General features: G+C 45.9%; 11 protein-coding genes and 5 pseudogenes across 46 annotated transcripts; 10 read left to right on the top strand and 6 right to left on the bottom strand.

Annotated features, from left to right (window-relative positions):
- The first annotated feature begins 84,455 nt into the window (after nucleotides 1-84,455).
- Nucleotides 84,456-103,778, top strand: LOC131748845 (spermatogenesis-associated protein 17-like; annotated as a pseudogene).
- Nucleotides 103,779-112,054: 8,276 nt separating this feature from the next.
- On the bottom strand, nucleotides 112,055-115,903 carry LOC136793456 (collagen alpha-2(I) chain-like). The gene is made up of 5 exons (XM_067023905.1): nucleotides 115,645-115,903; nucleotides 115,099-115,583; nucleotides 113,659-114,965; nucleotides 112,603-112,780; nucleotides 112,055-112,489 (listed from the first exon to the last, which is right to left on the bottom strand). Exons 1-5 carry the CDS (start codon nucleotides 115,901-115,903, stop codon nucleotides 112,055-112,057), a joined length of 2,664 nt encoding a protein of 887 aa, XP_066880006.1.
- MAMLD1 (mastermind like domain containing 1) lies at nucleotides 112,311-230,004 on the top strand. Of its 9 annotated transcripts, none has more exons than XM_059051089.2 (8): nucleotides 112,311-112,481; nucleotides 112,912-113,274; nucleotides 172,079-172,237; nucleotides 190,004-191,686; nucleotides 193,765-193,875; nucleotides 220,504-220,747; nucleotides 226,702-226,786; nucleotides 227,779-230,004. In XM_059051089.2, the coding sequence occupies exons 3-7, from the start codon at nucleotides 172,142-172,144 to the stop codon at nucleotides 226,740-226,742; spliced, it is 2,175 nt and encodes a 724-aa protein (XP_058907072.1). In that variant the 5' UTR covers nucleotides 112,311-112,481; nucleotides 112,912-113,274; nucleotides 172,079-172,141; the 3' UTR covers nucleotides 226,743-226,786; nucleotides 227,779-230,004. The 9 variants fall into 9 exon arrangements, with proteins under 9 accessions (XP_058907072.1, XP_066879557.1, XP_058907071.1 ...); XM_067023456.1 differs by lacking the exon at nucleotides 193,765-193,875 and adding an exon at nucleotides 218,159-218,281 and having other exon boundaries at nucleotides 189,998-191,686; XM_059051088.2 differs by having other exon boundaries at nucleotides 189,998-191,686.
- A 36,500-nt stretch (nucleotides 230,005-266,504) lies between these two features.
- Nucleotides 266,505-364,069, top strand: MTM1 (myotubularin 1). Of its 4 annotated transcripts, none has more exons than XM_059051108.2 (15): nucleotides 266,505-266,561; nucleotides 289,505-289,577; nucleotides 292,179-292,251; nucleotides 293,942-294,036; nucleotides 307,148-307,258; nucleotides 311,458-311,559; nucleotides 332,225-332,308; nucleotides 335,281-335,430; nucleotides 340,016-340,204; nucleotides 344,034-344,219; nucleotides 347,359-347,565; nucleotides 348,839-348,931; nucleotides 349,547-349,660; nucleotides 354,630-354,806; nucleotides 362,070-364,069. In XM_059051108.2, the coding sequence occupies exons 2-15, from the start codon at nucleotides 289,515-289,517 to the stop codon at nucleotides 362,235-362,237; spliced, it is 1,812 nt and encodes a 603-aa protein (XP_058907091.1). In that variant the 5' UTR covers nucleotides 266,505-266,561; nucleotides 289,505-289,514; the 3' UTR covers nucleotides 362,238-364,069. The 4 variants fall into 4 exon arrangements, with proteins under 4 accessions (XP_058907091.1, XP_066879177.1, XP_066879178.1 ...); XM_067023076.1 differs by having other exon boundaries at nucleotides 362,073-363,779; XM_067023077.1 differs by lacking the exon at nucleotides 293,942-294,036 and having other exon boundaries at nucleotides 362,070-363,790.
- Nucleotides 364,070-368,934: 4,865 nt separating this feature from the next.
- MTMR1 (myotubularin related protein 1) lies at nucleotides 368,935-889,332 on the top strand. Of its 16 annotated transcripts, none has more exons than XM_067023588.1 (18): nucleotides 369,125-369,221; nucleotides 375,148-375,253; nucleotides 387,175-387,198; nucleotides 387,837-387,863; nucleotides 389,383-389,433; nucleotides 393,167-393,242; nucleotides 395,611-395,705; nucleotides 396,504-396,611; nucleotides 402,390-402,491; nucleotides 402,809-402,892; nucleotides 403,892-404,041; nucleotides 404,855-405,043; nucleotides 414,345-414,530; nucleotides 414,988-415,194; nucleotides 426,264-426,356; nucleotides 431,008-431,121; nucleotides 435,040-435,216; nucleotides 439,292-441,327. In XM_067023588.1, the coding sequence occupies exons 6-18, from the start codon at nucleotides 393,197-393,199 to the stop codon at nucleotides 439,451-439,453; spliced, it is 1,713 nt and encodes a 570-aa protein (XP_066879689.1). In that variant the 5' UTR covers nucleotides 369,125-369,221; nucleotides 375,148-375,253; nucleotides 387,175-387,198; nucleotides 387,837-387,863; nucleotides 389,383-389,433; nucleotides 393,167-393,196; the 3' UTR covers nucleotides 439,454-441,327. The 16 variants fall into 16 exon arrangements, 15 of the variants coding, with proteins under 15 accessions (XP_058907089.1, XP_058907078.1, XP_058907079.1 ...); XM_067023587.1 differs by having other exon boundaries at nucleotides 389,383-389,436; XM_067023589.1 differs by lacking the exon at nucleotides 387,175-387,198 and having other exon boundaries at nucleotides 389,383-389,436.
- On the bottom strand, nucleotides 442,447-551,017 carry CD99L2 (CD99 molecule like 2). 4 transcript variants are annotated; one of them, XM_067023592.1, is made up of 12 exons: nucleotides 550,708-551,014; nucleotides 497,322-497,381; nucleotides 487,276-487,344; nucleotides 486,156-486,230; nucleotides 468,692-468,760; nucleotides 468,473-468,556; nucleotides 465,885-465,950; nucleotides 451,331-451,369; nucleotides 450,740-450,859; nucleotides 447,448-447,465; nucleotides 446,090-446,155; nucleotides 442,447-444,976 (listed from the first exon to the last, which is right to left on the bottom strand). In XM_067023592.1, the coding sequence occupies exons 1-12, from the start codon at nucleotides 550,772-550,774 to the stop codon at nucleotides 444,912-444,914; spliced, it is 798 nt and encodes a 265-aa protein (XP_066879693.1). In that variant the 5' UTR covers nucleotides 550,775-551,014; the 3' UTR covers nucleotides 442,447-444,911. The 4 variants fall into 4 exon arrangements, with proteins under 4 accessions (XP_066879693.1, XP_058907100.1, XP_066879695.1 ...); XM_059051117.2 differs by lacking the exon at nucleotides 447,448-447,465 and having other exon boundaries at nucleotides 550,708-551,017; XM_067023594.1 differs by lacking the exons at nucleotides 468,692-468,760; nucleotides 486,156-486,230 and having other exon boundaries at nucleotides 550,708-551,017.
- On the bottom strand, nucleotides 558,949-559,479 carry LOC131748789 (translationally-controlled tumor protein pseudogene; annotated as a pseudogene).
- HMGB3 (high mobility group box 3) lies at nucleotides 611,087-616,000 on the top strand. Of its 3 annotated transcripts, none has more exons than XM_059051122.2 (5): nucleotides 611,087-611,171; nucleotides 613,323-613,477; nucleotides 613,756-613,895; nucleotides 614,375-614,549; nucleotides 614,990-616,000. In XM_059051122.2, exons 2-5 carry the CDS (start codon nucleotides 613,328-613,330, stop codon nucleotides 615,125-615,127), a joined length of 603 nt encoding a protein of 200 aa, XP_058907105.1. In that variant the 5' UTR covers nucleotides 611,087-611,171; nucleotides 613,323-613,327; the 3' UTR covers nucleotides 615,128-616,000. The 3 variants fall into 3 exon arrangements, with proteins under 3 accessions (XP_058907105.1, XP_058907107.1, XP_058907104.1); XM_059051124.2 differs by lacking the exon at nucleotides 611,087-611,171 and adding an exon at nucleotides 611,196-611,371; XM_059051121.2 differs by lacking the exon at nucleotides 611,087-611,171 and adding an exon at nucleotides 612,357-612,379.
- Nucleotides 649,308-650,033, bottom strand: LOC131748844 (small ribosomal subunit protein eS4, X isoform-like; annotated as a pseudogene).
- Nucleotides 675,454-677,178, bottom strand: LOC131748843 (nondiscriminating glutamyl-tRNA synthetase EARS2, mitochondrial pseudogene; annotated as a pseudogene).
- On the top strand, nucleotides 712,679-717,195 carry GPR50 (G protein-coupled receptor 50). The gene is made up of 2 exons (XM_059051112.1): nucleotides 712,679-712,865; nucleotides 715,778-717,195. The coding sequence occupies exons 1-2, from the start codon at nucleotides 712,679-712,681 to the stop codon at nucleotides 717,193-717,195; spliced, it is 1,605 nt and encodes a 534-aa protein (XP_058907095.1).
- Nucleotides 883,708-894,664, top strand: VMA21 (vacuolar ATPase assembly factor VMA21). The gene is made up of 3 exons (XM_059051137.2): nucleotides 883,708-883,917; nucleotides 889,724-889,833; nucleotides 890,403-894,664. Exons 1-3 carry the CDS (start codon nucleotides 883,865-883,867, stop codon nucleotides 890,543-890,545), a joined length of 306 nt encoding a protein of 101 aa, XP_058907120.1. The 5' UTR covers nucleotides 883,708-883,864; the 3' UTR covers nucleotides 890,546-894,664.
- A 61,181-nt stretch (nucleotides 894,665-955,845) lies between these two features.
- Nucleotides 955,846-956,365, top strand: LOC136793455 (uncharacterized protein CXorf51A-like; annotated as a pseudogene).
- Nucleotides 956,366-993,570: 37,205 nt separating this feature from the next.
- On the top strand, nucleotides 993,571-1,101,460 carry PASD1 (PAS domain containing repressor 1). Its single transcript, XM_067023904.1, has 19 exons — nucleotides 993,571-993,719; nucleotides 993,947-994,074; nucleotides 1,000,110-1,000,276; nucleotides 1,000,916-1,001,001; nucleotides 1,034,314-1,034,459; nucleotides 1,037,820-1,037,908; nucleotides 1,040,045-1,040,134; nucleotides 1,047,971-1,048,070; nucleotides 1,048,448-1,048,558; nucleotides 1,050,502-1,050,629; nucleotides 1,052,864-1,052,946; nucleotides 1,077,188-1,077,257; nucleotides 1,086,418-1,086,544; nucleotides 1,089,200-1,089,345; nucleotides 1,096,861-1,097,040; nucleotides 1,097,393-1,097,590; nucleotides 1,097,939-1,098,201; nucleotides 1,099,412-1,099,622; nucleotides 1,101,335-1,101,460. Exons 1-19 carry the CDS (start codon nucleotides 993,571-993,573, stop codon nucleotides 1,101,458-1,101,460), a joined length of 2,598 nt encoding a protein of 865 aa, XP_066880005.1.
- Nucleotides 1,101,461-1,123,206: 21,746 nt separating this feature from the next.
- On the top strand, nucleotides 1,123,207-1,133,517 carry PRRG3 (proline rich and Gla domain 3). 5 transcript variants are annotated; one of them, XM_059050525.2, is made up of 4 exons: nucleotides 1,123,207-1,123,543; nucleotides 1,126,724-1,126,761; nucleotides 1,127,532-1,127,692; nucleotides 1,128,035-1,133,517. In XM_059050525.2, the coding sequence occupies exons 2-4, from the start codon at nucleotides 1,126,755-1,126,757 to the stop codon at nucleotides 1,128,560-1,128,562; spliced, it is 696 nt and encodes a 231-aa protein (XP_058906508.1). In that variant the 5' UTR covers nucleotides 1,123,207-1,123,543; nucleotides 1,126,724-1,126,754; the 3' UTR covers nucleotides 1,128,563-1,133,517. The 5 variants fall into 5 exon arrangements, with proteins under 5 accessions (XP_058906508.1, XP_058906507.1, XP_058906506.1 ...); XM_059050524.2 differs by lacking the exon at nucleotides 1,123,207-1,123,543 and adding an exon at nucleotides 1,124,022-1,124,077; XM_059050523.2 differs by lacking the exon at nucleotides 1,123,207-1,123,543 and adding an exon at nucleotides 1,124,277-1,124,351.
- An 18,743-nt stretch (nucleotides 1,133,518-1,152,260) lies between these two features.
- LOC136793454 (uncharacterized protein CXorf51A-like) lies at nucleotides 1,152,261-1,153,004 on the bottom strand. The gene is made up of 3 exons (XM_067023902.1): nucleotides 1,152,882-1,153,004; nucleotides 1,152,559-1,152,693; nucleotides 1,152,261-1,152,389 (listed from the first exon to the last, which is right to left on the bottom strand). The coding sequence occupies exons 1-3, from the start codon at nucleotides 1,153,002-1,153,004 to the stop codon at nucleotides 1,152,261-1,152,263; spliced, it is 387 nt and encodes a 128-aa protein (XP_066880003.1).
- Nucleotides 1,153,005-1,153,433: the final 429 nt, after the last annotated feature.

The following is a 1,153,433-nucleotide window of genomic DNA, read 5'->3' as shown; positions in this document are numbered from 1 at the left end:
GAGAGAGAGGGAGGGAGGGAGGGAGGGAGGGAGGGAGGGAGAGGGAGGGAGGGAGATGGGAGGGGAGAGAAGAGAATGAATGCCAGCGTTTCCTGATGCGTTTAATTTTCACATCACAAAGCACCCAGGGGCAGGCAACCATTACACGGCTCCCTGGAGCCACAGGGAGGGACCTGTGGGCGGGGAGGATGTGGAACTCATTCCTCCCTGCCCCAGCCAGATCCGCCTGCTGCTGTTTGGATGCGAAGGGGACAGAAGAGCCCGTGAAAGTTGCCAAGGGCCCCCTCGCTCCAACGGAGATGAGCGCTGCGGCACACTCCCCTCCCGGGCAGTGCTCACCTCAGTGCCAGGAGCCTGGAGCCAGACAGAGGCTGCCTCGGGTCTGCAGGGGCCCCGAGGAGTCAGGGAAGGAGGCGGTGCCGGAATCCAGACATCACCGGCCCAGGCTCGGTCCTCAGGATCCTCATCCGGTCAGCGATGGACTGACTGTCCTATAGCCTCTCCAGCCAAGGACAGGCCGCAGCCTCCATGTTCCTAGTCAATGAGCCTCAAGTAAGGGACTTGGAGCCGGTGGCTCCCAGCAGCTTCCTGCTCCTGAAGGGTCATCTTCTTTTCCTGAGGTCTTCCCATCCTGCAGCCCCCACCCATGCAGGCCCTGGGGAGGCTTCCACCTCTGTGTAGGTGACGAGAAGACTGGTTTCTGTCCAAGTTTTGCCACTAGTCAATTCTATTAGTTTCCTTTGACTGCTGTAACAAATCACCACCAAGTTGGTGGCTTCAAACGACTCTCTTATAGTTAAATCTCTCAATTTACTCACTTATACTTTTGGAAGGCGGAAGCCCAAAGTCACTTTCACTTGGCTAAAGTCAAGGTGTCAGCAGAGCTGGTTGCTGTTGGAAGCTCTGAGGGGAGAATCCAGGCTGATCTCTCCTTCCTGGGATCCCTAATTTAATCACATCTGCAAGGTCCCTTTGCCCAGGTTCTAGGCACTAGGGCATGAACATCTTTGGGGCCAGGATTCAGTCTCCCACACCAGGTATCCGTCTTTGGACGACTAAGTCGCCTCACTTCTCTGAACCTTAATTTCCTTATTTGTACAGAAGATATGAGGCTCCTCCTCTTCAGCGCTTGGGCTTAATGGGAGTTTCCAGGGAGACAATAGATGTCGTGGCATTTTGTAAACTGTCGGGTGAAAACCAGCATAAGCGCTTAGGCTGGTTCTTGTTTCCCTTCCTAAAAAGCTGAGGCCCCCTCCGTTTAGTCACCCACAGCCCACAAACTCTGCCTTCATAACCCTCTCCAGGCATGTCTCGATAAATGTTCTTGAAGTTGAACTTGTTCCTAAGCCGGCTTTGATCCCAGGCACTGGGAAGTGATCATTTCAATTGGCCAAAATTTCCCTTCCCACCCTGCTTCGCGCCGGTTCCAGTGAGATCCACGGGTGCAGAAATAGGATCCTGAGCGTGCAGCACCCTGCTTGGCACCCAGGAAGGGGCACGTGGTCACCGTCCTCCAAGTAGCAGCTAAGGCAGTCTGTGCCTCTCAGCTCTTTGCTGCCTCGGGAACCGTCCTGCAGCAGCAGGCGCGTGCGCCCCGCGGACGCACTGGAGCCGTCCCCGTCCTCTGCCAGTGGCTGTGTCCACAGTCACTGTGGCGCATCAGGTCCTGTTGGCAGGCTCAGCTGGCCAGCCTGCCTGAGGACAGGTCACAGTTTGTCCAGCAGCTGATAGGAGGTCGGCAAGGGACAGCAAAGGCTCCGAATACAGAGACTGGCAAAGCCTCCTGGGTGCACGGCCACGGCTGGTTCCCGGGCGGGGCAGAGAGCATGCAGATTACCAGCAACCTTTCAAAGGGGCACCGTTGTCTCTCTACCCTAAACCCAGGAAAGTCACATCTGCTACCACCCTGAGGGCGAGCAGGGAGTGGGGTTGCAGCCGAGTCAGTGAGAAACTGAGACCAGAAAGACCCTTTCTGAACATGGCCCTCCCTCCCCCACACATCGTGCCGGTGTGGAGACGGGGTGCACGGGGAGCAGTGGTCGGTGGAGCAGGAAACTGCTGGGGGTGCCTTGGCCATTATTCCCAGAGACAGCCAGGCTGGCAGCTTTCACTCTGGGTGCTGCCCTCCCCAGTCCGGGCCTGCGGCCTCTTCCCAAGGGCTCTGACAGCTTCAGAGCACATCACCTCTTCCCGGGGCATTCTCCAGACATTTCCACTCGCTGGGATGCCCTACAGCCCCGAAAAGGTACAGGGCACGGACACTCTTTCCATTTTACAGACTGAGGGAAGGAGCCAGGGGCAATGAACTCTCCCGGATCATACACACGTGGACCTGGCAGCAGACTCCCTGCTGCCCAAGCCCGAGTCTTTGTGTTATACTCCAGCGCTTATAAGTGCGCGCTGAGTGCTGGTCCACAGTGTACGTACGCATTGCCACTCGAAAGCAGGCCCACATTAGCAGTGGTGGTTCTCTTACAGGAAACTAAATATACTTTTGCACGCCTGTTTGCTTGTTTCTCTTGCTTTGGGGTTTGTTTGGTTGTGTGGACTGTATAAGGCAACTTGGCACCAGTTACTGACCCCAGGTTGATCGGTGGACACAGTCAGTCACCTCTGTGGCCAGACCCCAATGCAGATAAGGATTCTGGAAGCAAAAGGACTCCCCTCTCTCAGGATTTCGGGGTGGGGATGTTGCCCCCTCCTGATAAAAGCTGTAGCATCAGCGTGTAGACATCTTCTGGAGAACGGGACACCTGGTCCTGGATTTGATCTGGAGCATGTAGGAGGCGTGCTTCACACAGTGTGGTCCGGGGGCCCCCGAGGGTCCCGGAGACCCTTTCTGGGCCCCACAAGATCAAAACCTTTTTCACAATAATATCAAGATGTGGTTGCCTTTTCTGCTCTCCTTCTCTCACAGCTGCACAGTGAATTTTTCTACAGACAACACGACACGTGGTATCACAACAGATTGAACTCAGAAGCAGATACCAGAATCCAGCTGTCTTCTATTAAGCCTGACGTTAAAGAGATTTGCAAAACTGTAAAACAATGTCACTCTTCTCACTGATCACTTTTGTTCCGGAAAATATAGTTATTTATGTTAACACGCAACGCGTTTATTAGTGTTATTTTTAAATGAATTAATAAATAAATGGTTTAAAGTTTTCTTAGTTTAAATTCCTGAGACTGTAAATATCAGTAGATAGAGAATGCCTAGAGAACCAAAAACTCTTTTGGGGGTCTTTGATAACTTGTGTGGTCCCATCCATCTGGGGGACCCTCCCATTGGACATTTGGGAGCACTGTGGTTTATTGGCAGAAACAGGGCTTCAACCCCGGTCTTCTGAGGGTCGAAGCCTTGATTTCCAGAGTATTTTTGTTAAAAGCTTCAGTGACTGGGCTCTAGGGCAAAGGCCAAAATGAACCCACAGTGTCGTACTTTCCCCAGCTACCAAATCCTGGCACCTCCAGTGAGTCTCAGCTCTTTACCCACCAGGGGGTTTTACCCACCTACCACCTTAAAGAATTATGGTAAAGGAGAGAGACTCATTTGGACCAGGCAACAAGCCAGTGACCCAGTAGAACCAGGATCTGGACTTCCAAACCCCCTGTCAGTTGCTGTTGTACTGGGGACCCTGGCCAGGAGAAAAGCCCTCCCTGGGCCAATCAAAAGTATTAAAACTGGCCGGGGCTTGTCGACTCTTGAAAAGGCTGAGTGCCCCTCCATCAGCCCTCTCCCCAACTCTGTCCGCAGGAGATTCCCATCCCATCTTACCTCACTGCTCTGACACCCTCCTGCATCCGAGGAGTGGGAGTTTTTCAAAGGTCTGCACCTACACAGATTACCTCATGGCGCTGAGAGTGTCTGAAATCTGTAGACACCAGGCAGTTCCCTTAAACGCCTTTGTTCTTTCATCAGTTTCCACGCCACCACCAGGTACCTGTGTGTACAGATTGTTCATAAGTGCTGTCTCCGCGCTCTGTGGGCCCTTCCATCAAACCCCGCTTGATTTTAATAGCGCCGGTGCCCTTGTGTTATTCCAGACATCAGACAGTCTGAGCTGCAGAATTGACATGCGTTTTCTCTGTGAATTGTTACCGAAAGATGAGAGGGGAGGGATTGTGACTCGGGTACCACTGATGGTTCGTGTTAGTAATGAGACCCCAGCCGCGTACTCATTAAACACTGTGGCTTTTAAACAAGCTTGACATTGCAGCATCCTTGCTGGCTCTCTTCCAGCCCATTTGCAAGTTGCGAAAGGAGCTGTTGAATCTTGCTTTGCGATAGACTTCTGTGGCCTCCCGGCCTGGAGTTTTCAATTTCCCAGTCTTGGCGGTGGGTCAGGTAGAGCTCAGCGTTGCTGGGAGGGTTGCGCAGAAGGGAAAAGGGAGAGCACACTCTGGAGGAGGAGATACCCAATATCTCTCCACCCCCTGACATGTATCATTAAGTATTAATCGAGAATCATTCTTTTTGTGGATTTGTCACAATTGCCTTCTACAACTCGCTTCTTCGGTGCCGTGCTAATTATCCATATGTGCTCAGAGGCAATTTGTGAATGCCAATCATTTATTTCCAATTTACATAATCACGGAGGGCTGTTGATAACATGGAAATGCTTGAGAGTCAATGTATCAGCATTTGCCTCCAGATCATTTTATGCTCTGATTTGACAAGTCCATTCCTATCATAAAACAAGTTAACCTTTTGCAGCCCTGGACCCGGCAGGGAAACTGGCTGCATCTCTGCAAGGGTCATTTATCTCACACGATAGCTCAAGTTAGGTGCTCCCTTGTGCTTAGAGGTTTCTTTTTCTTATATCTAAAAAACAAAATAGATACAGCTTCCAAAGCTGACAGAAGAAGAAACAGAAATTTTGAGTAGTCCAATATCTATCAAAGAAATTGAATATTAGTTAAAAATCATCCCACAAAGAACCCCCAGGCCCAGATTGATTCATTTGTGAATGCTTCCAAACATGTAAAGAAGAAATAACCTTGACCTTACATAAGTTCTTGCAGAGAGTAGAAAAAGTGGGAACACTTCTCTTTGTGATGAGCCCACTCTAGCCTTGATTCCCGAACCTAACAAGGATATTACAAGAAAGGAACATTATAGACCAGTTTCTCTCATGAATGTAGGTTCACAAATCCTTAGCAAAATGTAACCAATCAAATCCTGTATATATATATATACACATATAATGTTTATTGATATATTTATTGATATAGGCATCACATATAAATATACACATATAGACATATCCCTGTTCAAATTCCATTCATATATATGCCCATTCATATATATATATATATTTGTGTGTGTGTTTAGAACGAGAAGGAAAAGAAGCACTTCACATTTCCTCTGGTGTTTTCAGGAATCACCTCCTTGTACTTCAATTCTTGACCCAGTATCTGCTTTAGGGGAAAACACAACCTAATTCAACAACTAACTGAGGTTTATTCCAGGCATGCAAGGGTGGTTTAATATTAGAAAATCAATTAATGTGATTAATCATATCAACAGAGGAAAAGGAGAAAATTATACAGTTATTTAAATAGTTGCAGAAAAGCATTTGACAACATTCAACAGCCACCCATGATACAACAAACAAACAAGAATCTCGTAGCACACTAGGAATAGAAGGTAAGTTTCTGCTCCGATAAAGGAAAGCTACAGAAAACTATAGCAGCCATCATAATCAACAATAAATCCTTTATTCAAAAACCACATGGTTGGGTACATAATAAATCCAAAAGAATCTACAAACTGTAAGGATTCATAAAGTAGCAAGATACAAAGTCGATATATAAGAACCAGTTATATTTTTATATATCAACAACAAATAAATAGAAAATAAAGTTAGAAAATATACCATTTATGGTATCAGAAAACATGAAATAACTAGAAATAAATGAAAGATGGAAGGCTCGATTGGAAGGCCAAATATATCCATCTTCCTCACACTAATCCATAGATTTGCCACAATCCCGATAAAAACCCAAGCAGGCTTAAAAAACCTTTTTTTTTACACTGGTAGATAGCTAGATATCAAGAATGCTATAATAAATAAGACATTGGTGCAAGGACAGTAAAAGTCAATTTGACAATGTAACAGCATAAAAAGTCCAGAAACAAAGCCACACATATATCATTACCTGATTTATGAAAAACATTACCTCTTCAGTAAATTACTATGGAACTTCCCTGGTGGCACGGTGGTTAGGATTCCGCCTACCAATGCAGGGGACACGGGTTCGAGCCCTGGTCCGGGAAGATCCCACATGCCTCAGAGCAACTAAGCCTGTGCACCACAACTACTGAGCCTGCACTCTAGAGCCCGCGAGCCACAACTACTGAAGCCCACGCACCTAGAGCCCGCGCTCCACAACAAGAGAAGCCACCGCAATGAGAAGCCCATGCACTGCCACGAAGAGTAGCCCCTGCTCGCCGCAACTAGAGAAAGCCCGCGAGCAGCAATGAAGACCAAATGCAGCGAAAAATAAATAAATAAATGAATAAAATGCATTTAAATAAATAAATAAATTACTATGGGTCAACTGAATATAATATGGAAAAAGATACACGGAGACTCCCACCTCATGTCATAGGTCAAGTTTAAAAGGTTGAATATATATATAAAATATATATATTTTAGGGGAACATAGGAGAACATCTTCATGACTTTAGAGTAGGCAAAGATAGCTTAGACGAGACACTAAATGCACTAATCATATTAAAAATATAATTAGACTACATTAAAATTAACAACTTTTGTTTATCAAAAGAAAAACCAGTAAGGCTAACACAACATTGTAAAGCAACTATACTCCAATAAAAATTAAATAAATAAATAAACAAACAGACAGGAAGAGTGTAAAAAGGCCAACCTCAGAGAGTGGAGAAGATATTTGCAATATATAATCTATTCAGGTCCTTTGTCACATTTTCTATTGGTGTATTTGTCTTTTTCCTATTGATTTGTAGGAATTCTTTATATGTTATATATCCTGGATGGTTCTTTGAGATTTATGTCCAGAATATAAATCCAAAGAACTATCTTGAATATATGAAGAATTCTTACCAATCAACAAGAAAAAGATAATAGAAAACTTGACAGAGGACCTGAATAAACATTTCATCAAAGAGGCTATCCAAATGGCCAAAGGATGTGCAACCTCAGGTGTCATCAGAAAAATGCACTACTGTAGTGGACTCTGTCGTGTGTTTCCCAGATTCCCCCTTCAGGGTTGAAACACCCATCTCCCCCCTTGCTGAGAGTGCTAGCTGACAGCCCACAGCTGAGTTCCCCCTCCTGGTGATTGCCCTTAGCTAGAAAGAGCCACCTCGCCTGAAGTCACCTCCTCTCCCCAGGGGAAGCCTGCATCCAATGACTGGTTGAAAGGAGGTGCAAAAGCTCAGTCCCCAGCCTTAATCTGGAACAATTCTGAAGGGTCATTCCAGCTCCAGAGTTCTCTGCGGGATTGCCTGAGGTCTTCGGTGTGACTGCATCTCAGCCCAACCTCTCCCCTGCCTAATCCTGTTTCCTTCACTCCCTCAAAGATCTTGTTCCTGAGAGCACACCTCAATATACTTCCTGCACAGTAACATGTGTCTTAGAGTCTGCCTCCCGAGGGAGCCAACCTGGGACAGCTACACACCCACCAGAATGGCTAAAATGGAAAAGACAGGTAATACGGTGTGTTGATGAGACTGTGGACCAACCAAAACTCTCGTAGACAGATGTAGGCCAATCAAATTGCTCATATACTGCTGGTGGGAGGGTAAATTGTGCAGCCACCTTGGAGAATGGCAACCTGGCAGTATCTACTACAGCAAAACATCCCCGCATAACCCAACTATTCTACCACTAAGTATTCTAACCGACAGAAATGTATGTATATGTTCACCAGCAGACATGAACATAAATGGTCATAACAGCATTGTTCATACTATCCCAACTGGAAACAACCCAAATATTCACCAAGTGTAGAGTGGGTAAATAAATTGTGGCAAATTCACATACAAATCTTACAAACATAATGTTGAGTAAAAGAGAAAAACTGGACACGAAAAGAGCAAGTTCTGTATGATTCCATTTAAGTAAAGTACTTACATAAGCAAACACTGGTAGAACTCAGGACACTGATTACCACTGGCTGGGAGATGAGTGACCATCAGGGTAATTAATATGGGGGTTTGGGGCCCCTAATGTTCTGTTTCTTGACTTGGGTGCTGGTTACACAAGTGCATTCACATTGTGAAATGTATCTGGTTGTACACACATGACCTGGGTGCTTTTCTGTATATACTTCTTCAGTAAAACAGTCTTGAAAAACTGAAAGGACACACGTACACACACATACATCCAGAAACTAGCGAATGTTCAGGCTCCCTGCTCTATGTACCCTGACTCCTGAGGCTTGGACGGGGATTTGGTAGAGGGGCGGCCTCACCGGTTGAGGGTTGGGAGATGCACTGGAACCAGATCAGATTTCATCCTCACCTGCCTTGGCCTATTGATGGGCAATATGTGGGTGGCAGCTTGGGAGGGGTGACAGTTCTCCCTGATGAGTCAATGGAGATACTGTACAAGCAGGGCACTTGGTGCTGATGAAAATAAAAAGCCTTCTTCCCTGTCTGTTGCAACGGTTCAGCAGGTACACTCTTTGATAAATGGTCACAGTAATGAAATTTACACTCTTTAATCACAAGGGCTATAACTTAATTAAAAGCACATCGAGGATTGATTTGGGTTGGAGAGCTCTCCTGGTTTCTGGGCTTTATTAAATTTTGTGTTTCTTTGCTCAGCCTCATCTGACAGGCTCAAGTGTGGAAGTCGGTGGCCGAGGAGCTGTCACTGTCCTGATGGGATGAACCCAGTGTGGGGTTCCGGGCAGACCAGGGTGAAGGAAGATGGGGGCCACGGTACCCAGAAAAGGGGGCCCAGGCCTGCAGCCTCTCACTGTTTTTGCCTGCAGTGTTTTCCAGGCAGCCTATAAGAAGTCAGAGTCTTCATGATTCTGAGTCGGAGGCAGGAATCTCTTTGAGCCACTGACTGGGGTCCCTCAGGAGAGATCTGATGCTGGGGAAGCTGATTTAATGCTCAAAGCCAACTTGTGAGATTGGAACCGTACCTGTTCCCATTTTCTACACGTGGAAACCTCAGAAGAAAGAGGGGTGATGAATTGCCCAGATGGCTGTGGAACATAAGTGCCCGGGCAGGTACCATCCATACAGCCCTTCCAAACAAACATACCTCCTCCACACACACACACAGACACACAGACACACAGACCCACACATGAACTGCCTTCCCATCTATACCTGAGCAGATAGAGCTAGATACAGATACACATCCACACGCCCATTTGCACTCTCAATGTACACTTACATACACACACACACACACACACCCCTGTGCAGATACACCAAGGCATAGACACACATCTGCACACTCAACTGTACTCCCAACACACATGGGTGCACGCACACATATTGATACACATACACCTACACGCAAATACGCGCACACACACCTATGACAAACGTACTTGTGCAGATACACCTGGATTTGGAGACACACCTGTACACTGGACTACACTCCCAACACACATGCACACATACATGAACAGAAAAGCATACGCCTAGTCAAAAATACATACACATACCTATACCTATAGACCTAGATACAGACACACACCCACGCACCCAAACATATGCCCTACAGCCACACGTGCAGATGCACCCAGTCACAGGCGTACATCTACACACCCATCCACACTCACCCCCCCACACACAGAGGGACACAAACATCAACACTTGTGCGGATACACTCAGATACATGAATATACTTACACATCTGCATCCAACACACACACCCAGGAAGACATACTTGATATAGACACACATTCATATACCCTTACACGTCCACTTCACACACACATCCACACCCGGACACACAGATGCGTCTCCTCCACACATCCACACCAGTGCAGGCACACCCAGATAGAGGGTCATACACATGCATAGCCATACATGTCCACATGGCCCACACTCATACACATGCACCTACACACACACAGACATACACACACACTCACTCACACCTGTGCAGATACACCCTGCTACAGACACATACCCATCGAACCGAAGCCATCTGCACCCCCAAACACACACTCATATGTAGCTACACGCACCTAAACACATACACACACATACATACACACCTGTGTGCATACACCATTTTTATAGACATCCACAATATACACACCCACCCACACACATCCATATATGTGCATGTGCACATGCCTATACACACATGAATACGCACACACATTTCTATACACATACACACCCATGGATATACACCATGCATACACATACGTCCACGCCCAGACATGAACACACACACGTACATAAACAAAGACACATATACATGCACATACACCCATACATGTCAATGCACTCAAAGATAAACACACACACGCATATATGCCAACACACCTACACGTGTACATGAACACACAACAAATATATGTGCATGTGGAGGGTGTGTGTACATATCCAAGCGTTGAATACACATAATCACACTCACACACCCGGACACACTCGGATAGTGAACACTACATACTCGTGAGCACGTACACAGTCACAGCCATTGACTCCCCAGGCCGTCTGTGAATGCCAAGGCACAGGGAGCACTTTCTGGAATCTGGGCTGAAGGATAGCGCTGAGAAGCCAGGTCTAAGTAGCGTGATCCGTGCTCCCCACCCTGACCTCAACCCTGGAGACCCTGGTGCCGGCCTGGCGGGGCCTCCCCTCCTCCCCGAGAAAGTAGCGGTGTCAGTGGCCCCTTGGCTACCCAGGCCCCCGCCACACCAGCACACCTCTGCTACCTCGGAAGAACCCAAGCCACCATTGCAGGGGACCCTGGCAGCTCTCCTAGATCAACGACAGCAAGTGGCAGGAGACTAGAAAACGACGGAGAGGATGACAGGGCTGCAGTCAGATGGCGCCCTGCGGCCTTGCCAGGGAGCCGGGCCTTCGTGCTCGGTGCCACCCACATGTTAGAAGTAGGCGGCGGACGCGGAGGATCCCTCCGGTGCCCCATAGAGAACGGCGAGAGGCGTGCGGTCTGGCAGCGGTGCGGCCAGCGCGGAAGCCAGCACAGCCATGCGGGCAGGGACAGGGGAGCTGAGGCTGGAGTGGGTGGCCGCGGGCGGTGAGCTGGCTGGAAGAGAGTCTGGCTGCACTTGGTCATGGGTTGTGTAGGGGCGTGGGGGGGAGGGAGGGAGGGAGGGAGGGAGGGAGGATGACATCCAGATTCCTGGAGCAGGTACGGCCATCGAGGGGGCAGGGTCCGGCCAGGCAGGCTCCGCTGGCGTGGGGGAGGGCTGGGGCTGGGGCTTTATCTGGGGGCTGTGAGGCGCCATCGAAGGGTTGGCAGCTGAGGAGGGACTTGGTTGCATTCATGGCATCAGAAGGTTACTGGGAGGGACCGATGGACGAAACAGAAAGGCAGGCAGGGCCCTCAGGAACGACGTGCGCCAGCTTCAGGGCGCATCGCGCTGTCAGCCCAGAGCCAGCAGAGCGGGTCCCCACCCGGCACCTCAGGGTGGTTCCCCCAGGAGGGTACAGGCGAGACGGCCCTGCAGGGCTCCACCCGGAGGCCAGAAGCCCGAAATCAAACACCTCATCTTAACTTGTTACCTCTGTAAAGACCTTATGTCCAAATGAGGTCACATGCCCAGGCTCTGGAGATTAGGACTTCAGCATCTTTGGGGGGGGACAAACCATAACACTCATCTAGGCTCAGATGTGAACAGGAGCGCATGGGGCCCCTCCTGGGTCGGGGCAGCAGGAGAGGAAGGGAAGCTAGCTGCTGGATCCGGACTGGGCCTGGGAAAGAGAGGAGCCCGGGTTCAGGGAGCATCGTGCTGCCTGGGACAGAGCTCGACCCGAGGCCGGAGGCCCCAGCGCACGGCAGGCCTCCCATGGGAGAGCGTGCGTGCGCGGCCCGGGCCGCCGGCTGCCTGCCTCCTCCGCCTGGGGAGGGGGACCCAGCAGCAGGGAGGGCTGAATGAGCGGCGGTGGGGCGTTGTGGGAGGCAGGAGAGAGGAAGCCTTTCGGACTCCCCAGCTCTGGGGCCCGCGTGATGCACTGACACCCCCTCCCTGGGTCTTTCCACAAGGGAATCAGGGCACTTGTGCTAGGAATGGGCATTTCTAGGCCAGTGGGCTAAGGGCTGCAGCAGAGGAGAGGCGCCTGGCACGGCTGGCCTTTGGGAGTGTGCACGTTGGTCTGTGTGTCCCTGTACGTGTGTGTGTGTGAGAGGGGCGTCTCGGCGCCTGGGTCTGCACGTGCATCACCACGTACAGAACCGCGCATGCCTGCGAGCGTGTCTGTGCGCGCATGAGTGCAGAGGGTGGTGGTAGGGGCGCAGGTGGTCAGGGAAACTCTACCGTGTAGCCGCTACCCGATCTGCAGCTAAGCTTGGCTTTAAACCCTCAGAAAATATCAGGTAGCCTCCTGTGCTGCCCCTCAGCCACCTTAATCCCTCTGCACCTGTCCCGGGCCCCTGCTCTCATCCCCCAGATGCATATGCCCTGCAGGGTCCCCTGACTGCCCGTGGGTGCGCTTGCTAAGCCTTCATAGGCCACATTTCAGTCGGGCACATGCTAGAAGCTTATTTGTTGTTTGTCTTCTCACAATCCAGAAAGAGTCTGGCTGTTCAACTGTACATGCTCATTGGGAAAAGAGGTTACCTGGGTCCAGCACGCCTTGGGTCCAGGTGAGAAATGGCCAGCGATCGAGCACTGCCGGAGCGGGCTGCAGGGCACCCCCAGTCCTCTAGCAGTGGGCGGCTGGCTGTCTCAGTGAAGTGAAGAAGATCCAGACCTGGGTGCAGACAGACAGCAGGAGTTTGTGAGACAGACCCCAGGCCTCTCTCCTCTGCTCATCCAGTCCCTGGACTAGGAGGGACGATGGGCTCCACCCCTCAGTAAAAGTCCTGTGTTAGCGATGAGGGCACGAGTGTCACAGGGGCTAAGAGGGGGCAGCCTGGGGGTAAATCCTTTCTCAGGGGCCTCCCTCCAGTCCTGGGACCTGGCTGTGTCTCTGTCCCCATCTGTGGATGGGGAGGTAACAGCTGAACCATCAAAGCCCCATGGTTGTTGGGAGGGCCAGTCGCCACGGAGGCTGGAGAGCACTTTTGGAGCCAACCGCTGAGCTCCGTGCAGCTGTGAGGGGTTTGTATCATTTGTAAAGGAAACGGCCATGTTGGAAAAGTAAGCACGAAGCCCAAAGAAGCAAATATTCCTACGTCTACAGCACGGCTTATATATGCCCAGGCACGGGGCCCCTCATGACGATTCTGTCTTTCAAGCAAATGAATGCCCAGGTACCACCTGCCTGTCTTAACCTCCTAAAGAGTGGGCTCCATTGTCAATTCCCGTCTCCAAAGTCTTTACACTTCAGTGACATCTCCCTTTGTCCAGTGACACTGGAAAGCCCCTTGAGGCGCTTGCTTTTCTGTCCACGTTGCATCTGGTGCAGTCATTTACCAGTTTGCTAACAAACCTGTAGCCCCCGCTGCACCACTGCAAATGATCACATCGCCGTCTCGGCTGGAAACAGATTATCCTCCTTCAAACTGTGTATATGCTTCATTGAAACGCTTCTTGTGGTTCTGGGTTCTGCCTGTGTATGTATAAGTATGTAACTGTATAGATACATATATATATATGGATACATATATACAATATACTATATATATATATTGAAAGAGAGAGTGAGAGAGTTGAGGAGATTGTTTGGTAGAAGCGATCATGATCCATTAGCAAGTAGAGCTCCCTTGGGCTGGAGTGCCGTGGGAGTGTCTTTTAGGTGCCCATGCTTTCCCCCCTTCTCTTCTCATTCCTCCTCCTATCTTGCCATCAAAAGTGTTAAGACAGAGCTATCTGCTCACAGAGAATCAGGCTATGTTTCTAGAGGTGAGATTGATGGGGAAGAAGCAAAGGTCATATTTAATATGTCACAATTAAAACTGAGACCATTTAAAAATATTTATCAATCCTTTAACAAATTTTTAAAAAATCTATTCGTTAATTCGTTGGGTGCCTGCCCATTCGGTCAAACATTATCCTGAGTGTTTCTGTGAGGGTAGTTTGGGATGAGATTGATGTTTCAATTGACAGACTGAGTAAAGCAGATTGCTCTCATCCACTCAGTTGAAGGTCTGAGGAGAACAAGAGGCTGACCCCTTCCCAAGTAAGAGAATTCCTCCTGCCTGATGTCTTCCCACTGGGAGAGAGGCTTTTTCCTGCCTTCAGACTTGAACTGAAACATTGGTAACCACTACTAACAATCTAGAGAGATATAACTACCAATTGACAAGGATGGAGGAGAGAGAAAAGGATAGTAAAAACAATTCATCTTAAAGAAGGCAAGAAAGACAGAGAGGACTTGTGAGACTTCTTTATATGTTTTAGATATGAATCCCTTATCAGACAAAGGATATGCAAATATTTTCTCCCAGTTCGTGACTTGTCTTTGCTTCTCTTAGCAGTGTCTTCTGAAAAATAGGACTTTTCATTTTGAGCCTGCTGGCCTTCAGACTAGAACCACACCATCATTTGGCCTATTTCTCAAGGCTTCAGACTCAGACTGGAACTCCACCTGGGTGTCCAGCTTGCCTACTCCCCCTGTAGACTTTGGGACTTGTTGGCTTACATAATCGTAAGATCGTGTGAGCCAATTCCTTATAATAAATCTCCCTGTCTCTGTCTCTCTGTCTCTGTCTCTGTCTCTCTCTCTCTCTCTATTGGTCCTGTTTCTCTGGAGAACCCTGACTAATACATGATTACATGTCAACACATTTGTCTTATGAAAACTAACTGTATTCTTCTAAACAAAAAAATGTAATGAGAAGAGTGGTATTGTTTTACATTTTTTCAAAACTCTTTAATGTCTGGCTGTTGTGTATTGATTTGATATGATTTCAAATCCACTTGTTTATGACCTAAGTGAAGTTTTTTTTATTGAAGTATAGCTGATTTACAATATTATGTTCATTTCAGGTGTACAGCATAGTGATTCAGCATTTTTGCAGATTATACTTCATTATGGGTTATTACAAGGTAATAGGTATAATTTCCTGTGCTATACAGTACATCCTTGTTGCTTATCTGGTTTATATAAGGTAGTTTGTATCTGTTAATCCCATATCCCTAATTTCCCCTCCCCTTTCCCTCTCCCTTTTGGTAACAAGTTTGTTTTCTATGTCTGTGAGTCTGTTTCTGTTTTGCACATCGATTCATGTGCATTATTTTTTAGATTCCACATATAAGTGATATTATGCAGTATTTGTCTTTCTCTGTCTGACTTATTTCACTTAGTACAATACCCTCCAAGTCCATCCATGTTGCTGCAAATGGCAGAATTTCAGTTTTTGTTTTATGGTTACTATTCCATTGTATATATGTACCCCATCTTAATCCAATAATCTGTTGATGGGAACTTGAGTTGCTTCCGTGTCTTGGCTATTGTATGGCCAACCAGGCACATGAAGAAAATGCTCAACATCGCTAATTATTAGAGAAATGCAAATCAAAAGTACAAGGAAATATCACCTCACACCTGTCAGAATGGCCATCACTAAAAAAGTCTACAAATAACCAATGTTAGTGGATATGGAGAAAAGGGAACCCTGGTACACTGTTGGTTGGAGTGTAAGTTGGTGCAGCCACTATGGAAAAACATATGGAGGGCCCTCAAAAAACTAAAAATAGAACTTCCCTGTGATCCAGCAATTCCACTCCTGAGTATATACCCGAAAAACACAAAAACTCTAATTTGAAAAGATACATGCACCCCAGTGTTCACAGCAGCACTGTTTACAATAGTCAAGACATGGAAGCAACCTAAGCGAAGCTGTTTTAATTCACTGACTATAACAAAGACACCCCCCCCCAAAAAAAAGTTGTTTTGATATCAGAAGGAAGTAAGCCGTGTCAGGATGTCATCATGTCATCTGTTGCCGTTGATAAGCACTCAGGAGCTCAGCTGCTGAGGGGCCCCGCTGGGGGCTCATCCCTAAGAACAGATGAATTGGCAACTATGGCTAGGGGGCATGTAGACTATAAATACAAGAGTTTGTGAGGACGAACCAGAGTTTCAGTCTGGGCAATGCTACCCTTTGCTAATCTACCTCTCCGAAGACCTTGGGACATTAGCTCCTGCCCTGGTAAAGCAACTACTTTCCTGAAGTGGTTACAAACCAAGCAGTGCCCCTGGAAAGAGATCAGCCTGCTGGTCAACACCACAACGTTGTTCCCTAGCAACATGCTCCAGCAACAAGCGACTTTTATTTTTGTTCAGGCAGCTGGATGTCAGCTCCCTTGGCAAAGCCACCTCTCCCAAGAAACCAAAACTTGTAGAAAAGGTACACCTCCACTGGATTTTGACTTTCTTCCTTTCACCTCCCCTTGCCTGGAACAATGGTGTGATTAATCTATCATTGGATTGGAGTATGTTATTTCTTTTTTGGCTTATTAGGAGACATTATCCTGTATGCTATTGGCTTGTGAAATTACAGTTCCCGCAGTGAATCTGTGTTGTCAAAGACAATCTCAGTCCCTGGGCATAATTTGCTGTCCCCAAAACGAAACACTGGCTTGATAGTAGAAAGCTGGATTCTCCTATCTGCTCCTGCATTCAATCTGTTGTGATCTCACTCATCACGTAGCCTCAGGAAAACTCCACTGTACAGGTGTGAGAGGAGAGTGGAAAAGGCAACTAACATCTTAGTATCACTATGAAAATAGTTTCAATTTTTCAGACCCACTGAAATGTTCTTGGAGACTCCAGGGGTCCCCAGACCCCATTTTGAAAACCATTGCCCTAGAGATTATAACACTCATCCTTGAATTATGAAAGATTAATGTTCATTTATACCTTTACTCTCTTCTCAGACAATGCAAGGACCTTAAAATGCTTTAATTCTACTTGCTCTCTTCCATTTCCTAGCGTACTTTAATTCTGTATATACTTTAAAGCCCCCATAATATTAAGATCTCATTCTTATTGCTTTATACAGCCTGTGTTCATTTACATTTGCCTATAAATTTACCCTTTTACCCACCTTTTCTAGTTGTTCTCGTTGAGAAGAAAGATCTAAATTACCTAGTCCACCATTATCAGAAACAGAAACCAAATAAAACTTTTGGTATATCGCGCCTTCCATCTGGAATGATGTTTGCTCCATTGACTCTAGCAAAGTCAGAGCCTTCCAAGTCCTTTTATCCATTCCACATTCAGAAGAGATCTATTCAGTGCCTACTGTGCTCCAGGCATTGTTCTAGAAACTTCTGTAACGAGACCCGTACAACTGAGGAACTAAATTCTTAATTTTGTTTAATTTCAATGAATTCAGATCCAGTAGCTACTGGATTGAGCAGCACAGTTTTAGATAGTAGAGAGTGAAAATGAGCAAAAGTGGCAAAGATGCTTGTCGTCCTGGGGCTTATATTCTAAGTGGAGGAAGATTACCACAAAGAAGTCCTAGTCTAAAGTTGCACCCCCCCGGACATCTGCCTGAACAGCAGCAGCTCAGGAAATGCAGCTTGACTGGAAGGTGTTAAATGGGTGCAGACTCCCAGAGGACCTTTGATAGGGAGGGTGTGAATTATCCACCCAGGAGTATTGGGTAGAGCGGTGGGAAGAGCACAGGCTTTTGAAGTTCACGGTCTGCGTTAGAATCCGGCCAATGGCCACTTACTAGCTCTGTGACTTTGGGCAAGTGGTTCAACCTCCGTGAGCTTCAGAAATTCCATTTGGGAAGAGGTGTTAACGATGCCCGCCTCTCAGAGTGGGCATGAGAACTGAATGCAGTGCTGGGCACTCCAAAGTGGTTCGAATGTCCATAGACCTTCCCCTCCCCCAAGCCCATTCTGCTACTTGTGGCCCCTGGACTGCCCAGGCCGCTGACCCCCCAAGGCCTTAAACCTGCAGGTCATTAACACCCCCAGGGAGACCCACATTAGCTGTTTCAAAGGCACAGGGACAAGTCAGAGAGGAGATTGGGCCACTCCGGGACAAAGGGTGCAAATGACAATGAGAGGAATGTGGGGGCTTCCCTGGTGGCGCAGTGGTTAAGAATCCATCTGCCAATGCGGGGGACACGGGTTCGAGCCCCGGTCCGGGAAGATCCCACATGCCGCGGAGCAACTAAGCCCGTGCGCCACAACTACTGAGCCTGCGCTCTAGAGCCCACGAGCCACAAGTACAGAGCCCGTGTGCCACAACTGCTGAAGCCCGTGTGCCTAGAGCCCGTGCACCGCAACGAAGAGTAGCCCCCGCTCGCCGCAACTAGAGAGAAAGGCCACACACGGCAACGAAGACCCAAAGCAAAGATAAGTAAATAAATAATTTTTTTAAAAAAAAGAATGTGTCTTTTTTCTGGCCTGAACTCTAGCGCTGGGCATTGGCCCCCTGACCCAGTCTCCCAACGCAGTGTGGAGACCACAGAGCAAGCCAGGAGGCAGCTGGGGGAGAGGCCAGCTCCTCCTCGCGTCGTCGGTGTGGAGGGCACGCAGGGTGGCCAGACCTTGGGGTGGACACTCCTTTCCTCACGTCTACAAAGTCGGATTTTCAGGGAAAGAAAAGTGTCAGCCTTTCTTGTGGGTGCAGCTTTGGGCCCAGGAACTTGCCTGTGATCTGGGGGTGCAGCTCCAGGTTAGTCCCTGCTCCTCTCTGAGGCCTTCCTCGGACTGGGGACCTGCTATCCCTAAGGATTCCCTGTGATAATCAGGCCAGGCCCAGGGGAAGGCTGGAGGGAGAGCAGCTGCTAAGCATGCTGGGAAGGGGATCAGCAAAAAAAAAAACAAAACAAACCAGGAGAGCTGGCTTCAAAATCTGAGTCCCAAGAACGAGAAGAATAGCTTGCATTTTGTGTGGGCCTGTGACCGTGACCTCCTCCTACCTCTGGGTCCCCCTCCTCCCTGTGACACTCAGAACATCTGGATCACCCACCCACCCCGCCACTGCCTCCATGGCCCTTCGTTGGCTGGCGGGCCCTCTGCTGGGCCTGTACTCCTGTCTGCTCCCCCCCTGCCCTGCTAGCTTGCCACCCGGCTGCGGACAAGGCACGGGCGCTCGCTGTGTTTTCCGTCTCTGGAAAACATCTGGAGCCCACATCTGGTGCCCAGCCCCGACTCTGCCAAGAGCAAGTGCTCAGCGGCTGCCTTCAAGGGCATCTGGTCTGTTCTGCCTCTCTCCACGGGAGTAGGTACCACTTCCCTCCAATTCCCCGGAGCAGTCAGAGCCCTGGGAGGACCCAGCAAGTGCCAAACAGATAGGCAAAGAGCTTGGCAATGCCTAGGGAGGGGGTGTGCAGTGAGATGGGTGGAGACGTTTGAGGGGGCCTAGCACCCACTCCTTCTTACTGCTCATCATTGGAGCTAGCTTTCTAGATGCTTCCTCAGTTAAGAAGCAAAGTAACCCCAAGCCTCTCCTCTCCTGGTAAATAATGAGGCTATGGGACCCCCTGGACTGCATTTTATTCCTGAAGTCCAGGGCGAGGTCCAGTTTGGAGCCAAGCATCGCGGGGTCACATACTGGGCAAAACAGGGAAGATGAAATCGTCGGGAGACAGAAAGCCGGGGTGTAAGTCCGGCTCCTCCTCCTCCTTGCACTGTGACCTTGAGTTTTTGGATGAGATCTTGAGTAGCTCCGGGTGCCTCTGCCAGCTCATCCGAGGGCTGCTGTGACTTGAATGTCCACATCTGCAGACAAACTAGCCCACTCACCACACCCGAAGCCACTGTCACCCACCGGCTCTGTAGTGAAGGCCAGGCAGCTTTGGATGTCTGAGGTACCGGCCCTCTGGTGACTGCCGTGCCCAGGACAAGGATGCTTCCGGCTGGCAGAACTTCCTGTGGGTGGAGTCTCCCCCCCTCCCCAGGGGTGCTCAGTGCGCAGGGCTTTCAAGAGGAGCAGAATTGGCGCCCCACAATATGCCTCGTTGGCATAAGGATTATCTTGAGCAGGTTATTTTTAAGAAACGGGGGACGTAGGAGAAACTCTGAAAATGAAGTCGACGTTACCCTTTTGTAAGACACATTCACATTGATAAGCGAAATCTCCATTTGTACGGGCATCTCCCCCTCTATACTGGGAAGAGAAGGAAAGCTCTCAAACTCTAAAAACCCTTATCAGTGGATTTAAGACTGAAATCTGCATAACAACCATACCCTTGTTTACTGAGCTTTGCCCGATAACCTCCCGTAACTGGCTCCCTCCCCTCACCCACGTCTTCTTTTGTCTTTAGCTGGAGATGATAGTTAAGGTGGCGGCTTGGGCCCTTTCGGGGAGTTACTCAGTTTTCCTGGGTCTCTCCCACGTATACAGGAGGAAAAGGAGATATTAAACTTCTGTTTGTTTTTCTTCTGTTACGGGGGCGTCTCAGCCAAGAACCTAGAAGGGTAGAGGGAAAATTACTTGTCCTCTCCCATGGCAGGCGCGAGAAGCGCTGGCAGCTTGGCTGTGAGGCCCAAGGCCTTCCCCAAGACGCCCATCTCCCCTCCTCCCCCATCCCCGGCTTCCACGATGCTCCCCCTGTGCTCAGCGCAAAACCTTGACTGAAATCGAGTTCTCCTGTCTGGTGTTGCGGCAATCTGGCTTTCCAGCCACTCATTGGATTTGTATTGCAAACGTCTCTTTTATGGAACCTGATATGTGGAGTTGGGATTGATGTGGGTGCAAGCTGACATTTGATGTATAGACAGGGAACAGACCACACCGGGTAAATAACTAACTGAAGCTACAGGGAACCCCTGGCTTAGGGTCCTGGGCTAGCTGTAGGGGGACAGCAGTCAGAGTGGGTTGCTTGTAGCCCACCGTCTCTAAGCAAAGGGTTTTTGTTTGTTTGTTTGTTCGTTTTTAATGAAGTATAGTTGATTTACAATGTTATGTTAGTTTCAGGTGCACGGCAAAGTGATTGTATATCTATTCCTTTGCAGATTCTTTTCCATTATAGGTTATCACCAGATATCGAATGCAGTTCCCTGTGCTATACAGTAAGTCCTTGTTGATTACTTTATATACAGTAGTGTGTATCTGTTAATCCCAAACTCCTAATGTATCTCCCTCCCCTCACCTTCCCCTTTGGTAACCATAAATTTGTCTTCTATGTCTGTGAGTCTGTTTCTGTTTTGTAACTAAGTTCATTTGTATCATGTTTTAGATTCCACATATCAGTGATATCATTTGGTATTTGTCTTTCCCTGTCTGTCTGACTTCACTTAGTAAAATAATCTCTAGGTCCATCCATGTTGCTGCAGGTGGCACTATTTCATTCTTTTTTATGGCTGAGTGATACTCCATTGTATATATGCACCACATCTTCTTTATGCATTCATCTGTCGGTGGACCTTAAGGGGCTGTTTTTTAAAAAGTGTCTAACGTATTGCACTTTCACGAGGCTTCTTCCTTTCGACTGTGGGATGATGAGTGTGTCTGTGCAGGAATTCAGCAAGCTGGGGGCCACTTCCACTGCCCTGTGTCTCATTACAGAAGGTCTACAGCGTGGACCAATGGGGATTTCTCCAAGCAGGGCAGTGCACTTCTTTGCTACCCTTGACTTTAATCAGTAAAGGGAAAACTATTGTAAAGCAATGAAAGTTAATTTACCGATGTGCATTGATTTCATGATCAGAATCTCCTGCTTCTGCAAGTAAGGGGTTAACTGTACAGGTCGGATGGGTTGGTCTGCAGCTCAGTGGTGCCGGGTGATAATCCAGAGTGTGTTTCATGCATCTCTGATCTGCACACATCGCCTTTGATGTCTCTACAGTTTGGACACGCAGTTGACCGGCCCGGAAGCCACAAGGCTGAAGTTCTTCTCATCAGTTCAGGAGATGAGCTGATGAGATGCCAAATACTTTTCACTTTTTGAAGGTCAGTGAAATGGCTTATACAGGACACAATTGTTGGGGACTTCCCTGGTGGCACAGTGGATAAGACTCCGCACTCTCAATGCAGGGAGTCCCGGTTCGATTCCTGGTCAAGGAACTAGATCCCACATGCATGCCGCAACTAAGAGTTCGCGTGCCACAACTAAGGAGTCCGCCTGCCACAACTAAGATCTGTTGCAACCAAATAAATAAATATTAAAACACACACACACACACACACACAATTGTTGCTTCTTTTGCTTGTCCCCGAGTTGCTTCATATAGCAAGTTAGTGCTCTCTATTGGCCTGGGATAAATGGTAACCGCAGGTATCTTGCAGATCCCCTCTCATTGTGGGCTGGGTGCAGAGACAAAGTAGGGTAGTGGCTCATGGACCTTCCCGACTGTTAACCGCAAATTGGACCTCGACCAAACCTTCCCTTGGGGTATCCACGCAAGGTAAGGAGGCATAGGGCTGCTCTTTGCTGTGGGATTCCCAGGAAGGTAGAGGCAGAGACAGGGTGGAACCAAAACCAACCCAAACTGGAGCAGGCAGCAGACTGCCAGCGCCCAGTACACATGCCCAGATGCCAGGGCCAACCAGGAGAAACCAAAGATGGGCTTTCAACGCAATGGGGAAAGGCAAGAGGTACAGCCTGGCGACCTCAGGTGCCAGGGGCATAGGCAGCATTGAAGAAGGAGAGAAGTGGCCGTTGTAGATCTAAGATCGAAGGTGAAGAAGTAAACCGCAGTCAAGAACTAGAGTGCTTTATTCTGTCTGAGGGATCCGTGCTCCCCTTTGGGTGTTGGACCCCAAGGCCCCCCAGGGTTTCTCATGTTACTTTGGTGGAAGTTGTGGAGCCAGTTTGTGATGCCACCTCTAGAGCCACCCATATTTCTGGGCATCCAAATGGTGTGTTCTGCTGGGGAGACAGGTTTGGGGGATGAGGGGCCACATGCGTGTGAGCAGTGCTAGAATTTTCTGAAGGAAATAAGAATGCCTTTCACATTCTGAGTGTGCCTGGCTGTGAAATCCATTTTCCCCACTTTCAATATAAACTTTGACAGAAAGATTTGTTTAGGCTTTCACCAGACTCAGTCTCAGTGAATGCCACCTGTCAAAGTGACTTTTTCAGCACAAGAGAGTTTGCTGTATTGTTGACACCTGTTCTGTAGGGGGACTGTCGTATGTAAATTGCTGGAAAAGCCAGTTAATAAAACAATATGATCAACGCTGTCTTTAAGGTGGCATTTGACCTTGTGGGCAGAGGGTTTCCTGGGAGGGCTGGAGATCGGATTCCCCCTACACCCTGTGCCGCCAGCCCCCCACTAGCTCTTCCAATGCTCCAGTCTCCTCGCTGGTCTCCGTGGGTCCAGACTGGCACTCAGCGAGCAAGGCTCCTTGAGCCCACAGCTGCCTGTGATGCTTCCCTGCCCGTAGCCCTTCCATTGTGTCCCACTGTCTGGGATACAGGCCAAACCTGCCACAAAGGCTCCTCCGTGCCCCAGTCCGGCCACACCTCGCTGCTTCCCCAAGTGAATGTCAATGGAGGTGGGTCTTACAGGTGCCTTGGCCGCACGCACTCTCAGAGCATCCCCTGTCACCATGCACCCCACAGGGGCAACAGGACCAGGACCATTCCTTCATCCCACCCTCCAGGGAGGCCTGAGGCCAGGAGCAAAGCTGCATGGTCCCTCTCAGCTCTTTCAGGATAGCCCCTCTGTTTGCCACTGCAAGTTTGTTTAGAAGTGTGTGACCGTCCCGAAGCAATGGGTATAGAGAAAAGAACTGTGGTGTAGAAGTCAGAAGTCCTGGGTTCTAATCCCCTCTCAGCAAGTAACTCCCGGGGAGTCAGGGTGGGGGGCGGCACTGGTCAGGTTAATTCCCTTCCCTGTGTCTCTGTTTCATCATCTATGAAATCGGGATACAGTAACAGTACTTAAGCTACAGGGGTAGTTGACCTCTCCTCTTCCCAGACCGATTGGGCGAAAAGTGCTGAGACTCGGGGCTTTTCTTTTTCATTCACTTTATACTCAATTTTTAATTCAGCTTCTGCCCGTGCACGTGGTCAGACCTTCTTGTTTCATTGCAAATCCTTCGAATTCATCACACCCTCCACTGGACCCTAGAGCATCATGGGCAGGAGAACTGGCTCTCTCTCCTGACCCAGCAATCTCTGGGCCACTAAGGAAGGTCCTTTCTTCAGGAGGTAACAGATGGCCTGCTCCACGGCGGGGGGCAGGGGTGGTGGTGGCTGGGGGGTGTGAGGTCTCCTGGGGCAAATGCAGGCACATGTGTGAATACGGCTCGCTCCCTTCCCTTTCCAAACCCTCTGGCACCCCTGGCAGGGAATTGTCCAGAAGACACTGAACTAAACTGGTGAGACGGACCCAGCCTGCTTGTTGGAACCTTCCCAAGCCAGGCTCACGGTCAATTGCTGCTGGGACCGTGGGCTCTGGGCCATTCCCCTTCCTGTCTTGCAGCCTGCCTCCTTGCTGCCCACTTCCTCTGCCCTCCTCAGGGGCCCCCCACTACCTTCCAGTATCTCCCTTGGTCCAGTGGTGGGAAGCCAGGTCAGGTGGAAACTGCAGCATTGGAAAGAGGAACCCAGGGAAGCCTTCACTGGTGGAATATATATGATGACACACACACACACACGTGCACATACATACACACACGTGCACATACATGCACACACACGCTCACACACACAGCCAGCCTTGTCTTTGCATCTCTGGTCCCCGCGGGCTGGCAGTGGCCCCCGTCCCCACCTCCAGTCCACCACCCCCCGCTGCAGCCCTGCAATCTGCAGGCAAGACTGCTGTGGTGGCCTCCTCCGCCTCTTGGCAGGTCCATTGCACAAGACCCTGACCTTGGGATTGACTCCCCCCTGCTTTCCCTTTGATAATTTGTGTTGTTCTCCTTCCGCCATCAAGTGGGGCCCCCTGGGCAAGATCAGGGGCTGCTTGGATGGGCTGACGTCCTCCCACAGCCTCACTGGCCACTGGACCCTGTCAGTTCCTCAGGCCACACCCCCAGCCTTGTCGCCTGTTGTCCGGGCAAATGGCTGGACATGGCGGCTGCTTCCCCCTCACTGCTGGCCACCCAGGGAAGCCAAAAAGAGGAAAACAATTCAGCCATTCCGAAACCATTGTGTCACTCTTGGAAACGTCGTCAACATGCCCATTTGAACCCTCCACTCTTGAGCTTTTCCTCTGCGTAGCTTGGAAAAACATTTCCGTTTCCAAGCCAAACATTTCTCCCCCAGCCCTCTTTGCAAAGCATATGTGGCGTTCGGTTTGGGGGTTTTGTTTTGATTACTTTGTTCTAGTTTGTTTTCCAATCTCACAGCAACATCCTCCACTTTTCTGGAGCTTTGGGGGCAATGTCGCCGGGAGCCTGAGCGCCATGAGGAGGACTGAGCTTGAGTCCTGACTGCCACGCGGCGTGTGCTCTTCGGCCAGCCAATGGCCAGACAGCGGCCACCCGCAGGTCGCCCGGAGGCCTGGGCCGCACACTCCAGGTGCAAGGGGGCTGCAAAATGTAAGGCACACCCAGGCTTTGGTGGCTGTAATTGTCCATCCTAACGCTCACCGTGTGGGGGGTCTGGCCTGCCGGGATCCATCACAATAAGGCTCCTCATGGAAACAGGGCACGTTTTGGGTTGGGGGGGGCGCAACTCGTCCTGGGCTACCGTCCAGGCACCCTGGCTTGGCTCAGAGGAACGTCCTGACATCCCAAACTCGAGGCCATTTTTGCAGGGTGCAGTGAGACGGTGAGTCTGCCGTACCGGTGGATGCTTACCTGCTTCCCATCCGCATACCGTGATCCTCATAGGGCTTTCAGGGGGATCTAGGACGCCCACCCTGAAGGCCCAGGCCAACCCAGCAGCCAACTGAGAAGACTGGCTTTGCCCAGAGTGGCTCTGACTCTAGGGGCTGAGCCCCTATCACGAGTTTTGTTTTATTCTCAGGCTCCTGCGCGCTAGTTTCTCCTAATCGTCAGCCCCAAACGCTGAGAGCCAGCAGGGCCCTGGCCAGGAGCGCTAGTGTCAGGCTCGTCACCCACAGAGGGGCGGTACCCCTTCCTTGTTTGCCTCGGTCTTCAGTCCGGCTTGCCGTGTACCTCGATGGATACACAGCTCTCATTTTTCCTTATTTCTTTTTTGAAAAAAAGTGGCAAATGGTTTCAGAGGTCTTTAAAAAGAGAATACAGGAGGAGAACTGGGTTTTACTATATTATGTACTTGAGAGGCATTTTGACATTTATTCCAGAAGAATCCTTCGGATGTTTAGTACCCATCGTCCGGCAAGGTAGCTGTATTGGTTTTGCCGGGGCTGTTGTAACAAAGTCCCGCAAGCTGGGAGGCTTAGAGCAACAGAAATGTATCGTCTTACAGTTCTGGAGGCCAGAAGTCCAGTATCAAGGTGTCAGCAGGGTTGGTTCCTTCTACGGACTGTCAGGATAGGACCAATTTCAGGCCTCTCTCCGTGGCGTGTAGATGGTCGTCTTCTCCCTGTGTCTTCGCATGGTCGTTCCTCTGTGTTTGCCCCAATCGACACCAGTCGTATTGGATTAGGCCCACCCTAATGACCTTACTTTGGATTTCCTCTGTAAAGACACTATCTCCAAGTAAGGTCACATTCTGAGGTACGGAGGGTTAGGACTCCAACAGATCTGTTTCGGGGGAAGAGGGGCCACAGTTGAGCCCCTAGAGGTGGAACTCGGAGCCTGGGCGCCCAGGGCTCAGGAGCGAGAGGCTCACTCCGTCCCCGGAGCTGCTGTGCTGCCGATCCGAGCGGTCACTCCAGAAAAGAGAAGGACATTACTGCCCTCTAGGCCCACGGGGAGGCTTGGGAGGTAGCCCTGAGGAAAGCGCAGAAGTTCAACAAGGGGCTGATGCCTCAGATGGCAGGGGCCTCTGTCTCTCCTCGTGGACTCGGGAGCAGCTCCGAGCGAGGACTAGGGGCAGGAACTCAGTCTGTGGGCAGCGCAAGAGGGGACCTGGGACCAGGAGAGAGATGGGGGACAGTGGTTCAAACGTGGGAATTGTGGAAAATCAAAACTGGGGACTCCACTGGTTTTCAGGGCACTGACTTTCCCAAGGTGAGACTACAGAGTGAGTTTGCATGTGATCCCTTCAGATCGAAACGCTTTGCATACATGGGCTTCTGTGCTCTGCGGCCATGGTGGATGGATTTGGCTTGAGTGAGAAATAGCCGGGCCGAGAGAACCGCTCAGTGCAGTGTCTCCCTGTTAGCACACTTGATCTTCAGCCTGCTTGAGGAGAAATAGTTGGCCAGAGCCAACTCTTGTTGGCCAAAGCCAACAAGAGCCAATGGTCCAGAGAAACGAGGAAACACATGCTCTCCGCGACGGGCCCCGGCACAGTTAGCCCTACTTCCTTGGAGAAAATGGCTTCCTTCTGGGACTTGAGCTCTTCTGAGTTAAGTTTATAGTGTTGCTAGATCATTCTGCCCATACGATAGGACCCAAACCCCAGAGGTAGCAACGGTGAAATGGGGTTTTTATTTACTGCGAACAAATTTGGAAAAAAATTGAAAATGCTTTTTCCGAACCATTCCGCAGTGGTCGAGGTGACAGTGCTTTGTATTTTCCCATTCACCAATAACAGTGCTGAGATCTCCTCGCTGGCGAGGATTTGATCTAAATTCAGAAGAGAGCCGGCCTCGGTAACAGCTTAGCTCGCACATTCCTGTGTCTCGTGGTTTTGGTGCTTCTCCTAGTGGGAGGGAGGCACGTGAGGAAGCGCTCCTTGTCCTCTCAGGGATGGGGCTGGATTTGCTCTGTCACTCTCACTCCTGACCAGTTCTGGCCATTCGGCACGGCACGGGGTGCGCAAGGCCCCTCCGTCACGTGTCCAAGCCAGACCAGCGCGTGTAGCCTCAAGGTGGCAAAGGGATGGCTCCGGAAGGCGGATCAACGGCACATCTTGGGCGCCACCCCAGCTGTGTTGTGTCTTCACATCTGGCTGAGATGGGGTGGCCCGACGACCCCCTCAGACCACAGACACCTACTTGGGCGCACACTCCAGGGGCGGAGCCAGGTCACAGCACGGTCTGTCATTTCCTACCAAGCAACCGAGTCCCCCTGTCCAGAGCAGCTCCCTACCACGGGGCCTGTTGGAATGAACTCTGGGTAGACACCCACCCAGCTGGAGCCTGACACTCTGTTTAAAGGGGCTGTAAGCTAATTTGTCGGGGCTTTGCTGTGATTGGACACGGACACGTGTGTTTTGCATGCGATTTGATTTAAATTTAAATCTCATTTGCAATGCCTCAGGGGTAAGGCTTTCCCAACTAAGGAGAAAAACAAGGCAGTTCTCACCCCTTGGGAGGAATGGAATTGCTGTTTTGAGTGCTGCTGACCTGGGTAGGTTGTTGGTTTGTTTGTTGAAGGCGGCTGTCTCTGGATGGTTCATTTGTCTGGTTTTAATCTATTTTACTTAGCAGATTGGAGAGAGGTTACTTTTTTAATTTTACGATTTTTTTTTAAAGAACACATTACTTTGGCCATCAGTCTGCGCCCTGCTTCCACCTGGTTGCCATGGCAGCAGCTGGGATTCTTGAAGGGCCATTCGGGTACAGGGGGATCCGGAGACCAAGTGACCCCAGCTCTGATGTTTCTGAACTGTATGAACCAAAGGTCAGTTAGTGGAGAAAATGTTTGCAAACCATATATTTGACAGGGTCTCATATCTAGAATATATAAAGAACTCAACAATGAAAAGGCAAATGACCCAATTAAAAACGGGCAGAAGACCTAAGTAGACCTCTCTCCAAAGATGATACGCGTGTGGCCAATGAGCACGTGAAAACATGTTCCACACCATTAGTCATGAGGAAAAAACAAGTGCAAATCAAAAGCACAATGAGAGGATACTTCACACCCACTAGGAAGGCTATAATTTTTTAAAAAGGAAAATAAGTGGTATGAGGATGTGGAGAAATGGAACCTTCACACCCCGTTGGTGGGAATGTAAAATGCTGCAGCCACTTTGGAAAGCAGTTTGGCAGCTCCTCACAAAGTCAAACACAGAGCTACCATATGACCCGGCAATTCCACTCCTAGGTGCAAACCCCAAATAACTGAAAACCCGCGGAACCAAGGGGGGCTGACTCTATCTGCGAATTTCTTCTTAGGGTGACAGAGATACTCTGAAATTAGATAGATACACTAAACACTGTACAATTTCAAAGGGTGAATTTTACGGTATGTGAATTCCTTCACAATTTTTTAAAATGCAATAAACAAAGTAAAAAAATAAATCAGTTAGGGGTCTTCACTGCCTATCAAAGAAATGCGTGTTTGGTATTAACTTCAGTGAGATCTGGAATCGGTACCTTTTGGTATCTGTTCTTTTCCAGCCTCTAAAGCTGCCTGACTTCACGGTTAAGAATGTATGTTCTGGAGCTAAACAGTCTGTGGTTGGAATGTCAGCGTCCCGCTTTATGGCTGTGTGACTTGGGCATGTCAGTGAACCTCTCTGAGCCACCATAGCCTCTTGTGTAAAATCAGGGTAATCCTAGCACCCACCTCCTCGGTATTGTTGTGAGGATTAAATACATATAAAAAACCTTCACACAGTGCCTGCTGTATGATTAATACTTAATAAATGGTCACCTCCAGATGACCGGGTTCTGGGGAGGGTACCACAGTGGGCAGTAAACCGGAGCCTTTGATTTGGGGTGGGGGGGTCAACTCATCTTGCCTTCCCACCTGTAATCAGCCTGCTTCTGGGGCCTTTTTAATGAGGAAAAAGCATCTGTCTAGACTGTCTAGTCTGGGATTTCTGTTTCAGAGAACTCGGTTCCACGTGTCTCAAAACGGCACCTCCTGGGCCAGCATCTGCCCCCTGTTCTAGCTCAACTCTGGTCCACTGGAGCCTGGCATGGCCCACGCGCCCAGGGAAGGGCTCTCTACCCAAGCAAGGCTGCCATCCTGGGGTGTAGACCAGGGTCCCGGTCCTGACTCTGCCACGGACCCTGTGGGGTGGGGCCTGGTCTCGACTCTCCTTTCTGGCCAGACAGGAGCTCGGGCTGGCCGCTGTCTCGGGCCCTTGCGGCTCCCCTCCCCTGGCCTTGCTGCTCGTTTTGGTCCCCAGCCCGTGCCGAGGAGCCCACTTGGGCAGCTCTCATCCGAGCACTCGCCATTTCACCCGGCTCCCCAAGTGCTGAAACCTCTACACCGGCTGTCAAAGAGTGCTTTGGGGCCCGGCTCAAAGCGCTTTCAGAAAACAGTGGCCCCTGGCTGAAGCGAGTGTGAATGGGGGCGTTGACCTAAATGTGACTGGCTTTGCGAGTCCCTCCTTGTTGCCTACAAGCCGATCCAAGTGGGGCTCTCGCTTGAAAATTGTTTATTGTGGTAAAATTACATACGATCACATTTAGCATTTTCACCATTGTCCAGCCATCACCACCATCCAGCTCCAGAATTCTTTTCATCTTGCACAACAAGACTCTGTCCCCATGAAACATTAACTCCCCTTTCCCCCTCCCCCAGCCCCTGGCAACCACCCTTCTGCTTTCTGTCTCTATGAATTTGACTACTTTAGGGACCTCATAGAAGTGGAATCATACAGTATTTGTCTTCTTGTGACTGACTCCTGTCACTTAACAGAATGTCTTCAAGGTTCATCCATGTTGTAGCCGGTGTCAGAATTTCCTTCCTTTTTTAAGGCCGAATAATACTCCGCTATAGGCACGGAGCACATCTGGTTTATCCATTCATCCAGCAATGGACATTTGGGTTGTTTCCCAAGTGGGGCTCTTTTAGATAAGGAGGCCAGTGGTGTGAGGAGAGAGGGCAAGGGAAAGGGCAGGAAGTAGGGTGTCAGCCTATCCCAGGCCTCATCTCTCTTCCATGCCTCTTGGTCACCTGGCAAAGGTTGGCTCTGGCTGAGGAGGAAAGAAGGCAAAGGAGCCCTTGTGAGAGAAGGAAGTTGTGCTAAGAGGCGAGGGGCCCTGTCCCATCTCTCCTCAGCCAGGCAGCAGTGACTGACGTGAGCAGCCTTCTAGGATCCTTACTGAAAGAGGGCTGCTGTGATCCTCCCTGTTCTGGAAGCACTTCCACCAACACCCACCCTTCAACCCTTGGTCTAGAAGCTTCCAGGGGAGTGGCGTGCCTGCCAATCAGAGAGCAACTTTGTGGGACAGGAAGGCTTGCGCCTGTCTGCAAAAGCCTTTAACGCTTAGCGTCTGCCAGGCTGACGCTGCGGCTAAAAAAATAAGAACAATGGTCCCCGGGTTGGCGCATGTTAAATATGTCACAGCCGCGACACAATTTGCAACGGACTTTGAGAGCCCATTGGCCAAATCTGAAATGTCTGCTTATATCCAGGATCTTGACTGTACACATACCTGTGGAGTCACAAAACGCCCCCTTCCTTCTTGTATCCCTGTCCATCTCCAGCATAAGACCCAGACCCCCACGTCCACATCCGCAATTGATGGGTTTTCTGAAGACTTGGCTGTCCGCTGTCCTATGGCCCCTGTCCCCATAGTCAAGACAGATGGGGGAGTGATGGCCCAAAGGTCCCAGAGTTACAGCCCGTGTTTCACAAAGCACGATTACTTCCCCTTGGGTATTTCAGTTGGTCTGGGAAGCCTTTCCATCACGGACCATCAGCGGCACGAGCGTTCCGCCCGACGCGTCCAAATCCAGATGCAAACTGCTCGTCTTCTGATGAAACTGACCACGTGGAGAGCTCTCTCTGCTCTCAGAGCCCCCACCTGGCGTTCTTCGAGCTAATCACGTTTGAAAAAGAGGGTTCAAGACACAAATTTGACCAGTTGAGGCTGGGCTGGGCCTCTGGGTATAAAAAGCAAAATGCTGCTCTTTTTCAGAGAAGATGTTTGATGGATGTGCCCATACGCTTCTCCCATGGCTAGCGGGTCCAGATGGCTCGGGCTCTTCTAGTCTAGAAGGACTAGAAGGTGGGCGATGCAGTCAAGGGTCAGAGAGCAGGGAGCCAGGTCTCCGGAAGTGCTCCATAAGGAGTGGGCCCTGGCAGTCAGTAACATTTCCTGAGATCCTCCTGCAGGCCCAGCGCCGGGATGGAATTGCGGGGGGCAAGGTGGCCGTGGAACAGACCAGGGCTGAGCGAGCGAGGCAGGCCTCCGGGGCTGTAACAGGCCAGGGACTCTGAACACAGCCCTGGGAGGCCCAAAGGTGGGACCAGGACGCCTGGAGATTTGATTCCAGCTTTCCTTTGAGGTCAGCCACTTTTATTTTTCCTGGCCCAGGGCCAGCCCAGGGACAAGGATGGCGACATGACTGTGCCCTCACCTTTTCTCTCCCCACCTCTCGCCTAGGGCCCTTTCTATAGGCGCCTGAGAGGCAAGTCTGCAAAGCGGCTTTTTCAGCTGGCCACTCTCCGGGGAGGCTGGCGGGGCGAGGGAACAGGAAACACAATTTCTAGGGCTCCACAGAGCCATAGACATTTAAAAACCTATTGAGAAGTGCTGGGAGGGGGCTAGCGGTTCAATGGGCCAGGCAGATAAGGGGACCCCTAAAAGGAGTAAAAAACACCCTGTTAGGTTAAAATGTAAATACAAGCTTTTGCATGAATAAAGCACTCAATGAAATGAATAATTTAGTCTAGCCGTGCCTTTTGTTTTGATCCTAAGTGGGAAGACGGTGGCAGCTCTTAGCAAATGGCCCCCGGGGACTTCCTCGGAGGCCAGGACACCGTGCCCAAGTGGGGGACCAGCCCCTACCCGAGCTTACTGCATTCCCAATTACCACTTTTCAAAATGAAATTTAGGCTGCTTTTTTTCGCCTTCTTCCTAATGAGGTTTCTTCCTTCCCCGCTGCCTTGCTACAAAGCTTGATGCTGTCTGAGTGTGTTCATATGGTGCTAGAGTGTGTTATCTGACCTTGATTGGTGTTTGGGGAGCCGGTTAAATAGATTACATGGGGGTTACCTTGGCAACGGGCTTCGCTGATTTAGCAATGCGGTTCATTCTTGGACACAGGGCTCTCGGCAACTCTGTGATCCCACCGCTGTGCGTTAATCATTAACACCAAGTTGGACATCGGCTCTGCCAGGCGGCGGCCAGGAGGAGGCTGGGGAAGGAAGGGCTGGACAGTCTTTTTAGCTACGGCTGAGGTGGTCACCTCTGGGGGCCCTAAATATGGTGCCACCGGGAAGAGGGGGGCCAGGAGCCATCCTGGGATCTGTCTGGCCCTTTGCCCACGGTCCACAAGGAGGTTGACAAACATCACATAGTTTGGTCCATTGGGCTACAGATGGGCTTGTCGTGCAGATGCTGCCCACGCCCACTTCCGCCCTAAGCTGGCAGGGCAGCCATGCTGGTGGTGACCGGTGGCCAGTTTGCCCCTCCGTCGTCCCCACGGTACAGCAGGAAAGCAGAGACTGAGGCTCTGTGGTGTGGACGTTCTGGTCCCGCTCTGCCACTTCATTCACGGTGTGACTTTGGGCAAGTCTCCTCGCCTCCCTCCTAGCACTAGCGGGGACACAGAAGGTGCCTGGCACCCAACCAATGCTAGTGATGATTATTACCTGGCTCCGTGGCTAGCAGAGTGCGTGCCTGTCATTGTATGTTGAGGTCATTTTCATTACTTACACTGAAGCCAAAACTCACTCTGGACCAAAATAATTCTTGTCTATTCGATGGGTGTGGCTGAGGCTCTGAGTGGCTAACCAGTCCGGGTGGCACAGCGGGTAAGCGACGGAGCTGGGAGCAGAACTCAGGGTAGGCTGACCCCATCTTGGGCTCTGGAGTGGTGGCCCCTCCCTGACCTGGTGGTTGGAGGCCCGGGGCAGAGAGCAAACCAGAGAAGGAGCCAGCTCTGTGGCTCTACGGGACCACTGCTGTCTACTCAGCAGCAACAGGAAAACAAGGGGATTCTGCCAAAACAACTAGGAAACCCACACACCCATGAAGCACTTCAGGGTTTGCAAAGCATGTTCATGTCCACCTTTATCCCTGACCGATGCAACAACCCGGGCAGGGAATGGAGCGTGGAATCATGTTTCCATTTCACTCCTGAGGAGGCTGAGGGCAAGAGAAGTAACCTTCTAGACTGTGGACTTTCCATACGTGCACTCAGGTTTAATTTTGAAAAGCTGATGCCTCAGTATTAGCGGAGTTGAAAATGGGCCTCAAGGAGGACAAATGGCCCCCAAGTCTTGGAGTTTGTGACTGTCCAAGCTGGGAGCCCCCTTGGAGCCCCCCATCTAAGCCCCGGGTTCTCTTCCTTGTTTACCTGCCCCCCCCAATCCATGTGGAATGGGGAAAGAGCATGGGTTTTATTTTCATTTCTTTCTTTCTTTCTTTGGCCACGTTGCACAGCTTGTGGGATCTTAGTTCCCCGACCAGGGATTGAACCCGGGCCCCGGCAGCGAGAACGCCGAGTCCTAACCACCGGACCGCCAAGGAATTCCCAAGAGCATGGGCTTTAGAGTCAAGCAAAGTTGAATTTAACCCCTGACTTTGCTTGTTTTCTCCCTGGGAATCCGTTTCCTGGGCTAACAGCTATTTTCACGGGTTGTTATAAAGACTGCAGATAATATATGCAAATTATTTGATCATGTAGGTAATGGAATATTCTGGAACTTTTTTTAAGCAAAAGTATTCAATAGCATGAGATCTGTGTTTTGAGAGTACGTGAACTTCTACGAAGAGGATAGAATGGGGGGGGGGCGGAGTTTAGAATAATCCAGGCAAAAATGATGATGGATTGGACCAGGGGAGTAGCAGTGGAGATGGAGAGAGCTGGGTGTATTCTGGACATTTTTAGGTTAGAGAATGGAAAAGCCCAGGTGAAGGAGGGATAGAAGTCAACAATGACTTGGCTTTCTGACTTGAGCCACTGGGGGTTGTTAGTGTGATGGTATCACGTGCTGAGATGGGCAGCGCTGGGGAAGAGGCAGGTTTGAGGAAAGGGAGAGGAGATGATGCGTTCCGTTTGGGGCAAGTTGGTTTGAAGACTCTGTAGCACGTTCAGGGATGACGTCTAGGGGACCACTGGTTCTACAGCCTCTGAGGCTTAGAGCTGGAGATAAAGATGGGGGACCGGGCTCCGCTGGTGGCGCAGTGGTTGAGAGCCCGCCTGCCGATGCAGGAGACGCGGGTTCGTTCGTGCCCCGGTCCGGGAGGATCTCACATGCCACGGAGCGGCTGGGCCCGTGAGCCGTGGCCGCTGAGCCCGCGCATCCGGAGCCTGGGCTCCGCAACGGGAGAGGCCACAGCAGAGAGAGGCCTGCGTACCGCAAAAAAAAAAAAAAAAAAACCAGATGTGGAGACCGTCAGTGAGCAGAGACATGTAAATTGAAATCATGGAACTGGATGAACTTGCTCAGGGAGATGAGGGCACCTGGGAGCCCCAGAAGAGTTGCAGGCCAGGGAGTAAAATGATTGTATATGTGCCATTTAGAAAGGTCATGTCATGAGATGTGGAGGACGAATTGGAGGGAGAGAGACCAGAGGCAGGGGACCACTCCAGAGTTCATTGCCTATAGAACTGGTCCCAGAGCCGGAACTCCTGCCTCCCGGTCTGATTCAGGTTCCACTTTCTCGTTTGGCCACAGGCAGTGGTGTGCTGGAAATGGTTTGTACTGGTCCTCAAAGATGATCGATCCATTTTCTGAAATTTTGGAGCCAGCTGACAGATGACATCATGTGGGTAGTTTGAATCAGCCATGATGGGAGTATTTACACCACGGAAATGAAACGTTATGCTCAACCACAAGCCCCAGGTCACTGCAGACACATCTTCCAGGACCTAAGGCTGTGCCCACTGCCGGGGGCTGTGACTTATGGTTTGGTAGCTGCGTGTGAAGAACATCCACTTTGGAATTAGACGTTAAAGGGATTTCGGGGTCAGCACTCAGGCCTGAGCCTTAAAAGAGTGTTTCTAGCACCTGCCCCAGGGATACCCAACTGGTTATGTTGATTTACTGCTGAGATCAATAACCCAAAGAGAATTTCTACTTCCCCCACTTGCCACACCAAGTCTTAAATTATGAGTTAGGGCAAAGGGGAACTCTGTGACATGGGGTCTCATTTCACCTCCGCTGTATTATTTTGGATATGGAAGACATCTGTCTCGGCCTTTTAACCTGGCTTAGATCATCATGGAAAAAGGAGAAACACTTCAACGCAAATCCCAAGGAGGAAGATTCGGGGCTGTGAGAATTCCAAGCAGTGAAAGACACCATTTAAGACGGAGAGCAGGGGGAATTCCCTGGCAGTCCAGTGGGTAGGATTCCGCACTTCCACTGCACGGGGCGCGGGGTCGAGCCCTGGTCGGGGAACTAAGATCCCACATGCCTCGTGGAGCAGCAGGAGGCAAAAAGAGAAAAAGAAAAAGAGAGAGAGAGAGAGCAGAGCTCCACAAAGAAAAGGTAGATTATTTGCCGTACATCATCTTATTTTGTATGTAAAAGCAAAATGAATTGGGAGGTTTGCAGCTTCTTGGAGTGAAAGGAGTTACAGAGAAGACAGTTTCTGCTGTTCACCCTTAAATAAATAGCTGCTGCTCTTGCTTGTTAAAATGTAAAATTTCCAGATCTAAATGTCAGAGAATTCTAGGAAAAAATGCAAAACCATTACTTCATAAACATGTAATTGTGCTATTACTGCTAAATGTGATGACATTCTATAAATATCACAGTTCAGCCCTCATGGTCTATAAATAGACCTAGTTAATCACCGGAAATACATTTTATTTTTTGAATTATAATGGAGTCAATAACAGTCTCCATTTTCCTGTGGCAGAGTCCACTCCCAGTCTTGGCGGTATCTTTCCCTCCGCTCGGGCTCCTCCGTGAGATATAAATATTCTCCAGTGAGTATTAGGACAAGGACGATGGGGGGAGGGGAATCAGTTCCACGGGCCAGAGCCTCAACCTAGAACACTGGGAAGTGTTTAGACTACGCCACTGAGGCCTGTCGCCCAACACTGGGATAGACGGGTGTTGGCACGGCTGACCGCCCTTCTCAGGGTGCCATCGTTAGGGGTGCGTGGACAGCTGATTAGATAAGCATGGGATGCTGCGGACTCAGAAGTGGATGGAAGGGCCATCTGGAATGCCTTCTATTCAGCGCCCAGCCAGGCCATTGAAACTGAGGGTCCTCAGTGTGTCGCTGATGCTTTCCCAGAATCCCCTGCTAGAAACACCTCACTAGGCCACAGACTTGGCTATTTCGTAGCTTCAGCCACGTCCCCACTTACGCAGTGAAGAACGGTGCACGGCTCACTGGAGAAAAGCATGATTCTCTCCTTCTCTCCTTGCAATACACACATCAGTCCCATCATGCAGTTAGATCAAGAAGTTGGATTGCGAATTCCCTGGTGGTCCAGTGGTTAAGACTCCGCGCTTTCACTGCCAAGGCCCACGTTCGATCCCTGGTCGGGGAACTAAGATCCCACAAGCCGTGCAGTGCAGCCCTGCCCCAAGCAAAGAAGCTGGGCATCTTTGGGGGGGTCTCAGGGATTCTGCGACCAAAGAGAGTTATCGGCTACTTGCTGTTTTCTGAGCCTCAGTTTCCCCATTTGTAATACTGGAGGGCAGGAGGGCCGTGGTAAGACAGAGCAGTAACTGAGACACGAGAGTTTCGTTCCAATTCTGCCATCACCTTGGGCCATGACCTTGTGCAAGTGTTCTCCTTTCTCTTGGGCTCAGTTTCCGCAACAAGGTTGGAGAAAGGAAGAGGGAAACTCTCAGCCCTTTGACCAATGCTTCAGGCTTGTCGGGTGGCTCGGTCAGTCAGCCACCTTTGCTAAGGGAGTCCCTGGAATCTCTCACACTCTGAACGCACGGATGAGTTATGATTATTGTTCTAGAAAGACTTTCCTTTGTATATGCTTACCCTTGACTCTATAAAGGATTGGGGGTAGGGCAGGCATTGTCCTATATTAATAAAAAAGGAATATTGAGAAAAAGTAAAGAATTGGAGGGAAAGGGAGAAGCAAACCTGATCATTCCAAGAAGTAACATAATTTGGGGACTAAACAGAAAATTTAGCCAGGAGCTTACTGGCAGCCAGAGTAAAAAGAGAGAAAACATGGAGAATTCCAGAATTTTCATTATCAGAAAAAAAGAAAGCATATTTTTCCCTTCAAAGGGACATCTTTTTGCCCAATAGCCCCAAACTCAGAAAGAAAAGCATTTTTTAAAGACCCAGGATTTAGAGTAAAGATACTGAGTGGAACGCTCGTCAAGAGTTTCATAATAAATACAGAAGACGTTCATGAGGCTGCTTTGAAGACCAATTTTTTTGTCCAGCCTAGGGCTCCGTATTCAAGCAGACCTTCACGGGTGCCGTCGCAGCGGGGGCTGAGCTGGTGGGGTCCCCTGCCTTTTTGGCTCAGGGTCAAAGGTGTTGAGATATGATTGTCTTTTCATGCTGCGCCCCAAGTAAGGTAATTATTTCCCCTTGACAAATATATCCCCTTCACTTTGGGTCGGTAATTGGAAGCAATTTGTTTCAATGACTGGAGTTAGTCTGCATTCAGAGGCTTCAGCCCTCAGCCAGGTCCTGTGGGTCTAGACGGGTAGGAGACACGGGGAGGGACTGTACTCAAGTAGAGAGAGAGAGGACTTCCTCCACGGAGCTGCCACATGGCGGCCCAGAGGCACCAGCCCTCTTGGAAGAAGGTCCTGCTCTCACTACCCAACGCTGACCAAAGTCAGAGGGGAGAGGAAAGGCCAGCAGAGGCGTCAACGGCGCTTAGCACTCCACCCAGTACGTAGGTGAGTGAGGACTCGGCAGAGGCTCCCATCTCAGTGTGGACACAGCTTCACTCGGGCCTTCAGGGCTGGCGCCATCCTGCGGGCCATGAGAGCCGGCCTCTTCCACGGGAGACTCACAGGGCCCGGGGAGTCCAGGCTCCAGGGGTCTGACATTCATGTGTCTCAATGAGGTCCTGAGCCCATTGGGTCGGGAGGCGGTGGGAGTTGCAGAGGCTCTTAGGGGTTTTGTGCCTGTGTCACTCAACCTGTGTCCACTCAGAAACATGGTCCCCGAGATCCATTCCACAAAGCTATTCTGAGTCCTTACTCCATGTCTGTGCCAGGCAAAGAGGGGCCCAGCTAGAAATGAAGCCAGTCCTCACCAAGAGTCCACAGCCTAATGGTGGGGGGGGGGAGGGGACAGCTCGGGAGCATATCATTCCAACAGGGTGGTGAGCAGCAGAGAAGAATCCTAAAGAAAGAGTGAGAACTAGATGACGAGGGGGACCTGGCGGCCCATGAGGGCCAAGCTGGTGCCGCGCCTTGCAGGCCATTCTAAGGGACTTGGGATTTACCTTGAGGACAATGGGAACCCAAGGAAAGGTCGGGAGCAGAGAAGGGCTAGGGTGGAATTCAAAGCAGAGGTCAAGGACCCGACCGAAGTCACACGGCTAGTCAGGACAGGGGAAGAGATGGAGGGGCCAGAGCTCACCTCCAGGTCCTTATGCCCCAGTCGGGTCTCTGGGCCACTTTGCCCTGACACTAGTTGACTGTGCCAGTGAACCTAGAAAAGCTGGGAAGGAATTATTTAGAAGATATTTAGAACATACACAGTTCTTAAAGGCAAGGAGCAAGGCACGCGGATTACTGAAGATGGCCTCCCCACCCCGCCGGTCCCCCGCCTCGCACCTCGCTCGTGGACGGCGACGCTGCGGCGAGGTTCCGTTGACTCTCATCCAACCTGATGCGCTCTTCAGTTAGAAAATATGAGGGTCCACGGAGGCCCAGCTGGCTCTTTGCTCTCTTTGTTTGGAAATTAGAGATATCAGCTAGCAGACTGAAAAGCCCATATCCGATCGACTAAAATCTCTTCCCTTCCAGATTTCATTTTTGCTCCTCAGGAAATTTCTGCTGTTCTTTTAGAATGATGGATTTTTCTTCCTTTTCGACTCTGGGACAAGGTGGTTCTTCTTACAGAGGCACCTGGTGGGCTCTGTGCTGGGGGGCGCTGAGGGGTTGCTGGCAGGACTCACCTTGCCCTCCAGGCCTGGGGCCCCGCAGGTCACATCTCTGAGGGGCTGTGGTCCCTCCCACCCTCTACCTCCCTTCTCTCCCAGCAAGGCTGTCCCTGTCTCCTCCCATCCTCCCTACCTGTGCCTACCTCGACCAAGCCCTCCAGGCACGGCACAGGGTCTCAGTGCCTTTCCCCTGGGAGATCTGGGAGGCAATCTGGACCTCTGCTGGGTCATTCACGGTGCCTGAAGCGGAAAGGATGAGCAGGCTGCAGGCTGCTGTCAATGCCGTTGAGCAAACTCACTTCAGGATGCCCCAGCACGCACTGGAGTGTCCCCGCCTCGGCTGATTTCTCGGGATGGCGGTGGAACAAGGCCTCACCGGCCACAGCTGCTTCTCCCATCAGCCACTCCCCTACCAAGCGCCTCCTCTGAGGTGTGGAGTTCGTAGTGGAGGGACGTCAATGCCTTCCAGTTGGCGGCCCTCTCTGAGAGCCACACGCAGGGCGCATAAGTGATTGACTCAGCGGTGAGGAGCACCCCTAATGCTGAGGAACAGAAAGGAGCTGCAGGTGAGTTTCCCTCCGGGACCGCAGGCGGGAATCACCTGGGAGACCAGCAACTACGGCACCAAACAGCTCAGGGGGCAGTGGGGAGGCGGGGCACCCAGAGGTGGTAAGTTCACCAAGGAAACTCTCTTCCAAGAAGGGCTGGAGGAGAGGACAGCAGGAGCTGGGGATCTTGTGGGCCAGCGGAGCGAGGTGCCCAAATGGAGAGCGCGTCACAGCTGGGCGGCAAGTGCCACTGGGCGAGCACATGAGCTACGAGTCAGGGGCTCAGCTGCACCCAGTCCAGCTCCTTCCTTCCCGCCGAGCAGTTTGGCTTCCTCATCTGTGGAGTGGGGCTAGAAAGCCTGCCTGGCAGGCTGCGGGGAGGATTTATGCCATCCGTGGCGATGCACGCTGCCACCTTGAAGGGCAGTTACCCAACCAGTCACTCAACGAGTCTATTTTTTTTTTTTTTTTTTTTTTTGGCGGTACGCGGGCCTCTCACTGTTGTGGCCTCTCCCGTTGCGGAGCACAGGCTCCGGACGCGCAGGCTCAGCAGTTGTGGCTCACGGGCCCAGCCTCTCCGCGGCACGTGGGGTCCTCCCGGACTGGGACACGAACCCGCGTCCCCTGCATCGGCAGGCGGGCTCTCAACCACGGCGCCACCGGGGAAGCCCCAACGAGTCTATTTTGAGCCCCTGCTACACACACTAGGCTGGGCTTTGGGGGGACTGGACACACCCAGCCTCGCTGCCCTTCACTGTCTCTGCAAAAGAAGATATACCCCTTGGCCAGAGAGGGAGAAGATTCTAGGCAGAGGTGAGAGCAGCTCATTCACTCTTTCTGAATTGAAAAGAAGCCTTTGCGTGGGACAGGGACTTTGGGGCCTTTGGAGGCTCTTTCTTCCTCTCCCTTGGAGTGACAGCATGTGAGGGATTGGAGCCGAGGTGGTGCTGAGGCCGGGCCTGCTCATGGGTGGGCTCTGAGTCGAGTAACCGGGATGTCCAGCCCACCAGCCGGCTTTGCAGTCCCTTTCACCATTCCTCCCTAGGGTACCATACCTTTCCCCATGTTTGGACCTGCTCTTTCATTAATCTGAAATTATCAGATCTGGTCAGAGGTTTAATATTATGTATCCAGGAACTACATTCTGCAGCTTAAACAAAATTGTACTTTTCTGAAGCCACAGGCAAGAAGAGAGGCATGCGGCTGCACACTGGACCATCTTGAGCTTGCATCTGACCGGGACGCATTGCTCTCTGCCCATGGGAATCCCACTTATCTCGTAAGGCCTAGTGTAGTGCCAACTCCTCTGGAAAGCCTTCCTTGATGGCATCTGACATGTAAACCATTGATACGGTGCTTGAGCGAGAGTGGATGCTCAAGTTGTGCTCATTGCCCTTGCTGAGTGCTGCTCTTTCCCCGGGAATTATTCATCTCACCTTCCCCTCTGTTCCCACTGCACTTTGCTTGTTCTTAGATCTAAGAAACCTTTCATCATTGAAGTTTATGACGGTGCTCAGGACTCACATAGCTCCGGGGTAACTTCTAGCTGTGTGACTTCAGGCAAGTCATTTCAACCCTGACACTCAGTTTTCTCATCTCTCAAATAGGAGTGCCAATAACCTGCTTCACAGCCTTGTTGGATGGATAGAGCAAGATGACAGACGGAAATCTTTTAGAAGACAGAGTGCCTGGTCTATAGTAAGCATTTAATATGGGTTTGTTGTTCTTATTAAAAATATAGGGACTTCTAGGTCTGGCCAGGATAGAATAGCCCCATCCCTCCCCGGTTATCTCTGCTCGGGCTGCTATAACAGAATACCATAGGTTGGGTGGCTTAAAGGACACAAATTTTTTTTAAAAAAACCCACATTTGTTAACTTATTTATTTTTGGCCGTGTTGGGTCTTCGTTGCTGTGCGAGGGCTTTCTCTAGTTGTGGCAAGCGGGGGCCGCTCTTCATCGCGGTGCGCGGGCCTCTCACTATCACAGCCTCTCTTGTTGCGGAGCACAGGCTCCAGACGTGCAGGCTCAGTAGTTGTGGCTCACGGGCCTATCCGCTCCGTGGCATGTGGGATCCTCCCGGACCAGGGCTCGAACCCGTGTCCCCTGCATTAGCAGGCGGATTCTCAACCACTGCGCCACCAGGGAAGCCCAAGGACACAAATTTATTTCTCATAGTTTTGGAGCCTTGGAAGTCCGAGATCAGGGTGCCAGCACTGTTGGGTTCTGGTAAGAGCCCTCTTCCTAGTTTGCAGATGGCTGTCTTCTGTCTTCTGTCTTCTCACGTGGTGAAGAGAGAGAGGATCTCTCTCGTGTCTCTTCTTATAAGGGCACTGATCCCATTTACGAAGGTTCCAACCTCATGACGTAATTACATCCCAAAGGCCCTGCCTCCAAATAACATCACATTGGGGATTAGGATTTCAACATATTAATCTGGGGGGCGGAGCATACAAGCATTCAGCCTGTAGCAAGAGTCAATCATCTGAATGACAGGGTATCTCTCTTCAGAAATCATAGAGATGGGAAGGAGGTGGCATAACATTTTTCAAATGCTAAAAGAAAAGAACTGTCAACCTAGAATTCCATACTCTGAGAAAATAACCTTAAGGAATAAAGGTGAACTGAACAAATTCTCAGATAAAAGAAAACTAAGAGAATATATCATCAGCACACTTACCCTATAAAAAAATGGCTAAAGGAAGTTCTCAAAACAGGAAGTAAATGATAAAATAAGAAAGCCTGGAACATCAGTAGTGAAGAAAAACAGAAAGAATAACAATACAGGTAATAATAATAATCTATTCCCCTCTTAAGTTTTCAAAATCATGTTAGATGATTGAATCAAAAGTTATGACACTGTCTGATGGGATTCTAAACACATATAGAGAAAATATCTAAGAGAACTATGCTATAAAGTGAGGGAAAGCAAAGGGACATAAACAGAGGTAGGGTTTCCAGATTTTACTCAGACAGGTAAAGTGTTAACAACCACTAAGAAAACTATATAAATAGATACTCTCAAAAACACTATAGAAAAATCAGAATAGAATTCTAAAAAGACAGATATTGACAGAGTGGATTGAAACTCATGACCCAACTATATGATGTCTATAAGAAACTCATTTCAATATAACAATATAGGCAGGTTGAAAACGAAAGGATGGAGAAACAATCTCGTACAAACACATATCAAAGGAAAGCAGGACTGACTATGTTAATATCAGATAAAGTAGACTTCAGAGCAAAGAAAATTACCAAAGACAGACAGGAAGATTATATAATAATAAAAGGGTCAATCCACCAAAAAGACATTTCGATCCTAAATGTGTACACACCAAACAATAGCACTGCAAAATATGTGAAGTAAAAACTGAGAAGAGAAATACATACATCCACAATTATAGTTGGAGATGTCAACAGCCCTCTCTCAGTAATTGATAGAACAACTAGACAGAGCATCAGCAAGGATGTAGAAGAACTCAACAGCACCATCACCCAACAAGATCTAATTGATGGTTATAGAACACTTCACCCAACAACAGCAGAATTCTTTTCTAGTGCCTACAGAATATTCACCAAGATAGACCATATTCTGGGCTATAAAGCAAATCTAAACAAATTTAAAAGAATTGAAAATATGCATAATATGTATCAAAGTAGAAATCAAAATACAACATATCAAAATTTGTGACACACAGCTAAATCAATGCACAGAAGGAAATTTATAGCACTAAATGCATATATTAGAGAAAAGGGAGAGTCTCAAATAGTCTAAGTTCCTACTTTAAGAACCTAAAAAAGGAGAGCAAAATAAACCCAAATAACAGAAATTAATGAAATTGGAAACAGAAAACAAGACAAAGTCAATGAAACAGAAAGCTAGTTTTCTGAAAAGATCATTAAGGTTAACAAATGTCTAGCAATACTGACAAAGAAAAAGACAAGACACAATTTACCAGTATCATGAATGAAACAGGGGCTATCATTACAGACCCTGTGTTTGTCAAAAGAATAACAAGGGAATACTATGAACAACCTACATACATAAATTTGACAACTTAGATATAAAGGACCAAGTCTTTGAAAAGCAGAAATTACCAAAAGTTACCCAGTATGAAAAAATAATATGAATAGCCATAAGACCATTGAATAAATTGAATCCATAGTTTAAAAAAAGACTCCTGAGAAAGAAATCTCCAGACCCAGATGGCTTAATTGGCATATTCTACCAAAGATTTAAAGAAGAATTAACATCAATTTTACAGTTTCTTCTAGAAAATAGAAGAGGAAAGAAACTGTAAACTTATTTTATGAGGCCAGTCTTAACCTCGATAGTAAAGCTAGACAAAGACAGTACAAAAAAAAAAGGAAACTATATACCGATATCCCTCATAAATATAGAAATAAACACTTTGAAAATATGTTAGCAATAGAATTCAGCAATATATGAACATATTTATGCACCAAGTGGGGTTGATTCCAGGTATACAAAGCTGGTTCAGTATTTGCAATCGAGGCAATCCATTATATCAACAGGCTAAAGAAGAAAAATCACATTGATCAATGCAGAAAAGCATGTGGCAAAATCCAGCAGCCTTCCTGATTTAAAAAAAAATCTCATTCATTTAAGAATAGAGGGTGTTATGGACTGAATTATGTCTCCCTAAAATTTGTATATTGAAGCTCTAACCCCCAGTGTGACTGTATTTGGAGAGAGGGCCTTTAAGGAGATAATGAAGTTTTAATGAAGTCATAAGGATGGGACCCCACTCCAATACGACTGGTGTCCTTATAAAAAGAGAGACACCAGAAATTCATCTCTCTCCCTCTCTCTGTCTCTCTCTCTGTCTCTCTCTCTTCCTCTCTGTCTCCTCTGCATATGCACAGAAGAAAGTGTATGTGAGGACACAGCGAGAAGGTGGCATCTACAACCCAAGAAGAGAGAGCTCTCACCAGACACCAGTCCTGCTGGCACTTTGGTCATGGACTTCTAGTCTCCAGAACTGTGAGAAATAAATTTCTGTTGTTAAACTCACCAAGTCTGTGGTATTCTGTTAGGGCAGCCCAAGCAGATTATGACAAAGGGGAACTTCCTCAACTTGATAAAGAGCATCTACAAAAAAACTTATAGCTAATATTATACTTAATGGTAAAAAAATGAATATTTTTCCTCTAAGATCAGAAAAAGGCTCTTATTCACCATAGGCCTGAAGTCCTAGCCAGCTCAATAAGGCAAGAAAAGGAGGTACCAGGAATATAGATTGCAAAGGAAGAACTAAAACTGTCTCTATTTGCAGATGGCATTGTTGTCCGTGTAAAAAAATTCGAAGGCATCTACAAAATGCGTAATGAGTGAGTTCAGCAATGTTGCAGAATACAAGACCAACAAATAAAAATCAATCCTATTTTTATATATTAGCAATAGGCATGTGGAAGCTATAATTAAACACACACAAAAAACAAAAACACAATAACCTTTACAATCACTCCTAAAAAAAATACTTAGCTATAAATGTAACAACACAAGTACAGTACTTTTATGCTGAAAACTACATTATGCTGATGACAGAAATCAAAGAGGATCTAAATAAATGGAGAAACATACCATGTTCAGAGAGTGGAAGACCTTTCATAGTAAAGATGTCAGTTCTTCCCAAATTCATTCACAGGTTAAATGCAATTTCTATCAAAATCCCAGCAGTAATTTTTTGATAAATATAGACCATATTATCCTTACATTTATATGGAAAAACAAAGGACCTAGAATAATTAAAACAATTTTGGAATATAAAAGATAAAGTAGGAGTAATTACTCTGTTCAGTATTAAGGCCTGTTGTATAACCGCAGTAATCAGGAGCGTGTGGCTTGGACAGAAGAATAGACACATAGATCAATATAAAAAAACAGGGAACCCTGAGATAGACCCACACAAATACATCCAACAGATTTTTGACGAAGTTGCAAGAGCAGTTCAAAGGAGGAAGGATTGTCTTTTCAAGAAATGGTGCTGGAACATCCCTAGGCAAAAAGGAAAAGAAAGAAAAAAGAAAAGAAAGAAATCTAGACCTAATCTCCATACCTTATCCAAAAATGAACTCCAATAGACATCAGTGTAAAGCATACAACTAAAAAACTTTCAAAAGAGAACATAGGAGAAAATCTTCAGGACCCAGGGTTTGGTGACAAATTCTTAGTCTTGATACCAAAACCACAATCAATAAAGAAAAAAATAGATTAATTGAATTGCATCAAAACTAAATATCTTGTTTGTGAAAGACCCAGCTAAGAGGATGAAAAGACAAGTTACAGACTGGGAGAAAATATTTACAAACCACATGGCTAACAAAAGGCATGTATCAAGAATATGTAAAGATTGGTGACTAATAAGAACCTGCTGTAAAAAATAAAATAAAATAAAATTTCTCGAAAAGAATATGTAAAGAGCTCTCAAATACAAACAATGGGGAGAAAACACTCCCATTAGAAAATAGTCAAAAGATATGAAAGACATTTCATGGAAGATAATCCACAGAGAGTAAATGAAAAGATGCTCGATATCATTATTCATCAGGGAATGCAAATTAAAACCCAAATAAAATATCACTGCAAACCTATTAAAATGGCTAAAATAAGAGCAGTGGCGACCCCAAATGCTGGAGTGAATTTTGAGAAATTAGATCACTCAGACATTATTGGTGAGAATTTAACATTGTATAGCCCCTCTGGAAAACAGTTTTGACAGTTTTTTATAAAACTAAACATGGAGCTAGGACGGAACCCAGCAATTGCTCTTTGGGGCACCTACCCCAGAGAAATGAAAACATTTTTCGCACACACACAAAAAACCTATACACAAATATTCAGAGCAGATCTATTTGTAATAGTTCCAAACTGGAGACAACCCAGCTATCCTTCATTGGGTGAATAGATAAACAAATTGTGGTCCATCCACATCACAGAATATACTGCTCAGCAATAACCAGAAATGAACTGACGATACGTGCAACAACTTGGATGGATCTCAAGGGCGCTATTCTGAGTGAAAAGCAAAACTATTTACATAGTATTCTCAAAATGAAAAAATTATGGAGATGGAGAAGAGATTAGTTGTTGCCAGGGGTTAGGGATGGTGGGAGGGAGGGAGAGAAGGTATAGCACAAGGAGGATCTTTGCAGGGTGAAATAGTTCTGCACCTGGACTGTAGTGGTGGTTACTGGAGTCTACACATGTGATAAAGTGACACAGAACTATACACAAGTTGTACCAATATCAATTTCCTGATTTTGTTATTGTACTGTAGTTACATGAAATGTAACAATTGGGGGAAACTGGGTGAAGGGTACACAGGATCTCTGTGTAGTATCTTTGCAACTTCCTGTGAGTTTATAATAATTTCAAAATTCAAAGTTAAAAAGAAGAAAGTAGGCTCTCAGTTATGCTATCTTGGGAAGAGAAAGCATGGGCTTTGAAGTTAACCAGGCCTGAGTTTGGAGCCTGTCTCAATTTCTCCCTGGTAGGGTGTGAACTTGAGCAAGGTACTTCGTTTCTCGGAGCCTTGGCTTCCTCCTTTGGAAAATGGGGCTAATAATAAGGCCCACTCCACAGGATTTGCGGGGAGATCCCAATGGATATGAAACAAGAGTGCTTGGCTCGGGGTCTGGCCCATTATGAATGCCCAATGCGACGAGCTACCTAATGGTAGCCTGATTTACTGTGACTTGTCACTTGTGTTGTTTGCCCTGGCGAGAAAGAGGTTGGATGGCAGGTGGGCCCTGTTCCCGTGGCCTGGTCCCCGCGTCCATGCGCCAGGGGCCCTGTAGCAGGGAGGCCTGGCGGGCTCTGAGATCTGGGCGGCCTAGCATGAAAGGTCTGCTGTCTCGAGCTCCCTTGGAACCTGCGCCCCACGACTTGGTTGGGCCCATTAATCATGGCAGGGCTTCAAATTGCTTGTCTGGAAATGCACAGTGATAACAGATGTTATCGAAGCGTTGTCACGAAGGTTGGTCGGGAGTAGAAAGTAATCGCACTGTTTGATTACTCTGGTGATGGTCCGCTCCCCTCCCCGCTTTTGCACAAAAATATGCCACTTCTCCTTCAAGAGCGCTTCCCCAGGCCTTGTCGGGCTCCTCCACTGAGGCTCCAGGCTCCCTCCCTCCCTCCATCTGCCACCGCTTCCCTTCTGACATGCCTACTCTCTACTCTGGACAGAAGCAACCGCTTCCCTCAGCCCTGCGCCCTGAGCCGGTGAGCTCCTGGGCACCTAGTGGCTTCTCAATCAATGTTTGTGGAACGAGAGCCCAATACCCCCGGCTCGCATACAATGAAGAGTGGCCCGAGCCCTGCCAGCGGGCAACTGTGCTTGCAGTGTCCCCGCTGACGCCGTGGAAGATGGAGACTTTCCAGTCAACGTGAAGGGGGAGCGAAGGCCAGAGAGTGTGAACTCTTGTCATTGGCTTGGCAGTTACCCAGCATGCCCCGGGCCAGGAGGTGGCTGGGCAACACTGGGCTCACAGACGGCCATTGAGCAAGCCTCATAAAGGGCGCCTGTGTCTCTAGGTCCGCCACATCTGGGCCGGGTGCGTACAAAGCCAGTTGATATGCTGCATGGCACAGGCAGTTTCCTGTGAGTTCTTGTAGCCAACGACCTCTCCCTACCCCCAGTCCTTTAAGCTTCAGGCGGACTCACAGATACTCTATTGGGCTTCTGTGGGCTGAGAGGCAGCAGATGGGAAAAGAGCACTAGACAGGGAGTCCAAAGATCTAGATTCAGTATGCAACTCTAACTGATAAAGACATTTGAGGAAGCGTACGTAGTTCACATATGCAAGTGCGGTGCAACAATCGCACGCTGGGACATTTATCCCGGAGGAATGAAAACGTATGTTCGTGAAGGCTCATAGCCTTTGATACAACAATTTGGATGCATCTTCAGAGAATTCTGCTGAATGGAAAGGTTAATCTGTAAAGGGGACATACTATACGATCCCACTTATATAACATTTTTGAAATGACCAAATTTTGGAAATGGAGGATAACTTGGTGGTCGCCAGAGGTTGAAGACCGGTGCAGGTGTGGGAAGAGGGGGTGTTTAGGTGAGGAATGCTCGTGGTGCCCTTAGAACAGTTCAGTATGTTGTCTGTGGTGGTGGATATGCCAACCTACACATGGGATACATTTGAATGCTACAGAAATAAATACACGTATACTCACAAATGAATACAGGTAACACTGGAGAGATGGAAATAAGATCTGTGGGCTGTTATCGGTGTCCAGCATTTCGTTGGGAGTTGCTAAGTGGGGATACTCGACTTCTTCCATTCCTTCGTCATGTATTAGCTGAAGTACTTTTATGAAAAGAAACTTCCCCTCACCAGCTCTTTGGTTATCCTGCAGTACAGTTTAAGGAAGAAAGGCCGGAGAAATGTTTCCCTCTCTCCCTTTATTTACCAGTTTTCCAAAGCAGGAGTTGGTTCCCCAGCATCTTCCAGAGATGAGGACCAAGGAAACCAATGTCTTTTAAAAAACCTTTTTGGTGTCATGAGGATCTTGTAGATTTCAACATAGTTGGTGTGTTCCTTGTTGTTGTGCAAATTGTCCTAGCTTTGGCCAGTGGGAGATTATGCAGATTGGTTCCTGGGTCCTTTTGCCATAACCCTTGACAGCTTCCTTGCTTTCTGGTGTGACGAGATGTTCTGGGATTGCCTGGTACATTTCCTGCCCCAGACCTGGAATCAGCTATTTCTCCAAGAAGTTCTGGCTCCTTTCAGTGGCGAGTGGTATTTAGAAATCAAGATCTGGGCACTTGAGGTAATATTGCCAGTGGGTTTGCCATTTGTTTCTAGGCCGTTTCAGAGACAAGTAGAACATATTTTTGAGAGAAAATGTTATAAATCCATATTAACAGTTCCAATCCAGATTCAGGACTACAGGGTTTTTATTTAACTTTGTCCCTCCGGTGAAACCTGCATACTTGGTTGATTTATCCCACAACTCATGCAACCACAGTCTCAGAATAACAAAACTAACACTACCACCACCCAGATGATTTCAGAAAACACTTTAAGATTTTTGAGGGTTTTTTTTTTTTTTTGCCCCTTCGGTTAAATCCAATTAGGGACGCTCAGTGAAATCACTGCATTTTAAAGTCACTTGGAATCATTCTTCTACCCAGTTGCATGTTACTTTCGATTTGTGTCTTTCATTTTACTTTTGATATTCAAGGACTGCTTTTTAGGTAGTTAAAGTCGTTTTCAAATAATGGACAAGATTTACCTGGCTCCGAAGTCAGTCTTTGGGAGTTTGGCCTCTTTGTGGTTATGGCCACAGTCCCGTCGTAAAGTCTGATTCTCTGGGTTTATTATAATTTCTTGCTCACTCGTCAGTCTCTCGCCTGCTTTTGCACCCTGCCACCTGACTTACAGCCTGGCATGTGGAATGGTGCTCAGTGAAGAACCTTGGAGTGAATGTCCCAGCATTTGGAAGAGAAATGATCTCAGTGACACCGCCTCGGGTCTCCTTGCCAATATCCCAGAAAAGGCACATGGCCCTCAGCCCTCTCTTCACTGAGGGAGCATTTCAGCCCGCTCTGCTTAATCCTCCCAACCTCCAACCAGGTTCTCAATGCTTCTAAATGCCCGTGTAACAGGAACCCAAATGCCGGTCTTGGTGTTTCTCTCAAGAGACCTCGAGGTTGTTGTTTCTATAGAGAACATGTTCTAGAGATGGCTAAAGTTTGTCCCACACATTTTCCATGTTGATACACAGCATTACATGGGGATATGGAATGAAGACCGTCTTGATTTTCCAGCTGTGTGGATTTTAGATTTATTTTGTTTCACATACTAAAGTAGGAAGCCATGAATAGGTGTCCCCGAGCTGGAGCATGGAGCCAAGGTTCTGGTTCTGTTCCCAGGATAGAAGCAGCATGAAGACTGAAGGATTAGCAGCCAGGAGCCCTGGGGTTCGGGGCTGCCCCCGGTTCAGTGGTCCCACCTCTGCCCCATGGAGGGCGAACGCGGTGGTTTCCAGGGAGTCTTTGGCTGGGCATGGCTTGGGCAGCCTGGCATGGGGCTAAGCCATCTCTAAGTTTCTCAAGATCCACACGCTACCTCCAATGCCTTGAATTACTAAATTCAACTGCTATCCCCCCCACCCCCGCAAAAGATATTATTTATCCTGAAAAGTATTCTCTTTCCTCCCATAGGGACGGCCCACAAGGTATGGAGCTGTAGTCAGGGAAATTAAAATATGCAAATGCAAATGCAAATGCAAAAAGCTAGGCATTGCTCGCCATGGTGTTCCCAGGGTTTTCCTGAATAGCAACAAATTGAAGAAATGCTATGTGATCAAAGCTTATATCAAAAGCCTTAAGAAAGAAAAACTCCATTATCTCTAAATATAGCAACACGGTTCAACGTGTGCCTTTGCCATCTTGAAATTGCGTATGCCTGGCTGAGCCAGTGCACACACAGAGCGTCGGGTTTCCTTGGAATATGGGGGTGAGAGCGTCTCCTTTCTCTACCTCTTTTTCCGAATGTAATTAACAGATTACAATTAGCAGAGAAATGTAATTTGCACTAGAAACCCTTTTGGCCCAGATTTGGTCCCAGTTTTTGTCCTGTGCAGCTCGGTTTGCCAATTCCCAGTTTAAGTTCCAATCTGAGGGAGGGGCTGGGACAAGAGCAGGGGGAGAGGGTCTCCACAAACCGGCCCCCCTTTACTTGGTCCTTGCTTGGCAGGAGTGGGTTTAAATGCCACCCTCCCGGGACCACCCGGGCTACTTGGACTTCCCTGGGATTTGCTCATCGTCACATGGGGTTTGGAATCGGCAGGCGTTGCACTGAATAAGTCTTGCAGTTCACCTCACACCATGGAGTCAAGCTAGCCAAGATCTTCACCTCCAGTATCTTGATAAGAGATGGAGTGCTTATCGAGGAACCTGGGCCCTGAAGGCTGAGAGGCAGCATAGCTTACCAATGAGCTCACCAGCTTCACTTGAGGTAAGCATTCGCCACGGGCATTTGGTAACTCCTGATACAAAAAAGACGGATGTTTTGACCAGGGCTGGAAACACCAGCAGCATAGCAGAGGACTTTCAATACTGCCCTGTTGGGGGTAGCTTTGGACACCAGGGGATGGAGAGGGACCCCGTGCTTAGGAGGCAGGAAAAGAGCTGGCAACAACATTCCTGCTTCTAAACCAAAGGAAGTCTGAAAAACAGGGCCAGTTTACGAGTGTCTTTCCATTTGCCTTAAATGGACAACACAACCTCTCTGAAAGGTTTTATACAGCTTTCTGGGTTTCAGACCCAACTCGGGTGATCTGTCTGCTAATCAGGAAGGCAAATATTTTTGCTACTTCTACAAATCCAAGGTAGAATCCTCAACCCATGCATCTATATTTTACTTAATCAACATGTATATAGCGTTCAGTGCATGTACAGTACTGCTCTCAGCCCTTTCCAAATATTAACTCATTTGATCCTCACAACAATCCTAGGAAGAAAGCGCGAGTATCCGCTAGATCTGGAGGAGAAAACTGAAGCACGCGGGGACTGAGTGAATGGATACAATTGTGGTACATCCATCCCATGGAATACTACTCAGTAATTTAAAAGGTACGAACTTTTGATACTCACGACCTGCATGGATTTCCAGAAAATCATGCTGAACGAAAAAAGCCAATCCTTACATGTTACCTGCTGTACGAGTCCATTTATATAATCTTGAGATGGCAAAATTATAGAAATGGAGAACAGACTAGTGGCTGCCAGGGCTTAAGGATAGGGTGAGGGGGGCAGGAGAAGTAAGTGGGGCTCTGGCAGGGCAACAAGACGATCGATCCTTGTGGTGACGGGACTATTGTGTGTCTTGACTGTATCAGCGTTGATATCCTGATGGTGGTATTGCACTCTAGTTTTGTGAGATGTTACCATTACAGCAAACTGGGTAAAGAGAAGGCAGGTTCTCTCTTACAATTGCATGTGAATCTATAATGATCTCAAAATGAAAAGCTTAATTAAAAAAATTCATCTCGTGTGTTGTCTCTTCCACAAACCTATCCATGAATGTTTGCCCCACCTTCACCCCTTATTTAAACCTTACTTAACCCCTCTGTGCCTCAGTGGCCATATCTGCAAAATGGGTACATTACTAGGATCCACCTCCGAGGGATGGCTGTGGAGCCTCTGTGGGATATGGCTTCTTCCGTGAGTGCCGAGAGATTGTGACGGGGCTGTGGTCACAAAGAGGTTGAGAGCAAAGAAGGCTAGAAAGGCAGCCGAACAGATTCCACCCTGGCTCTGCCATGCTTGCAACGGGACCACGGATAAGCCATTTCCTTTCTCTAGGGCACAGATTCTTTCCATGTAACAGGAACACAAGGGGATCGGGAGACCCAATACCATGGAAAAGAAACTGCTTTGCACAGAGCCAAAGCCTGTCCAGTACTCATACAAGTTACTTTGTTATTCTACCATCTTGCCCCTGACATTCAAGGGTCGGTTAAGTCTATGCACTTGAATTGCTCATCTGGCTAAAGTGACTCTTGTTGAGATTACTTATCAAAGTAATACTTGTAAATAGTTTAAAAAGTCAAATAGGAGCTTCCCTGGTGGCGCAGTGGTTGAGAGTCCGCCTGCCGATGCAGGGGACACGGGTTCGTGCCCCGGTCCGGGAGGATCCCACGTGCCGCGGAGCGGCTGGGCCTGTGAGCCGTGACCGCTGAGCCTGTGCGTCCGGAGCCTGTGCTCCGCAACGGGAGAGGCCACGGCAGTGAGAGGCCCTCGTACCGCTAAAAAAAAAAAAAAAAGAAATAAATAAAAAGATAAGTCAAATAAACTACCAGGCACATATAAAAAAATGGCGTCCGTTGCACTGGCCCCGTCCCCAATGCCTACCCCATAGAGACAGCCACTTTCAGCTCTCGTAGCTCTTAATATTCTAAAATGTACTTCCTACCGTGGAAAATAAGGCTTTCTCTCTTGGATCATCCCTCTTCTACCCCAAACTCCCAGTAAAACCATATCACCATTTTTACTTAAATCAGGGTTCACCGTTTCCATTACTGGGCTGGCCAGGTCCCTCACAGAGAGGTGTCCTTCCATCTTTTGCCTGGAGGAGTATAAAGCTGGCTGTTGGCATTCTGGAGGCCAAGCAGAGGAGAAGGCCAAGGGTCTTCTCACCATCAGTTATGAGGCTTCCAAATAACCCCTGTTATTTGCTCACCTGGGTACCTCTCCAGCCAGTCAACCTCCTGTCTTCTGTGAGGGCGGTCGTGCCCTGTTCACGGAAGAGATGAGAGGGTGACTGCTCTGGACACACATCCTGAACCAGTGCTCTTGTCCTCAGCCGCCACTGCCTCCACTTCCTGCATCTGCCCAGTTGCTGTCTTCCAGTTCGCTAGTTTCTTCCGTTCACTTTCCAGAAGCATCTCTTTCTTGTAGTTGCTTCCTTTCCCCCTTTTTTGCCCCTTTTTTGGGGGAGAGGTATAGGCTTTTCTTTATTTCTTTACCATCATCTGAGTGGGGTTTGGGACGGGAGCAGAGAGAAACTTGGGCATTCAAACCACTGTGTTTACCCCGCAATCGTCAGGAGTCTCTTGAGGCCAAGAGTTTTCCTAAAAGGGGGGAAAAAAAAGTACCTTTTGGTCTCAACAGCTGGGGCGGTCCCCACAGAGCACCGCTTCCAGGCCAGCACCTTCTCTTGGTTGAATGCAACACATCCGGGCCAGGTTGGTCAATGAAGGGTGTCCAGGGCCTTCCAGACCACAAATCTGACTGATCACAGCAGAATCACCAGACCAGGGAGTCACCAGCAGTGGCAGCCACTGAGCGGCTTTCAATTAGGAAAAACAATGGTTTCCCTCAAGGGATATTGATTCTCTTTCATTTCTAAGAAATAACTTTGACCTCAGTGGCTATGGAAGACACAGGCCACAGGGGAACACGGGAAGAGGTATCACATTGTGGTAACACCGTTTTCTTCCCCGCAGAAAAATGCCAGCCCTCTTGTCTGGGGTCACGGCACCTTTGGGGACCAGAGCCACCGCTACCATAGCAATGAAAACACAGACCCATCTGGCATTTTTGGTAGGTTCCCTCTGCAACAAAAGTCTGTCCCTGAGCCCCAGGTGGCATCCCCGCCTGGCTGGGACTTGTGTTGCTTCTCTTCTGATGGAGGAACAAGGGCAGCCAAGGATAGAGGGGGCTCCAGCTGGGGTGTCAGGGCTCCAAACGAGCGAGAAGAGCTGTATCGGCTCCTCGCCTTACCTTCTCCACTTCCCAGACGGCCCTGAAGGCAGGTACACAGAGGCGCGCAGAGCCTGCTCAGCTGGCCAGTCCGGGGCCTCGTTTCCACAACACTGGGCTCCAGCAGGAGGGGACCCTGGGGGCCAGGCAGCCCACCCTGTGTCACAGCTGCAGGCGGCAAGCCAGAAACACAAAACCGCGAGCCAGTGAGCCGGCCCCACGCCACGGGGCGGAAGCACGGCTGGCCAGCCGGGCCACCCAAGTGCCCCCTTGCCTTGGGGGCCAGGGACACGGCCGGAGAGAGCACAGGGCTGGCAAATGGGGCTCCAGAGGCCCAGCAGAGCCCAAGAGCCGGCCCAGAGCCCAGAGGCTTCGTTGGAGGACAGCTATCCAGCAGAATGCCCGTGCGGTTCTGGTCCCCAGCTCCTCGCAAGCACCCACTCCTGACCCGAGGGCCCAGCCGAGAGGAGACCACTAGGGGCTCTGTGGCCCGGGTCCCAGTGGGAGCTTGCGCCCAGCCCAGGGCCGGGCCCAGGAGAAGCCCCACGGGCCTCCGCTGCTCGGGGCTCCGTGCCCTCAGGAATCCCGTCAGTTCAGCCTCTTCCAGAGGAATCAGACCCGAAGAGGAAAGCAATTGTCATCTGGTCAGGCAGGACTCCAGCTTGGGGAAAGTGAGGAGGGCAGAGGACTCCAGTTTCTTCTCCATTTCCTGTATATTCTGCACCGCTTTCCATGTTTTAATTGATTCCCTTAACCATGCTCATTTCCCTGCACAAATCGGTCTTTACACAGAAGAAGCAATTACCTGGGCCTGTTCCCATCCCAGTCAGCAGAGCAGGCAGGAGCCTCTCTGGGGCCACACAAGATTATATTATCTAAAAAGACTCTGAGATTCAAAATGAGGGCAATTATTTCAGCCTTATAACCTTTTTTGTTTGCCTAAAAATATCTGGCACCGGTGTGGGTCCTACAGGACAAGAGAAACAGTGGCCTAAGTCTACCTGAAGGCCTGAGCTCAAGAGGCTGTGCCTGGTGGCTGTGGGCAATGTGGTAAAGAGCAGATTGGGGGAGGAGAGGGATGGAGAAGGAAGAAATACAGCAGACTGAAGGGCTGGGTTCACTTTGCAGCTCTGCCACCTCTAGGCTGTGTGGCCTCGGACAAGCTGCTAACCCTCTCTGAGCGTCAGCTGACCAATCCAGGACAAGTTGCTTAGATTCTCTGCCTTGGCTCCCTGAAAGGAAGGCTGCAGGACCCCACAAGATCATGGATGTCGATGCATTTTGTCAACTCTCCATGCTCTGCCCTTGCGACGACAGCCTCGGTGCTCAGAGGCCCCAGCTTTGATGGAGGAACCCTCAGGACCAATGTGGAAGCCGCTGAAATTTGGGTGCGGGGTGGGGACTAGGGTGAGGCCAATGAGACATCTAAGGAGAACTCCGTTCAGGGTAGCGCACAGCGCCAGGTCAGCACCCGAGAGTGAGCGCCTCAAGACAGTCTGTACCCTTCACACCTCACCGGGTGGCCTAAACAGCAGATGTTTATTTCCCACAGTTCTGAATGCCAGAAGTCTGAGAACCCAGTGTGGTTGGGTTCTGGTGAGAGCCCGCTTCCAGGCTTGTAGATGACTTTCTTGCGTCCTCACATGGTGAAGAGCAGAAAGGGAGCAAAGCTCTCACGTCTCTTCTTACAAGGGTACTAATCCCATTCACGGGGGCCCCACCCTCACAACCTAATCACCTCCCAAAGGCCCCACCTCCAATACCATCCCATTGAGGGGTAGCGTTCAGAATACAAAACTGGAGGATAGACATTCAGCCCATAAGAGTCACACAGCAAGTAAGAGGTCTCACCTCGTGCCCACGCTGTGAGGCTCAAGCCTCTCACCCAGGGTCTCCCGGTCGATCGGCCCAGAGGCATGGGATGCTGTGGGACCACTCATATGGGAAACGAGGGGCGATTAAAGGCCCTGTGAGGTGAGCCCTTGACCAATGGGAGATGGGGGCATGTAGATACATTCTTCCCCTTTCTCCCCCGAGACACAGTGTATGCAGGGTCGAGCGGTCAGTCAGAAACAGCAGCAATCAACTCGGCAGGGCATCTTGCACCGGCCTTCCCTCCGTCCCTTCACTCCCGCTCCCTGGATCACGCTGCTTCTAGGAAACCCAGACGGAGGCACTCTGGCATCTGGCACAGAGCCTGGCACGTGGTAGGTGCTCACTAAACATCAGGAGGGGGTCAGGTGCACTAGAAAGAAGACCTTCTGGAAATCCCAGCCTGGCGTCCCCGTGCAGGCCTGGCTGGGGGCTCAGCCAGAGATCTGGGCAGCGTTTGTACACGGACCCTGGGACTCCCCCCTGCTGCTCTCCCGTGTGGCAGTTCCCATCACTTTGCAGCAGCTGTGAGTGCCTTGGCCTCGGTCCTCTTGTTGTTCAGACCAGAAACACTGCGGGGTTTCCCTCAGAGTCGTGCACCCTGAAAAGTGCAGAGCGGGGCAGCCCCAGGCTGAAAGTGGCCGCCAGCTTCGGGGGGCCCTCCAGGGCCTTCAGGTATGAGTTTGGTTTGGTTTGGATTTGTCCAGAGCCTGTAATCGTTGTCTGTAGGACGGTTGGCCCCAAAGGAGCTTACTCACCACTGCCAGAAGCGGAACGTGCCCTGCAGGAATTGGAGCCCGTCCTCCCTGGGCCCAGGCCCAAGGCAGGCTAGGGGGGCGTCCCCAGGAGGAAGGCACAGCCAGGAGCGGCTCTGTGCCAGGGGCTCCATCTGAGACGCTGCCCCGGGCCCTCTCCTCCTGATCGGCTGCTCCACAGCAGACAATGCCCCCATGCCCTGCGCTGGCCCAGCCAGGACCACGAAGCCAGCCAAGCCTCCCTGGCCTCCGGCCCCTTCTTGGTGAGAGCTGATGGCCACCGGCTGGCTGAGCACTAGCCCCCTGCAGTTCTCTGAGGCGTGGAGAGCACCCTTGTGCTGCCTGCTGAGTGACCTCGTCTTGCCTTCCTTTGGTGACCATAGGCATCAGTCCTCATCCCGTTTCTAGAAAAATCTCCCTTCTTCCCCTGGGCGCTGCACCCCTTCTTGGGAGGATGTTCTTCTCCGCCAAGGTCCCTGGCTTGTCAGCAGAGTGGGGTGTGAGGGTCGGTGGCTGGGACCTTCCCCCCCACCCCCGGCCTTTGCAGCAGAGGAAGGCCAGGGTCACAGGGTGGAGACAGAGCTGGCAGACTTCCCTGCGCCAGCTGGGGAGAGCTTGGGGCAAAGCTGAGTCAATTGCTGAGCAGGGGACAGAGTGTGACGCTGTCTCAGGAAGGAGGGGCTGGTATAATAAATTACCACAACCCGAGTGGCTTCAAACAATGCAGATTTCTTCCCTTACAGCTCTGGAGGTCAGAAGTCTCAAATCAAGATGTCAGCAGGGCTGATTTCTCCTGGAGGCTCTGAGGGAGAATCTGTTTCTTGGCCTTTTGCAGCTTCTAGAGGCGCCCGCATTCCTTGGCTCATGGTCCCTTCCTTCACCTTCAAAGCCAGCAGCATAGTGTCTTCAAATCTTTCTTTTCTACCTGCCTCTTCTGCTTAGAATTACCTTTGTGATTATTTTGAGCCCAGTCAGTTAATTTAGGATAATCTTCCCCTGTCAGGATCCTTAATCACATCTGCAAAGTCCCTTTTGCCGTTTTAGGTAGAATTCGCAGATTTCAGGGATTAGGACATGGACATCATTGGGGGAAAGGGGTATTATTCAGCCTATCGTAGGCTGGGAAAGGCTTGGGCCATAGAATGGATAGGCTCGCTCTCTTAGTCTTCTTGGGCTACCGTAACAAAACACCATAGACTGGGTGGTTTAAATAACAGAACTGTATTTTTCACAGTTCTGGAGGATGGGAGTCTGAGATCAAGGTGCCAGTATTGTCAGGTTCTGGTGAAAGCCCTCTTCTTCTCCCTGTGACCTCACATGGCAGAGAGCAAGAGTAAGCTCTCCGGTGTCTCTCCTTAGAAGAGCACTAATCCCATCATGAGGGCCCCACCCTCATCACCTTATCTAACCCGAATTACTTCCCAAAGGCCTCATCTTCAAATACCATCTCGTTGAGAGTTAGGGCTTCAACATACGAATTTGAGGAGGCATAATTCAGTCCATAGCAACCCCCAAGCAAGCCAGAAGCAGCTCCAGGGAGGACCAGTAGGGTAGGAGCAAAAGCCGAGCCCTTTGCAATAGGCAGGTAAACAGAGGCCAGCAGCAGCTCATAAGCAGGCCACACACCAGGATCTGGAGATCAGTCAGCAGGGGCCAGAGCTCCAACGCCTAGGCTGAGATGGAATGAACTGGGTTGGGCTTTAAGGATGGCTCCAGGCATGGAGGCTCTCGGGTTCCTGGGGCTGAGCCTGTAAGTTGGGGGCAAACTGCCCCAGAAGTGGGGCGAGGAGGGAAGCAGGGGCTGGGAGCCAGGCAGAGCCTGACCCCAAGCCTTGTCCTCATTCCAAGAGAGCTACAGCTGTGTTTAATTCGGGCATGATTAGATTTGAGAAAGGTCACTCTATCCCTCAGTCAAGTCCATTTTGCCATCATTTATTGAATACCTCTGCCTTCCAGGCCCTGAGCTGGCTGGAGGGGGCCGCAGCGAGGAGCGAGACACACACACACACACACACACGCACAATAACTAAATAACCACGGAAGGGGCAAAATGAATTAAAACAGGTTCTAAAGCAATCAGGAAAGGCTTCCTGGACAGGGCAGCTCCCAGAACGACTGGGAAAAGATTTGACTTGGCAGAAGGTGACCTGTGTGAGAGGACAAGAGGCACGAGGGCGCAGGGCTGGGCCAGTCTGGCCAGCGTGGAAGACTAGGGTGTCGACGGATCAAGGAAAGTCAGACGGATTAGCTGAAGCAGGCAGGGCTTGCAATTCCCCCGCGAGGACTCCGGACTCCATCCTTCACCCAGCGCCTCCCCAGCAGGTCCCCTGAGTGTCTGCAGACACACTCGGTGGCCAACTGGTCTACCCACACGGCCTTGCCAGCCAGCGTCCTGTTCAACGGATGGGCCAGGCCACTCCTCCCGGTTTGAGTAGCCTCAGGTGCTGGACAGCTACGATCACTTGCAAGGTGATCCACAACATATGAGAGGATGGGAAGGACCACTTTTCACAGCAAAGCAATAGGCTACATTTTCCTTAGTCTGCTGACAGTGGGGAGGGCTGAGGACACCTGACAGAAGGATCTTCTACCGATCCAGGGCGAGGCATATGAGTGAACGTTCAGAGTAGCTGGCTTGGCAACGGAGGGAAAGACAAGACCAGAGCCTTGTTTCCTTGCCTGTCTAATGGGAGAGTCCAACGGGAAGCAACCCCCTATAGGCCAAGCTCAGTGCCTTCTCTATCTGAAGAGTTACATGACTTCATGTGCTGTGTGGACTCTTATTATCGCCCCCAGTTGTGGGGTCTGATGCTTTGGGACAACACATAGAATGTATTGTCTGTTCTGCTGCTCCATCACTTTTCAGCCCCCTGTGGCATGTTTCTCTTTCTCTCAGGGTTTACGTGTCCATGAGTAAACCCATGTTGTTTTCCAGCCCTAGGTCCGTTGTCACTTAAAGATGGACAGTCGCTAATGCACACCCTTCCTCAGACAGGCATCCTCCCCTTGGCTGCAGGGACCTACACCCCAACTCCTTCTGGCCCGTCCATCTGGCCACCCGGCAGTTGCCCACCCGCCCGCGGCAGTGTCGTGCTATAGCCTCAGCTTGTAAAGCAGATGGGGAGCCTTGAACATAGGAAGTGGAATCAGGGCCTTCCCAGCATGGCGGCCAGAATCTGGGGCTACTGGGAGATCCTAGAGCTATGTAGTGGGTTGAATGGTAGCCCCCCAGATATGTCCATGTACTTGTCACCAGAACTTGTAAATATTGCCTTATATGGCAAAAGATGTGAGTTAGTTAAGAATTTTGAGACGAAGAGACTATCCTGGATTATCTGAATAGGCCCTAAATGTCATCACATGTATCTTTATCAAACAGACACGCAAGGGGAGACAGCCATGTGGAGACGGAGGCAGAGTCTGGAGTGATGCGGCCACAAGCCAAGGAATGCCTGGGTGCACCAGAAGCTGGAAGAGGCCAGGAAGCATTTCTCTCTAAGGACATCCAGAAGGAACGCGGCCATGTCGACACCTTGATTTCAGACTTCTGGCCTCCAGAACTGTGAGGGAAGACATTTCTGTCGTTCTAAGCTACCCAGCTTATGGTACTTTGCTCCAGGAGCTGCAGAAAAATCATAAAAACTCTAGGAAGTTCATGCTACGGGGACACGACTCTGGCCCTGGTCCCAGCACAAGATTCCCCCTGGGACGAGACCCCACCATAACCCAATCCTGACCAAAAGACTTTTAGTTCAGACAACTAGAAGGCATCTTTTCTGCCCTAGAAAAACCTAATGGCAATCCATGAAAGAGTGAACCCTGTTCCACAGGGCTGCACTTGGCAGGCTCCTTTGCTGGAATAGATCCGTTCCTCGGGGTGGGCGGGGACCCCTGCGTCCCTTCAGCATTCTCACCGAGCAGGTAGGCTTGGGGGGCTTGGGACTCCCATAATTGTTTAGGAGAGGGGCACCTGACTCCAGAAGACGAGAGAGGAAATATGAGCATCAAATGTGGGTGATGCTGAGATGAGGAGGGCACAACCAAGGTGTCTAACCCCAGTCCCAGGGGCCCCAAGGGGTCCGGGCCAAACAGAACACAGTCAGAGGGAGGGATATGAGATTCTGAAATGAGAGGCCCTAGGGGGCAGGCGCCCCAGAACTTGGCAATGGAAGTGGGCCTTGGCAGCAGGGACCCCTGGCAGCCGGACAAGCCGTGGTGTGCGTTAATAGAGATGGAGCCCCCAGAACCAAGGAGGTGAAAGTCCTGCTACCTTTCTGTCCCTTGATGGCTCAGCTCACTCTGGGTCTCGTGCAGTAAGAGGCCTGGTGACAAACAATAGTGTTCTGGGGGAACAGGCCCCAGATGGGAAGGGGACACGGGCCCACAGCGTCCGAGGAGGGCATGAGGGCTGTGAAAGATGTCCTCAGCTCTCCAGGGGGCTGGCCTGGGACTGAGAGCAAGCTTGCACTCTGAGGCTTCTGCTGTGGAAGCATCCAGAAGCAGATCGGCATTCCCCACAAGGAAGGGCTGGATGGCAGCAGAGCTACGAAAGGTGAAAGGTTCTGCCATAGCGCGAGTCATCATTTTCAAGGCCAAGTTGAGCATGGGCTTAATCACAATGTGATGCTTTAAGAGGTGGAAAGCAACACCCCGGGAAACCAACGTCGCCTCTATAGAGCAGTGAGTGGGACAGCTGCTGTGTCACCTGCAGAGGCCTCCTCAGGGAGGCTGGGTGTCGGCCGACAGTGTGCGTTTTGAACATTTAGGAGCCTCAGCCGAAGATTTCAAAGCGGGTTCGTGAGAGTCACTTTGTGCGTGAAGACAAGGTGAAGGTCGTCTTTGTAATCCAGAGTCTGGCCTTTGCTTTCTTAGGGATTTACAAATAAAATTGTGATGCTTGAAAAAAAAACTAAAATAAAATAAAATCCAGAGAGACAGGACAGTTGGTATCTTCCTCGGGAAATGGCATTTATTTTTAAATGAGCAGCGGTACCCTTTCCATCTATTCCCGGGGATAAATATAGCAAGGCTGGCTGACACGGTGCTGGTGTGGTGGCAGCCGCGGGGGCAGCGCTCAGGACCAGGCGGCCAGACCGCGGTGTAGGTGAAGCAGGGGACTGGCGGGGTCCGGCCCAGGATGCCCAGCGGCCACTGTCTGCTGAGCGCCCACCACGTGGCGTGCTGCATGCGAGCTAGGTAGGCTGCCTGCCTGCCAGCTCGCTCTCTCAGCATGGGAGCTGGGCAATCCTAGAAAGACTGAAGCCTACAAAACAGGATGAGGGGAGCCTGGCCCCAGTATCAGCTGGCTAAGGAGAACACACCCCTTGAAGCTGCAGACGGGAAGCATCTTTTGTACATTCGGTGTTAATGCTATGTTATTTAAGTGTGTTCTGGTGGCAGGTGAGAGATTGCCTTGAGGCAGCACACAGCTATAGCTAGAAGACACATTGTCTGTGGCCAGGAGGGCTGGCCAGGGGAGCCGAACCACAGAGTCTGAGGGAGCAAGCCCCGCCCACGGGAAGCTGGAGGCCCAGACGAGAGGCCCTTCCCCTCTCTGGGTCTCAGTTTCCCCATCATCAAGTAGCCTGATCCAGATTGTTCCAGACCATTCCAGCATAGCCAATTCATGATCTTCCCTCCTTTTCTCAGAGGCTCCAGAGTAGGTTCGGGGCCTTGCCTCTTCCCATCTCTGGTGGCTGCTGATACTCCTTGGATTGTGGCCACATCCCTCCAATCTCTGCCACCATCTTCACTCGGCCGTCTCCTCTGTGTGTCTGTGTCTCTGCCTCTCTCTTCTAAGGACAATTGTGACTGCATTTAGGGCCTATTCAGATGATAATTCAGAGTAATTTCTTATCTCATGATTCTTAATCCCATCTGCAAAGTTGTTTTGGTTTTTTTTTTTTGTCATATAAGGTAACATTCACAGTTTCAAGGGATTACAACTTGGATATCTTTGGGGAACATTTTTCAGCCTACCATACCACCGTTTGGGCTTTTCTTGGTTATTTCTGTAGCATTCTCATGTTGAGTCAAATCTTTCCACAGAGTTCACTTGTTCTCAGCTGTCGAAAGTTGGTGGAAAAACACCCAGAGGTCCTTCTCTGTATCCAACATAGCCACGTCCTAGCAGATTAAGGCAAAATTCCCTTGCGGACCACTCGAGACGTCACCCGGTGGACTCTATCCTTCAATTGGAACCCAGCTGCATCTGTCACAGAATCCAAGCCCAAACACTCTGAAGGCCTCAGAACATTCTTTATAGCATTTGGCAAGGCTACCGTGTGTGTGGTGTGTGTGTTTGTCTGGGCTGGGTAGGGGGCAGTGACCTGCAGAGAACGTTTTGATAACCCTGAGGTTCTGGATGTCAACTGACCTCTTGACCTGTGAGGAGCCCTTCACATCTGAGATCTGGAACTGAGGCTGACACGTTTTGAAGCCGAGCAAGGCCACATCACAAGGCGGGAGTGCTAATGGTCTGTGGTAAAGAGCTGCACCAAAGGGAATGGATGAACACAACGTGTGTTAGCAAGGGCAGGAGGCTGAGAGATGTGGGACTGTGTCTACAGTTAGGGGGCAAAAGGGGGTTGCCAGGGGGGAAAATACAGAGAGCCTCAGAGCCCAACTCCCTTGTCTGTCTGTCCTGTGCCCCCCATTCCACCATGTAGAGACAACACGCTCAGGAAGATGGATTTTAACATGTGAACGGGAATTCAGCCTCCAGCTTCTGCCTACCTTGTGTGGATGTGACTTGAAGGCCACCAAAGATGCTGTCACCATCTCAGTTCTGAAGAGCAGAACCTAGGCTCCTGGGATTGGCTTCTCCGATCACAGAGCTGGCCCTGACTGAAGGCTGAGGGCAGCTGGGGACGTTGTAAAGTGGCCAAAGTCAGGAAGCATGTGATGGTTACTTATATGTGACACCATGGCTAGGCCACAGTGCCCAGATGTTTGGTCCAACACCAGACTGGATGCTGCTGTGAAGGAATTTCTTAGATGTGATTAAAATTTAAATCACCTGACTTTGAGCAAAGCAGATTATCCTCCATAATGTGCGTGGGCCTCTTCCAATCAGTTGATGGCCTGAAGAGCAAAGACTGAGAAAGGAATTTGGTCTCCAGACTGTGGCTTAGAAAGCCTGCCTGAGTGTCCAGCCTTCAGCCCCAAGACTGTGACATCAACTTTCACCTGAGTGTCCAGCCTGCTGGTCTGTCCTGCAAATTCAGACTTGCCAGCCCCCAGAAAACATGTGAGCCAATTTCTTAAGATGATAGTTAGAGAGAGAGAGAGAGAGAGAGAGAGAGAGAGAGAGAGAGAGAGATGGATGGATGATCTCCTTTGGGGTCTGTTCCTTGGGAGAATTCTGACTAAGGCAAGGCCTAGGTGGTCTTGGAGGGCTTCTGAGTTCTGAGGAGGGAGGGAGTGGGCCATGGACACAGTCTACCCTTCAGAACCCTCCTCCCTCTCAGCCCTCCAAGCAACCCACCTGCTCCCAGACTCAGCCCCGCCCTGTGAACACATCTGTCCTCCCTTGCAAGCCCTCCTCCTCGTGCATGTTCACATCTGCATTGGGACTTGTCCTCCACAGCCACTCCCAACTCTCCCTGGTGGGCCCAGCCCTGAAGAGGTCACCCCCCTGGCTCACTTTGAAGAGCGGGGGTTCAAGTTCTAGCCACACCCCCATCACCTCCCACAGAGGAGGACAGAGGAGGCCCCTGCATTCCCTGATGGGCATTAACCCATTCAGTTCCCCCAATAACCCTAGAAGGTTGGGACCACTGCACCTTCACTTTCAGACGGGGGATACAGGGGCTCAGAAAGTTTCCGTGGCAGCCTAAAGTCACACAGCTGGGCACTGAGCCAAGCGCCTATCTGTGACTCAAGAGTCCATGTTCTTTCTACTATATCCACCACCCAAGATCGCTCTTCTTTGTAGAGTGGCTTAAAAATAAGGTTCAGACTCACAGAAGGGCTGCTCTGGAAACGTGCTCTGCCTTCCAAAGGCACACGGGGCTCAGGCTCAGGCGCAAGGGGTGTAACTGACCAGCAGTGGTCACCTACGTTTGGCCGAAGGATGTGGCCGTCAGGATGTAGCTGTCAGGAGCTTGAGGCTCTTGAAAGGCAGATGTCACTTTGGAAGTAGATTCTGCAGCAGCGACAAATTCCCAGACTCATTTGACCAAGTTGGGGAGGAGTCTAAAGAGAACGGAGCATCTGGGAAAGAGAGAGAGAGACTTTCTTCCAATGACAGTGTTGTCATTGAGCTTGGATTCAATAGAGGTGGTGAGGACTCCATGGAGACTGGGACACGCTCTCTGGGGAAGAAAAGCCCGAATTCAGCTCCGGCCAGGACAGCATCCACACTTGAAGGAAATTCAAGAGAGACACGGAGAGGTCTCCTGCCAGGGTTCCAGCCATCCCTTCAGGGCCTGGCGAGGGAAGGGGAGAGGAGGGCCCGTGAAGCTGGTCCTGGGGCTGCGTGGAGAGAGGCTCACAGCCACCCAGCTGGCACCTGATCTCCATGTTGCTGGGCCAGTGAGCTTCACCGCAGAGACTATCGGTTGTACTTCCAAAGGCATTTCAGCTCTGAATCAGAATCAACGAGCAGAGCAAGTGAGAAACATTGGATGGAGGGGAAGAATGACCTTGGCTGGGGGAGAAAACACACTCCAGGGAGACACGCAGGGATCCTGATGACGGGGAAATGCAGGCAGAAAGGATGAGGAGCTCAGGGCAGGCTGGTGGGTCCAGCTGTCCAACCATTGTCCACGTATCCACTCGTCCTCCTCTGGTCTATGCGCTCATCCTTCCATCCTCCGTTCGATGCCTCCCTCCAAGCCTGTCTGAGCCCTGATTCTGGGTGTGGCCCTGGGCTGAACTCTTTGGTGAGAGGCACGGCGAGGAATCTGACACAGACCCCCTGTCTCTCTGCACCTTTGTCCTGGCCCGGCAAGTGCTCACAACCCTCTCACGCCCCTGCCAGGGAGGCCAGATGAGGGGACCTCATCTCCCTGGAGAACTGACGGTAACACCCCCGTGGGGCTGGTGGAAACATTGCCCAAAGACATCAGGCGCTAATCCCCAGAATCTGGGAACGTTCCTTTATATGGCCAAAAACTGAGATTAGTTTTAGGATCTTGAGATGGGAAAATGATCCTGGATTATCCAGAGGAACCATACATGGAATCCCAAGTGTCCTTCTGAGAGGGAGATTTGACACACAAAGAAATTTAGTTCTTTCACAGTCTGGCGTACAGAAGTCCAAACTCAGTATCACTGGGCTAAGTCAAGGTGTCAGCGGGCTCACAGGCCCTGGGGAAGCTCCAGGGCAGAAATGTGTTCCTCGCTCGCACCAGCTGCTGGTGGCTCCCGGCGTTCCTTGACTTGTGGCCACATCATAGCCCTTGGCCTGGCACTTTCTGTTGATGCTCATCTGAGTCACCCTTCGCTGAGCACATGCCAGAGCCTGCATATCGAGATAGGCTCTTCTTGAATCTTGACAACCCACCTGCCAGGGTGTATTGGTTTCCTGTGACAAATGGCCACAACTTGGTAGTATTATTGTCGGGTGTTGCAAACTCTCTGGCCCCACAGGCCTGATTAGATGAAAAGCCTCATTGATCTCTGAGGAGAAATAAGAAACATGAAGTTGATTTGACTCATCAGTAGAAGTCTTTGTTCTTTCTGAGTAGACCTTTGCCACACCAAAGCCACCCTGAGCCCCGCCACCCAACAGTCACCCTCCAATGCTGCAAAATAGCCCCCATCCGGCCTGAGGGAGAAAAACAACTGCAGAGAATTGCTGCATGTGCGTGTGCGTGTGTGCGCGCGTGCGTGTGTGCGCGTGTGTGTGCGTGGCCACGCACAGCAAATTGCTGGGTTTATTAGATGTTACCAAGAGCGTCACTGTGGATGAATCCTCTTCCCCCGTCTCCTGAGCCACTCCCCACTCTGAGCAAGGAGCAGTTTATTATGAATCTTATCCGATAGCAATATTTCTATTTAGCAGTACATATATAAGCTTGGCTTGCTCCAAAAAGATGTAACGTGAGATATGTTTGCCTTAGCCACTGTCTGGGGCCCTGTAATTGGAGCCTTGTAATTAGCATGAAGTCACCAGCTCCGTCCCGCTGGAAGGGCCCTGGGTGAGGTGCGAAGGAGGGGTGGCAAAGGGCCCAGCCACAAGAACCATTTCCCAAACACTGGGGAGAAGGCAGCCAAAGAGCCCGCCCCCTTTGCCTGGGGACCCCACTGCTACGCCACTGTGCCCCTTTGGGCTAATGCCTAGCCTTGGGCCATCCATCCCCTGGTCCCTCTGCAACAGGAGACCTTGTGTCAACAAGCCCCAAGGTCAGATGGGCTGCGGTATTTGCCCCTCATTTTTGCCAGTTCCCCCGACCCCATCCCCAACTGAGCCAGCGTAGGAGGCAAACACAAAGCAAATTCTCCTTCACTTCTATGCCAGGCACTGAACTAGATGCTGGCGACTCATCTGAATCAGGTAGAGTACCTCCCACCCATGGGTCTTCTCAATCACTGGGGGCGCCAGATACACAGGCATTTAAAACCTGCAGAACTTTTATCAAGTCACTTCACCTCTCTGGGCCTCAATGTCGTCACCTGTAAACTGGGGCTAACAAGAATAACAGAAGGTGAGTTTCTAATGAGATGAGACATACGCAAGTGCTTCCGAGGACGTAAAAAGGCAGCGAGTGTCATAGGTGAGCCCTGCCATCCTCCACCACGCCCACCAGCGCCCAAGGAGCAAGAGAAGGGCCTGCTGGACTTTGGCTTGGGTCTCAACCTGATGCTTTCCTGGCCTGCCCGCCACTGTCCTTCAGTTTGTGAACCAGGACCCTCTGCTGAGAAATCCAGATAGGAGCCACACTGTCCGGGAAGGTGGGCCTCGGAGAGGTTCCCATTCCCTTCCCTGAGAGGGCATGGAAAACAGAGCCACTGACGACTCCAAATTGGGCCCGAAAGCCACCATGTCTGGGACAAAGCTCCTCTGATTTGAAACTCTACACCCGCTGCCCACCCTGTGCCCAGTCTCTGATACCAAGCCCTCGAGTTACCTGCTGATAAGCTGAACTCCTCTTGCTAGGCCCTGCCTGAGTGTTATTGGGTATCAAGAAAATATGGGACATACGGAGACGTGCCTCGTGTCACAGGGCACACTCTATGCCAGGAGTTAAGAGCCCTGGGTTCTAGCCTGGCTCTAGTACGTGGTATTTGAGTGACCTCCTTCGGTCTCAGTTGCCTCATCCCTAAAATGGACATAACATTAATACCTGCCTTACAAGCTCATTATGAGGCTCAAAAAAGATCAGTTTCAGCTGGGATGAGATGGATACTTCTTCCTATCCCTCTCACTAAATACGGCAACAACCCCTAGACATTACATATAAAACAAATATATGAAGACTCTGAAAGGTGGAGAGAAGAAGTAGACCAGCTAGAAACTGGGGGACTTGGGGGAACAACACGGTGGTGAGTTCGCTGGGTTTTGGGGGTGTTTTTTTGCTTCATATGTCCCAGACTTGGAGTTGAAGAAACCAGCAACCCAGAAATATCAATGCGAGCAGATTTTTTAAAAGCCCCAACAAAAGCCTGCTCTCTCTGGCCAAAGGACCAGGAAAGGGAAAGAATAAAAAGGCAGAAAACTTTTAGGAAATAGCTGCTCTAATCTAACCACACATCACAGAAAAAACTGTGACCCTCACCACCCCAAACTCCCCGATCTGCAAAGGCTGAGTGGAAAGCCTATACTTCCACCCTCAAGAGTGGTATCAGAGAAGGCCAAGTAGGGAGGTGGGGTCTTACTTCCCCCACCAGCACTAAAGAGACCTCCACCCATCATGTCATGGAGGCCACAGGGGGAGCAGTAAGGAGGAGTCCCTGCCCCTTTTCAGCCAGGAAGGAGTCTTTGGAGGCCTAATGGAGAACCTGAGTTCCCATTCACACCCAGTAGTGACAAGGTGTCCATCCTCACCCACCCACCCCCGGGGTGTCAAAGGAAATTGAGTGGAAAACCTGAACGTCTAACCCCCTGGCAATAACAAGGCAGCACTCCCCTTCACCCAATGAGCAGTGTCAGATAAGGCCTGCTATAAGAGAAGGTTTAAATAACACCCAGAGCCTCACAACATAATACCTTAAATGTTCAGGCTAGAATCAAAATCAATTGTCACACCAAGAACTAGGAAAATCACAACTTGAATGAGCAAAGAAAATCAACAGACATCAACACTGAGAAAAGCAGATGTTGGAATTATCTGACAAGAATGTGAAAGCAGCTGTCATAAAAAGGCTTCAACGATGACAAACATGCTTGAAACAAATAACAATATGAAAAGCTTAGCCAAGAAATAGAAGATATAAAGAAGAACTAGATGCAATTTTAGACCTGAAAACTGTGATAAATGAAATGAACATGTCTCTGGATGGACTCAATAGTAGGTTTGAGATAACAGAGGATTTTCAGTGAACTTGAAGATAGAACAATAGAATTTATAGAAAATTGACTGGAAGAAAATGAACAGAGCCCTCGGGGACCTGCGGGACTATAATGAAAGGTCGTTAAAAATTCATGTCCTCAAAGTCCCAGGAGGAGAGGAAAAAGAATGTGGGTCTGATAAAGTATTAAAAAATAATGACTGAAAAATTTTCAGATTTGTCCAAAGATACAAACCTACAGATTCAAGAAGCTGAGTGAACCCCAAATAGGATAAATTCAAAGAAATATATGCCAAGACACACCACAGTCCTGAAAAATAAAGGCAAAGGACAATTCTTGAAAGGAGTGAAGGAAAATACTTTCCTTATCGGGGAAAAACAATCTGAATGACACCGGATTTCTCACTGGAAACCATGAAGGCCAGAAGGAAGGGACACAACCTATTTCAAGAACTGTCGATCTAGAAATCTAAATCCAGAATACACATCTTTAGAGAGAAAACGAAGAGAATTTGTCACCAGTAGACCTACCTTAAAAGAATGGCTAAAGAAAGGTCTCTAAATAGAAAAGAAATGATAGAAGAGGGAATCTTGGAGCATTAGGAGGAAAAAAGTACGACAGAAAGAGTAAAAATATGGGTAAATACATTAGATTTTCCTCCTCTTGAGTTTTCTGAATTATGCTGATGGCTGCAGCAAAAAATGATAACCTGAAGAGTTCTCTGCTTCAGGATACCAATTTGTATATACAGCAAGGAAACTGTGTATGGAAGTAAAACTGGAAAGAAATATGGCAAAATCTTAACAGTAGTTGTTTCTAGGAGGGGGAATTATGGGTTGTTTTCTCCCTTGGCTTTTTTGTTGATGATTTTCCGTTTTGCCTGATGGTCTCCATAAGCATGCTTGGGTCGTTAGAAAATATGAAACACACAGCAGAACAATGAAGAGTTAAATTAGATAAAAGCAAATTGCTCTTGGAGAATAGAGAGGGAAGCGATTCATTACCCTCAGGGGAATTTAGGAGGACTTCATGAAACAGGTGGCATTTGATTTACCACCTAGAAGGATAGATGGGATGGAGAGGGCTGAGGGAGAAATTCCAAGCTGGCAAAATGACAGGGTTGAGAAAATAGAGGATACTCCAGCAAGGATGTGAGGCGAGCCTGGAGGGGTTACGAAGGACACAGGTGAGTCAACTACAATTACTGGAAGGGTCCCCAAAGGGCCTTCTGTCCTCGGCAGGCCCCAGACTAAAAGGCAAATCATGTGTGAGGTTTGTGGACTGAGAGGCCTTCTGGTAAATATGGTGCCTCCTGCTTGGGCCCAAGCTTGAAGTGGATGGATGCTAAGCAAAAGCACACTCACCGGGCTTCCCTGGTGGCGCAGTGGTTGAGAATCCGCCTGCAGATGCAGGGGTCACGGGTTCGTGCCCTGGTCCGGGAAGATCCCACATGCCGCGGAGCAACTAAGCCTGTGAGCCATGGCCGCTGGGCCTGCGCGTCCGGAGCCTGTGCTCCGCAACGGGAGAGGCCACAGCAGTGAGAGGCCCGCATACAGCAAAAAAAAAAAAAAAAAAAGCACACTCACCTAGCCACCTTCTTTCACAAAGGAAACCCAGAGGCTTTAGTCCTAGCCCTTCTCTCCCATACTGTGTCTCTCAGTGTGTGTGTGTATGTCTCTCGCTGTGTGTCTCTGTCTCTCTCTCTGCCTCTGTCTCTCTGTCTGTGTCTCTCTCTCATCCTCTTTCTCAGAGGAGGCAGTTACCAGAGCGAGTCTAAAGAATGTGAAAAAGAGTGAGATTGGAGAAAAAACATTAGAGGTGCCCATCCGGCCAGTCAGAAGGTAGAAAGAGTTGGGACTTTGGGACCAAAATCAAAGTGAAGGTGGCGGCGTGCCCTTGCCCTTGGAAGAAAGCGGGAAGTGTCTTTGCTGGAGGTTTGCTTTGTGACAGGATGTCTGACAGCACATGACAAAGAGAGGTTTCTGTGGAGCTGGGCTAGTTCACACCTGGCAAAAGGCTGCTCTGTTCTGCCCTGAAACAGAAAGCAGATGCCCAGACAAGCCGGCCAACTGAGCTGGATTTGCAGGGAATCAAGCCCAGCCTCCTCTGTGGAGAGGCTGTGAGTAGTGGCCCAGAGACCAGGGTAGGAGCTGAAGTTGTCAGTCAGCCCAGGAGGTGAGCTGTGACACCAGAGCCACAGGAAAGCTGGGGGAGAGAGGTAAGCAGAAGGGAGCCTGTGGTAGCCGTGAGAATGCACTTCACAGGCCCCCGCCTGCCAGGGCATCCCTGGCCTGGGCCCGACCCTGCGCCCTGCACTGCGTGGAGACTGAGCCAGAGTGCTGAGACGGGCTCGTTCCTGGGAGGCACGGCCTCCTCTGGCGGTTGACTTTTGGTTGAGGGCTCCGTGATGATCTTGCCGAGACTTCCTTAGACGGCAGGCCAGTCTCGACGTTTCCACACCACCCTCCTTCCCAATCTCCTTCACTCGGGGTCAGACCTGCTCTGTGCTCTGATGGCTCTTCAGACCTCTCCGCCCCTCCCCGTATTCTCTCACAGGCGTTTCCTCTGATAAAATCCTCACATGATGATGCCATCTTGGCCTCTGCTGCTTGAAGGATCACAGCTAACACAGCATGAGGATGTCTGATGTCCCATCAGCTGGGCTCAGGGCGGGGCCCAGGCTGTGGTCCTTCCCTGCTCCGGCTTGGCCTGTCTGTCCAGGATGGACTTTTAGGAGAAACAGGCCAGTGACGGATGAGAACCATGGGAAAAGCCTGAACCCTCAGGTCGGCACGAGCTCCCCAGTCCAGAGTGATCACCAGTGCCGATGCCTCTCCATCCTGCCCGAGATCTCCAGAGCTTGCCTCAAAATCTAGTCTCTCCCACTCTCCTTTCTTCCCACTAACTTCCTCCTTCCTCCTGCCTTCTCCCCCTAGTAACCTCAGCCCCTCACCAAGGGACCTAGGGCACACAATGACATGACGCAGAGACTGGCTTCCAGTGTAAGGCCAATCGGGCTTCAATTACAGGATCTACCCCTTATAGGCTGTGTGACCTAGACCTGATTTGCCTGAATGTGCTAAACATCAGTTTCCCAATTTGTAGATTGTGGATCATAATAAGATTGTTGGAAGATCATCCACACAAAAGGCTCCAAATGAGCTGCCATTATTATTACTAGAAACATCAACATCATCATTCTCACTCAGCAGACAAAGAAAGTGCAAGTCAGAGAAGTTGAGACTTGCTGAGGCGGGCAGACCGTTTCATTCATTCATTCATTCATTCATTCGACATTCACTGAGCACCACCTCTGGCCAGACCCCAGACTCAATGCTGGGCATCCAACAGCACAAAAGGAAGAGCTCTGGCCGTATGGTTTAAAGTCTATGGGGGCAAACAGCACACTATCCCACAGTGCTCCTCTCCACCCACAATGCTTTGCAAAGCATTTCCACCACCAGTAGCTGATTGGACCCTTGCAACAGTCCTATGGGGTGAGAATGTTTACTGTCCCCATTTTAGAGTTAAGGCCACTGAGGCTCACAGAGAGCTAGTGAGTAGCCTACAGTCACACAGCTAACAAGAGGCAGAACAGAGGCTGGCATCCAGGCTGCTGATGCCACAGCCTGGCATCCTCTCCTGAGCACTAGGCTGCCCTCTGTGTGGTCAGGGCTGGCTTCATCAATGCTCTCCTAATAGCCAGAAATGTTCTAGGGAGCTTTTATCCTTGCCACCCTCTGAAGGTTTTTGTTTTGTTTTTTTTGTTTGTTTGTTTTTTGCTTTTTTTTTTTGCGGTACGCGGGCCTCTCACCGTTGTGGCCCCTCCCGTTGCGGAGCACGGGCTCCGGACGTGCAGGCTCAGCGGCCATGGCTCACGGGCCCAGCCGCTCCGCGGCACGTGGGATCTTCCCGGACCGGGGCACGAACCCGCGTCCCCTGCATCGGCAGGCGGACTCTCAACCTCTGCGCCACCAGGGAAGCCCAGGGTTGTATTTTTTTTTTCAGTAGAATAGCTGTCTCTCTCTCTCTCTCTGTGTGTGTGTCTCTCTCTCTCTGTGTCTCAATTCTTAGATCCACAACTAAATCTGGTCCCGGGTGGTACAGCGTAATGAATGCCGTTTTTCTTTAGGCGCTGGGGTTTCCAGGGTTGTCGCCCCTGACTAACCCTTCACCGCAGGCAGGATTCTGGCCCTGAAGCCAGGTTGAGGCTGTCCACGGTGGTGATAGTGTGTGAGGCTCCTTGGGGGGCGGTGGGGGTGGCCTGAAGCCCAGCCCCCTTCCAGGGCAGCTCTGGAGCTGGCTCCTCCAGTAAGCTTCCCTGGACAGCAGTCTTCCCAGACTTGCGAGTGCAGTTGTCACCTAGGGGATCTGGGCAGGGCTTCCTGTTTGCAGCCATCGTCAGGGGCACACGAGGCTGCATGGAAGGGGCGGCTCCTCTCGCCTCCCAAATCCCACGTCCTCAGCCGCTCAGGTCGGAGCAGCCGACCCTTCCCCACCCCCCTCCAGCCCCTTCTCAGCCTGGCAGTTTGTATACTTAATAGTATGACTAAGTGACAATTACATAACTCTCCCGCCTGAAGTTGAGATGGAAAGTGTTGCGGCTGAGAGATTTTTTTGTTTCTTGCTTTTCCAAGCTTGCCAGGACAGCCGCATGTTAGCGCTCTCACTCTGCTTTGTGAATAAAACAGGCTACTTTGCCAAATTCAGGGCACACCTTCTGTCGTGTACTTGGACGTCAGGTGGACTTGCCCATCCCCTCCCCCGCCCCCCCCGAAGTCATCAGCACACCAGCCCTGACCCAGGGGGAGAGGAAGACCCTGAACTCAGCAACTGGCTTCACGGCTCCTGAATTCCCCTGCGGTGAGGGCACAGAACACACTTCCTTCGATGACAGGCCACCTGAATGCTGATAACAGGGCCTTCCTGCCCACTTGGCCTCCAGCCGTCTCCTTGGGCGCCGAGCAGGCAGTGGAGCCCGCGCTCTTGGGTGGTGCCCGCAGCCCCCTCTCCTGCCAGCCAGGGGGCCAGGGGGCCAAGTCAGAGGCCTGGGGGAGCTCTGCCACAAGATAGATGTGTGGCTTTGGACAAAATCCTTCACCCCTCTTGCCCCCATCTGCTGTCTGTTAAAGGGAAGAAGCGCGGAGCTCGCAGGCTCCTATGGAATAACAAGGAGACCCAGTGGCCCCATGGACACCAATCTGCATCTGCATCTCCAAGCTGTAACGCTCCGTATTGCTTAGTTCCATCTCCGTAAACCCGGAGCCGAGACGTGAGCGTTCTTGTACGCTAAGGTCAGCCCTCGTTGGGATTCTTTGTTGTGCGTCTCTGCCTCGAGACGTTGGGGGTCATTGCCCACGTCCATCTGGCTTTGCCAAGTTTGGGCTCCAGCAAAAGTCCTCTGCCAAACACTCTCCCTCAGCTTGGGAAACAAGTTACGTTGGAGGGGACGTTTCATCTCCATGCATTTGCCTTATCGACTCTGAAATCCTCGACGTTGGGCCTCAGGGTGAAGCCCTTTCAGTGAAGTGCTGGAGAGGACCTTTCCCTTTCTGCACCCACAGCCCCTCTTTGCAAAGGGTCCAGCGCACACAGATCAGCCATCCAGCCCTGGGGGCAGGTTGCAGGTGTGGAGCCTCCTCCCAGAGGTGACAGTGGAGGCCAGCACGGCCCTCCCATGGGACAGGGCACTCACTGCTCCAACCCAGATCCCCTTTCCTTGCTGCTGGAAGGTCTCAGGCTCCCTCTGGAAACACTGAGCTCCATCATGAGGACGGAAATTGGCATGAGGGGTGTGCTGTATTTTTCTTGGCTGCAGGCGAAGGGCGCAAGGTACTGTTAAAGGCTAGGGTAGCTGTGGGTGAGAACAGAAAAGAAGACGACATGATTCTGTAGAGAGGTGGACATGTCTATGAAACCTCAGCACAGATAAACTAGGGGTTCATTAAGGGGTGCTGTCAAGATGAGGTTTGACCGGGCTTCCCTGGTGGCGCAGTGGTTGAGAGTCCGCCTGCCGATGCGGGGGACGCGGGTACGAGCCCTGGTCCGGGAAGATCCCACGTGCCTCGGAGCAGCTAGGCCCGTGAGCCACAACTACTGAGCCTGCGCATCTGGAGCCCGTGCTCCGCAACAAGAGAGGCCGCGATAGTGAGAGGCCCGCGCACCGCGATGAAGAGTGACCCCCACTCGCCGCAGCTAGAGAAAGCCCTCGCACAGAAACGAACACCCAACACAGCCAAAAAATAGATTAATTAATTAAAAAAAAAAAAGATGAGGTTTGACCAATTCTTATGGGGGCCAGAGATGTTTTCAGTTCCTGAGTCCACAGAAGGCAGACATGGGTCTGCAAACCGCTGCCCCCGCCAGACGCACACTGTTCTGTTTCCTGCAGAGAGACCTCGAGGTGCCCGTGGCCTTCAGAGCCCCATCCCCCGGGTCTAGAGAAAAGCCAACAGGGGTTCATGGATAAAGGAGTTCTGAAGTCCAAGCAGTTGAAAACCCTGCCTATTCTATCCTCATCTTAGAGAATATCCCAATGCACAGAGCACAGGAAAGGCCCTGAGAAGTCCTGCAGTTGAACTTTGAAGAATGTAGCATTTCTCACGTGTAACTGAGTGGGAACATTTTGGTGGGTCACCCCTACTAACGAGGTGTCCATGGAGTGTGATGTGGGAAACGGGTGGACACCAGTTGCACGGGAGCCAGGAAGAGCCTTGAGCTCGGAGTCAGGAGACTTGCTGGGTGGCCTGGAGCGAGTCCTTCTCCTGCCTGGGCCTCGGTTGGAGCTCACAGCTCCGAGAGTCTCAGCTAAAGAGGGAAAGGAAGGAGACAGTCGGCTGTGGAGCGGGTGTGGGAGTCCAGAGTACCTGGTCCCAGGCCTCACTGCCACTTCCTTGTTCTCTGACCCCCGGACAGGCCCTTTGTCTTCTCTGGGCCTCGGCCTCCTCTCTGAGAAATGAGGGATGAGCTGGCTGGGTGCGATCTGTGGGTCCTCTGATCTTGCCGGGGGTCATGCATTGGAGAGGACTTGCGCTGGCCTGGTGGCTGGAGGACCTTGGCTCAGGGCATTGTGTGTGATTTGGGACAAGCTCCACTCCACATCCACTTCCAGACGGGAACCATGGCTCTCTCGGACCTATAGCTTCCCAAGTGCTTCTGGGGCTGTGGTTTGAAGGAGGGCCCTTGCCTGGTTCCCGTCGATTCCCATGGAGGTGCAGAGCCCCAGGTAGGGCCTCTTGTGTGGGCTATGACCACATTGTTTTGTCCCTTGAAAATGCACACGTCCTAACCCCCAGTACCTCAGAATGTGACCTTATTTAGAAATCGGGTCATTGCAGATGTAATTAGTTAAGGTGAGGTCCTACAGGAATACGGTGGGTCCATAATCCAATATGAAAGGAGTCCTTATATAAAGGGGAAATTTGGACACATCATACTACAGAAGAATGTCGTGTGAACATGAAGGTTGGCATTGGGTTGATGTTTCTGCAAAGCCAAGGAAAGCCACAGATTGCTAGAAAACCATGAGAACTAGGAGAAAATCATGGAACAGATTCTCCCTCACGGCCTTCAGAGGAATCAACTCTGCCAACATCTTAATCTCAGACTTCCAGCTTCTAGAAGTGCGAGACCATAAATTTCTGCTGTTTAAGCCATGCGGTCTGTGGTACTTTCTTTTTTTTTTTTTAATTTTTTTTTGCAGTACGCGGGCCTCTCACTGTCGCGGCCTCTCCCGTTGCAGATCACAGGCTCCGGAGGCGCAGGCTCAGCGGCCACGGCTCACGGGCCCAGCCGCTCCGCGGCACGTGGGATCTTCCTGAACCGGGGCACGAACCCGCGTCCCCTGCATCGGCAGGCGGACTCTCAACCGCCGCGCCACCAGGGAAGCCCTGTGGTACTATCTTATGGCAGGCACAGCAAACTAATACACCTATGTTCCCATCTCCTGCCTCTGACTTCTCCCTGCCACTTCGGCTCAGTGGATGGTGTGAGAACTGTGCCCAGGCCATACTTCCCACACCTTCAGGCCAGGAAAGTTGGGCTAAGAGGCCTTCTATCAGTCAAGTGCAGCTGGCCCGACCAGCCAGAGGCTGACTTGTTCTCCTTTAGATAGTGCAGGATTGAGAGCCTAAACAATGCTCCACATTTTGACCCATGAATTCTATCTCTTGGATTCTGTCCTGGGAAATTCACTTGTGTACAGGAAAGTTTCACACCCAGAGAGATCCACCTTGGTATAAAATTGAGAAGAACCAGGAACCAGCCAAGTGCCTACAAATGAGAGTGGGTAAGACTCCGTGCTCCCAATGCAGGGGGCCCAGATTCGATCCCTGGTCGGGGAACTAGAACCCACATGCATGCCGTGTGCCGCAACTAAGACCCGGCACCGCCAAATAAATAAAGATATATATATATATATATTTAAAGACAATAAAGCTCTACCCGCTGAATTGGAAGAATATTATCTTAGCTTGCATTCCCCCCAGAAAGAGAGTCTGCCACAAGTTGCTTTTGAGAAGTGGTCCCAGGGGATAGGAGGGAGGGGCTGGAGAGAATGAAACAAGGTGTGTTATTGCACTGGTCACTGCTATGGGCAACTGGGGCTCAGCCCAGCTGGGGCCATTCCGAAGACCCAATAGAATGTGTCTTGAATTGTCTTCCCAAGACATGGAAGAGAAGAATATTGCTCTGTTTATCAAAGAATGCCCCAGAGAGTGTTGACTCGTTTCCAGATTTTTACACGTGCTGAGAGTGGTTAAATTAGCTCTGGGACAGAAAGTAGGGGATGATGTCTGGTGCAGCTGAGGTGAACGCAGACCACCGCAAAGGAGCAAAAACGTGGGAGGAGAGGACACGAGGGTAATAGGTGGCCAACACAGGTACTTAGGCACTACAAGTGATATTTACAACAAAGACGTGATGACACAGAAAATGCTTCTGAGCGCATGTTAGTGAGGAGAAAAGGGTATGCCCTTGAATGTTCAGTGGGAGCACATGTGCATACAAAAATCCAAAACCTGTGCTTGGAAAAAAGACAGGAAGGAAATATGATGAGGAGTTTACAGTTGATTGTCTCTGGGGTATGAGATCATTTCTGGTTCTTACTTCTTACTTTTCTTCTTTGCATCTTTCTGTATTTCCTAAATTTTCTTTAACGGGTATTACTTTTCAAAGGAATAGAATCACTACAGCAGCAGTCCTCACTCGTGAGCCTGCACCAGGATGACTTGAAGGGCTTAGGAAAACACCCTGGGCCGAAGGCAGCTTCATGGGTGTGGACCTGTGCTTGGTTGAATGCTCTGCTGGCACCTTCCTGAAATTCGTATGGATCTTTGAAGTAGGGGTCCAGCATTTACTTTTTGCACTCAGCCCCACCAATGATGTAGCCAGTCCTGGCTGGGCCCTAATCCTAGAGTCTCTGCTTCAGTCAGTTTGGGGCTGGAGCAAGGCCGGAGAACTTGCATTTCTAAGGAGCTCTAGGTAATGCTATTACTACTGGTTGGCCAACCACACTTCGAGGACCACTGTATTAGAATAATAAAAAAGATTGCATTGACTAAATAGCCCCCGGGTGCATTTAAGAATGTGTTTACCGACCATTAGCCACTTCGGAATAGAGAAAATATATTGAAGATTAATCAGAAATGAAGATACAGCAGCTCCCAAGTGAGGATGCACGTCAATGAGAAATCCCAGCCTGTGGTGAAGGGGCAATGGGGGGCCCCGGAGGGCCTGCCCGGCACACGGCTTACCATTGGCCCACCCGCTCTCTGTGGGGTCCCATCTCTGGTCAGCTCCTTTCTTACTGGCAACAGTCTCCGTCGAACTTTTACCATTCGTGAAATGGCATAAGCTCCGTCTCACAGAGTTTGGGGTGATGGTTGAAGGCCTTGAGGCCCTTACGCATGATTCTTGGGGACGTGTGCTCTGGGGGGACCTCAGGTCCCGGTTTGTCCTCCCCTAGATTGTGAGTTTTCCCTGGGAGCAGGGCTCCCGCTCTGACCTTCTGGGATCTGCTGACCTGGGGTTGCTCAGAGGCTCCTGAGGATGGAACTAGGACCCTGGAAGGGAGGCGGGGGACCGGGGGTACAGATCTACTTTCTGCAACACCAGTTAGAAACTGCAGGAGAGCCCGTGGCATCCCCAGTGAGCCGGAGCCCGGAAAAGGGAACCCTGCCCACCTTTTGGTTTTACCGTCCCAGGTGCTGCTAGAAGTCTATCTCTGGCATTGTCCCGAGGGAGGGTCCTGGCAGCAAGAGGAAAGTGCAGGACACAGATGCAGGACGCAGATGTTGAGAGGGCCTGTCCCCACCCCTCTCCCTGGCCCGCGCCCCCCTCACCCATCCCCTCCCAGACTTGAGTCTGGTGAGATGGAAGCCTGCGCAACTCTCCTCTGCTCTGGCTGTTTTCCCCACGGAAAACAGTGCCGCTGTCACAAGCTGGACAATCGTCAGTGCTAATCCAAGCAGCTGGGAAGTGAGCCCTCCCAGATCAACGCTAATACCTTCTTGTGTTATTCAAACAGGTCTTGTAAGGGCCAGTGAAGAAATTCACTTTGCCACGCCCGGCAACCACGCCAGCCAGCCGGCTAATTGGGTGTGGCTTGTGCCTGCTATTGAATCAGGCCTCTTGGGCCCGTAAATCAGGGTCAGTGATCTCAGCCAACACAAAGAGTGAGGTGCTGGCAGTCGGGAGCCTCAGGCCCTGCGGGGATGTGACGCTGACCCAACTGGGTGAACTTTGGCAAAGGCCCTTGCCCCCTCTGAGGCTCAGCGTTCTGTCTGCCAGGCCTCAGAGCACAGGTGTACAAGACCCCCTTGGTCGAGGCAGAACGAGGCCGCCCAGCCATGGCAGTGGCTGCCCCTGGAGACATTCTGGCTGAAGTTGGAGGTCAATGCCCAGACTTGGTACTAGAGAGGGGCATCACTGCTTCCGGGGGAGCTGGTGACGGAACTCGAGTCCAGCCAGATCCAGAGCAGCCCCTTCCTGCCCCGGTGCTGGATGACCCGGGAATCTACCCTCCAGTCTTGCTGGTCCCTTTCCCCTGCAGCTCAGACAGCAGAGGACCCAGAGCCCAGCAGGCCCGGGGCCGGTCCTCGTGCTACCACATCTTTGCTGGGTGACCATGGACAAGCCGTTCCCCCCATGAGCCCCCTCTGTCACATAGGTATTGGAATGGGAGTCCCCTATACGCACAGGGACCATTCTACGAGTCAAACGAGACCACGGGGGTTCACTCCTTTCTGTATGAGTGTCCTGTGACTGCTGTAGCGAATTGCCCCCAACTTGGTGGCTTAAAACAGCGCACATTTATGCTCTTACTGTGCCAGAGGTCAGGAGACTGAAATGGGTGTCAGCGGGCTAAAATCAGGGAGTCAGCAGGCTGCGTGCCTCTTGGAGGCTCTACGGGAGTCCGTTCCCTGCGGCTTCCAGCCTCTGGAGGCGGCCACGCTCCTTGCCTCCTGACCCTTTCTCACATCACTCCAACCTCTTGCTTCCTTTGTCACACGTCTTAATTCTTCCTCTGACCCTCTTATAAGGACCCTTATGATTACATTTGGGGTCCACGCAGATAATCCAGGAAATCTCCCCATCTCAAGATCCTTGATTTCATCGCATCTGCAAAGTCCCTTTTGCCGTGGAAGGTAACATATTCCCGGGTTCTGGAAATTAGGGTGCTGACATCTTTGGGGGACCGTTGTTCTGCTGACCACGTGTTCTCTTCCTCTGTCCAGGGCCCTCAGAAGCCAACTCAGGGGCCTCAGAGCCAGGAGGGTCCTTAGAAACCACCCATTGTCTCCAGCTCTGTCTATTCCACCTCCATGAAGGCAGAGACACAAGCTGGTCAAGTTCACTGCCAAACGTGACCGCGAACACGTTCCCTGCCCAAGCACAGAGCCTACACGGAGTTGGCCATTGGTCCATCTGTGTTGGTTGTATGTTGTGAGATGAACTTGCAGACACTACGGGTAGAGGCCTCGTGACCCCCCCCAAATTCACTTTTCCCCCTTTAACAAGGGGAGCAACTGTTTTACTTATTTCTTTCTAGCAAGTTCCCAAGATGTGTTGACTAAGGCCAGAGGAGGGAATGGATTTGCTCACAAGCACACAGGGACGGAGCTGGCATTCAGCCTGAGCGAGCAGTGTCCCAGGTCAAGCTGTGCTTCCCATCGGCCCCTTGGGAGCAGGTCTGGGAGCTGACCAAGGGGACTTGGAAACCGCTCTGGAGAAGGTCCTGCCCCCTGAGGAAAAGGGCTCAGGGCAGCTTGCCAGGGACCCCCCCTCTACCTCCCAGCAGCCCCCGCCTGCTGGCCGCGAGCCCCTGCCCCAACTCCAGCCCCTCTGATGGGTTCTGAGGTCCCAGGCCAAGTTCATGGCTCCCCTGGGGCTGCTCACACCCGTTAGCCTGAACCCAGGGGGCAGGTTCCGGTGACTCGGCATTTCCAAGGGGGCCCAGCAAGGGCTGCTGCCTGCCGTTCAGACGCACTCTCACACCCGTGCACATTTACACACACGCGTATCATATACACTCACGCTCGCATACTCTCACACACTTGCACACGCACAGACCCACACGCACACAAGGCCACAGGCCTCTCGCATGGGCCAGAGTCACGGCTGCCCGCCCGCCCTCCCCTCCCCCCAGAGCTGCAGTCGCTGCCTCGTCTGGCTCCACCCTGGGCCTTCCCATTACGAGCACCGTCCCATCTAGGGGTCCCAGGACAGGACTTTCCATGTCTTTCTGAAAGGGCAACTCAGGGTCTCGGCCCGTGGGATGAATGGGACACTGCGGGTCTGTCCAGACTTGGCTTCCGTTCCCAGAGGGGAGTCTTTTGACTGGATGCCCAGGAGCAGAGAGGTCTGGGGTACCCGAGAGGGAAAAGGGGGTCGACGTGCATGCATTTGTGTGGGCACCAGAGAAGCATCTGGTGTGCAAGTGTGTGCAGGTGCACCTGTAGGTTTCGTGCAGTGTGTGTGTGTGTGTGTGTGTGCGCGCACGCGCGCACGTGTTCACGTGCATGCGTGTGCCCGTGTGCGCATGTGTGACTCAGCTCAGTCCGGCCGCTTATAACGAAATACCATAGACAGGGGCTTAAACAAAAGACATTTATTTCTCTCAGTTCTGGAGGCTGGAAGTCCAAGATCAAGGCGCTGGCAGATTTGGTTCCCGGTCGTCACCTCTCTTCCTGGTTTATAGCTAGACGCCTTCCCACTGTGTCCTTACACGGTGGAGAGAGCACGCTGGTGTCTTCTTCTCATGAGGACACTAATCCTATCAGGTAAGCTCGACCCTCACGACCTCATCTAAACCTAATCACCTCCCAAAGTCCCCGCGTCCTAATGCCATCGCACTGGGGCTTAGGGCTCCAACGTAAACATCTGAGTGGGGCCACCGACATTCAGTCCACAGTGGTGCCTGTGTGCACATGTGTGTGCCTGCCTGATGCCCACGTCCGCCTGTGTCTGCGTGTGTGGACACGTGTGCATGTGTATGTGTCAGACAGTTGGCAGCTCTGCTGGGCAGCCTCCACCGCTGCCCCCTCTAGCTTTCCTGAGTGAGATCGCCTCCTGCCTTCTCCAGACAGGGATCTGGGGCTGTGTACTCGTCCAGCCCTAATCACAAGCCTACAATCTCCCCCCTCGTGTGGGTGCGGGCATGGTGAACACAGGCAAGGCCAAAGGCCCCCCAGAGCCCACTGGGGGCTTCCATGCCCTTTCCGCCTCCACGCTCATCACCCTCTCTGCCTCTCCTCCTGGTAAATCCCTATTTCTCCTTTCAAGCCCAGTCTGGCAACTTACACCCCAGAAGGCTTAGTCACTCCCTCGCCTGAGTTCCCACAGTGCTTTTCAAGCATCACTCTTACAGCTCTTGCCAAGTGGTACTTTAGATATTTCTGTCTCCACAGCTACCGAGGCAGGGCCTGGCGCCGAGTTGCTTCATCATTGCGCAGCACCCATTTGCTGAGTGACTGAGAGGATTATTACCCCATGGAGACCCAGGGGCCACGCCCAGGGGGACACACTTACAAGCCCCTGAGGACACAGAGTCATGGGAGGCGGGGCCGGGGCGACACACTGAGCCACGGTCTCTCCATCAAAGCCGCTGGCCCACCCTGGACTGATGGGGACACCAAGGCCGAGAGGGACGGCACCTGACCAGAGTCTCTCCAATTCGGGGTGAACGCACGTCCCGTGTGGCATAAGAAAGGCCGTCCCACAAGCCCTGTCCCACCGCCAGGGAGCCGAGGCTCCGGGAGCTGACTTTCCTGCCAGACACGTGGGCAGCCAACGGACAGGGCAGCCAGGTCTGAGGTTCTGGAAATGCCGCCACAGCTCAGGGCGCCGCGGCCACCAAGGAGATGAGGCTAAGGGGTTACCCTGGCCGTGAGCGCTGGTTTCTGCAAAGGGAATCGTAAAGAAAGAGCCACACAGCATATTGCTCGTGCCGGGCAGTAGCCTCCCTGCCCATCCCGGGCTGCAGGCCCTGTGAACTTGGTGAGCCTACAAACTGCTCATTTCAGCAGACACAGGGACTTCTAAACCCCCACCTCTGGACAGGGACCCGAGACAGAGCCTGGCCAGAAATGGCAAGGTGGGGGTGAGGGCGGGGGAAGGAGTCTTTGGCGGTTTTATTACTTTTTGCTTTGTGATGAGTGGCTCTGAGCCCACACATTTCTTGAATACATAATAGGGAGCTGGGCAAGACCGAAGAAATAAATTGTATTAACACACAATCACTGCAGTCTCAGACAGGGCCTTCTTTCCCCGGGTTGGGTCAATTAGCAGAATAATGCCGGGCAGGTTTTCGTTTTAAAGGGTTTAATTAAAGTTTGGGTACAAGGAACATGCAAGCCACCGATCTGTCTTTCAAGGCATGTATTATCTGGAAATTGATTGTAAATTATGCTTATTTCTAGAAGTGTAATTCCTTGGAAGAAATTGAAGGCATCCCTCCCCACCTCTCCCTACCGGCCCCGCCCTGCCCCCTCCTGCCAGAATTTAGTCAGCAGGGCCTTGCAGTTCCGGGGTTCTAGGGTTCCTTTGGGAGAGACCGTAGCCCTTGGGATCTCATATGCAATCAGACTGACGCTGGGAGCCCACCTGGTCTTCTTCCTTCACTCAGAAAGCTGGAGGCCACCGAGGCCGCTCTCCACACCCTGCGACCAGCCCGTGCTGCCTGGGGTGGCAAGGGACAGCCCCTCTGCAGAAACAGGCCAGCCCGCCGCGGACCCTGTGGGTCAGGACAGGCCTAGATAGGGCAATGCTCCCGATCTAGCTGGCTGGGAGTCTCCTGTAGCCAGACGATCCGTCAAGAAGTGCCAGCTGGATGTCTGCCACATGCTGGGCGCTGGGTGGGCTGGGTGTCCAGACGGGGTCAGCTCCCAAGGACCTTAGAGTACAGTCTGGGTTGGAACACTGGCTGCTGGTACCAACCCCCGCTGGGCACTGTGTGGCCTTGGGTCACTGTTTTCTTATCTGTACAGTGGCAACAGCAAGAAACTGCCTCCCAGGGCTGCTACGGGGGTTCCAGAAGGTGGTGGCCTGGGGGAGTTTCAGCGCTGGCCTGAGGGAGGCCGGCCAGCATTTGTCCTGCTGCACCCTCCGCATCAGCGGCTTCAGGTAATCATCCCCCGCAGAACGCTGCTTGCCCTGGGAGGCCCCCCAGGACCAGCACTGTCCACAGTGGGGAGGACGGCTCTGCAGAGTGGGAGGCAGCACCCCGTCCCTAGAGCTGTGACGGGGCCGGGGCAGGGGCACGCAGAGGGGCGCAAGGCTGGCGCGGCGTCCCGTCCCGGGGCAGCAGGCAGCCACAGCGGACCCAGGGTGGCCCAGGGGACAGGCCCTGGCACAGCCGGAGCCCTGGGCACGTCGGTCGGGTCCCCGGGGGCCTATGGGAGGGACAGGCAGGGCCCTTCCGCTGGGCCAGCCGCCCCCCCCCCCCCCCGCAAGCTGCGGACAGGTGGGAAGGCCAGGCCCACAGGGGCCAGGGCTGTGCCCAAGGTCACCTGCAAGCGAGTCAGGGCCACCACGCGGCCCCTGTGTCCCGGGCCAGGGCCTCGGCAGGGGCCCCCCAGGTGCCCGTGGGCTCCGGAAGCTTCGGCAGGCAGCCCCAGCCCCGGCAGGAGCTCGTCTAACAAACACTGGGGCCCGGCGGGGCTCTTCTCCGCGGAGACTCTGTCGGCCGGGTCTGGGCAACTCTGGTCACCTGCTGCAGGTGGCATCCGCCGAGCACTGCGTCCCTAAAGGCACAGGGTGCGTCTCCGAAGCAGCGCCCTGGCCCCGCTTTGGTCGTGGGGCTGCCTGAGGGGCCTTCCCAGGGGCGCCCGCCCCACGGCACGGAGACGGCTGGCTTCCCGTGCCCACGAGGCGGAGCGGGACCCCGTGACACAGCCTGCAGAGGCCGCCTCTCCTCCCCGCGGGCTCCCACCGGGCCATCCAGAGGGGCCAGCGCGAGTGGCAGCCACGGGGCCGAGGACAGGCTTTTGGGGGCGCGGGACACGCCCCCCAGGACAAGCATGAGGATGAAGGCGTGAGGGCGGAGAGAGAGGCCAGCCGGGCACGGGCCCTGGGCCCCCCGGGGCCGGCGGCTGAGGCCCCCAGAGAAGCCCCACCCGGGGCAGCGAGGGACCCGAAGGACCCGGCACGGGGCTCCAGGGATCCAGAGAGGTCGCGCTGAACCGGAACCCCGGCTGTGGGAACCTGGTGGCCACGGTGACGAGGGAGAAGGTGAGGGTGGGCTAGGGCACCGTCACCCCGTCGGGCTTCCCGCCCTCCCCCTCCCCTCTGCGCCAGGGTTGGGGCTGAGGATACAGTTTCATAGTTTCCACCCCTTCTTTCCTCAACCCCAAAATAAAAAGGTGGAATCTGAGAGCCTAAAGAATTCCTTGGATTCCTCCCCTGCCAAATTTAGCCCTGGAATGGGCTGGATTCCTCACGATGGAGCTGCTGAGATTGTCTGGGTAATGACAACGAGCCATCCTTTCCGGGAGGGGCTGGCTTTCTGGCCCCAAACCGTAGGATTTAGCAGAGCAAAAGTAGGCCTGAGTGCCGCGGTCTGGGGCCTGCCTGTTAGCTGCCCCCTGAGTGGGGAGGAAGGCTGATGGGTCTGGTCATAGCGCTGGGGGCAGGGCTTCGTGCTCCTGGTGGACCTTGGACAGCAGGGCAAGCTGCTGGGAGAATGAAATCCATGCAGCAGCAAAGGGAACCAGTACTTTAGAGGGAGAGGGCTGTCCCAGAGTTCCAGATTCTTCTGGAAAATTCTGGGAAAACTGGCTCAGCTGGTGTGAGCCAAGCCCCCACTCTGCAGAAAGGCAGAGGCACAGACACCTCAGCACGGGGCAGAGAGGCACGAGAAGGTGGTGCGGAGCCAGTTGGCCTTGAGAATGTCCTTTCCACTCGGCCACGGGGTCTCTATTCAAATGGGACTGCCAGCCGGACCTTCCTCACAGGGCAGTCGTAAGCATGACCTCCGACAACCTGGCCAGTGCGAAGCAAGAGAAGACGACAGTGGCTGTGATCCCTAAAGCAGCCGCAGCGGGCACCCCCTCTCTGCCAAGCCATCTAAGCCAGGGCTGGAAGCCCACCCTGCCACCCAGACCGCCGTGCCCTCCCGCCCCTTTCTGATACTCTTTGATGCCCTCCGAGCTCCCTTACGCTGGGGACAGTCGACACCAGGCCCTCTTCCCTTCAAAACCCTCCGAAGCAGTATGGCACGGTGCAAATAAAAATGACTGTGGGGGCTTCCCTGGTGGTGCAGTGGTTAGGAATCCGCCTACCAATGCAGGGGACACGGGTTCAATCCCTGGTCCGGGAAGACCCCACGGGCCGCGGAGCCACTAAGCCTGTGCGCCACAACTACGGAGCCTGCGCTCTAGAGCTCACGAGCCACAGCTACTGAGCCCACGTGCCACAACTACTGAAGCCCACATGCCTAGAACCCGTGCTCCACAACAAGAGTAGCCACCGCAATGAGAAGCCCAGGCACCGCAACAAAGAGTAGACCCCGCTCACCGCACCTAGAGAAAGCCCGCGCACAGCAACGAAGATCCAACACAGCCAAAAATAAATATATATTTTTTAAAAAATGACCGTGGGGGCCCAATGAAGTGGAGTCTGCTCTCAGCTTGGGCAAGTCACATTCCTACCCATTCTAAGTCTCAGCTTCTTTACCTGCAGCATGCAAGCTTCTTGCACACGGGAGGGGCCCAGAGTTGGCTGTTTCCCCCTACATGCTAAACACACCCACATCCACAGCATCCACCACTGAGGCAGGTCACTCTGTCCCCAGCCCCGGCCCAAAAGGCCAGCCCTTCGGGTCCCTCTAACCCTGTCCCACTCCCAAGTGTCAGGAGTTCCGGGCCTGAACCTGGCCCTGCCGGCAAGCACGGATGCCAAGGGAAGGTTGATAAGCGGTCTTGGTCGCCCATGGCTTGGCCTTCTCTCGACCTCGCCAAGGGGAGGCCAGCTTTGTCATCTGGTTTGCCACGAGGAAGCCAATGCAGGACCTTGTCATTGGCTGAGTTCATTGGATGAATGAGGCAGGACATGAGGGACCCAATGCTCCAGCCTACCTCATTCTAACGACACGGTCTTGACCGTGGCAATCCCCAACCCTTTCAGAACTGCTGTAGAACTTCATAGTCTTTGAAACATGTAACGCTCTTGGAAATTTTTGTTCTTCTTCTTTCTTCCCTGCAGGATGGAAAGCATCAGGAGGGCAGTGATGAGGCAGATCTTGTCATCACTTCACCTCCGATGCGCCCAAGTTAAGAGTCAACAGATGAATGGATGAATGGAATGGGCGAGAACGTGTCTGGTAATCTGTCAAGAACTGTGCACACCTGAGGGAGGCCTCTTATGGAAACCCAGTGGGCCAAAGGCAGGAGCAAGAACTCAGGCTTCTAGACTGTTCTTCCTGAGACAGCCCAGCAGAGGATGCCTCCCCGGAGTGCCTTGGCTGAGCCAGCTCTTCCTTCTAAATTTGGTGTTGGTCAGGGCTGCCTGCCAGGGTGTCTCCTGCATTCCCCGTGATCAGAGTCGAGGCCCGAGGATCAGCCACCCTGGGGCCCAGAAGCAAAGAGTGAGGGCACACGGCACACTGGAGGCTTCCGCTCTGAGGAAAAGCTGCTACCACGGCTCTGGGGCTCCAAGGTCAACGCACATTTGTACTGCTTCCTGGAATCCTGGCATTTTTTCTTTCAGAATAATGGGGGAGTGTGTGCTCCCTGTGAGGGGAGGGCAAGGGACCAATGTTGCTGTTCAGCCCCCTCCCCAGACAATCCAAGAGGACATGCCTGCCATCCTTGTTCAGCTGTTCGAGTTGACCCGTGCCTGGGGTCCAATGACAGAGGCAAGGGAGGGAGGGAAGGGAGAAGGAAGACGGGGAGGACAGGATGGAGGAATATTAGAGGCTGCGTGTCCTGAAATTCTTGATTCCTCCCAAGTTTGGTCTCAACACTACCATCCCTTGCTTCTAGAATGGCGAGCCCTACTTTGAGGTTTTGTTTATTTGTTTTCCACAAGTGTGCAAACAAGCTGTGCTTAGCCACTAGCCGTCTACAGCCAGCTCCTGAGACCCAACTCCAGAAGAAGAGTCCTCAATAGAGCTCTCTGGAACGCCTCTCTCCATACGAAGGGTCCTCAATAGAGCTCTCTGGAACGCCTCTCTCCATACCTGGGAAAGAGAGGGCTTCGAACTGCCGTTAAGACCAGTTTTAAGACGGAGAGCGCCCGAAGGATCGTTCTAGTCTTCCCCTCTCATCATACAGATGGGATCGCTGAGGCCAGAGAGGGGACAGGCCGCTTCTGAGGTTGCCAGGACAGGCCCAATCCAAGGGACATGCCCTCATCAGCCCCCAGCCCAAGCCCGAGCTGAACTCAGATCCTCATCAGAGCCCGAGGCCTGCATTCTAGCCCAAGGGCCAGCATGGAAGGCACTTTGGGGCATTTCCCTGAAACATGTCCATTTGGGATATGTGTAGCCCACGGTCCTAGCTTGGGGTTCAGGCTCAAGGCCGTTGGAATGGCTGGCTCATGAGCAGTGCTGGACGCAGGGGGATATGACCACTCCACAGCCCAACCAGGCAGGAGGCCTGCACGCGCCCCACCACGGGCCTGAGCACACCTGGCCGGGAAATACCACCTGGAGATGCTTCCAAACAAATAAGGCCCTGGAGGCCGGGCCCAGGCATAGTGCCAAGTTTCTGCTGCCTCTGTAGGAGCAACTCCTGTTGGTGGAGAAATCTTGGGGAGGGGGTGCATAACAGCCCCGTTGGGCTGAGACTGTGGCTGGCCTTGAGCTTCGGCCCCAAAGCCTGACCTGAGAGCCAGAGGGCTGCTGCCCTGAGACCCGTTACTTTCGGTCGGCAGGCTGCTTTGAGCGGTCACTGTGCCCCGTGAACTTGGCTATTCCACCTTGGTCACTGGCTAGCCGCCTGCCCTAATCAGCTGAAATTGCACCTCAAGACTGCAGCATCAACCCTGCCTGCTTTTGCAGCCTGCTGGCCTGTCCTGCAAATCTGGGACTTGCCAGCCCCCAGAATCCCATGAGCCAATTCCTTGATATAGCCCTTGTATGTTTAGAGCCTACAGGCACGGCTTCTCTGGAGAGCCCTGCCGGCTACGGTGAGTAACTGTAGAGTGCTTGGGGTGGTGTCTGGGACGGAGGTCAGCCTACACGAGGGCTGGCTGGATAAGCTCCAGCAGCTGGGCGGGGACAGGACCTGGAGAGTGACGGTGCATGGTCCCCGAACCCCACACATCTGCCCGCAACCCTCCACTCATCCCCAAGGAAGCTCCAATTAAATAGGGAGTGAACGGAACTTCCCGAATCTCAGGAAATGGTTTCCGAAGCAAACCTGGTCAACAGAAGAGACTGTGATTCTGCCAGATACTCTGCAAAGGCATTTCACGGTACTTTACATTTGGGAGCCACTCTATCTCCCTCCTGCAATTCAAAGCCTCCATTACCTGATGATGACTGAGAAATCGTACTGGAAAGAGAGCCATTTAACGTTGTTTAAACCAGTGTCTCCTGCACTTTTTAAATTTCAGACTCCTTCTCTCTGAGAGCAGCTATTCTAGTCACATCTGGTAAAACGCGTGTCGCATAGAGCACGTTGCTAAAAATATTGAACTTAGTGTCCTTTAACAGCCTTTCAGCTCCAACAGGTTAGTATTTTTTAAATTTCTATTAGACTCATAAACCTGGTTGGGTCTCTATTATCGTCATTGTCATTCATTCATTGGGATATGGGGGGATGTTATGACCGGCTTCTGGCTGAGTGCAAATATCTGGGCTGTTTGGGGGTGGTAGATGTTTTCAAAGAGCTGAGAAAAGTTATGGAACTTCTCCCCAGAAAACCACACAGAAGCACACATGCGTGCATCCATTTGCGCACAAAATATCCTGCCTCCAAATCCAAGGGTCTCGTGTATGAACTGAAGCCCTTCCTGGGCTTCCTAGGGGCATCTGGGCTTGGCTTGAGAGCCCTTGGAATAGCCTTGGCCTCCTGGATGGGGCTCATCTCCAAACACCTTTGACCGCCCTCCCCCCAACAGAAGTCTGGAGACTTCTTTCCTGTCTAGGTGGGAGGTGGGGTGCAGGAGACTCGACCCCTGCCCTTCAGAGCTCACATTCTAACATGGGCCCAGAGATGGGCCCTGGCTAAATTCAGAAAGCAACGGGAATTATACGAGTGCATGGGACAAGAGGGCCGGTCTGGGGCTTCTGCTGAGGGGTTCCAGAATGGTCGGTATTAATCACAAAGATAGCTTCTTAGAGGTGGGGCTTTGAGCTGCGATTTGAAGAATGTGGGCTGTGGCTTACGGAGATCTAAGACCAGTTGTTGCCTGCACGAGGAACAACTCAGGCCAAGGCTGCGGGGATGGGAAAAGGGGGGCATTTGGGAGAGCGGTAGGGGCAGGAAGAAGGAGGACCCGATAGGGGTCAAGAGGAGGGTAAGCGAGAACTCGCAGCAACTCAGGCCGCAAATGGCGAGCCCTCTACGTTCAGCAGACATCCCATGGCCCTGCTCTACGCAAAGTCCCCGCCGGCCTGGCAGGCAGGTAGGGCGGGGCGCGCCCTCCATCCACTGGATCCCTCTGGAATCCCCCACGGCAGCTGCCCTGAACCATCACCACCAGCCTGCCCGGGCCCGCCCGGACTCCGCCAGCAGCGGCTCGCCTTGGACTTTGCAGAGGCCACTTCAAAGTCACCGCACCCTCCCTGGCCTCCCTTCCTTCTTCCTCTTCAACCTCAGAGGGAAAAGGGCTGCTCCTTCCCCTGTGGACGGGGACCCTTTCCTGTGGGTCCTGAACCCCATCCTGCCCCGTCTCCTCCAGGGCTTCACTCCTTCCAGCTGTTTCTCTTCTCACCCAAACCACCCTTGCTTCTAAGGCTGAAACATCCAGCAACCTTGGATGCATCCCCAACCCCTCTGCCCCTGAAAAAAACACTCCCCTCAAAGCGGCAGCCCTTTCTCCTGATGAAACCTCTACTCATGCTGCAGGTATCACAATTTAAGGAAGCCCCCCAAGCCTCCCCGCCAGATTACCTAAGGCTGCTGTACCCGCACTGCCGCCGTACCGGGTACAGCCCCCGAATGGGACACGTGACACCAGGTACATAAATGTCCTGTGTTTGTCTCCCAGCCAGTCTGGAAGCGCAGTGAGGGCAGGCATGTGCTTTTGCCCTTAGCCTGCACTCCTCAGAAAGTCGAAACTGAGACAAAGCCTTATGTGCGAGTCTTCTGGGGAGAGAGTGACCCCAGGCAACAGAAGTGAAGGGCAGGGCAACCGCGCCACGTCGGAAGGAACGTCCACACTGGAGCGTGTTGCTCGAGTTGGCCGCTGTGAAAGGCGACTGGCTTCAAGAAGCCAGTATGAAGTGCATCTCGAGCTCATCCGCAGTGGAAGAAAAAGGGAAGCAGTTATGTCAGGGGGTGTTAACTCCCCAAACACCAGGGTGCGCATGCGTGGGCACTGAGTTCCCACAGTGACTCATCCCTTGGCACCGGAGAAGCCCAAGGAAGGAGGGGAGAAGCTTCACAGAACCAGTTACCACAGCAGTGGCCGGAATAAGAGATGGGCGAGGCCAAGAGGATCGAAGTGGGGCGTGAAAGGCGTCTGATGCAGCCTTCTCCTTGGACCACTCAGATCGCCCCATATCCTCCGTTACACCCAGCTCCCACATTACCAGATGGGGCTTCCATTTTTTCGAGACATTCAAAATCTGAGACCACTCTACCCAGAGGCCCCTTCAGGGTTCTGGTCAGCTGCGATCTCTGCAGAGATTTAATGCAAGAGGGTTTGTGGAAAAGTGACAGTCCCCAGTGCCACAGGGGATGCCTGGGCCATAACTGCTTAGTCCGCATCGCCCTCCTCCACTCTCTGTCCCTTTGACTGCTCTGTGTCGCTTGCTTTGTGAGGCAACTCAGACCTGTACCTCCCGGGAGTCTAGCCCGTAGCTGCCTTGACCTTGGTGGGCCATGGTTCCTGCAGTTACCCGTTCACACCTTTATTACTGGACACAGAAGCACCAAGCAAACACCTCCATCGAATTCCTTGGGCTGTGAACACATTCCTCCCCGCCGCCACTGTATGACAGCAGCCCTAACCCCTCCTTTCTTTTCCTGCTGGCTTGCGGGCACGAGAAACCCACACTGACAAGACGGTCAATGCAGCTTCAAGTTCAATGGAATCCTTACTGTGACCCCTGGGGGAAACATTCTGTCCCATCAAACGAGAACTTCTAATCTTCCTGAGACTAAGGCTTCGGGAACGGGAAGCACAAATTCCACAAATGGGTCACCGGGAGTGATGGTGAGAGGGTCCACTCCTCGGTCTGTCCAGCCCTTTGTTTCCAGATCTGTGGGTTCTAGCTATTGGGGACCATGTATCAGCCATTGGATCCATGTACTTACTGTGTCCTGGAGGACAGCGCCTCGACCCCCGTGTGTTGGCCCCACACTGGCATCTTAGATAGGCCCATTGCTGCGCCTTCTTTGCCATGAACATGATTTTCCAAGCATGTTCTCTCCAGACCCCTAGCCATCTAGTATGTTAATTCGCCAAGGCTGCCATAACAAAGTGGCTTAAAGGGTTCTTCCTGAGGGCCCTGAAGGAAGGATCTGTCCCAGGCCTCTTTCCTTGGCTTGCAGATGGCCGTCTCTCCCTGTGTCTCTTCATCCCATCTTCCCTCTATGTGTGTCTCTGTGTCCAGATTTCCCCTTTTTATAAGGACACCAGTCATATTGGACTAGGGCCCATCCTACTGCAGTCTGACCTCATCTTAACTAATTACATCTGCAATGACCCTGTTTCCAAATAAGGTCATAATCTGAGGTACCAGGGTTAGCACTTCAACATATGAATTTGGAAGGTGGATAAAATTCAATCCATGATCACAAGATATGTCCATCGCTACCATCCAGGGGTCTGACCTTTATGAACTACTTCTCCCTCCACATCAAGCTGATGACCAACTCTGTCACTTGCAACTCTACCCACTAGGAGTATTTCCCTTTACCACTCCTCTTTATGTCATCACTGAGTAGGGTTAGAATGTGCCATTTACTTGAGTCTGTGGGCCTTCTTGGATCCAAAGTCCAATTGCAATAGCTTTCATCATACAAAGGATGTACTTGCCTGACCTTATAACTTATTGGATCTAAAAATACCTAGCTCATGAAGGGCAACTGCAGACTTATAGTTACTTGGAGTTCCATGGTCAAATACTAAGTCTCTACCAAGGCCCAATAGCACTCGAAGAGCCCTTTTATAAAAGGAGAAAAATCCTCTGCCACAGAAAGCATGACCTTTCTCCAAAACCTTAGGAGTCTGCACTTAGGTGTCACTGCTATTAGAGCTTGCCAAGGACTCCATCCAGCATTCTCATCCACCCCAGATACCTCTAGCACCATCAGACCTGAGTCATTAGGCCCAAGAGGTAGAGTACTTCAAACTTCAGCCTCAGCCCACTGCAGAGCCCTCCCCCGTTCTAAATTCCACTCAAAACTGGCAACCTCTGAACAACCCAATAAATATCTTAGAGCAAAATTCCCAACTGCATTCTCTGCAGCTTCCAAAATCCAAAAAGACCCATTAAGTGTTGTGTCTCTTTTATAGCGTAGGTGATTCAAGGTAAAAATAATTTGTCCTTTGTCTTTTTCATGGCATGTTTTAGAGGATTAGAACCCTAAAGATTTCCCTGACATTGCAGGCCCATGCGTCTTCTTGGGTTCTACCTCCCACCCTCTTATTTGCATGTGTCTTACAAGGACATCTGAGGTACCTGTCACTTGATGCTCACCAGGTCCAATTAGCCTGATGTCAGCAATTTCATCAATATGATGCTCTGTGAAATGTCAAGAAGATCAAGGCCCCTACAGACTACGCTGGGACAGAGCTGAGAGCAGAGATTCGCCTAACCATGGGGTAAAATAGTGAATATGTACTGCTGGCCTTCTTGTATGAGGGCAATCTGCTTTTAATCCCACTTACGGATGGGGATTAAAATACAGTAAGTCCCCTACATAGGAACCTTCAAGTTGCGGACTTTCAAAGATGCGCACGTGCGTTCCATCAACGTGCGGTGTGAGTGGAATTGCAGCTCGCCCTCCGTCTCCTGTTGCTGACGATCCTTCAGCTCTGCCACCTCCCACCTCCTCTGCCTCCTCCAGTCAGTAACTCTTCTTGCCTGTTCCCACGATGCCAGCCCCTGGATGCCAGCTGTTGTGCTGTACTACTGTATTTTTCAAGGAAATGTACTGTAAGATTAAAAATATTTTCGTTATTTTTTGTGCTTGTTTTTTATGTATTTTTTGTGTGAAAAGTATCATAAACCTATTACAGTACAGTCCTAGATAGCCGATCGTGTTAGCTGGATACCTGGGCTAACTTTGTTGGACTGACGAACAAATTGGACTTGCGAACGCACTCTTGGAACGGAACTCGTTCGTATGTAGGGGACTTACTGTAATGCATTTTCCAGACCTATAGCCACACACCGAGCACCAAAGGATGTTCTGGTCTGCTTTAGTAAAGATGGCACGTCCAGCAGTTCAGCCACATCTAGAACAACCACCTAGTTAAGTTTACAGTAAGCAGTCCACAATCATCTTCCACAATTCATCTGGTTTTTGCTGGAGCCACATTGGTGAATTGAACAAGGATGTGATGGCAATTCCTCCTCTGTTGCTTCTGATTTACTATCTTGGTTGAGGGAGCAACCAGTTTCAGCATTTTCTTCTATCAAAATAATTCTCACTCCACAAGTCAGGTACCCATGTGAGGGTTCCTCTAGCTGCTAAAGGTATCTATCCCGATTATATACTTGGGAGCCAGGGAAATGACATGGGATGGATGGGTCCACAGACCCATTAGACCATTGGGCCAGAATTCCACTTATCATCTGACTTCAGTAAGTCCCCACTCTAACAAGAAAACCATGATGGCATTTTGGGTTTCCTGATGTTGATGTAAGTTCATACCCTGTATTCAGCAGCTCTCAAAAAGTGTAAGTAGGTCCCTTTTCCTAGCGCAGTTACCATCACAAATGTCCTTAGGTCCCTTTGGGGAAGGATTGGGAGAACATTTGTCCTACGGAACTGTGGTGGCACTGTAGGGTTCTTCCACAAGGAAACCAGTCTCCCCTTCAATCTGGGTTCTGGGTTTGGAAAGTGATGTAGGTCTGGAAACTGAACAAGAAACTGAGGTTTTCACTGTGGTGGCTGACACCCACCTTCTGCTCATAAGCTTTAGATTTTGTTTAAAATTACACTAATCAAGTGACACCCTAGTTATCGATCCACCTATCTGTCCTAGGAACACGTAGTCTGCTGGTCATTGTACAGATCCCAGCAGGCATGGCACCCCAGTTGCTAGTCTGACCTTGCTTCCCATTACGATAATGGCTAAGTGTTGCCACCTGGCCTCTGCCAGTCTATCAAGAGAATCTCATGATCTCCACTGATGCAAAGGAACCCAGTTCCATCGTGGTATCTCCTACTGTAGCACCGAACCTAGAGAAGACAGCTACCTACAAAGATTCTCAAATATGCCAGTGCCCCTCTCATATACTGCCTTGATGACAGAAGTGTTCTTTGCCCTACGCAAGGAACACAGTCAAATGGTAGGTTTTCTGGTATCACATAATGTATCTGTTCTAACACGTCTCTGAACATTATGCTACCGTACCGAGAACGTTAGGGCAACTCCATCTCATTTATTATAGGCTATTGTCTTGTCCAAGTTTCAAGGAGCATCCCAGGAGAGTATTAGGACCCTTTCCCAATGTTTTTGTCTGAACATTGAATCCCTGGGCACAAGTGAGTGCCACTATTGTCAGTGCAATTCTCATGCAAGCTACTTTCTTTCAGAACAAGAACTGTGCTTCCAAGCTTCGGCTACACTGAGAGCTAACCCTGCTTAGCACCCTGAAGGCAATGAGAGGCAGTGAAGGTTTCCAGAGAGTATGGGGGTTCAACAGTCTCAGGCTTATCCACCCAAATGTCCCCATTCAAGGTCTCCAAGTCCCACTGTGTTCCCATTGAGACCTTGATACAGAAAACGATTGAGGCTCTATTTAATCTCCTTTGCCACATTGTATTTTTACAATTTGATATTGGGTCGGATTTCCGTCACGGTCTGATCTACTGCTGTAGGACACAAGGACCCCTTTAAATGCTCCTCCCTCTAGTTTTCACAGGCTGTTTTGAATTGATGGTTGGCTGACCCAAGTCCGCCATTTTCTCTACGGCAAGTTTCTCAAAGTAACAGAAGCCAGACAGCCCCCAGACCCTTATGAGCCCTGTCGTCCCCACGCTTCCGGGGGCTACAGCTACCGCAGAGCCACGCGCCTCACGGGTGAAAATCGGAATTACTGTGATGCCACTGCACGTCCCCTTTTCCACCAGAAAGGGGGTCCTCATTGCCAACGACTAGTTAGAGGTCCAGCTCCCAAATCCTATCCTCAGGATTTCTAAGGCCCTTCACAGTACCAACTACTCAGTTCCCCAGAAAGCAGAACCTAAGACAAAGGGTTACATGCATGTATCTTTGTTGGGAAACGGGGGCCTGGAGGGCAGGGGTGGGGGTGAGCAGGGGGGCAAACTCGGGAAGGAGGCGGAGCCAGAACAAGGATACGATATCTCATTATGCACCGTGGTGGGTGACTGGTTGTCGGATGCCGTATAAGCCTCCGAGAGGCCAAATGAAATATGTGTCGGAACCAGGGGGAGGAAGGGGAGCAGTTACCTCTCATCTCCTCTCCCCAGTGGCCAGTTTCCCTCCGTGGGAGCGTAACCGCCCATCACGTGGCACGTGCGCAGGGCAAACAAGCCGCCCTGGACCTCCATGCCATAGCGGCAGAGGAGGCCAGGATAGAGGCGTGCAGCTAAGCACCTGGGGTGAGGTGCTCTCGAGCTGTACCCGCATGAAGTCTGTTGAACCTCCACACAGAAAGAACGAGAGTAAGAGACAGACCCAGGAAGCTGCTGGTAAGAAGGACCAAGGCCACGAGCAGTACAGACTCCCGGCCCAGGGGCTTCTGCTTACTTCCCGCCACCCCGGACAGGAACAATGGGACAGTCACAAGAAGTAAGAATCCTTTAAGGGAGAATAAAGGAGGGAGGCCTCTGGGGAAAAAGGGGGCAGAGCCGGTCCTGAGAGGTGGGAACTGGATCCAGTCAGGGCCATGGAAAGAAATCATCAGAGCCGCCACTTAAAGTCCTGGCTGCTCCCATCTGTAGCTTGGGCTGTGGAGGAAGAGGGAGGGAGGGTTCTTCAGGAGACAGTGAGGGGAAGGAAACTGAGCAGCAGGGAGTGACCCTTCGGGCCATGGATGAGCTGCTCGCAACCGAGCCCGCGGCCTGAAGCAAATGGATGGAGATCCAGAGGCAGGATGCCTCTTGGGACGTCCCAAGAAACCACAATTGAAAATCAATAACCAGGGGCTTCCCTGGGGGCGCAGTGGTTAAGAATCCACCTGCCAGTGCAGGGGACATGGGTTCGAGCCCCGGTCCGGGAGGATCCCACGTGCCGCAGAGCAACTGAGCCCGTGTGCCATGGCCGCTGGGCCTGCGCTCTAGAGCCCGCGAGCCAGAACTCCTGAAGCCCGCGCGCCTAGAGCCCGTGCTCCGCAACAAGAGAAGCCACCGCAGTGAGAAGCCCGCGCACCGAAACGAAGAGTAGCCCCCGCTCGCCGCAACTAGAGAAAGCCCACGCACAGCAACAAAGACCCAACACAGCCAAAACATAAGTAAACAAATTTTTTTAAAAAAAAAAAATCAATAATCACTAATAAATCACTAATGTTACACAGGCAAAATGGCCATTTCATTATCAGGAACAAGCCCTGAGCAGAGAGCAAGAGAGGTTGGCATGGAGTTTGGCTGGGACGGCAGGTTCTTGCCTCCATCGGGGGCAGGAAATGTTCTGCTTGCTGTTGACCCTACTATACAGAAACGCGGTCCCTCGTGGCCACACTACAGAATCTACAGTCCAGAACTTTCTTGAGGGTTCTGCTCTGATTCCACCAGCCTCACTGAGCCCACAGAGGGGCATGGCGGGGCGGGCCCATGGTATGGTACACTGCCACGTTTGCTCTTCAAGAATGAGGAGCCAGTGTGTGGCTATGGCTTCACAGACAAGGCCAGGACCCCGGAATGGACAATGACATATACTGGGAAGGAAGGCTTCCGTGGGACAGGCCTGGGGACAGGGGCAGGACGGGGAAGAAGCTGAGCCCTCCTCAAGGCTCAGTGTGGCACCATGTCTGGCTTGCTTAGAACCCCACATCTCTAAAGTAATCACTGTGGCCCTCCCAGCCAGCCAGGCATCTGCCACCGCATCCAGGGGACTTGATTACTAAAGCTGCTTGTTTTGCCGCTGATGCAACGTGACACCAGCCTGTGTGATCTGGCTCTGGGCATCACGTTGCCGGCACACAGCAATGAGATGGAAATTTGGCTGCTGCAAAAGGCACTGATTTTGCCTTCTTCTCTGAATCTCCTTTCTCTGAACAGCAGGGACATTTCAGTCCCATGTAAAGCACACACTCTCTTCCTCCTGGCAAATGCCCAGTACCGTAATTCCCCATATAGTGCCACCTTGGAGGAGCCCCGGGCAGCATGTCAGGGACAAGAAGACTGCACTGCATCTTAGGCCCTGAGGTGCTGGGGCAGTGATGAGGTGCCCGGAGAGAAGACGCTTGGGTACTGAAGCATCTTCTGGGCTTTGCTTTGCCTCTGTGCTCGGGAGAAAGGGCTGGGGAGACAAATGGCCCAGCTCACAGGAAGAGCGGCAGGCCACTGCCTTGCCCTTTGGTTTCGTTACTCGAATCGCACCAGGTGGCCTCTCTACTCATTCCGCAAGGCAGCAGTGCTTCCCTGCTGGCCGACACACTGTCCAGCCAGGGGGCAGGATGGGAAGGCATAGCTACAGCTACAGCACAACTGGTGACCGCCTGCAACCTAGGATGGGTCTCTCAACCACCAAGGCAAGTGGGGGGACTTTCTGGAAAATGCTGCAGATGGGAGGTCCAAGCCTGTGGGGAGCCAGAAGTGAAGCCCAGAGACTGAAGGGAGCTTGCCCGACGTCCCACACTGGGTCAGGCCAGGCCTCTTAGCATTTGAAGGAGCTGCCACCCACAGACATCCAGTGTCACTGTCCCCCTCCCTACATACACACATTTATTTGTCCATGTTGTCTGTCGGTGCACTATAGTCATTTCATATACAGGACTCGCGTTTCCCAGCCCTGCCCCTGGGTCGATGAGCATGCTTTGTACCGGCAAGCATTTTGCAGCAGCAGCTAGAAACTGGCTGTAGCTGAGTGACAGCTGACACTTGACAGATATGAAGTCACTGAATCCCCGCTCCAACCCCATGTGGTAGGTACCCCCAATTAGCCCCATTTTACAGAAGAGGAAACAGAGGCACAGAGAGGGAGGCACAAACTGCCCAAAGTCACACAGCTTCTAAGTGGCAAAGCCTGGATTGAGAGCAGGCTGGCCCCTGGTTGCTTGCCTTTACACTGTGCTACTTAATCTCTCACAGGGTCGCAGGGTCGCAGGGTTGGCTTGAGGATCTGATGAGTTAATACGTGTCAGGTGCCAGCCTGCTGCCAAAGGCCCCTCCAGCTCTGCAGGGCGATACATCTGTTGTCTCTAATGATGAGTGTGAGATGGTCCCTCCTCGCCCTCTCAGGAGTGTCCAGCCCAAGTCCAACGCTCTGCACACAGTAGGTGTTCAGAAAAGGCTCCTTTGTGCAGTTGGTCACTCAGACACACAGGCATTCACATATCCCACAGCAGCCCTGCGCCCGGCTAAAACCTGATACACAACAGGTGGTGCCTGAAATCCAGCGGCACCCAGTCTAGGGGGGAGGTGGGCGGATCCGCAGTTACAGGCCAGGGCTGTAAGGACCCACCGGAGCGGCAGCTCACCTGCCAGAGGTGCTCTCTGTAAAGAGGCAGCCCCTTCTCCTGACCTTGGGGAGGAGGGGCCGTGGTCCTTGAAGGTCACACAGGAGAGAACGAAGGCTTCAGCCGAGGCCTGATGGCTGAGAGGAGTGGCCCAAGTGAGCAGGGAAAAGAGGGCCCTCCGGTCCGCAGGGAACACGGAGTGCACGGCACGGAGGTGTGAAAGAACAATGTGTTTTGGAACAGCCAGTTGTTGGCTGTGTCCACTGCCTGAGTTGTGTTTGCAAAAAGCCTTAAAATCAAAAGGCATTTGCCCTGCTAGGTTTCAGACTTTCCTGGGACCCGTGGTCCCTATTTTCCTTCCAGTCTCTCCCTTTTGGAATGGGAATAGCTATCCTCTGCCTGTCCCGCTGTAGTAGTCAGGGTTCTCCGGAGAAACAGAACCAAGAAGAGATGATAGATAGATACACAGGTAGGAGAAAGAAGAGGAGATTTATGATAGAAATTGGCTCACACAGGATGGAGGCCAAGAAGTCCCATCCCCCAGATCTGCTATCTGCAAGCTGGAGACCCAGGAAAACCAGCAGTGCAATTCAGTCCAAGTCCAGAGGCCTGAGAACCTGGGAAGCCAATGGGGTAAGTCCCAGAGTCTGAAGGTGGGAGAACCAAGAGCTCTGAAGTTCTAGGGCAGGAAAAGATGGGCATCTGGGCTCGAGAAGAGAGAGGGAATCCGCACTTCCTTCACCTGTTTCATTTGGGCTCCCTATGGATTGCATGATAGGGGAGATCTCTTTGTTTAGTCTACTAATTCAAATGCAAATATCTTCCACAAACACCCTCGCAGACACGCCCAGAAATAAGGCTTTAGCAGCTCTCTGGACCTCCCTTAGCCCAGTCAAGTTAGCACATAAAAATAACCTTGGCCAGTGTCCTTGTCCCCACAGCCGCCCCCCCCCCACCTCTGCGGGAGACCCTCCAACACTAGCAGATTCCAGGTATATACAACTCACCGTTCAGAAAAGGTCCTGATCCACGGGAGCTGTGGTTACAGAAGGCAAAGCTTTTAACGCACTGAAGACCTAAAGTGAAGCCGAAGCGCTCTGCCAGCCTTGGCAGCTGGCTGGCTTGCCGAGTGCCTGGTCCTTTCCTCCGTCCGGAATTCTGCCACCCATCGATAGGAAACGACGTCAGGGACCCTTCTGCGATGTCTCTGAAGTATGGGAACAGCGCTACAAGCCTCTGGAACTGACGCTGCAAGTGGCAGAACCGATCGATGGGCTAAATGGGGCCAGAGCACAGCTCCAGAGACAGGAATGGACTCGGAACGTGAATGACAATACGTTTTTGCCATTTTCTTTCTACCATAAAAATAAAAAGTACGTCCCGACAACGCATTTATCAAGCAAGTATGGTCCTGATGCTTACGGAAGTCAACATTTCCGAGATGAAAATCCTAAGAAATGGATCTGTGACAAGGATTTCCAAACTGTATTGCCATCATTTGAGCTCTTCTGAAAGTATGGAAAATTGTATTCAAAAGCTGGACAAATTGTATAGCGGTGTGCATTTTTGTTAAAAGGTACTTCAAAAAACGCTATAGTAAATAACATAAAAAATCAAATGAGATTGACTTAACTATCAAGCATTTTTTTAAAACCATGCTGTAATAATATTTATATGTAATACAGCTCCATATATTTCTTTCATTCGAGTCTAATGGTTTTCAACATTCAAAAATCATGGATTTTTGGGCTTCCCTGGTGGTGCAGTGGTTGAGAATCCACCTGCCAGTGCAGGGGACATGGGTTCGTGCCCTGATCCGGGAGGATCCCACATGCCGCGGAGCAACTGAGCCCGTGCGCCACAACTACTGAGCCCGTGCGCCACAACTACTGAGCCCGTGCGCCTAGAGCCCGTGCTCCGCAACAAGAGAAGCCACCGCAATGAGAAGCTCATGCACTGCAACGAAGAGTAGCCCCCGCTCGCCGCAGCTAGAGAAAGCCCGCGCACAGCAACGAAAATCCAACGCAGCCAAAAATAAATTTTAAAAAAATCCAAATCATGGATTTTGTATTTCAAATCTCTTCTCTAAAATGAACTCAAAGTAGAACTGAAAACTACCTGAAGTACCCTTTCTCTTTAAATTAATTAATACAGTAAATAAATGGTTTTACATAATATAATGAAAAAGTATTGATGGTGTCCAAAAGCTAAAATATTTCTCATTGCTGTATAGATACAGTATAGTTTAAAATACTATATTCAATATGTGTGTTATTTAAAGCGTGAGGTGCCTTTAGGGGATTCCAAATAAATAGCGTCTTGGGTCTCTGATGACCAGTTTACAGACTAGAGAAGAACAGAGATACCCACATAAAATTCAAGGTCGCAAAATAAACTCTCAGTGAATGCTGTATTTAATTGCTAAGGCGCTTTAGAGTAGAGAAGTTATTACGATCAAAGGGAGACTAATAGGAGGTATTCTGACATCAGCCAAATTTAAAGGAGATATTGAATGAAGACAGAAAAGTTCACTACAGTTGAAGGAAAAGAGGCAGGAATGAGAAATCAGGCTAGTTAATTCCCCAGGGATCCTCCCACACCAAGAACCCGGGGAAAGCTCTGGTCCGTTGGAAAGAACACAAAGTAGATGCAAGCAACTATGTTCCTTAGATTTAGTTAGTATTGCCTCTCCCGTGTTTATAACTTTGGATGCTTCAACTGGAAGTCAGTATGTTAAATGTAGATAGAAATGACCACCTTTTAACTCCTCCAAAGGAATACGTGAGGGGAAATATGAAATATTCTGAGCTAATGGAGAAACATACATATAATGCCGAGTGGAATTACAGTTTCAAAGGTTTAGAAAATAAGTACCATTACCCACTGGAGCATTTATCTAGTATTTGTGACTCACAGAATGAAGTAGTCTAAATAAAATTTTTCATATTTGTGTGTGATTGCAGATTTTAATTCAAAGATACATCCTGTTCATAATGGCCAAAGGTTGAAAACAACTTGAATACTCATTAGTATATGTTAAGTTAAATAAATGCTAAGACACATGAAATGCAATACTATGAAAACGTTAAAAATGTTAACATAGATCTTTACCTATTAATTTGAAAAAATGTCTCCAATATATTTCTGAGGAAAAAAAGCTGGATTCAAAGGAAAAACAAAATAACCTTTACACCCATCTTGGAAGCAGATAACTTGTTGCTTGGTTTCACAAGTTCACAAATGAAGAGACCCTGAGTCTCACCCATACCTGTTTTAGGTGACATGTGGATGAGATTTTGGACTGAGAGTTGATGCTGAATTGGGTTAAGACTTTTGCGGATGTTGGGATGGGATGTTGGATGTATTTTTTGTGTGAGAAAGACACAAACTTTGGGGGGGGGGCCAGAGGGCAGACTGTGATGGGTTGAATTGTGTCCCATAAAAATTCATATGTTGAAGTTCTAACTGCCAGTACTTCAGAATGTGACTTTATTTGGAACTAGGATCACTGCAGATGTAATTAATTAAGTTAAGGCGAGGTGATACTGCTGTAGGGTGGGACCCTAATCCAATACTGCCCGTGGCCTTATAAAAATGGGGAAATTTGGACACAGGGCGCGCAGTGAAAGAAGAAAATGTAAAGAGACACAGGGAGATGATAGCCATCTACAAGCCAAGGAGAGAAGCCTGGAACAAAGCCTTCCCTCACAGCATTCATAAAGAACCAAGCCTGCCCACACCTTGATCTCAGACATCTGGCCTCCAGAACTGGGAGATAATGAATTTCTGTTGTTTAAGCCCCCAGACTGTGGTAGTTTGTTACGGCAGCCCGAGCAGACTAAGAGATTTTGGTATTTTGGAGCAGCAACTTTTCCCTGAGGGTAATAGGGAGCCATAGAAATATTTTGAGCAAGGGAGGAATGAGGTAAAATCTGTATTCTAGAAATTTACCCTAGCATCTATGAGGAGGATGCACTGGAGTGTACAAGACCAGAGGCAGGGAGAATATTTACGACATGTTGCTGGACTCTAGATGAAAGTGGATGGCTGCCTAATATAATAATAATAGTAATGGCAGTAATTAGTAGTTGCGGTACACTTATTTTTACAACTAACACTAGCCCACCACTTCTATTGTGCCAGGTGCTTTTACATGGATTATTATGTTTAACTCTTGCAACAAGCCGATGAGACAGGCACTGTGGTATCTCCATATTGCAGACTAGGAAATTGCCCCAGGCCACACGGTAAGCAGTGGGCCCAGGATTTGAACCGAGCAGTCTGGCTGTAATGCCTGCATGCAATGGAATGTTGGTAAGTGTTTACAACCAGCCCTGATTTGCAGCATTTGCCCATTTCTGTGGTGTAGCTACTCCCACCACGGCCAATTTCAAGCTACCAAAGAGTCATCAACAAGTTCACAAAATTGCTAAAGATGTAGCAGTCCTTTCTCATGAGCTGGTGCAAGCCAGCCAACTAGCAAAGAGCCAAAGCGCCGGGCTCAGAGCTGGTAACAGGTGAAGAAGTGCGTGTTCCTTCCCAATCCCCTGGTGAGCTTTGTCTTAATGGGATTTTGTGGAGGCTGCTGGGTCCCAGGCCACCTAGGACATTCGAATCTCGGTTTCACCGGTGAGTAGCTGTGTGATCTCAGACAAGTTGCTGAACGTCTCTGAGCCTCAGTTTGCTCAACTCTGAAATTAGTTCTTACGAGGCTTCATTGAGCTCACGAGCACAGGGACTGGTGTACCCAGAGTTTGGGCTGCTTTTATTGTTAGGATGATTGTGTTTCCAAACGTAGAACAGCGGGAGCACGTTGTCCGTTTTTTGTCCGCCCCCCCCGCCCGCCCCCGCTGACGTCTGCCTGGATAGCATGCCTGCTCGATGCTGGGCTCCGGCTGGTTCCCTGGTGTTACGTCATATTAACCTTCTGAATTGTTGTAGTGATGGCGCAGCAGTAGCCTAGCTGGTTGCTAGGACAGCCACAGGCCTGGGTTTTGTTGTGTGTGTGTGTTTTTTTTCCTAATCACAAAATTGCAAATGGTCTGAAGGGTCCTAGAATAGTGGATGGAGCCTCTTCCCATGTGGGACCTGAGTCGTGCATGTGCTATTGGAAAACAATGTCATTGCATAGAGAGTAATAATTAGCAAGCCATCTGCATACTTTTTTCTATATAAAAGCTCTGACAATGTCTTTCAGTTGTATGTATGGTACAAGAGGAAAAGTGGCAGCCATCTGGATTTACGTTAATTCCCTAAATTATTTATCCATCTCTGTTTCAATAACCATTTCCCGTCTTTATCTATGCTTTGATGATATTACCTGTGGCATTCTGGGAGTGGCATTTATGGTAAGCAAGGAGCTGCAGGGGAAAAATTGACTTGTAGCCATGGCTTTCTGGTTTCATGGTGAAATCAATGCAAACCATTCTACAGCCCTTTAATTAACTCCTCGCTTGCTAATGAGCGCTTTTCTCTCAAAGGTTCCTATTTTTTAAACAGTGAAGTCACCAGGAAATTACAATCAATATTTTAACAATTTCCCATTTGTTTCCATTGTGAGTCTTAAAAATTCCTACCACCACCAACGTCCCTGAGAAAATTAAAACTGTTTCCGAACATGGTGAAAAGAAATAATTCGACTCGAAATAATACTTCAACTCAAAATGATCTCCCAGTGGCTCTCGTCCACCCCACCAGGGCAAAATGCCATGTGTGCTCCGCAAGTGCCCCAATCTGGCCCCTCACCTGGCACAGAAAGACCTTTTGCCAGACATGTCAAGACACTCACCGTTTGCCCGATGTCATACCGGGTTCCGACCCATGTGCAGGACCGAGCTTTCATCCTAACATGTTTCACCTTAAAGTCAACATGCTTCATTCAATACCTGCCTCCAGTCTTTGGGGGTATTTGGGGTACCTAACAGTAGCCTCTTCTCTGAGGACAGACAAGCTATGGGCCAGGCGCCCTGCCAAGGGTGGTCCCATACAGAGAGGGTGGCAACTCTGACTACACCCCAGTAAGGCAGGTCCCACTATGACCCCATCTGACAAAGGAGACACCTGAGGCTCAGGAGCTTATACGGCTGGGAGGTGGCAGGACCTGGGTCTACAGCACGGCCGCCAGCCTCCCAGGTCAAGTTGTACTTCCTCCGCGTGGGCCAGCCACCACCCTGGGCCCCCCGACGGGCATTTGTCTGTCCAGGTGCCTGTTGCTTGTGGCCTCCCGTCTGCTGGGGTCAGAAAACACTGGTCATCGGGCTTAGGACCCTACGCAGCGGAGGAGTTAAGAAGCCCTGAGCAGATGCTCCAGGAGCCTAGGGCTCAGAGCCTGGGCTGTGGGGTGTGGCCTCTGCATGGTGGGAAGGGGGGTGGGGCGCATAGCTGCAGGGGGCCAGGAGCCAAGGGAGAGGCTGGAGGAGCAGGTGGAGGGGTGCCCTCCAGGTGGGCACAGCCAACAGCCTCTGCACATGCGCAGCAGCTGGGGGAGGGGTGGGAAACGTCAGGTGTCGTGGTGAGAGCCCTGCAACGTGCATCACCCCATTTCTTCCCTCTGGGTCCAGAGTCCGTCATTTGGACGACACCCTGAACCCCCCTTTGCCCCAGCCACGGGTCAGCGGTGAGTTCATCAGGGAAGCTTTGGGGGAACCCCAAACGTCTCCGGTAAAATAGTGAAATGGGAAGAGCTTAGGGCAAAGGCCTGCAGAGTCAGAGAGGTACAGACAGGCTCGTGGCTGGCGGGGCGAGGGAGGGAGGGCACCAGTGCTGTGCTGCAACTTGGGCCAGGCTTCACAGAGGACGAGCCTTTTGAGATGATGAGCCCTGAAAGTCAGGTGGGCTTTTGACAGGAGAGCTGGCATTCTAGGCATGGGAAATACATAGGCAAAGGTAGAGAGGCCGGAAGAACCAGAGTTGTTCGGTGTCCAATCAATAGTCCAGCCGGGCAGGAGGCCCGGAAGCACGTGTGAAAACACCAGGAGATGAATCTGGACGTGGAGGCTGGGGCCACCTGTGGAACACCAGGCCGAGGAGTTGGGATTTCGAGCTGTGGGCAGTAGGGAGCCACAGGAGGCTTTGGAACAAGGGTGTACGCTGAACAGTGCAACTGGATGTGTGTTTCTTACGGGCACTCAGCATGCCTGTTCTCCACGGGCCCCTACCTGTGCAGGCCGCACACAGAATTCCAGAAGCTGCCCAGTTAAGGTCCCAACATCTGTCACATAAGCTTGGGAAAACTTCGTGTACGTTCACAGCACTGTGCCTATGAATGACAGGTGGCTGCTGATGGTTTTTAAATCTCTTGAGCTCCAGGTTTGGGTCAGACCAAAGGCAGGGCCCACACTGGCCTTGGCATGGTGCTCCTGGACCCCCATAGCCCAAGCCCAACCCTTTGCTTGGCAGCTTGGCGGCAACAGGGTCAGGAGATTCCCCCGGGAGAAGGGCAGGCCCTGGAGAACCTGTGGGATTCCTTTCCTTGCCTGGACCCGCTGGCCAGGGCTGCACATGCTAAACATGAGTGGCCACGTGGCACGCAGAAGCAGCCCAAGCGTTGAGGCCCAGCTGCTTGAGCCGGGACATGCCCCTGAGCCTCTCTGAGCCCCCCATTTCCTCATCGAGAACACGGAGATGACAAATGGCTAACACCGCAGTGGGTACATGGACTCATGCAGGTAAAGTACATGGTACGCCTTGATACATGGAGGGAGCTGTTAGCTCCAGACCTGGTCCACATTTGGAGTGACAAAAGGGTCTCACGGCCAGTCTACTCAATGAGAACAAAGCCCTCACCCTCACTGTCTCTGGCCTCCTCTCCCATTTCTCCATCAAACTTGGAATACCCAAGGCGACAACTAGAAGGGAACCTCTGTTTCCAACAGTAACTGAAAGAATCACACATCTGGGCCACAGTGCCCCTTGGTGACATGACCTGAGACTGGTTTCATCATGTGAAGGCAGAGCTCTTTGCCTGACCTCCATCCTTCTTAAGGACATCACGAACCTCCTGAAAATGTAATGACAGCTATGGGCCCCTTCCCCAGGGTATGTGTACAATCGTGTGGCCCCCAGAGTTTCCTGAAAAGTTCCAGGAAAATAGAATTCTACTAACATTCAGTGAGCAGATATTCCCTGCCAGGTACCGTGCCAGGAGCTAGGAATACAGCAGTGGGCAAAACAGACACTGATCCTGGCCCTCTTGGGATCTAACCTATAGCATTAAGTACTAAAGAGAAAACAAAGCAGGGAAGGGGAGAGGAAGTGCCAGAGATGGGTGTGGGGCTTTGAATTGTTACATAGGTTGGCCAGGTGACGTTTGTGTCAAGATGAAAGGAAATGAGGGAGCTGGCCCGGTGGATATCTGGGAAAGTGCATTCCAACCGAGGGAACAGCCAGTGCAAAGGCCCTAAGGAGGGATGTGCCTGGTGTGTTGAGGAAGAGTCAGGAGGCCTGGAGCGGGGTGAGAGCGAGGGCAAGAAGGAAGATGATGTCATCCAGGTGGGGGGATGGGGGCATGTCTGCCAGGCCAGCAGAAGCACTTTAGTTTACAGAAGAGCTGCTGCGGGTGCTCAGAGAACAGACACCATACTGGGGTGGGGAGGGGAGGATGAGGGAGGTAGGAAATGGCAACCTGTTAGGTGGCTACTGGAATAATCCAGGTGGGAGATGCTGGTGGCTGAGCCCAGAGGGTAGCAGTGGACCAGGGGGGCGGGGACAGAAGGCTGGGAGTGTGTGTGGATGCATCTTGAAGATGGAGACAACAGAACTGTCTGCTTCTCTGGATGTGGGGTGTGAGCAAAAGAGAAAAAAAAAATTTAGAAAAAATTTAGAAAAAAAATTGCAGCCTGGGCAATTTGCAGGATGGAGCCATCATGAACTTGGGTGGCAGAGCATGGGAGAAGCCGGTTTCAGAGATGACCAGGAGCTCCGCTCAGGCAGCGTGGAGCTCAAGACGCCCAGCAGCCATCCAGGTGGTGGTGCGAAACGGGCCGTTGATCCTCTGGCACAAGTGCAGCTGTGATCTCCCAGGACCCACGGGGGGAGGGGGCATCACCCGCTCCACTGGGGAAGCAGACGGGAAGGGACATGAGGGTGGAGTGAAGGTTTCTGGGACCAGATCCCCATTTTCCACCTCTGGGACCAGTGCACTTTGAGGCGGGTGGGAATCAAATTTTAAAAGCGCTGGGCCATGCTCGGTAATAGACACAGTTATCCCTGGTTCCGTTTTGTTTAATCCGATTCCCTTCAAGACACGAACTAGCCCTCGGCCCGGGGGAAGCCGGCCGACACGAACTCGCTCTAGGATGACCACCGCCCCTCCCCGCAGTCGCCCAACAGGCCGGGGACCCGGACTCCATCGCGGCCTTGTCGGGAATGAAGGTGAGGGCTGCGATCAGTTTAGTCACCGGGGGGGCAATACCCTCTCCTGGCCGCTGGCCTTCTCCAGGGCAGCCCCGGCTGGGCCCGGCCAAGGTGGATTCCTTCCCAGTAGCCCGGCTGAGCCGCGGATCCCCGCCGCGCCCGCTGGGCCGCGCTCGCCCCGCGACCAGGGCCGCGGAACAGGAGTCCGACACCTGTGCCCCGCGGTGGGGCCCGGACGCCGCTCCTCAGTCAGGAAACTTGGGGAAACGCTCAGAGGCAAGCGCCCGGCTCCGTCGCGCCTACGCAGCCCACGAAAAGGACTTCGCTCGGTTCTGGGAGGGGGCCCCGCGCTTCCCGCGGGCCGAGGGCGTGGGCGTGGAGGGAAGGAGGGGCCGCGTGGGCGGTTGGCCCACCCCTTTATTCCCGGCCCGCAGCTCGGCCGAGTGTGACCAGATGTGCTGGTGACAGGTCGCTCCTCAGAGGTGCAGGCGGGAGCCCGGAGCCCGCTCTGGGGCTGCGCTCGGCGCTGCTGCTGTCGGACCGGACGCGGCGTCCGCGAGCTGAGCTCGCTCCCTGCCGCCGCCCGGGAAGTGCAGGTTAGGAAACGCAGCCCGGTTGGGGACCCCGGAGGAGGGGCGCGGGCCAGCCCCCGGGGAGACGGGGAGAGGAGCCAGCGGCCTCGGCGCCCGGGCAGAGAGGGAGGACGGCGCGCTCCGGCTCGCCGCCGGGCAGCTCACGAGGAACCCGTGTTCCTGCAGAAGCCGCAGGTGTCTGCCCCGGGATAACCCCGCGCTGCGAGAGGCCAGGCCGGCCCAGCTCCCGCGGGGGCTCCGCCTGCCCGAGGCCTGAGAGGAGGGAGACTGGCTGGCGCGCCCGGGCTCCTCGGCGGGCGGCACAGACAGGGTCCGCACCTGGGCGGGGGCGGGGGGCGGGGGAGTGCACGGAGGACGAGGGGGCGGGGGCCCGGCGGGGGGAGGGGGCCGCTAGGCCAGGGGCGGGGCGGGTGCAGTTCGGCAGTCGCCACCTGAGAGCCCTGGTCCCCACTGCCGTCACAGCGGGTCGCCTTGGCCGTCTGGGCAGGAGCCAGCGGGCAGACGCGGCGGCCGTGAGACCGGCGCTCCTCTGCCCGCAGCCGCCCGCGGAAGGTGAGCACCCTTCCGGGGCGAGGGGGAGGAGGCCCGGCCGCTGCTCGAGGTCGGTCTCTGCCGAGGACGGGAAAAGGGGGAGGGGGGGATGGAACTGGCTACTTGACGCCGACACCCCGGTCCGGGTGACTATCGGGGGTCCTTCGGGGAGCTGCCATCTCTCTTATTCTCTTTCTCTCTCTCGCCAGGGCCTCTCGGGGATTCTGTCTCTCCCTGTCTCTCGTCTCCCTCGGTCTCGGTCCGTCTGGAGCGCTCTCCGGCCCTGTCGCCGGTGAGTGCTGGCTCTCCCGCTCTCCCTGCTCGTTCCGCGTCCGTCAGGGGCGCGCGCCGCCCACCAGCTCGCTCGGCCCAGAAGCGGGAAGTCTACCTGCCGTGAGCCGGCTTCCCGAGCGCGCGGGGCTCCGCCTGCAGCCCTCGGGCGAGCTCCATCCGCTCGTGCCCGGGGGCGCACGGTCACCCCGCTGTCGCCTCTCGCCAGCAGCGCACCGTCTAGGCGGGCCACCTGCCACCTAAGGCACCGACCGCCTCCTGCTGCGTGCGGAGCCACCGAGGTGAGTGCGCCCGTGCCCCTTCCTCCCCTCCCGCTGCCGCCCGGCTGCCCTGGCTTGAGTTGAGTGGAGAAACGAGGCAACCGCGGCGAAGCCAGCCTGCGGCCGCTTTCCCTTCTAAAGAGTGGCCGGAGGGCCCGGTAGGCCCCTCAGGCGGCCTCCGCGCTTCTGCTAACCCCGGCCCCCTCCGGGCCTGGAAACTCGGCGTTTCGGGGCTCGGGGCCGGCGGGGTCGCGGGCGGGGCGGCGTGGCTTCCCCTTTAAGGCCAGAGCCGCTCGTCGCCGCGAGTGTGAGGGTGTGTGAGTGTGCGGCGTGCGTGTCTCCTCCTCCCCGAGTGACACAGCAGTGAGAAATGCCTATCAGTAACTTAAACCCCCGAAACTCCACCTTCCGGGCGCGCGGCGCGGAGCCGGGCGGTGGGAATGGAGCGAGCAGATTGAGGCCGCCGCTGCAGCGCCGCCGGCATGAACTTGGCTGCGAGCTGAAGCGGCCGGAGGCGGGTGGGCGCGGGGGCACCGGCCGCTAGCCAGAGGTGATCTGCAACCGGGCCGGGCCGCTCGGCGGGCGCCGGAGGCCAGGCTGCCCGCGCCGGTGGCCGCCCGCCCCTCGGGCACTGCCCCCGCCGCCGCCGCGGGAGCTCCGCAGCACGGTAAGGCTGAGGGCGGGCGCGGGAGGTCCGACTGCTCTGGGGGCGCCGGGCTGCACTTGTGGCCCGCACTTGTGGTCCCCGTCGCGGAGAAGCGGGGGCCCTGGGATACTGAGAGCCGGGGGACCCCGAAGTTTGCTCCGAGCACACGGCCCACCTGGCGCTGCGCGTGGTCGCCCCCTTCTCGGACTGGCTGGGCCAAGCTGAGCGCAGCTCGCATCGCCCGGGACTGTGGCCTGTGCCTGCACCCCGGCGCCCGCCGGGCGTCTGGAATCGGGCAGGGGCAGTCGAGTACCGAGGAGGGAAGGCAGAGGGGCGCGGGCCACGAGGGCTCCCCGGGCCGCGCCGGGCTACCGGGAGGCTCCCGCTTCTGACCCGGCGCACCCCGGGCCGCTCGCAGCCCGGATGCCAGCGACGCCGCTGCCTTCGCATACCGGCTCCCAGAGCTCGGGCCAGTCGGCAGTGGGCGCTGGGCGCAGGATTTCCCCCAACCCCACCCGTACCCAGTTTGCCGCCACCGAGCGGGAGTGTGGAGTGTGCGCGCGCCGAGCCCGCCGCCTTTCGCTCCCTCCCCTGCCAAATTCTCCTCTGGAGAGCAGCCCCGAGCAGAGCTGGCGGCTCGAGGCAGCCCCGACTGGGCTCCTGCCCGGAGCTCCCGGCGCCCCCGCGCCCCGAGCTCCCAGGCCTTGGAGCGGCAGCGCAGCCCGGCGCCCGGCGCCAGCGAGGGCGGGCGGGAAGCCCCCCGGAGCGCCGCCAAATACTTTTCACGGCCAGTTGGCTCGGCCGGGCTCCGTCCCGATGCAGCGTGTCCGAAGCCGCTTGGAAAGCTGGCCATACGGTCTGATTTTGATCCGTGATTAAATTTGGACTGAGCAGACACTAATAGGATTAGCTTGCAGAAAACTGCCCTGAAGTCGTCGGAACCCGAGCAAACAGACGCACTTCGGGCCAGGGGCTTCGCCCCGCCGCGCTTCTGCAGCTGGGTGCGGCCGAGCGGGACACCCCGAGTGTGGGTGGGAGTGTGTGCGCAGGCGGGAGCACAGGATGGCTGAGGGAGGTGGAGAGAAGCGACTCCACTTGCTGGGGTGGCTTGTCGTTTTTTGGCAGCAGGAGGAATCCCCCCCCCCCCCCGCCCCAGGGCGCCGTCCCCACGGCGAACGTGCCCTTTGCGGGTAGCCAACCAAGGCCAGCTCCGGGACATTGTGAGGGCGAGCGAGCCGGGCGTACGAGAGGCGGCCGCGCTGGAACAAAGACGCAAAGTCTCCCCGAGCCTGAGCAATTTCGAAAGAGTTGGTTGGGAAGAGGGCCCGAGTCTCCCGGGGGAGACCCCCGCGGGGATCGCGCCGCCCCCGCCGGCCCGGGCCCCGCGGCCGGGCGATCCCGTTCCCAGACTGCGGCAAGCCGGAGGGCAGCATCGCAGCGGGGCAGCCCAGCCCTCCGCAGGCGCGGGCCGCCTCCCGGGTGCCCACGGGCCGGGTGGTGTCGGCCTCGCTCCCGCTGGGGCTTCCCGGCCGCCGCCGCCGCTCGGGGCTCCCGGAGGCCGCGCAGCTTCTTCCCCCACTCCACCTCTTCTTGTCTTTATAGATTCCCCCCTCTCTCCCACCCCCGCCGCCGCTGCTGCCGCCGACAATCCGCTTTATAAAAAGCCCCTTTGTTTCCCTGGAGGCTGGAGAGAGGGAAGGGGAAAGGGACGCAGAAGCAGGGGGCGGGGGCGAGCCGCCCGGGACAGGAGGGCAAGTGTAGGCGGTGGGGAGGAGGCTGCGTCTCGAAGCCCCTCCGCAGGAACCCCAGAAGGAGTGGGGAGCCCCCGGCTCCTGGAGCCTGCAGCGCGCCCGGCAGTGCCGGGCGGTGGACACCCGGGGCCCCCGCGACCCGGACGGCCGGGCGGGCGGCTCGGCTAGCGGGCCGGCGCGGAGGCCAGAGGCGGCGCACGCTCGGCGGGTTGGGCAGACGCCGCTCGCCGCTGCGCTCGCCGGGCGCGGGCATAGGGGGCGCTCTTTCCTCGGTTTCGCTTTGCAGCCCGCGCCCCTCGCCGCCTAGACTCAGGGCGGCTGTCGCACCTGCCGGTGGCCAAGACGACGGCCGAGACGACGGCGGCGACTCTGAGGCTAACGCCACCCCGCGGCTGCACTCCTCCCTCCTCCCGCGCCCTCCTGCCACCCCCAGCCCCCTACACAGGGGCTCAAACGCTCCGCGGGGCCTCTTTGTTTGCACGGAGGGAGAGCGTTGGAACTGCCACCTCCGAGGTTCGTGTAGCTCGGGCAAGCGGTAGGGACGAGCATGCACCTCCGGAACGTGCATCAGCCCACCGCCTCTGACGGAGCCAAGGCCCTGCACTTGGGGGTGTCCAGGACCCACGGGTTCACGGCATTAGCTAGAGTGAGGACTCAGCCGGCCCCTATCCCTTACACCTGCCCCGCCCCCCAAACTTGCGGGAACTCGGACTTGCGCGGAGGAATGTTAAACATAATGTTTGGAGTAACCTTTAGCCAGCCTGTCGGCCTGGCCGGCCCCGCCCCCGCCCCCCGGACCGGTCCGCCTCTCTACTTGTAAAGTTTGTTCGGAAGGGGAATACTGACAATAAGAAAAATTGACAAATAAGGAGAAGTGGGCGGGGCCCAAACTCGACTGGTAGGTCTCCTGAGCGAAGTCAAATTCCTCCCGGTCTCTCGCCAGCTCCACCCCCTCTTCCCATTTAATCTCCCGGCGACACAGTCTGTGTGCCTTTTCACATATCTTTCCCCTGCTCCGCTCTCCTCCGATCTCTGGAGGGTGTTCGTAAGTGCTGGTCGAACATTTGTTCTCTGGTCTTTGGAACAGAAGGGGAAGCGTTAACTCCCCCCCGCCTCGAAACACACACATCCCAACTGCATCTGAAACCACAAGAAAGTACTCAAAGGGTAAACTGTGGGCCCTACCTTCTCCTCCCCCTTTGTGCTTCCCTTCTGGAACAAGATCATTGGAAAATAAAGCTGCTGATGTGCGAGATGGAACATATGGTGCCTCCATAAGAGAGAAGCTGAAATGGCCTTGAACCTGCCGGACAGACCAGCTGTTTGCTGCCAGCCAGAGCAGCTAATCAGCGTCTTCCCCTTAAAGTAACAGCCCTCTTTTCTCTTGATGACCAGTTTGCATATTAAATAGGATATTCTCTAGAGGAGAAACGTGATGGACTCCTATACCGCTTTGTGCTTTGGTAGTTCTCCAAAGCTGGTGCCCTGCCCTGAGGGCTGCCTTGGCCTCACCCCACGCGTGCCTCCAGCGTTTGAGTGTGTTTCCTTCCACGCTGTTGTACGAAAGTTGCCCAAAGTGGAACTTGGGAAGGAGGCGGGAAAAGGGAAAGAGAGCCAGGCTGAGAGATTCCCAGATGCCCAGGAGGAAGTCTCTGTTTTGTTGGTACTGGCTTTAGAAAAACTAGCAGTTCTCTCCCCACCCCTTAAAAATATCACAAAGAGCTGCAGCTCTTCCTTATAAGATCTCCTTAAAAATCATCTTCTTCCGGCTGTGACCATTTTCAGTTTTCCTTCAGTACAGTGTGTTTGAGAAGGGGGAAAAAAAAAACAGTTTGGCATTGGAAGAAGAAAGGCTTGAGGAGATACGAGGAAATTCCATGTTAGGAAATCATTAGCAAAGGGTGACTTCGTCTGTTTTCCTGCCACTGACGCTGACAGTGACACAGATGTGTGGGTTGAAACAGGAACGTCATTGAATTTTTAAACTCAACCAGGAAATAGCCTGTTGCTTGGGTGGGAGCGGGGCCATACATTCACTGCATCTTAAGGTAGGAGATTTACTGTTGCTGATTCTTTTCACTAAGGAAAGGTGTTTTGTCAAGCTTGGCCAGCACATTTAATATCATTTTTTTTCCCCTTTGAAGTGGATCACCTAAAGGCTTAAAATGCACCTGTTAATAGATCATCCCTAGGAAACTCAATTGCTGTTAGGCTTCTGAAATGGGCAGAAACTGATCTTAGAAAAGTGGTCCTTCTGACAGTAGAACCACTCTCCTCCTTTAAGGGGGCTTCCTATCTGCAGTAAACTTTTTTACGATTCTGATTTTTTCTTTCTGCAACGCTGCATCGGAGAGATAATTAGCCTAGGAGCTGGGAAACTTGTGTTCTAGAACAGTCTCCCAACTAATTAGCACAGTGGTCTTGGGCAAGTCAATCCTCCCTCCTTGTCCCCCCTACCACCATGACCTCGGAGTCCGAGTCCCTTCCAGCTCTAACATACTGTGATTTGTGAATGAAATCGTCATTTTCTGGGAAACTGAAACGCTGTCGGGGAAAGCAGCTAGATAGACAAAGAAATGGGACTGAGATTTTGAGGGGCAGCGAGAAGAGGGAGGAGGAAAAAAGGACAGAAGGCCAATCCAAACAGCATAGAAGTCGGAATTGTTCCCTCTCTGTATCTTTCACCCATGTGAACATCTAACCCAGAAGGCTGCATGGTGGAGGCTGGGAAGCAACCCTGAGGGCTTCCTGTCCTGTACCCTTAATCCGGTGGTCTCAGGACCTACTGACGGCAGGCCTTCTCATCGTTGCGTTGGTTTCCAGATAACGGGATCCAAACTCTCTGAAATTAGACTGACTGGCATGTTTCCAAAGGACTCATCTAATATAGAACAGATTTGCTGCTTTGCAGTTATTCAGCAAAGGTTTCAAGGACAAAAAGGCCTTCCCTCTCCACACATGTGCCCCACTGGAGTATGGGCTCTGAACTCACTGCTGAACCTTTTCTTTCTAGTCCAACTTGGAGGATGCAGCAGCCATGCAAGAATCTGCCACTGTCCTGCTTGATGTTAATATTGATTTTTTTTTAAACGGATGGGGGGGGTAGACATTATGAAGGAGGACCTTTTATCCTCTGAGCTCTTTAGCAATTATCTTGCTGCCATAAATGTTGATACACATATAATGGATGTAACTAAAAAATCTCCTTATCCAAGCAGAAAAGGCTGAGTGTTTGTTGGAGCAGATAGAATGCTGAGAGTGTGAATAGACCGACCCAGATGTGCTGGGGAGGGAGATAAATGATGGGGGAACGGGAGTCAGTTACTATGGATCAGCACAATAAACCAGTTCCCATCATACACCTCTCACAACGCCAGCCACCGAGGTAACCTAGGCAGCAGCAGTCAACTGTACGGCAGGAAAGCAGCATCACGAAGCTCAGTTGGAACAGTCTGATTTTTCAGACATTGAGTCCTGAAACATGTTCCGGACTTTGAGGAGAGAAACTTCATAAATCTGTATGAACCTGGCGGGATTTTATGGCAGTGCTTATTACTTGTTTCTGTCATCACTGTGTGGTCATTTCATCTGCAAATGTAGCAAAGGAGGAACAGCGGGGAGCCCTCGGGCAGCGACTCTGGGGGCGGGTCCCTGTGGGGATGAGGGGAGTGGCTTGTGTTACACTGTTTACCTGGGAGGATTTCGACGTACAGTCCCAGTGGGGTCCTGCTCACAGATGGAAGCAAAAAGAGTTGGGTTCTCTCCCTCCCCCACCCCATTGCTTTCTTTTTTCTCCCCATTCACAGAACCTCTCCAGTTTCCTTAGGGCCTCAAGTCCCCCCCACCTAAAATCTGACCTCTTCATAATTTCCACAGCGATCAGATTTGTCACAGCCCAGAAAGCTCCCCCAGCGTGAGGCACAGTGAGGGGCTTTGCTGACTGTGGGCTCTGCAGAGGGAAGGCTTCCAGACACAGGGCTTAAGTCCCTCCCGCCCCGGCTGCCCTCTGACCCTGGCGCACACAGTGCCCCTTTACGTACAGCCCAGTCCCAGCCTCCAGGTGGGGTCCCAGACACCTTCCCCTCCCGGCGTGCCCTGCTGCTGGCTCCGCCCAGTAAATAACCATTAAGTGCGGTTTGGGAAATGCCACTTCCTTAAGGCTGAGGACTGTCCCACGAGGCCTAGAGGAGGAGGGGGCGGATCGTGGGATTTTGTCACGTGCTTCCCCCTTTCCTCCACCTGTGGAAGTACCTGGACTCGAGACGCTTCCTCACTGTCTGCCCCTCAAGCCTGTGAGAAATGGAATATTTCTTGCCACCTCAGTAAACAAAAGATGCCACAGTCATCCTCTCCAATGTGAGCGGGCAGGCCCTGAGGAGCTCAGGATATGCAAATACAGGATGCAGGCCCCAGAGAGCTGAGGTGCAAATCAAAGGAAGGAATTCGTGAGCCTGACTCCGGCGTCTTCGCATACAAAGGAAAGCTCTGCATTCCTCACCTTGGGAGAGCAGGTTCTCCTTAGCTGACAGTCACCTCTTTGGAGGGGAAGTGTGGGCCCTTGGGAACCGAAGACAGGACAAAAACCAAGTCAAGTCATCTTGAATGCTTCGGACAATCTCAGGTCCTCTGTCCAGTTGAGTCCCCCTCCCCCATCCTTAACAGTGCTCTTCTGTTTTGCCCAGCCTCTGAACCTGAAACCCCCATGTGAGATGGAGGGCGAGGGGGAGAAAATCCAGCTTTGCCTGCCTTTTCGCGGGCCCAGTAGCCAGCTGACCTGAGTTCCTGCACATAGTGGGTATAGATGAACCAAGGCACCTGCATACTCAGATGCTGAAAGAATTTTCAAGCTGCAGGAGTAAAGCCCTGTGACTTTACAAGAGAAAGCGTGGGGCCCAGAGAGGGGGCCCGGCTTTCCTGAGGAGACACAGTGAGGGGAGCCCTAAGGAGATAGAACTCCGGTCTCCTGCTCTCAGTCAAGTACTTGGGTCCGGAATGCCCACTTGGCACCCATGCTGTGGGCACACGGGCTTCCCTTTTTGAGGAAGAGCAGATATGACAGGAGATGTAGCGCGTGGCGAAGGACCATGTTTAATTGTGGGGTAACGTGATTTGCCCTGGATCGGTGTGTGCTTTGCTTTGCATTGTTAGGATGGTGGAGGCGCATGCTGGCATCAGAAGCCAAAGCTTAGAACCAGTTGAAATAGGAGGTTGTAAATGAAGGATCAGACTGGGGCCCAGGCTTTGGTGCCTCCGAAAGGCGTGTGTCATGTCTTGTTTTCAAGTTGCTGACAGAGAGTTGGGCCGCCAGCCCCTTGCAGGGCTTGGCTGGGTGGGCTCTGTTGGCAGTGGCGACGGTTGTTTGGGTTTTGCTCTTAATGAGATCTCAGTGTCAAGATCTGTCTCTGGAAGTTGCAGCGCCGACCTCGGAATTTTAAGTGGGAGAGTAGTTTCGGTGCAGTTGCCAGCGTCACATGCTTTGCGTGTCTAATTCTCAAAGACTGGCGTGCGTTATGCTGGGTTTGGGGCAGAGGGCGTTTCTAAGCCGCTTGTCTGTCAAGGATTAATTTAACCTCTAATTACTACATTTTCTTCGCAGTTTGCTGCACAAACATGTTGTAACAAAAGCTCAAAGAAGTATGCCATTTCGTTTCGCCGCCTCTCTCAAACTCGTCTGGGGGGGATACGGAGTCAAATCGGACACACTTGGTGTTAAAATAATGGTGCTGCCATTCGAATGAGAGTGAACAATCAGGTTGTTTCTAGTGATCCGCCAGCAATGGGGTACAGAGTATTATGGTTATGTGCTATGATTGTATATTATTATCGTGGTCCTCGCAGCCCTCAAAATGAGCCCTGAAAATATGGGAGAGTGTCACCACATCAATCCCACTGGGGCAGCCAGGGCTCCCGACACGTGGCCCGTGTGGTGCCTTTGGAGCGTGACTAATGCCCTGCACGGGAGCGCAGCCTGGAAGCACTTCCTGCCCGCTAATAGGGCAAGGTGGCGAGGTCTGGACCCTCCGTGGAGGTGAGGCCATTATCAAATTGGAGCCTCCCGAGGGCCTGCTCCCGAGGCAGAACCCGTTCAGAGTGCAGCGACAGTGAAATTGCAAGATTAAGCTCCAGGGATTCTCCAAGCAGGCTGCTCTCCCTCCTCCTCCCTGCGCCCCACCCCCGCCAGAGCAGCAGCCCTCCCCAAACAGCGGCAGCGACAGTGGCAGTCTGTGGCAGGCAGAGGCCCATTCCCCACCCCGGGGTGGCTGGCAAGTCTGGCTTCTCAGACCCGGGGCAGGAGGCCTTCGAGGCATCCTTTGCTTCCTCTTTCCAAGTGCACGGAAATAGACTTGTGCGATGAGAGTGCGCAGCGGGTGAGCCAGTTGTGGGGCTTTGCCTCCCGGCCCGGCGGTCGTGGAGAGCCAGACGCGTACACCCTCACACATGCACCCCTATCTCAGGAGCCGAGAAGCACGATCGCTCTTCATTTCCTCCCAGAAAGGAGAGGCACTGTGCCTTTTAGAGCACGTTTTGTCCCAGGAGTCCAGAACAAGATGCTGACGTTGTTTCTCTCGGTATCCTCAGCCCATCCTTTCTGGAAGGCGGGACCCAGATAGAAAGGGCTAGGTCTGCAGCCCTTGTTCCCCCCATGGCTGAGGACAGGCTGCCTGGCCTTTTCAGTCATGCCTTGGGGTTGGCCCTTTGCAAAATTCTGAGCAAACTCGTTGGGTTCAGCCCCCCCCCCCATTTTTCCCTTCCTGGGTCCTAGACCTGTCCCCTCGCCCTTAGCTGCAAAGGCACCATCCTCAGCCCTGTGTGCCCTAATGTGACTCCCTTACTTGGGAGAATCTGGAACCTCTGACTTGAATTACGGTATGTAAGGGTTGCCACGCCTTGGAGAGCATGTGCTCTTCAGTGCTCAGGTAGGAGGGGTTCAAGGGTTAGGGAGGGCCTCTGGGCCCCCCCAAGTGGCATCATGCCCACGTAAAGCTGGTTCTGTCCATGAGATTGGAACACGGCCAGGATCACCTGGCTGCCAAGCCTTTTCCGAGCTTGATTTCAGGAAAGCCGACCCTAGCTGGTCTCCTGAGCCCCAGATCATAACCAAACTGATTCCTGTCTCTCTGGAGCAGGGGCAGCTCTTTGCCTTTTGTGGGTCACGGACTTCTTTGCGAATTATATGCCATGTTGTGTCTAATTGCAGGGGCTCGTAGACCCTTCTGGAAGTCCATTCATGGTTCCCTCAGGGATCCTGAGAGACAGGTTAAGAACACCTCAGCATGGTGCCTTGGGCTGTGCCAGGTTGCGGGGTCACCGCTGGTTACCACACGGGCGGAAACGCTGTGCTGTGGTGGGAAGGACGGTGCGCTTCGCAGTTGGTGCCTGGCGTTGACCAGCTGCGGGATTTTAATCAAGTCCGTGAACCTGCCCTCAGCGTCCTCACTTGTCGGATGGGAAGATGAGAAGGCCGGCCCCGCCCAGTGCAATGGCATCGTGGGAGATTCCAGCTAGAGGGTGTTGGAGAGACCGTCATGCAAACGTCAAGCTCCGCCGCACTCTTGGGTTGCTGACTTACCATTTGGCCTGAGAAATTAAACAAAAGAAAGGCAGGTCTCTTTTGATGAGAACAGTCCTTTGGTTCCTTCTTTGACCATACGTAAGTTCCCCCCAAGCAAACTAGTATAAAAGAGTTTCTGGCTTGGGAGGGCACTGCAAGGGCATGTGTGTCTTGGGATCTGGACCGTTACCGAGGCCACAGCTGGTTAGGGGTCCTGCTTGCCCAGCCCTCCTTGGCTCTGGAGTGGGGCCTAGGGGGTGTGTCCCCGGCCTGGTGCCCTGGAGGAGCTCCGCGTCTGCCTGCCACGGAAGTTAGCAAACGGGATCTGAGAAGGCAAATGGTTGGGTTCGGTCTTCCACAGTCCAGTACTGTCACACCTGGAGGCCAGAGTGGATCCTTTGACTCTCCCCCGCAAATCACCAAAAAAGTCTGGCCAGCTCCTGGTGAAAGCTGGGTAGTGGACCTGCCTGGGATCTGTCCAGGGCCGTGTCCTGAGGGAGAAGAGCATCGTGTTCTCCTTGGAGAGAAGCCTCAGGAGGAGCCTGCAGGCACTTAAGCGGGATCTGCCTCGCAAGGCCAGGAGGGCCCGTAAATCACAGATGGCGAAACTGAGGCCCTGGGAGGGCTCAGTGGTTGCCCAAGGTCACATGACAAGCCAGGGGCCAGCCGAGAAGACATGTCCTTGGCCCCTGTGGGGCCTGTGCTCCCTCCAGGCTCTCTGGGTCCTCAGAATAGTGTCTTTCCCCTCTTAAAAATACAACCGTGTCATCGGACTCACCTGGGAATGCTCCAGTCATCAGGGTCAGCTCGAGAGTCAGTAGCAGGTTTGGAAAGCCCTTCGGAACCCTCAGAGGATGATCCTGGGTTTGTCCCCTCCCCACAGCCCCAGGTGTGTCGCTAGGAGCTTGGGCTTCCCCTCTCCTTTGTAAAGAGGAGTGCTGGTTGGCTTTGAACTGGCTTGCAGACAGATTGAGCTGTTCCCCCCACCCTTTCTTTCTTTCTTCCGTTAAAGCAGCCAGATTTGCCAGGGCTGGGTCAGCGGAGATGATGAACATGCATGTTTGGTACCGGCTCATCATGTGGCGTGGTGCCCATTCCTGTCCTTTGCTGGAGTGTCTCGGCCTTAGCTTCATTGTTAACCTGGAGGGGAAGCAATCGTGCAGGTCACTGGAAAGCAGATGCCACCCAGCAATTTCAGGCATCGTCACATAATCAACCGAAGCAACAGTGCTCCTTAAATCGGAAAGTATGGCAGTTGGTCCTTGCCCTTTGGAAGATTCCCTGTTTACATCCAAATTTCTGAGTCCGGGAGGGTCCCTAGTGCCGCAGTGTTCACCTGGGGGTTGACCTCTCGGTCAACTGTGCTGCAGGTCCAGCTGGGAGCCTCAGTTTCCCCATCCGCGCGGTGAAGGAATTGACTAGGGACGTCTGAAGGCTCCTCCCCCTCTGCCGTTTCATGATTGTCTGAGTTGCAAATCAAACTCTCAAGTTAATTACAGTATTTGAAAAGCATAAATCATAATTTGTTCTTTTTGAAATGACCTGAGGCTTGAAAGCGTGGGGTTTCATTTCACTTCGGTAGGTTGTGGCTATGACTGCTACAGAGACAAGAACACTTCCCGAAGTTTGGGTAAAGACAAAAAGTGGATATGGATTCATGTAGGGCCAAAGAATAGGACTCAGGCACTCGTGCTGTCAGCCCACCTGGGGGCTGTTTGCCCCACCCCGTAGGTCACAGACCCTTACAGAAGAAGAAGCATACATACAGTCTTCCAGCTGGGATGGGCCTGCAGTCAGCAGAATAAAGGACTGAGATTTTCATTTCTAGCAATCAGATAGTAGCTTACCAAAAAACGAATTTTTGTCCCCATTTCTGTCCCCAGCATCCTGAGTTGGTCTCAGCTAAAGTAAATACCTTTGTTGCCCTTAATTTTAAATAAACCAGATTTTTTTAAATAATTGGAGGGGTGGTCGTTGGCAGCTTATTATTTGAAATGATTTTAATTTAAAAGTATAGCATGTTTTCATTTTGACTTCATATTTGCTAATTTTCACTCTGAAAAAACAAGCCACCCCACCCTGATTTTTGTAATGAGTAACAGTTTGTCTTGTCTAGGAGAAGCTTTTGCACCGTAGTACTCGCCAAGTTTGACTATTTGTTTGTTTTCAAATCACAGAAATGTGTTGGCCACCTGTGGTTCATGGGGTGCTTATTACAAAAGCTGCCCAGCTCATCCCCACACGGCCACCAGCTCTGGGACTGTTTCTCTCGGTTCCGGCCCAACCACCTCTTGTCTGGGCCGGGCCACCACCCCCTCTGTCCTGGAATAGGACCAGTGTGGGGGTGCAGAGTCCAGGAGACCCTGGTCTGGGAGGGAGGCAGCCTGGGTGCCAGGCTCAGCTCTGCTGCCTCACTGTGTGGCCTTGGATGAGTCCCTTTCCCACTCTGGGCCCCATGGTTCCCTTGGCTACAATGAGGGGGGCTGGCTAGAGGGATGGTGGGCTCTCTGAGATTTTCCTCTTATTGGATTGGATTGTTCTATTTGGAGAGTGTGATTTGACCAGTGGAGAATATGACCTTTAAATCTTTTCTAGTGGTAAAATTCAGTGATTGTCTCAAAGAGGAAGGGAGACAAGTCCAAGAAAAAAAAAAAGAAATGCTCTGGCACTTTTAAGTATATGTGCTTGTCTGCCCACATAGTTCCTGATGACTGTCTGCCTTTTGGAAAAATGAATCTATTCCCTCCCCCTCACACAGATTAAAGAGCTTTGGCCTTGAAATCGAAGCAAAAAGGGGGGTCAGAAAGGAGGGCAGTACCCAGGACCCTTCTCTCTCCTGTGGACCTTCTCAGGTGGGCAGGGAGGAGGGCACACGAGGCTGCCTCTCCTCTGCCACTTGAACAGCAGGAAAGGTGGGCTCAGGATGAAACTAGAACTTGGATGCTGGTCAATTCAGGAAGTGGTCAGAAGTCATTCTGAAAAATTGATTCAGCAAAGATTGTATGTGTGCCTACTATGTGCCAGGCACTGTTGGAACATGGATGGATGGGGATAGATGGGTGGACAGATGGATGGAAGGAAGAATAAGCAGATACGTGAGAGTTAAGATGTAAAAGCCTACTAAATCCCCAAGGTGGGGCTTCCCCGGTGGCACAGTGGTTGGGAGTCCGCCTGCCGATGCAGGGGACACGGGTTCGATCCCTGGCCCGGGAAGATCCCACGTGCCACGGAGCAGCTAAGCCCGTACGCCATAGCTACTGAGCCTGCGCTCTAGAGCCCATGAGCCACAACAGCTGAAGCCTGTGCGCCTGGAGCCCACGCTCTGCGGCGGGAGAGGCCACGACAATGAGAAGCCCGCACACTGCTCACTGCAACTAGAGAAGGCCCGTGCACCGCAGTGAAGACCCAACACAGCCAAAAATAAAAACAAATAAATAAATCAATTGAAAACAAATACCCAAGGTGAAAGAACTTACGCCGATTAATGATGTGTCATGGATACAAGAGTGAACAAAACAGAAAAAAAACCTCATGGATGATAGTCTAGTGGGGGAGACCAACAATAGGCAAGATTAATAAGTACAAACTATAGTATGTTTGAGGTGATGTGTCTTGAAGCAAAAAAAATCAGGGAAGGGGGTTGGGGGATGTCACGTAAGGGTGCACATTTTTGTTTCTCCTTAGGAGGTGCTTTATTTGTTTTTCTATTAAAGTATAGTTGATTTACAATGTTGTGTTAGTTCCTGGTGTATAGCAACTATTCTTTTTCAGAGTCTTTTCCATTGTAGTTTATTACGAGATACTGAAGATAGTTCTCTGTGCTATACAGTAGAACTTTGTTGCTTGTCTGTGTTATATATGTTCGTTTATCTGCTTAATCCCATACTCCTAATTTATTCTTCCCCCACCCTTTTCCCCTTTGGTAACCATAAGTTTGTTTTCTATGTCTGTGAGTCTGTTTCTGCTTTCCAAATAAGTTCATCTGCATCATTTTTCTAGATTCCACATATAAGTGATATCACATGATATTTGTCTTTTTGTCTGACTTATTTAGTATGATAAGCTCTAGGTCCACGCATGTTGCTGCAAATGGCAATATTTCATTCTTTTTTAACGGCTGAGTAATATTCCATTGTGTATATATACCACATGTTTATTTATTCATTTGTCATTGGGCACTTAGGTTGTTTCCATGTCTTGACTATTGTAAACAGTACTGCTGTGAACATTGGGGTGCATGTATCTTTTCAAATTAGAGTTCTTGTCTTTTCCGGATATATGCCCAGGAGTGGGATTGCTGGATCATATGGCAACTCTATTTTTAGGTTTTTAATGAACCTCCATACTGTTCTCCATAGTGGCTGCACCAATTTACATTCCCACCAACGGTGTAGGAGGCTTCCCTTTTCTCCACACCTTCTCCAGCATTTATTATTTGTAGATTTCTTCTTTTTTTTTTTTTTTTTTTTTTTTGCGGTACGTGGGCCTCTTACTGTTGTGGCCTCTCCCATTGTGGAGCACAGGCTCCGGACGTGCAGGCTCAGCGGCCACGGCTCATGGGCCCAGCCACTCCGCGGCACGTGGGATCTTCCCGGACCGGGGCACGAACCCCTGTCCCCTGCATCGGCAGGCAGACTATCAACCACTGCGCCACCAGGGAAGCCCTGTAGATTTTTTGATCATGGCCATTCTAGCCGGTGTGAGGTGATACCTCATTGTACTTTTGATTTGCATTTTTCCAGTAATTAGCAATATTGAGCATCTTTTCATGTGCCTGTTTGCCATCTGTGTGTCTTCTTTGGAGAGATGTCTATTTAGGTCTTCTGTCCATTTTTTGATTTTTTTTTTTTTGATACTGAGCTGTATGAGCTGTTTGTATATTTTGGAGATTAATCCCTTGTTGGTCACATTGCTTACAAATATTATCTCCCATTCCAATTCATTTTGTTTGTAATTTGCTGTGCAAAAGCTTTTAAGTTTAATTAGGTCCCATTTGTTTATTTTTGCTTTTATTTCCATTACTCTAGGAGACAGATCCAAAAAAATATTGTTGCAATTTATGTCAGAGAGTGTTCTGCCTATGTTCTCTTCTAGGAGTCTTATGGTGTCATGTCTTATATTTAAGTTTTTAAGCTATTTTGAGAGTTTCTTTTTGTGTATGGTGTGAGGGTGTGTTCTAACTTCGTTGATTTACATGAGGCTGTCCAGCCTTCCCAACACCACTTGCTGAAGACACTGTCTTTTCTCCATTGCATAGTCTTGCCTCCTTTGTCTAAAATTAATTGACCATAGGTGTGTGCATTTATTTCTGGGCTCTATTCTGTTCCATTAATCTATGTGTTTGTTTTTGTGCCAATACCACACTGTTTTGATTACTGTTGCTTTGTAGTATTGTCTGAAGTCTGGGAGGGTTATGCCTCCAGCTTTGTTCTTTTTCCTCATGATTGCTTTGTCAATTCTGGGTCTTTTGCAGTTCCATATAAATTTTAGGATTATGTGTTCCAGTTCTGTGAGAAATGTCATGGGTAATTTGATAAGGATGGCATTAAGTCTGTAGATTGCTTTGGGTAGTATGGCCATTTTAACAATGTTAATTCTTCTAATCCAAGAGCATAGGATATCTTTCCATTTCTTTGAATCATCTTCCATTTCATTTATCAATGTTCTATAGTTCTCAGAGTATAAGACTTTTACCTCAAGGGTACACTTTTATATAGGGTGGCCAGCAAGGACCTTGAAGAGAAGGTAAGATCTGAGCAAAAACCTGCAAAACCATTTATCAACTAGGCCAGTTCTTCCCACTAGAAATATAATGCAAGCTATAAATACGAGCCACACATATACAATTTTAAATTTTCTAGTGGCCACATTAAAAAAGTAAAAAAGAAACATGAAATTAATTTGAATAATATGTTTTATTTAACCCAATCTATCTAAAATTATGATTTCAGCATGTAATCAGTCCAAAAATTATTGAGATATTGTACACAGTTTTTGTTTTATGATGCTAAGTCCTCACATTGCAGTGTATAGTTTGCACTTACAGCACATCTCAATTCAGACTAACCACATTGCAAGTGCTCAGTAGCCACATGTGGTTAGTGGCTACCATATTGGGAAGCACACAACTAGACTATTCAAGTTAAACGTTCTCATTTTAGCAGGTCATTGATGAACTGTACTTTATAGAGTGATTTCTTTGCTGTCTGGGCTGAAATTATTTAAAACAACTAATACTGCTAATCATCATTAACTTACATAAGTTTTTTCACCATGGGTATTTAGTAGCCTTTTATATCTTAAGTCTCATATGTCTACTGTCCATCCATCTATCCACCCATCCATCCACCCATCCATCCATCCATCCATTCTCCAAATTGGCTCTACCGGAAAGGAGCCCTCCAATTCTCAGTTTTTCTGCCTCGTGGTCTGGGTTCTGAATGCAGACCTAGAGGGAGTTCAGTGGACCAGCTGGTGTCCGCCACACTAAGCCGGGTTTGAGGGTCATTGGAGACAGGTCATTTGTTGGGAAGAGGCTCCAGTTTTGACTTGAAATTTATCAAAATATCAGTTAACATTCCCCAAATGCCTGTGTGTACCTGAGACTCCTGTCCTGTTGCCTCTTGTAAACCCATGCATCAACTGTGAATATTTTCTAACGGTTGGCCCTCAGGCCTCTAGTCTACACCATCTCTCTGGTGGGTTAACTGATCACTTCTAAGCTTTTTAAATTTAAGTTTTAGCTTGACATAAATTCAGACTTCAAGAAAAGTTGGGACTTCCGTGGTGGCACAGTGGTTAAGAATCCACCTGCCAATGCAGGGGACACGGGTTCGAGCCCTGGTCTGGGAAGATCCCACATGCCGCGGAGCAACTGAGCCCACGCGCCACAACTACTGAAGCCCACGCACCTAGAGCCCGTGCTCCGCAACAAGAGAAGCCACCGCAATGAGAAGCCCGTGCACTGCAAGGAAGAGTAGCCCCCGCTCACCGCAACTAGAGAAAGCCTGCGCGCAGCAGCGAAGACCCAATGCAGCCAAAAATAAATAAATAAATAAATATTTTAAAAAACAACAAAAAAGAAAAGCTGTAAGAATAATACAAATAATTTCTTTTTTCTTATTTTTTGAATTTTATTTTATTTACTTTTTTATGCAGCAGGTTATGAGTTATCTACTTTATACATATTAGTGTATACATGTCAATCCCAATCTCCCAATTCATCCCACCACCACCACCCACACCCCTGCTTTCCCCCGCTTGGTGTCCATACATTTGTTCTCTACATCTGTGTCTCTATTTCTGCTTTGCATACTGGTTGATCTGTACCATTTTTCTAGATGAGTTCAAATAATTTCTGAATATCTTTCTACTCAATTCCACAAATATTAACATTTTACCACATTTTCTCTGTTTATCTACTCTCCCCTCTAGATGTGCACACACACACACACACACACACGCACATACATTTCTTTTTCTAAATTGTGTGATAATACATTGCAGACACAATGCACTTTTATCTCAAAACACTTGAATGTATATTTCCTAAGAATAAAGATATTCTCTTGCATAAGCATAGAACGTTGATCAAAATCAGGAAGCTAACATTGGTACCAATCTAATCTAAAGACCTTCTTCGGATTTTAGTGATCGTCCCAATAATGTCCTTTATCACAAAAGAAAATTCAGGATCATACGGTGCATTCGGTCATTATGTCTCTTACGTCTCCTTTAAACTGGGACAGTTCTTCAGTTTATCTTTGTATCATTGATATTTGTGAAGAGTACAGGCCAGTCGTTTTGCAGAATGTCCCTTCTTTGGGGTTTGTCTGATGTTTCCTCATGATTACATTCAGGTTCTGCACTTGCTTAATGAGGTCGTTGGCCATTTTTCTCCACAATCAAATTACTATGTTTTCCTTGGTAATTAATAAGGATCTTATGGGAATATATTTTGAAAATATGTCGATAAATTGTTACTCTGCAAAGTTTCATTCCCTAGCTTAGCATCCATCAATGATCCTTGCTTGAGGCAAGTTTATCATTCTGGTTGCCAAATAATGAATTTCTAATTCCATTATCCCTTCTATATTTGGCTTTCTACGGGAAGAGAGTGTTCTTTCCGCCATCATGTATTTACTTATGTCTTTATTTATATCAAGTGAACTCATGGATTATGATTTTATTCAGTGAGCTATAATCCTTGACTATTGTTATTTATTTTGATGTTCAAATTGTCCCAGGTTTGGCCAGTGGGAGCCCCTTTATGTTGGCTCTTAGGTCTTTTTGACATGTCCCTAATCATTCCCTGAGCATGGCCTTAATTTCTGACACAACAAGATGCTCCAGGCTCATCTGTACATTTTCTGCTCCAGCCCTAAAAATCGGCCATTTTTCCCAGGATCCTTAGCTTCTTTTGGTGAAGAACAGTATTTAGAAATCAAAGTATGGGAACTAAATGTGCGCTCACTTCTACAGGAGTGCTATTGCTAGTAGACCCTCTCAGTCCACAAAGCTAGGAAATTAAGTAATTAATGATCTCCATCAATATTTCATTTTATTTTATTACTTTATTCATTTTTATTATTGTGGTAATCTATCACTGACCTACCTATCTATAAACCATGAGTTCACACTGTTACCTCAATTCCAGTCCAACACCGCAGTTCGTTGTCTCCACTTTCCATGTGTGTAACCCCTTCCATGACAGAAATCTCTCAGCTATTATCCCTAATAGATTTACTTACTTACTGAATTCTAGAATACACAGAAAGGAGTTTCAGAATTGCTAATCCATAAGTCTATGAAAAGAAGCCTACTAACTACAGCAAAATATTTGTTTAGAATTCTTTGTGTGTTTAGCTTAAGGGTGTGTCCTCCGAAGATTGTTACCAAAAGCACCTGGGCTACTTCTTCCTCCCTCTTGCCCCCGTGTACTCATTTGAATATGGTTCAGTTCACCTGTTTCTGTTTCTATTCCTTTGAGGATTTTTATTTCCCCATCTTTGTTCATTTTAATTTTTTTAGCATGTGAAATAACATAATTCCGAAGGTTAAAACTGCCTTCCATTCGTGCCCTCTAAGTAACCAACCTCATTCTTTTTCCTGGGTTTCTTTTTGCACAAATGAGCGGGTATCTGTGTATCTTCCTATACCCGTTTCATTCTCACATGAAGGTAGTGTACTATCGATACTCTTTTGGGCTTTGCTTAATGTGACAGTATGTCCTAGCAATCACTCCGTATCAATTCATAGAGATCTTCCTCATGCATTTCTTACAGCTGCATAGTATGGCATTGTGTTGATGGACTATAGCGAATTCGACCACCGTCCTATGTTTGAGCATGTATATGTTGTTTCCAGTATTTAGCGATTACAAGCAATGCTGTAAGGCAACCGCATGCAGATGTATTTTTCATTTTGTTGGAGGTGCATCTTCAGGGTAGATTCCTAGAAGTGAAATTTGTGTGTCAAAAAGTAAACACGTAGGTAGTTTTCTTAGGTATTGCCTAATTCCCCTTCTAAAAGGTTGTAGCGATTTGTATTCCTATCAGCAATGCGTGAGGGTGCCTTTTCCCCTAAAGCTTCGCCAACAAAATGTTTGCTATACTTTTAATTTTTTTGTAAATCTGATAGGTGAGAAATGGTATCTCAGTAATTGTAATTACCATTTTTCTAATTATGAGTGACTTGGAACATCTTTTTTTTTTTTTTTTACATACTTGTCCATTGTCTGATATGTTATTTGAAAATATTTTCTTCCAGTCTGTAGCTTGTCCTTTCATTCTTTTAACAGGTTCTTTCGCAGAGAACTTGTTTTATGGACCATACGTTTGTTGTTGAGTCTAAGAATTCTTCATAAAGCCCTACCTCACCAAGATTTCCTCATTTTTGAAAAAGTTTTATAGCCGTACATTTTACATTTAAGATTGTGATCTATTTCAAGTTAATTTTTGTATAAGGTGTGAGATTTAGATCGAGGTTCATTTTTTTTTTTTGCCCATGGATGCCAGTTGCTCCAGCACCATTTGTTGAAAAGGCTGTGCCTCTATTGAATTACTTTTGCATCTTTGTCAAAAATTAATGGGGCACATGTGCCCCACGCAGATGTGCCTATTCTTCTGCCAATATCACACACTCCTGATTAATGTTTTTTATATAATAAACATTGATATCAGGTACAGTGACTCCTATTTTATTCTTGTTTTTCAAAAGTGTTGTATTCTGGGACCTGAAGCCTTCCGTATAAGTTTTAGAATGAGCTTGTCTTGGCTACAAAAAACAAAGAATCTTGCTGAGATTTTTATGGGAATTGCATTAAAATCGTAGATCAATTTGAGGCCAATTAAAATACTTACTATGTTGAGTCTTCTAATCCATAAACACAGTGTGTCTCTTCATTATTTAGATCATTTCTTTCATAAGCAGTTTGTAATATTCTGGATACAGATTCGGTGCACATTTTCTTAGATTTACTTTGCATTTTCTTTGGAGCAGTTGTAAATGGTACTGTGTTTTTTGAACACAGCTTCATTGATATAGTTCACATACCACAAAATTCATTTAAAGTGTTCAATTCAGTGCTTTGTAGTATATTCACAGAGTTGTGCAACCCTCACCACCACCTAATTTCAGAACAGTTTAGTGAGTTACCCCCAAAGAAACCACATCCCCATCAGCAGCCATTCCCCATTTCTCCTCACCCTCAGCCCTTAGCAGCCAGTAATCTGCTTTAGGTGTCTATGGGTCTGACTTTTCTGTACATTCCTACAAATGGAGCCCTACGATAGGCAGCGTTTTGTGACCGATTTCTTTCCCTTACCATAATATTTTCAAGTTTCACCCGTGTTTTAGCATCGATTACTACTTCATTCTTTTTCATTGCCAAATAATCCATTGTATCATTCGCCAGTTGGTTGAAATGTGGATCGTTACCACTTTTTGACTATTATGAATAAAGGCGCTATGAACATCCGTGTACAATTTTTGTGTGTAGGGATAGCTTTCATTTCTCTTGCGTAGATACCTAGGAGTGGAATTTCTGGATCAGATGGTGGTACTGTGTTTAACATTTTGAGGAACTGCCAGACTGTTTTTCAAAGCACTTGTGCCATTTTACAATCTCACCAACAATATATAAGGGTTTCAATTTTTCCACATCCTCGCCAACACTTGTAATTTCCTGTCTTTTTCATTATAGCCACTGATGTCAATCCACTGTTCATGTGTTTATTGACCATTTGTATACCTTCTTTGGAGAAATATTTGTTCAGATCCTTTGCTCATTTTAAAATTGGGGTGTTTGTCTTTCTATTGTTGATTTTTAAGGGTTCTTTATATATCCTGAATACTAAACCTATAACTTACTATACGTTATACGAATTGCAGATCTTCTCTTCCACTCTCTGAGTCATTTTCCACTTTCTTGATGGTATTATTTGTAGCACAAAAGTTTTAATTTTGATGTAGTCTAATTTATCTGTTTTTTCTTTTATCATTTGTGCTTTTGATGCCAATTGTTGTTTGTATCATTTGCAAATATTTTCCCCCAGTCTGTACATCGTCTTTTCATTGTGTTTATGGTTTCCTTTGCTGTGCAAAAGCTTATAAATTTGATTAGGTCTTGGCCCTCATTTCTATGCCATTGATCTATATACATCTATCCTTATGCCAGTAGAGCATTGTGTTTTTAATTAAAAAAATTTTAATTTGGAATCAAACATTTCTAAATGTTTGTTGTTAGAATATAAATATGTGATTGTTTTTTGTTTGTGGATCTTATATCTTTCAACCTTGCTGAACTCACGTATTAGTTCTAGGAGTTATTTTGTCAAGTCTTTGGAATTTTCCATATGGGCAATCATGTCATCTGTAGATAGAGACAGATGTAGTTCCTCCTTTCTGATTTGTATGGTTTTTACTTCATGCTTGTAGCTTATTACACTAGCTAGAACTACAGGTACTTTGTTGAATAGCAGTGGTGAGAGCAGACATTCTTGCCTTGTTTCTGATCGTGGGGATAAAGCATCCAGTCTGTCTCCATTAAGTATAATGTTAGCTGTAGAGTTTGTAGATGCTTTACATCAAGTTGACGAAGGTTCTTCTTTATTTAGTCTTACTTTTATGGTAGTTTTTTTTTAATTGTGACTGGGCGTTGAATTTGTCAAATACTTTTTCCACATCACTGATATAATCATGTGGTTTTTCTTTTTTAGCCTGTTGATATTGTGGATAACATGGATTAAGTTTTTTCTTATTTCATTGTTTTTTAAAACTAAAGTATAGTTGATTTACAATATTGTGTTAGTTTCAGATGTACAGCAAAGTGATTTGGTGTATATTTATATATTCTTTTTTTCAGTTCTTTTCCATTATAGGTTATTATAAGATATTGAACATAGTTCCCTGTGCTATACAGTAAATCCTTGTTGTTTATCTAATTTATATATAGTAGTGTGTATCTTGTTAATCTCATACTCCTAATTTATCCCTTCCCCTTTCCCTGTTGGCAACCATAAGTCTTTTCTATGTCTGTGAGTCTGTTTCTGTATTGTAAATAATTTCATTTGTACTATTTTTTTAGATTCCACATACAAGTGATATCATATATTTGTCTTTCTCTGGATTAATTTTTTAAAAAGTGAAACAGCCTTGGAATCCTGGGATAAACCTCACTTAGTCATTGTGTATTATTCCTTTTATATATTCCTGGATTTGATTTGCTATTTTTTTTTAAATCTTTTTAATTTTTTTTTAAGTCTTTTAAATTGGCTTGTAATTTTCTTTTTCTGTGCTGTGATTGACTGGTTTTGGTATTAGAGTCATAAAATGAAATGGGGAGTTTTCCTGCTTTTTCTATTTTTCTGAAAGAGATTGTGTAAAAGCAGTACTGATTCTTCTTTAAACATCTGGTAAAATTCTCCCATGAAACCACCTAGGTTTGGAGATTTCCTTTCTGAGGATTTTTAAACTACAAATTAGTCTCCTTAATAGTTATAGGGTGACTTGGGATCTATAATTCATATTGTGTGAGTTGTGGTAGTTTGCTAATAATTTCTTGAGGATTTTTGCATCTATGTTCATAATGGGCCTTGGCCTCTAGTTTTCTTTTTCTGTACTGTCTTTATCTGGTTTTTATATCAGGGTAATACTAACCTCATGAAATGAATTGGAAAGTCTTCCCTTTAGTTTCTGGAAGAGAATGTATAGAATTGGTATTAACTTATCTTTAATGTTTGGTAGAATTCTATAATGAAACCATCTGGATCTGGTGTCTTGGGGGAAAGTTTTTAAACTATGAATTCATTTTCCTTAAGAGTGATAGTGATGGGGCTATTCAAATAGTCTATTTTGGTAGTTTGTGGTTTGCAAGGAATTGGTCCATTTCATCTAAGTTGTCAAATTTATGTGTATAGAGTTTTTCGTAGTATTCCCTTATTAATCCTTTTGATGTCTGCCAGGTCTTGTAAGTGTCATCCCCTTCATTTCTGATACTGGTCATTCTTCTCTTCTTTATTTTCAGTCTTGCTAGAGGTCAATTTTACTGATCTTTTCAAAGAACCGGCTTTTTGTACACGGATTTTTCTCTATTGTTTTTCTGTTTCCAGTTTCACTTCTTTTAAAAAAATTTTATCCTATCTTTATTTCTTACCTTCTGCTGCTTTGGGTTTACTTTGCACTTCTTTTCCAAGGTTCTTGAGGTGTAAGCTTAGATTATTGATTTAGGTTAGTTGCTAAATTGAGACCATTCCTCTTTTCTAATATACACATTTGGCGCTATACATTTCCCTCTTAACACTGCTTTAGCCATGTCCCACGTATTTTTATAAGTTGTGTTTTCATTTTCATTCAGTTCAGTGCCATTTTTTATTTCCTTTGAGACATCCTCTTTGACCCATGGATTACTTAGAAGTGTGTTGTTTAATTTTCAAGTGTTCGGAGATTTTCCGATTTCTTCCTGTTGTTGATGTCTAGTATGATTCCACTGTGATTAAAGAACATACTCTGTGTGATTTCCATTCTTTTAAATTTGTTGAGGTGTGTTTTAGGGCCCAAGATATGGTCTATCTTGGCATATGTTCTGTGGGCTCTTGAAACAAATGTGTAATCACCTGTTGTAGGTGGAGTGTTTTATAAATGAAATATTCTTGAGCTCATCTTTGTTGGTGCCAACTAGTGGTTGTATCTGTTGCTGAGAGTGGGGTGTTGAAGTCCCCAACTATAATGTGAATTTGTCTATGTGTCCTGTTAGCTCTCAGTTTTTGCTTTATGTGTTTTGAGACTCTTTTGTTTGGTACATCATGTCTTACTAGTGGATTGATTCTTTTATCATTATGTAATGTCTGTCTATTTCCAATAATTTGCTTTGCTCTGAAGTCTTTTTCTGATATTAACATAGCCACCGCTGCTTTTTAAAACATTAATGCTTGCACGGTATATCTTTTTTTCCATCCTTTTACTTTCAACCTACCTGTGCTATTGTATTTGGAGTTTTTTCTAGATAGAATATAGTAAGGTCCTTTTTTAAAAATATCTACTTTGTCACTGTCAGTCTTTTAATTGGTATATTTATACCACATAAATGTAAGGTGATTGTTGATATGCTCCAGCTTAAGTGTGCTATTTTATTATTTGTTTTCTGTTCGCTTCTTCTTGTTCTCTTTTCTTGCATTCCTGTGGGTTACTTAGACATATTTTAGGATTCCATCTTGATTTTTATTTACTGTTTTTGAGTATATCACATTGCATAGTTTTCTTAGTGGTTACTCTAATAACAGTGTGCATAAGTAATTTATCACAGTCCACAGTCTACATTTTATCACTTTAAGTATAGAAATATTAATTCCATCTAAATCCCTTTAACCTCCCCACTTTTAAAATAAAATTGTGTTAACCATTTCTTTTGTATACATTGAGTATCAGATGAGATGGTGTTATAATTTTTGCTTCACCCATCAAATGTGATTTAAGAAACTCATGAGAATCATTTATTATGCTTATCACTATTTTTTCCTGTTCTGAATTTCTTCATTCCTTTATGAAGTTTGAGATCTTTTTCTGTTATCATTTCCTTTCTGCTTAGAGAACTTCCTTTAGCCATCCTTTAATAGTGGGATTATTAGCAACAACATCTCTTAGTTTTCCTTCATCTGAAAACATCTTGATTTCCCTTTCATTCCTGAAGGATATTTTTGGCCAAATATATAATTTGGAGTGGACAGTTAGTTCTTTGATTTCAGCACTTGAAAAATGTTATGCTACTTCCTTCTGCACCCCATGGTTCCTGAAAATAAATCCCCTGTCATTGGACTTGATAGCTCTCTATACATAATGTGTCATTATTGGCTGGTCGTTCTCAAGATTTTTTTCTTTGTCTTTTAGTTTTCAGAAGTTTCATCCTGAAGTGTTTTGGCATGGATTTCTTTGGATTTTTCCTGTTTGGGATTATCTTGGATTCTGGAGTCTGTGGGTTTATGGTTTTGCCAAATTTTGAAAATTTTCAGCCATTATTTCTTTGACTAATTTTTCAATCTTTCTCCTCTTCTTCTGGGCCTCCAATGATGCAAATGTTTGAACTTTTGTCGCCCCATTTCCCTGAGGGCTACCTCCTCCTCCTCCTCCTCCTCCTTTTTTAGTTTATTTTCTCTCTGTCGTTCAGATTGGCCAAATTCTATTGCTATGTCCTCAAGTTCACCAGTTCTGTCTTCTCTCATCTCCACTCTACTCTAAGTCCATTCAGTGGGTCACTTTATTATTTTATTTTATTTTTCAGTTCTATAATTTCCACTTGGCTCTTTTTTTTTTTTTTTTTTTTGCGGTATGCGGGCCTCTCACTGTTGTGGCCTCTCCCGTTGCGGAGCACAGGCTCCGGAAGCGCAGGCCTAGCGGCCATGGCTCACGGGCTTAGTTGCTCTGCGGCATGTGGGATCTTCCCGGACCAGGGCACGAACCCGTGTCTCCTTCATCGGCAGGCGGATTCTCAACCACTGTGCCACCAGGGAAGCCCTCCACTTGGCTCTTTTTTATAACTTTTATTTATTTGCTGGAGATTTTCTATTTTGTTAATCTGACTCAAGAGTATTTGTCATTTCTTGTTGAGCATTTTTATGATAATTGCTTTAAAATTCTTGCTGAATAATTCCAAAATTTGAATAATGTTGGTGTTGGCATTTGTTGATCATCATTTGTTATTCACACTGTGATTTTTCTGGTTCTTGTTATGATGAGTGATTTTTTTAAAAAAATCATATCCTAGATATTTTGCATATTGTATTATGAGACCTTGGATGGTATTCCATCTCACTTTTAGGCAGGCAGTCCCCCTGTTGAGGTGTAATGTGAGGGCTTACTGGGTATGTATGTTTAATTTCTTGCTGGGCCCCGCTAACACCACCCTGGCAAAAGTAGAGAGCTGAACTGCCATAGCCTTATTGCTGATGGCTGGAGTAGATGCTTAGTTACCCCTGGGCTGTGCCGATACCTTCCTTGGCAAAGTGGAGCGTGGACTTGAGTTGCCTTGCCTCACGTAGCCTCTGAGTGGGGTGTAAGCTCAGCTCCCCACTAGGTCCTGCTGGGGAGGGGGTACGTGGAGGCCTGACCCACATTGTCATTTTGCTGCAGGTGAGAGCAGAATCTCAGATCCCTGCTGGGTCCAGCTGACATCAGGCCAGGAGGGGGGACAAGAGGGCAGTGTCGGCCTGCCTCACTCTGCTTCATTCAGTCTTGTTGTTGCAGGTGAGGGTGTGGACGTTCAGTTCCTCACTGGTCCTTTTTAACTCACACCAGTGGTCAGGTGGAAAGCAGAGTCCTGTCTAGCCCCGACTTGGAAGACCTTGTTCGGTTTCATCAATGCTGGCTGGGGGTGGATGTTAAGCGTCCCATATGATCTCACTGATACCTGGGGAGGGGAGGACTTGGTCAAGTCTAGTGCTGATGAGCTGCAACTCACAACACCTCCTAAAGCCTGCCAGGTGGGTGTGGAGGCTCAGCTCCCCTCTGGACCTTGCTGACACTACCAGGGTGAGGGATTGGGAGCGTGCTTAGACCCCTGACACCTCTGGGTGGAGGAATCAGAGTGGCGCAACCTGCTTACATGAGGGTGGGGCTGGGGTGTGATGGAACCCACTTTGCCTGGCGGAAACCATATGTTCAAGAAAGTTTTCTGTCACGTAGGCTACCTTCTTCACAGTCCTTTGACTGAAGGGAAAGGCTTTTACTAGAGGGTGTGTGGGGGTGTGGGGGGGTGTGTGGGTGTGCGCGCCCGCACGCACGTGTGCCTGTACCCGTTGGTGGTTCCGTGTTGGAGGCTTCTGCAGCAATTTGTCCAGGATGTTTGACAGTCAACGAGGCAACCCGGGAAACTCCCTGCTGTCCTGTTCCTCAAGCCTCTAGGTCCTTTGATTGACTGCCTTTTCCCTTTACCTCCTAGAATCTGCCTATGCTTGTTTGTTGTACTATGTCCAGGTTTTGCTTGTTTGTCTCTGCAATTTGCTTTTGAAAACATTTCTAATTGTGGTAAAATACACATAATGTGAAATTTATCATCTTAACCATTTGCAAGTGTACAGTTCAATATTATTAAGTATATTCGTGTTGTTTGTTAGACAATGTGCAAGGGTTTTTTGTTTTGTTTTTTTGATTATAGAGGGAGGACCTGGAAGGAATGGAGCTACTCCGTCTTGGTCAGAACCAGAAGAGTCCTATAGTATGCTTCCCTGGCTATTCTTGTATGTTTGCTTTGTTCGTATGAAATTTAGTATCGACTTGTCTAGCAGCGTTAAAAAGCTTGTTGGTATTTTTTATTGGGATTGCATTTGATATTTATAAATGAAGTAAGTGAGAACTGACATCTTTATGATGTTGAGTCACCCTATTCAAAAGCAAAAAGTGTCTTTCCATTTGTTCAGGTCTCCTTTCAAGTCTTCCCGGAGTGTTTTAGCATTTCCTTCAGAGAGGTTTTGTACATGCTCCTTACCTTTCTTCCTAAGGGTACCATTTTCTTTGTTGTTTTTGTAAATGGGTTTTCTTTCCTATCAGGTGTGTGTCCTCCCTAAGGTCAGTTGGGTACAGGAAGTGAACCTGTAACTCTCACGTCTGGATCTTCAGTGTGTCGTGTGGGCTCAAGACCCAGATTTCTCACAGTCCGTTCCGCCTGCTTACCTGGTAGCTCTGCTACACCCTCAGCTCCCTGCGTGCAAGGATCAGCTTCTCTTCCTCCCCTCACTCCAGTAATAGTAAACACTCACCAGAAACTGCGGCGTTACTTCCAGCTCGTCGTTTTTGTACCCCGTCACTAGCTAATTGGTCACGAAGTCCTGATTCTCCAGCATTTTAGAGGCTGTGATCGTGTAATCTCCGGGTCAGACAGGATCATAAAGTTTTCTAGCCTAACCATACTTCTGATGCCTAAATTCTCTATTCAGTGTCTCCATTCAGTGGTTTCCTGGCATACGCTTGAACATACATTTCCGGGGGCAGGAAGGTCACTCTTTTATGTGGCAGTCCATTTTATTTCGGGCCGTGTCTGACTCCACATACGTATATATTTCAGATCCATCACCTTCTTTCTAGAATCACCCCCTGTGTGCTTGTTCCGCACCCTCCCCACGTCCGTGCCCCTCGCCCGACCTGCCGCTCCAGCGTACTTCTCCTACCACGTGCTTCTGGCCATGGCTCTGCCAGGTCCTGGGGCACACAGGCGGAAGGGCGAATTTCCTTGGCCAACAGCCAGACCACTTTCTGGCCGCAGCCTTCCTCTCCCACATCATCTCCAACTACTCTGAGGTTGGGGGAAGGGAGAGGGAGAGGAAGAGAAGGGAGAGCAAAAAGGAGAAGGGGGAGGAGAAGGAGGAGGGGGAGGAGGAAGGATCGGATGGAGAAAACATTCGCTTTCCAAGGAGCCCTATGGACAGTGGTTGCGGATATTCCTTCCTTCTTCCTCTTATCCGTGGAGCTGAAGAGGATGGGCAGCAAGACAGTCAGTGATAGTTACGCTGCGGCCTTCATTTTATTTTATTTTATTTATTATTTCTTTTCCTGTTATTTATTTTATTTTTTTAACATCTTTATTGGAGTGTAATTGCTTTACAATGGTGTGTTGGTTTGTGCTTTACAACAAAGTGAATCAGTTGTACATATACATATGTCCCCATATCTCTTCCCTCTTGCGTCTCCCTCCCTCCCACCCTCCCTATCCCACCCCTCTAGGGGGTCACAAAGCACCGAGCTGGTCTCCCTGTGCCATGCGGCTGCTTCCCACTAGCTGTCTATTTTACGTTTGGGAGTGTATATATGTCCATGCCACTCTCTCACTAAAACACAGACCTAGGGCTTCCCTGGTGGCGCAGTGGTTGAGAGCCCGCCTGCCGATGCGGGGGACGCGGGTTCGTGCCCCGGTCCGGGAAGATCCCACGTGCCGCGGAGCGGCTGGGCCCGTGAGCCATGGCCGCTGAGCCTGCGCGTCCGGAGCCTGTGCTCCGCAACGGGAGAGGCCACAGCAGTGAGAGGCCCGCATACAGCAAAAAATAAAAAAAAAAATAAAAAAATAAATAAAACACAGACCTACTAGAGCATGAACTTGAGGATACGGGGAGGGGGAAGGGTAAGCTGTGGCATTCATTTTATTGACGTACAGTTGATTTACAATGTTGTGTTAATTTCTGCTGTACAGCAAAGTGATTCAGTTATACACACACACACACGTGTGTATATATATATATATATATATATATATATATATATATACACCCTTTTTCATGTTCTCTTCCATTCTGGTTTACCATAGGATATTGAATATAGTTCCCTGTGCTATACAGTAGGGCCTTGTGGTTTATCCATCCTATACATACTAGTTTGTATCTGCTAATCCCAAACTCCCAATCCTTCCCTCTCCACCTCTCTCCCCCTTGGCGGCCAGAAGTCTGTCTCTGTGTCTGTGAGTCCGTTTCTGTTTCATAGATAAGTCCATTTGTGTCATATTTTAGATTCCACAGATAAGTGCCATCATATGGTATTTGCCTGTCTCTGCCTGGCTTACTTCACTTCTTAGTACGATGATCTCTAGTTGCATCCATGTTGCTGCAGATACACTGGGGCATTTTTGATGTGGGCCCAATCATGGATGTTCAGCAGCCATTTCCTACTCCCTTGACACAGTTGGAGTGTGCGACACACATATGCTGCCATCAGGGAGCTTCCAGGCTAGTGGAAGAGACAGGCCAATAAATAAATGTATCAGTGGCCATAGTACAAAGCAAACTATAGAAGGAGGCCTCCTCTGTGGACCCCAGTAGCATATTTCTTTCTTCGGAAGGCATTGGTTATTTGCAGCCTTGTAGTGGAATTATTTCCAGAAGGTTCGTTCCTTTAAGGCATGGACTCTCTTGGCTCCACCTCTGGATCTTCCACTGTCTCTTTCCCCATCAGAATCCCATTCACTCGTTAGGCTCTCACTCATATGTCACTTCTTCTGGAAAGCTCTGTGTCATCTCCTGTGTCAGAATTCATTCCACGGCATTTCCTGAGCATGTGCTCTGGACCAGGCAAAGCGCTGTCTATGACATGCTGGGGAGGGATGCTTTCTGTCGTGCAGGAGCTTTGCCATCAGGCCGGGCTTTGTCACCCTCATGGCCTTCCATTTTGGTTTCCAGCACCATGTGATGTGTCATAGGTCAACCTCTCCCACTGAGCCCAATGCCCAGTGTGGAGTGAGCTCTCAGGGGGTCAGATGGATGGATGCTAGAAAGGTCCAAACCAAGTATTCACATTCAGGGAAAAGGAGGGGGACGGAAGGCTCAGAGGCCATGCTCAATGAGTAGCGGGGCATGCTGGGAGAAGGCATCCCCCAAGCAGCTTGGCCTTTGCTTAGGCTCTCAGGTGGCAAATTCGGGACCAGCAGGGGGTCCAGAGGCCCGAAGGCAGGCCCCTAAGGCAGGCCAGGGAGGGGCCGTGCTTTGGAACTTTCCCCAGAGGGAGTGTGGAGCCACCCAGATTTTTGAGCTGGGAAGGTGGTCAGATCAGTGTTTGGGAAAGATTGCTCTGACTGCAGCGTAGACGACAAAGCGGGAAGCAGAGACTGGAGGCAGGAGAGGTTCCCTGGGAGGAGTGTGGCAGGGTTCCAGGGGAAAGATGATGAGGTTAACCCAGGGCAGTGGAAGCAGACAGACCAGACAGACGCTTGAGAGGCACAATCAACAGGCTTCACGGATGTTTCACCCGCACAGAGATGTGGGCTAGAATCTGCGCTAGAACTACCGTTGTCAACAACTCAGAGACTTGAATGGTGTCGTGGGTTGAATTGTGTTCCTCCCGAAAGATATGTTCTGAAGTCCTAACCTCCACAACCTAAGCATGGGAAATAAGGTCTTTGCCGATGTAGTCAAGTCAAGATAAGGTCATTAGAATGGGCCCTAAGCCAGTATGACTGGTGTCCTTCTAAGAAGAGGGAAAGTTGGACACAGACACACAGAGAGAGGAAGGCCCCGTGAAGACGGAGACAGACATACAGTCATGTATCTAGAAGCCAAGGAACACCAGACTCTCCCTCATCGCCTCCAGAACGAAGCAACCCCGTTGACACGCTGATTTCTGACTCCCAGCTTCCCAAACTGTGAAAGAATCAATTTCTGTTGTTTTCAAGCCACCTGGTTTGTGGTGATTTGTTACGGCAACCACAGAAAACTAATATGAATGGTATGAAAGAACAGTTGAATGGGCTCTCAGGGACTCTTGAGGGGGTTTAGGAGGAGATATTCATGGTGTAGAAATCTGGCAGCGATTATATTGGCGGCTTGGGAAGAGATCGTCTTGTATTTGTAACACAGCTTGCCCCATTGCTCTCTAAAGAGATGCTCATTAGAACAAAAAAATACTGGGTGTTGCTCAGAACTTGTCACGTGCTATTGTCAGAGACACAAGATGGTAACCTAAGAGATCTACAAATCCCTTCTGCCTTGTGGCTTAAGTGGTAACCTCCTGGGCACAGACTGGAAGTTATAACTCAGAAAAGGAGTGACGTCCTGAGCCGTGCTCTGTGGATGGACCTCCACAACATGATGCCGAGGACCAGAAGCCAGACACTGATGATCACATATTGTAGGACCCCATTATAGGAAATGTCCAAAAGAGCCAGAAAGCAAACTAATGGTTGCCAGGGGTGAGGACTGGGGGATGGGGAGCGACAGCTCATGGGTACAAGGTTTCCTTTTGCCTCCGGAAGATATCTGGGGACCAGATAGACATGATGGCTGTACACTTTAAAATGGCTAACTTGACAGGGAGATGAGCTCGGTGCTCTGTGACCACCTAGACGGGTGAGATAGGGAGCGTGGGAGGGAGGGAGACGCAAGAGGGAAGAGATATGGGAACACGTGTATATGTATAAGTGATTCCCTTTGTTGTAAAGCAGAAACTGAGGGCTTCCCTGGTGGCGCAGTGGTTGAGAATCCGCCTGCCGATGCAGGAGACACGGGTTCGTGCCCTGGTCCGGGAAGATCCCATATGCCGCGGAGCAGCTAAGTCCGTGAGCCATGGCTGCTGGGCCTGCGCGTCCGGAGCCTGTGCTTCGCAACGGGAGAGGCCACAGCAGTGAGAGGCCCGCATACCGCAAAAAAAAAAAAAAAAAAAAAAAAAAAAAAAAAAAAAAAAATTAAAAAAAAAAATAAAAAAAAAAAAAAAAAAAAAAAAAAAAAGCAGAAACTGACACACCATTGTAAAGCAACTATACTCCAGTAAAGATGTTAAAAAATAGGTAAATAAAATAAAATGGCCAACTTGGTTATGTGATTTTTACCCCCCAAAAATTATTGAGGGCTTGAAACCAACCATATTTTATTATTTGGTTTCTGAAAATTTGGAGATCAGTAATCCTGTCTGTGGCCCTGAGGGGGGCCGGGCAGCCCAGAGGCCCTGAGTGAGCAGACACTGGCTCTCATTTGAAATGAAGGGCACGGTCGCCAGACCCTCCTGGGCATCACTTCTGGGTGGGTTGAGTGCCCCCTGTGGTGGACACGGGGTAGAAATTATACAGGAGACTCTCGCCCAGAAAGCTGGGAAAGCACAGGCTCAGCAAAGCGCATTGACACATCCTATGAAAGGCCAGAAATCGCGCACACTCCCCTACTCTGAGGCTCCGGAAACTGAGCTGCTGGTGGGATGGTGTCAGCGCTTTGTTGAGGTGTAATTGACAGACAATTACTATACATATTTGAAGCACCATTGGATTAGTTCTGTCACATGTATACACCACCACAGTCGATAATGCGGATACTCATCACTTCCCACGGTTTCCTTATGCCCGTTGGTAAGCCCTCCCTCTTGCCCCTCTCCACCACCTCCAGGTGACCAGTGACCTGTTTTCTGTCAATCCTGAGTAGCTTGCATTTTCTGGAGTTTTGTATAAATGGAATCAGAGAATAGGGATTCTTTTCTGGGGTCTGGCTTCTTTCATTCAGCTTAATGACTGAGATCCAACTCATGTTGTGATGTTGTATGTATCCACTGTTCATACTCTTTCGTTTCTCTTAGGTTAAATACCCAACAGTAGGATGCTTGGGTCACGAGGTGTATTTCTTATATTTTGAGGACATTCCCAGGTTTTTTTGAAGCAGTACCATATCACATTCCATGCTGGTGTGATTTTCTTTAAATCCATGGCTTTCTATGGGGTTGGCGGAAGTCCGTGGCTTTTCACAGGTTCTTCAGCAAATTAGACATTGGGCTTGATCCCGAAATAACCTTTGGTGTATTTTATGAAACAAGATGGGAAGGAGGGGCAAGTGGTGAAGAGAAAACTGGATGAGGGGGTCGGTCACAGGTTTCGGGAAGGGAGGGGCCCAGGAAGTGCTCAGAGCCTTGACCTAGCTGCCTGCTGAAGAAACGGAAACTTTCTGGAGAATGAGCGGACAGTTTTTCTGGGTGCCCACTTCTAGGCCCTGGAGCCCATCTGTGTGGCCATGTTATTGCCTGCTTTGGGGAACCCGTTGCAACAGGGCGGCATACACTTGGACTCTAACTTAGAATGAGTTTCTTAGAAAGAGAGGGCAGTTGTGCTGTTACCTGTTTTCCACCCTTGGAGCGTTGACTGTTTTGTAAAGCCTTCTTTTTCCTGCTATCTCTTTAAAGGCTGACTGGAGAGAGGCAGGGTGGAGAGGGGGCTTGGGTGACACCACGCCTTCTCCTAGAAGTCCCCTGCCGGAGGGACAGAGACTTTTGTGCCAGGCACTGCTCTGTGGCTCTCAGGGGTTGTGTTTGGTACTTGACTCTAAGGAGTAGAACTTGAGTCCAGCTCCAGGGCCTCATCCTAGTCCTTGACTTGCAGAAAGGAGTGTGCTGCAGACATTTCATATCAAAGCTCTCATCTCTGCATCTCTGAAATTTACACGACCCGCACTTCCCGGAGTCTATCCCTCGCTGGCGCAGTGTCCTCTGGCCACCCTAGGGTTGAAAGTGATGCGAAGAGGAGGAAGAGAAAGGGCTGAACATGTATTGGGCCTGCCCTTTAGCCAAGCATGTGTGCTGGGTGCCTTTCCCATCATGCTAAGAAGAGCAATGACAGCAGTTGATCCTCTGGAGCAGACCTGCTCCTAGGGTGGCTTTAAAAGAGCACCTGATGGGTAGATTCTATTATTACTGCTGTTTACAAAGGAGGGCGCTGAGGCCCGGAAAGGGTAAAGTCTTTGATCCCTGTCACATGGCCAGGGAGTGGCAGAGCTGCTCAGAAGAAAAAGAATTCGTGCAAAAGGACCTCCTTTTCCAGCAAGATGGAATCCAAACATGCAAGTCAGGAAGGAAAGGCACGCTGCCCTCGGACCTCCATCACCTCTCAGAGCCTGGGGAAAAATGAGCAAAAACAAGCGCCGCCCAAACTGAACTGCTCCAAAAATCCCAAACTGCAACTCTGCTTCCTTAGTCTGTTAAAATACAGGTGCCCCGGGATCCTCTGGGTGCCGACGGGATCCCTTGATGCTCAGCCAAGAGGAGCTGTGTCCCATTATTGCCTGGATGACCCACCTTGTTCATATCTTTCCACTAAACTAGTAGCACACTCGTTCTAGAATTTCTCTGTGGCAGACATTGCCCGGGTATGGGCCCCCACCAAGGGGATGCAGGCAGAGGAGCAGGACTCTCCCCTGCTTCTCCCTCAGCACCCTCTCCTCTCCAGTTTTCATCTCGGAAAGCTGCTTCTCAGCTATTTCCCAGGAAGGACTGACTCATAATCCCAAGCTGTCTCACTCGGGAAGAATGTTGGAGTGCCCGTCGATGATCCCAGGCCATGGGCACAGCCTCTGTCCGAATGGGCCCGGCCATTCTAAATAAACAAGTAGGCCTGTTTCTGGAAACCAGACGTGGAGCTCTCAGGAGAACCTCTAACTAGCCATCAAAAGGCTCATTATACCTGGGCATGGGGCACGGAGGGCTGTAGGTCATAGGATCCTTACAGCAATTGTGACGGGTGCCTTCTGAGCTCACTGGGGCCAAGCTGGTTCTCAAACCTGGAAGGGAAGATGCTTAGTCCTGGGTGCTGGTGAAATTCCTCTCAAAGGCTGGGATTCTTAACTCTTTTTGTGCTATGGTTGCCCTTGGCTTTCCGGTGAAACTTATGGACCTTTGTCAAAAAGAAAGAAAGAAATGTTTTTAAATGCTCGAAAGAAAACAATGCTATCACAAAGGATAGCAGTCAGGTCAAAATAGTATCAAAATCGTTATTAACAAAACAAATTTGTGACATATTTATAGACGTGTTTCTTAACACAGTAAATAAGATCTAGCAGTAGGTCTCATAATTACTGTAACTTCAAAGTAGTGATATTTGGAGATCCCTGCTATGACTGTAATGTGAAATAAAAATATCTGTGATTTCTCTTGGCGACACAGTCACAGGTTCTGTAAATATTACTGTGGTTTGTTGCCAACATTCATAATTGAAGGAAATGCTAAATTTCTGTTAGAGGTTAGTGAAAATAGAAATGCAATTTTTTTCCTCATTCGAGTTTACAGACTTGCTGGATTCTGTTTATGAGCCGTAGGTTAAGAGTCCCCTGCTAAGGCAACACTGAAACCTATTTAATTAGGTGGGATTTTTTCCCCTGATTCCTCAGCTGAGTGAAACTGTCGACCTTACACCTTTCTCTTGTACTGCACTTTCCTCTTACTGCCAAAGCACAAGCAGGGAACATAGATTCCAGTCCTAGCTCCCCCACTTATGAGCTGTGTGACTTTGGGTGAATTGCCGAACCTCTCTGAACGTCAGTCTTCTCCTCTGCGAAGCAGGGATGATAACAGGACCTATCTCCGAGTGTTGACGCAAGAATTAAATGAGATAATACTCGTCAAACGTCCTGGCACTGCGTTGGTCCTTCATAAACGTCAGCTATAATAATTATTATTATGGAAATAATTTATCAACCAAAAGGCAGCACGTGTGGACCATTATTGCAATCTGCCTTATTCTTTGGTGATTTATCTCTTTGCTGTCTCCGTGATCCCAGAATAGAACGCATAGGATACACAGACTGCGGAGGGGGCAGTGGTGCAGTGGCGTTGGCTCATACCGGCTCCCCAAAGCCAATTGTTTTCAGGAAATTTACCAGCTGGTTGATATCATGTTGGTAGCTCAAAATCAACCACAGTGAGAATATGAGAATAGTTTCAACAGAAATCATCAAGTGCTGTGACAGAGCTCTTGGTTTTTGCTTTTTTTTTAAATTGGGGTATTGTTGTTTTACAATGTTGTGTTAGTTTCTACGTACAGCGAAGTGGAGTTCCCTGTGCTATACAGCAGGTTCTTATAAGTTACCTATTTTATACATATTAGTGTATATATGTGTGACAGAGCTTTTAATCAGAGCTTTTTTTTTACTTGGAAAGCTGCTTGTTCAACGTTTACCCGCTCGCTACTCGGTGGGCAGGGGGAGCGATGGGAGGCCACTCTTATCACAGTGATGGTGGGACAACCTATACTGTGTCTGGGAAAAACGTAAAACATCAGATGGATTTGGGGGGAGAAAACTAAATGTTTCTTGTGGTCCAAGTTGATTTCATTTTCAGACTATTGGTTCTTCCACGTACATAGTTTTAGATTAAGGAAACAACAGGTTTTTCTTAATGAATGTTCTCAGTTCTTGATAATTACTTCCATTTCAGCAATTCTGTAAAAGGATCTATTCTCAGATGAGGAAAAAAGAAATCTCTGTTCTCTTTATCTGCAGAGTGCAATTTTTTTTTTAAACTTACAATCCGGTATTTCTATGTACTGGTCAACTCTTACGTGTAAGATTCCAGTGCGTCCTTCCCAGCAAGTTTTGTAAAGGCACACACAGCAGAAAAGTGACTTGGCTGATTATGCAGCCCTGTTAGCGTTCCTTGAGTCCAAATGTTGGCTTGCATAGTGTTTTCGGAACTCGTAAGTGGATGTTTATGTCTGCGAATGGCAACGCAGCATGAGCTGTTTTCAGATGCTTCTCTGCTAGCTTGCCACAGCCTATAAGCCACTTGTATATGCTGCTCTCCACTTGTGAAATGTGCTAACACATGATGGAGAAAGGAAATACGATGGGGGTGGCAAGCAAGAGAACTTAAAACTATGGAGACATAGAATCCGGCAGCCTCTCTTGTGGGGATGCTATGGGGTGCCCCAAAAGGGAAAGTGTACCCGTTTTCCAAAATGTCTTTTTTAAGTGTAAGTTTCACATTTAGGAATTGGGGGGAAGGGAAATGAGCATTTTATAAAGTAAGCCAGAGAAAATTGGCTCCTAGAGTTGACATAGAAGTGGTGTGTGGATGTGGCTGTCAGAAATTGAGCCTGACCTTGACCTTGACAGGAGTGAGCCTGAGCCTCGGAACTGGGTGTGTCCCTTCCCCTCTTGTTTGGCTAGTGCCCTGTGTGTTCTGGGCCCTGATGGGAAAGACTGGCTTGTAGTTCTGTCCCAGTAGAATGTCTGCAGCCCACATTGGTCTCTTTTGCTCTCTGTCACCCAAAAGTGTTTGCAGCCAAGTGAGTAATTTTTGAATGCTGAGACCCTTTTCAGGGTCATCCGCTGCAAGAGGGGGAGATTCCTGGCCCCTGCTCGCCACTGGTCGCTGTGTCCCTGCCCCATGCCCGGCTCTCTTCTAGGAACTGGCAGATAGCATGGGCTCGTATTCTAGTCAGGAGAGACTGGACAGAAAAAGAGTCAACGTGGCTGTCTGCGCCATGGCAACATTTCACCCCATCCAACAGCTATGGCCACCGTGGCCAGGTTCCCCTCTGCCAGGACCTGGAGGGGGGTCTAGAGGAAGACAGTGCCACTAGCTAATGTTTGGTGGGGCTTACCACACGTCAGCGACTGTTTAAAGCACATTACAGCTACTGGGCCTTTGATCTTCACCACAACCCTACGGGGCAGATGCTATTACTATCATCTCTTTTACTGATAAGGAAACAGATGCACAGAGAGGTTGAGTAACTTCCCCATAGCCACACAGCTAATGAGCAGCAGAGCTGAGATTCAAACCCAGGCCATTGGGCGCCAGAGTCCATGCTTTAACTGCTCGGCTACTGCACTCTCAGGATGGGACAGAATCTGAAGTCTGGATGGGGCACAATCTGAAGTCACCACGTTCAAGGAAGGCCCAGGCCAGGGTCCAGCCCTAGGTCCTCCCTACTATGGGTGAGTACCTTCATCCTGGAAGGAGCTCCGAGACAGCCAGGTGCTAGCTGGGTGTCACCGGGCCTGGCCAGTGCCCCGTTCCCCTTTCTCAGCCCAAACAGCTCCAACAGGGAAGGAAGCCCAGCCCTGTTTGCTTCACAGAATCACGATGAGGCTCTGAGGCACCAGCTCTGATCACACCAGCTCCCCACCCACTTTTGGGTTCCAAGCTGGGGCACCGGGTTTTGCAGAGAATGGTTTTACCACCACTGCCTGTACTAAGGAGCAGCCTAGCCAGCTGCAAGGCCATTTCAGCCTTTGGTGCGCACGGAGCCTCTTGGGTTTGGCCTCCAAGCAGGTGGGGAGGCTGTAGCCGAGGCCGCTGTGGTAAGCAGGGGCATTGTGGGCAACAAGTTGGCCCAGAGGCTGTTTGTCACTGTGTCTGGGAGGCTGTCACCACTTCCCACACTGCCCTGATCTCAAGCTTGCCCTACAGACCTGCCCAGTGGGACCCTTTGCTGCCAAGGTGGCTTTCTCTGGCCCATTTCCTTCTTTGCTGGGTCCCAGGAAGCCAGCTGTGGCCAGCTGTCAGAGCCCTGGGAGCAGAAACTGCCCTTCCCGACGGGAGAAGCAGGCGGGCCACAAGCGAGCTGAGTCCACTTGGTATGACTGGCCTGTTTCTTTGCACGTCACCTTGTTTAGAGTCAGATTTAGGGAATCAAAATTAAGTCATTAAAACCATATGATCGGACTTCCCTGGTGGCACAGTGGTTAAGAATCCACCTGCCAATGCAGGGGACACGGGTTCGAGCCCTGGTCCGGGAAGATCCCACATGCCACAGAGCAACTAAGCCCGTGCAGCACAACTACTGAGCCCACGAGCCACAACTACTGAGCCCACGTGCCACAAGTTCTGAGCCCACGAGCCACAACTACTGAGCCCACGAGCCACAACTACTGAGCCCACGTGCCACAACTACCGAAGCCCGCGCGCCAGGAGCCCGTGCTCCGCAACAAGAGAAGACACTGCAATGAGAAGCCCGCGCACCACAACAAAGAGTAGCCCCCGCTCGCCACAACTAGAGAAAGCCCGCGTGCAGCAACGAAGACCCAATGCAGCCAAAAATAAATAAATAAAATTAATCAATTAAAAAAACAAAAACACAAGATCTAGAACCCTATTAAAAGTCAAGGATTGAAAATGACCACACAAAATGTTCGAAAGCTAATGTGGTGTTAATGTGGCCATACCGATCTTCATAGAAGGAAACATAGTCACTCATAAGGCAGAGGAATTAGCAAATCAGCAGCCCTGGGATGCTATTTTGTGTGACCCTGAGGCCCATGACCCGACATCAGAACACTTCAAACAATCCTGACTGTGAAGGAAAGAAAATCCTCTTATTCACTGGGGAACAGCATGTGAAGCTCTCCCCTGTCCTAACACTGTGCCCTCAGCCGGCACCCTGCCCCTTCCAGGCTCTGGCTGACTCAACCATCCCCCAGGACAGAGACCCACTCCCCACCTCGCAGGGCCACCTCCAGACTCAGCCTTTCCCCTTCCTGCATCCCTCAAGGTGGCCTGTCCTTCTCGGCCAGCTCCCTGCCATTCTGCAGCCCTTTGTGTCCTGTGGCCAGGCCCTCCCCTGGTCCAGCTGTGCACCTTGTTGGCAACTAGAGCCCAGCCCAGTGGATGTGGCCTGGGTGGATGGCCTTTGCCTCAGGTCCATATGGAGCTGTGACAACCTCCGCCACTAATTTGATCTCTCCGTCTCTCATAAATAGCCTGACAAGTTTGTTTTTAATCGAACTGGATACTATTCATTTTATTCCAATTGCTATACTCCTTTAGCTACCTCAGGCATCACAAACCCAACTGTGGAATTTTTGAGGTATGCACTTGCTGGTCCCTATCTTTCTTTCTTTTTAAATTCTTTTATTGAAGTATAGTTAATTCACAATGTCGTTTTAGTTTCTGGTGTACAGCAAAGTGACTGTTATACATTTATATATATTCTTTTTCATATTCTTTTCCATTACACATTATTACAATATACTGAGTAGAGTTCCCTATGCTATACTGTAGGTCCTTGTTGTTTATCTATTTTATATATAATAGTGTGTATCTGTTAATCCCAGACTCCTCATTTATCCCTCCCACCGCCTTTCCCCTTTGGTAACCATAAGTTTGTTTTCTATGTCTGTGAGTCTGTTTCTGTTTTGTAAATAAGTTTGTTTGCATCATTTTTATTCGATTCCACATATAAGTGATATCATATGATATTTGTCTTTCTCTGTCTGACTTGCTTCACTTCATATGGTCATCTCTAGGTGCATCCATGTTGCTGCAAATGGCATTCTTTCATTCTTTTTTATGGCTGAGTAATATTCCAGTGTATATATAGACCACGTCTCCTTTCTAGTTACTGCAGAGGATCAGATCACCTCTCCTACTTATTCAGGGATCTTGAGAAATCATCTGAGATGTCTTTTTGTTCCCTTGCTTCCGCGTGGCTTCTCTTGCACAGTATTTCTCAGATTCCCTCCCTTCTGTGTAAGCATCACGTGCTTCCTGTTTTGGAAATGCAGCGATTGACACTCACTGGGCGGCTTTGAGCCCAGGGCAAGTCATCAGAAGCCTGCGCTGGCCACTTCGGAATCTGTTATGGAGGTGTGGCTCTCCCCTCCCCCCGGTTACACAAGAACACTGTTCTGAAGACAGAAGATAAAGTCAGGAAAGTGGAGACAGGGAAGAAGAGAAGGAACCCTGTTCCATGAGGAAGAAACAACCAGTTGTAAGCTCAAAGCTCCAGACCATCTGGAGAGGCAGCAGCATCGGGCAGAAGCAGCTGAGATGCGTCTATGAGTCAGAGCTGGAGCACACGGGGAATGTGGCCTTAGACAGAGTAGAAGGTAAAGAGACCCCATACCCAGGGAGTCCCGCGCTGGTGAAGAGACTCATTGCCACAGAAGGAGAACCCAAGCTCTTGGGAGAAAAGCTTCAGGCTTCTTTGTAGAAGAGAATGCCCTTCAACCTGGGCGTGATAGATCAGCTGGTGAGACGGTTCGGCTAGACTAGAAGATGGTGATCGATGAAGGAGGCTGCTGCTCACTGAGGGCCGGGGTGAATGACGGGCCTGGCCACAGCGGGAGGGAGAGCATTCTGGAATCACGCAGAACTGCCAGAAAGAACCATAAACCGCCAGATGGGCAGCTACTTCCAAATTTCCAGAAAAGAAATTCCTTAAACTGGATAGCTTATGTGGTTCTAGCTAGCTTGATGTGGCTCCCTGGGAAAATTGTAGAACACGCTTTTAAGGGCAATCGCGAGGGAGTGGGTAGTTAGACAAGAAGCCAGCAAAAAGAGGGTCCGAAACGAAAGCAGCGCGTCAGGTTAGACTCTTCTTTTCTGTTGGAGGAGCCCCCTGGGCAGGTAGGGCAAAGAAAAGCAGGCAAGTGGTTTTGGACCTCAGCAAAGCGTTTGGCAGCGGCGGTTGTGAAATCCTCGTTTACAGCCCAGTTATGTGATTGTGTAACCAATGAAATGAATGAATCCAAAGGCCGTGGATCATGGATTCGTGTCCCCCCTTAGAGAGGGAAGTCTCAAGGCAAGTGCCTCCTGGCCTGCTTCGCTTTTTCTCACTGCTCTTACCAGGTCTGGCCCTGACATAGTGCCAGAGGGTGATGAATTCTCCGTAGCGGGAAGTTAGAATCCAAAGAGATGTTGACGAGCTCAAGATTGACATGCGAGATTGAACACGGACAAATGGCAAAGGTCCTATATTTGGGTCCTGAATCCATCTACCCAAGAATAGGATGGGGGAACCGGGGTTTGAGAACAAAACAGGGAGCCTCTAGGTGACCGTGATCGTGATTCAGCAGTGAGCTGGGCCTGCCGTCAGGGTGACCATGGCCTCAGGCTGCAGCGTCTGCCGTGGCCCCCTGGGTGTGGGCCTGGCACTCCCCACTTCCCATCCCGCGATATACACAAGCAGAGGTCGTCAAGCTGGGGAAAGACAGGCTGATGAGCAGCTGAGTACAACCCCGCAGGCAGCATCGTAATCTGCCCCGAACCGAACCCCAAGCCTTGCGTTCGTTCATTTCGTTCTGATTCTTCTGACTATGTTGACGAATGCTTCGAGCGTTGGAAAACACTTTCATGGAAAGCAGAGACCCTATCGGCCTCTAACTTCCAGTGCCCAAGGGAAACTCAGCAGAGATCCTCTCTTCTTAACCATTAAAACAAAAGCGTTATTAAAACGGTACCTTTTGGATGCACCAAGGCTATAGAGGTAACAGGACTTTACTGAGCCTTAACTTCGCTGCAGTACAAAATGAAAAGTTTGTCTCTTTTCTTCTACCTTCTCTAGGACTCTCTCATACTTGCTTAGTGTAAGGAAAAAGGAAGGGTGAATCACTAGGACACAGGCAGCTTGATTGGATGAATAAACGGTTGGCTGATGGGATGAAAGAACTGCAAAGTCTTGGCACAGAAGTGTTTATTTGGAGCGTTTCTGAATTCCAGATCAACTCTGTGCACATTTGAGCATCAGGAATGGGTGACACTCCATCTGACTCTTGAGCTGTGGGTCTGTAATGGTCTTAGGAATATGCCTTTTAAGCGTTAGCTGTTGGAACCCTTACACCACAGAAATATACATACATTTGTATCTGACCCACGATGGAGCTAGGTGGTCCTGATCTGGGTTTTGAAGAAATCAGTTTAGAAGAATACAGTGGATAAAATCAAGGAGAAACCAGAACTTCATGTATCCTGGCTGCCTCCTCAGGTGCACAGAGCCTGAAGCAGGACTTGGCTCGTTTTCCCGAACCTTCTTCCTCCTGGTAAACTAGCACACTGCACAGGGCTCCTCCCCGAACCCCACCCCACCCCCAGTTTTAAGCTCCAGCCAAGGGCATCGTTTTTTTCTGACTCAGGGAAGACACTTTTGATGAAGCAAGAATGTCCATATATACACTACCAAACGTAAAATAGACAGCTAGTGGGAAGCAGCCGCATGGCACAGGGAGACCAGCTCGGTGCTCTGTGACCACCTAGAGGGGTGGGATAGGGAGGGTGGGAGGGAGGGAGACGCAAGACGGAGGAGATATGGGAACATGTGTATATGTACAACTGATTCACTTTGTTGTAAAGCAGAAACTAACACACCATTGTAAAGCAATTATACTCCAATTTAAAAAATGTCCTATTCGCCCTGGTATTAGCACTTGGGCTTCTGGTTGGAACAGTTTTTGCTTGATAAATAGGCTAACTTTGCATAGGGCTGGCCATAGACATCAACTTGTGTAGTTTGAACTGTGGAGATCCGCTCTTGCTCTCAACCCGAGTAGCCTACCAAAAGTATTCACGTCAGTGTTCCCCTCCAGCTCTTCTAGAAGCCAGAATCGGGCTGTGTGTTCAACATTGCTCTTGCCTATTAAATTGCATTTGTCTTTAATGCCTGCTTCTATGCATTTTGTTAACTGTGTTCTCGAAGGGAAGTGTCTGGGGACCATTACTGAAATGCACAGCCATTTTCCCACTTTCTTTAGTAACTGGAGCCATTGTTGTCAACTTGCAATAGATAAATATCTTTGAAATTAGGTTGTTTCCTCCAAAGCTGATGGTAGCAGCCTTGACTGTTTTCTTTCATTTATGAAATAATATATAAAATATTTGCAGAGAAGGATTTCCAAGAATGGAGAGAATTCATTGCGTCAGAGTAAGTACTGAAGGCACATTTCCTCCCATCAAATGGGATTTCACATGAAGTCTCTAAGTGCAACAGTAAGGTTTTTCTTATTATTCGAAATCCATCAGGAGAGTGGAATGTGTTCAGGAAGGCAATTTTTTTTTTTTTTTTTTTTTGGCTGCGTTGGGTCTTCGTTGCTGTGCGCAGGCTTTACTCTAGTTGCAGCGAGCTGGGGCTACTCTTCGTTACGCTGTGCAGGCTTCTTATTGCGGTGGCTTCTCTTGTTGCGGAGCACGGGCTCTAGGTGCGCGGGCTTCAGTAGCTGTGGCATGTGGGCTCAGTGGTTGTGGTTTGTGGCTCCAGAGCACAGTCTCAGTAGTTGTGGCGCATGGGCTTAGTTGCTCCACGGCATGTGGGATCTTCCCGGACCAGGGCTCGAACCCGTGTCCCCTGCATTGGCAGGCAGATTCTTAACCACTGCGCCACCAGGGAAGAGTCCCCAGGAAGGCAATTTAAACATGAACTCTTCACAAATCTTTTCTAGCCTAATGGTCTTTATTTAGAAAAAAAAAAAAAAGGCTGCTCTTTTATCTCACTGCTCCTTAGGCCACTTGTTACATACCCTCCCCTCCCCTGACATGCCTTCTTAGGTAATTTTCTCAGTTGGACCCACCACAGTGTGGATGGAGACAGAAGACTGGACCGTGGGTGCAGACCTTGGGGACACCTCCGTGCAATGTCCGGTGACAAGTGCCACTTTCTTTTTAGAGTGCTCTGGACTCTGAGGTTGCTGAATTCTTGAGCCTTGTCCTAATTCATGATGCAGGGCTCTGATCCCCAGATGGCCTTGTTTAGAATCTGGGGGCGGGGTCACACGAGTGTTTGGTTGAATGTGGAAAGAGGAGACCCCAAACTCTGCCCGGCCCCACTAGGGATCCAAAGGTAGCTGAGGGTCTTTCCAACAGCAGCTGAATACTCCGGCTGGGGACTCGTAGTAGGGGGATGCCCACTGAGGCGGCGCCAGCCGGCAGGGCTCATAGGGTCACCCAGGCCAGACTCTTTCATCTGTTGAAAGAAACTGAACCCCGGAGAGGTGAAACGGCGTGCTAGTCGGCCTTGGCAGCAGGAGGCAGCAACCTCAGTGCTGCCGACACTTTGAAGAGAGGCGGGGTCACTGGACGGCCTGGGAGGTGGCCTCAGATATTTATTAGGCTTCTTGGGTCAGTACCTTTTGGAATGTGGACCAGAGGGAGCATTAGATGGGGCGTCTGTGTCCAGCCCAGCCCACCGCAATCTCGGGAGTCAGTGAACCTGACATGTAGCGTCAACTCTCCCATCATTCCTTGCGAGCCTCATCCAAGGATCCGCCTCATTCCAGTCTCTGCCTTGATTTCCCTCTCTGCTCAAGAAGAGGGTTACCTTGCAATCTCTAGTTTGCCTCCCCAAATTAAGATTCTAGGACTCTAACCAAGCATCACTGTAAAGGGGCGGAGGACAAAAGGGACTGCTTCCTTTGGTTCAGTTCATTTGCTCAGAGGTGCAGAAAGGGGCTGCCTTTCCCCAGAGCCTCTGTGCCACGGGGACTTTCAGGTTCAAGTTATCATCTGACCCTCACACGGTACACGTGAAAGGCGAAGAGCAAAGGGCATCAGCCCTGCTTTGCAGATGAGGAGACTGAGGGTCAGAGAGTCAATGATTTGTTTAAGATATAAGTGCAAAGCCAGGTCTCCTGGCTCCAGCGTTCCACCCACAATTTCTCCTAGGTCACCAGCTACAAACACCTTGCAAACCTTCACTTGCCTGCTTCGGCCTGTTGTTTCGACACGCTGAAGCTATGGCGTGCCGAAATCGCCACAAAACCGAGCCACTTCCTCCCTAGCCCAGCATATCCCCAGTGATTGTACCCTGAGTCTAGGGACAGCATTGTCTAAAAAATCATCTCGAGGGGAAAAGAATCTTGCTCGCATATCTGCCTTCAGGGCTACAGCTGAGGGGAGAGCAGGGGCAGGAAGGGAGGCGAGCATCTTCGGTTGTCTCCCCTCTGCTGGCGGTGCCGGAGCCGCCCGAGGGCTGCTAATTAGAAGCCCAGCTGGATGGCAAGGTAGAGGGGCCAGGCACCCCCTGGGACTGATGGGGACATCCCCCACTTACAAAGGGAGCCTTTCTCCCTGGGCCCCTAGTGCTTGGGTACTTTCTAGGACAGAGAAAGAGAGAGAGAGAGAGAGAGAGAGAGAGAGAGAGTCTCTGTCTGTGCCTGCCTTTGTGTGTCTCTGTATGTGTGTGCCCGTGTGTATCTGTCTACATGCTTGTGTGTGTCTGTGTGTGCCTCTATATTTGTATGTCTTTGTGTCTGTGTGCATGTGTCTATCTGTGTGCACGCGTGTGTCTATTTGTATGTGCATTTGTGTGTATATGTGTGACTGTGTGCATCTGTGTCTGTGTGTGCACCACCATATGAGTGGCATGGTTTGGCCCTGCAGAGGTCACGGGGACAGCTTCCTGACGCCCACCCCCCCCCAGGCCAACCGCAACCTCGGTGATCAGCTGTGGGGAAGCTTAGGGGAACTCAGCTTGTGGGCATGCAGCACACAGGAAAGCCAGCACCTAGAAGGGCCGTCTGGACCACCACTTAAAATCCCAGGGCTCTTTCAATTTTCAAAGCACATGATGTCCGGAACAGAAAGAGATGATGCTGAACAAGTTCAGGGAGAAATGAGGTCTTGACGAAACTTGGCCTCACATCACCTTGAGGCTGTCTCTGCTGCAGTCGACCACGTGACAAGATCAGCATTGTTATCCTGCTGTAAGACTGTCTCAGCCTGCCCTCATTTCTGGGCGTCCCCAAGTTCCAGAAAACTCTGTTCTCTGCTTGTTGCCATGGACGGACACTGTGTACCGCTCGGTCTTAGAGTCGAGTCCGTTTCCGGGCAGGGCCAGCTGGAGACACAGTGATGCCAGCTGACTTGTTGGTTTGGGCAAGTCTTGTCTCCTTAAAGCAGGATTCTGCCGTCCGAGCCCACCGTATGGGATCATAGAACATTTGTACTTTTGCCAGGAAGCCCCGGCCCCAAGCTGATTCATCACTGAGAAGCATGAGACGGTCAGGGGTGTGTGTGGTGGACAGGCATTTGTAACCTCAGCGGCACGACATCCCAAATCCAAAAGGAGGGGGACTCGAGGGGTCCCTGGCAATGGCAGCAACGATGTGAAAATTCAAGTCAACCAGATCTTGAGGTATTATTTCCAAACCAACTTTGTAAGTTGTTTATCGATGACGTGGGTCACTGGGGAAAGGTCGCGGCACCACTGTGTCATTAAGGGAAGAAAAGGCCTGTTGACCCCCCATTTCAAAAGGAGCTAGTCCTGCTAAGAGTGCAGGATACAAACATTTTTGTCTCGCCAAACTTAAAAGATGTGGCTTCATCGTTTCTCTAAAAGGAACAACTTTCTAAAACCCCAAGTTAGATTAAGGAGTGATAATAATTTGGGCTTTATTGAAAAAGCTTAATCAGTATATAATTTACATACCATATAATTCACTCTTTGAAAGTATACAATTCAATGTGTTTTACTGTTTGGACTTGTCTATTCTGGACATTTCATATAAATGGATGAACCCTGACAACATCATGCCAAGTGAAAGATGCCAGCCACGAAATGTATGTGGTCTTTTTCATCCATGTTGTAGCGTGTACCAGTACTTCATGACTTTTTATGGCTGCATAATACTCCATTGTATGGAGAGACCACATTTTGCTTATCCAGTCACCAGTTGATGGACATTTGGGCTGTTTCCACGTCTTGGCTATCTGTGAACAGTCATGTACAAGCTTTGGTGTAGACATGTTTTCATTTCTCTTGGATATATACCCAAGAGTGGAATTGCTGGGCCATATGGCTATTCTATGTTTAACTTATTCTGGAACTGCCAAAGTGTTTTCCAGAATGGCTGCGCCATTTACATTCCCACCAGCAATATGTGACGATTCCAATTTCTCCACATCACTTTGGGCTTTTTCAAGTCAACTTTTACAAATGAAAAGTGGTGTGTTTTAGAATATTGTTGTATTTATTAACACAAGGCTATAATTATATGCCTTGTGGCTCTTGAATACTGTCAAAGCAGTCCTTTCAAACACACAGAAATATTGAACAACGTGTTATGCCTTCCGAAGGACACATGGGCTCCAACCCAATGAGTCACCAAGGCTCTAGGCTGAGGGGCTCCTTCAAATGGTTCTAGGGCAGCCGCCACCCAAGCTTGAATCCATTAACACGCAGTGGTAGCTGTTAGATTTCTGTACAAAACTTTGTGTTTTACACATGAAGAAACTCACTCTTCAAGGTTAAGCAGCTTTCCCAGAGCCCCATAACTCATGGCCTAGAAGCCAGCCTTCGGGCTTCACGGCCTCTCCTTGGGCTCCGAGGCCCTGACTCTCCTAACATCTAGAAGGCCGGCCTTCTTCACTCTCGACCCGCCTATCTCCAGCCTGGGCTCTGCCTGCCACTTCCAGGACTGGCTCCCGCTGGACCGGGGCGTCTCACTTGACTCGTTACACCTCCACACCAAGATTGCTCGTGGCACATCGGAATTAGCAGCAGCCAGTTCCTTTCGAGCGGGGTCACGTGCTGTGATTACAGCCCAAAGTGCCCGTGACTGATGGCGGTGAGTTTCTGGATCTGTTCCCCACGAGGCGTTCTCTGCTGGAGGTCTGGACGGTAGTAGTGGCCTTAGCCTCCTGGCCGGTATTCAGCCCACCATCAAGCCGTGGGACTCTTCACTAGAGGTCCCTCCTTCCCATTGCTTCCTCTAGCTTTCCACATGGCCCTGCACCCCAGTTTTGTCTACAAAAGTTTGTGATGCGTTTGCCACGAGCAGAGCCCTGGGATGCGGGCTCCACTTCAGAGCTGCCTGGCATCGGATGACTCCTGGCTGCACGTCCATGGGGCAGGCAGAGTAATAAGGATCCAGAACAGGGCGTTCTCTAAGTGCCGAGAGCCAAAGACAGCCCTGGGCTCAGAACGCTCTAGCTCCTACTCATCCAAACAAGAGAGGATCCTTCACAACCGAAGAGTAAACAAGCCCCAAAGCTCCCGGAGGGAGCCCTCTCTGGCACAGGCCAGCCCTCAGTGACATCCACGCCTTTGCTCTAGAAAGATTTTTATCCCCAGTGTATGAGTTCGCTAGGGCTGCCATGGGAAAGTTCCACCGACTGGTTGGCTTAAACCACAGACAGGAATTTTCTCACAGTCTTGGAAGGTAAAGTCTGAGATCAAAGTGTCAGGAGGACTGCACTCCCTCTGAAGGTGCCACGAAAGGATCCATTCCAGCTTTCTTCTAGCGCGTGATAGTTCCTTGGCTATGACAGCATAACTCCAGTCTCCACGTGGCCTTTGCCTGTGTGCGTGCCTCTGTGTCCAAATTTCTCCTTTTTATAAGGACACCCGGCATACCGAATTAGGGGCCCATCCCACTCCAGTATGACCTCATCTTAACCAGTCACATCTGCAATGACCCCATTTCCAAATAAGGTCTCATTCTGAAATACTGAAGGTTAGGGCTTCAACACATGAATGGGGAGGGGGAGACACAATTCAACGTTAACACCAATGAGCACGCCTGAAGACGGATTTGAATTCTTTTGCCATCCACATTACCTTCACCCAACTAGATGCGTTCCGTTCCTCTGTAAGCCCATTTGAAGTCCAGAGATCTTTTGGCTTTTTCTTTGGTTTGGAAGCTAAATTTCACCCTTGAAAAAATGAGGACTCTAATATCCAATGTCTTCTATCTTGACCAAAAATATGCCCAACAAGGGCTTCCCTGGTGGCGCAGGGGTTGAGGGTCCACCTGCCGATGCGGGGGACGCGGGTTCATGTCCCGGTCCGGGAGGATCCCACGTGCCGCGGAGCGGCTGGGCCCGTGAGCCGTGGCCGCTGCGCCTGCGCGTCCGGAGCCTGTGCTCCGCAACGGGAGAGGTCACAGCAGTGAGAGGCCCGCGTACCGGGAAAAAAAAAAAAAAAAATGCCCAACAAGCCAGAGACCCAGGATGGGACGTCATGGTCTCAGAGATTCCTTTGGGAGTGGCTGAGCAGGACCTGTCTCAACTAAGATGGGGGGCGCACTCGGGGATGTGGGGTGCGCCCAACTTGGCCTCCCAGTGCAGCTCACCTGTATACCTTCCAGTCTGAAGCCCGAGGCTTTCTGCTCCTTAGGTCCTGGGGGGCAGGGGACTGGGACTCCTTTGCACTTGGAAAGGTTTCAATCCTTCAGGCTGGCTCCATCCTCACGCTCGGCTTGCCTCCTTGCCAAGTGCCTCTGATCTGGTTCTTCGTTTCCTTCCTCTGTCATGTCCAGACTCGGGGCAACAACGTAGATCTGACCCCGACTGGCACTTTGACGTGGACATCAGGCATCTGGCAGAGTCCACAGGTCTGGGCAGCAAGAGGTCCAGTAGTAGAGGCCTTGGCTAAGATGGAGAAGGGTGAGCCCAGGCTGATGGGGAAAGAGAGATTGCCCTCAGACCTCTGCGCCGGACCTGAAGTGTGAGTACAGCCCTCACCCACTGTGCTCCCCACGTGAACAGGCTCCAGAGGCCCAGAGCGAAGCCTCTCCCTGGAGCATCGACTTACTTGATGATGGGGGGGGGGGGGCGGGCATCTTCTTTCTGTATTAAACCCGACACAGGTATAGAAAACTGAATTCACATGGATTTCTGAGGGTGAAATCCGAAGTGTGTATGGCAGATGGTTTGGGGGGTTCATCCACAGTCCTGGATTGTGCTTGGGGGAGAAACATTGCTGAGGATTGGTTGCTTTTGATGGCGGACATAGGCTTCCTGTACAGGTGTCCATGGATACTGCTGGGGGGGGGGGGTAGCATAGCCCTGCTGTGGCAGGAAGGTCTGCCCAGGGTCTGTTTCCCAGGCCCAGATTCATCTCCAGGGAAAGAGGAAACGATATCATGGCCACAGAGGCTGGCGTGCCAACGGCAGGAGACGCCTTCTGACTTGGACCAAACAAAGCCAATTTCCAGGCAAGGAACTCTCACCTGCGTCTCCTCTGTTGGCCACGCTCTCCAGCCCTGGGCCCAGCCGGTACCCAAACTCGGTGATGCGGTGCTGAGTCAGTAGGCCCCTCCTGCAGACCAGAGCATCAGGCCTTTATCCTCGGAGCTGTGGCCGCTACCTCTACCTGTCCTCTCTACATTGGCTGCTGGGAACCGCAAAGGGGTGGGTCAAGAAATCAGTAGAGTGGAGTCTTTAAGAGCCAAAGCGGTGTTTTCTTTTCTAAATGTTGCCTTTTTTTCCTTAGAGCTAAATGGGTAGCTTGCTTGGTATTGGTAGGTTTTGTGTTGCCAGTGCTAAAATGAGATCTGGACCTCCGTCCCTCACACAGGCTCGAGATGCGGGCCCGGGAGTTAGTGATGCTTCAGCAGTAAACGAGGTCTACTTTTTCCATTTTTATTTGGGTGCACTGTATATTACATGACATTTTGTCCTCGTTAGGGTGTCTCTAGACCCTAGTATTTGAGTGTGGTCACAGCTGAGGCCTTGGGCTTAGACCCTGAAACACTCAACAAAGATTTGGGTGGGACTTGTATTTTCAAGAATAAAAAGGTCTGGGCTTCCCTGGTGGCGTAGTGGTTGAGAGTCCGCCTGCCGATGCAGGGGACACGGGTTCGTGCCCCGGTCCGGGAGGATCCCACGTGCCGCGGAGCGGCTGGGCCCGTGAGCCATGGCCGCTGAGCCTGCGCGTCCGGAGCCTGTGCTCCGCAACGGGAGAGGCCACAGCAGTGAGAGGCCCGCGTACCGCAAAAAAAAAAAAAAGAATAAAAAGGTCTGCGCAAACTTCTGTACATTGCTTGAGAAAAGAATGCCACTTAGGGCCTTCCCTGGTGGTGCAGTGCTTAAGAATCCGCCTGCCGGTGCAGGGGACACAGGTTCGAGCCCTGGTCCGGGAAGATCCCACATGCCGCAGAGCAACTAAGCCCGTGCTCCACAGCTACTGAGCCTGTGCTTTAGAGCCCGAGAGCCACAACTACTGAAGCCCACGCACCTAGAACCCATGCTCTGCAACAAAAGAAGACACCTCAACGAGAAGCCCGTACACTGCAACGAAGAGTACCCCCCCACTCCCGTCAACTAGAGAAAACCCACGCATCAATGAAGACCCAAGGCAGCCAAAAATAAATACATAAGTAACTTTAAAAAAATGCTACCTTGGACGTGCCCCAGAAGCAAGAAAGAAGAATGTGCCCCCGTGGGTCTGGACACTGAAATCGTTTTTGAAGAGAAGTTAGCTTCTTTTATGAAATAATTATAGATTCACTGGAAGTTGCAAACAAACAGGGAGAGGGGCCCTGGATGGTTACATCTTATAAAATAGTTGTACGGTACCAAAACCAGAAAATTGGCATCGCTGCAGGTTTTTCTGAAGACATAAATTTTCATTTCTCTGCATGGTCCAGTTTCTCTACTTTCTGACCAGCTTTTGATGTTCCCACTGCTGTTTATTTTAGCCATTCTGATAGGTAAGTAGTGGTATCTCATTGTGGCTTTAATTTGCAATTCTCTAATGGTTAATGATATTGAACATCTTTGTATGTGCTTATTTGCCTTCCGTAGAAACTCTCCAGTGAAATGTCTTTTCATGTCTTTCTCCCATTTTCTAATTGGGTAGTTTGTTTTCCTACTGTTGAGTTTTTGAGATTCTTTATATATTCTGGATACTAGTCCTTTATCAGATAGGAGGTTTGCAGATATTTTCTCCTAGTCGTGTTTTTCATCCTATTCACAGGGTCTTTCACAGAGCAAAAGGTTTTACTTTTGATAAGGTCTAATTTATCAATATTTCCTTTTATGAGTCATGCTTTTGCTGTCAAGTCTAAGAAAGAACTTTTTGCCTAGCTCTACATCCCGAAGATTTTCTCCTACCTTTTTCTAAAACTTGTGTAATTTTACATCTTACATTTAACTATATGGTCCATTTGGAGTTAACTTTTGTGGAAGGTATGAGGTTGAGTTTGAAGTTCATTTTTTGCCTATAGATGTTCAGTTGTTCCAGAACCATGTGTTGAAAATGCTACCATTCCTGCACTGAATTGCTTTTGCATTTTTGTCAAAAATCAGTTGGGCATATTTGTGTGGCTCTATTTCTGGAATCTCTGTTCTGTTCCAGTAATCTATGTGTCTGTGCCTCTGCCAACACCACACCATCTTCTCTAATGCAGTCATATGATGTCTTGAAACCAGGTAGGTTGATTCCTTGCACTTGATTCTTCTTTGTCAAAATTGTTTCAGCTCTTCTACTTCCTTTGCAATTTCCATAAAAATTTTAGAATAATTTTGTCTATATCTGCAAAAAATTGTGCTGGGATTTTGATAGGAATTGGTTACAGCTGTGTGTATCAATTTGAGAAAAATTGACATCTTTAGAATGTTGAGCCTTCCATTCTGTGAACACGGAGTATCCCTCCATTCGTTTAGATCATCTTTGATCTTTCATGAGTGTTGCATAGCTTTTAGTATGCAAGTTCTATGCGTGTTTTGCTTGGTTTTCACCTAAGAAGTTTTTGAGCAATAGTAAGCGGCATCGTATTTTTAATGCCAGCGCCCATGCGTTAATTGCTGATATTTATAAGTGCAATTGATTTTTTAAATTTATTTATTTATTTTGGCTGCATGAGGGTTTTCACTGGTTGCAGCGAGCAGGGGCTACTCTTCGTGGCGGTGCGCGGCTTCCCACTGCAGTGGCTTCTCTTGTTGCGGAGCACGGGCTCTAGGTGCGTGGGCTTCAGTAGTTGCAGCACATGGGCTCAGTAGTTGTGGCTCGCGGGCTCTAGGACGGAGGCTCAGTAGTTGTGGCGCACGGGCTTAGTTGCTCTGCAGCATGTGGGATCTTCCCGGACCAAGGGATCGAACCTGTGTCCCTTGCATTGGCAGGCGGATTCTTAACCACTGCGCCACCAGGGAAGTCCCAGTGCAATTGATTTTTATATGTTGATCTTGTATCCTGAGAACTTCCTGAACTTACTTATTAGTTCTAGGAGTTACTTTGTAAATTTGTTAAGATTTCCATGTAGACAATCGTGTCACCTATAAATATAGTTTTGCTTCTAATATGTATGCCTTTTATTAGTTCTCTTGCCTTAATGAACTAGCTAGAACTTCCAGTGCTGTGTTTTTGTTTTATCGAGATATATTTGACACACAACATGGTGTAAGTTTAAGATATACAACATACTGATTTGATACAAGCAGTGAAGAGAGCAGATATCCTTGCCTTGTTATCAATCGTGGAGAGAAAGCATTCAGTCTTTAATCATTAAGTGTGATGTTAGCTGTAGATATATTGTAGATGTTCTTTATGAAGTTGAGGACGTTCCCCTCTAGTTCTGGTTTTCTGAGAGTTTTCATCGTGAATGGGTGTTGAATTTTGTGAAGTCCGTTTTCTGTATCACATAATACGGTCATATGATTTTAATTGAATTTGTGGTTTTGAGATAATTGTAGATTCACATGCGGGTGTAAGAAATAATGCAAATAGATCCCATGTACCCTTTAGCCAGCTTCGCCTAATGATAACATCTTGCAAAACTGTAGTATAACATCACAAGCAGGATGATGACATGGGTACAGTCAAGGTACAGAACATTTCCATCTCCACATGAATCCCTAATTTTGCCCGTTTATGGACACATCTACTTCCTTCCCACACCAACCTCCTCCCTACCCTTTGGCAACGTCTAATCAGTCCATTTCTATAGTTTTGTCATTTTAAGAATTATATAGGGCTTCCCTGGTGGCGCAGTGGTTGAGAGTCCGCCTGCCGATGCAGGGGACGTGGGTTCGTGCCCCGGTCCGGGAAGATCCCACGTGCCACGGAGCGGCTGGGCCCGTGAGCCGTGGCCGCTGAGCCTGCGCGTCCGGAGCCTGTGCTCCGCAACGGGAGAGGCCACAACAGGGAGAGGCCCGTGTACCGCAAAAAACAAACAAAGAAACAAAGAATTATATAAATGGAATCACACAGTATGTAAGTTTGGGAGTTGCCTTTTTTTGTTGTTTTCACTCAGCATAATTCTCTGCAGATTCATCCAGGTCATTATATATATATCAACAGTCGTGTCTTTTTTTTGCTGAGGAGTGTACCATGGTATACAGGTACCAGTTTGTTTAGTCCTTCGTTCATTGAAAGATTTCTGGGTTGTTCCTAGTTTGGGGCTATCATGAATAAATCTACGATAAACACTTGTTTACAAATTTTTGTATGACTACAAGTTTTCATTCCTGTGGGGTAAATACCCAGTAGTGCAATCGCTGGGTCATGTAGGAGTTGCATGTTCAGTTTTTAAGAAAGTGCTAGTTTTCATTCCCTCCAACAATGTATGAGTAATCCAGTTTCTCCCATTGTTGCATTTGGTGGTATTGATTTTTTAAAATAAAGGTGAAATTCACGTAACAATTCAGTGCCATCAGGACATTCACAATGAACTAAGCCATCATGTATTACTTCAACTTTTAAAAAATTTTGTGGATTGTTTTATAGTCCAGAATATGTCTATCTTGCTATATATTTCTTGGATGCTTGAAAAGAATGTAAATTTTCCTGTTTCTTGGTGGAGTGTTCTATAAATGTCAGTTAGATCCTGTTAGATGGTGGTGGTGTTGAGTTCTTCTGTACCTTGCTGATTTTCTGTCTAATTGTTCTGTCAACTATTGAGAGAGGACATTGAAGTCTCCACTATAAATGTAAATTTCTCCTTTCAGTTATGTTAATTTCTGCTCCATATATCATGTAGCTCTGTGGTTTGGTGCATACACATTTAGGATTACTTTTTCTTCTTGGTAGATTGACCCTTTTTCCATCACGTAATGCCCCTCCCTGTGCCTGGTAATTTTCTTTGTTCTGAAGTTACTTTATCAGGTATTACTAGAGCCACCCCTGCTCCTTTTTTTAATTTAATTTATTTTTTAAAAAATTTTATTTATTTATTTTTTTGCGGTACGCGGGCCTCTGTCTGTTGTGGCCTCTCCCGCTGCGGAGCACAGGCTCCGGACGTGCAGGCTCAGCGGCCACGGCTCACGGGCCCATCCTCCCAGACCGGGGCACGAACCCGCGTCCCCTGCATCGGCAGGCGGACTCCCAACCACTGCGCCACCAGGGAAGCCCTCCTTTTTTTTTTAAATTAACATTTGCATGTTTTTCATCCTTTTACTTTCTACATGCCCATATCATTATATTTGAGGTGAGCATCTTGCAGACACCCTATAGTTGGCTTATGTTTTTTTTTATTGACTCTGTCAGTTTCTGTCTTTTAATAGGTGTATTTAGGTCATTTTCACTTAATGTACTTATTGATGTTAGTGCTTAATTCTGCCAATTGATTTTTAATTTCTGTTTGCTCTCTATTTTTGTTTCTCTATTTTCTTTTTTCTGTCTTCCTGTGGGTGACTTGAATATTTTTTAGAATTCCATTTGATGATTCACGTACAGTGTTTTGCATGTTTCTTTTCGTATACCATTTTTCTTGGTGGCTCTAGGTATTACATTGTATATACATAACTTATAAGCGTCTACTGATGTCAACATTTTACCAGTTCAAGTGAAGTATAGAAACCTTACCTCTCTTTCCACTGCTTTACCACCCTCCTCTGTTTATAATGTAATCATTAAATATTTCTCCCACATACATTTAGAACCACAGCATGCTTCAGCCACAAAACATAATTTAGAAAACTTGGAAGGAAAAGGAAAGTCTATTCTATTTACCCATATTTTTTCTCTTTCCATTGTTCTTTCTTCCTTGGTGATGTCCAAAATTTCTTCTTTTATCATTTCCTTTCTGTTCAGAGAACTTCCTTTAGCCATTCTCTTAGGAGAGGTCTGTTGTTAACAAATTCTTTTAGTTTTCCTTTTTAGTTTTCCTTCATCTAAGAATGTCTTGATTCCCCTTCCATACCTGAAGCATATTTTTCAGCACTTATTTAGATCTTCTATTTTAGCTGACTTCCTCTAACAATGCTCTGGCAGGGAAAGGGGAGCACTCTCTCATTTCTGCCAGGTAGCTATAGAAATCCAGGTTCCCCTCTTAGCCTTCATTGACACCGGGGAGGTCGGGGCTTCTCGTTACTGCTGGGCAGTGGTGACAGTTCCAGCTCCCCACTGGGCTTCCACTAATGCCACCCTGGCTGGGATGGGTAGAGTGCCTCATTACTGTTCCCCATGTGATCTCCACTGACACTGGAAGAGATGGGATGTGGACCTATTACCACTGTGCCAGGGGCAAAGGTCCTGGCTCTCTATGAGGCCTCTTCTAACACCACCCTAGCAGGGACAGGGAGAGATGACTCATTACTGGGTGGGACCACCCTTTTTTCTATGGTGTTTAGCTGAATTAGAGTGGTTCTTGTATAAAAGTTTTCGGTCTTGGGAGGCTGCCCCTTTCCCAGTCCTTTGCCTTTTGCTGGAGCCTTTTTGTCTGTGTTCATTGGCTTCTTTAGGTCCTGGTCTGGGAGCTCTCGCCACTGCGTTGTTCTTTAGGTCCCAAGGTCCCTATCCAGCCTGTTTCCTTCTCTCTACCTTTCAGGGTCTTCTTATGTTTGTTTCATATGTAATGTCCAGAGGTTTCGGTTGTACTCAGTGGGAGAATGGGGAAAGTACTCCATTTTTCCAGAGCCAGGCATCTGGACATGGACATTTTAGACCTGGTTTTGTACTGCCAAGTAGATCTATGGGAAGGAGAGCTTCCCTCACATATGAATGTCTTAGCAGAGCTCTTATTCCACGTCTACATTGTGAGAACAAAAAGAAATGAAACAAAGCAAAACGAAAAATATCCGCTGTATCTGAGTTTGCACGTGTCCGCTCATCTGTCATGGAGGGCATAAATTGGGGCAGCCGTGATGGCAGCCGGCTCGGTTAGTTTTTTGTAAACCAGCGCACCAGGGTTTCAGGAGCCCCTTCCAACGTCCATTGCTTCTTTCCATTGACTCAGGTTATGACCTGTTAGCTCACTTGGTTGGGTGCTAACGGGCAGAGTGGGGAGTTGCTCCTTCCATGGGCCAAAGGCTTCAGTAGAGCTGAAGGGGCAATAAGCCATCACCTGACCCAACCACCATGGTTTTCATATTTAAAAAAAAAAAACAAACCTGTGTCAGAAAACAGAAAAGCCTTTCCCCAGATCTCACTGCGTACCACACAAGCAAAGCCAGACCCAGGAGCCCCATTCCCCGCCTTTAAGCCTGCTGTTATTTAAGGTACATTGGGCTGCTTTCCCACCCATCCCTCAGCTCTCCGGTGAACTTCACCCTGCCCCATGGCCAGGGACTGCAGTCTGGGCTTGCGGTCTCATCCCAGCCAAGTGCCTCCCAGAGGGGCCCTTCATCCCTAGAGGTGGGAGGGGCCCCATGAGGGGGGTGGGGTGGGAAGAGAGACAGGAAAATGAACGTGGCTGACTCCACCTAAACCTGTCCTCAGAATGCAAGTCTGTGATTCACGGGGTCAATGGTCTCATCTTCATATCTGAAAGACAGTGTACTTTTTGTCTCCCTAAGCCCTGTGTCTAGGTCGTTTGGGAAGCGCCTTGGAGAGTCAAGAATAAAATTGCAGGTCAAACAATGGATGACTGGAAAAGTCGGCTTGTAATCAAGAGCATGCTTCCCCATTTCGCCATGGTGGGAAATCGTCAGGAGCCCAGAAAGCTCCAGGAATCGGTCAGACAATGGGCTATCGGGGGGGAGGGGGGTTTTGAATGCTTCTAATCTTAAACTTGAACGTAAGATGTGTTATTGAAATTCTCTGTGCGAACTTGGTGGCAAGCAACCAACCCAAAATGTAAGGAACTGAAATCTGACCTAGAAGGATCTAGAAGATGAGCTGACCTTGCCCCTTGTGAGTTTTTGGAAGAGCAGGAAATAGAATCCAAGGTTCCATGTGGATTCCCGGTCCAGCTCTCTCTGCACTGCACCCGTTCAACTGGAAAGAGACGAAGGGTGAAAAGGGGAAAAGACCTACATTCTCCCTTAATAGAAACCAGGAATGTGGGGATGACAGGCACTAAATATATTATATTAGCTTCCTAGTACCACTGAGAACAGGAAGCCGGTGAGCAGGGCACAGAAAGATATTCCCATTCGATTCTCTGGCCGTGATGTCCTTTCAAAAACTCATTTGACAAATTTCTGCTTTCCTCCCTTGGAACTCAGATGTCATCCATGGGTCCGAAACTCAGGGTTAGGGATTCCAGAGAGCCATTTAGTTGGTTGAATGTGACAATAAAAGCCTGCAACCTCGCCAGTCTACCAGGGTTAGCTCAGTTAGTAGGAGGTGCCGCAAACACAATGGCTGTTATCTCAGTGTATTAGGTCCACAAAGGAGTGGCTCACTTAATCTCTGCAATTAATAGAGCAGAGAGGAAATGGCTCTTCTAGACCCGTGGGTCTGCTTCCTTCCTGTTCAGAGAACTGGGAGCTGGGGGCTCTGAGGTAATGTCATTTCACATAACTAGAGGGCCTGGCTTCTCCAATTCCAAGGGCAATCCACTTTCAGTAAGTCCGTTTTCTATTTAGTTGAGGATTCTGATCTGTGTACAAGTGTGCCGGGACATTGCTGAAGTCCTGTTGCCCTTTTTTGCCCTGGTTGTCTACCACCAACAATGTACTGAAAATGTGGTATCCAGTTGAGACATTTACAAAACTTTGTTTACTGGAGTGCCAGCTCTCACAGAGATGGCGGAACGGTGGGATGGCAGAGAGGGAGCAATTACTTCGGCCTGTCCTCCAAATTGCCAGCCCTCCTGTCCGGCATCTTTCCATGGCAATCTGTACCCTCCATCCGAATTACCCTTTTTAGTTCTTGCTTCTCTTTTATGGTCAAGAACTAAGTCAGTGAAGGAAAGCCTCTGGGTAATGCATCCAGAGTTCATGGTCAGTTTCAAGGAGACTTTTGTAGTTTCTCCTTTGTTTCATGCTTGTTTCCATCCCTAGGGGAAAAGAGTCGGTGGGTTGTGGAGGCAAGATCCTCTTCCCCTTCCCCCCATGTGCCTCACCAACACCCTTTTAAAAAGTGTGTGACTAGTAAGTAATTGATCAGTGTAGATCTCATTGCAGGATGGGTTTTTCCTAGAACAGGTTCTTGGAGCTGCCACCCGTGCCCCCACTCTGGAGAAGCGGCCATTTCCGGGCTAGGCTTCTCTTTGCAGGTGGCCTTTAGAGTCCTTTGTAAGTCTTGCCAAAAATTCACATTCATTGCTTTAGAGTCACACCTCGGTCTTGATCAAAATCACCCTTCTCCCTCCTCCGTGGCACACCTTATTCTCCGCCAGTGGCTCAGAGTGAGCTGTTTCTGAAAAGCCAGGCTGTCCTAGAAGACCATGGATTTGCCCCGGTGGAGGAGATCCAAAAACCAAGCCTTGGGCTCCAAAAGGTACAAATCACATTCATCTTCTTGGAAGCTGCACATGGCCTCTGAAGGAGATGACACTGAGGGCACCCGCTCCTTTGGCTGTGCCTGATGGGTATGCTTGGAGTCTGGCTTAGCCAGGCACTGCTGATGCAGCCAGTTCTGATTTGAGCAGTTCCTGGTTTGAGTACAGCTGACTTCTCGCAGCTGGTCAGTCCCTGCAGCTTCAGGAAGGTACCTGGTGCCCACACGGAGCTCTGCTCCACACGTTGAGTAGCTCAGCAGCCCCGTGTTCGTGGACAGAGACGGACAGATTCAAAGCAGAATGGCCAGTCAGTTCACCATGAAACCTGCTCTCCAGATAAGTTAATACAGGGCCCAGGATGGCAGCAGCAGAAAGCAGTCCTTTGTGGGAGTTGGACTGGCGCCTCCCAGGTGTGGCCTGGGCTGGATCTCGGCTGTTTCCAGTGCTTTCTCTCCCTCAGATGCTTTATAACATCCAGGGATACCAACCCACACCCCAGCCCCAGGAAGCATATCCCTGGCGCCACCCTCCCGTGTCCTGCCAGCCTCCTCAGCATAGAGGTCTCACACAGACATTCAGCTTACCTGGTTTTTTTGTCCTTTCCCAAGAAACAGACTAACAACAACAACAACAAGAACACATTTCAAGTCAAGTTCTGTTAATAAAATTATATCAGTCCCAAAGGAGAGTTCTTTGAAGCAGCCCTGGGATTTCCATGTGAATTTTTTTTAACATTTTTATTGGAGTAGAGTTGCTTTACAATGTTGTGTTAGTTTCTGCTGTGTAACAAAGCGGATCAGCTATATGTATACATATATCCCCATATCCGTCCCTCTTGGGTCTCCCTCCCACCCTCCCTATCCCGCCCCTGTAGGTGGACACAAAGCACCGAGCTGATCTCCTTGTGCTATGCAGCTGCTTCCCACTAGCTATCCACCCTACGTTTGGTAGTGTATATATGTCCATGCCACTCTCTCACTTCGTCCCAGCTTACCCTTCCCCCTCCCTGTGTCCTCACGTCCATTCTCTACATCTGTGTCTTTATTCCCGTCCTGCCCCTAGGTTCATTAGAAGCTTTTTTTTTAGATTCCATACATGTGTTAGCATACAGTATTTGTTTTTCTCTTTCTGACTTACTTCACTCTGTAGGACAGACTCCAGGCCCATCCACCTCACTACAAATAACTCAATTTCGTTTCTTTTTATGGCTGAGTAATATTCCATTGTATGTATGTGCCACATCTTCTTTATCCATTCATCCAATGATGGACACTTAGTTTGCTTCCATGTCCTGGCTGTTGTAAATAATGCTGCAGTGAACATTGTGGTACATGACTCTTTTTGAATTTTGGTTTTCTCAGGGTATATGCCCAGTAGCAGGATTGCTAGGTCGTATGGTAGTTCTATTTGTAGTTTTTTAAGGAACCTCCGTACTGTTTTCCATAGTGGCTGTATCAATTTACATTCCCACAAACAGTGCAAGAGGGTTTCCTTTTCTCCACACCCTCTCCAGCATTTATTGTTTGTAGATTTTCTGATGATGTCCATTCTGCCTGGTGTGAGGTGATACCAATGGCATTTTTCACAGAACTAGAACAAAAAATTTACAATTTGTATGGAAACACAAAAGACCCCAAATAGCCAAAGCAATCTTTAGAACGAAAAACAGAGCTGGAGGAATCAGGCTCCCAGACTTCAGACTATACTACAAAGCTACAGTAATCCAGGTAGTATGGTACTAGCACAAAAACAGAAACATAGATCAGTGCAACAGGATAGAAAGCCCAGAAATAAACCCATGCACATATGGTCACCTTATCTTTGACAAAGGAGGCAACAATATATAATGGAGAAAAGACAGCCTCTTCAATAAGTGGTACTGGGAAAACTGGAGAGCCACATGTAAAAGAATGAAATTAGAAAACTTCCTAACACCATACACAACAATAAACTCAAAATGGATTAAAGACCTAAATGTAAGGCCAGATACTATCAAACTCTTAGAGGAAAACATAGTCAGAACACTCTTTGACATAAATCACAGCAAGATCCTTTTTGACCCACCTCCTAGAGAAATGGAAATAAAAACAAAAATTATCAAATGGGACCTATTGCAAAGCAAAGGAAACCATAAACAAGATGAAAAGACAACCCTCAGAATGCGAGAAAATATTTGCAAATGAAGCAACTGACAAAGGATTAATCTCCAAAATTTACAAGCAGCTCATGCAGCTCAATATCAGAAAAACAAACAACCCAATCTAAAAGTGGGCAGAAGACCTAAATAGACATTTCTCCATGTGAATTATTGAGAGTCTCCTTGCAGGAAAACGTGTGTCTGATGTGATGATTTTTCTTGGCCTAAGATGAGGTCCCAGGACACCTGATTCCAGTCTTGCTTCTGATCCTAACTAGCTGTGGGGCTTTGTCCATCCTTTGCCCACCCTGAGGACAAAGATCAAATGAACCAGGAGTAAGAATAGCCACCTTTAGTTGAGCATTGACTAGGTGCTATGCACTGGCCAAGCACTTGGGGTGACTTATCTCCTGTAATCCTTAGGATAACCGTGAGATGAAGAGGTCAGCTCCAGGAAACTGAGGCTCAGAGAGGTTAAGCAACTTGACAAAGTCACAGAGGCAAGGCGCAGCAGAGCTCAGAGCCTGCTTTCTTCACCACTGTGCTCTGCTGCCTCTTGGATCTGAAGCATGTTGAAAACCACAAAGCTCCACGCACATATCAGGTGGGAGTAGTTGTCGTAAGAAAGTGCAGCACCGTCTCAGCATTTGTTCATTCATTCAGCAGCCTGATTGCTTAATGACTCGTGATCTGGAGTTCTACCTTTTGAACACTTGGGCATCCAGTCTCTGCAGTGAGTGTATGGATTTTCAACAGGAGGCAGAATGTTTGCTCCCTCCTTTTGAAGTTAAGATCTCCACTCCTCCCCCAGAGCGATGAGTGGATTGATTACTAGTGCACGAATCTCTAAAATACTAGCACTCCAGATGGGAGCACTTCAGAGCCCACATGGAATTGGAACCCAATCATCTCTGTCTCACTCTGCACCCAAAGTTGTGAAGATTCCCCAGCTCTGAGCAGCCGCCTATTCCGTTCATAAGGCAGCTGCAGAGGAAATGGAGGCATTAAGGGCATTAGACATACGATCGGAGAAGGAACACTTTCTGTGTGTCGTCATGTGACGATAATGAATGGCTGACTCTATAGTTACCATGAGTTGGCGTGCCCAATCTTCCTTCCGGCCTTCCCAGCCCTTGCCCCTCTTTATGGATGAGGACGCTAAGATCCAAGAAATCCAGTGACTTTTAGTAAGATGCTCATGGAGAAGGTGGGGAGCTCTATCAAGGGTCCCCATTTGGGTGGCCCCAAGTGCAGCCAGCTTTCCACCTGCAGTATGACCTAAACCAACGGCTCACCCCTTCTCCTTCTTGTCACCTCGAATGCAAATGGAGCTGAGGAAGGGGCAGAAAGGAGTCCTGGCTGTCCCTCTGCTTTAGACTGGTGACCTTAGATATGCCCGGTAGGAGGAGGGCCGTTCACCGGATGCCATGGCGTGTGGTCAGGTTGGGGGTTTGTACCCCTCATCCTCGGAAGCACACACTTTTCTTCGCAAAAAGCGCAGGGGACTCAGTAAGGAGACCTCAAATTTCATCCCAGGGCTCTAACTAGCACTTTGTGAGCCCTTGGGTAAGTCCCTTTGCTCCTGAGGTCAGAGGACCTGCATATCTCAGGCCTCCTGCCACATTTCCAGGGTTCCTGCTGTGTGCCCAGCCCTGTGCTAGACCATGGGCTACAGCAGCTCCCAGTCAAGGGGTAGATAGACTCTTCCCAGGCTTCCTGCACTGGGAACAGATGTGTCCGACTCGGGAGGAGAGGATAGCCAAGTGGCTCTCTTGTGCACGTTCCTTTGTAGACAATAGCTCATCTACTCGTGTGACACGGGGACTAATATTTCCACTTGACTGGGGAGGAGACCGAGGGACTTTCCCAGTGTTGCGCGGGCAGTAGATTGGAAATTCCGATCTCAAACCTAGGTGCCCTGACCATAGCATCGTCCACTGCCCAGCCTGTGAGCCAAGAGCCAAGCTAATTAAAACCCCACAGGGAGTAGGGACAGCCAGCCAGGACCTGGGCTGAGTTGTGTAAACAGCTCTCTTGGAAGCCTGGAGAGGCAGCCCTGTGTCCCTTGCTTCATGGCTGCTGTGGGCAGGGTGCACTGGCCCCAGGAGAGGAGAGCAGGGTGTGTGGCCCCGGCTTCCAGGAACCGGGGGGTCCAGGAATCAGCTCATCGGGGAGGCGGCTGTCCCCGACAGTTACTGGGATCCTGCATGAGGCTGTGTTCTCTGCCCACGTCAGATGACGATGAACAAGGTGTGGATATGAACGCAGGGTAAACCACACGGTATTACCGCTGTGAGCACTTTTTTTTTTTTTTTTAATGATCAGAGATTGGCATTGGCTCAGAAAGGCGATGAGAGACAAGTGTCCTTGGAGTTCAGGTAGAGACACAGGGCCCCTGAGGATATCTCAGGCTCATGAACAGCCCCGCTGCCCGAGGAGCGCTGGATTTATGGTGTAGCTCTGAGCATTCTGGGTCAAAGCCTGCAGTGCGTATGTGCCTTTCTATTTGGGGATCCTCCCCACGGAGCACGCAGCTGTTCGCTCCTTTTCCTCCCTCCCCCTCCTCCTGCAGTGAGGGCCCGGCCCTGTTCCAGACGCCCTGCCGGGCTGGGCCACCAGGCAGAGGCCTTGCCTTCAGCTCGGCTCTTCTGTGAAGGCTACCACTGGGCTCTGCATCCGGGTCCCACCTGGGTAGCCCCGTCCAGCAAAGCGGTGACCTGAAAATCGCAGTCTGTTTGCAGGGGGTGCTGCCGGGAGGCGGAGGTCTGTTTGGCAGCTGGCGCCCACTGGCATCTGGGCGCTCGGCACTGCCTATTTCTGAACTTCCAGGAGCCCACGTTAGCTGTGTCTGTGTTCCTGCGTGGCCTCTGCCCACAGCTTCCTTGATATCAGGCCCGAGGTGACAGGTGTCTGGAGCTTGAGCTGCCCGGGGGAGGGTGAGGGTGGACGCTCTTGAACCCCAGGTCAGGGTGTCAGGAGAGTCTGGCTGAGCTGACACTCAGGCACGACCCCCATCTAGGGTGTGTGCAAACCCGGGGGGGGGGGCAGCCCTGGGGCCCAGACCCAGGGCTTTTCAAACTCTGGCTTGGCCTGCGCAGCCTGAGGCCCCTTGCTTTCGTTGAAAATCCCCAGCTGGAGAACTCAACGTGGCTCTGATTGCAGACAGATATTTGGGTCATAAGCTGCCCCTGGGATACTCAGTTCTAGACCTCAGGTTGGGGAAGGGACAGGAAGCATGCTGATTTCTGCAGTTGTCATAGAAAAATTTGTCAAAACCCTGCCTCCTGCCCCTTGGCCTTTCCTTTCTCCTCCTCATCTACTACCTCCCCTGTCTCACCAGATCGCCAGCCCCAAAGCACCAAAGTTAGAAAGACAGGCAGGAGCCCAGGCCGGACTCGAGCCCTGAGGGCCCAGACCCCTCCCTCTCTGCCCCCTGCCCGCCGCCCTTCCTCCCAAACCCCCTTCGTGTGCCTCCCTCTGGTGCTGCATGGTGCGGTCCCTCTTCGGACTCCATCCAGAGCTGTTTCTCCAGGCCGGTCGGCCCTCTCCAAGGCTGTCAGCTGGCCGACAGGCTCTCTCGTGACCCTGAGTCAATGCTTGGTGGACAGTGGTTACCCTTCCTCTTGCCCAGAAGGTCCCTTAGAAATCGTCCAGGTCACCTCCTTTGTTGACCACAAGAGGCCCAGACACACGAAGGAGAAGGCGTGTCCTTCATGGGGCCAGTTAGTGAATTCATCACAATTTCTGAAAAGCGATTGCCTCTGGGCCTTGTGCTGGGAATGGGAGAGAACAGGATCATTGGTAGGAAACCTCAGGGCTAAATTCACATCCGCGGAGGCCAGCTGAGCCCTGTCACGACACTAGGTGCTCTGGGGGTACAGAGATGAGGAGGAAACAGCCCCAGTCTTCTGAGAGCTGCGTTGTGGAGGCCTGGGGTGGAAGGCATGGGACTCGAGGTCGGGTTTTCCTAGAGACCCTTGAAGGCCCGAGGGAGGAGGGTGTGCTTGCATCTACTGGACGAGGTGCGAATTGTTGGTGAGGATACCAAGGCTGGGAGAGCAAGCATCCGGCCAGGCGTTCTGGAGGAGGTGGTGTTCTCTTTCATGGAACCCGTGGAGCACCCATCGATGGGCAGTAATAATAACCATCGTTGGTGCAGGTTAAACGTGGCATCTGAGACCACTACATGCCTCACCCATTCAGAAATGCTCCCCTAACTTGTACGATGGTAGAAATGTGGAAACTTGTCAGCTCCGAAAACGTTGCCTGCCACTGTCTTGTGAACAGTAGGCCTACATGGCCCCCCGCAGTGTGAGGAGGGCAATTTGGAAATAACCTCTGTGCCTTGGGGAAGATGCTCAGCCTGTGTTGTAGGTCAGGGCTTGGCAAACTCCCACCCATGGGCTAAATCCAGCCCTCAGCCTGTTCTTGTAAATAAAGTTTTATTAGCACAAGCCACACCTAGTCATTAGCATATCGTCTGGAGTCGCAACAGGGACCACTTGGTCTGCAAAGCCTAAGATAGTTACTCTTTGGGCCTTTACAGAAAGTTTACGAGCCCCTGATTTGGTCACTGGGTTTTGGATCATATTTTCCGAGGCCATAGTTTCCTCCCATACGTGGGTGCTCGGCTCTGTGCCACTTGAGGGACAGTCACAGATCCTGGCACCTCTCCTGTGCCACAGCTGGCCTGACCCCCCTCTGGACCTATCCCTTTTCCAGAGGCCTGGCCTCTCTCTCTTCCTTGTCCTTCCCGCAACATCCCTTTCTCTCTCCCATCAGCATCCAGGCAGACCCTTTACAAACAGATGGAGCAGACCATTCCTCGGTATAACCCCCGCCCAGTGGTTTCCCACCGCAGACATCTGAAAGTCCACCCGCTTCCCAGGGCTGCAGGTCCCTCTGTGAGCCCTGGCTGTCCCCCTGGCTCGCTGTGCACCAAGCACAGTGGCCACCTGCCTGTCCTTGGAGCACGCCGAGAGCTTTTCCCCAGGGCCTGTCCCTTCCGCCCTCCTGCCTGGAGCGCTCTGCTCCCAGCCCTTGTCCTGGCCACTCTGTCACATCACTGCTCCCACTGTGTTCTCGTTCTTGCTGTTTTCGTGCCGTCTGTTCCACTAGAACTCCAGCTCCGTCTCATTCTGGGTCCCCACTCCCCCCGCCCCTGGCATGTGCTCATTCTGAGCGGATCTCTGTCCTGGGCCCCCTAGACAGCCCTGCTTTGTACAGTTAGAAGCCTCCGTCTCTGTAGTGGACGGGTGCTCAGTGCCACTCGCTAGCTGCCTCTTTTTCTAAAATAAACTTGAGGCAATAAAGTTGTCTAGTGAGGCAATAAAGTTGTCTAGAGTTAGGGCTGTCTGGGTGATGCTGTCAGAACATCTCAACATTTTCTTGCCTCTTTTTCTCCTCTAAGTCAATCCTTTGGGCTTTAGAACAATGAACTTGGCCGATATAAAATACCTCCATGAAGTCAGCCCCCAAACACCAACATCCAGCATCTGCTTTCTGAATATATGGCTTCAAAGAGCTAAGTGTATGGTAGCTAAGTGCTGTCCATCCTATGTTTTTAAGCCACATGACAGCTAAGGAACTTACAAATGCCTTGCTCTTTCCTGTAGTTAAATCTGACATAAAATTACTTTATTGGCAGCATTTTAACAAACAAAAATCTCCTGTGTTTTCACCGGTAATTCAGCTTCAATTTTCCAAGTGAGAAAAAAGTAATTATGAATGATGGCAAGGAGACAGTTTTGAGGTCTCTGTTAATAACACATTCAGTCTTCTTTCTCCGGCCCACTCAGGACAGCTTCTTACAGTGAGGTGGAGCAAGAAGGAATCACTCTGTAGGAACAGCCCCTTGACTGTCAGCACTCTGGCCACCACCAATACCAACGCCAACACCATCTCTACCATCAACACCATCTCCTCCACCAACACCATCTCCACCATCAGCACCTCCAACACCAACACCATCTCCACCAACACCAACACCATCTCTACCATCAACACCATCTCCTCCACCAACACCATCTCCACCATCACCACCTCCAACACCAACACCATCTCCACCATCACCACCTCCAATACCATCTCCTACACCAACACCATCTCCACCAACACCATCTCCACTACCACCATCACCACCAACACCATCACACACACACAGGCACACACACACGGGAAATTTTTCAGGTTCTATGACATGCTCCCTGATGTAATCACAGACACCTTCCACACACAGTGAAAGAAAGAAATATTTTAAGGTTTTCATTATTTTCATTCTGTAATGTACTCTTGCTGCTGTGGGCTTTGGGACTACGGAACATCAGCATGTGTTTGTGGCCAAAATTAAACTAGGATTCATTACAAGAAAGGCTAATATCTCCGAGTACTACACCTTTAAGACAGATAAGTTTGGATGAGAGATCTTCACTTCATAAAAGGATTTACTGAGGATTTCCTCTCAATGGCAGATTCTTGTTGCATTTTATTATGATTTGGTTGACAAAAGTTAGCCTTGCACACAGCTGTTCAGGAATGCAGCCAATGAGTAAAGGCAGATCTGCCTTGAATGGCAAATGCTGCTGAGTAACTATGTTACGGGCTATTTTAGGACCACCAAGAATGTGTTTGCATTTTCAAGAGTGGAAAGAAAGAGACTATTTATTTGGTATGAACACCATGCCAGGCACTACGCTCACTTTCCACCTCGAAGCTCACGTGATTCTGATAACAAATTTGTGAGGCGGCCTCAACTCTCCCCATCTTGGTTGCAGAGCACTGTGAATGTACCAAAAGCCACTGAATTGTACACTTGCAAAAGCTTAATTTCATGCTCTGCGAATTTTGCCTCAATTTCAAAAAAAGAGGACCTAAGTCATTTCACAGTGTATACATATGTTAAATCATCACGTTGCACACCTTTCAAAAAATCACATTGTACAACTTCAATACCTAGAATTTTTAGCTGTCGATCATACCTCAGTAAAGCTGGAAAAAAGAGAGGACCTAGACCATGGGGAGGGTCTCTGCACTGACCTGAAGCTCCTTAGCCCATGTCCCCTCCCAGCCGCTGCGTCTGTGGCATCAGAGCTCAAACAGCCTGGCTCAAAGATCTACTAACTAGGGTGCATACATTTGCAGGCCATTAGTATATTTTAGAGCCAGAAGTTGGCACCTAGCCACTATAATGTGCTTATTCAGTAGGCATGTGACCTCCAGAATACACCGGACTAACCGGGTGTCTCTGGATTCTTCCCCTACCTACACAGCTGTTGGGTTTCTCATGCAGGGAACTTCCTGCTATGGTCTAAAGCCTGTCGCCATTTTATTTAGCCCGTTGTTGGGACACAGGCAGAAGCAAAGTCCCCTTCTGCTTAAGCTTCAGGACTGGCCTTCGAACCTTACAAAGCCTGGGTCGTAATTTTGTTCTCTGAACCTGATGTTCCCTTTCATAAAGCTGGTGCCTCATATTGTATAAGCTTCAATCCCCACAAAGCAGAGGGCATGGAGAGCTATTTGGGGAAGATCATAATTCGACCCCAACTGGTCTGGAACTGGAGGTGATGTACACCTCCTGCCCATGGCAAGGACACTTGTGACCCACGAGGCTCTCCTTGGCCTATCTGCACCCTAGGGAGAGAGGCCCTCTTAGGTGGCGGAGAAGAACGTTCATCTTTTCCCTGCAGGAGCAGTCCAGATAGAAAGTCATAGCATCAGCTTACCAAAGCTGGGACCCATTCACTTTGTGGGTGGGGAAACTGAGGCTCAGAGTGGGGTAGGGACCTCTGAGAGGTCACACCACGAGGTATCAATACTTAGAAGCAGAGCCCTGGGAGAAGCGAGAAAGTTGGGCTTAAATGAACTCCGAGGGCCCTTCCGCCCTACCCAATGGCCCTGGTGGTCTCCAACCTCGGCTCTGCCTTCGCTTTCCCTCTTCCCTGCATGTTTCCGGGTGCATCAGCCTAATTCAGGTGAACCACAGATGACGCTTGCTAACCTGAGTCCTGCACAGACAGACTCATCTGGGCTGAGACAACGCCCTTGCCTTTGACCTTCAGCTTCTAGTCTGGCTCCACAGGCAGTACCTGCTGCTTGATCTCTAGGCCAACCTCATCAAATCCAGGTGCTTGAAACCAACTCCATCTTTCTCTTCTCCCCCCAAGTGGTCATCTTTACGCCACTAATGATGCTGCATGGGAAGCCTTTGGAGGAAACCGGGGCACATCTCTTCCTGGCTCTCCGGCCTGTCACTAAGGGCCTGGCAGTTCTGACAGCCTAGGAGTGCAAGGCTCGCACTCAAGAAACGCCTGGTCAGTGACGGAATACTTGGAGGCGTCTCAGGGCGTGGAACAGCTGAATTATGAGCCCATTACATCCACACGCATCTATCGGTTTGGGGCCAGTTCCTCCAGCTGGTATGTCTACACTACAGAAAGGGAGAACACAGTTCTCAAAACCCCCAGGTCTGCTCATGTCTGCATTTTGTTGGGGCCACTCAGGTTGAAGCTTGTTGAAGCCACAGCCCTCATGTTTGAGGGTGCAGACAGCGTGGTGGAGCCCAGAGTGGTGGGCGATGGCAAAAGCAGCAGGAGGTGGAATTTTACAGGCACCACTCTCACCCCATGTCCCGATTCTAGAGCATGTGTCCTTATTTGCCGGAGAGCAAGCCGAGGCCCACACTGGAGGGCACGGGGCCAGCCTGGGGACCCAGGGCCTGGAGAGTGACATCAGTGACAGTGACTGCTTCTGATGCACGCTCCTCAGAGGTGCTGTGAGGCACCCAGGGCAGGCCGAGGGCTCATTTTACAGAAGAAAAACTGAGGCTCAGAGAGGGGGAGTGACTTGCCCACAGTTACACAGCAAATGGAGGAGCTAGGACTTCCATCAGGTCTTTTGGTGCCTGCTCCAATGCTCCCCGCCTCTGCCTGCAGAGCGTGCAGTCTCTGTCACTTCGGGGCAAAAGCCCGGGGCGCCAATAGATCCCCTCTTTCTAGGGTGAGATTCTTTCTCCAAACCACCTGTCAGCAGAGATTCATTCCTGAGACAAACCGACTCCTCTTGAAGCCAGTCAAAATTCCCTGAAGCTCCCATCCACCCTGGAATTCTCCAGAGCCTCAGGTCTTGCAATTCTGGAAATGTGGGGACATCGTTCTGAAAAACAGCCACATGCAAATGATACATCAGCTCAGGTACAGGCAGTTATGGGTCCTCATCTGATCCCATGTCTACACGCAGGCAGATTCCCTCTCTCTCCCTCCTTCCCTCCTTGTCTCTCTTCCTGCAAACCCAGTCCTGCTGCATCGTGTCTTATCTATTCTCCTTTCTTCTGAGCAAGTCTACTGGGGAACACTCCTGTCTCAGAGGGCTTCAAATCCAAGCTAGCTGACCAGCGTGAGGTTCTTGGAAACTCCCCGGGCGCATAGGTAACAGTACTGAGGAAAGGTGTTGATGGAGCAGATTGGCCAGGGCTGCACCGCAGGAGGCGCTGATGAGAGAGGAAGGGGGAATAAATATGCCACAGGCGACTTCCAGCTTTTTGACAGTCTTGCCCGGGCTCTCTGGAGGGAAAAGCGAGGCTCCCTGAGCTGATCTCTCTTACACACCTTCGGCTTCCTGCCTTCTTACCCAGGAGGGACTGTGCATATTTTTGCTGGCCTTTTGTAGATGTCTGTGTTAAACCTCCAGCTAGAGTGTTCAAAATCAAGTGTTTATAGCAACCTGTCAGACTTCTTTGGAAAGAGTTTTATATATACATATATATATATAATATATATTATATATGTGTGTGTATATATATATATGTTCTTCTCCTTATGCCCATTTTCTGAGCCTGGACTATACTGTTATAATCTAGACCCTTTCCCAAGAAATCTTTGCCCTTTTTGCCATTCTGGACTAAAAAACCGTAGAAAGGGAAGAATTGCCATATGTCATTGTTCAGACAGAACCAGAAATAATGTTGACTTCAGAGCTGAACTTGGCCTCTATCAGAAGGGTTGCCTTTGTTTTCTCATTATTTAGGGGGTGGGGAAGGCATCACATGCTTTGAAATGCATTTTAATGAATGTTTATAAGGTCGTGGGGATCACATTGGTGGCTTTGTCTGCCCGATTATGAAATGGGACTCCGCCGGCACTGGTGGATGGAGATAAAGTCATTGCTTTCTAAAAGACACCAGGACACCGTCCCTCACTCCCCCTCCCCGCCCTACCACTGCCGGGACCTGTGAGGGCTGGGCCTCCTGGGGTCTAGTGTTGGTGTTGGCCCCTAACACTAGCCATGGGACCACAAGCAAATCACCACCCATTGTGTTTTCTGTAAAAAGTGAAGGTTGAGATGTGTTGTCTAGTAATCCTGCCAGCGGCTACTGATTCACTTATGGTAAAAAAAAAAAAAAAAAAAAGTTCTCCCAGTGAGTGGGCGGGGTCACGTGTAGTACAAGGCCTGAAGGAAGTAGGGGGGTGCTGGCTGGGAGCTGGCACCCACAGCTTGCCGTACAGAGTCCACAGAGACAGGCTGGAAAACGGCACATAGGTAAAGCTGTTTAGAAGGGTCTAGAAGTTTGGTGGGGACCTGCCACCCCCAACGTGACACTGAGAGGGGAAGTCATTCCAGGGTAGCAAGCTCTCTGCTGCACTTGATCTAGAAGGGTGGCCACGGGGTTCAGTCAAGCACAACAGCCCAGACAGGCTGACCTCGGTGGTGGCAGCAGCCTGGGTCTAGGGGCGAAATTAACTCGTAGTAGATGTCAACACAGCCGCCTCCCCTCGGCTTGTTTAGGCTTGGCTGGGGATCTGGCCATCCGGCCAAGGTGCTTTAGGCAATCTGTTGAAAGCTCTCCCCGTAAAATCCGAAATGCAGAGCTGCGGCCTCTAGCAAAGTGGAGTCTCCTTTAGTCCATTGAGAAAGGAGAGCTGGAAAGGGGCTCCCGCCTGCCCCGCCGCCGAGACTGCAGTGTCAACCAGCGCCCCCCATTGCACCCCCAGGGACAGCAAGGCCAGCCTGCCCGCCGACTAGGGAGCCTCCCAAAGCTTTCAGGGAAGCTGGCACCAGCGGCGTCCGGCTGCAGGTTTGGTACAGCAAGGGTAGCACCTGCTCCAGCAGATGGGATCCGCCAGCAGCACGGTGGCCCCCCAGCACCTTGCAGGGGTATCCTGGGGTCCGCTGTGGGGTTGAGGGCCTGACAAGTTGGGGGCACACACACTCTCAGTTCAGAGAAGCCGGAGACCCCTTTCCCTCGCCAGGGGTTCCCAGTATTAACTTCAGCATCTGGTGGTCATGTCCCCCCTCCCCCACCTCCTGCCACCTTAGTCCCAACAGGATAATGACAGACCAACAATGGAATGAAAGCCTCCTTTCCCTCCCATCCCCCAAGCCCATCCTTCCCCCGCCTGGTCCTATGCAGACTTCACTGGCCTTAAACTCGCCTTGAGTCCAAGACATCGCGAACAGTGCATCGGGCACAGCCGTCGCCAGCTCAGGCTCCCGGCAGGGGATGCTATGTAAAGGCCACACTGAGTCGTTCCGTACTGATCCAGTTTAGACCTTTCTGTTTTCAATATATCGGATTTGTTTGAAGTCTTTGGGAACATGTAGAAGAGACCAAATTTCAGCCTGAAATGCAGTGAATTGATTGACCGAACGGCCAGGAAAACCCGAGGCTGAGCTCGCTGGGCGCTGAGTCATTTGTGTTCATTGGTCCATGGATTCATTCAGCTTCTGTTTACTGAGCACCTGCCATGGGCCGAATACCTAGTGAGCACTCCTGGGTGGGAGAGTGGAGCAGATGACTGGAGAGGCGTCTTCCTGTGCCTACTCTACCTCACCCCCCAGCCCCTTCCTGCCTGCCCCGTGGTGGTCAGCCCTCAGATGAATCTGGTGGTGGACCTGCGCCTCAAAGTGCCCTTGTCCGGGCAAGAGAGGTAGGCAAGTCGCCTCGCTAAGAGAGGGGGAGCCCTTTCTGCGGGGATGGGGCGGTCAGTGTCCAGCCATGGGTGGGGGGGGGGATGGAGGCTGCCGGTCGGGGCACAGCTGAGTGACGGTGGCAGGCCCCGGTATCTGCCCGGGCCCTGGGGCCCTCTAGCTGAGCCGCTCGGGGCAAGCCTTGCCCACATCCCAGGGTCTCAGGGTGCCTCCCGGTCTTTAAAGGCCAGGGTTGGACTCCCAGAGCACTTCCAGATCTGCCCTCTGTAAGGCCAGCTACTAGTTAACGAGGGCCCACTAGGTGCCGTGGAATCTGTCCCGTTTCACATAATAGTCCGAGCAGAGAACCAAAATGACGCTCATTTTACAAATGAAGAAACAGAACTCGAGACGCTGTGTGGAGGCCAGTACGTAGTGGCTGCGTCTGCCTCGGGACCAGGGCCCTAGGCCATCCTGCCTCCACCCATAGAGTCAGCCAGGGAGCTGTAACAAACGTTGGGTGCCTGGGCCCCGCCCCGGAGGAGACTGAAGCAGTTCAGCTGTGGTAGGAGAGCCTGGGGACCTGGGCGTTTCTAAGCGCATCTGACGGGTGCCAAGGCTCCAGATGTGCAGCCCTGGGGCATCTCTTTTGATGTTCCCTCTGCTGTAAGAGTCATGACCACTGGCGTGCTAGTAGGTGGCCTCACGCACGCCTTGACCCTCCAGTGAGCCAAACGTAAGGGGGCGTCAGAGGATCAAAGCTGGAAGGAGGTTTCTTCGTGCAAAAGTGCTTCAGGGGAAACGTATCTGGTAGAGCGTTGGCCTTTAGGTGATTTCCAAGCCCATCTCTTCCCGCACATAATCCTCCACTCCACTCCCTTCCCCTTCACTGCGGGTCATGGTCATTTACAAGACAGCCACGGATGACTGTATGAAGCCTTGAAAGAGTAGGAAACACGGCATTAGTAACTTCTTTGATTTGTTCCCAAAGGCTAGGCTTTTATAAATGGCGGGCAGTTACCCCAAGTGCAGATCACAGATCGGGGCCTTTTCCTGTTGTTTCCTATCTCTCCAACCCGAGGATGCATCTGCACAGAGGCATTTCTTCATTAGATAGCTTTATACTCTTTTGCTGGAGGATCGTAAGTCATTCCATTAAAAAACAAGCAATAGAAAAATACAGAGAAAAGAAAGTGACTTTCCAGTCACCCCCAAAAGATGACTGCTCCGAAGAGTTGCACATACTTTCTTCCAAGGTGTTTTTTGCACTCATAGCAATGTGCATGTATGTGCACACACACGTGTGTGTCTGTGTGTATACAGATAAATGGAACCATGCTATAGTGATGGTTACGCAGTTGTGTTAATGCTCCAAACAGTGTCTCTCAGACAGCTGCCCAAAAGAACACACCAGATCTACTTCACTCCTCCAAAGCCTCTGCTTTATCCCATTTTCTCACCAGAGCCTGATGCATTTAACCAAGACAGGGAAGCAACCTAAAAGTTCAACGTCTACGTCACGCTTTTCCTTTTTAAAACTCAGGTTACCAGTAGACAGGTGGGAATTGCAAGCTTCTTAGCGATTCTCCTTTGCCCTCTAATGTCTGCCTGCAGCCCAGTGCACTCTGTGCCTTCTGCATAGTTTCGCTGAAAGCTCCTTTAAGTGGGCAGAGGATATCCTTCGCATGACTTTCTGTAGTGTTTGGTGTAGAGACAGCATAATGCTTTATTTGAACTGTAACACGACAGTCTAAATGAAAGACAGCAACAAAAAAACAAGCATCATGGTTCTAAAAATAGGCTGTATTGTATAGTTTTGACAACTCTTTCTAAGTCTTGAAACTGAGAGATCTGTTTTATCTTGCAAGTTTCCTGTTCAATAGCTTTAATGTGCCAAGCCTTTATAAACATTCCACTGTCTCCCCCCTGCCCTCTCCCTCCCTCCCTCCCTCCCCACTCCGTCCCTCCCTCCCTCCCTCCCTCTCTCCCCACCACTCTTTTCTCTTCCAGCCACAGGGAACCATTAAGAGGAGACAGGAAGGAGAAACTTTCCAGCTTTCAGGCATGGCCGAAGGAGGTTACCCTAATAAAATTAAGAGACCATGCCTTGAAGATGTCACCCTTTCGATGGGCCCCAGCGCCCATCCCAGCGCAGCCTGTGCAGAGCTGCAGGTTCCTGCGTTACCCATGAACCCTAGCTCTGCAGCGATGGGAGCGGCTGGCCATTCGTTACTACTCGAAAATAACCCCATGAACGGCAGCGTAGCGGGCTCACCGTTTGTGGTGCCACCAACTGCGGAAATGGGACTGAAAGGCCCCCCTCTTTCTTACTATGACAAGACCAACACTGTGCCTGCTGTGGACCAGGAACTTCAAGATCTGCTGGAGGAGCTAACAAAAATTCAAGAACCTTCTCCGAGTGAGCTCGACCTTGAAAAAATCCTGGGGAGCAAGCCGGAAGAACCGCTGGTCTTAGATCACCCACCGGCGACCCTAGGCGTGACTCCCAAGCCTGCGGTCCAGCTGCCACACTTGGAGAGCCTTGGTTCCAGCAAGGACTTCGCTTCGAGTTGCAGCCAGGTCCCTGGCGTGTCGCTTCAAATCCCGCCCTCCTCCGCGGGGCTCAGCTACGTCATTCCCTCCACCAGTAAGCAGATGGCCTCCCCCAGTTCTTCAACAGCACAGGCCAAGAGCCAGGCAGCCTTGCCTCTGCTCCAGGTGCCCCAGTGGCATCACGCCCACCAGCTGAAGGCGCTGGCGGCCAGCAAGCAGGGCTCTAGTACGAAGCAGCAGGGCCCCGCTCCCAGTTGGTCTGGCCTGCCTCTTCCCGGCCTCTCCCCGCCTTACCGCCCGATGCCCTCACCACAGCCGCTGCAGCCGTTCAGCCCTCAGGGCCTCATGGTGTCCTGCATGTCATCGAGCAGCCTGCCGGCGAGTGCTCTGCAGGGCTCTCCCAATGCCTTATTGTCCAGCGTGGCGCCCAGCAGCGGCGCTGCCCTGGGGCCGGCCATGACCTATGCCCCCGAGAAGCTCCCCAGCCCCGCCCTCCAGCAGCAGCCGCAGTTCAGCCCGCAGCCCTCCATCCTTGCCAACCTGGTGTCCTCCACCATCAAACACCCTCAAGGGCACCTGATATCCACCAGCAACCCGGGGCCCTCCACCCCCTACCGCCCAGAGAAGCTGTCCAGCCCTGGCCTGCCGCAGCAGTCCTTCACCCCACAGTGCCCCCTGATCCGGACCCTCACTCCCCCCAGCAATCCGCTCGGCCCGCAGCAGCCGCAGCTGCAGCTGCCGCCGCCGCCCCTGCCAGCCAATGCCATCCTCAAGCCCATGGCCACCAGCTCACCCAGAACCCTGAGCCTGATCATGCAGCAGGGGCTGGCGGGCCCCAGCCCGGGAACCCCGGAGCCTTTCACTTTCGGCCACACCAAGCCCTTGTCACATTTCGTCTCTGAGCCGGTCCCCCCGAAGATGCCCTCGGGGCCCGCCGCGTCTCGGCAGCCTGCCCTGCTCCACTACCTGCAGCAGCCGACGCTGACGCCGGCCTCTTCTGCCACGGCCTCGTCCACGGCCACAGCCAGCTTGCAGCTGCAGCAGCAGCCAGACGCTGCTTCGTTCCTTCTGCAGCACGTGACGCAGCAGCCGCAGCGTGTGCAGCGGTCGGTGGCCTCGGATTCCATGGCTTCTCTGCCCAGACAGGTAAGCCGATCTCATCTCTGGTTGCGTCCCTTGGTTTTGGACATAAGAACCATGTTTCATGGGATTGAGAGCCGGCTTTGGAGGCAGATCCAGGCTGTAGTCCTCTTTGAGAGTGGACTGCACTCTGGAAAAGTCTATTGAAGCCAACTTATTCCGCGCGGTCAAAGCGCAGTATTCATGAGGTCAAGGTTACGGTTTCAGTTCCTGTGCAGGTGGCTTAGCTTCCCTGGGAGAAAAGGTCACCCACAAGGTGCTGCCAGGAGAAGGAACCAGGGCAGATGAGTCAGAATCACACAGAACTGGGCCGTGAGGCACGTTCCCTCACCCAGGACCAGTGAAGCCTTCATAGGATGCAAGGAAATCGCACTGAAGCATTTAAATTTTCTCCCTGCTGGTGTAAGGCTGCACACCGAGCCTTCTAGAAGTGTCACAGCAAACGTCTGCTGGGCAGCGGCAGCATATGCCATTCACCCCTGCACCAGGTGCTGAGGCGGGTCCTAAATGAAAATGTCAGAGACGTGTCAGGTAGTTGCCCTTACCATCCCCATTTTACAGACGAAGTAACTGAGGCTCAGAGTGTTGAAATGACTCGCCCAGAGTCACACAGTTAGCAAGGGCCCAGCAGCAACTCCAAGGCAGGCGGGCTTGCTCCAGAGCCCGTGCTCTTCTCCAAATCCCCATGATGTCTCTCTCATCTCCCACAGTCTTGTCAATCGCTCAGTTCAGCTACTTCTCCCTGGGCGGTGTCTATCATAGTTCCCACTTTTCATTTGGTCTGACCCCTGCCTGTATTAGTTAACTATGGCCGCGTAACAAATTAGCCCATAACTACTGCCTAAAACAAGACACATACATACATAACTTCACAGTTTCTGGGGGCTGGGAATCCTGGCACAGCTTAGCAGGGCCTTCCGGCCCCAGGTCTCTCACAAGGTTGCAGTCATCTTAAGGCTCAACTGGGAAGGACTGGCTTCCAAACTCACTGCTGCGGTTGTTGGCGGGAAGCAGTTCCTTGCGGGTTGTTGTACTGAGGTCTCGGTCCCTCATGAGCTATTGGCCAGAGGCCTCCCTTGGTTCCTTGCCACGTGGACCTCTTCATAGAGCCTCTCACAACATGACAGCCAGCTTCATCAGAGCAAGCAGGAGAGAATGTGCCAGCAAGAGAGCAAGGGGGCGTGCCAGCAGGTCAGAAGTCACAGTCCGTATAACCTAGTCTGGGGAGTGACGTTGCATCACGTGTGCAGTATTCTGTTCATTAGATGCGAGCATGAAGATGTGAATACCAGCAGGGGATTACAGGCTGGGGAGGGTACCAGGAGGCAGGGATGCCTGGGAACCACGTCAGATGTCTCCCTGCCCCGAATACCATCGTTTGTGCTTCCTCTTTGCCCAAGTTCAGGCCCTCTTGATTCTTCATCCGAACTCATACAGTTGACTCTTAAACTGGTTGCTCCAGTGAACCATCCGTTTCTCTGAGAATTCCCTTTTGCTATAACACAGACCTGATCATGTTCACACTTGCTCGGAAGATTCTGGAGGCCCATAAGCTGGCTCCGTCTACCTCCTTAGACTCAGTGTCCATCGGGCCCCGAAGTGCTTGCAACTCCCGGCCCACTCTGCGTTCTTGGCCTTGACTCCCACTGTTGCCTGTGTCCGGCCTTCCCTGCCCACCTTTGCTCTCCTGTCCCACTCTTACAGCTCCTAAGGCTCAGTCACTGTCCCCCCCGCCCCCCAGGAAGCTTTTCCCCAACTGTCCTCTGGACTTCCCACTCTGTCTCCTTCTTCTGTAGAGAAGCCAAGGAGTAGGAGGCCGTAAAGTGCTTGGCTGGCAATGTGGCCCAAGGGAAGCTCCTGGTGGGGGCTGACCTCTTTGCTGAGGGCCCCGCATGACCATGGCCATGGTCGTCCCCAGAGGAGAGAGACCGTGTCCTTTTCATCCAGGTCTCACGAAGCATCGCCAAGCAGAGTGCTCCACACCAGGGATCGGTCCTTCGGCGGGAGCACCCGTGGGGGTGGCCAGGGTGAGCGGCCAGCCCTCGTCCACAGTTCAGGAGCACTTTGGTTTGATTTTGTTATAGGCCTGTTGCCAGCTGTTTTCGTGGACTTCTGCAGCTGGCTTGGGGGAGTGCCAGCATCAGCATCCTAGCAGGCAAGATCCTCAGCCTGGAGCCGTGTCGTCATCTAACATTGTGAGCCTTTTTGGTTTCTTTTGTGTTCAGTGGGGAACGTGTGTAACCTGACTGTGCTGCCTCGGAGCCAGACCAGCTGGCTCCCAGAGAGAATCCTTAACGATGAGGGTCGTGAGAATCACACCTGACTGATGCCCTAGGTGGGGCTGGAGAAAGTGTCCGGGAGAAGGCGCATGCAGCCGAGCTCCCCGGGGCCGGGAGGGGCTCGGGTGATCTCCGCCAGCAGAGGCAGGAGGCTGGGCTCCCCGATGGGATGCTCTTGCTGCCAAGAGCTACCTTCCCAGCTGGCGCCGGCCAGTGCTGAGGGGCCGAGAGTGCTACCCTGGTACCTCACCTGCCTTTTCTCGTCTTAGTCGTCAGAGGTAGGGGCTGTTATCATTCTCTTTAAAGCTGAGACACAGAGAAGGCCCCAGAGTTGCCCACGGTCACACAGCAAGTCGGGGCCAGAGCAGGGAGTCCGGCTGGAGAGCCCACACTTGTAATTGCACGCACGGGGCCCTGCCTCCGGAGCCCTGTTCCTTCCTTGACCTCCTAACTGTGGCCTCTTCTACAAAGTGGGTGTGATGGTAGGTTGCTCGAGGATTAAAAGCGTCGATTTAGTGCATCTAAAGCACCCCAAACAGAGCCTGGCGCAAAACCTGCCAACGAAAGCTTGCTCTCACTATGCCTGACTAGTCCTGAGTCTCCAGATCTGTTTCCTGGGGGCTAAGGTGGTTCTCAGACCTGGGGCTGTGTCTGGACAGAATATGAGCAGTGCTCTCTCCAGACCCCATGCCTGCCAGTGACCCATATGGACAGGAGTGGTGGGGCTCCCTAGCTTCGTGGGCTCCTCTTGTCCTAGGCCCTGCCCTGCCTAGACCACCGCAGGCCCGCTGGGCGAGGGCAAGGAGCCGCCTTTGTGCTTTCACACTGGCTCCGCCCCGCTTCCCAGCTCCCTGCTCTGTGCACGGCATTCTTTTAGCCAAAAGGCACTGGCGAGGCCTCCAAACGGGCACATCAGCAGCTCCGCTGTTCCTTCTCATGGCCTTTCCGCATTCCGTTTAAGGCCTAAGAACCCAGCTCTGGTCACTTGGCCAGGAGAAGGTGGAAGAAAGGAAGAGGCGAGTGTTTGAGGCCCCCGTGGCGAGGAAGTACACGCTTCTTGCTCCCAGCGGGGAGAACTTGCCGTGTTTTACTGATGGCCAAGCTGAGCCTCAGGAAACACTCATCACCTGCTGGATGGCGTCGATTAGCTCGTTGCACCTCCGTGGATGGTAGCGGTTGCCACAGAAGGACTGGGCGTTCATCTTAAACCAGAAATCCCAAATCCAGCTGTCGCAAGGAGCTCATTCTTATTTTCAGACTAGCCTTTCTCAGCTTGGGGGATTTCACTTTTCCAGTGACATGAGCGATCCAATTTCAGTGACCCGCTTGCTTGCACTGAAGGTAAAAGGTAAATGCCATCTGGCATCAGGGCAGCAGTTCAGCATGGCAAGGGCACTGGAGGCAGACAGACTGGGGTTCAAGTCCGGACACCAACTCTAAGTGGGCAATGTGCCAGGAGCAGTGTCTCTTAAGCCCCCTGAGCCCCAGCTATACCTGGGGAAAGGGATGGGCCCCGTCTCGTAGGGCCTTGAAAGACAGGAGGTGCTGAACCGATACCGCTCAGACCCCTGCCGGGCCCACACTCTGCGCCCAGGCACGGCAGGCGTGGGCTCCCAGACTTGGATCTGGAACCCCTGGGGTCAGATGCACGTGCATATACCAAATAAGACACAACCCTCCGGTGGGATCTGGGGCACGTTTTATTAGTTTTGCAGAGAAACATGAGTATTTAGCTAAGCCCAGGTCAAGTTTGGTTCCAAATAAATTTGAGCACCAAATTTACAAGAATAAAATAGGCTTTCAGAGCTTTTGGCCTTGACATTACAGGTAAGGGCTGCGGACCTAGAATTATTAAGGAAGGCACTGTGGAGTCGTGACCCCCAGCCCTGGTGTGTTGACTTTCAAGGCCCCCAAATCTCCTCACTGTATTCCCCACCCTACTCCCAAGGCTGGGGGACTGCTCTCTGTTTTTAGCCGAAGTGACGCAAAATGAATTTGGTTTCCATAATTGAATGCCCCTTGTCCCTGAAAACCATTGAGGATACGTTAGGGTATTGTGAACATCATCCGGGTTAGGCCTTCAGTTTGACTATCAGCCACTGGCAGACGAACTGACATTTACTCAAAGACAGAAACAGTTCCGTCCAGGAGCTGAGGCTTGTGCTCTGGGAGAGTCGGAGAAGCAAGAGGCAGCAAGAGCGCCCGGGGTGCGCGTGCGAGAGCAGAGCTGGGAGTGTAGCATGGCGGGAGGAGGAACAAGGACGGTGGCCAGTTGGAATAAGAACAAAAAAGCCTGAAATCTGGTCCTTGAGGCCGGCTGGGCTGGGGGCTGGGAGGGGCAGCTGCAGAGAAATAGACTAAAAAGAGTCGCTTGATATGGTTTGGAGAGATTTTGAGAGGGGCGAGAGAGGGGACCTGAGCCTGCCTCTGGGAAGGCTGGACGAGCCCTCGCCTGCGTCTGCCCCGTTTTCCGCCTTTAATGCCAGCCGCCCGCCTCCCATGCTTACTTAGGCAGCAGTGAGCCCCCAGCGATGGCGGAGGCGCGGGCTCATCGGGAGAACTTGCCATCCACCCTCCTGGAGGGCTGGGCCTAGGAGGGGCGTCTGGGCACCTCGGTCTGAAGTGGGACGGTGAGGAAGCCCTCTTGTCACCCTCACCCGTGGGGGCCTCTTGCCCCTGGGAACTGAGCCTCTGAAGCGCAGCACTCCCAGCACCCAGGGCCTGCAGGGAGACAGCACAGAGCCAGGGACCGCGGGGCCTTGGCCCTTGTGCCTGGCGGGGTGCGGGCCCCGGGACTGCGCTTGAGGCTTGGATCACTGACGTCCAAATCCTCTCTCTGTGCCTCAGTCTCTCCATCTGCAAAATGGAGATACTAGTATACCTATCAAATGGGGCCGCTGAGAGGATTCAATGAGATGAGGTAAAAGAAGTTCCTGGCCCAGGGCCTGGCACACGATAATGCTCCGCCGATGACAGCTCTACTGTTTCGAGAAAGCTTGTGAAACTCTGCGCTCAGTGGAATGCGTTTAGACTGCCAGGCTCCTCTCGGGCTCCCAGAGTTGGGTGGTGGCTTGCAGAGGAGGGGCGGGGCAGTGCCCTCCAGCCGTGGGGCGTCAGGGAGGCCAAGTGGCGGAGACAGACTGGTGACCCCCGAAAGGAGCGGAGCAGCCGGGCCCAGCTGCAGCTTCCCAAGCACCCTGGCCAGTGGGGAGGGGACAGTGCTGGCCATTCTCCCTGCAAGCACAGATGGCAGAGGTGCTGGGAGCCCCGCGTGTGTGCTGAGTAACAAAGGGCAGTAACAAATTCTGCCTGCATTCAGCTGGGCCCCAACCCCGCCGCTTGCAACAGGCTGAGGGCTGCCTAGGTTTCTAGATCCAGAGGGACTGCTGCTGACGGGCGGAGAGAAAGAATGGAGGGCAAGTGAGGGCCAGCCTTGCCGGCCACCCGGCACCAACGCCGCCAGGAACACTGGTTCATCGTGGTCACTTGGTTTGGACTTCCGAGGTTGGACTCAACTGCTCGGTAGAGCAGAACCTTGGATTACTGCTGTCTCGATTAACCCTGCAAATTAAAATCTCTCCCTTCACACCATGACCTCCCATTGAAAACCAAAATGATAAAACCACGTTAGTTAGACCGAGAGAATTCCCTATTCTTGTCAAAGTTATGCCGGCTCCATTTTCCACTGGAGGAAGAGAGTCTGCTCCTAGCCTCAACATCATTCATGACCCTCTAAAAGCAAGTGACCACTATCTTGCCAGAATACTAGACCCCCTTGGAATCAGATGCACCACACATTGTCAAGGAAGGGCCTGTGACCTTGGACTTGAAAGTCCTTTCACCAGCTTCCCTTAATTCTTCTGTTGTTTTGAGGCTAAGAGGCAGGGCAGGGCGGCACTGCTCCCTGCGTAATGAGGAAAGTTTCTTCGCCTTTGTCTTTTACGAATTCTGGTGAGAAGCATCACAGATTTCATTTCAAAGGTTAGTACTGCTGAAGTGCAAGAGCAGAGGCCTCTGGGGGAAGCTCTGGACCGCACTAAGGAAGAAGCGGGGCAGGAAAGTCAGATTTCAAAGAGCCCATGTGTCCGGCCTCGCCTCGCACACGTCTTCTCTACCAGACATGAGGACATTTTCCTGAATAAGCATCTTTATTTTGTTTTTTGTTTTTAAATTATTATTATTTTTAAAATTTATTCATTTATTCATTTTGGGCTGTGTTGGGTCTTAGTTGCGGCATGCCGGCTTCTCTCTAGTTGTGGCCCTCGGGCTCAGTAGTTGTGGCACGTGGGCTTAGTCGTCCTACAGCACGTGGGATCCCTGACCAGGGATCGAACCGGTGTCCCCTGCATTGCAAGATGGATTCTCAACCACTGGACCACCAAAGAAGTCCCTTAAGCATCTTTATTTTGTATTTAAGCACGATTGTACATACAAGCTTAGTTTTCCCTTTCTTTTTTAAAATTGGGCAGCAAAGAACTATTTAGTTTGGGGAAACATTTTTTAGCTGCTTTGGGAGGAAACATAATTAGACAAAGTTTACAATAAGTGCCCTACATACTAACCTCCAAGTTGTGAGCTTTCAAAGATGCACGCGTGCCCCTGTATGCCAGCTGTTGTACTGTACTACAGTACTGTTCAATGTACTGTACTGTAAAATTAAAAATGTTTTCTTGGGACTTGCCTGGTGGCACAGTGGTTAAGAATCCGCCTGCCAGGACTTCCCTGGTGGTTCAGTGGTTAAGAATCCACCTGCCAATGTGGGGGACATGGGTTCGATCCCTGGTCCGGGAAGATCCCACATGCCACGGAGCAACTAAGCCTGTGCGCCACAGCTACTGAGCCTGCCCTCTGGAGCCCGTGCTCCGCACAAGAGAAGCCACTGCAATGAGAAGCCTGCACGTCTCAACAAAGAGCAGTCCCCGCTCGCCACAACTAGAAAAGGCCTGCATGCAGCAACGAAGACCAAACGCAGCCCAAAGTAAATAAATTAGTTAATTTAAAAAAACAAATCCGCCTGCCAATGCAGGGGACACAAGTTCGATCCCTGGTCCGAGAAGATCCCACATGCCGCGGAGCAACTAAGCCCGTGCGCCACAACTACCGAGCCTGCGCTCCGGAGCCCGTGAGCCACAATTACTGAAGCCCACGCACCTAGAGCCCGTGCTCTGCAACAAGAGAAGCCACTACAATGAGAAGCCCTTGCACGGCAACCAAGAGTAGCCCCCGCTCGCAACTTGAGAAAGCCTGCGCACAGCAACGAAGACCCAACACAGCCAAAAATAAGTAAATTAATGAATTTTTTTAAAAATTTTCTTTATTTTTTGTCTTTGTTAGTTTTGTATGTATTGCTTGTGTGAAAAAATACTATAAAGCTATTACAGTACAGTCCTAGATAGCCGATCGTGTTAGCTGGATACCTGGGCTAACTTTGTTGGACTGACGAACAAATTGGACTTGCGAACGCACTCTTGGAACGGAACTCGTTCGTATGTAGGGGACTTACTGTAATATACATTTTGATAATTTAAGAGCGACAACTCTGTGTTGAATACGTTTTGTTTTAAGCACTCTGAATTGCCAGGAAATGAAAGTCTGTTTGGTAAAACTCAGGCTCAGAACTTGGTACTAATGTTACCAAGAATCAGATTTTTTTTTTTTCAGTTTCATTTTTGGTTTCTAAGTACCGTTAATGATCCTCCACCTCAAAGCTATGTCCCTTTTTCAAAAAGTGGAAATTTTAAATGAGCTGCCTATCAAATGCTAACTTTTTAAACATCAAGCTTTTTCTGTGTTGGAAGCTGAAGAATAAGTGAGACGTCGCGTTGCAATGAGGCAGCATTACTTTTTGCCCCTGGAGTAATGATCCATCACTTAGTAAGGTCAACACCAAAATGAATGGGGATGCACAAAGCCCCCCAGTTCAGATGCCTCCTTAATGGCGATCACTAGCCTTAATTTCTAATTGCTTGACAATTGACTCATGAAAGCTGGAAAGGCAGCCATTTTCAGAAACCTCCTGTGAAGTTTTTGTTTGGATTTTTGTTTGTTCCTTTTGTCTTTACATACCTGAAAAGGAACACTAAACTTTGCTGAAGTTGGGGTTCCCAAAATGAGACTTGTAAAAATGAAGTATATAAATTATTTTATACTAAGTTCTTTGAAACAAGCTGCATATTTGTCACTGTAAAGCAAGGAAAGGAATCTGATTTCAGTTTTCAAAGAGTCGAAGAGGACAGAAATAAATCATTGTGTTATGTTCCTTTAAACTGTAACTGCTTATGAATATCTACAAACCCAAAATGTAGACTACCTCAAGGAGAGGCCGTCCACTTCCACACGTAAAACAGGTTTGAAAGTGAAGTGGTCAGCTACTGTTGTGACCCCAAGTGAAAAGTTAGCAAAATAGAAAAAATGTCCAGGGCAGATGGAGGGTCACAGTGGATTTGCACCGTTCGGCTGTGACTCTAACCCCTACAGCCAGCTTTGTCGCTGAGTGCGGGATGGCGCCAGAGGAGCAATGCAGGTCAGAGATGCGACCCTCCGGGCGAGCAAGGGATGTGTCCTAAGGGGGCTCCACTGCATCCTGGCCCCTCCTTCCTGCACCCTCCCCAGCTTCCCTCTCTCAAATCCATTCATGGCCCCATAGCACAAATTTATGGAAACCTCTCCTGAGCCCGTTTGTACTTTCAGCCTCGTCTGTCCCTTGGGGGTTGTCACATCCCACAACCTGGGCCTGCCGGGCAAAGCAACAGTGTGCATATGCTCCGAACCGGTGGCTTGTGAGATTGAAGGGGGCAGCGAATGAAAGCAGCCCAGCCCACCCCTCCCCCAGAGAAAGAGTTTCTGCTTCTTCCTAAGGAGTTGAAAAAGTTTAGGTGTTGATTTGATCTCGTGAATTTTGCCCACAATGACGAGCGCTGCTTTGTCTGATTGTTCTTTGTTGTTGTTGGATGAGGGCTTATCATGTCAGCTTCTCCCAACAAAATCAGTGAGGTTGGGCTTCCCGGGTGGCACAGTGGTTGAGAGTCCGCCTGCCGATGCAGGGGACGCGGGTTCGTGCCCCGGTCTGGAAGATCCCACGTGCCGCGGAGCGGCTGGGCCCGTGAGCCGTGGCCGCTGAGCCTGCACGTCTAGAGCCTGTGCTCCGCAACGGGAGAGGCCACAACAGTGAGAGGCCCGTGTACCGAAAAAAAAAAAAAAAAAAAAAATCAGTGAGGTTGTTGAGAGCTAAAAGCAGCGTAAAGGTCAAAAGAGATCACACCTCCATCCCAGGCCCACGTGCGTGCGTGGTGGTCCTGAGAGCCCATGCAGTGCCCCGAGCTGAGCCTTCCCTGGCTCCTGACTCCCAGTGGAATAACAGCTTCTAAGACAGAGAGTGGAAGGAAGCAGCAGCATTTCTCCATTTCTTCCATCCTTCGGTCCTTCGCCCCATGTGAACCGAGTTTCATGTTAGAAAGTGGGCAGCATGGACTCACACGGAGCCCGTAGACCTTGACTCGGTGATGGAGAGCTAGGTGCACAGGAAAAGGGGAAGTGGGCGGTCCAGGAAATGATCACAAAGTCCTGGCCTAAATGTGACCTTGAAAGCCTGAAAGATGCATAGCCCTACTTCATCAGAAATTACTCCAACTCTTGTTTTGCTTTTGGGAGCTTTGGATTTGAAGCTAAATGCAGAGGTTCTATCTGGCCTTACCCCCTGCAGCATGCTACCATGCTTGGCCATTTTTGAGCAGAATTGTGGGGACCCAGACTTTTCTACAGGCCCATGTCTGGGTGGCACGTGAAAAGAATTTGCCAAGCCAGCTGACGCAGGAGGCCAGTAGATGAAGGTGGACTCCTTATTTACAATTTTGCATAATGATCATTTATTTCCATGTGACAAAGCTTTAAAAGATGTGGGAGGCCTCCAACCACCCTTGAGTGGCAGTAAGTGGGAACAAATCCATGACCTTTCCCTCTATCAGGCAACACTTTCAAAGATGAGCTCTAGACAATGTGAACAGGCAAAGCTCCCAAATATGGCTTTCCAGTTTCATGTCGTCAAAAAACAAAATCTTGACACCCATGAGGATGGCTATTATTTTTTTAAAAATAGAAAAAACTAGTGTTGGTGAGATGTGGAGAAACTGGAAACCATATGCACTGGTAGTAGGAATGTAAAATGGTACAGCTGCCGTGGAAAACAGCAGGGTGGTTCCTCAAAAAAATTAAACATGCAATTACCATATGGCCTAACAATTCCATTCTTGGGTATATACCCAAAAGAATTGAAAGCAGGTTCTTGAACAGATATCTGTTCATCAGTGTTCATAGCAGCATTTTCACAATGTCCAAAAGGTAGACGCAACCAAAATGTCCACAGAGAGGAAAATGGATGAACAAAATGTGATCCATCCACACAGTGGAATATTATTGAGCCTTTTTTTTTTTTTTTTTTTTTTTTTTTTTGTGGTATGCGGGCCTCTCACTGTTGTGGCCTCTCCCGTTGCGGAGCACAGGCTCCGGACGCGCAGGCCTAGCGGCCATGGCTCACGGGCTTAGTTGCTCCGCGGCATGTGGGATCTTCCTGGACCAGGGCACGAACCCGTGTCCCCTGCATCGGCAGGCGGATTCTCAACCACTGCGCCACCAGGGAAGCCCTATTGAGCCTTTAAAGGAAGGAAATCCCGATACCTGTTACAACATGGATGAACTTCGAAGACATGATGCTAAGTGAAATCAGCCAGTCACAAAAGGACAAATAAATACCATATTATTCTACTTACAACAGGGACCTAGGAGTCAGATTCATCGAGACAGAAAGCAGAGTGGTCCTTGCCTGGGGCTGGGACACTGGGGGTTAATGTCTAATGGGGACAGAGTTTCAGTTCGGGAAGATGAAAAAGTCCTGGAGATGGATGGCGGTGATGGCTGCACGACACTGTGAATGTACTTAATGCCACAGAACTAGGCACTTAAAATGGTCAGTTCAACGGCAAGAAAAAAAGAAAAGGAAAAACAAATTTTAAAACATGAGCTAATCCTCTCCTAGTCAAGGCAGTATTTAATTTTGATGATATTAACGCGTGATGTCGAGGTGGCAGCAGCTGAGCTGCCTGCCTTCCTTCATGGAGAGGAGAGTACTGACTGCACGGGTACCGTACCCGTGTTTCTGTGCAGGCCGGCTGCACTTCCTAGATGCCTTAGCGACATGCGTGCACTTCCCCTTTTCACTTAGTGCATGCGTGTTAACACGCATGGCGTAGGGTTCCTGGGCATAGCCAACGCTTAGAAAGAACTTTCCTGATACATTGATCACAACTTCTGTCCTTTTCTGGATGGGGGCACAAAGAAGTGATATAGACAGAATGGGGTAAGAAAGCCCACTGGCTTCATGGGTTCTCTGGTGCATCTGCAAGCCTAGAGATGCTAGGATGGCTCACAGTTTGCTGATTAATACAAGAGCCAACAGAACAATGCTAGGGACTCACTTTCTGTGCACAGTGCCCCTCTGGAGCAAGTGCTAGGCCCTGGGGTAGAGTTCTGGAAAAAGTGAAGGGTCTCAGCTGCAGTGAGAACCAGGCTTGACACTGACACACAGTAGGAAACAGGAGCCTCTAGTCATTGTCCAAATGACTTTTGGGAAGTTGACACACCCGGTCACCGTGTCCCCACTGACACCCCAGCTCTCAAGATCTTTGGTGTCTGCCTTCCAGGGCCTGGCAGTGTCCACTTTTTAATCCGAGACATTTGTGTCTTGCCTGTGCCCCCATTTGCTAGCAAATTCCTCAGACGCATGATGTCTTATCTAGGTCTGTAAACGTGAGCTCAAGGAGCCTTTGAACAAATGACTGGAAGACGCAGGAAGGAATGAACCTATAAATCAGTTGCCTCTGCTGGCCTCTGAGAATTAAGCTCCTGAGATTATTTTGAGTGTTTTCGAGTAATTATTGGTAGAAATCTGCAATCTTCGAAGCCCGGGAGGCTGATGAACTCAGATTCTTGTGTTGGACTGAAGGAAGAGCTCTGCCTCCGCATACAGGGTCCCTACCCCCTGACTGTGACTGTGAGACATTTTCTGGTCCAGTTGGGGCTCTTGTGTGCCAACAGCATGAGGACAGACACTTGCCTACAATTCTATGAGTGCACTATCTGAATACATTTGGTTTCTTCAAACTCTAACACATAACACAGTTTTGGACCTCCAGGGGTAATTTGCACTGGTTGTTCTGTTGCGGTGGTAGCGGTTGTTTCATGCATTTTAGAAGGACAAACGAGACCTCTGGCTGCTATTTCGCATACCACAATGATAGCAGCACATGATATAAGAAAAGAAAAAAAAAAGCTGGCTTAGAAATTCAGGCCACTCATTCCATTGCTTTTTTCCCCAGTTCAGATTCGCTTATGCCGCTCTGGGGCGGCACTGTTATTCCTAACGTAACCCAATCAATTTCAGTTTTGAAGGCTGCTCAGCGTATGTTCTTGTCCTGTCGGATTTAAATGTTAACTTATAAGAACAGTTGGTTGTATTTGAATAAGCTTTCCCCATTGGTTTAAATGAATTCAGAGGTTTTTTTTAGTAGTTCATGAGCATAGATTTTTATATCCTTTGTGGAAATGATCTTTGGGGGTTTCGTTTTGATTTGTTTGTTTTTGTCATTTTGACAGCTGTATTGTTAGCTTCTTCTATTTGCTTGATTCACTTTTCATTTGGAAGTGTCTTCTTTAGACGAATAATTACATCACAGAGATTCCTTCCTGGCACCCTCCAGAAAGATCTCCCGATGTCCCCTATTGCTATATCAGCTGTTATAGTTCGAGATTGGTACAGATCAAAGTAGCAGAATGGGGTTGAAAAGGGCAGCCTCAGGCAATGGCCTTGACCCTGTCGATTCCCTCTGAACTCATAGAGCTCCAGCATCACATAGATCTGTTCTGCCTGGCCCTTTCCTCAGCAGCCGGTGGGCAGTGTTGCTCTTCCAAGTGCTGTAGTTACCCCATCCTCACTGCAAAAGGCAGGATTGTAGTAGAGGCCCCATCCTTTGATGAAACTATGTCAGCCGACTATCAGAATGACCTCATGGCCTCAGGAACTGACCAGACTCCACTGCAAGCAACAAATATGCTTGTGACTTGTCAGAGCTAGATTGACATCCAGTTTCGAGTTTAGAATCCTTCTCCATATGCCCCGTTTTTGGAAACAAATTACAAAATCGTGAGGTTGATCAACATTGTGGTCCAGATTGACATACATACACTAATATGTATTCAATGGATAACTAATAAGAACCTGCCGTATAGAAAAATAAATAAAATTTTTAAAAATTTTTTTTAAAAAGACATTGTAGTCCAATATGCTCTCTGAGAATTCAGAGCCCTTCAGAGGTTTGAAGACAACTGGAATGTTCCCACTGAATCTTCCCTCCCACCCCCACTTCTTTGCCCGTTTCCTGGCTATTTCTCTCTGAACTGAGCACTGGGCATTGGCGTGAGGCCCTCTGGGTGGGTAAGGCTTTACTGGACTGACCCAAGGGCTCCAGGTGCATGAGCCCTGCACCGGGGAGAGCAGGAGGGTCCTTCATTCCTGCTTCTCGATCTCACCTGCCCTGCCCGCACTCATTGCCCAGGCAACTCCAACTTGTGACTCCACCTTCCCATGTCTATTTCCCACTCTTCAGTAGATAAAGGGTGTTTTTCTTTGGCACTCTTTTTTTTTTTTTTTTTTGGTAGTACAGTTGATTTACAATGTTCTGTTAGTTTCAGGTGTACAGCAAAGTGATTCATTTATACCTGTTTTTTCAGATTCTTTTCCGCTATAGGTTATTATGGGATATTGAGTATAGTTCCCTGTGCCATACAGTAGGTCCTTGTTGTTTATCTATTTTATATACCTTAGTGTATATCTGCTAATCGATAAAGTTTTGATATAATATTGGACTAGGGTTTGAGAAAGAGAATGAACCCTCCTAGAGCCATCAGCACCCGAGTCACCAACGCTTCTTACAGGCTATTAATTTTTTTGTTTACAGTTATTACCTCTGAAATCAAATCTCAACTTTCTGGTATGGTCTTGGACTTTTCAAGGGATTTAAAAATTTAGGAGTTTGGTGCCAGTAATTGCTTTTAGGAGCTAGCACTGCTAATTTGCTATAGATGAATTCCAGTTTGGATTGTCAATTATTTTCTTCACAGAAAGCCACAAAGTACATATTCGAGTTAGTGTCGGAATTGAATTTGATCCAGGAATTCATAATGTTGTTAAGCTAGATTATTGCTGCTAAAACGTGGATCACATTCAACTAATGCAAAATAGAGTATTTAAGAGCTTGAGTACCACACTTGAGATCTGAGCGAAGAACCCGAGATTGCAGTCTGGGATCCGCACTCGATGCGTTTGCTTGATCATGCTGTACAGACAGCTTAGGCGTGCTAGAATTCTCTTTAGGTGAACTGGTCTGTGGGTAAAGGAAGATGACTCAAGGCTGAGCAGGGTCCCACAGGCCCCAGGCTTCGTCATCAGAGATGGGCTGTCCTCCAGCGTGAGCCTGACGTCATGCAGGTTTGAGGGGCCAGGCTAGAGTCCTTGGCAGTTAGGATGTATTGAGTCGCAGGTAGCAGGAAATAATAAAGGGAACTAACTTCAACAATGAAGGGAACTGACTGAGTCCTGTAAGTGGAAGTCCGGCTCTTGGGCAAACTTCAGGTAGTGTCACCGAAAATGAAGCATCGGCTTCACCCTCGGGCCGGCTCCCCGCCACGGGCACACGATAGCCCTCAGCACCTCCAGGGGCTGCAGGCCTCCTCCTGCCCTCATCCAGGGGAGCAGAAGAGAGAGAGCTGCTTCGAGAAGCTCTGTCAGAAGAGCAAGGAAGCGTCTTTCCCAGAAAGCCTCTGGCACTTTGGGCACAGAGGCCTGAATTGATCACATGCCTACTATTCTGCTTCATGTAAGCGGAGCTCGGTGCCCGGCCTCTGCAAGCCCAGGTGGAGCCAGGTTTCCCCAAAGCACACGGGCACGTGGGGCAAGTGAGGCCACCTGAACGGAAGCTGTGGATGGGCGCTGAGAGCAGGAGGGCTAGGTGCCAGCTTAGCCATCAACTGTCTTTGCTGTAATCGACCTCTTTGGCCATCCATAGTCATACCCTCCCTCTTTCCCATGCGTATGCCTCCCGAAATGTTCACTCTTCCAGAAAACCTATGTACTCCCTCCCAGAGGGGTTCAGTTCCAATCCAGAGACTGCACATGTCGTGCCATCCCCTCAGTTTGGTCAGAGCACAGCCCCTCCTGTTCCTGGGACGCCTGGCCATCGCGCTCACCTTGGCAGAGAAAAAGCAGAAGTACGGGACAGGCAAAAAAAAGAAGCTCCCATTTGGAAAGGAGGAATTGGAAAGCATCCACGGGCTTAGGGGTTCCTTGCTTCTCCAGGCCTCAGTCTCCTCTTCCGTTGGATTAAAGCACTGGTTCTCTCTGGAGTGTGTCCTGGAGGGTTTGTGAAAGTGCAGAGTACTGGGCTCCACCTGCAGAGTTTCTGATTCAGTGGGTCTGGGTGGGACTCAGCCATGTGCATTTCTAACAAACAGCTGCTGCTGGCCCAGTGACTCCCACTTTGAGAACCTCTGGTGCAGATGAGTCCCACAGCCCCTGCTGATTCTGACATTCGGGACTCAGCTTTTTCTTAGCTATCTCTTCCGTTCTACATTGATTTACAACAGATTGTTTTATAAATGGGACACACCCTACTCTACCATGTGAATAGCTAAAAATATCTCAGCCCCCCAGCTTTGGTTTGTTATCTGATTTTCAGCAAGTGGGCTCGGGGCTTCAGGAAAACCAACAACTTTCTTGAATTTAATAAGTTAGGAATAGAAATAGGAAGATTGTGCATCCGTCTTCCCCGCCCCCATCCACTGCAGCACGATGTTCTTTGGGTTGGCTCTGTGTGACTCCAGAAAGCAGCCCTTTTTCCAGGGAGAACCCAGATCCTTAGGCCTCATTTTGAAAGCCTTCTCCCCACATAATCTGCATATCCATCAGATCTTGGGATAGCGGCGGCACTGGGTGAAGCTGTGATGTAGCTAAAGTTGATTTCAGAACTTGCCAGTTTTCTGCCCAGGACCCCCTCACCTGGACAACATCTCTTTGTCCTTCAGGTCTCAGCTTAAAGTTCAGTTCCCCCAAGAAGCCTCCTCTAACTAAGCCCTCACCCCAGCCAGGCTGGGTTCTCCTGTTGTTTGTTCTCCGCAGTGTTCCTGTATAGCACTTACCACCTTTGGTACAAATCCCCTTGAAGTGATCTCCATCACATGCACGTGCCCGCTCTGCTTTGTCCAGCAGTGTTATCACAGCACAGGGCCTGGACCCTGGTAGGTGCTCAGTAAATATGTGTTGCACGAATGCTATAAAAGGCAGACTGTGCGGCTTCCCTGGTGGCGCAGTGGTTGAGAGTCTGCCTGCCGACGCAAGAGACACGGGTTCATGCCCCGGTCCGGGAAGATCCCACGTGCCGCTGAGCGGCTGGGCCCGTGAGCCGTGGCCGTTGAGCCTGCGCGTCCGGAGCCTCTGCTCCGCAGCAGGAGAGGCCACAACAGTGAGAGGCCCGCGTACCGCAAAAAACAAAACAAACAAACAAACAAAACAGTCCTATAATCCACCCATTTGCTCGATTGCAAGGCCCTGATGAAGGAGAGACAGCAGTATGGTGGAGACGAGAACCTTCTCCACAGTACAAAGTGTGCTGTGTTTACTGAGAGTTGCTGGACTTGGGCAGGTGGAGACAGTCTAGAGCCCACCTAAAGCCCAAGTTAGCCAGGAACCCTGGAAAGCAGATTAGTCTGGGGTTTCCCCATTGTCTTTTTCAAACCCAACGAACTCATAAGTGGGGCAAGGAAGGAAAGTCACCAAAAAAGATATGTAGCCCAAAACATCTACAGAAACAATAATAAAGCTCCCACAAAAATTAACTCTCTGAGCTGTGAGCCAAGTGCTCGAGGAAGGAGACAGGTGAGCACTTCTCATTTTGCTCACTGCTCACCATGGTCATTCACTGGGGCAGTGTGGGAGGGTCAGAGGGTGAGGAAAAAGGCTTTCCTCTTATGTCTGGCAGAAAGAAGAACTAAGTAGCCAAGTGCTCCTTTGTGTCTGTTTGGATCTACCAAAAGGCAGACACCAGTATGACACTAGACATGCAAGAAATGTATGGGGCAGGGAGAGCCTGTGAAGGCTAAAGGATGAGAGAGCAAGGGAAGGTGGGGAGAGCCTCAAACCAGAATGCAGGTGGCCTGTGACGACTGTGGGACAGAGGAGGATTGGGTATGAGGTTCAGCCAGGCCAGTGGAGAATTCTTACATCATTTTACAGATGGGGACACTGAGGCCTTAAAAGGAGAAGGTAGACAAACAAATTTTATGCACAGAGATGCAGAAATTCTCAACAAGACCCTAGCAAACCGAACACAGTAACATACGAAAAGCATTATGCACCATAACCAAGTGGGATTTATCCCAGGAATGCAAGGCTGGTTCAACCTATGACAATCAATCAACGTGATAAACAATATGAACAGAACAAAGGACAAAACCAAAACCACATAATCATCTCAGTAGACACAAAAGGGAAAGGAACTTTCTTAAGCTCATAAAATGAATAGCAAAGCCCAGACTAAATTCAGGTCAACTGACTTCCAGGCCCGAGCTCTTAATAGTAGTCGGGGTGGGGATGGAGGGTGGAACTGGCCCTCGTCGCAACTGCATACACTGCACTGAGCCCCATATTGAGGACTTGCCCCTTGTCCTTTCATCCGGTCCTCACAACAGCCCCTGGCAGTGGGCACTGTGTCATCCCTACTTACTGCATAAGGAGGCTGAGGCTTAGAGAGATAAGATGACTTACCTGAGGCCACCCAGCTGCCAAGCACATGAAGGAGCTAAGCCTAGACCTCAGGTTTCCTGCCTCCCGCTCTGGAACTTTCCCTTGCCCTTCACTGCTCTCCTCGTTGATTGGTGCCGCTAGATTAACCCGGTTCCATTAGTTCTCAGCTCACCTACTGCCAAGTCAAGTAGATGGGTTTTTTGCTGGAAGCAGATGGGAGTGTCCTCCAAGTTCTCTGGGGAAAGAGCCCCCTCTCCTATGCCAGTACGTGACAAATCTCAGAGCCCAGACTGTTGACCTACATCGTGTAATCTGGGTTAAGTGGCCATTTATATATGTTAGTGACTCAAACATCTTTACGAGGACTGCAGAACCGTAAAGAAGCAAGCGGCACTGGGGAGGCCAGAGGCCAAATGGTTGGAAGGTGGAGGGCAGCTCAGAGGAGAGGGGAACGAGTCTGTCCTTTGCTCCTGGACATGCTGAGGACCAGGCTGGCTGGCCTCTGGTGGAGGCCATCCCAGTGAGAGCTCTTGCTTCGGGATGAAGCAAGAAAAAGAAGGCAGAGATTTCAGAGTCGGGTAGACAGAGTGATGCAGTTAACTGGGTCGGGACTCAGAAGGCACCTTGGACTGGGAATCTGGAGTGGTGAGTTCTGGTCTTCTCTGATTTGGGGCAAGGCTCTTCTCTACCATGAGCCTCAGGGTCTGTACCTACCAGGGTCCTCAGAGGGTGGCATTGCAGGGCTCCACGCTCAGAGACTGAGTCCCTGCAAAACAGTGCAGATAGATGCTCTCTGTAGGTCTCTCTGACTCTCGGCCTCTCTGTCTTTAACTTGCTCGGCGATCTCTCTTCCCCCAATATTTTAATTGTGGTAAAATATGCATAACGTCAAATTTACCATCTTAGCCAGTTTTAAGAGTACCGTTCAGTGATATTAAGTACATTCAGACTGTTGTGCCTTCATCACCATCAGCCATCCCTAGACCTCTTTTCGTCATGTACAGCTGAAACTCTGTCCCCATGAAACAATAACGCCCAATGACCCACTCCCCTCAGTCCCCGGCAACCACCAATACTCACCAGGCAGGGGAGAGAACATGATCAGGAAGATGGTTTTCCTAGGGTGAGGCTTAGCCATTGTTTGGTAATCTTGAGCAAACCATGGGCCCTCTCCTTCTTCTCTTGAGAATGCTGACTTGAGTGGCTAAGCTCTCATTTCTCCTCGAGTTGTGAGAAAAGCTAGGGTGGTAGGGAGAAGAGTTAGCCCCAGGGAGACAGAATGGGTCAGAAGAAGACAGAAGGTGCGGCCTTCAGTAAAAGGAAAACAGAGAATGATGCCCTGCTCCCATACCAGTGGGGAAGGAAGAAATCCCAGGCTGCTGTGTGAGAGAGGCGTAGCAGGAAAGCACAGGCTCATTTGTCATTGGAATACCTGCTTGTGTATCTATATGGACAAAATCTTGCGGGGAAGAAGGCAGACCCCAAATCCTGAGCCCTGGAAAGGTTGGCATTCCTGACAAAGAGTTCAGTGTCAACCCCAGGCCACCCGAAACCCCATGAAGGGTGTGCTGAGCTGGAGTCCTTACAGCCCTGATCCCGCCCTCTTTCCCAGCGACTGCAGCATCTCCAGAAAGCTCTGGGATCAGCAACAGAAAAGAAAAGAAGATCTAAATTCCAAAGTGACTGTTGTAACCTAAATGGTGATGATTTTACGTGAACTTGAGTTGTTCCTTTGACACACCATCATATTTTCTACTTACATGAGTCCTGGGTTTGTTTGTTTTTTAATCCATATGATACCTACAGAGGGGCATATAAAACAGAAAATAATAAAACCAACACCCGTGTACCCGCCAGGACAGATTAAGAAATAGGACACTCAAAATGTCCTAGAAGCCCTCCGTCTTCCCAGAGAGAGATAGTTATTTTCTGCAGAGATTCCTGCAGATGGCTTGTCCCATCTCTTTTGTGTTGATCCTTACCAGTTTCAAACTTCGATGGAGACCTTGTCTTTTTTTCAATATGTTTTAAGAGCTTCTGATTACAAGAATAATATATGCTCTTTGTAGTAAACTTTGAGATTGTAGAAAAGCGTAGCGAAAACACAAATCCCATGAGATAATAAAATACATAAATATACAATGTATACATTAGCCAGGGATAACCACTGTTGATGTGCTGGAATACACATTATTTTTTTTTCTGTGCCAAAATATGTATTTCACATGACTGGCGTTGAGCTGCGTATATAGCTTTTTCCTTTTATTGTGAAACGTGACATAGATACAGGAAAGTATGCAAGGCCTATATGAACAGTTTAAAGAAGTAGAAAGTGAAAACCTGTGTCGCTACTGGTTAGGTTGAGAAATAGAACATGGTCGACCCCCGCGTAGACCCCGCACCCCTGCTGCCATGTACCCCTTCTGGTAGAATTAACCACTATCTTGATTCCAGCGTTCTCTTGCTTTTTTATATATAGTTCCACTACTTATTCATGAGCTCTTCAACAAGCGATCGATTTGTTCTGAAGAACCAAATGGCAGGCACCATCTAGGTGCTTAAGGCCGCAAACGGTCACCGTGCCACCGTTCACTGGAGGCTTCCAGAAGAGAAGCTGCTCCCCTCTTAGGGAGGTCAGTGGCTAAAGGTACGATGGATCCGGCCATGTGTAAAGCCCACCGCCGCCGGCAGGGCTCCTGGCGGAGTCATGGGCATGGTACTGGGCAGGCAGAAGAAATCTGGCCCGAGGGCGTTTGCTGGCCACAGCCTGCCTCCAGGCCCTCCAGCTTCCAGGTGGAGGTCAACAGAGAACACCTCTGTGGGGTGAAGCAAATCTGGGCGGCAGGGTATGGAAGGCAGAGCAGGAAACTGAGCAGCAAATGGTCAAGGCCGATGTCTGCCGGGGGTGTGGAGGCAGGACGGCCATCCAGGCGTCTGCCTCACTGTGTTTACCCCCCACGTGCACTTCACCTGCCAGAGACCACCTGGGGCTGCTCCACCCGAGCCTGCCACCCACGTAGACCAAGCTGCTTTTCCCCTTTCCCCTCTGCCATTCTGTGATTCAGCTTCCCTGGGGCCGTGGAGTCAGCCCTGGTCTAGCTGCCTTTGAGCTTGGGATAATGCATTCGCCTTATCCTTGCAGGATTGTGTCTTTAAAAACCAAACCAGTGTGAGGTGATATCTCATTGTAGTTTTGACTTGCATTTCTCTAATGATTAATGATGTTGAGCATTCTTTCATGTGTTTGTTGGCAATCTGTTTATCTTCTTTAGAGTAGTGTCTATTTAGGTCTTCTGCCCATTTTTGGATTGGGTTGTTTGCATTTTTGATACTGAGCTGCATGAGCTGCGTGTAAATTTTGGAGATGAATCCTTTGTCAGTTGCTCATTTGCAACTATTTTCTCCCATTCTGAGGGTTGTCTTTTGGTCTTGTTTATGGTTTCCTTTGCTGTGCGGAAAGCTTGTGAGTTTCATTAGGTCCCATTTGTTTTTGTTTTTATTTCCATTTCTCTAGGAGGTGGGTCAAAAAGGATCTTGCTGTGATTTATGTCAAAGAGTGTTCTGCCTATGCTTTCCTCTAAGAGTTTGATAGTGTCTGGCCTTACATTTAGGTCTTTAACCCATTTTGAGTTTATAATTCAAAAAGAGTCATGTACCAAAATGTTCATTGCAGCTCTATTTACAATAGCCAGGACACGGAAGCAACCTAAGTGTCCATCTACAGATGAATGGATAAAGAAGATGTGGCACATATATACAATGGAATATTACTCAGCCATAAAAAGAAACGAAATTGAGTTATTTGTAGTGAGGTGGATGGACCTAGAGTCTGTCCTACAGAGGGAAGTAAGTCAGAAAGAGAAAAACAAATACCATAGGTTAACACATATATACGGAATCTAAAAAAAAAAAAAGAAATGGTTCGGGAGAACCTAGGGACATGACAGGAATAAAGACGCAGACGTAGAGAATGGACTTGAGGACACAGGGAGAGGGAAGGGTAAGCTGGGACAAAGTGAGAGAGTGGCGGGGACATATATGCACTACCAAATGTAAAATAGACAGCTAGTGGGAAGCAGCTGCATAGCACAGGGAGATCAGCTCGGTGCTTTGTGACCACCTAGAGGGGTGGGATAGGGAGGGTGGAGGGAGACACAAGAGGGAGGAGATATGGGGACCTATGTATATGTATAACTGATTTGTCATACAGCAGAAACTAACACACCACTGTATACTCCAATAAAGATAAGAAAAAACCAAAGCAGACCAACCCCTCACGGTACTTTTAGTGGGGCTTTGCAAGGGAGTGAATTTAGATGCATGCATTAGATCTGCTGTCTCGATCCGGAAGTCTCCAAAGGAAATCCTGCCGCTCCCTTCCTCGGTTGCCTGAACGTGATGGTTAGTCGGATGGCTTCTCTGGAACCCCGGGACCTGTCAGCAGTGCTTACTGCACCCAGCGGGGAGACGCTGGACGGCATGGGGGGAGGATTCGGTGCGCATGAGCAGATCGTCTCATGATGATGAGGGTGATGATGATGAGATGATAGGAGCCTTCCAGAAGCTGTCAGAGCCTGGCTCCAGAGGCTCTGGACTCTCCAGAGCTTTGGTACCCTTTGACCCAGTCCCTGACGCTCTTGACCTCACCTCGCTCGTAGGGTGATTCCCAGTGGCCCACGGAGCCTGACCAGACACGCAGTCCTCCTCCTCTATAACCCAGCGTTACCAGCGACGGGCACAGCCCTGGCCACTCTGCGCAAATGCCCCACGGAAAAGAGCTCCCGAAATTTAAACTTGGAAATACAAACATTCGATTATATTCATTTATAGAGGAAAAGTCCAGACAAGCTGAAAGGAAACTTTTACAAAATGCAAATTTACAGAAGAGAATCTCTCTAGTGACCCTCCCACTCCCTGCACCACATGTATCAGAACAGAAATCCCTCAGCTTGGGAGTTCTCCTCAGTTTAGGATACAGTTGTTATAAAAGGAAAACAACACCTGGGTCACACAGTAGCCCACCCAGCAGCCCTTGCACAGCTATGAGACCCTAGCAGCACCCCAGAATCTTCTTGCTGCTGGTCTGCTTATATATCACATTAGCAAGAGTTTCAGTTGGGCAATTGAATCAGGCCAGTCTCGGGGCCTGGGCTTTGTAGTCAGACAATGTCTGGGTTCTAGTCCAGGCCCTGGCACTTACTAATGAGTGACCTCGATCAAGCTAGTTGCTTAACCTTTCCCTTTGTGCCTCAGTTTCCTCATCTTTACAATGGGATCATAACAGTGCCTCCCCCTTCGGATTATTCTAAGAATTAATTAATTGAAATGACTCCAGGAAAGGGCTGAACCCAGTGCCTTAGATTGAGTTCTCAATAAATGTTTATAATATTATCATCGTCGTTTATTATTATTATTAGTCGATTTTACCAAGAGATAGGAAAAGTGATAGCTCTGCTGAGCTATGTTGGCCAGACCACGCCTTAGAGCATGTTCAGTTCCAGGAGGAACGGTCAAGATGGTGGACTAGAAGGACGTGCAGCTCACCTCCTCCCACAGGACAGTGCCTGGAACATTGTAAAAGTGCTTGATACATGGCAGAGGTATTATTGTTAATTAAGACTACCACTGGGCTTCCCTGGTGGCGCAGTGGTTGAGAGTCCGCCTGCCGATGCGGGGGACGTGGGTTCGTGCCCCGGTCCGGGAGGATCCCACGTGCCGCGGAGCGGCTGGACCCGTGAGCCGTGGCCACTGCGCCTGCGCGTCCGGAGCCTGTGCTCCGCAACGGGAGAGGCCGCAGCAGGGAGAGGCCCGCGTACCGCAAAAAAATTAAAAAATAAAGGCTACCACATAAACCTCCGCCACTCTATGAATGACGCACTTCTATCACTTCCCCTTTACAGATGAAGATATTAAGGCACAGCAAGGTTAAGTAGCTTCCCCCTTAGCTTACATAGCTAAGAAGTGGCAAATCCATGATTCAAGCCCAGACCCTCTCTCTCCAGAGCCTGCACTCTTAGCCAGTATGGTGGAGAGCTGTGCTCTCCATTACTGTCACCAGCATTCACAGGTGGCTATTTAAATTCATTAAAAGTGAATACAATTAAGAATTCAGTTCTTCATTTGCGCTAGACACATTTCAGGTGCTCTATTGTCGCATGTGGTCAGCGGCTACCATATCGGACAGCGCAGGCAGAGAGCGTTCTGTTCTTTCTGGGAGGATGATTCAGCATCATCTCAAAGTTCTGTGGAACTATGCTGCTTTGTTGAGCTTCTACGGTTCTATTTCTTACAAAATCTCAGGCTTGAGTTGTATAGCTTTCTTCTAGTGTTATTAATAGATGCATGCTTGTGATATATCGAAATCCCCTTTGCATTTGGCCAAGTAGTGTAATGGCAAGTAAGAGGCCAAGAAGTCTGACTCATATTACATTTTCCTGGTTTCCCATTTACGAAGTGGTCTCCTGTCACCTCTGTTTGACAAGTCGTCACATTCATCCATTTGCCCAGAGATCCAGCGTCTTCCGCAGCTCTGCCTTGCCCTCTGTGAGCTATCTGGATAGCATTTAGTACCCTAGCATGCTCATCTCACTCATGACTTGAACAGCTGGGGCTGGCTTCTGAAGTCAGCCCAGCCGTGAGTGACCTTGGCCTCTGAGAGTCTCTGGCACACGCACCAAGTCTCCAGTTCCTTCTTCTGGGCTCTCTCTGTTCGCCTCTGTTACACGGTTAGTAAAGGAAAGGGGGAGTTAAACAGGATTTGTTGCCTGAACTTTCAGGATGAGTAAGTCTAGAAATCAACAAGCTCCCAGAAGCCAGCGGAATTACAGTCCACAACTGTAACCTTGTGAACGCACGTCTATTTCCTTGCGACCTCCACGGCGAAGGAAGACTGGACCAAGATCTAATCCAGTCAGTAATTGATAAAGCCAGAGCAGTCATCGGCTTCTTGCAAAGCGTCTGAGTATCTGTGGAGGTTAGTCATAATCTGAGCTCACCTTACACCGGAGCCCATTTGTTCTACGGTGAGGTCACAGAATAGCCAACGACGTAGAGTTACTCCAGTGTGGAGTAACTTCTCTCTCCGTGTGCAGAGAAGGAGCCCTCTTCTCCCAAACCCAGCAGTTGCTTGGGGTTTCGTCACTCTGTAAATCAGGTCCAGGTCTGTACCCACCTTCCTGCTGTGCGTCCTGGGTAAACCTATCTCCACTTCCTTGTCTTGTAAACCGGGGACCGTCTCAAATATATGTGTGTGCGCACAGTTAGTGCAGTAAATGCTAGCTGATGTTATTTCCACGGTGTGATGATAATCTCTGTTCTACTGATGGGCTTTATTAACCCAACAGCGTTGAAAAGAGATGAGTAAATGTGCTTAACATGAGGGTCAACGCTCACTTCTATCATTAACATTCGTCCCACTGGACTCTCGTGTCCCGAGTGCCTGGGATATCATGCCAAGCTCGTAACAGATACAGTCAGTTGAATTTTCCAAATATTTGCGGAACCCTTTGCCTGTGCCAGGCACTGTCTGGGCACCAGAGGGAGTTAAAGATGATTAAGACTTGGCCCGACAAGGATGCTCCGTCAGCCAGAGGAGCTGGACCAAAGGAGAGGCCGAATTCCCAGGGTGGGTCTCCAAGGACATGCAGGGTTCCAGAGGGGAAGCTTGGAGAAAGGGCTCTCTGGGCTGGCGAAGCAAGGAGCGCGGGCACAGGGGACTGAACACAGGCGGCAGCCTGTCTGGGGAACTCCAAGGACATGGGTATGACTGCGGGGTAGTGTACCTGACACCATGGGACAGGAAACCTGCCTGCCAAGAAGGCAGGAGGCCAAGGGACAAAGAGCCCTAATTGCAAAGTTTAGCGGGATGTGCTTGGGGCTCTAAGTGGCTGCAAGCCGTCAGAGGGACCCAGGGACAACCTCGTTCCAGCAAGTTCTCTAGCAATCACGGGAACCCGGTGGATGTGAGCTCTGTGAAATCGGGCCCCAGCATCAGGCGCTATCCATCCCAGGGTCTGATTCTCTGAAATTTGGAATCACGCAGAGCCGGCCAGTCCGAGAGGTAGTAATCATGCCCACCAATTACGGACTGACTTGCTTTTCTGAGATTTTCAGTGACTCCAAAGAGAGAGATGGGTTTACCTTATGTGTAGAAACCTCGAGGCGTTGCAAAGTCCCAACCACTTTTTCTTTGGAAGCTGGACCTCCTCCCACTTACAGGGCGTGTGACAGCAGTTTCTTTTCCAAAGTAAATAAAACAAACGGATAAGACACACAAGCATCAGCTACAAAGCTCCTTGTCAGTCAGTCAAGATTGAATCTCATCTAGTTTATTTCTTTTCTTTCTTCACCGAGGATTACACCGGTCTGCGAAGCGCCTGCTCCCGTTTTGCCCCACTTGAATGGGCGGCTGCAGCCCCGTTCCCAACTGCTGCCGAAACAGAACTGCCCGCCCCGTCGGGGCATCTTCTGCTGCTGGTAATTTCCATGTGCCACCTGCAGGGCTCTTTCTGCCTGATGAACGACCAAGGCCCTCTGAGCATATTCTCATGCCAATGAGGGTTCTCTAATATCCTACAGGTCACATGAAGCTACCAGGGATTCCTGAGCAAAAGCTTCAAACGCTTCAGTTCCCTACAAATAAGCCCCACTCATTGCTTTCAGACTGTGTCGTCATGGGGTAGGCAAGGAATCAGACCTCTAGGAATAGTTGCAGATCGGGACTGTAAAAACTCCTATGTGGCTATAAAATAGTGTTTTGAATTATCAAGGCGCTAGCTATGCAGGCACAAAGAATAGTCCATTGTAGAGAGCAACGTTTCTGCTCACGTCCCAGATGACCTTGGTCCAAGGACAAATTGGAGCTTGACGAAGCGAAGCTTCAGGTGGCCAGTGAGCTCAAGCTCTGCACTAATGCACCAGCCCAAGGGGAGGGGCGCCGGGCCCTCTGTAGTTGGCTTCTCGTCAGAATGGCAAAGAAGTTTTCTTTCCCACGTGCAGTGAGTTCACTTGCTAAGCGTATTTCACGTGGTTATTTGGTTTTGTTTTTCTTTGGGGAGAGGGGTGTCATCTCTGAAACTCTCCGAGTAGTTTTAGATTTTCTTCCTAATCCCATCTTTAAGTATTTATAATGTGTTCTTAAAATTTTGCCTGGGGCTGCCTTGTAAAACCTGGCCTGTACTTTTCTTAATGACACACTTGAACAGTTCCTACATTTCAAAGCTTGTTTTCCATATGACAAGCTAATCACACACATGCACACACCATGCCAAACTTCCTGTGGACCTGGGAACCAGGCAAACCTGGATTTGCATCCTCCCCTGATACTAACTAGCTGTGTGACTTTGGGCAACTTCGTTAACCTCTCTGGGCCTCAGTGTCCTCAATTGTAAAATAAGGACAATAATCATTCCTGCCTCATAGACAGCTGTTTCAAGGATTGAGTGAGACCAAGTATTGAAAGCACTTGGCTTAGTGCCTGGTGCGTAGCAAATGCTCGATAAATTCAGCGGTGGCAGTTTTTATCGTTAATTCAAATACGGCATCCAAATACCTGCTGGCCTGTCATCCATCGCAGAGACTTGCCCACAGTAGGCGCTTAGTCGGGTTTATTGTCATGAATTGAATTGACTCCGACTGTTTAGCTTAGATTCGGAGGATAAATATTTCCCTTTCTACTGGGCTGTTTGATAGACACTGGTGATCACTCAAAGCTCAGGTGTTAAAAGCACGAGAGTGAAGAGGCTGCCTCACGTAGAAAGACCTTCTCCTCAAGGCAGGCCCCCCCGGTCCTCTTGGGCACCCCTGTGGCCGAGCGCTTGGGGTGCTCCGCAGGACGTCAGAGCTGTCTCGGCAGCCCCTTGGAGTCCTGAGGCTTCCTGTGACGTGGACATCAAGTGTGAGGGTTTTTAATTGCCTTTGGCTGAAAGAATTGGGTCAGATGTTCAATTCGGGCGAAATCCCTGCCTTCTAAAATACGACGGGAAGGGGAGGTGCCACTCACACGCGAGTCCTGAAACCTGGGGGCCCCCGCAAGGTGAAGTACAGTGAGGGCTGCCGCTCAGGGCTGGGCTGCTGTGAGGTTTCCACTTGACTGCTTGGTTTTGCACTCACCATTTGGTTTTGCAGATTCCTCCCCATGTGTCTACACACACGTAACCGGTTTAGAATGGTGTGCTCTGTGGGGGGGCGGGGCGTGGGGAGGGACCGGGATTGGTCAAGGTCATGGTGTGCTCTGTGGGGGGCGGGGCATGGGGAGGGATCGGGATTGGTCAAAGTCATGGTGTGCTCTGTGGGGGGCGGGGCGTGGGGAGGGACCGGGATTGGTCAAGGTCATTGCTGATGACCTAGCCTGACTCCCATTTCCAGCAAGACAGTGACTGATGGAGGCAGAGGCTCCTTAACTGAGACCCACGGATGGGTAGTAAGTGGTCCAGGAAACCCCTGAGATTAAATGTAAGATGTCGGTGGGCTGGGAAGGGGGAGACACCAGCGTAAGTGCTTTTTTTCTGTGGAGAGAGACCATAGCTTTTAACCGATCCTCAAAGGAGTCTGTGACCCAACACACCTAAGACCACAAATCTGTTGGTGTGTCTGACCAAGCACCCAGACGACCCCGCTAGGCGGTCAGGGCAGTGACAAGAGCAGTCAGAGGCATGTCGTGGCCACGCCGCTGATGGACTCTTCAATGGTTGTTGTAGACTCATGTAGACAAAGCCTGCAAGCTTGGGGAAGCCAGGCCCCCCCAGGTCAGCCTCGGGCGACAGCCCCCATCCTGCCAGGCCCTGGGGAGTGAGTCCTTCCTGCCCGGCAGCTCCTTTGCTCAGGAGCTGGCCCGAGTCACCTCCTCGTACAGCACCTCAGAGGCAGCGCCCTGGGGCGGCTGGGATCCGAAGGCCTGGAGGCAGGTGCCCGCTCCACTACTGCCTAGCTGCGACGCTGTCGGTAAGTCACTTCCCCCAGCCTCGCTTTCCTCATCTGTCAGCTGGGCACGGTCCCCTGCTCAGCCTGCCCGCCTGCCGCACCGGGTTGTTGGGAGGCCCAGAGGAGGTGACAGCCCGGCCCGTAAAGCTCTGTTCACCTAGGAGGGACTTCTAGCAGAGACACCACCCAAGCAAGCAGAGTGCTCGCAGCACCTCGGCCTCATCTCCGGGGCACTGAGTGGGGATCTCCCTGGGCACAGTTGCTCCCTCCCTGCTGTTGGCCTTCCAGCACCCCAGTTCATTCCCTGCCTGTCTGTCCCTGCGGCCAGGCTGTGAGTCCGTGGGGCACAGGGGCTGCGCTTCTGCACCTCCGAATTCACCCCCCACCCCCCGCCCCGACCCCGTGCCTGCCTGCTCCATAGCTGGTGGGCGCTCGGGAACTGCCTCTCCCTCCAGCGATCTGCTGTGGACTCCGCACCCCGAGGTGTTCTTTGACCCCACCTGGGACTCACGCACCCCAAGAAGTGGGAAGTTGGACCGCCCCACTGGAGGACTGGTAGCCCCGGGGGAGGGCAGGCAGATGGAAGCCGAGCCAAGCCTGTCCAAGACGGCTGTGAGTTTGCATCATCCTGCAGATGCTAAAAGAAGTGGCTCGACTTGCCCTAAAGAGTCACGTTAGTGGTCATGAGAGCAAGATGTGGACGCCAGCCAGAGCGGGCCTTTGCAGAGAAGTTCATTTGGCTCGTGGAGTTGTTGTTCTGGTGCATGAAATATCAGTGTGTACAGGATGTCAGACCTCTCTGCAGAGAAAGCTAGAGAAATGAGCATTGGCTGAGTAATAGTGATCAGAAGATGCTCGTCCAGCTGAAAGGACCTCCGGGATTCTGGCCTTTAATGGAAATGCTGCTTCGGTACGTGAGGCCTTGCTCTCCCCATCCCACCTGCCTCGGCCTGCAAGAACGAGCAGTGCTTTCCATTCAAGGGCTATCGATTTTTCTCTCTCTTTTTTTTTCCCCCTTTTCTCTGTGTGCTCTCAGAGCCACAGAGCTCTTTGGCTTGTCCAGCACAAAGCTGCCAGGGAAACAGAATTAACAAAATGGATGGGGACATCGTCCACTCAGGATGTCTCTGAGCGCCACCCTGGTCTGACCTGTTTTTCCCTGTCCCCAAAAGGCAAAAAAATGAGGGATCCAAGCTAGCTTGCCTCGAGAGAATTCATTTCCCCACCTATTATCTCTCTTCAAAGCGAAGCCGGGCCTTCCACCCTGCACTGGAGGGGGAGCGGAGGCTTGGCCCTCAGATCTTCCCTCCGAAGCTTTGGAAGTTGGGCCCACCTCGGGGGGCTTTGAGGGACAGGACCTCCAGCTCAGCCATGACTCAGGAAGACCAGACACAGTGTGAGACGGAGGATGCAGGCACCCCAGGGGAAGAAGAAAGGCGAGCTGCAAAGACATTTGTTTCCTTTGCGGCCGGATCAATCCCAGCATGTAGACCCAGCCCTTCCGGGACCAGGCAGCCCTGAAACCACCGAGATGGAGGTGGAGTCAGGAGAGAGTTCATATAGCTGGAGGTCAACTGCAAAGGCAGAAAATGGAAAAGAAAAAAGCTGAACTGCAGCTCTGGTCATTTTCGATGGCGTTGAGTTTCTCAAGTCCCCAGTGGCAGCTTCAGATCGGTTCAGATTCAAGGGCAGCATCGTGACGGTGGGGGTGGTCCCCGGCTCCTGCTCCAGAGGCCCCAAGGCTCAAAGAAAGACCCCAGCAGGCCTCTGGTGCCCCGGCCTCCGGGTGTGGCAGGTTCCCGTGTACCCTGAGGGCCCCACGGCCTGAGCCTGGGTTTCTGCAGTGCCCGCCCACCCCCCCCATCCCTTCACTCCGTTGTATTCTCTTTAGTAGCTGTGCCACCACCTATGGCAATGATTTTCTTTCATTGATTTGCTCGCGTCTTGTCAGTTGCCCCCTCCACTGTAAGCTTTGTGAGAGTAGAGACACACGGTGCCACCCCCGTGCCTGGGACAGAGCGTGGCCCATGGTAGACCCGTGAGAAATGTCCATCAGCTGACTGACAGAGGGGCCCACCGGGCTGCCAGGTAGACCCTCTATCTTCCCACCCGGAGTCAGGGAGGCTGCCCTCCGGGCAGGGAAAGGCATTGAGCAGAGGCCCGAGGAAAGGGCGGGTGTGCGGCCGCCCCTCCCCCCACCCTGGCCTTGGCCTCTGAGGTCCGCAGGGAAGAGTGGTGGCCTGATGACCCGCTCAGCACTCCTCTGGAGAAACTGAGTCACGGGCTCAGAGTTAGGAGCGCGGGTTAGGAAACACCGAAGCTGGCCTGCCATTCGCCGTGGGCAGCCCGTTTCTGAAGGACACCTGAGGACAGTTTTAGCCTAAGAGCATCCACGCCCCCTCAAACAGGGCTTCGGGTCTGAGGAGTCCCCATCCACGGGCGTGTGGGAGTCCCTAGAATTCAGATCTCCATGCAGAACGCTGTCTTCCAGTCATTTCAAAGGAAAAGTCACAAGAGTGGGTGAGTTGTTTCCAAATTTGGCTTCCCAAAACCACAAAAGAAGGTGCTTTTCCTATTGGAGGAAGAAACAAACCAACCAACCCACACACTAGAGCTCGCTAACCTTTGAACCTTTAACACAGAGGCGAGTGGCTTCTGCTGTGGCAGGCTGGCTCTGCGTGGGGCACCCAGGGCCTTGGCTACTGGGAAAGGAGCACGGAGCTGCCTGGTGCTGGAAAAAGAAAGCCCCTCCCTCTGGCCCTTTTCCTCCTCCTCCTCCTCCTCCTCCTCCTCCTCCTCCTCCCTCTCCTCCCCTTTTCTCCTCCTCTTCCTCCTCTCTGTCTCCCTCTCCCTCCTCCCCTCCCTCTCTCCCTTCTCTGTCCTCCCCTCTCTCTCCCTCCCCCCTCCTTCCCTCTCTTAACTGCGCTGCACAAAATAAGGCTGCAGATCCATCCCTGCAATTCCCCCAGAGCTATTCGCTTGGAGTCCCTTTGTCGATATTCTGCCTCTGCCTCGTCCCCTATCCAGATAGAGCGTCCCTGGGTCCTATGAAGTGGTTGAATCAGTCACGAGACCGTTCTTGGCCTGCAGTGGGGAGAGGGCGCAGCAGGTGCGTGCCCGGCCTCCCGAGGGGCCCAGTGTTGGGCTCTGCTGTGTTGGGGTTCGGGCCGGCCCTTTGCCTGTCTCTCCTGCGTGTGCCTGGCACCCGCAGGTGAACGCTAGCCCTCAAGTGAGCCCCCAGGACTTCCTGGATCACCATCCTGGCCGAGGCCTGTCTGTGAAGGTGGCCCCTTGGCCAGGTGGGAGGAGGGGCCAGGGCCCTCGTTCCTGGGGAGACTCCCTTCCGGGGACCACGTGGGGAAGCACACCTGGGGTCACACAGGGCCCACCTGACGCTGCCCCGCCGGCGTCACCTGGTACAGCAGCGCCCGGCTCCATGACAACCGAGCGCAGCCCTAGGAGAAGCAGTCCTTGTGTGAACGGTGCTGGTGAAAAGCCACAGGTGGCCTGGGCCACGCTTGCAGAGCGCCCACCACGAAGCAGCCACTTTCAGCCACTGCTTCCTCCTGGTCACTGAAAACATTTGTCATTTCCTGTTTTCTCCATTTTCCAACGATTCTAATTGTCAGTGGCGAAAGGCAACAACTGGTTTCTTGGGGCTTATCTTTGGAGCACATTGATTCAGAACAAAGGATGGGGGCCTCCGTCTGCAAAACAAAGGAAGCAGCCTCCTCGGGAGGCCTGGAGAGAATGCTCTGGCTGCTCTGCCAGGGACAACAGGACAGGCCGGGAGCAGAGGGCTGGCGGTGCCCCCGCCCCCGGACGCCCCAGCAGCGTGAAGAGACCCCCGCTTGATGGCGGCACCCCAGATGGCAGAGGCCCGTCCCCCAGGCCGGCGTCAGCCGTGCCCTTTGGACTCGGGAGTTTCTGTAGCCGTGCCGCTCACCAGACCTTCGCTTAAACTTTGGATGCTCTGGAGTTTTGTGCTTCCTTGGATGAACACTGGCCAACGTCCCGTTGTCCCTGTAACCGTGGACCGATCGAGAAGCACTCCCTTTCATCTGGCAGACACTGCCCACTTCCTCCACTCTGACCTCTGCCCCAGCCTCGCCTTCACTCTGGTTTCCCAGGCCCTGGGGGTGTCTCTCCTCTCTCCCTCCTTTCCTTTGGACTCTTCTGCCTGTCCCCTGCTTTGTCTGTGGTCGCACCCTGTGGCCTCCACCTGCCCTTCCCCCACTCTGTCCAACTTTCTGTTATTTGATGAACCTAAGGGAGCAGCTGGCAGGGATGGAGTTAGGGCTGGTGTAGACAGCAGGGCACAGGAGCCGGTTCCTGGAAAAGCAGCGGGCTGGGGAGGCAGAAGCACTGGATCGGCACTTAGGAGACGGCGCACTTCCCCAGCCGTGTCGCCTTGAGCAAGTCATTTACCCTCTGTGAGCCTCAGTTGTCACGTCAGTAAGCTGGGGCCATAGGTCTTGTGCCCAGATCTCCTAGGGCTGGTGGGAGGTTCGACGGGAAGAGCAGAGGTGAGAGGGCAAAGCACAGGGCTCCCCCGGCTCCCGATGGGGTGGGCTTGGGTGGTCATGTGACCCCTGTGCTCCTGAGGTCCTGTCTCCGCACCCACCCCACGCTTTAGCAAGAAGACGGCAGCTCCAGGGCTGAAGAACAGCATCCCTGACACCCACCTCCCAGCAGCCCCGGGAGAAGGGGGGGGGCAAGAGCTCGCACAGGAAGCAAGGCTGAGGGCCGGATGCTGAAATCGCTTGCGGTGTGGTCCACCCGCTGCCACGTGTTCGTCCTCTCTGCCTTGGCAGGAACCGAGGCCGAGAACTGCCCGACAGGCCTGGGCGCCGGGCACCCTCCGAGCGCAGAGAAGCAGGCCCCGGGCAGCCTGTGTTGTCGGGTCAAGTCTTCTGGCCTCTGGGTGGGGGCGGGGGGAAGCAGTTCCGAAAGTAAACTCAGGGAGGTGTGCTCCCCGACAGAGCTGCCTTGGTTGGAGGCTCACCACGAGGGAGCAGACTTCTTGAGAAGGGGACACAGGCGGCAGCGGGGGCGCACTGCACGGGGAGTGAGACCTGGGGCCCAGCCGCAGCCTGGCCCCGGATGGCTGAGGGGCTTGGGGCCAGTTGGGCCTTCTCCCGGCCCTCCGCTGGCCCGCGAGCGGCCCCCAGACTCAGGGCTGGGACTGCAGCCCGCAGGCGTGGCTCCGAGCCTGCCCACCCCGCTTGCAGATGGAGACCGGGAGGCCGTTCCCGTCGCCCACGTGCGGCCAGTCAGGCAAGCGAAGGGAAGCTGGGGCTGAGTGGCTACTCCGGGTGATCTGATCGCGTGATCATCCCGCCCTTCGTGCAGGACCCCCCGGAACAAGCCTTGGCCCTTTCCCCACGACAGCCCCGACAGCCCCGGTTTCGCTCAGCCATCCTTTGCCCTCGTGGCTGGCAGCCCCAAAGCCCTACCTCCATCACTTAGTGTCCTCCGAGGGCGGCCAGTTCGTCGGGGTCTCCCTGAGGCTGGCATGCCCAAACTCTTGTCGGCACCGTAGGCGTGGTCTGGCCAAGGCAGAGTAGTGTAGGACTGTCACCTCCCTCCTTCTACATACTCTGCTTCTATTAATGCAGCCTAACGTCACATTTGCTCTTTTGGTGACCACACCTCACTGCTGCCCCATGCTGAGCAGAACGGCATCCAGAATGCCTAAATCTTTTTTCTCCGTGCTCTTGCTGTTAAGCTCTGTGTCTCCCGCCCCATCCTACGCTGTCGCAGTTGGTTTTTTAACCCAGGTGCAGAATCCTACTTTCATTTATACCTGCGGAGTTTTGCTTGGGAGGGTGGGACATGCATGCGAGCGTGTGTTGGTGTGTTCACTCGTGCTTTCTGCTACACCAAAGCCAAGTCCTGAGTCCCCACGCAGAGATGCCAAGGCTAGCATTTCTGCGTAGCCCTAATCTAACACTTCTTTTCCGTCTTCTGTTTAGCGAGAGACGCCGAAATCAGGTCTTATGGCAATGACCCCTGAACAGCGGAGGGCGTATCTCGCCCAACAGATGAGTCAATTTCAAGGTAAGCGCTTAAAGTCCATGTTCTCGAAAGGGTGGGCCGGCGGGGGAGTGTGTGTGTGAGGTTGGGGGAGAATTCATTCCGGCACAAACAGTTACTGAGATGTTTCTGAAAAGCACTGTTGAGGGACAGGGAGGAGGTCTGCAAGGCACTTCCGGCGCAGCCTGGTTGGATCTGTCACACGGAAAGCTTAAGTAGAGTCCCAATTAAATGCCCAGTCTTAATGACTCTGAAATCACTGTTGGATTCAAGAGAGTGATTCAACCGTGGCATCTATGACTATAATCAACGTTGACTGGCCGCAGATACAGCTGTTAGCCCAAAACCAGACCTGGTCTCTGCCAGCCTAGCAGGGGAGACGTTCAGTGCTCCGCAGCCAGTAGTGACATGGGACCAGGCCAAGGGTATTCTTGCCTGGGGTTTGGGGGAAGCCGCTTGCCCTCCAACAGCTGTTTAGCAGCTTCGCTGTAGCCCAGTGGCCAGCAATGGCCCATGGCTCCTCCATTCTCTTGCAAAAACCCCTGTTCCTTTGGGCCTGATACCAGCCGAATGTCCCACCTGTCCAGGCTGGAGTGGCCTGTCAGGCACACTTCAGCTGCAGGGACAGGACGGACAAGTTCCAGAAAGGCCAGTGTCAAGGAGTGGACATCCTTCAGGGGGTGGGCGGTGCCGGGCCTGCATATGGATACTGCGTAGAAAAGTAGACCCAGACCCTGGCTTCATGGAGCTTACAACCTACTGGCATTTTCAGCCCAACACGACCTGCTCTCGGGTGGAGGCGGAGCCGTGAGCACAGACCCAGGGGGTCTAGGGGGGCTTCCCCCAAGAACTGCAGTCCGGGCTGAGGGTGGAGGAGCCAGGGGAGCGGGGGATGCTCGGGAGGAGCCCAGGGCGGAAGGTGAGAGGTCAGCGCTGGGCCGCTGGCTCCCCGCCGGCAGCTGCGGCCCAAGTTGAAGACGCCTTTGGAACTGACCCCCACTTCTCTCTTTCTGTAGCCGTCCAAGATCAAGTCACCTCCAAGTGTAGCCGGACCAAGGCGAGCTCCCCCCCCAGCCAACCCACGCTGCCACCTGGAGCTGCGCTCCTCCAGAGCAGTCTGAGTCCAGGAATGGTCCCACCACCCACCAGGCACCAGAGCCGGGAGGGCGTGGGCCTGACCTCACCAACTCCAGGCAAACAGCAAGGGATTTTCAGCTCCAGCCCCCCATTTCCCACACCCTTGCGCTTGAGCCACGACCCCGCGGGCAGCCTCGGGTCCACCTGCCGGCGCACGCGGATTCCCAAGGCCGCCCCCACGGGAGTGCCCCTGCCCGGCTTCTGTGCCAGCCCCCTGGGCAGCCAGCCCCTGAGTCCCCAGCAGCTCAGACGGCCCTGCGCGCCAGGAGTGCCCACCGTGCTCCACAACGCTGCCTGGGTGGCAGCAGCAGCAGCGGTGAGCACCGCGGTGTCGAGGGGGCCACCCCCGAGGCAAGCAGCCCATGGCATCCAGCAGCATTTCCATAGCAACGCCCTCTTTGCCAAGGCCCCCGTGAGCGTCCCCTCGGGGGCCCCAGCGTTTCCATCACAGCAGGCAGTTGTGTCCCCCAGGCAGGTGGCCCCGGGAGGCCGACCCGGCCAGAAGGTGGGTGCTGCCCCCGCCAGCCCCAGCTTCGGCCTGCCGGCCCACCAGAGCCTGAGACAGAGCCCGCTGTGGGGTCCTGTGCCTGTGCTGCACGCCACCAAGCCCCTCCAGCAAGGCATGGCCAGCTTCAGGCCCATGAGTCCCATCCAGGGCATCGAGCCACCAAGCTCCGTGACCGCCGCCGCCGCCGCCTCCTCCACCATCGCTGCCAGCCCGTCCCCTGGTCCCTTCAACAGCATGGGGAGCCCCCCTGAGTTGCCACCCTATGCCTTGTTGCCCCAGGCCTCGCTGAACGATCTCATTTCACCCCCTGACTGCACTGAGGTGGATTTCATCGAAGCTCTCTTGAAAGGCCCCGGCGTGAGCCCAGATGAAGACTGGGTGTGCAACCTGAGGCTGATCGATGACATTCTAGAACAGCACGCTGCTGCCCAGACCGCCGCAGCCCAGGGTGCCGGCCACGTCCCTGAGCAGGCCGGCCACACCCCCCAGAACGTCGGCGAGCTTTAAATGCCCAGAGAAAGCTCCACGTGGCCATCACTCCGGGGAGTGGTGCGAGTCCACAGCAAATTCGCAGCTGGTCCCACGTAGCCACACGCTTGTTGCCTCATTACAATTTGAGGGGCGTCAGCCCGCGCCCACCCCTCTCTCTGCCTGTGACAAAATGGAAAGCTGGTGATTTTTCAAGCTACCTGTACATATCAGAAAATTTTGTAAATGGTTTTCCTAAACACTCACGACAGAAGTATTTATACTTCGTTTTGTGACTTTGTAAATAAAGTGGCGGCTTTCCTTTCAGTAGAGTTGTGTCCGTTGCGCATTGTCTGTGTTTAGTCTACATTGTTGCAAACACGCAGGCTGTCTTGCACACTCCAGCCAGCCATACCTTATCAACCAGGTGGTGGAGTCATGTACACTTTCGATGCAGTGCTGGATGTGATCAAGAGGTGTTGTGCAAACTGACAAATACCAAATAGAAACTCACTTGGCCATTTATTCCCATTTCCACTAAAACTTCTGTCGCCCCGTGTGGTTCTTAACCTCTTTCGCAAACCCTTCAGTCTCTGCTAGCTCTTGCCTGGTGAGCATATTACAGCACAAGCCGTTTTATCGTTAAGTGCCCCTCAGAGGAATTCTTTGCCAGGAGGCCGGAGAGTTCTGTAGATTTGGGAGCAGCAAAGAGAGAATGTGTGAGCTGGGCACCCCCTCTGAGGATCTTGAGTACCCTCCTTTTATCCCTCAGACGGTCGACATTACTCCAGCAGCACCTTGCAGGGTGGAGGTGAGATGTTCCTGGTTTAAAGCCTTTGGGTATTTGTGTTGATGGAAGGCTCTGCGGTCTGGGGGAAAACGAGTCTGTAAACATTAATTGTTGATTCGGGCTTTGTCTTTGATGGTTTCTATCTGCAATTATCGTCATGTATATTTAAGTGTCTGTTATAGAAAACCCACACCCACTGTCCTGTAAACTTTTCTCAGTGTCCAGACTCTGTGTAATCACATTTTAATTGCCACCTCGTATTTCGCCTCTGCATTTGAAATCTGGCGTCTGTTTCAAACCAGTGCGTTTTTTCTTCGTACTGTAATAAACAGCCAGGAGAAAAGTGCCTCTATGTTTTCATTTCTCCAGGGAGCATTCAGTATCTACAAACCCCTGTCAGCTAAGCCCGCTAGTGTCTTCGGGCCTTTCCGAGGCCACTCCCTGTCTGAGGATGCTTGGGCACCGAGGGGAGAGGGGTGAGAAGTTTGTGTAGCGCCGCGATCCTTTCACATCACAGCATGGGAGCACATCATTTCTGACTCGAACGCCTCCTTCTACAGAGGACAAAACAGGGGAGCCGCTAAGGTGACTCTGCGCTGGGGGCAGGGGCCAGGGGCCAGGGGCCAGGGGGAGGCTTGCGCTGAGAATCTAGACTCTCCCACCACCATCCTCTTTCCACTGAGAGGGTGACAGACCCAACGAAAGATCCAGCTCCTCCCACGTAAGGGGGACCCACATAGGGCGGCTGGAGGTTGTCCATCACTTCACAGAGAGCGTCAGGAAGAGCCTGGTGATGGCGTGGTCCCGGGAGAGAAGGGTCTTCCCGCCTCCTTGTCCCCTAACCCTCCCCCAAAGTCTACGCTAAGGCCAGCCCTGTTCGTCCTTAGCTCTGGAGGGGGTAGAGCTCGGTGGCCAGAGGACGCAGGGGCTGTGCCGCCGTCCCGCCCCCTTCGAGCTCCAGTAGCCCCGCCCCTGAAGCCCCGCCCCGACCTGCTACCCAATCCCCGCTCGGCCTCCTCCTCTCCCCGCCCTCCCCGCCGGCAGTTGCAGCCAGCATCTTGGCTGCAGGCGGTTTCCAATTGAAACTGCACGGAAACAGCAGGGACTCCTGTCATCTCACACTCGGGCCCCTCCCTCACAGCAAGAAAGTGGCTTCCACAGAGCTTCATCGAAATGTGGCCTCATTCTGAAGGGGACCCTAAAGAGATGGGTGGGACCTGTGCCTTTCCCACGAGGTGGCCAGGATCTGGCGCGTCGGTAGGTGGCAGGGGCGTTGTAGATGGAACGTGTGCTGTAAGAGCGCAGCTGAAGCACCAGCTGGGATCAGGTGTGGTCCAGACTGAATACACACATTTAGTCCCCTAACTGGCAGGGAGAGTTTATATCCTCATCCTCAAGGTACAAAATGTTCCAACACATTTTGGAACTTTGGGGGCTGAGGAAGCCAGGTACACTGAGGCAGGCCTGTCCTGTCCTGTCCAGCAGAACCTGAAATGCTCTAAGAAGATGCCGCCACACGCCACTCTCAATGGCTGTGGCTGAGGGCAAAGATCCACAGGGGGAAGCAGGCGTCCCGAGTCCGTGGGCCAGAGGGGTGGTGGAGACAGTCACGGCCCCGAAGCCTGGGCAATTGGCCCACCTGCGCACAAGGCCCCTCCTGCTCCTTGCAGAGCGTTCCTCTTAGGTCTGGGGAATGGATATGTCCCGCGGGTGTCCCTCAGCGCTAATCACGACTCTGTGTCTCGGGCTTGACCTCTGTTCCCCCAGTGCTGACTGAAGCGCCCCAGGGGTGCCAGGCCCCAGGCAGGCCCTGGCTGCCCCTCAGGGCCACACCGGGGCATTTGGGCCCACTTCTCCTGTCCCTTCACCTCAGCGGGCCCAGGGGCAGGAAGGGTTGGACCCACCTGCCCAGAGACTGTTGCTGTTCACAGCCAGCCAGTTGGGGTGTTGAAAGCCAGCCCGTGAAGCGGGGCCTCCCCAGCCTGCCACAGGGCTTCAGGAGCCACAGCTGTCCCCACTCAGCTCTGCTAGCCCTCGGAGTCCCGAAATAAAAGCTGAGCTTGGCCTGCTGAACTGTCCCGCCTTCCTTTCCCAGAGGGTTCACGTCTCACCTCAACCACGTGGTGACCTCAAGGCTGAACCAGTGCGGGCAGCGCCCACGCGCAGCACTTGCTGCTACCTGACCCCAGCCTGGCCTCACTGCCCCAGCAGGCCTTTCCCTCCCTGTTGCCCTCTCTCCTGCACCGCCTGCACCGTCAGCCTCCCCTCTCCTGGATTCTTCCTAGGGCCTTTGACCTGGGCCACGCGAGCAAGGTCCTCACCACCTCAGGCCAGCCAGCGCCAGCTCTAACGCACTCACTCCTCAGCCCAGAGCCCTCTGGCTCCTGGCCCCGCTCCTCCCGGGGGACACTGGCCGAAGGACCAACTCCCTCCAGCCCTAAACCCAATGGAAGCTTCTCAGTTCTCAGTGGACTTGACCCTTTAGCAGCATAGGACTCTCCCTCCTTCCAGAACAGCACCGCCCCTGGGCTCCTGGGAGCCACGGTCCCCTGGGACGCTTCTTCCCCTCCGAGGTCCATTCCCCCCTGTCGCTCTGTAGCTCCCTCTCACCCAATAGGGCTTCTCCCTCTCTCCCTATTTTCCAGTTCCTTCCCCTGGGAGACGAGCAAGTCCCCGAGCCCTCATCCAGCACCCCAGCATCTCAGCATCTTCACAGTCCAGCCACAAAGAGCATAATATGTCTGGGCGGGACCCTAAGTTTCAGGCCCCAGGGGATCGCTGCCGGACCGGTCTGCACCTTGGGCTGAAGCCTTCTAGGCCACTTGAAGAAAAAAGTGAAAGAGTTTGGAGGCTGCTGGATGTGCCCCACCAAGAGGGTTCACCCTCAGCCTGCATCAGACAGCAGCCTTGATGGGAGCCCCTCCCAGGCCCCGGCCTGCACAGCTCCTTCACTGGGAGGGCTGGGAGGAGCTTGCAGGTGGGGCCTGAGGCCTCCCCGCAAAGACCCGCAGTCACCAGCTGGGAGTCCGGTGACTACATACCCTGTCCCATCACCCCGCTCCCCACCTCTGAGACCAGACCCGGGGTAAATGCCAGAAGCCCCCAGGGAGGTGTGTGAGACCCCCAGAGCCTCCGTCCTCCCTTAGAGCAGGCTCAGGTCCCTGGAGGTCTGTTTATCATCTGTCCCCCTTCACCCTAGAAAGTCAGGGGATCTGGCAGTGGACACGAGGCTGGAAAAAAGCACATGCTGTTGGCTTCTCCCGTGTGTGGCCATTCCGTGATTCAACAAGCATGTTTGTGCCAGGCACCGGGAGGCACACAGACATGGTCCCCAGCCTCTTGGAGTACACCAGGGGGTGCGTCTGTCAAGGTCAGGCACAGAAACAGAGCCAGGCGGAGATGGGGGGGCAGGGGAGGGGTGTGTGTGTGGGGGGGTGTTTTCTCCACAGCCACATGATCTGCCATCTGCAAGCCAGCGCCCCAGGAAAGCCAGGAGTGTCATTCCTAAGGCCGGAGAAGCAGGGGCGCCGGTGGTGTTAATCCCAGGCTGAGGTCTGAAACCCACAGGACAAGCTATCAGGAAGAACAGGCTGGAAACTCAGGCAGGAGTTGACACTGAAGTCCACAGAATTTTCTCTTCCTCGAGGAAATCTCAGTTTTGCCCTTAAGGCCTTTCAGCTGATGGGCTGCGGCCCACCCAGATTATTCAGGGTGGGGTCTCCTTCACCTTACGTGACTATAGCTGTTAACCCCAGCTACAGAATGCCTTCACAGCAGCAGATCAGTATTGGATTAAATAACTGGCCCATATGGCCAAGCCGAGTTGACAGCGGGGCAGATGACTGACACAGTAACAAAGAACATAGTAACACGTTGCATTAAGGTCTGCAAAGGAAACACAAAAGGGGCAGAGAGTGAGAGACTCCAGTGTGGTGACGCAGGTGGGGACACTTGGGAAAGACAACGCTCAGGGAGTGAAATTTGAGCTGAGATTAAAGGATGGGAGGGAGCGAGCCACGCAAAGAGCTCAGGCAGGGATATTCCAGGAATATCATGTACAAAAGCAGGGAGGAAGGGAAAAGAAGTCAGTGGGTGGGGCCAACGAGCAAGATGCAAGCTGCGGCGGGGGGTGGGGGGAAGCCTTGGGTCACTCCTGTACCCACGTGGAGGATGGACTCCAGAAAGAATGAGGGCGGCCGGTGTGGAAGGCCTCCTTCTCCATGAGGACTTCCCCTGGACATCTCCAGTTCTGGAGGTCTAAGCTGAACTCCTCATCGTGCCTGCAAGCCGGGGCATCCTCCTGCTCAGGGGAAAGCAGTCATCATAGCCTGCTAAGGGACCCAAATCCACTTGGTCCCCCAGTCCAGACCTGGGAGTCATCCCCGATGTTTGTCTTTCTCTCACCCCTCTGTATCCTGGGAAGATGGGATTTCTCCCCCACATCCATCTGCAAAATCTCTGTGATCACAATACAAATCCCAGCAGGATTACTTTCTGGAACATGACAAAATGATTCAAGGTGACTCATCCGGTGGGTCAACAAGGCAAGAATAGCCAGGAAGCTTCTAAAAAAGAAGACTCGAGAAAGGGTTCTAGCACTACCAGATATTAAAATGTATCGTGAAGCTACTATATTTAAAACAATGTGGCCCTGACACAGGAAAAGACAGATGAGTCAGTGGAAAGGAAATAGATAAAAAGCATATATGGGAATTGAGACAATGAGCAAGGTGGTATTTCAGATACACAGTGCTGGAAAAACTGACTGGCCATCTGCACAATAAATCTGGGTCTTCTACCTCACTCCTGACATCAAGATAAATTCAGATGATTCGAAGATTAAAATAGAAAAAAAAGAACCCAGAAAAGCACTATAAGGAAACAAGGGTGGGTATTTTTATAATATCAGGGTCGATCAACCTTCTCCTATCATGACATGAAATCCAGAAGCCATAAAGGAAAAAAAACTGACTAAATTGCCCACATAGAATTTTGAAACTTGCATACAGGAAAACACACCATGAAAGTCAGAAGATAAATGACAAATTTAGAAAACAAAGATTTGGAACACATGACAGACAAAGGGTGATTTACTCAATACTTAGAAATAAAAGTAGTAGAATGTCTCCAAAAAGACAAGTACGAGAATTCATGACACTTTCATTCACAGCAACCAAAACCTGCAAACAGCCCGGGTGTCTATCAGTAGGAGAAGGGATAAACCAACTCCAGTGTAGCCATGCAATGCAATACCAGCATCAACACAGAGTGATACTCGTCGGCCACGTGTCAAATGCGTTATGCTGCCAGGAAGAAGCCAGACACAAAAACACATGTCCTGTATGATTCCATTTACTTAAAGTGGTAAAATAGACAAAAGTCATCTGTGGTTGAAAAAAAATCAGAACAAGCATGGGGGTTGACTGAAAAGGGGCACAAGGGAACTTTCTGGAGTGATGGTCAATTCTCTGTCTTGCTAAGGTTGTGGGTTACACGTGTGTATGCACTGCCAAAACTCAGAGAATGGTTCACTGAAGATCAGGACATCTTGTTGTTAAGTACCTTTTGCCTAAAATAGAAAAATCTGAAATATTGAACTCTAGTTAATGATCTGCTGGATTGCTTAGGGGTGAAGTATACTCATGTCGGCGACTGACTTCAAAACACATAAAAAAAGATGCTTGATGGATGGGTAGAGAGAGAGAGTGATCAAGCAAGTAGAAAAATGTGTTAATCTTAGAATCTAGGAGGTGGGTCTATAAGGATTCAATATACATTTCTTCGCACTCTTCTGATGACTTAAAATTTCTCATAATCAAATATTGGGGGAAAATAATTTTTAAAAGTACAAGGGTGAGGGCTTCCCTGGTGGCGCAGTGGTGACAATTCCTTTTAATACACGCACACTCTCTCTCCCTCTTTCTCTGTCTCTGTCTCTCTCTCTCTCTTACGTGCTAGAGGTGCAGAAACTCCAGAGAAGATGAAAAAGAGGCGGTAAGGGCTCCCCTCCCCCACCGCCCCGACTCCACTTCAGGCCAAAGGGATGGTGGGAAAAGGAAGAAAGAGCCAGAAGTAGACAAGCAAGTCTCACCTCCCCACTTGGGGCTAGAGTCCCGTGCAGGCTGCGTGTGGGCTGGGGCCACACTGGAAGGTGCTCCAGGGAAGCTGAAAGCTAAGCGAGCTCCCCACTTCCCATCTGAGAGCCGTCTGCGAGCATTTTGTTCAACGCCTTTGCTGAAGGGCGTCCCGGTTGGACAGAAATGAGGCCCGTACGCATGGCCAGTGTCGAGGGTTCTCGGATTCCTGTTCTAACTCTAGCAGGCAAACGCGACCAGGCCCCCACGCAGTCACAGTGCGGTGTGGGGCATGTGCTCATTAAAGTCGGCAGAACGCAAGTCTGTCATCAAAATGGCCTGCTACAAACCCAGAAGAGGCAGGCAGCGCTAGAACATCAGAAAGGCCCCAGGCGGTCTCCCAAAATGTTCCTTGACGAAGCAGAGCTTCAATTCACCCATAAAGTCAACTGGACACCTCTGTGATTCTCCTGGCTTCCACGGATGCCTTCAAGACATGCGGCCGTATTCTCGCATCCACCAAAGAGGCTCGCGTCCCGCGGGATGCAGCTACGACAAGGACGGGAGTGCGGGGCACTCAGTGTCATGTTCTGATTTGAGTTCATTGCCAACGTTTTTACAAACGGAAGATTTCCCCCAAAAAATTCTGATGAGAGATTTTGTCTTTGGCTTCAAATATCTTTGCCTCTAAAGTTCTTTTCAGTACCGATCATAGCGCTTTGCTGTGTTTTCTCTGTGAGCGCCCGGCACTGGGCTGAGTGTTTTTAATGGGTGCCTGGTGAGGTGGAAGCTTGACCCTCTTCCAGTCTCTTCAAAGTCCTTGGAGAAGCTTTTTGTTTGTTTGTTTTGGGGGTGGTATTTTTGGGTTTTTGTGCTTTTTTTTTTTTTTTTTTGATCATCAGAGAGTCCCAGGCCTCACCCCTCGTAGTTCTGGGAAAATGAGGGAAGGATCCCACAGAGCCTGACAAAGGCTGTCTCTCTTCAAGACTGTGGATGCACAGAGCTGAGCCGGGCTGGGCTGGGCTCCAGGCCCCAAGAGAGGGGCTCGGAGGTGCCAGACACAAGCTGCCCAAGGACTGGGGAGAGGAAAGAAGCAGAGCCTGGGAACCTGGCAGGGACAGCCCAGGGGGCGTTCCCGAGTCTCTCAAACCCAGGCTGGAAGAACCAGAAATGAACATGAGGCAAAGTGCAGGGCCCCCAAAGGCATGTTTTCCCAAACAATAACTTAACGGCAGAAGCACGTTGGCTGTTTCTTGGTATTTGACATTTTCTCTGGTGAATAGAGGCCACGTGGCCCGGGGGGAAGGCTGCATGCAGGCTCTGGGTTTGAGTCACAGCTCAGTCCCTTTCTGGTGGTGTGATCCCGGGCAACTCAAGTGCCTCAGTCAAGGTTCCCCAGGCAGGAAGGGCTAATGCAAGATGCAGACGCCCAGTAGTGATGCCAGGAGATGCTGTTATCTGTCTTCCTAATTAGAATAAGAACAATCCACACCATCTGAGCCGTCCACGCCGTCCATTTTCCAACTACACTCCCCAAGTACATGTGTTTTTCCACTTCCCTAAACAAGTATTTCACATTTTCCCCTCCCTCCCACCCACAAGTGGAAACAATCAGACCAGAACTGTCTCCTCTTCTGGTCGCCATACTTACCAAGGACTCATAACTGTAACCACTCACCTGCCTTCCCCGCTGTAAGCACAGGCGACCTGGCCCCGTGCCCCTCCCCAGGATCCTGGATCCCAGTCCTGTCACCTTCGAAAGAGCTTTGCTCCTACGGTTTTGCTCTTTCACGGCTGCCCTGTCAATTTCTCCCTTCTCTAGATGGTTCTCTAGTATCTCCCTCCCCCAACTCCTTAACTCGCTTGAGCCAACTGCCTGGCTTCCCCTCTTCCTTTCACAGCCTGCGGCCATTCTTCATTCCCACTGTCTCCCAGTCCACTCCAGTCCGGCTCCCAGTGCCATCAGTCCACCACGTCAGCTCTTATAAAAGTCACCAGTCGAGGTTCTGCGGATGAGAAGCTCGGCAGGTCCTGAGTGGTCCCTGCAAGGCTCCGGGCGTGAAGACTTCAGGGGGCTTCCTCAGGTGCCTAGTTCAGGCTTCACGAAGTTTGAGGAGAGGGTCCAGCGTCTGTCGTCCTTCAGGCAGACCTCCCGGATGGCTAAGAACTCTTCCTGTGGGCATCAGGAGCTCAGGCTCTGGTTGCAAATGATACCCGAGAGGACTTGGGGGAAAACCGAGGTTTGCCCATGGCAGGAAGGGGACAGCTGGTCCCGTGCCGCTGGTGGGAAGTCACCACCTGCCAGGGCCGGCCAGAAGCTGACCTCTGCCAGAGACCACATTCCTCCTCTGTTCTGTGGTACAACTGCCCACCGCCTCTGGCAGCCGCGCCCCTGCAAGGTGTCCCTGAAGGGGCAGCAGCGAGTGGACCTCACCTCACCTAAACCCGCCACCAGTGCCCTTCGACTCACCCCCCCCACCCACCCACCGTGGGGACGTGTGACATCACACTTGCTCTGTGAACTTGGGCAGGTTCCCCTCCCTCCCTGGGCATCAGTTTCCTCAGCTAGAGACGAAGGGGGTTGATCAAATCCTCAAGTTCTTTCTAGCACCAACACTCAGCTCTGCAGGGTGATTCTCTTCTGGGGCCCTGGAGCCAGACAATCTGGGTTTAAATCTGCCCGCTGCCACTTCCTAACTATCTTATCCCAAAGCTACTTACGTCCTCTGAACCTCAGTCTACTCATTGGTAAAATGGGCGTCATAATGAGACCTGCCCTGAAGAATGCTTGCAAGGATCGAGTGAGATTCCTCACGCCGGGAAAGCAGCTGTCCTGCTCCAGGAGGGTGAGCGAGTCACATCTTGTTATCACACACTCCTGATTGTCCTTTCATTTTTCACAGTGGCAGGACCTGGGGACTGGGGGGCCCACCACGCACGGCTCTCCGGAGGTCTGGGGTAGGTGGCTGGGAGGAGAGGTCTGTTTACTCCGCATCTGGGCACTTGGCTGGATTCTGCATTCCCGGGGAGGCTGTTTCTCGGTACAGAATTGATTATTCTAATCAAGGCACTTCAGAGCTCCAACTGTTAAACAGAAATAGGGTAGAGCAGTGTAACAGTGTGGCTGGAAGGAATGAAATCGCAGGTGCCTTCCCGAGAGGAGTCGCGAATAAATGAGCGGTTAGCATGCAGCAGACGTAATCATAGAAACCTTAGGCTCTGACTGACACAGCCCGCACAAACGAGGAGGCACGTTTCCAGGGAAGGGCTCCACGTGCCCCCCGCCACCCCCACCCAGCAGTGGCTCTCCAAGGCGCAGTCTGGAGGCTTCCAACAGACACGGAAGCCTGGGCCAGAATGATGTCTCTCCCAGTCTAGGGAAAGCCAGAGATGGGGGGGACGACGAAATGCAGGAAGGGCGCCCATAGAAACCGAACCCAAGCACCACTAGGGATGCTCTGGGGCTCTGGGTAGTAGACCAATGGGAATCCTCTCTGCGGGAGGGCTCCCAGTCCTCCCTTCTGGAAGAAAGGCTGGGATATCAAAATTAGGACTCACTCTAGAACAAACTGGGGAGCTGAAACCTACCCTGGACTTGGCCTGGGCTGGGGGTGGGCTGGGACATGGGAGACCAAGGCATGTGAAGCAGCAGGAGGTGGCCCTGAGCAAAGGCACCCTGGAAGGGTGGTACTGGGCTCGCTCACTCCAAGTCCTCCAGTGGAGGCCCAGGGAACGCAGTTCCTTCTCTTCAGTTGTTAGGGAGACAAAATTTGAGCAAGCACCAGCATATTGGGGTCAAAGGCGGCCTTTGGTATCGGACGAATTGAAATTTCCACTCACTTCTGTTATGGGTTGAATTGCATACCCCACCTCCACCCCAAAAGCCACATGTTACAATCCTAACCCCCAGGACCTCGGAATGTAAACTTCTTTGGAAATAGGGTCGTTGCAGATGTGATTAGGTAAGATGAGGTCTGGCTGGAGTGGGGTGGGGCCCTCACCCAATACAACTGGCGCCCTTAAAAGAAGGGGAAATTTGGACACAGACAAGCACACAGGGAGAAGACAGTCAAGTGAAGATGAAGGCCAGCAAAATACTAGATGCTGGGAGAGAGGCCTGGAACAGACTCTCCCTCACAGCCCTTAGAAAACACCAACCCTGCCTCGAGAACTGGGAGACGATACATTTCTGTTGTTTACAGTTTGTGGGACTTTGTTATTGCAGCCCCAGAAAACCAATACAACCTCCCTCCGCAATTTGACTTCACCCTTGAGCAGACCGTTGGGCCCTTGAGCAGGTGATGTTAATACTCGGGGATGATGACACCTGCTCCAGGACTGGTGTGAGGACGAGAGACTGCGGAAGGACAGCGGCCCCTGCCAGAGTCCTGCCTGGGCCCGGGAACCAGACCACTGCCCCACGTGGAGGCCCAGGTGTCACTGTGGCCAAGCGAGCAGAACAGGCTATCAGGCTGAGTCAGTCTATGGCTTGGGGTCATGTCGAGTCCAGACTGGGGAAGGCTGACCCAGAAGCTGGGGTGGCCAGAGAGGAGGGAGGGAGGGCGCTTCTCCAAGGGTGGGAGCAGCCAATCGATACTCAGTGTCCAAACTAGAGCCCTCCTGGTGGGTGCATTCCAGGACTGCCATCCTTCCTTAGTCTCTCATCCTGCGCCCATCTCAAAGGTAGGCATCGTTCCCAAGTATTAGAATTGCCTGCTCAATAATACATATATATATGTCATATGTATGTGTATAACTGAATCACTTTGCTGTACACCTGAAACTAGCACAACATTGTAAATCAACTATAATCCAATATAAAATAACAATTAATTTTTTTTTTTAAAAAAAGAATTGCCTGCTCAAGCTCCCAGAGGTCTCATCCATGGGGAGGGAGGTCAAGCTATGGAGGGAAGGGAGATGGAGATTCAAGCCCATCTGACGCTGAAGGTCACCTTCCCCAGGCCCCCGCAACATGCCAGCACCCCTCATGTTTTTCAGCTGTGTCTCCCTAACAACTGAACACAGTGAGATGCAGCCCCCGAGGATGGGCTGGGTCATAGCCCAAAGTTGCCATTTTGATACCTTATGTTATAGCTCAAAAATCCCTATGGAGTTTGCATTCGAAGGCATACTACATCCATGGCAGTTCAAACAGAAAAGCCTAATCTTTACATTACTGACCAGTTAAAGTAACTATTTCGCCCCAGTTTTGGAGCCAAATTTACACTCCAGGAAGACAGGGCATGGGCTGGAGGGATCCCAGCTGGAGAAAGCTGGCATTGCTCCAGGCTGCCTTTCAGTACTAACAAGTGCTCACCACTTCCCCTTCCCCACGGGGCAGAGGTCCTCCTGACAGTGCTCACTTCCCCCCCCCGCCCCAGCACTGGCACCTGTTCCTCCTGGTGGCCTCGTGCCGCCCCTGGCTGGCCGTCTGTGCTCCTGGCCCCTGTGAGGGCTCAAGGTCTTGCATACCTCAGCCAGGTAGCGACCCAGGGCCCCGACATGCCCCCAGGCCTGGCAATGGGCCCTGCATCCCACCACTTGAGATGCCAGGGCTGTGCTTGGGCGATCAGAGGCATTTGGTGGGCTCCGTATGGCTCATCTCTCACTGTGGAATGCTCACTCATCCATGCTCGGGAGCATTTACTCTATGCCAGGCCCTTGGCCAGGAGCTGGGGTGTAAGGAAGTGATCACAGGGTCATGGTGGAAAAAGACATGATAGTACAGGATGGTAGGCTGGTAGGTGTCTTGGCCAAGGCAAGCTCCAGAGACTGTGAAAGCGCAAGGGAGGAGGCCAGGACTGGCCAGGGCCGGGGGGGCCGGGGGAGGGGTCACGCCTGGAGGAAGTGATGTGTACGATGAGGCAAGAAGGACCCCTAAGAGTCTGGGGAAGGAAAAGCGTTCCAGGTGAAACCAACAGGACGTGCTCCTGCCAGTGTGCTGACTTTTCAATAATCAGAGAACCGACCACCCTTTTCAGCTAAGGATCTCCAAGTACCTCCATGTGTGTGCTATGAGAACCAGGCTGGCAGGCCACATTAGCACCCGTGAGCACATGAGCGGCTCGTGCACCCACCTGGCATCCCAGCTTGCCAAAGTAGGGCCCCATTGGCCCAGTTCAGGGATGGGGGGGGGGAGAAGGGAGGGTGTGGCTGTCTCATTGGAGGGCCACCCCCCTAACCCGCCACGCCCATGCCTATGGCAGGGGAAGGGGGCTGCTATGGACTGAATGTGTCCTCCCAAAATTCACACATTAAAGCCCTTCCCTCCAATGTGATGGTATTTGGAGTTGAAGCCTTTGGGAGGTAATTAGGATTAGATGAGGTCATGAGGGTGGGGTGGGGCCTCATGAATGGGATTATTGCCCTTATAAGGGTCACTCGAGACAGCTTGTTTCCTCTCTGCTCTCTTGCACGTGAGGACACGACGAAAAGTCAGCTGTCTGCAACCTGGAAGAGGGCTGTCACCAGAACTCGGCCATGCTGGCACCCTGATCTCAGCTTCCAGGCTCCGAAACAGTGAGAAATAAGTTTCTGTTGTTTATAAGCCACCCAGTCTGTGCTCCTTTGTTATAGCAGCCCAAACGGACTAGGAGAATATGGCAAACCACAGAGCGCCCAGACAGTCACTCAAGGCTGCTGGACATATATGCACAGGATTTTCGTAAATCAAATGCCGTCTTCCCCTCCACAGTGACTGTGATTTCAAGGGATTTTAGCTTCCCAGCGGAGGGAGGGGTTCTCCAGCTGCCTGGGCTCAGGACCGTCCGGCACATGCGCACGGCTGAGGGCCCCAGCAGAACCGTGGCAAAGCCTGGCCAAGGGAGGTGGGGGGGCGGGAGGCTGGCCTAGCATCATCTGCCTTCTCCCAGCGCCATCAAGACGCACCCCAGAGCCTCCCCTGCAGCAAGCGCGGGGGCCATGGGGAGATGTGAACGGGTTGGTTCTGTGGCAAGGGCTGGAGGCTGGAGAGGGACGCCTTCCTAGTCCAACTCTCCCGACACTGAATGATCACAAGTGCGCTATGAGGGCAGAGACCTGGCGGGGTCTCCACGCCCAGCTCGATGCCTGGCACGCAGTTGGTGCCTGACAGAGATTTGTCACGTGAATAAGTGGATGGGTGGATGCAGGGGTGGGGAGGGAACACGGGCGATGCAGGGCAGGCTTTCACTCTGAAGGGGTCCTTGGAATGCAGGGGCGTGTGCTGGGTGAAGACTCTCCCGGCTCTCCCCCTCCCTCTCTCATTACGGATGGTCCACCAGAGGCTCAGGGAGCTAAGGCCACTTGCTCAGGGCACCAAGCTACTAAGTGGCAGAGATGAGATTCGAGCACAGGCTGAGCCTCAGGGTCCACTGAGCACGAAATGGGGAGCTGAAGAGGCGGGGCTCCTGTCCCCAACTCCCAGCAGGTCCATTGTCGCCCATCTTTCTACAGGGACACACCTATGTTTTCCCTGGAAAGAGGGCTCTGCAGCTTTTGCACTGCGCTGCACCCTGACTTCGGCTTCAACTGAGCTTTGTTCTCTCCGGGCACAGCCGCAGAGTCGCCACCCCTCAGGCGGCACCCCTCTTCCTGCGCCCCCAACCCAGTGCCCTCTGGGAATCAGGGTGATGACTCCCACGTCACTGCGTGTCTGGAAGGAGATCCAGCGCCTGGTGCAGCCCCTGGCGCAGGGCCCGGCGTTGAGAAAGTTCTCCGAGAACAGCCACTGGTAGCATGACCCTGGAGTATTATTAATAACCAGAGGGCACCAGTGTGTGTCAAATCCAGAGGGTGAGACAGGACAGGCAGGCGAAGGAGGAGTGAGGTCAGCGGCCAGGACAGGCCGGTATGAGGGAGGGAGGATGGGTCAGACCTGGTGCGGGCCCAGCTGCTTAAAGGAGCCACAGCAGGCTGGCCTCTGGTCACCCAGGGCTCCCTGTGGCTGCAGCTCAGGACTTCCAGACGGGAGGAGAATTCAGGGGACTTCAAGCCGCTCCAGGAGCTCACATGCAGGCACACCCCGCTTCATCTCTGGCCTCTACACGCCAGGACCTGCCGGTAGCAATGGCCTGCCCTCACACCCACTCCTTCCTATCCCTGGCATTCTTACCCACCCAACTACTTGCTCACTCATCCTCTCCTTCATTCAACAAGTAACGCAAAGCAGCTCTTCTGGGACGGTCCCTAGGGCCACAGAGCATCCAAGACAGCCGCCCCGCCACCCCCCATCTTCCCAGAGATCATAGTGAAAAAAAACCCCTCCATGAACACACAGTGGCAGCGCTGCTGTGACAAGGAGGCTCAGGGGCTGCGGGAGCCCCGAGAAGGGAAGGCCGGACTCAGCCTGGGGTGAGGGGGCGGGAACCGGGTGGGTCCTGGCCACACATGCAGTTCCGAGGTTCAAGGTGAAAAGCGGGAACCTAGGTTTAAGCCAAAGGCACATGGCATTGCCTTCCGTGACAGTCACTGCTCCACGGGTGAGCCTGTGAGCGAAGCAGGCCCATCGAAACCTTTACTGGCTCTTTCATCCATGGGTGCAAAGAAGAAGTCACGGAGCCAGAATTGCTATCTATCTGCTGTCATGTTAGGGACCCCAGGGGAGTCGGCCTTTGGATGAGTGCTATGGCTGACAGCAAAGAGGGACAGAAAAACCTGAGTGCTGGATGATGTTGTGGGGCCTGCCCTACCTTTGGACTTCCTGTTACGAGTTAATAACTTTCCTTCTTGTTTAAATTTTGTAAAGTGGGCATAGTGACGTTGCGAGTTGAGGTGATGGACAAAGGCCAGGAAGCCGCGGTCGGGGAGGCTCCGTGCGCCTGAGCTGTTAGCAGGGTGACAGGGCCTGAGCGGACGCTTATGCCAAAGTCTGGTGACTCAGGGCTTGCAATCCTGAGGCTAAAGGGGCATTGGGTAGAGAAGACTGCTTTTTTTTTTTTTAATAGAGGCGAAATTCATATGACATAAAATTAACCATTTAAAATAAATCAATGGGACTTCCCTGGCGGTCCGGTGGTTAAGACTCCACGCTTCCACTGCAGGGGGCGTGGGTTCGATCCCTGGTCCGGGAGCTAAGATCCTATCAGAATATGCAGCGTGGCGCAGCCAAAAAAAAAAAAAAAATTCAGTGGCGTTTAGTATATTCACAATGTTGTTCAACTAACATCTCTACCTATTTTTAAAACATTGTTTCCAAAAGGAAACCCTGTGCCCATTAAGCCATTACTCCCCATCCTACCCCCAGGCCTTGGCAACCAGTAATCTACTTTCTGTCCCTGTATATTTGCCTATTTTGGACATTTCATTTAAATGGAATCAGACATTAAGTGGCCTTTTATATCTGATTTCTTTTACTTAGCCTAATGCTTTCAAGGTTCATCCATGATGTAGCATGGATCAATACTGTATTACTTCTTTTAAAATTTAGATATAATTGACATATTAGTTTCAGGTGTACAACATACTGACTTGATAGTTCATGTTTTAATAGTTTAATGAAATACCACATTTTATACATTCATACATTGACGGACATTGGGGTTGTTTCTGCCTTTTGGCTATTGTGAATAATGGTGTTATGAACATTTGTGCACAAGTTTTTGCTTGAACGTCTATCTTCAGCTCTTTTGGGTATAAAACTAGGAGTGGAATTGCTGAGTCACAGGGTAACTCTATGTGCTTAACTTTTGGAGAAACTGCTACCGAGTCCAAGCTTAAACTACTCACCGCACAACAGGCCAATAAATCAAGAGACGAGTTGCTGGGGCAAAGAATATCGTCTTTATTTGGAAAGCCAGCAGACCGAGAAGATGGTGGACTCGCATCCCAAAGAACCATCTTCCCCAAGTTAGAATTCAGGCTTCTTCTATATTAAAAGGAGAGGGGGTATGGTTGGTTGCTGCAAACTTCTTGGTGTCAGAATCCTTTGTTCTTGCAGCTGTCCAAGTAGGTCAGGTCATGATGTTCCTGCAAACCTCCAGCAAGACAAATGGTATTCTCTGTTCTGCAACTTTTTATCTCTATATGAATGGAAAAGGTCAGAGCCTTGAGAATGGTCTATGCTGTATATTTCAGGCTAGAGGCAACATTCTTAACTTGTACCAAAAGCAATAGAAGAAGAAGGTTAAAGTAGGAAACCGATTGAATATGGAGTCAGATTTGTTCTTCCCTATTACACTTCTCCCACCAGGCAGTGAGAGGAGCCCCCCATCCCTGTGGTTGCAGCCGAGAGATAATTACTGGGAGTTGCATCTGAAGAGGTTCAGTCCCCGCAGGCTGATAGCCCAGAGCCTGGTCTCCAAATCCCAAAGGGCAACATGAGATGGGGAGGCCAGGCTAGAAGGAACTTCCCAAGGGGCTGCTACAGGATGAGTTATGAAGGAGGACTGCCAAGGAGCCGTCAGCTTGTGAGCCAGAGTTCCTGGGGTGCCGCGGCCTTGCTTACTCACCTCCTTGCAAACCCTCACTTGCAACAGGGATCCTTGACATGGGCTGAGCCCCAGCTCCAGTCCCTGCCTTGTTACTCCAGGTCCCATGGAGGCAGGACCACTTCTCTGAGCCACAAACCACATGGCTGGGGTCTTTCCCTTTGGGTGGTCCTTGGAAGCCCCTTCCCCTGGGGGCCAGACCACATCTTGGGACCACTGGGTCAGGACACGCAACACACAGCCACTACTGCCCTTCTCTGTGCCAGGCCCTGGGCTGTGAGCCGAGGATTCAGCAAGAACAATTTCACTCATGCATTGACTTGACCTCCATGTGTTGAGAACCTTCCACGTGCCAGGGGTAGGATCTGGATATAGGAAAGGCCAGGCCAGGCATGACCCCTGACCTCATGAATCCCACATTCGGGAGGGAAGGACAAGAAGAAATTTAAAAATACCACAGTGGGCTTCCCTGGTGGCGCAGTGGTGGAGAGTCCGCCTGCCGATGCAGGGGACGCGGGTTCATGCCCCGGTCCGGGAGGATCCCGCGTGCCGCGGAGCGGCTGGGCCCGTGAGCCGTGGCCGCTGAGCCCGTGCGTCCGGAGCCCGTGCTCCGCAACGGGAGAGGCCACAGCGGTGAGAGGCCCGCGTACCACACACACACAAAAATGACAAATGATAACAATTGTTGGCAAGGATGTGGAGAAATTGCAGACCTTGTGCATTTCTGGTGGGAAGGTGAAAAGGTGCAGCCACTTTGGAAAACAGTTTGGCAGTTGTTCAAAAAGTTAAACATTGAATAGTGATCGTTTGAGCCAGCAATTCTACTCCTAGCTATAGACCTAAAATAACTGAAAACAGATGTTCACACCAAAACCTGTGCACCAATGTTCATAGCAGCGTATTTCACAATAGCCAAAGGTGAAAACAATCCCAAAGTCCATCCGCTGTGTTAGATACATACAATGGAGTATAATTCAGCCATGAAAAGGAATGAAGTACTAACACCTGCTACAACATGGAGGAACCCTGAAAACGTTATGCTGAGTGAGAGTAGCCAGACCCAGAAGGCCATGTGTTGCATGATGCCATTTATGTGTAATGTCCAGAATAGGCAAATCCATAGAGACAGCAGATAGTGATTGCCAGGGGCTGGGGGAGGCGGTATTGGAGAGTGACTGCTAATGGCGATTGGGTTTCCTTTCGGGGTGATGAGGATATTTTGGAACTAGGTAGAGGTGACACTTGCACAGCACTGTGAATATACTAACCGCCACTGAACTGTACAGGTTCAGATGGTTACGGGAATTTCACCCCCATGAAAACCAAATACATGACTTGATTTCAGTAGCGATGAGTGCTGCGTAGACATTGAAAAAAGAACAACCAGGGTGGGGTGGGCTTTAGCCAGGGAGGTCAATGAAGGCCTCTCAGAGGACATGACATTTAAGCTAAGACTTGAAAGTCATAAGCCTGTCACACTAAGAGCTGGGAGAAGGCCACTCCAGGAAAACAAGATGAGAAAGACGTGGATTCCACCTTCGCAGCCCTGTGGGGGAGACGCGCTGAGTGACAGTGAAATCACCCCGAGAGCAACAGGCACGGAGACGATTCCTGAGCTGGCCCTTGAAGAACGGGGCAAGAGTCAGCCAGGGCAAGAAGAAGGGGTGTTAACAGAATGCAAATTCGTGTGCTGGACGCAGTGAGGCCAAGCAAACTGAAATGCCAGAGTTTGGAGCAGAGAAAGGTTTATTACAGGGTCATGCAAGAAGACAGGTGGCTCCTGCCCCCAAACCACCCCCAATTCTCAAAGGGGTTCGGCAGAGCAGTTTAAAAGGCAAGGTGAGGGAGGGGCGAGGTTGGTTGCGGCAGACTTCTTGGTGCTGGAATCCTTCATTCCTGCCGCTATCCACATAGGTCAGGTCACGATGTTCCTGTAAACCTCCAACAGAACAAATGTTATTCTCTGTTCTACAACTTTTTATCTCTATATGAATGGACTCTTAAAGGTCAGAGTCCTGAGAATGGTCTACCCCGTATATTTCAGGCTCTGGGCAACATTCTTGTACAAAAGCTGCAGGGCCAGCCTGACTCTGCACGGGCAACAGAGCACAAAGGGTTAAAGTGAAAGGAACGGATCTCATATGGAGTCAGACGTGCTCTTCCCTGTTAGAAGGGAAAGCCTTGAAGTCCCGAGACCACAACGCTGCCCCCACTGAGAAAGAGTGTCGCTTCCTGGTCCCCAGCCCCAGCCAAGTCCAGTCACGCTGCTGAACAGCCGCCCACTGGCAGGCGCTTTGGCAGCGTCTATGAGGCATCTTGGCCACTTGCTGGGCCAGAGCGGGTCTGGGAGGGGAGGGCAGAGCCAGTCTTCTCAGACCTGCTTTTTCCCGTGTCCTCATGATGTTTGGGGCAGTGGAGTCCAGGTGAAGAGGCCGGGCCCATGCTTCATGACTTACGTGGGGGTTATGTGCACAGTATTTTGGGCACATAGCTATAACCCTACTGCCCCATTCCTACTCAGGCCTGAAGTCCAAGGGTTTTCCGCAGTGGCCTGCAGCCTGCATACGAAGCGCTGTGAGCCCTTGACCTTCAGTGTGTTTATGTAGCCACCAGGCCCATGCTGTGGGGGACGGGGTGTTACTGGCCAAGTTTTGCAATATGAATGTTGGTCAGTCTTCTTGCTCTGAGACAAAGGCCAATATCCGGAGAAGTCTCTTTCCTGCCGCTAGCGAATGCATGAAAACGGTGAGTGAGAAGACGATCTTTGCACAGACCTCAGGGATCACCTCGTCTATCCCCCCCTCATTTACCAAATGGGGAAGCTGAGGCCTGGAGCAGGGATGGAGCAAGCTGGCAGGCAGAAGGGTCACAGGGCAGGGGCCTGTATGACACCACACAAGGCTTTTCCCGGTCTGGGCCTCAGTTTCCCCATCTGTAAAATGGGAATAATGGCATGGCCTCTCAGAGTTGCTGTGAAGAAATTACGTGGCATAAAAGGCCCGATGCTTCTTTGTTTTTCAGTATCTGTTCCATAGTCCGCCGCTCAAGCCACTTGACTAACTGGCCCTTGTGCTTGGAGCATCCAAAGAGCCCAGCAGAACAGGGACCTCTGGAGAGGCAAATGGCCACCGTGCATCCCATCCCGAGTGTGTTTCAAACAGGCCACGGGGTGGTGGGCACCAACCATGAGAAGGCGTGGTGCAGAGAAAGATGAAAAAGCCACTTGTCTAAGAGTCAATATCCCTTTCAGAATCCAGGCATGTTCCGGGTCAACATCAGCCGAGCAAGGCAGAGCTGCAATCCACCGCTCTGTTTTCTTTTGAGTGACATGGAATGCTCTTTTTCTATGCAAAGAAAAACAGAACAACCCATGCCATTGTTCTGACATCAATTCAAAGTGCCTTGGGTGGGAGCAGTCCCCTCCCTCTCCACTCCTCCAAGGTTGAGTCCCTTCCAATCCCCAGCGGCTGGACAAGCTCCAGCTAGGTTTGCCAGGGAAAATGCAGGGAGTCCAGTTACATGGGATTTTCAGAGGAACAATAAATAGTGTTGTAGTGTAAGTATGTCCCAAAGATGGCATGGAACATACTTATACTACAAAATTATTCATTGTTTATCTGACACTTAAATTTAACTGTGCATCCTGTATTTTTATTTGCTAAAACTGGAAACCCTGGCTCCAGCCAAACCAGCTGGGAGTTAGACCGGCTCCTGGCCACAAATCTGGGTCACTAGGCAAATTGCAGTGGGGTTTCAAGGCTGCCTGAGCTCCAGCCCCGGCTGCCCAGCCCTCCAGAAGCAGCCATCTTGTCTATGCCACTGAACTAGGGGGACGGCCAAGCACGCTGATTCCTGTCTGTGGGTTCAGCTCCCAGGAAGGCAGTTCTCCACACCCAGCTCTAAAAGAGACCCAACTAGTCTCGGTGGTGGGGACTTTTGAGCTACTACCCCACACTGGTCAGCCTCCCTCCCTCCCCCAGCAGCAGCCTGCAAGCCCAGCCCTGCCCAGCTCACTCAGCGCCTTTCCTTGGAGTGCGTACTCGCACCAGGCTGTCTGAGAGGCTTCGGAGCTCGATGGGGTGGTGAGCAAAGAAGATCCAGCCCCTGCCCTCCAGCAGCCCCAGGACTACCATTTGTCAAGGCCCACTTCTGGGCCAGACACTTTATAGGAATCATTGCGTTCAGGCCTCATAATGATCCTAGTGCTATTATGACCATCCAGTTTTATAGATGCAGATAAAGAGGCTCAAAGACAGAAGCTAGGGGGTGGGGATGCCACGATTTCAACCCAGGTTTCCCAGACTCCAGGACACTGGACCTGCCTGGAGGGTGGAACTATGACACAAAGTGAAGGAGGTCCAGGGGAGGGAGGGGTCCGTGCCTCTGGTGGAAGAAGGAGGTCCAGCAGCTGGCTTTGCTGAACTGGAGGGCCCTTAAAGTGTGGCAGTGTGGACCCCACGAGGGTCCCTGCCTGAGGACAGCGGTGCTGGAAGGAGTGGACATTGGGACAAGAAGGAGACTTGTATTATCATATTGTTCAGACTTCCGCTATCCCCCCCACCGAAGGGACACTGTGGTTATTTGGCTTGAGGTCACCCCTTTGGGGAACAAGAGAACAGCAGCAAAAGTCACACTTCCCTGGAGAATGCTCACAGCCCCTCAGATGGAGACACCCACGATGATGATCGGGAAGCATCCCCCAAGAGGCCAGTCCTCAGCCTCTGCAGCACTTGCCGAGGCCTCATGCATTCATTCATTCATTCAACCGTTCACGTGTTTCTTCAGCAGCAAATACTTGGGAAGCACCTACTGGGTGCGAGCTGTGAGGTGCGGGCTGAGTGATCCAGCGCCGCCTAGCTGATCGTGAACGACAATATGGGGTTCCCTCACTAACCGTCCCCTAGGCTTTGGGTACCTCTCTGCCCCTCTTTCAGGCTCCAGGTGTGTGGAACAGGTAGGAGGGGGCCTCCGAAGCTGTCCCCGGCACATCAGAGGGCGGCTCCCCGGGAGGGAGGGCAGGCCGGCTGCTGAGGGGCCGCCTCCCCTTCCCCCGGCGGACTCGGCTAGAGGGGGAGCCCCAGCCGGTTCCGGGCAGCCCGTCCCCTCCTCCCCCCAGCGCCCCGGAAAAGCACGGCCCTCCCAGGGCCTCGGCGGCCACCCGTGCCCTTGCCCGCGGGCCTCGCCTCCTCCCTATTGGCCACCGGGTCACGTGCGCGGCCGCCCCTTCGGGCCCCCGCCTCGCTGGCCGCCGGCTCGCTGCTCGCTCCCCCACTACGTGCGCCCCTTCCGCAGCCCTCCGGCCGCGGACGTACAGCCGGGCCCTGTCGGCCCAGCTCAGCTCCTCCATGGGAGCTGGGGACCCGGCAGCTCCGAAGTGTTAGTGGAGGTGGGTAGCCGACACGGGGGGGGGGGCAGTCGCCGTGAACGCAACCGCCGATTCAAGCCAAAGTGTGTTTACTGAGCACCTGCTGGGTGAGCGGAAACGGGTCAGATTCCTGCCCTTAGGGACCCGCCATTCTAGTGGCCCAGCCCTTTGTATTTAGATGCCATCAGAGGCTCATTCATCTCTGTGGGCGTTCCTCTGGGCTCTCCCCACCCTGGGTCCCGACTTCTGCTGGGCATTTTACGGAGGGCTGGCTGGAGAGAGAGGGGGACAAGAGTCAAGGTGAATCACCCCAGCCCACAAGAAGCTCCCAAAGCCCGGTGGAGAGCAAGACGAGAAAACCCCGAATTAGACTGGAAGCCAGGAAGTGCTGTGCCCAAGGCCTGGCTCTGTGCGCCCAGAGGATGCAGTGTGAGTGGCCCGGGCTTCCCGCTGACACAGTCATTTCGGGCTCCAGCGCGGGCTGCGGGCGGGACTTGCTGCCCCGTGCAAACACCAAGGTGGGGTGTGAATCATGGGGCTGCAGGGTGCGAGGTATGGGGTTAAATACAGGACGCCCAGGTACGTTTGAATTCCAGAGAAGCAAACGAACAAACCGGGGGTGAGGGCATCGCTTTGGTATAAGTATATCGCAAATATTGCATGGGATGTACTTACGCTCAAAATAGTCGTTGTTTACATGAGATTCAAATGTAACTGGGCAACCTGTATTTTTATTTTCTGAATCTGGGAACTTTGGGGAGTGCCCTGTGGGAACGGCCCAAAGGGACGTCGTCTGGGAAGAGCAGGGGGGGGGGGTGGGGGGCATTGACTAGAGCCCCCAGTCTGGCGCTCTCCCCTAGAATGAAACTGTCTCTACAGCGACTCGGAGCCCTGGAACGGGTGGCAACTGTTGTCCAGTAGTGCCCTGGACCCTGTGTGATAAAGGAGGGGCAGCCCCCAGTGGGAGAGGGGAGGAGGAGAGGAATTAGGATGAGTCCCACGCACGGAATGAAGGCCTGAAGGAGTAGAGGCTTCCTGGAGAGGATTTCTAGAAGGGGCTCCCGAGCTCCATGCCAGCGGTGCCCTGAGAACTCCGGGAGGCTGTGGAATTCGTCATTTTCCCCAGCATGGCTTGGGGTCGAGTTGGGGAAGGGAACGTGAGTGCCTTTGGTCCTGACAGCAACTCGGGGCTCCCGGGGTGCAGGTGTGGCCCCCAGGAACTGCAGCAGCTCTCTAAATCCCGAGAAGCACTGAAAATGGAGAAAAGGGGGTATCAGGGCACGGATGTTGTCTGGAAGTGGGTTATACAGGGCCCAGGACACACAAAGTGTACATGGCCCACATAAAAGCAGAACTTAATTTGGCCTGTAATAAAAGATGCGAACAGGAAGAAATTGCAAACTAATGATGATTTTGTTTGCTTTTGCACAAGTTAGAAGCATTTTAGAGGGGGACAGTATTTTAAAGGTCTAGATCGCTCCACTCCTGAGACAGACACACACACACACACACACACACACACACACACACACACACACACACACACACACACACACACACACACACACACCTGCCCCTAGGAATTGGAGGCCTTGGGAAGTAGCCCATCCGTGTTAGAAGTGACAAGCAGACGAGGCACCAAGCTCACCCTCTCCACAGTGGAGGGCACACGCGTGGGCTGTGGACAGGATTGGCCTGGCTTCAATGTGCTTTGGGTGCCACTTAAGAGCCACGTGACCTTAGGATGGCCCCCGACCCTCTCTGAACTTCTGTTTCCTTATCTCTGAAATGGGTCTAATGATCATTCTGACCTTGCAGGGCAGTTGTGAGGATTTCATAAGATACTATATGGGAAGCTATGTTCAGGGCTCCAGAAATGGACCCTCTTGTCAGAGTCAGAGCAAATAAATGGCCCACAGACCGGAAGCTGTGGGCGTCAGGCTGGGGGCATTTTGTTCGCACGGTTACCACTCTTCGCTCCGCACTCTTCACTGAGTGAAGACCCACCTGGCGCAGGCTTGACTGCACCCCACTTCCTGTTGGCCTAGTGGGTGCCGCGAGGTGGAGGGTGCAGCATTGATGGCTCTGTGTGGGGAGAGGGGAGTGGGGCTGTGCTGGTTAATGTTTATACACCAAGGTTGCGCTGGCCAGCCTGGGTTGGTTAGGCGGGGGTGTGCAGAGGGCTGGAGCTGCTGCTGAGATCACCGTGTGCAAAGCATGTTTGCCGTGAGGCAGGAGGCGTGGGGGGGGGGGGCGGGGGGCGGAAGTGATCCAGACTTGTCCGCCCCACCTCTTGTTTAGATTCTCCCAGTGGCCTTCTGGAGCAGAGGGGCCCCAGCACTCATGCTCTCAGTGAGCAGGTGAGGAAAAGGCCGAGAAGCAAGAAGCAGCAGCCCATTTCTCTGCTCGAGCAGGGCTGCTGCTGCACCATGTCATGCCGTGTGTGGGTGGAAACGGCTGTGGTCTGTCCCTCTTTTAGTGAGAGAAGGCTAAGTAAGGGGTCTGCAGAGACTTGCTGGAAGGCCTTTGTAGAGCTGCTGGAACAAGCTACCACAAACTGGGCGGCTCAAAACAGCAGAAACTTATTGTCTCCGTTCTAGAGGCTAGAATTTCAAAATCAAGGAGACAGCAGGCTCGTGCTGTGTCTGAAGGCTCTAGAGGATGATCCTTCCCTGTCTCTTCCAGCTTCTGGTGGCCTCAGGTGTTCCTTAGCTTGGGGCTGAATCACTCCAATCTCTTCCTCCATCTCCACGTGGCCTTCTTTTCTGTGTCTCTGCGTCCTCTCCCCTTCTTACAAGAACACCCGCCACTGGATGCAGGGCCCACACAAAAGCCAGGACGATTTCACCTCGAGATCCTTAGCTAGCTACGGCTGCAAAGACCCTATTTCCAAATAAGGTCACATTCTGAGGTTCTGGCTGGACATGAATGGGGGGGCGGGCGGATACTATTCAACCAACTACATACTCCTAACTGAAATTTGTGCCAAAGTAAGCATTTCAGATTTAATCTTTATTAGCTATTATTTATGAGAATATTGTTAATTGACAAAAATGTGCTTCTGTATGCCAGTCCCCAGAACAGTACGAGGTATATAGTAGGTGCTCAATAAACATTTGCCAGATGAATAAATATAATGAAATCCATTTAATGGCCCAAAGGACTTGCCCTTCGAGTGAGAGAAGCCGGTCATGGGCACAAAGTCCCAGGTTTTCCCAGCTATTAACAAAACAGTACAGGGCATTTTTTCAGACAAATCTGACGAGTGTAAAAGCTGTCCAGGCTGAGCCCTTCCCGTCTGCCCTGCCCACCCTCTGGGCAGTCACCAGGGTACTTCCTGGGGCACCAGGAGCCATGTGGAAACCCGGGTCGTGTAAGTCAGGAATCAGAGGCAAATGAGATTTTTTTCAGTGCTGGTTGTACATCATACACAGCACCAAGGCATTGACAACCACCCCTAAAGTTCACCCTGTAAAATGACACAGCTTTTTATTCTACTCCGCCCAAAGCATTCACTGAGAGTCAGCCTACATGGTGTACTTTAACAGATTAACAATTGTTATCTTGCAAGACAGGTGGTGAAAACGGTTTTCAAGCGAGGAACTACCCTTTCTATTAAAGGGATCCCATTGTTTTCAGGATGCATATTTTGCTTTCTTTGATTTCCCAAAGGGAAGTGCAATACGAAGAAAAGATATTTTTGTAAATGTGAGGAGGAAGAAAAGGCCCCCCGAAGCGCTGTCCATCTCTGATTGGACTAAATTGAAGGTCTGGGCTGCCAGGGTGACTGTTTTGAAACAGATCGTGCTACGTGCCAGCCTACCAACCGGTAGTAATGCCCCATGACCTTCAGGATGGTCTAGACTCTTTAGCTTGTCATTCTTTCACAGCTGTCTCCATCTTCTGCCTCACTGTTCAGGACTGAATTGTGTTGTGTCCCCCTCAAAAGATGTTGAAGTCCTAACCCCTAGTACCTGTGAATGTGACCGTCTTTGGAAATAGGGTCTTTACAGAGGTAACAAGTTAAGATGAGGTCTTCAGAGTGGGCCCTCGTCCAATGACTGGTGTCCTCATAAAAAAGGGTGCTCTTGGGCTTCCCTGGTGGCGCAGTGGTTGAGAGTCCGCCTGCCGATGCGGGGGACGCGGGGTCGTGCCCCGGTCCGGGAGGATCCCACGTGCCGCAGAGCGGCCGGGCCCGTGAGCCGTGGCCGCTGCGCCTGCGCGTCCGGAGCCTGTGCTCCGCAGCGGGAGAGGCCACAGCAGCGATAGGGCCGCGTACCGCAAAAAAAAAAAAAAAAAAAAAAAAAAAGGGACATCTGAACACAGAGACAGACGCACATAGAAAGCCATGTGACGATCCATGTGATACTGCCACAAACAAGCCAAGGGACCCCCCCCCCCAGAAGCTGGGAGAAAGGCCAGCTTGATCTCAGGCTTCTGGCCTCCAGAACCGAGAGGATACATTTCTGTTGCTTAAGCCGCTCGGTTTGTTGTACTTTGTTCCCGAAGCCCTAATGCACTCACCTTCCGCGGGTTCCTCCCCCACCCCCAAAGCTCACACTCTAACTGCTCTGTTCCCCACACGCTCCCAGCAGCCTCGCCACTTCCATCGTGTGCTTTGGCTCGGAGGAATCACACATCCGGGTTTCCAGGAACGGTCCCGGCTTATGCCCGTCGTCGCAGCAGAACGGTGAAGAGTGCCCCTGGTAAAGTTTACCTGGTAAACTTCTACTCGTTGGTCAAAGCCCGTTTTGAACATCACTGCTTCTGTGAAACATACCCAGCCTCGGGCAGGTTCTCATCAATCTGTCCTCTGGGTCCCCAGGGCAGTTGATACATTTCCAGCTCACAACGCTTGTCACTACGTCATGTCAGCTCAAATAAGCTCTTCTCACGATGACTCCCTGATGTCCTGACTGGCCCAGAGCCCTGGCCATTGCTTTCATGGTACCATGGACTCCACTCCCTTCATGGTCTGTAGCCCGAGCTGTAATGACCTATTTGGGGGAGTCTTATCATGACGGTAATCCAGTACTTGCTCCCACCCACTGGTGGCAGGCACCAGGTCTGTGTCCTGGCACACAATTTGAATGAAGAAACATCACAAGCGATTAAGTTCTTGTCCTCCCTGTAAAGCTGTCATGTCTTGCCGATATTGGCTGTGTCTTCATCCTCTCTCTCCCCTTTAGCACCTGCTACTGTGTCTACAACATCCAAGGGCTCGATGCCCGTTTACTGAGATCGTGTTTTATTTCAGAATGTAACTCAGTGGCTGAACAATACTAAGAGTCAAAAAGGGATATCGTATGTTCTTCCCTCCCTGCATCTGGGACAATCGTAGGTCTCGGAGTGACTGTTCTGCTGGGATGGAGCAGTGATACAGTGACAGTAGTCTGCTGTCTAGCAATAGTTGCAGGGCGGGGGAAGGTGTGGGAAATGGCCCATTTCAGCCCCTGATCCAGATGATTTCAGGCAAGAGCCACTGTAGAAACACAGGACTAGTGACTCCTCATGTGTATTTTAGTCCTTGAGAGTTTATAAAACGTTTTCACTTAAATGAACTATGTTGAATCTCACACTTCTATAAGCTAACGAGGGCAGGGAAAGGCGCAACAACGGAAGCGGCCTTTATTTCAAAGGGTCGAATAGCATGTCTTCAGAGTCCTGCCGTTTAAAGAGAGCTGGGCTGTCCAGGAGGGAGCTTGAGCTACCTGTAGCCTCTCTGAGGCTTGGTTTCTTCATCTGTAAAAGAGGTATTATCACCTTATTAATTCATCTTTGAGTGCTGTTGTGTGGACCAGAGAAGAAGAGGGATTGAGAGGGCCTGGGGAATTTGAAAGCACTGGGTATATTCGGAGCCCTCCAAGGTGGCCTTCCTGATGAACCCAGAGAGAAAAGAGAAAGAAAGAAGTATGGTACTGGCGTTAGGCTAGACATGGATCAATGGACTAGAATTAAGGGTCCAGAAAGAAACACATACACATACGGTCATTGATTGTCAACAAGGTGCCAAGACCATTCAGTGGGAAAGAATAATCTTTTCGACCAGTGGTGCCGAAACCCAGCAATTGTTACTTTTTAAAATTGTTTTTTATTTTATCTTTCTGGAAAATAAGAGACGTTTAAAAACAATCACACAGGGCTTCCCTGGTGGCGCAGTGGTTGAGAATCCGCCTGCCGATGCAGGAGACATGGGTTCGTGCCCTGGTCCGGGAAGATCCCACATGCCGCGGAGCAACTAAGTCCGTGAGCCATGGCCGCTGGGCCTGCGTGTCCGGAGCCTGTGCCCCGCAACGGGAGAGGCCACGGCAGTGAGAGGCCCGCATACCGCAAAAAAAAAAAAAAAAATAAAATAAAAATAAAAAATAAAAAAAAATAAAAATAAAAATAAAAACAATCACACAGGGGCTTCCCTGGTGGCACAGTGGTTAAGAATCCACCTGCCAATGCAGGGGACATGGGTTCGAGCCCTGGTCCGGGAAGATCCCACATGCCGCAGAGCAACTAAGCCCATGCGCCACAACTGCTGAGCCCACGTGCCACAAATACTGAAGGCTGCGCACCTAGAGCCTGTGCTCTGCAACAAGAGAAGCCACCGTAATGAGAAGCCCGTGCCCTGCAACGAAGAGTAGCCCCAGCTCAATGCAACTAGAGAAAGCCCATGCGCAGCAATGAAGACCTAATGCAACCTCAATAAATAAATAAAATTTTAAAAAAGAAATGAAGTACATGCCTGAAACTAATATAATATTGTAAATCAACTATACTTCAATTAAAAAAAAGAACTGAAATACTGATTTATGTTACAACATGGATGAACCTTAAAAACACTATACTAGGTCAAAGAAGCCAGACACAAAGGGTCACACATTGTATGATTTCATTTCTATGAAATGTCCAGAACAGGCAGATCCATAGAGAAAGAAAATTCACTGGTGGTTTCCAGTGGGTAGGGGGGAGGGCGAAATGCGGAGTGACCGCTCACGGATATGGGGGTTCTTTTGGGGGTGATGAAATATTCTGGACTTAGTGGTGGTGGTTGGAGAGCTCCGTGACTACACTAAAAACCATTGGATTGTACCTTTTACGTGGGTGACTTTTATCGTGTAGAACTTGTATCTCAATAAAACTGTTAACAGAGAGCATGCTCCAGGTTCTGTGTTGGGGGCAGGGGCAAGGATTTGGGAGGGGGAGCTTAGCCCAAGCAGGTTCCCACGTGTAGCACTGAGGCCCGGGCTCTGCTGGTGCTCTCATTCCCCAGCATTTCGGCTTTGTTCCCATAAGCCCCATGGTGTGAGGAAGGGCAGGTGGGTGGTCTGCAGCTGTCACTAGAAAACACCCGTATTTTACTCCCTAGAGGCCCCACAGGGGCAGCGGTAGGGCTGAGATGGCTGAGGCTCCACCCTGCTCACAAATAGCTACCCACGGAGGCCCCCACTTGAAGACTCATAGGGTTAACAAGCTCCTTTTGGGGGGTGCCCATCCCCCCCCCCATTGGCCGAGAACTTCTTTGAAGTGATCCCTGGAAGCTCTAACTGGGAATGGAGCGCCTCGCTCAGACTCTCTCTGGGGCACTTTCCCAAAGAACTCCCCCCAGCTCCCCACCCCTGATAGGTGTGACCCTTAGGAGGCCGCTTCTAGGGCAATTCCATTGCATCCTGCTCCTCTGCACACCCCAGCCTTCTCCCTGGTGTTTTTCCTCCGGATTGGAGAGGAAGGGTCTAGAAGACATTCTGGGAAAGGATCTCCCTCCACAACTCCTGTGAGATTTTGGCAGTGACACAAAGAAGAGGTGGTAGTATTTATTTTGGAAAGGACCTGTGTTCTTGCTTCCCTCATCCTTCTAGTTGCCTGGGACTGGGGCTCTTGGTTAATTCTGGCTCCCTGTGGGAGGGTTTGTTTCCGAAGCAGGACACGGGACCTCCAGTCCTGGGTGGAAGCTGACCTTGTCAGTGTACAATCACATCTGAAATGGACCATGAAGGACCTTGTCAACGAGTCTAGGTTTTTGATCCCCTTAGGTCAGACTACTGTGGAGGCTTAATTAATCTTTTTAAAAAATAGTGGTGTTGGGCTTCCCTGGTGGCGCAGTGGTTGAGAGTCCGCCTGCCGATGCAGGGGACGCGGGTTCATGCCCCGGTCCGGGAGGATCCCACATGCTGCAGAGCGGCTGGGCCCGTGAGCCATGGCCGCAGAGCCTGCGCGTCCGGAGCCTGTGCTCCGCAACGGGAGAGGCCACAGCAGTGAGAGGCCCGCGTACTGCAAAAAAAAAAAAAAAAAAAAATTAGCGGTGTAATGCTCACAAGCATCAAATTTACCATTCAACCATTTTTAAGTGTACAGTTCAGTAATGTTAAGTACATTCACATTGTTGTGCAATTGTGAAGGGTTCTAACTTCTTCTTGAAAAACTGAAACCCTGTACCCATTAAGCAATAACTCCCCGTCCCTCTCCCCCCAGCTCCTGGTAATCACCATTTAACTCTCTGTTCATAGTGACAGAGGTACCTAGGTACCTCACATAACTAACTGGAATCGTACAATACTTGTCCTTTTGGGCCTGGCTTCTTTCACTTAGCATAATGTTTTCAAGGTTCATCCGTGTTGTAGCAAGTGTCAGAGTTTCCTTCCTTTTTAAGGTTGAATAATATTCCATCGTGTGGGTAGCCCACATTTTGCTTGTCCATTCATCCATGCATGGGCACTTGAGTCGCTTCCACCTTCTGGCTATTGTGAATATTGTTGCTATGAACATGGGTATACAAAAATCTCTTTGTAACTCTGCTTTCAATTCTTTTGGGTAGATACCCAGAATGGAATTGTTGCATCATATAGCAATTCTATGTTTAACTTTTCGAGGAGCCACTGTACACTTTTCCATAGTGGCTGCACCACTTTACATTCCTACTGACAGTGCCCAAGGTTTCCGTTCCTCCACATCCTCGCCAACACTTGTCACTGTCTGGGGTTTTGTTTGTTTGTTTGTTTTTATAGTAGCCTAATGGGTGTGATGTGGTATCCCATTGTGGTTTTGATTTGCATTTCCCTAATGATTAGCAATGTCGAGCATCTTTTCCTTTGCCTTTGGCCTTCTGTATATATTCTTTGGAGAAATGTCAATTCAAGTCCTTTGCCTATTTTTTAAGTGGGTTATTTGATTTTTTTCTTGTTGAGTTGTAGGAGTCCTTTATGCATTCAGGATATTAATCCTTCACCAGATATGCAATTTGCAAAACTTTCTCCCATACCATAGATTACCTTTTCACTCTGTTGATTGTGTCCTTTGATGCACAGAAGTTTTCAATTTTGATGTAATCTAATTTATCTATTTTTACTTTCATTGCCTGTGCTTTTGGTGTCATATCTAAGAAATCCATGTCAAGATTTCTCTGTGTTTTCTTCTAAGAGTTTTATAGTTTTAACTCTAACATTTAAGCCTTTGATCCATTTTGAGTTAATTTTTGTGTATGGTGTAAGATAAGGGTCCAACTTCATTATTTTGCCTGTGGATATCCAGTTTTCCCTCCACCATTTATTGAAAAGATTGTCCTTTCTCCACTGAATGGTCTTGGAGACCTTGTTAATAATAATTTGACCCTATATATGAGGATTTGTTTCTGGGCTTTCTATTCTATCCCTTGGTCTATATGTGTCTCTTTCTGCCAATACTACACACTGTTTTGCTTACTGTAGCTTTGTAGTATTCTTTAAAATCAGGAACTGTGAGCCTCCAACTTTGTTCTACTTTTTCAAGATTGTTTTGGCTATTCGGGGGTCCCTTGAAATTCCATATGAATTTTAGGATGGATTTTTCTACTTCTGCAAAAATAAAATATCGGGATTTTGATAGCGATTGCATTAAATCTGTATATCGCTTTGGGTACTATTGATATCTTAATAATATTAAATCTTTGAATCCATGAACACAGGTGTCTTTCCATTTATTTGCCTTTAGTTTTTTCAGCAATGTTTTGTAGTTTTCTGTGTACAAGTCTCTCACCTCCTTGGTTAAGTTTATTCTTAAGTATTTTATTCTTTTTGATTAATTAATCTTAAATAACAAAATTTGATTCAGGTTCAGCAAATATTTGCTGAGATTCATGTTCTTCCCCTTTCATTTCTCCCCTTCTCATATATTCTTGTTCAGTTTCAATCTTGGGTCTCCAAATCTCTCAGTGTTTGAAAATAGCATACTGTTTACCTCAACATGAATCAGGCCAGCCCCTTTAAATAAAAAGATAAAGCTCTTTTTAAAAATCTGTTTTGAATAAAACACACTTGAATGTATCATGAAATAGTTCCTCATGGGGCTTACTTCCTCAAAAACAATTTAGTGTAAGAAACTGAGATTTTTAAATAAAACTCATAATTGGGGGCAGAGGAAGGGTATCTTGTGAGTTGGCCTTCCTTCCAAGTGGCTTTGTTTTGATGTGTGATCTGACTGGGGCCTGGGGCAATTTTCTCACCAGGCCGCTTGTGGACTAAACCTCAAAGCCATCCCTGAACACCCTCTATTTGCCTAGTGATGATGAGGGAGACAAATGGAGGTGGCCCTTGGAAACACTGTGATGTCATAACAATAATCCCCTCATGTCTGGTCCCTGTGTCTAAGAGGCCCTGAGACAAGAAAATCTGGGTTTCTCTCTGTGTGTAAGTGTTTTCATGTCCCATTCCTTGGCTCAGACTTCTACCCAGCACCTGGGAAAATAGACCCTGCTGACCAGCGGGGCCCCTCCGAGGAGGCCCTGACTCAACACTGAGTTTCACAGGGAACTGGAAGGGAAACGGCAGCAACAGTACCCTGATCTACAGATAAACACAGGGTCCAGGTGGACCCCCACAGTATCCTGGAGTCCCTCCGTGTATGCCACAGGTCACTGGCAATTCCCAGAGAGGAGGGGGAAACTTCTTGTCCCCGGGGCCCACAAGTGTCACGCTCCATCCAGGTAAGCACTCCTTATCCCACCCCTACGGGGCTGGGCCACCATCTTCTCCCGGTGGTGGCTGTTCCCCAGCCTCACCCAAGCTTTTGCCTTACAGCACACCTTTGGTATGTTTAGGGCAAAGCATCACCACCCTCTACACTTCAAGGCCCTGGGCCTCTTAAAAACAACCAACCAACCAAACCAACCAAACAAACAGAAACATATGAACAACTGTGGGCAGCCTCAGGAACCTTCACTGAGGCTACTTCCTCCCGCCCTTTAAACCTCAACTTTACTGAAGTATAATTTCTCTACAGTGAAATGCACCTATTTTGTGTTTAGAGTTTAATGAGTTTGGGGCATTGGTATACAGTCATGTAATCACCATCACAATCAAAGCACAGAACGTTTCCGTCACCTCCCAAACTCCCTTCTTTGTCCCTTGGCGGTCAATCCCCTTCCCACACCTCTGGCCCCACAAATCTGCTTTCTGTCAGCATAGTTTTGCCTTTCCCCAAATGTAATATACATGGAATCATACAGTATATGACGTTTTATATATTATGTATTCTCCTTAGCATAACATTTTTTTTTTTTTTTTTTTTTTTTTTGTGGTATGCGGGCCTCTCACTGTTGTGGCCTCTCCCGTTGCGGGGCACAGGCTCCGGATGCGCAGGCTCAGCGGCCATGGCTCACGGGCCCAGCCGCTCCGCGGCATGTGGGATCTTCCCGGACCGGGGCACGAACCCGTATCCCCTGCATCGGCAGGCGGATTCTCAACCACTGCGCCACCAGGGAAGCCCCAGCATAACATTTTTGAGATTCATTCCTGGTGTAGCACGTTTCAGCGGTTCTTCCTTTTTATTGCTGAGTAGTATTCCACTGTGTGGACCTATCTCCGTTTAGCCATTCATCAGCTGATGGGAATCTGAGATGTTTCCCTTTTTGACTATTATTTTTAAAAGGCTACTATGAATATTTGAATACAACTCTTTTGAGGAACGTAAGTTTCCTTGTGTCTTACATAAGTACCTAGGAGCGGTATTGCTTGGTTGTGTGTGCATTTAACTTTATAATTCACTGCCAAACTCTTTTCCAAAGTGGCTGCGCCATTCTGCTGAGGCTCCTTTTTAAATAGAGGGCGGGGTGGGGAGGAGGCAACAGAAGGGCTTTGCGGTTCTTTTAGAAGCAGAAGTTAGTCCTAGGCATTCGTGTGTTGATTCTGCACAAGAAGCTTATGAAGTAGATATTAATATCCCCATTTCACAGATGAGGAAATCCAGGTTCCGAGAGATGTACTTGCCCAAAGTCACACACCCAACAAATGGAAGAGCTAGAACGAGCCCAGGGGCCTTCGTGCCAGTGCCCAGGGGCCTGCCCCCACCCTCTCCCACCTCTCTTCCCATCAGCCACCTGGCAGCTTGGGCACACTGCTGCCTTGACACCCTACCGCCTTGACACTCTACCGCACACTCACCTCTACCCCTGCTGTGCTAGGACACAGCAACCCTGCGAAGTGGCCTTCGACTCCTTTTTTCAGAGGAAGCAGCTAATGATCAGAGCGGTGACGTGACATTCCCAAGGCTGACAGCTTGTCTATAGAATTGCTGGGACTGGCATCCAGGTTTCCTGATTCCAAGCACTTTCTGCCAGAGCCCAGTTCCCTGTAGCTACATCGAAAAGTTTTCATTTCTGACCACTTCCGTCTTCAGCTTTCTCCTTCATAAGGACGCCCTTCCCTTTCCTCCAACTTCCTGCACTTCAGGCCCCACGGAGGGAACCTGGTGGAATAAGGTGATCGCAGCCCCCAGCCTGCATCAAGCCGAGGCAGGCTGGGGGCTGCGGGGGTCAGAGTATCATCACCAGGGCCCTTGAGCTGAGTGTGCTGAGGGAGAGAAGTAGGAAACAGGCCTGGTTCTGCCTGCTTTACTTCCCCCAACTTGGGGGAACAGGATGGAGCCCAGAACCTAGGAGGCACCTCTAGTCTGTGCCTTGTGGCAAAAGCAGGCGGCCATGGGTGGGGATGGGCGCAGGATGCCCTACCCAGAAAGCTTATCGGAGAAGCAGCCTCTGTCAAGTCTACTGCTGTCCCCTCTCTGTTGTGCAGAAGCCCCTGACTGGGAAGCCAACACAAGGAAGCCTGAAGAACCCCCAACACACACACAGACACTCACACATATACTTTGAACTGTGAGCTGCAGCCCCAGCCTGAGGGAGAGCAGGACTTGGTCAAGACTACCGCCAGCTCGCCAAGGGCAAGGTGGGAACTCCTCTGCAGGGTTCAGCCTTTACAGTTTTCCAAGTGCTTTCACTTCTCTTCCCTACGTGATCCTGTGATCCCGCACCTACGCTGCGAGGCAGGCAGGCAGGGGTCTCGCCCTCCACTTCACAGGCCAGAAGACTGGTCTTCTCTCCCGGCCCTTTCTGCTTGGGCTGCCTCCTTCTGGAGCTGGGCTGGGCCGGGGCCGGACCCAGGTTGGAGGTGATGGAGAAATCTTCTTCAGTAACTACCTCCTTAGGACGAGGAGTGTCCTTGCTCTGTGCCCTGCCCCTCTCCCCCGACTCCCATTGAGTAAAGGGCTTCAGCCTCATCCGTGAACGCAGTGCCTAGGGTAGGCAAGGCCTCCCACCCAGCAGCCATCCTCTCCCTCCATCCAACCACAGGTCCCTCTCTCCCTCTGCTCCAAGACTCACAGGTTCGGGAATCCGATCACTGACGCAATGCATGCAGTCAAGAAGCTTTGACTGAGCACTCTTTGAAATCGGGTACAAAAGTGATGTGCTTCAAAGAAGTTCCCGGTCTGGGGAGGGGAGTTGACACGGCAGAAGGGTAAGCACTTCTCATCAGTGCTATAATAAGAAGGGCTCTGGGGGAGGGGGGAGCTTCTAATTCTGCCTGGCCCGAGCGAGGGCTATTCTGCTGCCTTTCTAGGAGTCTGGTCAATCCAGGAGAAAGAAGGAACAAGCGTAAGGGGCTGGAGGGAGGAAAGAACAGTGGTGCATCCAGAGAATAGAAAGAAGTTCCCTGTGATTAGACCAGAACTTGGAGTGAAGAGAGAGGGAAGAGGCACATTGGGAGAAGTGGCTGAAGAGTAGGTGGGGTTCGCGTCTGAAGGGCCTTGTTACTCAGATGAGAAATCTTGACTCTTCAATAGCGTTAATATGTGTGTGTATATACATAATGATATATGGTTATTTACACACACAGACACACATATAGTGGTATTGTGTTTTTAGATGCTGGAGTACATAGAATAGAATAGAAGAGGCAAAAACCGGCATGTTAAAGTAATCCTATTTACTGTCATCTACCTGAGCTGCTTATGTATAATTATAATGTAGCACAAGGACTATTACAGATATTCTATGAGTATTTTTTTCTAATTACACACTGAATTATCTTCCTGAAATTGTCCTTTTTTTCTTTTCCTTTCTTTTTCCTGGGTTAATGGTCGCCTGTCCCAAACCTCAAAAAAGTAGAAGGAACTTTGTCCTGAAATGTTTCCTTTCACTAAGTCTCAAGAGAGTTCTTGTAAAGGTGCTGACGTAGCATGAAAGACACCAGAGTCAGTGCAATTATTTTCCCTTACGGTATCTCAACTTCACGCAGCCAACCCTATGAGCCCCCAAATAGCTCAATTTAGCGACAGCCGCTAAAGTTTTATCTAGAGACGTTTTCCCTCTGGGTTTCCCCCTTACTGGCGAAAAACAGTGAGACGCAAAGAATAATTCTCCGACTACACTTCCCAGCGGCCTCCGCTCGGCGCCTAGTCCAACTTCTCTTAACAGGGGTGGCCCCTAGCATCTTGGTCCCGCCCATTCCCGGCACCGTATTTAGAACTACAACTCCTAGCTGTCTCCACGCGCCGGGCCCCTGAAACAGGGTTTCCCAGCAGCCTCCAGGGCGAAGAGCCCCGCCCCTCAGAGCTGCTCCCCAGGCTTGGCCGGCGCCCTCTACCCTCCCCGCCCCCGGCACGTGACGCACCCCCACCAACCGGCGCGCGGAGGAGGGCGGCGGGCGGTGGCCGAGGGCGGGGAGGCCGCAGGGGGCGGGCCCTGGAGGGGGCGGAGCGGGGCCCGGGAGCCGAGCAGCCTGGCAACGGCGGTGGCGCCCGGACCCCGAGGTGGGTGCGCGGTCGCGGCTTCCCTGGCTGCGAGCCGGGCGCTGCGGGGACCCGTGGTGGTGGTGGGGCCGGGAGGAGGAAGTTGGGACTCCCGGGGCCGGCAAGTCCCACGGGGCCTCGCAGCACCCGCGGGGGTGGGCGGGGGGAGGGGGTTAGCCCGAGTGCCTTCGCTGTCCCGGCCGGCTAGGGCTGAGGCCGGGGAGCAGCAGGCAGGTGCCTCCGGCTTCCCTCGTTCTCCCCGCCCAAGGTCCCGGGCCGGCGGCGGGCGAAGGTAGGGACAGGAATCGGGCCGGGAGGCTGGGAGAGTGGGGGCGTCGCGGCCGCTGCCCGGACTTTCCTTCCCCGTCCCGGGGCGGCGAGCGGGCCGAGCGGCCGCCCTGCCTCCCCGGCGACGCGCCGCGGCTGGTCTTCACCCTGACCCTCCGGGCGGGGCGGGTGCCTGCCGCATCCCCCGTGGGTCCTGCGGAGGGGCCGTAGCCCGGCACTGTCCGCGAAGACTCGATCGGCGCTCCTGGACAGTGTTTCTGTGCCATGCACGGGAGGTTTATCTGCTTTTGCAACAGTTGAGGGAAGATCTGAGGAGGGAATGCTTAGTTCCCTGATACGCAGTCGGAAGTATGCACAGGCACGAGCAAGCGCCCTTTGCCGGGTTGCCTCCCTTAACTGTCTTGCTGCGCTCAGGAAGTGAAAACTAATTTTAGTTTTTGCCTAAGCAAATATGAAATCAATCTGCTGAAAAACCTATATCACGGGCTTTATAGACGCCTGCAAAGTGTGAAGCGAAGTGGATTGGGACGGGTTTTTAAACAGACATAGACCTTCACAAGAATGGAATCATGCCGTATTAGAATTGACTGGGACCTTTAAGTTTATATAGTTCACTTGTTTCCCCGACAGGGAAGCTAAGGCCCAGAGAGGTTAACTAATGTGACAACTTAATGGCAACTTAAAGGCAAAGCTAATATCACAAGTCAGGTTTCTGGGGGCATCTCAGCATCTGTGTAGCCTGGGTAGTTTTTATCACAGCTCAGTTTTGTTCCTTGTAAAGTATCCACCGTAGAGTCTAGAGACCGAGCCAGCGATTTTATTGTAGTCCAAACCATGTTTGAATTACCTTCAAAACCAGTTTACCAACCAAATAAGACTCTTGGGCTTGTTCCTTTATAGACCGCTTTCCCTTTCATCCAACGTATATATTGGGCACGATCACTTGTTCACCAGATTTGACTCTGAATGACTTTTGGCTGTTTCACAAAACCCAGTATACCCTTGAGAGATTCCACAGCATGGAGTAGGTTCAAACCAGAGGTCCTGCCACTGTGCAGTAGCTTCCCGAGGTACTTGAAAGTAGAGAGCATCCGTAGGGGCTTTTATAGTCTAGTATGGTTATTCGACGATTGGTCTCCTTACCTTAAAATTCTAACTTGTATTTATTAAGTTGTCAGTGGTTTCATTCATTAAATGCAGAATGCCCATGCTGTGCCCGCAGTGTCCTGAGTGCTGGGAAGACAGCAGACAGCACCACTGACGAGGTCCCTGCCTTAACAGAGCTTCTGTGTGGGGAAGCGGACAATAAAAAAATAAACAATGATAGATTTTCCGGCGGAGATGAGCTCTATGAGGAAGAATAGAGCTCTGAAACTGACATGACCATCCAGCGGGCCAGCATGATTGAGAGGGGGTTGGGCATCCCTTAGCATCGCTAGTGTTAGATGGTCAGCGGCGGCTCCATTAAAGCAAATCGCCAAATCCAAAAGTAAATCTGTCTGAATCCGGGAGATCCTACGGGGGTCATCACTTCTCCAGCCATTGCCTCTTGGATGATAAGTTTGTCACAGCCTCATTTTTACTTGCATCTTCCCCTCCCATGCAAACAGTAAGTGGTTTCAAACACCCAGGGAGGTGCCCTTCAAATCCCTCGCAGTCTCAGTAGCTGCCTCACTCCAGCTACGGAAGGAAGGCCCTGCTGACTGAGGTCAGGGTTGGGTATTGACTCCATGCCAGTGTCTGCTGGTTGTGAGCTACCTGACACAAGGATTTCTCTTCCCGCATATTGGTTTGTACTGGGAACCTATCGTGTGAAGGGATCCTCATTCCTTGTGTTGTGTGCTTTGTAAAGAAACTAGTTCAATTTTTTTTTTTTTTTTTTTTTTTTTTGTGATATGCGGGCCTCTCACTGTTGTGGCCTCTCCCGTTGCGAAGCACAGGCTCCGGACGCGCAGGCGCAGCGGCCACGGCTCACGGGCCCAGCCGCTCCGCGGCACGTGGGATCCTCCCGGACCGGGGCACGAACCCGCGTCCCCTGCATCGGCAGGCGGACTCCCAACCACTGCACCACCAGGGAAGCCCCAAAACTAGTTCAATTTGAAATGAGCTTTAGAGTCAAGAAGCACCCAACTTCCCCAGAAGAGTGCCAATGAAATATAACTTACCATAGAATTTCATCTGCTTAGTACCTTTTCAGTTCTTTCCTATACTGTATGTTCAGTGGCTCCAAAGCAAATGTTTTCATTTTTATAGGTTCCGAAAAATCATTAAAGTTACCCCCCAGATACGCCAATATTCTTTGTTCCAAAATGAAAGGAGGATGAACAGAATGTAGTTACTTTAAAAACCACTGAAAGAACATGGGGTTCTTGCTCTTACTGGGGGCTCCAAATAAGGAGAAAAGCAGAGCCTCTTCAAGGCTTCGGTGACATTTTGAACTGGTGGCCAAGGATTTCAAAAGGCCAGAGTTTCTCTCATTTCCAAAGTTTTTTCAATTTTATCAAAGAATAAGAGGTTGTTTTCATTACTTGCTAGTAATTTCCCTTCCCTGTTTCTGACCTCTTTGAAGTTCTGCTTTCTTTATTTTCCAGTTTCTCTGTTCATTATTCCTTTTTGGCAGATGGAGGGGCGGGGGCTGTCATTCACCTTTAAGGTGTTTACTCAGGATTTGAATCCTATCTGCCGTTGGGTGAGTTCCTTAGCTGTGCCTCGGCTTCCTTAGCTGTAAAATGAAGCTACTAACCACCGCACCTTCCAGTGTTGTTGGCCTGCCTGCTCGATAAGGTAGGTTAGTTGCTCGCAATAGCATCTTACACACAGTAGGCACTCGAGAAATGTTAGCTGTTATTGACTTGAGCTACACGGAACTCCTTTCTTTTAAAGAAAAATAAATGATTCTAACCATGTCCCAATAAACTTTTGGAAATCCAGTAAGCATGATTTTCTAGACATTTCCCTGCATTTCATTGTTGACCCGAGCTTTGAGTTTCAGGTGACATTGGCAGCAGCTCACACAGTTCCTGCACGGCTAAGTTCTCTTGACTGTTTGGACTCAGAAATCACTCGAGCCCATATTTTGTTTGTTGCTACAGACAGGAATAGAGCAAGAGAGGCTTTCTTCCAGTTCCTCTCCCTTGAGAGCCAGAGAGGACCAGGAGACCCAGTTGGGGTTAGTCGAGTGACATCCAGTAGCCATCCTGTAGTCAGAGGATGGTTTCTCATGTTAAATGTTTACAACGGATTTATCCACAGGACCACCAGGAGAGTTGCATCCTTTTCTTTTTAAGAATGTAGCAGGCATCTCTAGAAAATTGGCATCATGCACTAGTGCTTTCTATTTCTACCCGGAGGAACAAAGAGTGGTAAAGGAGTCTTGTGTCTGTGGGAGGTGGTAGAAAGCCCCTTCTTAACTCCATGACACTGGACGAGTCATTTTGCCTCGCTGCTGGTGGTTCCTCCGTTTGTAACATAGACCTAAGACAGCCTGCACCTCCAGGCTCCCAGAGCTCTTCGGAGAATCCAGCGTGCATCAGCGTCCTTTGCAGACTGTACGGCGTTATTATTACTGCATCTGTGCATTATATAAGCCGTCGCTATTTGGAGAGCTGGTGTGAGCGGGTAGCATCCTTCCTGTTCTTGGCCCATCTGCCCCTGAGCTGTGGGTGTGGCCTCTCTGACCCCCACCCCCAGCTTCTGTCAGCATTGAAAGATGCAAGTGTTTTGTTGCCTCTCTCAGACCTGAAGCCATTGGTACACCTTGTGAGCTTCCATTTTGTGTACTCCTAAGATGATAGTACTGTGTAGCCAACAGTCCCAGGGCGATAACAGGCGATCTCTGCACCAAGGACTATTGCCTGCCTTTCCTGTCTCAGAATGGAAGCCTTTCCTTTTTTATTTATTTATTATTATTTTATTTTATTTTATTTTTTTTGCGGTACGCGGGCCTCTCACCACTGCGGCCTCTCCCGTTGCGGAGCACAGGCTCCGGACGCGCAGGCGCAGCGGCCACGGCTCACGGGCCCAGCCGCTCCGCGGCACGTGGGATCCTCCCGGACCGGGGCACGAACCCGTGTCCCCCGCATCGGCAGGCGGATGCTCAAGCACTGCGCCACCAGGGATCCTTTTTTAAATCAACACTTTACCTTAGCTCCACAGTGCAGCTTGAGGCCCTGCCGAGTTCCTCTACCCCTGGGGGCGGGATGGCAAGAAATCCAGGGACTTGATTGCTCTCCAGGTCCACAGCACCTTCCCTGTTCGAACAGGATGGGTGCCGAGTGAGTGCTCTTTTCTTGTTACTTGGATTTGTTCTTCAGGATCTTGAAATGACTCCATAAGTAGCTTTGAAATTTCATGTACGTTTAGTATTGCTCTTCCTTGACTCTCTTGTGATATGTAATAACACCTGTGTATTTCAGCAGTAATTTTTGTCATCTTCCAAGCTTGTAATAAAGAAGGCTGCGGTTGATGACGTTTTTTCTGGGCAGGTGAAACCTAACATGGCCCTGTACACGCAGTGGACATTTAGTAAATGTTCTTTGTCTTGAACTGGACAAGGGGGCATAGCTTAGAATTATTGGGATGTGTTCATTTCAACAAATTCTGTTATCTATCTAGAGATCAGAGTACCCGACGAAAGGGAGCTCATGCTTAGTCTTTCTTTCCGTGGTCAATCAGCAAATGAATGAGAAAGCACTGAGTCCTGGGGCGGAGAGGTCCCACACGTTGCTTTCCTACCTTTTTCTTCCCAGCTTCTGGATTTTTAGACTACTGTCACCAGTAGTTTGAGTTTAGGTTTGTTTTTTGCTTTGCTTGTTGGTATGTTTGGGGGTGGGAAGGGGTAAGGGAAGTTGAAGGTAATAATTGAAAGTAAAAATAGAAGTAACTTGTTTGTAACTCATTCACCTCTTATTCCCTTGCCTACAGACCTCGGCAACACCGCGAAGCCCTTTCTTTACCTTGTGATAATTGTTACATATTGCTGTCTTGTCCTTGGGCATTTTGTGAGAAGGAAGCGCTGTGCGTTTCCCAGAGCCTCTTCCAGTGGAATGGGCTGCTCTGCCAGGGTGTCCTGCTTTCACCTTCACAGGAGCTCTTGAGGCGGAGGTGGGTCATAAAGGGGATTCTTAGCATCAGGTGGTGTTGCTGGAAATGCCCTTGTATGACCCTCAAGTTCCTTTATGGCCCTGGGACGACTTAGGCGGGGACTGAGCTGTCAGGGTTCATTCCAGCAGGCCTGGAATCCGCCCGAGCTGTTTTACTGGAAGAGGAAACGTACCTGCGCAGCAGTGACCAGCTGCGACCTGGCAGTACTATCCGTGCGTCACAGTGAGAAGGGTGATTGCACTCGGTTTCAGTGAGACCCCAGGAGGGTGCGGCCGTTGACACTGGTTGTGTGGCAGGCAGGATAGAAGAACCCCCAATCAAGATTCCATTTTGAGCTTCCTGGTCCTGAGATGTTCTTGCACACGTCGGTGCTCCTGGATCGGTCAGAGAGAGTGGGAGTCCCTGCCGCCCTCCCAGGTGGAGGAGAGTCGGAGCTGGCCCTCACCTCTCTGTAGCCCTTGCTGCAAGACATACTAACTGATTTTTTTAAAGTTGAGGCTGAATGTAACCCTGCTGCCATTTCCTTTTCTTATCAACTCTGAAATGATATGATCCTTTCTCCAGAGCTTCCCATCCTGTCTGCCACAAAACAGTTTTTCCTTGTTGATAAAATTGTTCTGATGCCCCTGGCTCCTGGGAGCTTAGGAGAAGTGCAGAATCTTAGGCCCCCGTAGACCTACACAACCAGAACCTGCAGGCAAACAAGACCCCCAGGTGATCTGTATGGAAATTAAAGTTTGAGAAAGTTGGTCTAAGTAGCAGTTCACATCCCGGCTTCCGGGTCCTTTGGGACCACGCTGTTCATTAGAAAAATAATTCAAGCCACATGTGTAATCCCGTTTTCCTAGTAGCCGCATTAAAAAAGACAGATGAAATCAATTTTTATAATATATATTATTCAACCCAGTATGTCCAAAATATTAATCATTTCAACATGTAATCAGTATGATAATTAGTGAGATGTTCCCCTCCCGTTATTTGCACTAAGTTGTCGAAGTCCAGCAGGTATTTTACATCTACAGCACGCCTGTTTGGACTGGCCGTATTTCAGGCTCCAGATACTAGGAGCTCCAAGTGTTGGACTGTATAGCTTTGAGAGATACATTTTGGCCTTGATTTGATGATGATGTCATCAGATTTGCTGTCCATGTTCGAGCAGTTAGAGCCTCTGCTGCCTGGGTAATAACTTGCATTAACGTTCGGTGTAATCGGTGCGGAGCGGAACCCTTTGCCCGGTGCTACCGCGTACATTCTCATTTGAACCCTCACAACTTTGTTTCAGAGAGTTCTTCTCTGGGTTTCAGCGTGGTAACCTGTATTGAGAAATCGTCATCGGTAGACGCGTGGAATGCAAGCTTCTTTCTCGGGGGCATCTTCAAAGGACTCAAGGGACGCCTCTCCTCTGGCTCAGGGCAGAAATGGAAGCTTCCTTGCGCGCTGCGGACCCGCAGACCCGCGGTTGGCCACGCTGGCTGCTCATTAGAATCACCTGGGGAGCCTTAACGACCTGCTGCCCCAGCCCCACCCAGACATTCAGATTTATTTGATGGGGTGGGAGGGAAGAGATCAGACATCTGCATTTTAAAGAAGCGCTCTGGGTGATTCTGGCGTGCCGCCCAGCTCGAGAGCAGCTGTCCGCAGCTTTGCTGCGCCGAGAACCACCCGGACTTGGGGTTGAAGGGCAGATCCTGACTCAGGGGTACGGGGGACGGGCGGAGAGCCCTCCTCCCGCATGGGACGCGGATGCTGGAGCCGCGGCCCGAGCTCTGACTCCGAGGAGCCTGCGCTCCAGAATCACCTGAGGGCGGTTCCCAAGCTCCAAGTTCCCTGGCAGCTAGCCTGGAGTTTCTGATTCAGGAGGTTTGGGGTGGGGCCCAGGATCTGTACTTGAGAAGGCGCGATGTTTTCCATATTTCACCACAAAGTATTATGTTGACTTTAGGGTTTGCGTAGGCGCATTTCTAGTTCACTTTTTTGGGGGGCGGGGTGGTGCAAATGGATGTTGAGTTTTATCAACCCCCGTTTCTGCCTTTATGGAGATTTGTCCCTCACCCTTTAAACCTGTTAACGCGATGGGCTATTTTAAGGGATTTTCTAGTATAACTTGGTAGCATTAACCAGGTTTGCATTGCTGGCATGGACGCGTTTCTTACTGCTGGGTTTGTTTGGTAATATTTTCTTCAGGATCTTTACATCTGTATTTGTGAGTGAGATTGGGCTTTAATTTTACTTTCCTCTACTGTCTTTGTCTAGCTTAGTATCGTTTTGCTAGATTTATACAGTGAGTGAGAGCATTCCCTTTTTCTGGTCTCTGGAAGATTGTATAAAACTGGAGTTATTTGTTCCTTGAATATTTAGTAGAACTTGCCCCCGAGCCAGCTGTGCCTGGTGCTTTTGGTGTGGGAAGGTTTTAAACTACCAGTTAATATCTGCCATATCTGTACTTACGTCGGTCTTTTCATTCTTAAATCTTCATATTGTTTGTTTGTGCCTTCTCTCTCTTTCTCTTGATGCGTCTTACCAAAGGTTTGTCAATTTGTGGTTATGCACTATGAGGTTTGTCACTGTGTAGAAAGGAATGAGCAGAATTATATTCTCCAGCGTCTTTTTGATTAACTTTAATGAAACGATATGATTTGAAAGTCAAATTTTTATCAAGGTAGATTCTGAAAAGCTTTACTTTCACTCCTGTCTCCTGCCAGGCATGCTGCTTCTCCCAGCCACTCCAATCAATATTATTAGTTTTTAGTTCATTCTTCTGTGTTTCTTCTTTTGCACATTTGAGCTAGTATGCACGTGCACGCGCCCCCCACCCACACTCTCACACACTTACTGCATTTCCTCCCTTTTCTTACACCAAAAAAGCATACTGCATACACTATTCAGCCTCTTGCTTTCTTTTTTTAAAAAAATAAACTTGTTTATTTTATTTATTTAGTTTTGGTTGCATTGGGTCTTCATTGCTGCGCACGGGCTTTCTCAAGTTGCAAGGAGCGGGGGGGGGGGGGCTCTTTGTTGCGGTGCGCGGGCTTCTCATTGCGGTGGCTTCTCTTGTTGCGGAGCACGGGCCCTAGGTGCATGGACTTCAGTAGTTGTGGCCTGTGGGCTCAGTAGTTATGGCACACGGGCTTAGTTGCTCCGTGTCATGTGGGATCCTCCCGGACCAGGGCTCGAACCCGTGTCCCCTGCCTTAGCAGGTGGGTTCTTAACCACTGTACCGCCAAGGAAGTCCCAGCCTCTTACTGTCTTCACTTAAAATATACCCTTGAAATCTTTTTGTCTTCATTTTCTCTTCTTTCTTTGGATTTATTTTGTTGCTTGGATGTTTCAAAACACAGTATTTTTATTATTTAGTTCTAATATATTCTGATTTTCATTGTGATTATTTCATTCACAGTGGAGTTGTTTAGAAGTTTATTTTTAAATTTACAAATATGTTTTCTAGGTATTTAAAAAACTGATTTCTAAGTTAACTGCATGATGGTCAGAGAATGTGGTCTGAATACTGGTAGCTCTTTGAAGTGATTTGACGGTAGGTTTATATAGATAGTATTTTGTGGTTGGCTTCTTTCATTTAGTGTAAAGCTTTTTATATTCATCCATGTTTTGTCATTCATCATGTATCAGCAGTTGGTGACTTTCTTTTGCTAAGTACTACACAGTTTGGCTGTAACAATATGTGCATACACTAGTTGATGAACATTTGAGTTAATTCAGTATTTTGGCCATTATGAATAAAGCTGCTATGAACATTTGCTTACAAGTCTTTGTGTGGACTCATTTTCATTTGCCTTGTGTAAATACTTAGGTGTGGCATTGCTGGGCCATATGCTTAGTGTATGTCTAACTTTACAAGAGAGCTGTCACGCTATTCTCCAGTGTCTGTGCCATTTTGCGTTCCCATCCCACTGGCAAAGTAAAGTATGAGAGTTCTGCATGGGCCACATTCTCACGAACATTTGTTATTGTCTGTCCTGTTAAATTGTAGCCATTCCAGTGGGTGTGTAATAGTAGTTCATTGTGGTTTTAATTTTCATGTTCCTAATGACTAATGATGGTGAGTATGTCTTCTTGTGCTTATTGAGCATTTGTATATCTTCTTTGATGAAGTGTCCACTCAGATCTTTTGCCTGTTTCTTATTGGATTGTCTGTCAGTTCTTTATATATTGATATTTTGGATACAGGCCTCTATTAGATAGGTAATTTGCAAGTACTTTCTCCTGAACTGTGATTTACTGTTTCATTTTCTAAACTGTGCCTTTGAAAGAGCAAAGGTTTTTAACTTTGATGAAGTCCAGTTTATTGGTTTTTTCTCTTATGGTTTATGCTTTTTGTGCTCTAAAAAGACTTTGCCTAAGTTCACAAAGATTTCCCCCTGTGTCTCCCTCTAGACTTTTGCAGTTTTAGCTCTTTGTTTAGACCTATTTTGGCAGATAGACCCTAGGGTGGCACCCCTGATTTCTGCCCCCCACCCCCATGTTCATACCCTGTGTAAGCCCTTCCCTTGAGTATACAGCTTTCTGAGACCTCGAGCAGAGGATCCCGGTAAGGCATGCCCAGACTCCTGACCCACGACCCACACAAACTGTGAGATAGTTAACATGTGTTGTTTACAGCTATTAAGTTTGCTATACAACAGTATAAAACTAATACTTATGTGCTTCATTTCAAGTTAATTTTGCATATTGTGTGAAGTAAGGGGGTCAAGATTCACTTATTTCCTTATGGATATCAAATTGTTCCAGCATCATTTGTGGAAAAGACTGTCCTTTTCCCATTGAATAACCTTGTTACCTTTGTTGGAAGTCAATTAACCATTGCTAGGACCTCCAAAAGATGGGCCTAATTCTGCAGTCTGTTCTGTTCCATTGATCTATATGTCTAATCTTATGATGCCAGAACCACACAGTCTTGCTTACTGAGGCATTATAGTAAGTTTGGAAATTGGGTAGTGGAAGTACTCCAACTTTGTTCTTTTTTATCCCCCCTCCCCCCGCAAGATTATTTTGGCTATTCTTGGTCCTTTGCTTTTCCATATAAGTTTCAGAATCATCTTGTCAATTTCTATGACAAAGCCTACTGGGATTTGATAGAGATTTCATTGAATCTATGGATCAATATTGACATCATAACAATGTTGAGTGTTCTGATCCTTGAGCATGATGTGTTTCTCCATGTATTTAGGTCATCTTTAATTTTTCTCAGCAGTGTTGTACAGTTTTCAGTGTATGGATCTTGTACACATTTTTGTTAAATGTATCCCTAAATATTTCATTTTTTAAATTATGCAGATGATATTCTTATACTTCAGTGTTCGTTTGTCCATTGCTAATGATATAAATACAATTTTTTATATTGATATTGTATATCATGCTGACTTACTAAATTTATTTACTAGTTCTAGTAGTTTTTCTCTAGTATTCTTAGGACTTTTTACACAAGTGACCATGTTGTCTGCAAGTACAATTTTAAGTCTTCCTTTCAATATGTTATATCTATTATTTCTTTTTCTTGTCTTGTTAAAGTTGCTAGGATCTCTAAAATATATCAAATGCAAGCAATAAGAACAACCATCCTTGCCTTATTTCCACACTTGGTGGGAAAGCATTACATCTTTCACCATTAAGTAGATGTTAGTTATAGGTTTTCCATAGGTTACCTTATCTATTCCTAGTTTGCTGAGATTTAAAAAAAATCATTATTAGATGTTGAATTATGTTTGTAGAAGCTATGTCTCAGATATAATCTTCAGGAAGATAGTATACCTCATGAATAGCCCTGTTGACTCTACATATCACCACATTCATACTATTATCAACCACCACTACCCAGCTTTCCCTCCTAGTGTTGATAACAGAATTTCCATCTGGAGCTTAGGAATTCTTTTATTTTTCTATGGAGCAGCATATACAATCATCCCTCAGTATCCATGGAGGATTGGTTCCAGGACCCGTTGTGGATACCAGAATCCATGGATGCTCAAGTGCCATAGTCAGCCCTCTGTATCTGTGGGTTCTGCATCCGTAGATATGGAGGGCCGACTGTATTGCTCCTTCAAAAGCCATGGCAATTCTGTGTTGGATTCATGTGTCATTGTTATGCTACTGGAATTTCTTCATCTTCTTTCTTTGCCATTCTTTTGACACTGGTTTTGGTTCCTCTTCATCTCCTTGCCCTTTTTATTTCTGCCTTTTTTTCTTTGATTATTTCTTCCGCATCTATGAAAACTTCCTCCCTGCCAATAGTGCCAAGTTCTTGAAGTGTGTGCGTGTGTGTGTGTGTGTGTGTGTGTGTGTGTGTGTGTGTGTCTGTAGCAGGGATGGGTGGCCACTTGTATTTGTGGCTAGAATAATAGATAACTGCCCCAAGTAGGAAGATAACCATTGTCCATACTCTGGGTCAATGCAAGGCTCTCTTTCTGAAACTACAAGGCTTCTAGTGAAGCCAGTCCTTGGAGATTCCCTTTAGACACTCCTTTAACTACTGTGGCAAAGTGCCTGTTGGCACAGGCTATGAGTCCTGCCGCTGATCTCTGTTAACCTTCAAGGCCGTTCTGCTCTTGTAAATTAGGACTAATTAAGAAGTATTAAGCCCAGCTTTTTTAACAATTGGGAGATCCTAGGCAACATTCAAAAACCTCACCTGCTGCTTTTTCTTCTAGCCCATGTAGAGAAGGGACAGGTAGCTCCAAATCAAAATTTTCCAGCCCAGTTTTTGGAACTCTTCTTTGGAATTGCCTTCAGAGACCATGACCATGACAACTTTTACAAAATATCCTCAATGGAGTCAAATCTCTGAGTAAAGACTTGGCATTTGGCGTCAGCCCCAAATCATTTTTAGGCCCATCTATTAAATAAAGAGAGTGGGCACTCATGGGAAGCATTGTTTTTTGTTTAAAAATTGAGATATGGTAAAAGTCATGAGATGGTGTCTTATCTAGCTTTAAGCTCTAAAAGCATTTTCAAAAGAATTGGAAGAATACTTTGCATAGTGACAGTGTCCCTGGAATAAGTATACACCATCAAAAGGGATGACTTTGTAGAATAACTCATCTAGCTACATGTGCTCTGATAGACATTTTTAACCCTCATTAAATTTTGTCCTTCTTTTTAATATAGTTTGAAAAGACTCTTCCACAATACAAAGTACTACTGCAGTCAAACAAGAAGGAATATACTGGCTCAGGGCCTCACAGACATGGATTTGGAGGGGAAAGTCACTATTTGGTTAATCATATTTAAAATGAAGTCTAGTGTTCTTTTTTGTGACCAGATTTTACTACATAGAGATGGAATTCCAAAAAAAAAATTTTTATTCAGCTGTATAAGCAGGAGGCATAACGTTTTCTTTTTTAGATTTGATCATCAATTAGAGAATTTAGAGCAACAGACATCTGTTAGTGGGTATAGTGGGTAAGAGAACCAGACTGCCTGGGTTTGAATTCTAGTTTTGAAAGTTCTTAGTGGACATGTTTAACCTTCCTATTCTCAGGGTTGTGTGTTTTCATATGAAGGAGTATTAGTAGTTGCCTTATGAGGTTGTTGGCAGTATTGAAGGAGTTCATCTGTGCTTAGAACAATGCCTAGCACATAGCAGAAAATCAGTAAATGGAAGCCAATTTGCTTTAATTGTCTATTTAACTTACACCTGTTCGTTGTCTTTATTGCTGTTTAACTTGTTTTATATTTATTCAGCTCCCCAACTCCATTGCTAGCTCCTTGAAGACCTATCTCAATTTTTTTTTAGAATTTCTCACCGTGCTCCAGAGTAGTTGCCTAGTATGCATTTGTTGACTGATATTTGACCTCTTTGGAAACAGGATTAAATAATTGTATATGCCGAGTCAGGAGTATCTCAGAAATGATTAGCCTGGTGTCATTTCATTACTTCTTCTAAGAAGCTATATTAATATTTCAGTGCTGGTTAACTTAGTAGGTGTTCACTGAACGTTTATATATGGATTGACAAGCTAAATTGTTCTGGTAACCGTATGTCGACCATTTGTAGACTGTTAATTTCTGAAGCTAACCTCTTGCTTGCTCTGCTTTGGATTGTGTCCCCATAGAAGATATGTTGGTAGGCCTAGCCCCCCGTAACTCAGAATGTCACCTTATTTGGAGATGGGGTCATTGCAGATATAACTAGTTGAGGTCATACTGGAGTAGGGTGGATCCTTAATCCAGTATGGCTGGTGTCCTTATAAGAAAGGAGAACACCATGTGAAGACACACACACACACACACACACACACACACACACACACACACACAGGGACGACACCACGTGACAGCAGAGGCAGAGATTTGGAGTGATGCAGCTGCAAGCCAAGGAATGCCAGCAACCCACAGAAGCTAGGGGGAGGCAAGAAAGGTTCCTCCCCGAGAACCTTCACAGGAGCATGGCCCTACCAACGTCCTGATTGCGAACTTGTAGCCTCCAGAACTGTGAGGGAGGAAGTTTCTGTTGTAAGCCATCCAGTTTGTGGTACTTTGTTTCAGCAGCCCCAAGAAACTCAGACTCCCGTCCATTATTTTGCCTCCATTTCCATCCATTATCCATCTTCTCCGTATATTTTGAAATTTAAAAAAAAATGTTTCCCGCAAGGTCAGACAAAGGTGTTGGAAAACCTGGCACACAAATGCCATCGCAGTTCTGACACGTGTGCCAGAAGCTGTTCGGAATGTAGTAGCGGAGTCTGGAGCCAGTTCGCGGGACGGCTGAGTAGAGCGTGGGAAGCAGCGTGTTGGCCAGTGGACCGCTCTGCAGCGGGGGAGAGGAGCAGAGCCCAGCGCCTCACATCCGCATCCACGGCTCTCACAACAGTGCCGTGCGGGAAGAGCCAGGGCCCGCAGAACGTGTAACCATTCCGCCTACGTATAAAAGTTCAAAGCCACGCACACTCAACGTATTATTTGGTGATATATCCATATGTAGAAAATGATACAGGTATGCAAGGGAGTTACCAACACAAAGATCAGCCCTAGGGAGGGAGGTTAGAGCACCTTTAATGCCCAAAGACTGTCTCCACGATCACGCAGGTTTCTGAGGGTGGAAGTGTATTCACTGCCTCATCAACTGAGGGCCCAGGCCGCTCCGCACGGCATCGCAGTGGGAACCAGCCCTTGGCCTTAGGAAGCTCTGATCTAACAGAGAGACGTAAAACGTCGATGGATAGGTAAGTGCAGTACAGCATGAGAAGTGAAATGTTAGAAATTTCTACCACAGAGAAACGAAGCGGGTGCGTTGTGTGCGCGCGTGTGTACATGGGCAGAAGCCTCCTCCAACCTTCTCTCCTCTCTTTGTTTTTCTAGAAACTGCGCATCTGCTCTTCAGTTTCTTTCCAATCCTTCCCCCCCCAGCGCTAATTCCAGTTGGATGTTTCATTGTTAGTAGTGAAACAGTCTGGGAAGGTCTGTGGCAAGTTCGATGTTCTGAGCCAGCACCTTCGTCGCTATTATAGCTGTGACTCTTATGTGTTTACTCTTTACCTTCAACAATTACCGTTTTAACTTCTGTGTAAGAAGGTACTTTTCACTTATAAATTGAAAATACACTTTTGGGGAATAGTTTCTCCCCGGGGAAAATAGTTGTGTCATGGAGCAGATCAGCTGGGTTCATGAGTTTGGGAATTGGCAGGTGGATGGGGAACTTGATCTTGTTCCTATTTTAAAACTTTGTTTACTGGCAGGTATTTGGTGGTTACAAAATCATTGGTGAAGTTAGTGATCTGTTTTAGTGTATATAAAATTGCTAGGTAGCCTTTTTACATTAAAAAAAGTTAACCTGATGGTAGCTGGCTTTTCTAATAGTTGCTTTAGCATACCAATTTTAAGTTATGAAGCATTTCTAAAGTTACCCTGTTCCATGGCCACAGCGCATGCCGCTGGAGCCAATCAGCTGTCTTGAAGATGTGCCATTTGTCATGAGGAGACCAAGGACTAGGCTGAATGGATCAGCTCAAATCCATCACTAACCACGGAAAAAATGATTCAAAATGCATTCTTCACTGAATCTGAATTATAGTGTTTTTAGCCAAAAGGTCTTGGCAACATTTAAAGAAGTGGAAGTAAGTGTATTGTGATCTTTAAAATGAATAGTAAATATCAAAATGATACAACGAGTGAGTTTCTAAATGAAATACTGTTTAAGATTTTATAATTTCCAAAGAAGAGTCATCAAAACAATGTCCCTTGAGCCCTGAGATTTGATTTGGCTGAGTTAAATCAAGAGGCTCTAACACATGTGTTGGAGGTATCTTTTGGGCCAGTAAGCCGCTTACATTGACAGGGAGTACTCTTTTGGAATAACTACAGTTAGATCTCCTCTGCGACCTCTAGTGTATATCTATATCCTGGAGTCAGAACAGAAGGCAAAGAGGCAAGATCTCCATGTTAGGGATCCCATGGAAAATTTTCCTGGGCTAGGAGTCGAGTGTTGTCTTTTTTTTTTTTTTTAATGGAACTAGGCATGCTTTGAGAATAACCTGCTTTAAGGCTGTCTAGAGCTTTGCCGAGATTAGGTGGATTATCTCAGAAAATGTGTGCAGAATGGTTAGGCAGTGTTAGATATTGTATATTTTATGGGAAATCCGGCCTAGTGTGTCAGCGCCACTTTGAGGAGTGACTTCAAAGCATCTCTTGTAAGAGGAGGGGACCTGGTATTTGAGTGCCTCTGTTTTGCCCTCTGCCGTGCCAGCATTTTACACGTTACTTATCACCGCCCCATGAAGTAGGTAGTATCATGCCCATTTCACAGACAGAGAACTGCAGTCTGTCCAAGGTCGAATGACTATTATTAACCAAGTGACAAAATTGGGATTTGAAAGCCAAACTGGTCCGAATACAGATTCCCTTCCTCTTTTCAACTATGTCACACAATTTTGCAGCCGGTCATCGTGCGTTTTTACAAGGTATAAGCTACGAATGGTGGGGTTAATGGCTTATATATCAGTTTAAAAGTCTGTCATAAAGAGTGAGGTAAGTCAGAAAGAGAAAAACAAATACCATATGCTAACACATATATGTGGAATCTAAAAAAAAATGGTCATGAAGAACGTAGGGGCAGGACGGGAATAAAGATGCAGACCTATTAGAGAATGAACTTGAGGATGTGGGGAGGGGGAAGGGTGGGCTGTGAAGATGTGAGAGAGTGGCAGGGACATATATACACTACCAAATGTAAAACAGATAGCTAGTGGGAAGCGGCCGCATAGCACAGGGAGATGAGCTCGGTGCTCTGTGACCACCTAGAGGGGTGGGATAGGGAGGGTGGGAGGGAGGGAGACGCAAGAGGGAGGAGATATGGAGATATATGTATACGCATAGCTGATTCACGTTGTTATACAGCAGAAACTAACACAACAATGTAAAGCAATTATACTCCAATAAAGATATATTTTTTAAAAGTGCACATAGACTGCTGGTAGAAGTATTAATAAAACAATATAAAAGATTTTTTAAAAGGACATGATTATTATTTACTTTGGCTGAAGAAATTTCACTCGGAAATAACTTTATTTTGATAGTTTAAGGCAGAGGGTGGCAGCCCGTTTTTGTAAATAAAATCGTGCTGGAATACAGCCACACCCCTGTATTTCCGTATTGCCTGTAGCTGCCACAAGGCCTAAAATAGTTACTCTCTGGCCCTTCACAGAAAAAGTTTGCAACCCTTGTTCAAAGAAAAATGTGTAAAGATGAAATAAACTCCTACTTTTGTAGTTCATTGTTTGTGTTCACGTGCGATGAGCAAGTGTAGAGGTTGACTTGATTGTTCCTGGTCTCTAAATGGCTCTCTTTGGTGCAGGGTGGTTTGGCTGAGCGCATCTTAACACATCTTTTTTAGTTCTTGCCTCCAAGGTGGCCTACGGTCAGAGCAACTTTAACGCAAAAGTCAGCACAGGTTAGTCTTGTAAATCCCGTGTGGTTCTCACTGGGGGCGAAACTCCCCCTACAGGCCAAATTGGAAACGGGGGGTGTTTTTGTTTTTAGTATAATTTGTATTGAAAAATACGTTATTATAAATCACTGTCCTTTTATTATATTTCTCCTTTATCCTGGAGCTCAGGCATTATATTGATGATTTTTAAAATCGTGGTTGGTTTTATAATATCCCTGACTTTAATTGCAGGCTAGCCAAAGGGGCTTTGCACAACTTTGTTTTATAGCAAGGGGAGCATTGGGTCTGGGGGTACTGAGCAGCTCTGCCCTGAGTATTTGGCATTTTTTTGAAAACAGACTTCCAAGTAAAGAAAGCTCCCTTCGAAAGACCTGGAATTCTGGACTCAGAGGCTGCTTGTGCAGGACTTCTTGCTCGCTGGCAGCCTTTCGAAGTCGGTTTGCAGCCTGGGTAGGTTCCCGCAGCTCTCAAGGGAGCCTCCAGAGAGAGATCACCCGTAAACTTCATTTAAACAGCAACACAGAGTAAGAAAGCACAGCGAGTAAAATCCAAAGAGGAAGGCCTGTGTGCCTTTCCTCACTGTACACGGAAAGTGTGGGAAAACCCCTAATCAGGGGCCATCGATTGCAAATCGGTGACCATGGCAACTGAGCTCCCCTTGGAGTTTAGATTTTGCTTGCAGAGGCCCAATGAGGTGGAGGTCAAATTTATTTTCTAATTCTACTGCTTTTAGATGTTTCCAGTAAGGGTAAAAATGGTCCTTATTTATTTATTTGAGAGCATTTATAGTTACGTCTGCCACAGGTGTTTTGTGAAATCCTATTTTTCATATGCAGCGGAGAGGGGAGCGGTTTCTCAGTCTGGAAGAAGGGCGTGGGGGAAGAGGTCTTTGTACCTTAATTTGCAATATGTGTGCCATTGTAACGTCTGTAGTGCAGGATGGTAGTTCTTTTTGGTGCAAGTTCCTTATGGTGCTTCAAGGCGCCAGAAGTTAATGCCATTCTGCTGAGCAGAGCCATGGTGCCTGGAGCATCTTGATGAGCCAAGGATTGGTTTTACCCCTTTTTAAAGCTTGCATAAATTTCTGGCTTAAGTGAAATATCGGGCAAACAACAGTTAAGTTTTTCGGCCGAGGCTTTATTAAAGCCCAGTTCATTCATTCATTTAATGAATACCTATTAAGTACCAACTGGGTGCCAGGCACTGTACCAGGTGCTGTAACTGCAACATTAAGTAAAACAGACCAGAATCCTCATCTGCTGGGGGCTCGCATTCTGGTCGGGAGCTTGTATTCTGGTGTGGAGAGTAGACAGTAACAACAGGTTATCTGAAAGGTGGTAAGTGGTGGAGAAAGGAGACAGAGGGAGAGAGGGGGGCAGAGAGAGAAAGAGAGGAGAGAGACAGAGGAAGAGGGGGAAGAGAGGTGGAGGGACACAGAGGGAGGGACACAGGGAGATACCATGAGACCACTGAGGTTAGTAGGCTTGAATTTAAAGAGAGACACAATTGAGGCCATGCTGTAACTTTGCAATTTGATTTTTTAAATAATGCCACCTTTATTTGAAGGGGTTGGTGGGGTTGTCTCAGAGATTGCTTGCCTAGATGAGTTTTCCTAACTATATTTCTTACTCTAAAACTCCTTCTCTACTGAGACTGGGACCAGTCTCATCCAACCTGGTTTCTTGAAAAATAGAGATCACTCGGACGCACTTTTCCCTGGGTGGAAAGGATACTGCCGTGTTAGATGTCAGCTAGAGCTGGTCCTGCCACTGACTCACTCTGGGGTCTTGTCATACCCTCTCTAGGCTTTCCTGTCATCTTCTCTGTAATAGGAGAAGACTGGGCTTAAATCGTCACAAAAGTTTTTTTCGGGATCAAGAAAGATAGAGGTCTACCTTTGGTTAGATTCCTGAACTTAGCATATATGTAGGGAATTAAGTTTCAATTTTCACTTTAAAGCCAAGGTAGCCCAAATTTAATGTTTTTTAAGATAAAAAGGATTGAAGCTTGATCTTTAGGAGTTTGGGGAAAAATACACTATAACCAAAAGGGTAGCTGACTTTTGTAAACTTTACTATAGCTTCTAATTATTATTGAACCCCATTTAGACCAACAGAGATATTTTATAGATGAAGATATGGATATTAGAGACAGCTCAGGGCCTGCACTCACCCATCTATACAGCTCTGCACTGCTTCCCAGGGTCCAAATGACACAGTATTTCCATGTACTTAAAAAATATACATATAAATTTATTTATTTATTTTTGGCTGCGTTGGGTCTTCGCTGCTCTGCGCGGGCTTTCTCTAGTTGTGGCGGAGTGGGGGCTACTCTATTGTGGTGTGCAGATTTCTCACTGCGGTGGCTTCTCTTGTTGCGGAACACGGGCTCTAGGTGCGTGGGCTTCAGTAGTTGTGGCACACGGGCTCAGTAGTTGTGGCTTGTGGGCTCTGGAGTGCAGGCTCAGTCAGTAGTTGTGGTGCACGGGCTTAGTTGCTCCACGGCATGTGGGATCTTCCCGGACCAGGGATCGAACCCCTGTCCCCTTGCATTGGTAGGCGGATTCTTAACCACTGTGCCACCAAGGAAGTCCCTCCATGTACTTTTTCCAGAGAAGCTTTATAGCTAGATCACCACTGGCCATGCACTGTCCCTGTGTTAGTTAGCTTTCTTCCTAGTATTTCTAGGGTCAGACCTAATTTGTAGAAGAATTGGTTGTGGCATCAGCATTCCGTTATTATCCTTTCATGATTGAAAAGGATGCTAATAATTTGTTAGCAAATGTATCATGTACTGTTCTAAGCCCTTCACGTGTATTACTTCGTTTTGCCCAACTATGCTGTAGTAAGATAGAGATAATAGCAACTGAAGCCCGGAGAAGTGAAGTAGTCTTCCCAAGGTCAAATAGTGAATTGCACAGTCGGGATTTGAATGGAGTCGGCTCAGCACCTGTGCTGTTCGGTGTCAGGCTGCTCCAGCTCCTGTACATTTCAAGGGTCTGTTGCAACCTTTCAACAAAGAGAGGCTCACTGATGACATCTGAAAGCAAACCTCATCATGGAACTAACCCATGTTACCCAGACCCTTGGATTTCTCAGCTTTGTACTCAATCCAGCTTTTAATAGTAGTGTTTTCTAGGGTAACTCTAAAAATGAGGGCTTTAGACATAAATAAAGACTGCATATTATTTGATTATGTTTATATGAAATGTCCAGAATGGGCAAATCTATAGAGGTAGAAAGCCAAATATGTGACAGGGGCTGCGGGAATGGGGAGTGATAAGTGACTACTAATGGGTATGGGGTTTTTTGGGGGGAAGTGATGAAAATGTTCTAAAACCGATCGTGGTGATGGTTGTACAATTCTGCAGATATACTTAAAACTGTTCAATTGTTCACTTGAAAGGGGTGTGTTATATAATATGTGAGTTATAGTTCAATCAGATAGTTAAAAATAAGGGGAAAAGGAGGACTCCCCTCTGTTATATTTAGTTCATGTTATCTATTTTTTAAAAATATTTATTTATTTGGCTGTGCCAGCTCTTAGTTGCGGTGTGCGGGATCTTTAATCGCAGCATGTGAACTCTTAGTTGTGGCATGCGGGTTGTAGTTCCCTGACCAGGGATTGAACCCAGGCCCCCTGTACTGGGAGCATGGAGTCCTAGCCACTGGACCACCAGGGAAGTCCCTATTTAGTTCATTTTAAATTGAAGTTTTTTTTTTTTTTGCGGCGCGGGCCTCTCACCGCTGGGGCCTCTCCCATTGCGGAGCACAGGCTCCGGACGCGCAGGCGCAGCGGCCACGGCTCACGGGCTCAGTCGCTCCGCGGCACGTGGGATCCTCCCGGACCGGGGCAGGAACCCGTGTCCCCCGCATCGGCAGGCGGACTCTCAACCACTGCGCCACCACGGAAGCCCTAAATTGAAGTTTTTAAATGAGGGTTGATGAAAACAGGAAGACGCATCTTTCTTTTATGGTTTATAAACAGGACCGTGAAGACTGAGTTGATTATGTAACCCAGCATGTGAAATGTCTTACGTTGACTTGACAGTAATAATTTAACATGTGTTTGAAGACATTGACTTACATGATAAAAATGTTTTAAATATTATAGCATCTGATAACTAAAAGTAATTTTATATCCGTTCCTGATAAAAATCCCCCAAATATGTACTATTGTTTAGTCAGTAGAATAATTTCAGGGCAGAAGCATCTGACTTGCTCTATCCAGTCCATCTCATCCATCCTGCTGTCTCAGAGAATAATGGGTTATTTGACTGGATTTGAATTTACTATTAGAGAGGTTTTTCAAGGCTATATTGTCTGAACTATTTTGTCTGTGTTTAATTCACTCTAGAGTTATTCATTAATCTGTTTTAAAAAGTTATTTCTAATTTTAGGTCGTGCTACCTCTTAATAGTTTCAGTTCTTTTAAGTTTAGTATTCCTTTCTATAAAGAAGTATTTTATTTTGCCCTAAGTGTTGATGTTTAAGCCTCTGCAGTAGTTTCCTAGTTCCAGTGTTCTGGGATTTGGTGAACTGATATTCACAATAGTGTGTGTTTTGCACATAATCAGTCACTCGTTCTTCAAATAGTTATGAGTGTCATCATGTGCCAGGGGATAGCCGTGACCCAAATGGACCCCCAGCCTTGCCCTTGGAGAGCTGAGCTCTGGTGGAGGAAGCGTGGCGGTGCTAATCTTATAAGATTGTTTTCACCTGGCCATCTTGCTGCCTCTTTGTCCTGATGGGTACCCTCATCTGCATCTTTTGTCACCTCTCAGGCCTTACTTAAGGACATGGAGCAGCAGTGCACAGCTATCAAATCACTAGGCTTTGTGCCAAGGGGTGGTAATGTTCTCCATGCCAGATTTTGTTAGTGAGTGGTTGGTCTTTTAATGAGCCTGGCAAAAAAGATCCTATAAATATCCACAATCACCTTGCTGAATTGGATATGGTTTAACCTCCAGTGACTTCATATGTCTCTCTCTGTGTCATTCACTTTGATAAATAAAATAACCAAAGCACTACTTAGTTTCCTGTTGTGGCTGTCATCTTCAAAAGTCTAAATAAACCCCTGGGTTACCAAGGTATCGTATGTATTCTGAATATGATGGTTTCATTTATGTCTGAATTGTGATGAATATGCCTTATTTAAATGAAGTATATACTTTCCCTAGAAAATGCTGAGTAAATCAAATCTTACTAATTTGATTTCCAGCAAATCCATGCCACTTTAACTTGCCTTAATTTAGAGAAAACAGAATTATTAAAGGGGAAAGAAGTGTGAGGTCAGCAGTCTCCCCTTTCTATCACTCTGCCTGGCTGCCTCGTAACTCTTTAAAAATTAAGAAATGTGGAAATTTGAAGCCTGTTGCACAATTAGTAAACACTAAGTTTTCTCCCATGACAGTTTGAAGGCTAGGAGTCAAAATTCCGGGGACAAGTGTGGTGTCTTCTGCTGAGCTCCCCCTTCTCGGTTCCTCCACGGTTCCCTGCACCTTCGTCGGAGCTCTTTCCCACGAGCTGTGCTGTGGTTGATCCTTCGTGCGTCTCATTCCCACTGGAGACTACGAGGGAAATAGGGCCTGTCAAGCGTACTCCTGTTTGTTGTCAATTGCAATATGTTTGAAATGGCATGCAATGCCATTGATATTGAATGTTGTCTTTCTTGGTAGAGTTTCCAGTATGGCCTCTGCACCGACTTCTAAATATAATTCACACTCCTTGGAGAATGAGTCTATTAAGAGGGTAAGTTGAGTTTTCAGATTTATCTGTACCTCTTTCTCTCATTTCTCCTTTCGTATTTGAATATTAGGTGCTCATTCTGGGTTTCTTGAATTACTAATTTCATTATTTATTCACATAATGTAAATTCTGTGATACGTGTGGTTTTATTAACCCACCTTGTTCAGTAAAAGACTGATTACCTTATGTGTCTTCAGTGAGTTTTGTTTGTAAATCCTTTCACATAACTTCATTTTTGAGAACCTCTGACTTGTGGACTACTTCCAGTGTTACATTTAAGATACTAGGCAATCTCTTGCCCCTGAAAGCTTTCTGGAGGAGAGATTGGAAGCCAGGGCCCGCTGAACAGGCTGTTAACACCTTCTTAGATATTGGTGTTATTTTCTAATTATGAGGATAAAAGAGTTATAGGACCAAAACAAATACAACATTAACAGAAAATGGTTCCAAGTGTCAAGGAGAAATTGTGTAATTAGAGGGAGATATTGGAACAACTATTGGAAAGAAGGAATTTTAAATAAGCTTTAGTCATGGCCCTTTAAGGCTTTTGATACATATTAGCGATTATCCACCAGAGAGATTCATTTACACATCCACAAGCAGTGTAGAGAGATACCCAAGCAATCAGAAGGGAGCCAACTAGTGTCTTTTAATTTGTATTTCCCTGAGTACTAACAAGGGTACCTTTTTGTTTTTTGGTTTTTTGTAAAGGCGTATTTCTTGTCCATTTGTAATTCTTTCGTGAAGTGGCTGTCTGTGTCCTTTGCCTATTTGTGTTTTGGGGTGTTTGGAGGATCCTTTTCTGTTGATTTATAAGTGTTCTTTATAAATTATGATCAACTCTTTATAATATATATTATTCTTTATAATACATATAATAATAATAAGACTTTTTCCTAGTTTACTATTAGCCTTTTAATTATATTTATGTGTTTGGATTTTGAAATACAGAGGTTTAAATTTTTATGTAACCACATCATCCGTCTTTTCTTATATTTTCTGCTTTGGGTGTCATGTTTGTAAGGACCTTTTCATCCCCAAATTATGAAAGTCTTTATTGTATTTTAGTATTGTTATGGTACAAGGATCAGTTCTAAACACAAGAGTAACTTCAAGAAGGTAATTGTAAGTCCTTGTGTAACGTTACTCTACTGTGAAAGTACATCTTCTGTTAATCCTATGTTTTCCTGTGTTCATCAGACATTTGTTTCCCTTATGTTGTGTCTGAATTACGCTTTCTTCTCCTGACCCCGAACTGTGGTATTTAAAGGCTGTATGAACGTTAAATTTGCTCGTTATACTTTTTAGTTTGAGGCAGTGTTAAAGGAGGATGATAATTTCTTTCTAGTTTTATCGTTTATATAAAACATGTGCTTTTTGTTCCTCATTGAAGAAGGCATTCCTGGCTGGGAACAGTTTGCCTTACCCTCCGATTTATAAAATGCTTAGCTTACAAGCACTAAAACATATTGAAAATTAGCTAGGAATTTTCATTTTGTACCTGAATAAAAAGACTAAAACCATTAAAAATCCAACAGAGCCCCCCTCTTTGACAGCTTATCTCTCACCTAAATACACAAGCTGCATTTCTCTTGTTTCAGAATACGTTACATTTGCATAGCCCTTGGTAATTCTCAGAAGTGTGTTTGTGCACTTTGTTTCACTTAATATTCACGAAACTCCTTTGAGGCAGGGATTACTAGCTTCATACATGAAATAATTGCAGCGTGACTTTGGAAAACAACTAGAAAAAAATGAATGAAAAACAGCGATGAGAAAACCTTTTGCCCAAACAGATGTTAGTGATGTGCCTGGCACTGATCCGCTGGGGCGGCTGAATAGATCGAAAGACTCCTTTCCCAGGCATCCAAGTCACATGGCAAATGAGCCTCTCAGAGCTCACCTTCGCTTTTAGTGGCTAATACTTTGCCTGCCTGGCAGAGCGGCTGCGGTGATTGAACGAGGACCACGCATGGGGAGCCAGGAGGCCTAGAGATGTAGTAAAGTCACAGGAAGAATTTGTGTGTAGATGGTTCCCAAGGCCCCTGTTGGCTCAAAAGTTCAATGACAGGCCACCCCGTCCTCTTATCTAGTCATCTACATGAAGAAAGATCTTAATAAAATAGGAAACCCCGTGTGTAGTAACTGTTATTTTCTGGTGTCGTGAGAAGTTGCTGTAATTACTGTTGCTCAGTTAAGGCCCCATTGAAATCAAGTTTTCATTCCTTCTCTCAACAAAATAGGACTAAATATTTAATATGAAAAAAAAGCTGCCACAGTATATGTGTATCTATAGAATATACACTTAATGTCTACTTTTTATCACTTCCCTGAGCACTGTTAACTGTAAAGTGCTTGGCACGGGCGTTTAATTAATGTCATTGAAAAGCGTGCTGATGTTATTTACAGGCTGAAAGTTAACACAGCTAATGAATGTTGAATGCTAAGTTGTATTTTTTAGTCGTTTTGATTTTCTGTGCCAATTTTCTATAACGGTCACTATTTCTCTAATTTTTTTCTTTGAAAACGATATTTCTGTTTGGTTGCTTAAAATCCTGTGCAAATGTAATGTCATTACTCCTGATGGCACCATTTTGTTTCCAGACTTCTAGGGATGGAGTTAATCGGGATATCGGTGAGGCTCTTCCTCGACTTCCAGGAGAAACCCGCATCACTGGTAAGGAGCCTGTGAAGTTAGGATTTTCGTACATTGATGAGAAGTCCAGCAGGATCAGGTGGCTTCAATCCCACTGACTCTTTAGAAGTTAACATTTCTTGATCAAAGAGTTCTCTCAAGAGCTTCATGCTCTCCAGGATAGTGATATTTTTTTTCTCTGTACCAAAGACAGAATTATTTCGGAAAAAAAAAATGTGGATTATCTCTTGAAAGTCTCTTATTGGAGCTATAAGCTCTTATGGTTTGAGGTGATAAGAACAAAATGGTATTAAGGTTTTCCAGTCTATGATGTGTGCTTTAAAATGCCTCAACTTAGAGGCTTAAAGTCCAAGTGTTCTCTTCTTTGAAATACAGGAGACCATAGTGGTTTAAAATATCTTTCATTTGCCAGCCAGCCGAAGTTAGTTATGTTGATGTAACATTCTGACTGTTGCCTTATTTTCTTCATTATAAATTCATATTACGAGGAAGGTATCTACTTTGGAAAGACTAGATCGTTCTGGCTTAAGAATCCAGAAGCACCTGACAGCTTCTAAGCGAAGTGCTCATGTTGTGGGCATTCACATTTTTTATTAGAGTCGACATCCCCCTCTCAGATTCCCATTTGGTGATGATACAGTTACCATCGTTTCGGAGAACCTTTCGTTTTATCGACTAAGATCTGGGTTGTTTAGCTTAAATGGCCGAAAGCATGGTGCTAATCAGCTTAAGGTCATAGACCTGGTGCCTGTGTGAATGAGCTAGCCATGCACCATGAGAAACTATTCCATGTCCACGGACTTGCACACGTGATCCTAGCCTTGAAAAGGAAACCGGTGGCGTGTGTCCATCCCAATTTCTGGATAAGGACAAAGAGGATAGCTTACTTTTGATGGTCTTCATATATAAAGTTTTGGTGCCCTGTATCAGTGCCAGAACCTTCACTGAGGTAGTAACTGACTGAATGAGCATGAAGTCGCCTTACTGGGTATTCTTCATTTAGCACCTGAGGAAGAAAGGGATTTCAAAATTACTATGAATAAATAAATAGATAAATAAACAGATAAACAAATGCCATTAACACATTCGAGGACATCCTTGAAAGATAAGACAAAGATATATTTTATTATAAGAACTCAACTCTCCTGATTTAGTTTCTCCTTATGTTTGATTCTACCAAAGATGTACTAATTTCTTGGCCATCTGTTTCATCTCACTTAATATGTGAAATGAATCTAGCTCCACTCTTCTCTGGCTTATTAAAAGAGAAAGAATAGACCAGCTAAACATTTCTACTGCTGACATTCATTTATTAAAAACATGCTGATGTTCTGTGTGATTAGAGGTTTGGCAGACCTCAAAGCCGATCTGGTGGTGAGTCCGTGAGACTGTCCTACATGAATTGCCATCCTCTGGTTGAAGTCTGCAGTTCACCAGTTACCTTGGCAACCACCTGAGGGTAGCAGCGTCAGTACCCTCTTTCACTTCTGCTCTCCAGCTGTTATCACCTTGTCCCTAGGTAGTGGCAGCCGCATTCCACCTAGCATGGTAATGTAGAAGCACTGCCAGTGCTTGCTTTAGACCTTTTCAGTGACTTTCTTTTTTAATTGTAGTTATTCTTAGCCAAATAGTTTATATTAAATTAGTGCCATTTGTTGTGTATCTTGGTATATATTTCCATTATTTTAGGGTACTTTTTTTATCTTAATAGACAAAGAAGTTATTTACATATGTCCTTTCAATGGCCCCATTAAGGGAAGAGTTTACATCACAAATTATCGTCTTTATTTAAGAAGTTTGGAAACGGTAAGTAGAATCTAAGACCATAAAGATGACCCTAACTGTTAAAGATAATGCTAAACTGTTTCTCTTCTACCTTGCAAGATTGACTGTGGGTCAGATTAACATGGGGGTATATTTGCTTCTCAACTCTTAATTTTTGGCTTATGCAAAGCTCATTTAACACTAACACCTGTATATGTAGGAATAGAGTGAGTTAAAATAAGTTTTGTCCTTGATAATCTGGGGAGGGGAGTTTTGTAACTGTACCCGTTGGCTGGTTTGGAGATGTGAATCCCTTGTTAAGGCCCACTGCTCTAGAACTTTCCAAGCGTTCAATTACAGTTTAGAACTAGGATGACTATGCTGTGGCTTAGTGCCACTCTGCCTTTTCATTCCACGGCCGTAAGATGCTGGCCATGGTATTTCAAGGAATGTTCCATTGATGGAACAATGTGATGGAGACGAGATGCTCCAGAAGGGAAAGAATGAATGAACAGCTGCTGAGGCTGTCCCAGAAGGGCCTGTGGTGGATGTGGTGGGTTGCTGTGGCCCAGGCCAGCCTGAAGGCGCAGCTGTATTTAGATGGGCTGGATCGAGGAGGGGTAAATAGGTCCGGGGCACATGGAAGAGGAGCCCAACATCCGCTTAAACGCAGGAGATGTTCAGAGTGTTGGGGGAATCTAGCTTTTGTTTTACTGCTTTTACCTCAGAATTTCTTCAGGACAGTTCTAATCTAGATTAGTTTGCACCTTTTGATTTTTTTAAAAAATTATGTTCATCTTTGTGTCCAAATTCTGAAAAATGCTGTTTATTACTCTTATTGCCTTAGCTGTGGGAGCCCACTTCTGTCGTGTTCCTAGACCCCCATGGGCCTGAGATTGGGCATTTTATTTATGTGACTCTCTTCAGGCTTCTAAGCAAGACTGGAGCTGAACAAATGTTTTAGTTTTCCAGAATGTGAAAGAAGATTCTGGAAATTAACAGAGCAGTGAGCTGGATGTCAACCCTTGGCAACAGTTGGCAACAATTGTAGAATTTATCATTTGAACAGATGATACCGTACCCAGGAAAGAACGAAACCCGTTGGGAGTATTATTGACAGACTGTGTAGCTGGGTATCAAGCCTTTAACTTGGAAGGGGGTTAAAGGGAAGGGGAAGGGGTTTGAAGTAGTCTTAATCGGCTAAGATATTGGAGTGAAACTGCTAATGTGAAATTTAGCATAGATAACATTTACTTCATAAAAACCAGTTGTATTGGTGAAGGATGGAAGAGGTCTGTCTTTACAGGGGCTCAAGCTTATTTGATTCAGTAATTGGATGGGATTGGTTAAAAAGTTAACATACCTGTAGGCTGAACTAACAAAAGTATAATATAACGTTACATAATATTATATTATACTGTAGTGTACTATACAATACAGTATGGCCAGCCAAAGGGACACTCATTCTGTACAGCTTCCAAGTGTTGAATTGGGACACACTGAGAGATTTTATGCTAATATATGCAAGAATCGTCAAAAATCGAATTAGAGCAAGTTGTTGACCAGCCACACATGCCCGGTTCCATTTCGTGCTGTCACTGGTGATGAACTGGGGAAATTATTGAAACGACAAGATTGTGTCTGTTCTGTGATCTCAGCTGTGGAAACCAAACAAAAACTATCTTGTCGAAAAGAGACCAGAAAGAAATACACCAAAAGGTTTAGTACTTGCGATAGTTGGACGGTGGAATTACGTATGCTTTTGTTTTCCTCCTCCCACTTGGCGTGAGCGTACGTTATTACTTTTGTAATTGGGCGACACTTGGCCAGCTTTATTTATTTCGTTTTCATACAGCACTCCAGAGGCCAGGGATTAGCACGGAGTGGGTGAATAACATGCCCGTTTGACACTGACTGCTAATCTTTTTCTTCTTCTACCAAGTTTTACATAAATATTTTGACCAATTGGCCACATCGTTTAGTCCAAATTTAAAAACAAGCAGGTAACGGCAGAAAACATCATATGAAGCAAGCCAATTGGGTGGTTATGCAGAAGCCTCAAAACATAGTCATCATAGTGTATCTCAAAGTCCTAAATAAGAACATTAATTGTGGATTCTGCTGCAAAATGTGAATGTTTCTCATGTGTTTGACAAAGAGCCGCCATCTCACTGGCCTTTGAAGCGGACACCTGTGTGGTTCAGGTATGTAAACACTGCAGTGGGAGCACGGCCTGCCTCGGGAGCCAGCTGTCCTGTTTCGTCAGGTGTCAAGGGCAGGTTCCCTGCCCCCGATGTCCCGGGCAGTAGACGCACCGTGGTCTTTGGACTGTCACGCGGCCTCCTTACCCTGGGTGTCCTTTGGGGTCTCCCCCTCCAACCTGAGCCGCATACTTCGCAGTCTGAAAACTCTTGTTGGATCCCCATTGCCCGCAGCATAAAATCCACTCTCCTTCGTGTGGCAGAAAAACCCTTCTGACTTCCCTTGCCTCGACTCACACCGCTTCTCCCTGTGCTGTTGTGCAGCTGCACAAAGCCCCGGCCCTCTTCCCAGCACCCGAGGCCCTTCTGGGCTGTTTTCACTGTGCCTGGATGCCCCCTCGTCCCTCAGAACCCACCTCAAAAATCACGTCCTCCCTGGAGGCTTCGCCAGCTTCCGCCGAAGCCCTCACTCCTTCTCTGTGTTCACGTCCCCGTGTTCACACTTATTGCTGGGAAACGTCCCCTGCCCACCGGCTCTAAAGGTCCCAAACCCCTCCCCTTCCTCCTCTCCCCCGTTCCTGTTCGTTTGTTTTTTTTTTTTTTTTTTTTTTTTTGTGGTACGCGGGCCTCTCACTGTTGTGGCCGCTCCCGTTGCGGAGCACAGGCTCCGGACGCGCAGGCTCAGCGGCCACGGCTCACGGGCCCAGCCGCTCCGCAGTATGTGGGATCTTCCCAGATCGGGGCACGAACCCGCGTCCCCTGCATCGGCAGGCGGACTCTCAACCACTGCGCCACCAGGGAAGCCCCTGTTCGTTTGTTTGTTTCTCCTCTTTTGTATATTTCACTGCTTTGCCTCGTTCCCATCCCTCCGAGGCCGGGGATGCTCTGTGTCTGTTCGCCGCCGAGCCGGGAGGCCTAGGATGCAGTGTGGCGCGTGGCAGGGAAGGAATTCAGCCGTATTTATTCGTCACGCTCTCTGGCCTTCACTAGTGGCGAGACCTGGTGGTCCCGAACACCACCGTTGCGTTTGGCGTTGAGAAGTCCCATAGCCGCCTTTTGACCTTGAAGGGTTTGGCTTGCGTTCGATCTCGTGACTCCAGTGGGGCTATTTAGGCCTGTAATACTCTGTCATCTGTGGACTCCCCGGGGGCAAAAGACCACTTCCAGTTTCCCTCGCAGGAATACTTGGGGCTCAGGCGCTGTGGTGGGCGAGAAAGACAGATTAACCCTTTGTTCATTCATGCGGCCGTATCCTTATGCCAGAAACACTCACTGAGCGCCCGGGTGAGTCTGCCACGGTGCCGGGTGCGCGACACGGAGACGAGCAGGTGTGGTGCCGTGTGGCAGAGCCCACGGCGGGTGCATCGTTCCGTGAGGTTACAAGGGAGAGGTGGGTTGACTAGACGCTGAGTCACAGAAGGCCTTGTTAGAGGAGGTGATGTTCCAACCAAATCTCGAAGAATGGGGACCATTTCCCGGACAGGAGGGCGCTTTTGCATGTTGCTACGGAGGGGCCCTGTACACCGCGGCGGTGGCGGAGGGATGTGCTGGAGCGGGAGTGGGGAGGGGAAGGGCGGAGACGAGGCTGGAAGCCTAGCCAGGCTCTAGCGAGTCATCAGTCACCATTCAGCGGTGTGCGTGGCACGCGGGGAGCGACACGTGCACTTCAGGAAGGGAAGTCGGGTCGCAGCGAGTGTGGCGGATTGGGGGAGGGGGAGACTGGAGGCAGGGAGACCACCCAGGAAGTTATCTCCGTTTTCCAGCCCACGCTGCAGTGGAAAGGGGGGAGCAGCCGTGAGCCAGGCAGGAGGATCCGGGTCCTCACTGGGCCCTCACTCGGGTCCACAGTGATCCTTGTGGTTTGGGGCTTGAGTGGTTGCAGCTGCTCCCATTCGCGGAAATAGACATCACGGGAGAAGGGGTGGGTTGGAGCTGAGCCCCCGGGAGACAAGTCTGGATGTGCAGACTTACAGCTGCGTGAGTGTGAAGTGGAAATGGCTCAGGAGCCATTGGAAACACGAGTCTGAAGGTGCTGAAGTGATGAGCGTACGGGTGTCCGTAACAGTTGGGTCTAGCCACAGGGTTACCTGAGGGGACCAAACGACCAACAGAGATGCGGCTGTGGAGGGAGCCTCGGGGGGCCCGGCTCTCCGGGGCGGGGAGAGGAGGAAGCCGCAGTCAGAGCAGGGGACAGGCTTGTAAGACAAGGCTTTGGTGGAAGTGGGGAGAAGAGCAAAATCTCTAGAAGGAAGGGGGTGGACAAGGGAGTGAAATGTTGGAAGGTTCAGTGAAATAAAGGAGGAACGGAGGCCCCAGAGGATGGCTGTGGGGAGGTCGCTGGGAGCCCCCGGTGGAAGCTCCTCCAGCTCCCAGGCCCTCAGCACACTTCTCTCTATTCATTCTCCCCACAGCTTCCTCCACTTCCGTCTGCGCTCGCTCCTCTCCAGTTAGCATTGTGTGTCAGCAAAGCTCCTTAGAGCGTGCCGAGCTCTTGCCCACGCACTCAGCCCGTCTGACGGCAGCTGCCGGGCAAAGCAGCCACCGCCCGGCCCCTTCCCTAGTCCGCCCAGCTGGGTCCTGGTTTTCCAGCACCGACCTTTCTTCGGGCCCCAGCTTCTCCTTTCTCACTACCTGCTGGAGACCCCTTGACTTTCCACCCGGCATCCCAGGTGCACGGCCGAACCAAAACTCGCCTGCTCTTTCTCCTTGCCACTTCCTTCTCTGCGTGTTCTTGCTTCTCTTGATGGTGCTACTCTTCTTCTAGTCACCGTGGAGCCACCTCCTCACCCCTCCTCCGTTCTCCTCTGCAGCCTTCATTGTCCCCTCCCTGCCGGCATCTTCTCCCCACTGAGTTCTCTCTGGCTCCCACAGACATTCTTACAGACATTCTCCCCGCCCCCCCCAGTTGGAAGCTGTCAGGGGCTCCTTTCCTCCCTCGTTTCAGATTCCTCAGTGTTCTTGGTCCTCTGCAGCTCAGCCCTGAGTCGCCTCTGCACCTCTCTCCTTTGTACGCCCCGCATGCTGGCCCTCAACTGTTTTCTCCACTAGAACTCATACATATTCATTCCCTCCCATCTCTCCCATTCACACCCCCACTTTTAAAAAAATTAGTTTGAAATATTTAGCATAGAAAGTTTGTAAAGAATAACGTAAACATCTGGGGATCTACACCCCAGCTGAAGAAGTCCGTTTCCCACTCCCCGTCAGTGGTAGATACCATCTGCAAGTTCCTCGGTCTCACTCCCGGTCATCCCACAAACCCCTCTAAAAATAGGCTGGAGTTCCGGAGATGCACACGTGAGCGGCGGATAACCCTTAGGGCTGCCGGCAGGGTGGGCAGCGCGTCATGTATACGCTTTTCATCAGCTGACAGTCGGAAACAGTACGTTCTTCCTGCATGAAATTGAAGGAGAAATTTGTCATTAGGCTTTTCCTCTAAGAGATAGGACCATAGCGATTTCATTCTTTAGGCAGAGTATTACCCAAAGACTCTTGAGTACCATTCAAGACCCTCTTTAAGGACAGAACACATGTTAACTTTTACCGGGTAAAGGTATTTCTGGGAGGGAGTAGCGGCATGGGGTCTGTTGACTTCGCTTTTTGATGATTTTCCAGTGCGGAGACGGGACTTGGAGAATCAAGGTGGATGCCTGGCCCTCGTATCTGCCTTTCAAATATCTGGTTCTGAAATGCGCATTGAGCAGGTGCGAGGTATCGTGCCGCCTAAGAGCTGGACATCTGACACGAGTGGCAGGCCTGTGTCGCCTCCCACTTTGTTACAAGCATGAGCAAAAAGGGTTCCTATAGTATTTTTCTTTTCAAAAAAATACGTTGGAAACTTTTCAACGTTGTCCTTTTTTAGCTCCTTCTGTCTAATGGAGTTAGCACCTTTTTTCGTTTTAAAAGAGGGGAAATAATGCCAAAAAGACGGTAATAATAAACCTTCCTAGAGTGTCTGTAAGCAGGAGCCTCGGTGGGAACGTAGGATCCGTACTATAGGTTTTCTTTTAAATTTCAGTCTTAAATCGTCTCTTTATTTTGCTGCTGCAAAGCGACTGAGATCTTCAGGTTAAAACAGTCCCTGCTGATACCCCAGGTCCCCTCGCCCCCTGTTGCCATCCATTCCCAGTTTGCCAGTCACCAAGCTCGAGAGGCTGTGCGCTGCCGAGCCGTCCTGTTCAAAGTCACACAGTGCATTTAAGTAATTGTTTAGCTCCACTACAGGTTCGGGCTTTCAGACCTCAGAAAGGGGCTCGTGGCTGCTTTGGCAATTCTCTCCATCTCAGATCGACTTCTCATCACATTCCACACCACACCAGTGACAGACCCGTGTGAGCTCCTTTGCAGACCTCATCTCTTGCTTTGTTGCAAAGTTAAAAGTCATCCTCGCTGAGCTCCCATAAATTCCTTTCCTCCTCCTCTGCCATCTCAGAGGAAGGAACGAGACGTCTTCTTTTACAAAGGGGGCCTTTCTGCTTCTCGTCCCTCTGGAGCCCTAGTGCCCCACCAGGTACTCGGAGTCTTACGTGTGTGGTTTTCATTGGCTCCCCAGCCCGCAGACCTGCTCAAGTCTCTTTAACGTAAAACATCTTCTTGCATCCCTGCTACCCTGCTACTGCAGTACTATCCTCTTTCTTCCCCTTCCTTGCTAGACTTTTAAAAACATGAGTCCATACACGCTGCTTCTGCCTCCGGACTGTTAACTCCCTGTTAAAGCTCCTCTTTGCCTGCTCAATTCTGTAGACCTCGGTAGACCCTCAGCTCTTTACCTTCTCTGCAGTGATCAGTCGGTATTGCTGGTTACTCCTGCTTTCTTTGTCCTTTTCTCCATGCGTCCTTTTGCTGTTATTGCAGTTTCATTTCTCCTTCCCACCCCCTAAATGTCTATTTGCCCTGTCCTTACCCTCTTCTTTCTCACCTGTCAGTTGCTTTCCAACTCTATAGCGCCAGACCTGATCGTTCATTCTTTATTCACTATTTGAGAGCCTGCTGTGTGCCAAGCACCATGCCAGGCACTGGGATAGAGTGGCGTGCACAGCAGACACGGTGTCGCCCTCATGAAGCTTTAGGTTCCGGTGGGACTGACGGACATGAATCAGATAATCACACCAGGGTGTAACAACAGGCAGTCGTTTGAGGAGCCTGGGAAATTGTCCTGAGAAAATGATGCTTGACCCATGGTCTGAAGAATGAACAGCAGTTCCCTAGATGCTTGGCGTGGACCGGGTCGGAAACAGTAAGCTGAGAGAACGGCACAGGAGAGGACCTGGGACCAAAGGGAACATGAAAAAGTGATGGTGTAGCTGGGTTGGGGGTTGGGAGAACGGCAAGGGATGAGCAGGAGATGTGGGTAGTGGCCCAATGACCTAGGCCTTGTAGACCCCGTTAAGGATTTAGGGTTTTAGAGTTGAGCAATGAGGAGCTTTGGAAATGGTTTGAGCAGAGGGATGGTAGCATCAGATTTACTTCTGTAGAAGACGGCCTGGGCTGCTGTGTGCTGGGCAGACTGTAAGGGCGCGGGAGTGGACGCAAAGAGACCCCTGCGTCTATTCCAGTGGCCCAGACAAGTTGCTGGTAGAACTGGAGAGAGGCGGACAGATTCAAGGTGGATTTAAGAAGTAAACATGGAGATTGGATTAAGGCTAGTGGAAAAGGGAATGTCAAGGATGACTTGTAGGTTTCCAGCTTTTGTCACCGGACAGATGGAGTGCTAGCCACTGAGATAGGAAGGTGTAGTTTGGACAGAGAAGCGTCATGCACTTAGTTCTGGGCATTTCGAGTTTGAGGGGCCTTTGGGATCTTCCACTTCTGCATTTCCAGCTGCCTCCTGGATATCTGTACTTGGTTATCAGTGAAACCTAGGGTGTTTATTTTTTTTTCACTTTATTTTATTATTCTTTTTCTTTTTTTTAAACACCTTTATTGGAGTATAATTGCTTTACAATGGTGTGTTAGTTGCTGTTGTATAACAAAGTGAATCAGCTATACATATACATATGTCCCCATATCTCCTCCCTCTTGCGCCTCCCTCCCTCCCACCGTCCCTATCCCACCCCTCTAGGTGGTCACAGAGCACGGAGCTGATCTCCCTGTGCTATGCGGCTGCTTCCCACTAGCCGTCTATTTTACGTTTGGTAGTGTGTATATGTCCATGCCACTCTCTCACTTCGTCACAGCTTACCCTTCCCCCTCCCCGTGTCCTCAAGTCCATGCTCTAGTAGGTCTGCGTCTTTATTCCCGTCCTGCCCCTACGTTCTTCATGACCATTTTTTTTTTTTAAGATTCCAAACCCAGGGTGTCTAGACACTCAAACCCAGTGTGTCTAAAATTCACAATGTTAATCTTTCTCCAAAACCCCCTCTCTTGGTGGGCCCACCATTGCCCCAGACACTCGGGCCGGCCTCGGTGATTCTGCCCCGTGGCTCACCTCCTTCTTTTGCTTTCCACCTCGGCCACTCTCCGCTTTCAGATCCTCATGGTGATCCTCTCGCTTGCGCTGAAACATTAGCTTCCAGGGCTGCAGGGAATGGGTGGACCCTCCGTGTGCTGGTGCGGAGAGCTCAGCGCTGCTGGGTGCATCTGCGTACAGCAACATTACCTCATTGCGGTCCTCTGCCCACGACACATTTCCCCGTCACCCCGATTCAAGCCCTGGGGATTCCCTTGCCACCTGATCTTAAACCTGCCCCATTTGGTTTTGTTTTTGTTGTTTTAAAATAAAATTCCCATGCTTTCCCACACGTGTAGCCACGTCGCTGTTACCTGTTTTTGGAAGGCCAGTCTCCAGCTGCTGTTTTTCCACCCTTTAAGGATCGTCTTTAACATTGCCATCACAGCAGAACCGTCCTGTCACCCCATCAGTAAGAAATCATCCTTCCCTCTCTGACCTCCCGTTCCACTTCATCTGCATTTTTTTTTAATGGCTCTTGGCACTTAGAACCTAGCATTGTGGCTGTTTGGGTACATGTGTCTCATTTCCCCGACTGGGCCTTGAGCTCTTTGAAGGCAGCACCTACATCTTATTTCTCTCCATGGTCCCTAGCATCCAGTAGTTTCTGTTACTCAGTATGCACTCCAGAGAGAAGGCAAATGATTGCATCTTTTAAGCTGTTACATTTACTTCTCAGCTATTTTAGATACGTACAGGTACAGAGGAATAGATTTTGAGTTAGATTGGACCTTTGGGAATCCTTAAATATTTAATGATACTTAGATAATGACGACTCAGGTTTCTAGAGAGTAAAGCTAATTTTCCTATTCCTAGATCTTCCAGTTGGGCTTGCTGGGTTATCTGATCTTGAACCTGTCATTCGGGGAGAACGTGGCAGGTTAGCCTCATTAGACTGTGGGTGCCTTTGGTCAGGAGCTGGCTGGTTCTCCTCGGTGTCCCATTTTCTGGTTTGTGTTGGGTCAGGGTAATCAGAGCTATAGGAATTTTCTCGCTGCTGGGACAAAGAACAGTAAGGTCTCACTCACTTCTAACCCTTCTGCTTTTTAAATTTGCATTCTTGCTTCCATCTTGTTATTAGGATATCAGACTTTTTTTGTTTGTTTTTGCGGTATGCGGGCCTCTCACTGTTGTGGCCTCTCCCGTTGCGGAGCACAGGCTCCGGACACGCAGGCTCAGCGGCCATGGCTCACGGACGGGCCCAGCCACTCCGCGGCATTTGGGATCCTCCCGGACCGGGGCACGAACCCGTGTCCCCTGCATCGGCAGGCGGACTCTCAACCACTGCGCCACCAGGGAAGCCCCAGACTTTTATTGTCTACTCTATGTATTTTTAGGTACAAGTTTGATATTTAGGAGTACAGTTGAATAGACACTCGTAAATTTCAATATAATCTAAGCATAGTAACAGACTGATAGTATTTTTAAATTATTATTATTATTTTTATTTCTTTTTGGCGTCATTGGGCCTTTGTTACTGTGCGCGGGCTTTCTCTAGCTGTGGTGAGCGGGGGCTACTCTTCGTTGCAGTACGTGGGCTTCTTATTGCAGTGGCTTCTCTTGTTGCAGAGCACGGGCTCTAGGCATGCGGGCTTCAGTAGTTGTGGCTCGCAGGCTCGGCAGTTGTGATGCACGGACTTAGTTGCTCCATGGCATGTGGGATCCTCCCAGACCAGGGCTCGAACCCGTGTCCCCTGCATTGGCAGGCGGATTCTTAACCACTGCGCCACCAGGGAAGCCTGATAGTATTTTTTAAATATCTTTTTAAAAAAATTTTGTCTGCACTGGGTCTTCATTGTGGCCTGTGGGCTTCTGTAGTTGTGGCACGCGGGCTCTAGAGTGCGCAAGCTTAGTAGTTGCAGCACGCAGGCTTAGTTGCCCTGCAGCATGTGGGATCTTACCCAGGGATCGAACCTGCGTCTCCTGCGTTGGAAGGTGGATTCTTAACCATTGGACCACCAGGGAAGTCCCTTGATAGTATATTTTTAATAACTGGATTATATTGAGAAGTAAATACATTATAATACGCAGCTACATATGTACGTGGTCACTGAGTAGTGTCTTTAATCTCTAAGCATTTGGAATTCAGTCATGGAGTGAGGGGTCTCACCCCATGGCGCCAGCTAAAAGATGCCTCCTTACAGGTACAAACAGAAAGCCCTGTAACTGCTTGCTGCAGTATATACTGATCCACTATATTTGCAGAGCACAGTAATGTCTTTCACATACTAAGATATTCTTTGCTATAATAATAATAATAACTTGCATTGTTATCTAGCTACCATGTACCGGGCACGACGCCAGTTACTTTAAGTCCATTATCTCTAATCATGCCTATTTTACAGGTAAATGTGGCTGAGAGATATAGTAACTTGCCAAAGTCATCCAGTTAATAAATGTCAGAACTCAGATTGGAAGCAATTTTGTCCAACTTTAGAGTTTGTGCTCTTTTCTCCACACCACGGTAGCCATATTCTCACACTTTTTAAACTTTATTTTGAAGTAATTATGTACTCTCAAGAACTTAGAAAGATAGTCCAGAGAGTTCCTGGGTACCCATCACCCCGCTTCTCCAATAACTGCACTGCGTTATCAAAACCAGGACATTGAATGGCACAGTATAGTTAACTAAGACTCTGTACTTGATTTTCACCGGTTTTTGCATGCACTCATTTTTGGCATGTTTTTGCGCACAGTTCAGTGACATCTGATGCCATGTGTAAATTCATGTCACCACCACCAGCAGTCAAAATATGCGACTCTTCTGTTGCTACAGAACTCCCTTTGTAGCCTTTATGCTTCCCCTATAGCCACGCCCTCCTTCCGTTCAGCCCCGGCAGCCACTTCTGTGTTCTCCAGCTCTAAAACTTTGTCATTTCAAGAATGATATAAATGGAACCATACAGCACCTTTTGAGATTGGCTTTATCCACTCAGCATGATGCCCTAAAGATTCTTCTGGATCGTTGCGTGTCTCCATAGTTCATTCATTTTTGTGGCTGAGCAGTATCCCATGGCATGGATACACCACAGTCTTATACTTTTTAAATTTCTAGAACACCCATGAGCTATATTTATATTTTGTGAAGAGATGCTTAGTTTGTTGTATTGTGTTTTAAAGAGAAAGATTTAAAGTAAAAGAAGAAATTAACATAGGACATCTTTTAAAGAACAAAAACTCAATAAGCAGCTTTTAAAATATTTGTTAGCAAAGTCATCTAACAGAGCATTAAAGAAGATCATTGGCTTAAAAAATTTGTGTAGCCCTTTCTATCTCTGTCCATACGAATATATATTTTACATTATTGTAGTCACAGTGTATTTTGTATGCTGCTTTTTTGCACTTAAACTTATTTTTCCATGTACCATAATTATTTTAGTAGTTGTGTGCTTATTCCATCAAGTTCACTGACTAATTTTCTTCGCCCCAGTGACCACCTCTGGCTCTCTCAAGCATCTTCACGCATGTAGCTTTTCCTCCTGTTGCTCCACAGCTGTAAGATAAGGTCTTAGGAGTGCAATTATGGAGTCAAAGGGTAGGACCATTTTTATGGCTCTTTTGATGTGTGTTCCCAGACCTTGGCTTGAATCTCAACCCTTCCCTGTAGTTACTAAGCCAGTTGCTGAAGCTTTTTAAAGCTTTGGTTGCAACATCAGGAAATGGGAATACTTCACCCGTGTCCAGAACGGTTGTGAGGACGATACACGCGTTGGCCGTTTGTGGTACCCGGCACAGACGATGTATTCCGAACGCAGCAGCTGCCGTTATCTTGGTGTGATGATCTCGGTACGACTTTACTGGCGTTATTCTGTCCTTCGTGCCAACAGCCCTCTGGACCCCTCGAGTCCAGCGTTGGCTAAGGAGCTACGGAGAAGCATTGTATGCCCTCAGGCCCTTCCTTTGGGAAGAGCGCCCATGCCTAAGATAGGCACCGCTTCCCGACGTTTGGCTCCCAGTGGGGGAATACGGGTGTGGAAGTTCACGGCAACGAGACTTGAAGCACGTGGTGTAATGCCAGTCCATACCGAGTGCTGCAGAGGAGGGAGTGGTCCACTCTGACCTAATGGGAAGCGGGGCGTCGTTGGAGAATGTTGGTAGTTGGGAAAGTCAGATCATCCTAGGCCTGAGTGTAGACAAAATGTTTGGAGAACGGTGAAGGCATCTACTTAGTTGGAGCGTAGAACGATGTGGGACAGCAGCCCACAGAGACAGGTTGGGAGCCACATCCCAGGGCCCTCGAGTTGTGTACCTAGGAGTTCAGGCTTTATTCTGCAGGCAAGTGCAGAATGGCACACACATTTGGGGATGGATTTGGGTTGCATAACTGACTGTTTTCATGCTTGCTTCTTTCATGTGTGATCGCTACCATGTTCTTCTTCATAAAAGGTGGTAAAAGGGCCAAGGTAAAAATGCCCTGAAAGCACATGGGTTTTTAAAAAATATGTTTTTGATGTTTTAATTGTACTGACAGAAATATTGACTTGTGTCTTTTTGTCCATTACAGGATTCTGCTCTAATACTTGATGTTCCTCTGGGTGTGATCTCAAGAATTGAAAAAATGGGAGGCGCCACAAGTAGAGGAGAGAATTCCTATGGGCTAGATATTACTTGTAAAGTAAGAGATTCAGTACTTTCTTACGGGAAAATAGGCACGTTAGCGTTGAATGATAAGTAAAAAGTGAATGTGGGTTTAAAAGAAAAATCAAAGACCCTTGTTTATCTGGGGCCCTGGTGTGGTTCCCCCTTCATGATCAGGCGTTCCAGAACCTCCTGGGGAAAGAGTTCCTATGAAGGGGACCTGCTGTCGTCCTTAAGTGTGAGAGCAGCCCGAGCCAGTCAATTGGTTTGCTTGACTGACTAGGAAGAAAACTTCATAAATCACATTTCACACTTTTTTGTTTTTGCACAAGTCTGCTCCTGGTGTTCCTTCGTGTGATGTGTTTCCAGCCAGACACCTTCACATCGTAACAGGAAGGAGAAATACAGGAGATTTTTCCCTCTGTGAAGAGTCTGTGTTCTTACCTCTCACAGCCCCTCCCACTTTTGCTTAGATGGTGTTCAGAGACGGTGGCCTCCTGTTATGTGTCGGCATGGGGAACAGCAGAGATTTAGTGACAATAACGTTCAGCCAGTTATAATAGTAACTATTTATGGAGCATCTCTGTCGGTCCAAACAGGTACTAGGGGCTTTGCATTAAATCCTCAGGGCAGTCCCCTGAGACGGACAGTGGTGTCCCCATTGTATAGACGGGGAGCCTGAGGCCAAGAAGAGTTCGGTCACGTAGCTAAGATTACCCAACAGATGGCAGAGTTGGAATCCAAATCCGGTGAGATAATCATTTTGCAAACGACAGAATAAACCTTCTTGCAAGAGAACTTCCTTCTCAGGTATTCTGTACTGGAAGACTACAGTGCCCAGTCCTAGAAAGAGCTAGAAGGGGTTTGGAGCTCATCTGTCCCAGTGGTTCCCACAGCTAAATATGCATGAAGGGAATCTGGGAAGCCCTCTATGGGTTGACAAAGGTAAAGCTTTGAGTTCTACCCCAAATCCCCAGATAATCTCTGAAGGCAGGGTCCCAGAGGCTGGGACTCTTTGAAGTATCTGACCATCAATCTAGTGCAGGGGTCAGCAGACTTTTCCTGTCAAGGGCCAGAAAGCAAATATTTTAGGCTTTGTGGGCCAGCAGGATCTCTGTCATATGTTCTCCTTTGCGTTTTGTTTTTTTCTCAACCCTTTTAAAGTATAAAAAACAATCTTAGCTCGAAGACCACACCAAGACTGACCTGGGCTGAAATTTGCTGACCCCTGGCCAATCCGAGTCCTTCATTCTGTGGACGGGAAATGAGGCATTTGCTCAATGGGCTTCCTTACCAATGGGTCCCCGAGGAGCTGATGCAGGAGTCCGAATCCCAACCCAACTCTCCTTTTCCTGGTCTTGTGCACTGTGATTTCTTAAAGCCAATCTCCTGTACTTTTGTTTGGATTATGAAGATAATACTTATTTGTCTCCAGTTTGTACAAGGTCAACACTAGTACACTCTATTAGAAAGCAGAGGATTTTGTCACGATGAGACTTGAACTGGAATTCTCCCTCACTCCCCACCTTGGCTTGTTTTTGTTGTTTTTGGTTGAATCCAAGCTCCCTTAATGCCTTATCTATAAACCTAGCTACTGTCTACCCTTTTGGGCCTAGAAATGTGGGGATTTACTTTTAAGGAAGGTTTTTGCCTTTTGCATAAAAGAATCCACGGGAGGAGAGTGTTATATTATAGTACTCCAGGGAAAATGAGGTTTTGATGATTTCAAAGTGACTTTCATTCTAAGCAAGTTGAAAAAAATCCTGTTTGTTGCCTTATCGATGGGAAAAACTTGTATTTAAATGTTAGGCCCGGCAAATTAATAGGACAAAGCACACTCTTACCCTTTGACTGTTTACTCTAAGAACAAAGGTCTTGGGAACATAATTCTCAAATGTTACATATGTATGTTTCTTGGAATTAATGTCAAGCCCAAAGACAATGGCCTAGAACAGTGTTGTAGCACAACCTTTTACCTCAGTTATCTTCCTGGAAACAGGGATGTTGAGGCTTGAATTCCGTTTTCTCAGGAACAGACCTGAAAGTGACAGAAAGAGAATCTGCTGCAGTGGGGCAGAGACTCGCCTCCTGTCCCCCGTAGGTCCCCTTTCATCTGCAGGCAGTAACCACAGTACAACTGTGCTGCTTCACCGAAACAAGAACGTAGAACCCCTACAAATTCGGCTCCACCAGGTCCGTGCATGGGGATTTCTGCATGCCAGTGGCAACTTGCATGTGATGGATAGAAGTTCCAGTGGTTGTCATCTAGCAACTGAGGAGAAGGTAGCTCCGAATATATGAATTCTTACCCGCCAGGCCCCATGCCACCACCCACTGCTGACAACTCAGAGCTTAAAAAAAAAAAAAAAAAAAAAAAAAGCAGAGCCAAGCCTTCCCACCAGGGCTGTTGCAACAGGGGTGTGTTTACTCATTTGTTATCACGAGGCTTGGCTCAGCGCCAAGTGCCCCAATCACTAAACACCAGGGGTCTGACTGCGAGATTCTTCTACCAAGAGGCTCTTTCCCAGCTGTCCTTCCTTCCCCGATGGGTCAGGCTCTAGGAGACCAGGTGCAACTTACCCCTCAGTATATGCTCAGATTGCTGTTACAGATTCGGTGATCTGCCACCTGTGAGTCATTTGCCTTTTTTTCCACTTCATTTTTCTTGTTGGCAAGACAAGGTAGTGATTCTTTCTGTCCTTTAATTACAACTGAATCAGACGGCTACACGAAGTCGCTTGAATCACTTGTACTTTGGCACATCGAAAGTAGTGGTTTGAATCACTGATGGACCAGAATAAATATTTATCTAGAGATGGTCTAGTTTCTGGTTGAGTTGTTAAGAGCGTGATGTTGCAGAATTATCATCGGAACCAAGGCTGGTCGGAAGCAAATCCTTCATACGTCTGTGAGCCTTGGGGATACTCAGCTAGCCGGTGCTGTACTTGGGGTTCATTGCAAACCCCTTGAAAGCACGTCATCTGATTGAAATGATTTTTTTTTCCTTCTACTTGACTAGTGCTTTGCATCATGAGACAACAACTGGTATCCCAGTGTTCTTGGAACATGTCGTGAATCAGTTTTTGGATGTTATTAAGTTGCGTGCTTTTAAAAAAGAAAGCATGGAATCCTGGAGCTGGCGAGGCCCAGTAGATGCCGTCTGTGTACAGAGAGATCGGTTTTGGGTCGTTGATGAGAGGCCTGAGAGCCTGTTGCCTTACACTACCTTTACTCCCCTTTGCATTTTGGGATGTGTATGGCAAGGCCTTTGCCGCTCCTACATGTTGAAGACTTAGGAAGCTTCAAGAATGCTGTTGAGATAACAAATGAAAAAGCACTTGGAGAAATATGAAGATGGTGACATCCGAGAGGGCAGGGGCCGGATCTGTCTCACTCCTGAGGTGTTGAAAGTGCAATGCAGAAGGTAACAGCCATCACTCAGCCACAGCACCATGAGTGATCTAAGAGACAACCTCAAAAACTGCCAGCTTTGAAAATAAGTTAGAATGTTACATCTTTTGCTGTGTAATACAAATTGATATTTAAGGGAGCTTATTTTATTTGAATTCAGTTGAAAGGAAGGGTTTCCTGCTTATTAAAGAGATATGTATTGGAAACTATCCTTAAAATCTGATTTGGAGCATTAATTCTTAGTTCCTAGAAGCATAGCCACTCCTACTATGAAAGTAAAATTGTTCAGTAAAAAACGTATCACATTACTTGTATTAGAGCTTAAAATGCGAGTCATTTCCTAAGTTTTAAAAGGGAGACTTTAAAGTTAAAAGCACGAGGGGAGAGGGAGAGAGAGCTTCTGTATTTTAATGACACGCTTGACAATTTTGAAATGATACTTTATGGCAGATACACATTTGAAAAGTCCTAAGAATGAAATACTGTTTTATAATTAAAATACCCCGGAAACCAGTCTGAGTAGACAGACACAGATGTGAGGCGCAAGGCAAGGTTTGATTTTTCTTTTTATCAAGTGAACTTTAGCTCTGTCTTCTCTTTAACACAAGTTGTCTTGTCTTTACCATCATGACTATGATGGGAATACTTTCAGGTGTTCTTAAACCGGATGTTTCAAAATATTGTACAAAACAAAGTAATTTTCTTAGTAGTCTAGATTTATTGCTCATTCAGGTAAGTCGATCTCCTACCTGAATAGAAGGTTTTTTGCTGACAAATGTGACTCGATTTGCAGACTGAACTGGCACGTTTCTCCTCTGCCCCCAGGACATGAGAAACCTGAGGTTCGCGCTGAAACAGGAGGGTCACAGCAGAAGAGATATGTTTGAGATCCTCACGAGATATGCCTTTCCTCTGGCCCACAGTCTGGTAAATTCCAGGGTTCTCCTGGGTGGCATCAGAGGGTTTCTGGGTGTCCCCTCCTTCCTCTCTGTGCTGCACTCCCCAGTGTGATGTGTGGACGAGGCTGTGTTTATTACAGAAGGTTGACGCGTTCCCCGAGGGAGCGGGCCTCTCCTCCGCCAGTCTGTGTGGGGTGGCTGAGCCCAGGTGACCCCTGCCAGCCCCAAGCCTGCCTTCCTCCTCGGCCAGCCCTCTTCCAAAGGCAGAAGGTGGCGAGGTGACCACGAGCATGTCAGTGTAGTGCTGTGACGTCGCATCCCAGAGCCCGTTGCCCCCTACTTGGGAACCAAGAGTGAGCCTAAGTGCCATATAAGCCAATGTGCTTCTCGAATGCAGATTCGTGGCTTAGGTGCTGCAGGCCATCACTGGACAGGGGAGGTTTATTTATTTATTTTTAAGGAATGACACTTTAAATGTCATTTGATAGCGTTTACTATATATTTGGCAGGACAGACTTATTATGCATTTAATTACTTACAACCTATGACTTAGTCCGTAGCAAGTTTTGGGCTGTGTATACCTAGAACTTTTCCTTCCTAGTTAGTAGACTGAGTAATCTCACTTTGTTTTACCACGGGACTAAAATCAAGCTTTCCACGTGTCTTGCTCTTCAAACCGTCTTTCTTCATATTCTGCCTTCATCTTGCCTTCTTTTTTTTCTGTCCTCTTACCCCCTCCTTCTCCTCTGCTTGACTTTGTTGTTTTTTTTCTTTTTTGAAATGTAAATTTAAAAAGATTTATTGGGCTTCCCTGGTGGCGCAGTGGTTGAGAGTCCGCCTGCCGATTCAGGGGACGCGGGTTCGTGCCCCGGTCCGGGAGGATCCCACGTGCCGCGGAGCGGCTGGGCCCGTGAGCCGTGGCAGCTGACCTTGTGCGCCCGGAGCCTGTGCTCCTCGACGGGAGAGGCCACAACAGCGAGAGGCCCGCGTACCGCAAAAAAAAAAAAAAAAAAAAAAAAGATTTATTGATTTTATTTTTGATAGTGTTCTTAACATTTTCCCCAAATGGTTGTTTTAAAATTTTATTGAAGTATAGTTGGTTCATAGTGCTGTGTTAATTTCTGCTGTACAACAAAGTGACTCAGCTATGCATATATATATATATATTCTTTTTCGTATTCTTTTCCATTATGGTTTATCACAGGATTCTCTGCTTGACTTTAAACAAATGTGGAAGCAGACATCTGCTAAGGGGAGAGCAGGGGAATAATTCTTTAAAGATAATTCTTTAAATAAATAAATAAATAAATAAACGTATGCCTTTATTTTAAGTATGGAGTAAGTATGCCTCCAGCTAGACTGAAGGTGATGAAAGAGATCATTAAATAGAAGAGCTGCTTTGTAATGGAGCTCTTCTTCCTATGCCTGTCTTTTATTTATCTATCTGTCTGTTTATTTATTTATTTATTTGGGGGCAATGAGGGCCTAAATTTTTTTCTAGCAAGACAAGGCTTCTCTCTTCCCAAATTTCATCAGCAGTTGTTTCCATCAAAGGAAATTCATGGTTGATGGAAAAGGACAATTATACAAAGACTGTGGTGGTCTAGAAGGATCTGGAGTACTCGTCATGAGTCATGTGTTGATTGTAGATTCAAATGTGATGCTTCCAGGAAATGCAATGATATCATAGAGTTGAATACATTCTTAGCCTTTTCTCAGTTTTTGGTTAAATATGTGATTTAAAAGATATTTCAATATTAAAAATTTTAAACTATTAGGATAAAAAGACTTTAATGGGAACACACCCTTGGAATTACTATGAAAGTGAGAATGTACATCTAATCCACGAAAATCCAGTGAGGGAATGGGTTATGTCTTGGGTGTTGCATATCTGGCCTGAAATGATCAGAGATTTAAAGATGGTTCACATAGCAGGGTTTTTATTTATTTATTTATTTATTTATTTATTTTTGGCTGCGTTGGGTCTTTGTTGCTGTGTGTGGGCTTTCTCTAGTTGTGGCGAGTGGGGGCTACTCTTCGTTGCAGTGCACGGGCTTCTCATTGCGGTGGCTTCTCTTGCTGTGGAGCACGGGCTCTAGGCTTATAGGCTTCAGTAGTTGTGGCACGTGGGTTTCAGTAGTTGTGGCTCACGGGCTCTAGAGCACAGGCTCAGTAGTTGTGGCGCACGGGCTTAGGTACTCTGCGGCATGTGGGATCCTCCCGGACCAGGGCTCGAACCCGTGTCCCCTGCATTGGCAGGCAATTTCTTAACCACTGTGCCACCGGTGAAGCCCCACGTAGCAGGTTTCTTCAAACCTCCTTCGAGCTGAGGCCCCAGTCTGTCCGTCTCCTACACAATCTTGCTCCATCAGTTATCCCCTTTCTCTGGTATCTTCTGTCTCCTTGAGAGTTTACTCCCCTACAAAGAGGTCAAGTGTTGGACCAGCTTTCCTCTAAACTACTGCCCCATCTCTCACTTCAATCTGAACTTCTGGAAAGAATATTCTAGGCTGTCCATGTCTCCGGTTCACTCATTCCTCCAGCCCATTCTAGTATCCAGTTTTATCGCAAGTACCTTCTTGGAACTCAGACCTCCTCTTACTGGCCAAATCTAGTGACTCACTTCAATCTTCATTCGGTTTGATCTCCCCCCAGCATTCAGTAATTTTGACCACCCTCTTCTTGCAAGTCTTGGTTTCTGTGTTTCTGTACCATCTTGACTGTTCCTTCCCAGTCTCCACTGCCTCTGTCTTTTCCTTAAAGGTAGACATCTTGGTGGTGGTTCCCTGTCAGCCCTCTTCTCATGTTACTCACTTTGCCTTGATGAGTTCATTTAATCCATAGCTTAAGCTGTCATTGCTGTATGGGTGATTTCTAAATCTAGCCCTGACATTGGCCTTGAGTGAATCTTAATGAGCCTCTCAAACAGCTTCCTCTGGAAGTCTGTGAGAATCATAGGCTCACCATCTCCCTGACCTCTTTGCAGTTCACCAGACCTACTCTTCAGCCTACATATCCCTCAATTTGGATGATCCTCATTTGCTCAGATTCGAGAACTTGAAGTCAATTTCCCACCCCAATCAGGCATAAAATTTATGTATTTCATTGAAGTATAGTTGATTTACAATGTTATATTAGTTTCAGGTGTACAACATAGTGATTCAGTATTTTTACAGATTATACTCCATTTAACGTTATTATTCTAAAATATTGGTTATATTCCCTGTGCTGTACATTACAACCTTGTGTCTTATGTACGAAGTCAACTTTCTCATTCCCCTGCCTTACTTCTCCTCTAGCCACATCAGTTCCAAATCCCGTAGGTTTTGCTTATTAGTAACTCTCAAATATTTCTTCCCATTTCTACCTGTGCTTCCCAACTCACTTCCCTTCATTCAGTTTCCTTCCCTTCCAACTTATCCTACACAATGCTGTTGTCTGGTTTTTTTTTGTTTTTAGGTATGATCATGTCACTCTATGTCCCACTCTCCACACACAAAAAATTCTCAGTGACTTCCCATGGCTTATACCCTAGACTCCAACCACACAGGACAACTTTCTCAACTCAGGGAAACTTTGGTTTTCCTGTCCCCTTTACCTGTGCTCCCCTCATCTCTTTAGAGCCTATCCTCCACCATCTTGCTCAGTCCTAGGTCCTTTCCCACGCCCTGTGCGTTCCCTGATGGGAGTTCATCTTACCTCTGAACCTGTTAGACTTTGCAGGTTCTTCTGCTAGAGCACTTATCTCCCTCAGTCTGCCTTATGTCATAATTATGGGGTAATTACCCACCCCCCTCCTATACTGTAAGCTTATCAAGGCGGGGATCAGGCTTTATCTCTCTAACCTCAGCATAATGACTTCTGCATGGCAGTTGTACAATGACGGCTTTTTTTTATTGAACACAGGTTTAGTAGAAAGTGAAGGAAAAGTCCATTCCATGGAATGGAAACAGGTGGGCTGGATTTCTGGATATTGTGGATCTAGTACCAGAGCATAGGATTCTGGGTTGCTGTCATTGGAGTGGTCCACAGAGGGGTTGATTTCTCAAGTCTTTGGTGCTTTGCCTTACTTTTCGTGTCTGTGCTAGGAATCCCTACTTTTTTCTTTAGGAAGTCAGTAAAGTGAGAAACTGGAGAAAAAAATGGGAACTGAGTTGCTTATACAAAGTTTTGGAAAATTACATTCTCGAAGTTTTTTTTTTTTTTTTTTTTTTTTTGCGGTACGCGGGCCTCTCACTGTTGTGGCCTCTCCCGTTGCGGAGCACAGGCTCCGGACGCACAGGCTCAGCGGCCATGGCTCACGGGCTTAGTTGCTCTGCGGCATGTGGGATCTTCCCGGACCAGGGCACGAACCCGTGTCTCCTGCATCGGCAGGCGGATTCTCAACCACTGCGCCACCAGGGAAGCCCCATTCTCGAAGTTTTAACCAGTAAAAGTCATCTTAAAAAACAGAACAGAACTAGTCGCCAAAACAATACAAGATACAGATAAAAACAGATCAGCTATTGACATGGCCCTTGGAATATCAGCCCCTGCTAGTCCATTCAATGTGTGCAGCTATTTCATCAGTTAGGTTCATTTCAGAGTAGTGTGTTGGGTGGTGTTGGGGAGCCATGAAGGCAGTTGAGAAGTCGCAGTCGGATGAATGATACCTGCTCCCATTTGGGGATGTGACAGAAGTGATGTGACAGATGTGTATGGTTCCGATAGAGGGTGGTTGATAAGAGAAAGGCCGAGGAAGCCTTGTGGGCACTCCCGGGGGAAAGGGAACAGGTCCAGCCTAGACTGGAAAAGCTTGCATGGAATCGATAGTCATTTGTGTTGGGCCTTGCAAGGATGATCCTTGCAAGGATGGCGGAGGAGGTGGCATTTCAGGCAGAGACAAGACCCTGACCCTCAGCACAAGGGAAGGAAAGCTGGAAGTGTTGAGAGCTTGCGAGGGTCACCAGGGATGTTTGGCTGGGGTGCGGCGGGGAGGAGGAAAGCTGGCGCACCTGGTGGACGGCCCTGCCGGGGTCAGGTGCTTGTACCCTGGGAAGTAGCAGAGACCTCCTGAAGGTTTGGAAGTAAGTGGTGGGACTGAATACAACGTCACGAAGAACAGATAGGAGAGGAGAGCTCATGAAGCTGGGAGGGGAGTCAGAGGGAGGGCCAGGCGAGACGGCGGTGATGCGGGCGGAGACCACACGCTGGCGTGGTAGTTTGGTCCCGGAGAACAGCGTGTGGTGACAGAGCAGGGAAGTGAGAAAAGGATTTCATCTGGGGAAGCAGGTGGAAGAGGGGGTGAGGAGGGAGGAAGGGGGAGTTCTGTTTTGTCTGCAGGGCAGTTGGCATCTTTTGGCAGCATTTCCAGCAGCACTCGCGGGCCTGCCCCTCGGAAGAGAGCCCAGGGGTGTGGATCTGGAGTCGTGCCTCTCAGTCTGTTTGGAGTCGTAGATTCCTTGGTTGATACGGTGTAAGTTAGGGTGTCTCATCCCCTGACAGATGCGCTATGTATAAAACTTGACATAAAATTTTAGGGGACTCGCAGCCCCTTGGAAGCTCACCTGTGGGTCCCAGGTGAGGAACCCTGGTGTGTAACAGAGGAGCCAGCAAGGTGAATGAGGACGGTCAGAGGAGAGCCTGCAAGGTGGGGTCTGCAGAGGCCGAAGGCAGACGGAGGTCTGAGAAGCTAGTGATGGGTATGTGAGGCTGCGGGGACGAAGACGAGGCTCAGGAAGAGTCCTTTACACGCTGAGACCTTCTTTCCTCATCTTGTTCCCCAGCCTGGAGTTCAGTGCCTGGCATACACTTACCGAACTTTTTTAAATCACAAAGGATGGTCTGGGTAGAGGGGACCAGAGCCAGTTGGTAGAGGTTTAAAGAGAGAGTAGGTGGTGTTTAAAAAGAAAAATAGTGGTAGCGGCCAGGTTGAGGGAAGACGTGTTTCCCTGAGAATCCGAAAAAGGTGAATGAAGATTTGGGGGCAAGAGAGAGAAGGGTTCCTTTCCTGAGCGGGATCCTGGGGAAGGCAGAGGGGGATGGGATTAAGGCCAGGTCGTAGGGCAGTTTGGGAAAGGAGAAGGGACAATTATTCCTCTGAGACAGGAGGGGAAGAAAAGTTTCCAAACTGCCACTGTGGGGAATGCGAGAGTGTGCCAGAAAGGGAGTTCCTGGAAGCGTAATCTAAGCCCGATTGCATCCACCAATACAGAGGGCCCCTGCTTGAAAAATATCACTTTGTTAATATTATTGAAACTGTTAGAGCAGCTGCAGATTATCTCAGTGATTGTTATTGACATTGGAAGCCAGAAGTAAACTTGCTGTTGCCTCCTGAAATGTTGTCCGGAGGCCAGGAGAGCTGGGTTCGAAATGGCAGCCGTGCAGCGAGCGCTGTGTGAGTGAGCTTTTGTTCTTTCATAGCAGCCCGGGCTCTCTTGCCTCCTTCCCTGTTAGTATTTTCACCACTCAGTGTGTTCAGTTGGAGACTTACACTTTGAATTGAACTTGAATTAAACTTAGCCACACACACAGTGGACCCCAAACCATTCCCTTGATTGTTTCTGCATTATGTCAATCCATTAAGACTTGAAAATTATTTAGATTACATCTTCTATTTCCACCAAAGCATTTATTTTCTTGTTTTATTTTTGCTTTGGTTTTCAAACAGTAGAAATTGCATGCTATCTTCTCAACTGCATTGTAACTCAATACTAATAAGTAAATGCTACATTTTTATGATAAGAAATGTGGCAGTGCCTCTGATATGATGGTAATTGTTTTCAAAAGCAGGAACAAAAATTGTGTACATATGTACAGAGCCTGATAGCGCTACAGAAAAATAAAGAGTTTAATTGTTGGAGTGGTATGTTCAATATCAAAGTTCCTCTTTCATTGATTTCCTTTACTGTTTGCTCAGTTTTTACTCAGATGGGATCGTCGGAGATAATTCAAATTTTAGATGGGAGGTTTTTTTTAAACTCTGAATCCCATTGTATTATTGAGTCATGAAATCAGTTGACTAGGTTGTAACCAGCATTTTTTAATGAAATAGAAAACATTAAGAGCATAACACATAATACAGATAAGTATGGTTTCATGAAAGATTTCTTTCGGTTATGTGTGTGTTTGTGTGTGTTTGTGTGTGTGTGTGTGTGTCTGTGTTTGTGTGTGTGTCTGGGTCATAATGTGAAGTGTATGGCTTTCTGTTAATCATAGTCTAGAAAGTTTGACAAACAGTCTTTTAGATACTGCTAGAATATGTAGAATACAATGCATTTTAAGTTAATGTAGGCACCAGTACAGTCACTTAAATCTTTACAGCTATAGGGCTGCGTGGATTTTCTTGACTTTTGTTTAAGTGAAGGGCTTGAGTGTACGACTAAACGCATGGCCTGCAGACTCACATAAGGGAAACGTAGCACTTGACGAAACGGAGCCGGAGACCTGGCTGCCAGACTCGCGGCGGCCCAGACCCTGCTCGGCGACTTTGAAAATCATGTAATATTTCTGCGCTTCAGCATATTCTCATTTGTAATGGGGATAATAACACTCTCCGCTTCACAGGGGTTTTGCGAGGATTAAACGGAAAGTGCTCACAAAAGTGCGGGGCACGCAGTAAGTGCCCAATAAATGTCAGCACTGCTGTTCTTAGCACCCCGTTCTTCCCAGCAGGTGGAGAGAGTTACGGATGATTACCACAGCCCAGTCTTCCCAAGAATGGGAATAAAGTAATTGTGATCGTATGTGGGACACTTTGAGCCCTTTAAAAGAGAGATGCTCTACAGATGATGGTCAGTATTCTTATTAAAAAACCTTTGCCGGGCTTCCCTGGTGGCGCAGTGGTTGAGAGTCCGCCTGCCGATGCAGGAGACACGGGTTCGTGCCCCGGTCCGGGAGGATCCCACGTGCCGCGGAGCAACTGAGCCCGTGAGCCATGGCCGCTGAGCCTGCGCGTCCGGAGCCTGTGCTCCGCAACGGGAGAGGCCACAGCAGTGAGAGGCCCGCATACCGCAAAAAAAAAAAAAAAAAAAAAAAAAAAAACCTTTGCCTGTACGTTGCTAAAGGATTAGTCGAAAGTCTTCAGTTTCAGAGCATTAAACCCAGAAAGCATCTTAGGTAGAAATGGGAAATACGGGCAGCGATGCTATGCAATACACAGGATTCTTCAGAAATTGTCTTCCCTTTCTTTTCTTTCCACCGGTGAGTCTGCGTGTGGGGTAACCTAGCTCTCTCGGGCTTCAGCCCTTCAGCATTGCAGTGTTTCTTACTGTTTGTTATTCTGTGAGCTAATCTGCAGTCAGAGTTTCAGGGTTTTCTGGTATTTGTTTGTTTTGATCAATTTGACCATCTTATGGGCGGTGGAGATGGGCACAGGAGAGAAGACCCGCTGCCTCTAATCTCGAGAGAAGCCACAGGCTCGCAAGGCCTTTCTGTGGCGACCAGCGAGCAGGGCCCTTCCCTTTTTCCCCGGGCTTCACTGAACCCTGACACGCCCTGCCATGTGGCATAAGCAGTGCCGTTTCCCCTTGTGCCCTCTCTGGCTCTACTCCCATGGCGCTTGCCTACAAAAATAATTCCATAAAGGTTACTACACTGGGCTATGGGGCTGTGCATCTTTTTTGACCACTTGAATGAGGCGTATAGATGACCCTACGAAGAGAAAGTGAAGAGCATAGGATACTTTTTCCTGTGCCTTCGTTTTTCAGTTCAGAAGGGGGGAACGTTTTTATAAACTGCTTTGAGATTGTAAACCAGACTGAAATGGAGCACTCTTACCTTCTAGGCTGATTACAGAATTAATGGCTAAAAGCAAAAAGCTCATTTTCAGCTGGGAATTGAACGAGAAGCCACACTTCTCTGCCTGGATGCGGCCTGAGACTGAAGTGTGGCTTCCTTCTCCGTTTCCTTTGTTTTTCTTGAATAGACAGTAAACTTGGCTAATTGAGGGTCTAATCATGCTTTGAAATCTCCTCCCTTCGTGCCTCCTCCAAGACTTGGCCCTGGGTTCTCTTCGTGTGGCTCTCTCTCCGCTGCCCTCTCCCCGTGGCCTCGGGAGGTGCCCGGCCGTCCTCCCCGCACCCGCGTGCAGGGCCCGTGGTCCCGGCTGGACCACCCCGCATGCTGCCCTCCGTGCCCAGGAGCACAGCGCTCGTGGCCCGCCCGCACGTCCTACCTTATTGCCCCACTGCCCGCCCTGCTACTTGGGAGGACTTGGCCTCTTCCACTGCACCACCATTCGAAGGTTTTTTAAAAATACTGAGTAACGGCAAGAGAATGTTGGTAAAATGCCCATCCAATGTCCAGAGTCAGGACCTTCAGAGCATCCCTTTGTCTCGGGGCTGCTATGTCTTCTACTTCCTTTACCCCCTCTCTCTTGAGCCGGGCCTGGCCTGCTGCCATCTTATCTGCTGGCTCGCGGGGCCTGCTTTCTTGGGCTGTTTTGTGATGATTTTGCCTGTGGCCTCATTCCTTGGACCTTTATCTATGTACGGGAAGACTCCGAGGCTGGGATTGAAGGCAGTTTTACGTTTTCTTCTGCCAGGCACTTGGGGGGCACTCCCAACCTGGGACAGTCACAGATTAACTTCTCTGCTTGATGTTTTTCGGACCATCCAAGCATTTCTGAGTTTTGGCTGCCTTGTGCTGCAGGCTCCGTTACTCAGCACGGATCGTCTGGACGGGTAAGTTCCCTCGGAGTCTCAGGTGCTTGTTTCCTGTTGGTCCTCAGGGCGCAGTGTTATTGAAGGAAGTTTCCAGTTTGACACCCATCTTGGCATCTTGGGGCAGGCCCGGGGCATTACGTTCTCTCTCCTAGAGCCCAAGAGGCCACAAAAACCGGTCCTGCCCTGGGGGAGGCCGGCACGCTCCTCTTGCTCTCTGCATTCTGTTCGCAGTTTGCCTTGGCCTTCTGAGTATTTCTTCTTCCCTAGTTGACTCATAAATGCATTTTTTAAAAGGGTTTCCGTTTTATCCAGCAGTTTCAGATGTTGTCAGCAGGAGTAAGTCTCAGTTCGAGCAACTAGGCCCTCATGCTGCCGGACACCTACCTGTCCTGTTGCTTCTGAGGTCTTGCTCTCTTGGTCTTCCTTTTCTTTTCTAGTTCCTCGGCTTCCTTGTGTCACCGAACTATGGGTTTTCTAAAGAAGTCCACCCTTGCCCTCCTCCTTGCTCCGGGCCGTCCCCTCAGCTGCATTTCTCGCTCTCACTCTGGCCAGCATTGCCTCCTTAGCTTCATGTTTCCCATCAGCTGCTCCGTAACTTCAGCTGATGCCTAGGCCTTTGTTGAAAATTAATCTCTCATCTTTCCCTCAAGGCCTCCTTCGAGCTCCCAGTCTCTCTAGTGCTGTCACTTCTTTCTCCACCTCTTCCTCCTCCTCCAAAATCAAGGTCATTGTGAGATTTCCCTTTTCCATAACATTTACTGAATCCAGGGGGTGCTTCCTCCCCAGCCCAACTAGGTCCAGGTTTCCATCTCTTCTTTTCTAAACTGTGGGGATGGTGCTTTTGCTGGTTTTCCTACTTCTGTTCTGTTTCTGATCCAGCGCACTTCTACACGTGCCTCCTGTCCCTGGGATGATGCCGCTCAGCTTATCTCATCCCTTCGCCTCCAAAACTGCAACCATTCGTCCCTCCCTGTCAGTGTAAACGCGAACCTCCGTCTCCTCCACTGTGCGGCTGCATCTCTCCGTGGTCTCCTGGCTTTCTACCTGTCTGTGCTCTGGCTGCCAGACCAAGGTGTTTGCTGATGGCCACGTGCTTTTTCTGAGTTTGGCTCCCATTTGTGACTTTGGGGCCATCGTCGTCGTTACCCTGTCCAAAGATGTCTTACCCTTCCAGGGGAGCTCACATGCCATCACTACTCCTCCAGGCCCATCTGTCCAGAAGTAACCCTGGCATCCCCTGGCGCCTCACGGCACTTTATCTGTACCTCTCATGGCACTTACCGTTCTCCTCTTTACGTGAGCAGTAGTTGCTCTCTCCTCATCTCTCTCCTTCGGAGGATTTCTAACTCCTTAAAGACAGTGGTGGTGTCTTATCTTTTTCTCTTCTTAATACCTTGTTCATAAGTGGGCCCTCAGTAAATGTTTGTTAAGTGAATCTAGTAATGGCAGTGGGGTGAATGAATAGGAGCTAGCGGCAACCAAGTGACCAATAAGAATATTCTGCTGTTTAGAAACTAGGACATTTATGCAGCGAGCATTTATTGGGTTGGCCAAAAAGTTCATCCGGTTTTTTTCCCAAAAAGCCTTTCCATCTTACGGAAAAAGCTGGACAAACTTTTTGGCCAACCCAATACTTTAAACTTTTCAAAAATGGCTAATGTATGCCCATGATTGAAAAGTCAGGAAGGATAAAAGGACTGAACGTTTGTGTCCCTCCCCAAAATCATGTGCTGAAGCTCTAACCCTCAGTGCGATGGTATTTGGAGGCGGGGCCTTTGGGAGGTGATTAGCTTTAGATGCGGTCATGGGGGTGGGGCCCCACTATGGGATTAGTGCCCTTAAGAGAAGAGGAAGGCACCAGAACTCGCATTCCCCACCACGTGAGGTACAGCACGAAGGCCATCTAGGAACTGGACCTCACCAGAACCAGGCCATGCTGGCTACTTGACCTCAGACTTCTCAGCCTCCAGAACTGTGAGAAATAGTTTCTTGTTCTAAGCCACACAGTCTGTGGTATCTTGTTATATTGTAGTAGGCCCAACTAACCACAACAGTAAAAATATTAAAAATAACTCCCTCCCAGCACCCTTCAGCCATGCCATTCCCCTCCTCACAGACAACTAGTGACATTTAGGCATATTCAGGCAAGTTGTTATTTATATTCCTTCCTCCTTGGACCCTAATGGAGCATGCTACATATGCTCTTCCATACCTTGCTTTTTAAATTTACCAATACATATTGCCTACCCGATGGGCTTCTTCACTCTGTTAATGACTGTACAATATTCTGTTGACTGTGTCATACTTTATTTAATCCTCTGTTGATGAATATTGACATCATTTCCAATCATTTTCTATTATACAAACTACTGCAATGAATAACCTAGCATAAACATCATTTTGTATATATTCATGTATGTTGTACGATAAATTCTTAGAAGTGGAATTACTGATATTGCCAAGTTCCCCTTTATGGAAGAGGTATTGGCTTTCGCTCCCACATGCGGTGTGTTGGAGTACCTGTTTCCAGACATCCTCTCCAACTGTCTTAGTTTACTATAGCTGCTGTAACAAATTATCACAAATGTAGTGACTTCTAAAAACATGAGTCTGTCATCTTACAGTTCTGGAGTTCAGAAATCCAAAATGGGTCTCAGGGGCTAAAATCAAGGTCTCAGCGTGGCTGTGTTCCTTCTGGAGACTCTTGATTTTAGCCCGTGAGACCCATTTTTCAGCTTTTAGAAGCCACCGCGTTCCTTGGCTCATGGCCTCTCCCTCCGACTTCAGAGCCTATATCTTAAAGTCAGTCGATTAGAAATGTTAATTCCACCTGCAACCTAATTCCTGTTTGCTGTGTAGGATAACATAACACAGGTCCCAGGGATTAGGACACGGACATCTTTGGGAGACCATTATTCTTTGCTAATCTAATACGTGAAAATGTAGATTCCTAGTTTTATTTTGTATTTATCCTATTTGAGTGAAATTGAGTATCTTTTGGTTTGAGCTATTTGTATTTCTGTTTCTTCATTCTCTCTGACTTCTGCCCATTTTCTTTTGGGATTTTGGTCTTTCTTTTTGTTGGTAGTTGTCGGAACTCCTTATGAGTTGTAAATATTTTTCCCATTTATCTTTTGACTTTTCTTATGGTGGCTTTTGCTGTGGAGAATTTTAAAAATACTTATTTGGTAGAATTTATCGATTTTATGTGTGTGTGTGTGTGTGAGAGAGAGAGAGAGAGAGATGGGGGTCCCTAAGCCCACTCCCAAGTTCAGATTCCTTAGGAGAATTCACAGGACTCAACATATAGTCATATTCACAAGTATGATTTAATACAGAGAAGGGATACAGAGCAAAAGCAGCAAAAGGAAAAGGTGTGTAGGGCAATGTCGGGGGGAAACTAGGACACACTTAAATCCTACAGTAGCAAGTTGTGACAACCCATGGGAAATGTTACCAACCAAGGGGCTGGTCACGTAGACACCCTCTGCCTAGCACATACCAAATGCAGGGGTTCGACTTAAAGCACGTTGTTGGTATAAACATTTTAGGTGCCGTAAACTTAAACTCTTATCAGTTAAGGAGTGGTGGGCACTCTCCCCAAATCCAGGTTCCCCGATGCCAGCCAGGGGCCAACCATGCCACAGGCCTCTGTAAGGACAGCAGTCTCGGATCTGCTAGGTTAACTCTTTCCTGCACACTACTCTTTTATAGCTTCTGGGTTTTACATCCCAGGTAGGAAGGTCTTCCCCACTCAGAGTTATGAAAGAATTATCCCATGTTCCTCTAATACTTTAATTTCCTTTCAAACTTGTAAATGTTTGAGCAATTTGGAATTTATCCAGGGTTGCCTTGTAAGATAGGTATCCAACTCTTTCTCCCCCCTTTTATTGCAACATCATTTGAAGACCAATCCACTGGTTTGAAATACCACCTTTATCACACACCAAATTCCTCTCTGTATTTGGTTTTATTTCTGAATGTTTCATTTCACGCCTCAGTCACTCTTCATGCACAAGTAACAGTCTTGTGACTGTCAAGGCTTTGTAAGAGGTAGTGTCTGGTAGGGCAAGCCCCTTTTTGTTCCTTCTCTTTTTCATTCCTTTCATCCCTAATCTTGGTCAGCACACATTTAGACAATGCCTACATTACAGCCGCGCGCTGGAGCCGGAGCTGGAGCTGATGCCCACTCCCTGTCCCCAGGGAGCACAGTTTTCCTGGGTGATGTGGATGAACAAATGCATACAACACAGATACAGATACACAGGGTGTCAGGAGAGGGGAAAGTCAGGGGGTTGGTGTCGAGGAGGGCTTCCTAGAGGGGGCCAATCCTGAAAGCTGAGCGTGCTGGGGTGGTATGTGCAGGTGTCCAGGGGCTGGACACAGGCTGACCCCCCAAGCAGATTAGAGTCCGGGAGTTGGTGTCCGTGTGAGGGTGGCAGCGAGAGATGGCACTGGAGTGCCAGGCGGGGCCAGAGCGTGCAGAGCCTAATGTGCCCCACCAAGAAGTTTCATTGTTTGATTTGAAGGTGAGGGGAGCCGGGAAAGGGGTTTAGGCAGGAAAGTGACATGATTAGATTTCTGTTTCAAAAAGATTCCTTGGACTGCAGCTTGCCAGATAGATAGATAGAGGGGCAGTAGTCCATTTCTGGGGATGTTTGTTAGTTGCCTTGGTGTATGATCTTGAGTCCCTGAAATGGGGCAGTAGACAGGGACAGGAGAGAACAGATTTGAGAATGTTCCTAGAAGATAAGATCAGTAGAATTTGTTGATTGACTGGTTATAGTTATGAGGTGGGGAGGGGATTGATAAAGAGGCAAGAACCCAGCCTGGATAAACAGGTCGATGGTGGGACCAGTGGTCAAGATGGGGAACATAGGGGGGGAGTGAGGCAGAGAGGGAAAGTTCCATTTTGGCGATGCTGAGTTGCAGGTGTCTGCGGGACAACCAGGTATGGGTATCTGGGGGGCCAGTGGCTACGAAGCCCTGGAGCTCAGGCCTGGGGAGAGGTTTATTTGGGAGACCGGCTGTGATCATTGGCGTTTTCATGGATGCAACCAAAATTGCCAGGAGAGAGAATTACAGTGAGAATCGGGGTGCAGTGGATGAACCCTGAGAAATGTCAGCCTTAAATGATTATGACTGTGGCCAAGTAGTAAAGAATGTCCTTTTTCTAAAATGCTTTCAAATGACATTTCAAATGTCCTTTTGTAGTCCTTTCCTGAAAAAAATGAATATGTACATTTATATATGAAGGTAAGGGTGACTCAAGAATATTAAAGCCATTTTCTCCAGGGAGAGTGGTAGAAATAGGACTAGGAGAATTCTTTATGCAAACAAAAATAGCAATGGTAATTCATGTGCAAGTTGCTTTTTGACCTATGAGACTTTTGTCAGATTTTTGGATGAAATTACTTTTGATGCAGTTGTATGAATTAACTATGTCAAGTCGTGTGAAAAGAGGCTGAAATCCCTATCTAGCATGAAGCTGTTACTTAGAATTACAAACTCTGCTAAGTTTCAGCGCCTCCTATGGTTCTTCCTTAAAATTTTAGACTTTTTCTCCTAACCTGAATGAAAGAGTTATTTTTCTTGGACGAAGGGGTCTTATTTCTTAAGTGTAATCTAAAAGATGAAAATGGGATAATTTTACATTGCTGCTTCCTTCAGTGGTAGATGGAAGCTTTGAAAAAGGCGAGTGTCTTCAATTTCAGGAATCAAATTAGAAAAAAAATGCTCACTTAGATTCCTGTTCAAACATTCCAAAATTCTATCAGGAAAGAGTTAGTGACCAATTTCCTGAATTTTTAAGGCTAGGTCTTCAGAGATGTAGTAAATTGTGTCCACTGATGACCATGCCTTTGTGTGCTGGCAGCATCATTTGAAAGCACTATTGCATCTACATAGCTTATCAATTTATTTTCCTCAATACTGTGAGAATTGTTTTCTTCTGTAACTGTCTCCCTATTGAATGATCTTTAATTTCTATAGATCTAACTCTCAAACATCCAGTTGTGAGACACGACACTTTTGACAAGCCTTTGGGAGAAGGGGCTGTCCATGAGGGGCCGTCGTGAGATCAGGGAGTCCTAATTCCTTCCTCAAAGAAGGAAACTCATGAATCACTCATTATTTATAGATTCTACTCAGTAAGAATAAATCCAATCTAGATGTTTAAAGCAAGTCAGTGCATCTTTATATAAGTGCCATTTAAAAATAAGGACTAATTAAGTGAAAGCTAAAATCTGCTGTCATTTCAGATGTTTGCTCCCACAAGACATAACAGTGATAAATGTAGCTAAGTTAAAAAGACAAGTTACATTCTCTTTGTCAGAGCTGTTTTTATCCCTAGTGTGAAATTGGAGATTTTCATCTCAACTTTGTCCTTTAACATTTTTTAAATGTTACATTGTGCTATTTTTAATCCTGGAAAAAATGCACAGGATTGCTTTTTTTTTTTTTTTTTTTTTTTTTTTTTCCTCTCAAGTCTCCATGCACTCCATGCATGGTATCTCTTGACTACTAGGAATCTGAATTGGTGAAATGCCCAAATATTCATACAGAGCCAAATAAAGGAAGACCTGCTCACTTGAAGCCAGGGGTGAGCACTTGAGTATGTCTGTTTTCTGATGTCGGTTTCCCAGCTTTGATGCTGGGCTCCGGTTATGCAAGATGCTCACATTGGGGAGGCTGTACCTTCCTCTGCAACTTCTCATATCTATAATTATTTCAAAATCACTTAAAGAAAGTAACGCAGCCCCCCAAAGCCCGGCCACACAGAGCCCTCGGGCAAGAGTCCCACGTGTTCTGGAGAATTCCGTATGGCCCTTGAGGATCAGGGCCTCGCCCCCTGGAGGTTCTGGTTCAGCGGGGCGAGCTGGGGCACAGGCAGTGCCTGACACGCTGGGGAAGCGCCCCCCACCCCAGGGTCCCGAGGCGGAGGCGAGGCAGGGCCCAGGCCCCGGGAGAAAGCCGGGAGGGCTTCTGGAAGTGGCCGCTGAACGCTGACCTTCGGCAAACCGTCCTCTGCCCCGAGGCTTTGCTGAGCTGGGACGGAATCCTTCTCGGGTCCTGCACAGGCCGGGAAGCAAAATGGGTGCGGGGACGGGGTCGCCGAGGGCACGTCACCACCCACTTGGCGAACCTGACTCCCTGCGTGCCCTCGGGAGGACGAGTCTCTAGAAGCACCTCCCTCTGTGGGACTTGTGTTTCCCAAGCAGGGTCCCAACGGACCCAGGGGTGTCGTTAGGCACAACTGGAAAACGTCAACCCGCGGATCAAGTTCTAAAAGACTTAAAAACTGCGAGTCTATAAGGAAATAAAGGACAGCCAAAAACCTCAAGACACGTAACCTGCTAACTTCAGGTTTTAACAATTTCCAGGCAAGAGCTGTAATTAGCCTTGTAACAAGTAACCACTTGTGGGGAATTTTGTACTTTTTAATAATGAGGTACAGATGAATGGGTTCTGTTGTCCTTCCTTTAACGCTAGGTAGTTTTAATTTTTTTGTAATAATCCACCTTTATGTTAGTCTATTGAGAGCTTGTGTTTTAAAAGTCTCGCTTTGTTCTCTTATCTGAATCTTTAAGGGAAATAAGGTAAAAATTGAAATATCTGGGAAGTAAGTCCTGTACATTCAACTTTAGAAACTGTCAGTGTTGGTTCTTGTAGAACGCTTGCTTCAATAGAGCCAAGGAGTTAATGACAACTTAGTGTTTGCATTGTGCTTTCCTTTAAAAACTAACAAGTAATGCTCTTTAAAAAAAATGTTTTCTTGTAATTGTAAGCTGATTTATTTGGATGATTAAAAGATTGGTTTGAGCACCTGGTCTTTTCCACCTTAAGCTCCAGTTCAATGTTAGATGTGTTGATATGTATTTCATGGCAAGAAATATCTGGCTGTTATTTGATTCATAAACTTGCCTGAAATATTTGAGGTCCAAGTCTGGCTCTTAGCATCAAGAGTCTCCTGGAAGCTCTGTCCGTCACAGAGTTCCCATAGGCGCGTTTCCCGGGTAGAGGATGCGAGTCGTGCACTCGTCCTATGTATCTGGACATCCCTCAGTGTCACTGCAGACTGATTTCATGAGAAAGGCCACCTGCTAGGTCGCTACCTTGAGGACACTATCATTCCCATATTAGAATTTTTTTTTTTTTTTTTTTTTTTTTTGCGGTACGCGGGCCTCTCACTGCCGTGGCCCCTCCCGCCGCGGAGCACAGGCTCCGGACGCGCAGGCGCAGCGGCCACGGCTCACGGGCCCAGGCGCTCCGCGGCACGTGGGATCCTCCCGGACCGGGGCACGAACCCGCGTCCCCTGCATCGGCAGGCGGACTCACAACCGCTGCGCCACCAGGGAAGCCCCATTCCCATATTAATGATAATTCTTTTATATGACTTATTTTCAGACATCAAAGAAACTATGGGGATAATTTTGGTTTGGGCTATAGAACTTTAGCTTCTGATGATAACAGTTTTGTATACTTAGATTACACTTACTGGTAATTTTAATGTAAGACGCAAGAGGACAGATATTTGAAGCAAAGAAGGAGTTGCTTTATTAGTGATTGAGAAATAGAAAGTTACATTGAAAATGCTGCTGGTAAGTCAGAGGACACTCTGGGCATTAATACACATGATGGTTTTTCTAGAGAGCAAGCTTTATCTGGCCTCTGAGTGAACAATTTTATTCTTTCTTCTTAAAAGGCCACCGTATTTGCTTGAGTTTCATGGGAAGGATGCAAATAGCTAAAAACCGAAAAATGAACAAAACTCACGTTGAGATCAGGAACTTACTTCAAGAAAGCAGATTCTAGGTTTTCTTCTAAAGTGAGTGACAGTACAGCCTTACGTCATCTACAAGTATGTCACCAGCACAAGGTTCAGCGGTATTGAGCATTTCCCCAGGCCGGGTACTGACCAGGGCAGTATCCCGTGCTCAGATGTCACCAGGAGGATGCTTGGACATGTTCTGTAGATTCCGTGTATGGATAAAGAGGCATGCTATACATTTTAGTGCTCTTTGCACCAGAAGTCCCTCTGTCTCTGAGTTGAACTTCAGTGAACAGAAATCACTTGTTTTCCCCGGGAGTACTGAATAATGAAGTATTCCTGTGGATGCACTGTCAGCCTAAAGCCTCAACTGCATAGCGAGGGCAGCGTCATTGCTAAGGTGCAGTCACAGGATACACAGCACTTGGGCCTAGTGCTGCCAGAGTTGAGACCTGCTGAGGGTGCCACATGCTTTGGAAGTTCAAGAAGACAGTCTGGAGAGCATGATCTCGATCAGTTCTCACCTTAAACCTCTTTCCACTTAAGTACAGAAAACCGTTGCCACTAACTGATGCTTTACCAGAAATTCTCTGTAACGTTGGGGTCAGGGGAACACTAGCATTGGAGGCCACAGGCTGATAACAGGAAAATGGGTGGAAGGAAGATACTTAGAGGAAAAGTGCCTCCAGAGAAAGCGCTTGAGCAGGGACTGTATAAGGCTTCCCGTCCTCATTGGGTCAACAAATATGTATTCCACCTACACAGGCCAGACACCGTTCCACTTACTGGGGATCAAAAAAGCAAGTGTCTGCCTTCATGGAGCCCATGTTCTAGGAGGGAGGACGGTAGGGGTCCAACAGTAACAAATAAGTAAATATAGGTCAAATGGTCATAAGTGATGGAAATAAAATGGGAAGGAGAATGGGTGGTCCTGTTGTGGGGGAACATGTGTCAGAGAAAGGCTCACTGATTGAGGTTACATTTGAGCAGAGGTGTGAAAGAAGTAAGGGAGGAAACCACGAGGGCAAAGGATTCCAGACAAGTGGAACAGCAGGTGCAAAGGCCCTGAGATTGGTGCGTGCTTGTTGCTTTCCAGGAGCGGCACTGAAAGTGTGGCTGGTGTGGGTTGAGCAAGAGGAAGGGCAGAGGTACTTCCACTTTTACCCAAAGTGAGATGGAAAGCCACAGGAGGATTTGCGGCAAGGGAAGGATTTGACCTGACTTAGGTTGTGACACAATTACTCTGACTTCAGAGGTACAGATGAAAGCAGAGGACCAAGTGGAGATGGCAGAGCCTTACACCAGGGTGGTAGCAGTGAGGTGATGAGGAGAATGCCAAGGTTTGGGGTTCAATCAGTGTGAAGGATGGGGCTGTCATCTGCTGAAATGGGGAGACTGGGAGGAGTGGGGCTGGAGGGCGATAGATATTTAGATATTTAGATATTTAGGAGTTCCAGGGTATGGATGGTATTCAAAGCCATGAAATTCATCAGTATCACCTTGAGAGAGCATGGAGAAGAGGTGAGAGGCCTAAGGCCTGTTGTTTCAGAGATCAGGGCATTGATTCCTAATTCACAGAGAACAGTTAATTAACAATTTTCTTAATGTTCTGTCACTTTCTTAATAGATTAACACACCACTGGTCCCTTTTGAGACAGTTGCGCTATTTAATAATCATTGCTGAATTTTCTTTTTCTTTTATATTTTAGTGTCTTTTACCCGTTGATTGCTAATACTGCTTAAAACTAATAGGCATTTTGGGGTCTGGAAATCTGAGTTTTGTGCAACAGCATTTAAAAAAACACCAAAAGAGATGTTTGTAGCCATAGAAAATTACGGTCTCAAAAGTATACAATTGTTAATCAAGATAGAAGATAGTGTAAGTCTAGTCTAAATTTTTCACTGTTTTTTTTTTTTTTTTTGCGGTACGCGGGCCTCTCACTGTTGCAGCCTCTCCCGTTGCGGAGCACAGGCCCCCGACGCGCAGGCTCAGCAGCCATGGCTCACGGGCCCAGCCGCTCCGCGGCACGCGGGATCTTCCTGGACCGGGGCACGAACCCGCGTCCCCTGCATCGGCAGGCAGACTCTCAACCACTGCGCCACCAGGGAAGCCCTTCATTGTTATTTCTTGCTTAAAAGTCTCAGTTGGGGTTGTAATTTCATGGTAGGCAAATCTGGTAAAAAAAAAAAAAATCAAAGGATGTAGTATTAATAGAGTATTAGTTCCTTTACACTGAACTTGAAATTCTTTCTTTCTTTTTTTTTTTTGCCTTTTCTAGCCAATATTTGCATTTTTAAATGAAGAAAAGTTTGACGTGGATGGATGGATGGTTTATAATCCAGTTGAAGAATACAGAAGGCAGGTAAGTCAGTTGATACTGTAGATGTGGGGAATCTCAAACCTGCCTGGTGATGATATGCCATCAGTCATGCTATTTGAGTATCAGTAACACCTTTGCTAAATACATTTTTCCTGGCAGTGGTATAATATGGCTCATTCTAGTAGTGTGGAGCCTACAGGCTCATCCCAGGGCCATGTTCAAGCTGCATTGAAGGCTGCATGGTTAAGTTCTCTTTCCTTCTGCTATGCAAAGAATGTCCGTTATATGTTGTCCATGAAATGAATCAAATACTCAGAGTCTAGAAGAGCCAGACTTCTGTACCTTACTACTGAGGAGTTGATGTCATGATGTATGTATGTATTTGGGAGCTTAACTATTACTGGCAGTTAGATTTCTGTTATATTCATTTCAGTTTAAAGATTCAAATGAATTAGAACTGTTTTCCTGTAATGACTTTTCCAAGGATGCTTTGATGAATGTGTATGAGAATTGCCTTTACTGCTCTCTTAGTAAACTTCACCCACATGCATGTTTATTTGCAATAATAAAGCGGGAGGCTTCGTGTATTGTTGCTGTTCGGGGCAAAGGTCTCTCTGCATTTTAAAGAAGATTTCCATGCCTGTTATGGAACAAGAGCTACACTTTGACCTCTGCTATAACCAAATCATAGGACAGTTAGGAGTTTTGTGATGAGGTTTTTCAGAATTCTCATTCTACAAAGCTCATAAAGTAATTGGGAAGTTTTGTTGAATGAGGTTTGAGAATCAAATCAAGCCCAGCGAATGTAAAGTAAAATCGCAGAACCCTAGACTTGAGAAGAACCTTCTAGCCACCACGTCCACTACCGGGCACCTGGGTTGACTTCCCGGTTTAGTCTTTTTTTTTTTTAAATGAAGTTTTATTGGAGTATAGTTATTTTACAATGTTGTGTTAGTTTCTGCTGTACAGCAAAGTGAATCAGCTGTAGCACAGGGAACTCTACTCAGTGCTCTGTGGTGACCTGTTTAGTCTTGATCAGTGGTTGGCCTCTGTTCATAAGAAGATTCGATGCTCAGGGATGTGGGTGTGGGAATTCATCTCTAGAGCACATGTATGCGGTAGTATGTCCTGTTGCTTCCAGAAATCATCTTTAGTTGGTTGAGTTTTCGAAGGCTGTGTGTACCTCTCATTTTAATAACCTCTATTCTAGGTCAGTTGTGGAGGCAGAAGAGGGACCATTAAAACATCTTGCATGTTTTGGAGACCTCTGTAGCGTTACGTATTGAAATATTCGCACCTTAGTTTTTTGGTTTGTTTTTTTTTTGTTTTTTTGTTTTTTTGGTTTTTTGGGGTTTTTTTTGCGGCACACAGGCCTCTCACTGCTGTGGCCTCTCCCGTTGCGGAGCACAGGCTCCGGACGTGCAGGCTCAGCGGCCACGGCTCACGGGCCCAGACACTCCGCGGCACGTGGGATCTTCCCGGACCGGGGCACGAACCCGCGTCCCCTGCATCGTCAGGCAGACTCTCAACCACTGCGCCACCAGGGAAGCCCTGCACCTTAGTTTTTGAGTGTTATTGACAATATTAAGACTTACTTTTTAGGGCTTCTAGCTTCAAACAAAACAGTTCCTGTTTTTAAGCTTGCATACATATATGAACTCTTGAAGGTATTTAGTTCTAGAATGCCATTATATTCCATCTTTTTTTTTTCTTATACCTTTCCGACGGGACTTGTAACTCTCTAATTGGACTCGACATCAGACTCATGAGGCACAATTTGCGTCCCCAGAGCAAGCACCCGCATGGCTGACTTTTGTGCGTGTACTTGTGTGTTTGTGAGCGTGGGGAGAGAGTTACTCCACCGCCTCTGGACCTTGTCCACTGTAGCTACAATTTTGTGGGTAGGCGATAGGATGGGAGGTGTCTTCCGTGTCACACTAGAATGCAGATGAGTGTATTTCTCACACAGTCCATAGAGCAATCGCCCGTCCCAAACCACTTGATTGAAGAAACTCTTAGGAGGTGGCGAAATGAGCCTCGCCAGAGGGCTTTTCCTTACTTCCCTTCTGTGAATTTCTTCGTAAGCTTAGCCTCTTTCTACTTTGGAGCAGGTTGAAGCATTCCCTCTGTTTTGAGTGGGGAGTGGAATTTGCCTGATTTCTTTTTTACCCTCAATCAGACACAGATGAAGATTACACAGCGGGGCTTCCCTGGTGGCGCAGTGGTTGAGAGCCCGCCTGCCGATGCAGGGGACGCGGGTTCGTGCCCCGGTCCCAGAAGATCCCACATGCCGCGGAGCAACTAAGCCCGTGAGCCATGGCCGCTGCGCCTGCGCGTCCGGAGCCTGGGCTCCGCAACGGGAGAGGACACAACAGTGAGAGGCCCGCGTACCGCAAAAAAAAAAAAAAAAAAAAAGATTACACAGCGTACTTTTTCTTTAGGGTGTGGGGGGCGGTTTGCACGGGTCGGGGAGGAACTGGATTTCTCTTTATTTTTTTTTTTTTTTTTTTTTTGGTGCTAGGCGGGCCTCTCACTGTTGTGGCCTCTCCCATTGCGGAGCACAGGCTCCGGACGCGCAGGCTCAGCGGCCATGGCTCACGGGCCCAGCCGCTCCGCGGCATGTGGGATCTTCCCAGACCGGGGCACGAACCCGTGTCCCCTGCATCGGCAGGCGGATTCTCAACCACTGCGCCACCAGGGAAGCCCTGGATTTCTCTTTATTGTACAAGTAGTAGAGAAAAGTTTGACACAAAATCAAGGAAGATCTCAAGTTCAAGAGAATTTGTATTTACCAATGACAGTTTAGAATTCTGGAACCCGCCAGTGTTTTGTCTTGTGTTCTTACGTTGTCTGGATTATCGATCTGGCTCCCTTGCTCTAAATCAGTACACCGTTACTCCCCTGCTGTCAGAGGCACGTGCACACTCTGCTCCAAAGAAGAAAGGAGACCCATCCAAGGCCAGATCCAGAGATGAAATCATCAGTGCTAACGTGGACTTCCTTTCTTCCTGCAGGGCTTGCCCAACCACCACTGGAGAATCACTTTTATTAATAAGTGCTATGAGCTGTGCGACACTTACCCGGCTCTCTTGGTGGTTCCATATCGAGCCTCAGATGATGATCTCAGGAGAGTTGCAACTTTTAGATCCCGAAATCGAATTCCAGTGAGTACTGCAATTAATGTTTTCTGTAAGGAGTGCCTTTTCTTCCATGAGAACAGTAGTCAAGTAATTCAGAGAAACACTCTTTTGGAATTTCAGTCACACAAATAATTACCAAGGGTCCTCTGCGTGCAGAGCAGCAGGCCAAATGGGGAAAGAAGTAAGACGTCACCTGCCTTCCAGGAGCTCGCAGTCAAGGACAGAGAATGAACTCAAGTAATTTTTATACAGGAGAAGGTACAGGTAACACCAGGTGGAAAGGAAGAAGGAAGGACAAGGTCTCTGTAGCTTGTGTCTTTGTAGCACAATAACTGACAGGCATTAGGCTCTGGGTAATGTCGGTTGAGTTACGCTGGAAACCATGCACTAGCCTATGTTATGGAGCCTATGAGTATAGGCTTTTACGTACCACCTTTATTAGGATTCATCTATCCTCATCACATTTGTAAACTGCCTTCATACCATTAGCAACCTGGGGTCAGGTGCAGACTATCCCAAACTATATTTATGGTATCACTGGACCTAGTTCATAAATTAGTCTTTGGTTCTGAAATATTTATGTATGAGTCACCCTGTCTACTCTGTGTCCATAAATCTTGTTGGTCAAAAATTTAGAGAATTTTTCCCCTCTGTTAATTTCCCGGGCATGTCATAATAAGTACATTGTCTTATTTTGTTTTGGTTTGATTTTGCAAAACAAGGGTTGAAAAATTAAGATTTAATGTCACGTTGCCTTTAACTTCCAAGTCTAGACATTTTTGTCCCTAAAAGGACATTTGTGTGAAACTTTTGTTATGCCATCAATATAATATGAATTGTAACTTTTTTAATGCACTTGCTTCGCTAAGCACGAGTGTCTATTCATATCTTCATGATATATATTATACTTGAAAGTAGGTTCTTTAGCTCATTTTGCTAGAATTACCATTTTGCTCCTCTTGTGCTCCACCCGTGCCCTGGCTAGCTGTCTTGCTAATCCATGCCTCACCCACAGGAGAACTGGGCTAGGAGAGTGTGAAATGATTTTGTTCACTCCTTCATTCAATTAGTGTTTATTGAGCATCTACTGTGTGTGCGTGTGCACGTGTGTGTGTGTGCGTGTGTGTGTGTGAATTTCGCGGGATTGGGGGTAGGAGAGGAAATGAAACAACTGAACCCAGTCCACTGTGCTCAGGCTGCCATGTTGATCCAGTTGTTCCCCCTGTTCTGAGTGAATGGGAGCCCACCGTAGAGCAAATAGAATGCTTAGCTTTTTACTTAGCCATTTTATTGATCCTTCTTACTTTGTGATGGCCACCAATTTGCATTTATTTTTCCTAAAAAAAACTAAGGCTAAGCTCTCCATCACCTCTCTATCTTTATAGATTACCATGCTTAATAATATCTAATGATAGATAATGTACTCTTTCTGATATACCTTCTAACAACCTGACTCTTGATTATAACCCAGGAAATGTATTTGCTTTTGATATGAAATCATTAATATTTGATATTAAGTTCTTGTTTTTTAAAAAAACATATAGGGCTTCCCTGGTGGCGCAGTGTTTGAGCGTCCGCCTGCCGATGCAGGGGACGCGGGTTCGTGCCCCGGTCCGGGAAGATCCCACGTGCCGCGGAGCGGCTGGGCCCGTGAGCCGTGGCCGCTGGGCCTGCGCGTCCGGAGCCTGAGCTCCATAACGGGAGAGGCCACAACAGTGAGAGGCCCGTGTACCAAAAACAACAACAACAACAACAACAAAAAAAAAACAAACAAAAAAAACCATATAAAGATACAAAAAGCATTGATGAGAAAGCAGTCTTGTTATGTTGTCCATAAATAAGACGCAGAGTATTATAAAATATCACTGAATATAATCCACATGTATTAGTGTTCCCATTAATGGATACATACTCCTTTGTTCTCAAACAGGTTGGTCTTAATGTTATCGAATTCTTTAACATATAAGTAATACATGTTTATTTTAGACATTTATAAAAATACTGGTGAGGCTAAAGGAGACTGCCACCTAGTGAGAAGCACAGTTATGTGCTTCCAGACTTCCTTCTATGCATACATATTTTTATTTGAAAAAAAGGAAATTATTCTGTGGCTTATATCTCAATCTGCTTTTTCTACACCGATGACTGTCTGTTCATGTGCCAGTGTGTAGCTGTACCGTGTAGATTGACAGAAAACTGTCAATCAGTTTTCTGTTCCTATTATAAACAGTGCTGTGATTAACATCTTCTGGTGGCTAAATATTTGTGTACATCCTTAATTATTTATGGCTTCTACATATTAACTTCAAGAGGAATAACCTGATATAGTAGCATATGCTTTAAAAGCACTCACGGTAGTTGATGTTGTGAAATTTGCATTACTTGTACCTGGTCAGCTATATGGCAAGCATCCTTTTTTAAAGGCAGTTGAGATCCCAAAAGAAAAAGCAGGTAAGAGGTGAAACAACGCGTAAGAATAGCGTTTCTTAACATGGCCTGGTGATTTCAGCCTTAAATCTCCCAAGCAGAGAGAAGAGGGCAGAAGAATGGAGGGCACGGAGGGAACAGGGCCGTTTCTTGCCGATGACCTGATTTCAATTTAAAACGTGATGAGGGTCTTTATCAAATAATAACTGTCTTGTGTGTGCAGTGATTTGCTCTTTTAAAAGTGATCTCATGTTGGGAATTCCCTGGAGGTCAAGTGGTTATGACTCCACGCTTGCACTGCCGAGGGCCCAGGTTCCAGCCCTGTGTTGGGGAACTAAGATCCCACAAGCTGCCCAGTGCGGCCCCCCCCAAAAAAGAGTGGGGACTTCCCTGGTGGCACAGTGGTTAAGAATCCACCTGCCGATGCAGGGGACACAGGTTCGAGCCCTGGTCTGGGAAGATCCCACATGCCGCGGAGCAACTAAGCCCCTGTGCCAGAACTACTGAGCCTGCGCTCTAGAGCCCGCGAGCCACAACTTCCTAAGACTGCATGCCACAACTGCTGAAGCCCGCATGCCACAGCTGCTGAAGCCCACATGCCCAGAGCCCGTGCTCCGCAACAAGAGAAACCACCACAGTGAGAAGCCTATGCAGAGCAACGAAGAGTAGCCCCCGCTCGCCACAACTAGAGAAAGCCTGCATGCAGCGACGAAGACCCAACACAGCCATAAATAAATAAATAAATAAATAAAGTTTTAAAGGAAGAGTGATCTTGTATCAAATCAACATGTTGTAGACCTTAAATTTACATAGTGTCATAGGTCAAGTATATGTCAATAAACCTGAAAAAAATTAAAAATACATAGATACTTAAAAGCGATCTCACATCTTTTCCCTCTTGGAGGCAAAGCCATAGGAGGTGGGCAGGGCAGGTCTCACCTCCACGTTGTAGATTAGAAAATGTAGGTTGAGGGAGGCCAGCGCTTGTGTCCAGGCCTCCCAGTCCTGAGCCTTTGGAGTCTTAGTTGGGGGCCACGGTGGTGTTTTGACTGGGCCCTGGCAGGCACAGAGACTCAATTGAATGAGTATTCATTCGTATTATCATATAATCTTTTCTCCCTGACGTGTCGTCATTATTATACACAGCGATTTTTATGAACATCAGTGCTCGTCATTTGCCATAGTGGGGAGGTGACTTCAAAGACGACAGCGTACTTGGCCTTGTATTAAGTGAGCTCGAACACTTGTGCTTCTGGGGTTCTTGTGTCTGCTCTTCATGGGTTTCTGTACCCTGTGCTGGGTACATGCGCTCTCCATTCATCCTCCCAGCAGCGTCATGCTGTCATGTGGCTCCGCATTGGATGAAAGAGGGAAAGGACACTACAGAGGCTGTGAACTCAGCCACCACACTTACCTTCCAGCTTCCGTTTATTTTATTTTTCTCTTCTAACAGCTTTATTGAGATAGAATCCATCTGTGAAACCGTTCATTCATTGAAAGCGGACAGTTCTGTAGCTTTTGCTGTATTACATTTTTAGCTTCCTTTTACAGGTCTTGTTTCTCAGGTGCTATGAACTGAGAGACCGGGTAGCATGTGTGGTGGGCTTGCGTGTAAAATTGGAGAAGGTTGATTCTGAGTAAAGGCTCAGAGCTCTCCCAGGAGGCGGGTGTCCAAGCTTCATTGTGGAGACTCTGGCAGCTCTTTGGCTGTCCTGAGATCCTGTTTGCTTCCTTTGGGTTTTCAAGCCCCTGTGTTAGATTCTAGAGCTGAGACTGTTGGGAAAATGACCTGCAGGTGTGAGGTACCAGGGGTGGTTTTCTTTACCTCTCATCTTTTGCTGAAGCTGTTTCTGGGTGATAACAAACCCAGTGCAAAGCTACAGGACTGAAATTAAATAGCTGAAGCTTGCCGTTTCCTTTAAGTGATAAAACTATTTTTCGGTAAGCATTTAATGTTTATCCATGTGGTGCGAATTAAGAAAAGACTAGTAAAGCAATTGGTTGTTCTCATTGGCTCTGAAGAGTCATCACTGTTAAATGTGTGTTTCTGGGCACACATGGAAATGGCAGGTGAACAGGCATCCCGTCATCATGATTGTTAGGGCTTTCTTTGTTTAACAGTTTTCATTGTTTTGACATTTGGTTCTTTCTCGATAGCTTAAAATTTCTGAACCAACCGTAGGTGCTGTCATGGATTCATCCAGAAAACAAGGCGGTCATCGCGCGTTGTAGTCAGCCTCTTGTTGGTATGAGTGGCAAACGAAATAAAGATGATGAGAAATATCTCGACGTCATCAGGGAGACGAATAGACAAATTAACAAACTCACGATCTATGATGCCAGACCCAGTGTAAATGCAGTGGCCAACAAGGTAAGTATATTTAATGACATGGTAGAGACTTGCCTTACGTACGGTGTGCAGCGTCTTACGTGAAGGTTGTTGCCATGGCGTAGCAACGTGTGGGTTTAAATTAAACTTCGCTTAAAGAGGAAAGCGAGTTCGCCGGAGGTAGAAAATAGTTTTAATCACAAAACGTATCCTAAAAGTTGATTACATTAAAACCAAATGAAAATAAGCTTTAGGTAAACTCGAAGTCTAGAGCTGTAGTGAACTTGGGAAAGAGTTAGAATCTCTTTGAAGCCCTTTAGGCTCTTGACAGTCATTCTCAGTGTATACGCTAGTGAGGCATCTGTGAGGATTGTGGGAAGCTGTAATTGTTAAAATCCTAAATTTGTAGCTTTATCTAAACATTCTCCTCACTATACTCAGAAATGTGTGTTCTCATTTATATGAGACAATCCAAGAAATGAGTAGATCCATGTATGTGAATTTTACAGTTACACACATAATGGTAATATTTTCAAAGAAGTCTGTCTCAGGGGTCTTCTTGGCCTTCTTAAGTAGAGTATGCAGACTGCCCCTAAAGTTGAATGACAAGGCAGTGTTGTCGGCAGGACTCTTCAGCAGATGCTCAAGGTGGAAGGCTGTTTGCCCCTGCACTCCAGGGCCCAAGATTCAGAAATACCTTTGACATTCAGTTTCACCTTTTTGTTTTTGGTTCTTTTTCCTTTCCTTCTCGCATTTTGCCAGCTGTCACTTCTAAGTATGCACAGTGGGCCTGCCCCATTCCGCCTTTCAGATGTATGGCTTCTTGTCAGATGTAGGCTTAAATTTCATCATCTTGAATATTTTGCTTATTCCAAGGTCATTTATCTGGCATCTTCAATTATTCAGAGCACAAGACAAGAACCTGAAAGCAAAACGAGTCCTCAAGCAGCTCAGATAGATTCAGTAGCTTCCTAAATGGACCCTGTGATGTCTGTCTACACAGGCGTGTGTGGGGGGCTCCACTCATAATTATTTGCACACAGATTGTGCACCTTACACATTTACTTTTGGACCCGGTATTTGTTACTGCGGTTGGTTTTGTTTTACATAACAAAAATGATATTGACATTATTTGTAAAGCAATCAGGTAGTGAAATCGACAAATAGGTTAGGAAATATAAGACAACATTTAGGAAATTAAGTCTAAATATGAATATCTTGTCGTATTATCCTTACCTTTATATTTCTGTTCCTGCTATCCTTCAGGTATAATCCAGAGTTGACTACGTGTATAAAATGAAGTATTAACATGTATACATTTAGCCTGAAACAGGTGTCATATAACATTAAAATGGGGTATTTAGAAAGAATATTTTAAAATATATAAAATGTATTAAAATGAATAACTTTATTATATTAACTCTAAAGCTCATTGTTGTAGCAGTAGAATTCTTGAATGTCTTTTTAACACTCGGGAAATATGCCTGTGTTTCTAGTGCATTTAGGAATGAAAGGAAGGAAAAAATTAAGAGAAAAAACCTAGGCTTGAAAGATCTGTGCATCATTCTCTAAAAAAACACACTCAGGTTCCCCTCCTCCCTTGGCTGTGTCTTCCTAATCATCTGTATCCATAGCAACAGGCTGTGTACGTGGTTGTACTAGGTAACATGGGTTGTTCTTTTTTGTTGAAGAGAACTGAAAAGAAAACTTCAAAACTAATCAGAGATGTGGAATTTGAACTTTTGGGAACTCAGTCGATGCTTGACTAATTGATTTTTACCCTTCTGAATTCTCTCCTCTTCGGACCTAATTGTTCTGCCCTTGTGGATATTTAGAAATTTACAACCCCATATGTAACAAGCAACATTGCACCATTTTAAATTAAACAAAAAAACAAAGGAAACCTAGAGGCAGATAAGATCCAGCAGCCTGTGATGAATTAAAGTGGGACTGTGTTAATGTCTGTTTTTGGCAGAAACTTTGGCAATGAATGATTACTTTTTCCTCGTGTCATCTTCAGTGATCTATGAAAGAAACTCCAGAGTTAGGAATGTCTTTGAAAATCGCTAACTGTTTACAAACCACATGTACGGAGAAACAGGTCACGTGTCCGTGGGAGGGTAACGCGTGTCCTCCTCGCGTGAGAGGCTTGCAGATCCAGTTCACAACAGTGACTGCCAGGGTGGATAGGTGCACCTCTGTTGTGACCTCTGATGGCAGCTGCAAGGTGTTATTCCCTGAGGTAGGGGTAACCAAGGAGAGGGGAATATGACCCATCTGTGTATGGATTCATTAGCTGGTAACTATTTAAAAACAACAAAGTGAACATTTATTGTCTACTTACTACTGATGCCATTTGTAGCAAGCTTTAAAAACACATTTCTGTCTAAATAAGATACAATTTCTTACCTAGAGTCTGTGGAGATCAAGGCCTCTGGCTTGTACATAGGTCTCCAGGTTTGAAGTTCAAGTGGTAGCCTTATTTCTACTGCAGGAAACCTTCTCTGTGACTAACCCTGGAAAAAAAAACCCATAGGATGTGTTGGCCCCTCTGTCCCGAGCTACAAGTTTATATTCCTTCTATTGTAAATTAAAAGAAAAGAGGTATTCCATGGCAATGGCAGGCATGTCGCTTGTCTGTCCGTTCCCTGCGGGCACTGCCAAGATAGTACAACTTGGCTTTTGACTGTTTACTTACCTTTACTGGTGAGTTTACATATTCATATGTTTTTATGATGTTAATTAGCATCCTTCCATTTCAGCTTGCTTTCTTGGCGGGTCCCTGAATAATTTAACTTTTTCTTAAAAGGCCAGAGGCCACATGTTCCGTGGCATTTTAAAGCATTAAGCAGAATGCAGCCAGGTTCCTAAACAAAGCCGGAGCATTTCTTTCTGTCTTCCTGGAAAACGGGCATCTTCACAACCCTGTGAAAGGGAAGCGACACCCACCCTAGTGGGTGGATGCTGGTAGGCGCCACGGCAGGTGGTAGCCATCTCCTCCCCGCTTGGCTTGAAACCTTTTGTCCCTCGAGGGCCCACCACGTGCAGCGCTGTCCCTGGTGTTTGCATAGCACACAGACAGTCATGGGGCACTAGAAAAGGTTCAGGCTGTGAAGTCAGGTGACTTAAATTCTGCTGCTTACCTCTGACTTTGGGGGTAAATAGCATCTCTTCTCATTTTCAAAATGGAGATAGTAATACCTGTCTTGCAGCATTGTTGTAAGAGTTAGATAAAATTATGTAAAGCAAGAATCACAGTATCCGGGATGTCAGAGGGGCTCATTAAATGGTGGCTGGTGTTAGCTGTCATAGAGCCTGGCTCCTTTTAATCTTAAGAGACCTAGATAGTATTATCCCCTGTTCTACAGGAGACCACGTTGAGGCACAGAGAGGTTAAGTGCCTTGCCCCAGATCACACAGCAAAGAGGGGCTGAAACTGAGCTATCGACCTGGGTCTGTCTGTCTCCAAAGCCCGTCGTTTTCCTCTAGGCCATCCAGTCCCATGGGAGCCTGCCCCTGAAGAGTACTGTTAAAATCCGATGGAGGACAACCGCCATTCAGAACCTGCTCTTGCCTTTCCAGATCCGGAAGAAGAGCTAGTAATTATAGAACATTTTGAAAATGATTTTTTCTCGCAAATACAGGTCCTCAGGAAATTGCCAGCTCGCCATCTTTTTCCCTAGCTCAAAGTGTGACTAATGTTGTTGAGGCCTAGTGTCAGATAGGAAGTCAGGTCGCATCAATTATTGGATCTAAGTTGCAAGTTTCTAGGTTGAGATTCGGAGGGCCAAAAACCTTTGAAATATTTGTGTAAGTTACTGAAGAAATAGAAAACCCAACTTACTGTTTTGTGTATCTTATTGTTTCTTAGGCAACAGGAGGAGGATATGAAAGTGATGATGCATATCATAACGCCGAACTTTTCTTCTTAGACATTCATAACATTCACGTCATGCGGGAATCTTTGAAAAAAGTCAAAGACATTGTTTATCCTAATGTGGAAGAATCTCACTGGTTGTCCAGTTTAGAATCTACTCACTGGTTGGAACATATCAAGGCAAGTATATTTTTTTGATAAAAGATACACATATATAAAAAAGAAAGTAATGGTTTAGTGGATCAGGAAATTGTTTTGATTCCTTAAATTAAAAAAAAAACTGAACAGTGAGAGAGAAAATATTTGTTGTATAAGGCTCTACATTTGACAGTTTTGTGTTTCTTTACAATTTGCTTACCTAAATTAAAGATTTCACAATATTATCTCCAGAATACTTTTTGGAGTTTGTAGAGATGTCACTTTCCAACTTGTCAATAGCAAATAGTTGAGCCTTTCATCCAGGTTTATTTAGGAGTAGATAATTTGTTATTGAGCCATTACTGGGTATGGCCCTCAAGAACCTAGAGCAATTGTTTTTATTGAAACTTACCTCAAATTGACTTTGTTTAAAGAATGAGTCTTGTGTTTTTATTATATTCAATCCTTCACCTTGATAGAGGCATCAAAAACCTCCATTCTTTTAAAAGTACTCGAATTTGGGACTTCCCTGGTGGCACAGTGGCTAAGAATCTGCCTGACAGTGCAGGGGACACAGGTTTGAGCCCTGGCCTGGGAAGATCCCACATACCGTGGAGCAACTAAGCCCGTGCGCCACGACTACTGAGCCTGCACTCTAGAACCCATGAGCCACAACTACTGAGCCCTTGTGCCACAACTACTGAAGCCTGCACGCCTAGAGCCCGTGCTCCATGACAAGAGAAGCCACCGCAATGAGAAGCCCATGCACCACAACGAAGAGTAGCCCCCACTCGCTGCAACTAGAGAAAGCCCGTGCGCAGCAACAAAGACCCAACACAGCCAAAAATAAATAGATAAAATAAATAATAATTTTTTTAAAAAAATACTTGACGTTATGTGAGGGAACTAACAATTTTAGAAGCCACCATTTAGTCTATAAACAAACAAAAAGCCAACCTTAAATAGGTGAATTATTAAGATAGAGTGTTTTCTAGTCAAAATTTATTTTCCAACTTGATAGGAGTTATAATTTTAGTTAGTCTCTCGAACTTTCGTTTTTTTTCCCATAATTTATCATCCTCAAAAATGAATTGCAGAAAATCTAATTGTGACAACTAAATGTGATATGGTATCCTGGGTAGGTAAAAACTAAGGAAATCTGAATAAAGCATGGCCTTAAAATTAAGTTTATTAAAATTAAGTTTATTAATAATTTAATAATATATCTATATTGGTTCATAGTTGTGACAGCTGTACCATACAATGCTAAGATGGCAATAACAGGGGAAATTGTGTCGAGTATATGGGAACCTTCTGTAGTACCTTTATAACTTTTCTGTAGATTTTGAGAATGGCTCTTCAAGGGCGTTTATAGACAAAGCAAAAAGATACAGTTTAGGTGGGTTTAAATTTTTTTATTATTATTAATTTACTTTTTGGCTGTGTTGGATCTTCATTGCTGCATGCGGACTTCCTCTAGTTGTGGCGAGCAGGGGCTGCTCTTCATTGCGGTGCACGGGCTTCTCATTGCGGTGGCTTCTCTTGTTGCGGAGCACGGGCTCCAGACACGGTGGCTTCAGTAGTTGTGGCACGTGGGCTCAGTAGTTGTGGCTCGCGGGCTCTAGAGCACAGCCTCAGCAGTTGTGGCGCACGGGCTTAGTTGCTCCGTGGCATGTGGGATCTTCCTGGACCAGGGCTCGAACCCGTGTCCCCTGCATTGGCAGGTGGATTCTTAACCACTGTGTAGGTGGGTTTAATTTTTTAAAGGGAATAACCACACAGGTCTGAAAAGGTGAATATACTGGTTGGGGGTACCATTCACCCCTCACTTGAGCAAGAAAAGAACCACAGTTATGTGATTGGCTCGACGAGAGACATGTTAAAAATGGAATGAGGTTTCAAACCCAGGCCTTTGGTCATGGAGCCTAACCAGCACAGGCTACAACATGAATGAACCTCGAAAACATTATGCTGAGTGAAAGGAGCCAGACATAAAAGACCACCTAATGTAGAATTCCGTTTCTATGGAATTTCTAGTAAAGGCAAAACTGTAGAGACAGGAAGCAAATCGGTGGTTGTCTGGGGCTGAGGGTGGGAGCAGATTGGCGCCCAGAACTGCTCTGCCACTGGATGGTGGTGATGGTCGCAAAGCTGTATACATTTATTAAACCTTATCGAAGTGTACACTTACAGATAAATTCTACTGTTTGTAAAGTACACTTCTGTAAAGACTTAAATCATCAAAAAATGACATCAGAGCAGTAGCTCTTTGTATGCATACATTTAGTCACTGCTAGGTCTCAAATTTCTACTAGAGGCTGTCAGTTTATCTGTAGGTAAGGATTCTGCTATTTATGAGCCACATAAGAGTTCATGTCTTGTCAATTTAAAGGCCAGAAGGTGATTTCCATTGTATCATGCCTTTAAGGTCTAGACTGGACCTCTTGGGCCAGTGATTTTTCTAATGTGATCACTGTTATTGGTTGCATTGTGTCCTCCCTGGGAAGTTTATATGTTGACGTCCTGACCCCCAGTTCCTTAGGGTGTGACCTTATTTGCAAATAGGGTCACTGCAGATGTGATTGGTTAAGATGAGGTGTGACTGGAGTAGGGTGGGCCCTTCATTCAATAAGGCTGGTGTCCTTATGAAAAGGGGAAGTTGGGACACAGATTCATGCTCAGGGAAAATACCATGTGAAGATTGGAGTTATGCTGCCAGAAGGCAAGGAACTACCAGAAGCTTCGAGATAGGCCTGGAACAGGTCTTTCCCTAGAGCCTTCAGAGGGAACATGACCCTGCCCACACCTTGATCTTGGACTTCCAGCCTCCAGAACTGGGAGATAATACATTTCTGTCATTTAAGCCACCCAGTCTGTGTGACTTTGTTACGACAGCCCTAGTGAACTCGTACAATCACATTTGTGAAACAAAGCTTGAAATGGCAGTTTGGCTTTTCGTGTATTTGTCTTGTTTTTTAATACCTACTTGCATTCGAAGGCAGTTTCTGTAGAAGAAAAGCAACAGACCCTGCAGCTTCTGGCCTTCCATTTTCAGAACTCTTTCCGTTCTAGACGTTAATAGTATTTTAAAACGAACTTTAACTAGGGCTAAAAAGCTATAAGTTCAAATGTAAGCAGTCCCTTCCAGCTAGCTGCTGACGCACATGTTTTTCTTTGGCAGCTCGTTTTGACGGGAGCCATCCAGGTCGCAGACAGGGTTTCTTCAGGGAAGAGCTCGGTGGTGGTGCACTGCAGCGACGGGTGGGACAGGACTGCCCAGCTGACGTCCCTGGCCATGCTGCTGTTGGACAGTTACTACCGGAGCATTGAGGGCTTTGAAATATTGGTCCAAAAAGAATGGATCAGTTTTGGACATAAATTTGCATCTGTAAGTAAACAACAATAAAGCTAGTTTTTTAAATGTCTGATCACCACCATCTGGGATTAAAAAAACTATTTGTGAAACCAGTGATTTCCTTTTAAAAAGAAAATCTGAGGAGTGTAATAAAAAACACTCTGCAGGTCTGAAAATGTGTGACGCCTTGGGTCTAGCCAGTCTTTTTAGGAGACATGTGTGTCCACCTGCGCTATTTACAGTTTCGCTTGAAAGTAATACAAAAAGTGTTTAAATTGAAATTGTGCAAAAGAAGGAAGATACTCCTTTCTCAACTAATATTATAACTATCAGAGCCAAATATTTTGTAGAAATGCTAGACTTTGTGTTGAGGCTTTTACTATTCTCTGATAGACATTTTGAAAACCAGAAGAACCTATTAAAATTCCTATTTCCTATTTTCTTAAAGAACCTATTAAAATTAAATTTCCTATTAAAAGGGTGTCTTGTTTCCAGACACCCTTTGAATAAGCATTTTTTTTTTTTTTTTTTTTTTTTTTTTTTTTTTTTTGCGGTACGCGGGCCTCTCACTGTTGTGGCCTCTCCCGTTGCGGAGCACAGGCTCCGGACGCACAGGCGCAGCGGCCACGGCTCACGGGCCCAGCCGCTCCGCAGCACGTGGGATCTTCCCGGACCGGGGCACGAACCCGCGTCCCCCGCATCGGCAGGCGGACTCTCAACCACTGCGCCACCAGGGAAGGCCCATGAATAAGCATTTTGAACAAGTTCCCCACATGGTTCCCATGAAGAGAATCCATAGACAACACAAGTAGTGTGAATAGCGTCGTCAAGTAGAAAGAGTCATTGTTTAGGAAATGAATAAATGGTGAGGTTTTTGTCTTGTTTTTGAGAAAGAACCTTTTTTTAAAGAACTTTTAATTATAATAATCACACCCTTTTGGACACGGTTTCAAGACTTGAAACTTTGGGATTGGTCCCTTAGCAACTGGTAACTTAACTCTACCTGCAGCTGCCCATGACTTGTACAAAATTCCAATCAGATAAAGAAGTTGTCATGTTCACATAGCATCATGATGCTTTCTCAGTTTGTATTGATATATTATAGAAGTTTATATACTTAATTTCCATTATTTTGAAACCATACGTTATTTTCTGTATTGCCACGGGGGAAAAAAATACTAGTCACTCTCTGAGAAGCTTGGCGTTTGGAAATCCGATTGCTGAGTTGTGATTGTCACATTTTGTGAGTTATATGCTTCCTTAGTTTTGTACCCAGAGATTAAAACAAATCATCACTTCCTTTCAGAGAATAGGTCATGGCGATAAAAACCATGCCGACGCCGACCGATCTCCTATTTTTCTCCAGTTTATTGATTGTGTATGGCAGATGTCAAAACAGGTAAGAGATATTAGGATGAAAATACGTCTGACTTAATGTTTAAATATTTTGATATAATATCTGGGATTTGCCTCAGAGTAACACAGGGTAGAGATAGAGATGCAACAAGTTTGGCCATGTGCAAATAATTGTTGAAGCCGGGTGATGGGTACACGGGGTTCACTTTTTTTATTCTCACTACTATTTATGTTGACTGGGATTTTTCATAATAAAGTTTTTAAATTTTAATACTTAACTGTACTCTCTCTGCTAGTGGAGGAGCAGCGTAATTGACAATAATAGCAAGTCGTCTTTTCCAGTTTATCCTACGCTGGCATTTGTACATAGCTGTGTCTGCTACCTTACACTACCATAAATAATTAAACCATCCTGTGTGTCCTATACACTCAGGAGAGCCCAGAAAATGGGCTTATTTTCCCTTTTTTCCTCTTTATTCCTTTCCTTGACGCTCAGTTAAGCTCTTCAGCCCTGTGCAAAGCACCAACAGGTGAGCTGTAGCATGCCGCAGACCACAGCCTCAGCTGTCCTCCTGGAACATTTATGCGCCTCTTCTCAGCTCTATGCGAGATCAGCCCCAAGTTTTCATGCATTGTTTGCTTGTTTGTTTTTGTCTAGTTTCCTACAGCTTTTGAATTCAATGAACGGTTTTTGATTACAATTTTGGATCATCTGTATAGTTGCCGTTTTGGTACTTTCTTATACAACTGTGAATCTGCCCGAGAGAAACAGGTGAGTGTGTAACATCTTTTTAGTTAGAGACTCACCAAAATGTGTTTAGTCTGCTGTGAAATAACAAAGAATTTGATAGCTTGGTTTGTGGTTAATGCAAAGTTTCTTATTCTGTACCCCAAGCTTGGGCGTTTTCACTTCAACCAGGGGTTATTGAGTGTGTGGTGTTTATTTCAGGGGTAAGACATTGACTTTGCCTTCAGGGAGTAGGAGTGACTTTTTTGTTGAGGTATAGATGATTTACAATTTTGTATAAGTTTCAGGTATACAACACAGTGATTCAATAGTTTTATAGATTATACTCCATTTAAAGTTATTACAAAATAACAGCTATATTTCCCTGTGCTACATATCCTTATAGCTTATCTATTTCATACCTAATAGTTTGTACGTCTTAATCCCCCACCCCTATCTTGCTCCTCCCACCTTCCCGCTACCGCTAGTAACCACTAGTTCGTTCTCTATATTGGTGAGTCTGTTTCTGTTTTGTTACATTTGCTCACTTTGGTTTTATAGGTTCTTCATATAAGTGGACACATGCAGTATTTGTCGTTCTCTGTCTGACTTATTTCACTTAGCATAATACCCTCCAGGTCCATCCGTGTTGCTGCAAATGGCATTATTTCATTCTTTAATGGCTGAGTAATATTCCATTGTATATACATAGCACATCATCTTCTTCTTTTTTTAAAATTTATTTTTACTTTATTTATTTTATTTTTGGCTGCATTGGGTCTTCGTTGCTGCATGCAGGCTTTTCTCTAGTTGTGGCGAGCGGGGGCTACTCTTCATTGCAGTGTGTGGGCTTCTCATTGCGGTGGCTTCTCTTGTTGCAGAGCACAGGCTCTAGGCGCGCGGGCTTCAGTAGTTGTGGCACGCAGACTCAGTAGTTGTGGCTCGCGGGCTCTAGAGCGCAGGCTCAGTAGTTGTGGCGCACGGGCTTAGTTGCTGCGTGGCACGTGGGGTCCTCCCGGGCCGGGGCTCGAACCCGTGTCCCCTGCACTGGCAGGCAGATTCTTAACCACTGCGCCACCAGGGAAGCCCCTAGCCCGTCTTCTTTATCCAGTCATCTGTTGATGGACAGTTAGGTTGCTTCCATATCTTGGCTATTGGAGTAGGAATGGCTGTTAAAGGCATGCAAGGTCACCCTCCCAAAATGCCATAAAAATGTCAGTAAGGAAAATTTTTTTGAAAGGCATAAACCCACAAGAACAGGGGGAAATAAGGAAGGAGACACAGCAACAAACTTGGAAGCTGGAAACTTAGTAGATAAGTGGGAAATAACTTTACTTGAGAAAAGTGACTCGCAAACGAGCAGCGGGGAAGCCAAGAACCAGGCCACTTTGCATCGCAGCAACCGCATGTGCCTCAGGGGTTCTGGGGCAAAAGAGGGAAGGGTAAGCTGATAACCGGAGGGTCTGGTTAGAATAAGCACGTAGCTTCCCCAGATCACCTCCACTTGTCTCCGGAGTTAAGGACAGAGGTTTCTTCTCAAGAGAGGGTGAGAGCAGGTATCCGGGCTGGGGACCTGAGTGTCCTCAGGGGATGAGGTGAATGGAAAGAGCTGGTCTGTGAGACACCCAGCCCATGTCCCCTGCTCACTCCCAGCATTCTGGCGGCACGTCCTTATCCTTCAGGTGAGAGCCTGTTGGCAAGGATGGGGAGAAAATGGAACCCTTTGATGTTGCTAGTGGTATGTACCCAAGAGGAATGAAAACGGGTTGAAACAAAAACGTAGACACAGATGTTCCTGGAACATGAACCACCCCACTGCCCACCAGCCGACAACTAGATGAACGAAATGTGGTCTATCCATTCAGCGGAGTATTATTCAGCCATCAAAAGGACGGCATTCTGACCCATGCCACAAACGGATGAACCTTGAAAACATGCTAAGTGAAAGGAGCCAGACACAAAAGGCACATACTGTATGATTTCACTTATATGAAAAGTCCAGAAAAACGAGTCCATAGAGACAGAAAGCAGATTTGTGGTTGCCAAGGGCTGGAGGGCGGGGAGGATGGGGAGTGGCCTCTTCATGTGCACAGGATCTCCTTTGGGGGTGATGAAAATGTCTTAGAACTTCATAGAGGTGGCAGCTGGACAACATTGGGGAAGTACTGAAAGCCAGTGAATTGTAGACTTTAAAATGGTGAATTTTATGGTATGTGAACTACACTTCAATTTGGGGGAAAAAAAAAGAAGGAATCATCTCTAGAGAAACTGACTAACCCAAGAAGAAGGACCTAAAGATTACCAACAGCTAGGGTTCCCCGTGGTGAAGCTCAAATTGACAAGCCTCATGACTTCAGAGCTTACATAATAGCAACAAGCAGGAGAGAAATAAAACATTTTGGAGAAAATAGTTACCATGTAGGGTGGGAAGAAACCTAGACAGGAAGCTATCAGTTAATATCCCAAGAAAGATAGGAAAATATTGGTACCATGAAATAATAACAGGATATTATTTAGAAAGAACATTTAGAGATAAGAAAACTTGAAATTAAAAACGTGCTATCAGGGACTTCCCTGGTGGCACAGTGGTTAAGAATCCGCCCGCCAATGCAGGGGACACGGGTTCGAGCCTGGTCCGGGAAGATCCCACATGCCACGGAGCAACTAAACCACTGCGCCACAACTACTGAAGCCCTTGTGCCTAGAGCCCGTGCTCCGCAACAAGAGAAGCCACCGCGATGAGAAGCCCGCGCACCGCAACGAAGAGTAGCCCCGCTCGCCGCAGCTTAGAGAAAGCTCACATACAGCAGTGAAGACCCAACGCAGCCAAAAAATAATTAATTAATTTTTTTAAATGTGCTATCAATAGAAGTTTAAAATTCAGCAGAAGAGTTGGAAGATTAGGTTGAAGTCTCCCAAAAAGTAGGGCATAGAGACAGGTAGGAAATGGAGATAAGAAAACTAGAAGATCAGTTCTGGAGTCCAATATCCAAATCATAGGAGTTCTAGAAAGAGAAAATAGGGAAAGAAGAGCAGGAAATCACCGGAATAATGTGAGAATATTTCCCAGAATTGAGTTGTATGAGTTTCCACATTGAAAGGCCTACCAAGTGCCCGGGCACAGTGGACAAGAAGAGACCCACAGTAAAGCACATCTTTGTGAAGTCTCAGAACACCAGGGAGAAAGGAAAGACCCTTCAGGCTTCTAAAGAGAAGAAGAGTGGGTTATTTGCAAAGAAACAGAAATAAGGAAGACTTTGAGTTCTTCAGCAGCAATATTGGAAAGTAGAAGTCAGCGGAGCATTGCCTTCCAAATTTTAAAGGAAAACGGTTTCAACCTAGAATCCTCTCGCCACCCAGCTGTCAACCAGATGTGAAGTAGACCAAACATATCCTCAGACACACGTGGCATCAAGAAAGAAGACTGCATGGAGTTCAGGAAGCCAGGAGCTCCAGCACAGAGAGGCCAGAGGGAAGCCTCAGAGGGCGAAACAGAAGAGACTTCCCGAATGAGAGCTGGGTGCATGGCGCAGGGGTGGCCGGGGCAGCTCCTTCCTCCCAGGATGCACCTGGGGACTGCAGATGTGCTCAGTGTCCTGATCAGAGTTGCAAAGACATTGGAGGAAGAGTTTGGGGTTGAATGAGTGATAGATGCCAGGAGAAGTAAGCAAGCAGAATAGACAGCTGTTAAATTAAAGGAAAACAAAACCAAAAATTGTACAGGAAAAGAAATCGGAGTAGAGAAGACCTGACTTACCTGGGAATAGCATTTGCTGAGTCATAGCAATCTAAACCCTAAACATGGATGTAACCAAAGCAACGCTGTGAACTGGGGGTGTGAGGCAGAGGGTAGAAGGTGTGAGCGCAGCGGAGTGGGGAGGAGCCAGTGTCAGGAGTTAATGCCTGTAACTTTATAGTCAACAAGTAGCAAGAAAAGGGTGTTTCTCACACGTGCGGAGGTAAGTACCAAATAACCAAATCAATTTTAAAAATCAAACACAGTTGCTTGGGGGAGAAAGGTGAGAGACTACTTTTTTCATAACAAACCTTGTCAAGCTGTTTGACTTTAAATCAACTGTGTGTATGTATAAAAATAAAAACAAGCATGCAAATAAACACAAGGCAGCGTAGACTGTGGCATCAGAAAGGGACAAACGACGTTTTAGGTGGATCCCAAGGAAGGCAAAATTATGCTGCTATTATTACCGTTCACATTCACAAAATGTGTATGTTCAAAAACTTTCTTCAGGCACTTATTTCAAGCTGTTCTTTTCAGCTCCCAGTTTTAGCTTACTGGTCCTTTCTTCTTGACGTCATTACTAGGAAGAGTTTCCAGTTCTGCCTTCAGTAATTTTAATATTTGTATTTTGATTTCTCAAGTTTTGATTTTCCTCTACTTATGATCAAAATGGGTAAAAATGTATGATTAAAAAACAATGAAGATGTGAATATCTGTATGAGATGATGGACACCAGACTGAAAATTGAAGATTCAGTGAAGTCAGTTATCCACGTGTTTCAAATATCTGGATACCGGCATACGATGCATTAAACATCTGGATGTTTGGTTACCATAACGCTTTGTCTAGATGCCTACTGTCAAGTAGACACAGGTTGAGATTTCGTAGTTCTAACAAACACAAAAATGGAAGAAGTCAGCGAGATCTTATGGTAATTTTTCTTGCTGCTGAATTCAAAAGAGCGTACTGCCCATCTGTTCATAAATGTTTTCCCTAGCCAGGAATAGTCTTCTGAGGTCAGCGAGTTGCATTTAATGTTAGAGCATCCTTCCCCTCTCTCTTCAGGCAGAAACAGTGGCTTTCAAGCCATTAGCTATGCAAATATTGGGAAGTGGCGCTCAGCACTCGCAGGCGCAAAAGGCTTTTTGAGCTATTATGGGGATAACGTACATGTGTGATTTAAGTTGATGCTCCGCTGTATTGCCGCAGCCTGCAAAATGGTTTGTGTACCGGGGTGTGTTTTTACTTAGGCTTTCCACTTTCTCTTTCCTCTAGAAAGTTACAGAAAGAACTGTTTCTTTATGGTCGCTGATAAACAGTAATAAAGACAAGTTCAAAAATCCCTTCTACACTAAAGAAATCAATCGAGTTTTATATCCAGTTGCCAGTATGCGTCACTTGGAACTTTGGGTGAATTACTACATTAGATGGAACCCCAGAATCAAGCAACAAGTAAGTGAAGTAGCATTGTGAAATACAGTGATGTCGACTGAGTACTGCTTCTGGACTTAAATAATGTTATGTAGTACGTTTTTTAAAATTTTTATTTTATTTTAAATTTTTATTGGGGTATAGTTGATCTACAATGTAGTGTTAGTTTCAGGTGTACAGCAAAGTGAATCTGTTATACATATACCTATATCCACTCTTGTTTAGATTCTTTTCCCATATAGGCCATTACAGAGTATTGACTTAGAGTTCCCTGTGCTCTACAGTAGGTCCTTATTAGTAATCTATTTTATATATAATAGTGTGTATATGTCACTCCCAGTCTCCCAATTTATCCCTCCCTCCACCTTTCCCCTTTGGTAGCCATAAGTTTATTTTCTACATCTGTGACTCTACTTCTGTTTTGTAACTAAATTCGTTTATACCCTTTTTAAAGATTCCACTTACAAGCGATACCATACGATATTTGTCTTTTTTTTTTTTTTTGCGGTACGCGGGCCTCTCACCGTTGTGGCCTCTCCCGTTGCGGAGCACAGGCTCCGGACTGCGGCGCAGGCTCAGCGGCCACGGCTCACGGGCCCAGCCGCTCCGCGGCACGTGGGATCCTCCCGGACCGGGGCACGAACCCGCGTCCCCTGCATCGGCAGGCGGACTCTCAACCGCTGCGCCACCAGGGAAGCCCCACTAAACCATTTATTTTGATTGGTGTTAAACTTACATTTTTCCTGATAACATGAATAATACATTTTTTTTTTTTTTTACTAAGATGTAAACTAATTTAAAGCTCTGGAAAATTTCTGAGTTTTGATTGTCAAGGATTTTCTTTAATCATTATAAGTTGTTAGACATCATAAGACGGTTCTTTCCAGCGACTAGACTGAGATGATCCTTTAAGGAAAAGGAACATTTTCTACTCTCTGTTCAGGTGTATGTACTTGTCAGCTAATACCAGAGTGCTCTTTACTGAAGGTCTTTACTTCTAAAGTAAAGATAATTGATCTGTCAAAGGATAGTACAGTCATTTGGCCACTTCTCGGTCCAACATGGCAATGGTGATTTTGGAAGCGAAAGACTGCACATATTATTAAAGGCACAGTCAGGCCTTCCCTTCTCCCAGCCTCACCGCATCTAAGATCAGAAGGAAAGTCCAGCCTGTTTGTGAGGGCTTAGAAGTATGTCCACTGAGCCATTTGTTCTAAGTGCTCTAAATAGTCAATATTTGCGATTGCTCTCTGTAAAGGTTTGCACGTTTCCCTGCAGTCCCAGGCCAGTCTTGCGTAAGCAGCAGCTTTAATCCCGCTACAAATCGTCGGGCAACAGCAGGGCCCGGTGCGCAGTCTGTCCTTCGGTTTGTTTATTCCACTCTGGCAGCTGGCCGCACGCCAGCGTGTGTGCGCTCTCTCTTCCCACTGGTGAAATGCACGTTTAAGCTGGCCCTCTTGTTTCAAGGTCTCTGCTTGCTTGCATGAAAGCCTTTTGCAATTTCATAATGGTTGAAATGTGTAGTCTTTTGGAAAGTCACAGATTCCAGGGCTTGAGAACATTCACTTGTTTAGTTTGGGATTTGAGAAGCACACAGAGGGAATGCCTTTAGCGTAGCTCCAGCAGTTGGAATATCAAGTAAAGAGGAAATGGGAATTTTTACAGGGTTCTAAGCAGCGTTACATGGGGCGTGTTCCTTTTCTGATTAAAAAATATAGATGAGCACTGTTTGTCCTATAAATTTCACCTTTTCTATATTTATCATGGCTTTTTAAAAAACTATTGTTTTTTAGAAAATGTTGACAATTTCCGTACAGATTCTGTAATCTCCCGTCACCCATTTGTACTTGGAGAAATTCTTGAAATTGCAGGCATTTAGAGCAGTTCATGGGCTTCCCTGGTGGCGCAGTGGTTGAGAGTCCGCCTGCTGATGCAGGGGACGCGGGTTCGAGCCCCGGTCCGGGAGGTTCCCACGTGCCGCGGAGCGGCCGGGCCCGCAAGCCATGGCCACTGAGCCTGCGTGTCTGGAGCCTGTGCTCCACAACGGGAGAGGCCACAACAGTGAGAGGCCCGCGTACCGCAAACAAACAAACAAAACAAAACAAACAAAAAAAACCCAATTCATTTATGATATACAAAGGTAATAACAATTGTGTGACAAGTCAAGTTTGCAGGGACATCACTGGTAGAACTTACTGTGATGTGTTTCTCCCCCTTATTCTCCGAGAGCTTAGCAAAATGGAACTGGGCCAGGTAGGAATGCATATTTGTTTGATTGAGGTTTTTATTTTGAGACACTGATTGGTGTGTTTTAGGATCTGTGACCTTTACCCCAAGAAAATAACTTACCCTTTCTATATAGATTTTCTGAACGTCAAGGGTCCTACACGTGTCTTTATTGTTGCTCGGCACCTTGTGTTTTCGTCTACCAAATACTGAGCGTTCCCATGCGTCAGGCACTGGGGGGACCCAGAAATTAAGAAGAGGTGGTCTGTGCCCACAAGGAGCTCCCAGACTGGCAGGGGCGCCCAGGAACATAAGCCGATGATGATAAACACTTTAAGAAATGTGGAAACAGAAGTGTGAATGAAGTGCATCAGGTTTCCCGAAAGATATTATGCAGGACATTATTTCATACAGAAATAGATTACAGTCCAGTCACATAGGACTTTGCAAATTATATAGCGTAGACCTAAAAGAATATACTTAACCAGTCAGTTAAAAATCATTAGTCAGTTGTGCGGTCCAGTTGGTCTACAGGCAGTTACGGTGGTAAAACTATCAGACCGATGCTTACATTTGACAAGCTATGATTAAGCAAACTTGGTACTTTTATGTAATATGAGGAAGTTGCTCATGCCGAAAGCCAAAGGATAATTTAGTCACGTAAACGTGCGTGGGACCTCCGGCTGCTGGTGACTCACGTATTGTCCTTTGGGGACCTCTGCACTCCACGTGGCTGTGAACCAGAGCTGCCCCGGGCAGTTCCCGTTTTGCTTAGGATGACAATGAGGACAGACATTCACAGGCTTACCTGGGTGGGGTTTAAGTCATTTCTGATAGAAACGTTAGAACTTCATGCTTCATTCCCCAAGGGAAACGTCGAGGTGTGGGATTTATGGTCACTTGACTACAAATTTCATTTCTCATCATTGTGTCCTTTGATACACTGTCACAAATGCACTCTTTCTTTCTATTACATCCTCTAAATTGGTTTTGTTTGTTTATAGACTAAGGACTTCTATATATTTTGTACCCATTACTAGATCGAACTGTCTTTTTATTTCTAATAGTTTTCTAACCCTATAGCCTCGTCATCGGCAAAAATGATTGTTTTACCTCTCATTTCTTTTTTTTTTTTTTTTTTTTTTGTGGTACGCGGGCCTCTCACCGTTGTGGCCTCTCCCGCTGCGGAGCACAGGCTCCGCACGCGCAAGCCCAGCGGCCACGGCTCACGGGCTCAGTCGCTCCGCGGCACGTGGGATCCTCCCGGACCAGGGCACGAACCCGCGTCCCCTGCATCGGCAGGCGGACTCCCAACCGCTGCGCCACCAGGGAAGCCCACCTCTCATTTCTTTGTCTTGTCTTAATTGTACTTGCTGGTACAATAACAAACGGGTTCTAACAGTCATACGGGAAAGAAATGTTTTCAAAATAGCCAAGACCAGAAACAGAGCATGGAGGTTCGGAGACTGGGGAGGGTGAGAAGGTGGCGGAGGGGAAAGAATAGACTGTTGATGGTAAATGTTTACTGGTAAGTGGTCCTGGCACAGCAAATGTCACACGTCCACAAAGACCTCCCGTTCCCCAGACCTGCTCCTGCCGCTGGCTCGCAGCGCTCGGCAGCTCCATCCTGCACGCCCTGCTCAGAAACCTGACATCCTTACATCCTCCCGCCCGCCCACTTTAAAAAAACAGCTTCGGGCTTCCCTGGTGGCGCAGTGGTTGAGAGTCCACCTGCCGATGCGGGGGACGCGGGTTCGTGCCCCGGTCCGGGAGGATCCCACGTGCCGCGGGGCGGCTGGGCCCGTGAGCCGTGGCCGCTGCGCCTGCGCGTCCGGAGCCTGTGCCCCGCAACGGGAGAGGCCGCAGCGGTGAGAGGCCTGCGTACCGCAAAAAAACAAACCGCTTCATTGAGGTATAATTGACATATAGTAATCTGTACACATTCAAAGTGTGCAGTGCGGTCGGCTTTCACGTGTGTCTATACCTGTGACACTATGAGCACAGTCGAGATTGTCACTACAGGTGAGCTTGTGTTTTCCAGACAGTCATCCTTATCTCCCCTGCTCTCTCATCGCAGGCTGTCAGGAGAGCCTGCTGGGCTTGGCCTTCAGAAACCCATGCGGCCTCCGAGCCTGGGGCTGTGCGTTGCTGCAGAGCCTTGCAGCTGGACTCTGATTCTCAGCTTGCTTCCTTCTAGTCTGTCCTCAACATGGCAGCCAAAGTGCTCCTTGTGAAATATACCCCCCAGATGCCAGCACTCCTCTCCTCAGCACTGTCCAGGCAGCCGCTCGCCTCCCCCGGGGCCAAAGCCCAAGGCCCAAAGCCTCAGACCTCTGAAGCCTTGTGTGGCCCCCGCCCCAGGCCTGACCTCTGACCTCCTGGCCTCCTCGCCGACGACTCCCGCTCACACACCCTGATGTGGCCACACCGGGCTCCTTGCTCAGCCTCCAGACGCTCAAGCATCTGCTTGGTCGCCCCCCTGTTGAGAGTGTAACCAGCATGTCCCCAGCCCTCTCCAGCCTGCCTCCTTTGCCCTATAGTCCTCGCCACCGTCCGCATCCTGTGTACCTCACAGCATTGTCTTCGTTGTCCGTCTGTCTCCCCCTGCTGGAAGACAGACACCATAAACGGGGGCATTTGGGCCTCCTTTGTCCACTGATGGGTCGTGAGCACCTAGAGCAGTGTCCGGCCCTCGGTGGAGCACATGCAGAGAAGACTGGGCAAAGGGTGTAACGGGCGGCGCACAGCACTTACTGGGCGTCAGGTGCTCTACCGCACCCTCCTGCTCTCACGCCAACACGCATTTTGGGAAACACCTTACATTCTGCAAAGTCATGCAGTAAAAAGAACAGGGACTTACAGGAGGGATGGGAGTAGGAGGTAGGAGGAGACCCCTGCAAACCTGTGCACCTCTGGAACCAGGGTGCTGATGAAAGCAGCAATCAGGCCTTGGCAGCCCGTAGTGGTGTGAATGGTGGCCTCCGAAAGACACATCCACTTGGAACCTGTCAATGTGACCTTATTTGGGAAAAGGGTCTTTATGGATATAATTAAGTTCAGGATCTCAAAATGAGATCCTCCTGGATTTAGTCAGGCCCTAAATCCAATGATACGCGTCCTCATAAGGGAAGAGAGGAAGATTTGAGAGACAGACAGGATGAGGCCATGTAAAAACAGAGAATGATTGGAGTGATGTGGCCACAAGCCAAGGAAACCTAGAGCTGCCAGAAGCTAGAAGAGGCAAGGAAGGCTCCTCCCCTAGAACCTGCAAAGGGAGTGTGGCCCTGCTGACAGCCTGATTTGGGGCAGAACTGTGAGAAAATAAATTTCTGTTGTTCTAAACCATCAAGTTGATGTTCATTTGTTACGGCAACCACAGGAAACTCATACACAGTCTTAAACCTCAGGGCTCCTGGCCGCTTCTCTGAGATGCAGGTCCTGGAGAGCATCTGCTTCTGATACAGACCATTCTCCTGACCAGTACAAGTCAGCTCCAGGGTATAGCCTCCTTCATCAGCGTGGCGTCTTTGCAGCTTGTTGGCACTCACAGCTTCAGCAGGTAGCTTAATGCAGTGGAAAGCAGGACGGTTCTAGAAGCCACTAGCCATAAAGGAAGGCACTTGTGTAGACTTTCAGCTTTTTTCTTAACGTCCTCATATACTGCTCAAGCTTTCTAGAAGCTTGCCCTTGATCGCTTCAGAACCTTAACATGTTGGCAAGGGAGTCTAGGGTCTGTTCTGTTGCATATTTTGGCCTGGGTGGTGATTACCTTAGTGTATATGTATACAAAGATTCATTGAGCTGAACATTTTTGAAAGATTTGTGTTCATGACTGTATGTGATTTCTATCTCAGTACAAAAGTTTAAACAATTAACATCCCAGGGGTGTTAAATCAAAGTACCAAGTATTAAATTGGTACTTAAATTGGTACCAGGGAGAATCTCCTTGTGTTTTGGTGTAACTTCTACTTTGTACCGCCATCAGTCCCCTATTTATCGATCAAAGACATCAGTGTTGTACCAGAACAGACTGTATTGACTAACTTCAGTCTCATAGCAACCCTGTGGTCTGGGCTGGTTTAATTCCCATTTGACAGATAGGGAAATGGAGGCACCCAGAGAGTTGTCACACAGCTGTTAAGAGGCAGACTGGAGATTCGCACTGGGCTGCCCGTCAGAGCCACTGCTTTCAGCCATGCACGTGAAAAGATGTGCAAATTAAAGCTACCATGAGATACCATGTGATACTCATCAAATTGGCAAAAACTCTTTCTCTTACGTTGCTAAGTTCTAGTGAGGATGTAGAGCGACAGGAATCACCAGATGCCACTAGTGGGAGCATAAGGTCATCTCCCCACCTCAGAGAACAATTGGGCAGCATCTAGTAAAGTTGAAAAGACCATGCTGTCCTCTCCGGCAATTCCTTCCCCACCCACCAGGAAAATTCCTTCGAGAAACATTCACATACAAGTCTGAGGAGATGTGTCCAAAGATGGCCCAGCGTCGCTTATAATAGTGGGGAATATCCCACTACTGGGAATGGATAGATCAGCTGTGGTTTATTCATTCAACGAATTCAACTGGGATCCGCTTGAGAAAAATAGATCACAATGTCGGTTGATAAGTACAGACTACCACCACTGATGTAAATCGTCACCAAATAGAGAAGAATGGTGTATCTTGTTGCTGGATATTCATCGAGAGGAAAAGTGTCACAAGTCCGCTCGGGAAGGAAGGCTGCGTGCCAACCTGAGAAGAGTTGTTGCCTCTGGGAGTGAAAGCGGGCGGCAGGGCTAGGTGACACAGGAGCCTGGAGCGGTGCCTGGGCTGATGCATTTTAAAAAGATGCTGACGCATGTGTGTGGATATGTGTACGTGAGTTATTTCTTGGTGGCAAATAGCTGGGTGTTTTGTTTATGAATCTGTGCGCTTTTCTGTATTTTTAAATGATGCAGCATTGAAGGAAGCGATGTGTGTTAACCCACAACGAGCGGGTTTGTTCAGAAAGGTGTGTCGTGGTGGCGGAAGGCGGGAACTCACACCTGTGCTTCTTTCCAGCAGCCAAATCCGGTGGAGCAGCGTTACATGGAGCTCTTGGCCTTGCGCGACGAGTACATAAAGCGACTTGAGGAGCTGCAGCTCGCCAACTCTCCCAAGCTTTCCGATTCCTCGACCTCACCTTCTAGTCCTTCGCAAATGATGCCCCACGTGCAGACTCACTTCTAATAAAGGAAATAGCTGACTTTCATTCGGGGCCTCTGTACAGAGTAGGTTAAAATATTTGCCTCCATGTAGAACTCGAACTAACATAATCTTAAACTCTTGAACATGTGCCTTCTAGAATACATATTGCAAGAAAACGACAGTGTCTACACGGCAGTTGGAAGAAAGGAGCCCAGATGGGGTTTTGGAAAATCCTGATACCTTCCAAAAGCAGTTTTTGAAAGATAATATTTAAATTATATTTACCTCTTCAGAAATACTATGTGTACAATATGTATTTTGTGGGCCTCATCGGAACATTTTTAACTAAAGGGGAGAAAATATATGTTTGTGAAATGGCTTTACCTCGAACTGCTTACAGTAGTTGCTTAGGGTGAATCTAAAAGGAACCCGAATGTGCAAGATGTGTGTTCCTGCCAAAACCAAATTGAGCTCAGCTTCCAAGGCATAATCCACAAGCAAGGGGTTTAAATAATTGCCAAATTTCATACCATCGTAAGTGTGATGACTTGAGGACAAATAGCTGTGTAGATGAGCTTTCCATTATTTTGAAATTTTGGAATATGAAGTATTTTCCCCAAGAGAAGCATATTTTTATATTAAAAAAACTGATAGGGCCCAGTTAAGTATGATTTGATTGTTTTTAACATTGCCAGTTCTGTTTCCTAAGTTCTTTCATGAGCTTGCCTAGAATTCTGACCTATTTTCAGGTGGTGGAAACCCCTTCTATAGCACTGTTTGAAGATGTTGGATGCGTTATGCTGCTTACGTGAATGTTTTCGCAAACGTTGCTCTAGTCAAACTAGCTGATCTGCCAAAGTGTCGGGTTGACCATCTTGGATGTGTGAGCTAGATGTGTGAGCATCTAGATGTGTCACTAGAGCAGCATCCTTTGAAATAAAAGCCGCAGATGTACATTTGTTGAGCGTATTCTTGAAAGTATGGTGTTTATGCATTTCAATTTCAGTGGTGTTCGACACCCCTCCCCACCCAGGCGTGCATAAAAACTGGTTCTACAAATTTTTACTTGAAGTACCAGCGGTTTGCTTTTTCAGGTTTTTTTTTTTTTTTTTTTTGTAGTATTAAATGCAATTTCAGATGCAGTTCTATTTGATATCTGAACTAATTCATTTAGTCAGTATATTTGTAAAAGTTAAGGCTACAGTTAAAAGACAATGTGTTCTACAATGATTTGTAAAGGACTATTTATAGCTAATATGGTTTTGTTTTCAGTGAATTAAGAGAGATTAAATATATCTTTGTAAATTATTTTATGTCCTAGCTTAATGGTCTACCAAGTAAGACATCTCAAATGCAGTAGTATAAATGTATAAATTTTGTATGTATAAGAAATTTTTTAGACAGTCTCTTGCTTTTTGTAAACGCTGTAAATATTTCATAAATTAACAAAGTGTCACTCCATGAAAAGAAAAAAAGCTAATACTAATAGCTGAAAGGATTTTGTGAAATTTCATGACAAATGTTTCATGGCAATAATGACTAAAGACCTGCTGTAATAAATATATTAACTAAACATTGCACTCTATTCCCAGGGCTGTAACTGTGTATGTGTCTTAAATGTGCATGTTGCTCATCTTACTTGCTTTTCCTGGGTCTACTTCACATGCGCTTTATCTTACTAGCAACCTTGTATAGGGCTCTCCCCAAATCCCAACAATATTGGAAATTTAGGTACATTAACAATGCAGAGTTTAAGCCACAGCTACCTTTATTTTTTTTAATGTATTTTATTGAAGTCTAGTTGATTTACAATGTTGTGTTAATTTCTGCTGTACAGCAAAGTGATTCAGTTATAAATATATATTTTATTTTTCATATCCTTTTCCATTATGGTTTATCACAGGATATTGAGTAGAGTTCCCTGTGCTCTACAGTAGGGCCTTGCTTTTTACCCATTCTATATGTAATAGTTGGAATCTGCTGACCCCAAACTCCCAATCCTTCCCTCCCCCACCCCCCCTCCCCCTCGGCAACCACAAGCCTGTTCTCTATGTCAGGCCCCAGCTGTCTTTATTAAAGTAGGGATAGCTTTCACAAAAGTGCTGGGCTGCAGAGACGCAAGACTTTCAGACTCCGGAGGGAGAACACAGCAGTTGACATTAAGGGAGATTAAGAGACTGGTTGAAACAAGTCATACTCGATGTCTCTTTAGGTAAAAGAATTATTAAAATTCTTCAAATGCGGCCAACTGGAAATTATCTACGCGTGTCTTAAGAACGCTAAATAGTTACACTAGTAAGCTTACCATTAAAAAAAAAATCCAAATAGGACTCTTAAAAGAGTAAGTATCTCTTTTAAAACTATGAGTGTTTGAAATGCTCTCCAAGGTTCTTCTTCAGACACGGCTGTGTTTCACCCTCACTGCGCCCTCGTGGCCACGTGGTGTTCTATTATCATTGCTTTTCAACCGTGGAGAGCACTGTTGCCCAAAGTCCCAGAGCATTGAAACAAATGTATGCAGGCATCGAACTGAATTCTGCCTCTCTTGCGTTCCCACTGAATAGCCTTAGCTTTGCCTTCTGGAATGAAATAGAATAATCTCTTCCTGGGACAGCCCTTCAGGTAAATTGGAATCATATCTATTTTTGATAATATAACAGGTTTTTCCTAACTATAGTCATAGTACTTTCTGATCTATTTTTGATACTGCAGCAAAGCTCCTCCTTACAGTTTTGGGGAAGGAATAATACTCAAAAGGTTGCCAATCGGTTGACCAGTATCTCATCACCTGCAGCCCTCTCTACAGAATGCAGCTGTCAGTCACGTGGACAGCTCATGTGGCATTTCGGAGCATTAGGCAAGGGCAGGACTATATAAAGGGAATGCTCTTAAAATACAGGAACTTATTACAGAGTATACACACCTCTGACTGGAGGACATAGCCATTGGTGGCCATTAAAGTAAAATCTGGGGACACCCCAAGGAAATAAATACATGCAGCATGCAGCACGAACAAGCACGAGGATTAGCACATCTGCAGGAAAACCTAATCGTTGAAATAGCAGTCGAATTCTTTTAGGTTCACAGAATCACTAAAGCATGCTGCCGGAATACCAATTTTTGAAATGAGTCTGATACTCTGGCATCTGTTGGTAGATTTATAACTTAGTTAAGGAATTATTAGTAAAGTCTTTTGTATTAAACATATCTGGAAGATGAAAGATCAGCAAAACAAGGTATTCTCATTTCCTTATGAGGCTCAGATTCAGATATGGTTTATTCCTTATTTGCAATAATTCGTCATTTAAAAGCAAAGCTGCTAATGTATTTAAACCATGTAGGGTAGCTAAATGCTTAGTATTTAAACCATGTAAGGTAGCTAAAATGTTTAGACATGACCATTAAGATTTAGTTTGTTTTTCTAGTAGTTACGGAGAACACGGCTTATTCATTTATAGCGGTTAATACGTATGTGCTTCTGAAATGGACTGTTCCGCAGCGCGGTCCACATAAATTACAAAAGAAAGTTGTTCATCTCATTTCGGGAGCTTTAATGTCACAAACCTGTATTAGAAAGAACCCTAGTCGGGACGTGTGGGGACCTGGGTTCCCGTCTGGGCTCTGGACCTGCTTCCTGGATGGAAGATGTGAGGCCCTCCCAGCACCCGCTCGAGAGGCCCGGGAGGAGGCTTTCGTGTCCGCCTGCTCAGTGAGGGTATGGACTGCACGTTCTCGAAGATTCCTTACAAGTCAGACAGCCCTTGTCAGACACACATTTTCATCGCTTACGCACATACAATATTTATGGTAGAAGGTGGCATTGGCCCTGTGTATTAGTTTCCTGTTCCTGCTGTGAGAAACCACCACAAACAGTGGTAATTTATTATCTTCCCCACACATTTATTCTCTTACAGTTCTGGAGGTCAGAAGTCTGAAATTAGCCTCCCTGGCCTAAAGTCAAGGTGTCAGCAGGGCTGCATTCCTTCTGGCAGCTCTAGGGGAGAATCCTTTCCTTGCCTTTTCCAGCCTCTAGTGGCCGCCTGCTTTCGCGGAGTCCTGGCCGCTTCCCCTGTGTCTAAAGCCAGCAGCACAGCACCTTCGAATCTCTCAACTCTGACTCTTCCGCCTCCCTTGTTGACATTTAAAGGACCCTAGCAGACTCCCCTGGCGGTCCGGTGGTTATGACTCCACGCTTCCGCTGCAGTGGGCACAGCTTTGATCCCTGGTCGGGGAACTAAGATTATTCCCCACGTGGCCAAAATAAGAAAAAGGAAAAAAGGACCCCTTGGTGATCATATTGGGGCCCTCTGGATAACCTAGGCTGCTCTCCCCACCTCAGAGTCAGAGAATCAGCAACCTTAACGCCCCCTTGCTGTGTAAGGTAACACAGAACAGGTTCCAGGCATTAGGATGTGGACATCTGGGGAGGCTATGATGCTGCTACCACACCTCAGTCCGTGTTGGCATATGATGGTGGGCCTGCAAGCTGAAAGGTCAGACACACTCTCCTGTTACCAGCTCTACAGTGACTCACAATTAGGGAAGCAACTAGCTCAATTCATTTTGTTACATCTCAGGCGATATTTAGACTTCGAGTTGCCTCTGACATTCCCTACTTCTATCCTCGCATCTATCTAAAGCCAGACCATGTACTTTCAAGCCCCTTGGTCCCTGTATGGAAGAAAAGGGAGCTATTTATTGGGGGCATATGTGCCAAACTCTGTACTATTTAGCCTCCCACAACCTTATAAAATTGATAGGCTTGTTTTTTTAGGGTTTTTTTTGGTTTTTTTTGGGGGGGGGTTGTTTTATAGATGAGACTAAGAACCAGAAGTGGTTTTTTTTTTAGACAATATTTTCAATAGTATTTTTTTAGACAGTATTTATCAACAAATACTGTCTACTATGACCCAGACCTGTGTCAGCTGATCTTTGTTGGGAAACAAAACTGAGTAAAACAGTGGCCTCCTTTGAGTGTCTGGCCTATTAGGAAGACAGTTCAGTTAACTGGTAATTCCCATGCAGGGTGCACCGTGCTCTAATAGAGGCAGATTGGGTGGCTTTGGGGCCAAGACAGGGGGTCAAGGAGGAACTTCTTGGGAATGCAGTCAGAACTGAGTCTTCTTAGTTACATAGGAGTTCGGTGATATCCTATCAGGGGAATGTACATGTGAACCACAGTGGGATACCACCCCACACCCACATATTGGCAAACCTTTTAAAAGTCTGGCAGGGCTTCCCTGGTGGTGCAGTGGTTAAGAATCCACCTGCCAATGCAGGGGACACGGGTTCGAGCCCTGGTCCAGGAAGATCCCACCTGCCGCAGAGCAACTGAGCCCGTGCGCCACAACTACTGAGCCCGCATGCCGCAACTACTGAAGCCCGCACGCCTAGAGCCCTTGCTCTGCAACAAGAGAAGCCACCACAATGAAGAGTAGACCTGGCTCGCTGCAACTAGAGAAAGCCCAGGCACAGTAACAAAGACCCAACACAGACAAAAAAAAAAAAAGGCACTAATCCCATCATTTCAGGGCCCTAGCCTTATGACCTTATGACCTAATCACCTCCCAAAGGCCTCATCTCCAAATACCTCAATACCAATTTGAGGGTTAGGGCTTCAATATAAATGGTGGAGGCAGGGGGAGAGACACAAACATTCAGTCTGTAATAGTGGGTTAAATATTTGATTTAGTAATTTTGGAAAACCAGAAGCCTGCAAGAGGTGGGTCTCCAGTGTATCTGGAGATCTTTCCTTCCTTCCTCCCAGCTCTCCTCACCTTGTCACCCTTTCACCCCAGGCTCATCCCCTCGTGGGTGTTAGGATGGCTGCTGGGGTTTCAGGCATCCCATGCTCACAGTTCAGTTGGAAGTTATTAAGCTGGGAGGGTGGGATGGGTTTGGGATGGGAACTAGTAACTCCTTGTCTACAGGTCTGCCTTTTATCAGGATGGGAAGTATTCCCTTTATATTTCACTGGCCAGACGTGGGTCATAGGTCATACCCAGGGCAATCACAGGCAAAGGGGCTTAGCCATGATTCCCGTCCCCCATCCCCAACTAAATCAGGGGTGGGTTGAGAGGGGATGAGCCCATTGGATATGCAAACCGTAACAAAATGAGTAGGGAAAATAAATACTGAACAGGAATCAAATGTCCCAGATGCCTTTATCATCAGATACTGCCTTGATTTTCACAAGCGGTGATTTAGCTGACAGAAGTTAAATGCTACTGTTAATGTAAAGCAAGGGCGGAAGTTCCGAGGGCGCTATCAGAACACTTGGGTGCCCTACAGACGGCTGGGTAAGAACGGAGTGAGGAGGGGTTGCTAAAATGTGTGGGATTGCTCGGGGTTGGAGACGTCAAGACCAGGGAGGCCCAGGGGGCCTGGGCTTCTCCCACCGCCAAACTTTTCTGGGAAGGAAAACTGAGGGAAAACAAATCACGCTGAGTAGCTGAATTTCCCTAAACTTGTTCTTTTTTTTAACCCTGCATCTCTAATGTCAGTCTGGTAGTTTCCTGAGCAGAGCACGTTCTTTCTGCATAATCCATTGGTGGATTTCGACCCCAAGTGGCTGGGGACGTGCCCAGTCGCCCGGGCCCTACCTCGCCGGCTCGCGGGCTGGTCGCCCAGGTGGGGTTCGGGCGGGGCGGGGGGCGGGACCCGGCTCCCGGCCGCGCACCGCCCTCCCCGCCCCCTACCCCACGCGCGAGGCCTTGTGGGTAACGCGGGGCGCCAGGTGACAGCTAATGGCGGCGGCCGCCTGAGCCGGGCGGGCGGCATATCGGGGCCGCCAGAGGCGCGCGGCTGGACCTTCCGGGGCGCCGCTCCCCTCCCGAGGGCGGCTTCCCCGCGGCGGCGGGCTCGGCGCGCCATGGACAGGCCGGCGGCGGCGGCGGCGGCGGCGGCGGGGGGCGGCGAGGGCGGCGGGGGCCTGGGCCCGGGGCCAGCGGGCGGCAGGAGGCCCCCTCGGGTCGCGGGGGCCCCCGCCGCCGGCTCCCGGCAGCCCAGCGTGGAGACCCTGGACAGGTAAGCGGGGCCCGGCCGCCGCGGCCTCCCGCTCCCCGACTCCCGAGGGCCCCGCGAGGCCCGGCTGCCCCTTCCCCGCGCGCCGGGCCGAGGCCGAGCTGGGGCGTCCCTCTCCCGCGTCCCCTCCGGAGCCCCGGGAACCCCCGCCTGGTCCCTGGGGCCCGCACCTGGCTCACTTCCGCTTCGCGTCGGAGCTCCCCGCACCCCGAGGGGCTTCACAGCTGTCAAACCGCGTCCCAGGCCGCCTCCTACTGTACCTTGGAGCCACCTCGGCAGCCCTTGCCCCGGCCACGAATCGTTTGGGAGGAAATTTCACCCCGGCGCCCCTTTTTTTAGCGTGACCTTGCCTCGTGTGGTCTGAAGACCCAAATCCCGCCGCCGCTGCTTGCGGTCTTTGATGCTGGGGTTGGTAGGGGGCAGTTGGGGGGCGGAACCCCGTGGGTGTCCGGCTGGCGCAGATAGAGGCAAAGATACCCTCATTTGAAAAGCTGGGATGGAAAACTTCCAAACTGCTCCCGATTGGAGAACACATCATCGTTTACTTTCAGTTCTTCACACTTTGAAGGAACCAGTTAATTGTTTTCACAAACACGCAAGGCTACTGCTTCTTAGGCAGTCCGAGAACCAAGATGAATCAGTTAGAAGCACAAACCGACCAGATCCAACTGGGAGGGCCACCCTGACACTCGGGACAAGGGGTGGGTGATCCCATAGCCTGGAATATGCAGCTTTTCCACATCTTGGCCATTTCGCTGACGCTAAAGTGCAATTAGGCGAGACATACTGTTGTGACGCCACTGGGTCAGTTTCAGATGCTGGTTCCTGCCTGTCTTAGTCACACCCCTGAGCTGAACTTTTGGGAGTTTCCAAAGGCAGAGGAACAATGAGAAACATTCCCTTCGTTTCTACCTCAGTGTAATTACAATGTATTTTAATAAAGTAATTACCCGAGTGGTCAGCTTCACTGGAAACTAATCACAGCCAAGACAGTAAGTGGGATGGTCTGGGTTTCCCTCATCTGCACATACTCTGCAATGTATGAGGGCTTGGAGAGTCAGAGAATAATGCCCGACGGCTTTCGCTCTCTGGCTTACCATCTAGTGGAGAATACAAACAAGCCAGCTATTGAAACCGAGTGTGATAAGTGCCAGGGCGGAGGTACGCTTGGAAGTGCTCTGGATGTGGTGTGCATGGGAATCATCTGAGAAGCTTTTTAAGAACTCCAGGTGGCCAGACCCCAGTCCTGAGGCTTCTGATTTAGGAGGTTTGGGTGAGGCCCAGGAGTTGGAATTTTTCAAAAAGGCTCCACAGCCTCAGTTGTGATCCACTGCACTGTGGTACACGGAGGTGGGATATTTGCTTTAGTTTTTAGTGGCGGGACGGGGGCAGGGGACGCTTTTTGGCCACAGGAGTGGAGCATGCAGCCATGTGGGCTGGATGCTGGATGTGGGGAACTGGTAATTGGGAAGACTTGCGGGAAGGCAGGAGTTAGATCCTGAAGGGGTCTGTGTGCCTTCCAAGGAATTGTACCTCTGTCTTCTGGGCCGATGCTTCTCTGTTCAGTTCTGTATAACCTGAGTCAGGATCACTTCTAGTGCTTGATTGAAATGCAGACTCTTGGATCCCACCCTAAATCTAATCCACCATCTCCTGGGTGGAGCCTGAAGTTCTGCATTTTTAATAACCACCTTAGCTACAAGTAGGGTGGGCTTTGTGGTCTCTTTGGCGCCAGATGGTACAGGGCACTGGTCGAGCCAGTGTAATTATCAGTAGCACCCTTCTGCAACTCACAGGAGTGTCTTGGCTTGGATGAGAAAGTATATGGTCACCCTAGTTATGGGGGGCACAAAAGGATTTCCATCAGGGGAGCTACAGGATGGGGTAGGCTTTTGAGAACAATTGCTGTGCAGTAGTGTTGTGAATGGACTGCACGTGGGCCATCTCCCTGAGTTGGGTTAAGTTGGTTCTGGAAGTGCTAATCTCTCAGTCATTTATTCTGCAAATATGAGTGCCTGCTCAGTGTCTGGCACTGTGTTAGGCCTGAGGATACAGCAGGGAACACACACACACAAATCCCTGCCCTCGTGGAGCATCTTTTTAGTGCACGCGCGCGCGAGAGAGAGAGAGAGAGAGAGAGAGACAGACAGAGACAGAGAGAGAGAGACAAAAGAACACGTCAAATGTGTTCTGTTAGGTGCTGGGGGGGTAGGAAGTGGTGGGGCTGTGCACTCTGGGGAGTGGTTGGAATTTTGTGCCGAGTGGCCAGGGAGAGCCTAGTTGAGAAAGGTGGCCTTTGAGTCACACCCCAGAAGAGGTGAGGGGCCTAGTCATGCACATATCCAGGTGGCAGCACAGGCCTGCGCTCCCTGAGGCGGGAGGGTGAGCCAAGGGTTCAAGGGTCAGCCAGGAGACCAGTGTCACCAGCAGGGAGGGAGCTAGCAGTAGAGGACAAGCTCAGAGAGGTCACAGGGACAGATGGTGTGGATTTCAGGACGCTCTCAATGGCTGCTGTGTGGACAACACACCGGAAGGGGAAGGAGTAGAATCAGAGTCTAGCAGGTGGAAGGCTGTCGCAGTTGTCAAGGCGAGAGGGGATGGCGGCAGCGGCCGGGGCCGTGGGCTGGAGGAAGGGAGAAGTGATCCGATTCAAGATATCATTTGAAGAAAATCTGCAGGGTAGAGCCAGTAGGGTTTGCGAAGATTGGTTGTCGGGTAGGAGAGAAGAAGAAGCAAGGACGATCCCAGTGTCTTTGGCTTGTGGAAAACGACGATGCTGAGATGGAGGAGCCTCTCCGTGGAGCGGGGCTAGGAAGTGAGCAGGCTCTCAGCCCTGGATAGAACAGTGATGAGACGCCAGTTGGATTTCCCAGAGCAGATGTCAAAGAGGCAGTTGGTTTATTTAAGCCTGGAGTTCAGGGGTGGTGTCTGGGCTGGAGTCACCAGCATAGAGGTGGGGCTTAAATTCACAAGGTGGGAGAACACTGACAGATGATGGGCGTGTGGAAAAGGTAATTGGAATAGGGGTGGGCAAGGTGCGCTCTTATGATACTTAGCAGAAAAGAGTGACAGACGCGGTGAGCATTCAGATGTGAGGGCGAAGTGGGGCATGCGCTCCAAGGTACACCCCCAAGCTTTGGGGCCTGGGGCCCCTGGATGAGGCTGTGCCTTTCCCTGACTTAGGAAACGTGAGGGCTGGAGGAGCAGTTTGCAGGCTGGGCCGCTGATGCTGGTCTAGACACGTGGAGCCGGCAGGGTCTCTGGGACCGACTAGTGGAGCTGTCTCGTGGGATCCTCAGCGTCCAGATCAGGGGGGTCCAGGCTGGAGAAACAAAGCTGGGAGCCCCCAGACTGCAAGTGATTGTTGCCAGCAGGAGTGTGGAGGGAGACTGCACTGACTAAAGAGCACAGAGGGGAGGGGAGACGTGGCCTTCCTCCTCAGTCCCGTCGTTGTGACTGGCTCTGGTTCACGTTCTTCTTTTAAGAGACCCCCAGAGTAGACCCGGGCTCTGCAGCTGTGGCTCAGGCGTGGACCGTGGGCCCTCCCCTCTCTTCTGAATACCGTACGTCTCTTAATGCTGACGGAGCTGTGGGCCTGCGAGAGGATGTGGCTCGCTCAAGGTCACGGAGCTAGCTGGTGACAGAGACAGGACGCGGAGCCAGGCCTCCTGTCTACCAGCCCACCATGCCACACTGCTTATAACTCTGTTGACCAGGATGCTTCTGGTTGCAGGTACCAAAAACACAGATCATTCTAGCTCCAGCCAAAAAGGAAGTGTGTTGGCTCCCATCACTGCTGCAGCCAGGGTGAAAGATGGCCGCAGGCACGTTCAGAGCCAGAGTTGCAAACATTGTGGACGAGGCTTCCCATCTCTGTGGGTTCGTCGAGGTGGTGGACGTGGGGAGTGGCCTCCGCCAGGGCTGGGGGCAGGCCTACACAGCTCCGGATCCAAGAGGAAAGCTTGGGGTTTCTCCCCTCCAAGTGGAGCAGGAGGGGCAAGGGTCCCCCTCCCCCTCCCGCAGAACCCTATGAAGTGCGGAGGGCGACTCCCTACCGTAGATGGAAGTGTCCTCATTAGAAGGAAGGGCAGAGGAAGGTACAGGATAACAGCACCCCTCCCGTCCGTGGTGGGTGAACAGGTGGGTTCCTGCTGTTAGATTTGTGCTCAGGCCCAGGTGCTGGCAGAGGAAAAGGCAGCTTGGCAAGACGAGTATGGGAGAACCGGACAATAAAGGTGCCTTAGCCTTTAAGAGGAAACTAATATCCCTCCCTTTCCCCTCCTTCTTCCTCTTACTTATTAATTGTGGCAACTAGAGTCTAGGCGTATGACGGGAATGTCTGCGCAGTCAGCGAATGTTTTGGCTTATGTTTTTGGCCCCACAGATAACTACTAGGCCGTCCCAGCCAGAGCGTGCAGTTTAGATCCGCTCGCAGAGCCCGTCACATGTCTTCATTTCACTAGTTACGTTAGTTTACACACTGCCTAGGGATTCCGGGTTTTGTTTATCCTTCCAATACACGAGTGTGGATTTAATTAGTGATGAGATTTTCAAAGGTCTGGAACAGTGTTTACAGTGAAAGCTACCTGCAAGGTAAACTTTCAGAAGTATCTTTTGCCCTTTTACTTGATTTCTTCAGTGCTTTCATGAGTCGAGAGAAGAGCCTGGCCTCTGGAGGCAATTTTTAATTCCCTCAGTGCTTACTTTGCTTACGTGGTCCTTTAAGTCAGATGAGCACAGCCCGACCACTTACCAGCCGTGTGACCTTAGTCAAACGCTAGAGCCTTAGTTTTCTCCTCTGTAAGGTGGGTCACTGTGAGGCTCGGGTGAGGCTGTGTGCAGAAATGTGTTGAACATTTGAGAGCAGCACACAAGCGCGAGATGCCGTTTTCTCTGCGTCCTTGTGTTCTCGTATAAGGCAGTGGCTAGCATCTGTGGCGCTGGCCTCTGTTTTGCCCTGTGGTTCGGTGAGTTGGTCACCGTTGGTGGTACCATATCCTGGAAGGACAGCCCCACCACTTTCTCACGGGCCATGTCGCCACTGCACCTCAATGTTCTCATCCCAGAAACCTGTTGGCTAGTCCCCGTTCTGCCTTCTTATCACATGTGGTTGTCAGGCTCTGATATCATAATGGACTGGAAGAGCCTTTTGTAAGTTGTCAGAGCACTTACAGAAATGTAAGGTCGCATTATTACTACACACAGGGCATAACTTTTCTAGTCTGTTCTTTTTCAAATCATACAATCAGCTTTGCTCCATTAAGAGTCACTTTGAGGGCTTCCCTGGTGGTGCAGTGGTTGAGAGTCCGCCTGCCGATGCCGGGGACACGGGTTCGTGCCCCGGTCCGGGAGGATCCCACGTGCCGCGGAGCGGCTGGGCCCGTGAGCCGTGGCCGCTGAGCCTGCGCGTCCGGAGCCTGTGCTCCGCAACGGGAGAGGCCGCGACAGTGAGAGGCCCGCGTACTGCAAAAAAAAAAAAAGTCACTTTGATTCACTTGAAATTACATCGTTTTCTACATTTAAAACCACCAGCATGAAAGTGATTGCATTTTTGAAAAGCATATGCTGTAAGACAAATATTTCACTTTAGAATTAATTTTCTACTTACATTAAGAATATTCACTCTATATAATTGTAATTGAGTGATATTTTATTAAATGCTAGAAAATAACATACTTAACTGTCTGAGGCCTAGAATCTTAACCTTAACATAAATTGGTTGATTCATTTCAAATCAACCTGGAACTTAATCTTACTTCCTAGTGGTCAGTCGATATTTCAGTTCTTACATTAAATGTAAAGGTAACCAAATAGTCTAATTAAAGTTCATTCTCTAAAAAAAGAAATGTACATATATCCCTAGTCAGTGCTCATTTTTCTCACTCAGAGCCTATGTCTTAAAATATTTTAATTGCACTATTTCTTTTAGTCCTACAGGATCACATGTTGAATGGTGTAAACAGCTTATAGCTGCTACAATTTCTAGTCAGATTTCAGGTTCAGTGACATCAGAAAATGTATCCAGAGATTACAAGGTAAGCGGAATTGAGTCCTTAATTCCTTTTCAATATGCTAAGTAGCCAAGAAGCATTGCAGTTTTAATCTGAGTGAGACTTTGGCCCCTTGATGCTCACCGGCCATTTGCTTGGGAACAAGGGTGAAAGGTTCTCTGTTGTTAGAGATCTGAACTTTAGAAGAGACATTTTTAGCAGGATCTAGTATATGTGATCATAGTTTTATAATTGAGAGGAAAAGCTGACTTTCGATTATGATCATTCTTTTAAAACTCCAGATCCATTTTATTATTTGATTATATATTATATTTTTAGATTTGATTATAATAAATGCCTATATTTTCTTTATTAGTATTCTGAATTTCAGAAAATGTCTGATAGATAGTATTTCCCTAACTTCACAATTTGTTTCTGTATTTATGTACTACCTATGGGTTTTCAGCATTAATATGTGATACTAGAATGCAAAAAACATGCAAATTCTCAAGAATGTTGTATGGGCAGCCTCATTTTTTAGTCCTTATTGAATTGAGAAATCTCTTCTTGTTTATTTTAAAAGTTGGATTCCCTGCTTATTCTAAAGTTAAGAGTGATAAGCTCCTTGTCAGCAGAGACTGGGGCTCTTTTTCTCACCACTGCTCCCCCAGCACGATCCCGGAACATAACAGGTGCTCAATAAATTCTTGTTGAATCAATTAACAAATAAAATGCTTGCGTGCTCCATCTTTGTTAAGGCTAAAGACTAACTTTGTTTTAATGTCAAGAAACTATTAACAGGTACATTAAGTGAAACCATGTTTACATTTCAGTAGTACAGTTTGCTTGAATTGAGGAATCAGTTTATTATAGTCATTTTTGCCCACTAGTAAGAGAGAATAGATTTTCACAAGTATGTATGAATTACATTTTAGTATCCTGTCCTAGGTCAATGGCTCTCAAAATCATAGTCCTTGCCAGGCATCAAATCTTACAAAGAGTTCAAGAGCTACGATAACGATCTTAAGTCATTCTTAATAGCTGTGTTGAAGGGCTCTAGCCTCACTTCCTCTTTAGCCCATCCTGTAACAAGTGCAGAAACTGACTCCAGAGGCTGTGTGTAATTGAGATTTGGCTATGGTGCTGGACTTGCTTCGTCTAAGCCACTGATGCTGATGCTTATGCTTCCCCGAGGAAAGCGTGGCTGGAGATGAACAGAAATTGGATAATATGGCCAGCCAGAAGAGTGGCAGTATAGTTCTTGATAAGTTTCTCGGCTATCTGCTTTTCACGTTTGCCCACGTAGGAGGAGCTGGGGCTCCTGTTCCTCAGAACCTGACTGGGCAAAACGTGACTGCTGTTTCCAGGTGGGAGAAGCATTTGCTGCATCGCCTATGCCTGAGTGGCTGGTCACTGGGCAGCTGCTGACCCCACTGGTCCCAGGCGCCCTCTTGCCCCATGTCAGCAGAGAAACTGCACTACTGAGTGGAGAGGCTCAAGGACCCATATTGGCAGAGAATAGCTCTTAGACCTCAGATTGATTTTCTTTATGGACAATTATGTGTTAACTGTAAGGTTTTCATTATGGTTGAATAGTTGTTAGTGCTGTGTGGGTTCTAGAAAAGGATGGTGACTGTGTGCATAGCTGTCTAACCTCTACATTAATAGATCAGACCGAATCTATACTTCAACATGAAGCAACTTAGGTTTTTTAAAAAAATTTTTTAGTTTATTTATGAATTTTGTATAGCAGAATTAGCTCGTGTTGGAATGGTTTAACAGATGGTATTGAGAGAAAAAGAAGGCTTTTCTATATTTTGTAAATTGAATTTTAAGTACCTACATCAGATCATTGCTAAAGCTTTAGATGAATTATTGTAAGAGAGCATTTTTTAATCATTGTCTTTGTTAGATTCGCCCTGTAACCAAGTGTGCAAATTTGGTGTTAAATTTATAATTCAGGAGTTGTTATGTTTTCTTCAAGGAGAGAGTTCTTTTAAATAATAAAAGCATAAAATGTTTCTAAACCACAGATAATTTTACATGCTATGTGTAAAGTAGCTCTTAGAATCAGGGTAACCAGCGTGGGCCTTTGGGACACCTCTGGCATGGGAGCCGTGCATGGGGTTGGTCCTGAAGGTCCAGATACAATTCCTTGAGGATTTAATGTGCAGTCATCCGTTGATAATATTTGAAATGACATATTGTGCAAATATCTTATTTGAAATACACACTCAATTTGGGGGTTAATTTATTATAGGTTAAACTCAGTGTCAGTAATGAAATGGGAGCAGATGTTTCTGCAGAGCAGAGCACTTGCACCTCGATTCGGAGAGCTGACCGTGTTCTCAGTTGTAGGCTGCGGCAGCAGCCTCATCAGCCCTCTAGCATGTGCAGTGCTCTGTGGTTTTGTAATACTCTTTTGACATATCATCCATTTACTTCTTAAAACAACCCAGTGAGATGGCTTTTATTATAATCATCATTTAACAGATGAGGAAAGCAAGGCTCAGAGAGGTTAAGTGACTTGCTTAGTATCATGCAGTTAGACTTGGGGTTTGAATCCAAGTCATCCTATTGAAAGGCTAGAGTGATTTTTAAAATTTTCTACTGCCTTCCTGTTCACTGTTTTTCAAACTGTGGCCCTTGGGTGTTCCCACACAAGCGCTCCCTGGGGTGCATGCAGAAATGCGGCTTCCATGGTCCCTGTCCCCTCAGTGAATCAGAATCTCTGCAGGTGGGGAACAGTGTGTCTCATGTGTTTCTTTCTTTCTTTTCTTTTGATGGTTGTTACTTATTGTTACTTATTTTTACAAGATTGGGATTATATCCTACACATTATTGTTAAATTTGCTTTTTTTAAATTGGAGTGTAATTGTTTTACAATGTTGTGTTGGTTTCTGCTGTACAATGAAGTGAATCAGCTATGTGTATACATATATCCCCTCCCTCTTGGACCTCCCTCCCACCCCACACCCCATGCTGCCCATCTAAGTCATCACAGAGCACCGAGCTGAGCTCCCTGTGCTATACCACAGATTTCCACTAGCTACCTATTTTACACGTGGTAGTATATTTATGTTAAACCTAATCTCCCAATTCATCCCCTTCCACCCCGGTGTCCACACGTCCATTCTCTACATCTGCGTCTCTATTCCTGCCCTGGAAATAGGTTGATCTGTACCTTTTTTCTAGATTCCACATATATGCATTAATATACGATATTTGTTTTTCTCTTTCTGACTTACTTCACTCTGTATGACAGACTCTAGGTCCATCCACATCTCTACAGATGACCCAATTTCGTTCCTTTTTATGGCTGAGTAATATTCCATTGTATATATGCACCACATCTTCTTTATGCATTCATCTGTTGATGAACATTTAGGTTGTTTCCATGTCCTGGCTATTGTAAATAGAGCTGCAATGAACATTTTGGTGCATGACTCTTTTTGAATTATGGTTTTCTCAGGGTATATGCCCAGTAGTGGGATTGCTGGGTCATATGTTAGTTCTATTTGTAGTTTTTTAAGGAACCTCCATACTGTTCTCCACAGTGGCTGTATCACTTTACATTCCTACCAATGGTGTAAGAGAGTTCCCTTTTTTCCACACCCTCTCCAGCATTTATTGTTTGTAGGTTTTTTGATGATGGCCATTCTGACCTGTGTGAGGTGATATCTCATGGTAGTTTTGATTTGTATTTCTCTAAAGATTAGTGATGTTCAGCATCCTTTCATGTGTTTGTTGGCAATCTGTATATCTTCTTTGGAGAAATGTCTATTTAGGTCTTCCATCCTCATGTATTTCATTCATTTATTTATTTAATTTTATTTCATTTCTGGCTGTGTTGGGTCTTAGTTGCAGCCCATGGGATCTTCGTTGCGGCATGTGGGATCCTCCACTGTGGTGCGCAGGCTCCTCATTGCAGCACGCGGGTTCCTGAGCCCGTGGGCTCTGTAGTTGTGGCACGCGGACTCTCTAGTTGTGGCCTGCGTGCTCAGTTGTTGTGGCGGGTGGGCTTAGTTGCCCCGCAGCATGTGGGATCTTAGTTCCCCAACCAGGGATCAAACCTGCGTCCCCTGAATTGGAAGGCAGACTCTTAACCACTGGACCACCAGGGAAGTCCCTATTTGTTTTGTACAATAAATTGTAAAAAGTTCAGCTTCCCTAGGTTTGTATCTGTTGAAATTGGTGATGAGATCATACATTTCTGGTACATTCCCACACACCTGAATAATTAGCAACTCATGTTAGATTTTAGAGTATAGTTGTTTTATTATTTACCCGTGTCATAAATTGACAGCTTAAGGTGAGATCACCCAAGGTGTGGTAAGAATATCACTGGCATCATATGAGATGAGTTTAGATGATATGCCCATGGACATGTTTTAACAGTTATGTAATTATTTTAGTGTGTAGTAGAAAACCTGGCACATCAGACTTGTGATTTAATGGGTATTATTGCTTAAAGCCAGGCGAAAGATGAAAAAAGAGTGGATTTAAAGTCAACATAAAGGGTTTCCCTGGTGGCGCAGTGGTTGAAAATCCACCTGCCAGTGCAGGGGACACGGGTTCGAGCCCTGGTCTGGGAAGATCCCACGTGCCGCGGAGCAACTAAGCCCACACGCTGCAATGAAGAGTAGCCCCTGCTCGCCGCAACCAGAGAAAAGCCTGTGCGCAGCAATGAAGACCCAACACAGCCAAAAATAAATTTAAAATAAATAAATAAATAAAGTCAACATAAAGATAAATACTAATATTAGTACAGGTGATATGCATATAGCAAACCAGACTTGTAGAGGTGGTATATAAGATGACAGAAGTTTGGGAAACATTGTCCCTGTTGAAAGAGTAGATAGCTGTTATGTGGATTATGGATTAACTAAATTAATAAATGTATGCCTTAATGCCAAGTCATCCTGAAGATTTACCTGATAATTAAGACTACTAGAAGAAATGTAATAAAATGTTTTGTTTGCCCACCCCGCCAACTACTAACTCAGTTGCTTCCATTTTTAACAGGCTAAGAAAGAGTACAAATCTCTCTCTTGAATTTGTCAAAACATTTAAGAACAAGATCTGAATGTAATGTTCAAAAGATTAGATGAAAAAATACAGTTATAACTTGTAATGAAACATTTTTAGGAACTATTAGCAGAAGTGACACAGTTGATCAGCTTCCATTGTTTGCAAAGCAGAACTAGGGCAAGCAGAGGGAACATAGTGGAGTAGTACAGACGGTACTGGTTAGCTTTGTGACCTTGTATAACCTCTGAGTGTCTGTTTCCTTTTGTGTAAAGTTAAGAGAATTTGGATTAGATTTGAATTCTCTAAATTCCTTTCTTTCTAGAACATTCTTCAATTCTGTTTTGTCCAAAAGGATTTGATTCTGGCCAGCCTTCAGGAAATTAGGACACTATAGTTTTAATGTGATCATACTCTTTCCTGTGGCTCCAACATCGTCGTCATCATCATCATCATCACCATCGCCATCGCCATCACCATCACCACCAGCCCTCTGTCCCTCTCCTCCTGTTTCTCCTACTCTCATCCCTGCAGACACATTAGCTAGATCTCTTCCATAAACATTCTGAAGAAAAAGGAGAAAGTGGAGAGAGTCCTATACTAAATTTAATCATTTAATAGGTTAGTACAATGATTAAACTCTGGATCCTAAACAGAAATTTCCAGAAGGGTTTTGGAGGGAAGTGGGATGCAGTGTGTGGGAAAGGCTTCATTATTGCTCGGGCTCGGTCTTAGTTAATACTTCTTAAACTGAGTACTAGTCTAGAAGGAGGGAAGCTTGAGCACGATCTTTTCGAATCCATGACCATAGTCCACTGTTAATAGCTTGGCCTTGTGATCTGTTTATTAAATCAGACTTTGCAAACACAGATGTTTACAGGGTATAGCTAACAAGCGAAACAGACATGGCTGTGGAGAACTGGAGACTGCAGCATGTCCCCCTAAAAACATTAAATTACAAAAACAACCCTGTTACTGCCTGTTTGAGCAATAGGCCTCCAGTTTGTAACCACTGTAATGTCAAAGTACTGTCCTATCTCTCAGGATTACTTGTGGAGTAGAATTATTTCTTAAAAATATCAAGATTTGGGCTTCTGCTTCTGGAAAGATGGAGCAGATGTACTTTTTTCTTATTTTTCACACTCAGTACAAATAAAAACCCTGGACATTATCTATAAAATAGACATAAGAATGCCTTGAAAGGTAGCGAGAAGAAGGCAGACCGGTTAGGGACCCCAGGACCTAAGGAACGACAGGGTGGTGCTATCCCTGGGTTATGTTTTTGCCATATATAACCCAGACTTGTTGCTGAAGAAGCCAGCAACCCAGAAAGGCCAGCGGCTGCAGACAAGAAAAGCCTAGTCTCTCTAGCCGAAGGACAGGAAGGGGGCAGCTGAGTAGAAAGAAAACTTTTAGAAACTAACCACTGTGCTCCGGCCCCACACCCAAACCAGCAGCAAGGCCAAGCGGGGAGCCTAGATTCCACCATTGCCAGGCTGTAGCAACGCACAGTGACCCCTGCAGCTGTGGTGTCGGAGGCCTGGTGGAGAGTCAGGGCTTTCACTACCACCCACTGGCAAGGAGGCCGCACGTCCACTGTGGTTACAGTGCTGTCAGTCATGAGTGCTCCTGCCACTCCCAGCTGGGCAGGCATGGGCGGAAGCCTGACTGGGAGCTAGAGCTCTCACCCTGACCCAGAAGTAACTAGGAGACCCCTGTCCTTTGGTGGCAGCATTGGCCGAGAGGGGAACCTGGACTTGTACCCGCACCTGGCTGTATGAGGCAGTGCTCACCGCCGCCCCTCCTCTCGTGGAGCAGCGGCAGAGAAAGCAGCTGCAACAGGAGGGTTACGTAAGACCCGCACTCGCATAGTATTCAAAATGGCCAGGTTTCCACTGCAAGTCACTCATCATACCAAGAGCCAGAAAGATCTCAAACTGAATGCAAAAAGAGAATCCGTAGATGCCAGAACCGAGATGACAGATGGTAGAATTATGTGAAAAAGATTTTAAAGAAGCCATCATAAAACTGCTTCAATAAACAATTACAGATATGCTTGAAACAATGAAGACATAGAAAGTGAGAGACAAGAAACAGGAAAGTTTCAGCAAGAAAATGAGATAAGAACCAAATGTAAATTTAAAAACGGAAAAATATGATAAAAAAAGAAAAAACAAAACCAAACCACCAAACCCTCAGTGGATGGGTTCAACAGCAGAATAAAGAGGACAGAGACAGAATTGGCTAAATCTCAAGGGAATTACACTGAGTAGGAAATGCCACTCCCAAGAGATCACATACTGTATGATTTCATTTGTGTTAACAGTCTTCAAGCGACAAAATTAGAGAAATAGAGAACAGATTAGTGATTGCCAGGGGCTAAGAAGGGGAGGGGCTGGGAGGGAAGTGGATGTGGCTATAAAAGGGCAGCATTAGGTGGTGAGGAAATTGTTCTGCATCTTGGCTGTGTCAGTGTCAGGGTCCTTGTTCTGGTATTGTTCTATAGTTTTATAATATGCCACCATCAGGGAAATTTGGTGACATGGTACACTGTACATGGAATCTCTCATTCTCACAACCGCTTGTGAATCAACAGTTATCTCAACATTAGAAATTTAATTTTTAAAAAGTCAAGATTTTTACAGACTGCTCAGTGACTCTATATTGCATGTAGAATAAATTTTGATTAATGTTTCTAACAACTCATGATATATCAGAAGTATTATTTAAATGGAGCATATAGTTATGCGAATAAAGATGTTAGAATCTGGTTAGTGAAAAGGGTATCAGCAATTATCCTGTACTAGTTCAATTGCAAGTCTGCTCATCCCTTTTGTACATGGCAGTTGGGGCCAGCATGCTTCATTGAATGGCTCATTGGTCACATTTCCTGGAGGGCTTCAGAGAGTGGAGAATGATTGTTTCAGGCTAGGGTTTGACAAAAGAGTCAGGCCAGGTTCAGGTGTGCCTTGTTTCCCAAAGACGAGGGTTGTATTTGGATGACTGGTTGAGATTTGTATTGGCCTGTCTTTGGCCTCTGGCTGCAGCCGGTAGTGAGGAGTAAGTTGTGCGGACTCCTGCTTACTGAGGCTCCTGCAGCAAGTGGAGCGATCTCCTGACCCAACAGGTCAAACTCTTTAATTCATTTTGTAGTGGTCTGATTGCTAAAGCAGAATTACTTTATAGACTTTAAGCCTAAAACAGAGAACAGTGGTGTTTTTACTCCACTATTACAATCTTTTCGTGAAAAGAAGCCTCTTAGAGGCGTAAGCTCAAAGATAACTCATTTATTAAAAAAAAACCACAAAACTGATATTTATTTCACTTAGAATCATATGGTTTATCAAAAAGATCATAAAATTTGGAGTCGGGGCACTTTGCCTTGAGTCCAGCCCTGTACCTGACTAGCTGCCCAAGAAGTTACTTTACCTTGCTGAGCCTCAAGTGTCCTCATCTGTGTAGTGCGTGTTACAGCAGAGGTTTAATGTATTAAAAAGGGCACCATATGTATGAAATGCATACAGTGCTCATTTACTGTATGCTGTTACTCTATGAAAATGTATATGATATGTAAAAATGACTACAGGAGGAGTGTATTGTCATTGCTGAGTGCCAGCCCACTTCCATAAATGTGATGTGAGCGCCTAACATGCGCAGGAGCGGGGCTGGGCTGGGCTGCGTGGGGTTCATAGAAAAGAGACTCCAAAAAATACAGGACAGGCCATTCTGGGCATTGAGCCTTGAGGGCATTTGTCAGCCTCCTCAGAAAGGGAACAGGTTTAGGTAGGGCTGTATGGAGATTAAGAGCCTGGGCACTGACACCAGTCAGCTTGGGTTTGCATCCCCACCCTCTTAGAACTCTTGTGACACCAGATGTGTGGGGTTTTCCCCCACACTGATGAATTCTGCAAAACCAGCTGAGTGTGCTACAATTCAACTCGATTCTGATACTAACCAGAGTTAGTGCAGACCCCACAGGTTAAGGGTTCAGTCCCACAGAAGTTCTCACTTCAGATGCCAGTTTCAAGTAGTGGGTACCCAGGTTACCCACAACTTCTGCTTAGCTTGGCTACAAATCAGGGGTTCCCACAAGTCCCTCCTTGAGTCCCATCATTTGCTAGGAAAACTGACAGAACTCAGGTAAACACTGAGGTTTACCAGTTCATTGTATAATAAAGAATATAAAGAATGATACAGCCTGTGCGGCTGTCTGAGTTCTCGAGGGCTGTCAGCACTGGAGGCCGATTTGCCCCCCACCAAGTTTAGGTTGGGGAGATGCTTTCTGAAGTCTTCCAATGAAGCTTAAATGACTCCTAGGGTTTGAGGGCTGGTCAGGACCTCGCAGCCATTCGTAGACTTGTTTCCTTTCGTACATGTAGAAACTGAGGCCGAATGCAGGCACACGGAGGCCCTGTGAGTCAGCCAGTGAGAGCTGGCCCCAGGCCGCCTGACTTCAAACCACCGCTCTCTGGCTTCAATCAGCTTCAGATTCAAGAAAAAGGAAATGAACCTCCCTGTGCGCCCGAAATGGCTTATTTTAGGAGAGATGAAAACTATAAAGCAGAAACACGTGGGTATCAACTCAGGTGACCTCCATTGACCTTTCCGGCCTCCGACCAAGGGTAGCAAGGACTTAACATAAAGCAGGTGAAGAATTGTGTGGGTGGCAAAGCAGACGAGCATCCCGCCCCTTTCCTTTTGATTTAGCTTCTCCTTCCAGTAGCAAAAGGCTTGTTGATAGCGGTATATCTCCTGCATCTAAGGCCAGTTATGCTGCTTGTGAATGCTGCTTTCCAGCTGTCAATTGTTACTATCACTTTATAGACAAAACGTTACAAAATTAATTGCAGTTATAGAACAAAAGTGAAAATAATAACCTGTTGTTGCAGAGGTTTGGAGGGAGCAAGGAGAAGCGAGGGAAGAGGTCCTGGTATTGCTTTCTTCATCCACCCTTGAGCGAGTTAAGAGAAAGCAGATGAACATTTGAAGGCTTTAGTTAATGTGGCTTAATTACAGCGGCGCTAGGCTGAGGCGGTGTAGTAGTACTTGGCTGTAAGTACTTGCTCTGAAACCTTGAACTTGGCCAGGTTACTTAACTGTGCCTTCGGTTCCTCATCAAAAAATGGGGCCAATAATAATTTTTATCTCACAAGGTTGTTCTGAGAATGAAATGAGTTAGTACATACAAGGTTCTTAGAAGAGTGTCTGCCCCGAAAAAGTATTTCATGAGCTTTTTTTAAAATGATGCAGCTGCTGCAGAAGGACAACGATAAAAAACTAAAAATTATCATTTCAGTCAGCAGAGATGGGGAAGAGGGAGGGCGCAGTGTGAGAGAGCGTGCTTTCCCACCCAGCCAGGCCGCCGGGCGCTGCTTACGGCCGACGCGTCCAGAAGTAGTGGTGTGAGCGTGCTCAGGGTTACGGAGGCCCCCCTCAGGCTTAAAACAAAGCCTCGCCAAACGTGCTTATCACTGACACATGAAGCTTGGGAGGGGAGACTATTTTGACTTCTTATTACCATGTATGTCTCATTTTGAGGTTTTTTTATTAACATAAGCATGCATTTTATTTATTTTGTACTAACTTTCCTGTTGTAATTATCATTAACAAATGATAAACTTCACATATTTCAAGTATACAGATTGATGCGTTTTGATAGGTGCCCACTTGTGAAACAAGCACCACAATTAATTAAGATGATAAACATATTCATCACCACCACCCCCTCAAAAAAAAAGAGCCAGGTTTAAGCTTCTTCGTCTAAGTAGTCTATATTTAGGAACTCCTGGGCTTTAATTCCCTTTGAGCTACAGCATCCCTTAATTCAGATACCTTTTTTACTTCAAAGAGTATTTTCTTCTACTGGTAACAATGATGAACTCTATATTCTCGTGTTCATGTGATCTTCTTATCTTTCCTGAGTAAAACCTATAAAGCTAATAAGAACCTACAGTGATTTCTTTTAAAGTGATCTGTTTTCCATAGAACCTCCAGTGTTTATCGTATGTAACAATGATCAGATTTCAGACTCGAGAGTGGGGAACAGATGATTCATGTCTTCCTCAGACTGTTGGCACTATTCGCTTTTCAAAAGTTCGATCCATCCTCTGGGCTCTTTCCCGGAACGCTCATTCTGCACGTTCGAGTAGGAGTCACAGGAATAACCTCTCTACAATCAGTGTCCCGATTTAGTAAAGCTCGGCTTTCCCTGCACGGAGGCTGCCCTCCCCGGCCCTCCCCTCCCCGCCAGGTACCCTTTCCCAGCTGAGGCCCCCCCTTCCGTATGCAGCGGGGCTGGGCTGGTGTAAAGGGGTGGGCACCTTCTCCCTGTGGAGCGGCCGCGTCGGGGAGTTTAATTCTGGATCCCAAGTGCGAAATGGAAATAGATTCCTCTAGAAACCAGATTAAGATTTGTGCTGAACTAGGCTTCGTGATCCCATTAACACTGCAGCTGAGCTGTGCTCTGCGCCAGCTGTGGGCGCTTTTGTGGTTTCTTGGTTCGGTTTTGTTTTGTTTCTGTGGGCTGGTTTGGGAGCAGAACCGCCCTTTTATATCATTGTTTCTATGTGGAAAATGCGTTCAGTATTCCAAACAGACACACAAATGAACTTTTCACACACGGCCTGTTCACACTGTCTTGTAATAGCCCTTGACAGAAGGGGTTTGTGTTTAAATAAAGTAATGTAGTTTGTCTTAGCCTAAGGGCAATAAGTTTCTCCAAGTCATAGACTTGCCTGCAAATTATAGGACAAACGTGTTACGATTGATTGGCTATCGAATGGAGCTTACAGGGCAAATGTGTTAGGATCGATCTGCTCGGTTTTATTTGGAGTATATTATGATGTTTCTTAGGGCAGGGCCTGGTGAGCTTAATGGCATCTTTCACAGGTCAATAGTGACGCATCCGTGATGATGATGTTCTGTGTTTTAACTGACAGGTTTGCAGGAGGCCTGACATAAGGGTAAGGATATTTGGCTTTCAGCACATGGGCCTCCTCCTTGTGTGTTTCTGTGCTTGATCGAACACTTAGTCTATTTAGCGTTCTTTGCCTTCTCACTGATTTTATGAGTCACTCAGATCAGTTTGCTCTGCTGTGTCATAGCTTTCAGTGTTCACTAGAAATGCTTTATTTGTTACAATGTTTCTATGTGCAGAAAAAGCCAATGTGTGTGAGGGCAGGGTGCTAAAATTGTTACCACTGTGCGATACTGACTTCTGTTGTGTTGCGTGAATTCTGACCGAATGGGCATTCATGGCACCGGGTTTATAAGGCTAGGCCTACAGAGTCCTCTTACTTTAACCTCGTTGGTCACGTAATTCATGCTGAAGTATTTAATAACAACAACAAGAACAACAACAAAGGGGTCAGTTGTCCTCCTTCCTGAGTAAGGAGATCTAAGTAGGATTTCAAGTCTTGATTACAAGATCAAGGAGGATTTCCTGTTTGCATGCTGAATCCCAAAAGCAGAAGTGCTAATCTTGAAGATAAATTTAGCAAAATCAGCCCCATTTAGTATTTCTTAAAATATAGAGGTAGCTGTTACAGCTAGTAGATTATAGTTTATAGTTTCCTCATGATTTTCCTTCCCTTTATTTCAGAATATTCATAAAGCAAGACAAAGATTGGTAACGTGCATGCATTTAAACCTGAGTATCAGATGTTGAAAATTAACCTGTTTCCATTAAATGAGAACAATGTGGATTTTGACAGAATCATTTCATGACTTCAGTTTTAAAGTTTTAATCTTATTGAAGCCAATGAAGTAGTACAAAAATAAGCAGGTTAAATCAAATTCTTGTTATTCTAGTTGGCTTTTCTTTGTTTAATTTTGTTTTTATCATGTTTTCTTTCGCTCATGGGAATCATTTTCTTTCACTGATTCACATTGTTAAATATTAGTGTTTGGCTTTACACTTGCATGGACTGTGAAATGCTGTGGCGTTTTTGTTGTTGTTGTTGTTTAGTCATTCATTCTTCTGTTTAAAAATTTTTTTATCAAAGAATGATTCCGTTTTCTTTGTATTTAAAAAAGGAATGTAAATTTTAAAAACCTGGCTGCATTTAAAAAATTGTCCTGCTCTGAGGGGTAGCAGTACCAACTGTTTACTAAATTCAATCTGATGATAAAGTATAAAAATATTTTAAGTAGCTATTTTATTGTATTGACACAAATGAAAGGTGGGAAAGAGTAAATTCTTTTAAAGCTTTGCTACTTCTTCACTGCCTCTTAAAGAAATGTAGTCATTAGAACCAAAGTTTCTTGAAGGAAAAATATATTGATGCTAAATTCTAATATTTTCAGCCTCAGAGACTTGATACAACTTTTAAAAGGTGTTATAATCTTGTCATCTTCAATATTCATGCTCATTATACCACCTGCTAAACTAAAAGTCCAAGTTTTTAGAGTTTTAAAAACTGATTCCATAAAGAAATTAAATTAAGAAGAGTATACATGTAAAGGGATTGGAAAACATTTAGATAAAGATATGTGACGCTTTTCTTCGAAGCACATTGATACTGTAATTAGAAAGATTTAATATGGTTTTGAGTCATAAATCACAATATTTAATTAGCAATAAGTAACAGAGTATATGTATGTACCTGCGTATGTGTGACCCCAGCATGTGATATGCGCATGCTCATGTGTGCGGAAATGTTGTTAATTCCAGTGGTGCTGACCCCTGGACAGCATAATAGTTCCTTTTTAAAACACTGATCTCTGAACTGCCTTTGTATTTTGGCTTGATTTTGTTCCTTGCCCTCTGTGGTATGTTTTATTTTCTATGAGCATGTTATGCGTCTGTTATTTTGTTTCTTGGCTGTATGCTGCAGTATTGCTTGATTTTAAAAAGACAGTACATTCTTTGAAACCCGTGATGTTTGTTTGCTTTTCATTTTTGTACCCCAACGCAAACACAGAATAGATACTCCATTTTAGGGTGAGAATGCTCTAGATGGCCTACACGTTCTTTCCTTAACTCCAAGGGGGAAATGTTGGGATGTGCAAAGCCATGAAAGGTGTGTCGAATGTTACATGCTTACTGTCTCTTTAAAAAAGAACTTCGGTCCTTTCACCTGTCTGTTTGCACGTGTTTCTCTTTCCCCTCTTTGCCTTTTCTTGTCCATGCACCTGGTGCTGTGCAGGAGATTCAGGAAGAACACAAGGGCTACCCTTCTGAAGCTGAAGCTGATCAGGTGGCAAGTTCTACGTGTTCATCTGTTTGTAGTTACAGATCGTGTATTTAGAAGCCATTTCATACTAGATTTCTAGACAATCAGCAAATGCTTTTTCCACTACAGTAGTACTCTCCTGTCCAAGTTTGGTAGATTCCATCATGACATTATTTGCAAAAATTGGTTTATCCAACATTTTGTCAACCAGAAATTTGTTCATCTCTGCCTCTTGGTTTTCCCAGGTAGATTTACTGATGAGGTTAATGCGCCTCAGTCAGGACAGGATTCTGAAGTGCCTTCACGAAGACTTAGAGGGGACAGATGCATATGCTAAGGGTGCCCCTCGAGGGTGCAAACTTTGCTTTATTCAAATTTGCAAGGTCTGTACCCAGCACAGCGCCTGGCACGCTGTAGGTGTTTGTGGAATGAGTCCATGTATTTTACAGAAGAAAAAAAATCATTCATCGAGGTTTCCTGAGTGCTTACTCTTTGCTCAGTACCTCTGGGCTCTCAGGAGTGTTTAAAGCAGCAGAATTTCCCCAAAGCTTATGTGTGAAACCTCTAGAAGAGCTGCTCTAGGGAAGCACGGCAAGCTCTCTGTGCTCAGTTGTGCCTTTGCCTGGCCCACCCTCCTTCGGTGACCGTGGGAGCGCCCTGAAGAGCCAGTTTGAAAAGCACTGCTTTCGGCAGGCGGCTGTTACAGACACTGTCCACCCAGCAGCCTTAGGTTCAGGAGGAGGAGAGAGTAGTGGAGAGGCCAGGAAGTTGATGGGCCTTCAGCTGGGCCTTCCTTCCGGGTCTCCGGCACAGGGTTGGGATGAGGTCATCAGAGAGAATTCCTCAACTGGGCAACACCTTGAGCAAAAGCACCAAGAGGGCTGGGTGTGTTCACGAGACACATTTTATCCATAAGGACATTCCTTCTTTGATTATGCTGTACACGGGTTGGATAAATCAAGGGTCAAATCATGTCCTGTGCAACTTGGAAGTTGCAGTTAAAGCTTAATATAGCACAAGTGTGAGTGCTATCTCTTAACACCAGCTTATAGAGGGAATCTACTATACTCGCAAAACAGTGAGCCTGGAAGAGCCGTTCTCCTCGCAAACTCCTATGCTAAAGCTGAGTGTCTTTCCCGTACACAGCCAACCTTTTATGGGGATACCTGAAGCAGTAGGATCAATTGATTTGTTTTATTCTGATAGTTGCTTTTTCATCACTTAACGAAGCATGTCCCAGGTTTAATTATCAGTGAGAGGTTTGTCTCACTCTGTCTCACCAGCACGTTCATGCTTCATATAAACGCACAAGTATTTCAAGCCAGATTTAACGTGATGATCAGAAGAGAAGAGAAACCTTTGATCTCCACCCTCTATCTTGAGAGCCTGGTACCTTCTCAAAGTGGTCCCAATCGCTGCCCCTCCCACCCATCACTGACACTTTATTAGTTAGTCCTGGGTTGAGGACTTTAAAGTGTTTGACATGACTTGCTATCAAGCTTAAAGTAATCAGACTTCCCCTCACCTCTTCCAGATTCAATTGATTAGAACAGCTTGCTTTAGTAAATATATTTCAAAATAACCTATTCCCATTTATTTTTAAATATCAGTTAAGGAATTTAAGTCTGCATGATAATATTTACCCATTAAAATAAGCTTTAACAGTGTAACACTCGAAGTTATTTAAAACTTGAATATTGATTAAAATAGCTTTCTGACTTTGTAACTATATTATAAAAATAGTCACTAGTTTAGGCAATAAATTAAAGAAAGCAGACTCTCAAAAAAACGCTTCTATTACGATTGGTGATTTTTTTAGTGTTTCTAAAACTGGACATTTAGAAGTATAAATATTGGTTTATGCTTTATTGTGTCAAAGATGTGTTTCCAAATCAGGTGTGGGTATAAATGCATCCACAAACACTTCTCTGTGTCCCCTTTAACAGTTCTCTATGTCCCTAAAAGTGTTGATTGAGAAGTGTCTGAAAAACCAACCTGAAAACTAACACACCATTGTAAAGCAATTGTTTAAAACATTGAAAAAAAAACCCAATCTGGGCTAAACATTTAAACTGAATAAAATTGCTTAGGGGAACCGTGAACACTAATCTGTCCGATTTTAACCGTGTATCTTGAGGAGGAGGGTGGACTGTGTCATTCTGTGCCCTCCCCGGATGGACATACCTTGACCAACATTTAGCATTGAGTTTGCTCTTTATATTTTGACAGTTTCCCTTCTTTATTTTATAAAATTGGATGAACCTACTATATATAGTGTTTTTAAATGGACCTTTAAGTCCCTTTATAAGATATATTGAAATATTCTTATAACGGTGAAAAATAGTTATTTTGAATTTCCAATAATTTTGATTAGAATTATAAAAGATATCAATTTTTAATATTTTGCTTCACAAAATCATGCTGAAAACTTAGCATTGTCTAATCTGTTTTCTGCCGGACACTAGTGACCTCCTGATGTTAACAGGTATTTTTGGAGAAAGCCCCTGACGGACTAGGTAGGGGAAATGCACCATATACTCCAGCGCCCTCTGGCCGGCTCGGCATGCATTAACACGCTGAAGCCTTGCCTCACAAGCAACAACAAACAACAACAACAACAACCCCAGCTAAACTCGTTCCCTTTAACCCAGCATTTCCCCAACTTTTCCCAAAAAGTCCTATTCACATCTCTTGGGAATTTAATGCTCTATGAAACACAGCTTGGGAATTGCTGGGGTTTTGAACACCTTATTCTTATTCGTGACACGTTATGTCAGAGATGCCCAGGAGAAAGTGACCAGTTTCCTTGGCAGCATCTCCCAGTGCGGCAGTACCTTGGAATTGGCACCGAGCTCAGGCTCTGGTCCCCAGCACTGTAGTTCAAGAACACCATTTTCTCAGCTCCCTTGAGTTAGCTGGTACTATCCAACCGAGCTTGCAAGAGACTAGCTACCGGGCAACAGTGCAGATCTGGACATTTAGAAATGTGGGCATGTATCCTTCCAGCCATCCAAGACATCCTTTTCCTAGTGGCATTGTAGCAGGAACCCCGATACCTCATTAGCAATTTGCTTGGTGAGATGGAATCAGCGCAGAGTGAACTGACTTGGGGGAAGCCTGATGAACACACCCTGCTCCACAGGAGGGAGTGGGTGACATACTCTTGTCTGCCAGATGAGGGCGCATTCTTGTGGCCTCGATGGGATACACACTGACAGGCCCACTCGCCCGTCCCACCTGTATGCTTTGTGCAGACGCAGGTAGCTGGGCTGCAGTACAGAAGCCTAGGGCTTTCCTTAGTAAGAGACCCCTCCCTGGTTTCTTGTTAATTAGACTTTGGGGTTTCCCACGCACTCTCATAGCTGGGCCATTTCTACAGCTAACTAAGCATCTGCATCTAACGTTGATTTTGTCTGTATTAGTTTCCTGCTCAGAAGGTAACCTTTTTTGACCTTATTTCCAAATTCTGGAGGCACCTTGTAATAGCTGTCTGTGTCATGATCACAGTATCTATCTGTCACGTCAAGCCATTTCTGTATTAATGCTTTCTAACTGTGAACTTTAAATATGTGTAACAATTTGCTAGACTATGCAGCATGGTGTCCTGTGATGCTGAGCTTTGAAACTGTCTTGTACGGGGAGGGGAGCATACATTTTGCACGCTTCTGTAGCCTCGTAGCAAGAGCGCAGAACACTACCATTCTTCCCAGGTCTACAGTTGGAAAGTGAGATTTACTCCTGTTTGGTTTCTTGCCAGGCTCTAAGGGATGGAAATAAGCTGGCACAGATGGAAGAGGCGCCTCTTTTCCCAGGAGAATCAATCAAGGCCATTGGTAAGTTTAACAAGTGCACTTTGCTTATAGAGATCCATAAAATGGCATGGCGCTTTACTCGCAGGCACAGATGATGTATGTGCTGGAGATCAGCCAGGCCAATTTAATTAGGGGACAGATGGACTAGACCTAGTCATTCTTATTAATGTCATCGTGACCTCAAGAGATAAGGGACTGTAGAGGATACGTTTAAGCTCCGAGCGAGTCTTAGGTAGCAGTACCAACAGAAGAGGGTCCCGCTTTTCCCCGTGAACTGAAGGCGGATGAGACTCTCACGGTAACGTCAGTTCGCTGCTTTGTTGGATGGCTTCACTATAAGGAAAACGTATCGACAGACGATCCGTATCATACTTTTAATGATAGTTTTGAGAACTTGGCAAAGACATTTTGGTGGCTTATAAGAGTCCAGAAGGGACAATTTTAGTGCAGGAAAAGGGCATGTGTCGCCACCCTGGATTGTGAGGGCGACGGCCTGAGGCAGATTGCCGGGGCTGGAGGGGTGCGGGCAGCCGGCTGTGGGCTCTTTACCTCACGATCGCCGGGGTTAGGTCGGACGGCCTGGTTTGCGAGGCCGAGTGTCACCTTCTTCCCTCATGGCTCTCTCCCAAAGGCGCGTGGCCGGGTCTCAGAGCATGGTCATCTTGTGTTGGAGCAGCTGGGCTCTCCTATCCGGACCTCCAAACAGCTACCCCTGCTGGGCAGCCTCGTCTGTGGCTCAGGACTCTGTTCAGCCCGACCTGAGTTTCGAAACTGTTTTTCTCTTTGGCTTCTGGAACTTCATTCACTCCTGGTGCTCCTCTGGCCTCTCTGGGCTTTCCTCCTCTGGGAGCGTTTCCAGCCCTGCCTCTGTGCTGCTCTGGGAACAGTCTGACTACAATGCAGAGCTAATTATGTCATGCCTCTTCTTCTCCGGACAACAGACTGCACAGATTTAAAGTGAACCTGAACAGTTTTGACACATTTATACACCTGGGAAATGATCATCACAGCCCAGATAATGAACATATCCATCAGCCCCCAGGAGTTTCCTTGGGCCCCTTTATATCCCTCTCTCCCATGCCTTCTCCCCCTTCCCCAGGCACTATAGGCTAGTTGCTGTTTTCTAGAGTTTTGTAGAAATGGAATCATTGAGTATGTTCTTCTGTCTACTTATCCCATTCTGCATAATTATTGTGATAGTCTTCCGCATTGTGAGTGCCATGGGCCAGCAGTCATGCCTTTTCATTGCTGCGTAGTACTCCACCGTGTGGCTACACCACAGTGTGCTTATCCATTCATCTATTGATGGACGCTTGGGTTGTTTCTGCTGTTTGGCTCTTACAAATAAAACTGCCATGAACACTCATGAACAAGTCTTCTCTGGCCTCGTGTCCCATCATCCTCGTGCACCCTTTGACCCAGCCACACTAACCTCTGGCAGCTCACTGATCTCTCCTCCCTCCCCTCCCCCGCTTCCCTGCTGAGTTAAGTCATTCCTTTTCTGAGCTCTTATCACATTGAGTCCACATGGCTCTGATAGCATTTCTCAGGCTATATGGTAATTTTCTGTGTAGTATCTCTCACGGGTCACCTGGTGGGCAGGAACCTTGTCCAGTTATACCCAGAACCCCAACGATGGGAGCCGCTTGGTATATAATGAGCTACAGGAAAGTTTATGCAAGTGTTTTGAGAATTTGGCTGAATGGCATCTTTAGTACCATTATTCATCCCCTCGGACTCACCTGGAGCTGTGTCCATTCCTGCCATTTCAATGGAACAGCACTTTGGGAAGATGTGGTATCTTTGTGATAGGTGTGAGCTTCTTAACATTCATAGGAGTCACGTATGTTGTTGATTTTGACGTGAAAGATACTGATATTGATATTAACATTAAGAAAATAAAATTGATAACGGAAGCTGATGAAGAATTTGAAGCACTCTTTTCCCACTTCATTGATGTGGTTTTGGTTTTTGTCTTCCGTAAAGCAGTTTCTTTGGAGGTGCATCAGGGGACAGTGTTTAGCTTTAGTTAGTTTTCATTAGCAGTGATTTATGAAATGGTAGCCCAGGTTCTTCAGAGTTTAATTAATGTGTTTTTGAATGTGAGTAATTTATCACTCAGGGAAAATGTGAACCACTTGGAAAAAAATGACAAAATGTAACTTATTATGAGGCCTTTTACTTAAAACCTTGAGTCGCAAATCAAAATTTTGTTTTAAAAAATGGAATTTTATTAGAAGACTATCCATCTATGCCTTTATTTAAAGTAATGAAAGAATTTAAATTCCTAGAAAACTGGAATCACAAATTTATATATTTGGAAACTCATGTTAAGGTTTATTGACACAAGTCAATGGCAGTAGATGATGTTTGGGGTTTTTTCTTTCAGTGAAAGATGTCATGTATATCTGCCCATTTGTGGGAGCAGTGAGTGGCACCCTGACAGTGACAGACTTTAAGATGTACTTCAAGAGTGTAGAGAGGGTGAGTATTGAAAAGCGTGTTTTACTGTTTTAAAAACTGCAGAAGAAAGTGAACAATAAAGAAGACAGTAAATAGTATCCCGAAATCCCATCACCCTGAGAGAAACAGAGGTTCACTTTTAATATGTGCGCATTTGCAGGCAGATTTTGTATCTTTTTTTTTCTTTTTTAACATCTTTATTGGAGTATAACTGCTTTACAGTGCTGTGTTAGTTTCTGCTTTACAACAAAGTGAATCAGTTACACATATACACGTGTCCCCATATCTCTTCCCTCTTGCGTCTCCCTCCCTCCCACCCTCCCTATCCCACCCCTCTAGGTGGTCACAGAGCACCGAGCTGATCTCCCTGTGCCACGTGGCTGCTTCCCACTAGCTATCTGTTTTACACTGGGTGGTGTATATATGTCCCTGCCACTCTCTCACTTTGTCCCAGCTTACCCTTCCCCCTCCCCGTATCCTCAAGTCCATGCTCTAGTAGGTCTGTGTTTTATTCCCATCTTACCCCTAGGTTCTTCATGACCTTTTTTTCCCTTAGATTCCATATATTTGTGTTAGCATACGGTATTTGTTTTTCTCCTTCTGACTTGCACTTAAACCTGCGCTGGGGGTGAGGGGGTTGTTTAATTGTAGTCTCGACGTCTACTTCACAAAACAGGTTATAAATCAGACTTCGGTGTCTTAACCTGGACCGAGAGGAAATCCGAAGTAAGCAAACATGTTTTAAGCCAGCGAAGACTTAGAATGGGAAAGCTCTGTTAGCCGACACTGATTGACATTCGTGTTAATTTGTGAATCCAGGACCCGCATTTCGTCCTCGATGTCCCCCTGGGAGTGATCAGCAGAGTTGAGAAGATTGGAGCGCAGAGCCATGGAGACAACTCTTGTGGCATAGAGATAATGTGCAAGGTACGGTCCAGACACGAGAGAAACTTAGAGGGGGCGGCTAGCTTGGAACTTCTTCACAGCCTTTGGACAGTAAGAGGGATTCGGACATTAGTGACTCAGATGTTTTCAGGACCCAGAGACCTCTTCAACCTTTCATCAGCCATTTCAGACCATTATATAAGCCGTTGAAGCAAACCGCTTCTTTTCCATTGAAGTGTTCTAATTAACATGGACCTGTAACCTAGGCGGTGACGATATTTGTTACATTTCAGAGAAATCAAGTGGAAGGCAGAGATCAATAATTTTTCCAGTTTGTCGTGATAAGACTAGTTTTCAGTCAGAGACTTCCTAAAGGGACAACAATATTCATAAATTCTGTGATTAGAAACACTTAAGTTTCTTGGCTATGTTGGAATTTGCACCTGAGCCATGCTTATTTTTGGTTTTCGCCCCTTCCTCCAAGGGGTTAAGTAAAATTTGTGTGACAGCTTTGATGAGGACTAGTCATTTAAGAAGCGCCTTAACTGATGTTTTATTCCCAATGACTTTGCCTCGTGGAATACAGTTTATTAACAAACCCACCTAAAATACCAGGCAAGGGATCCTGCCTTCAGCATCATCAAGGTCCCTTCCCAACTTGGGGTTTGGATTAGATTCCTGCCAGTCTGTTTGCTTTGATCAAATCTCTGAGGAGATCTTCCTCTGGTTGGCCCTAGACTGCAGTTGAATCCACTCTTTCAAATAACGCTTTACTGTGCCAGGTCGGGAATCTGCTGGCTTACTAGGGCTCACCTTGGGCACCGCACGGCAGTCCTCCCCTGGGACCAATCACTGTTGTCCTGATTCTCAGTCCAGGGCGCCGTACGCAGAGCAGTGCGAAGCCGTTGCAGAACTGAAACCAGAGGGGGGGGTTGATCCGTTCTGCAATTCTGGAACAGGTCATTTCCTTACTCAGAGCTCTTCGCTAGCTGCCCATTACCCTTGGGCTGGAGGAAAAACTTACGGAGACCCCGCAGTGTGAGCCGGACTTCCTTTCCTCGGCAGCTCCCTCTCCAGCCACCCTCCCCTTGTTCTTGCTATCCAGGTTCCCAGAGTTGCTCACACTTGCCTTGTACCCCCCAATCCCCACCCCACACAAACTCCTGGGCCTTCACACAGGCTGTTTCCTTTGCTTGTGACGCCTTTCCCTCTGAGCAATCCTAAATAGCAAGTCAGCTCAGTCAGTGAGCTGGCACGTGTGTAGCCACAGTAGCTTGGAGGGAGGGCACAGCAGGAACTTAATGTCACCTAGGCAGATATCCTGTGGCTGTTTTCCTATGGTATTTCTTGTGGCTGGGGTGAGTTTTGGCTAATAGCAGCTTTAAAATGTTTTCCAGCCTAGAATTACCAGGGCCGTGCTTAAACAGGTGATATGCAATTCAAAAAGTACAAAAACTGTGTGTAGTAAAAAGTAAGTTTCCCTCCGCCCAACACCCAGCAACCCTGATCTGTTCCCTGCAGGCACCCACTGTTACCAGTTTCCACAGATGGCCTGTGCACACAAGTATGTATTTGAAAATGTGAATGGTTGTATATTATATACACTGACCTGCCCCTTTTTTTCCCTCCTTAACCATATATCTTGTGTCTCCATAAGAGCAGTATATAACGAGCTGCTTCTTGTTTGTAACGGCTCTGTAGTATTCCATTAGTGGTACTGTAGTACATTTAGCCAGACCCTGTTTATTATTTATTTATATATTTATTTATCTTAACATCTTTATTGGAGTATAATGGCCTTACAATGGTGTGTTGGTTTCTGCTGTATGACAAAGTGAATCAGTTATACGTATACATGTGTTCCCATATCTCTTCCCTCTTGCGTCTCCCTCCCACCCTCCCTATCTTACCCCTCTAGGTGGTCACAAAGCACCAAGCTGATCTCCCTGTGCCATGCGGCTGCTTCCCACTAGCTATCTATTCTACGTTTGGTAGTGTATATATGTCCATGCCACTCTCTCACTTTGTCACAGCTTACCCTTCCCCCTCCACATATCCTCAAGTCCATGCTCTAGTAAGTCTGTGTCTTTATTCCCATCCTACCCCTAGTCTCTTCATGGCATTTTTTTTCTTAGATTCCATATATATGGGTTAGCATATGGTATTTGTTTTTCTCCTTCTGACTTACTTCACTCTGTATGACAGTCTCTAGGTCCATCCACCTCACTACAAATAACTCAGTTTCGTTTCTTTTTATGGCTGAGTAATATGCCATTGTATATATGTGCCACATCTTCCTTATCCATTCATCTGTCGATGGACACTTAAGTTGTTTCCATGTCCTGGCTATTGTAAATAGAGCTGCAATGAACATTGTGGTCCATGACTCTTTTTGAATTATGGTTTTCTCAGGGTATATGCCCAGCAGTGGGATTGCTGAGTCTTATGGTAGTTCTATTTGTAGTTTTTTAAGGAAGCTCCATACTGTTCTCCATAGTGGCGGTATCAATTTACATTCCCACCAGCAGTGCAAGAGGGTCCCCTTTTCTCCACACCCTCTCCAGCATTTATTGTTTGTAGATTTTTTCATGATGGCCATTCTGACCAGTGTGAGATGATATCTTATTGTAGTTTTGATTGGCATTTCTCTAATGATTAATGATATGGAGCATTCTTTCATGTGTTTGTTGGCAATCTGTATATCTTCTTTGGAGAAATGTCTATTTAGGTCTTCTGCCCATTTTTGGATTGTGTTGTTTGTTTTTTTAATATTGAGCTGCATGAGCTATTTATATATTTTGGAGATGAATCCTTTGTCCGTTGATTCATTTGCAAATATTTTCTCCCATTCTGAGGGTTGTCTTTTGGTCTTGTTTATGGTTTCCTTTGCTATGCAAAAGCTTTTAAGTTTCATTAGGTCCCATTTGTTAATTTTTGTTTTTATTTCCATTTCTCTAGGGGGTGGGTCAAAAAGGATCTTGCTGTGATTTATGTCATAGAGTGTTCTGCCTATGTTTTCCTCTAAGAGTTTGACAGTGTCTGGCGTTACATTTAGGTCTTTAACCCATTTTGAGTTTATTTTTGTGTATGGTGTTAGGGAGTGTTCTCATTTCATACTTTTACATGTAGCTGTCCAGTTTTCCCAGCACCACTTATGGAAGAGGCTGTCTTGTCTCCACTGTATATCCTTCCCTCCTTTATCAAAGATAAGGTGACCATCTGTGTGTGGGTTTATCTCTGGGCTTTCTATCCTGTTCCATTGATCTATATTTCTGTTTTTGTGCCAGTACCATACTGTCTTGATTACTGTAGCTTTGTAGTATAGTCTGAAGTCAGGCAGCCTGATTCATTCAGCTCCATTTTTCCTTTTCAAGGTTGCTTTGGCTATTCGGGGTCTTTTGTGTTTCCATACAAGTTGTGAAATTTTGTTCTAGTTCTGTGAAAAATGCCAGTGGTAGTTTGATAGGGATTGCATTGAATCTGTAGATTGTTTTGGGTAGTAGAGTCATTTTCACAATATTGATTCTTCCAATTCAAGAACACGGTATATCTCTCCATCTATTTGTATCATCTTTAATTTCTTTCATCAGTGTCTTATAGTTTTCTGCATATGGGTCTTTTGTCTCCTTAGGTAGGTTTATTCCTAGATATTTTATTCTTTTTGTTGCAGTGGTAAATGGGAGTGTTTTCTTAATTTCACTTTCAAATTTTTCATCATTAGTGTATAGGAATGTGAGAGATTTCTGTGCATTAATTTTGTATCCTGCTGCTTTACCAGATTCATTGATTAGCTCTAGCAGTTCTCTGGTAGCATCATTAGGATTCTCTATGTAGAGTGTCATGTCATCTGCAAACAGTGACAGCTTTACTTCTTCTTTTCTGATTTGGATTCCTTTTATTTCTTTTTCTTCTCTGATTGCTGTGGCTAAAACTTCCAAAACTATGTTGAATAAGAGTGGTGAGAGTGGGCAACCTTGTCTTGTTCCTGATCTTAGTGGAAGTGGTTTTAGTTTTTCACCACTGAGGACGATGTTGGCTGTGGGTTTGTCATATATGGCCTTTATTTTGTTGAGGTAAGTTCCCTCTGTGTCTACTTTCTGGAGGGTTTTTTTTTTTTATCATAAATGGGTGTTGAATTTTGTCAGGAGGTTTTTCTGCATCTATTGAGATGATCATATGGTTTTCCTCCTTCAGTTTGTTGATATGGTGTATCACGTTGATTGATTTGCGTATATTGAAGAATCCTTGCATTCCTGGAATAAACCCCACTTGATCATGGTGTATGATCCTTTTAATGTGCTGTTGGATTCTGTTTGCTAGTATTTTGTTGAGGATTTTTGCATCTATGTTCATCAGTGATATTGGCCTGTAGTTTTCTTTCTTTGTGACGTCTTTGTCTGGTTTTGGTATCAGGGTGATGGTGGCCTCATAGAATGAGTTTGGGAATGTTCCCCCCTCTGCTATATTTGGAAGAGTTTGAGAGGGATAGGTGTTAGCTCTTCTCTAAATGTTTCATAGAATTCGGCTGGGAAGCCCCCTGGTCCTGGGCTTCTGTTTGTTGGAAGATTTTTAGTCACAGTTTCAATTTCAGTGCTTCTGATTGGTCTGTTCATATTTTCTGTTTCTTCCTGGTTCAGTCTTGGAAGGTTGTTCATTTCTAAGAATTTGTCCATTTCTTCCAGGTTGTCCATTTTATTGTCATACAGTTGCTTGTAGTAATGTCTAGCCAGACCCTGTTTATTGATGGACATTTAGTATTTCCATTCTTTTGCTGTTACAAATAATATCACAATAACTTCCTCACTTCCCCTACTGCTCTTGCTTTAATTTGTTTGCGGTCATATTTATTTTCAAATTTGATGTAAGGTTAAAGAAGAATGAGATTTTTGTGTTTAGCTAACGACGTAGGTTTAGAAAGGTCAGGGGGTAGTGCTCAGATCAGTCCCAGGAAGAAACTGCACCGTCAGAGCCACCTCGTTGGCATTGCTCTTGACAACGTCCACTTGAGCTTTGGGCTGGCAGCTCGCATGGCAGGGTGCTTTCAGAAACCAGTCTTGAGAAACAGCATTATAATTTCTGTAAGGAAGTCACTGAGGGCCCTACATGACACAGAGTCCTTGCTTTGAGTTCAGAGGAGAAACCTCTGTCACATTTCTATTTGATGGATGGTGTGAATTCCGTAATTGACTCTTTTAGCAGCTTAAAGCCCACAACTGATTGATTCTATGGCACACCTTTAGCAAGTAAGTACACAGGACTTGATGGCATGTCTTTTATGTACTACCCTTATTCTTGGTTCCATCTGATGAGGTTTTTCCCCAACATGTCCCCTTTGTTCCAGTTTCTTCACTTAATCTTTTATTATCTTGTTGGAGGTACTTTGCGAATTGCCTCGGTATCCACTGGTGATTGGTTATAGGACACACACACCCCCAGCAGATACCAAAATCTGGGGCGCTTAAGTCCCCTTATATAAAATGGCGTTTGTATTTGTATACAGCCTACGCACATCCTCCTGTGTACTTTAAATTATCTCTAGATTATTTATAATACCTAATACAATGTCAATGCTATGTAGGTAGTTGTTGGCACTCTGCTAATTCAAGTTTTGTGTTTTGGAACTTTCTGGAACTTTTTCCCCCAGCGTTTTCGATCCGTGCTTGGTTGAGTCTGTGGATGTGGAGCCTGCAGATAGGGAGGGCTGACTATATTTCATGAGAAATGAATAAAAATATTTTATTTATCTCTTCACAGGGTGGTGTCTACTTCGTAGGTACTCAATACATGTTGAATAAACGAGTTTTGCTAATTGTTTAACAGGATATGAGGAACTTGCGACTTGCTTATAAACAAGAAGAACAGAGTAAACTAGGGATATTTGAAAACCTCAACAAACATGCATTTCCTCTTTCCAATGGGCAGGTAAGTACACCAAAATAAATCTTCTTATGTGTGGGTCTAAATGCCTTCGTAGAGGTCTAAAAATTTCATGTTTAACTATTCTTTCTTCCAGAGGTTTCCTTTATCTTTTTTCTCTCTGTTGGTAACTAATATTAGAATATTTAAAATTTGTCAGTTCTGTGTAGGATGAAGAAAACTGCCAATTTGTTGCTTCAAAATTTACAGATTAAAGTAGGAATCTTAATACATTCAGCTCATAACTGAATGAAAAGCTTTAATAGTGGGCATATGACATAGCAAAGAATGCTGACATATGTATTTTGTGGTTTTGTATCCAGACATTGTTTGCATTCAACTATAAAGAAAAATTTCCAGTGAATGGATGGAAAGTTTATGATCCAGTATCTGAATATAAAAGACAGGTAAAGTGTGTTGCTTATCAATCAGAAAATAATAGGTTGAGCATCTTTTTCCTAAAAGGGTAGAAATGTAGTGGAGAAGAAACCTTCTGAAACAAGTTGTCTATGGGTGTAACTCACCTAGCTTGTGAGTTCTTCAGCTCTGGATGTCCGTTCTCCACATACCAAACCTTTGGTTATGGCACTGTTTGTTCTTCCTTTTTCCAGAGTGCAAGTGGAGTACAGGGACGGGGGTTGACAAACCAAACCAGCCAGATGGTTTTTATTAGATGTTCTGGTAGCAAATTGATGAGTAAGGATCAAAACCAATGGTTTAAATTAGATTTTAAGTATATGGCATGGCTACCTCAGTCCAGTGAGGTGTTCCTATACCTAGAAGCTCTTTAGTGCATTGTTAGTTTGAAGATATTCCAATAAGACATTATTTTCATGACATTTACTCTTTGCCTGCACCTTATATTTGGTATGGTGATTTTATATTCCTTATTTTAGACATTTTTAAGAACTTTCTGCTTCTCTAAATGACTTCCATGGGTATTTTTAAGAACAGCACTATGCTCATTTGTTATAGAAAACATGACAAGAAATTCATACGACTGGGATTCAAGTATACAATTTTCATGTTTTAGTATGTTTGGAAATTATTCTTCATTAGGTTTTTAAAAAAATGAGTTAGGTAGGAAATGGGTTATATTAAATAAATGTATATTTAAACTTTTAAGTAGCAATGAACAATGAATTACAAATGGATTTTAGTAGAAAATAAGAAATGGGGACTTCCCTAGTGGTCAAGTGGTTAAGACTCTGCGCTTCCACTGCAGGGGGCTCGGGTTTGATCCCTGGTCAGGGAACTAAGATCCCACGTGCCATGGCCAAAAAAATTAATAAATAAATAAATTTTTGAAAAAGAAGAAATGGATGTGGTTCATGCTTAGTACTTTTTGAAAGTGTAAAAGTGTGCTCCTCTCCCCCCGCCCCCGACTTTCCTCTGACACCCTGCAGGGCTTGCCAAATGAGAGTTGGAAAATATCCAAAGTAAACAGTAATTATGAGCTCTGTGATACCTACCCCGCCATCATTGTCGTGCCAACTAGTGTAAAAGATGACGACCTTTCCAAAGTGGCAGCGTTTCGAGCAAAAGGCAGAATCCCGGTAAGTAATAAACATTGTCATCTAGATATAAATGTATACTGTATTCGACCTAACATGGAAAAAAGCAAGACAGGAAAAATTTAGTGAATCATCCTCGAGAAAATGCATTCTTTCTTAGATCCTGAGTGCAAGACTCTACCTATACCGGAAGGGGCACCATTGCAAAAGTAGACAGCAGGCAGCAGGGGGTGAAGTTTTTTAAACAGCTTTGTTGATATATAAAAAAACCCCCTCCATGTGTTTAATGGATACAATCTGATGAGTTTGGATATATGTGTACACCCAGGATTCTATCACCACGGTGAAGCAGGGAGTGAATGTTTGTGAGCCCCGAGTTTGTGCTCTGGCATAACCCCGAGTCACTTGGCTGCTGGAGGAAAATGGGAGGTTTGGGGGCTTAGCTTTAGATTTCATGAAGAGACTGTATATTTACTTTGTCCTCATACGGCCATGTACGCCACTGTTGAGATCCAAAGGGGTTTTTAAATTAGGAGACAAAATAAAACTAGTCAATCAAATAGAAATGGGGCTTGATGTCATTCATAGTTTGACTTAGTCTCTGGTTTTCTTAGAATCCTAGAATTTTAAAGGTAGACGGGGATTCTTAGAGCTCATTTAGTCAGACTTCTTTCAGCCTGACCCAGACATTGAGTCCCAGGGCCACTCTCACGCTGTCCTCAGGCTGACTCGTCCCCTTTGAGGAAAATGTGCAGAAGCAGCCGTGCTTGAGAAGAGAACTTGTTTTCACTACCTGGTCATTAGAGCACGTATTAGTTTAGGACCGTACTGATATTTATGGCTTTCAAACACTAGGTGTTGTCATGGATTCATCCAGAAAGTCAGGCAACGATTACCCGTTGCAGCCAGCCACTTGTGGGTCCCAATGATAAACGTTGCAAGGAAGATGAGAAGTACTTGCAAACGATAATGGATGCTAATGCGCAGGCTCACAAACTCATCATCTTCGATGCCCGGCAAAACAAGGTCGCCAGCACTAACAAGGTACATTATCGATACTCTGCTGCAGAAGTTTTTCTCCTGTACTGTTTGTAAAGCATCGTGCCATTCAAATAGCCCAGTGAAGGTGGACTCCTGCGGGGTAGCCCACAGCTGGGCCTCCTGGGTCCCTAGCCCTCGGGAATCCTGTCGTCTCATTGCCCCTCCACAATCCTGTCTGCTGAACTAATTAAGTAAAGACCCAGAAAGAGAATGATCGCCTAGAGAATCTAGTAAGTATTTTAACGAAAGGATCATGAGGCCCTTGGAAGTCCCTTTAACCTGTGAACTACGGTGATTACTTGATTAATTCATATCTGCCTGAAGTTCTGTTAGAATGGAGTCATCTATGTGAAACAAGGCAGATACACAAAGTTGCCGTCTGCACCCAGCTCCCGTGTGATCCCCACCAGCCGGAGAGGCCCAGGCTGTGCCGTCAAGCCTCCAGTACCCGCTTTCCAACGGGAAGGGCTCTGAACGGCGTCATTTCTGTTTCCCACAAATGACTTGCTGAGAGTGTGGCCCTGCATGCAGGCCTCTGGCACTCAGAGTCCTGACGCCTCCACAAGGAATTTCAGGTATGAGGATGGTGGGGACAGCCCTTACCATCTCATGCCTACCTGTAAGGTGACGCTCGGGTAATAAACATGCAATGAGCATGTACTAGGGACAAGGTGCTGGGGGAAACACCGGGACAGACAAGGCTACATGCAGGAGGTGTCAGCTCAGTGTGCCGGGGGAGCCCGTGCCGCTGGGCGAGGCCTCACAGAGGAGGTGACATTTGAGCCGGCCCTGGATGGTCAGCGGGAAGGGACGGACAGGGCATTCTAGACAGCGCGGGACCCATGCAGCGGTGTGCCAGAGCATGTCATTCACGAGAATGGCAAGAAGGGGGGTGTCTGAGGGCTCCCCCGCCGTGTCCCCCTAAGCAGAGCTTGGGGGTCTTTGTTTCTCTTGGCAGCTTGTGCCCCTTCTTTGCTCACTGATGATTCCATCGTTGACCACAATCTCCAAAGAGCCAACGCCTTGCGTCCCCTGTCTCACTCTCGGGAGGATCCCTTCCCTCCTGTTCAAAGAGCAAACACGCCGTCGGGCGCGCCCACGGCCCTTGAGGCACGGGCCTGCCGTGGGCCAGGCGCACAAACCGCCAGGCGGCCCCCACCGTGAGGCGGGGGGGCGGGGGCGTCCAGCGTGCTCTGTGGGGGCGTAGAGGCAGCGTGGCTGTTTGTACCTGACCGTGGGCAGTTGCTGCATCTTTCTAGACCGCGATCGCCTCGTCTGAACTGGGAGTGGCGGCACACTGCGCTTGTGAAGGTTGCTTTCAGAGAAAGCTTCCGGGCCAAGTTCGCCGTCTCTGCTACTGACCGGAGGGGGCGGCCCCGTTCTCTTGACTCCCATGACATCTCTGCCCTGGACCACTCCCTCTCTGCACCGCGGCTGAGCCTCCTCCACTGCTTCCTCTCCCTCTTCCCAACTGGCACATGGCAGCGCGCCTGGAGCCCAGTCTGGGGTCCTCTTTTCTCCTCTGCCCAATCTCGCTGGGCCATCTCCTCCAGTGCCCTGATTCTCAACACTCCTATGTGTTCAGTTTGCCACCCAAGTTTCTATCCCGCTCTGATTCCTCCTGAGGTCCAGATGGGATTTCCGTCCCGTCGTCTGGTTGGCACCCCTCTTGGCTGTCTCCCAGGTAACAAAACGTCAGTGGATCCAGACCAGCCTGAGAGACGGGGTAGTGAGAACCCTCAGCTTTGTGTTCAGTTACTTGTGGGGTTTCCTCCCTGCTCTGCCACTTAGTGCTCGATAGAACCCTGAGCAAGTTACTTCACCTCTCCAGAAGCCTCTTCTGTAACAGGGGAGGTGACAGTGTCTCATGTAGAGGGCTGCGTAAGGATTGAAACTGGGTGAGGCGAATGCACAGTGCCGGTGTATCAGTATAGGATGCTGAGAGGCTAGCCCCACCCTGCCCTGGGGTCTGGCCGGGCAGTGAGGGGTGGTGTCAGCTGCTGAGTCGGGGAAGCTGGGAGAGGAGCAGCGTGGGGAGAAAGGTGGGCAGCACGTGAGTCTCCTGAGGCGCTGAACCAATGACCGCAAACTTGGTGGCTTAAAACAGCACACATTTATTCTCGCACGGTTCCGGGATCTGGCAGCACCGTGCTCCTTCTGAAGGCTTCCCGGGAGATCCATTCCTGCGTCTTGGGGCTTCTGGTGGCTCCTCTGTGCACATGGCAACCGCCCTCCAGTCCCTGTCCGGGTCTTCCCACGGCCACCCCCTTGTTGTGTCTCTGGGTCTTCTCCTCCTCTGTCTTCCAGAGGCACTTGGGATGGCATTTAGGGCCCACTCGAGATAACCCAGTATTCTCACCTCATCTCAAGAACCTTAATCACATCTGCAAAGTCCCTTTCTTTTTTTTTTTTTTTTTTCCAAAAAAAGTCACATTCACAGTTGCTGGGGATTTGGTGTGGATATCTTTGTGGGGAGGCGGGAAGGCGGCATTTTTCAGCCTACCACGGGGAGTCATCCTTAATTAGCTCCCCTTGTTCCCCATGCCTGGCGGATCAGTGACCCCTGTCAGTCTTTCTCCGTCTCTGCGTACTTCCTGTCACCACGGTAGTACTGTCCCCAGGAAATAAAGAAAGAAAAAAAAAAATGAGAAAGGCTACATTCACAGAGGCCATCTCTAAACATCCAATAGAGCAAGGGCAGTGCATTATATTTTATCCCGTGCAGAGGAGACAGGAGCAGGACACCAAACTGCACGTCTAGAATGATGTTAACCATAGCAGTGTGTGGGCCTAGGAACCAGACAAGGGTAGTTATCTGTCCAAGGCCCCCTTAGCTCTTCTATGTGTATCACGTCATCCGCAAGTAGAGAGAGTTTTACTTCTTACTTTCCAATCTGCATGTGTTTTATTGCTTCTTCTTGCCTAATTCCCTGGCAAGAACCTCAAGTACCATGTTTTGCTTTTTTTTTTTTGAAGATCTAATTGGCTTTATTAGGCAATTCATGAATCTGGCAGAATCCCATCTAGCAGCCAGCAGGGTACTTACTCTCTAGGACCGTGTTGAATAGAAGTGGTGAAAGCAGGAATCCTTGTTTTGTTCCTAATCTTAAGGGGAAAGCTTTCAGTCTTTCACCACTGGGTATATTAGCTGAGGGTTTTTCATACATGCCCTTATCAGGTTAAAAACATTTCCCTCTATTAGTTTGTTGAATGGTTTTATCATGAAGCGGTATTGGATTTTCAGAGGCCTTTTCTGTATCAATTGAGATGGTCTTGTGTTCTTTTTTCTCCCTTCATTCTGGTAATGTGGTGTATTACATTGGCTGATTTTTGTATGCAGACTACTGTAGTGGAATGAATAGCATCTCCCCCAAATTCATGATCATCTGGGACCTCAGAATGTGACCTTATTTGGAAATAGGGTCTTTGCAGATGTAATTAGTTAAGATGAGGTCAGACTGGATTAGGGTAGACTCTAAATCCAATGATTCGTGTCCTGATAAGAAGGTGATGTAGAGACACAGAGGAAAGGTGGCCATGTGAGGATGAAGGCCAAGATTGGAGTCATGCAGCTACAAGCTAAGCAGCCCCCAGGATTGCCGGCAGCCACCAGAAACCAGAGCCTCCGGAAGGAACCAACCCTGCCAATAACTCGATCTTGGACTTCCAGCCTCCAGAGCTGTGGGGGAATCAATCTCTGTCGTTTTAAGTCACCTGCTCTGTGGTACTTTGTTACTGCAGGCCTTGGAAACTCATATAACCCCCTTACGTTTCTGGGATAAATCCCACTTGGTCATGATGTATAATTTCCTTAATATGCTGCTGGATTCAGTTTGCTGGTACTTTGTAGAGGTTCTCTTCAGTCCTGTCTCCACATCATGGCCAGAGTGATTTTCTAAAGGTCCAGCTCTGTGCGCACCCTTAGTGCTTTTGAGGCAGTGACATCCAGTTCCTGAACAGGGCCTCTGAAGCCCTCCAAGCAGCGGGCTCTTTCCTTTCGGCCTCACCACACCTCCCAGGCCCACCTCCCAGCTATGACAGGTGTCTTTCAGCTCCTTAAGCATATCCCAGTGTCACCTCCCAGCCTCTGCCCACGTAGCTAACCACTACCCCGTCCTTCGGATGGCACTTCGAATGGCACTTCCCCAGGGCGGTCTCCCCAGATGAGCGGAAGTCTCCCGTGCTGTGGCGCTCTGCTCTTTCCTTTCTGTGGCCCTCAGCATGCGGCGGATGCCTCGTTCCGTGTGCGTCTTGCCCCTCAACCATAGGCCACGTGATAGCAGGGGCTGGAGGATCTTGAGCACAGCTGGATCCCCAGGACTGGGCCGTCACACAGTAGCTGCTCCCCGACTGGAACAAAGAGCTGCTGGCTGGTGGGCGGGGTCATCTCTCAATGGAGGACCCGATGGTGACAGTGGCATTGTATGTCAATTCAAATGTCCAGACTCATTATGGAGGTTTTCAAGTCAGCTTTCTTCTTGAGAAAGTGAACATGCAGGCAAGGAATTTCATTTTAACCTGTTGCAGTTGAGGAGCCTGTGTGGGGACGAGAAAGCTCTGGAGCTCAGAAAAAGGTCAGGTTGGAGGTCGAGTGGAGGTTGCAGCCTTGGAGGGGAGAGGATGAAGTTCCCTAAGGAGCCTAGGCCATGTGAGCGGGGCCAGGCACCAGACCACCTGAAATGCTGTCTGTAGAGGGTAAGAGAGGAACTCAGTGAAGGAAAGGGTGCTCCAGGTGGTCGGGGGGAGACCACAGAGAGGAAGGGAGAGGTCCCAGATGCCAGGAGAGGAGGAGTGTCCAGGAGACAACTAGGGGGATGGGTGTCTTGGCTTGGACAGCTGTAACTAAGTATCATAGGCTGGGTAGCGTATAAACAGCAACATTTATTTCTCAAAGCTCTGGAAGCTGGAAGTTTAAGGTCAAGGCACCAGCAGATTCAGTGTGTGGTGAGAGCCCGCTTCCTGGCTGTAGACAGCCCCGTTCTTGCTGTGTCCTCACACTGCCAGAGCAGAAAAGGGTGAGCCCGGTGCGTCTCTTCTGAGAACGGCACTAATGCCATCATGAGGCCTCCTCCTCCACCAGCTCATCTTTCCCAGAGGCCACACGCTCTAACACCAGCCCATCGGGAATTCGGGTTTCAACATGGGCTTTTGGGGGGATTCAAGCGCTCAGCCTGCCAGGGGGGCAGGTGTGTGGACTTCGGAGTCTGAGGGCGTGGGAAACCTGTCCTGCCACTTGCTGCCTTTGGCCTTTGGGAGTTGCCAGCCCTCTCTGAGGCTTTGCTTTTCTCACCTGGGAATCCTCCCTGCTGCCTAGGATCGGCATCCCGGCGGGCCTTCACCAGGCGCTGAGCAACTGGCTTGAAATCACGAGCCCCTGAGTCCATCCTTCAGCTGCCTCCATCCCAACGGGTGTTAGGCTTTCTTCTCCCTGAGGGTCGAGGATGGTCCTGCCGCCACTGCTGCTATGAGCTGATCCTTGGGGACTTGGGGGCCAGTGGGGAACAGTGTCCAAACATCGCTGGCTTCCCTCTGGAACCCTGCTTTGTCCCCATAGAGAGAAGCCTGGCCAGCAGGTTCAAGTCTTCCAGAACTTTCTGAGCCCCCTCCCCCTGTTCCTGCTGGGGTATAGGTGGGGCGCCTTCTCACCCTCCTTCCCCCTCTTCTGTCTCCAGACCTCCGGGTGCCTGCTCTGTGTCCTAGCACGGAGTAGGCACTCGTGCTCTTTTTCTCCCATGATCCCATTTTCTGATTGTTATTTGTATTGTTTGGAGCTTTTTAGTAATCAGTTTCCAGGCAACAAACTGGCTTTAACTACATTCTCCTGGTTAACACCAGCCCTGAGCAGCACACCCTCCATGCTGAAGTGCTATCTGGGCGTGAGGCCTCTGCCCCAGCCTCAGGTCTCCTTCAGGGGGACAGGGTCCCTGCCCAACTCGGGGCTTTTCGAGGTAGGTGCTGGGGAAGGTCATGATTCCTCAGTGCCCGAGTATGGGGGGCGTGCACCGAGCCTTGCACGGATTAGCGTTCATTAAGATCGTTTATTTAGTTAGTATTTAATCCCCACAGTGAGCCCCTGGAGTCTTTCCGGTGAGAAAGCTGGGTGCAGAGAGATGGTGAGGACCCATAGCTACTTGAGTGGCAGCCCTGGGATGACGAACCCACGCTCCGTGCCACCAAAGCCTGTGCCTTTAACCCCTCGGCCAGCAGCGTCTTCAGTGGGCGCCGAGGATATCGTTTATGAAAACATCATCCTGCCACGCAGGCAGGACCACGCTCTAGGGTGCTTTGGCCACAGTTTGTGTTCAGAGAGTGTTCTGTTGAGTGAGAGCGCCTCACGTCACCCTGTACCGGCCAGAGGACAGGCGCCTCCATACCCGATGACGACATTCTCTTCTTTCCCTCCAGTCGTGTTTGCGGCGCCTGAGCTCGAGCAGGTCCTCGGCCCCTGCTCCGCCCCCGGTGGCTGGGCTCCGGTCCCCCGGCATGGCTGTGGCACGGGCTCGGGGCACGCTCCCCTGGCCCCGCCTCCCTGCCCGCCCGCCCCAGGCCCACACCCGGGCCGCCGAGCAGGACCCCAGGCTCAGGTCCCGGGCCCCGGGCTCCTGCGGGGCTCCCTGCCTCCCCTGGGCCCTCCAGGGGCTGCGTCAGCCCTTTACAACTCTTTCTCTCCTGGATGGCCCTGCCACACGCCCTTTGTCCTCGACCCTTCTGCACAGAACACAGCCAGCCTCAGACGGGAACTGCCCCCCACCCCGTCCCTACCTCCACGCCCCAGAAACTAGGGTGGCCTCCCCGCTGCGTCCTCCCCCGACCCCCTGCCAGCTCAGCCCGCCCTGCTCCTGTGCCCACTCCTTCCCGTGAAGCCTGTCCCAGCTGTGCAGATAAGCCCTCCCCGGAGTCACCATCCCCGTCCCCTCGCAGCTGGCTCCACCGTTCCCCCGCCCCCGTGCCCGTCTTGGCCTGGACTCTTCACGGTAAGGCCACCGAGTACCTTCTTGTCACGACCTCGCAAGCTTTAGACACAGTGAGTACCCTCTCCTTTTTGAAAGACTCTCTTCCCTTTTCTCTTTATCTTCCAGTCTTTGGCTGCTCTCCTCAGTCTCTTTTGCTCTGCATTCCCGAAATGTCGGCCTTCCACAGGCTCTGGACGTGACTGCTCTCCTCACCACACACGCTGTCCCTGAGCCCTGGACACCGTCCCCAGAGCCGCCGCCCTGCCCCTCCTCCGTGCTCCAGAGCACTGGGCTTTGAGTGGCGGAGCTGCGTCGGGAGCGGGACGCACAGTTTACAGTTTACAGTCTCATTCCAGAACGCTTCCACAGCCCCAGACGGAAACCCTGTCCCCACTGGCAGTCGCCGCCCATCCTCCACTCTCTCCAACCCCTGTCCCCAGCACCTGTCAACCACTAATTTACTTTCCATGTAGATTTCCTTCTTCTGGACACTTCACATAAACAGAGTCACACACTGGGTGGTTTTATGTGCCTGGCTGCTCGCACTTGGCGTGATGTTTTTACGGTTCCTCCGTGTGGTAGCATGTATCAGTACCCCGTGCCTTTGTGTGGCTGAAAAATAGTCCATTGTATGGATATAGCATGGTTTACCCGCTCATTCGTTGATGGACATTTGGGTTGCTTCCACCTGATACCTGTTGTGGATATTCCTGCTATGATTTGTTGTGTACAAGTTTTCATGTGAATACCTGGTTTTAGCTGTGCGGGAGTTGGAATTTCTGGACCAGATGGTAGTTCCGTGTTTAACTTTTTGAGGAACCATCAAACTTTTTTCCACAGAGGCTGTACAATTTAAATTTCTACCAGCAGTGTATTAGGGTTTCAATTTCTCTATATTCTCATAACAGATGTGTTTTGGATGTTGACCTCTGCAAAATATCAGCTAATTGTAGACCAAGGGGTGAGCCGTATCCCCCTTTTTTGTTACATTTGCATTTTATTTTACTTAAATTACTTAAATAAATCTCACTGTTTGGGATTTACAAATTGTTTTATATAGAAGTTTTGTGGTAGTACAACTCTAGTTTTTTAAATTTTTATTTTTGGCTGCGTTGGGTCTTCGTTGCAGCGCACGGGCTTTCTCTAGTTGCGCTGAGCGGGGGCTACTCCGTTGCGGTGCGTGGGCTTCTCATTGCGGTGGCTGATGTTGTTGCGGAGCACAGGCTCTAAGCGTGTGGGCTTCAGTAATTGTGGTGCGTGGGTTTCAGTATCTGTGGCACATGGGCTCAGTAGTTGTGGCTCGCGGGCTCTAGAGCGCAGGCTCAGTAGTTGTGGCACACGGGCTTAGTCGCTCCGTGGCATGTGGGATCTTCCCAGACCAGGGCTCGAACCCGTGTCCCCTGCATTGGCAGGCGGATTCTTTTTCTTTTTTTTTTTTTTTTTTTTTGCGGTACGCGGGCCTCTCACTGTTGGGGCCCCTCCCGTTGTGGAGCACAGGCTCCGGACGTGCAGGCCCAGCGGCCATGGCTCACGGGCCCGGCCGCTCCGCAGCATGTGGGATCCCCCCGGACCGGGGCACGAACCTGTGTCCCCCACATCGGCAGGTGGACTCTCAACCACTGCGCCACCAGGGAAGCCTGGCAGGCAGATTCTTAACCACTGCATCACCAGGGAAGTCCACAGTACAACTTTTTTATTCAGATAGATGGTAGAACGTTTTAAAACCCAATTCGCCTTGTGTAAGATCCAGTTGTTAATCGTTTTTAAAACTGATGATGGGTGATGGAAGATTGTTGTGGGTTGAACTGTGTTTCCATTAAAAAAAATGTGTTTTAGTCCTAACTCCTGGCACCTGTGACTGTGGCCCTGATTCGAAATAGGGTCTTTGCAAATGTAATCAAGTTAAGACGAGGTCGTGTGGAATTAGGATGGGTCCTAATCCAGTCTTACTGGTGTCCTTATAAGAAGAGATACAGACACAAGGAGAAGGCCATGTGAAGATGGGGCAGAGATGAACGTATCTATAAACCAGAAACACCTGGGGCCACCAGACGCTGGAAGAGGCAAAGAAGGATCCTCCCCAAGAGGGTTCTGAGGGAACACGGCCCTGCCAGTACCTTGATTTTGGACTTCCAGCCTCTAGAACTGAGAGAGGAGAAATTTCTGTCACTTTAAGCCACTCAGATTGTGGTACTCTGTTCCAACAGCCATGGGAAACTCATACAAGGATGTAGGAGGCTTATTATAAACAGATGAGTTTGTCGCTTCTTTAATGGTCTCTATCTGGTTAACACTAGAAAGAACAGAAAAGTTAACTCAGATGAAGTGACGTATAGCTTTTGTTTTCACAGGCAAAGGGTGGGGGCTATGAAAGTGAAAGTGCATACCCAAACGCAGAACTCGTGTTCCTGGAGATCCACAACATTCACGTGATGAGAGAGTCGCTGCGAAAACTGAAGGAGATCGCGTATCCGGCCATCGACGAGGCGCGGTGGCTGTCCAACGTGGACGGGACACACTGGCTGGAGTACATTCGGGTACAGAGGGCGCCCGTCCTTTACGTGCTTTCTGCTTAAGATTTCTCTGCAGCTGGGCCATAAAGCTGTCTGTCTGTCTGTCTGTCTGGGTGGTTTCTTAGCATCTTTGCTGTGTGCTTGGGCTTTCATAGTTTCCATGGGCAGCATCCAAACTGTGGTCTTTGTTGGGGGGGGGCGGGCGGTTTGTGACATAACAGAAAGTGATAATGCTTGCCTCAGATCAGGTTTTCAAAGTACTCTGTGGCCCTTTGATAAAGGACCCTATTTACTACTGTAGTTTTTTCTTAGTGTAAGTTTCTCTTTTTACCCTCCGGACACTAACGTTTCCTAGTGATTCTTAAATTGATTGCATTCTTGTTTGGTTCATTGACCTGAACTTCCAGTGTTCTCCACAGAATTGTTTGTGCTGTAATAGAAATTAAATGTAGCCTGGTTTAATGTGCCTTCTTTTCTGAAGATGCTTCTTGCTGGGGCAGTAAGAATTGCTGATAAAATAGAATCTGGGAAAACGTCGGTGGTGGTGCACTGCAGCGACGGGTGGGACAGGACTGCCCAGCTGACGTCCCTGGCCATGCTGCTGTTGGACAGTTACTACCGCACCATTAAAGGGTTCGAGGCGCTCCTAGAAAAGGAGTGGATAAGCTTTGGACATAGGTTTGCACTGGTAAGTTGAGACAGTGAGGTGCACGCTTCATTATTTTTGCTATATCATATGCATATTCGTATCACACATCACACACACACACACACACAAGACACACACACACACACACAGACACACACACAGACACACACACACACACACACACACACACAGACACACACAGGAGACGGCTTTGTGCTCTGTGTGAGACCTGAATTACCATAAGAGAATGCCATGGACCTCAGCATTGTATGTTCCTGGCAGGGCAATCTTTTTTTTCCCCATGTAGGTATGCCTTTATTTTTGTAAAGAATTAAGGTAAAATTCATATAACACAGAATTAACCATCTTAAAGTATATAGTTCCGTGGCATTTAGTGCATTCAGTGTTGTGCAACCACCATCTGTATCTAGTTCCAGAACATTTCATCACCCCCGAAAGGACACCCTGTACACATTAAGTAGTCACGCCTCATTTCCCTCTTCCCTCCAGCCCCTGGCAACCACTAATGTGCTTTCCATCTCCCTGAACTCGCCTACTCTAGATAACCGACATAAGTGGACTCATACAATATTTGTCTTGCTGTGACAGGCTTATTTCACTAAGCACAATGTTTTCAAGGTTTATGCATGTTACAGAACCTATCCAATTTTATCAGGAATTCCTTTTCATGGCTGAGTGGTATTCCATTGTGTGGATATACTGCATGTTGTTTATCCATATTCACCTGTTGGTGGACACTTGGGTTATTTCCATCTGTTGGTGATTGTGAGTAATGCTGCTGTGAACATTGGTGTACCAGATTTTGCCATACACAGTACCATGAGACTGAGTGGCTTAAACAACAGAAATTTATTGTCTCATCATTCTGGAGGCTGGAAGCCCAAGATCAAGGTTCTGGCAGGGTTGGTTTCTCCTGATGGCTCTCTCCTTGGCTTGCAGATGGCTGCCTTCTTGCTGTGTCCTCACGTGGCCTTTCCTCTGTGCACACACATCCCTGGTGTCTCTCTGTGTCCAGACTTCCTCTTACAAGAGCATGAGGCAGAGACTGGAACAGCCTCAGTTCAACTTAGGGCCTTTAAGGATTTGATTCTCTCCCAATGCAGTCACATTCTGAGGTGCTGAGGGTTAGGACTTCAGCAGTGCTGGACACACAGTGGTGCTCAGTTATGTGTATCCTCCAGTTTTAATCTTCTAGTGACCTTGCGAGGCAGCTGCTACCATGGATAGATGGCGAAACTGAGTATGAGCTATCTGCCGAGGTCACCCAGCTATTGAGGGTACAGCCAGCCTGATTCAGGCAGGGGTTTCAAGCCTGCAGTCACTCACCCGCTGGGTCTGTCTACTATTCCTTCCCTTGAGTTTCTGTGGATGAGCTCCTAACTGAAGCCAATTTCTGTCCTTGCCCACCTGTCCCGTCATCCGGCTCATGGGCAGATCCTGCCTCCATCTACCCTCTCCCCTTGATCGTTTCCATTGATAGAAACGTGCTGTTACTTATCCCACCCGAAAACCCAACCCTCTTCACTGTACTTCCCCCTCCAGGTGTCACCCTGAACATCTGCTCCCCACTACAACAAATCTGCGTAAAACTAGTCTGTTCTGGCTCTCACTGTTTCTCTCCTTCTGGTCTCTCTTGAACCTGCTTCAGCCAGGCTTCCTCCTCACTGCTCTTGTCACGGTCACCAACGGCTGCCATTCTGCCAAGTGCTTCTCCTATTTGGCCTGAGCATTTGATACTGGTCATTGCTCCCTTCTTCTGCAAACATTTTCTTCCCTTGGCTTCTAGGGGGGCTACAACCTTCTGAATTTCCTCCTACCTTCTGGTCCTCCCTCTCTCCCCAACTTCTTCTTTTTATTTTTTTAACACCTTTATTGGAGTATAATTGCTTTACAAGGGTGTGTTAGTTTCCGCTGTATAACAAAGCGAATCAGTTATAAATATACATATGTTCCCATATCTCTTCCCTCTTGCGTCTCCCTCCCTCCAACCTGCCCTATCCCACCCCTCTAGGTGGTCACAAAGCACCGAGCTGATCTCCCTGTGCTATGCGGCTGCTTCCCACTAGCTAGCTACTTTACGTTTGGTACTTCGTCCCAGCTTACCCTTCCCCCTCTCCATATCCTCAAGTCCATTCTCTACCTCTGCGTCTTTATTCCTGTTCTGTCGTGAGGTTCTTCAGAAGCATTATTGTTATTTTTAGATTCCATATATATGTGTTAGCATACAGTATTTATTTTTCTCTTTCTGACTTACTTCACTCTGTATGACAGACTCTAGGTCCATCCACCTCACTACAAATAACTTAATTTCACTTCTTTTTATGGCTGAGTAATATTCCATTGTATATATGTGCCACATCATCTTTATCCATTCATCTGTCGATGGACACTTAGGTTGCTTCCATGTCCTGGCTATTGTAAATACAGCTGCAATGAACATTGCAGTACATGTCTCTTTTTGAATTATGGTTTTCTCAGGGTATATGCCCAGTAGTGGGATTGCTGGGTCGTATGGTAGTTCTATTTTTAGTTTTTTAAGGAACCTCCATACTGCTCTCTATAGTAGTTGTATCAATTTACATTCCCACCAACAGTGCAAGAGGGTTCCCTTTTCTCCACACCCTCTCCAGCATTTATTGTTTGTAGATTTTTTGATGATGGCCATTCTGACCAGTGTGAGGTGATACCTCATTGTAGTTTTTTTTTTTTTTTAACCCTTTTTTTTGTGTGTGGTACGCGGGCCTCTCACTGTTGTGGCCCCTCCCGTTGCGGAGCACAGGCTCAGCAGCCATGGCTCACGGGCCCAGCCGCTCCGCGGCATGTGTGATCTTCCAGGACCGGGGCATGAACCCATGTCCCCTGCATCGGCAGGCGGACTCTCAACCACTGCGCCACCAGGGAAGCCCCTCATTGTAGTTTTGATTTGCATTTCTCTAATGATTAGTGATGTTGAGCATCCTTTCATGTGTTTCTTGGCAATCTGTATATCTTCTTTGGAGAAATGTCTCTTTAGGTCTTCTGCCCATTTTTGGATTGGGTTGTTTGCAGTTTTGATACTGAGCTGCATGAGCTGCTTGTATATTTTGGAGATTAATCCTTTGTCAGTTGCTTCGTTTGCAGATAGTTTCTCCCATTCTGAAGGTTGTCTTTTGGTCTTGTTTATTGTTTCCTTTGCTGTGCAAAAGCTTTTAAGTTTCATTAGGTCCCATTTGTTAATTTTTGTTTTTATTTCCATTTCTCGAGGAGGTGGGTCAAAAAGGATCTTGCTGTGATTTATGTCAAAGAGTGTTCTGCCTATGTTTTCCTCTAAGAGTTTGATAGTGTCTGGCCTTACTTTTAGGTCTTTAATCCACTTTGAGCTTATTCTGTGTATGGTGTTAGGAAGTGTTTTAACTTCATCCTTTTACATGTAGCTGTCTAGTTTTCCCAGCACCACTTATGGAAGAGGCTGTCTTTTCTCCACTGTATATTCTTGCTTCCTTTATCAAAGATAAGGTGACCATACGTGCATGGGTTTATCTCTGAGCTTTCTGTCCTCTTCCATTGATCTATATTTCTGTTTTTGTGCCAGTAACATACTGTCTTGATTACTGTAGCTTTGTAGTATAGCCTGAAGTCAGAGAGCCTGATTCCTCCAGCTCTGTTTTTCTTTCTCAAGATTGCTTTGGCAATTCGGGGTCTTTTTGTGTGTGTGTGTGGTATGCGGGCTTCACTGTTGTGGCCTCTCCCATTGCGGAGCACAGGCTCTGGACGCGCAGGCTCAGCGGCCATGGCTCACGGGCCCAGCCGCTCTGCGGCATGTGGGATCCTCCCAGACCGGGGCACGAACCCGTGTCCCCTGCATCGGCAGGCGGACTCTCAACCACTGCGCCACCAGGGAAGCCCCGATTCGGGGTCTTTTGTGTTTCAATAGAAATTGTGAAATTTTTTGTTCTAGTTCGGTGAAAAATGCCATTGGTAGGATTTTTTAAAACAAATTTATTTATTTTATTTATATTTGGCTGCGTTGGGTCTTCATTGCTGCTCACGGGCTTTTTTTAGTTGCGGTGAGCGGGGGCTGCTGTTTGTTGTGGTTCGCAGGCTTCTCATTGCGGTGGCTTCTCTTGTTTCAGAGCATGGGCTCTAGGTGCACAGGCTCCAGTAGTTGTGGCTCACAGGCTCTAGAGTGCGGGCTCAGTAGTTGTGGCACACAGGCTTCCTTGCTCCGTGGCATGTGGGATCTTCCTGGACCAGGGCCCAAACCCGTGTCCCCTGCATTGGCAGGCGTATTCTTAACGACTGTATCACCAGGGAAGCCCACCATTGGTAATTTGATAGGGAGTGCATTGAACCTCAAAGTAGATTGCTTTGGGGAGTATAGTCATTTTCACAGTGTTTATTCTTCCAATCCAAGAACATGGACTATCTCTCCACCTGTTTGTATCATCTTTAATTTCTTTCATCACTGTCTTATCATTTTCTGCATACAGGTCTTTTGTCTCCTTAGGTAGGTTTATTCCTAGGTATTTTATTCTTTTTGTTGCAGTAGTAAATGGGAATGTTTCCTTAATTTCTCTTTCAGATTTTCATCATTAGTGTATAGGAATGCAAGAGATTTCTGTGCATTAATTTTGTATCCCGCTACTTTACCAAATTCATCGATTAGCTCTAGTAGTTTTCTGGTAGCACCTTTAGGATTCTCTATGTATAGTATCATGTCATCTGCTAACAGTGGCAGTTTTACTTTTCTGATTTGGATTCCATTTATTTCTTTTTCTTCTCTGATTGCTGTGGCTAAAACTTCCAAAACTACGTTGAGTAATAGTGGTGAGAGTGGGCAGCCTTGTCTTGTTCCTGATCTTAGTGGAAATGGTTTCAGTTTTTCACCACTGAGGACGATGTTGGCTGTGGGTTTGTCATATATGGCCTTTATTATGTTGAGGAAAGTTCCCTCTGTGCCTACTTTCTGGAGGGTTTTTATCATACATGGGTGTTGAATTTTGTCGAAAGCTTTTTCTGCATCTATTGAGATGATCATATGGTTTTTCTCCTTCAATTTGTGTTAATATAGTGTTTCATATTGATTTTGCATATATTGAAGAATCCTTGCATTCCTGGGATAAACCCCACTTGATCATGGTGTATGATCCTTTTAATGTGCTGTTGGATTCTGTTTGCTAGTATTTTGTTGAGGATTTTTGCATCTATGTTCATCAGTGATATTGGCCTGTAGTCTTCTATTTTTGTGATATCTTTGTCTGGTTTTGGTAGCAGGGTGATGGTGGCCTCGTAGAATGAGTTTGGGAGTGTTCCTCCCTCTGCTATCTTTTGGAAGAGTTTGGGAAGGATAAGCATTAGCTCTTCTCTAAATGTTTAATAGAATTCACCTGTGAAGCCATCTGGTCCTGGGCTTTTGTTTGTTGGAAGATTTTTAATCACAGTTTCAATTTCAGTGCTTGTGATTGTTCTGTTTATATTTTCTGTTTCTTCCTGGTTTGGTCTCGAGAGGTTGTGCTTTTCTAAGAATTTGTCCATTTCTTCCAGGTTGTCCATTTTATTGGCATAGAGTTGCTTCTAGTGACCTCTCATGATCCTTTATTTCTGCAGTGTCAGTTGTTACATCTCCTTTTTCATTTCTAATTCTATTGATTTGAGTCTTCTCCCTTTTTTTCTTGATGAGTCCAGCTAATGGTTTATCAATTTAGTTTATATTTCAAAAAACCAGCTTTTAGTTTTTTTTATCTTTGCTATCATTTCCTTCATTTCTTTTTCATTTATTTCTGATGTGATCTTTATGATTTCTTTCCTTCTGCTAACTTTGTGTTTTATTGGTTCTTTTTTCTGTAATTGCTTTAGGTGTAAGGTTAGGTTGTTTATTTGAGATGTTTTCTGTTTCTTGAGGTAGGATTGTATAGCTGTCAACTTCCCTCTTAGAACTGCTTTTGCTGCATCCCATAGGTTTTGGGTCATTGTGTTTTCTTTGTCATTTGTTTCTAGGTATTTTTTGATTTCCTCTTTGATTTCTTCAGTGATCTCTTGGTTATTTAGTAGTATATTGTTTAGCCTCCATGTGTTTGTATTTTTTACAGTTTTTTTCCTGTAATTGATATCTAGTCTTATAGCATTGTGGTTGGAAAAGATACCTGATACAATTTCAGTTTTCTTAAATTTACCAAGGCTTGATTTGTGTCCCAAGGTATGATCTTTCCTGGAGAATGTTCCATGAGCACTTGAGAAGAAAGTGTATTCTGTTGTTTTTTGGATGGAATGTCCTATAAATATCAATTAAGTCCATTTTGTTTAATGTGTCATTTAAAGCTTGTGTTTCCTTATTTTCATTTTGGATGATCTGTCCATTGGTGAAAGTGGGGTGTTAAAGCCCCCTACTATTATTGTGTTACCGTCGATTTCCCCTTTTGTAGCTATTAGCATTTGCCTTATGCATTGAGGTGCTCCTATGTTGGGTGCGTAAATATTTACAATTGTTATATCTTTGTCTTGGATTGATCCCTTGATCATTATGTAGTGTCCTTCCTTGTCTCTTGTGATAGTCTTTATTTTAAAGTCTATTTTGTCTGATATGAGAATTGCTACTCCAGCTTTCTTTTGATTTCCATTTGCATGGAATATCTTTTTCCATCCCCTCACTTTCAGTCTGTATGTGTCCCTAGGTCTGAAGTGGGTCTCTTATAGATAGCATATAGACGGGTCTTGTTTTTGTATCCATTCAGCCAGTCTGTGTCTTTTGGTGGGAACATTTAATCCATTTACATATAAGGTAATTATCGATATGTATGTTCCTGTTACCATTTCCTTAATTGTTTTGGGTTTGTTATTGTAGGTCTTTTCCTTCTCTTGTGTTTCCTGCCTAGCGAAATTCCTTTGGCATTCATTGTAAAGCTGGTTTGGTGGTGCTGAATTCTCTTAACTATTGCTTGTCTGTAAAGGTTTTAATTTCTCCATTGAATCTGAATGAGATCCTTGCTGCGTAGAGTAATCTTGGTTGTAGGTTTTTCCCTTTCATCACTTTAAATATGTCCTGCCACTCCCTTCTGGTTTGTAGAGTTTCTGCTGAAAGATCAGCTGTTAACCTTATGGGGATTCCCTTGAATGTTATTTGTTGCTTTTCCCTTGCTGCTTTTAATATTTTTTCTTTGTATTTAGTTTTTGATAGTTTGATTAATATGTGTCTTGGAGTGTTTCTCCTTGGATTTATCCTGTTTGGGGCTCTCTGCACTTCTTGGAGTTGATTGACTATTTCCTTTCCCATGTTAGGGAAGTTTTCAGCTATAATCTCTTCAAATATTTTCTCAGACCCTTTCTTTTTCTTTTCTTCTCCTGGGACCCCTATCATTTGAATGTTGGTGCATTTAATGTTGTCCCAGAGGTCTCTGAGACTGTCCTCAATTCTTTTCATTCTTTTCTCTTTATTCTGCTCTCCAGTAGTTATTTACACTATTTTATCTTCCAGGTAACTTATCTGTTCTTCTGCCTCATTTATTCTGCTATTGATTCCTTCTAGAGAATTTTTAATTTCATTTATTGGGGTGTTCATCGTTGTTTGTTTGCTCTTTAGTTCTTCTAGGTCCTTGTTAAATGTTTCTTGTATTTTCTCCATTCTATTTCCAAGATTTTGGATCATCTTTACTATCAGTACTCTGAATTCTTTTTCAGGTAGGCTGCCTATTTCCTCTTCATTTGTTAGGTCTGGTGGGTTTTTACCTTGCTCCTTCATCTGCTATGTATTTCTCTGTCTTCTCATTTTGTTTACCTTACTGTGTTTGGGGTCTCCTTTTTGCAGGCTACAGGTTCGTAGTTCCCGTTGTTTTTGGTGTCTGCCCCCAGTGGCTAAGGTTGCTTCAGGGGCTTGTGTAGGCTTCCTGGTAGAGGGGAGTGTGCCTGTGTTCTGGTAGCTGGGGCTGGATCTTGTCTTTCTGGTGGGCCAGGGCCATGTTCGGTAGTCTGTTTGGGGGCATCTGTGAAGTTAGTATGATTTTAGGCTGCTTCTGCTATTGGGTGGGGTTGTGTTCCTGTCTTGCTAGTTGTTTGACATAGGGTGTCCAGCACTGGAGCTTGCTGGCCGTTGAGTGGAGCTGGGTCTTAGCGTTGAGACAGAGATCTCTGGGAGACCTCTTGCTGATTGATATTATGTGGGGCCAGGAAGTCTCTGGTGGTCCAGTGTCCTGAACTCGGCTCTCCCACCTCAGAGGCCCAGTCCTGACAGCCAGCCAGAGCACCAAGACCCTGTCACATGGCTCAGAAGAAAAGGGAGAAAAAAAAAGAAAGAAAAAAGTTTAAAAATTAAAAAAAATATAAATAAAATTATTTTAAAAATTTAAGTAATAAAAAAAAGAGAGCAGCCAAACCAATAAACAAATCCACCAATGATATCAAGTGCTAAAAACTATACTAAGATAAACGTAAAAATCAGGGAGAAGTCAGTTGCATACAGCAAACTCCAAGTCTATGGTTGCTCCCGAAGTCCACTGCCTCAATTTTGGCATGAGTTGTCGTGTATTCAGGTATTCCACGGATGCAGGTACGTCAGGTTGACTGTGGGGACTTAATCCACTGCTCCTGAGGCTTCACTCTCCCCACCTTCTTAATGTTGGGGTGCCCTAGCGCTCAGTCCTCACATCGATTCTTTTCTTTCTGTATGCCTCATCGCTTACTCATCTCAGCCAGTCCCATGATTTTAAATGCATGTATTTCAAATCTGTCATCTCCTCCCCATTGCCACTCAGTCCCCCTTAGTTCAGGCCTGGCCAGCTCCCTCGGGGCTATTATGGCAGTCTCCCTGTCTCCTTCCAACCCACTGTCCCCACTGTAGCAGATGGGGCATTACATCAAGCAGATCTGGTGCCGACTCTCCCCAGCACAAACCCCTCCGAGTCTGCCCACGGCCTGCTGGGTTGTGGGCAAACACCTCAACGCCACGTTTGGGGCCCTTGGTGATCTGGCCCTGGCCCACATTTCCAGCCTCATCTCACCTCTCTCGCCTTGCCTCAGCCGTGCCCTGCTACTTATGGCACCCCCAGTGACCGCCACCAACCCCCCACCCCCTGAGCCTCCCCACTGCTTCTCATAGAATCTATCCCTGGCCAGCCAGAAGCAAGTTCCTCCCGGTCCTCAAGCTCTATCTCAAGTAAGACCTCCTCCATGACTGTGACTCGTGACTTTCCCGCCTCGCTTCCTCTTCTAGACCATCCTGGGATGGCTGCTTGCTCCTTTGCAGCCCCACCATACGCGTCTCAGACTCGGAAGCTCCGGCGCACTTTATCGCCTCTGTCATTTACAGACTAAACCGCAAGTGGATTATTCATTGAGCACAGATGCTGGGTCTCGCGTGTCTTGGTACCCCAGGTTCCTAGCCAGGGGCCTGGCCTCCACTGGACCCCCATGAAACCACCTGAAATCCTGAGGGCTGGGTGGGGGAACGCCTTGCACAAACTGTAAGAGTTCAGTGCGTGTCTATTAAAAGAAATAATGAATCTTAAACTGTAAACTGTCAGTGCAAAACTTCCCCTGCTGCCTTAAATACTGAGGAGTAGGTTCCACAAATTATTATACAAAGAAATACAGAAGTAATGCAGTGCATGCAGCCACTCTGGAAAACAGCATGGCAGTGCCTCAAAAAACTAAAAATAGAACTACCATATGATCCAGCAATTCTGCTTCTGAGTATATACCTCAAAGAAGTGAAAACAGAGACTCAAACACTTATTTGCACACCCATGTTCATAGCAGCATGATTCACAATAGCCCAAAGGTGGAAGTAACCCAGTGTCCATCAACAGATGAACGGTTAAATAGATTGTGGTCTATCCGTACAGTGGAATGTTATTCGGCTTTCGAAGGGAAGAAAATTCTGACACCTGCTACAACACGGATGAATTAAGAGGACATTACGCTAAATGAAAGAAGCCAGTTGCAAAAGGACAAATAAACTGCATGATTCCACGTGTATGAAGTATCTAGAGCAGTCGCATCTGTAGAGACAAAGGAGGATGGGGGTGCCAGGGGCTGGGGGAGGGGAATAGGGAGTTACTCTTTCAGTTTGGGAAGTTCTAGAGATGGATGTGCTGGTGATGGTTGTACAGCAGTGTGAATGTACTTAATGCCACGGAACTATACACTTCAAATGGTTATGATGGTACATTTGATATGGATATTTCACTACAATTAATTTTTTTTTAAAAAGAAGGCAGTATACTGTTCCTTTGAGGTGTTCACGTTGACTTGGTCATTTCTTTCTTTTTCTGTCTTTCTTGGTGGCGATTTCATAGGCCTAGTATCCTGTGTGGTGATCGCCTTGTATCTTCATAACTTTCTTTTTCATCCTTTTGCTTAGTCATCAAATTACTCGAAGTTTTTGTTAGAATGCTCACTCCTGAGCTGTTTTTAACTTGACATTTTCAGTGTTTTTGTCAGTTCTGTTTATGTGTCTGAAATTATCTTTTACCTTTTAATGTGAATCTATTAACATCTTGTAAAATATCAAAAGGTATGATATACAATACTGGATATCAGTTATGTCTTAAAACTGGAAAAAATCCTGGAGATGCAATCCCGGACGGCCTCGAAGACTCCCCATTACCATTTCAACAGTGAGCCTTTGAGGTTCTCTGACTCATGCAGAATTGGCTAAAACTTGTAGACTGTTAATTGTTGTTTTGATTCGCAGACTTCCTGACATTTCTGAAAAATGCAGGAAAAAAACTACACTTGTGGAGAAAATGGCAGTCATCGTGTGCTTTGTGAGCTGCTAACTGCGGGTCCCACACTGACACCGGGCACTCGGCGTGGTGGCTGGGGTGGACTGAAAGGTCGGCTGGCCTTTTGCTTGTGACTTCTCCATCTCCACTACACCAAAGGGCACTTATAAAGCAATCAACATGTAAAAACAGGACGCTGAAATTTTGTTTCCTAAGAGTAATGGCAGTCGGTTCAACTTGATGAACGTTTTTGAGTGCCTTTTATGTGCCGGGAATTCCGTTAGGCCTTGGGACATATCAATGAGACATGCTTCTTGCCACCAGGCAATTGAAAGTGACTTTTGAGAGGACCATGGCATACATTAAAGTGTTTAACCTCTTGCTTGTTTTCAGCGAGTGGGCCATGGCAATGACAACCATGCCGATGCTGACCGATCCCCTATATTTCTTCAGTTTATTGACTGTGTTTGGCAAATGACGAGACAGGTGAGAGATTTCAAGTCTATTTCTGACCTTTATAGTCTGATCCAAGTATATCTTAAAGTTGAAGACAAACTTTAATTTCAGGTTCGTTCAAAGTGAGGATGTGTGTGTGTGTGAAATAGGACCCCTTCTGTTATTTAACTCAGTTTGAGTCTAATTACTTAGAAATATAAGCAGAGAATTGGAAACAACCAACTTCACACCAAAAGGTGCTTTTCTCCTGCAAGTGGTTTTTGTCTGTCATGCTGTCCAGCAGCTGTGCAGACCCCTGCCCCTCAGTCCTTCTCTCTCTGTCAGGGTAAGCAAGCACAGCCCGCTGCTGGGCAGGTGCTGGAAGGTTCCCAGGTGTTAGAAATGGGGGTGTGACTGAACAAAGGGGATGGAGACCAGGGAATCCAGGATCCTCTACGCCCCGCTCCAGGCCACAGCCCCTCCCACCCCAAGGTGAGGAGGAAAAGGACTGGCCCAGGACCAGTGGCAGATAGGAAGCTGCTGAGTGTCTTGTCATTCCTTAGCCGGCAGTGCATGGGGCCCTGGTAAGCCAGGTGGCCACGCAGGGGTCTCCCTTTGCTAAGCCAGTTGGCCCGATGGTCAGCAGGCCAGAAGGCATGTGCTCTTTCTTCCCTCATCTCCAGCGTTGAAACCCGAGTTTGGGGTCTTACCCTCATGATAGGACATTGTGCCATACAAATGGACCTGGAATCAGAGCCAGAGAACAGGCCAGAGTGCCGGAGACAGCCAGAGGGACACAGACAGGAGGGAAACCAAAATAGAGGCAGAGATACAGTGAGAGGGACAGAGGTGAGGGAGAGGCGGGAAGAGCAAGCAAAATACGGAGCCCTTTCCAAAGCGCCTGCTTGGGCGGGATTATGGGGAAGAGAGGATAGACACGCGTGGCCTGGGCTCTCTCCTTCCTGTTGACCTGGAGGTCTGGCCTTGACCGCTTCAGGCACATGAAGGGGACCACAGCATATTAAAGATGCGCCTGCTTGGGCCCTGCCCCTGGAGACCCTTCTTCCCGTGGACCTAGGGAGAGGCCCAGGTGTGTGTAGTTCTTAAAAGCTCCCCAGGTGGTTCTGATATGAAAATGTTACAGGACAAGTGATTCAGACAAGTGGTTCCCGGTGCAGTCCTGGGGCCAGTAGCCTCAGCCTCCCTGGAACTGAGAGATGCAGATTCTCAGGCCCCGCCCCAGGCCTGCTGACCCCGGATCGGGGGCAGCACTCGGTTTCACAAGCCCTCCAGGGATTCTGCTCTACTGGGGTGCTGCTTAAACTTCACTGTGCACACACATACCCTGGGGGTCTTGTCAAAATGCAGTTCTGATTCACGGGTCTGGGGCAGAGCCCGAGAGTCTGCATTTTTAACAAGCTCCCAGGCTGTGCTACCGGCCCACAGATCACACTGGAGTAGCAAAAGGATCGTGAGACAATAGATAGATATACCTTCAGAAATTAGAAAAACATTGGGGTGGCGTGGGGTTCTAAGCAGCCAAAGTAGATTTCACAGAGTCCTCAGGCCCTCCCTTAGAACTTACTCGTACTTTTAGACCCAGCTTCCCCAAGCTGACTGGGCTCTTGCATCATCTGAGTGCTAGTTCATGGCTGATTCAAAGCAGCCAGTTAGGTAGAGGGGTGGCGGGTAGAGGAGGGGTGGTCCCAGCGGCAGGCACCCGATGGCATGAGTAACAGGGAACGAACGGCAAACACATACTCAAAAGGCGTGGACACTGGCCTGAAGCTTTACTGCTGTGGAGTGCCATGTACTCCCTATGTGTATTGATTCCGAGCCAGTAACCAGGTTAAATGATGGTTACATTCAGGTTAAGACAAGAAGGTATGAAATACATTTCAGAAAAATTACATAAAAAGGCTGAACACAGAAAATAATTCTGATGCTTCTGAAGGGATAAGCACCATTTTTGTGGATGTGAAGTAGCTTATTCCTCCCAAATGCCTAAAGCGTGTGTGTGCAAGAGCGTGTGTGTGTGTGTAACATCTTCAAACTGACTTCCCGTCTTCATGTTGCTCAGTGCCTATTTTCACGTCTAATTTATATAATTTTTGTAATGTTTACTTGATTTTTAAGAAAGAAAATGAGGGGTTTGTGTTAGAAGATTTCAGATGCCTCTTACAAGCTTTAAGATTCTGTCCATGAAATGTGTATAATTAATTTCTTTTAAAATACCATTGTTAATGCATTAGGAGACACACCAGTAATCGGTCTAACTATGAATTAAGTTACAAGTGACTGAGATATGTAGCTTGTCAGAAAAGATGCATTACTGTGACAAGATTAACTTATTTTTAGGTTTCCTCCTGCTAAATCAAATAAAAATAAGCTAAGTCAGTGTCACGCTGTTAGACATCTCAATGCAATGAACTAGTCAGCGTGCACAAATTGATATCAAAGGAACTGAGGGAAAAAGTCATTGAAGGGCTCCAGAGAAGAGTCTCAAAGACATTCTGTGATAACCCCAGTTTAACAGTTTTTACCCTTTTGGATCGGTTTAATAGTTGATGTTTTTGTCCATCAAGAGGTGCAGAATTTCATTATGGATTTCTATGGGGTTTTTGAGACCACACTTTTTAAAGTATATGGTATAATTTCCAGGAGAAAAGGCTAAAACAAACTGTGAATCACAGAGGCTTAATCTTTTATTTGTATCTAGCGGTTGCTACTTCCTCTGATGAAATGTTTCCTGAACTGAGTTTAATACCACAATGCCCTTCGGATGCGAATAGCAGCCCTGACCTAACGTGACTAGATGGAGCCTTTGTGTCCCCGTGTTGCGGGTGCCAGCCGGCTTGGGCCGAGCGCCCCTCACACCCTGACCTCCCATACCTGCTACCCACCTGGCCGGAGTAAGGCTTGTAGTCAGCAGCGATGCCCCCCTCCACGGCCCGCCCAGCCAAGCTCCCAGATCCGGAATGCGGGCTCAGGGTTACGACTAAAGGCTCATATGACTTCAAAAATATGTCAATAGAAGCTTTACTGTCCTGTTGATAAATGTGTATTTTTAAACGTTTGAAAATGAAATACAGACCTTCCATTTCTATCCTTGATTTAATTGCTTCAGTATATATGTAACTGTTATATTTTTGCTTAAAATTCATACATTTCTTGGTGCCAATAACTTAAAAATAGAGCATGACTAAGCTGCATAGAAAAATACTAGAAAAAATTGACATAATGTACTTGATTTAGTTCATCATTGATTTGGTTCATCATTGATTTAGTTCATCTGAGAACAAGATTTAAAATAAAAGGTATGTGTTTCTCTGAGAGCAGTCCTTAAGGTAGAGAGAGGCAAATCTTAATCTAGGGCAGCCGAGCAGAATTCCTTAGGTTGGCTAATGTCATAGCCTGGTGAGGAAAATAACAATTTCAGATGGAGTTTGGACAGTCCTGCATTGACCGTTGTTTCGAATTGAGAAGCTTGTCTCTGGTCTCGTAAAGTAATAAAGATAAGCTTAAAAAATAAACTTTTCATCAGTGACCCTGGCTGTCACTCTAGAGATGAGAGAATGAGTTGTGACAGTGTGCAAACGTCTCTGATTTAGGGAATAGATCTTTAAAATACACTGATGCACAAAAATATGCTGCGTAGTTCTATTTGGTTTTGTTCTCATTGGCTTTGCTCCATTGAATAGGTGATGAATGTTTCACTATGCTTTTTCATTAGAATTCTGGTACGTGGTAGGCTCCCAGTACATGCCTGCTGCTAGGATCATTACCATCATTTCCAGATCGTGTCTATCATGGCTGCTAAATGTCAGCTACTGGCTAGAACCTCACGGCAATGGTAATTCTTTGCCGGAATTCTGCTATAGCGCCGTCAAGAATTACCTGAAACAGCAATTGAGAGGGTCATGTGGTTTTCCTCCTGATTCTGTTAATATAGTGAATTACAATAATAGGTTTTTTTGTTTTTGGTAACCTTGATCTTCAAATCTTAAGCCAGCCTTGCATTCCTGAGACAAACCCCACTTGGTCATGTGGTGTTACCCCTTTTACATTATATATTGCCAGCTTCAGCGTGCTTACATATTGGTAAGAATCTGGGGATGTATGTCCATGGAGTTGTCTCTGTGGGAAGGTTTTTACTTTCGAGTTGTTTGTTTAACCGAAAAGGACTTTCTATTTCTTCTTCAGCCACTTACCTGGGAATCCCCCTCCCTTCTCCATGACTCAGAATGTGCTTCCACAAGGGAAGCTGGGACAATAGTAGGCCTCGTCTCGTTGGTTTCCATTCTGAGCTGGGGCTGGGTGTGGTCATCACAGTCCTGTGCTCCTGGCTGTTGCCAGTGTCTACAAACAGCTGGGTCATATCTTTTGTCCAGCTCTCTAGTTGTTTCTGGCAGGAGGGTGAATGTGTGCTGTTCTGTCATCGTGGCAAGAAGTGGAAGCTCCATAAGCTTTCTTAGGCACTGAAAAGTACAACAGCTTTTGTTGCTTCAGGTTGTTTCTCAGCCAGATCTATAAGCTTGGCCTGGAAACTAGACACAATTAAATTCTGCATGGCCTCAGTTTTCCTTCTAATCTTTGACTATATTCCAAGTTGTAGCTTAGCTGTCTTCCACAAAAAAATTAGTACCAGTTTGTTTTAGAAATTGAACTTTAAAACTAAACCTTATTTCTCTCTCCATTTAAGTTTCCTTCAGCATTCGAGTTTAATGAACTATTCTTGATTACAATTTTGGATCACCTTTATAGCTGTCTCTTTGGGACTTTCTTGTGCAATTGTGAACAGCAGCGACTGAAAGAGGTAAGTGTATCGTATCCTCTGGCTTTCCTGATTGCTTGAGTGCCTTTCCCATTAAGTGCCACTGCAGACGGGGGACTGAGTGGAGAGGGGACTTGGGTCTCGCCCTGCTGCTGTCTGTAAATGGAGGGGTTGCACGAAATGCCCTCCCAGGGTTCACCAGCCCCAGCGCATGTGTCTAAACTTCCAGCTGAGTTGACGAAAGCCCCTTCCTTTACGGGTGCCGGGGCCCAGGGAGCCCATAGCTCCCTGAGGTCTCTAGGGTCAGGACTAGACCCTGGACCCCCTAATCTCCAAAATGCTATGATCCTGCTCGTCCTTCTCTGTGCTCTTGGGCAGAAGGGTACTGGGAGACCGTGGACAAGGAGGTCTGTAGATGAGCCCAAACCTCTCCCGAGGTAGCAAGCTCAACTTTGTTTCCATCAAGCTGATAAAGGAGCAGTTACCAAGCTTCTCTGTTAGATTTACGTCTTCCTTTTCTCCTCACTTTGGGATAAAAGACAGAAATGATCAAAAGTGAGGAAGCACTGGGAGAAAGCAGCTTAAAGAGTGTCCTCTGGTTCATAGAAAAGAACTTCTGCCAGCGGGTTTAGTGTGCTAGAACATTCGAGAACTCAGGAGAAAACGGCAGGCCCCCAGGGCCCGCGTCCCTCTCTCTCAGCAGCAGCTGACCACTCCCTCTCCCCATGCCCTTTCTGGTTCTCCCCCACCTCACCGGCCTCCCCTGCTCGGTCTCTTTCCTTTTCACCCGTCTCTGAACTTGGAGTCGCCCGGGCCCGGGCCCTCTTCTTGTTCTCTCTCTAGGTACCTTCATCTGTCTCGGGGATCCAAATGCTGCTTTCCTCTCCCTCCGCCACCCTTTTGCATCCCACTCAGTGGCGCCTCTGCCCATCCAGATGCTAAGGCCACATACACGGGAGCCACATCTTCAGTCCCTCCCTCGCCCTCACCTCAGCTGCCACATTCAGCCCCTCAGTGAGTACTGCCAGCCCTGTCCCCAGGATGGGTTTGTAATCTGGCCACCCCTCACTACTCCGCCGTGACAAGCCTAGTGGAAGCCTACCCAGCCCGCAGTCTCGCATCTGGAACTAAGGCAGCTGCCCAGAAACGGGTATTTCTGACCTCCAGTGAATCCAAGCATAGCGACCAGGGCGGCACTCCCACATTTCAGGCCAGTCTCGTGCCCCTCCTCTGCTTGAAACCTCCCTGTGGCTACCCACTGTGAGCAGGGTCAAGTCCACATTCCTGAGGGCCCAGTGTGATGGGGCCCTGTTAACCTCCTAATGAAGAAAAAGAATTATTTAAATGAGTGAATTTTATGGTATGTGACTTATCTCAATAAAGCTGTTTTTAAAGAAAATGTTAACAGAACAATATGGTTCATATGTAGAATTTAAATCCTTATGGTCTTTTTTTAAAATCAAAATGTACTCTAAAAAAAATCAGCTCTCTTGAGATATAATTTACATACCATACAGTTAACACTTTTAATGTGGACTGTTCAGTGGTTTTTAGTATATTCAGGGTGCAACCATCCCCACCATCTAATTGCATAAAATTCTCATCACCCCAAAAAGAAATCCCATACCCGTTAGCGGTCACTCCTGATTCCTCCCTCCGCCCAGCCCCCCCAGCAACCGCTAATCTACTTTCCGTCCCTATGAATTCACCTCTTCTGAACATTTTGTATAAATAGAATCATATGGTATTTGTCCTCCTGTGTCTGGCTTATTTCACTAAGCATACTGTTTTCAAGGTTCATCCATGTTTAGCATGTACCAGTGTGTCATTCCTTTTTCATGACTGAATAATATTCCATTGTATGGACAGACCACAATTTGTTTATCCAGTTATCAGCAGATGGACATTTGGGTTGTTTCTACTTTGGGCTCGTATGAATACTGCTGCTATGAACATTCATGTTCAAGGTTTTGTGAGGACATATGCTTTCACTTCTCTTGGGGAGACACCTAGGAGTCGAATTGCTGAGTTCATATGGTAGCCCTATGTTTAACCCTTTGAGGAACGACCAGACTGGTTTCCAAAGCAGTTGCAGCATTTAACATTTTTACCAGCAATGTCTTAGGGTCCCATTTTCTTCACATCTTTGTAGACACTTGTTATTGTTTATCTTTTTGATTCTAGCCAAGCCAGTTGGGTGTGAAGTGGTATTTCACTGTGATTTTCGTGTGCATTTCTCTGATGACTAATGACGCTGAGCGTCTCTTCATGTGCTTATTGGCCAGCTGTATATGTCTGTGGACAAATGTTTATTCAGATCCTTTGCCCATTTTTATTTGCGTTATCTTGTTATTATTGAGTAGAAGAGTTCCTTATGTATTCTTTACATATATAAGTCCCTTATCAGATATGATTTGCAAATATTTTCTTCCATTCTGTGCGCTGTGTTTTCACGTTTTTGATGGTGTCATTTGAAACACACGTCTTTAATTTTGATGAAGTCCAACTTATCTGGGTTTTTTTTGTTGTTATTGTTGCTTGTGCTTTTTTTTTTTTTTTTTTTTTTTTTGGCGGTACGCGGGCCTCTCACTGTTGTGGCGTCTCCCGTTGCGGAGCACAGGCTCCGGACGCGCAGGCTCAGCGGCCATGGCTCACGGACCCAGCCGCTCCGCGGCACGTGGGATCTTCCCGGACCGGGGCACGAACCGGCGTCTCCCGCATCGGCAGGCAGACTCTCAACCACTGCGCCACCAGGGAAGCCCTGTTGCTTGTGCTTTTGTTGTCGTATCTAAGAAACCACTGCCTAACTCAAGGTCATGAAAGTTTAAGCCTATGTTTTCTTCTAAGAGTTTAGCTATTATGTTTAGGCCTATTGTCCATTTTGAGTTACTTTTTGTATGTGGTGTGAGGTAACGGTTCAACTTCATTTTTTTGCACGTGGTTATCTAGTTGTCTCAGCACTGTTTGTTGGAAATATTGTCTTTCTCCCATTGAATTTTCTTGGCATCCTTGTTGAAAATCAGTTGACCATAAATGTGAAGGTTCATTTCTGTACTCTCTATTCTATTTCACTGATGTATATGTCTATGTCTGTCCATCCTGTGCCAGTACCACCTGTATGGATTACTGCAACTTTGTAGTAAGTCCTGAAATTGGAAAGTGTGACACTTCCAAATTTGTTCTTTTTTCCCAAGATTGTTTTGGCTATTTGGGGTCCCTTGCATTATTGCTGGTGTTTCTCTTGTAAATATGAAATATAAAATATGAAAAGATCCCAATCTCTTGTGTCTAGATAACTTGGGGAGAAGTCAGCTGGCTTGGGAGCAGCAGGATGGTGGAAAACACTCCCGGCCTCACCGTTTTCTCCCTTTGGCCTTGTAGCTGCTCCACGTTTAGTGTCTGTCTGCCCCGTCATGCCTGTGGGTTGGGGCGCCTGCATTCCGATGGGCAGTGCAAAGTTACAGTGTACTGTGAAACTGCGAGGTGGGGATCTATAATTTAATGATATATTCTCTATATAAGGCTTCTTCAGCCTGTCCCCCCCCCAGGTTTCCCCCCAGATAGCCATGATTTTCCAGTGAAAGGAACCTTATCTGTAAATTCTACCTGTGGTCCTTAATATTAAGGGTCACACAAGCAAGGTGCAAAAAAGAATAAAAAAATGTATTTGTTAAATATGAGCCCCATCATCCTGGGATTGTTAGAAAGTTCTCATTCTGCCTTCAGACAGACACAGTCACCAGATGTCATCTAACTCAGCGATATGTCTTTCTAGGACAGTAACTAGTTTGTTTTGGGGTCATGTGTGCAGGGGGATGGGGTGGGACTTAGTAAATGTTTGTGATTTTTATCAGTTGAATCTGCTTCATTATTCAAGTCCTTTTCTCCACGTGGTACAAATTCTTGAGGCTGTGAAGGAAAGTTGAATTTATTTCAATGTATTCCTTTTTTGTTTTTCAGGATGTATATACAAAGACTATATCTTTATGGTCTTATATCAATAGCCAGCTGGATGAATTTTCTAATCCCTTCTTTGTGAATTATGAAAACCACGTCCTATATCCTGTTACTAGTCTGAGTCATTTGGAATTATGGGTAAACTATTACGTGCGATGGAATCCACGAATGAGGCCCCAGGTATCTTTTTGTTTTTCTTTTCAAAAAAAGTGTATCTCTCTGCTCAAGGAAAGATGGTGGTGTAGAAATAAGTGAAGGTACACAGCTGATGAAGTGTTGTAAATTACTGCATTTGCCAGTCCTTCCGATGACTCGACTCGGTCACAGCTTGCAGACTCTGGTAGCACAACAGAAAGAGAGGGCACGTGCCGAGTCACAGAGCGCGCACCCCGCGAGGAAGGGGTCGTTCCCCTCCCTTTCCACGGTAACATCTCCTGAGCCAGCGCAGTGCACAGGAGGGCCGGGCGGCTGGGTGGCCGGGGCATGGTGGGTGTGGGTGAGGACAAGGCAGCCAGCCTCACCTCCACACGCGGATAGGCGGCTTTCTACTGAGGGTTCTGGGCTTTTGTTTGTTTTTTAAGTTGAATTATCTTCGGGTTTACTGGCCGCGCACCAGGAGCACGTCTCCAGGGCCCGGTTTGACCTCATCACTTCTGCCGGCCCCCAGATGTGTGCATATGCCTTTCCCCCTCTGCCCTCCCCCTGCTTGATCCCTCCCTCTTGCTCTGTGCCTTCAGGGTCTCTCCAGGCACGTTTCTCATCTGTCTCCTTCTGCTTGGGCAGCCGTGACAAAGTCCCACAGAATGGGTGGGTCAAACAACAGAAATGGATTGTCCCCCGGTTCTGGAGGCCGGAAGTCCAAAATCAGGGTGTCTCAGGGTTGATTCCTTTGGGGGGCCGTGAGGGCAGGATCCATCCCAGGCCTCTCTCCTTGGCGTGTAGGCGGCCATCCACTCCCTGTGCGTCTGTGTCCAGATTTCCCCTTTTCATAGGGACACCAGTCATACTGGATTAGGGCCACCCTACTGGCCTCATTTTAACTTCATTACCTCTGCAAAGACTCTCTCTGCAAATAAGGTCACATTCTTTGGTACTGAGGGTTGGAATTCCAACTTATGAATTTAGTGGGGGGGACACCTGTAATAGTCCCCAAGCCCCACTAACCACGGGGAGGACTGACCTGCTCACGTCCCTCTCAGTTGTGGCCAGGGCAGTGGGCACGGCCACACCGGCGTGGACGTGCTGGGCGCCGGCAGGGCCAGAGCACGTGTCTACCTACCGAACACCAGGGTTCTGGATGTAATGTGTGTTTTGAGTTGCAAAAATGCCAACTTTTAGGAGTTGTAAAATGTTCCCTTTATTGAACAACATGTGAAGTTGGGGCACAGCCTCAGCTCTTTTCCCATGAAACCAAACAGTACACAGTTAGGCAACTTCTTTGGTCGCTGGTCAGTATTTGAAATACAGGTTTTCAGTTTCGTGGCCAGGAAGCCATCAGTCACTAAGTTCAGGCGTCCGCCGCTCACGCCTGTACCGACGAGCACCCCCTCCTGTTAGTTCCATGGCATCTGGACAGTTGACAGTCGGCCGTGGCCTTCAAAAGGCCACCTTACAAGCATGGTCCCCAAACCTGTCGCCTTCCCTCTTGTGAGTAACCCACGTGTCCTGGCTCGTGACTCTGGACTCGGGCAGCCAGAGTCAGTCCCACGACGGCCCCTTTGGCACCTGGCGGCCTCCTGTCACCCGCCCCGCCCCCCCCAGGCCTCTGGGTCTGTCATCCCAGCTCCCGGCTTCCCTTCTCCGGGCCACAGGGACGAGGTGGTGTTCATCGCCATTTCCCTCTCCTCTCAGATGTGGCATTCTGCAAGGCGGGCCCCCGACACCAGCGCCGTTAGGAGATGGAATCACCCCCAGGCGAGCTCCCGGCTCGGCGCTCCGCCCTGACCCGGTGCCCTGACCTGGCTCGTGGTCTTAGGCTGCCAAATCCAGGGCCCCTGGAGCGCTGCTTTCCACTCTTGAGAGTCGCTTAGGCACCCAAGCCTTCTGGCAGCTTCTTCCTAGGTGCTGGGTTGTTAGAAGTATGCCAGGGCTGAGGTCTCCTACCGCCCCGCCCCCTCAGCTGGCGCTACAGCAGGCACCGCTGCTCCGGGCTGAGGCTGTCGGGGGCACCCCGGTCAGGGCCAGACCCCAACTCTGGCGGTGAGTCGGTGCCCGCTGCAGGGAAGGTCCCCAGCCGCCTGAGACCTCGCGGGGCTGCGAGTGGCAGACAGATGCCGACAGGCCCGGCCCAGTGCTTGGAGGGCGGTCGGGGGCTGGTCCAGCTTTGTGCATCCCCCTGCGTGTTCAGGTGAGGCCTCGATGGCCGGGGCTGTGGGCCGCCGCCGCTTTGCAGGAGCTCATGGTAGCAGCACAGCACGGGCACGGGGAGGGCGGCAGCGGGGCCTGGCCAGGGGATCGCCGTGGAGGCCGGCGTCCGGTGACGGGGGACGGAGCCAGGCTGGGCCGAGCAGAGGCGGGGGGCAGAAAGGAAAGGCAGGGCCGCAGGGTGGCTGGTCTCCCTGAGGAGGAGGGGCTGGGACAGCTGCCTGGAGGGAGCCGCCTGGGCCTCCGTCAGAGGACGGCTGCGTGGGGCCTCTGGTGGCGTTCTGTGTCACACACGCTAGCGCTGGGCGACCGGCCCGAGATGGGCATTTTCTCAAACGAGCCCGCCTTTGCTCTATCGTAAATGGAGACAAGGTGTGAGAAAAGATAACGAAGGCTGCGTGGAGACTTGAGATGAGTTGGCCGCGTGGCCCGCCTCTCTCTGACCCCCGGGCCTGGCTGTTAGTAATGGGAGCCTGATCGCAAAGTAACTGGAATCAAGTCCCACAACACAGGGGAATACCCAGTAGGTCCACGGCTAAGAGGGGAGCTGTTCTCCACCTCCCAGCGGCCTCTGGAATCAGCTTTCCTTGTTTTGGGGGCCTTTGCCATCGGACTCCTACACGGCCGCCCTCTCTCTCCGTGGGGCCAAAGTCAGGAGTGTGTTCGGAGCCTCTTCTGTGCGGGTTACCGAACACCCCGGTGTGTTGCGGACACCGCCGCCCCGTCCCTCATCCCTCGCACGCGCTCACCTCTCTGGTCGCTCACTCTCGGGTCTCGGGTCTCTCTCACCTGTCTCCCACCTTTTCCCTCTTCGTCCGCTGGGGTGCTCACCACTGGCGCCCCGATGGGACGGCTCCCAGACTTCGTGGGGAGGTCACGATGAAACGCGCAGGTGTGGCACGAGTGCAGAGTCTCCAAAAGGCCCCCGCCCAGAGCACGTGTCCTTCCAACCCGTCCCTGTAGGATGAAGCCCAGCCTGTGGGTGAAAAGGGTCGGGGGATAGTGGCATCTTCCAAAACCTGGAAGGTTCGGGAATGCAGGAGGGGAGAAGAGGCAGGACTCGGTGAGGGGTGACCAGGGGAGGCGGGCTGGGGGTAGACCACACAGGGGCTTGAAGCCAGGGTCAGGATCTTACCTTCGGGCCGGCAGGAAGAAGCCACTGGGGGCTGTTCAGTGGTGTCCCGGAGCCCAGCTGGGGCTGAGGACCCAGGCTGGTGGCTGCTGTGAACAAGCTGGGTGGGGGCCCAGGGGAAGCAGGGGGAGCTCCCCAGACCCCACCCCACACCCCTTCGCCCCTCAGGTGGCGACTTCCCTGCCCGGTGTGCTGCGCTCCGCGAGGGCAATGCCGGGTCTGGGCTGCCCGGGCTGCGGCAGGGCAGGTTGGGAGCCGAGCGCGGGAGGGAGTGGGCGCTGTGGCTGGAAGAGTCAGGCTGGGAGGCCCCCCGGCCCGGGAGCAGCCTTCTCGTCTCTCTGCTCGGCGCATCGACGGGTGCGGGAATCGGCTGAGGCGGGGCGGGGCGGCGCGGCGTGGCCGGCAGAGGCTCTGTGAACAGGGACGGCAGCCAGTGGCCGGACCGCTCCCCTGGCAGCGCCCCCTCCAGGGCCTTCTGCCCGCGCCCGTCCTGGCTGATGAGCGCGCGTGGCTGCGAGGTGCTGGAAGTGCCGCTTTAACAGAAGGCTTTTCAGGCAGCAGCGCGACGTAACAGAGATGCGGGGGGTGTGCGGGGCCACGACCATCGATGCTGCTGGGTGGTGGCCTCGGCCGAGGCGCGCGGTGGGAGCACCCGCTGGGGAGGACGGCCAGGCCACGGCTCGCGGGGAGGGGCCCCCGTGCCCGCGGCGGTGAGGGCGAGGGGCGGGAGGCGGCGCTGACCCGTGTCTCTGCCCGCAGACGCCCATCCACCAGAACCTCAAGGAGCTGCTGGCCGTCCGCGCGGAGCTGCAGAAACGGGTGGAGGACCTGCAGCGGGAGGTGGCCGCGCGCGCCTCGGCCTCGCCTGAGCGGGGCTCCTCGCCGTCACACTCGGTCACACCCGTGCACACGTCGGTCTGATGCCGCTGTCCCTGCGGCCCGGGCGGGGCACCTGCGACTTGTCCGATTAAGGCCCGTGCCCGCCGCGTCTCGACGGCGCTTGCCACCAGTGACCGACCGTGTGCTAGGGGACAGCATAAGTGCTGTTGTGTCGTCAACACCCTTTTCCTTCCTGCCAGCGCTTTCCCAGGGCCGAGTGGGGGACACTCGAGCGAGCGGAACGCAGGGCTGAGGCACAAGGTGGGGAATCCTCGTGAAAAGCCACCCCGCTGCCCTAGAGGCCACGTGGCCAGCCCCACGGCTCCTTCTAGCTCTCTGCTCCCCCTCCAGGGTTTTTCAGCTAACTCTGTGCCGGGGAAGACAGGTCCTCCGGTACCACTTCCTGTTGTGTACATATAAGGTATTTTTAAAAAAGAGAAACATGCCTTTATTTTCCTATGTCCTTTTTTTTATGTTTAGACTAGTCACCCAAGGAGGCATCTGCTTGACAGGACTGGGTGAGGAATTTTCAAACCAAGCTCATGCTAACTTTTACATGGTACATTTGAAGCACAATTTGAATGTGGCCACTTAAGGCCACGTGTTCCGTCCTCACCCGACTCTGAGACCTGCCACTTCCTACTGCTGACAGCTCTCTGTCACAGCGGGTCTGCTCTGCCCGTTATCTGCTGTCTGAAATAATCGTTCTCGTTTTATCGAGATCCCTTCAGCTCGGCGGATCCCCGTCACTGCATGTCGGTGTTTTAAAGCAACCACTGCGCTGTGACTTCGGATGCCGAAAGCAGAGCAATTGCCTCCCTCCGTTCCCTCATCTCAGAGCCACCCGGGCCTCTCCTCCCCACCTCACACCTTCACTCACTGGCTGGGCTCTGGGACTCCATCAGCGTTGGGCAGGAATTAATTGACCGTCAGCCGGTCCATCCACTTAGAGCTCCGAGCTGCTCCGCGTGGCGCGTCACGCAGCATCTCGCACGGTTGCACCCCGCCCTCCTCCTCCTGGTGCCCAGGGCCGTGCCCATTCCTGCCAGCCCCGCCCGGGACCCCAGCGCTGCAGGAATTAAGCTTGCCCTTGAGTGGGGGGAGCTCATCGGGTCAGACCTGCACCCAACTGCCTTGTAGTATCTGGTTGGTTTCGAATTCCTGGATGCTACCCAAAGCGCTGCTACACAGCGACCTGATTTTTGAAAACATCATCCTTAAAGGTTTTTTACACTCCAATACTTAGAGAGTAGATGTTTTTTTTCAACTTGGAACCTTCTGATTCTTATAGAAAATTATCTGGTATCTATAAGGTATCAAATATTTATTCAAGGTAATTTGATAACCTAAAATCAATTCTCTCCATTTTTATCATCTGGGGGATTTGCTTCTAAACTGTGTTTTAATTGACGTAACTTTTGATTCATGCTTCCCACATAGCTGAAACCTTATTTATGAAGGGATAAACTGGATTATCCATTGACATACTGATTTTTTTTAAATGGGGACCCATTTTTTTCCCCCAGAAATAGCACATAATCCCCAGCTGCACTAAGACTGCCAACCTTGGTGTGGACTGGAGGATGCTTTTGACAGAGCCACAGAAGCCAAGTGGGTCATTCTTGCCAATGTCAACGTCCTGGGCCCTAGGAGGAACCCCTAGAAGCTCCCATTCTGTTTGAAAGCAGCACAACAGATCATTTCCCTTTGTGTGTTCCTAGCACAGAACTGTTTCTAAAACAACTTGAAGTGCAGTTTTGTTACCTAAGCACTTCTTTTTTTCGGTTTTATTTAAGTGTACTAGAATGTAAAACCTTTATGGTTCAGATTTTTAAAGACTGGTGCAGTATTGTATATGCGTCATCTGATGCACTGTATTTCAATCTGTAATTAAAATAATGTTTGCTCCGTGGTCTTATTTTTTGTTGTCCTTTTGAGTTTTGTTGTGTGATTTTTCCCTTGTGGAGAATCAGTAAACATTCAGTACACGTCAAGCACAGTTAGTACGTGGAAAGTACCCTTACATGATTTAATTCGCTTACTAAGTTGTAAGGGCAATTTATCGTAAGAGTTGAGTGTCTTGGCTGAAATGGGTAACTATTCTGATTTTAAACTCTGAAATGCCCCTGCTCCTTAACCTTGAGAAAATGCTGCGAGGAAAAGTTGTGAGGAAAGGACTGGACCCCCTGAGAGGCAGGTGTGGCCCCGAGGAAGCAAGGCCAGCTTTCCAGCCCATGAGTCCTAGATCTTAAGTGGGACAGACTTCTGAGAAGCCCTGGGGTCCCCCTCCCCCCACCCCGGAGTCTCCGGAGGGAATGCTGGCCTTTACGGGGCTGTAAGAGGCCTGGACGAAAGCACGCCAGCCCCTGCGGATCACCCTTCTCCTAAGGCCTGGTGTCCCTTTCCTTCTCCACGCAGCGGTCACTGCAGCCGTGGGCCCCGGCAGCGACGCCCGGGCGGCAAGGCCCGAGGGCCACAACTTCTGCACGGCAGAGTCACGTGGGGGCTGGGGTTGAGGACTGGGTGCTCTTTTACTACAAGGCCGCTGTGGCAGGAAGGCGCCACCCACCGCAGCGTGAAGCCCTGCCAGCGGCCCCCGCACCTTGCTCGCGCTCTCGGTTTGCAAGGCGCGCCGTGTGACAGGCGCATATGCCTCGTCCGCAGCAGAGCACGCTGCACGCGCGGCCCCGCTCCGCTTTCTCGGGCTCGAACAGCCACACACGTCACCCGCGTCGACCCCGGCTACTGGCTTTCTTTGAAGAAGGCAGAGCAGTGGGCTTAGGAGTCGCGAGTTGGGGGCCTGCCTCTGCCCCTCCCTACCCCCGTGACACGGGGCACGGCCTGAGCTCCTGTGCCACGCAGGGGACCGCCCCCGGGAAGCCCGACACGGAGCCGCACAGCAAGAGGGGAAGTGCAAGAGCCCTAACCCTCTTGAGAAAGGCCCTCGGCGGGCGGGGAGGGGAAGGAGGTCGCCTCCACATAATTAATTAGGAAAAGACAGCATCGCTTAACAGAGGGAGTGCCTTCACACACCATCAGAATACCGGGACCTGTTAGGTTCCGTTTTGTTTAATGCAGACACGAGAGAGCTTACAATTCACGATTAAACACGAGCACAGATAAAGTGCTGGGGATCCTGAGGTCAGCGTCTGCCTCTTCTTCCTCAGAGAACTGGTACTGACCCCCACCCACTCCAAGCAGCCGAGGCCCCGCTCGCTGGGTGCCACGCGGGGAGGGTGCCCAAGCCGGCTAGGCTGCCCTGCCTCCTTCCCCCAGGGGCGCGGAGTTGCAAACACAGCCCCCTCTCCCCGCCCCCTGTTAGGCTTACGGTGATCAGACACTGTCAGCTGGCCTTTCTAGCTCACTCACTGTCTCCACTACCACCCGGGCTGGGCCCAAGCCGGTCGATGCAGCCTCCAGGTGGACACACAGCTACAAGAGCCCCTGGGCATCAGCCAGCGTCGGTCCCCCACACCCCGTCCCCAGGATGTGAGCCCTGCAAACGGGTGGGTGAGCGACTTTCAAGGCCTCTCCGGTCAGTGGCATAGGGCTGCGTGCTGGGCCACAGAGGGCACCGAGATAGACGAGAAGAGCGCGACGGGTCTCTCTCAACCAAAGTCAGTGCTACTGAGAAAATGGATTTGCAGAGGGCGCCGACTTCACATCACACATAGGATTTCAGGACCTTCACCATCAGATGAACCTCACCGCAGAGCTAAGGTGGCCCACCGGGGGCACTGTGCCTGGCCACGCCCAGAATCCCATGGGCCACGTCACTTCCTAGTCATTGCCGTGACTCTTGACTTCTCTATCAATGTCCAAACGTCCCGGTGGCTAGGAGGGAAGCATCTTACCACACACAAGCGCTGCCTCGTCTCCTCCTTTAAAACGGCTGGGAACGTTGGTGAGCAGCCCTCCTAACGCGATGAGCTTCCGCGCTGCCCTGATCCCTCCCCAACTCCTGTTACTCAGGACACGGGCCCTCCCTGGGCCCTGAGGTCACCCCGTTTTGCATTCATAGCTTGCTGTCACCTAAAGTCCCTCAGAGCCACCACCAGCCCAGCAGCAAGGGGGTGGGGACATCAGCCCCGGCCAGCCTGGAGAGGGACGAGTCTGGCAAAGCTGACGACAGCCTGTCCCACGAGAGCAGGGCGAGGAGGTCCTGGAAACAGGCAGACCTCACCAGTGACCCCGCTGCTGCCCACTTCCTGGGGCTCGGGGCCGCACACGCTCCAGCCTGTATAACACGAACACACGAGGCCATCTAAGCTGCGGGGTCTGTTCAGATGGCAACTGTCTCCCTAAGAAGTCGGAGTGGCCTCATCCCAACCTAGCGGACGTGAAGGAGCTGACACAGCAGTCCTGCAGCACGTGAGGCTGGATTAACAGGACCCCGCCTTCCCGCTGACTCACACGATATTTCCAGAAGTGCTCTCTGACACCGCAAACTCATTATCCATAGACAGTGCCTCTGGACTCTAGCTCAGCCCGAGAGCAGCGCTCCCAGGATCAGGACCACACGTGGGCCTGACAAATGTTCCAGGAAGGCAGCTCTGCTCCAGCCAAACACGATGGCGGCGGCCGCCGGTCCGGGTGCCCGCGGGCCCCCACGCGCTGTCCGTCGGAGGACAGGCAGGATGACTAGAGACTCACCGAGTCAGGTGAGCTCCCACAGCAAAAGCCAACACCCCTCTCCCCTCCCCTCCCCTCCCCACCACGTACATCTTTAGGCAAACGACGGGCATGCTTCGGGCTCTGATGCTCATTCTTGACGTCTGTAGCTTTTGCTACGAAAGCAAGCACACACGCCCCCAGCCCCAGGAGAAAACTCACTGCCACAGCATAAATGATCCCTCAAACTAATCGTGTCAGCCTGGAGACCACGTCCAGTCCCACGGCATCATATGGGAATTAGGCCTGAGAGCCACAGCCTCCTACACATCCAGAAGATTCCTGAACTCTCAAGGCAGGGATACTGTGACATGCACGTTTTCACTTAAATGAAAAGCCACCACTTGCACCAGCTCTTGGGAAGCCCAGCGGCCTAAGGGCTGGAGCTGGAAAGAAGGACGGAAATAAAAACACCCCTGGGTATGGCACGTGAGCGGTGTCACCCGGCGCTCACCGGTGTGCTCCTTGCGGCTGGAAGCCGCCCAGCGAGGCAGTGCAGCGTGGAGGGGATGGCAGGGCCCCGGGTTCAGAGTCTTGCCCTGCAGCACGCGTGTCCTCTGGCCGCCCTCCGCTCGGCCTCCCCCTCCCCAGCTCGCTAAGGATTTCCGCAGCAAGGCTCTCCGGAGGCCCTGCGGCAGGGCGGGCGCACGAGCCAAACTCACGAACAACCAGGGCTCGTCCGGAAAACTGAGAACGACAAGAAGCCAATGACATCGAAGGAGCAGCGTGGCAGCCGTGGGTCCAAACGAAACAAGGAGCTGGGTCCCAAGCAGCGGCCCTATGTGCCCACAGCCTGCCTGGCGGAGCGGGGCCTCGCGTCCTCAGCCCCTCAGATCTGGGGCGGCTCCGGCGGCGGCGGCTCCACGGACTGCGTCTGCAGCGCTGAGTATTTCACTAGGGACAGGAGAAACCTGTCAGGATGGAGTCATGTCCACCCCACACGAAGACACAGAGACACCGTCGTGTCCTTCCCTGAGCACGGAAATCTGGTTCCCCGTGTGTATGTCCCAGACAACTGGCCCCTGGCACCCGCTGTGGCCCTGGAGACGAGCTCGGCCTCCACTTCCTCATCTGTAAAGTGGGAACGGTCCCGGCGCAGTGGCTGGGCGGAGTTCTTTCGATCTTTTTTTTTTTTGGCCACACCACGTGGCTTGTGGGATTCTCCGTTTCCTGACCAGGGAATGAACCCCGGGCCCCGGCAGTGAAAGCACGGAATCCTAACCACTGGATCACCAGGGAACTCCCAAGGAAGGAGTCCTTGAACTAAAGCACGTAACACAGCGCCTGGCCCGTGGTAGGTACCAACACCGTGGTGGCCAAGAGTTGAAAACACGAGTACAGTGACTGCAGGTGTAGAGGCCCTTTGCCCACGTCTGAAATCCCGGGCTAGCGAGTCCACCTGGCATCCTATCCTAAACGACCGGATGGGGCCCCGCACCCACGCAACCCCGGGCGGCCCCTCTGGCCGCAGCCTCAGTGCCCAGCGCAGCAAAGGCACGCCTGGGCTCCTGTCTCTCCCGCCCGCCCCGGCCTGGAAGCCCTTCCCCGGCCTCGGCTGACGACAAGCGGCCTGCTCCCCTCCTCCACGAAGCCTCTCCTGGTCGCCTCGTCGGCATTGTGGGGCCACAGGCTGCATCTGCCTCGGGAGGTTGGCCGCTCCAGGCCGCAGCCTGGCGTCGCGCAGCCTGTAATCACTGGTGGCTCAGCGCACCCGGCAAGGGCCTGACGACCACAGGACGGCAGTTTTCAGGTGGAAAGGGCCTGGGTCTAGATCTAAAGGACCCCCACAGCTTCCGTCGGCATCTGGCCGGCGCGAGTCTGTTTCCGCGAGCGGGGAACAGAGGCTGAGCCCGCACCGTGTCCCTGGCGTCACGTCCCCACCGTTCTGGCTGGAAGTTCTACAAACGGCCACCTCTGAGCGTCCCTGCTTTCCTAGCCCAGCTCTGCTCGGTGCCGGGCCCGGCCGCTAGGAGGCCTGCAGCGACACGGGGACCCGGAGGTCCTCACCTTGGGGCTCCTCACACACAACGGCCTCCAGGTTCTCCCCCTTCACGTAGTCCGCACTGAGGCCCTCTGCAAAAGGCAAAGGGCAGAGTCGGTGACTGACGCGGAAGCAAAGGGCCCCGGCCGTGAGGGAGGACTCCTGACCAGGCCCTCCATTATGGTGAGAAAGCCCAGCCCCCCCCTTGACGAACTCAGACCCCTGCAGCCTGGGCCACCCAAACGTCTCTGGCCCCTTATCTGAGCGGAGAGCGGCCGGGAACGTGTCACTCTGCCCTGGACTTCTCACCCTCCTCCTCAGATGCGGCCCCGACACCCATCCCCGTTGGCAGATGCCACCACGGTGTGAGACTGCGGGCCGCCCAGCAGCTCCGCCCAGCAGAGGGGCACCCGACGGCAGGGCTCAGCGCCACCCCTGGGTCCACGTGCTGGCCCAGGAGCCAGGGAGGCAAAGAGGGAGTGACTGATGGAGAGGGGGCGGGGCAGATGGCCGGATGGGCTCCCCCGGGCAGCAGGAAGAAGTCTGTCCCGCCCCCAGAGCGGAGGGCTCAGGACCCACGGACGGCTGCTCTGGTCTAATTGAGTTATTTGGGCTTCCTCCCCACCTGCATTGAAGAGGGACCTGGGGAGTCTACAAAGCACCCTCTGCAGGCCAGCACTCAGGCCACTGAGTGGACCCCAGCCCTGCCGCTGCTCGGGGACACTCAAGAGGCCATGTCTTATCCCTGGATAAGCCGGGGACTGGAAGCCTCATCAGAGCCCTGGGTCTGTGGGAAACTCGGGCCACAGTTCTAACCAACCGACTGAGCAGGCGGCAGCGTAAGTCACCCCGCCATCCCGGGCTGCATTCAGGCTCCTCACGTAGAAGGGACGCCTGCCTGCCCTGGTACTCGCTGGGCTCAAGGCGGGCACCAGATGGGCCCAGGAAAAATGCGGGTGTCGCTTGGCGGCAGGTGTGGGGCGGGATGGGTGACGGGGCCGGTGGAAGCTGTTCCCAGAGGACGGGCCAGGGCCAGGAGGTGCGCCCTGAGCCTCCCGATTTCTGCGCAGCTGCCAAGCCGGCATGCGCCAGACTGTCTTCTGCCTGCGGGCAGGGCTCTGGTTGCTCCACACGGATGACCGCCAGTGGGCATCTGAGTCCCGAACAGGACCTCCACGCCCGCCCCAGCACCCCAAAACGCACGTGGAAATTACAGATGGTCATGGTTTCAGCCAAGTCGGTGAGCACCAGGGAAGGGGACGGGCGTGGGGTGGAGAGTGGCGACAAGGAAGGAGAGCAGTGGGGAGGGGAGGGCAGGGGAGGACGATGAAGTGGAGAGGCCAAAGCAGAAGAGGAAGGTGAGTAAGTCAAAGCACGTCGTTACCTTGACCTTCTGCTGCATCTGAAGGCAAGACACAAAGCTTAGGACCCTGGAGCAAGAACTCAGCCCCCGGCAACAAGCCACGTGGGCTTTCCACGCGACACGCCGACCTTTGGCACTGAGGGCAGAGACGTGGGGGGCAGAGGGTCCCCAAGGCCGGGACCCCTTTGGTGGCAATCGATACCGTGAGCGCCTGCGCACCACTGTGGGATCAGGCCCTCCCAGCAGTCACGTGCCATCCCCCAAGGCGTCCCCGTGCACCGGGTGCAGAGCAGCTTCTGCTCGGCCTTCCCTGACTTACTTCCAAGGAGACGGCTGAGGCCACTCTGGACAGCCGCTTAACAGAAAGCGTGGGCATGGGAGGTCCTGTCCCCCAGCTTCTCAGGGGATTAACCACCCAACGGACGTCCATGGGGGCTCCTCCTGATGCCAGCCCAGCCTAGGTGCCAGGGACGCACCAGTGGCTAAAACACACACAGGCCCGCAGGGAGAGCGGCGGGCTGGGGGTGGGGCAGCGGCCGCGGACACAAGCCCGCCCGCCCCGGCGGCGGCACAGCGGGCCAGCAGGGGGCGCTGCGGCGGCGCGCAAGGCAGAGACACCTCGGCGGGCCCGCAGGCGGGGGGCGGGGGGGGCGAGGCCGCCTGGGAGGGTGGCCCGGGCCTGAGGGAAGCGGGCTGCTAGGGGAGCGGCTGTGGAGAGGCTTGCGGGGACGGGGCCACGGGCGGCGAAGACAAGGGATGCGGCTGGAGCCGAACCATGAAGGGCCGTGAACGTGAAGCTCAGGGCTGGGCCGGGAGGAAGTGTGCATCTGAAATGGATCCCGCCGGCTGCTCAGAGCGGGGAGAAGGGTGGGGGAGACCGGGGCAGGCGGGGCGCTGATGGAACCATCCAGATGGAAGACCAGGGCGGTGGCGGTGGAGAGGTGCGGCCTCAGAGCAGAGCTGCGCACGAGCCCCAGGGACGGGGACCCCGCTGATGTCACGTCAGGTGATGGAGGACCCAGGAGGCCCCGTGGGATTCATAGGGGAGGCGGGAGCGGATACAACGTACACACTCGGAAGGAAATGCTGGTAGCACAGCGGGGCGGACACAGAAGCGACGGGGGGCTTTTTCAAATGTGGGGATGCACAGCACTCAGTTCCCTTCTAAGGAAACTGGGGGGGATGGTGGTACTCTCACGAGTGTCCAGCTGAGGGGCTCAGGACAGTGTGGGTTTAGCAATGACGAGGACATCACCGACAGACTAAGGGGAAAGGACCACCCACCCTCAGAAGGAACGGGGGGCTGGGAGAGGCCCGCAGGTTCCTTGAGCTTCCTGGGAGCCCCCGTCATCCCTGCAAGCACGCTGGGCCCCCTGGCCTGCCCCCCCCCGCACCCAGCCCAGCAACATAACAACACCCTCACCTCCAGGCCAGCCCCCAGACAGAGAGGTCACATCAACATCCTCCAGCCCTGCTGCCACAGGGCTTTTCACTGTCAGCCACACCCCTTCTTTTTGGTTTGTTCTCTCCCAAACACCACATCCATCGCTCAACTCTATGTACCAAGGCCTTCATGTCCTCACATTTTATTGGGTTTTGCCCGCTAATCCAGTTTGCAAAACCTCACATCTGTCTGTTTCAGGAAACAAGTGTGAAAATAATATACTTTCACCTGAGTTGCCCCCACTGGGACAGACAGACACAATCCAGACATCTATTCTTGGCTTTGGACATCTACCTCTTTCTCCCTCCTTGTTCCCATCTACTGGCACCCCTTCCCTTCTAGATTCACCGCTTCCCGTCTTGAGTGAGTTCCTTCAACAATCCCCTCAGCCACTGTCTCCTCAGCTATAAAATGAGGGTGCCTGGCACGGCTGCCCCATCGGGCTGTGGGAGTGCCCACACCTAAATGACAAGTGCCCTTTAAGAGACAGAAGATGACACAGACACAGAGGAAAAGGCCACCTGAAGACAGACGCAGAGATTGGAGTGATGCAGCATAAGCCAAGGGATGCCTCCAGAAGGAGCCAGCAATGCCGCCACCTTGATCTTGGATTTCTGACCTCCAGAACCATGAGAGAATAGATGTGTTGTTTTAAGTCTTTTGAGCTGGGACAAGTGATAGCTGTAAGGCCAGCCCAGCCTCCAGCTGTGCACTCCCTCTCACTCTTCCTGCTCACATCACTCTACAGCCAAGCTTTTGGCATGACAGAAAGTGGGTGGGAACTCAAGCAGGGCAGCCAGGAACAGCTGTGCAGGTTGTGCACTGAGATGTGAACCCTGTCCCTGGAGCACTGCTCTGCACAATGCAGAGGGCAGCAAAACCCGCACACAAAGCATTCTGGGACCCAAGTCGTTTCCTGGGAAGCTCAGGTCCAGGCTAGAATTAAGTGCAGAGGCCCAGAGCAAGGGAAGGGGAAGCCTCACAGGGGATGGTCCTGAGCTGCAGGAAAGAGGAAAACTATGGCTGAGTCGGGGTCTCTCACTTGAACTAAAAATCACCTGTCTTCAACCAGAGACACTCTCGGCAAACAGCGACACATCGACACTGTGCTTATGAAACCATCGACAATGGCATCCCCACGGGGCTCCCCCCGACACGGGGCTCCCCCCGACACGGGGCTCCCCCTGACATGGGGCTCCCCCCAACACGGGGCCCCCGTGGGTGGGCTTCTCAGACACATTCCATCTGTAACTATTCAGTTCACACACCTCGGATAGAGTCACAGCTACAGCCTAAAATGAAAGCCGCCTGTGTTACGAAGCTGGTGTGTAAGGGGGGTGGACCACACTCTCCTCTTCCTTTAAAACAATTCATGATTCTCTGGCTCACGGGGAGGAGCGGGGGCACCCAGGCAGCGGGCAGTGGCTCCTTGGGCTCTGAGAGGGAGGGGAGGGCTGCCAGGACCTCCGAGGTCCCGGGGACGCCTGCCTTCTGCCTCCGAAGGGCCCACGTCCCCTTGGGTGAGGTCTGAAGCCACGTGGATATCCAGGGGCTCTCCTGTTCTACGAGAAGGCCAGGGCTCAGCCTTGGAAGATCAAGGTCATTGGGCCCAGCCCAGTCCTCTCTCCCAGGCCGCTTTACACTTCAGTTTGGCCGAGGTCTGTCCCCAAGGGTTTACAAACTGCAGCACCACCGCCACCTCAGCCCGGGGACGTCTGCTGAGGAGGTGTGTTGGGCAGGCTGTGGAAGGTTCCTGAATCTTAACTTGCTCGGGGCTCTGCCCCTTCCCCTCCAAAGCCCTGGCCCCCCTGTTCACATCGAGCAGCGGAAGGGTGTAGCTAGAGGCGGCCGCAGGGCAGGTCCACTTACGCTGAATGCTGAAGCAGAACTTCTTCTGCTGGTAGGAGATATAGCTGGAGACAGCGCCAATCAGGGCCATGGCCAGAGCACTGGCCACGCCGGCGATGGTGCTGGTCTCTGCCGACACGCCTGGGGGATGGAGAGAGGTGGGGTCAAGCCCACGACGCCGCAGGGATCGGCTCAGGCGCCTGGGTCTCCTCTAGCCAGCGAGCTAAGCTTGTTCTAGGGCCCGTGACCCCCCAGCCAGTGTACGGGGCTGCGCCACTTATACCGTAGGGCGTAAAATGACACAGCGTGCCCATGGGTCTACCGAGTACTTCCCGTTTTCCGTAAGGATTTCCATTTTGAGCGGCTTGAAAGGTGGCCGTGGAGGCGCTGCAGCCTCCACCCCGCCAGCTGAGGCCCAGATAGGCCATTGGGCTGCCCCTGGGGCCACTGCCCCGGGATGCAGACCTTCACGCTTAATTCCTTTAAATGGCTGCATTCCTCTGCCCGCGGCCTCATGGACGGGCCTCTAGCAGGAGCCGTCACGGGGGGGGGGGGGGGGGTCGCGAAGACCAGTTCTGAGATGAAAGCAGAAACCTCGGGACTCAGACTCACCGGATCCTGAGTCGTCCCCGCTGCCATCCTGGCCGGCACCTGCAGAAAGGACAAGGGCCGTCAGTGTCCTCCGTGACCACCAGCTCGGGGTCGGGAGGGACAGCCCCTCCCCGACTGGCTGAGCCTTCTGGGTCCACCTCTGCCCCAGGCCCCGCCAGCACAGCCCCTGTAGGCTCTGCCCTGTGACTGTAGCAAGACCTGCTTCCTTATGCCTGTCACCTGCCAAAGCCCAGGTGGGACGTTTTATTTTTCAAGTGACAGCGACTGTGCACCGAGAACGTGTTACATCGTGGCTCTTCGCACGCAGTCCGCTGGGGCAGGTGCACCCAGCAACCATCCCCAGCGATAGCGCAGGGAGCAGAGGCGCGCAGGTGGGGGACTTGCCGGCAGGTGGCAGAGCTGAGCCCACGCCAGGCGAGCCTGCCTCTGAAGGGTAACACCACATGGGTCCCATGCATCTGGTGTCCCCTGTAAAGTATATTTCTCGTTTACCCAATTATAGAAACACGGTTATGTTAAAGCTTTGTTTTAAAAAAGGCCGAAAGACTAGCATAAAAATATTTCATCATCCTACTACCCAGAGAGATTTACAGGTACCATTTCCACTTCTTTTCCTCCTGTCCTTTCGCCCTTTACCTTGGTGTCCTTCAAATGCAGACGCTTCCGCTCATGTAACTTAGGCACACATGCGGCACCGTTATGATAAGCTACAGGATTACGTGGTAACCAGGAGTGTTTTTAAGGGCCGTCCACCTCTGGCTTGGCTTATAGTTTGAGTTGTTCTTGCAACATAAACCAATGCAGGTGGACAGTCGCCTACCTAGGATTTTGAAATTCAAAAGGCTCTGAAATATCACGGAGATGGAGAACAGATCAGTGGTTGACAGGGGTTAGTTAGGGAGGGTGAAGACGGAGGGAGCTGGCTGTGATGAAAAGAGGAAAACGGGAAGGATCCTTGTGGTGACAGAAGTGTTCTTTTCTTGACTGCAGTGCTGGTCACACAAACCTACATGTGATAAAATGTCACAGAACAAAACGGACACGCACGCACACACACACACACACACACACACACAAACCTACATGTGATAAAATTTCACACACACACACCCTGCCCAGACAGCAGCTCCCTAACACACACACACACACACACACACACACACACGCACGCACACACGCACACACACAGCAGCTCCCTAACAAGCAACCGGTGCCATTTACGACATTACTTAGCCTTGAGCACTCCCTTCAGGGCGCCCTCTTCTTCGCAGACACAATGCTCATTCGTGGAGGGAGCCCAGGGTTCTGGGGGGCAACTGCTCTAGTAGCTGCTAATGGGGAGGCTGGGGGCGCAGGGACTCTCCGTACAATGTGCTCAATTTTGCTCTGAACCTAAGATTGCTCTAAAAAATAGAGTCTTTTTAAAAAAAAAAAAAAAAATAAGAGCCTTGGGGGAGAAAATGAGGTTTGCTATGTTCCCACCTGGGACTGAATCCTTGAGTTAAATGCATTTTCCAGACATCCGTGATTGGAAATGAATGGTTATTTACAAAACAAGGAGCGCTGGCATTTTCAAAAACACAATCACTGCTGTTGGAGGAAGCAGAGCAGAGAGGGGGGCATGAGTCGCCCTGCGCATTAACGTGTGAGCAGCGAGGTCACCTGTGAGGACTTGGAGTCCGGCTGCGCTGGCCCATCGCTGGTCCCTTCCGCTGCGCCGGAGGCGGCTGTCGTCAAGGGGAGCGGCTACCCCTCCCAGGCGTCCTCTGCTGACGCGTTCATGTCGCTAGATTTCCAGATAGGAATGAGCAATGCAATCCACTCTTTGGTTCACCTTGAGCTGCGATGAAGCTGCGTGTTGCCAAGTCTCCCTTTCCTGATTAATTCCTGATCATGAGGATTCACAACAACTTGAACCTCACAATCTGCATGGCCAGGAGCTATGAGGGTGTTACATGAAATGTAAACAGGAAGGCCGCCCCCCCCCCATCTCCAGGGGCATCTGGAGAGCTCTGGCTCCCCCTGGCTGTCGAAAATATTCAAATGCTCAATTCTTCGGCCTCTAAGAATCCCTGACTATCTGACCATCTGTGATTCGACAAAAGCGTTTTTCTAAGAAGATGACAAATAAATGTTACTCCCTCCTCAAAAAGAAATGTGATCCCATCCTGTGGGTCACTCACTGCTCAGATGGGCACGTGCGCCGAGATACTAAGAGGTTAAAGAACAATTGGAAAATAAGACCCCAGTCATTCTAGATCCTTCCATCCCTTCTAGTTGCATGAGCCTGAAGTAAAGTCGGCCACCAAGCCTTGCCATTGGAGTTAGCCAAGCCAATGGCGCGGTTTTGATCCCTATTTGGCCACTGAGCTCCATTCACTTCCCCTGAGCACAGGCTGAACCCAGTTCCTTTACGGAATGCATGCCATGCAAAAAGTGGTATCGGGACAACTGATGACCCACTGGCGTAACAAATTTATCCAAACCAACACCACCAGTGGAAGTAAGTTTCCAATAAATATAAAATGGATGAAGCCATAAAAGCACTACGAGAAAATGTAGGACAACATTTATATTGTCTTGGGGTGACGAATGGCTTTCTAAACCTGGCCCTCAAGCCAGGAGCCTGAAATGGAAAAGATTATATCAAAAGTCAAAACTTCCGTACTAAAAGCACAAGAAACGAAAGGGAAAAATGGGTAAATTGGACTCTGTCAAAATTAAAAACCTTTGTGCTTCATGGGACATCATCAAGAAAGTGGAAAGACAGCCCACAGAATGGAAGAAAACACTGGCAAATTCTATATCTGACAAGGGATGAGTATTGAGAATAAAGAACTTCTACTACTCAATAAAAAGGCAAATAATTCAATTTTAAAATGGACAAAGGATAAGAAGACAGTTCTCCAGAGAGATACACAAATGGCCAGGGAAATGCAAATCAAACCCACCGATGAGATACCACTTCACACGCATTAGGATGGCTGGAATCCACAAAAGGTAAACAGGTGTTAGTCAGGAGGTGAAGAAACTGGATCTTTCAGACAATGCTGATGAGAATGTAAAATGCTGCTATGGAAAACAGGTTGCTGGTTACTCCCAAAGGTAACCACACAGAGTTACCACAAGACTGAACAATTCCACTTCTAGATATATGTACCCGAGAGAATTGAAAACACCTGACCACACAAAAACTGGTACACCGATTTCATTGCAGCATTAGTCGTAAAAGCCAAAAAGTGGAAACCACCTAAAGGTTCATCAGTTGATGAATGGGTAAATAAAATGTCTGTGGAAGGTATGAAAAGAGATTAATAATCCCTAATGTAAACGGAGCCCTTACACATAAATGAGTAGCAAATGGGACAATGGGCATGAATAGGCAATTCACATAATATATTAAGAGTGTCTAAGAAGACAGAGGTGAAAAGTGTTTCACTTCTTGGATGCAAAGAAATGGAAAATTTAAACAGGATAGCATTTTGTACTGATCAAATCTGTGAAGATTACACAACTAAAATACCCAGTGAAGGTGAGTATATGAGCAAACAGGCAGGTGTTTCCTTCCTATTGGTGGAAATGGCGGCTGGTACAATTGTAATGGATGCCATGTGGCAGTACACTCGAAGAGCTGCATCTTAAAAAATTTACACCTCCTGTGACTCAGCAGCTCAAGTTCTAGGAATTTGTCTGACAGATAATTAAGGTTTTATACATTTGGCAATGAGGAAGTTCATCCCAGCACCGTGTAGAGTGGTAAAAAGCTGGAGGAGAAACCCTCTCTGTACAAATATAGGCCCTGGTTAAAGAAGTCACAGTGAAACATCATTATGCAGTGGTTGACGTGATTTTTTAAAGGACTCCCTAATACAGAAAAAGATATTCAGAGTATTATTGAATTTTAAAAACTGGTTTCAAAAAGGCAACACGATCCCATTTTTGTAAAAATATTTACGAATACATACTTTATGCATAGAAAAAGTACTGTGAGCATATACTCCCAATTATTACTAGTGATTCTCCCTAGATGGTAAAATAATAAACAACTATTTTTCGTAGAATTTTTCAAAGAATGTTTAAAATATGCAAGCCTCACACAAATCTATCCACATCAACTTCCCCACAACTGGAGAAATAGTTCAAAGAAGTTATTTCACAGGTCACTGGCAGGACCTGCATTTCCATGGACAATACGTTTTGTATCCTCACCTGCCTTCTGAGTTCACAATTATACATCGCAACTACACACCGAAGAGTCTAGAGTCGCCTTCTATTGTACTAGAAATTCCCCGGCACAGCATATCTCCGATTACAATTTGCTTTGAGTATAGACACCTATACATGTAGATAGTTATGGAATGCCAGAGCTCTAGGGACCACTGTCATAGCCACAGTGACCGCCATAGCTGTAGAGACTCTGCCACCACAGCTCAAGGGACCCCATAGCTAGAGTGCCCACCATAACTATAAGGGCTCCTACAGCTATAGTGACCACTATAGCTCCAGAGAACACTGTAGAACAGGAGGCATTACCCTGTTGTCAACAGAAATGTTACCTCAGCATCTTCCAACATAAAAGACAACAATGCACACATATTGACACATAGGTTGCGACATATCAACCTTGAGTCACAACAGCCGCATGCCTGTCAGACAGGGATGCAGTGCACCGACGTGTCCCTCACTGACAACAGTGCAATTCCAGGCTCACAGCCAGTGCCTGACACGTCTGATTTGCCACGGGCATGGGGAGCCACGTGACAGTGGTAGGTAATAGGTAGAACGGCCGAGGGGGGCCGTTCAAGTGTTTCAGGACCTTTGTAAGTATGCTAGACTTCCAGCAGCCACAGCTAGGAGTTTTAGATTTTTTAAAAAAATTATCTTCATTATTAAAAAAGTGGCAGCAGGAAGGCAAAGTAAAATTTTAAAAAACTGAAAAATGAATAAACCAAGAGGGACAAACACTTGCTTCAAATGACCCATGGTTACAAAGTCAAATCGAACTGAAGAGGCAGCCAGAACACGGCCCCCTAGGCTAACCGCTGGGGATGCCATTCCTCGCTGTTCCAGAAAGTCTCCAAGGCCCAGATCTCCTCCATCCCCCACCTCAGGGAAGAGAACGGTCACCCTACCCTCTAGATAACGTGACAGGTGCCCCAACCCAGCACTGAGCTGTACACCCCACCTACCTATGGCAAAAGCTCCCAAGACACCAGAAGTTATGTCAGAGACAAGCCCTGTGTTCACGCTGCACTCGTGTGTGCGTGCGTGCGTGTGTGTGTGTGTACGTGCATGTGTGTACATGCAGGGGCTGCACGTACAGCCCCTGGGGGCAGGGGCTCTGAGGGAGCATGTGGGTTTTTTCACATTCTAGAACACTAGAACCAGAGAGCTGTTCTTCACATCTGAAACATCCTATTTCTTCATGTCATGAAAGCTGAAAAAAAACCCAGAAATGGGTCCATAGAGAGACATGGAAAGGGCTGTCTGGCAGCGAGTCCCTAACTTTTTTCAGCTCCCAATAGAAGGCAATGTTTCTGGGGTAAGCCCTTCCACTTAAGCTCTTTTGCCATGATTACGTTCCCATCGAGACCCAATTCCCTGTTGCAGGAGATCAACTGAATGGCTTGGAAGGGACCATGACAGGGCCCAGATATTTCGAGATAGTGACTGTAAATACAGTAAACATGGGAGAGGAACGATTTCTTTAGACTCGGGAGGGAAAGTAGATAAACACAACATGGTATATCTATACAAGGGAATATTCTTCAGCCGTAAGAGGACATGAAGTAGTGAGCCATGCTGTAACGTGGATGAACCTTGAATACATGCCAAGTACAAGAGGCCAGACACGAAAGGGCAGATGCTATACGCTTCCACTTCGACGAGGTACCCAAAGTCGTGAAACTCACAGGGGCAGAAGGTAGACTGGTGGCTATTAGGGACCGTGGGGAGGGGTGAGTGGGGCACAACCGCTCAATAGGTGCACTTGCCCTACGGGAGGCTCTGGAGAGGGGTGGCCGGGCACTTTCAATGATTCAAATGGTACATGTTATGTATATCGTACTACAATTAAAAAACAATTTAAACCCAGTAAGGAACCCTGGGGGCCTGGAAGACTCTAGAAGACTGGAGGTTCCAGGCAGGGAGCAGCAGAGGCCTCAGCAAGGCTTCCCATGCATGGTATTAGAAGAGAAACAAATGGAATGGAAATTCAAAGGCAGGAAGCACTCTGCTGAGTGTGTCCAGGCGGGCGAGACGAGAGGGGAGAGCAGAGGAAGCTGTCTGTGCAAAGCCCTGGAAGGCAATCCAAGACCGAGGCTCCTGGGCACCAGAGGCTGCAGCTGGATGGAAGGAGCACTGCAAAGAGCTACGGTCAGTTACGTGGCCACAGCCGGAAACAGCTTCTCATTCAAGCCTGGGAAGTACAGGTGAGGGGTTCCCGCTTCACACAGCTGGAGGAGAACATCGACATCTCTCTAGAGGTATGGGTTTTGACTCTTGCCTCTGGTTTTAAGAACTACATGCTCTGGCCTCAGAAACTACCATCTAGGAGTAGAAAGAATGCTCAGTCTGGTTCTAATATGAAATTTTCTTTTTTGACTAAAACCAGTGATGCAGTATTTTCTGCTAATGACATCCCTGCTTCCGTCCACGCCGTTTCCTAGCTAAGGACAGACACCGGGAGCCAGAGGAAGATCAGGTAAGGCGTTCGCTTCATGAACGGGGCTTCCGAGTACTTCTCCGCTGCACCCCTGGCCCTCACAAAACCACCCGGGGGAGAGCTGGGTTCACAGAGCAGACGTCTAGAGTTCACCTCCCGTAAGAGCGCACACTTACCCACCAGTTACATGAGGGGCACAGCCTCCCTCACTGCTCCCTTTGGGGCCCCAAGGAAAGCATTTCATGCCGCGATGCCATCGCTCATGTGGCCCAGAGGGTCGTCGGCCTAGCCAATCAAACGTGTCGCTCTTCATGGGAAAGCGTGGGCGGGGGAGGGGGGAGCAAAGCCAGGTGTTTGGTTCATCCTGGTCCCCTTCACTTCAGGAAAATTATATTGGGGGTGTCAGGGATACACAAGGATAAAGGTACCTGCCTTCAGGTACCCAATATAGCAGGAGTGAAAAAGCTACACGTGACTCGGTGTGACTCAGTTATGACAGGGGCTGTGCTGTACCAGCAGGATGACAGAAGTTGTACGACAACCAAAGGGGCGAGATGGGCGCTGGGCCACAGGGCCACAGAGGGGAGGGGCCTCCAGAGAGGAGGGGATCCCCTTAAGGGATCAGTATCAGTGGCTGAGCATTTGCTGGACACGAGTGGGAATTCATCTGGTGGAAGGAAGGCACTTAAACAGAGGAACAGCACGTGAAGGCGCAAAGATAGGCACGGACCAGCTCGTTCACACGTTTGGAGGCGAAATGAAGCTGACGGTCTAGGGCAGAAAGATATGCCAGCAGGATAAGGGGCTTGAACTTATCTTAGGGGCATTAGGGAGCCACTAAAGAGACTTGTTGTTGTTGTTGTTTTGGCTTAAAAATTTTTTCCCAACAATTAAGAAAAAGTTCAAACGTTCAAAAAAGTTGAAAACGCTGCACAGTGAACACTCATATATCCACCATCTGGATTCTATAATTAACAGTTTACATTATTCACTTTATCATATGTCCATCCATCCCTCTATCCATCCAATCGTATTCTTGTGATGCATTTCCAAGTAAGTCTCAGACATCTGTATGCGTCACCCATACACATATTATAACCTAGAGTTCCATGTTTGCTCGTGATTCCTTTTTTAAGGTAAGATTTACATATAATAAAATACTAGTCTTACATGTACCACTTTGTAAGTTTTCACAGATGCATACACCTGTGAAACCCATACCCCCACTGAGATACAGAATTAACATCAGTCCAGAAAGTTCTCTCGTGTCCCTGGCCAATTAATCCCCATTCTCACCCCAATGCACAGCAGCCGTGGATCTCATTTGTACCATTAGAAATTAGTTTTACAAATATTAGAACTTCACATGACTGGGCTCATATAGTATGTACTGTTTTTTCCACTGGCTTCTTTGACTCAGCATAATATTTTTGACATTTATTCATGCTATTCTGTGTATCAGTAAGTCACTCCATTGTATGAACATATATCACAATTTGTCTGTACCCATTCTCCTATTGACAATTAGGCTGTTTACAGTTTCTTTTGTTGTTGTTTTGCTATTATAAATAAAGTCGCTTTTAGAATTCTGTTATAAGTCTTTTTTGGATATAAGCTCTCATTTTTCTTAAAAATAAGTGAAATTGCTGGGTTATTGGGGAGGTCTATGTTCAGTTGTGTAAGAAACTTTACATTCACATCAACAATGAACGAGCGTTCCAGTTGCTCCACTTACACACTAACATTCGGTATCTGTCAGTCTTTCTGATATTAACCATTCTGGTGGCTGTGTTGTGATGACTTATCATGGTTTTCATTCGCATTTCCCCAATAAAGATTTTGAGCATCTTCATTTTGAGCAACTTCATATAACTTCTTTTATGAAGTGTCTCTTAGGCTTGTTTTTTAATTGGGCTATTTGTCTTTTCATTATTACACAATAGTTTTAAACAGAGGACTGACAAGATCACGTTCCTGGTGATTCTCTCTGGCAGCTGCATGGAGGACAGGCTGGAGCCAGGAGACCAGTTAAGAGATTAAGGTGATGACCCAAGGGTAGGTGATATGGGCCTGGGCTTGAGGGGAGGCAAAGAAAAAGAATATTCCAAATTCAAAAGATACTAGCGGAGAGGATGTCTGGCACGAGGGGTTAAGGAGGTCAACAAATCCTCTTCTCAAAAAGCAACTATAGGGCTTCCCTGGTGGCGCAGTGGTTGCGAGTTCGCCTGCCAATGCAGAGGACACGGGTTCGTGCCCCGGTCTGGGAAGATCCCACATGCCGCAGAGCGGCTGGGCCCGTGAGCCATGGCCGCTGAGCCTGCGCATCCGGAGCCTGTGCTCCACAACGGGAGAGGCCACAACAGTGAGAGGCCCGCGTACCGCAAAAAAAAAAAAAAAAAAAAAGCAACTATAACCCTGGACAATCAAAGACAGCCATTTCAGGAAACAGATTTAGTTCCTGTGAGAACAGCTGGAATCTGAGGCCTTTTCCCCCAGGGTTGCTCTCATCTCCCCTTCTCCCAGGTCTTTCAGCAGCTAGTTTAACTGGGGAGACGTGGACAGGCCATGGAAATCAGCAACTGCACTGCAGCTGCCAAACGGGACCCACATGACTTGGAGAGCCAGCAGCTCCTTTAGCCTGAGCAAGCTAACCAGTCAACTAGTCAGGGATTTAACAGAGACGTGAGACAACCATAGGGGGCTTGATACACTCTCCACATAGCCTTGGCTGCCCCGAAGCTGAGGACATGCCCAGCAGAGACAGTACTGGTATTGGCTGAAGGCCAGCTACAGACAACAATGGAGCAGAATTGAGAGTCCAGAAACAAACTCTTACATCTATGGTCAATTGATTTTCCATAGGAGCCAAGACAGTTTAGTAGGGAACCGAAAGTCTTGTCAACAAGTGGTGCCAGGACAATCGTATATCCACATGCCAAAGAATAAAGTTGGACTCCTATTTCACACCATATACAGATGAACTAAAAGATGGAACAAAGGCATAAATGTAAAAGCGAAAACAATAAAATAAAATAAAATAAAAAGAGGATGTAAGAAAAAATCTTCATGAACTTAGTTGTTCTTAAAACACCAAAGCATGATCCGTAAAAGAAAAAAAATTGTTAAATCGAACTTTATAAAAAAATAAATTTTATTATTTGATAAACAGCACTATGAAGAAAAGGAAGAGACAAGCTACAGACTGGGAAAAAATATTTTTAAAATCATATACTTGAAAAAGGATTTGTATCCAAGTTAAAAATAGAATAAAAGCAAACTGAATTTTTCACATGGGCAAAAAATCTGAACAGACTTCAAAGAACAGTATAAAATAAGAATATAAAAAGATGCTCAACATCACTTCCCATTAGGAAAATACAATGAAAAAACAATTAGGTACCCCTACACAAGTATTAGAATGCCGAAAATGAAAAAAAAAAACCCAAAAAACAAACCCTGACAGAACCCTCTTACACTGTTGGTGGGAATGTAAATTGGTGCAGCCACTGTGGAGAACAGTGTGGAGGTTCCTCAGAAAACTAAAAATAGAACTATATGATCCAGCAATCCCGCCCCTGGACATATATCCAGACAAAACTACAATTCAAAAAGATACACGCACCCCAATTTTCACTGCAGCACTATTTACAAAAGCCAAGACTTGGAAGCAACCTAAGTGTTCACTGAAAGATGAATGGATAAAGAAGTTGTGGTACATATATACAATGGAGTATTACTCAGCCATAAAAAAGAATGAAATAATGCCATCTGCAGCTACATGGATGGACCTAGAGACTATCATACTAAGCAAAGTCAGTCAGACAGAGAAAGAAAAATACCATATGATAACACTTACATGTGGAATCTAAAATATGACACAAATGAACATATCTACAAAACAGACTCACAGACACAGAGAACAGACTTGTGGTTGCCAAGAGGGAGAGGGGTGGGGGAGGGAAGGATTGGGAGTCTGGGATTAGCAGATGCAAAATAGTATCTATAGGATGGATAAACAACAAGGTCCTACTGTTGTAGCATGGGCAACTATATTCAATATCCTGAGATAAACCATAATGGCAAAGTGTGTATATATATATATATATATATATATATATATATATATATATATATATATATATACACACATATATATATATATGTATATATAACTGAGTTACTTTGCTATACAGCAAAAATTAATACATTGTAAATCAAACATACTTCAAAAAATTTTTTTTAAAAACCCTGACAATATCAATTGCTGATAAGGATGTAGAGCAACTGGAACTCTCATTCATTGCTCATGGAAAAGTATTGGGTTGGCCAAAAAGTTCGTTCGGCTATTCCCATAAGATGTAAGAGGTTGGGTTTTCTCAAACGAACTTTTTGGCCAACCCAATGATAATGGTACAGCCACTTCAGAAGACAGCTGGGAAGTTTACTGTAAAGCTAAACATGGATTTACCATATGACCCAGAAATTATATACCTAGGTATTTACCCACGTGGATTGAAAATTTATGTCTGTACAAAAACCTGTATGTAAATATTTATACCAGCTTTATTTATAATCACCAAAAGCTAAATGCAACCAAGATGTCCTTCAACAGGTGAATGGACAAACTGTGGTCCATCTAGACAATGGAATATTATTATAAAGAAATGACTTACCAAGCCATAAAAAAATATATAGGAACCTTTAACGCACATTGCTAAGTGAAAGAAAGGCTGGAAAGGCTACATACTGTATGATTCTAACCATGTGACATTCTGCAAAAGGCAAAAGCAATAGAGATGATAAACAGATTAGTGGTTGCACTAAGAGAGAATGGATTACGGTTGAGGAAAGAGAGAGTGGCTGAGTACCAAAGGGTTATACAGAAGAACTTTTATGGTGACAGACTGTTCTGTACGGTACTTGGGTGGTGGACATATGACTATATGCATTTGTAAAAACCCATCCAAATGTATATCACAAGGAGTGACCTTTAATGTATGCAAGCAAAACATCAACCAGGTTGGTGGCGGGGGTTGTCCCAGGATGGAATGTGGACTGTGACAGATGAATGTATCTGCATTATAAATGTATGTCAGAACTGCACTGAATGGAGGGGTAATAAAGGAGCTATGCAAGTAACTTTAAGAAAATGGTATTTTGACTGAAACTGTAAGGTAAAGACAAAAGAAGAAAAACAAACACTGGGACTGTAGCTGGTAAAGCTGCGTCTCATAGGGGTATGGGTTAACAATTATGACTGCGCTATACACATATAATACCAGAATTGAGCAAGTAAGCAAACAGTTGATGGATGGCAGGTTTCTCATTGTCAGAGAGAGAAGTTAAAGATCAGCAAGAAAGGAATACTAAAATATGTCTCCAACTGTAATCTACTGCCAGAAGGCTTAAGTATGAACTCATGTTTAGGTTAATACAGATGCTGATGAATAGATACAGAAATAATTATAGATAGATACATATATATACACGGTTTATTAATAAAATACATCCATGTACTTCCTGTTTCCCAGTTCTGCCCACTTAAAGGGTTTAGAAGTAGCAACATCCCACTAATGAATACACCCAACACCCAGATCTTGGTTTCTAATACCCTTCCCTTTCAGTGGGGAAGAAAATGACATACCACTGGACGCTCAAGGAAAGAGACCCACCAGGCAACAGTGTTTGGGAAGAAGAAGTGAATGAGAACAAGAAAGTGGGAGAATGCCACGTAGGGCCCAGGAGGAAAGAATGTGAAGGAGGAGGTGGTCATCAAAGTGAAATGCTGCAGAGGTCACATGGGACAGAGGGCTGTGACCACCAAGAAATGAGTGGGGACCAACTAGCAATTCCAGGGGAATGGGAGTAGAGGCTTGCATACACTAAGGTGTAGACCACAGAGGGGTCAATGAGGAGATGAAACTGATGGGCTCAAGCTTCTCAGTCAGTGAAAATGCGGGAATGGAGGAGGCTGACGGGACCTGTTGATGACAGACAAGTCACTACTACCTACAGACAAAATATGGGGCACCTACAGGCCATTAGAAAGGTTTCCTTGAGAAAAAATATACAACAGATAACATACTATCTCAGAAATACACTCCAAAACTATAGTTGAGTCTGTGTGCCTAAAACCCACAGTTAGAAAATGCATTAATTAGGATTGTTTTTATGCTGCAGATCATCATTTATTTAAATGTGGTGTTTCATCTTCATACATGGCATTAGCACGTTTGCATAGAGAAGACTGTCTGAGAACTTCATCGTGTGCTTATCATAACCTATGTTTCAGTTTCACACTCGTATTTTTGGCCGGGACTCTCTACTTTCTTTTACTGACACCTAATGACAGAGAGTATATCTTATGCTAACAGTTGATTATTCTTTACAAGAAAAATTCAAATATGGGCCTAATTAAAGAATTTCCTAACACTTCTTCCTTGTTAAAACATGTACTTTTAATAAGGAAACCCCTCTCTTCTCACCATCTGGAAATACCATTTGTCAACTGGGAGTAATTGGCTAATTTGCTGGGTTTGCCCTTTAAATGTTCCATGTTCTCCTGACACCTGTGAGTTTCATTGAGAGGTTTTCAGAGCTTTTTACTCAAAATGACGCTGCTTGGCAAGGTGGTTTGAAGGACAGATTTGACTACAGTATCCTTTAATCAGAAGACAACACTGTTCCCATGCGAAAGGCACACAAGTCCTACAAGAAAGAAGCAGATGCTGATGCCACCGCCTAGACTGTGGGGAGCACAGCAGGCTGACACCGGATACAATCACGACATGTTACACTCAGAGCTTGTTGTTCCACTCATAACCACAAACCACAACCACAACAGAGAATCACCAAAACATGCTATACCCACAACTTACATCACAACAGGTTACCGTCACAATAGTTACAATCATAAGAACTTACCGCCAGAACTACAAGTTATAATCACAACAGACCACGAGAACAGGTTACAACCACAAGTACCAGCCACAAATTACAACCCGAACTTATTTTGCCACATCAAGTCTGGCTAACACTGTCTCCATACTAGGATCAGATCTTGCCAACATATTAAGATAAAAGGTTTAAATCTTTGGGTGATCTGCTGGGGAACTAAAACTACCTGCCTTGGGGGAGGGTGTGACTATGAAGGGCCGACACATCTGATACAATTTCACCAACCCAGACCGACGAGTGCATGTGTCCATGTGTACACACACACACACACACACAAGTGCATGCAAAATCTGATGAAATCTGAATAAGGTCTGTATGTGACTTAATAACAATATTGTACCAGTGTCAGCTTCCTGGTTTTGACAATGCAACTATAGTTTTGTTAAGACATCAGGGGAAGCTGGGTGAAGGGTACACAGGGATTTTCCTGAACAATTTATTTTAACCACTTCTTGTGACTCCAACTATTGCAAAATAAAAAGATATTTTAAAAGATACCTGACTTGCTACAAGTGTCTTAAAAAAGTTCCTGTCATGATGAGTTTTGCTCCCCCGATCCCAAGAGTGACAGGCTCCCCAGGTTGGGAAGGCTGTTCCGAATGAGTTGTCTGACCTTCAGTTACTATAACTGGTGCTGCCTTGGCAAACAGCTTCTGCTAGTATGGACACATTAACCCATGCAGCACCTTGGCTTAAGGAACATCAGGGAAAATGTGTGGCTTTTCCAAACTGGCTCATAAATCCCCCCCCCCCCCTTGAGCTGCACAGTCTCTGTATCATTCCAAGTCAACCCCAAACTGCAAGCAGGGATGTCTAGGAACTAACTACCTTTGATTTCCCAGAGTCTGAGTAAGAACAGCTCCAATCAACCTGGTTGCCGTATAATCCCGTCTTTAACAAGAATAAGGCATTTGGACAAATCGGTGCTCCTACCTTTACCCTTGTCAGGTTTGTATTCACCACCCCCTAATATGTCTTCAAGATCCTTGTCTGAAAAACCTGGAAAAAACAAAACACACACCTCAATGCCAAAAACATCTCTCAGAGACAAGAAATTTGTTACTTAATGTTGTCCAACATCCCCAGAAAGTGACCTCCACTTAAGAGGATCCCATAGGCAAAACTCTAAAGGGGCCCCCAACATTCCCTCCCACCAGTGTACACACCCGAGCATCCCATGACTGGGTGCGAGCAGAACCATGCATAGGATGGCTATCAACCCGTGATTAGGTTATATTACATATGCCGAGGTGAACGGACTTTGCAGATGTAACGAAGTTACCACATCAGTTTGACTTGGCATTAATCAAAAGGCAGATTTTCCTGGGTGAGCCTGAACACAATCAAGTGAGCCCTTTAAAACAGGGTTGAGGGCTTCCCTGGTGGCGCAGTGGTTGGGAGCCCGCCTGCCGATGCAGGGGACGCGGGTTCGTGCCCCGGTCCGGGAGGGTCCCACGTGCCGCGGAGCGGCTGGGCCCGTGAGCCGTGGCCGCTGGGCCTGTGCGTCCGGAGCCTGTGCTCCGCAATGGGAGAGGCCGCGGCAGTGAGAGGCCCGCGTACCACAGAAAAAAAAAAAAAAAAAAAAAAACGAGTCCGCCTGCCGATGCATGGGACACGGGTTCGAGCCCTGGTCCGGGATGATCCCACGTGCCGCGGAGCGGCTGGGCCCGTGAGCCGTGGCCGCTGCACCTGCGCGTCCGGAGCCTGTGCTCCGCAACGGGAGAGGCCACAGCACTGAGAGGCCTGCGTACCGCAAAACAAAACAAAACAAAAAAAAACAGGGTTGAGGCGAGGCCCTCCTGAGCTCAAACACTAGAAGCAACAGACTGAGCCTTCCTCTCCCCCTCCCTGCTGTTCTCTACTCCCCGCTCCCTCTCCCCCACCTCCTTTCTCTCCCCTTCCCTCTAGTCTCTGTTTTTCTCCGGGTGGTCTTAAAGAAGCAAGCAGCCACTTGTTCTAGAACTGCAAGGAAATGGTTCTCTGCCAACGAGCACACGAGCTTGGAAGACAACCCAACCTCAGCTGAGACCCCAGACCCGGATGACACTGTGACTGAAGGTATATGAGGTACTGAAGAGAAACACTCAGCTGAGCTGTTCCTGAACTCCTCACCAAAAGAAACAGCTTCTGATCATTCGTTATGGTGGCAACAGAACACGAATACAAGGAAACAGAAAAATTAATTTTATAATAGCTCAACCACTGAGTACACATCTTTTAATATTCTGTGATGAAATGGGAAGCACGCTTACAGCATTTCTGTCCCACTCCAAAGTCCTAGAGTTGACTCAAAAAAGCACACGTGTGTGATTGTTTCGATTCTGCTTTGTATTAGCTGCTTTCTGTCATGAAAGGCTACTTTTACTAGCCAGAAAGAATGATGGGCTAACCATGGTTATGGCAGCTTGAGTATCTGGCAGATGTTTTCTTGAAAATGAATGAAATGGGGCTGTCACTTTAAAGAAAACCACTGGCAGTTCTTGTTGCCAGTGATAATATTTCAAACGAAAAAGAGAATTTTGAAAAATCTGTATCTACCACTGCGAGCTTAACAACTTTCCAATACTTAAAGCCGTTTTCTAATGAGATGGTGGTGATATTAGCAAATGTGAATTGGGGGCACTGCGTAATAAAATATGGCATTATTTGGAAGGTCAAAAGACTTAAGAACATCAATATTTTCCAAATGACCAATGCGTAACGCACAAAACCATGAATGGGTAAAAGTTCCACTAAAAGTACATGAGAATCCCTGGGGAGTTTAATGAAATCAACTATGGAAAATTCATTGATATGGTTTCACATTCTACACTGCACTTAACCTACAAGAAACAACCAGTGGTCAAGTTTGGGTGTCTTACCAAAGAAAAATGATGTGAATCAATGATCTGAAAAGTCTATTAAAATATTCTTCCCCTTTTCAATCTCTTATAAGGCCAGATCTCCTTCGTACACATCAACTGTAACAACATATCACGACTTGAGCCCAGAAGGAGATGGAGATGTGAGAGTCTAGCTCTTCTTTTTTTTGGCCGCACCACAGCATGCGGGATCTTAGTTTCCCAACCAGGAAGTGTGGAGTCTTAACCACTGGACCGCCAGGGAAGTCCCCTAGCTTTCCTACTAAGACAGACAGTATACAAATTTGCAAAAATGTACAATGATACCACTTTTCTCACTAAACTGTCTTTATCTTGCCATAGTTATTTCTCATAAAATATGCTATTTGTTATTAACATGTGTGTGCTTACTGTTGTTCATTTTAATTTTTTTCCAGTTTTAGACTCAAAGATGATAAATATTGATAGACGTGACCAACACCTCAATAGAGATCCTCCCTAACTTGAGGAGTCCTGAGACCAAAACGTTTGAGAGCCACTGTGGTAGGGTTCTCCTGGGCCTTGAAGTGGCCCCAGCTCTGCCAGGCCAGGAGTGGCTCTGTGGGCTGCTGTAGTTAATGAGCCACACCCTGACCAGGGAGCTACAGCACTGGCCTGTGCCTTCAACCAGCTATGACTTACCTCCTCCTCCTGCAATCGGCTTCCTGTGGCCATGATCTTGATCATTTCGATCATCCAAGGCATCGGCCAAGTCAAATTCTTTTTCTTCAGGGGGCCATAAAACATAAAAACATAAAAGACAAAGTCAGTTGGTTAAATTACAGGTAGCTCATTTGGACATGGCCCCAGAGAGCTCCATGGGGTCCCTCCTTAGCGCCCTCCTCAGAACAGCCGTGTTACCTGCAGGCTTTGCTGGAGCTCTGGTTGCTCCCGGTCTCCTGGTTGTGGTGGTGACATGGTCCCATCTCTCTAAAAGGGGGAAGGGGGACAGCAAGGGGAGCATGATTAGTAACAACACACAGCAGCCACTGCAAGGCTCAGGCAAGTCACAGCATGAGAACGGCACTCCTGTCCTGCTCCTTGAGGCCCCTCTAATGCCTCTGAAGAATCACCTTGAGGACGACAAAGAGATGTAAGAAGGTTTAGATGAGACGAGTTCTGCTTGCTTTTCTTCACAGGATGGGTGCGGTGAGGTGGACATGATCCCACACTTGATCTGGTGATTAGCGGAGCTGAGCCTTGAGCCCAGGTCCACAGGAGGTGACCACATGCCTCGGGGGGTCCCAGAGCTTGAGCACAACCCCTGAGAGCGCCAAGCCTCGGCTGTCACCACTCGCAGCCTGGCACCGTAACCGCAGATAATACTGCCCAGGGATGAAGTGACGGTATGTTCCCAGTGGAGTATGGGAGCGTCTCATAAACGGAAAGTGGTTACAACACCAACGAAATAGTTTATATAAGTGTGGTTACTGCTGTTAATACTAGGTCTTTCAGCTCAACCGTAGTCCTTTAAAATTGTGGACTTCTTGCACGTCAATTACGTAGCATGCCACACATGAGTTTTCCAACAGTTTTTCTTGAACTTCAAGATTTCCATAACTGTTCCTATAATTGGAGATAGCAGAGGGACAGGAAATCTAAGGGAAGGGAAAGGCATAGACAGTGCCGTATACAGTAAGCACTTAGAATAGAAACAGCAATGTTTGTGGGGAAAAAAACCTCAATGACTTTTACAGATCAATAGTGTAATCCTCAAACTGCCCAGGTAATTTACAATGCATTACCTATCTTTTTTGGATAGAGTCTTGGGGTTGTCTATGGATCAAAGAATTATAAGTCTGAATCTTCTGGAAAGAGTGTTAAAAACAGTAAGACATGACCTGCCAGTTCTCACTAGCAATAAAGGGGGATGTCACATAATGATAAAGGATCAATCCACCAAGAACACATAATAATCGTAAATGTGTATGCACCAAACAACAGAGTCTCAAAACACATGAAGGTAAAACTCACAGAGCTGAGAAAAAAAATAAACAAATCCACAAGTATAATTTGGGACATGAATAGTCTACTCTCAGCAACTGAAAGAACTACTAGAATGAAAACCAGCAAGGATATAGAAGAACTAAACAACACAATCAACTAACAGGATGTAACTAGCATAATGGACACTACCCAATCACAGCAGAGTAAGTAACTGTTTAAGCAACCATGGAATATTCACCAACAGACCACACCCAGAACCAGAAAGCAAACCTCAACAAATTTAAAAGTACTGAAGTGATAGAGAGTGGTATCTCTGACTATAATGGAATCAAACTAGAAACAACCAAACCAAAAACAAATAAGAGAAAACAAGAAAATCTCTAAACACTTGGAAATAAACAACACACTTCTAAATAAAACAAGGGTCAATGAGAAAGTCTCAAAATGAAATTTTAAGAATAAATAGCCCTAATGAAAATGAAAATACAGCATATCAAAATATGGGAGATGTAGCTAAAGTAATGCTGAGAGGGAAGTTTATAGCACTAAATACTTAAATTAGAAACAAAGAAAGGTTCTCAAATCAATAATCCAAGTTCCTAACCCAAGATACTAGAAAATGAAGAGCTAGATACTAGAAAAACAAACCCAAAGCAAGCAGACAGAAGGAAATAATGTAAGAGCAGAAATCAATGAAATTGGAAATAGGAAAGTAAAATAGATCAACCAAACGGCTTGTTCTTTGAAAAAGTCAGTAAAATTCATACACCTCTAACCTTACTAACAAATATAATTGAAGAAAAAAACCCCAAAATACTAATATAAGGAATGAAACAGCAGATACCATTATAGATTCTGCACTATTAAAAGGATAATAAGAAAATGCTATGAACAAATTTATGTATTTCACAACTTAGAAGAAATGGACCAATTCCTCAAAACCCACAAACTATCACAACTCAACAGAATCCCGTGTTCATGTAACGTAAGACTAATATTGTTAAGATGACAATACTACCCAAAGTGATCTATGGATTCAGTGCAATCTCTACCAAAATCCAAAACAGTATTTTGGGCAGACTTAGAAAACCCCATCCTAAAACTCATATGGAGTCTCAAGAGACCCCAAATAGACAAAAGAATCTTGAAAAAGAAGAACGCACTTTCCTGATTTCAAAACTTACTACAAAGCTACAGTAATCAAAACAGTGTGGTACTGGCATAAGAACAGACATATAGACTAATGGAACAGAACAGAAGGCCCAGACATAACTCTATGGTCAATAGGTTCTTGACAAGGGTACCAAGAAACTGAATATCCACATGCCAAAGAATGAAGTTGGACTCTTACCTTACACCATATATAAAACTTAATTCAAAATGGATCAAAGTCCTAAACATAAGAGCTAAAACTATAAAACTCTTAGGAAAAAACATAGGGGAAAATCTTCATGATATTGGATTTGGTAATGACTTCTTGGATATGACACCAAAAGCATAGGCAACAAAAGGAATAATAGATAAATTGGCCCTCATCAAAAGTAAAGCCTTTGGGCTTCCCTGGTGGCGAAGTGGTTGAGAGTCCGCCTGCTGATGCAGGGGACACGGGTTCGTGCCCCGGTCTGGGAAGATCCCACATGCTGCGGAATGGCTAGGCCCGTGAGCCATGGCTGCTGAGCCTGCGCGTCCTGAGCCTGTGCTCCTCAACGGGAGAGGCCACAACAGTGAGAGGCCCACATACTGCAAAAAAAAAAAAAAAAGTAAAGCCTTTTGTGCAAAGGACACTATCAAGAGAATAAAAATACAACCCCAGAATGAGAGAATATATTCATAAATCATATATCCAGTAAGAGATTAAAATCCAGACTATATAAAGGACTCCTACAACAATTTAAAAAATGAGCTTTAAAGATGGGCAAAGAACTTGAATAGACATATCTTCAAAGAAGATATACAAATGGTCAATAAGCACATGAAAAATGCTCAAAGTCATTGGTCATTAGGGAAATACAAATCAAATCCACGAGGAGATACCACTTCACACTCATTAGGATGGCTATTATCAAAAGAAAAATGATAAATAACAAATGGTGAGAATGTGGAGAAACTGGAACCCTGGTATGCTGCTGGTGGGAATGTATAAAATGGTGCAGCTGCTGTGGAAAACACTTTGGTGATTACTCAAAAATTTAAACGTAGAATTACTACATGATCCTTTGATTCCACCTCTAGGTATAAGCCCCAAAGGACTGAAAGCAGGGACTCAAACGGATACTGCACAATGTTCAATACAGCACTATTCACAACAGACAAAAGGTAGAAGCAACTCAAACTTCTGCCAATTTATAAACAGATAAAATATGGTATATACACACAATGGAATATTACTCAGCCTTGTAAAGGAATGAAATTCTGATACATGCAACAACATGGATAAACTTTGAAAACATTATGCTAAGTGAAATAAGCCAGACACAGAAGGACATATCTTGTATGATTCCACTTATTTGAGGCACCTAGAATGGGAAAATTCTTAAGAGACAGAAAGTAGAACAGAGGTTAGCAGGGGTTCAGGGTAGAGGAAAATGAGGAGTTACTGTCTATTGGGTACAGAGTTTCTGTTTGGGATGAGGAGAAAGTTCGGGAAGTGGATAGTGGTGACGGTTGTACAACATTGGGAATATACTTAATGCCAATGAACTGTACATTTAAAATGGTTAAAATGGTAAATTCTATGTTAGTGTGTTTACCACAGTAAAAAAATAATTCAACCTAGATGAAAACACAATCTGAATATTTCTATAACCATTAATGAAACAGAATTTTTAATTTCAAAGCTCCTAAAAAAAAGAAATTTCCAGGCTTTCTGATGGTTTCACTGGTCAATTTTACCAAGCATTTAAAGAGGAATTAACACCAATTTTATAAAATCTCTTCCAGAAAATAAAGAGGAGGGATAGTTCCCAACTTATTTTATGAGGCCAGCATTAACCTGATAATAAACACAGAAAAAGGCTGTATTAAGAAAAAAAACTACAGCCCAATCTCTCTCAGGAACTAATATATAAAATCCTCAACAAAATAGTAGCAAACTAAACAGAATGTATAGAAAGAATTATACATCATGAACAAATGGGACTTGTTCTAGTTATGCAAGTCTGGATCAACATATGAAAAACAGTGTGCCCTACAATATCAGCAGCCTAAAGAAGAAAAAACTGATATACAGGCATACCTCTGAGATATTGTGGGGATGGTTCCAGACCACTGCAATGAAGCCAATATTAATAAAGCAAGTCACATGATTTTTTTTGGTTTCCCAATGCACATAAAATGTTTACACTATACTGTAGTCTATTAAAGTGCAACAGCATTATGTCCCCCCAAAATGTATGTACCTTAATTTAAAAATATTTTATTACTAAATAATGCTATCCATAATCTGAGCCTTCAGGGAGTAGTAATCTTTTTGCAACAGGAACATCAAAAATCACTTATCACAGACCACAGCAAACATACTAATAATGGAAAAGTTTCAAATCGTTTTGAATTACCAACATGTGACGCAGAGACACAAAGTAAGCAAAGGCTGTTGGAAAAATGGCACCGATAGACTAGCTCAACGCAGGGTCACCACAAAACTTCAATTTGTAAAAACGCAATATCTGCAAAGTGCAATAAAGTGAAGTGCAATAAAACTAGGTCTGCCTGTAATCTTATTAACATGGAAAATCCAATACCCATTTATGAAAAAATTTCAGCAAATTAGGAATAGAGGGAAGTACCTCAACTTCACAGAGAGCATCTAGAAAACACCCATAGCTATTGTCAGACTTAATGGTGAAAGACTGAACACTCTCTCCTGAAGATCAGGAACAGAACAAGGACATTGTTCTCACCACTCTTATTTAACATAGCATGGGAGGTTCAACACTGCAATGAGAAATAAAAGCCATACAGATTGGGAAGGAAGAAATAAACCTATCCCTATTTGCTGATGACATGATCATCTACATAGAAAATTCCAAGGAACCTACAAAAAACGATTCCTAGAATCAGTAAGTGACTTCAGCAAGGTCTCACGATATAGGAGCAACAAATATCAAAATCAATCATATAATAGCAATGAACATACAGAATCTAAAATTAAAACACATAACCATTTTAAATTGTTCCAAAGAAAATGAAATACTTAGCTGTAAACTTGAAAAACATGTACAGGACCTGCAGGCTGCAAATTACAATATGCTTATGAGCGAAATCAAAGAAGACACAAATAAATGGAGAGACATACTGTATTCATGGATTTGAAGACTCCCTTAAAGACATCAACTCTAGGGCTTCCCTGGTGGCGCAGTGGTTGAGAATCCGCCTGCCGATGCAGGGGACACGGGTTCGTGCCCTGGTCTGGGAGGATCCCACATGCCGCGGAGCGGCTGGGCCCGTGAGCCATGGCCGCTGAGCCTGCGCGTCTGCAGCCTGTGCTCCGCGATGGGAGAGGCCACAACAGTGAGAGGCCCGCATACCGCAAAAAAAAAAAAAAAAGACATCAACTCTCCCCAAATTCATCTACATATTTAACACAAGTCCTATCAAAATCCCAGCCAGGTTTCTCTAGACATAAATAAACTTATTCTAAAACTTGTATAGAAAAGCACAGGCCCTAGAATAGCTAAAACAACCTTGATAAAGAAGAATAAAGTGGGGGGAAATCAGCCTACCCAATATTAAGGCTTACTTTATAGTTACAGTAATCAAGACAGTGGCAGAAGGGTAGACACACAGAGCAGGACAACAGAATGAACTACCTAGAAAGACCTGCCCAAATATGCTCAAGAGATTTCTGTTAAAGGTGCAAAAGCAACTCAATGGAGGAAGGACAGCCTTTCCAACAAAAGGTGCTGGAGCAACCAGGCATCTATAGGCAAAAATAATGAACCTTGATCTAATCCTCACACACCTCATACAAACCCTAACTCAAAACTGATGACTTTTGGGGGTCTTAAATGTAAATCCATGGAACTTTCAGAAGGAATGATATGAGAAAAATCTTCAGGACTAAGGGCTTGGTGAAGAGTTCATAGACTTGACAATAAAACCATGATCCACAAAAGAAAAAAATGGATAAATCAGACATCATCACAATTAAAAATTTCCTTTTGTGAAAGACTCTATTAAGAAGATGAAAAGACAAGCTATAGAGTAAAAGAAAATATTTGCAAAACACATACCCATCTAAGGACTAGTGTCTAGAATATATGAAGAGCTCTCAAAATTGAATAGTAAAATCAAACAATCCGATTAAAATGGGCAAAAGACATGAAGAGACATTTCATTGAAGGGTTTACACGAATGGCCAATAAGCACATGCAATCGGGGAAATTTAAACTAAAACCACAAGGAGGTATCACTATACACCAATCAGAATGACTTAAAAAAATAGTGATAACACTAAGTGCTGACAGGGGTGCAGAGAAAGTGGATCACTCATTTATTGCTGGTGGGAATATAAAATGGTACAGCTAGTCTGGGACACAGGTTGGCAATATGCAAATGAAGCAACTGACAAAGGATTCATCTCCAAAATTTACAAGCAGCTCATGCAGCTCAATATCAAAAAAACAAACGACCCAATCCAAAAATGGGCAGAAGACCTAAAGAGACATTTCTCCAAAGAAGATATACAGATTGCCAAGAAACACATGAAAGGATGCTCAACATCACTAATCATTAGAGAAATGCAAATCAAAACTACCATGAGGTATCACCTCACACCGGTCGGAATGGCGTCATCAAAAAATCCACAAACAATAAATGGCTGGAGAGGGTGTGGAGCAAAGGGGACCCTCTTGCACTGTTGGTGGGAATGTAAATTGACACAGCCACTATGGAGAACAGTATGGAGGATCCTTAAAAAACTACAAATAGAACTACCATACGACCCAGCAATCCCACTCCTGGGCATATACCCCGAGAAAACCATAATACAAAAAGAGTCATGTACCACAATGTTCATTGCAGCTCTATTTACAATAGCCAGGACATGGAAGCCACCTAAGTGTCCATGGACAGATGAATGGATAAAGAAGATGTGGCACATATATACAATGGAATATTACTCAGCCATAAAAAGAAATGAAACTGAGTTATTTGTAGTGAGGTGGATGGACCTAGAGACTGTCATACAGAGTGAAGTAAGTCAGAAGGAGAAAAACAAATACCGTATGCTAACGCATATATATGGAATCTAAGAAAAAAAAAGGTTCATGAACCTAAGGGCAGGACAGGAATAAAGACGTAGACATAGAGAATGGACCTGAGGACATGGGGAGGGGGAAGGGTAAGCCGGGACGAAGTGAGAGAGTGGCATGGACGTATACACACTACCAAACGTAGGGTGGATAGCTAGTGGGAAGCTGCCGCATGGCACAGGGAGATCACCTCGGTGCTTTGTGACCACCTAGAGGGGTGGGATAGGGAGGGTGGCAGGGAGGGAGACGCGAGAGGGAAGAGATATGAGAACGTATGTATATGTATAACTGATTTACTTTGTTGTAAAGCAGAAACTGACACACCATTGTAAAGCAATTATACTCCAATAAAGATGTTAAAAAAAAACAACAACAAAACTAACCCTATGACTACCATAGAACCCAGCAATTACCCACCTGGGCATCTATCCCAGAGAAATGAAAACTCATGTTCATACAAAAACCTAGAGCCCCAATCTGGAAACAACCCAGGTGACATTCATAAATAAACTGTAGTACATCTACATCATGGAATACTATTCAGCAAGGAAAAGCAACAAACTATTGATACATGCAATGCCTTGGATGGACCTCAAGGGAATTATGCTGAGTGAAAAAAAGCCAATCCCCAAACATTACATACTACATGATTCCATTTACATAACATTTTCTAAATTGCCAAATTCTATAGATGGAGAAAAGAATAGCGCTTAGGGACAGGAAATGGGGGTGGGCACAGCAGAAGGGAGATAGTTGTTTTTATAAAGCACAGCAAGAGGGTCTTTGTGATCATGGAACTGTTCTCTGTCTGGACTACCATGGTGGATGTATGAACCTACACAGGTGATAAAACTGCATAGACATGAAGACACAGACACGAGTACAAGTAAAATGGAACATCTGAATAAGATCACTAGATTATATCAACGTCAATATCCTGGTGGTGACATTGTACTATAATTTTTCAGGAGTTACCACTGGGGAACTGGTATAGTGTGATGGGATCTCTCTGGAGTATTTCTTACACCTTCATGTGAATTTGACAGTTAGCTCCAAAGAAAATGTCAATCAAAAAATAGTTAAAGATTGATTTGAGCATCACAGTCATTTCTGATAGGGGAAAAAAGTCTGACACGTAAATGGCTGGTCGTCAGGGGTGCACAAATGTCTATTATCGACCTTAAAAACTAAGGAGCAAACCGCGTAGACCTCACTTTAGGGGAAAAGAGCAGTAGGTAAGAACATCTAGAAGGGAGGCGGTACGTGCAAGAACGTTTTCCAGACAAATGAAGCCGATTCCTTCCTGATCCCAGTGGTTCGTACAACACTGAAAATCTTCCAGAGAGAGTATCTTTGGAGAGCAAACAGCACAGCTCTTTTTCTCTTTGAAATGAAGACACGACATACACACTTCCTAGAGGGCCCGGGTCACCATTTTTCTCTTACCACACTGTGCTTACCTCTTAAAGACCAGTCCCCTTTTCAGCTTTCTAGATCACTGGAGCAAATCTTCCACGGACTAGGAAACCGCCCAACAGACCAGCGTGCACGACAAGCTGAAGCTCGGACTTCTGGTTCTGAGGGACCGTGACAGACCTCGGGGGCAGGCCGACCCGCGGATGAGGAGGCCTGTGCCAGCACCTCCGCGGCCCGGGGCGCGAGCTCACCGTACACTCACCTTCAGCTCGTCACCAGCTTCCTGGGCAAACACTTCTGAGCGCCACCCACACAGAGGAAGAGGCCCTTGGGGTGAAGCCACAATGCCGGGGCCCGGGCCAGCTATACTGCTGGCTTATTATAAACGTAATATATGCTCAGTAGGAAAGCGAATCCAATGGTGTAGAATCTTAAGAAAGAAAATATAAAAGGCAGCCAAATCTATCCCCACAGGTAGCTACTCTCAATCTTTTCGGATCTGTATGTGTCTGTCTCGCTCTCTCTCCATGTCTCTGTGTGTGTGTGCCCCTCTCTCTGTGTCTCTCTCTCTTTCATGTCTGTCTGTGTCTCCCTGTCTTTCTCTCCCCGTCTGTGTGTGTGTGTCCGTGTCTCTGTTCACATCTCTCTCTGTGTCTCTGTGTGTCTCTCTGTGCATGTCTCTTTCCGTGGCTCTCTCTGCCCATATGTCTCTCTGCATGTCCGTGTCTTTCTGCATGCATGTCTGTGTGCACGTACACTTAAATTTGATAGAAATCCATTCATACTATATATATCCTGTTCTGTAACTTGCTTTTCTCATGGCAGTTCCAGGGATCTACCTTATTCTTGGAAATGGCTGCAGACTATGAATGGTTTAGAATTTATGTATTCAACTGTGTTATTTAAGAGTGTTTTAATTTGGGGCTGATACAAAACACAAGAAAGCTGCAAACACCATTTCAAATGTACCTCTGCACGCATGCATAACTGCACCCAGATGGAAAATGCTTTGAAGTAGAACTGCTCAAAGATTTTATCAAATTGCCCTCTCAGAAGGTTGAACTAATTTATACAGCTGTCTAGAGAAGTGAAACTGTAAAGGTAAAGCTCAATACAACAGAAGACATATAAAGTGATCTTCCTGCTCTCGCCCCAACTCCACAAATACATGTTCACTGCACATTAACGTTGACGAGATCATGGATTCCAACGAAAACACACTGATGCCACATAAATATGTAAGGGCATCTTCTCAGTCAGTAGTTCACAAAGAGTGTTCCATGGACCCCAGGGATCTGTCAGGTCATAACTATTTTCATAATCACCCTCAAATGTCCTTCGCCCTTTTTACAGAGTTGACATTTGCACTGCGATACAAGCGCAATGGTGAGTAAACCTCCCGGCCCTTCGCCTGAACCAAGGAAGTAAGGAGCACCGAACGCTATGAGAAGTCATTAGATCCTTCGCTACACAGTAACAGTTGAAAGAGAAGGCCCGTTTCACTCGTGTTCCACATGAACACAGTAGGCAGAGCTCGAAGACAGCCGTCGAGACTCCCGCCCCCTGGCGTACACACCATGGATAATCCCAGCTTGCTGAGCATGGGAGGGACTCGGTTACTTGCATGACCAGGTTGAGACACGGCAGAGGTGAAGGGATTTTGCAGATACAATTAAGATGCCCGATCCGATGACTGCATTACTCAAAAGGCAGAATATTCTGGGTGATTTGGACATAATCAAGTGAGCCCTTGAAAAGAGGGCTGTAGGCCTTCCCTGAGCTAACATTAGAGGTAGCAGCCTCTCATTCTTTTGCTGACCTTGAAGAAGCAAGTGGCCATGAGCTCTACAGCTGCAAAGAATGGAACTCTGCCAACGGTCCCAACCTGTGCATATGGCACCTTATGTGGGAAAAGGGACTTGGCAGATGTGAGTAAGCACCTTGAGATGGGGAGACTGTTCTGGATCATCTAGACAGGCCCAATGGGATCACAGGAATACTAGTAAGAGAACGAGACCAGCAGGAGAGTCGAGGAAGGAGATGTGATGATGGAAGCAGAGAGAAATCTGAGGTTGCTATTCTGTTGGCTCTGAAGATGGAGGAGGTATCCAACAAGGCAAAAAACTGCAGGCAAAGGCGAGGAAAGAGGCTAGAGCTTCCAAAAGGAAGAGAGCCCTGCCCGTACCTTCACTGTGGCCCAGTGAAACCCAAATCATATTTCTCACCTCTAGAACTATAAGATAATCCATTTGTGCTGTTTTAAGCCAGCACATTGTTGTAATTTATTACAACACCAATAGGAAATACCTAAATAAATACCTGAAACGGTGGAAGCAACTTTGGAATCGAGTAATAGACAAAAGCTGGAAGAATTTTGAGAAGCATGATAGAGAGAGCCTGACTGCCTTGAGCTGACTTAGTTAACAACTAGTAACAGCTAGTGAGGATTCAGAAGGAGGTCAGGAACACGGCAGAGGAACCTATATCATACTAGGGAACACACCTAGATCAGCATGAACAGACTGTTGACAGAAATGTGGATGTTAAAGGCTTTGCCAGTGAGGTCTCAGATGGAACCAAGGAAAATGTTATTGGACGCTAGAGGAAAGAAGATCCTTACCATGTAGTGGCAGAAAACTTGGCTGAATTGTGCATCCTGTAGTTACGTGGAAAGCAGAACTTCTAAACAATGAACTTGGATGTTTTAGCTGAGGAGATTTTCAAGTAAAGTGTTAGGGGTATGGCCTACTTTCTTCTTGCTGCTCATAGTAAAATGCAAGAGGAAAGGAAGAGATTGAAGGAAGAACCCTTGAGCAAAAAGGAACCAGGACTCAATGATTTGGAAAATTTTCAACCTATCCTAATTGCCAAAAAATGCTAAAATTAGGGGACTCACTGTCAAGAAAGCACGCTCTGGGGAGAAAGTCAATGGTGTGGCTGGAAAACATTGTACGAATACCTTGGAAGGGTCAAAAGGTCAGATTAAACATAAGATTATTCATGGATCCCCTCTGCCGTCTCAGCAGAAGCCAGAAGTATAGATGGCATTATCCAAGCAAGCTCTGTGGAGGAGCCTCTTTCTCAGTGGGGTGATCACCACTATATACAGGGGAAACCCATAGAGTTCTTGAGAATTTTAGAAACAGCAGGAACACTGCCAGCCTGGAATTAAAAGGGACAGAGAGAGAGAAAAAAATGTAAGGAGGCTGTTAGACTCCCCAAATTCTACAGGCAGAAAACAGGGTGATATAACTACTCAGCTGCAAACATGTGCTATTTTTTCTGAAAAAGGGAGGCTGATTCTGAGGGCAGAGCTGCAAACTCAGAACGTAGAGCTGTGAAACACAGTGCATCATCCCCAGGCCTGGAACCTAGAGGACTTGGATTTGGGAATTTCTTGAGACAGGTGAAGTCTTTTTTTTTTTTTTTTCCTCACTTAAAGCTTGAAATCTTTTTGCCTGATGTTTTCTCACTTTTGTAAATGGAATGCCTATAACCGTTATTTTATGCCTGTCTGTTGTATTTTGGGGAGCAGATAACTTGTTTCTTGACTTTCATAGGTCTGCAGATGGAGAAATGTTATAGCCAAAGCTTCACCCATGCCTGACTCATATAATTTAGATGATGAGATTTGGGACGTTTCTGCTTATGAAATTACGATGCGACTTTGCAATCTGAGTTGACGATGTAATGGAATGAAACTTTTAAAGAAGTTGGAATGGACAATGTATTTTGCAGGTGGAAGGGACATGAAGATTTGTGAGCCAGACGGCGGATATGTTAGCATTAAAATGTCGCCCCCAAGATGTCAATGTCCTAATTGCCAGAACCTGTGAATGTTACCTTAGGTGACAAAAGGTTTTGCAGATGTTTTTAAATCAAGGACACTGAGACGGGGAGACTATCCTGGATTATCTGGGTGGGTCTGGTGTAATCACAACAGTCCTTAAAAGAGAAAGAGAGAAGCAGGAGGGTCACAGTCAAAGTAAAGGTGTGATGACAAAAGTAGGGGTGAGAGAAAGATCTGAAGATGCTGCCGTACACTGCTGGCTCTGAAGATGGGAGAGAGAGGACCATGAGCCAAAGAAGCTGGAAAAGACGAGGAAACAAGAGACTCTACAGACTCTACTAATTCTGTAGAGTCTCCAGAAAAAAAACCAGCCCTGCTGACACATGGATTTTAGCTCACTGTGATCCATTCTGGCTTTCAGACCTCAATAATTATAAGATAATAAATGTGTGTTTTTTAAGCCACCAAGTTGCCGGTAATTCATTAGAGCAGCAACAGGAAACTAACACAACCTCAAACCTCAGATGAGACTCTAGCCCCAGCTGACACCTGCATGGCAGCCTTATAGGAGATACAGAGCAGAGGACCCAGCTAAATAGAACCCAAACTCCTGACCCAGGGAAATAAGAGAATGAATGGAAATTGTTTTAACTCAATAATTTATGGTAACAACTGATTATGAGGCAATATAAAATTAATAGGAGGGAGTAGCAAAAATATTTCATTAGTGCTCAACCTTGAGTATATCAACTTTTTAACATTCTGTGTTATGAAATGGGAAGGATTGTTAAAGCATTTCTCTTGCACACCAAAGCAGCACAGGTGACTTGAGGAAGGTCACGTGTGTGACTGTTTCAGTTTTCAGCTGAATTAGCTGCTTTTCTCACGGGAGAGCAAATTTATTTCAAAGAGTAAATTACAGCAAACTGTGTCTATTCATATTTGAACATTTGCCAAAAATTTTTTTTGAAAATGAATTAAATGAGCCTGTCAATTCAAGGAAATCAACCGACAGTATTAGCTGACAATAAGAAAATTCAGCTTTCAAACAAATATACACAACTTTGGAAAATGTGTAACTGGTACCATGAGCCTGTCAGCTTCCCAATAAAGACTTTTCCTATCAGATCACTGGTGATATCAACAAATATGACTTTTGAATATTGCATAAGGAAAGGTGCCATCATTTAAAAGCTCAATGCAACTCAGGACACTAATGTTTCCCAGATAACGTATGTAGGATGTTACAAAATCATGAATGGGCAAAAGATGCATTCAAAGGGTAAGAAAGTCCAATGAGGTTCAACGGACACAAATAAGGAAAGTTTACTGATATGCCACTTAGCCTTAAGAAACCTCAGCTTCTCCAGTCCCGGTGTCTAAATGTGCAGGTGAGCATTAATATATTAAAAAAAAGAATAAGCTGGAGTGGCTATATTAATAGTGGATAAGGGAAATTTCAGAGCAAGGAAAGTGCTAGAGAAAAAAAAAAAGGGACATAATGATAAGAGGATAAACCTATCAGGACATAATGATCCTAAATCTGGATGCACCAAAAAATCAGACTCAAAATACATGAAGCAGAAACAGAGAGCTAAGAGGAGATACAAATCCACAACGACAGTTGGGGAATTCAACACCCTACGCACAGCAACTGACAGAACTACTAGACAAAAAAATCATCAAGGATGTAGAAGAACCAGTAAACACAACCAACCGTCAAGATCTAAGTGACATACAGAGAACAGTTCACCCAACAACAATAGTTATAACGATGGAAGTGTTCTGTGCCGGACTACCACGGCAAATACACAAACCTGCACGTGTGATAAAACTGCAAAAAACTAAGCACACACGCACGCAGAAGTGAGTACAAGTAAAAACTGGCAAATCGGAACAAAATGGTTGTGACAAACAAAAACAAACACATAGATACAGAGAACAGAACAGTCATTACCAGAGTGGGGGTGGGTGGGTGAAATGGGTAAAGAGGATCAACTATACGGTGATGGAGGAAACTAAACTTTTGGTGGTGAGCACCCTGTAGAGTATACAGAAGTAGAAATACAAGGTTGTACACATGAAACTTATATAATGTTATAAGCCAACGTTGCCTTAATAAAAACCAAATTCTTAAAAATACATATGAGTTTTTTTAACAAACAAACAAAAATGTTTATGATATTATAGTACAATTTGCAACATGTTACCACTGGGGAAAACTAGGTGAAGGGAATAACGGCTCTTTCTGTAGTATTTCCTACAACTACATGTAAGTCTGTAGTTATCTAAAAATAAATTGTTAAAAGTAGGCAAAGGGGACTTCCCTGGTGGCGCAGTGGTTAAGAATCCGCCTGCCAATGCAGGGGACACGGGTTCGAGCCCTGGTCCGGGAAGATCCCACATGCCGCGGAGCGGCTGGGCCCGTGAGCCATGGCCACTGAGCCTGCGCTCTAGAGCCCATGAGCCACGAATACTGGAGCCTGTGCCCCTGGAGCCCGTGCTCTACAACGAGAGAAGCCACCACAGTGAGGAGCCCACACACCACCATGAAGAGGAGCCCATGCTCACCACAACTAGAGAAAGCCCACGCGCAGCAACGAAGACCCAACACAGCCAAAGATAAATAAATAAAAAGAAATAAAGTACAAAAAATAAAAAATAAAAGTAGGCAAAGGGACAGTTGAGAATCAAGGTCATTTTGTCAAAAAAGGTTTGACAGTTAAACATCTGGACTTCAGCAGCACAGAGAAACTTAGAAAATACAGGGTTGGACTCTTGCACTGTTGGTGGGAATGTAAACTGATACCGCCACTATGGAGAACAGTACGGAGGTTCCTTACAAAACTGAAAATAGAACTACCATATGACCCCGCAATCCCACTACTAGGCATATGCCCTGAGAAAACCATAATTCAAAAAGAGACATGTATCGCAATGATGTTCATTGCAGCACTATTTACAATAGCCAGGAGATGGAACCAACCTAAGTGTCCATGGACAGATGAATGGATAAAGAAAATGTGGCACATATATACAATGGAATATTACTCGGCCATAAAAAGAAATGAAATTGAGTTATTTGTAGTGAGGTGGATGGACCTAGAGACTGTCATACAGAGTGAAGTAAGTCAGAAAGAGAAAAATAAATACCATATGCTAACACATATATATGGAATCTAAAAAAAAAAAAGGTTCTGAAGAACCTAGGGGCAGGACAGGAATAAAGATGCAGATGTAGAGAATGGACTTGAGGACACAGGGAGGGGGAAGGGTAAGCTGGGACAAAGTGAGAGAGTGGCATGGACATATATACGCTCCCAAATGTAAAATAGATAGCTAGTGGGAAGCAGCCGCATAGCACAGGGAGATCAGCTCGGTGCTTTGTGACCACCTAGAGGGGTGGGATAGGGAGAGTGGGAGGGAGACGCAAGAGGGAGGGGATATGGGGATGTATGTATATGTATAACTGATTCTCTTTGTTATAAAGCAGAAACTGAGACACCATTGTAAAGCAATTATACTCCAATAAAGATGCTTAAAAAAAAAAAAAAGAAAATATAGGATTGGCAAAAAAAACCAAAAACCCCGAACGAACTTTTCGGCCAACCCAATAACTGAAAATTGTTTTAAACCAGCAAGTTTGTGGTAATATGTTAGGCAGCACTGGGAAACAAATATGAGCAGAAAAATTATTACTTTTATGAAAGTGTGCCCTTTTAATATTCTGATAAAACGGCAAGTATGTTTAAAGCATTTCTGTGGCACCTCAAAATACAGAGGTTGACACAGGAAAAGCATTTGCACGACTGTATCAGTTCTAAGCAGTGCTAGCTACTTCTCTCATACAAGATTCTTCCTTGAAGGAGTCAGTAGTACGACTACGGTTACACTGACTTGAAGATCTCACAGACATTTTATTGAAAATGAATGAAGTGAACCCATCACTTCAAGGGAAACAACTAACAGTATTTTTTGCCAATGGTAAAATTTAAGATTTCAAGCAACGTTAAGAATTTTGAAAAACCACCACTGTGAACATGACAGCTTCCCAATAGATAAAGACTTTGCCCAATGGGATGGGTGGTGATAGTAAACACATGTGATGTTCTGATGTAGGATGGAATGCGTCAACACAGGGAAGGTCTGCGTAAGGCAGGGCACCGACATTCTCCCAGGGACCAGTGCACGATATGCTCCCAAACCGCGACCAGTAAAAGATCCATTCAAAGGATAAGAGAGGGGGGGTCACCGGGGTCAAGGATGGAAGATTCATTAATACGGTTTCATACTCCACACTGCACTTAACCTGTAAGAAACAACCAATGGCTGAATTTTTGTCTCGTATCGAAGAGTGTATAATTACATGAATAGTCAACTGAAATATTCCTTTTTCCAGCTGCATATTTATAGGAAGCCAGGTTTCCTTCATATACTTCAACCATAACAATATATCACAACAATTGAATCTAGAAGCAGATGTGAGTCCAGCTCTTCCACTAGGATAGAGATCACAGAAATTTTCAAAAATATACAAAAAAAATCTTCCCACTAAATTCTGTTTTTGTCTTGCAAAGCATAGTCATTTATCATAAAAATATGCTATTTATGTTAACAGATATGGCTGTATTATTGTTCATTTAAAATTAATAAAAATGTTAAAAAATTTTTTTTCAGTTTTAAGTTCAAAGATGATAAATATTGATAGACGTGACCAACACCTCAATAGAGATCCTCCCTAACTTGAGGAGTCCTGAGACCAAAACGTTTGAGAGCCACTGTGGTAGGGTTCTCCTGGGCCTTGAAGTGGCCCCAGCTCTGGCAGGCCAGGGGTGGCTCTGTGGGCTGCTGTAGTTAATGAGCCACACCCTGACCAGGGAGCTACAGCACTGGCCTGTGCCTTCAACCAGCTATGACTTACCTCCTCCTCCTGCAATCGGCTTCCTGTGGCCATGATCTTGATCGTCCAAGGCATCGGCCAAGTCAAATTTACTACCTTCAGTGAGCCCCAAAACATAAAAAAAAAACAGCCAACTGATTAAAAACTGGGTACAAGATTCCAAAAAAACAAGTCAACATTCATGGGCTCTGCTGATCAGCGAAATCAATGAGTTAAGACAAAGAAAACTTAAATTAAATTAACTTAAATTGGGGTCTGACTCCTTCTACAGACACTGATAATGAAAATACCAACAGGATGGAGCAAGTTACTGCTTTCTGCCTTTGCAATTTTCCACTACTTTATATTCCCACACATGCTTTGCTTAGGCCAGCAGTCAGACCATTTTAACAGTAAACTCACTGATTATAGGTATTAACCCAGGATTCAAAACCAGCTGCATAGAGTCAGAAACTGGACAATCAAGAGGGAGGCTACGTGGTCCCAATGCACCTCTTTGAGGATGCAGATGTGAAGACGTGAGGGCAAACTCGCTCTTTTGGGTCATGACTGTCTCTTCAGAAGAAAGGTAGCTGTGTCCACTTCAAGGAACATGGTAGCATATGCTCCTTAAGTACTAGTAACAAGCTGCCAGATGGAAGGAATGACTGCGCTCCCGACCCCAAGGCTACGTTTCTCTTTATATCAGTGAAGATATCTGAATAGTAAAATGGCCCATCTGGAGAAAAGTTAAAACAGCTCCAGGAAAGAGTCACAAAGAAGCAACAAGTTCCAAAATCCTTCAGTGAAAGATGACACTGTGAAGCAAATGCTCCATCTGCCTAAAGAAAATGTTTGATGGGCTTCATAAAACCTAAACAATTATATCTTCCCTGACTTTGGAGTGTAAAATGGTTGAAAAGGGGAGGAAGTCCAAATGCATTTTCCTCTTGAAATTCTCCCAAGCAGGACTTTTCATAAAACACACGGAAGTCACAGTGATTGGTCATACTCTATTAAGTTAAACCCAGTGTTCAGATGAAGGTCTTGGTTGGCATCGCACACACAGGACTTAAAACTATGGGTAGTTCAACTGGATACTACCCCAGAGGGAGCTCCACGGGGTCCCTCCTTAGCGCCCTCCTCAGAACAGCCGTGTTACCTGCAGGCTTTGCTGGAGCTCTGGTCGCTCCCGGTCTCCTGGTTGTGGTGGTGACATGGTCCCATCTCTCTAAAAGGGGGAAGGGGGACAGCAAGGGGAGCACGATTAGTAACAACACACAGCAGCCACTGCAAGGCTCAGGCAAGTCACAGCACGAGAACGGCACTCCTGTCCTGCTCCTTGAGGCCCCTCTAATGCCTCTGAAGAATCACCTTGAGGACGACAAAGAGATGTAAGAAGGTTTAGATGAGACGAGTTCTGCTTGCTTTTCTTCACAGGATGGGTGCGGTGAGGTGGACATGATCCCACACTTGATCTGGTGATTAGCGGAGCTGAGCCTTGAGCCCAGGTCCACAGGAGGTGACCACATGCCTCGGGGGGTCCCAGAGCTTGAGCACAACCCCTGAGAGCGCCAAGCCTCGGCTGTCACCACTCGCAGCCTGGCACCGTAACCGCAGATAATACTGCCCAGGGATGAAGTGACGGTATGTTCCCAGTGGAGTATGGGAGCGTCTCATAAACGGAAAGTGGTTACAACACCAACGAAATAGTTTATATAAGTGTGGTTACTGCTGTTAATACTAGGTCTTTCAGCTCAACCGTAGTCCTTTAAAATTGTGGACTTCTTGCACGTCAATTACGTAGCATGCCACACATGAGTTTTCCAACAGTTTCTTTCCTTAAACATCAATAGTATGTTGTTAAAAAAAATAAAAATAAAAATAATGAAGCTCCCCAAAAAAGACTATGCTGTAACTGTTCCTACAATTAGAGATGGAAGAGGGAAATGAAATTTAAGTAATGGGAGAGGCAGAGATGAAACAGGTTTGGCTTTATGCACAGCAACCATTCAATAATTAATCAACTACTCAGAAAAAGCAGCAAAAATAGAAATTGGCTGAAGTAAAAGGATGGATAAAGGTATACTATGCAAACAGCAACCGTAAGAGAGCTGGGGGAGCTACACTAGTATCAGATAAAATAGTCTTTAAGACAAAAATTGTCAGAGGAGTCAAAGAGTGACATTTTATAATAATAAAAGGATAAACCCAGCAATAAGATATAAAATTTTAAACATGTGCACTTAACAATAGAACCCTCAAAATATGTGAAGCAAAACATAACAAAAGTGAAGGGAAGGACAGACAATTCAACAATAGTTGGATATCTCAATACAATCCTTTCAATCATAAATAGAACAAAAGGGAAATACAAGATTTGAACAACACTATTAACCAACTAGATCTACCAGACATCTATAAAATGCATGCCCTCAAAATAGGAAACACATTCTACTCAATTACACATGGAACATTCTCCAAGACAGACCACATGCTAGGTTACAAAACATATCTCAATATATTTTAAAAGTCTGAAATCATACAAATTGTGTTCTCCAATCACCATGGAATGAAAATAGTACTCATTAACAGAAAGGCATTTGAAAAATTTCCAGCTATATGGCAATTACACAACACACTCCTAATAACCAATGGTTCAAGGAAGAAATCACAAGGGAAATCATAAAATACACTTGAGATGAATGCAAGTAAGAACACAACATATTAAAACTTCTGTCACAGCAGAGGAAACCACTGACAAAATGAAAAGACAACCTACTGGATGGGAGAAAATATTTGCAAATGATTGATCGATAAGGCATTAACATCCAACACATACAAACAGCTCATACACGGGCTTCCCTGGTGGCGCCGTGGTTGAGAGTCCACCTGCCAATGCAGGGGACGCGGGTTCGTGCCCCAGTCCGGGAGGATCCCACATGCCGCGGAGCAGCCGCGCCCGTGAGCCATGGCCGCTGAGCCTGCGCGTCCGGAGCCTGTGCTCCGCAACGGGAGACGCCACAACAGTGAGAGGCCCGCGTACCACTGAAAAAAAAAAAAAAAAAAAAACAGCTCATACAACTCAACATCAAAAAAAACCAAACAACCCGATTAAAAAATGGGAAGAACTGAAGAGACATTTTTCCAAAGAGGAAATGCAGATGGCCAACAGACACATGAAAAGAGGCTCAACATCACTTATCATCAGGGAAATGCCAATCAAAACCACAATGAGATATTACCTCACACCTGTCAGAATGGCTATCATCAAAAAGACCACACACAAAAAAATGCTGGCAACAATGTGGAGAAAATTTACATCCCTACACTGTTCGTAGGGATGTAAATTGGTCCAGCCACTGTGGAAAACAGTATGGAGGTTTCGTGGAAAACAGTATGGAGGTTTCGTAAAAAACTAAAAATAGAACTTCCACATGGCCCAACAATTGCACTCCTGGGTATATATCCAAAAAAAACCCAAAAACACTAATTCAAAAATATACATGCACCACAATGTTCACAGCAGCATTATTTACAATTGCCAAGATATGGAAGCAATATAAGTGTCCATCAACAGATGAATGGAAAAAGAAGTGATGTGTATATACACACACACACACATACACACACAATGGAATACTACTCAGCCATAAAAAAGAATGAAGTTTTGCCATCTGCAACAACATGGAAAGACTTGGAGGGCGTTATGCTAACTGAAAGACAAATACTGTATCATAGCACTTATATGTGGAATCTAAAAAATAAAACAAACTAGTGAATACTTAAAAAAGAAACAGGTTCACAGATATAGAAAATAAACTAGTAGTTACCAGTGGGGAGAAGGAAGGGAGGAGGGGCAAGATAGGGGTAGGGGACTAAGAGGTGCAAACTATTATATATAAAATGTGCTACAATGATATATTGTACAACACAGGGAATACAGCCAATATTCTATAATAACTATAAATGGAGTATAACCTTTACAAATTGTGAAGCGGGCTTCCCTGGTGGCGCAGTGGTGGAGAGTCCGCCTGCCGATGCGGGGGACGCGGGTTCGTGCCCCGGTCCGGGAGGATCCCACGTGCCGCGGAGCGGCTGGGCCCGTGAGCCACGGCCGCTGAGCCTGCGCGTCCGGAGCCTGTGCTCCGCAGCGGGAGGGGCCACAGCAGTGAGAGGCCCGCGTACCACAAAAAAAAAAAAAAAAAAATTGTGAAGCACTAAACTGTACACCTGTAATTTACATAATATTGTACATCAACTACTATACTTCAATTTTTAAAAATGGGCAATGGACTTAGACATTTCTCCAAAGAAAACATACAAATGGCCATCAGGTACATGAAAAGATGCTCAACATCACTAATCATCAGGGATATGCAAATCAAAACCACGATGAGACATCAGTAGTCATTCCAAAAGGTATGAGATATCAAAAAAACAAAAGATAATGCGTTGATGAGGCTGTGGAGAAAAAGGAGCTCCTCCTACACTGTCGGTGGGAATGTAAAATGGTACACCCACGATGGAAAACAGTATGGAGGTTCTTCAAAAAAAATGAAAAACGGAACTATCATTTGGGGACTTCCCTGGTGGCGCAGTGGTTAAGAATCTGCCTGCCAATGCAGGGGACATGGGTTCGAGCCCTGGTCCGGGAGGATCCCACGTGCCATGGAGCAACTAAGCCCGTGCCCCACAACTACTGAGCCTACGCTCTAGAGCCCATGAGCCACAACTACTGGAGCCCACGAGCCACAACTACTGAAGCACACATGCGTAGAGCCCGTGCTCTGCAAGAGAAGCCACAGCAATGAGAAGCCTGCGCACCGCAATGAAGAGTAGCCCCTGCTTGCCGCAACTAGAGAAACCCCGCGCAGCAATGAAGACCCAATGCAGCCAAAAATAAATAAATAAAAAATAAGTAAGTTTATTTTTTAAAAATTATTGTTTGATCCAGCAATCCTACTTTTGGGTACATATCCAAAAGAAATGAAATCAGGACCTCAGAGAGGTATTAACATGTCCAAGTTCACTGTAGCATTAATCTCAACAGCCACGATATGGAAACAACTCAAGTGTCCATTGATGGGTGACTGGATAATGAAAATGTGGAATATACATGCAATGGAATATTATTCATCCTTAAAAAATAAGAAAATCCTGCCCTTTGGGACAACATGGATGGACTTGGAGGACATCATGCTAAATGAAGTAAGCCAGACACAAAAGAACAAATGCTACATGACTCTACTTTTATGAGGAATCTAAAAGAGTCAAATTCATGGAGTAGAATGGTGGTCACCAGGGGCTTGGGGGAGAGGGAAATGGAGGAGGTGTCAGTCAAAGGGTACAAAAGTCTTGGTGGGGGAAAGGAAAATAAGCTGGTGAGGATGTGGAAAAATTGGAATCCGCATACACTGCTGGTAGGAATGTAAAATGGTACAGTGACTGTGGAAAACAGTTTGGCAGTTCCTCCAAAAGTCAAACACAGAATGACCATATGACCTTGTGATTCCACTCCCAGAGTATATACCCTAAAGAATTAAAAGCAGGTATTCAAACAAGAACACGTACATGCGAACAAAAACATGTACATGCATGTTCATAGCAGCATTCTTCGTAATAGCCAAAAGATGTAAAAACAGTCAAACGTCCATCAACTGATGAACAGATAAAACTGTGGTCTATCCATACAATGGAATATTACTCCGACATAAAAAGGAATGAAACACTGATACATGCTATAAGGTGGATGAACCTCCAAAACATTACGCTATGTGAGAGAAGCCAAAGACAAAAGGTCCCACATTATATGATGTTATTTATATGAAATATCTTGGAGAGATCCGGCAACTGATACAGAAAGTAGATTGATGATTGTCTGGGGCTGGCGGGAGGCAGAAATGAGAAGAAACTGCTTAAGGGGTAGGGGTTCTTACTCTGGAGTAACGGAAATGTTTTAGGACTGGATAGAGGTGGTGGCTGCACCACGGTGAACGTCTTAAAATGCTCCTGAATGGTTTGCTTTACAATGGCTAATTTTACGTTATGTGAATTTTACTTCAATAGATTATTTACAAAGAGGGAAGGGTGGGAAAGGAGAGCATCGTCACAACCGCATGTGCATTCTACCCCAATTCAGTTTTAGTAAAAGTATACAGGGAAGTTGAGAATATGGAAAGTCTTTCTCTTAAAATGATCATACTTCCTTCACTCTTTGTGAAGGCTTTGGGTACACGAATGCATACTTCAATGTGGAGGCCACACCAGTGGATGCATTTTTACCGTAAGGGAACCACAAGTGATAGATAATCTGTGGTCATTATGTATTTTTAAAATCTAGATCATCAGTTTAGAGATAGTTTTATATCTATAGTTTCCATGTGACTTTGCACCTATAATACGAAGAAGTACAGCTTACCGGTCTAAATGAGGCTCCTTATGTATACCTTATATTATGGTGCTATGTATAGTTAGGAAAGAGAAATGACATTACTGAAACCATTATTTGTGCAACTTTCAGAAAAGCAATTGCTACTTATATAATATTAGCTTAAAATCCGTATGCTTCACGCAGTGCTTGTATAAAAATATTTCTTTTTTCAGCTTAAAAAAAAAAATCAACTGAACGTAGATGTGAAGGGTTTCCTTGGGGGACTCTGATTTCTGTTCTATCCTTATGCTGTGCCACACGGTCTTGATCACGATAGCTTTGTGGAGCTCTGACCTACTACTCACAATTTCTGAGGAGCCTGGTTTCTCGGAATATCTGCAGGTGCCAGTTCAAGAGAATGTGCTCCTTACATGTCTAGGGACCCCGATGCTCTGCCAGAGCCTGAGCCTGCAGTGATACAGAGCATGACCTTGGATTTGTGTACTTTTCAGACACCGTTAACTACAGATTTTCTTGTTGTGAGTCTTTAAATGGGATTTATTATCATCCATAATTGAGATGAGCAAAGTCTAGCTACTTATCAAGGAATTCGAATAGGAGGTCACCGTCATCAAAGCAAAGAGCTCCTAAAATAAAGACATCTGTTCCTGTGAAGCCTTGCTCAAAATGACCACCTTAGGATTCTCTGATGCTCAGCAAATGCTGCCAGCAAGCCTGCACTCCCGCCCAGAGCGCCTCTTTGTAAGCTGTGCCGCACCCCTGGGTGTGGCTTAACGACAATGCCATGGCATTTGGAGAAAATCGGGGCACTCATAAGAAGCTTGATTCGGCAAAAACAGAAGTGGGTTCCCCCTATGAGATGACTGCACACAGAGAGAAAAAGGGAGAGATGAGGGGAGAGATGGAGGGAAGTGGGGAGTGAAGGCAGGGGAGAGGGAGGGGCAAAATTCTGAAAGCAACATGGTGAACCTTCAAAGTGTTATGCTAAGTGAAAGCAGCCAATAGTAAGTCCACATATTATATGACTCCACTGACATGTCCCAGAACAGGGAAATCCAGAGAGAAAGAAAGGAGATCAGTGGTTGCCAGCGGCTGGCGGGGCGGGGGGGGGAAGAATCAGGGGATCAGGGGATAATAAGTGAAGGGTACAATGTTTCTTTTAAGGTGATAGAAACGTTCTAAAATTGGCTATAGTGATGGTTGCACAACCGTGTGAATATACTAAAAGCCACTGAATTGTACATTTTAAATAGGTGAGTTGTATGGTATGGGAATTATCTCTAAATAAAGCTTTTAAACAAATATTGCAGGAGCTTCCCCTTGTACTTAGAATAAAGTGGTCACTATGTCCAATAACACCGTATATGATCCAGCCCCTGCCAACTTCTCCTTTTCTCCAACATTCTCCACACTCTGGCCACACAGGCCACCTTCCAGGCCTGAGAGTCAACCCAGTTCTTTTCTGCCTTAGGGCTCTTACACTTGATCCCTTGGCCTTGAAGGCTCTTTCCCTGCTTTTGCATGTCACCTTTCCTCAGAGAGGTCTCTACTGCTTGATCTAAAGTAGCCAACCCTTTCTGGGGCCCTCCCTGCCCCATCACCCTACTGTATCTGCTCCAGAGTACTCTATAATATCTGAAATTATTTTATGCACTGTCTTGTGTCCTTCTGCAGAGAATAGCTCTATGAGGGCAACGACCTAGTCCACGTGGTATATGCCCAGCAACTGGAGAAGGGTCTGGCAACAAGCACTCAATAAACACTGCTGAATGGATGAATGAATGTCATGTACAAATACCCTGACCAAGGTGTCAGGGACGTTTTCAACAAGAAGTGTACAATGTACAAAGTAGAATATTCTCCAACCAGAAAAACAACTGAGCCAAGGAGAGATGGATGGGCCTGTCTCTTTGAAACTTCAGTTGCATGAAATGCAAAAGCCAAGATAGAAAAAAAGGATGGCAGAGTGATGTGGTCTTGAAGGATGTCGTTCAACCGAAGACCCCACGTGCTCGTGGTCCTACAGGTCCCAGACACACTGGCTGATGGGTGCTGATGAATTGACAAAAGGATATAAATATTAAAAAGTCCTCCATCAGGAAATTAACAAATTTACTAGTTAGGGGTCTGTTTATACTTACTGTGTTTGCTTTGTTGTTTGGTCATGTTTGGTTTTGGAAATGTTAAACAATTTCATTAAAGCCGTCACTGCTAATAAATTAAGTATATTTATTTTCCTGGGAATCTAAAAGGCCACCTGCATGTACAGGACTGTGGACATGTTCAGGAAAGACCTGCGAATGCTCAAGGCTCTCACCTCACACCATACACAAAACTATAAAGCTCTTAGAAGTTCATTTTTCGGTATATGATTTATTTTGAGTTAATTTTTGTATAATGTATAAGGCAGGGATCCAAATTCGTTTTTGCGTGTGGATATCCAATTGTCTCAGCACCATTTATTGAAGACACCATTCTTTCCCCAACGAATAGGGTTGGCATCTTGGTCAAAAGTCAACTGGCCATAGATGTAATGGTTCATTTCTAGACTCTCAATTTTATTCTATTGAGTTCTATGTCTATCTTCATGATAAGTACCACACTATCTTGATTACTGAAGGCTTGTAGTAAGTTCTGAAATTTAGAAGTATGAGTCCTCCAACTTTTTCTTCTCTTTCAAGATTGTTTTGACTATTGTGGGTTCCATGAATTTCCGTATGTATTTTAGGATCAGCTTGTCTGCAAAAATTCTACCTGGAAGTTTGACAGGAATTATGTTGAATTTGTTGATCAATTCAAGCAGGTGAGCACTCCTCGTGTATGCCTGACTCTTACACCAGAGACCCACAGCCGCAGTAAGTCCTTCCAATGAAATCAGTTGAAGAACAATAATAATGGCTGACACTGAGCACTCACCTTGTACCGAATCCTCTGCTGAACACTCCATAGGGGCCATCTTATCTAAACCTTACAATTATTATTAATTTGTTATTATTAACCTCATACAACAGATGAGGAAACTGAGGTGCAAAGCAGTCAGATAACTCACCCAAGGTAACAGTTAATAAGTGACACAGGCAGCCTAACTCCAGAGCCCATGCCTTTCTCAGTCCTGAATATACAAAGAGACCTCTCAAACCCGTTAAAAAAAAAAAAAAAAAAAGACGAACGACCTGGCAGAAAAATGGGGAAAGGGTATGAACAGACAATTCGCCAAGAGGAAAATGCAAATGGCAAAAAAATATATGATTTTTTTGTCCATCATACTGGTAAAATGTTTTTGATTGGTAAAATCTAGTGATGGCACGGGTCTGGGGGAAAAACGTACTCTTGTAACAGCATCTGTGGGAGTACACGATGGCACATGCGTTTTGGAAACAATTGGTCAAAATCTATTAAAATACACCCTTTGGCCCGACAGTTTCATTATACTTGGACGCAAAGGAAATAGACAAGAATGTTCACTGAAGTCCCATTTGTAATTGTGCAAAACAGAAACAAACCATGTGCCTGCCGGTAAAAAGTGGCATCACTGGCCACGGCCAAAGCCACACCACTGGAATGCCAGCTCCGTGAAGCATATGTCTGTGAATGAGATATAGGTATAAAAATATAGATATCTAGATAATACAGTGCATTGAATAGCGGCCCCCCCAAATATATAGCCAAGTCCTAAGCTCCAGAACTTATGAATGTGACCTCATTTGGAAAAAGGGTCTCTGCAGATGTAATTAAGTAAAGATCTTGAGATGAGGTCATTCAAGATTTTCCAGATGGGCTGTAAAACCAACAAAAAGTGTCCTTATAAGAGACTGAAGAGGAGAAGTCACACACACAAGGAGAAGGCCAAGTGAAGACGGAGGCAGAGACGAGCCATGCAGCTGCAAGTCGAGGATCGCCTGGAGCCGCCAGAAGCATTCTTCCCCTAGAGCCTTCAAGTAGGCGTATGGTCCTACCGACACCTTGATTTTGGACTTCTGGCCTCAAGAACTGTGAGTGAGTAAATTTCTGTGGTTTTAAGCCACCCAGTCTGTGGTACTTTGTTACAGCTGCCTGTAAGAAAGGAAACTAACATAGATAGCTATATTCACTCAGGTCTTCAATACGTATTCAGTTTTTTTTTTTTAAGTTGTGAAATACATATAACTGAAGTGAAAAAAAGCCCTACACATGTTATGTAAAACAAAATCACTGGATAATCTATGAGTACAGATGTTCGCAACGGCAGAGAAAACTAGCTGGGACCAGCATACCTCAAACTGACGTACCTCTTGGGATGAGAGTGGGTGTTGTAGGATGGGGAGGGATCAATGCAAATATCAACTTTACTTTCTAAGCATTCATGCATGTTTTAAAAGAGTGGTTTAAATTTTTTTCTCAAAAAATTGTAAAGAGAAACTGATGACAAAGCTTAGCATTGGAGAGATTACCTGTAGATACAGTTCTAAGAATACCTGTTATAAAAAGATCTAAAAGGAGAAACAAATCCTTTTATTCATTTCCAAGTATCTTTTTCTGAGCTAGAAAAAGATAGTCCTTGGAGGCCACTGCTGAGGTGTCACACCAGTAAAGGCTATTACTTGAGCCAGAGAAAATCCTGTATCAGCTATTGCACATTTTTGGTATTCTCCACAAAGGAAACAAAGGGTTTTAAATATTCAGATTTTCTTTAAATAATGCAATTTATGGTAAACATGTTATGTCGGATCAAGTGAAATACAGGCTACCTATTGTTTTCCCTGAATGTGTATTCTGAATGGGTAGTGCATATTAAGCATTATTATTTGCTTTTAATAGTTGGATTTACTACTCACGCTTCACTGAAGACGTTTCTTCCAATGCATCCTCCAGACTGAAACCAACGTCCCCAGATCCTAAAAATTAAAAAAAAAATTTTTTGAATGTAACTATCTTTGCAAGACACAAAATAATACTGAAATACTCTTGTAATGGTCACTTCCGTTTAGACAGTGTCATGAAGATAATACCACAAAAGGAAATCAGTTGAAACCACCCAAAGATATTGAATTGATATCCTTTGACAAGCAACCTATTGCTACCAAAACGACGACGACAAAACAAACAGTCTTCAGTCTACTGGAAGGCTGAAGGCTCAAATGTATGAAACATGAAGTACAATCTTATTTAAAAAAACTTTATAGTATGACTTTTGCAACAGGGAGTATCAGAGCCCAAAAACTCCACTGATAATGGGCAAGTTCTTTCACCCCATCCCGGCTCTCACACAAAGGCTGCTCTGCATTTTGGCAACACAGGGCACCTTCCCCCCGATCCCAGCAACTACACCTAGACTAGTATCTCTGACTAATTACACATAACTAAAAAGGCACCGGGGAAGAGTTTTTCACAAGAGAATTTGTCCTCAGAAGTGGACCCATCTGCCCAACGCTGACTGCTACTGAACTTGACAGCTTTCATTCCCTCTAGATGGGCATGTAGCTTCCCACCGGGGTATATACATTAACTCTCAAGCAAACCACTATGCATGTATACTTAAGTTGAACAAATAAGTAAATGGACAGTGGATTATAGAAGCCAGGTTTCTCACTGTTGGAGAGGGAGGCTACAGATAAGGAGAGAAGGCTAGAATGATCCATGTGATAGTGGATCAGAGTTGGAGACCTCAGTATGAACCACATTTAGCTTAATATATATACAGATGGTTACATATAGAAATATTCATAAACATGTGTATATACATGGGTTAGTATGCAGATATATATTCCCTTGCTCTGTCAGGTGAAAAGACCTAGAAGCAAGAACACCCCAGTAGCAATGAACACACCAAGCACCCAGATCCTGGTTTCTAAATACCATTCTCCAATAAATGGAACCAGAGCTCCTTGGAGAAATGGCTGATTCTAGAATTGGGGCAGGAAATATCTAGATGAGTTTGGAGCATCTTACAGTGCCAGGAAGTACTTTAAAATATATTGATATTGGTTGGTATATGTCAAAGGACCACAGGACTGACTGAAAGAGTTCTAAATGGCTAAAGCTGGAACAATTTTAAGCAGCAAAATAAAGTGGTATTGGATTATGATCCTAAGTATAAAATAAATTTCCATGAGTCCAGGCTGATATAAATAATTGAACAAAAACATAAAAAGGAGAGAATAGAAGAATTCAAATTAATTTATGTAGATATTTCTCCTCTCCATAAGTGTTGACTTCCTTCCAAGATTACAGTATGAGAAGGTGGGGGGAAGAGATAGTAACTTTACAGTGGAGAAACCTGACAAACACTACATCCGCCAGGCAATCAAGGTTAACTTTAACAGTGATACGTCATATTGATACTACATTCCCTTGATATGATGTGATGAGAAGGGCACTATACCTGTGTGGTCTTCCTCTCAAGGAAGTGTAACTCTATAACCCCAGTATAATCATAAGGAAAACATCAGAGAAATTCCAATTGAGGGGCATCCTCAAAATACCTGACTAATACTCCTCAAAACTGTCAAGGTTGTCAAAAACAAAGTTTGAGAAACTGGCATAGCCTGAAAAGCCTAAGGAGATGTAATGATGGAAAGTCATGTGGTACCCTTGATTGGATCCTAGAACAAAAAAAGGACTTTAACTGAAAACTAAGGAAGTGTGAATAGAGTATGGATTTTAGTTAATAATAGTGTATCAATGTTGGTTCAGTAATTGTGACAAACGTACCATGCTAATATAAAATGTTCATAATGAGGGAAACTGGGTGTAGAGCACATCAGAACTCTTTGTACTAGCTTTGCATTGTAAATCTAAAACTGTTCTTAAAAAGTCTATTTTTAAAAATACATTTTATATAGCAAAAAAAAAAGGGTAATCACTAAAAGAAGAGTTATAGGATATATAACCTCTAACTTATTCAAGAAAAAAAAGAAAGGTCAACACCAACAACTAAAATTCAATCCAACAAAAGTCACCAAATGGAAAAAAGAAACAAAAACATGTTAAATAAAAAACATGGACTTTAACATAAGAATATGCACAATCATATCAGTAAAAAGTGAGTATAGAGTAAATCTCCTATCGAAAGATAAATGGGGACTTCCCTGGTGGCACAGCGGTTAAGAATCCGCCTGCCAATGCAGGGGACGCGGGTTCAAGCCCTGGTCTGGGAAGATCCCACATGCCGCGGAGCAACTAAGCCCGTGCACCACAACTACTGAGCCCGTGTGCCACAACTACTGAAGCCCACGTGCTGCAACTACTGAGCCCGTGCACCACAACGAAGAGTAGCCACCACAATGAGAAGCCCGTGCACTGCAATGAAGAGTAGCCTGCACACCACAACGAAGAGTAGCCCCTGCTCACCACAACTAGAGAAAGCCCACATGGGGCAAAGAAGACCCAACGCGGCCAAATAAATTTTTTTTAAATGATAAATGGGATAAAAAAATTACTATATGCTGTTGACAAATATACACCTAAAACAACACACATATATAAACATACATAAACATACATAAACATACATATAAACATACATATAAACATATATGTGTGTATATAAAATAGAGAAATATATCAGGCAAATGCTGACAGGAAGAAAACGATATTAATATAAGACAAATATAAAATTTAAGACCTAAACCTCCAGGAAAAGAGCAATATTTTATGGGAATAAAGCATATAATCCACCAATAAGAGTCTTACACTTAATAACCTAGCTTCTAAAATTCTAAAGTAGACTTTTGCTTCTTGCTATGATGAAATAATTGGTATCAAATTAGCTTTCCCATCATAAACAACCATAAAACAGACAAAACACAAAGCAACAGCTTTCAGCATTGAATAAGCACTGAGAGACTGCAGTCCCTGAGATCAGGGAAATCATGACAGCTAAATCCAACAGGTGTTCCTGGATTGGATCCTGAACCTATAAAGATCATCACTGGGACAATCAGTGAAATCTGAATGAGGTCTGTGGACTAGATGGTAATACGGGATCACTGTCAATTTCCTGATCTTGATGGATGTACTCTGGTTGTGGAGGAGGGTGTCCTTGTTTTTAAGAAATGCACACTGAAGTATCAAGAGGTAATGGGCATCATGTTTGGGACTGATTCTGAAATTATTCAGCAGAAAAGTATTTGGAGATACATATACACACCAGAGCAAATGTGGTAAAACTGGGAAATCTAGGTGAATAGTAAATGGGAATTCCTTGTATTAGATATTACTGGAATAACTGGTGAAACTTGAATGAAGTCTTAGGATTGACTAGGTAGTATTAATGGATCAGTGTTAATTTTCTGATTCAGATGGTTACACTGATGATATACAAAAGGATGTTTGTAGGAAATGGACTCTAAAGTATGCTGTGGGAGAAGGGATGCTAGGGCATGGTAACATATTCTTAAATTATTGGGGGGGGGAAAGTTCCATGTACTGTACTTGCAAGTTTCCTTCAGGTCTGTAATTGTTTAAACATTTAAAGAATTAAAATAATTTAAATACGCATATTTCTTAATCCAACAATTGTACTTCCAGGTACGTGTTACAGAAAAATACTTATACATGTGCCCAAAGAGTTATGTACAGGATGTTCATAGCAGTACTGCTTACAACAGCAAAAAGAAATGGAAACAGACCAAGTGTTCAAAGAAGAATAGTTGAATTAAATATGGTAAATATGGTTCTTCAATACAATGAAACGTTCTGTAGCTGTTTAAAAGAATGGGATACTCTCAGTAAACTAGGACTAGAAGGCAATTTCCTCAACTTGATAATGAATATCTACAAAAAACCTACAGCTAACATGATATTTAAGGGTAAGAAACCAAAGCTTTAGAAGATCAGGATCAAGGCAATGATGTCTCTTCTCATCACTGCTTTTCAACATCATACTGGCAGTCCCAGCTACTTCAATAAGAAAAGGAAAACAAAAGGTATAAAGATTGGGAAGGAAGAAATAAAACTGTCTTTGTTTGCAGAGGACATGATCATACAAAATAATCCAAAGCCCCCCAAAAAAAACCCAAAACAAAAAACTCCTGAAACTAATAAGTTACTACAGCAAGGGTGCAGGATATAAGGTTAATACAAAAGTCAATCAATTTCCAATGTACCAGCAATGAACAAATGGAATTTGAAATAAAAACACAACACCATTTACATTAGTGCCCCCCCCAAATAAACGCCTGATATAAATCTAACAAAATTTGCACAAGATCTATATAAAGAAAACTACAGAACTTTGATGAAAGAAATCAGAATAGAACTAAATAAATGGAGAGATATTCCATGGATAGGAAGACTCAATACTGTCAAGATTTCAGTTCTTCCTAATTTGATTTATAGATTCAGTGCAATCACAATCAACATGTCAGCAAATGATCTTGTGATTGACAAACTGATCAAGTTTATATGGAGAGGAAAAAAACCAGACTAGCCAATACAATATTGAATGAAAAGAACAAAGTTGGAGGACTGACAACTACACAACCTCAAGACTTACTATAAAGTTATAGTAATCAAGATAGTGTGGTATTAGCGACAAACAGATCAATGGAACAGAATACAGAGCCCAGAAGTAGACCGACATAAATATAGTCAACTGATCTTTGACAAAGGAGCAAAGGCAATACAATGGAGAAAAGATAGTCTTTTCAACAAATGGTGCTAGAACAACTAGATAACCACATGGAAAAAAATCTAGACACAGACCTTACACCCTTCACAAACATTAACTCAAAATGGATCATAGTACATTGTCTTTTTGTTTTGTTGATAAAAGCTTTTGCACAGCAAAGGGAACTAAGTTGAATTAGGTTCCATTTATTTTTGCTTTTATTTCCTTTACTTTAGTAGACAGATCCAAAAAAATACTTCTGCGATTTATGAGAAGGAGTGTTCTGTCTATGTTTTCCTCTAGGAGTTTTACAGTATATGGTCTTCCATTTAGGTCTTTAATCCACTTTGAGTTTATTTTTGTATATAGCATTAGAGAATGTTCTAATTTCATTCTTTTACATGCAGATGTCCAGTTTTCCCAGCACCACTTATTGAAGAGACTGTCTTTTCTTCATCATATATTCATGTTTCCTTTGCCAGAGATTAATTGACCATAAGTGTACGGGTTTATTTCTGTACTCTCTAGTCTCTTCCATTGATCTATGTGTCTGCTTTTGTGCCAGCACCATACTGTTTTTTTTTCTTTTTTTTTCTTTTTTTTTTTTTTGCGGTATGCGGGCCTCTCACTGTTGTGGCCTCTCCCGTTGCGGAGCACAGGCTCCGGACACGCAGGCCCAGCGGCCATGGCTCACGGGCTTAGTTGCTCCGCGGCATGTGGGATCTTCCCGGACCAGGGCACGAACCCGTGTCTCCTGCATCGGCAGGTGGATTCTCAACCACTGTGCCACCAGGGAAGCCCCACCATACTGTTTTGATTACTGTAGCTTTGTAGTATAGCCTGAGGTCAGGAAGCATGATTCCTCCAGCTGTATTCTTCTTTCTCAAGATTGTTTTGGCTACTTGGGGTCTTTTTTGTTTCCATACAAATTTTAAAATTATTTGTTCTAGTTCTGTGAAAAATGCCATTGGTATTTTGATAGGGATTGCACTGAATTGGTAGACTGCCTTGGGTAGTATCATCATTTTAATAATACTGTTAAACAGAATACTGATACCCAGAACACGGTGTATCTTTCCATCTCTTTGTGTAGTCTTCAATTTCTTGCATCAGTGTCAAAATGGATCACAGACCTAAATATAAAACACAAAGTGATAAAACTCCTAGAAGATTAACACAGCAGAAAATATAGATGACTTGGGTTTGGTGATGACTTGTTAGATACAACCAAAGGCACGATCCATGAAAGAAAAAAACTGATAAGCTGGATTTCATTTAAATTAAAAAATTATGCTCTGCAAAAGACATTGCCAAAAAATGAAAAGACAAGCCACAGACTGGGAGAAAATATTTACCAAAGGCACATCTAATAAAGAAAATATTTACCAAAGGCACATCTAATAAAGGCACATCTAATAACACAGCAGAAAATATAGATGACTTGGGTTTGGTGATGACTTGTTAGATACAACCAAAGGCACGATCCATGAAAGAAATAATTGATAAGCTGGATTTCATTTAAATTAAAAAATTATGCTCTGCAAAAGACACTGCCAAAGAATGAAAAGACAAGCCACAGACTGGGAGAAAATATTTACCAAAGGCACATCTAATAAAGGACTGTTATCCAAAATATACAGAGAACATTTAAAACTTAACAATAAGAAAACAAAGAACCCCATTAAAAATGGGCCACATCCCAAGGGTCCCTGGTGACTAGTCTTCTCCTGCAGACCTGGGATCCAGGTCCAGGTATATGAAAAGATGTTTTCCAGAGAAGATATACAAATGGCCAACAGGTATATGAAAAGATGCTCAACAACACTAATCATCAGGGACATGCATATTGAAACCACAACGAGTTATCACCTCACACCTGTCAGAATGGCTAGAGGGAAAAAAACAAGAGCTAAGTGTTGGTGAGGATGTGGAGAAAAAGGAATCCTTACACAGCGCTGGTGGGAGGTAAACTGGTTCAGCCACTATGGAAAACAGTGGGTCTTCAAAAAATGAAAAAGAGAATTATGATCCAGCAAATCCCACTTCTGGGTATACAGCCAAAGGAAATGAAATCACTATCACAAAGAGGTATCTGCACCCCCCCACACACACCATGCTCATTGCAGCATTATTCCCAATAGCCAAGACATGGAAACTAACATTGACAGATGAATGGATAAAATGTGGTATATAAATACACACCATAGAATCTTATTTGCCATTGAAAAGAAGGAGATTCTGCCTTTTCAACAACACGGATATATCTAAGAAGGTATTATGCTAAGTGAAATAAGTCAGACAGAGAAAGACAAATACTGTATGATCTCATCTGCATGTGGAGTCTAAAAAAGCCAAACTCATAGAAACAGAGTAGAATGGTGGTTGCCAGGGGCCGCAGGGGTGGGGGAAATGGGGAGATGTTGGTCATAGGGTATAAACTTCCAGTTATAAGATGAATCTTATTCTAGGGATCTAATGTAGTATTATTAGACAATAATATAGGTGACAATAATTAGCAATTTTCAGGTATATAACAGACTATTGCTAAGAGGGTAGATCTTAAATGTTCTCACCAGACACACACAAAAAATGGTAATTAGGTGAGGAGCTGTTAACTAATGTTATCATGGTAATCATGTCACAATATATACATGTACCAAATCATCACATCGTCAATTATATGTCAATAATGCTGGGGAAAAAAGAGATAAAGAAAAAATAAAGATATGAACCATGTGAGTCAGAGTTGGTGTATGCCTTGTTGGACTGTTTCTCTAAAACTATACACATAAACAAAAGCCGACCAAGAAAAAAACAACGGGCCAAAGACCTTAACAGACACATCACCAAAGAAGATAGACAGATGGCAAATAAGCATACGAAAACATGTTACACATCCTATCATTAGGGAAAATCGAATTAAAACATCCAAATGGCCAAAATTCCAGAACACAGACAACAGCAAGCACTGACAAGGATGTGGAACAAAAGGAAATCACATTACTGCTAGGAATGCAAAATGGTACAGTCACTTTGGAAGACAGTTCGGTGGTTTCTAACAAAACATAGATACCATATGATCCAACAATTCTGCTCCTTCGTGTTTACCCAAAGAAGTTAAAAACTTATGTCGAAACAAAAACTTACACAAGGATGTTTATAAGTTCTTCATTCATAATTGCCAAAGCTTGGAAGCAACCAAGATGTCCTTCAGTAAGTGAGTGGATAAATAAGCTGTGTTACATCCAAGACAAAGGAATATTATTCAGTGCTAAAAATAAATAAGCAATCAAGCCATGAAAAGACACAGAGGAACCTTCAATGCCCATACTCAGTGAAAGAAGCCAACTGTAACAGTAACACAGTATATGATTCCAACTATCTGACATTCTAGAAAGACAAACATTAAGACAGTAAAAGGATCAGTGGCTGCCACAGGCTGTACGGGGTGGAATGACTAGGTGGAACACAGAGGATTTTTAGGGCAGTGAAACTACTCTGTATGATACTCTGACGGTGGATGCATGTCATTATACATTTGTCTAAACCCACAGAACGTACACCACCAAAAGTGAACCGTAGTGTAAACTATGAACTTTGGGTGATAATAATATTGTCAATACAGGTTAATCAATTGTAACAAAGGTAGCATTCTCGTGGGGGGTTGTTGGTAATGAGGGAAGCTGTGCATGTGTGGGGGCAGGAGGTATATGAGAAAACTCTATACCTTCTGCTCAATATTGCTGTGAACCTAAAACTGATATAAAAAAAATCAAGTCTATTTTGAACCAAAGAATGGCATAAGCGTATATACTGACACGGGAGAAAGCTCCAAGATACAGTATTAAATAAATAAAGCAAAGTGCAGAGAAGTATTTTTCCATGAGTGTGTATCTACATTTATAGCTGTAAAAATCTTCTGGAAGGTAGCTTACACACAGTAATTGGTAACAGTGATTAATTAGGAAATAAGAAAAGTGGTTAGGGAGGAACACTGTACTATTAATTAAAACCCTTCTTTTTGTTTTTAATCATGTATAAGTATTTATATTAATATTATAAATAATTTTTAAAGTTCTATATCAACTCCTCCAAAATCATAAGCCAATCATCCTACAAAAGTCTATCCCTACTTTTTCACCCAAGAAGTGAGAGAGTAGGTTCTTCCAAATAACACCTTGTACAAGTAATAATGTTTTTAGCCTCAGCCATTCCCCTACTGTTTGCTGATATATCCTGCTATATGTCATTAAGAGTTAAGAGCAATACAACACACATTTTTCCAAAGAAGACATGCAGATAGCCAGTGGGCACATAAAAAGACACTCAACATCGTTAATCACAGGAAAATGCAAATTAAATCCATGATGAGATCACCTCACACCTGTCAGAATGGCTACCATCAACAAGAACACAAATAACAAACATTGGCGAGGGTGTGGAGAAAAGGGAACCCTCCTACACTGTTGGTGAGAATGTAAATTGGTGCAGCCACTATGGAGAACAGTATGGCAGTTCCTTAAAAAACTAAAAATAGAACTACCATATGACCCCGCAATCCTGCTACTGGGCATATACCCTGAGAAAACCATAATTCAAAAAGAGTCATGTAGCACAATGTTCATTGCAGCTCTATTTATATTAGCCAGGACATGGAAGCAACCTAAGTGTCCATCGACAGATGAATGTTAGAAAAGATGTGATACACACACACACACACACACACACACACACACACACACACTATGGAATACTACTCAGCCATAAAAAAGAATGACATTTTGCCATTTGCAACAACATGGAAGGACTTGGAGGGTATTATGCTAACTGAAATAAGTCAGACAGAGAAAGACAAATACTGTATGATATCACTTACATGTAGAATCTAAAAAATACAACAAACTAATGAATATAACAAAAAAAGAAATAGACTTGTAGATATAGAGAACAAAATCCTGGTTATCAGTGGGGGAAAAAAGAAACAGGGGAGGGGCCAGATATGGGTAGGGGATTAAGAGGTATGCACTAGTATGCATAAAATAAATAAGCTACAAGGATATACTGTACAACACCAAGAGTACAGCCAATATTTCATAGTACCTATAAAAAGAACATTAACAAATTCTGAATTACTATGTTGCACAGCTGAAACTTATAATGTTGTACATCAACTATACCTCAATTTTTAAAAAAGAGCAATAACACAATTTTGCAGTATTTATCAATCCCTCGTTGACCTTGGATTCAATGGATCCAAACCATCTGTGGACAAAACCATTCAAAATCTCAATCTACATCCTGAGCTATTAAGACTTCAGAGTCTACAACCAAGCACAGCTGCTAAAATCAAGATGGGAACAAATATTCTCGTGAGAAATACCACACCTCAAATGGTCTAAAATACGGTTGTATGGTGGTGATCATTTTGTAAGGTACAGAAATATCAAATTGCAGAATTGTAGGTCAGTTATACTTCAATAAAAAAATAAAACTGTACCAGGGAGATAGCTCCATATCAGAAAAAAAAGAAATAAAAAAGGGTTGTATCCCACAGCTCTTCTATGTAACCTATAACTCAACGACTCAGTTTGGGTGTAGGCAGACAGGAATCCTGTGCAGTAGGGACACGGATTCACCCTCTGGCACAAGGCACACCCTAGAAAGCAGCTGACTCATCGTAGGCTCAATTTACAAGGCCCAAATCACTGTACCTGGGAGGCCAATGCTCCGGCATCCAGTAGAAAAGTTATCTCGTTCCACTGCAGAGGGCTACAAATTTCTTTTAATGGGAAAAGCATGTAGTGAGCTGGTTACACCTATCTGAAAACATATGGCAGAACTTTGGAAATCGTACCCATGGGCTTGTGTGTGTCCTTGAGAAGCTACATCTAATAAGGAAAGTGCCGGTTCTATCCACAGATGCCCCGGCAGCCTGAGTGTGTCCTGAAGTGGATTGTGTCCCTTTGGGAGGGAACACAAACTTGACCTTATACTGCAACCTGACCCACCGTGCCTGGGTGACTGGTGTCTGAAGCTAAGGGCACATTTAATGAGGGCTATAAAACCAGGCACAGCAGGCCCTTGTTAGAGGTTTCTGCCATGAAACCCAGCACCGGCCCAAGCCTTGACTGAAACATCTGATCCACGAGCGAGCCCATCTGATGTGCCCCTTAAGTACCTTTCACATGGATTTGATCACTCCCTCCCTCCCCCGTCATCCCCCCACGCTTCTACTGAGCTCATCCTGAAAGCACACCCACCCATGTCAGGTGTTATGTTCATCCTCTCAGACCTGCCCTGTCCAACATGGTAGCTCCCAGGCACACGCTGCTATTTAAATTAATTAAAATTCAATTAAAATTTTAAAAATTGAGTTCCTTAGTCACACTAGCCACCTTCAGGTGCTCAAGAGCCACAAGCGGCGGACAGAGAACCACCCATCATCACTGCTCTAGACGGTGAGCTGCTGGAAGCAGGAGGAGGCCTGGCAGCGAGAACGCCCTCCCTCAGGGTGTGTTCCCTGTGATCATCCAAAATAAGCACTGTGTCCCCGTGCTGTGAGAGTGCTACCAGGAGATCGTACCTGATATTACTCTGTAACAGATCCATCTGGGTTTCATGCCAAGAACAAACTCATCTCTGCAGAGGGAGAGTGTGCTCCCTGCTGCTGGATTCAGAACTGCAGGGGCAGCCGGGATCTCTGCTTACTGAGGATTTCAGAGGCAAAGTCACAACCCAGCCAGGGAGATGGGTGCCTCTCAAGTGCCCAGTCACATCCATCGCCCTGCTCTCTAAGGATGGTTTCTTTTCCACCTTTTTTCTTTTGTACGTATAAGCAGTTTTCAATTTGGGGCGAATGAGTCCGGTACAAATCCTAAATGAATAAATATTCACCCAAACTGCTTTGGTTCTCGAATTTTCAAATCTTGTCCCTTTTCTGTGACTGAATAAGAAGCCAAGGAAGAGAGTGGCGTGGACATATAGACGCTACCAAAGTGGGAAGCAGCCACATGGCACAGGGAGATCAGCTCGGTGGTTTGTGACCACCTAGAGGGGTGGGTGGGATAGGGAGGTTGGGAGGGAGGGAGACGCAAGGGGGAGGGGATATGGGGATATATATGTAGGTATAGCTGATTCAGTTTGCTATACAGCAGAAACTAACACACCATTGTAAAGCAATTATACTCCAATAAAGGTGTTTAAAACAAAACAAAGAACCCAAGGGACGTCTGAGACTAGTAAATTGTAGATGCCTCATGTTAGGATTTCCCATTTGTCTGTCCCAGTGGAGCTTCCATAAATACTGAAGCTACATTTAAGTTTGTCCGAGAAAGCCAGGACAACACCCACGTGCCTGGCATTGGGGCTAGTGCCTGCATCTAGGCCACAACTGCAAAGGAATGGAGTTATCTATCCAAGAGGAAACTGACTCGGTCAACAGCGAGGCTGTTAAGAAGTACAGAGAAGATCCACACCGGAAGACAGGCCAAAATGAAATTCACGCTGGAGGGGTCAAACCATAACCCAGTAAATATAACCGCGGCACAAGCCCCTTGGTCAGCTGAGTTTGGGGAATAAGACTAAAATCAGCCCCAGAAGACTGAACCTACTGACGTAGGGGTGGGGGGGACAGCTTGACTGAACCCGAAATGAACCATGGAATAAGGATGTTCTACTTTAATATGATAAAGACCTCGGCTGACACGGCTGCTTGTAAAGCCATGCATTTCCCCAGCCCCTCTGGCCGGGGACCACTGGGCCGCGAGTAATAAAAAGCAAACCTTGGGCTTCCCTGGTGGCTCAGTGGGGACACGGGTTCGTGCCCCGGTCCGGGAGGATCCCACGTGCCGCCGAGCGGCCGGGCCCGTGAGCCATGGCTGCTGCGCCTGCGCGTCCGGAGCCTGTGCTCCGCAACGGGAGAGGCCACGACCGTGAGAGGTCCGCGTACCACCAAAAAAAAAAAAAAGCAAACCTGCAGGTCAGAAAAACAACTTGCCACCCCTCTGCTGCAGGGGCTCCCTGCCGACCACGGAGATGCTCGTGAAAACTGCCTGTGGGGAACCTCCACAACAAAGTCATCGGCACGCATGGTCAATTTTCCAAGCGTCTCTTTGAACACACTTTCTCTGTCTCCCGCTTCGTGCCAGAGAGGGTGGGAGCAAACTGAAAATGCTGTTAGGCTCGTCCCTGATTTCCCCGGAATTTCTGCACCGTTTTAACTCTTGGAGCCTCAACCTAGATTCAAACACACGTGTCTTGATAAATTTATGCTTTTATACCTCCAAGCATGCTGAGTAATTAATATCCTCTGGGTTAGCTAGACGCTGCAGCCTTGCAAAGGAACATGAAAATGGCTTTCCTCTGATTCCAATTACTAAACGGATTTAGCTACTGCCACCTGAGCTCCCACCAGTTTCATGAATAAATTTAAAGCACTCCCGGAGAGGACAATAACAACGCAAAGGCAGCAGTTCACCAGAAGGCAGGGATCAGCATTTCAGTCCCAAGCAGCCACCACTATCAACACATCTGCAGCGTCCCGCCCAGGCAGCTGGCTGCCCGTATTCACAGGGCACGCCTCTCGCCAGGCACCTGCTATGTAAAGGGGAACCTGGTAATGCAGGGACGGATGTAGATGCGGGCGACATGGCTAAAGGTCTTTTTACATGTTTCCAGGAAGCATCTAAGTGTCCTACATACATGGCAGGTAGCTTGATTTGCAATGTCGGGGGAGGATTTTTGTTTGTTTGTTTTACAAATTGCATAAGTCACTTCGCTGACTGAAAGGACAGTTTCAAAAAAAAAATAAGAAAAAGGAAAGGCCCGTTTCTTCCTTTCCACAAAGAAAGGTACACGCCTATGATTGCTGTTCAGAGGAAATTTCAAAGGTTCTTGGAAAGTCTGCAAGGATAACCTTTTCCACAGAAGTCATAGCCGACAGCTCGGGGACTCCTCAGCTAAAGGAAACTGCACTGGATACCAGGGGCTGGAGCAATGAGGACTGACTGCTAATAAGTATGGCGTTTCTTTCTGGGGTGACGGGAATATTCTAGAGGTAGATAGTAGTGACGGTTGCACAACCTAGTGAATATACTACAAACCACTGAACTGTAGACTTTCAGTGGGTGAATTTTACGTTATGCAAATTATATCTCCATTTTAAACTGCAGTAGCTGTCACCAGGTATCGTCTCCAGCATTCAGCTCTGCAAGGGGGTACCCTGGGACCTTAGAGATCAGGGTGGGGAGCCGAGGACCACAGCAGTTAATCATTCGGCAGCAGAAACAGGAGTGGTCCTGGAGCCAGCAGATACGACATCTCGTCACAGCTCTGCCACTGGGGGTCCTGCAGTGTTCACTTGACCTCGTAGAAGGGACCTGCCTCCCGTACGTAAACTGAAGCTACTACATCTGGTTGCTCAACCCCCAAAGCAATAAGGTAGATGGCATAGTGGAAACAAAGCCACCATGGACAAATAAATAAAGTGCCCAAGATGATGTACCAGGAGGCTAGGGGTCTCAGGATAGCCCTACTGATAGCGCACTGCTCTTGGGGTCACAGTTTCTGAGAAGCAATGCGAGATACTAAGTGCCCCCTGCTGGTGTCACATCAAAAACTGGAGCCTAAGGCTTCCCCGACTCTGGCCCAAGGCCATTTCAAGACAACTGCACGAGGATATCAGTGCTGATGACCAGCTTTGGAGTTAAAGAGCCTGGGGTCAGGCCCCTCTCTGCCACTCACCAGCAGAGACACCTTGGACAAGAGCCTCGACAGCTCTGTGCCTCAGTTTCCTCAACTGTAAAATGGAGATAACAAGAGGTTCTACTGCGGTGGGTTGAGGCGAGGAATAAATTGGTCATATTATATATAAAGCGATTAGCCCACTCTCTGACACATAGGAATCTCTCAATTATCAGCTACTATCATTACATTTGGTACTAAGTAGAAGGCCCTCAAAAAATACGTATGAGTAAATAGCTTACAGGAGAGTATTAAAATGTTCAAAAGCTTAACAGATGCAGACAAAACAAGTCACATTCTGATCTGAACTTACCCAGTGTCTGATGAACCTCTAGATCCTACTGATGTGATATAAGCCTGGGAAATCGAGGCACAAGAACGTCACAGGGCCATCCCGAAACACTTCTGAGCCACAGGCTCTTGACTAATCATCACCAATGCGCATGGCATTTCCTTCCCCTTTAGCCAACATAAACATAAACACAAGCGGATATTGGTGTAAGTAAAAATTTTTTTTAATCCTGTGTAATTCCTTAAGTGAGGAAGCTGTCTCTGGTTGATGCTGCATAGATGGAAATTTCCCAGTCAGAGCCAGGCAGCGTTGAACAAGACCTCAGAGATCGTCTGGTCCAGGCCACTCATTTCTGAGATAAACAGAATCCATGAAAAGGTGGAGAGTTGAGGGGGTGGGTTGTTTCAAGTTCGTTAAACAAAACCAGGAGAATCTCATTATAATACAGCTCATTATGTAGTACACATATGTTCTGATGAAGCCCAGGTTGCATCATGGGCCCTCAAAGAGCCCGCCTGGACCGAGAGCCTGATCTACCCAGTCAAGTTCAAGGGCAAAGCCAAGCAATCATGTCATGAGGTACGGCACTAAGTTGGGGGCTTCCCCGTCCATGTTCACGAGTAGGATCTGAGTCTACGCTTAAGAGACCCATCAAGATTTCGGCCTTACCACCTGGCCAGGCCAGCGCAAAGGGAGAGAGGCGCTGCCAGCCCAAGGCGGCTCCTGTACGTCCACAGCCCAGATCTTTCTCCCGAAGTCCAATCCTGCAGGTCACGCCACCCAGGGGAGATTTGCACAGCTCCAAAGAAACGTGCCCAAACTGGCCTCTGTCTTCCCTTGTCTTCCCAGCCTGGCTTCCCCCTTTTGCACAGAAGAGCTCAAGTGAACGCATCACCACCAGCTTAGGCACCAAGTCAGAAGCATGGCCATTCTTCTTCTTTTGTTGTTTTTGTTTTTTTTTTTTAGAATTTTATTTATTTTTTTACACAGCAGTTCTTATTAGTTATCCATTTTATACATATCAGTGTAGATATATTCTTGGCTCCGCCTTCCTCATTTATGAGTCATCCAAGACCAAATTTTATCTATTTTACCACCAAATACTTCTCATACCCATTCTATCACCTCCACTTCTGTCGTCACTCCCTTAACTTCTCACCTCAGTTATCACAACAGACCTCTAAGTGCCCTCCTTAGCTTGAGCCTTCTATTCTGCTGCCAGAAAAATATGCTACATCAAAAGATCTAGTTGGGTAACCCTTGTTACTCAGAAGTTACCAATTTCTCTCCATTCTTGCCTAAAGAACAAATCCAAACTCCTTGCATATCATTCAAAACCCAACCATTCTCTGCACTTTTCTACCTCCCCGCCCACTGCTCTCTTTTCCCAAACCCGTCAGCATCCTCAGAGGTGCCCGTTCCACGGAGCCCAAGTAAACCTTGTCACATGGGCCATCCATCTCTCACTCTAACTGTATCAGATACATCTAGGCCCGTCACCCTCACATTCAACTGTAAACTCTTTGAGGACAGGAGAACACAGCACAAGGACTTGTCCTAGAATATCACTCAGTTCTCACCGCCCCAAACCAACTCCCACTCTTCCAGCAGATGCTTAGACTGGAAACCCAAGACCATCTACGTTCGGGGAACCAACGCTTACAACTTATTCTTTAAATTAGTGAACAGACAGATCTTCTGCCAAGGAAATCCATAGTTTCTCCTGTGAGCACTGAAGTTTTGATAAATAGCTTTATAAAAAGCTGGTATCTGCAACTTAGGAAGACAATGAACATATAGGCCTCAAACTTCAATTTTTTTTGGGGGGGGGCTGTTTCTTTAAACGTTATCTTCCCCTTCTTGGTTATTGAAAACATTCTTTATTATTAAAGTTCAAAAATTTAAAATATTTATTCAGATTTCTTGTTTTAAATGATAATATCTGACAGGATCCTGGGAACACTTTTGAACTTCAGGCTCGGCTTATCTTTTGTCAAACCTCAATTCTGAAATGCTTCCTTACTAATCCATCCGTTCCTGATAATAAGTCTTTGAATCAAACGGCAACCTTTTGGATCAGTCAGAAAACAGAAGTCACTTTCAGGGAAAATACTCCCCTGATTAGTGGCCTAAAAGATGTGAAAACTTCTCTTACCAAAGAGTCCTCTATGCCATAGGGCTAGTGAGAAGAAAAGAGAAAAAGGTCCATGAAGAGAAATGTGTAGATTATTTTCCCATTTTTCAATCACGTTGTATTTTCTTGTTGAGTTGTAAGAGTTCTTTTATATAAATCTGGATACAAGTCTCTTACCAAATACGTGATTTGCAAAAGTTATATCCCATTGTGTGGTTTGTCTTTTCACTTTTTGGATGGTTTCTGGTGAAGCGCAAACGTTTTTTATTTTGAAGTCCAATTAATCTTTCTTTTATCACATGTGCTTTTGTGCCATATCTAAAAAGGCCTTGCCTAACCAAGGTAATGAAAGTTTACTCTTATATTTTCTTCTAAGAGTTTTATAGTTTTAGTTGTTACATTTAGACCTATGATCCATTTTGAGTTAATTTTGTGTATGGTGTGAGGTAGAGGTCTAACTTCACTTTTTTTTTTTTTTTGCATATGGAAATCCAGTTGCCCCTGAACCATTCATTAAAAAGATTCTTTCTCCCACTGAATTGTTTTGGCACTTCTGTCAAAGTTCTACTGATCGTAAATTTGAGGGTTTATATTCCAACTCTCAATTCTATTCCATTGATCTATATGGTTATTCTTGTGCCAGTACCATCCGGTCTTGAATTCTGCTGTGTTGTAATAAGTTTCGAAATCAGTAAGTGTGAATCCACCAACTTCATTCCTCCTTTTCAAGAGTATTTAGCTATTCTGGGCCCCTTGAATTTCCATATGAATTTTATGATCTACTTGTCATTTTCTGCAAAAGAGGCAGCTGGGATTTTGACTGGGATTGCCTTGGAGCTGGAAATCAACTTGGGAAGTATTATCCCATCTATTTCTAAACATGCTCAAATCTCTCTTTTGACTGTATATCCCTAGCCTGATACTGCCTTCTCTCTCCTCCTGTTCATAACCAAACTTATAAAATGGCTGTTTATACTCGATGCTTCCAACGCCCTCCCCTTTCGATCACTCCTCAATGTCTCACAGCCACCTCACACTCAGCAGGTGCAAAACCAAACTGCTGCCCTTGCCCCTCCGACCTAGACCCCCCTTTGTGGGTTCACCTGTTTCACTGAATGGCACAGCTACACGCTCCACTGTCCATGCCAGAAACCTGCACGTCATTCTGGACAGCTTCCTTCTCACGCTCCGCAGCCACACACCATGAAGCATGGTCAATTCTACCACACGCCCTCGGCCATCTGCATCCACTTCTCCACACTGCTGCTGCAGCCATCATCTCTTACCTAGACTACCACGGGAGCCACCTACCTGGTCCTCCCAGGCCGGCTCCCCATCCCAACCCATCCTCCGCACAGCAGCCAGGGAGACAACCTTTTTTTATTTTTTTAAACAAGTATCACAGCACATCATTTCCTTGCTCAAAACTCTCCAAGACCTCCTCACTACAAGGAGTATACACTCCACGTGCCTGATTACAGCCTGCGAGGCCCAGCGCGATGTGGCCCCTGCCTAACTCTCTCTGTAGGCCTCTCTTTGTACTATGCCTCTCACTGTTACGTAATTTTTGTTACTTGTTTTCAAGTAAGGTCTGTCCACTGTGGAAACATTAGAAAATGTAGAAAAGAAATAAAATACAAGCAAGTGATTATAACACAGATGAATCTTGAGGACATTATGCTAAGTGAAAGAAGCCAATCACAAAAGGACAGATACTGTATGATTCCACTTACACGAGGTACTTTAGATACATACAGACAGAAAGTAAAATGATGGCTGCCAGGGGCTGGGGTGGGGGAGGGGGAGTTGCTGTTTACTGGGAACAACATTAGTTGTTAGTTTTACAAGATGAAAAAGTTCTGGAGACTCCGGTTGCACAACAACGTGAGCATGCTTAACGCCACTGAGTTGTACCCTCAGAAGTGATTAAGATGGTAACTTCAGGTTATACAGGGTTTTTTTTTTTTTTTTTTTTTTTTTTTTACCACGTATAAAAATAAAGACATAACAGCAAGTGATGGTTTCTTAAGAAGCAACTTCACGAGACAAAGACAACCACCTCGGGCATATTAACTTTGGGCAGAATCTGTAATGTCATCTAATCAACCGTCCCTTAAAATACAGCGAACTCATCTCCCTGTACAGCTCGGAGGTTCTCAGCCAGGAGGGACAGGCTGACGAAGTTTAGGAACCTCTTCCCTCCCAGAATCACCTGGGTTGGGGGACCAGGCAGGTGCTGTTGAAGGTCATTTGTCGGAAGAGTCAGGTTGTTGGAAACTTTTTTTGTGTTCACCCCAAAACTGGCCCCGATCCCCTGGCATTATAAAGAATAAGCCCATCCCCTGTTGCCCACGACAGTCCTTCAGACATCTGAGTCCTGCTATACTCCTCACTTCTTCCTCAACACCTTCCCCCTTTGACTTGTACGACTTTTCTCCACGAACCTGTCCACCGTGCGTCATATTCGCAGGAACCGGCTTGCTCTAATTCTTTCCCTGATACACCCAACGGCAGATCGCTGCTTCTATCAACAGCCCTTGGCACTTGCGTGGTGCTCTGTAAAAACTGACTAAGCAATCCGAGGGGCGGTGTCAAAACACAGAACGAGTCAGCCTGTGGGTATAAATACCTCCCGCTCTGTAACCTCCTCTAGGGTTAGCTCACCACGGGAGCAGGCAATCAATCTGGCTCATCCTTCAACACAAATCCGCAGACGGAGTGACGGCCCCCACCCCCATGGCTGCCGTTTCTCACATCTGTGGAAAAAGAGAGACTGCTGTCCTGGGTCGCGCAGCAACTCCAAGGAACTTATCCAAGCCTGTGTTTGCTTGATTTGGCCAACCAAATCCCTAAATCAGCCAGTTCTATGGGGGAGTATACATCAAATAAGTGAATTAATAGTATGCAAAATAAAATCGCAGCTGTTCATCTGACCTTTCCCCTTTTTACCACTCTGTGCCTGTGCCTCTGCACACAAGCTGGCGGTGGGTGCTAGGAACACAGACGTGCACCACGGAGCAGAATCCAACTTATCCACTTTCTAAGCTTCTTTCCAGCCCAAGTGCATCCCTCGAAACATGAACCACCCAGGCTCAGCAGCAGGCACGCTCACCTTTCAGAACCTCAGCAACTTAGACCATGTTTACTCCCCAACTGCACGTGACACGGGTCGCCCACAGTTAGAAACGTACTTCGCATCCCCAACCGGTACAGGCGAGCAACCAGCTGACATCAGACACCTATGTAGCAACCAACGTTGCCACACAGTGCTACTGGTTGAACTGTCTTGGCAGCTTTGTCAAACGAAGGAACAGATTCAGCAAGCTGAATTCTCACTTTGTTCATGGCCATGTTCTCCACAGAAAGGGGGGTCTGGAAGGTCTGAGGAAAGGCTGGGCGTGGCACAGGTCCACTGGGTACTCAGCACATTTTTCACGAGGTCACCTAGCCTGTGTGTGTGTGTGTGTGTGTGTGTGTGTGTATGTATATATATATATATATATTAGTAACACCAAACCTTCAAAAAGGAGATTCGCCTCATTTGAGGGAGGAATAGGAATGAATGATACACATACCAACATGGATAAACTTCAGGATAATTATGCTGAGTGACAGAGCCAGGCCAAAAAGAAAGCGTAAGTGCTGTATGACCCCATTTCTATAAAACACTAGGAAATGGAAACCTGTGGTGACAGCAAGCAATACTTGGGCACAGAAGGATTACTAGGGGTACAAGGAAACTTCTGGAGCTGATGCAGACCGTCATGATCTCGACTGTACTGAAGGTTTCACAGGTGTACACATATGACAGAAGTGATCAAACTGTACACTTGAAATGTTAAAAACAATGAGATATACACCCCTTGTGAGGAAACATGTATATGCCTAAGTCCTCGCAATAAGCCTCTGCTTATGAACCTCTTCTGCTAGGTTTTTTCATTTCTTGTTTTCATGAAGTCTGGAAGAATATATACCAAAATGTTAACTGTAGTTATCCACAGGTGATGCCTATTTTCTGAGAATCTATTAATTCTACATTCAGACACAAAACTATTTGTTTAAAAGCAACGTAACATAATGCAAAGTGAATGTTATAACAACCAATGCCCTTTGTGGCAGGCGGGACCCCTCAAGGATGTCCACATCCTAAGCCCTGGAACGTGTGAATATGTCACCTTAGATGTCAAAAGGGGTGGAGGATACTGAGAAGAGGAGCTTATCCTGGAGTCTGGGTTGGCCCAAGGTAACCACACAGACCCCTATAAGTAAATAAGGCAGTCCATGTAGCCGCTCATCTTGAGCCCATACTGCAAGATCTACGTGGAAATGTGGGACAGGTACCCGTTGAATTCTCATTTCTTAACTTGCTGCCTTTGACTGGTTTGTGCTTTGGTCTCTTCTCACCTGAAAATAGTCAATGTGATGGGAGGGAGGAAACCATGAGAGAAGGGGTACAAGTGACTGACCTCCAGGTGCTGGAAAAGCCAAGGAAACAGACTCTCCCCCCAGAGCTTCCAGAAAGAACACAGCCCTGTCGACACATTCATCTTAGCCCAGCAGGACCCAAGCCAGCCTTCCAACCACCAGAACGTGAGAGAATATATCTGTGCTGCTTTAAGCCTCCAAGTTGCTGGTAAGTTGTTACAGCAGCTACAGGAGACTAACAGCCCCTTCCTTTCTTCTAAGTACAAGTTTATCTATTCTGCCAACACAACTTTGCTGAGCGTCTTCTACTTGGTGTCAGATATCATCCTAGGCCTGGGGAATAGCAAGGACAGTACATTACCTGCCCAGAGAAGTCACCAGAACAGCCGGCATCTGTTCAAAAGAAGCCAAGTGTCCACCTTTGTTCGTAACCATCATGCAGTATTCACTTGGAAATCTTTCCAGATCCTATTCTGCTAACCCTGTAATGTCATTATTTCAACAGGCAATTATTCTTTTTTTAAAAAAAAGCCCTACTTACAATTATGTATATTCTAATTGGGTAACATGACTGACAAAGGCCTTAATTATGGTCCATAATTCACAGTATATTATTAGAGCTTTGCTACAAGTTGGCATTGGTGAGCATTACACCATTGTTCTGTCATTTGTGCAGCTTTCTCCAATTTTTGTACTTGCAGGGCATTTGTGCAACACAAGGTGAAAAACAATGGACGGTGGTCCAACTACCAGAGCCTTTCATTTACCTGAGAAAGACATCTTTTGGTGACTCTAACCCAAAACACACAGGCTTTCAGTGGGGATCAACTATCCACAAGGAACTTGGTTTGCTAATCTTGTGAATTATCACAAGACTCGTGTAAAGGCAGGCTGACTATATTCCTATTTTCAGGTGAGAAGAGACCAAAGCACAAACCAGTCAAAGGCGGCAAGTTAAGAAATGAGAATTCAACGGGAACCTGTCTCACATTTCCACGTAGATCTTGCAGTATGGGCTCAAGATGAGCAGCTACATGGACTTTCTTTCCATCAGGACATGAACAGTCTTCTTTTGGTGGCTTTTGTATACAGTTGGCCCTTGAACGACATGGGTTTGAACTGTGTGGGTCCACTTATACATGAATATTTTCCAATAGTAAACAGTAAAGGGCTACATGATCCACAGGTGTGGAGGAACCACGATACCAAGGGCTGACTGTAAGTTATACTTTGATATTCAACTGCGAGGGAGGTCAGTGTCCCTAACCCCCCGTGTTGTTCAAGGGTCAACTTTACTTCTATTTGCTGTAATGAAATCTACCTGTAACACTGTACTGGGTTGAATAATGTCCCTCCAAAATTCATGTGAATGTGACCTTGCTTGGAAAAAGGGTCTTTGCAGATGTAATCAAGTTAAAATGAGGTCATACTAGATTAGAGTGGCCCTTAATCCCATGACTGGTATTGTTATAAGAAGAGAGAGATTTGGACACAGACACGGGGAGGAGCTCCGTATGAAGATGGAGGGAGAGACTGGAGTGGTGCAGCTGCAAGCCAAGGAATATGCCAAGGATTGCCAGCCACCAGGAGAAGCTAGGAAGAGACAGGATTCTACCCAGAGTCTGAGATGGAGCAAAGGAGCACAGTCTGGCCAACACCTTGATTCAGACCTCCAGAATTCTGAGAAAATAAACTGGTGGTGTTTTAAGTCATCCAGTTTGTGGTACTTTGTCAGAGCAGCCTCAGGAAAGCAACATAAGCACACATTACCTAAGCATTCTAGAATAATTCAGAGTCGGGAGTAGAAAAGGTAGGGTTAATCTGGTAAGACTTCCTGAAAGCTGTAACCTTAAGAGAAGCTTCTAACAGTAGGAAGAACATAGCCTGGGAAGGAGAAGGACAGGAGACAAAGGACATTCAACCAGAATACGGAATCCCTCCCCAGCCAGGAGATAACAAGACATCTGCACAGGCGTGCATGAAGCACCACGGGTAGCAGCACAGAGGTGAAATCTTTATCAGAGCTGCTCAGCACAATGAGATACCACTTTATCCCTACGGTGAAGGCAAGAGTGAGAAAGACGGATAAAGCCGAGATCTGGAAAGAATGTGGGAGCACGGGAACCTCTGGGTCCTGCCGGTAGGGGTATATGAACCGGCATAGCCATTGCAGAAACAAGCTGGCAGCACTTGGGCGAATCCGCATGTGTGTGCCCCACGACCCACAGCCCTACTCCTGGGCACGAGTCCCAGGGAGGGTTTGTGCACAGGGCCCACAGACACAGAGGAGGATGCTCGCTGCAGTGCTGAGTGCAAGCTGGGAAACTGGGCACAACTGGCAGAGCACCGAGGTACTGTACCAAAAAAAAATCCATACCCTAGGGCAGCTGGAAGCAATAAACCCAATGTAGCAACATGACGAGGTCTTGAGAACACCATACTGAATGCAAACAGGAAACGCAAGGGCACGGTACAGTTTATGCAAATCCCCCACTCTCTCTACATGTTTCAAAGGGACATGTGCATATTTAATGACACATATCAAGAACAAGTGCTTAATGAGGGGAGGAGAAAGAAAGTGGGGATGGGAGATGAAGGGGAATAGAAACTATGAACTGAAAGAGGGGCCTTGCAAGGCCCCCATGGTGACGGTGGGCCAGGACCCTGGAGCGAGATGAACTCCAATCTCCTCACCGGAGAGCCGAGAGAGAAAGACTAATAAGGAGGCAAAGATGACCTTGGCCCATCTCGGTGACTGGCGCACAGGAGGTCCTCCGGAAATGGCAACTCTCCCCCACTCCCCAGCAGCAATGCACTCTTCCACAGGCATACTTGGAAGCAGAATCACTGAGTAACCTTGAACTCCATCGATTGTAACAGCAACAAGAGAAAGAAGATGAAACCTACATTGAAGTTTGGGTAGTAGTGTTTTTAAAAACCCAATTTAGGAAACCTTCAACCGTTCAGACCGTGGAGGACCCAAAGGCATTGGGAAACTCCAATCTTGGACTTCTTGACTATTTGGCCCAGTAATTCTCAGAGGCAAAATGCCAGGTAGGGGATTAGACCCTGGAACAAAAAAAAGAGACATAAGGGAAAAACTAAGGAAATCTGAATAAAAGCTTGGACTTTAATAATAACGTACCAATACTGACTCATTAATTGTGACCAATGTGCCATACTAATGTAAGATGTCAATAATAGGGGAAACTGGGTGTGGGGCATGTGGGAGCTCTCCACGCTATCCTTGAAGTTTTTCTGTAAATCTAAAACTGGTCTAAAAAGTATTAAAAAAAAAAAAAAAAAGTCCAGACAGGGTCCTAGACTTACTTCAGCCCACTTCTCACCCCAACTTTAAAAGAGGACAGAAGTTCAAGGACGTAGCTGGCTTCCTATGGAGACTTCATTCCTTTGAATAGAGCCCATGGAAGCATATTTGCAAAGGTCTCATTACAGAAGATAATTAAAACTGAATCAATAAGTGGTTGGACTTCTATGATTTCTTTTGTAGTCTGCTGGCTTTTCCGTTCTTCTGTAGGCTCTGTCACGGTCAAGGCAAATGAATGGGACTTTCCTGGATGATCAGGTGAAAGGTGCTGGGAATGGTGATGGTCCCTGTGCTTCTCCCTGGGTCCTCGAGGAGGCTGTCACAAGCAGGAAAGCCTGCAGGCCTTGAATTGGGTTCCGTGTCCAGCCTAAGAAATCTCCTTGAAATGTTCTTTCGTCTGTCTCAGGTCTGCCTCCACTACACAGACAATTCACCCAGACTCATTGTCAGCCTCAGTTGTGGTGATCAGCAGCTCTGATTTCGCTCAGAGAGGGCTGTGCTGCCCTCAGAAGTCAGCTCAAAACAGGATAAACATACAGGAAAAAAAATCCTAACTAAGAGCAGTTACCAAAAACATCAACTCCAGGGGAGACACTGTCTTTGCAGTACTTGGCAAATCTCAAACCCAAATCCTTCCCAGCATCCACTCTGCAAAAGTGCACAGGGAGGTTTCCACAGGGATGCCTGCTGCAGCAGCGCTACACAGAAGCGCCGGACACAGCCCAGCTGAGTATCAACGGAGAAGTACCTCCATCTAATCAGGTACAGCAATAGTGTGGATATGAGCCAGCAGTTTATATGAAGGACAGATCTACATGGAAGGATCCTCAAGACATACAACTGAGTGGAGCAGTGACGCACAGAGTATATAATGGCATTAATATAAAATCAACTATACTCCAATAAAAACTTTTTATATTTTTTTATTTTTTTAATGTTTTTTTCTTTAATGTTTTTTTAACATCTTTATTGGAGTAAAATTGCTTTACAATGGTGTGTTAGTTTCTGCTTTACAACAAAGTGAATCAGTTGTACATGTACCTATGTCCCCATATCTCTTCCCTCTTGCGTCTCCCTCCCTCCCACCCTCCCTATCCCACCCCTCTAGGTGGTCACAGAGCACCGAGCTGATCTCCCTGTGCCATGCGGCTGCTTCCCACTAGCTATCTATTTTACGTTTGGTAGTGTATATAGGTCCATGCCGCTCTCTCACTTCGTCACAGACTACCCTTCCCCCTTCCCACATCCTCAAGTTCAATAAAAATTTTTAAAAACCCATCCATCAACAGACAATGGAAAAAAAAGTGGTACATCCCTATAACAGAATATTATTCCACCATACAAAGGGATGATGTACTGATTCATGCTACAACATGGATGGCCCTTGGAAACACGATGCTAAATTAAAGAAGCCAAACCCCAAAGTCCACATATTGTATGATTCCACCGATGTGAGATGTCTACAATGGGCAAGTCCATAGAGACAGAAGTCAGATTAGTGGGTAACGGGCTGGGAGGAAGAGGGGAGAAATGCGGAGTGACTGCTTAATGGGTACAGGTTTCAGGTTGGGGTGATGAAAATGTTCTGCAATTAGCAGTGGCAATGGTTACACAACTGTGAACGTACTAAAAAAAAATCCACGGAACTGTATACTTTTAAAGGGTCAACTGTACGGTATGTGAATTATAACTCAAAGAAAAACAACAGATGCAAGGGTGGACTTGAGCAATGAAACCGGGAAGGTTATTTGGGGACAAGGATGAGAGAGTGGAGGGGCAAGGAGATATGAGAGGGCGTGGAAGTTTCTAGCTCACTTACAGAGCTGCACTGGACCCCTGGCCATCTGAGTAGCATCGGGGTCTCCCTGCGTACGTCAGGTCATTACCAGCAGGCCTGACTTGAATCTAGTAGCTAGCTTTAGGGGCTTTGGTTGGGGTGACCAGCAGAGGAGGCACAGGGGCCTGCTAGGCTCGGGACCCATTTTTGGAGCCGAACTGTCTTTGACACACAGGTCCCCGGAAGCAGCCAGGGAGCCACCAGTCCCCACCCCCAACAGTGATCACCTAGTCCCAGAGCCCAGCCCTGTGCTTCCCTCATCTTTGTAACTAACACGAAGAACGAATGAACGAACGACAGGGGGATAACTAAACCCACAGCTGCCACACCCACTCGATCGGGAACGGGGAGGCAGCCCAGCCAAGGGGATGGGGAGTGGGTCCAAATATCACACTTCCCCTGTGCGGGAAAGACAGACTGGGCGCTCTGTCCAAGTGCCTGCTGGCAGTCTGGTCAAAGGCGAAAGTGCTAGGCCACGCGCATCCAAACCCAGCTCTGTCACTCACTAGCTACGTGACTTTGGGCGGGTTTCCTGCGTCTCCCAGAACCTCCGTTTCCTCCTTTGAGGCTCATCACTGTAGTTCCCTGAGGCTACTGGGAAGGCAAAATGAGATCGTGGACAGGGATGCAGGGATGTGAGTGTGCCTGGCACGCAGGGGCACCCCGTCCGGTGATGTCACCCTCCCCCAGCCCCCAGCTCTACCAGCTCCTTCTCTGCAGCCTGTGAAATGCTCAAGCCTCGCAGCCCCTCCTGCCCTTTGGCTGCTACCCTCTCCATCCTGCCCCTCACAGGCGGGAGGAGTAGGGACTCTGGGCCTCCTTCCCTAGGGTGGCCTCACTCCATCACCCCCTGCAGGCTGGCTTTGCCCACCGCTCCTGGAAACCGTTCCCAGGAATGTGAGGCTGGAACTCGGACATGGCTTCTTTTTCTTCTGATTTTCTTTCCGTCTCTGTGGCCACCCTTTCCCCGGCTCCTGACTGGCAACTCTTCCTCAGCCTTAAGCTGTGCTGTCACCCTCTCCATCCATCCTTCCTTCTTTCTCACTCTCACTCCCTGGGTGATGTGGTCCAGGCCCATGACTTGGTTTCCACCTCATGCTGAGACCTCCACACTCCTGTTTCCAGCCCTAGGCCAGGTCACCATCACCCCTCCCACAAGCACAGTCATTCCCGAGACTTGGTGTCCTCCTCAATACACTGGCAACGGTAATGCCAGGGCTGCTGTTGTGCCTGGCCCGCAGCAGGTGCTGACTCCAAAGCTCCGACCTACTGTGCCACGTGACCCTCTGCAGGCCCTCAACCTCCTTCTCCCTCGAGTTCGCCACGTCTCAAGGACATGGTACTCAGGACAGTGGCCCTAGGTGCAAAAATCAGAGAGCATGTGCTGAAATACTTAGGGAGTAAAAGGGGCTCTGAAACACAAAGTATCTCGAGGTTATCAGGCTGTCAGTACTGGCAAATCGTTCCACTTGGCCGACACTTTCTGGGCCTCCTTGCCAACTGCAACTCTAACCCTCTCTGCCGACGGGGAAGACGGGCTGTCTTCCCTCTGACGGTTGTTACTGCAGATGGAAGGCTCTGGAAGAGGCTTCTCATTGGTGTTTGAGGGCCTCCTCCACACCAGGCACCGTGCGAGGTGTTCTACATCATCCATAATGTCCCAGCATGCTCTCGTGACTACCCCTGCCAAGTGGGTCTTATCCCAGCCCTTACTGGGGAGTGACAAGGCTAAGGGAGGCACAGTCACAGCCCTGGGATGAAAGCGCACAGCCTGGCATGACTCCAGAGTCTCTCGCTGGTTCTCCAAGCTGCCTCCGTGTGGGGCTAAAAGCAGACATTCTCTTTTCCTTCCCCAGACCAGCCTCCCCAAATGACCACCAACTGAGTAACTGGAACCAACAGTTGCTGCTGCCCAAGCCGGAAATGTGGGCGTTATTCTGCCCTTGACCCCTCCCCCTCCCCCTCCCACCCATCAATGAGGTCAGTCAATTCACCTGGAAAAAAATCTCTCTGGAATCTCGCCATTTCTTCCATGCCCACCGTCACCACCACGCTCCAGGGTTAACTTGCATTTTGTGTCTGTCTCATCTGTATGCGAGTCTAATGCCCTGTCCATACGTGGGGTCAGGCTTCTTGCACATCTTCCCGAGGTGCTCAATGACCCAACAGAAGACTCTCTTCAGACGGTCTGAATCTCTGCCAGGTCACACAGAGCCCACCATGAGATGGCACGTGCTCTTCTCACTGTCACCTGCTGAGACCTCTGCTCGGGCCCCCTCCTTGCCTCCCTCAAGAAAGAGCTATTTTATAACCTTTGCACTAAGGACAGAGGCAAATAATCAGACCCCCCTCTTTGAGAGACTGTCTTTAAAAATGACTATCCGTGTAAGCAAGTTGGTTTAAAAGAGAAAAACCTTTCAGATATGTTTGCATCTCTGGCCTCTGGAAAAATGGGTGGAAAGGAAGAGAAGGCCCAGCGGACGGAGAAGGGTGTTCTCTTCCCCACTGCTGGCGAGGCATTGGATTTCATGAGTATTAATCAAAATCACTCTTGATTGTAGCAAAAACAACCTGTGCTATAATTTTAATGCAATTAACTGGAATATATGGTAATTCTGAGCAATCCTGCTCTTGAGATTAAAGAACAGCCTGCCAGGAAACATGGATAAAGCTTTAAGATCAAAATTTGCATAATTAGGTTTCTTCCCTGCTCTCCACCCCGATCCACAGCCTCTCGGGCTGTGAGAGGTCCTATTGAAGGGAAGTGCGTGGAGTGGGCAGGCCGACAAGCTGGGCTGCCACCCTGTGCCTCCCTCCTTTCCAAGAGCATGTTCATGTTTCTCCAACACATCCCCGATGGACTAATAGACAGCCAAAGACAGGCGGACAGATGACAGAGGGCAGAGATTTTGGAGGCAAAAAAAGTAGCAACACCTCCAGCTTATGGAGTTGCTTCCTGGCAGTTGAGCACCATGCAGACTTGTTCTTCCTGCTCTGAAGACATAGCAGACTCTATTCTGCTTCTCTCTCTCTCTCTCTCTCTCTCTCTCTCTCTCTCTCTTTTTTTTTTTTTTAACATCTTTATTGGAGTATAATTGCTTTACAAGGGTGTGTTAGTTTCTGCTGTATAACAAAGTGAATCAGTTATACATATGCATATGTCCCCATATCTCCTCCCTCTTGCGTCTCCCTCCTTCCCACCCTCCCTATCCCACCCCTCTAGGTGGTCACAAAGCACCGAGCTGATCTCCCTGTGCCATGCGGCTGCTTCCCACCAGCTACCTATTCTACGTCTGGTAGAGTATATATGTCCATCATAATCTATTCTTGAAACCATAACAACCTCAGCAATACCTCAAACCCCAAACTTAGAGTTCTGTTGATGACACGTTTTAATGTCTGGTCACAGGCTCCCGCCAGCGCAGGCCCAGGCATTGCTACCACAAGGCCCCACCTCCTACCACTGTGTTACAGGGGCTGTGACAGCCAGAGCCACTGCCTCACTCCACTGCATCCCCTCCCTACCAGCCCTAGAGTCCCTAACCCTCTGGGGAGAGCTTGCATTACCCGGGGAGGGAAGGGAAAGTATCAGTTACTTTTCTGAAGACATTACAAGCAGGACCATGCGCACTTCTAAGAAGGGGAAGAAAAGCCGGGAGGTGGTACCAGTCGCCCATGTGACAAGCAGGCTGGGGGCTGAGTATTCCCAGAACCTAGTGAAACAATTCCTACCCCTTGCCTTCGACCTCCGTCTCATACAGAGATTTTCCATTCAATCCTACCCATGAGAAGATCTTTAACATTTAAAATCATGTAAAATGTCAACAGTCCCATTTCCTCTTAAATAAGTTATTCTTGGACGTGCAGTAAAGTTTAAGCTGAAAGGTTAATACTCCTTTATCAGAAGGCTTGGAGGAAACAGACATCATCACTTTTGTTCTTTGCTGCTTTGAAAACAAATGTGGAAAAGAGGAAGAATACAAGACGGGAGAACAGTTGGTCCTTTCTCACAGAGACCTTCAAGATATAATGCCACACTAGAGACTGCTCGGATAACGAAAAATCTGCCCAGATTTTCCGTTCCGGACGGTGGACACCAAGCACATTCATACCCCTGTCTCTCAAAACCACTGGGGAATATCAGGAAAGGAGCACACAAGCGAGTGCATTCAGACAAAAGCGCCAGGAACAAGGGGATGGGGAGAAAATGACGAAGACGAACTTCCAGGAGAGCAAAGGTCGATGAGATCAGAACATCTGATAAATCAAAGTCAGAGGAGCTGAAGAGCACCGAATGTTGGAGAAGATGTGGAAAAGGAACCGCTGACGTGTATTATAACATGGATGAACCTTGAAAATATTGTACTGCATGAGAAAAGCCTGACACAAAAGGGTAAACATGACATGGTTTAGTTCTATGAAATTCTAGAAGAGACAAAACTAACCTACAATGTAAAAATCAGCTCAGTGGTTGCTTGGGTGAGGGATGCTGGGAAGTGATATGAAGGAACTCTCTGGGATGATGAAAATGTTCTGTCTTGACATGTATTCGTCAAAACTGATTGGACTTAAGGATCTTAATACCTTAGCATTTAACTATATGTAAATTATACCTCAATAAAAATACTTAAGAACCTTACTAGAACCAAGTGCACACAAATTTTTAAAACGCTGCTGAAGAACATTCCTGAAAATCTTAACATCTGAGGTATGTAAATTATACCTCAATTTTAAAAGATACTTAAGAAGTACAGTAAGAACTAAGTGAAGGAAAAAACTGAAACCAGTACAGTTGACCCTCAAACAATGCAGGGGTTAATCTGCAACCACGGATTCAACCAGCCGCAGACTGCCTGGTACTGCAGCGCATTTACTACCGAAAAATATCCGTGTAGAGCTGGACCTGTGCAGTTCAAACCCGTATCGTTCAAGGGTCAACCGTACTGAAAAACACAAAAGAAGACTTGAACGAACCAAAAGATTAGGTTGTGGATAGGAAGATGCGATATCATATAGGTGCTAATTCTCCCAAATTTCTAACTATGACATGTTTCCAATAACAATGGAAGCTGGGTGGAAGACCCCCTCCCTCTCCCCCTCCTCAAGTCAGTGTTGGGAGGAAGACTGCGCGAGAGGGGAGGGGAGGAGCCTAGGGAACCGTGTGCAGACCTGCTGCTCCCCTCGGCTTCCCGTGCAGCCCGCTCACGACAAGAGAAGCTGGACATCTTCCCTCCAAAGAAACCCAGCAAGCTGGCGAGGAGGAGCCGGCGGCCCAAGTGGGCCTGAGACCCGGGACAGGATCCTGTTCAGGCTACCCCAGCCTGCTCACTGGTCCCTTCTCTACCCGCAGCCTTCCCCTCTCCACACCGTGAGCTCCCATCCACCAGGCTGCAGCCCACCTCCGAGCCCCGGGCGAGGAGATCCCGCCGCGTCTCCAGTGACAAATACAAGCAGACCCCCAGAATCACTAACCAGGAAGCTCCATTCATTCATGCAACACATAGTTCCCGATGGGCAGGACGGGGTGCTCAGCTCCGATCTCGGCCCTGGGAAACGTCCACGAAACAGGCAGCTACAAACGGTGGCCTCACAGCCCAGAATTCTACTGGGAGCGGTCTATCCGTGCCATGACATTATTTGGTGATGAAAAAAGGAAAAGGACTGAGCCAGGCTACAACCTGCATGAGCCTTGAAAACCTGATACGAAGTGAAAGAAGCCAAACACAAAGGGCCACATAGTACGTGATTCCATTTATAAGAAACATCCAGAATAGGTAAATCCACAGAGACAGAAAGCTGATGAGTGGTTGCCAGGGGCGGCGGGAGGGGAGAACGTAGACTGACTGCTTAATGGCTATGAGGTTTCCTCTTCGGGCGATGAGAGTATCTTGGAGCTACACAGAGGTGACTTTGTGAATGTCCTACACGCCGCTGAGTTGCACCCTTTAAAGGGGTGAATTTTATGTTACGTGAATTATATATTAATTTCTTCAGCCATTTTAAAAAAACAGGAAACCTTCATTTCAGGATGACATTCGCAGGGAAGCCAGTGGAAAGATGATTTGAGTCAGAGACAACAGGGAACCAGGCGGAGCCAGCCCACAGGAAGGGGAGTGGCGGGAGGGGGCCGACGTCTTGCCCTCTATAAATACACCTGGCCCCTAACCAGGCTCGGAGCCGGACTGCCCCAACACGAAACAGGGCGTACTTCCAGAGGCTGCTGGGGTTTGCTCAGACATAACACAAGTCTGATTCAGAGTTCTGCAAATCCAAATCATATTGTCAATGACCTAAGGAGTCTTCGTTTGAAGGCACTCCTTCGGTGAATGCTTTTGATAGGATTATAGAACCCAAAAGTTAGCGCAGGACTATTCAGTCACCAAACACCAGGGACCAGGGACTGGAGAGAGAGAAAGATGAGAAAAGCAGAGTTCCTGACCTCAGTCCATGGGTGGAGATATCTAAACAACCGGGGTTACGACAGCTGCGTGTGCCAGGGGCCCTACAATCACAGCAGCCGTCACCAGCTCTGCCTGGCAGGCTTCAGGGAGCGGGCGGCGGCTGAGCTCAGATCGGAAAGGAGAGCAGACGGACAGGGCCTGGGGCATACAGGCAGCCTCCCGAGTCAAGCCTCAGGGGCGCAGAGAGCAGGGGGGAGTCGGGGGGCCGGAACAGAGTATGCGGCAGGGAGTGCTCAGAGAAGGCGGCAACGGATGAGGGAGGCCAGGCTGGGGAAGGGCAGTGGGGAGACTTGGGTGAGACGGGTGTACGGATGACCTACACGTATCCCTTGGCATACGGACTAGAATGGCGACACCATTCACCCAGCTGGGGAGCGCAGGGGGGCGAGGTCAGCCTGGGGGAGAAACACCATGTCCACCTCTTCCGTTCTGGGGTTCCCCAGATAGCTATCGCTCACGTTCAGCCAGTCGCCCAGCCCGATCCCACCTCCTCCTGCGACTGCAGTTCTTAATGCCCCCACCACACCAGACACAAGTCCCCACGGGCAAAATGGCCCTGAGCTCTGGGTCCAGGGTTTCCTGCCAGACACCTCTCTCTCCCTGTGTGTCCCCTTTTCAGAATCATTATTTGGAATCGCCTCTTGCTTAGCTGTTTTGTATTATTAAGTAGACGTCTCCAGGAGGGTTGCTGAGTGACATATAGCTTTCAAAGCATTCCATTTTTTTGTTTGTTTGTTTGTTTTTTTTTTGCGGTATGCGGGCCTCTCACTGCTGTGGCCTCTCCCGTTGCGGAGCACAGGCTCCGGACGCACAGGCCCAGCGGCCATGGCTCACGGGCCCAGTCGCTCCGCGGCATGTGGGATCTTCCCGGACCAGGGCACGAACCCATGTCTCCTGCATCGGCAGGCGGACTCTCAACCACTGCGCCACCAGGGAAGCCCAAGCATTCCATTTTTTAAATGAAATTTTTATGAGATAATTATAGATTCCCATACAATTATCAGAAATAATATGGGGAGAGGGATAAATTAGGAGTTTGCGATTAACATATACACACTACTGTATATAAAATAGATAACCAACAAGGACTGACTGTATAGCACAGGGAACTCTACTCAGTATCCCATAATAACCTATAAGGGAAAAGAATCGGAAGAAGAATCTATGTACGTATGTATGTACGTATGTATAACTGATTGACTTTGCTGTACACCTGAAACAAGCACAACACTGTAAATCAACTATACTTCAATTTAAAAAATCAATTTAAATAGTCAAAAGAATAAAAATACTGTTATCCACACCTATTAACCTAATTCTATGTTAGTATTACATTAATAAATATTGTATATTTAACTACAAAAAAAATGTTAAAAAAGAGAAATAATATAAAAAGATCCCTTGTATCCCTCGTATACTTTGCCTAGTTTCCCCAAAGGTCATATTATGCAAAAGAGTATACTATCACAATCAGCATACTGACACCGATACAACCCACACATCTTATTCAAATTTCCCCCATTTTACTTGCACTCATTTGTGTGTTTAAGTACCATACAGTTTTATCACATGTGTAGATTAATGTGACCACCACAGTCAAGATAAAGAATAGTTCCATTGGCACAAGTATCTCTCTCTTTTTTTTTTTTTTTTTTTTTTGCAGTACGCGGGCCTCTCACTGCTGTGGCCTCTCCCGTTGCAGAGCACAGGCTCTGGACGCGCAGGCTCAGCAGCCACGGCTCATGGGCCCAGCTGCTCCGCGGCACGTGGAATCCTCCCGGACCGGGGCACGAACCCGTGTCCCCTGCATTGGCAGGCGGACTCTCAACCACTGCGCCACCAGGGAAGCCCTATGCTGCCTTTTTATAAGCATACCCACTTCTCTCCCACCTTTCCTCTTCCCCTCCCCTACCGGTGACCACCACTAATCTGTTCTCCATCTCTATATTGATGTTATTTCAAGAATGTCATAGAAATGGAATGCAGTATATATTCTTTTGAGACTGGCTTCTTTCACACAGCATACTACATCTGAGATTCATACAGGTTGTTGTATCAACAGTTCGTTCCTTTTTCACTGCTGAGTAGTATTCCACAGGGTAGGTGTACCACAGTTTATCCATTCACCCATCAAAGGGCATCTGGGCTGATTCCAGTATTTGGTAATTACAAATAAAGCTATCAACACTGGGGTATAGGAAGCCTTACGTTTTTCAGAATGCCTTTGTATTGCCTCTTCATGAGAATGACAACTTGATTCAAACTTTTACCCTCAAAACTGTGTAGAGGTATTAAAGCGATGTCTTCCAGCATCAACTACTGTCATGAAGCAGGGTGAAGTGAACTGGACTTATTTTTTTTTCCTCTAATAGGCGACTTACTCCTTCTGCCTAGGTTTCTTGAGAAAAATCATCACCAAGAGTGCTAAATCACTCACCAACCTAACCATGAAAAAAAAAAAAAAGAAATGATACCCAAATTAGGAGAAAAAATACAAAGGAAATCAAAATAATAATACAAATATTTATAAATACCTACTATGTGCCCTGCCTTGTTCTAGGTCTCAAGGATACACCAGTGAACAGACAAAAAATCCTGCCTTTATGGAGCTTATATTCAACTAGATTAAATGGATATTATTCTAGAACACATAAATTTTCAAAAGTTAGTCAAGAAGAAAGAAAACCTAACATAGACAACACAAATATATATAATAGAGAAAACCTAAATAGAGCACCATGAGGAAAAAACTGTGAAAGCTGTGCATGAATACTGCTCTAGAAGAATCAACCAGGCTCAATCCGCATGAGAATTATTTCAATCCTCAAGAGATAGATGATTTCTCTACTGCTCAATTTTCTAGAGCAGAGAAATGAGAAAAACTTCCCATCTTTTAGTGACACCTGGAAAAGGTACCACAGAAAAAGCACACTATAGACCAATCTCACTTTTGAATACTGATATAAAAATAAAGTGTGCATTGGGACTTCCCTGGTGGCACAGTGGTTAAGAATCCGCCTGCCAATGCAGTGGACACAGGTTTGAGTCCTGGTCCGGGAGGATTCCACATGCCGCAGAGCAACTAAGCTCGTGCGCCGCAACTACTGAGCCTGCACTCTAGAGCCAGTGAGCCACAACTACTGAGCCCGCGTCCTGCGACTACTGAAGCCCACACGCCTAGAGCCCGTGCTCCACAACAAGAGAACCCACAGCAATGAGAAGCCCACAAACCGCAAGGAAGAGTAGGCCCCCCTCGCCGCAACTAGAGAAAGTCCGCGCGCAGCAACAAAAACCCAACGCAGCCAAAAATAAATAAAAAATTAAAATTAAAAAAATTTTTTAAAGTGTGCACAGATAGAACCCAAGCATGTATTCAAAAAGAAAACGTCCACAGCACAGTGGGATCACCTGGATGCTCACCAGGAGAGGCCTAGGCATAGGATTTACTATATTAATGGGTTAAAGGGGAACACACAGATCTTGAGTCACCAAACCACCACCAGAGACAATTCAGTGTCTAATTCTGATTTTTCAAAAATCCCAATCCTTTGTAAAACAGGAGGGAGGATTTACCCTTAATAAGACAAAGCAATATATCACAAACCAAAGGCACAAACAAGCAAGGCGGCCCATTAGCACCACTGTTATTATTTAACACAGTCCTGGGTGTAGGAGCCAGGAGAATCAGATAAGAGATTACTAATCAGCAAAAAAATACTGGAAGAGAGGCAAAGTCATTGTTATTTGCAGATGATATGATCATATACCTGGAAACGCCAAGAGAATCAACTGAAAAACTAGATGAAATAAAGACTGTTTAGTAAGTGGTTAGTAATAAAAAAAAAAGTACATATATGTACAAAAAAATCAGTAGCTTTCTCAGACACCAATCATTAATTAGACAGACCTGGAGTCTGTCATACAGAGTGAAGTAAATCAGAAGGAGAAAAACAAATACCGTATGCTAACACATATATATGGAATCTAAGAAAAAAAATGTCATGAAGAGACTGGGGTAGGACAGGAATAAAACACAGACCTACTAGAGCATGGACTTGAGGACATGGGGAGAGGGAAGGGTAAGCTGGGACGAAGTGAGAGAGTGGCAGGGACATATGTACACTACCAAACGTAGGGTGGATAGCTAGTGGGAAGCAGCCACATAGCACAGGGAGGTCAGCTCGATCGTTTGTGACCACCTAGAGGGGTGGGATAGGGCAGGTGGGAGGGAGACGCAAGAGGAAAGAAATATGGGAACATATGTATATGTATAACTGATTCACTTTGTTGTAAAGCAATTATACTCCAATAAAGATGTTTAAGAAAAAAAGAGTCATGTACCAAAATGTTCATTGCAGCTCTATTTACAATAGCCAGGACATGGAAGCAACCTAAGTGTCCATCAACAGATGAATGGATAAAGAAGATGTGGCACATATATACAGTGGAATATTACTCGGCCATAAAAAGGAACAAAATTGGGTCATTTGTAGAGATGTGGATGGACCTGGAGTCTGTCACACAGAGTGAAGTAAGTCAGAAAGAGAAAAACAAATACTGTATGCTAACACATATATATGGACTCGAAGAAAAAAAAAAGGTCATGAAGAAACTAGGGGCAAGATGGGAATAAAGACACAGACCTACTAGAGAATGGACTTGAGGACACGGGCAGGGGGAAGGGTAAGCTGGGATGACGTGAGAGAGTGGCAGGGACATATATACACTACCAAATGTAAAAATAGCTAGTGGGCAGCAGCTGCATAGCACAGGGAGATAAGCTCAGTACTTTGTGACCACCTAGAGGGGTGGGAGGGAGACGCAAGAGGGAGGAGATATGGGGATATATGTATATGTATAACTGATTCACTTTGTTATACAGCAGAAACTAACACACCACTGTAAAGCAATTATACTGCAATAAAGATGTTTTAAAAAAAGCCTGTCCTATGAGATTCTAAAATTTCTGCTATTTGTTTCATCAGAGTAACATCTAAGTACATTTTTAACCCCAGTACATGAATGACCCAGCTGCATCACTGACTGTGTTTACAGACAACACTGGACCCCAATGTCAGTTCAAAGGTCTCAGGGGCCCACTATTTGAATATGACTAGTCTAGACATTACCTGCCACCAGTTCTATGCACCCCTACTTCCACCGCCTGCTCTCTACTAAACTAATTCAAGAGGCTCCCTGTCAGCATCTTCCCAAATAACCCTACAGTAACGAGGGAGAATCACCCCGTTCCTTCCAGTTCCACACCCCAGTGAGGTCACCAGTATCAATGATCTGGGACCTGCTACTTCCATATCTACTTAAAGAATTCATTTGCACCGATAGCCTCAGTGAAACCTCTGAGTAGACCAGTGGGGCAACTGACAGAAGCCACACTCCAGTTTGATTGAGAAAATAAAGGGAGATGAAGAGGAACGGCAGGGGCTGGAGATCTGGAGGGGGAGGGGACAGGGTATTAGCTTAAAAGGGAGGCAAGGAAAGGAGAGATTTTGCAGGATGAAGGAAAACTTAAGCATGTTCTTAGGTGAGTGAAAAGAACCAAGGAAATGGAGGGGGTGCTGACTGAAACACAGAGAGTAAACTGATGGATTTGATTAACAAGGTCCCTGCTCTCAAGAAGGGATGGGGATGGTAAGATCTATTTATAACAGGAACAATATACCACAGAGGACCAGTGAATCAATCAATCTAACAAGCAACGTTAGAAGTGCCCACTGTGACACAGAGCATGGCTAGTATTAGCTCCAAGCCTCCTGGTTCCCACTTCAGTGCCCTCTGTAATGGAGAGACTTTCACTCAAGAACATAACCCAATAAGCACGGGAAAGGACGCTCAACTTCATTAGTCAGTAGGGAAACGGAAAGCAAAACCCCAATGAGATTCTACAACAACAGAAAATAAGCGCTGTTGAGAATGTGGGATTGTAAAATGATGCAGCAGCTTTGCAAACCCGCCTGACAGTTCCTAAAGAGGTAAAGCACAGCATCACCATATGACCTAGCGATTCTACCCAAGATCATTGAAAACTTACATCCACACAGAAGTCTGTACGTGAATACTTACAGCAGTATTCATAGTAGGCAAAGAGCAGAAACAAACCAAGTGTCCATCATCTGATGAATGGGTAAATAAAATGTGTTGTAGCCATACAACGGACTACCACTGAGCCATAAAAAGGCACGAAGTACTGACACATGCTACAATATGGAGGAACCTTGTCAACATTATGCTGATGGAAAGAAACCGGATACAAAAGACTACACGTTGTATGATTCCACTCCTATGAAGTCTCTAAAATAGGCAAATACACAGAAACAAAGCAGACTAGTGGCTGCCAGGAAGGAAGGGGGTGGATTGGGAGAGGGGCTGCTGAAGGGCACGGGGCTTCCTTTTGGGGTGACAGAAATGTTCCAGAATGCAATGTGATGGTTGCCCCACTCTGAATATACTAAAACCCACGGAATTGTACACTTTCAGTCAGTGAGTTGCATGGTATGTGAAAATGGAACTATTTCAACTTGTGGGAGGAGAAGGGAAATCAACCTGCTACACAAAGGCTTCTGCACTTCAGAGGCAGTGGTTATACTGGTTACCATCTGTGACCATGGGCAAGTACCTTGACAACAGTTTGCTTGTTTCCTCTTCTCTAGGGAAGATCAGGCCCTCCAAGAAACCCACCCTCACCCTCAGTCAGCCCTCCTTCCTCTTTTGAGGATGCAGCTACCTAGCTGCTGCCCCTTTCCTTAAGGTCATCCTCTCCTGACTTCCAGCATATTCCCTCCGTGTCATGGAGTGAGTGGAGTCGCCCGGCAGTGGCTGGCCCAAGTCAACCTAGTATGCTAACTGCGGCCTGGGTACCCTCCAGATCCTGCCCTCGGGCCCTTCACCCCCTTCCGCATCTCCAAAACCCTTCACCTACCCTCACTGTGCTAAAGGCAGCTGCAGCCCCACTCCGCACAAGAAACTGCGCCACCTTGGAAATCCCACTCTCTGGTCTTGGCCCCATCTTCCCAAGCCTGGCCCAACCTCCCGCCCCAGATGACCTGCGGAGCCTGCCGGGCAGCCCCCTTTGGCGGCCCCTCCTGCTCTCCTTGGGGTGCTGCCACAGCGTGATCACGGCAGAGACCCGAGCATCAGCAACTGCTGCCACGACGTTCTGCTGTCACCCTACTGATCCCCAACCTGAGAGGAGAGCCCACTCTCTACCCCCCCATGACACCGGAACCTTCTGGAAGCAAGGCCGGTGCCTGAGTCACCTCCGTTGGCCCAGCACCGAGCAGGGTGCCTGGAGGCACTTAATCAACACCTCCTGGAGGGGACCGACCAGATGCCCAGCAACCACCAGCCTGGCCACGCTGTGGGGCGGTGCCTCCCTGCAGTAGCAGCTCTCACATCCCTGTGCTGACTGGCATTGGCACAGATGCCAGTTCAGGGTTTGTGACTCGAGCCAGGCCCTCGGGGTACCTTGGCAATCCACGTTCCTTAATCGGCTCCTTTTGTCACATGACATGACTCCTCCAACCCTTAACTGTCTAGCTGGCTCCCCACACGCTCGGCACGAGACCGGCTCCTCGTCCGCAGGCCCCCTTGGCCACCTCACGTGTGTATGTGATGAGAAAAGGAACAACAGTTGACGGGAATGGAGCACTAAGAGTCACACCTTCCCTCTCCGCCCTCTCCCAGCCACCCTGTCATTAGGTACCATTATCCTCAGCCAAATACTATGCACGAATGTTTCCTGAAATGTAATTTATAATAGCAAAGACCCGGAGTCCACCTTAATATCCATCAGAAATCATGTATTGAAAACAATTTTAATTACACAAGAAAATGTAAGGTTACATAAACAAGATAAAGATATATCAATCCGTGTTTCTAGTAATGGCAGGACAGATTATTTGGAGCAACCTTCCAATTAAGAACAACTAAGATGGGTGATTTTTAAAAACATACCCTTAAAAACACTGAAGAACTGACAAAATGGTAGAAAACAACAACAACAAACATGGCGAAACCTAAGAGACAGCAGGAAATCCAGAGATGCGGGAACCCACGCACAGCCGGCTGGACAAACTCTGCCTTTGATTTTGGCAACCTTCCAAGACAGGCAAAGGGGACTGTAGTTTGGGACCATGACCACCCAAATTGAGGAATCTATTTAATAGAAATATTCTTCCCACATTAAACTGGGACACCAGAGGACTATGCCCTTGCGGTAAAGGTGACTCGGAAACAAACTTGCCCCTTCCCCATTCAACCTCCAGAGGACTGCGAGGAGGGCTGCCTTGGTGCTGTGGAAACAAAGGGGAAGAAGTAGGCACTTGCTTTAAGTAGTCCCAGGCTAATAATGTCCTAAGGGCACCTGACGAAGTCAAATACAAATCTTCTCTGGAAGAAGGTACATTTAGCCTAGACTTCAAAGCATCCCCACATATATATTTCAAGGGCGATGAGTAGTACACGGCCAAAAATAACCAAGCACATGAGGAAATAAAGCATCGTGTCTGAATAGATCCACGAGCCAAGACTGGACCAGGCAATTCATAAAGAAATCAAATTGGACAATAAACATATGGAAAGACGCCCAACTTTATTAGTAACCAGAGAGATGCAAACGAAACCATAAAATATAAAATGACACACCCACTAGTATCTAAAATTATACTGAAGGCTGACAGTGCCAAGTGTTGGCACAACCACTTTGGAAGACAGTGTGGCATCACCTGCTAAGACTGAAGTTACAAATACTACACAACCCAGGAACTCCACTCCTAGGTAGAATCGAAGGACAGCAATGTTCAAGCTTTTTGGCCTTGTACACTCAAAACTTGAGAATCTCCAAAAGCTTGTTTACGTGGGTTATATCCATTGGCATCGATCATATTAGAAATTAAAACTGAGAAAAATGTAAAACACAAGAAGACGCAAGGCCACATTCCATCAGCCATCAGAGTAATGATGTTACACCTCACATCAACTCTGGAAACACCGTACACTCATGAGAAAACAATGCAAGATGCATTTAACAGCGTAGTGTTATTATGAAAAGAGCCTGACCTTGTGGACTCCTGAAAACACTCTGGGGGCCCTCCAAGGGTCCCCAGACCACAGTTTAGAACCAGCACCGTAGATACATATATACAATGGAACACTACTCAGCCATAAAAAAGAATGAAATAATGCCATTTACAGCAACATGGATGGACCTAGAGATTATCATAAGTGAAGTAAGTCAGAGAAGGACAAATTATCATATCACTTATATGTGGAATTTAAAATATGACACAAATAAACTTACCTACAAAACAGAAACAGACTCACAGACATAGAGAACAGATGTGTAATTAATTGCCAAGGTGGGGGGGTGGGGGAGGGCTGGATTGGGAGTTTGGGATTAACAGATGCAAACTGTTATATATAGAATGGATAAACAACAAGGTCCTACTGTAGAGCACAGGGAACTCTATTCAGTATCCTGTGACAAACCGAAATGGAAAAGGATATGAAAAAGAATGTATATATATGTGTAACCGAATTATTTTTCTGTACAGCAGAAATTAACAACATTCTAAACCAAGTATACTTCAATAAGTTAAAAAAAAAAGAACCAGTACCCTAGAGAAACTTGTACATATCTACATAAGAATGGTTATGACAGAACTGCTTGAAACATTTAAAAACTGGAAATAACCCAAACATCTGTCAGTAATAGAACAAGGGACTTCCCTGGTGGCGCAGTGGTTAATAATCCTCCTGCCAATGTAGGGAACATGGGTTCGAGCCCTGGTCCGGGAAGATCTCACATGCCACAGGGCAACTAAGCCTGTGTGCCACAACTACTGAGCCTACGTGCCACAACTATTGAAGCCTGTGCGCTAGAGCCTGCGCTCCACAACAAGACCCGGCAATGAGAAGGCCGCACACTGCAACGAAGAGTAGCCCCCGCTCGCCGCAACTAGAGAAAGCCCGTGCACAGCAACAAAGACCCAACGCAGCCAAAAATAAATAAAGTTTTAAAAAATAAAGAATGAATTTTTTTAAAAACTTGTGGTATATTCAAACAACGGAATAATACATAGCAATGAAAATGAATGAGCCACAAATACACACAACAGATCATTAGCAATGGTGGGGGAAAGAGGCAAAACACAAAAGCCTACATAGAGTGTAATTCCATGTCTACAAGGCTACAGGACAAGCCAAACTAAACTATTTAGGGCCACGTGCATAGGTGGTAGAAGTATCAAGCAAAAAAAAATGACGGCACAAAAGGCAGGCTAGTGTCACCTCTGGGGGGAGGGTGGGTCTGTGATCAGGAGGTGCTATCAACATTCTATTTCTTGACACAGATCTTCACTTCACACTTATTTGTTCAAGGCTTTGCACACTTTTCTATATCTATGTCATATTTCACAATAAGGGAAAAAGCTATATACACAAGTCAATACTAATAATGTGAAATATATATTTCTACAGAGAAAATAACTACTACTGAAACACGGTATCCCAGGGAATTCCCTGGCAGTCAAGTGGTTAGGACTCAGTGCTGTCACTTCCAGGACCTGGGTTCAATCCCTGGTAGGGGCACCAAGATCCCACAAGCCATGCAGTGTGGGAAAAAAAAAATACTGTGTTCCAACATGTTAACAGGGGTTAACCCTGGGTTACGGGGTTTGCATTTTCTCGACACCTTTCTACATTTTCAAAGTTTACTACAAACAGCACATGTTACTTATGTAACCATGTAAACACCTGGTACTGTCAGACTTCATTATAGTGTTTAGGTTACTGGAGAGCATGTAATTTTATCTTATTACAGGTTAATATGCATCTCTCCAATTACTAATGAGGTTGAGCATCTTTTCATATGTTTGTTGCGCAATTTGATTTCTTCTTTTATGAATTGCCTGGTCAAGTCTTTGGCTCAGTTTTCTGTTTATTCTTTTTCACCGGTTCTCAGAAAACTGTAAAACATATTTAAAAAGACAAGGTCGTCAGCTAAAACTGAAGCTAATAAGGATCAAGACAAACAAGGATGAGAGAGTGGAGGGGCAAGGAGATATGAGAGGACGTGGAAGTTTCTAGCTCACTTACAGAGCTGCACTGGACCCCTGGCCATCTGAGTAGCCATCTGTGGGAACCTATGCAGAAAGTAACTGCCTAAGGAGGTTGGTGATCTCCTTAGTGGCGCCCGATCTAACTAGGATGAGCTAAAAGCTCACCGAGGAGCCTACGGTGTTTTCCTGGCTGGCTGTGATCGGATTTACTCTCACACGTGTATCCTGAGGCAATGGGATGGTGACAGAAAACTCCAGTGACTCACGAGGAACTGAAAATGGAGACGGGAATCACATAGAATACGTCTGTCTGTTCAGCCTGGGCGGTTCTGCTCCCAGGGGCCACTGAGCAATGTCTGCACCCACCTGGGGGTTGGCTGACTTGGGAGGGGGTGCTGCTAGCATCTAGTGGGGAGAAGCCAAGAATGCTGCTAAATATCTTATAATGAGCGGACAGCCCTCCCGACGAATCCTCCCACCCCAAATGTCAACAGCGCCGTTGCTGAGAATCCCTGCTCAAGAGCCTCTACCTGGGGTAAAACTGCTCCACCTTTTGTGACCCTTCTCCAAGTAGAAACAGTCAAAGCCCCGAGCTGTCCCACCTCGATGGGGGTACTCCAAAGCCCTTGAGACCCACCATGCAACCACCTGGGGGAGGAACTTCTAGTCGGAGGAGAGGGCAAGCAAGAAGATGCCAAGGAGATGGAGGAACAGCAAGGCAGCCCCGGGCAGGGGTGGCAGCCGAGGTCAGAGCATGCGTAGGCCCCATTCTGTTGGGACCTGTAGGCCACGGAGGAGTTTAGATTTTATTTTCACTGCAACTGGAAGCCACTGGAGGGCTCCGGGCAGAGAGACGCAATGCGATTTAGGCTCTAAAGATGGCCTGGCTGCTGTGTACAGACTGGACTGCAGGGGGCGGAAGTGAGCTCTGAGACACCTGTTGGGAGGTCACGGCCAGGGCTCCAATGGGAGGCACAGTGGCCCAGCCAAGGGAGGTAGCCAGAGAGGTGAATCAGGTGGGAGTCTGGAGGAGTCCGAGGGTGGTCACAGGTGTGGCCTGCTGACAGATCAGATGGGGGCCATGAAGGAAAGAAAGCCATGGAGGAGTGGCCAGAGCCCCTAGCAGAATGGGGCTGCCAGTTACTCAGGTGACACGTGTGAGCAAGGGTAATAGTCAAAATAACTTAACCTGGCTGCGCAGGGCATGCACCCTGTGGTTGCTGGATTGTGGGGAGGTCCAGGAATCCTGAGGGAATGGCGAGGACTCAGTTAATAATAAGGGGAGAAAGTGCTTCCAGGGGAGAGTGTCAGATGACCCTTGGACCTAGCCACACTGAAGTCATCACTGACCTTGGCCAGGAGCAGCTTCGAGGGCGGGGCGGGAAGCCAAGTGTTGGGAGGAAATTAATGGGAGCCCCAAACTACTACAAGTCCACATGGAATATTGTATTTTACGAACAAAAGATTAAAATATAGTTCTTGTTTGTTTCTTTTCAGGCACTACTTTGGATTTTTGCTTTTTTTTTTTTTTTTTAAGCTGGACGACAGACCCAAATGAATGAATGGTGAGAAAGTAAAAGGGATTGCCCCCGAAAGACAGCCCAGAACTCTGCAGGAGGCCAACGGGATATGAAGAGCAACTAAATTAGAATTGCTCCTGGGACAGTTCTTCCTCTGAGCTCACTGGGACTCTGAGCCCAGCTCAGTAATTCCGGTGGGCACTTTGGTTCTGTTCAATAAAGGTTTTTGTAAACGAAAGCCCCTGAATGCTCATTAGAACCAATGCAGGCAAGCAAGGAAGGCAGCCCTTGGGCAGGTGGCCTCTTTCCCATTCTCCTCCCCTCTGGGGAGCCTAACTTGGCTAATATCTTAACAACACAGCCTATTTGCACTAGCAGTTAATTGGCTACGCCAACAATTCTGTGAGGCCCACAAAGCAGAGGTCAGCAGCCTCTTGGTGCAGATAAGGCAACTGTGGCCAGCAAATGGTGGGGCCACACTGGAATGCAGGCCCATGTTAATTCCATCATCCCAGGCTAGCTGAAGCAGCAATAAAAATAAAAAGAAGGTCAAAATGAGCCCTGAGTGCCTTGGCACTATTTTGGGGGTAATGAATTCCACACTGCAATGTTTCTTGCTGAGGGTACCACCTCTAAGTTGGAAAATAATCCCAAACAGAACCACCTTGCAATGCCAGCCAAAGGCCGAATGGCCACTCCTTAAAACAGATGTTCACTGAGCTGCAGCACTCCTCTCTGTGGGATTCCACTACAGTTTTCAAAGTGTTTTTGTTTTAAAGTTGCAGAACCCTAAGACATCTGATGAGCAGCCCCATGGAGAAATCAAAAACAGAGCTCAAAACTACTTGAGGGCTTACTTGGTGACGCAGCGGTTAAGAATCCGCCTGCCAATGCAGGGGACACGGGTTCGAGCCCTGGTCCGGGAAGATCCCACGTGCTGCGGAGCAACAAAGCCTGTGCGCCACAACTACCGAGCCCATGTGCCGCAACTACTGAAGCCCATACGCCTAGAGCCCGTGCTCCGCAACGAGAGAAGCCACCGCAGTGAGAAGCCCACGCACCGCAACGAAGAGTAGCCCCTGCTCGCCGCAACTAAAGAAAACCCGCACACAGCAACGAAGACCCAACGCAGCCAAAAATAAAGAAAATAAATGTATTTTTAAAAAAAACCAACTAGTTGAAGGTGGAGTGGCGGTCCAGGCCCACCCATTTCTGCTCCGGTCCTTTCCCCCAACCCACCTGGGGACAAAGGTGAGCCGGCAGCCCGCTCCTCCTCCTCCACAAAGGGGCCAGGCACAGCCCAGACAAAGAAAAAAGCCTGTTTGCTGTACCCAGACTGCACCTGCTTCCAACGCAGCCATCAGGACTGGGGGAGGGGGCGGGGCGTAGGAAAGGACTCTCGGGACACAGCCAGGGGCCCCCGATACAGGTGGCCCACTGCACGGGGCGCACTCTGCAATCTCCTTGAGGAGTTGTTTAAAATCAAACGCAGGCCAAAGAAATCCAGCTGCCTTCCAGGGCCCTCAGAGGTGCTTCAAAGCATTCATTGCCACACCGAGGCCACCACCATAATGCAATTTTCTGCACATTTATTGTAAAATCCTCAACTGAGAGCAGATTGGGGATTGACTTAAAATATGGCAAAATTGAAACAATGTAAAGAAACACCACAAGCTAGTTTTTTCAAAGAATGAAGAGGACGCTAATATCCACCCCTTAGCTTCTCTGAGCTTCCTCTTGCTGCTGTAATAAATGATGGCCAACGCAGTGCCCTACGACGCACACTTTTATCTTACAGTTTGGGAGGTCAGAAGTCCAACGCGGTCTCACTGGGCTGAAATCCAGGTATCGCCAGGGCTGCATTACTTCTGGAAGCTCTAGGGCCGAGTCTGTGCCTTCCTTGGCTCCTGGCCCCTTCCGTCTTCAGAGCCAGCAAAGGCAGCGGAATCTTCTTCAGGTGGCATCGCTCTGACCCTCACTCCTCTGCGTTCCTCTTCCATATTTAAAGGAACCTCATCCTTTAATTAGCCAGCATAACCCAGGAGAATCTTATTTTCAGGCCAGCTGATTGGCAACCTAATTCCATCGGCTACCTTAATTCCCCTCTACTGTTAAGGAAGGAGATAGATAGGCCATGGGTTAACCTGCTGCAACTGGTTTCAACTGGTTTCACACTGACCCTTTGAGATAAACTAGTAACAAGAATTAAGCACCGTGATTGGCTGGAAGACAAAGCAGCCCAGCACAGGCTCCTCATTTTTGTGGTCGAGTTCCCAGCCCCACACACGTGCAGGTCATCCTCTAGTAACCTTGGCCACACTGTAATAGCATTAGCATTGCGGTTTTAACCCTTCCCCCTCTCCCTCTGGGTTTTGCTTAGGTGCTCATGAGAAAGATTGAAAACAGTGCTTGAGGAGCTTCCCTGGTGGCGCAGTGGCTGAGAATCCGCCTGCCAAGGCAGGGGACACGGGTTCGGCCCTAGTCTGGGAAGATCCCACATGCCGCGGAGCAACTGAGCCCGTGCGCCACAACTACTGAGCCTGCACTCTTGAGCCCGCGAGCCACAACTACTGAGCCCATGTGACACAACTACTGAAGCTCATGTGCCTAGAGCCCATGCTCCGCAACGAGAGAAGCAACCGCAACGAGAAGCCCTCACACCGCAACGAAGAGCCGCCCCCGCTCGTTGCAACTGGAGAAAGCCCGTGCGCAGCAACGAAGACCCAACGCAGCCAAAAATAAATACATAAATTTATTACAGAAAAAAAATAGTGCTTGGTGGAAGCCTAAATAAGGAATTGCAGATGACAGGATCATAGGGGAGAAAAAAGGAGGGTCACCCTCATCTAAACCCCAGAAGACTAACCCCATATTAACTACCTAAGCTACCCCAGAACGCAAGACATTGCCGCCCCTACTCCATGAGTTTGCCTGTGTACTCTCCAACATGTACTGCGCTCCTAATGAAGTCTGTACCTGCTTTGCAGCCTTGCTCTCTTTGCTGAATTCTCTCTTCAAAGAAGACAACGACTGCGGTCCTCTTGCGGGCCGAAATCACTATGTAACCTGCCATAGTCACAGGTTCCAGAGATGAGGGCATGGACATCTTTGGGGGCCATTTGGAACACTGACCTGCATGGAAGATTTCTCCCGTTTCTATTGCGCGTTTAGGATGACTTTAGGCTTTTACATGCAGACCAAGATTGGCCAGTCAGTGGACCTGTGAGCCAGCCTCAGGGAGGGCCCTGCCTGGGTTGCGGAACAGGAACCTCCAGAGCCGGGCCTCCCCCCACACACCAAGAGCAGCAGAGGAATACACACCCAGTGCAAAGGGGAGGAGTGGACCCACAGCAGGGAGAGCCCCAACACCAGGTTTTCCAGAACGGGAAAGTCAGTGCGCCTGGAAAGGACCTTTCCTGAACCCAAATCAGCTGCTCCCAGGCTCCCCTGAGAGCTGCCAAACAGCCTCATCACCCTCATCGTCGTCACCTCTGCTGGAGGCCCCTCCTCAGTGCCTGCTGACACTGACTCTTGGGTGAGCTCTCCGTGTGCGCGCGTGTTTAAGAAACACACACGTTTTTGTTACCTTGCATCCAGAATGATGGAGGGGACGGGATATGACCTTTGACAGTGAGGAAGGGGTTGCAAACCCGTCAAAACAGGTGAGACTAAAAGGCAAACAGTCCCTAGACCCTGTCAGTCCACTGCGATGACTGGTGCATAAGGGCAACCCTGAACCATGCAGGACAGGGAAGGGGCCACTGCTGCACTCGGGCAAGCACGCGTACGTGGCTCTGGGCCAATCCTGCAGGTGCCCCAGGGGTCGGTCTGGCTCAAACCCAAGAGCCCAAGTCACCCACAGGGCTTCTGCCTGGATCCCAGCACCACCAGCACTCGGGGTCCTCTCTGATCTTGCAAACTCAGGGGCCCTGAAGACCAACCCCAACCCAGGGGTCACATGCTGCCACCTCCCTCATTTGCTCTGCTTGGACTGCAGTAAATTTGTTTTAAACGGAGATATAATCCACAGACCATACAACTCACCCTTTCAAAGCGTGCAATTTAGTGGTTCTTGGAACATTCACAAGGTTGTACAACCATCACCTCTATCCAGTTCCAGAACACTTCCATCACCCTAAAAGGAAACCTGGTACCTATTAAGCAGTCACTCCTCATTTCCCTTAGACGCCGGCAACCACTAATCTACTTTTTGTCTCTATGGATTTGCCAACTCTGGACATTACATATCAACGGAATCATGCAATATGCGGGCTTTTGTGTCTGGCTTCCTTCACTTAGCATAATATTTTCAAGGTTTGCACTGTGTATTTTTTAAACGTGGCTTGGAATAATAGTTACTAGCACAGAGCTCACTCGGAGCCAGGTGTTGTGCTAAGTACGTTATCCATTTGCACTCATTTAATCCTAGTAACAACCCCATGAGGCGGACGGTGGTATCATCCCCATTTTCCAGATTAGGAAACTGAGGCACCAAGCAGTTAAGTGACTTGCCCTGCACCATGGCAGCGCTGGGCAGGCTTGCTCCGCAGCTGGCACTCTCCCTCTCTTGGCCGGGCTACCTCTCTTTAAAGGAGCAGGCACTTGGAGAACTGCCAACAGGCTCATCACACATTCTTGGCCACGGCTCAAATTTCTGTCACCTGCCCCATCCCTGGATATATCTGCGTTTATGACCCCTCCCTTGGTTACTCAGATAAGCCTGAGTTCAAGTCCAAAACCTCACTGGACCACGTTTTTCATCTGAGTTATGGGTCACCACTCGGTTACTTTTCAAGGCTGTGTGCAAACAGCCATTAGGAACACCAAGAGACACGATGGGTCACGGTGCCAAGCTCTCGGGGTAGTCAGGAGGTGTAAATGCGTGCGAGGCGCTGAGGGCCTGGCGCATGGAAGACGCTGGGGAAGCGGAGCCCTCGGATGATTGTCACCCCCCGTACCACTGAGATTCTTCTCCCCGGAAGTCAAAAGCAGCTTCCCATTTCTGTAGGTGCAGACAGGTGACATACCTGTCCTCAGACGATTTTTCAGAACTAGTAAAATACACAGTGAACTCAAAGCCCATCTGTAATTAGAACAGGAATGACTTGTTAACCACCTTTTAAACTCCTGGGAGCCTAAAATCTGTCTCAACTTGCCTGAGTCCGTGCGGATTTCACAATCGTGCTTTGAGGTTCTGAGTGTCTCCTGAGGCCTGCCAGGCTTTCTAGGTCACACCTCATTACCGAGGACCAGGACCAAGAAGAAAGTGGGTCTTGGGCAGACCCACCTGATCCACCAGCTGGGGGCTCCCGGAGAGCCAGTGGGTACCTAACTGAGACCTGCTTTGTGTTTGTTCACTGTTCTTCTTTTTTTTGGTATGTGGGCCTCTCACTGCTGTGGCCTCTCCCATTGCGGAGCGCAGGCTCCGGACGCGCAGGCTCAGCGGCCATGGCTCACGGGCCCGGCCGCTCCGCGGCACGTGGGATCTTCCCGGACCTGGGGCGCGAACCCGCGTCCCCCGCATCGGCAGGCAGACTCTCAACCACTGTGCCACCAGGGAAGCCCAGTTTGTTCATTTTGACACAGTAGCTCTGAAACTGTAACTGCCCGGATCCCCAGAGGGGACCAATGCAAAACCCGTATTTGTCATGTTGTTCTGCACAAAAGATCCAAGAAACTGGGGCCCTACCTTGAAGCAAAAGCTTCTTCTGGTTCAGCGTTAATTAAAATTTCAAAAGATCACTGGCTAGCAATCTTAAATGGGTGGGATCCTGGCTCTATCTTTCCGAGTTATGTGAGCAGGGGCCCCTCATCTGGAAGGCGGGGATTATACCTAACAAGCCAAACTCCTGGGGCAATTAAAAAATATGTATGTGAAGTGGTACGCAGCAAGCACTCAGGAGATGGTAGCTGGTGGCAGGGCTGCAAATCTGAGGGTGACACACGCCTGGTTCCCTCGAGATACCTTTATGAGTTGTTACGCATCATACAGACGAGCAAACCGAACCAAGTGCAGAGCACTTTCCCAAGGCCACTTGGCCAGTAAGGCGTAGGAGGAGGGCAGCCTCCAGGTGGAGTAAAGGCATTATGCCTAGTACTTAAAAGCAAGGACAGTGGAATCAGACAAGCCTGGAATCAAATCTTAGCTTTGCCACCTGAGGCTAGTTACCTCGCTTCTGTGCGCCTCCACTGCCTCATCTGTAAAACAGCTGCACCCATTTGCAGTTTCCCCCACCACTTTGTAAATCACCTAGTGTAACCCGTGATGGTGAAAACCTGACACCTCATCATTTAAATTCCTCACCTTCTCAATGTGCCTACCATGTTGAAGACTTGCAGAAGACAGCCTTGAAGGGAGCATCATTTTTCGAACTTTTTGCGTTTCCACTTTCAAATGTCCCATATCATTAGATGCAAGTTAATCAAGTGATCATACTTTTCCCCACAAATGCATCATAAACAAAATAAAAATCTGAAACAAAATTCAACAATCCTGTAACTTGCTTTATTATTCTTCACTGCACTAATAGTATATAGATTGCGATGTTTGCACTTCTTTTCTCCCGCATCAGGATGTCAGCTCCACGAGGACAGAGCCTGAATTTTGTTCACTGCTGCAGCATCAGTGTCTAGAACAGAGCCTGGCACCTTTGTAGAATGCTGAATGGCTCTTCTTGTACAGACTCCAGGAGGGCTGCCCGCATGAGAAACATTTCTACATCTTTTGCAAAACTGCCTTGGACCGTCTACTGCTTTCCAGTGTTCCTTCCTTATAAGTAACATAACCCTCACTAGAACGCACTTATAGGACACGGTTTTGTTTTTGCTGAGCTCATGCGTTTTTAACTAGCTGAATCTGCCTTTGTGTCAGGAAGCTCAGAGCACAATTCTGTGCTCAACTGCAGTGTTTTCCTCAACCTCTTTTTCTGATGTGGAGATGAGGTGAGTAAGTGTAAGAAGATTCTGCTGGGACTCCTTGGCGACCCTAGTTTTAACCACAGACTGCATTTATTCTAAGAAGATGCTTCTCAAACTTCAATGTGCCTGCGAATTACCCGGGGATCTAGTTAATGCAGAATCTGACTCAGTAGGTCAGGGGCGGGGCCTGAGATGCTGCTTTCCTAACAAGTCCCAAGAGATGTCGTTGCGGGCCTCGGACCACACTTTTGAGCAGCGAGGGTCTAAGAAACTCGCTTCCTTGATTTGGAAGAATTTCTCTCTCCTCCTCCCTGGCAAAATATCACCAATGGCTCGAAAACTGGGGCAGGTACCAGAAGCTCCTGGGGAGCTGGTCAGACTTACACAGCGCCGTTCCCCGTCCACCCCGCCATCCCCTCCGAGATCCTGACAAAGTAGGAGTGTGCACACGAAGCTCCCCAGGTGTTTCTGCTGCAGGTGGCCTGGAAACACATTTTGAGAAGCCCTGCTCAGGGAATGAGTGCTCTCTTCAAGGTTTTCCCAACGGCAATCTCCCGGGGACAGGTGTTGTCACCGGCGGAGACACCTTGTTCAGCATTTTAAGGGGGGAGTATTCCGCTGTTTCTAGCCCAGCACCAGGAGGGGTCCCGGTCCTCCCCACCGGCCACATGGGCTGCGGCAGGACCAGCCCCCGCGGGCTCGGGGCTAGCACCCCCGCCCCATCCTCCCGCACTGCCCCGCCTGCCCGCCGGCAGCCTCCGCAGCAGGCCCTCGGGCGGGGGCCGAGCCGCTCATGCGCACCACCGGGCCCACGGGGCGCAAGGCCCCCGCCCCACGGGCCCAGAGGGCGGGGTCCCCGCGTGCCCCCCGCCCGCCTTACCTCTCTGAACCAGAGTGGCCAAGGAGAAAGCGAGGCAGATGAGGAACGCCGAGTGCCAGGCCACCATGGCTGGGAGCGGGCGGACGGGGCCCAGAGGAGCACAGTTAGCGCGAGAGCGCCCGAGGGGGTGGTCGGGGAGGAGCCGGGAGGAGGAGGAGGAGCAGAAGAGGGAGGAACCCTGCCGCTACTGCAGGGCGTCGCCCAGAACCGTGGCGCGCGCGGCGCGGCCCCGGGAGGGAGGAGGAGGAGGGGCGCGCGCGAGCTCTGGCGGCCGGGCGCGCCCGACGGAGACGAGGTGAGGTGGGGTGGGACTTCGACTGCGGTGCGAGGGGCGGGGCGAGCCTGCAGTCTCGGGGGCGGGGCCTATGCACGAGGGGCGGGACGGCAGCCTGCAGGCCGGGCTGGAGCTGGAGGGGCGGAGCCCGCGGGCACCCAGCAGGTTAGGCTGTCTGGGTCCCGGCCAGCGCCGGCCCGCGACTCGTGGGCCCCTTCACACCCCTCCCTCGAAAGGGAAGTCTCAGAGGTGGGCCCTGCGGGCCCGGAGCAGTGAGTCAACAGTGGCTGGGGAGCCGGAGGCTGCGGCAGCAAGGGTATGCGGTGATTTCCACCCGGCGCACCAGACTCCTCTAGGGCCCCGCAGCAGGACCCGAGGCGGCGCACCAGCCTGGTGCGTTCTGCCAGCCGGGTGACCTTGAACAGGGCTCTTCCCGTTCTGGCCTCGGTGTCCTCCCGGTAAAGGGCTGTTCCCTAGGGGTCCCTCCAGCTGCGGCTCCAGGACCCGGCACCCGCGCTCCGGCCCCCGTCGCCTTGGCGGAACTTGTTTGTCGGAACCGCCGGCTGCCCTCCCACTTAGCTGGTCCTGCAATGGAGCCCTGCCCAGAGATCAAAGAAAAGGGCCATTTTCGTGGCTGGCCACGGTTGGCAAACAGCGGCCACGTCTGGAGGAAACGAGCCTGAGGCTGGGGGCGCGGGGGGCAGGCGAGAGGGAAGTTGCGGGGTGACCTGGAGCCGAGCGCCGCGGGCCCGGGGGAGGAAGGAGGGGGGACAGGGTCAGCTCCCCCGAGGCTTTGATGAATGCGCTGAAAGCGCGAGTTCACATCTGCAGGGTCAATCTGTAAACGTGCTCAGTGGTCGACACGCGCTGCAGCCCTTTCCCATGAACCCCTCCAACCGAGTCCATCTCCGGGACCGGGTGAAATCAGATTCCGACACTGACTGTAACAGCAAAATGCCCGCTGCAGCCTTTGACGTGAAAGCTCTCAAGAAGGGCTCCGGCTGCAGCCGGCTTTCAAAGACAAAGAGAAAGCGCCGCTGCTCCCCGGAGTCGTCGAGCCTGCCCTGGGCCACATCCTCCTTGAGGGTGGCTACTACCATCTCCCCCCAGTGTCCCTTCGGTAGGCTTCCTGTGTCTCCCACAGGGCCGCACCTCCGTACCCCGCCAGAGGCTTCCACCACCCTCTGAGCCATAGTAGGGGGTGGGGGTCTCCCTGAGATGGAGCCAAAATCTTTCCCTCTGTGACTTCTTTCCATTGCTCTGAATCTTGGGGCTGCAAAAACAAAACATACAAGGAGTGAGTGGATATTCTGATTTTCAGGGCAGTGTTTATTCTATGACACTAACTAGCAGGAGGATTAACAGAAATAGCTAGTGGTTATTGAACACACACGATGTACATGGCATATTCCAGGCATTTTATTCTTTTTAATTCCCACAACAACTTCCTGTATCACCTCAATAATTAATGAGGGAAAAGGAGCAAAATGGAGATTCCTTGGGGCTGGGGAGTTAACCAGGTCCAGTCCCATAGTGTCAAAGGGGGCCAGGGGATCACCAGGAACCCCAGCAGGTGAATATGGCTAAGAACCTGTGCTTCCGAGCCAGACAGAGTGGCGATCCTGGCTGGACGCAATAAGGTCGTGCTAAGGATTAAATGAGATACTGGAAAGCAAGTGGCCTCGGACACAGTGAACGGAGACGCATCACTTGTTACTCTTATAACAGCTAAAGAAATGCTACTGTGAGGTTGGGCAGTTGCTGTGTATTCCAGGATGCGAATATGCCCTCAACTTTCCCCCTAAGTCCGGTTGCCCTGTGCCGTTCCCTTGCCCTCGGGCTTCAGGAGTCCACCTGTAAGGAGGGCACTAGACATCATGCTCTTTTAGAGCCCTTCAGGCTCTGATGGGTGAACCTCAGCACCTACACACTCAGCTACACTGAGGAGGCTTGAGGAGGTGAGGAAAATGCAGCCTCTAAGTGAGGCATCTCAGTCACACGCAGCTGGGGCCCCAACTGGTCAGTGTGTAGTAGAGATGCCTCAATCCCAGCAGCGAGACACTGGCCATAGTGTAACACGCAGGAAGACTGTTTTCTAGCTCAGGGGTGGTTGGCACACCGGCCTGCAGGTCAAATACAGCCCACCCGCCCGTTTGTATGACCTGCAAGCTAGGAATGGTATTTGTACCTTTAATTGGTTGAAAAAAATCAAAAGAAGGTTATTTTGTGACAGGGGACTTTAGACGAAATTCATGTGTCAGGATCCATGAAGCTGGTGGGAACACAGCCACGCGCATTCGTTTCTGTATTGTCTGCGGCTGTTTTTGTGCTACCACAGCAGGATTGAGTAGTTGCAACAGAGACCATGGAGCCCACACAGCCTAAAATATCTACTACCTAGCGCTTTACAGAAAAAGTGTGTTGGCCTCCGTTCTAGCAGATTGAACTATGGCGAGGATGCATAGTAACAGGCGATGGTGCGGGGCCTAAACAGTGTGCTCCTGTAGAACAGGGAATGAGCACAGGAGCTGGCACGGGAACAAGAAGCAACAGAAAAGGATGGTGTTTATCATGTGCCCAAAGACACCCACTCAAAAAAACCCAAAGGACAAAAAAACAGGCCTTTAGTCAAAATATTGCAAATGTCCGAGGTCAGTTATCCTGCCAGATAACTCTCCCTATGTAAAATGACTCATCCGAGGCCTGTCTCTCAGTCTCTTATAAGTTAGGTTAGTGTGAGTCTGAGGGGAACTGATGACATCAGGCCCTGAGCCTACCAGGCTGAGGACCTCCCTGGAACTTGGTGAGCCTCTCAAGTAGCTGCTACCCTGCTGAGCTGCAATTGATCATGGAGCTGATTTACATACAGGAAGTGCTACGCTTAGAAACCATGATTCTGCGGCCCCCGAATACACACACTCCCCACTGCCACTGCATGTGGGTGCTGGGGCTGACTCCTGGCCAAGCCTGCCTTGTCTCCACACCGCCCTCCTTGTCCTCACCCCTTCTGCTACTCCTCACCCCTTCCTGAACTTCTCATATCCTGCAGATGTTCACCACTTGGAAAACCATTTGGCCTGTCCACAGCTCCTCTCCTAAAACGCCCACCTGCTTCAGCAGTCCGTCTGTCTGCTTCCTCTCCTCCCACAGCCTGGGGTCCTAATCCCTTTAACCAAAGTAGTTTGAGGGGGGCCAGAATGGCCTCCAGAGTAGGTGGGAAACGGACCAGCACTCTCCCCACCCACCCAGCTCCCCACCATGCAGGCCAATTAAGAGACATAGCCTCCCTGCGAAGCACTGGAATGCAGACAGCCAGCCGTGGGAGCCGGTGCACCAGGGGCTACAACAGTTCCCCAAATGCCTGATAGCAGGGGCCGTCTGCGGTAATTCCCCTCCCCCATAAAGGGAGAGTGCTGACCTTTATCCTGAAATCGTGGACTTTTCTGGGTACACAGAAGTCCTTTATTTCACAAAAAGATGGCAGTGTTTTGTTCAATGTGCCTGCTTTGCAAAATAAAAAGTTGGCAACCCTGCCCGTCCGTCCCCAAATTTAAAATAAAGAAATCTACTCACCAGTGAAATTCACAAGTCTGCAAAGCCCTGGCTATGCCAGCAATATTTAGCCCATCCAGGGCCCTGATACATGGGGATTTTTTGGAACACACCCCATATGTAAACAGAAGCCCTGAAAATGGATTCTAAAACAATGTTCCCTCTCATATTTTTTGAGTTGTAAGCAAATTATCCCTCCGTCACCTCCTCTACAATGTTCGTATTCTCTCCTCTCTTGGATTTTCTAGTAAGGCAAGGTCAGGCAGAGCCTTGAATGCCATGCTAATGAGCAGAGCTTTGATCCTGAGAACAGAGGGAAGCCACTGAAGGGTTGTAAGCATTAAGCAGCAGAAAGACACGGAAAGTGAGGGGCAGGAAAAGTGGTCCACAGGAGAGGCTACAGGCATCGGCTCGGCGGAGAAGCTGGGAGCCTGGGGCTGAAGAGAAGTGTCTGGATTCAGGCTATGTATGTGGCAGAGGCAACAGTGGCCATAGAGAGGAGGGGATGGCTGTGTCCAGCTGGCCCTGTTCTCAGGGAACAAAGGATGTCCAGGGTGCCCTTTGGGGAGGAAACAGACAACAAGCAGTCAGGTGATCGAGGCAGTTAGAGAGGGGAGCACAGGGCACTGTGGGAGCATCGAAGGGCTGACTTAAAGGAAGAGGAATAGTTCGCCATGCAGATGGCCGGGCGTGTGGGTTCCAAGAGAACCGCTGAAGCAAAAGCCGAGAAATGAGCCTTTGCATTTGAACTGCCTGGAGCCAGGTCATGAAGGGTTCCTAGAGCAGGTGAAGTTTGGACTCTATCCAAACGCAACTGGGAACCCCAAAGAGTTTTAAGTGGGGCTGAGGTGAGGCTGCAGGGTGGAGAGATCAGACTGGTATTTCATGGTTCCATTTCCTTCAGGAGACTCAGGACTCTGTTGTACAGAACCCAGCATCTGCCTCAGAGAACGCTGCTCTAGGCGCCAGAGCCACTGAAGAGTGAAAAGCTAGGAGAAGTGGGGAAGAGACTAGGCAGGGAGAAGAGTGGGGAGGCCAGTGCAGGGGTCCTGAGAGATGGGCTCAGGAAGGGGGCGGGCTGGGATTCCGCTCTCCAGCTCTGTCGCCCGGAGACAAGGCAGATTTGCATCCCGTGTTTCCACAGAATCCCCCCCCCCATTCATTCCTATGGCTACCGCATGTGACAGTTGCTCACCCCTGGAAGGGACCCTTTGACCGGAGCATTCTGTAATCCAGTGCAACAAATTCCCAGGAGACACAAATCATCTCGTCCTTTTTGATCCTTGTTAGAATTCCCATTGCGCGTTTGAAGTGTTTTCTTAACACATCAAGGACCATGCTACAGTGACGATCATGTCAATGATGGCCACGGTGACAGGAAGCCAGAAGGAAAAGAAGACAGGTGCAAAGTGCCAGGGGGTCACCACCTAGTTTCAAGGCTCATTACCATGAGAAGGAGTCCTCTGCTCTGGAAATCTAAATGCAGAACACCAACCCGTCTTCTGGAAGCCTGCGTGCCAAGTCAAGCAGGGCAAAGCCTATACCTGCATATTTTCCTAATTAGAGAGACTGTTCTGTAAATTTCTTTCTAGGGCTCAGTCGAGTTAATATGGAATACGCATAAGCACTTGGCAAAAAATAACTTATCTCTCTGTAATATTTGTGAGGCAGCATTTCCCACCCTGAACCCTAACCTCTGAAGGACTAGGACTTAACATTTGCCTCCCAAACGTGGACCTGATTTAACGCACCCGGTGAAGTCTCCCTGAAGCACTCAGGAGACTCAAACCACAGAAACCAGCGTTTGGCCTCTTTATGTCTTTGCATGTCATCGAAGCAGTTGAAGAAACCTCCCGGAAAAAGTTACAGAACGCAAGTGTGGAAACAGCATCCGATTAATAGTAATAACACTGTGTTCAAAAAATACCTCTTGTCAGACTTCCCTGGTGGCGCAGTGGTTAAGAATCCACCTGCCAATACAGGGGACACGGGTTTGAGCCCTGGTCCAGGAAGATCCCACATGACGCAGAGTAACTAGGTCCGTGCGCCACAACTACTGAGCCTGCACTCTAGAGCCCGCGAGCCACAACTACTGAGCCTACATGCCACAACTACTGAAGCTCGTGCGCCTAGAGCCCCTGCTCCACAACAAGAGAAGCCACCGCAGTGAGAAGCCCGCGCACAGCAACGAAGAGTAGTCCCCGCTCGCTGCAAATAGAGAAAGTCCATGTGCAGCAACAGACCCAACGCAGCCAAAAATAAATAAATTAATAAATTAATTAATTAAATGAATTTTTTAAAAAATAAAAAGTTTTAAAAATTTTAAAAATACCTCTTGTCGGTTTTCAATAGGCATCACCTCCCGTTTGGGACACCAATACATCAAACACCTCCCAATACACACAGACACACACGTGCACACACACTAGTGTGTGTATGTGTGTATACACACTAGTGTGTGAATTCAGATATTATGGGAGCCCAATCCCAGTCCATCCAACAAGTTAATGATTCCCTTAACTCCTGTGTAAACATGAAAGCTCTGTTTGAGTGCAGACTTTTCTCACCTGGCCTGGGTAAACTAAGGCAAGGAAAAATGAGGGCAGTGTGGATCTACCTCTCACAGACTATGTGAATTTGAAGAAACAAATGATGAACATGTATCCACTGAGGTCTTCAAGGCTTCTCAAAGCTCCCCTTTCTCTCCATCCCCACTAAGGACACCTGTGGAAACAGGGCATCTTAACTGGGGTCCTTCCTTCTCCTTTCCCTGCTCTCCCCCACTCAAGCCCCGCAGTGCCTGCGTCCCATTGTTCTCGGGATGAGTCTGAGCTCCTGAGCTCGGCATTCAAGGCTCTGCAGGCCCTGGCCCCAGGTTCCAGCCTTACCAGAACAGTGTTCCCCGAAGCTCGGTGCTCCTTCGTGCCTCTGTGCTTTTGCTCACACTGGCCCTTCTACCAGGCCCCGTCTTCCTCTCGCTCTATCCCCGCTCCCTGGGCCATCTCATCCACACCGACGGGCACATCACACCCGCCTGCTCCTCCTGTGAACCCAGATATGTCCATTCAAAGGCCTGTTTTGCACTGTCTAATGGCTTTTCAGGGGGCACTGCAATGTCCAAGACAGAACTGTTCAGCCTTGTCCCCGAAATCATCCTGCCATTCCCTCGAGTGGTCCCCATCTCAGGAAATGGCACCACCGATCTCCCAGTTGCTGAGGCCCCAAAGCTAGGAAGCAGCTTCAACGCCTCTCCTAGTCTCACCCACTCCATGACTAAGGCCTGTGAACTCTGCCCCCTAACCAGCCTTGGACGTGCGTACCCGTATCTGTCGGGAATAACTGCAGCCCGTTCTCCACCCAGCAGCCAGAGGGAGATTTACCTCTTAAAAGGTAAATCTAATCATGTTTTTTCCTTTGCTTCAAATCCGTCAACCTCATGTTGAGGGCTCTCCATCACAATCAGAGCAAGTCGAAGCTCCTATCCATGGCCTACAAAGCCCCACATGAGCTGGCCTGAGCCTGCTGTACGGCTCCGCGCCTCCAGATTTTCCTACACGTTGCCACTGTGGGCAGTGACCTTCCTGCCGTTCTGGCTGGCTCCACTTTACCCCTCAGGCCTTAGTAGAACGTACTGTGGCTCCCAGCCCAGGAAGGGTTAAGGGCCCATTCTCTTTACTCCCAAGGCCTCTGCGCTGGACTCTACCTCACTTCCGGCTTGCTGCTTTGAAATTTGCTGTCTCCTTCCGCTGGTCCCCTGGTTCTCAACCCTAGTGACATGATAGGATCATCAGGGAACCCTTCTTTCTTTTTAAATTGAGGTAAATTTCACCCTTTTCGAGTATACAATTCAGTGGCATTTAGTACATTCACAGTATTGCATGACAATCACCTCTATTTACAATACTTCCAGAATATTCCCATCATCCCCAAAGGAAAACCCAAACCCATTAGCACTTGCTCCCTAGTTCCCCTCCACCAGCCCCTGGCAACCATGAATCTCCTTTCTGTCTCTATGGATTTGCCTATTCTGGACAATTCATACAAATAAATCACATAATATGTGGTATTTTGCGTCTGGCTCCTTTCACTCAGCATAATGTTTTCTCGTCTTATCCATACTGCAGCATATATTAGAATCCCGTTCCTTTTGATGGATGAATAATATTCCATTGTATGGATGCACCACATTTTTTTTGAGTTTAAATGCATTTTATTTTTAGACAACCTACATGACACGTTTTGTTTTGTTTTTTTTCTCAAAAACAATGCCTCCGCTCCAAACAAATCAACATCAAAACGAAGAGCTCAAGATGACATCAGTCCCATTTGTCTAAGTAAGTCCTGGTGTTGTGTGGATGAAATGCAGCAGCCACAGCCAGTTATGACGAGCAGGTGGTAGATCCAAAGTGACAGCCAAATTTGTTAACACTTTTCCATTTCTAGACCATCCTTAAAGAAAATCATATACGGGGTCACACCATCCTCACTGTGATCCAGCCATCTGGATTCATGTTTTCACCAATAAAGAACTGATACTTTTTGAAATTAGCAAGGATGTGCTTGATTTGTTCTGCAGCCCCTTTCATAAGAGGTTTTACTCTTTCTGGTCTCTGTTCTTCAAGCATCCCTTTGACTGACTTCATGTAATCTTTGATGTACTTCTTGCAGGCTTCTTTTGTGAAGCTGGTTTCCTGCAAGTGATGATGGTTCATGTCAATATCCACACCAGTGATTACTGTGCTTTCCGGCACCTTCTCCCTCAGGGCCTTCAGCGGAGGCGTTTCCACCAACGAACGAGTCATCAATGTTACCCTCTGTCCTACTGACCATATTCCCCTCCACCCGCAGACACAGGCCTTCCTCGACCTCCCGGATCTTGTAGATGTCGGAGAACATCTCCTCATGGCTGATGAGGCCCCGGTAGATGATCATGATGGCGACTGGACGGAGACGACAGCGGTGCTAGCTTAGTAGGAGCCCGGAGCTCAGAGCGAGCGCTGTGTAGCCGGAGCGGTGCTCCGAGGGAGCGGGAGAGGGCGGGAAAAGGGATGCACCACATTTGCTTTATCCCGTCATCAATAGATGGATATTGGGTTATTTCCAGTTTGGGGCTATTATGAGTGATGCTGCCATGAACATGTATGTAAAAGTTTTTGTGTGGGTGTATGTTTTCATTTCTCTTGGGTCTATACTGAATTGCTAGGTATCAGGGAAGCTTTTAAAATTATCCCCTGCCAGGCACCACTCTGAGACTTTGATGTGCTTGGCCAGGGTGAGGTAAGGCACTAGTGTTTTTCTGAAGCCTCCCCTGGTGATTCTAATACACAGCAAAGGCTGAGAATCACTACTGACTGAGACCGTGACCGGCCAAACTAGGGCCCCAGGGCCAAGGGTCGCCCACTGCCTGTGTTCACATGGGCTGCCAGCTAAGAATGCTTGAGAAAAATTTTAAAAAGAAGAATATTTTGTGACACGTGCAATGATGCACCCCATGGGGGTGGATCCAGGTGCCCAGTGTTTGGGAGCTGGGCCACTGCCACCCCTCATATGGGCGCTGGTGGGTGGGTGTGTAAGGGTGAGGGGAAGGTGTTAGGAGATCACTCGGAGGCTTTGGGCAGCTCACTCTCCTTCTGGGTTGGACGAGACTGTCTCTGAGGTCCCCTGCAGTTCTGAGTTCTCTGGTGGTCACAGTGCGAGGCACTTTCACCTGCATCACCTTGTCGAGTTCTCCCAGCAACCCAATGAGGAGGGCGCCATTTCTATCATTATCACAATTTTACAGAAGACACAACAAATCCTCAGAGAGGAAAAGTGACTTTGGCCAGGTTGCCCAGCAAGTCTGGGGCCTTCAAACTCAAGTCCAGCCCACCTCACCCTGTCTAGCAAGATGATGGATGTACCAAGTGCCTATTGTTTAAGCTGATGAGATCTCAGAGAACTTGGGGTTTCTGGGTAGGGCACACTGGCAGGTGGTGGCTGGATCGGCTCTATGTTGTGGATGTGGGCAGCTGTGAGTGGGACCCAAGATGAGAAGAATAAATTCTTGAGAGGCCTTGGGCAATGCGCCCAGCGCCGTGATATGTACTTGACTAAGATCATATTTACTAATTTAAATACTCCATGAGGGAGGATTAGTTTTTCTGTGGCTGCTGTAATGAATTACCACAAAGTCTGGTAATTTGGTAAAACAACACAAATTTCTTCTCTCCCAGTTCTGGTGGTGAGAAGTTCAAAGTCAAGGGGTAGACTCCTTCCTTGCCTCTTCCAGCTTCTGGATGCTGTCAGGCAATCTTTGCTGTTACTTAGCTTGTAGGTGCATCACTCCAATCTCTGCCTCTGTCTTTGCACGGCCTTCTTACAAAGACACCGGTCCTTGCATTTAGGGCTCACGCTAAATCCAGTACGAGTGCATCTGGAGATCCTTAGCTAAATTACATTTGCAAAGACCATATTTCCAAATAAGATTGCATTCTGAGGTTCCTGGTGGATATGAATTTGGGGGGACACAATTCAACTCACTACAGGGGGAAATATTATTCTTAGTCTACAGTTGAGAGAGCTGAAGCCCACTCTCATGACATGAGAGCAGTAACCCCCTTAGCTAGCTCCTTGGTGACTTAGGAACCAATGCCCAGTCCTGTGTTATTTTAATGCCTCAGTTCTCATAGACAGGAAAAAAAAGATATACAAAAAACCCAAATCACCTTTACCTTACATTGTATACAAATAATACCTCAAATTAGATCAAAGACCTAGACTTGAGAACTAAAAACTATAAAACTCTTAGAAGAAAACATTCGTCAAATTCTTCATGATGTTGGATTCAGAAATGACTTCATGACTCTGACACCAAAAGCACAGGTAACAAAAGAATAAAGGTAAGTTGGACTTCATCAAAATTAAAAACTTGTGTGCATCAAAGGACACTATCAACAGAGTGAAAAGGCAACAACCTACAGAATGGAGAAAATATTTGCAAATTGTATATCTGACAAATGATTAATATAAAGAACTCCTGCAGCTCAACAACAACAACAAAAACAAGCAACCCAATTAAAAAATGGGCAAAGGCCTTGGAAAGACAGTTCTCCAAAGAAGATCTACAAAGCCGATTAGTACATGAAAAGATGCTCAACACTACTGTTATTAGGGAAATGCAAGTCCAAACCACAATGAGATACCACTTCACACCTACTAGGATGACTATAATTTTTTTTAAAAAGTGAAAATAATAAATGTAGACAAAGGTATGGAACACTAGTACATTGCTGGTGGGAACGCAAAATAGCAATTCCTCCAGAAAATCAAACATAGAGTTACCATATGATCCAGCAATTCCATACAGATAGATATATAGAGAGATATAGATAGATAGATATAGATATAGATATATCCTGAAGAGTTGAAAGCAAAGACTCAGTTACTTGTGTACCCATGATTATAGCAGCATTATTCACAATAGCCAAGAGGTGGAAAAAAACCCAGTGTCCATTGACTGATGAATGGATAAACAAAATGTGACCTATACTCACAATGGAATACTATTCAGCCAAAAAAGGAACAAAGTTCCTACACCTGAAACTAACACATTGTAAATCAACTACACCTTGATAAAAATAAAAAGGAACAACATTTTGATGGATGCTACAACATGGATGGACCATGGAGAGTTATGCTTAGTGAAATAAACCAGATACAGAAGGACAAATATTGTATGATTCCACTTACAGGAAGTATCTAGCTGGAATAGACTAATTTATAGAGACAAAACATAGAATAGAGGTTACCATGAGTTGGCGGTTGGGGGAAAGGGAAGTTACTATTTAACGGGTAGTTTATGTTGGAGATGATGAAAAGTTTTGGGTATAAATAGTGGTGATGGCTACACAACATTGTGAATGTAATTAATGTCACTGAATTGTGCATTTACAGATGGTTAAGATGATAAATATTGTATACTATATTTTACCACATTTTTTTTTTTTCAAAAAAAGACTTTAAAAAGAAAACAAACCATATGAGCTTCAAGGAAAGCATTTTGGAAGAGAAAACACAAGGCTCCCCGAATGCATGACAGCCAGCTGGGCACAGTTCCTGCCACCTCGCCTTGCCTCCCGTGAATGTTCCCCAAAGCTGGTTCTTTCCCTGGGGTTTCACCTTTTTTTTTTTTTTTTTTTTCTGCTTAGGCAGAGTCCTAGGAGAAAGAGGTTCTCATGTACCTGTATCTCCTTCTTTTATTCTCATCACTCTTTATCGTCCTCTACATCCCACCCACTTGTGATCACAGATCCCCACTTCCTGTCACTTCTCTTTGGCCCCTGCCCCGGGCTGACAGAGCCCTGAGAGTGACGTTTGCCGTCTTGCTGCTTCATGCGCTCTTGCTGCTGGTGAGTGGTGGCTTGTCTTTGAGAGCGTCCACCACCCCAATCATCTCCTCCTTTGGATGTAACGTTCCCCTGCTTCCCCGTTGCTTATGCCTTGACCTGCCATTCAATTCCCAGCCTGCCCCGCCTTAGTGCATCTGGCTCAACAGGTGACCTCACCGTCTCCTGAACAGGCTTCAAGCCTCCCTGCCTCCTTGCCTTTTTTTTTTTTTTTTTTGTGGTACGCTGGCCTCTCACTGTTGTGGCTTCTTGTGGCTTCTCCCGTTGCGGAGCACAGACTCCGGACGCGCAGGCTCAGCAGCCACGGCTCACGGGCCCAGTTGCTCCGCGGCACGTGGGATCTTCCCGGACCGGGGCACGAACCCGCGTCCCCTGCATCGGCAGGCGGACTCTCAACCACTGCGCCACCAGGGAAGCCCCCTCCTTGCCTTTTCTTATGAGGTTTCTGTTGGCCATCATGCCTTTCCTTAGCCCCTCTATCTTGATATCCAAACGCTAATGTGCCCTAAGCCCAAGGTCAACATAAACCTCTTTCTCAAAGCCTCGGGAGGTCAGATATTATCTTTTAACAAGGAATCATTTGTTACTGACTTGGGTGGGAATTTCCCATCTTTTGTTAATTTCAGGTATACCCTTGCTGATTTTAATGCTGATTTTAATCTATCGAGAAAGCTTGTGGAAGCCAAGGACACATCTTATTTCCTGTTTCTCTGTGGGAGCCCTGCATTTCATTGACATGAAATGAACATTGTTTCCACTCAGGCTTGGTGAAGAGGAGGGTACCTCTAAATACTTGGTGCTCCTGGCACTTCGGTCCCTCCTTCCTGTGTCAGCGTCACACTTTCCATCGGACTCCAGCAGGGGGTTGGGACCTGGGCTCAGAACACAGGGAGGTCAGCAGTCCTCCCTCTGTCATCGGTGGGAATTTTCCTGTAGAAACTCTGACCTTTGAATTTTTCCAAGACTATCTTTCTGTGGCGAAGAACAGTGAAAGAACTCAGACACCTTTACTGTGTCTTCTGGGACTGCTTCCTCCTCACTGCCGCTGCTGTCTCTGCCATGGTTCCAGCTGTCACCATCTTGCATCAGAATTGTTGGACCAGCGGCACCCTGGTCCCTCTGACAGATTTCTTCCCTTTACCCCCCAGCTGACAAATGGCAATTTGTCTCCGAGAAAAAAACCAAGATCCTGAGACTGGGGTTCCAGGCACTCTGACCATCTGACCCCCAAGATGCAGCCCCCGTCATAACTCCTATGATTCTGATACTTCACTTACGTCACAATTTGTTTATTTCTAAAATGAAATGGATATATCAATGCCTCTGGTGCTCGGTCCAGGCAAGTCTCCCCTCCTGGAACATCTGACCATCTGAGACAAATTCTGAAAGGTTCACCTCCTCCCTAAGCTCTGTTTCCTCAGCTCTCCTCCCACCTTGGGGCTTTGCTACAGTAGGAAGCCAATAGGTAGTCTCTGAAGAAAGCAATTAGGCCACAATGAGATCCCACTTCATACCCACTAGGGAGACTATAATGAAAAGGCAGATAATGACAAGTGTCGTTGAGGGTATGAAGAAATTGGAAACATCCTACGTTACAGCTGGGAACATTGTCTTAGCTCAGGTTGCTATAACAGAATATCAGAGAGTGGGTGGCTTATAACAACAGACATTTATTTTTCACAGTTCTGAAGGCTGGGAAGTCCAAGATCAAGGCACCAGCAGATTTGATGTCTGGTGAGAGCCTGTGTTATGAAGTGCTGTCTTCTCACTGTGTCTTCACATGGCAGAAGGGACAAGGGATCTCTCTGGGGTCTCTTTTATAAGGACACTAATTCCATTCATGAGGGTTCGTGACTTAATCACCTCTAAGAGGTGACTTAATCACCTCTAAAGGCCCCACCTCCAAATACTGTCCCACTGAGGGTTAGGATTTCAACACGTGAATTCGGTGGGGGACACATTCAGTCTACGACATATGTAAAATGTTGCTGACGATATGGAAAACTATTTGGGAGATCCCCATCAAGTTAAACGTAGACTTACTATATGACCCAGCAATTCTACTCCTAGGTATATACCCAAGAAAAATTAAAACGTATGTCCAGACACAACTTGTACGTGAGCGTTCATAGCAGCATTATGCATAATAGCCCAAGTGGAAACAGCTCAAATGTCCATCAGTTGATGAATAAACAAATAAAATGTACTGTAGTCATACAATACAATACCGTTAAGCAACAAGCAGGAATGAAGTATGGGTACGTGCTGCAACATGGATGAGCCTTCAAAATACTATGCTAAGTGAAAAAAAGCCGGAGAAAAAGGACCGCATATTATATGATTCCATATATATGAAATGTCCAGAATAGGCAAATCGATAGAGGCAAAAAGATGAGCGGTTGTCAGAGGCTGGGGGTGGGGCGGAGGTGGGAGGTGACGGCACCAAGGGGCAGGGTTTCCTTTGGGTGTGATGAAGATGTTGTGGAATTAGACAGTGCTGATGGTTGCACAAGTTCGTGCATGTACTAAAAACCACTGAATTGTATACTTTAAAGGAGGAAATTATACTGTGTGTGCATTATATCTCAATAAAGCTGTTAAAACAAATAAAGAAACCACGTGGCAAGTGTATATTGAACAGTTACTCCATACCCAACACGGAGCAAGTATTTTCCAGGCATTAAGTCCCTAATTCTCATCAAAATCCTATGACATAGGGGCTTCCCTGGTGGCGCAGTGGTTAAGAATCCGCCTGCCAATGCAGGGGACACGGGTTTGAGCCCTGGTCTGGGAAGATCCCACGTGCCGCGGAGCAAATAAGCCCGTGCGCCACAACTACTGAGCCTGCGCTCTAGGGCCTGCGCGCCACAACTACTGAAGCCCACGCGCCTAGAGCCCGTGCTCCGCGACAAGAGAAGCCACCGCAATGAGAGGCCTGCCTGCGCACCGCAGTGAAGACCCCAGGCAGCCAATAAATTAATAAATAATAAATAAATACATGAATTCTTTTAAAAAAGAAAATCCTATGAGACGGTGTTATAGAGTGAATGAATCACTGCTAACTTCCTATGTTGAAGCCCTAGTCCCCAATGCCACGGTATTAGGACTTGGGACCTTTTTGGGGTAATTAGATTTAAAGGAGGGTGAACATTGCCAGAACCTTGATCTTGGACTTTCCCGCCTCCAGAACTGTGAGAAATAAATATGTGTTGTTGAAGCCACAAAGTCTATGGTATTTTGTTATAGCAGCTCAAGCTGACTAAAACAGGTAGGTACTATGTTTATATCCATTTTACTGCTGAAGAAACTGAGGCACAGTAAAGTAGCTTCGTCCAGTGTCACTCAGCCCATAAGGGGCAGCACCAGGATGTGAACCCAGGCAGCCTGGCTTTCAGACCCCTGCACTTGACTGCCTCTCAGGTACACAAATACGTGCTACAGGGGTTCATGGTCAGAAAAGGAAGTCTTGCTTCCTCCTTTGCACTCCAGAAAAGGGATCCAAGGGGTTCCCAACCCTTAAAAGTTGCTTGTCCCAGGGGGTTCTGGCAGGATAAGCCCCCAGATCCTGTTTACAAAGAGATAAGCTTCTGCTGCCCTCCATCCATCCTCAGCCTTGAAATCTGAGCCAGTAGACCAAAGCCAGGCCGGCAGGGGTGCTTGTCATCCCCGGGGACATGTCACCTTGCCTTTTTGGACCTCAGCGTCAGGATATACGAAATAGAGAGGAAACACGTTCACACGCATGGAAAGTGCACAGAACAGTGCCTGGCACATCGTATGCTCCCAACAGTAGTGGCTTTTTGTTTCGTCTTGTTTTAACTATTATTATTTTGGCTAATCAGATGGGAAGGGAAGGAGACACAGTAAGAGAAACATCTGGGTTATAGATGCTTCCTGAATCACAACGGAAATAGTTTGACATCTTTTTTTCCATATATCCTCTTGACGGGCCTCATTCTAGTCTAGAGGGAGGCAGGTGACAGTCTGATGGTCTCCGGGTCAGTTCCCAGTGCCTGGCCGCCTGCCCTGTTCTGGCTCCCAGTAACCTCGCTGAGAGATGTTAACACGCTGGATTTACCCCGGGAGCCAGTGATCAGGATGTCAAAGGGGAAACAAGGATAAAGGGGACAAGCTATGGGATGATGGATTCTGGAACGTTCTAAGAGGCAGAACAACCTCCAGATGGAAGAGCCGGCTGGCCTCTTGGCGATGCTTAGGTCTGGTTCTCTGGTCCCCCTTGGATGCCTCTTCTAACCTGGAGACCCTGTGAATCACTCGCCTCCCCCACCAGGTTTGGGCCAGGACAAAGCGAAGGGCTGGTTTCCAGAACCGCTAGAGCAAAGCAAAGAGAGGGTTTGGCAGAAGCCCGAATTTGAGACACACCTGTGAGACTCTGCCATGTGCCGCCTGTGGCCAAGCTGAACGTGCGCTGCTTTTCCTGCCCCCCCCCCCCATCCCCCGGCCGTCTTTCTTCTCTGGCCCTGTGAGCCCAAGCTGAGGAAGCGAGGCTGGGAGGGAGCTTCTACCAGGAGCTTTTACTTGTCATCTTGTCTTTAGATACAGGATGAGCGCGAGAAAGGGAGAGCATATGTACGGAAATAATAATTCCTGGGATCCCATCTAGATCAAGGCCAGTGTCTATCTGCTAGCCCAGTCCATCCTTTCCAGAGAACTCCGCTCTAAAGTGCGTTTCTCAATGCGCCCCTTCATCTCTTGAAAATGAAATCCTGGCGTTTAAATGTGATCCATGTCTTTTACAAAGTTCTTCGTTCAGATTGGTGTTGAAAGGTACATGGGATGCCTCCCAAACGCGGCCCAATAGTGCAGAAGGTGCCTTCCTTCAGTGTCATGCAGTTCAGCAGCTCCTCGTTTACAGATGAAGAGACAGGGGCCTAGAGAGGGGAAGTGACTTGTCCACGGCCACACGGTGAGGCATCGGCATGGCTTCCTGCGCTGTGTGGCTTGTGACGGCTCGGCAGCACCCTGGGGGCCACACCTGCCTCCCCGACCTCCCAGCTCTAAGGCCTTTCATTTGTACCAGCTTCTTCAGCCAAGTTTAGCTCAAGCAGAATCCTTTCGTTTCTAGCCGGCAGCGGGGGTTTCACTTGTAAATAAACTATAGAAGAGCCCAGCTACTGACCCGCGACAGAACTCGACTCTCTCGAGTGGGGCCCAGCGCTTGAAGGGGTGATCGTCGTTGATTTAAATGTTAGTAAGTTAACACTTGTAATTTACAAGTGATGCTGTGTCTCTTAGTGCCGTTTCTTGTGGACACTTTGGACGTGCAAACGATACTACCCTTTATCAGAGGATTCGTGCCTATTTTGGGTTTGGCTTTTGCCCATCTGCTCAGAGAGAGAGACAAGTGCGGGGAGCGTGCAGAGTCGACTTCTGCTGCGCCCCAAGCTGAGCCCAGGGCCAGCGTTCTCCCTGTGCTCCAGGAATCAAGTGCTATTCATGGGCACTGAACAGAATGAACCAAGCCAAACCGTTCGCCACTTTCAACGCACAAGCTCAAGGCCTGTTTCAAAGGGTAAATTTTGTCAACACGCAGAAACTGTCACAGGTTGTACTTGGAAAGACCAGCTGATGTTGAACTATCCTGACCTGTAGGTAGTCTGTCTTCAAGGAGATTCTCTTGAATGGATTTAGGTTGAGGAACAGTCCATAACAAAAGAGTTATTCCTGCATTCAGTGTGGACACATTCTCACCACAGAGGGAGTCTGTGGGGCAGCCCTTTCACAGGTTATCTTAGATTGTAGTCTAGGAGGCCTGCAGGCAAAGGTTTTCTAGTCAGAGCAATCATTTAAAAAGATAATAGCCAGATTGTTTGATGATGGCCATTGGGACCTGGGAGATGGTATCTCATTGTGGTTTTGATTTGCATTTCTCTAGTGATTAGTGACGTTGAGCATCCTTTCATCTGCTTGTTGGCCATCTGCTTATCTTTTCTGGAGGAATGTCTGTTTAGGTCTTCTGCCCATTCTTGAATTGGGTTGTTTGTTTTGTTGTTATTGAGCTGCATGAGTTGCTTACAAATTTTGGAGATGAATCCTTTGTCCGTTGCTTCATTTGCAAATATTTTCTCCCACTCTGAGGGTTGTCTTTTGGTCTTGTTTATAGTATCCTTTGCTGTGTGAAAACTTTCAAGTTTCATTAGGTCCCATTTTTTTTATTTTTGTTTTTATTTCCATTTCTCTAGGAGGTGGGTCAAAAAGGATCTTGCTGTGATTTATGTCATAGAGTGTTCTGCCTATGCTTTCCTCTAAGAGTTTCATAGTGTCTGGCCTTACATGTAGGTCTTTAACCCACTTTGAGTTTAAATGCTGGAGAGGGTGTGGAGAAAAGGGAACACTCTTGCGCCGTTGGTGGGAATGTAAATTGATACAGCCACTATGGAGAACAGTATGGAGGTTCCTTAAAAAGCTAAAAATAGAACTACCATACGACCCAGCAATCCCACTCCTGGGAATCTACCCTGAGAAAACCATAATTCAAAAAGAGTCATGTACCACAATGTTCACTGCAGCTCTATGTACTATAGCCAGGACATGGAAGCAACCTAAGTGGCCATCAACAGATGAATGGATAAAGAAGATGTCACATATATACAATGGAATGTTACTCAGCCATAAAAATAAACGAAATTGAGTTATTTGTATTGAGGTGGATGGACCTAGGGACTGTCATACAGAGTGAAGTAAGTCAGAAAGAGAAAAGCAAATACCGTATGCTAACACATATATATGGAATCTAAGAAAAAAAAATGTCATGAAGAGCCTAGGGGTAGGACAGGAATAAAAACACAGACCTACTAGAGCATGGACTTGAGGACATGGGGAGGGGGAAGGGGAAGCTAAGATGAAGTGAGAGAGTGGCAGGGACATACATACACCACCAAATGTAAAATAGACAGCTAGTGGGAAGCAGCCGCATGGCACAGGGAGATCAGCTCGGTGCTTTGTGACCACCTAGAGGGGTGGGATAGGGAGGGTGGGAGGGAGGGAGACCCCGGAGGGAGGAGATAAGGGAACATATGTATATGTATAACTGATTCACTTTGTTGTAAAGAAGAAACTGACACACCATTGTAAAACAGTTATACTCCAGTAAAGATGTTAAAAAAAAAAGATACTAGCCAAAGTCAACTTCAGATTTACCAGTTGATGCCCTTCCCCTGTCCTCCCACACACCTGAAATCTGATTTGGGGGTCATTTCATGGCTCAGGAAGGGAGCTAAAATGCAAACTAGTAAATTTTGTAACACAATAACAGCCCCAGTAGCAGGTTGCCAAGGGGAGAGAAAAGGAAGTAGGAGCTAAAAAAGGAAATTCTTGCAATTACCTTTGTTTTTCTGTTTTCTAGGCTGTCTATATCCTCCAGTAGCATAGAGGTCCAGAGTTGAGGCACTGGATTCTACTGCAAGGTGCATCTTGATAAACGTAGAGTTACCATCTGACCCAGAAATTCCATTCCTAGGTATCTATGCAAGAGGAATGAAAACATCTGTCCACACAAAGATTTGTACACGGGTGCTCACAGCAGCATTATTCATAATAGCCAAAGTGGAAGCCAATCAAACGTCTATCAATTGATGAATAGATCAACGAAATGTGGTCTATCCAGAGAATGGAATATTATTCAGCCATAAAAACGAATGAAGCACTGATACATGCTGCAACGTGGATGAACCTTGAAAACATTATGCCAAGAGGAATAAGCCAGGCACAGAAGGTCACATATTGCATGAAACTGTTTCTATGAAGTGTCCAAAATGGGCAAACCGATAGAGACAAAAAGTAGAGGGAAGGGGAGGGATTAAACAAGGACCGCATAACAGGGTGGGACTTCCTTCTGGAGTGATGAAAATGTTCTAAAATGGATTATGATGGTGATTTTACAACTCTGCAAACGTACTGAAAACCAATGATACAGTACACTGTAAAATGGCTAAAGCGGTCAATTCTGTCTTTACAATTTTGTTTCATTGTGGCAAAATACACATAACATAAAATGCAGCCATTTTAAGTGTACGATTCAATGGTGTTAATTACATTTACACTGGTATCCAACCTTCACCACTAGTCACCTCCAGAACTTCTTTGTCATCCCAAATTGAAACTCCATACCCATCAGATACTAACTCCCTGTGACCTCCTCCCTCCAGGCCTTGGTCATCTCCATTCTACCTTCTGTCTCTATGGGTTTCACTGTTTTAGGTCCCTCAGAAATGAAATCACAGACTATTTTTCCTTTTGTGTCTGGCTTCTTTCACTGAGCATAATGCTTTCAAGGTTCATCCGTGTCGTGGATGAGTACATCCATGTTGTAGCGTGTGTCCAAAGTTCTAAACTGGTAAATTTTATGTTATGTGAATTTTATCTCAGTAAAAAACATTGAGTCCTGATGGGAGACAAAAGTAGTCCAGGGAGGCAGGTGTAAAGGGTGCGGGTAGTAAAGGGAGGTGTTAGTAGACACGGGGCTGACCCATTTGCAGGGCTTGATCATGGAATGCCTTGAAGCCAAGTGGGGATGTCGATTGTGGTCTCACAGTCGGCAATGGGGAGCCACTGAAGGACTTATCGGGTGTGATGCGGAGAGACATGGGCATGAACAAGTTCACGCCGGGGCGGTGAGGGGACGGGGTGTTCATCAGAGGGACCGGTTGGCAGGCTGGCATGCCATTATGCGCTTGCAAGAAGTTTAGGTGTTGAGAGTAGGACCTTCCTTGGGGGAATAGATGTGTGCAGCTCTGCTGTGTCTGTAACGGCTCAGTTACATATAGGAAGGCTGGTAAGCGCAATGATACATTGACAAGAAAAGCAGGTGGCCTTCTGACGAGAAGCACCGACTTGCAAACAACAGTCAGGGGAAGTGGGGCTGACTCACTGTTCGGGGGTCCACGAGGCCTGGGACTTGTGGTCACTGTTGGCCCCAGGAGTGGAGCAGATCTATAGTCAACTCGAGGCTCACCAGGTGGCCGCTCCCTCTCCCCACGGAGTGACAATTGGTGTCATTGTAACTCAGAGCAGCAGAACGGGAGCCTCTTGAGGGCTCCTGGAGTCTCTACCGTCGCTACTTAGGGGAGAAGGTTTGGGTTGGTCAACGGAGATTCTAAACCCACAGGCAGACGTTCTCACCTCCATTTCTGTGGGAGGCTGAATAATGGCCCACAAAACTATCTGAATCCTAATTCTGAGAACCTGTGAACATTACCTTATATGGCAAAAGAAACTTTGCAGACTGTGATTTCATTAAGGGCCCTGGGATGGGGAGATTATTCTAGATTACCCAGCTGGGCTCTAAACATAATCACAAGCATCCTCGTAAGAGAGGCAGGGGGCCATTGCCCACAGAGGCAATGTCACCACTGAAGCAAGATGCTCCGCTGCTGGCTTTGAAGGTGCAGCTCTAGATGCTGGAAGGGGCAAGCGAACAGATTCTCCCCGAAAACCTCCTGAGGGAGGGTGGCCCAGCCGACACATTGTTGTTTGAAGCCGCTGAGGTGGTGGTAATTTGTTACAGCAGCTGAAGGAAATGAATACATCATGGGCTTCAAACAACATACATACCTTTATTCTCTTACATTTCTTGATGCTTCGAGAAGGTGCTGTGGGCACAGAAGTTTGGGCTCAGGAGTAGGGCATTCAGTGTCCATTTGCTCCTTGCCAAAGACAGTCTACACTGGCCTGCTTGTGTTCCTTTAGGTACAATGCCCCGGCTGCTCTGCAACTTGCTGGAATATTCCATGGAGTAATGGGAGGCATAGTAAAGGACCATACTCTTCATTCCTGGCAGACCAGCTTCCCCGGGTACAGAATCCTGCTCCCTTAGCCTGGGGTTGTGGGTAGAGCCCGTCCTGCCCAGCTCTACCATCTACCCTGCCTGTCAGGGCAGAATATGGTCAAAAAGAGTATTATCCTTTCATTGTCTTAACAAATCTACTCTGCAGGGTAGAGAAATGAACTCCTGATCCAGTGGCTTTTTTCCAAAGTATCTCTTGGCTTGTCTAGTAACCATCAGACTTTTGTGAGTTTCTACTCTGTGCCCTCAGCTATGCTTGGGTTACAGTCTGAACTTTGTTTATTCATTCACCAAGGGCCATGCTCCCTCTAAAGGCTCTAGGTAAGGGTCTGGCCCCTCTCTTAGGTTCTGGGGCCTGCCATCGATCCTTGGTGTTCCTTGGCTTATAGTTGCATCACTCCAATCTCTGTTTCTGTCTTCATATGGCCTTCTTTATTTTTTATTTTTTGGCCACGCCACATGTGCAATCTTAGTTCCCCAACCAGGGATCGAACCCAGGCCCCCTGCCTTGGAAGGGCTGAGTCTTAACCACTGGGCCATCAGGGAACTCCCTTCATATGGCCTTCTTACAAGGACACCAGTCACTGGCTTTAGGGCCCACCCTAATCCAGTATGAACTCATCTTAATTTGATTACATCTGCAAAGATCCTATTTCCAAATAAGGTCACATTGACAGGCACCAGGGATTAGGACACCAACCTATCTTTTGGGAGGATATGATTCAACCCACGATACCTTCTAACAGTCTTGGCAATGTCTTGCTGCTTTGAGGCAAAGCTGACTGTTCCTTCCATTCAGTATCTGCTGTGTTTCTCTTCTTCCTGCTAGCTACAATACTGGGATAGGAAGCAGCCATCTCTAGGGCCGGGATGTTCAAGACTGGCCAGTGGGCTCAATGGACCTTCAAGACTGGCTGACAACAGGTGAAGAAATGTGTGCAACTCCAGACACCATGGAATACTCAACCTCCTGGCTGGCTTCAATCAATCAAGCAGGCCTAGCTAGGAGGGGCTGTCAGCAATGGTGTGTATTCCCCTGCCCCAAATTTAGATCAAGTGAAACCTGTATACTGATATTCACAGCAGCGCAATTCATAATAGCCAAAGGGTAGAAACAACTCAAATACCCATGAACAGATGACTGGATAAAGAAACTATAGTCTCTCCATACAATGGAATGTTATTCAGCCATCAAAAGGAATGAAGTGCTAATACGTGCTACAACATGAATGAACGTTGAAAATTTCATGCTAAGGGAAAGAAGCCAGACACAGAAGACCACATACATATTGTATGATTCCATTCATAGGAAAGTCCAGAATTGGAAATCTATAGGGACAGAAAGTAGAGTAGTAGGTGCTTAGGGTTGGGTGGGGGGATGGGCTGGAGGTAAAAGACAGTGATAGCTGAAGGGTACAGGGTTTCTTTTTTAAGGTGATGAAAATGCTCTAAAATCAAGGAATTCCTCTGCGGTCCAGTGGTTAGGACTCGGCATTTTTACTGCCGAGGTCCCGGGTTCAATCCCTGGTCAGGGAGCTAAGATCCCGCAAGCCACTGGGCGTGGCCAAAAAAAAAAAAAAAAAAAAGAAAAAGATAAAGCTCAAAAATTGACTGTGGTGTTTGGTGCACAACTCTGTGAATATACTAAAAACCATTGAATTGAACACTTTAAATAGGTGGATTGTATGATATGTGAATTATATCTCAATAAAGCTGCTTAAAAACATACATTACAAATTCTTGCTATCTGTACATAGTATGTACTATATATATATTACATTGCTCTCATTCAGTTATGCTTACATGAAGGTCTCAGACTCAACTTTCTTTAATTAATTTGGGCTTATTTTAAAATTATCACTTGGATTCAGTCGACATGCAACAAACAAATCTAATTTTACTAAATCACCTACACTTAGTTCTTTAAGATAATTGGTACTTACCTGCACTATGTTCTGTTCTGTAGTATTAAGGCTGGCCTTTAGCTTAGTGAATGCTACAGTTTCTTATTGCTGCTGTAGCAAATTCCCACAAACATAGTGACTTCAAAGGACACAAATTTATTATCTTGGAGTTCCGGATATCAGAAGTCTTAAAATCAAGGTGTCAACAAGGCTGCATTCCTTCTGAAAGCTCTCGGGGAGAATCCGTTCCCTGGCCTCTTCTAGCATTTAGAGGCCACCTGCATTCCTCGGCTCAGGGCCCCCAATCTGTCTCTCTCTAACTCTGACCCTCCTGCCTCCTTTTTACAAGAACTCTTGTGATTACATTGGGCCCACGTGAATAATCCAAAATAATCTCCACATCCCAAGAGCCACGACTTAAACACATCTGCCACGTCCCTTTTGCCATATAATAAGATAGTCACAGACTCTGGGGCTTAGGAATGGACATCTTGCGAGGCCGCTGTTCAGCTGACCACAGTGAAGTCCTTCTGTGTCTTCTGTAGATGCCTCTCCCATCTGGTGGCGAGCCTGCACCAGCTGAAGGATTGCTGCCTTCAGTCCTGGCCACACCACTTTGCACACACTAGGTGCTTGGTAACCACTGGCTCAAGGCTGACTGGGTCCCGGTTGATGGGGCTGTTTCAAGGTCGTCACTAAAGGATCTTCTCAGTTAACAGCTCCCCTCATGGAGGCTCTTCGCTGCAGCTATTTTAAATCTCTCCTACCACGATGGAAGCCAGTTTACTTTGCTCTTGTGTAGTTCTTAGGGCAAGTGTAGGATCTCTTCCAAACAGAGCATGCACAGGCTGGCAAAGCACCACTAATTTACTTAGGCCATTGGAGCAGGTGAAATCATTTCAGCTCCTTTCTACTTTCTGTTCAGGGCCTTCTTTCTTAGGAATTACACACACTGCAAAAAAACTTTACTCCAGTTTTCCTGAAAGACCCAGAAGTTCTCCTACGTCCAATCTCTCACTGCTAACAGATACCCACTGAGTGATCTGCTGTGAACTCCCCTTCCTTCCATCTCTCCCTACTGGGTTTCTGTCCCCTGCCGGTTCCTATTTGTTTTACTGGAGGCAGGCATCACAGCAGAATAGAAATAACGTGGGATTTGGAGTCAGAAAACATGAATTGCAGTTCAGCTATGAACCTGTCGGCTGTGACCTTCAGCCAGCCACCTCTCCTCCAGGGCCTTATCTCTTCATTTGAAAGGGGGCTGGGGCTGGGAGTAGGAGGTGGATGAAAATTCTAGGGCTCAGCCCCTCCCTCCAAGGGGGTGAGAGGCTCCTCTAGCCCTGCTGACAAGTCTTGCTTCGTTCCCCAAGCCTCCTGATCAACTTCTAGCAGAACTTAGCACTGGTTGAACATCACCTTTAGAAACTCAAAATGAAACAACAGCCTTAGCGAGTAAGACTTTGAGCCAGACAGAATGTAAATCAAGCCAGCCATCCTTGCCATCAACTCAAAATGGATTAAGGCTTACATATGAGAGCTACAGCTATAAAAGTATAAAATTCTTAAAAGAAAACACAGGGCTTCCCTGGTGGCGCAGTGGTTGAGAATCTGCCTGCCAGTGCAGGGGACACGGGTTCGAGCCCTGGTCTGGGAAGATCCCACATGCCTCGGAGCAACTGGGCCCGTGTGCCACAACTGCTGAGCCTGCGTGTCTGGAGCCTGTGCTCTGCAACCAGAGAGGCCGCGATAGTGAGAGGCCTGCGCACCGCGATGAAGAGTGGCCCCCGCTTGCCACAACTGGAGAAAGCCCTCGCACAGAAAAGAAGACCCAACACAGCCATAACTAAATAAAAATAAATTTAAATCATATGGGCTTCTAAGAAGACCTCTGCTTAAAAAAAAAAAAAAAGAAAACACAGAGGCAAATTATCACGACCTTGGCAATGGTTTCCTAGATACAACACCAAAAGCACAAGCTACCAAAAAAAAAAAAAAGATAGATTGGACTTCTTAAAAATTAAAATATTTTCTGTTTCAAGGATACATCCTGGCAAGGATATATCCTGGCGAGGGTACTTCTTTGCCATTATATTGTTTCGATAGCCCTGAATTTAAAATTGCATAGGTATGATACTGGCATAAAAACGGACATAGAGATCAATGGAATCGAATTGAGAGTCCACAAATAAACTCTCACATTTATGGCCAATTGATTTTCTACAATTGTGCCACAACAATTCAATGGGGGAAGGAATAGTCTTTTCAACAAATGGTGCAGGGAAAACTGGATATTCACGTACAAAAGAGTGAATTTGGATCCCCTACTTGTCACCATATATGAAAATTAACTCAAAAGGGATCAAAGACCCAAATATAAGAGCTAAAACTATAAAACTCTTAGAAGAAAACATAGGTGCCAATCTGTATGACCTTGGATGAGGCGGGCAGTGGTTTCTTAGATATGACACCCAAAGCACAAGTGACCAGAGAAAAAGTAGTTAAATTGGACTTCGTCACAATTTAAAACTTTTGTGCTTCAAAGGACACTGTCTAGAAATGGAAAGATTGGAACCCTCCTCTATTGCTGGTGGAATTGTAAAATGGTGCAGCCATGGTGGAAAACAGGTTGGCAGTTCCTCAACAACATAGACATAGAACGTACGACCCAGCAATTCTACTTCTAAGTATATATGGTAAGAGAATTGCAAACCGGTGTTCAAACAAGTACTTTGTAAACAAACGTTCATTACAGCACTATTCACAAGAGTCCAAAGGTGGAAACAACGTAAGTATCCACGTATAGATGAATGGATAAACAAACTGTGGTGTATCCGTTCAGTGGCATATTATTCAGCCACAAAAAGGAATGAAGTATAATACATGCTACAACATGAATGAACCTTGAGAACGTCATGCTAAGTGAAAGAAGCCAGACCCAAAAGGCCACAGACTGTATGATTCCACGCATACACGATGTCCAAAATAGGCAAATCCATAAGAGACGGAAATAGATTAGTGGTTGCCAGCAGCTGGGGGGGGGAGGAATGGGGAGTGACCGCTTTTAATGGATATGAGGGTTCATCTGGGGGTGATGAAAATGTGTTCTGGAATTACATAGCAGTAATGGTTGCGCAACCCTGTAAATCCACTAAAGACCACTTTAAAAGGGTGGATGTCATGGTATGTGAATTCTAGCTCGATAAAAATAAGCTGCACGGGCCGCACTGAGGGCGTGTGGTAGGTCCATGGGTCAAGAGCATGGGCTTCGGAGTCGGAGGGACACGGATTCAAATCTCAACTCCCTCCCTTCCTAGCCAGTGCCCTTGAGCTGCTTGCTGAAAGGTCTGCTTTCAGTCTCTGCTCCCTGGGACCTGACCAGTAAAACGAGGAACTCTTCATTGAAAGATGTTGGGGGGAATTTTCTACAGGGCTTTACCCAGGAGGCAATGGGCTGCCTTGAGAGGTAGTGAGGAGCGGGTCGCTGGAGGTGTTCAAGCAGAGCCTGGATGGGTCCTGGGCCTGTCTGAGCCAGACAACCACAGTGAGTCAGGGGACGATGCTCTCTAGTGAACTGGAGGAGAATGCCAGTAAATAACGTGGTGACAGGCCCCGTTCAGGAAACGGACTCTGTAAGGAGGTGGCTGCCTGCATGCAGTGCGCATGTGTGGCCCTCCTCCTGCGTCCCAAGAGAAGGAGGGCTACCTGTTTAATTCTCTGGAGGTAGCCCTCCTTCTCTTCTCTTGGGACGCAGCTCCAGGGAAGGCCAGCCTGGGGGGTGCCGGGTGAAGGCGCAGGGAAGGGTAGGTCTCTGCGGGGACAGGCCCCTGCCCCGGGGGAGAGGCTGGGGCGGAGTGGGGCTGGTCCACGCCACCGCCACCAAGTGAAGGCTCCTCCAGTGATGGAGTTATGTTCTCCCCTCAGTACCAAGGAACCCAGCCCCATTTCCCAAATCCTGCTCCTCAATCCTTGGGCAATTATCCTTTTGAAAATTTGACTATTAAAGTTCACACATTAGTTGCTTCATTAACAAATATTTTCTCCCATTCTGAGGGTTGTCTTTTCGTCTTGTTTATGGTTTCCTTTGCTGTGCAAAAGCTTGTAAGTTTCATTAGGTCCCGTTTGTTTATTTTTTATTTTATTTCCATTACTCTAGGAAGTGGGTCAAAAAAGATGTTGCTGTGATTTGTGTCACAGAGTGTTCTGCCTATACAAGCAGCTCATGCAGCTCAATATCAGGAAAACAATTTTATTTTTCTCCAACCCTTTCAATAAATGTGACCACCAAGATGCAGAAAAACAAACACAAGAACCCAATCCAATAATGGGCAGAAGACCTAAATAGACATTTCTCCAGAGAAGACATATAGATTGACAACAAACACATAAATAGATGCTCAACATCACTAATCATTAGAGAAATGCAAATCAAAAGTACAATGAGATATCATCTCACACCGGTCAGATTGGCCATCATCAGAAAATCAGCAAACAATAAATGCTGGAGAGGGTGTGGAGAAAAGGGAACCCTCCTACACTGCTGGTGGGAATGTAAATTGATACAGCCACTATGGAGAACAGTATGGAGGTTCCTTAAAAAACTACAAATAGAACTACCATACGACCCTGCAATCCCACTACTGGGCATATACCCCGAGAAAACCATAATTCAAAAAGAGTCATGTACCACAATGTTCACTGCAGCTCTAATTACAATAGCCAGGATATGGAAGCCACCTAAGTGTCCATCAACAGATGAATGGATAAAGAAGATGTGGCACATATATACAATGGAATATTACTCAGCCATAAAAAGGAACAAAACTGGGTCATTTGTAGAGATGTGGATGGACCTGGAGTCTGTCATACAGAGTGAAGTAAGTCAGAAAGAGAAAAACAAATACCGTATGCTAACACACATATATGGAATCTAAAAGAAAATAAAATGGTTCTGATGAACCTAGGGTCAGGACAGGAATAAAGATGCAGATGTAGAGAACAGACTTGAGGACATAGGGAGGGGGAAGGGTAAGCTGGGACAAAGTAAGAGAGTGGCATGGACATATCTACACTCCCAAACGTAAAATAGCTAGCTAGTGGGAAGCAGCCGCATAGCACAGGGAGATCAGCTCGGTGCTCTGTGACCACCTAGAGGGGTGGGATAGGGAGGGTGGGAGGGAGGGAGACCCAAGAGGGAGGGGATATGGGGATATATATGTACGTATAGCTGATTCACTTTGTTATACAGCAGCAACTAACACACCATTGTAAAGCAATTACACTCCAATAAAGATGTTAAAAAAATAAAGTTCACATATTAGATTCATATGAAAGTCCAGACTAGGGAAGTCTATAGGAACAGAAAGTAGATAAGTGGCTGCTGGGGGCTGGCAGGGTGGAGAGGGTATGGGGTGTCTTAGGGGTTGAGAGGAATGTTCCAAAATTGACTCTGGTGATGGTTACATGTGTCTGTGAACTTACTAAAAATCATCGAATTGTGCGCCTCGAATGGGCGAATTGTATGGTATGTGGAATATGTCAGTAAAGCCGGTTTTTTTTTTTTTTTAAAGAAAGCCTTTGTTAAAGGCAGTCCTTTGTTAGCTGACTTACCTCTCGAAATTTCCAAGAACTGTCAGAGGACTGCATGCCGTGGGTCTGTGTGTCTGTGCCTGGCCTGCATGGGCATCGTTCTCGGGCCCATTGTCGCTGGCGCTAGGGGCTGCACCACGGGGCCGGGGGCTGCACTCTGACTGCAGATGGCCGGCGAGGCGCACTGTGTGCCGGCAGCGGTGAGAACTCTCTGGAAGGCATTTAATATAGTGACTCACAGGGTCATGCTTGGAAAATGAATTCAAATTGGCTTGGCATCGGGCCAAGAAAAACTGTCTGAAGAGGCTGTAAACAGAAGGTAATGGATTGAGCTGAAGGAGGGCTAGCGGGAAGGCAGTGCGGGAGGCCCGGCCACACGGCCCCCAAGGCAGCTAGCTGGGGGCTGGGGCCTGAGTCCCGCACCTCTGGCTCCCCGCACTCCCACTCTGGAGGCCCAGGCACCTGGTCCCTTCCCCCAGGCCACAATGATCCCTGTCGCCCGGCTCTCCCTGGCATTCCTGATGCTGCTGTTTGCACCTTTCATCTCCCTGCCCACCGTGAGCTCCTGGACGGCGGAGAGGGGCAGCTGCACACAGATGATCGCGTGCGTCTGCCCCAGAGAGGCCCTGGAGGGCGGCCGAGGGGCCCCATTTTTTTAAGCCCACCCCACACTAGACAAAAGTACTAATGCAAGCCTTTACTTCCAGTCGTCTGTGCTGGGAAAATAATAGGTTTCTTTATGGGGGTTTTCCAAAAAGGTGCTATGATGTCTTTGTTTTCTTCCCAGATTCATTGAGGTTTAATATAGATAATGTAAATGGAGGTGTACAATTCAGTGATTTTTAGGAAGTTTGTATACTTGCGCAGCCATCGCTACAATTACTTTTTAGGACATTTCCATCACTGAATATGTCTTTTAAAGTCCACGTTGCTCCCGTATTCGGATAAACCCAGAGGTGCAAAATGTCCCCTTTCTTCCCCTTCCCAGCTCTTGGAAGTGAATGCTCAGTGACCTGGGGGCCAGCCCCCCGGGTCCTCCACGACTCTGCTACTGAGTGCTTGTGTGACCATGGAGAAGCCCTTCCCCTCTCCGGCCAGTTTTCCCTCCTGGCAAATGGCAAAGATGGCACTGGGGAGGGGGCGTGGCTGTTCCTCGGAGGGCCTTCCAGCTCCGGCACCATGTGAGGATCTCAGAACCCTGCAGGTCTAGAGCCTATCACCTGGGCCCAGCTGGCACCTGCACAGGTCAGAGTGGGGGCATGGAAGGCTCCAGAGACTTCCTGGGCACAGTGCTTGTGGTGTGGGACTCCTTCCCCGGGCAGTAAAATGATCCGCCCCAACCGCAGGCACACTTACCGTCCCTGCAGCTGGAGGCGTGGCTTGCATCTTTAGGAACCCTGATTCCTTCAGAGGGGCCCCTAGGCGGCCTCACACATTTGCCCTGCCCCTGTGGCCCTCACTGCCTCCCCTGGCTGAGTGAATTCAAATAAACGTTTCCTGAACGCCTGCTAAGGGCCAGGGCTCAGGTGGGGAGGCCCCGCAAGGGATGTGGACGTGAGCAAGACATTTCAGGCCTTGGACAGCCCCATGTTCTGTGCAGCAAAGGAAGCGGGGTATATAAGTTTCCTATTGCTGCTGTAACCAGCTGTCACAACTTAGTGGCTTAAGACAACACATATTTACGACCTTACGGTTCTGGAGGGCAGAAATCCAAAATGGGTCTCCCTGGAGTAAAGGCAAGGTGTTGGCAGGGCTATGTTCCTTCTCTCCAGAAGAGAGAGTCCTTCTCTCTAGGGGAGAGTCAAATTCCTTGCCTTTTCCGGCTTCTAGAGGCTGCCCCCATTTTTTGTCTTGGGAGCGCATTGCTCAACCTCTGCGTCTGTCGTCACATCTCCTTCTCTGACTCTGACCCTCCTGCCTCCCTCTTATAAGGACATTGGGCTCATGCAAATAATTCAGGATGGTTGTCCTATCGCGAGATCCTTATCTCTGCTAAGTTTCTTCTGCCAGGTAAGGTATGATATCCAAACGTTCCCAGACTTAGTATGTGGACATCTTTGAGAGTCATTATTCTGTCCAGCCTACAAGGCTTCAGTTGAGCAGCCCCTCTGAGTGCCACCCAAGTAGGCCAGGTGAGAACACTCCAGACAAGGAGACCCAGCCTTACAGCATGTGTTCACACACACACACACACACACACACACACACACACACACACACACACACACACACATGCTCGTTGTCATTTTTTCCCAAACCATTGGAAAGTAAGTTGCTGATGTGATGCCCCATTACCCCTAAACACTTCAATGTGTATTTTCTAAAACCCAGGACACTCTCCTATATAATCACACTATACACCTCCGAAGCGGGTAATTAACATTTAACACTACTACCTGATCCATAGACCCCACTGAAATTTCTCTGATTGTCCAGTCATCAATGTGTTTTGTAGCAAAAGAACAAACGAACAAATAAAAACCTACTTGGGTCCCGGCCTCCCGGGCGCACTCCGCCGCGGCGCTCCACCGCTTCCGCCCCGAGTTCCGTCCACCGCTTCCGCCCCGAGTTCCGTCCACCGCTTCCGCCCCGCGCGGGCGCTCAGTGCGACTGTCTCCGCCTTCCATCGTCGCGCGGCCCTTGCGGCGGGGCCCCACCGGGGACCTGCGCGTGCCGGTGGAGGCGAGGCGGGCACAGAGGGCGAGGACGACGGCTTCGGGGAAGCAGGATACGCTGCCATCAACTCCATGTTGGACCAGATCGGCTCTTGCCTGGACGACCTAGAGGAGAAGCACGAGCACCTCCACGCCCGCCTCCGGGAGCTGCTTGAATCCGACCGGCAGACGCACCTTGAGTTCCAGCAGCAGCTCGGGGAGGCCCCCGGCGAGGCAAAAGCCCCTCGGCTCCGGGAGCCCCCGGCCAGTCCCCAACCCCGCCTCACGGGGCCAGGCTCTGGCCCGGGCGCTCACCACCTGGCTTAGATACCTTCTCAGGGGCTGGCCTACCGATCTCCTGGGGGGTCTGCCTGCCTAGGCCACCCTTCGGCTACTTCCCTCGGCGTGCCTGGGCCCACCCGTCCTCCGGGCATCCTCTCCTGGGGCCAGGTGTAGGCCAGCGACCCACCCACCTTGCCTGCCCAGGCCTTGAGTGTCCACATTAAATGGGTCTCCAACAAAAACAAAACCCCACCTTGACCACCAGCAATAACACCCCCCGACAAAAAACCCTTGCGTTTTTCCCCTTTCCTTTCTGGTCTAAGATCCAATCCTCAACCATATGTTGTATTTTAGTTGACATTTCTCTTTAGTCTCCTTCAATCTGGAATACTTTCTCAGTCTTTCCTTGTTTTTTATGACCTTGACCACTTTTGAAGAGCACAGGCCAGTTATTTTGTAGATGGTCTCTCCATTTGGGTTTGGCTGATGTCTCCTCAGGAACATCTGAGGAATGATGTGTCCTCAGGACATCATATCAGGAGGTATAGGATCTTGGTTTGTCCCCTTACTGAAAAAATTAACTTTGATCACTTGGTGAAAGTGTTGTTTGCCAGGTTTTTCCCCTGTAAACTGAATGAGCAAGGGTTTTATACTTATTAATTTATAAGTAATTAATAAGTATTGGGGGAAATACTTTGAGATTATTAGATATCTGTTCCTCATTAAACTTTCACCCACTGCTTTTAGCATCCATTCACAATTCTTGCCTGAAGAATCAATTATTATTATCATGGTTGCCAAGTGAGGTTTTCCCAATTCCATCACTCTTTCTACATTTATTAATTGGCATTCTACTATAGAAAAGGCTTTCCCTCCTCTCCCACTTGTTTGTTTATATCAGTATGGGCTCGGGAATTCCTATTTTATTCAACAGATAATATATCATTCATTACTATCATTTTTTTTTTTTTTTTTTTTTGCGGTGCACGGGCCTCTCACCGTTGTGGCCTCTCCCGTTGCGGAGCACAGGCTCCGGACGAGCAGGCTCAGCGGCCACGGCTCACGGGCCCAGCCGCTCTGCGGCACGTGGGGTCTTCCCGGACCGGGGCACGAACCCGTGTCCCCCGCATCGGCAGGCGGACTCTCAACCACTGCGCCACCAGGGAAGCCCTATTACTATCATTTTTTATTTTGACACTCATATTGTCCCAGACTTGGTCCATGGGAGCCCCTTCAAACTGGCTTCTGCATCCTTTTAACCTGTCCCCATCATTCTTTGAGTCCATCCTTACACTCTTGGCAAAATACAAGATGTTCTAGGCTCATCTGGCAACTTTACTGCCACCAGGGAGTCAACAATCTCTCTAACTCTGGTTCATTTAAAATTATTTAGAAGCCAAGATCTAGGGGCTAGGTGTGCTCGTTGTTACTGGGATGTCATGGTGTCTAGGCCCTCTCAACGGACAGAGCAAAGGAAATATGTGTGTCTATAATTGCACACGGGTACGCACACACACACATCTACACCCATATCTCTGTATCTCAAACCGGGAATACACACCAATTCCTGCCTTTCGGATCCAACAACCCAGAGTTCATTCTTGCCCTCCACTTTTCCATATTTGCATTTCCCTTTTCCGATAATGAGAAACCTGGTCCTTATTATTCTCAACATATTAACTTGTTCACTCAGTTCCCCCATATAACACTAATCTCCTGGTCACAAAGGCCGTCTCAGCTGTGGTCCACTGGGCCTGCCAGCTGGACCTGCTGAGGCCCTGCCCTGGCCCTGCCCAACGCCGCTGGACCTGACACCAACGTGCTGTGGAACCTTGGCCCCCTCTCTTCGCTCCCTTCATCTCACCCAGGCAACAGGAGTGGCAGGTAGAAGTCTGTGCCTCTTCCAAGCAATGTGTGGGGCTAGAGCTTAGGGAAAGGCTGGGGCATGAGAGCTGTGAGTTAGCGCCTCACAGAGTCCCCAGGGTGGCTGCTGACTGCGAGGGAGGGCTGGACAGCTCCAGAGGAGTAAGGAAAAGTGCGAACTGGAGGGAAGAGATCAAACGTGTGTGTTCTTTGGAGGCTCTGGCAGTCCTGGGAGAGCGAGAGGGGAAGGGGCCAGCGGATGGGAGACAGGGATAAGACAGAAGGCAGAGAGACCAGTTAGAAGTTTGCTGCAAGAGGCCAGGGGGAGGGAATGGAAGTAGAAACTAAGGTAGTGGCCATGGTAGAAGATGAGATGGCCAAGTTTAGGGAAACCCTTTCCTTTCTGTGGCACTTCAAGGCCAACCTGAACGGTGAGACCTCAGTCAGAGACTGGGACTAGGAGGGAGCGCCGTGGGGAGGGGAAAGGGCAGAGAGAGGGCAAAGGAAGGACTCTTTCGATTTGGAGACGACAGCAGGGCTTCAGAGTAAAGCCTCTGCACCGGGCAGGTGAGGATACGGAACACAGAAGAGGCACTCTACCGGGGACAGCTCATCAAGGCCATGGGAAGGGGTGAGCTCTTTGAGGGCCAGACAGTGTGAGGCCCAAGGTCAAGGCCTGCATGTTTGAGGTGGTGGGAGCATGGGGCAGACAAAGTAGAGCCCGCGGAGGGAAGGAGGAAGGGACAGGAGAGAGTGTGACGCGCCCTGAACGGCAACTCGCCCAGGCTGAGCCAGATCCCCATTTAGAGCCGTGACCCACCATCCCCGAGAGAGGAGGCTGTCTCAGCCATCCTGGGCCTCTAGAGTGGCCCTTGTCCTTTAACTTCAGTGAACATTCCAATCCCCCCTCCCCCTCCCCCCCCCCCCCCCCCGCCGGGAGATCATCCAGCAGGAAGATCCCAACCCTCTCCCACCTGAAGGAAGACTCATCCATATGGGCCCCATGGATTCTGCAGTCTTTAAGCGCCCTCTCCTCCGTGCAGGTGACCACGATTTGCAGGCGGCTCTGAGGATTCAGAGGTTCTTAAAGAGTCACATGTAAATCCAGTCGCCAACGCTGTCCTCTGCTTCGGCATCACTCGCTGGGCCCCAGGGCTGCTCAGCGCCTTCGCTTTCTGTCTATCTCCTGTCTCTTTGTTGGGCAGAAAGTGACGCCGCGACTTCTCTTGTCACCCACTCCTTGTCCTGTGTAAAGCCACCAGCCCACCTCTAACTCCTCTGCTGCCTCCGCCCTCCTGGGAAGGTCCAAAACTCTCAAAGAGGTCACGTTCCCAGGGGATCATGACAGCAGGGGCCGGAGCCAGAGTGGAGGGCGGGGCCCCCGGGGCCCGGTGGTCCTGCTGCTGCCTGCGCAGAGCTGCTCCCCAAGCTTGCCAGGAGCACCAAGCAGGTGCCACCTCCCCAGCCAGCGGCGGGGGACCCGCCTCCACGGCGCTCACAGGCCGCCTTGCAGGCGGCTCCCTGTAAGCCACAAGCCGCCTCAGGCCCTGTTGGATGCGTCCAGCTTCTCACAGGCGTGTGCTTTATAGACTGTCAGCACTCTATTATTTGTTGCTGACTTCCAAAGCCATGTCATATCCCACTTAGCGACTTGGGAAGGTCGATTCATTGACGGGCCGGCGCGGAGCTCAGGGCGATCGCAGGCCTGGAGACAGGAGCAGGGCAGGGCCCGGCAGGCAGCCAGGCCAGCTCACCTCCCGGCGCCTGCCCCGAAGCCGGTGGTAATTAACATCCCTTCGATTCCAGCCACGGTTCTGCTGCTGCTGCGGCCCCTGGTGACAGGCCCAGGGCAGGTGCTACGGGAATCCAAGGTGAGGTGGCAGCTCCGGTGCTGACCTGCTCAGCACTGCTGGGCCCGGGGCGAGGCGGCACGTGACCCCGGGGCCCAAAGCCCACAGGCCCGCTGGGACCGGGGCGCTCTGCTGGGGGCTGGGGGCTCCGTACCTCCGGCGCCTCCCTCCCTCCCCCCAGCCTTTCCCGCACTCACACCCACACACTCTCACACCACACATGGCCAGCACCAGCCCTCCCAGAGCCACGCTCACACCTTCTCACACTCACAGATGCCCTCACGTACACACACACTCACACGCTCATACACATATGCCCTGTCACACAGCCCGGAGCTGCCACACACACACACACACACACACACGCGCGCGCGCTCACACAGGCTCATGCAAACTCTCACTCACATACATGTCTGCACTTACACACATACACATCCATGTCCCTTCACACAGCCCCACCCTCAGGCTCACACACTCTCACACCAGCACACACCCATCCACCTTCCCACTCCCTCCTTCCAGGTCTCGGTCTCCGCACTGTCATTTGTGGCAGTCGACAACGCAGAACATGGTAGACGATACAGTACAGAGCGCAGAAACACACTGCTTTGACCCAGCCTCGAGAGCCCCCTGCCAGGTGACAGGAAACACAGGGGCCAGACACACGTGTCTCCAGCACATGCATTCATTCAGTCAGTCAGTCTGTCTGTCACATACTCCTACACAGTGATTGATGACCTACTAAGAACCCAGATGTCAAGAATACGTGCCACCTTGAAGAAGACACAGTCCCTGGCTGGCAGGGCTCACGGTCTAGTGGAATGGCATGCACCCACATTCCACTTTCTGCTGGGACAGCTGCTCTGTGGGCACATCAAGGAAAGGGCCCTCCCCGACCAGGGTGACTGCGTAACAGAAGTCCCTGCTGGCTCTGTGCTTGGGGGATGGGGGAGGCATATGTGCAAATAAACGAGCATCTCTTACACGTTCCCCGGTGACAGGGGATGCCACTGGTCTGGGGGTCACACTGGAGAACAACGGCACCACCTCAGGCCGTGCCGAGGATGTCTGTGTGGGGAGGGGCTGGAGCACATCTGGCTTAGGGGAGCAATGGGCTCCACCAGGAAAGGCTCATAATTATACAAAGACAACTATATTCGTTTCCTAGTGCTACCGGAACAAATCATGACAAACCGAGAGGCTTTAAATAATACAGATATATTGCCTTATCATTCTGGATGTGGGAGGGGTCTCACTGGGCTAAGATCAAGGTGTCAGTAGAGCCGTGTTCCTTCTGGAGGCTCTAGTGGGGAATCCATTCCTCCCCCTTTCCAGCTTGTAGAGGCCACCTGAGTTCCTTGGGTCGTGACCATGTTACCCCAACCCTTGCTTGGGTCATCACATCCTCTCTCTGACCCTCCTGCCTCCCTAGTCCCTATATAGGACTCTTGTGATTAGATTGGGCCCACCTGGATAATCCAGGACCATCTCCCCATTTCAGGATCCTTATCTGAATCACATCAGCAAAGTCCCTTTTGCCTTGTATGGTAACATATTCATAGGGATGAGGGCATGGACGTATCGGGGGGCAGGGGCATTATTCAGCCGACTACAGCTGTGGAGGTTAGAACCAAAGAGTAACGGCAGCTAATCCTAAGAGAGCACCTACTACAGGACAAGCACCGCCCTAGTGGTTTCACACCCGCCATCTTGAATTTTCACTGCAGCCCCATAAAGTAGATCCACTGGGACCCCCGTTTTATGGCTGAGGGACCAAACTTAGAGAGGTGAAGTGATCTTGAAACCCACGTGGTTGGTGCGGGGGGAAGGCCAGGAAGCTGTTACAGGAAATCCAGATCTCAACCTGGGACCCAGCGAGGGGAAATGGTCAGTTTTAGGTTTATTATGTGTTAAAAGTAGATGGTGACCTCCCAGAAGCCCCCGAGTCCCAGGACTGCATCCTAAGATCGTGGAAGAGGTGTCTGCATCTGGGTACTTATCCCTCTCTTGCAGAATTTATCAGTTTAACCCTACAGGTGTGCCTCCAGGGCAGAGCTTGGACCTTGTTCTTGTAGCCGTCATAAGAAATTATCACCAAGTTAGTGGCTTAAAATTACAGAAATTGAGTCTCTCTCAGTTTTGGAGGCTAGAAGTCCAAAATGGGTCTCACTGAGCCCAAATCAAGTTGTTGCAGAGTCCGAGTTCCTCTGGAGGTCCTATGGGAGAATCTGTTCCTCGCCGTCCTGCAGCTTCTGGTAACTGCCAGAATATTCCTTGGCTTGTGGACACAGCACTCCAGTGCCTGCCTTCATCTTCACACGGCCTCCTCTTCTTCTGCGTGTGTGTCATAAAATCACCCGAATAACACAGGCCAAGCTCCCCATCTCTAGGTCCTTAACCTAATCACATATGCAAAATCCCACTTGCTGGGAACACTCTTGCACTGCTGGTGGGAATGTAAAATGATACAGCCACTATGGAGAACAGTATGGAGGTTCCTTAAAAAACTACAAATAGAACTACCATATGACCCAGCAATCCCACTACTGGGCATATACCCTGAGAAAACCATAATTCAAAAAGAATCATGTACCACAATGTTCACTGCAGCTCTATTTACGATAGCCAGGACATGGAAGCAACCTAAGTGTCCATCAACAGATGAATGGATAAGGAAGATGTGGCACATATATACAATGGAATATTACTCAGCCATAAAAAGAAATGAAACTGAGTTATTTGTAATGAGGTGGATAGACCTGGAGTCTGTCATACAGAGTGAAGTAAGTCAGAAGGACAAAAACAAATACCGTATGCTAACACATATATATGGAATCTAAAAAAAAAAAAAATGTTATGAAGAGATTAGTGGTAGGATGGGAATAAAACACAGACCTACTAGAGCATGGACTTGAGGATATGGGGAGGGGGAAGGGTAAGCTGTGACAAAGTGAGAGAGTGGCAGGGACATGTACACACTACCAAATGTAAATTAGATAGCTAGTGGGAAGCAGCCGCACAGCACAGGGAGATCAGCTCTGTACTTAGTGACCACCTAGAGGGGTGGGATAGGGAGGGTGGGAGGGAGGGTGACAAAAGAGGGAAGAGTTATGGGAACATATGTATATGTATAACTGATTCACTTTGTTGTAAAAGAGAAACTAACACACTATTATAAAACAGTTATACTCAAATAAAGATGTTAAAAAAAAAAATCCCACTTGCTATATAAAGTAGCATTAACAGGTTCCAGGGATTAGGACCCGGATATCTTTGGGGCATTATTTACTCTCCCACAACCCGCAAGTCCCTAGCCTGGAGCCCGGCTCACAGGAGGTGTTCAGAAAGATGTTTGCAGGCTGGCTGAATGAATTGCAGTTTAAACTCTAAACTCTAAACCCAGTGGCTTTGATGTGGATTCTGGGCCCCCAAGCAAAAGTTTACTTTGGAGTTGTTTACTTGTCCCCGTACTGGGGGAAGAAGCTGTTATAGTTAGTTGTGGGCTGTATGGAATAGAGACAGAGGAGTCCAAGGTCACGAGTACTAGGCTAGCTGGGCTCCTTAGAGTAAGCTGATCACCCTCTCTGGGCCTTGGTTTCTGCAGTGGTAAAATCAGATTTGCAGTTCTTGTCCTGTCTTGCACTAATGCTTCCAGGCATTCGCGCAATGACTATGTGAAGTAGGAATGTCGTGTGTTATATGAATTTCAAGCTTGTTTGTTAGAAATATAGTTATAGAGTTTAAAAGGGGGTAGAGGGAAGAGGGTAACGTTCCACTCAAAGGATTGCATCTCTAATGGTGGAATTTAGGTCTGTGGGAGGCCTGTAGGAGCCTTACAAACCTTGTGGCCTCCTCTAGCTACCATTAAAGTGGCCCCAGTGGTTCAGCTATAGCCTCTTCACGCTATTCTGCTACCCTGGGTACAGGGCTGGAGTGGAAGGCTGCTCTGAGGGCTGATCTGTTGCTAGCCTTCCCTCTGCTTCCCCCAATGTATGAGCTGAAACCCAGAAAGCCATGCCACCTCTCGTGGCCCAGATATGGGGAAGGGCTGCCCCAGGAGCCCAGGAACCCAGCTCCCAGGCCAGGGCGCCTTCCTTGGGGACTGAGGACACCTCAGTGGACTGGGCCCTGGAGAAGGAGAAACGCAGCAGTGAAGTTAAGTCAGATAGTTTCACTCCCGAGGCTTCTGTGTGAGCCCCAACATGCGGGCCCCTTCTGCAAACCAGGGCAGAGCGCACAGGAGAAGCAACGGAGTCATTAAGAGCCACCCTCAGTCTTCCTGTCCCACCTGTGCGCAGCGGGTTTTTCATCCAGGAAGCGCTGACTCAGGCGTGGCTTGGCTATTGTGCTGCCAGGGACCATTTATCAGTGACCTTTGGGTCCTGCAGTGAGTGAGAGGGAGGGCGCGTCAACTCTGGCGCCTCGGGGCTGCAAAGACCCCAGAGGCCGTCTGATTCAAGCCCCCAGGAGCAGCCAGGGATGAGAAACAGGAACCAGTGAGGGCAGGTGGGCCAGAAAAGATGCTGAGAACTGGGCAGGAAGGGTCTAGGAGAGAAGAGGCAGCCACCTAAGGGACTGGAGCCAAGGTTGCGGTCTCCACTCGGCCACTGACGAGCCCTGGGACCTTGGGCAAATCACTTCCCCTCGCTGGTCCTCCGTTTCCCCACCTGTCAACAAGGGGGTGGCACTGCATTCAGTGGCTTATTCACTGGTTGGCCAAATATTCCTTGAGCACCTCCTGTATTCCGGGCTTATTCCAGGCTCTTGGAGCAGAGGATGCTGGGGGAGGCAAGGTTGCGCAGCGTCCCAAGGATCCAGCACCTGAGCTGAACGTTGCAGGCAGCGTAAGGGTGTGGAGCGAGAAAAAAGAGCCAAGGACAGAAGGAGCTGGATGTCGACATGTTTCTCCAGTGGCAAAATACACAAAACATACAATGTACCATTTTAAAGTATACAATTCAGCAATATTTCATTCATTCACAGTGTTATGTAAACACTACCTCTTTCAAATTCCAAAACTTTTTCATCGTGCCAAAAAGAAACCCCCTCCCCGCTAAGGAGTCACTCCCCTTCCTCCCTACCCGCAGCCCCTGGTGAACACTCATCTGCTTTCTGTCTCTGTGGATTCGCCTACTCTGGACACGTTCTATAAATGGAATCATATACAATATGTGGGCTTTTGTGTCTGGCTCCTTTCACTTGGCGTAACGTTTTCAGGGTTCATCCATGTTGCAGCTGTGTCAGTACTTCGTGCCTTTGTATGACTGAAGAATATTCCGTTGTACCGAGAGACCACAGTTTGTTTACCATTCATCGTTGATGGACATTTGAGCTATTTCCACTTTGGGGCTGCGATGAATAATGCTGCCATGAACGTTCACGTATAATCCCTGTTTGGGTGGACAATCCTGGTCCCTGTTTGAGATCTTTGGGGTCTATACGTAGGAGTGGAATTGCTGGGTCATAGAGGAGCTCTCTCTGTTTCACTTACTGAGGAACTAACACGCTGTTTCCAAAGTGGTTGCACTAGTTTCTTGATACATTGCCACCAGCAGTGAATGAGGGGTCTGATTTCTCCACATCTTCCCCGACACTCGTTATCGGGATGCTGACTTGTAAGGGACAGCTGAAGGAGGAGGCATCTGAATGAGCCCAGGAGGAGCAGCTTGAGGTCCGGCAGGAGATGAGGAAGAGGAGAGAGTGTGTGCGTGTTCATGGGCGTGGTCAACGTGGTGCAGAGGAGGAATGGGGTTCAAGGGAGAGCTTTGGTCGGGGCCGTGGGACCTGCACAGTGTCTTTTGATCTGGCTCCCCAGCTGGAGCAAGTGCTGAAGCCGAGGCCCGGCTGGCTTGACAGTTGGTTGGAAGAGAGACTGTCAGGACCCAGCAGCCAGGAAATCTGGCCGAAGTGGTACTAGGGCAGCCAGGGAAGACAGGATCTGGGGAAAGTCTGGAAAGCTGGGGCCGTGCTGGAACCATCCCCACCATTGGGGCCTGGCTCGGTGCCTGGGAAGTGGTGGAACTCAATCATGTGTTTGGGTGAATGAGGAGAGAGAGAGACAGAGAGACAGAGAGACAGAGAGAGAGAGACTTCCCAGGAGTCCATTTGCATGAGATCCTGTGAGGTCCCTGGGGTGACCCGCAGGGCGGGGGGCAGGCGGTGGCGGCAGCTGCTGCGGCTGTGGGCAGCTGGGAGCTCAGGAGACGAGAGGCTGGCGGGCCAAGGTCATTCCGGGCCATGTCCCCCTGCCCTCTTTTCCTTGGCCTGTTCCCCACCACCTGATGTAAGGGCACCCAGTCCTGAGCCCAGTTGGCAGGGCCTGCGCCTGACCTCATTCCGTGGTGCCTGGTGCAGGCGGGGGGCCCAGTGAGTGGTGGAGGCTTGGACTGGCCTAGTGGGGGAATCGCAGGGCCCTGGCCTCTCTGAATGGCCTGCCCATCTCCCCAGGTTGCTCAGCTTTTTACTGGAACCTGGGAAGGCAGGACTTTTAGAACTGAAAGTAAGACCTGGAATGCAGGATGGGGAGAACTGGCAAGGACTTGGGGGGAGGGCCAGCAAGGGGGTGGGGACCATCCTGGTGTGCTGCTTCTTTTCCAGAAGGCATGTCACCCTTTCCAAAGTCTTCCCCCTACTCCGGAGGCTGGGACAGCCTCCTAGCGCCCACTCTGGCGGGGACACCAGGGGCCTTTCCCCCCATCTGGCAGCCTCCCTGCAGATGCTTCGCCAAGGCTGTTCCCTTTTCCTGTCCCTTCACCCTCCGCCTTTTCCTTTCCTCACCCCCCTCCGCATTTTCCCTCCCCTTTCCCCTCCCACCTCTGTTCTCCGGCCTCCCTGTCTGTTTCCCTCCCAAACCTCCCCCCCTTCTCCTTCTCTTCTGTTCTCCTTTCCCACCTTTCCTCTCCCTCCTCTATTTCCCTGTCCTCCCCTCCCCCCTCCCGCCTCCCCCCGCAGTGCCCTCCCCCTTCCAGCACTCTCTCTCCCGCCTTCCTTCCCCGCCCCCTCTCCGAGTGGAGCTGGATGGAGCAGCCGGAGTGGCCTCACCTGCCTTCAGCCTTTCATGCTTTCCTTCCAGTCTTTGTCCCCAGCTCAGGGAACATACCAGGTGGAGCAGGAGGCTGGACCCAGTCTCCATGCCTTCTTCAGGGGCAGGGGGGACAGGAGAGGGAGGGTGGGGGGAGGCAGGGCAGGGAGGAGCCTGGTATGGGCTGTGGGGTGGGAGAGGTGAGTCCTGTCTACACCTCCCCCTCCACCATACGGAGGGAGCTCCCCTCCTGTGCACAGCCGGTGGCCCCAGTCGTTTGGAAAGGAACTGATGACTGAAGTCAGGGCTGCTGTGTCCCCTGGATGCTTTCCGGGCACCTCTTGGCTTCTTTCCGCTGGACCAGCCGTGATGACAGCAGTGCTAGTGGAACACACTACAGGGTGTGGCTGCCATTCGCCAGCAAAAGTCCCCACGCCGTGGAGGGGCACGTGTGGGTCCTAAAAGAGTCCTTTGGAGGTGAGTGTATGAAGAAATGAAGAGAGCGCTGAGCAGGCCGTCTGGACTTGGCCACCAGTGTGACCGTGGGCGCGTCACTGACCGCTGGGGGACTCTCCCCGAGCGGCTCTCCACGTGTGGTCCCTGGGCCAGCAGCAGCGTCCCCTGGGAGCTGATCAGAAAGGCAAAACCACAGGCCCTCCTCCAGACTCGCTGACTCAGCAGCTCTGGCGGTGGGCCCAGGAATCTGGGTTTTAGCAAAAGCCCTCTGGGTGATTCTAATGTCCACCCAAGTCCGAGAAGCACGCTGCCGGACAGTTGGTCTCAGCAGTTTATCACAAACAGTGGGTGAGGCGCTGAGCCCTGGGGGTTGACGTTCAGTTGGAGATGCTTGCTCACGCATGGCCCACGTTGTACGTGTGTGTGTGTGTGCACGTGTGCACACACGCACACACATGCACTTACTTTGTTTGCACGACAGTCCCTGACAAGCTCTGCCCCCCACTCTGTTGACAGGCTTGCTTTAGATAGATTTGATTACAGCAAAATTCAGGATTTCTTTCCATGAAGGACAGCACAGGTTGTTAACAGACAGTCAACAGATGGGGAGAAGATACTTGCTGTTTAGAGCTGACAAGGGATTAATGGGTAAAACATACATGAAAATTCTGCAAACGAACAAGAAAAAGACCCAACAGGAAAATGAGCAAAGCATATGAATAGGCAATGCCCAGAAGAAGAGACCCAAAAGGCTAGAAAGTAAGGCTGTGAAGAGATGCTCAGATTCAGTAGTAACCAGAGAAATGCAAATGAAAGCAATGAGATAGGATACACACACGTCGGATTGGCAAAAAGCGGCTATATGACGCCAAGCGTTGGCTAGGATACGGAGAAAGGGGAACCACTGTGTGCTACTAGTGGGAGTCCAGCTAGAGTGGTGCAGCTGCTCTGGAAAGCCACCTGCTGGCACCTGCTCAGGTCAAGTGTAGATGTCCACACTGACCCAGCAATCCGCCTTCTGGGTACACCCCCAAGAAATTCTCCTGCAGGACCACAAAGGGGCTGTTAGTTCACCATGGTTGCTGTAGCAACTTATCATAACCTTAGTGGCTTGAAACAATAGAATTTTATAGTTCTGAAGGCCAGAAGTCCAAAGTCGGTATCACTGGGCTGAAATCGAGCTGCCAGCGGGATCACACTTCCTCCCAACACTCTAGGAGAGGGTGCTTCCTTGCCTCTTCCGGTTTCTGGTGGCTGCAGGCGTTCGTTGGCTTGTGGCCACATCACTTCAGTCTTCACATCTGTCTCTGTTCCGTCTTCACATCGCCTCCTCCTCTGTGTGTGTGTGTGTGGGGGGCACATCTACCTGCCCTCCCTTTTATAAGAATACATGTGTGCCGGTCGAATAGTGTCTCCCCAATATTCATGTTCCCGCAGAACCTCAGAAAGTGACTTTAGGAAATCAGGTCTTTGCAGATGTAATTAGTTAAGGTGAGGTCATCCTGGATTAGGAGGGACCCTTCATCCAATGACTGGTACCCTTATAAAAGGAGGAAAAGACACGTGGAGACATAAGGAAGGCCCTGTGAAGACGGAGACAGATACAGAAGGGATGCAGCCACAAGCCCAGGAACGAGGGCCTGGGGCCACGAGGAGCCGGAAGAGGCAGGAAGGATCCTGCCCTAGAGCCTTTAGAGGCCGTTTGTCCTGCTGACAGCTTGATTTTGGACTTCTAGCCTCCGGAACCATAGAAGAGTAAATGTCTGTTGTTTTAAGCCCCTTCGTTCCTGCAATTGCACTTCAGGCCACCCTGGTGGGTGGAACACCTCTGCAGCCCCCGAGTCTTGATTTAATCACATCTGCATAGAGCCGTTTTCTATCTAAGGTCACATCACAGATTCCAGGGATGAGGACCTGATATCTTCAGAGGCCATTACGCAGTGTGCAGCCTACACGGACCCACACAAGGAAGGAGATCAACGTGCATTGCTGTGCTAACAGAGGGTTAGAGGCAACCTAGGTGTTCACCCCTGGGGAAAAGGAGAAGTAAACGAGCAGTTACAAGCAATAGAGTGAAACGCGCAGCAGCGTGGCGTGCTAACATACACAGGGCTCAGTGGCAAACGGATCCAGGAGGACACTGCACAAGTTCTCCAGGACACTCTCACTTGTGTTTATTGAAAACACATGGACGCACTACCCTACACGTTTGCCAGAGCACACACTCAAGTGTTTGCTGCTGAGGGGAGGGCAATTAGGGTGGCAAACAGGAGTTACAGGGACTAGATGGGTGGATGGATTGATCCAGCCAGAGTGGGACCTCACACACCAGTGATAGTGATGCCACGAATTGAGGACCGTCATTACCTGAAGGCCAAAATAAACCGAGGAAAGTAGAAGTCCCCGATGAGTCATTTCATGAAGGCTGCCCCACTCTGGAAGCGCCTTGGCTTGTTTTGCATAAAGATATCTTTTTTTTTTTTTTTTTTTTTTTTTTTTTTTTACAGTACACGGGCCTCTCACTGCTGTGGCCTCTCCCATTGCGGAGCACAGGCTCCGGACGCGCGGGCTCAGCGACCACGGCTCACGGGCCCAGCCGCTCCGCGGCACGTGGGATCCTCCCGGACCGGGACACGAACCCGCGTCCCCTGCATCGGCAGGCGGACTCGCAACCACTGTGCCACCACGGAAGCCCATAAAGATATCTTTATGCCTGTGAGCTTCACCTTTCTTTCCTTTTGGGAAGGGAGGAACCACGTGGTCTCCAGAGTGGAGGGAGGACACCCCCCCCCCCAGCAACTCCAAGGAACTCAGAATGCCACAGGAATGCCATGTGCCTTTGCCTGACATCGTCGTTGGCTCACACACTGGTCTTGGTTCAGCCCTCCCATGGTTTTCTTCATTCTTGGAATACGCAGAACACACCCTGCCTCCCTTTTTCCAGATGCAATACTTCTCCCAATGCCATTTGATCAAGTAGCAGGAGTGCAAAATAGAATGAGGCCAGTGGCCCTGGAAACAGTCATATCAATCACCATGGATTCCGAATCAGTTTGGTACTTGGTCTGCTGTTTTCACCTGTGGGGATGGGGTGGTGGATCGTGTTTGCTTCTTTCCCATTGGGTTCCTCTTAGTTCCCTGTAAAGTTCCCTTTGAAAATGCCATCCTTCTTGGCTATGCTTGGGAAGAAAAGAGAATGTTTTGTCTGTTAGTACCAAGGCCAGCAGGAAAGGGGGGGGCGGGTTACATTTTACTGTAACCTTTACTTTATCCCCTACAAAGGCCTTTCAGCAGAACTGACCTTCGGTACTTCTGAATCTAGCAACAAGAATAATCTCATTGTGACAGGCAGCAACGCTCTTGTTTGGGCTCTCTTTGATCCACGTAAGGATTCATGTTTTCGGGTCCACTAACAGCTGCTTAATTTTGCTATGCATTCCTGTCCGCCTCATCCCTCCTGTTACAGGCATACCCGGAAGACTACATTTCCAAACACAGGTGAGGAATCAAGCAGCCGGCTCAAGGTCTGTGCTCTTCGTGAACGAATATTTCATTTGAGCCTTGCCACATCTGACACAGCTGGCAGTCCTTGTTCAAAACGGAAACGCATCTGGAGACGCCAATGTATCCTTAGCTATTTGCCTGGGAGACGGTTTCAGTCCAACAGGAAAGGGAAGACGAAAGAGCAGACAGAGATAGCTTTCCTCGTTTACTCCTCACAAATATTCCTTGTCTGCCTACCAACAGGGGCCTTCAGCCAATCACCCAGCCCCCCAGCCCCCCAGCCCCTCAGCCTCCCATCTGTAAATGAGGTGCTTGGAACTACGTGTGTGTTTTTACAGTCTGTTGGTGGAAAGCTCTGGGAGGTGCTTCAGGAGCCACCAGGGAGAAAGGAGACGTAGCAGGTAGGTAGGGATCTTGCCCCCTTTGTCAACCACTGCCCCTGTACTTTCATCTGTTATCTCAAAAGCCTGAGGCATATGATTTCATTCTCAAAGTCCTTGATTTTGCTGCTGAAAAGGTATGGAAACCACTGGACTAGATAAACCCTAAGGGCCCTGTACTTGTTTCCTGTGGACACCATAACAAATGATCATAAATTGAGTGGTTTGGAAAAACAGAAATTTACTCTGTTCTGGTTCTGAAGGGCAGAAGTCCAAAACCAGTATCACGGGACTGAAACCAAGGTGCTTCAGGGAGAATTCATTCCTCATCTCTTCCAGCCTCTGGTGGCTGCTGACATTCCTTGGCTTGTGGCTGAATCTATCCAATCATCAAGACCTCTGTCTTCGAATCTCTCTCTTCTCTGTCTTTACATCTCCTTCTCCTCTGTCAGTCTAGTCTCCCTCTGCCTCTTCTTATAAGGCAACATGCGATTGCATTAGGGCCCATCCAGGTGATCCAAGATAATCTCCCCATCTCAGTCTCCTCAACTTCATCACATCTGCTTCTCCATAAGCTTTTTTCTTTTTCCCCCCATATAAGTTAACATTCAGAGGTTCTGACGGTTAGGGCAAGGATATCTACTGGGGGGCCATTTTGCAGCTGACCACAGACCTTTCCAACAATAAGATTCTAAGAATCACCTCTCCCCCAAATTCCCATTTTAGTAGCCTTCGCTATATTCTCATGCCTAAAAGAAAGAACCTAAAAATACAGCATTATTTTTTCATTCAGCTCAGAAGTAGGGAACTCGAACTTCATTCTTTCATCATGAATGCATGTAGATTTCAGTGCCCCACCCAACCTGGGTCCTTTTATTTCTATGAAAGTCTCATGGGAATTATGAGTTGCTTTTCCATTGGTTGGCCTGGCTGCCGGAAGATGCTGTGCTCCACGCATGGCCACCGGGAAGCATCAAGGGAAGCACGGGTGCTGGTCCCAGGGCTCGAGACCACAGTCCCGGCACGTGTCTCCCAGCTTGGCCTCTGCCCTGTGACCCGGCAGCATCTGTCTGCCCTCTGACAATAGGGAGAACACCTGCAAGGCCTCGCAGCGGTACCTTCTAGAATCTGTTTGAAAAAAAAAAAAGTTTTTTGCAAGGATAGTTTTCTCCCCCTTCTATTTTTTTTTTCTCTCATAAAGTAATCCCTGCTTAGGGTCAAAAAGTATAAAGAAACAGCATAAAAAATGGCCCAGAATTTCACCTTTCCAAGACAACCACATGTACTGAATGCTTCGTATCTGCCCAGACACAGGCTAAGTGAACTCCATCCTTTATCCTCTGCCATCCTCACAACTACCCCGTGAGGTGGGTCTTATCAGACCCATTTTACCTATGAGGAAACTGAGGCATGGGGAGATTCAACAACCAGCCCAAGGGCATGAGGAAGGGATGGAGGTGAGACTTGAACCCAGGTACTCCTGATTCCAAAGCCTGTGTTCTTGGGACTTCCCTGGTGGTCCAGTGGTTAAGACTCTGCGCTTCCACAGCAGGGGGCGCGGGTTTGATCCCTGGTCAGGGGAACTAAGATCCCGAAGGCCGCATGGTGTGACCAAAATAAATAAATAAATAAACAAAGCCCGTGCTCTTGACCTCTGCACCCGCCACGCACGCACCGCACAGTAAGTGCAAGTTTGTGTTCGGAGCTGTCAAAACAATCTGTTGGTAAGGCTGTATGGTCCCGGGGGCATTAGCCCCACCAGGACACACCCTCGCTGGGATGTGTTCTTGCAAGAGCGTATTCTCACGGGGATTCACTTTTATCCTGTTCTGCTCAACGCTTTGTCCCGTGAGGTGATTGCACCACTCTGGGTTTCTGGAGGGGAAGTTCGGTTGGCGGGGTACTCCTCTGGCTACAGGTTGACCAGCGGCTTGGGCAAAGCAAGATTACATCAGGAGGGCCTGAGAAGTGCATGAGACCTCCCATGCCCCATCCTGGGACTCAGTTTCCCATCCAGAAAAGGAAAAATTCACAATGGATGCTAATGGTCCTTCCACCTGTAAAGTTCTATGATTTATCAAGTGTCGACACTCTGGCATGCTAAGAGGGGATTTGAGCGCCCATCATGAATATGTAAATTAGCTAGCAACACACGCTGAGCTCGTCACAGAATCACCAGCACCCGGATTGCGGAGCGAGATCCGGAAGAGAGAGGGTGACACCCAATTTGACACTCTCTTTGCTCGAGATCCCCCAATCAAGTGTTCCAGAAGCTGGATTTCCGTGTGATTCATCGTCATGATTATCATCGTCGCTCTGCTAAGATTAAAGGCAGGAAGCTAGCAGGAGGCATTTCCCAGAGGCCGCAGCGACGGCGGCGGCGGCAGCAAGGCCACTGCGGATCTCTCTCCTCACCCTTGTTTTTTTTCTCAGAGCTTCTAGTTGGCTGCACTCATTACCAAATGCTGCCCCTCATCTCTCAACGCCGGCAAGCCAATTCTAGCTCACTCAAATTTTACTCCAAGATCCTAGCAGGGGCCAAATCTTTTGTGGGGCAGTGAGCTGTTCTATCCCTGGGGCTGGTACAGAAACAACTAGAACACCGGGGGCTTTCAGGCCCTTAGCAACAGTGTGAACAGTGCTGAGGAGGATCACAGGATCTCCGTGTGTGCTTGGGGGGTAGCGCGGCAGGAACCTGGCTGGAAGCAGATCTTTTTGCAGGCTCAGCGGCCACGGCTCACGGGCCCAGCCGCTCCGCGGCACGTGGGATCCTCCCGGACCGGGGCACGAACCCGCGTCCCCCGCGTCGGCAGGCGGACTCTCAACCACTGCGCCACCAGGGAAGCCCTGGAAGCAGATCTTGAGGGGGTCTTTCTGTGGCTTTATTTCAAGGTTCCAGGGACTCACGAAAGGATTTTAAAGTGAGCCGTAACAAGACAAATGTACATTTATAAAACATCCCTTGGGTCGCTGGCGTGGAGAACGAATAATATGTGAGGCTGGGCAGGCAGACCAGTTAGGGGTCCGTCGTGGCAAAGATGATCACGGCTCAGTAGTGGGATGGGGAGAAGCTGCTGGATTGGGGAGATATTTAGAAGAGTGAGTCGCCAGGGTTTGGGGACAGCATGCATGTGGGAGATGGAGGGGTGATGGGAGCCAGGCAGGACGGGGTTGGGGGAAGGGCTGAGACTGGGGAGCTTGGTTTGGGACACACTGGAGTGACGTCCTGGGAGGTCTCTCATCTGATGACTGCAACAATTGCCCTCAGTCCCTTTGACTTTTGCTGCCCTTCTCTCTCGGGCTGTAGGTAGGCAGAAGGCTCCTGGATGGTCACTGTTTGCCCACGGGAAATTATCCGACATTGAAGCCTGTTAAAAAGACAGGGAGGGCTTACCCGGTGGCGCAGGGGTTGAGAGTCGGCCCGCCGATGCAGGGGTCATGGGTTCGTGCCCCGGTCCGGGAGGATCCCGCGTGCCGCGGAGCGGCTGGGCCCGTGAGCCGTGGCCGCTGAGCCTGCACGTCCGGAGCCTGCGCTCCGCAACGGGAGAGGCCGCAGCAGGGAGAGGCCCGCGTACCGCACAAAGAAACAAACAAAAGACAGGGAAGCAGGAGACATTGATTGACTCCGGATTCCGCTCCAGATGGCCTGGTGCCCTTCGGCAAAACACTTGCTTTCAATCCATTTCAATTGTTTTTCAAAATATGCCTACATATCTCACAGGACCTTTGTGGGGTGCAGGTTAGATAGTAGATATGCAAGCACCTTGTAAACTGTTAAGGGACAAAATACAAGGTAGCATTAGACCGTCATCATTATCATGTTCTATGATCTGACTTGGGCCATTTGTACTTTATGTGTACAGTTCCTTACCCTTTTCATTTTATCTGGTTGTCCTTTTCTCTGATAACCAGTGAATGTGCAGGTCAGGTACGAGCATACCCAAAAGTAAGTGGAAATTTAAGATGATAATCTACATGTATCATGTAAAAAAAGAAGGCTTTTACTTGACACATCTCAAGGCAGGCTGATCTGTGAGTCACATCATATTGAAAAATGTGTCTAGAATCATTTGCAAAGATTACCAAGCAAAGGAGATCCATTTATGAATATAAACATACTTTTGTATGAATATAAACATCTGCCTCACTGCAAGACCATAGAATCCGAGCATCTCCACCCATTTATTCATTCGACGAATATTCACTGGGCATTTACAGCGTGCTTTCTTCTAGGCATTGGAGAAAGCAGGTGGGAGGATGGCTGCCCAGAGGAGCTTACGCTCCAGCGCCCTGGAAATCATCTAGTATCTAGTGCAATTCCATGACTGTCCGGATGGGGAAACTGAGCACCAGTGAGGGTCAGGGGTTTGTCTAGGGATTTTCCAAGGCCTCTTGCAGCTGTGCAGGAGCTCTGTGATCCTGTGATCCTAGGATGATAGTCCTTCTAAGATACCTCTGTGTGTTTGCATTTGGAAATGCAGAGCTATTTGCCCAGTACTTCATCAAGCCGTATTCCTTGTCGCCTCAGAATGCAACAGTGAGGTTGGCCCTTGTCAATTACTCAGAATGTAGGTTGGCCCTTGTCAATTACTCAGAATGTCCGTTTCACAAATGCACATTCGTTCTACCTCGGACAAAACTCGCCCTCACAGCAAACACTGGCCAGCTGAGCCTAGACTCTGTGCCAGGCCGTGGAGGCGGGGCCGCTGGGAGATGAGGAGCTCAGTCCTTGCTCTGAACCTGGCGATGACAGTACCATGTCCTACCTGCCCCCTTGCTAGGGTTCTGGCCCCTCCCCACTCCCCGCTCAGGTGCCAGGAACCCAAGACCAGGAACCCACTAGGTATTTAGAGGACAAATGTCGTTGTGTAGGACTGGTTTGGGCGTGAGGGCGGGTGTAGGGGCGTGCATTCAGATGCACCGGTCCAGCTTGTCTTGATCCTATAGTTCAGGTCGCAGACAGCCCAGAGAGAGTTGATTTGCTGAGGAAGATGCAAGTCCTCTGACTGCTACTCCTCTGCATTGTCTGAAGAGCTCAGAGTGAGATCCAAGATGACCGTTAGAACCATGAACACTTCTCGAGTGAGACATTGCACTGCTTCATAGAATCCCACAACAACTTATGATGTGGGTACTGTTACTACTCTCAATTTTGCAAATGGAGACGCTGAGGGACGGAGAGCCGAGTTGCACAGCTGGCATGTGGCCCCTGCTCTTTCCCACACACCTGACGTAAATGCTCCGCGGTGCTATTGGGACTTGGGAGCTCCCTTTGTGAGCCAGAGCCCTAGTGAATGCTGCAAATCCACCGCAGGACTCCAGGGCTAAGAAACAAAGGATGGGAGTCCCCGCCCTCCCTGCGGTCCCACAGCACTGCCCTGGGTACCAGGCAGCCAAAGGGGCCTGCCTGGGGCTGTCTTCTATGAGTGGGGTAGATACATGCAACTCCCCTGCTTGGCTGAGTGAAGTCCTTTGTGGAATTGGCACTGGTCCTCTAGATTTCTCATCAACTCTCCCCCCCAATCAGAGAGGGCCGCCGCCTCCTCCTGAGAGGGCGTGCCCTGAACACCAGCATCGGATAACACAGGCATGCCTTTGCTTTCTCAGGCCTTTGCTCATTCATCTAGTATTTTTTCTGAGTGTCTCCTGGGTCCCCAGCCATGTGCTCGTTGGGCAGAAGCCCAATTGAGACAGACATTCAACAAGCAGTCGCCTAAAGAGTGGCCAAATGACATTTGTGAGGCACGCCACAAAGCAGACCAGAGGGAAGCAAAGAAAGTGTGGGCAGGGGATGTCCCCTCACTGGCTGGGGACTGGGCTGAGGTCTCAAGGGTGGCAGCACTTGCTTAGGGGCAGAAGGGCGGGGGCGGGTCCAAGGCAGCAGGAACAGCAAGTAAGCACACATTCCCAGGGATGGGAGAGAGGGAACTGGCATTAAGAGTGAAGGGGGGCTTCCCTGGTGGCGCAGTGGTTGAGAGTCCGCCTGCCGATGCAGGGGACGCGGGTTCGTGCCCCGGTCCGGGAGGATCCCACGTGCCACGGAGCGGCCGGGCCCGTGAGCCGTGGCCGCTGCGCCTGCGCGTCCGGAGCCTGTGCTCCGCAACGGGAGAGGCCACAGCGGTGAGAGGCCCGCGTACCGCAAAAACAAACAAACAAACAAAAAGAGTGAAGGGGCCCTTCCCTGGTGGTCCAGTGGTTAAGAATCTGCCTTTCAGTGCAGGGGACACGGGTCCAATCCCTGGTCGGGGAACTAGGATCCCACGGCTCGTGCGCTCCAGAGCCTGCACATTAGAGAGCCTGCAGGCCACAACGGAGATCCTGCAGCCAAATAAATAAATATTTTTTTAAAAAGAGTGAAGGGGAGTTGGGGTCAGGGAGCAGAGGGTGGGGAAGAGGTTGCAGAAGCACTGGGTGTGCTCTGGTCTGCAGAAGTGGGGAGGAGAGGCCATGGAGGGCTGACGTGACAGCCAGATTTACAATTTGAAAAAAGATCACACTGGCTCTGGCTGGGAGGTGGGCAGGTCACAAATCCAGCTAGTTTCCCCACCCTCACTGCCAAGGTCTCAAGTGCAGGCCCACACCAGCTTCTGGCCCCCTCTGGCCCATCACCCCCCACAGCGACAGAGGAGAGCTTTCTCAGCTGGAGCTCTGATTGGGTCACCACCTGCTCAGAATTCGGCCATGGCTGCCCATTTTCCGGAGTCTCTGAAAACCCACTGTGTCTGCCAGGACAACCTCTGTGTCCCCAGAGCGGCTCTTACCGCCCTGTTCCCTGGCCACTGTAGCTTTCAAGTCTTCACGCCAGTTCAGTGCACACTTTCACACCTCCGTTCACGGTGGAACCCTCGCTAACCCTGGATGCCAGGCTCAAAGTGACCTCCTGTACTCAGGTCACCTTCCTCTGGCCTTCGCTTGTTCTCTTTTGCTGGCAGTTATTTCATCCTCAACCCGTTTACTGCTGTTGGCGTGTCTGCTCTCTGGAGGTTGCAAGTTATCTGAGGGTGGGGACTCTGCCTTAAGAATGGTAAGTGGTCAAGGTCCGTGGAAAACTCATTGTTAACAAATCTGAATGGAGTCCCCGCTCTGTGCTACATGCTGGGGAGATGGCAGAGAACAGAGCAGACAGAAGAAGTCTTTGCTCTCATGGGGCTCACTGTCCAGTGGGGAAACTGACAATCAGCAAGACAAATGTAAAGATATATATAGGGAGTGAGCTCACGAGCTCGTGTTAAGTGTATGTGGATAAATAAAGCAGGGGGAAGGAAGGCAGGGGACGCAGAATTGTGGCTTTCAGCTTTCAATAGGGTAATCAGGGAAGGTGACATTGGAGCAAAGATCTAAAGGAGGTGAGGGCAAGAGCCTCGCAGATATAGGGGGGAAGATCATCCCAGGCAGAGGGAAGAGCATGTGCCAAGGGCCTGGGGCGGCTATTCCCAAGTGAGGTGGGGGCAGGGTGAGGAGAGACTTGAGCGATAGAATCAGAGGTGAGTGCGGTGAGGGGGAGTGACTTGGGCTGTACCCTGAGGGGATAGGGTAAAGGTCCAAGGGTCCTGAACAGGGGAAGGATAGGGTCTGACTTAGCAAGTTGCCTCCGGCCACCGCCACCGGTGCGGAGACAGACTGAAGCTGCTGGGGCAGATGACATGTATGCTGATGACAAGTGTCATCCTTGGCAGAGTCAGGTTCTATCACTGGCCACTGGGCCTGTTGCTAAAGCCCTTTTCCCAGAGGACTGGGCATGTGGAGGGCCTTTGCAAGGCTACATTTCAGGTTCGTTTTGGTTTGGGGGGAGGGGCAGGGTGGGTGAAGATAGGAGAATCATTCTCTTTGTGAAGCCCCATCAGCCATCCTGAGAATGATGATGCCCAAAGAGATACCAGGGACCAGCCGCTGCCCCTCCTTCTCCTGACGGGAAACTTAGGCCCAGAAGAGGTCATGGGGAGCATTTTAAAAGCAACCACTCCTGTCCCGGTTTCGAAAGTGGCAATCTTCAGCTCTCCCCTCCCCACCCCAGGAATCCCTTTGGTTCAAGTGAGGAGAAACAGTTTGTACCGTTTCCCAAAGGTGGGGATGCTGGCCCATTGGCTGCTCAGTGAGTCACAGCCAGGCCTTTGCATCACTTGGGCGGTCAGAGAAGGGCCTGCTGTATCAGGTGGTCAGAAACCCGGGGTGGCTCTGAGAATCTGGCGCTGCGCTCTAGGTGCCAGGGGGTCTGGGGTGAGGCGGTCTAGAGCCAGTCACCCAGCAGTGGGTAAAGGCTTCAAGGCCTGACACTGAGTGTCTCCTCCCCTCCCCGCCCTTCCCCCATCACAGCTCTCCCAGGACTGGGCGCCTGGGAGAGTAGGGACCCTTCATTTCATCTTCATCTTCCCCAGGAACCCTGGCCTTTGGTCGTTGCCCCACTTCTCACTTTCAGTCGATGTGAAAGGGGGGCCGGCAGGCCTGCAGGCGCTGGTGTGGCCGCTGTCCTGTTAAAGAGCACTGGCTCCCGCACTCCCTTCCCGGCGGCCTGACCCATGGCCTTGGGGGCAGAGGCGAGGTGGCGCAGGCTGGCCCCGCCCTCCCATCTGTTCCCCACCTGGAACCCCTCCTTCTCCAGGGCGCTGGCTGCCCCTGCCACCTCACCAATGGCTACTGCACCCACAGTGGAGCTGAGCTATTAAGAGTAAGACAAGCTTGGGACTTCCCTGGTGGTCCAGGAGTTAGGATTCCACGCTCTCACTGCCAAGGGCCCAGGTTCAATCCCTGCTCCCTGATGGGGGAACTGTGATCCCACAAGCCCCACGGCGCGGCCCCCCAAAAAGAGTAACACCAGCCTGACGCTAAGGGTCAAGAGACCAGTCTTCCAGCCCCTGCGCAGCCACTGACTCCTGGGGGGCCCCCTGTGGTAGGAGGAGGCAGGCCTAGTGGGCTTCCGAGGTACCCCGACTGCTCTACAATCCCATTAGAAGAGCGCCGCCGAAGAGCCTCTCTACGGCAACACTTTCCTCTCTTTGGGGAAAAGAGTCCATTGGAATGTAACTCCCACCCAAGAGCAGAGGGGAGGGGAGGTGGAGGCGCCAGGGGAGGCCCCAGATTCCCCGGGAGTGAGCAAGAGCCCTGGGAAGGCCTAGAAGCCAGCAGTCAAAGACTCCCTACCTGTGAAGACTGGAATTGACAAAGGCTCCCAGATCGCTAGTGAAACGCTGTGCTCATTGTGGGATCTTCACAGCAAGTGCCCTTAACATATTTGAAGTGATTCAACAATCTGACCCCACCTCTGCCCCCGAAATCCGCCCTGGCGCGTTTCCATTGATTCTTCAAAGGAGGCTGGCCTGGTTGGGCCTCGGGGCGTCACCTTTAAGCCCTAGGTGCTCAGATGGAGACCTCGGGTGGGGTTGGGGGAGGATGAGGTCTAAGGAACCAGGGTTTCATTTTTGTTGAATGAGGAATATTCACCTTAGTTTGGGGGGAAGGGGGTCTTGAGCTGACAGGCATCGAAAACCTCTTTACCACACTCTTGTCATATTTCCTATTGCCTTTGAATGTTTCCCTGACGTCTCCAGGCGGCGAGGTGGCTTACAGGCTTCTGGTTTGAGGTTCCCCTGTGTGGATGCGCCTGACCTCAAAGGGGACTGATGCGGCTAAGGCGCCTTCCAGCGCCTCGACCAGCTGGAGCGACCCCAAGCCGCTGGGCACCGAACTTGGCTGCAGACAGAAGAGGCGACTTGCTTTGGAAGCCCTGAGTCCAGGCCATGCCCGGGCATCCCTGACTTTCTGTCACTTTTTGCACCTTCCAGCCCGTTTCTTAGCCGTGCCCTGGGTGGCCTTTTTACAGGTGACAATCAGATCACTTTCACATACACCCTCACAAGCAGAGTGGACAGTGGCTGGGGTGGATAAGGCAGGTCGAATCACCTTTGACACATGACACTGAGGCTGGCAGAGCTGAGGTGGCATGGCAGGAGGCCCACCATGGAGTCAGTGACAGCGTCCAAAGCCACTGCCTCGCCCCTGCCCTCCAGTCCCACCCCTGCTTCACCCCATCTCCCTTCTGTAATTTATTTATCAGTAGACATTCAAGACGTGTACATGGGATTGAATTAGGAGAGCGTTTCTGCTGAGGTAGGGACCTGCCAGGCACCACCTGCGTTCCAGCTGCTGCCACACAGGCCATGCTGAGGAGAAACCTAGGCTGTGAGGCGCCTCCCAACTGAGGCTCATGTGGAATAGACGGAGGAACTGGGGAGACTGGGCCTGAAGGAGACATGGAGACTTGGGGTGATATGTGTGTCTGTTGCCATGGCAACAGCCTTCGGAGCTCTGACACGGGTCTGTGAAGTCAGACCCTTTCTGTGAAGTTCTGTTGTTGGTGACCACAGGTCGAAGCTTCGAGCCAAGTGCTTCAACTTGATAAAAGGAAGGGTTTTCTTGGGAGCAGACATGAAAACTCTTCCTTTGAAGAATGGGAGGAAGCCCTTCGTCATTCTAAGTACGTACACAGAAATCGGAAGCGGCGGGTAGGGAAGAGGGGGTCTTGAGGGTGATGTCTGGGTACCACTTACTGTAAGCTCTCTTCTGGCTGGGAGAGGCTCTGACTTCTCTGGCTTGGCTTTCAAACTCCTGCCCCTGGGGATGCCCGGGGTGTGCCTGGGTGTGAGTGTGTACACACGTGCTGCTTGTGACTCCCCTGTGCTTGTGTGACCCTCACCAACCACTCGAGGGCTTGCTAAGTAGTGCCCGTGAGCTCTGAGGCTGACCACTCCGGTTTCCCCGGCTTGCTGCTTGCCAACTTCTAAGGGCAGCTTCCCACTGTGGCCAGGACACCAGGCTGTGGCTGGACCAGAAGGAGGCCCCTGTCCTGCCTGAGACCCTGACTCCCATCTCTGGCCTAGAAAGGCTTGACAACATGGAGAGGCTAAGGTATTCTGTATAGAGCGGTCAGACCATAAATGGAGGCCCTGCTCCCCTCTGGGAAGGGTAGAAACCGAAGAGGGGGGGTGGCTTGGGCAGATCAGACCCTGAGAACCCGATCGTGGAAGAAGCTGGAGCTGTCCGCCTGGAGAAGAGACTTGGCCTGCTGTGAAATCTCTGAAGGGTAAGGGATTGGACTGTGTGTAGGATGGTGACCCCAGGGCTCAGAGATAGCCCCAGATGGAAAAGACAGCCCAGAATGGAGGTGGTAAGCTCACTGTGAGTGGAGGTATGCGAGCAGAAGGTAGGCAACCACTCAGCTAGCTCTAACAGGGCAGGGGATTAGACGAGGGAGCCTTAAGATGTCTGCATTCCTGAGAGTCTGCAAATTGGGGACCTAGGAAACGGACTTGATACCTGTGGCTCTTGTCAAAAGAGCACTATCTTTGCCTTTGGGGCTCAATTGGATCCCTAATGTTGGAAGCCCAGCAGTGCCAGCTGCAGGGGTTCAGACTTGCCCAGGACATTCAGAGGAGTTGGCAAGAGCTGGGTGGGGGTGGGGAGGTAGGTGTCTTGTGAGGTCAGCTCCCTTGCATACATCAAACTCAGCTACAGTTTCTGGAAACAGCATTTGGAAAACTCATCTTTTGGTGGGTCTCATCTCTAACCATGGGAATTATAAATAGCTGGCTATCTTGGCCTTCCAAAGTGCTTTAGAAAGGGAACTTTGATAGAAACTCATGATGCCCCTTCTACTATTTTCTCTAAATTTCAATCCTTGAAATGTGCTTTTTCTCCCCCTTCCTTTTTTCTTCCATTCTTTCCAGGATGCTCATGGTATCTCCAAGAGGGAAGGGGGCTCTCAGATATTTGTCAACAGGGTTGATACTAGCATTTGGAAAGGGACATTTCTTCCTTCTGTGTGACTCTCCTGTACAATGCAGGACATTTGGCATCCCTGGCCATCCCGTCCTCATATTAAATTCCAGCAGCAAATCCCAGTCATGGAGCATTTCCCAACATCCCTTAGAGGTGACACTGTCCCCCCCCAACACACGCATTTTGAAAGCCATTGCCTGAATCCCCCCAAAAGAATTGACTGGCTCAAGGCCATACTACCCAGTGACAAAGCCAAGGCCAACTCAAATCTCATTCATTTATTCCAAGAACTTCTATTCTTCAACAGGGTGTGTGTCAGAAGAGCAAAGGGAACGCGGGCCTGAACTGAGGCAGCGAAGAGGGGACTCCCCGCCCGCAAAACTACTACTTCCCACGATTTCTCTCCTTTCGCCAAACTCTGGTTTCCTCCTCTAGCCCACCTAGCTCGCCGTTACCGCAATTGCAGCACAAATTGACTTTCTGGCAATTAGTGGAAAGAGTTTAGTCGAGCGCGATCCGCGGGAGGAGAATCAGGTGCTTTTCAGGCGGGGCAGGGGAGTGCGAGTGCCGAAACCCAGAGGTCTCCGGAGCGAGCAGCCGCCTTCCGCCGGGTATTTTGAGAGTGAGCTGCCGCCAGGCCCCTGCGGCCGAGTCACGGAGGAACTCGGTGGAGGTGGAGGACCGTCGACCCTCGCGGCTGATCCCTGGAGGTGTCCCGGGGCGGGGGAGGGGCTGTCTGGGCGCCAGGGGTCGGGGCTGGGGGCTCACAGGCCGCGGCGCAGCCGGGCTCGACCTCGCCCTCCAGACACCAGAGGCCGAGGCCGCTGGGAATGGCGGGGCCACCTCTCCAAAGCCCTTTGAGATCCCAGCTCTGTTCGAAGACGGGGGTGCGGGGGGTGTGAAAGCAAGATTATTATTATTCCTCTGTTTTGCCTCTGCAGCCTGCGCCGGCGGGTTGTTCTGTTTGAATGAATGATCCCAGCGGCCGCGCCCAATGGGCGCCCGCGCCTGTTTAATATTCATGAGGCCCGCAGCCAATGGCCGGGCGAGGAGGCTGTTTTAAACGGCGGAGCCCGCTGGCCAATCAGGCGGCTCTCGTGGAGGCAGCTAGCGCGAGGCTGTGGAGCGCTGAGCCGCGCGTCGTGCCCTGCGCTGCCCAGACTAGCGAACAATACAGGTACGTTTCGCACCGTCCGCCGCCGCTGCCGCCGCCTCCGCCGCGCCGCTGCCGCCGCAGAAGCAGCGTCCGCACAACTTTCCGGCCCGCGCCGCCGCGAGCGCGCTCCGCCGCCGCCGCCCCCTGCCTCTCCTCTCTGCGCCCTTCCCTCCCCCTTCGCCTCCTTCCTTGCTAGGTGCGGGAAGGAAGGAGCAATTCAGGTGTTTCAACTTTTCAGTGCTTCAAGCTGAGCTCCCCGCTGTCGGGGCTGGGCTCCCTCCGCGGAGCCACCCTCGGCCGACGCCCCCGGGGCAGCGGCCCAGGGACCGAGGCCCCCTGAAGCCAGATGTTCGGGCAGCTGCGGCGGCGCGAGCCGAGGGGCGGCTGCGGGTTCGGGCGGCGCGCGTCCCGGCGCGGGGCGGCGGCCCGGGGAAGGGGGCCGGTGCTTCCCGGCCCGGGCCAGACTCCGCGGGGGGCGGGCGACTGCTGCCCGCCGGGGGCTACGGCGCAGGCAAACTTCACTCCCGGGCTCGGCGGGCGCCGCGCAGACCCGCGGGCTGCACTGCTGTTTCTGCATTAACATGGCCGTCGCGGGAGCGCCCGGCGGCCCGTGGTGGGGGGGCGCGGGCCAGCCGCCCCCCGCTCCTCTCCTGCCCGCCGGGCACCACCGCCGCCGCGAACATGGCTGGCGCGGCGCTGGGCTCGGGCGAGCGGAGGACCGGCGGGCGGGCGGGCGGAGTGGGCGGCGGCGGCTCCCGGGCGGGCTCCGGACTCGGCCCCGGTGCTCGCGGCCTGCGGCCGGAGGCGTGGAGAGCCGGGGTCGCCGCCGCGGGCCCCGGCGCGGCCGAGCGTCATGGCCGCACGGGCGCCTTTGTTATCCCGAGCAGTGCGCCCCGCGCCGCCGGGGGGGGGGGCTCCGGCCCGCGGCCCCCGCAGCCCCGGGCGGGGCGGGGCGGGGTGGGGGCTGGCGAGCAGGCGGCGGCGGCGGCGGGGCCCGGACCGCTTTGTTCGCCGCCGCCTGCGCCGGCCGCGCGCGGATCAGCCATTTTAGCGAACGGGGCTCGGAGGCACGGCTGGCGCCACCGTCGCCGCCGCCGTTGCTCGCCCGGCTCCGCGTCCCCGGCGCGCTGCCGCCGCCGCCGCCCCCGGCCCCGTGCGCCCCCCGGGGGTGGCAGCGGCGGAATTCAGGGGCACTTTCTTTCATCAGGAAGCTTTTGACAAAATGGAAGGTGAATTATGTGTGTCCCGGTGACCTAGCGCGGGGCCGAGCCCGGCTGCCCGTGGCCGGCCCGGGGTTTCCCCGCGACCCGTCCCGCCGCACCCATGCCGCCGCCGCGGGGCCCTAGTTCAGCCCTTCGGTCTGTCCCTGCGAAGGGGAGCGCTTTAGTTTTGCGTGATGACCTTGGGTGTGGGAAAAGGAAAAGATGGCGGGAAGCAGGGGGGGTGGGACAGGGACGATGACACGCCACAGCTGCGTTTTTATTTGGAAACTTTGGAGAAAGTGTTCCTGGCTGGACATGCGTTCCGCTTTACCGACGAGCAAGACTACCCCTTTTGGTTTCCCCTCCCCCTTTTAGGTAACGATGAAGTGACAGATTTGAACTAGTAGTACAGGGGATATCTGTTTACTTGCCAGCTCACCCTTCTTGTAAAAGCCATTTTTATAAGCCAGAACGCTTCAAAAATAGTGAGGTTTCAAATGTTCCCTGTTTGCAGTTCTCCTGCTTGGATCTTGTGTTTGGCAGTGGTGACAGTATTTTCGCCTCTAACGTAGTAAAACAGATGAGCAGCTATAGCCTTAAGTCGTTGGTTTCAAGCTTCTGCCATCCACCTGCGCTCTCTACAAATGTGTCCTCCCCAGTGCCCTCCCCATTATGGGATAGCAGTTTCCAAAACGTAGTAGTTCTGCGTCGGAATATTTCTCTGAGCCACCCCACTTGGGTTGGTTCCATTTGGAGAACTTGATGTCTCTCAGAGAAGTAACTCGCAAATCAGAGCACTTCATGCTGGTCAAAAGTTAAATGACACGCGACAGTGAAACTGATTTCCTCCCCACTCTGCCTTCAGCTGCTAGTGGCAGCTGGGGGGAGGAGGGTCCTTCCTAAATGGCCACCTTTGGTATGCCTTGTATATATTCATTGTATTTGTTTTTCTTTGTTTTTCTTTCATCAGTCAAGATGGCTAAAGGTGATCCCAAGAAACCAAAGGGCAAGATGTCTGCTTATGCCTTCTTTGTGCAGACGTGCAGAGAGGAACATAAGAAGAAAAACCCTGAGGTCCCTGTCAATTTTGCAGAATTTTCCAAGAAATGCTCTGAGAGGTGGAAGGTATTTTCCTTTTGTGTCTTTTAAGCCAGTCCTAGTTGGGTTTCACACTTTGTGCTTACTTACCTTCGGTGTTAGCCCCAGGTGGCTGTTTTCTTCCTCTTAGACTCATCTTGTCTGTCTTTAGAACTTTGCTTGTGTGCTTTAAGTTTCGAAGATTCTACCAGGGTTTAAGTCCTTTTTTGCAAGTGATGATAGCAGCTGTCACTTTAATTACAGGACAGCTGAACAGGTTATGTGCTCACTGCATTGAGGAATTTAACAGGTCCTATTCTTTGCAGACAATGTCTGGGAAAGAGAAGTCTAAATTTGATGAAATGGCAAAGGCAGATAAAGTGCGCTATGATCGGGAAATGAAGGATTACGGACCAGCTAAGGGAGGCAAGAAGAAGAAGGACCCGAATGCCCCCAAGAGGCCACCGTAAGTGACTGTAGGATTCAGGATAACAGTTAAGAGCTTTCCTTTCTGCTTGAGAGATTTTTTTAAAAGATAACTTCACCTAAAACACGTTGAGCTACCTCTGCAAAACATTCTGTACTTTGAGCTTTAAACTGCAGGGCCAGGGAAGTCCGGAGTTTCGGCTGTGCTTGTGAGCTGTGCGCCTGGTTGGCTGTCGGCCTTTCCACCGGGAAGGAGGCAGACAGCCCAGTTCTGGGTGTCAGGGTCCATAGGCGTGTTCCCTCCCCTCTTCCCAGGAACGGAGGAAGCACCATGTATTTCTGAAGCCTCTTAAGCATTCTGGTACCTACAACTTTGTAATATTGTGCGTGTCATCACACATTTCTTCACGTGGCAGGAGTCATAGTGGTAGGAATTTGTGTATTTAGGAGCACGGGATTTCGACTTCAGCTCCCATTTTGGTGGGTTCTCATCTAATGTGTACCATTCTCCACTCCGAGGTCTGGATTTTTCCTGTTCTGTTCTGAATTCCGCCCCAAGATCAAGTCTACAAACCCTGGCATCTCTATTGGCGACGTGGCAAAGAAGCTGGGCGAGATGTGGAATAACTTAAGTGACAGCGAGAAGCAGCCATACATCAACAAGGCAGCAAAGCTGAAGGAGAAGTACGAGAAGGTGAGGGGATCAGAGTGGGCCCTGTGCGGGCTGGGGCCCCTGGAGCCCGGATGGGTGAGCAGTTAGCTGCCCCTGGCTGTGGCTGGGCTGGGGCGGGGGGGGGAAGGCTGCAGGACCCGTCTCCACTGCAGATCACCTGGTGTGCCGGTGGTCTGGCTTCTGACAGATGTTTGTATCTGGGGCAACTTTTCAGGCAGGCTTCGAACTTGGATCATGTGGGATGCCCCGGGCAGAGGGTCTGGTAGTGCTATTCACGGCACTTTGAGAGCGCTTAGAACACCCATTCACTCTGCAGCTGGAATGGCTGAGAACCCAACTTGAATCTGGAAACAAATACTTGAAAGAGCAGCCCTGTCTTCCTCCTTTATTTTCTTGTTCTGGGGCGGGGACGGCTCGCTTCAACCCTTGGCTCATTTGGAATGTGTCCCTGTTCTTTCCAGGATGTCGCAGACTATAAGTCTAAGGGGAAGTTTGATGGCGCCAAGGGTCCTGCTAAAGTTGCCCGGAAAAAGGTGGAAGAGGAAGATGAAGAGGACGAGGACGAAGAGGAGGAGGAGGAGGAGGAGGAGGATGAATAAAAACAAACTGTTGATCTGTCTCCTTGTGAATACCTTAGAGTAGGGAGCGCCGCGATTGACACACCTCTCGCCCGAGCCGTGTCTGTTGCCCTCATTAGGTTGAATTACCCAGTTGGATCATGATCATATCGTAGTCTCTCAAAGTGCTCTAGCAATTGTCAGTGGTTTACATGAAGTGGCCCTGGGTGTCTGGAGCACCCGGAAACTGTATCAAAGTTGTACATATTTCCAAACATTTTTAAAATGAAAAGGCTCTCGTGTTCTCCTCACTCTGTGCACTTTGCTGTTGGTGTGACAAGGCATTTAAAGATGTTTCTGGCATTTTCTTTTTTTTTTTTAATTTGTGAGGTGGTGTGTTAACTCTGTGGTTATTGGCTAGGAATCCCGAGTTCTCAACTGTACATATCTATAGTTTGTAAAAAGCAAAGCAACCGAGACACACTCTTGATGCTCCTTGCTGGTGTGGAGGCTGTAGGAGCGATGCCTTCCGGAGGGGCCGTAGCTCAGGGCGTGCACCGTGGGGCTGGACCTGTGGACACTGCAGTGGGCATGCATTTAGCTTCAGGCTGTCTTGTTTCTGTACATAGAGACATAGCACCCCGCTGCCATTCTTAGGTGTGGAAAAGGGGGGGTCAGCTGGCATGAGAAGTGTTTTGGATCCTTTTTAGTTGAAGTGTGGTAGTTTTCAACCGTTTGTTTTTTTAAACAAACCATAGAACTCTTCATTGTCAGCAAAGCCAAGAGCCACTGCATTGATGAAAGTTCAAGAACCTTCTGTACTAAACACGGTCTGCAATGTTCTGTTATTTTTTTTGTATGTTTAGAATGTTGAAATGTTTTTGAAGTTAAATAAACAGTATTACATTTTTCAAATCGTGCTCTGATAGTCTAAATGTCTGACTCACAGCAGCCGGACAGCCTACTCCATGGAATCTGGTGACTATAGCCTCCTGGTGAATCTGGTAAATGACTGACTGTGGCCAGCCTCCTGAGGATGAAGGTGGAAGGGGGCTACTTGAAGCTGCTGCATGATTTTGTGTTTGAGAGGCATTAAGATGAAGTCTGAGCTGTTGGATATAAGAGCGAGGGTCGCGGCCCAGGCAAGGTCTAGCGCCTTTCAGAAGTTCCGGAAGGTGGGTGGGTAGGATTAAGGCTGACTTATGTGGGGTGTTTTTGTTTTTGATTTTGGTCTCCCACGTTGTGGGTGTGAAATACATTGTCAAACAGCAGAAACAAAATCTTTGGGGCTTTTATTTTTCCATTCACCCCCTGCCCCTACCCCCCAGGACTCATACTGGAACATTACTTGTTCTGCTCAACAATTAAGGTGGGCTTGAGCTGTAGCAACCTCTCCTGGGCCCCACTGAGGGGGGTGTAGAGGAGGGGAGCAGTGTCCTTTTCCCCTGATTTCAAGAAACCAACACTCCAAGGAAGATGGCTGGGCCCCTGTTGCAGTTTCCATCGTGGGGTACCTGCAGGGCAGGCTGATGGAATCAATTACTTCCAAACGCTGAATACATCAGAAGACCCGTCTACCAGTGTTTTGACCTCTGGAACGGAGATTGTTAAAGTGTTAAATTGTTGTTAAGCAGGAAGAAGCCTGGTGTAAGTTTCAGTGGTTATTTCCTGTTGGAAGATGTAGCATTTTGTCCCAAGTTGGGCTGAGGGGTGATGGCCGTAGTGGCAGATGGTGATCTTAAATATCATTTTGAGCCCTGCTGTGTACGTGTGTTGTTACTTGGCTGTAATGCAGGGGACTATACTGACTGTCAGGCGAGTGTTGGCATTGCCCCCCCCCCCCCCAGTTAGTCTGCGGATGTGTGTGTTGGAGACTGAAGCTCTCGGGTGTTTGAATGACGCTGAGGGGAAAGCAGTTTATTTAAAATTCACTATTTAGAAGCTTGCATGTCTGCAGGCAGCCTCTTCCACATGCTGTCAGGGACACGGTCATGGTCACCGGCCCGATCTCTAATCTGAATTCATAGCCTTTCCTTCTCACATCACAACTGTTTGTCCTAAATGTGTTTTTCTAGTTCTAGAAAATGACCACTAATTAAAAAACCCTTGGTCCTGAGGTTTGTCCTGAGGTTTGCCCAGAGGTACTTGTCCAAGATCGCCTCTCCGTGCCTCAGCTCTGCCCGGTCACTTCCCTCCAGCCATTGTTTGGCATTGTTGGGTAAAGCCTCTGCCACCTGACACACAACTGGCCAGCCTAAGACGTGGGAGCTGTGACCAACCTTGTCCAATACGGGAGAGAAGCTCAACAGGTAGTCACGAAAAGAGCTAAGAGGTGCCCCTCTATCTGGTGGAAACTAGGCAAGTCAACTATGGAAGGCAAAGCCTAGAAAGGGATGACTTTCTTTTGTGCTCCTACAGTAGTTAAACCTAAGTGGGGGACCTGTTAAGTGGTCTTTGATTAAGTAGACATTTACTTCTAAAGAGACTCAGGGCAGCTTGGCCTATTAGCTGCTTGCAGCCAGAGGACTACTGTAAGATTGTCACCCATTACCATTGCTCCTCTTGATGTAACGATGCCTCGCAGCTTCTCTGTGATGCTACAAGTGGCATGGTGTCACCGCCTAAGGCTTCCGCTTAACCTGATTTCTGGGCCCAGGTATGCGTTCCTACAATGCCGACCTGTTATTATTTTTTAATCAAAAGGACAGTATCTGCTTCCTCTATCTCTTCTAACACCCTCACCCCATTCTCAAATGATGTTTTATCCTTGAAAGAACAAGGCTGTGATGTAGCAACTATTGTCTGTGTCTCCTGTGTGTGTCTGTTCTTGTCACAAGTGTATTTGGGGACGTTGAATGCATTCCCTTTCTGTAATAAAGTTTCTTAATCAGTCTTCACCAAAAGTAATCAGTGGGCTGTCTGCAATCTGTTTGAGGTACTGAGCCTCTGTATTTTGGGTTGATTATAATCAAGGTTTTAAAAGTACAAGCTTTGCTGTAATTATAGATCTAAACTAACGTTTAATGGAAAGATGCCATCAAAAAGAGCAAGTGTTAAGGACTCCACCAAAGCCGCTAACTAGATCAACCCTTCAGCCAGAGGGGTAGGGGGAGTGTTGACTCTGGAGCCCCATGCCAGGGCGAATATGCAATTTGCAGGAGCTGCTGTTGATAAAGTGGCTGGGTACTCGTAATTGGCCAGCCCTGCCAACCGGGACTCCCTGAGGCCGAGGATCCGGGCTCAGTTGGCTGGCAGAGCCAGGCCCAACAAGGAGTTTTGGATGAGAGCCACAGGGCCACTTGCTGTACTTGGCCCCTGGCTTAGTTTCATGTGGAGCCCAAAGCTATTTGGGAGGAGGTGATCTGTGGGCTAACTGCAGCCCCAGCCTTCCCTTCCTGCTTCAAACAGAGCAACCCCCGCCTTATCTTGAGCATCCTCCTAAGATGTTAGATTAAAAAAGAAACGGGGGGGCTTCCCTGGTGCCGCAGTGGTTAAGAATCCGCCTGCCAATGCAGGAGACGCGGGTTCGAGACCTGGTCCGGGAAGATCCCACATACCGCGGAGCAACTAAGCCCGTGCACCACAACGACCGAGCCTGCGCTCTAGAGCCCGTGAGCCACAACTAGTGAAGCCCGCGTGCCTAGAGCCCGTGCTCCGCAACAAAGAGAAGCCACCGCAGTGAGAAGCCCGTGCCCCGCAACCCGCAACGAAGAATAGCCTCCGTTCGCCTCAACTAGAGTAAGCCCGTGCGCACAGCAACGAAGATCCAACGCGGCCAAAAATTAAATAAATTTATTTTTTAAAAAAGAAGCTGGGACACCATATCGATAAAATAAGGGAAACATCATCTCAGTAGATACATTAAAAGTGTTTGGGGCTTCCCTGGTGGCGCAGTGGTTGAGAGTCCGCCTGCCGATGCAGGGGACGCGGGTTCGTGCCCCGGTCCGGGAAGATCCCACGTGCCGCGGAGCGGCTGGGCCCGTGAGCCGTGGCCGCTGAGCCTGCGCGTCCGGAGCCTGTGCTCCGCAACGGGAGACGCCACAACAGTGAGAGGCCCGCGTACCACAAAAAAAAAAAAAAAAAAAAAAAAAAAGTGTTTGATAAAATCCAACACCCTTCTGTGATAAAAACAAACAAACACTCTGAAAGCTGGGACTAGAACGGAACTTCCTCAGATTGAACACTTAGGAAAACCACAGCTAATATCCTACTCAGTGAAAGACTGAAAGCTTTCCCCCTGTCGGTTTCGGAACAAGACAGGGATGCCCGCTTACTTCTCTCATCATTGTACTGGAAGTTCTAGCCAGGGCAATTGCGCAAGACAAGGCACAAGCGTCCAGACTGGAAATGAAGGAATAAAGCTATGTCTATTTGCAGGTGAGATAATCTTGTATATAGATAATCCTAAGGAATTCCCAAATGAAACTGTCAGAACAAATGAGTTCAGCAAAATTGCAGGACACAAGATCAATGTATAAAAATTGTTATATTTCTATATATTAGCAATGAACAATTTGAAAATGAAACTAAGGAAATGAATCCATTTACAATAGCATCAAAAAGAAGTCCTTAGGGCTGGGTGTGGGGGAGGGATAGTTAGGGAGTTTGGGATTGACATGTACACACGGCTATATTTAAAACGGATATAACCAACAGGGACCTAGTGTATAGCACAGGGAACGCTGCTCCATATTATTTAACAACCTAAGTGGGAAAAGAATTTGCCAAAGAATAGATATATGTATGTGTATAACTGAATCACTTTGCTGTACGCCTGAAAGTAACACAACATTGTTAATCAACTATTCTCCAACATAAAATGTTAAATAAAAATACTTAGTAACAAACTGAACAAAATAAGTGTAAAATGTATATGCGGAGAACTACAAAACGTGAAAGTCCTTAAGTACCTAAAGAAATGGAAAGACATGCCATGTTCATGGGTAGGCAGAAAAGATTGTGAAGATGGCAGTACTCCTGAAATTGACCTATAGATTCAAGGAAATCCCTATCAGAATCCCAGCTGGCTCCTTTGTAGAAATTGACGAGGTGATCCTGAATTTCATATGGAAATTCAAGGGACCCAGGATAGCCAGAAGAATCTTGAAAAAGAAGAAAGTTGGAGGACTCGGACTTCCCAATTTCAAGACTTACTACAAAGCTGCAGTAATCAAGACAGTGTGGTAATGGCATAAGGACAGACATATATACCAATAGATTAAAATTGAGAGTCCAGAAATATATAGCCAATCGAGTTTCAACGAGCGTACCAATACAATTTTACGGGGAAGAGGATAGCCTTTTAAGCAAATGGTGTTGGGCCAACCGGGTATATTCACGTGCAAAGAAAGAAATTTCGACCCATAACTCAACGCCACATACAAAAAATTAAAAATGGATCAAAGATCTAAATGTAAGAGCTAAACTATAAAACTCCTCCTAGGAGACATAGGTGTAAATCTTTGGCAATGGTTTCCTAGGACACTGAAAGCACAAAGCAACCAAAGAAAACAGATAAATTGAACATCAAAAAAAAAAATTTTCATGCTTCAAACAATATCATCAGGAAAGTGAAAAGAAAATCTACAGAATAGGAGAAAATATTTACAAATCATATATCTGATAAGAATCTAGTATCCAAAACATATAAAGGACCATTGTAACTCAATAATAAAAGGACAACCAAATTAAAATGTGGCCAAAAGATCTGAATAGACATTTCTCCAAATCAGATGTACAAATGACAATATGCTCAGGAAAATGCAAATCAGAACCATAATGAGATAGCACTTCACTCTTACTAGCATGCATTTAATAATAATAGAAAAAAGAAAATTACTAGAATTGGTGAGGATGTGGAGAAATTGGAACCCTTGTACATTGCTGGTGGGAATGTAAAATGGTGCAGTCACTGTGGAAAATAGTTTGGTCGCTGAATCAGGCCTATACATAGAATATGAACATAGACTTTGACCCAGCAATTCCATTCCTAGGTATACACCCAATGAATTGAAACCAGATCTTCAAACAAATACTTGTACATGAATATTTGTAGCAGCATTATCCATAATAGTTAAAAAATGGAAGCAATCCAAATGTCCATCAAGTAATGAATGGATAAACAAAATGTGGTCTATCCTTACAATGCAATATTATTGAGCCATAAAAAGGAAGGAAGTACTGACACAGAGGCCACATAGATGGACCTTGGAAACATTGTGCGAAGGGAAAGAAACCAGTCACAAAAGGCCACATGTTGTATGATTCCATTTATATGAAATGCCCAGAATAAGGCAAATGCATAGAGTTAGAAAGTAGATTAGCGCTTGCCAGGGGCTAGGGGTTGCTGGTGGGAAATGAGGACTGACTGCTAATAGGTAGGCGCATTCTTTTTGGGAAAGTGAAAATGTTCTAAAATTAGATAGCAGTGATAGTTGTACGACTGTGAACACAGTAAAAAGTGGTTTTTGCACTTGACGGCGTGGGCAACTGGGTGGTCCTTATGGACAGCTGGTTCGGGGGAATGATGCCGATGGAGATCTGAGCCCAGAGTGGGGACAGCGGGGGGCGTGGGGTGAGGAGCTGGTCTTAGTTCTGAGATAGGAGAGACATGAGGGGTTGTGATCCATGATGACACCACCTGTATATCGCCAGGCAAAGCCTCTCCCCCAAGCTCCAGACCTCTAGATCAAATCACCTCTTTGACAAGCCACTTGGATGACCCACAGGCACCTTGACCTCCACATGCTCAAACTTAAGCTCCTCATCTTCTCCCAAATCGGTTCCTCATCCCAGCCTGCAATCTGGAACTCCATCCCAGCTTATATTTACAAATAACTATTCACTTAAAGACAAATTTCAATTAATAATCACAATGGGAACTTAGTTATTTAGTGCAACCACGAATCTAATGTCACCAATAAAATCTAAGCAGTTATCCTGGGCTCCTTTTCTCACCCCTCCTCTCATTCATGCTGTCAGTGCAGGTAAATCTTTTGTCTCCAAATTCTCTCATACCCTCGTAGAGCTAGCCTAGAACTTAAATTTTTCAGGCTTTGCTCAGCAGTTTCCCACCAGGGAAATCTCCCACTCTGATGCCCTGGTTGTATCTGTCTGGTATGGTACCGTCAGAGCTGGAGACAAGCTGTAGCTCGGACCCTTACTATCTTTTGTCTGGATGAATGTAACAGCTTCCCAAATGATTTCCGTGCACTCCCCCTTACCCCTCCTACATCCCCTAGTCGAGCCACTGCCGCATACTTGGTGCTAAATATGTATTCATTGCCTAGATAAATGAATGAAGAGGGACAGAGAAGGGGAAAATTCAGCAGAGCCGGACCTCCTAGGCCATCTTAAAAATTTGAGCTTTCCTAAGGTCAAGGGTGAGCATTGAAGAATTTTCATCTGTTGGTGTTTGGGGTGTGGTGGATGATGACACGATCAGATAGGTATTGTAGTTAAATTACGACGGCATCTGTGAGGAGGATGGATTAGAAGACACGGGGAGGGGCACGAGTGAAAGCGGCCCTCAACTCTTAGTGACTTAACACAACAGAAGGGTTACAGCTCACTGACATTACAGTCCAGTCAAACATTTGGCAGATAGCCCTCCATACTGTGACTCAGGGATCACAGCTCCTTCCATTTGGTGGTGGGACCGTCTTCAATCCACGGCCTCTGTGTCACTGCAGAATAGGCTTTATTTTTTTTTAATTTACTTTTTATTTATATTGGAGTATAGTTGTGTTAGTTTCAGGTGCACAGCAAAGTGAATCAGTTATACATATACATATAGCCATTCTTTTTCAGATTCTTTTCCCGTGTAGATTATTACAGAGTGTGAGTTCCCTATGCTGTACAGCAGGTCCTTGTTGGTTATCTATTTTATATATAGTCGTGTGTATCTGCTAATCCCAAACTCCCAATTTATCCCTCCCCACCTTTCCCCTTTGGTAACCATAGGTTTGTTTTCTATGTCTGTGAGTCTGTTTCTGTTTTGTAGATCATTTGTGTCATCTTTTTAGATTCCACATATAAGTGGTATCGTATGATATTTGTCTTTCTCTGTCTGACTTACTTCACTTCGTATGATCATCTCTAGGTCCATCCATGTTGCTGCAAATGGCATTAGTTTGTTCTTTTTTATAGCTGAGTAATATTCCATTGTATATATGTACCGCATCTTATTTATCCCTTCATCTGTTGATGGACATTTAGGTTGCTTCCATGTCTTGGCTATTGTAAATAGTGCTGCAATGAACATTGGGGTGTGTGTATCTTTTCGAATTCGAGTTTTTTCTGAATATACGCCCAGGAGTGGGATTGCTGGCTCATATGGCAACTCTATTTTTAGTTTTTTAAGGAACCTCCATACTGTTCTCCATAGTGGCTGCAGCAATTTACATTCCCACCAACAGTGCAGGAGGGTTCCCTTTTCTCCACACCCTCTCCAGCATTTATTGTTTGTAGACTTTTTGATGATGGCCATTCTGACTGGTGTGAGATGATACCTCATTGTAGTTTTGATTTGCATTTCTCCAATAATTAGTGATGTTGAGCATTCTTTCAGGTGCCTGTTGGCCATCTGTATGTCTTCTTTGGAGAAATGTCTATTCAGGTCTTCTGCCCATTTTCTGATTGGGTTTTTTTTTTTTTTGATATTGATTTGCGTGAGCTGTTTGTATGTTTTGGAGATTAATCCCTTGTCGGTTGCTTCTTTTGCAAATATTTTCTCCCATTCTCTAGGTTGTCTTTTCGCTTTGTTCATGGTTTCCTTTGCTGTGCAAAAGCTTTTAAGTTTCATTAGGTCCCGTTTGTTTATTTTTGTTTTTATTTTCATTACTCTAGGAGGTGGACAGAATAGGCTTTAGAATGAGTCCCGGAAGTGACATTACTTATCTTTCACCCACATTCCAGGGCTTCCGAATGAACTGCAAGGGCAGCTGGGAGATGCGGTCACTCTGTGTGCCCACGGAGAATATGAAATGGATTCGTGAACACATAGCATTTTCCATTCTCTTCAGGGAGATGGAGTAGGGGTGGTTGTGGGAGTCTCTCTAGGTGAGGGATGCTGGGGGCTTGTACAGAGTGGTGCTGATGCGGGTAGAAAAGAGTAGTTGGATTCAAGAGATACTTAGGATCCCTAGGACTTGGTCGGGGGTTCGATGTGGGGGTTGAGGAAGAAGGAGGTATTGAGAACGAGCTTATTTTTCTCACTTGGGGCACTAGAGGGGTGGCAGAGTCTTTCCGCAAGATAGAGTCCCTGAGGAGAAGCAGGTTTGAGAGTGAATCATCTCCAGGATTAGCAGTGTTCGAACAGGGTAACAGGTCCAAGCTCACGTTTCCCGACTAGGGGGAACTTGCAACTTGGAATCACAGACCACTCATGCTGTCAGCCTCACTCTTTCCCTCTTAGGACTAGTCTGGAAGTTGCATTTTTCAGGCTTTTTTTCATCAGTTTCCCTCTAGGGAGATGTCGAGCTCCAACCCCTGGTAGGATCTGTCTGCTCTGGTAGGATCTTACCAGAGTGTCAGAGCTGGAAATGTCCCTGGAGGGAAACAACATCCCTTGGGCTAGAAGAGGGCTTCCCCCTTTCCATACTCACACTTCTCAATTGTTTCTAAACCGGGAGTATTTGAGGAAAAGCTCACAGAATCTTCCTGCTGTTAGCCTCAGGCCACAGTTGGTTTTTTTCAATCCGCATAGGAAATATGAGATACACACTTTTCTAGGCTGTGTATTTTGTTCCAGGTTTGTGGTGGCTTTTTGCATGCATGTCAGTTCTGATACTGTGGCAATGTTGTTTGCGACATTTGACAGTTCCCATTGCAAGATGTGTAGAACATATGATGCTTCTGTCCTCTGTCCAAACCCTCAGTCATTTACATGAAAAAGGGCTCCTATTTCTGTGATGAAACATTCACAGAAGGCTGAAATATGTCACTTAAAAATATTGGGTTAGCCGTGATTTTTTTTTTTTAATCCTCTTGTGCTGGAGCTGCTTTTAACTCCTCTATCAAGAAACACTCTTTTGGGGCTTCCCTGGTGGCACAGTGGTTGAGAGTCCGCCTGCCGATACAGGGGACGCGGGTTCGTGCCCCGGTCCGGGAAGATCCCACGTGCCACGGAGCGGCTGGGCCCGTGAGCCGTGGCCGCTGCGCCTGCGCGTCCGGAGCCTGTGCTCCGCAATGGGAGAGGCCGCAACAGTGAGAGGCCCGTGTACTGCAAAAAAAAAGAAAGAAAGAAAGAAACATTCTTCTGCATATATTTAATTGATCAAATGAAAGCAGCTGATTGAGGGGCATAATCCCCAAAGTTTCTACCTTGATTTAGACAGGGAAGATCATCCTAAGAGGCCCCACGAGATTGTAGAGGGAATGTCACATACCTAGCGCGTGTCTGGAAGGCAGGAAGAGCACGGATGTGAATTTCGCTCCCTGCTGCTGCGCACTCCCATCCCCACTCCAGGAAGGAGGAGGTCTGGGTTCTAGAGAGTCTAAGTGACTCATCTTAGGTTACACAGATAGTTGGTGGTGGAGCCAGGATTCAAAGTGATGTCCGTGGACTTCACAGTCTGTGCTATTCCCCACCCTGCCTATAGAGAACACATACTCTGTGCCAAGTACCCCACTAAAAGCTGGGGATACGGACATCATGGCACTAGAGCATGATCCTGGTCCTCAAGTTGCTCATAGGCGGTTGCAGAGTTAAGTAAACTGGTCATTAAAATACAGTAACTGTGCTAATAGAAGTCAGCAGGGGCTTCCTAGGGAATAAGGAGGAGGAGCCATTTATACAGTGCTCAGTTACAGAAGTCTTCCTGGAGGGAGAGATGCTTAGGCTATTTGTTAAAGGCAGAGGAGTTAGCTAAATGGAGAGGGATGGGCCGAGGGGATGGCACAGACAAAAGCATAGGGGCGAGAAGCAGCCTGGTGAGTCCTGGGGATTTGCAGGCAGTTTCCTTTAGTGAGAACTGTCTTAGTTATTTACGGCTGCAGAACAAATCACCCCAAACTCTAGTGGCTTAAAATATAACACATTTTATTAGCGCACAGCTCTTCGGGTTAGAAATCCAGACCGCTTAGCTGGATCCTGTGGTTCAAGGTCTTGGCCAGGGTTACAGACATCTCCAGTCTTGTCTGGAGGAGGATTGCTTCCAAGCTCACTCACATGGTTCTAGGGAGTGTTTAGTTTCTCATTGCCTGGTGGTTAGAAGCTGACCTCAACATGGCAGCTTGATTCATTCAGGGAGAGCAAGTGAGAAGAGTCAGACAGTGCAGGAGCAAGACGGAAGTCCGTTTCTTTGGAACCTAATCTCAGAAGTGAAATCCCATCACCTTTGCCATAGTCTGTCTATTAGAAACAAGTGACTAGACCCAGTCCCCACTCAAGGGGAGCAAATTACATGAGGGCATGGATACCAAGGGGTGGGGATCACTGGAAACCAAGTCAGAAAATTTCAGTTGTATTTAACTTTACAAAAAGGTACCATTCTATGTGCACTCTTTTAAGGCTTGTTTTTCACATAAAATTATGACAAGGATTCTTGCATATTCTTTTGTTGCTTTAGTTCATTCATTTCGACTGCTGTGTTCCATTGTGTGTGTATATATATACATATATACATGTATTCCATTGTATATCTATATATATGTATTACATTGTGTGTGTGTATATGTATATATGTGTATATATATATATATATATATATATAAAATAGATTATTCATTTTCTCCCATGATGGGTATTTGAGTTGCCTGGGGCTGAGGAAGGGGAGTTGGGGAAACATGGGGAGTTAGTGCTAAGGGTTTTTTTGGGGGAAGGGTAATTAAAATGTTCTACAATTACATGGCAGTAATGGTTACACAACTTTGCATGCTAAAACCCATCAAACTGTGCACTTTAAATGGGTGAGTTGTGCGTGGCATGTGCATGATATCTCAATAAAGCTGTTGTTAAAACTCTATGGCAATGAATTTGAAAAAAACTGATGATTTCCTAGCAGAATATAAAATACCAACACTGACCTAAGAAAAACTGGAAAAATTAAAGATATAAAAAATCATTCACAAATTATAAAGGAAATTAAAGGTCTACCTTAAAAAAATCAGTGGCCAACCAGCACATGAAGAGATGCTCATCACCTAATAAGGAAATGCAAGTTAGAACTACAATGAGAAAACCCCAAAATACAACACTAATGAACTTGTCTACAAAACAGAAACAGACTCACATACACAGAGAACAGCCTTGTGGTCGCCAAGGGGGAGGGGAGTTGGGGGAGGGCTGGATTGGGTGCAAACTAGTCTATATAAGATGGATAAGCAACAAGGTCCCACTGTGTAGCTCAGGGAGCTCTATTCAATATCCTGCGGTAAACCAAAATGGAAAAGAACAAAAACCGACAATGAGGTATTACTGCACACCCACCAGAATTGCTAAAAAAGAAAAAGATACGACCAGGTGTCGGTGAGGATGTAGAGCAACTGACCTTCTTATACAAAACTCTTAAACACATTTGCATATCCTACAAAGCAGAAATTCCATTTCTAGGTGTGTATACCAATAGAAATGGCTCCATACTCATAAGCCATGAGCAAGGTGTTCGTTAGGGCACTGTGTGTAGTAGGCGAAACCAGAAACAACACAAATGCTCAGCAATAGTAGAAAGGAAAGATCAATTGTGGAACACCCATGCAGTGGAGTACTGTGCAATAATGCAAGGTAATGAAATATATGTACATACAACGACATGAGTGAACCTTGCAGACATAATGATGAATGAAAAAAAAGAGTACTTATTGAGTGATTCCAGTTATATGAAGCTCAAAACAAGCAAAAGTAATGGATAGTGATAGTGGATATTCCTCGGAGCAGGGCACTCACTGGGAAAGGGAAAGAAGAAACCTTTTGGGGTGCTAGAAGCACTCTGTGTCTTGATCTGAATGATAGATATATGTGTGTGTGTGTGTGTGTGTGTGTGTGTGTGTGTGTATGCGTCTGGATGTACAGTTAAGATTAGTAGACTTTGTACACTTTACTGTATATTCATTATCCCTTAATAAAAAAGTTACACATTTTTTAAAAGGAAAAACGATGTATATATTCTGGATTTTCATTTCTGATCATGGAAGACTAGGTAGTGTGAACCAACCCTCCTGTTGAAAAAACTGGACAAAGTCTCTGAAAACATCACTTTAAAAGCATCAGTGAGCTAACGAGAGAGTCTAAAAAGTGACTGAGCCAAGATCCAGGAGACCAGGGACTGGAGAGAGGTGAGCCTGGCACTTAGAACTGTTTTTACCCTGAGATGTTTGGAGTTTGCTGACCAAGAGGAAGCAGCTGGGGGCTTAGGACAAAGAGTCACAGTCCAGACTCCACCAAGAGCGTGTATGGACACTTGATCTGTGACAAATGTGTTACTGTGCTAGGGCAAATGGGTAACGGTACTAAGACAACGAGAGATCCATACGAAAAGATGAAATTAAAGCCCTGCCTGGCCCCACACACACCTACAGCTAAAAAAGGTGAAACCATAAAAATTTGAGAAGGTAACATTGGGAGAATGTCTTCATAAAATAAGGTAGGGAAAGACATTGTAATCAACACTCACAAAACAAACATTAACCATAGAAGACTGATCAGTTGCACTACAACAAAATCCGGAACTTCTGTTCATCAAAAGACACCAGCATCAAAAGGCACGAATAGGCAAAAGCCACAGAGGGGGAGAGGATACTTGCAGTACATAGAGCTGCAAAAGGCTTGCCTCCAGAATATACGAAGAATACTTACAAGTCAATACGAAAAAGTCAGACAGCCCTGGAGAAAAATGGGCAAAAGATTTGAACAGTTACTTCACAAAAGGAGCTATTTATCGGCCCAAAAGCATATGAAAAGGTGCTCTATCTTGTTAGTAATAACGAAAATGAAATGTTTAGGTCACAGTGAGGTGCCTCCAGATACTCATCAGATTGGCTAAAATGGACAAGTCTTATAATTCGAAGTATTGAGGAAGACGTGGAACAAGGGGAACTCTTGCACTGCTCATGGGACTTTATGTTGGTACCACCACTCTGAAGCATGGTTTAGCTTCACTTAGCAAATTAGGTGTGCGCTTGACAGAAGGGCAGGCCTGTGAGGGCTGGGAGATGCATTCACAGCAGCACAGTTTGTAATGTGCACGAAGTGGCTCAATAATCCGTGGTATATTCCAGCAACATGGAGGAATCCCACAGGCGTTGTGCCTGAGGGAAAGAAGCCAGATGATTCCATTTATACAAAATTCATAAGCAGGCAAAACTAAACCCTGTTGTTTAGAGATGTACACAGAGATGGCTCAATTATAAAGAAAAGCAAGTAGTGGATAATCTGAAAGTCATCATGGTGTTTACCCCTGGTGGGGATGAAGACGATAGTTACAAAGAGGGGTGTTAGGGGCTGAGTTGTGGCCCCCAAGTTCACATGTTGAAGTCCTTAGCCCCAGGACCTCGGTATGTGACCACAGTTGGAGCTGGGGTCTTTAGGAGGTGATTACGTTAAGGGGAGGTCCTTAGGATGAGCTCTAACCCAATGTGACTGGTATCCTTATGAGAAGAGGAGATTAGGACACAGACATGTCCAGAGGTAAGACCATATGAGGACACAGGGAGAAGATGGCCATCTCCAAGCCAAGGAGAGAGTTCTCAGAAGAAATGAACCCCGCTGACACCTTGATCTTTGACTTCCGGCCTCCAGAACTGGGAGGGATAAATTTCTGTTGTTTAAAGCCGCTCAGTCTGTAGTACTTTGTTATGGCAGCCTGAGTAGACTAATACAAGGGGCGTCTGGGAGGACTTCTGGATACTTCCAATTGCACAGGCATTTGCTTTACCGTAGATTGTTAGGTTGTATATTTAAGCTTTATTTGCTTTTCTGTACATGTATTATATTTTGCAATAAAAGAGTAAACCAAACAAGAATGGCTTGGCCTGGACAGGGAAAAAGATTTTCTTCTCATTGGATCTTCACGCCAATCCTATCAGAAAGACTTGGAAAAGACTCTATTTAGTAAAAAGCTTTACTGAGATGTAATTCACGTACTACACGATTCATTTATTTAAATTTAATAACTCAGTGGTTTTTAGTATACGTGCAGTGTTAGCAGCCATCACCGTAGTCAATGTTAGAATAGTTACATCATCTCAAGAATAAACCCTGGACCTTTGAGCTCTCATTCCCCATCCATACCAGCCCCTGGCAAGCACTAGTCAACTTTCTGTGTCTACAGGCCTATTGTGGACATTTCACACAACTGAAATCATGTAGTGTGTGCTCTTTCAGTCTGGCTTCTTTCACTTACTTTTCAGGGTTCATCCACGTTGTAATGCATATCAGCACTCCATTCCTTTTTATGACGGTATAGATAGACCACATCATGTTTACCCGCTCATCAGTTGGTGGACATTTGGGCTTGTTTCCACTTTTTGGCTATAATCGATAACGCTACTATGAATATTTGTATACAAGTTTTTGTGCAGACATATGTTTTCAATTTTCTTGGGTATATATCTAGGAGTGAATTGCTGAGTCATATGGTGATTCTATGTTTCACTTGCGGAGAAACCACCAAAGTGTTTTGCGCAGAGGCTGCACCGTTTTACGTTCCCGTCAGCAGTGTATGAGAGTTGCAATTCATCCTAGTAGGTGGGAGGTGGCATCACTTTGTGGTTTCATAAACAGTTTTTTTTTTTTGGCCACGCCACTCCGCATGTGGGATCTTATTTCCCCCACCAGGGATGGAACCTGTGCCCCCTGCCTTTGGAAGCACGGAGTCTTAACCACTGGACCACCAGGGAAGCCCCTCTTTGTGGTTTTGTTTTGCATCTCCCTAATGACTAATGATGTTGAACTTCTTTTCATGTACTTACTCGCAAGGACTGTTAACTCCATCTTCCCTGATGAGGAAATCGAGACCCAGAGCGGTTAAGTGAATCACCCCACATCATGCAGTCCAAGGCTCCTTTCTCCTTCCAGTACACTCCTGCCATGTCCATGGAAGGCAGGGTTCCCTCAGCAGGTCAGCCCCACGCTGGAGCCTTTGGTCTGTCTGGGTCAGTTTCTGCTGCTGCCACCAAGCCCCTGAAATCTTACTGGGTCCCCTTGTTGCCCAGGACTTTCCTACGGAGGGAATCGTGGCTTTACCAGAATCAGGTACTCAAGCATCCCAGCTTAGCAAACAGAGAATTCCAGAAAGCCAGGGCTGCCAGGACCCTGTGAGGGCATCAAGTTCAAACCCTTATCATTCAGAGGTGGAAGGTGAGGCGCTGAGAAGGTAGGGAACTGTCTGAGGTCTCACAGGACGCTGGTGGTGGAGCTGTGGACAGGGCAGAACTCCTCTTCCTGATGGACACGCAGCAGGGCCGTCTGGAGGGGGAAGGGCAGGCGCCTGCCGGTGGCCTCTCAGCCTAGAAACGAAGCCAGAGAGCTTCGTGTTGATGGACAAACGGGGCAGCGCCGAAAGCTGGATTTGACCTGCACTAGCGGCTGCCCCGATCTGGTAGAGCAAGGTCTTCTGCCCTGGTGACAGGTTAACCACAGTCACTTGAGAAAAGTAAAGATAAATGGATTTCTCCTCCCAACCCTCTGACCTCTGCAAACCAGGTGCAAAGTATGCTTAGCCCCAGCGGAGCTTAACCTCCACGGGGAGGGAGGGAATAATAGGTCTTTTCTTTTTCAGTTTTACAAGCTTTGACCTTTAGCCAGTTCACTTGTTTCCTCAAACCTGCAGTCTCACTGTGGCCACTGGGAGTGGAAAGGCTGGTGTCTGCTGGAAAGGCTGGTGTCTGCTGGGACCCGAGTCCCCGCTCCGCCAGTGGGTGTCGTACACGGTCTCCCTAGAGGGGTGGGCTATTGGGGCTAAGATTCAAGCTTCAGGTCAAAGTCCCATGGAGGTCATCTTTCCTTCTGGAATGTCAGCGCTGCAAGAACCCCGGGGTCCTGAGGAAGTGCCCTGGGCTGGGAGACAGAAGCCTGGATTCCAACTCAGCTCCTCCAGGAGCTCACTGTGTCACTACAGGCGCACACTTTTCTGAGCCTCAGTTTCCTCATCTATACAATGGAGTTAAGAACAACCCTATCACACCTTCCTTGCCGGAGCCTTATGAAGATAAAATCAGACCGTACATGTTGACATCCTTTTTAAAGTCCTGAAGGAACAGATAACCCATGAATACCCTTTATCTAAAAAGAGCCACTAATAGCCAGAGGTAAAAGACAAATCCCACATTTGAAACTGGAAAAAAGTTATGAAAATAATTTAGCAACATGTATACCATTTTTGAAAAGGGCACTTACATTTTTATGTATCTCAGTATGTGCATGTAAGTACATACCATCATATTATTCTTTTAAAATTTTTTGAATGATTCAAATGTTTATTGAAAGCAAACTTCTATAGTGCTTTAAAAATATAGCCCATTCAAAAATATATATATATATATAGCCCATTCACAAGCATATTTGTATTAAGGTAAAAAACATTTTCATTCTAATTTCTCTTCCAACTACTTATCTAAGTTAAAAATTTCAGAAAACTGACAGATGTTTCCATTTGTATTCCTTTATTGTAGAATCCCCAAATTCCCAAATTACATATTAAATATATTTAAGTGGCAGAAACTGACACCCCATTTGGAAGTGGACGCGTGTGCCCGATGTCCTACAGATGTAAGACCTACGTTTGCAAAGGAGAAGTCCACGCAGGTTTAAGACTACACATTCTTAAACCTGGCACCCCTACTGCATTTTATGTTATTTTCATACTTATCGTATGTATGGAATACTTCACAGTACGTTTTAAAAAAGAAAACACATCATCAACCAAAAATTATCGAAAAAGGTTGATTGCCATGGCCTTGCTTATAATGGTACAAAATGTAGAAGAATTTTTGCTTAGCATGTGGTTATAAGAATGCCCTCTGTGAATTACACCTCCCGTGTCCATCCTCCTTTGCAATGTAACCCCAGTACTCCTTCCATCAAGAGGAAGAGCGGATTTTCCCACCCGTTTGGCTCTGGGCTAGACTGGTGACTTGCGCCCGCCAATACAATGCATCAGAAGTGGTACTGTGTGACTTCCAAGGCTAGGTCTTAAGAAGTCTTGCAGTTTCCACTTTCACCCTCGGAATCCTCGGACCACCGTGGTATCTTCCAGTACCGGAAGATTAGAGGTGTGCAGTAAAGGGGGAACCCAGTGGCCTTGGGGTGCATACTCCAAAGAAAGGGCTAGCCCTCTCCTGGCTCCTGGGAGACAGCTCTGAGCCCCTGGCCTATCCTGCCTGAGAGCGTTTATGTTTGCCTGAGGCTTTGGACTCTGCTGTATGTATTTGACCTCTGGGGAGCTGGGGTCTGAGTAGCCAAGGTCAGTCACATGGGTGCTGCAATAAAGACCCAGAACACTAAGGTTTGGTGAGCTCTCCTGGCGGGCAATACTTTGCATGTGTTGTCACACATCACTGCTGCGGGAATTCAGCGTGTCCCCAGGAGACTGCACGGACAGGAGATACTTGGAAGCTTGTGACTCGTTTCTGTTGGACTTTGTCCCATGTGCCTTTCGCCTTTGCTGATTTTGATCCGCATCCTTTCACCATAATAAACCGTAACCATGACCATAACAGCTTTCCTGAGTCCTGTGAGTCTTTGTAGTGAGTCAGCAAGCCTGCGGGTGGTCTTGGGGACCCCTGTCACAGAGCCTACACGGAGAAGCGACAACTGACTGAGAACGTCTGGGGCCTCCGAGCCCCAGCCAACGTGTTGGGGCTCTGTAGCTGCATGAGTGAGCCCAGGAAAGCCCAGAAGGATCGCCAGCAACCGAGCAAAATCACGAGAAATAGCACATTACTGTTATTTTAAGGCGTTGATGTTTGCCGTGATTCATGGTAAATGATGGAAAATAGGCAAACCGTTGAAGAACTTATCACATATCTATACATTGAAATACTAAGACGTCCTTAAACGTGCTGATATACGCTGCGTGTTAACATGGAACTGTGTTCACTGTATATTTCAAGGAATGAAATGTTATAAAAGGATGTATTTGTAATATAATCCCATTTTGAAAAATATATATGTGTTTATAGCTGAATGTATAATTAGGATGAGCCACATGCAATTGTTGATATTCAACCATTTTTGACCTACCAAAACAACACTTTCCTGTGATCAACTAATACATATTGATAGAATTCAAGACTGGAAGGCCCTGTAGCAAACTGTCGCCTACGGCTGTGTTCGGGTAGTGGGTAATGGACACTATTTGCTTTTTGCTCATCTGTATTTTCTCAGTCTTGTGCATCGCACGTGTAATTCTTATGGTAATATTAAGAAAGAAACAAAAGGGAGCTCATCTTTTTATAAAGTGCTAATTAAACACGTGAACAATGCTGACTGGAAGAGGAAAGTAAGCTGAGAAGGGGCGTATCTGGGGCCCGGAGCCAGGTCCCCCACCAGGCTGGGATTCAGGCTTTCGCCCTGTGACTGAGAGCAAGTTCACACAGGCTGTGGGTAAGGCAAAAGGAGGCTGGGGCCAAGGGCGGAGGCGTCTCTGTTGCGTGGCTGGCTGGAGCTGGGCCCGCGCTTTGGGTCAGCTTGCCCGGAGCCTCGTTAATCATTGCCTTTTGTTCTGCACTGCACCATGGGCCTCAGTCCTCCTCGGGGCTCTTACCCATATGATGGGTAAGCCTCTCCCTTCGAGCCGGAGCATCTCCAGGGGCGGTGGCCGGGGGCTAGGGCGGTGGTGTCTTAGCTCTGGAGGGAGCCTCGGAGATCATCTGGTGCCATCCCAGCAGGATGCACGCCCCGCAGAGGTCAGCATCCCCTGCCTGTCCGACCACAGCCTTACACTACACCCAGAAGCACTCACCCTATGTGGCAGTGACCAATAGAAAATCCATCCTTACTGGTGATACATGGGACACTGCCTGCTATATCGGTAAACAAAGGATGCCACGGTCGTCAGCGATTGTAGCCCTCCAACGTGAGCCTGAGAGAACTCAGGAAGGAAAGAATACCTGCCATCTAGCAGCCATCAGACTGTAGCCACTAGCCGCGGTGTGCCCTGAGGATGTGAAAACACAGGATACTGGCCCCAGAGAGCTGAGGTGCAGATCAAAGGAATGATTTCAAAGAGCCCAGACTCCCGCATCTTCCCATACACAGAAAAGTGCTAAATTCATTAACTTGAGATGTCTGGGTTTCTTTAACTAACAGGAAACTTTGGATGTTCTGACTACCTGCTCTTTGTTGCAAAACTCCTACATATCCTGGATCCCCCCCACCCCTCACTTCCTCAGAACAGTCCTCTCAGGGTTACTTGAGATGCTGCCTCACGGGCTTGAAGTCCTAAAAATTCCCCCGAATAAAACATAACTCTCAACTTTTAGGTTGTGAATTTTTTTTTTTTTTTTTGCGGTACACGGGCCTCTCCCTGCTGCGGCGTCTCCCGTTGCGGAGCACAGGCTCCGGACGCGCAGGCTCAGCGGCCACGGCTCACGGGCCCAGCCGCTCCGTGGCACGTGGGATCCTCCCGGACCGGGGCACGAACCCGCGTCCCCTGCATCGGCAGGCGGACTCTCAACCACGGCGCCCCCAGGGAAGCCCGTGAATACTTTTTTTGTCGACACTGGGAATCCCAAATCGGCTCAAACTTTTCCCTGTGGGAATCCTCTCTCTTTACTTTGGGCAGCAGTAGTTTCCTCTAAGTGAAATACCCATCTCTAAGAAAGTACAAATCCTTATTGACCGAATGGTACATTCCAGGCATGGAGCTTGGTGTTGTGATGTATATATGCTATTTCCTTTAAATATCCAAACAAACAACCCTGTGACTGAGATATTACCATCTACATTTTACAGATGGAGAAACTGAGACCTAGCAGGGGAACATGAATGCCCAAAGTGTCATACTGGGAAGTGGCCAAGCTGGGGTTTGACCCTGGCCTGTCTGTTCGAACCACTATATTATACAGCTGCCTCCGTGTCATTGATTGACACCCGACTTCATTCGACAATGAATTTGAGATAGCTTAGAATATGCACAACTTAATAGAATAGAAATAGAGAAGCAAGCCTAGGGAAAACACAAAAAGCAGTAGCAAATCAAAACAAAGTAAAGAAATGTATGAATATGCAGAATATCTGGGCTACAGTTGACAGGATTATCAGAGGCTGTCAGGCTGCCCAGTTGAAAAGGGAAAGACAATTATCTTTATAATTCTCATTACCAGTAAGAAGTTCTTTAGAGAAAACGTAGCAAGCAAAGAATCCTAAAAACCATGTATGAATACCGTCGATGATATTGTCAACTGCCAGCATGTGGCACCTCCCAGATGCCATTAAACTCACCTTGGGTCCTGATATCACTGATGGGGCAGAAGTATAGCTATACTTTATCTGTGTCTCTATCTGTACCTGCATCTATTTCACTATCTGGATCTGTGCCTTTACCTGTCCCTGTATCTTTATCTGTGTCTCTGTTTATACCTGTATCCGTGTGGCTATAAGTATGTGTGTCTATGTTTCTATTTGTACCTGCATTTGTATCTCTAGAAATTCTTATTGCTGTGTCTCAGGCTATACTAGTAACTGTGTCTCTCTGTGTGCCTGTATCTTTTTCTTTATTTATACCTATATCTGTTTCACTATCTGTACCTTTATCTGAGTTTCTATAAGAACTTGTATCTGTGTCTCTATTTGTATTTCTTTGTGAGTCTCTCTCTCTATATATAACTGTCAGCATTTCTATCTGCATCTGTATCTCTGTCTCTATATATCCCTGTATCTGTGTCTGGGTTTCTATATGAAATTGGATCTGTGTCTCTATCTGCACCTCAAACTGTGCGTCTGTCTTTAACTAGTACTAGGTCTCTATCTGTACATGAATCGATGTCTTTACCTGTGCTTGTATCTGGGTTTCTACCTTGTAGATCCATCTGTGTCTCTATCTGTATGTATATCTGTTTCTATATCATACCTGTATCTGGTTCTCTGGTTGTACCTGTATCAGGGCTTCTACCTGTAACTGTATCTGTATATGTGTCTCTAACTGTACTTGTGTCTGTGTCTCTGTAACTACCTATATCTGTACCTGTATTTTTGTCACTATAAGTACCTGTATGTGTCTCTCTATCTCTACCAGTAATCGTGTCTCTATCTGTACTTGCATCTGCGTCTGTAATTGTATCTGTAACTATGTCTCTATCTGCCCCTGTATCTGTGTTTCTATCTGTTCCTGTTTCTGGGTCTCTGTAGGTACCTATATATCAGTGTCTTTACCTGGATCTGTATATGGATCTATCTCTTTACCTGTGTCTGGGTCTCTATCAGCCTGTACCAGTATCTTCATCTGTCCCTCTACCTGTAAATGTATCTTTGTCTGTACTGTACCCTATAATGCTTTCTTGGTATGTATCTCCACCTGTACCTGGGTTTCTGTATGTATCTATACCTTTGGCTCTCTCTGAACCTTTATCTGGTTTGCTATAAGTATTTCTATGTGTGTCTCTATATCTACCTGTATCCGTGTCTCTATCTATATCTATTTCTTTATCTTTACCTCTATTAGTTCCTGTGTTTGTGCTGCTTTTGCACTTCTTTTGTGTGTCTCTACCTCTATCCTATCTATATCTGCATTTATATCTGTACCCATGTCTGTCTCTCTGTGTGTTCCTGTATCTGGATGTCTATCTGTACCTGTATCTCTCTCTCTCTCCCTGTGTACCTGTATCGATGTTTCTATACATGCCCGAATCTGTTTGTCTACCTATACCTGTATCCGTGTCTTTATCTGTCCCTGTATCTAGGTCTGTACCATACCTGTATATGTGTCAAGGGAACTTGGAAATGCTCTGAGACTTGCAGGAAGGGTTACAAAATTTGCCTGTTAGCTCTGTTGCTAGTTCCAACGTTGCTTCTCATTTTGCTAGTTTCCTGAGACCACTGTAGGAAATTACCACAAACTGGGCAGCTTAAACAAGTGAAATTTATTGTCCTAATGTTCTGATGACTAAAAATCTAAGGTCAATGTTTTGGCAGGGATAGTTCCTTCTGAGGGCTGTAATGGAGAATCGGTTCCATGCCTCTCTCCTAGCTTCTGGTTGTTGGAAAGCTTTGTCACTTCTTTGCCTGTAGAATCATCACTGATGTCTGCTTTCATCTTCACATGGCGTTCTCCCTGTGTGGGTGCCTCTCTGTCCAAATTTCCCCTCTTTATAAGGACATCAGTCACATTAAATTAGGGTCCACCCTAATGACCTTATCTTTTTTAAAAAATTCATTAATTTTTGGCTGTGTTGGGTCTTCGTTGCGGTGCGCGGGCTTCTCACTGCGGTGGCTTCTCTTGTTGAGGAGCACGGGCTCTAGGCGTGTGGGTTTCAGTAGTCGTGGCTTGTGGGCTTCAGTAGTTGTGGCTCACGGGCTTAGTTGCTCCACGACATGTGGGATCTTCCTGGAACGGGGCTCGAACTCATGTCCCCTGCATTGGCAGGTGAATTCTTAACCACTGCGCCACCAGGGAAGTCTCCTAATGACCTCATCTTAACTAATGACATCTATTGATACATTGACTATTTCCAAATAAGGTCACACTTTTGTGGTTAGGACTTCCTATGAATTTTAGGGGATACAATTCAACACATAACACTCATCTTAGTCCTTCATTCCACTGCCAAGCTCTTACCTTGACAAGCTTCTGACTCCATCCTTCAGACTGGCTTTGCTCTGGGTTCTCATATGGGCCTGGGACAGCTAGTTGAGAAGGCCACTACCATTATTTGGGGAAGGTAGCTCCAGGGCAACTGAGGGCACAGGCCTGTGAGGCAGAGGTCTGGGGGAAGGGTGGCTCCTCAGACCTAGAACTGGAACTTGGGAGGAGAGTCAGTCAGGTTGAGTTAGGTGATGCTGCAGTAACAAATAACCCCAAGATCTCAGTGCTTAACTCAACAAAGAATTATTTCTCACTATGCAATATGTTGATCATGGGTCAGTTGGAGTGTTTAGCTCCATATCCTCCTCACTCAGAGCCCAGGCTGAGGAAGGCTCTATCCTCATGGTTTCACTATCCCCAAGGCAGGAAAAAGGAAGCATGGCCTATTGTATACTGGCAGTTGATGTTTCTGCCCAGAAGTGATATGCCACACTTGTATTTATACGCCATTGACCAAAGCAGGTCACATGTTCACACCTAATCTCAAGGCATCAGGGAAACAATTATACCACGTGCCTGTAAACTGAACTGGAAATATTTGGAGAACAACAGGCCTTAGGAAGCCCGGGAGGGGCTTCTGCTTCTTTCTCTCCCTTGTGTCTCTCTTTGGGAGGGTTAACATATGTCCTGGTTGGCCAAGGCAATTTACACATGCTGCCCGGCCTAAATAGTAATAGTGCTTTCTTTCAGTCTTAAAAGAGTCCCTCTTTGGATACAGATTCTATGTTTCTTAACTTCTTCTTACCCTTCAGCCCTCAGGTGAGCCTTTTTTAGATACCTAACCTTGTCTCAGTTGTGTCCTAGGGCATCCATGGGAAGGAAAATGATCAGGGTGAGTGTCTGGGGCCTATGTTGCCCTCTCTTACCCCTAGAAGTCTTCTAGTGATGACCAGGAGTTTTGGGGGTTTCTTTTTTAAGGAAGATGGCACTTTCTCAAAGATGTCTCCACAGTAACACCCATTCCTCCTCCATTTCATCTTTGCAGACTAGCGAGGAAGCCACTTCCATCCCAGTGCTGGCATCCCAGTACAGAGAGGCAGGGCTGGCAGGGACCCCCTTACCATCTTGTGCCAGGATAGACAATGGGGACTCCTCTTGCCTATGGAAGGGCAGGAGTGCCAGCACAACCTCCTGGTTGCTGTGTGTGTGTGTGTGTGTGTCACCCTTTTTCTCCTCACACCTTCCTGCCTCAGGGCCTTTGTACGTACTTTTCCTTCTGAATGAAATGTCCTTCCCCTTCTCTCTTCATGTCTAGCTTCTCATCCTTAGAGACATAGCCTGTTAGTACCCTCTCTCCCTAGATTACCCTTTCCTTCCATCCTCTGTCATGGCACCCCATTCATTTCCTTCATGACAACTGTCATGGGTTTTGAATAACTATTTCCTTGTTAATTTTTGGTTTCCCCTCTAGACTATAAGCTCCATAAGGGTGGAAACTCTACCTGTTTTGTCCATCGTTGTGTCCCACAGCCTAGCACAGTGCTTGTCACGTAGCACGTCCTCAGCACCTGTTTGCTGAATGAACGAGAGAATGGTTAAACAGATGAATGAGTGTATGCACTTGAACTCAGTTTCTGAGGATTTGCTGGCCCTGGACAACAACGTGGGAAAGTGAGGGACACCCTGGAAAACCTAAATTGAATTCAAGTTCAAAATGGCCACTCCTAGCAGGTCAGACACAGAAAACTGAGAATCATCTAGATATCAGAGTAGAACTCAATACATATACAGAAGCATCACATTGGAATTTATCAAAGGACAGTGTCTGTCTGAGAAGGGCAGCCGGCCCTTTGGAGTATTGATTGATTTTATCAGTAATACCCACTCCCCCTTGCGGGCAAGTTCTGCGGCCCTGAAGATGGACAGGGGTTACATGTGTGAGGTTGACCAGAGATGGCGCTACATAGAAGGAAGGGTACCTGCCCGGCACCCTTGTATGTGATAGCTCAGTGGAGAGGCACAGTGCTGAGAATCAATCTCAGCCGGATAGAAGGGGACATGGGTTTGAGCCCTGGTCCAGGAAGATCCCACATGCCGTGGAGCAACTAAGCCCGTGCGCCACAACTACTGAGCCTGTGCTCTAGAGCCCACAAGCCACAGCTACTGAGCCCACGTGCCACAACTACTGAAGCCCGCATGCCTAGAGCCCGTGCTCCGCAACAAGAGTAGCCACCGCTCGCCGCAACTAGAGAAAGCCTGCGCACAGCAACGAAGACCCAACGCAGCCCCCCCCCAAAATTAATTAATTAATTTAAAAAATTTAAATACATTTTTAATAAATTTAAAAAATTTAAAAAAGAGAAAATATTTAGAGGCACTCAGTGCGGGGATTATTAGCCCCATTTTACAGACTAGGAGGCTGCGGCTCACAAATGTTAAGCTTGTCTGAGGTCCTCCCGTGAGTGTGTAGACAGCTGGCAGGCTGATCTCTGCCACACTCTCCTGCCCAGTGTTGGACTCTGAGTCAGTGATGGGTGGAGATTGCAGCTCAGAACTTGTGCCTGATTGGCACTAGCATTAGTGATGCAGATATAAATGTGCTCTGTGATCCACCATGCAAGGGCCTGAATCTCTGGCTGTGGTGAGTGAGGACATTCACATTGAAAGATGTCACCAGATAATTTGGAGACCTTCCTCCTTGCAAGAGGGCTTCTCCCAACCCCCTCACCCTTTGAGAACGACCTCATTGGAAGGTACGTGGGCAACAGGTCCTTAAGGAACTTACTTTGATTGAATGAGTTCGTTATGAAGGCCACGGAACACGTTCCCAACTAGAGGTCAGTTACACCCACATTCCTCAGACTCACATCATCTCTGACAATTAACGACCCTCAAGGTGAGCATCCTGTGAAGCTTGCAAGAGGCTTGTACTCGCCAGAACGTACCATCCTGTCTCCCAGGCTACTGCAGAGATTTTCCTGAAAATATATTCAGTGGGTTTCCCAAACGTTTCTCACATGGGAACAACTCAGATAGGAAGGACACTACGCTTGAATTCTACCCATCACACAAAGGCCTTGTATGCCTTGAAAAATGTTCAAGGCAAAGATTTCTGTTGACTGTAAAAGCTGTTTAGAGAGTGCCTTTTCCATATATGTGTGGGCCCCCGCCTCCACCCACATTCCCCAAGCGCTCACACGCGTGAAAAAATGAAAAAAATGTTTCTTCTGTGGGGCTGTAAAAGAAATTAAACGAAAAAACCTTCTAGCCTTAAACTACTCAAAAGTCTAAGATGGAAAACTCACGAGTCAAATGCCTGGAGACACTTCAGGGAAAAAGGTCCCTAAGGTCACACTCAGCTTAGCTGGCACTTCCTTCAGGAAATCTTTCAGGGCCCCTACCCCTGTTTGCCTTCATTCCCCTATGGGTTAATTCATTCATCCATCCTTTCATTCAGTAAGTATTTACTGAGAACTCTATATGCCAGGTACGGACCAAGGTGCTGGGTAAACAGACGAGAGAGACAAAAACAGACAAAATTCCCTGACTTCGTGGAGCTGATGTTCTAGCTGGGAGATACTGACAATATACAAGATGAAGAATTGTATTTCATAGTGCATTTGAACGTGGTAAGTGCTATGGATAAAAATCAAGCATGGGAAAGGCCAGCAGGTGCCAAGTGGTAGACGTGATGCTGTGATTTTGGACGTGAAGGAGGAGAGGCAGGGTGCCACGTGGATGAGAGAAGTGCATCCCAGGCACGGGGCCACAGCATGTGCAAAGGCCCCGAGGAGAGGCATGCGCAGTGTGTATGAGGAACACGAGGCCTGTGGGCCTGGAGTGGAGTGAGAGAGGTGGAGCTACAGGGAATGAGATCACAGAGGGGTTCCCCCCATTGCACCATGGGAATGCTCCTCTTGCAGTGCAACCGTAAGGGTCGTTATCGTCACTCTTGTTAGTTGAGTTCCCTGGGACACAGGCTTTGGGGTAGAGCCTAGTGTGTGTGCCCTCAGGATCAATATTTGGGCAGGGGAAGGGCAGGAAGCAGCACTGGGAAAAGAGAACAAGGACCAGCCAACCTGATGGGGAACTTTGGAGCTGGGATGACCCTTTAGCATCACCCTGCATTGTGGAGAGGGGGCTGGGCCACCATTCCCCTCCCCCGTACATCCACCAGTCACTGGATGGGGCTGCCCTCCAAAGGGGATGTGAACTGGGGCCAGGCTGCTCTCATCAGGTGTGGGTCATTCCCACAGAAGCTGACACTCAGGGAAACTGACACTCGAGAATCCACATGCCAGCAGCTGGGGAAATAAGTGCTTTGGCCCTGAAGGGAGAGTTGGGGGCTGCACCAGAGCATTGTCTAGCGCCGAGGACTCATGTTAAGCCAGGCACTCGGCTAAGCACTTTGTAATGGTCTCATTTAGTCATCACACAAAACCTGTGAGTTAAGTATTACAATTAATTTCACTTTATAGAAGAGACCCAGAGACTGAGTAGCTTGTCCAAGGTCCACGCTACTAGGCAGCTAAATGGGGGTTCCAGTGCAGATGTATCTGACTGTAAAGAGTGAGCTCCTAACCACTGGATTCACCTCCCTTGCTCCAAATGCCTTGCCTCTGTTGATACAGCCCAAGGGCAAGGCCACCACTTCACTACGCTGGCTCACATTGGACAGTTGAGTACTTCTCCTATCTTCCTGGCTCACCTCTCTGTCCTGCCCTGGTGCTGTGGAATTTATGGGCCCTGATACAGGGTCCTTAATCCTTCCTGCCCAGATGCTCTCCTAAGAGTCAGCCTCTACTCCAGCATACAGGGGTCCCTTGGAAATTTGCCCAGCCGTAGACCTCTGATGAGAGGGTTTATGACATTGAGGATACCGGGGTTGAACAGAGCCTTAGAGACCCTGGCCAACTGTCTTCGTAGGGGGCAATGTGAGGTCTGGGAGCTGCCTGAGGCTGACAGCTAGGAGTTGCAGGATGGAATCAGACTGAGTTGTATCCCTCAAACATCATACACTGAAGTCTTAACACTTAGTACTACAAAATGTGACTGTATTTGGAGATAAGGTCTTGAAAGAAGCAGTTAAGGTAAAATGAGGCTGTTAGAGTGGGCTTTCATCAAATCTGACTGGTGTCCTTTTAAGAAGAGGAGATTAGGACATAGATGTGTACAAAGGGAAGACCATGTGACCTTGGTGTTGAACCTAGGTCTAGCCCAACAGACCTAGACACCAGGCCTGTGATCCTCCCTCAGCCCCAGTCACTGTGGAAACAATCTAAATGTCCATCGACAGATGAATGGATAAAGAATATGTTATATATATATATATATATATATATATATATATATATATATATATACAATGGAATATTACTCAGCCATTAAAAAGAATGAAATAATGCCACTTGCAGCAACATGGATGGACCTAGAGATGATCATACTAAGTGAAGTAAGTCAGACAGAGAAAGATAAGCACCATAGGATATCACTTATACATGGTGTAGGGCCAGGAGCACTAGTCTTGGAGTCAGAAAATCTGAGGACTTTCTCTTCATCTGTGTCTCTGTGTGAACTTGAATAAGTCACTTAACCTCCCTGAGCTTCTATGTCCCCATCTGGGAATTGGAAGGAATGAAGGAACGCTTCCTTCCTAAGGGCCCATTCGACGTGCTGGCAGGTTCAAGGGACCAACAGCTTTTTGTCATCGTAATCCCAAACACGTGACCAGAGCATTACATTACATGAAAAGAGCCTGGCCTGTAATGGATGGTACCACATGCCTAATCCACTTCCGGGGAAAAGAGAAAAGCACACATGAGTGGTCCATCAGGGCCTGGATTACTGCCCTGGGCAACTGGCAGCTGTTTGAAGGCCACACCCTGCAGGTGGCAAGGTGGAGAAGGAGGGGGAGGGGGAGAAGGAGGAGGAGAGGTGAGCAAGCTGTCTCCACCTCCGTGCCTCTGAAGGGGACGGGCACAGCTATGTAGTACTGACCCTGAGGCTCAACAGGAGTGGGGATCATCAACCCCTCGGCACAACATGGAATGAGCAGGCCATATGATAATCATGATACTAATAATAACATAACATTAGCAGTTATTATGGGGGAGGTAATCCATCACTCAAACCCATGATTTCTTTCCTTTAAATTTGTGGAACCAAAATATTTCTCTTGTCAGTTCACCCTGAAGCTGGAAGTTCATGGTGGGAGTGAGGGGAAACAGTAACTCACTCTACCCTAAATACACAAGTGATCGGTGGTTCATCCCTCTGTGGAAGAGAGCTATACAGCGATGGGAGCCTGCTGGTCAGGGGATTTCTGTCTTACTCTCAGGGCACTTGGAAAATCAAGTTAGTCAGCACAGATTTCTCAGGAACCAAGGGGGTTGGTGGATCTTGAAGTAACTTTTATACAGGATTTTTTAATCATCAAATAACTTTTATACAGGATTTTTAAATCATCAAATAACTTTTATACAGGATTTTTAAATCATCAAATAACTTTTATACAGGATTCTTTTTTTTTGGCTGCACCATGCGGTATATGGGATCTTAGTTCCCGGACCAAGGATCGAACCCGTGCCCCCTGCATTGGGAGTGCGGAGTTTTAACCTCTGGACCGCCAGGGAAGTCCCAAAGATTTTTTTAAAATTTTGTGTTTTTTAAAAAAATTTATTTTTATTTTTGGCCACACCATGTGGCATGCAGGATCTTAGTTCCTCGACCAGGGACTGAACCCGTGCATTGAGAGTGTGGAGTCTTAACCACTGGACCACCAGGGAAGTCCCTTGGAGGCAAATCTTGATAAATTGTCCTAGTTCCATAGCAGAGTTCTGAAACTATCTTGCTAGGAGTCAGAACCCTGGGTCCTCTTCCTCACAGCTACAGCAGAATTCGCATTAACACAGTCTTACTAACCCTAGTGAATACATGCTTGTTTGTTGGGCCAACAGCACCTCCTCTTCAATCTACCACCTGTTAGATGTATAGCCTTGGGCAAGTTACTTAACCTCTCTGTGCTTCAGTTTCTCCATCTTTAAAGTGAGGCTAGTAACAGTACCTCCCTCATAGCGTTTCCATGAGAAATAATACATTATTCAAATAATACAACACACTCACTTGATATATTAAGCGCTTGGAAGAGTGCTTGAAAAATACTAAGCATTCAATAGGCATTACTACTATTATGAGTATCACGATTGTTATATAGTATCCCTATCTATTCTACTTGGTTCAGAGTGGTGAATGGTCCCCAAGACCTTCAGCCTTAGGAGTGATATTGCATGACTCAGTCCTGGTCAGTAAGAGTACTCTATCTCAGGCAAAGGTGAAGTCAAAGTAAAAGAGAGTTGGGATCACAATTTTGTTCTCAGAGGGGGTTGAACCAAGAAACAAAGGAAGGGATATTATCCACAATGATCTAATAGTCCAGAAAAACTGTGAACCAAAGAATAGAGTATCAAAGTTCATGCAGAGGGCTTCCCTGGTGGTGCAGTGGTTAAGAATCCACTTAACGCCAATGCAGGGAACACGTGTTCGATTCCTGGTCTGGGAAGACCCCGCATGCCGCGGAGCCACTAAGCCTGTGTACCACAACTACTAAGCCTGCACTCTAGAGCCCGCGAGCCATAACTACTGAGCCCGCATGCCACAACTACTGAAGCCTACACGCCTAGAGCCCATGCTCCGCAACAAGAGAAGCCACTGCGATGAGAAGCCTGCACACCGCAACGAAGAGTAGAGCCCTCTTGCTGCATCTAGAGAAAGCCCATGCTCAGCAACGAAGACCCAACGCAGCCTAAATAAATAAATAAATAAATGTATTTTTAAAAAGTTCTTGCAGAAAAAAGTACAGAAAGTGCAAGGAGAAATAGAAACACATTTGTAGTAAGGAAATCTATCTCTCTCAGCACATAGGAGAGCAAGTGGACAAAAGATAAGCAAATATATAGAAGACCTAAAGAATATGATAAAGTCTATCTATATGTATCATCTTTTATTAGGTTATGCTGTGGTATAACAGCAACTTCCAAGGTTCAGTGGTTTGCAACAGCAAATGTTTATTTCGTGATCACATCACATGTTGGTTGGTTTCACCTTTGGCTCTCATCCATCGGTTTTCTTTATTCTGAGATCCAAACTGAAAGAGGAGCCCCTCTCCAGGATATATCAGCATTGTGGCAGAGGGAAAAGAGCAATGGCATAGCCAGTGATGGCTCAAAGCTTCTGCTCCTTGTGGCTCAGATCACTTCTATTCATATTCTCCTGGCCAAAGTAAGTCACATGGCCAAGCCTGATGTCACTGAGATGAGGAGTTATACGCCATCCACAGGATGGCACTGCAAGTCATGTGGCAGCGGGCAGGAATTGTGTAGTCTTTTTACATGGGTGACAGCAAATGGTTGGGAATAATAATACAATCACAGTATCTTATTGATATATATCATATTCTGTACTATGTAATGCAGCTTGTAAGTACCACTGCACAGTCACAAAAATTGAACATATGTTGGCCCACAAATAAAATGTCAATATATTCTAAAATGTAGAAATGAAATTTTGCCTTCAGAGACAGCAAACTCGGTTCTTTCAATTCAATTCTCCAGCTGAGAACAACTGAAAAAGCTAGAAAAGTATTAATATAATCTGAGAGCTAAAGGCAGGGAGAATTTACAGGGCCAAGATCTGAAAAAGAAGGGAAGCCCAGAGAGCTGAGCCTGGCATTTGGCTCTGACTTTTCCCTGGAGGGGAAAGTGCCAATTCTGAAAGCCATAGCTGAGAGGGTGAGAAGTTGTGCAGATTCAGGACCCACTACAGAGGAGCCTTGATGACACATTCTCAACCCCCGGGTTTTAAGTTGGGATCCTGAAGTGCTACATCCTAAGAGTAAGGGCTAACCAAAACTAGATTAATCCTAAAAAGGACAGAATTTCAGTTTAAAATCATCTCACTCCCGAACTGGATTAAGCTGATCTGCTCCTAGCCTAGTTGTCTGCCAGAAACAAAACTATAGTGGAATACATCATTAACCAGAGCTTCACAATATCATGGTATCTTAAATTTTCTTAATAAACAATATTTTTCACTTAGTAAAAAATAACTAGTGATAAAAGAAGACAAGATATGATCCAAATACTTAAAGGAAAAAAATGAAGAATTGAAACAGATCCTTTACTCCTAGTTAGCTGAGTTCTTTTTTTAAATCATGAATGGATATTGGATTTCGTCAAATGCTTTTTCTACATTAATTTGTATGATTGTATGATTTCTGTTCTTTAGCTTGTTAATATGGTGGATTACACTAGTTGATTTTGAATGTTGAATCAGCCTTGCATACCTGGAATAAATCCTGCTTGGTTATGGTGTATAATTTTTTCATACATTGTTGGATTTGATTTGCTAATATTCTGTTGAGGATTTTTGCATTAATGTCGTGAGAGATATTGATCTGTAATTTTCCTTTCTTGTAATGCCTTTGTCTGGTTTTGGTATTGGTGTAATGCTGGCCTCATAGAATGAGTTAGGCAGTGTTCGCTCTGCTTCTAGTTTCTGGAAGGGACTGTAGAGTATTGGCATAGTTTCTTCCTTAAATGTTTGCTACAATTCACCAGTTATACCATCTGGGCCTCAAGTTTTCTGTTTTGGAAGTTTTACAATATTGATTCAATTTTAAAATAGATCTAGACCTCTTCATATTATCTATTTCTCCTTGTGTAAGTTTGGTAGTTTGTATCTTTTAAGGAATTGATCCATTTCATCTAAGTTATCAAATTTGTGAGCATAACATTGTTCATAGTATTCCTTTATTATCCTGTAGTCCATGGGATCAGTAGTGATGACTCTTCTTTCATTTCTGATATTAGTAATTTTTTTCTTCTCTTTTTTTTTCTTGGTTTGACTGGTTAGAGTTTTATCACTTTTACTGATCGTTCAAAGAATCAGCTTTTGATTTCATTGATTTTCTATACTGTTTTTACTGTTTTCAGTTTCATTGATTTCTGCTCCAATTTTTATTATTTCTTTTATTCTACTTCCTTTAGGCTTAAATTGCTCTTCTTTTTGTAGTTTCCTAAAGTGGAAGATTAGATTATTGACATTAGATCTTTCTTCTTTTTTAACATGTGCATTTCATGCTATAAATTTCCCTCTAAGCATTGCTTTCGCTGCATCCCACAGATTTTGCTAAGTTGTATCATTTAGTTAGCAATATTTTTAGATTTATTTGAGCCTTCTTCTTTGACCCATGTGTTGTTTATAAGTAGGTTGTTTAATTAATTTGACGATTTTCTAGCTATCTTTCTGTTTTGATTTCTAATTTAATTCCATTGTGATATATGAATATGTTTTATATGCTTTCTACTCTTTTAAAATTGTAAGGTGTATTTTATGACCCACAATGCGGTCTATATTGGTGAATGTTCCATGTGAGCTTATGTATTCTGTGGTTGTTGAATGGATTATTTTATTATATTTTCATGCTGTATTAGATTTAAGTTTAAAAAACCTTTTCAAATTATGTTACCTGCTATAGATCATTGTTACCTACTCCTCTGCCTGGCAGCCAGTCTCTGGTCTCTTCAGCAATAGTGAGGTAGATACCTTTTCCTCAGGGAAGAGAAATCCATGGTTTGTTGCCTTTGCCAGTCATGAAAATGTTGGAGATCTAGGTGGCAAAGCTGTTGCCTTTGGCATCTTCCCTACGAACCATATCAGAACAGCCAGGATGTCTCTCTGTTGGTGATCATACCTACTCTTTTCCGGTTAGCACCTCTGGTCACCACCATACAGAGTATCCAAATCAATCTGAGTGGTGTCATTCACCTTGCTGAGGGGATTAGGGTAGCGGATAATTTGAGCATCACTGGTCACCGGAGAAGTGATTCCTTTTGTGCCCACAAAGATCTTTCTCCCTTTGCACAATTTGTATGTGGCCTCTTTGGGCATAATATGATGAACAGCAAAGCAACACTTGGTGTCATAGATTGGTCTTGTCAATGCTGACGACATCCATAAAAGCAGCAGGGCAGGTAATAGCAGTTCAGACCTTTCCATCAGTCTTAATGAGCTGCTGCGTGCAGATCTTCTTTACCTCCTACTGGAGCATACTTAAGCCTGTTACTTAGGAAAACGATGAGGGGGAAACATTCTGTCAGGTTGTGGGGATTGGTAGACGGACAAGGAGCAAACACGTTGGACAGTTTATCCAGGGTCCGATGTTTTGGAGTTGCTACACACTTCAGATGCTTCTTGGAACTGTGAGCCATGGCTGCGCCAGGTACTGAAAGAGCTGCATGGAGTATATTCTATAAATGTCAATTACATTAAGTCGCTTGATAGTGCTGGTCAGGTCATCTATAGCCCTACTGACTTCCTGCCTGTGTGATGTGTCAATTACTGACAGAGGGTTGTTGATGTCTCCAACTATCATTGTGGATTTCTGTATCTGTTTTTTTCCGTTCGAGCAATTTTGGCCTTGGGAAATAAAAGTGTCCCTATCTGCAGAGGGCATGATGGCCTAGGCAGAAATCCCAGGGAATCTATGTAAACAACTCTTAGAACTAATGAGTTCAGCAATGTTGCAGGATACAAGATCAACATACAAAAATCAATTGTATTTCTGTATGCTAGCAATGAACGTGTAGAAACTGATAATAAAAATTATAATACCATTTAATTTTTATAATTATAATACCATTTAATATACCAACTTAAAGTCGGACAAAATATACTTAGGTGCCCTCAAGGAGCTTGCAGCGTAGCTATGTACTGATCTGTGCTGTGCCTGGCCCATCAGGTCCTCTAAGGAACTCGTGGCTGGGAACCTCCACGAGGTTGTCGTCGCAGTTGTCAGGACAATTTAGGTGACAAGCGATGGAAACCCACCTCAAACTAGCTTGAGCCAAAAAGGCATTTATTGGTTCACTGGACTGGGAAGTTCAGGGCTTGAGCTGGCTTTAGGGGCTTAAAATTGCTAGGGTTTTGCCCCTCCTTCCTTGTCTTGGGATGTTTTTTGCTCAAAAATTGACTTCATTCTGTAGATAATTTATTTCTTCTGTAGACAGCCACTGAGGACTGAAGTTAGGTGCTTCTTAGTGTTTTTGGTGCTGGCAGAGAGAGAGATCCTCACCCACCATGCACTTCTTCTCTGTGAAGAGTCTCACCGAGACCCAGCCTGAGTCAGGTGTTCACCCCTAGACCAATTCCTCTGGCTAGAGAGATGGGTTGCCCTCATTGGCCAGTCTGAGCTATGATTTACAGCCTCCCCCCCTCCCCCAATTAACTGTATTAATTGAGGAGGAGGACTTTCCTAAAGGAGAAACCCAGTATTCTTAGAAGACGGAGGAAGGGTTATGGGCTGACCAAAGCGGTCATGTCCACTCCATGGAGTCCCCTCTCTCCCCACTTGAGGAAGCTGGAAGGGATCTCTTTCTGGGAACCAGAAGGCTCTCCCTGGAATAAGTGCTGCCTGTCATGTCTCTCCTTTGGTTTTGGCTTTCTTGGTGTTTAGGGAAGCTCTGTGTGGCATGGAAGGGGAAACAGCAAAGAGATTTGAGTCTGTACCAGCAGAAGGGGACATGATGACCTTCCTGGCAGAGCTAGGCACTGTCTGCATTGAATCACGTGCCCCAGCAAGGGCAGCTTGTGAGTGGGCAGTGGGGAGTGGAGAGGAGTCTGGGAGAGTAAGGGGTGGGAGCTGCTGGTTGCCATGTGATGGGAGAGCGCCCCTGGGGCCCTGAGAGACCCAAATCCTTTAGTCATTGCAATGACTAAATATACAAATAAAGAAATGATTAATGTTGTGAGATTAACAATTTATACTCACCCTACCCAGATAGGCAAAGAAGTTCAGCCTTCCTAACTTCCTAGAATTCTTCTTATCTCACTTTGAAACTCCTGTTCCCATGATGGAGAAGAGAAGAATCGTGGACTTGGTAATTAAAGGATACGAACTCTTCTGCAGATTAAGGCCACTGTTTTTTTAGGTACTTCAAACGAACTGAATGCTCAGTCTTTTCGACTTTCTTCTCCAAACACTTCTGCTATCCAAGATGGCATCTGGCATGGGGAGATTCCTAGGTATCTTCAGGGAGAGGGAGTCCCAGATCCACACGGGGGTCTCTGCGCTGCCCTCGGCGTTCTTGCCGGCCGCTGTGGCCATGTCCTTTGTCCTAGCTGGTCACTGGGTGTCTCGCTGCCACCTGCTGCTGAAGGGTGCGTTAATGAAACTCGGGAGGTGGACCACCACTGCCCCACTCAGCCCGATCTTGGGTCTTATTGGTGCTGAAGACCTTCCCTAAGCACGAATGATTTCAAGAGAATGGGTAATTGGACAGTTTAATACTCCGTATCATTGGATTTAAGAAGCACTGTCATTTTGCGTACCCCTAACAAGGTGAATATGTTGCTAGTTAAACCATGAAATACCATTGCTTGTAAGATGCGTCTCAATTTCAGAGATGAGAAAAGTGCATGTCAGCGTCACTAAACTATGGCATTGTGTAATTAATGTAATGGTTAAGAGCCCTGATACTAGAGCCAGGCTGCTTGGGTTTGAATTCTAGCTCTGCCATGTCCAAGCTCTGGGGTCTCGGGCCAGTCACTCATTATCGCTGTGCTTTCGTTTCCACGACGGTATAACGGGGATAGATCAACTTCCTGGTGGTGGTATGAGGATTGAATACATGTGTAAAGCATTCCAAATAGTGCCTGGCACACAGTAAGCACTATATGTGTTTGCTATTTCTATCATAAAATATCCATCACATCTGCAAATAAGGGATAAACTGCTTTACCACCACCTCACCGGCTAAGCAGGCCTCTTGCCAGACCTCCACCAACCTCTTGGCAGCCCTTGCCCAGAACGGGTTCCTTGCTGCCCCACTGCCAGTTTGGGGCTGTCAGGCACCAGTGGGCCCATAAGCCAACCTGGGCATGTCTGAGGCCCGTCATCTCCAACCGGAGCTCTCATCACTGTGATCCTCAGACACTTCAGGAAAGACAAGCCGCTTCCTCACCCAATGTCCCCATCCCCTTACCACTATGGCCATTCTCACCTTGGCTTCTCCCAACGCTTGCCCCTCCCCATCAGCTCTTTCCAAGAACTCCCATATTCCACTGCAAACAAATGCCACTACCCTCTCAATCTCTTCCCGGAAGGCTTTCTTCACTGTCTTGCAGCCCTAACTGGAGGATGGCCACACCCCCGCCCCGCCACTGTTAGGGTGAAAACTCCTCCACCGCATCCCAACTTGGGGAGAGAGGGGGCAGATTCTCCCAGCTCCTTTATGCTGGGTCTAGACTAGAGCATGATTATCCTACTGTCAAAGCTGACCCTTCTATGAGCCTTAAACTATCAAGCTGAACGTTTTGCCTTAAAAACAAAGGTGTTCTAAATTATGCAATTGATACATGATAAATCTTCCTTTTAAAAACGTCATTCTTCCCAGACAAAGCCAGCCCTTGGCCCTATCCTTGGCTGCTCTTCAGTGAATCCCAGTTATCTGGTTGCTGCATCTCTCTCCTGACCTTTTCCTCCGCAGTAACCCATATACAGAAATGTAGAGTTTTGGTGTGTGTTAAAAAAAACCCAAAGCTACAAACGGCTTCTTACTATAAACATTGTTCTGTAACTTGCTTTTTTTACCTATCTTTCCTGGCAGTCTTTCCAAGGACAATTCTACTTAATTTTTTTAAGTTGCTGCATTGTAGCTCTTTGTGCAAATCTCCATTTCTTTAGCCATTCCTCCAACACGAGCATTTATGTTGTTTTCATTATTCCCCATTATAAGAAAATGCAGCGATAAACAGCTTTCTATGTGTTGACTTGCACACAGGGAGAATGCTTCTTCGTTCTCAATAGTTTTAAGAGAATAATCACTTCATTGTTTTTATAAAGTAGGTAATGTATATTACGAAACTGAAGCAATTTAAGAATTACAATGAAGAAACAAGTAAATCACCAACAATGTCATTACCCAGAAAAGAAAGAAATATGGTTACTATTTGGGGACTAGCTTCCCAACCGTCTCTTTATACACGTGTCCAGGTAGAAGACAGCAAGCTGTCTAGAAAGAATTTTATAATACTGGGACCATACCAGTCATGTTGTTTTTAATAAAAAGTGTGAAATTTGGTTTTACTTGAATTTAAAGTATAAAAAAGGAGCTAGTGTAAAAATAAAGGTACTGCTGAACTTGATGCAAATGTTCCTTCCCCCTAAGGTTTATTAGCTCCAGAGAGGCCCCTCTGGGGGACAGAAGGTTGATCAAATGGGTTAAGTGATTGGAAAACATTCTTTCCTTTTCCTCCTCTCCCCTCCCTCCCCCTCCTTTTTTTTTTTTTTTTTTTTTTTTTGCGGTAAGCGGGCGTCTCCCGTTGCAGAGCGCAGGCTCCGGACGCGCAGGCTCAGTGGGCCATGACCGGCAGGGCAGGCGGACTCTCAACCACTGCGCCACCGAGGAAGCCCTCCTCCCCCCTTTTGCAATCGACATAGCTACTATCAATTGACTCCCCACAATGGAAGGTGAGACTTGTTCTCATCTTTTCAATCTTTCCACCTCATTTTCTTGTTCTCCCACTTTCCAATTTTTGTTGGTTATTTTGCCTTCACTTTTTAAATGGTTGTAATGCACTCTATTCTGCAAGGCTGTGACTCTTCCGGTCATTTAGTGGAGATTCTATAGCTGACCTTAGTTTCATATTTTAGTGGGTTCAATAGAAATAGATAGCTAATGCTCACAGCTATCTATTTCTGAATTCTGATCTACCCCTTGGCTGGCAAGATTTTTCTCATTGGGTATGTTTTTCAAGAAGGGCTAATGCATACTCAGTTCCCCGAGTCTTTCCTGACTGTGAATAGCCTTGAATAATAACTTGGCTGGGTGAAATATTCGAGTCATAATTTCTTTCCCTCAGAACTTTGTAGAACATCGCTCCACTGTCTTCTGGCACTGATAGTATCTATGGAGAAGTACAGGAAACTCTGGTTTTTATTGCCTTTGGTGATTTGCTTTCTCTGCTTGACTATCTGAAGAACTCTCTACTTCAAGTTAAGCAATTTAATCAAGACATGCCTCCCAGATAATGATTCTGTATCCATTTTTTCTTCATATGTGGTATGCTTTTATGACCTGCTGATTCAGTTCGTGCTTTATTTTGAGAAAATTTATTCTCAATAGACCTCTGAATATTTTCTCCTATTTTATTTATTAAGTTCTCTTTGAGCTCTTATTTTATTAAATCCATTCATCCACTCAGTCAACACATATTTATTAAGCATCCACCAAGTGCCTGGCATTGCGCCAGATAAAAATCCCTACCTTCCTGTAGTTGACGTTTTAGTGGGATGAAGATAACAGGAAATAAACAAAACAAACACATATAGTAGATAGTGTATTCGATGGTGATAAGTGCTATATAAATTAGGGAATATATGGGGCTAGAATCCTAAATAGGGTGACCAGGGAAGACCTCCTGCAGGAGGTGACATTTGAGAAAGGCTTCAGCTTCTCTTGATTTGCATTTCCCTGATCAATAATGACGTGGTCCCTCTCTCTTTCTCTCTCTCTTTCTCTCTCTCTCTCTCTCTCTCTCTCTCTGTGTGTGTGTGTGTGTGTGTGTGTGTGTACAGACAGACAGTGGAGAGAGACAGAGAGACAAACAGAGACACAGAGAGACTATACATATTTCCTTTCCTGTGAAATACCTGCTCATGTCCTCTGCCTGTTTTCATTGCAACGCTTACCCACCTTTTAATGATGTGTAGTTCCTTGTCTTGGATATTTTGTTGTTTATATATGTGGCAAAAATCTCCCAATCTCAGACTAGTCCTTTCATTTTGATTATGGTGTTTTGTTTTTTAAAAAATATTTGTTTATTTATTTATTTATTTGGCTACACCTGGTCTTAATTGCGCCACGTGGGATCTTTAGTTGTGGTATGCGGGCTCTTGGTTGAGGCATGCGGAATCTAGTTCTCTGACCAGAGATCGGACTCAGGTCCCCTGCATTGGGAGTGTGGAGTCTTAACCACTGGACCACCAGTGGTCCCTTTTTGTGTCTTTTGAGTAGGAGAATTTCCTACTTATTGATCTTTTCATAGTTAGTGCACTTTGGGGCTTGGTTAAGAAATTCTTCCTCACCCCAAAGTCAGAACACTATGGTCCACTAAAAGTTTTTAAGTTTTACTTTTGACATTTAATCATTTGATCCATCATCTGGAGTTGATTTTTGTGCATGGTGTAAGATAGGGCAAAACATCTGGAAGGCTACATACTCAACAGTGGTGACCTCTGGGGGTGGAGGACTTTCAGTGTTTGGGTTTTTTAAAGAGTTATTATTTATTTATTTAGTTTATTTTTGGCTGCATCAGGTCTTGGTTGTGGCAAGCGGGATCTTTGTTGAGGCATGAGGGATCTTTCTTTGGGCGCATGGGCTTCTCTCTAGTTGAGGTGCATGGCCTCAGTAGTTGTGGCACACGGGCTTAGTTGCCCCGCGGCATGTGGGAATCTTAGTTCCCTGACCAGGGATCGAACCTGCATCCCCTGCATTGCAAGGCGGATTCTTTACCACTGGACCATCAGGGAAGTCCCGGCTTTCAGTTATTTTTTTAAAATCTTTTATCAAAGTAATATATAAATGCAGTTTAAAATCGTAGCACTTTCCATATAAGTGGACTGATCTTGAAAAACAGCAGGGCCCACTCTCCTCCCTAGTCCTGCACATCACTCTACAGAGATGACATGTTCAAATCACATCTTTTTAAACTGGTATTAACCTCCTATATTCAAAATAACATTCTTATACTAATATTCCTTGAGTTTTCATTTTACACATGATTTAATCAGGCCTATCTCCCTCCTTCCCCTGCTCCCAATATAGTTCTATCATAATCTTTGGTGGAATAAATGTTCAGTGTTTACATTATCATGACTATGTAGATATCGTTCACAGCCAAACAATATCTTTCTTTCCCATTACAACACACCTTTTGATTTTTCCTGGAGTCAACACTTGCTGCCTTTAGTTGATTTGCTTTCACTTTCTCTGCACCTATGATTCGGTTGTCTTCCAGGCTTTCTAATCAGAGATGTAAAATTCCTTGTAATAACAGCCACACACATCAGATCTACTTCCTTGTTTTTCACCCTTGGAGGTCGCCTTCTTACAATGACGTGTTCTTTCGACGTAGTGCACAGCTCTCATCCTGGAGATTCTCTTCTCCCTCTTTCTCTCCCCTTTTCTTAGATCACATGTTACCCTCTTTTATGTTTTAATTCTTCATTTTGAGGGGCCATCCTCTGGTAACTTCCTGAGAAAGTGTGCACGGGAGTTACATATTTGGGGGGATTGTATATGTTTGCAAATAGCTTTATTTCCCCCTCACGTGTGATTGATACTTTGCTGGATATAGAATTCTAACTTGGAAACAATTTTCTCTGAAAAAATTTAAGGCATGCCTTTATTTATTTATTTATTCTGATTACCAATCTTTGGAACCACCTTCCCTTTTCTGAAGCTTTGAGGATCTCCTCCTTATCCAAAGTATTCTGAACTCTTATGAGGCTGTATATTCATGTGGGTATTTTTTTCATTTATTTTGATAGGTACTTGGTGGGGACTTTTCAACTTCACAACTTTCATGAAGACTCATGTCCTTTAGTTTTGACAAATTTCACTGTATTATGTTTTCTCTCCTCTATTTAGTCTGTTCTCTTTTGTTGGAACTCCTATTAATTGAATTTTGGACCTCTTAGACTGATACCCTAATTTTAAAAATATTTTCTTACTTCTCTCTCTCTCTCGGAGAGTTTCTCAACTTTATTTTCAAACTTCCTCTTGAATTTTAAATTCCAACTATCATATTTTTAAAGTTACCAATAGCTTTTCCTTTTCCTCTTTCCTTTCCCATAACCTCCTCTCCTTCTTTAATTATTGCAACATCTTGCTGTATCTCCCTTAATATTAACGTTTGTTTGAAATGTGCCTTTTCTGCTTCCGCTGGAATCCGTGTGTGGGGATGTGTTGCCTGCGGGCAGGCGGGAAGCTGGTCACCTGGTGGCCTTAGCTTCCAGAGTTCTGGGAGCTGGGGGAGAGGGAGACATCACTTAGCGTGCAGGTTTGCTAATGTCTCCGTTTGCCCTCCCATCCTTCACAGCGCCTGGTGTTCACAGTTTCACAGAGAATAAACCTCTTGTCTCCTGACTGGAGGTATGATACCTGACTGGCTGGGATAGAAATGGGGACCTGCCCCTTATAAGATTTTTAATAAACCCTTGTATTTTCGGCCCCATGCATTACCCTGCCTTCCTTGGTGCCTGGCATCTCCAGTTCTGAAGGCTCTCTGGGTTCTCTGGCAATCAGCTTGCTTCTCCCCTCTGATGGCTTCCTCTAGCTGGTTAAGTCAGCCACTGTTCCTCTGTCCACGTTCCAGCTTCTGAAAATTCCCATTTCTCTTGCAGATCTTTTCGTGTGCTCTTTTTGCCATTGTGGGTTTATAATACTTTAAAACATCACTTTAGACTCAATCTGAGTGAGGTTTCTGGAGGGAGCAGAATAAAATCTGTTCAATCGGCTATCCTTTTTTTTTTTTTTTTTTTGCGGTACGCGGGCCTCTCACTGTTGTGGCCTCTCCCGTTGCGGAGCACAGGCTCCGGACGCGCAGGCGCAGCGGCCATGGCTCACGGGCCCAGCTGCTCCGCGGCACGTGGGATCTTCCCGGACCAGGGCACGGACCCGTGTCTCCCGCATCGGCAGGCGGACTCTCAACCACTGCGCCACCAGGGAAGCCCCAATCGGCTATCCTTAACCGGAATTGTTAACCAATTCTTTTTCTTTTCTTTAGAACCTCTGTCACAAAGAATTAGATTAATCATAACCGTTGGTTTACAATGCACTATCACTACTGTTTTTTTCACGGCCTTAATATATTCATTTTAGTTATTTAAATTAAGATAAAGACTCTGCCTATGGTCCTTATATCCCACTTGAGAACGAAGACATTACCCTGATCTGACATCTGGCTTTGTGCTCATCTTCCATCCTGTTCCCTCCCTCTCCCATAATTAAGAGGTAATCGCTATCCTGAATTTTTGTATTTATAATCGGAATGCATATATATACATGTAATTTTATCATATGTATGCAATAGATTGTCATTTTCTTTTCGAAATTCATAAAAAGAGGCTCATACCATGTATGTAATCTTGGCTTGCTTTTTTCACTCAACACTGTTACTAACATTTTTCCATGTTATTGTTTAACATTTTAGTTCATTCATTTTCACCACTGAGTAGTACACCATAATTTGTTTCTTCGTTCTCCTGTTGTCCTTTGCATCGCTCTTGTTTTGTGCTGTTGTGGGCAGTGCTGCTGTGAACATTCTTATGCAGGTCTCCTATTGTACTTAGAAGTGACCGCTACATTGTAGGGGACACAAACATCCTACTCCACAATATTAGGCCAAATGGTTTTCACTCCCATCGGAAAAGCATAAGATATTCTGATGTCCCCCATCCTCTCCAACAATTGCCAGACTTGTAAAGTTTTGCCAGTTGAATGAGGGTAAAATGGCATCTCACTGTAGTTTTGGTTTTCATTTCCCTGACTGGCAATGAGGTTGAGCATCTGCTCATATGGATATTGGCCATATGTGATTCCTCTTTTATGAAATGTCTGTTCATGTCTTCTGCCTATTTACCTGTTGAGTTATTTGGAGTTTTTTCCTTATTATTGATTTGCGGTCCTTTATATACCGATCTTTTGTCAATCATACACACTACCAGATATCTTCTCCCAATTTGTAGCTTGTCTTTTCATTTTTTTAAAGGTGCCTTTTAATGAGCCAAAATTCTGTATTTTAATGTTGTAAATTTGTCTTCTTTTAGTTAGTGCTTCTTGTGACTAATTTAGGAAACCTGTGCTGGCCATTTGCCTGTTTGCTCTCAGATTCATTCTCTGCCCTCTCTCTGCTCTGGTTTGAAACACCAGATAGCCCTTACAATAACAATGAACTATCTGAAAAAGAAATAAAGGAAACAATCCTATTTATAATAGTATCAAATCCAATAAAATACGTGAGAGTAAGTTTAACTAAGGAGATGTTACACTGTTAACATCCCCTAATAAATGTAACTAAAGATCTCCAAATAAATTTAACTAAAGATCTGTACACTGAAAACTAGAAGACATAGCTGAAAGAAATTGAAGAACACACAAGAAAAGGAAAGGTATCCCATGTTCACAGATCAGAAGAATTAATATAGTGGGAATGTAAGTTGGTACAACCATCATGGAAAACAGTATGGAGGTTCCTCAAAAAAATGAAAAATAGAACTATCTTATGACACAGCAATTCCACTTCTGGGTATATATATATCCAAAGGAAATTAAATAATTATCTGGAAGAGATATCTGTACCTCCATGTACATTGCAGCATTATTCACTATATCCAAGATATGGAAACAACCTAAATGTCTGTCAATGGATGAATGGATAAAGAAGCAGCAGCTATAGAATAGAATATTATTCAGCCACAAGAAAGAAGGAAATCTTGCTATTTCTGATAACACAGATGAACCTTGAGAGCTAAGTGAAATAACTCAGTCAGACAAAGAAAAATACTATATGGTATTACTTATATGTGGACTCTAAAAAAGCCAAACTCATGTAAACAAAGAGTAGAATGGTGGTTGCTAGGGGCTGGGGGGGGGGTGGGAAAACTGAGGAGATGTTGGTCAAAGGGTACAAATTTTCAGTTTTAAGATAAATAAGTTCTGGGGATCTAATGTACAGCATGGTGACAATAGTTAACAATACTGTTGTATAGTTGAAATTTGCTAAGTGAAGATCTTAAATGTTCACACATACACATAAGTAGTAACTGTGAGGTGATGAATGTGTCAACTAACCTTAATGTGGTAATCATTTCACAATATATCATGTATATCCAATCAGCACATTATACATTTTACTCTTACATAATGCTCTTTGTCAATTATACCTCAGTAAAGCTAGAAAATAAAATAAAACTCTGACATTACAAAATCCCTGTATTCTTGGGATGAACTCAGATTGGTCAAGGTATGTTATCTTTCTTGTAAACTGTCTTTGTTTTTCTGCTGATACTCCTGATATAGCCAGTGATTGTCTGTGGTCTGTTCTTTTGTCTATTGGTATTGGCAGCTTGTCTTGTGTTTATATCTGCTGCCGCCCACCCCATCTTAGGTGGTAAAGGTCTGCCTCCCTTTTTTCACCATTGCAAGCTGGTTTTAGCAGAAAAAAAATCACAATTATCCAGTAAGATTTCTACTCAACTACCCAGTGATTTTCAGTGGGTGAAAGGGCTTAAGTTGAGGAGTGTTTCTTTTCCTTTCTGAAGCACTTTTTATATGTCATCCCTCCAAACCAGAGAGAACTAGTTAGACCAGCTGGAATTATCTTCATTGCCCTGTGCCCAGGAGCTGGAGGGTTGTGTGCTGTCTCCTAGAATCCTCTTTCACTTTAGTACAAGTTATATTGTGCTCGGCATATGCATTCACCAGAGAAAATTTTTTCTTCTTTCTTTGGGCCTTTTTGTTCATTTCAATGGGAGATTTCTGTCAAGGCACACATATACTGGCATCTTTCCCAGAAGTCAACCCCTTTTGTAAAAAAGTAAGAAAGACTAACAAGAAAAGATTGATCATTGAATTCAAGAAGTTAGAGGGAAATTATTACATCAACAATAATGAAAAATGTAAGAAAAATAAAGGGAAGGAATTAATAAAGACAAAATAAATTACTGAAGTTGAAGACAATTGAAAAATAAATTGAAGAGCTTGCTCTTTGAAGAGATAAATTGTCTAAACTCTGGCAAATACTATCAGTAAAAAAAAAAAAAAAAAAAAAAAGATCATACAAGTTTACACTCAGCATGCCAAAGGATAGTTCTGGCCAAGAGAGAGAGATTGCTTTTAAAGTATAAGATATTATTATGCAAATTCTATGCTAAATTGTGAAGACCTGGGATGCCATGGATGGCTTTATAGGAAAATATAAATGACCAAAATTGACCAAAAAGGATAAATAGAGAGTTGAATGGATGAATAATACTGAAAGAAATTGAAAACATTAAAGCATCACCTGCATCAGAATCCTATGGACTGCTTTTAAAATGAATATTCCTGGGCTCCAACCCAGACCGATTAGATAAGAATCTTTAGCATAATTTGGGTTTGAAAAGTTGAAAATGATAGCCCAAGAAGAAAAAAAGTACGGACTAATAAAATAAAAATTCCTAAATAAAATGCCAAAAAATAGAATTCAGCACAATATTAAATGAATGACGAAACACATCAAGCAAGTGTTATTCCAGATGCAAGTATCCAAGTGCCCACTTGACGTCTCCTCCTGTGTGTCTAGACAGGGCTTCCCAAACTCAACATGTCCCAAACCAAACTAACTCCGGATCTTCCCTCCAATACCTGCTCTTCCTGCAGTCCTCCTTATTTGAATATATGCAAATCCATTCTATTACCTGGGACACCTCTATTTCTCTCATGCTCCACAGCCCATCTGTCAGTGAATCTTGTGGGCTTTCACCTTCAAAACATATGCAAATATGTCCAACACGCACCTCCACCGTTAGCTCCATGGTCCAAGCTCTTCTCCAACCCATTTCCCACACAGCAGTCCGAGGGAGATTTTTCACACATAAATCAGACACCCCCTCCCCCCCATACTCACCAAAGGCTTCCAGCCACACAGGTCATCTTGTCATTCCTCAAACAATACCCACTGTATTCTTGTCTTTTGCGTGGACATTCTATATTGACTCTCCCACTAGAACGAGAGCAGCGACTTGGTTTGTCTTGTTTGCTCTTGTGTTGTTGCATCCCCAGAGCCTAGAACAGTGCCTGGCACAAAGTAGATGCTGGATAAATATTTTCTCACTGAATGAATCCACGAACGTAAGGGTGATTCAACGTCAGAAAATTCACTGTTAACATTAATCACATCAACCAATAGTTCAGAGGTGACTGAGCACATGATAATTTCAATAGATACCAAAGAGATATTTGATAAAATTTAACAAATATTTCTAGTAAAGATTTGGTGAGCTCCCTGATTTTAAAAAAACAATTCCAAATGAATAGCTCAAATTGTAGCTCATTGTGAAACCCTAGGGATTACTGACAGTAGTGTAGCACCAACTTATTTTTTCTTCTTGCCCTTTTACTAGGACTTACTAAACACTAGATGCTGTGATAAATACCTTACACATACCATGCGATTAACCCTCATGCCAATCTTACGAGGTCTGTGGTATCGTCTCTTTACAGTCAATGACATGGTGGCCCTGCAAAAGTAATCCCTGTACCAGTCACTCAGCAAGTTTGGGAGGCAGCTACGACACAAAGCCAGGGGCTGGCAGGGGTGGGGGGTGGTAAGGATTGGGCTTGATTGTGCCCCCAGAATAACAATCAGCATCAAAAGAATAAACTCCAATCGGCCCACAGAGGTGAAAAATAGTTCCTCTTCACTAATAAACAGAGAAGTGCAAACGAAAGCAATAATGCCTATCAGATGAGCAAGTATTTTTAAGAAGGTAGAACGGCCAGCGGTGGTGCAGGTACAAGACGGTGGGTGCTATATCTTTCAGCACTGGGGAGTGCACATGGTTCAGTCTTTCTGGAAGGCAACTGTCAGCCCATAGTTTAAGCCGTGCGACTGTTCATCTTCTTTGACCCAGCAATTCTGCTTCTAGTAGTTTATCCTTAGGGAATAATTCTGGACGTGGGCAAAGACTGAGTTACAAGGATATTTATTCAGTGCAGAGTAATCTTACAAAATAACCTGTACAGCATGAATTCCATGTTTCTGAGGTGTGTATACATATTTCTATACATATCTATCTCTATGTATCTATCTATATCATCTACCTACCTATCTCTCCATCTATCCATATATAGAGGGGAGGAAAGAGAGAGGGAGAGAAGAAACATATCAAAATAGTAACAGTGATTTTTCTCAAGAAAACCAGATTACATGTCACTTTCTGTTTTGTTCTGAACACTTCACTCTATTTTCTAAAGGCTTATAATGATCATATATTAGCCTTGTAATCAGAGAACACAATAAAATTATTTTCCTTCTGGAAATAAGGTGGGTGCTTTCTTTCCTCGTACTTTGGCTTTTGAGGTGGGATTACCTGTGTTTGTTCATCCAACAAACCATCCCTCTGCCAGGGATGGGGATACAGCAGTGAACGACAGAGTCTGAGCCTCCGCTCGTGTGGAGCTGACATTCTAGTGCGGTGCGACATTAAACAAACAACATGCAGGTACATAGGAACCACGTCTACAAGGGATGAGTGCTGTCAACGACAATCAAGATGGAGCGAGCAGTAAAGGGTGCTGTTTTAGATTCAACGGTCAAGGAAAGTCTGTCTGTGGAGGAGGTAGGGGAGCTAGCCCCCTGGATATCTAGGGGAAGAGTGTTACAGGCAGAGGGGACAGCACATGCAAAGGCCCTGAGGCAGGACTGTGCTTACAATGTTGGAGGTCCAGTAAGGAGGCAGGTGGCCCGAGAGCAGAGGGAGTGGGAGGGGCTGGAGGAGCTAACTTCAGACAGGTTATGGACACCAGATCAGGTGAGGCCTTGTTGGCCCAGGGAGTGATGTGGCTTCTGGCTGCCTCTGCAGGAAGAGATCAGTTCCTGCTGGTCCTGGGTGGGAGCAGCCCGCACACCCAGACCCACACTGCTTGTTCCTGCAGCCCGCTCTTTCCCTGGTCCCTTTTTGGGGCGGCAGACAGAATCTTGGTGCTGCCTCATGGATCTGAAGCTTCCACCAGAGGCTTACATCATATGACGGCAGGGTGGGTTACAGGGATATTTACATTCTTTTGTTTGTAAGTGCTTCTTCACTTTTCTGAAATGCACATGAGTTACTTTCATTACCAAAGACAGTTATTTTTTAAAAATGACAAAGGCAAAAACTGTAGCAACATAGAATTATTAATGATGTAATTTGAGGGGAGAGAAAGCAGAATGTAATATCTTTTGTATCTGATGATAATAACAATACACGCATATTGTTGCTTTTCGGGGGGTCCAAAAGGGAGAAGAAGAATATTCTGTTCGAATAGGGGGTTATGGCTACTTTTCTTTCATTTCAGAATTGTCTTAATATTGTCGCATTCTTTTCTAGAGACGGGGCAGGAACTGACACAGGTTCCTGACTCCCTGGGCTGCTTACAGGAAGTGTCTCAAATGCCCCTTGGGCCTGGTGAGTCAGGGGTCCCCAAAGTGCACATTCCTTGCTCACTCTGTAATTGATGGCTGGTTCATTGTTTTATTCTTTTTCAGAATCTTTTTCCATTTAGGTTATTACAGAACACTGAGCAGAGCTCCCTGTGCTCTACAGTAGGTCCTTGTTGGTTACCTATTTTAAATATAGCAGCGTGTACATGTCAGCCTGATGGGTGGTTTAGAATGAAGATCAAGGAAACTGCTCATCTCTCCAGCTCCTGTGTGCAGCGTAGTTTCCTGTAAGTAAAGGGCCATCACCCTATCAAAACACACGGGCAGGGCTTCCCTGGTGGCGCAGTGGTTGAGAATCCGCCTGCCGATGCAGGGGACGCGGGTTCGTGCCCCGGTCCGGAAAGATCCCACGTGCCGCGGAGCGGCCGGGCCCGTGAGCCGTGGCCGCTGAGCCTGCGCGTCCGGAGCCTGCGCTCCGCAACGGGAGATGCCGCAGCAGGGAGAGGCCCGCGTACCGCAAAAAACAAAACAAAACAAACACACGGGCAATTCAGGCACATTCTTAAGCCCATTCCAGCAGAGCTTGGGAGACCACGCAAAGATCCTTCGGTGTGAACTAGTCTAGCTGCAGTCGGGACCCTGTGCACTGAAGAAGATGGCTCTTTATCCCTGCTGGCCGCACCTACACCCAAGTACTCCGTCTGTGCTATGGTGTCACTCTTGCTAGCTCTGGACGATGCTCCGCTCAAAAACCCTTAGCAGAATTTGCAGGGTTTCTGATGGTTCCAAATTGGACACACCTGGGTTCCGATTATACAAATGCGATGTAGGGTAAGGGGGAGAGTGTTTGCATTGTTTCCATTTTACTGCTGAGGACAGAGGCCAAGAGAAGCAGTCATCTACCCAGGCTCACATAGGATATTAGTAGGGGAGTCAGGACTCACAGCCAGGTTTTCTGATCTTCCTATTCTGCTACCCTGCCTTCTAGCCGTAGCCCGGCCATGCGTCGTCCTATGACCCTGCACCTCCATTTTGTCACCTGTACAACTGTCACGGCCTTGGTCAACATCTCCCAGCTCGGGTTTTCTAGACTTGAAGATGATAATAACTCCTAGTTCGAGTTCAATGAAAGGTTATTTCATTAAAATTATGGAAACAACATTTTTCCCTTTAAAACCGGAGTAGTTTGAAAGCATCTCAGTGAGTATTAAGTGAACACGTGTGGGGGCTTAGCGTAGAGATGACTCATATCCGTTTATAATTCAGCTAAATACCACTATCCCCCATGGTCATTTTGACTCATTATACAGTTGTAAATTGATTTTATTCTTATGTAAATAAAACATTGTTTATTTTATATCTGTAAAGGGCCATGGCTTAAAGGCATAAGCATAAGGAACACCTGATATTCATATACAAGTTAATGAGGCGGATAAAAATGATAACAATTTTGCAAATTTACCCCAGGATGATTTGCACCAGATATGTAAATTATATTCATGTCGCCAAAATTCCCATCAAACACCCCAGGGAATTCCTGTTCCTTCAAAAAACAATGTTAAGAAGAGAAAACATAGTGGCGATTATAGCCAATTAGACTTTTCATTTATTTGAAATAAAGTCTTCCAAATTATTTTGGAGAAAAGTCCTTACAGCTAGCAGCCTTAAATGTCATTTCTTAGCTAATCATTTAGACACAAGATCTGTAAATTAAAAACAATAATTATGAGATTTTTAAAGTTAAAATAAGAGAATCCCAAACATTGGGTCACAAAAGCAAGTGTTGCATCTACTTGCTCCTGTAACTAATATACATAAAATGAAGAGTATATGTCACTTTTTAAAATACAAAAAGTCTGAATTTGTTTATTGCTTATGAATGTTATATGATTAGTATTATTACTACGAACGGAGATTATACATCAGAAAAGAGTGAGACTGGGGCTTCCCTGGTGGCGCAGTGGTTAAGAATCCGCCTGCCGATGCAGGGGACAGGGGTTCGAGCCCTGGTCCGGGAGGATCCCACATGCCGCGGAGCAACTGAGCCCGTGTGCCACAACTTCTGAGCCCCCGCCTACAGCCCGTGTGCCACAACTTCTGAGCCCCCGCCTACAGCCCATGCTTCGCAACAAGAGAAGCCACCGAAATGAGAAGCCCGCGCACCGCAACGAAGAGTAGCCCCCAATCGCCGCAACTAGGGAAGGCCTGCACGCAGCAACGAAGACCCAACGCAGCCCAAAGTAAATAAATAAATAAGTTTTTTAAAAAAGAAAAGATTGAGACTTGCCAGCCTAGATGTTTCTCCAACTCTTTCCCGCTCTTCCCTTCCATCCTCAGTTCCCATCTCACAGAACAGTGCCGGGGAACCAGTGCCAAGGAAATAATGTTGCACTCCCTGGGGAGTGCTCATATGTGAACGCAGGTGTATGAACATGCGTGTGAGTATGTGTGTGTGTGTGTGTCTATGAGTCATTTTGTGTATGTGTGTATGAGTACATGACTGTGTTTGTGAATGTGTGAGTAGATATATGAGTAAGGGACCAGGTGCAAGCGTGTATAAATTCATGTATGTGTGACTGTGTGAGCATGTGTGTGAATGTGTCTGTGTGTGTGAAACCACCCCGAGGAATAGAATCTGGGTGGACGTGACTGTGGAACAGGAAATTCTAGAACATACAAGGCTATTAAATGAAATTGATTCCCAGTACCTGAGTGGAGCTGAGAAGAGCGATGCCGTCTCTTTCTCTTCCCATTTGGCGGTTAGTCACGTGGCTATGTTTGATCTGGTAGAAGCAGATGCTGTGCGTGGACCAACCCGTCAGCCCAGGTTCAGCCGACTGGGTGCTCTCAGGCATGAGAGCAGCTTTGGGCAGCAGCTGAGTGGAAATCTCCCCAGCTCCTCGCCCGGCCCTCCCTCCCCCTTCCTTTTCCCTCTCCCTCCCTCTATCCCCCCATGCCCCCCGGACACACACACCAAAGTGGGCTCATGCCTCTGTCTTTAATAAGCTCAGAAGACAGTAAATCACGGTAATGAGAAAAACAAGGCACACATCTGCTCCCGATGAAGCATTGCACATAGACTGATCAATTGCTCTAGAAATTGTCCTCTGGACATTACTCAGGATGTTGTCCTGCCAGAGTGCAGTTTCCCATATGTACTTGGACGACGTGTTTCTCTAGTGGGACCATTGTCATGTTTTCAGTTCAGGCCATTCTGACTGAGGAGTTTGGGGTTGTGTTTCCAAAGTGCTTTCCAGTTTTTTGTTTTTTTAAACCTCAGAGCCCATTTTCACAGAAAAACAATTTTAGCAAGGGTGGTGAGTTTCCAGGATCATCTGGCAAAAATACGTGCTTTTGGTCCCCGAACTGTTTTCAGAGCCTCCTGTCAGCATTAACCTCCCTACCCCCGCTGCAACTCCCCGGGAATCCACACTTATTTGTGACAAGGATGGAAGGCAGCTTGTGATTGAAAGCATCCACGGGCCTGGCTGTGAGCCTCTCTCAACCAGCCACATCCAGAGTCACAGGTAAGGGCGTTAGAAGTATACAACCTCTTAGGCCTTCCAAGCACTGCTCCCATCAGAACATATGCCTTCCTTCCTTCCTTCTTTCTTTCTTTCCTTCATTCATTCAACACTGGTTTAGACACTTGGGGTACATCAGTGAAACAAACCAAGATCCCTGCCCTTCTGAGGTTTACAACGTAGCAGGTAGTGACGGACATACAGGAGGCTTCATAAATGAGGAAACAGTGTAGTATGTTAGCAAGCGCTATGGAAAAAAGAAGAGCAGGATGAGGACAGTGACGAGTATTCAATGGCGTGATCAGGGCAAAACTCTAATTCGACAAGATATATGTACCCCTAGTTTCATAGCAGCACTGTTTACAATAGCCAAGATATGGAAGCAACCTAAGTGTCCATTGGTAGATGAATGGATAAAGAAGATGTGGCACATACATACAATGGAATATTACACAGCCATGAAAAAGAACGATGTGATTTGCAGCAACGTGGATGAACCTAGAGATGATCATACTATGTGAAGTAAGTCCGACAGAGAAAGACAAATATCCTACGATATCACTTATATGTGGAATCTAAAATATGACACAAATGAACTTATCTGCGAAACAGAAAGGGACAGAGAACAGACTTGTGGTTGCCAAGGGGGAGGGGCGTGGGGAGGGATGGAGTGGGAGTTTGGGATTAGCAGATGCAAAGTATTATGTAGAGAAGGGATAAACAACAAGGCCCTACTGCACAGCACAGGGAGCTCTATTCAATATCCTGTGATAAACCATAATGGAAAAGAAAATGAAAAAGAATATATCCATATAGATATATAAAACTGAATCACTTTGTCGTACAACAGAAATTAACACAGCATTGTAAATCAACTGTACTTTAATTTAAAAAACACAAACCAGAGTGGTCAGGGAAGCCTCACTGATAAAGCGACACCCGGAAGGACGAAGTCGATATCAGGGAAAGTGCGTTCCAGCAGAGGGGACAGCTAGAGCAAAGACCCCAGGGCAGGAATGCGCCTGGCATGTTTGCAGAACAGCGAAGAGGCCCGTGTGGCTGATTCAGAGAGCAAGGGGAGGGATATAAGGCGAGGAGGTGAGAGTGGTGGTCGGGGCCAGAAGACGGATAGGGCCTAGTAGGCCACGGTGAGGACTTGGGCTCTCATTCTGCATGAGATGGGAGCTGGTGCGAGGTTTTGAGCAGAGGAGGGATGGGACCTAGCCTGTGTTTTCATACCGTCTCTCTGGCTGCTGTGCTGGAAGCAGACTGTAAGGCGGCAAGGTTTGGAAACGGGCTGATGCAGTCATTCAGGGGCGAGACGATGGCGGCTGGCCCCATTTGCCGGGCTGCACTGCGGAAGTGGGAACCCTGCCTCCGGGATGACGGCAGGAATTAAGCAAGGTAGGTTTTCAAGGCTGGAGGTGGACAATTTTTTGGCAGTTTGGGGTTCAATTTTGCTTCCACCTCGTCTGGAGCTGGCCGTATCTGTTCCACTCTAAGAGAGACAGTCAGAGAGAGACAGAGACACAGAGACCTAGTCCTTCAGGTTTTTCTTAGATAGGCAGACCCTAAAGGGAAGCTGGTGCTGACGGATTCAGAGGATAAATATGAAATCCCTTCAGGGCTCTGGGTCCAAGGCCCTGGGTACCTGGTGGGGGGGGATGGGGGTGTGGGTGTTGGTATCAGATTCCAGGCCTGGCAGGCAAGTAGGAAGCAAGGCTGACTGCTCTTTAATTGATGAGCTGCCTCAGTTTCCCCTCAGCACCCGCTTTCTTCTGATGGCCGTCTCTGGAAGCCTTCAGAACACAGAGGGTGAACGAAGACGGAAGACGCACCCCACCTCCCCTCGCAGTCTGTTGGCTGAGCCCTGGAGGAATTTACGGAAGGGATCTGTAGGGGCACCTGGGCTGGAGCCTTTTGGGAGGGGGAGGAAGCAACTTACTTTGGGTACTTCGGGTGGGAGTGCCAGCAAGACACCAGAATTTTGCAAAGGGTCCCGGACAGGTCGGTATTCGGAAGGCCGGGTTTCCGGTCCTGACTGCACCGCCATGGAGCTTGAGCGAGGCCCCGTCCCCTCTGGACGCCTCCCCCGAAGTAGAGGGTGGGCCCAGCTGACCTCCAAGGCCTTCCAGCTGGAACCCGGGGGACCGCGGCTTAGCCAGAGGCCGGCTTCTCCTGCTGCGCTGAGCCAGCTCTGCAGAGGGCGAGATGCGTTCGGGGTCAGGGCTTTAATAATTCACGCGGTGGCGGCTCGCATTCGGAATACAAACGCGGCGGCCAAGTGCGGGAGGGCTGGGCGGGAGTGCCCCGCGCACGGCAGGCTGCTCTGCCCTTGTCTCTGGGATTGGGGTCGGGGGCTGAAGGTGGATGCTCGTCCCCGCAGTCCCTCCAACCAGTTCCAGGGAAGCCCTCGCCCAGACAGAGATTTTCATGAGTCTTGGTCCCTGTTTCGCTCCTCTCTAGGCTCTTGGATCCTCTACTCTGACCCCACCCACGGGGTCCATCAGACATCCCAAGAAGCTCCAGGATTCTTGCCTATGGGAACAATCTCAGGGCCCCAGGGCTGGGCCTTGGTTCTAGGGGCTCCTTCTGGAAGGCAGCTGGTTCCCGCTGGCTAGCGAGGAGATAGAAAGAGTGGGCCATAAGCCTGGCACCAGCATGCTGATTTCAGTGCCTTGAATCATTCACCCCTAGGGGTGCCCTGTAGTGAACACACATGGGAAGGACTACTGCCTGTGCTGTTTATTACCGAAGCATTTCAGCATCAACTCCTTCCTTCCACAAACCTTGAGTGCCTCTGCTGTGCCAGGGACATGGCGGGGTACTGGATATTGGGCCTGGGATTTAGATTCAAAGAGGTTCTCCTCTTCTGAAAGGGTCTCTTCCATGGGATTCCAGGACACCACCTCTCCTGGCTTTCCTCTGACCTCAGTCCACTCCAAGTCTCCTCATTTTCAGCTTCATGGTCAGAGGACAGGCTATTGCAACATTCAGGTGAGGGGTGATGGTGGCCCCGCCTCGAGCAGCCAGCTGTAGGGACAGATGGGAGAGGAGCAATGTGAGAGCTATGTTGAGGACAAGTCCTCGGCTGCCTGTTTGCATTGTCCTGTGTAAAATTCTTTGTCCCTCCGGGCTCTGTTTTGGGCTCCTGGCCCTTCCTCTGTCCACACTCCCTCTCCATCAAGCTCCTCCGCACTCGGGACTTGAATTATGACTTGTGCGCAGACAAAGCCAATGGCTCTACCTCTCCTCCCGACCTTCCCGCTGAGCTCCAGAATCATGTCCTCCACAGTAAGGCCAGCACCCACTCACCGTGTCCAAATGTGACTTGAGGCTCTTTCCCAGCCCCGATGGGTTCCGTGGCCATCAGCAGATAGTGCAAACTCCTTACCACGAGCTACAAAGTCACTCATGACCCAGGTCTCATCCCTTACCTCTCTCCCCAGACTCGTATCCACACTCCAGCCGCACAGGTCCTCAAGTGGGCCATACACACTCTCTTTGTCCATATGCTCTTCTCTCTGCCCGTCTCGCGGTTCATCAGCCTCTCCCGGTTCTTTGCCTTCCCAATTCATCTTAGTCCCCGTTATACATCAGTTCAATCCCTGTCTTCTGATACCTTGCAAACAATCCCCTTCACCCCCCAGGTCCTGCTGCTGCGTCTGCCTTGAGGCTGCTAACCTAGCCATCCACCCTCTCCTGGAATATAATCCCTTCTCTACAAAGCTTAGTTTAGTGACAAAGTGAACCTTGGTGACCTTAACAGAAATTGTTTGGTGGCATGATAGAGAAGAAAACCAGGTTGGAGTGAGTTGACAGACATTGTTTGTTGGAAATCTTTCTCTCTCATCCTTGCCTAGTTAACCTTTTTTTTTTTTTTTTTTTTTTTTACATTGTGTGGCTTGCGGGATCTTCCCCGACCAGGGATTGAACCTGTGCCCCCTGCAGTGGAAGCTCGGAGTCCTAACCACTGGACGGCCAGGGAAGTCCCTAGTTAACTTCGAATACAGCGTCTCAGTGCAACCATCACTTCCCGAGGGAAGCCTTCCCTGACGTCCCCGATTCAGACAAATTCGCGCAGCTACTCTTTCATTGCACCATGTCCTTACCTCTCCTTCAGAGTGTTTTTCTCCACTACAATTCTTTACTTATATGTGGGACTCTAGTAGAATCAAAACCCATCACCCCGACCAGACTGGAAGCTCATGAGAGCACATTCTGATCTGTCTTTGTTCACCACTGTGTCCCGGCATCTAACACAGTGCCTGACACACAGTGGGGGCCTCGATGAATGTTTGTTGAATGAATGACAAGGGGGCGATTAGTGACCTCAGTGAGAACAACCGAAGGGGCTGTGGCCATATTGCGTGATGGCTACATGAGGAATTTCAGAGGACGAGTACATTTGGGTTATGACTATGGAAGGGGTGGCTGAAGACGGAAGGAGGGGAAGGTCCCCGGTGATGACAAGGCTGATGTCTGAAGAAGAGCCCATTGCTTCCTGAAAGTCTTCATGGCCATATATGGTGACAGATGGAGGCAGAGGTACCTAGAATGTTCCAGGTCGTCCTTGCTTTCCTCTGTTCTACATCCAGCTCTTCTTCCCAGCAGTGGCCCGGGGCCTCAGGCCCAGCATCAGACACTTGGTCGTGGACCTACCCCAGGTGACAGAGCACAGAGGCAGCAGCTTTCATACACTTCCCCACAAACTCGCCTTCTTTGCTGCCTGATGCAGCGAAACATACTTAGCTTCTCCAATTTTCCTGTAAGCTCTGACTCGTTCATCATACCAGTGCTTTGGGGAAACGCTTTAGGAACTCTTGCTCTGACCCTCCGAGTCTCCCTTCTAGACTTCACTGCCCAGCATCTCCCACCATGTCGTGAGGTCCAATTTTCCTTCACGCCCATCATGACTCTGCTTCCCTGACTGAACTGTCACTGGTAGGTACAGTCGTGGAGGGGTTGCCCTCCTGGACACTGAAGTCACCCAAGGTGATGCTCTGGCTTTGGGGGAGAAGGAAGACTGATCCTGTGAGCTGAGTCTCCAGTGACATGAGTAGGAGGCCATTAGATGCCAGCAACCAGGAGGGGAGGAGGATGGCAGAGTCCCATGGGGGGAGTGAGTAGCTGAAGAGGAGACGAATTTACACGCAGATGGCAGAACGATGGCCTGAGAGGAGCAGCACGGAACGAGGAGGGTGCTTACCCCTCTCCTACCTGCTGAGAGCCAGGGCTCAGGAGGAGGAGGTGAAGAAACCTCCAGTTGACGGAGCTTTGCTTTTATAGACTGGGAGTGGCTGAATAGCACAATGGTGAAACGCCTGGCCCCTGATGTGCTGTGTGACCTTGGGAAAGGTTTGCCCTCTCTGTTCCATAAAATTATGGTGGTACCTTCCTCATAGGGCTGTTGAGGAAATTAAATGAATTAATACATGCAGAGGGCTAAGAACAGGACCTCCTTCGAGCAGTGCTTGACAAATAATACATGCTCACTAAAACTTTTTTATTTTAAATTTCATTTGGCCCTCATCCAAAGTTTGAGGGGTCAGTAGGGTTGGGATTATTACCTCCAGTTGAGGAACGTGATACCCAGGGAGGTGAGGGAGCTTTTACCGAGACACCCAGTGAGTGAGGAACGAAGTAGGTAAAGCCCCCAGTCTCCCGATTTGAGGCTCACTGCGCTCTTTGCCACAGCTCACTGCATGGAGTGTTCTGAGAAGTGGTGAGTGAGCAGGTCAGACGAGAAGCACTGTTTCACATGCCGGGAAATTCTCCTTCGCATCAAATCACACCCTCGCAGAGCCCTCAGTTCCAGCAACCCTGCCTGACAGTTTCCCAGACCGTTCCCCGTCAGCCCCTCCAAGCCGAGGTCCATGTTTTCATAGTCTGCTTCCAGGTCCCTCCCCTGGCTGGTCCCCTGCCCCCGGTCTGACCCACTACATCCCATCGAGTTCCTGCTGAGCGAAATCTTAGCCTGGGCGCCGCTGCCTCCTCTGGTCCGCCCCCTGTGGCGCTAATAGAGGCGGAGGGAGATTAAATTAGCCATGACGCTGAGATGGTAGAGCTGCTGAAATGCGTTTACAAATGGATTTTTAACATTAAAAGATAAGGGCAATTGGTACTGGCAGTTAGGATATAATGAAGGCCCTTGTAGCTAGAGCTGCTGCTAAGAGGGTAATAAATTGAAGAATGAGCGACTCCCATACCAACAGACTCCGAGAGTAAATAAATATCTGGAGATATTCATACAACCGGTAATGACGAACTTTTCTTCATCTTGGTTGCGGTCGCCAACTAGGGGAGCAGACAAACAGAAAGCAGACCTTTCCCCAATACCACCTGTCCCCGTAAGAGGACTGGTGTCCTCTGAAGAAGAGGGCGTTCGGACAAACAGAGAGATACCGAGGGCGCATACAGAGGGAAGACCATGTGAGGAGAGAGCAAAAAGGCAGCCGTCTGCAAGCCAAGGAGAGAGGCCTCAGGAGAAACGAAACCTGCCAATGCCTTGATCTTGGGCTTCCAGCTTCCAGAACTCTGAGAAAATCATTTTCTGCTGTTTAAGCCACCAGTCTGTGCTATTTTGTCGTGGCAGCCCGAGCGGACTAAAACATGAGCTGTGACTGTTCTGTGAACCAGCTCCTAACCTCTGCTGTGTCCTGTGGTGTCAGAGCCAGATATGAGGCCTTCCTTTCCAGAGTCAGGGAGGTGAGAGGTGGCTGGCCGATGCTGGCCAACTGATTAGGACAGGCCTGGCGTGGTGCCATAAATGCACCCGTGCACCCGGAGGCTCTGTGCCCACTTTTGGTTCCTTCCAGAAGCTTCCAACGGGGTCCAGGCCTCCTGCTTCTCCCCTCTGAGGGCAGGTCCCACAACTACGGTTCCCATGGCCACCTCCGCTGTCCTGCACACCTTCTCTCTATCTGGAAAGCACCTTCTGCATTCGTTCCCGCACTTCCTTTGGTCCCAAGGACAACGTCGCCTCAGCTACAGGAGGCCCTTGCAGGAGCTTCATCACGTTACTGTGCTTGGTGCCTTCCAGACCTTCTGACAGCTTCCGCAGTTCTCCGTTCAGCATGTCCCGAGTTAAGTTCATACCGGATCCTTCTAAGAGCCCCAGCGCACGCTTGGCAATGACGTCCACCCTCTCTGAGATGGCACCCGGCTGCGCTCGACCCACAGCAGGCCGAGTCCACAGGTAGGAGTGCGCTGGGGAGACCAAATCCTGCAGGCGGCATATGTGACCCTGTCTCCGCAGGATGCTTCTCTCCACGTAGGCTGCGTCCAGCACATGCCTGTCTTGCAGCTGGCTCCCGAAAGCCTCTTCCACGAGGGCCTGCAGCTTCCCCACCAGCTGGCGTCTCTGGGTCTCATCGCTCTCCAGCTGGCAGAGGTGCAGCCTGTTGAATTCTGGGAGCTTTTCCAGGTCCAGCAGGGCTGAGTGGCAGCTGATCCGGGTCAGGTCAAACTGTGTGATCGGCTCTGGCAAGGTCCTGCCCATCTGGTTCTCTGCAAACCGTGAGCCGCAGTTGGTGATGATGTTGAGCAAGGCATCGGCAGGAAGCCGCCGGCAGCAAATGTCCCCTTGTCTCTTGGGCAGCTTGCTGCCATCCCTGTTGAGGAGCAGGGGCAGGTGGGCAAAGCGTGGGGGCTGCCAGCCCAGGGCCTGGTAGAGGAGCATGTGCTTAGAGGTGGAGACCAGCCACTCGGGGCCCCGCAGCACGTGGCTGATGCTCATGTGGTAGTTGGTCACCACGCAGGCCAGGTGGTTCGTGGGGAAGCCATCACTCTTCAGGATGACCGGGTCCCCCTCCGTGCCGGCCGCCTTGTGCGGATTCCAGCCATACACCAAGTCCTGGAAGGCTGGTGCCTCCCCTCCGGGCGGAAGTGGATAGCGTGCTTGGGGTCTTTGGCCAGCTTCTGGGCCACCTGCGCCTGGCTCCGGCTCCGGCACCGATTGTCATACTGGCGAGTCTGATGGCTCCTCAGGGCCTCCCTCTCGAGGAGCTCCAGCCACTGCTCTTCAGCAGAGCTTAGGTAGCATGGATGTAGAGTGCAAGTCGCTGAGATTGCAGGTAGGGCCCTGCAGGACCTCCCCGGTGGGGGCTCTTGTCAGGGGGGATGCCTGCCCACTCCAGCACGTCCTCGATATTCTCTGCTGCCCCAAGCACAAGGCAGGTCTGATCCATGTCCTCCAGCCTCAGGTGCTTCTTGGCAAAGACGCAGTTGTACAAGACAGTGTGGAGGCCGCCCAGGTGCAAGAAGCCTGTGGGGCTGGGGGCGAACCGCACTCGCACAGCAGCCCTGGGATCAGTGCCCAGGCTGGCCTCGCACCCCATCCCAGGGGGTGGCCCAAGGCCACTGGGGGCCTCCGGGGGTGCAGCAACCTCTTCAGGAGCACCGCCAGGTTGGGGTAGACTCGCACATGTGGGCTTCTGCGTGCATCACTTCCGGGGACCAAGAGTTCTTTATATATTCTAGATACTAGACCCCTAACAGATATATGATTCGCAATTCTTTCTTCCCGGTCTGAGGGCTGTCTTTTCACTTTCTCGGTAGTGTCCTTTGATGCACAAAAAGTTGTCATTTTGATGAAGTCCAACTTATTTCTCTTTTCTCCCGTTGCTCGTGCTTTTGATGCCATCGTGCTGCTTCTTAAGGCGGTAGTTCTTGATATTTCCTGTCCTCTGACGCCCCGAGCCCTATCCCCAATCATCCTCTTGAAGGTTCTTGATCCCAAGCAAAGAAACTAGAAGCTTTTTCTGAGAACACATTGCTATGCCCTCAAGTATTCCGTTATGCTATTGCTAATTTATGGGAAGTTGTGAGGCCAGACCTAATGACGATGGGTGGAGGGAGGGTCTGCAGCGCAGATACACTCCAGTATTTCCATTAGCCATTGTAGGTTGCAATGATACCACGGGAGAAATGCGACCTTCGCGGTGACTGAGCAATACGAAGGTGGGGCATTTTCAAATGACTCGAGTATTAATGGTGGTATATACGGTTGTTCTGATGAAAGCACGAAGGGTAAGAATAACATTGGTACTGACAAGAACTGATGTGAAAACTCTGCTTCCCACCAAGACCAGTCCTAGGTTGAGAACCCGTGCTCTGTATCTCTCTATGTTTCTTCTGCGTGTCTTTGACACTGTTCCTCGCTTCAGCTTTACATGCTCAAATCCTCCTCAGCTTTAAAGGCCAGCTCGCCTCTATGAAGCTTTCCCTGATTTCCCACGTCCTTAATCTCCAGAAGCAGCCTGGGGGGAGGGGCACACTAGGCAATTGCAGATGGAGTGATGACTTGGGGGGAAAAAGCCGGGGCTCAGGACGAGGAGGTGGAGAGCCTCACGTTGAGAGAGCCAGGCTGAAGACTTGATTTCTATAGACTAGGAGTGGCCAGATAGTGTAATGGTGAAACGCTTAGCCACTAACATGTTGGCTGACCTTGGGAAAATTTTTTTTTTTTTTTTTTTTTGCGGTACACGGGCCTCTCACCGCTGTGGCCTCTCCAGTTGCGGAGCAGAGGCTCCGGACGCGCAGGCTCAGCGGCCACGGCTCACGGGCCCAGCCGCTCCGCGGTGTGTGGGATCTTCCCGGACCGGGGCACGAACCCGTGTCCCCTGCATCGGCAGGCGGACTCTCAACCACTGTGCCACCAGGGATGCCCCTTGGGAAAATTTTTTGTCTTCTCTCAGTTTCCCCCCATCTGTTCAATGAGATTATGACAGTACCTGCTTCATAGGACTGTTAAGGAACTTAAATGAGTTAACACCTGCAAAGGACTAAGAACAGTAGTCCCTTAGAGCAATACTTGCCAAGTTATACACACTTACTAAAGGTTTTATTTATTTCTAAATTTCATTTGGTTAAAATCGCAGGCTCCTGCCATAAGAAACCCACGGGCATGTCTCATGAGCCTCAGGTTACACCCAAAAAGGACTTCTCATAAATGCTATGACCTGCACAGAGCAGAATGGAATATGGTAGGTAGCAGAGACTCATGGACCAATGCAGTGTCTCTAGTAATATTTTAATTTAAAACCTGGAGCAGGCATAATTTTTAAAAATCTGCTGATAAACTATTAGAATTAATGAGCAATGTTATTTTAAGTACTAGCAACAAACAAACAGAAAAAAATTTTAATGATACCATTTACAGGAGCAACAAAAAACCCATGAATTATGCAGGATTTAATATAAAAATACATGTGCAAGATTTCTACACTGAATATGACAGAACGTTGCTGATGAATTAAAGACAATCTAGAGAAATGGAGATATATATCATGTTCATGGATTGGAAGGATCAATGTGATTGCAATAAAAAATCACAGTAGGCTGTGTGTGTGTGTATGTGTGTGTGCGCGTGTGTGTGTGTGTGCATTGACAATCTGATTATCAAATTTATATGGAGATACAAAGGGCTGAGAATAGTTAAGATAATCCTGAAGAAGAACAAAGCAAAGGGCACTTACATCACCATATATCAAGACTTGTAAAGCCATAGTAATTACGTTGATGTGTTATTGGCACAGGGATATGAAAAAGCAAAAAACACAAAAAACAACTGAGCAATGGAATAGAGAGTCTAGAAACTAACCCAACACATGTCACTTGATTTATGTCAAAGTTCATTGGAGAAAGGATGACCTTTTTGGAAAATGGCCATCTGGATATCCACATGGGAAAATATGTATTTGGATCCCACCTCACGCCATATACAAAGACTGATTCCAGATGTATTAATGACCAAATGTGAAAGATAAATCAGGAGATAAAATAAGATAATATCTGCAGGACTTTAGGTAAAGATTTCTTAACTAGGCACAAGGGACACTAACTACAATGGAAAAAAATCAATAAAATGGACTACATTAAAATCAATAATTTCTGTAGTTAAAATACATCATAAAGAGAAAACACAAGTGAAAATGCATGCCACAGAGTGGGGGATACTTGAAATACATGGAAACGACCAAGGAGTCATGTTAAGAAATGTATAATGAAGGTCTACAAATAATGAGAAAGACAATCCAATAAAAACTGAGTAAAAGACTCAGAGACACTTCATGAAGAAGACAGCAAAAGGTCCATACGTATATGAAATGGGCTCATCTTGACTGATCATCGTAAAATGCAAATCAAAACATCTATGTGATACCACCACATATCCAGCAGAATGAATCAAATGAGGAAGGTCTACAGTACAATTTTGACGGGTATCTGCAACAACGGGCACGCTCATACATTGTTGGTGGGAGACCGCTTGGTTCACCCGTGGTTACCAGCCTGTCCCTTCCCCAGAAAAAAAATGCCACACTCAGAATAGGAGTCAGCTATCTCCCAGGCCACTGAGTTAGGCTCAGGGCCTCAGTTCCCAGCCCAGTTTTGGAAGGTAATCCCTAAGTCTTTCTAAGGGTAACACTCTGTCTCCGCCCATCGCCACGTCCCTGCCCACTGCCACCACAGACAGATGCCAAGTGGAGCAGAGGGCAGAGTCCTTGGAGAACACCTTCGGGGTTTTGCGTGGCAGGGATCAAGTGATTGCACCACATGCTTTCCAACCACCGAATCTGGGCAATCGGCCTACAGTCGTCCACAAGCTATCACCCCATTACAGGAAGGCTGGCTTTTACTAACTGTACTCAGAAACACCTAGGACCCCACCCCACATCTAAAGGAACACCAGGTCTTCCAGGACACCTTCCGAGGTGCCAGCCATCATCTCAGGGTCCCCAATCCCAGGCTCTGCCTACCAGACGAGACATCCAACTGCCTCTATTGACCTCGTTGGAGACTCAAGAATGCGTTTCTGAGCTCATTTCAAAGGAGAGAAGTCACCCTCTGCCTGTAGCTTACGCCACTTTTCTGTGTGGACTCAGTTTTCTACTGTTGTGTTGCTCCTCGTGACCCCCACTTGCTTAGAACCAGCCTGTACACCATGTTCTTATGAGCAGCTTCCATAAGCCAAGGAGGAGACAAAGGCTTCCTAGGTAGAAGGCCCTGGTGCAAGAGGGAGCGTCCAGTACTGCTTAGGTCACTGAGACAGTCGGCCTACCGTGCAGCTTGAGGGGAACAGGCATGCCATACCTTCACGTTGCTCAGGACCTCAGGACTCCCTCCCCAACTTGTTACCAATCCACTAACTTCTCAACGTGTAAGCCCGTGATAGGCCCATTTATAACCTCACCATTCTTCTCAGATTGGAAGCTAGGCACGACTTCTTGAGCTCTGCCCATGATTTGAACCTATTTGTTCATGAAATTGCCAGTGGGGACAATATCAAATGACAAGAGGAGAGGGCTGGGGTCCTAAGAAACACTCACATTTGAGGGCCCCACAGAGAAAGGAAAGCCCACAGAGGAGAGTAAGAAGGGGTAGCCAGAGAGGTAGGAGGCATATCAGGAACACGGAGGGGTCATGGAAGCTAAGGGAAGAGCGTTTCCAGAAGAAGAGAGTCATCAGCTGTGTGAAGGAAGATGAAGACGAGAGGGGCCCTTGGGTCTGTCAGCCAGATTGGAGAGATTTGGGGAAAGAAGGCAAGGAGCAGGAGTGGGGAAAAGGAGCACAGGCTTGTCGCTGGAGGAGCTTTGCTGGAAAAAGGAGCAGAGCCAAGGGTGGTAGCTGGAGGCACGCGGAGTCAAGGAAAGGACACTTTGGTCGGGATATAAGCAACGAGGTTGCCTTGGCCGGTGTGAAGGGGCCAGGACCCATGCCTAATGATTGGGCAGGCTGTACTCTAAAAGCCATTTGATCCTCACTACAATCCTGTGAGCCGGGTAGATGCTATTATTAGCCCAAGTTTACAGCTGAGGGAATACAGGCTTGGACCTACCTTAGGTTACTGAGCCAATAAGGGGCAGAGCTGGTTCTGATCCCATGCAGGTGACCCCAGGGCATGTGCTGTTAGCCAGCCTATGACATTGCCTCCCAGGGAAGAGGGAAAGGGTGGAAAGACAAGGGAAGAAAGGGGGAGAGAGGGTCAGTTATGGGCTGGGAGGCTGGAGGTCATGGAGAGGGGAGGACCTGTGGCGCATGGGCCTAGTTGCTCCGCGGCATGTGGGATCCTCCCAGACCAGGGCTCAAACCCGTGTCCCCTGCATCGGCAGGCGGATTCTTAACCACTGCTGCCACCAGGGAAGCCATCTGGAGGGATGTAGAGGAGAGCAAGGCTCAAGGCATGATGGGACTTCTCCCATTTAGGCCTTAATTTTTGGGGAAGGGGGTTAAGAATTTTTTTTATCTGCTCAGACGGTGGAAGTTCAGAAAACTTTCCATATGGGGCATTAAAAAAACTGTGCTAGGTACAAGGAGAAAGATTGCTGTGATCCAGGTGGTGGAGAGGGCCCAGCTCAGGCAGAAAATCCTCACCTTGGAGTGTCCCTAACCTTCAGGCTGTGGGATGAGCGGGCAGGAGGTGGGTTCAATCCAGGGTTGAGGTCTGGCAGGGTGAGAGCAGTAGGGGCCAATGGGTCAAGAGCATGCAGGGGATTGGCGAGAGGGTGGACCACGAGAGCTGGGGTGGCTAGAGAAACCAGAAGCTCCGTGCCAATAGAAGTCATGGTAATGTTCGTGGTGATGGTGACGATGGCAACCATTTATTGTTTAAGATTTGCCAACACGGCGCTAACTTTTTTAAAAACAATTATTTATTTTGGCCGCACTGGGTTTTAGTTGCAGCACGCGGGATCTTCGTTGTGGCATGCGGGATCTTTTTTTTAGTTGTGGCATGCTGACTTCCTAGTTGAGGCATGCAGACTTCTTAGTCGTACAGACTCTTGCATGAGTCATGACTAAGAGTCATGCAGACTCTTAGTCACGGCATATGCATGCGGGATCTAGTTCCCCGACCAGGGATCGAACTCGGGCCCCCTGCACCAGGAGCACGGCGTCCTACTCACTGGACCACCAGGGAAGTCCCGGTGCTAAATTTTTTATATACATTAGCTCATTAATTCTCACAATAGCCCTGTGATGAGGGTACCATTTGCTCCATTTTATACACGAGGAAGCTGAGGTGGAGTGAGGTTAAATGACTGTTTAAAGACATATAGCTAGGAAGTGGCCAAGTCTGATTTCAAACCCAGGACTATTTGACTCCACAAGGTGAATGGGAGGAAACAGAAAGTCTCTGTGGGCTTGTAGATGAGGTTGCCTTAGGATAACCCAGGGGAAGCAGGAGTTAGTTTTATTTTTTTCTGTAAGCAGCCTGGTTCTGTGGGCAGAGGAGGGTGCTGGGAGATAGGGGACCAGAGCTTAACTCCAGCTCTGCCGTCGACTCACTAAAGGACCACGTGTCAAACCAACACAGTGTAGATCTTAAACTCACACAATGTTATATGTCACAAAACCCAACAAACCCAAGCCAAAAACAACAGAGAGGTCTCTGGGAGCTAAGGGCAGTCCTCAGCTATAGCTAGCTTCAGAGCCTCCTGATATGAGCCTGGCTGGCTGCCACGGAGAGGTCTTAATCGGGGCAGTGGCTTGCTTTGATTTATGTTTGCAAAGCTCACCATGGCAGCTGTGGAGAGGCTGCCTCTAGCAGACAAAGAGTCATGGGGGGGGTTTGATGGCCTTCCCCACTGCCAGGGCGTGCAGGTAGGCAGTAGCTTCGCATTCCTGGCCCACTGAGGGGTCTGAGATCCATTTTCCAGATGGAGAGTTCCGTAGACTCTGGAACTTCCTGAGGTTGCCACCTGGCCCCTGCCTGCTCGGGTGCAAGTATAGGTGTTAAGGCCAGAGGAGGACTTTCTGAATCCAGCTGTTCCAGGAATGTCCATGATGCCATGATGATAAGTAAGAGTCCTTATCCTGGGGTGGAAGGCCCCCCTGGGCCAGACAAGGAGGCCCAGCCGTTCCTGGGATGTCTCACCACATCACGGGGCAGTTGCGGAGGAGCCCTTTCGAAGCAGCAAGAATTATTGAAGGAATAGCGTTAGAGAGAGCGATGGTGAGCCAGGAACTACAATTTCCAAGGAGTGAAGGAGAAGGATCCAGAAGTCTGTAGTAGCAGGTGGTATAGTTGATGACAGGAGATTCAGAACTGCCATCAAGATCAAGAGCCATGGGAGATGGAGTCAGTCTGTGGATGTCCTTTGCCTCTAGACTAAAGACCAGCAGGAGTCCTGGGAACTAGCTAGTGGGAAGCAGCCGCATAGCACGGGGAGATCAGCTCGGTGCTCTGTGACCACCTAGAGGGGTGGGATAGGGAGGGTGGGAGGGAGACGCAAGAGGGAAGAGATATGGGGACATATGTATATGTATAACTGATTCACTTTGTTGTAAAGCAGAAACTAACACACCATTGTAAAGCAATTATACTCCAGTAAAGATGTTAAAAAAAAAACCCCAAAAGACACACGCACCCCAATGTTCATTGCACAACTATTTACAATAGCCAGGACATGGAAACAACCTAAATGTCCAAGGACAGATGAATGGATAAAGAAGATGGTGTACACATATACAATGGAATATTAGCCATAAAAAGGAACGAAATTGGGTCATTTGTAGAGATGTGGATGGACCTAGAGACTATCATATAGAGTGAAGTAAGTCAGAAAGAGAAAAACAAATATCGTATATTAACGCATATGTGAAATCTGAAAAAATTGGTATAGACAATCTTATTTACAAAGCAGAAATAGAGACACAGACATAGGGAACAAACCTCTGGATACTAAGGGGGAAAGCAGGGTTGGCGCGGGATGAATTCGGAGATTGGGATAGACATATATACACTACTGATACTATGTATAAACTAGATAACTAATGAGAACCTACTGTAGAGCACAGGGAACTCTACTCAGTGCTCTGTGCTGACCTACATGGGAAGGAAATCCAAATGAGAGGGGATATATGTATACGCATAGCTGATTCACTTTGCTGTACAGCAGAAACGAACACAGCATTGTAAAGCAACTATACTCCAATACAAATTTAAAGAAAAAGAATGAGGGAGCTGATGCACAGAGAGGCTGGACCACACAGATCGTAAGTGGCGGAGTTGGAATTTCAAGCCAGGCAGTGGGGCTCCAGAGCCCTCACTCGGAGCTGTCACATTCTACTCCTTCCCTAGCTGTGCCAATTAGCACTGTACTGCCTCTCAGACCCAGATCAAACCCTCTTTGCTTGCCTGGGATCCTGGAATATTTCCCCCTTGTCAGCTGGCACAATCTTAAGCTTTTCCAGTACAGGGCATTGGAGCGACCGTGGAGGACGAAAGGGCTTCTTTTCCTGGTTCTGGTGCACTTTGCTTCTTCCTGCTCCCAGGGCACTCAACTGGTGAGTTTCAGCAGCAACCCTTCCTCCCCTCATTCCCTCTACCTTCCCAGAGGCAAGTCCTGCAGCACCTGCCCTCTCCCCTGTGTGGATTCCCTGTGAGTTTTGTGGGAGCCTCACCCAGTTTCCAGGAGAATTCAGCAGCACCGGCCAAAGGGCAGTTTCCCGGCAGGTTCTGAAGATGCCCTCGCTGGCTTTCCCGCATATGCTCACCACCTCCTCCTGGGCAGCTTCCCAGGGAATTTATTGGAAATCCAGGAGATGGTTTCCTGCATGTCAGCCTCAGACTGCTGGCACCCCAGCAGGAAGCTTCAAGCCCAGTGAACTTCACCATTGACTGGGCTGAAACCACACCCTCTTCAACGAGGTCTGACTTCCAGTCTTACGAAAGTCCCTGCCCCCTCTCCCTTAGTCCTAGGATATATATTTTTTTAAAGTAAGAGATGTAAGTTAGCCTTATTTACTTATTTAAAATTTTACCGTAGTTCATTTACAATGTTGTGTTAGTTTCAAGTGTACAGCAAAGTGATTCAGTTATACATATATATTCTTTTTTGATTCTTTTCCGTTATAGGTTATTATAATATATTGAGTAGAGGTCCCTGTGCTATACAGTAGGTCCTTGTTGGTTATTTATTTATTTATTTTTTTGTGGTACACGGGCCTCTCACTCTCGTGGCCTCTCCCGTTGCGGAGCACAGGCTCTGGACGCTCAGGCTCAGCGGTCATGGCTCACGGGCCCAGCCGCTCCGCCGTGTGTGGGATCTACCCGGACCGGGACACGAACCCGTATCCCCTGCATCGGCAGGCGGACTCTCAACCACTGCGCCACCAGGGAAGCCCTGGTGATCTATTTTATATACAGTCGTGTGTATGTGTTAATCCCAAACTCCTAACTTATCCCTCCCCACCCTTCCCCTTTGGTAACCATAAGTTTGTTTTCTATGTCTGTGAGTCTGTTTCTGTTTCATCAATAAGTTCATTTGTGTCTTTTTTAGGTTCCCCATATAAGTGATATCATATGACCTTTGTCTTTCTCTGACTCGGTATGATCATCTCTAGGTCCATCCATGTTGCTACAAAAGGCATTATTTCCTTCTTTTTTATGGCTGAGTAATGTTCATCCTAGGATGCTCTTTAAAGCCCTCTTTTATTCCCTCTTAGTGGTGAATTCTCTAGAGATAGTTAACAATTTTTTATAGCAAGTCTTTCTTATTTAAATTAATGTATGCTTTCTGTTTCTCTCCTGGTTGGACTCCAACTGATACATTGGCTGAGCCCGGGGCTGGACATGCTTATTGACTGTATTTGTGTGTATGGCGAAAGAGACACTATTATGCAATAACTATGTTAAAATTTCACAGCTAATGTAATAAGAGTGACAACAGCTACCATTCATTGATCACCTTCTCTCTGCCAGGCACTTTACATACCATACATTAGCTTATTTAATCCCGACAGGAGCACTATAGGTTAGGTTCTATTATTTTTTTAATTTCATTTTTATTTTATATTGGAGTCTAGTTGCTTTACAAGGTTGTGTTAGTTTCAGGTGTACAGCAAAGTGATTCAGTTATACGTATACATGTATCTATTCTTTTTCAGACTCGTTTCCCATATAGTTCATTACAGAGTATTGAGTAGACTTCCCTGGGCTCTACAGCAGGTCCTTACTAGTTACCTATTTTATATATAGTCGTGTGAATATGTCAATCCCAATCTCCCAATTTATCCCCCCACCTTTCCCTTTTGTTAACCGTAAGTTTGTTTCCGAAGTGTGTGAGTCTGTTTCTGTTTTGTAAATAAGTTCATTTGCATCCCCGTTGTCTTAGCCCGTTTGAACTGCTGTGACAGAACACCATTGACTGGGTGACTTAAACAACAGTCAAGGTGACACATAAAATTAACCATCGCACTCATTCTGCAGAAGTGACCCAGAACTTGTTGGTTCCAGGCAATAGCTGAGTCGTCTCCCAGTGATCAGAATACATACCATCCTTTGCGATTTCGTGATCTGTTTTACAACTGAATGGCATCCTGATTTGTTCTTTAGCCTGGCTTTTGGACCCCTGGTTTCTGAACTTTTGGATTGCCTTTAGCGGTTCCACTTGCTGAAAAACCAGCAAATTCATGTTTGAAAGCTTGGAGGTGGAAGGTCTGGGTAGCCTCTGTCCAGCCCAGGCACCATCACGGGATAGCTGTCTCAGACTGGGAGGTCTCAGGTGAACCAACAATGTCTAATTTTCAGTCCTCATTTCCATGCTTTGTTGGTTCTAATCACTAACTTGCCCTAAGGGAGCTGAGCTACTCTTCTTCAGCGGTGGACATTACCACACCCTGGCAGGGGGAAAGAAGCTGCCCTCAGGCACAGAGCTAATGCCCTAGCCTGCCTCAGGTACCTATGGCTGGAGTCCTTGAGAGATCCTCAGATGTAACCACAGGGCCCCCGGGACCCGTGAGCTGGCCGCACATATGACATGATACCCTCAATTCCATGTAGCACTAATTCCGACTCTTGTTCAAAGGTGCAAGGGTCAAGAACCAGCCTGCGTGACTTGGGTCAATACTCCCCGCATGTCTAATTCCTATATACCCAAGGGATTATGCCTCTCAGGGCTTCATCCCAGAACAGTGAACCCCCTCCCTAATGCCCACCACTCTGTTGCTGAGAAATGGTCCATCTTATCCCTATACCGGTACCCTAGCTCTCCCACTTTGCCCAGCCGTGAGCGCTCTACCTCCCCACACACTACCACGCCTGGATTACTGACCTGATTCCTATTTTGTGTCCTGTCCCCGGGGAGGTTACTATTCAGGTGCCCTTTCATTCACCTGATCACCTTCTGTAGACCGTTAGTCCGTTTTACTCCTCTATGCTGTTCAATCACTCCACCAACAAATATTCATTAACTGCCTACTATGTGCCAGATGGTGGCTGAAGTTACAATTGTGAAGGGTATATTTTTTCATCTTCGAGTATTACCTAGCATCTGAACCTCTTGTCATGCTTGGAGAATTCCTTGCCTCATGACTCTTGGTGTAAGAGGCAGAGTCCACGTCCCATTAGAGAAGATGAAAATGCCACATATCCCAGTATTGGAGCTGTGCTGTGGCACATGGCCTAGGCTCAGCCAATCAGAGGCCCCCTTTTGAGTCTTTGAACGTGGCATTAGGAACCTAAAGAATTGCGGCAGCAGAGAATTCTCCTCTGATGGTGGTAGTTGCAGCAGGATCAGTATCCACTGCCAGCAGTCTGTGACCCGAGTGCTTAGTGGTGACAGCAGTAGGGTCACCCCCAGAAGCTCTGCGGTATGATTTGATTCATTGTTTCTGGCCTCATAGCTTGAGTCTAGTTCTTCAATGCCCCCAGTGACTTAATGATTTACCAAATATCCTTTTGCTAAACGACTTTTTGGCTGTATTAAAGAAAAGCCAGCTTCCAGTGCTTTCCCATAAGAATTCTGACTAATGCAGAATGTAGCACCGGAAGTGGGGTGCTCCAAGGAACAGAGCTAAGATGTAGAGTCGGCTGAGTGGAGGATGTTAGATGGAGGGCATTGAGGACCACACGACCGCAGGCAGGGAACATGGTGAGCATGGCGAGGCAATTGTAAAACATTCGGTTAAATGGTTCCCTGTAGTATCTTTGGACACACACCATTTATACACAAGGCTCTATAATTAAAGGAAATGCTAAGAAAAATTCTTGCAGAATTTAAGAAAAGAATCTTTACTCTGGGGATCTCTCAGATCTATTACAAGGTGTCATCTCTCTGAAATCTCCACCCAGTGCTCTATATGATCACTGGGGATCCTCCACTCTCTTTTGGCCAGAACTTGAACACCTGCCAGTCTTGTGTGAGCTGTGGAAATAGTTCTGCTGAAAACTTCCAAGTTGTTCTTCGCTCAGTCTGGCACTCAGTAAAGACTCAAGGAAAATCATTCTCACATTGCTGGACCTCTTCCTCCCAGCCGTTCCCTCAACTCTGGGGCTCTGTGCACAGGTCCCAGCTGCCTCGGCCCCCTCAACTCTGACCTCCAGCTCTTCAGCTCATGGAAACTTCTCTGCTCGACTTGGGTCCCTCCTCCCTACTCCATGTATTTCCTTTGCCTGTAATATCAGAGCCACGTGCTCTTGTCTGAGGTCTAAAATTAGTTGTTTCTTATATATTTGCTCAGCTCCTGGTTGTTTATGATGGATGACTAATTCCAGATTCTGTTACTCCTTCATGGCCAGAAGCTTTACCCTTCTCTATTTTCCAAACTTTCAGAAGTAAGTAGACATCAATTTCCCAAAAGACATATATAACAAAAATGTAATAGATTACGAAGGGAAATGGAATGCACGCGTGTGTATGTGGGTGTGTGCACCCACCCACGCGTGCACACCTATACACCCTGAGAAATGCCAATATTTCTAGGGCATAGGTTTGGCTGATGCTTGATGTCTGTGTCGTTGGTCCCACTTCTTCAGGCTTCAGACTCAGACCTCTGCCCAGAACGCCCGGGAAGCCACACACCCGCCTCACTCACGATCAGCTGTACTGCGTTACTTCAACGTTGTCAATGCCCCTTCTGGACACTAGGTGGCGTTCCTGCACCAAGAATGACCAGCTTTTCCCCACGGCTTGTGTCATTTCTCATCGGCTCTCTGCAGTCGAGCCTTGCTTGATCCTAGTGCTTTGGGGCAGCTAGGGATTGTGCTGCTACATGGCCTAGGTGGCCCGTTCCCCATCTGAACGGTACCAGGTATATCGCTTTCAAAGATTAATTCTCGGGCTTCCCTGGTGGCGCAGTGGTTGAGACTACACCTGCCGATGCAGGGGACGCGGGTTCGTGCCCCGGTCCGGGAAGATCCCACGTGCCACAGAACGGCCGGGCCCGTGAGCCGTGGCCGCTGAGCCTGCGCGTCCGGAGCCTGTGCTCCGCAACGGGAGAGGCCACAACAGTGAGAGGCCCGCGTACTGCAAAAAAAAAAAAAAAAAAGACTCTCTGTCCTCTCCTTATTCCTACCCTCAGAATGACTCAGCTGGGCATGCCAGGATACCTCCTAGTGCCAGAGATACCCTATTTTTTCCCCTTATAGCTAGTGGTCACCGGGGAAAGGAGGTCTGGGTCCCTGGGTATTCCTCTTCATGCTGAGACTTTCTTGAAGGCTTATTTGTACAGATTTTAAAACAAATGGATTCTCCATCAATTCCATGTGCTACAAAGCTTCTCCGGGGAGCAACCGTGAATTCTGAGAAGTTTCTCTGTGTAAGAGGTTAGCCCTAAATTGGACCTCTCCTGTCTGGAAAGGAGACGTCTGGAAGAGGGTAAGGATAAAAATGGACTCTGTAAATTCAGCACGAGCTTTATTGAGGTATAATTGGTATACAAAGAACTGCTCCTATTTAATACGCACCATGTGATGCGTTTGGACCACGCAGCTCCCTGTGATACCGTCACCACGGTCAAGGTACTAGACGTGCCTAATGCCTCCCAAAGCTTCCTTGGGTCCTTTCTTTTCTGCTTTTTGTGGTAAGAACACAACATGAGATTTACCCTAGAAACCATTCATCCTGCGGACCTGAAACGTTCCTGTTGCAACAAATAAAGTCCCTAAGGGGGTAAGCGACTTGCTCAGGGCCACAGAGCTAGTTAGTAGCAGAGGCAGGCCCAGAGTTCGGATTCTGGTCTAGCGTTCCCCCAACTCTAATATGTAACAGCGAGGCCTCAGATATTCGTGTCCCTGGCAGGTTGGTAGCAGGCAGGCATAACTGGCTTCCTTGTGATGAATCACTGCCAGCGCCAGCTGGGTACCAGTACTTTTCCCGGGTGCCAGCATTCTGAGCCATCCATCCTCACCGCTTGCTGAAGAATTGCTCTTTGCCACCCATGCTGAACACTGGGGGTGCTGTCGTTTAACCAGTGGGCTTACTTGCTTGGTTATTTTCCACTTGTGTCTTTGGGGTGCCTAGATGTAGATTGGGGCTGTTCAAGTGTGACTAAGCTTGGTGTCTAACACCTGCTCCCTGCACCCCTCCCCCCAGCTTAAGAACCTCTGCTTTTCTCTAAAAGTGGATATTTTTCTCTTAAAAAAATGTGAACATTTAAACCATTTGAGGAACCCTTGATACACAGGAATGACTGTATTTTGGGGGACCAAACACAATTTTGCCTGAGGAGGGGCATAGGCTCGGGGGTGGGGAGCAGAGAATTTGTAAAGACGTCAAAGTCTTTACCCAGCGGTCCCCTCCGTCCTCTGGGGAGCGTGCTGGCGGCAGCGCACAGCTCAGCCAGTCGTGACTGTGTCATTATATTCTCGTCAGCACAGATGAGTCACTCGAAGTAGAAGTAACCACAATTGCATTTGATGTGACTTTCAAATCAGCTCATTCCCAAGTCAGAAAGATCTCTCAGGATGTCTGCTCACCACCCCTACAGGGCAGTGATGGGTTGCAGGACCTTCACCTGTTACGATGACTAACATCTCCCCCCACTCTGTAATTAAAGGGGAGGGGGGAGAATGGAGTTCTCCTTCTTAGTGAGCATCTGTAATCTGAACAGCCCTGGGGAACACCTCAGATGTCATATCCTCGCCACGAATGAAGGAAACATTTTCTTTTAGAGCCTCTCATCGCTGCAACTTTGCTGTAAGGCTCCATCTGATAAGCGCCTAGAAAAACAAAACTCACCCGTTTTCTTTTTTAATTTCTCCAAGTCGTGTGTGTCTGTGTGTAATTAAGCAAACTTGGCTTGATCTATAAATGGGTTTGTGTGATCTAATCTTAAAGGACACAGAGGTTGGAGTGTTCACGCCCTTAGCGCAGCTTCACGGATTTTACCCGATCACTTAGACTTGAGTATTTTTTTTTTAAACTTCATCGCACTTCGAAGCCCCACAATACCTGGGGAAGGGAGGTGAGCTACTGGGCCTTTAGTTAGGCGACAGTTGCATTCTGCAAAATTTGGGTGGGAGCATTCCAGCTTCCAGATAGTTCCCACTTTCCCTGGTCCATTAAATGGAGCCAGCCCGCCTGCATATCTTGCTGCCCCAGATTCTGTGTCCATACATGTGTCCCAAGCCTCTGTGGGGCTCCAGACCCTGTGCTGGGTGCTAGAAACCCAGGAAAGAATCAAGCAAGGCCCCCGGCCCAGAGGACTTTGCTTGAGGTAGGGCAGATGAAGGGGGCATGCAGAGAACAGTGATGTTGAGATCGGGAGAAGAGCGGTGGAAGTGTTGTTAGGTGAACACCAAAAATGAAGTATTTTTTTTTTAGAAGAGAGTTTATTAATTCTATGAATATTTTGTATTTTTCTACATTTATTTACTTATTATTTTCTTCCTTCTAGTACACAGTGAGGGGAATAACAATAAACAGCCGCAAACAAACGCAGCCACTGCTCTCCCTCTGCCTTCCTAACAAGCATCTTACCTCCATTTTCCAAGTTGTCTTTCCTGTCTTATTCCGGGTCATCCGTTCAGGAGTTTTAGAGATGACAAATGGCTAATTTGGTTGTTCATGCTCCGTGCTGCTGGAGCTGAGCGCTTGAATGATAATAATATAGGAAGGCAGGAAGCTTCTCCCTACAGCATGGACCTTGTTCTTTTCCTGACGCGTGGACTGACCCCCAGCAAGCCACCCCGTGTACATGCTCAGACAGTGGGGTGCATCTGAAAATAGGATGAGCTCCGTTAGCTCAATCCCAAGCACGACAGGCTGTGAATCACCTCTCGTCTGAAGGGAGTACAGGTATTTTCCATCCCAACAGGGACTGAGCCAGGGCAGGCTGCCAGCTGTGGCCAGATGCTCTCATGATGGCCTTTGACCCACCACTACACGGCTTGTGAGAACCAATCATGAAAGAGGGAACTCTGAGACAGTTGTCACCTTCCCATTTACAAACGACCACGAAATATGTTTCCAAACTAGTAATGGCAGATATTTAGCAAAAGAAAGGAAGAACACTGCCTACCAGGTCACAAGATACACAACAATATTTAAAGTATTACTTATAAAAATCTCTTTTTAGTGTTTAAAATATTTTAAATTTTTATATTGGAATACAGTTGATTTACAATGTTGTGTTAGTGTCAGGTATACGGCAAAGTGATTCAGTTATACATTTACATGTATCCATTCTTTTTCAGATTCTTTTCCCATTTGGGTTATTATAGAGTATTGAGCAGAGTTCCCTGTGCTCTACAGTAGGTCCTTGTTGGTTTTCTATTTTATATATAGTAGAGTGTATCTGTTAATCCCAAACTCCCCATCTATCTCTCCTCCCCCTTCCCCCTTTAGTAACCATGTTTGTTTTCTAAGTCTGTGAGTCTGTTTGTGTTTTGTAAATAGCATCAAAATCTTAAAGTATAGGAACTTGGTGTTAGAGTGGATGCGGGGAGACAGTGTCAAACACACACTGTTGTACTGGTGGCAGGGAAAACTGGCACAGCTAACTCGCCCCCCGTGAATTTATCTTCTAGAAACACAAGGGGGCATTCACAAAGATGTTCATTGAAGTGATGCGTGTACTGGCGAAAAGCTAGTGTGTATCAACTCATTTAATCCTCAGAGCAATTTATGAGGTGGGTGCACTTGACAGAGGAGCACACTGCGAGGTGAGAGGTTCAGTCACCTGCCTGGAACCACTCAGCCGGCAAGTGGTAGGGCCAGGATTTGAACCCACACAGGATGGCTCCAGAGTCTGTCCTTGAAGGAGCCCCTTAAAGAGCACGGTCTTGGGGCAGCCCTTCTCCTGTACGGCCAGAGCTAAATTATTAGGCAACAAGAAACAAGTTACTGACTAGTGTGTATAGCAGGGTTTCAGTGGGTAAGAAAAGGGACAGTGTCCTTGCCCATGCCTGATCAGTGTCGAGAAGGAAGGGGCCACGTGACTGCAGGATGGGTGAGAAGGCAGGTTTTAAACATTTCATCTTACCCTCCTCCGGACTGTTCAAATTGTTCCCATGAGATTTTTCAAAAATTAGATTTAGCGTTAAAAAAATCTTAATTTTTTGGAAGAAAAAAATCTTAATATAGCCTCTGAATTCAGAAATGAAGATCAGCTTTAGTTGGGGAAGCAGGGTGAGGTAGTAGAAGGAACAGGAATTTATTCCCCCACAGGTCTGGAAGCCAGAATCCTGAGATTAAGGTGTCAGCAGGGCCGTGCTCCCTCTACTCTGCTGCGGGGAAGATACCTTCTTTGCTTCTTCCTAGCTTGGTGTCATTGCCAGTGATCTCTGGCATTCTTTGGATGGCAGCCGCATCACTGTCTTCATATGGTGTTGTCCCTGTGTCTCCCTGTGTCTGCACTTGGCCTTTTTATAAGGACATTAGGCATTGGATATAGGGCCCAACCTAATGCAATATGACCTCATTTTCACGTAACTAATGACAACCGCAAAGAACTTATTTCCAAATAAGATTACATTTTGAGATTTCAGGTGGACGTGAATTTGGAGGGTTACACTATTTGTATTAGTCAGCTTGGGCTGTCACAATAAAATACCAGACTGGGTGGCTTAAACAACAGAACTTTATTTTCTCCCAGTTCTGGAGGCCGGAAGTCCAAGATCAAGGTGCCAGCAGGGTTGGTTTCTGGGAGCGCACTCTTCCTGGTTTGTAGACGTCCAATTTCTGGCTGTGTCTTTACGTTGCCTTTCCTCTGTGCACAAGCATGTGTGAGCACACATACACAGAATGGGGGGGGAGGGAGAAAGAGAGAGAGAGAGAGAGAGAGAGAGAGAGAGAGAGAGGGAGAGAGAGAGAGAGGGAGAGGGAGAGAGAGGGAGAGAGAGAGAGAGAGAGAGGGAGATCTGGTCTCCCTTCCTCTTCTTGTAAGGACACCAATCCTATCAGATCAGGGCCCTACCCTTATGACCTCATTTAACCATAATTATCCCCCGAAGGGCCCTCTCTCCAAATACAGTCACATTAGGGGTTAGGGCTTCAACATGTAGATTTGGGTGTATTTGGAAGGGGAGGGACACAGTTCAGTCGCAACACTGTTCAACCCAGTACTAGCTGTGTGGTCCTGGGTAGATTACTTGACCTACCTACCCAGCTGGGGCCCCAAGCTCAGACTCTTCAATTAGCACAGGGAATCTACTTACAAGACCCTAGCTCCTGTCCTTTCAGTGTTCTTGTTTTTCCAATTCCCCATTCCGAGAAATCCCCCTCGGTGCCCACCACCTGCTCTCCTGGAAGCTTCCTTCCAACCCTCTGTTGCCCGGCACTGCCCAGATTGTGCCCATTACACAACCAGATTGCAGAGTCTTGACCAAGTCCTCACAGCTTCTCGATAATCCTTGTCTTCATTACCTGTTTCTGAGCTTGGAACCACCTTGCCCACAGCTTTCTTTCCACATCTTCTCCCCCTTGAGCTACCGCCCTCTTTCTTCTTTATTCCATTGCATATCTTCTCAACAGAATAGCCTCCACATGCTGTTTCCACTTTTTCACTGACCCCTCATTCACAAATCCTGGAAATCTAGCTTCTGTCTTCCCTTCCTTTGAACCGCCACCTGCGACCCCCTAGTTGTCAAATCCAATAGCGTTTCCTCAGTTCCCACTACTCTCGGTACCTCGGCTTCATTTGACTCCATGGATTGCTTCTTCTTTCTGGATGCCCTGTGCCTACCATTCCCCAAGGCATTGCAATCTCTGACTCTGCTCTGATCTCTCCAGGTAGCCTTCTGTTTGTGAAGGAGCTCCTTCCACTCTTCCTCTTCATGTCTGAGATGGCAGGACTTCAGCAAAGGATTCAGATAAATGGAGAGGAGAATGAGAGGACTCATCTACCTCTGGGCCCAAAGAACCTACTAGAATCCGGACTCCACGGGAAGGGTAAGGCTCTGGCAGGAATGCCTGTCCGCACATGGTCCTTGTTACCATGCTGGGCCAGGCAGTGTGCTAAGACTTGTGAGGGACTTGCTGGCAGACAGGACAGACGTGGGTTCTGTCTTTTTGAGCTTATATTCCAATGGATTAAAATGATGGTTATTAAGACCTTTTCCAACGTGGCCCCAATCTGCTTTCCCTGCTTCAACTGTTGGTCTTCTGTCTACTCCTGGCTTAACCCCTGCCCATACTCCAGCCTTTGGAGTGACAAGGCACTATCTGCTTGGAATTTCTTTCTTTCCTTCTTCCTTTTCCTACCAGAAAAGCTCCTCCATCTCTCCTTCTCCCTTTCAAGGCCTAGACTTTCTCTGGGCATGTCAGTTACTCTACCTTGAAAATGTCTCAGGGGTACTGTCCACAGGTCTAGCTCTTCCACGACATAGTGTGCGGGCATATCTCTGATTTAAGGTGAGGTTTGGGATAAGTCGTCTGTCTTAGACTCAGATGGAACTGCCTTAGCACCAGGCAGAGGTGGCCTGTGTCCTAGGACCTGCCCTTCAAGGAGTGGCATGCATGGCTAGAGTAGGACCAGAGCAAGATCTGCTAAAGGGATTGACCCATGGCAGGGCACGGAGTCCAAAGGATCAAGGGGTTGTGCTAGATCAGAGCTGATATCCCCGCTGTTAGACCACGCTCAAATTACCCAGGACTGCAGAATTCCCTGCTTGAACTGCCCCTAACTTGCTTCTAGGGTTATCTTCCTAAGGGTGGACTGAGCTATTAATATGTGTAAACCCAGCCCCAAGAGGAGGCCAAGAGGCAGCTGTTTGTGACACCAGAAGGGACTCCTGAGTGCAGCTCCACCCCTCAGATTTTCAGAGCTCAGGACAGAGAACACATGGAGGGCCATGCACTATACGCCTATGTATTTAAGAGTGTTTTATGAAACTAACAAGATGTTAGACTCCTGAGGAGTCTAAGAAGTTTAAATGTGAACCTACCCGTCTGGTCTTTAGGAAGGCATCATTGTCAAGCTACAAGGGTAGAGCATATTTTGATTTAACGTCTTATGCTCTGGAGCCAGCAGCCATATGTGGTGATTTAGGTCTAAATCTAAATTAATTAAGAATTAAATAAAATGAATGTACAACTTCCTCAGCCACATTTCAAGTCTTCAATAGTCACATAGGGCTGGTGGCTACCAGATTAGAGATAGAGAAAATTCCCATCATCACGGAAAGTTCTACTGGATGGTGCTGAGTTATAAATCAGGTCTAAATCATCCAAGGGTGCTAAAGATATGTTATCTCTCAATTGTTTCTAAACACGTATTAACAGAGATGAGTTAGATGTCCTTTTCTCCCATTACAGCATTAGCTTAATGTTGCTTTTCCCAAACAATCCCATCACATAAGAAAATTCAGCTAGTGAAAAATGCCAGCATATTGGAGAACTTCAGATACTTTACCACAAAAATTAAAAACTAGAAAAAAAAAAAAGAAACTTTTCCCTCACCATCAATGTTTCATGGTGATTTGCTTTGGGAAGCACATGTAAGACTAAATTATAAAAGCAAAGAGCCCATCATTCTTATAGAATACTGAAGACATACCATTCATTTGCCGGGGATAGATTTTTTCCAAGATGACCTTCTAAATATCCCTCTGTGTCAAACAGGGTATCCCACTGTGATTCAAGGAGGGGCCTGATGCTCTGATTCTTTTGCTAATCCTTTTTTTGACACAGCCCCAGGTAAGGTTACTAAATATTTCTGTTTAAACCTAGAGTCCCACGCAGGATGGTGTTCTAGTTTAAAAAAAAAAAATTTGGTCACACATCGTACACAGCTAAATGAAAGCTACTGAGCTCTAAAGGGCATTTGTTTCTCTAAGTGAGTTTCCTCTTCTAGAATGTAGCATTAAATATTGTTGGCTAGAACTGGTGTGGTCCTACTCAGCTTTCGTAGACATTATTTACTAGCATTTCCATTCCTGAAAAGGTCTTCAAATATCTGGAATTATAAAAACCTAGAACTGTAAGTGCTGCTAGAAATCATAAATCGAAGTCCACAGAGTGGAAGTCATTTGTTCAAACTGAATAGAGTCAGAAAAAGAAATCAGGTCCTTTGAGCCTGGGTTCGGTGCCCATTTACGTTATTTACAGGAGAAAAAGCTGGCAAACAAAGCCCAGAGAGGTAAGTAGAGGGTCAAGAGAGTCATGTAAAGAAAGAGAACAGTGTTTCAAGAAGGAGGGCTAGTCATCTGTATCAAATACAAATGTATCAAATCAAGGCAGCTGAGAAATGTAACATATCCGTTGAATTTAGCAGCATGGAGGCTATTGTTGAGTGACCTTGCCAAAGGAAGTTTCAGCAGATTGGCAGAGACAACCGTTCAGGTTACAGTGGGCTGAAGAGTGAAGGGGATTCCCATTGAGAGATGATAGATTGAGCTCTTCTGTTTATCTTCAAGCCCTAGTGAAACTCCACTATAAAAAATAAAAGGCAAAAAAGGATCAACCAACAATAACAAAGTCTCATAGTCTCATAGCAGAGAGATTCCAACGACGCTCCGCAAAGCATCATGCAGATGAGAGAGTGGTAACTGACCAAGCCAGGTGCAGGAAGCTGCCTCCTGGGGATATTGTTACAGAGGGGAAATCCAAGAGACCCTGAGGATTTGGGGACACCAGAGGACAAGATATTGACAAAATGGAGAACCTGTACATAGAGTAGTTGGACCACTGCACTCCAGAATACAGGTATGTATTTCTGGGGAGGAAAACTCTCCTTACAGAAAATGAGAGAGTTTGAGGCTTTCCAGTTCCAGGGATATGGCAAGGCTAGGTTAATTGGGCCAATTCATCTGTTGAAAACAACCAGAGAACTTAGATAAAATACACATCTTTTATATACATTACCAAATGTAAAATAGCTAGTGGGAAGCAGCCACATAGCACAGGGAGACCAGCTCGGTGCTTTGTGACCACCTAGAGGGGTGGGATAGGGAGGGTGGGAGGGAGGGAGACCCAAGAGGGAAGAAATATGGGGACATATGTATATGTATAACTGATTCACTTTGTTATAAAGCAGAAACTAACACACCATTGTAAAGCAATTATACTCCAATAAAGCTGTTAAAAAATAAAATCTTAAAAGCATGAAAGAGATGACAGCAGAGAAAAGAATTACCAGCCTGAAATCTAATGAAACATGATAACCCAGAAAGGTTAAAGGAATAAAACCTTTGTTCTCAGGGTATTTGCTGATCCCAACAAACTTGAACTTGGGGTTTGACAGCCTCATGGGGAAAGGGAGACAGAAGTCAAAGACCAAGAGTAGACCGTGGTGAGAAGTCTTACAGGAAAGGTTCTGCACGATAAACTGAGACCCCAGAGCACTAAAACTTCCAGGTGAGGATAAAACAGAATTAAACCTGTCCCTTTCCTAGGTGACTGCAAGGAAAGTTACCTCGGCATTGAGCAGAGCAGGGGGCAAACCCTGAGGAGTTGTAATCACCGCCCTGCTGTAGATTTGCAAACCAAATGCGCAACAGCTAAGCAGTCCACAAAACTCCAAACCTGAATTTAGTTTAAAGTACTCCCAGACTCATAATGACTTTAGTCTCCGGCAGAAATTAAGTCAAATCCTCCCTGGAAGAAGGCATTTTTATTCTGGGCTTCAAGGAATCCCCTCAAATAATTTTTTCATGGACACAGTAAAAAAAAAAAAAAAAAAGTCACATAGGAATCAAAATACCATGAGTGAGAGCTAGCAGATCCAGAAAGACTTCAAAGAATCACATTATTAGGCAGGTATGAGAAAATAACTATATTCCTTATATTTAAAGAAATGAAATAGAAGCTTAAACATTTCTTCTTGGTACACATATGCAAACGAAATAACCTAGGAGATTTAAAAAACATAACAAATATAACTTCTAGAAATTAAAAATACATTAACAGATTAGACAGAGCTAAAGAAAGAATTAGTAAGCATCCAGAATGCAGAACCGGAAAACAAAAGGGACGGGAAATATGTAAACGAGGCCAAGTGGTATTCATAATAGAGGGAGAAGGTCTACCATATGTTTACTTGGAATTCCAGAAGGAGAGGAGAGTGAGAGTGAATTGGGCAACTGGCAATATTTGAAGAGGAATTTTCCAGAAATATTAAAAGAAGATAACAAGCTATAGATTCAAGAAGGCTGGTGAAGTCCAAGAAAAATGAACTAAAAGAAATCTAACTTTTACACATTATGGTGAAACTGTAGTACTAAAAAATAGAATAGGAAAAAACTTTAAAGCAACGAAAGAAGGAAAAAAAGAAGTTATTCCGGAGTGTCAGCTATTGATATCTTGATAGCTGATTTCCTAACAGCAAATTAAAAACACACAAGGCGAGTGGCAGGGACATATACACACTACCAAATGTAAAACAGATAGCTAGTGGGAAGCAGCCGCATAGCACAGGGAGATCAGCTGGTGCTTTGTGACCACCTAGAGGGGTGGGATAGGGAGGTGGGAGGGAGACGCAAGAGGGAAGAGATATGGGAACATATGTATATGTATAACTGATTCACTTTGTCGTAAAGGAGAAACTAACACACCATTGTAAAACCGTTATACTCCAATAAAGATGTTAAAAAAATAAAAACAAACAAACAAAAACAAAACAAACCACACAAGGCAGTGAACTGTAATCCTTAATGTGTTCAGAATAAACAACTGTCCATCCAACAAAATGATATCTTAGGAATCAGGGGAAAAAGGCAGAAACTAAGAAAATTTATCATAGGTGATACACAAGAAAGGAAATTCTCTAGAATGTACTTCAGACAGAAGGATAGAAATCTGAGAATGAAAATCTGACTTGTTAGAAAGAATGAGGAACAAGAAAGTATTAAATTTGTGGGTAAAACTAAATGAACGTTTACTAACTGAAATGATAATAATGTCTTCTGAGGTTTGAGATAAAAGTTCAAACTAAAACAGTTGAAAATAGTAATATGTAAGTTGGGAGGGACTAATGGAGCTAAAGTGTTCGTAGATCATCTGGGAAGAGGGGGAAGGTATTGATTAATTCCAAACTTCATAAATAAGTCATGCATGTTGTGAATCTAGGTTAGAATTGGAGATGATAACTTTCAAACTGACAGAAGGAATAAAACGGAATGATTTGGAAAGGTACTCAACGAATCCAGTGATGTTAACTGCTGTACTATTTTGGGCATTCACTGATGTAAATAACTAAACGCTTCAGTTAAAAGACCATGAATATCAGTCTGGACAAAAATGATCCAACTAAATGCTATTTGTAAGAAACTCATATAGAAAAGAAAGATCCAGAAAGGTTGACATTTTAAGAGGATAGAAAAAGAAATACCATGAAGTTGCTAACTAAAAGGAAGCTGGTTTGGCTATAATAACATCAGACAAAATACACTTTAAGGCAAAAAGCATGATTAGGTATAGAGTTATTTTGTAATGAAAGAAATGTTAATGACAATTAGAAATGTGTATGGAATTAATAACACAAGGTCAAAATATATAAAGTAATAATTTCTAGAACTATTCAATGGAAATAGGTAAATTCACAATCACAGTAAGAGATTGTAATACTCCTCTTAGAAACTGATGAAGCAAAAAAGACAAAAAGTCAATAGTGAGGGCTTCCCTGGTGGCGCAGTGGTTGAGAATCCGCCTGCCGATGCAGGGGACACGGGTTCGTGCCCCGGTCCGGGAAGATCCCACAGGCCGCAGAGCGGCTGGGCCCGTGAGCCATGGCCGCTGAGCCTGCACGTCCGGAGCCTGTGCTCCGCAATGGGAGAGGCCACAACAGTGAGAGGCCCGCGTACCACAAAAAAAAAAAAAAAAAAAAAAGTCAATAGTGATACAGAAGATTAAAGTTACCTGGTGTAATAACTTGGCCTAACACACATATGGAGAACACTGCATTCAGAAGTTGCAGAATACACACTAGTTTTAAGCACCCAGTTACAAATGTTGACCATATTTAGGGCCACGAAGCAAGTCTTGACAAATTTAAAAGGCTTAAATCATATACAGTATGTTTTTGATCACAGTGGAATTAAAATCAACAGACATGTTGATTTTAACATGATTTAACATTTAATTCTTTCAACAAAGAATTTCTAGTATGCCTCTATATGTTTGGAAATTAAGAAACATAATTTTAAATAACCCATGAGTCACAAAAGGTGTTTTAAGGAAAAAAAGATATCTAGATCTTAAAAATAATGAAAATGTTGTATATTAAAAATTGTGGAATGCAACTAAAGAACTGCTTAGAGTGAAATTCATAGCCTTAAATGGCTGTATTAGAAAAAGAAAAAGGGCTAAAATTAATAATCTAGGCATCCATCTAAAAAATTAGTAAAGAACAGCAAATTAATCCCAAATAAAGTAAAAGGGATAAAATAATGAAGATATAAACAGAAGTTAATGAGCTAGAAATCAAGCATGCAATGGAGAGGTCAAACAGGCCAAAAGTTGGTTCTTTGAAAGAAATCAGAAAATAAAACTTTTGGAGAAGTTGATGAAGAATAAAAGAAAGTATGAATTGATAACAAATATTAAGAAAGAAAACAATTATATCACTACAGTTGTGCAGACATTAAAAAGATAAAAAGGATATATAAATAACTTTGTGCCAATATGTTTGATAATGTAGATGAAATGGATAAATTCCCAGAAAACCATAACTCTCAAAATTGAATCTAGGAACACAGCCGACTGGGAAGGTCTGGGCTCTCATATTCCCATGGAAATACAAATACCTAGAAAGTCATTAAAATGACTTTATAGGAGCTCTGGAAATCAGTCAAAGGCCTATAGCAGCCAAGCAAATGCCCAATCAAGAAAAAAACGACATTTAAAATGGTAGGAAATATCACGACATTTTTACTTGCCCTTTCCCTGAAGTTTTGGGGGCCAGCAGTCCAGTTCCAGTGCCGTTGCATGAAATGGAGAGAGCAGAGCGGACTGAATTTGCAACTCTCTAACCTGACTGCAAAGCTCCCTGAGGGATTCGTTTCTATCTGTCATATCGATGAATTCAACCATTTCGAGAAGAATTAATACCAGTCTTCCTGAAACTCTCCCCCAAACTGAAGATGATAGAACACGTAACAAACTCATTCTACAAGGCCAACATTAACCTGATACCCAAACCAAAGACAATATTAAAAAAGAAAACTACAGGCCAATATCCCTTATGAATACTGATGCAGAAAACGTTTAAAAAATACTAGCAAACCAAATTTGACAGCATATTAAAATGATTTTACACCAAGACCAAGAGGGATTTATTCCTAGGATGCAAGAAACAGAAACCTGAACAATACTATAATCATTCAAGAAGTTTAATCAGTAATGAATATATCTTCCATAAAGAAAACTGTATACTAGATGCATTTCACAAAAAGCACTACCCAAAGCAGCGCAAGAGTAGCTGTTGGTAACCAGCCTGGAAGGGGAGACCTTCTTGCCTTGGTAACAAGAAACAGCCCGACATACTCCCAGTTACATATCACTAACCAACCCCTATTCAAAGGCAAGGTCAAAGGAGAGCTTGAAAGAATGTTCCAGGTTCCCTCATTCTTGTCTCCGTATGGGAGTTGTGAAGCACAGCTTGCAGAGGAGGAAGGCACTTTATGCCAAGCCAGTCCCTCGGCTCAGCACTTGTGGTCCAGCAGTGTAGCCTGGCCCTCAGCATTTCGCACTGGAGTGGCTACTACAAAGAAAACTAGGTGGAACTGAGACGGCTTTCCAGGGCCTGCATGAGGCCTGGGATCTCGGGGCTTTATCACCAGCCAGGCAGAGGGAAACCATTTAACTAGCCAGTTCCTATCCAGAGTAAACCCTCCTTTTCACACTGACAAACCCAGCTAGTCCCCACTCCCCACCACAAGAGCCTGGGTCTATCCTGACTGGGGGTATAGAAGGGAGGGCGGAAGTTAAGGGAAGGAGAGGATGTCCGTGACGGGAGAGAGGGTCTCCCGTCTCATAGCCTCAGTTTCCTCGTAATGATGCCATCCCTCTGGTTTGTGGCGAGGGAGAAATGAGATGAGGCCCTGTGCCTGACACTTAGAGGCCATTGGTAAAGAAGAACGGTTGCCATTATCACCGCGCGTGGAAGGAGGGCTGCTGCATTCCAGTCTCTCTGTTGAAGGGCTGGGTAGATGCAGAAGCCTTTCTACTCCCAGACCACAGAACATGGCAGCTGGGGCTGCAAGCTGAAGGAAAAGGCTCGGTGATCACCTCAAAACTCTCTCCAAGCAAATTACTTGAGTTTTCCATTAAAGCCAGAAGGGGTGCCAAGAGGAGGGAAAGTTACAAAAAAGCTTTTTTTTTTTTTTTTTTTTTTTTTTTTGATGTTTTGTGAAAGCTGATGTTACTCAGGGAGAACAGAGCTCCCAATTCTCCACCTTTCACTGGGAACCTCCCTCTGCCTGGGATGGATACAGAAGTAACATTAGACGGTCCTGCCCTGACTCTGTGGTTAAGGTGACAAAGTTATGCCAGTGAAAGTAACAATTTTCCCGACTGCTTGTTGGTTATAACATCGTGTGAAAATAGCTAGATGGAAGTTCAGCACATCTGGAGGTAGCTTGGAGATGACCTGACTTAGAATAGGTTACATGGGGTATACAAAATTCTTTGGGAGGACTTCTGTGAAGAACACCCCAAACCTGTGTCTTCTGGGGGCATCTAAAACTGAGGTTCTCAAAGATAACTTACTATACCTTTAAGACATCATCTATAGAAAACATGCAATGGCTTCAAATACAGTATTAGCTGAAATCAAAACATAGAAATGTCAATACCTCAAAGGACAGGGGTCAGCTTGCAGTCAAGCGGTTACTCGCAGGGGCAGCTCAACAGTGCTGTGTATCTCAGGTGAATGGGAGGCAAGGGGTTCTTTTCCGATGGCTCGGGCACCTCCTGTGTAGACAGAGGATGCTGGCTAAAGCAAGTAGGAAACATGCACAGGCCAGTATCTACTGGAGGCAAGGTGATAGCCACAGGGCAAACTGGACTCCTCTGGTCTCGAATCAAGAATCTCCCAGAATCAAGAGTCTCTCCTGCTCCCAGAGTTGACCAGGCCCCTTTTTGGGGGAAAGTGTGAGAGGAAGGCAGGCAGGCTCTTTGCCAATCAATGCCAAGTCCTCATATTTGACTTATTTAGGATCGGGCAGGGGCCGTGGCCCTGTCATAGGGTTGCCAGATAAAATACGGGACACCCAGTTAAATTTGAATTTCCAATAAACAATGAATAATGTGTAGCATAAGTATGTCCAAATATTGCATGGAACATACTTATACTAAGATTTTATTAGTATTTATTTGAAATTCAATTTCCACTGGGCATCCCATATTTTCAGCTGCTAACACAGGCAACTCTGCTTGGGCAGGCCATCAGGCTGAGTCTAGCAGCAGGAAGGGGGCATGGTCAGGCCTCTGGTCTCTGGGAGAGCAAGGTAGCCCTGTTACCAGGGAGCTGAACAGGTCATTATCAGGCACTGGGCCAGGATCCTCATCACCAGGATTGAGGTACAGGGTGGGGTTCAGTCTGAGGGCCGAAGCAAGAGTTTATGAACTAGAACACGTACATCCAGTCCCAGCAGGATCTCACTCTCAGGAGAAGCTCAGGCACCGAGTCACTGACTGCCAGGCCTAGACTTCCTTAAATTGCCAGGGGCTAGGTGTAAGGCTGGATGGCAAGAGCAGGCTTTCTGTAAGAGAGGTCCCTGGGACCCTTGAATCGAGGGTCACCCGGGGCACTTGGGAAGCATGCAGATTCCAGGGCTCTGGCCAGACCTGCCCAATCAGAATCCCTAGGGGCAGCCCTTGAAAGCTGCATTTGCCCTAAGTGCTCCCTGGTGGCTCTAACTCACACTCAGTTTGAGAGCCGGTACCATAGAGGCGGGAACAATGCGTGCAGTGAGGCATTTTGGTGAAGCCACAGACTCTGGAGTCAGACCACCCAAGCTAGACTTCTAGCTCTATCATATCATCTGTGCAACCTGGAGCAAGTGACATAAGCTTTCTGGGCCTTAGCTTCTTTATCTGTGAAAGAGGGATAGTCATTGTACTTATCTCATAGGGCTGTTGTCAGGGTTAAATAAGAATATACTGAGAAAACCATAATTCAAAAAGAGTCATGTACCAAAATGTTCATTGCAGCTCTATTTACCATAACCAGGACATGGAAGCAACCTAAGTGTCCATCGACAGATGAATGGATAAAGAAGAAGTGGCACATATATACAATGGAATATTACTCAGCCATAAAAAGGAACGAGATTGAGTTATTTGTAATGAGGTGGATGGACCTGGAGTCTGTCATACAGAGTGAAGTAAGTCAGAAAGAGAAAAGCAAATACCGTATGCTAACACATACATATGGAATCTAAGGAATAAAAACAAAAAGGTCATGAAGAACCTAGGGGTAAGATGGGAATAAAGACACAGACCTACTAGAGCATGGACTTGAGGATATGGGGAGGGGGAAGGGTAAGCTGTGACAAAGTGAGAGAGTGGCAGGGACATATACACACCACCAAATGTAAATTAGGTAGCTAGTGGGAAGCAGCCGCATAGCACAGGGAGATCACCTCTGTGCTTTGTGACCACCTAGAGGGGTGGGGTAGGGAGGGAGGGAGGGAGACGCAAGAGGGAAGAGATATGGGAACATATGTATATGTATAACTGATTCACTTTGTTGTAAAGGAGAAAATAACACACCATTGTAAAACAGTTATACTCCAATAAAGATGTTAAAAAAATAAAAAAAAAAGAATATATGAACAAAGCACTCAGAACAGTGGCTGGCACCTAGGAAGGACACATACATGTTAGCCATCATTAGGGGCTGAGTGGACCCACTGGGGAGGAAGAGGACGGGGTTGGGCCCTGATCAGTACCCATGTCCTATGCCTTGTAATAGAGGGGGCTAGAGCAGAGCTCCCGAGACAAGCTGTTTATTGCACCAGAAGTCAGAAGGTTGATTAATAAGAGGGACAGTCTTTAAACGCATGGGTGATCATGCTTGGCTTGAATGAGAAACTAGGAAAATGGATATTGTTCATTAAGCTCTAATTATCAGGTAAATTGAATAAGGGGTAGGGAGTCCATGTGTTACTACAAGTAATTAATGTGCTGTTTCTTTCCCTGGTAACCCTTTGATTTGCACACCTAACCTGGAGTCTTTATCAGGCACTGGGATTTTGGAAATACTGGCTGCTAATTGTTTTGGTGAGTCCCTGATTGCACTAAAGAAAATGAATGTGTCCTGCTCCTTCAAATGACTCAACCTCAGGGGAAGATAAAGTGGTCCTAGCCATGATGAATTAAGCCCAGAGGATTTGGAGAGGACAATCATTCTCTTGTTCAGTTAGCAAATCTGGAGACAGTGTCTCCAAGTTGGTAACGTAAGTGTGACCAGATATAGTCTGTTTGATCCCTGCCCCAATCCCTGTGCAGTTCCTTTGAGGCCACAGCCTTGCCTCTGGAGTCCTGGCCCCCATCCTCGACCTGGAACTAGATCTTCTTCAGCCTGGGCTGGTCCCACGCTCTGCCGAAACCCAGCTCCCCCAGCCCCCTGTGGACTTCAGGTCTGAGCCGTCTCTAGACCAACCATCTTCCATGCTTTTATTCTGACTGACGTCAAGAAATCTGATTGTTCCTTCTCATGGAAAATATACAAACTGTTATCAGTGAAGCATCTCAGGGGGGCAGGTGCAAATGCGAGTCACTCTGCATGTCCCTTTCCATCTCACACACTGTCACATGTCGTGGTGGCCTGGGATGCTGGTGAGTGCCCATTGGGTGGCTTCTGGCAGGAATTAGAGCCTAGGGGCAAGAGCCAGGTGGGGACAGAGTCTCTGATGTCTCAGAGAGCCTCTGTCTTCTATGGAAGTGTAACCAAATAGAGCTCAGAGTATTAGAAACGTTCAGAATAAGAAGCAGAAGAATAGCTAGTGGTTGCTGAATGCTCACGCCGTTCTTGAGAGTGTTCTAAGTGCTTTTGCGTGTATTACTCATCTAACTCCCCCATTCACCCTATGACGAGTTTTGAGGCACTATTTTTATCTGCGTTTTATAGCCGAGGAAACGGAGACAAATTTTATCTGCGTGTTATAGCTGAGGAAACGGAGACAAAGAGGCTAAGTCACATGCCCAGGGTCATGCAGCTGACCAGTGGCAGAGCCGGGTCCAATCTTGCTTCCATTTTCAAGAATTGAGCCAAATGCATCAGGCACCTGCTCAGTGCTGGGGTGGGAGCGGTTTGCGGGGAGCAGGGACTGGGCGTGCAAAGCACCTTCCAGACTCCTGTGTACTGTCCCAAGAAGAGATAAAACATCCCCCGAAGTTCAAGAACAAATGGAGAATGTTCTGCTTGTACTGAAAGTGAAAGACTTTTTCACTCTTACTGGGTTTGTACCACATTCTCCGTTTGCCTGTCTTCATATATTAAAGTGTCAATCAATGCTCTACTGTGGCTTCAGCAGACGATCTGGTAACGTCGCAGGAGCACTGGGTCGGAGTGACTGGGGCAGCCCTTAGCCGTCCTGCCCTCCCTGGGTGGGAGAGGAGCTGTGAACTGGCACGTAGAGGCCCTCTGTCTCTCTTGGGCCAGTGGCTGCTTGGGGGCTGAAAGAGAACTCAAAATGTTCACAGCAGCATTACTCATAACAGCCCCAAATTGGAAACAACCCAAAGGTCCATTGATGGATGACCGGATAAACAAAATGTGGTCTCTTCATACAATGGAATACTATATGGCCATAAACAGGAATGAAGTACCAATGCATGCTACAATATGGATGACCTGGAAGATATTATGCTAAGGGAAAGCAGCCAGACACAAAAGACTGCATATTGTATAATTCTGTTTATATGAGACACACATCAGACTAGTGGTTCCTGGGAGCTGAGGGGCTGGATGGAATGGGGAGGGACTGCTAATGGATACAGGGCTTCTCTCTGGGTTGATGGGAATGTTCTGAACTTTGATGGTAATGATGATTGCGCGACTCAGGGAATGTACAAAAAACCCCACACTGAATTGTGCACTTGAAAAGGGTGAATATAGTATGTGAATGTATCTCAATAAAAACGATCAAACAAAAAATAGAACAACAAAAAGGAGAACACAGAATCCACCCTATCAAGTCTCAGAGCAAAACACCACCTTACGGAGCCGGGCTGTAGGAGAGAGTCTCCTCCACTAACCTTGGCATGGCCTTGGGGAAGTCCTTTGCCCTCTCTGCACCTCAGTTTCCCCACCTGTTAAATGGCATTGTTGTGAGAATATATCCCTGATGGGATTTTTGGAAACGAGAAAATGCTGATTTAAGCTTACAATGCACTAATTACAAGTGATGAATCATTATAGTACTTGAGGGTGAACAGAGAGCCTAGAAGAATGATGAAAGGTAACCTTTTGCCATTACCTCCATAATAAGAGATCTGAAGATGTAGCACCATCCTTGTGTGTGCAGAAAAAAATCGCTCGCTTGCTCTCACTCACTTTGAAAGAGTTGTCAGCTCCCACCCTGACTGCCAGGCCCACCCTGATCTTCAGTTTTTCAAAAGATGAGAAATGTGAGGGGAGGCGAGATAAATGAGGAGTTTGGGATTAACATATACACACCGCTATATATAAAATAGGTAAACAACAAGGACCTTCTGTACAGCACAGGGAACTCTACTCAATATCTTATAATAACCTATAATGGGAAAGAATCTGAAAAAGAACACATACATACATATGTACAGCTGAATCACCTTGCTGTACACCTGAAACTAAAACAATCTTGTAAATGAACTATACTTCAAAAAAAAAAAAAAACTTAAAGAAAAAGATGAGAAATGCGGAGGCTGAGATGAAAGGTTTCTGTATCAACAAGAAGAGGGGAAAAATCTTCTAATATCTACCTTCCGTATAGAATGCCAGTTGGCACCACCTCTGCCTGGCATGTCCTGACCTTTCAGTCCTGGGAGTCCTTTGGGGCTCCCTGGTCTCCCTAATCTCACGATAAGCGACCTAGGGGAAAGGGCCATGCTCACCGGGTTCCAGGACTGCAAACTCTCTCTACATTCTCTGTCCAGTATCCATTGCTTTTGCGCCTTCCCAACTTCCATATGGGTTTCCACGGTTTTCCTGGGATCCCCAGGGAACATCCTAGCTCTCCTCTATTTTGAATCTATATCTTAATAGCTTTCATATCCCCAATAAAGTGTTTCTCTCCATCGCCCGTTATTAGCACTTCGTAGCAGGGCTTTTAGAAAGACACTTAATTAAAAATCTTTTGGAAGCTTAAATAAACCACATGCACTGCACTCTACCCAATAAAAAGCTACCCCCTTAACTTCCGAAATAATGGAACTTATTGCGTATGGATCTTGTCCTGCCCTGGCAGAGCCTGACTGCTTTTCTTCCTCATATGTATCCACATAATGGATTCAATATCCATCTGTTTTTCTTAGGATAGGGATTATGTTCAGAATTTTTATTAAGATAATTCATAAAAATAAGAAAATTAATTTAAACAGATACAGAATTCTCTGCCCCTCCGTTATTAAAATAGTTGCTTCTCCCACTTGTCTAGTGTTGAAAAATCCGAGCCCCATGAGGTCACGATCAAGCAGTGTTCAAACAGGGGCAGGGGCCGGGGGATCAGGTCACCCTCTCTCCTGCTCGGTGCTCAGCCCCAAGGGAGTCCGGGCCACAGTCCATCCAGAATTTCCAGTGTCCTGGGCCTCCGCCTGCTCTGGGGCCACCTCATCTAGAAGTACAGTGCGCTGGATAACAGTTTGCCAGCTCTCTTTACAAGACTTTGGGTGGGGGGAGGTGGCTTGGGTAGGGGACACTCTAGTGTCTTAAGTCATTAGAATGCTGATTTCCTTTTTTCATTCCAAGTTTTGTTTATTTGAATTAAAAACCGATCTTTGCCATGAGTAAAAGGATCCAAACCCTCGGGGAACCAGATGTGAAGAACTCCTTCACGGTGTGGGCGGCCTTTCGGCTTTGGTCTCTTTTCGGGGCTCACAGTTGCCTAGGGAGGATAGCATAGCCTGTTTTGGGGCTGCGTTTATAGTAAATCCTGGCTAAGTCCGGCCCAGACAGCCCGCGGCCGGGGATCCAGGCGACGGGGAGCGATGAGATAATGAATGAGAAAAGGCTCCAGGCGGGAGATTGTTATTCGTGCCAATTCGCTTCTCAGTAGCGTGCGCAGTATGGGGGTGAGGGGTTCATCTTCAAACAAGGAGACACGTTACTAGTTTGGACTTTTCAGCGAGAGAAAGTGCATGCACTCTTGATTTTTCAGTCGTTTCTGTCTCTCCGTTAAAGGTCCCTAAATGTTGAAGTCCCTCGCGGAACGCGCCCCAGCCCCCAACCCCTGTGTCCGCCTCCTTCAGGCGGGTCAGGAGGGCGGCAGTGTCCAGACGGTGGCGCTCCGGGACAGTGCAACCCCCTATCCCCCCCACTGCAGCAAGAAGGCTAGTCGGGGACAAGTTTCAAGGCGCTTGCTGAAATTTTCTGGGAGGTTTCTCAACAAGAGTCATAACTTTTAGTAGCCGGCACAAAACCCACCCCCGTAACCAAGGTCCTTGAGGGAACGAGTATCCAAATCTCTCCCCACCGTAGCCCGAATCTTTCGGATTTCCTGTAGCCCGTGCGCTCCGAGAGCCTGGGCGCACCGCAGGGAACTGTGACGCCTGCGGAGGGAGATCCGCGGGGCGGGGGGACGGCCCGACCCAGATGAGGTTGAAATGAGACCCCCCGCAAGGGAAAAGGACTGAGCTGAGTTATTCCTGGGGCGGGGGCCTCTGGTCTGCCGGTGGCTTCCAGGCTGCGCAGCCCAGCACCTCCGCGCCTGTCCCGCCGCTCCGGCACAGCTCCCCGAGCTAACCCGAGTGCCCCGAGCCACTCCGTAAAGCGTGCGGAGCACCTAGAGAGGGGACGGGAGTCGGAGCCGCTCGTCCCGGGTTTCTTTGAGGAGTGGCAGTCCAAGAGAAAGGCTTTTTCCCCCGTTTTACTTTTTCGCAGAGCAGCCTCGAAGCTCCCGCAGCCAAGGTGCCAGGCAGCAGGGAAGGGGACGCGCTCTCACTCTCGCTTGCCCCAGAGTTGGGGGCAAGCGGCCACCATCTACCTCTTCTCACTCCCAGAGTAGAGACACGATCCCTGCTCCCAGAGCCTGACGTAGGGCCCGTCTCCTCAAGGAAAACACAAGTCGGGGACCGGATTGAGTGGCCACCCGCCGCTGCTGCTAAGGGAGCCAACCAGCTCCTGCCAGGCACCAGTGTGGGAATAAATTCCCTAGAGAAGGCTGCCCAGATTGGGGATGGAAGCCCCCAGCAGCTGCCCCCCTGCTTTCCTCGGAGTATAGAAGGCTTTGAAAAGGTAAAACACTGGGATGGGATGAACCTCTCAAGGAGACTGCAGAGGCGAATATCTAGGGTCCAGGGGGCCACTGGCCACTCCTCACGCTCTGCTGGGGGCTTCAGACAGGCTTGGGTTGGCACTGGACCCCCAAGAGGGACCCTGTAGCCCCGCTCTGCAATCTACAGCGCTTTGCCAGGTGTTTGCGTAAGAGAGGGAGGGAGAACTTGCTAGAAACGGTTGCGCAGTGGCTGGTGGGGAGGAGGTGGATTCCGAGCTGGTCACGACGCAGGGTACCTGGGGGATGTGGTGGGAGGGCGAGCGGCCAGAGAGGAAGCACATACAAGGCAGTCGGAAGCAAGACGACACCTCGATGTGGATTTGTCCAAAAAGAGTTGGAGATCAAAGCGGGGGTGATCAGGGAGCTCTGATTGGTCGGGGGGAGGGATTTGGGGTGGGGCTAGCCACCTCTTGAGGCTTTAAAAGCTCATCGGAGAGGGGCGGGAATGCTGTCATTTGCTCTCTGACTCTCGGAGGGGTGGCAGCTTTCCTGAAGCTCCTGGCGACAGAGCAGGTGTTCGCTGTCCAGGCCCGGCTGGGAGGACCTAACGGTCTCCAGCAGCAACATGGGGCCTACCCTGGCAGTTCCCACCCCATACGGCTGTATTGGCTGTAAACTGCCGCAGCCAGATTACCCACCGGCTCTAATCATCTTTATGTTCTGCGCAATGGTCATCACCATAGTCGTAGACCTGATCGGCAACTCCATGGTCATCTTGGCTGTGTCGAAGAACAAGAAGCTCCGAAATTCTGGTAAGACCCCTTTCCTTCTCCCTACCCACCGTGCAGCCACTTGCAACCCCTACCTAGGGTGTTCGTTTGGGCTCCTGCAATAGGGAACCCGTGGACGGGCCCTGCTCCCCATTTCCCTGCGAGCCTGAGTGATGCTGCTCTCCCGGGGGCGGGGGGGCATAAACTTAGAGCTTCTCCAGGCTGCGGAGGTTCGGAGAAGCTTTGAGCGTCCAAGTGCAAATCCCTGTCCCTGCGGTGCGCGGCACACCGCCGAGCCCGGCCCCGTGGGGAACCTGATGCAGAGGGAGCCGGCACCCGAGCGGAGAGTCCGGCGGCCGCCCGGGGACAGCACGCCGAGCCGGACGCCGCAGAGGTGGCCGCGCCGAGGCAGCGCGGGAGGAATTAACGCGGAGGGAGCAGCGGGGTTGCTACCCGCTCCGGTAAAGTTAAGTTCTCGGCGGCTGAGGCGGCGCTTGCCGGAGCGCAGCGCGGCGGCCGAGCCCAAGCCCGGCCGAGCCCCCGCTCGCCGCAGCCCTGTGACTCCAGGGCGGCTCCCGGGCAGCTCCCGAGCGGCGGAGCGCAGACCCCCGCGCCTGAGTGTGAAGCAGGGCGGTCTGAGCCCGCCGGAGCCGAGCGCCGTCCGCCCGTCCCAGGGCGCACGGCGGAGAGAGGCGAGCGGCCGGCTGGGCGCAGCAGGCGGTGGCAGCGACGGCGGCGGCGGCGGCGGCGGCGGAGATCCCGAAGTCCGTAAGCCGGGTACCGGGGGTCTCAGGGCGGGGCGGCGATAAAGGTTCGGGAGCTCGGCGTCCCGGGGGGATAGAAGACGGCACAACCGGTGAGGATCGCGGGAGGGCTGCAGGAGAGCTCAGAGGGGATGATGCGGGGCGCAGAGAGACCACAGAGCGCGGGGATGTGGGACGAGGTGGGGCGGCGAGCGAGACGCCCCTCGCGGCCTGCCAGTGCCAAGGGGAGGGGGCGGCTGCGAGCCGGCCTGGGGGATGGTGCTGGAGGCTGCAGGGCGCTGCGCCCCTTGCCGGGGGCGGGGGCGGCAGAAGCTGCGGAGCCTTGAGCCGCCTTTGCAGGTTGGGCGGGAGAGGACTCGAGAGGGGGGGGGGTGGGGGAGGGGCCAAGGGGCCCAAACTCCCAGCTCGGGTCCCGGGGGCAGGGGGCGGCGCCCAGGGTCTCCAGGGCCTGGATCCCGGCCGGCTGGGGCCGGAGGGCAGAGGGGAGCGAGGGGGCGGGGTCTGAGGGGGTCGGGTCGGGCACCCACAGGACCCGGGCGGGCGGGGTGCCCGGGGAGTGGAGGCCGCCAGTGTCTGGGGGGATTCCTTTGCTTGGACGAGGAAATCACAAACACCACACAAAGTTTCCAAATGCACTGACGGGCACACAGTCATTAAAAGTTTTCTTTGAAACTCCGATGGGTGTGTCTGATTTCTCCTCGGTCCCCCGGAGACGTGGGGCCTCACACTTGGATCTCACGTGCACTCCAGCAGTGCGGTCCCAAGGGGCCCAACCCCGGAGCCCCCGGGGGGTGGGGCACCTGCAAAGTCCATTTTCTCTTTTTTCCTTTTCTCCTTCACCTTCCTTTCCTTCCATAATTCAAATAAAGGTTTTTAGAGTTGTTGCGGTTTTGTTTTTAGGTCTTTGCCCTCTCTCTTCTCCTCCTTTTTTTCTCCGAATTCATTACTTTGAGGGAAAACTCTAGAAAGAACCTCTTGGGTAGAAAGCGCCGCGGCCTCGCCTTGGCAGTGCTGGCGGAAGGAAGCAGAACGAGCCGTTCCTTTGCTCTTTTAAAAGTGCTTATTTGCTCCCAGTCCGAGATGAAGTGCAATATTTTGCCAAACCAATGCTAATTAGCAATGAGGTGTTTCCAGAGGAAGGGCTCCGCATCTGCACTTGGCCTTGCAGGTTTTACAAACAGCATTCCTACCGCCGCCCTACAAAACAGGAGTGCCCCCCCCCTCCCCCGGCACTTTCCTGTATAGCCCGCAGGCCCCAGGAAAGCCCGGGATCGCCCGGGACCGGGGGCCTGGAAGCAGTGTGCAGGGCGGCGGACGTGCTGGTGCCCGGCTCTGCTCGGGGACCCGCGTGAAGCAAGCAATTCTGCTAAAATCCTTGCAGGGATTTTCTTGATTTTTTTTTTTTCCCTCTTTGCTCACTATTTCTCAGACTAAATTTTACAGGGCCTCTCCCCGCCCTCAGTTTTTACTCTTAGGTTACCTCGGAAATGGTAAGTATTTACTGGGCTAGGTCTTAGATTATTGTCTGATCCCGCTGGGAAAGAGCGCTTAAGAAAACGACATGCCCTTTCTCGCACAGTTCTCGTTAGACATGTTTGCGTTGTAAATGCGACGGTAAGTTAGAGAAGGCAGAGGGCTAATTTGGTTTTTTTCGGGGTTGGGGGAGGAGGTTGAGGCTTCCTGACAGTCCTGCAATCTCTCCACCCACCCCAGTCCCTACCCTGCAGCCTGTTTCCAACAGACAGCTCCCTCCAGCTCCCCTCCACTTCCTCCCTCCCCCACCCCTACTCCGCCCAAACTTTGCATTTTGTTTTTGTTTAAAATGACGGCCACAGGTCTGCGTGTGTTGGAGTGTGAAGGGCTCCCCAACGGGCTTCCGTGTTTACTGCTTTCTGACTTCACTGTTTTCCCGAAGCAGAGATGACGCTGTTTGAAAGGAAAAACAGGTTGTCAAAGGACAGGTTCCCCCAAACCTGCTTGTGCACCAGAATCATCTGGGACTTGCTTGTAACTAAAAATAAAAATACAACTGTATTTCTTTAAAAGAATTCTAGAATTCTAAATTGTCACGACTCCAGCTGGCCTTTTCCTCCAGCTTTGTATTTGTAGATTTCCAAATTTCACCATTTATTCTTCTCTGTCTTCCTCCCCCCCCCCCCCACCCCCCCCCCGCCCCAATATGCTTTTCAGGCAACATCTTCGTGGTTAGCCTCTCTGTGGCTGATATGCTGGTGGCTATCTACCCCTATCCTCTGATGCTGCACGCCATGGCCATTGGTGGCTGGGATCTGAGCCAGTTACAGTGCCAGATGGTTGGACTCATCACAGGGCTGAGTGTGGTCGGTTCTATCTTCAATATCGTGGCAATTGCCATCAACCGTTACTGCTACATCTGTCACAGCCTCCAGTATGAGCGCATCTTCAGCGTGCGCAATACCTGCATTTACCTGGTTGTCACCTGGATTATGACCGTCCTGGCTGTCCTGCCCAACACGTACATTGGCACCATCGAGTATGACCCTCGCACCTACACCTGCATCTTCAACTACCTGAACAACCCTGCCTTCGCTGTGACCATCGTCTGCACCCACTTTGTCCTCCCTTTGCTCATAGTGGGTTTCTGCTACGTGCGGATCTGGACCAAAGTGCTGGCGGCCCGTGACCCGGCTGGGCAGAATCCTGACAACCAGCTTGCTGAGGTGCGCAATTTTCTAACCATGTTTGTGATCTTCCTCCTCTTTGCAGTGTGCTGGTGCCCTATCAACGTGCTCACTGTCTTGGTGGCCGTCAGTCCAAAGGAGATGGCGGGCAGGATCCCCAACTGGCTTTATCTTGCAGCCTACTTCGTAGCCTACTTCAACAGCTGCCTCAATGCTGTGATCTACGGTCTCCTCAATGAGAATTTCCGAAGGGAATACTGGACCATCTTCCATGCTATGCGGCATCCTATCCTGTTCCTCTCTGGCCTCATCACTGATGTTCGGGAGATGCGGGAGGCCCGAGCCTTCGCCCGCGCCCGCGCCCGCGCCCGTGACCAAGCCCGCGAACAAGACCGTGCCCGTGCCTGTCCTGCTGTGGAGGAAATGCCGATGAACGTCCGGAATGTGCCACTACCCGGTGACGCTGCAGCCGGCCAACCCAGGTCTGCCTCTGTGCACCGCAAATCTGCCTCCGGTCACCATAAGTCTGTCTTTAGTCACTCCAAGCCTGCCTCTGGCCACCCCAAGTCTGCCACTGTCTACCCTAAGCCTGCCTCTGTCCACTTCAAGGCTGACTCTGTCCATTTCAAGCCTGCCTCTGGCCACCCCAAGCCCGTCACTGGTCACCACGTCCCTGCTGGCAGCCACCCCAAGGCCACCTTCAGCCCTGCCACCAGCTGCCCTAAAGCCACCACTGGCCACACCAAGCCTGCCACCAGCCACCCCGAGCCTGCCGACTATCCCGAGCCCGTTGCCACCAGCCACCTGGAGCCTGAACCCACAGCTGCTGGCCACCTAGAGTGCGACGTCACTGACCTCCCTGAGCCCGCCTCCAGCCCTGCCACCAATGATTACCGTGAGGTTGTGGTTCTTGATGTTGAAGCTGATTCTGATGAAATGTCTGTGTGAAAAGTGCCCTTAGGGGTGGCCGAGCGGTGGTCCACTTTTAAGGTTGGCCGGCATATGTAATACAAAGTGAGACATCTGAGTGCATCTACACACAGACACGTGCGGACACTGAGTCACAGACAGTGTAAGCTACACCTACCTTTCAGGCATACTCCTCCTTTACGTTATGTACTCTGCAAAAGTGTGTGTGTGTGTGTGTGTGCGTGTGTGTGTGTGTGTGTGTGTGTGTGTGTGTGTGCGCGTGCGCGCTTGCTCTTTTAGAGACCAAGTTCCCCTCAAGTTTGACTTCTCTTGTTCTGAGCCTCCCTTTCCTCCTGTGGTTGACTGTGAGCCCGCAGTGATCCTTGAACTTGTAGACTTCGGTTTGTCCCCCACTCCTATGTAACCGCTTCTCCCCACTCCTCATTTCCTTCTCCTTGTCCCCGCTTGCTTCGCCCATTCCTCGAGGGGGTGGGTGGGGGAGGGGCGCATGCGCAATGGTAAAGCCTTCCATAAAGTGAATGTGACCGCAGAGCTTTATGTGTTTAAGTATTTATTGTGTTTTTAACGGCAGTCCGAAAGGCAATTGCGATAAAGTACAAGTACTTGCAAGTTTCCTTTCTAAATTCCAGCAACCAAATATGACCCCTATCTGAAGAACACAACTTACTAAGCTCTTATTAAAATAAATATTTATGCCTATGAGATCAAATGGCAAAAGGAAAGATATTGCCGCACCGAATTATTTCTATTTTGTGAAAATTCAAACACTGGTGCTGGGTTTTACAGTCAAACACGAATGCAAATGATGAGATGTTTTTACCTTATTTGTAGTTACTTACCTTTTTTAGTATTTGCCAGGATTTTCTTTCATTTAGTTCCAGAAAAACAAATCCATCCATAAACTGGTTTCTCCCCACATCCAAACTTACGGTTGCTAGGATCAATTACAGTCATGCTCTTAATAGTATACACAGCCTGCTGTTTTTATGCAATCAGTTTTTACATTTTTCTTTTTCATTCAGAAGGGAATTTGAGGTAATAACGGGTAGCCGGAAGTGAATGGAGTACTGCCTGGACTTGTAAACAAGCGCTTCTTCAAAAGCGGTTCCCTGCTGCCCCGTCTCTCTGAGCCTCCTAGCTGGGGAGGGGATGGTGGGGGGAGGCGGGGAGGAAGACTCGGCAACATCAGCCAAGCCCACTACCCTTGGCTGAGGTTCTGTGATTCACCGTGTTAAGGTGTAGATGTCTTGTATCATCACACTTGACAGCCCAGGAAATGATTTTTCTCTAGAATTTAAGAAAACATTGTTTAATAAAAATCTCGATTATTGAGTCAAATGGACACTTAAAGCAAAGTTTACTGTACAAAAGATTGTAAGGATAAGTGGAAGTGTGTTATACTGCCTTAAATCAATTCTCTATTTGTGGTAGCAATTAAATAAGTGTTTTTGTGTCTTTGGTGTGTGATCTCTGGATAAAATTTGCTTCCTCCACCAGATTCACTTGTGGGGAGGCTTGGGGGTGGGTGGGAAAGCATACCCCTTGGGGGACCGAGAGACTCGGATGCAAGTACCCTTCCTGCTATACCCCAGGGCGAGTCACATGACCCCTCTCTCCACAGTTGCCTGGCTTAGCAAACTGCGGCCGGGCAGGGGTGGGGTGGCGGCAGGGGAGGGCTCCCTGGGTGCGGCGTGTTCTTCTCACTAGTACGGTGACAATGGATGACCCGCCTGCCAAGGCTTCTGAAAACGGGTCCTCTTTTACCCCCATGGAAGGAGTGGAGTTGGGCCCCAATTATGTCACAACTCCGGAGGCTACTGGGACCAAGTAACAGAGCCCACAATCCAGTGGGGGGGGGAGGCACAGGAGTAAGGGGCGAGAGGACAGGTGGGTTCCTCTCTAGCTGGAAGTTAGGTGGCAAGACCCCAGCAGCTGGGCAAGCGTCCTAGCCTCAGGAACATAGCCTCAAAAGAATCTCCAAGGACAACGTAATGCCCCAAACCGACTACTCCATAAAAATAAAAGTAGATTCAAAATAATACACGGTAGGATATCAATTTGGTTAAGAAAGTATACACATTAAAACACGCACGTATACATAGGCCCACGGAGTTAGGCATATATATGGTTGTTCTATCCAGGTTTGACTAGACTGTAAGCATAAGCTGAGGTCATCTTCACTTTTGATACCCAAATTACAGTGGTGCCAACAGAGTGGCTGCTGTACCTCAGGCCGATTCCCTGTCAACATTTCTGCCTAGTACCCCTGGACATGCAAAAAGGATGCTTACTCGTGTGCTCAAACTGCTTTACAGTTGCCACCCTCTCCCCATGATTTCCACGTTCTCCCTGTCTGCCCTCACTCAAGGAGCTTTGCTTTGGGTAAGATTGCAAGTGTTCAAACCGAGGATGCTGTGTCTCATTGCTCCAAACTGGGTGCAGGGTTCTGCGAGGTGATGGGAGAGGTGAAGAAAGTCTTGGCACTTTGTACAGCTTTGTTTCACACTCTGCTCTGAGGTGCCTAAAGCCACACTGCTTACGCCCAGGGTCTTACAAAGTCTCATGAAAGCAGCCCCTTCATCCACTCTGCTCACCTGCAGGGTGCGTTCATCATTCCTGCCTCCCCACCTCTGCCCCCACAACCCACTCCCATGGGAACAAGCAGCGGTCGAAGCGCAGTGCTTCCTGTTTATACATAGCCAAGAAATATTTTTCTCTGCCCCCTTTCCCTTATCCTTTCCCTTTCCACCCCCAAAGTCAAGAAGCCTCATAAGCGCACCTCTGACTAGCCACGCCCACTCTGAGTAACCAAGGCAAGACACTGAATCTCTGCGGTCAGTTTTAAGGTGCTTTGTAGCTGTCTCCATGGCAATGCACAGCTTCTGGTGTTATACAAGTAGAATCAGGTGAGCCTAAGTCTCCATGATCAAGGGATAAAGAAATGGAAGCGAATGTCAAATGGCAGTTTCCCCCAGTTTCTATTCCTCTTTATTTTCTTTTTAAATGGAAATATAATGTATATACTGTCAGTGAAAGTTTGACCATTTTTTTGCACAGGTATATGCATCCCTGGAACGACCCCTTAGACCCTCCAGAAGGCTCCCTTTTGCATCCTTGCAGTCAATACTCCAACGAAAGGCAAACGCTATCCTGACCTCTAACACCGTACATTAGTTTTGCCTGTTCTAGAACTTCATATAAATGGAAGCATGCAGTATGTATTTTTGTCCCGTTTCTTTTTTAAAATAGTGATAAAATATACATAACATAAAACTTACCATTTCAACCTTTAAACGATAACTCCCTATTCCCCCCTCCCCCAGCCCCTGGTAACCTCTAGTCTACTTTCTGTCTCTATGGATTTGCCGATTCTAGGTACCTGATATACATGGAATCATATATGATTTGTCATTTGGGGTCTGGCTTCTTTCACTGAACATAACGTTTTCAGGGTTCATTCATGTTGTAGCAGGTGTCAGTACCGCATTGTTTTTACGGCTGAACAATATCCCGTCGTATGGACACACCACATTGTGTTAGCTCATTCATCCACTGATGGACATTTGGGCTATTTCCACTTTTTGGCTGCTATGAATGTTGATTTACAAGTATTTGAGTCCCTGATTTCAATTCTTTTGGAAATATATCTAGGAGTGGAATTGTTAAATCATATGTTAGTCTGGCTTCTTTTGCTCAATTAATTATGTTTTTGAGATTCAGTCATGTTTTTGTATCAGTAGTTTGGGGTGCGTTTTCATTTTTATGTAGTACTCTACGGTATGAATATACCATAATTTATAGATTGATTCTATTATTGATGGACCTTTAGGTTGTTTATGATTTGGGGCTACTATGAAAAATGCTTCTATAAAGATTTTTGTACATGTCTTTTAATTTAATTTTATATAAAGTTATAATTTTCCATACAGTGAGGTACATAAATCTTCGGTGTAAAGTTGAACGAATTTTTACTTTTGTACACACCTATGTAACCACCACACAAATCAAGATATAAAACATCTCCAGCACTTAGAAGGTTCCATTATGCCAGCTTAATTTTGTTGGTTCTCGAGCTTTATTTCAGTGGAAGCATACGGAATATACTCTCTTGTATCTGGCTTCTTTCACTCATCATTTTATCTGTGAGATTTATCCATATCACTTTGGGTAGAAGCAGTCCATCCTTCTTGTTGCTGTGTAGAATTCCATTGTATCGAGTATAAGAACTTCTTATCAATTCTACTATAGGTGGACATTCGGTGTGTATTCTAGTTTGGAGCTATTATGAAGAAAGGTGTTAATGAACATTCTTGTACGTGCCTTTGGTACATATATGAACTCATTGCTCTTGGAAATACACCTAGGATTGGTATTCCTGAGTCGTGAGTATATGTGTATTTAGTTTTAGTAAGCACTACCAAACGTTTTTCCAAAGTGGTTGAAACAATTTACATTCTTACTAGCAATGCTTTAGAGTTCAAGATGCTCTGCGTTCTTGCCAACATTCAGTATTTTCAGCCCTTTTAATTTTAGCTATTCTACTGGATGTCTACTGCTATTTCATTGTATTTTCAGTTTTCAATTCTTTAATGAATAATGATGTTGACCATCTTCTCACATGATCATCGACCATTTGGATATTTTAAAAAGTGAAGAATTTGAACAAATATTTTGACTGTTTTAAATCTGAGGTTCCTGTCTTCTTATTGGAAGTAGAAGTTCTCTATATATTCTGGATACAAATATATGTATTTCACGAATATCTTCTCGGTCTGTGGTTTGCCTTCTCTCTCTCTTAATTGTATCTTTTGATGAGCAAAAAGCCTTAATATTATGAAGTGCAATTTATTAGTTTTTCTTTTATGACTAATAATTTCTGTTTAAGAAATTTCTGACTAATATAATGAATATATTCTCCTAGTTTTTCTTTTACAAACTTTATTATTTTGCCTTTAACATTTAAGTCTATGTTTAATCTGAAGTCAATTTTCTGTGTTTGGTGTGAGGTAGGGGGTCAAGATTCATTTTTTAATACAGTCAAGGTTCATACTTTCATTTAATCACCATTTATTGAAAAGACCATCCTTTGCCCAACTGAACTGTAGTGGAGACTTTGTTGTAAATTGGTTAGTCACATAAAAATAAAAATTATCTATCATCTATCTATCTATCTATCTATCATCAATCATCAAGCTGTTTCTGAGTGGTTTAGTCTATTCCATTAATCTGTTTGTCTAGTCTTGCACCGATGCCACATTGTTTTTATTTATTTATTTATTGTTTTTTATTTTTAATTGAACTATAGTTTATACACAATGATATGCAAACATGTTAAGCATACAGATAAATGGATTTTTACTTATAGGCATGTTTTTATATCACCATCTTCCAGATGAAGATATAGAACACTTCTAGTACCCCAGAAGGCCCTTAAATGCCCCAACTCAGTCAATAACTCCCCCAAAGTTGACCACTAGTCTAACCTCTAATATCACAGATCAGTTTTGCCCATTTTTGAATTTCATTAAGGGGAATAGAATAACATGTATGCTTTTGAATCTGGCTAATTTTGGTAAACATGCTTTTGAGAAGCATGAGTGTTGTTGGATGTATCAGCAGTTCTTTATAAAAACTGTCATAGGAAGATTTAATGATGTAGAATATCTTCAAGTCATATTAAGTTGAAAAAGCAGAGAACGGTATGTGATTTTGTTAACAAAACCAAAATGCATATGTAAAAAGACACACATGTTTTAACACTTTCTATAGTAAATATATACACATTTTTATCGAGATATAATTCATTTACCATAAATTTCATCATTTTAAATGTTTGATGTTGGGTTTTCTTAAAATTGAGGTATAGCTGATGTACAATATTATATGTTTCAAGTGTACAACATAATGAATCACAATTTTAAAGGTGATACTCCATTTATAGTTATTATAAAATATTGCTATATTCCTTGTGGTATACAATATGTCCTTGTAGCTTATTTATTTTATACATAATAAGTTGTACCTCTTAATCCACTATCTCTATCTTGCCCCTCCCCCCTTCCCTGTCTCCACTGGTAACCGCTAGTTTGTACTCTATATCTGTGAGTCTGTTTCTTTTCGTTATATTTGGTAGTTTTTTTTTTTTTTTTAGATTCCATATATAAGTGATATTGTACAGTATTTGTCTTTCTTTTCTGACTTATTTCACTAAGCATAATATGCTCCAAGTCCATCATGTTGCCGCAAATGGCAAATTTTCATTCTTTTTTATGGCTGTGTAGTAGTCCATCATATATATATATATATATATGCCATATCTTCTTTACCCATTCATCTGTTGATGGACACGTAGGTTGCTTCCTTATCTCTGCTATTGTAAATAATGCTGCTATGAACATTGCGGTGCATATGTATTTTTATTTAATGTTTTCATTTTCTTTGGCTGTATACCCAGGAGTGGAATTGCTGGATCATATCATGGTTCCATTTTTAGTTTTCTGAGGAACCTGCATACTGTTTTCCACAGGGCTGCACCATTTTACATTCCTACCAACAGTGTGCAAGGGTTCTTTATCTCCACATCCTTGCCAACATTTATTATTAGCAGTCTTTTTGATGATAGACATTCTGACAGGGGTGAGGTGATATCGCATTGTGGTTTTGATTTGCATTTCTTCGATGATTAGTGATGTTGAGCATCTTTTCATGTGCCTCCTGGTCATCTGCATTTCCTCTTTGGAAAATGGCTACTCAGGTCATCTGCCCATTTTTCAGTTAGGCTGTTCGTTTTTTGATGTTGAGTTGTATGAACTGTTTATATATTTTGGATATTAACCCCTAATGGGTAATATCATTTGCAATTTTTTTTCCCATCTAGTAAGTTGTCTTTTCATTTTTTTCAATGGTATCCTTTGCTATGCAAAAGCTTTTAAGTTAAATTAGGTCCCATTGTTTATTTTTGCTTTTGTTTCCTTTGCCTTAGGAAACAGATCCCCAAAAATATTGCTACTATTTAAGTCAAAGACTGTTTTGTCTATGTATTCTTCTAGAAGTATTATGGTTTCCAGGCTTACATAGAGGTCTTTAATCCATTTTGAGTTTATTTTTGTATATTGTGTTAGAAAATGTTCTAATTTTGTTCTTTTACAAGTAGCAGTCCAGTTTTCCCAGCACCACTTATTGAGGAGACTGTCTTCTCCATTGTGTATTCTTGCCTCTTTTGTCATAGATTAATTGACTATATGTGCATGGGTATATTTCTGGGATCTCTGTTCCTCTCCATTGATCTATATGTCTGGTTTTGTGCCAGTACCATACTGTTTTGATGACTATAGCTTTGTAGTATAGTCTAAAGTCAGGGAGCATAATTCTTCCAGGTTTGTTCTTTTTCAGAATTGTTTTGGCTATTCAGTCTTCTGTGTCCATACAAATTGTAAAATTATTTGTTCTATTTCTGTTGAAAATGCCATTGGTATTTTGATAAGGATTGCATTGAATCTGTAGATAGCCTTGGGTAGTATGGTCATTGTAACAATATTAATTCTTCCAATCCATGAACATGGAATATCTTTCTACCTGTTTGTGTCGTCTTCAATTTCTTTCATCAGTGTCTTACAGTTTTATGAATATAGGTTTTTAATATCCTTATGTAAGTTTATTCCTAGGTATTTTATTCTTTTGATGTGATTGTAAATGGGATTGTTTCCTTAATTTCTCTTTCTGATAGTTCATTGTTAGTGTATAGAAATGCAACAGATTTCTGTACGTTAATTTTGTATCCTGCAACTTTACCAAATTCATTGCTGAGCTTTAGTATTTTTCTGGTGGCATCTTTAGGCTTTTCTTTGTATAGCATCATCTCATCAGCAGACAGTGACAATTTTACTTCTTCCTTTTCAATTTGGATTCCTTTCATTTTTCTTCTCTGATTGCTCTGACTAGGACCTCCAATACTATGTTGAAAAAAAGTGGTGAGCATGAGTGGGCATCCTTGTCTTGTTCCTGATCTTAGAGGAAATGTTTTCAGCTTTTCACAGTTAACTATGATGTTAGCTATGGGCTTATTGCATATTGCCTTTATTTTGTTGAGGTATGTTCCCTCTATACCCACTTTCTGGAGACTTTTTATCATAAATGAATGTTGAATTTTGTCAGAAGATTTTTCTACATCTTTTGAGATGATCACATAGTTTTTATTCTCAGATTTGTTAATGTGGTATATCACGTTGATTGATTTGTGAATATTGAAAATTCCTTGTATCCCTGAGATAAATTCCACTTGATCATGGTATATGATCCTTTTAATGTATTGTTGGATTTGGATGGCTAATATTTTGCTGAGGATTTTTGCATTTATGTTTATCAGTGATATTGGCCTATAATTTTCTTTTTTTGTGATATCTTTGTCTGGTTTTAGTATCAGGGTGATGCTGACCTCGTGGAATGAGTTCAGAAGTGTTCCTTTCTTGGCAATTTTTGGAAGAGTTTGAGAAGGATAGGTGTTAACTCTTCACTAAATGTTTTGTCTAGTTCACTTGTGAAGCCATCTGGTCCTGAGCTTTTATTTGTTGGGAGTTTTTTGATTACTGATTCCACTTCATTGATGGTAATTGGTCTGTTCATATTTTCCCTGTCTTCCTGGTTCAGTCTTGGGAGATTGTATATTTCTAGGAATTTGTCTATTTCTTCTAGGTTGTCCATTTTATTGGCATATAGTTTTTTTTATAGTAGTCTCTTATTATCCTTTGTATTTCTGTGGTGTTGGTTGCAACTTCTTTTTCATTTCTGATTTTATTGATTTAAGCCCTCTCCCTTTTTTCCTTGGTGAGTTTGGCTAAAGGTTTATCAATTATGTTTATCTTTTCAAAGAACCAGCTTTTAGTTTCATTGATCTTTTTATTGCTCTTTGAGTCTCTATTTCATTTTTTTTCTGCTCTGATCTTTATGATTTCTTTCCTTCTACTAACTTTGGTTTTGTTTGTTCTTTTTTATCTAGTTCCTTTAGGTGTAAGGTTAGGTTGTTTATTTGAGATTTTTCTTGTTTCTTGAGACAAGCTTTTATTGGTACAAACTTCCCTCTTAGAACTGTTGTAGCTGTGTCCCATGGATTTTTGGGTCATTGTGTTTTGTTTTCATTTGTTTCCAGGTACTTTTTTCTTCTTAGATTTCTCTAGTGATCCATTGTTTGTTTAGTAGCATATTGTTTAGCCTCCATGTGTTTGTGTTCTTGCAGGTTTTTTTTCTTGTAGTTGATCTGTAGTCTCATAACACTGTAGTCAGAAAAGATGCTTGATCTGATTTTGATTTTCTTAAATTTACAGAGGATTGTTTTATGGCCTGGTGTGTGATCTATCCTGGAGAACATTCCATGTGTACTTGAAATGAATATGTATTCTTCTGTTTTTGGTTGGAATATTCCCTCTATATCTATCTATCTATCTATCTATCTATCTATCTATCTATCTATCGAATCTATTAAGTCTATCTGGTCTAATGTGTCATTTAATACCACTGTTTCCTTATTGATTTTCTGTCTGGATGATCTGTCCATTGGTGTAAGTGGGGTGTTAAAGTCCCCCACTATTACTGTGTTACTGTCAATTTCTTCTTATATGTCTGTTAACATTTACCTTATATATTGAGGTGGTCCTATGTTGGGTGCATATCTATTTACAATTATTACATCTTCTTGGATTGATCCCTTGATCATTATGTAATGTCCTTCCTTGTCTCTTGTAACAGTCTTTATTAAAGTCTATTTTGTCTGATATAAGTACTGCTACTCTGGCTTTCTTTTGATTTCCGTTTGCATGGAATATCTTTTTCCATCCCCTCAGTCTCTGTGTGTGTCTTTATTTTTTTATTTTTATTTTTATTTTTTTGCGGTACGCGGGCCTCTCACTGTTGTGGCCTTTCCCGTTGCGGAGCACAGGCTCCGGAAGCGCAGGCTCAGTGGCCATGGCTCACGGGCCCAGCTGCTCCGCGGCATGTGGGATCTTCCCGGACCAGGGCTCGAACCCGTGTCCCCTGCATCGGCAGGCGGATTCTCAACCACTGCGCCACCAGGGAAGCCCTCTGTGTGTGTCTTTAGATCAGAAGTGAGTCTCTTGTAGGCAGCATATATACAGGTTTTTTTTTTTTTTTTTTGGTATCCATTCAGCCACTCTTAGTTTTTTGATTGGAGCATTTATTCTATTTGCATTTAAAGTAATTGTTCTTTCTCTTCTTCTCCCGGGACCCCTATAATGGGAATACTAACGTGCTTGATGTTGTCCCAGAGGTCTCTTAAACAGTCCCCATTTCTTTTCATTCTTTTTTCTTTTTTTTGGTTCAGTATCAGTGATTTCCACTACTCTGTCTTCCAGCTCCCTCATCTGTTCTTCTGAATCATTTATTCTATTGCTGATTCCTTCCAGTGTATTTTTCATTTCAGTTATTGTATTTTCATCTCTCTTTGGTTGTTCTTTATATTTTCTAACTCTTTGTTTAAGACTTCTAACTTCCTGCTTTGTCCATCTATTCTTTTCTCGAGTTCTTTGATCATTTTTTACTATCATTACCCTGAACTTTTCTTCCTCAGGTAGATTGCCTATCTCCATTTCACTTAGTTCTTCTTCTGAGGTTTTATCTTGTTCTTTCATTTGGAACATATTACTCTGTTGCCTCATTTTGCCTAACTTTCTGGTTTTATTTCTATGTATCTGGTAGTTTGGTTACATTCCTCAACCTTGGAGATGTGGCCTTTTGTAGGTGACATCTTATATGCGTCTCAGCAGCACAGTTCCCTCTGGTCACGAGAACTATATGCTCTAGGGATGCCCCCTATGTAGGCTGCATGGCTTCTTTTGTTGTGGTGGGCTGACTTCTGTGGGTGGTCTGGTAGGCTTGCTTGGTCTCCCATCCAGTTGGCTGCCAGGCCTGCCTGGTATAGAGCCTGCTGGCAACTGTTTGGTGGGGCCAGGTCACAGCGCAGCTGACTGCAGAATCCTAGGGAGCCCTGGGGCTAGTGCTGGCTCACTGGTGGATGGAGTTAGCGCCCAGACAGAGTTGGGTCCTGGGTCCTGGTTCCTGGGTCTTGGGTCCTGGCTGCAGGATCCCGGGGTCTCAGAGCTGGTATTGGGCCACTGGTGGGTAGGGCAGGTTCCTGAAACAGCTGGTTGCAGGATCTGGGATGTTTCAAAGTTTGTGTTGGCCTACTAGTGGGCAGGGCAATGGCCCAGCTGGTCCCAGGGCTGGTACTGGCTTGTTGGTGGATGGGCTGGGTCCATAGGCTGAGGGGCTACGGTAGTCCTATGGCTAGTGTCTGCCTGCTAATGGGTAAGGCTGCTCCTGAGGCTAGAGTAGGCTCACTGGTGGGTGGGCCCAGGGATTCTGGGGCTGGTGCCTGCCCACTGGTGCGTGGAGCTGGGATCCCAGGGTCTCTGGCCAGAGGGCCCTGGGGGTATCAGGTCTAGTGCTGGTGCACTGTTGTGTGGGACCAGGTTCTGGGCCCTCTGGTGGGCAGGTCCATGTCCAGGGGTGGCTGTGGGCTCTGAGGGTCTTAAGGCAGCCTGCTTGTTAGTGGGTGAGGCTGTGTCCCTGCCTGGCTAGTTGCTTGACCTGAGGCATTCCGGTATGGGTGTCTACAGTCTGGTGGGCAGGGGCAGAGGTGGGTCCTGAGGCTAATAAACTAGAAGGAGAATTCCAAAATGACACTTGCCAGCACCAGTGTCTATATCCCCAGGGTGAGCTGCAGTTTCCTCTTGCCTCTCTGGGAGATTCTCCAAGATCAGCAGGTAGGTCTGACCCAGGCTCTTTTCAAATTACTGCTTCTGCCCTGGGTCCCAGAGCATATGAGATTTTGTGTACCCCTTTAAGCATGGAATTTTTATTTCCCCCAGCTCTCTGGGACTCCTAAAAGTAAGCCTCACTGGCCTTCAAAGCCAAATGCTCTGGGGGGCTTGCCTTCCCAGCGAAGGACCCACCAGGCTGCGGAGCCTGAGGTGGGGCTCAGACCCCATGCTCCTTAGGGAGAACCTCTGCAGTTGTAATTATCTTCCCATTTGTCGGTTGCCCGCCTGGGTTTATGGGTCTTGACTATATCATGAGTTCGCCCCTCCTACCTGGCTAGTTGTTGTTTTTTAGCATAGTTTTCAAAGTGCATCCATATTGTAGCATAGATCAAAATTTCATTCATTTTTAAGGCTGAATAATATTCTTTTGTACTTATATACCACATGTTGCTTATCCATTCATCTACCAGTGAAAGTTTGGATTGTTTCCACCTTTTGACTACTGCGAATAATACTGCTATGAAGATTGGTGTATATATATATATGTCTGTGGATATGGGATACTAGAGAGAGAAGTGTAATATGAGTCTAAAACAAACAGAAGGAAAGAAACAATAAAGATCAGATCAGAAATCAATAACATTGAAAACAGGAAATTGATAGATTAAAATTAATGAAATGGAAAGCTAATTCTTTGAAGAGATCAATAAAATTGGTAAATCTCTAGCCAGGCTAGCTACAAAATAAAGAGAGAGAATACAAATTGCTAATATCAGAAATGAAAGACCAGTCATCTCTAGTGATCCCAAAGATATTAACAGGATAATAAAAGAATACTATGAACACTTCTATGCTCATAAATTTGATAACTAGATGAAATGGACCAATTCCTTGAAAGACACAACCTACTAAAACCCACGCAAAGAATTTTGTGCAACCCCAAACCTGTTAAGTCTCCTTCAGTGGCCACTAGGTTTCTGGTTTTCAGAACTGCTTTAGTTGTGAAGCTATTGTTTTTTCAAAGCTACTGAGGAGCTAAGGGAGGGGAATGAAATGAGTGCTAGTTAAAGCACCACCAGACTCACTGTTCTTACCAAAATTCAGTCATTTTTCTTAAATAAATCCTCCTTGGGTTGTTGCAAGACTTAGGTTAATTTCCAGAGTTCTGAAAAAGTTGATTTTGACAGTTTTTGCAGTGTTCTCCTTGCTTTTATGGAGAAGCACATTTTTGGAACCTTTTTTTCTGCCCCGCTGCACTTTAATCGTCTTCTCTCGGGCAGTATGTCATCGAAATCACTCCACATCAGTTCTTCATTCCTTTTTACAGTTGTGCCAATGTTGCATAATTTTATTCAAACACTCTCCTATCTATGGGCGTTTCAGTTGTTTCCAATATTTTGCAATTGCAAACTATGCTGCAATGAACATCCTTGTGCATATATATTTTTGGATTGTTGGAAGTTCATCTTCAAATATAGATTCTTAGAATCGGGATTCCTGGGTTGAAAGGCTATGTTAGGTATGGCCAGTTTCCCTCTGGAAGTGTTGCACTGATTTGTATTCTCAGCAGCAATGTATGTGAGTGACTGCTTCGCCACAGACTCTTCAACAGATTCTGTCATCACACTTTAAAAATTTTTGCTTGTCTGATAGGTAAGAAATGGTATCTCAGGGTGGTTTTAATCAGCAGTTCTCTAATTATGTACTGAGTTTGAACATTTTTCATGTATTTAATGGGCATTTTTATATCCTATTTTTTTTGTTGAATTGTCTGTTTTTATATTTTCCTTACTTTTCGATTGAGTTTTTGGTCCCTTGCACTCAATTTTTTAAAAATTTCAAATTGCTCTTTATTTTTATAGAGTTGTTAATCACAAGTCATGTCTGAGATTTGACATTTTTTCTTGTGCAAATATTTCAGATCAAATTAAATGCCTTTTTTCTGGTGGCTATGGTTCACTTTGATTAAATTCAAGCTGTTTGACCATGTCATGAATTGACGGTTCTTAATTCTGGTGGAAGTTCTGGAGATCAGCAACAGTTTCAGAAAAATTCAACAGCCTGAGTAATTTCCATCACAGCCAAGCCAGATAGGGACTGAGATTCCACTGTTGAATGAAACTCCTGTGTGGGGTTGGGGGTGGAGATGGGAGTCGTTGTCAAGAAGTTTTATAAGAAAGTGTCAGAAATTAGGAAGCGTGGGTCATCATTTGCCTGTAAGAGAGAGAGGGGGGGATATTAAGCAAAATAAATTTCGAGCAAGGAGAAGGGGTTATAATCATGAAAGGAATACTTTTAAAATGAAGGTTAACAGTCTTGGGCAGATAAGCAGGAAAAAAGAAAGGTCAAGCAAAAAACAATTATCATAGATTTGATACTTATTTATTGAGTATCCATTACATATAAGACCCTCTTCTAGGGCAGGTAGGGTCTATGGGAAATACAAAGATAAACAAGGGCAAATCTCTTGTCCTAATTTAGAGGCATGAAACCAACAATGTTGCCTTTTGTTTAAACTATAATTTACTAAGTTCTTACTATGTGATAGGTATCACTCAAAGCACTTTACTTTCTTATCTCTAATTCTCATAAAAACGCTGCCAGGTTGATATTATTACCATCCCCCCTTTTTTTTCCTGAGAGGAAGAGTCTAGAGTCACAAAGTAGAAAGTTGTGTAATTTGAATTCAGATCTGCTTAAAGAATGTCAATATGTATTGTGAATAGTACTTTATAGTCGATTGTGTCAGGACAAATCAAACCAGTTGAGCCTGAAGTAACAACGACTAACCTTATTTCATAATTTCCGTGTGCGGAGGACAGCAGTGAAAAATTTACCTGGATCATCATATGTAATCCTGAGACAGAATTTAAATGTTTGCATTCTCTACATTGTCTGTGACACTAACATCTACCTCATTGCCTATGCTGAAATCTCAGGTTTCATCCAGGACTCCCAACTCACCCACATCTGTTTGGTTTATACATCCAGTAAATTCTGCCTCTTCAACAGCTCTTTAATTCATCTTCCCTTCTTAATCCTCATAGTCCCTTTCTTAGTTTGAACCACCATTATCTCTTAGATTACTTTAAAAGCTTCTGAACCCTTCACCTTACCTTTCTAATTCACTTGCACCAAGCCAACTTACTATTCTTCCTAAATTGCAGAGCTAAGTATGTCTCTCCTCCAGTGCTCTTCCTAACCCTAACTTGATGTTAATCCGCCCTTGATCCACTCTACGTCAGTTATACTGAGTTGCCTGCTCTTCCCTGGTACTGCCTCTATGTCCTTCAATTTTCAAGAGTCCTTCATATATTAAATTTATTAGTCCTTCGCCTGTGGTATATGTTGCAAAAGTTTACCCATTTGTCAGTGTCTTTTGACTTTGTTTATGGTGCATTTGCCATGCAAATTTTGAATAGGTAATCAAATTTATTAGATTAGTTAATTAATTGCCTCTGGAATTTGAGTCATAGAAAGTCTTTTCCTACACCAAGGTTAAAGAGGAATTCCTCCATGTTTTCTTCTAATACTTGCATGGTTTCATTTCATACATTTAGCTCTCTAATCTACTTGGAGTCTATTTTTTTGACCATGGAGTGAGATATGGAAGTAGTTTTACCTTTTTCCTCTTGAAATCATCTGGGTCCAGGTTTGTTTGGTTTTAAATTTGTTTACCTAGAATCTCATATGATTAAAAAAAATTTTTTTTTTCAATGCTGATTTCCCTCTTGTCATTTCTTATTTTGAATATTTGTTCTTCCTTTATCCATTTTTTCTTGATAAAGTTAGATCATAGTTTTTCTATATTGTTCATCTATACAAAACCATATTTTAATTTTTTAGACCTTTTTTCTATTTTCCTGTCCATTAATTTCTGCTTTTACCTTGATTATGTTCTTTTTTATGCTTTCTTTTGGTTTACTTTAAAAATTATTTTCTAGTTTTATGAGCTAGGATCTTAATTCAGTTTTCTGTTGTTTCAGTTTCCTGGATAAAAATGTTTAATGCAAAAAAGTTTTTTTCCCTGATCACTTCTTTAAATGTATTCCATAGATTCTGACATGTAGTGCTTTTATTGTTGTTATTATTTTTTAATTCTGTAATTTCAGTTTGTAGTTCCCATTTCACACAGAAATTAATAGAAGATCCCTAAATTTTCAGGTAGAAAGACCTTTCTATTTCTGTTTTTAATAGCATATTCTCACTGTAATTGCATTTTAATCAGAGAATGTTGCTTATAATATTCACATTTTATGGAACCTACTGATATTTTCTTTGTGAACTAATAAATGATCAGTGTCTGTGACTGTACCGTGGACACTATTGCCATGGCGTAGACTTCAGCATATATTCAAAATACCTGTCCTATGGATTATTGTTTCCTAATCAATATGTACATTCTCTCTCCATCCATACTGTTTTCCACTTGATTTGTATCATACTGAAAATGGTGCATTAAAGTCTCCTATTATTAGTGAATGTTTATCTATGACTTCTTGCATTCTTTGTAGTTCTTGCTTCAAAAAGGTGGTTGCTGTGTCAATGGGTGCATAAATATTAATGTGTTATCTGTTCATTGCGGACTGTGACTTTTGCAGTACAACTGTCCTTCTTTGTCATCTTTAATACTTTGGGGCTTGAATTATATTTTGTGTGATATCAGGATCACTACGCTTTCTTTTGCTTTCAATTTGCTTGGTGAACTTTTGTCTATCCCTTTATTTTTAGTCTTTCTGAATGATTTTGTTGTAGGTGTGTATCTTGCATACAGCATATAGTTGTCATTTAATCAGTTTACTGAGGTATAATCTACCAAACAGAATTTGCCTGTTTTAAGTGTACTGGCCAATGATTTTTAGTAAATTCATAGAGTTTTGCAAACATCAACCACAATCCAATTTTAGAACATTTCCATCACCCCCAAAAGATGTCGTTTTGGGGGAAACTTCACATATCAATAAATAGAATTATACAATATGATGTGTTTCTTTTGCGTCTGGCTTCTTTCACTTAGCATAAAATTTGTGAGGTTCATCTTTGAAGCATGTATCAGTGTTTCATTCCTTTTACTATTAAATAATATTTTGTTGTATGGATAGACCACATTTTGTTTATTCATTCAGGGGTTGATGGACATTTGGAGTTTCCACTTCTTGGTTACTATGAACAAGGCTCTTATAAACTTTTGTGTACAAGTTTTCATGCGGACATAGGTTTTCAATTCTCTTGAGGATATATCTTTAGGAGTGGAATTGCTAGGTGATACGCTAACTCTATGTTTAAATTTTTGAAAATATAAAGGTCCCAGTTTCTCCCTATTCTCACTAACAGTTGTAATCTTTCTTTTTTATTATAATCATCTTAACAGTTATATAATGATATTGTGGTTTTAATTTGGGTTTTCCTAAAGACCAGTGAGGTTGAACATCTTTTCATGTATTTATTTGCCTTTCCTGTATCTTTGGTGAACTGTCTATTCACATCTTTTGCCCATTTTGAAACTGGGTTATTGCTCTTTTTCTTTCTGACTTGGAAGGGTTCTTTAAATATTCTGTTATAGGCCCTTGTAAGATACATAATTTGCACTTAGTTCTCCCATTCTGTGGGCTATCTTTTCACTTTGTTGATGTGTATTATCATGCATTTAAATTTTATGTATTTTTGATGCTTTGGCATCTTGGGGCCTTGCTGACTCTAGAGGGACTGCTCCTCCTTGGGCTAGCCAATTCTTGGAGATAGTAAATGATTTTCTTTTATAGACAAGCCAATCACTCCAGAGCCCACACCCCCAACCAACTCTTCTATGTGACTCTTATACTCTAAGATACAATATTCTTCTGTTCTAATCACCCCAGGGCCAGGTAGCAGATCACTAGGGACAGCTCCTATGCCCGAGAGCCTGCTGAAATTATTTAAGATAGCCAATACTAAGCCTGCTTACCACATGCTTTGCCCATTCCTTCCTGTGGAAATGACAATAAAGGCTCTTGGCCATATGTTCTCCTGCTTTCCATGCCTCCTGACCAACCTCTCGCTTCCCCATGTGGCCCCTCTGCATGTCATGCCATGCCTCTTATTTCTAGGGACCTGTGAGTATAAACTTCTTCCTTCATGACAGTCATCTCTGTGTCCGCGTGTCTTACCACATCCGATTGAGACAAATCCTGGGTTCCCTTAAAACATGATAGTGTCCTTTAAAGCACAAAAATTTTCAATTTGGATGAAGTCTAATTTATCTATTTTTTTCTTTTGTCACTTTTGTTCTTGGTGTCATATCTAAGAAGGCTTTGCCTAAACCCAGGTCATGCAAAGATTTTTGCAGTTTAAGCTTACGTTTAGGTCTATGATCCATTTTAAGTTAATTTTTATGTATCATGTGAGGTAAGAGTCTGGCTTCATCTTTTTGCATGTGGATGTACAATTGTCTCCTCACTATTCATTGAAAAGATTTTTACTCTATTGAATTTCCTTGATATCCTTGTTAAAAATCATCATAAGGGTTTATTTCTAAGCACGATCTGTTCCTTTGATATATATCTCTATTATTATGTTAGTAACACAAGGTCTTGAATACTGAATACTGGAGCTTCTTTTCCTACTTCGCACTATTGAAACTATTCCTACTTGGTGATAATATATTATCCTTTTTTATGTATTGCTGGATTCCATTTACTAGTATATTCTTCAGGATTTTTTGTCAACTATTTCATGAGTGATACTGGTCTGTAATTTTCTTTTCTTGTAATGTCCCTTTCACATTTGGTATCAATATTGAGTTTGCATGATATATTTTTGTCCATCCTTTTACTTTTAATCTATGTATATCATTATATTTGAAGTGAGTTTTCTTTTTAGAGTGAATATAATTGGGTGATATTTTTTCATCCATTCTGACAAATGTGGTCTTTTAATTGATGTGTTTAGATCATTTAAATTCAATGCAGTTATTGATAGAATTGGATTTAAGCTTACCATTTAATTATTTGTTCTGTTTGTTCCCTTCATTTTTTATTGCAGTGTTTTGCCTTTGCTAATTTATTTGGTTTTTGGAACATTTTTAGTATTCATTTTATTTTATCTATTCTGGTTTTGACTATATACCTTTGTATACTTTTCAGTGGTTTATCTAGGATATATATATATATTATATATATATATATAATCTAGGACATATATATATATACACTATATATCCCTAGTATATAGAAATATACTATATTTCTCTATATAGTATATGTAGTGTATATATATATATATAAAATATATATATATATTTCAACCATATAGGTTTCTTTCCCTTTTTCTTTTACTATTGTAATTGTCTCATGTATTATATTTATATACATTAAAAACCCCATCAGTAAATGTTAATATTTTCAACCACTAGACATATTTTAAAGAACTCAAATGACAAAAAAATCTATTATATTTAACATTTCTGTTACTTTCCCTTCATTTCTGATACTCTATATTTCCTTCTGGTTTTATTTCTTTTCTGTCTAAAGAAATTCATTTAGCAATTCTTTTAGAGCAGATTTGCTGGCATCAAATTCTCTTAGTTTTTCTTCATCTGAGACTGTCTTTATTTAACCTTTATCCCTGAATAATATTTTCAATGGATATAGAATTCTGGATTAAGAGTTCTTTTCTTTTAGCATGTGAAAAAGTTGAGCCATGTTTCTCTGGCTTCTATGATTTCTGATGAGAAAATAATACCACATGATTCAAATTATTATTCCTCTCTAAGTAATGAGTAGTTTTTTTCTGGCTACTATTAATATTTTTTTCATGTCTAGTTTTGAGCAGTTTGATGATGATTTGTCAGAGCATGATTTTCTTTGGGTTTATCGTGTTTAGGGTTCCTGAATTTTTTGAATATGTAGGTTTATATCTTGGCTGAAATTTGGGACGTTTTCAGTCTATATGTCTTCAAATATTTGTTATGCACCACAATTTCCTCTCCTTAGGGGACTTCAGTGACATGAAAGTCATAACTTTTGATCTTGTCCCATAGGTCCTTGAGCCTCGGTTCATTTAAAAAAATACTTTTATTCTGTCATTCATACTGAATAATTTCTATTGCTCTATCTTCATTGAGCCCATCCTGTGAGGCGTTTTTGTTTGTTTGTTTGTTTTGGTTACTTTATTTTTAAGTTTTATACTTTCCATTTGGTTGTGCTTTATAGCTTCTATTTCTTTTGTGAGCCTTTTTGTATTTCCTTTTATTTCCAGAATGTTTGCCCTTACTTCTTGGGAGTTAATAGTAGCTACTTTAAATGCTTTGTCAGATAACTCTCACATCTATTTCATGTTGATGTTGGCATCTGTTGTCTTTTCCTAGGAGAGTTGATACTTTTCTTGTTCTTCATATTCTTTCTTTTCCATATTCTTCTTTTCCAGTGATCATCGTCTTTGTGTAAATCCAATTTTCTTCCACCATTCTCCTTTAATATTGTAAACAGCTTTATTGAGGTTTAATGGGGGCATATAATAAACTGCATGTATTTAAAGTGTACAGGTTGGGCTTCCCTGGTGGCGCAGTGGTTGAGAATCTGCCTGCCAATGCAGGGGACACGGGTTCGTGCCCTGGTCTGGGAAGATCCCACATGCCACGGAGCAACTGGGCCCGCGAGCCACACTTACTGAGCCTGCGCGTCTGGAGCCTGTGCTCCGCAACAAGAGAGGCCAGGATAGTGAGAGGCCCGCTCACCGCGATGAAGAGTGGACCCCACTTGCCACAACTAGAGAAAGCCCTCGCACAGAAACGAAGACCCAACACAGCCATAAATAAGTAAATAAAATGAATTAAAAAAAAAATAAAGTGTACAGGTTGGTAAATTTTGATACATGTGGACACCTGTGAAACCATCACTACAATCAAGATAATGAGCCTATCTGTCACCCACAAGTTTCCTCATGCCCTTTGTAAACTCTTCCTCCTACCCTCTAGGCAAACACTGGGCTGCTTTCTGTCAATATCGTTTGCATTTTCTCACGTTTTAAGTAGAACCATATAGTATATATTCTTTTTTTTTTAAGATTCATCCATGTTGTTGCTGGCATCAATAATTCATTCCATTTTAATGCTGAGTAGTATCTCATTGTTTGAATGTACCATTTTCCCATTCACCTGTCGTTGGCTATTTGGGTAGTTTCCAGTTTTTGTCTATTACAAATAAACCTCCTCTGAGCACAAGTCTTTATAAGAATGTATGCTTTCTTTTTTTAACATCTTTATTGGAGTATAATTGCTTTACAATGTTGTGTTAATTTCTTCCGTATAACAAAGTGAATCAGCTATATGTATACATATATCCCCATATCCCCTCCCCCTTGCGTCCCCTTCCACCCTCCCTATCCCATCCCTCTAGGCGGTCACAAAGCACCGAGCTGATCTCTCTGTGCAATGCAGCTGTTTCCCACTAGCTATGTATTTTACTTTTGGTAGTGTGTATATGTCAGTGCTACTCTCACTTCATCCCAGCTTACCCTTCCCCCTCCCCGTGTCGTCAAGTCCATTCTCTACGTCTGCGTCTTTATTCCTGTCCTGCCCCTAGGTTTGTCAGAACCATTTTTCCCTTTTGATTCCATATATATCCATTAGTATATGGTATTTGTTTTTCTCTTTCTGGCTTACTTCACTCTGTATGACAGACTCTAGGTCCATCCACCTCACTACAGATAACTCAATTTCGTTTCCTTTTATGGCTGAGTAATATTCCATGGTATATATGTGCCACATCTTCTTTATCCATTCATCTGTCGATGGACACTTAGGTTGCTTCCATGTCCTGGCTATTGTAAATAGTGCTGCAATGAACATTGTGGTACATGACTCTTTTTGAATTATGGTTTTCTCAGGGTATATGCCCAGTAGTGGGATTGCTGGGTCATATGGTAGTTCTATTTTTAGTTTTTTAAGGAACCTCCATACTGTTCTCCATAGTGGCTGTATCAATTTACATTCCCACCAGCAGTGCAAGAGGGTTCCCTTTTCTCCACACCCTATCCAGCATTTGTTGTTTGTAGATTTTCTGATGATGCCCATTCTAACTGGTGTGAGGTGATACCTCATTGTAGTTTTGATTTGCATTTCTCTAATAACTAGTGACATTGAGCAGCTTTTCATGTGCCTCTTGGCCATCTACATGTCTTCTTTGGAGAAATGTCTATTTAGGTCTTCTGCCCATTTTTTGATTGGTTTGTTTGGTTTTTTTAATACTGAGCTGCATGAGCTGTTTATACATTTTGGAGATAAATCCTTTGTCCATCAATTAGTTTGCAAATATTTTCTCCCATTCTGAGGGTTGTCTTTTCATCTTGTTTATAGTTTCCTTTGCTGTGCAAAAGCTTTTAAGTTTCATTAGGTCCCATTTGTTTATTTTTGCTTTTATTTCCATTACTCTAGGAGGTGGGTCAAAAAAGATCTTGCTGTCATTTATGTCATAGAGTGTTCTGCCTATGTTTTCCTCTAAGAGTTTTATAGTGTCCCATCTTACATTTAGTTCTTTAATCCATTTTGAGTTTATTTTCGTGTATGGTGTTAGACAGTGTTTTGATTTCATTCTTTTACATGTAGCTGTCCAGTTTTCCCAGCACAACTTATTGAAGAGACTGTCTTTTCTCCATTGCATATCCTTGCCTCCTTTGTCGTAGATTAGTTGACCATAGGTACATGGGTTTATCTCTGGGCTTTCTATACTGTTCCATTGATCTATAGTTTTATTTTTGTGCAGTACCATATTGTCTTGATTACTGTAGCTTTGTAGTATAGTATGAAGTCATGGAGTCTGATTCCTCTAGCTCTGCTTTTTTCCCCTCAAGATTGATTTGACTATTCCGGGTCTTTTGTGTCTCCATACAAATTTTAAGATTTTTGTTCTAGTTCTGTAAAAAATGCCATTGGTAATTTGATAGGGATTGCATTGAATCTGTAGTTTGCTTTGGATAGTATAATTATTTTCACAATGTTGATTCTTCTAATCCAAGAACATGTTATATCTCTCCATCTGTTTGTGTCATCATTGATATCTTTCATCAGTGTCTTATAGTTTTCTGAGTACAGGTCTTTTATCTCCTTAGGTAGGTTTATTCCTAGGTATTTTATTCTTTTTGTTGCAATGGTGAATGGGACTGTTTCTTTAATTTCTCTTTCTGAACTTTGTTTGTTAGTATATAGGAATGCAAGAGATTTCTGTACATTAATTTTGTATCTTGCAACTTTACCAAATTCATTGATTAGATCTAGTAGTTTTCTGCTGGCATCTTTAGGATTATGTGTGTATAGTATCATGTCATCTGCAAACAGTGACAGTTTTACTTCTTCTTTTCCAATTTGTATTCTTTTTATTTCTTTTTTTCCCCCTGATTTCTAGGACTTTCAAAACTATGCTGAATAATAGTGGCGAGAGTGGACATCCTTCTTTTGTTCCTGATCGTAGAGGAAATGCTTTCAGTTTTTCACCATTGAGAATGATGTTTGCTGTGGGCTTGTCGTATATGGCCTTTATTATGTTGAGGTAGGTTCCCTCTATGCCCACTTTCTGGAGAGTTTTTATCATAAATGGGTGTTGAATTTTGTTAAAAGATTTCTCTGAATCTATTGAGATGATCATATGGTTTTTATTCTTAAATTTGTTAATATGGTGTATCACATTGATTGATTTGCGTATATTGAAGAATCCTTGCATCCCTGGGATAAATCCCACTTGATCATGGTGTATGATCCTTTTAATGTGTTGTTGGATTCTCTTGGCTAGTATTCTGTTGAGGATTCTTGCATCTATATTCGTCAGTGATATTGGTCTGTAATTTTCTTTTTTTGTAGTATCTTTGTTTGGTTTTGGTATCAGGGTGAGAGTGGCCTCATAGAATGAGTTTGGGAGTGTTCCTTCCTCTGCAATTTTTTGTTATTTATTTATTTATTATTATTATTTTTTTGCGGTACATGGTCCTCTCCCCATTGTGGCCTCTTCCGTTGTGGAGCACAGGCTCCAGACGTGCAGGCTCAGCGGCCATGGCTCACAGGCCCAGCCGCTCCGCGGCATGTGGGATCCTCCCGGACCGGGGCACGAACCCATGTCCCCTGCATGAGCAGGCGGATGCTCAACCACTGCGCCACCAGGGAAGCCCCCTCTGCAATTTTTTGGAAGAGTTTGAGAAGGATAGGTGTTAGCTCTTCTCTAAATGTTTGATAAAATTCACCATGAAGCCATCTGGTCCTGGACTTTTGTTTGCTGGAAGATTTTTAATCGCAGTTTCAATTTCATTACTTGTGATTGGTCTGTTCATACTTTCTATTTCTTCCTGGTTCAGTCTTGGAAGGTTATACCGTTCTAAGAGTTTGTCCATTTCTTCCAGGTTGTCCATTTTATTGGCATAGAGTTGCTTGTAGTAGTCTCTTAGGATGCTTTGTATTTCTGCACTGTCTGTGGTAACTTCTCCTTTTTCATTTCTAATTTTATTGATTTGAGTCCTCTCCCTCTTTTTCTTGATGAATCTGGCTAAAGGTTTATCAATTCTGTTTTTCCCCTCAAAGAACGAGCTTTTAGTTTTATTGATCTTTGCTGTTGTTTGCTTTGTTTCTATTTCATTTATTTCTGCTCTGATCTTTATGATTTCTTTCCTTCTGCGAACTTTGGGTCTTTTGTTGTTGTTCTTCTTCTTTCTCTAGTTCCTTTAGGTGTAAGTTTAGATTGTTTATTTGAGATATTTCTTGTTTCTTGAGTTAGGCTTGTATTTCTATAAACTTCCCTCTTAGAACTGCTTTTTCTGCATCCCACAGGTTTTGGATCATCGTCTTTTCATTGTCATTTGTCTCTAGGTATTTTTTTGATTTCCTCATTGATTTCTTCAGTGATCTCTTGCTTATTTAGTAATGTGTTGTTTAGCCTCCATGTGTATGTGTTTTTTAAGTTTTTTACCCTGTAATTGATTTCTAATCTCATAGCATTGTGGCCAGAAAAGATTCTTGGTATGATTTCAACTTTCTTAAATTTACTGACACTTGATTTGTGACCCAAGATGTGATCTATCTCGGAGAATGTTCCGTGTGCACTTGAGAAGAAAGTATAATCTGCTGTTTCCAGATGGGATGTCCCATAAATATCAATTAAATCTATCTGGTCTATTGTGTCATTTAAAGCTTGTGTTTCCTTATTAATTTTCTGTCTGGATGATCTGTCCATTGGTGTAAATGAAGTGTTAATGTCCCCCACTATTATTGTGTTACTGCTGATTTCTTCTTTTATAGCTGTAAGCATTTGCCTTATGTATTGAGGTGCTCCTATGTTGGGTGCATATATATTTATAATTGTTATACCTTCTTCTTGGGTTGATCCCTTGATCAATATGTAGTGCCCTTCTTTGTCTCTCGTAACATTTCATTTATTTATTTATTTATTTATTTATTTATTTATTTATTGGCCGTGTTGGGTCTTTGCTGCTGCACGCGGGCTTTCCTAGTTGCGGTAAGCAGGGGCTTCTCTTTGTTGTGGTGCGTGGGCATCTCATTGTCGTAGCTTCTCTTGTTGCAGAGCATGGGCTGTAGGCACACAGGCTTCATTAGTCGTGGCACGTGGGCTCATTACTTGTGGCTTGTGGGCTCTAGAGCTCAGGCTCAGTAGTTGTGGTGCACGGGCTTAGTTGCTCCATGGCATATGGAATCTTCCTGGGCCAGTCCTTGAACCCGTGTCTCTTGCATTGGCAGGCAGATCTTTAACCACTGTGCCACCAGGAAAGCCCAACATTATGTATTTTAACGTCTATTTTATCTGATATGAGGATTGCTATTCCTACTTTCTTTTGATTTCTGTTTGCATGGAATATCTTTTTCCATCCCCTCACTTTCAGTCTGTATGTGTCCCTAGGTCTGAAGTGCATCTCTTGTAGACAGCATATATATGGGTCTTATTTTTGTATCCATTCAATGAGCCTGTGTCTTTTGATTGGAGCATTTAATCCATTCACTTTTTAGGTAATTATCGATATGTATGTTCCTATTACCATTTTCTTAATTGTTTTGGGTTTGTTTTTGTAGGTCCTTTTCTTCTCTTGTGTTTCCTACTTAGAGAAGTTCCTTTAGCATTTGTTGTACAGCTTGTTTTGTGGTGCTGAATTCTCTTAGCTTTTGCTTGTCTGTGTTTGTTCTTTAATTCTTCTAGGTGTTTGTTCTTTAATTCTTCTAGGTCTTTGTTAAACATTTCTTGCATCTTGCCGATCTTTGCCTCCATTCTTTTTCTGAGGTCCTGGATCATCTTCACTATGATTATTCTGAATTCTTTTTCTGGAAGCTTGCCTATCTCCACTTAATTTAATTGTTTTTCTGGGGTTAATCTTGTTCCTTCATCTGGTGCATAGCTCTCTGCCTTTTCATTTTGTCTGTCTTTCTGTGAATGTTGTTTTCATTCCACAGGCTGCAGGATTGTAGTTCTTCTTGCTTCTGCTGTCTGCCCTCTGGTGGATGAGGCTTATCTAAGAGGCTTGTGCAGGTTTCCTGATGGGAGGGACTGGTGGTGGGTAGAGCTGGGTGTTACTCTGGTGGGCGGAGCTCAGTAAAACTTTAATCTGCTTGTCTGCTGATGGGTGGGGCTGGGTTCCTTCCCTGTTGGTATGGTGGACTCCAGGAGGGCTCATGCCAAGGAGTATTTCCCAGAACTTCTGCTGCCAGTGTCCCCGCAGTGAGCCACAGCCACCCCCTCGCCTCTGCAGGAGACCCTCCAACACTAGCAGGTAGGTCTGGTTCAGTCTCCTATGGGGTCACTGCTCCTTCCCCATGGGTCCTGATGTGCACACTACTCTGTGTGTGCCCTCCAAGAGTAGAGCCTCTGTTGCCCCCAGTCCTGTCAAAGCCCTGCAATCCAATCTTGCTAGCCTTCAAAGTCTGATTCTCTGGGAATTCCTCCTCCCATTGCCACACCCCCAGGTTGGGAAGCCTGATGTGGGTCTCAGGACCTTTACTCCAGTGGGTTGACTTCTGTGGTATAAGTGTTCTCCAGTTTGTGAGTCACCCACCCAGCTGTTATGGGATTTGATTTTATTGTGATTGCGCCCCTCTACTGTCTCATTGCAGCTTCTCCTTTGTCTTTGGAATATCTTTCTTGGTGAGTTCCAGTGTCTTCCTGTCAATGACTGTTTAGCAGTTAGTTGTGATTCCGGTGCTCTCGCTAGAGGGAGTGAGTGCATGTCCTTCTACTCTGCCATCTTGAACCAATCTCCTGTGTAAATGCAAATTTTATCTGGAAATAGAGGAGGAAGCCTGTGCCTTTCATGCAATGGTGGGTCTGCTTGCATTATCTTTGTTTAACTGATTGTAAGTCATGATTTCTACTCTTCTCATTTCTAGTACATAAAAGACCCATGTAATCATTCCTGTTTTCTCTCTTACACTGAGCGGGTGAGGTGCTGACCTCAGTGATTGGGACTGGTTTGAAGTTTTTTTTTTTTTTTTTTTTTTTTTTTTTAAATATATTTTTTTATTTTTAAAATTAATTTTTATTGGAGTATAGTTGTTTTACAATGTGTTAGTTTCTGCTGTACAGCAAAGTGAATCAGTTATACATATACATATATCCCCTCTTTTTTGGATTTCCTTCCCATTTGGGTCACCACAGAGCATTGAATAGAATTCCCTGTGCTATATAGTAGGTTTTCATTAGTTATCTATTTTATACACAGTAGTGTACATATGTCAATCCCAGTCTCCCAATTCATCTCACCCCCCATATGTTTGTTCTTTATGTTTGTGTCTCTATTTCTGCTTTGCAAATAAGTTCATCTGTATCTTTTTTCTAGATCCACGTATAAGCAATATTATATGATATTTATTTTTCTCTTCCTGACTTACTTCACTCTGTATGACATTCTCTAGGTCCATCCATGTCTCTGCAAATGGCACGATTTAGTTCCTTTTTATGGCTAAGTAATATTCCATTGTATATATGTACCACATCTTCTTTATCTGGTTTGAAGTTTTAATCAAACTTAATTCTGGTTCATCCCTCTTCCTTGCTCATGGCCCTCCTGTGCTTTTAACTGAGAGCCAGGTAGGTCTCTGTTTCCTCAGCCCTAAAAGACTTAGGGGTGGTAATGTCAAAAGGGTGAAGCAGTAATATAAACCTTCTCACAGATAACAGTGGTAGAGATGAGGTGATTTTAACAATTGCTTAAAGGCACTGAAAAACCTCGGAGAGCCTCCAGAATACAGATGACAATTTACTCTAAAACTCGCAGCTGTAAAATTTTGATTTTGTTGCTTTCTGGCCTGAGAATGGTCCTCAAGCCCTACAGCTGTGACTACTAAAGTAACGCCTGAAAATGACAACTTTATCAGCTGAAGGTGTCAGAGTTCAATGATGCACAAACAACTTGAAATGTAAAGGGGAAATTCTGGAAGCACGATTGAAAATTTAAGATGACAATCCTGTTATCAAGAAAACTGCAGAAGAAATGTGACCCAAAATTGGAATATAAATTCTCCCTAAACCCCTAAATATTAGCAAAAAGCAGCTTGACACCATAGAGAAATCTATTCTTAAGAGATAGAAGAAGATAGGGATTGGGGTTACAGCAATCTCCACGGAACCTTAGCGCTCTAGAGGAAACCAGTAGTTCTTTCAAGTGTCCCCAGAAACAAAGGGGTGGTGTGGGGAAGCAGAAGGAACAGTGTTGGAGAGACTTCAGAGTTGAGAATATAGGTTAAAGCGTGGGAGGATTCTCTCCATTTCTTGCCTCTTCCTTTTCAGACAGACCCAGATTGATGTAGTGATATACCAAAGACAAATAAATCCTTCTCTTGGAAAAATGAGTACCATTATAGCCATTGGCCTATCACTGGGTGGTGTTTGATGGCAATGGTGTTTTCCAAACATATTAAAATGGGGTGGCTCATACTTAGAAATTTGTTAATGAATGGTGAAGATTTTATTAACCTGAGAAGGAAAATGACATTCGAAGGAGAGGGCACAGCGTGGCCAAAAGCTAAGAGGTGGGAAGATGTATGGCCGGTTGTAGAATTCTGAGTTTTGCAGTTGGATGTGGCAGGAAGAGGACAGAACTGTAGAAAGAGAGGCCTGCATTCTAGAGCTGATTCAGTCCACCCCCCCCAACCCACAGTCTATTCGGAGCTACTGACAAAGGGGCAGCCTACACAGGTATTTTATCACTTATATAATGCAGCTGTAAAATCCAACTCATTCTTTGGCTCATCATGTCAAAGCAATTGTAAAAATCCCAGCCAATAGTTTTGGAAAGCTTTTATGTTGGAATAGACTGAAATTGATCTACTTCATTTAATTATTATGTTTTTTTAGGATTTGCCAACCTTCCCTCAGACTCCATTAGCTTAAAACTAAGGAGGCTTTCTCCCGCCTCCGAATTCTTACAACATTTCTTTGCCCAGACCTTTTATTTGGCATTTGGTATATAGACTCATGAAATTTTAGAGTTGCAAAAAAGTTCACAAGTTATATAATTGAGCTTAATACTCAGTATAGGGGTTTCTTCTTTCAGATACTTCTCTAACTTCTGATTGACCACTCCTAGTGATGGGGAACTCTCTACTGCTTAAGGCTGTTCTGCAGTTGGATAGCTAGATATTTTCTTGGAGCATGCAGAGGACAGGTCTGAGAGGGAGACTAGGAAGGAGCCATTAGACAAATAGAAGGGAAATGAGGAGGCAGGGGTGTCCTGGAAACAGGGCAAAAGAGAGAGTTTAAAGAAGGAAGGGATCATTGCTGCCAGGGCCAATAAGATGAGAATTGATATGTGTCCATTGAATTTGGCCTTAAGAACAGTTTCAGGGAGAAGAGTGAGGGTGGTACTCAGAATTGCAGTGGACCGAGCCATGAATAGAGAGGTAAGGCAAAGGAGGCGGTGAGTAGGAGCCATCTGTTTTTGAAGAAATTTTATTAAGGAGGGAGGGAGATATGACAGTAGCTAGAACAAGGTACGGGGTTCAGAGTAGGGTTCTTTGAAGTGGGGCATGTGGACTGGTGTGCCAGACAAGAAGCCATAACTCTGACGGGTGGAGGTCCTGAGGAAGTGACTAGAAGTGAATGGGCCAAATCATTAGTGGGAGCATCTGCACGGGTAGGTGACTTCCTGGGGGCACTCCATTGTGCTGCTGTGGGAGTGAGAAAGGCACCAGTGGAATGAGTCCACTTGTGGGTGCTTTGGGGATGGGACAAATCCATCGATGGGCCGTGAGGCAAGGTAGGAAAGGATGCTGGAGAGAAATTACTAAGGAGGTGGAGCTTGCGCCACCATTTCTCAGTTGTGCGACTTTGAACAAGTCACTTCCCCTCTTTGGGCCTCAGGTTGCTTATCTCTGAAATGGAGACAACGCCTACTGACAAGATTGTTGAAATTCCAAATATAATGGTATATGCAAGTGTCATCATAAATTATAGAGCACACAGCATGAGCATGTTGGTCATTGTTCTGATTTCCTTCTTTATTCTGCAAGCAAGTAAGACAAGGCCATGAGTAAGAACACCGGGTACTTTAGCTGGTGTTGGTTATAAACCAGACACAGTCTCTAGGAGGGTCTCTCTTCTTATAACTCATACTTCCCTTATTTTCACAACAGAAGTGCACAGTGGGAACTGAGGTTAGACAAATAAAGACTAGCTAGGGAAGGCCTCAAAAACCGGCTAAGGACTTCGGAATTGATCCTGAGGGCAACGGCAAGCACTGGACATTTTTGAGCCAAAAAGTGACACTAGGAATGTAATGTTTTAAGAAGGTTCATTTAAAATGGGGATACAAGGAGATATGGGGATATATGTACACATGTCGCTGATTCACTTTGTCGTACAGCAGAAACTAACACACCATTGTGAAGCAATTCTACTACAAGAAAGATGTTAAAAATAGGGCTTCCCTGGTGGCGCAGTGGTTGAGAGTCTGCCTGCTGATGCAGGGGACGCGGGTTCGTGCCCCGGTCCGGCCCGTGAGCCGTGGCCGCTGAGCCTGCGCGTCCGGAGCCTGTGCTCCGCAACGGGAGAGGCCACAGCAGTGAGAGGCCCGCGTACCGCAAAAAAAAAAAAAAAAAAAAAGATGTTAAAAATGAAATAAAGTAAAATAAAATGGGTATACAGGCTGGGTTGAAAAGAAAGATGAACTGGAGGCAGGAGGAATAATTGGGAGGAAATTACAGGGATTAGTTTATAGGATGAAGACTTAGGGAATAGAAAGGAAGAAACCAATCAGAGAGAGATTTTGAAGGAAGCATTCTGTGAATGACTGGACATGTGGAGTGAAAGAAAGTAAAAAGGGGGAGAGAACTACGTTTCTAATTCAGGAGCCTAGGGGAACTGGAATATCGCTAAGAGAAACAGAACCAAGAAAGGGTTCAGCTTGGGATATGTGAGTGCGCGCGCGCGCGCGCGCGCGCGCATGTGTGTGTGTGTGTGTGTGTGTGTGTGTGTGTGTGTGTGTGTATGTGTGTGTGTGGATGGGTAGAGAATGAGCAGATATGGGTCCACTAATAATGAGTCATATTGGGCATGCTAACCACCATTGGGCTCCACCCCTGCAGAAGCTACATCTGCCATCATCTACCTTACCAGAGCCTTCCATTACAGGAAAGCCAATCTACCTCACCCACCTCACTCCACCATCTCAGAGGTCTTTCGCTGATGAATATCATAATTTAGTCACTTCCCTGTTGATGGATAATTGAATAAATTTTAATTTTTCACCATTATAAATAAGGTAACTGCGCTTTAGAGAATATGATATCAATGAACTCACATAACCTTCTTGGGGGCCATGCCTATTGCAAACTCTGTCTCCTACAACCCCTTTTCTTGCACGGACACTAGGCAAAGTTACCCGAGTTTGCTGCCTGGACTCTCCAAGAAGCAGAGATGAAATGCTCTTGCAGAAGGGCAGGACGATGTAGGCATCTTCACCTCAAGATTCTGCAACTTGGTCTGTTGTGGTTTCACTCAGTGCCCTCCTATTTCTCCACCCAGGAATTCTGGAGCGCTGAGGTGTTCTGACAGTTGCAGTGCTAAGAGCCCTTATCTTTTGATTTGTCAACATTCAACACTTTTCTGTTAGGAATCCATTGGTCTTAGTTTAAATAATTTGGCTCTGGTGTTTTTAGTCTATTTATTCTCCCAAGAAAGAAAAAATAAATACAATGCTCCTCCTGCCCCTTCTTGCCCCTTAATTCTTCATCCTCTCCTTCCACCCTTCTGTTCCTGGTGTCTCCCACTGTAGGAGTGGGCAGTTAGCAGACTTGCTCATTTCTACTTGCTGAGACATAGAATCTCAGTGTTGTGAGGGTCTTGGAGAGACTTTAGTTCTACAACACCATTTTACAAATGAAGAAACCGAGGCTAAGAGAGGTGTACTGACTTGCCTAGGCTACACGGCTAATCTTTTATTTGAGGAACCAAGAAGAGATTTTGTAGGCCCTTTCCTCATTCTCAGACACCCCAGTGTCTCCCAATCCTATGCTCCTTTACTCTGCTAGATTATACTTCTTGTATTTGAACCCTATTCTCCCATTTTACAGATGAGGAGACTGTATCCCAGAGAGTGAAGCAAGACAGCCACCCAGCTAAGTAAGAGGTAGCCAGCAGCCAGAGCCAGATGCCCAGTTCATCAGGGCCATGGGTAGAACTCACAAGGAGTAAAGAGGGCAGAATAGCATGTCAGGGATTAAAGATGTATTAAAAGAGCGCTGCTTCAGGAGCAGCAAATGGCATCCACACCACTTCTGGTCCATTCTTGCCAGTATTTTAACTTTGACCCGGAAAGAAAACAAAGCTACATGCGAGTTGAAGGCACACAAAGTCAACATGCGAATTCCCTACTTATTCCTCTGTGCTGGCACCTTCACTAGGTTTTCTACGACATTCCACTGAAGTGAAAGAGAATATACTCCTTTGTAAAAATTAGAGACTGACTGTCCAACTGAATTTCTCTTTAGGGGAAGATCTAAGTGGAATGTTTCCCAGAAGATATTATATTTTCAGGAAAAACCTTTATTCAGCTACCAAACATTTGATGGCAGCCTTGGCCTAAGAAATGAAGACAGCAATGGTAGAGGGAAAGGAACATTTGACTCCTGAGTCAAGAGAACCCAAGAATGTATTCCTGGCTTGGTTACTCACTAACGAACATCAGTTTCCTCATCTGTAAAATGAGGCTTATGAAATCTTCCTTATCCACCTCACAAGGTTATTGAGAGCATCAAAGAGAGATGGTACGTAGTTTGTGCTTACTATATCTCCATTGAATGAATGAATGATCTGGAAATTAATAGTCATTTGTCCAAGGATTTGCCTCCATGAAGACGAAATCAGATGCATTAGAGTATATCTGTCTCTATTAAACAAATTGTGGACAAAACATCATAAGCTAATATATTTTTGGTAAAGGGTTAGAAGTAATTTATTTGTCTAATTTTGCCATTAAGATCTATCTGCACTCACCATACAAGCATGCTTGGATGCATGCTCACATGTTTATTCCTGTTGCCATTAGCTAATTGACAAATTTCCCTGTTTTCCATTTCACCTTGGAGAAAGAACTTTTCACTGCAAATTAACCAATTTGCCAAATTGGAACGAGGGATTCTGTCAGAATGACTTCTGGGCGACTCGTTGAAAGAATGCAAATGCCAGAGATTTTTCTTTTAATTCAATTTAAGTAAAGTCAGAGAAAGTCAGAGGTAAAAGGAACCTCCACCAATTTCCACGTGTGAAAACTGAGGCCCAGAGACAGTAAGGGACTTGCTCAGGGTCACATCTGTAGATCCTAATGGTTTGAGAGCAGAGAGAATGATTGGGCAGAGCATGTCTTATTCCAGAGTCACAGAATTAGTCGTGTGTTCTGATTTTGCAACTGTGTGAATTTGGCAAAGGACTTATTTCACTAAGCCTATTTTTTTTCACCTGAAGATTGGGTACAGGTCATACAAACAGTAATTCCCACTTCATAGGGTATTGTTAGGACCAAATGGAATAATATAATCTCTCTCCCAGTATCTGGGACAGAGTAGGTGCTCAGTGAATGTGAGTTCCTTCTCCTTCTCTTCCCTTTGTTTTCCATTTTGATCAGCCTGGTGGCTAGTACATAATAGGGACTTTCATAATATTTGGTAATTTAATTGGCTGTCACCCTGATGCCATGCAATGCTTTAGGGACAGCTCAACTGTATGAACACTGGCATATCTGCCCCTTGGCACACTCATCTGCCATCAGACCATTGCAGAGTGGAGAAGCTGGAAGGAGTGGGGGTGAGATCAAAACTGCCAGAAAACATGTATCCAGACAAGACTATAATTTGAAAAGATACATGCACTCCTATGTTCATAGCAGCACTATTTACAATAGCCAAGACACGGAAGCAACATGAATGTCCATCCACAGATGAATGGATAAAGAAGATGTTATACACACACGCACGCACACACACACATGCACTCACACAATGGAATACTACTCAGCCATAAAAAAGAATGAAAAATGCCATTTGCAGCAGCATGGATGGACCAAGAGATTATCATACTGAGTGAAGTAAGTCAGACAGAGAAAGACAAATATTATATGATATCACTCACATGTGGAATCTAAAAACATGATACAAAAGAACTTATTTACAAAACAGAAACAGACATAGAAAGCAAACTTATGGTTACCAAAGGGGATAAGTGGGGAGGGGAGGGATAAATTAGGAGATTGGGATTAACAGATACACACTACTATGTATAAAATAGATAACCAACAAGGACTTGCTGTATAGCACAGGGAACTATATTCAGTGTCTTGTAATAACCTATAAGGCAATATATATAAAAAACTGAGTCACTTTGCTATACACCAGAAGCTAACACAACATTGTTAATCAACTATACTTCAATTAAAAAAAAAAAAACTGCCAGAAGAACAACTTCCCCTTCCTCCAAGCCCCCAGTCTGCACAAGGATAATTTCCCTTATCTTGGCACTTTCCCACTTCATCTCATAACTGCAAAACCCAATGTATCTGAAGCCCAGCTCAAGGGCCATCTCCTATGAGACTCCACAGCACTTCATACAGCTCTGTTTTACAAATACGGAAATGAAAGCTCAGAAAGGTTAAGTAACTTACCCAAAGTCACGGACCTAGTAAGCGGCACAGCTGAGGGGTGACAGAATGCTGAGCACTTATTGAGCACTTACTCGACTCTAGATGGTAGCTGCTGCTACCATCTCTCCCATTTTACAGATGCTGCAACTTGGCTTACAGATCTGCAGGTACACTGCTAGCAAGTGACAAGCTAAGCTTCACAGTAAGATTTGCTGAGTGAACAATCATCCCACCAGGACAGGATTTCTTGACTTCAGCACTATTGATATTTTGGGCTGGAAACTTTTGTGTGTGTGATGGAGTGTTGCCCTGTGAATTGTGGGATGTTTAGCAGCATCCCTGGCCTCTACCCACTAGATGCCAGTAGCACACCTCCCAAGTTGTAACCACCAAACACGTCTCCAAACATTGCCAGACGTCCCCTGGAGGACAAAATTGCCCTCTCCACCTTCATTTGAGAACCACTGCTCTGGAACCCTGGTCATCAGCCCTTACATGGAACTTCTGCTGGGTTCCAAGCTTTGACTGATGCATTTGGAACAAAAGAGATAATCTTTCTTTCCAGGAAGTTCTCTCAGGGATGTTCTCAAACTCATGTGTGACTTAGAGTTTTTAGTTTTGCCTGAATCTTCTATGAACTCCTGTTGAGTTAAACTAGAAAAAGTCTAACAAGTTAGTAGAAACATATGATTCAGAAAAAAGTGAAATAAATCTAAGATGGGATTATAGATATTTTTACCTTACTTTCCATTTCTGTTTGTTCTTGACTCAAACCCAAGATGAGCTGTACTCTTTGGGTTTGTTATTCAAACGCCATTTACCGTGGCCTGCTGGACCTCTCATAATTGTGATCTGGCCAGGGTGTTCATTTAATTCTGAATCTGAGGCAATGTATGTAGCTATTATAATGGCTGAAGATATCTTGGGATGGGATTGGTGGAGAAGGACAACACCTTGTTTTGTGAAAAACTTAGTCTCGCACCATCCAGACTGTGCACCAAGCCTTCTCTGGCCTGAGCCCTCTTTTACTCCATTTAGGGCAAGACCATGATAAAGGGAAATTCTCCAGGGGAAACAGATACGGATTTGGTCTTGAGGTCATAGAAAAATCTTTTCCTTCTCGGATCCTCAGTTTCCTTCCTGAACGACATGAGAGGTGTGCAACAACTGACTATGAATGTTACCAAGTCTCTTTGGCTAATAAACCTAGGACCATTGTTAGCCCTTAATAATAGTCACTTGCATTTGTAAAGCATTTTACAGATATAAAAGAGGTATATGATTTCATAGATTCAAAGACACACTTCTTTTACATGTTTTAACATCTCCAAGATTGGGATGTATCCTAAATTGATGACAGGTTACATGAAATATATTTTATTTTTCAAAAAATTGGGAAGGACTCCCCTCATGGTGCAGTGGTTAAGAATCTGCCTGCTAATGCAGTGGACATGGGTTCGAGCCCTGGTCCAGGAAGATCTCACATGCCGTGGAGCAACTAAGCCCATGCGCCACAATTACTGAGCCTGCGCTCTAGAGCCCGAGCTCTGCAACAAGAGAAGCCACTACAAGGAGAAGTCCATGCACTGCGATGAAGAGTAGCCCCCCGGCTAGCGTCGCAACTAGAGGATGCCCACGCGTAGCAACGAAGACCCAACGCAGCCAAAAATAAATAAATAATAAATAAACACGTAGAGCTTTTAAAAAATTGAGAAAGTGATATAGAATTGTCAGTATTTTATTTTTCAAAATAGGGACATCTGAAACAACTCCCATCTTAGCATCGTTTCATTTAGAAATAGAAAGGTCTTTTATCAGAATGTAGGATAATCCTCCCCAAGAATGGAAACTTTCAACTTTACATTGAAGTAGTATCTAAAATAAAATGAGGATTAAAAAAATTTAATGTCTATTTGGCATGACTTACCACATTAACACAATCCAGCATCATTTGGGAACAACTGATCGCTCTCCAAATATGTTCATATCCATTATCTATCTGGATCCTCAAACACACTATGAGGTGAAGGAAGCAGTTAATATCACCATTCTACAAGTAAGTTAGCTGAGGTCCAGGGTAAATAAACTGCATTTTTCAAGATCATATTGCTAGAAACTCAGAACATGTAGTGTAAAGGCTCTTGTCAGGGAATTTCAGGTTAGATGCATGGTGGTAGTGGGAAATGACTTAAAAACTGTGGGGCTGTATCCTAGGGGCAAATATTTCAAGTATAGTTAAGATTATCTTTCTAAAGTCACAAGACCATTGTAGGACTAAATATTGCCTTTTGAGTTCACTGAAAACAGAGTTGTTCTTGTCATATTACACATGATTTTACTGACTTACATAGTCCACACAGAATACTTTATTACATTTGATTTTGATTATTTTCCATTAATTTAGTAATTTAGCCTGGTTGACTTGAGGTTTAGGATAAAAGGAGTTTGATTAATGAAACAGTGATAAACTTTGGGAATGCTGGTGATTATATTTTTATATAATGCTCCTCCCAGGCACAGGAGAAGAAGGAAAGACAATAGCCTCTGTTGCCTGGGCCGTGTTTCTGCTGGGGCAGGCCCTGGGCCAATCACTTCAAAAAAGCAATTGACCATTCATGTACCAGTTTTTGCGTGGATATGCGTTTTTATTTCTCTTATGTATATACCTTGGAGTGAAAATTGCTTTGTCATGTGATAACACTCTATGTTTAAACTTTTGAGAAACTGATTGTTTTTACGGGTGGCTGCACGATTTTACATTTCCACTAGCAGTCCACGAGGGCTCCAGTTTCTCCATATCCTCATCAAAACTTCTTTTTGATCATAGCCATTCTAGTGGGTATAAAGTGGTATCTTGTGATTGATTTGCATTTCCCTAATGACTTGATAATATTGAACATTTTTTTCAGGTGCTTATTGAGTATCTGTGTATCTTATTTGGAGAAATAGCTATTCAAAAGTTTTGACCTTTTAAATATCCATTAAACAAAATGTGGTACATCCATACAATGGAATATTATTCAGCCATAAAAAGGAATGAGATGCTAACACACACTGCAACATGGATGAGCTGAGAAAACATTATGCTGAGTGAAAGGAGCCAGACGCAAAACGTTACATATTGTATGATTCTATTTATATGAAATGTCCAGAATAGGCAAATCCACAAAAGACAAAAAGTAGATTGGTGGTAACAAGGGACTGAGAGTAGTAGGGAATGTGGAGTGACTACTAATGAGTACAGTTTCTTTTTGGAATGATAGAAAAATGTTCTGGAATTAGATAGTGGTGATGGATGCACAACCTAATGCATATGCTATAACTACTGAATCGTGCACTTTAAAATGGTGAGTTGTAGGGACTTCCCTGGTGGTCCAGTGGCAAAGAATCCACCTTCCAATGCAGGGGATGCAGGTTCGATCCCTGGTTGGGGAACTAAGATCCCATTTGCCGCAGGGCAACTAAGCCCACGCGCCACAACTACTGAGCTCACGTGCCCTGGAGAGAAGCCTGTGTGTCGCAATGAAGAGCTGGCATGCTGCAATGAAAGATCCCGCATGCCTCAATGAAGATCCTGTGTGCCACAACTAAGACCTGATGCAGCCAAATAAATAAAAAGAAAACAAAATAAAAAAACATAACCTTCACAGATTCCTCAATGGCTTGAGTGACTTCTTTAAAAAAAATGAATTTTATAGTATGTGAATTATATTTCACTTTTAAAAAGCAAGTGATCATAAATGTTTTCATCTATTTCTGAACTCTCCCTTCTGTTCTATAGATCCATATTTCTATCTGTCCTTAAATACCATGCTGTCTTTTTTACTCATTTTTAATTTTTATTTTATATTGTAGCATAGTTGATTAACGATGTTGTGTTAATTTCAGGTATACCACGCTGTCTTGATAATACTAGTTCTATATTGCCTCGAAATTACGTAGTGTGAATCGTTCACCTTTGTTCTTGTTAAAGATTGATTTGTAATTTTAGTATCATCTTGTCAATTTCTGCAGGAAAACCTGTTGGAATTTTAACTGGGAATTTGTTAAATTTATCCAACTATTCATCTGAACTCACCTTGCTCTGAGAAATACTCTTGCTAGTGGTAGGATGATCCTTCTCAAAGGATGCTAAATAAAGATTGATATGGACAAATGGATAAACTTACGTTTAGAGAGAATAATTAACTTGCACAAGGTTACAATGGATGTTGCAGGTGTGACTCAAACCTGGATCTGACTCACGAGCCTGTGTGCTTTCTCTGACGCCATACTGCTAATTTTAGGGTTTTCATAGAAAATTCAGTGTGACTCAGCAGTGTACTGTGGCTACTAAAAGATGATCCTGATGGTAAAGCTACACTAATAGCTTTGTCGTTTAGAAAGAGGGAGGTGGGAATTTTGCCCTGCTCTGACCTATCAGAACAGTTCTCAGGTATTGTGTCCAGTTCTGGGAAATGTGCTCGTAGAGGGCTTGGGGACAAACTTCACCATCATGTTCAGCAGAGAGCCAATACCAGTGTAGAAGCCACCCAGAGCTCTGCCGAGTGTGGAAGAGCTTTAGCTTAGCTTGGGAAGGGAGAAACCAGAGGAGAAGTAATAAATAGCCTCAGAGATCTGAAAGGCTGTCCTGAGAACCTTCTAGTGGCAGAACTTGTGAAAATATCTAAGGTTTGCCTCAGTAAAGCTTAGGGACCTTTCCCGCTCTCACAGTCCATGAATTCGTGATCATTAGAAGTTGCTGTCTGTGCTTATCAAAGTGCTTCCTATCATTCTAGTACTTGCGCAGGACCTTAGCATAGTAGTGACTCATTAAATGTTGGTTGAGTCGAATGGAGTTCTTGCTATACAATGGAATCATTAGAAAATTGAACCTCAGTTATACTTAAGTTTAACTTAACAATAGAATTACCCAATTTTTCAACCCCTGAAACAAAAATCCTTTGTTAAGTGATCCAATATTTATGTGAATTAGTACCAGTCTTTGGGAGGGCATTAATAATTGCTTCTAAGTGATAGCGAATGGGAGCATTTATGGGTTTCCTCTCCCACTATTCACAGCCTCTTAATGAAAGCAGTGGCTCACTTGAGGTGAGGGAATAAAGGACAAGGGAGCACTTGGATTCCTCCCTCGGCTCTTCACATTGTGACTGGTGAACAAGGCTGACTTCATTCCACAGCTGGATTGATATGCAAATTCAGCCCGACTAATTGGCTTCCCCAGCTGTCTCCAGAGGGCGGGTGTATTCTTTTATAAAGTGCTGTCTAGGGCGGCATTGAGAACATTAGAACTACATAATTGAATATCAATGAATCTTTATAAACTAATAATGGTGGGGAGCCTGGGAAGCTTGATGTAGGTTTGGTGTATTGAGGAGCGCCCTGATTGGAATTTGTGGGAAGTGAACATTTCTCTGGGTTTTATAAAACTCAGTTTAGGCTTCTTTGAGCTGATGCCCTTGAAAGCCCCACTGGTGCCTTCTTGAACATATGATGTGGTGAGTGACGGACATGAGCAAGTGTGTGAGTCTATGTCGATCCCGCCCCACATATAGACACAGGCACACCCTCCCGTAATACAGGAAAACTTAATGATTGTTGTGATTAATTCCTGCTCCTGCAAGAAGAGTCACTACTTTCCCCAAGTCAACTTTAGGCCCTGGGGCAGTGCAACCAAACTGAGTATACCTGGTCTCTCTCTGCACAGGTCGGTGGGACATGTCTCCTCTGTCCCTATAGAGCTGACATTTGGAGACTGATTTATGCCTTTAAATCTTACCGGGAAGTCGGCTGAACTAAAACAAACCAAAAGACCAAACCAAACAAAAACAACAAAAAATTACGTAAACAATTGCTAAGATTACATAATATTTTAGGGAAACATGTTCTTTGGTTTGTGGAGTTTTATTTAGATTATTTTTATAAAGACTGTTGCTTGTGTTTTCTTCCATGGTTTACAAGAGCTTCCTGCCATCTGTTTATGATAAGATTATCTGTCCACACACCCCAATTTTGTTATTTTCTTGATTTGGTCTACTGTCTCCATTGTACACAAACTGTGTACATGTTTTTGTGAACACGAGACAGTCTTTTTCTCTGTGTAGTGCTCGTTTACGATCCTTCCTTTCTGGTTTTCTCCTACTCATTTATCTGACCTGTACTGTATTATTTGGCTAATTCCTTTTAGATTCAAATAAACCTGAAAATTGGAAAAAAAAACACAAAGAGAGAAAAATGTAAATATTGCCTTCATTCTGCCTGCTTTTGAGGGAGTAAATATAAAGTAAAAAATGAGAGTGACCACTTTAGTCCCTCCAGTCACATCAAAGGGGTTAAGGCTCAGCTCTAAAACATTTTCGTGCATAAATATCTTGACCTTGTCTATGCTTGTAAGTACATGGTTAAATGTAAATAGATATAACTATGTTCTTTTTTATTGAAGTACAGTTGACGTACAAAATTGTGTAAGTTTCAGGTGTATAGCGGTGATTCAGTTATATATATATATGTATGTTTGTATTTTTTAAATTGCAATCACATTAGACTGCAATTTATTCTTTTACCTAACAAGGTATCATGGGTGTCTTTACAGGACATATCAGTCTGCCCTTGCTTTTTTACGGCTATCTAGTACTCCATTGTGTGGACGTATTGTAATAAATTGAAGCATTCCCTACCGATACACAATTAGGTTGGCCACCTCCCTTTTTAACTACTAAAAACAAGGCTGAAATAAACATTTTCATACATATACCTTTATACATATATACGTGTGGTAATATTTTTGTAGAACGGCTTACACGTTCTTGGAAATGGAATTTCAGTGTTGTGAAGCATATAGGTACAAAATTTTATTAGATATTACCTAGTTTCATATATATATTAACGTGTATACATATATATACACATGCACACACATATATACACATATGTATGTGTGCACATTCTGTTTAACAGTCCATGAATACCCAGTTCCTTTCACACCCACTAATACATGATGTTACCGATCTTTTTAATGCTTATTGATCTGACTGGGAAAATAGTGTATTATTTTAATTTTATACTCTTATTTAGTAAAGCTGAACATATTTTAATACATTTATTAGTTAACATATTTTAATACATTTATTGGTTATTTGTATTATTTTTTAAAAATCTGTGAATGACTTCTGGTGTTCTTCAATCCTTTTTTGATTGAATAGTTTGTAGAAATACTTTGTATAGAAGACCTATTAACCCTTTGTCAGATGTGCTGCAAATATTTTTCCTAGTCTACTGCTTGTCCTTTAACTTTGCATATATTTTACCATATAGTTTTAAATCTTCTATGTAGTCATATTGTCAGTATTTCACTTTATGGCTTTTGGATTTGAATATTTTACTTAAATATTATTTCCTATTTTCTTGTAAAACTGCATAGTTTTTACACGTTGCTTTTTAATTCACCTGAATATTTTTTGTATAAGGTGTGAAATAAGGTTCTATATTTTATCCCCAATAGATAATGGTCTCTACCCTCTATTTGTTGAATAATGTTTATTTTCCCCAATGATTTGTAAATATCAACCTTATCATACATTACATTCATAGACAGATATGTATGTCTGTTTCTAGAATGCTTATTCTGTTTATTTGATCTACTTGATTCTTTCTGTGCTGGTATTCTGCTGTTTTAATAGATTTTGATATTTATAACAGATTTGGTTTTTTTAATTTTAAAAAAATAGTAAAAAAAATTTAATTTTTAAAATTATTTTTTAAAATAGATTTTGCTATTTAGTACCTATGTTCTCCATTGTTCTTCTTTTTCAAAAAATTCTTATTTATAATTACATTAAATCTCCCAGAAGAAATTCAGAATCAATTTGTAAAGTTCAAAAAAAATCACCCTTGATTCTTTGATTGGAGTCACATTTTTATATCAATTTTCAAAAAATCTGCATCTTGATGATATTAAGTCTTTCTCTCTAGGAATCAGGTGTGTCAAATCTATTCATTCGGGTCTTGTTGTGTGTCCTTTGATACAATTTGGATTCTTCTCTCTAAATCCTTCTAGGTTTGCTGTCCATCAAGCCTCTGTTCTGGCATTTGGGCCAGCCCGGAAAATTCGATTTTTATTAATGAGGGTTAGGATATGCAGATCAGGGACAGGGAGAGGGAATGATTGTCTCAGAGTCACACAGCAAATTAATGACGGGACTAGGGCTGTGGTAGACAGAGAGATGTGGAGAGAGGGAAAGAGGGAGAAAACAGGGACATTTTGAGCTGAAGGTGAACGATCTTTGCAAAGCGGGGAACTGTGATAAACCCACAAAGTGGGTGGAAGGAATGGTAAGGGCAAAGAGTGGGGGTACCATCACGCCCCTCTTCTGCTCACGGAACTTACTATCAAGAGGGTACAGAATATGCATAGGGTGCTTAATACACAATTATTAGCAGTAAGTCTGTTATTGAAAGCTCAGAAACTCTGGGTGGGAGTTCAAGTCATTTAGAGACTGTTATCTGTAACCAGACCCCCAGTCTCTCAGTGGTAGGCATGGTCTGGGAAATGAGGGTTATTCATAGATGGTTGGACTAAGTCAGAAGTTATTTGGGTAATGCATCGTGGCAACATCTACTAGACAGACTACCCAGCTAAGAGCCGGGAAGCCTGAGCCACAGTTTGCCCCAAACACCAACTCACCAAGGGAGTTTGGGCCAATCATGAAATCTCTCTGGGCTTCCCCTTTCCTTAATGCAACACTGAGATGCTACCTGATCGCTGCCCTATTTTCCCAAAAGGGCACCGGAAGGTTAGAGCAAGTGTCACTTGTAAGTAAACAATGAATGCAAGGGAGAAGACAACATGGCCACCACGAAAAGCAGTGCCAAGTAGCTCTGAAGAAGTAGCAGTTCCAGCTGCCAGACCCAGAGGGAGAAGAAGAGGGTAACAGACAGGGTAGGCGCGAATCATGGTGGGGAAGGAAACGTGACTTCAACACCTGCTTTGGAGCCAGCCTCAAGCAAGAGCCTTTTACAAGAGGGGAGATAAGGAAAACCCCAAGAACTGGGGCAGGTTAGAGGGAGGGAGGTAAATGTGAAGAATTTCTTTTTTTTTTTAATTTTATAAATTTATTTATTTTATTTTTGGCTGCATTGGGTCTTTGTTGCTGCTCGGGGGCTTTCGCTAGTTGCTGCTCGTGGAGGCTACTCTTCGTTGCGGAGCACGGGCTCTAGGCGCGCAGGCTCAGCGGCCACGGCTCACGGGCCCAGCCGCTCCACGGCACGTGGGATCTTCCCGGACCGGGGCACGAACCAGCGTCCCCTGCATCGGCAGGCGGACTCTCAAGCACTGCGCCACCAGGGAAGCCCAAGAATTTCAAGGATAGCATTGCTGTGTCTGCAGTGTCCTGACTAAATGCATTGAGAGGAAGGAAGGGCCAGGGGAAGTGAGAAACAAGTCTCCAGTTTGTGCAGGGTGGGTGAGAAAAGCTGGAGACCGCTGCAGGGGAAGATTTGTCCAGAGGGAGGACTAGAGCAGCTGTTCAGTCAGAGACGGTCTGGTGGGGACCCTACTTATTAATATGATTGCAACTGACCCCGAGACGGATTAACAGTAATTCACATCCTGGGGAGTGAGAGGTTTGATGGCAGCTTCAGATGAACAGAGAAATTTGATCTTTGGTGGAGACCGTATCAGGAGAAAAGGGGCCAAAGTGGCAGTGGGCTGATTCTACCTGGCAGGTCATAGCCAGGAAATCTGTTCATTCTCTGCAGGAATGAAACACTGACCTGACTACCGAGCCACTGTAGATGTATTCACAGTCTCAGGACAAGAAGCAGACAGCTTTGGGACCTGGCCTGGGTGTGCAAGCGTGATCCAAAGAGCTGGAGGGGCAAGTGGGGGCCCTCCGGCCTGAGTCAGGCAAGAGCTGGGTCTGGGGAAGGAACCCTGCTTCTCTGGGGTTTATTTCCCAGAACATACACATGGAACACATCCTAAGAACTCAGTGGGATTTGGACTCTCTTGCTTTAGAGGAGACTTCATAATTGCAAAGCCCAAATCAGAAAAAAAGCCATCACCCTTTCAGTTTTGGTTGGGAAATTGTTTTCAGTGCAGGTGTTGGGGACACCCAAAGACAGGACATGGACATCGCACAGGAAGTCACTGGTGGAAGGGCATTGGGTGTAAGCTTTGTCTGGGGAGAGAGGCAGGACCACAAGGCCAGCCTTGAATGGCAGACAAAGGAGAAAAGGAAGGCCTAGGTATCTCTGAGAAGGGGAAGGCAAGCAAGGAGGAGGATGCTCTTCAAGTTTCAGTGGGAGAGAAACAGAACTCAACTGGAAAAGGAGCTGTGGTGGACAGATGGGTTCCAGGAAACGATAGCTGCCCCAGAGACCACAGACAAGGAGCCAGAAGCCTCACCCCTGCCTCCTCAAAAGAGGCTGCTTTGCAGGAATCCACTGAGCAGGAAAGGCCAGGATGGAGGGGGTGGCAGAGGTAGGGAGGAGGGCTTCCAGGGTCCATTGAAGGGAAAGAGCAAAGAGAATGAGCTCAGCAGACCCGGCCTAGATGGAATGAGAATACGAGAGGTCGCCCCCAGCCTGAGATAGGGGAAAGCAAAAGAACTGAAAGCGGGGAGGGAATGCAGGGAGTTCAAAGGCAGCCTCGAAGGACTCATTAAAATGACACAACACAAATCACAACTTAGCGTAGGAACATGTACCACAAGTGGGCTAAGAATGCAGGAGGCCAGAGAGGTAGCCGCTGGGGCCCTGGGAGAAGAGAAAAGGGATGTCACTTCAGTATAAGGACAAGGCTGAATACAAAGAGGAAAGTGTATTGTGGGGGGGGAGGCCAAGGCGGCCGGGGGCTCTTCACAAGGGGCAGCGGGGAGGAGAGCCAGAAGGGGAGGCTGGGTTTCTCACGCAGTTTGCATTTTCTAGGACCTGCAAGATGAGGGTTTCAAGATGTACGATTGTGAAGGTGAATTCGGCGGGGAGAAAGCAGCATTGTGAAGATGAAAAGGAAATGGTATATAAAGCAAACTACACTTTTCTCCCCCAAAAGATAAAATACAGGAGTGCAAGGAGATTTCCACTGTACCTATGCTGCAAAGATGGGCTGAGAGCAATTGGAGAGTGGTCCGTCATACCCAGTAGTCAAAATTAGTCTGGACAATGGCACGCAGCTTCGGTTTGGGAAGATGAAAAAGTTCGGGAGACAGATGGTGACGGTTGCACAGCAATGTGAATGTGCTTAATGCCACTGAACTGTACACTTAAACTTGATGGTACGTGTATGTTATCGCAATAAAAAAATTAGTCTGCTAAAATACAGAGACCTGTGTGTACAAGTCACCCTATGAAGAGATACTGTTACTGACCAAGCTAGCTCCAGGAGAAGACAAAAGGCTGTCAGAATCTAGGACATCGGACCACCAACCAACCACTTCTTGGCAGGGTAGCCTGGTGGTAAAGTGTGGTCTCTGGAGCCACTTGCTCCCTGTGTGACCTCAGACAAGGTTTTCTCATATGTAAAACTGGCATCACCGTCATCATCACCACCATCGTCACCGCCACCATCATCACTACCCCACAGCTGCTTTCCAATAATAAACTCGTACTTTGGGACCAATTTATGTAAAGCACCATGTACAGTGCCTGGAACAAAATACATGCTCAGTAAAATTTTGTTTTCTTTGGGCTTTTTTAAAAACATCTTTATTGGAGTATAATTGCTTTACAATGGTGTGTTAGTTTCTGCTTTACAACAAAGTGAATCAGTTATACATATACATATGTTCCCATATCTCTTCCCTCTTGCGTCTCCCTCCCTCCCACCCTCCCTATCCCACCCCTCTAGGTGGTCACAGAGCACCGAGCTGATCTCCCTGTGCTATGCGGCTGCTTCCCACTAGCTGTCTATTTTACGTTTGGTAGTGTATATATGTCCCTGCCACTCTCTCACTTCGTCCCAGCTTACCCTTCCCCCTCCCCGTGTCCTCAAGTCCATTCTCTACGTCTGAGTCTTTACTCCTGTCCTGCCCCTAGGTTCGTCAGAACCATTTTTCTTTTTGGATTCCATATATATGTGTTAGCATATTCACTCTGTATGACAGACTCTAGGTCCATCCACCTCACTACAAATAACTCAATTTCGTTTCTTTTTATGGCTGAGTAATATTCCATTGTATATATGTGCCACATCTTCTTTATCCATTCATCTATCGATGGACACTTAGGTTGCTTCCATGTCCTGGCTATGGTAAATAGAGCTGCAATGAACATTGTGGTACATGACTCTTTTTGAATTATGGTTTATTCAGTGTATATGCCCAATATTGGGTCTGCTGGGTCATATGGTAGTTCTATTTGTGGTTTTTTAAGGAACCTCCATACTGTTCTCCATAGTGGCTGTATCAATTTACATTCCCACCAGCAGTGCAAGAGGGTTCCCTTTTCTCCACACCCTCTCCGGCATTTATTGCTTCTAGATTTTCAAAACTACAATGAGATATCATCTCACACCAGTCAGAATGGCCATCATCTTTCAGCTTTTGAAGTTGTGAACTATATCATATTCATTCTCTCAACAGTCACGACAAATGAGACAAGACTTTTTCCCGTCGTGTATGGAAAGAATAAAAATCAATTATATAATAAGAAGGGTGATGACTGAACGGAAGGAAGGCTCTCCCTTCTTTTGAAATTTAGAGCAAATTTTCTTAAAGTGAGGCCCTGGGACCCCCTGCCCCAGAATGAGCCGGGTCTCACTGGTTCAAAGTGAAGACTCCTGGCGCCTTCTAGGCCTATGGAAGCAGATTTCCTGAGGTGCAGCCCAAGAATATGAACTAAGAAGCACCTCAGGTGATTTTTCTGTACACTCACGTCTGAGAATAGCTGCTCTCAGTCATGTATTGGTTTGTGAAACTCTGCTTGCCTTGGGAGTGGTCAGCCCTATGTCAGGCTTAATCTTCTCAAAATGGGGACTAGGGTCCTCTAAGCACTGAAACCTATCCGCCAGATTTCCCAAGGTGCATCTCCCCCAAGATGCCTTAATTCTTCCTTCCCGACTGCTGAGAAATCCCAGTGCTTCACGTTGCACTTGGGACCAATTACTTGCCTAGACTTCCATCTCTTCTTGCTGTTCTCTTGGCAACTGGCCACGCATATCCCCATCCATCTCAACAGCCATCACCTGCATCTGAGCTGTTAAATCCTCAAACAGCTGTCCTGCTGCCAATAGATGGATCAAATTCTCTTGCTACTCTGTGCTACTGTGTGACCCAGAAGATCATCTTTGCTTTAAAATATTTGCTTTAAGTAAAAGAGAGAGGGGGATAGATGAAGTATGTTTGGTAAAATATTGGTGGTTGTCAAAATTCAGTGGTGAGTGTATGGAAGTTCATTCTACTATTCTATATATCTACTTTTTCATATATTTGTAAGTTTTCATCATGAGAAAGGAGCCATGGGAATCAGAAAACACTATAATTCAGGGCTTGGTTTATTGTCAAGACTTAAGAAAGAATTGGTGAAAATATTAATAATGCAAATGAAACTTAAAAGTGTGTTGTGTTTGTAACCACTACATTTGTAAATAGCACAAAAAATAAGGGAATATTCTTCCAGTATTTGAAAACTATCATTTGATTCAGCAAAAAGTCACTCACATCGTTGATAAACAAGTGAATGTCTGCTATACATAATGCAGAAACTGAAAATGTTTCAGTTTAATGAATTCAGTTTGGACAATGGTGAAATATAGCTTATTTGTAATCATATATCAGAGTTAATGACAATAAATTTCTTGGGAAAGAGTTAGCAGATTGAGATTCAGTCATAGGTTGGTTATGGATGCAAGAGCTTGGCAAAAATCAGCAAAAGTATTCTGGGAAAATCAATTGGACATATGGAATTTACAAAAGAAGAGTATTGTCTATTTTATTATTGTTTGTAAATAGTGTGGTACACAGCATTTGAATCATATATGTGTGTACTAACACACCACTACTTTAAGAAAAAAAGGTATTTCCTCTAGCAAACAAACTCAGAGTAAATGTTTAAAGACAGATTTATTTTTTTAGGCACAGGTTCTCTGCTTATCTCAATCTAAAGACTCAATTTCTGGATAACAAAGTGAAACTCTTTATCCTAATTCTGCTTAATTGTTGTACATTCCATAGAAACAAGCAGGTAACAGGGCATCAATGCCTCACAGTTAAGGCAAATTTCCCCCTTGAGACTCTCCAAATGTCTTTAGAGATGACCAATGAAATATTATGGTCCCTTGGTTGAAAAGCAACCAAAGTAGAACCATTATGAAAGAAGGATCCAAAGGAGGCCAGGCATAGAAGAGTATGGGTCTAAGAAACTAGGGTCTAAGAGCCAAGGCATATGATGCCACTAGTCCCATACTTTCACGTCCTCAAGTTCCCTGTGGGCTTAGTGCCTTAACAATTTCAATTTATGGAGCTGGTAAGTGTACTATTCCTCCTCTGAGGTCACATTCACCTCTGACCTGTAAGAAGAAAATGCTTTGCTTTTAATACCCAAAGTGGAAAATATCTTGTTTTTAATACCCAAATAGTTTTTGGTCCAAAAGCTATTCTGCTGCCTTAGAGAGTGTTAAGAAAATTTTGATTGCTCTGAAATACAGACATACATACATATCAATTTTCATATGAAAATATTCAAACATGTATAAAATAGAATAATATAATGAATCCCCACATGTTCATTCTTCAGCTTCAACACTTAACAAGATTTTGCATTTGTATCGCAGGTTATATTATTAATATAATAAAGGAGCTACTTATTTAAAGGGAATTTCTTACTGAAGTTTTCTGTAAATGAAAGGATTCTTCCCCTTCTTCCCCATTCCCTCTCTACCTGTCCAAATTCTATTCATCTTCAAAGTGTAGCTCCATTGACATCTCCTTCAGAAAGTCCTCCGTGAGAGCCTTTCCCCATTCCTCAATACCTGTAAACACCCGCAGGCCTCTGAATTCCTATAACCCTACTTATACCTCTCATATGGTTCTTTGCATTTTCCAGTGATATGTGTTCTTGTCTCAGCCCTTCTGATAAACTCTCTTGTTCGCTTCTGTATCTACCACTACCCAGCCTAAGACATTATTTCTTTCTAGGCATCCTATAGCCCATAGTGAGTGTATTAGTTTCCTCAGGCTGCTGTAACAAAGTACCACAAACAGTACTAACTACAGAAATTTATTTTCTCAAAATTCTGGAGGCTAGAAGTCTGAAATCACGGTGTTGACAGGGTTGGTTCCTTCTGAGGGCTGTGACGGAGAAACTGTTCCAGGCCTTGTTTCTTACCTTCTGTAACCTTAGGCATTCCTTGGCTTATAGATGACTGCTCTTCCTTTGTCTTCACACTGTCTTCTCTCTGTAGGTGTCTGTGTCTAAATTTCACCTTTTTCAAAGCACACCAGTCATATTGGTTAGGGTCCATCCTAATGACTTCATTTTAACTTGATTACCTTTGTAAAGACCATATTTCCAACTGAGGTTACTTTCTGAGGTATTGAGGGTTAGGACTTCAACATGTCTTCTTTGGGGACAAAACTCAACCTACGACAGGTGGCATCCATAATTGTTAGTCAGATGTCTTCATGGATGTAAGAACTTCTTTTTTTGGAGTGAATTGTCATTCCTAAAGTAGTTGCTAGTGAGAATCCAAATCGCCCTCCTTAGAACAGCACACCACTGTGTGCTCCCTCTTCATCATTAGAAAAGTGGGCAAAGCACAGCAACGTTAGGACACATTTATTTTTTCTCTCTTACTTTCTAAGTTTGCAATCTGTTAAGCCAAGGCTTTCTAGAGAGACTGTATAAAGTGTAGCTCTGTTGTTTGTGTTACATGGCCTAGAAGAAAATAAGTTAATTTATCAGTGATCAAAGGATTTCACTTTATCCAACAGAAAAAAATAATACTTTTCCCATTTCATCTTTGGGCGACCACTCAGTCATTCACTCACCTATTTAACCAATATCTATTGAGCACCCACTACGTGCCAGGTGCTCGGTTGGCACTGTGAGTAGAGTGGTGAACAGCCACAATTGCTACCCTCACAGGGCTGAGTTACAATTGAGGGGTATGCAGTTTCTCAAGCCCAGTCTACCCATCAGAAGTTGGTTCCTTCTCTAGGGCTTCCCATTCCTGGTCTGGCCAGATTTCACAGCACAGTCGTCTGGCTATCAGCATTTGGTAGTTCCAACAACTTCCAGTTACTAATATCTCTTCTCTCCTCTCTAAAACTGGCTTTAGGAACACTCCTTTCTTTGTGATACCAGCTATTTTCTCAGCCCCTCTTCCAAGGCATTGGAGAGTCATCATGCTTTTTCTTTCCTTTCAAACTAGACTTCAATTTTCCCTTGAGAGTTTTCTTTAGGTGCTTTCCAAACTGTCCACCTGCTCTCTAGACCAGTGGTTCTCCAACTTTAGTGGGCAATGAACAAGTTTAGTGGCTGGCCCACCAATCCAAGCAAGGAATTGGAGTAGTATGGACTTAAATTTTGGTAGTAGAGAATTGGAGAAGTAGGTGGTTTAGAGGAGTGGTTCATCAACTTCAGTGTGTGTAAGAATCACCCAGGATGTTGGTTTAAAGCACATATTTCAAGATTTTACCCTGAGCAATTCTGATTCAGTAGGAAGCCAGTAGCTCCAGGACCATACTTTGAGAAACACTGAGCTAGAGCACAGGGTGCTTGTGGGAAGGCAATGCATATTAGGGCTACAGAGAGCAGGGCCAAGTCGCTGAGAGCCTTGAATGCCAGGCTGAATAGTCTGGACGTTAGACTTTCTGCTCTAGGTAATTGATGGGAAGCTATGGGAGGCTGTGTGGCCCGGGAGAGAGCCACCATTAGAACTTGGGTCTGGTGGGAGCATCTACCTTGACAAAGAGGGGAGGAGGAACCAGCGTGGAGTCAGGGAGCCCAGCAAGGGCACTGGCGCAAGAGTCCCAGGGAAGGAGTGGTGATGAATGAGGGCCTGGACTAGGGACAGTCTCCATCCAAATGCATTCCTTCTGGACGCACATGGAAAGGAGAGAGTCATTTCCAAAAACGTGGGCCAAGAAGGAAGAAAAGACATTGCTCTTTCCCCAATGGCATGTGGAATTTTGCTGATGATTTATTGGAATTCTTCCCAAAGCTGGAATTACCCAAATAACTCACTGAAGCCACTCGGAAGGGATCTGACACTGTAGTATCCCAGTTTCTAGGCATTAAAAGTGAACATCTTTGTGTGTGTGGGTGGGGGGGCATTATGTTGCTTACCACAGCCACTGATGGGAGAAAGATGAAAGAGGGTCTTATTTTACTTCAGGGCTGAAGCGCAATGTCGGAATTAATAGTCCCTGGCTGTCGTGCAACAATATGACCTCTGCTTCATAGGAGGGACTTGTCTGCAGGAGGCTAGCAATTTGTCACCTCCAAGATAGATTTTTCTTTCGTATCCTTCACCAGCCCAGTCAACAAAAACCCATGTTTGAGTACTTACTCTTTAGAAGATATTATGGAGAGTAGGGAATGGAGCTTCCTGGCAGAGTGAAAGTACCCATCATTTAAAAACACTTTTTATTGTGGAAAATTCCCAACATGTACAGAAGTAGAGAGAACAACGTAATGATTATGCATGTACCAATCACCCAGCCTCAACAATGATCAATGTCTGTGCCAAACTTGCTTAATCTCTATCCTCGACTCACTTTCTGACCCACCCTCTTTTGGCCTTGGATTGTTTCAAAGCCAACCCCAAAGCATCATATCATTTCATCTGGAAATACTTCAGTTCACATGTTTAGCAGATGAGTCTCTGCCCTAGATTTTGTGAGGACTGACTTTGCCATCAACTACTCGTATAATATTGGACAAGAAGTGCCCCCTTGAAGCGTCAGCTTCACTTTTCTATAAACTGAGCAGTTTGGGCTAGACGAGTCTGAAATTTCCACTAGTTCTTCTTCTGGGAGTCCACGGTTATTATTTTTCCTATTTTTAGGTTTGTAATATAATTTTCATTATTAAATATACCTCCTAGAGAGAGAGAATATCTTTCTATATTTAAAAAAAGAGATTCCATACATGCATGGTCTGTGGCATCTACCTAAAGTTACACAACCGAATGAGTCTTTTCCACCTGTTCTGAAACCTCTGGTAGCAAAATAAATGTGAACACTTGAAGTCATAGAGAACAGTCTACTCTGCCTCTCTGTAGTCAAGTGAGAAACATCTTAAGTTAAAACTTTAAAGAAAAATATCTGTTATTTAAATTATTTGACTTCAAGAATCACTCTTGAGATGGACTGAAGCAAGGCAGAGACTTGCTGAAGCAAAGCCCTAAGTATCTGGATGACATTTCACTTAACCCTTAATCCAGTAACATCAACTTTCCAGAACATAGTCAAGAAAAAACAAAATAAGAACAAGAAAAAATATTTTCCAACCTCCACCTTTCAAAATCAAATATGTATCAGTAATGAAAATGGACGTTACACAATTCACACACCAAGATGTATTTCCCTTCCAGAAGTGCCTCAGAGGCCGTGGGCAATGGCTTGGCACTCCGTTTTGTCTACAGATGCCAAAAGCAGACCCAGCAACCCAGACTGTAAGACCAATCCCAAATCCAGGGACAGTCTACCTGGAGACCACTCAGAAGCCTACACAAGAGGCTGCATGTCAAGGCCCAAAGCACCTGCTGAAGGTCTGGCAGAAGGCAAGTTAATTACACACACACACACACACACACACACACACACACACACACACACACTGACCTCTTGACTTTAGCTTGTTTACTCCCTTAGTAAGCAGGGCCACTGTGAAGGGCTCATTTACCCGTTCACTAGGGAAGCCTTTGGTTAATCAGCTAGAGAAGAATGTTCCTCCACATAGGTCTAGATGTGAGAGGAAGCTCTGAGGATCCAAGTGCTTGTAGAATGGAGGTGAAGGGTTACCTGGAGCCAGAGACACATATCTGAAGAGCAGAATCTCAATGAAAGTTCAGAGGAGAACTGGTTGATGACCCCACTATACCTGACAGTTGCCTAACCTGAGTTAGATGCTCTAGGTGGCAAGGGCCAGTATTTTGGTTCACCATCTTTCCTCCAGCAGGCAACCTGAAGAAAAGGGTCTAAGAGGTTGGGTGCCTTCATAAGTTCTTCCAGAAAGAGGATCACGGACAAGTCACTAAAGTTAGGATCAGACACCCGCCTTCTGTGAATTCCACTATTTCTCTGTTCTTCGATTTGTGTCTGCATTATTTTCTCTGTTTCAGCATCCTTCTCTGAGAAATGCCTAGCTTCCCTCAAATGACCATCAGTCAGGATGGAGAGTGAGAGAAATCAGTCCACTGCTGAGCTACTGGCAATGGATTGGATCATTCCTCAATCAAAGTCCAGGTGCCTCCTAGTCAGACATCAGGGAACTCAGGCTTGACTCTCACAGAAGGTTACAGACTAGACCCGTGAGACAGAAGAGGGGTTTTGTACATGACAGGATATGGCCTGAAGCAAGGTCGAAAAGCAGATGGGAATCAGTTTGGGGAAGCCCTGTGTGCCAGGTTAAGAAATTTGTATATCATTCTCTACGCAATGAAGAGCCTTTAAAAGTTACCCTTGGGAAGTAGCTCAGGTGGGGTACACCAGGTGGATGGGGGAGGGGCTAAGAATGGAGAAGGGTAGCCCAGTTAGGAGGCCACTGCAGCAGACCTGCCATGAGTGCAAGTGTCAGGACTCTGCTTATTCAAATAAACCCCCATCGTCCCTGAGAAATTCTTTGTAAATCCACTTGGGAAGTGACACTGGAGTGTAACTTTGAGGCTTAGGAAAAGAATTAATTAATCTATCTGGATGGACAACAACGAAGTTGAAGAATTTTGTACCTAAACCGAACAGGAAATATCAGAACAAGATATCGATTAATCATTTGCTTTTATAGCATATGAATTACTGGAAAACAGAACCAGAAAGAGATTGCCTTAGTGAGATGCTCACAGTGCAGTGGGCTGCCCGCCTCCTTCTCCTCTCCACGCATAGCTCTTAAGGAATTCCAGAGTCTATTATCAGCACGGTTTAAAGGCTAATGAAGAAACAATCTTTTTGTAAAGCAACAAAGAACAGAGTTTGAAAGCAGGTCCAGGAGAATGCAAGAGGAAACACTTGGTTCAGTGAAAGACAAACTTTCCTATGGACGTGCAATTTTTTTTTTTTTAAATACCATACGTTGCTTCGCAACCTCTAAAGCCCGTGCTTTCAATGCCTGTTCTGTGGGGGCAGCACTGCTAAATGCACCATGTGTGGTTAACTGGGGTGATTTAGTGCAAAGAAATTCTAAGAAAAATGGAACTCAAAGCAACAGAGTTCAGAGCAGTTTCACGACGTATTTTCTAGACTTTCGAGTAGATGCTGAGGTTACTCTCAAATGGAACGCGCTGTACTCATTTGTTTAAAACCTGCTGTGACGAAGTGAGAGAGTGGCATGGACATAGATACACTACCAAACGTAGCGTAGATAGTTAGTGGGAAGCAGCCGCATAGCACAGGGAGATCAGCTCGGTGCTCTGTGACCACCTAGAGGGGTGGGATGGGGAGGGAGGGAGGGAGGGAGATGCAAGAGGGAGGGGATATGGGAACATGTGTACATGTATAACTGATTCACTTTGTGATACAGCAGAAACTAACACACCATTGTAAAGCAATTAGACTCCAATAAAGATGTTTAAAAATAACCCAAACCTGCTGGGCGAGGTGACTATGGGGGGTGTTCAAGAGAATTACTTTATACAGGAAAAGAGGAGAATGAACCCAAATCCAGACAGCTCTCCCCAAAGTGTGATGTTCATGACATTTAAAAAGAGTTATTTCATCGGGTGACAAAATGATGTCAATTAGGTAAATGGAAGGAAGAGAGAAAACTTGGAAGCCTGCCTCTGATGCTTATAAACTCTTGTGACCTTGGGCAAGTCGTTTCATGCTTCTGAGCCTATTTTCTCATATGCAAAAGTTAGATAATAAATCCTTTTCTTGTCTACAGAGCAGATTGATTGGCAGGCTCCAAAGACGTAATATAGAGGAACACATTCTGCTTATGCTAAGGTTTTAATACATACGAACTGCCATCTTTTTTCTCCCTTTACTAAACTCTGAGCAGCTTTGCATCTTATTCATTTTTTTTTTTTAGATTGCCAGCACCGATAGTCAGTCTGATGCTTGTTTAGTCATTCAACAAACGTTTGATTAGCCCCTGCACCTAAAAAGTACCAAATCAAATGGGAAAGAAATGTTAATGCTTTGTTTATATATTATATCTTAGGCACTTCATAACTGCTCATTAAATGAGGGGATGAAAGATTTTACTTTTTCTTTAGAACCATTAACCTGGAGCTACGGAACTTGGAAGCCCTATTGCCCTCCTCAGTGCCATCTCTTATATCTTAACAGCTCTGCTCCCCCCCATCCCCCGGCTCGTAGTCTTCCTCTCCATCCCAAACATTTCTATCATCCTGAGTGACCTTGGCATCTATGCGAATGACCCACTCAGCACCCAGGCCTCAGCCTCCTGACGTCCTTATCTCCAGTCCCTCATTCACTCCAGCGCAGCCATGAAGACTCTGAAAGATATCATCACTCACATGTGTTCCACTTTTGGAATCAAATTCATATGGCTTACTACCAGATCTACTCCACTTCCGGCTTGCTAATTCATTTACTCCCAGTATATTGGTTATTCAACTATGTCAGTACTTCCAATCAATAATGCTTCAGTTTTCTTATCCATTGGCTCTCTCCTGTCATCTTCATTTCCCCCTTCCCCCACTTCGCCCCCCAATACTCCATCACTTCATCCAGTACTGTTCTTGGTCCATATGGCAAGCAGGACTAAGTAGTAGCCCAGCTCTGGCTTCATGCCTCAAGAAGCTATCGATACAAGCTTTGGGGCACTTTCATGATGTTTTCTACGTCTCCCTCCAGGGCCTGGCACTAGCCAGGGCCAACATTGCTCTCTAGGCAGAGCACGCTGAACGTAAACCAGTAACGTCATGGGCCTCAGTCCTAGTTAATTCTCTTGAAAACATTCTCTGTGACCCTATGTCCCACACATGGGGCTGACCAAATGTCACAGGTAGTCTAGAGCATCACACTTAAGTGTTTTCCTAAGACCCTAAGGCTGGGTGACGGTTCTAGGAAGGAGGCCTGGTGAGAAGATGCCTCCCACTAAGTCGTACGGCATTGAGCAAGATACAGTGCCATAATGGTGCTGATATGCTGATTTGTGTGACACTCGCTCACAGTGGACACAGGATGAGTTCAGGACTCTGGGCTCCTGTTGGCCCACCACTGAACCGGGTGCCACTTTCGGTCTACAGCAACACTCAACGGTGGGGGAAGGTGGTAGCAGGCGTCATTTATTCTGTGCACCTCTTCCACCTCCACCAACCACTGCAGGCACCCAGAACATCACTTCACCCCTTCTGCAGGCTTCATTTGTCAAGCTGTCTTCTGGGGATGGCTGTGCCTATCTCTCTGAAGGCTTTTGAGACCATTGCTCTGTACCACTGACAGAACTTTCCAGTTAATATCCCTTCTTGCTCCCGATCAATATGATGATGTCTGCTCTCCCAGGTTGGTATTAAGCTCTGCCAGAAGCTGGACAGACATTTTTCACACGAATGGGACCACTCTTCATTTTCGTGCTCTGCCCGTGGGCCCCTTGCCTCTCCACCCTTCTGGTGTCCGTGTGTGGAATGCAGGGTGTCGTCAACACGGAAAAAGGTCCCATTCTAGGGATGCAGTGATTACATCCTAGGGAGCTCAAGAGAGGACATAGATGGAAGATGCAGTTCTACGTTTACACTACAAAATGCCAAGAGAAAACGACTTATCGTTCACGCTTCACTGCGTACTCTGGGGAAGGCTTGCATTTGAGATCATCATCCACAAATCACAGTCACCATGTCTGAAAGTCAGTTCAAAGCCGGTGTCCACAGGTGGCCCAATGGATCGTGGCAGTGTCATGAGTAATGGCGTAGCCAGCGTTGGGCTAATGACATCAGGGACCTGCAGAGCCGAGAAGATCTAGATTGTTCCAATACAAGAAGGTTCTGAAGAGCCATGGCTTGTGAGTAACCACAGCAATACTTCCTTTTCTTCTCGGTGAGAGATGGTTAATTATCCGTGCACCACGCACCAGACAATAAGGAACAGGAAGAGACATGATCGGGCAGACACGGAGCCCGAATCCTACATGGACCCTCACATGTACCGATAGGACGAGAAGTAGACAGGGAACCCCCCTTCTCTCCCTATTGTCCTAAATCTTCAGTGACAAAGCCCCATAAAGCACATGAACCCGGGAATATTTTTACATATGTTTTCATTAGATTGTTTATAAGGGCCCACAAAAAACATTTGCCTGGGCCCTGCACACCCTAGGGGCAGCTCTGACTTCATCTACTCTTTTACCAACCTTCTTGGCACCCCCGTTCCATTATCCATCTATGGCAACATATTGAAAAGTTCTAGACTTGAAGGAATCCAACTTTAAGTTTCCTCTTGGACTGCCTTTAAGCTGCTGAATGATACTAGAGAAAAAAACCCACATAATATAAAGATGGGGGCTTCCCCGGTGGCGCAGTGGTTGAGAGTCCGCCTGCCGATGCGGGGGACGCGGGTTCGTGCCCCGGTCCGGGAGGATCCCACGTGCCGCAGAGCGGCTGGGCCCGTGAGCCATGGCCATTGAGCCTGCGCATCCGGAGCCTGTGCTCCGCGACGGGAGAGGCCACAACAGTGAGAGGCCCGCGTACCGCAAAAAAAAAAAAAAAAAAAAAAAAAAAGATGGGTACATATGATGTGGGTACATCATATAAAGAGGTATCATAAAAGATAGCTCATTTATTTTTGCTTTTTAAAAATTGTGTTAAATACATGTAATATAAAATGTACCATCTTAACCATCTTTAAGTGTACAGTTCACTGGCATTACATATACATATTCACATTGTAGTGCAACCGTCAGCACTTCCCAGCTCCAGAACACTTTTCATCTCCCCAAACTGAAAATTTGTACCCATTTCCTCCCCATTCCCCTTCCCCTAGCCCCTGGCACCCATCATTCTATTTTCTGTCTCCTAATTTTACTCATCTATGTACCTCATATAAATGGTACCTCATACAGTACTCATCCTTTTGTGACTGCCTTATCTCAATTAGCATGCCTTTAATGTTTATCCACATTGTAGCATGTGTCTGAATTTCCTTCCTTTTTAAAGCTAAATCATATTCCATTGTATGCATACACTATATTTTGTTTATCCTTTCATCCTTCAGTGAAAACTTGGGTTGCTTCCACCTCTCTTCTATTGTGAATAATGCTTCTATGAACATGGGTGTACAAATACCTCTCTGAGTTTCTGCTTTCAGGTATTTTGGATATATACCCAGAAGTGGAATTGCTGCACCATATCATAATTCTATACTTAATTTTTTGAGACACTTAGGCACACTTGGTTTGGTTTCTGTGAGGGGAGTGAGAGGGTGCTTGAAGCATGAGGCACAATAGTGGAAAAGAAGCTGTGGGCAAGGTGGTTCCAAGACCAGAATGCAGGTAATGCAGACAAGGATTATAGGGAAGCTATGAGAACCTGACTGAGGCTCTGAAGTCTGGATTTATAATGGGAGTATTCTGCACAGTGCTAGGCCACAAAGGGACAGGAAAACTGCCAGGAGTTGGGGGATGGGCACTGGGGATTGGAAAGATGAGAAAACTGAAAGGGCCTTGAACGTGGCCTCCCTGAGCTAATTGAAAAGTCTGTGTTTGGGGCCCCAGCTGGGGAGAGAAGCATTGAGGGGGGGGAGGAGAGCCTGGTTGGGAGAACCCTGAGGTCTTGAGAACCCAGAGGGACCATGGACGTGGGAAGGGCAGGTTCTTAGGTGCCTGGAAAGGGGACTTTCAGAGTCTTCATGGCTGCGCTGGAGTGAATGAGGGACTGGAGATAAGGAGGTTGGGCTTCTGGCCTGTAGTTCTTGACAGCAGAACAGAGTTCTGGGATTTGGGGGCCTCATGGGGTAGCTGTACTTATGGGAGGCCAAGGGAGAGGGGCAAAGGGGCCAACACATCTGAGAAGATGACAGGATGAGAGGCGAGGTGAGGTGAGACCATCAAAAGGGCCCGGGGGGTGGGAGACAGGGAGAAGGGGAGACGGAGTCAGGGCAGAAGGGATGAGTACTGCATCCCAATGAAGAGAAGGGAGGCCAAGCACTCTGAGACCAACCTTCTGTAGAGTTGGCTGAATTTTAGGCAGGGAACTTCACTGCTCTGGAGGCAGTTTCCTATTGGATGACATCTGAATTGCCACAACATCAACATCAACAGTTGAAGGACTGGGGACATGGGTGCTGTTTTCACTACTTCTTCAAGATTTTAAGAAGATAAACTCAGGTACGGCGAAGTAAACCATCGTCAAAATGAAAAGACAAGCTACCTAATTGGAGAAGGTATTTCAAATCATATATCTGCTATATGATATCATATATATCCAAAATATATAAACTAGTCATATAACTCAACAACAAAAAACAAACAACACCATTTAAAAACAAGCAAAGGACCTTAAAAGACATTTTTCCAAATAATATATACAGATGGCAAACAGGCACATAAAAAGATGCTCAACATCACTAATCATCAGGGAAATGCAAATCAAAACCACAATGAGATATCACCTCACACCTGTCAGAATGGCTATTACCAAAAAGAGAAGTAACAAATGTTGGTGAGGATGTGGAGAAAAGGGAACCCTCCTACAGTATTGGTAGGACTGTAAATTGGTACAGCCCCTATGGAAAACAGTATGTAGATTCCTCAAAAAATAAAAAATGAAACTACCATATGATCCAACAATTCCACTACTGGGTATTTATCTGAAAAAAATGAAAACACTAGTTAGATAGTGGGAAGCAGCCACATAGCACAGGGAGATGAGCTCGGTGCTTTGTGATCACCTAGAGGGGTGGGATAGGGAGGGTGGGAGGGAGACCCAAGAAGGAGGGGATATGGGGATATATGTATACGTATAGCTGATTCACTTTGTTACACAGCAGAAACTAACACACCATTGTAAAGCAATTATACTCCAATAAAGATGTTTTTTAAAAAAAAGAAAACACTAGTTAGAAAAGATACACGCACCCCCTATGTTCATTGCAGCATTATTTACAATAGCCAAGATACAGAAGCAACCTAAGTGCCCTTCAATAGATGAATACATAAAGAAGATGTGGTACAGATATACCATGGAATACTACTCAGCTATAAAAAAGAATGAAATCCTGCCATTTGTGACAACATGGACAGACCTTGAGGGTTTTATGATAAGTGAAATCAGTCAGATGGAGAAAGACAAATACCATATGATTTCACTCATATGTGGAATCTAAAAAAACAAAACCCACACACAAACAAAATAAGACAAAGGCAAACTCATATATACACAGAACAGATTAGAGGTGACCAGAGGGAAAGGGAGGGTGGACAAAAATGGGTGAAGGCGGTCAACTGTATGGCAATAGATGGTAACCACACTTGTGGTGGTGATCACATTATAGTGTATACAGATAACGAATTATAATGCTGTACACCTGAAAAAAACCCAAGAAGTTTGGAAAAATAGAAGAGAATCTCAGCTGTGGAAATGTTTTGGTGGTGTGAAGATGCAATTTCCATTTCTCTGCTATGGCTAGATATTTGAATGTTTAGAGATAACCCCATTCTCTGTGGCAATTTATTAAAGTGGGTGATAAATTAATGCTATTAAATTACTGGTTGACTATCAATTTCCCCCACTAGAATGGAATTTCATGAGGGCAAGGACCTTGTCAATCTTCTCATTGTACTTTGGACAGTGCCTCACAGTGGGTTGGGCCTTCTATTAATGTTAGTTCAGTGAATGAATGCCTGGAGACTTATTGCTCTAATCAGGAGGGCATTAAATAAAAAATAGCAAGGGATAGAGATGGAATGCTCAAATTGTTCCATGAATATGGGTACCTCGGAGGACTTTGAATATGGTAGAGAAAGAGAATTACAAAGATGCCCAGTAATTCTTAGGAGAAGATTATCAGAAAGGGGGTAAAGAACAAAACATACAGTCTCAAATGTCAATATACCAATGGAGTATGGGACATGAAGAGAGTGGCATTGATCCTTAAACACAAGGTGAGAAATACAATCTCATAGGTGTCACCATGATTTGCAAGGATGTGATTCACAGCTGGAAGTCACTCTGAAATGCATACTTTGTCAAAAAGAAGCAGCTCTGGTACACAAGGAGGCAAGATAGCATTTAAAGCAAGCAAATATCCAGAGCCCTAATGCTATAGCTCCATGAAAGTCCAATGGGTAGGGACAAAAACCAGACAGTGCCTTGCATATACTGCCTCAGTCAGTGTTTACTTCATGAATGAATGAGTAAAAAAAATAAGTGATAAAATCCTGTTGTGGGGACGGAGCACCAAACATCTAGCCTGTTGAGAGATGATAGTCGTTATGTGGATTTCAAAACAGACCTAGAGACAAGGTCTACCAGTGATCAGTGACTAACAAATCCTCAAGCCCTATATGCTACATGTTTCATATGACTATGCAGCACTTGATCCAACTGATTACTTCTTTCCATCCCACCAAATTCCTCCTCACATCTGCTCTAGCTATCTTCCTAGCTACCTTCTTGGACCTGATGATACTCTCCAGAGCTAGAAAGTTCCAGAAGGTCCAGCTTCTGGAAGTTTTAGGGTTCCTTACCATACTTCAGCTGAGCTGGAACAAAGTAGAGTTAACTAAGTACCTAGAATTGTGTCTAGCTCCGAATTGCCATTCAATAAATGTTGACTGAATTGAATCTAATTCGTCCCCTTCACCCCAACCGCCCTCTCACACTCACACTTTAAAGGTGGAGAAATCAAGAGCTAGAGAATAGAGGGCACTTGTCTAAGTTCCATGTGAAAGACCTGGGAACAGAGTCCCAGGTTCCCAACTTCTAGCTTAGTACTTTTCACCATCTCTACATCATTGCTTTTGGCAATTGCTAGTCTTCTCTACTTACTCTGGCTTCTGCTCCCTGAAGGTAGATATTTAAAAGTTCTCTCACTTGTCACTCATTTCCTCCTTCCTCCTCCATACTACCCATATCAAACTTGTAGTGGATTCTCCTTAGCCATATTATTTGTCCCCTGTCCGCCTCTTCTCTTTCCCCCATGGAATATTTTCCTCATAATAAAAAGGCTCAGTATCCTTAGTAGGAATAATCAGCAAAGTCAGAAAAAAGTCTTCAAGTTAATGAAATTCTATGTAAAGATGATGAGCAGGCTCTACAAAAATCACTAGTAGCATTTCGTGTGCCAGACTGGAAAAAGTAGTATAGCTCTCTGGAAGGTGGGCTAAGATGCTAGTCAAGTTTTATGTTACATTTTTCCTTCAGAGATACAGAAATCCTCATTTGTACTCATTCAAGAATTGAGTATGTTAGTAAGTGAATGCCAAAGATTTGAAGGACTGGTTTAAATCCTCTGGAAATATACCAGAGCAAATTCCAGGTTGGCCAGAGCATTAAATGTGAAAAATAAAACTATAAATATGTAGCATAACATACAGGCGGAATATTTTTATACTCCTGAAGTACAGGAGGCCACCTTTTCTAGCATGATTTTAAAGACATGAACCATAAAATAAAAGATTGATAGATTTCATTAATTCTAAAACGAAATCTTTTGCACAACACACAGGAACAACACGTGAAAAAAATTTGCAACATATATGACAAAAAAAGAATTAGCAGTCTCAATGTTTTAAAACTCTTAAAAATCTGTAAGAAGATAAACAACTTTACAGAAAAATGAGCAAAGAACATGAATGAAAAAGTTACCAAAAGTTAATTAAGATTTGAAAAGATGTTTAATCAAACTATTAATAAGGGAAATGTATTATTGATGTGAAAACAGATTAGTGCAAACTTTCAGCAGGGCAATCTGGAGAAACGTGTGAATCAGACAAGAATGCAACAGATTAGAAAAATGTCCATTAGCGGGATTTAGTCAACTAAGTTACTGGTGTACCAATGCAACGGAATATTATGAGTGTGTTAAAAATGATGATGTAAATCTGTATTTACTGACATTAACGGCATTAAACGATGTCATCAGCATATGATTAAGTGAGAAGCTCAGATTACAAAGATAACATGCATAGAATAATCTTTCTTTTCCATGAGAAAAGTTTTATTTGCACACGATGAAAGCCTGCACCTACATCAAAATTTTAACTATGATTTCTCTAGTGTGGGACTAGATGTGATTTTCACAGTGATTTTATAGTTTTTGAATTGTCTGAAAGTTTTTAAATGATAATAATGTCTACTCTAGTTGATTTATTTAACAAACACCCTTTTACGGCTTATATATGTCAGGCACTGTTCTAAGAACTTTACAAATATTACCTCATTTTCCCAGAGCAGAAAAATGTAAGTAAGCAAATATTTCCATGTGGGAGGTAGGGTAGAGGGGGAGCGTCTCAGAAGTGAGAGGATGCAGGATAATATGAGACTCTTGTAGAAGAAAACCACGATGTTTTGACTCAAAGCTATCTCCTTTCAATGACACAATAAGGGCAGCAGGTCATGGGAGCCCCATTTCTTTGCCTTTCTCTGATTCCCTTTAATGATGGCACAACTAATTAGTCATTAAGGATTAGCCAAAGAGGGCTTAAGCAGAGGAGCATGCTGGAGCTGGGGGAGGGGGGTTTCCAGTCACACAGGCCCAGCTTTGATTCTGAGCTCCACTACTTAGGAGCTGTGTGATTTGGGGGCAAGTTGCTTCATTTTTCAGAATCTCAGTTTCCTTATGTGTAGGGTGGGGAAGGCAGCTAGAATGTTTATATCGTGAGACCTTTATCTCCTAAATTTGAGCTCCCTCACTTTCCCCTCTTCTTTAAAGAGCTAGGAAGGTTGGCCTCCATCCTTCTGAGATCATCCCAGGACTCTGGTCTGGGCCACCTGGACTGTAGAGAGTGTTATATTCATCTGATGGCTGCAGTAGCTCCAGAACAAGCTGTGAAGGCAAGCTTGGCTCATCTGCTGGGATCGGGAATTATTGATCCTCGGGCTTGGTGTTCTGAATGTTTTGCATTTTCAAATGTGTTTGCTATCCTTTCTCTTAAACCTGCCCTGGAAGCACCACCGATAAGCAGGGTGTTTGATTACCACATGGATAGTCTACTTGATACATTTATTCTCTGGCTAGAAATGCCTCTAAGGATGGTTCGCTTTTGCAGATTACAAGCAAACATCACATTTTTCTCGGTCCTCTCCGTCTCAGCGCCAAAGAATATCTACTCCCCAGCCTCCCAGAGTTTTAACTCTTCCCCCTCGTCACCATTCCCGACTTATTCTCTCATACTTTTGAATATAAGACCAAGATTTGGAGCATAAATGACGGGGCTCAGGGCCAGGAGCAAGGTCATGCCATAGGTTTGGCCTGACCCTACCTGGAGGCTTGGATTTAGTGCTGGTGGAGCCTTCTAGACTGTCATATACGGCAGGTCCCATACCTTCATTCTACAGATGGCAAGACTGAAGCCCAGGAAAGGGCAGAGTCTTAACAGAGTTCGTGGGAGTTAACGGTGGAAACAGGACTGGTTCTAAAGACAGGCATACTGCTTCTCTAGACAGCACAGGATGATTTGATCAGTGTCAGCTCAGCCCAACTCTATGTGTTCATTCATTGAGAAATATTTATTGAATGCCTACTCTGTATTCAGTACTAAGGATACAGCAGTTACCAAGGTAGACATGGTTCCTGTCCCCATGGCGCTCACAATCTGGTAGAGGAGACAGACTTGAGTCCCAGAATAGTTACCAGAGGTGGCACAGCGTGGTATGTAGAGGCACCAGCTCAACTGCTCTGCCCAGTGTTCTTGCTGCCCATCTGCCACTTAATAGTTGTGCCAACTGGGGTAATTTCTTTTTCTCTGGATCTTGCTTTCCTCATCTCTAAAATCCAGATGTTAATAGGGCTTTGTAGGTAAATCACTAAAAGCAAAGTCTGTCACATAGTAAGTGCTGAAAAGCGTTAGCTACTCCAGTATCATCACCATGAAATTATATAGGGAGATGTGCTAAGGAGTCCATTTTGAGTACCCAAAGTAGGCGTACAGCATCCTAACTGGAGCCATCAGAAGGTGGTGGAGAGCGAGGGGCTATAGCAGGAGCAGGGCCCATTAAAGCTCCTTCCTCTATGGCCTATAGGAGTTTGGAAAGGGTTCCGGCACTGGCTCCAAATCCCAGGTGACCCGATCAAGTGCTTCCACCTCTCAGACTCCAGTTACCATAGCTTTGATAGGAGGAAGCAGGGTGACCTCTGTGATTGCTGACAGCTGGGTCAAGGAGAATTCTCACTGTCCAGTGTTAAAACGTTATGGAAGAAACCATTACACAGGTTTACACTCCAAGTTGTCCGGGGGCCGTTCTTGTTCTTTCTTATTTAATGAGTTCTCTTATACAGCTTGATGCTTTTCAAAGGATGCCTGTGAAAGGCACTGCTGAGGCATGGTCTTCACAGCTTTCAACAATTAAGTCTTGTTATTTCTTTACTTCCAGACCACCTCTGTAGCTGGTCTCACAAAGGCAGCTGGATTAGTGAATAAGCTCTCTGCCCTGCTTGAACCACCCTGGCATGATTTTTCTGCCTTTTTAGGATGCTTGTCACTCTGTCCTCTGAAATCCAGTTTTGTACTTGTGTGGCTTGCCTTGGAGACTGGGAACAACTTGAGGGTAGGGACTCAGCTTCTTTCCTTGAGAACCCTTCAAAGTGCTTAACACAGAGCCTTGAAAAGGCAAAGCCAAGATAAGTGTGTGTGTGATTTGAAAAAAGTCCGATGTGGCCATGATGCTTGAAATGTGGACGTTGACCACTTGCGTTAGAGTCACCTGGGGGAAACTGATTTAGAAATGTAGATTCAAGGCCTCCTCCCCACCTGAATGAAGCAGAATCTTAGAAGAGAAGGAGCAGCGAGCATTTGTAACAGTTAAAATCATTTGCATGCATCCTACAGTCTTAAGTCCACTGGGTTAGATGTTCTAATTATTTAGTGGAAGCCTCAGTGGGGCAGCAATTCATTTTCCCAGTTGTCAGCTGGAGAACTGATCTGAGTTTTAAAGTCCTGTTCAGCACTAATGTGTTCAGCTTCCAAGAATAAAATTTTGGAAAATTTCTTTGTTTTTCCAACTACAACAAATTACCTTCACGTACATCTCGGCAGAGTTGACTTATTAAAGCAAACTACGGTATCAGATCCCTTCCGAGTGGCTTCAGTGAGTTATTTGGGTAATTCCGGCTTTGGGAAGAATTCCAATAAATCATCAGCAAAATTCCACATGCCATTGGGGAAAGAGCAATGCCTTTTCTTCCTCCTTGGCCCACGTTTTTGGAAATGACTCTCTCCTTTCCATGTGCGTCCAGAAGGAATGCATTTGGATGGAGACTGCCCCTAGTCCAGGCCCTCATTCATCACCACTCCTTCCCTGGGACTCTTGCGCCAGTGCCCTTGCTGGGCTCCCTGACTCCACGCTGGTTCCTCCTCCCCTCTTTGTCAAGGTAGATGCTCCCACCAGACCCAAGTTCTAATGGTGGCTCTCTCCCGGGCCACACAGCCTCCCATGGCTTCCCATCAATTACCTAGAGCAGAAAGTCTAACGTCCAGACTATTCAGCCTGGCATTCAAGGCTCTCAGCAACTTGGCCCTGCTCTCTGTAGCCCTAATATGCATTGCCTTCCCACAAGCACCCTGTGCTCTAGCTCAGTGTTTCTCAAAGTGTGGTCCTGGAGCTACTGGCATTCTCACTATGAGAGTTCTAAAAATCTGCAAGCTCCTGCTACTCCAAAGTTCCCTCTGTTGCTAGACAGTACTATGTAGTTGCTGCCAAAGCCTTCATCATCCTCACACAGACCCTGGGAAGTTGTACTTCCTTTTAATCTATTTTTCCTGACACCTTCAAGTAGAGCCAGTGGATGGTCGGTGGACCAGGTTAGCATAGCCAAGAGCTCAACATCCTATCCCAAGCAGTCCAAGATTCTGATGTGTCAAACCAGAGGGTTAGGTCTGAGACACAGATCTTATGGGAGAGCTGAGTGATGATCTGAGAAGATCAGCTGCAAAGGTCATAGGGAGGATTATATATAGAAGATGGACCCTAGGAGGATTGGACGAGGAATATGTTGTGAAGCACTGAAGTTGCCAGCAAAGTCAACAGTGTTGGGTTACACTTGAGCCTTTGTTATTATGAGGTGTGTGCCTCAGATATATATATACATATATATAATATCAACACCCTTATCCTTGCTTGCAATGCACTGTATTCATCCTCACCTCCTGCCTCTCTCCTTCTCTCTCACTCTCTCTGTGTGACCTGATCAGTTGTACGGACTTACTGGGCTCTTTGAAGTTCCCATACAGACCATTGCCTTTCCACTCTCCAAATCTTTTCAATTCTCTCTCCACTTCCTGGATACCATTGATTTCTCTTGTCTGTGACTCTCTGTGAGAGTGGCTCAGTCAACTCTGGTCCCCTCCACATCATCAGAACTGGAATCTCAAGCGAGCCTCAGGGTGGGGATGTCATGGTCAAGAGATCCTTTGCAGAGGAGAAATACACCCACAAATGCCTCACTGATGGGGCCCCTGCTTTCGGTAGGGTTGCCCACAGGTCGACTAAGGCCACCATCCCAGTGACTGACCCTTCTATCAAGTCTGTTTTGACCTGGTGTTAGAGCCATATCATATCAGTCTAACTAGTAAATCTCTAACCTGTTATACCCTGAGAGCTGTGAAAACCCAACTGGTACTTCATAAAAATCCTTATTAAGTTCCAAGTTTGGTAGAAAATGGTAGGCACCGCAAAGGCATTTATAGGAAGAAGAACAAAAACCACAGCAACAAAAATAATTTTCAAAAACTTGGCTTTGTGGATGCTGACTTTTTTTCACGTCTTGACCAGAGTCCAAATTTTAGTAGTTGCTACAGTTTTACATTTGCTTCAAAACAGTGAATAGGTTCCGGGCGCCAGTGGATTCCCCTTATGCACATAAATAATGTATGATACAATCAACTGAAAAATGAGACTGTGACAGATTGGTGGCATATTCAAATTCATTTCATTGGTACAATTTAATAGGTTTATATTAAATATGATTGTGCCAAAGACCACATAAAACATACGAGTTATAAAGAGCAAGATCAAATATTATGCTACACAACTGCCTCAAACTTCACTTAATTAATAGACAGGACTGTGAAGGCAAAAGCCCAAACTAAATCTCAATTGCTGCTTATTCCTGGAGCCAGCAATTGACACATCTTCCTGGCAGCACTCCCCATTCTCCTCAGAGAAACTGTAGTAGTTCCTAGGCTGTCTTCTTAGCTCCTAGGAAAACAGAGGCTAGGTCCAGCCTTTCATGCCCTTCACCAAGAATTTGGCCTTATAAGGGCCAGAGGCTCTTTTGAAATTGGAGAAATAACATAGGTGTTCCCCAGGGCTATGTACTCTACTCATACTCTCCATGGACATTCCTGTTCAGTCCTATGGTTTAACTACCTGGGGGGTATTAGAATAGACCAGATTTTATTGTAGTTACAAATATGCCCTCACATCTCAGTAGCTTAAAATGATAGAGGCTCTTTTTTCCTGGACACTCAAAGTACAACGCAAATATTCCTGATAAGGTGGCTCTCCTGAGTAGCTCTCCAAATGGTGAATCAGAATTAACCAGAATTAATTCTAAGATCCTTCCATCCAATGATTCTGCCATCTCAAATACCTCTGAAGGGAAGGAAAATGTCAGGGGAAGAAAAATGTGGAGATAACACACCCAATACTTCACTACCTTGGCCTGAGAGTGACACATATGAGTCTTGTACACATTCCACTGTCCAAAAAAAAAAAAATAGACATACGACCCCACTCAGATGTAAGGGGTGACTGGGAAATGTAGCCATTGGCTGAGAAAATACAATACTTCCCATTCTATCCCGTGGAGTGAGAGCGCAAATAGTTACCTCACCACCTCTGCCTCAGGCCCCCAAATCTGTGTTTCACCCAACATTTATTTATTTATTCATTAAACATCTTTAATTGAAATTCTGCTCTACACTACGCAATGGAAACTTGAAAATAAATCAGATAGGGTCTGTATCCTCGAGGAACGCACAGCCTAGTGGGGGACACAGTCATACACAATTCACCCTGTTACCTTCCTGCTATCAACAATCACATGATGTCCAATTACACAAGGACACAGACTTCTCAGTGACTAATCTTGAGAATCTTCATACACGTGTGATCATTTTGTCCCTCATGTACAGGGGGTCAAGTGCTTCCAGAAGAACATTAAACCTCAAGGAGATCCCTCTAGAACCCCAGTTAGGGTTCCCTTAACTCTCTCCTATTCCTGCTATTCCTGATGATCTTCTTGGCTCTTTCCTTGCCTGGTATTGCTCTCTGAAAGCAAAGCCTTAATAGAACTCAGTTAATAACAAAACCTTTGGTTACATCGTGCTTACATCATTCTCTGCTTAAACCTTTCAAATGGGTTCCCATAACTCAGAATAAACTCTCTACACTAATTCCCCTGACACTTAAGGCCCTTTGCAATCTCATATCCTGCCATTCTCATCACACCCCAGTCTCACTGGCCTTGCGGTTCCTCAGATATGCCAAGCTTATTTTTACCTCTGAATTTCCTATACCTTCTGACTAGAGTGCTTTTTCCACTCATCTTTGCCTAACTTGTGCCTTCTTGTCGTTCCGGTCTCAAGTCAAATGTCACCTCTGCAGAGAAGCCTTCTTTGACCGCCCAGTCACGGCACTTACAACTATTTGAAATTATCTTTCTTGATTATTTTTATGTCTTGGGGCTGCCTACCTTGACTTAAATGGCAGCTCCATAGCAGCAGGGACTTTTTTTGTCTTGTTCGTTTCTCAACCCCCATCAGGGGAATAGTGACACATAGCAGTTTCTCAACATCGGCGTGTTGAATTAATGTGTGCATATGCATGAATAGCTGAACATTGTGCCGTTATTGAGTTCTTGTCACCGCTCTTGTCACTAATGTCACTGCCTTCAGCAACTCCATTGCCATCAAAGAGTAGTCGCAATGTTGATATACTTGAGTGCCCATATTTTACTCATAGATTGAGTCTCTGGACACAATTCTAAAAAGTCAACAGTACTTTCTCTGAACTCATTGTTGGCTCCTCCCCCGCTTTCCCCTAAACACAGATTTTTTTTCCCCACTAACATTCTGTCCTTGGCACTCTTCTTTTCTCTCTTTATATTCTTTCTTTTGACCATCTCACACGGTTTCAATTATCATCCCTATGGTACCCATTGACAAACATTTTAGGTAGTCACAATATCTCTAAGGAGCTCCAACTGCCTAGTGGGTAGTGAATGCCACCCAAGCGTCCACCTTTAACTCTCAAACTCAATGTACTCAAATTGACTCTCATTCGTCTCCTTTCTCTCATACCTCCTTCCACCAACCTGCCCTCCTACTACAATATCTCTATTTTTTGTTAGAGCTAAATGAACCTTGAAAACTCAGAATCAAATGTTACCTTTGACTGCTCTCTGCGCCTTGTCCTGTCTGTACAATTCGTGGACATTTCCTGTCAGTTCCACTTCCCTAATATCTCTATTCTCAACTCTTGGGGCCATGGCCATTGTTCATATCTTATTGCTGATCACTTGACATAATCATTTTGATTGCCAGCCTCTTGGTCAAACTCTTCAGTGGCTCTCTATTTTCTACAAAAATACCCTTAATTCTTCAGTCTGTCATTCAAGGACTTCCGCAGTCCAGTACAACTTTCCTTTCCAATTTAATCTCCCCTTTAACTACATGAGTCCAGTGCCTACATTCATTTTTTTGGCAAATATTTATTGAGCACCTATTATGCGCTAGACCTTGAGATTTTGCTCATAGTTCTCTTTCTGCCTGAAATGCCCTTTCCATCTCCATATTTCCAACCTTATCATTTTTCAAGACCCAGCTCCAATGCCTCCACCCCTAAATAGTCATCTCTGATCCCCCAGCCATTAGGTGATTTATCCCTTTCAGAATGCCCTTGACACATTACCTGTGCTGCTCTTTCAGAGTGTATTACTCTGCATTGTATATGTGCACACAGCTGCTCTTCACCACTGGATCAGAAGCACCTAAAGAACGGGATCAATGTCCGATTCCCTTCTGTGGTTCCCAGTTTGTAAATGAATGAATGAGGCTTGCTTCTCTGTTTTCCCATCTACGCCACTTTAGAAGCAGAGGGCAGCGCTTGAGGAAGCAAACAGGAGACGAGTTGGTGTGACTGATGGACTAGTTAGGAGAAAACTTAAAGAAAGCCTACATTAAGCTGACACAAAAGCTCAGAAACTAGTGTAAGATCATCAAGAGCATGAGGACACATAGGTCCGGACCGCTTCCCTGTGTGCTGCCCAGCACGATAGTTTTGTTTCAGATTGAGGAATCTTGAGCAGTGCAGAAAGTGGGACTTGGAATATCATTCTCTTTAAATAACAGGCAAGTTTGTAAGCCTTCTTGCAGGATTTCATCAAAAATGATTAAAACGATTTTTAAAGTGTTCCTTGTTTTAAAAAGGGTTATATTAAGTTATGTGCAAAGTTCACATCTGAGTAATACCTCATTTCCAGCAATGTTGGTGGTTAAATGAAGCATCACTCTAATAGATTAAACCACATAGTTTGTATATCTAATTTCTCTTTCCACTCCCTTCCCTCCTCAGTATGTTCTGCGTAGTGAAGGAAAAACAGAAACATGCTTTTTAATCCTCTAATTAAATGTCAAACCATTACCCAGGTAGCCACAGGACAGTGTCCTCAGCACATCTGTCAAGGCTGCTATCCGTCAACCTTCCTCTTCAACGCAGAAATGTGATTACCTCTTGGAACGATGTCAACAGTTTCTAACTGCAGACAGTTCATCTAGTTTGATATTACTCACGATGGGATGTATTACTGGAAATATGATGGATTAAAAAACTATATTCTGATTGTTTTTTGGTTATGGGTCAGAAATCAGTACTCAAAATGTTAAACTTTCTTTCTTCTTTCTGGGCCTCTGGTACACAAATTGTATTAATTGTGTTAATCATAAGTCTCCTTTCATGACACTTCATCATCCTTAGATTATGCAGGACTTTATTTTTATTTTATTATTATTTTTCTTCCAGTTATATCGATATATAATTGACATACAGCACTGTGTAAGTTTAAGGTGTACAGCATAATGAGTCGACTTACATACATCATGAAATGATTATCACAATAAGTTTAGTGAACATCCATCATCTCATATAGATACAAAATCCATTCAGCCAGTCTATGCCTTTTGGTTGGAGCATTTAGTACACGGACATTATTTATATGTATGTTCCTATTGCCATTTTGTTAACTGTTTTGGATTTGTTTTTGTAGCTCTCTTTCCCCCCAGTTTTCTTTTGTTCTCTTCTCTTGTAATTTGATGATTATCTTTAGTGTTATTTTTGGATTCCTTTTTCTTTTTTGTGTACATATCTGTTATAGATTTTTGTTTTGCAGTTACCACGAGGTTTTTAAATAGCAGTCTATATACCTATATCTATGTCTATGTCTATGTCTATATCTCTATCTATCTGCTTGTTTTAAGTTGCTGATCTCTTAATTTCAAAGGCATTTTAGATACCCTGCATTTGCACTCTCCTCCCCTCATGATTACTGTTATTGATATTATATTTTACATCTAACTGTTTTATGTATCCCTTAACTGCTTATTGTGGACACAGATGATTTTATTACTTTTGTCCTTTAACCTCCCTACTAGCTTTGTGTGTGGATGATTTCTTACCTTTATTGTATGTTTGCTTTTACCAGTGAACTTTACCATTTCATAATTTTCTTGTTTCTAGTTGTGGCTTTTTCTTTTCCACCTAGGGGAGTTCCTTCAGCATTTGTTGTAAAGTTGGTCTGGTGGTGGTAAATTCTTTTAGCTTTTGCTTGTCTGTAAAGCTTTTAACTTCTCCATCATATCTGAACAAGAGCCTTGCTAGGTAGAGTATTCTTTGTTATAGGTTTTATTTCTTTCATCACCTTAAGTATATCATGCCATTCACTTCTGGCCTGCAGAGTTTCTTCTGAAAAGTCAGCTGATAGCCTTATGGGAGTTCCTTTGTATGTTATTTGTTGCTTTCCCCTTGTTGCTTTTAATATTCTCTCTTTATCTTTAATTTTTGACCTTTTAATTACAATGTGTCTTGGTGTTTCTCTGTGGGTTAATCCTCTATGGGACTCTCTCTCTGCTTCCTGGAGTTGGGTGACTGTTTCCTTCTGCAGGTTAGTGGAGTTTTCAGCTATTGTATCTTCAAATATTTTCTCAGGTCCTTCCTCTCTCTGTTCTTCTTTTTCTGGGACCCCTATAATGTGAATACTAATGTGCTTGATGTTGTCCCAGAGATCTCTTAAACTGTCCTCATTTCTTTCTGTTCTTTTCTCTTTTTCCTATTCAGCATCAGAGATTTCCATTACTCTGTCTTCCAGTTCACTAATCCATTCCTCTGAATCATTTAGTCTACTGTTGATTCCTTCCAGTGTATTTTTCATTTCATTTATTGTATTTTTCATCTCTGTTGAGTTGTGCTTTATATTTTCTAACTCTTTCTTTAAGACTTCTAACTTCCTGCTTTGTCCATCTATTCTTCTCCCAAGTTCTTTGATCATCTTTACTATCATTACCCTGAATTCTTCCTCAGGTACTTTGCCTATCTCCATTTCACTTAATTCTTCAGGGGTTTTATCTTGTTCCTTCATTTGGAGCATATTTCTTTGTTGCCTAATTTTGACTAAGTTGCTGGTATTATTTCTATGTACTTGGTAGGCTGATTATGTTTCTCAACCTTAGAGATGTGGGCTTTTGTAGGGGACGTCCTATGTGTCTCAGCAGCACAGTTCCCTCTGGTCACCAGAGCCATATGCTCTAGGGATGCTCCCTATGTAGGCTGCATGGCTTCTTTTGTTGTGGTGGGCTGACTACTGTGGGTGGTCTGGTAGGCATGGTTGGCCCCCCCATCCAGTTGGCTGCCAGGCTCTGCCTTGTATAGAGCCTGCCGGCCACTGTTTGGTGGGGCGAGGTCACAAGGCAGCTGACTGCAGAATCCTAGGGGGCCCCAGGGCTAGTGCTAGTGTTGGGCCACTGGTGGGTGGCGCAGATTCCTGAAACAGCTAGTTGCAGGATCTGGGATGTTCCAAAGCTTGTGTTGGCCTGCTGGTGGGCAGGGCAATTTCCCAGTTGGTCCCAGCGCTCTTACTGGCTTGTTGGTGGATGGGCTGGGTCCATAGGCTGAGAGGCTATGTGTGTCCTGTGGCTGGTGTCTGCCTGCTGGTGGGTGAGGCTGGTCCTGAGGCTAGCACAGGCTCACTGGTGGGTGGGCCCAGGGATTCTGGGGCTGGGCCTGCCCACTGGTGCGTGGAGCTGGGATCCCAGGGTCTCTGGCCGGAGGGCCCTGGGGGTATCAGGTCTAGTGCTGGTGCACTGTTGTGTGGGACCAGGTTCTGGGCCCTCTAGTGGGCAGGTCCATGTCCAGGGGTGGCTGTGGGCTCCGAGGGTCTTAAGGCAGCCTGCTTGTTAGTGGCTGAGGCTGCGTCCCTGCCTGGTTAGTTGCTTGACCTGAGGTATTCTGGTACGGTGTCTACAGTCTGATGGGCAGGGGTAGGGCTGCGTCCTGAGGCTAATAAACTAGAAGGAGAATTCCAAAATGACACTTGCCAGCACCAGTGTCTATGTCCCCAGGGTGAGCTGCAGTTTCCTCTTGCCTCTCTGGGAGATTCTCCAAGATGAGCAGGTAGGTCTGACCCAGGCTCTTTTCAAATTACTGCTTCTGCCCTGGGTCCCAGAGCATATGAGATTTTGTGTGCCCTTTGAAGAGTGGAGCCTCTATTTTCCACAGCTCTCTGGCTCTCCTGAAAGTAAGCCCCACTGGTCGTCAAAGACAAATGCTCTGTGGGCTCGTCTTTCCATTGCAGGACCCTAGGCCAGAGAGCCCAATGTGGAGCTCAGACTCCTTGCTCCTTGGGGAGAACCTCTGTAATTGTAATTATCGTCGCACTTGTGGGTTGCCCATGTCGGGGTATGGGTCTTGACTATATAGCAACTCCACCTCTCCTACCCATCTTATTGTGGTTCCTTCTTTATACTTTTCGTTATAGTAGATCTTGTCTGCTAGTCTTCAGGTCATTTTAATTGGTAATTTCTCTGTAAATAGTTGTTATTTTGGTGTGCCCATGGGAGGAGGTGAGTTAAGAGTCTTCCTACTCTGTCATCTTGGCCACTCTCCCTATTTATTTTTAAATATATAATAAACACCTGTGAACCCACCACTCATCCTAAGAACTAACCAAGAACTGCCAAGAACTTACACTTAACTATGAGTTCATGCCCCATCCATTCCCCCTGCCTTCCAATGTCCCCCAAGAGAAAACTGCTACCCCAAATTTTCTGTTTATCATCCTGCTGCTTTTAAAACTTTCCCTTGTTTTTTATATAGTTTAATCTCATATATATTAACCCTTGAAAAACTTGGAGGTTAGAGCTGCAGACCCTCTGTGCAGTCAAAAATCTGTATATAACTTTATAGTCAGCCGTCTGTATCTGTGGTTCTGCATCCACAGATTCTACCAAATGTGGATCACGTAGTATGTATTTAGTGAAAAAAAATTCACATTTAAGGATGGACCTAGAGTCTGTTGTACAGAGTGAAGTCAGAAAGAGAAAAACAAATACCGTATGCTAACACATATATATGGAATCTTAAAAAAAAATGGTTCTGAAGAAACTAAGGGCAGGACAGGAGTAAAGACACAGACATTGAGAATGGACTTGAGGACGTGGGGATGGGGAAGGGTAAGCTGGGAGGAAGTTAGAGAGTGGCATGGACATATATACACTACAAATATAAAATAGATAGCTAGTGGGAAGCAGCCGCATATCACAGGGAGATCAGCTCGGTGCTTTGTGACCACCTAGAAAGGTGGGATAGGGAGAGAGACGCAAGAGGGAGGGTATATGGGGATATATGTATGTATAGCTGATTCTCTTTGTTATAAAGCAAAAACTAACACACCACTGTAAAGCAATTATACTCCAGTAAAGATAAATATATATATATATAAAACATCCTCTCTATTGCCATTCCTCCCCAAATATCCACGTTTAAGTGGACCTGCGCTGTCCAAACCCATGTTTTTCAATGGTCAACTGTACTCCTAAACAAGATTTTGTTTAATTTGGCGCGTTCCATTTAATAACCAATATCAGATAGTGTTTTCAGACTTGCTTTTATTGCTCAACTTTCTGCTATATTCATCTATATATTTTTGGAAAGTGAGGCTCATTATATTTCACTGTTATAGAATATTTCAATGTATGAATAATTATGTTTTCTTCTGTTACTGGGGATTTGAGTTGTTTCCAGATTTTTGTTTTTGTTTGTTTTTTTCTATTACAATCAACCAGTGAGGCTATATATATTTTTATATATCTCTCCATATGCACATCTGCAAGAATTTCTCTTTTGAGCCTTGGGCATGCAAAATTTTCACTTTACCAGTAAATATCATATTGTTTTCCAAAGTTGTAGTCTTATGTATATCAGCAATTTATCAGAAATTCTGTTGCTCTTAATGTTAGTGTAGTGAAATTTACTGATCTTTCCTTTCATCCTTTTTTTTTTTCATCTTTTCCTATCAATCTTTTCCTTAGTGCTTTTTGTGTGTGTCTTATTTAAGAAATGTTCCCTTACTCTGAGGTCAGAAAAGCCTTCACCTCTATTTTCATCTAAAATTCTTCTTTTTTTTCATTTAAAATTTTTAAAGTTTTGTTTTTGACATTAAAGTCTTGAAGGCATCTGGAGTTGATTTTTCTGTATGGCATAAGATAGACATCACGTGGATAACTTTTTTTTCAGTTTCAGTTATTGACTAGACTTGAACGCCTTCATATCTATTCTTCTGAAATTGTTCTTTTTTTCTTGAGTCTCCTAGTAAATTTCCTCTCTAAAAATGTCTACTTTGTCCTAAGTAAGCTAAGGAAAGCAGGATTTTTGTACACCTACATCAATTTAAGGAAAATGGGCACTGGTGGCGATAAGAATGTATGACTCCAGCCACTTTTCTATATGTGCTGATGAGATTGGGGCTAGAGTAGTACCACGTACTACTCTAGAGAACTGACTCACAAGTCAGACAACCCTAGTTTCAAATCTCAGCTCTTCCACATAGAAGATGTGGAACCTATGGTAAGTTACTTAACCACTTTGAACCTCCATTTCCTTGTCTGAAAAATAAGAGTAAGGATATACTCACCTCATAAGACCAAAGTGAGAGTTAAGTGAGAAGACACATGTAAAGGGCCCAGCTGAAAACCCAGCATACATCGTTGGCTTGAGTAAGGGAGAGCTGGGATTATTATTAAGGCCTTTAACCCAATGTTGACTGTCCCCATCACTTTCAATCCTATTTGCAAGTAGAGTTATGGTAGTGGATAAGCACCTCAGTATCCTAGATATACATACCTATATATCTTTATATACCTAAATACCTTTTAACACCTATACACCTACATGTATGTATATATCTCTGCATCTTCACTATCCAGTGCTTGGCTGGGAAAAAATGTGCTGGTGACTGAGAGATTGGCAGGCAGAATGTGAGAGGATGGTCACAGCCACTGTTGAGAGTGATTGATATGGATTCCTTTCAGATTTTGCCAAGGCCCATTGCTTATCTTTTATTCATTATCAAAGCTTGTAAACCATAGACACTTCTTAAGCAAGGATGGCCTTTTCAACTGTGGCCCGCAGCCTGATTATTTCGCACTTTCTCAGCACTATTCTAACACTGTTCTCCTGTCTTCTTTTATCTTAGCCTTTATCTTTCTTTCTGGTTCAAGGTACTTGATTACTCTGTTTTCTCATTTTTCCTGTTGCAAGTTTTTCTGATGTATTTTTTGCAAGTTGAGAAATAGAACTCTTATGACTTTTTATTTACTTTATGTCTTATGCCTTTGAGAACTGAACTGTGCACTTTTCACTTCTCTAGGTGCTCATTTTCCTTTCCATTGTACATGGGATTCTGTATATTGGAGCCGTTTCATACATATGAGCTGTGATTGTAGTGTATTTTTCCATGGTCATTAAAAATAGGCTATTAAGCCATGGAAAAAAAAAAAGATGTCCGCCCTTATTTTCAAGGTGCTGCAGTAAAGCTTTCAGCTGCTGAAGTCATTCTTAATATTATTTGCTTTATTTTTCTCTTTTGAACTTCCTTAAGAATCATCCCCTCAGGAACCAGTATAAGAGGAAAAGGGCAGTGGGGATCTGTGAACTTCACAAAGTCTGCCCATGTACTTTTCCAGAAGCGTCCTGCTGTTTTACATGTCTCCCAGCTGAGAAATAAAGTCCTTCCTCACCTATATGCTTTCCAGAATTTATTACTGGTATTTTTCTATATTGGTGCAAGCATATTAGTGGATAATTGTATCTTTTTACAAATTTAATTTGCATCTCTTGCAGGTTCATGAGGTTTGTAAATCATACTCATTTTTGCTGCTATAATGAAGTCAGTGGCCAGTTTGATGTCCTCAGGGAAGAGCGGGGGCTATTTTCTTGCTTTTCAAAGCATTATATACTCTGCTAGTGAGTAAAGGAGTTAGATTTGGATAAGAAAGCGCATATTTGTCTTGTAGATAAGCTATGTGCAGGTACTCCCTCTCCCTGGGGTGACAGCAAGGTACACTGGAAAGAGCCCTGGATTCAGAATCCAAAGCCTCGGGTACCAGCGCTCCTGCCATCCTCAAGTAGCTCTGTGACTTTGGGTGAATCCTTCACCTCTCTTTACCTCAGTTTCCTCATCTGTAAAGCAGGGATATGGATCCTTGCTTTGGCTACCTCTTATGGTTAGTCTGTAAGCTATGGAACACGATGTGAGTCCATGGAAGCATCCTGACACTTGTGGTGTCATAATTGCCACAGCCAGCACTACCAGCACCATTATCATTACTGTATGCCCAGGTGTTGAAGAGGAAGAAAGTCTTCCAAGGCTGTCCGTAGACAAACCCACAATTCAAAGTCTAACAACAGTAACAACACCTAACATTTGATGAGTGTTTGCTATGTGTGCGAGGTGCTATGCTAAGTGCCTTCCATGTTTCATCTCATATAACCTCATAACAATCCTATAAGATAAGAGCTTGCATTACCCATATTTTATAGATAAGGGAACTGACACACAGAGAAGATAAAGCAACTTGAGCTACATTAGAACTGGGTCTGAATCCAGGCAGCCTGCCTCCTAGCCTGTACCTTTAATTCTCCACTCTATTAGGGATTGCCTGAGCCATAGTAAGTTACGACGAGGGCCCCGCCCATGTGAAGATCACTTCTACAGCTTGCAGAATATTTCCTTAGGTATTATCTCATATAAGCCTCACATCTGAATCATTTTTATAGATTGAGTAAAATAGCTTAAATATCTTAGTTAAGATTATCCAGCTACTCAGTGATAGGGATTACCCAAACTCCAGACATATATCTTTCCACTGCAAATCACTGCCTTTTTGGGTGAACTGATTGGTGCTTACTGACAATCTCCGCTCACCTCACCTCAATGCCCGCCTTTGCTTTCATTTTGAGGGTAGAGGAATGTCTAAACCATAAAGGTACATCCATGATGAAAATCTTCTAGGAAAATTGGTGTTTTATTTGATGTTTTCAACAGTTGGTTTCTCAGAGAATCCTTAATCAATACTGCTGAGAGGGGCCCTAACCCTTACCTATATTGGACCTGTGGCTGCTCATTGAATGATTTCACAGGTCCCCATGTAAGAAGACTGTTTTTTAATGTAGCCCGTGGCTAAAAGGAATCCAACCAAGTATTTCAAGGATATTAAAGAAGCAGTTATCTTGATTATTCATTTTAGACATGTCCGTAGCCATGTCGCACTGTTACCCATCGTGTGTTTATTTGTCAAAGACTTGACATCTAGTAAGAGACACTTGACTAATAAGATAAAAGACAGTCTGCTAATGAAGAGACTGATGCTTTATCCTTGTCAGATCCCAGCGGTGATGGTATCTGTCTATCAAAGAACTGATTCAATGTCGTTTCTTATTTCCCAGCTTCTCAAAGACCACCTGTAATATTTGGACTTCCAGTGCCCTTTCTTTCCTCCTCTGGTTTTATACTTGCTTTTTCATCTCTGCAAATTGGGAGTTTTCAAATACAACTTGAAATTTGAGTGGAAAAGGCAAGACTCAGAGTTGTACGCCTAAGGCAAATTAGTAGAGCATCTCTAGTTAATACTTAGGTGCTGAAAATTAATGAGTCACTGCCTCTCAGATCTTCCAGAACACACCCTTAGGCTGCTGCCTCATTAAGACTTTGAAATCATTCATTGCATTTTACTCAGGAAATATCTTAGCTGTGGAGATGGCTCAAAATGAGCTTTTAAAAATCCAAACCTGAAAACAGGAAGAGCTCTCAAAGGCCTGTGTGTGGAACCTTCTATGAGCAAGGTTACCCAGTTTGTAACTTTACTAGGGGAACTCAGTTTTTTTCTTCCTCCAAGAAAAACTACTGTGGTATCAGAATGGCAAAGTTCCACTGACCCACGAATCATGGTTTGGAAGGACTATTTCAATCAGCACAGGATTATAGAGTCCAGCTCTTTGCAAGGAATAGCTCAGTAGCGGTCAGAGCCTTTGGATCCCAACTGAGGGGACTGTTTCATGAAATAGTGAGTTCCTAAGGATCTCTGGGGACAGTCAAGTAGGGGTTGGATGACCTGTTGGCTGGAATGCTGTCAGAAGTTTAGAGTGACAGAGATTTGAGTTTGATGGCTGTTAAAAGTCTCAAGCAGCCTTAAACGTTTAGGACTTTACGTATTTCTCTAATGGCACATCTATGCGGGAAAGCAAACTCGGCAAATGATTGGGTAATGTGAATGGTTAAAATAGCCTATGATTTTTTTTTTTCAGGCAAAGTTCTCCTAATCTTATTTTTATTGAATTAAATCTGTATAATTCTAACAGCTGAGGACTGAACAAGATCTGAACCTAAGAGAATATCTTGGTAAAGTGAAGTTCCGTAGGCAAGTATTCAGTGGTTGAAATCTAGATGCCTCACTCACTGGTCTTTTCTGTCCACAGCCAAATTCCACTGTCTTTTTGTCCCTTGGATCCCCCTTCAAGGAAGAATGTGCCTTTTAGCCGCAAGGAGTGCAATGAGCTGACAGCATGTGAGCAAAGGCTCTATTCTTCCTGGGCAGCTCCGAAGCAGCACCTGTATACAGTGAGGGCAACGCCAGAGGCAGTTTGGGCTGAGAGTTTGTTGTCTCTGCATTGCGGTTTGTGGTTCTTCCTGCTCCGTTCTGCTTCCTGTACCCATTCCTTTCTTCGAGGTCAGCTCTGCATTTTGCCCCCTGAAGGCTCTCCCTGCCCATCCTACTTCTGCCATCCTTTGTCTTTCACAGGCTTTACACTCCTAACTCCACCTCACATCTGGTTCCCAGAGGTCCCGAAGAAATGCAGTCCCATATGTGCTCTCGGGCACCATGCTGCAATGTCACAACCTCCACGCACTATTGCTTTTCAACCACCGTATTCAACAGCTTCTTAACCAATAGTGTCTCTTTTTGTGTGATTCTGGGCAAGTCTCTTGGAATCCCTGCCTCCCAGTGTTCAAGCAGCAAGGAAACTCTCCAACAGACCACCTCACTGTACAAAGGAGGTAACCGAGGCCCAGAGATTAGGGCAAACTTGCCAAAGGTCAGAGAACAAGGGAGTAGCAAAGTTAAAATCAGTTCGGTGCTCTTCTAGCGTGGTACTTCCAAAAATTCTGTCCAACGGGGTCCTACATTTGTGACAAGGAATCTGCCTTCTTAGCCTGAGTAGACATTTTTCTTGGAGGTTCTGCAACCCTTGTCCAGAATCAGCATCTTTAATCTCTGCTCAAGTTGACACGTTCAATAGCTCATTAAAGCTGAGCTATGCTCACTCTCCAGCTACTTAGGAACCATGTCGAACTCTTATTGTGTCCAACTTCTGAGTCTAGTGACTTGGCTTCCACCATAGAAAACTTGGCGTGAAATAAAGTGTCAGGGACCTCCCTGTATCTTTGTATCCTTCGCTCCCTGTATCCTTGTATCCTTGCTGTTCTGGGTTTTCTACGGGGAGCCAACTTAGTGCATCTTTTCATTACTGCCCAGGGCTTCTGCCCTGTTTTTCTGCCTCCCTTCCTATCCCAGGAAACAAGACCAGATAGTAAGTAAGAAGGAAACCCGAGGGCTTCCTCATCTTGCTCCTTGGACCCTGGGTCAGTGCTAGCAGAACATATTAGTTAAAAGGATAGGTTTTGAAGGCAACAAAACCTCTCTGTGCCCAAGTCCCTATCCTAAAGGGTTAAGATGGTGATGATTAGAGATAATGCATGTAAAACACATTTAGCACTCAGTAAATGCTAGCCAGTCTAGGGACCAGCTTCCAGCACACTTCATCCATGGGATTTCTCCTGTCCGTCTTAGCTCTACAGAGCTAAAGAGGTTTCCTGAGCAGAAGGCAGCCATACTCAAGAGAGCAAAATGAGGCCCTTGAATATTCCAACAGGTCTCATTTTTAAAAACATCTTTATTGGAGTATAATTGCTTTACAGTGGTGTGTTAGTTTCTGCTGTATAGCAAAGTGAATCAGCTACACAAATACATCTATCCCCATATCCCCTCCCTCTTGTGTCTCCCTCATATCCCACCCTGCTAGGTGGACACAGAGCACTGAGCTGTTCTCCCTGTGCTATGCGGCTGCTTCCCACTAGCTCTCTATTTTACGTTTGGTAGTGTATATATGTCCATGCCACTCTCTCACTTTGTCACAGCTTACCCTTCCCCCTCCCCACATCCTCAAGTCCATTCTCTAGTAAGTCTGTGTCTCCATTCCCGTCTTACCCCTAGGTTCTTCAGGAACTTTTTTTTTTTTAGATTCCATATATATGTGTTAGTGTATAGTATTTGTTTTTCTCTTTCTGACTTAGTTCACTGTGTATGACAGACTCTAGGTCCATCCACCTCACTACAAATAACTCAGTTTCATTTCTTTTTATGGCTGAGTAATATTCCATTGTATATATGTGCCACATCTTCTTTATCCATTCATCTGTTGATGGATGTTTAGGTTGCTTCCATGTCCTGGTTATTGTAAACAGTGCTGCAATGAACATTTTGGTACATGACTCTTTTTGAATTATGGTTTTCTCAGGGTATATGCACAGTAGTGGGATTGCTGGGTCATATGGTAGTTCTATTTTAACTTTTTTTAAGGAACCTCCATACTGTTCTCCACAGTGGCTGTATCAATTTACATTCCCACCAACAGTGTAGGAGGGTTCCCTTTTCTCCACACCCTCTCCAGCATTTATTGTTTCTAGATTTTTTGATGATGGCCATTCTGACTGGTGTGAGGTGATATCTCGTACTTTTGATTTGCATTTCTCTAATGATTAATGATGTTGAGCATTCTTTCTTGTGTTTGTTGGCAATCTGTATATCTTCTTTGGAGAAATGTCTGTTTAGGTCTTCTGCCATTTTTGGATTGGGTGGTTTGTTTTTTTGATATTGAGCTGCATGAACTGCTTGTAAATTTTGGAGATTAATCCTTTGTCAGTTGCTTCATTTTCAAATATTTTCTCCCATTCTGAGGGCTGTCTTTTCGTCTTCTCTATGGCAAAAGCGTTGACGTTTCATTAGGTCCCATTTGTTTATTTTTGTTTTTATTTCCATTTGTCTAGGACATGAGTCAAAAAGGATGTTGCTGTGATTTATGTCATAGAGTGTTCTGCCTATGTTTTCCTTTAATAATTTGATAGTGTCTGGCCTTACATTTAGGTCTTTAATCCATTTTGAGGGTTTTTTTGTGTGTATGGTGTTAGGGAGTGTTCTGATTTCATGCTTTTACATGTAGTTGCCCAGTTTTCCAGCACCACTTATCGAAGAGGCTGTCTTTTCTCCACTGTATATTCTTGCCTCCTTTATCAAAGATAAGATGACCATATGTGCGTGGGTTTATCTCTGGGCTTTCTATCCTCTTCCACTGATCTATATTTCTGTTTCTGTGCCAGTACCACACTGTCTTGATTTACTGTAGCTTTGTAGTATAGTCTGAAGTCAGGGAGACTTATTCCGCCAGCTCCGTTTTCTTTTTCAAGATTGCTTTGGCTATTCGGGGTCTTTTCTGTTTCCATACAAATTGTGAAATTTTTTGTTCTACTTCTGTGAAAAGTGCCAGTAGTAGTTTGATAGGGATTGTATTGAATCTGTAGATTGCTTTGGGTAGTAGAGTCATTTTCACAATGTTGATTCTTCCAATCCAAGAACATGGTATATCTCTCCATCTATTTGTATCATCTTTAATTTCTTTCATCAGTGTCATAATTTTCTGCATACAGGTCTTTTGTCTCCTTAGGTAGGTTTATTCCTAGATATTTTATTCTTTTTGTTGCAATGGTAAATGGGAGTGTTTTCTTAATTTCACTTTCAGATTTTTCATCACTAGTGTATAAGAATTCCAGAGATTTCTGTACATTAATTTTGTATCCTGCTACTTTACCAAATTCATTGATTGGCTCTAGTAGTTTTCTGGTAGCATCCTTAGGATTCTCTATGTATAGTATCGTGTCATCTGCAAACAGTGACAGCTTTACTTCTTCTTTTCCAGTTTGGATTCCTTTTATTTCTTTTTATTCTCTGATTGCTCAGGCTAGGACTTCCAAAACTATGTTGAATAAGAGTGGTGAGAGTGGGCAACCTTGTCTTGTTCCTGATCTTAGTGGAAATGGTTTCAGTTTTTCACCATTGAGGACAATGTCCGACAGGTCTCATTTTCATAATTCCTTCTAAAAGCATCACATCCCATTCTCCCATGTTTTGGATTGGGATTCCTGTCTGCTATTCTCTCTGCCCTAGTGCAAAAGACTCCTTTACTTCTTCCCACTCTTTCTCTGTCTGTTACTAACTGGCGATGAATTTGTTGATACTTTGGGCCCGTCTCCTCCCCAGTGTTGGTTCTGTCTGGCATCTCCCCAGCAGCTCTTTGTGCCTTCCTCCATGTCTCTCATCATTTTTGGTCCCCCTGAGGAGGAGGCTGGATGGGAGGACTCCCTCTCTGCTCTTCAGACATCCTGGTGGTAAAGCTATTTGGGCACATTCAATGATCTCTCAAGAAAAAGTCATGGGATTCCCCTCAAATTCCTTATTTTCATCTCCAAGTGTTGGCCAGAAATGCTTACAGAAAATGACATGGGAGCATGAAGGAATCCTGTGTTCTTACCTTTCTTCTGTTCCTCTTGGACTGCTCCCCCTCTCACAGTTCCCTGAACCCATGGCTCCAGTAAGGGTGATGGGAGATATAGACAGAGGGCCTTCCATTTCCTCATTGATGTTGCAGCCTGATGTGAGGTCAAGGCTAAAGAAGTGGTTCAAAACATTTCTTTTTCTGTTTTTAAGCTATTTTGATCTTGCAACAAACACAAATCCAACCATAAAGGTAACATCCAATCATATAGTGTGATAAGGCAGCAACATGTTGAGAAAGAAAGGGCATCTGAACCCTGGTTCAACTTGGGCTCTGCTTCTGAGTAGCCCCTCTGCTCTGTGGACCAGTTTTCCATGTATATAATTAGGAAATTGGACTAGATAGAGAACTTCATGAGAGTAGGCCTATGCCTCAGTGATCTTTTACTTTTCCAGCATCTACTACAAGTCTTGGCACATAGTAGGTACTCATGATATGTTGTCTGGTTTTCAAGGCTTTTCCAATGCCAACGTTCTATGATGAGTGATTCAAAGATGTCCCCTGTGACACTGAACTAAGAAAGCCAGTTTTCAGCAAAGGGAGGACTGAGAAGTAGTTGATGAGTCTCCCAGGGTCACTGATCCACCCTTTGGGGGCTCTTCTCTATTTTTGGCATAAGGTAACAGGACTGCGAGACTGTTGATGATTACTTTTGCTGCCCCAGGCCTGCCCTGTCCTCCCCTGCTTCCTCTTCACCTTGCCTGATCCAGGTACTCTGTTTTAAAGTGTATTTGAGCATTCATATAATATTGTAAATGAGTGAAAATTCTGATTTAAGGGATCAATTTGATATGCAAGGTGTATCCACTCTAAACACGTTCTGGTTGAAATTTGGTTTCTAAATCCTTGTGGAAAAACGTCTTGTGTAACACTCCAGAAGCCCTGGGGGAGATTTCCCAGTTGAACCAGGAAGCATTCTGAATAGCTCACTTAGGGGCCGGTTTGAGGGGGAAAAATTCTTCCCAAGTACCCATCACAGAATGAGGTCATAATATCTAGCACATTTTTCCAGTCTTATTTTAGAACTTATTGCTAATAAAATTAGTAAATCTATTGAATACATAATCTGTATAAAATCTTGTTATATTCTAAAATGTGCTTTTGAGAATAAACTGTTTCTTTCCCATCAGGAACACTTATCTATTTTTTGTAGTGTTACACAATGGGAAAATATGATATAAATATAATATAATGTGATATAATTCTATAAACAGATTTTCCCTTAAGACAACTCTTTATGACAATATCTGATATATCAATCAAAGAAATATTAATGGAATTGTTCTTGTGTGCAAAAATGAACATTCAGTCTTGGGCATTTTTACATGACTCATGGATATTTGTTGCCAGTGTTTTAATTCAATCTCTATTCAAAGGCCTCCAATAGTCACAAAAAGTAATTAGTGATAATATTTCAGGAGAAGCATCGAGGTTTACACTCCAGTTGTTATTGAGCAACACACACTTTGAAGGAAGAAGGGCAGGTATGTTCTGGAATTGTCCAGAAACCTCATTAAATTAAGAAAGTTTTGCCAATTACTGCATGAAATCTGCTTTGAATGGGTTAATCCACCATGAGTTGGAGAAAGAATACCTAAGACAGAGAATGCGAGAATACAAGAAAATGTGACTTTGGAAGACTTTAGCAAATCCTTAGGCCTGGGTCAACATGCTTTCACACAAAAGTTTAAACAGAACAGAAACTGTTTATCACACACGAATTGCTTTATCCTCACACAATTATAGAAAAAACTCAGAGAAATATATGCCTTTTTGTAGCCCCCTTTTACCTGCCTCCACCCTGTAAGATGGAAGGAACTGCAGATGCAGGCGAGGTGACAAGTTCGTGACTCTTGCCACATGCCAGTAGGTCAAGTCTAGTTTTAAGGATAAAGGTACTACTCAGGAAGACAGACATAAACGCATACTTTATGTTTAAATGACCATGAAGAAAGAGGGGCTGCAGATGCTAGGGCCTTTTCCCCCCACCTCACATTTCTTCAGGGGTGACTTGGGGCATTTGGAGCCTGGGCATCATTCTTATTGCTCACCATTAACTCATTGGCAGCCCCAGGAAGCAACTTCTGTGTTATTTCAGACATTTCTCAAGGGAAACAAATCAGCCTTCCCATATTTTGTCTCACAGCATCCTCAGGCCGACCCTGAGATTGGGCAGAGATTCCCGTCCTGCTTCTTCACATGATGTAACTGAGCCTCAGAGAGGTTGAGCGACTTGCCCAAGACAAAATGGTCAGCGGTGACAGCTGAATTTGAAAGTGGTTCTGATTTCACTCTTGCCTTGACAGTAGCTCACACAATAGACCCATTTTCCGGAGTTGATCTGCTTCATCCTTGGCCTCAGACACAAAATAATGCAGCAAATAAAATGGAATCAATGGACTTAGAACCTCTCTTAAGATAACTCTTTTTAAATTTTTTTAATTGAAGTATCGTTGATATACAATGTTGTGTTAGTCTCTGGTGTACAGCAAAGTGATTCAGTTATACATGTATACATGTATATTCTTTTTCATATTCTTTTCCATTATGGTTTATCACAGGATATTGAATAGAGTTCCCTGTGCTGTGCAGTAGGGCCTTGTTGTTTATCCCGTCTATATATAATACTTTGCATCTGCTAATCCCAAACTCCCAATCCGTCCCTCCCCACGCCCCTCCCCCTTGGCAACCACAAGTCTGTTCTCTGTCCCTTTCTGTTTCACAGATAAGTTCATTTGTGTCATATTTTAGATTCCACATATAAGTGATATCGTAGGATATTTGTCTTTCTCTGTCTGACTTACTTCACCTAGTATGATAATATCTAGGTCCATCCATGTTGCTGCAAATGGCATTATTTCGTTCTTCTTTATGGCTGTGTAGTATTCCATTGTATATATATACCACATCTTCTTTATCTTCTTTATCCATTCATCCATGGGTTTCCAACCCCCAGGCCATGGAATGGTACTGCTCCGTGGCCTGTTAGGAACCAGGTCGCACGGCAGGAGGTGAGCCGCGGGCAATCGAGCGAAGCTTCGCCTGCCCCTCCCATCGCTCACATCACCACCTGAATCATCCCCACCCCACCCCCCTGTCTGTGGAAAAATTGTCTTCCACAAAACCGGTCCCTGGTGCCAAAAAGCTTGGGGACCATTGCACTCATCTGTCGATGGACATTTAGGTTACTTCCATGTCTTGGTTATTGTAAATAATGCTGCTGTGAACATTGGGGTGTGTGTATCTTTTTGAACGACAATTTTCTCTGGATATATGCCCAGGAGTGGGATTGCTGGATACCATGATAACTATTTTTAGTTTTTCAAGGAACCTCCATACTGTTCTCCATAGTAGCTGCACCAATTTACATTCCCACCAACAGTGTAGGAGGGTTCCCTTTCTTCCACACCCTCTCCAGCATTTATTGTTTGTAGAGTTTTCCAAGATGGCCATTCTGACCGGTGTGAGGTGGTAAGGTAACTCTTATGTTGAGCACGTTGATAAACTGTCCAGATTCTCTCTTCCTACAACTCTTGGTTCAAAATTTTAAATTGGACATTTTCTTTCTAGGCCTTAATCTTAGAGGTATGGTCATTTTTCTGGCTCTGAAGACTTTCTTTGTCAATATCCAGAAAAATTATCAAAGCTCTGTCAATTCGATTGATCCACTTATCTCAGTTTGCACTGGGAGCTAGCTGTTAGTTGGAGAGGTCTGGTATCCCAGGACGGATGGGCAGGCCAGACCTGCATAAATCCTTTTGTGTTTCAAGGGGATAGGGTGGGAAGACCTAGTTGTGTGAGGTGTAGAGGTCTCAGGGAGCAGGATGACTGTCCTGGTGGCAAACTCTGTTTGCCCAGGGCCTCCCGGCCAGCTCCTTTCCATATCCCTGAAGTGTGGGCTAGGCCAAGTCATGGAAAACTCCAGAGGAAGATAGAAAAGGAGGAAGAATCTGTTCCCAGGACACTGTACGATATGAAGGGGAGAAGGCAGTGCTCACACCAAGACCCATAGTGTGCAAGAAGTTGGTGGCCCCAGTTCTGCACTGTGAGTGGGTGGAAGTTATCCCGCCATTTAGGCGTTTAACAAGCTATTGCTTGTCAAGGAGAGCCTTGACAATATCTATACACGGAAAGAAGAATCAGTCACTTCCAGCTTCTTGGCGATGTTTGCTAAATTATCCATCAAGTGGCTGAAAGGCTAATCCAGTTTGGTGGGTATGATGACGAGGTACAGTTGTCTGAGTCATTTGCGTCACGTACTGAAGAGTTCATGAGGACCAAACTGCCAAAATAATTGACGGAAGAAGACAGATTTGTTGTGGTGTGACTTTGGGCCACAGAAGAGGGAACAAGGTCCCAGAGACATGAGGAAAACAGATTCTAGCTCGAGCCTGGAAAGATCCTACCAACAACGCTGCAGACATGGGTATGGACTGACTCCATGAGAGAAGGGGCACCTGCCATGTCCCCGGCAGTGCTTATAGATGCTTTTTATTCCTATGAGCCCATTGAGGGGAGGCGGGGGCAACACATCCCAGAACTGGGGTTATGTGCTCGTCACCAATCCCACTTTTCCACATCTTGAATGATGTTGGGTCAACTGCTAGGCCTATCAGCTTATGTAGGATCAATGAGATCAAGGTCAGTCATGGTTATTCTCTCTGTCTCTGTCTCTGTCTCTCTGTCTCTGTCTCTGTCTCTCTCTCCATCTCCGTGGAGGAGATTCCAATTTCAGGTGAGAGGCTGAGCTGAGTTCCGTTTCCTCAAGTATCGTACGGTTACTATGACTACTAAACTATGCCAGCTTATCCTCTATCCGAAGGACTGCCCAAGAAAAGACCATTATGAGGATTCCAAGATATGGAACTGGTTTTGCAAGTGGCAAATGTTGTGTTCTGTGTAAATAGGGACTGAGTTTCTCCTTGGAGAGAAATGATGTATTTAGGTTGGTGACTGTAAATTTTTTGAGGTAAGGGACCATGTCTTTTTTTTTTTTTTGAAGTATAGTTGATTTACAATGTTGTATTAGTTTCAGGTATACAGCACAGTGATATATATATTCTTTTTCAGATTCTTTTCCCTTATAGTTTATTACAGAATATTGAGTATCTTGAGTAGAGTTCCCTGTGCTATACAGTAGGTCCTTGTTGGTTATCTATTTTATATATAGTAGTGTGTACATGTCGATCCCAAACTCTTAATTTATTGTCCCCCCCCAACCACGTCTTATTCATCTGCTTTGTGTAAGACACTTCACTGGGCTCTTAAAGGAGATATGAAGGTGAGCAAATTCTGTCCCAAAAGTCACTATGGCCTTTGGGAGGAGGTGGTCAGCACACTCTATAAAAATCCTGTAAACAGCACGAATCACTTTGCCTTCTTAATTGCTCACAGCTTAATGAGGCAGATAATAAAAATTGGAGCATTTTCCATAAGTAAAAGTGTCAGAAGAACACAAGTCATCCCCAATTTACTAATAAGTAGGCTGTGTACCAAAAGCTTATTGATACGTCCCATGTTTGGAACTCTGAAGATGTTCCTCCTTGGAAGCACTGTATTTGGTTATGGCTGGACCAGTCCATCAAAAGCTACGTAAGCCACAATGGAGCAAATATCTAGCCCTAAGGGCACCAGTGGGAGTTCTAGAATGGAAGCCAGAAGTTCCTTTCATGGCGTGGAAGGAAAAGGAGACCCTGACCCCAAATTAGTAATGGGACAAGTCACTTCATTTCAAGTACCATTTCCTAAGGAGCCCACTGTGCTGAGCACTAGAGAGGGATTTTGGAGAGGAGCTTGTCTGGTATTTTCTTTATGTTATAATTGACTGGGTTGTCTCCTTCCGCCCCCTTTCCTGGTCTTCAGTGGTCTCAGGCTGTACTAAGTGACTTTCATTTCTTTAGGGTTGCTCCCTAACTATCTCTAGTGAAAATAACTTGGGGGCAGTTACAGTGCAACCCAGTGTTAGGAGGCAAGACATCAAATTGAACAAATTCACCTTGAAAGTGGAGATAACAAGTAGGAAGCTCAATCACTCTTCCATCCGCTCCCTGGGGGCCCCTCTTACTCTACTATCCTGCCAAACCTACACGCTCTGAGAGAACATCAATTTACTTTCACAAAAATTTTCACCACAGCTGAATGGGACTGCAGCTAGGGCTCAGGGGCAAACGTGGAGTCAGAAGGCATTGAGATGATCATTTGTAAGTCAGGGACTAGATTGAGCCTGATGCATCCATTGTATCCTTATCTTTTCTCTCTCTGTCTCTGTCTCTGTCTCTGTCTCTGTCTCTGTCTCTCTCTCTCTCTCTCTCTCTCTCTCTCGCTCTCTCTATATATATATATATATATATAGAGAGAGAGCGAGAGAGAGAGAGAGAGAGACAGAGAGAGAGACAGACAGACAGAGAGACAGAGAGACAGAAAGACAGAGACAGAGAGACAGAGACAGAGACAGAGAGAATAACCATGACTCACCTTGATCTCATTGATCCTACATAAGCTGATAGGCCTAGCAGTTGACCCAACATCATTCAAGATGTGGAAAAGTGGGATTGGTGACAAGCACATAACCCCAGTTCTGGGGTGTGTTGCCCCACCCCCTCCCCTCAATGGGCTCATAGGAAAAAACAGTCTTCTCCCAGAGGTGATGAAAATTTTGACATGGCCAAGAAAGTTTCTGTTGAAATGAATTTATCATAACAAAGGTGCTGAAGTTAAAAGCTACTCTCTAGGGTTTCTGATTTCAAAATAAGCAAGTCTCTGGTTATTGTCATATATCAACACCATGTCATAGACAGAGGGAGAAAGATTGCTCTGCAAAAGCTAATGCAGACAGGCAACAAGTTCCCTTTTCGTTAAACTTATTTAAAAATTCTCAAGAGAACAAATCTGAATTGATCATGGAACAATTGATCACTGATGACTAAGTGTGACTCAACACTGATTTGTCTTGCATACCAACAGAGCTAGTTGTCCAAATGACAAATAAACCCCAAAGCCACCCACTTCAGCAATATGTGAGTTCAATTCCAACCTTGATTCTTTTGACTTGCTTAACCTCTACGTTGCATTCAGTTTTTTTTCTGGAGAGAAAACTTCTGTTTCTTAGAATAGGTGGAGGGTGCAAATGGTCACTGTGCTTCCAAATTTAACTGGTGCTTTTTTAAAGAGAAGTTTATATTCACTTTTAAAATGTAGAAAATTGATGAAGGCAAATGAATCCTCAAATCCATTAGATGAAATCACTTTTGTTTTCCAGTTTGTTAAGACAGAATATTGGAATTGCACAGAAATAATATTGGAGAGAGACAATAAGAGCATCTGAGTCAACAGAAGGAATGAAATTTTTAAATCAAATGTTTAATCAAAGTTTTAATGAGACTTTCCCTGGTGGCTCGGCAAGAGAAACAATATTAGATGAATGTGAACTATGTTTTGGTAACAATGTTGATAGCATTTGCAGTATGTCTGGGGGTAGATATGTGGGGTGGGGTGATTTTACTGGCCCTACAGTTCCTAAACCTCTTGTATGCACAGTTATTCACCTGTGGCTTGTGGTAGCATTCAGTGCTTCCTTACTTTTGACCTCAGAACGTATGTTGTGCTTCTGCCATAGCGTGTGGGGTTAGGAACAGAAGGGTCCATAGTAAGTGCAGCCTTCTTCTCCTCTGCTTAAATCTTTAATGCCAAGGTTTCTAAGGTTTCTTTTGCCCTAGACTATATTCTTTCTCCAGACAATACATTCTACAGGGCAAGCTCAGTCATTTTTTAAAAATTGGCGTATAATTGCTTTACAGTGTTGTGTTAGTTTCTGCTGTATAACAAAGCGAATCAGTTATACGTATACATATGTCCCCATATCTCCTCCCTCTTGCGTCTCCCTCCCTCCCACCCTCCCTATCCCACCCCTCTAGGTGGTCAGAAAGCACTGAGCCGATCTCCCTAGCTAGTGGCTGCTTCCCACTAGCTAACTATTTTACACATGGTAGTGTATATATGATTAGGATTGACATATATAAGCTGTTGTTTTTATATCTTCACTTATGAACTGCCTGTATGACCTTGTATACCCAACTGCCTACTAGTAATCTTTATCCAAATGTCCTGCAAACTCAGCATGTTTTTCCCCTAAACGTTTTTGTATTTTTTATCCTGATTAATGGCGTCTCCTCTCTTTCTCACACACCCACATGCAATTTATCATCAACCCTTGTCGGTTCTATCTTCTGAGCAGGCTCGCCCATCTGTTAACTTCTCTATTTCTCTACTGCTGCTACCTTTCGTCCAAGGCACCCTGTCTGTTGCCTGGACCTTCACCTTCTCCTTACCCCCTTACAGTCTATTCTTCATACTACAGCCAGAATGGTGCTACTAACAAAACAAAACAAAACAAAACAAAAACACAATCTGGTCATACCACCCCCTTCTTTATAAACATGCATTGCTTCCCTACTGATTATAGAATCAAGTTCAGTTTTGCCCCCCGCCACTGGGAGACTTCTTATTTCTGGAACAAGTCATCCTGGTTCTTTCACACTTCTCTGCTTTTGGACCCTCTGACCAAATTCCCAATATACTATAGTAGTAGCTAAGATAACAGGCTTTGGCATCAGATAGATCTAGATTCAAATCCTGGCTCTGTCTTATACTTGAACTAGCTGTGTGAAGTTACCTAATCTCTCTGAGTCCCAATTTCCTCATCTTTTAATTGGTGAGAATAGAGGTACCTAATGCACAGGAATAAATGTGATAGTATCCGTGAAGCACTTATGATCAGCCCCTGCTTTCTCTACTGAGTGCCTATCTAAGACCCAGGTCAAGTACCACACTCTCTGTGAAGCTTTTCTTGGCTACTGGTGTCATAGTCCTCTCCGTTCTCTCCTTTGTATTTCCATAGGCCCTTTTGTTCAGATGTAGTTTTTGCTGCGTGCTCTCTTGCACTCTGAGTATTTATTTGTGCCTCTGTCCCCTCCCTAGCACCTGGCACAACACCCAACACAGTGAGCACACAGTAAGTGTTTGCTGAATGCTGAATGAGTGAGGAAGACTCTAGGAATGTTAGATCAGTCCTCTAGATTTGAAGGTGTAAATATATCACAGGATAACCTCAGCTATGAGGAGGAAGGGCTTCTCTTACTATTCTAGTGTCCCTTCAGTATTCTTGTTTATGCCATAGAACTCTTTGCCAAGTTTTTGTTTATCTGTAGCTCTGAGTTTTTCTCCCTCTCTGTCCTGTGAGGGGAGAGTTTCCGGTGATAATTCCACCTAAACTCTCAGAGCTGCCAATATTTGCCCACACCCCTCTGCTCTGACAGAGACTGCATCTGGGGAAGGCAAGGTCAAAGCCATGTTTACCCCAGACTATCTTTCCTTCACTCAGTGATCATCGTTTGTATTGAAGGAAGAAAGCAAAGGCACCTTCTCGTGATGATTATCCTACGCATGTTCCTTGCCCTTTCTGGGTCTCGGTTTCCTCATCTCTTAAGTGAGGCCTCACAAGATGATCTCAAAACTCCTACTACTCAGGGAGAAACTTCTCTGAGGATTAGCAACATTGCCTGTTACCACTCATGTTCTCAGGGTTGCCATGGTGGAGGGCAGCGGTCATGAAGAGCCCAGAAGAATTAGCCAGTGGCTGGCCTTTGGGAAGAGGTAGCCCTGGATCTAATTCTCTCAGACAGCTCCAGGGTAATGAAAATAAAGAAAAATGATGGAATAAAACTGAACACTGAGATCTTCAGTTCAGCTCATAGAGGCAGAAACTATTTTTTACAGAATTGGGTTCCATCAATACAAGATGTGTGAACACATCTTGGCTTCATAGATTTTACATTGGCCCATATCCTCAAAAGTGGATCACCCCAAACTTAAGCAATATCTTTTAAAAAAATAATTCAAATTATTTTATTTCTCTGTCTTAAGAGAACTAATGTTATTCCAGCTACTGATAAACTGTTATCAGTTTATCATATATTAAATATGTTAAATATATATGTTAGGGAACATATATGTTAAAGAGCATATATTTAATCGTGCTATTATTTAAGAAATAAATGACCTTCTTTCTTTATCACTAAGTTAAAGTTTCTTTCTCCAGTGAAACAAAAAGTTCCCAAGTTTGTATGGGGATATATGTATAGCTGATTCACTTTGTTATAAAGCAGAAACTAACACACCATTGTAAAGCCATTATACTCCAATAAAGATGTTTAAAAAACAAAGGTTCCCAAGTTTGAAAATAAGAGCACCATTTACAAAAGTAGTAGAATGTGTTTGTTAAGATTCACTTTACTATAATACCACATTTCAGAATAAGATCTATCAGTTTAAATGCCAATGTCAACTTTTTCCTGTTGAGTAGAAACAAGCAATATCATCTTTGAGAAAGGAGTTAGGTTATGTATTCCATTGACACATGAATTTTTTTTGATCTGGAAGAGCCCTTAGGGATCATTTAGTCTAACACCCTTTATTTTACATACATGAAAACTGAGGTATAGCAAGGTGAAGTGAGCAAAATGAGAACCTAGGTCTCCAGACTCCCAGACCAAGTGTCTTTTTTTATTGTACTTTGTATCGCTTATTTATATTCAGATGCTAAAAGTATGACAATAGCTCAGTGGAAGAGAAAGGTAAAAAGTAAAAAGAAAAATGCATCTATGTTTCTGTTTAAAGCAGAAGCAAAAAAAAAAAAAAGGTACTAAAACGGAAATGACTCAGATTATAGCTATTAATCAGTTAAAATAATTTAAAAATATCAAAATACTATTACCACCAAGACCTCCTCTTCCCCACCCCTACCACCCCACACCCACATAAACACACACCCTGCTTGCCACGAAAAACTCAGATCTGTTAATGATCGAAACCAGCCCTGGGTCTGGAATAGCCTTTTCTGGGAATATATATACAAACTTTGGCAGGAGTTCAATCAGTGCAGCTCAAATACCCACACCCACACCCAATCCTGGGCAATATCAGTGTCCTGTCAAATGCAGACATTTTCTGGGAACTTGGGAATGATGGTCACGGCAAACTGTGGCCCTGAAGACTCCCAGGCGAATCTAGGTGAATCTGATTAAGCAAATGGGTGTAGTGAAATAACATTTAACATTTTATCATTTTCATTCTTCATGAAAGTTGATTAAGTATCAAAAATGACCTCATTAGGAAAATTGTTCTATTTTTCATATTTTTTCAAAAGCTGAAATTCAGACTTAGAGGAAGAGTTGCTTTGTTTCCTATATTTCATGATGTTCACATACTTGTGAGTATCCACCTCCCTGGCTTGTGATTCTGAGCACTCCAAGAGGACTATTTCAAAGACAAGGTAGAAGTACTGATGCGGGACCACTGTTGTGTAAGGTGAGGAGCCAATGGAGTTCTTAACCCAGGCATATGGTGCCTGAAGCACCCAATGGGGCAACAAGACTACAGTTGACCCTTGAACAACAGGGGTTTGAGCTACACAGGTCCACTTACACATAGATGTTTTTTCAACAAATATACAGTCGACCCTCCGTGTTCTTGGGATTCACATCCATGGATACAGAGGGCTGACTGTACTCCACCATCTTATATAAGAGACTTGAGCATCCCTGGATTTCGGTATTTGCAGGGGGTCCTGGAACAATCCCCTAGGGGTATTGAGGGACGACTTTAGTTCCAGAGCCTACTTGCTGCGGCGAGTGGGGCAGGTGGGCGAGGTAAATGGATAGAGCACCTCCTCCCACGCCAAGATCGGCTCTAGGGTTCAGGGACTGAATGGGGTCAAACCTAAGAGTGGAAGGTCTTCCGTTCTGTGGCTGAGTGGAGCTTGACCAGTCAAGAGCTGACATCAACACTCAGTAACCACGTAGAGGGGAATTTGACAGAGTGACGGATGAGGACAGAGAAATGCAAAACCATGAAAGATCATATGCAATAAAATGGAAGAAGGACTCATGGTCAAAAAGGGGAGTTGGGAACTGATAAAGCTGAAGGTAATTCCGTAGAATTAGTACTAGGGCAAAGCAGAAATACTCTGGGAAATGTGTTGCAGACCCAGTCACTGGGTTACTGTCCTAAGTTTACAGATAGAAGAAATAATTCTTCCCCCGCAGAAAAGGCACCCGAAATATGCCTCAACTTTTGCTCTCAGAGACTTTGGAGCCAGTGAATGAGGTTTATACAAAAGAAAGAGAGTGCAAGTCCTCCGTGCAAAGAGCTTATTGAAAGGGATTAAAATGATAAAGCTAAAAGAATTGGGCTGTCGGGGAAAATGATTTCAAATACTGAACTTCAGAAATGTGCGAGCGCATCAGCAGCCCAACTGGACAATAGGGCCAAGTATATCGCAGAAAAGAAAAGGAGTAAGCAAAGCTGAGCTGCAATTCTGCCTGTACTCAAATGGAAAAGAGTCCTGTGTGAAGTTTCTTGTAGAAACCCTTGGGCAACGCAAAGGCAGCACCAAGGCAGCAGGAATGAGCTTCACATCCTCACCTCCCACTCATGTCTTCATTCATGCAATCTGACCTGACACCCTTCCACCCTCAGATCGCTCTATTAAAGATCACCATTATTTATTCATTCATTCATCCATTCAGCAGGTATTTAGTAAGGACCTACTCAGTGCTTGGCACTGACCTGGGCACTTGACATCCAGACAGGATGAGACAGGGTCTAATCTGCCAAACCAGAACACTAAGTCCGATGCTCTCTCATTCCCTACATGCAACCCTTCACCACAAAGTTCCTCATTGGGCTTCCATCACCAAACTCTCCTGCATATAAACCATCCACCACACTACCACCAATTACCTAACACCTGGCTATCCTTGTAATGTGTATACTTTAACATTTTCAATGGCTCCTCCATTTTCCTCCAGAATGATTTTCAAAGTTCTTAGCCTTCTATTCAAGGCTCTACTTAATTGGATCTCTCTCACCCAAACATCCTAGCTTTACCTCCTATCACTCTCCGCAACAAACACCATGCTCTGGTCATGCTGGCCACTTCCCCTTCCCTGAAGGGCATTGTCCCCAGACACTTTCATGCCTCTGCATCTTTGCTCATGTTGGTGTCTCTGATTATAATCCTTTACACCCTGCCGCCTCCCATTCATCCCTCAAGGTCTTGCTCAGACACCACCTTCTCTGTATAAATAATTGTTTTCTCCACGTTTATAACTTTTCCTCTTAACTATTTCTAAAAATCTCTATGACATCATATTAGTTTGCTTGTTTGCTTAAAGTTCCCCCCTCTATTGGAGGGAGCTAATTAAGGCATTTAATTTATCTCTGCGTCTCCAGTGCTCAGTATACACTTTGTAATGAATGAATGCACGCATGATTGAATAGCTTAACTAATGAGTTTAACCGCTGTAACACTAGTTAACTAACTAACTGCCTCTCAATCCTCCCTTACCTCGTGGGTGTTCCAGGAGAGTTTGATGTGTGTGTGTGTGTACCAACTGTTATTCTGTTGTTGTTTGTTAGCCAAGTTATTGAGCTGTCACCTTTGCACGCCATCTTTTTCTGGTTCTCATGGAGGTGGCTGGGAAGGTGGTCTGGTGGAACTGGTCTGAAGACAGCAGAGTATCAGCAGTGCCCCATCATCCAGGGCTTAGGCAATCTGAAGAAAAACTGACCCTCACAACTGCTGCTCAACCTGCCAGGGTACCCACTTGTGGACCTTAGAATCTCAAGTTTTTCTCACCATCACACAATGGGTTTTTATCCCCTTGTCTCCTAGCATGTTGTCAGGAGGTTTTTCACCGTTCTGTTCCTCGTTCTCTCTTACAGACACTCTTTCAATTTCTTCTGTAGATCTCAGCACATCTCTGTGTGTAGCAGTTTATCGCAACGTTTTCCCCCAATGTTTTGTTCTTGTATTATGGCAGGACCTGTTTGTATAGGTGCTCAGACCTAAAGGTTAAATCTCTTGCTTCACGCTGGACACTAGTCATTCTTTACCTAAAGATGAAACATTTTTAAGAATATAATTTTGGGAGTTGTTTCTATCACTTAGTTATATCTTGTGGTGAGCACTTATCATGTGCCAGACATTGTTCTATGTTCTGTGGCTACAGTGCTAGATAAAACAGATTACATTACCTGCCTTGATGAAGCTTACAGCCAGAGCTGAATATAATGGAGGGAAGCTATGAAGGTGGGGGTGATGTTGGCACTTAGGAAGTGTGCAAAAGCAGGTAACCAGTCAAATGCATAAAATAATTATGATTTGTCAATAGACGCAATGAAAGGAGTGATCAAATTTAGATCTTCCACGGAAGTACATTTCAAGTCATACAAAAGTTTCTGTAGTCGCTACCAGACCATCACAGCGTGGTTAGAAGAAGGAAGGAATGAAGAGAGGAATAGAAAAAGCCACGTGGAATTTTATTGTGGTTGAACCAGTTTCAGATGTTCCTTGAAGGTACTTCCCAGGGGAGACAATGTTATTCCTTGAACTTCCTGTTCTTCCCTACCTGCCTGTCTCTACCACTAGGAGAACTGCCTGAAAGGCCGCTTAGCCACTGGCTGTCAATGGACCTTCTCAATGCTTCCCTGGTTACAGATCCCTTGGCTATGGGGCCCCTGTTGCCTTGATATCATTTCCTCTCAAAGTTCAATGTGGTGACTGTTATTAGACAAGTTGTGCCCTACGTTTGAATACTTTGTTATCCTCCCTTGAAGAATTATGATGAAGGAAATAAGGGGGAGATGGTGTGCTTGGTGAAGTAAGCATCAGATGGGGAATGGAGATACCCATTTTCGAGTTCTGGTATAGCCGTTAACTCACCCTGTGACCTAGGAGAGACCATAGTATATCTCTAGGCCTTGGTATCTGCACCAGAACAATGGAGGTGGTGGTGTAAAAGTAGGAATCAGCAAAACCTGGCAAAACAATACAAGGTCTATTCAAATAAACGAATCTAATGCTTGGCCACCAAAGTATTCACAAAACCCCAGTCCATCACAAAGCTGTGGAAGAGTCCTTACAAGTCATGCCCTGCAACACCGGCCCTAGAGAGCAGCTGCACTGCTTTCTAGGCTGAGACTCTTTTGGACTGTTACACATGCCTAGTAATTATGACATGACTGAAGTACCTCGGTAGGTAAATAGCAAGAAGAAGAACCAGTTATTTTGGCCGATGATTTCCTTACAGGGGCTCATCGCCACGTGCAAGTGATTTCTGAGTGGGCTCAGCCTGGACCCCTACCCGAGGGAAGATACGCAGCTCACGGCGCTCTTAGAGGCGCTGTTTGCAGACCCTCTTACCTGTGTAGGAAAGGAAGTGTGTGTTTTTCTTCTTCCTACTTCTGTATAATAAATTCCCAGACTAAAACTAAGCTGTTCGATAAATATTTCTTTTTATTACTGCAACTACCAGAGCCCCAGGGATTGGTTCGATAATTTACGATGGTGTTTGCTCTCTCACTCTCTGCTAAGGTTTTCAAGATAGAAAAAGTTTGGGCAGGCTCTCTTAGGTCTGATTTGAAAGCCAGATCCCACTTCTTCCATCCGTAGTGTCTCGCGAATTCATCATCCTCGCTTCTCCAATTTCAGTGTCTCCACTCATGCGTACGCCTTTATCATCTCACATCTAGACCCTTGCAGTACCTCCTAACTGCTCTCCTTATGGGGCACTTTCCCCATGTGCTACAGAATTAAGTCTAAATTCTTCTATTTTTCACCCCCAATTATTTTCCTAAATTATCTCCCACCATTCAACTTTCTTAACCCTTTTTTAAAACTACGAGATATATCAAGTATATAGAAAGGTATGGAGACATACGTAGAAAATAACCATGTGCCCACCACTTGGCTTTTTCAGAGGCTAAGATCTTAACATATTTGCCTCAAATCCTTTTTTAAGACACAAAATATTGGAGATCTAGTTGAAGCATTGGGAATCCCCTCTCACTCCAATTTTTCTCTCTCCCAAGAGTTAACTACTATCTTACTTTTTAATTGAAATATATTTGACAACTAGCATTATATAAGTTTAAGGTGTACAACACGTTGATTTGAAACTCATATTGCAATTTGGTTGCCATTGTAGCAAGAGTGAGCGCCTGTATCGTGTCACGTGATCATCATATCTTTTTTGTTTGTGGTGGGAATAATTAGGATCTAGTTGGCTATTAGAATTCCCATGTATGTTTTCCGAATTTTACTACAAGATGACATATCCATAAACTATATATAATACGTTGTTGTATGCTTTTAAACTTTATGGAAATGGCAGTACTCTTTAGCCTTTGCAATGCATTTTCTTCACTCAATGTTATCTTCTTGTGATTTTTCATGTTGACACATGTAGCCTATATATAATTCATTCACTTTTATTGCCCTAAAGTATTCTGTTTTATAGATGTGCCTCAATTTATTTATCTAATCTCCTGTTTCTTATTTCGATATTTTTACTCTTACAGAAAAAGTTGCAATGAAAACTCATGTGTAAGTATCCTTCTGCACTATGGGAAAGTGTTTTTCTAGAGTATTTCTTTCTTAGATCTGGAATTGCTATGTGTACCTTTTCAGCTTTACCAGATATTGCCATACTGCTCTCCTAGGTTGTACTGTTTTATGCCCTTTCCAGCGGTTTGTGGGAGTTCCTGTTCTTCCACTTCCTTGACATTAGTATCATCAAACTTTTAAATATGTGTCAATTATACAGTGTGAAGTGGCATTTTATTGCTGTTTTACTTTGCATTTCTCTGATTGCTATTTGGTTGAACATATTTTCATAAATTCAGTGGCCATTAAGTTTCTACTATTGGTAATTACCTGTTAATATTTGTTGCTTATTTTTTTTTGAGTCGTTTGTCTTTGTCTTATTGATATTATGAGTTCTTGATACTACTTATGAGTTCATTCTACTTCTTCCTGAATATTTGTCTCCTAGGGTTCCGCTGACTCTTTTCCCTGATCATGGGAGATCTGATCCTCTCCCATGGCATCAATGACTCTATGAACTGAGCCTATATAAAACTTCATCTCAAACCTCTATCCTGAGATCCAGACCCATAGATTCAATCACCTACTGGAATCACTCAACATATCGCAAACTGAACTCCACACTTTCCCCTCTCAATCTACTTTTCTTCTTGTGTTCCCAATATCAGTGAATAATTCCATCAGCCACTCAGGTATTCAAACCAGAAACTTGGAAGTCATCCTTGACTCCTCCATCGCCCTCATTTCAGCACACTGCACTTTAATACAGCAGTCAGAGTGAACATTCCAAAAGACAATATGATAATACTTTCCTGATTAAAACTCTTCCACGTTCCCTATAACCTTTCAAGGTCTTTTACGTCTTTGTCTTGCTTATGTTAACATGGCCTTCCCCAACTAGGCCGTTGCCTATCTTTCCAGTCTCCTTTCAGCCCATATCCAATTCTCTTGGAAATCCTATCAGGGTTCATGACACCCAGTTACCTAGGTCACAGACCCAGAATTGATCCTTGATTCCCTCCTCTTTATTCATGCAATTGGTTACAAAGTCCTATGCATTCTTTTTTTTTAAAATGAATTTTTATTGGAGTATAGTTGCTTTACAGTGTTGTGTTAGTTTCTACTGTGCAGCAAAGTGAATCAGCTATATGTATACATATATCCCCTTTTTTTGGGATTTCCTTCCCATTTAGGTCACCACAGAGCATTCAGTAGAGTTCCCTGAGCTCTACAGTAGGCTCTCATTAGTTACCTATTTTATACATAGTATCAATAGTGTATACATGTCAATCCCAATATCCCAATTCATCCCACCCCGCCTTTCCCACCTTGGTGTCCATACATTTGTTCTCTATGTCTGCATCTCTATTCTGCTTTGCAAATAAGATCATCTATACTATTTTTCTAGATTCCACATATATGTGTTAATATACAATATTTGTTTTCTCTTTCTGACTTACTTCACTCAATATGATACTCTCTAGGTCCATCCACATCTCTACAAATGACCCACTTTCGTTTCTTTTTATGGCTGAGTAATAGTCCATTGTGTATATGTGCCACATCTTCTTTATCCATTCATCTGTCGATGGACACTTAGGTTGCTTCGCTATTGGAAATAGTGCTGCAATGAACATTGGGCTGCATGTATCTTTTTGAATTATGGTTTTCTCAGTGTATATGCTCAGTAGTGGGATTGCTGGGTCATAGGGTAGTTCTATTTTTAGATCTTTAAGGAACCTCCATACTGTTCTCCATAGTGGCTGTATCACCTATGCATTCTTTATCCTAAATATCTCTCACATTTACGCGCTCATATTGTCTATAATACCAGTACCCTGATTCAGCACACATCGGTCTCCCCTTTGTGCTCTTTACTCCATGCACACAGCTGACTACTTGCAGCCCTTAAAACCATCACACCATTTCATGTCTTCATGTTTTTTGCACATACTGTGGTTCTCCCTCTTCCATAATTGATCTTTCTTCTTCTCAACTTAGCTGCCTGGCAAATGCTTCTTCTTTTTTTTTTTTTCTTTGTGGTACGCGGGCCTCTCACTGTTGTGGCCTCTCCCACTGCGGAGCACAGGCTCCAGACGCACAGGCTCAGCGGCCACGGCTCACAGGCCCAGCCGCTCCGCAGCACGTGGGATCTTCCCGGACCGGGGCACGAACCCGTGTCCCCTGCACCGGCAGGCGGACTCTCAACCACTGCGCCACCAGGGAAGCCCTGCAAATGCTTCTTAAGTCTTCAAGGCTCAGCTCAAGCATCCATCCTCTAGGGAGGTGATCCTGACTCCCTCAAATAGAGCTGATCTCTCTCTTTTTGTGTACTTGCACTCTATTAGACTGGGAACAACTTTAGAGCAAAGGTTGTCTTATTCATCTGTGCAACCCTGGAATTGTGCACAGGACTTGGTACATGGTGCAGACTAAAAACTATTGGTTGGAAGGCTTGAGTGATCAAATGTCTCCCCTGTCCATACTTTATGCACCCTCAGACTGACTACTTGAGCTTCCCTGAATACATGATGGACTTGCCTGCCTAGTCAATCCTACTGTCCTACTTGCCCGCCTTCTGCCATCAACAGTGGCCCAGTGAGCTTAACATTATCACCATGTTACAACCTCGTTAAAACAAGCTTCATCACGCCCGTGGCACAGAACTGGAGAACGCAAGGTTGTGGTATCTGCAACTAGACAGGAGTGATATAAATGTCCCGAGAATACCTTGCTCCTATGCTGATCGACTTTTCCATTCATCCATTCACCTATCCCCTCATCAAATATTTGAAGTGACTCCCAGAAGGAAGAACATTATTTCCCTGTTCGCTGGAGGCTCCCCTCGGGGTAAAAGTTGAAAGTCATGAAGATGGGATCTCAGCCTGCCAAATTTGCTCAGAAATCCTGCGTTCATCCTCCTTGAGGTGGCTGTAGGCTAGGGTCATCTGATACGGTAATTCAAACAGGTGTGTGACATCAGATCTAAATGCTGGCCTCTAATCAAACACTCTTATGTCAAAGAGTCATGGATGGAGAAAAAGTTGGTTGAGCCAGAAGGTGGTCAGTAAAAGATGTTATAGAGAAAAGGGCATTAAATCAGGAGTCAGAGAAACCAGACTAGTCCCTTCTCCACCAGCCGTCTGTGTTGTTACATCTCTGAACTTCAGCTTCCCCAGCCACAATTCAGTGCAACAAGTAAGGGTCTACAGAGCTTGTTTCACAGGACTTCCTAAAAGAGCAGTGAGAAAAGAGATAGGAGCTTGTGTTTTAGTTATCTGGGAACTGATCTTATCCTCCCAACCAGAATGAAAGCTCCTTAATTTCAGGGACTGTTACTTTCATTTATTCTTTTCATCAGTCAACAAATCTTCATCAAGTGCCCACTATGTGCCTCTAAGATCAGTGTTGGGTATATTGCAGTTACCAAGGCAGACAAAAATCCATACCTTCTTGGGCCTCACTATTTGAAAGGCAGACAGTAAAGAAGTAACCGTGAAACTGATGAGAGTCGTGAAGAGAGATGCACAGGATGCTATGGGAGCATGACGAAGGGGCCGGAAATACAGTGCTGATGAAAACTGCCCTGATGGTCTCCCAGCCCTGATCAGCAGAAGGCAGGGTGACCTCTCTGAGACCGACCCTACCAGAGAGACTTGGTTTGTCCTACATGGCGTTCCATACAAACTTGACATGAACACGCACAAGATAGCAGGAACAGTCGTCATGGTCTACAAACGTAAGAAACCCAAACGTATAAAGTCAAGCTTTACCATTTGATAGACATTTATGGCATTCCTTGTTTGTACCATGCAGTATACGAGATGGATAAGGCATGTTTTCTATCCCACAGAGTTCACAGCCTTGTGGATTAATTATGGAGTCTTTTAACTGGTGACACACAGAGAAATACAAAGTGCTGAAAACTATGATTACTTTTGAGAGGTGAAATTACAGATGTTTTTGGTCCTATGTTTCTGTCTTTTTCAAATGTTCTATAATGAGCATTTGTTACTGTAACTATGGAAAAAATAAATTTTATTAAAATTTAAAACATAAAATATGGATAAAAAGCAACCCGTATGTTTTACAGCTATATGCCAAAATAGGCCATTTTTCAAAATGATCTTAGAAGCTTGATTTGCTGTTGGAGCCCGAGCCAGTGCCATCCATAAATTCCCAGTTTCCAGCCTGTGTTTTTTAGTTACCATGGAAAAGTACTAGGCAATTAGAAATACACCTTTAAAACTTTATGGAAATATGGACTCTTGTGTACAAATCATGAAAAATCAGAGTTCATAAAAATGGTATGAGAAACACCCAGCTATATAAGAACAATATTTTGTCTCTTTTATCCTAATAAGAAAAGGATTAGAAGAAAAGTAATCATACTAATTATTTTAGAAATAGGATGAGAAAGAATATAAAAGAAAAGATGAAAAGAAATCACTGCCTAGAAGAAGCAAAGATCCCTAAAGAAGAGGAAAAGAAATAAAGGAGAAAAGAGCAGGAAGGGGGAAGGGAGATATGGGCTAAGAGACGTTAACGTTCAGAAGACGACACAAGGACAGAGTGTGTTCAATGTGAAAGCGAGTGAGTAAACGCCACTTAGCTAGCTTTAGAGCTTGGGAAGAAATCAAGAAAGATGCAGAACTTAAAGCAAAAGAGATGGCTGCTTAAAGGCAGCCTGCTCAAACGTTGGGGCACGGCAGTGAGAAGGCATTGAGCCCCACGCTTGGCCCGGGTGGGGGGAATCACTTACTTGTCACTGAGTCCAGGAATGGGAAGGGTGAGCCACTGTGCAGGGCACGGGCGGGAAGGCTGCACTTTGGGACAAGGTCTGGAATTTGCAAAGCGGGTTCACGCTCCCTAGATCAGTATCTTGGAAGATCCTCCTAACTCGCCCTGAGGTGGTTAGGATACTATGTGCCCCCATTTTACAGGTGGACAAACAGAGTGGTGACATGGCTCCCCCATTAGCCTCACCCCTGCGCACTCATTTATCTCCAAAGGCATTGAACCCGAGGGGGCTGCACCTGCGCCCAGGTAATTAACCACTCACCGCAGCGCAGCACAGCACAGTGAGGAGACTTACCGAAGCCCCCTCACTTACGGTAGTTATGGTAGTTAATGGTAGCTAACTCTAAAGTTAGCTTACCCTACCATAACTACGCACACACACACACGCGCGCGCGCGTACACACGTACACACGTACACAAAGGCAGAATCGACTCAGATCCAACCTTGAGCTCTCCTAGGCCCAGGATGGAACTAAGGTTCCGGTGTGTGTCCCTCAGACAGAGGCACAATTCGCCAGGGACGGAAGGAGCCCGGGAAGCACCTCTCGAAGAAGCAACAGGACCGCCCCGAACTCCCCACCTTGGGGATAACAGTCTGCTCAGGACAACATTGAACTTCTGGGGACCTGAGGAGAGGCCTGGCTCAGGGCTTCTAAGTGTCTCCTCTGTTTTTATTTCGGGGAGGGAAGCACTGACTGCAAGCCTGAACCTTTTACCAATTTGTAGAGAAAGGAAAAGCCTTGTTCAGAGACGCAGGTCATAGCGGTGTCGCACCCAAGGTAAATGCAAGGAGAGGGGCAAGGCCACAGGGCCCGTTTCCATCCAGTGGGCATTCACGTTCTGAGACTATGAGGAATCTGAACATATTGGACAAAAGGCTTTGGGGAGAAGAAAGTAAGTTCTTTTCTTATTTTTTGCTTGCAAACCCTTTGCACAACAGCTCTTCCTGCCATGTTCTTTCCTAGCGAAACAGCAGAGTGGGGCGAGAGGGACCCCAGCCGGGGCAGGAGGCCCAGAGCCCTGCGGTCCCATGCCGGTCCAGCCACTGAGCCTCTAGTAGACATTATGACCCAACACCTCCAAGCTTCCCTTTCCTCATCTTCAAGTGGGACTGTCATGCCTACCACTTAGGGTTATTATAAGGACAGGAGAAGACGTGTTAGGGTCCCTTTGGGCGGAAAGCTTGCTGGGGCAGGTGAGCGGGCAGGGGCCTTAGAGCCCCGCGGCTCCAGGGAGGTGGCTAAAGTGAGGTCCAAAGAGGGAAGCACTTGCCCAAAGTCACCAAGGAAGTCGGAGGCTGGACGCAGGCACGTGAGCCCAGGCTGGGAGTCCAGTACCTGGTGAGGCTGCCAGCAGGGCCCTGGACTCTGAAGGCCTCTGAGCGGCCCCGAGAGTGTCGAGCCAAGGCGGGGGGCTGGACAGCTGGGCTGTTGCCGGGGCAGCTGCTAACAAGAAATAAAGAACTTCTGCCAACACCTTTCCTCTCCCTGCCAGGGAAGGAAATGCGAGAACTGGGCTTCATTTACCTGTTTCAGGTTCCAAAACATTCAGTGGTGTTTCGGCGGTAAAGGAGCAGCTAATTTCTTTTGAATTGAAGGGAGAAAAAAAAGAGACTTCAGGACACATAGCCTTGACCCCACGTCCTCAATTGAGGGGAGAGGACATCGGGATGACAGCATCCTGTGGCCGACCACAGACAAAGGCACCTCAGCTGCAAAGCCCTTATTTCTTGAGTCTCTGCCCCAAGAGAGGAATGTCACCATGTCATGCAGAGCTCCCTTTTGTGAGGCCCAGAATTCCATTTGTCTACTAGAGAGTATAGGATTTTGGTCTCAATTATCGTAAGTGCATATTTATCGGGTTATTTTATTTAAGAAGTAAAGGAACAAATGAGCTATGGAGCAATTAAGAAAATCAATTGCTTTTGGCATTTCGATCCGCACAACTTCCTTGATCTGTCCCCCTAACCTCAAAGTTCCCTGTGCCTTAGGGGCCGGCTTCCAGAAAGATTTCCACAGCTCCTTATTAGGCTGGTGTACCCTGCCCACAGCTGCTTCCAGCTCCACTACCCTTCCACCTGGGCTGTCTTGCGATCTTCCTTAGGCAGCGGCAGCAGCTGTGTCCCCATGAGTGCCACACTTTGAGTTGACAAGGTTCTTGCACATATTAGGTCGGGTGACCTCTCAACAGCCTGGGGGGCGTGGGAGAGTGGGAATGCCGGAACCACCTGGAGATTCCAAAGGACTTGTCTTTTGTTGTTGTTGCTGTGATCAAGGCTTCCTTGGAATCACAGTGTGCCAATGTTACGTGATAAAAGAATACCTTGATGTTTTCACACCCGTGTTCATAGCAGCACGATTCTCAATAGCCAGAAAGTGGAAGCAACTCAAGTGTCCACTGACAGACGAATGGGTAAACAGAATGTGGTCTATCCGTACAGTGGAATATTACTCGGCCTTGAAAAGGAAGGGAGTTATGACTGTGCTACAACATGGGGGAACCTTGAAAACATTATGAAATAGGGCAGACGCATCTCACTGCATCATGCCCTGTTCAAAACTTTCAGTGCCGACTCACTCCACAGAGAATAAAGGCCACACCTCTGAGCTCACTCTGCAGACTTGCCCACCTCTTTTCCCTTTTGTGCATCCAGCCCATCTGCCTTTTCCAGCCCCCTGCCTGGGAAGGTGAGGGTTTGGGTACCAGTGCTGTGGAGCTGAAGCCCCTGCTCTCAGCTTTGGCATTGCGTACATTCATGGAAACCTCTGTTTTGGGTATCGACTACTGTCCTCAACTGTTCCTGGTATCCTTCGGCCCAGAAATCCTGTTTGCTCATCTCCAGAGCACAACGTCTCCATGCCCCAGTTCCAGAGGTACCTGGGGATGCCTATTCCTGAGCCGACTGAGGATTCTGTGACGTGTCCCCACTGCTGACCTGGATTCAGCCTCCTTGGCTCTGCTAAGTCTGCTCCCCCTGGTACCTCTCTCAGTGTCAAAACTGTTGCTATGGTGGTCTCCCTTTTTATTCTTCCTGCCATCGTAAGTTTATTGTTGAAAGGCGGGAGTGAAATGAGGTGTCCGTGACCATTCCTCCATCTTTACCCGAAGCCTGAGCTGAGTAGGAAATGGCTAATAGAAACCGGCCAAGGAGGAAAGCATTTCAGACAGAGGAGTCAGCGTAAGTCAGATCTGCAAGCTATGAAAAAGGGTGGCGTGTGCAGAAAACCTAGATGGTGGAGACCCCGTGCTCTAGTCCCCTATGGTGACCTGCTTTGGACAGCCTCAAAGTTGGTCATGAGGGGCTTGGGAAGTTGGGATGATGGCTGGTGGGGACCAGACCTGTACTGTGCTTTGCAGCACATGCGCCCACTGCCATCTCAGTGGCCAGGAGTCCTCGGTGGCTGGCACGACTTGAGCTGCAGCCAGAACAGTACTAGCTGGACCATCCGTTCCTGGAATAGGGGATTCTGTCTGCTTTGATGGGCCTGGGTGGAACCACCTGGAGAATCGAAAAGCCATGAGCTGATTCCTTCACTTACTTGAAATTTGACATGGAAAACTTATTTTTCTAATAATGTCTCAATTTAGGATTGCTTTGCTGAACAGATAGCCATGAAATTACAGAAACGGTTTAAAAGGCAGCAGGAAGGATACCTATGTTGCATGTTTTCTTCACCACTGCTGCGTTATTTCATCCTTTTTTATGACTGAGTAATATTCCATTGTATATATGTACCACGTCTTCTTTATCCATTCATCTGTCGATGGGCATTTAGGGTGCTTCCATGTCTTGGGGCTATTGTAAATAGGGCTGTTATGAACACAGGGGTGCCTCATTTTCTTGAATTATAGTTTTGTCTGATATATGCCCAGGAGTGGGATTTCTGGATCATATGGTAGCTCTATCTTTAGTTTTCTGAGGAACCTTCATACTGTTTTCCATAGTGGCTGCACCAATTTACATTCCCACTGACAGTGCAGGAGGGTTCCCTTTTCTCCACATTCTCTCTGGCATCTATTGTTTGTAGACTTTTTGGTGATGGCCATTCTGACCAGTGTGAGGTGATACCTCATGGTAGTTTTGATTTATAATGCAATATTTTTAAAAATTTGAAGCAGCAAAGCAAACTGTACCTGTGAGCCAGCTGCTTGTTTTTGTAAATGAGATTTTTACTGGACACAGGGCCAGGGTTACGGTGAACCAAGTGCAGGATTGGATCTGGTCTTTATCTTAAGTTCGATGTTTTGTTCATGATGGCTTTTTTGCATTCATTTTGATTTTTAGCACATTGCATTAAAGAATTAGTTACCTTGATTACCGAGTTTTTGGTGCACCTTTAAATTTTGCACCTCAAGTAAGTGCCTCACTTACCTCACCTTAGTCCTGGCCCTGTTTGGTGGAACCTAACCGCGAGGGAGCTGCTCTCCTCCAAAGGCTTCCATTCCTCACTGTGAGCTACAGGATCGTGCTTGTAGAACAGGGTCGATAGGCACGGGCTCTCCTTAGTGCAAACCATGCGCTTTCCCCAACCTGTAATTCAAAGGCACAAATTAATCCCTCCTCAGGAACAGCTATATGAGCGGAGTATTGGATTATGACTCTTGCCGGCATATGGTACTTTTAATATCCATCAATCTTTCCTTCTCCCTTTGTTATAGCCAAGTCCTAGCTGAAATTAAAATGTGGACTTCCAAACCATTAAATACAAAGATCAAAGCCTAATTGAATTATGACATACATATTAAAGCCAACCTGAGAGATAGACAAATGGGACAATTTGAGTAGTTAGTGCGTATATACAGATGTGTCCCCACCTAGCTTTTTGGCACAAACTAGCTTAAGACTCAGGTGAAATCTCGTCTTTATGTCAACATTTTTGAATTTATGGTATTTGATTATTTTCTAAAGAGATTGGCCTCTTGAAAGTATGGTTCTAGCAATAAAAACCTACTTTCAACTCCATACGGCTCAATTTTCATTAACCCATATTGTGCCAAAACAAGGCTTTGGGGCTAGAGTTAAAAAGAGGGCTTTTACGTCCCTACTGTGAGAACAGCAGCGTACTTGAGGTTGGGGGCATTGGCACATCCTATACACGAAAGAGCTGATGAGTCTCCTAAGACATCTGGAGATATCTTTAAAATGTGGCTGATAATATTTGCAGTGATGGACATACATCCTTTTCGGAAGGCACACAGTTGCTTTATCAGCTCCAATGATTTCTTTAGTGCCGTTGTAGTCTACTAAATAAATGAGCGCTTTTTATGAAAAGCAATTCGTCTAATGAGCAGGGTTGGCTAGGCACTGTGGAAACACAGCATGTGATTAAAATACACTAGCAGAAGAAAACCTACCAAGTGAGTTGTTGGCAGCCCCCCCCCCAATAATCTCATTTATGTCTTTGTCCTTCCTCAGAGTAAGAGTCTAACTGCAAACAGAAACAGAAAGATGGAGCATCGTCCCAGGAGGACATCAAGCCATGTACACTGGGGGGGCAGATCCCAAGTAGTTGAAATACTGCAAAAAAAAAAAAAAGCGTGGCCTGGCAACAAGAAATTTAGGAACAAGTAAATTCAGGGTCCCAGGACAAACTGACACATTTTCCTTAACAGTGATATTTGAAGCTAAGATCTGGGGAAAGGGTTAGTGGAGAGAGAAAGAACAGATCAGGATTTGAGATTTTTTTTTTTTTTTTTTTTTGCCTGAAACATCTTCCCTGACGTTTTAGAGGATGTCAAAACCAAAACTAAATAGCCAGGTAGCTAGCAAAATAGAGAGGGTGTTCCAACCTTCTAGTTGGTAGATGGAATTAAAGAGTTTACCCAAATCAAAGTATAATTTATTCTGGACTAGCCAAATAAAATGCATCTGGTCAATTCTCAGCAGGTAGAAGGGGCTCAGTCATCATGTTGACTTTGAAAGAAGGCCTCGGGCCATGAGGTGGGGTCTGGTGTGGCTCCTCCTTTAGAGGAACTGGGCTGCATTCTAAGTCAGGGCCTCAGCCCTGGACACAGATTCAGTTGTAACAACTAGGAAGTGGGGCATGCTCTCCACTGGCACAAGGCTGGAGGCTTGGCCACAAGGTGGGAGGAAGCTGGAGTCGGAGCAGGGAGGGCTTGATGTTGCAGTCTAGCGGCTGCTGTCTCCCTGCCTTGGGACGTCTGGGCTCTGCCATAACAAAGTCCCACTTGTGGTTTAAAACAATGGAATTTTATTGTCTCAGTTCTGGAGGCCAGAAGTCTGAAATCAAGGTGTCAGCAGAGCCTTGTTTCCTCGGAGGGCTCGAGGGTACAATCTTTCCTGGCTTCTTCCAGCTTCTGGTGACCCCCGGCATCCCTTGGCTTGTGGCTGCATCTCTCCACTCTGCACTCTCATCTTCACGTCATCTTCTCCCCTGTGTGCCTTCTCCTCTATCTCTTATAAGAACATCCTAAATCCAGGATGATCTCATCCTCAGATCCTTATGACATCTGAAATTGTTCTTTTCCCGAATAAGGTCGCGTTCACAGGTTTGGGCGGGTTTCTCTTTTGGAGGGCCACCATTTCATCCACTCCACCCTGGAGTTTGAATCCCCCAATCTTCACACATTCCTCTGTGCGAAGGATGAATTGGTGCAGCGTGGTACGGCTGCACAGACCCTTGTAGAGTGTTCAAAAGCCTTGTGGAGAACCAAGAGCACTGCTCAGCGGCCATGCTGTGAAAAGAGGCCAAGGGCCCAGACCTTGCAAGACAAGTAGCCTTTCGCTTAGAGTTTGCCCTCCTTTAGCCACCTTTCCAAGATTCAGCAGACTTTGTCCTGGGGAATCAGTTGAAGGAGAGCAGCCACCATGCATCACTGCACCTCTTTTACGAGTGGTCTCCTGGTCCTTCGGCCGTGCTCACAGCGCCTGGCACAGAGCAAGCATCGAGAAACGTCTGTGGAAGATGGAATGAAGAACTGAAGAGAGGGAAGAAGGAAGGTAGACAGGAAGACAGGCAGTCTCCATTCGCCCCTCCAACCTTCAACCCTTCAAGCGCCCTCCTAGTGCAGGTCCCTCCCGGACCACAGCTCTGGCAGTCTCATCACGCTGCAGCTGCTATGTTTGCTATAACTGATGTGAATCACGTTGAATGCTTTTCCGATGGCTTTACAATCTTCTTGTGGAAGAAGAATCATTCCTTGACTCATGACCAAATGAGTGTTTTTCTCATTTTCTTGTACCAAATACATACGGTACAGAGAGCTGTAGCTTGGGAGTCAGAAGATCTAGGTTCTACACCCAGCTGGGTCACTACCAAGGTATGTGAACTTGACCAAAACCCTTTCCCTCTCTGGCTCCAGTTTCTTTTTTTTTTCCATCTAAAGCAGTGCTTTTAATTTTTTTTTTTTTTGATCAGTCTCACCTACAAAACTAATGACAGTAATGGTTCCCTTCCCAATACAGGTATACATATGCATATACACATAGAATTCTGCACAAAATTTCAGGCTTTCCAAACTCCCCAATCTTGACTATGATCTCAAGGTTAAAACTGATATTTCGCTGTTAATGCAAGCTCATATCTCTGATGGAATCATAAGAGATTTGTACTACAGAAATGATAAAATTATTTTCACAGAGATATCCTTAAGCAGTGTCCCTTGCTACAAGGGACGACATCTGAATAGGGCACAGATAAAAAGCCTGAGTGGATGGGGGAGTATCTCACTCACCACACTAATCAAAGAGGAAATCAAAAAGCACTTACCTACTTTCATGAGATCCTCCAGGGAGGGGAGACGTGCAGTACAAACATCCCTTCAAAATCTGTCAGCAAATGCGGCGATCTTTTCTGAAGCCTCCTTGACAGGCTCAGTCATTCCTGCACGTGAACTTCCCAGTGTGAGTGATTCATATGGTGCTGCGGCAAAATTACAAATGATCACATGCTCTGGACCTTTGGCTTACATGCCGCATATATGAAATTTCAAATGCTGAATCGGTGAGTGCTAAAGGTCTGATATTCTTGACGACTATCAGTCCATTTGTTCACTATTCTGGCACTGACAAATTTCAGCCTCTAAACTTAAAGCTCTTCCTCCAACCCCTGATGCAGAAAATTACTAAAAGTACGTGGCGAAGGTATACTCTAATTAGTTTTTTAAATTCACATCTTTTTAAAAAACATTTTTATTGAAGTATAATTGCTTTATAGCAATTATAAATTATAAATTAATAAATATTTATAAATATAAATTTATATAAATTCATATAAATAATTATATAAATTATATATGCTGTGTTCGTTTCTGCTTTATAGCAACGTGAATCAGGTATACCTATACATATGGGCTCCAGTTTCTTTGAAGATAAAATAGAATTGGACAAATTGAAGCCCTTCCCACAGCCGAGGCTCTTCTCCATTGTGGATGCTTCCGCAGAAAATGCTTTGCACGGGTCAAAACCAAGCTGAATTTAATCAAAGATGTGAATTTCAACATCTCCCACAGCAGGGATCGTCGACCTCACTCCCCCACTCCACTCCCCCGCTCCAGCCCCCCAGACAAAGTGACACTCATTGGGGATGAAAAACCAGCCTCCACGGTGGGCCCGCCTCAAGCCTCAGCCCCAGGACTCCAACAGCCGTGCTTCCTGAGACCTGGGGCCAATGATCAGAGCTTTCCTCTGGGAGGGAAAGAGGAGAGACTGAGGACAGAAGAGCCACGTGCATGAATCCAATGGCCCTCACGGCACTGCAAACTGTCACACACACCCATACACATACCGCACGCATGCCCCTTTGTGGATCCAATTCCTAGAGATGGTTTAGAATTATATGTCTGCTTACCTGAGCTACATTCATGTCTTTTAAAATAAATAGACGTTTTCTCATGGCTTATTTTTGTGAGTAGCCTTTCCAAATGGAAGTAACTAATATATGTTCACGGGCCCAGCCGCTCTGCGGCACGTGGGATCCTCCCGGACCGGGGCACGAACCCCCGTCTCCCGCATCGGCAGGCGGACTCTCAACCACTGCGCCACCAGGGAAGCCCCAAATTTATCTTTTACAAACTCCTACAAATTATATCAATTAATATCGATGAGAGAGAACCAAGATTCTGCCAATATTTTCTATATAAGGAAACCATAAAATGTCTTTCTTTAAAGCTGTCTTGACAGTCTCCTTGGCCTTTGCATGTGGAGGGTGCATATTCTCTTCTACATCAACTCCCACCACTTACCTGCTTCCGGATCTCCGGTAAGTCATTTCCCATCTGTGAGCTTTAGTCCTCTTCTGTGAAGTCAGGGTCATGGCGTAACTGACCTGGCTACGTGCCCAACTCACAGGGCCACCAGGATCATTAGAGGGTAAAAGGCCACCACTGGGGAAACCCTGTGTCAATGGGAGGGTGCTCGGCAGGGCCTCGGAGGTACATGGCTCCGGGACACCATTCACATCAAATATAGTGTGAACAGTGGCCCCTGGAGTTGTGCCACTGGGAGGAAGCGTGGCCTGTATCACTATTTGACGTAGACAGAGCTGCTTCTGGGATCTGACTCTTGGCTAGCCTTTGGTTCTCTGTAAAGTGGTTTCAAATCGATTATTTTATCTATCCAGGCATCCTACGGGGAAGAGATTATTTTCATTATTATCTCCACTTTCTAGAAGAGGAAAGTAAGGATCACAGAGGTTGAATGACTTATCTAAAGTGTACAGCTTATAAGTGACAAGTGTGGGAGCTTATGCCCAAGTGTTCAGGCTTCTGAAAGCTCTTCTCATGATCCAAATAAGCTTTGACTTGGGGTTGGCAAGGACAAATGTGTGGACGATGCAGTTTTTCACATGTAAACTGAGAGGAAACTTTACCCATATGTTCGTTCGTTTATTTATTCATCTAATATTTATTTAGTAAATATTAACTGGAGGCTTCTGCTGTACCAGGTGCAGCACTGAACTCTTCATATTCTTCACGTAAAATGGGGGTCAATCAAATAAGATGTCAGGTTTGTCCTGTTTTTTTTTTTTTTCCTTCGGCCAGCATATAATCTTGCTGTCAGTTTCAGGACTTTGTTTTAGGATAACATCAATATCTGTTTGCAAGGGAAGGATTCTCTTCCAGTTTTTCATCCTGTCTTCTTTTCTCTCTGAGAGCCTCTCCTAATCGTGATTAAGAGCACAGACTCTAGACTCAAATTGTCTGGGCTCAAATCTCAACTCCACTACTTCCTAGCTGTGTGACCTTAGGCAGGTTACTTGCCCTCTCTGTGCCTCTGTTTTCTCACGTGTAAAATGGGGTTTATATCAGTACCCACCCCATAAGGTTGTGAGGAGAATTAAATGAGTTAGTATTGGCAAGGTGCTTAGAACAATGCCTGGCCCATGGGAAGTGCTATATAAGTATGTGCCATTATTACCATTATTGTCCTTGGGATGAGAAGGTGGGAGAGAAACTTGGAAATCCTCAGGAAAAACTCAGGGCAAGTGGAATGTGGAGCAAACTGGTGTAATTAGATATAATCAGACAGCTTATTAAAGTATCTGCAAATATCCCAACCTCCACTGTAGGGTACTTTTCCACTGCAGGAACAGATCCCGTAGAAACACAGATGCCCTCTGTCTGTCTTGCTTTTCATTCTTCAGTCATTGAAGATGAAACCCACCCATTGATTGTTTTCCATTTTTGAAAGGAAACAGTCGGAAGGGGCTGCTTTGGACACACGCAGTGCAGAGAGGACTAGATCAACTCGGCAGGAGGGCCGCGCCTGTAACCGCAGTGCCTAGGGAGACACCTTGCCTGCCCGACTCCCGCCCATCTGAGACATACATATCGGGTCATGAATGTCCCCTTGGTCGGGGACACAAACTTCATTCATACAAGGAAGTCCAACTCTTTTCTTTCATGCAGACTTTTAAGTCCCAGCTGAGTTATTTCCCCTGTGGAAATGAAGTGAGAGAAGTAGACTGCCCTCGAGTGAGACGATTTGAGGTTGAGTCCTGGTTACAGTACTGTGTAACCTTGAGCCAGTTGTCTGCACTCTCTGCGCCTCTGTGCCCCACCTTAAGTCGAGCTTAGAGTTTACGCTTAGCTCTGATGTTGGCGATGGTGGTGATGGGGCCGTTCAGTCCGCTTTGGGGAGGAAGGCATCTCCCATCCAGACTCACTCCAGTTTCCTGTAAGGCCCGAGTGCTGACTCACTTCAGCGGACTGCCCTCCATCCCTGGGTCTGTGCGTGTCCCCTGACAATAAGGGCTACTCTGATTCCTCTCTGTGCCTTCACCTTCTCCTAAGTTCTTGATAAACATCTGTGGCACAGATGACCGAAGGAGCTAAGAGGAGGGTGTACTGCACAAGCCTGAACTTGTTGTCTGACTTTGAGCCGAGGCTGTCTCCCACCCTGCGGCTCAGTTTCCCCACTTCTGGCACCCTATGACCCTAGGGATGCTTCTATAATAACTCTTCTATGTGTGATACGAATCCACGTCTACTCTCCCAGCGGCCTGGTGCTCTCTTCTGAGGTGGCCATGTCTCTGCTCTTACTTTTCTAGAGAGAGCCTGACTCCTTTCTTGGAGTTCCACCACTTGACAGCAGCTCCCACCCCCCTGGACACATCGACCCCACGGGCTCAGGGCATCTCCCACCCCCAATCCATGCTTCTTCCCCGACCTCTGACCCAAGAGGCTGAGCTGGGGTGAGGCCGACAGACCAGTCAGTGGCTGCATGTCAGCATCCCTAAGAACACACGCACAAAGATACACAAAACAACTAAGCAAACCCCAGTCTCCACCGAAGCCAACGTCCTGGTGATATGAACAGAGAGCTGTGTAACATTCATAATGAAAGCTTTTTCACCCCAGTTGTTCTAGAACAGGGTAGAACGTAGTGTTCCCTTCTCTCCCATGCCATCCCCTCAGGGCTCACTCTTGCCAAGACATGGTAACTGCGTTCTGTCCTCAGAGATGAGGCCCAGCCACCCTTCTGGGGAACCAGGTAAAAGAAGCTTGGGTTAGTCACGAATGTCACACTCTGTATCATATAACAGCTTTGGTCTCCATGCTGGTGGTCTCCGGTTGCAGAGGGCTGAGTTTTCACTACATCCCTGTGCAAAGTTTAATTAAAGTTTCCCAACAGAGACATTGTCTCCTGCTACAGCCCATGGAGATGTCTGCACCGGAAATTAATGGGAAGGTCGTTTTAAAAAGCTGTTTCTGAGAAATGTACCACCTTCCTCCCATCTCAGGATGTCTAAGGGGGATGTTTTCTTTGGGGGGTGGGGGAGGGGGGAGTAGGAAGAATCTGCGTGAAGAGGATTTTGGAATGCTCAAGAAGAGAGAGGTGACGTTGGCAAGCCCTGGGCACGAGGGGGCACAAAACCAGGAGTCCGCAGGGCTGAGCTCCAATTCCAGCTCCACAGCGAGCTTGTTGTAAGGCCCTGGGCAGGTTCTTTGGCTTTTTCAGCCTTTGATGGTCCCATCTGTAAGTCTCTCCTGCATGAAGTCCAAGGGAAAACACCATTTCCGGCAGAACAGTCTGTGATCTATCATGTGCACTTAGCCCCTCTGCACGCCACCAATTTCATGGGGACAGTGCACTTTCTCATTTCAGAAACAGCTCTTCTTCGGTCCTCAACTGGAGGCTTCTTGAAAGCTTATGAGGTACGGCAGACAAACAGCAAAATGGGAGCTCATGGGGGCCCCCTAAATGGCCCGTCAACAAAAAGGACGTTGCCCATAGGCACTAAAGCACAGACGGAGAGCACCTGCCTTCCGTTCCCTAACGCTAACCTTAACCCTAACCCTAACCCTGACTCTGCAGAATGAGACGAAACAAACAAAAGCCATCCACACATCAATGCGCAAAACAGAAGCTATCCTAAAAGTGACTTCCCTACATACAGGGAAGATGTTTCCATTTTTCCGTTTGGTGGTGGAGGCGGGGGGGCAGGAGAGGAGGGCGGGACACTCTCTAAATACTCTCCCGTGATGGGCAGCGATGGTTCCAAGCGTTAGCAGCCTGGAGGGCTGGACAATGGGACGTGAGAGCTGAGGCCAGCCGTTCGTTCCAGAATACCTGGGCCTGACCCATGTGCAAGAACCACCTCAAACTTCTTGGTTTCCACTGGCAACGTGGCACCCAGCACTACCTCAGCAGCAACCCTCATAGCAGGCGGCGGGGGGGGGGAGGCTTCAGCAAGAGGGCCACCTTCAAAAGTGCAGCCATTATCCCCAGATGGAGTCCTGAGAATGGCCCAGAGGTCGCTCCTCTTAGACGGGAAGGCATCCACGTGGAAAGGGGGTGCTCTGAGCCACACAGCTTCTGCACCTCTCTGTGTCAGAGGCCACTCTTCCTTTCCACTCTTCCCTCTCTCTGCCCTCTCTGTGCCTGGGATTAGATGCCCCGGGAAGATGGGTAGAGCAGAGGTGTTATCAGAGCATTTGCTTCATCTGTTTTATTCTGAAATTAGCACAGAACACGAGAACTCAAGTGCTACCTTTCTAGCTAGCCGAGGAGGGTCTCCTAGAAGTGCCCATTTTATCATTAAGTCAACATTCGGGCTGTGTTGAAGTTGTGGCACAAACTGTAGGACGGCTACTCAGCTTGGAGGAATCTATTAGGTGTTTTTATTTTCCTAATTGATCTACGGGTGACACCAGGTTCATATATTTCTGCTCCTTTTTCTGCTGTGTGAAGCACAAATAATAGAGTGTGACTGCCTGACTAAAGTTGAGAGCTAAGCAGGAAAGCAGGGCAAGTAGCAGGAGGAGGACGTGCTCAAGTAAGAGCTGCCGAGACCCGCAAGGAGGGAAAGATTCCAGACGCCGCTCATACCTCAAAGCGCTGACCTTTTGCTATGAATTAATCGTTTGGAGATCATATTTCTCATGTGCTTTACTCACAGGAGGAATTGATTGGAAGCTGAAATTAGCTGCAAACTGGGATTAACCATTTGCTTTTATACCATGGTTGAAATTTATTTTTTAGCTGTAGTTGCCTTAATGCTTGGTATGCCAAGGTTTTTCTTTACTGTACTGCTAATTCCAGGAAACTCCCCACAGTGAATGGACATGTCTGCCCACTCAGTCACTCAAAAAAACATGAAGTCTGAAAGGCAATAAACTAAACACTGCCCTGGATTAGCAGAGCTTTTGGCCAGAGTAGAAAATGTTTAATTCCTAATCAGAAATGGATTGAATCACTCCAGAGGTTCGGGGATAAAGGCTGGAGCCGCTACAATGAGGGGTATTCACGGTCTGAAATGCAAACAACCACAGCAACACAACCGAAGGGGCTCGGTTCACAGCCAGTTTAACCTGAAGCAAGAAGGCCAGGTGGTCACCCTGGAGTGGATGCCCGGTCAGGGGAAGGCTGTGCCCTCTGCGCTGGCCCAGAGCCATTTGGAATATTGTGGGGTGTGCTACGAGCTACCCTTCTGGGGTGGGGAGTAAGCAGATGCAGCGAGGTCCAAGGAAGTGTCTCTGAACATGGCAAAAAGGGTGACAGATTCTGTGGGAAACCCCAAGTTGATTTCCACCCTTCTTTCTCTCAAGGAGCTCATAATTTGTGCATGAGTTACAGGAGTTCAGCAGAGCGATACTGACTAGTACAAGGGAGGCCCAGAGAAAGTGCTGGGTGCACTCAGGGAGGGGTGCTCACTTCCACCTGGGGTCGCGGGGCTGGGGGCCTGGCCAGCTGCGTGGAGAAGGGGCTTCGGTAATTGCTCTCTCCTCTGACCTCACACAGCCCATCGTTTATTCCTCTGCTCGAGCGCTCAGCAAGCTGGACTGCAATTGTCTGTTTATGTGTCTGTCTCTTCAATTAGACCTCGAGCCCCGAGAGGGCAAGGGGCATGCTTTGTTCAAATCGTCATTCCCAGGGCCAGACAGTCTCTGCACACAGAAGGGTCTCAGGAAAGCTTTGCTGAAACAGCAGCACTTCGATTTTCTCTGTAAGAAAGGAGGTGATTCATCCCAGCCAGAGAAGCAGAGGATAGTTGAGCCACCTCCCCAGCTGGACTGTCAACTCCTTTAACGAGGAACGAGGATTGTGCCCTCTTGTCTCTAAATTCCCCAAGCGCCCACCCATCCTTGTGCGTGCCCAGGTCAGGAGCTCAGCAGCATGGACTTCCGAGCTAATGGGATCCCTCCTCTTCCCACAGAGAAATATGGATAAAACAAAACCAAATTCTGCTTTTAATACAGAGTCAGCACCTCACAGATTGCTTGCTTGTCACAAGAGGAAAAATGTAACTGTACAACAGAGGTATCAGGTTCTCATCGCCTTAACGTAGATCTCTAATAATGGGACAAGCAGACCTTACGTTCCTTCTAATGTGATGCAACAGGAAGAATACAGCATCCCCTATGGAATATTCTTGCCCCAAATCAAGTCATTAAACGTGGCTTTCAATGTATAGAAAATAAGGAAGCAGAGGATTAAGTTTAACAATCACAGGGGAATAATCAGACAAAGCCAGAATATCAGACAATCTACAACACAACTAGCCTGGTTTCTTCCAAAAATCGGTGTTATAGGGTTTCTTCCAGGTTAAAACAGAATAAAAAGACTTAACAAAACTATAAAGTGTGATTCTTGACAGGATCTTGATTTTTTTCCCTACAAGTCTCAAATTTATTTACACATCTGGGGAAGATATACCTGGACAGCATAAGAGGATCTTGACTCTTTTTGAAAACCAGGTATAAAATGTAGTTTGGAAACAATTTGTGAAATTTAAATATTATTTGATAATAGGTTGATTTTCTTAAGTATGATGATGGTATTATGGTTATGTAGGAGAACAGCTTTATTTTTGGGAGATGCAAACTGAAGTAATTCAGAGGAAGACAGAAATCTAACTGATGAAGTAAACATGGCCAAAAAAAAACACACACTGTTAAATCTACGGTGTAGGTCTTTGGGTATTTATTATACTAGACTCTCTACTTTCCTAAAAACATAACAAATGAAATATATGCCAAACTTAAAAATATACATGGAAATCTCCAGGCACCCCAAATATAGAGAAATATTAAACCCAGAGCAGTAAGGATAAGCTAATCCTGGAGTAGCCCTCAGAGAATTTGAACACGATATAGGTCCCAGGGGCTCAGTATTGGGTCCCAGGCATAGAGAAGAGACACGGTGAAGAAGACACATCCATGTTAGGTAGGGGAGTTAGAACAGAGCCCTTCACATAAAGCCCAGAGCCTTGAAGTAACCTTATTCTTCACAGACTAGAAAATACATGACCATCCCAGAGAAGAAGTGAGGAAGCTTAAAATTGTTCCCCATGAAAAATCAAAACTCCAAATTCCACACTTTTCACAGATATGGGGGTCAGAATTTATACTATTTGCATTATTATAAAAGTTGGTCTGGAACCATTGAAACCCCCGGGGCCCTGGGCAAAAGAAAGCACCAAGCCAGTCTGCAGTGACTCTTTTACAAACCAGGACGCATTACCCTGCAACATAATAAATAATGGCTTCACCCTAAAATGACAATTACAAACTACACCAGAAAATGAATCTTCATAAGGGAGAATCAGCAAACATAACAGATAAAAGTATCACTCTAAAATCGTGAAATATTAGAACAATCTGAAAGCGATGGTGAAGTAAGCGTGTTTAAGATAATTGCAGAGATGAAAAATAAGCCATAGTGAAAGAACACGGCAATGCAGTAAAAGTAAAGTTGAAAAAGAACCAGGTAGAACTTTTTGAAATGAAGAATATAATACCAAATTTGAAAACTTCGCGTGTGAGATAGCAGATGGGACACTGATGAAGAAAGACGAACTTAACTGCTTCAGTGAAAGCTCATCTCCTCTTATTTGATTTTTTCATTAACAAAGGGACACCTTGGTCAGGATCCTCCTTCCATCCAATTGCAGGAAAAATGAAGCATCGATGCTCTCAAGCGGACAGTTTCTCTTGCTATCTCATTGACTTTCTTCCCTTTATATCTGCACTTTCTTTTTAAACGGACTTCCAAGGCACTCTTCCCCCCTTGCCATCTTTCTCTACGTTTAGGATTTGACGTGTTCTCTCTCGGAGCAATTTCTGCACGTCAATCAATCAATCGTTAAATATCTCTGAAATACTCACGCTATGCTTAACTCTCCACATCCCTAAAAGAAGAAACTGACTTACTGTTAAGTGACAGCAAGTATTAGACAAGTGGTAACAGACATGTCTCCACACACTCTAGATCAATTCCAGGTACTCTGAGTGGGTAAAAAATCTCTCCTCAAGTTGGGGACCCTAAATCGGACAAAGTTGGATCCCAGGTGTTACATGAATGGAGCAGCAAACCATTCTGCATGATTTTGCCGCCGTATAGTCAAGGACTCACAGTCACTTCTACTTGTAAACTGGCACTCTTTCATTTTCTTACAAAGTTCAGGAGTATTTCTTCTTGCAGAAAAATCGGTCACTTCCTCCTCCGCCACCTAAACTAGTTTCTTTTTTGAGCTCCCCTGTTTGGGGGCAGGACGGGCATTACCCTTGTCCCAATCCAAGTGACAGAATCCTCAGCTCATCTTTTTTTCCCCTCCGTTCACCTTCCTCTGTCCTCCCATCCCTCCTTCCTTCCTTTCTTCCTGTGATTCATTCATTCATCACATGCTCATTAGGCACCATGTTCGAGGTGTTAGAGGTACAGAGGTGGATCAGACAGGGTCCCTGCCCTTAATTTGCGTTTAGTCTATAGGATAGACAAACAAGTAAGTAGACAGTGAGGAGGAACAAGCAATAGGGCCATCAACCCCATTTTTCCCCGCCCACCACATACAGGGCGCAGTGATAGCTTCTGTGGGAGCTGTCACGGTGAAGAAGGCAGAGTTCTTCCTTCTTGGGGCTCATAGGCTATGGAGGGAGGACACCAGGGACACAAATAACTGGGATCCCTGGCAGACTGTGAGAAGGGCCGTTAACAGGGACACAAACAAACAATGTGCCATGGAACCCAGGGAAAGCAGTGGTTCATTCCTACCAGGGGGAAAGGGGAAGTCTGCAGCCCATAACGCATTTCCGCATTCTCTTTTGATATTGACATACATTTTATTTGAAAATTCAGCCAAGTCTTGAAGAAATGACAAAGTGGACCTGATTTGAGAAAGCCTTTGTGGGTCGCTTTCATGGAACACTATTCTTCACTTTATCTCCTGCGGTCATCTACTCATTCCAGCCTACGCACCGGGGTCAGCTAAGCTGTGAGAATCGAGGGAACCTGAGAGCCACATTTTCATAGTGGTCCATGTGTGGGGATTGGGGGAGCCTGGAAGTGACTCTCAGGGTAGCTGAAGCCTTGTTACAGGGATAATCTTGAGAATGGAATTGCTCTCTCTGTTACTCATCTGTCAGATAGCATTTCTTTGCTTTCTTGTCATTGTCTCATCCCTGAATTGGATCTCAGTGACAGATGCCTGTCTCCGTCAGATGCAATAATAACATAATTAACATGGCAACAGGCAACTAGCATGGTGAGAAGCAGTATGGCGCAGCTGTCAAGGCACCAGACTTCTGACTCCCACAGACCTGGCCTCACATCCCAGCTTCATCCCTGGCTGGCTGTGTGACCTTGGGTAAGTTCCTTGACCTCTCTGTGCCTCAGTTTCCTCATCCATCAAGAGGGGATATTAGTGTCTACCTTAGGCAGTAATTGGAAAATTCTCTGAGATACGCATGCAAAGTCTTTAGCAGAGTGCTTAATACATAGTGTACACAAGCTGTGTTACCATTATTAGAACTAGTCACAATCCAGGGTACAGCTGCCTGAGTTTTTACTCATTCAATTCTCACATGGTTCAGAGCTAGCCAACAGACCTTTCTTGCACTGGAATACAACTTTTTCACGACACACGCTCCTCTTCTAGGTCTACATACTCTCCCTGGGCAATCTCTCTCACCTACTCTCATGGTTTCAACTACCATCTTCATGCTAGTGATTCTCAGATGTGTATTTTCAGTCCAGACCTCTCTTCTGAGAACCTAGATCCATATACTCAGCCGTCTTCTGGTCATCTTAACTCATGTGTCCGTTAAGCACCTCAAGCTCTTGTGATCAAAGCTGAGCCCTACTTAAGGACTTTTCAGTCACTAGGGGAAACCTCACTTAAAAATTGTTTTAATTGAAGTATAGTTGATTTACAATGTTTCAGGTATACAGCAAAGTGATTCAATTATACATACATGTTATTTTTCAGATTCTTTTCCATTATAGGTTATTACAAGTTATTGAATATAGTTCCCTGTGCTCTACAGTAGGTCCTTGTTGTTTATCTATCTTATGTATAGTAGTGTGTATCTGTTGATCCCAAACTCCTAATTTATCCCTCCCCGACTTTTCTCTTTGGTTACCATAAGATTGTTTTCTATGTCTGTGGTTCTGTTTCTGTTTTGTAAATAAGTTCCCTTGTATCATTTTTTTAGATTCCAGATATAAGTGATATCATATGAGATTTGCCTTTCTCTGACTTACCTCACTTAGTATGATATTCTCTAGTTCCTTCCATGTTGCTGCAAATGGCATTATTTCATCTTTTTATGGCTGAGTAATATTCCATTGTATGTATATACGACATCTTATTTATCTACTTATCTGTCAATGGACACTTAGGTCACTTCCGTGTCTTGGCTACTGTAAAGAGTGCTGCTATGAACACTGTGGTGCATATACCTTTCAGAATTAGAGTTCTTGTCTTTTCTGGATATATGCCCAGGAGTGGGATTGCAGGATCTTATGGTAGGTCTATTTCCTGTTTTTAAAGGAACCTCCATACTGTCCTCCGTAGTGGCTGCACCAATTTACATTCCCACTAACAGTGTAGGAGGGTTCCCTTCTGTCCACACCCTCTCCAGCATTTATTGTTTGTAGAGTTTTTGATGATGGCCATTCTGACCAGTGTGAGATGATATCTCATTGTAGTTTTGATTTGCATTTCTCTGATAATTAGCGATATTGGGCATCTTTTCATGTGTCTCTTGGCCATCTGTACATTTTCTTTGGGGCAATATCTATTTAGGTCTTCTGCCCCTTTTATGATTGGGTTGTTTTGTTTTGTTTTGTTGATATTGAGTTGTATGAGCTGTTTGTATATTTTGGAAATTAAGCCGTTGTCAATCACATCATTTGCGAAGATTTCCCCTCAGCCCATAGGTTGTCTTTTTGTTTTAAATCCTCGCTTTTTTACTGAGGCAATTAAGTGAGAGTTCAAAGAGGAAGCGGCTTATGAATTGAGACTTCAAATAAGGATGTGATTTGATTTAGACTTGGTGAGAGAAAAGGGAAATCATTCAAGTGAAAGACAAGTGCACAGAAGCAGGAAAGCTTCACGGTGTACAGTAAGGAGCCAGGTTTGGTTATGTATCTCCAAATCTTCCTTCTTAATATTCTATCTCACTCTTTAGCAAATACCTAGCTCCTGATAACTGTCTCCACCTCTAGATGTTTGAAAGCTGCATAAAATCATAGACTGATGCTGAGATGGCTGGGGCCAGACTGGAATGAACCGGTTCTTCCCCAACTATGGTTCATCGTCTAAGGACCTCATGGGCCAGACTGTCATCCCCCTTCCCTGGTCTAATGACATTGAGGTTAATAGAAAGACCTTGTCCCCACTGAGAACCCCTGAATGCTGCTGATCTTCCTGAATGACTGTGCAATACCATCCATGAATAGCACTCAATAATCCCCGCTGAAGTGAAGACCCCATTTTAGAAGAAATAAGCATGGAAATTGGGTTGTCTTTCTATGAACCTCATGTATAAAGTGCAGGACAAGCTGCTTGAGTGATAACTACCGTTGTTTACCACTTACCTAAGAAGTACCAAAGCTGCCCTATCTTTTACAGTGATGGGTATGGTCTCAGGCACAATGGTAATGCTTAAGCCAGGTGCAAATATTTTTTAATTGTTTGAATTCCATTAAGCCATCTCCTCTTTTGCAAAAGAACCGACTTGGGACCAGCCTGGAACTGATTGCTGTTCAGTTGGTTGATGAGACAGACTGACAATGCTTTGGAGGGTACATTTGCTGTTACACACACAGATGAGCTACAGAGGCCAAGAAAGTCCACGGCATTCTTTCTAAGAGCAAGAGACTAGTCCTTTCACTGTTGGATGAATACACAACAAATGACTACAGTTCTTTCCAGATCAATGGTCCCCAAAGGCTAGAGTTATCTGGCTGGCTAAGTGCAGGGCGTGGGGAGCTCCCTGCCATTGAAGAGTTCAAGCCCAGGCTGGTGAACTACATGGTAGGAAACTTAGGAGGGGACCCAAGCCTCTGAAGGGTATGACCTTTCGTTTACCCAAGACTGTACAATTATGTGACTGCATTAGTTTCTAACAATCAATTGCACACTTGTGAAAATCTCCTCCTCTAAAGAAGAGCATCTGTAAAATGGTTATTAGCTGTTTTTTTCTGGTCCAGACACAGATTGAAACAGGGCTTCTGGGAGCAATTAGACAAATGGGGGAATTCTTGTGTGGCTTAGGCCTTAAATCCTTTGGGATCTCACTTCTTGGGCCTTTCCTTTTTAATATTGTGTGCTTGTTGGCGTCCTTTTTATTTGGCTGAAGATGGGAGCAAGTGGGGGCCAGTTCATCCTCCAGGAGCAGGAAATTAGAAAATTGGGTGCTGGCTTTAGGATTAACTGTCTCTTGAGGCCCAGATTCCCCAGGCACTCATCTATCTCTTGGCCATGCTGCTGGCCTCCTGCCCAGGAGTTCTTCCAGGGGAAAAATCTGTCTGACAGTGAAAATTGGAGAGCTGTGCCACAAGTTTTCCATCTGTAAACTGGGTATATCCCCTCCAGCTTTGTCACTTTGTGGTTCTATATTTTTAAAAAATGTGCAGGGTTTCAAGCTCCCAGCAGCTGTATGATTCTGCCTGGTTATAGTACAAATCTTAAAATACCTCTGTTCCTATGTTCCAGGTGATGGATGCTATACTGTAGCAAATTGGTTTGCTTGTTTCTTCCCTTCGTCTCCTCCAGCCCCATCTCTTGTTCTCTCTCTTTTACTCTCTCTCTCTTTCTTTCTCTGAAGATCAGTATTTCCTTTGGATGTGCACAATTGGTTTACAATTTTAATTTCATGTTTTCCTTTCAGATAGTGCATGGGAAAGAGAGTCTTGCATCCTTCAAGGAATTCCCCCTAATTGACCGAGGGGTGGGTGAATGCAGGCTGTCATTGCCTGACATATGCCAATAAAAAGCCAAGGACAAGACAAAAAACCCAGTAGATGACTGACATCTCTCCAGTGGTGCAGATGAGGAATTATACATCCAAGCAGGAAAGACACACCTGTATGAGAAGTCCAAGTTATTCCATAGGAAAGGATCTAAAACTAACATGGAGGGATTTAGGTCCAAAAGATTGAGGCAATGGGAAACACAGTAGAGAGAGAATAGAATAGCCTCTGTGAGTGATAAGCCACCTGTTCCACTGACTCTTATTGAAATGCCCATATGTTTTACTCCTTGAAGCCAATGTTCTATCTTGTTCATGTTATGAGCATATACTCCTGCTACATGAAGCCATAGAATTTCAGAACTACAGGGATAATGTCCTCTACTCCAGCGTTTTTCAAACTTTGCGTGAGGACCCACTAAAGGATAGTAAAATTAATTTAGTGGGCAACGATCGGCAATTTTTAAAAAGTAAAATATAATGAAAATATCAGATTGATCTTATTCGGTTTCATGGAATTTATTATATATTTTAAAATCATCTTTATTGGAGTATAACTGTTTTACAATGGTGTGTTAGTTTCTGCTGTACAACAAAGTGAATCAGTTATACATGTACATGTGTTCCCTTATTTCCTCCCTCTTGCGTCTCCCTCCCTCCCACGCTCCCTTACATACATACATATATGTATGTGTGTATTGGGTCATGATGTACAATTTATTTCTTACAGTGAGTGGTGTATCAGTTATTATTGCTGCATAAAAATTCAACAAGCGTTTGTTATCTCACCATTTCTGAGGGTCAGAAATGTAGGGGTAACTGAGCTTAGATGGTTCTCATTCAGGATCTCTCATGAGGCTGCAGTCAAGTTGTCAGCCAGGGCTGTGATCATCTGAAAGCTTGACTGGGAGGATTTGCTTCCAAGATGGCACACTCACATGGCTAGAAAGTTGCTGATGGTTAATTGGCTGAAGGCCTCATTCTTTGCTGGGTGGTCCTTACTATAGAGTGGCTTTAGTGTCCTTGCAACACGGTGCTGGCTTCCTCCAGAAGAAGCAACCCAAGACAGCATGGAAGAAATGGCAGTGTGTCTTATGACTTAGCTTCAGAAATCACATACCATCATTTGTGCCATATTTGGCTGGTAATACAGACCAACATTGATGCAATGTTGGAAGCTTATTAGGGGCCATCTTGGAGGTGGCTACCAAAATTGGGGTCAAAAAAATTTGAGAACCTGACTGTCCAAACACCTACTTTATGCAGAAATCTCTAATTATCAACAAATCCTGAAGACTGGCCATTCATTTGTAGGTTTTCCTATTGTAATTACATGATACTTACAAAGTTAATGTGGCATGTATTCGGTGACTAATGAGCATTTACGGAGGCCACTTACTCTAAGCACAAATAGTAAGTGGCCCAAATAAATCGTTATAATGAACATGACTTTTAGCCAGTGTTTTATAGCTTGATTAGTACAGTGGTCTCCTAACTGGTCTCCCTGCTTCCATCCTTGCCCCTATCAGTCTCTTCACCACACAGCAGCCAGAGCAACTGACCTACTTACTTACTTATTTATTTTACTTTTTGTTATGAACGTTTTCAAACACAGAATGAACCCTCATATATCCATTACCCAGCTTCAACATTTATTAACTTCTTGTTGTTCTCGTTTGCAGACACCTTTCTCTCTTTGTGTTTCTATGTCTGTCTGTGTCTGTCTGTCTGTCTCTTTTGGTGTGTGAGTCTCTGTCTCTCTCTGTCTCTCTCTCTCACACACACACATACACACGGTTTTGTTGTTATTGCTGTTGTTGCTTGGCTGCAGTATTTTAAAGCAAATCTCAGACATTGTATCATTTCACTTGTAAGTACTTCAGGATGTATCTCTAATAGATAAGAACTTTTGTGAAAATCATAACCACAATCCTGTGATCACAGCCAATAAAATTAACAATAATTCCTTATTATTATCTAGCACTCAGTTCATATTCATTTTTCCTCGATTGCCTAAATGTCTTTTTGACAGTTGGTTTGTTCAAATCAGGATCCTGCTATACTACATTTAGCTGGTAGTCTTCTTAAGTTTCTTTTAAGCTATAATAGCTATCTGTCCTTTTTTCATGTTATTCACTTATTTAAGAAACTGGGTCATTCATCTTATAGAATTTCCTGCTTTCTGGATTCGGTAGATCATGCATTTTAAGGTATTTATTCTTCTTATTTCCTGTAAATTAGTGATAAAGCCAGAGGTATGATTAGAATTGGGATTCATTATTTTTTCAAGAGTATTTACGAGATTTTATCATAAATTTGTGAGATTTTATTTATTAGTTGTTTCAATCCATTGCAAGTAATTCTTCTTTTTTATGTTAAAATCGTCCTATTTTTGGCCAATGGGAACCTCTTCAAGTTGGATGTCTGTAGAATTTATAATGTTCCCTTTCTCATTCCTGATATAGGTTATTTGTGCCTGTTTTCTTTGTACTTGATTTTCTCTTTATTTTCTGGCCTTGATGCATGTTTAATTTCTAGACTTCTTTTGTAGTATGTGCATTTAAGGCCACAATTTTCTTGTAAGCATGGCTTTAGCTGCATCCCACAAGTTTTATTATGCCAAGTTTTAATAGTCACTCACTTAAATGTTTTCTAATTTCCCTCATTATTTCTTTTTAAAATTCAGGTTATTTAGAATTGTGTTTCTTAATTTTTAATCATATGGGGACTTCTTTTTTTCATATCTGGCTTAATTCCATCATAGTAAGAGACCATATTCAATATTATTTCAAGCTTTTGAATTTTTTTGAGATTTGCTTTATGGTTCTACACATGGTATATTTTGGCAAATATTTCAGGTGCACCTGAAAAGAACGTGCATTCTGCAGTTGTGTAAATTGTTCCACCTATGCCAATTATGTCAGGCTTTTTTTTTTTTTTTTTTTTTGCGGTACGCGGGGCCTCTCACTGCTGTGGCCTCTCCCGTTGCGGAGCGCAGGCTCCGGACGCGCAGGCCCAGCGGCCACGGCTCACGGGCCCAGCCGCTCCGCGGCATGTGGGATCCTCCCGGACCGGGGCACGAACCCGTGTCCCCTGCATCGGCAGGCGGACTCCCAACCACTGCGCCACCAGGGAAGCCCCTTATGTCAGGTTTGTAACCCTGTCGTTCAAATCTAGTATACTTTTACTGATTTTATTTTGTTTTGTTATTCCATTAGTTGCTGAGAAATGTATTACATTCTCCCGCTATGACTGTGGATTTGTCTATATCTCCTTATACTTCTATAGTTTTTGCTTTGTATATATTTGAGGCTATGTTAATAGGTACATACAAGTTTAGAATTATGTGTTTCTGCTAGATAAAACTTTATGTAATGTTCTATTTTATTTCCAGGGATTTTTCTTACCTTAAAGGCTACCTTAAATGATATTAGCATAGCTATACCAAATTTCTTTTGGTTATGTTCTGCATAGTGTCTCTTTTTCAGTCTTTCTATATCCTTCATTTTGAAGTGTCGTTTGTGAGAAAGTTTTTTTTCTCCTATTCTGACAACTTTCATATTTTAATTGGGGTATGTAGACCAACTAAATTATATTTAAAGTAATTGCAGATATTTTGAGGTTTAAGTCTTGCTATTACTATTTATTCTTATTTGTTCTGCTTTTTACTATCTTGTGTTGTCCTTTTATAAAAACGCTTTTAAATTAAAACATAGCCTACATACAGAAAAGATTACAGCCCATAAGCTTAATGAACTATCATTCCATACCCTTGTAGCTATCATCCAGGACCAAAGAAACTTACCAGCAAAGCAGAAGCTGCTCTCATGACCCCTCCTAATCACCCTACCTCCTCCTTTCTCCCCCAAAGTAACCACTATCCTATTTTCTAATATCAGAGATCAGTTTTGCCTACATTCGAACCTTACATATATTAATTCTTAACCACTCAGCCTAGCTTCTTTTGTAAAATTTTTGTGAGTTCAGTGATGTTGTTCTGTGTAGCCAAAGTTTATTCATTTTCATTGCTATATATAGCAATACGTTTTTCAAATTTTCCTTATCTGTGAAATTCTGAAGTCTTGGAAACACTGATCTATGCATTCCTGATATAGGAAGACTTTTTCCCCCTTAACTTTTTATTTTTATATTATTTCAAACTTACGGAAAAATTACAAGACTAGTACAAAGAATTCCTGTATACCGTTCAGCCAAAGTAACTAATTGACGTTTCATCACATTTATTTTATCACTCTTGTTCTCTCTCTTCCTCCCCATCTCTCCCCCTCCCTGCGTATTTTTATTAGTTAATTTCCCCCTCTGAAGTTTGTAGATGTTCATTCACTACTCTTTTTTTTTTATTGTGGTAAAGAATACATCACAAAATTTTACCATTTTCACCGTTTTTAAGTGTACGGCTAAGTGGCATTAAGTACAATCACATTGTTGTGCAACTCACGACTCTTTTAGTGGTTGCTCTGGAGCTGCCACTTTGAGACATCAAAGACTAGCATTATTGCCTACTTGTACTACATTCTGGACAAAATAATGACCTTAGAACACACTAATTTTGTTTACTCTTGTCCCACCTTTTGTGCTACTGCTGTCCTATATTTCAGCTATGTACATGTTTTAAATGTTGTAGGATTTTGCTATTACTGTTTTATAGAGTCCATCTTAATTTTGATTTACGCATACATTTACCTTTCCTGTTGCTCTGTGTCTCCGTGTTTCCATCTGTGTTCAGTTTTTTTCTGCCTAAAGTATTTCCTTTAGGTTTTTCCTTTAGTGCATTTTTGTTTGTGATAAATGTTTTCAGTTGTTTTTTAAAGTCTCCATTTCACCTTCATTTTTTTCCATCTTCATTTTTGAAGGAAACTTTGTTTTATATCAAATTTGAGGTTGACAGTTTTTTCTTTCAAGGCTTTGAAGATGTCATTCCCTTTTCTACTGGCTTTCAGTATTTCTGGTGAGAAGTCTTCTATGAGGCTTATGATGGTTTCTTTGAGGCAATGCATCTTTTTTGATCATTTTTAATATTTCAGCTTGTCCTTGGCTTTCAACAAAAAGAAAATCAACAGAAAGAAAACTTGGTTTCAAGTTTTATTACGATGTGCTTAGGTGTGGTTTTCTTTGTATTTTTCCTGGGGTCTGTGGTGCTTCTTGAATCTGTAGCTTGATGATTTTTGTCAGTTTTGGAAAATTCTTAGATATTATTTCTACAGATACTTTTTATGTTCCATTGTCTCTCTCCTTCTGGAGAATAATGCATAGAGCCTTTTAACCATGCCCTGTATATCTCTTACACACTTTTCTGTATTCTTCACCCTTTCATTTTTTGTGTATGCTTCAGTATGAATTTTTTTCTTCTAATTTCTCTTCCATTTTACTGACCTTCCTTCAGCTATATCTAATCTGCAGCTACACCTGTAGATTGCACAGTTAATTTTTTATTAATGTATTTTTTAGTACTAGAATTTCCATTTAATTCTTCTATATGATTCTCAGTTCTCTGTTGATAATCTTTAGTCATGTGATGACATTTAACCATGTGATTTCTGGGACCTATTAATCACAGTTACTTTAACATCTACGTCTGGTAGCTCTGAAATCTGTATCTTCGGTGGATCAATATCTATTGTTTATTTTTTGCCTCTTGGCCAGGTGAGTTTTATCTCCTTGTATACTTGATTATTTTTTATTGAATGCTAGACATTATATATGAATATATAAAGAGAAAATCTGAGGAACTGGATGATGTCGTCTTCCTGGAGAGAGGTTTACTTTGACTTCCTGCAGGTATAGCGTGTGTAGGAGCAGATCAGTTAAGTCTAGAGAAATATTGAGCCAACTTAAAGCTGGCCTTCAATATTTGTGAGGACTGGTAACTTTCTCGTTCACACCTAATCCCAATTTTAGCCCTTTGGGGATCCCCATTTAGAGCCTGTTTACCAGACCTCTCCTCCTTGGGGGGCCCTGACTGACAGTGTTTGTTCCTCCAGCCCCGAAAGACTATGGGAATTCTGCTCAGCCCTTCAGTCTCTTAGCAAATGCCTTGAGGGGAAAAGTGGTGCCCAATGTTGGTTTCTCAATCCTCAGTGCATGGTGCCCCAGCGTCTTCAAAGAAATTGTTTTCCATATTTTGTTCAACTATTCTAGTTGTTCTTTGCAGAGAGGTTGGTCTGCAAGAAGCTAATCTGGCATTAGCAGAAGTGAATTTCCTCCTATGACCTTTTGACTCGACTCTAAGTAATCTTTGATAATTTTAGGCACCACAAGACGTTTTCAGCTCATCTTGCATATTTTCTGCCACAGCCCTGAAATCAACCATTTTTCCAACGATCCCTGGCACGTTTCAGTGGGAAATAATATTTAAAGACCATAAGCTGGACATTAAGAATGTTCTTTACTACTGGATTGCATTGTTTCTTTGCCTTTTCAGTGGATAGAGTAAGGAAATATGCACCTTTTCGAAAGCAGAACTGAAGAGTTCACACTGATCATTTCAATTCCTGAGAAAGATTATAGTGAATTTTACTTAAATTCTTTGATTTTATAAGATGTCTTTTCTCTTATGCTGAAAACCATTGTTCCTAATAACATGGATATTTTTACTTATTTGCTTTATATATTTATATATATACATATATATAATTTGTTTAAATACACATAACGTGTTTTATTCTAGTATGTATGTCTGTGTCAAAATAACAATACCATCATAACCGGTAACAGAAGACTGAACGCAATTTAATACCTCTTTCCGTTTATTTGTCTTCAGTATGCATTCCACCAGGGTTATGCAGTCAGCATACTGTGTTTCAGAATCTTCAAAGTATTCTGTTTTGTATGATTATGCCATCAACTTGATATACAGGTAGGTTTATTTATTTGAATTTGTTTTCAGTTTTAAGAGATTGATTTTTTTCTCTTTGATTTAATTTTGTTTTAAAATTATATGAAATATTAAACGATTCTCAATCCAACACTATTAAGCAAGTTAGATTTCGAGAGGTGTAACTTTCATCACTGTCTCCTCTCCCCATTTTCTCTCTTCACGTACAGGCAACCACTTTTTGTTACTTTTTCATTTATTCTTTCACTACTGTTTGTGTCTGTGTGGGGGTATGCTTTTGCTACTGTGTGTGTGTATATATATTGCTATATACTATATGTCACTATCTATATAAATATATATGTATGTGTGTGTGTGTGTGTATATATATATATATATATAACAGGGACTTGGAGATAGAGAGAGAGATATTTTGAAGATATATAGATATATCTGCAAATGCCCATTTTCTTTACATGAAATATTTCATACCGTGTACATTCTTCTTCACCTTGCTTTCTTTACTCAGCTACATATCCTCTATAGATATCTCTATAGCAGTATATCAAGATCTTCCTTATTCTTTTTCAGTACAGCTTTATGTAGATGGACTTCAGTTTATTCAACCAATCCCCCACTAATGGACATTAAGTTGTTGCCAAACATTTGATATTACCAACAGTGCTGCAATAAAGAGCCTGCACACATATAATTTCATATTTTTGTCAGTGTACTTTTGTGAGGGAATCATAGATGTAAGATCGTTGGCTCAAAGGGTAAAGGAATATGCAATTTTGCTAAATATTGCCAAATTCTTTTCCATAGGGGTTATCCTACTTTAGAATGAACCTTTTAGAAATACAAATGTGACCATATCTGCCCTCTGTCTGAAACTCTTTGGTGGGCTTTCTGTGGTCCTGAGGATAAGATCCAAACGCATCACCAAGGGCAACAAGGATAGGCATAACCTGGCCCTGTGGGCCTCCTCAGCCTCACACCACTGAGCCTTTGTGCAACATGCCCCCTGATCTTACCTTGCTCTCTCTCTCCATTGTGCCTTTTCACACGCTGGAATTCCTTTCTTCTCTTTCTTTGCTGGCCTCCCACTGATCATTCAAGACTCAGTTTATCTGTCACTTGTTCCAGAAGGCCTTCCTTAACCACCCTGCTTCTCTCTGCTCCCACAACTCCCTGGACTTCCCTGATCACAGAACTCATCATCTGCATGCATGGAAAGTGGCTATTCAAAAGTCCATCCTCCCCAGAGGACTGTGATCTTCTAGTACCTCTATTTTTAGCTTTTTAAGGAACCTCCATACTGTACTCCATAGTGGCTCTGCACCAATCTACATTCCCACCAACAGTGTAGGAGGGTTCCTTTTTCTGTATAGTTTGAAAAGATACATGTACCCCAATGTTCGTTGCAATACTATCTACAATAGCCAAGACATGGAAGCAACAAGGTCCTACTGTATAGCACAGGGAACTATACTCAGTATCTTGCAATAACCCATAAGAGAAACGCCTACCAAACGTAGGGTGGATAGCTAGTTGGAAGCAGCCGCATAGCACAGGGAGATCAGCTTGGTGCTTTGTGACCACCTAGAGGGGTGGGATAGGGAGGGTGGGAGGGAGGGAGACGCAAGAGGGAAGAGATATGGGAACATGTGTATATGTATAACTGATTCACTTTGCTATACAGCAGAAACTAACACACCATTGTAAAGCAATTATACTCCAATAAAGATGTTAAAAAAGAATATATATATGTGTGTGTGTATGTGTGCGTGTGTGTGCGTGTGTGTGTGTGTAAGTGAATCCCTTTGCTGTACACCTGAAGCTAATACGACATTGCAAATCTGATAAAAAAGGAAAAATACACATTTACTGAGGCCTCTTTTGGTTCCAGGAGACATACATACCCATCGCAGCCACCATTTCAGGTAATCCTGTTATCTATCTGCGTTCTGGGCCTCTCCACTTGCATGTCTAACAGGCGTCTGAAATTTAACCTGACCAAAACCCAAGTCCTCATTCCCAAGCACCTTAGTACAGAGAGATAGTATAGCATGGTAGTCAAGCACACTGAACCTGGAGTAAAGCAGTTGGTTTCATATCCCGTCTCTGCTAACTTACTGTATGACCTTGGCAAATTATTCCCTGTACCATAATGTCTCATCTGTAAAATGGGCATGATTACAGTGGTCCCTAGCTCATCAGGTTGTTAGGAGTATTCAATCCATCACTGTACATAAACCACGTAAACAATGCCTGGTACAGAGAAAGTACTGTAATTGTTTTCCAATAACACTCCCAAATCCACTCCTCCCCAGGTATTGCTGGGGAGGCCATATTCCAGAGCAAACCTAGATACCATCCTCGAGTCTTCTCTTTTCCTCACTCTACAAATTCCATCCATCAATAAGTCCTAGGGCTACTTCCAAAGTATATCTCACATCCCAGCAGAGCTGCCTGTTCTCCTGCCTGGACAATCGCAACAGCCCTCAGCAGCGCTCAACTCATCCATTCCTGTGCCTCCCCAAGCTGGCACCCTGCTGCAGCCAGACAGAACTTTCCAAGGCACTTTTCAAAAGCAGCACTCCTCCTTTCTCCCACATCCAGCACGGTCTCGTTCCAGCCTTCTCCTCCCTAGACCGCTAGCCACGTTGTAACCTGTGCCTAGATACACACACATTCTCCCAACACTCCCGAGAACGGGCCAGATCTTCCCATCTAGAAAGCTCTTCCCGGGATCTCAGCTTGATGAACTGGCAGCACCGTAATGTCTTGAAATCCGTCAGAGGAAGAGGAACTTGCTCAGGTTCCCATAAAGGGGTTTCGCCACTTGTTCTTCTAACGCTTTTTCTTGAGCTGTATACCAAGCCCTATCCTTAGATATTTAGAAAGCAGAGACGATTTAGCCTAGAGCTGGTCTAAGACCCCTTTCTGGTTCCTGTCCTTCCCCCATCTGGCCTGGTCCTCGAGGCAGTGAGCTGTCCCTGCTGCTGCTGCTGCTGGGGTGATTTATAAAGGGCATTGGCTGTTATGCCTTCGTAATGGCCTTGCCTCTGGAGCCTCAGTCGTGCCTGCCCTTTTAAAGAAGCAGCACGGGGTCCCGTGCCAAGGACAGCAGCGAAGCCCAGCTGGTAGCCTTGGGGAGCGGCGGCCTTTCACTGCATCCTATTGCCCAGGCTCCTGGAGCCCCACAGGGGCCAGGGTGCCCAGAGAGCCTGGGAGCCTCTTCCTCCAGCCTGCACCCTCCAGGCGACACAGAACAGCTCCATAGTGCCACCCAGAGGCCGCCAGCGCCAGTCGGTGGAGAGAGTTTTTGCGTCCGAATGGGGACTCTGGGGGATTGCCAGGCAGTGGCTGGTACTTTGGAGGGTCTGGAAGCGTGCCTGGCTGAACTGTATTTGGTGAAGGTCATTTCTGGGTGTGTGGCTGAACATTCAGTCCCCTCGGAGCCTGTCCCCTGGAGCTCTCACCCCACCTCCAATGCATCCTCTTATGGCCACCATGACATCGAAAGCTCAGGAGACAGCCAGGAGCCACCCCCTAACCTCTAGTCTTCAGCAAATAGTAGAAACAGGAAAACACGTCCTGCAAGTCACCCCCGTGCAGGAGTTGTTCAGAAGATGAGATAAAGATAGCATTGCCGGGAACCGAAGTGGAGGGACAGCCAGTTAGGTAGCCATTTCAAAAAAGGCCATTTGAACCTCCACCTCACACCATGCTTTCAAAAAACATCCAAACGGGTTGAAGAGTTTAATGTCACTGTAGAAGAAATTATTGGTAACTGTTTGTATAGACTTGGAGTGGGAGGACTGTCTAAATAGGACACCAGACACAGAAACTATAAAGGCAAAGACTGATACATTTAATTCAGAGTTTAAAAACTTCTGTGCATTAAAAAAATCATAGATAAAGTTAAAAACCATAAGAATGTACTTGGAAATAATGACATATATGAAAACCAGTGATGAATATCCTTAATATATAAGGAGCTTTTATAAATCAAGAAAAAAGACAACCCCCCCCCCCCAGTGGGAAAATTGGAAACATACATGATAAGCAACTCATCAAAAGACAGATGACTGAGAGGGCTTCCCTGGTGGCGCAGTGGTTGAGAGTCCGCCTGCCGATGCAGGAGACACGGGTTCGTGCCCCGGTCCGGGAGGATCCCACATGCCGCGGAGCAACTAAGCCCGTGAGCCGTGGCCGCTAGGCCTGCGTGTCCGGAGCCTGTGCTCCGCAGCGGGAGAGGCCACAGCAGTGAGAGGCCCGCATACCGCAAAAAAAAAAAAAAAAAAAAAAAAAAAAAAAAGACAGATGACTGAGAAACATTAAGAAATGGCCAGCCCCAGGAGTAATCAAGGGAATGATCATTGAAATGACACAGAGATTTTTTTGCAACTACCAGATGAACAAAAATTTCAAAGAGTGGAACTAACTCGTTCAGGAGATAGATTATGTGGAGACCAGGCTGGCCCACACGCTGCTGAGGGATGGAGCTTCGGCGAGGCTTTTCTGGAAAGCAATTTGTTGTCATAGATTAAAATCCTTGACAAGCATTACACATCCTTGTACCCAGCAGTTTCATTTTTAAGAATTTATCCTAAGGACATAATACTAGACGCATGCAAAAAGTTAACTGCCCAGGGGTGCTGACAGTAGCCTTTTTAAAAATAGAGGCATAGGGCTTCCCTGGTGGCGCAGTGGTTGCGAGTCCGCCTGCCGATGCAGGGGACGCGGGTTCGTGCCCCGGTCCGGGAGGATCCCACGTACCGCGGAGCGGCCGGGCCCGTGAGCCGTGGCCGCTGCGCCTGCGCGTCCGGAGCCTGTGCTCCGCAACGGGAGAGGCCACAACAGTGAGAGGCCCGCGTACCGCAAAAAAAAAAAAAAAAAAAAAAAAATAGAGGCATAAAAAGGGTACAACCTAAGTATAACAACCACTGAAAATGAAAAGCTATGCATTTTTTTCAACTTGGAACGATGTCCACGCTATATTATTAGGTGAGAAAAGCAGGGAATAGTATGCATAATATAATCTCTTTTATGTAAATAAAAGTACTGTGTGTATAATATGAATGAAGACTAGATTAAGCTATGCAAGAAAATATTAACAGGGGTTGCCTCCAGGTGGGGAGGTAAGAATTATACATGGCTTTTTTCCTTTTGGCTTTTGATATAATTTTCTTTCTATTTCAATGTAGAAATATCCATACTAGCTCTTCTCTGGCCTTTATTTGTCTTTTACTTACTTAGACTTTTTTTTTTTTAATTACGAGAGTAATACAGGGTCGTTTGAACTTTTTACTCTCACCTCTGCGCTCCCCAGACACGACTGCTGTGGACATGTCGGTATATATTTTTCCAGACATTATGTATGTACGTATAAACAGATATATGTGTATTTTAATACAAATGGGATCACAATATGTACACTGTGCTGTAACTTGCTTTTTTCACTAAACTGTATGTCATGAATGTCATTCCACGTCAAGAAGTGTAGACCTACCTTAGGCTTAAAGAAACGCATACCTTTCAACAGCCGCATGTTATTATCACGTACGGGTATACCCAACTCTTTGTTTTCTGATTGCTCTGCAATGAGTATGTATTACACGTGTAATGGAAATACAATAAAATGTTTTCTTGAAAAAAATCGGAAAAAAAAGATCAAGAAAGGAAGGGAGTGAGACAATTTTGTTTATTCACTTTCACTTTCATATGGATTTGGGAGATACTTTTGAATCTAGAGAGCTGTCGGGGCTTGATGAGGTCCAGAAGAAAAGATGCACTTACTCCATGAGTAAAGAAAAGAGATCCAGGGACTTTGGGATTTCTGGTGGGCTTGGAGAGGAGGCCAGCGACAGAGCAGAAGGTCTAGCTGGGACTCCAGTGACATTTAGAGAAGATGACAATCAAACTAGAAACGAAATCAATCATAACAACAGTTACGGCAGCAAACAAACTGCCTTTTGATCACTTGCCAAGACACAGGACAAAGCTCTCCATCCACCTACACCCCAGTGATCTGCCCTCTGGGTATGATGACCATAAGCTTGCCGTACGGTGGCCCCGTTCACCTGCTTTCTTTTACAGAGGTAGGAAAGGAGGCGCAGAGAAGAGAAGGGCCAAAAGGCCAAGGCCAGCAGGGAGCTGGTGGCAGACATGAGCCTAAGACCCAGCAAATCTGATCCTGATTCACTGATACCTTACCTTTCCCTCTTTTTTTCCTTTTCTTTTCCTATTTACTGAGACTATTTCCATCATAAAATGTATACATACTAATTATGTAAAAGGTGGACAGTAAACATAAAAGCAGAAGTCAGGAAAAGACCCAATTCCACCACCTATCTGTGGCAGAACGTTCCTGGGTCTCTCTGTGGCTCTTGTCTGTCATCTGTCTTTTGGCCTTCTTTCCATCTGGGGTGCACTGAGAGCTGCTCTTATTTCCAAGCAGGCCTCTGTCTGGGCGTGGGCATCCTTCTCTCTGTCCCTGCACGCCTGTGGTTCCACTCAGGGGTGCCTTGCGGTATGTCGAGTTGGCATCTCTCAGCCCCTGTTTGTCTGGCATCATTTCCACGGCAGCCCCAGGGCCAGATTTCATCTCGGGGATGGCACACGATTTTCAAGAGGTCTGTGGCTCAACTCTGGCCCCAGGTGCAATATGGAAGCATTGGGCATGTTTGCTGTATCACTCAAGTCTTGCTTCGTGCTTGGACTGAGTTCTGTAGCTTGGAGTTTCGGAAGAGAAAAGACCCCAAGCGAAGGAGCCACAGCTGCAGCCACACAGCATTTATTTGCAGTAAAGGAAGAGCTCCCCACCCCTGTGAGGGTCCCTCTGAGATCTCTGAGAGCTGCTTCTCTTTACTGGGGGAAAGCATGGGTAGGCGGGTCGGATCAAGTCAAGCAAATCCAGAACGGGCCGTGGGCATGTGGAGAGACTAGGATTATAAGAGTGAGAAATTTTAAAAAAATAAATAAGATTGTAAGAACAGGCCCTTACTGTGTGCAAGGTACTGTTCTAAGGCTATTACATGCACTAAGTCATTTCTCCCGGTGACACTGTAAAGTGCATGCCGTTTTACAGGTGGGGACAGCCACTGGGACTGCCACCGTCTGTCTCTAGAACCCATGGGCCACGGCGGGGGGGCGGGGCGTGGAGGGGAAACAGCATTCACGCATTGATTGATCCATTCAAGGCACATTGATGAGTGCCACGATGGATCAGACACTGTGCGGGGCGCGGGCAGGGTTGGATGGGCGGTTCTGGCGGCGGGGGATGGGGGGGGGCGACACAAAAATGAGTCAGATACGGACCCTGTCCTCCAGGAGTATGTAGACGGGCGAGAGCAAACGGCTGACTCTTGAGACGAGGTACAAAGGACACGCGCATGAGCGGCCAGGAGAATTCAGAGAAGGGAGAGGTGCCATCTTCCTGGAGCAATCAGGGAAGTCTGCACGGAGGAGGGGGCTGGCTTTGCAGTGCGTTAGGTGGGGGAGGGCGTGGCAGCACAAGAGGCCAGACACAGTGTTGGGGGAGCCCAAAGTGTACATGGGGAACATCACGGGGGCCAGTTTGGCTGAAGAGCAGGGAGCCTGAAAGTAGAGAGAGGAATAAAGCTGGAAAGAGCCCCAGGGCCCTGCCCGTAGAAGGCCTAGAAAAGGAAGCTGGGGCCTGGCAGTGGGAGTGTGTGGTGTGGTGAGACGGAGAGGTAGTGGAAGACGCCCGTCGGAGCCGGGCCCACCGGACTCCAACCGTAGTGGTTTTCCACCACCCAGCAGGTCTCCAGATCCCCTTCCCAGCACTTTGAGCCAGTGTGGAAACGTTTCATGTGCAGAAAGGATGAACGAAGAGGGAGGTGACCCAGGGGTGTGAGGTGACTATCAGTTTTGCACTCGGGCAAGACCTGGATTCCCGTCGAGGCTCAGCCCTCATTCCCTCTGTGACCTTGAGCAGGTGACTCCACGTCTTGGAGCCTCAGTTTCCTCAAGCGTGAAGAGCGTCTGTGAGGGCACGAAGTGAGCTAGTGGATGCAAAGGGCTCAGCCCAGAGCCGGAAGTTGGCATTTTTGCAGCGGTTGATCTTCTCACCATCGCCGTCATTCTTATTCATTTTAATAAGGGTGAGCACATGTCCCGGTTGCCAGGGACAGGCCCATGTGTGCTGCTGTCCCAGCGTAACTATTAAACAGCTTCCCCATCCACACTCAAAAGTATCCTGGTTTGGATGATAAATGGCACGTTCACTGTGATTACAGGACCGAGGCGACGTGTACCCTCCATGAGTCCTGGATTAAGCACGGGTGAGGACAGCCTGAGTTCTGCCCCTGAGTCGCAGTGTGTCCACAGGCAGGTCCCTTTGTCACTATCCGATCTGTAAATGACAAGCGTGGATTAAATGATCTCCACGGGCCCTTCTGGCTTTTGGACCTTCTATGCTGCGAAATTCCTCCATGCCTAGGGAAATAACAAAGGCCCTCCCGCATGCCACGGGCATTTACTGGCCACCTCCCATAGGCAAGCTCTGTGGGACGCAGACATGTGCACCGTCTGCGGGGCTTGGTAGATGTCCAGGTGAAGCTTCCCTGTGGCCGCTCTTGGGGCCTCGTCTGTCCTTTGATGGTGGTTAAGAGCATGGAGTCTGGAGTCAGATGCTCTAGCACTGAGGACTTCTCCACTCTGACCCTCAAGCTACCTCCTCAGGTCGTCATTATTGCCCAAGTATGGTTGGGCTCCCTGGTGGGCGGGGCAGGCACTCCCTTCTCATCAGTGAAGGTTACAGTGGGTGCCCCGTGGCTGTAGAACACCCTGAACAGTTCCTGCTCAGATTAAGCACTCTGTTTCTTAAACTCAGTGTCTAAGTCGCTACATCAAACAGGTGTCACCATTCAACATGCCTGAGGTTTGAGACACCAAGTTCCTGTCAAGCCAGAATCCCACACGGCCGTTTCATTTAAAACACTAGAAAGCTTGCTGAAACAGTTGCAAGATGCTTCCTAGCAGCCAAAGGTGGCGGCCTGGGGACACGCTCTGTGCTCGTGACAAGCCCGCCCAGAAAATGAATAGCCCGGAAGCAGTTCCTGTCCCAGCACGTGCCATCACTTCTGTTGTGGAGAGAGGCCCAAATAGCTCAGGGCTGTATGTTTGTCCCGAGAAGTGCAGATTATTGGAAAAGTCCAACCCAACGAATCTGTGCCACTCAGGTGGTCACGCAGGTGGTCCCTGGGAGGGGCCCCCCTTCCTGTTTCATAATAGCAAATCCACTTTACTTACGCGGGAAAGATGCCAGACATAATTCCCAGTAAAAGGAAGGGACCCTTTGGGAAAAGTAGGGGGCCCGCAAAGAAAGCTTTACACTGTTGGCCCCAGGATTTCACTAAGGAAATATGGCCATTAGACTTCATAACATAAAGGACAAAACTGAGAATACTGGCCCAAAGACAACTTGATCAAATTAGAGAAAGTGTACAAGTGCTGCACCCAGGTTGAGTAGCTGCACTGACGGCATTCTGCTGTTCTTGACTTTCCACGCACTGCCTGGCACTCCTGTGCCCATTACCTTAAGCAGGAGCATCAGCTTCACCTGTGGGGTCCATGGGGGATTAGTGTCCTACTGCAGATGTGGATAAGACCCTCCATTGGTTTTACTGAATGGGTTTCTGGTGGAAGACGAGCTAGGGCAAGAAATGAAGTCCCCTACCCAGGATAATTTCAAGGACAGAGAGATTTAGGGTAGAAATACAGGCTGAATGCAACAAAGCTCTGGTTCTGAAAAAAAAAAAAAACAAAACACAAAACACCAGCTTTTTTCAATTAAAAAAGAGAGGTAACCAATTGCAAATGATTGCAAATCCATGTGACTAGGTATTACAGTGCTTCAGAACCAGATAAGTACTCTGGAAAAGATTATACAGAAAAGAACACCCTTTGAATACAAAATTGAGGCCATTTTTATGCGAAAATATTCCCTGGGCGTTTCATAGACTAATCATCCCTCCTTTACAAAATTATTTCCCTTCCATTATGTCATTTGATCCTTACAGCAGCCCTGTGAGGGATGAAGGGCAGGGTGATTATCCTCATTTGGGAGATAAGCAGATTACAGCTATTACTGCCAAAGCGACATCAATAGGATCTCCAGACCATTGGGTTTTCTACCTCACCCAGGAGTCTGCCTCTGAGCAGATTCAGAGGGGAGATGAGAAAGCCGGGCTTGGTTTCCAGTGGGAAGCACTGGGATCAAGGCCCTGGGAACTGGCCATGGCTGGTGGTAGAGCAGGGGAAGAGGGCGCTTTGCCCCGGTGTAAGCCAACGCCATCGATGGGCCCCATACCCCAGGACAGACCCGGTGTGAGCACTTTACCGTGAGCAGAAGTGCGGATCACTCTCACATCAACTCCAGGCCTTGGCAGCCTCTATTATTCTGCTCATTTCACAGATGAGAATGCAGAGGCACAGAGAGGTCAAGTGTCTTGCCCAAGGAACACAGCTAGCAAGTTCGAGGTGATCTGAACCCCTCATTGGTCTGAGTCCAGAATGTCCTCTCCAAGTCTCCTTGTTCTTCTGCCTGCTGGCTAGACCTTTTTTATTCTGATGAATCCATAAAGAAACTGCTTCTGTTTTCAATCCTCTTATTTGAAGTGGGCCATTACTCCTACCCACGCACTGATGGTTGGGAAACTGCTCCTTGATTCGGTCCACCATTCCTGGGCAGCTGCCGCAATCCATTCATCTGAGTTTCCCCAAACCTGTCTCCCCTTATATCCTAGTAAGCGTATCCCACTTTTGTTCATAGAGACTTGGGACGGGATTGTTGTTGCATGAACGGATTCTGTCCACGTTTTCCTCGGCACGCTTCGTAGAGTTGGGGTACGATTTAGTTTTTCTTCCTTTTTATGACCTCGGAAGAACCCAGAGGGGAGGAGGGGCCCTGCAGAGTGGCCCCGCCCCTCGCCGCCTTCCGGAGCCGGTTCCCACGCCAGGCGGACTCTGACGCTTCACTTCTGCTTCTCTAGGAGCTGGTAGTCCCGGGCCTTGTCGAAAAGCACAGCGCTCTTCCTGATGTGGGAATGTGCGGAGCGGCCCGGTCGGCCTTAGACTGGGTGAGGTTAAGGAGGGTTCGCAGCCAGGCAACAAAACAGCCCTCGCCCCGCTCCCCCAGACCGGACGGGGCCCTCGCGGAGCATCCGCCGGACAGGGAAGGCGGGTTGGGCAGGGAAGAGGTCTCTTAAATGACTTTCCCACACATCCCAGACAAGTTGTAAAACCACGAGAAAGGGTAAAATATGAAACAAAAGTCAGCCCTAACCCTCCCAACCAGTGTGAACCATTGTAAACATTTTGGTATAAATAAATAAGTAAATAAATAAAAGATAAATAAATTTACTGGGATTTTTACAAATTTGGATCACTCATTACCCAGCTCGGATCTTGATATTTTAATATTTATTGAGAATTTCCCAATATTATTCAACATTCTTCAAAAATGTGAATTAAAACAGCTCCACTATATTAATGAGCCAAATTAATGTAACTATTCCCATGTTGTTGGACATTTATTTTGTTTTCAATTTTTCACCATTATAATATCACTGAGTTGGACGTCTTCGAGCATAGTGATAGATGATATGTCATGATCATTAAATGCTAGGCATTTTGCTAAAAACGACATTAGGGTCATCATACAGGTGTACGGAACAAAGGTGCCAGCCAGGGGACAAAGTAGGTGCTTGCATCAAGCCCACTCTCTACTCTGCAGGCAAAGAATCCTGGACATCTGCCTGGAAAAGACACAGTTCATGCCCAGAGTGCGGACATCTTTTATGAATTTCCCCAAAGAATCATACAGGTTAGCAGCCCTAAGGGCATGGTCTCATTAATGCTCAGAACAAGTCTACGACGAAGGCACTGTTACCCTCGTTTTGCAGATAAAGAAAGTGAGGCGTGCCGATCTGATGACTTCCCTAGAAGTATTGTCTAGAAGTAGAACTGTTCGATGTGTGTGGCCAAGTGTCCTACAGAAACACGCACATTTATACTCCCAGCAGCAGCATAGGAAACAGATGTTTTCCTTCCCTCCTCACACTGTGAAGACCCAATGAAATGTTTACCAGACTTATGGGTGAAAAGATATATCATTGTTTTAATCTCTTTCTTTGCAAGTGAGGTTGGATTTTTTTAATGTTTGCTATTCATTTATGTAATTTCTTGTGGGCACAGCCTATTGAAATCTTTTACCCACTTTCCTCCTGGAAGAATCAGTATTTTTCTTGTTGACTAGTGATAATGTTTTAGGTTAAGGGTCCCTTGGTCCAAAATGTTTGTTGCAAATGTTTACTGACAAATATATCTCTCAGGTTAGGTTTGTTCCTGGATATTTTATATATTTTATATTACATTTTGTGAATAGGAGCTTTTTTCTATTATGTGTTCAAATTAATTATTGCCAGATTATAAGCAAGCTTTGGCTTTTTGCATACTTAGTCTGTGCCCAGTCACTTTGGTGAAATCTTTCATTGGTGCCAATAATTTTCCAATTTTCCAAACTATTCAGAGTTTCCTAGCATCAAAAATTTAAAGTCAATAAGAATAAATTTGACAAGAGATACACATTAAGAAGTATACTGTGTCCCTGGTTTGGAAATCTCAACAATGCAAAGGTGACCATTCTCTTCCAAATTAACCTGCAGATTCAATGCATTTCTAATAAAAATTTCAACATATTTTTCTCGTGGTATTTGAGAAGCAGATTCAAAACTTTAGATGAGAGAACAGATGGCCAAGAAAAACCAAGGCATTTCTTGCTGGAGAGGGTGTGGAGAAAGGGGAACCCTTCTACATTGTCAGTGGGAATGTAAATTGCTACAGTCACTATGGAGAACAGTATGGAGGTTCCTCAAAACACTAAAACTAGAACTACCATATGATCCAGCAATCCCACTCCTGGGCATATATCTGGAGAAAACTATAATTCAAAAAGATACAAGCACCCCAGTGTTCATAGCAGCACTATTTACAATAGCCAGGACATGGAAGCAACCTAAATGTCCATCGACAGATAAATGGATAAAGATGTTTTATATATATATATAAATAGAATGTTTCTCATATCTATCTATCTATCCATCCATCTATCTATAATGGAATATTATTCTGCCATAAGAAAGGATGAAATAATTGCCATTTGCAGCAACATGGGTGGACTTAGAGATGATCATACTAAAGTAAGTCAGACAGAGAAAGACAAATATCACATGACATCACTTATATGTGGCATCTAAAAACACGATACAAAGGAACTTATTTACGAAACAGAACTAGACTCACAGACATAGAAAACAAACTTATAGCTACCAAAGGGGAAAGGGGGGGTAGGATAAATTAGGAGGTTGGGATTAACAGACATACACACGACTATATAAAAATAGATAATCAGCAAGGACCTACTGTATAGCACAGGCAACTATACTCAGTATCTTGTAATAACCTATAATGGAAAAGAATCTGAAAAATTATATATATATATATATGTATAACTGAATCACTTTGCTATATACCTGAAACTAAGACAACATTGTAAATCTACCATATTTATATAAAAATTGAAAAAAAGCGAGGCATTTCTGAAGAAGGGAACGAGGTGAGGGACATGATCTCACCAGATATCAGAGCCATCTTTATAGCTCATTGGGGTGCAGAAAGTGGACTATTTGCAAAATGGTCACAAAACAACTGATTCTGAACAAATGAAATTGGATCCCTACCATTCACCACACACACAAAAATAAATTCCCTGGGAATTAAAGACTTAAATGTGCGTCTCCAGGTCCAGAAAAGATGGATTAAATTCAGTCCACCCTACTCCTCCCTCTAGTTGCCCTGGAAATTAGGGATAAGTATCAAAAGACTGAGAGGTAAAGAATGGAGGGAGGACTGACTAGGGGGTCTCAGGATTCAGGGATGGCCGAGCAGTGAGTTCTCTAGATGTTTGTTTGTTTCTTTCGCCTCATAGCTTAGGTGCTGGAACAGGCCACAACCCAGAAATGCAGACAAAAGCAGTCCTAAGAAAAGCCTATTCCTTCTGGCCAGTCCTCTTCAGGAATGGGAAGAGGGCAGCTCTGCAGGACAAAACCCTTCTGATAAAACCTGCTCTACTTCACCAAAAACGTGACCATTAAAGAGTTGATAAATTGGACTTCAAAATTTAAAATGTTTGCTCTGTGAAAGATACTGTTAAGAGAATAAAAAGAAAAGCTATAGACTAGGTGAAAATATTTGCAAATCACAAGTCTGACAAACGACTTGTATCCAGAAAATATAAAACACTCTCTGAACTTGGCAGTTAAAAAACAAAACAAAACAAAACAAAACAAAGTGAACAATTCATTGCTAGTGGGAATGTAAAATGGTACAGCCACGTTTTGGAAAACATTTTGGCAGTTTCTTATAAAGTTAAATGTACATTTACCGTATGACCAGCAATCCTACTCTTGTATATTCATCCCAGAGAAATGAAGCTTCATGTTCACACATAAACCTGGACATGAATGTTCATAGTAGCTTTTTTATTTGTCATAGTGAAAAGTTGGAAACAATATAAATGTCACTGAGTAGGTGAATGGAAAAAGAAAAGAAGAAAAGAAGCTAGTCTTAAAAGATTACATACTGTATGATTCTGCTGGTATAACATTTTTGAAAGGACAAAACTAGAGTGATGGAGATCACGTCAATGGTTGATCGAGGTTGGGGTGAGGGGAGGATAGTTGGAGGTTGTACACTGACTGTGATGGTGGTTAAACACATGTATACATGGGGTCAAATTTCATAGAACTATACACCAAAATGAAAAAGCCTGCATGTGAAAAGTAGTGAAATTTAATAAGGTCTGTAGTTCAGTTAATATTAGCATACCACTGTCAATTTCCCAGTTTTAATAATTGAGCTATGGTTTGACAACTATTAACATTTGAGGAAGCTGAGTTAAGAGTACAGGAACTCTCTGTACTGTTTTTTTTCAATTTTTATGAGTCTAAAATCACCTCAAAGTAAAAGCTTTAAAGACCACTAAAATGAAAGACAAAGCTATAGATGTTTTAGAAGGTAATACAAGATGAAATCTTTATGACCTTGGAGTAGGGAAATATTTCTTAAACAAGATACAAAACTATAAACCATAAGGGAAAAGACTAATAATTTAAAGTATGCTACTAGTAAGAGCTTCTGTTCATCAAAGTAGCCCCATATGCTGTCCCCTGAGACAGCATATGGCATGGCACCTTTTAAATATAGCTAATAAAGCAAGCAAAACTAAAGAGCATATTATTTAGACATACATAAATATGTAATTAAAATTTTTAAGTCAATTAAATTAGAAATACAAAATTTTATATAGTGATTAACAATCAGCGGTATAGCAAAGTGGTTAAGGAGAAGACTGCCTGCGTTCAAATTCTGACTTTGTCACCAAATGCTGCCGTGACCTTGGCAAGTAACTTAACCCCTCTGTGCTTCAGTGGCCTTGTGTGTAAAACGTGGCTAACTCACAGGGTTATGGTAAGGTTTAAATGAGCTAATGCATATAAAGTGTGTAAAACAATACCTGGCAGGTAGTGAGAACCATATAAGGGTTATAGCTACTATTATTACTTTGAGGAGATGAATGACAGAGGAATGGAATAGGTGATGAGGCCATAGGAGAACTTATGTTATTATTAATGTTCTAGTTTTTGAGTTGGCAGCAAGTTCACAAATATTCATTATTTTATTAAAATAAAAAACTAAAACACATGATATTCCAAGATTAAGTTACAAAAAGCCTGCAGCTTCTGCCTTGCTGGCCCTCTCCTGATCTCTCACTCCTTTGCTTCGCTGTGAAGTGAAATGAGGAGACAGAATGTTTGTTGCTTTAGACCACTGAGTTTGGGGGTAATTTTTATGGTGCAATAGATACAAATATAAACTCTGGACTTACCTAAAGTCCTTTCTAGGACTTACCTAAAGAAGTCAGACATCCCTACAAAGCTGTATACGCATATGTGTTGATCATATTCATAACGGTGAAAAAACAAAAGTAACCTAAAAGGTCAACAATAACAGAATGGTTAAATAAATTTTGATACTTTATATAATGTAATATCAGGCAACTAGAAAAATGACAGCATACTACAGACAGTAACAGCATAATAAGGACTATAAATAACACACTATGCCCATAAATTTCACTACTTAGATGAAATAGACATATTCCTTGAAAGACACAAACTACCAACATTTACTCAAAAAGAAACAGATAACCAGAAGTCCTACATCTATTAAAATGAATTGAATGGAATTCTGACTTGAAAATCTTCCCACAAATTAAAGCCGCATGAATTCATTTTCAACTTTTATCAAAAGTTTAAGGGATATGTAATACCAATTCTATAAGAACTCTTTGAGAAAATAGAAAATGAGGGGATACTTCTTAAATTATCTTATAATGCCAGCCAGCATTACCCTGACACCAAATCCAGACAAAACAGACAAAAAAAACCCCCTAAACTAAAACCCAATATTCCTCATGAACACAGTGCAAAAAATGTTCAACAAAATATTAGCAAATTGATCACGTAATATGTAAAGAAACCAAGTGATGTTTATACTGGCAATGCAAAGTTGTCTCAACATTCAAAAACAAATCAGTGTTATGCATCATATTAAGCGTCTAAAGAAGCAAAACCACATGATCACACATTCATTCATAATGAAACTCTCAGCAAATCAGGAATAAAAGGGAACTTTCTCTTCTTGAAAAGGGCATTTACAAATCAAACAAACAAACAATAACAACAACAAGATGCTCCTAACATTATAATTAATTGTAAAAGACTGAATGCTTCCCCTCTAAGATTGGGGGCACAATAAGGATGTTCACTCTCATCACTCCTATTCAACATCACACCTGAGGTCTTAGTCAATGCAATAAGTCAAGGAAAATGTATAGAAGCCTTCAGATTGGAATGGAAAAAATAAAGCTGTCTATATTCACAGGCAACATGACTGTCTATGTAGAAAACCCCAAGGAATCTACAAAAAAGCTTCTAGAACAGGATATAAAGCCAATCTACAAAAAGTCAATTGTATTTCTGTAAAATAGAAGACAAATACAATAAACAATAACAGAAGTATCCATTTAAAAAAAGAAGAACCAAATTGGAGTATTCACACCAAATTCACACCAAATTCACACTAAATTCACACTCAAATTTTAAGACTTACTATAAAGCAATGGTAATCAAGACAATGTAGTGTTGGTGAGAGGACTGACACAAATCAACTGAATGCAACAGAGTTCAGAAATAACTAGATATAGTCAACTGGTTTTTGACAAAGTACAAAGGTAAAAACCAGCACAAATGGTGCTGGAACAATAATTGGCCATCCACATGCAAAGTAATGAACTTGGACCCATATCTTGTACCACTTACAAAAATTAACCCCAAATTCTTATAGTCTTAAATGTAAAACCCCAAACTATAAAATATCTGGAAGTAAATATAGGAGAAAATCTTTGTAACCTTGGCTTATGCAAAGATCATTTAGATAAGGCACACAAAATACAAACCACAATAGAAAAAAACTGATATAATTTATAAATTGGACTTCATCAGAATAAAATTTTAAAAATTGTGCTCTTTGAGAGATAATGTTGAGAGGGTGAAAAGATAAGCCACAGATAGGGAGAAGATATTTGCAAAGCACATGTCTGATAAATGACAGTGAATCAAAATCATGAAGAACTCTCTAAGCTCATGTGGTAGGCTGAACAATGTCCCCCAAAGTTATCCACGGCCTAACTCCTGGAATCTATGAATGTCACCTTATATGACAAAAAGGAACTTTGCAGATGTGATTAAATTAAGGATCTTGAGATGGAGAGATTTCCCTGTATTATCTGGATGGGCCCTAAATGTAATCACAAGTGTCCTAGTAAGAGAGAGGCAGGAGGAAGTTTGACTACAGAAAAGGAGAACACAATGTGTCCGGGGAGGTAGAGAATGGAGTGTTGTAGCCACAAGCCATGGAATACAGGCAGCTACCAGAAGCTAGGAGAGGCAAGGAATGGATTCTCCCCCAGAGCCTTCAGAAGGAACTCACCCTGCTGATACTTTGATTGACACCTTGATTGACACTCCAGAAGACTCAGTTTGGACTTCTGGTTTCCAGAACTATATGAAAATTTATTTCTGTTGTTGTAAGCTTTTATATATAGGATGGATAAACAACAAGGTCCTACTGTATAACACAGAGAACTATATCCAGTATCCTATGATAAAACCATAATGGAAAAGAATATTTTTTAAAAAAATAATGTATATATATATATGTATAACTGAATCACTTTGCTGTACAGCAGAAATTAACCCAACATTGTAAATCAACTAGACTTCAATTAAAAATATTGATAAAATTTTTAAAAAATTTAAAGAATTAATTTCTGTTGTTTTGAGCCATTAAGTGTGTAGTAATTTGCTACAGCAGCCCTAAGAAATTAATATAGCTCAGCAGTGAGCAGACCGCTTAATTAAAAAATGGGCAAAACTTGAACTGACACTTCACCAAAGAATGGCAAATACGCACATGAAAACATGCTCGACATCATTAGTCATTAGAGAAAAAGCAAATTAAAACAACAATGAGATATCATTACATACCTAACAGAGTGGCTAAAATTTAAAAAAGAAATGACCATGTGGGGCAACTAGACTTCTCACAGTTTGGTGGTGGGAATACAAAATGGTACAGACATTTTGGACAACAGTTTCTTATAAAGTTAAACATACCTTTACCATAAACCCAGCAATCCCACTCTTAAGTATATAATCAAGAGGAAATAAAGACATGCCCATTAAAGAAAGCTGTATGTGAATATTCATAATAGCTTTATTCATGATTACTAAAAGCTGGAAGCAACCCAAGTGTCCCTCAACCAGTGAATGGAGAAACAAATTGAGGTACATCCATACAATGGAATACTAATTAGCAATAAAAATAATTATTGATGGGCTTCCCTGGTGGCGCAGTGGTTGAGAGCCCGCCTGCCGATGCAGGGGACACGGGTTCGTGCCCCGGTCCGGGAGGATCCCACATGTCGTGGAGCGGCTGGGCCCGTGAGCCATGGCCGCTGAGCCTGCGTGTTCGGAGCCTGTGCTCCACAACGCGAGAGGCCACAACAGTGAGAGGCCCGCATACTGCAAATAATAATTATAATTATAATAATTATTATTATTATTGATATATAACAATGTGACTGAATTGCAGAGAACATTGTTCTAAGTGAACTAAGCTAGACCAAAAGTCTACATACTCTGTTATTCCATTTATATGATATTCCGGAAAAACTAAAACTGCTGGGATAGAAACCACATCATTGGTTGCCAGGGATCTGATCCGGAGGTGGGAGAAGGCAATTTAACTACAAAGGGGCATGAGAGGACTATTTGGGATAATGGAAAAATTCACTCTCTTGATTATGGTGATAATTACATGACTGTATACATTTATAAAAATGCATAGAAATGTACACTTTAAAAGGATGAATTTTACTATAAGTAAATTATATTTCAGTAAACAAAAAGACAATTTGAAAATTGGTACAGGCACTATGTTGAAAAAACTCACAATGTAGATCAATGGTTATGGACATTGGAAATTGTCCTTGAATATGTTTAAGTGGGAAAAAGTTTGCAAAATAGCAATTAATGAAAATACGACGTGTGTGGTAACATACACCCATCCATCCATACATACACATGTGCATATATTTATATATCTGGAAGAAAATACAAAAAATATTCATTGTGGTCATCCATGGGTGTTAGGATCTCTCATTCATTCACTCCCTCTGTGATATGTGGCCTTGAAAAAGACATTTTCCCTCTTTGACCTTAATTTTTTCATTAGCAAGATGACAGAACTGTACTAACATTATTTCTGTCTCAGGGCCTTTGCACTTGCTATTCTTCCCTCACTGTTCCCTTTGCCTGGGACATGGCTTGGCTCATAGCCACACAGCAGGAGATGAGCGGTGGGCAAGCGAGCGAGCGAGCGAGCGAAGCTTCATCTGTGTTTACAGCTGGTACAGGTCCATGGCCTGGGGGTTGGGGACCCCTGTTCTAGCGGGACAAACAGACAATATATATGCATTGTATAATACATATATAAGACAATGTTGGGCAGTGATAACTGCCACGAAGAAGATATAAAACAGAGTAATGACACTGAGAGTGATGGGGGTCTTTGCAGTCCGTGACCTATTAGGAACCGGGCCACACAGCAAGAGGTGAGTGGTGGGTGAGAGAGTGAAGCTTCATCTGTATTTACAGCCGCTCCCCATCATTTGCATTACCGCCTGAGCTCCGCCTCCTGTCAGATCGGCAGTTGCATTAGATTCTCATAGGAGCGCGAACCCTACTGTGAACTGCGCATGCGAGGGATCTAGGTCACATGTTCCTTATGAGAATGTAATGCCTGATGATCTGAGGTGGAGCTGAGGTGGTGACGCTGGCGCCGGGGAGCGGCTGCAAATACAGATCATCATGAGCAGAGAGGTTTGACTGCTCCGAGACCATCATAAATCAATGGCTTGCAGACTCCTATCAAAACCCTGTCAGTGAGTGGCAAGTGAAAACAAGCTCAGGGCTCCCACTGACGCTGCAGGATGGGGAGTTATATAATTATTTCATTATCTAGTACAATGTAATGATAATAGAAATAAAGTGCACAATAAATGTAATGTGCTTGACTCATCCCCAAACCACGCCCCCCCACCCCAGTCCGTGGAAAAACTGTCTTCCACGAAACTGGTCCCTGGTGACAAAATGTTGGGGACTGCTGTGCTAGAATATGAGCTCTGTGAAGAAAGAACTTGTTTGTTGTCTTCACTGCTGTTTCCCAAGCACCGAGAACAATGCAGGCACATAGTAGGTGCTCAATAAATACTTATTGAACAGTTGGCTGACTACATCTTCCGAGGGATCCTTCTAAAATCTGTCACCTCCTCCAAAATGTTCACGCTCTTAAGGAACTCACAATCCAACCGCAGGGACACAAGGTTAGCTTTTGTGTGTCTGGGGTGTGCCAACAGGAGGACTCTTGTGATAAATCCTCCCCTCAGAATATGCCTTGATCTTACAACTCTTTCAGGAGTCATTCCTCCAAGAAACACAGAAAGCACTCTCTGAATCCTCCACAGCCAAAACTTCTCTAGTTCATGCATCACTAAAAATTCTGGACACGCCCAGTCTGCTCCACCAGCCTTCCCAGGTAAGAGGAAGCCCAGCTCAAGAAAAAAAGTGATGTGGTCCCATGGGAGTGACAAGGCTGGAGCCAAGCTTCCTACTGCAGGCCCTCATTAGCTAAGATGCCAAAGGGCTTTGGCTCCCCCAGCCGCCCCTGTGCCAGCTGCCAGGGTCATGTTTGCTCCACAGAGGCCCAGCAGCTGCCAGACTTGGCCACAAGTGTTTACCCTGCTGTGCTGGCCATGGCCCCGGTTCCTTGCCTGCTTCTGTGCCTTCTCTAACTCAGCAGCAACTCAAGGCACTTGGTCTCTAAGAGCTGTCTCTCGAAGGATCGCCTCTCCAAAATATGCTTCTGGGCGCAAGCAACCCTGGGGCCCTTACTGAGGGTTAGAAAAACTGCGAGACGGCCAGCCCCCAGCTGCAGGTTCAAGGTGATGCGGTTACTACACAAGTCTCTCCATGAGGCCCATATACCTGCCTACTCCCAACTTCCCTCACCTGATGTTTATTATTTATCATTATTTATTGTACATCATTTAGCACTTCCTAATGCAGTTTCCTTTGTTGTTGTTGCTGTTAATTGTTCATCTCCCTCTACTAGGATTTAAGTTCAATAAGGGCAAAGATTTTCATCTTTGCCACTGCTTAAATAGAGCTTACTATGTGCCAAGTCAGGTTTTATGCACTCAGTATCAATTAAATCGTTTCTAATCCTCACAAGACCCTATGAGGAAGGTGCTGTTACGCTCCCCATTTTACTGATTAAGCAACTGAGGAACAGAGAAGTTAAGTAACTTGTCCAAGGTCACATAGCTAGTAAGTGACAGAATTGGTATTTGAACCCAGGCTTACCCATAACCTCTAGGGTGCACCACCAAAGAACGAAACAAAACAGCACCTCGTACGAAGTAGGCACTCCACAAGTGAATGAATGATTGAATCAATGAATGGAACTGTGAAGTGTTCCCCCTCGTGCGGAAAATCTGGTCTTCCGTTCCACCACCGCCACCATCACGCGTGTCTCTCCCCAGGAAGCTCTCAGGACAATGAAAGCCTATGTGTTTTCTCCACAGCCCGCCCTCCACCCCTCCATCTCAGCATCCCTTCCTCCCCTCCTTTTCCTCTGTGCTCAGTAAATGAACGATGGGAAGGGAAGTCTGAGCGAGGGAGAGAGACGCGATACCCAGTACACCAGCGCTGATCGAGGTGAGTGCCGAAGAAGGGGACATCTCGGATGGTGGCGTTGAAGAACTAGGTCTTGACATTGAAAACTGCGTTACTGAAGAGGTGGCATTTTGGCCGAACTATTAAAGATGAGTGGGATTTCAAGATTATCAGTGAGAAGTGCATTCCGAGCCCCCAAGGCTGTTGGAATTGTAAATTGGGGGACAGAGGGTTCCACCTTCCACCGAGGGCGGGGGGGTAGGAGAGAGAGAGACCAGGCTTTGTGAGCCGTGCTTGTCAGCGAGGGAAGGGGTGCCCAGGGTCTGCCCTGAGTTGATGAAAAGAGGGACCTGTTCAGTGTTGGCTGACACCCCTCCTCCACAGGGATGACGTCTTTCCTTGAGCTTCCAAGTCACACCTGAGGGAGGTAGGGGCTGGTGTTCTTGGTCCCGTCACATCACGGGGACCCATAGGGTGATCTTCCCCAACAGGGCCTCCCTCCTCCTTTTTTTAATGCCTCCTTTCCTGCTCTCTCCCATCTGTCCACGCAATCTCATTTCCAGTTCCTGTGTATATCACCATCTTACCTGCAGCCAGCTCTGTAGCTCATTTGGGCCCTGCCATCTTGCCTGGGTGGTGGCGAAGACTGATCTCTGGACCCACTCTGCCCTCGCCTTGCTGGGCTTGTGGTCAAGCAGGCAGGCAGCAAGGCTCTGGTAGGTTCCAACTATGTGCCAGGCCTTGGGCCAGGGAAGCCATTCCCCTCCCCTCAGCCCCGTGGCCAATGCCTTGGCTTCACCATCTGGGAAATGAAAGGGTTGGATTCTGTGATCTTGAAAGTTCCTTCCAGCTGCATCCTTCTAGGGGAGTATTTGAATGCCCTCCTTTTGAAGCTCCGAGTCCCGTAGGGAAATGATTACCATAAAAAATGTTTCCAAGTTGGTGCACTGGCTTCTGTCAGTGATATTTACACACAAAAATGTTTTACTGTGGGACACCATCATTACCCCAATGTCAGGGGCCAAGGATAACACCCCATTACAGGCCTTCCCTGTTATATGAAGAAAGAAAGATTCATTCACTCATTCAGCTAAGCCCAACTGTGTACACAAATCTGTAGTAGGTGCTATAAAAAATAGGCCTGATCTCACCAAGGGCTCAGACAACACAAAATCATCCGATCTGGGGAGGAAGGGACTAGTCATCTAAGAGCATCCACCCTCCGCTTCCACCTCCACCCCAGGGGAAGAGCCCACCAAGGGGGCAGATGCTTGCTTGCAGAAGCTCTAATAGTCGGACAGGTAGAAAGAGAGTCTTGAGAATGAGAGGAAGCAAAGTCCCCATGGCTTCTGCCCTTGGATTCTAGCTCTCTCCCTGCTCTGCTCTGCACTCCCTCCTCATTTCACCTCCCTTCCCTGTGAGAGCCCTTCAAACACCTGAAGACAGAGCTCTTCCTGTCCTTTGCTTCCTCAGGCTACATGGCCTGTTCCTGCAGCCATTCCTCAGGTGACACCAGTGGGCGAGAGGCTTACCACCCACTGTACTGACTCTCTGCTCTCATTCTTTTGAAGCAGCTTCCGGTGTTTCATCCTGGGAATCTTTCTCTTGCAGCAGATCACAAAACTGTCCGTGGAACAAAGAGATGCCTTGGCTCTTAGAAAAGAACTTACGCTCAAAAAACACATGAATCTCCAACTGCTACCTTTCTTCACGTATCCTGGAAAGCTAATTGGACACGTCTTTAGTCCCACCCATATCTAGTTCAGACATTGACCGATGGGGGAGTGAAGAGACTTGCTCAAGGGCACACAGGAGTTGCAGACAGAGTCACACGTGGCCCCCAGCCCTTTTTGCCCCCAGCCCAGTTCTCTGTCTCCTGTGCCACATCAGGGCTTTGCAGTTTATCCAGTGACTACTACACCTTCTTGGTCATCAGGTCCTCATAACAACCCATCTCCAGATGAAGTAAACGGATGCCCAGAAAGGGATATCGACTTGTGTGTGGTCCCACAGCAAGGAAGTGACAGACGAACCCAGATTCAAGTCCAGGTCCTTGGCTTCAAGTCTACTTCTTGCCACTGTAACCCAGTTGTTTCCCCCACTGGCTCTTGTGTGTTGGCCTTGTGGACACAGAGGTGAGATGCCACAGTGACCAATGTGAGGACACACATTTGCCTCTAAAAATCCACCTGGGACAGGACAGAGAAGACCTGCAGAGAGATCATGAGGTCCTTGCCGACCGTGAGATGAATGTGTTTCAGCAGTGAAATGTGGTCAGCAACAAGTGTTGGCAAGGTTAATAGGAGGCCACCATCCACAGGCTACTTATGGAGGCAAGAACAAAATTTTGGCCGTCTTGGGAGGCACTGAGCTCCTCGTTTCTGGAAGGGGAAATAGAGGCTGAATGACCACTTGGCAGCTTGCAGTTCTAGGAAGGATTGCTTTTGTGGTGGTGTGAGCCTCCATTGCCTCACACATTTCCAGAGGCAATGTTTGCTCTAACTTGTCTCGTAGGGCTAAGGGCCTTTTTGAGAGGAAAGATAGGAATGGTGGCTATCTTGGCCAGGCTCTAGGCCAGGTGGAAAGCCAGATGCCAGTGCCATGTGTCCAGATAAAGTATGTGACACCAATGTCAAGGTGGCACTCCTAAAGGAAAGTGGGTGGTGGGTTGCTGCCAGGCTGCAGAACTTTCCAGGCGAAAGTTCTTTTATCTATCATTCTCCTGCAGTCAGATCTCAGCCTGACCTGGAATCAGAGGACTGAACATACAACTTCTCCAAATCAGGATTTCCAAAAGAGCCAGTTTTGTGGTGCAAATTTTGGCCTTCTTGGGTGACAGGGCCAGGGATGGACCCACCTGGACAGGCCTCTCCAGGAAGCTGGTTCCTCTCTCACCCCCTCTGGCTTCCTCAGGCCTGAAGTACCAACTTGTCCCCCACAAGGGGGTGCTGGACTTAATTCCTTGCAAGAAAACCTAGACTCCCTGGGGCTTTACACAATGAGTTGCTCAGAGCCTGGAGGGTGGGAGGCCACGTGGGGAGGCAGGAAGCTTGGCCCTTAAATATTTCAAGTGCTCTGGGTCAGCTCTGTACTCTAAGGACTCTTAGGGGAATTGTTTGGGGAACAAATCTTGTAAATTCTTATTCTTCTGGCTTTAATATTCTCAGAGCAGAGTTTAGGGAACAGGGAAGCAGACAGAGGGTGGGAGGGGAGGAAGCCAGAGAGGTGGGTCTAGCAGGATTCTCAGTGCAGCTCTGACGGAGGGCACATGTTCAAGGCAGTAGAGAGATGAAAAAGCCACCAGCCATGCTCTCCTCTCCCCCACAGTGTACAGTCTAGTGGGGATGACTAGAAGCCCAAGGACACTAATAGGTGACAGAAGATGTCAACTGAAAAAAAAAAAAGTGCAACCTAAAAGTTGCAAAATTATGTATTATTTGGGGCGCTTACTGGGGACTATAGCCAGGTAAAAACATCCTCTCAGCTCAGAGGAACTGTTCCAAAGAGGTAAGGGAGGAGCCAGGATATGGAGGAATTTTTGCTAAAAAAAATAGTGTAGTTGAACATCAAAAGATCACTGTTAATCACAGAAACCAGACATCTCAGGTTAATTAATTTAGTGCTTTTCTGTGTATAGGAAGATGCAAGAGTCTAGGCTCATTGAAATTATTCCTTGGATATGCGTCTTAACTCTCTAGGACCAGTATTCTCTTTTTCTCCATCCTGAATGCCCTCAGGGCTCACCGGTGGACGTGGCTACAGCAGCTGATGGCTCCACAGCCGGCAGCATTTTCTTGTCCACAGCAAGATCGCAAACTATCACGTAGGCCTGAAGTGCCACAGGGGATACTGAAAGGAGAGGGGGCACTTGGGAGGTGGTAGAAATGGGGGCAGTGTCACTTCAGGTGGGGACATGGAAGGTTCCGATCCATGACCAGCCTGTTTTGGATTATCCTACAAAGTGGTCCAAGGTGTTTGTGTTGGGGTGAGGGGAGAGCACACTGGAGAGGTGGGTATCTTGGGGCCACGTGGGGCCAGCCCTGACCTGGGAGCCGAAGGAGCCAGCCAATGTATTATATATAAATGTTTTTAATGAGTTTTGTTAACTGTAGGGTGGAGCTTATTTCTGTTTTCTTCACGGCTTAGTTCTTAAGACACCACGCTGTGCAAAGATCCCTTCAGAAAGTATGGGTTGGTGTTTCAAGTATGACTGTTCCTCTGCAACCCCATCGCCAGCCACCCAAAGGGGGACTTGAGGGCGGGGGAGGGTGTTATGGTTTTGAGTCAGTAAAGCAAATTGGGGATTGTTGTCAAATTGAACTTTGCAGGAATTCCCTGGTGGTTAGGACTCCGTGCTTTCACTGCCAGATGGGGGTTCCATCCCTGGTGGGGGAACTAAGATCCCCAAAGCTGCGCAGCGCGGCCAAAAACAAAACAAACAACAAAAAACTGCACTTTGGGTGTACACTTTCCATGTCACTGGGTTTATACTACAGAGTATAAAACGATACAGTGGAAAAAAATTATTAGAAGAATTAGGAACTATGAATTCTCTAATCCCATCACTGATCCAGTGGATTTGAAGCAAGTCATTTCCCAACTTTAGCTCTCACTTTTCTCAACTAAAATGAAAGGGCCTGACTGGGGCTCTTTCAGTCTGAGAATCATTTTCTGATTCACAGGGGGAAGACCGGAGGTACTAGTTCCAGATGCCTCCGTAATGACCACGCCCCTTGACAGGCCGTTTCATTCCCATGGCAACAGCTCTGTTTGGGCTCCACTGGCCTCTAGCTCTTTAGCAGCCGCTGCAGGTCAGAGGTTTCAGGACTTTGTTCAGGGCCCACAGGGCTGGCTAATTTCTGTCTTTCTCTTACAGTTTCTGAGTTTATGCTGAAAGTTCTCTCTCCATTTACTGTGAGGTGAGCTCACAGTAAATCCTGGTAGAGTGTAGGACTCAGCAAGAAAAAGAGGTACAGAGGTTTAGTTTATATGAAACACTGATATGCCAGTAAGATTAGCCAGGCACTTTGTCCCCCCCTCAAATCTCATTTATGAATGGTTCTTGATTGAGTTACCCCACAACTGCCCCAGAGGTTGCTAAAGTGCCATCCTGGGAGGCAAGAATTGAGCTACTAGATATATGTGTGACTCCTGATAAGTCCCTTCCAGACCAGTTTCCTCATCTGTACAAGGAAGAGTTTAGAATGCTGTTATGGGCTGAATTGTGTGCCCCCCTCCATCCCAAGTTCATATGTCAAATTCCTAACTCCCAGTACCTCAGAATGTGACCTTACTTGGAAATAGGGTCACTGTAGTTGTAATTGGATAAGATAAGGTCATACTGGAGTAGGCTGGGGGGGTCCCTAATCCAATATGACTGGTGTCCTTATAAAAAGGAAAACTTTGGATACAGATACAGACACAGGGAGAACGCCATGTGAAGAGAAATACAGACATCAGGGGATGCACCTACAAAACAAGGCTCACCAAACATTGCCAGCAAACCACCAGAAGCTAGGGGAGGGGCACAGAACAGATTCGCCTTCATCACCCTCAGAAAGAACCACACTTGCTGCCACCTTGATCTCAGACTTCTATCCTCCAGAACTATGTGACACTAAATGTCTGTGGTTTAAGCCGCTCACTTTGTGGTATGTTGTTATGGCAGCCCTAGCAAGCTAATACAACTTCATCAGTGGTTCCCCATCTTTTCACTACCAAGCATCCCTTTGCTCTTTGTCCTTTTGTGGACTCCATTTATTTAACAGATATTTATTGAGCACCTACTATATGCCAGACCCTTCTCTAGTCATTGGAGATATACAAAGTCAAAAAGCAAAGATCCCTCCCTCTTGTGTTCATTCTATGTTTTAAAACAGTTAGTTGGCCAAGTATAGTATAGTTTATTTTAGTTAAGTAATAATTTGGGTATTTTCTCATGAGATAAGCAGGATTACCTCATCAGTGTGATATAATTAGTGCCAAAAATCAAACGAAGGTGATGTTTTTAAGTAGCTGTTGATCCATTATGGCAAGTAAATACATTCAATTCATTAGGTTTCTAAAAATATTAAAAATTGTCAGAACCCCCTTTACTACATTTACGGATCCCTAGGGATTCAAGGGCCTCATCACCAGGTGATTAGCTAGAGCAGGGGTCCTCAAAATTTCCTGGGAAGGGCCAGATAGTAAATACTTTAGGCTTTGTGGCCCATACAGTCTCTGTCACAAACAACTATGCAATGCTGCCATTGTAGCATGAAAGCAGCCATAGGCCATACAAAATGAGCCTGGCTGAGCTCCAATAAAATTTTATTTATGGACACTGAAATCTGAATTTCATGTAGCTTTCTTGTGTGACGAAATGTTATTCTTCTTTTGATTTTTTTTTAACCATTTGAAAATGGAAAAACCTTTCTTAACTCACGCGCTGTAGAAAAACAGGTGGCAGGCAGGCTGTAGATATTTGGCTGGCTGGCCAGTTTGCTAACCCATGAGCTTAGATTCTAATTCTGCTCTAGTTCTGGCATTAGGTTGTTCTTATACCCCCAAGGGTCTAGGTGAGGGCCGATGAGGGATTACAAATTTAGTAATTTGAACTCAGACCCGGGCTTCCTGCTCTCCGGTCCGAGGCCCCTAACACCGCTCTAAGCTGCTGGTTTAGTCATGATTTCAGATGTGGTCTTTGTATCCATGTGGTGCAGAAAATAGATGTGTGGTCAGCGGCCCTTTCCAGGCGTTGACCATGTAAGGGCTGTCCTCTTATTAGCAGCCAGTGGCAACCTAATTTTGTCAAGCCTGACCCTAGGCTTACGCACCCTTTTCATTTATATATCTCTCGGGTTGCGCAGCCCGGGAGGCCCATCTGTCCCTTACTATTTGAGTCCCTGTTGTCTCATTGGCAGCTTTCTGAGCAGCTGCAAAATGTTTTCAACTTTAAGTGGAAGCTGGGATCACCGGCGTCTGGCCTTGAACAGTCTCTCTCAGCAAGGGCTCTTCCAGCTCTGACATTCCCTAGCTTTACGGACTCGGTGAGTGTTAAACTAACTCCTCCCAGCTTCCCACAGCTGGACTTTCACTGGGGGCAATAATTAATGAGGCGTTTACTCAAGGACTGGGGAATAATGTGCACTACTTTTTTGTGTTGTTGTCGTCGGAAACTGCTTGGTTGCCTAGCACCCCAGTCGTCTGCCTGGTCTTCCTTCCTCACAGATCATCTGTTCCAGTCCCCTCGCAACCACTGCTCAGCGACAGAGGCCGGAACGGGAACGAGAAGTGCTCGCGCGCGCTCAGGGGGCGGCCGCAGCACCGCCCTCCCTGGAGGACCATGCTGCGAGGCAAGTCCCGGCTCAACGTGGAGTGGCTGGGGTACTCGCCTGGCCTGCTCCTGGAGCGCAGGCCTCTATTGGCAGGGCGCACACCCCGCAGCCCCGGCCGGTAAGTCACGTGAACGCTCGCGACCGCGCCTGAGCCTGAGCCTGCGCCTGCGCCTAGCGTCACTCGGCGCGCCGCGCCTGCGCAGTGCGGCCAGCCTCCCGGAGCTCGCCGGCACTTCCGGCGCAGTCCGCCGGTCTCTCGCGGAGCCGATTAAGCGCAGACGCCGAGCCCGGCCAGCCTCTGAGCCCCTGCTGCGGTCGTGGCGACGCCATGGAGCGTTTTGATAAAGCGGCGCTTAACGCTCTGCAGCCTTGCGACTTCAGGTAGTCCGGAGCAGGGCCGGGTTCGGGCGGGGGCCTTGAGCACTAGGCGGACCGGCCCTGGCCGGGAGCGGGGCAGGAGGGAAGGCCCGGGCCGACCGGGCTGACCTGTGGTGGGTGGGCGTGAGGTTTGGACCCTCGGGGCTGGAGCTGCGGGCTAAAGGAGAGAGGGGAAGTGGGTTGGGGCCTGCAGCGTCTGCACGCCCGGCCCCTACCCTTCGCTCGGGAGCAAGGGCCCCGGGGTCTTGGGGGATAGGTCGGGGGGCTTTCAGCTGCTGTTTTTGGTCTAGCACCACTTCTCGCTGTTGTCTGTATTGCGATTTTGCTGTCTGCAGTCTTTTCCCCCACTGCAGGGTGAGCTCCCTGAGGACAGGAACCTGGCCTTCTCCGTCTCCGTGTCCCCCACAGGGCCTGCATCGTCGGGGCTTAATAAATGTTTGCTGTACTTACGAACGAATGGAAGGGAGAAAGGGTTCTCCCTAATTTGAGTCTTCTTCACTTGGGGAGTCAGTAGGATGGGGGCTGGTGGCCGAGTAGAGGGAACCTGGGGAGAGAGCGGGTGGTTCTTGATACCTCATGAGGCAAGAGGATGGGGAGGGGTTTAGCCGCCATTCAGCGTGTTCCAGGCTCAGCTTAGGTGCTTTGTTACATACATTATCAGAATTAAGAAAGTGCTTAGTTTCCTGATTTTTAAAAACGATGAAGTTGACTCAGAATAAGTGACTTGCCCAAGATCACACGGTTAGGTCACACAATTAATAAGTGTTGAAGCTGGCAGTTGTCCAAGCCCACTGACTCCAAAGCCTGTGATTTTTGGAGCCCCGTGATCTTTTTCACTCACACAATGGCAATGTAGGTGGTTTTTTTTTTTCTTTATTACTGTTTAGTAGTGACGCTACCAACAGTTACTTTTATTAAGTTCACATAGAATACAGTATAGTCCTCCTAGACTGATTCTAGTGTTTCCTAATGGAATTTGCAGTGAAATCTGCTTGCAGTGGAAGTCTTGCTTTCCATAAAAGGGAACATGGTAAGCTCTATCCGCTTAGTGTTTGCTGCAGAAGTTTTTATCAAGTGGATAAACTAGATGGTTTTAAGAGTGGGGACACAGTAAGGTTCATCCTGAATTATTTGTTTTGTGTGAGGCCAGTTCTAATTCTGAATGTTCTCATTCTTCATTTCTAACAAGTCTCAGTAACACCCAATCAGAGACACATAGGAGAAATCAGTTGAATGACATCAGTAGCTTTGTTTTAGAATAAATCACCGATTATACCCAAGCTGGCAAGGATAAAATGTCCTATAAACATTAGAGGATGTTTGAAAACTAGTTTTCAGAAGTTTGTATGCTTAACTTTGTACTTAGTCCTGTATTTGCGAGACTGAAAGTCAAATTTTTGGAGCTTAAGGTAAAAAGAGAGGTGAGAAGGAGTTGGAGATAAGCTACAAATTGTTAAGATATGCTATGTGTAGAGTGCGTGGGGCTAGAAATTAACATGCAGAAAAGATTCTGTTCGTGTGGTGGGATCATAAGTGATTTTGTGTGCTTTAAAACATTTTTATGGTATTATATCATCTTTTCAATAGTAAACTTTTCTCAAAGCCAGGCCAGATAATAGATATTCAACAGATGATCTGAAGAACAGGAGAACCAGTTAACCTTCCCTTTCTCTAGATTCTCAAGCTTTGTTTCTTTATCAGGTTAGATGATCTGAATTTTGCACACCAAAACCACATACTTTATTTTATTTATTTATTTTTTAAGTATTTATTTATTTAGTTTTTCACACACACACAGACACACCCTGCATTTTATTTTTACTAGAGATAAATAAACTGACACCAAGCATTGTAAATGGATGACCACAACAAAAGCAGCAATGATTGCAATTACCGAACATGAAACACACTCACACTACGTCATAATATTGACATTCGGTCCAGTCATCCTCCACTGTAACAGCTCCTTTACTTTGCAGTGAAAATTGATTTGTATATTTTTTGCCTCTGAGTCCTTGTGGGATTTTTTTTTTATTCAAAGTCATAAAAATTATAATCATCCTCATCAGTTCACTCAGTCCCATATAATTAATTTTTTTCATCTTGGTCTTCTGTTAGCACTTTTATGAATTCATCAGTTTTCCATTAGAGTTCCGAAGATGCTTATTCATTCAGTTCAGCAGTGCAGTCAGTTACCAGAAACCTGTACGTGTCAGAGTCTTTTCCATGAATTCCTTGAAGATGAAACCCTTTTATAGGAACATCTTTGCAAAAGCGTCAGAGTACACCCAGAACTGTCTGTAATGACAAAAGACTTAAAAATGACCATGGTTAAAGATGTGATGAAAGTTCATAATAATGCAATTGACAAGGAAATTTAGTTACCTCTGAGATATACATTTAAAGTAATGACTAGAATTATGACATAACATTATACAAGAACATACAAGATTTTTAGAAATTTCATGTAATGTCTGAAACATTTATATTAACATATTTCCATACAAATAACCCAAAGAAAGTTTAGGATTAGTTTTTTTTTATACTGCAGGTTCTTACTAGTCATCAGTTTTGTACACATCAGTGTCTACATGTCAATCCCAGTCGCCCAATTCAGCACACCACCACCCACCCCACCGTGGTTTTCCCCCCCTTGGCGTCCATACGAAAAACACATACTTTAACTCCCCAGAGAAACACCATGAAGGTCAAGTTTTTTGTTGGGGTCCACAAAAGAATTGGCCAAATACCGACTTTATGTATGTATGTATTTTTTATACAATTTTTAAAGGGTTACACTCCATACATAGTTATTACAAAATATTGGCTACATTCCCCGTGTTGTACAATACATCCTTGTAGCCTGTCTACACAAGAGTTTGTACCTCCCACTCCCCTTCCCCTGTATTGCGCCTCCCACCCTCCCCACTGGTAACCACTAGTTTGTTCTGTATAACTGTGAATCTGCTTTTTTTGTTGTTATTTTCACTAGTGTGTTGTATTTTTTAGATTCCACATATAAGTGATATCATACAGTCTCTGACTTATTTCACTTAGCGTAATGCCTTCCAAGTCCATCCATGTTGCTGCAAATGGCAAAATTTTGTTCTTTATGGCTGAGTAGTGTTCCATTATATGTATGTGTTGATACGTTTGTGTCTGTGTGTATACATATATATATATCGTATCTCCTTTGTCCATTCATCTGTTGATGGACACTTAGGTTGCTTCTGTATCTTGGTAATTGTAAATAATGCTGCTGCGAACGTTGGGGTGCATGTATCTTTTCAAATTAGTGTTTTTGTTTTCTTTGGATATGACCTTTTGAATTTTTTATATAGAACTCCTGCAGACACATATTATTCATGAAGATTACATGATAAATTTTTCTGTTAGGAAACAGTGTAAGGGAGCTTATGTATGTTAGATGAGAATGTATAGGAGTGATCACCAAAGTAGTATGTATTAAAAGAGGATTCGCTGAAGTATGGAAAGAAAATAGTAGAATTTCTACATAAATTAAAAATTTTTTAACCTTATCCTTTTTAGTGTCTGTTTTTGCATGTGTTTTACATTTTAAAGAATGCATGAGTAATATGTGTATAGATAATTTATTTTAAAAATCATTATGCCTGTATGGGGGTATGTGCTCAAAACTTTTATTTAATGATGGATTGCACAGTCAAAAAAGTTTGTAGACCACTGGTATAAATGTGAAATGTTCCCTTCCTTTGTGGCCTGCCAGAAGCCTCTCCTGTAATGGTATACACAATTATAAGAACTCCTTTGCCTGGATTGTCTAGGGGTACAGAGGAGTGTGCAGGACTGTCTGGGACACAAGCTCTCATGTGAAGTGCTGTAACAACAGGCGTGAACTAAGTGTGGTTGGATCCCAGAGCGATGAATCGCTCCAGCATAATCAGGAAAGGTGCCTAGAAGAGAGGTTATTCTGGGGGGACCTTGAAGGCTGGGCTGTATTCTTCCTAGACATAGATAAAAACTGGAACCTCTTGCTGAGTATTACCAGAAAGAATTAAGTTCAAGTGTTGACTCTGAGCATGAAGTTAGACGTGTGTTAAGGTTGTAGGGGAGCAACACTTGCCACCCCGCAATGTCTCTTTGGCACGCAGATTATTTCAAACTGAAAACGGTCCAGGCCCAAAAGGCTCAGGAGGAAACTTTGACCTTCCCCTTAATTGCCTAAAAAAATTTAGATAGAGGGCCTGTTCCTGGAAGAGAGCTATCACCAGAGATACCTGCAAAGAATATGGGCTGGGTGTGGGGGAAATGGGGCAGAGACTGGAGTCCACTTTGTGTCCCATAGACTCTGCATGGCCTGGCAAACACTTGTTTACCAAACATTTGCTTTGCCGTCTTCATGTGAATTGCCTTCCCCTTTGAAGTCCCCAGCCCCTACCTGCAGCATCCTCTTTTGTCTTTAGCTGAAGATGGTATTTAAGGCAAGGGTTTCGGCCAGGCCACACGAGTTACTCAGTTCTCCTGGGATGTTACTCAACTTTGTTTGATTTTTCTCCTGGTAGTATGTCTCATGTTAATTTAATTCTTAGAACAGCCGGAAGAACCCAGGAGGGTAGAGGAAAGTTTCTTCCTCCCTGACAAGGTAGTGTGAGGATGGTTAGATTTAAGGAGAAAAGACTTTATCTAAAGGTTGAAAGCTGTAGGGCTCACTGCTTTTAAACGTCACGTATGAGGTGGCGTGTGTGAGGTATGTGTGTGTCCAGGGTTGCTGGAAGCTTTTACTACAGCTTCACTGTCAGTAGTGTTGCTCATTTGTGACGGTGCATTAGGACAAATGCTATCCTATATCTACTTATCAGTAAAACAACATTAAGGAATATTGAAAGTGGGGAAATAACTTTATTATTCTGTATTAATCTGGAGTCCTTTTTCATGTGCACACATTTTTAACATAATTGGAATAGTATACATCAGGGGTTGGCAGAGTTTTTCTGGAAAGGGCCAGATAGCAAATATTTTAGGTTTTGAGGGCCCTGTGGTCTGGCGCCACCACTGAGCTCTGCCTCTGTAGCTCCATGAAATCTTAGGTGATGCATAGACAAGCGGGTGTGGCTATAATCTTTACATTGCTAATGTTTTAAGTAGCAGTTAATCTGACTTGTTTTTCTTTAAGCATATAATTTTAAAAGCTTAATTGCATTCTTCAGAATCATTTTATTGTATTATGGAACAAAACTTTTCCCATTGCAATATATCCATTGATTTTAAAATAGTCTGGAAGAATAGAATTCACTGAACAAAAAGTGTTTTGGTATCAAACTTTTAATGCATCCATGTTGTGAAGGCCGTCTAAGTTGTACTCTAGCTACTTAGTTACAAAGAAATTGGAGTAAGTTTCCTTCAGCTGCATTCAGATTGTTCTAGGCTCCTGTTTCTTTGGAGATTCTCAAACCTTGTCTGTACTGTATTCAGTTAGCCACTGATAGGATGCTTTGTGAAGGAACGTTCATTAGTTGTTTTTCTGTGTACCTTCTCCCTTGCTACCTCCATTGTGAATTCTGTAAATCGTGTACATTTGCATAGCACTTGGGAGATTATAAACCACTTTTTTGCACTTTATACTTCTTTCACACTGGATCTGCTGCTGGATTTCTAGGATCTTCTAATTTTGAGTCCCTGGCACTGCCTCTTCATCCTCTCGCCACTGCTTTCAAGGCAGGGGCAGTGTTCCCAGCATCTTTTCTGTGGGTATTTATAGCATTTATGGACACAAGAATAGTTGGAAATGGCTGTGCAGGCTCTGATTTTCTCTCTGTTTACTTTATTCCAGAAATGAAAGTTCATTAGCATCCACTCTGAAGACGCTCCTGTTCTTCACAGCTTTAATGATCACTGTACCTATTGGGTTATATTTCACGACTAAATCTTATGTTTTTGAAGGTAATCCTAGACCATAAAACAAGACATTTTCCCCCTTAACTATATTTGAGATTCTGTGCTTTTATGACTTCTTTATATCGTTAAACTGGGTATTCTTAATTTTGCTTCTTCTGTTTTGCTTTTCAAAAATCACGTTGCATGAAATGAACTTTTATATCACTTGGTTATTTCAGTTTGACATCATATTTGCTTATGGTTTTCTGTGGAATAGCTTGCAGATCCTTTCTTTTAACAGCCCTTTGAGAGCAAGAGTTGCCTGACATGGGAGGAGGAATTTGGGGGGATGTACCTTTGGTGGAGGACATTGGAAGGAAGAGAAAATAAAGCTCCCTTTTTTAATGTCAGAGTCCTTAGATGAAGTGATCAGTTGTGGTTTTCATTCAAAATAATGTTCTTCTTGTGTAGAAGGTATTCAGATCTTTAAGTGAATACTTGATTTATCACCATGCAAAGCATTCCTTTTTAATTGTCTGACTAGTTAAATATATAGCTAATAAAAATTAGTATGCTTTGTTTTTTGTATTTTGATACATTTTGGAATAAAATGGAAACTTTTTTTCTCTTGATAGGCGCCTTTGGGATGTCCAATAGGGACAGCTATTTTTATGCTGCTATTGTTGCAGTGGTCGCCGTCCACGTGGTGCTGGCCCTCTTTGTTTATGTGGCCTGGAATGAAGGCTCACGGCAGTGGCGTGAAGGCAAACAGGATTAAAGTGAACATCACCTTTTGATAGCATTAAATTGATTTTTTTAAATGGTAAATGCATCTGGGGTATTGATTATTTTAATAAAGTTGAAAGAACATGTTAAAATCAATCTTATGGAATCAGTTTGACTAGTGTAAATTTTGATCCTTCTAAAACAGTGGTTTGTATCATCAGTTTTAACTGTATGAGCCTCTCATTTGCAAATGAGAATTTGGATAAGTTAAATTGGTTACAAATAAGTATGTGAAATTAGTTACACATTATTCTGGGAAGAATTTTATTATCTTACAACAAAACAATATTTTATAGCATTTCGTCTTTTGGTTGGCTTTGAGTTTTACTCCTCTGGATATATTCAGATGTACATAGTGGAACAAATCTAAACTTTATTTTTTGCTGGAACACTTTTCCTAACTATCATGAAAATACCAGGTCATTGGATTTTGGGTTAAATGTGTATTGGAAATTGCTTAAATTGTGGACACTGGAATTAATCTGAATGTCACAGAGAAGTTTTGCATAAAGTGTAATCCCTCGTCAATAGAAATCTTTCATTACATTATTTCATGGGGAGACTAGGCTGAATGACACCCATTCATGTAAAAGGACTGGGTTTATTGAAGAATGCAGACAGTAAAGCAAAGAGAGCTACCTGCCTAGGCACCCATCCTTCTCCCTAAAGGCCCCTTGCAGGCCAACCTCCTGCTTTCAGGCAAACTCTGTAAGGCTCTGCTTTGCTCTGGTCATTCAACAATGAACTTACGCTTTAATTACAAGGTTGTGTAAACTCCCTTTACATTTGTTTTTCCTACTTTTTAATAATGTATATGAGTGAATTTACATTTAAATGTGTTCATTTTTGCATACTTAGGGAGTGTAAACAATCTTGAAAATAGATTATTTTTATCATCCAGGAAGTATTCTTGGAATTTCTAGTCTAGTCTTTTAAATCAGTGCCCTTATATCCCAGATACATTGATAGATAATGTATCTAAGTTAGATAATCCTTGAGGTCCTTTCTGATAGAAAAAGACCCTGTGGTTTTACTTTCGTATCCTTGGTCTGTGTTCTTTCTAGCCACTTGGTACTACTTGTGTGCGATCTAAAAACACACGCCAAAAGGGTGCATATTAAAACCGGAAGAAAATTTAAATTCGCTGTAATGTTGCCACCTGGAGATAACCACTATCTGTTTTGGTTTACATCCTGTGTGCATTTCTTAATGCTAGTTTGTTACACACTAAAAGTTTGGTTTAAGTTTAAATTCTGCCAATTTTACCTAGCGGCTATTTGCATTTTTTCAGATGAGTGATTATGGGCCATTTTCTTAAAAAGCACATTCTACCTTTACTCTTTTTTTAAAAAAATAGTAATAGCTTTCATTTATTGAGTCTTTTTTTAACATCTTTATTGGAGTATAATTGCTGTACAATGTTGTGTTAGCTTCTGCCGTATAACAAAGTGAATCAGCTATATGTATACATATATCACCATATCCCCTCCCTCTTGAGCCTCCCTCCCACCCTCCCTGCCCCACCCCACCCCTCTAGGTGGTCACAAAGCACAGAGGTGAACTCCCTGTGCGATGCGGCTGCTTCCCACTAGCTAACTAATTTACATTTGGTGGTGTGTATATGTCCCTGCCACTCTCTCACTTCGTCACAGCTTACCCTTCCCCCTCCCCATGTCCTCAAGTCCATGCTCTAGTAGGTTACTCTTTTAACTAGATATCTCATTGTACAAATTTCCTGTCATTGATAATCCCTAATACAGTGGCCCTTGCTGTGAGTGTTTGTCATTACTGATTTTGTTTGTTCACCCCTACTTTTGATGTTCTGGAACTGGACTAAGGGAGTAGAGAGGTAGTTAGGCATAAAGGCAAAGAAGGCACTTGTGTTTATTTAATTGTTGAGAAGAAATAAAAGATGATTATTGTAGGACTGTTTTTTATTCTTGCTTATAGTTAAATGTTATCTACAGTTTAAATGTCTTAAGTAGTTATTCTAAATGTAAAATGTTTTCGTAAAAAGACTACAGTTTTGGTAAAAAATTCTACAAACTTAATATGAAATTGTAGGATACTCCAGATTGAGTCTGGTGTACTGTATGATAGATTTCTAGATGGTCCCCTCTTTAGATGTCTTGTTGTACTTAGAATTTGTCCACCTAATTTCTTTTTCTATAATGTCAAGGTTTTTCTTGTACTTTTGGGATCTTATGCTATTTGTAAAACATTAATGTCCAGTGTTGGATTGTTTTGTTTGATTTCAGACATTTCCTGAGTAGATAACATGGGTGTGTTTCTGCAAGTATTTAAACCAGGGATTCATGCAAAAGCAGATGTAATTTCCTCTTGGAAAAGGTACCCAGCATTTGAAAGTTAGAATCGGATGCTAAGGTTGATGTTTGGGGTTATTACAATATAGACTTGTTTTCACACCAGTTACTATTTTTTTAGGGTTTTAACTGTTAACTGAGTGAGTAGTTTGCTGCTGTTGAAATAACATGGTATTTGACGAATAGATTTATTTTTCAAGATGTCTCAGTGATTTCCTCTTGTACAATGTATATACTTCAGCATGTATAGAAAGGAAAGCTACAGTTGAGCCCTTATATGTGATAGGGTAGCAATATGTTCACTATTGTTTGAAAACTGATTGTAAGAATAACCTCAATTAGGGAGTGTAACTTGAAGTGTCAGTACAGGCTACTGATTTAACACATGACCTTCTTCACCTCACCTCCCATTTTGCCCCCTAGAATATATAATCTTTATTCTCATTGTGCTAAAAAATGAAAAGTCTGCTGTAGAATGCATCTGATGTCATTAGCTCTTCAAGTGGATACCATTTTATATGTGACAGCAGAATTCAGTTTTGAATTGGTGAAATTTAAACCCTCCATAAAAAAGAAAAAAAAACCAACCTGCGTTTCACGGAAATCTAACAGAAATATACTGTATGATTATTTTCATCATAAAGAAAGATCTCATCAGCTTTGCCCAAAAAGCAACTGCTTGACTTGTTTGGTGTCTATTTTCTGTTTTCGTATAAATTTTATATATACAGCTAGAGTTCCCAAGGAGACCAGTAAAAACAGTTAAACAGATAGGGTGTACCCAAGCAAAGATGAAAGCTGAAGGTACATGAGACAAAAGAATTCATATCCTGTTTTAAATGCATCTAGTATATTTCTTGTCTCCAGACAAGTTCATGTTTGTTGTTTTATTTATGCTCAAGTGAAGCTGTACATTGTTGGTAGGCCATTTTATAAATGGTTTGCCTATGGTACAAGTTGATTCACGCAGCCTCTGCTCTTCCGTTTAAGATAGCGTTTGCAAGAGCTGGCCTGAAGCAGCACACTCACAACTTGACAACATTTCTTTTTCCTTTTTGTAGGGGGAAGGGTCACCTGAGAAAGTAAATTATTTTCAGGGACTTTGGGAACCTAACGGTAAATATTACGTGTAACCTGTAAACAGATTAAGCCTTTATATATTCATTAAAGTACTCTGGAATTCCTCAACTTACCATCACTCCTGGCCACACTTTCCTTACCTGTTTTGTTGCTACGTGTGCTTGAAAGTAATACCTGCGTTCCTTTGAAGATGTTCTATAGGTCATATTTGTCAGTTACAGACTAGTCTTCCTTTTTCTCAAGTTCAGTGAAATCTCACTGAACAGTAATAATAGCAATAGCTAACATCTGCACAGCACCTTACAGTTTGCAGAAAACGTTCACATTTTCTCGTTTTCTTTTTTTTTTTTGCATAGTGAACCTGTTACGAGATTTCTCTTGACCTTGATGCTAAAAGTGTTAGAATCTTTGAAGTCGCTAGAGTCACTGAATATGCTGTAGTCTTGAATAGCGCCCTGACAAGGGGCAGATTTTAGATGCGCTACCTTGAAAGCTGTGTGTAATTATCAAAATGGGGGGCTTGAGTTCTTTACCCACTTGAATCAGATTTACTTGTGTGAGTGATGTTTTTCTAACTGTTATCTGGATGGATTTTGTATTCATTATATTCTAACCTTTAACTTGTATAAATTTACCATCTGTTGTCATTTAAAAAGTGTTCGTAATTACACTTTGATGTCTCCTGATTAAATTAATAGTTAAGTTTATTAACCTCTTCATTTATTTTTACATTTGTTTGCCTCTCTGTTTATACTGTATAGAATATGAATAGAGCTGTCAAGGGTAAACTTCTATGCAGTAAATGTAGGCCAGAGATGCTCAGATGGGTGGGGGCTGTGAGGGATGCTGAGACTGGAAGGGCTGTGCTGGGCCCGTCGGAATTGGTGTAGGTAGCAGTGGGGAAGAGAAAGCAGCTCCTTGCCTTGTAACTTAAAAATACATCATTTGGGGGCTAGTGGGCTTCAAATACCACTGAAGGAGTGAGGGTGGGAAATACCTGTGGCTAATTAAAGACAGCGATAGTCAGTTCCTGGCAGTGTCCAGCACACCACTCCCTCGTGCCAGTGCCCTGTTTCCTCTGTCCTCTAGGCCGCTTTGGATTGTACAGTTGACCCTTGAACAACACGGGTTTGAACTGCATGGGTCCACTTATTCACGGATTTCCTCAGTGCTGCACGATCTGGTCGGTTGAAGCTGCGGATGGGGAACCGCAGATGGGGAGCGTGGAGTTGGAGGATTTCCCACTGTGGGGAGGGTCGATGTCCCTAATCCCCGCTGGTTCTAGGGTCAGCCGTACTCATTCCAGCTCCTTTTGCTGCGCTTGGGAGGGTTCCAGCTAGTTCTCTTTAATAAATAATATCCACTCCCAAAAAAGATTTGAGACATCTTAGTATCTAAATGTACAGGTTACACACAGTTATATTTATATACAAAAGGACAGATTGTAAAATGTCCAGGGAACTCAGGAGACAGGTAATGACAATGCAGAAACCACTGGAGTCACCCTGTGGGATTTAGTGCCCAGACCTAACCCAAACCTGAGTCAGAACCTCGGGGCGGTGGGGCCTGGAAATACATATTTATAACAGGTTGTGCTCTGATGCAGCCGGTTTGAGAACCACTGCTAGAGATGGAGAATCATACATGGATATTTTTTAATGCTGGACTTGACGATGTTTGTATAAAGCAGGCCTGAAATGGCAGGCACTTTATTAGGCAAAGGTAGAATCCTGTGTAATGCTATATTGAAGGTTTAGTTTAAAATCAGAATTTACGGGCTCCTTGACCATCCATATTGACTTTGCTTCACTATTAATGAATTATGTTAACTGAAAACTGTAGTACAGGAAACAGCCCACTTGGGGAGAGCTTAGGTGTGCCAAGAAATGGCCACCGCTGTTCCTCTGATGCCTTCACCTAACCCAGGAGTTCAAGTGAATTTGGTCTCAACAGTAAAGGAAGTAGTGGAGAAAACCAGAAGGGTTTCCGAGGCATATCTACTCCATTAATAGTATGACTCCCCTGCCCCCAAATATTTTTCCTCGCATTGCTGACATCTTTCCACTTCATTTCACACACTGCTGTTTTGCCCATTAAAGATGCATTTAGGTTAATCCTCTTAGAAAATACAGGATTTGGGTGGAGAGCAGCTCACATCCGGGCGACTCACTTGATGCCTCCCTTCAGAGGAGCACTGGGCTACCCTGAGGGAATGCATGCCAGAGATGAAACTCCCTGTATCTTTTTGCGTCTCACCATCTTCCCTGCTACTGCCTGGGTCTGGACCAGCTTCACTCCTCCAACTGCTCTCTGCTGCTTTTCTTGCTGCTGTAGTCATTTCGCCACAAAGCAGCTAGAAGGTTTCTTCCTTTAAAAGTCTTCGATCGTCCGGGCATGCCATACCTCTGCTCAAATCCTCTAAATGGCTCCCAGTCTCCCTCAGAGTGATATCCCGGCTCCATGCACAGCCTACAAGCTGCACAGCCTACAAGCGAGGCCTCCTCCCTTTGTTTCATTCGCTCCCCCTTGCTCAGCATTGGGCAGCCTGCTTTCCCTTTCCCAGATCTCCCGTGACCACTCCCACCGCACAGCTTTGCATCGGCCCTTCCCTCTCCCCTGGCTCCTTCTCACCCTTCAGGTATCAACTCTCAAGTCACCTCCCCAGAGAGGCCTCCTAATCGAAAGTCGCAAGTCCCACATCACTCTCATAACACAGAACATTGAATGAAATGATCTCATTTATTATCTTATGAAAGCATAAGCTCAGGGGAGTAGGCACTGTCTTATTCACCACTGAATCCCCAGGGCCTAGCACTGGTTTTAGTAAGGATGTTCTTGGTTAACTGCAAGTAACAGAAAATGCTGTTCAAACGACGCAGAAGGCCAGAGATGGGGCTAATCCATCGGCACAGTTAATTAGGGTGCCTGCTCCATTTCTCTGCGACTCTCTCTGCATGTCCTTCTCAGTGTGTTGGTAACATCCTCAGGCTTCCTTCCCTCATGAGGACAGAATGACTGCAGCCGTTCCTGGGCTTCATCAGCACCACAGATAGTCATCCAACCACCAAACAACCCCCCTGGGCTTTTTACTCTGCAGTAACTCAGTTTATGTGCCCACCAGTGAAACAATCACTTTGGCCATGCAGTGCCAAGCATTGGTGGGTTTATCCCTGGACAAGTGCCCAGTCCCAAACCAATCACTTGGGGGTTATACTGGTTAACTCAGGCCACTCAGTGCCCACCCCTGGGGGAGGGGTTCGGTGCTGGTAAGGCTCCCAGCAATGTTTGCTGCAGGGCTCAACTGATTCGTTAACTGGATGAGGCAATGTGCAGTATATACACGTACATACGTACAATAGATTGGGATATGGCTGCGGGCGTGGATATGGATATGGCTGTGGATATGGACATACACATAGATATGAATGGAGGTGTCAGAGGCATGCACTTGGGGGTCAGGACAGGGCAGGGCCTGGGGTGGGACCATCTTCCAGAAGACTTTACAGCTGCATGAGGGCTTGGCCCTAGTAGGTGGCAATACAGTCCCTCTACGAAATGTGGTCAGCTCTGCCTCGGGAAGAAGGCTGAAACAGTTGGAGGGTCATCAAATTCTTTCTCCCATTGGTATCTGTGGCTCTCTGTTCCCAGGGTCTGCACTCGGCTCCGAAGCCCTAAAACACAGCCTCTTTCACTACTCCCACCCTTCAGCACTGCATCTGTGTTTCTTTGGAAACACAGGTACACACAGGGGCAGCAAAGAGTGTGGGTGTTCAACTGGGATCCCGCTGAAGACATGTCCCAAAGACAACAGTGGCAAGAGGTGGCCAGACATCCTGGTCCAGGAATACTCTCCAGCGCTCTACTATGTGATTATGCAATTATCGGTAGCATCATCAAGTTCAGCTCTGGCCCGTTAACATGCACAAAAGCAGAAAGAATGAGAGTAGAAACACAATCTGATTTTCTCAGCTATGTGCAAACTATACAAATATGTATTTTAAAGCAAAACGTATGTGGCATAGCCAGACTTTGTTATTTTAAAAAGACTCATAATAGAAAATGAAAATGTTTTGGGGCTGTGAAAAATGAAGTCTGTTCACATTTCTATATTCCATTTCTTTCCGAAAAAAATTGGATGTAGGACAGATTGACAGTTCTCATCCTCCACTCTTCGCTCACTCGTCCCTCCCAGCCCACCTTGAACCAACTAGAATTTAAGATTCATAAAGTTGAGTGATCAAGAAAATATACTTTAAAAAAAGGTGAGTGGGAAAGGAATAGAAAGCTCGGTAAATTGGAATGAGCAGGAGAAGTTAAATGAGTTCTTCTGACCGACCTGGCCAAAAGGGCTGGTGGGTAAGGCCCCCTGTGGAAGGCAGAATTGGAAGATACCGCCAAGAGCCCCATTCCCTGTATACATGCTTGTACAGTTGCTTCCCCTTGAATATGGATGAAACCTGTGAATATGATGGGAGAGTAGCTCCCTTAATTTGTTTACTGTATTAGTTTGCTCAGGCTACCATAACAACGTACCACAGACTGGGCAGCTTAAACAGTTGGAAATGTATCCTTTCGCAGTTCTGGAGGCTAGAAGGCAGAGATCCAGGTGTTGGCAGGGCTGGTTCCTTCCGAGACGTCTCTCCTTGACTTATAGACGGCTGTCTTCACATGGTCTTCCCTCGGTGGGTGTCTGGGTCCCGGTCTCTTCTTACAAGGACACCAGCCATATTGGATTGGAGCCTGTCCTATCGACCTCATTTTAACTTAATTATCTCTTTAAAAACCCTGTCTCCAAATACAGTCACCTTCTGAGGTACTGGGGGTTAAGAGTTCAACATTGGAATTTTGGGGGAACACATTTCAGCCCGTAACAATTATGCTGTATCTATGGTGGGCAGGATATAATGACTCCCCCAAAATGTTCACGTGTTAATCCCTGGAACCTGTGAGTATGTTACCAGACCTGGCAATGGGGAGTCACAGGTGAAGATGAAACGAAGGTTGCCATTTAGCTGGAGGGGGAGAGTATCGTGGATTATCACACAGGCACCCCAAAGATATATTCACTTACTAATTCCTAGAATCCTAGAATGGCAAAAGAGTGGACCTTACCTTGTATGAGGAAAGATGTGATTCAATTAAGCATCTTGAGTGGGGGAGTTTATCTGGATTATCCTGGTGGGATAATCTTTGCTAATCCCTGATAACCTAAATGCAATCTCATGTATCCTTATAAGAAGGAGGCGGTGGGACTTTGAAACAGACCCACACAGGGGAGAAAGCCATGTGAAGACAGAGGCAGAGACTGGGCTGATGTGGCCACAAGCCAAGGAAGCCTGCAGCCACCAGAAGCTGGAAGAGGCTTCTCAAAACACCAGCCGCCCAGTGGCGAGCTTAAGAGAGTTCAAGGGGAGCTTCACTATTTACTTCTCAACGGGCCTGACTCCCACCCCCAGTGTCTGCCTGGGAGAGCTCTAGTGTTCCATGCATTTCCACACAGGCAGATACCACAGCAACCAATTTTGCTCACACTCTGTTTGCCCAGTGCCCTGCCCTGTGCCTGACACAGAATAGTTGTCCAGTGCGTATGTCGGGTGAATGAATGTCATCCCATATTACGTGCCTTGTAAGAATTCTTTCTGGTGAGTTTGATATTTATATATGCTTCCCGTTTCCTTGAGTCCCTGAGGCAGCTGGATCTGCCATGGAGGGGGAGTCCTGGGGACAGGTGCAGCCCTGCGAAGAATTAGGCCTCATATCTGCCCTCAACACAGCGTTTGCTACAGAATGAACATTATTCATATTTGATATCGTTCGAACACATGGTTCTTCGTATGTCAGAGATAGATAGATGTAGTTTTCATGCTGGAAGGTGTGTGTGCTTTCTGTTAACGCAGTGGGTTTTAAAAGTTTAATTTGTGGCAGTTCCATAATAATTAATAAGTGATAATTTTTGTGTTCTCATTATCTGTTTCATTAAGCTTTGGTTTTACTAATAGTAGTTAGTCTCCTCCTTATAATAACCTTCAGGTAACTTGATGATTATGTCCAATGCAACAGGCTTAGCGTAGACTGCTAGGGTAGCTGTTTCAGCATGACCCCTCTAACAAGAAATGACAGATGTTTTGATCATCACATTCAGCTCAGGGAACAAGCTTCCTGAATCCTGATCACACGTTAAAATGTATTTAATTGTTTCAACAAAATAAGCGTTGGCATGTTGAATCTTTAATTATTTTCATTATGAATATGCCATGTGGTTGTTGATGCTTAAAGAGATCTTCTCTCTGTACTAAATATCAACTTCTTTGGGGTAAAGTCATGATCTTTCATGTTCCAAAGAATGTTTAATGAATTTTCTGAGAATCTATCTGACTGTCCCTTGTAAACTGGCCCAGTGGTACACTCGGTATAAGCAATGAACCCACACCCAAAGTCCGTAGTTTACATTAGGGTTCACTCTTGGTGTTGTACATTCTGTCATTTTGGACAAACATATAATGACGGGTATCCACTATTATCATACAGAATAGTTTCACTGCCTTAAAACCACGCCTGTGCTCTACCTATTCACCCTTCCTCCCTCTGCATCCCCGACCCCAACCCCTGGCAACCACTGATCTTTTAACTACCTGCATAGTTTTACCTTTCCCGGAACGTTATATAGTTGGAATGATACATTACATAGCCTTTTCAAATTGGCTTCTTTCACTTAGCAATACGCGTTGAAGGGTACTGCATGTCTTTTCATGGCTTGAAAACTCATTTTTTTTTATGCTAAATAATATTCCGTTGTCTGGATGGACCACAGTTTGTGCGTTCGCCCATTGAAGGACATCTTGGTTGCTTCCAAGTTTTGCCAATTATGAATAAGGCTGCTGTAAGCACGTTTGTGCGTGTTTTGTGTGGAGCTCAGTTTTCAGCGCCGTTGGGTAAATACAAAGGTGTGTGATTGCTGGGTTGTATGGTAAGAGTATGTTTAGTTTTGTAAGAAACTGCCTTCCAGAGTGGCTGTACCGTTTTGCACCTCCACCAGCAATGAATGAGAATTCCTGTTCCTCCACATCCTCCCTAGCATTTGGTGGTGTCCGTGTTTTAGATTTTGGCCCTTCTAATAAGTGTGCAGGGGTATCTCGTAGTTGTTTTAGTTTGCAGTTCCCCAGTGACATATGATATTGAGCTTTCCATGTGTTTGTTTTCTGCTTGTATATCTTCTTTAGTGAGGTGTTAAAGCACATCTTTATAACAAACGCTTTAATAAAGATAAAAAACCTGACAAACTTTTCAAACCCTTTTTTTTTAAAGTCATCTTGTTCGTTTTGCTGTTGCTTCACATTACCAGTAGTAAGAAACAGTTTGTAAAATCTAAAATCTACTAACTAAATATATACAGTTGACTCTTGAACAACATGAGGGTTAACCCATGGACCATGCGGTAATGTAATATCTACTATTGAAGAATATTTGCGTGTAAGTGGACCTGTGCAGTTCACACGTGCGTCATTCAAGGGTCAACTGTGTAAATTAAGAATGCCCTATTTGGGGGAGGTGCATTGGTCAAGGAGCCAGAAGATCTGAGTTCTGGTTCCTTCTTGCCACCAAGTGTTTCAATTTAGGCAAGTCACTTCCCTTTCTGAATCTCAGTGTCTTCCAAAAAGTAAGGGTGATGTCTAAGATTCAACCAGGGCTTTCTTCTTCTTTTGTATTTTAAGTGAGTCACTACAATGGCCCCTGTCAATATAGAGACATCTGAGCCCCTTGATTGCCTCATGGTAAATTTTATGTTATCATCTTGACATTTTTCCATATTTCGGTTCTGTGCGGAAATGAAGAGCTTTGAATGAGGCTGAAACCTAGCAACCAGCTCTCCTGAAATACCTCATTGAGTGTGTTGTACATAGAGTGTATCTGGGGAGAGTGTATACAGCAAAAATGGTAACCACGCTGCAGCATTAATTTCATTTGGTGACTCACCCACTTTGTCATCCAAAGATGGCATTGATCTAAAGTGTGACCTTTTCTTCGACTTCATATCATTAGAATAATGCCAGTAAAAGGGCAGTGACTCACCACTGGAGCAGATACTTCTTGAGAAAATTAGCAGAGCTTTGTCGTGGAAATCTCCATCAAAGGATCTTTTATTCACTTCGCCAGGTGAGAAAGCCCATCCTTTGCCCAGCTGGTTAAGGACCTCTTGTATAATATGTCCTGTGGCTTCAGTCTAGCCCAACCATATTATTTTGTTGATGCTCTCCCCTTCTGTCTGTAATTTAGGCTTTGAATGTGCGAAATAATGTTTCACCGAATCAGTTGTTAATTGTCATTGCCTCTGTAACTTGAAGGGGCCTAGGGGGCTTGTTTTGCACTCTGGACTAGTTTTCACACATAGTTTGTGGATGCAAAGCCCTTTATGCATGTATGTTAGTTGTGTGTCTGCACTTGTAGAAGTGGATACTCGGTGGCAAGAGTTGAAATTATTGTTTTCCACTTACGAAATGAGCACGTCAGGAGTTTGGATATTCAAAATAAGGCCTTGTCATTAGACACAGTTTGCTTATTATTTCAACATACCCTGGTCTTAATTCAATTATATGTCAAGGCAATATTTAATAAGTATAATAATTATCATTTGTGCTTAATTTAATCCACACTTCTCTAGCCTACCAAATTTTGGAAGGCATTGGGCGTAACTGCTTATATTCCTCTTGTAAAATACTAACAGAAAATTGCGTGTACTTGAAAATTTGATAAATACCTCACACAACTGGAAGCAACCATCTCACGATCGGTCATCTAGTCTCACTCTTCATTGTGCATTTGAGGCCCAGAAAGGGGAAGTAGCTTGCTGAAGGTCACACAGCAAGCCATGGAAAAGCTGAGGCAACATTTTAATTCTCCAGCTCCCAGGCCAGCCCCTTGGTTAGGTCAGTAGCCCCTCTGAATCGGAGCCCCTGGGGATAATGTTGAGTGTTCAGGAGAGTGTTAAATGATATTCTGTGCCATCTGCTTGAGAAGTCTATAGTATATTTAGAAACATTGCTTTTCCAAGTGGTCCCAGCTTATAAGGTCTGGGATTCAAAGAGGGTAAATTAAGATATTTTAAAAATTCCTTTCTATGGTGCCTCTTGGTCTCTAGTAAGCAAGATGCTTTTAGATTCATGATGTGCTTATAAGTCAGTAAGATTGATTTCCACAAGAGACACAAGAAATTTAGTGTCATAACTTCATGGAACACCATGTATAGACTTCTGCTTTAGCATAAGGTACTAAGAAAATCTTTTCCTCAAAGTAGTAGAAATAAAATCACTAATGTGTAATCATTGGAACAGATCCTTCTGGTGAATAAGGGGCTGATTATCACCTTTTGGAGGCTCTATTAACTCTTTTATCCCTGGGTTAGGTTACTAGTTAGTCTCTGGTCATGCTTTTTATAAATTCACTTCCTAGTACATATGGATTTTCTTCTTCCTAAAAATTTACATACTTTCACAAGAAGCCTGCCTGAACTGAAAGTAGATAACTGAGTCGATTGTTTATGTTTCCAAATTGTTTTTAATGAATTTTAAGAAAACTTAGGGCAATTCAGTAATTGGTTGAATCATCAAGCAAAGTGAAGCTTCCAAGGCTATAAATAGCAGTATTTACTGGTTTCAAATATCCATGGGGAAGAGTCAGGTAGATTGGATTCTGTCATACACATCCTAGTCTGTGTAATTCTTGAATTCATTTTTCTGGGGGCTAATGCCATAGAGATCAGACTTTTTATTCGTTCATTCAGATATTAATTCATCAAGTATATTTAGTGAGTGACTTCCATTTGCCAAATCAGAGATGAGGTCCAGAGGGGCATGAAGGACATGGTTCCTGAATGCAAGTAGCTCCCAGATTGGAGAGGGGAAGTGGCAGGGAAGTAGGGATACTCCATGTTTAGAGGTGCTGGGAGGAGGGCATGTCAGGGGCAGTGCAGAGCAGGAAGTGGGGTATCAGGGTGAGAAAGGGGAAGAGGGTGTGGGGTTTGGGGAGGTGGCAGGCTCAGGACACAGAGGGCCTTGTGAGCGCTATGCTTGCCCAAAGGAAAAGCATGTGCCAAGGCCCAGGGGTGGAAGGGAGTTCACTATGGCTGGAACAGAGCTGCAGATCTTCGAGGGCAGAGAGTAGGGGCAGAAGCACAGGTCTAAGGGTCATGAGACTGGGCAACAGGGAACCAGCAAAAGGCTTTTTGGCAGGAGAAGGACATGATCAAACCCGTGCTGTTAGAAAGCTCCCTTACCCTTACCAACGGTGGGGAGAAGCGTCGGGATACTTTGCTAGTTTCCATTATTTTGCTGATACAACTTCTGCTGCAGTGAACACCCCCATATAAGTCTCCTTGAGTGCAAGGAAAATCATAGACAAATGACCAACTTCCCCCCAAGCTGGGGAACCGCTGGATGAATTGTGACCTATTCATAGAATGGCAAAAGTGAATGAACCAACTCCACATGTATCAACATGGATAATACTGAGGAGGAGAAGGGAAGTTGAAAATAGGCTACGTGCAGTGCAATACCACTTATGTGAAGTTTAACAACACACAATAAGGCATATTGTTTGTGGATAAGCAAGTGCATAGGGTGCATAGAAGAGCACACACCTACCTCAGCTGTTGGGTGCCTCTGTAGTGGGAGGGGAAGGGAGCAGGGTTTGGCCTTCAGCTGTTTGGTAAGGCTTTATTTATTTTTTAAAAAAAGTATATGTCAATCCCAATTTCCCAATTTAGCCCTCCCCCCCTTTCCCTCTTGGCAACCATAAGTTTGTTTTCTATGTCCGTGAGTCTATACGTCTTGTAAGTAAGTTCATTTGTACCATTGTTTAGATCCCACATATAAGCGATATCATATGATATTTGTCATATTCACACGACTATATATGAAATAGGTAACTTGTAAGGGCCTGCTGTAGAGCACAGGGAACTCTACTCAGTACTCTGTAAAGACCTGTATGGGAAAAGACTCTAAAAAGTGTGGATATATGTATATGTATAACTGATTCACTTTGCCGTACCGCAGAAACTAACACAACATTGTAAATCAACTGCACTCCAATAAAATTGTTGTTAAAGTTAGATAATAACAAAAAATTATAAAAATAAATAAATAAAAATAAAAAGTAAAATGTTAACATCAGTGAAATCTGAGTAATGGGGACATAGGTGTCTGTTGTATTATTTTCTGTGTTTGAAATATTTCAAAATTCAAATTTATAGTAGAACAAAGAAAAGAAAAATACTATTGTATCAACTATTGTACTCTTGGCTGCAAGTAAGAGAAGAAGAAAGAGACCAAGAATGGATTTTTAATTATCCCATTAAGCGTTGACAAACTACAGCCTGCTCTGGGCCAAATCTGGCCTGCTCTTGTTTTTTTTTTTTTTTTAAAACATCTAATGATATCATTACTTTTTTAAAAAAAATAATTAATTTTTGGCTGCATTGGGTCTTCGTTGCTGCGTGCGGGCTTTCTCTAGTTGCGGTGCGAGGGCTTCTCATTGCGGTGGCTTCTCTTGTTGCAGAGCACGGTCTCTAGGGGCGCAGGCTTCAGTAGTTGTGGTGTGCGGGCTCAGTAGTTGTGGCTCACGGGCTTAGTTGCTCCGCGGCACGTGGGATCTTCCTGGACCAGAGCTTGAACCTGTGTCCCCTGCATTCGCAGACAGATTCTTAACAACTGCGCCACCAGGGAAGTCCCTGCTCTTGTCTTTATATGACCCATGAGCTGAGAATATTTTTTACTTTTTTAAGTGGTTGAAAAACTTCAAAAGAAGAATTTCTGGGTTGTGTGAAAATTGTAAGAAATTCCAACTTCAATGTCTATTAATAAAGTTTTATTGGCACACAGCCATGCCCATTCCTTTACATATTGATTATGGCTGCTCTTGCATATCAAGGGCAGAGCTGAGTTGAGACAGAGATAGACTGCAAAGCCTAAACTATCGACTGCCTGGCCCTTTAAGAGTTTGCTGACCCCTGCCGTTTAGTGAAATGGTCCAGACATCACGTATCACATGACCATGTCCAAAGGTTGAGGTGGGTTGGTTGGGAGGGGTGGCGGTATTGCCTCATGTGTCTCTCACTTTTTTAACAGGGAGGATATTCTTTCCCAGAAACTTTCTAGCAGATTCCACCTTCAATCCCTCTGGTCAGAAGTGGGTCACATGGCTATCCGGGGGCTGAGGGAAGAAGTGGTCGGATCTTTTGAGTGTAGAGAAGGCTTCAGTTAGGAGGGGGCAAGGGATAGAGCAGCAAACAGGCAACAGTACCTGCTCCAAGTATAAAGTTAAAAATGAAAGATTGGATTAGAAGGTGCAAGAGGGGATGTGGGGAGACCACTTAGGAGGCCAGTGGCCAGGAGAGAAATGATAAAAATGATGGGGCCTCGGACCCAGGGACCTTTCACAGAATGAAGGTGGTTGGATTCTGGATATATTTTGAAGGACAAGCCAATGGACTGGATATTGGGGGAAATAATTGAATTAAGCAGGACCCCAAGGGTTCTGGCAGCGCCAACTGGGTGTCGTTCCAGGAGATGGGGCAGATGCAGTTTTGATGTAGAAGTGAGGAACAAGTCTCAATGTCTTGTTTCACCATATTTTCAAGTTACAGAGGTGAGAAAATAAAGCAGAGGCAGTGTTTTTGCTTAAAAGAGCTATAACTCAGAGTGATATTTTTCTACTCTGAAGAAATAGAGCTGTTACCCAAACAGGTTCATTTTGCCCAGACATGCAGCAAGCCAAAACGCTGACGCCGAGGTTTGCAGCAAAGACAGGGTTTATTCGCAAGGAAGCCAAGCGAGGAGTTGGGAGAGCAGGTCTCAGATCCACCTCGCTGAAGGCAAGGGGCTTGGGGGTATTTCTGGGACGCAGAATAAAGAAGCAGGGTGGTCTGAGGCATGGGGAGCAGGGGGAAGGGTGATTGGGAAAAAGTGTGGAAATTGTCCTTCTGGGCAGGTGCAACTAAGCTCCAGGCCTCTGCATGTGCAAAAATGGAGGCACTTACTAGGGTCTAAGGGCCCTCTGACGACAAAAGGTCCCAGCCGGAGGGTCAGTCGTCCTGCCCAGTCTTAACCCGCTCAGCTCCAACTAGACACAGTTGACTCCAAGTTCCTGGAAAACAACTTGAGCAAACATCTTATTGTGTAGGCCGCCTGCCAGTTGGAGGACCTGCAAATCTTTTGTAGCAACAAAACGACCTTGATTAGTGAAGGCAAGTAAAATGGATTTGAGTAACGATTAACCCACAGGTTCAGAGTCATTCATGAGTTAAGTGGAACAATGTCATATACGGGTCCAGCATTTTGCAGTTTACAAAGTGCTTTCATATCCACTTTCCCATCTGACTCTCACCTCTGGAAGTTGGTACGACAGGATTCATCCTCCTTTTCCAGGAGAGGAAACTGGGGTGCAGAGAGGGGAAGTCCAAAGGCTGGAATAGAACATGTGTCCTCTCTTCCTAGGTCAGAACAGGGCTGTTAAAACTGAGCCTTGTCTTTCATGGGTGACATGTTTGCTTTTGTTTACCTTTGACATGCACCCAGCTAAGAATCCACTTTGGTTTTTTCCTCTTTTAATATTACATGAAAACTTTGTTATTTTACACTTTAAAATATCTTCCTATTGTTTTAATATTCCCACACCAAAAAAAAGACAGTAATTGCGTTGTTCACTTATTTTTAGACAATTTCACGTGTTTTGAATCATCTCTAACAGCTTATTTCCGCAGCACATAACAAAATTAATTAAATTGCTTTTTGAAGCCAGACTGCTTTGTTTCCCACTGAAACGATGACTCATGAGGTCCGACCGAGTCTCATTTATATTCCTCCCCCAGCAAGTAATTTAACTGTGAGTTATGTAGAAAGGAAAAGAAAGAACAAGGAAAACAAACACACAAAGAAAACTTTCCCTTGCTGACCTCTTTGACAAGTTTTCCTGGTAACAGTATTGATAACCGGCATCTCCGTGTCCTGGGCTGTGTCAATGGGTCACAGGGAAGGTAGAGGAGACGTTTTCTGATCCACTGAGATGCCCGGTGTTGGTACCATCTGGCTTGGGTGCCAGTGAGCTTCTTGAAACGTGGATGTAATCATGGCTGCTTGGTGGCAGCGGTGGTGGGGTGGGTATAGGATTTTTTAGTTAACAGTGCATGGACTTGGCATATTGAAGGAATAGGAGGGAGCCCAGCCAATCTGAACCGTGGGAGACGAGGGCAGGGTAAGTCTGGGTAGTAAGGTGTGGCAGGATGATGGGGTATCTTGAGTTGAAACAAAATATCCTGAGGAAGAAAATGCTTGTTTGACAATCACTTTTTAATTTTATTTAGAAACTTTTCAGCATTTGGAAACATAGCACCTAGCACACAACAGACATGTAATGAACGTTTGCTGAATGCCCCCCTACAGGGATTAGGGAGGAGGAATGACCGAAGGAATGAGCTGGTGCTTAACAGAGAATGGTGGACAGCAGAGCAGTGCAGGGATTTGGGGTGCTTTTATGTGGACTTTTGAAGGCTGGCTTTGAACTAACGGGGACTTGGAGCCTGCATTCTATATGAACGTTGTGGCTTCGCCACAAGCCTGTGTTCTTTGAGTGACGGGCCAAGTGGTCGTTTAACCTGGCGCTTCTTCTGGTGGCAGTGGGCATCAGGGGACTGTCCAGCCTTCTACTTAGCGACTACGTTTCCTTGATTTTCAGAAATACAAGGGTGGGTAGCACCCAGGAGCTGAGACTTGATGGAGATGATTTGGGCCCACGTTTATTTTTTTCCATTTTTAAGAGGCATGTCTCATGGACAAGCAATAACATTAGGGAAAGTGTATCACAAGTTTCGGGGGACACTTTTGGCCTTAATGTCCTCATGGGTGAGCAGAGACAAGGCCTGCCTGTTGCACCCCTGTAGGTGGTTTCGCATGCTGCAGGGGGTGGGGTGGTGAATTCAATGTGTCCTTATTGAGATTATTACTCCTATTTGCTGATTAACGGTGCTTATTTTGAAATTGATTTTGGAAAATGTACCCAAACAAAATGAAAATCTACTCCTGTGGCTAGCATGGTCCACTCTGTGAACTCACAGATGTCACTCAGAGGCTACATTCTGCAGAAAATAACTGCAATTTAAAAATATGAGCCTCTAATAGAACCACCTTGGAGTCTGCACCTATTTCATTACCCTTCCAGCCACAGCACAGTTACCTCCTGAGCTGTTTGCTAACAACATTAACTGCAGGCCTGGGGACAGACAGACACATCCAAGTCAGAATACTTTACCAGGCTGGCACTCAGATGGTGAGCAGGAGCCGTGCTTTTATCATTGCCAATGGTCACTGCTCAAGCGAGCTCTAAAAGAAACCGAACATTTTCTCTATCTACAGAAAACATTTTTGCCCAAGTGAGTGAACCTCACTGCCACCTCGGACCAAGCCGGGTTACATAACTGCCACCGAATATTAGGAATTAGCTACAAAAGTTTCAGAAAGACCTTCTTGTTTTTCAAAGTCCAACATTTTTTCTTACCAAGTACCCATGAACAGTAAATAAAAGAATAATTCGTAATAGAATAACGATCCCCTCATTATTCCTTAATCTTTTATTAATCTCCTTATTATGAATTCGGGAAATATGCTGAAAAAGAAGATATTATTGCTCTTTCTGCTTCCATAACAAACAACAGTAATTTTATGGTGGAATGCATCCCCCTTCTCTACAGGGAATGACTGATTTGCTTCAGGACTGAACAAAATGAGGAATTATGACATCACTGAATCCACTTTTAAAATTAATATGAAGCGCTTGTCATGAAAATATGGATCTTCCCCGCGGGGAAAAATGTGACTAACATGAAATGAATCAGAAATCCGAAAATGTCAGGCTGTCATTTACCTGAGCAGTTTGTTTTGCTTCTGTACAAGGGAGCCTGGAAGGCAATTGACAATTGGGAATAGAAACATGAAGATAAACAAACAAGACCAAAAATCAAAATAAAAAACAATTGCCACCCAAATTCTTATTAGCTGGCCATATTTTCACTGACTGCTTATCTAAGTGTGGAACCAACAAAGCTGCCGTAGAGATCATAGAAATCTTAGAGCTTGATGAATCCAGAAGTTTCTTAACAGTCTTCCTTTTTTTTTTTTAACAGAACATCTTTTCCTACCAAAATTTAATGTCATTATGGGAAAGCTTTGTGAGCACAACTATCCTGGCTGAAGTGCACACACGTGTGTGTGTGTGTGTGTGTGTGTGTGTGTGTGTGTGTGTGTATTGGGGGGCCGAGGGATGTTCTCTCCACCCATACCCACTACACCCATCTGCAGCCCCTGAGCACCTTTCCGGGAAGCTCACGGCCTTGAAGAGCTTGGGAAAAAAACTCAGTCCATTCCGAAGTCCTCTGGTGATGCAAGGCTCAGAGTCTCAGAGCTGGCTCAGGACAGGCGTGAGATCACCCAGGCAAACCAGAGCCACAGCATAGCCAACCCTTCAAGCCAGGCATACGCACCCCAGGCAGGGCTCCTGAGCTGAGCTGTGCATATCTCCCCACACTCACCTTTTTTCTTGGCCCCTCTGAGGAAAGTTTGCCACCAAAGGGTATTGCTTTCATTAGCCGGCTCCACATTTCAGATGTTAAGAAACTTCCTAGCCCTGCCGTTAATGTGGATCCAGTCGGAATTGAGTCTTAGGCACGAGTCATCTGTGGTCCTTTTGTCCTTGATTAATTTCATGACATTTATTCTAGAAAGGAAGCTTAGAAGCTTGAAACAGCCTTCCTCATCATTAATAATAAATTTTCCGGACTTCCCCGGTGGCGCAGTGGTCAAGAATCCGCCTGCCAATACAGGGGACACGGGTTCGAGCCCTGGAAGATCCCACATGCCACAGAGCAACTAAGCCCGTGAGCCACAACCGCTGAGCCCGCGTGCCACAACTAGTGAGCCCGTGCGCCTAGAGCCCGTGCTCTGCAACAAGAGAAACCACCGCGATGAGAAGCCCGCGCACCGCAGCAAAGAAGAGTCCCCCCTCTCCATAACTAGAGAAAGCCCACGTGCAGCAATGAAGACCGAATGCAGCCAATAATTAATTAATTAATTTAAAAAATAATAAATTTTCCCTTTTGGTAATATAAACATCATTCAAGACCCAATTAAAAGGTCCCCAATTTTTTCAGTAAGGAAAGAACAGTTATAACTCAACTTTGCCATATATTCTTGTCCCAAATGCTTGTCATCTCGATTAAATTGTTCATAACTGTTTGAAACGTAGAAGCCTTCGTGGACTTGGGCAGTCATATTTCAGAGCCTGTATATATAGCATCTGATCTGTTTGAATGGGTGATGGTAAAGGAGCCAACTTAGATACTAGATCATGTGCTATTTTTAGTGCATTTCTGAGACATTATTAATTGAATTCAGTTCACCTCTGCTTCAACTTGGCCTGCCATCGTTTAATGGCGGAAACCTGGGACAGAGCTAAAGGCTAGCAAAACAAAGTTCAAGTTCAGTTTGTTGGTCAGTCTACTGTCTTGAAACCAAACAGCATGATTAATAACACCTCACCAGTTCAGTTCTCTCACTAGAGAACCACTAAGTAGGTACTGTGCCACAGCTGTTCCTCGATTCTGGAGCCATTCCAAAGAAAGGTGCCAGGGTCTGGGCCAGAAGCACAGCTGACTCAGCCCACACCATCCACGACGCCCTTACTCCTCCCAGGAGTAATGGAACCCAACCCATACACACCAGCTGGCTTGGCTGTAGGCGAGCAATGCCATGCACTTCCTCTGGGCCAACCACACCAAGTGCCTGTGGTTTACCAGGCCCTGTACATGGCAACATCAGTATTGAGATGGATAAGACATGCCACCGTCTGAATGTAGTGACAAGCAGGCCAGTACTACGTGGAAAGTGCACCAAAGGAGGCATGGACAGGGTGCTTTGGGCCCATGAGAAGGAAGCGGCTAACTCAGGCTGGAGGGCAAGGGCAGCAAAACCAGGGATTAGGGGGAGCATCTGGGAGGCAGTGATGCCTGCGCTGAGTCTTTTGTAAAATTTAAAATATATCATTTGTTTCTTTTTTTTTTTTTTTTTTTTTTTTTTTTTTTTTTTTTTTTGCGGTATGCGGGCCTCTCACTGTTGTGGCCTCTCCCGTTGCGGAGCACAGGCTCCGGACGCACAGGCTCAGCGGCCATGGCTCACGGGCTCAGTTGCTCCGCGGCACGTGGGATCTTCCCGGACCAGGGCACGAACCCGTGTCTCCTGCATCGGCAGGCGGATTCTCAACCACTGCGCCACCAGGGAAGCCCATTTGTTTCTTATTATCAGAGGATATATAGTCATTGTAGAAAGTTATTATTTCCAAAAAGCAATATATATACATATACAGAGCAAAACCACCACCAGAGGTAACCACTGCTTACATTTAAAACGTATCTGAAATTTAGTCTTTCTATCATCTACCTATGTATGATACACAAATGCTTTAACCGTGTGCTCATAGAGTGAGTGACTGATTTGATGCTTCCTCTAAAAAAACCTAACAATACACAATGAATATTTTTTCATGTCATTAAATATTCTTCCACATAATACTTCTTTGTATGAGGTACCCTAATTGACTTAAGCAATTCTCTATTATGGAAATTTAAATTATTGCAACATTCTCACTATTATTAACTAAGATGAATATCCTTACACTTAAGTCTTTTTGCACGTCTATAATTAGCCAAGACATGGGTGCAATCTAAGTGTCCATCAACAGAGGAATGGCTAAAGAAGATGTGGTATATATATACAATGGAATATTACTCAGCCATAAAAAAGAACGAAATAATGCCATTTGCAGCGACATGGATGGACCTAGAGATTATCATACTGAGTGAAGTAAGTCAGACAGAGAAAGACAAATATCATATGATGTCACTCACATGTGGAATCTAAAAAATGACACAAATGAACTTATCCATGAAACAGAAACAGACTGACAGACATAGGAAGTAAACTTATGGTCACCAAAGTGGAAACAGCGGGGGTGGGATAAATTAGGAGTTTGGGATTAACGTGCACACAGTACTATATATAAAATAGGTAAACAGCAAGGACCTACTGTAGAGCACAGGGAACTCAATATTCTGTAATAACCTATATGGGAAAAGAATCTGGAAAAGAATACATATAGGTATATGTATACCTGAATCACTTTGCTGTACATCTAAAACTAACACAACATTGTGAATCAACTCTGCTCCAGTAAAATTAAAAAAAAAAATAAATCATGTCCCTCTTCTGCTCCAAACTCTCACTTAGAGTAAACCCAAAGGTCCTATATAATCTTCCTCTCAGTCACCCTATCTCCCCCTCCTGCTACCTCTCTGATTCCCTCTTCTACTTCCCCCCCACCCTTGCACCCAATGAGCAGCATATAGGGAGAGGGGATACACTTTGCTTCGAAGGAAAGGTCAGGCGTGTGTAGCGTAAGAGCAGACATGACCCAGAGGAAAACAGAGTCTTTTCTGTTTGCAAGAACTTTGCTTTCTAAGTATATGGACTCTGGGTAAGGTACCCAACAGTTCTCCTCGCCGTGACTCAGGGATGAAGGGCCACCCACCGTGTAGAGTGATGACTGGGGATTCTTGTACAGACAGAGAGAGGCATTCCTGCACTGAGGTTTGGTGTGTTGTAATTTCTGCTTGCTTGTTTGGTATTGTGTTGAGCCTTTTAATGCCCTAGGATGTGCCACAAAAAAATTGTAATAATCAGATGTAGGCTATGAACACAAAAACTAGAGGACCCCTTGTCTTGATTACAATATTCTTGAACCTAATAGTAATTTAAAAATAGCAATTTTTGGAGTCTAATAGAATCTGGGATTGACTTGTCCACTGCCCTGTCATTTTGTAGATTGGGAGGTAACCTTATGCTGTGTTGCCCAGGGAGTCCTACCCACAGCCCCGTCCTGCCTCCTCTTGAGCAGTTGTCAATAAGACTATTATGATGAAGGCTCCCGGCAATAGTTTTTTCAGGGGAATTAGTGAAGTCCTCAGAGAAGGAGTTTTCAAATATCAATGATCTCCAAAATGGGTTCACTGTTTTCTAATTTCACACGGAGTTGAAGTATTTATTTTAGAGGGCAAGTGCTCTAATCATCTACAATATGCTTCATGAGAGGTTTTGATTTAAGCCGTGTCAGTCGATTTCTGCCAAGGTGGTATTTTGAAATCAATGTATTATTCCCAGTGCCGGTAGAACAGAGGGCTTCACTCATGTGCTGCGCTGTCACGGGAAGTTTAAAAGCTCCTAATGGATCAACATTTTCAGCAAAGTAGAAACCGTTTAAAAGTATGCAAAAAAAATGGATTAGCAAATAAAGTCATTATAGTAGCTTGAAAGTGATTACTGATCCACAAGACTAAATGGGCTAAAATTGCTTGTACACATCTAATTTTGGTGCACTACCTTTCAAGTTTTCAAGTAGGTTAGTTTTTCCGTTGTTAGTCTTTGAAACTCTTTGTTTGCACTTGGAAGACATCGAAGCCAAGGAGAAAAGTACAGACTTGACTGAACTGGGTCACATTGATCCACTGATGTTAGTGGTGAACCTGGGCTACTGCTGAATGGTGATGGCGTGAAGCACTCTGGAAGTGCCTGCTGTGCGCCCTGGCGCTATTAGACGACGTGGGAGTGACGCTCAGTCTGGAAGGAGGAGATGAACCAGAAGACATGACTAGACCTGCAGTCAAGTGTGAGTTGCAGAGAGCATGGGCTTTGGAGCAAGAGCTCCCTGAGTTCAAATCCTGCTGCTACCATGTCATAGCCATAAACCTGGGTAATTTAGTCTAACTTTTCTGAGCCTCGGTTTTCTCATCTGTCAGTTGGGGTGAATAATGGTGGTCACTGTGGTGAGCACGATGTAAGAGTCTGTATGTAAAGTCTGTGTGCACTTGGCATGTGCTAAGTGTCGCTTGTTTCCCTTCTTCTGTTCACCTCTGTACGTGGTGTAGTACCAACATTGAGAATAAGGCAGTTCACGGGTATCTTTTCACCTGAACCCTGAGAAGGGGGAAATCCAGCACTCATGTGGCCTGAGTGCTGGGCTGGAAATGACAGAGGAGAAATGCACAGAGGAGGTGGAGACAGATAAGGTTGACATGGTTAGAGGAAGCAAGGACGACACATAGTCCGTGGCTTCCCAATGACTTTGCACATTAAGTCCCACTTAGAAAATGATACTACTGTATGACACACTGGAATTAGACAAATGAGGCTATTCACAGCTCGAGATGTCCTTCCCGCAGGTGGAGCCCCTGCCCCAGCCTCTGTCAGCCAACAGAAAGGCTGAGGGTGTCAACCATGTGAGCCTGTGACTAGTTTGTAGCCCGCTGGTCGGGAAGTTCTGGTATAGAGAACTTAAAAGTTCACTGCACTAGCCCCCTTAAGTCCTTTTCGGAATGAGGCAGGGGGTGAACGAATAAGACTTCAAGCAGTGAATTCCCTACGCTAGGCTTTGCAGTGGCCAAAGATAGCTGGTGGCACTGGTTCCTGAGGTATAGTGCCAGGGACTGGGGAGAGGGGGCCGCTTGTACACAGGGAGCAAAGGCCAAGTGGACGGATGTGTTCAGTGCCCTCCCCCTCACTTTCCTGCCTTCTGTAGGTGAGCTCTTTGCACTGGCCTGCTCTAAGCCACTGAAGTTCTCTCTGCGTGACCCATAATGCTTTGTGTGTCAGTACTCAATAAATATGTGTTGAGTTGGATTGAATAGATAAAGCTACTGGCAAAAAGCCCTGCCCTGCAGGTTTGAGCTTGTGCACTGAGCTCAGCATTTCTCTGTCCTCCTTTATCTGTTTCTCCAAATCTTGCTCACTGAGCTCAGGATTCACCTCCAAACATAATCACCTTCTTTTTTTTTTAAAGTTTTGAAGTATAGTTCATTTACAGTGTTGTGTGTTTAATTTCTGCTGTACAGCAAAGTGACTCAGTTATACATATATATATATATTCTTTCTCATATTCTTTTCCATTGTGGTTTATCACAAGATATTGAATAGAGTTCCCTGTGCTCTACAGTAGGACCTTGTTGCTTATCCATCCATAATCACTAGTTGCAGTTACACTTGGTCCTAGTGGCCTCTCTCAATTGAAAATGATCCAGTGGCTAAGTTTCCAAAGGTAGACCTCTCCTAAAAGCACTAAAAGGAAGGAGATTCTGACACCTGCTAAAACATAGGTGAACCTTGAGGATGCTATGCTCAGTGAAATAAGCCAGTCAAAAAGGACGAGTATTGGATGATTCCTCTTACATGAGGCACCTGGAGTAGTAAATTCACAGACACAGAAAGCAGGATGCTGGGTGCCAGGGGATGTAGGGAAGGGAAATAGGGGAGTTGTTCAACTGGTATGGATTTTCACTTTGGAAAGATGAAACAATTTATGGAGCTGGACGGTGCTGAACTTCACCCTTAACAGTGGCAAATTTTATGTTACGTGTATGTTACCACAATTTTTTAAAAAAAGAAAAAAAAAAAACCACAAGGGTAACAGATGGTCTGTAGACCTCAGAAAGAGAAAACTGCATGAAGGTTGAACAATCCATTTGATTCTTAATTTTATTATTAAAAGAGAAAGCTTAGCATATGTCCAAGTTACTGTAATCTTCAATCCCATTTTGTAATGAGCTGAGTCACCTCTCTTTATTTCCTCCTTCTGTCTTCTCTCTTATCGTCTGGAAATAGATTTAAAATGTACTTGGGTCGGTGAGAGAAGCCATTTCAGTTGAGCTCAGTGTCAGGCCTCATGGACCAGGAAGGGATGAGGGCTCGGAGGAGGCCATGGGAGAGGCAGAGAAGCACTGAGAGGGCTGGCGGGGGGAACCCCTCACCTGCCATCACGGCAAGACTTTGGGCAGCCTTCCACCCTGCGAGTTAGTCCTTGGGGAAAGGACATTCCTTTTGCTGTCTTCCCAGGGCCTCTGCCCAAGGCTTCTGGCGCTTTCTAAAAACTGAGCTGTGGCTTCAACTGAGCCACTGACTTATGAATTTGGTATGGTTTCTAAGGATACCCTGCAGCCCTGTCCGTGGGTCCAAGCCTCAAAGTCTCTTACCAGCAACAGACCGTGCAATGCGGGAACAGTCCTTTCCCTCAGGGACCAGATTACAGGCTTGACAGGTTTTATGAGTTGAATTGTGTCTCCCCCCACCCCCCACCCCCAAAATGATATGTTGAAATCCAAACCCCTGGTACCTCAGAATGTGACCTTATTTGGAGATAGTATTTTTATAGACCTAATGAAGTTAAAATGAATTCATTAGTGTGTGCCCTAATCTAATAAAAGGGGAAAATTGGGACAGAGACACAGACAAGCACACAAGGAGACACAGGGAGCAGATGGCCATCGACAAGCCCAGGAGCACATCCTGCCCTCAGAGCCCTCGGAAGGAGCCAACTGTGCCCACACCTTGATCTCAGACTTCCAGCCTGCAGAACGGAGACAACAATTTTCCAATGCTTAAACCTTGTAGGTTCTAGTTTGTGGTATTTTTTTGTAACAATAGCCCTAGAAAACTGATACGGCAGATAAAGCATATTTTCCCCACATTCCCTTCATTGGATGCCGACAATGTGACATATGGCTGTTCATAGCTACTGTCCCCCTGAGAATTCCTTTCAGCTCACCTCTCAGGGTGCCCCCACCAGCAGGCGTTAGAAGCATGTTGTGTTATTGGGCCCCAGGGAGAGTGAGTCACTCTGCAGAAGAGGCCCTCATCTCACTGATCATCCCTGCCTCTTCCTAATGGGAAGGTTCTAGAAGTGGAAGCAGAGTGAGAGAAGGCTGATGATGAAGGATTTCTTAATCAAAGGGCTTTAAGCACCTTACTTGGAACAGGGGCCGCATCAAGTGTTCTCAGCTCAATGACTCATCACCAGAGCCTACCTGAGAGCGGGTCACTTTTCTGATGTACACAACCCCCCTCTTAATATAGTCTTGTCACTTACAAAAGGAAGTAAAATTCCATGCTGAGATGGAGGGCTCATTCTAAGGAATTTAGAATGCTAAAGACTTAGTCATACGGACTCTCAATGCTCCCTAATCAGTATCACTGCGATATTGCTAAGGTTTTATTTAGTAAGTCCATTAACAGCCTCTCACCTCCTCTCAGTTCATTATTTAGTGCAGTTAGAGTGCCTATTATGGGAAATATGTACTGTCATCTGCAGCTTAGACATAAAATTATGCTCTGTGCATAGTTGGTCAAAGCACCTCCACTCAGCTCATCACGATTTTTCAACCAGGGCTCTGAGCAAATTGCTGTCTGATTATTCTGTCCGGCCCCATCGCTTAAGGGGCCTTTTCCAATCCAGTGTCTAAAGACTCAGCCCAAATAGGGTTTTGTCTAAAAAAGATTGCTTTTGAAAAATGAGATGAAGAGCTGTTCAAAGTGGTTTAGAGAACAAACTTCATTTCATCAAAGTACAGTGTCTTCCTCACAAATCCTTTCCGGTTTAATTTCTCTCCAGGACGTTTCACTGCCTGAATTGGTGCAAAACGTGCAGCAGTTGTGGTAGCAATATTGTCGTGTTGGATATTAAATCAAATGTGTTGATTTTCTCTGGGGATCCTGGCATTCTTCCACAAAGGTTTCTACCTTTTCCCCGCAAATAACTTACAGGGAAGTTATTTCCACAAGTGGAAAATGAAAATCGCCGTCATCTCATCCCACCCAAATTCGTTTCCCCTTCAATACCCAGCATCTCAGGGGATGGCAACTACGGATTTGCCAAGCTCTGCGACTCCTTCTTCAACCGCCATCCTCAGTGACTTTCCCTTTTCACCCCCGTATCAGTAGCCAAACCTTGTTAACTCAGTCTTCTAAACCTCTTCTATCCTCTCCATCCTCACTGTCTGTCCAGTAATTTAGTTTTGTTCTCTGAATTTGCTGTGGAGGATTCCCATCACGGCCCCGTTCATGCATGGGTCTCCTCAAGCTTCTGTATGTGCGCGTCTCCATGAAGCCTGTGCTGGCGGCAGATCAGGAATGGGTTTCCCTTTCTCGAGGGGACGTCTGTAGCAAGAGGAAGGGGAGAAGCTCTGCTATGTGGCATGGAAGCAGGATGGATGGTATTGGCACACTATAGCTCTCCACCCCCAGACCCTGAAGCTCCATGAGGGGAGGATGGAGAAGGGGCCAAAGTACACCCTGCTTCCTTGGGAGGCATTTCCCATGCTATCTGGGGGAAAGGGTGGGAGCCAGGACTGAGCCTGAGCCCCTTCCTTTCTTTATTCTCTTCTGAAGTCAGCAGTGTGATTACACCCAAGAACGGTCATGGCAAAGGTCTGATGACTCCACTGCTCTAGCAGGGGTGGTTCTTATTCAAAGGATAAGGGATGTCACTTTTCTTTTTCTTACTCGTATCCCAGACTTTGGCTGTACTACAGAAATGTTTGTGGTTCATGATGATGGTATTCACATAGATTGACCTTATTCCCAGGGCTCTGTGTTTTAGTCTCAGTTCTACCCCAAGAGAATACCAACAAGGAGGAGTTTGTCTCTAGAGTGTGATCAAAGGATCTGGGCTGTCGTCGGAGCTTACTCCTGTTCAAGTCGCTAATGAAACGCCAGCCCCAAGAGCTCATCTGGTATAGTCAGTTTCTATACATGCTGGTGGTCAAGCACATTGGCGGTTGCCCCCACTCACTTGCTCCTAAGCTCAGAGCTTCTGTACAGCTCTTCTCTTTTCTATTCCACTTGATGATTTACCAGTCCTTTGGATTAGGCCTCCTAAAGTGTTTGCACCAAATTACGCACTACCAGCAGCAGTGTATGAGAGCCCAAGTTTTCCCACTTCCTCGCCAACAGCTGGTATTGTCAGACCTTTTAAATTTTTGCCAACTTGATGGGTGTGAAATGGTTTCTTGTGGTGTTGGCATCTCTCAGATGACTTGTATGCTTGAGTACATTTTAACATGTACATTGACTAGGTTTCCTCTTCTGGGAATTGTCTGTCCATGTGTTTTGCCCGTTTTTAAAAATCTTATTTTTTTGGTTTATTGATACATTTGTTATATATTCTGGATACCAATCCTTTGTCAGATACCTGCACTGCACATGATCTCCTAGCGCTCTGTAGCTTGTCTTTTAAAATGGCATTTGCTGCACAGAATTTTTATTTAAATGTAGTCACATGTATCAATCTTTAACTTTATAGTTTGTGCTCCTTCTGTCTTTTTAAAATAAATCTTTTCTTACTATGGGGTCATAAAGATATTCTCCTTTGTCTTCTTTTAAAAGCTTTAAAGTTGTGTTCCTCACACTTAGGCCTTTAATGCCTCCTTGGAGTTTATTTTTTAAATGAGATCTTTGTAGATTCCAATACAATTTTGAGAGATAACTCAGAGACCTTGTATCGGCGATCTGTCCAGAAACTCTGTCCAGTTTCCCCGATAATAACACTTTGTAAAATTATGGTAGAATTTCACAACCAGGATATTGACATGGATACAATTCGCTGATCTTACTCAGAGTTTTCCATTTTTACTTGTGTGTGTGTGTGTGTGTGTTAAATTCTATGCAATTTTATCCCCTGGGTGGCGTGGGTTCATGTGTCTACCACCAGCATCAAGACACTGAATAGTTCTTCCATCATCACAAGGACCCTTCAAATTGCCCTTTATAATCACACCCATCTCCCTCCTGTGACTTCACACTGTGGCCCCATCCCTAACCCCTGGCAACCATTAAACTGTTCTTCATCTCTGTAATGTTGTCATTTTAAGAATGTTACATAAATGGGTCCACACACTATGCATCTTCTCAGGACTGTTTTTTTCACCCAGAATAATTCTCTGGAGTTCCATCCAGGTTGTTGCATGTATCATTATTTCACTCCTTATTATTGGTAGTAGGATCCCATGTTATGGCTGGTACCTCAGTTTGTTTATCCAGTTCACCTGTTGAAGGACATCTGGCTTGTTTCCAGTTTGGGACGATTACACATAAAGCTTTTATAAACATTCATGTATGGGGTTTTGTATGAACACAAATTTTAATGTCTTCTGGAATAAAGGTCCAAGAGTGTAGTTGCTGGGTTGTATAGAAATTGCATATTTAGTTTTATAAGAAACTACTAAAAAGCTTTCTATAGTGGCTGTACCATTTTACATTCCTACCAGAAATTTATGAGTGATAGGTGTGTAGTGATATCTCGTTATGGTTATAATTTGCATTCCTTGATAGCTAATGATATTGAGCATCTTTTCATGTGATTTTTGTAATCTGTATGCCCTCTTTGGTGAACTTATCTTCATGTCTCTTGCCCATTTTCTAATTGGCTTGTTATTTTTTATTGTTGAATTGGAGAGCCTTCATATATTCTAGATGCAAGTCCTTTGTTGGATATGTGCTTTGAAAACATTTTCTTCCAGTCTGCAGCCTATCTTTTAATCCTCTTCACATGGGCTTTTGCAGAGTAAAAGTTTTACATTTTCATCAGGTCCAATTTGTTGATTCTTCATTTTACAGAGTATCCTTCTGGTGTCAAGTCTAAGAACTCTTTGCCCAGTCCTAAATATTAAAGATTTTGTCCTATTTTTTCTGAAAGTTTTACTGTTTTGTGTTTTATACTATGATCCATTTTGAGTTAATTTTTATATAAGGTATGAGATTTTGGTCTATGTTCATTTTTTGCCCATAGATGTCCAACTGCTGCAACACCATTTGTTCAAAAGGCTATCTGTCCTCACTTGGATTTATTTTGCACATTTGCCAAAATCAGTTTGTCATATTTGTGTGCACCTCCTTGCTTTTCTAATCTTTCCAGGGCTTTAACTGGTTCCATGTCGCATTATGCATTGCCTTAATTTCCTCTGAGATATGTAAAAAGTGAATCATCATTTTGTAATGATACCCATATTGTAATTTAAAAAGATTTTGCAACAATATCTAATTAAGCACTGATCATACAGTATGAATTTAACTTGATTATTGTTAGTCTCAACTCTTCAAGGGGCTAATTCTACCAATTAAATTAGCCTGAAACCACAGAGAATCGTGAGGTGAATCAGAACTTAAAAGTGTAAAAATACACTTTTCTTTTTTACTTTAAGAGACTAAGTGGGGGAAACTTCAAAGCTATTAGATCATAGAAATGTTAGAAGAGAAAACAGCAGATGGGAGTGGACTGGCTCGGAGGTTCTGCCAGCTAATGAAACTAAATGTCTCTTTTTATTCTGTCTACTAAGTGGGCCTTCACTTATATATAGTTACGTTGTCCTATGCAGTAGTTGTGTTCTTAGAAATTTTGAGTGCATGTCACCTCCACAGTGTAATGTACTAGAAAAGAGCCCTCTCTAGACTGGAAGACAGTAGTCCAGGCATCTAGTCCCAGCTCTGTCTCGAACCCACTGTGTGACCTTAGACAATCGCTTAGCTCTTTGGACACGAAAAACTGCACTTTATCAAGCACTTACAATAGCTCAGCTGCTATGCTGAGCACTTTACATGTTTGACTCCTTTAATCTTCACAGTAACCTTGTGAGGTGAACCAATATCATCCCCATTTTACAGATGTGGAAACTAAGGCTTTGAGAGGTTAAGTAGCTTGTCCAAGGTCACATTCTTTTTCTCTTTAAATTTAATTAAATTAATTAATTTTTTTTTGGCTGTGTTGTGTCTTCGTTGCTGCGCACAGGCTTTCTCTAGTTGCGGCGAGTGGGGGCTACTCTTCGTTGTGGTGCGCGGGCTTTTCATTGCGGTGACTTCTCTTGTTGCAGAGCACGGGCTCTAGGTGCACGGGCTTCGGTAATTATGGCATGCAGGCTTCAGTAGTTGTGGCTCGCGGGCTCTAGAGCGCAGGCTTAGTAGCTGTGGCGCATGGGCTTAGTCGCTCCGCGGCATGTGGGATCTTCCTGGACCAGGGCTCGAGCCCGTGTCCCCTGTATTGGCAGGCGGATTCTTAACCACTGCGCCACCAGGGAAGCCCTAAGGTCACATTCTTGGTGGCTCTTTAATGAGCACATCACATCAGTGGATGTCAGAGGGCAGAATTCAGGTGGTCAGAGGAGCTCTCTTTGGTCTGGGCTTCATATGTGAGGTAGGATCTTAATGCAGCAGGACTGAGGGTAGAATTTTGACAAGCAGAAGCTGAAACGGAAGTTAGATATATTTATTAGCACTTTACAGATGGGGAAGCTGAAGTTTAAAGAAGTTGTATAACTTGCCCCAAATTAACAATATTTTCCAGGACTTCAACTCATGTTGTACTTATAAGGGAATCAGGGCTCCTTTTCCAGGCTAAGGCCAACCTCTCCACTTGTCCTGTGGATCCCATCTCTTTCTTCTTCTTGGGGGAACTGGCTCTTCATCAGTTATTCTCTGTCATCGATGAAAATAACTTCTGATTCTGGGCTGTCTCTTTTGCCCCAGCAATTAAATATAAATATATCCCCAAATCTTTCTTCATTAAAAAATCCGTCCTCCTATCTTCATCTCAGCTACCTCTCAAGCTCATGAGCTATGTCTCTCCTGCTCTCATAGCCGTCCTTCTGTAAGGAGTTGTCTACACTCAGTGTCTCTACTTCCTCACCTCTCGCTCACCCCCTCCTACTGCCCTCTGTCTTCCGTCCCCAACACTTCTCGTATGCTGTGCTTACCGAAGTTATAAACGACATCCTTGTCACTAAGCAATGTTTCCTTTCTCATCTTGCTTGACTTCTCTGCAACAGTCAATGAACTTGATTAATACCTCTTCTCCTGAGGCTTTTCCCTTGGCTTACAAGACATGGTGTTCTTCTGTCGTTTTTTCCCTGTATCTCTTTCTCTCTTCCCCTGGCTCTTTTGCAGGTTCACTGTCTCCCCACTTAGTCACTTTGTATGATTCTTCTAATATGTTTGCTGGATTCAATCTGCTATTATGTTGTTGGAGACTTTTGTGTTTCTGCTCACGAAGGATATTGGTCTGTACTTTTCCTGAAATGTCTTTTTTTAAAAAATCATGGTACCTCTAGCTTCATAAAGTTCATCAAAAAGTGTTCTTCCTCTTCCATTTTCTGGAAGAGATTGTGTAGAATTCATGTTAATTCTTCTTTCAATGTTGGTAAAATTTTCCAGTGAAACTGTCTGGGCCTGGACATTTCTTTTTTGGGACATTAAAAATTATAAATTTAATTTATTTAATAGTTATAGGACCATTCAAAGTATATATTTCATATTGAATGGATTGTGTTTGGATTGTTGTTTTTGTGTGTGTGTGTTTCAGAGAACCAGTCTATTTTGTCTGAATTATCAAATGTATGTGTGTAAAGTTGTTCACTGTATGCCCTTATTGTCATTTTGATATCTGCAACGTCTGTTATGACATCTCCTGTTTCATTCCTGATAGTGGTTATTTGTGTTTTGTGTCCTTTTTTGGTGGTCGGTCTTGCTAGAAGTCTGTCAATTTTATTCATCTTTGCAAAAAACCAATTTTTTCATTGATTTTTCTATTTTTTTCTGTTTTCAATTTCATCAATATCTTCTCTGATCTTTATTATTTCCTTCCTTCTGCTTGCTTGGGGGTTTATTTCACTCTTATTTTTCTAGGTTCTTGAGGTTGGAAGCTAGATTATTTATTTGAGACTTTTCTTTTTTTTTGTATGCATTTAGTGCTATAAATTTCCCTCTCAGCACTGATTCAGCTGTGTCCTACAAATGTTGGTATGTTGTATTTTCATTTTCATTCAGTTCATTGTATTTTTAAAAATTCCCTGAGATGTCCTCTTTGACCCATGGATTATTTAGAAGTATGTTACTTAGCTTCTGTGTGTTCATAGATTTCTCCATTATCTTTTATTATAGGTATCTATTTTGATTCCATTTTGGTCAGAGAATACACTCTGTAAATTTCAGTTATTTTAAATGTGTTGAAGTTTGTCTTCTGGCAAAAGATAGGGTATAGTCTATCTGGTATATGGTCTTTGGGCCCTTGAAATCAGATAATATTAGTCCTCTGACTTTGTTCTCTTTCCCAAACTTTTTTTCTTTCTTTTTTGCTATTCTTGTTCTTTTATCAATCTACATAAATTTTAGAATTTTTTTGTCATCTATATCTACTAAAAAGTTTTCTGGGATTTTTATTGTGATTGCTTTGACTCTATAGATCAATTTGGTGAGATTTCACTTCTTAACAATATTGTCTTTCAAGCTGCAGACATGGTATATCAATCCATTCAGTTTGGACTTCTTTCATTTCTTTCTTTTTTCAAAGATGTAGTCATTCATTAATTTATCCATTCTACAATTCATTTGTTCAGTGTCAACCCTGTGACACACTGGGGTTAGAGTGGGGAATAAGACAGATGAGACCTTGGCCCTTAGGGGGAGACAGACAGTAAACAAGGACAGTGTGATCAGGAGGGACACACAAAGCATTGGTACATCATCCAGTAGGGGCTGCAGGGGAAGGCAATGAGGGGGGCATTGAAGGCCTCCACCAGGAAGAGCCATCCAAGCTGGGATCTGAAGCATAGGTAGGAGTTAGTCAGGTGAAGGGGGGAAGGGTATTACAGGCAGAGGAAGTAGGGTGTGCAAAGGCTTTCTTCCAACATTCAGCTGCATTATAGGCAATCTGGTTTCATGGGACACCAGCCTTTGGAGTGTGGGGAGCCCTCAGGGACTAGTTTTCAGAGAGGAACTCAAGCTGTGCAGGTGTGTTGCTGCATGAAATGTTAGGAGAACATGGATTCAGTCTAGTCTGACTGTTTGATGGGATGTTAGGAGCAGAAAGGAGGGATGTGAGTGTATATATGTGTGTCCCCATCTCTCTTAGGGAGGGGGCTGGATATTTAGTTTGAAAAGGTAAATTGGGAAAGACTTGTGAAGACTTGAATGCCACGTTACGAAGTTTAGACCTTATCCTGAGGGTTGAATGGTAGTGCACTGAAAGGTCAAATCTGTGTTTTAGAAAGAGCAAGCTGGCTATGGTGTGAGAATGGATTCAGCAACTGGCTTAACCCTTGTCTCTTCTAGAATGTAAGCTCCATGGGAGGAGGGACTGGATAAGTTTTGCTTACCACTGAATCCTCAGCACAGTACCTAGCTCATGGAAGACCTCAATAAAAATTGGTTGAATAAATGAATGAATGAATTTACTGCAAGTGTCCAGACAAGAGACGATGCAAGACTGAACTACGCAGTGACAGGTTTCATGTGGTATTAAGGGGATCAGACCAATAGGACCAGGTAATCAGAATGCACATAAACTACTTAGCACTGGCTCAAGCACAAGGTAAGCGTTCAATAAATGGTAGCCGTTATTGGCTTTTTATCAATGATGAAATCTAGGCTCCTAGAGTTTCTGGCTTGGGGTTCTAGAAACATCGTGCTCAGCACTCATCAGCAGTCCACTGAGATAGAAAGAAACTGTTGGGGGAGTAGGTATGTCTGTAAGTGAAGATAATGAACTTCGTTAGAGACATTGAGTTTTGAGGGACTGTCATGAGATTGTTGGCAATGATGATCTGGGAGGCACTGGAGACAATCCTTAGGTACTATGAGTAGCAGCTTTACATAACGCAACCAGGGCCCAAACAATGGAAAAACTGTAAGAGCCACTATCATCCTGAAGGCTTGGATGTGATTTGGGCATGGGGGAGTGTGGTCCTCGGGAGCTTATGGTCAGGAGAGGCAGCTCTTGCTGATATTTTGAAGAGCTTGAGATGTTTTTTGGCTAGAGCTTGGAAAACAGGGAATGATGTGGAGTCTGACTGGTCCGTGTCATTGGGAAGAGGTCTACGGAGTAGGCTTACCCATGGTCCAGGCTCAGCAGACCAAAGTTGTTCTACCTCTTCTAGCTCTTAAGACATGAGAAGGGAGAGAAGCATGACACCTAGTACTCCGTTTACTCTTTGAAATTTCTGAAGATCTTCAGCAACTGCAAATATCTACACTGGACTCCACTCTCATTGTGAACAAATGATTGAGTTCAGGTAGATTATGTCCCCTTCCCATTCCCAGCAGGTCCCTGGGTACCAAGCCAGAGCCCTCACCTGCTGGCCCAGCTACCCACCTGCCTGTATATCTCCCCGTCCACCTGGCCAGCTGGCTGCCGGGGCTCCCAAAGTCCCTCAAACTCTTTCAGTTCCTGTTGGCTTTGGCTGCATGGGCCTAGAGGAACATCCATAAAAAGATTCCTCCTTCGGTAATTGACTTGCAAGTCTCCCGGTGAAAGGAATGAGTCATACAGCAAAGACAATCTTGTCAACCTAGCCAGCTCTGCTCTTTGTAGTGAGAAGAGATGACATTTTAGGAATCACCCAGCTGCTTGAGCCAGGGACTGACAGCCCGTTCCCCCGGAGATTCTGCAAAGGCTACGTGGGGCAAGAAAGGAGGAAGCCTGTTTTCTATCCGCCAAGCACGCCTCCAACCATTTGCCACCGAGCAGTCAACAGTGGAGAGACCTGGCCCTTCCAGGAGCCATCAAGGCTGGTGGGGCTGTGGGCAGCCTCCTCTGGTTCTGGGCACACAAGGCAAGTGCGTCCTTGGTGATTGTGACCAAATTGAATCCTACCCTTAAACCAAGTGTTGGCCTCAATTATTATGTCCTCTCTTTGTATTCTTCTAGGCAGATTCCATTGTTTGGCTTTTATCAAAACACTTACGGGGGAAATGTGAAGTGTGACTGATATTTCCCTGTCCAGCTGGTCACACTGAATTTTGACAGTTACTCTCTCATTAAAACTGCATAACAATCCAGTGAAGGCCACATAGGGCAGGGATTGTCGCCATTGTTATGCACTTTGTAGATGAAGAAGCTTAAGCTCAGAGGTGAGACAACTGGCCCAAAGTAAAATAGCCCCAAGGTGGCTGGGCTGAGACCTGAACTTGGATTGTTTACTTCCCACGCCAACACCTCTTTCATTGCCTTATACTAGCAGGGACTTTGCCTGTAAGGGATCATGTGAAGCCAGCTGGCAAATGACATTCCTGAGTCACGTTGGAGAGGGGTGGCAGCTGAATTGGGCTTGATGTTTCGCTTTGCTATGTTGCAACTTTGCTCAAGTGATGTGGGATCAGGCTGCTTTGATCTTCAGCTCTTCAAGAACTCATCTCTGCCAAATATCTTTGCCTTCTACAGATCAGCTAATCCACAAGCATGCTCTCTAGTCTTGGAAATTCAAATCAGAGTACTTTACGTTTTTACTGAGAAGAACTGACTTTTAAAAAATAACTCGAGTCATAGAATCTCAGAGCTGGAAGGTAATTTAGAGCATTAATCCAGTTTTTTTCAACCAATGGTCTAGGAAACCCAGCCTCAGAAGGGAATAACAGTCAAGGTCACACAGCTAGTTAATGGCAGAAATGATCTTCAGGGGCCATGACCTCTCTTCATATATCAAAAGAGCTGTCCTAGGGCAGCTTGGAGGTAAGGACCCACGGCAGCTTTTGGTGGGCTCTGAGGAAGCTGCCAACTCAATTTTTTACTCTGGCCTTCTTTGGATTAGGGGAACGCAATGAAGATGGCTACCGAGGAGTCAAAGAAGGCTATAGGATGGGATCTGGAGACTGTTGAGAAAGCTCATGGAAATCAGGCAGGACTGGGCAGGAAGCCATAATCCACCACTTAGGTGTTTTATGATTTCAGACAAGTGGCTTAATCAAAGTTTTTGCTTTTGAGCCCCCTCTTATCTAGAAGATGTGTGTAATATCCATGCTTGGGATTATCAAATGAGGGAACGACATGCATATACGTATGTGTATATGTACATATATGTGTGTTCCATCAAAACATTTATAGATTATTAAGTATGTAGATAGATGATAGAGAGATAGAGAGGTGATGGATAGGTAGGGAACCCATGGAGAGAGATTTCTCTCTATTAATGGGCAGCCCACAAAGTCCATGAGATCAGGCCCCTCTTGTCATTGTTACCCCCATACTCCATTTTTCAAATGGAAGCAACAAGCAAGCAGCATTAGCATTAGCACTGAAATCCGTCCATGTCCTGGGTCTGTACAAAGATGATGTTGTTAACTGTTAGGGCTATTACAAGGATTAGGTGAAGAAAATACCACTGATGTATTTGCGTATGTTTGGGTAGAGTACATCTCCCAGTGTCTGGCACACAGGAGACCTGCAGAAAAGTGTGGTGAACCAAACATTTGTGGAGTGAATTTTTAAAAAGCCATTAGTGCATCAAGCAGTCCTCTAAGTGGCTAGTAATGCCCACGTGCTCAGATGAGTTGAATAGTGGTATTGTATTAGTGTTTGTGAAGAGTCCCATAATCTTAATAACTACAGCTCTCTAGGGACACATTTAAGGACCTCAAATGAGTTGGGAATATGGCTGAGAGGGAACAGCATTCAAATCAAAGGTTCTACAGTGGTAACTAGTTGAACTTGGCTGGAAATTAAATATGGACACAGATGTGGTCTGTTTCCATTTTTCTCCTATTACTTGGCAACTTACCAGACTGCAGCTAGGAGCACAGATGCCACTGGAACTAATTGGAATCTTCCCAGGCTCTGTGCCCTGAGGTTGGTAGATGACCACAGTGGTAACATGATGGTGGAACAACTAGGGAACTCCAGCATCTCATGGTTGGGAGGGAGGAAAGTAGCCAAGACTTTCAGTGCTATAAACAAACTAGCCTGAGTCTTCTGTGGGGTCACCTGCCCATGGAGGAATCAACCAGGTCCAGCGTCTCAGAGCAGAGGAGCTGGGGTGTGTTGTGTCACTTATGAAGTGAGTGCTCCCTTGTGCCATAGAGAACCCAATCCAAGGCCTGCCACCGAGAATGTGCTTAGCGAACATTTGGTGAATGAGTCCAATTGGAGACTCATGGATAATTGAGGACCTCGAAGAGCTTTTGTTTATGTCAACATAATAGAAATTAAAGGTGAAAAGTTTAAATATTTTCTTTGTTTAGAAATAACATTTTAATGGAAAAAAAAACCTGTTTTCCAAAACAAATGAGAAAAATTAAAAGAGTGGCCTTGTTTGTTCTTTGCAAATCTCTTTAACATCTGGTTTAATAGAAGAGAGCTGGATTTTCCTACCTCCAATATATTGTGATATTATATGTCATGAAGGCTCTTGAAGACTCCCCTGTATACTCATGAGGAAAAAATAAACAAGTAATGTCTTAGTATTATTATGAAAAGATTCTTGATGTAGTAGATCCCCTGAAAGGCTGTCAGGAACCCCAAGCAGTCTGGGTATATATGTACCAAGGCAATTTCTGGGCGATAGGTTATGCACATTTTTAACCTTACTAAATATTTCCAAATTTCTCTCCAAAGTGGTTATGACAGTTTATTCCATCAGAAGCAGTGTTTGGGAGTTCCAGTTTCTCACATATGAGTCAAAATTTGGTATTATCAGAATTCTAAAATTTTGCCAGTCATGAGGGGTATGTTTTAAATTTGCATTTCCCTGATTACTAGTGAGGTTGACCATATTTTCATGAGTTTATTCAGGTGCTCTCTTCTGCGAATTCCCTGATTCTATTTTTTTTTGTTCAATCTTTAATGCATTTGTTTATTCAGCTTTGATTAATAAGAGTTTTTAGTATATTCTTTATATATTCTACTCCCTTGTCAGGAATAAGTGTTCTAAATACTTCCATGCTATTGCTTGACATTTATTTTTGATGCACAGAAAATTTTTGTTTCAATGTAATCAAAATCACAGGCTATACGTTTTTCCCACAGGCTATACTTTTGGAGTCTTACTTATTTAATTCTTCCTTACCCAGAATATATAAAAATCTTCTTGATTTTTTTCTTCTAAGAATTTAAAAGACCTTATTTTCACATTTAGATATTTAATCTGCCTGAGGATTGACAGGTTTTTGGTATGATGTTAAGTAAAGATATACTTTTTTTTTTTTGGCCATGCCACGTGGATTTCAGGACCTTAGTTCCCTGACCAGGGATTGAACCTGAGCCCTCGGCAATGAAAGTGCAGAATCCTAACAACTGGGCCGCCAGGGAACTCCCAAGATATACTTTTTAATTTTCATCTTTTATATAAAGATAACCAGTTGTCCTAGGATTATATAGTAAATGCACCGTCATTTTCCCCACTTATTTCCTTATATGCGGCGAGCTGTTTCCAGATTCTCTATTTTGTTCCGTTAGTATGAGTTCCCTCACTTCGTTTTTCTTCCGCAAAATACTTTTGTTGTTCCTTGTTATTTTGTTATTCCTTTGTTATTTTGTTAATCCTTTACTATTAAAAGCTTTTAATGAGATACATAATACAGTTAACCCTTGAACAAGGTGGGGGTTAGGGGCGCTGGCCCTCCACACAGTCTAAAATCCGAGTATAATTTATAGTCAGCCCTCCATATCCACAGTTCCTCTGTATCCATGATTCCACATCCACAGATTTCAACCCATTGCAGATTGTGTGGTGCTGCAGTATTTACTATTGAAAAATATCCGTGTATATGTGGACCCAAACAGTTCGAACCCATGTTGTTCAAGGGTCAACTGTACATACAAAAGAATATATAAATTGCTCATGTAGAGTTTAAATTATAAAATGAACACCTAACTAGTACCTTGGAAGTCCCTTTAAACCTCTGCCCAATCACATCATTCTTTATCCCCCAAAGACTACAGGTAAACGCTGTCGTTAGTGTTGGGTTAATCATTCACCTGCTTTTTTTAATCGTTTTACTGTATGTACCCCTACTGCATATTGTTTAGTGTTGCCTGTTCCTAATATAAATGGAACCATATCATGTATTTTCCCCTTGTTTTCTCTTGTGACTTGCTCCCTCCCCCCATTATGTTCCTAAGATTCAGCTTTGTGAGGTGCATGTAACTATAATTTATTCATTTTTACTGCTGCATACTATGCCATTGTGTGAATGTATCACTATGTATTCTACTATTAGTAGACACTTGGGTAATTGTTTCAGGCTTATGCACATTGCAAACAACACTACAATGACTATTCTTTTATATGCCTCCAGATGCACATATGAAACAATTTCTCCAAACCAAGGAATATAATTGCTGGGTTGTAGGGTAAGGGGATGCCAATTTCAGCAGGTAATGCCAAACTTTTCCAAAGTAGTTGTTATATTACTACCAGCAGTGGGTGCAAGTTCCTGTTGCCCCACATCTTGTCTATGAATACTCTCTGTTTTACCTTTGTCAATTTGGTAGGTATGAAATATATCATTTTTGTTTTAATTTTCATTTTTTTTGATTAAAATGGTCTTAAGCACATGTTTGTATGTTTACGGACCCCATGCAGTTCATTTCCTTCAAAATGTGTCTTTTGTCTAGTTTTTCTATTAGGTTATAATTTTCTTATTGATTTTTAGAAGTTCTTTACAACTTCTAGACATTAATTCTTTATCAGCTTTATATACTTAAATATGTTATTCCAGCATGTAGCTTGTCTTTGTTACTTTCCTTAGGGGTTCTTTTAAGGAACAGAAGTTCTTAATTTTAATGTAGTTGAGTTGATCATTTTCCTTATTGGTTTGTGGTTGTTTCTCTAACCCAAGATCGTAAAATTGTATGCTTGTACTATCTTCTGAATATTTTATAGTTTTGTATTTTACATTTAAGTCTTTAATAGAATTCTAAGTGATTTTCATATGGTGTGATGCTGACATTTCTTTTATTTTCCTTTCTTTTCATTTTTTTGTGTAGAGTTAAACTGTTCTCTCAGAACCATTTGTATTTGTAGTCCATCCTCCTCAATGATTTGCAATTCTTTCTCTGTCATCTATTAGGATACTGTGTACATGTGCATTTATTTCTCCACTCTATGTTTGGGACTTTGTTTTTCAGCATAAATTTTAGAATTAGCTTTTTGAATTACACACACACACAACCTTGGGAATTGTATTGGTACTGCATGTAATGTATAGATCCATTTGGGGGAGAATTGATATTTTTAAAATATTGACTCTTCCTATCCAAAATCACTATATGTTTCTCCATTTATTTAGGTATTTTAAAAGAATTTTCAAAAATATTTTACAGTTTTATCCATAAAGGGCTTGTACATAATTTGTTAGGTTTATTGCTAAGAGTTTTCTTATTTTTTGTCACTATAAATTATATTTTTAACTTAATAGACTGTATTTTTTAGATTTAGTTTTATTGAAAAACTGAGTGGAAAGTACAGAGAGTTCCCATATGTGCCCTAACACCCACCCCATACAGTTTTTTTGTCTATTATTAGCATCTTGCATTAGTATGGTACATTTGTTATGACTGATGAGACAATATTGAAACATTATTACTAATTAAAGACGAGAGTTTACATTAAGGTTCACTCTTTGTGTTGTACATTCTATGAGTTTTGACAAATGTGTAATGATTTGTATTCACCATTACAGTATCACACAGAATAGTTTCACTGCCCTAAAACCCCCCTGTGCTCCAACTATTAATTCCTTCCTCCCTCCCCCATGAATCTCTGGTAACCTCTAACCCTTTTACTGTCTCCACTGTTTTGCCTTTTCCAATATGTGGGTTTTTTCAAATTGGCTTCTTTCATTTAGCAATATACATTGAAGTTTCCTCCATGTCTTTTCATAGCTTGATAGCTCATTTCTTTTTAGCACTGAATAATATTCCATTGTACCACTATTTGAATGTACTACTCTTTGTTTATCCATTCATCAGCTGAAGGGCATCTGGGTTGCTTCCATGTTTTGGCAATTATGCATAAAGCTGCTATAAACATCCATGTGCAGGTTTTTGTGTGGCCATAAGTTTTTAACTCCTTTAGATAAATATTAAGGAGTGCAATCGCTGGATTGTATGGTAAGAGTATGTTTAGTTTTGTAAGAAACCGCCAAACTGTCTTCCAAAGTGGCTGGACCATTTTGCATTCCCACCAACAATGAATGAGAGTTCCTGTTGCTCCATATCCTTGCCAGCATTTGGTGGTGTCAGTGTGTTGAACCTTAGCCTCTCTAATATATGTGTAGCAGTATCTCATTGTTGTTTTAATTTGTAACTCCCTAATGACATATGATGTGGAGCATATTTTCATATGCTTATTTGCCGTCTATATATCTTTGGTAGGGTATCTGTTAAGGTCTTTGGTACATTTTTTAATTGGGCCTTTTGTTTTCTTATTGCTGAGGTTGTTTTTGTTTTTTGTTTTTTGTTTTTTTTGCGGTACGCGGGCCTCTCACTGCTGTGGCCTCTCCCGTTGCGGAGCACAGGCTCTGGACACGCAGGCTCAGCGGCCATGGCTCACGGGCCCAGCCGCTCCGCGGCATGTGGGATCTTCCCGGACCGGGGCACGAAACTGCGTCCCCTGCATCGTCAGGCGGACTCCCAACCACTGCGCCACCAGGCAAGCCTTATTGCTGAGTTTTAAGCATTTTTGATATATCTTGGATAACAGTTCTTTATCAGATATTTCATTTGTAAAGATTTTCTCCCAGTCTGTGTCTTGTCTTATCAGCTACGGGTTTTTTGTAGATGCCTTTTATCAGGTTGAAGAATTTCTTTTCTATTCCTAGTTTGTTGAGTTTTTATCATGAAAGGGTGTTGGATCTTGTCAAATGTTTTTCTACATCTATAGAGATTATCGTGTGATTTTTGTTTTTTATTCTATTGATATTATGTTACATTCATTGATTTTCAGATGTTGAACCAACTTTGTATTCCTGGGATAAATCCCACTTGATCATTGTATATGTATATGTTGCTGGATTCAGTTTGCCTGTATTTTGTTGCTTGTGTTGGATATTTTTACATTCTTCTTTAACTTTTTTTTTCTGCTTTGCAGTTAGGTTACTTGGAATAGTTTTATCTTTGCTTGTTTTCTTTAAAGCTTTAGGAGGAAACAGCAGTATCTGTTCTATACTTAGTTATTTCCTACCACAGAGGCAAGACGCTTCCGAATACTGTATACTGCGCCCTGTGAATCATGAGATTTCCAGTGTGGCTGGTGGGAACTGGCTCTATTCCCAGCTCCGAGAAGTCCAAGCATAGATTCCCTGAATTTGGAGGAAAGTTCTTTCTCTAGCCTTGGCTCATTTTCTCATATGCATGTGCTGATTAGTACTCTGCCAAATCCTTGAGAGGGATCCTCTGTGAGTCTCCTTAATTTTCTCTCTGTGCAGGTTTTTCTTCTTTTGTACTCTGTCCTAGCTAACTCTAGGTGCTTTCGTCTCCTTCGACTCTCAGCATCCCTCCTTATTTTCAGGGAAACACAAAACAGTTGTGGTGTAATGAAAAGTGAACTGGGTTGTGAGTCAAGAGGCCTGGTTTCTAGAGTCTGCCATACTGTTGCCTCATTGTGTGACTTTGATCATGCACCTGCCCCCTCTATGAGAACTCAGGATCTCTCTGTTTAACAAGAGGATTGCTTTAGATGACTCTTCAGCTCTATAATGCATAACAACACATATGTGTTCCATGCTTCACAATTTACAAATAACTCTCATATCCATTTTCTCATTTATTCCTCCTCTGTGTGGTAGTCAGGGAAAGAATCATTGTGCTATTTAACAGGTGAGGAAACTGAGTCTCAAAGATGTGGTATCATAAGGCTAATAAATAGGAATATTTGGACTCAAATTCAGACTTTGTTTCCCTAAATCCAGTGCTAATTTCTACTTCATATACTAAATTCCATGACCCCAGAGTTTCATTTGTTCACTCAGCCAATACTAATGGACTATGTGTTCATCTGTGCTTTTGGGTCAGCAGACAATTTCAAGAATATCCTAGAATTTACCAGAAAGCACGAGTCAATTTTTTCTCGAGAAGAACACTTTTATATTAATTGGCAGGTGGTCAGGAGGGTTCATTCAGTATGGTGAAAATCCCCTCGTATTTCTGTCATCTTAACTAGGATATCAGAGGGATTAGCCCAACCCAAATGGTTATTTGGTTATTTTTGAGTTCTGGGATCACTGGCTCAGTGTGTTATTTCCTTTGTCCCCTTGGAGGCACTGTACATACTGAGTGGTTTTCCTCTTTTACAATGACTACTTGGAACACATTTGATGTTGCAGTCCATGGAGGCCAGACTTCAATGTAGATCAGCCAAATGTCCCAGGGCCTGGCACTATGACACTCAGAGACCTCGCTGATGTTCCCTTAGAGGCTTGGCAGCAGTGGATTCTTGGCAATGCATTTCCCCGGCTCTCCAAATTTACAGTTCCTCTTCACATGACACTCAGGCTGCTGTAGCTCATGAAGACCTTTATAAAGACCAGCTTGGAACTGAGTATTAGGTAACTGCACACAGAGTATTGTCCATGTGGGAGTTCTTTCAGTCGTTCAGCAAATATTTGCTGAGTGCCAATTTTATTCTGGGCAGTGTGCTAGGTGATTGAAATACATCAGTGAATAAAGCAAAGTTTCTTCCCTCATGGAACTTACATGTAAGCAGGAAAAGACAGATGGTAAACATGATCCTTATATGAATTTTATGATAGTATATTGGAAGGTAATAAAGGTTTATGAAAATGAAAAAGTAGAACAGGGTAAGGTGGATTGAAAGTACAATGTATATGTGGGGGGGATGGTGAGGCTGGGGCAGAATGATATATTAGAAGGTAGTTTGACTAGGTCTCATAGAGAAAGTGGGATTTAACCAAAAACTTGAACAAGGTGAGGAAATTAGCCTTATGAAATTCTGGGGAAACAGCATTCTAGAAAAAGGGAACCGTCAATGCAAAGGCCCTGAGGCAGGAGTGAGACACATGTTTGAGGAACAGTAAGGAGACCAGTGTGGCTGAAACAGAGAGAGCAAGGTGAGTGGCAGAAGAAGATCAGACAGGTAACAAGAAAAGGGACCTGATAGTATAGGGCCTTACAGGACATTTGTAAGAACTTGGAATTTTCCCTTTGAGTGAAATGGGGAGCAAAGGAGTGACATGATCTGACTTAACATGTGAGAAGGATTTATTTGGCTGCTGTATTGAGAATACACTGTAGGGGTCAAGGGGCAAAGCAGGAAGACCATTTAGAATGCTAAGGCAGTAATCTAGATATGAGATAAGGGTGGATTGAACCAGGGTGGTAGCAGTGGAGGTAGTAAAAACTGGTGGGATTCTGAATATATTCTGACGGTAGAGTCATCAGAATTTGCTGCCAGATTGCTGTAGCATGAAAGAAGTGACAAGTTTGATGCAGATGCTTTTTTTTTTTTTTTTTTTCTCGGTACGCGGGCCTCTCACTGCTGCAGCCTCTCCCGTTGCAGAGCACAGGCTCCGGACGCGCAGGCTCAGCGGCCACGGCTCACGGGCCCAGCCGCTCCGTGGCACGTGGGATCTTCCCGGACCGGGGCACGAACCCGCGTCCCCCGCATCGGCAGGCGGACTCTCAACCACTGCACCACCAGGGAAGCCCCATGATGCAGATGCTTTTGGCATGACCAATTGGAAGGATAGAATTGCCATCAAATGAGACAGGGAAGGCTATGGGTGGGCAGGTTGGAGAAAAATATCAATAATTTAGTTTTTCACATGTTGAGTTTGAGATATCTTATGTTCACACAAAGCCCTGTATGTGATTGTTTGTAAAGGTTTTATTCATAACTTTCAAAACTGCAGACAACTCAAATGGCCTTCAACAGATGAAAGGATAAACACACAGTGGTACATCCATGCAATGGAATACTATACAGCTATAAAAAGGAATAAACTAAGGATACACACAACCACATTGATGAATCTCAGATGCATTAACCGAAGTGAAAGAAGCCAGACCCAAATGGCTGCATACTGTAAAATTCTATTCATATAACATTCTGCAAGAAGCAAAACTAAAGGCACAGGAAAAGATTAACATTTGTCAAGAAATGGAAATGTCAGAAAGAGTTGACTACTCAGGGGCACAACAGAAGTTTTAGGGGTACTGCAAATGTTCTATATCTTGATTGTGGTGATAGTTATACTAACTCTACGTGTTTGGCAAATCTCGTAGAACTATATACTAAAAAGGGTGAATTTTATTGTATGTAAATTGGACTTTAATAAATCGAAATTAAAATATTAGGTAGCCCATTGTTCAAATTGCTGGGGTAGAACACAGATTAGTTGAATGAAAATAAATGAATCAATGAACATGAGACAGTGTTTGTAGTAGGGAAAAGCCATCACCTTTTGTGCACCAAGTTTCTGTGCATTGGTCTCTTATAAAGTAGTGAAGACCTTTTATTTTGATTCCAAGTGCTGGTGCCCCAAAGGGGTGACCAGTCGTGGCCACTACTGTCAAATGCACAGTGTATGATCATCATAGATTCTGATGGTCTTAGTAAGGCAAGAGCATGTGGATTAAAGCATTCACACAAAGCATTTGGCAGTATAGGTATGATGAATGTTTCTTGGGCCTTTTCTTTCCTGCTATGGGGATTGTAGCTGTGTTTCATCTGTTTCAGAGGGCAGCTTTGAGCTGTGTCCCAATGCAAATGGAAAATGGAAATTTCTGGAAGGTATTTTTAAAATTTGCCTATTGTACGAACAGACTTTTCTTGATTTTTCTAAATTGTTTGCTCCAGTTTGCATCTGTGGGTTTTTGTTTAGAGAGCAGCTGTAGAGAATTACAGCTCCCAGCCTCAGACTTACAGATTCTATCTTTGCACGTTCTGAAATCAGTCAACGTTATTTCAGAGGCTTGCTGCTTGAGGATTCCCTCAGAGCGCTTATGGGACCCACCAAAAAGAAACAGCCTGCCTGGGCCTCCACTCCCCTGCTCTGTCTTGAATTTACAAACTTCCAAGCAAACACAAGAATTATGGTACCTTGTCAGACACAGAGGAAGGCTCTACATCTGTCCCAGGTCCTTGGAGCTCCCAGTTCTCATTATTAGCTTTGATAGAAACTTCCAGCGGGGCCTGACTAGACAATAGTCCATAAGCCACTGCCATTAGATGGATTACAGTCACAAAAATAAGCCTTGGACTGTGAGCTGCCTGTAGCTTATCTTAATGCCACAAGAGCATTGAAATGACTGCCTCTAATTAGCCAGCCATATGGCTTTGCTGCATTCATGAGCTCTACCAGACACAGTCAATCAAAGTTTATGCGCTTGTTTCCATTCAGTCCCCAGTCTCATCTGCCCTTTCCCACCTCTGTACCATTGCTCTTGCTCTTCCTTCCACCTGAAATACTCTCTTGTTCCCAGCCCTGCCAGGTATGCCTGTTGAAATCGTCCCATCCTTTAAAGCCAAGTTCCCATCCCCTATCCTCTTGGAAGCCTTCCTGAAACTCTGCCCTGGGACACTTCCTCCCTCCATTGACCCTCCCGAGTGATACATATGTCCCTGTCTTAATACTCCTTCTAGACCACAAGTGATGGGAGGATTTAATACAGGGCTTAGTCATCCCTGTACCTCTCCACCTCTCTCCTTCCTCCACCCCCTCCTCTCCATCTCATCAGAATGCACAATCAGGAAATGTTTTCTGACGTGAAAATCCAGAAGTCAGGATGAGCAAATGATTGAAATTCTGACCTCTGCATTAGCCCCTGGGAAATCAGACAAGTTTTGAGTGTATGCCGCCCAGCGTGCAAATATCTAACATTGTCTTTAAGAGTTTAGAATTGCAATATATAAACTCAGTTATAATTAAGACTTCAAAACTCTATAGATTTCTTCTGCCTCCACATAGAAATCAGAAAAAAATAACACTTCAGCAAACAAAAATGAATGTCTGCTTGAATTTAAGAAACTTGTAGATTCTGATTGTTTAAAGAAAACTTCAAAGCAAAAGGGAACTGAGCAGTATTTAATTCAAAGAGTTCATCTGGTTACAGGTGAGACACACAACTCCCAATATAAATGGCAGCAAAAGGGCTGCATTGTCAATTAGAGAGAGGAACACAAATGTGGAGGTAGAATTCATACCTTGTCTGATTTGAAACCTGAATATTTACTGTTGAGATTTGTATGAGATTAGATCTCTCTGCTTAAACACTAAATCAAGCTTAACAGGAGGAGATATTGCAAATAAACAATGTTCTCTCAAATGGTATCTTTAATCCTTTCATTAAAAAGGAAATCTAGCTGAGCTTTTTATTGCAGACATTGATGGCTCTATAAATTCTGATGAGCCATGTGCTAGAATTCGTGCATCCTTAATAAAACAAGGTGTACCTTGCTCACTCATGGATGCAGCAGGGCTTACAAGGCACTGGCTTAACACCCAGGAATGTCTGGGTTCCAGTCTTTTCTCTGCTACCAACTTGGGCAAGTCCCTTCTCCTCCCGGGGCCTTGGTTTCCACGTCTACCGATAATTGAATTATGCTGGAATTTTCTATCAATGAACCTTAGGCAATGAAGCAAAGTTCGTTAAATCGCAGTTCTCCTGCTGTTTTATGCTATTGTTCATTATTTAGTCCGTTTGCAAACCACACCCAGTAGTTTTTAAGTATGATAGCAACCTAAAAGACTGACATGGTGTCAATATTTTAAAAATGTCTTTGACGTTTCATCTCTCTGGATACATTAACCTCATCATTGTGATGAGTGTTAAAGTCAATCAAGAAAATGTCAAACTTCTGTCAGTTTCCTCCCTTGCATTTGTTACTGTGGAGAAACCTCACTGAAAGTATTGTATTTAAAGCACAGTCCCTTAGCTTAACTTCTTCATTTATGGCAGGGAAGGGTCCATAAATTGCAGGCATCAAAGCATACCTCAGCCATGGATGCCTACAGAGATCCGTTTGTGGGCCTTGACATAACATATGACACTCTCATGTGTTGGGACCCAGCCAAGAGTGACCTGCTCAGTGGGACTAGGAACAAGATCCTGGTTTGGGCCCATAGACAAATCATCCAGCTGTCAGAGGAAATTATCTATCTTTTATTCAGATATATTTTTTTTAACCATCTTTTTTTTTTAACATCTTTATTTGAGTATAAGTGTTTTACAATAGTGTGTTAGTTTCTCCTTTACAACAAAGTGAATCAGTTACACATATACATATGTTCCCATAACTCTTCCCTCTTGTGTCAGCCTGCCTCCCACCCTCCCTATCCCACCCCTCTAGGTGGTCACAAAGCACTGAGCTGATCTCCCTGTGCTATGCTGCAGCTTCCCACTAGCTATCTAATTTACATTTGGTAGTGTGTATACACATTATCCAGATATTTTGACTTCACGTACTGATTGCCTGTCTAGAGACAGTCTCCTTCTGAGGGACTGAGGGTGTTGAGCAGGAATCTCAGTATACGTGGCCTCTGCAAAAACAGAAATCTCATGTCTGATGAGTTAGCCTTGCTGTTCAAAGGTGGACTTCTCCATCTCTCTCCCTAACCATTTGCACTATCATATTTATAGGATATCGGGGGCATTCTCATCTGCTTCAAGAAGGGAGGTGGAGATGAAATGATTATTTTTTAAAACCTGGTCACTGCTCTGTAAAGTAGTCCAGTTTACACTGACAATATGAGAGATTTTGACTGCAAAAATTAGCAATGAAATTTTATTTCCTGGAATTATATTGACACTGGTGATGATTATTTTCTTTGGAGTTACATTTTTGCAGTTTGAACTTTTAGCTGGGCTTACCCCTAATATCTTTTTTTAAATCAGTGCTATTCTTTGCAGAACAGTTAATAAAATTATTAAAGAAAATGAAGGAATATTTTCCACCTTCTCCATTTTAAAAGAGATATTCATGATAAGGAAACTTAGTGTCTGATACAGAAACACTCAGAAAGTTGATACCAGCCACTTCAGAAATCAGTGATAGTTATTTTTGTCAGTACAACTGGAAGTACTTAGTGAAGTAGTGGTCTGATTATTCTTTTTATTAAACAAAATCCAAAATATTATCTACTTTTATGTCAGAACCTTATTTGAGCTTCATTCTGTTTTGAACTTTATAACCTACTTTACAAATTTGGGAATTCCCTAGTGGTCCGGTGATTAGGATTCTGGGCTTCTACTTCCAGGAGCCTGGGTTGGATCTCTGGTCAGGGAACTAAGATCCTCAAGCCATGCGGCGCAACCAAAAAAAAAAATTGAATTACTTTTCTTCTGTTTTTGGTACAATCTGAGGCTCAAATCATCTTGACTTTTTTTGACTTTGAAAATGTGAATGCAAAGTGATACTACTATTGGTGCTATTACTTTTTTCGTTGAATTCAACAAATATTTGTATCATTAGCCAGATACCAGGCACCTTGTGTGTTTTCAGTGGTCTGCCACTATGTCAGCCTTAAAGGCAGGCTGGCTCTGTGAACCCCAGGTATACTGAGCAAAGGGCAAGATTCTGGAAAGTGGAACATACTTATTAAATTAAATGGCAAGTCCCAACAAACCCCTCAAGAGGGCTTGTATGATACACTCTGAGAGAACCTACTCACTGAAGGAACATGCATGTGGTTTGATTCTGTAAGGAATGCCAGATCCATTCATGTCTGTCCTCTTCACTTCTGTGTTCTCCAGTGCCTAGGGTAGCACCTGGCGCTTAGTAGATGCACGATGAATATTTCTTGTGTGTATCAGTTATGGAAAGAGCCTTCTCACAATGAGTTGCTGTAAGCTCTTTTCAATAATATAGCCTCCCATAACATTTAAAATCGAATCCAATTTAACAGAAATGCACACTAAACCCTCGTCTTCAGGAACATGTCTCAGGTAGAAAAGACGTGCATTTAAAATATATGACCATAGGTGTGTGGGTTTATCTCTGGGCTTTCTATCCTGTTCCATTGATCTATATTTCTGTTTCTGTGCCAGTACCATACTCTCTTGATTACTGTAGCTTTGTAGTATAGTCTGAAGTCAGGGAGCCTGATTCCTCCAGCTCCATTTTTCGTTCTCAAGACTGCTTTGGGTATTCGGGGTCTTTTGTGTTTCTATACAAATTGTAAAATTTTTTGTTCTAATCCTGTGAAGAATGCCATTGGTAGTTTGATAGGGATTGCATTGAATCTGTAGATTGCCTTGGGTAGTATAATCATATACACATTACTATATATAAAATAGATAGCCAACAAGGACCTACTGTATACCATGGGGAACTATGCTTAATATTTTGTAATAACCTGTAAGTCTTCCTCTACTCCCAGTTGAAGATACTGCTTCCCAGATGCTGCAACCCAACCTGTTACTCAGGAAGAGGAGCAACATCAAGTCAGGATCTCAGCATGCTCAGCTGCTGGTTGGTCTGGCTGCTGGTCTCTCCCTCACCTTTCAGGACCAGCCTTTGTCTGCCTGCCTTTTCCTCTTGCGCTGGCCTTCAGGTGTCAGGGGCAAAATGCCTCACCAGCTCCCCAGATACCACAGATTCATGAACCCCACATGGTGACTCTGCTGCCAACCACCTCCCATTCTAAAGCAGTCATCCCTCAGGTAGGCAGTGTGAGAGCAAAGTTCCTCCTTCCCCTCCCTGTTCCAATACCATTGTCTCCATGAATTTTGCAAAGTAAAATTGATCATTTTGAAGGGATAAGAATTTTTTAAGCTGAAAAAGATCTGATTTCTTTTTTGTTTGATCTAAAATTCAGTGTGCAATCACAAATGTGATAAAGACCTACTATGTGCTGGGCGTTGGGTCAGCCACAGGAAGGGATAAAAGTCAAGCGAGGCACAGGCTCTGCCCTCGAGCGCCTTGTGGAGAAAGATGAGCACGATGTGGAAAAATACTCAGCAGTGTCCTACATATGATAGTAGAACTGCATCATTTGGGGAGGCATGGAAGGGGATTCAAAGGAGTGAGGAGCTAACTTCTACAAGTCGTGTTCAGGAAAGGTGTCACCCTGCTCCTTTGCACTAGGGGTCTTAGTGAAATGTGACCCAAACCACAACTTAGAATCTGCTGGGCAGCTTTTGAAAAACTGCGGACTTCCTGCATCAGACTCTCCTTAGGGCTGCTGTGAAACAGATGGAGAGCCAGGGCAGTCCTTTAAATGGGGGCAGCAATTTGCTATGCGGAAAAACAGTATGTTTTAAGAGTTCTCATTTCAGAAGTGCATCCTATACTAGCAAAACTGTTTTCTCCCTTTTCTTTCACGATATGAATTGGAATGTCAAAATAAATCCAGGTGATTTTTTAGAAAAATTAGAACATATAATTATCTCATGCCTCTACCATGCCACTGGTATATGGTCCTACAGTTACAGTTGGGGAACAGAAACAGTTCTTAGGGAAAGGGTGCATATGCTCTGGATACATGTAACAGAGAGAACGGCATTTTATGTGTGGAGGCAGCGGAGAGATGAAGAGAAGAAGAGGTGTAATGCAATGATATTGGCAATGAGCCTAGACTCAGACCTAGACTCAAATCTGGGTTCTTTACCTCTTACTAATGTGTGACCTTGAACAAGTCTCTTAAGTTTTCTGAGCCTCAATTTCTTTTTTAAAAAAAATTATTTATATAAATTTTTGATGAATTAATGAATGGATGGATAAATTGTAGTCACTCTGAAGGCAATTTGGAAGCACTCGTTGGCATTTAAAATATTTGATTTCATATTTCAGAGTCTAAAGTATAGTACAAATGCACCAAGAGGTAAATTCTGAAACAATAACTAAAGAGATAACTTTGGTCACCATCTGGGATTAGTGTAAGCTTTAAGGAGAATCTTTACTTTTATCTATGATTAAAAAAAAAAATTAACAGGGTATTTTGTACATGTACTGCTTGGATAATTAAAAGAATTTAAATTGTAGAAAACCAAACACAGTAATTGTCTTAGAGCCAAGATAAAATAATTCTTACCATTAATCATTCCATGCATGTGCCTTTTTGGTTCCTGGCTGCCAAAGGAAAATGAAAAATAGAAAAGATTACATTATATTGTCTAATGAAAGGAAACAGACCAGTTGAGATGTTTTATTTCTACTAAGCTCCTCCCAGTATTAAATACTACACTTCTATAAATTCTTGGTATAAACTATCATATAAATGACAGAAATAACATTCGGGGTGCTATCTTATTAGAAGTTTTAAACAAATTGCAAAAGCATTCTTCATAAAACATTTTCTTGGGAATTCCCTGATGGTCCAGTGGTTAGGATGCTGCTTTCACTGCCAAGGGCCCGGGTTCCATCCCTGGTCGGGGAACTAAGGTCCTGCAAGCCCCGCGGCAAGGCCAAAAACAAAGTTTACATAAAGATGGAAGATAAGGGGGAGGCATAAATAAATATAGGTCAAAAAACCACATTTGCTTCCACCAACTATTTGAAGGCTCAGTGAAGCAATTAATGTAATCCAAATACATTATATTCAAGTAGTGTAATCTGAATAAGGATAAAGATACCATATTTTCATTATTTTATACAATATGATATATTATTTACATTAAAGTGTTTTCATAATGATGTTTACATAAACGTAACCATTTTTATTAAATATTCTCACCAAAAACAGTGGTAGTCTAACAATAAACTCACACTAAGATATGGTAGATGATCTGCTGCTGTTTCTCAATTATTCATATTTCACGTATAGGTAGAAAAAGTAATTAATAACACATCGGCCACAAAAACATGATTTATAACACGAAGAGTTTATATGATTTCTTAAATGTATGTACCTCTTCTCACCTTGATCAGTTCATGTTTAAGCACTCCTTGATAGAATGCATTTCTTTTTTTATTGAACTATAGTTGATTTACAAAGTTGTGTTAGTTTCAGGTGTACAGCACAATGATTCAGTTATACATATATATATATTTAAATATATATTAAATAATAGGTGGAAAGGAGAATTTAACCCAAGTTTTCTCTGAACACTTTGAGGTTCAGAATAGCTCACAAAACTGGAGGCAGGAAACCTGGGCAAGACGGTTAACCTCTCTTTTTTAAAAAACTTTTAATGTATTTATTTATTTATGGCCGTGTTGGGTCTTCGTTGCTGTGCGCGGGCTTTCTCTAGTTGCGGCGAACGGGGGCTACTCTTCGTTGTGGTGCGCGGGCTTCTCATTGCAGTGGCTTCTCTTGTTGTGGAGCATGGGCTCTAGGCACGCGGGCTTCAGTTGTTGTGGCATGCAGGCTCAGTAGTTGTGGCACACAGGCTCAGTAGTTGTGGCTCGTGGGCTCTAGAGTGCAGGCTCAGTAGTTGTGGTGCACGGGCTCAGTAGTTGTGGCTCATGGGTTCTAGAGTGCAGGCTCAGTAGTTGTGGTACATGGGCTTAGTTGCACCACGACATGTGGGATCTTCCTGGACCAGGGATCAAACCTGTGTCCCCTGCATTGGCAGGCGGACTCTCAACCACTGCGCCACCAGGGAAGCCCGAGACAGTTAACTTCTCTTAACCCCAGTTTCCTCATCTGCTAAATGGAGATTCATTTAAAAAATTGAGACATAATTCACATACCATAAAATTTACCCTTTTGAAATGTGTGATTCAGTATTGATAGTATAGTCACAGTTTTGAAACCATCAATACAATCAATTTTAGGATATTTTCATGAACCCAAAAGGAAACCCATACCTATTAGCTGTTACTCCCCATTCCCCAACTCCCTGCAGCCCTTGGCAATCACTCACCTATTTTCTGTCTTTATGGATTTGCCGATTCTGAATATTTCATACAAATGAAATCATTCAGTATGTGACTTTTTGTGTCTAGCTTCTTTTACTTAACATAATGTTTTTGAGATTGTAACATGTATAAGTAGTTCATTCCTTTTAATGGCTGAATAGTACTCAATTTTATGGATATGTTACATTTTTGCTCATCCATTTATCAGTTGATGGACATTTGGATTGTTTCCTTTTTTTGCTATTATGAACAACATTGCTATGAACATTCACATACAAGTTTTGTGTAGTCATATGTTTTCAATTCTCTTGGGTAGATACCTAGGAGTGGAATTGCTGGGTCATATGGTAACTCAATGTTTACCTTTTTTTTTTTTTAACATCTTCATTGGGGTATAATTGCTTTACGATGCTGTGTTAGTTTCTGCTTTATAACAAAGTGAATCAGCTATATGTATACATATATCCCCATATCTCCTCCCTCTTGCACCTCCCTCCCACCCTCCCTATCCCACCCCTCTAGGTGATCACAAAGCACCGAGCTGATCTCCCTGTGCTATGCGGCTGCTTCCCACTAGCTATCTATTCTACGTTTGGTAGTGTATATATGTCCATGCTACTCTCTCACTTCATCCTAGCTTACCCTTCCCCCTGCCCGTGTCCTCAAGTCCATTCTCTACATCTGCATCTTTATTCCTTTATTCCTGTCCTGCCCCTAGGTTCATCAGAACCTTTTTTTTAAGATGTATGTGTGTTAGCATACAGTATTTGTTTTTCCCTTACCAACTTACTTCACTCTGTATGACAGACTCTAGGTCCATCCACCTCACTACAAATAACTCAGTTTTGTTTCTTTTATGGCTGAGTAATATTCCATTGTATATATGTGCCACATCTTCTTTATCTATTGAACTGTTTATGGACACTTAGGTAGCTTCTATCTCCTGGCTGTTGGAAATAGTGCTTCAATGAACATTGTGGTACATGACTCTTTTTGAATTATGGTTTTCTCAGGGTATATGCCCAGTAGTGGGATTGCTGGGTCGTATGGTAGTTCTATTTGTAGTTTGTTAAGGAACCTCCACACTGTTCTCCATAGTGGCTGTATCAATTGACATTCCCAACAGTGCAAGAGGGTTCCCTTTTCTCAACACCCTCTCCAGTATTTATTGTTTCTAGATTTTTTGATGATGGCCATTCTGACCAGTGTGAGCTGATACCTCATTGATTTGCCTTTCTCTAATGATTAGTGATGTTGAGCATCCTTTCATGTGTTTGTTGGCAATCTGTATATCTTCTCTCGAGAAATATCTATTTAGGTCTTCTACCCATTTTTGGATTGGGTGGTTTGTTCTTTTGATATTGAGCTGCATGTGCTGCTTATAAATTTTGGAGATGAATCCTTTGTCAGTTGCTTCGTTTTTTCAAATATTTTCTCCCATTCTGAGGGTTGTCTTTTTGTCTTGTTTATGGTTTCCTTTGCTGTGCAAAATATTTTAAGTTTCATTAGGTCCCATTTGTTTATTTTTGTTTTTATTTCCATTTCTCTAGGAGGTGGGTCAAAAAGGATCTTGCTGTGTGATTTATGTCAAAGAGTTTTCTGCCTGTGTTTTCCTCTAAGAGTTTTATAGTGTCTGGCCTTACATTTAGGTCTTTAATCCATTTGGAGTTTGTTTTTGTGTATGGTGTTAGGGAGTGTTCTAATTTCATTCTTTTACATGTAGCTGTCCAGTTTTCCCAGTACCACTTATTGAAGAGGCTGTCTTTTCTCCATTGTATATTCTTGCCTCCTTTATCAAAGATAAGGTGACCATTGTGCATGGGTTTATCTCTGGGCTTTTTGATCCTGTTCCATTGATCTATATTTCTGTTTTTGTTCCAGGACCATATGGTCTCGATTATTGTAGCTTTGTAGTATAGTCTGAAGTCAGGGAGCCTGATTCCTCCAGGTCCATTTTTCTTTCTCAAGATTGCTTTGGCTATTCAGGGTCTTCTGTGTTTCCATACGAATTGTGAAATTTTTTGTTCTAGTTCTGTGAAAAAAAATGCCATTGGTAGTTTGATAGGAATTGCATGGAATCTGTAGATTGCTTTGAAGAGTATAGTCATTTTCACAATGTTAATTCTTCCAATCCAAGAACGTGGTATATCTCTCCATCTGTTTGTATCATCTTTAATTTCTTTCATCGGTGTCTTAGAGTTTTCTGCATACAGGTCTTTTGTCTCCTTGGGTAGGTTTATTCCTAGCTATTTTATTCTTTATGTTGCACTGGTAAATGGGAGTGTTTCCTTAATTTTTCTTTCAGATTTTTCATCATTAGTGTATAGGAATGCAAGAGATTTCTGTGCATTAATTTTGTACCCTGCTACTTTACCAAATTCATTGATTAGCTCTAGTAGTTTTTGGTAGCATCTTTAGAATTCTCTATAGTATCATGTTATCTGCAAATATTGACAGTTTTACTTCTTCCTTTTTGATTTGGATTCCTTTTATTTCTTTTTCTTCTCTGATTGCCATGTCTAAAACTTCCAAAACTATGTTGAATAATAGTGGTGAGTGTGGGCAACTTTGTCTTGTTCCTGACCTTAGCGGAAATGGTTTCAGTTTTTCACCATTGAGAACGATGCAATGTTTAACTTTTTGAGGAACTGACAAGCTGTTTTCCAAAGTGGCTGCACCATTTTACATTCCCACCCCTAATGTATGGGGGTTGCGATTCTTCACATCCTCATCAACACTTTTTATTATCAGTCTTTTTTGACCGTAGACATTCTAGTCGGTATGAAGAGGCTAAATGGGGATTCTAATTCCTGTTCTTTGTGAGAATTATAAATCGATAATTATAAGGAAGAGTTTAGAAAACTATAAAGTGTTCATGAAGTATAAAATATTAGTAAGAAATAACTCTGGGTTCATAGCCTGGGTTTATCATGAATGTTGGGTTTTGGAATTTCTTTTGTGAGTTTTAGGGAATTAAGGCAGGATTTGGAGGAAGGAAATAATTTTTAGAAAGATTCATCAGCCACTAGTGAAAAAATAATGCATCTAATTCAGAACCCAAATAGCTTTATTTTAGATGTTTCTGAACGTCAGTGTAATTGGTGAGATTCTCAAAATTATGACACTCTAAAGCAAAAGTGGCTTCATTTTTCTTCTTTTTTAAGTTATCCTTTAAAAAAGTTTTTTTTTTTTTAAATTTAAAAATTTTTGGCCATGCCACACAGCATCCAGGATCTTAGTTCCCTGACCAGGGATTAAACCCGTGCCCCCTGCAGTGGAAGCATGGACTTTAAACCATTGGACCGCCAGGGAAGTCCCAAAAGTGGCTTCATTTTTCCAGTGTGATTATGAAGTGAACACTAGTTAAAATGATGCCCCAAACTTGTCCCTTTATTGAATTTTCTGCTCTAGGCCCTGCCAAGTGAGTAATTGGCCTATGAGACATCTTTAGCTAATGTTTACATGCTGAGGACACTGTTAGCATTGGCTAGAGCTGGAGGCCCTTTGTGGCATGGTAAAGAGCATGGGCTTTCGAGTTACACTGGTGCTCTTCACTCCTTCAAATCTGATATTAGGCGAGCCACTTACCTTCTTAAATCCCCTCATAAGTTTGCTGTGAGACTAAGTGAGATAATACCTATGGAAAGCACCTAGCACTGTGCTGGAAAAAAAAGTACTCAACAAAGGGAAGTTTTTTTTTCTTATCACCACTATCAGGCTGGCAAGTAAGACAAATCCCACCTGGATCCACAGCCCTAAGGTTAGGGTCAGACTCAGAAGGAGGGATCTATTTTGAGTAAGTGTTACCATTTATTATTATCATAGTGATTATATCATTAATAGTTTTGTTGAGGTACAATTCACATACAGTAAACTACACATGTTTAAAGTGTACGATTTGATTAGTTTTGACATGTATATACATCCAAGAAACCATGATCGAAAGAAAGATAGTGAATCTACCCAACACCCCCAAACCTTCCTTCTGCCCCTTGGTAATCCCTCACTCCTACCCTTACCCACCCCCGGTTCCCAGGTAACCATTACCTGATTTCTGTCTCTGTAGATTAGTTTGCATTTTCAGGAGTACTATGTAAATGGAACCATTGAATATGTACAATTTTTGGTCTGGCTTCTGTCACTCAGCATAATTATTTTGAGATTCATCCACATGGAGTATATCAATAGTTTATTCTTTTTATTGCTCAATAGTATTATATACTGATTCTATGACTCTACCACAATTTGTTTATCCAATCATCTGACAGTTTTCAGTTTGGGGCTATTACAAATAAAGTTGCTATGAATGTTTGTGTACAAGTCCTTACCTGAACATTTGCTTCATTTCTCTTTGATAAATACCTAGGAATGAAATGGCTAAATCATATTATAGATGTATGTTTTTAACTTCCTAAGAAATTGCCAAACTGTTCTCCAATGTTCTGCCATTTACATTTCCAGCAGTTTTGTATGAGAGTTCCTGTTCCTCCACATCCTGGCCAACACATAGTATGGTCAGCCTTTTGATTTTAGCCATTCTAATGACTATGTAGTTGTATGTCATTTTGGTTTTCATATGTGTTTCCCCAATGACCAATTATTTTTAGCATCTTTATATGTGTGCTTATTAACCATTCATATATCTTCTATGATGAAGTGTCTCTTCAAAACTTTTGCCCAATTTTAAAAATTGGGCTGTTTGCTTTCTTGTTATTGAGTTGTGAGGATTCTTTATATATTTGGATACAAGTTGTCTATCATATATATGGTTTGCAAATATTCTCTTCCTGTCTGCTGCTTGTCTTTTAATTCCCTTATCACTTTCAAAGAGTAGAAGTTTTTATTTAATTTTGATAAAATCCAATTTATCAATACGTTCTTTTATGGATCGTACTTCAGTGTCATATCTAAAAAAATCTTTGCCCAACCTGAGGTCACAACTGTTTTCTCCTATAGTTTCTTACAGAAGTTTTATAGGCTTAGGTTTTACATTTAGGTCTATAATCCATTTTAAGTTAGTGTCTGAGTATGATGGGAAGTATGGATGATCAGACGGTTTATTTTTACATATTGATATTCAATTTTTCTAGCACCATTAGTTGATAAGACTGTACTTGTTCTACTGAATTGCTTTTGCACTTTTGTCAAAAATCAGTTGTTTATATATGTGTGGGTTTATTTCTGGACTCTCACTTCTGTTCCATTGATCTATTTTTCTACTTGTATGCCAAAACCACATTGCTTTGATTATTGTAGCTTTACAATGTCAAAATCAGTCACTGTTTGCCCTGTAACTTTGTTTTTTTCTAAAGTTGATTTAGTCTTTTATCTTTTCATTGGAATTTAAAAATTATATTGTCAACTTCTACAAAAAAACCTGATGGGTTATTGATTAAGATTGTTGTGAATCTGTAGACCAATTTGGAAAAACCTGACATCTTAACAAATTGAGTCTTCTGACCAATGAAAAGGAGCTCTCTGTTTTCATTTATTTAAGTCTTCTTTAATCATCTCGATAACATTTTATAATTTTCAGTGCACAGGTCCTTCACGTATTTTGCTAAAATTTTCTCTTAGTTTATCTTATTTTTAGTTGCTATTGTAAACATTTTTATTTCAATATCTGATTGATCATTGATACCATATGGAAATAAAATTGATTTTTGTATATTGATCTTATAATCTACAATGTTGCTAAACTAATTTATTAGTTTTAGTAGCATGTCATCCATTAATAAAGGTAATTTTACTTTTTCCTTTCTAATGTGGATGCCTTTCATTATTTTTTCTTGCCTAATTTCCATGTTGGATATAAGTGGTGAGAATGGGTATTCTTATCTTGTTCCTGATCTTAGGGAGAAAGCATTCAGTCTTTTCCACTTAATTATGATGTTAGCTGTGTTGTTTTATTGTACATTGCTTTTATCAGGTTGAGGAACTTTCCTTCTATTCCTAGTTTGTTGAGTGTATTTATAATGAAAGAGTTTTGGATTTTGTCTAATGCTTTTTCTGTGTCTGTTGAGATGATCATGCATTTTAAAAATTTTAATCAATTAATATGGTACATTACATTGATTGATTGTTGGATGTTAAACCAGTGTTGAATTCCTGGGATAAATTGCACGTGGTCATGGGGTATAATCCTTTTTATAGCTACTGGACTGGGTTCGCTAGTATTTTGTTGTGGATTTTTGTGCCTATATTCAACAGGGCTCTTGGTATGTAGTTTTATTTTCCTGTGATGTCTTTCGCTTTGGTTTCAGGGTAATATTGGCCTCAGAGAATGAGTTTGGAAGTGTCCTCTCCTCTTCTATTTTTTGGAAGCATTTGTGAAGAATTGGTGCTAATTCTTTTTTAAATATTTGGTTTAATTCACCAGTGAACCCATCTGGGCCTGAAATTTTCTGCCTTGTATGTTTTTTAACTACAAGTTCAAATTTCATTAATATATAAAGGGCTATTTTGGTTATGTATTTCTTCTCCTTTTCCTCCTCCTTTCCTTCTTCCCCTCTTCCTCCTCCTCTTTCTTTTACTTAGTATTACTGGTTTATTATAAAGGGTACATCTAAGAGAGCCAAAGAAAGGGCCAAAAGGAAGAGATGCATAGGGCAAGGTATGGGGGAAGGGGCATGGAGCCTCCATGCCCTTTCCAGGTGTGCCACCCTCCCAGAACCTTGATGTGTTTGCCAACCTGGAAGCTCCCCAAACTGCTTTGTTTAGGGGTTTTTATGGAGGTTCCATTACATAGGCATGATTGATTAAATCATTGGTCATTGGTGATTTACTCATTTACTCAGTCTTCAGCCCGCTCACCCCTCTCCAAAGGTAGAAGGTGGGGCTAGAAGTTCCAACCCCCTACCCACATAGCTGGTTCCTCTGGCAACCAGCCTCCTTCCTGAAACTATCTAGGGGCCCACTAAGAGTCACCTCCTTAACATAAATTCAGGTGTGGTTGAAAAGTATTTCTTCTTGAGTGAGCTCTGGTAGTTTGTGTCTTTCAGAAAATTTGTCCGTTTCATTTAAGTTGTCACATTTATTGGCATACATTGTTCATAATATTGATATTTAAAAAAAAAATTTATCTGTAGAATCTGTTGTCAGGTCACCTTTCTTGTTACTGATATCAGTTTTTTGGTCTCTTTTCTGCTTTTGTTCTCATTTGTCTGGCTAGCCTTATAAATTTTATCATTGTTCTCAAAGAATCCCCTTTTGGTCTCATTGATTTTTTCTATTGTTTTTCTATTTGTATTTTCTATTTTATTGATATTATTTGGCCTTTATTATTTTCTTTCATCTACTTTTTTGGGTTTAATGTGCTTTCCTTTTTATAGGTTATTAAGAGAGAAGCTAAGGTCACTGATTTGAGGTATTTCTTCTTTTCAAATATAGGCATTTAGCAATATAAATTTCCCTGTACGTACTGCTTCAGTGACATCACATAACTTCTATTATGTTGTGTTTTCATTTTTGTTCTGTTTAAATTATATTCTAATTTCCCTTTAATTTCTTCTTTGACCCAAGAGTTATTTCAGGAGTGTATTATTTAGTTTCCAAATATTTGGGGATTTTTCAGACTTGTTTTTCTTATTGACTTCAAATTTAATTCCATTGTGGTCAGAGAATAAACTTTGCATGACTTGAATCCTTCTAAATTTATTGAGAGTTGCTTTATGACCAGAATATTATATCTATCTTGGTAAATATCCCATGTGTGCTTGAAAGGAATGTGAATTCTCTTGGTATTGGGATTATTCTGTAAATGTCAATTAGATTAATTTAATTGATAGTATAGTTCATATTTTCTATATATTTACTGATTTTCTGTCTACTTGTTTTTTCACTTATTAAAAGAAGGGTATTGAAATCTCTATGATTGTGGACTTGTCTGTTTCTCCTTGCACGTCTATCAGTTTCTCTTTCATGTAGTTTGAAGCTCTGCTATTAGGAGTAAAATGTTAAGGATTTTTTTTTCTTCTCTTGATTATTGACAGCTTTATTGTTGTGAAATGGCATCTTTAGCTTTGATAATATTCTTTCCTCTGAAATCTCCTTTTTCTGATATTAATATAGCCACTCTGACCTATGGCTAACTCCATCATTCCTTTACCACAGGGGCAAAACTCAAATGAGAGACCCTCTAACCTAGGGAAGTAAATGGACTGAAACTCATCACAAAGTGTCTCCACCAAGAAGCTGGAAGCTTGTTACAGCTGTTCATAAAAAAAAAATTCCACCAGTGTCCCTCCAGGAAGGTAAGGTCTATTTCTCCAGAAGGCCTCAGGAAAAGGAAAAGAGTTGGGATGCTATCAGTGCCAGCAGTAAAATAAAATAATAAAGTGTCTTGTGTGTGATGATACACGTTAAGACCTTTTTAACATAAGTAAGTAACACATTCCTCTGGTTAAGCCAAGCCCCTTCCTGCGTGTATTCATCACCTTTTTTTTTTTTTTTTTTTTTTTGTGTGTCACGCGGGGCACTGTTGTGGCCTCTCCCGTTGTGGAGCACAGGCTCCGGACGCGCAGGCTCAGCACCCATGGCTCATGGGCCTAGCCGCTCCGTGGCATGTTGGATCTTCCTGGACCGAGGTACGAACCCACGTCCCCCGCATCAGCAGGCGGGCTCTCAACCACTGCGCCACCAGGGAAGCCCCATTCATCACTTTTAAGTTGTAGTTTTTTGCATGCAAACACCCAGCACAACTTGCAGAGTGTATGTATCAGTGTCATCCTCCCTACACTGTTAAAACCTAAGCCTGGGTAGTACACCTACTGAGATGAGCAAGAACCCCTGCATTTGAAACAAAACCAGAATGCCCAGCAGAGCAAGTTTATTCACTGAAGACTTGGTAGACTGAAGGCAGTGATTTCGGACTGGAAAACAGAAAACTGAGTTATGTGGACACTGGAAAAAGGAGGTAGGATGAAAAAGTTCTTTGGTAGTAGCCAAGAAGTGACTGGTCTTTGTAGGAAGGAAATAAGATGATTCACGTCTCCACAGACTTAAATATGGCCACATTGCCATGGATGGATTGAAGGTAAGACATAAAAGAAAAAAAAAAACCTTGGTAATGGTGAAGGGTAAGAGGAAACAGAGTGTACCACTGAATAGGGTAGCTCTGGGGTGAGGTTTGGAGTAGCCACCCTCTCCCTGCCATGTGACCCACCAGACTTGACATGAGAAGATGAGCAGGGTAACAGGTCAGTTTGGAGGGCAATTTACGGGTGCTAAAAATGACCCTTCTCCCACCAGAGCGTTTTGGCCTTGCCAGCATCTCCCCTTCTGCATGAATGTGTCAAGATGGTGGTTTGTGATATCTAAGCCTTCCAGTGCTACCGTTGGCTGGGGGAAAGCCTTGCTGACCAAACAAAGGCTAAGGGTCTGGCCCTTCATTGTCCTGGAGAGGGGTATATATAGGCAGGACAGGAGGCCTGGGGTAGACCACTGGGAAGCACTGACATGGCAAGGGTGACCAGGAAATCACGAACTCCTAACACATTTATGGAAAAACTGATGTCAAGCACCAAAGGGAGGAAGAAGAGGAAGATTTCCTGTCAATGCAGGTCCAGAGGCAGTGTCAAGGTGAGGTGGACCACCCAAGCTCCTCTTCCTCTTCCCCATTAACACACTCCCACAAGACTCCTCCCCTGTCCTTGCCTGGTACACACCACAACCTCAGCCCACACCCCTTGTCCTGAAGCCCCTGTTCCTGTCCATCTCCCACACATCTTCCCCCAAACCAGTGCCCCTCTGTGCTCACCCTGTTGTCTCCCCAGGCGGCCAAGAGAATCATGCAGGTAAAAAAGATGCCTTCAATGGAGTTCAAGAAGAAAAGCCTCTCTAAAAACTCACACTCCTTCAATTAAGTCTAAGAAAGCTAGACTATTCGGCCATTATCACAGGGTGAATGAGGCACTGAATCAAAATCAAACAGCCAGAGCAAAATCAAGAGTGTGGAGAAGCCCACCATTTCCAGTGATGACCAGGGCAGCCAGAATTTAGAAGCGAGCCCAGAGACCTCAGAAATACCTGAGAAGTCTCTCACATCTAGCCAATGAGAAATGGCTAACTACTAAGAGACCAAACTATGCACCAACAGGGTACACCCATGGTGATGGATAAAATAAAAACCTGTTGTGAAAATCTGTGTATGTCTCTAAGTTCTCTGATGGTTGGGAGGGAAGAAGGGAAGAGGTAAGTGTGTGAGAGAGAGGTGGGGTTCTGTGAGGTTGGGGGATAGACCAGAACGTCTACAATTAGCCAGAAGTTGAGAATAAGAACCAGGTGAGGTCTGAGCACTTAAGACAAATTTCTCAACACTATCCCCCAGGCAAGGGGATATGGCCTGGTGTTTCTGCATGTGCTTGCAAGGCATTGGACAGTAGCCACATCACATCATGGTGGAGATTGCAAGAACTTATGTTATAGGTGAAGTGTACCACACCCCGACCCCCAAAGGCAGAAAGATACATCAAATAATCACCTCTAGGCCACCTACCACTTAGTGGTGTTTGTTGCATCCTACCCTGTGCTGTAAGCAGCTAAAGGCCTCCAAAAGGACCAAAAGCCTCACCCAACTAAAAGTCATTGACAACACCCCCAAGAAACGAATAGTGTTTGGAGGCTACAAACCCAACACTGATTAGGCCACTTGTTAAGAATACTTGGGATGGAACAGTTGGCTACCAAGGGTGGGGCAGTGGGGCCGAAGTCGGCAGACAATTTTTTAATTAAACTTTTTATTTGTAGATAATTATAAATTCACATGCAGTTGTAAGAAATAATATAGATAGATCTTAGGTACCCTTTAGCCAATTTTCCACAATGATAGCATCTTCCTTCTAAAACTATAGTACAGTGTCACAAGCAGGATTTTGACGTTGATGCAGTTAAGATACAGAACATTTCCTCCAAATGAAGCCTCATGTTGCCATTTTGTAGACATTCACTTCTTTCCTGTTATGAATTGGAGTTTTGTGTCCCCCTAAAATTCACATATTGAAGCCTTAAATCCCCAACGTGATGGTATTTAGAGGTGGGGCCTTTGGGAGGTAATTGAGTTCGGATCAAGTCATGGGGTGAAGACCCCATAATGGAATTGATGCCTTTATAAGAGGATGAGGAGACCCAAGCTTGCTCTGTCTGCCATGTGAGAATACAGCAAGAAGGCATCTGTCTTCAAACCTGGAAGAGGACCCTCACCATGAGCCAAATCTGCTGGCACCATGAATTTGAATTTCCTAGCCTCCAGAGCTATGAGAAATAAATTTCTGTTAAGCCATCCAGTCTGTGGTATTTTGTTATAGCAGATTGAGCTAACCAATACATCTCCCATACCCACTTCCTCCTTAACCCCTGGCAACCACGAATCTGTTCTCCAATTTATAATTTCATCATTTCAAGAATACTGTATAAATGGAATAATACAGTATGTAAGCATTGGGGATTTTTTTCACTTAGCATAATCGTCTGAAGATTTATCTAGGTTGTTGTGTGTATCAACAGTTCATTTTTTATTGTTCAGTAGTATTCCATGGCATGGATATACCACAGTTTGTTTGCCATTACCTCATTGAAGGACATCTGGGATGTTTCAAGCGTTTGGTTATGGTGAATGAATATGCTATGGGAATTCCCTGGTGGTCCACTGATTGGGATTCGGGGCTTTCATTGCCAGGGCCAGGTTTGACCCCTGGTTGGGAAACTAATATCTTGCAAGCCACATGGCATGGCCAAAAACAAAAATAAAAGAAAAAAACCTGCTATGAACATTCATATACAGGTTTTGGAGTGAACAAAAGTTTTCATTTCTCTCAGGTAACTGCACAGGAATCTAACTGCTGGGTTGTGTGATAGTTGCATGTTTCGTTTTTCAATTATTAGACTTTATTTTTTATAAGAGTTTTGGATTTATAGAGAATTGAATGCATAGTATGTAGGTATCCCACATACTCCCCTCCTTGCCCCCCAGTTTCCCATACTGTTAACATCTTACATTAATATGGTACACTAGTGAAGGAATAATGACTGAAAACTTTCCAAATTTTGTGAAAACATACATTTACAGATTCAAGAAGCCCAATTAATCCCAAACAATATAAACCCAAAGAAAACTGTGCCTAAACAAATTGTAATCAAACTGAAAAAAAATTAAAGGCAAAGAAAATGTCTTGAAAACAGCCTGAGAAAAGTGACACATTACTTATAGGGAAACAATCATTTGAATGACTGTGAATTTCTCATCAGGAACCACGGAGGCCAAGATATAGAGTGGAGCAAAATCTTTAAATAGCTGATATAAAAGAATGGTCAACCTTAAATGCTATCCCCAGTGGAAAATACTCTCCGGTAATGAATGTGAAATAAAGGCATTAACAGATGAAGGAAAACTAAGACAGCTCTTTGCCCACAGACCTGCTCTAAGTGACATGCTTGGAGGGATTTCTTAAGATGAAGCTCTTTAAAATATGAATGTCAGTTGAAGAAAAAAATTATATCTGGAGGATTTCAATGTATACAATTCATATAATACAATCCATATAATAACTACACCATTAGAAAGTACAAAGAGGCCTATACAATTGTGTGGCTTCTACATTTTACTTGAAGTCACGTGACACTAACTTTAAGCACACTATAAAAGATTACATGCATACATTATAATCTCTAGAGCCACCATTAAAAAAATAAAAGTTGGACTTCAGGTTTCTGGTTGACATGTAAGGATCTTGGAAGTCACCACTTTGTCCTAGCAAGTAAAAACCTGAACAAACTGAAAAGTCAATCCTTCTTGGATTCTTAAGAGAGGAGAGAATCCAGGGCAAACCACTGTCCCTAAGATTGGAGGGACAGACAGGCAAATACAGGGAGTTTCAGCTTACTAGGAGAGAGAACCAGTAACTGAAACTGCCATGGGAACCAGTGCAGGGTAGGAAAGGTAGAACTGTAATTGCTGCATTGCTGGAGGCTCAGTTCAGTCAACTCTAAGAATTAACTCCAGGGAGACCCAGTCACAGGGTGGAGGGGCGGGGGAGGGAGGGCAATAATGTGAGATCTACCTCCAGGACATCAATCAGTTCCACAGTAAATATCAGAGAAAAATTCCCTTGTGCTTTTGGTTGGGGGAGGGGAAGAGGAACCATTTTAAAACACACCAGAGCACTCTGTTCTTAACAAGGCCTGCTTTCAGCAGAACCTAGTTAACCAGAGCCTAACTGACCTAGGGGAAGGAAAATACCCAACTCCAGTAAGCTCTCGCTTTCCATGTGGGAAAAGAAATACCCAACTCCAGTGCATTCTAGCCATCCTGTTCCAGTTGTCAGGGAACCATTGACCGAATGACACTACCTTCTGGCCAGGCAGCAAGATAACCATTTGCATGAGCCGTCTCACAACAGGAGGTCCTGATAAGGAACATGGTGCTGCTGCCAAAACTTTTCTTTTTTATGGCTGAGTAATGTTCCATCGTATATAAATACATACCACATGTTCTTTATTCGTCTGTGGATGGACATTTATGCTGCTTCCATGTCTTGGCTACTGTAAATAGTGTTGCTGTGAACACTGTGGTGCACGTCTCTTTTCAAATCAGAGTTTTCATCTTTTCTGGATATATGCCCAGGAGTGGGATTGCTGGATCATATGGTAGCTCTATTTTTAGTTTTTTAAGGAACCTCCATACTGTTTTCCATGGTGGTTGCAGCAATTTACATTCCCACCAACAGTGTAGAAGGGCTCCCTTTCCCCCACACCCTCTCCAGCATTTAGTTGTAGATTTTTGATGATGGCCACTCTGACCAGTATGAGGTGATACCTCTGTGATTTTTATTTGCATTTCTCTAATAATTAGCAATGTTGAGCAGCTTTTCATGTGCCTGATGGTCATCTGTATGTTTTCTTTGGAGAAATGTCTATTTAGGTCTTCTGCCCATTTTTGGATTGGGTTGTTGTTGTTTTTTTACCATGTGCAAAATTTTTTGTAATTTTTTCAGTGATTATAACCAGTTTTTGATAGCATTTTATATATAGATGCTGTATATGTAGTATGGGATAAAACAAATGAGTAATTCTGGAATACTTTATTTCTCTCCTCCCCTGTGTCCTTGAAAATCAGGATTCTTGACATGGAGATACATATATCACATAGAGGTTGCTGAGTAAAAACCCTGTAGTCCTGAACTGAAATAGAAATAGGATGAACTCACAAGGTATTTTATCTTTTTTTTAATATACATTCTTTTTTGTTGTTGGTTTGTTTCATTTGTTTGTAACCATTTTTTTAAATTGAAGTATAGTTGATTTACAATGTTGTACAATAAAGTAATTCAGTTTTATATATATATATATATATATACACACACACAGTATATACATATATATTCCTTTTCAGATTCTTTTCCATTATAGGTTATTACAAGGTATTGAATATAGTTCCTTGTGCTGTATAGCAGGTCCTTGTTGTTTATTTTATATATAGTAGTGTGTGTATGCTAATCCCAAACTCCTAATTTATCTTCTCCCCCCATCCCCTCTGGTAACCATAAGTTTGTTTTCTATGTCTGTGAGTCTATTTTCATTTTGTAAATAAGTTCACAGACTCACAGACATAGGAAACAAACTTAGTTTTTTGTTTTATATTGAGCTGTGTGAGCTGTTAGTATATATTGGAAATTAATCCCTTGTCAGTTGCATCATTTACAAATTCTTCCTCCCATCCTGTAGATTGTCTTTTTTTTTTTAACAACTGTATTGGAGTTTCATTTTGTTGATGGTTTCCTTTGCTGTACAAAAGTTTTCAAGTTTGATTATGTCCCATTTGTTTATTTTTGCTTTTATTTATTTTGCCTTGGGAGACTGATCGAAGAAAAAACTGCTACAATTTATGTCTGAGAATGTTTTGCCTACATTCTCTTCTAGGAGTTTTATGGTGTCATGACTTATATTTAGATCTTTAAACCATTTCAAGTTTATTTTTGTGTATGGTGTGAGGGAGTGTTCTAAGTTCATTGATTTACATGTGGCTGTCCAGCTTTCCCAACGCGACTTGCTGAAGAGACTGTCTTTTCTCAGTTGTATATTCTTACCTCCTTTGTTGTAGATTAATTGACTGTAGGTGTGTGGGTTTATTAATGGGCTCTATCCTGTTCCATTGATCTATATGTCTGATTTTGCCTGCATATGTTTAATATATACCATTTGATGAATTCGGACATATGCATACACCCATGATAACATCAACATAATCAAAGTAATAGATACATTCAACACTTCCCAAAGTTTCTCTGTGTTCTTTCATTTTTGTTTTTTGTGTTTTTTTCTATGTGTGTGGTAAAAACACTCAGCATATCTACCCTCACAATCTTTTTTGTTAACTATAGGCACAATGTTGTATAGCAGAGCTCTAGAATGTATTCATCTTGCATAATTGAACCTTTGTAACTCATTGAATAAAAACTCCTCATTTACTCTTCCCCCAGTTCCTGACAACCACCATTCTAGTCTCTGCTTCTTTGAGCTTTTGGCTATTCTAAATATTTCACACAAATGCAATCATGCGGTATTTGTTCTTCTGTGACTGGCTTATTTCACTTAGCGTAATGTAAAGAAGAACCATCCTTTACAGTAGCCCAAAATAATGGAATATTTAGGTATAAATCTAAAAAATTATGTGCAGGACCTGTATGCTGAAAACTACAATATACTTGTGAAAAAAAAATAAGATCTAAATAAATAGAAAGTCATAATGTGTTCATAAATTGGAAGACTCAATACTGTTAAAATGTCAATTATTTACAAATTGATATATGGGTGATGTCCCCATGAAAAATCACAGCAGTTTTTTTTTGTAGACATAAACAAACTTTTTCTAAATTTTATATGGAAAGGCTTTTGAAATAGAAGAGAAAAAGTTTTGGAAAAGAACAAAGTTGGAGGACTCACCCTACCTGATTTTAAGAGTAAGTTACAGTAAACAAACCAGTGTGATACTGGTGAGGAGATAGATACATAGATGAATGGGAAAAGACTTTAGACGTTAGAAATCGACTTACACAAATATGGCCAATTGATTTTTGACAAAAACTGCAATGGTAATTCAATAGAGAAAGAATAGCTTTTTCAAAAAATGGTGCCTGTACAATTGCATACCCATGTAAAGAAAAAAAAACCTTAAACCTTGATTTATACCACAAATCTCATACATAAATTAGCTCAAAATGGATCATATACCTAAATGAAAAGTTTTAAACTATAGGACTTCTAGATGAAAATAAGAAAAAAATCTGTGTGACCTTAGGTTAGACAAAAAGTTTTTAGATACAATACCAAAAGCATGATCCATAAAATAAAAAATAATAAATTGTACTTTATATAAATTAAAAACATTTCCTCTGCAAAAGACACCATAAGAAGAATGAAAATATAAGCCACATGCTGGCAGAAAATATTTGCTAATCACATATCTGATGACAAAGGACTTGTATCTAGAACTTAACAAGAACTCTCAAAAGTCAAAAGTAAGATCAAACAACCCAATAAAAATGGGGAAAAGATTTGAAGAGACATGCCACCAAAGGAGATATAGACAAATAAGTACAGGAAAAGGTGCTCAGCATCATTAGTTGGTTTGGAAATGCAATTTAAAGCCACAGTTAGAAGCACTACACATCTATTAGAATGACTAGCATTCAAAAATATATGAAAAAGAAAAAACTGACAACCTGAGTGCTGGTGAAGTTGTAAGACTACTAGAAGCCTCATACAATGCTAGTGGGAAGGCAAAATGGTACTGCTACTTTGGAAGACATTTTGGCAGGGTTTTTTTGGTAAAGTTAAACATACTCTTCTCATATGACCCAGCAACCTTACTTCTAGGTAAAAAGATTCTCCTGTGTGAAAAGGCTACATACTCTAAGACTTCATTCCTATGACATCCTGGAAATGGCAAAACAATAGGGATGGAGAACAGGTCAGTGGTTGCAAGGAGTTATGTGGGTGGGACAGAAGCTTTGATTATGATGGGGTAGCATAAGAGAGCTTTTGGGAGGTAGTTATGGAACCGTTCTGTGTCTTGGCTATGGTAGTGTGGTATGACTCTGCTTGTGGCTGTCAACCTCATCAAACTGTACACCAGTAAGAATGGATTTTTCTGAATGTAAATTAGAAAGTTTTTAATTTTAAAAATTATAAACTGGAAAAAAATCCCTCCAGGTGTTTTATGGGTAAAAGTTTGTGAGGCAGCAAGGGCAGATGTGAGTAGACCCGTTCTCTAAGTTATTTCAATTTTCCACCGAAAGATACAGGTGTACTGGGTCAGGGTATTGACAGAAGAATTAGATCAGAGTGGACAGATTTGAGAGCTCTAAGGAGGTAGAATAATCATTGATTAATCATGTGGCAGTGGGAGTGTGATGAGTCTAGAATGACTCTTAGGTTTCTAGTTTGTTAACCAGTCAGTATTGCCATTTATACAATAGAGAGCAGAAGAGGAAGGCCAAGAATTGGAGGAAGGATACTATGTTCATCTGGCGACACAGGACATGGCAGAACAAGTTCTATCTGTGTATGGATGTCAAGGTAGAGATGGTCAGCAGTGACTTGGATGTTCAGGCTTGGGGCTTGGGGGAAAGGTGTGGACTAGAGATCAAGATTTGGGAGCGCTCATCAGCTTGGAAGTATATCACTGGTGTATGCAACATGTTCGTGTCCTGATTTGGCCCTCAGTTGCATTTGACAGTTGACCTCTGCCTCCTTTTTGATGCCCTCCACTCTCTTAAGTTCCGGGAGGGACACTGCACCATCCTGATTCTCTTCTCATTTCTGTGTCTTTTTCCCAGTCTTCTTTGTGGACTCCTCTTTGTCCATCCAATAACTATTTATTGAGAACCTACTACGTGCAAGGTGTCATACTAGGTGTTGAGGATGCAATATTAAGTAAGAGCCAATTTGTGCCCTAAGGACTGTATGGTCTAGTGAACTCTTCCTTGGCCCTGCCCTTTATTTATTTATTTTTCCTCTTTGCTTTTATTTTATTTTATTTTATTTTTTATTGGAGTATAATTGCTTTACAGTGTTGTCTTAGTTTCTGCTGTACAGTGAAGTGAATCAGCTATATGTATACCTATATCCCTTCCGTCTTGGACCTCCCTCCCTCCCCACCCATCTACGTCATCACAGGGCACCAAGCTGAGCTTCCTGTGCTTTATAGCAGGTTCCCACTAGCCATCTACTTTATGCTTCGTCGTGTATATATGTCAGTCCTAATCTCCCAATTCGTCCCACCCTCCCCTTCCCCCACTGTGTCCACATGTCCCTTCTCTACATCTGCGTCTCTATTCCTGCCCTGGAAATAGGTTCATGTGTACCATTTTTCTAGATTCCACATATATGCATTAATATATGATTTTTTTTCTCTTTCTGGTTTCCTTCACTCTGTATGACAGACTCTAGGTCCATCCACGTCTCTACAGATGACCCAATTCCATTCCTTTTTATGGCTGAGTAATATTCCATTGTATATATGTACCACATCTTCTTTATCCATTCCTCTGTTGATGAATATTTAGGTCGCTTCCATGTCCTGGCTGTTGTTTTGACCCACCCCCTAGAGAAATGGAGATAAAAACAAAAATAAACAAATGGGACCTAATGAAACTTCAAAGCTTTTGCACAGCAAAGGAAACCATAAACAAGATGAAAAGACAACCCTCAGAATTGGCCTGCCCTTTAAATTATGGCATGCCTAGGCTCCTGCCCACCACTCTTCCTGGTGTTCATACACTGTCCTGTTTGAGCCAGGCCAAATAATTCACCATGTTTACCCCCCTAGACTTCTTTTTAGTCTTTGACTACTTGAGCCCTACTTATCCTGAGGATATTTGAAGCTGTGGCCCTAGAAGCCGAATAAATTGATTTCAGCCCCGGTTCTGTCATTCAGTGGTTGTGAGACTTCAGTATGTCCCTTGCCCCTCTCTTGGCTTCCAGGTCCTATCTGTCCAAAAATAGGGCGGTGCTAAGCAATGTCTTTTTAGGGCAGGCTGTAATTCTGTTTGCTCAGGCTCTTCTCCAGACCTTTATTTAGCTTGCTTTTATCCTCAAATTCTTTAAACTTTATACCATCTATTATATCTTAGAGCCTGAAGGGCACTTACAATTCCAAGATTCTAGGTTATCTCCCAGATCCTGGGCCTTTGGCCCAGTGTGCAGTCATCTCTTGGCCAAAGTCAGCTCATTCCTTGAGGAAGATACTGGAGCTCCTTCCTTATAACTTTATCAATAAGCACCCCTTGAGGCCCTGAAACATGCCCGCCTCTCCCTGCCCACCTCCTGCCTGCTTTCTGCCTATTCCCACCTTTCTAAGAATATAGGTATGCCATTGGGAAGGAGTCCTATTCATCACCAAGCACGATATGTCTGTTCTCAGACCCCAGTTCCCACCAGGAACAAGCCATCCTGCCTAAGGTGGAACTTTTAGCCACTTAGGCACAGATACCTTCGGACACATGCTGCTCTGTCCATATGGCACTTGGCTTTTGTAACATCATCTTTATTCCTCTACAAGCAATGTGTACCTTTTTAGTCAGGGCTCCCCAGTCTTCCAGAACCTTCTCTAACAAGGATTTAAGATTTCCATTTTTGTGGAAATCCAGCTGACTTGGTCCAGGGTTTGAAATTGCCACATCAAAGAAGCTCCACTATCAATTTCTGGAGGGTAAAAAGAAGATTTTCATCATACAGGGATGAAAATATTGGGCTCATCTATTCACCAAGTGGTTTGGTTTCCCAACTGTGGACTACATTATCAACAGCCTCAATTAGAAAGTACCTGCAATGCAGCCCTCTTCTAAATGTATTTCGATCATCCAGCGGAAAGAAGCAAACTAGTGGACAAATTAATTCCCTCATCATCAAGTTGTGCTTATTTATTTTCCTGCATTAGGCACTGACACCAGAGAAGAGAATATCTGAACCTTGTTATCTCTCCAGCTTGCAGAAATGTCTCCATCCCCCTCTTCCTGCAGGGCACAAACCATTTTCCCAGGCTTGATGTAGCCACGGGCATAAGCAGAGTTGCTATGCATTTGGGCAACTTGCTGAAGACATAGTACACTCTTATTCAGGTCCCAGGTGAAGACTTCTCCGTGTAACTGAGGTTCAAGACTCATTGGCCTTGGAAATTGCTCAGATGGCTTTCGCTTTTGATTTTTTTGCGGCCAGAAAAGAAACACCATAAAACCCAATAAGCTTCCCTTTATGTCTTGACTGCCAGGAAGCTGCCAGCAAAGGCTAGTGCTCCATGTAACCCCTGACCCCCCGTCTCCGTAGCAGGGAACACCCTCCGCCTTTCTTAGCTTTAACTGCCCCACTGGACACTGTGTTTTGCCTCTAGGTGGCCCCAGAGCATCTAAGATGAAGGGGATGGGGCCTGAGTAATAAATCCCTAAGCATTCACAGGGTCCTCAGGAATCTAGGTCTCAGCCAAGTACATTCAAAGTAGGCTCAAAAGGAGGTTGTCCCCGGCCTTCATGATCTGGCTTCTGTTCACCTTCCAGGCTCATCTTTCTCCAATTGCTCTTCACTCATTCCATTCTGGCCACGTGCTTCTTTTCTTTCTTCCTCTAATGCGCCAAGCTCGGTCCTGTCTTAGGGCCTTCACTCCTCTCGTTCCGTTTGCTTTGTTCACCCCTCACCCCTGCTACCTGACCATCCTCAATCAACTCTTTGGGTGACTCCTACTCCATCTTTTAGATTTTAACTTCTTAAATATGCTTCTGTCCGAGAGGCTTTCTCTGACCTTCCCAAACTGGATCAGGTTCCCTTTTTATTCTCTTCCATAGCGCCTTCAACTCTTCCTTCATAACACCTCTTACAATTTATAATTATTTTAGTAATTTTCTGTTCAATGGATCTCTCCTCCACTAGGCTATAGGCTCTAGGAAGTCAGCAACTGTGTTTGGTTTTATTTTCCGCTGTACTTGCAATTCAGGAAGAAATGTCAATCCTGGAGGTAGATGATAACCCAAGAGCAACTATTTGTATTTACCCCTGCACCCTAGGTACTCGGGGCTCTTGTAGTTCCATTTCAGCCAGAAAGCTGCCCTTCACAATGTAAGCAGCTCTTTGTAGGAAAGTACCCTCAGCAGGAAACCCCTTTTCTTAAGCAAAGCTACACTGTAACATTTAAGTCAGGTGTCCTCTCTGGCCCTAGCACACTTTTCAGATCTTTTGATCACACAATACCTTGCTTAACCTATTGGTTCTTTCCTTGGCTCAAAGAAGTAGAAATGAAGAAGAAGTAATTAACAGATGAGATGACCAGATCTCTTCCCTAGCTTCCCCTTCGGTCATCTCTCAAACAAACTGTGTGAACAAGGTAGCATCCAAAGAAAGATCATGAGGAGCTGACCAGGCTGCACGCAGTGGGGGACGGCGACGACTGACCTCCCATCCCAATGATTAACTAAGATTACTCCCCTTTTCCCTTTAAAAGCTTCCATGGCTGAGCAGAATCTTCAGAGTTGGTTTTGGGGGGACACGAGTCCGCCTTCTCCCCAGATTGCTGGCATTCTGATTAAAAGCAACTTTCTTTTCTACCAACAACTGCCTCTCATGTATTGATTTTCCAGTGGCGAGTGGCTGGACCTGAGTTTGGTAACAACAGGAAGACTTTCTCCCTCTGAACTCTGGCTCAGAGCTCAAAAATCCTAGATTCTTCTTCCAGCTCTTCTACTTACTAGTTTTGTGATCCTAAACAGGCCTTTTGCCTCCCTGGCCTCAGTTTCCTCCTGTGATAAATGGCAATAGTAATTCTTGTCCTGCTTACCTCACATTACTGGGGTGCTTACCAAGTGACATAAGATATCCTGTGGCGCTTTGTAAATAATGATACACTTGTATATGAAAGATGGCTATCGCTATTAATATTTCACCTCAATTGTTACCAGTATTGCCATCAGAGATTTCCTCAAAACTCTTCAACACCAAGCATCGTACAATGCTTTGGGACTCTGGAGCGAGTCGGTTGCTTCCTGCGCAGCCAAAGGAGTTGCTTGTTAGAGAAAAGCACATGTACCAGCCCAACCCAGCCTTCTGGAGTAGGTCACACTGTTTTTCTTTCCTGAAGTGCTAGATCATAGCAATTTAATGGAGGATGGGACATTTTGAAGCCACATCTCACTCTTCCTGTGGCAGCATGCTTATAATGAACCCAGGGATGGCCTGGATGGACTAACAGCTCATCCATGATATGCAGAAAGTGGGCAGGGTGCAAATTCCAAGGATGGGTCATGTCACAAGGGGATTGGGTGTTCATTTGTTACACACAACAGAGACTCCAGGAGACATCAAATCCAAGAAGGGCTACACTCAACCATGCCACACAGTAAAGAGGGATTTGCAGCCCAGGCTTAAGGAGACAAAGGTTGAAGAACACCTGGCAGTTTTCAAGGATCAAAGCCCCTTTGCCCAGATGCAATCCATCCCCTAGGTCTGAGGAATTTTTAGATGGAATAACAAACATACTATTTGTAACAGCAGCACCTGTTTGGCTTATGGTGGTCATTTAAATATTTGTTAAACAAAAACAAATTTCTTTGCAGAATCATAAAGAGTGAGACTTGAAAGAAGCAAGTTACTCTGATTTTCCATAAACAAAAAGAAGCAAATTCCAGAAATTAAAGACTGGGTAATTTTGAAGGCTGGTCGGACATCTGTTCCCAAAGTGAGCTGATTAAAAACTTGCTCAGAGTGGAGGAACACGTGCCACAAGATCGTCTCTGTCATTGTTCTAGTCGCTATTTCTGTTAACACCGTAGGTGAAGACACACGAACCAGCCCATGACATTGGAAGGTTCTCTACCTGCCCTCGTGGAAATAGACCTGGTCTGCTGTGAGGAGACATCCACTTCTGTGCAAAGGTATTGGCAGGTTCAAGAGTGACCCTGAGTAAGGGAGGAGGAACATTCAAGTAAACAGAGCTGTGGGCGAGAGCACAGCCCCAGTGAGCAGATGAGATGACGCAGGACACTTTTGAGGATCAGGGAGCAAAGCGGTTGGGCTGGAATGGAGTCTCTGTTGGGAAGGAGGGTTTAAGGTGATCAACTTTGCAGGACAGCGTGCACCAGCCAGATCAGGGGAGCCCCGATACTGGCTAAGATTGGATTTTATGATTCTGGCAATGTGCAACAGTTCCTTCACTTAGCAATTTCCTCATTCAGCAAACATTTATAAAGACTCTACTTTCTGCCAGCCCCTGCCCCTGCTCCTGGCTAGGCATGCAGAGATGAGGAAGATGGGGTCCTTGTTTCTAACATGCTCACTGTCAGGAAAGGCAGTCCAAGTTATCAATAAACATCCGATTATAGGAATGTGCCAGAGAGCAGGGAGGAGGGGCTGTTAAGGAGTTGTGGCGCAGTTGCTGGAGTGGAATGGAGTGCGGGGGGAGAGTTAAGGGTTCAGTCACCCGCCCATGGTCCAGTGCTTGCTGTGTGACTGTGCACCACAGGACAATGTGAAGGCTTTTTCATTAGTAAAATGTATTCAAAATGTTTTACTGCAAGATTTTGAATTTTCCTACTCTCCTGATAATAAATACCCATCTTTTTTTGAAACGGTGTTGATGAAGTATATGGGAACTGGACATCTTTTATATGTCCTTAGCTGGCAAGAAGTTGAACCTTACATCACTCCCTCCGCAACTGGCTTGTCGTGCCCAATGGGTGCCTTCTGGAGCATGGCACGTGCCACTGTAGAAAGTACATGGGCAGCAGCAGCAAGAAGAATGGAAGTGACAGACACACAGCCTAGTGAGGACAGAAGGAAAGGGAACCAGATTGGAACCAAAATCAAGCCGACAGGGACCAGCCGGGGGCTCTCCTGGCCCATGCCTCCGTGACACACTGAGGCAAAGAGAGTACAGAGAGCTGGACAGGTTCAGGGAGGACCAGTACAAGGAAGGGGGCTCATTTCAAATGGAAGAGATTCATCTGGGTATCAAAAGGACACAGCCATTTAAGGTATCTGGAAATTCAGAGAGTATTCAACAAATAGGGACACCTTTATTTTTAAAAATCTACTAAGCGTCAGTAAGAACAGGGACACGCTCCCTTATCTAACCCCCAGCCCGTCATGTTGGAAGCTCAAATTCTCCCAGCTGCAGCTCAGGACCAGTGGGGTCCCTGTACCCCCAGCTTCCAGGCCAGGGCTAATATTTCTCCCAAGGGGAGGCAGGCTGTCAGCATTTCTTATCCAGCTCCATGTTGTAGAGATTTGGAGCTCAGGGGAGGGGAGGGGACTATTCGAAGAAGCTGGTTCTCTGAAAACATCAATAACATTGACAAACATTTAGATGAGTAGACCAAGGAAAATGGAAGAAGACTCAAATTACTAAAATCAGGAGTTTTGAAAGAGGGACCGTCACTCCTGATCTGACAGAAATTTTAAAAAGATTATAAAGGAGTACTATGAACAATTGTATGCCAATGAATTAGATAGCCAAGATGAGATGGAAACATTCCTAGAAAGACACAAAATATGAAAACTGATTCAAGAAGAAATAGGAGATCTAAATAGACCTATAAAAAGTAAATAGATTGAATTTCATAATTCAAATAATTTCCCACAGTGAATAAACCAGGCCCACATGGCTTCATGGGGCTGAATTCTACCAAATGTTTAAAGGAGAATTAACACCAATCCTTCTTAAACCTCCAAAAAATAGAAGATGAGGGAACGCTTCCCAACGCATTTTATAAGCCTAGTATTACCCTGATACCCAAACCAGACAAATACATAATAAGAAAACTACAGAGCAACATTCTTTGTGAATAGTAATGCAAGAAAACCTCAACAAAATGGTAGCAAACTGAATCCAGCAACATATGAAAAAGGATTATATTCCACGATCAAGCGGGATTTAGACTGGGGATGCAATGCAATGTTGATATACACACACACAGTGAGATAAAAGCACATATATCTGTGTATTTTCTACCCTACTCTAATTTTCTCTGTAGAGTACTTCACAGATTTTATTATATTGGGTTGGCCAAAATGTTCGGGGTTTCCCGGGACTGAGTCTGGCCTCAAGTTGCCTGTTTTCGTAAATAAGGTTTTAGTGAGACACATACAACGTGGCTACACTCATTATTACGTATTGCCTACCCTGCTTTTGTGCTACAATGGCAGAGAAGAGCGGTTGAGACAGAGACAGAGACTATATGTAGCCCTCAAAGTCTAAAATATTTACTATCTGGCCCTTTATAGAAAATGTTTGGTAACCTGATATTTTTTCAGAGCAGAAAATTAAATTTCCGAGAAGTTCAATAACCTGCCCAACTCATAGTGCTGTGGATGTGAGAGCGTTGAAATTTGGATTCAGGCCACCTGATTCTATGGCCCAAGTTTATAACATATATCCCACTGCCTCATTTTCCGAAAGTGCTTTTGATATCCCACCACATCCAACAGTGGCCCTTCTGATTTAATGTTTCCTTTCCAAAATTTTGCCATTTTAGTTTTTAAAAAATTTATTTTATTTATTTATTCGTATTTGGCTGCACCATGTGGCTTGCAGGATCTCAGTTCACCGACCAGGGATTGAACCTAGGTCACGGCAGTGAAAAACCCAGAATCCTGACCACTAGGCCACCAGGGAACTTCCCTATTTTCTTTTTAAAATTAAAAAAAATAATTTTTATTTTATTTTCACTTTTTAAATGATAACCAAGTCACAAACCAATTTTGCTGTACAGCAGAAGTTAAACACAATGTTGTAAATAAATTCAGTAAAATTTTAAAAAAATATTAAAAGGCATCTATTTACCTCTGAATCCTTCTTCACATACATTTCATAGATTTACTATTAAGTGTATTGGTTCTCATTCTTGGACAATCTATAATTTATCATTTATTGCCTATTTGATCTAATTGTTGTAAGTCCTTCTTATTCCTTCAATTTTCAGGTGGATGCGATTACTTCTTAATTAAAATATAAAACTTGGGATACTTTGTCCTCCAGTGAGTGTATAGACAGTTTTCCTTGCCTGCAAATGAAAGAATATTTTTTGTCCTATACCTGACTTACTGACTTGGCGATTTCTTGCCTCTATATAATATATGATTTTTAAATGTGTTCAGTATAATATACTTAGAGAAGGGTGCACAAACCATAAGGTACAGATCAGCAAAGTTTCAGAAAGGGAGCAATCGTGTAATATTCATTCCAGACCCCTTGCTCTGTGAAATCTTTGGTTAATAGTAATAAAAGTATCTGGCTTGTTGTTATTGAAATAGAGTGAAATGGACTGGGTGGTCAAAGTTTAAAATTGTAGGGATTTTTCTTTCTTTCTTTTTTTTTTTTTTTTTTTTTTTGCGTTACGCGGGCCTCTCACTGTTGTGGCTTCTTGTGGCTTCTCCCGTTGCAGCGCACAGTCCGGACGCGCAGGCTCAGCGGCCACGGCTCACGGGCCCAGCCGCTCCGCGGCACGTGGGATCTTCCCGGACCGGGGCACGAACCCGCGTCCCCTCCATCGGCAGGCGGACTCTCAGCCACTGCGCCACCAGGGAAGCCCGGGATTTTTAATATTAAAAAATCCCCTGCCATCCAGCACAGTGCTATGAGAGGAACGCTGGATTGAGACTGGGGAGAATTACATCTTAGTCTCAGCTGTGTCAAGATTCCCTGTGTCACCTGGGGCATGTCCCATGCCCTCTCGGCTAGTCAAATCCCCTTCTGTAAAATGAGTTGAAACGAGATGCTCACCAAGGTGCCTCCAAGCTCTGACCATTCAGAAGTCTAGCAATATTTTCATATGTATTAAGCTGTTTGTTATTTGATAGCAGAAAGTTCAGGACTAAAAGAGAAAGACAAAGCTCAGCTGTAAGTAAATATGCCCCCTTTTAAAGTTATTCAAATTCTATTCTACTTCGGAACTGGCCGGAGAAAAATCTAACTGAAGAATTTAGTCATGAAATGTAGTTTTTAGTCATCTTTAAACAATTTGACAATGTGTATCAAGAGCCATAAGACTTTTCTCGACCTTACAATTAGTTCCATTTCTTTGACTCTATTCTAAAGAAATAATTTCATGCACATCATTTCTTTGACATTATTCTAAAGCAATCATCTCAGACACAAAGATGATAATCACATTATAATAGGGAAAAGTAGAAACAACCTAAATGTCCAATAATAGGTGTACATTTAAATAAACTATGGTATCTCCATATATGTTATTATGCAGCCATTAAAGTCAGGTTGTAGACTTTTATTTAATTACATGAGGAAGAACCTTATTGTAATATTAATTTATAAAAGCAGAATATAAAATTGTGTGTGCCTCATGGTCTCAGTTATGTAAAGGAAACATAAATGAAAGGAAATGTACCAAGATAGAATCATGATTGCTACTGCCTGATGAGACTGTTTTTTAAACTTGTTCTTCAGGCTTCCCTGGTGGCGCAGTGTTTGAGAGTCCGCCTGCCGATACAGGGGACGCGGGTTCGCGCCCCGGTCCAGGAAGATCCCACGTGCCGCGGAGCGGCTGGGCCCGTGAGCGGCTGGGCCCGTGAGCCACGGCCGCTGAGTCTGCGCGTCTGGAGCCTGTGCTCCGCAGTGGGAGAGTCCCGTGCACTGCAAAAAAAAAAAACAAAACACCCCACAAAACTTGTTCTTCAAACTTTTCATTTTTCTACAAAGACGAGCATTGCTTTTATAATCAGAAAAAGAGACAAAGACGATGTATGTTCAATTGTTTCAAAGTAATTGGAATAAGGTACTTCACAATGATAGTGAAAAGGGCCATGTTTTCTTTCTGATGCAAAGCATCTGGTACAAAGCACAAATGGTAACCCCAGAGATCTCTGTTGATTAGGTGACCCTTTGAAATTACTACAGGAACAGGTCACTCGCTCTCTAACAGAAATAACATTTTGTTCATGTCCTCTAATTTCACACAATGAGAGCGTAATTTAAATATATATATATTTTTGAAAATTTCAATTTCCTTTGAAGAGGTATTATGTAAATATTTTAAATATTCAATTTAAAGTTCAACACAATGAAATGGCACCTATTTAACCACCAGGGGACAAAGACAAGTTTCACAAGTTTTAACTGGCAGGGACCTGTTTGCGTAGAAAAGTCACCTTCATTTGGATACTCTTTGTATTTCTGTGGCCCTAACTGCCTTAATAGCTCAGGAATCAGCTGACGGATCATCTGTCCCCATTTGACAGATACATCTCTCAGATGCAGAGCAATCTATTTTGAAGTGAACAAAGGGGCAAGGGTCCTTTCTGAGCTGTTGCAGAGTAGATGAGTCTGGAAATGAATGCTCTAAGGGCCCTGCATGTGCCAAGGTGCTGCTGACTCACAGGCAGTACGTTCTGCTTGTCCAGCCGTGTGGATGGATGAAGGCGCATTCAGGCTGCACATTCTCTTCTCAACTTGGTTTTGGTTCAAGCAGGTGCATTTCCAAAATACTCAGTTGACAGTGTTTGGGTAGTGACCGTTCCCAGGGAAATAGTACCCAAGTTCCACTTCTTGTACCTCATTGTCATAGAAGGTACCAAGCAACTAACCATCAGGCTTGATCTGGCCCTGATCTCAGCCCATCCATACACTTAGTTGTTGTTTTAGCGCCTGTTTGCCCTCTCACCCCCTTGCATCACCTCTTCCGTCTGTACCATTGCAACCTTCTAACTCCCAGGGTGACATCCTTCTTTCTCAATTCAGGACCAGACCCTAGCCTGTCTCCGGTTTGATTCTGCTTTCACTCCTTTGGAAGCTGATGCGGGTTTACCTATGACCCTGACCTCCAGCTCCTTCCCCCTCATCCTCCACAGGGGTCCTGTCTAGAGACTCCCTGCAGAGCTCTCTGCAGAGCTGCCTTCAGACATCTGCTGATATTAGCCCTTCGCATGTCACCACCGACCATAGCTAAGACTGGTTCAAATAAACAAAGAATTAGAGTTGAAAAGAGATACATGAATGTTCAACAACAAACCAACAGGCAACATTATCCAGAAGGGCCATCTAAATTAGAGCTGATTTGACCACAGCAGTAAGGAAGTATACAATTTGAAAACAGTCAAAGGGAATCGTTTTCCACTCTTTTGCCTGACACAGAACATTATCCAGTCACCCGGTCCAATGTTGCACACGAATCCGCTTTCAAGTATTAGGTGTGAATAAATAGTTAATTCATTTAACAGAAGGATAAAGCTTAGAGTCCTGTAAGGTGAAGCTGATTGGATCCTATGGAATGTAAAGCCATGAAGTGTAAGGGAATCTGTCCCCAGAGGAGACTTGAACATTTTGGTTAAGGCTCTGTTTTGAAGGGCCCTATTGTTTGGATGCACTGGGCAGCTTATGTCTTTTCAGATGCTTGTTAGTTTTGAGTGTTCTCTCTCTCACAGACCATTAAGTGATATTTAAAAAAAAAAAAAAACGGTGGGATGCAGGGTGCTAAAACAAGCTGAGGGTGAGTTTCCACCGCTCCTGATGTATCTGTGGGTCTGGGGGATCAGCTCATTCCTCAACAGGCAGTGAATATTAGCAAGTTCATTAACAGTTTTCAACTAGCTACGTAAATCCAAGAAGAAGCTAATTGCTTGTTCGCCAGGCGGGGTGGGCCTTGTTCTTTGGTTCTTGGTGAGGGAGATAACTGCAACTTGTTTGTATTTTACCAGCCAGAAGCTATTCCACTTAATGCTTTCAATATGGAAACACTCTGGTTAAAGTATTGAGCAGAATTTAAAGGAATTGTTGAGTCTTTGAAAGTAAAGTATAAACAGAGGGCAATTTTAAGAATTTGTAAATCCTTCCTGGTTCTGAAGTCTTTCCCTGGGGCTGATATTAGGCAGGACTCGGTCATTTTCCTTGAGGGGAAAGACACTAAGTTAAGCTCCCCAGAAGACATTTTTGACTTGACTGGACGTGAGTTTCCTTTACAGTCAAACGTTACCAATTCTGAATTTATGATAAATCGAGGCAAGAAAGACTGAAGTTTCATATTTGGTAGCTCTCAGGGTGACCTTTGCTAAATAATGTGTGTGCATGAATTTGCAGGGTGGGGGATGGTAGGGAAGGGACAGAGGTGAACACAGCTAAGGAATACATCTTAAGTCAAGTAAGTCTTAAAGTAAATTTAAAATCATCCAGTTCCAAGGGAGTAGCACCTTGTTTGCATAGCATTCCTATCTTTTTCTTGGTGCAGACTCCTGGTTATTGATTTCTCACCTTCACGTGTGTTGCTGGTGAACACAGAAATCAGAAAATTACTTGTCTTTTAAAATATTCTTTAAGCTCAACTTTTGAATGTTTTAGGGCAACTCCCAGCCTCTGCTAGGATTTCTGAGACTTGACTGCATTTTTGAATGACTTTTATGGCTTTTCCAGATTTTTAGAGAGTTAATATGTATATCAGTTGCTTTCAGTAATTTCTCTGCAGATTATACTGCAGGCTTAATCAAGACACATTTACTTTTTGTGTTCTTGTGGTCTGCCTAACAGTAAAAACCATTGAACTAGCAGGCCTGGTCCCCATTTCTTGCACAATTACCATCTGGGTGGAGAAGTAAGTCTTCTAGGATGTTTATGATCATAAATCGGTAATTCAATACAAAAACATATGTATGACAGACGATCGATATTAAAAGTCAGAAGAAGGGACCTATATTCAATATCCTATGATAAACCATAATGGAAAAGAATATAACAAAGAATGTATGTATATGTATAGCTGAATCACTTTGCTGTACAGAAGAAATTAACACAACATTGTAACTCAACTATACTTCAATTTTTTAAAAAAGTCAGAGAAGAGCAAAAATCAGTGCTAGACTAAATGGTCGGGGGGCTTAATTAAACAGGTGAAGCAAGTGAATTTAAAGGAAGTTGAGAACGTGGACACAAAATGAACAATTATATCAAGCATTGGAAAAATGATGCTCCTTCCGATTTAAAAATAGTTTCTTTTGACTAGAAACTGGAAAGGGGGGCGGGGGTGTGGGGAGAAGTTGAAGAATGGGGCATTTCACTTGATTAATATGTAAATAACAATTCCCCCAACCTAAACACCACTGTATGTAAAGTAGCAATTCAAATGTTCACAGGCTATGTATTTCCCCGAGGAAATAGCTCTGAAATGTTGCTGCTGAAATATTTCTGATGAAATATTCCTAATAAAATATGTTGCTTTGTGTATAGTAGTCAATATGTATTTATAAAATTTAGCTGAATTGAGAATTAAAGCCACTAGCTTAATTTGTATGGTTATGAACAAATTAGTGGAGAAAAAAACGGACTCAGCTTCAGAAATATTCAGTAAATAATACTAGGCATGGATTTATTAATCAGGGTATAGTTTTTGCTTTTCAGTTAATAAAAGATATAGATGAAGATAATGTATATATAGATTTTTTAAAATCCATACTCTTATTCGGCAGGTAAACTGTGCCCCAAGTATATGGTTTGTCTAAAACACAGCAGGATTTAAAAGAATAATCTGCATTCTAGTCTTAAAAATCAAACATTTTCAGATATATTTGGTTCGATTTCATTCAAAATATTTGAAACTGCATAGTTGAATTAGGAGTTACTGCTGATTAGGAAGTTTAGTGACCAAAAAAAGTCAAGTCACCAGAACAAAAAAATTGCCAAAAATACGTCTTGCCTCTAACCAAGGTGTTCATTAACTCTTGTTCCTCTTTATGTCAAAGTAGAAGATTCAGTATGAGAGAGGACACAAACATTCAAATTGGCTTTAACTGCTCTCTGAAAATACCTCAAACATGATACCTCATTCAGGCAGCCTTTTAATTTTCCTTATTTATTAACATCTTCATAACTTCACCTATTCCTTTTGTATACTCATTTTACTTTCTTTAGTCCTGGAGTCATTCATATAGTGTGTAAAACTCTAACGAGTAGCTTTATGTCTACATTTGTGTTCTTTTGGAAATTATGATCAGGAAGGAGATGACTGTGTCACACATGCCGCCATGTTGTTTTCTGAGGATCGCCGGACTTGCTATAGCAGACTGAGTCACCCAGGGGTTATAGCTACAACACAGAGAAGCAAGATATATTTTATTTCCCCCAACTTTGCATACCTGGGGCTTCCAAATCCTTACTCGGGTTATGCAGGGTTTTTTTTAGCTCCCTTTCCTTACCTGTTTTTGTTTTGGTTCTTCCTCATTTGGGCCCCCAGCATATATAGAAACATCAGGCATGCATTCATCTACTTCACATTGTTTTTCCTGTTTTTTTTGTTCACTTTCTGTGAATGTTTTCACATCTTCTCCCACTGGATTTTGTCAGTCTTATGGAATCTGTTCACTGCGACAATAAACACAGTCCTAAATTCCATCTCATCTACTCTCGAACGTACATTAATTAGTGTTCTAATTAGATTTTATTCCACACAGTATTCCTCTGCGTGTTTTACAAAATCATATTATAACCTTTCGCTTATGTGTTCTCTTTTTTTAAATTTAGAACAAAATTTTTTAATTAAAAAAGATGTCATCTAGTTTGAATATAAAACGAGTCCAGAAATTGCTAAACCTACAATTAGGTAATTGTGAGCACAATTAGCTATACCAGCTGTTCGTTCTAAAGTAACAAGAGTTTGCCTGTGTCACTAATTATTTATACATAAAGTTTTGCAATTTGGCAATTAATTACATCAGGCAGTTAAATCATGCATGATAATTGGGCATGAAAGGACAAAATGCAAATCGAGAAAACTTAGAAAAGGTAGCCCTCATGAAGAAAATATTTTCTAGCCACATAGGAAGATGAGTGTTGGGTAGCCATCTGAAATGCCTTTTTATGAAACTAGTTTTGCAGAGAAATGACACAGACATTCAAATTGGGGAGAGATTTGCTAGAAGCTCTTTCCCTTTATGCTGTATGTGCTGGCTTCCCCCCGGAATTCCTGGGGACCCAGAACAGATTTGGGGGTCTCTGAATGCCCTCCTGTTTATCTCTGCCTGCTGACCACCCCTCTTCCTGCTTCAAATTACAGAAGTCTCTTGGAAGTGACTTGTCATCTCTTCTAACACCCACTTTCCTGATCTGGCTGTAGGCAGCAGGCGCTGTTCTAAGGCACTGGAGTTACAGCAGTGAATGAAACAAAGTCCCTGCCCTCATGGAACTGACTTTCTAGAGAAGGGAGACAAGATAAATATACAAGTAAATGCACACAATTTTAGGTTGTGATCAATCCTGTCATAAAAAAATAAAGTAGGAGAAGGGACTAGAGATTGGGAATTGAGGTCTATTTTAGTGGTTGTTGGGAAATAATTCTTTGAAGAGGTGATATTTGATCAGAGACCAGAAGGAGGTGAGGTAGTGAGTTATGCAGATGTCTTGTGGGAAGAACTTTCTAAATGTAGAAAGCAAAGGGTGAAGCCCCCAGAGTGAAAACATGCATGGTTCAATGACCACTAAGAACACCAGTGTGGTTTGAGCAAAGAGGGTGAGGGGAAGAGTAAGATGAGTCCAGAAGTCCTCCAGATCAGAGGATTTTGTAGGCTACGGTAAGCACTTATTTTGCAGTTCACCCTGAGGGTCCTAGGAAGTCAAGGGAGAGTTTTGAACTGTACAAACAAATCACCAAATAGAGAACTTTTTATGGGGCCAGACACTTGACCTCACCCAACTGCAAGGGAGGCTTGGTCCTAAAGTTCTGGTGACAGAAAAGGAGCATGGTTAACACGACTTATCTTCTGGATTAGTTAACAACTGCTCTACTGTGGCATAACAAATTACCCCCAAACCTAGTGGATTAACACATGTTTATTATCTCATGGTTTCTGTGGGTCAGGTATCCAGGCACGGCTTAGATGCAGTCTCTGCTATAGAGTCTCTAACAAGGCTACCATCATGGTGTTAACTGGGGCTGCAGTCTTATCTGAAGGCTCATCCTAGGAAAGATCTGCTTCCAAGATCACTCACATGGGTAGGTAGCAAAATTCAGTTCTTTACAGGTTGTTGGAATGAGGCCTGAGTTCCTCATGACCTGTTGACTGGAGGCATCTCTTGGTTCCTTGTCATGTGTACCTCTCCATAGGGCATCTCATAACATGGCAGCAAGCAAGCAAGAGGGCAGGAGACAGTGACAATGACAAAGAGAAAAAGAGAGAGCTAGTGAGATGAAATTCACAAATCACAGTCTTTTGTAATCTAATCATAGAAGTGTCATCCCATCATTTTTGCCATATTCTGTTAGATAGAAACAAGTTACTAGATCCAGCCCACACTTACTGGGGAGAGGATTACACAGGTCATGAATACTAGCAAGTGGGCGTCAGAAGTTGCCTGCCAAATCCTTTACAGTATTCAGGAATATTAGCAGTCAGAAAAAAGGAAGCAAGTAACAACCAGAGCAAAGGGCTGGATTAATAACACTCTTCTGGGTACATTCTCATCATAAGTCTATGCAAAGCCCTGCTTACATTTTTATTTACTTATCTATATCATGCATTCATGCATTCATTCATGCATTCTTTTTTAATTTTTTTAAAAAAATGTTATTTTTTTATTCTTTTTGGCCACACCATGCGGCTTGCAGGATCTTAGTTCCCTGACCAGGGATCAAACCCGGTCCCTGGCAGTGAAAGGGCCGAGTCCAAACCATGGACCACCAGGGAATTCCCTATGCATTCCTTTTTTAAATAACAGATTTATTGTACTATAATTCACATACCACAAATTCACCCATTTAAAGTATAAAATTCCATGGTTTTAGTATATTACAGAGTTGTGTAACCATCACTACAATCTAAGTTTAGAACATTTTCATCACCCAAAAAAGAAATTCCATACCCATTACCAGTCAAGTTCCTTCTCCCCCGACCCCTAGCACCTGGCAACCATTAATTTACTTTCTGTCTCTGTTGATTTGCCTATGATAGATATCTCATTTAAATGGAATCATACAATATTTGTCCTTTTGTGTCTGGCTTAGCGTGAATCAGTACTTCATTTTTATGGCTAAATAATATTACATTGTACGCATAAAGCACATTTTAAAAATTCATTCAACAGTTGACGGACATTTAGATTTAGACTGGCTGTTATGAATAATGCTGTTATGAACATGGGTGTGCAAGTTGAGATTTTATATATATGTATGCACACATATATACATACACTTACATAAAAACATACCTATGAAAGGAAAATTGCTGGGCCATTGGGTATACTTTTTAACTGAGTAATGCTTGACTGCTCTCCAAATGGCTGGCCCTGTTCTGTGTTCCCACAGCAAAGCATGAGGATTTCAACAATATCTCAGCTTTGTCAACACTTGGTAATCTTTAGCTTTCTAATTTTTCTGGGCCAACGGGTGATATCACATAGATGTTTTAATTTGCATTAATCAATGAGTAGGAACATCTTCTTATATGTTTGCTTTTAGAGTCGCTTCTTTTATAAATGTCCTGGTCCTTTATCCTTTGCCCATTTTCTATTAAGCTTCCTATCTTTTTTGTAATGCTTTAAAAATATTTTTAATGCTTTTAAAATATTAGTCTTTGTTGGTTTTAAATATTGCAAATATTTTCTCCCAGACTACCATCTGTTGTTTCTTTTTGGTGTGTTAGTTTCTGCTTTATAATAAAGTGAATCAGTTATACATATACATAGGTCCCCATATCTCCTCCCTCTTGCGTCTCCCTCCCTCCCACCCTCCCTATGCCACCCCTCTAGGTGGTCATAGAGCACCGAGCTGATCTCCCTGTGCTATGCGGCTGCTTCCCACTAGCTCTCTATTTTACATTTGGCAGAGTATATATGTCCATGCCACTCTCTCACTTCGTCACAGCTTACCCTTCCCCCTCCCCATGTCCTCAAGTCTGTGCTCTAGTAGGTCTGTGTCTTTATTCCTGTCTTGCCCCTAGGTTCTTCATGACCATTTTCTTTTTTTAGATCCCATATATATGTGTTAGCATACGGTATTTGTTTTTCTCTTTCTGACTTACTTCACTCGATATGACAGAGTGAAATCTAGGTCCATCCATCTCACTACAAATAACTCAATTTCGTTTCTTTTTATGGCTGAGTAATATTCCATTGTATATATGTGCCACATCTTCTTTATCCATTCATCTGTTGATGGACACATAGGTTGCTTCCATGTCCTGCCTGTTGTAAATAGAGCTTCAATGAACATTTTTATACATAACTCTTTTTCAATTATGTTTTTTTCAGGCTATATGCCCAGTAGTGGGATTGCTGGGTCGTACGGTACTTCTATTTGTAGTTTTTTAAGGATCCTCCATACTGTTCTCCACAGTGGCTGTATCAATTTACATTCCCACCAACAGTGCAAGAGGGTTCCCTTTTCTCCACACCCTCTCCAGCATTTATTGTTTCTAGATTTTTTGATGATGGCCATTCTGACTGGTGTGAGGTGATACCTCACTGTAGTTTTCATTTGCATTTCTCTAATGATTAATGATGTTGAGCATTCTTTCATGTGTTTGTTGGCTATCTGTTATATCTTCTTTGGAGAATCGTCTGTTTAGGTCTGCCCATGTTTGGATTGGGTTGTTTGTTTTTTAGATATTGAGCTGCATGAGCTCCTTGTAAATTTGGGAGATGAATCCTTTGTCAGTTGCTTCATTTGCAAATATTTTCTCCCATTCTGAGGGTTGTCTTTTCATCTTGTTTATGGTTTCCTTTACTGTGCAGAAACTTTTAAGTTTCATTAGGTCCCATATGTTTATTTTTGGTTTTATTTCCATTACTTTAGGAGGTGGGTCAGAAAAGATCTTGCTGTGATTTATCTCAAAGAGTGTTCTTCCTGTGTTTTCCTCCAAGAGTTTTATAGTGTCTGGTCTTACATTCAGGTCTTTAATGCATTTTGAGTTTGTTTTTGTGTATGGTGTTAGGGAGTGTTCTAATTTCATTCTTTTACACACAGCTGTCCAGTTTTCTCAGCACCACTTATTGAAGAAACTGTCTTTTCACCATTGTATACCCTGGCCTCCTTTGTCATAGATTGGTTGACCATAGGTACGTGGGTTTATCTCCTGGCTTTCTATCCGGTTCCACTGACCTATATTTCTGTTTTTGTGCCAGTACTATACTGTCTTGATTACTGTAGCTTTGTCGTATAATCTGGAGTCAGGGAGTCTGATTCCTCTAGCTCCGTTTTTTTTTTTTTCCCCTCAAGACTGCTTTGGCTATTCGGGATCTTTTGTGTCTCCATACAAATTTTAAGATTTTTTGTTCTAGTTCTGTAAAAAATGCCACTGGTAATTTGACAGGGATTGCATTGAATCTGTAGACTGCTTTGGGTAGTAAGGTCATTTTCACAATATTGATTCTTCCAATCCAAGAACATGGTACATCTCTCCATCTGTTTGTGTCATCTTTGATTTCTTTCATCAGTGTCTTATAGTTTTCTGCATACAGGTCTTTTGTCTCCTGAGGTAGGTTTATTCCTAGGTACTTTATTCTTTTTGTTGCAGTGGTAAATGGGAGTGTTTCCTTAATTTCACTTTCAGATTTTTCATCATTAGTGTATAGGAATGCAAGAGATTTCTGTGTATTAATTTTGTATCCTGCAGCTTTACCAGATTCATTGATTATCTCTAGTAGTTTTCTGTTGGCATTTTTAGGAATCCCTATGTATAGTATCATGTCATCTGCAAACGGTGACAGTTTTACTTCTTCTTTTCCAATTTGTATTCCTTTTATTTCTTTTTCTTCTCTGATTGCCATGGCTAGGACTTCCAAAACTATGTTGAATAATAGTGGTGAGAGTGGACATCCTTGTCTTCTTCCTGATCTTAGAGGAAATGCTTTCAGTTTTTCATCATTGAGAATGATGTTTGCTGTGGGCTTAATTTTAATATAATCAAATTAATTAATTTTCACCTTATATCTTTGGTTTTAGAGTCTTATTCAAGAAATCCTTCCCTACCTCCAGACAAAATTTATTTTTAGAAATTTCTCGGTTGATATTACTATTTTTTCCTTTCATAATTATTCTTGAAACAATCTGGAATTATCCTTCATACAAGTTGTTAGATGGGAACATATTTTGATTTTTCTGCCCATAATGAGACAATTTTCCCAGCACCACCTACCAAATAATCTATCCTTTCCCATAAACTGTGATGTCACTTTTATTGTATCCTATAATTCCATATGTACCTCTGTCTCCCTCTTAACTCTATTCTATTCCATGGGCTACTGAAATTTGATAGTTATCTCTAGCCATGCTTTTAGCTTGGCTCCATATGCATTCACCTTGGTCATTTTCTTCAGTGCTAGGAAAATAATAAGTTTCCTCAAAAAAAGAAAAGAAAGAAAGCCAAGTTTGGAAGACAAACCTGAGAAGAGGCTCACCTGCTGAATTCAGTGTAACAACCCCTTTGGGGAAGAATTAGGTACACTGTGAAGAATATTCACTCCAGTGTGCCATTAGTTCCAAGGAAGGGCTCCTTGTAGAGTTGAAGGCTCTGTTCGGTTTCCAAGAACTTCCTCACTGTTCTTCATCTAAAAGGTTTGTGGCAATTCCTTGCCCCGTGAGGCAGCCAGGAACTTGTATTATAAACTGCTATAAATCAAGACCTTTGATGCTATTCTGAGTAATCCAGTAGGAACCAGACTTTCTCAAATAGTTTATCTAAATGATGCTTATTGTTAATTTACCCTAGCATCCCATTAGCTGTCCACAGAGATTTCTATTATCCAACATAAATAGTGTGAATGAGGTGGGTCTTATTTGAAAGCCATGGGGTTAGGGTATGTAATTACCTTCAGGTGGTTTCAAATAGAGTATTAACGTATATTTATATTATACTTATTTTTGAATCCTCTAGTTAGCCATTATGACTAGTGTCAACTGTGTTTTACAGTGATTTTGTGTCATGTTTAAAATAATCATAAGGATGTATATATATTTTGCTCAAACATTTGATCTCCAGATGAAGCCCACCCTTGGTTTGAGCCAACTGTGGTTCATGACTGTGTGCGAGCAGAATACGATGAGATCTTTGTAGCCGGACATAATCATCAACTTCCTACCCTTCTTCTCAATTTCATGTCTGCCATACACACCAGCTCCCACTCCTAGACTTCTATTTTATCATATCAAATTTGTAATCGATATATAATTCACTTATCCTAAAATATACCCTTTAGAAGAGTACACTTTAGAGGGTTTTCAGAGTGTTCAAAACGTTGTGCAAACATCACCATTATGTAATTCTAGAACATTTTTGTCCACCCCCAAGGAAACCCCTTACCCATTAGCAGTCATTCCCCATTCTCCTTCCCGCCAGATCCTGGCACCAGTAATCTATCTTCTGTCTCTATGGGTTTACCTATTCTGAACAGTTCATTCATTATAAATGGAATCTATTTTTATTGTGGTTAAATGCACATTACATAAAATTTCTGTCTTAACCATTTTAAAATGTACAGTTCATTACTGTCAAGTACATTCATATTGTTGCATAACCAATCTCTAGGACTGTTTAAATCTTGCAAAACCTAAGCTCTATACACATAAATGACAATTTTCCATTTCCTCTTTTCTCTAACCTCTGGCTACCAGCCCACCATTTATTCTACTTTCTGTCTATATAAATTTGACTACTCTAGGTACCTCCTATAAGTGGAGTTATACAGTATACGCTATTTTGGGAGCAGCTTATTTCACTTAGCATAATGTCTTCAAGCTTCATCCATTTTGCATCATCAATTAGTACTTCGCTCATTTTTATGGCCCAATAATATTCCATTTTATGGATATTCCATATTTTGTTTATCCACTCATCAATTGACTGACATTTGGGTTGTTTCCATTTTTTGGGCTCTTCTGAATAATGCTGTATGAGCATTCCTGTACAAGTTTTTGTATGGACATATGTTTTCAATTCTCCTGGGCATATACCTAGGTGTTGAACTGCTGGGTCCTACAGTAACTCCGTGTTTAACCTTTTGAGGAACTGCCAGACTGTTTTCCAATGTGGCTATGTTGACATTCCCATCAACAGGGCATGAAGGTTCTAATTTCTCCACATCCACCACCCACCCTCATAATTTCTGATCCAACCCAGGGCAGAGCCAGATGAGAGGGGACTATAGCTGTTCCCAAGGTATACTGACAAGAAGGCCAGTAATTGGATCAAAAATTTTTTAAAACAAGAACTGTTCATTTTCTATTTTTTTAAAAGCTCATTCTGAACCCTTAGTTCAATCATCAGGTGATAGGACTGCTCGCGGTAGGCTGGGCGGAGCCAGTCCACTCTGAGTTTGAATCCCAGTTCTATCTCTTGGGACTAGTTATTTAACTTTCCTGGGTCTGTTTCTCTCTTTTGTAAAAAGAGGTCAAATCATACTTACATGAAATGTATGTGAAAGAATCTACACACTTCTGGTGCAGAATAGGTACACAGTAAATCTCCATTTATTTGTTTTTTGATTGAATGTTAAAATCTTTTAAAAATTGAATGTTTACTAAAATTTCCTTTGATTTCAGCCCTTGGGTATTTCTTGTTGAGGTCTGCTGGGTTTTTCATGACAGGTAATGCAGAGAAAGTGGTGAATACTCGGGTGGCTTTTCTGGAGAGAAGAACATTTGGTTGATGTTTTAAAAAGGAGGGACATGAAACCCCTACACATTCCAGTATTTTTGAAGCTTCATGGTCTGAGATGAGCTGTGCACCTAAAGTGGCTACAGTTGTCACAGTAAGTGGTGTTTTCTTTCCATAGCAATAGAAGCCACAAATAATTACACGAATGCTGAAAAAAAAAAAAAAAAAAAAAAGACCCGAGGGCAAAAGCTTGCCTCGCTCACAGTCTTTAGGTGAGGACGTTTTTCTCCTATGACGTCGTCTTAGTTTCTGCGCCAGAAGCCTGTGCTTTTGGTTTCAGCTGCCCCAGGATGCTCGGGCAGTAGTAACTACTTCAGAACAGAGAGGAGTAGAGTCCCAGGGCTCTTTACTTGGGGTGGGGAAGTCAGCTCTAGGGTCTTTACCAACCACTTTAAAAAGATGGAAGAGGTCAGTGATGGCCCAACCTTCCTGAGGTCTCCCATAAAAAGAGAACTGAGCAAGAAGGCTGGAACTAGGGTGAGCAAGGGAGGTGCCACAAAATTTAAGGAGGCACTCGGTCTCAGGGTTGTGGAAGACTACATGGGCTGTTTGGAAATATGAAAGGTGGGATGCTGAGGCTGCTCAGAGGATAAATTTATCTGACCTACCTAGCATGAAATCACAAATTAAATTCACCCCTGCACCCCACCCTGTCCTGTTCCTCTACCACACATGGGCTTGATGCTGTAAAGCCCCATGGGATCTCTGGTCTCTGGAGTTGCAGACGGTTGTGGTGGAGTGGAAGAGCATCAGAGTTGAGAAGCCTTGGGCAGGTGAACAATGTGGCACGGCTAGCACTGAGGTAGTACCACTGCAGGAACCAGGAAGCTGGAAAGGAGGCCTTGGGCTAGATTGCGGAGGCAAAGACAAACTAACATCTATCAAGTCCAGTATTTGTCAAACAAAGGGAAGCCCTCCTCTCTCTGCAAGCCCGAGCCACAGGTTTGGGTTGCTAGAGAGGCAAGAGAAAACCAGGACAGCTAAAGAACCATTGTTATGGTCTAGCACCAAGGTCCACACTAGGGGTCCAGAGCAATGACCAAGATCATCAACTGAAACTGACTTGAATGCACTGGAATGGGAGGTGTCTTGTGCTTTCCTTACCAAAGAACTTACTGAAGAACTGCTTATAGTTTGGAAGGCAGCTTTTGCCAGATACCCCTTTCTTTCCTTCCTTTCCTTTTTTTTTTTTTTTGTAACAAACAAACAAAGACAAACAAACGAACAAAACTTGTTTGCTTTTATTTTTGACATCTTTTAGTGGCCTCTACCGTTGCAGAGCACAGGCTCCGGACGTGCAGGCTCAGCGGCCATGGCTCACGGGCCCAGCCGCTCCACGGTACGTGGGATCCTCCCAGACCGGGGCACGAACCCGCGTCTCCTGCATCAGCAGGCGGGCTCTCAACCACTGCGCCACCAGGGAAGCCCACATCTTTATTTTTAAAAAAGAAAGGTTGATCTTAGGAAATAAGGGATAGCGACTCATCCTGCTATGTGAAGCCCAGGCCACCTGTATCTCCCCCAAATCCCTGACCACTTGCCCATGCATGGGCATGCACACACCACGTACCCATATGAGAGTCCTCTTAGATTCCGATAAGAGGAAAAGATGGTGTCAGTGGCACAGAGCCGGGAACTCGCTGGTCACCTTGAACCAGAGTGTTCCCTGTTGCAGATGTCCCAGAAACATGCCCTTCTATTCTTTCTTTTGTTTCCTTTTAAACTAGATTATCAGTTTATTATAAAAGGATATAATTCAGGAACAGCCAGATGGAAGGGATACATAGGACAGGTATGTGGGAAGGGGGACCTCCTTGGTTAAGTTTATTTCTAAGTATTTTATTCTTTCTGATGCTGTTGTAAATGGAATTGTTTTCTGTTATGTCTTCTTAAATTGACTCTTTTATTATTATGAAATGTTACTCTTTATCTCTGGTCGTATTACTTGCTCTGCAGTCTACATTGTCTAATATGAATATAGCCACTCCATTTTTCTTATGACTAGAATTTGCATGGTATCTAGTTTTTCATCCTTTAACTTTAAACTGTTCTTCATCTTTGTATCTAAATGTCTTTCCTGTAGAAAAGAGTAGAGGTCAGCCTCGATTTATTTCTCCAGTCTGACAATCCGTATCTTTTTTTTTTTTTTTTTTGCGGTATGTGGGTCTCTCACTGCTGTGGCCTCTCGTGTTGCGGAGCACAGGTTCCAGATGCACAGGCTCAGCAGCCATGGCTCACGGGCCCAGCTGCCACGTGGCATGTGGGATCTTCCCGGACCGGGGCACGAACCCGTGTCCCCTGCATTGGCAGGTGGATTCTCAGCCACTGCGCCACCAGGGAAGCCCAATCCGTATCTTTTAATTGAGGTTTTTAGACTATTTTCATTTAATGTAATTATTGATATGCTTCTGTTTAAGTCTATCTTTCTATTTGTTGGGGATCTAGGAAGAGCTTTAGAAGCCCGTTCATCCTCTGTTTCAAAGCAACCTTTTTGTAGGGGCAAAATACATGTGGGCATGCCATCTGGGCACAGCCGAGCTCTAGCCCTCAGATTCTGCACTGTCCTTCTCACGAGATTCAGTGGGCCTCAGTGTCCTCAGTTAGAGAGTGATGGGCTGGGGCCACCTAGGAGGCCAGCCTGGATATGCCAGCATCACCAAGGCAGGGGCCCCAGCAATTTCCCTACTCACACCCACCCACATCATTGTGGGAGCCTTTTGGGAGCTTCACGAACACTCTGCAGGTTGGAGAACATAGGCAATGTCAATGTTCCAAACTGATTCTTTAAGTTGGGAGTAGAGGAAGAAGAAAGCACGTTTGTTTGAGCTCTCTGAGAACATATTTTAACATCTTTTTTTAATTATTATTTTTAGTTAGTTAATGATCTCCCAGAAGGAACCATTATTTTTTTTCAGGGTTCCAATGCCAGAACATGTCTTTCCATAGTTTGTCACATCAAAATATTTAGTAAAAGTTATAGCAAAGTTATATGTATATAAAATAAGATATATATATATATTATATATAATAAATATCGTGTATATAGTAAGATCACCTATATATATGTATACAATAAGATTATATATATCTTCTAACTGTTGTGGAGTGAGGACAGAAAAGTAGCCATTAAAATTGGGATGGTATTAGAGGAGGTGAGAATGGGATTGGGCCTTCCTCAATAGCCAGGAATGACGGAAGCCAACAGCATCCCCACCATGGGAATGATGTGACATGAACACTTTTAGAGGCCACTCTGGCTGCTGGGGGGAGAACAGTTTGGAGGGGCCAAGAGTGTGGGTAGTGAGGACTTAAACAGGGCTAGATGGGGGAGGACAGTTCACACACCTTTTTCGCCTAAAGAGCATTTTTAGCACCAGAAAGTATGACTCTGTTTTGGGAATTTTTGCATGGTTCTTGCCCGGAACAACAACCGTGCTGTGTAGGAGGGGCCTGGCCTCTAGAAGTAGATCTTTATTCGGGCACATACTCCTGGCTTAATGGAGGATGTAGTACATAACAAAATAGTGGCCATCCACTTTCTATTTGATGGATAGAATGGAAAAGCATCAGGCCATGAAGGGAAGATCCTTCCAGAATTCACTGATGGATTTTTAAAACTTCAAAATGAATTAAAATAGCACTCCTTAAATTCCTCTCACGTGTTTATCATTGAATTTTCCAAAAAGTAAAATAGACCATAATTCATTAAGGTATACTACTATATATTCATATCATACCAGGAAAAATGGGGGACTTTTAATGGAATCTCAAACCACACACTGATCACTGTATTTCAGATGTAGTAGAAATATTACCACAGCTCCACAAAGTGGCCTCTGAATGAACTGGAGATGGACGAGTGTGTGGGTGTCCTTACAAGCCAGGAGTGACTTGATGTCGGTTTTGCACAAGCACGTTCTCTTTTCCCTTAAGAGATGTGAAAATGAGATACTTATCTCCTTTGGGGATGAAGCAAAGAACCAGCAGTTTGATGACCACACAGAGATAAAACCTTACATCCCTTGGTTTTATTTTGTCTTCCAGGGAACTTCTTTGGAGACGTCCATGGAATTTGGGGGCTTGCTATAGAGGCTACTCATGGCTGTCCTTTGCAGAGGAGTGCTTACCTAATGTCTGATATCAGCTGGTCCCCTGTGAGAAAGACCAGAGATAAGGTGGTACCTCCAAGCAAGACCAGTGGAAGTTCCTCAAATCCTGCATGCTGTGTTCAGCAGCGATGGAAGCCCTCCCTGGTTTGGTGAGTATTCTATGGTAATTCCTGATGATAATTACAGCCCCACTGACCAGGGCCCCGTGCCAGGCACTCTGCATGCATCATCCCATCAAATCCTCCCAACTCTATGAGGCAGGTATTATTTATTATTGGGCCTGTCATGGCTTCAGAGATGTTAATTACCTTCTCCAGGACCAGCCAGGATTTATACTCAAGCCCAAGCTCTTTCTGCTCTGCTACTGCTAACCTCTCTGCTTTGGGGGGCTGCTAACCTCTCTGCTTTGGGGGGCGAGTTACGCCTCGTTTCCAAGGAAGCCTGGCTGATGGTTATTAGGATTAATGCATTTAATAATCCCTCTCTTTTGAATGTTGTCTCTGACAACTCAGCACTAATTGCATAATTAAAGTTAATTAATGCTAATGATGTGCTCTACAAAAGACAAGCATTACATACCTATGTGCTATCATTACCCCCTTGCATGCAGTCTGGCACTGAAAGAATCCATTTATTTAAGGATTAAAAGAGCAAGAAAGTTGGTGAAGATGGGACCTTACTTTTCTGCCCCCCTTGCAACATTGTGCTTTAGGATTTGGAAAGTGTTCCATAAGTGCCTGCCTCACTAAACATCTTTTTGCTCTATTGTTTCCTGGTTGTTGCAGATGTTATGCCATGCTGGAGCTTTTAAACTTAATAATTAGAGTTTGTAGTGCTTGAAAGGTGTAATACAGCTACAAATCAGAATGATCTACTTGAAATCCACTTTGGGAGGACTCATGCTGTTTTAAAATTAGTCCCTCCTGAAACCGAGTTCAGGAGCTTCTTTCTAAACTCCATAAACGTTTAGGGTTTTTATCTTTAATTTTCGCATGGAGAAAAGAATACATCCAAAGACTACTCCACAGAGTGCTGCATCCCACGTCCCCGAGTTTTAATGAGATATGATTGACAAATTAAAACTACATATTTAAGGGGTACCACGTGATGTTTTGATATGTGTATACATTGTGAAATGATTGAGTGATCCAGCTTTTTGTTTCTTTGTTTGTTTGTGGGTTATTTATTTATTTATTTATTTATTTTGCTGCACCCTGCTTGGCTTGTGGGATCTTTGTTCCCTAACCAGGGATCAAACCTGGACCTTGGCGGTGAAAGCTCAGGGTCCTAACTACTGGCCTGCCAGGGAATTCCCTTCAGTGATCCAGTTTTGAAATCAGAAGGATTGCATTGGAGATAGAAAGTTCTGAAGAACTTTTTGTGGCATATCCTCCTTGTCTGAGGGGCAAAGGTTGTCACTATTACGAATTAAGTTTAATATTAGTGGTGTTAAATTCATACTTCCTTTGTTCATCGTGCACTGCATGCTGGACCTGAATTAAAGTTGGGTACCCATCTTTCAACTCACTGAAGGTCCTTTTCACTTGTCACAAAACTGGCCACCTTGAGAAAACATGTAGTGTTAAATCTTTTCTCAGGAAGGATTATTCGATTCTGCAGAGACCGACTGAGGGAGGTTGTGGAATTGTCTTCCCTAAAGAGTCTTTAGAAACAGACTTGAGACATCAGATCATATAATGCAGGGCAACCGTGCAAAGCTCTGGTGGGTTTCTCTCCAGGGAAAGTCAGGAAAGGAGGGCAGATGGGGAAGGGTGAAAGAAACTGCCTTGCCCTTTGATGGCCACGCTTTTGGTAGGTCAAATGCAACATTCTTGGGCCTCTCACTGTTGTGGCCTCTCCCGTTGCGGAGCACAGGCTCCGGACGCGCAGGCTCAGCGGCCACGGCTCACGGGCCCGGCCGCTGCGCGGCACGTGGGATCTTCCCGGACCGGGGCACCAACCCGTGTCCTTTGCATCGGCAGGCAGGCTCTCAACCACTGAGCCACCAGGGAAGCCCCAAATGCAACATTCTTTAGTTGCTCTCCCATTGACCTCTCGGGGTTCCAGGCACAGCTCAGCCCACCCTGCGGAACGGCGAGTGGCGAGCGGCGAGCGGCGAGTGGCGAGCGGCGAGCGGCGAGCGACATCAACCGGACAGGACTGAATACTCGCCACTTAGCTACGGGCGAGATTTTGGTTCCTCTCCAGCTACAGCAGCCCTTTTGATTAGGAGAGATGTGAGCTAGTTTAGTTACACGTTGGAGCCCAGATTGGACCCGAAAGGCGTCCATCTTCTGGCTCCCCACCCCTCATACGGCGCTATTTTATGGGAATCCACGGATCCAGGAAGGGCGGAGGGCCTGGCGCGGAAGGAACTTTCCCACCTCAGGTCCCGAAAAGGCTTCTGGGACCCCAACACCCCCAACGTCTGAGTGGACGTTCTCTTGCCCCCGCTATGCACTCTGGGAGTTCTCACTTCGGGACGTTCAGGAATTTCCATGACGACTGGAGGCCACGGAGGAGCTTCAAGGGCTCCCTGTACCCACCTCCTTATATAACCCCCTGGCCCTCAGCTCCCGGCTCACGGTGGAGACTTCGGACAGGGTGAGTGCCGTGTGCTGGGGCCTTGCAGGTCAGGGCCGGTCCAACGGAATGGGCCTTGCGTGGCGGGGAGCCGTTTTGCCCCGTGCTGTGTGACGTCCCGGGAGAAACGTCTCCCCTGGGCCTTCGTCTTCCTGAGCACCCCGGCAGGGAGGGCTGGTTGGGGGGCCCACGGGGTGCCTCGGTGTGAAGCCAGGCATTTTGAGGCCTCCATGTGGCAACCATCACAGGTGTCATGGCAGGAGGCCCTCTTTGACGCCTCTTCAGAAACTTCGAGAAAGTTCCCAGCCTCAACCTAAACTTCAGAAACAGATTTTTGAGGCAAGTGAGCAAGGAACACAGCCCGAGGCTCTCGTGGGCAAGTAGGCCCGGTGGGCCTCCATCAGCACAGTGGAGGGGGGATGGAAAGCAAGAGACCAGGCTGCTTTAGTGCACCAAGCAGTTGGTCTGCTGGGAGGCTGCACACTTTCTGATTCTGAGGGCCACGCTGCAAGTGTAGCTTTTCAAAGGATCCACTTGAGGGTTTTGTTTGTTTGTTTCTGTGAGTTTCTTAATATTAAAATTTTAAATGTTGTATCATTTCAGTGGTTTTTTTTAGAAATTGAAGTACAGTTAATTTATAATATTGTGTTGGTTCATGTTTACGGTGTAGTAATTCATTATTTTTGCAGATTATATTCCTTTATAGGTTATTGCAAGACAATGGGTATAATTTGCTGTCCTATACAGTACATAGTTGTTGCTTATCTATTTTATACCTAGTAGTTTGCATCTGTTAATCCCATACCCCTAATTTGCCCCTCTACCCTCCTCTTTCCCCTTTGGTAACCTCTAGTTTGTTATTGTCTCTGTGAGTCTGTTTCTGTTTTTTAAATAAGCTCATTTGTATCATTCTTTAGATTCCACACATAGGTGATATGATACTTGTCTTTGTCTAACTTACTTCACTGAATATGGTAACCTTGTTGCTGCAAATGACATTATTTCATTCTTTTCAGTGGCTGAGTAATATTCCATTGCATATATAGACCACATCTTCTTTACCTACTCATCTGTTGATGGACCCTTAGGTTGCTTCCATGTCTTGGCTATTGTAAATAGTGCTGCTATGAACATTGGGGTGCAAGTATCATTTTATAGTAGTGGATATTTTTGTTTTTCATTTTTCGAATGCACTGGCATTCGGATATGTGTGTGAGTGCATCAAGACTCAGAGCACAGAATACCTGGCTACACCAGAAAATCCCTTCTTGTAAAATGGAGTAAAACATACAAGCTGAAGCCACATCTATGTACTTACAAAGCTGTAGTATATGTGACTGAAGCCTACATAAATATAAACAAACGCCCCTATAGCAATAAGTAGATAGGACTCCCCAAAGTAAACAAAGTCAACAAAAACCAAGTAAACAAATCAGTCTGAGGAAAAGCTTTTATGGTCGGTAGAACAACTTATGTTAAAATGGCTTTATTGTGTTTAAATGGATGTTTCTAAAACTGTTCTTTCTTTGAGGAATGTAGTCAAATTGGTTCAGAGAGGGAAGGAACTCTTGAAGTTTTGAATTCGTTTCCGTAGAATGGCATGTTCTGGACCTCCTTGTGTGGGGAGAGCGGATACTGTGGCTTTTAAGTCTTCTGTGAATCTTAAAAATGGAGTTTATTCTTAATAATGGGACCAGATGAGCTCGATATATAGGTAGAGTCATTTAATTAATTATTTTCCTGGTTTCACTTCGCTACTGGCAAACACTTACTGGCCTCGTTCTATAAATTCAAATTCTGCTTGTAAATAGTGACATAGTTTACAGCTCTGAAAGTCAAACTACCATGAAGCCATTGTGCTAGGGGTTTGAAAATGGGAATATCCAAAAAAATCGCCACGAAATGTGATCAGGTCATAAATATTTTAATACAGGGATGCCTAGAGATCAGCGCAGCCTGTGCTGATGTTGGCTGCGGAGGTGGCAGTGACGAGGTTAGTGGCTAGCAAACTAGGGAAGTGTGATTAAAGGTACCAAGTGATCTGGAGGTTGTAAGCAAGTAGGACAAAGAAGATGTGGCACATATATACAATGGAATATTACTCAGCCATAAAAAAGAAACGAAATTGAGTTATTTATAGTGAGATGGATGGACCTAGACTTCACTCTGTCATACAGAGTGAAGTAAGTCAGAAAGAGAAAAACAAATACTGTATGCTAACACATGTATATGGAGTCTTAAAAAAGCAAAACCCGAAAGAGAAGAGAATAGATAGATAGCTGTGGAATCTGGCAAGTTTGGGAGAGAAAAAGAGAAGAAGAGAGAAAAAGTAGAGGGCAAGGTCTGTATAGTTTCCCTGCTGTTTTTCTGGGGCTTACTGAGCAGTAGATTGCTAATTTCTCTGACCCCATTATACTCCTTAGAGAAATTTTGCACCATTATTTTTCAACCTGTTTCTTTAAACAAAATGAAATAAGAGGATCAACTTTTCATATAATGACTAACCCCTCAAAAAAGGATGATTTTTCCTTTTTCAATTAAAAATGGCAGATGAGGAGCCCCAGAGCTGTAATTGCTTGATATCGAGGGAGCAGCGTGAACAGGCAGGCCAGTGAATCATCCAGGTGTCTGCATGGGGCAACTGGGGTTACTTTATGCGTAATTGAATTAAAATGAAGATGGCCCTTTGCTCGTATAGCTCAGTAGCTTGAGGTGTTCCCTGCAGAGGACCTCGGCTGGTGGGTGAGGCCAGTGGGGCGGTGTGATGACCCAAGGAGGGACAGTTGGCTTTTCTCATCGTGGCTGGTTATTTTACCACTAAATGATTCTCTTTTGGGTCCTTGCCTTGTGGATGTTGCTATTTCTATCAGGAAAATACATTTTTAAACAGTGCTATGAAATATTTTTATGTACAGTATATCTTCATAGGATCTTAATGGAACAAACACCTGCTTTGATCCTACTTATTCCTTATTTTGAAATGAGTTGCTTAACTCTGAATATCATGGCAGAGGGAATTCTCAGGCTGCAAGTCCATCCCAGACAACGGCAAGACCTCTTAGTAGGTCTTTTCTAACCCAGGGCTGCAGCTGCACAAAGGAGAAAATGTCATTTCCAGAGTAATCACACATTCCTCCTGCTTTATAAAATAAAGCAATTCTGCACCCAGATAGCCAGTTTATTTTAATTACTCTGCCAGGCATGAACAGTGATCATATTTAGAAATAAATACTGTCAACAGAAGTGCTTGCTCTAGAAAACAGTCCAGTTGTGTCTGAAGTAACTAGTTTTGTTTTGGTTATTTCTCTACCTGTTCTAGAAGAAAAAGGAGGATTGAGGTGTGGCTACACCAAGGCATCCAAAGAGGATCCTTTCCATGAAATTACAGAGACTAGTTGGAAGACATTTGACCCATGACTTTGAAAGTACTTGGGCCAGTGTGGCCAGGTGGGAGAGGCCTCTGGGCTTAGTGATGAGAAGGCCTGGGTACCGACCCCCTCATCAGTCAGTCAGTACACAGGGAGATACCTGCCTCTGAGCATGGGCCTGGCACTTGCGGGGAGAGGAGGGAACTGGACACTTCCATCTGCCAAGAGCAGGCTGAGCTGGAAATAAGACCCAGAGTCGTCGAGGTTTCTGTGGACTCTTGGCATCTCTCGATGGCCCTGGTGTGGGAAAACTGAGTCAGGTCTACCTGCTCTACCCATAAAAACTGCTCTGTCGGTCACGCCCTGGTCACTTACGCTATGTCTGAATGTAGATAGGTGCAAGCTACGTGTGGCAAAGGTTCCCACTGGGTTTTCAAGGTGATAATCCCGGAACATCAGTCTCTTGAAAGACAAGAGGCAAATAATTGTCAGGTTTTGTAATAGAGCACATAAACCTCCTTTGGAGTTGGCCTCCCTGTTTAGGCTCTGCAAAGAAACTTTACATTTTCCCTTTGTCCTTTATCAAGAGCTTAAGATCTCTGGCAGGCTTTTCCTAAACACCACATAAATATTAAACTGACTTACAAATATTGTTTGTGAGAAACAGAATATCGTTCTTGTTGTTTGATATATATTTTTGGGTATGTGTCTTGACTTGAGTCTAGCTAATGTCCCACTAGGGACACAGAACTGGGACTGGATTCTAAGCATTCTGACTTCAAGAATGTTGATTTCCACTTTTTTCTACTTTTTTTTTGTTTGTTTAATGAAATTGTATTCAGCATTAGATACACTGTAGAATTTTTAGTTCAAAGGATTCACATTAAATTTTATTTATTTATTTTTGTAACATCTTTCTTGGAGTCTAATTGCTTTACAATGGTGTGTTAGTTTCTGCTTTATAACAAAGTGAATCAGTTATACATTTTCTACTTTTTATTGGAGCATATGTAGGTTTCCTACAGCCCCCTTGTAAGTGCCACTGTTTTCCATACTAGCTAAGAGGTCTTCGAACTGCTCACTTACGGTGGGGGCGGTGGCATCTCTGAGCCCACGTGGAAAGTCTAAGGTTTACATTAATAATAAGGAGACAAGCAGCAAGAAGACACACTGGGAGTTCAAAACCTCTTGGCTTTGTCCTGAAAAACAACAGCCTTCACAAATTCAACAAATACTACATGAAAAGCAATCTTCACTGAAAACAAACAGGAGACTGGCAGAAAGACCCTTCTACAACTAAGGCTACAAATACCCACACGAAGTCAGGTAGGAAGCAGTAGCTGTGTGTCCTTAGGCCACACACCTGGCCTCTCTGAGCACCTGTAAAATGGTGCTAAGCCCTAACACCAGTCTCCTGTTTGTTTTCAGTGAAGATTGCTTTTCATGTAGATGTAACTTTGACGTGTTTGTGAAGGGAGGTGATCTCCAGTCCACATCCTCCTACTCCACCATCTTCCTCCTGTCTGATTTCCACTAGTGTTGCAACCTTGTTAAGCCACTTGAGTAATAAATTTTAAAGTGTGGATTAAAGCAAGATTTTTTTTGTTTTGGCTTGCTATACTCTAACTTCACATCTCCCATTTGGGGGAATGAACTTGTAAGTCAGTTGCTTCTTCACTGAAAGCAATAAATATATCCCTTAGTCAAGGCGTAAGTTGTGAAAGCTTCACTATGCTTCCCAGGCTGGGTCAAGACCACTTTGAAGCATTCCTGGGTACCATGCAGACAGAACTTAGTCAAGGCTGTTTATTCTTTGCCTTCTCTAGCATCGGCTCTCTTTGCTGATCTTCTCAGGAAACCTAGGTGTGAGCTCTGCTGTATAGCATGGAACACACAGCGCTTTGAAATGAGGAAGCTTTAAAGTCACAGGCAAGAGTTTGACTGGGAAATTGAAGGGTCTGTCTGCACGAAAGGATTGTACTTTGAGGGGAAATTCATAAACAAAGTCAATCAACATGAAGAAACTGGAAACTCTCAGTGCGAGCTGTTTCATTTTTCTGTGCATTCCACAAGAAACAAGTGGGAACTTTTTGTGTAAAGTTCCAGCATATGTGATCACAGAAGGTATTTGAAGTGTACTGTGCAGGGAGGATATTGCAGCTGTCGGCGAGGGCGTTCGCAGAGCTTCCCTTTAACGCGGCTGTGTCTTAACCATCAATTCGGAGAAAAGGAATTGTGCGAGAGTGGAGCCAGGAGGAGGGTGTTTAGCGTGGGCACAGCCAAGAGTCAGCAACAATGAGGGAGATCATTTTAAGTGAGGAGGTCCAAAGTTTTTCATTCAGGAAATGAAAGGTTTCTTTGGCCCCTCTTTCTAATTCGAGAACTGTGTAGCTAATAAATTGAGAACATTTTTAGTAAAATGGTATATATATATTTTAATCTTTCATGTGACATTGGCACATAATTCATGTATAGATCTTAAATTATTTTTGTTGTATATGGGTGTTCATTATTGAATATGGCCCCTTTTAAAGAAAATGTTCAACAGCTTCTGGGAGACAATTTCCCTGCTTTTTTGGGTAAGGCAGCCTAGGGTACACAGAAGAATGGAACATAAATTCAGGAAAACTGGGGGAATTACCTTTAGGTAAAAGGGGGTTAAGATACCTTAGGAGAAACCACTTCAATTCAAAAGGGCTTATTTGTTAGTTGAAAAATAAGGATCAGTTAGACTTGCCCTGAGAACAAACTGTATTTACAGAATTTTCAGAGCTACATTAAAAAGACTGGAAATAAATCATCTGAAATGGCAGTATTTGCCTCTGAGTGGTAGAATTGTTTGCGTTGAGTCTCCATTCTGTTCTGTAAATTTAACCCTCTCAAAAGGAAGAAAACAAAACTCAATTCTTTTAAAAAAAAAATGAAATCGCAAAAGAAACCAGAAACCTGGCTCTTTCCCAGCGTTCTAATGGGAAATGATTATAGAGTTTTACAGAACTGTCGAAGGGGCTTCACGGCGCTGGCAGGTTTTTGATCTCTTTAGGAAGTATTGTAGGGAATGGCTTTGCCAGAGCTCCCGCCCCCTCAGCCCCTTTCCTCTGCGGAGGTCGGGCTCCAGGACCTCTGTCTGGAGCGGTGAGCGCCCAGTGGGCAGCTCCCTCGTGGAGCACCTTTCCGGCCGAGGCTGACAATTGTGCCGCCTCTTATCGGGTAAAGCCCTCGGCCTGCGGGCTGCCAGCTGCCTGAGTGTTACCCAAAGGAGACGGTTCATTCATTCTTTCACTGTGGATTGTCAGCTGAATAAAGCGGCCCACCACAGCCCGGGGGACAAAAGCTCTCCATTAGGATTACACTGCCAGGTTGGAGAATGGCTCTTTCAACGCTGCAAGGCCTCAAAGAGGGGCTGTACTCAGCAGACCACCTTTATGCAAATCCCTCTTCTTTGTCCAAAGGCCGCCGTGACAGAGGCCAGCTAAGCCTTTCTGGGCAGATAGGCTTTGTGCAGGGCTGGGAGGGAGATCGCCCAGGTTAGGTGTTTCCAGGAGGAAAAGCAGATAGAACTGGTTTTGTGAAATGCTAGTGCTAATAAACTGAACGTGTCTGTTGTTTCCAGTTCTCTCCTGGTTTCTTTCCTGATCCTGGACTCCCTCATAATTGTCCGGGGTGGGGAAGCTGCTTGGTCTGTGCTCCCCGCTTGCTTGGGCTCTCTTCTCTCTCCTGCTGCTGTTCACTCCCTCTACCCTGCTCGTTGAATATTTCCAAGGTTTTATCTTCCCCCCCTCAGGTCACTCCCTTGGGGCACTATAGTGATGAGTCGAATTTCAAATATTCTTTGTGTGCGTCTTGTAGAATAGACTAGAAGAGATCGCCAAGTCATGTGTCCAACTGTTGCTCTTATCTACGTGGTCGAATCGATCATTCTTGTCAAATAGAGGGTGAGTTTTCCTACATGTTTCATTGATGCCTAAACAAGCAAGAGAACCCACAGCTGGTGAATTTTCTCTCCAGACTCTTCCATAACTCAGTTTCCCTCTAGTAAAGGGCACCTTTGGCCTTGTGACCTTCAGCCTCTTGAGCCCCCGCTGCCCCCAGGCCCATAACGGCAGTATCACATCGGCCTTTTAACCCATTCTTTGTCTGTTCTCATTTTCGTCTGCCTCCTTTATGCCATGTCTGAAATCTGTCCTCTCTTGCAACTTTCTTCTGTTCCTTCAGCAGACCTGCTAAACTCACGGCTTTCCTCAGCCTGTCTGCTTCAGCCCCTGGTATCATCTCTCTGAAAGTTGCTTTGATCGTATTCATTCGTCCCTTCTCAGAAACTTGCTGTAGTGCCCAACTAGCTTACAAATTAAATTAAAATGTTAACGTCGTCAGTTAAAGAACCCAGCCCGTCTGACCACATCAATTTCCCCATTTGATTCTTATACTTTTCAATATTCCACCTTCTCAATTTTTTATTTTCATTTATTTTTGGCTGCGTTGGGTCTTCGCTGCATGCAGGCTTTCTCTAGTTGCGGCGAGCGGGGGCTACTCTTCGTTGCAGTGTGCGCTTCTCATTGCGGTGGTGTCTCTTGCTGCGGAGCACGGGCTCTAGGCGCGTGGGCTTCAGTAGTTGTGGCTTGCGGGCTCCAGAGCACAGGCTCAGTAGTTGTGGCGCACGGGCTTAGTTGCTCTGCGGCATGTGGGATCCTCCCGGACCAGGGCTCGAACCCGTGTCCCCTGCATTGGCAGGAGGATTCTTAACCACTGCGTCACCAGGGAAGTCCCCCCTTCTCAATTTTTAAAGAATTATTTTGACAGTTATGTAGGTCTTTGAAATAATTATTGTTTCTCTGTAGGTCTTTTAGCTGTAACTGCTAACAACAGCAACAAAAACAAGCTGGCACAGTGCCTCGCACATAGTCGATAGCTATTTGGGACATGAACAAATAACTAAATCCATGGAAGCACTTGAACTTGCTGAAGACACCTCAATTTGTCCAGAAACCAGAAGCATAGGACTCAATGTCCTGAAAACAGAATTCTTGCTTCCTTGGTAACTTCCTATGGAGTCAAGTAGAGTGAAGCTTAATAAATATGGACCAAGAGTGGCCTAAAATACTCCAGTGTAATATGTAATACTTTCAGGTTCTTGACTCAAATTCAGTGTTTCTGTGAGTTTGTATATGTGACTCTTCCTGTTTAGAAAGTTCTGCTATGAAGAGTTCCTGTATAATTTTCTTCGGTTCATTTCAACAGTTGATTCTCAGATTTTAAACTGAAAATGGACTGGAAACAGAGAAAACCTACCTATTAGATTCCTTTTTTTTTTTGGCTGCACCATACGGCATGCAGGGTTTTTGTTCCTCGACCAGGGATCGAACCCATGTCCCGTGCAGTGGAAGTGCAGAGTCGTAACCACTGGATGACCAGCGAAGTCCCCAGATTCTTAATTAAATGATTCAGTAAGATCTCTTTCAGTGGCTCACTTAAAATATACCTTTATGTAAAGAGAGATGGCTATCTACATATTGTCATCTCTCCTACATTTTTTCCTACATCTTTTTCTATATCTTAGATTATTCTTTTCCTGAATCCTAGGGTCTCTGGAGAAAGAGAAAACTCTTGTCACAGTCCTCAACGAGCTGAATGCAATTTATTCTTCACGGTTTTGCAGGCTAGGTTCAGATAGCCATGTATTGTAGGGAGGAGCTAACCCTTTTCCCTGCACTGAGGGGAGAAACTGACAACACGTGACTTTCATACAGGGCCAGATATGGCAGGTGCCATCAGGACTCCAGGAGGGGGATCAGAAAGGGCTTCCTGGAGAAGGTGCTTTGGAGAATGTGCCTTGAAGGATAGATATGGCTTCAATTAGTAAAGCTATGGAGAAGGGCCTTCTAGGCAGGGAGACTGTCCTGAGCGAAGCCTGGGTGCGTGGATGGAAGAGTGTGTGTGACGGAGTGATGGCGCACACTTCCTGGAACGCGGAAGACGTAAGCTATGGTGTGGCTGAAGAGGTGAATTGGGTCATATTGTAGAGGGCCTTGGGTGACAAGCTGAGACAGTTGGACTATGAGGGATGTTTAAAAGCTGCAAAGAGAACACATGTAACCATGATATGATACGCACATTCGCATATTCAATAAACATATGGAACCCCTTGTGTTCTCCCCTTAGTAACATGATCTTATCTGCAATGAGGTGAGGTAGAATCAGCCTAGTAAACAAAGCCAACCCCAAACCTACCTAACTAGGTGGGGCCCCAGGATCCACATTACTGCTCGTGCTTGCTTCACAGCGCTTTCAAATGACAAATTTGGTCAGAGGCTCTTCCTCTAGGTCAGAGCCGTGCCAAGCCAATAGTTCCGGATGCCAGTCGCCAGTGGAGTAAGCATTGGGTGTGAATGCCACCACGGGCACCCAGTCGGCTTCTTGCAGGTGCCCTTTGGCCAGTGTGAACTGAGGTCACATGTTGAGAAGTGGCCCCAGTTCCCTTCAGTGGATGCTTCTCGAGCTGCCACTCTGTGCCAGGTGCTGGGGACAAGCAGTCATGAGACCAGATTCTGGCCTTGTGCTTTGCACTCCAGTGACAAAGGCTCGGACAGCGATCAGACATCCTAGAAAGTAGCAAGTGCCCTGAAAGAGAAGCAGACAATGAGTTATAGAGGGCTGAGGGAGGAGGAATCTGGAGAGAGCATGTGCATGATTCTGGAAAGTCTTGAGAAAAATGGTATCTTTTTGGACACATTCATATATCCAGATCCCCAGATACCTTCAGGCCTCCTAGATGCTGAGGAGTATGTTTGGCAAACATCAGAAACAGGTTTTTATTTGGAGACCATGCTGTTTGGCTTCAGCGTTAGTACCGTCCGGATAGTACAAGGATCATGTGTCTCTCAGAGAAGGTGGAGACACTCCCTGTTTAATGCACAGAAAATCCATAACACTCGGTAGAAGAAATGTGTGAACATCTGCATCACTTCCCTATCTAAAAACCACATAAAGGATTCAAGGAAACTGCTTTTCTAATTACACATTAAGGAGAGTTTGTATAGTGGCAGCTCTTAACATCATCTCTAGGCTTGTATCAAGGCTACTGGACAAGTTAGCATGAGAAAGCTCAGTGCCTTCGGTCAAGTAGGCTGCCATTGTGATTGATGGGGAGCTGAAAGTAGGGAGAGACTAAAGAAGTTTGACTTCATGGAGAAGCTGTCAGCAGCTTAAGAACATTCTTGGGCGAGGAGCAATCCCAGTTTCTCCAGTTCTAACCTGGGAAGTCTTGGTAGTTGAAAAAAGGTTCTCTTATCTTTATTTTAAATGTACAGTCACATGACTATTGACTTCCCTTGTGTGGCTAGAAAGGCTATTTTTGTTCTAGAAACATCTCTTTCTTCAAAGGTGAACTGAATAGACTATCCAGTGTCCACAGACAGCACTCACCAGTTTCTTCAATTCTCGTTCTTGGGTAAGAAAATGCCTTTCATCTTTTAGATTTTTGCTTTATACTTACTTTTTATATTGTACTGTGTGCTTGTAATCCAATGGAAGTAAGTAAGAGTCCTCTGGGTTTTGAAAGTGATTGGGGGGAAATCTAAGCAATGAGCTGCATTTTAAAATAATAACACCTGAATTAGTCAATAATTCAATAATTCATACAATCAAGATGTGCTCAGTTAAAGCACAGGTCAAGATGTAACATCATTGAAGTAGTCACAATCAACTCTTAACACTGGTGAATTGAATACATGTGAAATTGTGTAGCAAATATTATTTGTGTAAACAAATAATAAAAATATCTGTTTAGGGCTTCCCTGGTGGCGCAGTGGTTGAGAGTCCGCCTGCCGATGCAGGGGACACGGGTTCGTGACCCGGTCCAGGAAGATCCCACGTGCCACGGAGCGGCCGGGCCCGTGAGCCGTGGCTGCTGGGCCTGCGCGTCTGGAGCCTGTGCTCCGCAACGGGAGAGGCCACAGCAGTGAGAGGCCTGCGTACCACAAAAAATAAATAAATAAAAAATAAATAAAAGCCCTAGACATTTTAGGGAAGGAGGCATACAGATATTGACATGAAAGTAACATGAACTAGTTATTTATGTAATCATTTTCAAATTCCAATGTTTTAACCAATATTAAAGCATGATTACTTCATTTATTCATTTGTTCACTCATCCAAAAACAATTTTTGGGCCAAAGTGAGGAGGGGAGGTCCAAGGCAGGTGGGCAGGCAAGAAAGAGCTTCTTTATTAGCAACTCACTTGAGGAGCAGGATGGACCCTGGCTGCCTGGAGTCAGCCCCGGAAGTCCCTGCCCGAGGCCCAGCCTATCCCTACAGGCTCCAGACCCGGGGAACCAATTCCGGGGAGCTTGGAAGCTGAGTCACGCAGCATGTACCTGCGCAGTTCAGACTCCTGCACGCTGGTCTTCAGGCATCGCGACCTCTAGGCCTGTGTGGACAGGGGCTGCTCACAGCCAACAGCCCATCTTCTTGAGGCCAGCGGTTCCCTACACAGCGGGAAAAAAAGAGCTTCTCTTCTCCTGGAATTTCGGAGGCTGTACTTTAGTGCTTTACATTATTTTTTATTGTTAGACAACATTATGCACATTGGTTTTCCTCAACAGATTGAAATCGAAGTTATTTTGAAATACAGTGGATCAAAATAGTTTTTCTTTGATAATGGTTTGCTCTCCTCTCCTCTGTCGCAGTTTAGTCTACTTTCTCTGTGGTTCTAAGACTGGCAGCCTGAGCTTTCTAATGGTCAGGGAACCCTGAGCTTCACAGTGACAGAGTTCAGGGGGTTGCATTTAAGAAAATGTATAGTTACTTTTGCCCAGGTGCACTCTTGCTACCTGTAACATCTGATTCCAGCTTCTGTGCCTCTGTTTAGTCCTGTGTTCCCTCTGTGCTCCTCCTCTCTATTCCCTCCTCTCAGCTTCCAGAGCATTTTATATGACTTTAAATCTCCCCACTTTCGACCTTGTAGTTATCTATTTACAAGTCTGATCTCTCAGCTTCATCTCTTTATACCCCAGAGTCTGCCACCGAGTCCACACTTAGAAAACTTCTACCAAATGTCAGATGAATAAATAGGATTTCACTTACACACAACTCCGCAGGAAAGATGTGTTATCTGATGAGGGGAAACTTATCTTTGCTTCCAAAATTGTGTCCACTTTTTACATAAGAGCTCTCTGGTAAAGAGAACTAGGATATTAGGAGGTGGAATTTTCTCCTGTGGACCTTTTCCCTTTAACATGTTCTCTCTACACTATTTCTTACAGATGAACTATCCATTATACTTTTTGAGTTTCTCATTCTTAAGTTTTGGTAAATTTCTGGGTTGATTCTTTTAGAGATGAACCAGTATTGGAACATGGGGACTAAATGATGAAAAGGGGGAGAGGAAAATAATAGGGTAAAAGAGAAAAGTGTCCATTGACTATGCCTGGAAAGAGAGGCAACGCACAACCAGCTTTGTCAGCTCAATTTTTTTTTTTTTTTTTTTTTTTTTTTTTTTTTTGTGGTACACGGGCCTCTCACTGTTATGGCCTCTCCCATTGCGGAGCACAGGCTCCGGACGCGCAGGCTCAGCGGTCACGGCTCACGGGCCCAGCCGCTCCGCATGGGATCTTCCGGGACCGGGGCACGAACCCGCGTCCCCTGCATCGGCAGGCGGACTCTCAACCACTGTGCCACCGGGGAAGCCCTGTTAGCTCAATTTTGCACAGTATTAGTGAGTAGCTGAAATGGGGCAGAGTTGTGATGTGTCAAGGGTAGATAGGGACATTTTTCTGTTTAAATACCTGACTCTAGGAGACCTCAGGAACTATTCTCAACAATGTGTCCTTGGATCTTGAATGAGTCTAAGAGTCTTGGCCTTAGTTTGATGCCGTGGTCCACTTGGATAATAGCAGCAACAAACACTCCAAAGGGCTCTGGGAGATCTCTTAGGTGGGAGAGAGGTGTAGCAGGGGCTTGGGACCCATCATCTCCAACCACTGGAGGAAGGAGAGGTGGGAGGGAATCGATGGAATGTGCTTCAAGATTCTTACCACCTACAAAGCCCAAGTGCTGCTGTGCTTCAGCCTTGATGCTGTCTAGAGTCTTGAAGTACACTGGACTGTCACTCTTTGCTATAGACCAGAGATTCTCAAATACTCAAATCTTGTGTCTCACAAATCACTGTCAAGGGACTGGGCTCTCACCAGGATAGAAACCAAACTCCTCTGTTTATCAGCAAAGGGCATTGATGTGTTTAGACAGTTTGTCAGCTTATTTATGATATTTGGTGAATTTCAAGGACATGATCAATTGCAGAAAGGCTATTGAACATAAATGTGATTGCTACAGAACTTCAAAGTAATTTGTTGATAGGCTAGGAAAGTAGAATTGGGAGAAATATGAGATGTTCATCCTTATTCCTAGTCAGTGGGAAGCTCACAGATGGAGAATGGAGGGGAGGGTGCTAGGAGAGTAGATGGGAGATGACACGTGACATTTGCAGATGGGTAAAGTGTTGAAAGAGGGCCAGTGCTAAGTCATGGAGAGGCCATACGCTAGTGAGAGAACGCTCAGGCACTGCCACTGGCTCTCAGGGTGGCGCTGAGAAAGTTAGATAACCTCTCTGGACCCCGTTTTCCTCATATATAAAATGGGCAAGATAATAATGGAGCCTGGGATGTAGTAAGTGCTTAACAAATGTCACCTAATGTTATTCCTATGTTTAACTTTTCTGAAAAGTCTTCTATCTTCCTACAGTTATAAAGCTAAATTCAGTAAATATGGTTGAATCCGAGCCCTATCCCAAGGGAGGTTATTGCTTAAATACAAGAATAGCATAATGAGAATGTTTTCATCTCCAAGGATCTCCTATAGCAAGAGGCCTGAAGACAGCTTGCTAGCAAGTCCCACCCTAGTTTCTTTGTGATTTCAAAGAGGAAGGATAGCAATATACTCTCGGTAATTAAATTGAAAAGTTTGCAGCATTTTTCAGTTCTACATGGTTTTTTGTTGCTGTTGTTTTTGTTTTTGTGTTTTTTGGAATTCACAGACTGTTTTAACTTGATGAAATCCTTTTTAATAGAGGGGTTATAATTAATGGTTTAAATGCTTCCCTTTATTGACTGTGAACTTTACAAAAGCAGAGACTATGTCATCCTCATCTCTGGGTTGCCATGCTTGGCATTGCCAAGCCTGGCATAATGTAGGCACTCTGTGAATGCATTTTGAATAAATGCAGTCCTTTAGCTTTTCAAGTTATGGTGCTTTCCATATGTGCTAGTCCTAAGCGAATTCAGATGAAGTCTAGGGGAAATCAAAAGAAGATCTAAAAGAGATATGACAAAAAACTACTGGTGCTTTATATTCATTTTCAGCTAGATTTTTAAAATGTCAATTAAAAGATTACAAATTTCATGGATTAATAGAAAATCAAGGTTGATACACAGTGCCATAGCTAAAATGTAGGGACCACAAAAAATAATTTGAGTACAAACTTTCCAGAATAAGTTCTGGAGATCTAATGTATAACAGCATGACTACAGTTAATAAGGCCGTACTTGAAGTTGGCTAAGATTTTGTGTTCTCACTGCCCCCCCCCCACCCCAAAGATAATTATGTGAGGTGATGGATGTGTTAATTAACTTGACTGTGGTAATCATTTCATAGCCTATACATATATAAAATCATCACATTGTACATTTAAATATATACAACTTTATTTGTCAATTATACCACAGTAAAGAAAAAATAGAAATTTATTTCTGGAAAAATTACACCTCCCCTCCAAACGCCACAGTAGATCACTCTCATTGCGAAGTGAAGTCTAGCCCTGATAATAGAGGTTGAAGGATGGGTCAGGGAAGGATAGTACCAGACAGGCCATCCAGAAGCAAAACAGAAATTTTACCCCCATGAACTTTCCATCATTAAAGCTCCTTTTCTTCATCTCAGGGGTTAGAGCTTCTCTAAGGATTGGTATCTAGGTTTAATACTAGGACATGCTTTGGGAATAATGAAAAACATTAAATTCTACAGGCTGATTGAATTCTACTAAAAATGTTAAAAATCTTGTTTGTCACCTGGATATCTATAGGGCTCATTTGCTGGTATTTTCATTGTCCAGCTATAGTAACTAGCAAACATACCACGCACATCAGAGCAACAGAGACTTTGGATCAATTCTGCTTTTCCAGGAAGTGATGTCCTCAGAGATGCCTCGTTCTTTTAGTGGAAATCAAACCGAGGCTGCACTTCCTGTTGCCCTGGACAGTTTAAGATAGTTTGGAGCAGCACTTTTAAAATGCCAGAAACTTGGAATCTGTTTACCTTGTAAATGCTTCCATAGGCCATTACCCATCCTCTAACCCTTTGAAACGGCTTAAGACATGCTAGGGTCGGTAAGCCTCACACAGAATTCACTTTGGACATTGAATAGGTTGGATTTTTTCAGAAAGTATTTATTCTCTAAAAGCCTAGGTCTCCTAGGGACCACAACCCTTTGAGTTTTGGCATTCTAAATTCCCGTTTCTTCTCTTCTGTCATCTGGGTGTATGGGACCATACTCAGTCACTGCAAACTTCGCAAAGAAAACGGAGAGCTGTTAAGGTCAAATCGTTTGTGCCAACACTTTCACAAGAGGTAACATAAGTTCTCTATATCGTATTTTGTACTTATGTACATTTAATTGGATTAAGCAAATACCCAGTGCTTTGTGTGTATGGAGAACAATTCTAGGTACTTTAGGGTATAGAAAGCAGGTAAGAGTCCAACTGCCCTGCGGAAGCTTACACACAGGACACAGTTTGTGTAGGGGTCTTCAAAGGAAAGACTTAGGGGAGATCTGGGAATACTTCTTAGAAACAGTGACATCGGGATGGAAGGTGGTCAAGTGTAGTTTTTAATGCCAAGGCCTGTCTCCCTAGATTCAAACCTCTGATGTACCATTTACTAGCTGGGTGATCTTGGGCTTCCTTCCTGTGCCTCATTTTCCTGAGAAACTGAGATGATAACATTAGAGCAGACCTCATAGAAATGTTGTGAGAATCAAATAAGTTGCTCACTGCAGAGATCAGGGCCTCTCCATCAGTCTGCGATAGCAGAGGACCCAGGGGATGGCCGTAGGAAGAGGGACAGGGTTAGGTTGGTGTAGGATCATGCTGTCCAAGAGGTGGGGATGGACTGGAGGGGAGTAAGAGTGGAGATGGACAAGGGGGAAGTGGTTGCAGAGCTTGAGATGAAAGGACCTGAACTTGAGGTCTGGCGTGGAGGATCAGCCACAGTACAGAGGTGGATGCTGATCACATGGGCCCAAATAGGGGCGGAGAAAGAAGAGAGTTACGGAAGGTAGCTTGGCAACCTTCATTTGTAGGACTAGATCGACGATGCTCATGCTTAGGACTTTGGTCATACAACTGGGATTTTTCTCCGCTAATATCTTGGTAAAGGTGAAGCATTTGACTTTCTACTCCTTTTAGAGAATTATTGTACAATGCATGTGGAAATTTAATTCTGGAGAACTCCTGTAGTTGCAACCAAGGGAAGGAAATATTGAGTTTGTTGATAAATGAGGAAGGGACAGGAACAAACATTAGATTACCTCCCTGCTGTTGATCAGCCGGATTCCTAGGTAGCCTTGGTATTTGTGAGGACAAGGTTGTTGAAGAGATACTCAATTTGACCATGGACAAATTACAGATTACTTACTTAGGTTACTTAGGGATTTCATGTACAGCCCAGGCAAAGGCTGGGAGACAGGATGTAGAAGACTGCATCTGAGTGGTGGGTAGCCGGAAAGCTCAGAAGTGTCCCATCTATTCATATGTTGTCTTCTACAACAGTTGGGCTTCCAAAATAGTTTAGAGAGCTTTCAGAGTAATCATCTCGGGGTTTAATAATAGAGAAAGAAAGTGGGTATTGTAGCAAGACAGGGAGAGCTCATTTTCCCTGAGGTTTGAAAAGCAGTACAAAGGAGAGGATGAAGCAGATGTACACAGACTCATTCAAATCCCACTTCTGTCAGATACTAGCTGTGTAACCTCAGACCAATGACTTCAACTGCGAGTTTAAAACATTTTTCCCAGTTTTAATGAGATATAATTGACACATAACATTGTATAAGTTGAAGGTGTACAACATAATGATTTGATATATGTATTATATATTGTGAAACGATGACTGCAATAAATTTGGTTACTATCCATCACCTCACATAGTTAACATCTTTTCTTGTGATGAGAACTTTTAAGATCTACTCTCTGAGCACCTTTCAAATATACAATGCTGTACATCAGCTCCCCAGAACTTATTTACTTTATAACTGCAAGTTTGTGCCTTTTGACTTCAGTCATCTATTTCCCTCCATCCCCCGCTCCATGCCCTGCCTGTGGAAACCACTGATCTGTTTTGTGTTTCTGTGAGGTTTGTCTGCTTCTTTGTTTGTTTTTAGATTCCACATATGAGTGAGATCATACAGTATATGTTTGTCTCCATCTGACTTATTTCGCTTAGCCTAATGCACTCAAGATCCATCCATGTTGTTGCAAAAGGCAGGATTTCCTTCTGTGTTATGGCTGAATCATATTCCATGTGGGAAGTGAGAGTAATAACACCTTATGCACAGGACTGTTGTGAGGATTGAATGATGGCTCATGAAATACTCACACCTAGCGACATGTGTAGTAAACCCCATAAACATCGGCAGTTGTGGCTCCACTCTGCTTCGAGTCCTCAGCCTCTCCCAGCCCAACTCCTCCGGTCTTCTAGCCCAGTGCTTCCCAAAGGTTACTGTGTGTAGGCGCTACTTGGAGATCTTGCACCACGATGATTCTGATTTGGTAGTTCTGGGGCAGCCTGAGACTATGATTTCAGGTAGGACCCATCCTGCTGAGCTGGAGACCACATTTTAAACAGCAGAAGTCTCACATCCTTCTTTCAGCCTCAACTTCTTTCTAGCCATCTAATCCACCCCAGGGTGATATTTATAAAATGGCAATATCAATTACACCTTTTTACAATACAAGTTCAAGTCATAGCACTTCCAAGTATCCCCACAGGGCACTTGGTAGATCAAGTTCACATTTCTCCTCAGCCTGACGTTCTGGCTGCCACCTCCCTTCCTAAGTAGTCTCGATTGCAGTCACACTGTGATGCTTTGCACTTTACTTTTGTTTTGTTTTGTTTGCATTTTTTATTGTGGTAGTAAAATATACGTAACATAAAATTTACTATTTTAACATTTTTTAAGCCTACAGTCGAGTGGCATTAAATACATGCACATTGCTGTGCGACCATCGTCGCTCTTCATTTCCAGAAGTTTTTCATCTTCCCAAACTGAAACCCTGTCCCCATTAAACTGTATCCTCATTTCCTCCTGCCCCCAGCCCCTGGTAACCACTATTCTACTTTCTGTCTCTTATCACACTTTGTTTACAAGCATTTGTTGCGGCCTTACTCTATATCTGGCACTAGGGTAGGCACTTTGATATCCATTATGTCAGTAAATCTTCGCAAGCGCCCTGTGAAGTGGTGCTATTATTGTTCTCATTTTACAGATGAGGACACAGAGGCTCAGAAAGGTTAAGTAACTTGCCCAAGTTCACATGCTAGGAAGCAGTAAGGACCATTTGATGTAACCATGACATTTCACCTTGGTGCCCTTACTCAGGCTCTGTTTTCTGTCTGTGATGTTCTTTCCATCCACTGGTTGAAGGCTTCTGTGTCCATTACACAGTAATTTCTGGTACCACCTTCTGGGAAGCTTCTAGTCCAGCAGTGCTTATTCCCTTGCCTTAAATCAGTGGATTTATGTAGATGTCAGTCTTACCCGAAAGTCTCTGTGCTTCCAAGAAATAGTGGGGACAAGGATTAAATAAATTGCTGACATTTCAGAACTGGCCAGACCATGGGAGGGGTTTGTGGAAGATCCAGAGACATGATTGGAATAAGACTAGGATTAGGAATTTAATGGATTTTGGATTTGTTTCATGGTCAGGTTCAGTTTTTACTGCCCCGTATAGAAACGAACTATTCTGCCAGAATGCTGAAGGATGTAAGAACCTTTTGCCTTTTAGTTTTCCTTATTGCCTCAGGCTAAGAGAACATGCCAGGCAGAATTCCCCAAAGTGCAAAACCAATAAGAGATACACTTTTATTTATTTACTTTTGGCTGTGTTGGGTCTTCGTTGCTGCGCACGGGCTTTCTCTGGTTGTAGTGAGTGGCGGCCACTCTTTGTTGCAGTGCGCGGGCTTCTCATTGCAGTGGCTTCCCTTGTTGCGGAGCACAGGCTCTAGGCGCACGGGCTTCAGTAGTTGTGGTTTGTGGGCTCTAGAGTGCAGGCTCAGTAGTTGTGGCGCACGGGCTTAGCTGCTCCGCGGCATGCGGGACCTGCTGGGACCAGGGCTCGAACCCGTGTCCCCTGCATTGGCAGGTGGATTCTCATCCACTGCACCACCAGGGAAGTCCCGAGATACACTTTTAGATCTGACTTTGTTTCTCTACAGATCTGGGTTTGCCTTTGTTTGTTTGTTCGTTTGTTTCTTGCTTTTTGTTTAACTCATCTGTCTTTTAGGAACAGGATTAGCTGGGTGAGAGCTGTTCAGCAACCTTTGGCTGCTCATCAGCATTTTGGCAGTTAGTACTCGGTGCTTTTTCATTCATTTATTCATTCACCAAACATTTATGCAGCATGCATTTTCTGCCAGGAACAGTGCGGGGTACCCGGGGATACAACAATGGACACAGTTGACCAGGCCCTGTCCTCAGAAGAGGCCAAAAAATATGCAGAGAATGAGCCTCAGCTTCAGTCTGGGAAGGAGTGGACGTGTGACCTCTGTAGATGTGTGTGTGCCTGTGCTATTGGGCTCATTTCCTTCATTGCTGGCTTCCCCCACCACCTCGCCCAGGCCAGCGCCCAGACCTGTGCAGGGAGAGCCTGATGAAAGAATTCGTGTTTGAGAAAATCCACTCCTTAGAGACACCCCAAAGGAATTAGGAAGTCTGATCCTGTTTCTGGATGTCTTTTGCACCGTGACTTTGCCACTTGCCCTTCTGGGCTTATTTGACATGGTACGTGGAACATGTACTACATAATCCACTCTGGCTTAAATTCCATTCTTGATTTTATCCATTGGAAAATTGTTTCCTTCAGATGGATGAATAAGTGATGAAATATAATCTTATGAGTTGTTATTTTTTTAACATCTTTATTGGAGTATAATTGCTTTACAATGGTGTGTTAGTTTCTGCTTTACAACAAAGTGAATCACTTATACATATACACGTGTTCCCATATCTCTTCCTTCTTGCATCTTCCTCCCTCTCACCCTCCCTATCCCACCCCTCTAGGCGGTCACAAAGCTGCGAGCTGATCTCCCTGTCCCATGCGGCTGCTTCCCACTAGCCATCTATTTTACGTTCGGTAGTGTATATATGTCCATGCCACTCTCTCACTTTGTCACAGCTTACCCTTCCCCCTCCCGATATCCTCAAGCCCATTCTCTAGTAGGTCTCTGTCTTTATTCCCGTCTTGCCCCTAGCTTCTTCATGACCATTTTTTGTTTTTGTTTTTTAGATTCCACATATATGTGTTAGCATACGGTATTTGTTTTTCTCTTTCTGACTTACTTCACTCTGTATGACAGACTCCAGGTCTATCCACCTCACTACAAATAACTCAATCTCGTTTCTTTTTATGGCTGAGTAATATGCTATTGTATATATGTGCCACATCTTCCTTATCCATTCATCTGTTGATGGACACTTACGTTGCTTCCATGTCCTGCCTACTGTAAATAGAGCTGCAGTGAACATTGTGGTACATGACTCTGTTTGAATTATGGTTTTCTCAGGGTATATGCCCAGTAGTGGGGTTGCGGGGTCGTATGGTAGTTCTATTTTTAGTTTTTTAAGGAACCTCCATACTGTTCTCCATAGTGGCTGTATCAATTTACATTCCCACCAGCAGTGCAAGAGGGTCCCCTTTTCTCCACACCCTCTCCAGCATTTATTGTTTCTAGATATTTTTTGATGATGGCCATTCTGACCTGTGTGAGCTGATATCACATTGTAGTTTTGATATGCATTTCTCTAATGATTAATGATGTTAAGCATCCTTTCATGTGTTTGTTGGAAATCTGCATATCTTCTTTGGAGAAATGTCTATTTAGGTCTTCTGCCCATTTTTGGATTGGGTTGTTTGTTCTGTTGTTACTGAGCTGCATGTGCTCCTTGTAAATTTTGGAGATTAATCCTTTGCCAGTTACTTCATTTGCAAATATTTTCTCCCATTCTAGGGGTTGTCTTTTCATCTTGCCTATGGTTTCCTTTGCTGTGCAAAAGCTTTTAAGTTTCATTAGGTGCCATTTGTTTATTTTTGTTTTTATTTCCATTTCTCTAGGAGGTGGGTCAAAAAGGATCTTGCTGTGATTTATGTCATAGAGTGTACTGCCTATGTTATTCTCTAAGCGCTTGATAGATTCTGGCCTTACATTTATGTCTTTAATGCATTTTGAGTTTATTTTTGTGTATGGTGTTAGGGAGTGTTCTAATTTCATTCTTCTACTTGTAGCTGTCCGGTTTCCACAGCACCACTTATTGAACAGTCTGCCTTTTCTCCATTGTATATTCTTGCCTCCTTTATCAAAGATAAGGTGACCATATGTGCATGGGTTTATCTCTGGGCTTTCTATTCTGTTCCATTGATCTTTATTTCTGTTTTTGTGCCAGTACCACACTGTCCTGATTACTGTAGCTTTGTAGTAGAGTCTGAATTCCAGGAGCCTGATTCCTCCAGCTCCGTTTTTCTTTCTCAAGATTGCTTTGGCTATTCGAGGTCTTTTGTGTTTCCATGCAAATTGTGAAATTTTTTGTTCTAGGTCTGTGAAAAATGCCATTTGTAGTTTGAAAGGGATTGCATTGAATCTGTAGATTGCTTTGGGTAGTATAGTCATTTTCATAATGTTGATTCTTCCAATCCAAGAACATGGTATATCTCTCCATGCATTTGTATCATCTTTAATTTCTTTCATCAGTGTCTTATAATTTTCTGCATACAGGTCTTTTATCTCCTTAGGTAGGTTTATTCCTAGATATTATATTCTTTTTGTTGCAATGGTAAATGGGAATGTTTTCTTATTTTTAAGATTTTTCATCATTAGTGTATAGGAATGCAAGAGATTTCTGTGCATTAATTTTGTATCCTACTACTTTACCAGATTCATTGATTAGCTCTAGTAGTTTTCTGTTGGCATTTTTAGGAATCCCTATGTATAGTATCATGTCATCTGCAAACAGTGACAGCTTTACTTCTTCTTTTCCGATTTGGATTCCTTTTATTTCTTTTTCTTCTCTGATTGCCATGGCTAAAACTTCCAAAACTATGTTGAATAATAGTGGTGAGAGTGGGCAACCTTGTCTTGTTCCTGATCTTAGTGGAAATGGTTTCAGTTTTTCACCATTGAGGACGAGGTTGGCTGTGGGTTTGTCATATATGGCCTTTATTATGTTGAGGAAAGTTCCCTCTATGCCTACTTTCTGGAGGGTTTTTATCATAAATGGGTGTTGAATTTTGTCGAAAGCTTTCTCTGCATCTTTTGAGATGATCATATGGTTTTTCTCCTTCAATTTGTTAATATGGTGTATCACATTGATTTGCATATATTGAAAAATCCTTGCATTCCTGGAATAAACCCCACGTGATCATGGTATATGATCCTTTTAATGTGCTGTTGGATTCTGTTTGCTAGTGTTCTGTTGAGGATTTTTGCATCTATGTTCATCAGTGATACTGGCCTGTAGTCTTCTTTTTTGTGACATCTTTGTCTGGTTTCGGTATCAGGGTGATGGTGGCCTCGTAGAATGAGTTTCGGAGTGTTCCTCTCTCTGCTATATTTTGGAAGAGTTTGAGAAGGATAGGTGTTAGCTCTTCTCTAAATGTTTGATAAAATTCGCCTGTGAAGCCATCAGGTCCTGGGCTTTTGTTTATTGGAAGATTTTTAATCACAGTTTCAAGTTCAGTGCTTGTGATTGGTCTGTTCATATTTTCTATTTCTTCCTGGTTCAGTCTCGGCATGTTGTGCATTTCTAAGAATTTGTCCATTTCTTCCAGCTTGTCCATTTTATTGGCATATAGTTGCTTGTAGTAATCTCTCATGATCCTTTGTATTTCTGCAGTGTCCATTGTTACTTCTCCTTTTTCATTTCTAATTCTATTGATTTGAGTCTTCTCCCTTTTTTTCTTGATGAGTCTGGCTAACGGTTTTCAATTTTGTTTATCTTCTCAAAGAACCAGCTTTTAGTTTTATTGATCTTTGCTATCTTTTCCTTCATTTCTTTTCCACTTATTTCTGCTCTGATCTTTATGATTTCTTTCCTTCTGCTAACTTTGGGGTTTTGTTGTTGTTGTTGTTCTTCTTCCTCTAACTTCTTTAGGTGTAAGGTTAAGTTGTTTATTGAGGTCTTCCTTGTTTCTTAAGGTAGGATTGTATTGCTATAAACTTCCCTCATAGAACTGCTTTTGCTGCATCCCATAGGTTTTGGGTCGTCGTGTTTTCATTGTCATTTGTTTCTAGGTATTTTTGATTTCCTCTTTGATTTCTTCAGTGATTTCTTGGTTATTAAGTAGTGTATTGTTTAGCCTCCGTGTGTTTTTATTTTTTACAGATGTTTTCCTGTAATTGATATCTAGTCTCATAGCATTGTGGTTGGAAAAGATACTTGATACAATTTCAATTTTCTTAAATTTACCAAGGTTTGATTTGTGACCCAAGATATGATCTATCCTGGAGAATGTTCCATGAGCACTTGAGAAGAATTTGTATTCTGTTGTTTTTGGATGGAATGTACTATGAATATCAATTCAGTCCATCTTGTTTAATGTATCATTTAAAGCTTGTATTACCTTATTTATTTTCATTTTGGATGATCTGTCCATTGGTGACAGTGGGGTGTTAAAGTCTCCTACTATGACTGTGTTACAATTGATTTCCCCTTTTATGGCTGTTAGTATTTGCCTTATATGTTGAGGTGCTCCTATGTTGGGTGCCTAAATATTTACAATTGTTATATGTTCTTCTTGGATTGATCCCTTGATCATTATGTAGTGTCCTTCTTTGTCTCTTGTAATAGTCTTTGTTTTAAAGTCTATTTTGTCTTCTATGAGAATTGCTACTCCAGCTTTCTTTTGATTTCCATTTGCATGGAATATCTTTTTCCATCCCCTCCCTTTCAGTGTGTATATGTCCCTAGGTCTGAAGTGGGTCTCCTGTAGACAGCATATATACGGGTCTTGTTTTTGTATCCATTCAGCCAGTCTATGTCTTTTGGTGGGAGCATTTAATCTGTTTACATTTAAGGTAATTATCAATATGTATATTCCTATTACCATTTTCTTAATTGTTTTGGATTTTTTATTGTAGGTCTTTTCCTTCTCTTGTGTTTCCTGCCTAGAGAAGTTCCTTTAGCATTTGTTGTAAAGCTTGTTTGGTGGTGCTGAATTCTCTTAGTTTTAGTTTCTCTGTAAAGGTTTTAATTTCTCCATCAATCTGAATGAGATCCTTGCTGGGTAGAGTAATCTTTGTTTTAGTAGATTTTTCTCCTTCATCACTTTAAATCTGTCCTGCCACTCCCTTCTGGATTGCAGAATTTCTGCTGAAAGATCAGCTGTTATCCTTATGGGGATTCCCTTGTGTGGTATATGTTGTTTTTCCCTTGCTGCTTTTAATATTTGTTCCTTGTATTTAATTTTTGATAGTTTGATGAATATGTGTCTTGGTATGTTTCTCCTTGGATTTACCCCGTATGGGACTCTCTGTGCTTCCTGGACTTGATTAACTATTCCCTTTCCCATATTAGGGAAAATTTCATCTATAATCTCTTCAAATATTTTTTCAGTCCCTTTCTTTTTCTCTTCTTCTTCTGGTACCCCTATAATTCAAATGTTGGTGTGTTTAATGTTTTCCCAGAGTTCTCAGAGACTGTCCTCAGTTCTTTTCATTCTTTTTTCTTTATTCTGCTCTGCAGTAGTTATTTCCACTAGTTTATCCTCCAGGTCACTTATCCGTTCTTCTGCCTCAGTTATTCTGCTATTGATCCCTTCTAGAGAATTTTTAATTTCATTTATTTTGTTGTTCATTACTGTTTGTTTGTCTTTAGTTCTTCTTGGTCCTTGTTAAATGTTTCTTGTATTTTCTCCATTCTATTTCCAAGATATTGGATCCTCTTTACTATCATTATTCTGAATTCTTTTTCAGGTAGACTGCCTTTTTCCTCTTCATTTGTTAGGTCTGGTGGGTTTTTCCCTTGCTCCTTCATCTGCTGTGTGTTTCTCTGTCTTCTCATTTTGCTTAACTTATTGTGTTTGGGGTCTCCTTTTTGCAGGCTGCAGCTTCGTAGTTCCCGTTGTTTTTGGTGTCTGTCCCCAGTGGCTAAGGTTGGTTCAGCGGGTTGTGTAGGCTTCCTGAGGGAGGGGAGTAGTACCTGTGCTCTGGTGAATGAGACTGGATCTTGTCTTTCTGGTGGTCAGGTACACGTCTGGTGGTGTGTTTTGGGGTGTCTGTAGCCTTATTATGATTTTAGGCAGCCTCTCTGCTCATGGATGGGGCTGTGGTCCTGTCTTGCTAGTTGTTGGGCAGAGGGTGTCCAGCACTGTAGCTTGCTGGTCATTGAGTGAAGCTGGGTCTTGGTGTTGAGATGGAGATCTCTGGGAGATTTTCGCCATTTGATATTACGTGGAGCTGGGAGGTCTCTTGTGGGCCAGTGTCATGAACTTGGCTCTCCTACCTCAGAGGTACAGCCCTGACGCCTGGCTGGAGCACCTAGTGCCTGTCATCCACACAGCTGAGAATAAAAGGGAGAAAAAAAATGAAAAAAAAGAAAGAAGATAAAATAAAATAAAGTTATTAAAATAAAAAGTAATTATTTAAAAAAATTTAAAGTAATAAAGAAAGAAAGAAAGAAGAGAGCAACCAAACCAAAAAACAAATCCACAAATGATAATGAGTGCTAAAAACTATACTAAAAAAACCCAAAAACCAAAAAACATAACAAAACAAACAAACAAACAAAAAACGGACAGGCAGAACCCTAGGCCAAATGGTGAAAGCAAAGCTATAGAGACAAACTCTCACACAGCGGCACACACATCCACACTCACAAAAAGAGGAAAAGGGGAAAAAATAATATATCTTGCTCCCAAAGTCCACCTCCTCAACTTTGGGATGATTTGTTTTCTCTTCAGGTATTCCACAGATGCAGGTACATCAACTTGATTGATTGTGGAGATTTAATGCACTGCTTCTGAGGCTGCTGGGAGAGATTTCCCTTTCTCTTCTTTGTTCGCACAGCTCCCGGGTTTCAGCTTTGGATTTGGCCCCGCCTCTGCGTGTAGGTCACCTGCGGGTGTCTGTTTTTGGGTCAGACAGGATGGGGTTAAAGGAGCAGCTGCTTTGGGGGCTCTGGCTCACTCAGGCCGGGGGGAGGGAGGGGCACGGAGGCGGGGCGAGCCTGCGGCAGCAGAGGCCGGCGTGATGTTGCACCAGCGTGAGGCGCGCCGCGTGTTCTCCCGGGGAAGTTGTCCCTGGATCCCAGGACCCTGGCAGTGGCGGGCTGCGCTGGCTCCTGGGAGGGGAGGTGTGGACAGTGACCTGTGCTCTCACACAGGCTTCTTGGTGGCGGCAGCAGCAGTCTTAGCATCCCATGTCCATCTCTGGGGTCCGCGCTGATAGCCGCGGCTCGTGCCCGTTTCTGGAGCTCCTTTAAGCGGCGCGCTTAATCCCCTCCTCGCGCCCCAGGAAGCAAAGAGGCAAGAAAAGGTCTCTTGCCTCTTCGGCAGCCCCAGACTTCTCCCGGACTCGCTCCCGGACTCCCTCCCGGCCAGCCGTGGCGCACTAACCCCTTCAGGCTGTGGTCACGCCGCCAACCCCAGGCCTCTCCCTGTGATCCGATTGAAGCCTGAGCCTCAGCTCCCACCCCCGCCCGCCCCGGCGGGTGAGCAGACAAGCCTCTCGGGCTGGTCAGAGCCGGTCGGCACCGATCCTCCGTGCGGGAATCTCTCCGCTTTGCCCTCCGCACCCTGTGTCTGCGCTCTCCTCCGCGGCTCCGAAGCTTCCCCCTCCGCCACCCGCAGTCTCCGCCCGTGAAGGGGCTTCTAGTGTGTGGGAACCTTTCCTCCTTCACGGCTGCCTCCCACTGGTGCAGGTCCCATCCCCATTCTCTTTTCTCTGTTTATTCCTTTTTCTTTTGCCCTACCCAGGTACGTGGGGGTGTTTCTTGCCTTTTGGGAGGTCTGAGGTCTTCTGCCAGCGTTCGGTGGGTGTTCTGTAGGAGAAGCTCCACGTGTAGATGTATTTCTGATGTCTCTGTGGGTAGGAAGGTGATCTCCGCATCTTACTCTTCTGCCATCTTGAAGTTCCTCCAGAGTTTTTTTTTTTTTTAGGAAGATGTTGGGGGTAGGAGTTCATTAATTTTATTTATTTATTTTTGCTGTGTTGAGTCTTCATTTCTGTGTGAGGGCTTTCTTTAGTTGTGGCAAGCGGGGGCCACTCTTCATCGTGGTGCGCAGCCCTCTCACCGCTGTGGCCTCTCCCGTTGCGGAGCACAGGCTCCGGACGTGCAGGCTCAGCGGCCACGGCTCACGGGCCCAGTTGCTCCGTGGCATGTGGGATCTTCCCGGACCAGGGCTCGAACCTGTGTCCCCTGCATTAGCAGGCAGATTCTCAACCTCTGCGCCACCAGGGAAGCCCCAGAGTTGTTATTTTTGAAGAAAGTCTTTATTGAAAGTCATTTGGAAAATCCTGCTGACTTAGTTGATATATTTATGCCATACACATTTCACATCATTACTGTCTACATAAGAATTGTAAATATTTCATCCTTCCTTGCTGATTAAATATCTTTAAAAAACCTTACATTAGTGAGAGTAGATGACTTCAAATTGATGAAGCATGCCATCATGCATTTTTTCCTAGAAACTTTAAAAAAAAAATAAGCCAGCGGCCTACTGAGATTTTAAAGACCCCTCTTTTTGAGCAATTGTTTATAGGAAAACGTGTGTGTCTCTGTATAAAGACAGAGTTGATCCCTGATGATGCACAGCAAATTTTGTAACTCCAAATACGTGGTGTGATTGTCTTCTACAATGTCATTTTAAATACTTTGAGCTTTTTACTTGAAAATAAACAAATGTTGTAACCACAGTAATAGCCAAAGATGCATTCACCCCTATATTCTGCTTTTCTTCAGACCATGTCTGGTTTTCTTTAAAATTCCATATAAACATTTAAAATGATGTTTACTCAAGCCGAACACTTTCTGGCCATTATTGCGTGGTGAGGCCACAGGGGCTTCCTTGTGTCTGTCAGGCTGGCTGAGCTGAGTGACAGACTGGCAGGGGGCTGGGTGGAGGAATAGCAGCACAGCTCTGGCTGCTGCTGAAACAGGACTAAATCTGCGTGACTCTACCTCATGTGGCCTCCCAGCTACTGCCTGGGATTCAGGCAGCCCCACAGGGAGGGGGCAGTTTTTCCTTGGTGATAGGGCACCTACTAGTTAACTTCAGCCCCTTCAGGGTGTGGAAAGGTGAAGATGTGCTTGCTCTCTTGCTCTCTCTCTCTCCGTGAAAAACAGTATTTTTCATGATTGCATTTGGTATTACCAGAACCGCTGGTGACATTTTCCACTGGATTCTCCCCAGTGACGCCCCTAACCTCCTCTGCTCCCATTGCCCTTTCTGTGATACGTTTAGTACCCTTGCTCTTCTTCCTCTTCTAATTCATTCCAGCCACTTGACTGTTGTCCTTTTTCCTCAGTGAACCTCCCCCATCCCTGCCCACAGCTTCTTTACTTAGTTAATCTTTACATTATGGTCCAAGACTTCAAGTACTTTTTCTGGCCAATATCCTCAGTGCCTCTTGTCCTCCTTGGTGCCCAGAAAAACTCCGAGCGAGGGTCAGTCTGTTCATCCGCCCCTCCGTTCCTACAGATGGGCAGCTGCACACTGCTGGAGGAAATGAGGCTTCTGTGCAGCTCGGTACCACTACAGAGTCAGGCTCGTCCACCTCACATTGCTGATGACGAGGACGTTCATTAGGTGTCCTGATGCCCTGACTCTATACCCAGACCTGAGACACCACTTGTCCATGACATGTTAGATTTACCCAGCTTGATCTCAAGGTTCTCTCCTTCTTGCCCCAACAAGTGGCATCAAGAAACCTCTCTGTATTGCCATTTTTTTTTGCCATTGCTTCCCTCTCTGAGAAGAATGGAACTTCTTCACAGTCCTTTAGATTTCTTTCTTTCTTTTTTTTCCCCAACCAGGATCGAACCCATGCCCCCTGTAGTGGAAGTCTTAACCACTGGACCACCAGGGAAGTCCCAGTCCTGTAGATTTTATACTGCTGCTAATATCTCTAATTAAAGCTACAACTTATTGAGTGGCTACCATGTGCCACTTTATATATATATATATATATATATATATATATATATATATAATCAACTTAATTCTTATAAAAACCTTGACATGTAAGTATTATAATCCAGATTTTACAGTTGAGATACTCGAGCCTCATAAAGGTTAAGGAACTCACCAAAGGTCACACGATTATAAACAGGTAGAATTGGAATTTGAACCCAGGTCCAGTTGATTCCAAATCCCAGACTCTTCACTGTTCAACACCGGCTCTTATATTATTTTTGAGAGGTGTTTCTTAATTTTGAATGCCACACATACTAATTGGAGCAAACTTTAAACATGCAGAAAAAGTTTTAACCTTCTAAAGTTCCATCACCCAAAGACACCTCTGAATGTTTTTGCCCCCTAGTCCCGTTTATACACAGTATGTTATTTCTTCATTCGTATATCATGCTTTAAATGATTGGGCTGATATAATATGTATAATATTGTTATCTTTTCCAGCTAATACTGTAACAATTATATTTTCATAATACAGATTCTTCACAAACATGCTTTCCAGTGGACTCTGCATTGATTAAAAAAATATGAAAAATCTACTGGGGAGTGTCACAAATACTGAAACTTTCCATGAAATAAGAAATGTAATCTTGGGAGGAAGGATAAGGGGAGCTTGGACTCCTAGTCCTGGGCAAATGTTACTCTATTTCAAATTGCAGAATGCAACAAGGGTAGATATTTCACATGGAACTTCATTAAAATTCAAACGTATAAATCCTCAAGCAGAACAGGCAAAGGTGGCTGAGTTCCTGTATCTATCTGAATTGGAGGAGAATTTGTTGGAAAGGTCATCAACCCTGAGATATGTAAGTAAATTCCTTACATTACAGTATTGTAGTCTTTGTTCCAAGGCTTTCTGCTCGCCTAGGTTTGCACCCAGAGAAAGTCATGCTCTTGCTACTCTGTTGCTCGTTAGCCCATTTTCTCTGCTTTGGCAACTGCGGTGTAGCAACTCTGAGACTCTTCAAAGCAGTCCAGGGATGATGGAAGATTGAACACACACGGGGACTAGCTGAGTCCTGCAATAGTTCTCAGGATGTGTTCACTTTGATTCTAATTCAGGATTAAACTTTTAGTGTCATTTAGTCCTGAACTATTTGTACTGGGAGACGATGGCACATGTTATGTGTGTCACATAGGCCCAGACATGGCCCCTGAAATATGTTTTCAAGAGCATTAGCAACAGAAGCCCAGATTTGATCAGCAAGTCACTTGTATCCAGAGATGAATACTGCCACGGAGCCTGAACTGTGAGTATGTTAATTTATTTGGTTCTGGCAGGTATGAGACTGAGAAGCTGAGTGACGAGACTGAGAAACTGAGTGACGATTCCTTTGACTGTGAATTTTATCCCAACAGAACATTGATAACCTATGCCATCATAATTGTCACACTAGAAAGTATCTGCATAAGTGATTCTCAACTACAGAGAGCTAATCATAACCCATCTATTCAGTGTGCTTTCTTGTGAACTAAAAATATGTGTATGTGCATGTACACACACACACACACACACACACACACACACACACACACACACACACCAGAAAATTGAAAGTGCCTTGCCTTCCCCAAAGAAGAAATCTTTGCAAGCATGACCTACTTGAATTTTGACCTTTATATTATACTTTAGTAATAAAATTTGATGAGATTTTAGGTTATTTCCCATTGACTTTGGAAAAAGGCACTCACACTCTGCTATTCTGAATGAAATAATTGTTACTTTGCATAGGAATGCTGGCTACTTTTGGCCTGAGAACTTTTAATTAACTATATTCTTTTTGCAGAGTCTTTGTGTGTTCTTCACCCCCCCCCCGCCCCCCCACCGTGTACGTTTTTAAGTCTTTGTTTTAGAATGAATTACTGAGTGGAACAGGCCAGTAATTAACAGGTGTCTGTGCTGACCCTGTCCAATGGATAAGGAAAGTGGTCAGATATTTAGTGGTGTGGGCTTTTTAAAAATAATGATTAACATTTATTTAGTACTCAGCATTTACACTATGCCAAAGTAATTTACATGCTCATTTAACCTTTACAACAAGCCTATGAAAGTGAGTGCTATTATTATCCCTGTTTTCCAAACAAGGAGATTGAAACTTAGTTTAACTTGCCTAATCAATGGTGGAGCCAGTATCAAATCCTGCCCCTTATACTTTATATAATCTGAGAATTTATTTGGAGATTCTGGCAGGAGAATTTAATGGTGTGTTTTGAGTGTCTTCTCTGTGTAGAGCTGGGTGCTGTTGGAAATAGCAAAGACATAAAAGGCATGACTCTTGTATTTAAATAGCTTGCAAACAAATTCTGTTGCCTCAGTATACAGAAAGGACTATGTTAAAACACACACACACACACACACACACACACACACACACACACACACACACTCCATGGTAGAAATTGCAAAATTATAATGCATTTTTTGTCACAAATCAAATTTTAATTTATGCATCGAACTGTTCCTAATGGGTCTTTTCTGTCCCGTTTTTCTCTACTTATGCTTTGCACCATTATCCATTTACCTAAGCACTATATAGCTTTACAAAAAGCCTTGATGTCTAGTAGAGCACATCCTTGTACATTGTTGTTCTTCAAAATTATTGTGGATATTTCTGACTTTTTGCTTTCCATGCAAATTTTGTAATTAACTTTTGAAGTTATATAGAAAACCAAACCCAAAGCAAAATATCTACTGAGTTTTGATCAGTTATGTTAATTTGTAGATTAGTTGGGGAGATCTGATAAATTTACGATATTGGGACTTCTGTCCAGGGATATGACCTACCTTTCCATTCAGTTAGATCTTCTTTTATATTCATCAATAAAGACATTATTTTCTGTGAAATAATTTTGCACATTTTGAATTAACTACTAAGCACTATATAGTTTCTTTTCCATATGAAGAAACATAAATGTAATTTTAGAACATGAAAAAGTGATTTGAGCAATTATATAGATTTGACTTCTCTTGATGGAACTATACAACACCATAAATATGCATAATGCAATTTTAATACATTACAATTAGATTATTGAAGTTTGGGGAATTAACAGTTAATATTAGGGCTTCCCTGGTGGTGCAGTGGTTGAGAGTCTGCCTGCCGATGCAGGGGACACAGGCTTGTGCCCCGGTCCAGGAAGATCCCACGTGCCGCGGAGCAGTTGGGCCCGTGAGCCATGGCTGCTGAGCCTGCGTGTCCGGAGCCTGTGCTCCGCAACGGGAGAGGCCACAACAGTGGGAGGCCCGCGTACTGCAAAAAATAAATAAATAAAGTTAATATTATCATTCAGTTAGAAATACTGTCTAATTTTCTTTGTTTAAACCTTTTCCAAAGGTTTCTTATTTGACTCAGAAATTATTTAGAAGTATGTTATTTAATTTCCAAGTATTTGGGGATTTTCCAGGGATTTATTTATTTATTATTGATTTCCTTTTTTTGTTTGTTTTTATAAATTTATTTATTTATTTTTGGCTGCATTGGGTCTTCATTGCTGCACGCGGGCTTTCTTTAGTTGTGGTGAATGGGGGCTACTCTTTGTTGTGGTGCATGGGCTTCTTACTGTGGTGGCTTCTGTTGTTGCAGAGTGCAGGGTCTAGGTGCATGGGCTTCAGTAGTTGCAGCACGCAGGCTCAGTAGTTGTGGCTCGCAGGCTCTAGAGCACAGGCTCAGTATTGTGGCACATGGGCTTAGTTGCTCCGCGGCATGTGGGATCTTCCCAGACCAGGGATCAAACCTGTGTCCCCTGCATTGGCAGGCGGATTCTCAACCACTGTGCCACCAGGGAAGCCCTACTATTGATTTTTAATTTAATTGTTTTCATCAGAGAACATAATCTATATGATTTTAATGCTTTAAATTTACTAAAACTGGTCTTATGGCCCAGCACATTTTGAATCACTATTTCTGTTACAAATTGAATGGAAAATGTGTGTTTTACAGTTGCTGGGTGTAGTATTCTGTCAACAAATGGGGCCAAGTTTGTTGGCACTATAGTAAGTCTTCAATATCCTTACTTATTTTCTGTTTACTTGTTCTACTGATTACTGATAGAAGAGAGTGAACTCACCAGCTGTAATTGTGGGTTTATTTCTTCTTTCAGTTCTTACTTCATTTTGAAACTTTACAATTAGGTGTATACCTATTTTGGATTGTTTTGTCTTCTTGATTGACTCCTTTATCATTATGAAAATGAGAAAGGAGTCAGGTCAATCTTTTTCTCTAGGACCATTCCTTACCTGGAGTCTTTGATACTAATTAGCCACTCAAGCTTTACATCATTGGGGTTACATAGCATATATGTCTCTATTTTTTTACTTGCAAGCCATCTGGGTCTTTATAATTAAAGTGAGTATCCTGTAGACAAGATAGTTTGGTCTTACTTTTATACCCAGTTTTAACAATCCTAGGCTTTACCTTTGTGCCTTTAGTCCACTGACAGTTAATATAATTATTAATATGGTGAGGTTTAAATCTACCATCTTGCTATATGTTTTCTGTTTGTCTCATTTGATCTTTGTTTTCTTTGTCTTTGCTTTCTTTTGGATGAAGTTAGTAATTAGTATTCCATTTTACCTCTTTTGATTTATAATCTATATCTCAGGTGAGTTTTATTTGTTGCTCTAGGCAGTTTATACTATACATCTTTAATTTATTACTGTCTCTGTGAATTTATATTGTGCCACTTCATGTATAATGTAAGAACCTTGCAACAGGAGATTTTTGTTTTCCACCCTCCTGTTTTCTATGTTATCATTGTCATAGGCTTGATGTCTACATGTATTATAAAGCTTAGAGTTCTGGGCTTCCCTGGTGGTGCCGTGGTTGAGAGTCTGCCTGCCGATGCAGGGGACACAGGTTTGTGTCCCAGTCCGGGAAGATCCCACGTGCCGCGGAGCGGCTGGGCCCGTGAGCCATGGCCGCTGAGCCTGCGCGTCCAGAGCCTGTGCTCTGCAACGGGAGAGGCCACAGCAGTGAGAGTCCTGTGTACTGCAAAAAAAAAAAAAAAAAAAAAAAAAGCTTAGAGTTCTTTGCTTAGAGTTCTTTGCTTTTATTTCAGTTATCTTTTAAAGAAATTAAAGATAAAAAATTTTATTTTTATTCACATATATATTATTTCCAGTGCTTTTCATTTCTTTATATAGATCTGAGTTTCTATCTGGCATCCTTTTCCTTCTACCTGAAGTCCTTCCTTAACATTTCTGGTAGTGCTAGTATGCTGGCCTTGACTTCTTCCAGATTTTATTCATCTGAAGATGTCTCTATTTTACCTTCAATTTCTTTGAAGGGTATATTTTTGCTGGATATAGAATTCTGGGTTGATCTCTGCCCCCAGAACTTTAAAGATGTTTAATTTTCTTTTGGCTTGGGTTATTCTGATGAGGAGTCAGACAGAAGACATTCTTCCCTACTCTATATTAAATGTATCTTTTATTTCTGTTTGCTTTTAAGATTTTCTCTTTGTAATTGATTTTCAGCAATTTGTTTATGACGTGCCTTGGTAAGTTTTTCATTGTGTTTATTTTCTTGGATTCATTGAACTTGAATATATGAGTTCATATTTTTCATCCAGTATGGGAAAAAGATTGGCCATTATTCAAATATTATTTTTCTTGCCCTTTCTGGGAATCTAGTTACATATATTTTAGATTGCCTGATATTACCCCATACCAAAGCTCTGTTAATTTTTCCAGTCTTTTTCCTACACTCTGCTGGATGAAATTCAAATGACTGCCAGCCATGTGTAAGCTGTGATTGTTATTTAGTTTTGGATTTATTGTATTTGTCCCTGGTAGTTATTCTTTGACTGGTCTTGTAGAGTGTCACCTTGAACAGGCAAGCTTAGTATTCAGCCAAAGATTCCAGAGAATGTGTATACAGATTTCTGGAGGATTCTAGCCCCAACCCCCACAGGTTCTTTCTTTCTGACATTCTCCACAGATTCCCTCCATCTTGGCCTTCCTGAACTCTTATTTCCGTCTCCTAATTTTAGTGAGACTGCTGTGCTCTGCTTAGGATTCTGCTCCCTGAGCCATGGTCTGCATGTAACTTTAGGTAGGGCTGCTCTCATTTTTGTTTTTATCTCAGTGATCACACTCTTGAGCTGCCTACTGTACAGTGTATCCAAATAGGCATTTCCTGTGATTTGTCCAGTTTCCTAGCTGTTCATGGTAAGAAGACTAGTCCCATATCAGTTATTTTGTGGCCATAAGCAGTAGTCCCTATAAATTTTGGTTGTTATTGTATCTTTAAAAATATTTTCTAATTTTGGTTGCCAGTATATAGAAACAAAATTAATTTTTAAATATTTTTCTTGTATACAGTAACCTTGCTGAACTATTTTATTATTTCTAGAAAATTGCAGAATCTCTTGGATTTTCTATGTCGATAATTATAGTATTCATGACTGAGGACAGTTTTATTTTTCCTTTCCAAGAGTAATTCACTTTATTTTTTTTTATATTAATGCATTCGTTTGTACCTTCGGCACTATATATTAAATATTTTAGCAACCACTCTTGTTTTTTTTTTTCTTGAATGTAAAGAAATCTTTAATGTTCCACCTTTAAGTATGTTTTTAGTTGATTCCCTTTACCGGGTTAAGAAAGTTCCTGTCTATACCTAATCTGTTAAGAATATTTTTTAAAGTCATATATGTATGTATGTTGAATTATATCAAATGCATTTTCTGCATCTACTGAGGTGATCACATTCTTTTTCTTTTTTTTGTCTGATATGTTGAATTATATTTTTTCTCCCATGAAATTATCCTGGTATTTCTGGAATTAGCCCAAATTTTTAAATACTATGCTGATTTGGGTTTGATAATTTTATTTAGAATTTTAAATATGAATCACAAATAAAATTGGCTTATAACATTTTCCCTTTTTCCCATTTTCCCTTCCCAGCTTCCCTTTTCTGGTTTGGTATAAAGAATATACTAGCATTATAAAATGAGTTGGGTGGGTGGTTTCCCTCTTTATCTGTTTTCTGGCATAATTTGCATGTAATAGGAGATACCTGTTATTTAAATATTTGGAAGCATCCATCTGTGAAAACATTGGGGCTATTTTGTTTGAGTTTGGTTAGGTTGTTATTCTGTGGATAAATTTTTAATTACCGAATTTCTTTACATTTATAGGATTTATTCAAATTTTCTTTGTATTATTAAATAGGTTTGGGTAAAATACATTTTTTTTTCTAGGAAATACTCCATTCTGTCTCTGTTTTCAAATGTGTGGGCACAGAGTTGATAATATTGCTTTTACTGTCTCTTTTATTCATAGGTATGCATTTTTCATTCCAAAATATATCTTCTCCCTTATTTCTTGATCTGGTTATAACAATGTTTTTTGAAAATTTTATTTTAGAAACAGATTTTAAAAATCTATTGTATCCTTATTTTTTAATTGCATCATTTTTTTGGTCCTATGTTTATTATTTCCTTGCTTCTCCTTTCTTTAGCTTTACCCTTATTTTTACAGTTTGTTTTGATGATTGTTTAGCTCATTTACTTTTATTTTCTGATAAGCATTTATGCATATAAATTCCTCGGTACTGCTTTAGGTGTATTTTAGAGGTTTTAATATGTAGTATTCGTGCAGATCTTCAGTTCTGAATATTTTCTGATTTCTAAAGCTATTTAGGAAATGCTGTTGTCATTGCTATTGGTTTAAGTATTCAAGTGTAGAGCATTTTATATTATCTTTTTATTCTTGATTTCTAATGCAATTGCTTTAGGGCCAGAGCAGATGGTCTGTATGAAACTATTCTTTGGTATTGATCTGTTTTATTGCCTAGAATAGCCTAGCTGTCTCTCTTTTGTGTTCTGAAATTTTACTATGATGTTTCTAAATATGGTTTTATTTTAGTTTATCCAAATTGGGTCACATTTTACATTCTGGAAAAATTTCAGCTATTGGCTCTTTACTGCCTGTCTCCCATTCTTGCTAGTCTTTTCATATGGAACTCCTATTAGGTATATTAGGCCATTCTATTCTGTCCTTCATGTTTCATAACCTCTTGTTTCATATTTTCCATTTCATTATCTCTCTGTAAAGGCAATATGGTAAATTTCCTCATATCTGTATTCCACTGACTAATTTTCTCATCTGGTTTGTCTTAATATATTGCTTAGTCCATCCTTTTGAAATAAATTTCATTGAACATGTCTTTACAGAATTTATCTTTTATTCTTTTTTTACGTCTACCTGATCTTTTCCCATATTTTCAGTATCATCTATTTTGTTTTAAATATTTTTAAACAATTATTTTATAATGACTTTCAGATATTTTAATTATCTGAAGTTCTTGGAGGTCTCATACTGCTGGAGGGGAAGGGAGTATATGTGTGTGTCCTAATTCTAGCATATGGTAGATTGGTTTCTTTCTTTTATTTTATTTTTTATTGAAGTATGGTTGATTTACAATGTTGTGTTAGTTTCAGGTGTACCACAAAGTGACTCAGTTTATATATATGTGTATGTATATATATATATATGTGTGTATATATATATATACACATATATATATATTCTTTTCAGATTCATTTTCCTTATAGGTTATTCCAAAATATTGAGTATAGTTCCCTGTGCTATATAGTAGGTCCCTTTTGGCTATCTATTTTATATATAGTAATGCATATATGTTAATCCCAAACTCCTAATTTCTCCCTTGGTAGATTGTTTTCTTATGTATTTTCTAATTTTGGATGGTGAGTTCATCTTCAGCTGGTGACTTATCTGTGGAAATTCTGTGGAACCTGGCTTTAGAGAGTCTCTCTCTGGAATGGGTTTGTCTTTGCTTCTCCTGGAACCCTAAGGTTTACCCAGTCTAATAACACCCCGTTTTTCCCACCCTGAGAATATGCTGAGACAGACAAACTTCCTTGTTTTCTTCCTCTGTTGGTGGGACAATTCTTTAAATGAAATTGTAGCCTCTGGGAGTTTGGGCTATACCTAGGGAGGGGGTGGTAAATTTTAGTTTCAATTCCCTGCTTGGATTCTCCTTCACCAAAGAGGGCATTTAATGCCCAAGCTCCCTTGTTGCATAGCTCTGCTTCCCCATCCCCACAGCATCACAGGTTGGTCTACTAACCAGCTTGTTCTCAGGATCTTCTCAGTGTTTGACCCCTGAGTTTTCTCTTACTTCCTTGAGAGCATTTAAAGATGTTTGCTATATTTTAAGGGTTCCTTCTCATTTAACACACATGTATTTGAATGTCATTGGTTTCAATCTTGAGGTTTTGACCTTGAGGTGATGTACGAGTCTAATTATACAGTTCAAAGGAGAGGGCTTTGGTGATTTCAAGGTCATTTTTATATGCCGAGGATTTCTGTGATATCAACGATAAATGCAGATTTTTGTCTATTGTGACATGATACTGTAGCTAGATCTGAAGCTTTCAACGTACATCTGTCTTTGTTTCACTGTGTTGTTGAAATCGGTGGAAGTTAAAGGAATCTAAGTGTATGCAATTAAACCTACAAATACTTGACTTTGGGATTAAGTTATGTAGCTTCACAGAGTGTTTTTGTAACTTTTTCAAATATATTCATTTGTAATGTTATTGTGACAGACATTCATCAGGGATCACACAATAAAGCAAGTCTTCAACATCTACATAACGTATGAGAAGGTTATAGGTATTTAGTGAAATTCTATCTTTAAAAGAAGTAGGCATTCCTTGCGGGAAAGGTGCTATATGCAATTGAGAATTTTGATTAGTCTTATTGCTTTATGTGATTCATCATAGACTGATTTCTTAGTAAAATGTGGCTCCACCTTGATTTCAGAATTCTTTGTTACGTCACTGAATAATGGATGAGGATGGGAATAACAAAGAGAAGAGGTATGAATTCCTAACTGACTAATATTTCCGTCAAAGCCCTCTCCCCTGCCCTCTGTTCCTATTTCACATCTAGCAAAATTCTCCTTCCTCGGGGAAACCTGACTCACTCAGGGAAATCTGATCTCTCTAGTGGGTGTTGCATAATCCCAGCCCCAACTCTATTATAATACTTTGTACACTACCTATGTCCTGACAGCCTCCCTCATCAAACTGTGTCCTCCACGCCTTGCCCAGTGGCTGCCCGGAGCTGCCACGGAATAAATGGTTTATAGTCCCTGACCGGTTGAGAAGCCTGTTTGGGGGCCTTGGCTTGGCTCGAGTTGAAATTCATTTACATTTGAGAAGATAAATTACCTTATTTTTCCAGTTCGAGAATCTAAAGTAAATTCCAGTCTACTGATCAAAAAGTTTTGGTCAGAATTTTTCAGAACGGTCTGTTTTTTTTTTAAAGGTAAAAAAAAAAAAATCTCAATTAGCATTTCATTTCTTAGCCGTCTCTCTGAGAAGGAGCATTGGCTTTTAGAGAGCCTCTTGAATAATTATAGATCATTTAGAAACAATTGTATTTAATCAGAAGTACTCTTGAAAAATCAGGTAAGAATATATGGTGGAACAAAGACCCACCATTACATTCAAATTATTTTGAATTTATTTTATATAATTCATAGGCCACTGTGCCAGACACTGTGTGGGCTTTGGTATGGGAGACATGGAGACAGATACCCTCAAGGGCCTCACAGTCTGAGGGAGATGAGATTGGCTTTCATTTCCTTATTTTAATATTGACAGTTTTTGTTGCTCTAGGAGTTATCAAGGGACTGGATTTTTGCTCAGATGTTGACATTAACGTCTCCCTTTCTCTCTTCTTATTTCTCCCCATCTATTATCCATCATCTGAATTCTCAGCCCTACCCTTATTATTAATAACCTTGATTGTTTTTTGTCAATTAGGGATGCATCTGAAAATAAAGCGAAGGACCACATCAGTACCTTCTTCACAGAACTGCATGCTCTGCTGCAAAGTCACGGTTATCCTTTTAAAGGAGGCAAAGCTAAAACATCGCAGAGTGCTGCTGCCCTTTCACAGAAGAAGGGAGGTTGGAACTGAGCACCCCGACCCATCCTTATAGCTGTGGGTGGGACAGCTGGGTCTCTCCCTTTACCTCAAACATCTCCGGGAAGGATTAATGATGAGATGATCTCCTGAGGCATCTTCTGATACATGGCTATTTATTTTCTCTCCATTCATGAGTTTGTTATAGTCGATGCTGAAAATATTATTGAGGTTCATGCAAAAGGAGAAAAAGGAAATGAGAATTAGTAGAAGTATTCTGGGCAATAACAATGCAAATTTCTGTATCTTAGGCACTTGAAGGCATATGATAAATTTTGCTAAGGGAAACAGGGCCCCAAGGGTGTCAGACAGTACCTGTAATATTTAAGTAGATTTAACTCAAAACATCTGAGCAGGTTATACCCATAGCATGTAACCATGCTGTAAAGAGCTCTTACCTAAAAAAATATTTTCTTGACCAGACGATACCTTCAGCTGTTGCCTTATTTCTGTGCCCTCTTCACAGCAAAGCTTCTTGAAGTGATTGTATAGACCCTGTGTCCACTTCCTCATGCTCCATTCTTTCCTCAACCCACTTCACTGAGGCTGGAGCTCCCACCAGTCCAGGACAACTACTTTTGTCAGGAATAGCAGTGGCCTCCACATTGCTGAATTCTTTGGTCCCTTAACTGTCCTCATCTTTCCTGATATTTCAAAAACATTGGACAGGTGACCAGTCCCTCCTTCTTGAAGCATTTTTCTCTTGGCTTCCAGGATAACTGGATAACTTGATTCTGGTTTCTCTCCTAACTTATTGACCATTTCTCTCTCTCTCTCTCTCTCTCTCTCTCTCTCTCTCTCTCTCTCTCTCTCTCTCTCTCTCTCTCTCTTGCATCCACTATTTCCCTCTTCAACTTCTAATCATTGATGTGCCCCAGGGCTCAGTCCTAGGACCTTTTCTCTTCAATATCTACACTCATTTTCCAGCCCCTTAATTCGAAGGGCTACCTGGATGTCAGTGGCCCCCACTTTTTAAATCTATCTGCAGCGCTGACCTCCTTCCTGAGCTCCATGCTTGAGAATCATACTCATTATTAAATCAGCAAGAGAGTTTCCTCCACGACTTCTTTGCTTGGATATCTAACAGGAAAGTTAACATGGCCACTCAGGACCTCTTGATTCTAGGACCTCCACTCCATTGCCTCTCACACCCCCAACCTTGGTTCTCCCAATTTTAGTAACAGGTACCACCATTCTTCTAGCTGCTCAGGATAAAAATCTAGATGTCATTCTTGTGTCCTCCACCCCCTCAACCAATCCATCAGCAAATCCTTTTGGCTTTACCTCTACAATATGCCTCAAATCCATTCACTCTGCCCATTTCCATAGCCTTGGTGTGCCAGCCTAATCCAGGCCATCATTGTCTGTTCCTTTCAGAGAAGCTTTCCAGCGAGACTCCCTTGCTTCCACTCTTATTCCCCAATTTGACCTATTTTTTTACAAACAACCATAGTGATATTTAAAAACGTATGTCACTCTCCTGCTTAAAAGCACGTCCTGTTCCACTCAGAATAATGCCAGCTCCTTACCATGTACCCTACATAATCTGGTCCTGCCTGTCTCTCAGACTTCATTTCCTACTGCTCTATCCCTTGGTCACCCTACAGTAGCCCCTTTGACCTCCTGTCTCCCTTTGTACTTACTGCTTCCTCTGCCTGAGATGCTTTTTTGCTCCCAGGTTTTCACATGGCTCTCTTCCTGTCATTCCTCACCTTCTCAGCAAGGCTTTCCCTGAGCGCCCTGTCGAAATTACTGTGCTTAAAGATACATGAAATGATCAGTTCCATGGTCTCTGTGTTGGTTATCTGTCTGTCTCCCCCACTAGTCTGTAAGATACAAAAGCACAGTCACCTTATTTTTCTTGTTTGTGCTCTATCCTCAGCCTCTAAAAGAGACATAGTAGGAGCCCAGCAAATGTTAGTTAAATAAATGAATGAATGAGGTTCAGCATAACGAGAATTACCAAGTCCCTATTGTGAGTTAAGTACTATGCTGTACACTGGGGTTTTAGTGAAGAATTGGATATGGTGCCCACCCTAGAAACGAAACAAGAACATGTTCATAGGTAAGGTAGAAAAGCACATTATGGTTGCTTTATAAAATACATCGGCTTTATTTCCTGGCAACATATGGACTCTGTTCTGTCTTTTTAATTTCTTTGTAGGGAGTACAGGAGATGAAAGTCACTGGGTGGAGCTGAGAGTCAGTGGGGAAGTGACCTCAGAAATCAGCCATGGGAGACTGGCATGGGTTGTTTCCCGAATTTGAGAAGTTGTGATGAGAATTGAGTTCCCAGGCTGGGACAAGTGGTCAGGAAAACTGATTTTGAGGCAGTTGTGCAATTGGCATGGTTTATTTTTCATGTTATTTCTACTCCCCATGTAGTTATACACCTTCTTCTCATTCCCTCTTGAGTGAGTGTTCTGGAGCTCTTCTCCTTGTGCTTGGCCCCCTTGTTATCCACATCTACTCATAGAAAAGGATCTGAGACTCCTACCCACCAAGAAAACAAGTGCTGCTGTCAGAGCTGTCCTTGTCAAAGGATTTAACGTTTTGAATAGGGAGCAAAGTTTTATGGTTCTCTAACATTTTTGTGAGGAGAAGAAACGAACGTTTATTGACATACATTAAAATAAATGGAGACTGGAGGGCTGTGTTAGTGAGGTTCCTGAGTTACTGAAGTTAGGGGAGTGGGTGGGATTGTGGGAGGTGGAGAGGGGCAGATGTTGATAGCAAAGTCTCTGAATGAGCACAGGAGCCACAACACTGCTCATTGGGAAAACCAGAAAACACTGAAGAATGGAGAAGGATGTGTGAGAGATAGAACAGTGTCCGCAGCTTTGGATATGGCTTAAAGATTTTCTAGTTAAGGGCTCTTGCTTAAGCTTAATTCGATGAAGCTGAATCATGGAATTCCTTATTTTAGCCAGGGATTGAGGAGATTTTAGATGTCTGAATACACCTAGAGCATTTGACACAGCCTGTACCTTATCTGGTATATTATGAATACTGGGTTTTGATAGAATTCAGAAGACTTAAAGAAGTCAAGAAAAGGAAAGAATTGGGGGTTGAAAATCATAATGTTGTTAGAGAGATCATCATGTAGATCAGTAGAAATTCAGGTGGATGATCCTTCAAGGTCTTTTTCAATTCTGAACACTTCTTTGTTTATGATAATTTATAAGCAATTAGTTAGTCTACTTCAGATCCTTCATTAGCACTCAGCATTTTCTCATGAGAGTCTTTTCCATAAAATTAACTATAACTTTGAAAAATCTAATACCCATAAGCTAATCATTTTAATGTGACAGTTTTTTAATCCTTTCTTCCTTTTTCTAAAAAGGCAAAGTCAATCCAGAAGCCTCTAGAGAGAAATCTAATTGGATTCCGTCACTTCGTAGCTATGAAGATTTCAACGAGATGATGCTACAAGTAAGAGGGAGTTTGTTCTTTGATTACTACTTCATATGTAGAATATGTGCAATAGCAGATAAAGAATAGTGGCTTTTCAAAGTGTGGCTAGGAGACCATGCATTCAGAATTACCTAGGGAGCTTGGTAAAAATACAGGTTCCTGGTACCCACCTTAAACTGTCTGAATAGGAATCTCAATCCTGGTAGGGCCAGGAGCCTTCATGTCTAACACGCTGCCCAGATGCTTCTTATGCCAAGTGAACCCACTGATCTTGAGTGACAACAGAAATGAACAACTCTCTCTATAGTTTAGTGGCAAGTTAAGTAATTATCTGGTAGAGTCATTCAACACAGGTTGCTAGACTCTACTGAATAAGGCTTTTAAGTCCTTATTTTTTTCCTCAGTGACATGAGGAAACATGTTCATGGTTTCTATCTCCAAAGGAACTGGTAGGTTTCACTGAGTTCAAAGGCCACAAACTAAAGCCGGAATGACCATGGTCTTCTGAGTCAGACAGACAGGGATATGAATTGTGCCTTTGTCACTTACTCATTATGCATCCTTGAGAGAATTACTATCTCTGAGCTTTGATTTCTTTCTCTGTAAAATATCTCTGTTTCACAGAGTTGTCATGAGAGTAAAGTGAACATGTGTAAAATGTCTAGTTCACTTTTTCACTCTCTTCTCTGTGTCATTTAATTTCTTTTATTTTCCATTCCTTTGTATCCTTGTGTTGCAGTCTGAGTCACTTCTTCAGCTCTGTCTTCCAGTTCAAAAATTGTCTTTCCAACTATGTTCTAACTTGCTACTTAACCTACATATTGAGTTTTTATTTGGATGATATTATTTCTAGACATTTTGTTTGATTATTTTTCACACCTGCCTAGTCAGTTATGAGTCTCTTGCTCCTTCATTATATTTTCAATACCCTTTTAAAATTTATTTAAGCATATTAAGCATGCTTATTTTATAGTCTATCCCTGATATTTCTAGTATCTGCCCATTTAAAATCTGATTCTGCATTTTATTATTTACACTGCCTCTTGTTCATGATGTTTCATTTGTTCCTGTTTGTTAATCATTCATTACAATCTCATGTTATTTGGGAATTTATCTGCATGAATTCTTTGAGGGCTTTAAAATCATTCTCTAGAGATGATTTCAACCTCTTTTTACTAGATATCTGGGGTCAGGACCATGTGAAAGTAAATAATAGGCTTGGAGTGTTGAGGGCTACACAGGTAGTTTGTGAATTCCAGCTCCGAATCTGTGCCAGTGTAGGCCTCTGTTTGTAATTTCCAGATGACACTCGTTTTTCTTTTCCTTGTCTAGTTTGAGTGGAAGCTGAGGATGGGCAGGTTGTGAATCCCCTGGCTTCCTTTGCTGGATAAGATGTTTCTATTTTGTCTGTCTGTCTCCCTTTGGGAGGCCTGGCTTTATGCAGGAGTCTCTGATTTCACCCCCGACCTTGTGCGGGCCCAAGCTTTGCTTTCTGTCCCCCCAGCTCTATGCCATCAGTGTTGTGTAGATATTCCCAAGGCATACGCAAGCTCCGATATCCCCTTACCTCTGAATTCTCATGTTCCAGTCATTTCTGACGGCAGACCATTTCCCTTACTTTACCATACGCTTGGCCCTGTTTTGAAATATAAGTTTTAATATATTTTAATCATCATTTTAGGTATTCTCTACCAGGAGGCATTTGTCTGGATATCTAATCCATTCTATAGCAGGGAAGTGATGGCAATACCCATATTTATAAATAGATGACTAAACTAACCACAAATGAAAATGCCATCCAAAATATTCTTACAGTTTTTAAAATTAATTTTGAATTAAATATGAAACAACCTACACACAGAAATGAATCTTTGTAGCTTGTGTTGGAGAGCTTTGTGTTAATTGGGTATACATTGAAATTTGTTTGTCTAAGTGACACATCATTTGATAAACATCTCATGCTTAAGGTTAAGTAGAGTCTGTGTAGGAGGCAGAATAATGGAATTTTAATTAAGTCTGTGCCTGCTTTATTGATATTTAAGGACCACAATACACTTTCAGTGTGTGATTATAATTATTTATGCATTTAGAAATAAAGCTATCATTTTATTATTGTTCCACTATTTAATTACATTATTATTCTCTCTTCATTAGTCATTAGATGGCTTTATGATAATAGTGAGCACAGATGGAGTGATAATTTTCGTGGCTGACAACATCTCTTCTGTCCTTGGCCATTTACCAGTAAGTTCTCCCAGCTTTTGGGAAAGGATCATTTGCTTTGTCGTTTAGGGGTTCATTATTTGTTTTCAGCAGCGTATAACTCCTCAGAGAAGACATTCTCAATGTTGTCAAAACGTGCACCTGTTTTACTGTCCTCTCCATTGGTTTCAGTTTTAAAACTATAAAAACAAACTCTGATATAAGGTAATGAAACGGTGTGTGTGCGTTGGTGTGTGGTTTGTAAACTGCCCCTGAAGGAGAGCTCCAAAGAAGACCCAGGGGATAATCCCAAGGTGACTACTTTGCAAGACAGCCCTCACAAGATGGATGTGTTTGATTTTGTGCATTTCTTGAGTCCACCACATACTGATTGAACAATGAATGTCATGATTTGGTCATGCTGGCTCATGACATCCATTTCCAGGTCTGATTTGCTTTTTGTTTCTTTATATTGAAGAACCAACCCTGATCTAATTTGGGAAAAAATTAGAAATGATTTTGCCTAATTTAGCAATGTTGTAAATATTGCTGGAGAGACCTACACATGGGTTACAGTCAGAGTCTCTGATGTTCAAATTAGTCACTTATTCCTGAGCCCTTAGGTGTCACTATATCCCTCTCAGGAAAGCTTTCTATATCTTCCTAGCACCATTGACTTAGAATACATGACTTCCTAAATTTTTTCTGGATCTTCAGGCTGGACACCTACCAGATATGTCACTGAAACATGGAAGTACTGCATACCTTCATACTGCACGCATGCCTGTGTGTGAAGAGGGGCTGTGTAGAGTACATCCACCACCACCACCACTCCGGAACCTCTGTCACTTGGCTGGTTGTGTTAAACGCATCTGGATTGTTGCTTTCATTGCATATTTCTCACTCCACAGAGTTGTCTTAAGAACTTGACCCACAGATCTATAGCACTCAAGTTTGAAACACATAAATGAATAGAAGTTTTGTTAAATTATTATTTAGTTAAGTTAGAAGAGGATTAGGAGCTTATCCCACTAGTTATGCTGTTCCAGCCGGCATGTTCTATGGCCCACTTGGAAACTCAGAGAGCTTTTCCGCTCTTTTCTTTTTATTTAAAGATACTAAGGTCCATTTCTTTATTTCTCATTCTCTTCCTTTCTTTTAGAAAGCAGTTTAGATTTCCAAATTCAGCTTATATTTATAGAGTACCAAAACAGCTGAATAAAATGCAAATATTAGAGATATTCATTGCATTGGACCTCAGAGGAGTTATATCATAGGAGAATGGTCTTATTCAATGCACATGAAAAGAAAGAATGTAGGAGTATAATCCATTACACATTAAATTTTGTTATAGTGAAGACCAGAAAACTACCCAAATTCTTGAGGTATTTGACATTACTTAAAGCAAATTGGCCATTGACTGAGGCTGGTGACTTTTCCCTGAGGATCCTCACATGAAGATTTTTCACAGCAATGGTGTTAGTTATATCATTTTCCTTGATTCTTTTATGTATTTTGGTTCAGAGTTTTCACTCTCAGGAGACTCTTTCACCCTTCAACATTTGAAGTAACACACAGACACACAGACACACACACAGTCACCCTAAGGTAGAGGTGTATGGGACACTGGTTTGAACTGTTCATCTTAAACCATGGACTTGATAACCTGAGACTGGTGTACTTAAAAATAAAGCTATAACTATTATCGATACATCTGTACGTAAACATTAAATGGGAATGAATTTATATATTCTTTTAAAACAGGGTTGAAAAGGACTATACCTGAGGCACAATTTCACACTTTTCCTCATTAAATCTTAACTTGTAATTTTTAACAACATGTCATTTTTCTCAGGCTTTGATTTAAAATTTCATTTTATAAGTCACCCATCTTATATTTATATGGAAACCAAACCATTTCTAGAGTATCTGCCTGGCTCCAGGAATCTACAGTTTCATTAAAAATCAAGGAACCTCTGTCTGTTGGGCAACTCTAAGCCAATAGGATGGTGAGGTGGAAAGAACTTGGTCTTTGGAGTCAAATAATCTGGAGATTAAAATTTAACTCTCACTCACTAACGACATGAGCTTTAGTTTCTCATCTGTCAATAGGGGACAGTATTACTTAGAGAGTGACCGGAGGTGGGATATTACAAATGGTGTGGTTAGTGTCACTGATCAGGTGACATTGAGACAGGTACTTGAATGGAGTGAGTATGTGAGTCATGCAGATATGAGTGTTTCAAGTAGAAGCAAACGCAAGTGAGAAGTCACTAAGGCAGGAGTCTACTTGGTGTGAAAAGCTATGGTAAAGAGGCCACTGGGATGGGAGTGCTGTAAGTAAAAAGTAAAGTGGTAGGAGGTGATGGGGTCAGAGCAGTAACAGAGGCCCACCTTGTTTAGCGCAATTTGCCTTTTCCTCTGAGATGGGAGGACGCTATTTGGAGCAGATGCAGGAAATGATCTGAACTTGTTTTATCAGGATCACTCTGGCTCTTGTATTAAGAATAGGCTATGGGGGGTAGGCATGGAAGTGGGGAGTCACTTGGAAAGCTATTACGATAGTCCAGGCAATGGATGGTGACAGATTGCATTAAGGTGGATGTGGAAGTAGTCAGTGTTTTGTAGGTGAAATAAGTTTTGCAGATGGATTGGATCGGGGTGTGACAAAAAGATGGGAGGAGTCCAAGTTATGATGTTATAAAACACACCATGACTGAAATGATGGCTGTTACCATCATCGTGGTATTAAACTTCTGTCTGAAATCTGGCACCACATTTTCCCAATCATTGATGTCATTGATGGTTTTTCCTTTGGAAAAACTTGTAGTCACTGGTAGAAGTCACTTGTAGTTACTTGTATTCACTACCCTCTGTCTTAGCAGCCTGCCTTCCTAGTCACTCTACTTCATCACCCCCTCAAAAAAACATATAATTGTTCCCTTTTATAATTTTTAAACAAAATAAAATTTTAAAATACAGATTTCATCATGGAAAGAGTTTCTCAGGATTGAGTTTTTAAGAAACTTTAGCAAATTTTAGACATAGATATATGGCTAGTTGGTGATAATTGTGATGAGTTTTGCTTTGTTCTCCCCGCGAAGCTTACAGTGTAGTAGAGAATCACTAGCAATGAGTCTTGTTTGATTCAGGGTGCAGTCTGAATCTCGTACAGAAGCTCTTATCCTTCCTGGTGCCCTATACAGTTGAACAGTTTTCTAATGCATGTTTAATGTGGATGTCTCTGCCAGCAAAACGATGCTGCTTGCCTGGATTCTCAGTAAATGTCAAAGAGTGGAGTAAATTCCTTTATTCTTTTATGACATGACTGAGACTCACCTTACTAATATTTGTAGGACAACTAATGGTTATTTTCAAACTTGGCTTTTAAAAAGCTTTAATTCTTCACTGGTATTTATCCTTGCTTCATTAAGCTCTAAGTACCTTGATCTTTCTGCCTTGTGTAATAAGAAGAGCAAATGCCAAAGCTTTACAAAAGTAACATGGTGTTGATAATGCTTTCAGATCTCTGCCCTTTATCTAATATACAGCAGGGTCACTGGGATGATCATTATGTCCACTATTTTTAGTTGGTGGTCCGTTATAAGGCATTCATTGTCACTGTCACCTTCCTTAAAGAATGTAGTTAATTAATAAGAAACTTATTGCCACTATTTCCATCCAAGGAATGTGCACCATCAAAAGACTGCTCACTTTGAATTCTTTCAGGGGACAATGCTATACTTCCTTCTACCAATGAAAGAACTGGTGAGCCTTAGCATTTTGTACCTCTTGTTAAGGTATTATTTTATACTTTGCATCAGAGTTGTCTGTGCGTGTGTTGTCTGCCCTCCTGAACTATGTGTTCATTGAAATTAGAATAAACATGTAAGGTTCATTTTTTTAAACTCTCATAAGTTTCAGCAAAAAATAATAAATTAATTCATGTAGAATGTCCAAAATGCAGAAACTGGCCCAGTAGTAAATTGGCTGCTCTTGGTGCAAATTGGATTCAAGGTAGCTAGCTATGTTGTAGTGGAAGGAACAATGGATATGGAATTAGATGGAGCTGGGTGTGAATCTCATCTCTGAACTTGTGACCTCTCAATAATCGGACAAGCCTTCGTTTCCTCATGAATTCAATAGAGGAGAATTCTTCCTCTCACAGGGGATTAGGTGAGCTAGTTCGTGTGAACATACCTAGCACAATGTTCTGGCATGAAGCAGTTGTTAATCAAGCGTTAGGTGAAGGAATAAATGAGTGGTCTCTACTGACCAGAGATAACTTGGTTTGTTACCTAAAGTGTATTTTATAACTAAATCAATAAAAGCATTTTTATTGAAAAAGTTAAGTTGAATGAAAACTATCTTTTTCTTTTGGGAAGTCAGTTTCTTACTATGTGACTTTCATTGTCAAAATCTGTTGCCTGGCACTTCCCTGGCAGTCCAGTAGTTAAGACTCCACGCTTCCACTACAGGGGACAAGGGTTCAATCCCTGGTCGAGGAACTAAGATCCCACATGCTGTGTGGTGTGGCCAAGAAAAAAAAATCTATTGCCTGTTAATTTCATGTTTTCTTTGCTAAATTAGGGTTATATTTCTGCCCTGAATTGAGCCAAGACTTTTCTTGATTGAGACAGGATCCATCTGCTAATTTGAGCATTGGCCAACTCGTAGGCTGGCTTCTACAAATGGGCCATAAAATATATTTCTGAATTTTGACTGTAGATTATTAATATTAATCAATTAAAAATCATTTGAATTTGTGGTTCATCAACCAAAGCCATAATTAAGCTACAAAGAGTACTTTGTTTATTATTTTGCTCCTATCACATTAAAAACTCATTACTTAAAGGCTGATATTCAGTTTATTCATGTGCCACCATACTTCAACTACGTGGTACAGTATTATTCACTCATTCAACTAATATTTATTGGGTGCTCACTTGTGCCAAGCTGTGTTCTAGGTGTTGAGGATGTAGCAGTGAATAAGACGGCCAAAGTCTCTGTTCTAATGCAACTTACATTTTATTGTGGGAGACAGATAATAAATAGATAAACATATACATGTGGCTATGATGTCAGGTAATGATAAGTGGTATAAAAAAGGCAGGAAGAGAATGTCAGGGAATTGATGCTATTTAAAATACTTTTGAGTAGAGACTTGAATGAAGTGAGGGAGAAAGTCATTGCAAATATCTGGGAAAGAGTGTTTCACATTGAAGGAAGAGCAAGATTAAGGGCCCCAAGATGACTGTTTGCTTGCTGTATTTGAACATGAGCAAGGAGTTCAGTGTACTTGGAATGCAGTGAGCAAGAGGGAGGGTAGGAGAGGCTGAGGTCAATGGGCAGCAAAGAGCCAGAACATAGAGCTGTCAAGGACGTTGGAAGTATACTTTGGCTTTCACTCTGAATCACTTGGGTAGCCAGTGGAAAATGTCGAGCTGAGGAATAACTTGATCTGACTTATGTTTTAAATTGATGACTCTAGCTGCTCTGTGGAGAATGGAGTGGGAGCAAGGGTGTGGCAAAGATAGAAGCAGGGAGACCACTGAAGGCTATTGCAGGATCCAGAATAAAAATGATGGCCTAAACCAAGTGCTGAGAAGTGGACCGATTCTATATGTATTTTGAAGGTAGAACCAACAGAGTTTGCTGATGGACTGGATTTGGGGCTTGAGAGAAAAAAGGCAAGTCAAGGACAAGCATGTGGGTAAATGGTGGTGCCATTTACTGAATTGGGGAAGACTGAGAGAAGAGCATGTTTGTGAGGGGAAAATATCTGGTGCACTTGTTTTGGATGTCTTTTTATTTTTATTTTATCTTTTAAAAAATTATTTTATTTATTTTATTTTTGGCTGCATTGGGTCTTTGTTGCAGTGTGCAGGCTTTCCCTAGTGGCGGCGAACGGGGGCTACTCTTCGTTGCAGTGCACGGGCTTCTCATTGCGGTGGCTTCTCTTGTTGCAGAGCACAGGCTCTAGGCGCATGGGCTTCAGTAGTCGTGGCACGCGGGCTCAGTAGTTGTGGCTCGCAGGCTCTAGAGCTCAGGCTCGGTAGTTGTGGTGCACGGGCTTAGTTGCTCCGCAGCATGCGGGATCTTCCCGGACCAGGGATTGAACCCATGTCCCCTGCATTGTCAGGCGGACTCTTAACCACTGTGCCAGCAGGGAAGCCCTATTTTGGATGTCTTAAAATTGAAATCCTATCAGGCATCCAAGTTTAGTTATCAAGGTGAGTTCAGGGAGAAGTCTGGACTGGAGGTGAGAAGTTGGTAGTCATTAACAGTTAGATGGTATTTGATGAGGTGGAACTGGAAGAGACCACAGAAGACAGGATAGTAAAAGAAGAGGTCCAATGACCAGGCCCTGAGCACTCTTGTGCCAAGTGGCCAGGAAGAGGAGAAAGATCTAGCAAAGAAACTGTGAAGGAGTAGCCTTTGAAGCAGAAGGATGTCCATATGTATATGGTGTCCTGGAAGCCAAGTAAACAAAATATTTCAAGCATGAAGGAGAGCTCAGTTGTATCAAATGCTGAGATGTTAGGCAAGATGAGGATGGAAATTGACTATTGAATTTGGCAATATGGACATCATTGGTAACCAGAAAAGTGGAGTGGTTAGGATAAAAATCTGATTAGTGTGGTTTTAAGGGAGAGTAAGAGGTGAAGAAATGTGAGACAGCAAGTATAGTTCCTTTCAATGATTTTTGTTCTAAAGTGGACCAGAGAAGTACTTAGAGATGGAGGAGAGGATGTAGTGTCAAGGAAGATTTTGGATTTTTGTGTCGTTCCTGTTTTTAAGATGACAGATATTATAGCATCTCTGACTTAGCATTTGTATGCTAAGGGAAAGACCCAGCAGAAAGGGAACGCTTGAAGATGTGGGGGGTAGGGGGAGAATTTCTGAAGTGATGTCCTTGAATGGTCAAGAGAGGATGAAGGACAGTGCACTAGACTTAGGTAGAAGCTTATTTGGTGCAATAGGAGAGAAAGCAGGTCTCTGGCCACAGGAGCAGATAGGTCGGTAAGATTTGGTGCAGGGAGATATTGACATTTCCTTCTCCCTTTGGTTTTAATTGAAATAAGAAATGAGATCCCAGCTGAATATGAGGAGGGTGGCAGGGGAGGGGGCGGTTTCGCAGGTTTGAAAGAGGAGAAGGCAAGAAATAGTCATATTGAAGAGTAGAAGAGTGAATTACCTAGGGAAATGTGGAATGATTTCTAGGCAGAGCTGAGTGCCCATTTAAAATAATACACAGTATGGGTGTGGGGTTTTCTCCATACACATTTCAGTTGCTTGGAGGAAGGTACAGGGTAGATGAAGAGTTGAAATTAAGCAGAGTTGGGACTTTCCCAGGCAAATAAGAGCTCATGGCAGTGATTAGAATGATCGACTATGGCATCTGAACTGGGTAAGGAGCGATGTGACAATTTGAAGGAGATAATGTTCAGTGAAAATGGGATGCGAATGGACTGGAGGTCTCAGTGGGTGGCATAATTGTTGGAGAGGTGGGGTACTTGCATGAGCGCACTGGAAAGGTAGGTGGTGATGGTCATAGAATGGGGTAATGTGAATTGAGACTTCAGAAGTCTAACAGATCTGACTGTAAGTAAGATGGCTGACGTGGGGCAGATGATAAGCCTTTTTTTTTCTTATTTATTTATTGCTTTTTTAAACATCTTTATTAGAGTATAATTGCTTTACAAGGGTGTGTCAGTTTCTGCTTTATAACAAAGTGAATCCGTTATGCATATACCTATGTCCCCATATCTCTTCCCTCTTGCATCTCTCTCCCAGATGATAAGCTTAAGTAAGGAGACAGAGGAAGTAAATATAGTAGTACAGATAACAAAATTTATTTCCTCTTTCCCTCTTCAGGATGACATCATGGGTAAAAAATTATTAAGCCTTCTGCCTGCTGAAGAGAAAAAAGAAGTCTACCAAAAGATTGCTCTCAAACTTCCTTTGTCAAACTCAGGTACAGACTGTTTCAAATAGTAAGTTCTTAGATTTTAAGAGACAGGTAACAATCACTTAGAGGAATAATAAAGACATTTCACAAATTATATTTCTAGTATTAAAAAATCTCTCCTCTATTAAATCTTGTTCTTAATAATGAACCCTGATTATTTCAGCTTTTATATAATTGTATTAGTGTTTTATAAAGTATGTTCTAGCTGATACCCCACTCTACAGATACAACATAGATGACTGTGCAAGTGGTAATGTTCATGAAAAGAAAATAATATTTTTGTAAAATCTAGTCTAAGTAAGACAATAATCATACGAAAGAATCCTGCAGAATATATTTAAGTACAAATGTAAGCACGTTTTGTATCTGTTTTCTTTTAGTAGGAAAACATATTGATTTTTGTTGTCATTTAAAAAGAGGAGATGATGAACATGGTAGCAGCCCTGCTTATGAATATGTGAAATTCATCCTGAGTGTAAAAGATGTTTCTAGTGGTAAGCAAAACAGTTTTTAATCTTATCTAGATGAAGTTCATGAATTATGCAGCCCTTCACTGGTAATATAAATGCCTTTCTGCTGTTGGTACTCTCACACTCTCTCCTACCCCTATGATCACAGGTTTTGGTGGACCACAGACGTTAACTAGACTTTAAAAAAATTAATAGCAAAATTTACAAGGTGGGGTCATATGGTAACATGGTGGACTGATCTGATAAGGATGGCTCTTTCCTTTTACAAAAAACAAGGAAATTATTGTTAAAACATAATCTAAGAAGTTTATTGCATAGCCAATCTTAAAAGATAGGGAAATCCATGGGTGCTAGAAATTGAAGGATAAAGTACAAGACCTAGTGATAAAAGGGAGCTGATTTTGTGCTGGGCCTAAGTGAGTTTTAAATCATACATTGGCTCCATTGGCTGGGGTCTGGAGTTCTACCACTCATTCAAGGACCAACACATAAAACCTAGAGACTTAAAATGATCAGTAAAATTCTGTCCACTGGCCTGGAGGAAGAGTAAGCTTGTTATCTCTCTCAGAGTTTGAATGGAAAAAAATGTGTCATTTACAGGAAATCGAAACCCAAATCTGTGTGTCTTACATGTGGATATGGGATCTGAATTTGTAATTTTTAAGGTTTCAGGAACCACAAGCTGATAAATTAGCATAAACGCTGGTTTGGGGCCATTAAAAGATCTAGGGCTTGAGTCAAAGGTAAATAGCCCAACAAACATGTGAAAAGATGCTCCAACTCACTAGTAAGCAAAGAATGAAAAATCCAGAAACCAATGAGTAGTGCTGTACACGCATCAAAATGTAAACAATTAGGAGTGTGAGTAATACCAAATATTGGTGAGGATGTAAGAAATGAAAACACTAGTATGGTGTTGAGAGGAATGTAAACTCATGAAGCCATCCTGGAAAACAGAGTAAACTGAAGTCAGTTATCTTGTAGGTCAGCAGTCCTATCGCTGGGTGGAAATATCACAGAGGTGAAGTTGCAGAGAGATCTGTGTCTAAGGGGACATGTTCTATGTATGTCATAGTGTTGTTCGTGGTCAGAGGGAGGAAGGATGCACAGCCTGGGCGCGCATCAGTAAGGACAAGGACAAGTAAAACCTGCGGAAAGATACAATATGGAGGACTTTGTAGTAGTCAAAAGCAGTGAACTCTAGATATACATAGTACAACATGGTTAGACCTGAAAACTGTATCGTTGATTGAGAAACAGAATGAGATCTATAGCACAATGCCACTTTTGCAAATTGTAAAAGCATATAATACATAGAACCAGACTACATATTTTACAAAGTTATATGTTAAATGTGGTAGATGACAGTGGGTACCTGTGGCTGGGGAAGGGACAGAGAGAAGAAAAAAGTAAAAGCAAGAGTGGGAATTTTTTCTGTGTTCATAATATGCCATGAACTAAGAATATGATTAACTCAGTTCTTTGCCACTGAGGTCTAAAGGTATAACAAATGAATGAATGGGTAAATCAGTAATGAAAATTAGCTCACACATGGTTGTCTGATATCTTTGTCACGTGCCTTTGGAAACCAAAGGTCAAGTACATTTAAAAAAACTTGACTACATACACACACAAATTATACACACATTTTTGATACCCACATGGTCTATGTAAAGAAGGGGAGCTAACCTTTTTTGGAGACTAAAATGTCCATTCCCAGGGTAAGAGCAGAAGACTGACGGTCACCCTGAACTCACAATTATTTCTCAGTAAATACTTCATGTTTTGGTGGAGACCAGGGTGGGGAGGGTGACTGGGAAGGAAGACAGAAAAAATTGGTGGTTCGGAATTCTGACAATTGTCAGTGGGGTGGCAAACGGCACACTCATATGGCAGGTGCCCCTCCTCTTGTGTAATCGCCCCACCTTTCTATTAGATTGTCACACGTGTGTCTCTGTCTCCCTTAGAGCCCTCGGTGCTCTTCCGTAGCTTCTTCCCCAGCCAGTCCTGTGAGTCGTCTGCCACAAATGTTTCTTTGGAGAATCGGTTTTGTCTGGTGGGGACTGTTTGTATCCTCAGGGTTCAAATTCTAACGGTGAGTATGCTGTGTGTGTGCCTCCCCCATTGTGGCCATGTGGGCTTCTGTTAAAGGGACATGTCACCTTTGGTCTCTCAGCCACTGCACGGCACTGCTAAAGCACCTGATGTGTGCAGAGGGTCGTGTTAGGATATGTGAATGAGAAAAGATCAGCTCCTGTGTTTCAGAAGTTGAATATCTGAGTGGAGATCTGGACATACCCAGAAGAGATGCACACTCATTGACAAATGGTTTTGATATAATATTAAACAGGTATACAGGGGCTGGGGGTTGGGACATAGTAAGAGAAGTGACCATTTTGGCATGTGGATAAAGAAAGGCTTCTCTCACCAGGTGAGTTTTGAGGCAGCTCTCCTGCTCACCCAATGCTCACTTAGTATCTTCCTAATAGAGAACTCACAGTTTCTGTCTCTAAAAAAAAATCAGTCTTTAGAATTCATCTGATCAATTCAGGCTAATGAATTATTCACTAAGTAACATACTTAGTAAGCACCTACTATGTGCCAGGCACTGTGCTGGGTGCTGGGAAACAGGCAGTAGACAAGTAAGATTGACAAGTGTCATGGAGATGATAAAACAGAATCATATGCTAATGACTGGTGTGGGTAGGGAGTTCAGCAGAGTGGTCAGGGAAGGTCTCTCTCTGATGACCTGTCTTTTGAACAGAGACCATGAACGATGATAAGGTGCCAACCCAGTGAAGACAGGAAGGCAATTCAGGTAGAGGGTTCAGCAGCTGTAAAAGTCATGAGGTAGTAACTAGCTTGTAGAGTTCCAGGAAACAAGGACCATCATGTGACCAGAAAAAGGTGAAAGAGGGAAGGATTAGTAGAAAATAAGGTACAAGAAATAGGCAGAGGCCAGATTATGTACAGCTTTGAGTGGAAAGTAGGAGGATGGCATGATCTGATTTTGTTTTTAAAAGATCAGGTTGGCTGCTGGCTGGGACTGGAGTACAGGGGAACAGGAATGGAAGCGGTCCTAGCTAGAAGCTCACCGATTTGGGTGACAGTTTGGAGGTAGAGCCCTAAGTCCTTGCTGATGCATTGGAAGTGGGTGGGAGAAGACAGAGAAGTGACTCAAGGATGACTCAGCTTTTAGGCCCGAGTAGCTCAGTGGATGGAAGTGCAGCCAACTGACTTGAACAAGACTGGGACAGTGGGGACTGGGCAGACGATGTGGAGGGCATGGGGACAAAACCAGAAGGTCTGTTGGTGCCACGTGTTAATATTGTGATGATGTTGTAACGTACAACACATTCAACCGCCTTACACGAGAGGCCTCTGGGTCCAGATTTGACATCCTTCCTTACTAGCTACAGGACCTTACCTAAGTCACTTACATCTTTTAGCCTCAGTTTCTTTTTCTATAAATGGCAATAATAGTACCTCCTTGAGGGTTATTGTGAAGCACAGATAAGATAGCACCTCTTATCAGGTAAAAGCACTCAGTAAATATGAGCCCTAACAGTCATGATCATTGTCATTATTATCATTATTATTGTTATCATTACGATCCAGAGAGGGCAAAACACCTGCTTTACTTCTCCTCTCAAGTTTGAAATCTGGGCTTTGACTGACCACATTTCAGAAGCCGTGAAGGACCCCTTTACATTCAATTTTAGAATCATGATCTATGTCATCATTTTTCCAAATTTAAGACAGTGAGAAAATTGGTCGAGAGAAAAGCAACTGAAGGAAGTTGCTGGGTCTGATGGCCCCACTCAGTATCCCTCTCCGGCAGCTCTCGGGGTTTGAGCTCTCATATCTGCCATGAGAAGGCAGACATCCCATCTAGAGGGTCACCCCCCAAATCTACGTCCTCCTCTGAGAAAGAAAAATCTCATTTGACACACCACCCTCATCCTAGGCCCCCTCTTAGCACAGGGATCTCTATTTGTGATCTATGCCAGTTTTTCTCTGGGTTTCTGGGATACTTGTTCTATACTAGTGGTCATTTCAGAGAACAAATCTTGTGAGAAAGGAGGGCTTTGTGGAGGAAGATTTTGTTCACAGGGTGGCTGTGTAACAGTGGAAGGGCAGTGAACTCAAGAGTTCAACTTTGAAATGGACCTGCTTTGATCCTGCATGTACTAGCTGTACGTGCTTGACCAAATCATTCTATCTCTAGAATCCTTGGATTTTCAAATTTACTACATCCTACACAAATATGTCAGGTATTTTTACTCTATAAGTACATTTTAAGTATCTAAAATGCCACTTTTTCTGCAGGACATTTTCACTGTAGAGGAGTCCGGTGAAGATGTTCTGCTGGTCTCAGATTCGGACGAGGAACATCTGCCTGTGGACCACAGGTAAGAGGCGAATGTTGCCATGAGTAATGGAGACCCAGGGCACAGTTTCATCAAACAAAACCGAAACAAGACAAATCACTATGGATATTTTTCCATCAAAATGAAAATTAAAAAAAACCAAACAGCTGAATCCAGATGAGCAATCTACTAGTTTGAATTTCCTTTCCCAGCTAGTATAATTCATATTTTTCTAACTGAATATAAATACAAGTGATTGGCTTTCTATAAAAGAAATCAAGCAGTAAATAGAGCAACCTTAACTGACGGCAGACATTTAATTACTTTCAAATTAAGACAATACGTTTACAAACAGACTTGATTGCTTCCTTTTCTTGAAACACTTTAAATGGTAGAGAAGAACAAATAAGCATTGTGGTAACTGCTATTGTGCAGGTGTCCCTCTTTTTTGTGAATCTAATCTATTCTTTAACATTTGTTTGTTAACAAATTTTCAGAGAACAAAGTGAGTAATTCCATTATTTTGAGTGGGAAAAACAAAAATTCCTAACCCACAGGAAAATGCCAACTTGCTAGGTATCACTAAAACCCCTTAATACGACTATTTAATAATCTACCAAGAATTTTTACAGAATAGAAATTACTTGTAGTACTATCTAGTCATTGCATATTTGATAAACTCATCAGTAGGTATTTTCTATGGAGTAAGCCATAATAGTAGACACTGCTCAGTGTAGAATATTGAGAATGGATTACATTTTCCTTCTATATTACAGTGTACATGGATATGTAAATAAATAACAAAACGATACATTAAAGATGAGCACTAGATGCCAGTAATACTTAGCAAAATAAAATAAACTAGATGATGTTTTGAGAGGCTTCTTCTGATTGAAGGCGTGTTTGTGTGGGGTCTGGTGGGAGGAGGAAGCTGGAGGCTGTACTGTCTGTTACTCTTTGGTGGGGGGATGAGGTAAGGAAGAAAGAGCTGGTGAAGAAATGAGTTAAACAGGAAATGTCTGAGGTTCATCTGTGTCTGGATCTGAGGAGCAGGGGAGAATCTTCCCTTCCTGGCAGGAGAGCTCAGAGGTGTTTGGCTAAGAACCGTTGTCTGAAGCTACACACAGAGCAATGGGATACGAAACAGAGCTTGAGGTGGCAGTCTGTTTGCATTCCCTTTGCTGCGTGCTCTACAACTCTTGCTAACACGAGACCGAGTTTGTAATTGTGTGTTGAGTGTCACATGTCTGCTCGTGCCACCATCACATTCACTTGCCCCAGCAAGATTTTTTTTTTTTTTTGCAGAATCTCAATTTCTTGTAAATATTCACCACTGTATTTGTGGTTCATAGGAGTTAGGGACATGTGCACCACCAAGCTTAAGACTAATAGCCATTCAAGTCTCTTAATGTGCTTTATCGTTCCCAATGGTTCTTGTAGTGTGGGTGCATCTTTGGGCCTTTTAGGCTTCCCCATTTCCCTTATTAGTTCCTCTACTTTATTAGAAGACCTTTTACTGAATAAGGTGAGAGAGAGACATCTATAAACCATAATGTGTTTAAACAACGGGAACTCTAGGCACTATTCTGTGAGAATGCCTGAGGTACAATAGCAGCCACCATATCCTTTTCACCCTGGAGCACATGACTTAAACATATTCTTGCATGCAACCTAAAACAGATTTGTTCAGTAGGTTTGTGTAGTGAATTTTGTGTAAACTAGCAGATAATTATAGCAGATCTTCAGAGAGTGAGAGTTTAGAGACAGAGGAGACCTACATTTTATTTTTAAGTAGAACTTAATTGGATGAAAAATATTCTGATGCAGAAAACAGCCAGTTACTACATCTGTGCCACTTGGTCTTCACACTTTTCTACAAGAGAAGTGTTTTCTTAAGGCTTAAGATCATACCCTTTCTAATATAGCAAGAAATTATCATTATTGGGTGAATGCACTACAACTTTATATATTTTAATAGTTTCATAAAATATTCCTAGTTTCTTCAAATATTAGGCAATGGATTGTTTACCATGTAGACAGTAACATGGAAGCATGACACTTAGGAAACAACTGATGGATTTGATGAAGAAAATTCTGTTTAATTCCAGCCCCCTTCTCTTCCCGCTGCTCTGCTCAGCACCATGGCCGCTGTTCTGGCTCCAACGACCTCAGCTCTCACATGATGAATTGTGGGTGGGCCTGACTCATCCACTAGTCTGAGGTCTATAAAGGAGGGCCAGTCAGCCTCATCTCTGTCTAGCACAGACCTTGACATTGAGCAGGCAGAAATGAACATCTGCTCAGGGACTGATTGATTGATCCTATCAAAATGGTAATCCATTCCATGCCATGAGACCTCGCAAACATAGTGCAGTATTGTTATAGCTTGGTGCAAACCAGTATTGCATTATTTTTTTTCATAGACTTACTCTTTGTCTTCAGACGAAGTTTTCAGATAACAAGAAGAAGAGATTGTGGCATGTTGGACATTAGTTTGTAGGCACCCTGAGCAGTCATTGATAACCTGGCTCCCATTTTACAGTCTGAGGGATGGTTAAAAAAGTAATCAGGCACAAAGGTCATAGGGACCTAGAGCTCCCCAGATGCTTCTGGAACTTTCCTTGGTAATTCTCAATGTTTTTTGAAAGGGAAGAAGCATCCTGCTAAAAGGCTTGAAAGCTTTGTCTGTGCTTATGAAAGAAACACAAAGAGGGGAAGTTAAAATGTTTAAAAGAAAGGATCTGTTTCCATGTAGGATGTCCTGTCCTTGCATGTTTCAGATTTGAGGCTAAAGAACCTTTCATTTCAGGAGAGAGACTCAACATCTGGGTTTTCCATTAGAGCTACAGATGCACTGGAGTAGAAGGTCTTGCTTGAACATAGAAAGAAGTAAGGAACACTTCAGAGTTGGTGAGGGGCAGGCACAGAATTGAATATCGTGGAGTCCTTTCCCATCTTCCTACTGCTGGAGTCAGAGGAAGCAGCGAGCTACTCTTACTTTGTATGTATAAGTGAGGCCCAGAGTTCTGTCATAGCCTCATCTTAATAGAAATGCATCCTGTACTTTATTCTTCATGATGCGATTTCATGTTTATTGACTTACTCTCCACAAATCAACAACATAGATTTTAGACCCATTGTAAAGATGAGAAAGTGCAGTTGCAGAGGATGTATGATTTTCCCAGTCACGCAGTTGGTTAAGCAGTAGAGCTGGAATTGGGACCCAGGTTATCCTGGGCTCGTTTCTCTTAGGACATCAGTTTCAGGAGCTGTGGCTGGTATGGGATTCCAAGGAGAAAACTCAAGGAGTCTTTGGGAAGTACTTGATGGGGGATGTTACTGTGAGAAATCTTTTTTTTCTTTAATTTCATCTTAAATGTAGGGAGAGAGAAGAGTTAGTAGGGAAGGTGATCACACTGGTTGGCCCTAATGCTTTTTACAAAGATAGTATCTTTTCACCCAAAGGTAGAGTAGACAATACTGGAAAATCAAATGGCAGGTACTTCCGAGAGTTCTAGTAGCTCTTACCTTTGTTTGCAGTTTTTAGAAACTGCTACAGAGTTGGTCCCTGGGAGCGGGTGAGACTCCACCTATCAGCAACTGCACCGAAAAGAATGTTCCTGGCTAATTCCCCTTTCAGCTTGTTTCAGAGAAGCGTTATCTTGTACAAAAGTGTGAGGAGAATTTTGCAAAGATGCACAGTGGTCCTCATTAGTGAGGTTTTGTTGTACGGAGCCTTGGTACTGTTCTATACTGACTTCATCCCTTATGTCTGCATCATCTCGACCGGGGGGGGGGGCCTGTACCTCATTGTATCACATGCCATTTGGTTTGATTCCTCTCGCACTAGTCTCATCATTCCAACCCAATGAAACTTATTCATACAGCAAATATTTAGCACCTACTGTGTGGGAGTTTCTGTTCTAGGCTCTGAGGATACAGCAGTGAACAAGAATCCTTATCTTCCTGGGAAGCTTATATTCTAGTGGAGGAGAAAGAAAATCAATCAATAGACCAAGATAGGTTAGATGGTGAGGAGGACCGAAGGAAAATATTAAGCATTGAAGAGAGATAGGGAAGGTTGTAGGGGAAATTAAATTGTATTAGGTTTTGCCGTATGCAATTGACATTTTTTTTGTTTAAGAGATGGTGCATATTGGCAATTTCCAATGGTCAACATAATAGATAGGGTGGCCAGCTAAGGCCTCAACAAGAAGGTGACTTTTTAGTTAACATCTGGAAGGAGTGGAGGAGCAAGCCTTGTGGATTTGGGAGGAAATATTCCAGACACAAGGAAGAGCAGATGCAAAGTCCCTGAGGCAGGAGCACATTGGGGATGTTTCAGAAGCCAGCGTGGCTGGAGCAGGTTCAGCAGTGGACGGCGAGTAGGAGAGGAGGGCAGAGAGGATTGGAGGGTTAGAACCCACAGAACTCGGGGAGGACTCCAGCCGAGGCGGTGAGAGCTGCTTTGGGGGAGGAACTGGGAGTAGCCCGGAGACAGCCTTGTTACAGTCATCCACCATTAACCAAGACGTGGGATTGGGATTTTTAAAGCTACAATATTTGTTTTTGTTTTTGTCTTAGCTTGGCCAATTACAGGCTGTGTGATCTTAGAGAAGCCTCATTAAGTCTCATGCTCTTTATCTATAAATGGTGAGGATCATTACTGCAGAATGTGCATGACCATGAAATCAGGAAATGAGATCTGTCTGTTCTGATAAGTAAATGAAAGCTATATGCTTTATAAAATACTATTCAAAGTCAAGTTATTATCAGTTAGGAAGTACTTCCAAATTATAGAATAGTTACAGTTTTTGTTTGAATAGTTAAAATTTAAAACTGTACTCAATCCTGGGAATTCCCTGGTGGTCCAGTGGTTAGAACTCCGTGTTTTCACTGCCAAGGGCCCGGGTTCAATCCCTGCTCGGGGAACTAAGATCCCATAAGCCCCGTGGCCAAAAAAGCAAACAAACAGAAAACCAAAAAACCTGCTTAATCCTTACTGAGTTATAAAGATATTATTAAGTGCAAAGGGCTACCTGTGAACCCGGCTTACGGACATGATTTGAAGTCTATGTTTGGTGATTTCTTCAACACTCTTACTACTTTTCTGTTAATTTAAGGTTGTTCTCCTTTTCTGTGTCAAGCCAGCATCTTTAAACCTCCATCCTTATGAGACGGTTCTGTATTCATTAACACCCAAATTGTTCCATGAAAAGTGTCCATGCCTCCTCGCTGGGTGGTGGAGGTGTCACCCAGTCTGAACGTGATGGAATTCTCAGCTTGGAGGCCACATGCAGTCAGATGATTCCGGGCCCTCACACCCACCTGGGAGGCAGGCTGACAGATAAGAAAAGGAGTTGGGGTGTTCCAGCCCCCTGGTGTCAAAGGAAATAGCCCCTGAGCTATTTAACTTGTCCTATTGTTATGTTCAGGGTCTGGTTCTTAAGGGCAGACATAAAACAAAAGACAGAAGAAGGGGTGCAGTCTCAGGATTCTGGGTTTTAGATTTCATCGTGTTTCTCTGACCTCTAGCCAACTGGTATCCCATCTTCAACTACATAACAAATTATTCTGATCATCTAAAAGCATAAAATCATTAGACCGTCGTATTAGATTTATGATTGATAAGAGCAGTTTCAATGTTAATATTTTTATCTATATCTATCTACCTATCTATTTATTTATTTATTTTTGGCTGTGTTGGGTCTTCCTTGCTGCGCGCAGGCTTTCTCAAGTTGCAGCGAGCGGGGGCTACTCTTTGTTGCGGTGCAAGGGCTTCTCATTGTAGTGGCTTCTCTTGTTGCAGAGCACGGGCTCTAGGTGCGTGAGCTTCAGTAGTTGTGGCTCACGGGCTCCAGAGCGCAGGCTCGGTAGTTGTGGCGCACGGGCTTAGTTGCTCCGCGGCATGTGGGACCTTCCAGGACCACGGCGCGAACCCGTGTCCCCTGCATTGGCAGGCGGATTCTTAACCACTGTGCCACCAGGGAAGTCCCTCAATGTTAATATTATTTGAAAAGCTCAAAGTAAGTTTTGTACTCCAAACTCATGGAAGCAACCCTGAAATCACTGAGGGTTTAGACCCTAATGAAAAGAAGTCTAATAAATATCAAAGTTTAGAAAAATCTGGGTTGAATTATCTGAGTATTAGCCTATTTAGCAAAAGTAGTCTTGGAGAAATATGCTGGCAGCTGCTTGTTCTACTCAGAAAATTAACAATGTAATATTTTTTCCTGATGGTATGCATTTGTCAACCTGTAATGAAGATGTCGGGCTGTGTATTAGGTACCTGAAGAAGTGGGATAGGATCCTGCTCTCTTTCAACTTAATACTTTTTGCTTTACCTTTTTTAAAAATTGAAGTATAGTTGATTTACAAGGTTGTGTTAGTTTCAGGTGTACAGCACAGTGATTCAGTTATGCGTATATATGTATATATTCTTTTTCAGCTTCTTTTTCATTATAGGTTATTACAATATACTGAGTAGAGTTCCCTGTGCTCTACAGTAGGTCCTTGTTGGTTACCTATTTTATATACAGTAGTGTGTATCTGTTACTCAAACTCCTAATACTTTACCTTTTTTGAAATCCCAGGATATTCTTTTGCTTTAGCTCCATTAAACATTTTTTTAACAACTTTTAAACTTTTTATTTGAATCTGACGGGAACTACCATATGCATCCTCCTTTACTCACAACTGTTTACATTTTGCCCCATTTGCTTTATCATTATTCTCTCCTTCTCTTCCCCCTCTGTCCCACTTCTGCCCTCCCTTTCTTGTCTCTCCCGTCTCCTCTCCTCCCCTCTCATCCCCTTTTCTCCCTTCTCTTCCCCTTCTCTTCTTTCTCTCTCTCCCCTCCCCTCTGCTTGATTCACTCTTTCATTTTTTATTCATTTGTCTATTCAGTGGATTTTAATCTTTTGCTATTATTATTTATTTCAATGCTCTGATTGTCCTAGCACCGGCCAGTGACAGCCCCTTCAGTCTGGCTCTTGTGTCATTTTGATACTTCACACCATTCTTGGAGCATTCCTTCCTTTCTGGCACTATGATGTTCCAGGTTCATTTTGTACTATCTCCACCCCAGCCATGAAATCAGCTTGTTCGCTAAGACTTAGTCAAAAGGGAGTCCTGGCTTCCTCAAGGGCAGCTATTTAGAAACTCTCGGTGCTACTTGTACTCATTGTTACTGATTTGTTACTGCTTAGAGGTGCTTTGCGAACTGGGAAACAAATACACACACAATACACATACTGTATACATAGGCATAAAGATCTATATTTTTAGTTCCATATCTACCCATCTGTATGTATGTATACCTTTGTGTATGTGTCTGTATCAAATAATATACGCCATGACTTCATACCAGTACCTCCAATCCTGAGCCAACACTACAAGGTTCATTCCAGTCTTTCTGTTTCCACTTTTGCAACTTTGACAAATGCATAAACCCATGCGACCCACATTCCTATCAAGACATACAGTATTTTCAACACACTAGACAGCTGTTTTGTACCCCTTCCCTGTTATCCCCGCACTTAGAGGCAACCCCTGTTCTGATGTTTTTAACCATAGATTAAATTTTCCTTTACTAGAGTGTCATAAAAATGGAACCATATAATATATAGTCTGTCGAGTCTGCCCTTTTCAACTCGGCATAATGTCCCTGAGATGCATCATGTCACATGTATCAGTAGTTCATTCCCTTTTGTTGCTGAGGAATATTCTATTCTATGGATAGACTACAATTTGTTAGGCGTTTTTCTTTCAATGAACATTTATGTCTAGTTTGTGGTTACCATGAATAAAGCTGCAGTGAACATTCTTTTACAAGTATGTTTGTGGACACATATTTTCATTTTTAAGTTATTAAACACATTTGTTCAATTATACAGTAAAATTGATTTGTTTTCTCTTGATGTACAGTTCTGTGTTTTCTAACACATCCATCGATTTGTGTAACCGTGAAAGTAGTCAAGAGAAAGACCAGTTCCATCACACCTCCAAAAGTTCCTCGTGCTGTCCCTTTATAGTCAGTCCTGTCTCACCTCACCCTTAACCCCTGTCAGCCACTAATTTATTCTGCAGCCCTATAGTTTTGTCTTTTGAGAATATCATATAGAGTCATACAGTATATAATCTTTCAAAATTGCCTTCTTTCCCTCAGCATATAATCCCTTTGAGATTCATCTGAGTTGTTGCATCAGTAACTGTGTATTGTTGAGTGGCATTTTGTTGTACGGACGTCTCACAGTTTAGTCATTCACCTGTTGAGGGACATCAGAGTTGTTGATGGGTTTTGGCAATTATTAATAAAGCTGCTGTAAACATTCGTGGATGGGTTTTTGGTGTGGATGTACGTTTTTATTTCACTTTTTTAGGGTATTGAATTATGCTTTTAACTTGCATTCCAGGACTTCCCTGGCGGTCCGGTGGTTAAGACTCCACGCTTCCACTGCAGGGGGCACGGGTTTGATCCCTGGTCGGGGAACTAAGATATTGTATGCCACACGGCATGGCCAAACAGACAAACAAAGAAACAAAAACACTAACTCGCATTCCACTAACGACTAAAGATGTTGAGTATCTTTTCATCATTTGAATGTTCAAATGTCTTGCCTATTTTCAAAATTATGTTGTTTGTTTTCTTATTATTGACTTTTGAGAATTCTTTGTATATTCTGGATACAAGCCTTTTGTCAGATATTTAATGTGCGAGTACTTTCTCTAGTCTGTAGCTTCTTTTTTCGTTCTATTAACAGTGTTCTTTTGCACAACAAAAGTTTTTAATTTTGAAGGGGGATAATTTTACCATTTTTTTCCCTTTTATGGATTCTGCCATGTATGGTGCCACGTCTGAGAATTAACTGCCAAAGCGAAGGTCACGTAGATGTTCTCCTATTTTTTTCTAAAAGTTTTATAGTTTTATATTTGGGTCTATGATCCATTCTGCGTTCATATTTTTATAAAGTGTGAGTTTTAGGATGAAGTTCATATTTTTTAGCATATGGATGTCTGATTGTTCCAAAACCATTTGTTGAACTATGATCTTGTCCCTCTTCTGCTCAGAAACTTTCAATGGTTTCCCCTCGCTCTTAGAAGAAACTCCACAGTCCTTTTGTATGATCTGTAAGGTATGCTGCTCTCACGCCTGTCTACTCCCCAGATCTCATTTTGTGCCACACTCCCTTTTATCTGTCCTGCTCCAGATGCACTGGCCTCTCGTCCTCTGAATTCTCCAAGCTCTTTTCCAACGCGGTGCCTGTGCACATGCTCAGGTCCTCAACCGGAAACACTCTTCAACTTCGCTGTCACGTGGTTGGCATGATGCTCTCCTAGGCCCATGGCAACCTGCCCTTTTACTGCGTCATGCTTTTGGCAATTTGTCAATGTATAGTTATCTTCGGACTATTTGTTCATTGTCTGGATTCCCCATGAAACTATAAACTCCACAAGGCTGCATTCTCAGCGCCCAGCACTGTGGCTGCCCTCAAAACTTACTGCCTGGGGTGGAGATGGACAAGTAAACCAGAAACGATAATAAAGTCACCATTCCATGGAAATGCCGTCGAACCCCTTTCACTGTACCTCCGTTCCTGTTTTCTGCATGGACTAAAATGTCTTTTCCCTCTGTGCTTTGTATGCTCACACCCTCCTCACCATTCAGGAACCAGTTCATTCCTCCTCTCAGAAGTCCTTCCTGACACCCAGGTTGGAAGAGCTCTCCCTTCTCTACTTTCTACTTTCCTACTGACACTCCCCACTTTGCCTTGCAATCACAGGGACTGGCTTAGCTCTTCTTCTAGAGAATCAAAAGCTCCAAGAGGGAGGTATCCAAATTGCATTCAGCTTGTGTCTCCCTCAGTTCAGAGAATAGGTCATCTTCTCCAGTTAACTCACTTTCTGATTTCTAGGAGACAGGCGTGTGATAGGCCGTGTGTCCACCTGGCCACTAGAAGCTAAGGGGTCTAATTTGCAGGATGAAAAAGGAAAAGAAGGCCCAATTTAAAGTCATATCTATCTCATATCTACACAACTAACACTTAGGCCACCAGTGCTTTAATAAGCAGCAAAGACACATAAAAAGTTCTTTTTCTTTAACGTGTGTTGGGACTTGACTGATTTCTGTTGCTTTATTTCCACAACCGGCTCAGTTCGGCTCAGTACTAGTCCTATAAAAGTGACAGAAGAAACACACAGAATGTCACCTTGGAGAAATGACTGCGAGAGTGGATTTTAAAGTAGGAAGATTGGGATGCCAAATAAAACAAGGCTGTTTGTTTGGCAAAACCTTACCATGAACATATGTCCCCAGGCCCGGCCCTTTGGAGCCACTGGCTGTATTAAAAAGAAGTTGGTTCTGCTCTGTTTTGAGATGTAGAAATATTATGTGCGTTTCCTTCCTTTGAAGTGCTGTGTCAAGGGAGTCATTTTGACTGAACAGTGATGAACTTCAATTTTTTAAAATTAATTAATTTATTTTTGACCGTGTTGGGTCTTCGTTGCTGTGCATGGGCTTTCTCTAGTTGCGTCGAGCAGGGGCTACTCTTCGGTGTGATGCGTGGGCTTCTCACTGCGGTGGCTTCTCTTGTTGCGGAGCACAGGCTCTAGGTGTGCAAGCCTCACTAGTTGTGGCACGTGGGCTGAGTAGTTGTGGCTCGCGGGCTCTAGAGCGCAGGCTCAGTAGTTGTGGCACACGGGCTTAATTGCTCCACGGCATGTGGGATCTTCCTGGATCAGGGCTCGAACCTGTGTCCCCTGCGCTGCCAGGCGGATTCTTAACCACTGCGGCACCAGGGAAGCCCCGATGAACTTCAATTTCTAAAAAAGGTTTTAGAACATTTCACGCTGGAAGAAATATGTGATAGTAGATCAAATTTTTGATCATCAAATATTTGATAATATGAAAATAATGACATCTGCAAGTAAATACGGTAGCAGATGAACTATAAAAACACATGTGAGCTGTCAGTTCTAGTCTTTCAAATACTTTGGTCTCTTGGAGTAGGAGATGCATCCGTATAGAACGCTCTGTCCTCTACTGGAAGGCTTGGCCTAAAAGGCTTATTAGTTAGTGGGAACAGAGCAAACTCTCTTTATATCTTACCACACAGTGCTTAGTATAGTCTCTAGTCTGATTTATGAATTTCTCCAGGAATGAATTTTCCACAAATATATGATGGAGAACTGTGTAGCCTTGACATTCATTCTGCCTATGAATGTCTTTAGTGTTAGCAGCTGGCATCCAGTCTGGGTTCCAGGCATGCTCCAGTGACTCACCAACCAACACTATATGTCACCTTCTCTACATTTGAAAGAGGAGCGGACCACAGAACACTAATCAGATTCTAAAGGTGCCTTCTTATTTGCTTAATATTTCTACACTGTTCAGAAGAGGCCAATAACAGCAATATTCTTTTCAAGATGATAAAATCTTGTAAAAAAATATTTTGGTAATTGATGGCCTACCATTATTTTCATAGCAATAAGGTTTTTGTTTGATTGGTGTTTGTCTGTTTTCTCTTGATTCTTTGGCATCAGAGCACTTCTCATCATAGATTACTTGCCCTTTGAGGTACAGGGGACATGAGACTAGGATTCTTACCGCGTTGATGATTTGTATTACTTGCAAAGTGTTATGAGCGTTATGCGTTTCTTGCTTTTCCATTCTGGTGAGGAAATACCACTGAGTGCCATTAGATGTTTTTCCTCTTTTGATGTGTTTGTGGAAAACTGGCGTAACCAAAAAAGCACATTAAAGAAGTTCAAACTGGCCCTTTAGAGAGTGATGTTTTCTCTGAAATGGATGGAGTAAGCCTCTGGTGGAAACTTTCCCATTTGGACACCATCCTTTGTAAAACATCGAAATATATGAGGGTTGGAGCATTTGAGTTTTATTCCTTTTTAGTTGTGTATGAGTAGTATTTTGAAGCAAGTCTATTAACGTATAACTAAGACAGGGATTGAGTTTTCTTAACTGTGTGATAAAGGTAATTACCTACCAGATAATTTTAAAAGCAACTCCATATTTTAAATAGTTTAAACTCAACATTTTTGTTTTAAATCTTCATAATCTAATATGTAAAATCATCTGGACTATTCTATATAAGTTCAGTTATATATCAGCTTAGATATATTAGCTTCAGATCAGATATATATCAGCCCACACAAACAGTACGATTTTTAAAGTCCCAAGAATCTATGTCCATGGCTTGAGCAGGAAGAATGGAAGGTGCTATTGGTAAAGTACATTTGGCTTGCAGACCTGATGTCATCCTCTAATGGGCACCAATCCTCTCTGCACTTTGGTCAGGGAGCAGTGAGGGATGCAGTGCTCATAGCAGGGAGTCTGAGAGAAGAGCCGAGTATTTCCCAAGCCGTCTTATTTCATTTTCTTCCTACCTCCCAACACACACACACACACACACACACACACACACACACACACACACACACACCAAACATTCTCCTGCTGTACCCTTTTTGAGCCTGGAGTAATGGGTCAGAAAATGCATATTCTTTTCGCCAGAGCTTGAACCTAAAAACTGCCAGAGCCTTTAATATCAGATAGTCAACAGTATGAATTTCTCTACTGAAGAAGAGTCTGGTAGATTCAGATAATGCACTCCTTCTATTCAGGATATCTGAATAAAATATCATATTTTGCCCTTCCCATCAAAAAAGGAAAGAAAGAAAAACTTTTTGAGACTGAAAATGATCATTTAATCCAAAAATATATCTGGAAGCAGCCACTCATAAAGTGTTTGTATATTCAAATGCTAAAATGTTTTTTTTTTTTTTTAAGGAGGGTGGATTTGTTGTCTCTTTGTTAGCAGGAAACTATAATCTTTAACAATTTCAGATCCTTCAGGATCTTGCCCAAGTGAGAATAGATGGGGCTTCTTTGATGGGACTCTGAGTTTTCCACTGGCTTCCATAGTCATTGGGGGGAAAGAAATCTTTTACCTACTTGTGTTTTTTGAAATTGTGATATGTTTATTCAGTGTCTTTCATTTGGGAGAAGTCATGATCAGCTCCAGGTGAATTTGTCAAAAACAAGTTCTTAAAAAGCTTTCTGCTAAATGGTCAATTTGTCCAGTGGCTGAATTGCCAAAATTTAATTTATCCAAAAAATAATCCATAGAATGACCAATGTAAAAAATTTACCCAAATTTATTGATTCATCAAAAAGCATGTCTTAAGAAATACTCTTCCTTTCAAAGATTGAAAACATTTTTCGGAAAGGGACCAGATAGTAAATATTTTAGGCTTTAGAGACTACATAAAGTCTCTATAGCATATTCTTTGTTTGTTTTACAACCTTTTTAAAAAGTAAACATCATTCTTACCTCGTACAAAAACAGGCTGCTGCCAATTTGGCTCACAGGCTGAGCCCTTATATATTCAAATAATTTGTATTTTTTCATATGAATGTTATTCTTAATTATATGCAATGACTACATTCTTGAATATATTCAATGACTCTATCCTTGTGTTGACCTAAAACAAATAGACTGCCAGATGTTTCTCCAGCAAAGATGCGTTTATTTGCGATCAGCACTGAATTGCAATTCAGGGTCTGCAACCATGACTAGCCACATGCAAGTCCCTGCATATCAAGGAAAGGGGAGCACATTTCTAGAGAGGAAAAGGAAGTTGGGAGGGTCATAGTAAACATAGTCCATGGCTTCTCATTGGCTGAGTCCTTGCCAGGAAATAAAAGGAGTCTTTCTCTTCCTGTTAGGCTCTGTAATTGTCACAGGGCATGACAGGTCTCCTTTCTGGTCTCCCAGTTCGATTTAACTGAGACTTCTGTTCATTATTTTTTACATTCTCTGAAAGCATTGCTGATCAAGAGTCAATTTATTTAGTTTCAGCTACTTTTTGTCCCTCAACGTCAGGAAGGACCTTTCCTGGGTGTAGTGTCTCCCGTCAGAGGGGAAGTGCACAGAGTGGACACATTAATTTATTAGTAATGTTAAACCTATTAACGTTTGAGTAATAAAGATGAGTAAGAGGGAGAACTGTCAGACACTTTTTATCTGAAGTCCATATGTTATCAAGATCATAGATATTGAAGATCATCCAAAGCCTTATGCCATCATCGAAGGTTTGGCAACAAACTTCCAACAGGCCTGGTCTGGATATCTTGGGAAAGCTGTGACATCAGATGTTGTATGCTTCAGTTCTGGTAAACCTTTACTTTCAGGTCACCAGATGATGTGCACGTTCAGTCAGGGTTTGATGTTTTCTTTAGGTGTGTCACGTGAATCCAAGAGTCTCTTCCTTTCAGTCTGGTGGCACAAGGGTTAGTTAGCAGTACTTCATAGAGGCCTTTCCAGCAAGGTTGAAGAAAGTTCTTCTGGAGTTGTGTTTTCTAATAGATAAAATCTCCACATTGCAAAGTATAACGCTTAAGGTCTTCATTTCCCAAGGGTGCATGGTAAAAAGACTGCTTGAACAAAATATGGGTATTTTTGATGGAAACAACTAGGCCTTTGCAATTTTGGAATATCTCTCCTTTTATCCATTGTGAGTTAGAAGAAGCAAGAGCCAAGTGCATTGGTGTCCCGTGACTGTCTCAAATGGTGAGAGTTTATATTTCCAAAAGGGATGGCTCTGAGATTTAGAAGGACCAGCAGCAGTGCTTGTGGCCAAGGTATCTGGAGGGCCTCTACGTATTTTGCCAATTGAGTCTTAATAATGCTATTAGTGCATTGGATTAAACCAAAAGATTGAAGGTGGTAAGCACAGAGAGAAAGTGTTGTAAAACCAGCCAAACAGCACAGACTTGTCAAAGCACCTGGCCAGTAAAATGGGTCCCCCAATCACTATGAAGTTCAAGGGGAAGTTTCCAGGTAAAGATACTCTTTTCCAAAAGAACATAAGCCACCGAGATAGGAGTAGCCTATCTTCAAGGGGAGGCTTTAGTCCAGTGTGAAAACACACAGACCATGCCTAAAACATGTTTATATCCATCAGATGGAGGAAGTTGTGTGAAATCCATTTGCCAGACCTGGAATGGTCCGTTAGGCAGTTTAAAATGTCCAGGAGCAGTGCAAACAGACTTCCCTGGGTTGGACTTAGAACAAGTGGGATAAGTGAGCTGTAGGCACTTTTTGTGACCTTATTGATGTTTCTCCACCAATATTGGTTCATGAAGACTTATCATTTTATATTAGACGAGTTATTTAATCCATGTACAGTGGTGAGCAGGACTGGGTCATTATTTGGTCCAAACCCAGAGCTTTCTCTTTTTATCAAACCCACAACTGTTGAAGTTCCAATCTTGTCTTTCCTTTTCTGAGGCCAGTTTTGGGGCTTCTCTAGCCATTTTTTTCTAAATTATCATTTGGGAAAATATCTCTTTGAACCATGACAGAGGTTTGGCTGCTATGGGTCCCTTGAACGGCAGCAGTCCTTGCAGAAGTATCAGCAAGCTGATTTCTCTTAAGCTTCCAGAGAGTCAAGCTCAGAATGCCCTGGAATCTTAATAATAGCTAAACTGACAGGTAAAAGTATTGCAGTGACTGTGATGGCTCTAAGGCAAGGGATGTACCCTTGTGACTGAGGGTCCACTTGCTGTGGGTTCATGGTCAGCCCATGTTTGGGGGTGAGTTCCCCAAGGGCATTCCCTTCCTTTTCATATAAAACAAGGGAAAAAGGGAATCTGATAATTGAGATGCCCAAGGGCAGGCTTTGAAGGCTGTGCCATCCAGTTCATCCCATAAAATTGTGTCGGAGTTGTTACTGGTTAGTAAAATATCCAGAGGTTTGACCATAAGAGAGACATCTGGAATTCAGTTTCGGCAATAACCGACTAGCCTGTGAAAACCTCACAGTTGGTGTTTAGTTTTGAGTTTGAGGAAACTTAGGACACCATGACGTCTAGCTGGATCTAGGTGTAACCCTTGTTCTGATATGAGATGTCCTAAATATCAAAGTGGGCAAACTGTAATTTTTCTCTGGCGCCTTACGTACCTTTAAGGCTAAAAGCTTTAGCAAGTGGGGAAAAAACAAACAAACAAAAAGCTTTAGCAAGTGGCTGGTGTCTTCCTGTGAGGAGGCTTGAGAAGGAGAATAAAGAAGCAAATCATCCACATAGTGCAATGAAATAGAACCTGTAAGGAAATTCATATCATCCAGGTCAGCCTTCAGGATCTGTGAGAAATAAGGACTCTCAGTAAAACCCTGAGGCGTTACTGTCCAGGTGAATTGTTTCTCTTCCCCAGTGAAGGCAAAAAGGCATTGGCTAGCTTCATCAACTGGAGCACTAAATAATGCACTGCATAAATCAATTATAGTAAAGAATTTACTTCTGGTAGGAACATATGTTAGTAATGTATGAGGGTTAGGAACAACAGGGTGTCAAGGGATAACAGTGTAGTTTATTGCTGGGAGGTCCTGGACAAACCTCCACCCTCAGCCCTTAGGTTTTCTCACTGGTAAAATGGGAGTGTTACAGGGTCTAGAACAAGGGATAATGAGACCTTGAGCCTTGTTAGCTTCTGTCATGGGCTGTGTGCCTTCGTGGGGTTCTTTACTTATAGGAGATTGGTTAATTCTGAGAAGAGGTTTTGAGGGGTCTATTTTAATTTTGATGGGAGGTGTGCTGTGAATTTTGCCAACATCAGTTGGAGATTTTGCCCATAAAGGAAGTGGTAGCTGATTCAACAGGGATAAATGATCAGTGTTTCCAGAATCTATTTTATTATCAGCGGAGATGAAAAATAAAAGATGCCAAAGGGTCATTTAATTCATCTGGTGAGTTACTTTGATGACCGCTATCAACTTCTAGAATTATTTCCCCCTTTTGTGAGACAGAAATTCTAGCATGATACTTCCCTAAGAAGTCTCAGCCTAGTGAATGGATAGGAGTAGAGGAACTAAGGAGAAAGGAGTAAATAAAAAAGGGGGGGGCCTAAACAAAAGGGAATAAATTCAGAGACAGGAACCTCTTGAGGTTCATTAGAGATGCCCGGGCATCTGGATTTGGCCTTGAACCATACATTGGTGCTGACAGTTGAAGGTTGGATATATCTAACGTTCTGAAAGGGATGCTTCTAACCTAATAACAATTCAGTTGCGGAAACCTAGCTCGTAGTGGGGCAGTGTTGGCATGGGTAGGCAGGTGATGAGCACAGCTCTTAAAAATAGTGCCTTTTCTTAGAGTTAAGCTTCCTGTTTGGCTCGAACTTTCTCTCAAGCACAAAGTGTCTTTGCATATTTCACATTAAGAGGAGAACAGGATTTGGTCTTAGAGAACCTCCAATCTCCCTGTTGGCTACAGCCCATTGGATTCTCAGCTGCATCAGAAAATCCAGTACAACAGAAACGGTGATACAGTTTAAAAGAACAAAGAGCATGCTTTCTGCAAAGTGAAATTGAGCACAAGAGTGGGAATTCGGGGCTTTGCAGGGTTAGTGGCGCAGACGAATATGTGGAGCAAGGCCCCCAGAGGTACCTGATATCCGACATCAGCAGAGTCACTGGAGGACGAGAGGGCCTCCTGGTCCTTCTGGTCTACCTGGTCCGCCTCTTCCTCCTCACCCACCTGCTCCACCTCCTCTATCTGCTCCACAGACTCAAAGCCCTGCAAAGATGATGTCGCTGAGGAAGAAAAGACAGTGGAGTTCATGATGAAAAAGGCAAAAGTTCCAACACTATCAAACAGATTACACAGATTTCTCTGTTTATTTCCTGTTATAAATTATAAAAACAGGAAAGTCCAGTTTTATTCCATGTTAATGATTAGGTGTGCCAGGTACCAAGAGTTTTACAGCAGTGGAGTTGAACACTGAGAGTGTGGCTCCAGTGTCAATTAGGACTGGAAGAGATTCACTCCACATCTGGAGAAATATTTCTCAAAGATGATTAAAAGGCCTCCCTTTCAATGGGATTAGCAAGAGCCCCTGTAGTTCCTCAGAGCCCATCACTGGGGGTTAGGAGAGCATTGAAAAGGCTGGTTAGAGGGCTAAAGGGGCCTAAAATGCTTAAATTTGTAACAATCTCTTTTCCAATATCCTGGCCCTTTGCAATAATAGCAGAAACTAGGAGGGTTTTGGTTTCATTTAGGAGCCTTCATTTACTTGAGTTGAAGATTAAGAATGTTGGTGGCCTTCCTTTTAGGTGACTTATCTACAGTGTGAGAGAGCTGGTTTACCAGATTAATTAAGTCTGGAGTGGACATAGTTTTGCATTCCATCCTGGTCCTTTTTACTAGAAGGAAAATGTCCCGGTTCAGTCCATTGATAAACATAGAATTAAAAGCTACCCAGGTGGAATCGACATCTGAAGGAAGACCAGAATTTGTTTCTAATAATCTGAAGTCAATTATAATATTCATGAACAGGTTCGTCGTAGTTTTGTGTTCAAGCCTGAATTTTGTTCCAATAAACAGGCTTTAGCAAAGCCCTAGGGACTGCTCACAAAGTTGCCTAGTGATTGCCTGAGCCTGATCATATAATATGTCAGTGGGTTGGTCTCCCCGTTGTAGTTCTAGAGACCTTTCAGGATTTTCCCCATTAGTGGTTTTCATCTAGTGCTGGGCCTGGCCTTCACAGTCAAGCATATGAACTAGCTCATGTAAGCAGAGAAACCAGGTTGAAAAGTTTGAATGACTGTGTTAAATTCTTCAGAAAATCTGTGAGGATCTTTGGTTACTTTGGGAAAGTCTTTGACTGTGGCTCGCAGTTCAGCTTTAGTCCAAGGAATATGAGAAATAAATGGTTTAAGCCTTTGTAGCCTCAGAAGGCTTAACGTTAAAGGGACAGGTCCTGACAAGTTCAGAGGAGAAGAGAGTGGAGAGAGTTTCAGAGAAAAGGGAAAGTTTGGTGGGAGAATGGGTATGGGAGATTTGAAGGTACAGAGGAGGCGTAGGTGGCGTGGAAGGGAAGGAGGAAGATGGCGCTGGAAGTGAGGCTATGAGGAAGTGAGGGAGAGACACAAGATGGTGCCAAGGCAGAACCTAAGACAAAGAAGCCAAGGAAGAAGAGTCCGAGGCTTAGGGAGCCATGTTATCTGTCCACAGTCCTTTGTTTGCCTCAGTTAATCTTAAAATCTTATTTTGCAGAGAGGCAACTTTAGACTCCTCATAGTATTGGGAAGCCTCAAAATCCCAATTGAAATCAGCATTCCACTCAGTCCTGGAAAAGTTTTGAGCTACTATAGTCCAATTCAGTTTTAAGGAAATTAAGTTTGGGGATTTCAAAAGCTCCCCATCATGGCCATGGGTGTTCTAAATTGCCTCTGGTCAGGTCAGTCCATTTAGTCAGAAATGTGCATGAGGAAGGACCAAAGGTTTTTCAACATAAAACAGGCCAGAGTCCCCGTCGGTGCGGGGTGCCCACAAAATGCTTAGATAACTGGGACCCGTTTCCTAGAGGTTTTTCCTCTAAAGGACGGTTTTCAAACAACTTAAACAGCTTTCAGCACAAATGGCTCAATGCATATAGCTTGCAAGCGAATCCCAGCCAATCTTAAGGAAATAGCTTGGTTTTGGAGGAGCCACGCTGAAGGTTTTTTTCTTTTTAAAGCCAGTCTCCAGAAGACAGCCCTTTCAAAGGAATAGGCTGAAGGCTGAACCGGCACAGTTTTATTTGAAGCAGCCCCTTCCCGATGGAATTGGGCCAAAAGCATTTTCAGCCAGCTTTGGTTGAAGCAATCTGATCTCAAGATCAGACCTAAGTGCCAAACGAATACTCGCATACAGAACAAGGCCTTTACCAGAAAATTGAAACCTTAATATAGATGCCGAATAAAGCCTGGAGAGCTTCAAACGCAAAGAGGGTGTGAACCCAGATCCAGGAGAAAGGCATACCTTCAAACTCCAGGGTTGGTGAGAAAAACAGCGAACAACAACGGGCTCCGTGTAGGTGCCTCACCGGCTTGCTCACCAGTCCTGGAGCCGCTGAGAGTATTCTCTGGTCCCTGCAAAGGGCAAGCAAAGCGTTGACCTGAGACAGCTAGACAGCCAGATGTTTCTCCAGCAAAGATGCATTTGTTTGGGATCAGCAGAGAATTGCAATTTGGGGTCTGCAACCATGGCCAGCCACTTAGAAAGCCCTGCGCGGCAAGGGAAGGAGAACCCTTTTATAGAGGGGAAAGGGGGGGTGGGGGGCTACGGTAAACAAAGGGTCCACGGCTTTTCTTTGGTTGGGTCCTTGCCAGGAAATAAATGGAGTCTGTCTCCTTCCTCTTGTGCTGTGTTGTTGTCACAGGGCGTGCGTGCGCCCCCTTCTGATCTCCCAACTCTACTTAAATGGCCTTTCTGTTTATTAATGTTTTACAGACCTTATACATTATTCACCTTATGGAGCTTTATTTTCCTCATCTGTAAAGTGGGAATTAAAACAAAACACATACCACTGACTGACTTTAGGATCCAAAAAGATAATATGTGTAAGGTACCTACCACATGATAGGAACTCGGTAAATGATGATATCTCCCCTGCCGGTCAGAGGTGAGACTGGTGGTGGGTAAGGAGTAGGGTTAGTTAACAATTACCTTACGATAACTGAAGGTGATGGATGAGCCCTCACTTCAAGGTATTGATTTTCTGAACTGATCAAAATCATCTCCTTTGCCTATCTGCCTTTGGATAAGGTTCCCGAAATAAACTAGTTCAGTCTTCGGATCATGTAAGTCTATTAAGACGACAGTTTCCAATGATTTCTTTACTGAAAGAAGCTATATTGAAAGAGAAGAATATTTAAAAAGCAGAGTAGTTATTTTTCAATAGGGGGGGATCAGTTTGTACATTCGTTCCGGGGGTATTGACAAGAGTGAATTGTATGCAGAGCCCTGGAGCCATAAAACACCCCTCTTCCTCCCTCCATCCCTGCCCAAAGGAGAGTACTGGTCTAGGTGGTGGACAGCAATATCAACTCTTCATCTCAGTCTGCTTACCTGAGCACTGGAGAGTCTGCTTCTTGGCTCTGAAGGAATGAATGATAGCACATGCAGAATTCATCTCTGAGGAACACATTTTCTCGAGAAGAGAATTACAATCGTACAAGAGCCATTTTCAAGCAAATTACGGTATTATACGTCCTAAATCATATATTTAAGTGGAGAAGAAACTTAGAGGAATGGAACGATCAAAGGGAGAAGGGCTAATGAGGGTGTTTGAGAGGCTCATGTTGGACGGTACAGATTACCAAGCACTTTTTTCCAAACACTATTTTATCTTTACAAGACACCTACAAGGTGTGTATTATGAGTCTCACTTTAAGCACTGGGAAACTGGGGCTCAGGGAAGTTAAGATTCTTGCTCTAGGTCTCACAGCTAGGAAGTGTCAGAGCTGAAGTTTGAGCCCAAGTGTGTGTGACCCCCAAATTCTCTCCATCTTCCATGGCAACTCTGACATACTAGGCACAATGGTGGGGGCTGGGAAAACAGGAGGCCATTTCAGGCATGATCCCTAAGGAACCACTTAAGTGCATAGTGACTCTTGGGGACAGGTAGGCTCTGGAGATGCTAGTACTAATGCAGTTGCCAGGGATGGCTGAGATGCAGTTGGGCCTGAAGAAACAAAGGATACCTACACCTTGACTCAAGATTTCACATTTCAGACATGCGGTGGTAGTGGGTTTCCTCTGTGAGCCTACGGAGTAGCTTTGGTTAGAATAATCTTAAAAATTAGCTCCTTAAACTTTGGTCACAGCCTGTAACCAAGAAGGGAAATCTGGTTTTCCTTTCTTCCATTGCTTCAGATTAGATCATCTCGGCTGTAAATTAAACAAGCAGAGACATTTCGGATTATATTTTTACTGTCATCAGTTTCCTGACTCTGTGCCACAACTGTGCAAAACACACCTTAGTTTGTGCCTCATTGACGTATGAAAGGACAGTATTCACTGGGGCGTCTTTTTCATATTTACAGTTTCATTTATATAGCAAGTAGAAGTAGATGCTTTTCTGAGCCAAGAACAACCTTCCATTAAAGTAACTCAGCAGCGTTGACTACTTTACCAATGAATATCAAACCTTGGGGAAAGATTCAAAAAGAGTAAAAAACATTAAGGGCCCAATTGAAGAGTAACATTTTGAGATTTTACATAATGAGACAGAGGTACTTTTCTCCGTAAAATTAGAAACTGTTCTTTTCATGTAAATATAGCTAGGAAAGTGTTCTTTGATCGTTTTCTTTCTTTTTGAAAATTAACTGATGCAATTTGGACTGGTTAGGTATGAAAGACTCCTCAGTACTTTCCATTAACAATGTATGTGTTTATTGGTTATTTGTACATTCTGATTTTTAAGTCAAATATTTGCCATCTATATTGACATATAGAGGAGTATGAAATGTAAATTCATGGACGAATTTGGAAAACTTTGCTTTTCTTTATTTTATGTTTTCAGTATTCAAGCCAGTGGATTTAAAGCAAAACCTAATTGCCTCATAATGTTTTCTTGTCAAAGTTAGTGTCTTGTCCAGTAACACCCACTGCATCCTTTGATATAACACTGTTCAGTAGAACATTTTGTGATGACAGAAATGCTCTTTAATCTGTTCTGTTTAATACAGTAGCCACTGGCCACATGTAGCCATGGAGCACTTAAAATATGTCCGCTGTGACTGAAACACAAAATCTTAAATTTTATTTAATTTTGATTTTAATTTAGCCACATGTAGTTAGTGGGTACCATATTAGACATTCATTCACATGCTGTTTGTCTCAGGCATAAAGATATTTAGTATTTAGAAGTCAATATGGAGTCATTTAATTGCTCTTAAGGAACAGATGGAAGCCTCAGCTGGTCTTTGAAAATAATTGTGTCAAACTGAGCAGGCCTGGGATGAGGGATGTGCAAATATTTTAATGAACTAACTGGTCAGTTTGTTTATTCCTTTATGCACTCAGCAGATATTCACGAAAACACCTAGTAAGTGCTCTTCACCGTGGTAGGTGCTGGGGATACAAGAGGTTCGAAGGAAGTGCACTGCCTTCAAGAAATACACCAGGTAGAAAAGGCAGACAGAAAGTAATAACAAACTTTCATACAAATCAGAAGAGAGTTGAGAAAGAGGGAAAAGTCAAAGATAACTACCATACGACCTAGCAATCCCACTACTGGGCACATACCCTGAGAAAACCATAATGCAAAAAGAGTCATGTACCCCGATGGTCACTGCAACACTATTTACAATAGCCAGGACATGGAACCACCTAAGTGTCCATGGACAGATGAATGGATAAAGAAGATGTGGCACATATATACAATGGAATATTACTCAGCCATAAAAAAGGAATGAAATTGAGTTATCTGTAGTGAGGTGGATGGACCTAGAGGTTGTCATACAGAGTGAAGTAAGTCAGAAAGAGAAAAATAAATATTGTATACTAACACATATATGTGGAATGTAGAAAAACGGGACAGATGAACTGGTTTGCAAGGCAGAAATAGAGACACAGATGCAGAGAACAAACGTATGGACACCAAGGGGGGGGAAAGCAGGGGTGTGGGTGGTGGTGCCGGGATGAATTGGGAGATTGGGATTGACATATATACACTAACGTGTATAAAATAGATAACTAATAAGAACCCGCTGTATAAAAAATAAAGAAATAAAATTCAAAACTTCAAAAAAAATCCACTTCATTCTAATGAGGGTCCAGATGATTTACTTTATTATAGATATGGTGCAGAACAACCTTCTCTGTAGGAAAAGCGACACGTCAAAGATTGATGATGTTATGTATTAAGAAAAATAAAACAGATTTTTTTTTCTTATTTGAACTGTTAAAACCCAAAATTTAACTGAGTAAATTTGAAAATCGAATTGGCTTTATTAGGCGATTCATGAATTGGGCAGTGCCCCATCTAGCAATGGGAAGGGAAGAGTGCTCCAAGGGGTTGTACAGAATGGAAGGTGTTTATAGGAAGAGGGGTGGGGCCAGGGAGTTATTAGCAAAAGAAAAGAAAGGATTATTTTTAGGCCATGACATCTTTTGGGGGAGAAGAGTAATGGCAAGGGTTTAATCCTGCAGGTTGCCTCTTCTTCCCTTGGGGGATAGAGAGGACCCATGTGACAGTTTACTTAATTGGTGCTGACCAGGAAATTCCAGACCGTAATTAAGATTACATTTGTGGTGAAGTTGAAACTACAGTTAAGTTAGGTATTAAATCTGGATTTGGCATCATGAACTTCAGCACAAGTGATGCCATTTGGGGCCTATGGTTTTTCTCTTTAACAGAACCTCATTTTTATTATAGAGAATTTAGATTTAAATGTCAAGTGAGATATGTTTACCATCTCTCTTTTCACTTATTTATAGAAGCATTCAAGGCCAAAGAAGTTCTAGAATGAAACTCCTGCATGCTGAACCTGATGCTCCTGCCTCAGAGGTACGTACACTGAGTACATAGAGTAAAAGCTTGGACCCTTATTCCCATAATGTTGATTCTTTAGTTAATGTGTGTTGCCAAGGTGGGGGAAGAAAACAAATTTCCCTCTACGCTTCTAGGTTCTTGGCTGAGATGCCCCTGTAATAAAAAGACAGGATTAACAGGAGAAAAACAAACAGATGTTTAATAACATGTACATCTCCTTGTATACGTGGGAGAGACCCCGGAATACTGCATAACTCTCCAAATTTGCTCAAGCTACCAGCTTAAATGCCATTTTCAGCTAAAGATAAAAGAAGATGTTGGGGGTGGGGAGTCAGTTGTGGGGAAGCTTGTTATGCAGATTTGAGTCCTGGCTTTCTGCATTGATAAGAGTTCCTAGAAATTTCGACTCCTCCTTTTCTTCCCAGTGCAAAGAGGTAGACACACTTACAAATGGAAATATCTCTTACAGTAGAGTAACTTCTGTTGGTTTTCAGAGCTTCTCCTCTGTCTGCTGTTTCTTAAACAAAGCCAGCTCAAAATAATCCTTATGCCAACGAGGCATATTTTGGGGTGGCAAATTCAGCTTCCCTTGTCCTACATAGGTTTTAATTTCAAGAAATATCCCGTATGGGCATAGCACCTGAGTGGTGTTACACAGTTGCCTTTTTGCAGCCATTTCTTATTGGGAGCCAGTAATGGCCATGCTATGAATGATCCCTGTAGTAGCTTTAAAAAGAATTAAGCTGTGCTCTACGCCAGACGTTTTTCAAGGTCTTTTTGACTTGTGAGTGAGTGCATTTCAGAATGAGAGGTTAGTGACCTGCCTGCTACTGTAGGCTATGTGAGTAGACTCATGAGATGGCAGAGTCATCTGCCTATTATGGGCAGAACCCAATTCCTAATTAATCTGGATTGTCCTCCCTCCTTTCCTTTTCTTTTTTGTAAACTTATTTATTTATTTATTTTTGGCTGCATTGGGTCTTCGTTGCTGTGCGCAGGCTGTCTCTAGTTGTGGTGAGCGGGGGCTACTCTTCGTTGCAGTGCGCAGGCTTCTCATTGCGGTGGCTTCTCCTGTTGCAGAGCACGGGCTCTAGGCACGTGAGCTTCAGTAGTTGTGGCACGTGGGCTCAGTAGTTGTGGCTCACGGGCTCTAGAGCGCAGGCTCAGTAGTTGTGGCGCATGGGCCTAGTTGCTCCGCGGCATGTGGGATCTTCCCGGACCAGGGCTCGAACCCGTGTCCCCTGCATTGGCAGGCGGATTCTCAACCACTGCGCCACCAGGGAAGTCCTGCCTCCATCTTTTTCTTAAGCCATTAAAGGTGTCATCCAATTATCCATTCACCAGAGGTTCCTCTAGAGAATCCTATAGAGATACACATTAATAGAAATATGACACCTGGTTCTGCCCTCAATGATCTAAATTCTAGTCTGGGAGATAAGATCAAACTGCAAGAAAAACAGATATAGAAGAACAGGAAACGAATCCTAGGAAACCTTCCCAATGGATAGTCTTTCACCTTACCTGTCACTCCATGGGTGCATGTAACATAGCTGCTAGGCTGGTTCGCTGTGGTGGTGACAGTACTACAGAGAGAAAAGATGACCTAGACATCAGAAGATAAGGGTTCAATTCCTGATTCAGCCATTTACCAATTATGTGACTGGGGGAATGTTATTTTACCATGGAGCGCCTCAGTTTCATTATCTGTAAAACGGGAGTGGTAATCATCTCTGCCAGGCTACCTCATAAAGATATACGATAATGCTCAAAGGAACCTCCTTTATTAATATATTGTCTGCATTCATGCAATAGAATGAAACTTCTGTGAGAGCAAGGGTACTTGTTCATCAGCATATCACCAAATACCTTGAACAGGGCTGGCCACACATAGTAGGTGCTCATCATAAATATTAGATGCACAAATGAATATTGTATGTTAAAGCACTCTATTATTTTTATAGCACTCTATAAATGTCCGGTAAAGGGATTTCAAGAGCAGTATCAACAGGTTGGATGTGTAGACTCTCACTTTGGTTTTCAGGCTAACATGTGATTTTGCTTGAAAGCATTTTCATGTTCCGTGGACTATGCAGGTATTTAAGTTCTTCTGTAATGTGGAGATGCTGTGAACACATATTTTCAATATGAAGTGCTGATTTTTCTATAGTATTTTCTAACTCTTGCTCATTCAACAAGCTACTTCTGTGTAGATAAAACTTTCTCCCTTCTGAAGACGTACCTCTGCTTAACCTAGCATTATGTTCAAGACAGTAGGAAACAGTGAGGAAATTAGGTAGAAGAAGGTTAATTTAAATAGAGCAGTGCTCTGTTTACACACAAACTAATTTTCAGCTATGCTAGGAAAAAAAGGCCAAGACATCCATATAGCTCTGGCCATCAGTCTGACATCTACACAGCTGACATCCCGACTTCCTCAGTCAGTCAACAAATATTTACCCAGGATCTGTAGTGTGCTATGTGTGAAGAATCCATTCCTTCAACTTAATGTTCTGAGGAAAGTTGGATTAAAAACTTCTCACTTTACAAAATTTATAAAACCTAAGTAATTTTAACATTGAAAGGTAAGTTTTTTAAAAGAAATTCATAATCTTATCACAATGGCACAGTTGCTATTTAAGTTTGCTAATTTCCATTCAGTATCAGTCTACCATCACATCTGCTTTTTACCTGGTTATAATGATAGCTTGCCTGCTACTCCATTCCCTTTGGGTTTCACTTATCACTAAATTCTACCTTTGTACAGTCCCAGATTTAATCATTTCAGTAACTGTACAATATACTATGGAATTGGGGGACTTCTGTTTCCAATCAGGATGGAGTGACAGGGACCAGATTGACTTTCCTGCCCAAAACAGCCAAAAATAAAAGACAAAAATATATGAAATAACAGTTTTCAAGATAATGGACATCAGGCAACAAAGGACAGGGACTCTTAAGGATGGGAAACTAATCAAATGAGCCCTACAATTGCCCTAGCTTATACCTAGCAAGTTTCCAGGCCATGTAGCCGAGAGGGAGAACACACAGGGATCCCAGTGGAATTCCTGAGCTGAGGACATTGACCTGAGACTAGGTAGTCTAAAGTTGCTAGCAGAGTACCAGAGGGGAGAGGGCTGTATGGGTAGAGGATGCCAGGGATCTGTGAGGAGAAAGATCCACCCAGGAGGATTACAGGGAGCAGTGCCAGCATTCATACAGGGCTGGTGGGACTACCTGTTTCTACCAGCCACACTAGAAATGCTCATAATGCTCAGCACGTGAGGTATAAAAGTACACAGAAAGGTCTTGCCTCAGTTATAGGGGAAAATTAGCCCTAGGCTAACTATTGCTCTGCTTCTGGCTATCAAATCATTAAGGCAAGACCAAAGGGATCAAATCAAGCAAGTTAACTACATTCCAGAACAAAGATGAAGAATGTTTATAGGAATGCAGAATTATCCAATACCCCCAGAAGGTAAAATTAACAATATGTGACATTCAGTCAAAGATTACCAGGCTTTCAAAAAAAGCAATAATAATATGTAACTCTTATTGAAGAGGAAGCCCAATCAATAGGTACTCACCCAGATCAAACACAGGTTTTAGAATTAGTGGACAGGAATATTAACATATGTGTTACGTATGTTCAAAATTTTAAGTAGAGACGTGGAAGATGGGGAAAAATCTGAAGTTGAAATTTGAGCAATGAAAACAGCACCAGATGGGACTGATGGCAGATTAAACATTGCAGATTTAGTAGATTTGGGGATTTAAAGACAAAGCAATAGAAATTCTCCAAAATTAAACCCAAAGAGAAAACAAGTTTTAAAAGAACAAGAAAAAAGAAAAGAGCATCAATTAGCTGTTAGAAACTCTTCAAGTGGGCAAATATATGTGTAAATGGAGTCTCCAAAGTGTAGAGGGAAGTACAGAAATATTTGAAATAATAATGGCCAGAGAATTGTCCACGTTTGATAAAAGCTATAAACCCAGAGATTCAAGGATCTCAACTAAACCTAAGCAAAAGAAACATGAAGAAAACCACACAAAGCATACACTGGCCCCTGCCAGGGATCATCATATTTTGATCCGTCAGCTGTTAGTATGGACAGTGCTGTATTCAAAAAGGGCATGTTCTACTGAGAGCAGCTGTTAACTGGCGAGGAGTTGAGAACAAGGCAATGTATTGAGAACAAAGTTCTTTCCACAAAACCACCACCTCACCATTTGAACAGCAGTGGCTTTAAGTAGTAGCATCAATGCCAACCCAAAGCAAATTCTTCCTAATTGACTCTGCCCCACATACTTTATTTTAAATGAAGAGTTTAGGTGACTCATGGTGCCAGCTTCTGACATTCTGCCATCCATCCCTAGAGATCTGTTGTTCCTGGACTGTGTTGCACGACGCAGGCATTTTGGCAAAATTGGAGCTTGTACATTATCAGGTTGCTTTCTCACTCAAATCCATTGTGCCTGGAGCTGGTAGACTCTTCTTTAGAAGGAGTTGGCTTTGAGCATGTACCAGGGGCTGGCTGGGGCACGAGAGCCATAGTATATATCAGACTCAGAAGCACTCTGCCCAAGCTGATTATGTGTTAATGAGGAGGACAGGACAGACCTGAGTTAGGGAGCAATCATGAAAGCATCTTCCATTGATTTTACACCTGCGGTGTGCTGAGCACTTAATCATGTGTTCATTCGACAGATACTTATTGTATCCAGAAAGTGGTCTAAGGAGGTCAGCCCTAACTCAATCTAGGGGTGTCGGGAGTGGGGGGTGACGTGGTACTTAGGATTAAGTTTTATTGAGGACTTACGTGTCAAGCATTGGGCTAGGTGCTTGACCCCCACAATAAGTCTGTGAGGCGTTATTATTCCAGTTTTACAGATGGTGAATCTTGGATTCTTGCTATTGAAAAACTTGCCCAAAGTTACATAATAAGTGGCAGAGCCCAGATTAAAACCAAAGCCTGTCTGGTCCCAATATCTATGCTCTTCCTACGCAGTGAAGCATCTGCCTTCAAATCAAAGCTCTTTGTTTTCTCATATTGTCCTGTTCTCTGTTTTATGACTTCCTGTTCTTTATATTTTTGAACATTTTAAACATACCTATTTTTAAAGGCCATTTTAGATTCATTTATTAATTCATTGACCAAATATTTATTCAACACCTACTTAGTAACATACACTGTTTTAGGTGAGGGGAGTGGATACATCAGTTAACAAAACTGAAAAATTCCTGTTCTAGAGGAGCTTACATTCCAACAGGAGGAGATAGACTTCGATAAACAAGATAAGTATAGTAAATAAACAAATCATATATTAGAAGGTGAGAAGAGCTATTGAAGAAAGTAGAGTAGGAAGCGAAGGATTGGAATTGCAACAGATGGGGGAGGGCAGTGTTAAGTATGAGCAAAGATTGAAGGAGGTGAGAAAGCTATAGCCATGAAGATATCTGGGGGAAAATTCAAGCAGAGGGAAAACCAGTGCAAGGCCCTGAGGTGGAAGTGAGCCTGGTATTTAGAGGAATAGCTGGGGAAGAGTGAGCAAAAGTGAGAGTAGGTATGGATGGAGTCAGAGATGTCACGGCGGTCGGGTCAAGTAGGGCCTTGGAAGCCATTGTATGGATTTTGGATTTTACTCTAAATGAAACGGGGAGCCATTGGAGAGTTATGAGCAGAAGAATGATGTGATACGTTTGGTTTATTAAAAAGACTCACTATGTGGAGAATAGGCTGTGGGGAGCAGAGGCAAGAGTGGAAGCTGGGAGCCTAGTTAGGAGCTTATCTCAGCAATCCAAGTGAGAGATGAGGACGATGGCTTGCACCAGGGTAGTGACAGTGGCAATTGTGAGAAGAGGTCTCTTTGTCGATATATTTTGAAGATAGAGCCCTTGGATTTGCTGACATCGGATGAAATGTGTGAGAAAGAGAGAGAAGTTAGGGATGACTTTAAGGTGCTTGACCGGAGCAACTGGAAGGATGGTATTGCATTAACTTTGAAAACTGTGGGAAGAATTTGCAGGCTTAGGAGTGTTTGTTGGGAGGTGTAGTATAGGGTCTCAGCTTTGAAAATGTTTGAGAAGCCTACTACATAGTTAATTGGAAATGCGGAGCTGGCCTGGAGATAAGGATATGGGAATCATCAACATGGATGGTCTTAAAGCTAAAAGCTTGGATGAAGTGACCAAGGGAGGAAGTAAAGATAGAGATAAGGACAAAGGAGTAAGCTTGGAGCACCCCCAACGTTAAGAGAGCACAGAGAAGAGAAGGACTCAGCCATGGAGGCTTGAGAGGGAGAGACCAGCGAGGTAAGAGGTAAGCCAGGTGAAGAAAGTATTTCCAGGAGGAGGGAATGAGGACAGTGCCAAACGCTGCTGATAAATTAGGTAGGTTGATGACTCAGAAGTGACCATTAGATTTAAGACTTGGAAGCCATTGCTGACTTTGAGAAAAGTTTTGGTGGAGTGTAGACGGGGGCAGGGAGATAACATCCGATTGAGTAGGTTTAAGAGAGGATAGTGGAACTGGAGATGCTGAGGACTTCCCTTTGAGAAGTTTTGCTGTCAACGGAATCACATAAACAGAGCAGTAGGTGGAGAAGAGGTGGGATCCAGAGAGAATTTTTAAAATTTATTTTTATCTTTTTTTGGCTTCGTTTTATTTTATTTTATTTTATTTATTTATTTTTTGGCCACACCGTGTGGCCCGTGGGATCCTAGTTCTCCGATCAGGAATCGATCTCGGGCCCTCGGCAGTGAAAGCACCGAGTCCTAACCACTGGACCACCAGGGAATTCTGCAGAGAGAATTTTTTTTACCCTATTTTTATTTTATTTTTTTATTTTTTTTTGTGGTACGTGGGCCTCTCACTGTTGTGGCCTCTCCCGTTGCGGAGCACAGGCTCCAGACGCGCAGGCCCAGCAGCCATGGCCCACGGGCCCAGCCGCTCCGCGGCATGCGGGATCCTCCCGGACCGGGGCACGAACCCGCGTCCCCTGCATCGGCAGGCGGGCTCTCAACCACTGCGCCACCAGGGAAGCCCTACCCTATTTTTAAAGAAAATTTATTTTATTGCCGTAAGAGTCATAACATGAGATCTACCCTCTTAACAAATTTTTAAGTATACGTTATTGTTGACTGTAGGTACAATGTTGTCCAGTAGACCTCTACTCTCTAGAGCTTATTCATCGTGCTTTTGATCATTCCTATGACTTTTAATTTATTTCTGTCCTTTTTTTTTTTAAAAAAAAAAGGAGTGCATTTGTAAAATTCTCTTCTATTTTACCTAGGGTTTTTCCCATGGCTATTCAGTCTGTCATCTTGACTGGAAGCCCTATGGCACTTTTTTTTTTTTCCAAAAAGTAAAATGCAAGCATCTCTTAAAAATTAGGCAGAGCACTTTTGACATTAAGCTAATCAAGGGGAAAATGTGAAAATTGGGGGACATACTTCTGGAGTGCCGCCCCCCACAACGTACACTCCTTTCTAGGTCACAAGAGCATCACGTATTGGAGGCTGCATTGGAAGCCTGCTCTGTGTCTAGCCTCAAAGGCCATGCTTCTCTTTAAAATCCTTTAGTGTATTGTTCATGGAAACTGTTATGGAGTAAAAATGAATCCAAAACTCCTCTTGAACTTGTAAAAGCTTATTGATTACCTTCCTGCCCCCATGTATGCATGTTCATTTCATCTTTCCTTTTAGCTAACAGCTGCCTCTTGAAAGACTGTCTTCAGGCCTTCGTCCTAATTGTATTTTAAACTGGAATCTTTTAGCTTTCAACATAGTTTCTTTGCGTTGTTTTTTCCCAAGCCATTTACTATTACCGCACATGGTTCCATCAGTTGATATCATTTAAGCTCACTGCATTTATATTGATGGGCTAAAAATTATGAATGCACAGAAATGGACATCTTAACACCCAAGTATATACATTTCTATTGAAAATCATCCAGGAAGCAAGGAGCTAGTGACTAAATTGACATATGGCTATGATAAAGAGCAGAATATCTTTCTAAATAATGAAAAGATTGCCACATCCCCAGAAACATATTGCTTATTTTGAAGAGTACAAAACACAGTGTACTTGAACAGTGAAGTTGCACAATTTCCTGAAGTTCAAATGCTGGGATTTGATCTGGATGAAAGCGCTCCAACAAACAGCTTCCTTAAGGAAGAATGAGCATATGAGTCTATGTCTTAATCCAGTCCCAAACAAACACACAAACAAACAATGGTTTGGCAGAGATGTACAAGATTTCACTGATAAACCAGGTACTTTTAAATTTCATATGAGCAGTGAGCCCCAGCCTATTCAGAAAGGATCCAGTTGTTACGGAAATGGAAGTGCATCACTAAATGGGAATATAATATAGTTTAAAGCAACAAATGGCTTAAATTGAGATACCAGGGTTAGGGAAAGTGGTACTGACTTTGAAGTCACTGGATTATATCATTCACTGTTCTCCTAACTTGCTGTATGACCTTCTCCTCTTTGACACTATCAAATGGGGAAGTTGCACTAGAAGCTCCCCAGGGCCACTTCCATCTCTCTGCTACTATATAGTAAAGGTACTTTTGCTACTAATACTTTCAACTTTAATTTGTGTAAAAAACATGAAGTGGTTAAACAGCCCCCAATCATCCTCTCCTTTCTCTAAGCCTAGCCTGTACGTGCAGGACCTCTAGAAAAATGGCCCCATCAGTGGGGGTAGTTCTCCTATGTCTTCCCACTTCTCTGAACCGGCATGCTACCAACACCTCTGCAGTGCATATATATATATATATATATATATATATATATATATGTATATATGTATATATGTATATGTATATGTATATATATATATATATATGTATATATGGCCACGGCCTTTGGTTGGCACACATTTTTCTTATGCTTGTGCTTTTAGCACATCTATACCGTATTTCTCTTCTGAGTTTTGATGTTGGATAGCATGTGGCACCCATAAACTTTGCTTGTTGTTATCTTCCAGCAATTTCTTTTCAAGTATGTGTTTCATGATGGTTTTGTGTTAGGTATTAAATTTATTGAAACAATCTTAGAAATGAAGTGAAACGCATCAAAGTTTGTGTTCTGCCAGTTTCTTGTTGTTTTATATATCTTTGTTGCCAAATTGAAATGTCAACTTCTCCGTCCCTTTTGGAAATTCCTAGGGTCAAGCTGATATTGCAATTGTTGGCCAGTATGGACCACAACAATCTATTCGTATCATTAAAGGAAAGTCTGTTACATCTTATGCATCCAGCACATCCTCCTTGGAAACCATACCCGAATCGCCAGGTGGGTACATTTGGACATTTGGATGGGGGCTCTCAGAAGAAAAATAGTGGCCTACAGAGTAGTTACAGTTTTTCAAACGAAGATAATGTTCTATTTATAATGGTGTGAAATTGCAAGAGTGATTTCTAACTTTCTTCATCTTCTGTAAATTTTTTGAGATGATGATTTGAGAGCAGTGAAAATGAATATCTTATCAATGGTTCAAGTGCTTAGGAGTGGTATTATTCTCTCCCACTTAATTTTTTAAAGTTTTTATTGAAATATAATATGTAGAATCTAAAAAAATGATACAAATGAACTTATTTACAAAACAGAAATAGGCTCACAGACATAGAAAACAAACTTATGGTTACCAAAGGGGACTGGGGAGAGAGAGAAATTAGGAGTATGGGATTAACTGATAAGACACCACTATATATAAAATAGATAAATGACAAGGACCTACTGTATAGCATAGAGAACTATACTCAGTATCTTGCAATAACCTATAATGGAAAAGAATCTGTATATATACATACATATATGTATATATATATACATATACATATGTATACATATGTATATATATAAATTATATACATATAAATTATATATATATAAATAACTGAATCATTTGCTTTACACCTGAAAATGACAAAGCATTGTAAATCTCCCATTTAATTTTAATCTAAAGATTGGTGCTAGATCTCAGTCCTGGGAGGAGTAGCACCTTATCTTCTCATACTTGTGCAGCCTTTTCTGCTATGGCCTAGTAGTTGCAGTCCAAAGAAACCTCTTGCTTTTTGAAAACGGTACTATAAAAAGAATTGTTAGTAAAGGGCGGAGTGATAGTCTCTCAAAAACAGTGATACTTACTACAGGAGTTTCAGTATTAAAGACAGTTCATAAATATAATTGTATAAAAAATACAAAACTTAAAACAGTGGTGGATACATAATGCAAATCATGTCCTCCAATTAGCTGACCTTATCATACTTGTATTGTGGAATGTCCACATATAGAAGTAATGCTTCTATTTTTGAAATATTCTAGTTAACAGTTCTTCCATTATTGCTGTCAATCTCAAAGCTTTGTTTAAAAACTCCTTTCAAAACAAAACGGGGACAAAGTCCATGAACCCATGATTGTGATTTCAAAAATGTATAAGAGCAATTTACTTTACACACAGTAAAATCCACTCTTTGGGGTGTGCAGTTCTTGACAAAGGCAAAGAGTCATACATCCATCACCACAGTACCAAAGAGAACAGTTATGTCACACACACCCCCAAATTCCTCTGTGCTGCCTCTTTGAACTCAAACTCTGTCCCCCATCCTCTGACAACCATTGATCTGCATTCCATCTCTGCTTTCCTTTTATCAGAATGCCATGTAAATGGAATCATACAATGTCTAGCCTTTTTTGGTCTGGCTTTGTTAAAAAAATAAATTTAAGATTCATACATGTGTGAATCAATGGTTCATTCCTTTTTTCTTGCTGAGTAGTACTTAATCTTATGAATGCACCACAGTGTTTTCTGTGTGTGTGTGTGTTTTTTTGTAACTCATTCATCTGAAGAAGGACATCTGGGTTGTTTCCAAGTTTTTGGTGATTATAAATAAAGCTACTGTAAACATTTGCATAGAGGTTTTTTGTGTGCCTATATATTTTTAATTCATTTGGGTAAATTCCTGGGAGTGGGACCACTGGGTCATATGGGAAGTGTGTGTGAAGAGAACTGCCAAACTCTTTTCTGAAATGACTCTATAATTTTGCATTATTCAAATAATGTTCTCCACTTTGCTTTTTGTGGCTGCCGAAGGAAAGTCATGTCACAACACCTCCAAGAGCGCTTCAGGCACTCCCAAGATCCCACATTCTGGGGAACCTAGTTTTACAGAAGTGATTTATGACTTGGTTTGATTTGGTTTTATCAGTTGAAAGGTACCAAATTCCAGAAGCAGAGCCAAAAGAACTTTTATAAATAAAAGACACTTAACATGAATGGGTTCGGTGCCTGCTTATGCTTGGATGGATGGAGGTAAAGTGAGACATTCCCTTCTTTTACTTCATTTTCAAATATGAACAGATTTTTTTAACAAATTTTTAAAAATTTATTTATTTATTTTTGGCCGTGCTGGGTCTTCATTGCTGCGCGCGGGCTTCCTCTAGTTGTGGGGAGCGGGGGCTGCTCTTCGTTGTGCACAGGCTTCTCATTGCAGTGGCTTCTCTTGTGTGGATGGAGCACAGGCTCTACGTGCACAGGCTTCAGTAGTTGCAGCACGTGGGCTCAGTACTTGTGGCACACAGGCTCAGTAGTTGTGGCTCGCAGGCTGTAGAGCACAGGCTCAGTAGTTGTGGCGCATGGGCTTAGTTGCTCCGCGGCCTGTGGGATCTTCCCGGACTAGGGCTCGAACCCATGTCCCTTGCATTGGCAGGCGGATTCTTAACCACTGCACCACCAGGGAAGTCCCTCAAATATGAACAGATTTTTAAGTAGTGTTCTGTATTACTCCTGGTACCTGGCACACTTAATCATTAACATGGAATAAAACTGGACTTTCCTGTTTTTATAATTTATAACAGGAAATAAACAGAGAAATCTGTGTAATCTGTTTGATAGTGTTGGAACTTTTGCCTTTTTCATCATGAACTCCACTGTCTTTTCTTCCTCAGCGACATCATCTTTGCAGGGCTTTGAGTCTGTGGAGCAGATAGAGGAGGTGGAGCAGGTGGGTGAGGAGGAAGAGGCGGACCAGGTAGACCAGAAGGACCAGGAGGCCCTCTCGTCCTCCAGTGACTCTGCTGATGTCGGATATCAGGTACCTCTGGGGGCCTTGCTCCACATATTCGTCTGTGCCACTAACCCTGCAAAGCCCCGAATTCCCACTCTTGTGCTCAATTTCACTTTGCAGAAAGCATGCTCTTTGTTCTTTTAAACTGTATCACCGTTTCTGTTGTACTGGATTTTCTGATGCAGCTGAGAATCCAATGGGCTGTAGCCAACAGGGAGATTGGAGGTTCTCTAAGACCAAATCCTGTTCTCCTCTTAATGTGAAATATGCAAAGACACTTTGTGCTTGAGAGAAAGTTCGAGCCAAACAGGAAGCTTAACTCTAAGAAAAGGCACTATTTTTAAGAGCTGTGCTCATCACCTGCCTACCCATGCCAACACTGCCCCACTACGAGCTAGGTTTCCGCAATTGAATTGTTATTAGGTTAGAAGCATCCCTTTCAGAACGTTAGATATATCCAACCTTCAACTGTCAGCACCAATGTATGGTTCAAGGCCAAATCCAAACAGTTGGATTAACTATTCTGTTGCTCTTCTACCCCCAAATTTGTGTACATAATCACAGATTTGGGTGATCATCTTTTATATTAGACACGATTATTATAATCAGGATTGGCAGCCAAGATAATGAGTTTATGGTCTGTCATGTGGAATTGTATGCATTAATTACCAAGCCTTAGACGAGGCTCTTCATTCCAAATGCCAAAGGCATCCTTTTCTAATGAGAAGAAATGAGGGCTGGAAAACAGTTGTTTGAGTTTGGCCCCAGTACTGTGACCTTGGCACATCCCTGAGCCTCAGTTTCTCCAACTTGAAATGGTCTCCTTGCCTTGCAGGGATTTTTAGACTGCTATGAAAATTCTTTGAACTATTTAAAAGAAAATTTCTGTAGAAATACATTTGTCTTTATGTCTCTATCATGCTAAAAAGTTGTGGTTCCCCTTTCAGTGTTGATAGGTTTCTCTTCTCCTTCGAATTAATTTATATTTAAACTTTAAATATAACTTTCATTTAAAATAGTCAAAATAACCAGCAATGAGTGTGTGTAGCCTGGCTCTGCATGTGATAGTGTAATAGGCTTGTTTCTGGGTGCCATGGATTGACAGACTGGAGTGTACCCAGAAGATTGAAAGCCGGGTGGAGAGTGGCTGGAAAATGTCACATGGTCTTTAGTGGAAAGCACTGGAGAAGGGAGACTGGGAGGGACAGGACAGCTTGATCCAAATAGCTGCAGGGCCATCCTGCTCCTTAAGTGGAGGATATGTCTCCGGTGGATCAAACTATGGCAAAGAGCGAGCAGCTCAGGGTGGGCAACTTTCTTGCTCCCTTCAAGGAAGTCCTTCTAGATGGGTTAGGTTCCCTCGCCAGGTGGTGAACCCCCTCCCCTTCAATGGAAAGGTTTGAGCCAAGGCTTGGTAGCTCGTCTGCCAGGGACAGCAGAGAAAAGATTCCTACTTGGAGAAGTGAGGGTTGTGCTTTTCTAAGAATTTGTCCATTTCTTCCAGGTTGTCCATTTTATTGGCATAGAGTTGCTTGTAGTAATCTCTAATAATCTTTTGTATTTCTGCAGTGTCCGTTGTTACACCTCCTTTTTCATTTCTAATTCTATTGATTTGAGTCTTCTCCCTTTTTTTTCCTTGATGAGTCTGGCTAATGGTTTATCAATTTTGTTTATCTTCTCAAAGAACCAGCTCTTAGTTTTATTGATCTTTGCTATTGTTTTCTTCATTTCTCTTTCATTTATTTCTGCTCTGACCTTTATGATTTCTTTCCTTCTGCTAAATTTGTTTTTTTGTTGTTGTTCTTTCTCTAATTGCTTTAGGTGTAAGCTTAGGTTGTTTATTTGAGATGTTTCTTGTTTCTTAAGGTAGCATTGTATTGTTATAAACTTCCCTGTTAGAAGTGCTTTTGCTGCATCCCATAGGTTTTGGGTCGTCATGTTTTCATTGCCATTTGTTTCTAGGTATTACTTGATTTCTTCTTGGATTTCTGGGTGATCTCTTGGTTATTTAGTAGTGTATTGTTTAGCCTCCATGTGTTTGTATTTTTTACAGAACTTTTCCTGTAATTGATATCTAGTCTCATAGTGTTGTGGTCGGAAAAGATACTTGATACAATTTCAATTTTTTAAAATTTGCCAAGGCTAGATTTGTGACCCAGTATATGATCTATCCTGGAGAATGTTCCATGAGCACTTGAGAAGAATGTGTATTCTGTTGTTTTTGGATGGAATGTCCTATAAATATCAAGTAAATCCATCTTCTTTAATGTATCATTTAAAGCTTGTGTTACCTTATTTATTTTCATTTTGGATTATCTGTCCATTGGTGAAAGTGGGGTGTTAAAGTCTCCTACTATGACTGTGTTACAATTGATTTCCCCTTTTATGGCTGTTAGTATTTGTCTTATGTGTTGAGGTGTTCCTATGTTGGGTGCCTAAATATTTACAATTGTTATATCTTCTTCTTGGATCGATCCCTTGATCATTATGTAGTGTCCTTCTTTGTCTCTTATAATAGTCTTTGTTTTAAAGTCTATTTTGTCTGCTATGAGAATTGCTACTCCAGCTTTCTTCTGATTTCCATTTGCATGGAATATCTTTTTCCATCCCCTCCCTTTCAGTGTGTATATGTCCCTAGGTCTGAAGTGGGTCTCTTGTAGACAGCATATATACGGGTCTTGTTTTTGTATCCATTCAGCCAGTCTATGTCTTTTGGTGGGAGCATTTAATCTGTTTACATTTAAAGTAATTATTGATATGTATGTTCCTATTACCATTTTCTTAATTGTTTTGGATTTTTTATTGTAGGTCTTTTCCTTCTCTTGTGTTTCCTGCCTAGAGAATTTCCTTTAGCATCTGTTATAAAGCTGGTTTGGTGGTGCTGAATTCTCTGATCTTTTGCTTGTCTGTGAAGGTTTTAATTTCTCCATCAAATTTGAATGAGATCCTTGCTGGGTAGAGTAATCTTGGTTGTAGGATTTTCCCTTTCACCACTTTAAATCTTTCCTGCCACTCCCTTCTGGATTGCAGACTTTCTCTTGAAGGATCAGCTGTTAACCTCATGGGGATTCCCTTGTATGTTACTTGTTGCTTTTCCCTTGCTGCTTTTAATAATTTTCCTTTCTATTTAATTTTTGATAGTTTGATTAGTATGTGTCTTGGAGTGTTTCTCCTTGGATTTATCCTGTGTGGGACTCTCTTTGCTTCTTGGACTTGATTTACTATTTCCTTTCCCATATTAGGGAAGTTTTCAACTAGATAATCTCTTCAAATATTTTCTCAGTCCCTTTTTCTCTTCTTCTTCGGGGACTCCTATAATTGGAATGTTGGTGCGTTTAATGTTGTCCCAGAGGTCTCTGAGACTGTCCTCAATTCTTTTCATTCTTTTCTCTTTATTCTATTCTGTGGTAGTTATTTCCACTATTTTATCTTCCAGGTCTCTTATCCATTCTTCTGCCTCTGTTATTCTGCTATTGATCCCTTCTAGAGCATTTTAAATTTCATTTATTGTGTTGTTCATCATTGTTTGTTTGCTCTTTAGTTCTTCTAGGTCCTTATTAACGTTTCTTTTATTTTCTCTATTCTATTTCCAAGATTTTGGATTATCTTTACTATCATTACTCTGAATTATTTTTCAGGTAGACTGCCTGTTTCTGCTCTACTTGTTAGGTCTGGTGGGTTTTTACTTTGCTCCTTCATCTGCTGTGTATTTCTCTGTCTACTCATTTTGCTTAACTTACTGTGTTTGGGGTCTCCTTTTCGCAGGCTGCAGGTTCATAATTTCTGTTGTTTTTGGTGTCTGCTCCCAGTGAGTAAGGTTGGTTCAGTGGGTTGTGTAGGCTTCCTGGTAGAGGGGACTGGTGCCTGTCTTCTGGTGGATGAAGCTGGATCTTGTCTTTCTGGTGGGCAGGACCACGTCCAGTGGTGTGTTTGGGGATGTTGGTAGCCTGATTAGGATTGTAGGCAGCCTCTCTGCTAATGGATGGGACTGTGGTCCTGTCTTGCTAGTTGTTGGGCAGAGGGTGTCCAGCACTGTAGCTTGCTGGTCGTTGAGTGAAGCTGGGTCTTGGTGTTGAGATGGAGATCTCTGGGAGAGCTTTCACCATTTGATATTACATGGGGCTGGGAGGTCTCTGGTGGACCAATGTACTGAACTCAGCTCTCCCACCTCACAGGCTCAGGCCTGACACCCGGCCAGAGCACCAAGACCCTGTCAGCCACACAGCTCAGAAGAAAAGGGAGAAAACAAAAAGACATGAAATAAAATAAAAGTTATTAAAATAAAATATTTAAATAATTATTAAAATAGAAAATAATAAAAAAAGAAAGAAGAGAGCAACCAAACCAATAAACAAATCCACCAATCATAACAAGTGCTAAAAACTATATTAAAAAAAAAAAAAAAACAAACAAAAAAAACGGACAGCCAGAACCCTCGGACAAATGGCTAAAACAAAGCTTTTGGGAAGTCTGAGGTCTTCTGCCAGCATTCAGTCGGTGTTCTGTAGGAGTTTTTCCACATGTAGATGTATTTTTGATGTATTTGTAGGGAGGAAGGTGATCTCCATGTCTTATTCCTCTGCCATCTTGAAGGTCCCTCGTTTGTTTTTTGATTTGAATTGTATCAGTTCTTTGTATATTTTGGTTATTAACCCCTTACCAGATATATCTTTTGCAAATATTTTTCTCCCATTTGGTTGGTGGCCTTTTCATTTTGTTGATAGTTTCCTTTGCAGTGCAAAGGCTTTTTAGTTTGATGTAGTCCCATTGGCTTACTTTTCCTTTTGTTTCCCTTGCCTGGGGAGACATATCCAAAAATAATAATACTAAAGACTGATGTCAAAGAGCATAGTGCCTACATTTTCTTCCAGAAGTTTTATGGTTTCAGGCCTTACATTTAACTCTTGAATCCATTTTGAATTTATTTTTATGCAAGTTGTGAAATTCTTTGGCATGTTGCTGTACAGTTTTCCCAGCACCATTTATTGAAGAGAATGTGTTCTCTCTGTTGTATATTCTTGCCAACTTTGTTGTAGATTAATTGCCCATATGAGTGTGGGTCCATTTTAGACCTCTGTTTCTGTTCCATTGATCTATATGTCTGTTTTTGTGCCAGTACTATTCTGTTTTGATTACAGTAGCTTTGTAGTGTAGTCTGAAGTTAGGGAGCATGATACCTCTAGCTTTGTTTTTATTTCTCAATATTATCTTGGCTCTTTAGCATCTTTTGTGTTTTCATACAAATTGTAGAATTATTCTACTTCTGTGAAAATGCCATTGGTATTTTGATAGAGATTACACTGAATCTGTACATTGCCTTGGGTAATATGATCATTTTAACAACATTAATTCTTCCTATCCGTGAGTACAGTATAGCTTTCCATCTATTCATGGCATCTTCAGTTTTTTTCACCAGTATCTCATAGTTTTCAGAGTATAGGTCTTTAACCTCCTTAGGTTTATTCCCAGGTATTCTTTTCTTTTTGATGCAGTTATAATTGGGATTATTTCATTAATTTCTCTTTCTGATAGTTTGTTGTTAATGTATACAAATGCAACAGATTTCTGTATATTAATTTTGTACCCTCAACTTTACCAAATTCATTTATAAGTTCTGGTAGTTTTTTGGTGATGTCTTTACGTCCTGACAGGGCAATCTATGGGGCTACAGTGGTCCTGGAACTGGTGTCTGCCTGCCAGTTGGCAGGGCTGGGGCCCAGGGGGTCTTGAGGCTAGTGCCAGCTCCTGGTGGGCTGGTCCATGTCCTGAGCCCTCTGGTGGATGGGGTCAGGTCTCGGGGTAGCAGGGAGCTCAGGTGGTCCTAAGGCAGCCAGCCTGATGGTGGTTGGGGTCTGAGTCCCTATCTGGCTATTGGTTTGGCCTGAGGCGTCCCAGAAGTGGCACCTATAGACTGTTGGCCCAGGGCTAGGCTGGGTCCTGGGGCTAATAAGCTAGAGAGAGGCCTCCAGAATGGCTCTTGCCAGCACCAGTGTCCTTGTGCCAGAACGAGCTCCCCCCATGGCTGCCACCAGTTTCTGTGTCCCAAGAGTGACCTACATTTGCCTGCTGCCTCTCTGGGAGATTCTCCAAGATCAGCAGGTGGTTCTGACCCAGGCTCCTATCCAATTATTGCTTCTGCCCTGGGTATCAGAGTGTGTGAGAGTTTGTGTGCATCCCTTAAGAGTGGAATCCCTATTTCCTATGCCCCCTGGCTCTCCTGAAAGTAAGCCCCACTGGCCTTCAAAGCCAAATCTTCTGGGAGCTTATCTTCCCACGGCAGGACCACCAGCCCGTGCAGTCTGATGTGGGGCTCAGACCTCTCACTCTTTGGGGAGAACCTCTGCAATTGTAATTATCCTCCTGTCTGTGGGTCACCCACTCTGGCGGTCTGGGTCTTGACTATCCTGTGACTCCATCCTTGCCACCCATCTCTTTATGGTTCCTTCTTTATAAATGTAGCCGTAGAAGATCTTCTGCTGGTCTTCAGGTCTTCTGATCAACAGTTGCTCTGTAGACAGTTGTAATTTTGGAGTGCCCATGGCAGAAGGTGAGCTCAGTGTCTTCCAACTCTGCCATCTTGCACACTCCCCTGACCCTTCCTTTCTGTTTCCTGTCTCTGATCTGTTTTAGGCCCCTGTTATCTCTACCTTGGATTACCTCTACAGCCTCCTGACTAGCTTCTCTCTGACTCTAAACTTACTTCCTCCTGTCAGTTCATCTTCCACACAGCTGCCAGAAGGCATGTTGTACAACATTGATGTGAACAAGTTACTTCCCCCATCAGATTTGTGTTTTAGAACACTCCTGGCAGCAGTGCAAGGTGGCTGATGAATAAAATACAAGTTCCCCGGCCACCTAAATGTGTATGGTTTGCACAAGGCTCTTTTCCTGGCTTCCCTTCTACGTGTGATTTGCCTCGTCCCTCCTTTCCAGCCAATCTGAAGCGTTAGTTTGTCCCCCAGCACATTGTATCAACCTGTACATTTGTTTATTTCCAGATCTGAGGCTGGTACTCAAGTTAAAATTAGATTTCTAGGGCCAAGCAGAGAGTATTCCACCAAGTACTATGGCTGTGTATGGACAGTACCTACTTGATCGGGGGCTGTGAAAATCGGATCTGTGAGTTCTGTACGGTGCTTAGACGAGTGCCTGGAATAAAGGAAGTGCCAGTTGAGCATGCTTCTTCTTCCTGCGTTGCCTGCAGAGTCATCGATGGGTGTTTCCCCGTGTCTCATTTGCGATCTGACATGCTTCACTCTGACTCTTTCACTAAGGACTCAGGGAAGGTTACTTCATGTCTCTGGGCCAATTCCACAGCTTTATGTTTAGGGGGGAAATTAGACTAAATGATCCCTGTAATCCATTTCTGATATAGAATTTCTGGATTCCCTAACCATTTCTTTAAACTTTCTAGTAGTGAATGAAATCAGGGTTGGAGTGTCATTTTTCTCATTCTTTCAAAACTTGGAAATAAAACAATATGGTAGAATGTGGAGAACCCAGTGGCCCTGTATATGAACCATACGTGATTCCTTCACACAGTCACAACTGCCACAGTCCATCATATGGTACATCAACAGACGGGAGGTGGAGCTGATGAAGAAGTTCCAGCAGCATGTGGAGGAGATGACGCAGATGCTGCAGGGCGAGATCCACAACCAGAGCCACGCGCTGGAAACGTTGAAGGGGCAGCTCCAGGCAATGCAGGATTCCGAGTTCCAGGTCAGAGGCCAGTTCTATGTAAGTGGCGGAAGGGAGCGGAGAAAAGGACCCTGACAGTCTTCAAGGAGTTAGTCAATAGGGGCTGCTAATAGTAACAGCTGCTGCCTCCAGGGCAGCATGGGACATCTGGAATGATCTTCAGCAGGGACTTACGGCTTTGCCCCTTTTCTCTTGGCTGCAAGAGCTGAGATGGGCCCAGCCAGGCCCTGGCAGTGGCAGATGTGGTTCATGTACAGCCAAGGCTTCCTGTGGGCTGGCCTGTAGGCAGTCTTGCTCCATGACCAGCATGTCTTGTGCCCTAAGGAAAGCTGTGGCCCCTGAATAAGACCTTTGTGGTACTGTGTCCTTACAGATGCAGCCGTCTTCCTCACGCCACATTCACGGTCCTGAGCCCCAGTCTTTGGAGCCAGTGCCCAAGAAGCAATGCACTGAGCTGAGGAGCAGGTCCTTCCCAGACCCCAGGGAGGCCAAGCATTTCTGTGCCTCATGTTCATCTCACCCCTTCCAGTTCCCTGAGGAGCTTAAGCAGGCCTGTGTTGCCTCTTTCCAGGTATGGAAAGCCTGTTTCATCTGCGTAGCTGAAAGGGGATTTCATTTTCATGAAAATGTGGGCTCAGCTGTTTCTCCTTGAGGGGCCAGTGGCTACCCAGTTGGCTGCAATTCGTTTGCCTGAGATCAAAAAGTATCCTGGCCAACCAGACCTGGACACCCACGCACGTGTGCGTGTACATATGTGCTGCACCGCAGCTTCTCACAGCCGGGAGCGCGACTGCGGCTCGTGCCCAAACAAGCAGAGTCGCCCAGAGAGGCGGCGCTGCTGTTGTCTTCCATCTTGGGAGGATGGGGTGTTTGTGCTCCATTTCTGAGAGGCTCTGTTATCTCTCTTCTTTTGACACAGCAGCCCGCTCAGGAGCTGGTGCAGTGCCTGCCACAGCAGGAGGTGAGGCCGCAGGAGCAGTCACAGCAGCATGTTACTGTGGAAAACCCCGTGCTGCAAATTCTCCTGCCAGGCGAACCTGACCTCTCCTTGCCCCTCGATAGCACCCAAATGTTTATGCCGGCTCAGCCCGTCACGCTTCCTATCCAAGTAGTAGCTGAGCAACAGCTCTCCAGCCACCCTCATGGTGAAAACCCTGAGGACCAGGAAGACAGGAGTCGTGGGTAAGGAGTGCATGGAATGGTAATGCGGGCTGAGGTCACTGCTTCCCCCTCGTGGCTGGACACCGTACCGGAGACCGTGCTGCCACCCATCGTGCTCTGTGGCCGCTGAACCCCGCCTCCGCGGGCATGGTGCAGAGCCGAGCGTGCCTTGACGGGACAGAGGCATCTCCGTGAAAATCAGAGGGCTAGATCAGGAAGTCTCCAAGCTAGGCAATTAGCATGGCACTCCTGAGATCACTTGACTCCACCCGCCCAAGCCCAGTCTCACAGCACAGGATGTCTATACTAAAGTGTTACGAGTGTCCCCAGGGGAATGACTCGTGGCTCCGAGCTTCCTTCTTCCACTTCCGCGGGAGCCAGTGGTCACGGTAGAGCAGGTGAAGGGGTCTCCAGGGCACTGACGATCTCTATGGAGGAAGCAGGTGTGAGAGAGTTGCTAGATTGCCACCGGATGCCTAAAGAGCCAAGAACACGGAAGGACCAAGTCTCGGGACGCAGTATGAGCACACGAGCACATTTTCTGCCCAGGGATAACATTTTTGGTCCCAAATGCCAGCAAAAGAAGGTTCTGCTCAGCAGTGAAGGGCTGTGTAGCACAGTCTTGGCACCCAATAACTAGTTTTGAATGAATGCCCGTTCTCTGAGCGGGTCTCCCAGAGCCCTGTGGATTTTCTTCTGGGTGTTCCTTTAGGATCAGTGTCCCTGACACGTGGCGGGGGCTAGCGCCCTGCTTCCCCCTGGCCTGATCATCCGAATCAACCTGCAGCGCTTGGGGTGACGCTCAGAAATCTCTGCTTATCACACGGCCTCCAGGTTTAGGGTGATCGAGGGAGCCCTGGACTGAGACAAGGAAAACACGCCTTGCAAGCCCGTCTCGGCCAGGAGCTCCTTCAGTGACGAAGGGCAAGTTCCTGACTTCGGGGTGAAGCGACACAAGGCCACAGAAGTTACCGTTGTGGAAGAACCAGGACTGTCCAAGCAATAGAAACAAAACCACTTGATATAAGTGACTAACTTTGGTTAATATTTACATTCGCTTTACTTTGGCAAATTGAGACTTATTCGGGCCAAAGTGAGAGTCCAAGCAAATGAATCCTGATTTAGCCACTCGAAGCAAATGTGCCTTGAGCACCTAGTGATGAGCAAGACAGTGTCTCCTGGGCCATCGTTTGTAGACCCGTGTCACTGTCACATGTTTCTTCTCTTACAGTTTTCTTCCTGAGGGCCAGGTGATTTCTTCTACCGTCATCCCTCAGCTTCAGATAAGTTCTAACTCAAGCTTAGTCACGCTGCAGATCCCAGAGGATTACATGCAACTTTGGCAACAGCCACAGGACCCACAGCATCACCTTTACCTCCAAGTTAATACTTGGCCTTCCAGTGAGCAGGTCGCCCTGCAGGACCAAGTTACCTGGATCCAGGTATACACCCCCTTCTCCTCTGCCCCCTGGCCCAGGTCAGGAAGTTCTGCACCGACGCTGGACCCTTCCCCATATGTTCTGTGTGTGAAATCCACACTTCAAAGCAGTCACGGCTGAGCAAAAAGACTCCCTAGGCTTCCATGAAAAAGTGAGCTGGGTTTGGCGATATTAAAGGCGATCTGATTTGGAAACTTCTCACAGATATGTTTCCTGGGCAAAATGAGCCCTGCCATATGCTGAGCTCAATGCCCCAGCCCAGACCCCTTTCTGAACTTCCGGATCTTTAGTTGTGCTATAAAATGCAAGCCCTGGTGTGGCATGTTTCCTTGTACTGAGAATAAACCAGGAGTCCTTCCACTGAGTGAGTGTGCAAGGTGTTCGTCCGTGGGGTGCCCCGTGTTTGGCAGGGCAGACCCCACCTTGGGGACCATCTGTCTTGGCTGTGTTGCTATAGGGCAGTGGCGGGAGCCGGTGCAGATGGCAGGTCACATAGCAGGTTTTACTTCCCAGGTGCACTCCCAGCGGGCCCCTTGGGGACCACAAGCTCTCAGTCTGGCCAATAGCATTTACAAAGGGTGTTTGGATTCTGGCTTTAGAAATCGTAATAGAACTTAACCTCTTTTTTAAAAAAAGTAAAACTAACAACAAGAGAGAAAAAAAAACAGTAAACGAAGGCAGAATGAAAGGGGTTGGATATTTTAAATGGCCGTGATTAACTTCACATAGACCCCTTGACCAGCTGGGCCAGCAGCCCTCCAGAAAGTTGGCCCATTGGAGGGACTGCCCGCACGAGGACATCAGATGGTCGGTGGCTCCTGTGGTTCAGTTACCGAGCCTTCCTCACGCCTGCTCTCAAGGCACTTACCTGCTGGATGGGCCCTGAGAGGCAAAGCGAGCGGAGCACATATCCCAGGGAAGTGGGGAAGGCTGGACCCCGCAAGGTTGCACAGAAGGGAGAACGCAGTGGGCCAGCCAAAGGCAGGACCGTGTCGGAGACGCCCTGTCCACGAGACTTCAGGGGCTCCCCCCACCCTGCTCTGGTTCGTCTTCTCCACGCTGTGGACCCTCCCTCTCCCCGGGGCCCCAGCCACCTTTGGCTTTCTGCCCATAGCGCAGCCCTGTTCCTTCTGTCCCCTCTACCTTCTCCTCCACCCTCTTGAGTTCCACTTGTTGAAATCGTATATCACCTTCAAAACCCAGCCCAAGGGGCCCCTCCTTCTCCAGCATCTGTGCGTCTGTCCCGCCTCCGCTGTCCACAGCCCGGAGCGGGTTGTCCCCTCTCCCCGTCTCGTTGCCCAGGTGAGCCCGGTGGCTGCCAGTCAGGCTCAGTGTGGAAGTCAGCCTGAGCCGACTGCTGAGCGCCAAAGGTAGGGGCACGGAGAGACCTTCTAAGGCCTCGGCTGGCCATGGCTGGTAGGGACTGGACCGGGAGGGCCGGACACGGGGCCCAGTAGCCTGAGGCACTCAGACAAGTTTGGGAGAGCCCAGGACTGCTTCTCCTGGTCTTTAAGGCAAGATGCCATCGGGAGAGAGAAACAGGGGTGATCCCATCTCCTCAGCTCCAATTTTTCCCGGCACCTTGCAGGCTTGTGTTCCAAAGTCTTGCTTCTCACTGGCTTGCTGACTCAGACTAAAGGGATTCTCCCACCACTGCAGAGTGGGCCCAGGAGCTCTAGCAAAGGCCTCTACTTTGTCCCCCTTTTTCCCAGCAGGCACTAACCCCTGAGGCAGAAATCCAGGGCTCTTCAGGTCTACAGACTTTCCAAGACCAGGCGGAATATGAGCCAGACCAGATCTGCTACTTCATGTCTGGAGCGCAGTCCAACTTGCACGAGTAGCGGCACCACCTGTGTTTTCCTCTCTAGCCTCGAGAGAAGAGGGGGAGACAAGCTGACGAGGCCGGCGTGACCAGGGGACCTCCGAGGCTCACAGAGTCCCCTGGAGTAAGGGGTGGGGAGGGATGGATCCTTCATTTTCTTTCCTGATAATTTCTTTTTGTAATTGTTAGTTTAACACGCGACCTGTTTTTGTGAAGTTGTGCTGCACCCTGTGATCCCTGGCGTGCGCTGCCCAGCCTCGCAGACACCGATTCTACCACGGGCAGGCGGGCTGCGGGGTCTGCTCAGGGGAGAATAGCCTTTTTCTGACAAGAAGTATTTTCTAGCATGGTTTGCAATCTAGTAGAAGCTGTTCCATATCAGGCTGTGAAAATTCCGAGGCCTTGGCCTTCACGGTCAAGGCCGGCACTTCCTCCACAGTCAAGCTGGAGAAACGCATGGGGAACAGCGATCCAACTGTGGGAAACTGAAACCAGGTCAAAAGTTTTGTGCTAAAGTAATCACAGCTTTTCTGCTTAATAAAACTTGTGTTTGACTACAACGCTCTGTGAACTTCGAACTGACTTCTGGAACCTAGAAATGGTACCTGCCTTCCCAAGTGGCTGTGGGCCCAAGTCTTCTGGGTAGCCGACGCCCAACACAGTGTGTTGCCTGCGCCCGTGCCTGACACAGCCCGTGAGAGGTGAGCCTGGCTGCTCCAGGGCACAGCGCCCGTCTGCTTTGCGTGCGGGTCCCTTCTCTTCCTTCTGGCAGGAGTACTTCCTGGAGGAAGAGCGATGTGCTCTCAGTCAAGCACCAAGGAGACCTTCCCGGCTGTCTGCACAGAGGCGGGGAAGCCGGGGTCGGGGGGGCTTGGATAACCTAACCGGAAGTCATCGTGTGCCTTGAATGTCAGTCTTTAATGAACCATTGCAGGAAGGAGGCAAAGGAAGCCCCAGTCCCCAGTGGCGAGTTACAGTAAAGGGGACAGTGAGGCCACATACCCACAGGAGAAGCTTGACACTCCCCAGGTAGCCTGATCTCTACCAGGGTGCTATGGACTGAATGGGTCCCCCTCAGTTCATATGTTAAAGCTCTACCGCCAATAGGATGGTATTTGGAGGTGGGGCCTTTCGGAGGTGATTAGCTTTAGATGAGGTCATGGGGGTGGTGCCCTTATAGTGGAATTAGTGCTCTTAGAAGAAGAGACACAGAGAGCTTGCCCCCTCTCCCACCTTGTATGCACAAAGAGGCAGTCACATCAGCTCACAGCAAGACGGTGGCTACCTACAAGCCAATAGAAGAGGCCTCAGAATAAAACCTACCCTGCTATCACCTTGATCTTGGTCACCTTGACAGCCTCTAGAAGTGTGAGAAATAAAAATCTGTTGTGGAAGCCACCCCGAGCCCCCAGCTGTAGTATTTTGTTTTGACAGCCTAAGCTGAGCAAGACACACACAGCTGAGGCCACTTTCTACCGTGGACAAGTCACTGAAGCTCTCTGGCCTCTGTTTCTCCATCAGAAATAAAGGAGAGAGGAGGAGACAGTGCCTTTCCTACGTAGCTCCCAGAGGAGATGATGATCGATGGACTTGTAGAGCCTTCAAGAGAGGCACTGTAAAAGCTGACTAGGCTGGATGCATTCAGTTGGGGTTATTGTTTGAATTCCATGTTTAGGATTTGTCCGATCTGGCCCAGCTTACTCTGGCTTCACCACCCTCTGGATTTCAGACAAGGATCCTGAGCTGAGGAAGTCTTTGGTCCCCTCAGGCTCTGCCTCAATCACCAGCTTAACTCCCAGCTCAGCCCCCAAGCCAGGTTGCCAGAGGGTCAGAGGGGCCAGCTGCCCAGCCCTGCTGTTTTCCAAGGATCCCCACAGGAGTAGCTCCAAGGCTGCCCCATCTCAGGATGGGGAAAGTTGAGGGCACAGGGGCTACAAGCCCAGAACCGGTGCTCGCATGCCCGCAAGTCCCATCGTGAGTTTGGATACGACTGAAGTCAAAGCGTGGTGAGTGTGTTCTCTTAGTTCCGGGCCCAGCCCCTGCTCCGAGGCATTCTTGGTACTCCTGGCAGAGACCTTAGACTTGGCTGCCTGGGCAGACCAGTGGCTTTAACTGGGATCAGCTGGTACTTTCTTTTCACTTATCTTCCCAGGCATGAGCCTGGGAGAAAGTTGTCCGCTCTCAGGCTCTGGGAGAGGCAGGGCTGACCAGGCCAAGAGATGCCAGTGTCCTCAAGAGGGTCAGGGGTGGCTTTAGCAACAAAGAAATGAGAAACTGGTGACACTTGCATGCACTCCAGATCGTGAACTGAGGGAGGGGTGGGTTCTGTCCCAGCCTCGCCCAGGGCAGAAGTCTGGGCATGGCTTGTGTCAAGAAGACCGGCCATGGGACAAGCTTCCGAGGCCACAGTTACATCCAGCAATGTGGCTGTCCCCATGGTCTGTGCTAAACTGCTCCAGGAGGTTCTGGGGACTCTTCAGCCCATACCACAGATGGCCGCTACACCTGGAGCTACTCAGGACAAATGTTTTCTGTCCACCAAGCTCCCTCCTGGTCCCACGGGCCACACACACACAGAGCACAACTCACACAGCCACCTCGCCTTTACTTTCAGACTCTTTTTCAGATGAATGGGGCCGAAGACTCTTCCAGCAGCCCGAGAGCAAGCAGATCCCCAGGAAAGGGGACGCCTGCTCCTAGCACCCTAGCCTCGGCCACCCGGCTCCCCTTCCTGGGTGGCCTCAGAGAGGCAGCAGTGTTCAGCCTCAGGCCCTGAGCACCGTGACCCACATAGGACTCGATGGCTGGGCACGTGGCTTGGGACACGAGGGCTGCTATATCCCCAGAGTCTCCTGGCCTTGCTGCATGCGTCTGCTGGACGGCCTTGTCCTCACCCCAGCTGCCTGGCCTGCACCAGCTTCGTCCTTGGGGGACGGAGGGGCGGAGAGACAGAGTGCCCAGAGCAGCACGATCTTGTGGGCATGGCGCTTCTACAGCAGAAGTGGGCCCAGACACAGTCCGGGACCCCAGACCTTAGCCTTCCTTCCCTCGACACTGGCACCAGCAGCCCCAAGATGCAAAGCGGGCAGCCCCTCGCAAGGAGCTCAGCAAGGTGGACCCTGACCCAGAGCATCATTGCCTTACCGTTACCCCACAGGACCTCAAGGTGGCTTGGTGAGGATTCCTTTACCCCTCTAGCAGGAAGCCAAATTGGCATCCCCTGTCTGGAAAATTATAGGAGTTGCGTTTCTCTGGGGGTTGATAGGGCGGAGGACCTTCCAGGCACAGCCGCCGTGATCGCCGCCCCCATCAGCTCCCCCCAGGTGGGCAGCACAAGCTCCTCACTGAGCAAGACTCAGTCGGGACGTAATAGAATATTCCAAGCACAGACCTTACTGGCTGAATATTCATGTGGTTTCTATGTCATCAAATATTTATAGATGTTCCTATTCCCAAACGACTTTGATAATAAAGAAGGAAGAGTCATTAAAACCCCAGCCCTGAGCCATGCTCTTCCTTGCCTGCATCGGCGGGACACGGCACAGCACCGGCCAAGGCCCTCCATGGTGTCTCGAGTGTCCCAAGTACTTTGGAGGCAATGAAAGTGAACGCGGCCGCTGAACGTTCTGGGCTGTGGGTGTTGTCCACTTCTGCCAAAATCCCTGGGAAGGAAAGGTTGAGGGAGAAACGTCCGGCAGAAGAGAGGGGGCTGAGGTGGGCCTGGGGCTTAGAGCTGCCGCAAATTCCATCCCCATCTCTCAAAACGGGCCCCAGCAAACATAACAAAGACTCCAGTTTGTAGCTAGGAGCCAATTAAATGTTCCATAGGGCATGGGAAATCATTGGAGTGTTCTGTTTTCAAGGCTAAGCAAGACAATGTGGAATGGCTCTCCGTTGCTTATCAATAAAACCCGAGTTCTCAGCCTGCCGTGGCCCGGCCTCACCCTCTTCCTCCACAACCGCACGGCCCTCTGCTCGTCACACACTGTCCCTGGCCTTGTGGAACCGCTGGGTTGGACACGAGCCAGGGCTTTCCTGCCCTCGTGGATTCGTCTCTCTTCTCTACACCTGGAATGTCCCCCCCCCCCCCACCGCCCCGTCTCTGCATCTCCAGTCTTTGCCCATGACGCAGAGCCCGGCCGGAAGGCTCTCTCTGCTCCCTGTCCTCCTGTCCCTGCCTGGGCTTCACCTGGAGCACATGTGTCCCTGCTCAGCCCCTGCTGCACGGGTGCCGTTGCCTCTTCTCGGCTGAGCTTCAGGGGGCAGGGAAGCTGGGGCCCCCAGAACAATAACCCGGCAGACCGAGCCTTCCCTCTACACATGTTCCAATGGGTATCCTCAGCCAAGGCCCTTCCGGCTACCTGGAGAACGCTTCACAAAGAAAAGCAGCCGCTTGAGCCTTCTTGGGCAAACTCCCTGGGGCCAAAAGGCAGCCCACCTTCTACTGAGCTCAGGTGCACGTTTTCTGAAGCTCCTGAACATTAGCCTGCCTGCTTGCCACCCTTCCTCAGGCTCCGTCCTCAGGCAGGGACTCAGTCTTGGCCCCGGAATCACCATTTTCCAATGGGACTCAGCGGAGGGCTTGGTGGATTAGAGAGCCGGGAGGAAGTCGTGAAGCACGAAGCATTGCCCTGAGTTGGCACGTCCCTCTGGGGCCCAGGTGAGGCAGGAATACTGCAGGGAGATGGGGGGGGGGTGCAGGGCCGCGTGGCGGTGACAACTAAATGCCAAGAAACTCCCCGAGCCCTGGATGTTTCCTGCCCAGATGGAGGCCCTGACCCCAAAGGTCAAAGCGTAATTAACCACACAGTCACCTTGTTGATGAAACAAAACCCACAACCCTGGAGAATCAAAACATGTCAAAGGCATGGAGGCAAAGGTCAACAGACAGGACAGACAAATTGTAGTATTTAGTACCGCGCATGCAAGCGTTTGTGCAATTTATTTAGAGGTTAGCCTGCCAGCCTGGGGGGAGGGTAGGTGCGACAGGGGCTGGAAGTTCAGCTGAACTGGGGGTGTGATTTCAGCTGAGAACAGGGTGCAGGTCTCCGGGAAAGGGCTGGGCTCACGGGGAGATTTACACCCAGAACCTTGGAGCACGTGGTCCACCAGAAAAGCCAGACTTCGTTCACAGAGGGGCGTCTATGGACAGCAGGGCACCCGGGAAGGACAGCAGCCCCCTGGCAGCCACCCTTGAGACCCACCTCCACCTTGACTACTGCACTTCCCCCTCCCCAGCCCCTAGCCCCCACTTGGGAAATGACCATGACTCCCAAACCCCAATACCCCAGCCTGCTTTCCCCTCTGGCCACCGAACCCTTCCATCCAACTGCATACGGGACGTCTCCCTGTGGATGTCTCCTGGGCACCTCAATGTCAATGCAGCCAAAAACAGGCTCTTCAGCATCTCCGGAAACCAGCTCCCCTCTCAGGAACGGGCACATTCGTCCTCTCAGTTACACCCACGCCAGGAGCCTGACACTGGTGCCACTAACGCACAGTAGGGGGCAGGGAAAGTGGGAATGAATGAGGGAGTGAATGGGTGAACAGGTGACTAGTTGACGTTGTCGTGTGTTCCCAACGTGAGCTGGGCACACGGGAGGCATCAGGGAAGATGTGTTGAGCAATGGGCTTCTCCTCTCCTCCAGAAACTTCCCAGGCCCCTGCTTCAGCAAAACACCTTTCCAGGTTCTGGGTACGTAGCTCTAGGGTCCTTGTAGCGTCCCTCTAGGTCAGGGCCAGCATGTGAGGCTATATCCCTTAGGTTGGGCTTCTTGGTACCAGTTTTCTGCACCTTAGGGCACCCAAGAACACTTAGAGTGTGATTGCTCGGGGCTGGGGCATTTCCCAGAGCCCAGACATAAACCAGGAGCGCAGGACTGGGACGCACGAAGGAGGTTCCTTTATCTCTGTCTTAGGGCTCATGGTTCCTTCAGTTCCTGCCCCCCCACACTCCGCCACCAGCCACCTGCTGGTGCCTACAGTAGACTCCGGCTTGGGGAGGCAGCATCATTTACCCGCAAGGCCTGGGGAGGCATAGAGCGGGCAGGAGGGCCTCTGGACCTCTGGCCACACAGCCCCCAAACTTTCGGCGGGGCTTGGTCAGACTCATTTCTGGTCGTCTCTTGCCCCCTGGCGTATGGTCGCAGTATTGCCGCACCCCAGTGGGCTCCCTTGTGACCAATTCAATTAATATTTCCTGAGCACCTACATTGGGCCAGGCTCTACGCCGGACAGAATGTTATTCTCAAGATTTCAGTCCAGCCCTCGGTCAGCTCCCTGGGATATCTCCCTTCTGTACTCTCCAAATGCCCTCGGAGTCACGATCCATCATGTCATCACCCCCTGGCCCCTCTTTTCCTCTTTCACCATTGACTGGCAAATCCCCAACCTTGGATGAACCCAACTACTTGTACTCTGTGCGCCTGCACTTAAGCATCTCTGTGTTGCTGGAGAGAATCACACAAGCTGGCAGATTGTACAGCCCTATAGATTTATGATCTCCAGCCTCAGCCGGGCACAGCGCACCGTGCAGAAGGACTTCTGTGGTTTGTGTTTTTCCAGTCCGTTCTCAGAATGGTGAGTTGCTCTCTCCTCCAAGTCCCCGTGTCTTCCCACTTGCCTCCTGCTCGCCTTGTCCATATTCGATTTGGAAATGAGAACATATGGATTGGAAATTCCCTCACCAGACCCACCACCAAGCATATTAACCTGCCTTCCTCTATAACCAACATGTCCTCCTCTCCTCGAGCTAAAACAGTGCACATCTCTCTTCTCTTTCCTAAGGCTGATGCCTTCTCTGTACTCTAGAGCCCATCTCCTCCTACCTGCCACTCTGTCCGGCATCCCTGGATCCCCTCTCTCTATTTAACTAGTCCCCTCACCATGCAAACGTGCTGTCATCGTTCCCGCCTTAAAAATAAAAATCATCTCTTGACGCCCACCTCCTTCCCCAGAAAGTGCCACATTGTTTTCCTCCCTTTCAAGGCGCTTGTCTGCAGGTACTGTGTCCTCAATTCCCCTCTCTCTTCATCGCCTATGAACTTCATGTTGCCAAGTTCACCCTCCATTTCTCTGCCCTAGCGTTACTCTGGCTCTCAGCAGTGTTGATTCACTGGACAACATTTCCTGTTAAACACTCCCTTCTCTAAGATTCTAGGACACCTCACTTCTGTTTACCCCACCTACCACCTCACTGGCTGTTCCTTCTCACTCTCCTTTGCTGGTTCTTCCTCCCGGCTCCTAAACTTGGGTCTTGGATTTTTCTCTACCTCCTTTCACACACTAGGTGATCACGTCCAGTCCCATAACTTTAAATCACACACACGCACACGCACACGCACACACACAGTCACACACCCCACACTACACCACACCACACCACATTGCTTCACCGAACCAGACTCATATATGCAACTGCCCCATAGTTTTCCCTCTTTCAGTAGATGGAACCCCTCACTCCCCCAGTTCTATAAGGCAGCAATCAGATGTTATGGGCTGAGCTGTTTCCTCCAAATATTCACATGTTGAAGCTCTGACCCCCAGGACCTCAGAATGTGACCTTATTTGGAAACTGGGTCATTGCAGACGTAATTAGTTAAGACGAGGTCGGACTGCGGTAGGGTGGGTCCCTCATCCACTGTGACTGTGTCCTTATACAAAGGGGAAATTAGAGCACAGACACACAGAGAGAGAACACCGTGTGAAGATGAAGACAGAGATCAGGGTGAGGCTTCTACCAGCCAGGGAACACTCAAGATGGCCAGTAAACCATCAGAAGCTGGGAGAGAGGCCTGGAACACGTTCTCCCTCACGGCCCTTGGAAGGAACCAATCCTTCCCACACCCTGATCTTGGAGTTCAAGCTTCCAGAACTAGGAGACAATACATTTCTTATTTAAACCACTGTTGTGGATTGAATCATGTACCTCCCTCCAAATTCATATGTTGAAGCCCTAACCCCCAATGGGACTCTTTTTGGAGAGGAGGTCTTTAGGGAAGTAATTAAGGTTAAATGAGGTTGTAGTAAGGGTGGGGAAATAATCCAATAAGACTGGTATCCTTAGAGGAAGAGGACAGGACACCAGAGATTCCTCTCTCACTGCGCTCACACAGAGGAAAGGCCATGTGAGGACACAGCGAAAAGGTTACCATCTGCAAGTGAGGAAGGGAAGAGGGCTCTCAGCAAGAATCAAATTTGCCGGCACCCTGATCTTGGACTTCCCAACCTCCAGAACCGTGAGAAAATAGATGCCTATTGTTTGAGCCCCGCAAGCCTGTGATATTTCATAATGGCGGCCGCAGGTGACTAAGACAGTCACCGGGTTTACGGTACTAATGCTCTTGGGATCAGCCTTAACTACGTTCGTTTTCGAAACTCTCACCGCTACGACTTCCTCACTGGTCTCCTTACTTCCATTCTTGCTCCTTACGCTGCATTCCCCACACCACTTCCAGAGTGGTCTTTATAGAAGGTGAAACTGATCACATCGCTTGCTTACTTCAAACCCTCCAACGCATTCCATTGTACTTAGAGAGATTGTGAGCCCCTTGCAAAGTCCTCTAGGGTCCCTGCCCTCTCTTTGAACTCCTCTCCTGTCTCCGCCCCACTCTTGCTCGCCAGGCCCCAACCGTGCCAGCCTCCCTTACGGCCCTTGAACATCAAGCACTCTTCTGCCTTGGGACTCTGTACTTGCTAGAGCTTCTGCCAGAAATGCTTATCAGCTAATACCCCCTTACGTGGCTCCCTCCACCTCTCCCTTTAGGTCTCAGTTTAAGGTCTCAGTTTATCTCCTCCTGAAAGCGGAACTTGCAACTGTGAGTGGGATATGTTTCCATTATATTTTCTAGCTGGTTTTTGCTGATTAATAAAAAAGTTGGGTTTTGGGGGTAAAACCGTCTTGTATCCATCCGCCTTGCTAAAAAGATTTCTTAGTTAATCGTCTTTAGCTTTCCAAGCAAGCAATCATAGAATTTTCGATTAATGATACACCTTTGCCATGTATCGTTTTCCATATGTATGCCTCTTGTTTCTTGTTCTAATGTTACTATTTTATTTTCACTATAATCCTCTCCCCTCTCATAAATTCTCCTAACAACACTAATTATATCCATGTGTACTTATACATTATTTTGTTGAATAAATACGTGAATTAATGGACTTAAACATATTGAATAAATAACTATTTGCCTTCTGCCCCTGCTTCTGAGCTGCAAGTATCATAGAGTGGGCTCAAGGCTGATTCCCCACTCTCTCCAGAGCCCAGGAAACAGGGTGGACAAGTGTTAGATGTATATTGAAAACAATAGTGGAAGACATGGAGCTACTCTAATGGAAGCATGTAGTAGTTTGTTGAGTGGAGGTGAAAACGACGACAAGACCCTTTCTAGCTAGAAGGGGAGTCCAGGTGCAGGCCTCTACTGGATCTCAGCTCCAAATGAACGTCACCAGTTGGAGAACGGGGGCTGGTGGACATCACAGGGAGAAGAAACCTCCACAGCAAAGGCCTGGGAAATTTATTTTTTTCCTGAAACTATAAAGCCATAAAAAAAAAAAAAACCTAAGGAAAAAATGTATGAACTATCTTTCAGATCCCTGGATGGATGAGGTTTTCTATGTTTGAAAGAAATGGAAGGAATCACAAAGGAACAACAAGAAGATACACAACAATAAAAGGCAAGTGAGAGTGTAAATATGTACAAAGGGCATATGTTCATCGAGGAGAAAAAAAGGAAGATTGCAGCAAAAAAATGAGAACATACAGATAATTCACGGAAAAGAAAAGGAGAACGGTGAAAGAAAGTGTGAAAAATTGAGCATGATAGAAATGTAAAATAAAATTATGAAATATATCCTTAAATTAATTAATTAATTCAGTTTTGGCTGCGTTGGGTCTTCGTTTCTGTGCGCGGGCTTTCTCTAGTTGCGGCGAGCGGGGCCACTCTTCATCGCGGTGCGCGGGCCTCTCACTGTCGCGGCCTCTCTTGTTGCGGAGCACAGGCTCCGGACGCGCAGCCTCAGTAGTTGCGGCTCACGGGCCCAGTTGCCCCGTGGCATGTGGGATCTTCCCGGACCAGGGCTCGAACCCGTGTCCCCTGCATTGGCAGGCGGACTCTCAACCACTGTGCCACCAGGGAAGCCCATAACTATGAAATTTATTTTAATAAAGTTTGCAAAGAAAATTAAACGACCATATTTTTTTTTTTTTTTTTGCCGGCAAAAGCAAGGTGAAATGAATACTTTTACACACTGGGATTTGGACCAACCTCGTATAGCAGCTCAGCTCTTCAGGATCAGACCCTGTAAAGGTTTATATTTTTAACCAATATTTTACTGCTAGGGACCCATAATTCTACTTTTTGGCCATGCCTCACGGCTTGTAGGATCTCAGTTCCCCAAGCAGGGACTGAACCCGGGCCACAGCAGTGAAAGCCCAGAATCCCAACCTCTAGGCCATCAGGGAACTCCCCATAATTCTACTTTTAAGAAACGGATGCATATTCTCATTTACATGAGGACGTGGTGACCAAGAGACCCTTAAAGGCAGAGGCTGGGTAGAATCTGCGTTTAATCCACACCTTCCCTGATTCACAAGAAGCACTCAGTGGTTATTTATTGAGCTAAATTAAGCTGAAAAATGAATAGAAGTCTAAAAAAATAGACTCCTCGCTCTGTGTTAGCTACCTCCTACTCATTCGAAAATTCACCAAAACTTAAGTGTCCCCCATCTAGTTCAAGCATGGAGGAATCAGAGAAATCAGCAGACTTGACACACCATCCCCAGTACCAGATCCATAGGCGATGCTTGACAATCTAGGTCACTCACTTTTCTTCCTCCTCATGTAAAAAAAACAAACAACTAGAAACAACCTAGGCCTCTAGTTCCCTGAGGAATGGTTAGGTACATTTTGAAACCTCCATGCAATGAAATTGTATTCATTTAAAAATATGGCAAATCAACAAAAGTTATTTAATAAAGTTCAACTTCTATTTCTGATTAAAATAACAAATACTAGTGAACTAGGACTAAAAGGATTCTTCCTCAACATGATATATTAAATGTATCTGAACCCGTGGTAAATGAAACATTGGTTTGCATAGTGAACCCCCAGAAGAGTTGCCATGAAGGCCAAGCGCAGGTCATTGCAGTGGGATCAGAACAGGAAACAAATGGGAGGCACGTTGGAAGGAAAGAGATGCATTTATATCATTATCTGCAAATTTTGTGATCACCTGCTTGGAAAACTACGCCTGATTAAGAAACGTTTTAAGCCAGACAGATGGATGCAAGAGAATTTTATAAAAATCAGCACCTTTCTCATCAACCAGGAATAAGTAGCCAGAAAAAAAGATTCCATTCACTATTGCAACAAGTATATATACATTACATATTATATAATATATGCTAATATATTGTATGTTATGTAAAATGTATAATATATACAATAGACTAGATATAACATTATATAACAAATGTTAACATATATGTTATATATTTATACACACACTCTACATAAAATATTAAAACATATGTAGGACGTATAAGAACAAAACTCGAAAACCTTACTGAGGAACGTGACTTAAGATTTAGGAAAATAAAGAGAAATGCCATGAGCCTGATTGAAAAGATTTATATTGTAAAGTTATCAGTTTTTTCCAAATTTAATGCATAAATTTAATGCGGTGACAAGCATGATATCGATGCTACTATTTTTCTTTTGTAACTTTATGAAACTAGTCCAGAGTTTTGATTGATAGAGAGTAAATAAGCAATAATGAAATTATGGGGGGAGAGAAGTAGATATGGCTGGGCGCAGAGGGTAAGAGGGTACTTGCCCCAGCCTATGTTACAGGCGTGTTAGAGCAACACTGGTCTTAACAGTGTGTGGCTGACATAGGAGGAGATGGACATGGCAGGACTGGCACCTCAGTCAGTGTGGCGTAGCTGCGGCTTCAGACTTGCTTTCGAGATGAATCTTCAGGGTGGCTCTCTGGTCAGTAGTGGGGGGTGATTCTTGAAGGTTGAGGGAATATTAACTGTCGTCTATTTCAAATATATGCTGGGGAGGGGAGGTTAATTAACATAGCTATTGTAGGGGCTCAAGTCCCCTAAGCCACCTTTTCTCTCCAACCCGGACGGAGAAATGACGATGTTTTACAAACAGATTAGACAATTAGAAAAAATGCAGCCAGCTAATCCCTAGCTTAAGTATTAAACCAAATTCAATTCTGGACAGATTAAAAATTGACATGTTAAGTAATGAAAACATGAAAATGGTGACATGAGTCATTTTTGAAAAAAATGTCGAGGGTGGAGAAGGCCTTTGCAAGCACGAAAGCAAAAGGAGAACATGGTCAAATGCCAAGGATGAGTGTACCGGTGAGGCTCCAACAGCGTGGTTTGCCACGGAAAGAGATCAGTGGGAAGTGGAATCAGAAGGAAGTGGGAAATCAGGAAGCTTTGGTGAAGTCACGAGATCTCGTCAAGGGGAAAAAGCCGTGGAAGAAAGCATACAGAGGGATAAACCGCAAATACTAAAATGATTCTCACCAGGCGGTGGGATTAGGGGTGATTTTTAACTTTCTATTTTATATGCGTATGTTTGCCTTAACGTTTTTATAATGTGCATACTATGACTTGTATAATCAGATAAAAACCAAAGTAAGTTAACAAAACTCTTTACATTGCATAAACCAAATGATGTCAGTTTGGATTTATAGAGTGAAACACAGGACAGCGATATATGCAAAGTTTAATAATGGCTTTCTCTGTGAGTGGTCCTTTCTAAAATTGCCACGATGGGAGCATATTATTTTTAAAATCTGAACTGAGAAAAATATGTACAGTTCCTGGGCTAGATGGTAGGACACGAGATGAGAAAGGCAAGAAACCAGGCGTTGGGAAGGAACCCAGAGTGGGGAGAGGTGGCCGCATCTGAACTGGTCTTCCCTCACTGCTGCACACTGAGCTCCTGTCACCTGCTCGTGGCCTTAGTGCCACGAGGGTCAGGTGGCCACCAGCACAAGACACGGAGCGCTGTGTTTGGAGGAGACAATTCCATGCTGCAGCCAAGCGGTCGTATAGCCTGAAGCTGCGCCCTGAGGTGGGGAGGGGCACGGTGGAAGGTCCCATCCGTCAGCGCAACAAGGAAAGTGGATGAGAGACTCCTTTCATTTCCAGGGGTGGGGAGGCGGTGCCGAGGTAGTTAATCAAATGTGATCAGCTAGATGAACTACATTCCCCAAGCGGCAGTCCAAAGTGGGCTAGCCTCTGGAAATCACAAAACCTGCTTTAGGGCTCGCAGGCTTTTTCTTTTTTTTTAAACCAAAACATTATTTAAAGAAAGGCCGCCTCCCCAACATCCCTGATGACTCAGAGGACGATGGTGTGTGGGAAAACAGTGCCGTCAGCAAGTCTCGGTCAAAAAGTGATTCAGGAGAGCTGGCCTCAGGAGCAAGTTTACTTTCATTAATTTTACTCATATTTTCCTTTTTCTGTAAACACCACAGAGATCTATGATAAAACATTAATGTCTGATGACGTCTAAAATCGCTCTTTCAGTAAGTACAAAATAAAAATTGTGTGTGCTAAGAACGCGTTGTATCGTGTCCTAATAGTCAGCATGGCTTAATTGCTAGTTCGTGCAATTGGTGTCATCTTAGATTTGATGGAATATGGTCTCTATTGTGCTTATCTACTAATGCGCTGTAACGTCCGTGAAGACGAGGCCTTTACTTGACTTGGGTCACTGCTGTACCCTCAGCCTCCAGAACATACCTGTGCGTAGTGAGTGCCCGATAAACGTTTTCTGTAAACTTTGAACAGAGAATTCCAGGCAGCGTGAGCAAGAGGTGCAAAGATCCTGAGGCAGGAACATGCGCCTACCATAGCAGAGAGGCCTCAGTGGTTCCAGGAGGCTCCATCCCTCCTGAAAACTTGATTCTGGCGCCCCAGCCCCCACCATCAGAGTCAGGGACAAGGAACGTGTTTGGACTTGAATTTGGAGCCCTCAAGCACGGTCGGCGCAACTTGTGTGATCATGGTATCCAGAGAGGAAAGGAGTGTGCTTGCTGGGGACCATCCGTGCCCACAGTGTCCAGGAGAGGGCAGCAGGGGAAGCGAAGTGCACGGGGGCGTAGGGCCTTGGGAGCTTATCTGCTTAAGCATCTTTTCCTGACTTAGGCTGTGTGTGTGTGTGTGTGTGCACGCGCGTGTGTATGCCGGGACAAAAGGGGCGTGTGGGTATGGTGAGCTATATAATGGCCACCCAGCCCTGGCTTTGGTTCCTCAGCCCTAGACCACCTGGCTAGCCCAGGTAACCCTGCGCAGCCCCCTCAAGAGCCCTGTCCCAGGTCTTGAGATGCTCTCGCTGGCCCCTAGGCTTTCTGAGGACCTCATGTGCTGGCTCCCTTGACACCCCCAGTCTGAGGTTAGGCTGCTTCCTCTTACAGTCCATCCTCTGGGAGTCCTCTGCTGGGGTGTGTGTGTGTGTGAGAAAGGGGGAGGGCACTTCCCGAGCAGAAAGTCAAGATCAGAGCAGTGTTTCTGAAAGTGTGGCTCACCGGGGCCCCACACGCACAACACAGAGCCACCAGCACGCTGGGTACTGGGTAAGCACGCAGACCTCGGGCACCCCATCAGGCCTATTGTTTCTGTATGGGATACAGAGCAAGCCATGAGAATCAAAAAGCATCCCAGAGGATTCTAGTGCATCATAGTCTTTGAGAAATACCGGTCTGGGGTTCTTCTACCCCTAGTCAGGGCAGATGGCCAAAGGGAAAATGATTGGTCAGTGAAAGGGAGGAAATTCCACTGCCAGGACAGCGGTGCCAGGGACCTTTTAGCCACTGAGGGATCTTTTCTTCCTCTTTACAGAAGGACCGACCTCTAATCTCAGGCAGTTCCTCAGCTGTCCTCAAGCCCAGCGGCCACATGGCGGGGAATTCTCAGAGGCAGTGCAACACCAGCTGCTCTGATCCCCCTAGACCTGCAAGCTCAAGATCAACAGCCTCTCTTCTTGTCCCACTTTCCCTGCCAGAGTTTGTCAGAAGGACAACAGAACTTGCCCAGGGTGAGGGTGGAGCTGGTAAAGGTAGACCTTCCCTTGTGATGGTATGCAGACTTCCAGGCTGGATGAAAGAAATCAACCCAGAAGCATCCACTGTGCCAGACCATTTGCCCAAGACTAGTGTCATTTTGTAGTTAATGTTGATTGAGACCCCTTGGACCAGGTGCTGTGCTAAAGTCTTGGCTTGCCTTGTCTCGTTCAGTCTTCACACGGATTTTTGAAACTGAGATCTATTATTATTCCCATTTTTCATATGAGAAACCTGAGGCCTGGAGAGGTAAAGTCACTTGCCCAAGGCACCCAGTTAGCAAATAGAAGGGCTGACTTTGAACCTAGATGGTCTGACTGCACCATTTCCCACAACGGTGGAAGACACGGGGATGCAGGAAGCTTAGAGATGCGCTGTGTGGTCAAGGGTGGGGTTGTGAGAAGATGCAAGATGAGGTGAGGGGCAGGCAGGGGTACCGGGGGGGATGTAAGTGGTCGAGAGTAGGAACTGGGAGAGGAGGAAGGGAGAGACAGCACATGGAGTCCAGTCAGAGAGGGAGGATGGGTGGTATTGGAGTGCGGCTCAGGAATAGATCATGAACCAGCTGACGGTTGAGGAATAGATGAGGGATGCCATCGGGGGCTGTTCTGAGGTCAAGGCCAGGAGGAAGGTGAAGGTCAGTGCTGGGGTTGGAGTGGGGAGACTCCGGGGGAGTGATTGAAGCTCTCTATTGCCACCATGAACTGGCCTGGGGTGAGAACTCCACCAGGCTGGGCTTAGAATCAGTATGAGGTAACAGTCAGTGTTCCTGTCCCCCTTCCCAGCTCTGCACCCCTACCAACTGCCTTGTTATGTCTTCTTCATGGTTGTTCATTTGTTGTCTCTCTCCTCCAGCCAGAAAGGAAGCAGGGCAGAAACTCGGTCCATTTGATTCACCTTTATGTTACCAGCAGGACGCAGGGAAGGGATGATGGATTAGCACATGGGGTGTGGCTCTCGCTAGGGTGTAGGCGCGGGAGAGGTGACCTCCAGGACAAGTGAGTTTGAAGGAGGGGTGAGGTTCTGGGAAGAGGTGAAGCTCACAGTGAGGTGCCCCTCAGGTTCACAAAGAGTCCGAGGAATGGAGTGAGGGGTCGGGGAGAAGGGAAGGCTCCAAAGGGTCTGGTACAAGAGCTGCTTAAATATGCGCCTTCTCGGTGACTTCAACATCCACGTAGATGATTCAACTCCTTGGTCTCTCAGCCCATTGACCTACTCTCCACCAATGCTCTTTCCCTTCTCCCTACCTACCGCAGCCACTTACTCCTCTGGTCATATCCTAATACCTTGCCTTATCTGTCACCATCACCCCTCCATAATCACCATTACATCCTGCTTTCCGAAAGCCAGCTCTCTCCTTTTCGTACTGCAAGAACTCCAACAATCCTCCACCTCCAGCCACCCCCAGGACCCTTCAACCAGTCCCACTGGTTTTTTTTTTTTTTTTTGCTTTCTTCACTGTCTTTCACCGGACCTTGACTCTATCCTTACCTTCCCTCCTTACACAGCCCCAAATCCACGATCAACCATCATCATCTCTCTCTAGAATCCACATGAAACTCCTATGTCCCACTGCCATTTCTTTGTACTCAACTAGCAAAACTCAGCCCTGATAAAATCCAACTTTCCACCTACTCTGAGTCTGCATCTGTGAGGTTGAACGTGGCTGGAGAAAACCATGCAGACATGCTGAGTAATGTCACTTTAAATTAATGGCCGTTAAACCTCAAGTGAGCCCTTAGCGCAGCCCAGCAATCATGTTCTATTTCCATAGAACATCCAGCCTCTCTATCTCCCAGAAGACCATTTCAAGCTTTCTCTCCTCAAACTGCTGACACCCCTCTCCCACCCTCACTCCCAGCTGGTAGCCTGGCTTCCTGTTTCACTGAGAAAATAGGAGCCATCAGAAGAGAGCTGCTCCGAGCTCCACCATCACCTCTCCCACCTACCTGCATCTGGACATCTCTCTCCCGCATCATCCATTTTCCCCTCTTCACTGGTTCGTTAGCGCACACACGTTACTACGGTGTAGTCTCTCCCATATTAAAAAAAAACACTTTCATCTTGTCCGCACGTATCCTTGCAACCATCACTCTCCACTTCTCTGCTCTCCTTTACAGCACAGCTCTTCAAGAGAACTGCCAGTCGCTACTCACGGGCATTTCTCTTTTCCCACTATGGCTTGAAAACATTCTCATCTGCCTTTGTGCCCCCATGTCGCCCTGGAAATTGCTCTGAAACATCACCAATAACCTCCATATTGCTCAATACAATTCTTTGTCCTCCTCTTACTTGTCCAGACAATAGGACTTGAGGAGTTGATGACTCTCTCCTTGATACACCTTCTTCAGTTGGCTCCGCATTCTCCCCCTACCTCACTGATCACCCTTTCCTGGCCTCATTTGCTGGCTCCTTCTCAGCTACCACCCCTCTAAATGTTGGCCTGCCCAGGGTTTGTTTCTTCGGTTGCTTTTCTTTTTCTACAATCACTCGCTTGTTGATCTCATCCAGTCTCATGACTTTTCATACGGATTAGACTCTAATTATTCTCCTATTACATCTCCAGCCCTGACTTTGCCCTTGAACTCCAGAGTCCTCTGTCCAACCTACTCCACTGCTGTCTTCCTTAATTCAGTTCATGTACCTCCCTCCTTCTTGTTCCTCTGACCAAAATCCTGAGAGCTGTCCTTGACTCCTGTCTTTCTGTCATAGCCCAATACCAATCTGTCATCAAATTCTAGTGACTCTACCATCAAAATTGACCCAGAATCTGCCTACCTCTCATCACCTCCACTGCATCACCATTGTCTCTCACCTGGATTATTTCAATAGTCCCTAAATAGTCACCACCCCCATCGTGGTCTCTCTGGCTTCATCCCCTACCATCTTCCTCTCTCACTTGTGCCACTTCAGCACATTGGCCTCTTGGTTGACACTAGGACATGCAAAAGCCGTGGCATCAGGGCGGAGAGTGTTTACACGCAGTGGGCAGGGAAGACCCCACAGGGAAGATGGCATTTGAGCCAAGACCCTTGTCTATTTCATTTTTATCATCACCCAACATCCTGTCTGTATCTTTGACGTCTTTGCTTTTCTTATTATTATTTTTTTGCAGTACGCGGGCCTCTCACTGCTGTGGCCTCTCCCGTCACAGAGCGCAGGCTCTGGACGCGCAGGCTCAGCGGCCATGGCTCACGGGCCCAGCCGCTCCGCGGCACGTGGGATCCTCCCGGACTGGGGCACGAACCCGCGTCCCCTGCATCGGCAGGCGGACTCTCAACCACTGCGCCACCAGGGAAGCCCGACTTCTTTGCTTTTTTGTCTAATCTCCATGAGAGTAGGAATTGTTTGTTTTGTCGGCTTCTGTAATCCCAGGTCCTAGAACAGTACGTGGCACATAGTAGCACCGTGTAAGTACCTGATGTCTCAGTGTGCTGTGGCTGCCACAACAGTCCCACAGGCTGGATGGCTTAAAGAAGAGACATTTATTTTCTCACAGATCTGAAGGCCGGAAGGCTGAGATCAAGGTGTCATCAGGGTTGGTTTATTCAGAGGCCTCACTTCTTGGCTTGTCGATGGCCGCCTTCTCCCTGCGTCCTCACATGGTCTCCCTCTGTGTATGTCTGTGTCCTAATCATCTCTTCTTATAAGGACACCAGTCAGATTGGAGTAGGACCCACACTCATGACATCGCTTTACCTTAATTGCCTCTGTAAGGTTCCTGTCTCCAAATATGGTCACATTCTGAGGGGATTAGAACTTCAACGTATGAGTTTGGGGGGATGCAATTCAGTCCAGAATACTTGCTTGATTTGTTGATCAGTGTACAGAGATGGATGGATTAAGACTCTTCTGGAGTAAGGACCAGTGTTTAGACTCAGGAATGGGGCGAAGGTCAGTGAGGACATAAGAGGATAGGGGTCAACAGGGCTTATAGGATGGTTCAATCCTGGGCTGGATGACAGTGGAGTAGAGAGTGAGGTGCCAGGATTGAATGAGGCTGGAAGAGGGTACTTCTCTCAGTCAAAGGGAGAGGCCATGTGGAGGAATTTGATGGAGTCAGTGCACTTGAGGGGTGAGGAAAGGAGAGACTGGCCAATGTTGCCAGAAAGGAGGAGGGGAGGGGTCAAAGGGTGGTGGGGTGGTTGAGACCCTGGGATGGGGCCATCAAGGATGTTAGGGATGTCCTCGATGGGCCGGGTCAACTATATACTTTGAGGGGCCCAGTGAAAAACGAAAATGCAGGTCTCTTGCTCAAAAAAGTCTTAATAATTTCAAGATGGTGACAGCAGAGGCTTGAGCCAAGCATAGGGAACCCTTGTAGGCATCTAACCGTGTCCAACTCCATAGGTCCAACAGCCATATAGCTGGTCCTGCCAGATGGGATCTGGATCGAACATGGAGACAGGTTAGAAGTTCGGATCAGGTTGGGGTGGAAGGTCTGTCCTTTTGCACTGTATTGGGAATTTTTGTTGAAATATGATCTGCCTTTTGCCATCTTTTTGTCTTATTAGCAACTGTACTGTATACTTTTTTTTTGGAGCTAGGTCTTCCCACGATGTGCTCTACACGTGTGAATTTGATGTGTGCCAAGGTGTGTTTGTTGAGATTGTCAATGTAGTGAGTAAAGAGAGGCTGCACTTTGGATGTAATGAAGATGGAGGAGAGGGAGTGAAGGTTCACAGGAAGACCAGAACATCTCTCTGGGATTCAGATTATGAAGATCTGAACTGTGCAAGTAGCCTGCGGGAGATTATACAGGAATTGTGATTTGATTGGGAAAAGAAAACGCCTCGAAGTGCACCAAACTGCCCAGTGCCTGGCCAAGGTAGAGAAACCAGTGGCCAAGCCCTTCCCATCCTGGTGCAGAGGGGGCTGTTGAGACCACAATCTAAAAGCAGAGGCGGAGGGGGGAAGTTTGCAGCCTTCCCCAGCCAGTCCTTGGGAGTACCTGTAGCCATCTTGAGGGGTGGCAGAAACCCCTCTAAGGGAGCCAAAATCTGGAGGAAGCCAAGACTCAGGCTCCCCACAGGGAGGGTGCAGGGGCCAGAGCTGCTGGTGGTGTTGGGGACAATATCTTGGTGGTAAGTTGAAGGCTGACCCCCACTCCAGCTTCTCATAGCAGCCCAGCCTCTCCTGCCTCAGCTCTGCAAACATCTACTAAGCCTACTGTGGATGAGGCTCTCTGTTGGATGCTAGGGACACTCGAAGAGGCAAGGTCTCTGGCCTCGAGATAGAAGAGGCAAGTGTGCAACACAAGTGAGCAACCAAATGAACACAACCAGCATGCGTCACACTCATATTTAAGCACCAGGAACACTTGACATGACTATATCCCATTTGCCCTCTTCCTCACCGTTTGAGGCACATACTATTATCATCACTCCTATTTGACAGACGAGGAAACTGAGATGCGGACAGGTTAAGTCACTTGCTGAGTATCAGAGAGCTGATCTGGGGTACCGCAAGAGCCAAAGCAGTACCTTGGCATCCACAGAAGCCCGCACCTTTATAGTCTCTGCAGACACAGAGCTGAGAATATAGAACAGTCAACACAGGTGGGGGTGGAGAATCCCACAAGACCTCAAGAGTAGAGATGTCATCTGAGCTGTTTGGGAAGAATGAATACAAATGCGCAGAGGCTGACGGGCGGGAGGAAAGGCATTCTGGGCAGAGAGGGAACTAGAATTAGACTGGCTTTGCTGGAGCCAGAAGCTTAGCTGGGGATGCCAGAAGGCAGTGGAAGCCATGGACCGTCACCTCGCCCTGAAAGCTACATAAAGTCATCTGTGAACTCAGTGGTTGTTAAGATCAGGAGGGGACATGGTGGTGGACCAGGAGACCCAGGAAGTCAGTTCCTGAAGAGCCTCAGACCATTTCCAATCAGGGCCCAGGATCTCGCCCTCTGATCTGAGGGTGCTTTGAAAAGATACGTAACCCCTTGGGCCCCAAAGGAGTTCCATTCTCAATCCTAGGTGAACTTGATTTTTTCTGTGGAAGCCCACCCCACAGGCCAGGGGGCCGACCCTGCTGCCTTCTTCATTGGGGAGGGCTCAGATGGTCTGTGCTGGGCAAAGAGGGCTCCTGCCGCCTTGGAAGAGCAAGCAAGCCAGGGGAGGACTCTGAGAATGGGAGGCAGGGATGGAGAGGAAAGCACCACTGGGAGTGGGGAAAGGGGAGGAAGATGGGGAGCTGGGCCCTGGCCAAGGCTGCTTTCTGCCTGCCGGGAGCTGAACTGGAAGCCGCTGGGGTGATGGAAGCTTTCCCTCCCTATTTTCCCCAAACCGAGGGTGGTGGGCAAGTTGGTATTTCTCTGCCTGGAATGGGGGGCGGAGGTAGTTCGGATGACGCCTTCCAGGCTCATCCTGTCCCCAAACACCAAATTGGGGGGGGGGGGTGCTTGTCGACTCCCGTGGTGGGCTGGGCTCCAGAAGCGCAGAGAACAAAAAGAGCCCCGAAAACCCAGCAGGCCGCACAGGGCCCCTCGTGGGAGGCTTTGACAGACCCAGAGCCTGAGCTCCCCGGGAATCGTCTTGCCCTCTCCTAGCAGTCCACTTCTTCCCGCGGTTCTCCCAGGACTAGTGTCACCCCTCTGCTACCAGCGTCTTGTCCTGTCATGCTGAACCTCCCACAGCGCGGCCTCCTGAGGGCCCCACCCCCACCCAGCGCTCCCCTTGCAGGCCCAGAAGATTCCATCCTCTCCCATTTCTGCGCGTCAAGAGTTTCCCAAGCCCATTTCTTCCACTACTTCGCTGCAGCCCCGCGAGGGCGGCAAGATGCTCCCCATTTCCCAGATTTGACCAGAGAGAAGACTGCCGTCCTGGGGCAGGGTCGGGGGGGAGGTAAGTGACGAAGCCAAGGTCACCCAGTCATTGGCTGAACGCGGCCTCGACCCGGCCCTTCTTCTGCAGGCCCGCTGGCACCCTGACGAGGAAGGCCCGGGCTGCGGGGCCCCCGCCCCTCTTCTCTCGGCTGGTAGTCGGGGGCGGGCCCGCCGGAATGACAGGTAAGCCGGGGTGGGGGACACTTGGGGGGTTGGGCTGCGCGGGGACGCCTGGCGCGCGGGCTTTGGGTGCGGCTGCCCGAGCCCGCTGCGGCGCCGGGCTTCCGAGGGCCTGCGCCCGGGGGCACGACGGGGCCCGCGCGTTCGGCCGAGGGTCCCGGGATCGCCCCGGGCCCGCCGGCCAGGCCCCGCCCCCCCGGCGGCAAGGGCGGGGGCCGGGGCGGCGCCGGCGGAGTGGGGCGCGGGCGCGCGGTGCTCGGTGCGCGCCACCGCCCCTCCGGCCCAGCTCGCCGGCCTGCCCTCCCTACCCCCTCGGCCCGCTCTCGTCGCCCCCCATTCCTTCTCCTCTCCTCGGCCCGGCGGCCCGGCGCGCGGTGCGGCGCGACGATCGCGGCCTGGCGACCGGGGCGCGGTGGTCGTGGCGCTCGAGGGTGGCGCGCAAGGCGCGGGGCGCGAGGCCAGACCTGGCGCGGCGGGGTGTGGGGGGCGGGCAGCGGCGGAGCCCCCAGAGGAGAGCAGGGCCAGGGGGGTACCGAGGTATGGGTAGGGCCTGGGCGTCCGGCTGCGAGGGGCGGGAGCGCCAGGCGCATTTCGGCCCCGGCCGGGCTGAGCCACGGGGCGCCCGGGGCGGTGGGAGGGCAGCGGGGCGGGGAGGGAGGGTGGGAGGAGACGGCTGGGCCGGGCCGGGCCGGGGGGCTTGGCCGACGGGGAGCAGGTGGGCGGGGACAGGGGCCCTGCTGGAAGAGGCGCAGCAGCGAGGTGGCGGGCTGCGTGCGCAAACAGGGCTGCCGCCTCCTGGGCCCGGAGAACGGTGAGGCCGCTGGGGTCGAGCTCCCCAGCCCCGAGGGCACGGTGCCGCGTCCAGGGCCCCTGAGCCGGGCTCTGGGCCCTATTGGGGGAGGATCTGGAGGCCCGGCCGGGCCAGGGCGCTGGGGGTTCACCAGCAGACCCAGTTGCTGGGCCAGAAGCAGGAGTTCTTGGGCAGGGCGCTGGTGGCGGGCACTGGTGGCGGGCGACGGTGGGCGAGGACGGGCACTTTCAGGGGGACGAGGAGGGCCCAGAATTTGAGTTGGAGCGTAATTTGGGAGTTCCGTGTCATCGGGTGGGTTGATGAGTCATGAGATTTGGAGATCACAGAAGCCTTTCCTAGTGATCAGTTCTGAGTGAGGGAAATGAAAAGGGCTGGGATTTGGAGAAACGTTTTTGAGGCCACGTCTTGGGACACTGGATCCTCAGAAGGCCGCCAGTCCCCATGCGAGGGACTTTGGGAGTGATGTCCCAGAGTGGTGGGACGGGGCAGCTGCAGCCTGGCCGGGGGTGGGGGGGGGCGGGTTAAGGAAGGTCTTTGTGGTGGCCAGTCCCTGCCTTCCTTCCTTTCCAGGCCGTCAGGATTCAGCTGTGTTCCTGTGGGGAGTGGGTTAAAAATTCCTCCGGCTTCCACTCAGCTTTACAGTATCCACCAGGGGCAGGAGGGACATATACATGCGTGACTGCAGCAGTATTCTCTGTCGTGGAGCCCTCGCGCTTCCTCACTGTTGCCATAGTAACGGCCTATTGATGGTGTATTTATAGGGGAAGAAGCAGGCGCTAAATTTTGGGGAAGGAGGGGGAGGAGGCCTCAGGGCAGCAGCAGTAGCGAGGGTGGCCACAGAATTGTTAATGGAGGAGTTCCTGGCATGTCTGAAGCTTAAAAATGAACTAATGACTTATGCAGGTGTCAGGATAACACAGTTTGGCCTATGACACGTGTGGGTGCGCATATGCACCACAGTCGGGTGGGTTTGGGATCAGACACAGCTATATGGACGGTGTTACGTAATTTCTCCAGAGAAAAACATCTAGATGCAGTTCTCATTGATAAGCAATGAAACATGGATTTTTTTTCTGTCGTCACTTATTATTAAAGCTCATTCTTTTCAAACCCTGACACAACAGCTCCATTTTTCTTCAATCAAAAACCTTGCTGTTAGGCATGCCACGCCCACACCCTAGACACGTGACTGGCATTGGCCTTAGGGGAACCTCAGAGGTCCATAATAGAAGCCGGATTTTGAGATAATATTACATCTTCTCTCTTATAAACAATCACTTGGGGTCAACTTTCCTCACAATGGCAGGCCCATCTGTTGACAAATTCCCACGCTGATAGTTTTGGGTGGGATTGTAGGGTGCAAATGAGAAAGGCTCCCTTAACACGGTGTTTCCAAGGACGGATGTTGCGTTTGCTATTTTTCCTTGAGTTTTACTTTTATTTATGATTAATATTCTACCCGTTTGCCAAAAGGATTAGAGGGTATATTTTAAATATACATGAGATTGAAAACATAAGTAGAAAAGTGGATACCGTGTCACAGGGGAGAACGCATAAGTGTTTAACAGCTGGGCTTCCAGGGCGCCTGTCCTTCCCGGTTAATGTTGATACTGAACTTCCTGGCAGCCTAGGCAAAAAGGGTTCCACCGTTCCTGTGTCTTACATCCAGTTAGGCATAAAACCAGAGCTTCTGCTTGGGAGGGGAGCAGTGGGGTGATTGCTCCCAGATGTGGACGGCTTGGCCAGTGCTCTGGAATATGTGCATGAGTGGGAGTGTACGTTGCAGGGGAGGCCCTGGTTGACATACTGGCCGGATAATTCCTGAGCTTTCACATGATAGTTCCCATTAGAGGCAACAGTCTCGTCTGGCTCGCGGCTCAGTTTTGTGCACGTCAATTAATGTCTAGGTCCTCTGCTGCCGTGTTATTTACTGCAAAGAGAAGAGAGATGAGTCTGTTTCAGGAGATCCTTGCCACCCTGTCTGTGGCAGATGAACACAGCAGGTCATCTGGGCTCCGGCCGTGACTTTGGAGATGGCTGCTGTTGCCCCTTGTCTCTGAGGTCTTTTCCAGCGCAAAAGTGCAGAGGTTCATCGAGGAGAGTGAGGAAGGCGGAACCGCAGCCTGTAGGAGTTTTTCTTTTTTGAAAGAAAACACTCAACCCTTAGGTCTAGACTCTCTGAGTGTGTTCTTGGAAAAGAATGAGAGCGGCGGGGCTGTAAGTGGCTGCGCAGAAGATGATGTGCCCCGTGGGGTGCTGCTTTGCCCTTTGACCCGGCCAGCGTGGGTGGGAGTCACATCCCAGGACCAAGAGGGTGCCCTGTGGGTTTCAGGGTGTGATTTCACCATGACTCTGCTTTTCTCCTTTGTCAGGGAAGTGAGACACTGGATCTGAGGGAGCGCCATGGCAGGTGAGTTTTTCCGGGCCCAGGCCGAGGGGGAGAAGAGCCATGCCTAGGGCTTTTCCTGTGGCCCCTGTCCAATTGGCTGGCTCACATCTTTACCCTCTCAACTCTTTGGCTCCCTTCTGGAGAGGCCACTCTGAGAGAAACGAATATGGCGGGCCATGGGGCCTGGGGAGGGGCGCCCGCCTAGATTCTCCATCCAGACCCTGCTGCCCGCCTTCCCAGAGGCATTCTCCGGTTCACGTGCACCCAGTCTCCCGATCTACCGCAGCCTGGCTTTGTAACCAGACTGTCTGGGGCAAGACGATCGATGCCAGGCCGCCTGACGGCACAGGTGTCCGAGGGACACCACCCTGGCGGCGTCTTCTGGGGCTCTTTGGTGTCGGTTACAGCGTCAGCCTCAGAGGGGAATACATTCTTATGATAAGGGCCCTGATTTTCTCTTTTTGAGCCGAGGCAGGAGATACTAGGTACTTTTTCACTGAAACACTCAAAATCTGTCCTGTCCATGGTTCCCACGCAGCACACACTTCTCTCTCGGGAGGGCCCCGTTTTCCTCCAGAGCCTTGTCGGGTCCGTGGTGTTCTAGGCAGATACACCGTGGCATCACAGAAAGTCAGCCCTTGCGGCCCTTTTACGTGTCTGGGGCGGTGTGCTGCCTGCTGCCTCTGTCTTGCTTCCCTCCATAATGGCGCCTCTGTGCCTGGGCCGAGTCCGGTGGGCAGGAGCCTCTGGGCCCCGCTGCATTCCAGAGCTCAGCGTGACTCTCTCCTCAGTGTTTCTGGAGGCCAAGAATGCCCATTCGGTCCTGAAACGGTTCCCTCGTGCCAATGAATTCCTGGAGGAGCTGCGCCAGGGGACCATCGAGCGGGAGTGCATGGAGGAGATCTGCAGCTACGAGGAGGTCAAGGAGGTGTTTGAGGACAAGGAGAAAACGGCACGTACCGCCCTGGGCCTGGGTGCTGGGGGCACAGTTATAGCCTCAGGAATAAGCAGAGTGCGCCCTGGGGATCCCAGGCGAATTGGGAGCGACGAAGGGAAGCCAGCCGAGCCCAGGCCGGGGCCACCAGGACCGCAGAAGAGTCCCATCTGCCTGACTCTGGGGGCTTCCTGACTTGTCCTCGGGGCATTCCGCAGCCTCTTTGATGGCTCTCAGAGGCTAGTCACACAGGGCAGGGCGGGGGCAGCCGCGGACCAGACCCGCTGAAGGGCTCTGAGCTCCATCTGGGATACGAGAGCTTGCGTGTAAGTGTCAGCCGCCTTCCTCCTTCTTTTGCAGATGGAGTTCTGGAAAGGGTACCCGAATGCAGTCTATTCAGTCCGAGACCCTGCGCAGAGCTCAGATGCCATGTACGTGGTGGTGCCCCTTCTGGGGGTGGCGTTGTTGATCGTCATCGCCTTGTTCATCATCTGGAGGTGCCAGCTGCAGAAGGCCACCCGTCATCACCCCTCGTATGCTCAGAACCGGTACTTGGCGAGTCGCGCGGGGCACAGCCTGCCCCGGGTCATGGTCTACCGGGGCACCGTGCACAGCCAGGGGGAGCCCTCTGGGCACCGGGAGACAGGGAGCCCCCCGCAGGTGGTGCTGGGGCCTAGCCGCGGGGGTAGGGCCACGGTCCGCCTCGAGAGCACCCTCTACCTTCCCGAGCTGTCTCTCTCCAGGCTGTCCAGTGCCACCCCTCCCCCGTCCTACGAGGAGGTGACTGCCCCCCAGGAGAGCAGCAGTGACGAAGCGAGCGTCTCTTACAGTGACCCCCCCCCAAAGTATGAGGAGATAGTGGCCGCCAACCCTGACTCAGACAAGTAATAGAGGACTCGTGTCCTGGCCAGCGTGAAAGCCCCGTTCAGGGGCCTCCTGTTTTCTTTTTAACTTTTTTAAGACTGTGCCACCACGAAACAGCCTTAGCCTCCTTGTTGCCAAATAATTTCCTAGCCGTGGATGTGTCGGAAGTGGGTTGTGTCAGAGACAGGTGGAGGGGGAGAGCCACAGGCCAGAGAGCCCAGCTCTTCCAGAAGCCCTCACGCCCCCGCCGTCCCGGCCTCCTGTCCGGGACTGGCTTCTCTTATGCCAAAGGAATCACCCCCGTTGAATTGACTGTGGCCACAATGTCCACAGGCTCGGGCCCGGGGGCCACGCAGCTGGCCGGAGGCCTGTTTGCCTGAAGCCTCGCCACACAGGTGAGGGAGAGAAGCCAGCCCTTCAAGCGCCCTTTTCCCTCACTAGCCCTGTGCTTCCCGTCCTTGCTCACGTTGGACAAGGACAGGGACACAACAGAAGCAAGAAGAGTAATGACACAACAAAGCAAGACGATATCACCTGGGCCGCTCCTAGGGGTTCAAGGGGAATCAGTCACGCAGATCATCGGGGACGCTCCCCTCCCCCGACCCTCACCCCACACTCCCGACCAGGTTGGGAGGGACGTCCGGAGGCACCTGGCAGGAGGCCGGACGGGCTGTGTGAAGGAGGAGGGGCAGGGCCTGGCCGACAGAGCTATACCCCCTTCAGACCGGGGGGCGTTGCCATCTAGAGGGCAGCTCTGATCCTACTGTGTTTGGCCTCCCCCAGACCCTGGCTCTCCAGGCACGCGTACCAGCTGTGCTCAAGCCACTACCCGTCGGCTCGAGCCCTTATCATAGCCTCGGGGAAAACGGACGGCCGCTGACCCTGCCTGTGGAGCCCATGGCCCTTGACCGGGCGGGGTCCAGGCTGGGGCCGAGAGCTGAAGTTTTCTCCTTGTGAAGTCGGCCCCGTGGCATGATTAAACCCACAAGCTGGGCTTCCTGGGCGCTGTGCTCTCTGGCTGTGAACTTTTAGGCTACTGCCCTTTCGGTGAGTAGGTGTGTTGAGATGACCTTGAATTTCAGATGGCTGATTTCTTCTTAATGATGGTGCCCACCTGGGGAGAAGATCCCAAAGCGTCCCTTTCTAGAAATTTCTCTGTGGGGGAGATGGGGAAGCTCGTGCCCGGGGGTTGACGGCCCATCCGTGATTTGCTCTGTCATTAGCAGATGCTGGTCCACTGTTAGTAACCCCTTTCTGTGGCCCAGGAGCTGCCCGCCTCTCCATTTCAGCGAGGCTCCGAGCCGCAGCGGGGCAGGGGTGGCCCGCCCTCTCACCGTCACTGACCGCGCGAAAGACACTGTCAGTACTGCCTCCCTACTTCGCCGTCTTCATCCTCCTGGCCTCAGCACCAAACCGTTTTTCCTCTGTGGTGCTTTAAAAAATGTAGCAAATTTTTGTGGGGCCCCAAAGAGTGCACAGCCAGGGTGTATTGGCAACCACAGCAGTTTAAAACCCACTGAGAAGACAAGCTTCTCTCTGTCTAAACAGCTCTCCAAGGCAGGCCTCAGGCCTCATTCTTTGAATGCCGCCCGCCCTGCCTAGAGGCCACAGATGACTTCTGGAGGCCCCTCCAGTCCTGGGCACTCACCCAGGAACATGCTTCAAACGAGGAGGCTTTGTGTTCTTACCCCAGCGAGGCCACCGGCTTGGACAACACAGCCCTGTGGCCGGGGTTTTCCATCCTTACCCCTACCTCACAGGCCTCCTGGAGGCTGACTGAGCTCATGCCTGTGCAGTGCTTGAGACACCGGGAGGCCAGTGCAGTTTTCCCTTAGGAAGATTCTTCTAGAAATAGGTAGGGTATAAGGGACCAGTTCTAGCGGAGGCCTTTGTAGGACTCTGAGCTTGAGTCTCAACCTGGGGGGGCGGGGGTCAGTCTCCTGCGAGTTGGACCGTTCTGCACCCCTGCTCCCCTGCCCCGAGAGCTCCCTGATGCCAGAGGTGCTGACCACGTGGCATTCCACCTTTCCTTCCTTCCTCTTTTCCTCCCTCTGGGCCTCCAGCACCGCACTCCTGCCCTTTCTCACAGAGGCATTTGGGCCCTAGAAAGCCCCTGCTTTGTCCACGAGGGATGCCTGGGTCCATCCTATTCAGCCATGTTGGAGGACCCGGGGCAGCCTGAGGCTCCGGGGCCGGTCCCTGCCATCCAGCCTTTCCTCGGGGGCCGTGCCTGCGTGTGAGCCGGGGGCACGGGCGAGAGCCAGGCGTGGGCCCCACTCCCCAGAGCCAGAGGGCGGTTGCCCGGGACGGCCTGCTCCCTTGGGCCCCCGTCGAGCCCCTCTCTGCTGAGCTGCTTGCTGTTTGCAGCCGGCTGGAGGTGGCAGTGGCTGAGATGCAGGAGCCCGGCCCGTTGGAGGGCGGCCTGCATCGTGCAGGCGCCGAGCTCTCCGGTTCAGGTGCTTCGCAGCGTTCTTCCACGTGGGACGTTTTCCGCAGTACATCATAGAAAAAAAGATTGTACGGTACACCACGGTCATAACTCCTCGCGGTGCACCTTGGCTTTTACGAACGCCCTGTACATATCTTTTCAAACTCTGTCTTTGTATGGATGTTGATTTGATACAGCGCTTAATCTGCAGCAGCCACATTTGCATTGTTTTTGGATGTGTGTGTGTGTGTGTGTGTGTGTGTGTATACACGTGTGCACGTTGCCTTTTCTCACATGCTGATCTGAAACAATAGCTGGCTTGTGGCTATATTTGTACCAGGAGGGTTCCGGTCTGAAGGGAGGAATGTCACCTCCCAGGGCTAGGCAGCCTGAGGACAGGACCCTGAGTCAGGAAAGCCGAGATTAGCTGTCCGAGCGAGCCTGCCAGAGTTGCCACCTTCTACCCTCCCTTCACAAAAGGTTTTGGATGAAGATGAAGCAGCTCTATCCTGTGAGCCTCCCCACTGTGGGACCCCCCCCCCCACGCCCTTTTGGAGCAGTGCCCCCAGCCTTGGCTCCTGTTCCGTGTGTATCAGCTGCGGGAGGAAATCTGAGCACACACTCCTGGGCCTTTTTGGTTTTTATTTTTCTTTTTGGTGGAAAGACGTGTGACTGTGGACTTTGGGAATGGCAGGGCTGGTTATTTCGATAATTTTCACTTAAAAAAAAATAGAAAAGGCTTCGACGAATCCCTTGGAACGTGACCGTCACATGTTTTCAACCCAAATCTTTTCAAGACTTTCAAACAAGCATCACAATCTTGTCCCCCGTCACTTGGGGGTTTTTCAAAACGAAAGCACAACAGGAAGTGGAGCGCGCGGGTGCCCGGCTGACGGACACGCAACACTGCGCCGTCTGACCCCGAGGCCAGGGCCCTCCTCTTCCACTTGCGAATCCCACCGCCACCAGTGTGAATTCCTTAGGGTGCTTCGGAAAATAGGAATCTGCCCAATTTGTTGGACTTTGTGTTTTTGGTAGCTTGAAGATGACGGATCCGGGTCAGGAAAGCATCTTTTTGCTAAGGAGTTGGAGCCAGATGGTTCTTCTCTGGCTGGGGGTTGATCTTTTCACAACCAAATGGCATCCCGCAAGAAGAACTGAAAACAACACTGCCTCTAGATTGTTCCTTTGTCTGAGAGAGAGAGAGAGAGAGAGAGAGAGAGGGAGAGAGGGAGATTATTAAGAGAAGCTCTCTTACCTACACTCTCTGTTTCTAGGAGTGTACGTGTGTGTGCCATGTGTCATGTGTGTGCCCTCACGTTCAAGGCCGAGATGGAGAGCTGGGCAGCCAAGCTGCTGTCTAGGCTGCTTTTCAGCTCGACAAGAACGCAGCTCCGTCTCAGCATTGCACCGATTCAGAGCCAAGCACATCCTCCCCACTGAACTCTACTCATACTAATCAGTATAATTAGCTAATTTAAAAGTACTTTAATCAGACTGCCTGCAACTATGGTAAAAGCCCATTAATTCGAAGCCCACTGATTCGAAACTGAGAGAAAATCAAAACTTAAGAGAATTCGTGGTCTCTGCGATTCTCACTCCGTAGAAATATTCAAGATGTTCTTCCCTTCAGGTAGTTTTCGGGGTCACACGTGTAAGAGGGATCTAGTTTCAAATGAGCACCTTTTTCAGATAAAAGGCTCAAGATATTACGGACCCCTTCACCGTGCCTTCGGCAGGTGTCATTTGTCGGGCTCTTCGTGTACAAGATGATCTCTGGTTCTCTCTCTACTGTGGGAATGTTGGGTATGGCAGCTTTTTCATTCTCCTCCTTTATTTGCTCTATGAATATATATATATATCTTGCTAAATCGTCTGTAAAGCAGATGTTTCGCTCTAAGACCGGCCGCTCCCATCCTTCGCCCCCAAATATTCAAACGTATCGAGCTTTTCCTTTCACAGGCTGTGGGCGGTGAGTCTCTCTGGAGCAAGAATTTTCCTGACAAAGATACCCTAACAGCGCGGCACACCCCCTCGGGCTCAGTGCCTCAACAGTTGTCTAACTGTACTGAGCTATGTGACCGTTGCCCAGTGCCTGCCCTTCGCCCGCCCCCAGCCCAAGTTATTAACGCAGATATTCAAGATTGGGACAAATCGCACAGCTGCTAATGCCTCCCAATCTGTCTCCCCTTACGGATGCCACTTTCCCAGGCCTGAACACACCTGCTCTTTCACTCCGCGCTCGTGAATTTGTGACAGTGGAAACCCTGATATGTGCAACTGAGCTTATAGACAAGATTACTGTGAAATGGATTAATTCTGGTACCGCTCTAAACTGTGCTTGTAATTCATGTGTTGACCCGTGTCAGCTGGGAAATCTGTACATTCAGTGATATGTCAGGATTTCACTGGAGCCTGGGGGCAACAAACAAACGTACTTCTGATCTCCTTCTCTCTCTCTCTCTCTTTGTAATTGTTGGGTTTAGCTGTTAAGTTTGTCTCTTTCTGTACCAGAAGGCAATGAATAATAATAAAGAGCCAATGGCATTCATCTGTGTTCTGTCCTCACCCATCTTGGATCCCTGCTGACTCTCAAACTTCCATGGGACATGGATGGTTGTGGGCCACACTTGTTTTTCCAAAAGTCAGGCTGTAGATAAGGAAACAGCCCAAACCAGTTTAGAAGCGGGAAGCAGAGATGTCCTGGGTCCTAAAGTTTGCCTCATACGTGTAAGATGATCTGCTGATCCATCCCGCTGGGATGAGGTTAGTAAGGTCTGTCACAAATCATGTTAACAAGTTCCCTGTCACCTGATCCCTGGTTACTAATAGAGGTGTCCTTTACTAGAAAAGATGTCCTGCTTGGTTTCAGCGCTGGGGGAGGGGTGGGAGGGAGAAATTCCTCTGTGCCCTACATAGGTGGGACATAATACTCAGGTTTTGCCCTGGCTCAGCTTCCTGAATTCTGAGGATGGCAGGAGTCCAAGACTGTCCAGAGGGCAATGATGCCTTAGCCCCCCCCCCCAGCCCCCGGAGGAAGTGTGGTCTTAGCTCCGAGCACTCGCAGCTGTTGGTGCAACTTGCTTGTTGGTGCTCATCCCCAGTAATGAAAGTAATCCACCCTTTAATAGGAAGAGTCATGGCAGTGATGAGACAATGGCAGTGAAATTCAGGGCCTCTTTCAAGGATTGAATGTGGAGGCTCAACGCCAAGAATGACAGCCAGAGGCCTTAGATTCCACTCTCATCCCAAGCTGGCTTACTGAGTGATGCCAAGCTTCTGGAGATGCTGGAAAGTCAAATGAAGACTCTTCAGGCAGACTCCAGCACACAGATGGGATCATGTTATGAGCAGAGGGTTTGAACTTTAGGCTCTTATTGTTAGAAACCAGCACTCCAGGCAGCCACTTAGGGTCCCAGCTTAGCCCATGCAAGGAAGCTAACACATGAGGTCTTGGGAAGGTGGGACTCCTCTTTTCACCCATTCCCCAGACCCCATCCTGTACCGCGGCCACACGCTTACTGCAGCTGGCTTGAGATCTCACAGAATGAAGGGACTGAAGGGCAGTGGAGAGGAGCCACGAGCTGTGCTTGGAGATGATCAAAGCCAGCATTTATTGAGCACTGAGTGTACGCCAGGCCCTGTAGATGCATTAACTGAGGTGATCCTCCCAATAAACCCGTGACATCTGAGGGAAGCAAGGCCCGAAAGGCATGCCATTCGACCGAGGCCTCCCAGGGGAGAAGTGCCGGCCTCATCACGTGAACCCCAGTCTGTCCAGATTGGCCCACCGCAAGCCACTCATATGGCATTGCTGGTCTCCTTTGGAGATCACTTTGCTTTCGTTTTCTTGTTGACTGTTCATCCTCCCAGCACACCCCCCGCCGCTTCCTGCCCAACTGTTAATTCCACAAGGGCAGGGACCATGTATAACTTTTTATTTTCTCACCACTTCTTCCCCAGAGCTCAGCACAGTGCCTGGCTCACAGTCAGGGTTCAATTAAATAAAATGTGTGGACTGATTTTATTCTCCTTGTATTAGTTTGCTCGGGGTGCCATAACAAAGGCCCGCAGACTGGATGGCTTAAATGACAGAAATGTATTGTTTCCCATTTCTAGAGGCTGGAAGTCTGAGATCAAGGTTCTGGCAGGGTTGGTTTCTCCTGAGGCCTCTCTCCTTGGCTTGTAGACGGCCGTCTTCTCCCTGTGTCTTCACGTGGTCTTCCCTGTGTACATGTCTGTATCTTAATCTCCTCTTCTTATAAGGACACCAGTCATATTGGATCAGGGCCCACCCTATTGACCTCATTTAACCTTAATTACCTCTTTAAAGACCCTACCTCTCAATATAATCGCATTCTGAGGTATTGCAGGTCAGTACTTCAGCGTATGAACTTGTGGAGGGGGGACACAGTTCAGCCGATAACACTCTATTCATGGCAGATGGGGAGGGGTCTTTGTTGCCCCTTCTCCCAACCCTGAGCATGTCGTACACACTCTGGAAAAGCTTGGGGGTGGACATCATGACTTCTCTGAGATGCCGACAAAGACGGGGCACCTTGCCATTCTCAAACTTGCCACGGATGGATGTGGGCCTGGGACAGCTGCTGCAGGTCCCCACGGGGCAGGTGGGGTTGGGAGAGGCGAAGTGGGCTGCACAATGGTTTTCCCAGGGCCCCTCTGTGGAGAGTGATGGGAGAACCCAAAGCCTGAAGAGGAGATAAAATATCTGTGCCCTCTCAACGTTTTTTAATAGACAAAGCATGTTGTTTTCATGAATCACAAGCCCAGCAGCTCCAGTAACAGTGGCTTTCAACAATTTCTCTGAAGAGCTCAAACTGCGTGATGGATTCAGTTTCACCGGGCTTTATGTGCTATAAAAATAGAGGCTATAGAGGCTGGGTGACATTCATATCGGGCTGCTTACACTTAATCACAGAAGCACAGTGGGTGGGCTGGCTGATGCCAGCATCCCAGAGTCCTGGGGCTGACCGAGCATTGAGGGAGGGGTGCTGGCAGAGCACTGTGTCCCCCAACCTGCTTCCACCCAAGCCATGGGGCTCCGGAAGGGCCCTATCTGTTTGGAGCCCTGGGCCTAGCTTGGTCGGGGAGGCATGAGACAAGCCATAGCCACAGAGCATGTGGAACTTTCTGCTAGGTTGGAGCGGGGGGGCTGCCAGAGAAAGCCTTCCTGAAGAAGCTATATCCAATCTAAAGCTTGAAGGATGAGCAGAAATCAGTCAGGCAAAAAGAATAGAAGACAGGGCTTCCCTGGTGGCGCAGTGGTTGAGAGTCCGCCTGCCGATGCAGGGGACGCGGGTTCGTGCCCCGGTCCGGGAGGATCCCACATGCCGCGGAGCGGCTGGGCCCGTGAGCCGTGGCCGCTGGGCCTGCGCGTCCGGAGCCTGTGCTCCACAACGGGAGAGGCCACAACAGTGAGAGGCCCGCGTACCACAAAAAAAAAAAAAAAAAAAAAAAGAATAGAAAAAGAATAGAAGACAATTAAACCAGGCGGAGGGAGAACATGTGAAGAGGCCAGGAGGCCAGCAAGGCCATCATGTTTTGAAGGCAACAGAAGAAGCCAGGGTAGCAGAAGGGGAAAGACTTGTCCATGTAGGGCTCCCTAGGCCACACTCAGTATTGTCGTCTTTCTTGATAGTGGGAACAAGAGGCCATGACCACGCCTATTATATTGGCAACAATCTCTCTGCCTGCTGTATGGAGAACGGGCTCAACAGGATCAAAGAGATAAGGTAGGAGGCTATGGCAGTCATCCAGGCAAGAGATAGTGATGGGATTGGCTAGGTTGGTGAGAGAGGAGACAGACAGAAGTAAACCATGGAGAAGATGTTTCCTCAGACACTGAATTACATGTTTAAGAGGTTGTATGAGGGTTCTCCAGACACAGAACCCATATGAGATATGTTGATCGATATAGAGATATAAATTATCTATCTCTATAGATATGTATCTCTATATAGATATAGAGATAGAGATAGAAAGAGATTGATGTATTGTAAGGAATCGCCTCAGGCAATTGCAATTATGGATCCTGGGAAGTCCCACAATATGCCCTCTGCTAGCTGGAGTCCCCGGAAAGCCAGTGGTGTGAGTTCCAGTTCAAAGGCAGAGTAAGATCAATGTACCAGCTGAAGTAGATCTTCCGCCTTTTGGTGCTATTCGTAGCCCTTAATGGATTGTATGACGCCCACTTACATCGGGGAAGGCCGTGTGCATTACTCAGTTCACCAATTCAGATGTTGATATCACCCGAGCCCCATGGCAGACACATCCAAAAATCGTGTTTAGCTAAATATCGGGACACCCTGTAGTCCAGTCAAGTTAACACACAAAATTAACCATCACAGAAGGAACAGAACCATGCATAGTCACTGACTGGGTTGGGAGGGGGCTGGGAGGAGTCCCACATGACTCTCAGCTCTGGGGGCTCGGTTAGATGGTGGGACCATTCTCCACGGAGGTAGAATAGGTTCACTTCCACTGGAGCAAGAGTAGGCTGCGGGGAGGATGTTGAGTGTGTGGTGTGGAGTGTGTCTGAGGGGAACTAAAGAGGGAGGACTAGGCTGAAGGAGCAGATAGCGGGGTCATTTGTGCATTACCACAAAGATGCTAAATGAAGTCTGGGTATGGGCCCAAAGGGCCACGAGAGACGTCAGACAGGCAGGGGCAACCCACTGGTGTATAGAGTCCTGGAAAGCGGGGGAGGAGAGGGTTTCTAGCAGAAGAGACAGGACAATGATATGAAATGCGTCCAGGAAATCAAGCTAAGACGAGTGAGGTGGGTCCATTGCATTGAGATGCTAGGAGGGCATTGGTGACCTTGGCCTGGGGCACTTTCAGTTGAGTAGTAAGCCGGACTCGAATGAGGAGAGGACTATCTGGGAGGTAAAAGAGAGGAGACAGAGTCTGCGGTGGGGGCAACACTTTCCAGGAGTTGAGAAAGGACATTAGCATGAGGGAGACCAAACACCATGGCAGGACAGTTGGGGTTTTTTACGTTTGTTTGTTAGTTTACCATTCAGGTCATTTTTATTCAACAACTGATGAGTTCCTACCACGAGTCAGGCAGTGCACGAAGTGCAGGGGTGACAGAGAGAGGTGAGCAAAGCCCACAAGGTCCCTGCCCTCATGGAGCTGCTCTCCTAGTGCTGAGAAAGATGTGGCAATGTTTCTGGGCTGAAGAGAGTCACCCTGGAGGATGCAGAGCTAGGTCACCGATAGAACTGAAGCCGGGGCCCAAGCTCGAGGGCCACCAGCTCTGCCAGCAGCGGACAGTTCATCCTTTGAAACGAACAAGCAGGACGGACGGTCTTGAGGACCGGTGTGCAAATCCCGCAGCACCAGCTTCAAGCTGGAACTCTGCTAGGAGCTGAGTGCCCCCACATTCCATGGCCCCTTCCCCACTGTTTTCAGGTGGGATCACCTAGGGCCACACAGCCGTAACTGAGGAGCCATGGCGGGGGGGTGGAGGAGAGCAGCCAGACCGCTGGCTCCGTCTTCCAAGAGTGAAGGGCAGGGCAGGGCGGGTCAGGGGCTAGAGGATGTTTGCTGGAACTCTCTTGAGCCATTGCCTCCCTCAGACCTTCTCCTGTTCCCACAAAGACCCTGGGTGGCCAGTCTGAAGACATGGATTTGCGTCTAAGCCCCGCCACTGAACTGCTAAGTGAACTGGCTCACATCCCGGCCCTCCAAGGGCTCCAAATTGTCGATCTGTACCATGGGGGCTACTGGGAAGAGGAGCGGTTTCGTGGATGGGAGAGCTTGTCGTTAGTTTGCCGGGCCTGTTTCTCACTCACCCCGGGTTCTCCTCTCTGTGCCTTCCTCCAGATCAGAGGGGCTGCGGCTGCGCGTGCTTTTGAGCAGCTCAGCATCTGCACCTTTACAGCACTTTTTCCACCTCTTCGTTATTGCTGGGACATTTTCCTTTGGCCCCAGACTCTTGAATTTGACATACACGTCACATTTCAGTCATTGGTTATGGACACAATTGAAAGCAGATGCGGTGCTCTATGAGGAATCACCTGGCAGGCAAAGCCTAGGACTCTGCAAGGTCACTTTATCCAATCCCATCCCTGAGGAATCAGGAGAGAGGTCCTTCCCCACCCACGACAAGGGTTCCCTGCTCCAGAGGCGCAGTTGACCGATAGGCAAGTGCCTGTGCCCTCCGGGTTTCAGAATCTACCGCCAGCTTTGTGTGGAAGGGATTCATGGGCCAACGGGGAGACAGGAAGGAAGGGGGGACAGCAGGGGCAGCAGCTGCTACACCGAGGTGGGGTGGGCTCTGGGGACAGAGGGCAGGTTTCCTGTCATCACGCTTCGCTCTTGGTCCTGCTCTTGTCCCACCTGTGGGGCAAGATGTGTGGCAAGATGGCCCCCGGGCCATCGGCCAGCAACAATCACCCCAAGCTAGGTGGCTGCACCTCCCCCTGCCTGGTCCAGGCAGCTGCACTTCACGGGGGGCCGCTGTAGTAGCTGATCTGAAGGGACCCAGAGCATCTCAGCAGCACGGTTCTGCCGGATCTGGGGCTGTGTCAACGTCTTTAACTCACTTCTGCTGAAGCTGCTCTCTCCCAGACTGGACCAGAGTTCAGGAGGCGTGACCAGCACTTCCACTCAAAGCACGGAAGACTTTTCCATCCACCCGAGTCCCCTGGGACGGCAAAGCTCTAGGGAGCACCCACCACACTCCCAGGGAAGCGGAATGTGGCAGGATTAAGGGCAGGACCGCCACAAAACAACCCCCTGCTACTGGCGCCACAGACCCATGGACTTCCGGCTCATCTGTTTCTATCTGCCCCCGAGAGCAGGAGCTCCACGAGGACGGGGGCCTCGTCCCTAGTCCCAGCGCCTGGCACCCAGCAGGCTTGACGCAAGGTGGTCATTCTGGAGGAGAGAAGCCCACATGTGCAAAGCGAGGAGCTTCCTGTAGCCTCCCGCTGATGGCCCTGTCCCCAGGAGGGGTGGGTTCTAAGGGCTCCCCGGGTGGCCCTGCCACTTACTTCCCTCTCTCTGCTCATGAGGTGGCCCTCTTTCCCTGGGCCAGCTATAGTCCCTGACGTTTGCTTTCTGTCCTTCCTGTCTTTTTAAGGAATGGAAGGACAGCTGCCAGGCTCTGTGAGTCCCCCTTTCCTTTTCCCTCTGTCTTGCGTTGGACCCTGGGGCTCCAGGGATGACCTCAGTACCAGCTGCTTCCAGAAGCAGGAAGCAGAATTGTTTACCGGTTCCTAAGTTTCATTAGCAAGTAGAGAGGAAGCTCCCAGATGCTTGGAAGATCTGGGTTGGCAGCCAAGATCAGGCTCACTTATACTGGGGCTTGAGACTAGAGAGCTGGGGGGCAGCAGACCGTCGCACCCACTAATTTTGAAGGGCCTCTTCCCTAGAACCCCAACACAAGAAAGTGATAAAACATAGCACTGCACTGGGTGAAGAGAGGCTGGAATAGCCCTAACACACTTCCCTGAAACCATGAAACGATTGGAAACTAGATTTTAGCCCAATCTTCCATGTGAGATGGGAAACAGCCTCAGAGCAGAGGACGCAATTTGCCTAAGATGCCCCAGTGTCAGAGGTAGGAGACACTCCCAGGTGTGCTGACCCCGGGCCTGGGTTCCCTCTACCTCCCTCTCCTCCTTGCAAGGGAAGTGGGGGCAGGTAGCAGACATGGCTATGACACCTCAAGCTGGTCAGGAGTCTGAGTAGAGTGTGTGGCTGTCTGAAAAGCTGGGAGAGGCCAGTGGTTGGAAGGTATTGGTGGAGGCAAGTGGTCAGGCAGGCAGACAGACAGCCAGACAGACACAAGACGAGGGCAGACAGGCAGACAGACAGACAGGAAGGCAACAGCCCGAGGTGAACACTTGTTCTGTGGGGAGGAGGGGGCTGGATGCCCTCTAGATTTCAGCACAAACTTGCATGCAATTAACTGGGTTTGTTTGGTCCCCAGTGAAGGCTCTAAGCTCACGATCACCTTTAGGGAAAAAGATGATATGTTTTCTTTGGAGATGCTTAGCTTGAAGGGAGGGAGAGCTTTCGTCCCCATCCCTCTCTGTTAATAAAACAGCTCTTATTTTAATAAAGATTCAAGCCCTCCAGCAGACAGTTCAGAGGAAAGAAATACAGAAGATCAATAAACATATGAAAAATGCTCAGGTCTATTCATAATTAAAGCAATATAAATTAAAACAACAATGAGATAGAGATCATTTTTCACCCATCACAATGATGCCTGTTAGAAAGTTTCATAATATCTTCTATTGACAAGGCTGTGAAGAAACCAGCACTTTCTTCCCCTTGGTGAGGTCCCCCTTGGTGCAGCCTCTTCAGAGGGGACATTGTCAATATTGGTCAAAATTGCCAGCACACGTACTCTAGAACCCCACAATTCCACCTCTAGGCACCAGCTCTACAAAAACACGTAGACTCATGTGCAAAGAGGCATGTCCAGGAATGTTCCCCGCTACATTGTTTATAAAAACAAAAGGCTGAACCTTCTGCATTAACACCAAAGCCCCTCAAAGATCCACAGTTCTGCAGGTTGGGGAACAGTGGGCTCGAGTCCAGGCCAATGAATCTACTTCTCTTGGGCATCCCTGGCCACCGCCCTCTGCCTCTTGCTCCGGGTCAGCACAGTCTCAGGCACACCAACGGCGTGCAAATGCGTGTGGGGCCAATGAGTGAGCCAGTGCACGAGAGGACAGAGTCTTATTACATGAGCAGACGGTTCATAAGAAAGATACAGAACTGGCCTTTAACCATATTAAGAGCAGTTTAACCTTGCTAAGTAAGAAAAATGCTAATTAAAAAAAAAAGCTATCCTGAGACATGGAAACTGACACAGATTTTAGAATTAGTAGACAGGCACGTTAAAATAGTTATAACTGTATTGTGTATGTTCAGAAAGTTTGGTAGAGTCATAGTAGACATAAAAAAGACCCGAGTTATCTTCATAAAGTTGAAAATCACAGTGTTTGTGATGACAAATACATTTGATGGGATTGGCAGTAAATTAGACATAGCAGAGGGAAAGGTTTGTGTACTTGAAGACATAGCAGTAGGAGCCATCTAGAATGAAACACACAGAGTCCATCGGTGTATACAAAGGATAATACACCATAATCAAGTGGGGTTTGTCCCAGGAAGGCAGGGTTGGCTAAACACTTGAAAACCAATCAATGTAATTCATGTCATTAACAAGCTAAAAGTTAAATGAGTGTGATCATACCAATAGATGCAGAAAGAGTATTTGACAATAGGCAACGCACATTCCTTACAGAAACTCTTAGGAAACTGGGAAGAGATGAGAAAATCCCCAGCCTAAACAAAGCAAAACAAAAAGCCTAGACACTAAAGCTGAATTATAAAAGGTTTTAGGCAATAAAATGTGTCTCCCAGCAGTAGCATAAACAGTGTATTCCACACTGGAAAGGAGTAACTTTTAATACCCCCTGCTCCATAGAACAACTTTCTAGTAGCATTCATAAACTAAAGAAAATAATAATGTCCAGAAAATAAATATCGTATAAAATCTATTGATCTGTTTATATATAACTATGACAGTAAAATGTATAAGGGAATCTTAAGAAAACAAAACGTCTGCAAAAGATACAATTTAAGCAGCCACAATTAATGTAATTTTATTTTCTTTCTTTGTTCCATAGTCTCAAAATAACTGACAATTAAAGAAGAATGAATTCCACTTTAAAACCTATTTTTCAAATTCAGCAAGATATTTTATGTTCAAATAGAAGGAAATTTTATACTTCTCAAACCACAAGAGCTTGTACCTTGCAGTTAACACTTTGTTTCGCTGATTTAGGACATAAATAAAAACAAGTTGTGTGTCTTTACCTTGACAATCTTTGTGATATCACTGTGTATTTAGAATCTACTGTTTGAATGTGGTGTGTGTGTGTGTGTGTGTGTGTGTGTGTGTGTGTGTGTGTGTTAGTACATTCCCTCAGGGATTACGGGATGTACAGGAAGTGGTCTCAAAGCCTTCCAAACCGTTAAGAACATTGTATGGAAAGGAAGAGTGTTAACCGTGGCAGCCTGTGTTGGGGACAACGGTATAACAGGATCTTCTCCAAATTAACTCCTTCATAGAAGAAAATGAATTTTTAAAGGATAAGTATAAAACTGTGGCCATATGAAATTTTATACACACACACACACACACACACACACACACACACACATATATACTAGAAGTATATACATATATATGTATATATATACTAGACGTTTGTACCTTTTGAATAATATATAAAATATTAAAACTTGACATAAATGACAACAAACTTTTAGAACTTAAACCAACAAAATTTGGTTTTGCGGAGGAAAGGTATTTAACTACTGACATTATTTTAGAATACTGGAGTATGGAGGCGGTAATAAGAACAGGACCAGCTTTTACTTGGTTTTATTCTTGTAATAAAACTCTTTGCAGGCAATTCCCCCCTTTATTGCCAGCCCTGGGTGCAGGCCACCCGCCTTGCTCCTCCTGTGGGAGGCCACTGCTCCACTCAACATTTCTTAGTGAAAAAAGGGCCTACTCAGTGTTGGGTTTGTGACCTCCAAAAACACCATTCTTTTCTTTTCTTTTTTAACATCTTTATTGGAGTATAACTGTTTTACAATAGTGTGTTAGTTTCTGCTTTACAACAAAGTGAATCAGTTATACATATACATATGTTCCCATATCTCTTCCCTCTTGCGTCACCCTCCCTCCCACCCTCCCTATCCCACCCCTCTAGGTGGTCAAAAAGCACAGAGGTGATCTCCCTGTGCCATGCGGCTGCTTCCCACTAGCCATCTGATTTACATTTGGTAGTGTGTATATGTCCCTGCCACTCTCTCACATCGTCACCGCTTACCCTTCCCCCTCCCCATATCCTCAAGTCCATGCTCTAGTAGGTCTGTGTTTTATTCCCGTCCTACCACCAATCTCTTCATGACATTTTTTTTTTCTTAGATTCCATATATATGTGTTAGCATACGGTATTTGTTTTTCTCCTTCTGACTTACTTCACTCTGTATGACAGACTCCAGGTCTATCCACCTCACTACAAATAACTCAGTTTCATTTCTTTTTATGGCTGAGTCATATTCCATTGTATATATGTGCCACATCTTCTTTATCCATTCATCTGTTCATGGACACTTGGGTTGCTTCCATGTCCTGGCTATCGTAAATAGAGCTGCAATAAACATTTTGGTACATGACTCTTTTTGAATTATGGTTTTCTCAGGGTATATGCCCGGTAGTGGGATTGTGGGGTCGTATGGTAGTTCTATTTGTAGTTTTTTAAGGAACCTCCATACTGTTCTCCATAGTGGCTGTATCAATTTACATTCCCACCAGCAGTGCAAGAGGGTTCCCTTTTCTCCACACCCTATCCAGCATTTATAGTTTCTAGAGTTTTTGATGATGGCAAATCTGACCGGTGTGAGGTGATATCTCATTGTAGTTTTGATTTGCATTTCTCTAATGATTAATGATGTTGAGCATTCTTTCATGTGTTTGTTGGCAATCTGTATATCTTCTTTGGAGAAATGTCCATTTAGGTCTTCTGCCCATTTTGGGATTGGGTTGCTTGTTTTTTTGTTATTGAGCTGCCTGAGTTGCTTATAAATTTTGGATATTAATCCTTTGTCAGTTGCTTCATTTGCAAATATTTTCTCCCATTCTGAGGGTTGTCTTTTGGTCTTGTTTATGGTATCCTTTGCTGTGCAAAAGCTTTTAAGTTTCATTAGATCCGATTTGTTTATTTTTGTTTTTATTTCCATTTCTCTAGGAGATGGGTCAAAAAGGATCTTGCTGTGATTGATGTCATAGAGTGTTCTGCCTATGTTTTCCTCTAAGAGTTTGATAGTGTCTGGCCTTACATTTAGGTCTTTAACCCATTTTGAGTTTATTTTTGTGTGTGGTGTTAGGGAGTGTTCTAATTTCATACTTTTACAGGTAGCTGTCCAGTTTTCCCAGCACCACTTATTGAAGAGGCTGTCTTTTCTCCACTGTGTTTCCTTCCCTCCTTTATCAAAGATAAGGTGACCATATGTGTGTGGGTTTATCTCTGGGCTTTCTATCCTGTTCCATTGATCTATATTTCTGTTTTTGTGCCAGTACCATACTGTCTTGATTACTGTGGCCTTGTAGTAGAGTCTGAAGTCAGGGAGCCTGATTCCTCCAGCTCCATTTTTCGTTCTCAAGATTGCTTTGGCTATTCGGGGTCTTTTGTGTTTCCATACAAATTGTGAAATTCTTTGTTCTAGTTCTGTAAAAAATGCCAGTGGTAATTTGATAGGGTTTGCATTGAATCTGTAGATTGCTTTGGGTAATAGAGTCATTTTCACAATGTTGATTCTTCCAATCCAAGAACATGGTATATTTCTCCACCTATTTGTATCATCTTTAATTTCTTTCATCAGTGTCTTCTAGTTTTCTGCATACAAGTCTTTTGTCTCCTTAGGTAGGTTTATTCGTAGATATTTTATTCTTTTTGTTGCAATGGTAAATGGGAGTGTTTTCTTAATTTCCCTCTCAGATTTTTCATCATTAGTGTATAAGAATGCCAGAGATTTCTGTGCATTAATTTTGTATCCTGCTACTTTACCAAATTCATTGATTAGCTCTAGTAGTTTTCTGGTAGCATCCTTAGTATTCTCTATGTATAGTATCATGTCGTCTGCAAACAGTGACAGCTTTACTTCTTCTTTTCCTATTTGGATTCCTTTTATTTCTTTTTTTCTCTGATTGCTGTGGCTAGAACTTCCAAAACTAGGTTGAATAAGAGTGGTGAGAGTGGGCAACCTTGTCTTGTTCCTGATCTTAGTGGAAATGGTTTCAGTTTTTCACCATTGAGAACAATGCTGGCTGTGCGTTTGTCATATATGGCCTTTATTATGTTGAGGAAAGTTCGCTCTATGCCTACTTTCTGCAGGGTTTTTATCATAAATGGGTATTGAATTTTGTCAAAAGCTTTCTCTGCATCTATTGAGATGATCATATGGTTTTTCTCCTTCAGTTTGTTGATATGGTGTATCATGTTGATTGATTTGCGTATATTGAAGAATCCTTGCATTCCTGGAATAAACCCCACTTGATCATGGTGTATGATCCTTTTAATGTGCTGTTGGATTCTGTTTGCTAGTATTTTGTTGAGGAGTTTTGCATCTATGTTCATCAGTGATATTGGCCTGTAGTCTTCTTTCTTTGTGATGTCTTTGTCTGGTTTTGGTATCAGGGTGATGGTGGCCTCATAGAATGAGTTTGGGAGTGTTCCTCCCTCTGCTATCTTTTGGAAGAGTTTGAGAAGGATAGGTGTTAGCTCTTCTCTAAATGTTCGATAGAATTCGCCTGTGAAGCCATCTGGTCCTGGGCTTTTGTTTGTTGGAAGATTTTTAATCACAGTTTCAAGTTCAGTGCTTGTGATTGGTCTGTTCATATTTTCTATTTCTTCCTGGTTCAGTCTTGGCAGGTTGTGCATTTCTAAGAATTTGTCCATTTCTTCCAGGTTGTCCATTTTATTGGCATAGAGTTGCTTGTAGTAATCTCTAATAATCTTTTGTATTTCTGCAGTGTCAGTTGTTACATCTCCTTTTTCATTTCTAATTCTATTGATTTGAGTCTTCTCCCTTTTTTTCTTGATGAGCCTGGCTAATGGTTTATCAATTTTATTCATCTTCTCAAAGAACCAGCTTTTACTTTTATTGATCTTTGCTATTGTTTCCTTTATTTCTTTTTCATTTATTTCTGATCTGATCTTTATGATTTCTTTCCTTCTGCTAAATTTGGGTTTTTTTTGTTCTTCCTTCTCTAATTGCTTTAGGTGCAAAGTTAGGTTGTTTATTCGAGATGTTTCCTGTTTCCTAAGGTAGGATTGTATTGCTATAAACTTCCCTCTTAGAACTGCTTTTGCTGTATCCCATAGGTTTTGGGTCGTCGTGTCTCCATTGTCATTTATTTCTAAGTACTTTTTGATTTCCTCTTTGATTTCTTCAGTGATCACTTCGTTATTAAGTAGTGTATTGTTTAGCCTCCATGTGTTTGTATTTTTTACAGATCTTTTCCTGTAATTGATATCTAGTCTCATAGCGTTGTGGTCAGAAAAGATACTTGATACGATTTCAATTTTCTTAAATTTGCCAAGGCTAGATTTGTGACCCAGTATATGATCTATCCTGGAGAATGTTCCATGAGCACTTGAGAAAAATGTGTATTCTGTTGTTTTTGGATGGAATGTCCTATAAATATCAAGTAAATCCATCTTCTTTAATGTATCATTTAAAGCTTGTGTTTCCTTATTTATTTTCATTTTGGATGATCTGTCCATTGGTGACAGTGGGGTGTTAAAGTCCCCTACTATGATTGTGTTCCTGTCGATTTCCCCTTTTATGGCTGTTAGTATTTGTCTTATGTATTGAGGTGCTCCTATGTTGGGTGCATAAATATTTACAATTGTTATATCTTCTTCATGGATTGATCCCTTGATCATTATGTAGTGTCCTTCTTTGTCTCTTGTAATAGTTTTTATTTTAAAGTCTATTTTGTCTGACATGAGTATTGCCACTCCAGCTTTCTTCTGATTTCCATTTGCATGGAATACCTTTTTCCATCCCATCACTTTCAGTCTGTAAGTGTCCCTAGGTCTGAAGTGGGTCTCTTGTAGACAGCATATATATGGGTCCTGTTTTTGTATCCATTCAGCCAGTCTGTGTCTTTTGGTGGGAGCATTTAATCCATTTACATTTAAGGTAATTATTGATATGTGTGTTCCTATTACCATTTACTTAATTGTTTTGGGTTGTTCTTGTACGTCTTTCCCTTCTCTTGTGTTTCTTGCTTTGGGAAGTTCCTTTAGAATTTGTTGTAAAGCTGGTTTGGTGCTGCTGAACTCTCTCAGCTTTTGCTTGTCTGTAAAGGTTTTAATTTCTCCATCAAATCTGAATGAGATCCTTGCTGGGTAGAGTCATCTTGGTTGTAGGTTTTTTTCCTTCATCACTTTAAATATGTCCTGCCACTCCCTTCTGGCTTGTAGAGTTTCTGCTGAAAGATCAGATGTTAGCCTTATGGGGATTCCCTTGTGTGTTATTTGTTGTTTTTCCCTTGCTGCTTTTAATATGTTTTCTTTGTATTTAATTTTTGACAGTTTGATTATTATGTATCTCGGCGTGTTTATCCTTGGGTTTATCCTGTATGGGACTCTCTGTGCTTCCTGGACTTGATTGACTATTTCCTTTCCTATATTAGGGAAGTTTTCAACTATCATCTCTTCAAATATTTTCTCAGTCCCTTTCTTTTTCTCTTCTTCTTCTGGGACCCCTATGATTCGAATGTTGGTGCATTTAATGTTGTCCCAGAGATCTCTGAGACTGTCCTCAGTTCTTTTCATTCTTTTTTCTTTATTCTGCTCTGCAGTAGTTATTTCCACTATTTTATCTTCCAGGTCACGTATCTGTTCTTCTGCCTCAGGTATTCTGCTATTGATCCCATCTAGAGTATTTTTCATTTCATTTATTGTGTTGCTCATCGTTGCTTGCTTCCTCTTTATTTCTTCTAGGTCCTTGTTAACTGTTTCTTGCAATTTGTCTATTCTATTTCCAATATTTTGAATCATCTTTACTATCATTATTCTGAATTCTTTTTCAGGTAGACTGGCCATTACCTCTTCATTTGTTAGGTCTGCTGTGCTTTTATCTTGCTCCTTCATCTGCTGTGTGTTTTTCTGTCTTCTCATTTTGCTTATCTTACTGTGTTTGGGGTCTCCTTTTTGCAGGCTGCAGGTTCGTAGTTCCCTCTGTTTTTGGTGGCTGTCCCCAGTGGCTGAGGTTGGTTCAGTGGGTTGAGCAGGTTTCCTGGTTGGGGGGGACTAGTGCCTCTGTTCTGGTGGATGAGGCTGGATCTTGTCTTTCTGGTGGGCAGGTTCACGTCTGGTGGTGTGTTTGTGGATGTTGGTAGCCTTATTATGATTTTAGGCATCCTCTCTGCTAATGGATGGGGCTGTAGACCTGTCTTGCTCTTTGTTGGGGATAGGGTGTCCAGCACTGTTCGTTGCTGGTCCTTGAGTGAAGCTGGGTCTTGGTGTTGAGATGGAGATGTCTGGAAGATTTTCGCTGTTTGATATTACGTGGAGCTGAGAGGTCTCTTGTGGACCAGTGTCCTGAGGTTGGTTCTCCCACCTCAGAGACACAGCCTTGACACCTGGCTGGAGTGCCAAGAGCCTTTAATCCACACGGTTCAAAATAAAAGGGAGAAAAAAATAGAAAGGCAAGAAAGGAAGGAAGGAAGGAAGGAGGAAGGGAGGGAAGGAAGGAAGGAAGAAAGGAAGGGAGGGAGGAAGAAAGGAAGGGAGGAAGGAAGAAAGGAAGGAGGGAATAAAGGAAGGAAGGGAGGAAGGAAGGAAGGAGGGAAGTAGGAAAGAAAGAAGGGAAGAAAGGAAGAAAGAAAGGGAGAAGACAAAATAAAGTAGGGTAAAAAACAGTTATTAAAATAAAAATAATTATTAAGAAGAAAAATTTCTATTAAAGAAAAAAAAACCAAAAAATAAAAAAATGAAAAAAATAAAAAAAAAACGGGTCGGTCTAACCCTAGGACAAATGGTGAAAACAAAGCTATACAGACAAAATCTCACACAGCAGCACACACATCCACACTCACAAAAAGAAAAAAGGGGAAAATAATAGTATATCTTGCTCCCAAAGTCCACCTCCTCAACTTGGGATATTTCGCTGTCTATTCAGGTTTTCCACAGATGCAGGCACTTCAAGTTGACTGTGGAGATTTAATCCGCCGCTTCTGAGGCTGCTGGGAGAGACCTCCCCCTCTCTTTGTTCGCACAGCTCCTGGGGTTCAGCTTTGGACTTGGCCCCGCCTCTGCGCGTAGGTCGTCCGCCCTTCGCTCAGACAGGACGAGGTTAAAGGAGCAGATGATTCAGAGGCTCTGGCTCACTCAGGCGTGGGGGGGGGGGGGGCCGGGGGGGCGGGGGAGGGGCACGGAGGCGGGGCGAGCGTGCGACGTCAGAGGTTGGCGTGACGCTGCACCGGCCCGAGGCGCACCGCGCGTTCTCCCGAGGAAGCAGTCCCTGGATCCCGGGACCCCGGCGGTGGCGGGCTGCACAGGCTCCCGGGAGGGCCGGTGTGGAGAGTGACCTGTGCTCACACACAGGCCTCTTGGTGGCGGCAGCAGCAACCCTAGCGTCCCACACCCGTCTCTGTTTTCCGTGCCGACAACCGCGGCTCGCGCCCGTTTCTGGAGCTCCTTTACGCGGTGCCCTTAATCCCCTCTCCTCGCGCACCAGGAAACAGAGGTAAGAAAAAGTCTCTTGTCTCTTCGGTAGCTCCGCGCCCGTTTCTGGGGCTCCTTTACGCGGTGCGCTTAATACCCTCTCCTCGCGCCCCTAATACCCTCTCCTCGCGCCCCAGGAAGCAAAGAGGGAAGGAAAGGTCTCTTGCCTCTTCGGCAGATCCAGACTTTTTCCCGGACTCCCTCCCGGCCAGCCGTGGCGCACTAGCCCCTTCAGGCTGTGTTCATGTCGCCAACCCCAGTTGTCTCCCTGTGATCCGACCGAAGCCCTCAGCTCAGTTCCCAGCCCCGCCCGCCCCGGCGGCTGAGCAGACAAGCCTCTCGCGCTGGTGAGTGCCGGTCGGCACCGATCCTCTGGGCGAGAATCTCTCCGCTTTGCCCTCCGCACCCTGTGGCCGCGCTCTCCTCCGCGGCTCCGGAGCTTCCCCCTCCGCCACCCGCAGTCTCTGCCCGCGAAGGGGCTTCTAGTGTGTGGAAACCTTTCCTCCTTCACGGCTCCCTCCCACTGGTGCAGGTCCCGTCCCTATTCTTTGTCTCTGTTTATTCTTTTTTCTTTTGCGCCACCCAGGTACGTGGGGAGTTTCTTGCCTTTTGGGAGGTCTGAGGTCCTCTGCCAGCGTTCGGTGGGTGTTCTGTAGGAGAAGTTCCACGTGTAGATGTATTTCTGATGTATTTGTGGGGAGGAAGGTGATCCCCGCGTCTTACTCTTCCGCCATCTTCTTGGGAATCTCCACCATTATTTTCTTTCCTTTCTTCCCCCCTTCCTTCCCCCCATCTCCCCCTGTCTCTTTCTTTCCTTTTCTTTCTTATTTATTTATTATACGTTTTTAAAGTTTACTTTCCATTTACAGTTATTATAAAATGCTGGCTAGATTCCCCATGGCGTACACTACGTCCTTGAGCCCATCTTACACCTGATAGTTTGTACCTCCCACTTCCCCACACCTATCTTGCCCCTTGCCCCTTCCCTCTCCCCGCTGGTAACCAGGAGTTTGTTCTCTATACCTGTGAGTCTGCTTCTTTTTGGTTATATTCTCTACTTTGCTGTATTTTTAGATGTCATAAGTGATATCATACAGTATTTGTCTTTCTCTGTCTGACTTATTTTACTTAGCATGATGCCCTCCAAGTCCACCCTTGTTGCTGCAAATGGCAAAATGTCATTCTTTTTTATGGCTGAGTAGTATTCCATTGTATATATGTACCACGTCTTCTTTATGCATTCCTCTGTGGATGGACACTTCCATACCTCAGCAATTGTAAATAATGCTGCTATGAACATTGGGGTGCATGTATCTTTTTGAATTAGTGTGGGTTTTTTTTTTTTGGATATATACCCAGGAGTGCAATTTCTGGGTCATATGGTAGTTCTATTTTTAGTTTTCTGAGAAATCTCCATACTGAAAACCATCTGGACTAACGTTTAGTAAGGCAAGATGATTGGGTGTTTGGAGGGCTGTCAGCTGCTGACATCCTATGGTGAGATGTCACAAACACTATGATGAGGTAGGTGCCCTGGGGGCGACCACTGTGTAAGCCTTTTTAGGAGGTGGCACTGCCACTCCACACGTAACAGCACCCCCCGCCCCCAGCTAAGTCCCCTCTCCCGCACACACACGCGCGGGAACACTAAGTCCTTGTCTTCTTGTCCCACGGGAAGTGCATCTGTGGGGCTCCGTCCTGACCGAGTCCTTCTCCCCACTGTCTGGCTAACTGGACCTTCTGGTCCGACCCCCAATGCTGCAGCACCCGTCTCCCTCCCTCTTCACCTACTTGCTTCTTCCCTTCCTTGTCTGCTCCCCACCATCAGAGAACTCTGACACACACACTGTCACATCATCAAGTGGATTTTATTTAATCTCCACAATTAATGAACCCTGTCGGTATAAGATTCAGGGTCTCGATAGTTGGCCATTTCCCAGTGGTGAGACCCCTGGAGATTTCTGAGGTCTCTGGCCCTGCTCTGCCCGTCGTTTCAGCTGGAGAGGTGGGCTCCTCCGACGGCTTTCTTAACCTTCTTTGATGGGGCGCGAGCTTTCCGAGAGGCTTTTTTGCGGGAACTCCCTGGAAGGTGCCTCTTTGAACGTGCGGTTGCCTTGGCCACCTAGAAAGACAAGAGGGTGAGCACAGAAGGACACCGGTTTGGGGGAGAGGGTGGGGTATGGATGGGAATGGGGGCTTCAGGGGCTACCCACTGCTTCAGTTGGAGCGGCGGCCTTCTCCACCATCTCTGGGACCTGTGTGGGTTCCTTCTGAGTCAGCTCTTCACTCACCTTGGAACAGCTGCTGCAAAGCACATACCCTTTGGCTTTCTTAACCTTCTTTGATATGGTGCGAGATTTTGGAGAGGCTTTTTTGCTGGAACTCCCTGGAAGGTGCCTCTTCAGTCTCCTGGTTGCCTTGGCCACCTAGAAAGACAAGCGGGTGAGCACAGAAGGACACGGGTTTGGGGGAGAGGGCGGGGTACGGATGGGAATGGGGGCTTCAGGAGAAGGGATATGGGCTGAGATGGGGTATGTGCCGGGCAAGGACAGGGGAGGGGTTCTTATGGGGGGGGTGCCAATGGGCAAGAGGAGCTTGGGTGGGTTCAGCTCACCTTGACCCTGCTTCCGGGTCTCTTTTGATGGGGAGTCTTCTCCTTCATCCCTCTGGTGTTTCGAGTCAGCTTGGAGTCCATAACTGCTCTAGGCCCTTGTGGCTTCCTGGTCGCCTTGGCCATGTCGAAGACTCACAGCAGCAGTGTTCCCCAGAGCTCCTGACCACCCTTATATAGCCCTCCCCAGAATGCCGTGGGTGGGGCCGCATCACTCAGCTTTATGACGTCAGCAAGTCACTCCCCCAGCCAATGGTGGCCCTGGGTGGGCCTTGACATCACAGAGCCCCATCCTGACACCTCTGGGGGAGGATGGGAAGCAAGCCAGATGTTCTGGTGGGAGAAAGGGGGCGTTTTTAGCACCCCTAAAGAGCCCTCCAAACTCACCTACCATCCTCATCGCCCCATGTCAGTTCTGGTGGGTCACATGGCAGGGAGAAGGGGTCTCCTCCAAACCTTGCCCCACTGCCACATGATTCGGGGGTCCTTTCTGTCCTCTCCCACCTTTCACCATTACCTAGTTTTTGTATGTCTTGCCTAAAATCCCTCCAATGT

This window comes from Kogia breviceps, chromosome X (genome assembly GCF_026419965.1).
Source record: "Kogia breviceps isolate mKogBre1 chromosome X, mKogBre1 haplotype 1, whole genome shotgun sequence".
NCBI lineage: Eukaryota > Metazoa > Chordata > Mammalia > Artiodactyla > Physeteridae > Kogia > Kogia breviceps.
This window is presented reverse-complemented; position numbering and strand designations above follow the sequence as displayed.

What these genes read in the sequence shown, in the direction of transcription:
- PASD1 (XM_067023904.1), top strand. Translation starts at nt 993,571, where the DNA reads ATGCACTCTGGGAGTTCTCACTTCGGGACGTTCAGGAATTTCCATGAC. An exon ending in ATTGTGCCGCCTCTTATCGG is followed by an intron (nt 1,000,277 to 1,000,915) that starts GTAAAGCCCTCG and finishes TGCGTCTTGTAG; the next exon opens with AATAGACTAGAAGAGATCGC. An exon ending in CCTGTGTTGCCTCTTTCCAG is followed by an intron (nt 1,097,591 to 1,097,938) that starts GTATGGAAAGCC and finishes CTTTTGACACAG; the next exon opens with CAGCCCGCTCAGGAGCTGGT.
- MTMR1 (XM_059051106.2), top strand. Translation starts at nt 369,067, where the DNA reads ATGGACAGGCCGGCGGCGGCGGCGGCGGCGGCGGCGGGGGGCGGCGAG. An exon ending in CTGAAGCTGAAGCTGATCAG is followed by an intron (nt 389,434 to 393,166) that starts GTGGCAAGTTCT and finishes GTTTCTTGCCAG; the next exon opens with GCTCTAAGGGATGGAAATAA. An exon ending in ACTGGCTGGAGTACATTCGG is followed by an intron (nt 414,531 to 414,987) that starts GTACAGAGGGCG and finishes TCTTTTCTGAAG; the next exon opens with ATGCTTCTTGCTGGGGCAGT.
- HMGB3 (XM_059051121.2), top strand. An exon ending in AATGCTCTGAGAGGTGGAAG is followed by an intron (nt 613,478 to 613,755) that starts GTATTTTCCTTT and finishes TATTCTTTGCAG; the next exon opens with ACAATGTCTGGGAAAGAGAA. An exon ending in AATGCCCCCAAGAGGCCACC is followed by an intron (nt 613,896 to 614,374) that starts GTAAGTGACTGT and finishes CTCCACTCCGAG; the next exon opens with GTCTGGATTTTTCCTGTTCT.
- CD99L2 (XM_067023592.1), bottom strand. Translation starts at nt 550,774, where the DNA reads ATGGTGGCCTGGCACTCGGCGTTCCTCATCTGCCTCGCTTTCTCCTTG. An exon ending in CAAACCTGACAAGGGTAAAG is followed by an intron (nt 451,370 to 465,884) that starts GTAGGAGCACCG and finishes TCCTTTCTGCAG; the next exon opens with GTGCCGGCCAGGATGGCAGC. An exon ending in TGTGTGTGAGGAGCCCCAAG is followed by an intron (nt 444,977 to 446,089) that starts GTGAGGACCTCC and finishes TCCTGTCCCTAG; the next exon opens with TGAAATACTCAGCGCTGCAG.
- PRRG3 (XM_059050525.2), top strand. An exon ending in TTGAGGACAAGGAGAAAACG is followed by an intron (nt 1,127,693 to 1,128,034) that starts GCACGTACCGCC and finishes CTTCTTTTGCAG; the next exon opens with ATGGAGTTCTGGAAAGGGTA.
- LOC136793456 (XM_067023905.1), bottom strand. Translation starts at nt 115,903, where the DNA reads ATGCCCGCGCCCGGCGAGCGCAGCGGCGAGCGGCGTCTGCCCAACCCG. An exon ending in CCGCCTACACTTGCCCTCCT is followed by an intron (nt 115,584 to 115,644) that starts GTCCCGGGCGGC and finishes CCCTCTCTCCAG; the next exon opens with CCTCCAGGGAAACAAAGGGG. An exon ending in GTGGGGACCAGGGCTCTCAG is followed by an intron (nt 112,490 to 112,602) that starts GTGGCGACTGCC and finishes GCCCCCGCCCAG; the next exon opens with GTGCGGACCCTGTCTGTGCC.
- MAMLD1 (XM_059051086.2), top strand. Translation starts at nt 172,142, where the DNA reads ATGGATGACTGGAAAAGTCGGCTTGTAATCAAGAGCATGCTTCCCCAT. An exon ending in CCAGAAAGCTCCAGGAATCG is followed by an intron (nt 172,238 to 189,997) that starts GTCAGACAATGG and finishes TTTCTCTTCCAG; the next exon opens with CCACAGGGAACCATTAAGAG. An exon ending in ACAGATGAGTCAATTTCAAG is followed by an intron (nt 226,787 to 227,778) that starts GTAAGCGCTTAA and finishes CTCTTTCTGTAG; the next exon opens with CCGTCCAAGATCAAGTCACC.
- VMA21 (XM_059051137.2), top strand. Translation starts at nt 883,865, where the DNA reads ATGGAGCGTTTTGATAAAGCGGCGCTTAACGCTCTGCAGCCTTGCGAC. An exon ending in CTGCAGCCTTGCGACTTCAG is followed by an intron (nt 883,918 to 889,723) that starts GTAGTCCGGAGC and finishes ACTTTATTCCAG; the next exon opens with AAATGAAAGTTCATTAGCAT. An exon ending in TAAATCTTATGTTTTTGAAG is followed by an intron (nt 889,834 to 890,402) that starts GTAATCCTAGAC and finishes TTCTCTTGATAG; the next exon opens with GCGCCTTTGGGATGTCCAAT.
- LOC136793454 (XM_067023902.1), bottom strand. Translation starts at nt 1,153,004, where the DNA reads ATGGCCAAGGCGACCAGGAAGCCACAAGGGCCTAGAGCAGTTATGGAC. An exon ending in GACCCGGAAGCAGGGTCAAG is followed by an intron (nt 1,152,694 to 1,152,881) that starts GTGAGCTGAACC and finishes TTGTCTTTCTAG; the next exon opens with GTGGCCAAGGCAACCAGGAG. An exon ending in TTTGCAGCAGCTGTTCCAAG is followed by an intron (nt 1,152,390 to 1,152,558) that starts GTGAGTGAAGAG and finishes TTGTCTTTCTAG; the next exon opens with GTGGCCAAGGCAACCGCACG.
- MTM1 (XM_059051108.2), top strand. Translation starts at nt 289,515, where the DNA reads ATGGCCTCTGCACCGACTTCTAAATATAATTCACACTCCTTGGAGAAT. An exon ending in GGCTAGATATTACTTGTAAA is followed by an intron (nt 307,259 to 311,457) that starts GTAAGAGATTCA and finishes CTCTGCCCCCAG; the next exon opens with GACATGAGAAACCTGAGGTT. An exon ending in TTCCTCTGGCCCACAGTCTG is followed by an intron (nt 311,560 to 332,224) that starts GTAAATTCCAGG and finishes TGCCTTTTCTAG; the next exon opens with CCAATATTTGCATTTTTAAA.
- GPR50 (XM_059051112.1), top strand. Translation starts at nt 712,679, where the DNA reads ATGGGGCCTACCCTGGCAGTTCCCACCCCATACGGCTGTATTGGCTGT. An exon ending in CAAGAAGCTCCGAAATTCTG is followed by an intron (nt 712,866 to 715,777) that starts GTAAGACCCCTT and finishes TATGCTTTTCAG; the next exon opens with GCAACATCTTCGTGGTTAGC.